Consider the following 973,063-nt stretch of genomic DNA (forward strand, 5'->3'; position numbering starts at 1 on the left):
GGCTTCGTTGCAGCATCTGTCCTGGAAGGCGGCGTTCCTCGTGGCCATTACATCGGACCGCAGGGTGAGTGAAATTCAGGCGGAAAGGTCTTTACATTCCCTGGATGTCAAAAGGGTGTTGAAATTCTATCTGGGTAAAACCAAAGATATTCGTAGGTCAGACCAATTGTTTATCAATTATGGATCAGTTAGGACGGGTCTTGCGACCTCTAAGCAGTCCATCTCTAGGTGGATTGTGTCCTGCATACAGTTGTGTTACCAAAAAGCTAATAAGACCTTAGGGGGTAAACCTAAGGCTCATTCCAACAGGGGCAAAGCTGCCACGACAGCCTTGCTCCGTAATGTTCCGATTGCAGAAATCTGCAAGGCGGCCACTTGGAAGTCGGTTCATACCTTTGCTAAGCATTACTGCCTGGACACTGATGCCAGGGCAGACGCTCAGGTTGGGCAGGCTTCGCTGCAAAATCTGTTCGCACAATAAGTGGTTATTTCTCTTTTCTCCACCGCCGCTTTGGTGTGGGGATGGGCTTGCCATTCTATTCACTAGATTATGACTATACACAGAGATCCCCTACTACAGAAGGAGTAGTTTCTGTCCTGTAACTCCAGTTCTGTAGTAGGGGTATCTCTGTTATAGTCATAAGCGCCCGCCCTCCACCCCGGTGGAGAGATATTCATGTAAGGAATGCTACAGGTCTGGCGTGTACGCCTTCAAAAAGAACTGAAAGTAAGTGGGACCTGCTGTGCATTCTGGGATACTGGGAGAAGTTCTGGAAAGTTCTCTTAAAGGCACAGTATCCTATTTAAGCCACATAATGGCAGCCTATGGGGCTTGTCTGTCCCTGCCTTCCTCTCTGTCATTCAGGAGGCTTTTACTGGTAGAGGCAAGTTTCTCTATGGAAGAAACTGGGCAGGCTGTGCTGTTGTGTGTGTTCTTGGTGGAATTTCTAGTTGAAGTACTGGACAGTGTAGCCTGTGGATATAGGCTGCATTATTTGTCTTTAAATTATCTCTCAAGTGTCTTTGCAGTTCTGCAATTTTTTGACAGCTTAAGCGATTATTTTTTATTGCCGGGGTCCACGCACATGAGCGGACTATTCACTAGATTATGACTATAACAGAGATACCCCTACTACAGAACTAGAGTTACAGGACAGAAACCACTCCTTTCTGTTGCAGTAATGCCCCTCCCACCCCCCCCCCCAACCTTTTTGCCAGACTACTGATGCACTTTGACTGGATGTGCCCTGGGTCCCGGCCAGTCAGGTTCCCAATGCCTGTGTTCTTTCTCAAAACTGTACCCACAATTAGCACCTCTCTGGCTATAGGAATCTTGCTCTATATATACCACACCAAAATGAGGTATAGTGTGTATAGAGTCCAGGTGACAACAGAGGTAGGCAGAGGTTAAAGTTAGATAGAACCTTACTCTCTATTTGTGGTAGAGTGGTCGAGCAGTAAGGCAGTATCAGAGGACAGTGTTAAGCATTCGATGTAACACTCAGTCAGCAAATGAATTCACACACTCAAGAACTGAACTCTAGGCCAATTGTATTTGTATAAACAAAATATACTGTTGTTTTATTTTAGAACCAAGCAAGCCTGACACAGGTAAGCATTAAATACTTTACAGTAATAAGTTGCTGAATGTATAACAGTTTGAAAATGCAATAGGAATTGTACTTTGTTGGATTTACAGGGGAATCCGTAGGTTGCAATACTTAGCAAATACAGTACATTTTTTCAGTAAATTACAGGTAAGTTACTTTTCACGTTACTTTTCTAACTCAGTGCTTGATACCTAGATTCAGCACTGAGACATTTCCTGCAAACAGGTAAGTAAATGCGTTTTGGTTATTCGTGCGATTTTTAAAGAATATTTCTAGATTTCAAAACTCCACACATAGAAACTTTTTGGGAGAAAATTGTCAATGTTATCCTATGGAGGAAAAACAGGTTTTCGGTTCAAAGGTAAGTTATCGACTGTGGGAGTTAAGGTTCTGGGGTTAGACTCAGGGGTCCCCCAGGGTCAGTGATGCACTCTTGTTACACCCTCAGCGGCACTGAGGCGGCCGGGTGCAGAGTGCTGTTTCGAGGTAGGACGCCCTGAGGTTTCAAATGGAGAACCTCCGGTTTGCAAAAGCGCTGCAGGCAGGGAGACAAAGGACTTCTGGGTGCGACCACCACTTGGAGAGGTAAGTTGGGAAGTTAGGGGTTGGCTAGGTACCTTTGGTTTGGGCACACAAGGCTGTGGGGCGTCGGGTGCAGGGGTGCCTTTTGGGGTCAGATCTTCTCACCAGCCCTTTGTCCCGATTAGGAGGTCTTATGGATTTAGACTGCATGGGTCGCTGGATCTCGATTCAGGATAGCTGGGGGGACATCCTCGTGGTGTTTTTCCACTCGAGCTCGGGACGGGTTCGGCCGGTGCAGAGTGGGCTGGATTTGTGGTTTCCGGCTGCTGTCAGAGGTTGCAATTAAACAAATCCGGTGTTCACGGGAGAAGCAGCCTTTGGAAGTGAAGGCAGGCAGGTCCCCCGGGGTTTTTGGAGTTACTGGCTGCAGGACACACCGGGGATTTGCAGGAGCAGGTTCGAGGGGAGACAGGCTTGTAGGGCTGGGGCCAAGTCAATGGGCGTCATCATCTTGTTAGCTCTGCACTGCTGCTCGGTCCTTCTTTTCTTCTTGTTTCTGGATATGAGGAAGCAAGGTTCAGGGTGCCCTCTAAATACGACTTTTAGGGGCGTTACAGGTAGCTATACGGCAGGGACCAATGGGTCCCTTCTCTGGGGTGGGTACACCCCCTATTGTGCCACCCTCCAGTGGGAGGGGGCAGGAGCCTGTCCCTGGTTGGTTGGGTCGCCCATCTTCAAGATGGCGGGGTCCCAGAGTTGTGCTTCACCTCGCCTCCCCCACCTGAGGGGTGGAGTTGGCAGAGGTGGGCACACCTCTCTTCCTCACTTCTTGTTCCTGCCAGTTCTCCTGCCCAAAGTGGGGGGGGTAGAACCAGTGGGGACCAGTTGCTGAAAGCGGTCTGGGGAAGCTCACAAAGGCGGCATGCCTTTGAAGCTTCCCCTTCGTGAACCCTGCTCGTCCTTGGTGAGGAGACTTTGCACCTCGTCCCAGGATGTGCATTGTTTCAGGCCCCGAGAGCAGCAGGCTCTCGACCCAGGGGCCCAGAAACATGTCTGTTGATGGCAGCCTAAGCAGCCACTCAGTCGGGACACTAGTGGTGGGCTCGTTTTCAGGGGGCATCTCTGAGATGCCCTCTGTGTGCATTTTTCATTAAATCCCACACTGGCATCAGTGTGGGTTTAATGTGCTAAGTTTGATACCAAACTTCTCAGTTTTCAGTGTAGCCATTCTGGTGCTGTGGAGTTCGTAATGACAAACTCCCAGCACCATATACTCTTAATGGCAGCACTGCACTTACAATGTCTAAGAATGGACTTAGACACTGTAAGAGTACAGGGCTCAGGCACCTGTGCCCACACCACTCCCGTTAGTGTATAAACCGAATAAGAATTTATTTTGTGCAAAAAATAAACAACTAGACGCGCTTCAGCCGTAGCTTTCGTCAGTGTACGTCTCAGAAGCAGAAGTTAATATTTACAAAGTGCATCAAAAATAAATGAAGGACTATACATGAAAGTTCATCAGCGTCATATTGGAATGTGCAAATCAACGTAAATGCAATTCATTTAATTCATTTGTTTTAAATCGATATATACAGTTCATTACTGTACCATTTCATGATTTAAATACTCGATATGTAAATTAAATAATTTGACTTATTAGAAGGAGACTGTTCTTAAGCTCTACCTCTCGTAATTATATAGAAAATTTACATTGTTCAACATTGGGTATTGTCAATTATAACTCATGAGTTATAAAGCCCTGGATGGGCAGGCACATATACATACATAGCCTCTAAGGGTGGCACAATAAGTGCTGCAGCCCTTAGAGGACTTCTCTGGTCACAGTGCCCTTGGTACCTGTGGTACCATTTTCCAGGGGCTGACCTGTGGCCAGAGATGCCAATTGGGTTTAGTTTTGGGGACAAAGACCATCTCTTGGTCGAAACGTTTGGTGGTGATAATTATGCTTCATTAAAAGCTTTTTCAAATCGACGACTTCTGGTGTGCAGTGGAATAATTGATGGAAGAGTATTGCGAGGTATGGTCTGACCTCAACACGGGCACCAGCAGAGAAGAGCATGCACTTTCTGTAGTCGGGGATCTCTGTGTACAGTCATAATCTTCTGAATAGTCCCGCCCAAGTGCGTGGACCCCGGAGCAATCGAAATAGTTTCTTAAGTTGTCTTCTTCTGCAGTCCTGCATAGATACTTAAGAGAAAATCAAAGACAAATAATGCAGCCTAAAACTACAAGGCTACATTGGCCAGCACTTCATCTTGAAGTGAAAAGGATAGCCAAATATTAAAATGTACACACAAGTTTCACACAGAGAAACTCCCCTTCACAAAAATCCTTGTCATGATAGAGAGGAGGGGTTGGACAGCCAAGCCCCCATAGGCTGTTATTATATGTCTGGAAAAGGGATACTGTGCCTTTAGGGAACTCTCCAGAGACCCTCGGTATCCAAGGATGCACAGCCAGAGGCCATTTACTTTCAGTTCTTTTTTCCGGCTCCTGCTAGCACGACCCTGGAGCATTGAGCTCTACCTTTTTGGGTATATCTTCATTTTTTGGAGATTTGCCAGTGATTTTAGAGTTTCACTCGACGTCTGGGGTCTTCCTCTTCCAGTTGCTGTCCTTTTTGCCCAGTTTTGCCACCTCTATATTGTCGAAATGCCAGTTTTATTCGACAAGTGCCCCGAGTGTGGTAGGAAGAAGGCTAAGTCTGACCCCCACAGAGTGTGCATACTCTGTCTCCCTTCTACCCATGTCCCTGACTCCTGTGAGATTTGCCACTCTTTCTCCAGGAGGACCCTGTGTGACAGGGAGAAGATTCGTCTCCAAGGCCTGGAGCAGAGGAGACATCAAGAACAAGGTGGGACTTCTGGGCATGGAGGGACTCTTTCATCATCCTCTGCCCGTGCATCGGCCTCTGGGGGGCTTCCTAGTCAAGAACAGGCTCAGAAAAGGCACCGGTCCCGGTCGACGTCGGCATCGAGAGGTATGACTACCATATGTTCCCCGTCGACCCAGGGCTCTGGGTCATAGTGACGTCGGCGTCGAGGGGCAGGACGTCGAGACCTTAGACAAGGTCAACGTCGAGGACTTCACCGGCGTCGACACACCATCGACGTCGTGCTGAGTCCCAAAGAGGCAGGCGCTCGCCATCTAGGCCACACCGCCGTGCACCATCAACGTCGACACGAAGGTCGACGTCGAGGAGGGAAAGATTGACATCACGGGGGGGGCATCGCTCTCGCAGTGAGCGTAGATCTTCAACCAGATCACGTCATCGTCGTAGGAGGGAAAGATCACGTCCAGGCATACCAGATACACGGACTCTTCCAGTGACAGGAGGTATTCTCCTACTTTTTCAGGCTCTCCTCCTATGAGAGTGTCGCCAGTGGATGACATTGTGACGTTTCAGGATGTACTACTCAGAGGTACGGCGAAGTTGGGGATCACACTGACGGTGCCCACCCCTTCAACCTCTGTCATATTTGAAACGTTGCAGCGTAAGCACCTCTCTCGCCCTTTGCTGCCTTTGGTGCCTGGGCTGGAGGAACCGGCCATGGAGCTGTTTCTGACGCCGGCCGCGGTGAAGTCTGCTCCATCCCGACTTCAGATGAAGTACAGGCCCCCGGATTCGGATCCAGCATTTTTAAGATCAGATCCCGTCCCGAATTTTGTCATTGTGACAGCGGCCAAGAAGCAGCATTCTACTGCTCCTTCGTCTACGGTCCCTCCAGACAAGGAGAGCCGTCAAATGGATTCGGCAGGATGAAAGGTCTGCAGTACAGCTGCCACCTCTATGAAAGCTGCAAGCTCAACAGCGCTTTTGGGTCGGTATAACCGTTCCTTGTGGGAGTCCCTGCAGCAATTCATTGAGCTCCTCCCCAGGGACAGGAGGAAAGATTTTCAGGAGATATTGAATGAAGGCATGATGGTTTCCAACCAAGTCATCAGCTCGGCGGCGGACGCCTCTCTCCTGGCAGCTCATGAGTACTGCCATGGCATAAACTTGAGACGCCACTCCTGGTTGCGCCTTACCTCTCTTAAGCCGGAGGCGCAGCAGCGCATTGCCAAATTGCCCTTTTCGAGCTCTACCCTCTTCGGGACGCATGCGGACGAGGAGATGCCCCGCATGAAGGCAGAAATGGAAACTATGAAAGCTGTAGGTTTGGAGAAACCGAAGGACCAGCGGAAGTCGTTCGGCCCCTTTCAGAGGCGTTACTCCTCCCAGAGGTAACAGCGAGGGCAAGGTTGCCAAGCTGGCCAGCAACAGCAATATCAGAGGCAGCCCTTCCAGAAGCGTCAGAGGGGCAGAGGCGGCCAGCAGGTCTCCTTGGGGAGTAAGGGCCCGGCCGGGTCTAAGCCCTGAGGGATTACTTTCCCCTCGTCCGTTACTCGCTCTGGTGGGGGGGAAGCATACAGAATTACTTGGCAGAGTGGAGAAAAATTACTTAGGACAAGTGGGTGCTGAATATTGTTTGCAATGGATACAGTCTTCGTTTTGTCAGCCCTCCTCCAACGATTCCACCGGTTTGTTCGCTATACCAGCTGCGCAAACTTCAAGCGGAGGCCGATACCCTGTTAAGAAAAAGGGCGATAGAAGACGTCCCTCTGTCTCAAAGGAGAAAGGCTCTATACTAAAGGTTCTTTCTGGTACACAAAAAGGACAAAAACTAGTTCAGGACCATTCTGGATTTGCAACAAGCAAAGCAATGGATCCGCAGGGAGAAATTTTGCATGCTGTCATTGCACCAGATCTATCCTCAGTTGCATCGAGGAGACTGGCTTTGCGCGATAGATCTGTAGGATGCGTACTTCCATGTGCCCATTGCACAGAAACATCGGAAGTTCTTGCGCTCCCTAGTAGGCACCAACCACTATCAGCACACCGTACTCCCGTTTGGTCAGAAGTCTGCTCCCAGGACTTTCTCAAAATGCATGGCAGTGGTGGCAGCGCACCTGAGAAAGAACAAGGTGTTTGTCTACCCGTACCTGGACGACTGGTTGATCAAAGCCTCCCCCTTCCAGGAAGCACAATTGCATTTCAACAGGGCAGCCGTTCTGTTGAACTAGCTGGGTTTGCACATCAACATGTCCAAGTCAGTTCCGACTCCTGTTCAGTGTCTGCAGTACTTGGAAACCTCCATCAATACTCTCAGAGCAAGCCTGTGTACTTCAAAGGAGCGATGCTTATCAATCCTTCGGAAGGCTCAGGCTCTCATGTCCGTTCCATCAACAACAGTGAGGACGGTGTCTGGGGTCAATGGCCTCTTGCATCTTCCTCACACCACATGCATGAGACCACTGCAGGAATGTCTGGAGGACCAATGGGACCAGAGGACAGAGGAGCTGGGAGGACATGATCCGACTGTTTCTACACGCTCAGCAGTCCCTGAAATGGTGGTGTTCAGCAGAGAATCCCCTTTAAGGGAGTCCCGTTCCACAAGGACATTCCTCTACAGACCATTGTGACGGATGCTTCTCTCCAGGGCTGGGGAGCGCATTCGGACCATCTACAGATTCAAGGAACGTGGTCCCTGGCGGAATCCACGTATTGCATCAATTTTCTGGAACTTGGAGCTGTTCATTTGGCGCTGAAAGCCTTTCATCCGTCCTTCCGGACCGACTCCCTGCTTGTACAGATGGACAATACGACTACAATGTATTACCTCAACAAGCAGGGGGGCTCGAGATCGCGCACACTGTCTCAGGAAGCGCAAGCGATCTGGCACTGGCTGCTAGTCAGAGGACTGACAATAACGGCTACCCATCTACCAGGTGTGCAGAATGCTCAAGCGGACGCTCTCAGCAGGCTCGTCCAGGAAAACCACGAGTGGGTTCTAAACAACGAGGTACTAGGAAACATCTTCGAAAGATGGGGCACTCCAGAAATAGATCTGTTCGCCACTGCCGAAAACAGAAAATGACGAGACTTTGCCTCCAGGTTTTACCAACCAGGGACTCTGGGGAATGCGCTATGGATCAGCTGGTCGAACAGCTTTCTGTATGCTTTTCCGCCCATTCCCCTGATTCCGACAGTGCTCATCAAGATGTCTCAATCCAGAGCGCGAATGATCCTCATTGCTCCAGAGTGGCCTCGACAGTGGTGGTTCACAGACCTGCTCCACCGGTCTCTCCAACCCCACCTGCGGCTTCCATGTCGGCCGGACCTTCTAACGAAGTTCGGGGCCAGATGGTGCACCCCAACCTCTCATCGTTGAGTTTGGTGGCATGGCTCCTGAGATAGTACAATATGGACACTTGAACTTACCTGACAACTGCATGGAAATACTTAAGGAGGCTAAAAGGCCATCCACCAGGACTTCCTATGCCTAAAAGTGGAAAAGGTTCTGCATCTGGTGCGCATCCAAGAACGCTGATCCTACCTCCTGCAAGGAAGATGTCATCCTTCCATACCTCTTGCATTTGTAATGTAATGTAACCAGATGTATAAAGCGCATGGTTACCCGGAGGCATCCCAGCGCTGCACTAGAATCAGGCTCAAGAAGGAAAATGGAAGACAGAAGGTCACTTGGGAAAAGAAAGGTTTTCAAAAGCTTCCGGAAACGCAAATGGCAGGGTTCCATGCGCAGTTTGGAAGGAAGGGAGTTCCACAGTGAGGCCGCATTAATGGAGAAGCGGCGGCCTCCTGTGCGTGCCTTCTTGAATCTTGGCACTCTCGCCAGGCACTCATTATCAGAGCACAGGGGCCTACTAGCCTTGTAGGGCATGACTAGACTCTTCATGATAGAGGGTCCCTTACCTTGAAGAAGTTTATGAGCGATGCATAGAGATTTAAATTTAATCCTTTCACGGATGGGGAGCCAATGGATCGATTTGAGTGCTGGTTTTGCCGACGTCCTAGCTGAGGTACCCTTTAATAGCCTAGCTGCGGCATTTTGAGTCTGTTGGAGTTTGTTGATGGTTGCTTCAGGGGCCCCCAAAAAGATAGCATTACTATAATTCAGTCTGGACAAAACTAGTCCTTGTACTAGCAGCTTCCTAGAAGACTGCGGAAGGAGAGGAAGAACTTTCCGAGCAGACCGTAAAAGGCCAAAGCAGATTCCTGCTGTTTTTATTGCTTGTGTTTTAAACGAGAGGTCCTGTTCCAACCAGACCCCTAAGCTTTTCATTTCTTTTTTTGGGCTGGGAAGATCCCCCAGACAGGCAGGCCAGATGGTAGTAGGTATAGAGAAGCCCTTATGACCTAGTAACATGATTTCGGTTTTTGACCCGTTCAATTTGAGAGAAGAGTCACACATCCAGGCATGTATTTTCATCAAACAAGAATGAAAACTATCCGGGCATTGATCAAGTTGGGAGAGTGAGACGACCAGTTGGGTGTCGTCTGCGTAACTTACAATTTTAATCCCAAACGGGACGACCACATCCTCCAGGGGGGCCATGTACACATTAAACAATGTGGGGGCTTAAAGATGAGCCCTGCGGCACACCACACTGGAGGGGGATTGAGGCAGATCGTGAGTTGCCTTCCCAGACTTGAAAGGTGCGATTGTTCAGATAAGATGTTAGCCAAGCCATAGCGGACCCCCTTACTCCCACCTCAGCCAGGCGCTGGATAAGGACACGGTGATTAACCGTGTCAAAGGCTGCACTCAGATCTAGGAGGATCACTGCCACTGATCCTCCCGAATCCAAGATGCACCTTGCCTCCTCGATGATAGAGAGGAGGGCCGTATCCGTGCCCTGGCCTGGGCGGAATCCGGTTTGAGAGCTCCGCAGAAGTTCGTTTGACTCCAGAAAGTGGGAAAGTTGGAAATTCACCAATCTTTCTGTGATCTTACTGATTCCTGGGAGTAGTGAGATTGGTCTAAAATTTGCCATCTCCAATGGGTCAAGATGTGGTTTCTTTAAAAGGGCCTTTACAATTGCCCCTTTCCAACTGGGCGGAACAATGCCCTGGGAAAGTGAGGTGTTAATAAGCTCAGTTGCCGGTGTAGCAATGGTAGTGGCAATCTGTTTAAGAAGCCGCATAGGGACCGGGTCACTAGGGGAGCTGCTTTTCATAGTTGCTAGGACTTTAGGGAATTCCTCACCTGAGACTGGTTTGAAAGCATTAAGCTGAGGGCCCACGGCAGGGAGCAGGCTGTCAGCGTTAGCATGGCTGACCGATTGAGGCAGGGTAGTTCAGATGTTTTTGATTTTTGAGTCAAAATAGTTGGCAAGTTCATTGCATTTGGATCCTGACGTATCTTGAGACAATGGGGGGTCAGGGACCTTCAGTAGTTCTTTGACAATCTGATAGGATTCTCTGGTGGAGTTAGAAGAGCTTTTAATTCTTTCGTCAAAGAATATTGTCTTGGCGTTTCTAAGGGCGATTTTATATGCTCTAATAGCAGCACGATATACATCTTTATTTGCATTGCTCAAGTCTTACCTCCAGGTGCGCTCGAGCTTCTTAGTCTTTTCTTAGGGTTCTAAGCTCGGGTGTATACCAGGGGGCAGACCCTACTCTCCCTGTCTTTTTCCCCAGTCTTTTTTTTTATAGGTAAGACTAGGTCTAAAGAGTTCGTGAGCCAATTTTTAAGGTTAATATCAGCAACCACGGGTCTGGATCATGGGGAGGGATGGAGTGATCAAGTGTGCGAGTCCAATTCTCGACAGAGAGCTTAGACCAAGCCCTCTCAAAAGTACAGATACTAGGGGTTTGTGGTATTTGGAACTCACCCTGCCAGGAGAAAGGGACCAAGAAATGGTCTGACCAGGGGAGGGGAAGGGGGGGCTAGCCTGAAATGACCGAATATTGGTGAAAACCGGGTCAAGAAGGTAGCCTTTGTTATGTGTGGCACCCATATTAACTAGTCGCAGCTCGTATGACCTAAAATCGAGTTGGAGGTCCTCCGCCACTGCGTCTAGGGGGTCGTTAAAGTGGCGGTTAGGATCCCCTAAGATGGTAAAATTGGGGTAGGAGGACGCCAGGACGGTGACTGTTTCTAGAAGGGAGTTAACAAAGTGGCTAGAATTCCCAGGGGGGCGATATACTAAAAGGCCTGTGAAAGAGATGGTAGAGGATAATTGAAAGGAGAAATGGCAGCTTTCAGACTCTGCAATGCCGCCATCCTTCACTCTACAGACGAAGTAATCTCTGTACAGTATGGCCAGACCGCCCCCTCTACCAGAGAGCCTAGCCTGAGAGTGAATTAAAAACCCCGGGGGAAGAGCCCGGACAATGTCAGCCTCTGAATTAGAGGTTAACCAAGTTTCCGTAAGGAACAAGATGTCTAAGTCGTGGTCCTGTAGCATAAAATTAATCTCCAGGGAGTGCTTGGGGAGGGACCTACAGTTCAATAGGGCCATGCGCAAATAAGTGGGGGCTAGAGAGTCACGATTTAAACCCCGAGAATAAGAGCTACAGAGACCACAGTGAGTATAGGTGTCTTCCTGTTTATGCACATAATGGCAGAGTGTATTCTTGGGGGGTCTCAATAGGAGAAGGTCCTTCCGTGAGTAACAAATATAGCCATCAGCAGATACGGGCATAGGTTCTGGCCCGAGGCCCGGCTGGGCACGGACGGGCACAGACGGGCTTGCCTCTGGCGCGCCCGCTGCGCAGACGGGAAGTGCCGTTCATTTTATAGTGCGAGGGTCCCAAATCGGCCGTGGCACTAGAACGCTGTCCTGCTCCTCACCCAAGATGGCGCCCGATGTCTGCGCCTGGGGGTGAGCGGACCGTTCGCCTAACGAGCCCTAAATCGGCTCAGAAAGATAACAGAGGTCCCACAAGGGGAGAGCAAGCAAAAAGGGTGTGAATGCGGCAGGTAAGAGTGTCGCAGTAGTGCTAAGAGAGACAGTCACAAGAGTTTAAAAAGCGGCGATTTTAAAACCGGGTAAAGTAACAAATCCAATATAAGTGCCCTAGCTCCCGGCTTCCGCCTCAGGGGTGTTATTCTAGCAGGTTACCTGTCTGCTCCAAGCGTCCAATTTATAGTGCGAGGGCCCCAAATCGGCTGTGGCACTAGAACGCTGTCCTGCTCCTCACCCAAGATGGCGCCCGATGTCTGCGCCTGGGGGTGAGAGGACCGTCCGCCTAACACGCCCTAAATCGGCTCAGAAAGATAACAGAGGTCCCACAAGGGGAGAGCAAGCAAAAAGGGTGTGAATGCGGCAGGTAAGAGTGTCGCAGTAGTGCTAAGAGAGACAGTCACGAGAGTTTAAAAAGCGGCGATTTTAAAACAGGGTAAAGTGACAAATCCAATATAAGTGCCCTAGTTCCCGGCTTCTGCCTCAGGAGCGTTATTCTAGCTCAATCTGGCCTTAATTTCCATTCGATTAAGGTTTACCTCGCAGCATTAACTGCCTATAGGAAATGCCCTTCACAAACATCCTTTTTCCAGATTCCTGTAATTAAAGATTTTTTGGAGGGATTGAAGAAGGTATTTCCCCCTGTTAGGCGTCCTTCGCCTTCATGGGAGCTGAATGTGGTGCTGTCAAGGTTGATGAAGGAGCCTTTTGAGCCTATTCATAAGGCTTCTCTACAGCATTTATCTTGGAAGGCGGCCTTCCTTGTGGCTATAACATCAGCCCGCAGGGTGAGTGAGATCCAGGCTTTGTGTTGCCAAGAGCCGTATACTGTATTTCATGCATCTAAGGTTGTCATGAGGACTCGTCCTAAGTTACTTCTGAAAGTAATTTCTGATTTCCATGTTAATCAGACGATACCGTTACCTACGTTTTTCCAACATCCTTCCTCTCCGGCGGAGAGGTCTCTTCATTCCCTAGATGTAAGAAGGGTGTTGGAATTCTACTTGGATAAGACCAAGGGCATTCGTAGGTCAGACCAATTGTTTGTCAATTACGGTTCGGTCTGGACTGGTCTTGCCACCTCTAAACAGTCACTCTCTAGGTGGATTGTGTCCTGTATCCAGCTATGTTACCAAAAGGCTAACAAGACCATAGGGGGTAAGCCTAAGGCTCATTCCACCAGGGGCAAAGCGGCTACAACAGCTTTGCTACGTAATGTTCCCATTGCAGATATCTGTAGGGCTGCCACAAGGAAGTTGGTCCATACCTTTGCCAAACACTACTGCTTGGAATCTGATGCCAGGGCAGACGCTCAGGTTGGGCAGGCTTCATTGAGAAATCTGTTTGCACAGTAGTGGATTTGTCCGTTTCCTCCACCGCTGGTTGGTTTGTTGGGATGGGCTTGCCATTCTATTCACAAGATTATGACTATACACAGAGATCCCCTATTACAGAAGGAGTAGTTTCTTACCTGTAACTCCAGTACTGTAGTAGGGGTATCTCTGTGATCGTCATAAGCGACCCGCCCTCCTCCCCGGTGGACGAAACGATAATATACTGAATGCTACAGGCCTGGCTTTATACACCTTCAAAAAGAACTGAAAGTAAATGGCCTTTGGCTGTGCATCCTGGGATATTGAGGGTCTCTGGAGAGTTCCTTAAAGGCCCTGTATCCCTTTTCCAGACACATAATGGCAGCCTATGGGGGCTTGTCTGTCCAACCCTTCCTCTCTATCATGACAAAGGATTTTTGTGAAGGGGAGTTTCTCTATGTGTGAAACTTAGCAAAATGTGTAAATTTTAATATTATTTGGCTATCCTTTTCACTTCATGAAGTGCTGGCCAATTTAGCCTTGTAGTTTTAGGCTGCATTATTTGTCATTGATTTTCTCTTAAGTGTCTATGCAGGACTGCAGAAGAAGACAACTTAAGAGACTATTTTGATTGCTCTGGGGTCCACACACATGGGCGGGACTAGTCACAAGATTATGACTATCACAGAGATACCCCTACTACAGAACTGGAGTTACAGGTAAGAAACTACTCCTTCCTTAGGTTCTTTTTCTGCTGATCACAAGAGGTCAAGTGACAGCTGCACTATCAAGGCAGGCTTAAAGGCAGCACTAGAAGAAGTGGCACACCGAGGACGTTCCTCATCCCGGAAACAGGCAAAACATTAATCTGTATTCTGCAATCAACATTCAGGACAGCAACACAAGATGATATTCCAGTGCTGCAAGAATTCGATCATATAATCTTAAAGGATGCTTATTTCCTTTCAGTGGGTTCAATGCACAGACAATAACTCCGGTTTGTGTTGAGCGGCAAACATTATCAATTCAGGGTATAAAAATTTGCAGGATTTGGAAACACGTTACCACACACATTAAGCAGACAAACATGGTGCTCACAGAAACAAGCAATGCATCAGCCATAGACCCAGTGGTTCTGAGAATCCTAGATTTATCCCAAAGGTGCCACTGTCTTTTGATCCAAATTGCCAGGCAAAGTACCTAATCAACTTTTTTTTTTTTTTTTTTTACTGAAACTTGCAGTAGAGAGGCCATTCCAGTCTCTAGAGGTTAAGATTTGCCTGAAATCTTCTTTCAGCATAGTGGGGGTTCACCAAATGACTTGCAGTAGTAGCAACGCATATGAGGAGACAGACTACGAGTACCCTCATTACCTGTTCGCATAAACAGCAACGATGTGGTTATTCATGTGCTATACCAGTTGGAATTTAAAGTAAGTAGAAAAAAATCATCAGTGCCCACCCAAATGAAGTCTTTCCTGGCACTGGGAATCGATAAGCTGACAGTTTTAGCAATATCAACAACTACGCAAGTACTGGTGTTCCAGGTGAATAATCTCCTTTACCAGGTGTATCCATTACCCTCCGTGTGGACGACACCTGTGAGACCGCTTGGTATGGTGGCTGTATGCACTCAGGTGGTTTCGTTTCTTGCCTCCACAATAGACTAATTCAGTAGTAGCACAACAGTCTGGGCATAAGCCGATGTGCTTCTCACTGCGTTGGGGTCAGTAAAACCAGGAGGCACCGCAAGGCTTAAGTGTGGTACAATTAAAGAGCACCCTCTTGCCAAGGAAATCTTTTCACAGTCATCTATCTGGGTTGGTAGTGCAACTGTGAATGGACTATACCACTGGAGTGTTTTACCTGAACAAATACTAAGGGGGGGGGGGGGGGGGGGGGGGGGGAAAGGAAAATAAGAGTGCTTTCCACTCCTAAAATTATCAAAGATTAGAGTATAACCATTACATGGCAGTATACAAAGTCGCAGGATTGACAAACATTCTCCTACACGTATTAAGCAGACAAACATGGTTCTCGCGCAAACAAGAAATGCATCAGCCATTGATTTTGGAAATTTTTATAATTCAGATTTCCACACCCAGTCATGGGGAAATGAACTGTCAGTGGCTTGCTCTGGATCTTAGCTCTCATTTTTCAACCAATCCTATTCATCCTGCAGATAATCAACAAATTATTGTGCTTTGTCATGACATTCATTGCAACGTAGGTTTTGCAACATCAAAATTTCCTGAGTTCACATGCAGTGCATTATTCCTCCATCCAGTGGTTCAGTTTAGAATTGTTAATCTTTATCTTTTCTCTGTTTTTGTGTACGTTCATTGGCATTGTCGAGTCGTCTACCATTTGTTCTATTTTTCCCCCCGTGGGGTTAAGAAGCACAGTCAGGGGCTATGGCGCCAGAGAGGAAAACACATTCACTGAAAATGGTCAAAGACGTTGAAGACCCAGATGAATTACCGGCTGACGTCAATGGAACACTAAACACTGGAAAAGACCAACAAACACAGGTTTTTTGGGGGACAAACAAGCTCCAGATCAATAACGTGGGTTGGACAATGACCAAGGGGCATGTAGCATACCGCTCTTAGATTTTGCTCCGACTGCCACCACAGGTATGCACAAAAGGGCAGCCAGGGCATCTCAAAGGTGCCTTTTCGAAGAATCACAGGTCAAAGAGGTTGGCTGCATATTAGGAGTCCAGCACAAGACCCTCAGGACAAGGATAAAGCAAAGGTGGACACACTAATTCATAGTTTTGTCCATGCACCAGCAGCAGTTACAATTACAATTAACAATTAAAGACACTAAGGTGGCCTGGGGGGGGACGTCTTGGCATCGAAGAGTTTGTCTAGGCATAGAGAGGGCGAGAGAGAGAGAGAACAGCCAAGATGTCAAAAGATGGTAAAACAAATAAATACCAGGGAATTCACTAAGGGTGCACAGCAAACAAGAGGAAAACCTCAGACTCGAAGCACGCCAAGACAGATCCAACACCCAAAGGGCGCATAGTTTGAGAAAGCCTAAAGGGTTCACTCAAGAGATTACCTCCTGGAAGCGGACACTCAGAACCAGCTTTGACACTGAAAGACGATTGAGAGTGTGGGAGGATGTCTTTAAGGACCAAGTGGTTCTGAGAATCCTAGATTTATCCAAAAGGTGCCACTGTCTTTTGATCCAAATCACCAGGCAACGTTCCTAATCGTCTCTTTTTTCCTGAACCTTACAGCGACAGCAGAGAGGTTATTCCAGTCTCTAGAGGTCAAGAGATGCCTGGAATGTTACTGTCCGCAAATAGAGAGCTTTTGTAGATGGAAAAGTGCTTTAGTGACTGTAGTATATGTTACTATGGGAAAACATGTGTCTAAACAAGGATTTTCCAAATGGTTTGTATCCTATATTGTTTTGGCTCATAAGACCCTAGACAATTTTATCAGTGAAAGAGTTTGAGCTTTTTCTCCAAGAGGAATGACAGACACAGTAGCTCTGTTTGCTGGGATTGTACTGCAAGATATATGTAATGCTGTAACATGGAAGTCTACATGTGTGTTTGCCAGACATTACTGCATTAATATAAAGTCTAGATCTGCGATGGAAGTGGGACGGGTGCTATTACGGAGTGTGTTCGCATAATGTTTGCCTCATTCTTGCCTTCGGATATTTATTTATGATTAATTTCACGGCTTTTAAAATCTATATTCAAGTTTGTTAATCGACAAAAGTGTTGAATGACAAAGGGTACCTACATCTAACTACTGATCTTCTGCATTGCTATCTTTCATAGATTCACATGAGATCCTTCATTCTTATAATGAAACTCATGCATGCAAAATCTGATGAGCTACAAACAAATCTGTAGTTGGAAAGTATGAGGGAAGTAGGGATGGGTGCATTTCCCTCTGAATGGCCAAAGTGAGGACCTTAAAATCAGGTGGATAAGTTGTGTGTTATGGCTGAAGGCCTTAAACAAATCAATACTGATGTTAACATAACCTGGGGGAGTATGATTCTGCTTTGTAGGAACAGAATAACTTCCACTACCACAGTTAGGGTGTGTTGAGACTAAAGTCTTTCGCAGGACACTTAAAAGGTGTGTGGTTCTGCTCAGCCATTTTTTCGAATGATTCACTGTCTGAGACAATAGACCATCTCGGTTTACGTACAGAATTTGGTACAACATCCCTGTATCCATCAGGAGCGCCCCAACCCCGTTCATATTTAGGAAAGCGCGGCGGACATACTACAGACGCAGCGCACCTCCCCTCTTAGAACCCTGCAACCATTTCAATCACGTGTCAGTAGTATCTTCGCCCTTTTACAGTACTTTGCTGCCCTTTGGTTAGGGTCACACTGCTACAAATACTGCATGCATCTTGTGAACTTAGGACTCACCCATGTCTTTTTGCACTGGGCCTCACCACAGCTGTGCTCTGGCAACTGTGCACCCTTAAAGAGTACCCTATTCTGAGAATTGGTGGCCTTCTCAATCGGATGTCCGAATAATGCAAGGCATGTGGATAGTAATGAATATCAAGATGGTAAACTTACAGGCAACTACCCAATATATGCTTCTCTAGGGCAGAACTGTACATTTATTAGCTCCATGTCATCATTTTGTCTGATCTTCCTGGGTTGGCCTTTTTCAGCCCAACAAATAAAAGTGTGTTGAAAAAACACTCGATGCACAGATCTGATAATTAACGACACTGAAATCTGGGATGGTGGCCCCAATTTTCAAGGACGGTTTGGTATCGGGCTGTTGTACGTAATAACACGTATATGCTACATTTGTCCACCACTACTCCCTTGTTTGCCACCACTATTGTGAAACTGATGTAGATGAAAAAAGGCTGTCTGCCAAAAATATTCATTTTATTAAAAACATGTACATTAAAGAATACAGCATTGGCAATTCTGTAGTAAGTCTGAAGGAGGGGAGTTTGACTTTTTATAGCAATGAATCAAGTTGGGCAGAAACAATGTGGGCAGCCCAACATGGTAATAAATAAAGAGGAAACGCATGCTCCTTGGAGTAGTTACCCAGTCACTGATTCTGAACGGATTCCTTTTTTAAGTACCTTTCATATGTCCGGACCAGCCTATTGAAAGATGCTTGTCCAATGAGCATCAATCGCTATCCTCCGCCGAATCGGTCAGGCCTAGGTTGTCCTTGTAACATTGCGCCAGAGTCCTCAGTTCCTGCAGAGCTTCAAGACAGTCCTCTTGCTCAAGTCCTCCAGTGAAGTAGCTGGCCCAGCGCCTCACATCCAGTTTACTGACCTCATCATGGAGGGCCTGCAGAGTGCCTTGTAGCACAGAGGAGGACTGCAGGGATGTCAAGACCGGGATGCTCGCCACTGCTGAAAGAAGAACATACAGGCCAATTACCCTCACTTTAATTAAAGAGAAGCTTTTGAGATGGAGAAACAATGTGCCTTTATCCAACCAAAGGCCACAAATTATTTGCTCCTTCACAATAAGTGTGTCTGAGGTTACAACGTTTTTCTCTCGAGAACCTCCCACAATTCTCACAGATACTAAACTTACTCTATAGTAATTTGCAAACATTTTTGTATGTGATTTTTTTTAACTAAAAATGTCTTTCACTACCCTCAAATTTTTAAGTTGATGCAAGTACGGGGTTACCAACATCCAGTTTTAACGTTACAAGCAGAATGGTTTTGTGGTCACGAAAAAATTACGTATCCGTAATCGAACCAAGCTGGCTTTCACAAGGAAATATTACCAGGTAGTATGGAAAAACTATGGCGTGTCTAGATGCAAAAGCAAAAAACGTTGCCAACTGTTAGAAGGCCAATAATCAGGATCTATGCAATACTTCAACCTGGCCACATAAGCTTCACATTCCCATATTCAGCAGTTAATGCAGAAGCAATCCCCAAAGAAACAACGGCTCTCTGGTGCATGAATGAGTTGAAAACCTAAGGGAAGACTTACTTGCTGGTGGGTTGAGAGCGTGTTCGATGATGAAGCCATTCTGATTTATATCTGGTGAGAAGAACTGCGGGAAGGGTGGTCGCACCCGGACAGGACTCTGGACGACATGTGAGGCACTGCCAGAAGACAAAATACTGTCACTTATGGCTGCCAGAAAGATCAAAATAGCCATCTTAAGTAGTCATAGAAGAGTTGTCTTCCAGGAATACAGTAAGACCAAGAAAGAGAAACACATTGTTTCCCTACACAAGAGATACACTGCAGTCAGGAAATATTCAACAACAGATCAGTACTAACCTCAATGTTTGTGGGTACAGAGACTGCAAAAACTCTTCCAGGAGCTCCTCTTGTGTTTGGTACATGCTTGATGGATAAGTCCCTCGATGGTGAAAACTACACAAAGCGAGAACGAAAAAAGAAGCTCAAAAGGTAAAACATTTCTGGCATCACATTAAATACAAAGCATAGCAATACAGGGCAGGGCCTTGCAGGGTCCAAACATCAAGAAGCAAAAAACCCAACCCAGGGTCTGAAACTGGCACAGAAGATGCACTTGGGAGGCTGCTACCAGCATCAATCCATCTGGGGCAAAACTTTCCTTCTTTGGGCCAACACCCTAAGGAGAAGATTTTTTACTTTAAAGCTACACCTCACTTCAAGGATTTCAAAGCTCTTTGCTTCCAGATGCCGTGGCCTTCCAGACGCCTGTATACTAGTGGGTCTCACTGCTCCATGCCAAGGAAAGTGATCCCGGGCCAATTTAGAGTGTAAGATCATATCAGCCTCTGTACACAAAAGAAATGTCATGATACTAAGAATTAGACGATTCTCCAGTTCCTAACATTCTTGTACTGAAATATGCAACCAGGTAGAGTACAAACTATGTGACTGAGAGATCCCAAATAGTTAGATATTTGACATTTTTGTCAATCGGATGAAATCTGTTCCATGTTCGGGTTAATTGGTGGCATGAAAAAATAGACGTTACCTTGTGGCCAGCTCACCGGCAACTACAAGAAACAGGTGGAGGCCTAGCTATCCAGATCTCGCACAAAATGGCCATACCATTAAGTTGAAAGATGCGTATGTAATCTAATGTACACATTTATTGTGGAATGCAATCTTTATGAAAAGTCAACCCTTAAAGTTGAGGTGGGGAAAGGAGAAAGAAAGATACAACTTTGCCACTGCTTACCTGCTCCGACTCTCTCTTCTGATCCCCCTCAGCACCACCGACTGAGCAAAACACTGGCTCTCGGTCTGCTGCACGCAGGATAATGGCTGCCATGGAGCTTTTTCCTGGATGCTGCTCAGCGCTTCTGCAAGGGAGCCAGACTGCTGGATGGGGAACGGCATAGAGCCCCAAGCAGTCACCACCTACGATAATACGAACAAGTGAGACAAAAACACTAGGGTTCACACTCACCCTTCCTAGGTCAATGAGACATTGCCATGCTGACCCCCGCCACCGCAAAAGAAGCGATTGTAGTTAATATGTAATCTTTCTAATAGCGCTAGCTTGCCTGGGTCTGAAATTCTGACTCAGGGGGTGCTTGTTGCAATGACTGTCAATGATCAAATGCTGCTTCTGACCTTGGCTCAAAGCTGTGTCTCACAGGTATAGTGGTGTTGTTAACCCAATAAGTAAATCTTGATTGAACCAGAGTCACCAGGAGCACCCACCTAATTTTCAAAGCATACTGGAGTTCTCTGTAGCTGAATCTATCAGATAATATCCTCCAGCTGCCTCTTCTCTTCCTTCCCATAATTATGCACACTTATATTTTGTCCATCCCTGCCAACCCATTTTGCTTTGTGTTCAGTCTTTTTCTTCCTGGGTCTCTCTCCAGGCTGCATCCCATCCTTTTGATATATACCACCCGTGTTCCTGTTTGGACATCTATACCGGTGACCATCCTCAAGACGCTCCATAAACTCAGTCTTCACGAGTGGCTTTTACTTTTTTACCCAACTCCACTTCCACAATTGTGTGCTTTGTCTTCAACTTCTTCTACACATCCCTCTTCTTCTACACATCCCTCTTCTTCTACACATCCCTCTTCTTCTACACACCCCTCTTCTTCTACACATCCCTCTTCTTCACAGGTCTGGCCCACTTCCTCACATGCTGCTCAGTTACCTGTTCTGAATAGATCTGTTTGCACAGCTCCACAGTCTGGAATATCGCATCATTAAATAATAATCTGAATATAATATTGTGGGACTTCATATTCGCTTCCGACATTTCTCCAAGTGAGTTGGAGTGGAAGAAACCTCATTCCTATGCAAGGGCATCATCCTAGCCTAGTGCTCTGTGCAGCTGTAGGACACTATTGAGTATCACTTACCAGTCCATTATCAAAGTAAGTGCATATTTACTATTCCTAACTCCACATCTACATTCTTAGACTTACCTTGGGATGTGGTTAGGTGGTTGCAATGGATATGAGATTTTGTCGGGGGAAAGTATGTAATATAATGGGATATATACATATATACACCTCTTATCCCAGAAATGGCACAACAGCTTGTTTTAGTAGCCCTTGTTAACGAAGTTTCCATACCCGTAACTGTAATTTTGGACATTTCATCAAATCGGTTAATTTGGACAACATTGTATGATAAGGAGGACCTAAAATCACTGGAAACCAGGCATGCCTATCAACTGCTACAAATCAAAATTATCATGGGACACTATCAATTACTCATCGACTAAATACCAGCTTCATTCTTAACGGTAAATAATAATTGTTATATCGGTATAAATACCACAACATCTTAATATTTGTCATTATTACATGAATCCTCAAATTAGGAGACAAAATTCACGCTAACTCTATCATAAAGTTGATATTTTCAAAGAAATAATATAAATCAGACATAATTTACATAATTTAAAGAATAACTGTACAGCTATACATATGTGTCTATCTATAAGCAAGAGTGTGAACAACATACTAGTAGACTGTAAACAGTGTAGAATCTTCTCTTCTGATGTAAGAAAGAAACTGTTATTGAATATTTCATCTTATCTGTTGAAAGTTATTATATTGGGGGGATTATGTTCATTTTAGTTTGGCTGGGTTCAGTAAGTTATCTATAGGTGGAAAAACTAACAGGACTGTGGCACATCCACAAATTAACTTCCTGCTAAACCTGAAGGAGGGAGGGCAAGAACAAGGAGCACCAGACACACCATGGAAGTAATTTATGATTACTATCTACTCCTCCTTCCTAACCGGTGGGTGGGATTGGGAACCTGATCCCGCAACCCCAAAAATATCACGAGTGATAGGCCAGACCAACTGCAAGCAAACAGACCTGACATAGTAGAGCTGAAGGGAGTGAATCCAGAGTCATCTTTAGACCTAAACCTCCACACCCCACCCATGGGTGAATCCCACTGGCAGAATCCTCTGCATCGACTTCACTACATTGACAATGGCACTGACGTGTTATGTTTAAGGGTTGAGTAGTAGTTCGGTTTAGAGTTAGGCTAAAATGTGGTATTTGGATTAAGGTTTATTCGGGGTAGATTTAAAAGTAGCGTACGGGTCAGCCAGAAGCAAAATAAAAATGCGGAGTGTGGTTTGGCTTAGGTTCAGGGTTCGAATTCGGCAGGCAATAGGCTAAGAGGTGGATTTCGATTTAGGTGAAGGTTAGTGGTAAGTGTTAGTCTAAATGCTAAAGTTACGCTTAGGATAATGGGTAGGTTTAATGCATATTTACAGATCATGTTTTGGTACTGACAGTTGTTTACTACATTATTTGGCTTAACTACATGAAGTGGCTTCTATGTAGTGGCATCTGATGCAGCAATGTGAAGCCCACACACATTGTGTTGTGAAGGGAAATACACTCACCTTCCTTCCGGAGAAGTTTAGTCCATCGGCCAGCTGTCCCATGGTCAACAGCGACTGGTGTAGTCGGTATGGTATACTGAGGTTCTCCAGGGCAGTGGCCAGCACTGCGCTGCTGTGGTAGTTTAGTGATGCCTGCAGGAAATAAGCGCCTTGTTATGAGAGGGCAATCTGCAGTGCAGGAAATTAGGTCATTTGCTGGTGTCTGACTCTGGGAAGGAAAATAATTCCTCACTGGGTTTATTTATGCAGCCCTAGGGGTTCGAGCCCGAATGAAGGCAAAATAATTTGGGCTTAAAGAAAAAGGCTATGCAGAAGATATGTCTTGCCTTTATACTGTTATTTAAATTATTGGCCAATGACTCCACCCAGTACCAGATTCTGAAGGCAGGTGGAAAGAGTAATTGAAGATGGCGGGTGACTCTTTCCTGCCTCTTGTGCACCAAATCCTAAGAGGGAAAGCCTGGCGGTCTTTGGCCGACCAATGTTACGGGAAAGATCTGTATCTGAAAAATGTACTCAGAGTAGCAGCACAAGGAACCTTTATCTTTTTAATAGATTGTAGACCTGTCAAATACAGACCGGAGCTAAAACCTTAAAATAAACAAATGATGTGTTTGTACTACACTCAAATGTGGGTTGCTTTCTATTACGCCACACAGAGGGTAGGCTTGCGTAGATTCCACAGCATTAAGCTACTCGAGATCTCTGCGGGTGAACGGCACCATCTATAGTGCACATTAAGCACCCCAGTGTCCTGCACGTTGGATGTAGGTGTTCATTAGAGAAACCGAGTCCACTGATATCAGAAGAAGTGACCTCAAGCCATGCCTTCAGACGGACAGAGAAGTGTAGTTGCGACATGACTGCCAGATGGCTGATATCATGGGATGCGAGATATGATTAAAAGGCGATGTGACAGGAAAAAAGAAAATGGTTGCACAGTGTAGGACCCAGAGGATGATCCCATAAAATAGAAATGTATTTTCAGTCCCACAGGATAATGAAAGTTGGGTTTGGTGTAAGTATTTAAGCCAATCAGAACAAGTTATATTTGTGGGTTATTTCCAGAGTAACAGGAGCTGGTGCACTTATCTATCCAAGTGAACATATTTTTCCTCCATCTGTTTTAAGTATTAACTATGCAGTCAGTAACTGGCTCAGGGGAGTGCACTGCCTGCTATAGGGGTCAGCAGTGGTACATCTATTGCTGGACTGCATTCATTCCAAACTTCCTACTTACATCATACAGCAGGTGTGGGAAGTGAGGCGATGGCCCCGGCCTCCGTCCAAGGCCTCCTGCCAGCGACAAAGGGCAGAAGAGAGAGCTGTGGTTGGATAGTGCGACAGTGGCCAACACTCTGTTAAGCAACCGGTACACCTCCTTCACTGGACTCTGGAGTGAGAAGAAAAACAAAAAACACAAGTCGAATTGTACAAAAATAAATTGTCCGGTTGAGTAGGCCCTTTTACAATCCTCAGCACTCTGATCGAAAGTGGGACACTAGTTCAAAACTTGCTAATCACTCAAAGACCTGAAAGACCTAGGCGCGAATGGAGTTCGAAATATGTCAGACTAGGATTGATAGCTGTCCGACTCCGTCTCATCCTTCTCAAATTCATAATGGCATGTGCTTGATCACACACCAGAACAAGCTTATATTCCTCCATACCGGTCCATTTCTAAACATTTAACATTGTCTATGGTGTGTTCCTGCTTTTAGCTAGAATTGGCCAAACCTCACCAGTAACAGACCACAGGCTTCATCATTCTCTTTCCTGTATGTACATCACATTTACCTTTTCTGCATGTACCACTGGGCTCGTTCCGAAGGTCAATATCCCTTTCCCTGGATACTCGTCGTGAAGGATTTCTGCCACTTTGGCTCCTACTCCAGAGAAGCCATTGTGAAAGTCACACAGAACCTGGAACCCCTGGTGAAAATTGAGAGAGGAACAATGTGTAACACCTGAAGAGTGCACCGCAGTCACGTGGACGCTGACACACTGCCCTCACCTGCAAGTTGTCACACTCTTCCACAAAGAAATGGAGTCGGTCTTCCAGCTCCTCCAGGTATGTTGGGTCATCCAGAAGGCTCGTACCCTGAGAGAAGGCTTCCAGGCGATCAGTACTCCTAAAAAGAGACCTCTGGATAAAATGCTGTAGGATTTTCTTTATCCTTTGCCAGTTCTTTGCGGTAACTTCTCATTGGCAGCAGAGGGACGTTAAAACTATTATGCTTTGTTAAATGTTCTAGGTTTCGGCACCGATTCTTCCAGACACCTGATGGCGCACATGCCAGTATGGGGTACAGTGCTTTTACACAGCGCTACATTTTTAAATAAATGATTTATTACATAAATCACATTAACGAAGACTCCTACAAAGGAATCGGCTTAGGTCCCCAGAACATAGTTCTTTTTCTCCTCTGAAAATTCATCTTCTAAGGCTTATCTTGTTAATAGGAAGTGATGCAAGCATTAACCATGGTCCTGTCGCCTGTGTCACACTATGGTAAAACAGCAGTTGTTGCATGCCTATCTCATCCTACCAGTCCCTTAATAAGTGTGCATGGAAAAAGACATGGGCATAAATAAAGACTTGTGTATGTGCCATACTTTCTGGCAAGAGTGCTCCAGATAATCCCTACTGCCATCCTAAATAGCTTTCTGATTTCAGTCCAGCTGGAGAAAAAATGTAACAGAGTTTGGAAACTTTGGGGTGTGTATCTTGCGGCAAAGTGTGAACTTCACTCCGATTCAGTAAATGGCGTGCGCAAGTCATACACTCCTACGCCTGGGGTTTTGAGTCTATGTGCCATATTCCAAGGATCCTGGAAATCCTAATTTTGGGGGCAAATTGGAGTATGGCAGCCCAAATTTAGAGTTGAGTTTAGATAGCATACCTGTGCAATTTGTCTTTGAAGCATTTCCCTATGAAACTGCAAGTTATATGTGTCTGAATCGAGGATGCAGAAAATTACGGATCTGCCTCACTCTGACCTCATTATCTTCTGTGAATGATGCACACTTGGTAAAAACTAAACCCTGTGGTTATCCGCACACAAAATAACATGCATCTCATAATGAAGACCTCGGCATGAGGATGAACAAAGGTTTGTCAGGTGCAAGAGACACCAAGATAAGTTACTGGCACCATGCCCATTTCCCAGTTTCTGCAGCTAGGTCTACTCAGGCAAAGGCAGAAGTGACTTGCCCAGGGTCACACCATGTGATTTACAGAAGATGAGAACCAGGCCCCTAATTCAATGGTCAACATTTTAACCAGAGACCACAATCTCTGCAAAGATCCACAAGGTCCGTGGAATGATTGCATCCTGGTGCTATTTACTGGCCAAAAGCCCACATGATCGGGGTTTCAGCTACTTGACCTGGGGTAAGCACGCCACTGCCCCGAAGCCAGCTTCACAAGTGTGTCTCCTTCACAACTCACCCTTCATGCTGGTACTGGTGCACGGTGAGGACCGTCTTTGGGTGCAGATGGAGGCGGAGGTAGTCAGACCAGACGCGCACGTGGCCCTCCAGGTGGTATGCCTTCCCAGAAGTGCTTGAAGCCTCACCTTGAGGGTGGCTGTGTGAAAGTGCTGGAAATAGAGAAACATGCACGGTAGGGATATCAGTGAATTATTAGACTGCACAAGCATCTCTGAACACTGGTGTGGGAGATACCAAGCACTGTGGTGAGGCAACACGGAGGCAAACAAAAGTAATCATTCAAGCGCACATATTGCATACGTGTTGTACACGTACAGAAAAAAACAACTAAAAACCAGCCTCTTCCAACTGGCCTTCAGCTTTACCTAAACCCTCTCCAGCACAAGAAGTCCTGCTCACTGGCTCCACCCACCACCAAATCCAAATACCAAAGTATGTTCTGCCCCTTCCCCACAAACCCCTGCGAGGGATTGTATAGGGTGAATCTGCGCTGAGTATACCACAGGTTTGACTTTCATTATAGATACCACATATGCATTACAAGGTTGTTTATAAAACAGGAGGCTAGAAAAAGATGCCATAGACACACACAGAATGTTTCTAAAAAAAAACTCGGAAATAGAAAGTTGGCCTACACAACTCCTGAGCATGTTCCTGGATTTGTTCTTTTTAAACCCTCACAAGTTTTTTTAGGTCTCGCTGAGTCAGCGCATGCGCAACTCTGCGAGACATTTAGTCAGTGGCTTTTGGAAATGCTTCCAAAGGCTGCTGGCCACCGGCGTGCAGTTACGCGCAATCGCGCGTAGAGCCGCCATCTGCCTTTGCTTTGTTGTCATGGGTAATTAAGCACTGCGCGCGAGCACCACTCTGCTTCTGACGCGCGTCTTCTTTTATTTCCTTTTCTATCTGTACTCCTGTGACCAGTCTATTTGCTGTGCGCTCTGCTTCTCCCCTGCTCCGAGTACAGACACGGCATAGCCCCAGATTCCCCATCGCCATGACATCACCAGTCACCTCTCGCAATGTGAGCAGTAGTCATGCCTGCAGCGTCTGCAAGCAGTGTTGACTCGGGGTGTAGCCCGCCCCTTCCTGTCTACATGTTCTGCGCTGTAGAGCGGAGGCACTCCGATTTTTGACAGCCTCTCCCCGAGAGCAGAGAGCGGGTCCTGTGCCTGGGGCTCCCAGAGACCTGCAGCCACCTCGAAGGAACCCCTTCACATAAACAGCGCATGCATTAACCAGCGGCGATTTTCATGGTTTTTAGGTCTCGGGCCTAGCGTACACTGCGCAAGCAGTGTCGTGCAGCCAGAGTCCTTTTCTCGGCGTTTTGAAAATGGACCTAGAAATTCCACGCAGCTTGTGTGTGTTATTTCCTAGGTTCATTTTCATTGGCCTTTACGTGCGTGTACTTTTAAAACAGAACACGCAATAGGCCATGGGCAGTGGTGTAGCTCCACCCATGGCCTATTGGTGTCTGTTACGCGCACCAAAGGCCATATGTCTTCAATTATCGTGGCCGTCATGGCGGCGATAATTGAAGACATATGCTCGCAGTGGCACGCACACCACTCGCTGGATTTTTTTTTTTAACTATCACGAGGCCTTGCGTCTGCCCTTGAGTATCATCTCTCGCAGGCACTCTGGGGCAGCCCTCAAGCAGAGCGGCGTGCGGTTCTGTAGTAGGGGATCTCTGTGTATAGTCATAATCTAGTGAATAGTCCCGCCCATGTGCGTGGACCCCGGAGCAATCAAAAATAATCTCTTAAGATGTCTTCATTGCAGTCCTGCATAGACACTTAAGAGAAAATTAAAGACAATAATGCAGCCTGTAGCTACAAGGCTACACTGTCCAGTACTTCAACAAGAAATGCCAAGGATATAACACCAATAACACATTTAACACAATCTGTCAAGTTTCACCCATAGAGAAACGTTCCTCCCCTCACCAGATCCTTGGAATGATAGAGAGGAAGGTAGGGACAGACAAGCCCCCATAGGCTGCAATTATGTGTCTGGAAAAGGGATACCGTGCCTTTAAGGAACTCTCTGGAGACCCTCGGTATCCCAGCATGCTCAGCCCCTTCCTTTTACTTTCAGTTCTTTTTTCCGGCTCCTGCTAGCAGGACCCTGGAGCACTGAGCTCTCCCTTTTTGGGTGTTTTGTTAACTTTTTGGCACTTTTAAAGTGTTAGAGTGTGTTCACTCTACGTATTTTTGCCTCTTCTTCACTTTTCTGGTGATTTTGGCCACTCTTTTATCAAATATGCCTGCCTTATTTGAGAAATGTCCAGAGTGTGCCAGGAAGAAGGAAAGATCTGATCCATACAGGGTCTGTATCCTGTGTCTCCCTTCTTCTCATGTTCCTGGGACTTGTGAGATCTGCCTGCAGTTTTCCAGCAGGACCCTGAAGGACAGAGAGAAGATCAGGCTCCAAGGACTAGAGCAAAGAAGACCGCAAGGTCAAGGTGGGTCTGGGCAGGAAGGGGCTTCTTCCTCTGCCCGTGCTGAGGCCTCTGGGGGGCTCCCCAGTAAGAAGGCGGCCAGGAAACGCCACCGGTCTCCGTCGGCGTCGATAGCCTCGACGTCGGCGTCGAGAGGAATAACCACGGACTGCTCCCCGTCTCCCCAGGGCTCTGGGTCGAAGCGACGTCGAGGGGACTGACGTCGAGACCTCCGACAAGGTCGACTTCGAGAACTGCTTCGTCGTCGAGTCATCATCGACGTCTAGAGGGTTCGAGAAGGCGCAGGCGGTCAACGTCGAGGCGTCACCGTCGTTCACCCTCGACGTCGACTCGACTTCGAGAAGGAGATCATCGACGTCGAGACGGCGTTCATCGACGTCGAGACGGTGTTCATCAACGTCAAGACGGCGTTCATCGACGTCGAAGAGGCGCTCAGCGTCAAGGAGGAGAGCATCACCCTCCAGGAGGCGTTCCAAAGCCAGGACTGTGTCTTCCGTCACCACAAGTCCACGGTCGCGGCGGCGCCGGCACTCGGCTGCCAGGGGTTCGGCCTATAGGGCCCTCCCTTCAGGTCCGGCGAAGAAGAGTAAGAGAGGGGAAGAGGCTCTGGGCTCGGAGCACTCACAAGTTCATTCCCCCGCCAAGCCGAGGTCACCTACACCTCCTCCGTTACCTAAGGACCCTCCTCTACGTAACCCGACTCCGCCTCCGCCACCTGTTCCTCCTCATCGTCCTCCACCTCCTACACCACCCCCTCCGCCGAGGTCTGCCTCATTACCACATCTCCCGACGCCGCCTACGGGGCCACCGCAACCTAGGCTCCCGTTTAGGCCTCCACAACGCCCTCCACTGCGGCCCGTGGAACGTCGGAGGCCGCGGAGGTCGAGATCTCGCTCCAGACGGAGGGATAGTTCTAGGAGTCGCCGTCGCTCTCCTACAAAATCCAGACGGCGCCACAGGAGGGACCGGTTGAGGTCCCGCTACACGGATTCCTCTAGTGCCAGGGACTATTCACCTTCCCTGACGGATTCTCCTCGGACGAGGGTGTCTCCAGTAGACGACATAGTGTCCTTCTAGGACGTGTTGCTACGAGGGGCGGCTAAGCTGTGCATCACGCTCACCGTGCCCGCGCCACTGACGTCCGTCATCTTCAAAAAGCTGCACAATAAGCAGTTGTCTCGCCCTTTGCTGCCCTTGGTGCCTGGGCTGGTAGAACCGGCCATGGAACTGTTCCTCACACCTGCGTCTACGAGATCGGCACCATCAAGGCTGCAGAAGAAATATAAGGCTCCTGACTCGGACCCAGCATTTCTTCGGGTGGATCCCACGCCTGACTCGGTGATTGTGACGGCAGCAAGAAAACAGCACGCCACCACCCCATCATCAACAGCTCCTCCTGACAAGGAGAGCCCCATGATGGATTCGGCAGGCAGGAAGGTTTGCGGGACGGCCTCCACATCGATGAAGGCCGCGAGTGCCTCAGCCCGGTTGGGACGTTACGATCGGGATCTGTGGGAGTCCCTCCAACAGTTTGAAGAACACCTTCCCCGGGAGAAGAGGAATGATTTCCAAGGGATCCTCGCTGAAGGTCTGCTGGTTTCCAACCAGGTGATAAGTTCAGCTGCGGATTCTTCCCTTTTGGCAGCCCACGGGTACTGCCATGGGGTCAACCTGAGGCGCTGCGTCTTACATCCTTGAAGCCCGAGGGGCAGCAGAGAGTTGCTAACCTACCCTTTTCGGGCGAGACCCTCTTCGGGAAACATGCGGACGACGAGATGGCCCGCATGAAGGCGGAGGCAGAAACCCTGACGGCTGTCGGGTTGGAAAAGCCTAAGGAACAGAAAAAGACCTTCCGCCCGTTCCAGAGGCGGTACGGGGCGCAAGGCAGAGGGCAAGGTCGGCAGGCTGGACAGCAACAACAACAGCAGCAGTTCCAGCGGAAACCGTTCCAAAAGCGCCAGAGTGGCCGAGGGGGTCAACAGTCTTCCTCCGCGACCAAAGGCCCGGCTGGGTCTAGGCCCTGAGGTGCTTCTTCCCCCTCATCCGTTACCCGCTACGGTGGGGGGAAGCATTCAACATTACCTGGCAGAGTGGAGAAACATTACTCAGGACAAGTGGGTGCTGAATATTGTTTGCAATGGATACAGTCTTCGGTTCACCAGCCCGCCTCCAGCAATTCCACCGGTCGGCTCGCAATTCCAACTACGCGATCTCCAGGTCGAAGCATACCCTGTTAAGAAAAAGGGCGATAGAAGACGTCCCTCTGTCTCAAAGGGGAAAGGGTCTTTACTCACGCTTCTTCCTAGTACAGAAGAAGGACAAGAACGAGTTCAGACCCATTCTGGATTTGCGACAAGCAAACAAGTGGATTCGCAGGGAAAAGTTTTGCATGCTGTCTTTGCACCAGATTTATCCTCAGCTGCAGAGAGGAGACTGGGTGTGCGCGATAGATCTGCAAGATGCGTACTTCCATGTGCCCATTGCACGGAAACATCGTAAGTTCCTGCGCTTCCTCGTCGGCGCCAATCACTATCAGTACACCGGACTACCGTTTGGACTGAAGTCTGCACCCAGGACTTTTTCAAAATGCATGGCTGTGGTAGCAGCGCACCTGAGAAAGAACAAGGTGTTTGTCTACCCATACCTGGACGATTGGTTGATCAAAGCCTCCACCTTCCAGGAAGCGCAATTGCACTTCAACAGGACGGCCGTCCTGCTGAACCGTCTGGGGTTGCACATAAATCTGTCCAAGTCTGTCCCGATTCCTGTACAGTGCCTGCAGTACTTGGGAGCCTCCATCAATACGCTGTCGGCAAGTGTGTCTCCTTCGGAGTAGAGACGCTTATCCATCCTTCTGAAGGCTCAGGCTCTCATAGCTGCTCCATCTACAACAGTGAGGACGGTGTCTTCTCTACTGGGATCAATGGCCTCTTGTATCTTCCTCACTCCGCACGCGCGCCTACACATGAGGCACCTACAGGAATGTTTGGAGGACCAGTGGGACCAGAGGAAAGGGTGTTGGGACGATCGGATTCAGTGGTCTATTCATGCCCAACAATTCCCGAGATGGTGGTGCTCAGCAGAGAATCTTCTCAGAGGGGTTCCTTTCCACAAGGACATCCCAACTCAGACTATCATGACGAATGCATCTCTCCTGGGCTGGGGAGCGCATTCAGACCATCTACAGATCCAGGGAACGTGGTCTCCGACAGAGTCCACGTATCACATCAATTTCCTGGAACTCAGAGCTGTTCACTTGACATTGAAGGCCTTTCATCCCTCCTTCCAGACCAACTCCTTGCTTGTGCAGACGGAAAATACGACCACGATGTATTACCTCAACAAGCAGGGGGGCTTGAGATCGCGCACACTGTCACAGGAAGCGCAGGCGATATGGCAGTGGCTGCTATGGCAGTGGCTGCTAGGCAGAGGACTGACGATAACGGCAACTCATCTGCCAGGAGTGCAGAATGTTCAGGCGGACGCCCTCAGCAGGTTGCTTCACGAAAACCATGAGTGGGTCATAAACGACGAGGTGCTCGACGACATCTTCGCCATGTGGGGCACTCCAGAAGTGGATCTATTCGCCACCGCAGAAAACAGCAAATGCTGTGACTTCGCCTCGAGGTATTTTCCAGCCGGGGACTCTGGGAAACGCGTTATGGGTCAGCTGGTCAAACAGCTGTACGCTTTTCCACCCATTCCCCTGATTCCAGCGGTGCTCATCAAGCTGGCCCGGTCTCGGGCGCGGATGATCCTCATTGCGCCGGAATGGCCCAGACAGTGGTGGTTCACGGACCTGCTTCACCGGTCCATCCTACCTCATCGGCGGCTGCCGTGTCAGCCGGACCTTCTCATAAAGTTCAGGGGGCAGATGGTGCACCCCAACCTCTCATCGTTGAGTTTGGCGGCATGGCTCCTGAGATAGTGCAATATGGCCACTTGAATCTTCCTGAGGATTGCATGGGCATATTGAAGGAGGCTAAGAGGCCTTCTACTAGGACCTCTTATGCTTACAAATGGAAGAGATTCTGCATCTGGTGCATGTCTAAGAACTATGATCCGACAACCTGCAAGGAGGATGTTATCCTTCCATACCTTCTGCATCTAGCTCAGTCTGGCCTTAATTTTCATTCCATTAAGATTCATCTTGCTGCATTGACTGCTTACAGAAAATGCTCTTCACAGACATCCTTCTTCCAGATTCCTGTGATTAAGGATTTTTTGGAAGGGTTGAAGAAGGTGTTCCCTCCTGTTCGGCTTCCTTCGCCTTCATGGGAACTGAATGTGGTGCTGTCCAGGCTGATGAAGGAACCCTTCGAGCCTATTCATAAGGCTTCACTGCAGCACCTGTCTTGGAAGGCGGCGTTCCTTGTGGCCATTACATCGGCCCACAGGGTGAGTGAAATTCAGGCATTGTGTTGCCAGGAACCTTATACTTATTTCATGCTGCTAAGGTTGTTATGCGTACTCACCCTAAGTTCCTTCCCAAGGTGATTTCTGATTTTCATGTTAATCAGACTATAACTTTACCAACATTTTTCCAGAATCCTTCCACTCCAGCGGAACGGTCTCTTCATTCCCTGGATGTCAGCAGGGTGTTGAAATTCTATCTGGATAAGACCAAGGATATTCGTAGATCCAACCAGCTGTTTGTCAACTATGGGTCGGTTAGGACTGGTCTGGCTACTTCGAAACAGTCCATCTCTAGGTGGATTGTGTCATGTATCCAGCTCTGTTATCAGAAAGCAAATAAGACCTTAGGGGGTAAGCCTAAGGCTCATTCTACCAGGGGCAAAGCAGCTACAACAGCTTTGCTTCGAAATGTTCCCATTGCAGAGATCTGCAGGGTGGCCACTTGGAAGTCGGTCCACACCTTTGCTAAGCACTACTGTCTGGACTCGGATGCCAGAGCAGATGCTCAGGTTGGACATGCTTTGCTGCGGAATTTGTTCGCACAATAGTGGTGTTGTCTATATTTCTCCACCGCCGGGTTGTTTTTGGATGGGCTTGCCATTCTATTCACTAGATTATGACTATACACAGAGATCCCCTACTACAGAAGGAGTAGTTTCTGTCCTGTAACTCCAGTTCTGTAGTAGGGGTATCTCTGTTATAGTCATAAGCGCCCGCCCTCCTCCCCCGGTGGAGAAAATGGTGCTGTGATCTATGCTTCAGGCCTTGCTTTATGCACCTTCAAAAAGAACTGAAAGTAGAAGGAAGGGGCTGAGCATGCTCGGATACCGAGGGTCTCAAGAGAGTTCCTTAAAGGCACGGTATCCCTTTTCAAGACACATAATGGCAGCCTATGGAGGCTTGTCTGTCCCTACCTTCCTCTCGATCATTCCAAGGATCTGGTGAGGGGAGGAAAGTTTCTCTATGGGTGAAACTTGACAGATTGTGTTAAATGTGTTACTGGTGTTATATCCTTGGCATTTCTAGTTGAAGTACTGGACAGTGTAGCCTTGTAGGTACAAGCTGCATTATTGTCATTCATTTTCTCTTAAGTGTCTATGCAGGACTGCAATGAAGACAGCTTAAGAGATTATGTTAGAATTGGGGGTCTCTGGTTGGCGCAGTGCAGCACTGGCGACGAGCAGGGACCCTCTCCTCTAGGTCAGGGCAAAGGATAACTCCCAGAAATAACCCCTGCTTACCCTCTAGGTAGTGTGGCGCAAGCAGTCAAGGCTAATCTCTAGAGCACATATGGTTAAACAATTGCAGTATCACACTCCACTACCAACCCACCACACAATGACACTAGACTGTAGGTTGTGTAAAAAATATTTCTCCTTTATGTATATTTCAAGCAGGCTTATAAATACAGGCTTATGAGTTTGCAATCAGGGTTCCAGTTACTTGTTTAAATGTCCCAATACTTTCACCAGGGGTGCCACAGTTCTTTATAGCGATTGTTGGGGCCTTCTGCCCACTTCCTTGAAGGTTTGGTGCTCCTTAGTCCCTCTATGCGCTTCGTAGCGCTCTAGTATGCTTTGTGCTGCTTCGCGGTAGGTGCCCTGCGAAACCTCACGCTTCTCGCGTGAGCGGGCGTACGGTGCGGTTGCTGGGAATGGCTGGTACGAGGCGTACAAGCAATCACACTGCTAGCGCACTGCTCTCAGCGCGCTCTATGCCTCTGGTGCGCCCAGCCTCAATGCTCACACAAAGGGGGCAGAGGCAGGAGGGGTGTATGCTGCACCCAAGGCGCTCGGGGGCCAATCACTAAGATAGAGGTTTAGAGCTGGCAGTGCGAGGCGTACGGATTTCAAAGCGCACACTGCAGGCTCCGTTCAAGGAAATATTACGTGTGCACACCTCAGGCTAGTTCAAGTACATATTATGATGCCCACACTTCAGTTACTTTAGGTATTTCGATGCGCACACTTCTTTGGTGAACCTTAAAAGCTGACAGTCAGAAAGGCGAGTTTAAAGCGCCCAGTTCTTTTTAGAATGCAGCCGTACGCTGCGTGTGAGCCACAGTACCTTGACTTTCCTTGGCGGGGGTCAGTTCTCCTCACGTCGCGATGCTTCTTGGGGGCAATGCGAGCTACGGCTCGGCAAGCGTAGGCGCAGAGCTCTTCAAGGACGGTGCTTTGTGGGGCAATCAGACATACCCGCAGCGTACGCTTCGACCCTGGAGGGGGAGCAACTGCAGGCGGGGCTGGTGGCGTTACGATTCACAGAACAAGACGTACCAGCCAGGCTACGCCCCGCAGCAATTCACTTCACAGCTGCGGGGAGCGGGCCTCAGCGCACGGGTCACGGAGGGCACAATTCCAGGCAGAATCCGCGTCTTTGCTGGGCAGCCTGCGATGCAGAAATCAGTAGGCGGCGATGCTCGGACCGGACTGGTCCTCCTTCACGATGTGAGCTACGGCTCAGAACGGGGGCAGTCACGGTGCTCGTACCAGCGAGGGGCTGGTCTTCACTTTGCAGCTGGCGCACGATCAGGCCACAGTCACGGTGCTCAGGGGACACAGATGCACAAATTGGTAGAGAGCGCGGCGTAGAAGCACGACGCTCTCAGCTCTCCTTCACTCGGCGCTGCAGGAACAAACAGCAGCAGCTTCCTTCAAGGGGGGGGGGGGGTAGCGCCCACTGTTCCTGGGGCGCAGTTCAGGGGGCAAGTTCCACAGCAAGCCCTTGGAGATCTTTGTAGAAGTTTGGCACAAGTTGAAAATAAAGTAAAGTCTCTTTAGTCTTTATCCTCCTCTTCTTCTGCAGCAAGGCACCCACCACAGGCCAGTCTCTCAGGATTAGAGACAGGAGTCCTCCTTGTAGTTTTCCCAAGTCCTTCTCTTCGGGCAGAGTTTCTTCTTTAGCGCAAACAGGATCTGATTTACAAGGAGCAGGGCTCCTACTTTTATACAGCATTTTCTTTGTTCTTGCAGGCCAGGGGGGGGCCTCTTCATAACTTCTTCAAGTCTCTGAGCACTTCGTTGGGTGTACTCTGGTCTCTTCTTTCAGTGTGAGGGGCAGGCAAAAAGCCATTTTGGCTTGTAAATCAGGTGCCCCCACGGACTCTTGCCCCCCAGTCATCCTTCACCACCTCATCGAGGCTGTTAATCCTCTAATTAATGCCATTGTGAATCAATCTCTCCACTCCGGTGTTGTTCCCTCTGACTGGAAGAAGGCCATAGTCAAGCCCCTTATGAAAAAGCAAAATAAACCCCCCACCGATCTGACTAATATGCGCCCAATTTCCCTTCTCCCAGTACTAGGCAAAATTACCGAGCAATTAGTCCATGAGGAACTAAAACACTTTGTGGAAAATTTACATATCTTGCACCCACAGCAATCCGGCTTCCGCCCCGGCCATTCCACAGAAACCGCTCTGATTGAGTTGTCTGACACCATCAAGTTCCTGCAAGATGAGGGCAGGCAGGCTGTCCTCATCTTGCTCGACCTAACCGCGGCCTTCAACACCATCTCTCATGCTATTCTTATCAATAGGATGCGTGAGATTGGTGTCTCGGGCTCCGCGCTTGCTTGGATAATTTCATTTCTGTCCAACCGCTCTCAAACGGTTTCCTTAGGCCCTTATCTTTCCGGCGAACGCCCTATTACCTCAGGTGTGCCTCAGGGTTCCGTCTTGAGCCCTCTCTTTTTTAATGTATACATGGCCCCCCTCCTTACGTTGATTGAGTCACATGGGATTCTAGTGACATCCTATGCTGACGACACTCAACTCGTCGTCACTATTGACAAAAGAATCCCTGACGCTGCCATCAGATTCCAAAACTGCCTGTCAGAAGTCTTCTCCTGGCTCAACCTGAATCATCTGAAATGTAACAGCGCCAAAACCGAAATAATACCCCTCGGTAAAGGTACACTCTTTTCCCCTAAAGAGTGGTGGCCTCATAACTCCGAAGCACCACCTAGCGCGGTTGTGTCAGCCCGCAATCTGGGAGTTCAATTCGATGCTTCCCTCAGCTTCGATGAACATGTGCGTATCACCGCAGGGCGCTGCTTCAGCTTAATCAGGCAACTAAAGAAATTCTTTAATTTTTTGCCCATTTCAGCCAGGAAATCAGTCGCGGTTGCGCTCATCCTTTCCCGGCTGGATTATTGTAATGGCCTCCTAGCAGGCATTAAGAAGTCCTCACTAAAAAAATTACAAACTGTTCAACACGCAGCGGCCAGGCTCGTCCTGAAACTCCCCCGTAGGTCTTCGGCCACTGCAGCCCTTAACGCACTCCATTGGCTGCCCCTCCACAAGAGAATCTTGTTTAAGCTTTTAGTCACCGTCTTCAAAGCTAACAAGTGTACGGGTCCAGCTTACCTAATCAAGCGCTTTCAGCGTTATACTCCAACTCGCTGCTTGAGGTCATCAGGCGCTAATTTCATCTCTGAACCCCGAATCAAATTAAAAACAAAGGGTGGAAAGACCTTTTCATTCCTTGCTGTTAGGGCATGGAATCGCCTCCCCCCTAATCTTAGGCATACCCCCTCAGAAAGCCTTTTCAGGAAATACCTGAAGACATGGATTTACTCTCAATCTGACTCCTCAGTTCTCGCAGCTATCTGATCCATGCTATCCAAGTAGATCTGCTGTGGGCCTAGCGCCAAGATGCTCCCTCCGGAGCGAAAGAAGCGCTTTACAAGAAACCAATAAATATCAAAAAAATATCAAATAACATCAGACGCTCCACAGGAGGTGGAGCCAGCATTGTGTGGACAGGGGCAGCCAGGAGTACCTTGTTGACAGTGCTTCTCCTTTCCTGGGCCAGGTGTCGGGCTGAGTCATCAGTCGCTCCCCAGGGGGCGGAGCCAGCATTGTGGTGGCAGAGCACAGCCCTATTCAGAGTCCAGGGGCACTCCCACCAAGGTGTAATCCTGGCATTCACCACCTGTCATCCCCCAGCCCTGTCACTCACATATCCCAGACAGTCAGATACATATCCTAGCAGAGGCGGGCTGAAATGGTTAGGCAAGCAAATGCTAGCTTTCTAAAAGTAACATTTGCAAACCCAGGATATTAAAATAAACTTTACTAAAAGAAGTATTTTATTATTCCGAGTTCAGGCATGTTAAACTTTACTTTCTACCATGTTCCCTGAGCTTGCTGGGATTATAGAGTGTAATAGTTCCAGCAGCCCATCTTGGCCTAAGAGAACAGGTAGCCTTACAATAGTGAAAAACGAATTTGGCTGTAATTCACTATTAGGACATGCCACACACATCAGAGCATGTCCTACCTTACACTTACAATGCACCCTGACGTTGGGCCTACCATAGGGGTGACTAATATGAAGTTAAGGGAAGTTTAAGGGGCTGGCAAGTGTGTGCACTTGCCCAGCCAGCATGACAGTACCAGACTGCACGCAGGTTCTGCAATGGCAGACCCTAGACATATTTTAAAAGGCTGCTTTTGTGGGTGGCGCAACCAGCGCTGCAGGCCCACTAGCAGTACTGGCATTTACAAGCCCTGGCACTTCTGGTGCACTTTACTGGGGACTGACAGTAAATCCACTGAACCAATCATGGACATCAATCACATTTACACTTTACATTGGGAGCACTTGCACTGCGGCACGGATTGGCCGTGGCGCAGTGCCCTGAGCAGCGGACACCAGCAAAAACATCTGAGGCACATCAGCAAAAAGTGGAAGGGAAACTCACGCCAAGGTGCCAGGTCTAACAGATTATTTTTGATTGCTCCAGGGTCCACACACATGGGCGGGACTATTCACTAGATTATGAATATAACAGAGATACCCCTACTACAGAACTGGAGTTACAGGTAAGAAACTACTCCTTCTTTCTACATGTTACTTACTTCAGATAATTAGTGGTTTTGCAGTCATGTACTCAGGCTGCTTAGATTCCGGCTATGCTCTTTATAGTTCCACATACGCTACAAAATAAAGTATCTTTTTAGGAAGATCTGCTCCTCGTGGCTGACACCAAGAGCTCCTCTTATCTAGAAATTCCAGTCTTGAAAGGGCTACTTAGTAAGCGCAGCTCGCGGGAGGTTGCATGTGGTGGTGGGGGTGGGCGGTGTGTGTAAAAAAGCTTCATTTAAACCTGGAGAAAACACAAACTCGTTTTGTTTTTAGAGAAGTTGTGTTTGTCTCTGTTTAAGGATGTTTCGACTGTGTTCCCTGAAATCACTCTGTTAGCTCTACGAACTCCGGCGTGCTGTGTCTGTGCCAAAGGCTGTAAATAACTTAGAGGGGGCTGAAGGCAAGGTGTCTCTGATTATGTGGTGCGTGGCATCATTTTTGAGAAGTCTGCGTTCATCCCACGTGGCGTGCTGCATGGTGGTAAGGATAGGACCGACTCTGGGCCTAAAAGGTTAGATCGTATAATCAATGTAAAACATAAAATAGGACTTGCGTTGTGAATATGCCTGTTTGCTGTGACTGTGCGCCCTGATGTCAGTGTGGTGTTGAAGTGTGTGCCCATTGAGGTGGGGGCCCGGGGGACGGGACTGGTATTTCCGCTTGGATTAATGAGTGAGTAACGCAGTTACCGCAGATCTGTTCTCTTTCAAGGCAGTGCCCTGTGTGTGGATGAGAGCAAAGGCTGACCTGGGAGTCAGGATGTCTGTGTGAGGAGTGTGTCTAATGGACACTGCCATGGAGATAGATGCTTTGGAGACAGGCCGTATCGGAATAGCTGCCATTCCAGGCATTTCTCATCTCTTGTTTCCAAGGATGAAGGGGACCAACTTACTCCTCGTGCAGCCCTCTCAGTTTAGTACCTTCCCATCCACGCAGGAAGAGGATGGAAAAGTTGATGCATAGAAGCATCAACTTGAATTCATCCGCATGTAAATGGTGTGAACTCTTTATCTGTCATTCCCACATGTTTTACTTTTTACTGTCCCGCTATATTTTTCAGTGGTTTTACAGTAAAAGGATGAGCTGTGTGTGGGTATGCAGGGTGAGCAGTGTGTGAGTGTACAGGGTGAGCAGTGTGAACGTGTGTAGGGTGAGCAGTGTGTGAGTGTGCAGGGTGAGCAGTGTGAGAGTGTGTAGGGTGAGCAGTGTGAGAGTGTGTAGGGTGAGCAGTGTGTGAGTGTGCAGGGTGAGCAGTGTGAGAGTGTGTAGGGTGAGCAGTGTGAGAGTGTGTAGGGTGAGCAGTGTGTGAGTGTGTAGGGTGAGCAGTGTGAGAGTGTGTAGGGTGAGCAGTGTGAGAGTGTGTAGGGTGAGCAGTGTGTGAGTGTGCAGGGTGAGCAGTGTGAGAGTGTGTAGGGTGAGCAGTGTGAGAGTGTGTAGGGTGAGCAGTGTGTGAGTGTGTAGGGTGAGCAGTGTGTGAGTGTGCAGGGTGAGCAGTGTGAGAGTGTGTAGGGTGAGCAGTGTGTGAGTGTGCAGGGTGAGCAGTGTGAGTGTGTAGGGTGAGCAGTGTGAGTGTGCAGGGTGAGCAGTGTGTGAGTGTGTAGGGTGAGCAGTGTGAGAGTGTGTAGGGTGAGCAGTGTGAGAGTGTGTAGGGTGAGCAGTGTGTGAGTGTGCAGGGTGAGCAGTGTGAGAGTGTGTAGGGTGAGCAGTGTGAGAGTGTGTAGGGTGAGCAGTGTGTGAGTGTGTAGGGTGAGCAGTGTGTGAGTGTGCAGGGTGAGCAGTGTGAGAGTGTGTAGGGTGAGCAGTGTGAGAGTGTGCAGGGCGAGCAGTGTGTGGGTGTGTAGGGTGAGCAGTGTGAGAGTGTGTAGGGTGAGCAGTGTGTGAGTGTGTAGGGTGAGCAGTGTGTGAGTGTGCAGGGTGAGCAGTGTGAGAGTGTGTAGGGTGAGCAGTGTGTGAGTGTGCAGGGTGAGCAGTGTGAGAGTGTGCAGGGTGAGCAGTGTGAGAGTGTGTAGGGTGAGCAGTGTGAGAGTGTGTAGGGTGAGCAGTGTGTGAGTGTGCAGGGTGAGCAGTGTGAGAGTGTGTAGGGTGAGCAGTGTGAGAGTGTGTAGGGTGAGCAGTGTGAGAGTGTGTAGGGTGAGCAGTGTGAGAGTGTGTAGGGTGAGCAGTGTGTGAGTGTGCAGGGTGAGCAGTGTGAGAGTGTGTAGGGTGAGCAGTGTGAGTGTGTAGGGTGAGCAGTGTGTGAGTGTGTAGGGTGAGCAGTGTGAGAGTGTGTAGGGTGAGCAGTGTGAGAGTGTGTAGGGTGAGCAGTGTGAGAGTGTGTAGGGTGAGCAGTGTGTGAGTGTGCAGGGTGAGCAGTGTGAGAGTGTGTAGGGTGAGCAGTGTGTGAGCGTGCAGGGTGAGCAGTATGTGAGTGTGCAGGGCGAGCAGTGTGTGGGTGTGTAGGGTGAGCAGTGTGAGAGTGTGTAGGGTGAGCAGTGTGAGAGTGTGTAGGGTGAGCAGTGTGTGAGCAGGCAGGATGAGCAGTGTGTCAGTATGCAGGGTTGACAGTGTGTGGGCGTGCAGGGTGAGCAGTGTGTGAGCGTGCAGGGTGAGCAGTGTGTTAGTGTGCTGGGTGAGCAGTGTGTTAGTGTGCTGGGTGAGCAGTGTGTTAGTGTGCTGGGTGAGCAGTGTGTTAGTGTGCTGGGTGAGCAGTGTGAGAGTGTGTAGGGTGAGCAGTGTGAGAGTGTGTAGGGTGAGCAGTGTGAGAGTGTGTAGGGTGAGCAGTGTGTGAGTGTGTAGGGTGAGCAGTGTGTGAGTGTGCAGGGTGAGCAGTGTGAGAGTGTGTAGGGCGAGCAGTGTGAGAGTGTGTAGGGCGAGCAGTGTGTGAGTGTGCAGGGTGAGCAGTGTGAGAGTGTGTAGGGTGAGCAGTGTGAGAGTGTGTAGGGTGAGCAGTGTGTGAGTGTGTAGGGTGAGCAGTGTGAGAGTGTGTAGGGTGAGCAGTGTGAGAGTGTGTAGGGTGAGCAGTGTGTGAGTGTGCAGGGTGAGCAGTGTGAGAGTGTGTAGGGTGAGCAGTGTGAGTGTGTAGGGTGAGCAGTGTGTGAGTGTGTAGGGTGAGCAGTGTGAGAGTGTGTAGGGTGAGCAGTGTGAGAGTGTGTAGGGTGAGCAGTGTGAGAGTGTGTAGGGTGAGCAGTGTGTGAGTGTGCAGGGTGAGCAGTGTGAGAGTGTGTAGGGTGAGCAGTGTGAGAGTGTGTAGGGTGAGCAGTGTGTGAGCGTGCAGGGTGAGCAGTATGTGAGTGTGCAGGGCGAGCAGTGTGTGGGTGTGTAGGGTGAGCAGTGTGAGAGTGTGTAGGGTGAGCAGTGTGAGAGTGTGTAGGGTGAGCAGTGTGTGAGCAGGCAGGATGAGCAGTGTGTCAGTGTGCAGGGTTGACAGTGTGTGGGCGTGCAGGGTGAGCAGTGTGTGAGCGTGCAGGGTGAGCAGTGTGTTAGTGTGCTGGGTGAGCAGTGTGTTAGTGTGCTGGGTGAGCAGTGTGTTAGTGTGCTGGGTGAGCAGTGTGTTAGTGTGCTGGGTGAGCAGTGTGTTAGTGTGCTGGGTGAGCAGTGTGTTAGTGTGCTGGGTGAGCAGTGTGTTAGTGTGCTGGGTGAGCAGTGTGTTAGTGTGCTGGGTGAGCAGTGTGTTAGTGTGCTGGGTGAGCAGTGTGTGAGCGTGCAGGGTGAGCAGTGTGTGAGCGTGCAGGGTGAGCAGTATGTTAGTGTGTGAGCAGGCAGGATGAGCAGTGTGTCAGTATGCAGGGTTAACAGTGTGTGAGCATGCAGGGTGAGCAGTGTGTGAGCATGCAGGGTGAGCAGTGTGTGCGTGTGCAGGGTGAGCAGTGTGTGAGCGTGCAGGGTGAGCAGTGTGTGAGCGTGCAGGGTGAGCAGTGTGTGAGCGTGCAGGGTGAGCAGTATGTTAGTGTGCTGGGTGAGCAGTATGTTAGTGTGCTGGGTGAGCAGTGTGTGAGTATGCAGGGTGAGCAGTGTGTGAGCATGCAGGGTGAGCAGTGTGTGAGTGTGCAGGGTGAACATTGTGTGAGTGTGCAGGGTGAACATTGTGTATGTGTGCAGGGTGAACAGTGTGTGAGTGTGCAGGGTGAACATTGTGTGAGTGTGCAGGGTGAGCAGTGTGTGAGCGTGCAGGGTGAGCAGTATGTTAGTGTGCTGGGTGAGCAGTATGTTAGTGTGCTGGGTGAGCAGTGTGTGAGTATGCAGGGTGAGCAGTGTGTGAGTATGCAGGGTGAGCAGTGTGTGAGTATGCAGGGTGAGCAGTGTGTGAGTGTGCAGGGTGAGTAGTGTGTGAGTGTGCAGGGTGAACATTGTGTGAGTGTGCAGGGTGAACATTGTGTATGTGTGCAGGGTGAACAGTGTGTGAGTGTGCAGGGTGAACATTGTGTGAGTGTGCAGGGTGAGCAGTGTGTGAGCGTGCAGGGTGAGCAGTATGTTAGTGTGCTGGGTGAGCAGTGTGTGAGTATGCAGGGTGAGCAGTGTGTGAGTATGTAGGGTGAGCAGTGTGTGAGTATGCAGGGTGAGCAGTGTGTGAGTATGCAGGGTGAGCAGTGTGTGAGTATGCAGGGTGAGCAGTGTGTTGGTGTCCAGGGCCAGCAGTGTGTGTATGTGTGTGCAGGGTGAGCAGTGTGTATGTGTGCAGGGTGAACAGTGTGTGAGTGTGCAGGGTGAACATTGTGTGAGTGTGCAGGGTGAGCAGTGTGTGAGCGTGCAGGGTGAGCAGTGTGTGAGTATGCAGGGTGAGCAGTGTGTGAGTATGCAGGGTGAGCAGTGTGTGAGTATGCAGGGTGAGCAGTGTGTTGGTGTCCAGGGCCAGCAGTGTGTGTATGTGTGTGCAGGGTGAGCAGTGTGTATGTGTGCAGGGTGAACAGTGTGTGAGTGTGCAGGGTGAACATTGTGTGAGTGTGCAGGGTGAGCAGTGTGTGAGCGTGCAGGGTGAGCAGTGTGTGAGTATGCAGGGTGAGCAGTGTGTGAGTATGCAGGGTGAACATTGTGTGCAGGGTGAACATTGTGTGAGTGTGCAGGGTGAACATTGTGTATGTGTGCAGGGTGAACAGTGTGTGAGTGTGCAGGGTGAACATTGTGTGAGTGTGCAGGGTGAGCAGTGTGTGAGCGTGCAGGGTGAGCAGTATGTTAGTGTGCTGGGTGAGCAGTGTGTGAGTATGCAGGGTGAGCAGTGTGTGAGTATGCAGGGTGAGCAGTGTGTGAGTATGCAGGGTGAGCAGTGTGTGAGTATGCAGGGTGAGCAGTGTGTGAGTATGCAGGGTGAGCAGTGTGTTGGTGTCCAGGGCCAGCAGTGTGTGTATGTGTGTGCAGGGTGAGCAGTGTGTGAGTGTGCAGGGTGAACATTGTGTGAGTGTGCAGGGTGAGCAGTGTGTGAGTATGCGGGGTGAGCAGTGTGTGAGCATGCGGGGTGAGCAGTGTGTGAGCATGCAGGGTGAGCAGTGTGTGAGCATGCAGGGTGAGCAGTGTGTGAGCATGCAGGGTGAGCATGCAGGGTGAGCGGTGTGTGAGTATGCAGGGTGAGCAGTGTGTGAGTATGCAGGGTGAGCAGTGTGTGAGTATGCAGGGTGAACATTGTGTGCAGGGTGAACATTGTGTGAGTGTGCAGGGTGAGCAGTGTGTGAGTGTGCAGGGTGAGCAGTGTGTGAGTGTGCAGGGTGAGCAGTGTGTGAGTGTGCAGGGTGAGCAGTGTGTGACTGTGCAGGGTGAGCAGTGTGTGACTGTGCAGGGTGAGCAGTGTGTGAGCGTGCATGGTGAACATTGTGTGAGTGTGCAGGGTGAGCAGTGTGTGACTATGCAGGGTGAGCAGTGTGTGAGTGTGCAGGGTGAGCAGTGTGTGAGTGTGCAGGGTGAGCAGTGTTTGTGTGTGCAGGGTGAACATTGTGTAAGTGTGCAGGATGAGCAGTGTGTGAGCGTGCAGGGTGAGCAGTGTGTGAGCATGCAGGGTGAGCAGTGTGTGAGCCTGCAGGGTGAGCAGTGTGTGAGCCTGCAGGGTGAGCAGTGTGTGAGCGTGCAGGGTGAGCAGTGTGTAGGTGTACAGGGCTAGCAGTGTGTAAGTGTGCAGGGCGAGCAGTGTGTGAGTGTGCAGGGTGAGCAGTGTGTGAGCATGCAGGGTGAGCAGTGTGTGAGTATGCAGGGTGAGCAGTGTGTGAGTATGCAGGGTGAGCAGTGTGTGAGTGTGCGTGTGCAGGGTGAGTAGTGTGTGAGTGTGCAGGGTGAACATTGTGTGAGTGTGCAGGGTGAACATTGTGTATGTGTGCAGGGTGAGCAGTGTGTGAGTGTGCAGGGTGAGCAGTGTGTGAGTGTGCAGGGTGAGCAGTGTGTGAGTGTGCAGGGTGAGCAGTGTGTGAGTGTGCAGGGTGAGCAGTGTGTGAGTATGCAGGGTGAGCAGTGTGTTGGTGTCCAGGGCCAGCAGTGTGTGTGTGTGCGTGCAGGGTGAGCAGTGTGTGAGTGTGCAGGGTGAACATTTTGTGGGTGTTCAGGGCCAGCAGTGTGTGAGTGTGCATAACAAAACACAACAAAGCTTAGCATATCATAACAAAACATAGCATAGCATACCATAGCATAGCATAACAAAACACAACGAAACATAGCAAAACATAGCAAAACAAAACATAGCATAGCATAACAAAACAAAACAAAACATAGCATAACAAAATATAGCATAGCAAAACACAACAAAACATAGCATAACAAAACACAACAAAACAGAACAGCATGACAAAGCATAGCACAGCATAACAAAACATAGCATAGCATAACAAAACATAGCATAGCATAACCAAACACAACAAAACATAGCATAACAAAACAAAACATAGCATAGAATAACAAAGTACAGCATAACAAGACATAGCACAACATAATACATAGCATAGCATAAAACAAAACATAGCATAGCAAAACAAAACATAGCATAGCATAACACAACACAACAAAGCTTAGCATAGCATAGCAAAACATAGCATAGCATAACAAAACATAGCATACACACGCAACCACACACAAACACAACCACACACACAGCGACACGCACAACCACACGCACAACCACCAGCACACACACCAGCACACCCACCCACAAACACACAACCACATAACCACACACACTACCACACACAATCACACACACAAACAATTCCAATCCAACCCACATAATTCCACTACACACCACAAGCATACACTCCATAACACATGGCCAAAAGAAATTGCCATTTACAATGCCATTAGCTCTAACTCAAATAAATGCGAGACCTATTGCATTTCCAATGCTTGTTTTTCATGGGGAAGGACTTGAGTTTTCCATGCCTCTGGTACACTTTAGCACTTCCCTGGGGTAGACCACCCCCCCCCCCCCCACACACAGCAGGGAACTCTCGAGGCACAGCCAACTGAAACTTTTCAAGATGGCTGGCAAAAAAATGTCAGAGCCGTTATCCATAATAACTTTTTTTTTTAAAAGTATAATTTTAATTAATAGGAATTGCCAGACTTGCATTAAAACGACAGAGCTATACAAAAGTGCTAATCCTTTGTAGCCTACTCTGCAACTTTTTAAAAAACACTAATATTGCAGAAAGCACTGAGCAGATTTGCAGCAAACGACCAAAAGCATGCTTTTTCAGTAAAGGTCTACTTTCACTCAAGGTTTAGTGTAAATAAGTTTCATAGTTCCGGCTGTAAGCAGTTTTGTGTGTGAAGATCGCTTACAGGCATGCGTGCTCATCAGCTCCCACTCCGGCCAGTCCCTTCTCTTCCCCCTGATGCACAGATTCTGGATACCGTTCTTAAAAGCACATGGGCAGCAACACTAAATCGCATCAGGCTTGAATTGCACACGTGAGTGAAGTAAATAGGGGCTAGATGTAGGTAATTGTAAATTACCGATTCGAAAATACCGGTTTTTACCGATTCGGTATTTTCGAATCGGTAATTGCTATGTATATAAAAAAGCGGTGAAAATTACAGAATCGTTAATATTCGGTAATTACCAAATTGGTATTTACCGATTCGGTAATATCCATTCATTCCTATGGGCCTGGAGGCCCATAGGAATGAATGTCAATTACCGAATCGGTAAATACCGATTCGGTAAAATAGGGAAAGAGTTAAGGGTGGCAGGGTGTCACTTTGACACCCTGTTGCACCCCTGAATAGTGCTTGTGTGCACATGTGACACACATACATGCCCTAAGGGCATGTATGTCTGCCACATGGCACAGGTGTAAATGCACAGATTTGCATTTACAGAGGTATTCGTTATTTACCACCAACTAATAGTTGGTGGTAAATAACGAATCCTGTAAGCACAGAAGCACTCTTCAAAGTGCTTCCTACATTTCATTTACTGATTCGTTACCGAATCGGTAAATGATGATTCGGTAAATACCGATTCGGTAAATTTGCCACCTACATAGGAAAAGCCTATTACCGGTCGGTAACGGCCGATTTCGGCCGTTACCGACCGGTAATGGCCTTTCTACATCTGGCCCTAGATTCCTTATCTGAAAGGCTCGCAGTGATATACTATGGCTAACAATGAACTCTTTTGAGGACGATCAACACCTCTTCTGGAATTTAACAACACTTTCCACATCGTTTACATCAACAAATCAACATCCTCCCAACCTATAAATCCCTCTCCCCCACCGGTCCCGGACTGTTCCGTAATACCTGCCCGATAATGTGCTTCGACGTACACAGTAGGCTATCAGGCGCTATATACAAGTAGCATAACACAATAAACTGCAGACAGAGGAAGGCGGGCTGTAAACATATCAGCAACGGTTCTTCACGGGTTAGCCGAAACTTTCACAGCATACGAGCTTAATTCTTGTATCCTAGAAGGTATGTCTATTTTTTCCTCATTTATATTTTAGTCACAGCCAGTCTCAAACCTCTGTTCGATCGCTGCATATATGACTGCTCATCTCGTGCTGTAAGAAGTCATACAAATATGAGAATGCATCTATCTCTAAAGGAACAAGCATTGGCATAGCTAATAGGTTACGCCTTTGGGACATTATAAGTGTTTAGCCATGTAACGCGCAGCACAATAGCCTTGGTGCAACAATATCAACTGTTGCTTGGTGAAACACTTATAAGGTCCCAAAGGCGAGACCTATTGGATATGCCAATGCTGGTTTACTCTAGATGTTGAATACCGACCCCTCGCATACATTGTGTTCCGACTATAACACTGCTATAGTGCTTGGGAGCCCAATGGTGAACTTTATGACACTAACCCGGGAGTGGATTGCGAACCCCTCGGAGTGGCATAGCTAATCCCGCAGACTAGCTCCTAGAATTCTATAATAATGCTAACTGGTTTTTGTATAGCGCTTCATAGTACACTTCTGTCCGTTCAGTCCTCTGTAAATACGCTGTCGCCAGTAACCGATTTATCTGTACTCTAGATATCAACCTACTGATCCCGATGGGGCGGCGGTCGGAATAGCAATCCCTAATGATGGTGGTGCCGACGTAGGCCCCGCCGTTAGGTTTACGATGTACCTTTCCAACAGCCTTTTCGTGGCGGTCGGACTGCCATAAAAAGGGTGTCGGAAACTGACTTTGGGGGCCCCAAACAGGGCCCCGTCCCTCGCGGTCCACTGTTAAGTGGCCTTGGTGGCACACGTGATGCCTCCATGAACATGGCGCATGGATGTGCACAAAGTGCTCTTTTACACTGCGGCTTGTGCTGCGGCCCTGAGTTCTACCCTCGAGTTCAATTTTCAAACAAGATGCCTTTAAATATATTTTACAGATGTTACGCGTAATTTTCTGGAATTTTCTTTCTGGGGTTTTGCTTTTCCACAAATCCAGTGACCACCTTGTCTAGGAGGGTTTCGCTCGGTCTGTTCTGCCCTGATCTGGGCCAGAAATAAACGCGTTTCTGAGCACAGGGCAGGGAGTTCATCTCTACGTAACTAGGCAGCTGCCAGGAAACCGACGAGCACGTCCAGGCCCAGGCCTTGGCTTCCTGCCCTACAGGTACCTTGTTTACTCGGTCCACATGAAGAGGTTTTAATGGGGCAGCTTTGACCGCTTTCGCCTGGGAGAGCATGCACATATAATCAGGGCTCGCTCGGAGTGCAAACAAGGGTGACATTTTATGGTTAGTGCTTCGAGAACTGGAGGCAAGGGGCGCCACTGCCACCTGCTGGTCTGATGAGGCAGTGCAGCTCAGACGATAATGCACGTTCTTAAAAAAAAATGTGTCCAACTTGAGTCCAGGGGTTCGAATCCTATCAAGACCTTCATCCTTTGGAGGTCGATAAAATAAGATGTAAGGCTGGAGACGGGTCAGTCACGTCAGGCTTGCATGCCGACGGAAAGGAAAGTCTGGGGCAAAGTCCGACACACACCAACATGAGTCACGAGGCTGACCCATTATTTATTAATTAATTCATAATTTAATTATGCATGGTCTCTTAAAGGTTGGCAGGAGCGGAGCAGGGTCAGTCACGTGACTCGTAGGTTGGTGCAGTTGGGAACAAGTGAGCCACATTTAAACTCAATCAACACAAAGGAAATAGTTTGCTTAATTTGGGACAAGGGCATCAACCGGTAGTGGCGCGTGGCACCTGTGCACACCAAGAGGGCTTATTTAGGGGATCCTGGGATTGGCCAGGATTAAGAAAGGGGCAGTTTAGACAATTGCATGGTTAATTCTGGCCAGAGTAAAACATCAGATGGAAAAACAGAACTCTGAACAGAGGTAGGTTTATTCATTTGAAGGTAAGCTGTCCTGACCCCAAGGAAGTGTGAAGTGATAATTTAGTGTACTGTGGGCACAGGATGTGAAAGCACAGTTTTTACTTGAAAAACACAAACAAAAATACAAAACCAACATGGGTTGTATGACGCTATAATAAGGCAGAAAATATCAACCAGCGAAAACCTCACAATCACTACACGGTCACGGTAGGTATAGATGTACTCTCAACTGTGCATCTATTTCATTTGATGAAGAACTAGCCGTCCATGTATTTGGATGCAATAATTTTGTCACGCGGTACAGTGACCGTCCCACCCGACACATGCCTCTGCATTTAAACTGAATGATTCATAAAGCAATTTATATTTTGTTACCAGAATTTGCCTAGCGCATTTCCACCATTTGTATGGCCTCACAGCACTTTTGGACAGCTAGGGGTGTCTTCTTGAATGGCTGTAGGTCTTCCCACTGACATAAGCCACTTTATTCGGGTATCTTTTTATCAGGTATGCTCAACAATGGGTCCGTTTGTTGTAGTGCTTTGTGGCTGTATTATATACGGTGGTTGTGGGGTTCCTACGGTCTCCGAGCCCTCGCAGGGAGCGAGTGTCGTGCGAGAGGTGTCACTAAAGGACTTCATTCACTGCTTCGCTCATTCCCTGATAGTTGTTGCTGCCTGGGGGGTTTTGTCGTTGACGGTAAATTGTTGCCAACTATATGGCTGCTGTGAGCTCGAGGGCCGGTGGACTGCCCCAAAGTTTTCTGTTGCTGCCTTGATTTTCATGTGATTTAAGCGATTTCCTGTACAAAAGTATTCCATGGAACAAAAAATTATGAGGAAGGCACGGTGTCTTAAGGATTTTTGGGGACTCTAGCAAGGCATATTTTGGGGGGCCCATGTTCGGAACAACTTTGAATTGTATTACCAATTTTCTGCTAATTCAAGGCCCCACGATGCCGAACAAACTTTCAGAAACTGGGGTCAATCACAAACAGTTGAAACATGTCGTTGCCAGGAGCACAAATAATCTCTTAGATGGCTCCGGGCACAGCAGGACAGAGGTAGAGGTGGGCAGAAAGGGCAAGGTTGGCATTCAGAAATAGACAGAGCTGAGAGAAAGTTCACTTCCCCAGCAGGCCCTTTGGAAGATGGGGACACTGGCAATTGCCCCCTTTACCCATGCCTTAAAAAGTCTCTGGGAAGAGAAAGAGAGAGATAAAGGTGTGGATCAGTGATGCTGAAGGTAGGCCGGCAGATACAAAGGTAATGGAAGCGATGAATATTTTTTTACATTTTACACCAGGGTCTTTGGGGAGGCAAAGGGGGCTTCTGTTGACACACTTTTGTTAAAAGGCGTGGGAGGAAAGGCGGACCTGATGACCTTGGAAGCTGCAGAAAGGACAGATGATGGACGGGATTAATCTAACATTCACTCCCAGTCATAGATCTGGGTTAAATCCATCCGTTTTTTGCACGCCACACCATTCCAGTTCAGACCCAGTCATATGCAAATCAGCCTTGACCCTGGTCCCCAGGGGAACAAGCCAGCCCCAACTGCCAGGCCAGGTCCTCCCGGACCTGAAACAAGCATTCTGGGACCAGTTTCGGGGCAACACCCCTCATCAGCCATGCTTGCTTGAATCTGGCGGAGTAGCAAGCGCGGGACCCACGTCTGGGCATACTCTTCCCACTTACGTCAACAAATACACAAAGAACAGATGATGGACGGAATGCTAAATTAATCTAATATTACTTGGAAGCTGGGGCAACTTCTTGTCCAAGGGCAATGGCAAAGCTGCGATCATCAGCACTAGTAGTAGGCAGGGCAGAGAGTTGCCATTTTCAGTCCTTCTCCATTCTCATGAGTATGGTACATAGTGCAGGACTATGTAAATTCCAGAATAAAACACCTTCACGGATAATGCTCCGTACAAAACAAAGAGTTTTACCTCTTCAGAGATCAAAAGACCGACAATAATCCAAGTAGCTCTGGGTTTCTAAGCAAAAAATGTCTATAAAAGGAATTTATATTCTGCCCGTAAAACAAAATATTCCACTAGCCGAAAGGTCCACTGGATGCTACCCCTGCAGAGCGAGGGCAGGCTCCAGGGTGATCGAGATACACAAATGATTTACACTGGCTACACACAAGCGGAAACTTACCTTGCTCTTTGTTTATCGAGGAAGGCTCCCAAGAAAGGCTGCAAGCTATAGAGCGACGACAGAACATATTTAGGTAACCTGGTCTCGGATTTGCCTACTGCATATACATATACCCTGGACCACTGAAATTATGCGATTGTGTGACCATGGCGATTTTCGTACAATTATAAATTTGCCGCATTTGCCACGTAACCCATCCTCTGCTGCATAATCCAAAGATTTTAACAAGAAAAATAGTTTCTAGCCCAAACGGTTCAAAAGTTACTAAAAATGCAACAGAACACGTTGAACTGCAGTGGAAGGCCCTTCGCAAAGGGCTACTGGTCACCTTTCTGTTGCTTATTGCTCTATTTGGGTGTTAAACTGGTACTACTGAGGTGCAACCAATGCCGAGAGAGTGTTACCAAATTTACAAAATGCAGAAAAAATGAATTAATACGATTACAAAGTGTGCGCATTATGCCACACAATTTGTGTTTTCTTGCCACATAATTTAGTAAACCCTGCTGCATAATTTGGCCCTCTCCTGCCACATAATACCAGTGGCCCTGCATATACCCAGGCTTTTTTTCATAACCTATGCATGCTCCGCTCTCCCAACAGCTATCTGTCCTAGCCAGGCCTGGTTCCCTTCTCTTTGCTGAATTCCCATGTGCAATGCTGATTATTATTGGCAGCAGCTGCCTGGTTTCGCTGCATTGATAACAATGCATGAGCCTCGCCGCAATCACCGGAGCCCTGCAGTCAAGCGTGAACCCTATAAGAATTTCCATGTCTCCAGGACCTGTCTGCAGCACTTAGAAGAATCTGTTGAGTCCATGACAGTAAATTCTATGGAAGCGGGTAAATGGGCATGGAAGAGAGAAGGGGGCAAGCAATCTATCATGTTGAGAGTTAACAGAGGCTGAGAGTGGGGCAGACCTGCGGTTGCACTCAGAGTGTGAGGAGTGATAAAGTCAATCCTGATGAAGGAGGTGGGAAACAGCAGGATTACAGGCCGACACGTTGTGGAATGAAGTAGGGTCAGGTGGATCCAAGATGGCGTCGTGTATGGGAGAGTGAATAGTAACTCAGAAGGGAGCAATAAGGTCTATGATGGTGAAGGGACTAGGAGGCGGCATGGGTACACTCCTGGCTTGCATAACTGGAACCAACAAATAATTTGCACAAAATTGACTTTTTGCCTGGCACTTTAGAATCATGAAGTCAACACGCCTATCCATTTTTCTATTATGGACCAATTTCTTCAAAATATCCGCCAGCGGGGGTGTGTGGCGAGAGTGGACTAACCAACTGAGAATCTCATTGCCATCACCTTCTAAACTGACTCCTTTTCCTGTCCTTTTAATTTACAATGAGGTGATGTAGATCTTTGATCCCTCTAAATTGGCAATGTCATCACCTTTCTCTCTCGCCTTTGAAAAGGTATTTTCCTCTTCATTTTTATCCTGTTAGAAGATGCTAGAGTCCTTCTCACAGTTCTTCGACTCTTAATTCAGCCAACTCAAATGTTATTCACCAGAACATTTCATATTTTATATTGAAACGTCTTAACATTTGTTTCCCCCAAAATCTTTTCTCCTTTTCATATCTCATTACAACACCTCTTTTTATTTAAATACTTTTTGTCTCCCTACTTACTCCTTGTAGCTTTTGTTTGCGACAGAAAGAGAAAACGGACTTACACAACCTAAGTATAATTTTAAATTCTTTTGTAACAAAATGTGATCGTTTTAAAAAACATTTTTTTTATAGTTGGTACTTTTCAAGTTAATTGTCAATAACTTGGCTTTGTGACTCCCATTCAGATTCCCACTACAATTGATTCTGTTATAAAAGGCATCAAGGTTTTCTTCAACTTGACTTTTTTTCAAAGACTGAATGACATTAGGTTATTTTGTTCATTTAGTATTCACAATTTTTTTCGGGATGCAGCAAACATAATCCCATTTAATGATCACAAACACAGAGCGCCTGGGCCCTCGGCTTTCGATAATTTAACATATAGCGATTGTACTGTGTATTGTATTGTTTGTTTATACAGCGCTTTCTATATCCCTTGCAGGACCTAAAGTGCTTTTCAGTTTGTTGAATAAGTATTTACGCCATATTCATCAGTTATATAACACTACACAGCCTAAGAATATTACTGTAGCACTCATTTGCTCAATTCCAAGGTACCCCAAGTATACCCTTACTACGTTCACCCCTTCGGCATGTCACCCCTTTTAGGCGGTGGTACGGTGGAAAACTTGAACAACTCACAGTTGCCTTCGGCAGATGACCTCGTTGTCGGGGCTGTGTTGTTCAATCTGCCACCCTGCTAAAACAAACACAATAGTCATGGTTAGCTTAGTTACTTCCCATTTTAGGATGGGATACAAAGGTCAAGAGATAAGGCGTAAAGCGGAGAGTCTGGTACGAAGCCGGGAAAGAGAGAGCAAACAACAGATGTGATGATATAACCACTATATCTAAATAACTATCTATCTATATCTATATATCATCTATTACTGTAGGGCAGACATTTGGTGGTAATGGCAAAGGGACACCCATTAAAGCATGCCCATAAAGTAAATTTGTTGTTCTATTCTATTGTTTAGCATCCATTTTAATCTAAACTAGGTATGCATTTCCAAGCTCCGACTTATTTTATGTTTTGATACCTGCATCTTGATTTCATTAAAACATTTCACACCCTAAATCAATACACCAGACCACACAGGGTTTCTACAGCAACATCCTTCCTTCATTGAGTCCTGGTACATTTTCAGGTCAACCTTGACGTAGCGTTCCCTTCTCCACACTGGATTTTAAAGCTGCCCTTCAGTTTCACCTTATAAAGATTAGTAGTGTATCAACTTTAGTAACAAACATCCTTTCACCTGAAAGGATGTTGGTTACTAAAGATGGCCCCACTCCTAAGAAACAGGCTTTCAAGACTCAAGACCTGGCTCTTCATCTGACCCGCAGCCCCCCTCCCCCCATAGTGCCTTGAGACCCTAACAGGTGAGCAGTCGCGCTTTACAAGAAACCGGATTGATTAAAGACTCCAGCTGCTTCTTGCGTGGTCTCTTTCATGATACTCGTTTGCTGGTTTCCTTCTTCCAGGGGGAAGCCTCTGCCTGTTGCCTTTTGCCTGTTGCCGGTTGCCTTTCGCCTCTACTCATCCCCAGATCTCATCCATCAGACAGCCAAGCGAACAATGCCACATTGCAGTACGGACTGACAGCTCCTACTAGAGCATGTCCAAGGCTGATTGGCATTTGCTGGTCTCTATCTAGACTGGTGCAGTGGGCAAAAAGTAATGTACAGGAATGTGGTCTGGGCAATTTACCATTGGCTAAGATTAATTCAAGCATTCCACGCATCACCCTTTTGTTTTCCTTAGGGCAGGGCCCCCTGAGTGCAGCGAGTGTGCTCAGCCATGGGTTCTGTGCTCACTGTGCACCAGCAATCAAGTTGCATCTCAGAGATGAGGCCTAAATCGACCACATCCAGTCTGGGCTTGTTTGTGTAGATATCTGGGTGGGACCTGGCTTCGCTGTTCGTGCAAGAGTTCTGCTTTGTAAATGGCTGGTCTCTCTCTAAAGTGACATGGAGGGCAAAAATGATGGACTGGAATGAAACCAGGGTAATTATCATAGACTAACGGCCTGATTATGACCCTAGTGGTCTGGAAACCGCCGTCGCTTTTTTGCGGTTCAACCGCCCGCCTATCCGGCAGTCCGACCAGTGGATTACGAAGCAGGCAGGAAGACTTCCTCCAACGACAATATCTGGGCTCCTGCTGCAGCGGCTGGGAAGGCAGAGGCGGTCAGTGGAGGCGGTGCCGACATTGGCACCACTGTGCGCATTATGACCCGACTTTTCGAATAACTTTTCCTGGCGGGTCGACCGCCATGCGAGGGTCAGCACAAAGGCTTGTTTTGGGGTGCAAAACTGTCTCCAGGGCTAGTGAGCCCTTGAGATATGCTACTGGTGTCATCTGAGTTTGCCCCATGCCACTGGGTCGGTTGCGTGTACCGTTTCTCTTGCACAACGTGCTGCAGCGAAACAGTGCACCCGTCTGGCTGGAGGCAGTGCAGTATGGCAGGCAATGGCCTCAGGCTCTGAAGCAGAGTTGAAGAGTACCGCCTCCATTTCCCTGCCAGACACACAACGCCAGCCCCACCGTGAACTCCTGATGCGGAGGGTGAGATGCTGCCGGCTCAGCGTTTAAACAAAATAACTTGATTGGCAAGACTCTAGGTTTTAATGATACTGCCTTTCGAGTTTGCAAACTGTTGTTTTTCTATTTTACATACGCCTGGAGAAGTGGGGTGGGACGCACCAGTTCTTATGAAAATGATTCCAGTCTTTGTGGTCTATTGGGCTCTTCAACCTCCAAATGTCTCTGCCACCATTACTGTCCTTGCATGTTCCCTAAGGTACGGGGGGAGCAAATGGGCTTAGGGATCCCACCCTGGGGTATGCATGAGCTGGGCTCCCACAAGTTTAGCTCTTTCTGTGCATGCAATGCTGCCTGTCGAAGCCTGAGTTGGGAACATCCCAGGAGTCTAGAGTAAAAGTGAGGGTAGATTTTGGGGGCCCAGAGTATGGATTAATAGTGGAAGGGTCACTAGACCGGGCAACTTGTGCTATTTCTTAGGTCTCTGTTTAGAGGAATTAATAGCTATATTTTATTTTCTTCTTCAATATTTTGAGTTTTAAATTTAAAGGCACTGAAATTCCACCTCTCATTGTAACAACTATTAATGTTCTTCAACGCCTCGGCAGACATATTCGGCAAACCCAATTCACCACAGACATAGGGTTGTCCAAAACCTTTAACATGACTTACTGGTTCTGCTTTGACAATCAACCTAAATGTGGATTCTGGACTTGGTTTACTGAACATTAAATTATTTCTACGTTTGATGTCCACATATGTGTAATATTCCATTTTCTTTTAATTTTTTGACCAGCTGTTTTATGAACCATTTTCTTAGAACTCCTTTACTAATTCTACCCCAATACCCTTTTTGGCTAACCTTCTCCTGATATCCCCATGTGCTCACAGAACTGCTAATGAGGGCATCCTTCATAACCTGCCCTTTGTCAGACCCTCTCCTGATGCACCCTTCTTCCAAACACCCTACGCCCCCTCATCCCCAGATCCAATCTCCAAATAATATCAACGTTTCCTGTTCTTCTCGGAAGGCCTACTTGCTCATTCAGGACTTCTCCTAATATCCCTTCCTCTCTTAAGCCCACTTATGATGCTTTTGCAAATTGAGTAATTCCTGGAGCCCACTTCCTCTTCCAGACATTTGCCTGATGCCCATTTCTGCTCGCACACCCTCTTCGGAGGCCTTTTTCTCCCCCAGGCCTTCACCTTATGCCTCCTTTTTTGATGCATTCTTAGTCTGCACTCTTTATGGTGTGTCTTCATAGGCGCTCTATACTTGCTTCCTATCCATTTCCTCTTCTGGTGTCCTCATATTCAGTTAGGATAAATACCATCTGCTTCTTGTACAACCTCTTCAGGCCCCATTAATAAATAAATCCTTAACAGATTTTCAGGATAACTGCTGTTTAGGTAAAAGATCCATTTTCATTTACTGTAGGAAGGTGCCCTTTTTGTATGGTCATTCCCTAACGTTTCCCAATGCTGATGGTTATGACTCTGAAACTGCACTGGAGCCCGCTGCCCAAGCCCCAGTGCTCTCTCTCTCTTCCTAAAACTGATGTGTGAATTGGTAACCCCAATTGTCAAATAATTTTAACCCCCTTATAAATCCACAGTATATGGTACCATTGGTACGCAGGGCATGGGTGTTAAAGGGGTCACCAGGGCCCGAAGCACTGTTTGTGCCTCCCTGAGTGACCCAAGTAAACTACTGACAGCAGGCCCGCCATTGCAGACTGCAGGAGCAGTGCAAACTGCTTGAACTCAACTTTACACTCACCATGTGTGGCAAAGGCAATGCACAATTTTTAATATATGGCAATCACCCATAAGGAAGGCCTCCTAAGCCAAGGAGGCAGGGTGAATTATATTAAAGGTGTGGACATGTAAGTGCAAGCTTACATGTCTCTATAATGGCCTTTGCCATTTAAGGTCCCTATAAGTGATAGACAGTCCTTAGGATAACATGGGCTGGCATCTGGGCAAACCCAAGGTTGCAAACTCCATTATGGTACTGCCTACATAGGTCATGTTTGGTAGCAAACAGTGTGCCTCATCACCCCTGACACGAATCTTGTTTAGCGCACGATGTGGCATGCACCTAGGTGACCACTTAAGAGGTTGCAGTTATTCTTGCCTGTGCTCTGGCTGCCAGCCTGCGCTTGCTGCCGCAAGACAGGAATATGACCACCTGCCAGAAGGTGTGAACTCTCCCAGGAGTCAGAAACAATGGTCTGGACGGGAAGGAGGTCACATCTCCCTCCCTGACAGGATGGGTAGTGAAGTGGCACAACAAGATGGTGAGCTTCAAATGCAGCACCACATGAGAAATGCAACCAGGCTGCCTCCTAAAGGGGGGAAAACAGCCCTCCCCTTGTCCCCAGGCACATGTTCACTCGGGCAGGAGGGAAAATTAGGCATTCAGGAGGTGTACACCCCCAGAAGGCCAGCTACACCTCTAGGGTGAGCTAACTGGTCAGTACAGTTAAAGAAGACTTCTGCCATTTTTAAAAGTGGTAGAAAAGTGGGTGGTAGAATAGTGGGTTCTAGGTAGAAAAGTGACCTACACCCTGGGTTGTGGTCACCTCAAGGGCGGATTAGCCGCTGGGGCTAGTAGCTCATTGGCCACTTGCACCCACACCCCTAACACTCCTAAATCTAAGATGTAAAGGCTACCCCCAACACCAGAACCTCAGTTCTGACTTACAACAAGGACAAAAGAAGAGACCTGTATCTGCGACAAAAGGAGCTGCACAAACCAAAGGTGTGATACCCTGCACCTGTGGCAACCTTCCTGGAACTGTACAACTGCGACTCGTCCTGGACTAAAGTTTGGTTTCCCCAGACAGAGGGACCCCTTTGAGAGCCAAAGGCACCACCACACTCTCCTGGACTAGTGGCATTAGTCCCCTACCACCGTAGGTAAAACGATGTACCGGAACCAATTGTAGTCCTGTCCTCCAAAAAGTTTCAGGCGGCTTCAGTGAATCCCAAGACCTCTAAATAACTTTCTGCAGTGCTTACCACTGCCAAGGCTTGTTGGTCGCCAGTCTGGCAACCACCCCCTTTACTCGGCGCTGCCCCTTGAGGGAACTACGCCAGACCTTAATCAGCCCTGGCTTTGTTATAGACTATTTCCTCCATGTTCCCCACTAGCACTGTGTCTGCCGTGATACCAGCTCCCACTTCAGCACCAAGGACAGCCAGGACAACGCTGCACCCGGGCTTCTTCAGCTATTTAAAACACTAACTGACTGTCGTGGTTTGGTCCTTGGACATGTATCACCATTATCCTCCTTGGGCTCCACGCAACTCAACCTGCGAGTGACGAGTGCCACTAGTGCTTTTTCCAATTGACGGCAATGATAAAGTTATGCACTACTGTTTTGAACTTATTTTAATATTGCTTCTAAAATCCATAACTCTGGTTATACTTATACGATTCACTTCATTTTAGTGTCTAAAATTAAATAAAAATCTGCTTTATTTTTATAAATTGGTGTCGGATTTCTTTTGCGTCGTGTCAATTACTTATCTTCCATGTTGGTACTCTGAAATGCTTAACTTTTTCTTCTAGTAAAGCCTGACTGCTCTTAGCCACTCTACCAGGACTGAGCTATGAATTTATTATTGTGAATCAAAGGGCCATCTTAGGGGTATTGTGAGAGTATTGCATAGTGAAGCCTAACCAGCATCACCACATAATACTCCACTTTCCTACATTTATCATAAGCTAATTTGTCCATCGGAATATCCCGAAACTGTCCTGACTATAGAGATTAAGGTCCAGCATTAGATACCCACTACGTGATGCCCTCCTCATACCGCCTCTTGCCTCTATTTGTGCCCTGTGACTTTGGCCAACCTCCAGGTATCAGAACAGATTATGGAGTCTTACCTTGAGCTTGTTAAGGTCTTGCAGGAATGGGTTGGTCTCATAAGGCTCTTCTTTGTGAGTCGTCACGATGCCCTTCCTGAAACAGACACAGACTTGTCAGAACACTTGCTCAGCCTTCCGGAGACTCTGTTGTCAATTAAAGAGGACTATATCATCACCTTGAAACTCACAGTCCTTCAAAGGCGCATGCAGCCTCTGGGAGACCCGTAAAATAACTGGATTGACCACACACATTAATAGCTAGCACATCTGCCTGGAGACACAAAAGTGTCAAACTCTGAGTCTCTTAGATTCTCCATTGTGGGTTCACAACCCAGAGCCTACCCATTTAGCCCTTTATGTGGCTGTCTCTGCATCACTGATACCCGTCTGAGCTGAAGACAAAAGACCTTGGACACTTAGGATAGGTTCTCTAGGAGTGTATATTGGCTCACAGCACACCTCACCTGGAAATCAATACTCACAGGTTGCCTCCATCTGCAGAATGGAACCACAGTCCTTTTACACCCTCCCTATAGTGCTTTCCTAACTCAACAGCTAACAGGGGAGACACACCTGCTCCAGAAACATACACAGCCACTGGAAACTCACACCGCCTTCTGGTGACTTGGTCATCCATCAGATATGCTCTCCCTCCAGCTCCATCAATGCCAACAGGCTACACCCAGCAACACTCACGCTTGCCAGCACTAGGTTTGTGAACATTTGTCCTAGCTTGCACCCACCCTAAGCAACATCCAAAATATTAATAATCGTGAAGTTAAAATATAGATATTCCAGGTCGTAATAATATTCAAAAATGAGGTATACCTGTGAAAGTTAGATAAGGGGACAAGTTAGGATATCAATGATTAATATGTACTTTGTATGACTAGCTTAAGATGGCGTCGATAACTTATTGGATTAGGTACAAAGGACAGCCCAAGATGGCGCCCATTGTGGTAATATATAAATAGCCATTCTAAGATGGCGCCCGTGTAGAACGCCGGTACCAGTAGCGTGACATCGCTATGGATTTATGGTGAGTGGCTTCAAACCAGGGGGTTAATGGGTACAATGTCTCTTCAGATAGAAGTTAACACATCTTACCTGATTGTTTTTAGATCACGTACTCGTGACAATACTGTGTGTGCTGGCTGATACGAACTACGAGTGGGATTATTAAGTAGCTGACGCGTTTTTTTGAGGTGAGTTGGATACGGAGACTAGTAGGACATGTTGACTGCAATGTTTGATCTATGATAATTACAGCGCTATACTATTTTGGTGATTTTTAGGTGACGGTTTTTCATCATTGGATACGGATTAAGTGAACATTACATATTGTACATACAGATAGAGGTGAGCATAATATTAATTATGTGATTACTATGAAGTTAGTGCATGTCATGCTCCCCAACTATAGGCTGTATGGGTGGCGGAAGTTTAACTAAGGCTAGAGGAGATAGTGACTTTGGACGTTTATTATAGTATGTGTCTTCACGATGACTGATGGATTCCATTATAGAGCGTAGAATAACGAAGAGCAAGTGATTGTTATTGGACGTCAGTTTTTATATAAACTTTCAGATACTTTTTGTTTGATGTGAGGGACCTTGTCACCACGTGGATTTGGAGTTGTTTATCGATGTGAGGTAACATCATAATATTCTAATGTACAAGGTCAGTAGAGGCCTCCAGCTAATGAGAGAATAACTTTACAACAATTCTATCTTTATACACATAAATTGGTGATATCATGTTGGGAAGCTTGGCTCTATCCCCCCTTTTTTCCTATATAAGTGGTTGGGGATTGGGTGTATGTTTACGCTCATACTCCTGGTATATTACTTATGATACTATTTGTATTGAGTTGGTTGTGTCATATTGTTTATACATTATCATTTGGGTTGCAGCCCTGAAGAAGTCAATTGCTGATTAGTAGCAAGACGAAACACGTGTTGGCTGTGTTTTATTTCTTTGGATACTGGAACTATTTTCTTTGGATTTGGGAACTTTGGAATTAATAAATCTATCCGGCAATACGAAGAGCAGACACGTTAAGTTCTTACCTCAGGAATTCGAGTGCTGATTGGACCCAAGACTGGATGATAGACTGATTACACTGATATATTGGATCTGGAGTGCTCGGAAGAATCTCTTGTGCATCATTTGTGTCACAACCTTTGTTGTGACTTTTCTGGGGTTGTGGTAACCAACTCCATATCTTCTTGGAAGCACCACTGTTATAATATTATTGCTTATTATGTTTTCTTTCCCCTACTTAGCTGTCCGCCTATAACAATCTACTGGTTACCGTATTTTTGTTATTTTAACATCCAAAATATGACGCAAAAGTAAATTTCGAGTGGATAGGTATCAGATTTACTCCTGCACAATGACTTGCATAAACTCAACTTCACTAATGACCCATATTTTTATATACTTGACATGCTCATACATATACATACACACACACATATATATATATAGCACACGATATTTCACGCTTACTTCTAGCGCAGAAATCAAGCCCACCAGTCGGACATCAAAGGAACAGCTTTTATTTCATCAGGAAAAGCATTACCGGTTTCGACCTCTGCAGGTCTTAATCATATGCGTCCTCGGAGAGCAGGTGAGCAAGGCTTAAGTGCATTTCCGTTTGACAAAGAGCAAAGAAGGACTTGCAATTGGGTTTCAAGGCAGAATGTTCGAATAATTTTCATTTTCCCACATTGCAAATGTCACAAACCTCCGGATATTATATGACCTTGCTTAACCATTTTCAAGCAACAGTGCAGATATTTCACTCGTACTCGAATGTCATTCCTTTGGTTTAGTTGAGAGCATTTCCGGACTACAATGTCCATCATTCACTGCAAAGGTTCATAAAATGCCCCAACAAGTCACTTCTTTCAAGTTCTTACGTTGGTTTTCTAAATTTCACTTTTAATTAACTTTGCGCGCACTGCTCTTCCCAGTACCCACTGTTCCAATAAACAGTGTGGCGTCCTGATGATTTATTGGTTCCTTGGGTCCGACTGTGTGAGAGTACAGTTCCCCACAAACCTTGGCTGCACGCAGGAATCTTGAGATATCCCGGGCCCGCAGACCTCCCAAGGATCAGTGGCAGCGCCTCCTGCATACCCCGGTGTTGCTCACTCGGCACAAACCATCCTTACAATTCCGTGTGCAGCCGGCGGGTCACCCTGAAGAATGTGTCCATAACCAATAGCAAATTTTGACGAAGGAAAACCCAGCCTGCCAGGTCGGGGCTAGTTGGCGCCGTCCCCGCCTGTCTATAGCACACGATATTTCACGCTTACTTCTAGCGCAGAAATCAAGCCCACCAGTCGGACATCAAAGGAACAGCTTTTATTTCATCAGGAAAAGCATTACCGGTTTCGACCTCTGCAGGTCTTAATCATATGCGTCCTCGGAGAGCAGGTGAGCAAGGCTTAAGTGCATTTCCGTTTGACAAAGAGCAAAGAAGGACTTGCAATTGGGTTTCAAGGCAGAATGTTCGAATAATTTTCATTTTCCCACATTGCAAATGTCATATATATATATATATATATATATATATATATATATATATATATATATATATATATATATATATATATATATATATATTCTAAAATTACAGTTTAAAATGTGTTCCAATATGGTTGGTGGTATGAGTTCAAGGTCTGAACACCCTTGCAGCTGTGAGTGAAACTCACCCTGCTTAAAGAAGACTGGGCGTCTCCGACACCCATTCCCTTTGTCATGGAATGCGCAGCAATTGCCCTTACTGAATTTTTTTTCGAATACGAGACACAGATCTACCATCAGATACAGGGCACATCGATGGGCAGGGGCGATCCAGAGGAGGGGCTAGCGGTGTGCGCTCCATTGCGGTGGTTTCTATTAATTGGCTCCCTTGAGCTTTGAGCCGACGAGCTCCTGGATGCTGCCCTACGTGCCGGTTCGGGCATCGAGGCCATTGACGGTTGTTTGGCGGCCTTCTCTTCCACCCCTAACCATTTTCTCTACTGATGAGGGAAGTTATCCCGAAACCCGAGCCATGTCTCGGGCGATACCCAAAAACCCGGGACATGTATCGGGTCTAGAGATTCATCAGTCCAACAAGTAACGACTTGCACCCACCTGGGTGATCCACTATTGAACTACAAGTACCAGAGTCCCGAGGGGCGATCCGGAGGAGGGGCTAGCGGTGTGCGCTCCATTGCGGTGGTTTCTATTAATTGGCTCCCTTGAGCTTTGAGCCGACGGGCTCCTGGATGCTGCCCTGCGTGCCGGTTCGGGCATCGAGGCCATTGACGGTTGTTTGGCGGCCTTCTCTTCCACCCCTAACCATTTTCTCTACTGATGAGGGAAGTTATCCCGAAACCCGAGCCATGTCTCGGGCGATACCCAAAAACCCGGGACATGTATCGGGTCTAGAGATTCATCAGTCCAACAAGTAACGACTTGCACCCACCTGGGTGATCCACTATTGAACTACAAGTACCAGAGTCCCGAGGGGCGATCCGGAGGAGGGGCTAGCGGTGTGCGCTCCATTGCGGTGGTTTCTATTAATTGGCTCCCTTGAGCTTTGAGCCGACGGGCTCCTGGATGCTGCCCTGCGTGCCGGTTCGGGCATCGAGGCCATTGACGGTTGTTTGGCGGCCTTCTCTTCCACCCCTAACCATTTTCTCTACTGATGAGGGAAGTTATCCCGAAACCCGAGCCATGTCTCGGGCGATACCCAAAAACCCGGGACATGTATCGGGTCTAGAGATTCATCAGTCCAACAAGTAACGACTTGCACCCACCTGGGTGATCCACTATTGAACTACAAGTACCAGAGTCCCGAGGGGCGATCCGGAGGAGGGGCTAGCGGTGTGCGCTCCATTGCGGTGGTTTCTACATCGATGGGCAGTACTTTTGCTCCAAGCCTAGCCTGCATCTACATGGCCAATTTCGAGGAAACCATCATTCAGAGTGTGCATAATCCCTACAGGGCCAATCTCTCACTTTGGTGCAGGTATATTGATGATATCCTGATACTGTGGAAAGGGGATCTGGATACCTGCCACACTTTCTGTCAGTGGATCAATACACAGAACCCTTTCCTGAGGTTTACAAGCACCATCTCAGACACTAACATTCAATTTATAGATCTCAAAATCTGTCTCTCAGAGAGTGGGTTGAGCACTAACCTACATAGAAAAGAGACAGACAGGAACAGTCTTCTCCTCTATAACAGTCATCATCCCAAATCCCTTAGGGACAATTTACCATTTGGACAATTCCTCAGAATCCGGAGGAACTGTTCCACTATGGTTGACTATAGAAGGGAAGCTAAACAACTCGAACACAAACTCCAAGACAGGGGTTATACGCAGAGAAAAATCCGTGACTCCTACAAAAGGGATATGAATAATCCCCGGGAAACACTCCTGGAGACTAAAACTAAAGACCAATCTGAAATCATTACCTTTGTGACGTCCTTTACCAAACACTCTGCACACATAAAAAAGACTATAAACAAACACTGGGGCATTGTCAACTCGGGCAAACCGTCGCTTGCCCGCCCAAACGCACTGCTAACCTTAAGGACCAGTTAATTCACACAGACCCAAGGCTAGGGAAGTGATCACACAGAGAACCCTCTGGGACCTTCCACCTGTCATGGGTCATTTCCCTTGTGGTGGTTGCTCAGTGTGTAACCAAACTAATCCGAGCAAAGAGCTTATCCTCTCTGATACCTTCAGGTGGCACCAAAAACGACACACCAATTGTAATACCCCCAGATGTGTCTATCTCCTTACTTGCCCATGCGGAAAGAGATATGTGGGTATGACCATGAAACAAGTGAAGCTACGTATCACAGAACATAGGAGTAATATAAGATGCCAAAAACACACACTAAACTTTACTCCCATTGTAAGGAAATGAATCACACAGCAGAAAGCATACAATTGACGGTACTTGAAGCACACCAACAGATTACCCACAAGGCACAGTTTAGAAAAGAGCAGAGATGGGTGTATCGTCTATCAACAGACTGCTCTGGCCTTAATGACTCCATTCCCTGGAGCAGTTTGACTGGGACCTGAATTGACTGGTGTAAAGGCAGCTATTTCCTTAAATCCCTTGTAGCACGGTTGTACTTTGGCCACCGTTAATGCAGTTTTTTAGCCCCCTGTCATTTCCCCTTCCCCCCACCCCCTCCTCCTCAGCCCGGCAAGTTGATGCGGTGGTATGCCCATGACGATTGGGACCACTTCTGTGGTGGGCCTTGGGGACATAGGATTTCCAACTCGGGGTTTCTATGACACTTACACCTTTACCCTCCTAGGGTCTGCCCTGCTTTTTCTCAGGTCGTATCATAGACTCTTACTGGATCGGTGATATTGCAATCTTGGTTAGTCCTGGCAATACTCATACACTTTCCAAGATGACCGCCACCTTTTACCTAGGCACACATTCGTGGCTCTGTGCTTCCTCGCATTACCAGCCACGCCTACGAGTCCGCGCGGCATTCACGTACTCCCTGCCGGCGTCGCTAGGGCTGATGGGAGTTTGAGCGCGTTGAGTTAAAAGCTTCGGAACGCGAACTCCCAACCGCCCCGGCTTCTTCCTGACCCTGACGTGCGGGTAGGTCTAAGGTGTGATCCGATCAACGGACAGGTAAGTGAACGCCCGTAGTGTTTGGGCCTCAGTGCCTTGTGACGTGTGACCTGTGCCATGTTGCATACTGAACATTACCTCGCCATTAAGGTGACGTCCGAGGTTCCTTATGGACGCAGCTAGCCATCCAACCATGGTTTCTGTAGATTTGTCAGTAATGTCCCCGGATGGCATGGGGTGGGAGCGATAGCATTATTATCACAATCACGCAGCTCTCCACCCCATCTTACGATCCCACATGCTCGACCAGGATCGTTGGGGGTGGCGTTTGTGTTGTGTTCTCATGCTCTTCGTGTCTGCCACTAGCAGAAGGGCGATGGGTTGCGTGAATCTCTCAAACCTACGATAACGCTGTTGGAGGGATCTCTAGCCTCCGGAGGTAACAATGGTCTTCCCTACTGGTTTGGTATGTGTTTGGACTAGATGAATCACATTCTTTTACCATTATGCACTTACCTTCCCTCCCCCTTTAGGTACCAACCTTCTTGGTGCCAGCACACCTAAGAAGACCGGTGAAGCCCACCTGGGTCTTAGTAGGGTGAGATATGTTTAACTACTACCCTGTAACCCCTACTAGTGTTGCTATGTACATTTTAACTCACAGTCAGTCGTATCTACTGCCTCTTTTAATTTTAATCTTACTTATTGCTTCTACTATTGTATTGATTTGAGCGGGTAGTTCCCAGCCCCCGGCTCACTGCACATGATACTGTAACCAAGCGGTTGTGACCACCTGTTTACTTGAGAGCACCTGGAAAGTTAATCCTTCACTATTCATGTCGCCCTCTCTTAGGTCCCACCCAGATTGAGCAGGACCCCTAGGCCTGTATCCCTACTTCTAGTAGAAGGTAGTATTTGCCCCTTCGTCTCTGTGTAGCACTTATCCACTGTTGGTCCTGATGTATTGCTTCTATAGCATGAAACATGTTGACCTTTAGGTTGATCTAACACTGCTGGATCATTGCACCAGTGTGTTTCTTCGCCTCACTGTTTTTAGCAAGGTGGTGAACCACACCAATAAAATGTGTTGTGGATTTACCAACCTTTTTTAACTCACCACATCTTTGCACACACGTCTACACATCCCCTGAAGCCCTCATACCCACATGAACCAACTGGCAGGAACAGAAGATCTCCGAGAAAGAGCCCCTTTATGAGTGCCCGTTAGACATTGCAGCGCCAGTCTAACGAGGAGCAAAAACCCATATGATGAAGCATGACTCCTAGCTTGCTGGGTGTGTGAGGGTTTTCAGTTCCGAAAGGGGATTCCCCCTTTTCCTTTAAACGCTGCTCCCCCTTGCTTGGTTACTTAGTTTTATTATCTCTTTTTGTTTGGGGAACAGTGTATTTCTTCTTTTTGATACTGAACAGCTTTATGCCATGGCTTCAGAAAATGTTGTTAATTACGATTCGTTCCATCCCAAACCCCTCCACTTAGCGGTTTAATGACTGTACAACTCCTCCATTAATATGCGGCCTCCTATTTTAGCATTTTACAGTCGTGTTACACCTGCAGGCCATAGATTACTTTTGGAGCTCGGTGAGTAACGACTGTGGTGCATCTAGGACATGGTGCTGTGAGGTTCCTAAGGGTGAAAATGGATGCTGAGTTCCACGATGCAGCCGAATATAAGACATGCCCTTAGCACACTCACAACATCACTTTTATTGTATCATGGGGCATTGCACCATCAAAGATAAGTAAGAATAAATTAGGTATGGGTGAGGGTTATTTAATTATAAATTGGGCTTGGATAGCAATTAAATATATATATTTTTTCAAGTGGGGTTTAGACCAAGATGATATAGCGCCTCACTAGGCCATGGAGGCGATGCAGTGGTCATGTGAGTTAGTGGAATAGAATGGCCCAAATCACTCCTCAAAGACAAGCTATTCGTTGACCTAAGACACACACACTAAGAGATCAATGCCAAGCTTGCACTACTACAGAGCCATGCATTGTTGACGGGGGCACTACAGCATTCCATACATATTGTTTGCTATGTATCTTTATTTACTCCACATGTAATTCGTGCAACTGCTGCTGTGCTAACTATGTAAATCGCAACATATATAAACATATTCTACTGTCTTTCGAACACTTTGTTTACATACTGTCACTATGTATCTATATATACCCCTAGGCAACTCACGTAATTACAGCTATGCTAACTCTGTGAAGCGCTCTGATACACTCGGGTCTAGTTCGTGGTATACAAAACTCGATAAATAAATAAACGTATAAGTGGAGTTCCTGCCTGCTGTAAAGAACTCTGTGCAACCTGCTTTTTACAGTCAGTGTCTGGGCAAGACTGCCAAACTTTTAGGGGCTGATAAAAAGCATAAAACTAAATTGGAGAATCCTAGAATTTATTATTTAGGCGCCTAGAGACAACTCAGTCTATGGTGTGTGCTGCATGAATGATTGATTTAATAACATAGAACGCAGTGCTATCTCACCATGTATCCACCTGGCTGGCCTTCTTATCTGCACAAGGAGAGACGCTTCCTTCTTGACTCAGGGAGTTGAAGCTTCCTGCAGAAGAGAACAAAGGGTTGGTCAGAGGGCGAGAGAGGAGCTCACCAACTGCGCAGACCAATGACGCGTTGGCTTACTCAATATGGCATACCTAGGGCTACTGGAATTATGAGGCAGAGGAGGACCAATTTATGCAGCAAGAAAAGATAAATTATGCAGCTTAATTTAGCACTATTTGTGATAGCATTACTTCATTATTTTTACACATGTTGTAACACTGTCTGGGCAAAGATTTAATCTCATTAATACCAGTTTAATAGACATATATAATAATAATAATGAATTTTATAAAGCGCATGGTTACGCCATCTCGGCGTATCCCCGCGCTGTAGTGAGAAAGGAGGGAGCAGCCCAGCCTGCGTTACACGGCGGCTGCGGGATTAACAAGCGAATAAATGGGTTTTAAGCCCCTTTCTGAACTTATCTTCAGAAGTCTCCATCCGGAGTTTTAGCGGGAGTTTGTTCCAGTTCTGAGCTGCCAGGACCCGGAAGGATCTGCCCCCCGTTCTGACTTTCTTTATCCTCGGTACGGTTAACAGACCGGTCCCACTTGATCTCAAGGACCTCCCTGGTACATAGCTAGTAACAAGATCCCTCAGGTAGGCGGGACCAGATCCCTTGGTAATGCGATGGCAAGTGCAAAGTACTTTAAACATTACTCTTTTTCTTACTGGGAGCCAGTGCAGGGTGTCAAGGGCTCTTTTAGAGGCAGCCCTCCTTGGCTGCATGAGAACAAGTCGTGCAGCAGCATTCTGCATAACCTGCAGTCTACTAAAACATTTAGAAGTGGCACCCAGATAGAGTATGTTGCCATAGTCCATACGAGATGTTCTAAGGGCATGTACCAGTGTCTTTCGTGCCTCTATCGGCAGGAGATCCATTGTTTTGCGTAGGCTTTTTAGGACTCCAAAACATTTCCCTACTACGCCCCTGGTGTGCACTTCATAGGAAAGAGTGGGGTCGAGCCATACCCCCAGGTTTTTGCCTGGGTACATGGTATAGGTGTCGGGCCTAGACTACAAGACCACCACGCCGACGTCCAACCCGCCGGATCACCCCCTACCACAAGCACCTCAGTCTTTTTGCCATTTAGTTTCAGGCAGTTCTTAGCCCTCCAGGAGGCAAGCTCCTGCATGCATGCCCTGAAATTAGAGGCTGCTACGTCAGGTGCCCGAGACAGGGAGATCACCAGCTGGGTGTCGTCAGCGTAAGAGACTACCTCCACACCAAAACCCTGCGCTATTTCCGCCAGCGGTGTTACATACCGGTTGAACAGGGTAGGGCTCAGTGCTGAGCCCTGAGGCACACCCTTCTCAAGTTTAAAATCCTTGGAGTAGTGTGCTCCCTGTCTAACCTGAAAGCTGCGTTCAGTCAGGAAGGACTTCAGCCATTTCAAGGCCAGGCCCGAGACACCGCCCTTGTTCAGGCACTGTAGCAAGGTCTAATGGGCTACAGTGGCGAAGGCGGCACTCAGATCTAGCATAATCAGGGCCATAGTATGTCCTGCATCGGCCCCCTTCCTGATGGACTCCGTGGCAAGCAGAAGTGCGGTCTCCGTGGAGTAACCAGCGCAAAAGCCTGATTGAGACGGATGTAGGAGACTAGAGTCTTCAATATAAGTCATGAGCTGTTGGTTTACCACCTTCTCAGCTACCTTAGCTAGGTATGGCAAAAGCGAGATAGGCCTGAGATTCTCCAGTATGTCCTGTCTGATGTTAGGCTTTTTCTGGAGTGGTAAAACAACAGCTCTTTTCCAGCTCGCTGGCACCGTACGTGATGTAAGCGAGACTTCCAGAGCATGCCTAATGAAAGGTTCAAGTATCTCCATACTCTCGCCCAACAATTTAGGTGAGGCGGGATCTCTCGAAGAGCCAGACTTAATGCTGAGACATATTTTACTGAGCATCTCCGAAGGAGGGATGGTAAAATTGCTCAGTGTCTGACCCGTCACAGCTTCATCCGCTATCTCCTCGAATTCGAAACCCCTACTTACGGTCCCAGAAAAGGATGAGTAGATTTTCTCCACTTTTCTCGAGAAATAGCTCGCAACCCGGTTACTAGACTCCACCGAGCCTTCTGTTGGGGTGGCCCTGGTTGAAATGGAGGAAATCACCTTATAGACTTGAAAGAGATCTTTAGTCGAGTTCTCTGCTGTCCCAATTCTTGCCTGGTAATAAGTGGCTTTAGCCCGTCTAATAAGACCATAGTATTTTTTCTGTGCCACCTTATACTTTGATCTATCTTGACATAGGAGTTCCTTTCTCCACTGCCTTTCCAAGCGCTTGCATGTAATGTAATGTAATGTAAGTGGGTTTTTATAGAGCGCAACTATCACTCCAAGGAGCATCTTGGCGCTAACGACCAGTAGCGGATGTAAAGGCCGGTCGGCCTGCTATTCATTCATAAGGCCAGAACACTCATATTAAAGCTTTACAGCAGGTGTCCGGGAGGCTGTAGATCCAAGTCTTCAGTGACTTCCTGAACACGGTTTCAGATCCAATAAGACGAAGATGAGGGGGAAGTTTGTTCCAAGCTTTAGATCTTAATACAGACAAGGATTTCCCACCCTTTGAGATAAGTCTAAAAGTGGGTATGGCCAGCAAATTTTCATTTGAAGATCTAAGGTTACGTGATGGGCAGTACCGCCTGAAACACTTTTGAAGATACTTTGGTCCACGTAAGTGAAAGGCCCTAAAGGTGATGACTAGGACTTTAAACAACACCAGCTTGTGAATTGGTAGCCAATGAAGGGAATCCAATGCCGCTGAGGCCGAGGATTTCCGTTTGTCACTTCAGCACGAGCCTAGCCGCTGCATGTTGGACCATCTACAACTTCTGTATGACTACTTTGTTTGTTCCCGCATACAGGCTGTTGCAGTAGTCCAACCTCGATGTTATAAGAGCGACTGTTACCATTTTTCGGGCGGACAGTGGAAGTAGATCAAAGAATTTCCTCAAGCTCTTTATAATGTTAAAACAGGTACCTGCTACAGCCAGGGCCTGTTGTTTAAAAGACAGGGCGGTGTCGAACTTAATGCCTAGATTTCGGGCTGCATTCATTGTATTTGGAGGCACCTCTGCGTCTTCAGGCCACCATTGTTTAGGGACAAAATGATTTTGTAGGCCAAACAGCAAGGTTTCAGTTTTCCACGAGTTGCATCTCAGGTGGTTCTTACTCATCCACTCAAAGGTGGCTGAGCGGCAGTTCTTAAGATTTTCTTCCGCGTCCATCATATCTTTATCTATAACTAGAATAAGCTGCGTATCGTCCGCATAAGCGATGGTACTAATCTTGAAGGCCGATATCAGCTTAATCAAGGGGGCAATATAGACATTGAAAAGTGTTGGGCTCAGGCTGGACCCTTGGGTAACTCCTGACGTAAGAGCTTTTTCATCCGAGCAGAACTCACCTAGAGTAACCACTTGGCGCCTGTCAATCAGGAAATTTATAATCCACTCCAATACGCCTCCTGCTATGCCAGATGTTACTAAGCGGTCTATAAGGATGGAATGTGAGACCGTATCGAAGGCTGCAGACAGGTCTAATAATATCAAAACAGCCTTCTTTCCCTGATCCATAGCAGCGCGTATGGTATCCGTAGTGAACAGGAGGGCCGACTCCGTAGAGTGCTGAGCTCTAAAACCCGATTGATTGGGATGCCAAACATTATTGTCCTCCAGGAAATTTGTGAGTTGTCTGTTCACAAATATTTCTGTTAGTTTGCATAACACAGGAAGAAGCGAAATAGGTCGAAGATTTGACAAGATTGTAGAATCTGCCAGCTGCTTCTTCTGTAAAGGCTTAACCGCTGCCAGTTTCCACTCCGTTGGAATAATTGCTGTACCCAGTGAGGAGTTTATAATTTTGTTGATAATAGGGTTAACTGTGTCGATCAGCGCCTGTAAGACAGTGGGGGAACAAGGGTCAAAAGGAGATCCCGACTTGACCGCTAGTATGGCATGGCGGGTTTCATCCAGACTAATGGGCCGGAAGGACTTCATACATGCCGCATCAGTGACTGTCAGATCCCTTCCATCTGGAGCTGGTAGGTCTGGCGGGGAAAATTCTTTAATAAGGACCTGTACTTTTTGTTCGAAAAAAATCGGCTATGGTGTTAGAGCTTTTGAGAAGTGGGGATTTGCTGCAACAGTATTTTTGGGTTGTTAAAACACATTTACGATCTTAAAAATCGCTTTCTGCTTGTTGCTAGTAGCTTCTATGGCTGCCGTATAAAAATGTATTTTGGCAGCCTTAATCAAAGTGTGATAGTGTCTTCGTGATGATTTATAGACACTAAGATCCCCGCTTTCATAATTTTGGCACCATTTTCGTTCAAGGGCCCGCACTTCACCTTGTTTTACTTTTAGTTGTTGTGTAAACCAAGGGGCAGATGCTCTCTTATGATGTTGCCTATTTCTAGTACTAGTGGGGCCCGATTGCTCACTTAATTTAAGCATCCAGTCTCCAAAGCGTTTGTTATCCGTTACCGGGTTTCCCGTCATCGTAGGTCTACATTCCGTGGCTTTTGCGGCAAGATCAGGACACCCTATAATGGTTTTCCAATTCGGTTTGCCCAGTTGGGAGGTTTTCCCTAATCCTTTGCCTATGGAGCTCCCCTCTGTAGAGAAATTAAAAGGAATAAATGAATGATCCGACCAAGATTGTATTAGAGGGGGCTTTACATTGAGTGTGTCTAGATTTGAACAGATACAGTCCAAGATATGGCCTGCCCTGTGTGTCGTGTTCAGGGTGAGTAAAGAAAGACCAAGAACATCCATTGTATCTTTGAAAGAGATAGCATCCGGGTCAGTAGGGGAGTCCAGGTGAATATTTATATCACCTAATAATGTAAAATTAGAGAACCTGACAGCCAAGTTACTAAGTGCTTCCCCGATGGTCTCCAGGAACTACCTAGGCTGACCTGGCGGACGATAGACTAATGCTCCAGCGAAGGTAAAGGAATCATATACCTGAATACGGAACCCAACACTTTCTGCTCCTTTAAGGTCAGGGAGATCGTTTATGGTACATTTCCAGGTATCTCGGTAGATAATTGCAAGACCACTACCCCGTTGCTCCAGTCCATCTGCCCTTTGGATACGATAGCCGGGGGGGGGGGGGGGGGGGGGGGGGTTGGGACGGCATGCACGATATCTGGGTTACTCCAGGTTTTCAACCAGGTTTCGGTTATGAAAAGACAGTCTAGTTCACTCTCAGTTATTAAATCGTAGACATGTGCAACACATGTTTACACATTGACCTCGCATTTATAAGCCCCCCGCGTAGTCCTTTGTGAGGACCTTTTTCGGTGATACATGGGCATACGCGAAAGATCTTTTACAACGAGGGCAACTAACTGGCCCCTCCCAGATGGACACATCCAGGGTCTGATGGAATATTTCAATTTTTATTTAGTGATAGTATGAAGTCCCTGGTATACAGTTGGTTTGCCCCTTATTGGGCAGAGTCTCTGGCCCTAGGCCCGGCTTCGGAGCGCCATTGGCGCGCCCGCTGCACGTCGGCGCCGTTAGAGCTTTAAATAGGATATTCAGCTCGGTCCTAGTACAAAGACTAGACCGTCAACCTTATCCAAGATGGCCTCCTCTATTGTGCCCCCGGAAGTGAGTAAGATCACCCCCGTGTGCCGCGCTATCTGCCTCCCTCCACACAAACAGCACAAGTTGCGGTGGACCGGGGAGAGAAGCGGCGCCTAACTGGTAGGTATCACAAAAAATTAAATAGTATTGTGCACATTTAAAATAAACAAGTGAAGATTTTTTAAAAAGAGTGCTGCACTGAACCGTAATTCATTCAGGCAGCGCGATTTATGAGGGGTAGTCTAAAATAGATTTCAGATGCGTGCAAAGCTAAGTAGAGTGCCCGGATACTTCAGATAGCAGGTAATACTCTTGCACCATGTAGAGCGGAGGTAAACCAGGGTGCAGATTTATGAGCCCTACCCGTCGATTTACTAGGGAGTAGCGGGGCCACCTTATTAAGAGCATTAGCTATCCGCCTTTCTAAATTAAGGCAGGCGGTTTCGCTATCTGAGCCCCCTGGAGGCCCTCCCAGAGTCAATGCCTTGTTAAAGTCCTCTCGCACAAACTGTTTCCATTTCCTGCGTTGTTTGCAGGTAGCTTTTTCCTGCATTCCCATCTCTGGTACTCTCACTACAAAAGGGACCAGAAAGTGATCAGACCAAGGGATAGGGATGGGAGTGGTTACTTCTATATTCTCCCAGCTGGCAAACACAGGATGGAGTAAGTGCCCAAGCTGGTGAGTAGGGGCATTTGATTTAATGCTCAATTGAAACGCCCTAAGATCCTGGCATAGCTCCGAGGCCTTTATTTCCATGGGATCCTCCAAATGAAGATTAAGGTCACCCAATACTAATAGCTTGTCATGTCTTAAAGCTAGAGGGATAATAATGGTAGGGCAGATGCACAGCTAATTTAACAGTGTTCTTCAAGTTTGTAGGTGCTACACAAGTGACGTCGAGCGTCCCACGCCGTCTATTGTACAGTAACTCTATTGTGAAACCAGTGATCCACTGGTTCCATCCTTATGTGCACACAATCTTTCCTCTTCTTAAAAAGAGGATCCAATTAACATTTTTTTTCGTTTCAGTATTTATTCTTTTTATTTTTGAGTTGATTTTCAAAGGTATTCCATGTTTGACATTTTTTGGTCTTTCATAAATTTCAACATGTGACAAAGTCCATTAAACAAATCCAATGCATTTCGGGCCATTAATTGTGCCCTTCATCAGGGAAAGACGCTATGAAAATAAAACATAAATAAACTTGCTGTCAGTGAATCTCTATATAGTACGGAAGACAATTGCATATGTAGTGCTCTTTGGGGATGTGGGTTCGTGTGGGCAAGTGAAGATTTTATGGTGTCACCTTAAAAAAAAGCCAAAAAAATATAGAGTCATTGCTTCAATATGACTTTACCCCAGGCCCATCCATTTCCTTGTAACTAAGAACTGCCAGTACCAGCAGAAGACCCAAGCTAATCCAGTGTATCATTTATTCCTAACCAAGACCACAAGTTCATAAAGCGCCTAGTAACCCACTCCCCCGAGGTTACAACCAAAGCAATTCTCTATTTCTGTAGTAGGAGATCTCTGTGTATAGTCATAATCTAGTGAATAGTCCCGCTCATGTGCGGGGACCCCGGAGCAATCAAAAATAATCTCTTAAGCTGTCTTCTTTGCAGTAGTGCATAGACACTTAAGAGAAAATTAAAGACAGATAATGCATCCAATACATGCAAGGCTACACTGTCCAGTACTTCAACTAGAAATGCAAAGGATATTCCACCAATATCACATTTAAACCTGTCTGCCAGGTTTCACCATGGAAAACACCCCCCCCCCCTTCACCAAATCCTTGGAACGATAGAGAGGAAGGACAGGACAGACAAGCCCCCATAGGTTGCCATTATGTGGCTTAAAAAGGGATACTGTGCCTTTAAGGAAACTTTCCAGAACTCTCCTGGTATCACAGAATGCACAGCAACTCCCTCCACTTTCAGTTCTTTTTTCCGGCTCCTGCTAGCAGGACCCTGGAGCATTGGGCTCTCCCTTTTTTGGGAATTTTTCTACTAATTGTGCCCTTTTAAAGTGTGTGAGTGTGTTCACTCGACATGTTTGGCCTCTTCTCATCTTTGTTGGAGTTCTCTGGTGTTTTGGACTGATCTTTTATCAAATATGCCTGCCTTATTTGATAAATGTCCCGAGTGCTCCAGGAAAAAGGCAAAATCGGATCCTCACAGGGTTTGCATCCTGTGCCTGCCTGCTTCTCATGTTCTTGAGGAGTGTGATATCTGTCTGCAAATCCCTAAAAGGACCCTGAAGGACAGGGAGAAGACCAGGCTCCAAGGTTTGGAACAGAGAAGGCAGCAAGGACAAGGTGGGTCTGGGCATGAAGGGGCTCCTTCCTCTGCCCGTGCGCCGGCCTCTGGGGGACTCCCCAGTAAAGAACAGGCCAGAAACCGCCACCGGTCTCCGTCGATAGCCTTGACGTCGGCGACGAAAGGAATGACCACAGTCTGTTCCCCGTCTCCCCAGGGCTATCGGTCGAAGCGCCTTCGACGTTCGACGTCGAGGGGACTGACGTCGAGACCTCCGACGAGGTCGACGTCGAGGACTGATTAGTCGTCGAGCCATCATCGATGTCGAGAGAGGTCAAGACGCCGGCGCTCGCCATCGAGGCGACACTGCCGGTCACCGTCGACACGTAAGTCAGCGACATCGAGATGAAGATCAGCGTCGAGACGGAGGTCGTCGACGCTGAGAAGATCGCCGTCGTCGAGGAGACGTTCGACGTCGAGGCGACGACCATCGACGCCGAGCAGACGCTCGTCGACGTCGAGACGACGTTCGTCAACGTCAAGGAGACGCTCGTCGACATCGAGGGAACGCTCAGCGTCGAGGAGGAAGCCTAGACGTTCTAGGACCAGGACGGAGTCCTTGGCGTCGGCGAGTACACGTTCAGGACGGCACCGTCGCTCTTCTTTCAAGATCGCCCCCCTCTGGTCAGAAGAAGGAGAGTGGGACAGTCTTCGGGCTCGGAGTACTCTCAGGTTTACTCACCCGCTAAACCAAGGTCTCCTACACCTCCTCCTTTGCCGGTGGGTCCTTCTCCGCGGAACCCGACTCCTCCACTACCTCAACCTCCTACTCCACCACCTCCGGTTCCTCCTCACCGTCCTCTTCCACCGGCCCCGCCAAGGTCGGCCTCGTTGCCTCATTTGCCGCCGCCGCCTACGGGGCCCCCACAACCTAGGCTCCCAGTTCGGCCTCCACAGCGCCCTCCTTTCCGGCCCACGGAACGCCCGAGGCCGAGGAGGTCAAGGTCTCGCTCAAGACGGAGAGATAGGTCGAGGAGTCGCCGTCGCTCGTACACGAGGTCCAGACGGCGCCGTAGGAGGGACAGGTCTAGATCCGGCCACACGGATTCGTCCAGTGCCAGGGACTACTCGCCGACCCTGACGGACTCCCCTCGGACGAGGGTGTCCCCGATTGATGACATTGTCTCCTTCCAGGAGGTTTTACTGCGAGAAGCGGCCAAGCTGGGCATCACACTCACGGTGCCCGCGCCCCTGACGTCCGTCATCTTCAAAACACTGCACAAGAAGCAGTTGTCTCGCCCATTGTTGCCGTTGGTGCCAGGGTTGGTGGAACCCACCATGGAGCTCATTCTCACCCCTGCGGTTACGAAGTCAGCGCCCTCAAGGCTACAAAAGAAGTATCGGGCCCCCGACTCGGACCCAGCGTCTCTGCGCTTGGACCCTGCGCCGGACTCAGTGATTGTGACGGCGGCGAGGAAACAACACGCCACCACCCCGTCATCGACAGTGCCTCATGACAAGGAGAGCCGCTGGATGGATTCGGCGGGCAGGAAGGTCTGCGGGACGGCCGCCACGTCTACGAAGGCCGCTAGTGCCTCAGCCTTGTTGGGACCTTATGATCGGTCCCTATGGGAGTCCCTCACACGGTTCGTGGAACTCCTTCCCCGGGAGAACAGGGAGCATTTCCAAGAGATCATGAATGAAGGACTCATGGTTTCCAACCAAGTGATCGGCGCTGCTGCAGATTCCTCCCTCCTGGCAGCCCACGGGTACTGTCATGGGGTCAACCTGAGGTGCCACGCCTGGCTGCGTCTGACGTCCTTGAAGCCCGAGGTGCAGCAGAGGGTTGCCAATCTACCCTTCTCTGGTGAGACCCTTTTTGGGAAACATGCGGACGAGGAGATGGCCCGCATGAAGGCGGAGGCGGAGACCTTGACGGCTGTCGGGTTGGAAAAGCCGAAGGAACAGAAGAAGACCTTCCACTCGTTCCAGAGAAGGTACGGGGCGCAAGGTAGAGGGCAAGGTCGACAAGCTGGGCTGCAACAACAGCCGCAGCAGCAACAGTTCCAACGACGACCGTTCCAAAAGCGCCAGAGGGCCGTGGTGGTCAGCAGGCTTCATCCGCGACCAAAGGCTGGGTCTAGGCCCTGAGGTGCTTCTTCCCCCTCATCCATTACCCGCTCCGGTGGGGGGGGAAGCATCCAACATTACCTGGCAGAGTGGAGAAACATTACTCAAGACAAGTGGGTGCTGAATATTGTTTGCAATGGATACAGTCTTCGGTTCACCAGTCCGCCTCCAGCAATTCCACCGGTTGCCTCGCTGTTCCAGCTACGCGAGCTCCAGGCGGAGGCCGACACCCTGTTAAGAAAAAGGGCGATAGAAGACGTCCCTCTGTCTCAAAGGGGAAAGGGCCTTTACTCTCGCTTCTTCCTGGTGAGGAAGAAAGACAAGAACGAGTTCAGGCCCATTCTGGATTTGCGACAAGCAAACAAGTGGATTCGCAGGAAAAAGTTTTGCATGCTGTCTTTGCACCAGATTTACCCTCAGATGCAAAGGGGAGACTGGCTTTGCGCGATAGATCTGCAAGATGCGTTCTTCCATGTGCCCATTGCACGGAAACACCAGAAGTTCCTGCGGTTCTTCGTCTGCACCAATCACTATCAGTACATCATAGTACCGTTTGGACTGAAGTCTGCAATAGCAGGAGCAGCGGCGTTCCGGTCCTGGTTTTGCGTGTGACCTGCGCCGAGCAGTGAGAGCAGGAAGCGGAGAGCAGCGGTGGCGTCGGACCCGAGAACCCGAGAACTGTGGGGTTCAAGAAAACTGCTAAACTGCACAACTGCACATATCAAGAAGCCGCGTTGGTGCCACGTTAGTGCTGCGTTGGTGCTGCGTTGTTGCCGCAGGAGAGCCGCGGGAGAGCCCCGGAGGTCCCGGGTGTCCCGTTGGCTCAGGGAGACTTCTGGCGCTCTGGCGCTCTGGTGCAGTGCAGAGTGGAGGAACAAAGGAAAGACGGCGTGGAAAAATACGGTGAGCTGCCCCAGCTACTGTGGCCAGCTGGCACCCTTGCCGTTTTGCACTGCTGCCCGCCCGCAGAGAGGGATAGCGAGGACGCGAGCAGTGAGGAGGGCGGTTTAAAGCACAGCATAGCCGTCGCAGCTCTGCCTCAACAGCCTACTTCATAGTTCCCTCTGCTCCCTAGAACATTCTTCCAACTAGGGGGCAATTACGATGCTAATTAGCGTTTTGAGTACCTAGTTTTGAGTAAACTGTTACCACTGAGTACGTGCTCCAACCAAACTGATCGCAGTTCCGGTTCAGAGCTCAGAGTTCAGAGTCCGTGACCACGCCCACGACTGCGACTGCTGCGCAGAGCACAGGGCTCGTGTGCTTTGTGCCTGCCCTTAGCCAAGCCGAGCTGAGCCGACGGTGCACACCGAGCGGAGATCACCCACCGCCCACTGTGCAGTATCCGGAGTACCTTGAGTACCGGGGGCGACCGGAGTATCAAGCGTGGCAAGAGCAGCTGGTTTCGGAGGAAAGAGATAAGAGGTGGTGGTGAGCGCGGCAGCCGTTAGTGGCCGCCGCGAAGTAAGAGCCCAGGGGTGTGGTCTGAGGGGCTGCTAGACTAGGTCTTCCAGCTTGCGGGCCCCCCGTGCGCTCCGCTTGCCCGCCCCTCCCCCCTCTCCCCCTCTTTCTTAGGAAAATACGTCTCAATACAGGGGTCACACAAGTACCCCCTCCCCCAGCACGAACTGGCACGAACTTGCCCTGGGACAGAGAGCCACATAGACGCAGCTACCTAGCTTTGTAACATTGCAGCTTCATAGTTCATGAGCAGGCGGTGTCAAAAGCCTCAACACTGCTCCAGCACCCACACCTATCTGGCTTATCTCGCTGGGCTGGGCAAGGCCTTCCGTGGCCACTAACTTTGGAATCCTTTTGGCCAAGCAGCCAACAATATCTGCAGGGGGAACGAGTATCCCTCCCTTGCTTCCTGTCAGAGAGTTCCAGGCACGGCGGCTTACAAGCAACGAATCTCTTCGCTCACTTGGGCCTTAACCTTAGCCCCAGCCAACGGCGTATAAAAGATGACGCTGAGGAAGAACAAATCCTGCACGGAGGATGAGGCAGAAGTGCACCCTGAGAGTTTAGCACAAAGAAGGGTAACCAGAAGTACAAGTACTCAAAAACCCCAGGACACAGTCACTGGCACTGGCGCTGGCACTTGCAATTCCCTCCCTCAAGGCCTCATTACCCAATTCTTTCAGGCCTCAATCTGCCCATCACCCTTGGAAGAATCATTACAAGGTCCTGAGAGCAGTGCCACACTGGGGCCCCCAAAGATCCACCAGGCTCAAAGGGACTCTCATGCCTGCGAGTTTGTTAACTTCGAGACAACTGGGAGCCCTGAAGCACGCTTTCAGTCCGACGTCAGGGTGAAGAGCCCGATTAGGGTCACAGCCGAAATTCACGACAGGCCCATATTGGGGGCGAATGCGTCCACAGACACTGAGAGGCCAAACGAGGCAGTTGCACCCTGCTCTCCAAAGAGCATTGGAAATGGACTGAATGCAACTGTGTCCTCTCGGAAAACACAGAGACCAAATTCCCAGGGAACGGAGGTACCAACAATTTCGTTTCTATTAAAATTGGAACAGTCAATCGAACGTACACTTGAAACGACACCTATAAATCCAGGAAGGGCTAATGTCCCGCAAATCACACAAATGGAGGGATGGAGCCCGTCGGGCCTAACCCACCACCAAGACCTAACTGACCCAATTGAAGAAGCCACTTTTAAAGATTTTAATTTGTCCGTAATAAGAGAAGTTCAGGACACAATGGCTAAGGCACTGTTCTGGCAGTCTACAAAGATGGAAGTCCAAATAGATCTCTTGCAGTCGATAGCCCAGCACCTGGCGCGTCAAGACGATAAGCTGGCAAAGCTTGAAGCCCTATTTGACGCTCATTACGCTCATGCTGCCAGTATTAATTCCTGTGCCGCCATAATCGATAAATAGGCAGGTCTACCAGAAGTTCTAAAAGAGATGCTTGTACTAGCCAAGGGTCTGGGCGAGACGTCCACGCATGAACAAGCCGCACAAAAGCTACTAGTAATGACGACAGAGCATGCTGAAATGCCAACCGATAGCACGGTGGCCAACAGCGCCCCAAAGGAACTTTTAGTAGGGTCCTGTAATAATTTCACTCTCGCTGAACAAGGGAATGGTGACCCCGAGGCCTCGGATCTTGATAACGCAAGTGACGACCTGTCTGTCATTACTCTTCTGGCGGAGAAGGCCGAAGGAGCATCGGGAAGCGCTAAAGTAAGCGCTAAAGCCCCGTTGTCAAGGAGGGCTAAAAAAAGACTTAAAAAACAACTAAAGAAATCCAAAGCCAGAAGTAGAAACATATCACCGGCGTCATTAACCTTGGGTGCTACTGAAACCAAAAGCACCCTTAAACCACTCTTTCCCATTTTTATACCCAAACAGGCATCTAAGATCGTTTTTCGCAAGGCTAAAAGTCAACAAATCCCTTTTACGGAGGGTCAAATCAACGAGGATTCTCAACAAAGGCCTTTACATGGGCCAGCAGCCGTACCATCAAGTGCCCCCAGCCCTTTTGGTTGGGTTCCTCAACAGAAGACTGAAACAAATCCTAAACTTAACCAGGGCGCCCAGCCAGAACTGCCAAGTGTGGTAGGACTATCGATCGAGGGGCCAGGAAATCAGCAGCTAGGTGACACAATCAAAAATCACCCAAATTTGACATCAGACCAGGGGGAGTGGCAAGGATTGCCGCGTGCGGACGGCCTACTTAGCAAGGAGCCAAACGGGCAGCAGCCAGAAATGACTCATAAAAACCTTCCAAATTTAAGTAACCAGAGGCCAAAGCTCCCGGGAGAAAGGGCGAGCTGGTGCGCCATCGCACATAACAATAAATCAGTCACCCACGAGCTGCTGCTAACCCCAAGGTACACAGCTAAAGGCTCATTTGACATCCTGAACAGGTCCAACATTGTCCGCCTCTCTGGCCACATTGATTCGCTGGCACAAATCTCCTCAGAGATGATTGAATGGGTGCAATTAAAGAGACAGAAGACAGACACCCATGACGACTCTACCATAGTCGGATTTGTGACCCAGCATGCTCAACAGGGCGTCCTTAAGGAAGCAACACTATTCGCTGAACGGGGTATCGAAGTCGCCGCCCCAAGGACACTGAAATACCCACACGTACTGATGCCTCCCCATGAAATACATGAACCTGATGGAGCGAGATAGAAAACAGAAATCTGTTTAAACTCGTGAAGTCACATTTCCATAACATAAATAATAAAATTAATGATTTGTGATATGTTTTGCTAATACAACCTAGATTAAACTCATTACACGGGGACGGTAACATGTGTGCTCATAAATGTGCATAAGTGTTGCATCTTTTGTTCGTGCAAAATAATAAATTAATTTGTCGTTTTCGTTATTACTAACTGCAGCAAACCTAAAAGAGGCATGTGCTTATTTTGCTTTTCCTGTCTATGTGGTGTCATTTCTACTATTCTAGGTGCACATAAGGTTTAATGGATTCATGAAGACTGGTAGATATAAAATGCTGCTTTATTTGTTTGCATTTGCTAGGTAACATTAGACTAATTGGGAGGGTCAAACAATTAGTAAATGAAGGGTGGATACAGAATCAATAATATTTCTTACATTAATACTTTTCTTGTGTTTGTTTTATACTAGAGAACATAAGTTGCCTGCTTTTGGGCCTAGTTTGCTCGAGTTTGCTAAAAGATGAATTTTACTTCTGCAAGGAGCACGAGATGTCCATTTTGAAAAAGTGTTCGTCAAAGTCGCATTCACTGAACAAAGCTGATGTGTTGTCATCATTCTGTCGGACGTGGCCAAGGTCAGACACCGGTAGAAAAGAACCATTTTTGTTAACTTGGCATCCGCGGAAGTGGAATGGAGTCAGTGAGAACTTTGCTAAAATTGTTGCAAATCAAGGAAGCTTTGGAACACGTACAAGAAAGACAATGGTCCTAAAGAATATGACCTAATGGAAGTTTTGAAATGTGGGTGACATGTCACTTGTCACTCTCTGGCCAATAGGACATCGAGTTTTGCAGAAAATTTTCCTTTACTTAGATTAGTTAGCATAGAAAGGTATAAAAAGTCCATGCCCTAGGGATGGGCTGGCTGCTGCTTTCTGACTTTCGGATGAGGGTGTCATGCTGCTGGACTTTGCGTGGAGCACGTAAGAATCCTCAAAGAACTTTACTTTATTTCCCATCTATTTAGCTTAGCTAGGGACTTAGGATTTTAGAAATGCTAAACTTATAATTCTTGCTTAAACTGTATTTTCTCATGATACTTTTCAAACATGCTTGCTTTAATTCTAATAAATTTACATTTATAAAACTACATTTTGAAATAACTACAATTAGTTAATAAAATCTTACTTTTGAAAACAAGCTGGTCTTGGTTATTCAGAAGCGCAGGTTACTATTAGCTAGATGTCATCGCCAACGGTGGTCATTTAAATAGTTAGGATTTGTTCAAATGTTGTCATCATTTACCGCGGATGTATATAGATGTATATAATTTGTAAATAAGGTGTATATAGGTTTAATTTGACCACCTGATTCAGTAGGTCAAAATATGTCATTATTGGTTAATGGGTCCATGAGTTAGAGTAATATTTTATGAAGTAGGATATAGAGTTAGGTAGCGTTGCTTATGGCATATTTCCTGTAGGCCGCTGGATCAATTCTTCTGGTAGCAGAGGATGGTTGCTAAGGGTAACCAAGGTATTATGGTGGTTGCTAAGGGTTACTAGGGTGTTATGGTATAGAAATAGGATCGATGTTTAAAACATGTTGAGTTCGTTTTTCGTGCTATTTGTGAGTTGTACCGGTACAGATTGTGTGATGAGAAGGTAGTCACGCAAGACATCTGATCTGTTTGTGATATCGTCGTGTATCACAAGTGATATCGCCGTGTATCACGTGTTGTGGTCGTGCAACACAGTGTTGTGGTCGTGCAACACAGTTTTAGGGTTAGGTGTGAATCTTGTATAGTGAGGATTATCTAAGAAATTTGAGCAGCATGAGAATAGGGACAAAGCGCCTGTTGTAAAACTCACTGTGAAGAGAGTATTAGGTATATTCGAGCTTGAGTGAAGGGTAGGGTAACGTCGGTACATGAATATCTATAAACAGGTGAGAGTCCTGTAAGGGTACATGTTTTATATCTATAAACAGGTGAGAGTCCTGTACGGATAACGTCATTATTTTGCTAACGGTGCATGATTTCTATAAACAGGTGAGAGTCCTGTACGGATTTCATGTGTGTTTGAATTTAGGGATTTTTCCGTGTGAAAGTGTGTGATTGTTTCGTAAGGTATGTTCAAGTGGAACTTTCGAACAGTCACTTAGTTGTGCGTTCAGAGGGAAATGAGTTCATATTTTATGTGTTAGAAGGGTAGAGTAAGAGTTGCTCTACTGGCGAGTGGAAATTATTCTTAATGAGAATAGCGTCGACTATTCCGAAGCGTGAATACTTGAATGTATGAAAACGATCCTATTTAGTGAAACAGACAGATGAGTCCTTATTGTCATTGTTAAAAATTAAATTACACTGAAAAGTGTTCTCAAAATGGCGCTGTGAAAAGATTTTGTGAAGGAGGGGTAAGCGCGAAGAGTGAGAAGTGAGAAACCGCAGCTGCTGTGTACGTCACAGAGCCGCGCTGGGATTGGATGACATACGTCACAAACTGTGCTCGGATTGGTTCTTGAGCCTCTGACGAACTGTAAGCGGATTGGTTCTTCAGAAAATCTTCATTTTTATTGGTCGAGCAAAAAAGTGACGTAGCTCGACTCTTATTGGCTTGTTGGTGTGTTTCGCGCACGGATTGGTTGTTTTTGCGGAACATCCCGGAAATATTTTACGAACGAATTTGTAAATTGAATTCAACTCATAAAGATGAGTTATCATTTTAAACACGTTGAGAAAAAGCCAACGTTGTTTCAGAAACTAAAAAATATTATTTCGCCTGACAAGAAAATTGAAACGCGAGGTGGTAAATTACTTCATAAGTACAAAACACCTGCAGCGTATATGGAAGGTGAATATGGTTACCATACTGTTTTATGGTTTGATAGCTGGAAACACTATACAAAGGATGATGGTGTTTTGTCTTGGCCTGATGATGGTTCATTTAACGTAAAGGTTTTGAGAAATTTGCGAGAGAAAATAAATGCTCTTAGCCCAAAGCCGAGACCAACTCAATTTGAAGCTTTAGTTGAATGGGAGGATGAGATGTACCAATTACAAAGAGAAGCAAGTGGAATTAAAAGATCTTCTAAACCTCCAAGTTGGAAGAGAGAGACGCACGAAGACAGGATGCGAATGTGGAGGCAGGGAAACATGAGTGAGGGACTTTATTTAATTAGGGAAATGGTTTAAGGTACCCCTGGTGGGAAAGTTACTGAAAAGAGAAATAGTGCCCCTATAGAAAGTGAATCTGAAGATGCAGTTTTAGAAGAAATTTTCATGTCAGATAAAAGGAATCAGCCTTTGAGACCTCCTAGGTCATGGTCTACTCCGGTGGTTTCTACAGAAACTTCACCAAGTGCACCTCCAATTAATGAAACTCCTAAACTTTATCCAAATAATTGTGAAATTGTTGAAACTCCAAGAAGACCAGAATTTGAGAATGTCCGTAATGAGGGTAGACATTTTTCAGTGACTCCAAGAGCAAGGGAAGCTCCAAAAAATTATGTGAGAGAAACCAGAAATGTTGAGTCTGGTGATTCTTAAGAATATTACAGAGATGCATTCAGAGATAATTCCATTAGAAGAAGAAGATTTTACAGAGAAACTTTCAAAAAGATTCCAATCGATTAAAAACTGGTTTCATGACATTGGGAGTTCAGTTCTTGGCAAGATTTTGGCACCTTTGATCGTGATAATTTTCATTTTTATTTTGACAAAAATCGGTTGTTTGTTGCATAAGAGAAAGAAACAAATGAAAGAGAAGAGAAGGATTTTTAAACTCAAAAGGGAAGAGGAGAGGGAGATTGAGTTACAAGAATTACACAGAGAACGATATAATCAGTGCAAGGATTTTGCAGACACAAGTTTATAGAAAAACTGACACAAATGAATTTGAATCAATTTCCAGAAGTCTAAAATTCCAAATTTTGGGTGGTGGTGTGGTGATTTGTTAATCACCAGATGAGGGCGTTGATGGAGCGAGATAGAAAACAGAAATCTGTTTAAACTCGTGAAGTCACATTTCCATAACATAAATAATAAAATTAATGATTTGTAATATGTTTTGCTAATACAACCTAGATTAAACTCATTACACGGGGACGGTAACATGTGTGCTCATAAATGTGCATAAGTGTTGCATCTTTTGTTCGTGCAAAATAATAAATTAAATTAATTTGTCGTTTTCGTTTTTGTCATTACTAACTGCAGCAAACCTAAAAGAGGCATGTGCTTATTTTGCTTTTCCTGTCTATGTGGTGTCATTTCTACTATTCTAGGTGCACATAAGGTTTAATGGATTCATGAAGACTGGTAGATATAAAATGCTGCTTTATTTGTTTGCATTTGCTAGGTAACATTAGACTAATTGGGAGGGTCAAACAATTAGTAAATGAAGGGTGGATACAGAATCAATAATATTTCTTACATTAATACTTTTCTTGTGTTTGTTTTATACTAGAAAACATAAGTTGCCTGCTTTTGGGCCTAGTTTGCTCGAGTTTGCTAAAAGATGAATTTTACTTCTGCAAGGAGCACGAGATGTCCTTTTTGAAAAAGTGTTCGTCAAAGTCGCATTCACTGAACAAAGCTGATGTGTTGTCATCATTCTGTCGGACGTGGCCAAGGTCAGACACCGGTAGAAAAGAACCATTTTTGTTAATTTGGCTTCCGCGGAAGTGGAATGGAGTCAGTGAGAACTTTGCTAAAATTGTTGCAAATCAAGGAAGCTTTGGAACACGTACAAGAAAGACAATGGTCCTAAAGAATATGACCTAATGGAGGTTTTGAAATGTGGGTGACATGTCACTTGTCACTCTCTGGCCAATAGGACATCGAGTTTTGCAGAAAATTTTCCTTTACTTAGATTAGTTAGCATAGAAAGGTATAAAAAGTCCATGCCCTAGGGATGGGCTGGCTGCTGCTTTCTGACTTTCGGATGAGGGTGTCGTGCTGCTGGACTTTGCGTGGAGCACGTAAGAATCCTCAAAGAACTTTACTTTATTTCCCATCTATTTAGCTTAGCTAGGGACTTAGGATTTTAGAAATGCTAAACTTATAATTCTTGCTTAAACTGTATTTTCTCATGATACTTTTCAAACATGCTTGCTTTAATTCTAATAAATTTACATTTATAAAACTACATTTTGAAATAACTACAATTAGTTAATAAAATCTTACTTTTGAAAACAAGCTGGTCTTGGTTATTCAGAAGCGCAGGTTACTATTAGCTAGATGTCATCGCCAACGGTGGTCATTTAAATAGTTAGGATTTGTTCAAATGTTGTCATCATTTACCGCGGATGTATATAGATGTATATAATTTGTAAATAAGGTGTATATAGGTTTAATTTGACCACCTGATTCAGTAGGTCAAAATATGTCATTATTGGTTAATGGGTCCATGAGTTAGAGTAATATTTTATGAAGTAGGTTATAGAGTTAGGTAGCGTTGCTTATGGCATATTTCCTGTAGGCCGCTGGATCAATTCTACATCTGTTCTCAAAGGTACAGGGTTCGCTCGCCCAGTTGGGGGGACTAAATCAGGGCGGGTAAGAACCCCGCTAAAAGTCAAAATTCAGCAAAATGACTGGCAACGGAGAGTGCAGCGACCTCAGCAGGTATTAGATCATCCAGAGATCACATGGAGACAGGGTCCCTAACCTAACTAACAGCAACGTAAACAATTCACGTGCGAATCCACTCAGGGGACTAGTTCCCAAGTTAACTATTATTTCATGGAATATCACTGGGCTGAGCAATATTTTTAGGGACACTATCACTCTTGATTACCTTGCACAGGGGGACATATTGTGCATTCAGGAATCCTGGGCAAGGGCAACGACTGCCATTGGTGGCTTCTACGAACATTTTAAACCAGCGACTAAAAGGACAATCTTTGGTCGCCCGTCAGGGGGCCTTTCCATCTATGTAAGTCATGCGTGTAAAATTCACACAACTGAACTATAACTGGGGTCTCCTGACCTTCAAGCGATCACAATAGAGGGGTTGTTATCGGGTCAAAAATCCCGTCCCCTTCTATTAATCAATTGTTATCTCAACCCAACCAAATATCAAACATCCCAGGCCATGGATTCACTTATCTTAATTATGGAAGACCTTTTAATAAACCGGGAGGACCATGATGTAATAATCGCGGGCGACTTCAATCTCAGAGGCCTGGGCTTAATCCCAGAGACACCACCAAGCAAGAAGTCAGTCCCATTGATTGAATTTCTCGCAAATTTTAATCTGCACTCCACCCACAGAACACAAAATAAGAGCCATCCTGAATGGACTGCCAATCCAACTTTTAGAAATGTCTCCACCATAGACTATATTTTCACCAACAAAGGGCTGGCCCACAAACTTTGCAACTTCATAGGGGACAACAGAGACAAAAGTGACCATAGGCCTCTCCGCGCCACATTCAATCTGGCGCGGGAACAAGCGGAATCTCAAGAAGTCATTGGAACCACCACGGGCGAAGAACATCATAAAGTTCTTAAAAGAATAAAATGGTCAACCAATCTCAGCCATAGATTTTCAGGTTATGTAGCCAGAAGGGAGGAAGAACCAAACCCAGTCCACACTGAGAACCTCACACAACAATGGGAAATACTGACCTCCGATATATTGAAATGTCTGGGCAATAATGATCATCTGAGAAGCTGCCAATCCCATACTGGGTCTCGCCGTTCAAAATCGTGGAGCTTGATACAGAGTAAGTGTGCTCTTAACAAGGCAATTAGGGCACAAAAGAAAGGCACTCATTTGCCAGGGAGGCACTCCATTGCCGCCTTGCGAACTGACTACAAAAAGTAAGTCTGGGAGCACATAAGATTGCAGACTTAACAGAATTGGTTGACCGCGTTTTCCTTAATTAAAGGAAATGACAACAGCAAGCTTTGGCGCTTCATTAATAGTCTGACCCCCAGAGGCGTGCACAAGGAAAACAGCGTTGCAGGGAAAGTGTGGGAACAGTACACCAAGGGGCTGTACACCTGTGAGCCAAACCGGCCAACCCCCGGAAGCCTCGCGTGGTCCAAGAGGGCGACTGCAACTATTAAATCCGAAAGCTCCCCGACAAAAGGCCCAAGTCCGAACCGGCAGGGAAAGTTCACAGAGGCGGAGGTGCTAAAGCGCATTAAGGCCACTAGAACCGATGGCGCTCCAGGCCCAAATGGGATTCCGGCTCAGGTCCTCAAAACTGCCTCAGCCTTTTTTACATCCAGACTTACCCCTTTATTTAACTACTCTTTTGCCACCGCAATTCTGCCAACTTCCTGGAAAGGTTCAATCCTATTCCCTATTCATAAAAAGGGGGATCATACGAACCCGGCCAATTATAGGCTTATAGCCCTCCTCGACATAGAAGCAAAGATATATGCCCGCCTTCTTCTAAGGGATCTGGAGGAGTGGGTGGACAAGAACGGCATTCTCCCGCCCACACAGACCGGCTTCAGGGCTAATAGCTCCACCCTCGATAACATCATAGCCCTTTCCTACCTTGCGAAGAAGGCCAATACGAGGAATAAGCCCCCCCTGTTTTGCGGTTTCATAGACTACTCTACAGCCTTTGATCGAGTGAACAGAGGTCGGCTTTGGGCAAAACTTGATTCTTGGGGGCTACCCCAAGTCCTGCTAAAAGCCATAAAAGCGCTTTATGAGGGGACCTGGGTCAAGGTGAAGCTAAGTCCCACAATAACAACTGCAAGAATCGATACCAATTCTGGCCTTAAGCAGGGGTGCGTTTTGGCCCCCATGCTTTTTAACTTGTACACTGCGGACATGGGGACAGCCCTGAAAGATGCCAACTTAGCACCCCCAAGATTGGGGAAGCTTGTCTTGGGAACGCTCCAGTACGCAGACAACACGGTGGTCATGGATCACACCAGGGTGGGGTTCCAAAGAGCCTTAAGCAGTCTTGCCACTTACAATAAAGCAAATGACCTACGGATCAACGTTACCAAGACAAAGATCGTCATCTTTGGCAAATACCCCAACAAAAAAGAAGCAACATGGTCCCTGGGGGAGCATCGTATCGTTACTGCCTCATCCTACAACTATCTGGGCACCTGGGTTTCCGACAGTGCCAATGCAGTCAAACACCTGAAGGAGCTTAAACCAAAAACTGATAAAACCATACAAGTCATTAAGACGCTTAAGTCATCGCTTGGCCAGCCCCTCAGTCGAACCAATGCTGACAGTGCTCAGGGCAAAACTGATCCCCGCCATCTCGTATGGGCATATAGCCTACCCAGGAGCATTTGACAAAGTGGTCAATGCGGCCCAGGCAAAAGCCTACAAGATGGTGCTACAGGTCCCCAGATATGCAAGAAACAATAGGCTAAGGCTAGAAATAGGCCTTAAGCGACCAGAGCTGGCACTACTGGGGGACCTGTTAAAATTCTATATTAGAGTATTGAAAGCGCCAGAACACACCCTAAAGCACTGCCATCGACGTACTGAAAATCGAGAGAAGGAGCCTGCCCCTGCATGAAATTCCATTTTCAGCTTGGGCCCAAGCCGTTAAGCGCCAAGTTCAGACCATCTCTTTCGGGCTTGACCTTGCATCCCTTCGGCAAAACCCACTAACTCAGGCCCTGGACAAATCATATATTTCTGGTAAACCTCAAACATACCTGCAAGACCCAGTATCCACCCACGTGAGAAACCAAATTCTGTACCTTCGCCTCTTGGCCCTAAGGATCGTGGACTTTAACCCTAAATGGGCACGAACGGATGGCGCACAGCCTGTCGTCTATGCAACTATCGCAGAGAATCCTGGCTACACTTGCTGTGTTGCTGCACAAAGGTGGCTAATGACCGTCATCGTTTGCTGCGTCCGACCTTAAGGAACTTAGGCTACAGAACTTGCAGAGAGGCCTCGGACTGGTGCCTCTCTGTCCCCACGACCTGTCTGTTAGCCAGAGTAGGGAAATTCATACATCAGGTAAAAATGGCACTGGACTCCCACGCAACGGCCACTAATCCCAAGGGTTCCGACAATGGGGTCGGCGCCCTACCAGCGGTCCCAATGATTTTAGCTCACAGTTAATTTAGGATGTGCCTGTAAAGCAACAGGAATTCATCGGCCGCAATCACTTAATCTGGGCAGGTTTAAGGGCCCAACGATGAATCCATCTATCATCCACTGGCTTTAGTGTATGAATTGAGTCTTCCAAACTTTTATGTGCCTCTTTTCACCTGTAGTGGAACAATGGAGTAACCATTATTTCTCCCCCTTTTTAAATGAACTGTTATGGACAACAAAGCAGTATTAACTGTCAGTATTTTAATTTAAAGTGGTATTTACTTCTCATGTGTTGTTGGGGCACGCCGGGGGGGGGGGGGGGCGGGGATGTTCATCAAGTTTTTATACTGTAAAGATTTTAAGTAATCGTGCAGTTCATCAATAAATTGTCGAATTGTAAATTGTAAATTGACTGAAGTCTGCACCCAGGACGTTTTCGAAGTGCATGGCCTGTGGTGGCAGCGCACCTGCGAAAGAACAAGGTGTTTGTCTACCCGTACCTGGACGACTGGTTGATCAAGGCCTCCACCTTCCAGGAAGCACAACTGCACTTCAACAGGACGGCTGTCCTGCTGAACCAACTGGGGTTGCACATAAATATGTCCAATTCTGTTCCGACCCCGGTCAGTGCCTGCAGTACTTGGGAGCCTCCATCAATACGCTGTCAGCAAGCTTGTCTCCTTCGGAGGAGAGACGCTTATCACTCCTTCGGAAGGCTCAGGCTCTCATAGCTGCTCCATCTACAACAGCGAGGACGGTGTCTTCTCTACTGGGGTCGATGGCCTCTTGTATCTACCTCACCCCACATGCGCGCCTGCACATGAGGCCGTTGCAGGAATGCTTGGAGGATCAATGGGACCAGAGGAAAGGGTGCTGGGACGACAGGATCCAGTTGTCTCGTCATGCCCAACAGTCCCTGAGATGGTGGTGCTCGGCAGAGAATCTACTCAGGGGGGGTTCCTTTCCACAAGGATATCCCGACTCAGACTATCGTGACGGATGCGTCTCTCCAGGGCTGGGGAGCGCATTCAGACCATCTACAAATCCAGGGAACGTGGTCTCCAGCAGAGTCCACGTATCACATCAATTTCCTGGAACTCAGAGCGGTTCACTTGGAATTGAAGGCCTTTCATCCGTCCTTCCAGACCAACTCCTTGCTTGTACAGACGGACAATACGACCACGATGTATTACCTCAACAAGCAGGGGGGCTCAAGATCGCGCACACTGTCACAGGAAGCGCAGGCGATCTGGCACTGGCTGCTAGCCAGAGGACTGACGATAACGGCGACTCATCTGCCAGGGGTGCAGAATGTTCCAGGGGACGCCCTCAGCAGAAAACTTCAGGAAAACCACGAGTGGGTCATAAACGACGATGTGCTCGGCGACATCTTCGCCATGTGGGGCACTCCAGACGTGGATCTGTTTGCCACAGTCGAAAACAGCAAATGCCGCGACTTCGCCTCGAGGTATTATCAGCCGGGGACTCTAGGGAACGCGTTATGGATCAGCTGGTCGAACAGCTTTCTGTACGCTTTTCCACCCATTCCCCTGATTCCGGGGGTGCTCATCAAGCTGGCCCAATCCCGGGCGCGGATGATCCTCATTGCTCCGGAATGGCCCAGGCAGTGGTGGTTCACGGACCTGCTACATAGAATTTGGGACCCCCTCTATGGTTACTTTAATGACCAGGGAAAAGAGAGGACAACAATTTACACAAATATATATATTGATATTCCCCCGTGGTCAATTCATAATTTCATAAACGGCAAAAGCTCACAAATTAGGTCAAATGACCCTCAATTTAGACATAGGCACAACAATATTAGTTCTCTTATTTTTACATATTTTATTTCTTTTTTCTTTTGTAGTATATCAAAAATATTTTAAAATGCTTTTTTTCTTTTTTCTTCCTTATGTGTACATCAATTCATGGACATGAGTCATAATCCAAACATTATTAATAGTTCAGTGAACAATACCATAAGTTTTGCAATGTATTAAAAAAAAACAATTAATTTATAATGAAAAAGTTGGCACCCTGTCTTCCACACACCAACTAACATACACACTTACTCATTCATACAACTCTACACTCTACCGAATTCTAAACAATTTCTAAGGTTGGAGGTAACACAGATATTATTTGTGTAACGCCAGGTCTACGCGCGTTTCGGTGGGTTCAGACCACCTTCCTCAGGACCAGATCAGAAAGAGTTTTGCTCTCCTCTCTCGATGTGTGTGTTCAGGGTACCTGAAAGTACAAACACAGGATAATGTACCCATAACTAAACCTTAATGGAAGGACATTTGATTAAATCTATACTATTTCATCTCTTAGTTTCTTAGTACATTAGCTATGAGGCATCATGTTACACCCTATGGTAGGTAACACCATCAATTAAAAAACAGATTTCTTGGGGGAAGTGAGCACTGGGTTATTACATTTGAAAACAAAAATACATTATGTCCTAAACATCATCTTCTTTTTAAAAAGACTAAAGGTCAATCCACTTATAACCCATCATGCCTGACACAGTAATTTATCTCAATCTGGTCTAACCTTGAGCATGACGATGCAATCATGTGTCCAAGATCTGTTACGTGCAGGTTTTCACTTTTCCTTAGACACAGAACAGCAATGCCTAAAGGACAGACATATTTCAGAGACCTATTTTCAGGGTCTTTAGAAAGTTAGGTACCACCATAATAGTGAAAAGAAGGGATGCTTACCCCAGATTTATTGTGAATATGTCGTTTTTGGGGACTTATCTTTATCTTAGTTTATACGGCCGAACAGGATGATTATATGGATGAGGCTTTCATTTTTCGTTGCTATAAATAAGATGAAATGAGCTCAGGTTGTATCACTGTTTCTACATGTTGTTCTATTATTTCTAACACCTAAAATATGTTCTTACCTCAGATTTATCACAGATGGGTCGATTAGGGGATGGTTCTTTTATCTTAGTACGTAGGTGCAGGGCTAGATGGTTATTGCTCCATGGCTCTCATTTTTGTTCACCTTAAACACAATAGGCTAAGTTTGTAACATTTGTTCTACATAATTCTGGATTGGTTGCATCAATTAAAGGTATATATTTAACTAACCTTCATTAGTTTCAAAACGAGTGTGATCTTAGGTCTTCATATTTTTCATACGTGATTCATGATGGATTGCTTCCAATTCTTCGTTCTCAGGGTTGGCAAAATCTATGATTCAAAAGTTGCCTTTATATAATAGCCAATGGTGTATTTATCTGATTTTTACTCATGAGTATTCACTAATCTAGGTAGTTGCCCACACGCCCACCATTTGTTTATTTTAAATTTCTAAATGTAAGTTATTACCCACATGAATTTTCGATATTGAAGGTAAGTTAAGGGTTACCTAACACGTTATTAGTTGTTATGCATGAGTTCGATAGTAATCAATTGGAGCATACTACTCGCTATACGTGGCGGGGAGATAGCTAGTCTCGTAATATTCACATGGCACAGCGCTCGTACCTGATTATGTTAGTATTACCGCAGTATACGGCCGTCCTGCCCCGTCTCTCCTATTCGCCCGACGTGACTATGGTCAGTTGGATCCAGAGCCTTAAGTAGGTTCTAGGAATTCACGGGTTTTACTTTTTTTCGGCATTCAAAGACCCGGAAGTAGTTAGTACTCGCTCTGTCACGCTCCCATGCAGAGCTACATTTCCTGTTTGTGGATACGGTCGCCATCTTGGAGCAGGGTAGTGTTACTGATATTCACTAACACTGATACAATGTTTTACACATAATATTACACAGTATTACAAGTCTTAGCCAACACTGTTACAATGTTGTCCACATAATACTTTATTCTTTTGAAAGGATGGCTTGATGTTTCAATAATCTTTATTGTTAGAAGAGCCGTCGTGTTTTGAAGTTTTTAGTAGAAAGAGGAGATAATCCAATATTTCCAGCTACGTCTTATCTACCAGGATTGTAAATTCACTTAAATTAATGAATAGTCTCTCCCACGTATAATGATTGTTATCTCATCCATTGGCCAGTATATCATAGACTCTCGCCTCTTTTCAGGTTTTGAATCCCATGCTCAGAGGTATTTACATTAAATCACTTCTTTTTAATGTATATAGCTTGCTTTTGCACATTTATGTATTTTTTGTAATGAACCAAGCTATATTTTCATTTAGTCCCCTACGTACACTATCAAATTGGAAAATCCAGAAGCTCTCACGTTTTCTCCGAGTTTGTTCCATTAACTGGCCTGTTTTGTGTTGCACTTTTTCTAAGATACACCACCGTAACTCGGCTTCATTGTGGTTCAGGTCTATACAGTGTTGCACCATGGGTGCTGATGTTTTCCTCATTCTCACTGCTGATTTATGTTCGCTGAATCTAATACGAAATTCCCTACCAGTTTCACCAATGTAGGCGAGACCACATGGACATAGTATTGTATAAACAATATTACTACTCCTGCAGTTTGTCAGTGTTCTCAGTGTCCCGTTGGCGTTGTTATAGTTCAGTGACTCAGTTACGATTGCGGCATCACAGGCATGACAGGATCCACATTTGTGGTTCCCCAGTACCGGATTCTGTCCTGTTACGGAGGTTTGAAAACTTCCTATCTTTGTTTATTCCTAGTGTGAACTAAGCGATCTTTTAGATTTTTGTTCCTTCTATATGCCACCAGGGGTTTGCATGCAAAAGTCTCACTCTCCTCTGTTTCTAGTATGCTCCAGTTTTTGTTGATTATGTTCTTAATTTTATAGTTCAGTGATGAGTGATTAATGACACAGGTGATTTTCTCTGAGTGTTTCCTTTTGGTACCACTCACGAAAATTCATGTGGGTAATAACTTACATTTAGAAATTTAAAATAAACAAATGGTGGGCGTGTGGGCAACTACCTAGATTAGTGAATACTCATGAGTAAAAATCAGATAAATACACCATTGGCTATTATATAAAGGCAACTTTTGAATCATAGATTTTGCCAACCCTGAGAACGAAGAATTGGAAGCAATCCATCATGAATCACGTATGAAAAATATGAAGACCTAAGATCACACTCATTTTGAAACTAATGAAGGTTAGTTAAATATATACCTTTAATTAATGCAACCAATCCAGAATTATGTAGAACAAATGTTACAAACTTAGCCTATTGTGTTTAAGGTGAACAAAAATGAGAGCCATGGAGCAATAACCATCTAGCCCTGCACCTACGTACTAAGATAAAAGAACCATCCCCTAATCGACCCATCTGTGATAAATCTGAGGTAAGAACATATTTTAGGTGTTAGAAATAATAGAACAACATGTAGAAACAGTGATACAACCTGAGCTCATTTCATCTCATTTATAGCAACGAAAAATGAAAGCCTCATCCATATAATCATCCTGTTCGGCCGTATAAACTAAGATAAAGATTAGTCCCCAAAAACGACATATTCACAATAAATCTGGGGTAAGCGTCCCTTCTTTTCACTATTATGGTGGTACCTAACTTGCTAAAGACCCTGAAAATAGGTCTCTGAAATATGTCTGTCCTTTAGGCATTGCTGTTCTGTGTCTAAGGAAAAGTGAAAACCTGCACGTAACAGATCTTGGACACATGATTGCATCGTCATGCTCAAGGTTAGACCAGATTGAGATAAATTACTGTGTCAGGCATGATGGGTTATAAGTGGATTGACCTTTAGTCTTTTTAAAAAGAAGATGATGTTTAGGACATAATGTATTTTTGTTTTCAAATGTAATAACCCAGTGCTCACTTCCCCCAAGAAATCTGTTTTTTAATTGATGGTGTTACCTACCATAGGGTGTAACATGATGCCTCATAGCTAATGTACTAAGAAACTAAGAGATGAAATAGTATAGATTTAATCAAATGTCCTTCGATTAAGGTTTAGTTATGGGAACATTATACTGTGTTTGTACTTTCAGGTACCCTGAACACACACATCGAGAGAGGAGAGCAAAACTCTTTCTGATCTGGTCCTGAGGAAGGTGGTCTGAACCCACCGAAACGCGCGTAGACCTGGCGTTAGACAAATAATATCTGTGTTACCTCCAACCTTAGAAATTGTTTAGAATTCGGTAGAGTGTAGAGTTGTATGAATGAGTAAGTGTGTATGTTAGTTGGTGTGTGGAAGACAGGGTGCCAACTTTTTCATTATAAATTAATTGTTTTTTTTTAATACATTGCAAAACTTAAGGTATTGTTCACTGAACTATTAATAATGTTTGGATTATGACTCATGTCCATGAATTGATGTACACATAAGGAAGAAAAAAGAAAAAAAGCATTTTAAAATATTTTTGATATACTACAAAAGAAAAAAGAAATAAAATATGTAAAAATAAGAGAACAAATATTGTTGTGCCTATGTCTAAATTGAGGGTCATTTGACCTAATTTGTGAGCTTTTGCCGTTTATGAAATTATGAATTGACCACGGGGGAATATCAATATATATATATTTAGGTTCACGGACCTGCTTCATCGGTCGATCCTGCCTCATCGGCGGTTGCCGTGTCAGCCGGACCTGCTCACGAAGTTCGGGGGGGCAGATGGTGCACCCCAACCTCTCGTCGTTGAGTTTGGCGGCATGGCTCCTGAGATAGTGCAATATGGCCACTTGAATCTTCCTGAGGATTGCATGGACATATTGAAGGAGGCTAAGAGGCCATCTACTAGGACCTCTTATGCTTACAAATGGAAGAGATTCTGCATCTGGTGCACGTCTAAGAACTATGATCCGACTACCTGCAAGGAAGATGTCATCCTTCCATACCTTCTGCATTTAGCTCAGTCTGGACTTAATTTCCATTCCATTGAGGTTCATCTGGCTGCGTTGACTGAGTACAGGAAATGCCCTTCGCAGACATCCTTCTTCCAGATTCCTGTGATTAAGGATTTTTTGGAAGGGTTGAAGAAGGTGTTCCCTCCTGTTCGGCTTCCTTCGCCTGCATGGGAACTGAATGGGGTGCTGTCCAGGCTGATGAAGGAACCTTTCGAGCCTATTCACAAGGCTTCACTGCAGCACCTGTCTTGGAAGGCGGCGTTCCTCGTGGCCATTACATCGGCCCGTAGGGTGAGTGAGATTCAGGCATTAAGTTGCCAGGAACCTTATACTGTATTTCATGCTGCTAAGGTTGTTATGCGTACTCACCCTAAGTTCCTTCCCAAGGTGATTTCTGATTTTCATGTTAATCAGGCTATAACTTTACCAACTTTTTTCCAGAATCCTTCCACTCCAGCGGAAAGGTCTCTTCATTCCCTGGATGTCAGAAGGGTGTTAAAATTCTATCTGGATAAAACCAAAGACATTCGCAGGTCCGACCAATTGTTTGTCAACTATGGGTCGGTTAAGACTGGTCTGGCTACTTCGAAACAGTCCATCTCTAGGTGGATTGTGTCTTTTATCCAGCTCTGTTATCGGAAAGCGAATAAGACCTTAGGGGGTAAGCCTAAGTCTCATTCCACCAGGGGCAAAGCGGCTACAACAGCTTTGCTTCGTAATGTTCCCATTGCAGAGATCTGCAAAGCTGCCACTTGGAAGTCGGTCCATACATTTGCTAAGCATTACTGTCTGGACTCTGATGCCAGAGCAGATGCTCAGGTTGGGCAGGCTTCATTGAGAAATCTGTTTGCACAGTAGCGGTGTTGCCTTATTTTTCTCCACCGCCAGGTTATTTTTGGATGGGCTTGCCATTCTATTCACTAGATTATGACTATACACAGAGATCCCCTACTACAGAAGGAGTAGTTTCTTACCTGTAACTCCAGTTCTGTAGTAGGGGTATCTCTGTTATAGTCATAAGCGCCCGCCCTCCTCCCCGGTGGAGAAAAGGATAAAATGATGAATGCTATAGGTCTAGCTGTATACACCACCAAAAAGAACTGAAAGTGGAGGGAGTTGCTGTGCATTCTGGGATACCAGGAGAGTTCTGGAAAGTTTCCTTAAAGGCACGGTATCCCTTTTTAAGCCACATAATGGCAGCCAATGGGAGCTTGTCTGTCCTGTCCTTCTTCTCTATCATTCCAAGGATTTGGTGAAGGGGGGGAAGTGTTTTCCATGGTGAAACCTGGCAGACCAGTTTAAATGTGATATTGGTGGAATATCCTTTGCATTTCTAGTTGAAGTACTGGACAGTGTAGCCTTGCATGTATAGGCTGCATTATCTGTCTTTAATTTTCTCTTAAGTGTCTATGCAGGACTGCACAGAAGACAGCTTAATAGATTATTTTTGATTGCTCCGGGGTCCCCGCACATGAGCTAGATTCACTAGATTATGACTATAACAGAGATACCCCTACTACAGAACTAGAGTTACAGGTAAGAAACTACTCCTTTTCTCTCCTCATAGGTTTCAGGACCACTGCACTTTTTCAGACCACAAAGACACACACACTGTGCGAAGCAAGCTCTTGATTTCTCAAACTAAACTGATCCCTAGTAAGAAAAGCTGGACATAACATTAAAAACATACCATATCTAATAATCCTAAATATAGCAGTTTTATTTTATAGCTCTTTAATACATAAACATTGGCCAGGCATTAATTTGGAACTGTGAATATATATTTAATGAAGTCAACAGTAGAAGTGTGTGAACTGATTCGGGTAAATACAACCACAGACGAATGAGAAGGTACAACCAGAGTCTTGTGACGGAGAACATTTGGGGGTGACCCCAATACGTGTATTTTGAAGCAGAAGGTCACAAAACAATTGGAAAAATCCAGGAGGTAGTTTCAAGTAGCACTCAGGGAATGCTCAACTAATTATCGTGATGAGTCGTGAAGAAAATACTGCCAGATACTAACAGATTTTCATATATAAGGACATTTATAAGCTAAGAGGTTTAATAAGACTTGGAGATACTTTATCTAATTTAGCAATATAACCAGTTGATTTGTTTATATAAGAATCCACAGTATAAACTGAATGAATTTTGAAATTTTGATTTGTGTACATTTTGTAACGCGATACGATTTTAACTGGAATGTGGAACATAACGTTCAGCAAACCATATCAATAAAAAGTCTTGGGCATCAACCAAGAGCATGTGAATGACGTGGCTTTCTAGTAGTGGGTGTATGATTGATGTGGGTCTCACCAGAGGTTCTACGCAAGTAGGACCCTGGATTAGCAGATGAGCAACATGGAGTTCTGCAGTTGTGTGAGAGTAGGAGGTAGTGATCCAAATCATGCTTTAAAGCAGGAATTTTGTCTGCATTTCTGTATAAATAATAATAATAATTTTTACCTAGTAAGAATTTAAGTCTCATTCTTTTGTTTTTAATATTAATCCACGGGAAATGCCTTTTTGCATCTGGAAATCCACAAAAATGTAAATATGTAATTTCACCTTAGTGGCCTCTAGACTTCAATTGTGGTGTTCCTTTTTGGGGATAGCTTATGTAGGTAATTTACTGGAGAACCGTGGATAAAAGCGTGGACAGCATCCTCTGTATCAGCCTCTCCCCTTTTTAGGTTGAGCATTCAAGACCTCTTGTATATACTTTAGTATATACTTATGTACTTTAGTATATACTTATGTACTTTAGTATATACTTATATGTGTATGTACTTTGACATGTCTGTTTCCGCTTAGGGACTTTTTTTCTGTTCAACTGTGTCTAATTAACTGTCTTGATAGAAAACGACCAGCAGAGGTCAGTAAAATACCAGAATTGCTTGCTGCTGAGGGACTTTCTTTTTCCTATTTTTCTGGCCACTGCCTCTATTTAACTTGCTTGATAGAAAACGACCAGCAGACGTCAGTAAAATACCAGAATCGATTTAGCATTCTCTAGATTCCAGTCGAAAGAAAGTGTCTTCCCCGAGCACCGGTGGACAATAATATATTTTTTAAATCTTGTATTTTCAGTGATATGCCCACCGAAGGCCCTGATTTTATATTAAAACTATACAATTTCCCGCTGAAAGGCAATATTTCTCTCAATGTATTCCCATACCTGGCGTGTCACACAGTTTGGTGCTTACTTTCCCTCCATGTTAAAGAACAGTAGAGGTTTCATCACCCAGACTAATGTGCTGCATAGCTAAATATATATAACGTCCCACAGGCAAGACCGATTGAAGTTACCAACAGTGTGCAAATGACGGGGTTCCTTCAGTCTAGTTTGTGTGACGAGCGCTTCATCAGTGGTGCATGTGAGACGCAGTCCTTTGGGTTGCTTTGTGAATGACAGGAGCCAATGAGAAGGCATGTGTGTGAAAAAGTAATGCCAAGGCATGTTTATGATAATGATGCTTCCAGCCTTGCATGCGTGTTGGGCCACAGATACCTTTCAGGTCCATGAGTATCAGGCGGGGGATGTAGGCCTCCTGTCCGCTGGCTGTCACTCCAACACGGAACATGACATCGTGGCAGATCTCCGGGTCTGGATGCTTGGCCTGAGACTCGTAACAGAGGGCAGCATCCTGTAGAGAAGACACATGCATCAACAACTGCTTCATGACGAGTGCATCATCCTCACCAGACACAGAGCTCCTGCTACTACAGGGACATAAGCTTTTTCTTTGAAGGCCAAACACCAGTGGCTAGCCCCTACCTAACAGAGACAAAACCAGTCTCTAGGCTGTACCATGTTACAACCTCTGCTCAACAATACGGAATTGGCTTCGGAAAATTACCCAGCGAACTAAATACATATCTGCTATGCTCCTATGAGCCCCGGCTTCACAGGATATACATCAGCTATCCACACTCCCGCCCCAAGGAACAAGTGCTGCCAATGTCCTGCAACAAGGATTTCTCAAAGACCCTCAGTACCTTTCCTTGTTGCCATCTCACATCAATGTGCTTCCACGTTGCGCACTCTCATGACCATCTTTGTTGTTGGCTCCCATCAGAGCACCAATACAAGCCACAGTTCCTTCAATGTATGGATGCAGGAAATGTCCTATTATTCATACTCCCCAAAATTGCAGTAGGTTTTCTCGGGGTCACAAGCTAGCCCACACCATTTCTCATGAAAGCTACAACGAATGCCGTACACATTACCCATATTCTGAGACACCTTCTGGCTTTCCCATGGCGCTACAATAAATGTCAAAATGTCTTACCCTTCATCATTGCTTATCCTACACTGACAGCAAAGCATTGTTATTAGCTGGTTTAAACCAACTGGTGTGAAGGAAAAAGACAACTCACAGAATGCACAGCCATCATTCTCAGTCATCGGGTGAGACTCAACATTAGGAGTCAGGTTATGGTCAGCCTAAACGTCACACCTGGCGGCAAGGGCTAGACCCTGAACTCAAAATGCACCTCTGTTGAGAGCTCTCCATGGTAGTAAGTGGTTCCTGTGAGCTGCCAAAGCTTCAGGAAGCAACACCTCTGTGGGAGCCCTCCTACAGACTCTTTCATTTGAAGGGAGTAGACTTTTCAGTCACACTGACGTGCTACTTAGTAAAATGTTGTCAGTCGTTTGTCTACCTTAGTGAGTGTAGGAAGCTGGCTCTTTATACTGTGGACCAAAACGAGGTGCACTTTGTAAAGAGTCCAGGCAAACCCCAAAGGAATTACAGAGGCACAAATGACTCCCCAAGTGCTCTCTTTTGTGGTAGTATGGCCAAACAGTTCGGCTAATCAGAGGGTAGTGCTAAGCATTTATTAGACACACAAAGGCAGTATGTGAGACCACACTCAATACAGAAATCTGACACCGATTTATTAAAAAATACATACTTATATATCAATTTAGATACAAAGATCATCGAAATCGGGGAAGTACTTTTTGAGGTATGATTTTTTACAGTTTTCAGAAATGAACACTTGGTGCATTTTCTGGATCAGTAATGTTATCCGAAGGAGGAAAAACATGTATTGCATTCGGGGACTTGTCAGGAACTTACGGGACTATTTTCTGAACTGAAGGCGAGTATGGGGAAAGGTTGAAGGCCACACCAACTGGTCACATTGGAAGGCTCTGGGGTGCCCGGGTGCAGAGATGTGTCACGGCGTCCGGTGTCTTCACTTCAGTGGGAGAACAGTCCGGGTACATAGAGGCTGCAAGCAGGGACTGGGGACCAGTCCCGGGCAACCCACAAGGGAGCTCGACCCTTGAGATCCTTGGGCAGATAGGGACACACACCCTTGCTCCACTTATCCTCTGGCTGTGGGGCTCAGGTACATTGATGTCTTCTGGAGTCAGAATCCGGTGTAGGAGTCTCCCGTGGTTGGAGGGGGCTTGCAGAAAGAGACTGCAGGCAGTGACTGGAAGTCCAGTCTGGGCAAACCCAAGCGTGGGCTTGGCTCTTGTGAGTCTGGGGACACCGTTAGCACTGTCACCTCCCTTGGACTCAGGAGTACAGTGAATAGGTGCTTTGAGGCGTCGGTCACAGACACACTTCTTTGTTTTTGTTTTCTACATGAGGGGCAAAAAGGACAGCTTAGCCACGCTCTATGTGGTACTCACTGTCCCTTAAGTCCCTCAACGTGCAGGCCAGTTTTCCTCTGTGTTGATGTCTGGACTGGACACAATGAGACTTGGCTGCTGCAAGGGGTCTGGTACCCAGGTATTGGTCCTATGCGGCTCCAGTTGGTCCTATTGCCCTCTCACTCGGTGGGGAGACAGAAATGACCTTCAGGAGCATAGGTTCCTCTTCCTGGGGAGCTGCTGCGTCAGGCTGGGCGGGGAGCGGCAACTCGAGGGACTGCACCTTGTATCTTTGGTGACTGCGGCTACAGGGGAATACCTCCTCTACTCCAAGGGAGTTTCTTCAGGCAATTAGTGAAGCACTGGCAGCCCTTCGGGTCTCTTGGAGACTGCACAGCGGCAGGACGAGTCTGCATTGTTCTGCGATTATTGGGGGCAGCAGTCAGGCTGGCAGGGTTGGCGCCAAGTCAGGCTGGCAGGGTTTGCGTCAAGTCAGTCATTGCTCCTCAGTTCTTGTGACAGAACTCTTCCTTGTCCACTCCTTCTGTTGATCCGTCAAATTTGAAGTCTTGGTATCAGGGGGTCCCCTCTATCATTGCTTTCTCTCCTGTTGCTTTTCCACCGCACGTTGCCCTCTTGCCCCCCAACACCTGACCTCTCATGTTGCTTCCCCCCCACCGGCACCCTCCTTTTGTGACTGCTGTGGATGGAATAAGAAACAAGAGACCCGGAATTATACCCATTGCTTTTTTTCCGCAACCCCGAGTTGCTTGTTGCTCCCCCACCGTGTTGCTTCTCCCAACCCATCTCTCCCTCTATGACTGATGCCCGTTGCTTTCAGCACCCGTGTGAGTCCCACCTATACCCTGCATATAGCTCAGCCACCCTACACTCTCTATTATGCTCCCCCAACCTGCACTTAAAAAAAAGACACTTTTGCACATTTTTTTCTTTTAATTTACCACCAGTCCAACTCAGACTGTCATAGGCTTTTTATCCCCCTTAATTAGGCCTGCTGCACAGCATGGGTAAAAAAAAACACTGACAAGTCAGTAGGTGTCAAAGGAAAGACCTATTGGTCTTCAGAATGTTTGTTTAGGACCTGCTTTAGACTCGACCTTTTGATTCTCTAAAATGATATGCTTATGCCTGTTTATTGGGGCTTTCTGCCATCTCAAACTAGTTGTCTATTGCGGCCTATTATTTTTTTATACCACCCACAAAAGCATGCAGCATGGGACAGTGGCTCATCCCACTTGACTCACTGATTAACTTTACTGTGAGTGACCGCATTCAGTCATTTCACAAGGGGCACATCCACAGCCAAAGAGAATATTTTACGTGTCACAGACACATGACAAAACAAACATTGACAACAGACCTATTACTTTGCCAATGCTTGTTTCCTATTTGCCAGTCCCCGCCTCTTTTCAGAGTCTCTTCCTGAAAGATCTCTTATCCTATTGGCTACTTCGTTACCTCTGTCTTCTATTGGCTGAAGAACACATTGTCCGGATGTACCCCCTCCTCCCACGAACCTCCTCACCTGCACATTCCACCAGTGAGTCCCCACGCAGTTGGCGTAGTGTCCGAGCTGAAGGGTGAGCACCTCCCTGTGCGCGCGGGCCATTGCGGCGTCCGCGTCCCGACTCTCACCGCAGGACGCAGCGGCTGCGGCAGCAGAACTAGGCCGTAGCGGGGAACGGGCTGATCGAACGTCTGATTCGCCCACCAATCTGTCACTGTTTCCATTCAAACCAATTATAGCCACGAAGTGTCTCATTTCTGCTGCTATTGGCTGTCGTTGCGGAGGAGAGGCGTTTCCTCCGCCTCTGAGCCCCTGGAGGCGGGATGTAGAGGAGGCGGGGTCTGGGAGGCCAGAACTTGCATGATGATGCAGGAAAAGAAAAGCGTGCTTAATCTGGGAATGGGTATTTATGATGGAGGTTTAGGTTATGAATTGGCGGGTTATGAGTCTCTATTAAGGACATTAAGTCCTGGATTATATGTTAAATAAATATATGGTCATTGAATGGAATTGTTTCCTTCGACCTGGATATATGATTACATTGTTAGCTTTTAGGTCTCGCCTGGGCGTGGCAGGGCAGAGCCCTACTCCGCCTCTGCGAGAGATCTTGTAAATACAAGATTTGTAAAAGGGACTCAAACCCCGCCCATCTTTTCCATTGGGTAGCGTCAGCGTTTATGGTAAACTCTGGCTTCTCATTGGAAAAGAGGGTTTTTGGTTGACACCCTGTCCGCTTCTCCGACTGCCCCTCCGGACACGATAACCTGCTTTGCGGATGTCGTGACCAACTTTGTTATCAGTGGAGGCGTGTAAAGGTGTGTAGTCAGGGGTTATGTTGAATTTTTATTGCTTTGTTTACTCCGGGGAAGCAGGCAGGGAGCTGAGAGGCAAAGAAAAACCAAAGGTGGTGATGGACGGAGCGTTGACAATACAAACACTCCCCCCCAGTCAACTGATCTGGGTTTAATCCATCACCGTTCTTTAGCTCACTCCGCCACCCCAGTTCAGACATGGCCATATGAAAATCAGTCTGACCCTGTGCCTCATGGGAACAGTCCAGCCCGAACTGCCAAGCCATGTCTTCCCTGGACCGGAATCAAGTTTCCCAGGACCGGTTTCTGGCATTACAGCCATCTTCAGCCGGGCTTGCTTGACTCCAGTGGCAAAGTGAGCAAGGGACTCACATCTGAGCATACCCTGCCAACTTAGGGCGAACAAAGAAAAACCAAAGGTGGTGATGGACGGAGTGTTGACAATACAAACACTCACCCCCAGTCAACTGATCTGGGTTTAATCCATCACCGTTCTTTAGCTCACTCCGCCACCCCAGTTCAGACATGGCCATATGCAAATCAGTCTGACCCTGTGCCTCATAGGAACAGTCCAGCCCGAACTGCCAAGCCATGTCTTCCCTGGACCGACAGGGGGATTCCGGCAGAGGCAGCAGCGTGTTCATTTTTTTTTTTTGCATCGCGCTTTCACTTTAATGCGCAATCCAAAAATAAAGACGCTACTGTTTTCGTAATGGTAAAACTCTATTCTAGTCATTGTTCGGAGGAGTTTTGGCATCGCGTCTGTGGAGCATTTCTTTCTCTCTTGGCAGACCACACTGTGCACTCCACAGTAACGAGACACTTAAGAATCGAACCCAGTGCTCTGTGAGTGGCGCAGCCCCTTCCAGTGAATCCACGGGCCAGACTGAAACCGAAAGCATCCGACAAACATGCTGTAGCCAGCCCCGCTTTCTTGCCTCTCCATCCATCATTCTCTCTCTCCTACACACCTCGCTCCTCCCTTTCTGATCTCAAACTCTCTCCCCATTCCCTCTCTGTTTCTTGAAGCTCCTTGTGCCTGCTGCTACTAATCTCGGTGAGGTGCGGAAAGAGCTGCTAGAGGTACCAGCAGCAGCCCCGGGCTTTCAAACTTGGCCTTAGGCCTCCAGAGCTCCAGTCCACCTCGCAGGATAAAAGGCCAGGCCGGGTGCAGGGACGCATTTCAAAACTGGACCTACGGAGGTTTTCCGACAGGGCAGTGGGACTGGGAGAGAGTCAGCCTTATATGTCATGTTAATATATCCCGTTAGGTCGGTGCCTCAGAATCCTGGTGCGGATGGGTGAGCACCATGTCAGGCTGAGGCAGGATCTTTACTAGCCCCTGAAGAACCAAAGGCTCTTGAGAAATGGTCACGTTTTTGACAGTACACAGGTCGGTGGTTTTTAAATGCCAGTGGGCTGGGTCTGTGTCAGACGCACGTCAGAATGAAGAGGTATGCGAATAGACTGATACCTCTGAACGACAAGTAGGCCTGCCACTGTGTCGCTCGCCTGCTCAGCTTTCTTAAAAGACCTCTGCCGAGGGTAGGCACTTACAGGGTTCACACACCACAGCTCATATGAAATTGTGCACTGATGCAATGAAAGAGCGACTCTATGTTCAACATTTTTGATGCTTATGTAAAACGAAATAGGTAAACAATCTTTGCACCATGGCGAAACACAGAACAATAGCTTTTTCACTATTTTTGTTAGCATGTGTACAAAAACAACTAGGGAAAATAAACGTGATTCGTTTTCAGTATGGACATGACTAGGCTCGAAAAAGAAACTATTTATCTGCCACCTGGTGGGACCTTGAGTGGTATAACATGTGACCTTATTCACTTTGTGAGTGGGTGAGGTTTCTTGTAGGGGGTAACAGTAGAGTCGGTTTATGTAAATACCATGTGTGTGAAGTGCTTGTTTATTTTCACTATGGGAAGACTCTCCTAACACGAGACAGCACAATCCGGGCCTCCTCCTATGGTGCTTTAATTAAACAGCATATATTTTTTTGTTGCATACATCAAAGCAGCATCCGTTTACATCTTAGAATTAGAACAAAGGAAGCCCTGCTGCAAAGAAATAGGCGACAAGTCTGGTAACATCTCTGTGTACGGCGATAGGAGTGACAGGGTGTTTCTATTTAACATCGTAAACTCTGCTACTACGTATAGCACAATTTCAACCTGCTCCCACCCTGCTTTAATTAAACAGCATATATTTTGGTGTGTATTATGCACGTAAAATTTTTTGGGGGGTGAAAACATTATGTTGTATTAAGTTACAAAATATATAAAATTATTAAAGCAGCTAACAAATACACTGCCCTTTAAAAACCAGAGCAGTCCGCAAGAGGAGCTCCTTTAGCAGCGTTTTGCGTTCACCTTTCACCTACTGACATTGTAAATAACAAACCTTTTATTTATTTGTTGGTTTAAAAAACAAATACATAAAAGACAGTGCCATTTACAATACCAATAACTTTAAACTGCAAATGCGAGACTTATTGCATTGCAAATGCTTGTTTAACTATACCAATAATAAATGGATTTCAGACGGACTAGATCCTAGATTTAGGAGTTTTGGGGTTCACATTTAATAGTAACAAAAATCTGAATTCTTGAGTCATTAAGTTTATATAAATAGTATTATCTAATGAGGGACCTATCGTTTAGAGGGACCTATCGTTTAGAGGGACATTTGGGTTTCATCATTGTAATGAGCAGTGAATTAGTGACGCAGTGTAGGAAGCTGGCTCTTAATATTATATATCACAATGAGATCTATTATGTTAAGAGTCCAGGGGTTCCCTTATGTGTGGACACAGAGGGGGCTTGCAGGGCAGGACTGGGATCACAAACCAGCCCTGGGAATTATGTCTAACCTGCCCGGAGGGGAGAGGGGGGGCCTTATGGCAACATTGCTCCTGCGCTTTTGTTACGCGGGGCCGATTTTGCAGCACTTCTGCAAAACCGGCCCCAGTAACAAAATCGGTCCAAAACCATCCCTCACCCCTCTGGTCCACCAGGGAAGTGTCCGCTACGGCCAGTCCAGCCCTGGGGGCTTGCTATGGCAATCCCAAGGTGCTCTGTTAGGGGGTAGTGTGGTCGAGCAGCCTTAGGCTTAACACAGAGGAGTGCAAGACATATGAAAATACACACAATGGTCAATAAATAAGACTCAGAAAGGAGATCCACACTAATTTATAAAACTACCTAGTATATTTATATATGTTTAGGCATCAGAAGAAAATCGTTCAGGTAAGTAGGTTTTTAAATAGGAATATTTTTCTGTTAAAAAAGTCGACTGCAATTTCCGAGTTATTCAATGTTAACCTATGGGAGGAAAATCATACCCGGTTTATCAGTTCTTGTCAGCAACTTACAGGACCCTTCTTCAGGAGTTAAGGTGAGTGGTGGGCTAGGTTCAAGGCAGCACTAGCAGAACACCACCAGCGGCACGAAGGCAGCCGGGTGCAGAGGTGCCAAACAGCGTTGGGTGCCCAACGTTATCCACTGGAGAACGTTTGTGGTGGAAGGAGACTGTAGGAGGGGACTGTGTGACCAGTCCAGTGAACCAGAGTGGCTTCGGTTCTTGGAATGTTAAGGGACGTGAGGACACCTTTGGTCCTCTTCTCCTCAGGATAGGGCATCTAGGTGCAGCGGGTCTCTCTGAGGTGTCAACTTTCTCCATCCAGCAACACTCGCAGTTGAGGGGGCCGTCCAACAGAGGCTGCATGTGACGTGGGGAGGCCATGAGGAGTCAATACACAGTGGACTCAGTACCTAGAGATCATGCTGACACTGTTGGCCCACTTTGAAAATGGGCAGGGGGGCTCGTGTGCAGTGGTGTTTGGCTGCGTTGGGTTTTGGTGTGGCCGGATACCTCTTAGTCTTTCTTTTGCTGTGTGCAGGGGACAGTTCCGCTGTTCCACTGGAGCTCTTGGTTCCTGGGCGAAGGCTGACAGTTCTCCTGGGCCTTAGGGACTAAGCAGTGGCATGACAAGTCGACGTCTTTTGCAATAGGCGAAGTCAGCAGGCAGACGGCAGGGTTGGCGCCACGTCAGTTGCTGGGTCTTATGTTCTTGCCGTGTGACTCTTCTCGTCCATCTTCTTTCTTTAAGTCGGCAGGATCTGCTCTTCTGATACCAGGGTCTCCCCTAAGAATTGAATTTAGGGTAGTGTAGGGAAGTAGCCAGTGTGCTATTACCCGTTGGGTCAGTAGAGCCCCTATATGACAATGTCCTGTGGGAAGTTGGCATAACCCTGTCCCAGAATTCCTAAGCATGCAATCACAAAGATTGCTACTTCTGAAAAATCAAGTCCACCTCAGTTTAGCCCACCTTAGGGATGGTACTAGCCTGGGGTGGCACATCTACCTGGCTAGATAATTTTCCCATCTGTCCAGGTGCCAAAGGGGCTCTGGACAAGGGGTCAGCTTCCTCTCCTGTGAAGGGGAGCCATATTTGCATTTCAAAGGTGGCAGCTCTTTGAAGCTTGCTGGCCTATGAACTCTAACCAGCAAGTCATCCTGTGGGAGGAGGTGTTATACCCTCTTCCCTGGCAGGCTTTTGTTCTGGCCCTCCTGAGAGCAGAGCCTCACACCCTAGGGGGTCAGAACAGTGTCTCAGGTGGGCGGCTGGCAGAAACCAGTCGGGGAGCACACCAGAGGCTGCTAGGTTTTCAGGGGGCACCTCCAAGGTGCCCTCTGGGTGCATGTATTGGTAGATCCATCATTGGAATCAGTGTGGGTTCACCAATACGAGATTTTGATACCAAACATCCCTATCTTCAGTGAAGCCATCATGCAGTTGGGGAACTCGTTTTCATCAGTGTCCAGCACATATTTTGAAATTGCTTCCCTGGTCACTTGTACTGGCAGTAACAGGGCTGACCAGCACAGGGGCATATCTGCTCATGGAGGTATGCCCTCACCTGTAATATTCAGCACTCTGGCTTATGGCTGTCAGTCATGCTGTAGGGGTGACTTACAAATATTACATGCAGCGTTAGGGGACATGGCACACAGGGATGTGTGACATGTCGTGTTTTCACTTTTGTTTACACCAAGACATGCAACTTGGTGAGGGGTCTGTTAGGGTTGCACAATTCGGTCTGCTGCCCTCAGGAACACTCTTTAGTCCATCAGGCCCTACGTACCAGGGGAACTATTTACTAGGGACTTACAGAGGGTGCTAAAGGTGTTGCCAATCGTGGAAACAATTCTACAGTTTTGGGAAACAGCACTGGCACTGGGGACCTGGTTAGCAGGAACCCAGTGCACTTCCAGTTGAAATCACGTTACCAGGCAAAAAGTGGGGGTGACCATGTAAAACAAGCATTTGCAATGCAATAGGTCTCGGGTTAATTACGTTTGAGCTATTGGCATTGCTAAATATTGCAACACCAACTGCAACAAAAACTATTGGTGTTGCATTATTTAGCAATGCCAATACCTCAAACTTTAATAATGCGACACATATTGCATTGCAAATGCTTGTTTTCCTGGTTGTTGGTACCTGTGGTGGGGCCTTGGTTACCTTAACTGCCTAAATATGGGAGCATGTAGAAAAAGAGCCATCCTTTGTATTAAATATTGTAACTATATTTATTAAAAGTATGCTTTAGTGCGCTCAAGTTGAGGCATTTTTTGAGGTGAGACGAAAAGCTTGGCTGTCACAATGTGCCACAAAACACACAATAGTGCCCTTTTGAGGGAACACCACGTCCATCAACTGTGACAGTCGTAAATCTAAACAAAAGCTATCTCAGAAGGGGACCGACTCACCTTTCGTCGCTCTGGGTGCCACAAGGGTGTCAGCTCATAATATTAGATATTAGGTAAGCACTTTAGGCCACAAAGGGTATCAGAACCGCAGTAACTCACACAAAGAAACACACCAAGAGACAAATCTGGCAGAGACGTGCACGAAGAACTAATCTACGAGCAAATTACAAAAGCAATGCTGTTGAATATGCACTCACAGACAACGCAGCACGCAGTTGTGAATTAGTCAAACAAGTAAAATAAAACACGCCTGGCCTAACATTTGCTGCTCTTTGTAATCAAACGTAAATACTGTACAGGGCATTACGTATATAGGCGACAGCCATTTGCATAGTGATGCCTAAATACTGTAGAGGGCACTGAGTACATAGGGGACAGTCCTATGCATTAGTGATGCTTAAACATCACACCAGAATGAACACGATTCAATATACAGTGATGCAAAAAGTGATGCTGTCTGGACATTGCGTCATCAGCTCTAAAAGTGCACATTCCGATGGTGGCATGAAGGTCTGTGTGCACGAGCACAAGTCACAGTGCCAGTGTATAAAGGGGTAGTGCACAATCAGCTTTGGTTGTCCCTGTACCGGGTAGTACTTGCCTATAATCAGTGGCCAATCCACTGGCATCCGTGCACGCACACTTAACTCCCAGTGTCAGTGCATAATTAAAGACCGCGTGCAGTTACGGTGCTTGCACACTCAGCCTCCCCCTCTGTGCAAATGCTGGACTTGCCAGTAGTAAATGAAATGGGGTGGGCCATTTTCAGCAATTAGCGCTCCGAAGTACAATGGGCGCCCGCTGAGCCTTACAAAACTCTTCACAAATAAATACAGTGTCAGAGCAGAAATTCATCCATGTGATCACGTCCATTCAGCGGCCCGTAGGCCCATACATGTGTCTGTGCATAAGTGCAACTGTACATTCTGCCTGTGCACGATCGTTCCGCTCCAAGAACACAACCACACAAGAAACCACTACTTTTCCCTCGTGCACTGAGCTGTCCTTTCACCAGGAAGTGTCAGCGCACAATTAGATGTCCTGTGGCATCATTCACGTGTAAGTGAAAAAGTGCAGGCACGCTAGTGGTAGAGCACTATGTACTAGCACAGGCTGAGTTCACAATCCATACTACGAGTAAGTGTCAGTGTTTCCCCAGTAACCACGTACCATGATATTGTACGAGGATCAGTACACAATCAGACGTCGAGTCACAAGTCGGTGTCAGTGCACAATTAAATGCTGTCAAGTCATAAAGTGTCAGTGTACGATAATAAGCCCTTGTGTCACCCACACATTGTTCAGTGAACAATCAAATGTTCGAGTCATTATGTTAGTGCAACCGCACAATCAGATACTTGTGTTACAAGAAATCAGTGTCAGAGCACACTTCACTGAAATCTGTGTCAGAGCACACTTCACCGAAATCAGTGTCAGTTCACAAACTCGTGCCAGTACACAATTAAATATCATTTGGCAACAAGTCAGCGTCAGGGCAACAATGTATTATGTCCCACACCACCATCTCACATACCATGTTGACTTCCCCTAGCTACCAAGTGGCTCACAACTTTTTTGGTCGCCTGCGAGGTGCATTAAGAGACTTGCAATAACGCTTAACACAATAACGCTTAGAACATTCTACGTTTACTCGCACACGACAGCATGCAAAGCAGCGGTAACTAAAGTTTACAGGCATGACGCTGGTGCCACTTGACAACCTTACTGTCGATCCCTACTTACTCTTTACCTCCGACTCCTTCGTCACTACCTAGGATGCTTTTTACTGCCCCACTGCACGTGCCTAGCTTCTTCTCGTTGCACGCGCTTTGCAGACTCAGCCCGCCAAGCCTCCTGAGGACGCACATGGACAACTGCATGGCTCTTCAGTGTACGGTCAAGCCTGTGTACACACACTACTGTACTGCCAACATGAACCTTTCATAACCTGCCAGTGTAGCAAAAGGCTCTGCGCACACGCGTTGTGTCCTGCCAAGCTGCCGTCTGAAGCCAGTATATGTGCGCCTGCGAGCTGAAGTACGGCACGCCGGGAGATGTCGTTTTTCGAGCGAATTGCAACATTCTATTAGTACTTTTGTTTAGAGAGTCAGCTAGTTTCATAGATATATGCTCCCTAAACTCTGTTAGGCCTCTCGCAACTCACAATTCACATGTAGGTTGGACAACCATCCTGCATTTCAAGCGGCTGGGAACTACAATAAAAATAAAAAAATGCCTTAACACGTCTCTGTACACGGGAGAAGAGCCTCTAATGCACACGTGCGCAGCAGATGCCCACCAAAGAAGCGAAGCTTTTATCAGCGCCGCACGCCTCTCTGCAGATTCCCCCTGCATTCCAGAGAGGCGCGCGACGCGATCCGGACTGCCATGCAATGCTGTGGAGACAAGACCTGGCCGCGCGCACAACGTTATCCTATGGAAAAACGCTGCGCGCAGCCAGGTCTTGTCTCACTTCATCGTCTTCAAACTGCTGGGACGCCGACTATAGTTCTCTGGCGAGAACGCGCTTTCAGCGCGTTTCTAGCCGAGACCTAAAAAGGGCTTCTTTCCTAAACACAGTTCGGTAACAATGCACATTAGTGAGCAAACAGCTATACCATAATAAATACACAGTACTGTGCAATCATGGCAACGTTTGGGAGGATAAAAGACATTTCAAAATAAAATCGTGAAAGTGGAATCCCAACAATAAGTTGCACAAAAATTTTCTACGTTTTAAGTGGGAGAAAAAAAACAGCTTTGGCTTAAAAATGAAAGAAAATCTCACCTACAATTGGTGTGTAGGTAAATTACACAAAAGGCAAATCCATAATTAAGCAATATAATTTAGCGTAGATGGGTCCTTGTTATTTTTGGATGCATGATGCATTTTGCGGTAAATTAAACAACACCCATTCACATTCTATTGTTCCAGAACAATTTAGATACATTTTTCATGAATGCTGCGTTTGTAGTAATTTTACTGCAAATGGTGCGTAATTACACAACATGGCGCAATTTGGGTAATTTCCCATACCAAGCATAGCTCAAATACCCTGATATTACAATAGGATAATGTCAATTTTGTGTAGGCCTAGTTTACATATAAGAGATAAACATGCTTAGAGGATTCTGACAGCTGCCTAAATGAAAATATATTTTATTTTCCTTTAGCAGTGTAATAACTCTCTCCAGCTCCTTGATTCTGTGCATATTTTCTGACAAACACCACCAGAAGGGGCGTGCTACAACAGGTATGATGGCGTGGCATCTCCTCCACCCACCAAACTATATCTAATCTTACAGTGATTAGTCCATTACTGCAATAAACCTTTATGAGTTTTTTGGCTCATAGACAGGGGTTCAGAATTGAGTGGATGAGGAAAGTGACCTTGGAAAAGAAGGCATAAAGTCATCAAGCGAGGAGTTTTGCCAGAAAGTTAATCATTATTAATGTCCTTTCATCCAATGAGAGCTGATGTGCAATGCAAATTTCTCTTCTGCATGTCCATCTCTCCCCACCATGAAGAGGTACCGCTGGTTTGCCTTGCAGGTGCTTTTTTAAAGAATTACATCTCATTGACACAGTCTGTTTTGATAATAATATCCTACATGGTTTATCCCCATCCTTCTGGGAGTCTTACAGTCTCACCTTCTGTGGACTGCCAGCGTTGGAGGTGGAGCCCGTGGACACCTTAGCTTCCTGCCAAAGAGCTGCAAAGATGATTCTGGGAAGGCCACTTTCCCAGTGTCACGGTTGTCCCTCAAAACTTGCATAGTACACCAAAGATGTTGTTGAGCTCTGAAGGAGCGGACATACATCAATAATTATAGTTCTAGTTGGGGATCAAACAGCCGGTGCTTTGGGTTTCCCAAACCATTATACAATTATAAAAGGCACATTATACAAGGGCACAACCATCTTCTACAACAAATCCCCAGAGTTGTTCTCACTTGTTTGAGTATAGATCACAAAATGGAAAGGCAATGCAGGATCAGGTAAAGTGGTGCAAGGTCTTACACTCCTATGTCCCATGTATTTCCACTGATTGAATGGAGGTATTTCTGGCTTGGAGCAAGGCTGCGTACTTGGTCTGTAGCACGGCCGTCCTGACCTGGTCAGAAACGGTCGCTCCACCCGCTCCTGGCCGCCCTTGTACCGCATCAACACTCTGTGCCAGACTGTGCCCCTGATCTCGCCTGCATCCTGGGATATATCGTATCTGTGCCCCCGATCTCGCCCTGCTTGGTGTGGTATCGTATTTGCTGCTGTAATTAGTTTCTGTGCCAGACTGTGCTTCGCGTGTTATCGTATTTGCTGCCTTCATTAGTATCTGTGCCAGACTGTGCCCCGATCTCGCCCTGCATTGCCTGGTTGTTGTTTGGTGCCATTTTGTTGTCCCAGCCCGTCTCTCCTCCCCGCTCTCTGCCGCTGCTCCCCCGCGGCCCCACCCCCGCTCCCTACAGCATCTACAATCGATCCCCTCCCCACTCGCCACCCCGCCTCCCAGGTGCTCCCCCCTCGCTCCGCCCCCCTCTACTCTCCACTTATGACAGATACACTTACGCGCAGCGGACGCGCCCTAGGTAAGCCCGTCTACGCCCATCCGCGCCTGGACCACGCCCAGCGCCAGAACCCCTGGACCCCGCAAAGGCCACCCCTCACGCCGAACGTACGACGCCGACACCCTCACTGCACTAAACATTGGCCGACTCCCCAACTGCCACCAAGCCGCCCCAGGACGCACCCACGGTCCCTTCATCTGCCAATCATGCAAGTTCTGCTGCATCAGGACCCACACTACATCCACAAACGCCAAACAGAGCTCCGACAACAACCACCTGAAGTGCATCCTGCTTAACACCCTCTCCGTCCACAGACACGCCGTAGAACTATGGGACCTACTCGACACCACATCGCCGGACGTCGCCTTTATCACGGAAACCTGGATGAACGCCTCATCAGCACCCGACATCGCCATAGCCATCCCGGACGGTTACAAGATTATCCGAAAGGACCGCATCAACCAAACAGGAGGAGGCATCGCCATCATCCACAGGAACACCATTCGCATCTCGACCAGCTCTGAAGACACCCTCATAGCCACCGAACACCTCCACTTCCAGATACACACCGATCCCAAGACCACAGTCAGAGGCACCCTCATCTACAGACCTCCAGGACCCCGCACACAATTCAGCGAAGACATCGCTGAATTTGTCAGCCCACACGCCCTCCCCTCCAAGGACTACATTCTCCTAGGGGACCTCAACTTCCATCTCGAGAATAACGACAACAACACCACCACCACCCTGCTGGACAACCTCGCCAATCTCGGACTCAAACAACTGGTGAATACCCCCACCCACTACGCAGGACACATGCTCGACCCAATCTTCTCCTCCAGCAACCACATCTCATTCAATCACGCCACGGGACTCCACTGGACAGACCACAGCTGCGTCCACTTCAGCTTCAGAAAGACCACGACCCACCACCACCTGCAACAAGCTCCCTGAGAAACTGGAACAAAATTACCACTGACCAGCTCACCACATCACTGAACCAAAACCCTCCCGCCAGATCAACGGACCAAAATCAAGCAGCCATCAATCTTGCACAGTGGATCACCCACTGCGCTGACGAATTAGCACCCATGAAAAACCATCCCAACAAGCCCAGAAGCAAAAAAGCCTCCTGGTTCACTGACGACCTCAAGAACTCCAAAAAGAACTGCCGCACCCTCGAGAAAACCTGGCGAAGAAACCCAACCACAGACAACATGACCGCCCTCAAGAACGCCACCCGCAAACACCACCAGCTGATCCGCACCACCAAGAAATCAGCATTCAAGGATCGACTAGACAACAACGCCCACAACAGCAAGGAACTCTTCAGCATTGTCAAAAAACTCACCAATCCCAGCGCCGGCAACAACGACATCACTCCCTCTCAAGACCTCTGCGACTCTCTAGCCTCATTCTTCCACAGCAAGATCGCTGACATACATAACAGCTTCGGCGACCAGTCCACTCCCCTCACCACTGAATTGAAGCCCCCCACCACCACCCTTCGCACCTGGACCCCAATCAGCACCAAAGACACCATCCGCTTGATGAACTCCATCCACTCCGGGTCTCCAACCGACCCATGCCCCCATCACATCTTCAACAAGGCCGACTCCGTCATCGCACCCCAACTCCGGAACATCATCAACTGCTCCCTCAACACCGCTACCTTCCCAGAAAGCTGGAAACATGCCGAACTCCGTGCCCTCCTGAAAAAACCTACAGCTAACCCCACCGAACTTAAGAACTACCGCTCCATCTCGCTCCTCCCATTCCCCGCCAAAGTCATAGAAAAGACCGTCAACAGTCAGCTCGCCGCCTTTCTTGAGTCTAACGGCTCCCTCGACCCCTCACAGTCCGGCTTCCGAGCCAATCACAGCACCGAGACCGCCCTCATCGTAGCCACAGACGACATCCGGACTCTGCACGCCAACAGGGAAACAGTGGCCCTCATCCTCCTGGACCTCTCCGCAGCGTTCGACACGGTCTGCCACCGTACCCTTGTACAACGCCTCAGCAACATTGGAATACAAGATAAAGCATTGGATTGGATCATCTCGTTCCTCGCTGGAAGAACCCAGAGAGTTCGCCTCCCCCCTTTCACATCAAAGGCCACCGAAGTCATCTGCGGCGTACCACAAGGATCCTCGCTCAGCCCCACCCTCTTCAACGTCTACATGAATCCCCTCGCATCCATCGCACGCCAGCACAACCTCAACATCATCTCCTATGCAGACGACACACAGCTGATCCTCTCCCTCACCAAAGACCCAAACACCGCCAAAACCAACCTACACGAAGGGATGAAAGACGTAGCCGAGTGGATGAAGAACAGCCGCCTAAAACTGAATTCAGACAAGTCCTCATCCTAGGGTCATCCCCCTCTGCCTGGGACGACTCATGGTGGCCCCCGGCCCTAGGCAGCACACCCAAACCAACGAACCATGCTCGCAACTTGGGATTCATCCTAGACTCCTCCCTCTCGATGACCAGACAAGTCAACGCCGTCTCATCATCATGTTTTAACATCCTACGCATGCTCCGAAAAATCTTCCGATGGATCCCCACCGAAACAAGGAAGACGGTCACCCAAGCACTTGTCACAAGCCGACTGGACTACGGAAACACCCTCTACGCCGGAACCACTGCCAAACTGCAGAAAAGACTTCAACGCATTCAGAACGCCTCCGCTCGACTCATCCTAGACGTACCCCGCCACAACCACATATCCGGCCACCTGAGAGACCTACACTGGCTCCCCGTCAATAAGAGAATCACGTTCCGTCTCCTCACCCACGCACACAAGACCCTCCACGACCTAGGACCAAGTTACCTCAACACCCGCCTGACCTTTTACACCCCTACCCGTCAACTACGATTGTCCAACCAAGCCCTTGCCGCGATTCCACGCATCCGGAGAGCCACCATGGGAGGAATATCCTTCTCCTACTTAGCGGCCAAAACCTGGACTCCCTCCCCACCCACCTCCACCTTACACAGAACCACCTCTCCTTCAGAAAGCAACTCAAGACTTGGTTGTTTGATCAGTAATGAACCCCTCTCCCTCAAGCGCCTTGAGACCCTCTGAGTGAGTAGTGCGCTATACAAATTCTTGACTTGACTTGGCCTACTTCTAGCAAATGAAGATAGATCCCTTCTCGGTGGTACTACTAACTGTAGTAACTTGCCATGCATCACATACAGAAATACTGCGTACCCAGGTTGCCAAGAGCTCACTTTCATCTCAAGTGTTTTTCTTATCCTGCAGAGATAGCATGCCAACCAGGGGTTCCTGAAAAAGCTACCATTAGGTAGCTCAAATCTGCCCTCGTAACCAGGCCAACCAAGATTCCTCAAGGAGTTTCCCATTCACCCGATTCACCCCTCTGAAGGCTGTGGCGCTTGAGACTTCATTCTCTTTCACACCCTCTTTTGTGAATGTTGGAGTAAAACTAAGAGTTATCTGACTGACAGAATTGATTTAATTCCAAAAACAGTCTCTCAGCACCGGTTATACATAACCACTACTCTGTGATGCTCCATCAATAGACACCCACAATCGCCATCCTTCACACCCCATGCATAGCTTGTGCAGCATTCAATTGCTTAGTAAGTAATTTGTGCAATGATAAAAGACGTAAACCAATGCCTGGTCATGGGGGTGGGCATCTGCTCTATCTGGATAGGCCCTGGTTAGCATATCAAAGGGCAGGAAGCCTTTGAGGCTCACCGCCCTGAATGCTGTTCCTGCTTGGGAGTAGGCGTGAAGCACCTCCACCCCAAGCATCCTTTATGCCTGGCCCACGAGAGCACAAGGGCTCCCACTTCAGGGGGTCAGAAACGTGTGTGTGCGTGGCAGGCTTGTGCAGACCAGTCAGCTGGACATGAGTGAGTTGGTTGTTTTTTAGAGGGCATCTCTAAGATTCCCTCTTAGTGCATTTTGTAATAAATTCAACACTGGCATCAGTGTGGGTTTATTCTGCTGAGGAGTTTGATGCCAAACTCCCTAGCACTCATTAAAGTCATCATGGAGCTGTGGAGGTCGTAATGGTATCTGTGTCCCTCACCTCTGGTATAGTGCACCCTGCCTTAGGGCTGCGAGGCTTGCTAGAGGGACGACTTACCTGTGCCACAGGCAGTGGTTGGTGGCCATGGCACCCATGGATGTGTGCCATGTCGACAGTGAAGTTTTGTCTGCACCAAAACACAGTCTGCAATGGCAGATTGTATGTGTTTGGTGAGGGTCTCTAAGGGTGACACAATACATGCTGCAGCCCTTAGAGATCCTCTCTGGTCACATGGCCCTTGGTAACTTGTTACAAGGGACTTACATGTGAGCCAGAGGCGTGCCAATTGTAAAAACAGATGTACAGTTTTGAGACAGAACACAGGTACTGGGAACCTGATTGGCAGGGACCCAGTGCACACTCAGTCAAAGTGCATCAGATATCAGGCAAAAAGTGGGGGGTAACCATGCAAAAAGGGCCATTTTCCTACTGCACTCCTAAATTCCCTGGGGTTAGAAAATATCACCTGGCTTGTTCACATCAAGTCCTTGCTTCATGCACTTGGTATGTCCTCTCTTTGGGACTCACCTGGTACGGCTAAGTTCATCCATCGCACAGTGATTAATATCACCTAAAGGAGCACTTGTGGCTGAAGGAACTGAAAAGTGTCAATGCAGGGAGCATGACTGATTAATTTTTGGACATTAAGATTAAACCTGCTTATCAACTGTTTCTCGACACTCTCCCCAGCACTACCCCAGAACAACTCTTCCTAAAATGGAGGTATGGGATCCTCCCGGTAACTAGTTTCTGCGTGAAGTCGGGCGCAATGTATTGTAGCTTGAGCATGTGCCCCTCCTCTAACCAGATGGAAGAAACCCTCCATCACTTTTCTTTCTTTTGTCTCATTTATGCCAAACCCCGTAAGCAATGGGCTTCCGGCAATATGCGCCTGCACTTTGCATTCTGCATTTCGATGCTACCGAGATGATTGTGATTGCGATGACCACATTTCTTCATGCTGCCTGGCTTTCCCACATCCGTAGAGTCCAACAATGAAGTATTAATTTTTGTGCGTCACCGATTGGAGCATTTTTTATCTGTACTCTAGATCAAAAGTTTTATCGTTATTCACCTTTATCACATCAGAACTTTGCTGCTCTGTATTTTACTCGTGTGCTAATGAAGTAATCTGCTATTGACTTTTTGTGTATGCATCAGCTGCTAACTACAATTTTGAAGTCTATAAATGTTTTTATTCCGCTCCTATGAATTGTATTTTAGATGTATGTGTTTTATGGATTTTTATATCCGAAATAAACATTTCATGATGATGAAAAAACAAAATAGCTGGTGGCTGTGTGGCAAAGCAAGAAAGGCTCCATGACAGAGCCTATTCATAGGTGTGCTTATGTGTGATGACATGCCCACACATATGTAACTAAGAATGTGCGCAACTACAGAATGAGCAAGCGCCATTTTGTTTTCTTATTTACCAATTTAAGAAGGACCCCTTCAAAATGTTTGAAAGGTCCACAAGGTCGGTGGAGCAACAGATGAGAAGGCTCGGGAAAGGGATGGGGAAGCAACAGGGAATAGATGGGGAACAAAGAAGATGCTTGAGTCCGAGGGAGAAGAAAAAAAGCCAGGAGGGGTGTGAGCAAAGCAATGGACAAGCTTGTGGTTGGGTTAGCGAGCAATAGAGGATGTAGTCGTACGGTTAGAGCGGTCGACCTCGAAGCTGGGGAACCGGGTTAGAGTCACAGCAACGACGCTCAACATCCTGTGGTTCTGAGCAAATCACTTAATCTTCCCGTGCCTAACAAAAATGAATGTGTCCGTCTGTAACGAAACTGGTGCTCATGTAAAGCGCTCTGATACCCGATGTCTCGGGTCTAGTTCGCGCTATATAAAACTGTTAGAAGGGCCGATCTCCGGGGGCCCGGTTATGCTCACCCGGGTACCCCAAGATCCACCTCTCCCACAGAACTTGCCGAGTCTTATAGTGAGGTCCTCACCGGGGAGGACTCCGGGTCTAGGATCGTACCCACTGAGCTCACACCACACTACGAACAGACACCACACCGTTGGGTTGAAGTAACAAGATCTTTATAGAAACAAATAACGAAGGAAGCACTCTTATATACACAGTGGTCAAGGGACCACAAAATCGTAGAGGATGCGGAAAGGGGGAAGCGGGACAGTCTTTTAGTCTCTGGGACAGTACGAGGCGGACCCTACGCACAGCTCTCAATCCTCGAGCCGGGGGGTACGGGATGATGGTCGCACTGGCTGCTTCGCCCACGTCGAGTCGGCTCGGTCGTGATGGTGCTCTCGATGGTCCAGCCGGACCAGAGTACTCCTCGAGCCGCAACGAGGTCAGCAGGGCTCGATCGGGAGAAGGTCGTGAGGAGCCGCGACAGCGTCAGCAGGGCTCGGATGGTCTTAAAGGTCGAGCCGCGACAACGTCAGCAGGGCTCCTAGGGTTACAGTTCAGCTCGAGCCGCGACAGCGTCAGCAGGGCTCCGATGGTCAAAGTTCAGCTTGAGCCGCGACAGCGTCAGCAGGGCTCAGATGGTTCAGGATGAGTCTTCTTAGGGTCAGCCGCGATCAGATCAGCAGGGCTTCAGGTCCAAGATACAACTGCCCGCCAGATGTCGGCGGGCCCAGTTATAGTCCTTCGGCTCTTTGATCTCCGGACACTCGCAGGCGGAGGTCTCAAGCCCTGGGGGCTGGTCGTTGGCGAGGTCCGGCGGTTGGCTCTTTGATCCTTAGAAAGATGGGTCCAGGAATTCCCAGACGCCCAGCAGGTCTGGAGCCCGCCCTCGGGGAGGCCAGAGGTGCGATCGAAACGGGGCCCCAGGGGAGGCCCGAAGGTGTGACGGAAACCAGTCTCTCAGGGGAGGCCGGCGGGGCCATCGAAACTCTCTGGCTTATCTCACTCGGGGAGTGCTTTACCCCCCAGCCAGGACTGGCGCGCCTTTGGAGTCTGGGTTTCGCTGGGGCCGGGGTCACGCTAGGCCCAGGGAGACAGGGATGTCAGGAAGGGAAGACGGCGTCCGGGCCTTGTGGGGCAGGCCAGGTCTAGGCGCTCGGAGTCGGTAGCGGGACGGGGACATGCGGCCTGGTCGTGGATTTACGGGGGTTCGGGCTCATCGGGGGTGAGACGACCAGGCTGTGGGGTGTAGGCTATTCTTACGGGGACGCTGCGCAGGGGCTCAGGGTGCAGTCCTACGCTCACAGGGTGTGGAGGGACAGAGGCGAACCACACCACGAGGCCGGGTCCAACACGCGTCCCCCCCAGCTGAAGGCGGGGAGAACTACCCATCCTCTTGGGGGTTCTCTTCGCTGAGGCGGAAGAACCTGGACAGGCCGTCTGCGTTGGCGTGGTCAGAGCCAGGCCGGTGCTCTACAGTGAAGTCCATCCCCTGGAGTGAGATGGACCAGCGCAGCAATTTGGGATTCTCCCCTCTCATCTGCATCAGCCACCGGAGGGGTTGGTGGTCGGTCTGGACCCGGAAGTGAGTACCGAACAGGTAGGGTCTCAGCTTCTTCAGGGCCCAAACCACCGCGAAGGCCTCCCGCTCGATGGTGCTCCACCTTTGCTCTCGAGGGAGTAGCCTCCGGCTAATGAATGCCACTGGTTGGTCCAGGCCGTTCTCGCTCACCTGGGACAGGACGGCTCCGATGCCATGCTCGGACGCGTCCGTCTGGACTACAAACTCTCGTGAGTAGTCGGGGGCTTGTAGGATGGGGGCAGTGTACATGGCGTCTTTCAAGGTTTCGAACGCCTCTTGGCAGGGGGGAGTCCAGCTGACTTTCTTCGGCTGGTTTTTGGAGGTTAACTCCGTGAGGGGGGCCACGATGCTGCCGTAATTCTTAATGAACCGGTGGTAGTACCCCGTGAGCCCTAGGAACGCCCGCACTTCCGTCTGGGTTGTGGGGGCCTCCCAGGCCACGATGGCATCGATCTTGGGCTGGAGGGGGGCTACGAGGCCGCTTCCGACCTGGTGCCCGAGGTAGATCACGGACCCTTGTCCGATCTGGCATTTGCTGGCCTTAATGGTGAGACCAGCCTGCCTCAGGGCAGTCAGCACCGCCCAGAGGTGCTGGAGGTGCTCGGGCCAGTGGGAACTGTAGACGGCGATATCGTCCAGATACGCCGCGCTGAACTCTTCCAACCCCGCCAGTACCTGGTTAACCAGCCTCTGGAAGGTGGCGGGGGCGTTCTTCATCCCGAAGGGCATCACCCGGAAATGGTAGTGACCATCCGGGGTGGAAAAAGCGGATCTTTCCTTGGCTCCCTCGGTGAGGGCGATCTGCCAGTATCCACTGGTCAGGTCGAACGTGCTAAGGAAGCGAGCCGCGCCGAGGCGATCGATCAGCTCGTCGGCTCGGGAGATGGGGTGAGCATCGGTTCTGGTGACTGCGTTGAGCCCTCGGTAGTCAACGCAGAACCTCAGCTCGGGAGCGGCACCGGGGGCGGCTGCCTTCGGAACCAGGACCACGGGGCTAGCCCATGGGCTGTCCGAGGCTTCGACCACCCCGAGGGCTAACATCTTCGATACCTCGGCCTTGATGCAGGCCCGGACTCGGTCAGGGACGCGGTAGGCTCTGTGCCGTACCGGAGGGCTGTCCCCGGTGTCCACGTCGTGGACGCACCAGCTGGTGACGCCGGGGGTGAGGGAGAAGAGGACCGAGAACTGTCCCAACAGCTGGCGACAGTCCTCGCGCTGCTCGGGGGAGAGGGATGAGGAGAGACGCACTCCCTCTACGGAGCCATCTTTCTCTTTCCCAGACAGGAGATCGGGGAGAGGCTCCGTTTCTTCTTCCTCCCCATCGTCCGTGGCGAGGAGCAAGCTCAACTCGGACCGGGCGAAGTGGGGCTTGAGGCGGTTCACGTGAAGGACCCGCAAGGGGTTCCTGGGGGACTCTACGTCGATGAGGTAGGTCACCGGACTTTTGCGTTCTACCACCTTGAAGGGCCCTGTCCACTTGTCTTGCAGGGCACAGGGCTCTACGGGGGCCATCACCCAGACCCGCTGTCCGGGCTGAAACTCGACCAGAGTGGCATTCTGGTCGTACCACCGTTTCATCTCTTCTTGACTGGCCTCGAGGTTGGCCTCGGCCAGTTCTCGGAACTTCCTCGTCTGGTTCCGGAGGGCTAGGATGTATCGAAACACATCGGTAGGGGGCTCTGGGGCTGCCGTCTCCCACCCTTCCTTGACCAGGGTGAGGGGCCCCCGGACGGGGTGCCCATAGAGCAGCTCGAAGGGGCTGAACCCCAGTGACTTCTGGGGGACTTCACGGTACGCAAAGAGGAGACAGGGGAGGAGGAGGTCCCACTTACGCCTCAGGGGCTCTTCGAGACCCATGATCATCCCTTTGAGGGTCCGGTTGAAGCGTTCCACCAGACCGTTCCCCTGGGGGTGATAGGGGGTGGTGAACTTGTAGGTCACCCCACATTGCTGCCAGAGGGACTTCATGTATTTTGAGATGAAGTTCGTCCCTCGGTCGCTGACGACCTCTCGGGGGAATCCTACCCTAGAGAAGATCCCCATGAGGGCCCGCCCCACCACGGGGGCGGTCACCGTTCGGAGGGGAATGGCTTCGGGGTAGCGGGTGGCATGGTCCACCAAGACAAGGATAAAACGATGTCCCAGGGAGGTCCGGGGGTCAAGGGGACCCACAATGTCGATTCCCACCCTCTCAAAGGGGGTACTGACCACGGGGAAGGGTTGGAGGGGAGCCTTGCGCCTCCCGCCGCTCTTTCCGCTGGACTGACACGTGGGGCAGGACTTACAGTGGGCCTCCACATCGGAGCGCATGCCCGGCCAGTAGAAGTGAGTGACCAGGCGATGGTACATTTTGTCCTGTCCCAAGTGTCCTGCCAGGGGTACGTCATGGGCCAGGTTGAGGAGAAAACTGCGGAAGCGTAGGGGTACCACCAGCACCCGGCCCGACCCTAGCTCGGCGGACTTTTGCTCGCTATATAAGAGGCCGTTTTCCCAATATACCAAGTGGGAGCCGGACTGGTCACCGGCGGCCTGGGCGGCGGCCTGCTGCCGCGGCCCGACCAAGGACGGACAGGAGGTCTGCTCTAGGCAGAATTCTTCCCGGGACGGTCCTCCTTCCTGGCGCCACTGGGCCAGCTCGGGCAGGTCGTCCGGGCACGGGGTCGGTTCGGCGCCAGGGCCGAGGGGACCTGCTTCGGGGGGGAAGCTCTCTTCGGGGAACAGCTCAGGGGTCTCCGACGGTTCAAGGACCTCGGGGGCCGCTGGTGCCGCCTCTACGGTCGCCCCTTCGGGGGTGGCTCTCTGGGCGGTCATCGACCGGGTGCTCACACAGGCCCACTCGGGCAGGCCCACCATCTCCAGGTGGGTCCTTTTCTCAACCCGCTGCCAGGGGGAGCTCTCCAGATCGTTGCCGAGCAGGCAGTCCACAGGCATGTCGGAGCGGACCGCCACTCGTAACTCTCCAGAGACGCCTCCCCATTCGAACGGGACTTGCGCTATCCGGCAGGTGCGGACGGAGTTATCAGCTGCGATCACCCTGCAGGAGATGTGGGGAACGATCTGGGCTTCGGTGACTAGGTGCCGTTTGACGGCGGTTATACTGGCCCCAGTGTCTCGGAGCGCCCCTATGTGATGGCCATTGACAGTCACCTGCTGTCGGTACTTCTCGGTATTGTCGGGTAGGGGGGCTCCTGGGACCATCTCCCTATTCCCCAGGGAGACTAACATCATCGCTGCGGGGTCAGTTCCCTCGAACTCCTCTACTCCCTCCTCTTCTTCTAAGGCTACTGAGGTGATGTGGCGCGCTGGGGGCCCTGCAGCGGCAGGCTTCTTGAACAACGGGCATCGGGGGTCATTGGCATAATGCCCTGGCTGCTGACAATGGAAGCAGGCTTGGCTGACTCGGGGCCCTGGTTTGGCCGGGGGAAACCCTGCGCGCGCTGCGGGAGGCGAGGAGTGGGGCTGGATTCTAGGGGGACTGCGCGGGGCTCCTCCCTGGGACCCCCTCGGTCTATTCTGGTTCCCCCCTCCCCTCTGGCGGGAAGATCCCTGTTCATTTCGGCCAGAGTCTCCCCCGGGCCCCCGGGGGACTCTGGTGCTCACCCAGTGATCGGCTTCGACAGCCAGCTTCCGGGGGTCAGCCAGCTTGCTGTCCAGGAGGTGCTGTCGGAGCTCCACAAAGCAGTTCAGAGACAAATGTTCGTAAGCAATGAGGTCAATGAGTCCCTCGAAAGTGGATACCTTGCTGCCCCTGATCCACCCTTCTAGGGCTCGAGTGTAGAAGTTGACGTATTCCACCCATGTGGTGTCGGGGATCTTCTTGCAATCTCTAAAGCGTTGACGGTACATTTCTGGGGTAAGCCCGTACCGGGTGAGGAGGGCGTCCTTCATATGGCTGTAGGAGGTCTGTTCGGCAGACGGTAGGTCGAGTAGGGTGTCTCTCCCCTCGCTCAGGAATCGCCCCCACAGCCCGGCTCCCCAATCTTTCTGCGGAACTCGGTGCGAGGTCATGGCGACCTCGTAGGCCTTGAACCATTGCTGGATGTCATCGTTTTTATAATATTCTTTGACCACATCCTTGGGGATGTGGACCTTTGGTTCCACCGGGGGGACGGCCTCTCGGGTCGCTGCTGTTTTGTTGTTTTCGTTCCGGGCCTTTAGTTCTATTTCCAGCACACTGCGCTCGTGCTCCAGCTGGAGCTTCTTTCCGTCATGTTCTCGCTGGAGCTTCTTCTCCTCTAGTTCTCCTTGCAGCCGCAGCTGCTCGATGGCTAGCTTCTTTTCGGCCAGCTTGAGTTCTCCTTCCATCTTCAGACGGGCTAGTTCTAGCTCGTGGCTCCGGTCGCGTTCTCGGTCGGTCATCTCTTCGAGAGACAGACCTCTCTCCGTGCTGCGAGTCCGCGTCGGGGACTCGGTTCTTTCTCGCTCTGGGGCGTCGGTTGCGATCAGGGGTGCTCCCCCTCCCTCGGCTTCTGTCGGTGCTGGAGGTTGGGCTCCGGACTCTACCCAGGCGGTTAGTGCTTGTTGAAAGTCCTCTTTGGTGTTTAATCCCGTTGACGGGATATGGAGATCCTTGCAGAATTGCTTGAGCTCACGGTGCGAATAGTCCTTCAGACGCTCCATCTGGAAGGGGGTCTCGTCGTTTGTGAGGCTCATGGTTGTTCTTCGTTCGGGTAGTGTGTCAGTGCTGTACGATCCCTAGACGTGGGTTCTTATCGCGACGCTGCCACCAATGTTAGAAGGGCCGATCTCCGGGGGCCCGGTTATGCTCACCCGGGTACCCCAAGATCCACCTCTCCCACAGAACTTGCCGAGTCTTATAGTGAGGTCCTCACCGGGGAGGACTCCGGGTCTAGGATCGTACCCACTGAGCTCACACCACACTACGAACAGACACCACACCGTTGGGTTGAAGTAACAAGATCTTTATAGAAACAAATAACGAAGGAAGCACTCTTATATACACAGTGGTCAAGGGACCACAAAATCGTAGAGGATGCGGAAAGGGGGAAGCGGGACAGTCTTTTAGTCTCTGGGACAGTACGAGGCGGACCCTACGCACAGCTCTCAATCCTCGAGCCGGGGGGTACGGGATGATGGTCGCACTGGCTGCTTCGCCCACGTCGAGTCGGCTCGGTCGTGATGGTGCTCTCGATGGTCCAGCCGGACCAGAGTACTCCTCGAGCCGCGACGAGGTCAGCAGGGCTCGATCGGGAGAAGGTCGTGAGGAGCCGCGACAGCGTCAGCAGGGCTCGGATGGTCTTAAAGGTCGAGCCGCGACAACGTCAGCAGGGCCCCTAGGGTTACAGTTCAGCTCGAGCCGCGACAGCGTCAGCAGGGCTCCCATGGTCAAAGTTCAGCTTGAGCCGCGACAGCGTCAGCAGGGCTCGGATGGTTCAGGATGAGTCTTCTTAGGGTCAGCCGCGATCAGATCAGCAGGGCTTCAGGTCCAAGATACAACTGCCCGCCAGATGTCGGGCGGGCCCAGTTATAGTCCTTCGGCTCTTTGATCTCCGGACACTCGCAGGCGGAGGTCTCAAGCCCTGGGGGCTGGTCGTTGGCGAGGTCCGGCGGTTGGCTCTTTGATCCTTAGAAAGATGGGTCCAGGTATTCCCAGACGCCCAGCAGGTCTGGAGCCCGCCCTCGGGGAGGCCAGAGGTGCGATCGAAACGGGGCCCCAGGGGAGGCCCGAAGGTGTGACGGAAACCAGTCTCTCAGGGGAGGCCGGAGGGGCCATCGAAACTCTCTGGCTTATCTCACTCGGGGAGTGCTTTACCCCCCAGCCAGGACTGGCGCGCCTTTGGAGTCTGGGTTTCGCTGGGGCCGGGGTCACACTAGGCCCAGGGAGACAGGGATGTCGGGAAGGGAAGATGGCGTCCGGGCCTTGTGGGGCAGGCCAGGTCTAGGCGCTCGGAGTCGGGAGCGGGACGGGGACATGCGGCCTGGTCGTGGATTTACGGGGGTTCGGGCTCATCGGGGGTGAGACGACCAGGCTGTGGGGTGTAGGCTATTCTTACGGGGACGCTGCGCAGGGGCTCAGGGTGCAGTCCTACGCTCACAGGGTGTGGAGGGACAGAGGCGAACCACGCCACGAGGCCGGGTCCAACAAAAACTCTTAAAAAAAATAAAAAATACGGAGTGCACTCAGGAGTGGGTGTTGCCAATGGGGAAGCAGCACACGAGAGAGATAGAAAACCGCTGCATTCTCATGGAGTACTGAAGAAGAAAAAAAAAGGTAGCACTATAAATGTGGACAGTGGAAGGATAAAAGAAAGCCAATGCAAAAAATAGTAGAGAGGCTGGGCTCCTGGAAGGGGACACGCATAAGAAGAGGAAGGCTAGCCATTGCATAAGAAGCAAGCAAATGAGAGTGCCGATCAAGCTTATCAGTGGTAAGGGATGGACAAGCATTAGCCAAATGTACGTTTTTGGTATTGTCCGCAACATGTCTTTTGCAACCCGATAGCTAAAAGCTGTCCAGTAGATGAGACCCAAAAACTGAAAAACATGTTTCTCCCCGAAATATAATATTTTCTTACCCGTGGCAATGAGAGACGGGCAATTTGGTCTCTAATTCTTTTTTGTAATATGTCAAAATATTACTCCATGACCTATCCATATTCAGCTATTCCTGAATTATATATATATTTGTTGTGTTGATTTGGTTACAAAACAGATGTCAGTTCATTTCCAGATCTAATTTATTTTTGAGATTCCTTAGCATGAAATTTTTGCCTTAGAGAAATGCAGCAAACTTACTGAATTTTAACCTTTTCCATGCTAATGACAAGGTGAACTCGTCATGAGGCACACTGGAGCTGTGCTCATGACAAGGTCAACTCGTCATGTATAATGGCAAAAACAAATTTCCAGCACCGGAGGGGAAAAGCCTTAGCAGCCAAGGTGTTAATCCCAAAACCTCATGTCTGTGCTGGCAAGAGTGTGAGTGTATGCCAGTCACCGACATCTGCAGTGATCTGAAGGTCATCATTTTGAACTCCGTGAAGGCAGTCTCAACCTTCCAAGGTCAGTAAATTAACTAGCATTTATTTGGGAAATAGTAGCATCTGTTATTTATAGACAGTAGAAATGGCAGAATTATGAATTCTATTAAAATACTGTTCCATTGTAATTCAAGAAAGTCATCCTCAAAGAGCATGGCCATAAATAGCTGCCGATTAGATTTCCCTTTTCCCTTGGAACGCCAAACCACATAATATTGGCACTTCAGTTCAGCTCTGCGAAGTCATGTGGCCTCTATTTAGGTCGAGCATAGAGCCAGCGTGCATGCGCTGCTCTGCAAGACTTGTAGTGGAGTAGCGAATGGAAGCCCCGCCCACTCGCCGCCCATATTTGCTATTGGCTTGTGTCATTGTCTGTCCTAAATACTGGCTTCTGATTTGTAAATAGGCTTGTTAGTCCCTCCTTAGTACCGCCTCCTCTTCATTTGTCACCTCTCATGGCGACTGGCCCCTTTTCTCCAGTTGTTACACGGTACGTTTTATTTAGACTTTGAGCACTATTTTCTTTAATGAGGTTCTACTACTGCATGTAAACACACCCCTTTATGTGTTTACATGTGATATTAGGGGGTTTGGGGTGGTAGAGTTTTTTCGACCCCATCCCCTTTTCTGTGAATGATGAGTTCTACTACAGAAGGCACAACATACTTTGGTGCCTTCCTTACCCCCCCTCGCCCTCCCTCCTGTTGTCCATGCCTTCTTCTACCCCGCCCGACCTCCCTCCCGTTGTCTGTGCCTTCTCCCCTCACCCGTTGTCCGTGCCTTCTCCCCACCCTCCCACCAGTTGTCCGTCTCTTCTTCCCCCCGCCGGCCCTCCCTCCTGTGGTCCATGATGCCAACCATTTGCAATGCAATAGTCCTCGTGTAAATGCAAGACCAATTGCATTGCAAATGATTGTTAAGAAAGGCAATAGAGTCAGTTTGTTGACGGATAGCAGAGCTAATTTTTATTCACACTTTCCTCATGTTACCATTGGTCTTTTTTTGTTTTTGAGTTTTATAGCACAAACTCGACCCATGCTTTACATGAGCACCAGTTGGGTTACAGACGGACACATTCATTTTTTTAGGCACCGGGAGATTACGTGATTTGCCCAGAATCACAGGATGTTGAGCATCCCTGCCGAGACTCGTACCCGGTTCCCCAGCTTCGAGGTTGGCCGCTCTAGCCATTAGGCCACACCCTCTCCCCTTCAAATGCATCATTCCATTGGTTAAGTAAGAAATCTTTTCTCTAAGATGCGTAATTCACTGGTCCTGCTGCCAATTTTCTCTCAAATAGCCATGTGCCAAGTGGTAATGATCTGAACAGACAATCTGAAGAAAATATTAGCAATGTCATCCTTATCCTGATCTTTCTCAAGTACTCTATATGTACAGTATTGTGATCACACTTGTCTTAAGTCTTGTTAAGAGACCATTGCTTGTCTTGTTTGCCCTGATGGATAGTTTGTTTAGAAATATGGGCTGCGATCAGGCACTGTGCTCAGCATTCCGGCCCTCAGTACTCTCGCTGGACATACAACATGGCCGCTTGCTGCGCCAAGTATGCATTATACAGCGAGGTAGTAGAAAATACAATAAAATCATGCCTAGGTAAGGCTCAATTAGTCATATTTAGAGCAACAAGAGGGAGACTATTCTGAGAACTGTCTGCATGTCAGTCCAGCCTTTACAGTTATTGATTAAAGTTGATCAAAATCCTTCTCTTTAAACAGGAGGATGCATTCACCTGATCAAAGAAGCTCATTTTAAATTGCACATTGACTGAAACCACAGTGACCTTACTGTTGCATTAACGCTGAAGACATTTGGATTCCCCCACATTGATTCAATCTGCTTCCACAACATAGAAGCAGCAGTACTTAACCATGTACATGACACATGACACCCTGTCCTTCAAGAATGAAGGAAGCCTTTGTACAGACATCCTCAACAGATTGACTAAGCTGCTTAACATTTTTTCACCTACATTTTTGGGATATGTCTGTGGAGCAGCTTGTTATTACACTGAAGAGAAGAAAAAGATCTAAGAGAAAAAACAGCAAAGGTCCAAAGTATACTGCAATTATGTTCTATAAAGCCGTGTGGGAAAATATAGAAGTTACATCACTGAATTCCATGGTAACAACTGAAGCCCATACGTTGTGTATCAGTCTCGTGTATTTAGTTCATGTTTTTTAATGGGGCGGACACGACAACTGGAGACCATTTAACGAAACGCTTGACAGCATGAATGTATAAAACAGCACGTAATTTAATAGCAAAGAGAGCACCAGGGTAGTGCACTTTTGGGTATCCAGTTCAGCGCGGCTGTGTTCAAGAATGATCTCCTCCAGACTTTGGTGACGAGTGGTCTCAAACCTATGGCAAGTCGGATGAAATACGTACATTCTCTCCAGTGCTTGGAGCTAGAGAGCACATCTAGCCAGCTCATGTGACTTACTGGAATTCTCTCAGTGGTGTGTTATGAAGACTAACTTAGCACCAGAAGCTGGTGATAAACATCTCAGAACAATGAAAGACAAGATACTCAAGTTCAAATTAGTTTCCCCCTAACAGACTCTGATGAAACGAGGAAGACAGTGCAGCTTCCACTACGAATGTAATATCCCTTTGCAATGGAAACGTGCCTTCACTGCAGACAAGCTGCTCACAAATTGTACTGTAGCAGGCAAAGGGTTCCTTCGTGTCCAATTGTAAATCGTGGACTGCTGAGTTCCGATAGAATGCTTCTGCGAGTACCAGTAGGCTGCCTCTTCCTTGGTCATGGCCTCCTCTCGGCCATGACTGTACCGGAGAGAGTAAGGTGGTCCATCTTCACCATGGAGCTCAACCAGAAAACTTACACTGTCCTGCATGTGTCAATCTTAGCCTTTCAGGTGCTTGCACATCATAGAAAGGCACAGATCTTCTCCAGCTCCCGGGGGTTCCAGTTGCTGAGGAACTGCAACTCCTTCTTCCCCTCTTCTGTACGAGCTGAAACACAGAATGGTTACAAAACAATAAGATGGGACTGTCACCGGTGTGTCTCTACTACATCTAATCAAATGGCACATGGCCGATCAGGCATTAGCTTAATGCTCTGTTGAAATGGCACAGTAGGGTCATTCATTGGGGAGCTTATGAAGCCAAAGTGACCCACTATTCCTACTACTTGTACGACAACTATGACTGCTACCACAATGACAAATACTACTATTTAAATGGGCTGTTGCATCTTCTAAAACAGCTGTGTGCTGCCTAGACCCAATATGCTGAGGCAAAGTTGAGGGGATTTACATCACTTACCTTTTTCGTGCTGAAGCCAGTTGCGCTCAATATAGTACTGATAACAACTTTCAAACTCCAGCTCGTCGTAGTTTGGAACCTGGATAGGGATGAAGGGGTCCAGGGTCTCAAACCCTGCCTGTCGGGAGACAAAATGAAGACACTTCAGTAAGTGTATGGTCAACAATGTCAGGAGGCTGTCTTAAGGGCAAGAAGCGTTATAGTTGTGTGCGGTCTATCTGACCAACCACTACCAGCATCTGGAAACAAGTGGCACTTTCGGTCATAACAGAAAGTATGGGCCTCACCAGACATGATCAAGTCAGGGAAAAAAGGATAAAGTATTTTGTGTGGTTCTACCAGTAAGCACTTGCAGACTGCCCTTTCTGTAAGCTGGAATGTAGTGAGAGACAATCAAAAACTCTTCTGTGGCAAAAAAATACAGATGGTCAGCCCAAACATCTTGTGAACGCGTCCTATTGATCAAGCGAAACTTTTCAGCCTGCTGCTAACACATCATCAGCAAAAACAAACAACAGAAAATGCCTTATGTGCATATGTCCCAGTCCCAAAAAGGAGAACGTTTATAACAAATTTATCGATCTGGGACTTGTTTTGGCCAAGAGGGGTATCGCTTAAGCAAGTCTGCAAGAGCCTATTATGTGAAGAAATGGAAAAGGGAATTGGTACATTAGGAGGAGGAAAAAAGCATGAACTTACAGATGGAATGCAGGAGGGATAGCACGTGGAGGTACACACCCACAAATAATGGCCACAATAACATGCCCCAGCAGCAAAGCGAGAAATATGACAGACTTGCGAAGGTTGGAAGATTGATAGTATGAACTTAAATATACAGAAGACATTATTTAAGTGAGTGCAGTGTACCTACATGGGCACTAAGCTCATGACAAGATGTGATGAGATGAAAGCAACATTCTACAGTTACAAGACTTCTTGGTCTAATGTTAGATGCAGCAAATAACCATAGCGAGTACTGACCTGACTGACTACCAGCCCAACATTGAACATGGTAGAAGAGAAAGATAAGTTGGATAAGTATATCCACTCTCTGGCCCGCCACCGCAAGAACGTCCCCATTTAATACTAGCCAGATATGCTGTAACCCCTCCGATGTTGCCGGGACTCCGACCTTTTCGTCCTATTGTGGTTGGTATTTCTCTACTATTCTGTATCACTTTCTTTAATTTTAGATAGGAGTTGTTCTACACCGGTAGATTGTTCTGAATTATTTGTGTCAACCCTGCAGGCAGCTTTTAGCGGTCTGTTGTTGAATACCTATTGTATTTAAAATCAACACTTACAGTAGCCTATGAGCCATCCCACTTTTTACCATTGGATTTCCTTCTTGTTTATATCATTTGCTTGGTTCCTATTTGATGCCTTTCTTTCCTCTTCCTGTGTTTGTTGATCCTTTGGAGCATAACCTAATTACCCTTCTTTTGATCAGATGACTTGGAACTCATTTTTTCTTTTGGCACTCATGGGAGTGTGGTTGACCTATTGCTCTCTCTCCAATCATATCCCTCCCTCCTCTGCTGTCCAAGTTGCTCTCACTCCTCCAGATCTATTGCTTCCACACCCCTTTCCCCATTTGGCCTGCTTTCTACCTCCACTTCTGGTCCACACCCTGCCATTCCCATCCACAAGTTTGGAACCTCCCTGTAGGTCCTCCACGTCCATGTGTTCCCTTTGCTACTCTCTCTCTCTCTCTGCCCTGCATCTGTTTCTCTATCTTGCATCTTCCTCTCTAAGCAAAGGGAGCAGCTGGAGTGATCTCCACTTGTGAGGGTGACAGTGCTTGTCGGCGGGCGCGGCACTGCCTCAAAGAAGTACCATTGCTTGCAATGCAGCTGCTGTCAACTCCAGTGGTGGCTGCTAACGAATGGGAAGGGGGGGGTTGGGGGGGGGGGGGGGAGTAGAATGAAGAAAAAAAAAAAACATATTTGAGTTCTGCCACCGTCCCTCCTCTTTCGGCTGTCCTCTTCTGTCCACAAAGCAGTAAGCACCCAAGCTCCTCTAGTCAATCACGACGCTGCTGTATACCCCAGACCAATCGGAGTTATATCACAATACCATAATTAATGTCCATGAACCCTCACGACATACCATCTCACAGCATTGTTTAAACTTGCCCTGCGTAGACCGGGCTGGACTGTTCCCATGAGGCACAGGGTCAGACTGATTTGCATATGGCCATGTCTGAACTGGGGTGGTGGAGTGAGCTAAAGAATGATTTTGGATTAAACCCAGATCAGTTGACTGGGGTGAGTGTTTGATTTGCTGAAACGCTCCGTCCATCATCCCCTTTGGTACTGCGTAGCAATTCTGCATAAAGAATGGGAGCATGAACCACACACAAAGGCGTTTGTGATAGTCGCAATGTAAATAAATGTATAAATGTACATTGATATGAGGATAATATGCCATAATTTGTAAAATGTCGATATCTCGATATGTTACTACCACAGTGCCACATGTATATGTATGCGCAATTGAATTGGAATGAATGAACAATCAACGCCTTAATAGCATTACTCATCCTGCTTCAAATCGACAGGATGCACAACACAGTACTTCTCACTAAGACAGGGCAGCTGCTATTTAGCACTCTGTTACAATTCAGACCGCCGCCGTCACGCCGGCTGGTCTGTTTTCAGTTTCAATGGCAACCGGTTACCGATCGACAGATCGAACCAGGAAACTGTGCTCCTCCCGATTCCCTGCCGCTCGACAGCGAGGGAAGGCGGGAATCCAGGTACATAACTCAGTTCCGTTCCAGCTCTCGGTGTCATCACACCAAGAGCTATACTGCAAGGCCGGGTTGCAGCGGACTGAGGCGCCTACAACGCCACACGCGCCTACAACGCCACACGCGGAGATCGTTCCGCTTTGCATCATTCATGTAAGTAACATCGTGCACTCGACGTCAGTGCCGAAAATCCCCCCCCACACCCCCCCACCTTCCTCCTTTCCACTGCTCGTTTTTAAACTATACTCATTCCTCCTGCAGTATTCAGAGTGGTCTATTAAACACACAGAATTTTACGGTGCCATTTGCTGTTTACCAAATACTTGGTTCCTATTTGAGAAGTAAAGTACTACGGCTGTAGCAGGGCATCGGAAGAGTCCCTTGACCTCCATCCTTAAGAGCCAGCCTTCCTCATCGTGAGGTAAAGTCAATCTATCACCATGACAGTATCTGTACATAATAAATCATCAATTTACCTATGCCAAACCATGTGTAACCTTTGCTTTTCCTCCCCTTCTGACCTCACCACTGAAGAACCCGTCTGGGTCCTCACGTGAGCCCCTTTCCTTTCACTTTCCACGGGGCACAGCACGATCACACAGGCTGCGCTCTTTTTAAAATCCAGGTAACCACCTTCAATCTTAGTCCTTCATTATGGTTTCTCGCATATGTGCCAGTACATGGGTCTTATGCTTTCCCCATCTAATTAATTTATTAGATGTCCCTACATCGTTAGTCCTGAGGTGACCCCACATTTATAGGAGGGTCGAAACGTAGCCGACAAGTTCACAGAACGGACCATCACACAGCTAGTGTCACTGTGTATCTAGGCTGTTGACAATTTATATTTGAATGGTCGCTTCTTACAATTTATGGAAACCCTTTGTAAATTGTTCACTGTGTACAGTCACTTTTTGGTTCCATTTTTCCCTTGGGGACACGATGCACAAAGTGTTACGCTTTTTGAATTTAAGAAAGTGTTTATACTATTCACGGTTTTCATAAAAACTTTATAGAGCAAACTGTGTAGAAAGTTAATTTTGCCTTCTGACATTACTAGGTCCTTTATAGGTTTACTGCGATTGTCCGTACTTATTGCCTAAATTATTTTCTTCCAGTGGATAATAGCAGGTGGAGAACATGCTAAGTGCGCATGACTGTTTGGCCGGCAAGTGACTGTTTGGCCAAACCGACATGCACACTTAAAGAGTGCCCACCTCTCGTCCCCTTGCTCTGGCCAGCCCTGCACCGCAATGCACCTATCTCAGTACGGAACACTAAACTGATAACATTGCGTTATTATCATTTTAATGTTTGTTTTTTAACTGCTCAGAGAGCAGTGGGGTGACACTTAGCAGAGGAGACGCTGCTGGTCAGCTCTACCATCAGCTCCTCCACAAGCCGTCCCCTTGTGGTCAGGAGGCACCTCCTGGCCAGCAGATTATTCAAGACACATAGCCGTTCTTTTAGGTAGCCCCATTGAAAGTCCTCCTTTTTTGACCTGATCATAGGAATCCATAGTGCCTGCTTATACTCTTCCAACATGTGAAATGATGGCAGTGTGTCAGAACGTTTTTAAAATAAGTCTGTTGTTTGTTTCTCCACAAAAGAATATGTAGTTAGATAGTTATATGGTCTGGGGTTGGCAGAATGTTTCTGGGTCCAACTCATAACGTTACTAATTTTCAGATCTTGCTTTTACATTTTTAATAAGTCGACTTTCAGGATCATAATTGGAAGAAACGAATGTGTAAACTCCACCAGTTTATGGACAAGGGCAGGAAAGGGGGCATCCATCAGTACTTACAGGGCCAGTCTCAACCTGGAAACACTTGCAAAGATACTTACAAAGAAAATGTGGTGGTAACTAAGTTGCAAGGGTGGGAACTGCATAGCCCCAAATTTCATTAAATGTAGCAGGTGGGATTTCTCCATGGGGACTAATATTAGGGCAGAGGAGAAAAATAAGATAAAAGTGCAAATACACATTTTTGCTAAACTTATGGATTATCCACCTGGTTGACAATCCGTGTGTCTAAGTGGAAAGGAGCTTTTTCGGTAATATTTATAACTTGTAGCTATATGGTTTATTTGATTAAATGTTCATCATAATATGTTTTGACTGTTATTACATAATACAATAGCAAGATTTCCCCTGATGAGGGACCACTGTATGGGCTGAAATGCTTTGGGGCCACTAACAAAGGCATGCATGAAAATTATTTGTAGTTTGGAATCAAGATTTATTAGATATATTTTGATTAAGGTTAACAAACTGAGAGATCATTCAGCAATACCACTGATAAAACATACAAATAATAATGAGCTGTGAAGCATGGATTAATATATCGAGACATTAAGCATATACTGTGCGGAACTCAAGGAAACAGTGGTGAGAGTGGGACACATACACCGGTTGTAGATTTCTAAAAGTATGTCTTGTTTTTTGGGGAATTACTGTAAAAGCTCTAAATCTACTACATGAAGAAGTCATCCCCTCCTCCTCATTTTTCATCTCAATTTCGAATTTTTCTGCAGCCATTTGAATGATGGCCTGAAGTTAAGTGTTGAAACAGACTTGCTGTACATTTTATTCTCATGTTGAGATTCTATTTGCTGACTCAATTCCCATTATTGAAGTGTGTCTCCTCTTCGGAAAGATCATCTTCTTGATCCTCATTTGGAATGTGTCACATTCGTACATCATATTTCTTGTTTCGAATGGATAGGTTAGTGACTTCCCAATGGAGGAAGAATGCCTACCAAACTCAGCTGTTGTTGCAATGTATGTTCTTTGAATGGCACCCCCTTGGAGTCTACCTGGACTAAAGATGGCGATCATAGCCATGACGCCTATTTAATGGACTTTTTTTCCCCCTGAGTTTTATATAGCGCAAACTTGATCCAAGGTATCAGCTATCAGCGTGCTTTACATGAGCCCCAGTTGCGTTACATAAGGACACATTGATTTTTGTTAGGCACGGAGAGATTAAGTGACTTTGATGTTGCCTGTATCAAATAGCCCTTGCCAGATCCTGGAGGCAAATATGAATTGGGTTATTGGAGAGTCTCTTCAACAAAAATACTTTAACAAAACTGCACGTTTCCTCTACACCCTGCTCAGAGTGAGAGTTATGCTAGAAAATAACTATAAGGATTGGACAGGTGGCAAGGTCAGTTGTGCAGCATTGGTGGCGTTCTTAAGGCTCTCAGCGCTGCTTTGCCACTATTGGCACACTGTGTGGTATGAAAGCGCCAAGAATAACAATTACTGACAATTCCATGGTAAACAGCAAGAGTGAAAACTTTAAAAAGAAAAAGTTAAAGTTTTCCAACTTAACTACTGAAAATTCTCAGATTCTTGTAAGAAAAACACTAATAAGCAATACAGATGTTGCCATAGGCATTCCATTACCACTTTACAATTAATATCTTAAGTACAAGCTGGTAAAATATTATATCATACTCTATTCATACATACCAAATATATGTTTTATTATAATTCAGGACAAAGTGAGATGCCTTTCACACATAGTTTGAATGAGTTAAATATGTCAATTATTGTTGGATCTGTTGGTTTCAGGCATCTTTACTAGTGCTTACATGTCAGTTTTCATTGCTCACCTTTCCCAGTAACTCATGAGGGAGATATGCAGACATGGGCATGAAAAGGGATCCGGTCTGGGCCACAGTCATCACAATGGCCCCTCCATTCTGAAAAACAACAGTGAAGCCACTTAATACATTATTCAGCCAGTGGCCAAAACGGCCTACGAATCAGTTGTAATACTGCTTTCCTTCTCCGCCCTTCTCCTAAGGGAATACTATAATTTATTTTCTTCTAATTGATGGTATCCTGAATCCTTTATTTTTAATTGAAAGACAAGAGTTGGCAGCCATTGGGTAGATATAACATTTGTATGCCACGTATACACAAATTTCTCCATGGCGTAGAATAAAGCACCCAGGACTGGAGAAGGGTCCACACATCTCAGATGCTTCCAGTAGGAGTTCCTACTGCAAAGGACAAGCCTTAAAAAAATTATATAGCAGATCACGCTGACCTCGTCACCCGTCACGTAGGTACCTGCAGTCATCCATTGGTTCGGCAACCATTGCAGAAGAACATACATTCATTCATTCACTCCTCTCACATCAGTCATTTATTCAATCGCAGGTGTAAACACATAGATGTCAGACTCACCCAGTCATTGTGAACCATCTTCCTCAGGTTATGGACCAGCGTCAGCTCTTCCGGCTCAACCTAAGGGCAGAGGAGCAAGTCATATGCTCTGTGAAGAAATGCCTTAAATGCCCAGTGTACATTTCATGAGGAGTTTCTTGTTCTAGGTTCGAATATAGAATACTAGATCATCTTAAAAAAGGCCCAGAGGTTTGGAGTGTCAGTTCCACCGAAAGGGATCTGGTTGACCAGACAGTTAACATAAAACATTATACTTACAATCTTATGCCGATACAATAACAGTTTGCATTGTGGACAGTAAACATAACCCTTTCAGACACCAATATGGCTAATTGTTTGTTTTAATACACGCAACCAGTAAAAGAAGATATCAGAATTGCAAACGTAGGACGTAAACATGAATTATCATTTATTAAACACTTGCTTCATATCGAAACCATGAAGAAGGCGATTGGCATGTATGTACTAACTCAGTTTATTTCTCAACCATTCGTTGTTCTGAGATAGTTGAACTTAGTACTTGGCTAATTACAATTATAAAGCATCAAGAAACCATTTAGTTTAATGATTATTCTGATTAATACTGTCAGGCAGAGTATTACGTTTGAAGCCATGTAAGCTTTCAGAACATCACACGGGAAGCTGTTCCCTAAATAAATCGAACAGGACTTGCAGAAATGTTGAACATTTCTATTCTTTGATATGCTTTTTCTACATCCTGCTGTCCTCTAATATCCAGTATGTCACATGGAACAGTACCTCCACCTGATCCCCAAATGTGTACCCAAGCACCGAGACCTAGCATGAGTTCCTATATTTAATGGTACTCTTCCCAAAAACAACAAATTGCAGCAGTAGAGTTATATGTTACCAGTCAGTATAAGAATCTCTTATAACTGTGAATTTAGCAGTTGGATAAGAAAGGAGCGTTATTAAGTATGTTCCTTTAAAGTCTGGTTTGGTTAAACCAGTACCTGATTTAATCGCCTAATGATTAAGTTGTTTGAGTGTCGCACTATCACTACTGTGGTGTAAAGCCGAGTAGCATCAGTGCAGGAGCTGCAGTATAGACTATTAGTGGAGATTAAGTTAGAAGGGGACCATGTAAGGTTAAAATTGAGGAGGACGACAAAAAAAAAAAAAGAGTTAATAATAGCATGTTTGGTGAAATTTCTGTCGCAGCCAGACAACGCCTTAACTCAACAGAAACAAATTTTGTGAGGTAACCAGCTAATGTTCTAATGTAGGTACATCGGAGGGTCAAACACCAAAGAGCCAAAGTAGGAAGGAGTGGAGAGAACATACAATAGGGTACACACGTGACAGGGAGCGGCTAAGGGGGATCTGCATGGCATCATATGAACAGAGATCACATTACATCTCATCTTTCCTCGTTGGGGAAACTGTGGAATTTTAACACTAGTAACAAGATCACAAGGCTGGATCAACAGCCAAAGCACCATAACACCCGTAAGGTTCCCCATGCACGCCCGGCTTCTTCATAACTCTTCCCAGGATGTGCACAGTAATAGAGAGTTTACAAAACAAGTAGTTTACGAAGGCACCATTGGTGAGTCAACCTGTGCAGTGAGCCGGCGCCTTAACGTAACAGATCCAAACTCAAAAGGTAACCAGAAAATGTTCAAAGGTTGGGATATCAAAGAGGCAAAAAGGGGAGGTAGAGGAAGGAACACACTAAGGGTATAAAGGTGATAGAGAAGGGATATAGAAGAGCATAGCATCGTAAGACCTCGTATTAACAGAGAACATATTATAACACAAAATACTCAACAGTGTGGGACTGGGTGAAACCACAAGTACTCTCTCGAAGTTTCTGCTTAAAACCCGGCAGGACAGCTTGTTGAGAATGGTCTGTTAGAGGTTACCCGGTACCTGAGCACTGAGTTTACGGGACACCCGTTGCAAACCGAGTATTGTAACAAGGCTCTATAGTGCCATGAACCACACAGAGGGCCTGCAGGACCAATAAGTAAACACACATTATATCATGATTTTGTCAAATGTGTATTTTCTCCAAAATCCTGTCCACATCTACGGAACTGTCCTGTCCTCTCCTCTCATCCAGAGCTGCTGCCAAAATTTCACATCACACTTTAGCCTTCAGTACTAAAGTACTACTTATACTTCATTTACCAGCCTGCCCTATGCTTCTCCCAACTGGTCTCGGTGTCCCACTGCAACCCTAGCCTACGATCTGCGTTCTCTTCCCCAATGGAAACTCCAATAGGATAATCTTTCTCCCGGACTCACTCACCCTTCCGCTTGCCCTGATCTACTGTCCAAGTATTCCCTTTTCAAAGTAATGCCTTGCCACTTCACTATCCCATGTAGCACATGCCTTCCAGACCCACACTTTGCCATTTGCTGTTGTTTGACCCCAAATGCTTCTACCCCACTCATCCTCACATTCAGTTCCATTGCCCTTTCGGCCTTCTGCCTGTCCGCTGACTTCTCAACTCTCACGCATGTTCGCATTCTAGTATGCTAGCCTCTGTCTGCCACAGCAATTTATTGCCCCAGCGTTTCTTGCCCCACACCAGTGTTTTGCTGCAACTACTCCACACCTGTAGGTTGTGGTTCTGCAAGTCATGCAGGACATGTTTATGAACTGCCAAGTTTTTTCTACCATGCCATAGCATGGACATTAGGTGAACCACTGTCTACACATCAAAACTGATGTATAATATTAGTGTAATTTTGCAACAGACTTCTTTATTCAAGCATACTATGATTAATTCTCTTTCAGATATTCAGCATGTCAGAGACTGTTCCACAAGCTCCAAAGATGTTTTTCTCCGTAGAAAATGAAGCAACAACAAAAAAAAACAAGTACATTTGAGTGTTCAGTTAGTTTAAGTTGATCGACATACCGGACTTTTGTCCTGTTTTTTCAGGGATGTCTTTCCCCAGAGAGCGTTCACACCATCTATGGCCACAAGCATCCTGAAGGAGCCGAGGGGAACTTGTCTCTTCAGTTCCTTTAACACTACTCCGATGACATCAGAAGCACTTTTCACTCTTGTCAAACCCTTTACGTGCAAAAGGAGATGGGAAAGAAAAAGCGCAGTTACTTCTAAAACAATGTTTTCTTATTTTTCATGGCTAGCAACAGTGACGGAAGAGAGCAACATAGGATAAGAAAGAGGCGACTTCATTTTACATTGAGCCACCTGGCTTCCTGACAGGACTACCAAAACACAGAATATGGCGAGTGACACAAGAAATAACAATCATTCTGATTCTGTACTGACTTATGAATCACACACTGTTTTGATGAGTGAACAAAGGCTGACCTTGACTTTGCTTCATTCAACACTAGGCCAGGGCGGTGAACTTCACTCCGCTCGCTGAGAATTCTGTACTCTGTGCAGCTCACAAAGTGCAAAAAACTCAGCTGTGCTATTTTCCCCCACTCGCACTCGCCAACGGTAAGCTGGCGAGTGCGAGCTGCCACTTGGGTAGAATTTCTACTCAAGCAGCAGGAAGATCAGTATGAACTGCAGTTCGCACCACACTCCTCTGCTTGCGGAACGCCGCAGAGTTTTTTGTCACTTGCAACTCCGCCCAGGCCTAATTCAACACCAGGTTCATAGACTAGGGGCAGCTTAAGAAATGCACACTGCATGTCTTAGCTGCTATTTAATACACTTGTACCACCAGGGAGTTTTTTTAGGCGCCCCTTTTTGGGTAATGTCAGACTCCTCGCTAGATATCAGATAGAGTAATGGTTCAATATACTGAATTATCACTCAACTTTTTTTTTCACATTCCTTCCCACTACACTGACACCTCAAACTCTAGCTAGTCACCGGTTAGTATAATAAGAGGTATCCTGGTCCTGACGAAAGCCCTAGATTGCTAAGCAAATGTGGCTGAAACATGTTAACCTAAACCACTTGAGGGGAATTTTTTTACACTACAAACTGTTTTTAGCCTTAGTAGCAGGAGGACTCATATATAATTAGTTCATCCAAACATTAAGTAATTTTAACTGTGATAATGATCCCTTCACTGCCTCATATCTACAGATAGCTTAGGACAGGAAAAAGACATGGAAAATACCATGCTTAACATTATCAGACATCTTCTAAACCTTCCTGAACTTCTATCTAAAAGCTACCATTTGTAGACCCAGCTTTCCAACCATGTTGAGGAGCTGTCCTGGTGAAGAATTATGCCATGTAGCTAGGTGGGTGAGGGTTGCCATAGCCAAGGAAATTCTTTGTAGAGCCCTTTAAATAGTATAATTACATATCTCCGTGCAGGGTCTTGATCATCGCTATTTTTCAATCGCATATCCTTTGTGTTTCACTACCACAAGGATGTACATATTAGTGAGCTTCAGCAGGAAGCAGACAGATCAGTAGATGCTCACCATCCTACCTGAATATTTGCACAACCGCAAACTTTGGATGTTTGTAAACTCTTGTCAAAAGAAGCAGACCTTAATGAACTTGCTGTCCCTCACCTGATCTACAACTTCACCTAGTGGTCTGCCTTCCTCAGTCGACTCCCGTTTGCTCCATGTATACTTCTGCTGTGTTAAGATCTGAAACAGACACAGGAGAAAGAAAGAACTATTTCAGGTAAATTGCCCACGCTTGGTAGTAGACCGAAGATAGAGGCAACTTCTGTCATCTCCCTAACACCAGTAAAGTAAAAAATATATATACTGTTTAAAATTTGTGATACCACTTAAATAGTCAATGAAAACCACACTTGATAATCTGAAAGTAAATTACCACACACAGACAAACAAGCATGCCTCAACCCCTCCTTGCAATAGCTACTTCTAGTGTATGTAAACTCTGAAGGCCTAACCAAGCCATTGATAGTGGATGTTACATGTCTGATATACAAGCACCTGGAGGGATTTCCAATATTGTGATTGTTAAAAACTTTTTATGTTACAGTCCTGACTAACTTATACGCTCCTACAGAAAGGCAAAAAGTGAAACAGGGACAACCTGCTCTTAAACTGTGGATCCATAAAGAGGTTTAAAGTTAGATGTTAAATAAGCCACGGAATAAAGGGTGGTAAAAATGATTGTGCAAGTATTACATTGATTTTTCATCCACTGCCCACCTCCAGATCAATGGCTCCTGATAATGACAAGCGCTTGTGTCTCGACTGATCAACAAAAACCCCAAAAGGCTTCTGCTTACCCGGTTCAAAAAGCGCTCGTTAGTGATCTTGAAATTCTTCAGCCAGTTGGAGGCTTCCATGGGCTGATCAAAGCGGTCCTTGTGATAGGACGATGGCATGAGCTCTTTGCAATTCTTCACCAGAATATGACCTGCAATAATAGAACATACTCAATAAAACACCCCCATGCATGTATCTTCATTCTTCTGTGCATCATCATCCATGCCACAGGTCTTGAGAATTAAATCCAGGAGCCACACACATGCTAGATGCTTTCTGTGACCATGACTGCAACTGGGCCATAGATTTGATACGTCACTATGGGCAGCCAGGTACGTTTTTATGCTATATTCTATTTTAACAACTGGTATGAATTTTTGGAAATACACATCTATTTTTTAGTATGGAAAAAGCAAGGAGGCCTGTTTATAAATTGACAGGCCTCGTAGGAAGCGGGCTCTTCATAGGATATATCAAAATGGGATATATCGTACAAAGAGTCCAGGGGTTCACTTATGAGTGGACAGGGGCTTGCTCTAGAAATCCCAAGGTGCTCTTCTAGGGGGTAGTTTGGTCAATCGCCTTAGGATTATCAGAGGGGAGTGTATGTTATCTGCAAATACACACAATAGACAATAAATGATGCACACGACTCAAATAGGAGATCCACACCAATTCATAAAAAAATAACATGTATTGTTATATATGTTTAGACACCAGAACTAGTTGGATCAGGTAAGTACGTTTTTCAATAGAAATAATTTTGCATTCATTAAAAAAAAAAAAGAAATCGACAATTTGTACAATTTTCAGAAGCTGCAATGTTATCTTATGGGAGGAAGAACAAGTTGCTTTCAGATACAGTACAGTGACATATGGGACCAATCTCCAGGAGCAAAGGCGAGTGGTGGGCAAGGTCCAAGGCAGCACCAGCAAAACACCACCAGCGGCGCTACCGCGGCCGGGTGCAGGGGTACCAATGTTAATCGATGGGGATTGGTCTTCGCGTAAAGAAGCTGCAGGTTTTGACTGGGTGGCCAGTCGGGCTGAACCAAGAGGGTGGCTAAGGCCTCACGATGCTCATGGACGTAGGGACATCTTTGGTCCTCTCCTCTATGGCCCAGGAGCGACAGGTGCAGAAGTGTCTTTAGGCCCCAGGTTTGTCTTACCTGGAGCAGTCGCAGTAGAGGGGGCCTCCGTACAGAGGCTGCATGCGACGTTGGTGAGTCCACAAGAGGTGAAACCACAGCGGACACAGTCTCTGGAAGTCTGGGGGACCATGCTGGCACCGTTGACCCACTTCAACTCGAGTTTGGAGCGACAGGTGCAGTAGTGTCCTTAGGTGGTGGGTTTTCACAGTCTTGGAAGTCCTCTAATGTCTCTTTGGGAGCCTGCAGGGAAAAAGGTCAGCTGCTTCATGGGAGTTCTTGGTTCCTGGGTGAAGTGCTGGCAGGTCTCCAGGGCTTTGGTGACACAGCTGCTGCAGGACAAGTTGCCTTTTGGTGCAACTGTCAAAGTCAGCAGGCAGGCCGGCCGGCCGGCCGGCCGGCAGGGTTGGCACCAAGTCAAATGATGGGTCTTCATTTCTTGCTCTTTGTGACTCTTCATGTCCGTCTACTTCTTCTTTCGGGTGGGCAGGGTCTGAATTTCTGATGCCAGGGCTTCCCCTAAATACTACATTTAGGGGTGTTAGGTGAGTGTGGAGTAGTGGCCAATGGGCCACCTACCCCTGCGGTCACTATGCCCCCTATATGACCACTTTCTGTGGGAAATGGGCATGACCCTGTCCCAGAGTTCCTATACGTTTGCTATCTCAATGATGGCTAACTCTGAAAGTCATGTCCACTTCAGATTAGGCTACCTTAGGGGTGGTACTAGCCTGGGCATGCCTACCTGACTAGCTAATGTTTCCACCTGTCTAGGTGACAAAGGGTTCTGGACAAAGGGGGTTGGATTCCTCTCCTATGAGGGGAGCCAGATTCACATTTATTTATTTATTTATTTGGGCATTTGTTAAGCGCCTGGTTACGCCACTGGCGTGTCCCCGCGCTGTGATAAGCGAAGTAGCTGTCCCCCCTCCTCCCGCAAAAGGCTATCTGCTAAAAAGATGCGTCTTCAGTTTTTTTCTGAATAGGACTTCAGAAGGTTCAAGTCGCAGTTCCAGCGGGAGAGCATTCCAACGTTTGGGAGCAAGATATCTAAAAGACCTGCCCCCCATGCGTGCTCTTAATACTCTGGGGACTTTTAACAGCCCAGTCTGAGAAGACCGTAAACTGCGAGTGGGCTCGTAGTGGGTTATTAGGCTCTGGAGCGGTCTGGGCGCTTTGCCGCTCAAGATGCGATGACAGGTGGCTAGGGCCTTAAACTCCACTCTCCTCTCAATTGGAAGCCAATGGAGGGCCCGCAGAGCTGGTTTAGCGGAAGACCTCCTAGGGAGCCTAAGTACCAGTCACGCTGCCGCATTTTGAAGGACCTGTAAACGGCCCATGACCTTACCTGTGGCCCCTAGAAAAAGCAGGTTCCCGTAATCAAGTCGGGAGGTGACGAGGGCATGCACCAGCGTCTTTCGAGCAGGGATGGGAAGCAGATCTAGCACTTTCCTAAGGGCTCTCAGAACACTGAAGCATACCCCCGCCACCCGACCGACCTGTGGGCCGAAGGTAAGGTCCCTGTCTAGCCACACCCCAAGGTTCCTGGCTTCACGGCAGGGAACTGGGACTTCACCCAGGCAGGGCGGCCACCACGCCGATGACCAAGCAGACGGCCCACTCCCCACCACGAGCACCTCAGTCTTGCTGCCGTTCAGTTTTAAGCAGTTTGCGGACATCCAGGCCGCAAGATCTTGCATGCAGTTCCTGAAGATGTCCGCCGCAAGATCGGGCGCGCGCGATAGGGAGATGACCAGCTGCGTGTCATCGGCGTATGACACCAGACGGAGACCATATCCTTCCACGATGGCCGCCATGGGGGAGACGTAGAAATTAAATAGGGTTGGGCTCAGTGACGAGCCCTGAGGCACGCCCTGGCCCAACTCAATCTCCCTGGAGTAGCATTCCCCTAGCCTGACTTGAAAACGCCTGTCAGACAGGAAGGACGTGATCCAGCCAAGCGCAGCTCCTGTCACCCCTCCTCCGATCAGACACTGTAGCAGGATGGAATGAGCTACAGTGTCGAATGCTGCGCTTAGGTCTAAAAGGATCAATGCCATAGTTTGGCCCTCGTCCACACCCTGTCTTAGTGCTTCCACCGCCACGAGAAGAGCAGACTCCGTCGAATGACGGGGGCGGAAGCCAAATTGCGAGTCGTGGAGTAGCGAAGCCGTCTCCACGTGCTGCATAAGCTGGATATTGGCAATTTTTTCCGCCACCTTAGCCATATAGGGCTGGAGGGAGATGGGACGGAGGTTGTCTAGTTTTTCGAAACTGACGTTGGTCTTCTTCTGCAGAGGAAGTACCACTGCCTGCTTCCAGGCGTTCGGGACCACCTGGGACTCAAAGGAGGTGTCCAGTAGATGACGCACATAAGGCTCAAGTACTGGCAGGCTACCCTTTAACCGACTAGGAGTGGTCGGGTCTCTAGGGGAACCGGATTTTATTGATCCACAAACACGGAGGAGTTCCGCGGTGGGGGGGGGGGGGGGGGGGATGGGTAACAAACGTGGATAACCGTTGTTCTCCATTTGTTCTAGTGGGTTCCGAGTAAGTAGGGCCACTATCTGTCCTCTGGGGGAAGGAGTTATAGATATTGGTAACCTTAGTTGCAAAGGACTCAGCAATCCGGTTACAGCCCTCCGTAGTGCATAATTTCTTAGGCACCACGGCTGGTTTCCCTATTGCAATAGACTTATAAATAGAGAAAAGCTCCTTGGTGGACTGCTCTGCTTCCTCTATCTTATTGCAATAGTACAGTGATTTGGCCTTCCTGATCAAAGTGTGGTAAACGCGCCTGCAGTCAATGTATTCTGTTTTGGCCCGAGTTGAATAGGCAATCCTCCATTGCCTTTCCGCACGTTTACATGCTGCTTTAGCCGTACGCAGGTCTGCGTTATACCAAGGTGCCGATCTTTGCACTCGGCCCCCCAATTTCGCCATGCCCAATGGTGCCACTGAATTCAGGGCTTCCAGTATGCGTTGGTCAAAGTTAGCATTAATTTCCTCTACCCCATCGCCCCCAGGAGGGCCCTTCTCAAAGGCGGTGGCTTCTTTGAAGCTTCTCTGCAGTGGAATGCCAATCACCAGGTCATCCTGTGGGAAGGGGTGTGAACACCCTCTTCCTGAGCATGCTTTATTTCTGACCTCCCGAGAGCAAAGGCCCTCACCCCTGGGGGTGGGGGGGGGGTCAGAAACTTGTTTCGGACGGCAAGCTGGCAAGAACTAGTCAGTCACTATGTGGAAGGTCCAGACATCCCATATTGGCTCAGAGGGCTTAAATTAGTAATCCCAAATGCTCTCTTTTGTAGTAGTAGTGAAGGCGAGTAGTTTAGGCTTATCAGAGGGTGGTGTTAAGCATTTGTTGTACACAAAGTCAATAAATGAGACACCCCCTCAAGAAGAAACTCAAGACTAATTTAGAAAAATAACATGGATTTTTCTATTATTTTAGACACCAAGATCTCAACAATTAGGTATTTTTCGAATTATGAATTTTTACAGTCAAGCAAAAATGTCACACATGCACTTTTATGCGGTAATGCTTTCCTATGGAGAAAGAAAACATATACTGCATATAAGTATTTGCAATTGCATTTCCGGGGTCCTCTTTAGGACTCATGGTGCTGGGGGGGGGGGGGGCGGGGAGAGGAGGTCAAAAGATCCACCAGCAGTTCATGTTTACCTGCCCTGGAGTGTTCAGGTGCAGAGGTGCTGGACGGATTGGTAGCCTTGTTCGCTACACTATTAACAAAGTGGGCAGGGGGCACCTAGAAACCGGCTGCAGAGGGGGACTGGGGACAAGTCTGGGAGCTCCCAACGGGGCACTTAGTTTGTGAGGGTCTTGGGAGCAGGGGGGCACAATCGGTGATCTTGGACCCGGGCCGGGGAGCTTTGGTGCAGAGGGTTTTGGTCAGCTGTTCCTGCACAAAGGCACTCACAGCTCATGGTCAGACCTGCAGAGGGGGTCAAAACAGGACAGCAAGGCCAGTGTCAGTGATGGCCTTTCTGGTGCGCAAGTCTCACGTCGGTAGGTCGGTCTTGGCGGTGTTGGTGTCCGGCCTGAACACTAAATAAGCCTTGGTTGCTGCAAGGGGTACAGTACCCCAAGTATTGGTGCAGGGCATGTCCTGGGGTCTTCAAATGTGGTGAGGAGATGATCTGTCACTCTGGAGCATGGCGAATTCTTCCTGGATGGCTGCTGAGTCAGTGGACCCGGTGGTCAGCAGAACAGTGAACCAGATGTTGCGGTCGGTGCCTGCAGGTTGCAGGGAAGTGGCTCCTCCACTTCAAGGGAGATGCTGGCTGGTTGGCGAAGTGCTGGCAGCCCTCCGAGGCTTTTGGAGGAAGTACAGCTGCAGGATGAGTCTGGTTGTCGCAATTGTCGGAACAGGAGCAAGCAGGGTTTGGCGCCAAAGTCCACAGGCAGTCCAAAGTTCTCGCTTCTTCAGCTCTTCTTTGTCCTCCTTCTTTAGTCAGGTGAATCGGAGTTCCTCCTGTCAGGGGGCCACCTAAATACAAAATGGAAGGGCGTTAAGGGGAGTAAAGGGTTGTAGCTAATGGGCTACTTACCCTTGGGATCACTACACCCCCTATATGACCACCTCCTGTGGGGAGTGGGCATAACCCTGTCCCAGAGTTCCAAATTCCTCCAAAATCAAAATGGCGGAATCCTTCTTTCGTGAAGCAGATCAGACAGCCCACCTTAGGAGTGTAACTAGCGTAGTGGTGCAAAAACGCCTACTGCATAGGTAATTTCCCACCTGTCCTGGGGCCAAATGGGCCTTGGGGTCGAATATAAAGGGCGGCAGGGGCTTTGAAGTCCTAGGGTTGATATGCTAAATCATTAGCCATTCTGCTGGAGGAGGTGCGAAAACCTTCCTCCAGAGCGGGCATAGTTTCTGGCCTCAGAGAGCGTGGGCTCTCATCTGCAGGGGGTCAGAAACTAGTCTGGGGTGGCTGGATGGACAATACCAGTCGGCCACCACACTAAGAGGCTGGTAGGTTTTCAGAGGGTACTTCTAGATTCCCTCTGGGTGCATACCTTAATATATCCACTACCGGCATCAGTTTCGATTTATTAAGTCAGGGAGTTTGATGCCAAACACCATAGGTTTCAGTGAAGCCATCATGTAGATAGGGAACTCGTAATGACCAGTGCCCAATACATATACTTAAGATGGCTTACCCATTCACTTGTACTATCTAGCAGTTGAACTAGACAGCACAGGGGCATAGCTTCTCATGCAGATGTGTCCTTCACATGTAATATAATTAGGGTTCCCGGTTTTATGGTATTTATTTTATTGCTATTTTCGTCTGTATTTATCCATATTTATTTTTTGATAATTTTATCTGTATTTATCCATATTTATTTGGGAATTTGTGGAAACATTAAGCTGAAATTAGTATATTTCCACATTTATTTAACTGATAAGTATGCACTCTTGCTTGAATGTCTGCCAGGTTTCAGTGCTGTGAACACCCACAGAAGATAAATTAATGCACTTATATGAAAATATACAAGTTTCAGTATCAACCTTGTGCATATCTACTGCTGTTAAAGCCTCTACTAAAAGTCCTTTCTCTTTTAACCCCCTTATCTATTAATCCACACATCTATTGGTCTGGGAGCAATAGCAGACAGTATTTAGAATTACACAAAAAGCAACCCAATTTCCGTTTTTATCCACATTTAAAAATAAATACAGACAAGAAAATGAATGTTTTCTGTCTGTATTTATCTGTAAAAATCAGTAAAAACGGAAAACAGGGAGCCTTAAATATAACACACCCTGCCTTAGGGCTATAAGGCTTTCTGTAGGGGTGACTTACATATCTTGCATGCAGTGTCTGTAAACATGGCACCCAAGGTGTGTGCCATGTTGTATTTTCACATTTGTCTGCACCATTTCACGCAGCCTGCCAAGGCAGTTGACATGAGTTTGGTGGTGGGTCCCTTAGGGTGGCACAATACAAGTGGCAGTCATAAGGGATCCTCTTTAGTACCCGTGCCCTAAGTACCAGGGGTACTATTTACTATAGGGTGAGCAGGCGTCCCGTATTTGCCAGGACGGTCCCCGTTTTTCCACCAGCTGTCCTGGCGGGTTTCAGGAAATTTACCTCATGTCCCGGTTTTTAAAGAGGATTGACGGAAAAACTTCAGTGGGTGCTTTTTCATGTTTTATAAAGCAGGGATAGTTAGCAGTTGTTTCAAGAAAGCATTTAATTACCAAGCAAGTTACTAGGTTTAAAAATTGTATTACATGTATGTTCGCAGAGCCTGTTTTGTAATTATTTGCTGAGGAGCGCTGTCATTCTATGCGCTCGCTTGAAGTAAAATTGTTGTCCTTCTTCTATTTTTGTGAAATGTCTCAGTTTTGGGCTTTAAAATTCTGGTCACCCTAATTTACTTGGGACTTACAGAGGGGTTAAAGGTCTTGCCAACTGGGGAACAATTGCACAGTTACTTATTTTAAGGTAAAGAGCACTGGCACTGGGGATGTAGTTAGCAGGAACCCAGTGCACTTCAGTCAAAATTGCATCAAATACCAGGCAAAAATTGTGGGTGACCATGTCAAAAAGGGGCCCTTTCCTGCAGACAGGCAGGGAGAGAGGCTTTAATAGGCTACAATAATGAGGCAGTATTGTCTCCTGTCACCTACCATTTGATATAATGTGCTCTGTCTTTTCAATTCAACTGTCCGAAAACTGCTTACTTTTGTCAACTGTATATGCCTAAAGTGCATCAGAGTGCTCTGAAGAAGGCATTAGCAATAGATAAAATACCAATACAAATCAATCAATACAATGTGAAGGCATGAGACTTTAACATGAAATTCCTAATGAAAATAAAGCGCATATTTTCTCAAACTGCATGTTTATTCCTTTTTTATGTTAGTTTCTTGTTTTTTTTTAACTAAATGCCTACATTGTTGGAACTAAAAGCATTCCCTCTTTAAAGGTACCTTGCACCTGGCTCTTTTTATACTGAAAGTATAGGGATTGAAGATTCTTGTACCTTTATACAGCTACATACCAAAGAGAATATGCGGGCATCTCAGTGCTATTGCTGAAGTTTTCAGGTCTGTGTTCCAAGGCGCTAGAGTCCAGCTCTGAAGCTTGTTGAATGATTTCTGGCTGTTAGAGAATACTCAAAAGCCCAATTCTAAAGATACTGGCAAAGAAGTTATCTACAAACAGGGCTATGAGTATGTTATAAGTTTCACATTAAATGCTCAGTCAGGAAATAGTCCAATACATATGTGAAACTGGGAGCCGAGAAAGGAGCGGTGGTGATCACAGGTTCAGTTTCTGCTGGACAAAAAATAACAGATAAACTCTTACCGTCGGGAACTTGCAATAGCAGCCAGTCTTGCTGCCCACAATAATGAATCGTGTGGCACAAAGTGAGGGATTTCCCAGTGCCCCTCTGCCCATCTCGAAGCAAATGGTCAAGGAAATGCTTGTCACAGTGTAGAAATGCACAGCAAAGGAGAAACAATTGTACCCACTCTTCCTATATTCTAATGGATGGTTGTAAATGTGTGGCGCTGAACTTACGGGGGTCACATCCTTCCATTTTGATGATACTGAATTATATCCAATCAACACTGTCTTTTGCACTGCGACAACACACACAATTAACACCGTATCAGTCCTAACTTAGAGGGCAGAAGTTCAATGGGAATTGACACCAAACTGCACTTTCACTCTTTACGTTCTCCCCGGCGATCAGTGTTTGCATTAAGGAAGCTTGCACTTCTGAAGAAACAGAAGCTTTTGCTGCTGGATGAATGAAATGAAATAAAAATGTATAATAAAAAGCACTACTACCCTAAGGTATCTAGGCATGCAAGCTGGGCAGTACCAGGTTAAGTGCTGCTGAATGTGCTGCCTTGTCCTGCTAATGAAGGTCACAGGGCAGGGTTGCCCTCTTTATGCCAGGGTGGAGGAGACTTATAGTGCTGCTGCCCGTGCCAGTTTATTTTATTTTAAAGTTTTATAGCGCGCGAACCAGACCCGTGAGGGTATCAGAGTGCTTTACAGGTTTATGGGTGGTATACAAAGCGTTTGGAAGGGAGGGAACAATTGCTGCTGCTTGTGCCTATGTAGTGGAAGACTGCACTATTCCTGCCTGCGGTGTTGCAGCGGCATAGATATCAATGCTGCCACAGGCGTGGCGCCCTGGGGCCAATGAAAAGAAGTCCACTGTGTGAGAAAGTGCCATCTTTCTTGCATTGGTATTCCCCCACTTTTTTCTGACTATTGATGTGCTTTGACTGAGTGTGCCCTGGGCTCCTGCCAACCAGGTACCCAGGGCCTGTGTTCCTTCCCTAAACAAAACCCAATTTGCATCTCTGGCCACCTATCAGCCCCTAGTAAACGGTACCCTAGGTACCCAGGGCATGGTGACCAGAGAAGACCCCTAAGGGCTGCAGCACTTGTTGTGCCACCCTTAGGGGCCCTGTACCTGGGTACCCACACACTGCCTTTGGCAGGGTGAGTGCCTAGGTACAGAACTAAACAAAGAGTCGACATGGCACACATCCTGTATGCCATGCCCACAAACCCACTGCCCTAGCATACATCAGTCACCCCTCTAGCTGGGTGCCCTATGCCAGTGGTGTGGGCCCAGGTGCATGAGCCCTGTGCCCCTACAGTACCCAGGGCACTGTAAGTGCAGTGATGTCATTAAGAGTATATGGTGCTAGGAGGTTGTCATTACGAACTCCACAGTACCATAATGGCTTCACTGAAGACTGACAAGTTTGGTACCAAACTTCTCAGCACATTAAACCCGCACTGATGCCAGTGTGAGATTTAATGTAAAATGCACCAGAGGGGATCCCAACAACACGGGAAACAAAAACTGGAATGATAATAATCCTACATAAGTATGTTGTAAAAGGGTGTGTGCCCAATATTATTCAGCCACCCCATTGATTTTGACAAAAGAAATCCTAGAATTGGTCCGTTTCATGTAGCTTAAGGGGATAATGTATTCATCACGCATCAATTTGAATCAAACAACTATTACGTGCAATGCTATAAACATATAGAAATCTACATATCTTCATAAGTCCGGAACGTATATCCGGTACAGGATATATAACCCACATGCAACATCACTGAGAGATGTATAATGTGACTCCCGTTCATGTACTCACCGAGTTTATTATGGATGTAAACTTGACATGGCGTCCTAGGATTTCTCTTGTGTTGGCGTGTTTCCCGTGTTGTTGGGATCCCCTCCACACATGTTGATTCAATTGGAATTCCATGTGATCAGTTATTTGGTACTTTGACCGAACTACGGTTTGACCAATAGCAGGACTGGTAGCAACATATGTCCTGAAGAAGACCGGGGTGACCTTCTTGGCGTAGTAAGTCGGTCGAAACATGTTGACACTAGCGGTATTAGGAGGGTTGTTTTGAGAACTTTATTTTCTCTTGGAAACACTACCCATCCTTTTTTCTCCTTTTAATCCTGGTTGTGGAACCTATTAGGAATATGCTACTTACCAGTATGCATCTGTTCTTGGCATGTAGGGCTGCTGACATTTATATCTATGCATAGATCGCCGCCTAGTGTTGGGTCCGGATGATTGCACATTGTTGTCCTGGAAGAGTCTTCGAAGTATCACGAGATAGGTGGCTCCTCCCCTGGACTACAGTGCGCATGGGCATCCCCTCCATGCTCAGATTGTTTTTCGCCATTGTGGCAGAGATGGAGTGTGATAAAGTAAGTGATGACCATGCATGAGAATAAGTGAATAAATTCTGAGTGCTACAGCAGCGACAGGCACCGGGGAGGAGGGCGGGCGATATAAATGTCAGCAGCCCTACATGCCAAGAACAGATGCATACTGGTAAGTAGCATATTCCGTTCGAGGCATGTGGGCTGCTGAATTTATATCTATGCATAGAATAAATAGTAGTACCCTCCTTAGCGGCGGTTGCCCGTGCCAGCTGCAGCAGTCTGAAAGAGAGTTTTGAGAACAGCCTGACCTACAGCAGCTTGCTGTTTTGAGTGCACATCCACGCAGTAGTGTTTGGTGAATGTGTGTATGGTGGTCCATGTGGCTGCTCTACATATGTCCTCTAGAGGAATGTTTCCTAGGAAAGCCATGGATGCCCCCAACTTGCGCGTGGAATGCGCTCTTGGGGGAATTGTTAATGTGCGTTTAGCCTTTAGATAACAGATTTGGATGCACTTAACAATCCATCTGGCTATACCTGATTTAGAGATTGGGTTGCCCTTGTGTTGTGGAGAGAAGGCAACGAACAGTTGTTTAGTTTTCCTGAAATCTTTAGTCCTGTCGATGTAATACAGCAGAGCTCGTTTAACATCTAGTGTGTGTAGTGCTCTGTCAGCTACTGAATCAGGATTTGGGAAGAATACAGGTAGTTCAATAGTCTGGTTAATGTGGAACTGTGACACTACCTTGGGCATAAATTTCGGGTTGGTGCGCAGCACAACCCTATTAGCATGAATTTGGATGAAAGGTTCCTGAATAGTAAGGGCTTGCAGCTCGCTAACGCGGCGCAGCGACGTAATTGCCACCAGAAAAGCCACCTTCCACGTGAGAAATTGAATCTCACAAGAGTGAAGAGGTTCAAATGGTGGGCCCATGAGCCTGGTGAGGACTATGTTGAGGTTCCAGACAGGCGAAGGCGGGTGTCTTGGAGGAATGACCCTTTTCAGTCCCTCCATGAAAGCTTTAATGGCTGGCACTCTGAAAAGGGACAGATGCTGTCTATTTTGAAGATAAGCCGCCATTGCAGCTAAATGTATCCTGATGGAACTATACGCTAGATTACACTTGTATAGGTGCAGCAAGTAACTTATGATGTTCTGTGTGGAAGCATCAAGTGGATTTATGTTATGATTGGAGCAATAGATAACAAAACGCTTCCATTTTGCCGCGTAGCAGGCCCTGGTGGTAGGTCGTCTAGCCTCCTTTATGATGTCCATGCAGTCAGGAGGCAGGTTCAGGTAGCCAAACTCTATGACCTCAGGAGCCATATTTCAAGGCTCAACTGCTGCGGATCTGGGTGCTGAATGTCGCCATGGCTTTGCGTGAGGAGACTGGGAGTGAGACGAAGGCGTTGGTGTGGAACCACGGAAAGTTCTAAGAATGTGGTGTACCGCGCCTGCCTTGCCCACGTTGGAGCAACCAGGATGAGCGTCATGGAGTGTTGTCTCAGTTTGCGTGCCACCGCGGTATCAGTGGTGCTGGAGGAAAGGCGTACGCAAATCTGTTCGACCAGTTCATCCATATCGCATTGCCCTGAGACTGCGGGTGTGGGAACCTGGCGGCGAAGGTGCGACATTTTGCGTTTTCGTGAGTGGCGAATAGGTCGATCTCTGGATGACCCCACTGCTGGAAATATGGTTGGAGCACTGAGGGATGTGTCTCCCACTCGTGCATCTGATGGCTGTGTCTGCTGAGCAGGTCCGCTATCTGGTTGTCCCTGCCTGGGAGGTGTTCAGCCATGAGAAACATGTTCCTCTGAATGGCCCACTTCCACATGCACTGTGCTAGGTGTGACAATTGTGGAGAGTGTCCCCCCCCCTGTTTCTGGATGTAATACATCGCAGTCATGTTGTCCGTCCGGATCAGCACGACTTTGTTGCAGAGATGCAACTTGAACGCCTTCATTGCCATGAAGATTGCCATCAGTTCCAGTAGGTTGATGTGCATCTTCTGCTGTTGCGATGACCATAGTCCCTGCACTGTATAATGGAGGACATGCGCTCCCCAGCCCTGGAGAGATGCGTCCGTTGTCAGCACTATCTGTGGTACAGGCTCTTGGAACGGTCGGCCCCTGCAAAGGTTTTGTGTGTTCCACCAATGCAGAGAGTTGTATGCACGACCGGTAACCAACACTAGGTCTTTCAGTTGCCCTTGAGCCTGGTTCCACTGGCGTGCCAAGCATTCCTGAAGCGGACGCATGTGTAGCCTCGCGTGCGGGACTACAAAGATGCAGGAGGCCATCATGCCTATCAGTTGCATGAACACCTGCGCTGGGAGTGAGTGTTGTGGCTTGAATTTTTGAATCAGCACGTGCATGCTGTTGACCCTCGCTGAGTTTGGCTGCGCCGTGGCAGCGAGCGTGTTTATTTCCGCGCCTAGGTACTGTTGTACTTGTGCGGGCTAAAGGTGGGACTTTTGGTAATTGAGCGAAAAACCTAGACTGTGCAGGAGGTGGATTGTGCGTGACATGTGGTTGGCACACTGTTGGGCCGACTTTGCTTGCACCAGCCAGTCGTCTAGACATGGATGTGTTGTCTCCGAAGATGCGCGGCCACAGTCGCCAAGCACTTTGTGAACACCCTGGGGGCTGTAGTGACCCCGAAAGGCAAGACCTTGAACTGGTAATGCTGGTTGTTGATGGTGAACCTGAGGTATTTCCTGTGACTGGGGTGAATGGGAATGTGGAAGTATGCATCCTTCAGATCTAGGGTTGCTAGGAAATCTCCTTGACTGAGCAACGGGAGAACCTGCTGTAATGTTAGCATGTGAAAGTGTTCTGATAGGATGTATATGTTTAGAGGCCTCAGGTCGAGAATGGGCTTGAGAGACCCGTCCTTTTTGGGGACTAAGAAGTACAGTGAATACACCCCTTGTCCATGTTGTTCCAAAGGCACGAGTTCTATGGCCCCTTTTTGCAGCATGGACAAGACTTCCTGCTGCAATAAGAGCATGTGCTCGGCGGACATAGGACGGTGCCTTGGAGAAATGTTGGGTGGAGCGGAGGTTAGTTCTAGACAGTAACCGTGTTGTATAAGTTGTCTCACCCACCTGTCCGTGGTAATGGTTTCCCAGACTGGCAGGAACTGTTGGAGTCTCCCCCCGACGGGTGTTACATGGTCGGGGGGCAGTGACGAGGCGTCACTGCTTGTTAGCGGCAGAGGATCTGGCATTATTATTTCCACGTCCTCTGCCCTTGGTGCTGTTTCCACGATATCCACCCCTATTGTTCTTGTTATAGGTGGTTTGGGTGCCACTTTTGGTGTACTGTGCTTGTTGTGACGCTTGTCCTCTAGAAGCTCCCCTGTTACCAGAGCGACGAAAAGAACCGCCCCTGAACTGCTGAGACTGCAGAGCTACCATGGATTTCGCAGTTTCAGTGTCCTTCTTAATCTTCTCAAGAGTGGTGTCTACCTCTGGACCGAACAGGAAGTCAGGGTTTACCGGCTGATTGAGTAGGGTAGTCTGAATTTCAGCCTTAAAGCCAGAGATACGGAGCATAACGCTCGTGTTTATGGCTCTTGCTGCCGTGTCGGCTCCATCTAACGCGCACTTAATGGACGCGTTGGAGATCAACTTCCCCTCCTGTATAAGCATTTCTGCCCCTTCCTTATAAGTATCAGGCAGGTGTTGCATGAGCTGCTCTAAAGTGTCATAGTGTGCCCTGTCATATCTTGCTAACAGGGCTTGGGTATTGGAGATCCTCCAAATATTAGCAGCTTGAGCTGCCACACGTTTCCCAGAGGCTTCTAAGATCTTTGATTCTTTGTCCGGAGGAGGAGCATCACCAGTTGTCTGAGAGCTTGCTTTTTTGCGAGCATTAGCCACCACTAAGGAGTCCAGCGGGAGTTGGCCCTTGATGTAGGTAGGGTCCACGGGCGCAGGCCGGTACTTTTTTCCAATTCTGGGGTTCACCACCCTTGCTTTAGTGGGCTCTTTAAAAATGTCACAGGCATGTTTGAGCACACCTTTGAGCATAGGCAGAGTTTTCATAGACCTCTCTGATGTGGAGAATGTATCAAAAAGAAAGTCCTCCTCCACGGGGTCAGCGTGCATATCCACGTCATGGTTAAGTGCCGCCCTCTCAAGTAGTGCGCTGAAAGCAGCAGTATCTTCAGTAGGCGAAGTCTTTACAGCAAATGAAAGAGTATCAGGAGTGGCATGAGGGTCAGGGTCCACAGAATCAGCCCAGGGCTGGGACTCATCTGGATCAGCATCCATGGTATAATTGAACTGGTCCTCATTGTCTCCCCCCTCCATATCCTCAGTGGCATATGTGGGAGAGTAGGTATAGCCCTGATCATATGATGGTGTGGGCTCAAAAAGAACAGGGGAGGTAGAAGAGTCCCTCTTTTTCTTCAGAGGTATTCTATAATGTTCCATAGGCGCTTCAGGCCTGACTTTACGCTGGTAAACAGTGAGTCGACCTGATTCGGAGTAGATGTAGAGTTTTGATTGGTTGTCGTGGGACGGTGGCTGGAATACAACGTCTTCCGACCGAGGCTGAGTGGCTGCGGCACCCGACGTCGACTTGGCAGAGTCGGTAGTCAGAGTATGTTGAACAGTTTTAGGCCGCGCCGTCGGGCGTAGTACGAACTTTATCGGCGCCGTGAGCATCGGCGACGGACTGACGGTTTTCGACGGAGGCGGTTTCTTCGACTCGACTGACTTCGACGGTTCAGCGCGTTTGAGGCCTTGCATCGATTTGAGCCGTTGTTGCTTTGCAGGAACGCCTTCGTGCTGCGACGCGGCAGGGTGTTTCGATCCGACTTTAGGCTTCGGGTCGAAGGCCTTGACCAACATCGGCTCCTTCAACTTTGGATCGATGGACCGCTGGGCCTCGAGTCCCTTGGAAGACCCGCCATCTTTGGAGCCGGAAGTCGACGTCGACGGGAGCGTGACGCGCTTCACAGCAGACACAGGCGTAGTCGATCGATCTTCGGCTCAACGCCCCCTTTCGACCCCGAGGGGTCGAGCGCATGCTTTGACTTGGAAGGTTCCGAAGTCTTCGAGCCGATGGTTGTTTTAACCAGTTTCAGGTTTCGGTTTGGCTTCCTTTTGTTTCACTTTCGATATCTCCACCGAGTGGGGCCTATCGACCGATGGCTCTTTGGAAATGTTCTTAGTCGGGCCCGGAAGCGGGACTAGAGAACGGTGTTGAAGATCTTGGCTAAGGCCTTCCGGCGATGCCTCGACCTGAGCCGTGGAAGAGTCTTTATGGGCCCCCGCAACTGCGGTTGGGCTTAGCTCTTCACCTGAGTCGTCGTCGTCGACGGCTCCGGTAGGTTGTACGTCGTCCCCTACCTCGACGATGTCTTCATCATGGACGTAGAGTTCTTCCTCGTCCTCGTTGTTGGTGGTCGGGCTCCGAAGCGGGATCAGAGTGCTCCGGATCCTCTGCATGAACAGTGTCTTCGTCGTCGCCACCAAAGATGTTTTCTGGGTCCGCGGCCGATTCCCGCGCCGACTGTCGTGCAGCGCGCCGAAGACGGAGAGTTTTCTTGGATCTGAATTTCGAACAGGCCATGCAGCTGGCCTCGTCGTGGTCCGGTGAGAGACATTTGTTGCACACCGGGTGTACGTCGATGTGGGGATATTTCGAGTTGCAGACGGGGCAGCGCTTGAACGGGCTCCGTTCCATCGTCCATGGGCCTGTGGCGCCGAGAGTCAAAAGTCTTCCGACGTCGAGTTCAAAGAACTGGAAGGTAAAAGGAACCGAACGAAAGACAATACCGACGCCCCTAAGGTCTTTTGGCCTCGAAAAAAGCAACTATTACAAGTTCCGAACGTGAGTCAAGAAGTACATCCGAACCCAATGGCGGAAAAAACAATCTGAGCATGGAGGGGATGCCCATGCGCACTGTTGTCCAGGGGAGGAGCCACCTATCTTGTGATACTTCGAAGACTCTTCCAGGACAACAATGTGCAATCATCCGGACCCAACACTAGGCGGCGATCTATGCATAGATATAAATTCAGCAGCCCACATGCCTCGAACAAAGTTTTGTTTGGTATCCCCAAACCAGTTTTAAACACTTCCCTATTAACTGCACGTGTTGTACACCAGTTCTAGTCACAGAGTGACATTCACTGATCACTTTTTGTTGAGTATATATGTTGTTTGGTTTTGTATTGTGTCCTTTGGTCTTTTATGTTTAACCCCTCCCTTATGCTCCGTCCAGAGTGTGGCTACACCTGGGCGTATTGTAAGCAGACCCAATGATGAAGCATGTCACACACTTCGGTGTGTGAGTGAGGGCAGTATTTTCAAAACAGTTACATTTGTTCTGTTTTGTTGCGTATTATGTGGTTCCTTTGAGTCTCTCCACCCCTTTATGTGTGTATGGTTCTAAAAATAAAACACCTATTTCTGTGGATATAAAAACATTTGGCCTGGAGTTCAGTCTCTGAGTGTGTGAAACCTTTTGCTGACTGAGTGTGTACAACAAATGCTTTACCCTGTCCTCTGGTACTGCCTTACTGCTCGACCAAGCTACCACTTTGGAGAGTAAGGTCAGTTCTGACTTTAACCTCCGTTATACCTCTGGGGTTGGTGGACTCTATACACACACTGTACTTCATTCTAGTCCAGTATATATAGAGCCACTTTCTCACACACTGCACCAAAATTGTGCCTATCTTTTACTACCCAACTAAGGGCCATTTTCCTTGCTTACAACAAGGACCATTTCACCCTTGCTATGTCACTATACTGTAGCGCCCCTTGTTTGAGGGAAGGTCAACCTGATGCATCCGATAGACCAGTTCAATGTATCTGAGTGAATTTCTCTTAAATTGTGCTCAATATTCTAAATAGATACTATTTGAATGGCAGACATATCTACTGCACAACATTCATATGACTAAGAAGAAAATTGATGTCCAAATGTTACCTACAGCAGAGAGAAGGGGTTGAGGTGGCCAATGAAGGTGTATGGTGGCTGTGTGTATGCATGTGGTTTCCATAATGCGTGGCAGGGAGTCCCTTCCGCTTGGTGCTATGTATACTGGATGCTAGACGTCCCATTGGTCCAACACCCACTGCAGTAATGAATGGTCTTTGATTATATCTTGTTCTTAAAAATGTTAAATTACTGGCACACGCCTACACAAGATCCTGGCCACTCAAAGGGCTACCAGCTATCTCAATGATCCACCAGCTTGCAGAAAATACTAACAAACATACTTAGAGTTTCAAAGGTTCCTTCCATTCACCTGGGCAAGTGCCTGGCAGATCCTGGAAAAGGTAGAATTGCGTGAAGGATACAAATAACGTAGCGGACAGCTGGGTGGGAGAAATCTGTGTTTTTGATGCAGCTGATGATTTCAAGAGCGGGTCTCCGCACCATAAGGCATGCTTCGCTGAAGGTTTTTGCCTGGAGAAATACAGAAGGGGATAGTAAAATATTGGGTCTGGGCTTCACTAATGGCTTTTAGCAATCCATACAGATCCAATGACTCTCTATGTAAACTCTTGACTGCGAAAGGTCCTTCAGTAGAAAGACTCCAAAGCACGGACACTAAACAACTACTGGTTCTGCAGAGTGGGCCTGGCTCATACTACTACCCATCCCATAAAGGACCTGCCAGCTGATTTTTTACACCGCAACCCATCCACTATTGGCACAGTGATTTGATTATTTTTTTTTGTCATAGTTGTTTTTTCTAATACTTAAGAAATTTCTAAGCTGACTAATCTAAAACATGCATGTTTTGATTACACTCTGTCTACTTGCATACAAAATGTGCGTACTCAGATCTTATCAGATAAACCTTTGGACAGTTTGTTGCAGCTATTGATGAATAATCTATTTAGAGTTCCAGGCTTAATTGATCAAGGATTGGTTCTCGTTAGTAATGTCTTGCCAATCACAGGATACTCTATTTTGTTATTGCGAAAGACCTAAATAGCGTCCCTGCCCTTTGAAAGTGCTAAGGCTTGTCAGGGTACCACGGAGGCTAAGCCCTTCCAAAGCTGTGCAACAGGTTGAGACCTGCAATATAGGAGCTGCGCCATGGGATTTCAAACTGTGTAAAAACAGAAGTTCCTTTTTGCACAATGGACTAACCCAATGTACTCCTCATGATTTCACCTAAGTCTGTTTGCAGACTTTTACATTGAGCCTAAACTCACCAAAATATCACAAGACCGAAAGATCTTCACAGGAAAAACCCTGTAGGCCGCCACTAGCAGCCTCCCTTCGACCAACCCCTTTTCCGCCAGTGGAGAAAAACCAAAAGCACCACCCATCTCACATGACACTAAGCACCTGCTTCTGGAAGCGTCTTGGAAGTCCATTGGGAAACAGTCTTTTTATGTCCTCGGCTGGGATGCTGTAGTGCTGTCCTCTGTGCTCCTCTCCATGCTGAGCCTGCGGTTAAAAATAAAACACTCAAAAGTGATTTAAGACCCTGAAACTAAAAAAGTGGATTTGAGAAGGGGCTTGTCATCGCGAACAAATGTGATACACGCTATTGCAGTCCCTCATCCTAGAAACATTTTCAGGGTGCTTAATACAATGGGTAAAGTCATAGTAATGCAAGCCGCAAGCCCTCCAGTGCATACAAAGAAGATTAGGACCTAAGGATTTTTGTGAACTCATGTTGTATTTTCCAAAAAGATGAAACGGTTTAGAGGAAAAATGTTGTATTGCTTCCACAATCCAATTGTGTATTCACATTTGTGAGTATTCGTAATGTGAGTACTTCTAAAGCAAGTACATTTCAAGCTTACACTGTATGAGGTTTCGCAGTTCAATCTTAACTTGCGAGATCTGGTTTCTGGTAGCCTATGCAAATCTAACACAATGACACCTGTAAGCACAGATACTAAACATCACCTTTCTTTACTTAACCCACTGGTGCCCACATTTTCTTCCACATTCACCAGATTTTGTGGCTCCTATCCATTCTCTGTTTCCCTTCTTCTACATCCAAAGTGTCAGCTTAATGATTTCTTTTGTGTTTACAAGCATTTATCACACCTAGACCAATTAACCCTGCATCTGACCTCTATGCTTACCCCTCCATTTTCACTTCTTTATGATCTGCTGCTACTGTTATTGCTCGCTGTAATATTATGTTAATATATATATATATATATATAATATATAAAACTACTTATACGTTTACATTACAAGGATATACTTTATAAAATAAACTATTTGCAGGAAACACAACTGGCTATTCCTATTGCATTAAAAGTTCTCACATTGTGATTTTCTAAGACCCAGAGGGAATCTAGCCTTGGGTTTTCTGAATTCAACCATCTACTAACATGGCTGCATTCACAGATGCCTACATTTCCCTAACTGCATTATTGTACGCCAGGTAGCTCATTCTTGGCCTCCAGGTTTTTGTGTCTATTGAAATTCCTGCCATTGAGGTTTTTTTGTCATTTAAATTTGCTTAATTTGCAGAGGGACAAGCACACAGACAGAGTGTGTTAAAATCTTCATTCCAGAACATGCCATCTTTTAATGATCAATGAAGCTGTTCATCCTTTCAACATCACCGCTACCTTCCAGATGAAGACAGACTCACGTGCTTAATCCACGAAGGAGTAGATCAGCTCAGGAAGAGTTGTGGAAATCCTGTAGCCTGACCCCCAGAACTTTAGTGTTTGGGTCCTGGAACAGCAAGCCATCACATGTATTTGTTCAAATGGAAAACTAAGCCAGACCAAACTTCCTTCAGCACAAACACTTTGGCTGATAGTCTACACTCCCACAGTATGGTTGCTGGAAACAGGACGTTCTGTCACTAAGAAAATATTTGTATCTGTGTGTATAAGTTGTGCAAAATTGTGTACACAATTCATTAATTCTCATCTTTGGTATAAGGGGAGAGCTCAAAGAAATGCAGTAAGCTGTATGCTCAGTTTGCAGTTGTGCAAGTCATTCCATTGTTAAAATATGTAAAGGTTTACAAAAGGAGTGCTCCTTGATTATACTTGGCAAAATTGTTTTGGTAAACTCTTGTGCAACTTTATATTCAAGTTTCCTGATACACCATTTAAGAAAATATATTTAATAAAAACACGAATAGATTTCGAGAATCAGTATAAAACCACTGTGGGCAACATTAAAATAAATTAGGAACCTCATTCTTAAAGAAAGTCACAAACATGGACCTGCAGCATGCCTTCGACCTGCATCGGTGCAGATTTACTACTTTCAGGAACTCACAAGAGTTAGCAGATTATACCTGGAAACTGTACTCCTAGCAAACATTTGTGAATTCCATTTTCGTATGAGCAAATCTACATGCATAAATCTGTTCCTGTGAAAATCCAATGGGTGACTACAAATTCACTTGTTAATTCTCTAGGGAAAAAAACATGTTCACTCACTGAGAAACACGTTTTGCCTACACCCTCACCTTTTTAGGTCGCGGACTCCGTCGCACTGCGAAAGCAGTGGGGGCGGAGCTCCAAAGATTTAATGTTTTTTAATAAGGGGCTTGAACCCGCCCCTCTTCTCCATTGGCTGGCTTCCTAAACAGAGGCCAGCTATTGGAGGAGAGGGGCTTCACTCGGTTCAAGCCCCGTCTTTTTCGGATTCGGGGGCGTTTTTTTAAGCTTCTTTCTATTTACTTTCTCTCCTCTTTCGATTGGCTGGAATTTTACCTTCTAGCCAATGGGAAGAGGAGAGAAAGTAAACCACGCCCCCGAATCTGAAAAAGACTATGCTTTCTCCGAGGCATTTCGGCCTCGCCTCGGAGAAACTTGGTCGTGTGTCTTCTGGCTCTGCAGGCGATTTGTTATTGCTATGCTCTGGCTTTATTTTGAAGCGCTCTGATGCCTCTGGGTCATGTCCGTGCTATATAAAACTTAACAGCACAAAAATAAAATTAATAAAAACGCCTCTTTACCCTTCTACCACACACAGGAAAACGCTGATGCAGAATTCCCTGCAACGCACGCACCTACCTCATACTCCAGCCTTAAGCGTCGGTGTTATAGGAACTGGTCACTATCATTTGCGGGGCGCTAGGGGCTGTCTCTTCTGGGAGGCTTGAGTTGAACAATTCCGGCGTGACTGAGGCGGCTGTTCTCGAGGCCGTCCTTTCTCTAACCAAGCACCATAAAGTACGCCCTTTTCTTTATTACTCTAACGTTTGTGTGGCCGTTGTATAAAATGAAGTTATCTATTTATTCCGTATCGATTCATGAATACGCGTGTACATAATGTCCGCGTCCCCCAAATTCCGTAGGCCAGCACTGCACCTCGATAGCAGTCAGTTCTGAATATTTGTATGGGTGCCGCCGCCATTAGTTTCATCATCTGCGTTTCTCAAGCTGTTATAATCAGCTGCTTCTGACCCGGAGAGGTTTTAATGGAGATGTCCCTTAGCAACACAGCAGACTTATCAGTGTCTCCTGGCAGCAGCCACTAGAAGCATTTCAGTGCGCCTAATGGCTCTCGCGTTGTTTGTTTGACCTTTAGTTAGATATACGGGGCATCTGCATCGCCGTATAAGTGAGCGCAGGGGGGGGGGGTCAGTCTGGGGTTCTTGGCCGGCCACTTCAGGCGAAGCAGCCACTCGGAGGCGTACAGAAGCAGTCAGTGTTCGAGTCCGCCTCTGACCCCAGCCGGACATCGCACTGACTATTAACAGGGAGGCCACTCTGAGTCGCTTGTTTTCTCAATCCCCGCCTCAGTGCATCACTCGTAGTGCGAACCATGACAGGCTTAGAAGGCTTATGGCTGGAACGGCGCGCTAACACCACACGACAAGAGATTGGCATAGGTGCCAAGGACAAGGGTGCCCAGGGCTCTGATGCGCGCCCCCGATCGGCTAGTAAAAAAGTAGGTGTAAGGAGGTTCAGTAGACCCCTCACCTGCTGCACCAATGATGGCTAAGCTCGAGTCAAAACGAAAGCTATGCCGCAGCTGGCTATAATCGGGAAACACTGCTCAGCAGCAGTTCTCAGTTTTATTTAAATCGTCTCTCACGGTGGAAAAGGACGCATTTAGTTGAGAAATAGTAACACTATTTCCTTCCCATCCCAATACAGCAACAATTGACACAGGGATCGGTGTTTCAAGTAGTTAAATTATTATTTTCGTCTGAAAGGTTCCGGCAGGTCAAAGCTACCAACGTTTGAAGGGGTGCGAGCGGGAGAGGCCCGGAAAACGGGGCAAATCATATAAGATCTGGCGCAACACATACCATTTCTACATGTTATCCCTACTTTCATGTTCACATGCAGATGGTTTGAAAAAGGAATACTGGTTCTGGTGATTATTTGGTTAAAAAGTATTCTGTGAGAATTGAGGGCATTCCTCTTTCCACTCATACAATCAATTCACATCCTTCTGGTATGCTTCCTGTCCTCTTTTTACCCGCTTTCCGTACCCTCGTCCCTCATCCTTTCCTCCTCTCTCTTGTAACAGGGATCACCCCGACCAGTGCTTAATCTGTATAAGAGTAAGTGCTGCGGCCCAAAGATTTCCTCAGAAGCCGACTGCCATCCCACTGAATGTCGGGGTGCCACATATAAAAACTGTGTTGCATTGATTCCACCCCCTGTCTCTTTAATTTGCCACCAGACACTTCTTGCCCCTTTTATCTCACTCATGCTTTCTTACTCTTACACTGGTTTTCCTTCTTTTTCTTCCTCCTCTTTTCCACTTCTGCGTTTTTTGCTCTCTTGCTCTGGGTCAAAGTCTGATGTGGAAAATAAGTGCCAGTCACCTTAAGTGTGTGCCGGTGGACCCCACGTACAACCACAGGGTCAAATTAAGTACTGACCTCTACCATCTTCTGCCACCCTACATACCTCTTCTTTTGCCCCATCCGTTTATGTCCTCTACTTTTATGTCATGTCATCCCTTCTTATATTTTTTAGGCCAAGCCTAACGGACTTGTGAAAGCTTACGGGGGTTTACCAAGAATTTACAGGGGCTCACAGACTGACCTTGCTTGCTATTGGTTGGCTTTATTGTCACTCTCATTTACTCACTTCTTCCATAGCTTTCCTTGTCCCAGCTTGTCCATCTTATTTTTGTCCCTCCTCTGAAATATAGCCTCTTTACCTTCTCTATGACGGGCTGGCTTCTGCCCTTCCTCTGCTCACTACTAGGGACCTTTTGTTTTCTTTGTGTTTTAGCACTCCATGGTAGTGCATATATTTTCCAGCTGTTTCTCTCGCGTGCTTCTCTTCCCCTCAGTACCCATTCATTGCTCCCACTCCGTGCCCCCTCTGTAGTCCATGTTGCACGCTCTTGCTTCCTGCTTGCTCTGTGTTGTTCTCTCCCTTGTGTGCTTCTTTTTCCCCCTCTCCCCCCGCCGGCTTTTAGTTTTAATACATTTCCCACCTCCCACTCTTCGCCGCCCCCCCTAAAACTTTTTCCATTATTTATTTATTTTCGGTAGAGTGATCACACTTTGTAACTGAACCACGTCTCCAAAGACCGAAATCTACGAAATGGCAAACTGCTGTAGCTTCTAAGAGGCATACATAGAACAGGCACAATGGACAGACAAAAAGGATTCCTGTTTTTTTAGTCAATGGCAACCCACAGCTACAAATCTCATACTCTCTCTAGAAAAGCAACCCTTGCACTCACTACTCTGAAGAGACTCAAACATCTTACATCGTAGACCCATCCACAGTCTTCGATACATTACTGCTTAGTCAGTTGATGCTGATCTGGGCTCACGTTGCCCAAAAAGACCCACACTGACTCGACATATAAGAACGCAGTTTAACAGGAAAGACTGTGGAGACGATAAGCCCCTTTGTCACCAACTGTTGCTTGACACACAGGAGGTCTGTTTGCCTGGACAATGTAGCAGGATGCAGGTCATGGAAAAACAGCAGCTGATTTTCCCCTTCGACACCTTCTAGTGGATGGCCTGAAAAATGTGCTTCTTCCACTCCTCTGAGAGAGAGAGAGAGAGAGATTACCAGCCCCTTATCTACCTACCCTTCGTCCCATAGTCTTCTTCCTGGTAGACTGTCTATAGGATTTCGTCACCATTATGTCCTTCTCTGTAACTTGTATGGTCAAGAAGTCAGTCAAAACCATCAGTTTACACCTTCGGACCCCGAGCACACAGAGCTGAGATCCATTCTGCAAAGTGTCAAGCATTTCTGTTTTTCCTAGCTCTCAATGTAGATTCTTTTTAAGGTTACACATCCTGCATTTTACAGACCTGTGACTTTCCCCTCCAGTGCACCCACTGCAGCCTCAGTTGAACTCAACATGTCCTTCAGCCTATTGTACTTTAATGATAGTATGCTCCAATTGTTCCCCCACAAGTTTTACAGCTGAAAACACCGCAGTGAATTTTCCACCAAATTCTGTGTGAAAAGTGGTTAAGGATTACAAGGAAGTCAGCTCTCCCCCGGTCAGTGCCGTTGCCATTGGTTCTTCCTGCCACCTCTTTGGTCCGGGTCCTCATGGTAGAAAAAAAATCTTATTTTCCATTTTCCCACCGTGCCATGTTGAAATGCAGCCTGGTATATGCAGGTCTTAAATTATCCTTTCATTGGTCGAGTACGTTCGCCGACGGTCCCTCTTTGCCGATGCAGCGAAGGGTACCAAAAGTGACATCACACATCCTTGACCTTAAAGACATCACAGGACAGGACTTCATGACCTTTAACCCTCAATCTTCCTAGGACAGTGTTTCCCACACTGTGGGTCCTAAGCCGATTTTTGGTAGCTCACGAAAGTCCACGCAATAAAGAAAGTGCCTTTAAATTCTATATTTATCACTGCACGTGCTGCACTTTAAAGACAGTGGTCAGATGGCAAGCCTCTCACTTTGCAGTCAGAGAAAAAATAGTTCAGTGAATTTGTGACAATCTTTCTGAGTACAGGGAGTATTAAAAGGAAAGGCTGCAGGATGTCATTTTTTAATCCACATCAAAATGTAAATAGGTCTAAATTAACTATACACGTTCAGCAGTAGGAAAAGCAAAAAAAAAGCACTTTTTTGGTAAGTCTGTAATGCGATGGAAACAAAGATGTGTGTGTGTGGCTCGCTGTGTGTGTTTGGGGCTCGCTGTGTGTGTGGGGCTCGCTGTGTGTGTGGGGCTCGCTGTGTGTGTGGGGCTCGCTGTGTGTGGGGGGCTCGCTGTGTGTGGGGGGCTCTGTGTGTGTGGGGGGCTCTGTGTGTGTGGGGCTCTGTGTGTGTGGGGCTCTGTGTGTGGGGGGCTCTGTGTGTGGGGGGCTCTGTGTGTGGGGGGCTCTGTGTGTGGGGGGCTCTGTGTGTGGGGGGCTCTGTGTGTGGGGGGGGCTCTGTGTGTGGGGGGGGCTCTGTGTGTGGGGGGGGGCTCTGTGTGGGGCTCTGTGTGTGTGTGTGGGGGGAGGGCTCTGTGTGTGTGTGCGTGGGGGGCCCTGTGTGTGTGTGTGGGGGGCCCTGTGTGTGTGTGTGGGGGGCCCTGTGTGTGTGGGGGGGGGGGCTCTCTGTGTGTGGGGGGGGGCTCTCTGTGTGTGGGGGGGCTCTCTGTGTGTGGGGGGGCTCTCTGTGTGGGGGGGGGCTCTGTGTGTGTGTGTGGGGCTGTGTGTGTGTGGGGCTGTGTGGGGCTTTGTGTGTGTGGCTTTGTGTGTGTGGCTCTGTGTGTGTGGCTCTGTGTGTGTGGCTCTGTGTGTGTGTGTGGGTGTGTGTGTGTGGGGGGGGGCTCTGTGTGTGTGTGTGGCTCTGTGTGTGTGTGTGTGGCTCTGTGTGTGTGTGTGTGGCTCTGTGTGTGTGGCTCTGTGTGTGTGGCTTTCTGTGTGTGTGGCTCTGTGTCCGCGAATACTCTCTACTACTCTCTAATGCTCACCTGTTGCCGTTGTAAATGACAATACAATTTATTTATGTTTTTTAAAAAACAAATGAAAAGAAATGTCATGGGCAATGCCAATAGCTCTACCTTTAATAATGCCGAGACCATTGCATTGTAAATGCTTGTTTTTAAATACACCGAAGAGAGATTTACTCATGTCCTGTTAGAAGTACATTCTGACCTTCTCTAGTATGGGAATGGACATGAAATTGAGGTCTTACAAGTGGTTCTTGGGGAGAAACAGGGAAACTGCTGTTTCCCAGGAAGAGTTCAATATTCAAGAGTCAGCAGTGGATACCAGGGAAGGCTTAGAATAGGACAAAGACGGTAATGCAACACTGTAGGCTGGTAGAGCGATGGGGTTGCTCTTAGGCATCTGACCACACTACAGCATTTTGGAGCTCCCATCACTGTTCTGGCTCAAAGGTGAAGTACTCCGATAGGTATCGGAGAGTCTTTTTGAGGTTACAGTCGCTAAGTTGAGTTTGGTTTTGCAGGAGTGTGATAACAAGAGTGAACCACATTCTCCAGCCTCAAAGCGTACCAGGATAATGTTCTGTACTGCAACTGTGTGTTTCCCCTTCCTATAGCCAGTTCACTGGTTACAGCCCTTTATTATTGTCACTTTGTTTCTGGGGCTGTCTTTGTTCAACCATCACAAGAATTATATAATTCATTTTTGAAGGGTCCATACTGTTCCAGCCATCTTGCTAATGGCTGCACATCTTTACAGTGTACGTTAATTTTGTGCGGGAAATATTAGGACAGCTTGTCCTGCGGAAAGGTTAATGTTGGCTAACATTTAACTCTGAACAAACAAAATACCTCAGTTGAATGCAAATGCACGTCACAGCCTGCGCAACATTTGAGTGCCTAAGGGTGTTATTTTGCCCTCTGTAGGCTTAGCTGCTTGTAATGAAGATTGTTTTCACCATCAGCTACACAAAGGCATTTTTTTTAGTTAATAGACTTCTGTTCTGCCCCCAAAAAAGTGTATTCCAAGTTTAAATTTGAGCTGTGTTTGCTCATAATCACTTAACTACCCACAAACTAAATATACTTCATATATCATCCACCCAGCTGACCCATTACATACCAGACCCCAGTTTTCACATTCCATTAAGATACTCAAACCTTACAGAATGAAAGTAAATGTGTTTTGTCCTGGAAGATTGCTACCGGTCCTACACTTAACTGGGTTGATGGAAGTAAATTTTTTTAAAGAGTTGAAGTGCAGTTAGAACACACGTAGCACAATAGAAATTAAGTACTAAAATTAAGAACCAAGGGTTTTACTATTGGAATTATATGAACAGTACCTGGGTAGTCTTACGATAAGGGCTCCTAGTTGGGTCAAAATGTTTGTTTCTTCACATTTCAATCTGTATTTATTCATATTCCTTTTTTGATTCTCTACTCTGTTGTTATTCCGATTTAATGTTTTAACTATGTGAAAATAGTGGAATTGCAACAAGGTTATTTTCACATTAGTTTGATTTATTATTTATAGTTTTATTTATGAATTACATTTATTTGTGAAACATTCACTCACCCGTAAATGTCAGTAGAGTTTAAATGCTTGTCACATAACAAGGAAAGGCAGGCCCCCCCAAGGTGCGCATTTCCAAATTATATTTATTTAAAAGAAATCCATGATAGCCCAAATCAACATGTTGAGGCATTCTTACCCTTTAATCACAAAGGGTTTCAAAGCTATATAAAATCTACTTAAATAACTCAGATTAGAAAACAATGTAGTCCAAATATGCATATCACCTATATAAGCTCCATAAAGAAATGATCTGTCTTTTTAACAACAAAAAACAAAAAAACATACAGTAATTTTTTTTTTAAACCCCATGCTGTCTACCTGCATCTGCAAATCATGATTCAAAAACTCCAGAGTCCAGAAGGAAGATGTACTTTCTACTGCTTGCGTTTTTAAAAATAAATACAAATAGAGTGTTTTCCGTCTGTTTTTCAGTGTAAAAACAGAGAACACTGAAAACCCAAAGCCTTAGTCATGAACTACCATCAGTTTAAAATAAAATCCTTAACATACATTTTTCATTGTTGATTTCAAGTTGTAAGATTGCAGACACAATTAGTGTGAATAAAATAAATAGATTTTTAGAGTATGGTTACTTACATTTAAATAAAGTTTTCCAAAAGCCAGCAAACCGTTTGAGAAAGTGCCACGGATAACCCTGCTGCACACAAGGCTGACACAGCAGAGCAAGTGCTGCTTGGGTTCAATATGTTAGTGCACTGGCCAGTTTGATTTCATGACTATTGAAAATACTTTACCAACTTGTCAAGGAGACCCACCAGAGTAGCCAAATAATTAGCCGGTCTCCTATAATCATCTATTATGGTCAGATTTATTTCATGGTCCACTTATTTTGGAGAGCCGATAGCCAATAGTAAAGGGACTGAATTGAAGCACGGTTATCTTACCACAAGTGAACTGCCTTCCAAAAACATTACAAGCTGATTCTACCTCCTATTGGACAGTCTATAGGAGTCTGATGTCGCATTACAACCAAGATATAGTGGAAACTCACCGGGTCACCCTCATTGGTTCTGAAGATGGCTCGCGGCATCTCAGCGGAGGCTTCGGTTCGGAGCGAGGCTGCGGCATTGGTAATCCATGCCCTGGCAATACCTGGCAATGTGGGTCTTGACTCGTGCTGCAAAGGAGAAGAAAATGCGAAACCTATGAAAACGCTGCTAGTTATTTTATTTTCCAATTTATCTAGTGCCAGTTAGTAGGCTCTCAGGTGCTCTAGCTTGCTTTGAATCTATATAAACCTAAACAGATAGAAGACAAACACTAAATGACTTCATGTAATAGGCAATCATGGGGAGCAAAGGGTTTGTTTGGTGAGTCCTAGAATACGACTTGTTTCTTTGCTGTGCAACATTTTTAAATAGACCAATTTTTACACATCGCCTCGATTAATTCATTAAATAATCCAACAGACCTGGCCAAAAGGCAAAGTACTGTACATTTCCAGTAACAGAGGGGCATCATGTGTGCAGTAAACATTTAACATAAAGGCAACATTATCACAGGATGCCTTTCCTTCTTTGCCAATGAGAATTCAGTAATTCCAACACTCAATTTGACCGTACCAGCAGAACGTGAGAGTCCACGCCCCTCTATGACAATTTCTACATTACATGTCTCCATTAGGCTCCAGACAGTTATTTTCATAGTACTCAATCCTTGTAACCCTTCTTGTCGGTGTCGCTTCTTTTATTTCCAAGTAAGCAATTCCTCTAGTGCTCTCCAACAGTGTTGTTCCTGCATCGCTCTTGCAGGGGTTTGAGTAGTGCTTCATGTCTTTGTCGCTTGATACGTCTGCCTGGAAAGACACCTCTAGCAGACTTTGGCAGAGTTGCTGCTGCTTGTAGATCCAGAATATGAGGTGATTTGAGTACTTCCAGAGCACAGGATTCCCCTAACAATCTCAACAGTGTTGCATATTGTATCTTTACAGAGTTGCATCCCCCAATATCCTATCTGTGTTGTTTGCTGCTCCTCTACTGTACCATCAGCACTGCTTGTTGTATCTGTATTTTAGGAGACTACTCGCTTGAGCTGCCAGTATTGTTTGTTGCATCTGCAAGATTGCGGAATTCCCTTAATGGTTTCTGCCACTATTACTTGTGTTTCCGTACTATTGCGCCCAAGAATTGTGATTTATAGAATTACCATATTATAGACCCACTCCCCCAAATCAGCCTATTTTGTAGTTGCATCTCTACAGTATGTTTCTTTCTGCGACAGTTGTGAGTTGATTGTTATATCTCTATCGTGCTGGTTTCTCTACCACCCCATCGGTGCTCCTGTGTGCGCACACTGAATAGAAACTCCTTCAAAGTTCTGTTCGTGCTTCGTGCTGCATCTACTTGGAAAGCGTGTCGTCCAACACTTGCTGCCAGAATTGCTTGTTGTGCCTCTCTATAGCTTTATTGTCCGCTGACGGTCCCTATCAATGTTGTTCAATGTACATCCATAGTGTGGGATTCTCCTTGCGCGTACAAGCCTCCTATGTTGTGAGATCAGCTCTGCCTCGAGTCCCTCAAACACCTTTTCCTACAGTGATAAATGGCTCTCACCTCCTCCACCTCTGCGCTCCATAAATCGCTTCAATTACCGCGGGATTAGCGCAGAGCTCCCCGCCACTTGATATCTATAATTAAACTGCACTGTAATGATTTTCTTGCTCCGTAGGATCTGGAGCACAGCAGCTTCCATTAGCGAGCCACATGAATGAAGTCTTAAGATACTCCGGTAATGCACTTGGCGAAAAAGGCTTTGGATGCTTCTTGAGAAATGGGTGGTGGTAGGAGCTGGCGTGGAGATGTTTGAACATGAGCAAGAAGTAAAATAACTGGGTTTAGAAACCTATGCTATGGCCAGTGTCAATGGTCCCTGTCCTAAAGGGGTCAACTTAGCCATTGATTGTGCACAGGAAGCTACAACAAAGAACAGATATAATTTAATATTATTGTCAGTGAAACTTCTCTAATAAATGTATGACCGAAAAAATCAATCAACAGAGTAAAACACAGACAGTAAAACAGACCACTCTGATTGCCTCTCCTTTGGTGATGTTCTCCTGTCCATATAAACCTGTTTTACTATGTTGCAAAAAAGGCAATTGACCCTTGAAATCCTGTTGTGCTGTTGATTGTTAGCTCAAACACCTCTTTGTGGTTTCCTAAAACATTGTTTTGCAAAATCTTCATGGGAATTGTGCAAAGGTAACAAAAAAGAAATAGCATTTAAATGGTTGCCATATAAGGCCCACTCTGCTGATGAAGTTGGCATAAATGTGTGGTGCCAGCTGGCATGGAAACAATGAACTTTATGTGACAATGGAGAAATTCGGAAACAAAATGTAAATTGGGCGTAGGACTCAGCAAAGCAGGAAGACACTATAATGTTAGAGTAACTGCTGCAGAGATCAGAGGGTCATCTGTTTGTAAGATTTGAACCTCAGCAAAGCTAACTCATTACTTCAAAGCGGTACAAAAGGGGGTGGTGATGGACGGAGCATCTGAACCAATCAAACACTCACACCCAGTCAATAGATCTGGGTTGAATCCTTCACTGTTCTTTAGCCCACTCTGCCACCCCAGTTCAGACATGGCCATATGCAAATCAGTCTGACCCTGTGCCTCATGGGAACAGTCCAGCCCGAACTGCCAAGCCATGCCTTCCCTGGACCGGAATCAAGCTTCCTAGGACCGGTTTCTGGCATTCCAGCCGTCTTCAGCCAGGCTTGCTTGAATCCAGTGGCAAAGTGAGCAAGGGACTCAACGTCTGAGCATACCCTGCCAACTTATGGCGACAAAGTGGTACAAAAGGGGGTGGTGATGGACGGAGCATCTGAACCAATCAAACACTCACACCCAGTCAACAGATCTGGGTTGAATCCATCACCGTTCTTTAGCCAAATCTGCCACCCCAGTTCAGACATGGCCATATGCAAATCAGTCTGACCCTGTGCCTCATGGGAACAGTCCAGCCCGAACTGCCAAGCCATGCCTTCCCTGGACCGGAATCAAGCTTCGCAGGACCGGTTTCTGGCATTCCAGCCATCTCCAGCCAGGCTTGCTTGAATCCAGTGGCAAAGTGAGCAAGGGGCTCAACGTCTGAGCATACCCTGCCAACTTATGGCGACAAAGCGGTACAAAAGGGGGGGCTAAAAATGCCAGAAACCGGTCCTCTGAAGCTTGTTTCCGGTCCAGGGAAGGCATGGTTGACAGGTTCTTGGCAAGATCCTTGTGGTGTCTCCAGGAGGCTAGCTGACTCCCAACTTTCTCGAGAAGCACACATATAGCATTATGAAGCTTGGGCATTCCATGCTCCGGCTTAAAAAGACAACGTTTTTCTTTTCGGAAACATCATCTACAGTTCCAACTCCAGGTTGGCTAAGTCTATGGACATTGGTTGCTTGCTGGAAACATGACCTCATAATGCCTTTTTCTCCCCATGCGTTCTATGCTGCACTTTCTTGTGTGACCAAAGCCTCCTCAATTTGTACAAATGTATTGGTGCCGCCGTATCTAATAAATATCTGTACTCCCCATGTTGGCAGTGTTTTCAAGTCAATCTTTGGTACTTAAATACTTGCTCGTGGGTATTTGCATTGTATAAGCAGGACACACTAGCTACGAGATTTACATCAGCTGACGGTGCGTGTATAAATATTTGTTCCTGCAATATGGAGTGGTTCAAGAAGATCCATTGTATCGACTTCGCTTACTCTTTATGGGCTGTAGAAACCTGCATTTGAAGTTAAATTTGGGGATGTTTGCCAGTCCTTACAGGAGAGGAATCTATGAAAAACAGTCTGCGGCAGGACAAAATATCTTGTTTATGTAATAACAGTTATGGGGACATATAACATTTTACTGCTTTTTGATTGAGGACATAAGTAAGAAATATTTGTATATGGTAACTTGCTAAAGAATGAATGACCTTGATAAACTTTCCTTCTTTACTGTCTGGTGCTTCTTCCAAAATGGAGTTTAATAGGGTACTTTTTAGGTCTGATGATTTATTTCCTAATTAGATGTACTATGAATACGATGCCAAATAACTGTTGTAATCTTTCTACAGGAAAGCTACACAAGCTAAATATAAATTGGTGAAATGTGGTAGTATTAAACAGGGAAATTATTTTAGTGTGTGCAGGATAAGCGGTCACCAATCTGGGCAGAAGCGAGTAGACTCATAAGCAAGCATTGGCATAGGCAATAGGTCTCGCCTTTGGGATCTTATAAGTGTTTAGCCATGCAGCACATTATCCAGTTAATAATCCGGCCGCACAATTTTACACCCTAGTAGTTTTTAAGCTTGGGATGCTGTCATTTGCATTTTTTTTTAAATAGCAAATAACGGGATGCTTTAACATTGCGTTGAAAACTATGGCGCAAAGTAAAAATTAAAGTTTGAGCTGCCAGATAGCCACAATTTTAAATAGCCCTTAAAAATATGCCACAGATATTTATTTTACACTCTGTTGTAGAACAGCCTATGGCTGGTGGTAGAATGTTACCACAGAATTCGTTCTGTAGCCTCTTGCCTCCGTACCAGTAGAAGTACTACATTACTGTCAGTACTCAGAAGCCCTGAAAACAAGCACTTCTCCAATCTCCAGACGTCCCAAACAAGATATAATGCCATTGTCTGGGAGTTTATCGACATTTGTGGTTTGAAACCTCTTAAGTTATAAAAACGCAAAAGCAACTCATCACATCCAATTTGAAACACTTGCACCATTGTTTCTGGCGTATATCTACTTAGAAGAGATTGGGAATATTGCCTTGCATGTATAGCCATGAGAAAAAAGTATAGTACAGAGACTGCTGCTTTTAGAGCGCCTGTTAGTGCCTAGTTGATGAATGAGATTAACATTGTAATTTTCACATATAATTAAAAAATACACAATATCCAGTAGTAATACAGCCAACATTCCACCAGGTTAGGCAACTACAAAGAGATAAGGTAAAGGGCTGAACACATCCCAAAAATATTTTGCATGTGATGTGCAGAGATAAATAAAAATACACGATGTCCGGGAGTTTGACGGGATGTATGCAGGAGTAAGACACCAACATTCCATCAAGTTAGACATTGATGGGGAGATTAGACAAAGGGCTGAAGACATCCCAAAAACACTTTGTAGGTGCTGTGCAGATATAAATAAAAATGCATGATGTCCAGGAGTTGGATGGCGGGGGAAAGGTTGTATGCAGCAGTAAGACATTCCACCAAGTTATACAGCTGCTGGGAGAATAGATAAAGGTCTGAAGATATTCCAAAAACACTTGCAGGTATGAATACAAATGCACGATGTCCGGTAGTTCAATGGTGGGGGGCGGAGGGATGTATACAGGAGTAAAACGCTAGCATTCCACCGAATTCGACAGCTGCGGGCAGATAAGAGAAACTGCTGAAGACATGGCCAACACATTTTGTTGCTGTTGTGCTGGTCAGATAAGCGAGGGTGGTTTTGCACCATACAGAGACAGCTGGCGTAAGAGTGCCTCGCTGATGAATGTCCTGGTTACAACGAACAGACAGAGACTGCTCCTTTAAGAGCGCCTGTTAGTGCCTCATTAATGAATGAGATGAGATGAGCACCTTATGGGTGCTGGGCAGATATAAATACAAGCATTTACAATGCAATAGGTCTCCCATTTGCGAGACGTAAAGCTCCTTTGAACATAAACGTGGGCACCGTGGTTAAAAAAAAGCGTGGTGCCCGCAATAAATCACAAAAGGGGGAAATATTTAAAAAAAACACCACAAAGGGAACCTGAAAGTAGAAACCCGAGGAGGAGGCAAGGCTTCCCTTAAAAAAACATACATTATGAACTGGAAGCGCTAAAACTGAATAGTTAAGTCTCTGTGTAAGCTGAAAGGTCTCTGCCAGAAGATGGTGCGTTATTTGAAAATCACCGACATTCCAAAGGGGAAACGTTAAAAATGTGTTTGCTTTGTTTTTGCTTTTCTTAAAATAAGGCGAGTACGGAAACAGCAATTGGCTCTCTGAGATCATGCAAAGGGTAATAATCACGGGGTGGCGGGCACAGATCTGCCGGTAGAGGAAGCAAGAAAAAACAAATGTAAAACAAAAGTAAAAATCGCACTGTAGTTGCGATCGGGTTGATTGTTTGCAGATGCACATCCCCATAAAGGAAAATGGAAGATGGAAGACGATGGGCCATCACACGCTAGACAGGGTGATGGCCAAATTGGTCACTGGGATGATTGCTACCAGATGCACGTCCCTGTCAAAGAAAATAAAAACAAGTGAGGCCGCGAAAAAACAAATGGGAGGCATCAAAGCAAGCGTGAAAAGAGGCACGAGATGGAGCAGTTACATGCAAGAGAGAAGGAGAAGAAGGAACAAGCGCGCACAGCAACGCTAATTGCAAACACATGGACCCTGCACGCCGCTGCTCGCTCCCGCAAGGTGGATGCCTATTCAAGCACGAGTGCTTGAAAAGAGCTGACCGATTACTAAAGGTCATCTCCTAGAGCAGCGCATGCGCTGCTCCAGGCTCGACCTAAAAATGAATGGATGCAGAGTGGGAGGGCAAATAGGAGTAAAGGCCTTCCCCGTGAGAAGGTGAGGCTAGTACTATACCTGGGTTTATGGTCTGGAATAGGAACAGCGGATGGGAGAATTAGCGGGGAGCAGGTTGGAAAGGGAAGGCACCATGTAAAATGTAAAACCCCAGTTGGATTTTGCCCAGTGCTTTAAGTGAGATGAAAAAGATGGGGTCTCTGAAAGAGGTATTGCCAAAAGGCATAACTATGCAGGTTTTGCAAGAGGCATGGCCTATGTAATTATGGGCATGGCCTAAAACACGTGAACTAACATCTGATGCTTCACACCGTGTGCCACCTGGTCAGCGTTCGAGTGCCTGTCTGTGAATTTTCTGTTTTTACACCCAGACAAGCACATAACAATGAACATACGCCTAAAACAAGCTACGCCTGGTGGCCTTGCCAATGCTGGTTAGCTGTAGTTGATAAATAAGTAACAATGATTTTATTGTGACTAACTAGAATTTAAAAATCTCAAATCTGAAAATAAGAGACTGTAAATTAAAGGTCTGTGGACTGGGTTGTAATATTCTTAATGTCTGTCACTTCAGTTCTCCCCTGAACCCCGCTTTCCTCTGCAGTCTCTTGCTGTTAGACACCTGCACCCTTTTACTCCCCACTACATCATTCTGAAATACTCCATCTTTATACCGCACCCTTTTCTTAAGACGACTTTCTAAAACCCTCCATCTGTAAGTCTCACAGGCCACCACCTTCCTCTTCATCCCAATTATTTTACTCTGTCCTTTTGCATGTACTTCCTTGCGTCACCTCACCTTTGCCAAACCCTTTAAACAAGTGTGTACACTTCCTAAGAGCACATTCCCATAAAATTGTATTTACAGTTGACACATATGACTCTTGCTCTGTGTACTATGCAGAGAAGCCAAACACATTTCTGACTTACTTACAGACACTGAGAAAAGCACACTGCCTCCAGCTTCATCGCAAGAGCTCACAATTGTCCCATTATGAACACTCACCCACAGCCTGAAATAACCCACACACCTAGAGGTGTTCTCGGTATGTACTATACAAGACTCCAGTTTTGCATCAAACAGCTACAGAAATACATCAGGAAAAAGCAAATACTTTTAGGAAGCAGAAGATGCAAAATAGGTGAAATGTAAACAGTAATGGCCTTATTAACGTGAATTATCCAAGGGTTTTTCAATGTCTTTGTAGAGAAACTGATCTTTGTTTTTGCCAGTAAAGTTACAAGCATGAATATAGGGCCTGGAAGGGACCCGTTTCACTTAAAGCACTGGTTTTACCTATAGCTGGTTTTCAATTCTCTGTTCTTATTGTCTTCCTTAGAGATAATGAGAAGACGGGCAGGAGGTTTGGGGATTTTCACATCCTCAACTCTCCTACTTTCGCCATCCATTCTCAATGCTCCTTTCTTCCGCAGTCCTAGATAGCGCTCTCGCCCCACCTTAAGCTTTCCTGACCCCACACCAAAACATATGACTCCCTTACTTAACTGAGCCCATTACTAAACACTCCTTCAACAGCAAATATTCCTAGATCCTACTGACATCCAAACTGACTCCATTTAAACAATCTCGCCCACCCACCTGTGACCTACATACACACACCTACCTTCACTATCTCCACAAAACAGCACCAAACACGCTGTTGTCACAAAAATATACAGATCCTACACCCAAACATTACATTTTATAAACTAGAATCACTCCAACACCACAACTCACATTCAAAACATCTGAACTCAGCAGGATACATAACACAGCATCCCACTAAACCAACCATGCAATCAGCAAGCACAAATACACTCTGGGTCTAAAACCAACCTTCCCAGTTGAACACATCACCTTCAGCAACCAGAATCACTTTTGCAGCACATCAAAAGCCAATTTGCACAGAAGCCCATAACAACATAAAACATAATAACTTCATAACAGTCTAACTTTATAACCTAGATCAGAGAAGTGCTATGCTTTTTAAAAAAAGGTTGTGGTGCTGGCAGTGTGACTGAGGATTGGTGGAGGAGAAACAATGTGAAACTCACCTGTGGGCACAGAGGTAACCATGTCCTCAGTGTTCTGAACATCACTTCTGCAAAAGACAAAAGACTGAAAGTAAGCGGTGTGAATAACAACAGCCTAGGAATTTGAAGAATAAACAGTGGCTTGACGCAAATAGACTTTACGACCATCCTAGACAGAATGTCTAACTCCACAGATTGAATGCATTGCTCGCCTACTTGCTATATTTACCACCTTAATACAGAATAAAGGATGTCTTTGATGGGCAGGGCCGTACTCTTCAAGATGATGACCCTCCCCTGCATGCTACACGTCCTCCAGAATACCCCTTTACAGGGTGCCGCAGCATTTTTTCACCAAAGTAAACAGCTAGTTACGCACTCTCCTCTGGGATGGAGGTAACGCGCAAATCCCTTGGGAAGTTACAACAGGGAGTGTTCGAGGGAGGATTGGCAGTACCTGATCTTTGTGTCTACTATTGGGTCGCCCAACTGATAGTTATAAATGAATGGGTGTTTGGGGACAGGGAGGAACCAGCCTACAGGGTAGATCGTGAGGCTATGAGCGACCGGGGATATCCTTCCATTCTGTACGACAGGAAGAGGGTGGGCATGCTACAGAGTTACACCCAGGCAGTAGTGATGGCATGACATGAAGCTAACATGCCCCTGGAGTGGGAAGGCAAATTGACATAGAAATAGAGGGGCCACATTTGCTGGAGTGTGATAGAGATAGACAGGCTGATGGACGTTTGGGGGGGGGGGGGGTACTTCTGTCCTTTGAGGAGCTACAGGCAGAATATGATATGGAACATGGGGAGAAATTCAAATACTTACAATTGAGGCATGCATTGAGGTGCCATCTGCCCGAAGGGGATCAGCTAATGGAATACTCTCCCATTGAGGATCCAACTGCTATTAGACCCAATACAGACTAAAGCAGTTTCCCTTGTATACCAGAAAATAATGAATAGTTCACTGGATCTCCTTCACTTGCTGTGGGAGGCCTGGGAGGGTAACATAGGGCTCATAGAGGACGATAACTGGGCAGAGGCCATCCAAAGCCTCAGGGAAATACCCATAAGGGTCCGTTTTCGCCTTATACAACTGTGCATGGGACATAGATCCTACTATTCTTGATCCAGGTTGCACAACATTGGCCGGTGTGACTCTGCCCTCTGTGCTAGAGAATGTGGCGGGGTTGGTATCTTTTTCTACACACTTTAGGACTGCCCTGCGATCCAACAATACTGGAGGGAGGTTCCAGCTGTCATGGCCGGGTCTGGAGGTTTCATTGGAGGCTAAATGGCTCATACCGGGCATCTCTGGGGAGAAGTGGTCCAGGTGTCATAAACTGTGGCTGACACTAGCAGCAGGGGTGGCTAAACGGAACATCTCTAAAGCATGCGGGGCAAATAGACCTCCGAATATCCAGGTCTGGAAGACTAACTTAGACTGGTGCCAATTGGCAGAACCTGAGGTGTACCAGAGCCAGGACTGCCCTGTGAATACGAGAAAGTAAGGGGCAACTGGGTCCATTACATGGAGACCTGAGGAGGGGTAGGGATACAGCGAGGATTAGGGGATACGTTTCGTTGGCCGTGCTCCTGGTAGACTAATGTGCCTGAGGCAATGTGTGTGCAATATATTTGATAATGCAAGGACTGTTGAAAAAGGATGTGGTCTGTATTTCCTACATTTGACCTGCTATACTTATCTTTCATTCTATATGCACTGTTGTATACTCAACAACTGTTCAATAAAAAGATTAACAAAAAAATATAGGATACAGGAAAGACTTTTTTTTACACATAAGGGACCCTATGAAGATGAACAACTGATCCCTGCTACAAACCAGCATATGGCAAATCCTGGGTGTTTGGACAGCATTCCTAGAACGTTCCTAAATTTACCACAGTAAATGGAAGGTACAGAGTTCAATGGTGATGAGATATTAATCAGAAAAATGGAACCCCAAAAATCTGTTCTCAAATACTCAGGCAGTCACCTTGGGTTTGTGAGCAGACCCAAGAGACAACCAGCCAAATCATGCACTATGAATGCCGTGTACCTTCTTAAAGCACTTGCCTGCACCCCAATTCCTCCAGCGGATCCCCTGCCCTTGAAATGGGCTCTCCTCAAGAACTAACAAAAACCAGCCCTGGTACACATTGAGAGACAGGGCCTACATTTACAGAGAAACCCCTTCTGTAGCATACCAAAGAACACTCGTTTAAGAAAATGGATTTGCCAGAAAAAGTATATTCCCAAATAAAAGAACGCCCTGGGAGAGTAGGATTGAAGGCCAAATGAATAGAGAAAAGGCTGGTTTAGCAAGAAGAGTCATAAAAGGGGAAAAGTTTGCCACCCATCACCCTTCTCTGTTGTTCTCTACCTTGATAGGAGTTAGAAATTGATGACTCACCAAGGTTACCATAGCAACGCCGAAAACATCTCCAGCTTTGGGACTGGCCTAATACTGGAACTACTGAAACAAGTAAACAGACGGCACACCAGCTAGGATGTTCAGCATTTACCGTTGCAAATGAAGGAGTAATGACTCACAGGTTGGTGGTGGTAGTGGAATTGCACCCAGGCACTGCCCAGTGGAAATGTCTGCCCTCCACCACAAAGGCTCTTATAGTGAAGAATTATCTCAAAGGAAATATGTTCAAGTGTGCCGAGAACCCCTGACTGAGCACCATCACCTTCAACACTTCAAAATGAACACTTCTAAAGATATAATGCAAATAAATTATCCCTTACGAAGAGAACAACTTCAGAAAATGCATCTCAATGTGTTACTAAACCGAGGTCAATAAAACCCATGTGCATTCAATTAGGTGACAACTTATTAAATATAAAGGTAATATATGGTTGTGTAAAACGAATTTGAAAAAGATGGGGTATGTTATATTGTTTAAATTGCCTGTGCTGAAACCAACAGCAGTATTCTTACTTTGGAAGCATTTTCTCAAGTTAGTGTTTGGTCAACACCACCTTAGACCCAACAATGTATCTCCCCGGGGGGGGCATGTCCCTGTTCAGCACTCTTAATATCGAGACAAGTTCACGCTCTACTACTACCAGCACATAAATGTAAATGTATGTGTCTTGTAAAGTGCCCTGCTGCCCTGAGGCGTCATGGCGCTGTAGACCGCTGGGGAACCCGTCCTGGCTGTCCCTGTGAGATGGTCCCTACTGGGTATCTCCAAGGTGAAACCAGGCATCCCCGGCGAATGTGGGGGGCCGTTGTAGAGATGAGGCAAGCTAATGCCCAGAGTTGCCGAGTGTGATCCCTGGTTAGAGTAGGCACTGAGGCGAGAATTATCGAGTCCGTTGACTCTGGTCCACGACGCGGGAATTGAACCCTGGTCCCGGGCCGTTCTCTGCTTCCGGGTCTGCCGCCTCTAACCAGTGAGCCACACCACGCCACCATCTGTTTGATTTGCTGTTTATTTGACAGTTTGTCAGGGCTGTGTGCTAGTTCCTTTTAGTATTTGAAAACTGACATGATTTCATGGATACTTATATATTTGTGTATTGTAGGAGGCAGAAACTTACACTGAGTGTTAAGGGAGATATTAAATAAATACATGCAAGTGTCACTTGCAGGGGTACCATCAGTACTAATTTTAGCAAAGATGTAACAATGTCCTGTTCAATGCTATTTATATTATGTTTTTCTTTTTTTATTCATAGAAGGTAACATATTTGTTTTATTTTATGGCGATATGCTCCACAGTTGGCTTTAAGCCTTATTTCTTTTAACTAAAGAAATTCTCTGCAAAGCTACATTTATAGCATTTCAAAAATCGACAGTGTTGGTAAAAGCTGTAAATTATGTAGAGGAAATGGCTGCCTCGAAAATGTCTGTATTGTGCTTTGACTCGGTTACATCAGGGCCTGAAGGGTTTATTACTTGAGGCCAAATTACACTGGTAAGACATCAGAACTCTAAATCGGTGTATTGAGCCCAAACAAAGGCAGTCAGAGTGTTCTGTCCAAAGAAGCAACAACATATTATCCTGTTTGGGATGTCTGAAAAGAAGGTAAGGATCGGTCTAGTGGTTCAGTTAAGCTACAAGGTGTTGCGCCTTCCCCAGCCTGGATACCCACCAATGACTACGCCACGCACAGACCTTAGTATTACACGTCTTTATTCTTCTGCGTGTAACTGCGAAACCAACATTCTAAATCAGCCTTCATTGCATTCTGCCCTAACACCTATGTCACAGCTCTATGGAGTCCATCAGGAGCCAAAAGGATTCCGTCATTGCTAAATCGCAAGACACTACATCTACCCCTCTATTAAATGAAAAGTTACATTATATATATATATTCTCCGACATCCTCCACTAAGTAGAGCGGGCACTCACAGGGTAAAAATACTGGTGTTTATTGATCCAAGAGCAAACATGTTTCGGCAAATTGCCTTCATGAATGCTCATTCGGGCAAAACACTTCCCATAACAGTTTCATTTAAATTCATTCAACGGTACTCCCATTGGATAGAGCGGCATCGGCACTGAGAAGGGACTAGCCATCAGAGTTCAATTCAACAATCTCCGGCCATCATATTTGCGTATTTAATACTCCATTAATACCAGATGGCAGCTACTCAGTTCCATAGATGAAATAAATCGGGATGCCTTTTATTATTGTAGATTTTGCCTTCAATAGGCATTAACCATAGAACTTAGTGCTGGTTTGTATGTCCCATACACACAAAACAAGAGGTTGCAATTAGTCCTCAAAATGGAAGTCCTGTATGGGCTGCCACTCACTCAACCAGGGGCAGGTCTTCACTGTATTCCGGGCGTGACTCACAAGCCTGCACGTCCGTGACAGTCTCATGTCTCCTCACATTGGTATGATTAAGAATCCTCAGTCACCCCTCGCTTGCCGCAGATGTACAGCGATCCTCCAGCATGCAGTCACAGGACACTAGCCTGATGGCCATATCTCCGCAGATTCAATAATCTCTGACCTATAAAAATCTGACTGCGACGGTTCTGGATGCAAAATAAATTCATAAACTCGTTTCCACCAGTGCTGCCGAACACCTTGAAAGTGGGTGCTTCGTATGTGATGGTGGGCTCATGAAATATTCACTGACATCCTCCACAAAGTAGAGCGGGATCTCACGGGGTAAAATTACTGGTATTTATTAATCCAAGAGAAAACACGTTTCTGCAACTTGCCTTTATCAATGCTCGTTCAGATAAAACACTTCCCATAACAATTTCATTTAAATTAATTAAACTGTGCTCCCATTGGATAGTGGGGTAGATTACTACAAATAAAATTAGTAATCATGACGATGAACAGTCATGTGATCATTTTACAATAGTTTGAAAATAATTTGTAGAATTGTGTTCTCTTAGTTTGGGAATTGATTAACCCCGACTTATATAGGATTTTGGTATTGATCCCTCCTGACCATTTCTGCTCCTTTGAAGCACTGAGAAGGGACTAGCCATCAGAGTTCAATGCAACAATCTCCGGCCACCATATTTGCATGTTTAATACTCCATTAATATCAGATGGCAGCTACTCAGTTCCATAGATGAAATAAATCGGGATGCCTTTTATTATTGTAGAATTTGCCTTAAATAGGCATTAACCATAGAACATAGTGCTGGTTTATATGTCCCATTCACACAAAACAAGAGTTCGTAATTAGTCCTTCTCATAATTGAAGCCCTCTATGGGCTGCCACTGCCTCAACAAAGGGCAGATCTTCACTGTATTTTGGATGTGACTAGCAATCCTGTACATCCTTGACAGCCTCTGTGTCTCGTCACATTGATATGATTAAGAATCCTCAGATATATATATATATATATATATATATATATATATATATATATATATATATATAGTGGCAAACTGGTGTTTGGGTTCACAATAAATATTTAAACACCAAGAATTGGGTCTCGCATCATCCTTTGGCAGCACATGCTGAGCTGAGTCAAGCTGAGGACGACATACACCATATATATATATATATATATTCACTGAAAAAACCATAGGTTATAGACCATATATAGTTAGGAATTAGCATTTACAAAACCTTGAAAATTCACTGAAAAAACCATAGGTTATACACCATATATAGTTAGGAATTAGCATTTAAAAAACCTTATTTTACTCACACAAAACCAATGAAATTCCATAAATAGTTAGTTGTACTAACTATATATCGCGCACCCGCAATCCACTGCTGATCATGTCACATATTACATCATTCATGACATGGTCAGTGACATCACTGATGACATCACTGATGACATCTCAAATGACATCACTGATGACATCACTGATGACAACATCCAGTGACTGTATTTTTCTGTAAAGTTAAAATATGTCTTACATATTTAAGAATGAGTGGATGTATAAGTGTCTGGATGAAGGATTTAGTAGGTGCATGACTGACTGTATGAGTGAGTGGTTAAATGTGTCTCACTGAGTGCATGGTTTAGTGACTAAACTGTCTTAATTTGTGCATCATTATGTCTGTTGTTCTGTAAACTGCTGCATGTGTTGATCAGTAGCTATATGAGTAACTATATGGGTTATTGATTGGTTGCCCAAGCATTTGTATGGGAGACTGAGTGTGTGTGTGGGTGGCTGGGAGGTGTATGACTCTGTGCATAGATGTATGGGTTCAAAAGTGCATGTGGAAACAGCTGTATGGGCGGTTGACTGTGTGCATGACTGTATTGGTGAGTGAATAGATATCTCAGTGCTACATGTCAAAGTAAGTACATATGTAAAATACAGTACATGTGAGAGTTGACATATATAAATAACTGTGCATAAGAGCCAGTGAATGTGTGAGTGGCTGTATGGATCATTGTGCACTTGTATCCAGGATTGTATAAGTGAGTAAATATGTTTTAGTATATGTTTGAATAAGTAAGGTGTGTATAACTGTATAGTTGTGAAAATGGAGGTGTGATTGATTCTTTGCATGACTGACTAGGTGTGTAAGTAACTCCATGGATGAGTGACAGTCTGTGAGTGTCTGTTTACACTGAGTGTATCTAAGGTTATATTAGAGTCTGAAGAGGTTCATCGTATTATCACATGAATGATGTCATCAGTGATGTGATCAGTAATGTCAAATGAGATGTCATCAGTGATGTCATCAGTGATGTCATTTGAGATGTCATCAGTGATGTCATCAGTGATGTCATTTGAGATGTCATCAGTGATGTCATCAGTGATGTCACTGACCATGTCATGAATGATGTAATATGTGACATGATCAGCAGTGGATTGCGGGTGCGCGATATATAGTTAGTACAACTAACTATATATGGAATTTCATTGGTTTTGTGTGAGTAAAATAAGGTTTTTTAAATGCTAATTCCTAACTATATATGGTGTATAACCTATGGTTTTTTCAGTGAATTTTCAAGGTTTTGTAAATGCTAATTCCTAACTATATATGGTCTATAACCTATGGTTTTTTCAGTGAATTTCATTGGTTTTTTAAAAGCAAATATCTATAGCTGTAAAATGTATTCTTCTTTAAATCCAAAAATATATTTTATATGTTTATTAATAATTTCTTTTAAATATTTTTTTTGTTTCGCTCCCGGTCCGCGAACCGGAAAGCTTTCCGTTAGCTCAAATTGATGCCACGACCCGGTCCGCGAACCGGTAAGAAATCAACATAGTGACGGTATCGCGTTGCCGCGTAATGCGTCTTATGACGTACTGCGTTAGCGCACCCGGAAGTGCCCCGGGGCGCGGACCGAGGCGCGAAACGCAGCTCCCCGAAAGCGATCCGCGGCGCGTCGCGAATGCGCGACGTATCGCGTTGCCGCGTAATGCGTCTTGTGACGTACCGCGTTAGCGCACCCGGAAGTGCCCCGGGAGGCGGACCGAGGCGCGAAGCGCAGCGACCCGGAAGCTAACCGGGGCGCGGACCGGAGCGCGTAACATAAGCATAACAGGTCATGTGACTTGTTAATAACACTTTTCATTGGTTCATTTCACTTTTGGTTTCATAATCATGTAAGGCTAGGTCAGGTGACCTAAAAATAACACTTTTCATTGGTTGAGAAGTATTGTTTTTCCCAAATGATGAAAACCCCTCCTTCTTTCCTCACTCTGACTTTCATCATTGTGAGAGGAAGACCTTTATTACTATATCAGAAATGGCTTCAGTAGTTGCTTCAGCTGGTGCACCACCACCAACACCTCCACCTCCTCATGGGAAGAGAGGACCACCTCCCCAGGTCATGACCAACACTGAGGAGGAAGAGGAAGAAATGGAGGAAGAGGAGGGAGAAGAACCACAGTTCTTAGAAGAGGTGCCCCGGGTTTCCCATAAGAAAGCCAGTTTCATCTGGCAGTTTTATTCGATCCCTCCTGGCCAAAAAAAAGTGAATGCGAGGTATGTCACCTGCCTCATCTGCAAAGAACAATTATCCAGAGGGACGGATAAGAAATATAGTTATGGGAACCATACTATGCACAGGCACATGACCAGGAAGCATCCACTCAATTATAGCCGGGCAGAAATACGGGATTTGCAGGAAAATCCAAGATCAACTCCTGTGGCCAGATCAAGAATATCAATTTCATTGACACCAGCAGAGGCACGGGAAACTGTGCCAAACATACAAGAAAATTTTGGCCACATGATACACACTTGTATGGACTGTCGTGCGTTGTTAGCATGTGGCAATATGAGCATAAATGCTATCAACCTGGCTTATGAACATCATAATTGCCCTAACCGCCCCCAGTAATTTTTTTTTTGCTCCTGTTGAGCCCTTTTCAATGCCTGTTTTTTGTTGTTTCCCCCCCCAAAAAAAACCAAAAAAAATATAAAATCGTTCAAAAAATACAAAAAAAACAAAAAATGTTCAAAAAAAAAAAAATATATAAAACAACAAAAATATTTAAAAAAAAGTTATTTTCAGAACTACCTTCCCTTTCAAAAAAAATTGCTAGAATGTTTAGCACTCTGGCAAGCTCTATTTCTTTTGGTTCGCTTCCCGGTTAGCTTCCCGGTACGCGGACCGGGAGCTAACCAAAAAAAATGTTTACAAAAAAAAAGATTAAGTATAAGGAAAGTAAACAGAGAGTGATGTTAAAAGAAAGACAGCTATAGGGAGTAAAGAAGAGATACTGTTTAATAGATCTATTTACCGAAGAAAAGACGGAAGAGGGTATAATTGTGAAAAACAAAATAGATAACGAAGTGAAAGAAAAAAAAAGAGAGTATAACATTAACAAAGAAGAGTTTCTTGGAGAATGTGAGTGAATGTTCAAAATAAGATTAAAACATGAGGAATAACAGAGAGAAAAAATAGAAAACAGAAAACAAAAAATAACAGAAAAAGATTAATTGAAACAGCAAAGAAATGTAAGTAACATAGAGCCATATCATCAACATAGGCAATAAAAGTTTTGCAGCTTTTATTGGCAGAAATGTGTCGCTAAAGCTGCTTTTGCGGCAGAAAACTGCCGCTAAAACCACTTTTGCACCAGTTTTCTGCCAATAAAAAGAGCAATAATTTTATTGGCTGTGTTCATAATATGCCCCTTAGTGTGCTTCAACTACACAGAGAAAGGATTATGAACAAATAGTGATACAGGGATCAGTTAAAGACACTAAGAGTAATAGAGACGGAGTGAGTGAACAAGAGTGAGGAACTATGAGAAGAGAGGGACTGACAAAAAGAGTGGAAGGAGTTGAGTAAGTAGGTAATAGAGAAAGGAATGAGGGAAGTAGCAAAGGCAGGAAACTGAGGGTTAAAGAAATGAAGCTGTGGAACTAATAGTAGGTGAATGTGATAGAAATGTAACGAAAAGAGTACAAAACATTTACCTTATAATTGTCGTTAAATTACTCACTTTTTGTTTTTATACTTTCAATCAGTGAAAGAGAGAACAAACATTTGAAACATATTAAAACATGTATTTAAAAATTACAAAAGACAAGGGAAAAGATTGAAGGACAAACAGTTTTTCAACAACTTTGACACTTACAGAAGCTTCTGCTTCTCCAGGCCCCCTACACAGTCCTAAAGATATACATTTTAAACTAACAGTATCTTGATGCAGATGAAGTGAGGCCTATCTTAAAACATGGTGCATCTTTTGCATTGCTGTTGTCTCAGAAAAGTGTCGCAAGACACTAAAATTTTAAATAATTGCTTCAGGATGCCAATAAGATGTCTCCTATCCAGAGGTTTGTTTGAGGTGAGGCCTACTCAGGGTTGCAGATGAAATTTCGAGTTGTTGAAGAGAATAGAGGACATAATATATGTGAAGGTCTACCAATGAAGTGAGTCATGTCCACTGCACTCTTGAACAAAGTCCAAACCTCCTATGTTTCCCTGGACAGACCTAAACTTGATCTGCACAATGTGATTCGTAATGATAGGAAACACAGGTGATGTAAATGAAATACGTGCAATTTATTTTGCTCATTTCACAATCACATCACTTGTGTTTCCTTTGCTTAGGTATCTCATTGTGCAGATGTAGTCTAGCATATGAAAGAATACGCAGAAGCGCAGCACTGCATGCAACAACTTTGACACTTACAGAAGCCTCACCTTCTCCATGCCTCCTACACAGTTCTACATATACATCATAAATGCAAACAGTACAGAATTAATTATACATGTTAAATGGTTTATTTTTGCTGTTCTCAGAATGTATCAAAATTCACTAAAAACAGTGACTTGAAGGTATTCATCATATAACAGCGGGGAAAAAAAAAACACAATCAAAATGATTGTGTTTAAAAAACCCATACAACATAACAAATCAGAATTCAGAACTCCTTAAAGTTAACTTACTTTCCATGACGTCAAAGGATGTCCTATGAACAGCTTACACTCTGTTGTGCTGTTATTACTTTCAGCCCGCCACTTTCTGAAAGAAAATCTCCATCGTTTTTAAAAACATGTTACATGCAATAAATGACTTCTTGCTCTCTACCACAAGTTTCCACAAGGCCAAATCTTGTCAGAGCCATTTATAACTCTTGGATTTCTTGTAACCCAATCCCGTCATTTGGCATTTCTGCAACTTTCAGAATTAAAATGTTGAAGATCATTTTCACAATCCAGGAATAGTAATATCTTCCCCTTCTTGCTCAGTCATGTTCTACATTTCCTATGACACTGATACTGCTTACTATGAAGCAGACTTACACTAACTCTATGACTACTACAATTATTTAATTCTCTACATCACTTTCAATCACAAAGCAATGTAAAACAGTAGACAGCATTGCAGACTTACATTCCCTCTACTCCATGTTTTGATTGGCTGCTTCAATTAGCTTATAAAAAGAAATAGTTTTTCTGAACTCATTCAAAGTGCACTTATTTCTCCATGACGTCCAGTCTTATGGTTAGAAGTTATGTCTCTGAACTACACTTATCCTCAAGGCCAAATTGTGTAGGAGCCATTAGAACTTCTTGAAATTCCACAGAGCACATCCCGAGATTATTTCCCTAAAATTTTGGTTTTAAAAACACCAGGTAAGAGTTTTTAAGGTCATACGGCAATTTTTTTTTGAAAATTAAAACAGAATCGTTGCAGAATGACCAGCCATTTCTAGACTTTAAATAAGCTGTGTAATGTCCTGATGTTATTGAAGGGCCGTCATGATATATAATTGCTGCAGTTACAAAAGTCCTTCCTGATATTGACAACTGCGAAGCTACAATTTTTTTTATTAAAGTTGTCAATTTTGTTCCATCAGGCCTACATCGTTGGAACATTAAAATGACATACTGGCCATATGTTCGTATAAATAATGTGGACATCATTTCAGATTTACATTGGCTACACTCCATGTTGTGATCAGCTGCTTTTACTAGCTTATTAAAGGAGACTGATTTACTGTCTGGCAAAGTTAAATATATAAATCTTTCTGAGTCTACACTAGTAGTACTTGATACCATACAGTTCTCGCAGTCATGCTGCCATTGATAAGAAAGCCCAAACAGCTGATCTACATCTACACCTTCAGCATGCAATACATCAAGCATATACATTAAAAACTCCTGACAATCTTGCTGAATATTTTGAGAGAATTGTGTTTGGCCTGAACATCTGTCTAACAGATTTCGAATTTCAGACACACTTTCTATGTTTGTTCTATCAGTGCTACATTTCTCTAACACAGAATTTAACAAACTGCAAAATCTTTGATCAGAATTGACCACAATCTCTTCTTTTACATTTTCTAGAGAAAACAAAACATTAACCACTACATTAGCATAGCAGTTGACACCAGAACTGTTTTCAAATTGAAAACCAACAACATCTTCAACAGAATCCTTTTTGTTTCTGCTTGTAATTTTAGGTTCATCGACTTTTCGTCTTTTTGCTACAACCTCCCCAGTATTGGTCACATTTCTTCGTTTCCGGCCTACCACACATTTCTCAAACAAAGGATACTGAGGCAAATGTGGCGCATACTCTCTTCTTAACCTATTGTATTCCTTAACACAATCTAGATCCGCACAAATGTTTGTGACATCACACTCAATCAAGTACAATCCCGATAAAGTTCTAACTCGTGACAATGCCACATATGCCATACCCTCCTTGAACACAGAACTGCCAATATTCACCAATGCACAGTCTACACTTAAACCTTGCGATTTATGGATTGTCACCGCATATGCCAAGCAAACAGGAAACTGCTTACGGCGAACATATAAGTCTTTTACAAGCAAAAATCTAGCAGAGCAACGACCAATTAGCTGTACTTCCTCAATGCCATCAAATTTAATTTTTAAAAATTCAATTCCATCTCTATTTCTGTATTTTACAAAATCAACAACATTACCCATTGATCCATTTACCAGACCTCTTTCAACATGTAAATTCCTTCTTAAAATTATACGGCAGTTCAAGCACACATTCAGAGTCTTTTCAAAACCTGCAGTTTTAGATATACTCTTCTCTAATGAATCCAATTTTGTTTTCAGATTCTCAGACAAAATAATTGTTGATCCCATATGCTCTACTCTGTCAATAGCTTCCAGTTTTACAATCTCTTGCTTTTCTAAATGCAACATTTTGTTGTTGAATTTGGCACATTCTGCAAGAGTTGGCATCAAACATATTCCAGATTTCTTATCAGTAATTTTCTGAAAAATATTCTCAGGCACAACATCTTGTTCTGGATATAAATTTGACAGTAATCGTGCATGTAAAGCTTCTTTCCCATGCTCGGTCACTTTTCCAATTCTAACATCTTGTAGAATAGTCTTGTAAACTTCATCCTTCGCCTGACGCATAATTTTCATGCAGTTCAGCATAATTGAAGTTTAACCATATATTGACGTTGCCAATGCTGCCTAGGCACTTCCTGGTATCTTCATGCGTGAGCATTTTGAACACAGGTTGCCCTTTCACTGGTGTCAGCTGCAAAAGATCTCCGAAAACAATGATGTGTTTGCCACCAAATAACACATCATACTCTGTTTTGAGAACTTCTTGCATTCTCAAATGCACAAAGGCAAGCATGACATTGGAAACCATGCTTACTTCGTCAATGATAAGAAGTTTCATTTTCCTCAAGATTCTTGAAACTTCAAAACAAGCATCTCCAGATAGCTTGTGATATTATAATTTGTTGTCATGCTCCACTGGCAGCATCAGTAAACGATGTAAAGTAATCCCTTTAATGTTATGTGCTGCCAGTCCAGTTGGAGCGGTGACAACACAAGACAGCGATGACTCTGTCCTTTCCTGCAAATAGCATGAAATTGCTTTAATGAGGAAACTTTTTCCAGTTCCCGCTTCTCCACTCACGTACAGTCGGACAGGCTTCAACGACGTACATGAGCACTCTTTCTTGTCATGACTTAATCCATGATCAATTTGCATGGTAACTTCGTCATATATTTTCCTCTGCTCAACGTTGAGTTGTCTTTCCAACTCTTCTAAGTTAACCGCATCCTCCTGAGCATGTGCCATGGCTCTTTCCACTTCATTCATGGCAGTGGCAGCTTCATTTTCGATAACAGGTCCTCCTAGTGGATCCTGACTCAATGAAGCAGAACTCTGACTGTCCTGAGAACTGTCTCTGGCAATCTCGGCTGCAATCGTTGCTTCCTGCTCAATTTCCGCATTCAACATTTCTACATATTTGGGAAAAGCAGGACATTCTATGGTCTCCTTGGTGGCATTGAAAGAGTCTTCGTAACAGAGGAAATCTCCAAGCAGTTCCTCTTCTGCACGCCAAGGCTTGAAAAGTTGCAAAAGTGCTAAATAGAAAAACTCCTTTTTTTCAGGAGATTCGCCTCTCAATTTTCGATGGTTTACCAAGTGGCATTTTCTTTGCTTGACCAGACATCCCTCACTTCCTATTACAGCATACACTCCTTTCTCAGTATCTTCTTTGATGTTCCTCTTGAATATGTAATTTTGAAGAACCTCATACAGACAAACATTGTCGAGGTGACTGCTTCTATTTGGATAATATGTATCCAACATGTTGGTCTTCAAAATGTCGGTACTGTTTGGCTCCTTTTCCGCCAAATACTCAATTTCCCGCACAGGTTTCAGAACTCGATTACGCGTTGCAGCAAGACCAAGACTCGCCCAAACGATACTCCTGGACTTGGCATAGAGACTTGCTGAAGACAACCGGTCAGAGCATTCGTAAGCTCCAATTTCTCGATGCGACAACATCTTCAGACTGAAACTGTACAACTTCTTGCTGAGGCTCTTTTCATGGGAAATGTCCTCCCACATATCCTTCAATTCTGTCTTCTCTTTTTTGGTGATGTAAGACGTCACATACCGAGCCACAGCCATACAGTTATCAGCCACAAACTGTATATCCATGTTAGCATTCCACATGGACAAAATCACCGGGTTGTAGTCGTTGATGTACTTGGACTCTTCGTTCCTCTTCAAATTGTATGTGTTTTTAGGTGATTTCTTCATGACATTATGTCGCAGCGAAGACATCAAACTGTTTACTCTTCCTTTAGAAATCACCGGTCGTGGAAAGCCGAAACGACATTTGGTGTAGAACTTGTCCTTGTTTCGGAATTTACGACGGCAGTACTTTCCACATCGATGGCTTTGGAAACGCAGAACTTTTTCTCTTAGGCTTTTCTTCTCCTTTGCGTTTGGAACAGCACACGTAGAATACTGTTGGATGAAACTCATCACTGAGTCTTCTGGATCCGTTCCAAATTTAGGTGCATCCTTGATCCACAGCAACATATGTATATGAGGAGCACCTCTTGCTTGGTACTCCTTTCTCCAGAAGAAATCCAACACCTCTCCAAGAGGTGGATTCTTCTTATTCATGATGAAAGACATCATAGCTTCAAATCTATGATTGAAGTACCTACATACATTGACTGGATCCAAAGAGCACAGTTCTCCGGGTGTCTTGAATTCGATGTTATCTACGTTAGCATTTGCTTCTCGTAGAAATTCAAGTAAGTCTTCCCAGCCATACTCGGCACAGCTCAGAGTGAGGAACCATGTGGGAGTACCTAAGTTCCTCAGCATACATTTTAAATCACCATGACGACGGTACCAGTACTCATTAGTACCACGCTGACACGCCATGAGATTAATCAGGTGAGAATCCAAAATACTGTCTTGGACATTGACTTTATCCATAAAGTCACTTGCCGAGATGTTTTGCATGTGTATACCACTTTTCAAGATGTGGTTCACTGCATATGACAGTCCAGACAGATCGCTTTCAAACAGGAGATGAAACAAATAAGGAATGCATTGTCGAAACCTAGCATCTCCTGCATACAATCGCAAAGTCCGGTATTCAGAAGCAGGAATTTGATGAGGTCGCTCATCATATCTTCCTCCCTGACCTGTTGGAAAAAGCTGTGGGAAACACCGAGCTTCCAAACTTTCCTCCCAAACACTAATGGGACTCCCTTTGGCTTGTTTCATTTGAAACAACTCAATAGCATTCCCCATGACTTCCTTGGAATGCAAAGGATGAACACTATAATGTTCATATATTTCTTCACTAGTAGAGGGTTCTACTTTCTCAATTTGACCAGCACACAAATCGCTATCCTCTTCCTCACTTACTTCCTCTTCTGCAACATATACATTCTTATAGTATTTATTATTTTTTTTCAAATACAATGTTGCCTTTTTAACTTTCCTAACATCTACTAAATCTTGCCATATTTTCTTATTCTTTGTCGGAACCCCATTAACTAAGATAACCAGAGGTTCCTCTTCCACTTTTTCTACTCCAATTGTGTTAATGTTTTTCTTCAAATCTAGAGGCAAATAAACAACTCTTCCCTTTAATCCTCTCTGTAAATCTGATGGAGGCAATTTCCCTGTCTTTGGCTCCATTCTTACAATAGCCTGAAAGGGATGGATACTTTGAATCAAAATAGATTCATAAGTATTTAAATCCTTCAATTCAGAAGGAATCTCAACCAATTCCAGATTATTATGAACTGCTCTAGCAGGCATCTGGTTTTGATTTAATTTGCAACAACAATAAGTACACACACGTTGATCCAATCCCAAATCAAAACAATTTTCTACCATCAAGTATGTTGCAAAATCCTTCCATTCACTATTATTTTCCCTTTCACTTTTTGCATATAAATCCACTAACTTAGTCTGATTCTTATAATAAGTGCGTCGACAACACACACAAGTGAAATTTGGCCTCTCACTTGATTTGACCTGAAATGTGACAATTTCCCTCTGGAAATTATCTGTACTGGAAACCTGTACACTATCTTCCACATTACCCGCTTCTTCTTGGTCAATTTCAACATTCTCCTCTTTACTTCCAAAGTAACAAAACTCAATTTCTTCACATATATTCTTCACATCTATTTCAGAACCATGCAAAAGAGCAGCGCATAATTGTTTAAGCATAATTGCTGGACTCTTAGCATAATACAACATTCTAACTAATTTCCTCACTTTATTATGATGCACTGCTAGCATCCTGAAATGATGAAAAACACTCTGGCATACTCTCCTGGAAAGACAAGCCAGTGAATGACCATGCAAACCTGTCACTTCTCTCACTCTGCAAGGATCTAATTCTTGCAACAACCTTATTTTCTGCTTCAAACTTTTCTTATTAAATGACCGTACAAAATCACAAAGCAAATTGATGGAATCCTGTCGCACACTACAAATACTACTACACTTCCAGGTGTACACAGGACCCTTAGCACGTCTTCCTAAAACCTCATTACCTAACACCTCTTCTGCCTCTGTTGTCACAAGTTTTTCTTTTTCAACTGGACAACCATCTTTCACTTCATAAGCACGACCACTGGTGTCAAATGCATGCACCAAATCATTATCCTGGAAATAACTCTCCTCATTAAAAAATGCCTCACAGCTTGAACTATGAATCCATTCTCCAGAAACAACTTCACAAAAATTACTACGATTAACTATTCTCTTCCATCTACTATTTCTTTTGAAATCATAAATTGCCTTGTTTAGCTTCCTAATTCTATTGATTATCAAAATAAATAACTTACGTTTAATTTCAAATGCCTGATCAATAACTTTCTCAACTTTTTTTTTTCTCTTATAAAAAACCACTTTCTGTTGACCTTTCTTAATATTTTTTAACAAATTGCCAATTATCCTGTTGCGGAACATTCGTTTACGAATGTCCCTAAACTGTTGTTTCCTTCTACTATCATTATCTCTTGCTCTAGCAGTAACATTTTTGATTGGCCTTTCCTTTCCATTTGAATTGCTTCTCTTTTTATGGACTGAAACATTTTCTGTAGTAATATTTTTTTTACTACACATATTTCTTATGAATGTTTTTGTACTCTTACCCGGTGCTTTCTTCGTGACTTGACAAATCTTTTTGTTAGAGGACTGCTGCTTCTTTTGATTCACCTGCTGTCTTTGACGTTTTGCAGCCTTTCTCTCTCTTTCTTTCGTTGGCATGGTGAAATGTTGAAATGATCTGCAGTTGAATCTGTGGTAAAATATATTAAAAAATTTTATTAACCACTATTACCAAACAGTAAATCAATAACAGTGATCAAAAACTTAACACACTACTTGACATTTTAAATAGAAGATTTTTTAGTCCTTGGCAAATTTACAATACAGAAATAGCAGAAAAGAAATGGAATTTATATTCATGTTACCTGTGCTATTTTATATGTGAATCTGATCTAATTTTATGAGCATATTTTAATATTTTATTGAAGACACTACACATAACCTGTTTTTGAAGGTGTCTTTATTTTTAAATTAAACGGTTTACACTTTTACTTTTTATTTATTATAAATTTTCAAAATAAATGTTTATAGTTCCATAGGCTCAAGCAGGTCAGCTTCCCACCCTATGTCATATAATTCGGACAAATCTGCATCCTCATCACGCTCTTCTTCATCCTCAGGATTTAAATCATCCAAGGGATCAACATCCACTGATGTTTCAATTACAAGTTCAATGATGAGGTCAAAATCAACTGATTGCAGATTGTCGCTCATGTTGATGTTGTCTTTATCTTTAAAGAAAGATAACAACAATGAGATGTTGCAGAGTAAGAGACAAATCTCAGAGATTATAATAGTAAAATTGTTTAACAAGAGTAACATTTTGCAGCTATTATTTAGCCATGTCCAGCGATGCTGAGCAGGTGAAGCCTATGTCTAATTTTTCAGTGAACAGGACTCATCTCTTCTTAACCTTGGATAAGCCTCACCAACTCTGTGTCCCCTGCACATACTTAAATGTAAAGGGGCAGATTTATGTTAAATGGCACATCCCCAGGCATGCACCAGTTAACGTGCACCGCTGCTCTGCCACCCATGGTGTGCCGTATTTACAATCAGATAGGAGAAAGCTGCGTCAAAACCCTGCGCCTGCTTTAAGCAGGCATAGGTCTTGACGCAACATTGTGGAGATGGGGCACCCCTGAGCCTTGCTTGAGCTGCATCGCACTTGCGATACAACTCCAGCAATCACTACCTTTACAGCACAGATACGTCACGCATCTGTGCCATTTTTGCCCCATGATGCCCCGCATTGTAAATGCAGCACACCATGGGTGGCGGAACAGCGGCGCAGGATGACTGGCACATCCCTGGTGATGCGCCAGTCATCATAAATCTATCCCTAAGCTTCTTATCTTGTTACAGATGAACCGCCATATGTACCATCAAACTATTTTGCATTTCCTAAATAGCGAATTTTAAGGAATAAATAGCAATTCTTTACCAATCCTAATTTGCAATGAGCAAATTGCTAATTGCAAATTACCCATTCATTTCCATGGGCTAGGAGGCTCATAGGAATGAAGGTACAATTTGCGATTAGCAATTAGCTCATCGCAAATTAGGAATTTTTCCAAGGGTGCAGGGGTGTCTCAAGAACACCCTGCTGCACCCCTGAAAAAGAAATTTGGGGGCATATGGCGCACATACATGCCCTAAGGGCATGTATTGGCGTCATATGGCACCTTTTGTTTTTTTTAAAAAAATGCTTTTTGAAAAGAATTCGCAAATTACCACCAACTAGAAGTTGGTGGTAGTTTCCAAATCCTTAATGTCATTTTTTACATATTTTTAGTTTGATACATTGCATTTAAGGAATCGCAAAATTTGCAAATCCTTCAGTGCAATCGCAAAATAAGGAATAGCAAATTTTGCTATTCCTTATTTTGCATCAAACTTGTTTGATACATACCATTTGTCTAATTAGCATTCGCAAAGGCTGAAATGTGCAGAATTTTGATCTTTGCGAATGGTAATTAGCTTGATACATATGACCCCAAGTTGGCCTGTCTTGCAACATGGTGCATCTTTTGCATCACTGCTGCATCGGTTTCATGTGGCACGTTTTTTTTACAACATGACACATCTGCCTAAATGCATCAATTTGTAATTTTCTCGCCTCATAGCAAATCTTTTGCACTGCCACTGCATCATAAAAGTGACGCACAGTGGCGCAAAAGAGACATACACCTATCATAAATCTGTCTCTACCATTTTAAATGATTAATCCAGGATGACGATAAGGTGTGGCCTATCCAGAGGTTTGTTTATGGTGAGGCCTACTCACGATTGCAGATTAAAGTTACGCTTGATAAAGAATACAGAGGAGATAATACATGTAAAGGCCTACCAATGAAGTAAGTAATGTCCACTTTATTGCGCCAGTCATCATAAATGTATCCCTAAGCTTCTTATCTTGTTACAGATGAACCGCCATATGTACCATCAAACTATTTTACATTTCCTAAATAGCGAATTTTAAGGAATAAATAGCAATTCTTTACCATTCCTAATTTGCAATGAGCAAATTGCTAATTGCAAATTACCCATTCATTTCCATGGGCTAGGAGGCTCATAGGAATGAAGGTTTAATTTGCGATTAGCAATTAGCTCATCACAAATTAGGAATTTTTCCAAGGGTGCAGGGGTGTCTCAAGAACACCCTGCTGCACCCCTGAAAAAGAAATTTGGGGGCATATGGCACACATACATGCCCTAAGGGCATGTATTGGCGTCATATGGCACCTTTTGTTTTTTGGAAAAAAAGCTTTTTGAAAAGAATTCACAAATTACCACCAACTAGAAGTTGGTGGTAGTTTCCAAATCCTTAATGTCATTTTTTACATATTTTTTGTTTGATACATTGCATTTAAGTAATCGCAAAATTTGCAAATCCTTCAGTGCAATCGCAAAATAAGGAATAGCAAATTTTGCTATTCCTTATTTTGCATCAAACTTGTTTGATACATACCATTTGTCTAATTAGCATTTGCAAAGGCCGAAATTCGCAGAATTTTGATCTTTGCGAATGCTAATTAGCTTGATACATATGGCCCCAAGTGAGGCCTGTCTTGCAACATGGTGCATCTTTTGCATCACTGCTGCATCGGTTTCATGTGGTACGTTTTTTTTACACCATGACATATCTGCCTAAGTGCATCAATTTGTAATTTTGTCGCCTCATAGCAAATCTTTTGCACCGCCGCTGCATCATAAAAGTGACGCACAGTGGCGCAAAAGAGGCATACACCTATCATAAATCTGTCCCTAGCATTTTAAATGATTAATCCAGGATGACGATAAGGTGTGGCCTATCCAGAGGTTTGTTTAAGGTGAGGCCTACTCAGGATTGCAGATTAAAGTTACGCTTGATGAAGAATACAGAGGAGATAATACATGTAAAGGCCTACCAATGAAGTAAGTTATGTCCACTTTATTTCGCCAGTCATCATAAATGTATCCCTAAGCTTCTTATCTTGTTACAGATGAACCACCATATGTACCATCAAACTATTTTGCATTTCCTAAATAGCAAATTTTAAGGAATAAATAGCAATTCTTTACCATTCCTAATTTGCAATGAGCAAATTGCTAATTGCAAATTACCCATTCATTTCCATGGGCTAGGAGGCTCATAGGAATGAAGGTGCGATTAGCAATTAGCTCATCGCAAATTAGGAATTTTTTCAAGGGTGCAGGGGTATCTCAAGAACACCCTGCTGCACCCCTGAAAAAGAAATTTGGGGGCATATGGCGCACATACATGCCCTAAGGACATGTATTGGCGTCATATGGCACCTTTTGTTTTTTGGAAAAAAATGCTTTTTGAAAAGAATTCGGAAATTACCACAAACTAGAAGTTGGTGGTAGTTTCCAAATCCTTAATGTTATTTTTTACATATTTTTTGTTTGATACATTGCATTTAAGGAATCGCAAAATTTGCAAATCCCTCAGTGCAATCGCAAAATAAAGAATAGCAAATTTTGAATTAAGGACATTTTAAGTCATTTCCACATGTGCAGTGTTTTCAAATTATGATTTGAAAATCGTTTTTGGGGAAAAGGAATGGTTTGCAAAATTATGACAAGGACATAATGGTGTATGCTTCTCTATAAGGCATTTCACTGTCTCTGATGTCATTTTTCCCATATTACATTATAAGACCTTTCCCCATGGAGCACATTCCTTGTAAATATGCTCCCACCTGTGCATGGTGAATTTAGATTTTGACTGTTTGAGTCACATAGCCATGTTAAAAGTGACCCAAAAAAATTGCAAACGCTTTAAAAAAACACATTCATGTGTCTTAAGGACATTTTAAGTCATTTCCCCGTGGACAGTGTTTTGTAAGTGGCGCAAAAGAGGCATACACCTATCATAAATCTGTCCCTAGCATTTTAACCGCATGCGTGCGGGCGGAATTCCGCTCGCACGCTGAGATTTTTAAAAACGCACTTTACATGACGAGCTGGGCTCGTCATGAGCGTGCGAGGAGGCTACCACCTGACGAGCCCAGCTCGTCATGAGCGTCGAAGGGGTTAAATGATTAATTCATGATGACGATAAGGTGTGGCCTATCCAGAGGTTTGTTTAAGGTGAGGCCTACTCAGGATTGCAGATTAAAGCTACGCTTGATGAAGAATACAGAGGAGATAATACATGTAAAGGCCTACCAATGAAGTAAGTGATGTGCACTTTATTTCGCCAGTCATCATAAATGTATCCCTAAGCTTCTTATCTTGTTACAGATGAACCACCATATGTACCATCAAACTATTTTACATTTCCTAAATAGCGAATTTTAAGGAATAAATAGCAATTCTTTACCATTCCTAATTTGCAATGAGCAAATTGCTAATTGCAAATTACCCATTCATTTCCATGGGCTAGGAGGCTCATAGGAATGAAGGTGCAATTTGCGATTAGCAATTAGCTCATCGCAAATTAGGAATTTTTTCAAGGGTGCAGGGGTATCTCAAGAACACCCTGCTGCACCCCTGAAAAAGAAATTTGGGGGCATATGGCGCACATACATGCCCTAAGGACATGTATTGGCGTCATATGGCACCTTTTGTTTTTTGGAAAAAAATGCTTTTTGAAAAGAATTCGGAAATTACCACAAACTAGAAGTTGGTGGTAGTTTCCAAATCCTTAATGTTATTTTTTACATATTTTTTGTTTGATACATTGCATTTAAGGAATCGCAAAATTTGCAAATCCTTCAGTGCAATCGCAAAATAAAGAATAGCAAATTTTGAATTAAGGACATTTTAAGTCATTTCCACATGTGCAGTGTTTTCAAATTATGATTTGAAAATCGTTTTTGGGGAAAAGGAATGGTTTGCAAAATTATGACAAGGACATAATGATGTATGCTTCTCTATAAGGCATTTCACTGTCTCTGATGTCATTTTTCCCATATTACATTATAAGACCTTTCCCCATGGAGCACATTCCTTGTAAATATGCTCCCACCTGTGCATGGTGAATTTAGATTTTGACTGTTTGAGTCACATAGCCATGTTAAAAGTGACCCAAAAAAATTGCAAACGCTTTAAAAAAACACATTCATGTGTCTTAAGGACATTTTAAGTCATTTCCCCGTGGACAGTGTTTTGTAAGTGGCGCAAAAGAGGCATACACCTATCATAAATCTGTCCCTAGCATTTTAAATGATTAATTCATGATGACGATAAGGTGTGGCCTATCCAGAGGTTTGTTTAAGGTGAGGCCTACTCAGGATTGCAGATTAAAGTTACGCTTGATGAAGAATATAGAGGACATAATACATGTAAAGCTCTACCAATGAAGTAAGTAATGTCCACTTCATTGCGCCAGTCATCATAAATGTATCCCTAAGCTTCTTATCTTGTTAGACATCAACCGCCATATGTACCATCAAACTATTTTGCATTTCCTAAATAGCGAATTTTAAGGAATAAATAGCGATTCTTTACCATTCCAAATTTGCGATGAGCAAATTGCTAATTGCAAATTACCCATTCATTTCCATGGGCCAGGATACCCATATGAATGAAGGTGCAATTTGCGATTAGCAATTAGCTCATCGCAAATTAGGAATTTTTCCAAAGGTGCAGGGGTGTCTCAAGAACACCCTGCTGCACCCCTGAAAAAGAAATTTGGGGGCATATGGCGCACATAAATTTTAACAACATTCCTTTACCTCAAAAACGATTTTCAATTCATAATTTGAAAACACTGCCCACAGGGAAATTACTTAAAATGTCCTTAAGACTCATGAAAGTGTTTTTTGATTGCCTTTCCAGCATGGTTGGGTCACTTTTAACATGGCTATGTAACACAAACATTTAAAATCTAAATTTGCCATGCACAGGTGGGAGCATATTTACAAGCAATTTGCGCCACAGAGAAAGGTCTTACATTAAAATGGGAAAAATAACATCAGGGACAATCAATTGCCTTATAAAGAAGCATACACCATTATGTCCTTGTCATAAATTTAAAAACAATTCCTTTTCCCCAAAAACGATTTTCAAATCATAATTTCAAAACACTGCACATGGGAAAATTACTTAAAATGTCCTTAAGACACATAAAAGCGTTTTTTGATTGCCTTTGCAGCATGTTTGTATCACTTTTAACATGGCTATGTAACACAAACATTCAAAATCTAAATTTTCCATGCACAGGTGGGAGCATATTTACAAGCAATTTGCGCCACATAATTCATAATTTTCTCCTTAAAGCACACTATTCTCTATCTAAATTAAAGAAATATTTTCTCACCTTAGCAAATACTTTGAGTTTGAAAACAGTCTCAGAAACACACCAATTTGTCTTCAGCAGAGCAAAAGGTATGCACTCCAGAGTCTGCAGCTATCAAAAGCACAGAAATGCTGAAATTCTTCACACATATCTCTCATGTCACCCAATCAAAACTCTTCCCTCACTTTTTTTCAAATGAAAACCCTTCCCCCCTCTGCCATTTCATGCCTTTTCTGCATGGCAACCACCTCTTGGAAGACGTCTGGTGTTTGCAAGTTCACACAACAATGTTGCAATTGAACTCTGAACTCTCAGTGCACCTGCATATCCAGTGCATTCTTTCATTTAATGATTTTTTATTGACCATTCAAAATACATCTTTCAAATAACTCATCCATGCACCCTAACTTTGTTTTCAGCAATCAAAATCCACCAATCACTGTTACTGCTTCATGAACACAGAAACTCCACAGTTTTTTTCATTTTAAACTCTCATTTTTTCAACTGCCATTTCATTGCCACACTTCATCTGACTGCAGGAGAACCTTCTCTCACCATGTTTTCTGTCTGGATTGTTGGACATAGTTATATCCACTGGGCTCACAGGTATGCTGAGAACAGAAAATTACCTAACCTCAATTTACAAGATGTGGAAATTAAGTGGTTTGGCCACAGAGGATTAAAATGTCACCAATTGATACCATTGGTGAAAACCTTTATGCATTTGCCCAAACCTGACCTGTTAATTGTGCACTGTGGAGGTAATGATTTGGGCACTTTGACTGGGGTAGGTCTGGAAATGCTTTTAAAGGACACCTTTGAGCAATTAATGGCACTTTTTCCTCAGACTGCCTTGGTATATTCAAATATATGCCAAAGACAGAAATGGAGGTGGTCAAACCAATTTTGTCCACAAATTGAGAAGTCGAGGAAGCATGTAAACAAATCTGTTTCAGCTTACATGAGAGACCATGGAATGGGCTCCATGTACAACAATAACTTGCGTTACTACATGCAAGATATCTACAGAGGAGATGGAGTTCACTTCTCAGATGAGGGCAACAGAATTTTCACTCTGAATTTAAGACTGTGCATTGGTACCTACTTATAAGTACCTAAATGTACCATAAACCCAAAAGCTCTTCTCAGAGCTACCCTACATCTGATCACTCACAATTATTATTTTACTCTAACTTTTTTCACTAATTTTCAACAAAGTACGCTCCCCGGGGCGCTACCCGGTACGCGAACCGGGAGCTAACCTCGCGAAATTTTTTTAAAAAATGTTTTTTTTTTCGCACATATAAGCCTCCTCAGCCACCCTCACAAAACCTAGGGGGTCAAGATAAGTCTACCGTGCCCCCTTCTACCCATTCTGAACATTATTTGCCCTCCATTTTGTATCTTAATTCGACCGAAACACAAAATGGTGGACTCCCGTAACGCTTAAGGTTCGCGAACCGGGGCGCTCAACGGTTCGCGTACCGGGTCGCTCCCTGGGAAGCGCACCATCAAAAAAGGTGGGAAAGTAGTTTACAGAAAAGCCACTGGAGACAATTTCACCAAATATAGATTAGCTCATACTACATACCAATCCCTACCATTTTCACAAATTTGATTGGAATTCCATTTAGCCATTTAGCCTGTAGACCTCTCTAAATACCCTGAGGTAAATTACTTCTCAAAACACATCTGAAGTGTTGGAATTGACAACCAATTAAAATGTTACTTTCATTTTCTACTTTTTTTACCTGACATTTGATTGGTTATGTGCCTGAATATATATAAAAGAAGAGAATGAAACACAGCCATTTTGACTACTACTTCCTGGTGTACATTTCAATTGGATTTTCACTAATCACTTCAACTTCTTTCTAAAGGTAAGTTGTTATTTTAAAAACTGAACTATATTGTGCACTATCAGTTAATATGGTAAACTTTTTCTGATAGTTATATACTATCCCTCTGTAGTAGTTATAGATTTAGATAGACTTCTCTGTTATAGTTATGGATGGAGTTAGGCTTCTCTTTTATAATTATGAATTTACTTACGTTAAATCACATACACTTTTTTATATTCCTACTTCCACTCTGATACTATACACTGCCCAAAGATAAATTCTCTGTTAAAAAATGCCTATCTAAAATTAATCCCAACAGTGCCCTATCTCTACTAATATATATTTTTTTTATCCAAATTTCAGGCAACATGGAAGGCGAACAGAAAGTTTCATTTCAAATTGTCCTGCAACAGAGCAGCCAAGAATTAATTGATCCAAATTATATAGAATTTATGGATGAAACTTGGGACCAAGAACTACTGCAATGTGTGCAAGCAGTGGATGACCTCCTTCAAAATGAGGACATTTTACACCCTCATAGATTACAAGCTATGTTCAATGAAAATGACGACATTTCAGACAGTGAAATGTTAGAAATGTTATTAAATTTTGAAACACAATCACAATAATAAATAATTGCTTGAAAAATAAAAAATAATCAACAAAACCAACAATCAATTAACATACAGTATTTGAAAAGTCTATCATTCATTTTTCATTGCAGTACGCTGCCCAGAACGCTTCCCGGTTCGCGGACCGGGCGCTACCCACGCAAAAAAACAAAAAAAAAATTTATTTTTTTTTGCCCCGCGGGGCCCTTTTAAAACCTCCACATTAAACCTAGGGGGTCAGGGAGGATCTAGTATGTCCCCTTATGGTTATTTCCCCCTTTGTTTTGGCCTCCTCTTGTCTCTCAATCCTACCGAGAGACAAGATGGCGGCCGCTCCGGACTGTTTAGAATGTTGACAGACACCGGAGAACCAATCAGCTTCGCTACGCGAAGTTCCGGTACGCGTAAGGTCCGCAAACCGGGGCGCTGCCCGGTCCGCTGTTACAGATATATATCTTTTTTTAAACGTTAATTTCTCAAAATCCACTGGAGCACATATATTGAGACCTACAAAAGGCACATCGGGCTACCAGTCCCTACAATTTTGCCAAGTTTCGTGCAAATCCATTCAGCCGTTCAGGCTAAAAGTGAGGCCAACCGCCCTATGGAAAACTCAATGTTAAAAACACGTTTTGGGACCCCCCTTTTTTCTCGACCCCCCCTGGACGAACCCCCCCCAAATTTCCAGGGGCTGCTCAGAAACAAAATGTTCCATTTTCCAGAAAATTTCAGCCAATTCCGTCCACAAACGCCAAAGTTATTAGACATAGGATTTTTTCCCTATGGGATTTTTGAAAATTCTAACTATATATACCTACTGGCGACCGCCAGTAGGTAATATATATATATATATATATCCAAAGGAAATCCTCAAACCTCCACACCGCACGGCGTGGCGAAAGAAGGAGACAGACCCCACGGCTTCAGGCAAGATGTTGTTGTTTATTGATAACCTTTCTGGCGACGCGTTGCGAGTAACGTGTACTCTTGATCACACACCAATTAATCAGTCAGCCTGTTATTTTTTTTTTTGTAAAATTTTTATTTTATTTTGAGGTACATAAGAAAATAAACAAAGGGCTGCGGGAGAACCGCACAGTACCCAAAAGCAAGGTAAAAGCCTTGTACGCACATCAGCAATGACCCAAGCATATTAACCGCATATCCAGTCCAGGCTCAGGGCAACATAACATTGAGGATCACTGAACATAATGTGCTATCAGCTCATCAGTAGGCCGGGTCAACTAAGACGACCAGTGCCGCAATGTGCCGGACCCCAGACCTCCAGGTTCCATACAGGCGGTGCAGATAGTCAATTTGTGGATCCTCCACAGCCCAAAAACCCCAAACAACCAACAATCCCCTCCCACCCCCTCCCTCCCCCCCGGTGGTGACGCCATTCACTCAACACTCATACAGATCCACTTCACACTTGAAAGAGGTGCATCGATCTCACAGAGGCCGGACATACGGCCGAGGGCAATCCCTTAGAGAGAAACGTAACCAGAGGTCCCCACTGATATCGGAAATTCTTATACTGGCCCAAGAAGATGTCCGCCACTCTCTCCAGACTGAGCAACCTCCACAGCCGCGCATGCCACAACGAGATCGCCGGAGCCTCCCTCTTCTTCCAGGCCGCAGCCAGTGTAAGCTTCGCTGCGCCGAGGCACAGCCACAAAATCTTTTTATCTGCCCTGGTCTGATAGACGAGGCCAGGATCACGCAGCCCTAGCAGGACACAAGCCATAGAGTCATCAATGGGATAAGTCAATATGTCCTTCATATGGGAAAGGATTTCCTCCCAATACGGACGGATCACCGGGCAGTCCCACCAGATATGGCGGAAATCCCCCAGAAGTCCGCAACCCCTCCAGCACTTGTCCGAGGTCCCCGGGAAAATGCGGTGAAGCCTAGTCGGGCACATATACCATTGCATGACCGTTTTGAGGTGGGCTTCTCTCAAGTGCAAGGAATGGTTAAAGGACGTCAAGTCGCGCCACAGCGCCGACCATTCCGCGTCCGAGACATCTCGCCCCAACATTTCCTCCCATTGCCCCATGTAGCGAGGTCGAGGAGTTATCGTCGATTGAAGTAACAGCCGGTAAATGAAGGAGATGGCCCCTTTCATGGCAGACGTCCGCAAAATAAAGGCTTCAAACGGCGTCGGCGGTCTCGTAGCCGCCTCCATCACTCCAGGTGACGTAGCCCAGTGTAGCAGCTGAACATGCCGGAATCGCTCAGTCTGGGGGACCCCATAATCTCTCATACAATTAGCGAAAGTGAGGGTGTCCCGGCCGTGGAACAAATGGGTCAACGCCCGACACCCCCCCTCCCTCCACACCGCAAACGGTCCCTCGTGTAGCGCCGGCGGGAAAGCTGGGTTGTAATGCAAGGGCGTAAACGGCGAAGGGAATGTGGTCCAACGGTCATCTCCCGCCAGTGAGTCCCACACCTTCAATACCGTGCTGGTGGGGGTGCTGATATATGCATTGAGGGGGCGGTCCTTCTTTGGTTTCCAGGCCAGGTCCCAAATTGACCTACCGGCAACGCATCGGTCCATATGGAGCCAGTGTTTCTCGGAGGTCTGTTGCGACCACTCTACCAAAACTCTCAATTGCGCCGCTTTGTAATATAACTGCAGGTCTGGGAGCCCAACCCCACCCTCTGATCTCGGTCGACGGAGAACTGCATATGACACCCGTGCCTGACCCCCCTGCCACACGAAACGCAGTAAGGAAGTCTTGAGGAGCCGAAAGAAATCGCTGCCCATGGGGATAGGCAAGGCTTGGAACAAATATAAGAATTTAGGGAGGAGGACCATCTTCACGGCATGGATTCTGCCCAGCCACGACAGAAACTTCGGCTTCCACCTGTCCAATTCGGCCCGAGATTTCGCCAGCAAGGATGGGAAATTGGCCTGGAACAGCCCGCCCACCGTCGGAGTCAGATGGACCCCCAGGTAGATAATCGAACCCGCGGCCCAGGCCAACGGTGTCAGCGGCCGCACCCGGTCCATCTCAGCCTGCGACAGGGTAAGATTCAGGATGTGCGACTTGCTATAGTTGACCTTAAAGCCCGCCACTCCCTCAAATTCCAGCAAGGCCTCCCTAACGCAAGGAAGCGAGCTCTCCGGATCAGCAATAGAGAGCAAGACATCGTCCGCGAAGAGCGAAATCTTATGCTGCTCCCCCGCAAATGGTAAACCTCGGATCCCCTCATGCTCCCGCACCGCCACCGCCAGCGGCTCGATGCTCAGCGCGAATAGCAGGGGGGACAGAGGGCAGCCCTGTCTAGTGCCGCGAGTGTGAGCAAAGAATGCTGACAAATGACCATTCACCGCAACCCGGGACCGGGGGCAGCAGTAATTAGCCCTTACCATAGTGATGAAGGTCTCTGAAAAACCAAAGGCAGTCATGGTATTGAATAGGAACCCCCAATCCACCCTATCGAAGGCCTTCTCGGCGTCCAGGCCCACTAGGACCGCCGGTATACGGAATCGTTCCGCTTTTTCTATCAGATGCACCACCCGCCGTGTGTTATCATGCGTCTGGCGCCCCTTGATAAAGCCAGACTGGTCCGGGTGGATCAGTGCCGGCATAAGGTCTTGTAGCCGACATGCCAAGATCGCCGAATACAGTTTAGCGTCCAAATTAAGAAGCGCAATCGGGCGAAATGAGGCGCAGTGTGCCGGATCCTTCCCCGGCTTCGGCAAGACCGTAATCATCGCCTCCGCCAAGGAGCCAGTGGAAGAACCAGAGGCGGCCATGTCATTAAAAAGGGTGACCAAGAAGTCACAGAGCTCGGAGGCGTAAGATTTATAAAACACAGCAGTGTACCCGTCCGGTCCAGGCGCCTTGTGAAGCTTCAAGTTCTTAATAGCCGCTAGCACCTCCTCCCTGGTAATCGGCGCCCCTAAGAGCTCATTCCATTCCTTAGACACCTGCGGAAGGGGTAGACGCCCCAAGTAATCTTCCTGAGCGGCCGTTCCTAATCGGTCCCCCTTGTATAGGTCCGAGTAAAAGCGACCAAAGATGGCCGCCTTCGTCTCGTCCCGATGCTGCAATTGTCCAGCAGAGTCACGGATCCCTCCAATGTACTCCCGCTCCCGCCTGTCACGAAGCTGTCGAGCCAAGTGCCTCCCCACCTTGTTACCACAAGAGTAGGACTGACGGCCCAGCCTCAGTAGGGTGAACTCCGCCCTGTTACTGTAGTGGGCCCTCAGTTTCCCCCGTACCGCCGTGAGGGGCCGGAGGGTCACCCTCGAGGGGTTGAGTTTATGCGCTTGCTCGAGAGCAGCCAGTTCAGCCTCCAGGGCCTCCCTCTCCTCGCGTCGCATCCTATTGAGTTGTGCGTTAAGGCCCAAGCAAGTGCCCCTGATGGACGCCTTAAAGGCATCCCACGTGTTGGCCACCGAGGTATCAGACGGTGGGTTGAGGGCAAAGAACTCCCTAATGGCCACCCGCAGCGCCTTGTTAGAAGTCTCGTCCCGAAGCACCGAGGCCGGGAAATACCACTTCCGTTGCCCGGAGCCTGTCGACGACCAGCGCAGTGTAAGCACCAGCATGCTGTGATCCGAGACCGAGAGGGGCAGTATGGTGGAGTCAAGGACATCTCCTCGAAGAGCCTGGCCTAGGAATATATGGTCCAGTCGGGAATACGAGCGGTGCACATGAGAAAAAAACGTATAATCCCTGGACGTTGGATGTAGAAACCGCCACCCATCAACCAACCCCATGTCCTCAACTTTTCGCCGTGACACCTCTGAGAACACACCAGTATCCGCCCTGCGAGAGCCAGAACAGTCCAGCGCTCCGTCCCACACCAAATTACAGTCCCCCATGATAAACAACTGCCCTTCAACAAAATCACCCACTTTACGCAATAAGCCCTGCAGAAACTTATTCTGGCCAGTATTAGGAGCATACAACACAACAAAGGTACAGAGCCGCCCCTGAACCAGCCCCCTCACCATCAACCAGCGGCCCTCCCTGTCCGTGCGGATCGCCTCAGGTTGGAAACGCAGCGAAGCATGGAAGAGGAGGGCCACCCCCTTGTGCTTTGTGGACGCAGAGGACCTGTATATCAGAGGATAAGCCTTATGCTTGAGACGCAGTTCATCTGCGCGTGTAAGGTGAGTTTCCTGCAGACCCACTATATCTAAATGGTGATCCGTTATATATTTCCACACCCTTTGCCGTTTCTGCGGCGAGTTCAGTCCCTTGACATTCCAGGTTCCTATGCTAACAGGCATCGGGAGACAAAAACCAGAATCTTGCATAACTCGGGGGCAAGCCCACCACCCCCTGCCATAAGAAACCATGGTTACAGCCCACGTGAAGAACAGTGTCCCGCCAGCCCTCCTCCCCACTGTCCCAACCTCGAGTCCAAGGCCCACCCGCCTCGCCTTCCCCATACCAACAACACCACACATACTCCCTCTCAACACTACACAACACTATCCACAGCACGACCGCGTCACCACCATCCCCCCCCCCCCCAACCCCAACACCCCAAACAGCCCCCCCAAGACCCTCCCCCCCCCGAAAACCCCCTCACAAACCATCAGAAGTCCAAAAGAGTCCTCCTTGGTAGGGGCTAGGAGACATCGGCCGATGTCCCCCTCGAATCTCGTACCTGGGCGTCTTCTCACAAAGTACATATGAACCCACGGTACCTGCAGGGGTGCGCCCCTCCGGCGCCTGCCAGATCTCTCTTCAGAAATCACGCCGCCCCGGAACCAAGCTGAGAGGCTGACAGCGTGACAGTGGCAACCGAGGCCACCGCGTCGACCCGTTCTTGCATGCTGGTGGGCCTATCAGGCACCCTCCTCCCCCCCTTCCCGCCCACCCTGTGCCAGGAGGGGGACCTCCGCCGGCCCCGTGCAGAGGGACTCCCATCGCCAGGTGAAGCATCCGGTCCGTCGATCCCCAGTAGATCCATGGCCACTTGAAGGGACCTGATCTGTTCAAGCCTGTTGTTCCAACGAAATATGATGCGGAACGGGTGGCCCCAGGAGTAAGCAATGTTGCGGTCCCGCAGGAAGGCAGTCACTGGTCTAAACTCACGCCGTTTCTGCAGAGTAGAAGCCGCCAGATCCTGGTACAACTGCGGATGGTGCCCACGAAACTGGATAGATGTAGCCTCCCGGGCCTTCTTCAGAATGCGCCGCTCTTTCAACTGAAAATCGTGGACGCAAACGAGGATGTCAGGCGGAGGGCCCCCTCCTCGCCTAGGAAGACCAACCCTATGGGCCCTGTCCATCTTAACATCCGTTAGCTCTTCGTCACCCAGGATCTGCCGGAACAGCTCCAGGACATAGCCTCTCAGATCTCCGGACTCCCCGTCCCACGGCACCGACTTAATACGGATGTTGTTCCGTCTGGAGCGGTTCTCCAGGTCCTCCGCGTGGGACTGCAGATCCAGATTCTGTTCCCTAAGACGCAGCACATCCTGTTGCAGCTGATGGACATCATTAGCCAGGGTAAGATCATGGTCCTCCAGGGTGGCTACCCTCTCGCCAACTCCATCCAGGTCTCTCCTCACCTCTCTAAGGTCCGACGCGAGCTGGGACCGCAGCTCTGAGATGTCATCCTTAATGGAAGCAAACAGCTCAGTCATGAACGCTTTCGTGACCGGCGCCTCTCCGTCCCCTGACGCGGAAGAGGAGCTCCCCCCAGGCGATGGCGGAAGATGGGAGCCCCTGGACAGGCCATCCTTGTTAGTCTTCCCCCTCCTCTGGTTGTTCGCCATCTCAAGACCGGTCGTGTGCGTTTCCCCAGGCCGACCACAAATCGCCGGCGACCACAACCCACGGCGTCAATTGCCGGCCACGCGGTGGGGCGACCGAGGCGGGCCTCCCTGGAACCTTCTTCGAAGTGTTAGGGCCGCTAAAGCAGGTCCGCTCCTCTGCACTGCCAGCCCTTCGGATCTTGGAGTCCCCACCAGGTCACAGGTCAATGGTGCGCGTGCCCCCAAAGACCAGAGAGCGTCTCACACGCCCGGGTCACTGCTCCGTGGGAAAATGTCGCCCGGGGTCGCTGCACGACCAGGCCCTCCAATTCTAGCGTCACTCAGGGTGTAGGCCGCAGCTGAGGCTCCAGGCGTCTCGCCCCCCCCTCCATTAGAGGCCGCCGCCGATCACGGAGCCTTGTAAGCGTAGGCTACTCGTGGCCGCAATCTGCAATCGACCCACTCAGGCGGCCGCCTAGCCCGCACTAGGCCGTCTTCGCTTCCGGCCAGAGCCTAATGTCGTCTCCTCGCAAGGCCAGCCCAGCAGTCCGGCTCAGCCGGTGCCCTTCACGAGCCAGATCGCAGCCCCGGCCGCCTCCAGGCGCTCACCTCCCTCCGGTCTGCAGGGACTCTGCTCCGCCGGACCGCACTCAGCCTCCGGCTCCGCCACCGCACACACAGCTCTACACACGGGCGGGGGGGCAGGGGGGCAGACGCCGACCTCCGGGAATCCCGCCGGTCGCTGAATCTATCGAGGCGCCGCTCCAGACACCGGGCCGACCTTCAGTTCAGCACGGCGACCGCTCTGCCTGCACTTCCTGTCGGCCTCCTTTCTACTCCAGTCCGGCGTCGGAGAGGCCCTCCGCCGCCTCAGCTCCAGAAGCGCGCTTCTCCTCGTGGGACGCCCCGAGGGACCAGCGCCGCCACCAGCACTCAGCCACTATGCTCCGGTGCCCCTTGACAGCAGAACCACCGGTCAAAGCACGGTTCCGGGGGTGCTATTCGGTGCTTTGTGAAATTCGGCGCCGGAGGGGACGCAGAGAACGTCTCACTCCGTCGCCATCTTGGCCACGCCCCAGAGTAGCCTGTTATTTTTAAATGCTTAGATTCCCTGACTCCTCCTATGGGCCACACCTCCTAAAGTGCATCACATGACCGATGACCATGGGCATAGAAAGGGTGCAAATTGCAAAATGGAATACAAAAACAGACGACATTTCACATTTCAGTTTAAAAAATGATTTTTGCCTGAAAACAATGCATGTTATGAAACAAGTCAATCTTGTTGTCAAAATTGCAATCCGTTTTGTAAATTTATGATGAATAGAATATTACATCAACAAATCATTCCTATTTAAAAGTATTGCACACATCTCATTGATATCCTCAACAAATATCATAACTGCATGAATGCAGGTGCCCTGGGGCTAATAAAGTGACTAGTGCTTCATCTTTGCTGCATGAATGCATGTACCTTTCGGTATGTAAAGTGACTAGTACTAGTTGATATAGAATAACAATCAGATTTAAAAACAATTATTTATCTGCCTAGAGCCAATGAAATCATGTGACATTTAATATGAATGTGGTGGCGTGCCACCTAATTACCCACCAGCTCATGTCCTAAATATTTATTAAAAATTAAAAATTCTAGAATTATATATGTCATAAATATTAAGACCTATTTACAATTTATATACTTGAAAATCAAGGTATATGTGCTATTCTGTACATGTGCATACTAATGAGTGAGAAAACAAATAATAGGGAAAAAGCCTGCTGTGAAAAAATATAAAAAAACTAATACAAAATATATGTTATACGATCTATGTACAAATTTTACATACTTGGTTCTACTTATTAAGATGTGACAACGCACCCACTAGGGCTTTGAACTAAGCACTACACCTCCCATAAGGCCATAGTGATGGCCACCGCCCACCAGGGCAGGTGATCGGTTTCAAAGTAGTGTGGATGAACAATACGCCGCAGATGAAGGGATTTGGTTTACCCGAAACGCGCCTGGCGTTTCATTTTGGATGTGTTTCCTGGGCAGGGAGTCTGCCAGCAAGCTGTCGTGAATAAAGAATGAGATGATTCAACTTGCCGTGGCCCTTGTCGAATTTGGATTCCTGTTTGGTTTGAGATATATATATATATATATATATATATATATATTTTTATATTCTCTTCACTCAGTCTTTTTGGCACTTTAATTGTTCGACCTGATCTGGTAATTGGAAACTGGAAACCCTCACCATCAATTCCCAGGGAACAGCAGTCACTGGTGCGGCAGAGCCAGTCTCTCCTTCAACATGTAGATCAGATGAAAAAGGAGTTAAACGCTGAAAGTGAGAAGAGTCTCTGGTAATAGACTTCCCAGGATGCTGGCCAGTCACCATGTGTCCTTTAGTAGACACCATTCAAAAAGGTTCTGCATCAAATGGAGCACCAGATTTCCTGGTGTGCGATCACTCGATCTCCTCTTCTAAAGAATGTTTTTTGCATGCTGTCTTTTGTCAACATTACGCTTTCATCCTTTGTTTCTGAACCAAGTCCTTCTCATGAGTTGCGTTCTTGGTTTTCTCTCTCCCTGACTGGACCAGTGGGGTATCTTGGTTGTTATTGCTCTCCCGAACATCAATGTTGCAGGACTTTCACCTGTGGTCGAGTGAGGTGCTGAACGATAAGGTCTAATGGTACCATTTAAACAGTTTTAAATTGAGCTTTTCAAGAGTACGGCACGCCACTCCTTTCTTTAGCATACTCAAAGCACTTAACAAGTCTGTTGGCCTGTGGCCACATAAGGTGTGTACCTCTGATACTTTATATTCAGATGCTCTCAGAATTTTTTTTAACTCAAGACTGTTAAATGGTGGGCCACTGTCAGGCTTCAACACGGCTGAGTCACCCCATGTCGCAAAGATGCTATCTAGTCTATCAATGACTCGTTTTTAAGTGGTAGATGAGAGATCGCAATTAAGAGAAATTGGGAGTATTTGTTCACAATCATCATCAGGGGATGTATACATTGTTAAGTGGACCGAAAATGCTAATGGCTACTTTTTCCCTGGCATGCTTTGAGAGTTCGGACATGTTTATGATGTGTTGAGTAACTTTAGTAGAAAGGCAGTTGCACAGATGTCAGGCCTTAATTCCTTCTCCACCCGCTCATAGAGATACGGAAACCAGACTCGGTCTCTGAGAGCTTGTTTTGTGACAACAATTCCATGATGTCCTTCATGTGCCACTTCAATCATCTTCTGCCTCAGACTCTCCAGAATCAGAATTCTTGACCTTTGCAATATAGCGCTTTTGTGTGTTATGGACAGTTCGTCTTTGACATTTTTGTATTTTTTATAGTCACTATCACTGGTGAGAGATCGATGGTGTTGGTATCATGACTGATGTGTCATGATATCTTTCAGCTTTAGCATGTCACTGCCATGGCACGTGGCAGTGATAATCTGGGCTAACGAAATAGCAGCAGGTGTCTTTGATTTTACAACGATATTGAGATAAGCTTCAGCCGTCTTGGATGGAGTACCACGATCTTCTTTAAACACTCTTGAAAAGTAGTCAGCAGAGTTCTGATACTTCCTTGGATGATGCACAATGTTACAATTGTACTCTTGTAGCCACCATAGTTCAATGTGATGAGGCATCTTGTCCTTTGAATTGCCAAATATGGTTATTAAAGCTGGATGATCAGTCACCAGCGTTAAAGGCTTTCTGTAAAGGCTTTCTCCCCTCTGCAGACATGCCCGCGTCCAACAATGCCATTCAATTGCTGACCATGTCCACATCCAAATATGCCATACAATTGTTGACCTCCACCCCCCCCGCTCAGCCCTCTGGCCCTTCCTACTCCCACGGTCCCTCCTCTTCCTCAGGACCTACCTACTCCCCGCAGCTCCAACTCCCCCGCACACGCGACCTGCCCTCCCTCACACCTCACTCCCCACGCCATGTGTGCTAACCCCCACCCCCTTACGGACTCTCCGTGCCCTTCCCCTCCTCCTCTGAACCCACCCTTTTCCTCCTCTTCTAAACCTATCCTCTCCCCCCCCGAAACTCATTGCACCCACCACCCCGAACCGTCTCGCACTCTATTCCAGAATAGCCCCTACACCTCCTCCCCTAGACCCATCCTCTCTCCCTTTGAAACTCATGACTCCCATCATCCCGACCCGCCCTTCACCCTACTTCCAAACAATCCTGCCCCTCCTTCTTCACCTCCTTCACCCTTTATGGCCATATACCCACCTTCCCCCTCCATGCCTATCCTCTTGCCCTACTATGAACACCCCGTGCCGCTCCCTCTACCTTCTCCAATTTCCCACCTTAGTCTTATATCTAACTCTCTTGGCAACATTGAAAGCATTCTCGCCACTCTCAGTAGAGATCTCGCTCATCTTAGATCGGATTTCCATTCCCGCAAAAATGGAGCCCTCCCACTCCAGATAAACTCCACTCACACCAGACATATTAATCCCACTACCCCCAAACCATTTTGCACAACTCCTCTACACTGCCGCGCGCACAGACCGCGCACAGACCGCCTGCCCCCTCTCACCTATGGAGATCCTAGACCTCTGCACATCCTACCCTCCCTGCTCACCCACTAATATCCAGCCTCCCCCTGTCTCCAGCATCCCTGTCATATTGGGGACTAGCCGAACTCCCCGCTCACCTAGGCCACTCCCCAACTCACCTCCATCCACTCCCTTCCACCCCCCAAAACTCCCCCTACACCGCTTTCCTGCATGCTTGTCAATTGTCGGTCCGCTGTTCGACGTGCCATTGAAATCTCTGAATCTATTCTTAGTGAATCCATCGACATCGCGTCCCTAACGGAAACCTGGCTCAATGACCACTCAACAAGCATCCTTGACCTCCTCGCCCCTACGGGCTACTCTATTCTCAGAAAAGACCGGCCCATCCGGAAAGGCGGTGGTGTTGCCATCATCTTCAAAGAAGAATTACAACTTTCCCTGGTCAATAACACTCATTACTCTGCCCTTGAATACCTCGAAGCTGAACTCAAAATTCACGGCTCCCAACCCATTCGCCTTCACAACATATATAACCCTCCCGGCAATACACATCCCTTCGTTGATGAGCTATCCGACCTTCTTACACAATTGTCACTTTCCAACTCCCAAAACATTTTCCTGGGAGACCTCAACCTCCATTGGAATGAGACCAATAACCTCTCTATCACCCTCCTATCCAACCTTCTCGAGATCAATAACCTCGAGCAACCTTGTAAATCTTCGACCCATTCCAAAGGAGCAATCCTAGATGCCATCATTACAAGCAAAGATCTAGCCCTCCTATCCAACATCGTTCCCATCGACTGGTCCGACCATCATCTCATTCTGTTCTCTATTGCGGTCTCTGCCATCCCCCCTCCCACGAAAATCATTAAACCCATGAAACTGTCCAGAAATCTTAATATCCCCCCTGATTTACTGGAATCCAAACTCCATGCCCAACTTCTCGCCATCCCTCTCTCACTGAACGCAAATCAGCTTACAGAACACTACAACAAAGCAGTCGTGGATACCCTGGACCTCCTGGCCTCGCCGAAGCTTAAAAACCAAAGAAGCATTCCTTCCAAATCATGGTTTAATTCTGAGCTTAATAATGAAAGACGCTCACTTAGACGGATGGAAAGAACGTGGCGAGAACACCCTACCCCTTTGCACCTAGCTCGCCTCAGACTTGCCAGATCATCTTACAAAAAACACATCTTTAAACAAAAAGCACCCTTTTTCCGAGCACAACTGGGCCGAGCAAAAAATAGACCCAGAGAACTGTTTAACATTGTTCGCAATCAAACCTCATCCACTCCTCCTATACTTCTGGCCTCGACCACAAGATGCGAAGAAATAGCCTTCTTTTTCTCTGAAAAAATTGCTAGAATAGAAAAATCCTTCCTCCAGGCTCCGACCCCTACCTCCATTTTGGACACCTCCCGTAACTCACCTGCATCCCTCCCACCCCCCCCTGCTCCCTCCATGATCCTACATAACATTGATCTCCCGTTCCCCTCCATTCCTTCCACCCTCCACGATTCCAATCCCCCTAACACTCTCCTTAAAGATAACGCCGCCTGGCATAATTTCCAGCCAGTTACTGAAAGAGATGTCTTTGACATCATTGCGAAACTTAAACCCTCCTCCCACACCAAAGACCCCCTCCCCTCTAAACTTGTCCAAAATCTCAAACACATCATTACCCCTTCCTGGACCTCGATCATTAACACTTCCCTAGCCACCGGCTGTGTCCCTACCTCCCTACAACTGGGCCACATCACCCCCATTCTCAAAAACCCTACTGCCGACCCGAATGACCTCAACAACCTCCGTCCTATTTCCAATCTGCCCCTACTCTCAAAAGCCCTGGAAAAATATGTGTCCTTCTTCCGCTTGACAGACACATTGAACTTTTTAACTTACTTGACCCCCTCCAATCAGGCTTCAGGAAAGGTTGCAGCACTGAAACCGCCATGCTTAACATTGTAGATGACATTCACCACTCCCCCGACATTGGCGAATCTAGCCTATTGATCCTCCTCGATCTCTCCGCAGCGTTCAATACCGTTAACCATTCTGTTCTACTCAAAGTCCTTAGAGAACGATTCAGCCTTAATGGTATGACTCATAATTGGTTTGTCTCATACCTGCAACACCGTGCTCAACAAATTAAAGTCCAAAACTGCTTATCGAACCCCTCCCCTATTTCTCTAGGAGTTCCGCAAGGATCCATACTCTCTCCCTCTCTCTTTAACCTCTTCATGGAACCCCTCACCCTCATTCTCAAACAAGCCAGGATCAACTACCATCTTTACGCTGACGATACACAACTCTAGCATAAGATAAAAACCCACGCTGACATCCTACATCTCAACAACACCCTCATCAAAATTCAAGCCTGGTTCCACTCGAACCACCTCAAACTTAACCCTAAAAAAACTGAAATTATCCTTTTCTCCCCAAATAACAGCCAACTCCCCATTCAAAATTGGATCACTGACCTTAATGCCCTCAACTGCCCCTTGTCCCTAGCCACCCCAGTCAAATCTTTGGGCATCTCCCTTGACAACCGCCTATCTCTCAACGTACACATCAAAAACTCTGCCAAAGGAGCCCTCTTTACCCTGCGTAACCTTAAGAGAATTAAGCCCTTCATCCCAATTGATGATTTTAAACTAACAGTTCAACCTCTTGTTCTATAGCGCATTGATTACGGCAATGCCATCCTCACCAGAATTCCCAAAACACACCTGGCACCTCTAAAATCAGTGCTCAACCTCGCGGCCAGGCTTATCACAGACTGCAAATGATTTGACCACATCTTTCCCGCCCTCAAAATCCTCAAATGGCTCCCCATTGAAGGCAGATCCACTTATAAAACCGCCTGCATTACGCACAAAATCCTCCACCAAAACACTCCGACATACCTTGCTATCAAATTGACCAAAGCAGGCTGCACGCGATCCCTGAGAAGCTCTAACACCCTCCTACTTATCCCCCCCTTCAGAAAAAGAATTCCACTCAGCCACGCTCCTTTTCAGACAATGCCCCTCTTATTTGGAATGCCCTCCCACCAGACCTCCGTTGTAACCCGTCCTACCCCAGCTTCAAAAAAGAACTCAAACTTCTTCTCCTTAATAAATACGGGGGCTTCTAATTACCTCACGAGTGGCCTCGCCTTCTTCAGCATCCCCCCACCCAGCTGCTCCGCCTACGGCTAGTGAACCCCCTCCTGCCCCCCTCTCCTTCACTTCCCCTTCAATCTTATCACCTTCCCTCCTCTCCATGCCTCTCCTTTACCTCCCGTTTCTTACTACACTTTATGACCTCCAGTTTATCTTTCACATTTTTGTCCTTCCTGCTCCTAGGTATATTTTATCGAACCTTCTCACCAAACTGCGACCTCTATATTGTATATCTTATTGTGTTTAGCAATTGTTTTTTACTTTATTATCTAGTTTAACCTTTATCCTATGTGGACTGCTTATTTTTTAATCAACTTTCTGTACTTATACACACTGTACCTGTATTTAAACACCTTTCTGTTACAATTGTAAAGCGCTCTGATACCTCTGGGTCCAGCCAGCGCTATATAAAACCTCTAAAATAAATAAAATAAAATAAATAAAAACATGGAAATGTTCACGAGCCCATATCACTAGTAAACTTTCTTTTTCAGGCTGTGAATAAGTTTGTTCTGTTTTGAACAAACTCCTACTTGCATATGCCACAATATGCCTTTAAGTATTCGGGTGTCCTCTATGCTGTGCAAGGACAGCACCTAACCCCACTGGGCTGGCGTCAACAACAACTTCTGCATGAAGCTTCAGATTGAAATATGCCATGTGTTCTCAATGGCTTGTTTGATTTTCTTAAAACTTATCTCACATTTGTGTGACCAATTAAATAAAACATTATTTTTCATCAACTCTCTCAATGGGGCACTTACAAAGGCAAAGCCTTGTATATATCTGGAACAGTAGCTGGCCGTGCCAACAAATGAACGTACCATAGAAACATCTTGTGTGTGTGGGGTGGGGGTGCATTTGGCCGCGTTTGTACTTAATTAAGCAGGATCGGATGTCATACCCCTGTCTGAAAAGATATGTCCAAAGAATTTTAACTTTGTCTTGTGAAACTCACATTTATCTGCATTTAAAGTCAAACCTGCATCCGCAAGTAAACAACATACTTGTGGGAGAGCTTTATCGTGCTCTTTTGTGTAACTCTGAAAACTAATATGTCAACGCTATAATTGAATGCATTTAGGACAGGTTGTATAATATGTCGAATTACGTCTTGAAAAAGTTCTGCATCCAATGACACACCAACACATAGTCTTTTATATCGAAACAGACCAATATGTGTAGAAAAGGATGTATGAGCCTGCAATTTTCTTCAAGTTCCAACTGATGATAGCCTTTATTCAAATCAAGAACAGAGAAGACTTTTGCACCATTTAATTGCGTTATCTTGTCAGCAATGTTCAGGCCTGGATATTCTCGTTCAATTGCCTTGTTTGGCTGGCGAATGTCAATGCATATGCGTACAGTTCCTTCACGGTCCTTTTTGGGCACTACCACTATGGGAGAAACCCATGGTGTGGGACCAGTAGATCACTCAATGATATCATGCTTAAGTAATGATTCAAGTTCTTTTTCAACAGTGTCTTGTAAGTGGAAAGCAATTTGTCTATGTCTTTGAGCAACAGGACGGATGTCCTCATTAATATGCCGCTTTACTTTCATAGTCTAAAGCTTTTGAAACCATGAAATAATAAAGGGAATTGACATACTATTTTGTGGTGAGTATTCATGCTACAGTTTACGGAAATCAGTACCATATCAGCAGCTGTGCTGAACTGGAGTACATAGGCACTCGATGTTGTACCTTGAAGCATATAGATAGGTGCTTGCACTTTCATTTTCTTGTGTTTTCTTCTCGCTACAAATGAACCTTGACTTTTTAAGGGTGTTGATGCAGCCCATGTATACACTTTGGTTTTCGATGGCGTCAGTCACGGTAATGGAGACAATTCATTATATTTCTCCTCAGGCAGAATGTCTACTGAAACACCACCATCGATAATGAAAGGTATTGAACAATCATTTATTTTCAGTGTAATCTTTGGCCAACGTTTGAATGACTTTGGTGCTTCAGCATGTCGACTTTTCCTTGACTGACATTTTTCTTTACAAGTGGCCAGTCCAACATGCGCACGCTTTTCTGAAGTAAACATCGACATGGCACAACCATCTTTTTGACTTTCACTTGCTACTGATCTAGAAGAACCGATTGACGATGATTTAGAGGACAATCTACTTCGTTCAGTGTCGATTTTTCTTAACTGATGTCGTCGCTTGGCCTAGTGGGTGAGCAACAAATCTGGCCAACGGCTGTACATTAACACTCGCTCCAACTAAGAGTTTTTCTCGGCATTCGTCGTCAGAATTAATCTGACAAGCATCCATCAAGAACTCTAACACGTATGGCTTCTTCGTCATTAAATTCATTGAACTACAGTGTTTGATGAGTGTGTAAGTCTCTTCCCAATTTCATCAATGGTTTCACTAACTTTCTGCCGTTCTTGATTGAAAATGTATATTTTATAATCTACATTTGGCAGTGTTAAACTTGAGATTCAAAGTTTCTTTAATCTGACAACATGTGATTTTTTCGTCAGTTTGAGGCATCCTCCTTATGACTTGTTTTACACCAGCCAGACTTTGAGGAATTTGATCATCTTTTTGTTATCAGTCTCTTCAAGTGCAGCAATGAAATCATCAAATGTCTCTCTCCACGTAATCCATCTATCGCCAATATTTTGCTTTTTGGAGGTATCAAAAGGTGGTGGAGGTTTCAGGAACGCAAAAGCGTTGTAGACCAGTGTAGAACTTAATGACAACCGCTAGTGGATCACTGGGACTTGGTTTAGGTGACTATTCTGTGAGACCTTGCAACGTACCGGCATATGAATAATCTTTAGTGATAGCTGGAAACGTGACTTTCTTTTCCTGCCATCTGAAAAATTTCACTATTCTGATAGTCATTCTCTGAAGATCTGTGAAGTTTTTCTGAGCCCCACGCATCAGTTTTGTTAGCTGGCCATTTCGAATATAGATGGCTCGATAAGCATAACCGTGGGCATGTCTCCTTGAGCCACTTCACAGCAGTCCAATGACTCTTGTTAATGGTTTTGATAAGTTAATTAGTGAATGTTTTCTAAATGTCAAGTTGTACTTTCTGACACCCGGTTTATATTCCGCTGGCAGCGCTTCTGCTTGCAGCGTTATTTTGTTAATATAATTATCAATGATTGCTCTTTGAAAACCAGGTTTCATTTGCCTTCAGCATTAACACTCTGTATAACATATACCTTTATTTGGCATGGCAGCGGTGTATCTTTATGTATGGCCTGACCAGAAGGTTCTCGGACATTGATGTGTTGATTCTGCAATGCTTTTGTTGTCAACTGCTTCACAGCGGCTGAAGCTGCACTTTGACTCCATATGCATTAAGCGTTCATTATGCAGTTCGACGACGGCACACACAAGCAAAATCTCTGGGACGGCACTGTTGATCTTTGGGATACTTATCCCCCATCTTGATGCCATTCGTTGCATCTTACCCAACCTGGGTACCTCCCAATGACTACGCCATACATGGAGCTTATTATTAAACATCTCCGTAACTGTGAAACCAACATTCTAAATAAGCCTTCATTGCATACCGCTCTTACACCTACGTCACAGCTCTACAGAGTCCTTCAGGAGCCAAAAGGGTTCAGTCATGCTAACTCGCAAGACACTACACATGGCAAGCAGTTACTCTCATAAATAATCCAGACACTGCCTTACTCTTTCCTTCAAACCTACGTCAGATGTGCTTCAAAATTATCTGTGTCAATGAGGACTAAAAAATGTACAACGAGAGTTGGTGGTCTTAACAGTAATCTATGCCAAGACTCGGCAATAAGTGCATTTTGCAAACCTTAGTCATACATGAATCAAGGATTATCGATTCCTTGAGTGTAAGGAGCTGAGAATGAAAAAAAAAGACTGCTGGGGAGAAACTTGTTTTCTCCCAGCTCAATCCCGCTCACCACAAACTCAAAAGAAAAGAAACTTCAAGTGAGTGCTTGCTGAAGAAATGTTCAAAAACAAAACAATTATTAAATACTTCATCTGGGAATATACTCCACAGGGAATCCATCAAATAAAGAGCAAGAGAGAACCTACACTCTGTGGCAGGCTTCTTTAAATGATTTTATTTTATTTATTTATTTTATTTTATAGGTTTTATATAGCGCTGGCTGGACCCGGGGGCATCAGAGCGCTTTACATATTGTGAGCCAGAAGGTAAAAACACCGGGACCCAAAAACATAACAGTATTATATATACACAACATATACGTCAACATATGGGGGACTTCAGGAGGATAAATATGGGAAGACAAAAAACATCATACTGTGGAGTAAGTGGTAATAATAATTACATAGGCACAAAAAATTAAGAAGAGCGCTGGGAAGATAGGGGAGTAAGGAAAGGGAGGATAGTGGTCAGTTAGGTTGATAAGGAAAGGGAGGGTAGGTCAATAAATTGGATGGGGTTGGAGAGGGTTGATGAGGGCTGAGGGTTGACGACAGAAGGGGGGTGTGAGGGAATGCGAGGGTGGTAGACAGGGAGGGGGGAGGTGATGAGAGGAAGGGCGGGTAAGGCAGGTCGCAGGGGGGCGGACGCATCTATGGTCGGACAGAGGTGGCCAGTACAAGGGAGCAGATAGGGATTAGGGTCCCCAGTATTTATTGAGAAGATGTAGTTTGAATTCTTTTTTGAAGATAAAATAGGAAGGATTGCATCGAAGTTAGTAGGCAGGGCATTCCAAATGCAGGGAGCATTGCCGGAAAAGGATCGAGACTGAGTGGATTTCTTTTTCATAAGGGGGGGGGGATAAGAAGGAAGGAGTTGGTGCTTCTCAAGGATCGGGAGCAGCCGGCTTTACTAAGTTTGTTAGTGAGGTAGGATGGTGTGTTCTGATGGAGAGTTTTGTGTGTAATTAATGCAGGCCATTTTGTAAGTGGACCTACCTTCAATGGGGAGCCATTTATGGGTGTGGAGGGCAGATTAGTAGTTTGTGAGTTACTGGTAGTGCTCCAGCTTCCTGCAAGTAGCTTTCCTGTTTGCAGCCTAGTGATCTAAATTAGAAGCTTGTGCTTTATTAAAATAATATTGGTGTACCGAAACTGAAAAGCACGTGTCTAGGTTTCATAAGCTGAGGTGTGGAGAAAAAGTGCTTACATTTTCAAAATTGACTTACAGCTGATATCTGAGCGAAAAAATTAAATGATGTTGGAGAGGTTTATTACTAATATTTCTATGGGGCAGAGCTATGGGGGCATAAACCTGATAAAAGACATTGAGCTGATTGAGAACACTTTCATCAGGCAGTGAGCCTTCCCCAGTGCTCCATTAGTCCTGCTTTGCCAAGATGTAGAAGTCAGCCTATCTCCGAGGGAATTGGTCATAGATCCCTCCTCTTCTGGAAAAGAATCAGGGCTACTCCAGAGTTGACATTTTATAGACTTGCATAGGAGGAGATACTAGGGCTACCTGGGGCAAAAGGCTATCATGGTTCTCTTACATTAGGGATACCCTAACTAGCACTGGCAAAATGGGTCTATGGCGTGATCCGGCAGTAGCCTGTCCTTTAACGTCGTGGTAGGACCTTGTGAAGTACTTTAATGGCCACAAGCTTTCTTCATTGTGGAGGAGTGCACCCCTGGGTACTTTGACAGATAGATTAATTGGGATCAAAGATACCTATAGTCCAGAAGGGGTTTTAGATGAAATATAGCCAGCTATAGCCAGAAAATTATATATTCAATGTAGGAATGGATCGCTTCCACTGTGTTCTTTTACTAAAAATTGGAGAGCGGGACATGAATAAGAAGCGTCCATCCTGTGGTGCAGTAGAGGAAACTGAAGCCCATGTTCCTTTTATCTGTCCAGCTTGTCAAAAACACAGGTCTAAATAGCTGGTTCAGATATGCAGGAACTAGCAACCTTGTGTTGCCAAACGACTCTCAGAATTTTGAAATAGAACACACATCAACCTATTGCCTGTGCTGTTTCTAGGTATCGCTTTCCTGTTTGATGTGTATGAAAAAGGTTTTATGATTACATTTATATGACCCAGTGAGGGACTCTATATTTATTTTTGCTCCCCAGATAATATGTGGCAATAAGGGACATATTTGCCCATGAAGATTCCTGAGAGTTCCTCTATGGATTTTTTGTGATTTGAAAATAACATGTTGTTATTTGTACGCAGTAAAAGCCTAATTTCTATTTAAACTAGATGTCAAGGTATCAGACTTTCGGTTTTTACTCCAAACACAGCCAGCGCATTTTAGTAACACCCACTCTAGGCTAGCAGGTCTAGCAAGACAAGCGCTGTAGAGTAGGATTCTAGGCTTTCGTATATTGATGATTTGTATTATCAACATATTTTATACCATGCTGACCTGTTTTAGTAGTCATTTTTAATGAACATTTTAATTATGTATTTGTGTTGGTTGTATTTATGTACTTTTATGTTTTTGTAACCGAAATATTATTAACTTGGTGCCAAAGGCTTGCACCCATGGCGGTTATATATTACCCACGTAGAGGCATTCCACATTGAGGAACCATGTTTACAATACTACTAGCAACCTTGATTGATACACTCCAGTGATCACTGCAGGCAATCTTTGCATATGGTGGCAACTAATGGAATCTAATATTTCCATTGTGGAAACTGCTACATCTCAAATAACAGGTGTAACTCAGTAGGATCTTCATTGAACATAAGTAGCTCTTACTACAGAAAAGGTTGGAGACCCCTGCCTACAGCGACGGGTGCAAATAGGCACACAAGCGTGTATCTATTGTACATCCAGTGCCAAGGAATGGAAGGCATAGACAGGCAATTGCACTGGCTGTGACCATTAAATCTATACTTCAAAGAAACTGGCCCATTAACGCACGCTTAACATGTACACCCCCTTGGGCTCTAGACTGTCAGAAAGGTCGCACGTCATGTTAACGAGCTCAGATAGGGAGAGGGCTGTCATCGTTGATGGAGAAGCATGCAGATGTGAACCTGTGGCTGTTAAAACAATGTTCAGGGGAGCCGAGTCAAACACTTGTAGGTGTTGGGTTACCAAATATATAGTTTAAACCCATAAATGATGACATTATTCACACACACGTGGGTGGATCTATGCTACGAAATAACACACGGATGATGCACAAAGTGCCCGGGGGAGGAAGATTGTATACGGACATACGGTGCAGGAAGTTACATGTCCACCTTCCCATTCTGTCATTCCTGACCCACAGGAGTATGCACCCCCGAGCATCACTCACCACTCTTGACAGCAGCCGGTCAGCTCAACGACCATCCGAACTCTGAGAATCACTGACCCGGAAGTGGAAGTACACTCTACATGGGCGCCGCCATCTTACTGCAGCACAAGTGAGGTCATCTCAACCCGCGCTGGTAAACTCATAAACATCACCGCCTTTCTGGCATAAATACATGTCTCTACAACTATTTTGGTCCAGGTTAAGTGGGCAGATAAAACAAAATACGGTTCCTGTCATTCGATGGCTCTCGACACTACCGCTCGCTCAGGTTCACGTAATCAAACCTGGCCGTTTTCGAATGAAATTATTTCCTGCTCGTTACAAGGGCTTGAACTAGACTACATTGAAATGTGAAGTTATGGAAGTTGTATTCAAATGAATGCGGGCGTAGTGTTTCCCCTAATGAGCCTGCGAGTGAAAATGTACATGCTTTATATATCTTGAAAATAATGCCTTTCAATTTTCTGGCAGGCCTAAATATCTTTATGTCTGTCTTTAATGACAACATCGTAAACATTTAGGTATAAGGAGAAGCTTGGGTTAATTTGGAGCTACAGCTTCCCATGTCTCACTGGACGCCAAATAGCATAACACAGAGCGAAGGCAAATTTCATTGGAGTGTAGCCGAGTTTCAAGAACAGAATAAGTTCTGCAAAATGGCCTCCTATGGTGACTTACGAAGGGATATCAATATAGAGTACAAAAAGAGGCAGTGTCCCAACTGAGTATGTGTAAAATGTCTTGTTTAAAATCAACGGCTACTCCTAGGCTTGCATGCTAAGCATGAGCAAGTGACAGCGTCCCTCTGCCTGACCATAATATGACCGCCAATTAGGACGCTCGACTTTTTGCGCCTGCGCTAGCTGCGCCTTTAAATTTAGAAGTTTACAGCCTGATGTACCAGGCACAGAGGAAGGACTAAGCTCGCCTTAGTGCTTTCGCCTACGTCCTTGTTTTGCCAGCTCTTGAGTCCGCACGGTGGCGCTGCGGAGTGAAGCTGCTGGGGCCGCGGGGTATTGTGGGCTCCGCTTGCGCTGCTCAGGCTCGCGCTGGCTGAAGGATGGGGGCGCGAGGGCAGCAGCTGGGTTCGGGCTCGCGCGCCACCGCTTCGCTGCCTCTGTGACGTGTGCGGAGCGTGTCGTGCAACGAAGCTTTGCGGGCCTGGCGCCTGTCGGACTTCCCGGTGGCGCGCGGGACTGGGAGCGTGAACGGCAACAAGACACCCGCCGCGGGCGGGGGGGCGGAGGAGGGGCCGCGGGGCCGCCTGGCCGGGCTCCCGGGACTCCCGAGGGCCGGGACCCCTCGCCGCCATCTTGTGATATTATTATCAGAGTCGAGAGGAGGGGCTGGGCCTGGAGCAGCAGAGCACGGTGAGCTGGGGAGAGGTCGAAGGGGAGGGGTGCGTGTTATTCGGAGTTCTCCCACCATGCCCTTCCCTGCAGTCCAGCAGACAGCCTGAAAGCCCAAATGTCACCTGACAGCCACCCTGTTACTCGACAGCACCTTGTGATACACCTGCCACCTTTCTGTGTGCGTCATCTGACTACCACCCTGCTACTGGGTCGGCTGGTCCATTGGCAGCTCATGTTTTCCCTTTTCTTACTTCACGGCCGTCTAGTATACGACCTCATACTGGTGTCACTATGCATGTGGGCCACCTGCTCCCTCGCCTCCCTGCATGACAAGCTCCCTGTGCTTGGTGCACCACCCTTAAACGCCAGTGTCGCTCTGCTTTTGACCTGCAAGCTAGCTTCATCATAACAACCCCCTGCCAACCACATGCCTCTTGAAAGCTCTCTGTGCCTATGTTTATTTGGGCTGCCGTTTCTACTTTAATTATGATAAACTCGTATCTGTCAACAACAGTGCCACCTGTCACCATTGCGGTAATCAAAATATGACGTACCACCCTATCACACATCTATCTACCAGTTCCCCTAGTGCTTGAACTTGGAAAATAGAAGTGCAGATAACCAATGCCAGGGTACCAGCTGTCTTGCGAGATGCGGCGGTACTCGCCACTTAAAAGTTGCACCACTGCTTAGAAGTGCCGGTACTCTCCCTCTCAAAATGAAGTGCAGTTCCTCTGTACCTGAGGAAAAATACCTCCTTTTTAAAGCCCTGCCCTTTGAACTACGTCTCGCACGCTGCCCTTGCAAATCCACTTGAACAACTATGAGTAAGCTAACGGTCCAATATCACTTGCTTGGATTCATAAAGAATCTAACATGCCCTTCCCTCGTGGAACGACCTCCATCACTAGCAGTCATCAGCTACCCCTTCCCAATAGCACCTACTGCTTGTGTGTTTCTAAGCACTTTTGGCTCCCTGTCTCTGTTCCTCATGCGCCCCCGCCCCCTTTATGTTGTCACCACGTGTACCGGACACTCCCCCTTCCACCTCTTCCTTTACCGTAAGCTCTCCTGCCCATCCTTTTCCTGCGTGTCGACCCCTGTCCCCGAAGTGTACCGCCGGTTGCTCATCTGCCCCCTGACCTCCACCCATAACTACAAATGTGCTAAGGGCACGCCGCTTCAATTTCTTCCTCTGGATGACCTTTGTCCCTTAACGCAGTTTGATCACCACTGTGTCTTGGTGACCCATTATTTACATTTCGGCCTCCAAACATCCCTTTACGGTGTTTCGATTGTTTATCCACAGTTCTTATTTTCTTAGTAGACGTAGCCCCGCACCTTGTAGTAGCCCCCCCCCCCCGCCATCGCCACACTTGCCTCCTGCTAAGCAGTCAGCACCTCTAACTTGTCGGCAGGGTTGTCTCTGGAGCGGGGGCACCACGATGTGCCACAGGGTCGTGATGCTGTTTACGATGATGCTCTCCCACCCATTTACGCTCTTCACTCTACTCTCCCCCCTTTACTCTGGTGATCCGTGCGAAGCCTTATATTGTGGAGTTCTGGAACTGTATTCCTATATGCATGGGGGTGTTTTTACTTCGTTACGGCTAGAAATTAACGTTTTTGAGTTTAGTGCGACACGGTGGGCCTCTACAAGCACTTGTTCGAATTGTCACCCCTGGGTGCATGCTACTTATCCGGTCCATATCCGGCATTCTGCCGAAAAGCCACGACGGTCACCTGTCCCTCTATGATTTCAAGCCCGTGTGCCTGTCAGCTCGCGGTCTCTGGGGGCTGCCAGAGGTTGGTGCTGACTCCGAGTCGTGTCTTCACCAGGCTCCGATGCTCTGGATTGGGCCTCGGTCCCGCCCCTTGGCAGTGTCAACACTGCACAGATACCGAGCCGAGTCTCCAGGGGGAGGAGGGGAAACGGAGAAGGTAAACAAGCGCTCCAGCTGCCCTCGTCCCCTCCCTCACAGTCAGGCGCTATCCTCTAAGCGTCGTGTAAATACACCGATGGCCTTCTGTCCGACCCCCGAGGGTCAGTTTTCGACGTCCCAAGGCTCATTCCGCCGTTTGGTGCTTGTTGTCGCCGAAGCAAGCACATCTCATCCATTGGGGCTGCCGCCTCTGTATCCTCAGCGCGGGCTGCGCTTGTTTTGATTGGTGCTCACACCCCTTCTACTTGTAGTGAATGCAGGGCATTACGTAGTGCCAGCCTTCAGTGGCAGTACCCGTGAGTTCTGTGCGCTCGCAGCCCTTTAAACCGGTGGCTGAGGTCTAAACGCTGGAATCTAGTTTGTCACCAGCCTCACCGCCTGTGTTCTTTACCGTTCACCCCCAGTGAACGGGACTCTGCTCTCAACCGAGCCCATTTTTTTAGTGCAGTAACTTCTTTGCCTCCTGCAAATAATTTGCCAGCCTATTCCATATTCTTGAGCCTTGCTTTACACATCAGTCAGTCCTTTATTCTACTCGACACACAGTTCTATCAGTCCATGTCCTTAGAAACTCGTGTCAAGAGCCTCTCAGCTCCTCCACACATAACCTGTCTACTCGTTGTTACAGCTGATTGTTGAACACTACTCTCGCTTATGCTGTAAGTCTCGAACATTAAAGGGGCAGTGGTGCAAAGTTCATTATTTTGAAAAATGTATTCTTAAAATACCAGCATTGGCAAACAAAACTTTCAATCTTGTGAACAGCATCAAACCATATTTTTTGCATGTTTAAATATCTCCCGTAGGTCTTCATAACAGGGCGTGGGTTCTTACTTTAAGGCTTGCTCGTATGTCCAGATAGTTATTCACATTACATATTTATTCTGCTCCAAAATGCCTTGGGAATTGATGCCTTTGCTTTTGAATATCAAGTTGGTGGAAGGCATTTGCACGACTGTGTAATAGTTTTGTATATCATAAATAAAATATTTCACTTTTTGTGTACATTTGTATCTAATAAATAAAATATTTCACTATTTGTCTGCATATTACTTTCAGGTAGGCTCTGAATTGCCATTTGTCCGTAAAGTAATATGTTTAATCTTCATTATTTTAAATGTAAATACAGAAGGGCTGGTACTCACTGTTCAAAGTACCTATACACTCCTGAGAAGTGCAGTTCCTTTAACGAAATGTTCTGCAGCAGTGCTGGGACTCAGTACCTGCCCATTTAAAGCACTGCTTCACCTTATAACTGGCAGATAGCCAGTCTGTCATTTGCTTGTGGTGGGACGCTGGTTGTTGGTATGGCAGATGATGCAGAGTTAATTGGCTGCAAAGTTAAACTATGCTGCCACAGGGCAGGTGTACTCTGAGACCCACATTGAGGCTGTTACAGTAGTCATGAGCATGCTGGATTATTGTATTGTGCAGAGTGCAGTAAATTGCCATGGTTTGTACAGCCTTAAAGTGCGTACGGAATCCAAGCCTACTATACAGTTGTAGGGTATTAGCAGAGCAGAATGACCGCAATCTCTTAATATTCTATGTGGTTTGGATTCACATTGGTTAGGTTTAAGTCATGTTGGAATGTGGACGATAAGGTAGTAGATTATACTAATTTAAATGATGGATTGTATAAAAAATTTGCTTAACAATTTAATGGGCAGCAAATATCAGGAGTTCTGCAGATGGCAGCAAGCAGAATTCTTGATAGTTTGTTTGGAGCATTGTGGGCACTTGGCCAAGCAGGTTTCTTGTGGCATATGATGCTGCCAATTGTTGTATAGTAGGTGTTCTGACAACTAAGAGCTTGTGAGTAAAGAGTTGCCCTTTGATAGTGAGGCATAAGCAGAGTTATTGTAAAGTGTACAGTCACAGATCTCACAGGAAGTCATTTGGTTATGCTCCAGAAATTGATGCAAGTTGTTTTGTGTTAAATTGGCTGCTCTCCTTGTGGTGCTGGTACTTCAAGGGAAAGGAAACACAGAAGGCCGGATCAACCTGGAGGAGTGACATGTCTTTCATGGTGTTCTGTCATAATGGAAGTGCGGTTGCTCTGTAGCTCAACTCTATATGGGGTGTGCCTTTGTTGGAAACAATGTCTGTATTGAGAATAGAAGGGCATATAACAAGGAACAGTGGTTCCTGTGGACTATGTAATACAATATCTGGTAATGAGTAGGTCAATATCTCTGGAAGAGGAGATGTCGAACAGACTAGAACCATATACAACTGGATATTTGTCAATATTTGCATTTTATAGACAAATAGGTAATCAATTCAATCAACAGGAGTGCAGGGAGTACCAAGTGAACATAGAACCTAAAACTTAAGTTTGTGACACATAAGTAGGTTTAAAAAAATACAGCAAGCATTTGCAATGTAATAGGTCTCGCATTTGCTATTTATTTATGCGTTTGACAATCTGCAAGCTGTCAGGGACTGTCCGGGACTATGTGGGGAACATAGTCAGGGACTTGGACAAGGACTTGGAACTGGGTAGAAGACGTACACAGAAAGGAGGAGTACAGTGCTGCCCAGGATCATACAGGGAGTCAGAGGAGAAAAAGGGATCCAATGGGGAAGCCTGTACAAGTGAACAAGAGGGGTAAGACTCAGAAAGGAAGGGCACTCACAAGGCAATTTAGCATTCAGACTAACTACACCCAGGACGGACGTACAAGACATATATATATATATAATACAACATTAACAATAAAGGGGGGTGTGGGGTAAAGCACTCAGGAGCTCCACATGGTAAGACTGAAGCTCAGTAAGTTTCTTACCCGCAATTGCTGTTACAGATACTGACTGCAAATACCCACATGTAGGATATGCATGCAAAGGCAGGGTCTGTGGAGCTTATACCTATTGTGATGTTATAAATGTAACTCAAAGACAAAACTTACAGTGAACAAGAAACACCACCTAGGTAGTCAGCTGAGCCCATGGATCATGGCGATCAAACAGGAACGCGCAAGGCAGTAACAGCAAAGGGGTAGAACTAAACACAAGCACAATAGACAAGGAGCTAGCAAGGAGGAGTGCTTAACAGGAAAGGAAGGAAATGACAGGGCACACTTGGCAGAAAGCAGGTAACAAACATACAAGGTAACAGAAGTGAGACAGCAGAATAGAAAGGCAGCAAACTAGAACTGGAACCAAGGAAATGGGAAGCAAGGCAGGGACTGGAAACGGATACACAGAAGGGGAGGCTACAAGGGTATACTAGAATAGTGCAGGTTAAGGAATCAAGAAAACAAAGTAGCATAGAAGGCAGTGCTGGGGCAGGAACAATAAGTGAGCTAAGGCTCAGGAGTCAAGGCAGCACTGCAGGCAATACTAGTTCAGGAACAGGGAAATTACTAGAGCTTAGGAGTCAAGGTAGCGCTGCAGGCAATACTAGTTCAGGAACAGGGAAAATACTAGAGCTTAGGAGTCAAGGTAGCACTGCAGGCAATACTGGTTCAAGGAAACAGGACATAGCTACAGCTCAGGAAAGAAGGAGTCAAGAGAGCACTGCAAGCAGTGCAAATCAGGAACAAGAAATAGCTAAGCCCAGGAACAAAGAATAACTATAGCTCAGGAACTCAGAAAACAAGGTAGCACTGCAGGCAGTGCTAATTCAGGTACAGGGAATAGCTATAGCTCAGGAACTCAGGAAACAAGGTAGCACTGCAAGCAGTGCTAATTCAGGAGAAGTGAAACTGCTGCAGTACAGGAACAAGGAATAATAAGGCTATGGGGTCAGGGTAGCACTGCAGGCAGTGCTAATTCAGGAACAGGGAAAACAGCAGCAGGTCAGGAACAAGGCATAATGAAAGCTCAGGAAACAAGAATAGCAAAAGCTCAGGGAACTCGGGAGCCAAGGATTGGTCTCACCGGTAAACAGCTACAATGACCAACCTTTGCCTGAATGGAGCTGGGGCTTAAAAGAGCTCACAGTAATCACATGCAGCTGGTGTGAGCAGGCTAGAAGCAGCCAGCCACAGGTGAGCTGAATTCCTCCACCCATCCGTGGCCTGCAGGGGTGGAGACAAAGCAGTGAGCAGGGAATTCTGGGTAATGGAGTTTCACGCATGAGTAGGCTGGCTTTAAGTCTAAGCAGGCTGGCTTTCACAAAACCCGACATGGATTGAGAATGGATGTCAATTCCCAAATAGTGTCCAAATGGCTGGAAGTCAAGATATGCATCCAAGGGAGTGTCAGGAAGCATATTAGAACACTGGAGCGCCCCACAATTCGGCCCCCTGGTGGTGGGCACGAGGGCACAGAGAGCGAATCGTGATACAAGCTGTGCGTAAACAAGCACTTTGTACTTATAATCCTTGCTTATGAGAAGCAAGGCTGGCAGTCTCTTTTACTGCCAGCCTTGCTTCTTGTACGCAAGGATTATACGTACAAAGTGCGTGTTTATGCACCGCTTGCAGGTTTTTTAAACAAATGAATAAAAGGCATTGTCATTTACAATGCCAATAGCCCAAACTGTAATGCAAGACCTATTGCATTGCAAATGCTTGTTTTATGTGCTTTATTCTTAGTGATCTGCCCCAATTATAAGTGCACTTGTTCTTGGGGACTAGTACCTATTTTTTTCAACATCAGGTATTGACCTACAGCACGAGAGATAGAACGTTTGTAAAAGGAGTGAAGGAGAGTCTGAAACACAGAGGCACGAAGAGAAAACAGATAAAATCTAATTTTGATGAATGAGTAAAAGATTCAGCAGGTTGGAATAAAGACTAGGCAGCATTGAAACCAATCTTGTGGATGTCCGGAGTTAAATGTGAAGTCCACCCCAGTTTGCACTACTGAGTGAATGGTATGGAAGAACCATGCATAAACATTTCTGTGCGGTAATACCAAAGGCAACAGCCATTACATGTATAAAGACCCAACTTCTTCATGTCACGGGTGACTGATATACAAAATGCATCTACCTAAGACATGCGACAAGACGCAGCACCGTGTCATCTCAACCGGACACTTGTACAAACAGAAATACTGTAAATAGATAAACGGAGAATAAATGTCCATAAAGACTAACCAGAGTCTAAAGAAATCACCAAAAGTGTTAGAAAAATAGAAATGTGTCTCACCGACGCAAGTCGTGTTTATGAGCACCAAATCACAACAAGACAAACTTTATTCAAACTAAGTAAACCGAGCACACCCCGAGGCCAACCCGTGTAGTCGGGCAGTGTCCTGTCAGGATCAACAACACAATAAAGGAACAGTGCGGAGAAGTAGTGAATAAAATACGATGAGCGCTAAGGCGACAAGCCTTACTTACCTAAAGTTCGAGAGGAACGGTGAAATATGTGAATTCAACAACTAGTGTAAACACGAAGTTCAAGCGGCCGTTCCAAAAGTGGCAACGATGTAACCGAGGTTTGCGTACACGCGCATGCCTATTAACACAGAATAAATGCCGGTGTGCAGTCTCAAGTTCCCAATTAAAGGAACCATGTATGACCTGTACTATTAAAAAAGACTGAAGTGCTGATACACCCGTAGTACTACATAAAGTGATAAAGATGGTAGAAATGTGGAAGATGATAATGGAGATCGTGATGAACAAATGCGGCCCAGATATCAAGTGAGTAAGCAAACAAAGATTAGTGAAAAGACGCAAGTAGAGAAGGAGAATGAAAGATGAAAACAGAAGGAAACTGACAGAACAAATTAACAAGATCAGGAATACCCTCGGAAACAAGCTGTCTCTGTGGGAGTTGGTGACCCACTGAGAAGGAGCGAGAGAGCCACATGCGTGCGTTGTGCCTCACACACTGATACAATGCCTGAAACGCCAAGAGCAAAAGAGACTGTACACATCTCCTGTCTGGGCAGGCACGGCAAACAGGAGACAGGAAGGGAACAAACATGCCTCCCTTGCAATCAAAAGTGAGCATTTTTGACGCGCGTCAATGAAAAGCATGGGTGAAGCTTCTACCCCGCTTCCGAAGCAAAACCGACAACAATAGATCTCGCAAGCGGGCAGCTCATGCGCTGCGTCGCTAAGCGAGACCTAAAAACGACCACATTTTTTCTTTGATAAAGCACCATTCAGAACAATGGTAGGGGCTGAGAAATGGATCGTTTTGGGGTTGTCTATAGCGTTTCTACCCCACTTTCAGTAGTGGGTGTCTTCAGGACCTAGTATACGAGGACACCTAAAAGGATGATAATAAAGGGGTCAACTGTAAGTATGTCAAGGAAGGGAATTGACGAGAAAGCTATAAATGATAAAAAAATCTATAGTATTCTCGTCAATTTCCCCCCCTTGATTATCATGCTTTAGGTGTCCTCTTATACTAGGTCCTGAAAAGACCCCCCTACTGAAGGTGGGGTCGAAACGCTGTCGACACAACCCCCAAATGAACCATTTCTCAGCCCCTACCATTGTTCTAGATGGCTGTGCTTTATCAATGAAAAAATGTGGTTGGTTGTTTTTTTTTAAACCTACTTATTTGTCGCAGACTGTCCCAAATTTAAGGTTTAGGTTCTATTTTCACTTGGGAAACCCTGCACTCCTGTTGATTACCTATTTGTCTATAACATGCAAATATTGACAAATGTCTAGTTGTATATTGTTCTTGTCTGTTCGACATTTCCTCTTCCAGAAATATTGCCATTGAGCTAATCATTACCTGATATCGCCAATTTAGATGGTGGCATATTGGCTCAAATTGCAGCGCTGAAAGGTTTCATGCCCATTGGGACTCCATGTGAGGAATTCTTACCAGAGGTAGTGATATTTGGCATAAACATCTAAAAGACTAGTTCATCCTCATTCAACCAGAGTTGGTATTGTCAGCATGAAAAAACAAGGAGTGCAGTGGAGGTAAGCATAGAAAAGGAGGAAAGTAAAGAGGAGTAGCTGAGCTGGGAGAAGTATGAAAGAAACACGATTGATATGACAGTAGTGGAGGTGGACAAAGGATGGAGCGGGAGATTTTGGACAGAGGACGGTAGGCAAGATAATGAGTGGAGGGGGAAGGAGAGAATGGGGGAAGGCGAGAGAGAATTCAAGATAACAACAGAACGAGATATGTTTGATAGAGTATGGATGAGAGACTATATAGGTCTTGCCAACTGAGCTGCAGAACTGCTGCTAGCTGAGAATGGTGTGTTCATAAAAGGAACAAGAGCGTCCTTTAGCCTAGCAGTAATGTCAGGGTTGAGTCACTGCGGGAGAAAGGAGATAGTGGTAGTCCTGCCCACCCCACATAATGTGCTCTTGTAGCAGATGGAAGAGAAAGAAATAGATGGAGTGGTTGAAGGGGCGTTACTTGGAGAACCACATTAGAGAGGGTGAGAATTAAGCACATAAGGATGGGAGCGAGCGCAGACGCATATTCATTCTTACACCTTTCCATGTTAATGTGGATTGTTTACATGGTACTCATACAACAAGGGTAGGCTATGGTGTATTTAAACAGGATCTCCACACCTCAAGTTGGTTGACTGCTGAATTTATTGTTCTGTGTTTAAAGGTCCGACTGGGATTGTGGGAGGAGAGTCTAATAGGACAAGTACTTTGTCAGGCACACAACTTGTGTGATTAAAAAACTAATTGAGTCATGTCAATGGACTCTGTCCATACAACATGTAGCTTTGGTTTCCTCTACTCTGTGTAGTCTTCCCTAATCTGCTCCTAAGCAAACCATAGCATACAGATCTGGTCTCCCTGAACTTCTAAGCAGCAAATAACATATAGCCATTAGGAAGAAGCTGGTGTGTCCATTATCTCAAGGGTGTCGCTTGGCTTCAGCACCCAAAAAGCCCATTGAGTCAGATTTGCCTAACCTGTTCCCAAATGTAGTCCTTCCTCCCACCTAAACCGTGAGAGAACCATAGCAGTAACATCCATCACTGTCTCCCTAGTGCCTCCTCTATCAAAACTTTGCTTACACCTCAGGCTCTATGTTCTCAGAACAGCCTCCCTGATGTAGCCTTTAACCAACATGATTGACATGACTTCACAGGGATGACAGATCAGGGCTGCTGTTCTCACGTCAGGCAACCTCGTTTTAATGAGCCATATAGCCAGTAATTGAGATACGTACAATCAGACGAATTTCCGGAAATTTGACTCTCTATACCCCTATTACTGCTCCTTTACAGGGTAATACATAACATGAATTGGACAATGGTTACTCACTAACGAACATTATCTCTGTGCACTTATGCATATTTAGATATTCAGTAGTAGGGGGGCTGAAGAGTGAAAGCAAAGACACAAAATTGATGGACGGAATGCAGAACAAATGAAAACATTCACCCCCAGTCAAGAGATCTGGGTTAAATCCATCATTCTTTTGCTCACCATGCCACCCCAGTTTAGTCCTGGCCATATGCAAATCAGTCTTGACTCTGTGCCTCATGGCAACAGTCCAGCCCGAACTGCCAAGCCAGGTCCTCCCTGGACCGGAAACAAGCATCCTAGGACCGGTTTCAGGGTTTCACCCCTCATCAGCCAGGATAGCTTGATTCTAGTGGCTCTATGTTCTCTGAACACCCTCCCTGATGTAGCCTTTAAACAACATAATTGACATGACTTCCATGGGGTGACAGATCAGGGCTGCTGTTCTCACGTCAGGCAACCTCATTTTAATGAGCCATATGACCCGTAATTGAGATACGTACAATCAGACTAATTTCCTGAAATTTGACTCTGTATACCCCTATTACTGCTCCTATAGAGGGTAATACATAACATGAATTCGACAATGGTTATTCACTAACTAACATTATCTCTCTGCACTAATGCTCATGTAGATATTCAGTAGTAGGGGGGTTGAAGAGTGATATGAGGCATAGATCACAATGAAATCTGGGAGAAACATTTCCAGGTCACTTGGAGACATAAGTGACTCCGCAGCATAGATTGGGAGGTAAAGGCTAATATTTTTAATATTGAACTGTGAGAATCGGACTGTAGTGGTTCTAGAGGAGATACTTGATTCTCCACACCATCTCAAACTGACTGCATTCTGAGGCAAATAATTATGGGGATATAGAGGTAAACACATTTGCCAGGGAACAAATTAGGTTTGAACAACTTTGTAAAGTAGAAGGATTTAGTTTAGAACCATAAGCTTATGTACTAATATCCAGTGGTGCAGGGCCAACAGGCAGATGATGATTTGAGTGTGGAAATGAGACTGATGGAAACTTGAAGAAAATGCGTATCTAACAAAGATGATCAAGAGAAGCTGAATGAGGCAATGCTTATTGAAAAGTGTTCTAGAGGTAGAAAGGTAGATTGTGTAAAACCAGATGTAGGGTAATGTCCACAAGAAGAGGGAGGGTCAAGATTAAATTTGGCATAAGGAAAGTGAGGAGAGGTTTGAGGGAAACCAATTGAGAACTAAGCAGATAATGCAAGACCATTACTTTGGGTTGAATTGTTTAGTGTACCGAATATGGCAGAAAGGGTAATGGAGGAGAATAATAAACTAATAATGACAGTGTTGTCATACGAGACTTGAGATAACTCTGTAGAGTGCATGGAAGCAGGATTAGATATGGTGAATACACTTTTCAAGGAGAGATATTGAGTAATCCTAAGACCAACCTTTCTGCTGGAAGGACATTTGAGAGTATGGGGAATAAATGGCAAGACTGATCTTCTCATTTGGTTTGTTATTTTATCACACTAGTTTGTATATTTGTCAAGTCTAACACAAATCGTGCCATATTCTTACTAAGGTGCCGAATTCAAACCGAATTTTACCAAAATATTACAACTCAGTATACCAACTTAAATGGAAGTAAAAATTCACTGGAACCATGCCCACTAAGCGCATTAAAATTATTGTATGTCACTGCTTGTGCTCTTGTTCTGGTTAAATCCCTTTTGTTTTCAACTTGTACACATGAAAATAAATAGCATATAACCAGATATACGGTTCAGACTAGAGAAGTGAGCTTTTTTTTTCCTCGCCTTTGAGCGACGGGTTAGACTTCTTGACACTTACTGAGTCATGGCCACTCCTCACCGTCCCATCAGTATATGTAGTGAAGTGGTAATAATACAGTAGCAAGAACTACAGTGGATTTACAGTAGTGGGAATGGAGAGATAAAACAATTTAGATAGACAGTGAGGACACTGGAAAAGAGACAAAGATTTATCTCTTCATGGATTGAAGAATTTTGCTGTTTTAGTTTTACGTATCTTAATTAGAAGATTTGTAAACTTATGTAATCTGTATCAACATGGTTTATCAAACTTGCTTCTTGTCCGTTGACCTGTGTTAATTTGTATTTTTAGGTTTTGCCTAGCAAAATGCGTACGAAGTACGCATACGCTAGCAAAATCTTATGTCTTACAGTGGGGAACAGGGACTCGCCCCCTGCTCCCATTGACTAGCTCCATAAATGGAGGCTAGCCATTGGGAGAAGGCTCTGTCCGTCAATCTCGGACCAGATTCGGGGGCGTTCCCGAGAATTTTTCCCTTTTGGCTACGTCACGCTACGTCAGCCGAAAGCCGATTCTCGGGAACGCCCCCGAATCTGGTCCGGCATTGACGGCACCCAGAAGACGTCCATTGCTTTTCGTGACAAGACAAGCACTGCAGCGCTTCTGTTTGGCAAGTCCCGGCAGGAAAGAGCAAGATGCATGAACGTATGAGGCTGTCATGTTAAATGTGAGACCTAGGCTGGAAACATGCTTTCTTCCGAACATGATGTCGAGCCCAGCTAGATCGGTTCTCTGTAATGCAACATGTGACAAGCTGCTTCATGGCGCTTTTGTGTGCTCGTCGGAGTTATGTATCGTGTATTATCAGCATGTTTATAGCACTTTCTGCCACTTGTATGACTGCATAGTGCTTACTCCATGTGCCTCTTTGCAGACAGCCTCAATGTGCTTTTCTCTGGTAGAGGAGTTGTTTGGTGTACCTTACGCTCCCGGAAGGCAGCTGCTTCAAGGCGCTTGCCACTTGTGTTGGACTGGTGCTGAGTGCCATATATGTGAGAATGGCTGAGTGAACATAGCAGGGAAAGATGCAGCAGAAGAGGGTTGGGGCAGCAGGGTGAAAGGTACAGGATGGGGCGGGGGGACGCACAGGATAGCGCGGAGAGGAGTTACAGGCAGCGCGAGGAAAGCTGCGTGATGTGAGAAAGGGAGAAGGCGTGCGTTTTCAGAAATGGATGGGGCTGCTGTTGAGTCCTGAACATTTCTCGATCGTTTCCCCCTCCACTGTTCCTCTTTTGAAAACCTATCGAAGATCTCTTGTACAGCACCTAGAAGCCACGGGCGTTGCTATGCTTCTAAGAAGTGGTACCCCTGGGCGCTATAAATACCACGAGCAAAACGAATAGAAATAAAGTGCTGCGAGGCGGTCGTGAGGTGAGGCGCCGCGCTGTGCAAGAAGCAGTGACTAAATGAATGCTGGCCAGCCTGGGTGGTATGGGGTGAACTGGGGTTAACACTGCCCCTCTCATGCCAGGGCAGTCACTCCTCGCCTTCAGTCATTACTGTGACTTCCCCTATCCCCTTCTCTTAGCTCCGTCATTCCCCCCAACGGCTAATAACTATCTCTCTTCGTGCTTCCTTCCACTGCAGCACCTCTCACCTCTCCTCCCTCCCGTCTCTTCTTCCTCTGCCCAGCCGTCTGCACCCCACCCCCCTTTCTGCTGCCCCCCCCCCCTCGATCCAATCACCCTTTTTTTAATGCTTTCTTCTAAACCCCCCCCCCCACGTGGTTGATGGCTCGGCGAAGTCATGCGTGTACCGACTGCGGGGATCTGTGTTAGACCCCATGGCCACAGGCTGAAATCCGTGCGGGGCAGCTCGGCTCATCAGCCGCCCAATGTCGATACATCCTCTATAATTCATCAGACACTGCACCGCCCTCACTGCTCAACACACACATCACTGAACTCAAATCCCGTGTGTTCGTATAAGACCATGTATTGGAAACGTGCTTTCAATGTCTTAAGTCAACTCATGGTCGACTTGCACCTGGTGTTTTTTTCATACCTGCCTATATAAAGTGCTTCGAATCCCCGCAGTGATGTCAGTGGTATACTAAATACAAATACATTCTTACAATGAGCGCCGTTGAGTGGGATTAGAATAAGCATCTGTTAGGCAGCGCCAAGATACCCAGGGGTGAACATGTGCTTTACAAATGTTACCTTTACTCCTCCCTGCCCCTACAATATTACTCACACTCACCCCTTTGATACGCTTCTTTTCTATCCCCAGCATTCAATCAGTCAACTTATGAAGCACACTTTACACCCACCTCTTACACCCTCATTGTGGTTATATCTTCTGTACTCTCCTAACCCAATGTCTGACCTCGACCCATCCCCTCCAAGCTCACACCCCTTTACCCCTCCTTGAACCGTCTCCTCTGACTCGTTCCTTTACTCTGTCTGCTAGATCCACTCCTTCTTTTTATTTTCCCTTACTACCCCCTCTGCTCCTATGTCTTCTGCTTTTAGTTCCTCCCGACGCTCCTTAGCCCCCCCCCTTTCTGCGTTCTCATTCTTTCGCCTTTCTTTCCATAATTCCTAAATTGTTTTCTTAATCCTTCCTTACCCCGGCCAGCCCCCCTTCACCACCTGCTTCCGCCTTCTTTACCCACTGTAGTAATTTTCTCTTCACCATGTTTTCTTTACTTTTTTGAGTCCCTGCTCCCCCCCCCTTCTTTACACACACCTCCCCTTGCCCCTCCTTCTGTGCCCTCCCGCTCCACGCGGTGCACTCTACCTGCCCGCCCCTGCCTCCTCGGCAGGGGTGCCCTCGGAGGAGGGGTCCCTGCCAGGCTGTGGTGATCCCGGGGGTGCCCAGTCCCGCCGGTGATGCTTCATTGAGCTGTAATGAACGTGGCACTGCGCCCCACCCGGGCCTGCACGCACCAGGGCACCAGGGTGGGCGTGGCCTCACTTCCCAGGTGTATTGTTGTGGTGACAATGTACGGAAGTGGCTCCTGCGGGAGTGGAGAATGGTAAACTGTGCGTGTAGGGATGGGGGCGTAGTGATCAGCCCCCTGTGATCACCCAGACATCCCGGGCATGTGTGGTGTAAACTTGGCGGGGGGGGGGGGCTTGGGAGATGTAGAGGTACCTCCCCGCCCCCTCTGATAACCCAGGCAGCCTGTCATGTTTTTTTTTTTCAAACTGGGGTTGGGTGGGGAGGGGGTTGATGTAGTGACCCCTCCCCGCCCTCTGATAGCTCTGCAGGTCTGGCCTGGTGTTTGTTTGCCTGCCAGGTGTGTGGCTCACATTACAGCCGCAGTGACTTGTCTCCCGCGGGCAGGCTGGGAGCCTGTCTCACACCCAAGGCCTATTCTGGGGGGAGGGGTGGGGTGGACGCTAATACTGACTGCCACAGGTCCCTACCTATGCAGCACCAAGCCACCCCCATTCCGTCCCGGCTGCCGCCACTCCCAGTCCTACTGCACCACCCCCACTACCTTGTTTCCCCTGTCCCAATCTTATCTTACTGCCCACCCCCAGTCCTTCCCCCTTACTGCCCTGTCCTCTCCCAGCCTGCCCTCTCCCAGCCTGCCCTCTCGCAGCCTGTCCTCTCGCATCATGTCCTCTCCTACCCTGCCCACTCCTTGTGCCTCCGTTTTCGTGCCCCTGTCGCCTGCTTGTGCCTCAGTTTTCGTGCCCCTGTCGCCTGCTTGTGCCTCCGTGTGCCCCTGTCGCCTGCTTGTGCCTCCGTGTGCCCCTGTCGCCTGCTTGTGCCTCCGTGTGCCCCTGTTGCCTGCTTGTGCCTCCGTGTGCCCCTGTTGCCTGCTTGTGCCTCCGTTTTCGTGCCCCTGTTGCCTGCTTGTGCCTCCGTGTGCCCCTGTTGCCTGCTTGTGCCTCCGTGTGCCCCTGTTGCCTGCTTGTGCCTCCGTGTGCCCCTGTTGCCTGCTTGTGCCTCTGTGTGCCCCTGTTGCCTGCTTTTGCTGTGTGGGTGTGTGTGGAGGCTCTGTGTGGGTGTGTGGAGGGCTCTGTGTGGCTGTGTGTGTGGGGAGCTTTGTGTGGCTGTGTGTGTGGGGGGCTCTGTGTGGCTGTGTGTGTGGGGGGCTCTGTGTGGCTGTGTGTGTGGGGGGCTCTGTGTGGGGGGGCTCTGTGTGTGTTTGTGTGTGTCATTTGCGAGAGATAAAGGTAGTGGCATTGTAAATGACAATGCCATTTATTTATGTTAAAAAAAAACATAAATAAAAATAATGTCAAGAGCAATGCCAATAGCTCTAACTTTAACAAAGGCAAAACCATTGCATTGTAAATGCTTGTTCTTCTTTTGGTCCCTCTGTTAGAGTTTATCCTCTTTTCCATCCCTTTGATTTGATTGGCTGACTTATACTCTTCAAATGCTCAATTTTAGGGAATTACAGTTTTCTTTCTTTCTTCTTTTTGGTTAAAAACTCCATAAGTGTTCATGGGTTTACCAGTTCTTTCCCCCTGGGGCTTCCCTTCACACGCTCCGTGTTGCTGTGTCCCTCGTGCTGCTTGCACTCTTCTCCCCGTAAACCTTCGTTACCCCCACTCTCTGTTGCTCTGATTTGTGTGCTTCTCCCCTCATACCCATTTTGCTCTCTTCCTTCTGTGCTGCTTTTCCTGCCTCCCCACAACTGACCTTTTTCATTTTATTCTAGCCCCATTGCCCTAAAATTACGCCTTCACGAGACTCCAATCTCATTTTTTAAATGTACTTCTCCATCTTGCATTGGTAAAAAGAAAAAGAAGACATTTAGTGTTTATTTTAAAAAAAAATGTTTTTAGGTGTGCGCACCTGGGTGACACATGCATCTATCTGTATGTGTGATGAGGCAAGTGTGCGCCCAGTGGCAGTCATGTCATTGCACCCTTTTTTTTGTGGTTTTTTTTGGCCTATGCTGTACAATATCACCAAAAGACTTTTGTAAAACCAGTACATATCAAAGGTGAGACCTATAGGCTTTGTCAGGATTAGGTGAGCCTAAGACTCTTGTGCCTGCCCAGCTTTTTATAGCCACCACATCTTTTTTGGTTAGTTTCTTTTGACCCACCAAAACTTGGTATACTGTCTTTATTTTCATTACTGATGTGCTTAAATTAAACGCTCTTGTCTGATATGTAACTTTTTGTTGATATATGCCAGATGTTGCATTACTTTGGCTCTAGGACATCGCTGGTTGCAATCCAAAGCAAGTTGGCTGTGGTGAGAAGCCTTCTCATATTGGCATTTGTCCTGTAGTGTGTGTAAAATCACTCCCGTTTGTTCTCAGAGGCCATGCAGCGCCGGCTTGCTCATTAAATCGCTACTTCTATTTAGGTCTGTCTATAGTTAACTTGCTATGTTTTGCCAGTATTCACGCCATACTAAAACTGTAGAGAGTTTCCTTGATGCTGCCCATTTTTAGGTCTCGCCTAGCGTTGCAGTGTGCATGCGCTGCTCTCTCTGCGAGAGATATTGTACATGAGGAGTTTTCAGAAGGGGACTTGAAGCTTTAACCCTCATTTTTAGGTCTCGCCTGTCGATGCGCATGCGCATCGAGCTTGCGAGACTATGGGGGCTTATCCACTCTTTATCCAACTTGCAAGGAATCGTGGCGATTCCTTGCAGTGCCCGTGACTTTTAAGCTCAATGCGCATGTGCATTGAGCTTAAAAGCGCGTGCACAGCCGCCCGCATTCCTCCGACACCTTTGAAGTGAAGCTTAGCTTCACTTCAAAGGCCCGGCTTCTTCACACCCACATGCCGCTCTGCCCCGCTCCGCCCCCTCCCCTGAGTCATCCTGCCTGCCCAGACTTCTCCTCCCCCCTACTTACATCCCGCTTTCACTTGTTAACTTTACCGCTGTCCGGGTGGTTCCATGTTATTTCTTTAACTACCTGCTCGTGACTGCCCGTCCTCGTGCTGGCACTGTGCTTTCCTCTGTGAACTTTAGGACTTCTCCATATAACTGTGGCATTCCAGAAATTCGTCATTGGAACGCAACGTGCAACACATTGACCCGACGTTGCTCTTTGATTGCGCACCTAGAAACCTTGACGCGCAAACCAGCTTCATTCTCCTTGGCTGACACACCCAGCAGCCTTTACAGACGGACAACAGCGTGTACAACAGCTTTGTGCCAATACTAACGTGCACACCAGCTTTGTGTCCATTTTATGTACACAGCAGCTCCATGCTCTATCGCTCACGCGCACAGCGACGCTGTGTGCACTTTAATGCTCATTCGCTGGCACGCACAGCACATTTGTGCAAGTATTTGCATGTCTACCCTGCAATCCTTTCGCTGATACGCACAGCTTGATTTTAAAATTGTGTGTATAAGTTACAGTTCACTCGCTGATGCACACAGCAACTCCGCGGCGCTGACGCGCACAGTTGGATTTTAAATTGCGTGCCTACTTTACAGTTTACTCACTGATGCGCACAGCAGCTCCATGCTTTCTTGCAGACTCGCACAGCAGTGCCCAGTGCAGACTTTTACGTTCTTTCGCTGACACGCAGAGCACTTTTGTACAAGTATTTGGTCGTCTACCCTGCAATCTTTTCGCTGATACGCACATCTTGATTTTAAAACTGCGTGTCTAGTTTACAGTTCACTCGCTGATGCGCACAGCAACTCTGCTGACGCGTTTAGCTGGATTTTAAATTGCGTGCCTACAGTACAATTGCACAACACTTTAGTACAAGTATTGCGTGTCTACTCTGCAATCTTTTCGCTGATGCGCACAGCAACTCTGAGTGCAGTCTCTTTCAATCGCTGACACACACAGCACGTTCCCATCTAATTGTGTGTATACAGTACAACATATTATATCCTATGTCTTCATTAACAATATAGTGTATCTGTACTGAATATATATCCAGCATTTCAGACTGCATTTCAGAGCTTTTAGAAATGTTTATGGCTTTTTTTTTTTTTAATTCTTTAGCATTGGCTACAGGAAACAAAAATGCTAAAGATTTACAAAAAAAACCCATAAACAATTCTAAAAGCACTAACTCTAATGCTGCGAGACCTATTGCATTTCCAATGCTTGTTATTGGCTGGCGTCATGGTTTATGTAAAACGGTGGGCTCCGATTGGAACTGAGGCTTTTGGGTTGCCGCCCATTCTCCTTTCGTCCGGCCGATCGGACTGGATAGTCAGCTTTTCGGCTGTCTTGAAGAACTTTCTTATCTGTAGGAGGTGTGTAATTGTGACGTCACTAGTCTTTGTTAAAGGTATGCAGCGTGTTTATTCGGCTCCGCTCACGTTAGTTTCGTTATGAAAACGGGAATTTCCCTGGTTAGCAGGGTCTATAAGGGGAGCTGAGCAGTGGGAGTGCAGTCGACGCTTGCGCTCCGGAGGTGATCAGGTGGAATGAGTCAGTCCACCGCCGCCGTGGAGTCCGAGGCGTCGCACCGGAAGGAAGGGAACCGGCAGGTAAGCAGCGGCTGAGCCCAACTCAGACAGGGCTATGGGCTGGAGTACGCAGCTTACCTTGTTGCAAGGAGCGCAGCTTTTAATTCCCTTCGCCAGCAATACCACTCACTGACAGGGCAGCATGTTGCCCTCCCTGGCATGGCAAATTCTGCAGCTGAGAAGCCAAAGTGGTTAGCTCTGCCCCCTGGATTTCCTTGCGGCTCTACATATCCTTAACTTCCGTTCTCACGTGCTGCTATTCAAGTGTTTGTACGCGTCAACCCTTGCTCTACCCTGCCACATCTGTGCCCCTACGCTTGTGCTCTACACAGCAGCCTCAACACCCCAACCACCCCATACCCTCCTCACTGCCCGTGCTCATCTGCTCCCACTTGCCTCTAGCCCCTGGCGCCTCCCCTGTGCCCCCTCCTCACCAGCTGTTCCCTTCACTCTGAACTGTGTGACAGCGCCAATCAGGTGCCTCCGCACCACCGACCCTAACACTCTTCCGTCGTTCGCTTGTAATACAGGAATGAGTGTCTGCCAAAGCAAACGTCAGTCACGCCAGCCTCTGCCGCCGTGCATTGTGGCGCAGGTCCCGGTGCCAGGCACCACGTTTGTTTAACCCTTGTGTGTTCTCCACAAATAGGGGTTACAGGTGGCTTACCATTTAACATTGTCTGAACAAGGATGAAGTGACCCACGAGATTCCGTTCATGGTGGAAGTCGGCACCAGCACATCGCCTGCTCCACGGACAGCTTGATTTTTGAGGGAAGGCAGGGTGTGGCGGGGGCGCTTGGGCTGCAGTGTGAGTGACACACCTTGTGCCTGGAGACTTTTTGTAGCAGCTCGGAGTAACATACTCTGCAAGACACACTTGGTCTGGCGGGGCTTTGTCCTTTTTTTCCACGTGAACTTCCGTCTGGCTGTAGAAAATACTTTCGGTTTCACAGTATCCACTGACAATGCGAATGTAAAGGATGTCTTTTGATCCCAGATTACTTTTCCGAATGGCGTTGGGGGAGGTCCCCCTTTAACCCTTAGAAGAGAAGCCTGCAACTCTGTGTACGTCAGTTCCAAAGTTTTCAGGTGCAAAGTGTCGTGCTCTTTTGTAGAACACTATTAACCCTCAAGCAAGTAGGACGATGCGCCCACTGGTTCTGCAGCAAACGACCACCTCAATTGGGGTGCCCCTCCTACACCTAGGAACTGGTGCCCAGGGCCGGCTTTAGAGCTGGTGGCGCCCAGTGCAACAATGTTTGTAGGTGCCCCCTAATGGCCATCTCCGCCACAGATTCCTTCACCACCACCCTTTAACAGGGCCCAAGTCTCCATAACCTCTCTTGTTCAGATGCATATATAGCACTCTCTCTCAGATGCATATATAGCACCACTCATTCCAGTGTAGGGTCATCACACACACATTACACTTAGACAATCAATCATACGTGTATAACTCAGCATATTGGAAATGTTACATAAGACAGAGTACTACTTTTTTTTTTGAAATTGCCATATAAAATTACAATGCAGTTTATGTATGTTTTACAAAAGAAAAACAAAACAAAAAAACAATGCCATTTACAATGTCAATAGCTCAAAATAATGTCAGTGCGAGACCTATTGCATTGTAAATGCTTGTTTAATTAGCCTTTCGTTATTGGTTGTAGTGAATAGTGCTTCCATTGCAATTGCTGCTGGAGCACAACCCAGACTGCTGCTGGATCCCAGCACTGACTGCTGTAGTTTTTCAGTCTACAGCGGCATGACAAGGTTAAAAACCACCGCAAGGACTGCAGCAGCACAGCAGGGAAAGCTTTGGCATGGCAGGGACTGTAGGAGTATTGTATCCGCACAGTGGATCTAGCTGGAAGGGCTCTATCAATAATGCACTAATCCCTTTCGATTATGAAACTCACAAAACATACAGACGCTTCGTGGGGAACTTTGGACAGCCCTGGGGATACCTGCAGTGGGAGCAGGCACCAGGAGGCTCTGGGGATACCTGCAGTGGGAGCAGGCATCGGGACTCGGTGTCCCAGCAGCGAACGGAGCCGCGAGCAGGAGCGGCAGCCCCTCCCCACCGGGACTTCAATTGCATCTCGCGCCTCCCGCTTCGCGGGAGACGCTTCGTGGGGAACTTTGGACAGCCCTGGGGATACCTGCAGTGGGAGCAGGCACCAGGAGGCTCTGGGGATACCTGCAGTGGGAGCAGGCATCGGGACTCGGTGTCCCAGCAGCGAACGGAGCCGCGAGCAGGAGCGGCAGCCCCTCCCCACCGGGACTTCAATTGCATCTCGCGCCTCCCGCTTCGCGGGAGACGCTTCATGGCAAACTTTGGACAGCCCTGGGGATACCTGCAGTGGGAGCAGGCACCAGGAGGCTCTGGGGATACCTGCAGTGGGAGCAGGCATCGGGACTCGGTGTCCCAGCAGCGAACGGAGCCGCGAGCAGGAGCGGCAGCCCCTCCCCCCTCCCCACCGGGTCTATTTAGCCACATCAGGTGTCCCGCAAAGCGGGTCAGAGCCGGGCTAAGCCCGGGCAAAGGGCGGGCCCTCTACGGCCCTCGGAGGACGGGACGGGCCACCCCACTTGATTCTTTCCAAGGAGGAGGTATAGAGTCGTTTTAATTTCTTATCTGTCTTGCACTGTACTGCCTATTGTCGCTTTTGGAATTTTTGAGTTTTTTATTTCTATTAACCATGTCCATCTAGGAGGAGCTGAATGCCCTGTGTGGCACCAAGTATGTCCCGGACGTATTAACACCCCCTATTATGGGTAGAGACGCTGACTATCTAAACGGCACTCCTCGGGATGTACCTCTACCTTTTAATAAAGACCAATCTCAAGTCAATACACCGCCCCGGGGTCCAAATTGTAAAAGGAAGCATGATGAGGAAAAAGACAATGAGAACCAATCTAACGTTCAAAAATCGTGCACCAGCTCTACACCATCCCCCTCTAACCCAATTACATCAATGGTGGATAAGGCTGTGTATAGAACAGATGATCCTTTATCGCCCCTCCAATTGTCCTTACTGGCTCAGTTTGAGCAATTGTTAATATCAGCCATATCACCCCTGGTTACAAAAATTAACGATCTAGGGGACAGGCTGACCAGTATTGAAAAAACACTTAAAAGGAACTCTCTACCAATCAACAAATCAGTTATACCTATTTGCCCTAATCCTCCCATCAACCACGAAAAGTCTAAGTCCACTGTATGTAGGAACGTCCAAACTCTAGAACTGCCTCTTACTACACCTATCCCAACTGGCCCTAAACTAACATTATATTCTGCATTAATACCTCATATACCGGCCAGGACCACTTTAGAAAGAAGGGATCGCATCAATTTACCTCCCGAAGCCGCCCCATACGTGACTGTCCTCTCTGGGGTCCCTGCACTTAGCCAGGGCAAACTCGAAACACACCAGGACCTGCTAAATAAGGTCATTTTCTGGCTAAAGCACAACAGACCCCTGCCACCTGACCTAGATGGTGGAACCCTGAGCGTCAGGAGGGTGGGGTGGCTAGGTACGTTGCCCAAAGACATCTCGGGGGACTTGGTGTTAATCAAATTTAAGAATAGGAACACTGTCCCCTACCTACGATTTTGCAAGCCAAAAGAAGGAGATGGCCCCATTTGCATTCGGGACTTGTTTGATTTCTATCCGAGCTTCCATTACCAAGACCAATGACAATGAACTATAATTCCTGGAGAAGGGGATTTTGTGTACTCTGAACATTGATTAGTTGATTCGTCACACTGATTTAATCCTGTTTTAATAGTCGATATTAACCTCGTAATGAAATGTTGAGATATTTATTTATGTATTGTTGTTGCTTTTATGGTTTTTTAAACTAAAATCGAATAAAGCTAATCTGATCTGATCACAAAACATACGCATGGTCCCAAAACAAAAAAACACGGGCCAGGATGGCGATGGTCTCTGTATATTCTGGGTCCACCATCTTTCTAATTAGGAGGGGAAAATGTCCACTCTCAAACCACTGGATATGTCTTTACTGCCAAACTCCTTTGTCAGTGCAGCTCCAAAGGGACGTCTGGGATTGGATAGTTTTATTACCTTCCTAATTAGAAAGACGGTGGATCCAGAAAATACACGGACCATCGCCATCCTGGCCGTTGTGATACTTTGGCGGCTACTATACCTTTGTTTATTATCACAACTTTGAGCAGAGTGACTCAATTTCCAGGTCCTGGTGAATGCCCCTGAAGCCCGCTGTGGTCAATCATGAGCAGAAACATGTTGACCAGCAATAGGACTATATTTGACTAAAACCTGGAGTCATCACTTTCTGACCCTATTCCAGAGGAACATTGAATAAAATTGATTTGGTCTTCTGGAGATAGTTTCATCTACCACTTCTTTTGCACTCTGCCCCTCGTTGACCCTATAGCATTGCTCATCCTCAAAGCACCTAAGCTCCTCCCCGCAGGGGAGTTGTAGCCTACACCACGGACCTTGCAGTCCAGGTGTGAGGAGGGAACCCAATGATGATGCTTGTCCCCTTCGGGTGAGTAAGGGTTCTTGTCCTGAACGGAGTTCACCCCTGACAGCTCATACACGCACATGCGCTCGTATATAGGACACTATATGGGTGTATTGTGGCTTTTTTGTTTTGTGACCATGCATACGTTTTGTGAGTTTCAGGGACTTTAGGAGCTCAGTATAGGTTGTCATAATTTAGCATAGACTGCTGGTGCATGTACATATTGACAAGCACAAACAGAAGCACTGTACAGACTGCTGGAGCATGGCAGAGACTTCTGTGGCACATCCCACACATTTGGAGCACCATGATAACTACTAGAGCTCTGTAGAGATCAGGAGCAAATAGAATATTGCAGAAGCAGAGTAGAGACTCCAGGAGTACGGCAAAGGCAAAGAGCATAGGAGACGTGGCAATACTGCAGCACAGACTGTAGGAACAGAGATTCTAGGCAGGATCGCACTGTTTTGGAGTAAAGACTTCATGACCGTGTGCTTTAGGAGCACCAATTAAACGTGCTTTCTAGAGGGCTATGGAGCAGACAACAAGAGCATAGATGACAGGAGCACAGTAGCAATGAAATAGACTGCGGGCTGAGCTGAACATGGAATGCTTCAGGAGCCAGAAACAGTGGAAGATATGACAGAAGACCACAGAGAGTCAGCAACATTTCTGAACTTTGCAACAGTATATTCCATTATTCCCTCCTAAACCTTTCCTGACGTGCTCCTTTTAACCTCATCCACTGTTTTTTAGGGCTCGCCCCTTTTCTATTTCGCAGAAATAGAAAACAGGGGTGAGTCCTTATGTCGCTGATCCAGTTCTTTCCCCAAAGGCTCTCTTCAGGCAGCTGATTGGCTCTCAAGGAGGATTTCCAACAGTTCATGTGAATCCCAATCATGTGACTTGCTCTCATGCACGAGCCTTCAAAGCCTCAGCCATTTGCTTCCCAACCAGCGCTGCAGGCCGTGACTCGCATCAAAGGCAGCCCAGCCCAGCTTCTCCCAGCAGGCAGCCCACCCCCTCCCTCTCTTGACTTTCAGTGACTTCACACTTCGTGCCCCTGTCCCTTCAAGCAGCCCCTCCCTCTCTCCACCTTCTCTGCTTCGTCCTGTATTTCTTCTCTCTACCGCCCTCTCTTCCCATCTTCCTTCACTTTCCTGCTGCCTGCCCAGCCTCTTCCCCCACCATAACCTCCCAGGCGCACACCACTGCTCGCAAACCACTCCATTTCACAAAGCCTCAGCCTCCCTCCCTTGCCATTTGCTTCCTAACCAGCCTGCCTCGCATAATTGCATCAGACCCGACACTTCAAAGGAATGCGCCCCGAGAGCCACTTTCACGGCCGTGCATTTCTCTTCCCCCCCTTCCCACAGCAATGCCAGGAGCTTGTTTGTGGCTTGTTCTACCACTCACTAACTAAGCCTCGAGCGAAGCGGTTGGAATTTTAATTCATCAACAGGGCTTCAAATTCCAGGGCAGGTCTACTTCTATTTTGTTCTTTTACGGCGCTTACTTCGATAATGTTTTTTTTGACTTGTTGGTAGAGTCATTTAGTAATTTGTAGAGCGAGGAGATGAGCTGCTTCCTGAATGTCTGCCTTTCAATTGAAATGACGTTAGCCCGAGTTAAAATGCAGCCTGGCACTTCGAAATGCCCACAGTGAAACCTGGAGTCTGCTGAGGCTGTTCCTCTGAACCTGTAACAACAAGTTGGCCCAGCAGCCCACATGGGTGTCCGTCTTACCAGACACCAGCTCAGTTTTCAATCACTCAGCACATACTAGCTACCACACCAATGTCTTTCTTCCTTCCTTCCTTTTTTTCTTCCTTCCTCTCTTTCTCTTTCTTTCTCTCTTTCTCTTTCTTTCTCTCTTTCTCTTTGTTTCTTTCTCTCTTTTTTCGTTCTCTCTCTTGCTTTCTCTTTCTTTCTTTCTCTCTTTCTCTTTCGTTTTCTCTTTCTTTCTTTTTCTTTCTCTCTCTCTCTTTCTCTTTCTTTCTTTCACTTTCTTTCTGTCTCTCGCTTTCCCCTGCGTTCTCTTGCTTTCTCTTTCTTTCTTTCCCTTTCTCTCTTTCTTTCTTTCACTTTCTTTCTCTTTCAACACCACAGACCAGGCTCGAGTAGTGCCACATACACATGTGATGTGGTTTTAGGAGTACTTCAAAGCAAGTTTGCTCAACCTTTAAAAGAAAATATTTTTAGTACAATATGCCCAATCTACGTTTAATGGGACATTACCAGCACTTCTCAGCGTGCCTGCTGAATGTTCATCCACAAAATACCAACACTTTGCGCTAGACTGCCTTACTTTAGTGGAGAGTACTTTTACCTCTCAGTAGAGCTCTTACACTTTTGATGGCTGAGTAGCATAGCACTACCATTGCTCATGGGCTTTGCAGAGAAGCTTTGTGTGTGTGTCTGGGGGTGAGTTGACTAACCTTGTGCCAGATTTGATGGGCAGTTGTGCCTTATACGTGCCTTATCTGTGAATTAAACTTGAAGTTCTGGGCATAATTTGGGGCACATCACGGGCACATCGCACACCATTTGCCACACTTTTGCGGCTCCTTTGATGTTCTCAGTGAGCCGTGCGGCCACTGACAACATCAAAGGAGCCGCGAGCTGGCATCTGGCTTTTTTGCTTCAGCTCCTCTCCGTCCACTTCATTTAATAGCCCTCCCCAGCGCACGCGCGTCTCTGACAGCAATGCCGAGAGCTTGTTGGTGATAGCTAACGGGGGTCACCTACAAATGTTGTCGGTTTTAACTAAGCCTCGAGCGAAGCGGTTGGAATTTTAATTCATCAACAGGGCTTCAAATTCCAGGGCAGGTCTACTTCTATTTTGTTCTTTTACGGCGCTTACTTCGATAATGTTTTTTTGACTTGTTGGTAGAGTCATTTAGTAATTTGTAGAGTGAGGAGATGAGCTGCTTCCTGAATGTCTGCCTTTCAATTGAAATGACGTTAGCCCGAGTTAAAATGCAGCCTGGCACTTCGAAATGCCTACAGTGAAACCTGGAGTCTGCTGATGCTGTCCCTCTGAGCCTGTAACAACAAGTTGGCCCAGCAGCCCACGTGGGTGTCCGTCTTACCAGACACCAGCTAAGTTCTCAATCACTCAGAACATACTAGCTACCACACCAATGTCTTTCTTTCTTCCTTCCTTCCTTTTTTCTTCCTTCCTCTCTTTCTCTTTTTCTCTGTTTCTTTCTCTCTTTTTTCGTTCTCTCTCTTGCTTTCTCTTTCTTTCTTTCTCTCTTTCTTTCTCTTTCCTTCTCCTTTCTTTCTTTTTCTTTCTCTCTCTTTCTCTCTCTTTCTCTCTCTTTCTTTCACTTTCTTTCTTTCTCTCGCTTTCCCCTGCGTTCTCTTGCTTTCTCTTTCTTTCTTTCCCTTTCTCTCTTTCTTTCTTTCACTTTCTTTCTCTCTTTCAACACCACAGACCAGGCTCGAGTAGTGCCACATACACATGTGATGTGGTTTTAGGAGTACTTCAAAGCAAGTTTGCTCAACCTTTAAAAGAAAATTATTTTTAGTACAATATGCCCAATCTACCTTAAATGGGACATTACCAGCACTTCTCAGCGTGCCTGCTGAATGTTCATCCACAAAATACCAACACTTGGCGCTAGACTGCCTTACTTTAGTGGAGAGTACTTGTAATATTAATACATCTAAGTCATGTAAATACAACACATATTGCATTACAAATGCTATAGGTGTCACGTTTGCAAAAGTTAACAATATTGGCATTGTAAATGACAAAGTTATTAATTTCGCTATTTTCAAAACAAAAACATAAATAAAAAATGTGTTATTTACAATACTAATACCTCTAACTTTACTAATGCGAGCCCTATTGCATTGCAAATGCTTGTCTTTTTCTGGTCTGGATAGAAACCTTATTAACTGCTTGACAGAGCTCGTGTTGTACCAGAGAAAACAAAAGGAGTCTCTTTACAACAACTCAGGCAGGAGTTAAGGCCGTCTGCCTAAGGACTGCTTTCATTGTAGTGCATGGAGGGAGGTGCCCATGTACTCCAGTGGAAGCATACTTTTGTCATATACGTTTCTTCTCTACTGCCCCATAATAAAAAGCCACTTCTGATGCTATAGACATAGTCTGCACCCCTGCGACCTGCCTTCAGAGTGAATAATGTTTAATAGTCAAGCAGCTACTCACTGGTGGCGTAGGATGGCTCCAGGGCACTTGCCCCCACCAAGTTCTATCACATCGACTTTAGGATGCCTCTAATCCGTGCCCAAAGTGCGGCGGTACGGAGCAGGCGCTTGGGGCTACAGCAGTCATTCATGACATGTATGTTTTGCACATAGATATGGGCTTTCTTCTCAAAGGATGGCTGGCCAGTCAACCTTTTAAAGATGATGTCTTTAAACGTAAGAAACATAAATCATCTAGTTAACTAAGCCACTAATAGCATTTCCGTGTGGTGTGTGCTCCTGAAAGTCCAAGCTCTGGAGCTGGATAAATCAAACAAGCACAGCTGTGTGGAGGGAAAGCAATTGCTGTGAAAGCACACACTTTCTGACCAATATAAACGGGTACTCCTGCCTCACAAAAAGTGGGTGGAGCTAAAGAACCTCTCCTGGTGATTCTCTTTTTTTAGGCCTCTCACTGGCGATGCAGCGCGAAGCGCTGTCGCCTGAGAGACTTATTGTCAGCGACTTGTTCTTTTATTTTTCTTTATTTTTTTATTCATTTTTAACAATTGACAAGTGGTCATGGCATTTGAAAGTACAAAATAAACAACAGCAAAACCGACAACGGAATTCCCTCGATACACCTCTACCTAGAGGAGAGGAAAGAAGAGAGACAAAGACACAGAAAAAGAAGAAAAAACAAAGAAGGGGAAAGGAGAAGGAAACGGAAATCCTGCAAAGGCAAAGAAAGTGCAAACTTTAAATGAAGGGAATCTAGAAAGTTATAAAGATGTAAAAGAAGCCAAGGACAGGCATGTTTACCCTATCCAACTAGTAATTGACAACCAGATTTTCCTCCCCATTTCCCTTCTCCTACGTCCTTTCAATCTGTATACAGCTGATTCCATATTGTAAATGACTAACAGCTTAGCCCGCCACATGATGAATGTAGGTGGATCAGGGCTGATCCATTGGGCAGTGATGCATGTTGTAGCAATAGCCAGTGCAATAAATACAAAATCGCTTTCGAATCTGGGCCGGGACCTACTACCCTGGCTTCCTTCTACCCCCAAAATAATCAAATCGGATGTTATAAAAACTGGCATGTCGAGTATCTGGTTAAAAAAACATTCGATGTCTTGAATTTTTTTTTCAAGTTTGGGGCAGGAAAAAAACATGTGAATCATATCGGCAGCCCGCACCTGCTGCAGGAATTGCCCGTGGTCCGGCCCATTTAGAAACCTTCCCAGGAGTATAGTATAAGTTGAAACCGACATAAAATGTTTGTGCTCAGGCTGCCAGTAATTGAAATCTGGTTGGCAAGTTCCAGAGACAACTCTAGGTCAATGCCTTCTTTACCGAACTTCCTTCCCCATCTATCAGTCTGGGTAGACCGGTCATCTGGAAGCCCGGCCAACAACATTTGATATATTGTCCCAATATGAGATCTATTCCCTATTCTGTCAACCAGGGGGTATTTTTCCCATATTTGTATCTGATTATGCCATGGTTTTACCCAGAAATCTTCTGATCTGTAAGAATTTAAAAAAGTGTTTCCTATAAAGGCCAAACTTTTCTTGTAAATTGGAGAAGGAAGCAATTTGTCCCTCACAGCAGACATCACCCAAGACTTGAATCCCTAAGTTTTCTCAACAAACACCCTTCGTGAGTGAGTGAGAGCAGCAGAGAGCTAGTGGAGTGCAGAGCAGTCAAAGCAGCAAACGAGCAGGACGCCGACGACACCGCCATCAAGCAGCGTAGTACCGAGGTCCGAGCGCTGAGGTCCTCCAAGCCCCCAAGCCCTATGCGACCGCCGATCAACCTGACTGCCGACTACCCTGTTTTCCGGCAGAGCGGCCCCCTTACGTTAAGCCGGGACATCACGGACAACAGCGGTACAACAGCGGGGCTACGGTGGTGAGGCGAGGCACATTGCACCAGTACATCAGGACGCTCTTCCCCTTGCCTCCAGTCAGCCCCTCCCGGTACACGGGACATAATTCCCCGCCCGCGAGTGAATGCGGGTGGTTGAGAGAGCATCTTGGTGGTTTGGCCTAGAACTCGTATTTGACCATCGACGACCATTTGCGGCGGTGAGTGGGAGTACGAGACAACTTTCACCTATACTTTCACCCATACTCACCCCACATTGCTTGAATTAATTCATTAACTAATTCCAACTGGTGCTTTGACGGCTGACGGCCGAACCATTGAAGAGATAATTGTTCCTAGCCCCGCACCGATATCCAGTCAGCCAGCGAGAGAATTGTGGTGTGTGGAGTGAGGATACGGCAGGTAGGAGGCTGAGGCTCCCGGCAGTAGCCCCCCCCCCCTCCCTGAGTAAACGCAGCAGCGCGGCGGCCGTAGGAGAGTGAGACAGTCTACAGCCTACTGCTCACAGCCCGCTTGCAGTACGCGAGTTACTGCCGCGAGCGGGTCACCGTGAGCAGCTGCGGAGCGGCAAGCAGGGAGAACTCGAACCGCTGCAAACCACCGCAGCGCAAATGAGCACCTAAACAGCGGTCCACAGCAGTGAGCAGCATAGTCACGGTGAGAGACACAGACACGGAGGCACTGAGAGACATTAAGAGATACTGAAAGGGATCCAGTGGATCACCATGAGATCGGGAAGAGAAAGAAGACTTCCAACAAAGCAACCAGCTAAACGAAAAAGAAAAAACACAACCACGAGCTCGGCGTCACCAGAAAAAAATAAGCGAACACCAAACAACACCAAAGAAAAAGATAAAACAATTAGCAACACCACCTTGCCGGAAAGTAGCCCCAATGAAATCAATATCAGCACAACCGACGGTCTGCCACCCGATAAAGATATTGATCACAGCCCAACCCTACTTCCAGAAAAACCCAGAAGTAGCAAAAGGAAAAACACCCACCAACTAATTAATTTAGCGGGACAGCAAACGAAAACGAAATACAACTTCCAGCCGAAAATGTACACAAAATTTACCTTTTTAAAAACCCCAGGAAATGCCATCTACTCTTCAAACGACTCCATCACAGGCCTCCAATCTCCACTACAACCTGCTAGCATAAACAATGCTTTGCCCCAAATCAAAAGCTACACAGCTGCAGAAATACACAAGGCACCGACGCCAAGGGAGAGAACGGACTAGACCGGAGGCGAAGCAGGCGCAGGGGACCACCGGGCACAAGAAACTAGAAGGCAAAAGCCACCAGAAGGCGCCATCAGCCAAGCCTCTTTAATAGAGGGACTCATCGAGGGAAGCATGGAGGGACGCATCGAGGAAATAAACCAAACAAGTCCTTCACCAAAGGGGGACACATTAAGTAAACACGCCCTAGAGCTGGAAGGGTCCCTGGGGCTCCACAGTATCAAAAAACATTGCCATCTATCTCCAACCAATCCCTCCTTACACACTCAGCAGGCGGTGACAGAAGCAACAACAAATCAAGATATAGTATTCTTTCAAGCACTCAACACCCATTCAAACTTAGAACAAAAAACTCAAGGCCACACTGAGGCTCTTGACACACCGGGATCAAAACCCGACCCCGCAAACTCCTCACCAATCATTGCAAGAGGGGACCAAAGTTCCCCAGACAGGGACATGACCTTACTGGTATCCCAAGAATGGAGCGAACTACTGGCAGCATACAACGTTATGGAACCCACCAACAGCAACAGCGAAGAAAGCTCCCACTTGCCCACAGAGGGGACCAGAGACCCCATCAGCTCCTTTTGGGTAAACCTACTTAACACAACACAGCTATCAGCAACGGCACTTCAGTATCAATCAGACAAGCTTGACCTACAAGTGACAGTCCTACAAAGGCTAGCAGAGGCCACTATGGGGATTGACAGAAAACTTGCTGACCTTAACGGCCTCATAAAAAGAGGACAAGAGTCAGTTAAACTAACCCAAATTGAAAGAACTAACTGCATCTGCTCGCCAATCATCGAAAAACTATCATCTCTACCCACGATGCTGGGCAACCTCTTGGAGGACATAAAAACAAACATCACAAAGCCTCCCCCAGCAAACGACAGGCTTGACAAGACTGACACAGAATCAATTACAATAAAACTCCCATTAACAGAGGCCAGGACCGATAACTATGCCAACAAAAGGGCATCAGGAAACAGCAAAGACCCACAAAAAACAATCATGCAGTGGTGCCAGCCTTCAATCACCACAACCTTACCTGAAGAATCTCCCCAGAACATCCTCATAAGAGGACGAATCGAGCCACTGGAGAGCCTACCTAATGCCCGGGCCCGACGAAAGCAAAAAAGAAAGGGCCGGAAGAAGAAAACAGCAGAAGCGGACAACATGGAAGAAAACAGCCATCTTATCACACCGAGGGACAAGGAGCTGCCAGGCGACCGTATGCATCAAAGGGAACTCACAAATCTCTCACCACCACCTACAAATTCAACGCATACAAAGATGCTAACAGCAGTAGGAACAGGAACCCTTATACTCTCAAAAGGGGCCCCTAGCCTCTACTTAGAGCAGAATCCCGCCGGTCAAATATACAATCCAGTAACCAGAAATCCACCAGAACTGGAACAAAAAGGGCAACGGGTCTGCCAAGCAGCAACAACGCAACCAATCCCGGAAGCCAGTAAGCAGGCCCGAGAGGAGCCCAAATCAATCCGAACAGAAGTCACATAAAAATCTCTCAAAAAAATGCACCTGTGACAAAACTGAGACCACTATTAGCGAAACAACAAAGAATCCCCGAACAACAAGTGTCGTTAACACAGAAAGCAGCCAGAAGAAGGAGAAATCGGAGGGGGTGATTTCCAATTGCGGAACAACAACTTCGCATATCCACCAGCCACACGGGAATACCCACACCGAGCAACAAACGCACCAGCAAACACCACCCCTCGGGGAAAAGGACTCGGATACAATCTTATTCATTCCCGAATTTATATCCAGAGGAAGAGTGGACACTTTAAACAGGGGCAACATTTTAAAGTTAATCAATTCAATAGACAAATTAAAAAACATAAAAACTTCGATCTGCTAACACTTGAATTCCAACCAGCCCCCCACCCACTAGGAAACGAAACAACAAAGACTACATGGACAACAAGGGAGGTAGCAAACTTAATCATGAACGAATCTCCTAGATTCTCACAGTGGGGAATCAAGCTTGAAGTAGGAAAAAGGCCAGCTTATCCTACTCTGCTCCTTGAAGAAAGGAAACAAGAACACCCTCAACTGACTAAATCAATACTGAAAGGAGCACTTGGCTACTCTCCAGGATTGGAAAAATACTCACCGTTTTCTCATAACTCCATCTCTCAGCAATTACCATCACGCAGTTTAACAATAACACACACCATACCTGGAGGTGATACCAACTGACAAAAAGCGCCAGTCTTAATTCCCGACTTTGCGGCCCCCCTCACTAAAATCAAAATATGCAACTGGAATATCAACGGCCTTTCAGACAAACTGGAGGACCCTGACGCATTAAACTACTTAAAATGTTTTGACCTGATCCTCCTCCAGGAAACTTGGGAATCAAACGATATTCCTTTACAAGGCTACACAACTTTGACTCATCCGGCAACCAGAGGCTCTCAATATGGCCGAAGCTCAGGCGGACTGGCAATACTTACCTCAATATCAACCATTGGCAGAACGGAAGTAAAAAGAGTAAACATTACCCCACCAAACGAAATACAGTCAATATCATTTACAGTCAAAAACAATCTGGTCATTCAACAGCTACATGTCATAAACATATACATACATCCGAAGCACAAGAAATCTGGGTCAAGGGAACTTGTCAAAGAATTGACAAGGCTCATGGTCGATGGGAATATGGAGAACATACTTGTGGCAGGAGACTTCAATCTCAACCTGTTTGGAGATAAAAGTATGGATGAAATGACAAAGGAAATGGACACCATCTGGAAAATCCCAAGCCAATCCATCCCCTCCCGAAACAAACACACTAAAATCTCAACCTAGCTAGTAAAAGAACTTGAGCAACTAAACCTAAGAGTGCTCAACGGATGACTCAAAGAGGACATCCCTCCAGCACCAACATACTTCTCATCAAGCACTTCTTCACACCTGACTACATGCTTGTGTCACTTCCACTGTACGAGAAAATTAACTCGTTCAAGATAGGAGAAAGTGCCCAAAGCGATCACTTACCGCTAGAAGCCAATCTTGGACTGACCTGTGTGAACGAAGCAGTTGAAAGAAGATACATTGCCGGTGGAGGGGGGCGGAGTCCAAGATGGCGGAGTAGGGACTCAGCTTCGCGGCAGCAGACCGAGGGCTCCCATCTCGGAAAAACTGGAGGCAGCGAGCTTACGGTGTACTGGCGGGGAGGGAGCTAACCGAAAAGCTTTTCGGGTCTCACCGCCCGCAACACCACGAAGATACAGCCGAGCTGAGCTGAGCTGAGACGCCGAGGCACAGCGGCTACAGAGGCGCGGCGGAGCAGAGACCCAGCATCGCGGCAGACGGATGCGAAGCACGGCAGTGTAAGGTCCCGGCTCCGTGGCAGCAGACGGAGGCAGCACGCTAAAGCCACCGCTGAAAAGGAGACATCAAAAAACCGTCTAATGCACAGTCGAGTAGGGACTTAGCTTCATAGCAGCGGAGCTAATGCAGTAAAGGAGAAGCTGAAACGCTAAAGCTCAGCGGGCGTTGGAGCAAGTTGAGACCGTAGTGGAGCAGAGACCCAGCAGACGGAGCGAACTGGAAGCTGCACTGGTGGCAAAGGGGGTAAATAGAGCCAAATAGACTTTTTGTTATCTGACCTGATCGGAGGAATTGCTTTCGCGGGGTTTCTTGGCTCTCAGTGTTAATTTCGATAAGAAAAAACTTTTCATTTTTCACCACCCTCCACGCCACGCCACGCCAAGTGCTGTTGAAACACTGCGATACAGCGAATGCTGTGGCTCTCGGGGCTCTCGCTGGTGCTTCGGCGAGCTCTCGGAAACTGGGTCGTTAGATCCAGGCTTGATTGGTTTGGGCTATCAGCCGTAACAGGGGCAAGAGAAGTAGCGATTAATCTACAAAGGGTTATGTCGCCTAAAATTCCGCCGCGCTCTACGCGCAACACTAAAAACTCTGCCAATGCAGCTGCAACCGCTACCCCTGCTACGTCTGTAGCCGCAAAAACCTCGGGGGTGCCCGGAGTACCAGCTATCTCTGCATATCCGGCTGGCCCGGCTGCGCTAATGCTCAATACCCTAAATGCAACTGCAGTCACAGTTACAACTATAGCAGACGCGACGATAGCTACAACTACAGTCACGGTGACCACGGCGACTACGGAGACAGCGGCAGCGACGATGGCGGTGAAAGTGCCACAAGGAAACAAAGAGGCCGCCCCCGCTCCTCCCACTTTGGCTGTCATACAGTGCCCTGCTGGAGATTCAACTGGAACATCTTCTGCTACCATCGCTGCTCTGAGGGGGAGCGATAGGAAGGTGGCAGGTAAGCCAATTCTACGCCCTCCTGTGCTGTCTAATTGTGGGACTATACCAAAAACTTTTGCCCAGAAAAATGTAACTGCTGGTTCTAAACCCGGGGTAGCAAGTGGGAACACACTAGACGCAATACAAGATGCCCAGTCTGAGCTAAGGGCAGAACCAGAAATACAGGCTGAGCTGCAGTCACCAGGAGTGTTAAAAAAAGTTGTGGCTATTACTCCAGCAGCAGCTTTAACAAGGCCAGTGATGGGAGATCTTTCGAACGTACCTGCTAACTGTGACATTATACCGTCTGAGGGCAGTGTGATCCAAGAAGGTCTTGAAGTGCTAAACGGGAATAGTGGAGATAACATAGCAGAAATAATAGAAGTGGAACCACATCTAATCACAAATATAATCGCAAACACAAGCACGACACTAGTAACCTTGACTGACGTAAACACCAAGCAAGATAGGCTTCCCACGGATGACTCTTCTCTGGAGCTGGGGGAAGAACAATCCTCCTTTGTGGATTATGACACTGAGGTAGATGAAGAGCCGGACAAGACAATAGACAATTCTACAATAAGACTGTCCGCACGGAGGCGGAGAGGCAAAGCCACGTCCTGCTATAAAAGAGGGGGGAAACTATCATCTAACCAGACGTGGCTTATTAATCTGGCATCTCTGACGAATAAAAAATTGACCATTGACAAAAGCCCCCTAAGGAAATGGATTGAAGCCAAGGGGCTGGTTAAGAATCTCACATTAAGGCTTTCTGGAGGTAGCCCTATAGATAATGAGACAATACAGGATTCAACAGCTGAGCTATCTAACCCACCTAATTCACCTACCCCTAGGAGTACCTCCTTGGAACAATCTGAAAGGGAAAATAACCATCAGGGATTGGCAGCTGCCCCTAACCCGCTGATTCATACAAAAATAAATAGAATAACCAAAGAGACACAGAATTTAACAGAGGGGAGCGGGAATACTGATCGCTCTCAACTGGACGTGATACTAAACCTTCTGATCAGCCAGCGGGGAGAGGCACTTGAGCATTACCAGCAACTGAAAAACGATAATGTGAGACTGCAAACATCCATTTCAGATCTCACGTCCAATATCAAGGGGGTCACACAAGATATAGCAGAACTTCAAGAACGCACAGTGGCTATGGAGGAGGAAGCCACAAAGACCGGTTCCAAGGTGGAGCAACATGATTCCCAACTAGCCCTACTACAGGGAAAAGTTGAAGATTTGGAAAATCGGCAAAGGAGATCTAACCTTAAGCTATTTGGTATTCCGGAGGGGTCAGAGGGGGGTGACCCAAGGGCATTTTTGGTGAAACTGTTACCCCAAGCCTTTCCAGAACTCTCTGACTGGGATTGGGATTGCCAAATTCAAAGGGCACACCGACTACCATTAGGGTTAAAAAGGCAAGATAGCAGGTTCCCGCGCCCGTTCCTAATATACTTCGGCAATTACTTGCTTCGTCAAGCCGTATGGCAAAAGGCGAGACCGAATACTCCAGTCACCATTGGCAATATCTCCCTCTTTACCCGTTCTGACCTCAGCAAACTGACGATGGACAAAAGATGGGAGCTAAGAAAATTGATCGATCCAATTAACAAACTGGGGGGCCAAGCCTATCTGCAAGAACCAGCGAAACTTTAAGTTGTGAAAAACGGGCATACATATCTCTTTGGTGATGTTCAAGAAGCACAGGCATTTCTATCTAGCATCGCCAAGAATAAGGATGGTGACTGAGATTGAAGCTAGAACTAAGACTAAGACTGAAACTACTTAATCTTTCTAAAAAATACGAGTGATGGAGACTTAATGGTATCTTACTAATATGTCAGGTAGACAGAAATTGGACTCGGACTTTGATTTGGCTTACTAGATTGTCACTGGTTTCTTGAGGTCTGAGGTGGTTTGGAGACTTATTATTGATTATTTTTCGTTAGCTTTTTCAGCAAGGGCTGCTATTTTGGGGTCGGGGACGGGAATTGAAGAGGGGGGAAAGGAAAAAAAAAAGGAAAAAAACGGGGGAAAATGAGGAAAATTTCAGTGTGTGCTCTTTTCCCTCGTCTCTTCCTTTTCTTTTCTTTGTATAAATAAGTAAACAGCTGCTACGTCAGATACTGTTGTGGGGATGGGCAGGCCCTCTTCGGTTTCTCTGCCGCCAGAGCTGCCATTCCAACGGCAGCAGTTGGTGAAGGGGGGGTGGAGGGGTGGCCCTCCGCAGTGGGGGGAGGGAGTGGGGAGGGGGTAAAAGTTAAAAAAAATTCCTGTTTGGTAGAAAGACATATTTTGAAATTTGTTTTTGGAGGGGAAACATTGGTTTTTGAAGAACTTTGGAAGAAACGATACAGAAGATTAGACAGACATGCTGAGAACAATACTGACTACGGCCGCTATGTTTTTATTTGGAATGCATAATATTAAATGTCTGGCATGGAACGTCTCAGGCTTGAACAACAAACGTAAAAGACGCCTAGTCGCAGAGGAGCTACAACTTTATAACCCTCATCTAGTTTTTCTGTCAGAAACTCACATCGTAAACAAAGACAAAAAACTGCTGAACTGACTGGGTATGGAGATCATAGTTAGCTCAGCCGTAGACTCACCAATAAGGGGGGTGGCAATTTTAAAGGATAAGAGATTCAAAACGGAAACAATTAAAACAATACACGATAAAAGCGGCAGGTGGGCAATTGCTCAACTTATCATTGATAATAAGAAATTCGTGGTATGTGTGATATGCGGTCCTAACAAGGATGAACCTAAGGTATATGATCAGCTAAATATAGCCCTGCTAGATTGGGAAGGGGAATTAATCATTATGGGAGATTTTAACTGCATTATGAACTGTCAAAGAGATACTACCCGACCATGCAATAACAAACGTATGTCTAGAACCAGAGCTTCAATTCAAGACCTATGTAAGATGCACGGTCTTAAAGATGTGTGGAGGTGCTTATATCCTGACGCTCCTGGCTACACATACTACTCAGCGCCACACAAGATATGTACTCGCTTAGATATGGCTCTTGTATCAGACCTTTTGCTGAGCTCTGCATCAATAGTAATCTTTCCTCGTATTACATCTGATCATAATCCCATCATGGCAGATATCACTATCACTTTGGCTCTAAAACCCCATAGACCTTTCACGTTTCCCAGGAAATTAATATCTGATCTACATTTCGCAGTTAAAACATCATATAACTGAATTTACAGATCTTAACAGAAATACAGCACCTTGTCTAATAGTGTGGGATACTTGTAAAGCAAGCATCCGGGGGTTCACGCAATCTTATGTCTTGAAACAAAATTCTGAAAGACGTAAGAACGATGAGGCCCTGATGACTGATATCGCAGGTGAAGAGATGCGATTGGCTCTGCGAGATCACTTACCCACGCTGGAGATCTGTGCACAGCTTAGTCAATTAAAATGTAAGACTAAAGAGAAACTACTTTAAAAAAATAGTGCCCAGATACATAAATATAAATTCATCAACTACGAGGGTGGAGATAAAATAGGCAACATTTTAGCATTTAAGGTTGCAGAAGATAGAGCAGACTCCACGATTACTCAAATAACAGGTCTTGATAACAAGAAATACACTCAACCAATTCATATAGTCCAACAATTTGCCAAATACTACGAATCTCGTTATACTCCTGAATATATGCCGAATAGTCTTGTAATCGATGAATATCTAAGGGAGTACCATACTAACCAGCTAATGTCGGCAGAAATCGATTCTCTTGCAACTGGGATAACTAAAAATGAACTTAAGCTAGCTATATCATCACTGCCCTCAGGAAAAGCCACAGGGGGAGATACTATTCCACTAGAAATTTATAAATTATGCTCAGACGAACTAACACCTCTTCTTTTAGAAATCATATCACACATTGGTATAACAGGATCGGCCCCTAACTCATGGAACAAAGCTAAAATAATATTTTTTCACAAAAAGGGAAAACCCAAGGAAGAGATGGGGTCATACAGACCCATATCTTTGATCAACACAGACGCTAAAATTTATGCAAAATGTTTGGCCAATAGACTTGCTCCATTAATGCAGAGAATTATAAATAAACAACAACATGGGTTTATAACAGGGAGGGAGGGACACGTTGGCACATGTCAACACTGCAATTACAGCATTTGACATTGCAGAGGTAGAAAATACCCACTGGCTATGATTATGCTCGACGCCGAAAAGGCATTTGATCGGGTGGGGTGGGGCTATCTCTGGCGGACACTGGGATCTATGGGTTTTGAAGGGCAATTTCTAAATGGAGTTCAGGCGCTCTACGACAAACCAACAGCACATATTAGCTATGGAGGGCTTATCTCGCCAAGCTTCCCAATTCTGAGAGACACCCGTCAAGGGTGTCCTTTGTCACCATTATTATTTGCTCTATCACTTGAACCTTTTCTAAATGCTTTGGATGCCCAACCTAAAATAACTCCATTTTTGACCGGACCGCATACTCTAAAAATTACTGCATACGCAGATGACATTGCCATTTACTCCTCTGAAATAGCCGAGACTTTAAAAGCCATCAATCTCGAAGCACTCAACTTCGGCAAAGTATCAGGATACAAACTAAATACACATAAAACTCAAATAATAACTAATTATAAACCCCCGACACCAGTTCCTGAAATCTGCAAGGTTGCAACCTACCTTGGAGTCAAAATCATATCAAATATCAAAGAACTCAACAACATCAACTATAACGAGCTGATTAAAACAACCACTGCGACACTAAAAAAATGGCATCGACTCCCATTAAACTTAATAGGCAGAATATACCCAAATACTTATATTTGTTTAGGTCAATTCCCTTGGCACTGAATAGACTTTTTTTTAAGCAACTAGATAGTATCTTTGGAAACTTTATATGGGGATACAAGAAAGCTAGGAGGTCATTAAAACTACTGAAAAATCAGACTGACCTAGGCGGCCTCAATGTCCCAGACTTAAAATTATATTTTTGGGCTTCATTTGTTAGACGGCTACGCTCATTATTAAATAATGACGACACACTCTATTACCATCATTTATTGTTAAAGAATGATTCGAACCAATTCCTATATCGCATAACCGACCCAAATTACTACAAACGAGTTAAATTTAAGACGGCGCGAGACATAATTAGACTCTGGAAAGACATTCTCGCTTATTGTAAAACCACCATCTACCATTCCCAGCTTAAAATATGGGATAACCCAGGGCTGCCGGACATATTCAGGGATGGTTTAACACGTGGATGGCAATTGAAAGGCATAACCTGTCTTGGTGATCTGTATAACTCTTTAGGTATGCTAGACTTCTCCACCCTTAAGTGTTTATATGGTTTGTCGGAAACACATAGATTTAAATACTTACAAATACACGACTTCTTGGTTCGTAAAAACAAAATCAATAGTTTATCTAGCGGGGGAATATGGGATTGCGTAAATTCTAGGAATGAGAAGGCAATTATTAGTTTGGCTTACAAATGTTTTATAAGCTTTAGCTCTGACGAGAGAGAATCAATTGCCAATAAATGGAACCTGAAACTTGGAACAAGTATTACAGGGAAACAAATAGTCGAATCTTACACTAATATACACAATTCTGTTCGATCGTCCAGTCTCAGACTTCAACAATACAGAACTACCTATCTACTCTATTATACGCCAGAAAAGATCTCGAAATGGTCCAGCAGCAACATCCAAGGTGATAAGACCAAGTGCCCGAAATGTGCGGCCTACGCGGCGGATCTAGCGCATATGCTGTTCTCATGTTCAATGCTCGGGAAATATTGGGAGGAGGTGGGAAAAATACTAAACACAAAAAATATCCTAAACTCCTCTAAAACGGCACCTATGGTGCTACTTGGTATACATATAATAAGACCACCACGTCCACTCTTGGCAGCGATATTAATCGCATGTGCTAGATTAATCCTGGCAAGGGCCTGGATTAACAACAACGCACCAAATGCTATAGAATGGTGGTATTTAGTTACAGAAATTAAAACAATGGAGAAGACTCTAGCTGAATTAAGAGGTATACGCTCATTAAAGAAATTTGAGAAAATTTGGGGGGATCTGGAATGAATGCAATCAAAGGAATTATCAGGCTTCGAGAAAGGGAAAATTACTGCTAGAATAGAATTTATTTCTCACGGTACACTCTGTCGGCTTATACTAATCTTTCTGTCCGTCTACTAACATCTGGATCATATTGGATCTAGGCGGTAAAATATTTTTGGGCAATGGTTTTTATACTTTGTTCTTATGTAAAAACAAACTCTAACTTTAATGTAATGTAAGATGTATGCTAAACCAAGTTTACCAATTACAATTTGTAATATTTGCTTTTCTCCGCTTAGCATGTACTATTGTTTTATACCAACTGGAAATAAAAAAAAAAAAAAAAAAAAAAAAAAGATAGATTAAGATGAAGAAAAAAAAAAAAAAGAAAGATGATACATCGCCACAGAACATACTATCAACTACAGAAGAAGAAGATGCAAGCCCACTGAGCCTGAGAAACTATCAACCAGCGCAAAAATAATTATACACCAGACATCCAGCTTAAACAATAACTCACTTGACGCCTGGGTAGACTTTGTAACGGAATTAGGAGCCAAACACGCTACAGAGATAAAAATTCAAAAAGGCAACATCACCACCAGGTTTACACACGGCAAATTAACAACTGCAGAGACAAAAAATATAAAGCGAGAAATATAAAAGATTCTCAAACAACTCCGAAAATACCCTAACATCGAGGACACCCAAAAAAAACTCCGCATGCTAAAAGCACTGCTAAAAAAGAAGACCTGGGAAAGGAAAAGGCAACTGAATGAGGATCTCTGGATAAAAATCCTTCACAACTCCAAACAGAAAAACAGCTCCGGCTTTTGGAAGATCATTCACAACCTCCAACAGCCAGGTCACAAAGGTATCAACTCCAACATATCCGAATCCGACCTGGCTACCTATTTATCAGTTCACTTCAACACAGCCGACCCAGCAACAGTCGAGTCAACAGGGGGAGACAGGTCAGATGGAGCGCGCCAGAGCTCTGACAATTTCGGCACACTCAACCACAAAGAGAACCAAGCCCGCAGGTGGAAACCAACCCAGGACCAAAGCTCAATTGAGGATAAAGGTCTACTACCAACAATCGACCCACACGTAATTGGAGAAGAAAATCCATCCCTGGATACAGCAGACAGGTTAAAAAAACTAATCTTAAAGTGCAAACTTGTGGGGGGCCCCCGGTCCCAACGGGATCTTGCCGATACTATATAAGCAAGACCCTGCCTTCTGGAGCAACATCCTGACACCAGTATTCCACGCAATAAGGGAAACAGCAAAAACACCAACATCCTGGAGTGGCTCGATAATAAGCCCGATCTACAAAAAGGGTGCCAGGAACGACCCTAGCAGCTACCGTCTTATAGCCTTAATTGATACAGAGGCAAAATATTACGCGGGCCTCATCTTGGAGGATTTAACATCTTGGGCAACAGCAAATAACATCATCCCAGCAACCCAAACCGGATTCCGCAGCGGTTGGGGCACCTTGACAAACATCATGGCGCTAACCCTTTTGTCCGACGCAGCAAAAGCCTCCAAGAGCTCCCTCTTTATGTGCTTCATTGACTACAGCGCCGCGTTCGATCATGTAGTTCGGCACAAACTCTGGCGGAAGTTGGACAGATGGGGAATTCCAGGCCCACTCCTACAGCAGCTGGTAATGCTACACACCGACACTTGGGTCAGGATTAAACTGGGACCCGGCATGCACCTCTCGAGACAAATCAAGACCAGCAAAGGTCTGAAACAGGGCTGCGTCCTAGCCCCCATGTTGTTCAATCTCTTTCTTGCAGACCTTCCTGGCGAACTGGAGACAGTAAAATCCCACGCTCCTAGACTAGGCAACATCACGCTCTCAAACCTCCTCTACGCAGACGACCTAGTCCTCATCAGCCGGTCCCCCGTCGGACTCCAACACCTCCTTGACAAAACCAATGCATTCTCAAAAACCAACTCATTAACTATTAACTTAAATAAAACAAAAGTTATGACAACGAACTACCATAAAAAACGGAAACCCGCATGGTTCCTGGATGGACAGATGCTAGACCAGGTAGCCTCTTACAAATATCTAGGCGTCACAATAGACGGCAATGGCTCCTTCAAACATCAACTAGAAGCCATACGTCGAAAGGGCACGACATTCCACCTATCGATAAAGCCCTTGCAGAAAGCACTCCCCGACCGGTCATTGGGCCCTCTCCTACAGGTACTAAGAGCTCGCTTACAGCCCATGCTCACCTACGGCAGCGAGTCCATGCGAGGCAAAGACGCAATAACATTAGACAAAACCATCAGCCGAGCATACAGGGCAATATTTCATCTTCCAACCAACTCATCCCCCGCACAAATCCGCTTTGAATTCGGCCTGCAGAAACAAGCGGTGGAGAGAAGAGGCGCATATGTAAAAAGCTGGCGCAAAATTAGAGATGCCGAACACGGATCCCTAAACGCCCACCTCTGGACCGAACTGACCGTCAGAGATAACTCACCTGCAAGGACCTACTTAATGGAATCACTGAAGATCTTAGGATTAACAGACCTATGGGAGTCGGCAACTGACCCTGGCACCTTCAAAAAAGTGGTGTCGAAAGTCACCAAGATGGTCTCATCAACTGAGGATAAACCTACCCTAGCCAAGAGAGCGCACGGATGGGTCGTGCTGAAAGGTTACAGCGCTCTAAAACCACAAGAGTACTTAACAACGGGCCTCACACAGAAGACAAAAAACAAGTTCCTTAACATGCGCCTGGGCAAAATTCCTATAGCTCCGCACCTTGCACCATGGACAAGGGAAAACCCTGCAAATCAATGCCGCCTCTGTCTTTCTGGGAAAGAGGACCTCATACACATTATCTGCATCTGCACAAATCTCCGGGACATAAGGTGCTCTCTGCTTCGGGCCCTATGGAACCAGAAGGGCATAACGAGCTGCAGGCAGGCCGTGATGCTTTGTTTTAATCCCGAAGAAACTCTGCTAAATTGCAGAACAACAAAATACTATAGTGGCCGCAAGACTAAATGAAAAATCCAGAGGGCTTACTCAAAGCATTACCCAAACAATAACAAAGTAGACATCTTTGGCTATCTTGGTTTTCGAAATCTGGAAGCATCATGGCCACGTAAACCCCATTGGTTCTTATGCAACCCAAGCTAAGACTTTTATGCTCTTAAATACTTGAGCCACAGCTCCTTTTTGTTTTAAAAGAAGTTATTGACTTTTAATATTTGTATGTTTTAAAATTGTGAGTTTTTATTAACTGTACAATAAACAAACCTAAACCTAAGTTTTCTCAACTGGACATGGTTAAATCATGAAAAATTGAGGGTAAAAGACATATGACGAGAACGGGGTGTAAGCGTTAATATTCGAGATACCAAACTTCCGGAGTATCTTTTTCCAGATAGAATAGGCTGATTGAATGGTTTTAAATTTAGTTTTCTTATAATAACTCTGTTCTAAAATGTTTACTAGACATTGACCAGCCACCTGATAGTAGGTCTAATAGCATCAGGAACTATTGCATTATCCCCAACCAACAATAGGCCCATATGTTGTAACAGTGCAGCCCAATGATAAAGGAGAAGGCTGAGGAGCCCCCATCCTCCCCGGAGTCTGGACAAGATCATCCATTTGACTGCTCTTCTGGCTCTGCAATACCCCCATAGAAATGTAGCACATACCATTTCGGCCTTAGAGATACTAGAAGCCGGAAATTCTAGCGGTATGGTCCGAAATAAGTATAGGAATTTAGGCAAGACCAACATTTTGATGACATTGCATCGACTGTGCATTGATAAAAGTAGATGGTCTAGTCTCTCAAGTGTCTTATTGATATTCCTTGTTATCTGGCCGATGTTTAGCTCAGGTATATGCTCTACTGATGCCATGATCTTGACTCCTAGATATGTTGCTATAGCTACAGTTGGAATGTCTTCCGGGAGTGCAGTAGCGGAATGTAAAGTCTGGGTTTTATCGATGTTTAGTTTGTATGCCGGAAGAGCAGATCTTATATTGGAGGTGAAAACAGCAATGTCATCAGCATATGCTAATATTTTATAAGCAATATCATTGGCCATAATTGCTTCAATCGATGTATTTGCCTCAAGTGTATTAAAAAAAGGATCTATATAAAATGCAAATAATAATGGTGAGCAAAGGCAACCCTTCTGGTGATTTTCACATAATTGCCTTGTGGTCTCTGCACTATCAAGCCAAACCATATAAATGGCCTCTCCAGCGAGAGTAGCCTTTTGCTGTAAGAATAAGGGTATTCACCACCCACTGAAGTAGTATGTAGGCATTCATTGGAGATGCTTGTGGAGATTGCACCTCTTTGACTATGGGCGAACCATGCTGATCATACCTGCCCACTATGGCTACACTTTTTATTTTAGAACACCTCTCTGCACATTGAACTGGAGTAGCACTGCCAACAAATGTCTGCTACCCTTATACAGGACAGATACCAGTAGTTCAAACTTTTACCTCACAGAAACAGTTGGTACTATTATTGTGATTAGGTAAAAATATGCAGGCTTCTCTGACCCATAGATAAAAACTCGCACAACAACAGCAAAGGCAACTTCAGTAAGTTTCACACATTCTGAACAAGTAAACTTTGCAGTAGCGGTGCAGTCTTCTCACACTGCGTGGAAACTGTGGACAGCAGGATTCCACCTACCTCTCAGACACACACCAGACATAGGATGGTCTGCAGCGGTGTAAGGCATGCATGCACTTTCACTCTTGGGACGTAACACAATCATCAGTGCTGCGAACTTTGCTCTGTCAGTAACCGACTGCCCCATGATTGGAGATGACAAGTTAAGCACTCAAGGTGTCCTAGGTCAAGATTGCAATAATCCACCATGTTTGCCTTGTATCACCTGCAGCTCTGGATGGGTAAAACATAAAGCAAATATACAGATCCCAGAGTGCAGTTTAAGTAAGTAAGGGCAGTTGGCATGGATTATATATCCAAAGTACTTCTTCAATAATTTAACTTGTGTGGTTATGGTTGGTAAATGGATTAATACAATAACGAGTCAATGGATCATTGAACAAGTGGGCAAGAGTGACAGAATGCATGTATATTGAGTGCATTGACGAAGGAGTGAATGCATTGATGGAAGTGTACAAGAAATTTCATTCATAAATTGGGGCTGTTTGCTTTGCCATTGCTTGTTTTTTTAAGGCTTAAGCAAAGATATATGAATTTCAGGTATGTGACCCATCAGAGTGGGTCCCTCATAGATTATTCTCGTGCTGCTCTTGCTTTCCCGCTTTTGCTGGTATTCCCATTACTCTTCTCCTTCCATCCAGTGATGCTCATGAAGGCTTGATTCTCTCCTGGTTTATAATATATGCATTGCTTTTAAAATCTCTCCCGCTAGTACTACTTGCCTTTTGTCAAAATAGATTATTCACGTGACCCATGCGCCTGAATGACTGATGTAATTTGGTGTTGTTGCCAACATGGCACTCCTGGGCCGAAAGCCTTTGTAAGAGAGCCACATTGTGTAAACGTGTCTGGCAGTGAGTCGACTGACTGTATTCGGAGTTAAGCACATCGCATCACAAGTGGACTATGAACAGTTTAGTCATTTTGTGACAGAGCGCTAGAGGATAAAAATCTGTTTCAAATTAAGCCTCCAAATTTAGAACATAATTTCTGCAACGAATTGCTAAACAAGAATGTGTACAAGATTCAGTGGAAGCTTTTGATGCATTGCCAGATACATGAGATGTTGAGTGTTCTTACCGTACTTATTGCCCTTCAAGAGTTAATGGGTTCCATGAAGTGAAGGGGCTTATTTTTGATCTCAAACGTGTTGATGCATCAGCTTGTAAGCATACTTTGCCAGTATTAGTAAACAAAATATGGCAGAGACCTCCACATCATACCTGCTATTAAGAAGTATACGTGAGGGAGCATTCATTTTTTTTTAAATTTTATTTTGAAAGTTTTATAGAGCGCGAACAAGACCCTTGCAGATATCAGAGCGCTTTACAAACATTGAGGTTACTTATACAACAAAGAGGATACTTATTTAACAAATAAAGCAGATAGATCAGGTATACATAACATCTTGTGCAACGAAAGCAAAGAAGGTGCCATAGCACAAAGTCCTGTTGAGTCAATGCAATGGCAACTATAATGTCTAGGTTGTCAAGTGGACCCTTGTCATAGAGGGAGTACTGGTGAGGGTACGAATGATCTTCCGAGTTTCCTTAGTCTATGTTCATGTGAATTTTGCCATGAGGATCGATTTTACTTCTTTTCTAGGTTTCGCCTCGCCGAAAGCTGTGCAGCAGACTTTCGCGCAAGGCGAAAACTTTTGTTTACTAGTATGGACAAAAGTCCCGCCTCTCTGTTCCATTGGCTAGCTCCATAAATGGAGGCTAGCCATTGGAAGAGAGAGGCGTCCGTCATTCTGCGAGGCGACTCGTGGGCGTTCCTGAGATTTTTTCTCATCCAGCCCCTTTTAGGACGTCAGTGCGGCGGTGGGCGGGGTTTATTTTTTTGGTCGTCCATGTTTCTTTTGGTCATTCCGCGGCCGACCGCCGCCGGAGGAAGTCCAGGTGAGCAGCCCCCTCCCGCTGTCCGTGCCTTTCCCGCCCCCCCCTCCCGCTGTCCGTGCCTTTCCCGCCCCATCTCCCGCTGTCCGTGCCTTTCCCGCCCCCCTCCCGCTGTCCGTGCCTTTCCTGCCCTCCCTCCCGCTGTCCGTGCCTTTCCTTTTTTTTTTTTTTCAAGAATGGCAAATGGGCTTGGTGAGAAAGTGATTTTGGGATAAGTATTGAAATCAAGTTGGGAGCCACCTGCACCGCAGACACGGGGGGTAGTCAATGCACATTCCGAATCGCTCTGGGCAAGTGTGGTCACGCACTAATGACAGGCCAAGAGGCGTCATTACTGACTCCAGCAGCAGCAACGAAAACATGCACACTGTATTGATTCCTGCAACATATTAAATGTATTTCTCCACTTCTGAAGTTCAGGGTGCGATAATACCCCCTTTGGAGGTCAGCAGAAAACTGTGGTAGGGTCTTCTCGTGGAGTGAAATCAATCCATTTTGAGTCCTAACCAAATTATGCCTCAATGTAGCACACCGCGTGAAATTTTGGAAGAAAGACTTTTTCACTTTTAACATTGCCACCTGCCCATCCATTTCACATTTGAGATTTTGGGGAATAGCCAGCTCGGGCATTGTTTCAGGCCGTCACTTCCTTGTGTCTACTCATTTAGGAAAACGTCTGCTCAAGACACCAGAGACCTTTCTGGAAGTTAGTTTGAGCCCTGCAGTATTAGCATAAACAATCTGGTAGTATGTGGGTTGCTTCCCTACGCTAAAGCGTGGCAAAAATGGTGATAACCCGATTAAAATACGTTTTCCTCCGTTGGAAGCTTTCTGGAGAAGTTCTGAGCTGTCCTCCCAGCCGCGCCAAAAAAGGAGGCATCGCGGTTACACTATTATCAGTAACAGAAACTGTGAAGCCAACCTATGTTTCTGTAACTCAATAAACCCTTGCCGAAAGGTGCAGCATTTTAACTCGTATGTAGCAGAATGACAACGCCTACAGAAGTAAATTAACCAGATAGGGGCCTTTGTTTACTTATTCCAATTAAAAATAATATCCCGGACAATAAAAGATATGTGTCTGTACACACGGATAGGAACCCGGTTGCACCACGGATCGTCACGCTGGGTAGAGAGATCCTCTTAAATTTTGGCAGCAGCGTGATGTCGTTGGATTCTGGGAAGGCCAGGATGCTCTTCCTGGGAGGCGGGGCGAGTGCTGAAATGGGGGAGGGGTGAGGGGGCTTGACTGTTGATTTGCAGCTGGAAGAGGCTGCCCTGCTTCTGGAGAGAGTCCAGGCAGCAGGGCAGCGTGCTTTCCGCAAAGCCCGGAGATGGCGCCGGCAGAGCTAATTCTGTTCAGGGCCAAAGATGTGACTGCCTGCCAGTTGAATCTGCAGTGTCCAGACAGCCGCCTGTGGAGGCAAGACACCGGAGCTCTAATCCCAGTTGACGACTTTGGGTGATGTTGTACCACACCACAGAATGTCTACATTTCACAACACTGTGAGCCTTTAGAAATCCTCTGAACACCAGCGTTTTGCGCTATTTTATAATACACTAGGCTGGTGTGCCTGATTGGATCTGAACCCTTGCAAATGTCGCTAATATAATAACATATACACTTATGTTGCTTGGATTTTCTCATGTTGTTGACCCAGCTCAATGATACTTGTTTTAACGACATCATAGAGATGAACCAGTGAGTAAATAGATCTACCAGTAATTTACCCCTGTCGCTCTGGTTACACATGGATTTCCACAGTGAACGTTTTCTTCCCATGGAATATCTGACCGTACTGTATACGCCTTGTTCTTGTTGTGGTGTTTTACGAAGCGTGCTTCTGAAAGACATCTGTGTGTGGCAGTTCCACAGAGAGAAACAAGGTAAAGCTTTGTAAGAGGGCTTTTGCATGTGCTGGCGCCCGGGCTCCTTCCTGGTGGAAATGTTTTCACAAGAGGCTGGCACGCACTGACGCCCTGTGGGTGACATCTTTGGACAGCCCCCATGGCTGCCGGGTAATCCCACGCTTACGGAGGCCCAAACAGGGTCGAATGTGCCTCCTGGGAGAGGTGGTCTTGTGGTTTCATGACCACCCTCTGAACCAGGAGACATAAATTGTAATCCCAGCCTCCCCTTTGGAACGTCCGTGTGATCTTCTGTACAAATCATCTAATTTTGAACTGCTACTTTCTGCCTCAACGCTCCAACCTGAGAATTCTTCGCTGCAGGCCAACACACTGCGAGGCCTTATATTCCAGGGGTTGTGTTTGGCCAGCGAAGCTATCCCATAGTCTGTAAATGTTTTATAGGTTGAGCCGGGACCGCAGAACTCCGGCAGCCGTCAGTGATTGGATATACCTTGTCCCCAGACAGCTGGTCTATCTCGCAAGTAGCCCTAAGAACACGGACTTTGACCGGTATCCCCAGATGCATGGTTGGCACTTCTTTAGAAAACATAAGTTACCTTGAGGAGTGTAGGTCAGAGACAGAGTTTTCATTTTAGAGAAAGTTTAAGAAGTCATTCGGCATTGACAGGTCGCCCCCTTTTGGGGGTGGGGAGGGGTAGGGGGAGAGGGTCTCCCTCCCTTGTGTTTGTCTCTTTGTTCATTGCTTTGGTTATCTACAGCACAAACCTAGCCCAATATATAGTATGCCTACTGCTTCCAGGCGGTCTAGGGTTCAACTGTACAGGTGGACTGTGAATGCTTTGGGTATGTAAAGACATACCATGAGACCTGATCGAATACCTGCTGCAGGCAGTCCCAGAGGTTTCTGTTGCTTGTGCTTGCTCCCCTGACCCCCCTTGCTGTCCTCCCCCCTCGTTGCTTGTGCTTGCTCCCCTGACCCCCGTTGCTTGTGCTCGCTGTCCTGCCCCCTTGCTGTCCTGCTGTTGCTTGTGCTTGCTCCCCTGCGCCCCGTTGCTCGTGCTTGCTGTCCTCCCCCCTCAGTGCTTGTTCCCCTGTCCCCCCGTTGCTTGTGTTCGCTGTCCTGCCCCCCTTGCTGTTCTGCCGTTGCTTGTGCTTGCTCCCCTGCCCCGACGTTGTTCGTGCTTGCTGTCGTTCCCCCCCCTCCTCATTGCTTGTGCTTGCTGTCCTGCCCCCTCGTTGCTTGTGCTTGCTCTCCTGCCCTGCTATTGGCATTGTAAATGACAATGCCATTTATTTATGTTTTTTAAAAAAACATAAATAAAAATAATGTCATGAGCAATGCCAATAGCTCTAACTTTTGCAAAGGCGAAACCGTTGCATTGTAAATGCTTGTTGAAAGATGCAGTGGAGGATTTAAGTCTGGTTTCTGGAGGTAGTGCATTCCAAATCCTAGGCGCCATCCCTGAGAAGGATAGTTTATATTTTTTTCTTGTTGAATATTTGTGGCTTCAGTAGTATGTTTTCTGCACTTCTAGTGGATCTTATACCACCAGAGATTGTCAGTTTCTGTGTGAGATATCTGGGTGCATTGTGATGTATGGCCTTATGCGTCATGCACGCAATTTTCAGGTGAATACTGGCTTCAAATTGTAGCCAGTTAAAGGATTTTGAATCTGGGGAGATGTGGGACCTTCTTTCCGAGCCCGTGATGAGTCTCGCTGCAGCATTAATGGAGGCTCTTGGGGGTGCTGTTGTTGCTTTAGGAAGGCCACAGAGAGAGAATGAAATGAGGTAGCAAGACCTATAGAAGTTTACTAAAGTCTAAGCCGAGTAGTATGAATGCTAGTAGGAGGACTGATGGACACTACCAGAGATAGGGTGAGATTTTACACAGATTGGAAGTTCTCTGAGAGCAAGAGTGAAAAAAGAATGTTAAGTGGTTCCCTTCATCTTTACCCTGCTTTTCAGATTGCAGACCTTCAAATCATCCTGAACAATGTCAAATGCCATTGTTAAATCCACTAGGATAAGAAGTCAAGTCAAGTCAAGTCAAATAATTTATATAGCGCACTACATACCCAGAGGGTCTCAAGGCGCTTGAGGAAGGGTGGAGAATTATTTGTCGAAAATCCAGGTTTTAAGCTGCTTTCTGAAGGCTGGGTGGTTTTGAGTGAGGCGGAGGTGAATGGGAAGGGAGTTCCAAGTTTTAGCCGCTAGGTAGGATAAGGATCTTCCCCCCATGGTGGATTTGTTGATGCGTGGAACCGCAGCGAGGGCTTGGTTGGAGGAACGTAGTTGGCGGGAGGGGGAGTAGAAGGATAATCGCGTGTTGAGGCATTCTGGTCCAAGTTCGTAGAGTGCTTTGTGTGCATGAGTTAGGAGGCGGAACGTTATCCTCTTATTGACAGGGAGCCAGTGGAGGTCTTTTAGGTGACCGGAAATGTGTTCTTTACGCGGGATGTCTAGTATGAGTCTGGCTGATGCGTTTTGGATGCGTTGGAGTTTTCTCTGAAGTTTAGCGGTGGTACCGGCTTATAGGGTGTTTCCGTAGTCCAGGCGGCTTGTAACTAGTGCGTGGGTGACCGTTTTTCTAGTTTCGGTGGGGATCCAGCTAAATGTTTTTTGAGCATGCGGAGGATGTTGAAGCAAGATGATGAGACTGCGTTGACTTGTCTGGTCATCGAGAGAGAGGAGTCCAGGATGACGCCCAGGTTCCGTGCATGGTCCGTTGGGATGGGTGCTTTTCCTAGGGCAGCTGGCCACCAAGAATCGTCCCAGGCGGAAGCGGAAGTACCTAAGATGAGGACTTCTGTTTTGTCCGAGTTCAGTTTAAGACGGCTGTGCTTCATCCACTCGGCTACTTCTTTCATTCCTTCGTGTAGGTTGGTTTTAGCGGTGTTTGGGTTTTTGGTGAGGGAGAGGATCAGCTGAGTGTCATCAGCGTAGGAGATGATGTCGAGGTTGTGTTGGCGTGCGATGGCCGCGAGGGGGCTCATGTATACGTTGAAGAGGGTGGGGCTGAGTGAAGAGCCTTGTGGCACGCCACAGATGACTTCGGTGGCCTCCGATTTGAACGGTGGTAAGCGGACTCTCTGAGTTCTTCCGGCGAGGAACGAGGTGATCCAGTCCAGTGCTTTTCCTTGGATTACGATGTTGTTGAGGCGTTGTAAAAGGGTGCTGTGGCAGACTGTGTCGAAGCTGCTGAGAGGTCAAGGAGGATGAGGGCGACTGTGTCTCCATTGTCCAGTAGTGTTCGAATGTCATCTGTTGCTGCGATGAGGGCGGTCTCAGTGCTGTGTTTGGCTCGGAAGCCGGACTGTGATGAGTCGAGGTATTTGTTGGCTTCGAGGAAGGCGGCGAGCTGGTTGTTGACTGCTTTCTCGATGACTTTGGCCGGGAATGGTAGGAGCGAAATGGGGCGGTAGTTTTTGAGTTCGGTGGGATCAGCTGTGGGTTTTTTCAGGAGGGCGCTGAGTTCGGCGTGTTTCCAGCTTTCCGGGAAGGTGGCGGATTTGAAGGAGCAATTGATGACGTCTTGGAGATAGGGTGCTATGATGGAGTCTGCTTTGTTGAAGATGTGGTGAGGACATGGGTCTGTGGGGGATCCTGAGTGGATGGAGTTCATCAGGCGGATGGTGTCCTCAGTGGAGATTGGGTTCCAGTCATTAAGGATGTTCAAGGGGGGTGAAGGGACGGTAGAAGGTTGGGTGGGTTGGTTGCCGAAGCTGTTGTGGATGTCTGCGATTTTGTCGTGGAAGAACGAAGCTAGGGAGTCGCAAAGGGTTTGAGAGGGAGTGATGTCGTTGGAGTTGGCAGAGGGGTTGGTAAACTCTTTGACGATGTTGAATAGTTCCTTGCTGTTGTGGGCGTTGTTGTCTAGTCGGTCTTTGAATGCTGCTTTCTTGGCAGTTCGGATCAGTTGGTGGTGTATGCGGGTGGCGTTTTTGAAGGCGTCTCTGGTGCTGGTGTTTGAGTCTTTTTTCCAAGCTTTCTCGAGGGAGCGACAGAGTTTCTTGGATTTCTTAAGATCATCGTTGAACCAGGGGGCGTTTTTGCTGCCTAGTTTGATTTGACGTTTTTTCAAAGGTGCTAGCTTGTCGGCGCTGTTGGTTAGCCATTGAGTGAGGTTAATGGCTGCTTGGTTGGCGTTTGATGAGTGGGCAGGGGGGTTTTGAAGAAGCGATGAGGAGATCTGGTCGATAGTGATTTTGTTCCAGTTTCTTTGCAGAGTAGGTTGAGGATGGTTGTGGGTTGTGGTCTTTTTGTAGACAAAGTGAACGCAGCTGTGGTCCGTCCAGTGGAGAACAGAAGTGTGACTGAAGGAGATGTGTTTGCTGGAGGTGAAGATCGGGTCGAGTGTGTGTCCTGCGTTGTGGGTGGGGGTGTTAACTAGTTGTTTGAGTCCAACGTTGGCGAGGTTGTCCAGAAGGGTGATGGTGTTGCTGTCGTTGTTCTTTTCCAGGTGAAAATTGAGGTCTCCCAGTATAATGTAGTCCTCGGAGGGGAGGGCGTGTGGGGTGATGAAGTCAGTGATGTCTTCACTGAATTGTGCACGGGGTCCTGGTGGCCTGTAGAGGAGTGTGCCTCTGAGTGTGGTCTTGGGGTCGGTGTGGATTTGGAAGTGAAGGTGTTCGGCGCAAGAGAGATTGTCGTCAGAGCTGGTTGAGATGCGGATGGAGTTCCTATGGACGATGGCGATGCCTCCTCCAGTTTGGTTAGTGCGGTCCTTTCGGATGATCTTGTAGCCTTCCGGGATGGCTATGGTGATGTCCGGAGCTGAAGAGGCGTTCATCCAGGTTTCTGTTAGGAAGGCGACGTCCGGAGAAATGGTGTCTAGTAGATTCCATAGGTCGATGGCGTGTCTGTGAACCGAGCGTGTGTTGAGCAGGATGCATTTTAGGTGGTTTGTGTCGGATCTCTGTTTGGTGTTTGTGGATGAGGAGTTGGTCTTGGTGCCGTCGAACTTGCAGGAGTTGCATGTGAAGGGTTCATGAGTGTGTCCAGGAGCGGCTTGGGCGCAGTTGGGGAGTCGACCGGGGTTTAGGGCTATGAGGGTGGAGGCGTTGTATGTAATGCGGGGGGGGTGGGTGGTACGGGGGCCAGGGGGTCTGGCGCTGGGCGCGGTCCAGGCGCGGACGGGCGTAGACGGGCTTACCTTTGGCGCACCTTCGGCGCAACTGGGGCGCGACCGCTGCGCGTGGACGCTGCGCGTAAAAGCCTCTGTCATATGTGGATACTGAGGGGGGAGGGGCGAGGTAGGGTCAGCTGGGAGGCGGGGCGGAGGTCAGGGCAGGGAGGGACAGCAACAAAGCACAAAATGGCAGCAGGACAGTAAACGAACCTGAAATGGAGGTACAGGCAGAACGCGACGCTATGCACAAAATAAACAGATGTGGCCAAGCACAAGACACTCCTCCTGGCTGCGCGTTTTCAAACAGTGGCACGACGCTAATTATTTACTGTGCAGTAATTGGTTCCAAAGCGTCTAAACAAACTCAGGCGCTACAAGTAGTGATTAATGCAGACGAGCGGCTGAATTGTATTAATGCTCGTGGGCGCTGCGGGGTCAATTCGGTAATGGCGCGCTACGTTAACACAGCTGGTTGAAATGCGATATGCTCGTGGGCGCTGCGAGGTCAATACGGTAATGGCGCGCTACGTTAACACAGCTGATTGAAATGCGATATGTAACAAATGGCAGACAGTCAGTACAGTGCAGAGTAAAGAGGGGCGATGCGGGTGAGCGTAAGCAGAAAGGCAATTTAAAAGCAGCTAGAAATGCAGGTGAGCGCTACGATACCGCAGTGTTCGGTCCTGGGAGCTGCGAGGGGAGCGACCGTAGCTGAGGGTATCAGGGTGGAGAAGGAGATGTGCGTAGGATGTAGCCATGCACCAATAATGTCTTGGATTCAGAACATATTAAAAATGGAATTCAGGAACTCTATTTCCAGCCACAATAATTGACCATTTAAGCTGCAGAGGCAAATAACCTACATCTTTAACGGTACCTTTAGCCATGCCAAAACAAGCACCTGCAATGCAATAGGTCTTGCATTTACGCGAGTTTGAGTTATTAACATTGTAAATTACAATGCCTTTTATTTTTTTGGGTGTTTAAAACATAAATAAAAGGCATTGTCATTTACAACGCCAATAGCTTCAACTCTCGCGAATGCGAGACCTATTGCATTCCAAATGTTTGAAGGCATCGCTGAGTTACCCCATTCTGTCTCCCATGGCCCCTGAAGCGCTCCCCATTTGCTACGAGTTAAATGTACAAGCCGGTGGTCACAACTGCACACGAAGGACCAGCCTGCAGTAAGAGAAACTCATTAAAGAAAATAACACTTACGGACTAAAGAAAACTTACAGTGTAACCAAAGTAAAAGGGCCAGTCCTCATGGGAGGTTACAAATGAAAACGAGGCGGTACTAAGGAGGGACTAACAAGCCTAATAACAAATCGGAAGCCAGCATTTAAGAAGGACAATGACACAAGCCAATGCTAAATATGGGCGGAGAGTGAGCAGGGCTTCAACTACATACTCCAATACAGCATGGCTCGCTGACCAGCACATGCACTGCCCAGGCTCGACCTAAACAAGAATTATTTTGTGTTTGCATGTGTAATGGGATGCTGTTCAACCAAGTGATGGGCCCTGTAAAGAAAGAAGCGACTGCCTTTTAAAAGAGCAACTTTTATCCTCCAGAACAAAACTATCATTACAGGGGTGGTGAAAGACTTATCCTTCAACTGCAAGGTCTGAGACCCATAGGGTGTGCTTTGGGCCTTGCAGGTACATAGGCCTTTTGCTTTAAAGAGACCCAGCAATCTGTATGTACTAAAACATGCTTTCAGGTGCTGCTACTCTAGCTTCTGTATGCACTCTAAAGGATTGGAATGGAAGAAAAGACCTATCAAAACGTCTACTCTTGACCTTTCCTCTACGTGGATGCATAGTATTGAGACTGGGGACTGGGTCCATATTTTTGGTGTATTAAGACAGTAACTGTATTTTAGGTATGGATAACACATTAAAATTGTGTAAGCACCAACGTATCCAATGATCAGGTTTATGCTGAGTGACACAACTTTCTCCACTTTGCAATTCATGACATGAAATACAAATATTTCAACAAAATCATAATGTGGTCCTCAGAAAATGTGGTCAACGAGGTGTCCCTCTTTAATTTATTTAAGATTTATGTATATTGCTCAATACAAGGTAACGCTTGACAGTATGTGAATAAATGTGCAGTGTATATTAACTTGTAAATATTCTGTAACATTATATACACACATAGAAGAAGGAAAGCAGACCTGACATCCATATTGTTAGGCTCAGCTGTTGTCCGACATAGCAGAGCACTGTTTGAACCTGATAGAGAAATGAGGAGAACAGTACTTCAATGCTGGTTAAGTAATGCAGCAGTGTCAGTTTATTGGCTCTCTTTGAGTACCCTAGTAAGTACATGTTCTTTGTATGCCGTAGAAGGATTGTGCTATAATCAGCACAATGGTGTTGGTGAATCATAATGGTCTTCAAAGGGTTGATGAGTCCTTCCTAGGAAGGAGAGCTAGAAGTGTTTAGCAAAGACTGAAGGCCAAAGTCAATCTATGATGGTGCTTTTGTCTTTGGATATGTCTAACGGTGATACTAGAGACTGCTCCTAACAAGGATTAGAGATTTAAAGTCACATGTACTTAGGGATGTTGCATTTGCAAGCCCTGCAATCATCAAAATCAGTGTTTGCCACCTTAAAATCCCCTTTTGTATTTAGTGTACCCATTTCCAAGTCAGTAACGTTTTACTGACTTGAAATATGGGTTTAAAATGGGGACTGATTCCCAATTTTGGAAGCTGTTTGTTTGTGTGGTCCATCCTAGTTGTGAATCCATACTATAATGTATCAGTGGTATGCAGCTGTAATTCTGGTCGCCTACAATTGAACAGTTGTGGACTCACAGGTTGGGGTGAATTGCAAATGGAATGAGAGTGACAGCTTCACGAGGTGGTTGGCAGTGGCCTGTTTTGTTTAGTTTTAAAGCAGACAAATGTATTTTATACATGTGATTGTTGCTAATTATAGGTGGACGCAAATTACGACCTGCCTAGTTTTATTTTATTAGGCAGGTCTCTGTACAACTCCCTAGGATTCCTTATTTTGCGACCTGACGTATTAGTACTTAGGTCGGCTCACAAAATTAGATACTGGTCGCAAAAAATCTGCGGCCACATTTTTGCAACCAGTTACAGTACATCTGCCCCCAGATTGTCTTCTTGATAAGGCAGTTATTTTTTGGAGAGAGTTATGTGAGTGTCTTATAGATACTGAATCCTGATGTGCCTCTATCGCAGCCTTTAGCTAAAATAGTGAAACCCAAAAGGAATTACCTGCGTGTTCCCTAGGATGACGCAGAGTTCCACTAATTTTCATAATTAATTGACCAATTAATTTTTCATACAAGTTGACGTCAGGCCAGGGGATTGCTTTAATTTAAAAAGGCAACAAATTTCATTTGTTTGTGTTGCACACAAATTTACCAGCACTTTGCACTTATCCTTGTTGAAATGTAATATTTATAATCTTCAAGCAGAGTGCTTCTGAGCACAACAGTCAGTGGATTTACTTAACTCTTCTTTTATTGCTTAACCAAAAGCAATTTATTTGGGAATTCGTGGTTGTAGTCCTGCCTGCTGCTCGTTATCTTGGTCTGGCCTGATAGTAAGCTGTGTAAATAGCTATAAACATCTGTGGTCTTAACTACCACCAATTTCCTTCAGTTATGAGCAAAGCAGCCCTGGCATCCTTAAGCAGACTTCCGTGAAAAATGTGTGTAAAACAGTTTTGTGATCTTAGCACAACATTAATTGTAAGAGAGGACTTACCAGTTTCCATCTTCGCATCAGTGGTTAATGTCAAAGATAGAGTTTGCAGCCTGTTTTCTGTTGGGATATCCGTGATGGTTTAACTATTCGAGAGCTTCTGTTTCTAAATGGTATATCTCAAGTGGTTTCTGTCTGAAGAATGCTTTAGTTAAACCATTGTTTGGGTATTTCGTACTTTAGAGTCGAAGTATTTAGAACTCTTTGGGTCTCATTACAAGTCTAGGTGTTATTTATCGCATATGATAAATAGCATTACCACGGGAGCACGTTATTAATCTGGTGCAATAAATAACACCTATTACGAGTCTGTGGGTAATAACATGCAGATGTTAATGCTTAATGCACCAAGATCCACATGACATAGTAAATACTGTACAATTTCCCCTATTACATTCCTGCAGGGTTGACCTGCCAACATTTATGGAACATATCTTTTTATTCGGTTTAGAAGGCACACCAATGAGTATACACAGCCATTCGCCTACAACCACAGGGGCCCTCAGCCAGGAAAGGATGCATAGGCTTGAACGTCAGTGGGGACCCGAGGAAGTCTGTGGACAGCATTCCAAAACAGGGCCATCCATCCTAACAGTACTCACCTTTCCCTGAGGATTTGGACATTCAATTTGTCTCCCCCACGCACTGCCTATTTCATTATGATGAACTGTGGGAAATGTAGGCAAGATCCTAAAACTGCAGTAGGCATGCACACTAACGATTGTGGGGCGGAGCGCTCCAACCAATGGGAGAGCGGCAGGAGATTCAAAGGTGGGTATGGAGCTGTGCTATGTTCACAAAGGCATCTGAGGAAGGCGAATGGTCGCCGAAATGCATTATGCCCAGTGTCCCAATTAAAGGCTTCTGAAAGGATTCCACTGTGTGGCCTCTAGCTTCTCTGTACTGGAGGGGTTTGTTGTTGGATATATATATATGTACACAGCTTCATAGGCTACATCCTGGAGGCTGGCAGCGCTGACAAACATGCCTGGCAAGTAAAAAACCAACATAAATCATCAGAAGGACAGTGCAGGTCTACAGAACCGGAACCCAAACAAGGACATAACCCCCCTCCCTCTTAAGAAAAATAAAGAGAGAGGCGCCCGTACCATGATCCTCAGATGCCAGAAAGTGACCTAACCCCACCCGCCAGGCTCGTTCTAAAGCCCCCGTTAACCCAGCTTGGGAACACCCTATTCTTGCACTTGAGGGATCAGCTGGAGAATTTGCAGGATTTTGGGGCAAGTGACTTCTCGGAAATTTTTCGATAGTACTGCAATTAAAGAAGCCCATAGTTCTGCGTATTTTTTGGCCTTTATGGTCTTTTACTAAAGAAAGGCGTTCCATAGCTAGAGTCATCCAAAGTCTATGGAGCCATGGCGAGTGGTCCGGGACCGTAGCAGTGCCTCAGTGTATCCGAATCGCTTGACGCGCTGCGAGCAGCGCTAATGCCATCTGCCTGCCTCGCATCTACCGCAATGGAAATGTTATTGGGTTCAAAAGTTCTAGGAGAGTGTAACTCGGGAAGCGAGATATCTCAGTCTTGAATGCGGTGTCGATGTCGTTGAGCACCTGCTCGCAGAATCGCTCCAGTCTCGGACAATGCCAAAGAAGATGTACTAGGGACCCTGTCAGGCCGCAGCCCCGCCAGCATTTCTCAGTATGGTTCTTGTCCCATTGGTGGATACGAGCGGGCGTTAGGTACCAGTAAAATGCTACCTTAAACGCAGACTCTGCTCCAGCGGCATTGTGGGCAGTGTGATGGGCCCCATAATGGATATTGTCCCACTCCTTGTCCGTAAGGTCCTGCCCCAGTTCTGCCTCCCAGCGAAGTTGGCCTCTCGAGCGATTTCCTTTCTGGCCTGGAGCAAGAAGAACATAGAGTTTCGCTATAAGATGTTTGTCATCTTTCCGAGAGACATGCGATAAGTGCGTCCCGAGGTAGCTCAGTGCCGTAGTTGTAGGTAATAGTACCGTTACATGTCTGTCCGGAGAAGGTTGAGGTCCTGTCGCATCCGAGAGAAGGGAATGATGCCATCCGGGTCAAATAGGTGACCAAAGCGCTTGCAACCCGCCTCCCTCAAACGCTGGGCAACCTCAGACTTACCTCCCAGGGGAAATCGGGGTTATCCACCATCGGTGTCATCGGGGAGGAGAAGGTTGTGTGGCCTCTTGTGAGAGCCACCGCATCCCATACCTTCATTGTCGCTGCAGTGACTGGGGAGGAGTAGAGACCCCATGATCGCGAGCAGCGCCTAAGCCAGATCTCTCTCCAGACATTCGCTCCAGCTACCGCCTGATCCATGAAGGTCCAGTGCTTTTCTGAGAGGGGGCGATTCCATTCTAGGACATACCTTAGGTGAGCGGCCTGGAGGTATCTATGGACCAACAGCAAGTTCACCTCGCCTTCGATTTTGGGGCGCACCAGTTGTACAACAGAGAGGCGTGCTTTCCTATTGCCCCATATACATTTATTTATGGCCAGCTGTAGTGCCCGCATGGCTTTGGGTGGAGGAACCAAAGGCAGAGTTTGGAACAGGTACAGAATCCTCGCAAAATCGTCATCCTCACCGCGGCGATGCGCCCGAACCAGGAAAATGTACTTTTAGTTCAATCATCCAGTGCCTTCCTAGTCTGGTCTACCAGCGACTAATAGTTCAGTTCCAGAGTGCGTGGGAGCGATGAGAATGCCCATATTTGGCATGGGGTCGCTAGACCAGTGCAGGGGAGATCCTGCTGGAGGGAGTCTACATGTGTCTGGGGCAAGGACAAGTTGAGCACTTGAGATTTGTTAAGATTGACCTTGTAGCCGGAGACTTGTCCGAAGGACTCCAATTCTTCGCCAGCTCAGGTAAGGAAGTGAGAAGCTACGCTAGGGAGAGGATAACATCATCCGTGTAGAAGCTCACTTTGTGGGTATCTCCCCCGAACCGAAGACCTTGGATGCCCGGATGATCTTAGATTCTCTGAGCGAGGGGCTCCATGTACAGGGCAAATAGGAGGGCCGAGAGTGGACACCCCTGCCTCGTGTCCTAGGCGATCTTAAAGGGGGTCGAGGACACTCCATTTACTCTGAAAAACGCTAGGGGGCATGGTAAATGCACTGCACCCATTGGATGAAGTGGGGTCCAAAACCGAATCCCCATAGGGTATCAAATAAATATTTCCAGCACACCATGTCGAACGCTTTCCCCGCGGACAGGAGCACAGCCTCCTTACGGGAGCTATGGACACTGTCCATGAGATGAAGAAGACGTTTTCAATTGCCGCCGCCCTGACGAGTCGGGATGAACCCCGCCTGGTTCAAATTGATTAGGCCCGCCATTAGAGGATTCAGCCGAGCTTCCAGTATGCCGGTGAAGAGCTTTGCATCGATATTAAGCATCGAAATCAGGCGGTAAGAGCTGCAAAGCCCTGGGTCTTTGTTGTGCTTAAGGATTACTGAGATCACGGCTTCGGACATAGAATCCGTGACCGCCCCCTTGTTAAGGAAAGAGTTGAAAAGCTGAGTCAGAAGGTGCCAGTTCCTTACAGAATGTTTTGTAGAACAGGGCAGGGTAGCCATCGGGTCCCGGGGATTTATCTAGCTTTAGCCTTGAGTTAGCTGAAATGACCTCATCCAACCGTATGGCATCCTCCAGCAGCTCCGTCTGCACTTTAGCGAGGAGGGTGAACTTGTTTGACTTCAGGTATGAGCCTGCGTCGGTGACCTACAGTCTCCTCACTATACAGAGATTGATAAAATTGCTGAAACTCCTCCACGATTTGAAAGTCCAAGTGTACCTCCTCGCCTGTGGGCCGCTTCAAGGAGGAGATGGTCGCAGCTATGGCATTGGCACGTAGCCTCTGCGCCAGCAGCCTCCCACACCTTTCGCTACTCAGATGGAACTTGTGGCGGAGTCGAAGTAGAGCGTATTCCGCCCTATCAAGGTCCATGCACTTAAGAAGCATTCACCTGCCCTCCAAAGTTCTCCAGACCCTCGGGCCCCATGCGTTTTTGTATTACCTCTAGCTCCCCCACTTCTTGTTCTAAGCTCTGACGGGCTTTTTATTGTCACCGGAGATCGCCATGAGTTCCTCGCGAATAACCAGCTTAAGTCTTTCCCAAATGTTCGCTAAGGAAGTGATCCCAGTATCGTTGTGTTGGAGGTATTCCGTTATCCTTGAGCATGTGCTCTGTATGTTACTAGGCAAGTGTAAGAGTCCCAACCCCAGCCGCCATCTAGGAGGAGTGAATATGATCCCCCTCCGATTGTATGGCAATGGAGATAGGTGCGTGGTCAGAGAGAGAGCGCATGGCTATAGAGGCTTTATTAATCCTAGGTAGGAGCACGTTGGAGACGAGGAACATGCCAGACGCGCATAGGATTTGTGAGCTGCCGAATAGTGGGTGAAATCCTGCGTGGTCGGGTGCCTGAGTCACCAAACATCGTGAAGGCCGTTGTTGGCCAGCCATTGTTTACTTTCTGAGTAAAGGGCACCCACTTGCATGTCCCGCTGGCCAGACCGATCATTATCATTGTCCATGACAAGGTTCAAGTCACCACCCACCACTACAGCAGAGTCAGGGGAGGCCAGGCCAGGCCTTCTGTAACATGCCTAAGTAAAATGGCTCTTGGTGTGTGTTGGGTGCGGAAATATTAATCAAGGTGAGGAGAGTGGTCCTCCATTGTACCGGGAGTGCTAGAACCCTGCCATTGGACTCGTAAAAAGTAGAGAGTACTTTGCCCTCAAATTTTGCCCCCAGGAGAATGGCCACCCCATTCTTTTTCACTGTGCTTAAGGACCAGTAATGATGAGGAAATCGTTGTGTACGCATGCGGATACTGTTCTTGGCTAACAGGTGGGTCTCTTGCAGCATCCAGATATCCCCTTCAGAGTGTTCTAATAAAGAAAGGATCGCAGTGCGTTTTACAGGGTGATTCAGGCTCCGAACTTTAAGACTTGAAATTTTCAGGTCTCTAACCATTCAGTGCGGGGGTTAGTATGCAATGCGCAGCCGTGACAACCAAAGAAAAACGCTGGTGGTAAGCTTGAGCGATCAATGGCCAGGGAGGATGAGATATAGGTGCATGATGTGGTACGAACACCCAACAAAAAAGAACAACAACATTCTGAAATAACGAAAATCCCTCTGCAAATCAACCCCAAACGGTAACCGTGGACACCAGATCGTCGAAGAGAAACCCAAGGGGGTCATGACATTGGCAGCAAGTCGCGAGACAGAGCACCTGATAGTCCAAGGGCTGCAGTGGATCATTCCGTTAGCCGGGGAGAAGGAGCAGACACACGTGTCCCTCAGACTACACTCCAGGATCCCCATCCCCGACAGTCCGCATGATAAACTCAAGGTGAGATCGGACGTTCCTGAGGCTGAGAGAGAGAGGAAAGGACGGTCTCACGTTCCTTGGCCATTGCTTCGATTCAGGTTTGAAGTTGGGTGATGATTTGCCAATTGTTTGCCAGCGTGAGGATTGCCGGGCGGTGGTCTCTCTGAGGCCCTCTTTCTGCTCCGTGGTCGTAGCGCTCTCCAATCCCAGCAAGTCGAGAGCCTCTATGAAAGAGCAGATCTGTCGCAGTTAGCCCTGATGCTTAAAGATAATGCGGAAGGGGTGGCCCCAGGAGTATGGGATTCCTTTGTTGTGGAGATGGGAGGTAACCACTTTAAATTCCCACCTTTTGGTCAGCGTGGAAGCTGCAAGATCTTGGAAAAGTGCTGGAGTGTGGCCCTGGAACTGGATAAGGTGAGCTGCCCGGGCTTTGCGTTGAATTTGCAACTTGAGCTGAAAATCATGTACGGAGACGAGGGCCTTGTCCCCACTGGGCAGGACCACACAATGGACCCGGTCCATCTGAACGTCACGAGCGCCATCGTCCCCCAAAACTTGCTGGAAGAGGGCCAAGACATAGGATCAAAGGTCCTCTCCCTCAGCCCGCCAGGGCACCGCTCGAATCTGTATGTTATTTCTCCAGGAGCGATTCTCAAGGTCTTCTGCGTGGGCCTGTAAGTCCAGGTTTTGGTCCCGTATACTGATCACCACCTGCTGCAGCTGGTGAAGGTCTTCCTCTCGGCTCAGGTCATGCTCTTCATGGGTGGCCACCCGGTCACCCACCTCATCTAAGTCGCGCCGGACTTCCCAAAGATCATCGGAAAGCTGGCCCTTCAGATCTAGGATGTCCTCCTTAATAGCAGAAAACAGCTTTGTAGCCGGGCCGCACCCTCCCTCTATCATCTCTGACAGACCCCGGACCCCAGACCCGGCGCCTGCTGCATCATGGCCGCCCGACTGCTTGAGGAGCATGTCTTTGAGGGACTTCCCTTTCCTCGTCCGGGCCGAGGACATAGTGCTGTGCTACTTCCGAGGGTCACCCCATGTGAGGTCTGATGCGATAGTCTGATGGCACTCGCGTGGAATAGGAGTTGGTGGCCTCACTAGGCTGTCCAGGGGCCTTGAACTCTTGCACCGGGGCAGATTCCTAGCAAGGCCTTATCTAGTCCCCTGGGGGAGCCCTATGTTCTCCGGGGCGCTTTCCACCCCTTAAGGTTTGCAGTACCCAGCCGGTAGGCCGATACCGGGAAAGTCCCAAATCAGTTTGTTTCAATAGCAAAGTGTGGGGCCCATCCGAGGCGTAGGTCAACGAGCTCCTGCGCCTGGGCAGGTACACAGTGTGGCTTTGCTCAGTCCTCCGAGGGGATCCTGTGTGCTCCGGGACGGTCTCTTATCCTTCGAGGCGCTCGCGCTGCATGCTGCCAGCCGGAGAGGCCCAGTTCAGCTCACCTGAAGTGCAGGGTGTGAGGTCCGTCCAAAGCCCAGGCAATCGCGCTTCCTGTGCTGCACACTGTCCCAGAAGTGCCAGCAGCCCCCACAAGGGGTGCAGATCAGGAAGTCCAAGGCTGTGTACTGCGCCACCACCCTCCATTAGCGCCGGGTCGTCTCAACTGCCACAACAGTACGAAACCTCCGCCACCCACCGGTGCCCAGGCGGATGCCGCAGCACACCTGAGGCCCGTCTCCGGGCGTAGATTGTTGTGGCTCCTTTGGGTAGCGAGTCGCAGCACCTGAAGAGCTAGGCCGCAGGCTCTGGCGCCCCCAGCGGCCCAGCCACATTTCCGCTGCGTGGATCAAGAGGTCCGCAGGCCACGGGTGGATCAATGGAGGCGCTGCGCTCTTTCTGCCAAGCGCCTTCTCTCAGGGCCCCATCGGGAGGAGGGTGAGTGCAGGCGGAGGATGTATGCTTGACTGGGAGGCTCTGTCTCTGTACCCGCCGATGTCCTCCTGTTGCCGCGGCGTCGCGCCTCACGCTCTAGGCCCTGGCCCAACTCCCATCGAGTCGCAAACAGGTCCAACAAGGGCGCCGGAAGCGGCAAAAGGATTCCGCCCTGGCACCGCAGCAGTCCCTCTCAGATTCCGGTCCCGGATTGTGTGTCGGGACCGGGGATGGGGCTTAATGTGATGCATTTGAAAGGCGAAGCCGGAGGGACGAAATCCTAGGTCCTACCGTACCGCCATCTTGGCCACACCCCTGACCTGCCAAAATTTAACAAAGGTTGAGGTATCTAATGCATTCGATAGTTATCAAATGCATTAAATAACACTACTCTTAATTCCGTCCCCTGCGCAAACAGGGTGCAGAAGTCAGTAATTAACGACCCACTCGTAATCAGGTCCTGTATCTCTTTAAAATAATTTTATTTAACTCTGTAAATGATTTGTATGAAAACCACTATGTGCTTAGCACTCCATTGAATGAAAAGTTCACGAGGAAATGGAAACACTTATAGTGGCGCAAATTTAACATCTGTGTATTGCGCTGAATTGCAACGCTAAACCCAGTTTTACTGTACTAAAAGATTTTTTTTCTCTTTAATATGAATATTTTACCATGAATTCGAAGTCATTTTGTCAAGATAACAAACAATTAAAAGTAGTTGTGACACAGCCTACAGTATACATTACACATTCCAAATCCGTTTGAATTAAGTGTGTGAATAAACGGGTCACAATATTATATTTTCTTTCTCTATTTCAATATCCTTTTGGACTGAACCTCCTTTAGTTAAAGTCACGTGGTCAAAGGATAGGATCTGTTATTGCAGTTTTCTTCTGTAACCAATATGTTTCTTTTTACAGTGCTCTTTTTTTGGGAGGGGCACATTTTATTGGTTTTAGTGCTATTAAAGTAACAATACAGCACAATAACATTTCAACATGGGCGCTGTATTTCCCCCCCCCCCACATACACCCTTATACTCCATCCTCACTCAGTACTTGTAGGGCATTTCGCCCATCCTACATCGGTGCCTCTGACCCAATAGATATGGATATCTGTCTTTTTTTATTTGATTTTTTTTACTTAGAATCTGTTTATTGAATTTTGCACATGACAAAACCGAACATAACAATGGTATGGGAAGGCATAAAGCGAGTCAGCACCTCGGACTTGGAACCCGAGCCAGGTAGATGCTTAGGCAATGATACAAGGGGTATATCAGATTAAACAACAGCAGAGTAAAATTGACATATCACACTGAGCAATTCAAAGAAACATTGCTCGCTGGTAGTGTGGCATTGAGATCATGGTGGAGGACGGTCGGTTGGTGCAAGTTTAACCCCAAAAAAGTGGATGAGGAATATCAGCAGTGAAGCATAAATGAGGCACGAGTGATAGCAAAAGGGTATGCCATGGAAAAGTGAAGGGGTAGAACTCCGTGTAAATGAGCCCTGGAAAGCAAAGGGTGTGGGAAAAGGGGAGGGACGGGGGAACGGTGGGTTGCCCAGTGCTTGAATGGTTAACTGAAACGGGGGTGGGGGGATTGGAAGGAGAACTAAGGGAGCAAGTCCTAGCGAATCCCTTAGAAGCAATTATGTTAAGGGAAGGAGGAAAATAACTGAAGATAGGGAAATTCACCCTGTCGGTGTGGGTTAATCTCATTGTAGATGTCCATGAGCGGTCAGCCAATTAATCGAACAAGTGAAGTGCACTGAGTCTGGGCGGATGGAAGTATAAGTGTTCCAGCCTGGACATGTAGTTGATAAGAGGTTGCCAATGGAGCGTAAAGGTTTTGTCCAAGGCTGACAATTTATGGGTCTAATCCTCATGTACCAGGAGGCTAAGGGCGAAGTATTGGGGGACTTGCAAGTTAGGGCGATAAGTTGCTTTGCTGCTCCAGTCATATGTTGTCAGGTACCATTCTGCACGTGTCATCACTTTAAGCACAGGAGGACAGATTCTCAAGATATTGCAGTAGTCTGGAATCGGGTAGCCCAGGTGGTTCTTTAGCTGTACAAAATTGCTCATCAATTCGAGACTTTAGACTACTTAGGCTTCTTGGCTAAGTCATGGCATTACATTTTGGTTCATTTTTAAAATCGTGTTTTTTTAGAAGCTGGATAGAGCAATATGAATATGCATTATTGAGCCAAATAGTTCAGTTGATAGTTTATTGAGATCCTACTCCGTGAACCACAGCACCTTTAAGAAAGACTAACCCATTGGTAGGGTGGTTTTGATAAGCAAGATATTTTTCTGAGCAACGGCGGCTTAGGTTCTTTTTTCATTACCTGACAGGAAATGTTTTCTTATGGTGCAGTGGTCAAACAGGAAATTCAGTGCCGCAGGATGGGCACAGCTCAGGGAAAGGTGGTTAGCTGGCAAGTGGCTCCTACAAGTAATGTGAATGGGTTCCCGCTACCCCACCTTTGTGTTTTTTTAACTTCAGTAGCTTTATGCTTTGCAAAGTTCACCAGTTTTTTTTAATGCAGTTGCCAATCCATTGACTTTGCAGCTTTCCACACCACTCGTCAGTTCTGACCCGTAGAGTAGAGCGCACACTCCCAATACTCCTAGATGATCAGCTCCCCATTCCAACAAAAGCTACCTAAGGTGTGAGGTTATGTATAGTGTTCACCTGCCCCCAAATGACTAAATGCAGATGCCAGTTTGGAATAGATTGAAGGAAAAGCCAAACAATGGAAACCCAATAGTGCATAGTCAATGCTCTCCCTGAAAAGCACTGTTCGCTTGCAGAGATGGGGGATTCAAAACGCTGACAGTGAACGTTACTTTCAAGTACAGATTAAAAAAACAGTAATAGCAATAAAACCTACACATTTAATACTGTTGTGTCTTGCAGCCAAATAGTTCTCTGCTGCAAACGTGCTGGATTGACTGTAACTCAAATCTTCAGTAATTTAGCCATGAACTTGTTCAGGTCCGAAGCTGTTGCATTTCTCACATCTCTGTCTTCTTAAACACTTTCTTTATAAAGGGATTCAAGAAGCTGTAATCTTAAGCTTGTTTCTTTGTATACTATGTGTTTCTCTGTTAAGGCATGTATCTCTCAACAGTATAAAATAGGCGTTCTATACGTGTGAATTTTGCTACCTCCAGTTATGTGGAAGTATTAAAAATATATTTGTATTAGTTTTATTTCCATAACTGTACAGTAACAGTGTAACAGTTAACCTTGCATGCGCTTTTGGCACTCGACCCCTCATTTCTTAACAACCCCCCCCTCACCACCAATCTAAGTCCTCCCTTCTCCTCATGGAGTCAATCCACAGAGTAGCCCACCCCGCCTCTCCCTCGACTTACATTTTTTTGTATTATGGAAAATGTGGAATAGTTGTGCCTAGTTTGTTCAAATCCCTCATTTGGCTATCCCAAAATGTCCAATAGTGTGATTTTGTTTTGTCTCTTTTATTTCATTATGCAGTGACCCTGATGCGGAGTCTTTGTGTTGGGCAGCAGCTTCCTAATCCCCCATCCCCTGGCGGTAGATGGCACAATAAATCACCCAAGGCATTTCTTGTGTTGATGTTAACAAGCCCTTGTGATGGACCCTAGAAATACTGCTATGTTAGGATTGGGTTCCGATTCGGATGGGTTTTCTGGGAAGAGCCCCTCTGTGGTCAGCACTGGTACAGCGGTAAGCACCTGGCACGCAGAGCCAGGGAGTGGAACCAAAGAGCAAGGCACCGACGGCAACAACTGCAACCCAGACCTTAAGGGAGCCGATGCAGCTAAGGAGACTGATGACCAGCACCAGTTTTCAGTCAAAGAATCCAACTTTTCTGAGGGAAACCTGAAATTGAAGATTGGAGTTCAGGCTAAAAGAACTAAGAAACCTCCAAAGAACTTGGAGAATTATGTTTGTCGCCCTGCTATAAAAACAAGCACCAGACACTCGCGGAAGGTGTCAAAGAGCGGGAAAATGACAGAGGATAAAAATGAGCTTTCTTCGAATCGGGTAAGTGTCTAGTAATACAGTTACTTTTAGACAGGCATGCGTCTACAATTCCAAGCTGTGTTCATTTCTGTAAAGATTATAAAAGGGATCAGTAGTGAAAAGCTATTTTTGTTCTGTCACTTGACTGATGCAATTCTGTCTTTTTGATTGGGAAGCCGTTGTAATTCACTGTAAACCAATATTGCTCCCTGAAATGTATTTATTTAGTTTTATTTTAACTTGTTATGTGAAGGAGTATAAAAGTATGTGTTAGGTTGCAGATTTGGAGGAGGGGTGCTGAAGATGCTTTATTACGAGTGCATGAGTTAAGAGTACAAGAGGCAAAGTTGAAGGTGGTGGCCGGGTGTGATTGCATGCTTTTTAAGCTCATTCAGTCAATAGAGTGAGCCTAAAGTGCATAATAAAAATTGTAAAATGCTACCTAGGGATTCCATGTAGCTGAGGCATGTACTTCGTAACAAAGAGCCAGTAGCAAAAGCTGAGGACTCGGTTGGCTTTTCGTGCAGGACTGACAATAGAATAGTAGGTTCTGCTACTCCTATGATCCCCGTACACACAGAGAGAGCCTGGGAGAAGGCCATCACACACGTAGGCTGGTTAACTCAACCAAATTAATTCCCCCGTATGTTATTAAAATATATATTTTAATGCTATTTTAAAGCACTTGCTCATTCAAAAGAAGTAATCTCCAGACATTGAAACTTTTGTGGTAATATCTGTAGCAGTACAGCATAGACAGTGATTTGGGTACTGATTCCTAGTAGTGACTTTCTTAGTTAAAAAATTGCGATAATGTAACGTAATAGGTTTTATATTGTATAGAAAACTGTCTATGCTCATAGTAGAGCGTACCAACCTGCTTTGTGTTTTTGTTTTCACCGTACACATATATAGCAGTCTCTCATACGTGGCTGCCTTCTTTGTTCGGAATATGATCATGGTATGTGATCAAAATCATGTTTGTTGGATTTACATTGCATTCGTGCAAGCCTTATGTTGAACTAATAAAATATATATATATATATACACACAAACATATACATCTACCTTTCAGTTACCCCTCTTCATTCATTAGTATGTCCCGCACTGGTAGGCCACTTTATGCTTTCATTTCATATTTTTCTTTTTTTTCTTTCTTACGATCCACTTTTTACTTGTTTTTTTTCACTATACCAGCCTTTTAGATGGCAGTGTTTTTTTAACCTTTTTTCCCTTAATTTTTAAAGCCTTTAGCATATGTTTACGTTTCAGTGTTTACAAGACCAGACTGACTGGCTATGCCAACTCTTGTGTTGTATTACCAACAGCCTTTCTGCAGTTTAGAAACGTATCCACTATATATAACGTTGTGATAAGATTGACTACAGGGTGAAAAAATGCAGACAATGTAGTTGTGACTAACCTGAAATACACCAAATTACACGTGCTTACAGAGGACATTCCTTCCATATACCTGTCCTTATTTGGTGATATTATGTTCAATAGTTAGCTGAGTTATATAGTTAACTGCTTTAATTAGGTGGGCAGGACCGCGTTGGCCAACGGACGTGCGCAGCACTACGTAGGTAGTGCTCGGGATGGCCGTTGGCCGACCGAAGCAGCGAAGGGGTTATCATTACATATAGGGAGAAACACAAAACATTTTTTGAATGTTCATTGAATTTACAATGTAGTGAATGGAATAAATGTCCTGCTCTGACAAGCGAATTAGATTCCAGATTAGATCATAAAATTGTGATAATGTATGATGCTGAAAGGTTTCTGGGTGGGCACATCCTATCCCAAATAAGGTTTGAGGGATCGTCACAAGGGTAAACAATACTCCTTAGTCCTAACTGAGAGTATCTTTTTTTTTTTTGCAAAAAAATATTGGAATCAGTTTAATGCAAGTACGATTAAAAAAATGATGGGGATCACATGTGTAGATGAATACAGAGGTATTCTGTTTTTCCTGTATTGACTTTCATTATGCAAAAACTAAACATGTTCCCATAAATATCTCCTTCCTGTTCATCACTGTTCCTTTAAGAAAAAATATCGGAAGAATGAAAAGTCACTTTTCGTTTTCGCTGTTTTGTTTAAACTGCAGCTGTAATGATGGTCTATCACCTGTCTTTCATTTTGGCTGGTGGCTCTGGCAGCAGGCATTAAGTCCTCACACTCTAACGTAATACCTTATTATATTTGAGCAGCTACGTTTATTTGATTACGATTAATAATCGCATTATTACGATTGACTAGAGACGTCATGATTCTCCTGTAATTAAGAAATTAGGAAGAGACATTGACACAGTGATGGGGAACTCTACTGTATTATACCAACTATAATAATGTGCTGTTACGTCTGGCCTAGAGACAGCATTTTCTGTCTAAGCAGCCGCATGTAAAACATTAAAAATAAACAACATATACACCCATAAAGGGGATTAGGTTAACTACCTTCATTCATTCACCTGTTCACATATCCTTCACATTTTATTTCTAAACCTCATAGTATACATCATGTTTCTCTTGGAGCATAAAAGAGGACAACCTTTTTTTACTTTCACTGCATCACAATGCAATTAGAGGTCTTTTCAGCAGTTCTACACTTCTAGAAATATTAGTTATTACTTCCTGTTGTTCTGTTCCCTTAGTTTGTGGTTCTCCCCATGGTGTTTTCTTTGGTTCCAGCTCCAGCTGATGGTTCTTCATATTTCCTTCTTCTTGGAGGTTTTTTATGCCATCAGGCTTTTTCCTCAAACTATATTGATTTTTTCTAGCAGACACTTACTTCTCACATCATCCTTTCATAAGGGGGTACAATGGCTATTAGAAGGAGTCTCCCATTCTTCTGGTTAGCCAGAGACAAGTCCCAGAAGAACTTTTCATGTCCATCCCTGACAGGCTCATGTTCATTTGAGATTTTTGATGCAGTTGTTTCTCAGTCTCCAGGATCCATAATAGTAATGCACCCAATTCTTCAGCGTCAGTCTTTGAGTGGCCCGTAGTGCAAATGAGAGAGTATCTTTTAACAAAATGATTTACATTCAATCCATTGAAAATAGGCACACTTGTCTTTACAAGGAAAGTTTGAGTGACCACTTTGCCTTCCGGTTTGATCTGTAAAGAAAATATGTATTGATTTGTGAATCCTTGTGTTAGGTGTGGTGACATAACTGTTTATATTTCAAGACTTTATTCATTCAAAGTAACCACACCAGTCTATAATGTATGTTTTGTTAGTAATCTATATATCTTACTGCGGTGGTTGCCAACAGGGTCATGTTTCTCTCTTATTACAACTGTGCAGTCCTCAATGAGTTGTGAAGGCTACATTTGTGTAAGGACGGATAATGTGCTAATCTGATGTGATTGTGGTTAAGATGGCCCTCCCTAATTAGCACACCCTCTCACATAGCATTTAATGTGATGCGAAATGTCGCTGAATGACATGGCGAAGGCTTTCTAAATATGTATTGTGAATATTTTGAGACTTAAACTGCTAAACCTGATTGTTTTCTGTATTGGTGGAGTTTTCTTTCAACATTTATGTCACTCCATTCAGCCATATTTCTCCCAAGAAATTGGAAATCTGTTGGTCTAACATGCAATCTGCTTTGTATTTAACTTTGTTTAATGCAGTTAATAATCATTACAAGTAGGGTGCAGTAACACATTCACTCCCCAAATAATGTAGCATAATACATCATAGAAGGACCTTTTTGCCTATTGAATGACAGACACAAACATTTCAAATTTGAGTCAAATCTGCTTACCACATTATTTTCCAATAATATTGTATTGTAATTGCATTTATATAGCGCTTACTACCCCCGACGAGGCGTCGAAGCGCTTTTTCGGAGTGTAGTATGCTACTCCGGGACCCATAGAGGATTAGTGTTGAATTAGTATAGTGAAACATGCAAGTAAATTTTAAGTGGTGGATAGGTTAGTCAGTTATTTGGAAGGATAGCAGAAGGGTAGAAGAGGGGAAAAAAGTTTGTATTTATATAGGGCTTGTTACCCTTGATGGGGTGTTGAAGCACACTACTCTGGAAACCCGTAAAGGATTAGTGCTGAATTAGTATGGTGCAATATGATAGGTGGATATTAATCAGTTATTTGGAGTGAAAAGGGTAGTGGAGGGATAAAAGGGAAGAAAGGTTTGCATTCATGTAGCACCTGTTAACCCTGATGGTTGTTGAAGCGCTTTTCAGGCGAGTAGGACGCTACTCCGGAACCCATAAAGGATTAGTGTTGAAAATTAGTATAGTGAAGTATGAAGTAATTTGGGTGGTGGATATGTTGTTCAGTTATTTGGATAGAGAAGGGTAGGTTGCAGGATAGAAGAGGGAAAGAGGTTTGTATTTATATAGCCCTTGCTACCCGTTGATGAGGTTTCAAAGCGCTTTATTGGTGAGTAGCACGCTACTCTGGAACCCCTAAAGGATTAGTGGTGAATTAGTATAGCGGAATATGGAAATTGAGAAGTGAACATGTTAGTCTGTTATTTTAATTGAAAAGGATAGTGGAGGGACAGAAGAGTGAATTTTTTTTTTTTTAGGTCATAGCAGTAGGAGGAGGCTTTTGGATGAGTAAAAGGGGTTTTTGAAGGGAAGAGTCAGAGGGGAGAGTGTATAAAGGTTTGTTTTGGGGGATCGGTATTGTAAAAAGAGGTAGTGCATTGGGAAGAGTAGTAGAAAGAAGTTTGAGATGAGTCGGAAGCTTGGGCCAGAGGATATATTGAGAGAAGTGTAGACTTGGAAATAGGGTAGTGCTTTTGAAATACTAAATTAGAAGAAAGTGATACATTTATAGACCCATAAGTCCATTGAAAGTATTTAGATGCATAAAGGAGGTTAGTATATACAGATTAAAATCTATTGATAGAGGTACAGGTTGAGAAATAGGGTTGTGCATTGTATATGCTTTTTCAGGAGAAAGGTAACAGACACTCAGCTCCAAGTACATGGAAAGTACACAGATGCACAATGGAAGTAAGTACATGTAGACCAAAGATGATTTTTATTTACTTATTTAGAACAACGAAATTATTCTACATGTTTATACAAAGCAATACACAAAGATAGGTACATATCTATAGTGAAAAAAAATGCTTATATACAGAGGAATATGCTGCAAATTTCTGTTTCCGTATGGTGCTTATGTGGGGAAGAGCCAACTCTTGAGTAGTTTTCTGAAGATAAGGTGGTTGTCGGTGGATCTTATGTTGGGGGTAAAGAGTTCCATAGTTTGGCTGCTTGAACAGAGAAGGATGTGCCACCCATGTTTTTAGGGATCGCGCCCTGCGTTGCACTGCGCAGCAGTGCTCACAGCGCGAGCCCTTTAGTAGGTGAAAATACAGGGTTTGTAAGCTGCCCTAGGAATGGCACACGCTCGTGCGTGTGCTTTTCCTTTTGTGGGCAGCTATTTGCCTTTGCGTGCGTCTTTTAATGAAAGACTGCACTCAATAGGCCACAGGCGGCGCATTGCTCCGCCCATGACCTATTGGTGTCTATTACGTGCTTGGTGCGCGTAATAGACACCAATAGGCCATGTGTCACGTGTGTCGCAGTGGCGCGCGCACCATTCGCGGGTTTCTTTGTTTTTGAAGCGATCGCGAAAGTGAAAGCGATCGCTTCCTCTGCCGTTTGGTTCTTCCTTCTCGTTAAACAGGCAGGCAGGGAGATTCTCCTCCGACACGATCAAATAACTATGTGACACTCCTCGATAGGTCGGGTGAAAGCGGCCACGTTGTTGGAAATTCTTAAGGTTCGGCACCACAGGAAAGAATTCCTCGCTCAGTTTCTCTTTGTCTCCATAGAAGGGGATTTCTTGTTTTTTTTGTAACAGTCTTAAGAATCTGCCATATTGCATTCACTGTGACAGGCTTTTACTTTAAAAAAAATGTCACTACGCTCGCCCTATTTTACTCACATTGACAAGCGTTTTGTAAAATACTTTTTTCAGCCCATCATTGCCGTTTGGGTTAACTGAAGCCGATTATTTAATGGCTTTCGGTTTTTAGCGATTCCTTCTACTAACATTTACGCTCTAGGCTATTCTACACCAGACTAGAATTCCAGACATAGCCCAGTCCACTTCCTGTTTGCGGCCGTTTATTCATAACATATCTAACAAGTTGCCAGTAATTGTTCCGCATCACGCTGGTTTTGAGGATCGTTTTGCGACCCAAACCATTGCTCATACAATATCTTCTTTCCCAGCTGATCAGTAAGTTCGAGCAGTAATTTGATGATTTGCAGTTTTGGTCTGCCTTATGGTTGCTGTGATACTGTTATGGTTTCTTTACCCCCAGGCTGCCACATTCAGGTCTCTTTATACTGTCTGTCTGCCACCCGGTCACATTTGCTGTTTTTCTGCGGGGCCAACACCAAACCAGGGATGACTTAACCTCCCTGCAGCATATACGTAAGCTTCTGTTTTGCCATTGTTACGCACTTGGGCTTCTGCTAATTTGTACACCAGATCTAAACAGCTTTTCCATCTTTTGTATAGGGCGCATTCTTTATTTAGTATTCCCCATAGAGATTTGCCAATTGTTGCATCTTCACTAGCACCGGTAAGTGACAGAATAAGTTCCCTTCCTGTGTTATGTCTGAGACTAATTCCCCTTTAACATATTTAGCCGCACTCTGTCATTTGGCTTTTGTAAGCACAGGGGTTCCACCCTGTCTTCATTTGACACTAGCTTGAAAGAACACTCTCTATTTTTAGGTCTCGCCTGTCAATGCGCATGCGCATTGAGCAGAGCGAGACTATAGGGCTTTAAACAAAGTTTACCTAACTGCGGCGATTTGGTGCTGTGCCTGTGGCTTTTAGGTCAATGCGCTTGCGCATTGACCTAAAATGCGCGTGCACATCACCAAATCGCCGTCTGTTCCCTCAGCCGCATTCCTCCCACACCTTTTGAAGTGAAGCTTAGCTTCACTTCAAAGGCCCCGGCTGCTTCACACCCACATGCCGCTCTACCCGCTCCGCCCCCTCCCCTGCCCGCCGTGTCGCATTTCTCCTCCCCCCTCCCCTTCTCTGCCTTCTCTCCGTCTTGTTTTTTTTTTTACCCGCTCCGCCCCCTCCCCTGCCCGCCGTGTCGCATTTCTCCTCCCCCTCCCCACAGCAATGCCCTCCGCCGTCTCTCGTGTTTCTTTTGACTCGTTTTCGTTAGGGTTGGTGCTGTCTTTTCCTGCTGCTTCACACCACCTTTTGCAACAATACTTGTGTCTTGATTTGGGATTTTATCTTTTTACACCGAGTTGCAATAGGTTCGTGGTGAATTCACATGTTATATTGTTCAGCAAAGTGGATTATTATTATTCCAATCTGTAAAGTTGCAAAACAACCCCCAGTAAGAAACGTGAAACTGTAACTCGGGTCAAGAACTGCATCTCCGTCATTACCGCATGCGTTCATGCTTCACCGTGTCACTGATTAAGGTAAATCAGCAGTTAGCTGTATCTTTGAATTTGGAGCAAAATGTCATTGGCAAACCTCTATTTTTTTTATTAGACTGCATCATCTAAAGAGCTCCTATGCAGAGCGAATAATCATGTTATGCCGCCTCTCCCGATACTAATTTACTGGAAGTTTCTACTAGACAGCTTTGACTATCTATCCCAGCTGATACAATGTCAATCAGAAAACTGAGCGAGTCACGGATTTTAATCATAACTATTTTTATAACCCTTTTAACAAGACACGGTTTTATGGGCAACTCAACATTTCATATAAAAAAATAGGAGATTAAATTCCTGCTGCTTCACACCCTCATCGTCTACACACACACCTACAAGCATTCCTCCAAGTTGTCTCTCTCTTCAATCATGTGTGTTGTATCCTGCACGAGCGCCGCGTCAGCTGTGACCCCGCTCTGTGCATGTGGACGCTGTGAATGTCCCTGCGTGTGCGCTCCACTCGTGTCTTTCTATGCAGGCTGCCTTCTGCTGTGTGCATGCGTCTGCTGTACTCGCAGACTGTATGGGTGCCTATTTGTGACTATGCCCGCAGGCGTGCGCCATGTTTTGTATACTCTAAGTGTGTGTTCTCTAAAGGAATGCATTTACTGTTGTAGGCACAGTTTGTGTGTACATTCACTTCGTCATCTGCTATGTAGGTATACCTTATGCACGCTGTGTGCGTGAGCCTTCTGCGATTGCCGTACGTGCAGCCTCCTGTGTGTGTTTGCGCCGTCTGCTCTGTCTGTCTCACCCTCAACCCCTCACCCTCACTCACCCTCAACCCCTCACCCTCACCCTCACTCACCCTCAACCCCTCACCCTCACTCACCCTCAACCCCTCACCCTCACTCACCCTCACCCTCACCCTCCCTCAACCCCTCACCCTCACTCACCCTCACCCTCAACCCCTCACCCTCACTCACCCTCACCCTCAACCCCTCACACAAAGTGGGGTTCTTATATTACAAAAAGGGATTTTGTGGTTGCAAATGCAATGATATTGGGAATAGGAGGGTTTGCAAATTCTTTTGGCCATCTGGCCCTAGGTAAGTTAGGCAGCAGTATATATGTGTGGCGTGGGGAGGAGAAGTGGAGGCCCCTTTTAAGGCGCTGGAAAATTTTCAGGGCCTGGCCACCAAGGAGTGGTTGATTATATGAAGGAGTCGATGACCATGCATACCAATTGGTTTGGCAAATGTGAGTTGAGCGGCAAGTGTGATATTACATTGCTTCATTTGCCTAATATTCTATTTTCATGATGAACGATCTGCATGTCATGGAAGTAAATGTTACATTTAGCTTTATCACACTTTTTTGTACGTTCTACATGGGATAAAAGTGCAAAGACAGACCAGTCTATGAAAATGCTGTTTATTAATACTTCCCAAGGGTAATAATCCTCGGTCAGCAACAATAGGCGCTTGTCCTATTCCTCAGCAGCAGCTGCTCACAGCTTTGAATGCTGTGTCTTGTCACATACAATCAGTGAGCTGCTAATGAAACCTCCATGCAGACATTGGTTTTATACAAATGGTTTATGAGCTTAACCCAAGAGAATACTTCACCTTTAACTGGAGGTTCTTGGGGTTTGTCCGGGTGTGTTTTTTCATCTCAAAATGCTGATGAAATCATATCATCCTTTCTGGTCTGTAGGGCCGTACTACGGTACTACTGAACAGTCGGTCTGTTTCCTGCCTGAAGTGCTTCAGGTTATAAGAGCCAGGCTCTAAGCATCATTTCAACGTATTTATTTGTAATATTTGTAGTGTGGTGTATTGGAACCCGGATGGCTGTTGACACCAATTTAATTGAAAATTCATATTGTAGAGCTTTGGTTTTTAACCTCTGGTCTGAGAACGCCTGGGGGTCCGAGAGGCTTCTCAACGGGTCCACAACTGTTTCACAAAATGAATATTACAAAAATCTTAAATTAATAAAGTATATGCAAGTAGGGAAGCAAACATTAAAATTAGATTTTTTGTTCTATATTTGATGGTGAATTCCACAAAATATTTCAATATTTGAGCACTTGTTTGGTGTATACACGTTTTTTTTACGTTTGTGTATTGTTTTGAGGTTCAAATCATAGCCCTTGCTTATGCCTGGGGTCCCCGGTTTACATAATGATTTTGTTGTAGTCCGCAGAAATCAGAAAGGTTAAGAACCACTGTTCTAGAGGATGCAAGCTTGTTGGAAATGCCTGTTATTTTTTCAACCAATTACATTTGTTTCACTCAAGTCGAGAAAGAGATGAAAGGGTCTTAGTCAAAGTGTGCTATAGGGATCCTAGCTATTTGATTATTGCTTCCACTATGTCTGTGTCCTTGGCACAGCATCTTCAACAAGCATTTGCAATGCAATAGGTCTCGCATTTACGCAAGTTTGAGCTATTAACATTGAAAATAGCAATGCCTTTTATTTTTTTTCCGTTTTTCCAATTTAAATAAAAGGCATTGTCATTTACAATGCCAATAGCTTAAACTTGTGTAAATGTGAGACCTATTGCATTGCAAATGCTTTTTTGCAGTTTACATAGCGCATACTAGGCTCAAGGGCACTAACACGCTTTACATGACTATCTTACGTTTTTACATGAGAACTGTTCTGCAGGAAGAAATGCTTCGAGCGTGTAATCGAAGCATTAAAACATATATTTTTTTAAACACCAATGTTGTTACAAAGAAGTTGTGTGGTGGGTGGCCAAGCTCAGTGAGCTGCGTCTCCTTTATACTCCATTGACGTAGTGCAGAGACGGGCTGATCTCTGAGGAACTATGACCTTCACTCAGAAGTATATGGATGCATGGCTTTGTAAGAAAATTTTATCAGGGGGCGAAGATCTTTGCTTTTACTGCCTTGCAGTTGGTTAACCCCTTCGCCGCTGGGGTAATTCCCCCACGGTGTGGGGGGCGAGCACGGCGCCGCAGTGCTCGTGACGAGCCCAGCTTGTCTTGAGGCATAGTGGAGCTGTGATAATTATTTCAACAAAAGAGAGCCTACTATTGTGAATTTCTAAAAGACAAAATTGCCTAGGTGAGCGAACACACACAGTGACTGGACTATACCTGTGGTCAAAAAAACAAAACGGAAATGATAGTGGAGCTGTGCTCATGACGAGCTCGGCTCGTCACGACTCCGCCCACTGATTGATTCTCCTGCACAGGCGGGGAATCAATCGCACGTGCGCGGGCCGCGGCCGTTATGCATGAGCACAGCTCCACTGTGCCTCATGACGAGCTGGGCTCGTCATAAGCTTGTAAGGAGTTAACGGTGATATTTGGGTTTCACAGGTGCCTGTCAACTTACCAGCACGGCCTTTGACATTGTGTCTAAGTTCACATAGTGTGATCGCACAAGGAAGACCATTTTTCTGGCTAACGAACAGGCAGCCTCCCTTCCCACATAGTAAAATAAAATATGAAGAGGCTCTCGTTGTCAGAACTTACTTGCTCAACACGGCTTCCAATATCTTGCACGGGAACAGAGATGCTAAACTCCCAAATCCCATACGGCAATGCCAGCAGGTCTTGTTCAGAACCTTCTGATCATTACCTTAAGGGAAGGGGGAAATTGGATAAAATAACAAACAAGAAGAGACTGGTCCGTATAGTTCCTTCAGTCAGCCTTCCGCAGACCTCGTCTTAACCTTTAGTGGAACCTGAAAATTAACATAACATTACTTCAAGGCTATCTATGCTTCCACTTCCTCAGTAAATTCTCCACAGAATATCTCACCCACCCTATGTCTCCTGGACCTCGCTTCTCTTCTGATAATAATGAAATGGAATTCGGTCTCCCTCAACAGTAGTTGTCACTAAAGAAAGGAACAAACATTAGTTTCATCTGCCTATTTATCCTAGTGGCTCTTATTAGATAAAAGTAAGTGCACTTACTTCACTATCTGAAGGGTAACCTTTTAGAATGGGTTCTGTGTTTCTCTCAGTCTTTATACTCTGTTGAATTTCTTCTTATATGCTACCTCAAGGTACAACGATTTATTTTCTCTCACAGGTTTCCTGAATATGTGGTTCTATCAGGTAACTATTCTCCTTACATTCAGGTAGTAAGCACCCAAGTCTCTCAAGAAATAACTAATACTTTTCTTCTTTTCTGGTTTACCATTCTTGGCTCGACTTCTCTCTTGTCAAGTATATACAATATTTACATGTAACTAGTCATTAGTTCATTCAGTCTTTCATGTAATTTCATTGAACAAATATTCTGGCTTGTCTTTTCTGAATTTACAACTCGAGTTACACTGGTAAGTATTCTCCTCAAATCCTTCGATAATATTCTTTCTTATTTTTACTTAGCTCTGCTGCCACTTCTATATCTGGTATCGGAACTCTGTAGCCGTTGGTCTTCTCACTCGAACTACGGTGACTCGCAGACGCTATTTCCTCAGCTTCCTCTAAAATTCAATGCCACTCGAACTGAAGATTGAAACTGCCAGGACGGAGGAAATATTATATTAAACTCTCCGGACTTCGTGTCTCGGGAAATAAGCACTTTGACTGGGAAATAGGGAACTCTGGGGAACGCTCTACAACTACGACTTGACTGTGTATGAAACTCGGTGAAGTGTGTCGTTGAAAATCCGCTCGCGCCGCTCACCTACTCCACTGCTGCTGCGGTCTTGCAGACTAGACCGCTAACCTCTGGTTCTCTCTGGGCGGCCATTTCGGGTGCCATTTGATGTCGCCTAGAGCGAACCAGTTCTGCCCATGTAGCCTTGTTCGAGAGCTCCTGTTCTCTTTTTGAAAAGTACAGTCCACAAATACGAGCACCAGATTTAGCGGTTCTGACAGTACCCCCCAACAAGGTAGTTCCTTTCCTTCTTAGCTTGGTGGGGAATCGTTGATGGAAAGATTTAATTAACCTAGGAGCATGAACATTCTTTTCTAGCTCCCAAGACCGCTCCTCTGGACCATAACCCTTCCAATCTATCAAATAATACAATTCCCCTTTGGATCTCCTGGAGTCTAAGATTTCTTTTACCTCAAACTCAACTCCTGTCTCTAACTGAATTGGTTTCGGAGGGGTCTGAACTCTAAGATCTTTGGAAGCTTTCTTCAGTAGAGAAATGTGAAAGACTGGATGAATCTTTAGCTTAGGTGGCAATTTTATTTGGTAAGAGACCTGGTTAATCTTTTCTTCCACCATATACGGACCAATAAATCTAGGCTGGAACTTCCGATTACCCTTGAGTCTCAAGTTTTTGGTACTTAACCAAACTGAATCTCCAATATTCAGAATTGGCCCTTCTCTCCTCCTTCTATCCGCATAGCCCTTATACTTCTCTTTGGCTCTTGTAAGATTGTCAACTGCCCTTAACTGTGTTTGGTGCAAGTGTGCTACAACTTCCTTAACGGCTGGCACTGAGATATCGGTTTGCCGAATGGTTGCGTGTGGATGTCTGCCATAATTTAGAAAGAAGGGTGAATAACCTGTCGAGCAGTTCTTTGCATTATTGTGTGCAAATTCTGCCGTCCACAAATAATCCGACCAGTCTCCCTCCTCTTTTAAAAGATATAGTCGCAGATACTGTTCTAATTTCTGGTTAACCCTTTCCGTCTGCCCATCAGTCTCTGGGTGGTAACTAGTGGAGAATCTAACCTCAGTTCCTAACCCCTCCATAAAGGCTCGCCAGAAGTGAGATACAAACTGAGAACCCCGATCCGAGTTCACTACCTTCCATATTCCATGCATCTTCACTATCTGCGAGCTAAAAGGGCGGCTAACTGTTTGGCAGAAGGTAAACCTCTCAGGGCAGTGAAATGGGCCTTTTTAGAAAAAGAATCTACCACCACTAAGATTGTGTCAAACCCTTGACTCTTTGGTAAGTCAGTAATTAGATCTAACGTGACTGTGTGCCATGGGTACGGAGGAGTGGGCAAGGGCTGTAAAAGGCCCTTTGGGGCCTGCCGTTCAGACTTTCCCTGAGCGCAGCTCTCACAGGACTTGACATACTGCTCAATATCTGAGGCCATTCTTGACCACCAATAGTGTCTCTTTATCAACTCCTCTGTTTTAGCTTCTCCTTTATGACCAGCTAACTTGCCATCGTGGCATTCTCGCATAACTTGTTGTTGCAACTCGGCTGTGGGAATGTACAGGGCCTTTCGATGGTAGGGTAGTTGCCGGATAATCTCTCTATCTGGATCTTCTTTTGCCCAGTCCAGCATAGCCTCAGGACTCATAACCTTCGCGACATCTTCTTCTAGACTGATAGAGGAGGTCGCTCCAAGGATCTTTGCACTCGGTATAGTTGGCTGATTCTCTGTAAGGGTTCTCTGTGTCTCCGTACCGATTCTGGACAGGGCATCTGCCTTTCCATTCTGGGCTCCAGGACGATATGTGATCACGAAATCGTAGTCAGCAAAGTACAACGACCACCTCAATTGTCTTGGGGTAAGGGTTCTGGCAGACTTTAAGAATTTTAGATTACGATGGTCTGTGAACACCGTTACCTGGTGCTGAGCTCCCATCAAGTAATGCCGCCACTCTTTAAAGGCATCCTTAATGGCCAGTAACTCCTTCTCCGTGATGGTGTAGTTGATTTCAGCTGAAGTTAATTTTCTAGAGCGGTAAGCAACTGGGTGTAACTGCCCTGTGGTTTTGTGCCGTTGAGACAATACTCCACCCACTGCTTGATCCGACGCATCTGTCTCCACGTAGAAAGGTTCAGCTGGATCAGCATGCAACAGGACTGGAGCTGTGGTGAAATCCGTCTTTAGCAATTGAAAAGCTTCTTCAGCCTCTTGAGTCCATTCGAACTTGATTCCCTTTTTCAGTAATTGGGTAAGTGGAAGAATTTTCCTGGAGAATTCCCCAATAAATCTTCGATAGAAATTAGCAAATCCAATAAAACTTTGGACTTCCTTGACACTTGCAGGAGACTCCCAGTTTATCACAGCTTCCACCTTCTTCTGGTCCATCAATATTCCCGAAGGCGAAAGGACAAAACCTAAGAACTCAACTTGTGCCACATCAAAGGCGCATTTTTCCAATTTCACGAATAACTTATGCTCTTGTAGTTTCCTCAGGACCCCTTTCACCTGCTCATGATGACTTGACACATCAGACGAATAAATCAGGATGTCATCTATGTACACAATCGCACACTGGTCTATAAATTCCTTTAGTATGTCATTGATGAAGTGCTGGAAAGCAGCCGGGGCGTTGCACAATCCATAGGGCATCACTTGGTATTCAAAAAGCCCAAATCTTGTCCTGAAAGCCGTCTTCCACTCATCACCTTCGCGCATTCGGACTAAATGATAAGCGCCTCTCAGGTCTAATTTAGTGTAAATTCGGGCTCCTTTCACTTGATCTAATAGTACGGAGATCAATGGCAAGGGATATCGATTTATTTTTGTAATTTTATTGATGGCTCTATAATCGATACACGTCCTTAATTCTCCCTCCTTCTTCAGAACGAAAAATAATGGAGATGAGACTGGAGACTGGGAGGGTCAGATAAACCCATTTGCTAACTGCTTATCCAAGTATTCCTTTAAATGATGGCTTTCCTTTTCCGTCAACGCGTAGACACGACTGCATGGTAAGTTTGAACCTGGTTCCAAGTCTATCTTGCAGTCATAGACTCGATGTGGTGGTAACTGCTCTGCCTCCACTCCACTAAACACCTCTTGGAACTCTCTATATTCTTCTGGAATGTCAGTAGTATTTATTACGCACATGGAATGTCCAATGGAACATAGTGATAGGGCCGGATTGCCTTCAAAAGGTTCTTCCTCTGCACCAAAACAATTTCCTTGGCAATACTTCGAGTTCATCACTATAGTCCTTGAACTCCAGTCGATTGTTGGGTTGTGTTCAGTAAGCCACGGAAGACCAAGAATCAATTGAAATTGTGGCGCATCTATTAAATTAAACTGAATTCTCTCCCGATGTCCATCACTCGAAATCAACTGAATTACCTCTGTGTGGCTCACAATTGGTCCTGATGAAATATTGGTTCCGTCCACCGCCCGAACGGGCTCACTTCGATTTTTCTTAATCGCTTGAATGCCCACCTTAGCTGCAAATCTCAGGTCGCAAAAGTTTTCTGTGGCTCCGGAATCGATCATCACTGACACTCCTGTCAACTTGGTTTCTTGAAATCTTACTTCCATGGACTGATTCAAATGCGGGGCCGCTGATTGTAATGTATTTGCCACCCGATGTTCTTTTGGAGTTTTCTCTTGATTAGCATCCACCTGTTCAACTCCTCCCACAGGTGGTGCCGCTAGTTTTCCTTCGGCTTGTAGAAGCTTTTTGGCTTTTTTGGGCAATTTCTAACGAAATGTCCCCCGGATCCACAATACATACACAAATTTCCAACTCTTCTCTTGTCCTTCTCTTCCTTAGTTAGGGGGCCTCTGATTGTCCCAATCTGCATTGGCTCGGCTCCTTGTTGATTCTCGGTACTATCTGATCGAGCTCTGTCAAATCTTGGGGTAATTGTTCTAAAATCTTTCCTCTTTTCTCCTCTCCTTTCTCCTTGAGGAAAATCAATTTCCAAGAATAGATCTATTAATGCCGAAATCTCGGTGGGGCGGTTGGGTATCTGTGCTAGCATATCTTTTAATTCATCTTTTAATCCACGATAAAACACCGCGGCCCTCTTGCTCTCAGGCCAATCAGTCTCGACCACCAGCTTGTTGAATTGAGCCAGGTAGGCTATCAGGTCTCGATTCCCTTGTCGTAAGTCGAGTAGCTCGTTATCCACCACCTGGGATATCCGTCGTCTGTCAAATATCCGAAGGAATTCCCTCTTGAATTCTTCAAAGTTTCTAAGTAGCGGGTCCTCCCGGGTAACCAGAGGCATTGACCACGAAGCGGCGTCTCCACTTAGATATGAGAGTATGAAAGCTACCTTGGACTGCGCATCAGGGAAAATCAAAGGGCAGCACATAAAATGCAAGGAGCACTGTGACAGAAATATTTGTGCCTTCTGAGGGTCTCCATTAAATCTTTCGGGAGCCGCCAATGGAATGACTGGGGATAGAGAATGAATTACTTGGGTGGTGGATCTGTTAGTGGCTTCCAGTACAGGATTCATAGCTTCTCTCTCTAAACTACTGGGTGATCTAAGCCTTTGTGCTAATTCTGCAGTTTCTCTCCTGGCACTGACTACTTCTTGCCTAAGATTCCGATTTTCCTCCCTCACTGCCCCTAACTCTTTCTGTATCGCATCTAGAATTGTACCAAGGGACTGTACATCTATTCCCTCCGCCATCTCTGTTCAGGTGCGAAGGCAACGTGGGCACTTCACTCTGTCAGAACTTACTTGCTCAACACGGCTTCCAATATCTTGCACGGGAACAGAGATGCTAAACTCCCAAATCCCATACGGCAATGCCAGCAGGTCTTGTTCAGAACCTTCTGATCATTACCTTAAGGGAAGGGGGAAATTGGATAAAATAACAAACAAGAAGAGACTGGTCCGGAATGGTTCCTTCAGTCAGCCTTCCGCAGACCTCGTCTTAACCTTTAGTGGAACCTGAAAATTAACATAACATTACTTCAAGGTTATCTATGCTTCCACTTCCTCAGTAAATTCTCCACAGAATATCTCACCCACCCTATGTCTCCTGGACCTCGCTTCTCTTCTGATAATAATGAAATGGAATTCGGTCTCCCTCAACAGTAGTTGTCACTAAAGAAAGGAACAAACATTAGTTTCATCTGCCTATTTATCCTAGTGGCTCTTATTAGATAATAGTAAGTGCACTTACTTCACTATCTGAAGGGTAACCTTTTAGAATGGTTTTTGTGTTTTCTCTCAGTCTTTATACTCTGTTGAATTTCTTCTTATATGCTACCTCAAGGTACAACGATTTCTTTTCTCTCACAGGTTTCCTGAATATGTGGTTCTATCAGGTAACTATTCTCCTTAAATTCAGGTAGTAAGCACCCAAGTCTCTCAAGAAATAACTAATACTTTTCTGGTTTACCATTCTTGGCTCGACTTCTCTCTTGTCAAGTATATACAATATTTACATGTAACTAGTCATTAGTTTATTCAGTCTTTCATGTAATTTCATTGAACAAATATTCTGGCTTGTCTTTTCTGAATTTACAACTCGAGTTACACTGGTAAGTATTCTCCTCAAATCCTTTGATAATATTTTTTCTTATTTTTACTTAGCTCTGCTGTCGCTTCTATCTCTGGTATCGGAACTCTGTAGCCGTTGGTCTTCTCACTCGAACTACGGTGACTCACAGACGCTATTTCCACAGCTTCCTCTAAAATTCAACGCCACTCGAACTGAAGATTGAAACTGCCAGGACGGAGGAAATATTACATTAAACTCTCCGGACTTCGTGTCTCGGGAAATAAGCACTTTGACTGGGAAATAGGGAACTCTGGGGAACGCTCTACAACTACGACTTGACTGTGTATGAAACTCGGTGAAGTGCGTCGTTGAAAAGCCGCTCGCGCCGCTCACCTACTCCACTGCTGCTGCGGTCTTGCAGACTAGACCGCTAACCTCTGGTTCTCTCTGGGCGGCCATTTCGGGTGCCATTTGATGTCGCCTAGAGCGAACCAGTTCTGCCCATGTAGCCTTGTTCGAGAGCTCCTGTTCTCTTTTTGAAAAGTACAGTCCACAAATACGAGCACCAGATTTAGCGGTTCTGACACTCGTCGTAGTAGGCACCTGGCATCGCTGCTTCCTCTGCAGGCTTCGGTGCCGGTCAGGGAGCCAGATGCAGCCCGGACAGATGCTCGCTGGTGCCTCCTTCCGCAGCCCTTCCCTCCCGGTACTATAAAATATTCAGCCCACTGAACCGTCACGAGTGCAGTGGGGACATTGGTTTAGTGAGCGTAAGTGGAAGCGCGCGAGATGCCATGTGCGTGCAGATTTTGCAGTTAACATAGCGCAGACTTGGCTCACGGGCATTAATGCGCTTTACATGAATATCTTACGTTTTTACCTGAGAACTGTTCTGCAGGAAGAAATGCTTCAGGTGTGTAATCTAAGCATTAGAACATATATTTTTTTGACCACCAACGTTGTTACAAAGAAGTTGTGTGGTGCGTGGCCAAGCGCGCGGCTAAGAAGGCTGCTTTTACTTTACCTCCGCAACCTCGTCAGTACAGGGTTCTGCTAGGAGCACCCGAATTGCGGAGTTAACCACACCTACAGACGGCTGAACACTGCGGGTCTTCGGAGGTCTTTGTACCTGCAAACCTTCGGGTGACGTTTGCTGCACTTCGCTCTCAGTTTTCAGGCTTTGGCCAGTGCACGTCTTGAGATGGCAAGTGGGCACAAAACACTGGCTCAGGGAGCTGCGTCTCCTTTATACTTTGTTGACGTGGGGCTGAGACGGGCTGATCTCTGAGGAACTATGACCTTCACTCAGAAGTATATGGACGCATGGCTCTGTAAGTACATTTTATCAGGGGGCGAAGATCTTTGCTTTCTCTGCCCTGCAGTTGGTTAAAGGTGATCTTTGGGTTTCACAGGTGCCTGTCAATTTACCGGCACGGCCTTTGACGTTGTGTCTAAGTTCACATAGTGGGATCGCACAAGGAAGGCCATTTCCTCTTGGTACTATAAAATATTCAGCCCACTGAGCCGTCACGAGTGCAGCCGGGGCATTGTTTCAGCACGCGAAAGTGAAAGCTCGCGACATGCCGTGAGCGTGCAAATCGGCTGCCCAGGCTCAAGCTGACATCGCCAGAGAAGACACAGCGTGAGCGTGCACATCGGCTGTCTGGGTAAGTGCACATCTCCTGTCCCCCTTTGGCAACCAAGTCGACGACAATAGATCTCGCCATGGTGAGCAGCACATGCGCTGCGTCGCTAGGCGAGACCGAAAAACGAGTAGAGAACAGCCATCCTACTGATCATGTAGGTCCAACCACTATTTAGTAAGACTTTTTGCCAGTAAGTCTACATGTGTGCATTGGCAAATTGTTCCTGAGGAACTTGCAAGCAAATAATGTTGTGTACCAGCCAGGCCATGCAAAATCTGCATAAGACTACAATTACTTTTTCACTTAAATCAATTTTACAGTAAAAAGATAGTTTTGTCTGGTCTGCTCTTGCTTTGGACATTTTGACCAAATTGTATCAACTCTTTTATTTAAGTATTACCTTTTGCTAAAAAATACAAGTTGTGAAGAAACTTGTTCTGGCTGTATATGAAGTAAGGGGGACATAACCTGGGGGGGAAAACAACTGCGTTTTCATGACTGCCCTCTATGGCCTGTTGTGTTTCCTACCAATGAAATGCTGTCAGGGCTGTACTTGAAACTGGTAGTCGGCCACGCCTTTCTCTGAAAGACTGGGAGGACATTTTTCTTTCCTTGAAAGTCAGTGTAGGTGTCTGAGGGGTGAGTTACTTGCCTGGTAGTAGCCAGGTCATACAGGTGAGATGCAGCTCAAAACCCTGCTTATAGCCTCTCAAGGAACTTGTGTCTTTTCTCGACCTCTCAGAGTCACAGGAAACACAGTGTGGTAAAAATAGGTCTTGGGGTCTCGTATTTTTCCTAAATAATTTGCAATGGTTTCACAGCAGGATTAGTTATGGCGGCTCCAGTTCATCATTTTTTATAGTACTACTAGCTTACCCGTCGCGCGTTGCTGCGATCTCAGAAGAAAGGAATGTTGCTGCTGCTCAGAAAGGTAAGTTTCTCTCCGACATCCTTGTTATTGATGGACTCTGCTTTGCTTATCTGATACTTGTATGTATGTAAATAGGATGTTATTTAGTATTAACAGTTTCTATATATGTAAATAGGATGTTATTTAGTATTAAGAGTTTCCTATGTTTTCTGGGATTGGCCTATATCTTCTGAATACCTCAGAATGGCCTTTTAAGGTGAAATTTCAACTTTTTTCTCTGGTTTGTGTATGCTTTCTAATGATACTTGTGTCTCGCACTCGATATTGGCCCCTGTGTCTTTCACCCTAGACTACTTCCCCTCCGGTTCTATTTGGAACCGGATTAGGCCTCATCGCATTTGGTATACTTTTGAACGCGAACGCCAGAGCACAGTGCTTACGCGCTCATACCTTGCGCCCCCATCACGACTCGGGTTCATTCCTGATCCCGCACCGTCTCGCCAACACTCCGTCTCGGCACAACGAAGACTGATTCAACATGTATGGGCAGGTTCTCCGGCCCCCTCAACGTTCGTAGCTGCGCTCGAGGAGGGCCAGGTTACATTAGAGGAATTCACCTTCGGTGTGATTCAAGATGGGCGTTCGTTTGAGAAGAACAACGAGCTTGATCAGTTTGTATTCGAACAGCTTCTAATCTTGCTTTATTTAAAAAAAAGTTATGCCAGAAACCTTCGCGGGAGTGTACTCAACAACTTGCCAAAGTTTCATGGCGATCGGATGAATGGTGTAGTAATGCATAATGACAAACAGACAGGCAGACAGACATACATTTGTTTTTATATATATAAATTGCCGTGCTAAGGTCGCTTCAAAGTGCTGGTGGGATTGAGGGGGCATGAGAGAAGGAAAGGGCGAACAATGCATGTCCTCAAGGACAGACCTTGCAATTGCATTGATTTCTACTGAATACAAGTGTCCCATAGGACAGTGCAATGGTTCCTTGAGGGTAACCTGTTATAAGCATTTGGCTAGTAGGTATTTATTTTATTTATTAATTTAGTAGTGCCCGGGGGAGGTAATAGAGAGCAGGAGAGGTGAGCACGTATATTTCAGGGGTATAGATGATTGAAAATGATTGTGGTAAATCGTGTGAGAGATACTAGGAGGGGCCCTAGAGAGCTCAGTGGCAGGAGATTCCCCCTTACACCTTCTCCACCTTGTCTCAAGTCCCACTCCTTATAAATCCTCTCCCAAATAAATATATTTTCCTGGGGGTCTACTGTTGAAGAATAAACTGAAGAAAGGAGATTTTGGGATCTATAGTTTCTATACTCTCTAGATGACAGACTCGTTCAGATTAAGAGGAAAAGCCACCACTCTACTTAAAGTTTAGGCATTAGTACTCCCCTTGTGGGGGTGGCTTCCACTACTTAAATTGTGCTGAACAAACGTCAAACTGGTCTGCCAAAAGCTCGCCCATTAGGGCGATGCCCCAGTCCCCTTACTTCTCAGTGGTTCTGAGGTTCAAATAGCGCAGGGCACAGCGACATCTTATCTTAAATTATTATAGTATCGTTGGTGGTGCATATATGGCGGTTTAGTGCGTTTTTAATGCAGGCATTTTCCCGTGAAAGTTGCTTTTTCTATGTGGCCTCTCTCTTCAAGTGACGCACATCAATAAAGGAGACTTGTGTGTACCACGACAGCATACCCGCTCTCTGGTTCCAGTTGAGAATGTTAGCCGTTTCTGCCCCTAGTTAGCTGCTGGTATTTTCGGACGATTTGTCGCACGTGTGCCTTAATAAACCGTGAAATTATTCTGATACCCTCACAGTCCATGTGCATTTCGTTACTGAAATCCTGCTTAGTTCTTGCAATAATGTTCGGGTGGGAAGAATTGCGCTCTCCCTTTTAAGTCATTATTACTTTAGGGGATATCTGTGGAGCTGTAATGAAGATTTGTTTTACAGTAAAATGTATACGTATGCAACTTTTCCCGGTTGCTATGGTTACTGTTGACCTAATTCAGATGAATTGATAGGAGTGGTTACTTGCAGGCCTGCTTGGCAAGTACAGCGTTTGGTTTTATATTTCAAGGTGAAAATGTCCCTGCGTGCATGCTATACTGAATAAACACTAACGGCGTTCGCTGCATACTAATGGGCTTCTGACTCATTTCATGCGTGCATTTTCAAGGGAAGGATACTTTGGGAAACCGACTGCAAGATTGTTAATCGGAATTCTTGAAGCAAAACGGACATGTCCCTTTATGAAGGCATTAGAAATGGATCCGCGTCCAAGTAGCATTCAAACTTGTTTTGTTCCTATATACGGGTATGTCTTGTACGATGATAAACTTGAGTATTCGGCATTTTCACAACAGAAAGGCACTCTGAACGGCCAGCTTGGAACCTGCTTTACGTATTTGTGTAGTAGTGTTTGGAAGTGGTGTTGTGAGTATTGTTACCAGTCTCAAGGCTTTGGTTGGTTTGCCAAAACGATGGAAACGTTATTCTGCTACTAAATTAAATCAAATAAATGAATAAATACCAATTTGTTATGTCATAACAGGTCCAGCAAGGTAAGATTTTTGCATGGAATTAGAGGGAAATGTGTAAACGGGTCATGCCAAGTCATGCAAAAAGGACCACATTCAGAAAGGATCACCAAACACCGGTGAGGCGTGGGAAAAATACTTGACTGCTGAAACACGAGCTCTTAGTGACAAGATGATATCTATACCACTTTTCACTTGTTTAGCAGATGTCCATTTCTGAAGGCCTTATCAGGACACCTACATTGAGTTTTGGATACTGTACCAAGAGCGCATGTGACTGTGATGTGAATCTGGATGAAGGGCCACATTCTTGGAACTGCACATACTAATTGGTTTGATTAGTAGCACTTTTATATTTGCAGCTGCTGAAACCAGACTGTATAATGTTTATTGTAGGTTACCTGAAATCGCTGGTGAGAACCAGGGCCTGCTTGGAATATTAGTTATTCTAGGGGAAGGAGGTACTCATAGTTTTTAGGTATCTTCTTAGTGTGTTTTCCTTTTGATGTATTGAAACTTCTTTACTTCACTTGCCATATTTTACCCGTGATTCTTCTTGTATCAAGGTTGGGAATTCAAATGTTTTAATGTATATTTTTATGGGATGTGTATATTTATTGTGACTTTTATGGATTTCGCATTGTAAAACCTAATAAAGTTTTATGAAATGAAATGAAATTGGTTTGCTTAGTAGCAGCAGCCGTCGATCAGAGTCTGCATCGTGGAAACAGGCATGAACCCTTGACTTTCATTAACTCCTTGGCCGCGGCGCAAATTCTGCAGCGGTGCTGGGGGGGGGGGGGGGGGGGGGGGGGACCCCGCCCGCTCACTAATTGCACAGGCGGGGAATCAGTGCTGCGTGGGCAGAGCGGCCAGGTCATGACGGAACCACGCCATAATGAGCACACGGCGCCTGTGGCTCATGACGGCTTGGTTCCGTCATGAGTAGGCAAGGGGTTAATGCATTCTTTCCTTTTACAAAATTAGAGATTTTCATGACTATAAGGCACTTTTAGTCCCTCTCTACACCAGTTTGAAAGCATATCATCTCCTTTCTTATGCTGTGGGTAATAGATTGACAATTTAAGTGTATAGGGCAGCAAGAGCTCCACAGAGTTGATGAATAGAAAGAAAGGCGTGTGGCAGGAGGAGTTGCTCTAAATGACGCTTACTAACAAATAATAAGAACAATAACATTGTATTTGTTTTCTTTATTGGTTTTTATGTTTGGCAGATATAGGAAATTATCCACATTCTCAAATATGCATTCACCAAAACCTTCTGGAACAAATAACCGATGCAAACATCAATGAACCTCCACAGATGAATTGACAATCTTTGCAAAGAACCCAGAGTCTTGGTTCTGTTCCAAATGCTTGGTGGACAAACGTGTGAATGAAGTCTATAGTGGCATTACAAATGTTAGTTAGTGGGCGGCGTGGCCAGGCTGAGCGCCAAGATGGCTGCTCGACTGTGCAGCTGCGGAGCTGCCGCTTAGCAATCGCAGCAATGCTCCGCTTCATCGGTGTCCATGCGGCAGCTGAACAGACCCGCTGATGCCCACTAATCGGTGGAGCTACCTGGGCCGCTCGGTAGTGAAATTTACTGGCCTTTGGAGGCGCGCTAGCCTTTGCCACCTGGGCCTGATGCGGTCCTCCAAGGCCTCTCTACAACGGGGTTCGCGGGCAAGCCCGAGGGTAGAGCCGCGTCGAGCTGAGTGACCGTGTAAAAATCAAGGCCTGGACGGAGGGGACATACCGGTGCGTGGTGGGGCGAGAAGCACTGTGTTGCCACGTGCTGCCACCTTCGCCTTTTTTTGTGCTCTTGTGGCATCTCCCGGGCTCTGGCTAACTCTGCGGTCCTCGGCCTGCACCCAACATGCAGACTGGGGTTGCTGCTGGGCCCACGGACCGATTGGCTGCGAGAGGCACTGTATGAGACGCAGGCCTCTCCCAGACTCATCAGAGGTTACATCTAGAGACTATTGCAGTTTTACACAAAATGCTGGCTATGTAGGAACGGCTATGGCAAGCCCTGCCTAACTTCATTTACACTGTAAGCAGGCTTGACTAACTGGATAGAAATCATCACCTAGGACTGAAATCAGAAATCCGCACCCTCATCACTGCTGCCCCAGTGAGTGCAGCATGGTGCCACATTATTAGTATATTTCGAGACTGCAGGGCTGACCCTCATCTGTGGCCCTCTGTCATGATACATGCCCAGGAAGCTGCCTTCACGCTTCAGTGGTAATACTTGCACACTGTTCTGAACCTGCACTATGGGGTGTGGCGACCCTAAACTACAGCAGCTTATCTTTGACACATCTAAGACCCCCAGGCGCAAGGAAAATGAGGGCCCCACACACAGTGGGCCTCTGGGTTCTTCGCCCCCCCCCCCCCGAGTTGGATCTCCCTACCACGGATGGCACAGCGGCTATTATGTCAGAACTGTGGGCCGGCTTCAAAGCCATCGATGCACGGTTTGATGCGCTGGTGGCCCGCCTGGATGATATGCACGGGCGCATCGAAGAACAATAAGCCCTCATTGAAACAGATGAGCAGCACATTTCTGATATAGCGGATACACAATCGACTCTAATAAGCGACTGGAATGCACAAACGGCTTCTTAAGACGACGGCGGCCAACGTAGGAGATTTGGAAGCCAAATCAAGCCAAAAGAATGTTTGTATAGCTGGGGTGGCTGAATCCTCCAACACTGACCCCATGGAAGCATATTTGGAGCGGCTCTTGTTGAAGTTGTTTGGTAGAGAGACCTTTTCAACAATATTTGCAATTGAGCGGGCCCACAGATCACTCGCCCCCAGGTCGTCTCCTGGCGCTCTGCCTTGACTGATCATAGCCTGACTCTTGAACTACCATGACCAAAATGCTGCTCTTCGCATGGCCCGTGATAAAGGAGAAATCCGTATCAGGGTATGTTGCGCTCTTTTTCCGATTTCACACCGCTTGTTCAGGAAGCCCATCACAAATTTCAAGATATGAAACGGACCCTGCGAGGAGCAAATATCTGATACTCCATGCTGTATCCAGCACGCCTGCGCCTACAACTCAACGGAAAGACTCATATTTTTAACACACTCATCGAGTCTGCAGATTTTTAGAAGCATCAGAAACCGAACTCTAATTGCCCTGCTGGGAAGTAACCCCAATGCCTCCTTGCTTTCACCCCAAGCAGCCTTATGAAACCGGATGTTCTACTGACTGCTACTCTGGGTTCAGCTTCTCTACTAACTGCTAGATACGCCGATATATCCTTTTATTACAAACCTCTATTATTGGCTGTACATGTTCTCTGCAATAACTAATAATGCTTCTATGGCGGCCTCCTTTTTGGGGCGTTGCCTCCCCTGTAGGAGTTCTCCTGCTGTTTGAATGGGATGCACCGGATATTGGATGTGTTTCTATCCGATGTGTCAGGTTATAGGTTGTTCCATGTTCTGAAAAACATGTTTGTTATATGCAGGGTGTTGAATATATTAGTGATCTGCCTTACACATATTCGTACAATGATGCCTCTCCACACCTCCATGCATGGCTGCAATGACACAGTTAGAAATCCTGAGGCGCTGGAATTGAAGTGTATGTCCTGGAACGTTAGGGGCCTCTCTAACCCCCGTAAAGTTAGGCAGGTCTTATCTTACCTCTCCCGACATGCTGTGCAAGTAGCTTTTTTACAGGAGACCCACTATGCTCCTGCCTCAGACAATCGCTTTGCCTCTAACTGGGGTATTAATCACTTTTTTGCTAACTATAGTACCTACTCGTGAGGGGTATGTATTTTGATCCATAAGGCAGTTCCATTTCAGGCACACAAAGTGATAAAGGACCCTCAGGGTCGATATCTATTGGTAGTTGGGCTTCTTGGTGCAAAGCAAGTACTTCTGATTAATGTATATGCCCCTAACATAGATGCGCCTGATTTCTTCCCTAACATCTCCACACATTTCTAGTTTTTCAATCGACTCTTTTGTGCTGAGGGGCGATTTCAACCTTGTGCTATAACCCACCCTTGACACTACAGGTCTAAAGATCACCAAACCACATTTCACTAAAGCACTCCTAGCCCTGTTACAGTCTTGTCCGCTGACAGACATTTGGCGTCACCAACACTCAACGGATAGACTTTTCTTTCTACTCAGCGCCTCTTGGTACAAGGTCCCGTTCAGACCATTGGTATTTATTCCCTGACCTTCTGATCCACACACTTTGTGAAGACTATGTGGCCCATACCCTATCTGCTCATTCGCCAGTGCTACTGACTCACTGTGCCCAGCATTGCACAACCATACATGCCCTGGCGATTCCAGTCGGAAGCCCTACTCGACAATGTTTGCAGGAGCAAAGTTAAAGAGGCCATAATTGAATTTTTCCAGAGAAAGTCCGGTTCGGTACCTCATTACGCCATTCTGTGGGAGGCCTTTAAAGTCTATATACGTGGCATATGTATCACCAGACAGGCTGGAGTGCTACGCTTCATCTGTCGCAAGCTTGATGCGACGAAAGGCACTGAGGGAACTTGATGCACTCGTTTTGGCTGGAGACTCTTCCTCCTCTCTGCATCTGAGGGCAAAACTCCTTACGGAATTCCAAGAGCTTGCTGCTTGTGAAGCCAATTACCTAGGCAACTATGCGTGCACAAGGATATACGAAAAAAGGGCAAGACCGTGTCGAACATTAACCGGGCTACATTGCCCCAACATCACTCCTCCTTTGTAACGCAATTGCAACTGGACAATTGAACATCTATCACCCAGAGCTCTGATATCTCTTCTGCTTTTCCATCTTACTATTCTTGCTTATACACCTCTTGTTCCTCTCCAGCTGATACCGACTTTCTGGCTGAAGTGGCAATGGTCTGGATGTAGGAGGGTCAGCGTCAATTCCTGGCCTCACCGATCACTGCAGATGAGGTCTCACAAGTCATAGACGACCTCAGTGGATTTGCGTGTTCCCAGTTTGGATGGCATCACTGGTATATTTTACAAAACAAAGTTTCTCATCTTCTTGAAGTCTATGCGGAGGCACTTGAGTCTGGGTTGTTGCCCCCCACGATGCGTGAGGCCATTATTTCCTTATTCCTTAAACTGGGTAAGCAACCCTCTCGATGCTCCTCTTACAGGCCCCTATCTTTGTTGAATCAGGGTTATAAAATCTTGGACAAAGTTCTCTCGACACGCAATTCACTCCTAGTAGATCAAATTATATCTCCATTCTAAAGTGGGTTTGTCCCAAACCATTCTATGTTGGTCCATCTTCGTATGGTGTTTGCAATACTCAACCAAATAGAATCAGACCTCCCTGCTGCTGCAATACTAATACCGAAAAGGCGTTTGACTCACTAGAGTGGCCTTTCTACATTCAACACTATGTAAATTGGGCTTTCCTCGTGGTTTCTGTGATCTCGTTCGTCTCTTATGTACAAACCCAGTGGCCTGGTTACGAGTGAACGGTGAACTCTCGGAGCAATTAACTTTATTGAGGGGGACCAGACAGGGGTGCCCCCTTTCACCCTTAATATTCATTATTGCCATGGACCCCCCTGTGCACCATCTCCAAGAACACCATATGTAGCTGGGCTTAGATTTCTCTGCGGCCCACTATTGGCCTCGCTTTATGCAGATGATGATGTATTTGTTCGTGAGCCCGACACAAATCTCCCTCCACTCCTTCGGGAGGTTGTGCGGTTTGGAGTCTTTTCCGGACTGGTTATAAATTGCTCCGAATCCAAGATATTCCCATTGGCCGATGCCACAACCCCCCTTTACGCTGGACTTTCCCCAAAGCTGGTGTGATGACCTGCAACCCCCCCTTTCTGTTATCATTTTACATCATACTGCATCGGGGTCATCCGACTAAATTATGGTCCCGCTATTGATCGATTATCATCCCAAATAGACCGATGGATAAAGCTCCTGCTTTCGATTGTCATTATGTAATGGTCGTATTGCCCCACTTGCTGCATCTTTTCCTTAATTTTCCCATTCTGCTCACGTCTAAATTCTTTGACACACTGAGGAGCATGCTTACGAGATTGATCTGGGCCGGCGGGCAGGCACAAATTAGTTGGCAGACATGGACAATGCCCTTACGGTATGGAGGATTCAGTGTCCCAGACTTTTTTACTTGTATTATTTAGGCACACAGATACAGTATGCACACTTTTAGTATCATCCAGACGCGAGGTTACCATAATCTTAAACCTGAGTGGTCACAGGTGCTCCCCTGTTCCCTCTCAACTATCATCCTTCACAGACTTACGAGATCACCCACAGAGAAACAGATACTGCATACCAAATACTGGGCCTTGGAGAAACTATGCTGCGCGCCTTTACTCCCCACAGTTGCTGTTATTACATAATGCATGGCTATCCTCAACCATCGAAACATTGAATAGACAAACCTTGTCCTGTTGTGGGCTGCGCACTGTGGGGGACCTGTTCCGTGGTACCCAACTGCGATCCATGTCGGACCTCGCTGAAGGGCACAGTGTGTCCTTGATCTACAGATTTCTTCTACATAGAACATGAGTTTCCGCATATGCTGCTCTGCGTTCCTCGAATGCAGAGCTGAAGGAATTCTCCCCCGCTCTCTCTTTTCATCACATCAGCTAGCAGTATGGTTTCTCTACTATATCATTCAGCTCAGACACTTCGACCGCCAGTCGGGGGAAAAGCACTTGCAGCATGGGAGAGAGATCCGGGTAATCTCGGACACGATATGGTCATATTGTTGTGAGCAGGCCAGCTTCATATCTAATAATTATAGGCACAGACTCCCCCCATTTCAAATATTTGCACAGAGCCTACATCACGCCTAACATGCTTGCCAAGATGGACCCCTCCAAGACTTCATACACTTAGCATAAAACTGCCCACCGAGCTTGACATACTGGGAGACAATCTTTCGATTACTCACATTAATGATTGAATTTGAGCTAACCACCTCCCACTGATGGCACTGTTGGGATACGTCAAAACATTGGGCGCTGGTGTTCGGTGTTTCTCTGCTATTGTTCTACTCCTTGTAAACAGGCAAATCTACCAACATTAGGGTAGCCCTGCTGTTCCATCAGTTAAGGCCTGGATGAGGGATTTAATGTATTACGATACTAGCAGTGATATATATGCAACACTACTGCCTCCCTCCTCTAGGCCCAAAAATATTTGGCAACCCCTCCGTTCCTACCTGTTGCTTCACCCCGAAGAGACTGACTGAAATTGGTTACTCCCGACTCGTACAGTGATGTTATAGTCTGTGTTGAACCACCATTATGAGAATTGTCACCGCAGAGGGCTTCAACAATTTTCTTTCATGATGTGATTTTGTCACGTCGCTTTCAAATTGCCTGGCTCTTTCCCTTTCTTATTGGGTTGTTTTTAGTCGTGTCACCTCACTGTTTGAAATGTCACCATGTGTATGTGCTCTTGTACGCTCATTAAGATACTATATCCAATACTGTATTATGATCTTTGTTCTTATTGTGCACCCCTGCATTGTTGATTTAGTTTTTGTGTTTGTTCTTTTTTACTTCTGCCGGAAGCTGTTTGAATAAATATTATCTGCTATTGTTCTTATGATTCTGTATTTGTGTCAGCTGTAGTTATTTGTTGAAAGAAATGCAATAAAAACAAATGTAACAAATGTTAGTTGGTGAGAACCCCATGCAGCTGAACTCTTCCTCTGCGGTTCTCCGCGGAGCTTGTACTTCTTCACCCGCATAGTAATCCCCTGAAGAAGGGCGTGGCCCGAAATGCATCGGGATGTGTGATCATCGCTAAATACTTTTTTCAATGATGGAGACACGTTATTGAATATTTTCTTTCTCTGAACGATGATTTAACACCTTTAAACCTACGATTGAATAAAAATCTGAACTTTGGATGAACTATTTGGTATTTCCTACATTGTGATCTACACTTCGGTATGATGGAATAAGACCATTTGGTCCTCTACGTTGTGCTCAGAGGAGCTTTCTCCTTGTTGAGAAAGCAAAGCATTAGTCCTATCCATGAAGTTGCCATTCATCTAGTTCTGGCCTAGGTTTATCACCATTGCCTCTTCGTAACCCTATAATGACTAGGCAAGAAAAGCAGAAAAAGGTTTTTAGCTCTTACTTTCAGGCCATAAATAGTTATTTGGATCCTCATCAAAATCGTACTATGGCCATGTATTTCCAAACTATTTAGAAGCAAAAGCTTGGCATTTGGGACAATAAGGGTATCATAATGTCTTGTTCTTAGTAGAACAACTAAACTACCTTAGTTTAGAATATTGAGTTATTCGTTACACTGCCATTAATGAAAGATTTTTATATAAGGATTTTTGGGAAAGCACCACAGTTTCCTAATCCACAGGTTGAGTTACTAGCTGTCAGAATAGACAAATTGGGAAAGGGAAAACCCATAGACACTTCTTGCCCTGGTTCAAAGAATGACCCAACCACCACCCATTCTTCCTTTCAGGGGGATGCAGAGAGTCTTTTCACAAACTTGTCTTTCACAATTTCCAAATAGAGAACAGATTAGAACAAGTTGAATGAAGGCCATTCCCTGTCCATTCCTATACCATCTCATCAAAGTGACAGTGGTGCAGAGCTACAAAAGAGAGGGTATAGTAGAATAAAGGAGAAATGACCAAGGAGGGGTAATAGTAAGCCACTGGGCAAGTGTCGCTAGGCACTACAATGGAGACTTGAGGACCAACTGTACCTTTCATCCTTGAACTTTAGCTGATCTTCAAGGCAGTGCCTCGTCCCTGGTAGATAAAATACCTTTTAGACAGGAGATGATATTCTGTCAAACCACAAAGGGACTGGACACACTTACCCCAGACAGCTTGCTACCCCCTTCAACCACAACCCTGTGCGACTCAAGTAACTCTTGGCCATCCAATTACTGCTTGCTATTAAATGAGTGTTGCATGATTGTGTGTGGTATTTAATAAGATTGAGAAGTCTTCATCAGAAATGACTCTTCTTGAACAAACACACCAGGGTACCCCATGTTTCTCAGTAAACCAGCAGAACTGTCATCACTTCTTACAACATCTGAAAGGATAGGAATAACAAAGGTCCCAATCTGAAAATGTGTACTTCTTCCAGCAGTTAAGGCACTTGCAACTTTGTTGGGTTACTAAAACTGTAGCCTCATAATCCTGAGAAAGCCAGTGGCTGCTAACCAGGCAAATCCATAATGCCTAGGAGATGTGAGTATTCATTATTTGGAACGAAATTCAAACTGCAGATGAAGTCTCTGAGCAGGATTTAAACAATGTAAGATGTGTATGCACCTTCCCGGTTCAATACTTTCATAGCGGCATTTCACCTTTTAATAGCCACTTCCAGTCTGCTCGGTCTGTGGCAAGAGCTTACCTCAAATCTGTAGAAGACATACCAGCTATTGAAGCCAGTACAAAGTTTGCCTTAATTTAATGGGGAGATTCAAAACAAAATGAAGATGTAGCGTTTAGCTAACCAAGCCAAATACTGACCTGTATGCTCGTGCTCTTCATACCTTTTTTGCATTATTGTATTATGGCTTAATATCTCCCTGGAGACAAGATATTCCTGAAGATTGTGTTTGGCTTGAGCCATCACATGGTTCGATTTCCTTGTTGAGAGAGCAACATGAGTCCCGGTTGCCTGACTTAGAGCAGATTGAAGTGACTGGACCATATTTTTCTCCCTTTTCCTTAGCTCTGCCTGGAAAGCTATTACTTATGGTCTAAAAAAAAAATGCCTTTGATACACTCAAAATTGCAAAATCTGATGCAGTATCCATATTACGATCTAGAAAGGCCTCCAGAGACTGACTCATTTGAATAACCCACTGCCCGTTCACCAACAGTGATTTATCGACCACCCATCTGGGGGTCTCATTAAGACAGCCTATTATGGGAAGATTGAAAATCCTCACTGAATGATCCGAAAAGTAGGTAAAAATGATTTCTGATAGATACATCTGCCGTGTGGATTCCTCACCTTGTGAATATCCCCCTTGCGCCAGCAACGTTCGGAAATTTTCTTCGTAGTACGCCGACGTGGGCGACGTCACAGGAGCACGGCATCGCGCGCGACTCCGTCTGACGTCACCGACCCCATATCAGGCCCACGCCGGCGTGATGACGTCAGTTCCCTTTTTTCCGCGTCTTCGACGCTAACGGTTTTCGGGATCTTCTGCGATACTTAGTATCTTTCTATTAATTAATTGCCACTGTTTCTCTCTTACGACTTGATTCTTCTCCGAAGATGTCGTCGAGGAAAACAGGCTTTAAACCATGTAGGTCTTGTGCCCGCACGATGTCCATCACTGACCCACATAAGGATTGTTTGTGGTGTCTTGGTTCGAGTCACGACGTCAAGAACTGCAATTCCTGTTTTAAGATGAATCCAAAGGCGCTTCGAGAGCGTGAAGCTAAATTACTTTTGGCAAAAGTAAAACAGGATTCTGGTCGTTATTCGAGATCGACGTCACGAAGATCGAAGTCGAAGCAAAGGTCTCGATCGAAGTCGGGATTGGCGTCGAGGTCCAGAGCGGGTTCGAGATCTGGAGAGGAGTCGAGATCTAAAGCGAAGTCAAAATCCAGAGAAAGATCTAGATCTAAATCGGCTTCAGGTCACGCTTCGAGCTCCTCGAGGAGAAAGCATAAGAGGAGGAAGCACAGTTCGAAACATCATTCGGAGAAGGAATCCTCTGATTCGAAGAGAAGGTCTCACAAACATCGTAAAGACTTTGTCTCTCCTTCGCCTGCTTTATCAAAAGAAGGTTCTCCAGCACCGGAGCCGGAACCGGAGCCGGATCCGAATCCGATATCCTCGGAGCATGAAGAAGAAGAGGTGATTCCTCTGGAACCGGCTCCAGCGGAGTCTCCTGTGGACCCGGAAGGTCAGAGTGAGAATGTGTCGGGACGGCCTCCATTGGAGCATCCGGTAGGTCCGTACCCTCCCTTTCCTGGTCCTGGACAGGATCCCTCGCATTTTCTAAATGCGATGTTTGGAGTGTATTCTAGGGCAATGTACCCCACTGGAGCGCCTGTTGGTCCCATGGGTCCATTGTCGTACAATCTGGGTATTCCTCAGTCGTACGCCCCGGCTCCATTTATGCCTTTCATGCCGGCGCCTCTTCCACCATGGCTCGGTACGGCTCCACCGAGGTCTTCCACTCCGCATGCGGCTTCGCCGACTCCGGATCGACCTCGCAGTCGAGATCGAGGTACCACACCTGTTCATGACTCTCGTCCTGCTGCTCCGGCTCCTCGATCGACGTCGGAACCGGCTCCGTTGGAGTCGTTACCGGATCCGTCGACTTCGATTCGATTGGAGTGGTCGAGGCGAAGAGCTCAGCGTCTTCTCGAGCAAAAGGATGATGAAAGTTCTGATGTGGAAGAGGGCGAGCTTCCTGATCATGATGATGATTTCGATGAGCTTCGGGATGCTAGTGGTCTGGAACTCTCTCCCGAGTGGGGTCTACCTTCGACTTCTGATACTCCGTCTAGGGACGTGGCTCCCTATCACGTGGTTATTAGGAAGGCTGCTGACCTTCTTAATTTAAAGTTGCCCACAGTGGAGTACAAGCCCAACATCCTCACTGAAGTCTTGCATTCTCCTTCTTCAATTGTTGAGCCTACACTACCATTTACTGATGCCTTGACGGATCCAATAAAGGAGATTTGGAAGAGGCCATTATCTGCTCCTGCAGTTTCAAGAGTTATTGCAAGGCGCTATAGAGTGGCTCCTGATGACCCAGCATTTCTTTCTACGCATCCATCTCCGGAAAGTCTTGTGATTCAGGCGGCTTGCTCTAATAGGGCTGCAGGCTCTTTCCCTCAGGTGCCAGCTGACAAAGAGTCTAAGAAATTAGATCAGTCTGCGAAGAAGACTTTCTCTTCTGGGAGCATGGCTCTTAAGTCATCAAATGCTACTTGCCTTTTAGGTAGATATGTGCATGCTCTAATGGACTCAGTGAAGCAATTGTCATCAAAACTTCCTGAGGAGGATAAAAAGAACTTTAATGAAGTGGTCTCTGACACTCAGGCTGCTGCCCGCATGGTCATTCAGAGCGGCATGGACACTGTGGATTCTGATGCTAGAATTATGGGTTCATCCATTGCGACCAGGAGAGCCGCATGGTTAAAGTCTTCAGATTTCTCTGCGGATGTGCAGTCTACATTGCTGGACTTACCCTTTGAAGGAACTGGCCTTTTTGGTAAGAAGGCTGATGTAGCCTTGGAAAGGTTTAAGGACAGCCGTGCCACCGCAAGATCTTTGGGTCTGCAGATGAGAGGGTCGACGACTAGAAAATTCAAAGGATTTGGAAAATCTTCTTTTCGTCCCTTCAAGCAGGGTCAACAACAACAGCAGCAGCAGCAGCAGAACCCTCTATATAGATCCTATAGAGGTAGACAGAGGGGTCGTGGACGTGGACGTGAAGTCTCCTCTTCCTCCACTTCCTCCAATAATACCCAACCCCCACCCGCATCAGCAAAGCAGCCCTAGATCCACCATTCTGGATCATGTAGGGCCAGTAGGGGGTCGGCTTACTCATTTTCTACGAGATTGGGAATCGGTTACATCAGATCTTTGGGTTCTCAATCTCGTAGAGAATGGGTATGCACTTCCTTTTCAGGAGTTCCCTCCCAATTACCCTCCTTGCCAAGGTTATTGTTCGGAGGAACACCTGCTTCTCCTGCAGGAGGAAGTCCTGGCACTGTTTCGAAAGGGTGCAATAGAGGTGGTTCCAGAGCAGGAGAGGGGTCAAGGATGCTACTCCCGGTATTTCTTGATTCCCAAGAAGGATGGCAGGCTTCGGCCGATCCTGGATCTCAGGATTTTGAACCTCTATCTCAAACAGGAGAAGTTCAAAATGCTCACCCTTGCTCAGGTTCTTCTGGCGCTGATGGAAGAAGACTGGATGGTGTCGATCGACTTGCAGGATGCGTATTTTCACATCCCAATCCTGAAGTCGCACAGGAAGTATCTCCGTTTTACGGTGGGATCGCAGCACTACCAGTTTGCGGTTCTTCCCTTTGGACTTACTACTGCGCCTCGAGTTTTCACCAAGGTGATGGCAGTGGTGGCTGCGCATCTCAGAAGGTCAGGGATTCCTGTATTCCCTTATCTAGACGACTGGCTGATCAAAGCAGAGTCGCCGGAGATGGTGCTCCATCATCTGCAAGAGACAACTCAGTTGTTACACAGGTTGGGTTTTTCGATAAACGTACCCAAGTCTCACCTGGTGCCCTCCCAGCGCAACCTGTTCATAGGTGCGGTACTGGACACTTCTGTATGTCGTGCATTCCCTCCACCTCAAAGGATTCACGACATTCAGGAGATGATTCCTTTATTCTACAACGGAGCGGTTGTTCCGGTCCTGAAGGTCCTTCGTCTGCTCGGTCTGATGGCTTCTTGCATTCTGTTGGTCAGTCATGCACGCTGGCACATGAGGGCACTCCAGTGGTGCCTCCGCAGGCAGTGGTATCAGCACAACGGAGATCTCAGGGAGTCAGTGAAGATCTCCAGAGAAGCTGCAGCGGATCTGTCTTGGTGGGGCGTGGAAGGCAATCTGTCGCAAGGAAAGCCTTTTCAACTGCCTCCATCAGTGGCCACAGTGATAACGGATGCGTCCACTCTCGGGTGGGGTGCTCATCTGGGAGACCTGGAGGTCAAAGGTCTTTGGTCTCCGGAAGAAAGGTTGTTTCACATCAACCTTCTGGAATTGAGGGCGATACGTTTGGCGCTCAAGGCCTTCCTCCCTTCCCTTCGCGGTCGTTCTGTTCAAGTCCTAACGGACAACACGACTGCGATGTGGTACATCAACAAGCAGGGAGGAGTAGGGTCACAGTGTCTCTGCAGAGAGGCTCTGCGTCTCTGGTCCTGGGTTCAGGACCATCAGATTTGTCTGGTGGCAAATCATCTGGCCGGAGTTCTGAACGTTCGTGCAGACAGTCTCAGTCGGCAGTTCTCTGCCGACCACGAGTGGAGGCTTCACCCGGAGGTTGTTCACGACATCTTTCGGATGTGGGGGAATCCTCGGGTGGATCTATTTGCCACTCGCGAGAATGCTCACTGCCTTTCATTCTGCAGTCTCCAGTATCCGATGCAAGGAGCATTGGGGGACGCGTTTCAGTTGAGTTGGGGAGATCAACTCCTTTACACGTTTCCTCCCATACCTTTGATTCCTCGGGTTCTGAGGAAGATTCGTCAAGACCGGGCCCAGGTCATATTGGTCGCCCCGGATTGGCCAAGAAGGGTGTGGTACTCAGACCTTCTCCACCTCTCCTCTCACCCGCCGCTCCGTCTCCCTCACAGGGCAGACCTCCTCTCTCAAATGGGGGGGCAGGTTCTACACCCCCACCTCCAGACATTACACCTTCATGCCTGGAGATTGAACGGGGTAACTTGAGTTCTTTTTCTCTCCCTCACGAGGTGGTGGATGTCATTCTCTCTGCCAGGCGTGACACCACTAAGTCCATTTACTCCTATAGGTGGTCAAAGTTTGTTTCTTGGTGCAGGGAGAGAGATGTTGACCCTTTGAAGGCTCATTTATCTAATATTTTACAGTTTGCCCTTTCTCTGGCGCAGCAAGGTTTTGCTGTGGCCACGGTCAAGGGGTATCTTTCAGCCTTATCGGCGTTTCTATGTTTGCCGGATCAGCCATCTCTCTTTAAATCTCCGGTGGTTTTGAGATTCTTGAGGGGTCTAACGAATATGTTCCCTCCTACTCCTTTTGTTGTTCCTCATTGGGATTTGAATCTTGTGCTGACCTTTTTAATGGGTTCTCCCTTCGAACCCTTGCACAAGTGTCCATTGAGGCTTCTCTCTTTTAAAACTATCTTCCTCGTTGCAATCACCTCGGCAAGGAGGGTAAGTGAGCTTCAAGCTCTAAGTTCCAAACCCCCATTCCTGACCATTCATGCTGAAAGGATGGTTCTCAGGACCAGGGCTGCTTTTCTGCCTAAGGTGGTGACTCCTTTCCATCTTGGGCAGTCCATTACCCTTCCTACCTTCTATCCTCCCCCTCACCCGTCTAAGGAGGAAGAGAGACTGCACCGCCTGGACCCTAAGAGTGCGGTGTCGTTCTATCTGGACAGGACTAAAGACTTCCGGATGGACGACCAGCTGTTTGTTGGTTTTGCTGGCTGCAAGAAGGGCAGAGCGGTGCACAAGCGCACACTTTCCAGGTGGATAATCCTGTGCATCAAGATCTGCTACTCCCTTGCTGGTAAGGACCCTCCTGAGGGTATTAGAGCACATTCTACTAGAGCAAAGTCTGCAACATCTGCTTTGTCTAGAGGTGTACCTGTTGAGGATATTTGCAAGGCCGCGACTTGGGCCTCCCTCCACACTTTCGCAAAGCATTACTGCTTGGATGCCGAGGTGAGGAGGGATGGCCACTTCGCGCGCTCTGTCCTCCAAGACTTCCTGGTGTAGCAGAGTGGGCACCCTCCTCCGGGAGTGGGGACTGCTGTGGGAATCTATTCACAAGGTGAGGAATCCACACGGCAGATGTATCTATCAGAAGAACAAGTTACTTACCTTCGGTAACGCTTTTTCTGGTAGATACTATATCTGCCTGTGGATTCCTCACTGACCCACCCGCCTCCCCGTTGTCCACTCTGCTATACCTGGTCTTGCTGTATATATGGTTAGGTCTCGCCTGTCGATGCGCATGCGCATCGAGCAAGGCGAGAGTATTGCGAGTTATCCACTCTTTATCCACACTGCAAGGAATCGTGGCGATTCCTTGCAGTGCCCGTGACTTTTAAGGTCAATGCGCATGCGCATTAAGCTTATGCGCATGCGCATTGACCTTAAAAGTCACGGGCGCGTGCATGTCCGTCTTTGTTTACCCGCTCCGCCCCCTCCCGCCGTGTCGCCTTGCCTACTCTCTTCCACAGCCTCCCCCAGCTCCGCCCCCTCACTACTTGATTGCACGGCCGCTAGGCCGTGCCTCCCCTACTCTCCTCCCCCCTCCTCCCCTGCCTGCCTGCCGCTAGCTGAGTCCACTTATCCCAGTGTAGATGCAGGAGTACTTTACATCAAACACAGAGGCACAATAAAAACATAAGGATTTAGGATTACATGCGTTACATAAACGGGTCACCCTAATTAAAATTCAATGAAGTGAGCTCTTCGACTAGGTTAAAGTCGCGCCTAACAAAGCAGCAGACTCCAAGCACGGTCCCCTTCCCAAGGTACTCCCCCACCCACGTTAAACTCGTCGCATTGTGGGAGGGCGGACCTGTTCTCAGTGTGCTCTGTTTCCACACGAAGAATAACAAGCCCACTCCCTAACACCGAACAACCCCTGCTACGGAGTCTGCTTGCTCTCATCGTCCTCGAGCTCAGCTTTCGCTGTAGCAACAATCCACTCGCGCGCCCCTCCTTCACAACCGGCTGCGTGGACTGCTCACGTGTGGGTTATTCCTTATCTTCCAGAGCAGCAAAGAGGTTACTTCCGGTGCGCTGTCAGGAGCAGCATCTTCCGGTGCAGCAGACTTTTTAGTGGATGGATGGGCGGTCTATTTCGAGGCGGGCCAATGTTGCTGACCAATCACAGGACTCTCTGTGAAGTACAGCCTCAAATGCCCGTATGGTTTTATTTCTCTTTTGCTTGTCAAAACAATTTTAAACCTTTACTTCGGTTTCACGTATTAACTATAGATGATAGCGGCAAAAGGATGTTTGAAATCTTCTGTCGGGAACGGCAGGTAAGGAAGGCCCTTATCGGGAGCCATGCCGGCTGATTCGAGGGGTTTGTCATGTGGATAGGGATATAAGTGTGCACGAAGAACCAGCCCTCAGCCTTAACTCTGCTTTGGTGCTCATACAGAAACGTATTTGTAATCTGAATATGAAGCTGTGTTGTCTATGAAGAATGTACCTGCTCTTGCTGTCGGTGTCAGCTGGGAGAGTCTCTCCTGGGATTGAATGGCCGTGTGGTTATTTATCATCCTTATCTTATATATGTCATTCACTATGGTGGAAGTGAAAGCCACTCTCGTGTTATCGTGATTGTTTGCTTTGAATACGATTGTGCTTAGTACTTCTCAGCAGGACTGCTTGCTATCTTTTTAAATGGGCCATTGGCAACCGTAGCTGTTATATTCTTTAGTGCGATGGCACCAGCGATGCTCGGGTGCAAGAACGAGAGAGACAGAGTAGAATTAAAGTTATTTTCCAACAGAGATGAACATTTTAAAGCACAGTAAGTCAGGGATACGGCAACAACTAGATCCCATTTTGAGTGAACCTAGGTGGGTTGTTAGTAAGTATATATTTATTGCCCAAATATTTTTTAAATCATTTCAATATAAAACGAGTAATATCATTAGGCAATGTGAATAACTCAATAAAAAAAACATAATTGGTACTACGAACCCTCATTATTCGTTTTTAGACAATTAATTATCTTTCATCTTTAAACGTTTTCAAAGGGTTAAAAAAAAGACCAGCCATGTGAGGATCTACACCACTCAACAAGGCTTTCATTGACTCCTTAAAGTTCCTGAGTTTAACCTTAAAAAAGAGTGCCACAGAAATTTCCCTCTCGGAGCCAAACGCCACCCTCACACAGTGCAATAGGTCTCGGAGCATTTGAGTTAGAGCTTTTAGAAATGTTTATGGCTTTTTTTTTTTTAATTCTTTAGCATTGGCTACAGGAAACAAAAATGCTAAAGATTTACACAAAAACCCATAAACAATTCTAAAAGCACTAACTCTAATGCTGCGAGACCTATTGCATTTCCAATGCTTGTTTATACTATTGATTTTGTTCTATATGTACTGTGTACATTGTATATTTGCATATTTGCTATCGTTGGTCCGTCCGTGTGCCTCGAAGGCACGGAAAAAAGGGCGGAACTGACGTCATCACGTCGGCGTGGGCCTGATATGGGGTCGGTGACGTCAGACGGAGTCGCGCGCGATGCCGTGCTCCTGTGACGTCGCCCACGTCGGCGTACTACGAAGAAAATTTCCGAACGTTGCTGGGGCAAGGGGGATATTCACAAGGTGAGGAATCCACAGGCAGTTATAGTATCTACCAGAAAAAGCGTTACCGAAGGTAAGTAACTTGTTCTTCTGACTGTGCCCTTTGAAGAAGGAATAAGATAAAAAAAAGAAATCGATACGTGCAAAGGAATTACATCTTTTTGAATGGCAAGTATAAGGTTTCTCCGCAGGGTGGTCGCTCTGCCAGGGTTCTACTTGGGTGTGGTTGTTAACTAGAGTACGGAGATACTTGATCAATTTAGGCTTGCTCCGTGGCTTATTAAATTTAGAGGAGTCTAGGGCTGTGTTCATGAGAGTGTAAAATGTCCCCCAATTACCAACTTCCGCCGCGAGATTCAGGGATGGACTGGCTGCCGTCGCCCATTGGTTGACGGGTAACTGCTTACAATTGAACGCAGGGAAAACAGAGGTGCTGATCCTGGGTAAAAACCCCAGGTGTTGGAGCGACCATTGGTGGCCCCCCTTGCTGGGCCCCACCCCACCCTCTAAAGCTCTGGTAAAGAACCTGGGAGTTTGGTTGGACTCCTCTCTGAGCTACCAAACCCACACCAAAAAGATAGCAGCTACGTGTGTCGGACTATTGAGAAACCTTAATCCCATACTAGGGTTCTTCGACCACAAAACACGTCAGCTCATAGTCCAATCCATCATCCTGTCCGGGTTAGACTATGCTAGCGTCCTACTGTTAGGCGCTAACAAAGCTGAGATAACCATGCTTCAACCAATTCAGAATTCTGCGGCAAGGGCGATAGTTGGCCTTCCCAGAAGATGCTGTGTTAGAGCCACCATACAAAGACTCCACTGGCTCCCAGTGGAAGCCCGAATTCAATTCAAGGCTCTCACCACTGCCTTTAAAATCCTCAAAACCGATGGCCCTGAACTCCTCCGTCCGCTTCTAACACCCTACATTCCCCAGCGCAATCTCCGCTCCCTAGGCCAACATCTGGTAGTGGTCCCCCGCACGAAACTCTGCCGTGTCGGGGGCCGCTCTTTCAGGCTTCTGGGAGCAAAACTCTGGAATTCTCTTCCCTTGAACATTCGCCGCCTTGACAATCTGTCTGCTTTTCGTAAGGCAATAAAAACCCACCTATTTCCCATTGCCCTAAGCCTATGGCCTCCCAACTCCCTCTCAGCAGGTTATGCTATGATTTCTCAGCGCCGGGACGCCTCGTTGCTGGGGCAGCTGTCGCGCTTCAACAAAATCGTAACATAACATAACATCTGAATCCTCTTTTGCATAATTATACAAAGATTCCAAGGACTGGGGTGAATCTTTAGTTGGACCATAGAAGCTATAAAATTATAAAGCAAGTTTAATTTCTTCATTCACACCCAACTCCATCTTGCACTCTAATCTTAGTGCACCTTGAGGACTTCGCATTGCACTACGTTACCCACCATTATTACCACCTTACGAACTGCTGCATTAGAACATGTACAGAAAGCTTAATGCATGAAACCGTGGACTTTTAAAGGGGGGGGGCATGCTTTAAGTGTGTCTCCTAGAGAAGAATTATGTTAGCCGGAAGAGATTTAAACCATGCAAACATTACCCAAGATTTCACCCTATTATAAAAACCATTCACATTGCATGAGGTAACTCTTAGCTGCCTAAGAAACATTATATGTGCATTCCACCATACTTGAAACTCCATCTCCTGTTGCTGTCCGATGGCCTAAGTAGCCATCGAGAGGGTACCAACATCAGATGTAGGTTGTGGTTGTTATACCACTCCTCTCTGGTGCCATCCTTTACTATATCTATACCCTCTCAACTACTTCCTGAACAAGGAGAAATTCAAAACGCTCATGTTGGCTCAGGTCCTGTGTGACCTGGATTCTTTAGACCAGAGTTGAGCTCTGGACTTGTGTGGTACATATTTCCATATACCCGTCCTGTCAGCCCACAGACATTACCTGCGGTCACTGTAGACCACAAACACTTTCAGTTGTTATAATCCCCATTAGCAGTACCAGGACCCCTTGGGTGTTCACGAAAGTAATGGTGGTGGTTGCAGCCCCTCTGTGAAGGTTGGGGTTTCCAGTCTTCCCCTACCTCGACTACTGGCTGATGAAGGCGGGCTCGCCTCAGACAGTCGCCCACCTCCAGACTACAGTGAATCATCTTCATTGGCTGGGTTCACTATAAATGTGCCAAAGTTATGCGTGACTTCCCCTCTGATGCCCCCTTTCATTGGACCCTTTCTGGACACAGTCCAATTCTACGTCTATCCTCTGGAGTAGCGAGTCCAGGATGTTCATGCTATGATTCTGATGTTTCAGTCTCTATCCTGGATTTTGGTGAGAAGGACTCTGAGGCACCTCTGTCTTCTAGGTTCATGCATCTTGCTGATGAATGCAACATTCCCGCTGGCATATACGGGACCTGACGTCTCAGTGGGCAGAACATCAGGGGAATTTCACTGACCTGGTCCAATTATCAGAGGGTACTGCAAAAGATCTGCAGTGATGGCTGATGGACTGCAATTGGGTCAGCGGCAGACCCCTCTCCCATCCCCAGCTAGATCTCACTATGGTGACCGATGAGTCACTCCTGGTCTGGGGTGTCCATTTGGTAGAGGCGGCAGGCCTTGAGAAATCTACTCTCCCACTCGCTATGGTGAGTCAGATTTCATCAGTTATTTTTAGGGCATACTTGCATGATCAGTAAGATGACATTAAATCTTGTTTTTATCTTGTCACATTTGCTCTGCATTCAGAGACAGAGGTCAAAAGTCAGTTTGTCTTGCTACATGTGCTTTCCTTTCTCGGACTGTGAAGTTAGAGGATAGAGGAGTTTGTAAAGCGAACTGTGTGACAATCGTGCAGAGAGAATGTGAAATGAAAGGCTGTAAGATGTCAGGCTCTTTTTCCAACACATTTAAATGGTTAATAAGTGAACTGTACAAACATTTAAAAATATATTTTAGTATTTATGAAGGCACATTTTTGTATTTCTATGTGGTGAAAAAATATATTTATACGATGAAGACAAATCAGAACACTTTACTTGGTGATGTGCAAATGATAAATATTTTTGCTGGAATCCAATCTCCAAACATTGTTTGTATGCTGTAAAACTGCATGTTGGGAATGTTTGTGGCCATTTCAATGGAAAATGTGCTGTCTTTCAATGTTTTTCAATCTTTTTGGCAGTTCGGGCTGGACTGTTCCCATGAGGCACAGGGTCAGACTGATTTGCATATAGCCATGTCTGAACTGGGGTGGCAGAGTGGGCTAAAGAACGGTGATGGATTAAACCCAGATCTTTTGACTGGGTGTGAGTGTTTGATTGATTCAGATGCTCCGTCCATCACCACCCCCTTTTGTAACGTCTTTCAATGACTCAGCACTACAACATCATGCTTTAGTAGTATTAAAATTGAGTTTTTAAACTTGAACTGAAAAACATACCTGCCCCAGCCACGTCAGGGGTCGTGTATCCTATATGTGAACTTGATTCTTATTATACATGGAGCAAACTTTTAGTCTATTAAATCAGAAAAGGGTGTCTTTTTGTACAGCAGAAATGCTGAACTCTCATATTTGATGGTGCTCCTATATTTGATCATGAAGAAATGGGCGATTCAATAAAATATTTGCATAGAATGACACAATTTGAGACCAGTCTACAGGTCAAGCGCTTTACAATTAGGTTGAGTAGATTATTTGTGTTTCTAGACCTGTAGTTCTAATAGTTCTTAAAGTTTTCCTTCATTTCCTTTTAATTCCCCATCTGTCCAACATGGGTATCTTAATATACTTTAATCATCGCCATCTATTATTCCTTGTGGTTATCTTGATTCATTTTGGAAAATAATGTCTCATATCTTCTTTTTAAGAGGCTACAAAATCATTAGGTTTCAAGTTATTTATTCATTGAGATTTCATTATTTTTGGGTTCTCTCATTCATAAACCTTTCCGTTGTGCAGCTTCATAGATGAGCTGACATGAAACAGTAACATTTTTTATCATCACATTTACCTGGAGGATCACGGAGCTTCTAGCTCTTTCATCTGAAGATCAACACTTAATAGTTAGACGTTACCTTACTTTAGTGCAAAGGTTTCAATAGAGGTTGACCTTGTTCTGAAATAAATTCTTCCTAAATTTTATCCGAGACCTACTGTTCATCGGCTGAGGAAACCTAAAATAATATTGATATTTCTACAGCTTTGTAGCTCGATCTGTAAAATGCAAACCACTTCAGAATTCCTGACTACTGGTAACTTATCTTTTGCCTGCCCCAAGCCGTAAATCATATATGTCCACTATTTCGAGCCAGATAGCCTCCTGCTTTTGGAAATCAAGTAAATTGATTAATGCCTGCCTCTTAAACTTCACGCGTATTCCCTCAAAGCAAAGAGTATTTCAGTTTTTATAACTCAGTAACGTGGCTGCTTTCCAAGTATTAAATAAGGGAAATATCATACCTATGTATCTCGGTCATCACTTGGAATGGATCCGCTACTTGCGGTTAAAAAACCCTAGTACAAGAATACTTAATAGTGAAAGAGTTAAAGACAGTGTTTAAACTTTGATAAAACTCTGAATTAGGAAGGAAGCTCACCTCATGTGAAAAACATAGTTGTGTCTTATCAATGTTTAGCATATGGTGTTTAGGTGCAGAAACTGGGTGACTCAAATCCACCCTCATTGCAGAGACTGCCTGGCAGCAATTTAGATGTATTCACCCTAGTGTTATATGGGTGACTTGTCACTTTGTTGTATGTTGCAAGCTTGATTTGCGGTTTGCATATCCTGTTGATAGGAAGTGGTTTCCCACTCTCCCTTATTGCTTGATAATTTGCAGTGCTAGTCACCATCAAGAGGGAGAAAGTGACAGAAGGGGAAGGGAAGCATTTTTTCACAGTGATTGTGGTTTCCGTTAACATGAAGTGGTTTTCATGAGAAAGCTCTGGGTGTAGAACCTAAAAGGAAACCCAAAACAGGTTTGTGTCAATAAAACAGCTATTGTCTTTCCACAATAAAACCATTCACTCTGTGTCTACAAAATGTGACTGCATGTGCCCTTTAGATTGCTAATCCATGTGTACTCAAATCACTGATTTATATTAATGACCAATAACCTAAACTTGGGTAGTGCTGAACATGTTCCTCTCTTCAATGCTGTCATATTCCCTGTTAGGCCAACGTGATGGTCAAAATTGAAGTTAAAAAATGAGTGGTCTTTACAACTGTTTAGCTTTGATGTGATACATTTGGTTTAATTTGCACTTTAATTAGATTTCTTAAAATACAAGCCTCCTAAAACCACATACAACCCAATTAAAATATGAGACAGTCTAATAAAATGTACAGGTTTGTAAACCTCACTATCTTTGTACAAAAATAAAAACCTTTTTGATTGCTCACATCAAACCGTTTACTGTCCATCCTGGATTTATTCCTATTCTCCATCTGAATAATTCATGTCAAAGTTTGTTTTTCAGAAATTGCTGCAAATATTTTTTGCACCCCTCTTTGCCTCAACACTTCTGTCAATGAACAGGATGTTTATTCCTCTCAGATAACTAAAATCCTGAAATAGGGTTAAACCTTTTAAATTCTGCATTCTTTTCAGGGAAGACTGTCACAAACTCTGCCCAGTGAGAGTGATCGAAGGGAAAATTCTTGCTTCCTTGGACTCTGAATGAATTGAACCAGCCGATGTGACGGAAACCTGAAGCTACTAGTCAGACTTTGCAATAAATCAGTAGTTCTCCGTTAGATTAAATCTAATGGCAGGAAGCATTGCTTACTTTGGTAGGCCTAATGCATCGTTTTAAATGTTATCTTCTATAGAACAAATATGTATTGGTCCTACCAACACCAGCAAAGGGCCTTCATATAACCTATAGGTTCAAATTTGGAGGCCCCCTTTGTAACCTACTCTCAGGCGGACACAACATAGAGGCATGCTGGTTCATTCCTGTTGTGGAGGAAAATCAGTTGGTGGATCCTTCTCCATGATTGGAATCCTCCAGACTTTTTTATTGCTTCCAAACTCTAAATGAGGCCATCTGTTCTTTTCTGTCCTTGCCACATGGTGGTTTTGAGATTTCTAACCTTAAAAATGACCACTCTGCCTTTTTCTCGTAAAGCTTCCAATTTTCGACATATTGCCAGGGAAGAAAACGGTCAGTGTTGAGTTGTGCTAGAGATCTTCAGACTTTTTTGTGCTAGGGCCCGGCAAACAAAACATTTTGAAGCTGGGCACCCCTTCAAAAATGTATGGCAAGGATTGGGGAAGCAGCAGGGTATTTTCTTGTCATTTAAGGGGCACTTTTCCTGTAGGTCATAATCCACACTAAATATGAGACTTGGAAAAAGAACATATGCAACAAACAAAAGCATAATTGACCCAACAAAATTCCTGCTTTCTGTAATTGGGGTGTTGAGTCCCTGATACTCCTAGGCTCCAGTGCAACTGAGAATGATCACAGTGGCCCTGAATATCGGGCTGTCTCCTCTGCCTCATCTGTTGCCCACAATGCCTGGCCATCACTCCAGCCTTGAAACAGGATCCCTGTCACTTTCAGAAAAATATTAGCTCTGACATGTTGCTCCCCTCCTGGCAGTGAGGGTGCCCTCTGCCCTAATGCTAGCAAGTAAAATGAGCCAATTCCCTTTTTATGTCTTCTAGTATGGAGCTTAAACAAGCCACCTCTTCTCCATTGGCTGGCTTCCTAAACGGCGGCCAGCCATTGGAGAAGAGCTTTGTCTGTCACTTTAAGCCCCGTCCGTCTCGGATTGGGGGATGTGTTTTTTCGGTCCTTTCTCTCCAGTCCAAAACACGCCCCCCATCACGCTGCCTGCACGCCCAAGTCGGCTCTCTGATTTGTTGACAACTACCAAATAAACATTACCATTGGTGTTCCTTATTAACCAATCAGAGGGCCGACTGACACGTGCAGGCAGCGTGAGCAGACACACTGTAGACTCTCTGTGTAGACTCTCTATTAGGGGGCAGGTCTCGAGGCTCCTTTAGCCCCCACTGTAATGTTCATATGGGGATTGCGGTTTAACAGAAGCTGCGTCATATTTAAAAGTAGAACATGAATTCAATATAAATTTGAGCAATATTATGAATATCTGGAGGGAAAAAAGCATGAGTAATCAACCTAGTTTTTTACAGTAAGCTTTTTTTCTTCATCGGTTATGCATTCATAATTTAAAATATAAGATACAGATATCACGATTTTAAATTCTTTTTAGTATTTATGCTGCTGTTCTGATATTTCCCTCCAGCGCTTGCGGGACTCCCACCTATCGAAGATGGTGCCGGAGTTCGCTTCCGCGCGGCCCTCCCGTGACGACAGCGGCGCCATGGGACACGGAGGACGCCGCAGTTCGCCTTGTCACTGCCACTTCCTGCGCGGGCCACACTCTGCCGTCAGCGCTACCTGAGCCCTCCTCCCGTCTCTGCCTCCGCCGTCTCTGCCAATTGGCCGCTCGCGCCGCTTCCTTTCAACAGTGCCGGGAGGTTCGGTGCCGTTTGTTGCCCTTCGCCCTCACGAGCCTACTCGCCCTCCCCTCCGGGCTGCCGCGCTGGGCCGGTTCCAGCAGGCCTTTTAAAGAGGCTCCGATCCCCGCAGGCAGCAGGCCGGGCGCACTCGCCACCCTCCTTCCGCAAGCCCGAGGACAGGCCCCATCCAGCCGCAAGCATGAGCGTCGAGGCTTACGGACCCAGCTCTCAGACCCTCACCTTCCTGGATGTCCGAGCTGCTGGGCGCCGACACCCAGGGCTCCGAGTTCGAGTTCACCGACTTCACCCTGCCCAGCCAGACGCAGACTCCGGGGCAGAGCCAGAACCAGCTGGACGGACAGGTTTGTGTGTCCCACCTGTCATCTGAGTGCCCTCTCGCACTCCTCTTCCACATTGCCCTGCTGCCTGCTTTTAGAGTCTTCTCTTTAATATTTCATCAGTTTTCTTCATGGATATTTGGAGTTTTGAGGTCATTTGTCTTTTTAGAGAATCACACAATATGAACCAGATTAATAATTTAATTTATATAGGTATTTAAATATTATTTACATTTGCTTTGGTATAGCAGCATAGAACTTTTCTTGGCTGATTTTTTTTAGAGTGAGTTGAATGTGTATCAGTAACTACCTGCCAGCTTGTTTTATTTATCTCTCACTTCTACTCTTTTATGTGTTTTAAATAACACATTCAATTACCCAAAGCATGGTATTTAGTTAACGACCTCAAGCGGATGGAAACCTGATTATGCATTGCCATGATTGGATTTAAAGACTTTCAGAACACCATTTATTTTCTTAGTGGTGGATGTAAACCTCACCTAACCATCCTTTTTTGGGTAATTCCCATCTATCTATTTCGGGGATTATGTGAACTGTTAGAACAAAGTCTTCTATGTTATGTGAATTTGTAATGATACTGAACTGTAATGATATCCAGGCGCTGAGTAGAGTTAGGCCTGAGTGTGGAGGAGATCATGCCTGTTTCGTCTGCAAGAGCCTTGTCTTCAGATTGCTTCAGAAGTTCATGAGGAAGGGGGGTTTCGAGGTGTTTTGGGAGGTCGTTTCAGGTTTTGTTTGCGAAGTACGAGAAGGCACATCCTTCCCTTCTACTCTTCTTGATGCAAGTGAGGTGTGTTCTTGCCTGGAACGCAGATCAAAGGTGTCAGGTGAGTTGTTAGTTGAGGCAAGCTGGACCAGTTTTGTGGACACCTTTGTAGGTGAGTAGCTTGAACTTACATCTTTCCTGGACTGGGACTAGTGGAGATTGTTGAGGTGTTGTTTTTTTGTGGGATGTTCATGGTGAGCCTGACCCGGGTGCTCAGGTGGTTTGGAGGTGGCGTAGGACATAATGTGGGATTCCGATGTAGAGGGCATTTCCGTAATCCAGTCTACTTGTGATAAGAGCGTGGGTGACCGTTCCTCTAGCGTTGAGTTGGATCCACTAGAAAACCTGTGTTTGTAAATGAGTGCGCAAGCAGTTCAGTCAGGCCCTTAAGATAAAGGAAATTGGTTCCGGAATGGTCACTAAACAAGAGAGAATGTGTTAAGTTGACATCAGCAGAAGCAGTTTTGTTAACATCCTTTTTTGACAGGGTTTCTGCAGGATCTGCTCATCTTAGAAGTAGTTTGTTCAAGGTAAGGAAAAGATAGGCTGGTCCGGAGAAAAGCAGAGTTATTTCACTGGTCGATTGCTGCTGTTTGTTTGTGTGTGTGTGTGTGTGTGTGTGTGTGGCTCTGTGTGTGTGTGTGTGTGTGTGTGTGTGTGGGTGCAAATGCACTAGGTCTCGCATTTGCGAGAGATTAAGCTATTGCCATTGTAAATGACAATACCATATATTTATTGGTTTAAAAAAAAAATGAAAACAATAACATTTGCAATGCCAATAGCTCTAACTTTAACAAAGACGAGACCATTGCATTGTAAATGCTTGTTGTAAATTAGGATAGGTATACTTGTGATGCTGTAGGCCTGTCACAATTCTGGGCCCCAGTGCCAGTAACCTGCATTATTAATGATGGCTATCACTTAAGAAGAGGACTGTTTCATCTGCCTTTTGTTAAAAAGGTGTGCCCACATCTTGACCTAAATCTCTCCCCAGCCATCTCTCAGAGGTGTTTCCTCTGCATGAATTTTCCCTTTCTTTTAGCCCCAGATCCGTGGCCCAAAGCTACCCTGGTGCAGCAAGTGTGCACTGGGCCTCAAAGCAAGCAAGGAAGGATAGTAAAACAGTCGTAATTGTTATGTAGTTGTTCTCTCACACTCCAGGGCCCCAGTGTTACTGCATCTGCAGCCTCTGTGACAGCTGCAAAGTGGGCTGTCTGCGCCTCTGGGCCGTCACTCCTCAAACGCACCTGCCTGCCCCTTTGAATGAACAAAAGCTGCACATCTTGCCTCCCTGTTGCTTGGGCACTGTTCCTTGCACTGCACAGCAAGGGTGACCTGAAGTCTAATTCTAATCATGAAGCTGGGTTTCCACTCCCCGTTTTGGCAGCCATCTTTAGGGTGCAGTACCCTCTCATACCAGTGGCTCAGTGCTATTACACCTGCTGCCTTAAAGTTAGCGATGGCCCCTTTTTTTACAAAAAAGAAAACAATGAGCCTCCCATATTTCGCCCCCTTCCATGGGTCATCGATCTGAGCAGGCTCTGTTTTTTTTTTTTAAAGACTTTATTCAGCACCAAAATAGAATGCACAGCAAGTTACAACAAACCAGAACAATATATGTGAACCAGTGGATGACATCAGACTTATCAATGGTGAAAAAGCAAGGTAGGAGCGGGAAAGTTCTGGCCGGTTCGATCAGCAATACAAAGTGCCGTTTTCCAATATAGGCGAATCATAAAGACATAAAATGAACAAAATGCAATAAGAACAAAAAATACACAATATAGCAAAGGAAATGAAAGCAATAAGCTAGCGAGAATCAAGAAGGCAAGCCGGGCAGCACATTTACAGGTAAATATGTAGAACGTCGTGGTGGTCCGGGACGCAGCCCACACATCTAGGTACAGGTCCACTAGCACAGATCTCTTCCTCATTAAGGAGCGAAACTCCACATGCGACAAGCATAACGATTTGGAACACACCAGCTCTCATGCCCACACCCCGCCCCCCCGTCAAAGGTAGAATGCAGTGTAGAGTCCAAATTGGTGAGTGCGACGTCTGATGGCGCCTGGCGCGCAGAGGGGCCACCTACAGCCTAACCCACCCCCTCCGGGACAATGGAATGAAGGGACTGGGATTGCGCCTTTTGGGTCAATTTTTCGACATAGCTTCGATATGGCCCCCATATGTCCGTCGGACGGGAAGCTGAGGGGAGCAAGGCAGAAAATTCCACGCTGTTAGTATTGCAGTGGGCCACACTTCTTAGCCATGCGGCTACCGTCGGAGCGCGACGTGCGCCCCAGAGCAGCTCAACCTCCCTCTTGGCCAGGAGGAAGCACAGGGATGCCAGTCTGCGGAGAGGTTGTGGGAAGTTGGCAACATAGCCCAACAATGCAATTTCGGGGGTGGGATGAAGTGTCATACCCAGTATGTCGCCCAAGACCCGGTGGACTTCTAGCCAATAGGTGTGTATCTTCGGGCATGTCCATGACAAGTGGGAGAAGTCAGCATGAGGAGAGGCGCACCTGGGACAACTGTGTGGTCTGTTAGCGTCTATTTTATGGGCAAGCGCGGGGGTGTGATACATCCTCCGTAGAAACTTGAAATGGAGAAGTTTGTGTCTACTGTTCATGGACACCGTTTTGGTGACAGCGCAGCATGCCTCCCACTGATCATCAGTAATCTGGGTGCCCAAGTCCCTCTCCCACGCAGCGCGCACCGCGGTGTCAAAGGAGGGAAGAGATGTCATGCATAACTTGTATAATCGCGACACTACGTGAGCGCTTGTTTGCGTCTGTATGATAAACGTGAGTGCCTGGTCCGCGGGCGGTGACAATGGAAACGTAGGGAATTCAGCGCGCAGCATGGATCGGAGCCTGGACAGGGTGAACGCATCCATAAATGAGCGGTCTTCGAAGCGGGGGTCCTCTGTCAACGAAAAAACATGTCCCTCAGGGAACAGGTCGCCGACAGTATGTAGTTGAAACTTGGACAGCGTGCGGCCAACTATCGCCTCTCCAGTGATGGGGAGCCAGTGAGGGTTGGGGAGGGGGAGCGAAGGAGAGTACAGCTTGTCCATGCGGAGCAGTCTCCGCAGCTTATCCCAGGCCCAGCTCGTTGTGGAGACCGGCTGTATGTCTTGCGGATCACGAGGTATTCCCTTGGGAAGTATGGAGCAAAGCGGCACCGGAAGAGCCGTATCGGCCTCAGGTAGCAAGAATGGAATCCTGGCATCCGGGTGGAACCAGGTGTGTGCGTACGAGCATTGCGCCACCAGGTAGTAGAGGTGAAAATCCGGCACCCCGAACCCCCCTCGCTCATAAGGTAAAGTCAACGTGCGCCAAGCCACCCGAGGGTTCTTGCCGCCCCATATCAGGCGCAGTAGGGCAGAGCGTATTTGCGTGAAGAAAATCTTAGTCAGAGGGATCGGAATATTGTTGAACAAGTATAAAAAACGAGGGAGGACAACCATTTTGACAATGGCAATCCTGCCAGCCATGGACAGAGGAAGACGGAGCCAACGCTCCGTGTTGTCCTCCAAAAAATCCAGGGCGCGCCCATAATTTAATCTCACAATGGACACCGCATCCAGGTGGATGTGTATCCCAAGGTATTTGACGAAATCGGTGCACCATTCCAATGGGAAGGGACTATCCCATTGCGCCGTGGAGGGGGTCAAGGGAAAAATGAGCGACTTATGCCAATTAATCTGCAGGCCAGAGTAGGAGCCAAATCGTTCGATCTCGCGGATCAAGGGCTCCAAATTTGTATCAGGGGTGCAGACATATAGGACAGTGTCGTCCGCATATAAAGAGACAAGTAATGGACCCGTGCGGAATTGTAGACCTCTGTGCAGATGTTTCTCCTGAAAATGACGGACTAAAGGGTCCATCGCCAGAATATATAGAAGCGGGGACAGTGGACAGCCCTGCCTGGTCCCTCGGGAAAGCGCAAAGTTTTTAGTTATGGTGCCGTTCAAACGTATACGGGCCGTAGGCGCAGTGTATAGCAATTCCACCGTGGCCACAAACAGCGCAGGCATTCCCATTCGGCGCATGACGGATAAAAAAAAGGGCCATTCCAGGGTGTCGAACGCTTTCTCAGCGTCTAGGAAGACCGCAGCCGCGGGGACGGAGGGGTCAACTTTGTGTAGAACCGAGAACAGGGTACGGAGGTTGAGGGAGGTGGACCTGTGCGGGACAAAGCCGGATTGGGCCGGCGCGACCAAGGAGTCTACAAGAAGCGCCAAGCGAATAGCCAGGACCTTCGGTAGGATTTTATAGTCAAGGTTAAGGAGTGACAGAGGGCGGTAAGAGTTACAGAGGGAGGGATCACGGCCCGACTTGGGAAGCAGAACTATGACTGCCTCCCGGAGGGTGGGGGGGAGGACGCCCGTCTCCAATGCCTCCGCATAGACCTCCATCAGGCGTGGTACCAGTTCTTCTTTGTACTCTTTATAAAAATCGGCAGTAAACCCATCCAGGCCCGGCGCAGAGGAGCTCTTCATCGAATCTATAGCTTCAATAATGTAGTCTGGGGTGATAGGATCCGCCAGAATATCTTGCATATGCTTTTCGAGGTAGACCATGGCAATTTCGTTAAGATAGGGCCCTGGGTCGCAGTTGGCACCAGTAAGTGTCGAAGTGTAAAGACGGGTGTAGTAGGACAGAAAGGCATCGCAAATGTCGGGAGTGGAGTAGTGTCGCGCACCCTGAGCGTCGTGGATATCAGTTATGTATGCCGAATGGTGTGGCGGGCGGAGTAACTGCGCTAACAACTTGCCCGGCCTTTCCCCCTCCCCGTACTGTCGCGCTGTATAGTGCTTACCTAGAAATCGGAGCTCCCTATCCGCAGCATCCCTAAATTCCAGCAGGAGTTCTAAACGCCTAGCCTCCCGGTCTGGGGAGGGATCCCCAAGTATCTCCCTATCCAGTGCAGAGAGGTCAGCTTCTATGCGGGTTAGAGTGGCGCGAGTGTCACGAAGGGCCCCACGTGTTTGGCGATGCAGACCCCCCGAATGGTAGCCTTAAAACCCTCCCACAGTGTGGCCCAGGAGGCCACCGAGCCCGTGTTAGTGTCAAAATAGTCATCAATGGCTGTGCGGACCTCTTCCGTAAAAGTCGGGTCAAGCAAGGCCTTGCAAGGGAAACGCCACTGCTTCTCATACCCGCCCAATCTCGGGACCGCCAGCGTCAGCAACACCAGGGAATGATCGGACAGAGTGCGCGGGGGCGTGGAAAGAGCGTGCATCTACCCAGCCACCCCCGGAGAGAGCAGCCAGTAGTCTATTCTGGAGCTGGTGTTATGGTAGCCCGAGTGGTGTGTGTAAGCAGGGGAGTGCGGGTGCGCCCTGGCCTCAACATCTATGAGGGAAAAGTGGGAGCAGACGTCCGCCATCACTGAGCGGGAAAGCGGTTTGCAATCCGGGGAGAGGGAGGTGCTGTCCCTGCCAGGGGTCATCAACAGGTTGAAGTCACCCCCCATCGCCAGTAAGTCAATGTCAGATCTAAGCAGCAGGAGCTGCAGGTGTTGAAAAAAAGCAGGGGAGTCAACATTAGGGCCGTAGACCCATACCATGGCAATTTTGTACCCATACAGCATTCCAGAGATAAGCACATACCTGCCCTCATCGTCAGTCTTGCTATCGAGCAACACAAAGGGAACACGTTTATGTACTAGAATCGCCACCCCCCTTGCGTATCTACTGTAACATGAGAACACTCTGTGTGCACCCCATCCCCTAGCTAGAGAGTGAGTATCCGATGGCATCAGATGGGTTTCCTGTAGGAACAGCACATCCACCTTGTGGCGCATAGCATAGTTCATAACCTGTCTGCGTTTCCGCGTGGTATTCAGACCACGAACATTCCAAGTCATCATCGTTAGTACGGAGGGGCCAGCCCGAAGTCCTATCCCGGCCATGGCAGTATTACATGCACAATCAGAGAAAGCTGTGTATCCGGCAAGCCCGGCCAATGACTCTCGCAATAAGATGCAACCAAAAAAACCCACAAAAACAGCACACAACCCATCCCCCGCCCGCCACCCAGCCTCCCGACATCCCCAGAGAGGCAGTCCCCAATCAAAAGGAAAAACATAGCAAAAGGTGACATGTACGAAAACCACAATAGTAGCAAGTATATAGGTGGAGAAAAAAACATCAAACCCTTAAAGAAGGTGAACAAACAGGCGTACACCATGGGGGGTAGCAACGCCTCGCCACGCGGGCTGTCCGGCAAAGCGAACACTATGGCAATAGTCGTGCAACAAACCTGAAAGAAAGAACCATTCATTCCATATCAGATAACATACAAAAAGGAGAAGAGTCTGGCGAGTCAGCCCTTGCCTGCATCGGCAAAAAGGTCGGCGCTGGACTGCGTATCAGTGCGTGGCGGAGAATGCCCGCCAGAGGGGGACGAGGACCTTTGTTTCTTGTAGCCGGCACAAAAGTCCTGCGCCTCAGCCGGGGAGTCAAAAATACGGAATCTGCCGTCTGCCTCCACCTTCAATCTCGCCGGATAGAGCATGGCGTATTTTAAACCAAGGTTACGGAGAGCGGACTTGACGCTAGTGTACTTGCGACGTGCCTCCTGCACCATGAGCGTGTGGTCTGGGAAAAAAGACAACTTGCTGCCCTGCCACTGCACGTCCCCCGCTTCGCGTGCAGCGCGGAGTGCGGCATCGCGGTCGCGAAAGTTCATGATGCGAGCTATTATGGGCCTGGGTGGAAGACCTGTGCGGGGCCTGGGCCCCAGGGATCTGTGGGCCCGCTCAACGACAAAGCCAGCAGTGAAAGTGTCCTTACCAAATAACTCTATGAGTAGGTGTTCCACAAAAGTGTCAAACCGGCCAGTAGCAGTCGTCTCCGCAACGCCCAAGATGCGAATGTTATTGCGCCGGCTACGCGCTTCTAAGTCCTCATTCTTGATGGCCACGTTTTTTAGGATGGTTTCGACCCTCTCCAGCCGTTTCAGGGATTTCGCGGCCCCATCCTCAATGTCCGATATTCTGGACTCCGCTAAATCCAGCCGACGGTCATGGGCCTGTACCGCAGTGTTCATGTCTGAAAGTCGCTGGTCCAGTGCGTCAAAGCGAGTGTCCAGTGCCTTGAAGCCAGCGCGCATCTCCCCCATCATGGCGGCCATCATCGCTGTCGCGTCCTCCGCCGCGCCAGCGGCTCCAGAGGCCGGTCCGGGCGGGGGGTCTGTGGGGAGAAGAGGGGTCTTTTCAAAAGGGAGCTTCCGTTGGTTCAAGTCCTTCTTCACCATCATCAAGCTTGCAAGGGGGGTGCGGTGTCAGCAGTAACCAGCTTCAGCGCCAACACACAGGGCAAGCGGTGACAAGAGGGCGGCAGGTACGAGTCTCGGTGAGCCCCGGGGGAGAGCGCAGTGGAATAGAGCGGCAAGCGAGGGTTACAGAGGCACTGTCCTCAGTGATGGCGCCGCGAAGCTCGGCAGCCACGTGCAGTGGGCAGGAGGATATCAGCGAAGGCCAGGAAGCAGCAGCGTTTTGTGTCTATCTCAGCGGCCTGCAGGGCAGGGAGCGACCCTCTCCTGAAGGGAGGTCAGGAGGAAGGGGGGGAACAGCCGTTCCGCCAGGCGCGAGTGGGGCAGGAACGCCGGTAGCCACCGGCGGGCGCCGCCGGTAATCACGGCCGCCCTGAGCCCCGGGTCCCACCGCCCCCCGCCAAGCACTCCCGCCGGCCACCCAAAGAATTTCCGCGCCAGACCGCCAATCGAGGTCCCGGTCTCAGCGCGCTCACAGGCCGAAGGCTCCGGAGCGCGACAGGAAGCGGGCGCCCCAACCGGGGAGTGGGCTCGGATGCAGGGAAGCTCGGCAGCAGGCCCCGCAGATGCAGCAGTGAACAAGAGGCCCGGCGGGCGAGACCCCAGCCGCGCCCTCCCAGAGCACCGGCCCCAAGGGGAAGATGGCGCCGAGGTCCGGAGGCCTCGTATCCCCTTCGCCCCACTCACCGCCAAGGTCGCTCCCGACGGCGTTCAAAGGCTCCAAAGACACCAGGCATCATCAGGAGGCTCCGCAGGTAAGTTGCCACAGGATAGGCGGGCAAATCATGCCGTGTTCTACTCCGCCGGGAGCCCGCCTGGAGGAGCTTCACCAAAGAGCGGCCATTCCGCTCTCCGCCGTGGCCACGCCCCCCCTGAGCAGGCTCTGTTAATTTGTGAACCAAAAAAAATGAACCCCCACATCCCCCCCCTCTGTGCCATCTCTTTGATACGATCCAAGATTCTCACTCCTTTTCTCTTTCTCCTGGGCCATTACTCTCTACCACCCAGGGTCTGTAAAATCGGGGCTGTGAATGTGAACCTACTAGCGTCCTCCCTGCAACCCGCTCTATGCACCTGAAAGGAGTGAAGTTGAAGTCGGCGAGGTGTGGGGGGAACAGAATTTCCATGCTTTTTTTTAATTTTACAGCAACAGTTGCCTTACTTTTGTTAAAAATCCAACTAGGCCGGAACGGTTAATGCTTACCTTGAAGTGCCTCTAACAAAAGGGGAGGATGGACTCCTGGCTGTAAAGTGGAGGAACAGAAAACTAAAGCAGAGTCGGGCCTTCTCACCAGGGTGCCTGCTACCTGAAAGAAGTATAAATGTGTGCAATTGGGTAATCAGTAAATGTAGAGGCTGCTTCGGAGCCAGTGTGGGCTCTAATGATGGAGGTACTTGAATCTTCATGGAGACAAAGTTTTCTTCTTGAGCGGTAATGCAAGTGTGCTGCCAGCTGAGTTCTGGAGTGCATGCATTTTAGTGGAGTCTCACAGAAAGCATTTACACGAGGTACAGCCTGATTGCGCTTTACTAAATTGTTTATTTTGAAAGCACTTGTTTAAGATAATCTACGAAATCATTTGCAACAGCCTTTCTTATACTGTGTGTATCGCAGTGTTTGAGGCATGTGAGCTGTAGATCACATGCTGTGCATAGCCCGCCATCTAGTGTTGGGTCCGGATGTATGCACTTTGTTTTTGTTCTAAGAAGTCTTTCCCAGTCACGGGGTAGGTGACTCCTCCTTTCGGTGATAGTGCACGTGGGCATCAGCTCCATTGTTAGATTGTTTTTTTCCACCATCGGGATCGGATGTGAATTGCTGCCCTCCGGTTTGGCATAGTTTCTCGGGTTCCCTTCGACACGCAATCCACTACCCTCGACCATATTGTTTCTTGATCGGGTTTCCCATTCTCCGCGTATTGTTTTGACTTAAAGCTCTTCGATTGGAAAACTCGTGGCGGGCCCTTGGGCCTACCTGCGCCGGGCTCGCTAGCAGTTGATGGAACGGATTCCATTCAAGCTCTGTCCCGGGTGTCGCACCAAATTTCCATGCACCGACCGGAACAAAGTGTGCAACCTCTGTTTATCCCCGGAACACGACGAGAAAGACTGTGACGCATGCCTGTCGTTTCGATCAAAGAAGACGCTCCGTGACCGTCGGGCTCAATGTCACGAGATGCCACAACAGGGTGGTTCCTTACGGGACATCTTCAACGAAGATTCTGACTGAGAAGAAACACAAGCTTAAGGACCGAGGATGAACACATCTGTGTCCGAGGCCGACTCCGACATGGAAGAAGAGGAACAAGTTACACCAGTTCAGCGTACCGAGAGTACAGAAGCCCCCTTGCCCCAACAACACAAGACCAAAAAATCTCCGGTCCTTCCTCTGCCTGCAGGCCAAGGTCGGCTCCATGAAAAAGATTTGAGCGCCCCGGGCCCGGTGCCGAAACACAAAGAGACGCCTTCCGGCTCGGGCTCAAGTCGGCCCCATGCCGGCTCCGAAACAAAAATCCTCGGCCCCGAAATCCAAGCATGTCATGGTCCATGTTCCATCTTTGTCAAAGACTAAATCTTGGTACTGAAGAGTTCGGAGCCGAAGCTTTCGACACCGAAAACAACAAATAAAGATAAAAAAAGGCTCAAAAAGAGCCTCGGTTCGATGTTCCACCTTCGGATCTGAAACAGAAAGAACTGGTTATTAACCCAGATACTGGGCATATTCATGCCAAACTGCCTGAAAAAAAGGAAACTTGGACAACAGGATGAGCACCACATACCCCAGAAGTAAAGAAATGTGGGTACTACCCCTTCACCACCTTGTTTCACCTCTTTCGCCTACTAATCCTCAATTATTTATCACACTCACTAATTCACCACCACCACTATCTCCTGACCCACAGGATGAAGGGGGTGGATGTAGGGATGAGGATAGGTCACAAGATATTCACCCATGGGATGATTAGGGCACTGACCCACACATGGATACTGACCCTGACTTGTACCTGTTCAGGCCATCACCGCCTGACGACAATATAGGCTTCATTGAGCTTCTTAACAGGGCTGTTTATTACCACGGTGTGCAACTACATAAGGAGGCTTTAGAGGAGGACATCTGGTTTGAGAACTTAAATTTCTCTCAAAAAACAACACATACACTGCCAATGCTTAAGGGAATGCTTAAATATGCAGATGAGGTTTTCAAAGATCCTGTGAGGGCAAGAATCATCACTCCCTGGGTGGAAAAGAAATATAAACTAGCATCTACTGACCTGGCCTACAGCAAGGGTCAGCTGCCCTTAGACTCTCTTGTGGTTTCTAATGCTCGCAAGAGAGCTAACTCACAGACCACAGGTGAGGCCCCTCCTTCTGATAAGGAGTCCAAGTCAATTGATGCCTCTGGCAAACGGGTTGCCTCACAAGCAGCTAATCACTGGTGCATCGCCAATGCTCAGGCTTTATTAGCCAGATATGATAGGGCTCATTACCATGCGTTAGAAAAACGTATTCAATTTCTGCCTGATGAGCATAAATCTAAAGCAAATGATCTTATCCAGGAGGGCAAACTTATTACCAATTCCTCTATCAAGTGTGCCCTAGACGCAGCAGACACAGCAGCGCACGCAGTAAACACCAGCGTACTGCTACGCAGACATGCTTGGTTGAGAATCTCAGGGTTCAAACTTTAGGTACCGGCTTCCATTCTCAACCAGCCATTTGACAAGGAACACCTATTTGGTCCAGCAGTTGACACCTCGCTGGAAAAAAAACCAAGAAAGACACTGAGGTCGCAAAGTCAATGTGGGGTTTGTAGTTACCTGCGAATAGGGGTCCTTTCGGCGCTCCTTTTACAGGGGTGGCTCTGAAAATATTTACACAGAAAATCCCTCCTCCTCTTACAAGGGCACTAACCAATCACCCTCATCAAGAGGCTATTCCAGAGGAGGTTTTAGAGGAAACAATGGTAAGAGAAGAGGCAGAGGCAACTCCATATGCACTTCCCCCGCAAACAACACGCAGTGACTTCCTTCCGCTACCCCCTGATCATTCCACTTCTGTCGGGGGATGTCGCTCCTAATTTCTCCTTGTCTGGAACACAGTCACCTCAGACAAATGTGTTTTACAAATTATCTAATATGGTTACTGCCTGGATCTTACAGACACTCCCCCATACATTCCTCCAAGATCACGCGCAATGTCACAGGCACATCTTACACGAGAAGTTCTCTCTCTGTTCGAGAAAGCAGCTATAGAACCAGTCCCCTTAAAATATCAAGGGGCCGGGGTATACTCCCTGTACTTATTGATTCCCAAGAAGGACGTCTCTCTCAAGCCTATACTCGACCTCAGAGAACTAAATCTATTCATTCAGTCTGACCACTTTCACATGGTCACACTACAGCAAGTGCTACCGCTCTTTCAACAAGATGACTTTCTGTCCACTCTGGATTTAAAGGACGCCTATTTCCATATCCCAATACACCCGGTTCACTGCAAATACCTCAGGTTCGTAGTAGCAAGCCAGCACTATCAGTTCAAGGTGCTCCCATTCGGAGTAACTACCGCACCCAGGTTTTTGACTAAGTGCCTGGCAGTAGTCGCAGCTCATCTACGAAGACAACACATTCACGACTTCCCATATTTAGACGACTGGCTCATAAAAGCCAGCTCGCAGAAAAGCTGTCTACGTCACACTCACAAAACAGTGCAATTGCTCCACGATCTTGGCTTCACAGTAAATCTGTCCAAATCCCATCTACATTCATCCAACACACAGGCATATCGGGGAGCCACAATAGATACATAAAAGGCTTTGGCCTACACCAATCCGACCAGAATCGGCAACATACAAACTTTACTCTGTCAGTTTCAGCCTCAACACTCCTTGCCAGCTCGAGTGTTCATGCAGTTACTAGGGATGATGGCATCTTACATTTTAATAGTCCCTTACGCTATACTCCGGATGCGTCCCCTTCAGGAGTGCATAGCACGTCAGTGGAACCAGGCTTAGGGTCTCATATCAGATCTAGTGTTGGTGGACGGCCACACACATCGCTCTCTGCAGTGGTGGAATACACAAAACCTTTCAAAAGGGCGGCCCTTCATAGAGCCGGTTCCATAGATAGTGCTAACAGCAGACGCATCGTTCACTGATTGGGTAGCTCATCTCTACACGCATGCAATTCAGGGCATGTGGAGCCTGTAGCAAAAGCAGCTTCACATAAATCCTCTAGAGCTGCTAGCGATTTTTCTAGCGCTCTAAAGTGTTTCAAGTACATCTAGTAGGCAAAGCTGTACTGATCCGTACAGACAACATGACCGCAATGTACCACATACAAAAATGGGAGGGGGGGGACAACACTCTCCAGCTGTCACAACTAGCACAGACCATCTGGAGATGGGCTATACTTCACAAACTGTATCTCCTTGCAAAACACCTTCCAGGGGTAAACAATCAGATTGCAGATCTGCTCAGTCGTCAAAGACAACAGATCCAAGAATGGGAACTCCACCCCCAAGTTCTCCTCTGATTCTTCCAAATGTGGGGCTTTCCGGACATAGATCTGTTTGTCACAAACCTAAATCGTTCGCTCGTTCTTTGGCTTTATTCGATTTTGGTTTAAAATCATAAAAGCGTACAATTAAAAACAATCATAATAAAAGTTACATACAAAAACACAAAATGGCAAGAAGATAAGACAATTGTCCAAGCTGCAGGAGTAAGTTCCTTGGTTTCATAGGAGAATTCATAGTTATCCATACCTATGGCCAATGTGCGTTGTTACTGGGTGATTGAAGGCAGGCAAACCGCGGCCACACAGTACACAGATGTTTCTACCCCTCGAGTAAGTTGTCTCTGCCTTTGGCTTCAGTCTAGATGTGTATGCCTTGCTTGGATAAAAATCATGTAGATCCCAGATGGATATAGGGCCATCACCTTCACGAGGGTCCAAATTTTGCAGGTAGGGAACGATTAGACTACTTCTAAATTTTATTAGAACTAGGTCGCCGGCAATATCCTTTTGTAGGGGGCCTAGCCAGCCCACCCTTCTAACGGACATGATTGTGCCGTCAAGATCTAGGGGCAAGGGCCTATTTCTAGTTAGCCAGTACGTGACTTTATTTAGTAGGTCTTGTTCCCACTCTGTTTTTCCAGGTTTAAGTGCTAGGACTCCCGCAAGAACACACACGAAGGGTGCTGCCTCTGGAGGTAGCTGTATGGGAGTGGTATTATAAGGCTCTACTCTTGTGGCAGTGTATTGTAAAGGACCAGGTTTGGAGTGGACTTTAGGGGCGATAAGGGGTGGTAAGGTAGAGACTAGAGGATGAGTTTGATTATTACTAATTGTACCAGGTGGGTTGGAACAAATTGGTGTTACAGATTTTTCAATGGGAGTTAGGTTGGCCTTAATACTTTTCTCTATTCCCAACAGCCTATCCTCTAGGGTGGTGATTTTGTCAATCAGTGGAGAAATGAGTGATCTAACCAATTGTTCGATCTGGGACAAAAAATTCTAATTGAAAGAGGTTGCCAGTTGGTCTATTTTTCCTAATGGCAACTCTTTGTTTGACATATTACGGCCAGCCAGGGTCGTGGGGAGCGAACTGCCGTGAAATTAAATATACGGACTGCAGTGGGACACGAGAGCCCCACAAAGCGGAAAAACCAAGCAATCTTCAAACACAGAAACTGGCCCTCCTTTCAACACCCACTGGAGGGTAAAAGCAGTGAAAAGAACAGGATTATTGACGGACACCTCGGGAAAGGGGAACGAACTTTGAACCACAAGTCCCAGCATACCTGCAGGCTGTACATCAAAGTGAGTCCACCTGGGGGCAGGTACTGCAGATTTAAATGAGGAACTTGTTACGAGGCAGCTGTCATAATCAGTTTGGGTCCGTGATCGAGAGGCAGGAGCCTCGAAACGCGTAGGACCATGCAGAAATAATATTGAAGGGAATGCCGGTTTCCAATGAATAAACGGACCTCTTAGCAAAAAAAGAAGTGAGTCCTACTTGTGTTTTTGTGAGCGCCTCCAAAGCTAATGGCAACTCTTTGTTTGACATATTACGGCCAGCCAGGGTCGTGGGGAGCGAACTGCCATGAAATTAAATATACGGACTGCAGTGGGACACGAGAGCCCCACAAAGCGGAAAAAACAAGCAATCTTCAAACGCAGAAACTGGCCCTCCTTTCAACACCCACTGGAGGGTAAAAGCAGTGAAAAGAACAGGATTATTGACGGACACCTCGGGAAAGGGGAACGAACTTTGAACCACAAGTCCCAGCATACCTGCAGGCTGTACATCAAAGTCAGTCCACCTGGGGGCAGGTACTGCGGATTTAAATGAGGAACTTGTTACGAGGCAGCTGTCATAATCAGTTTGGGTCGTGATCAAGAGGCAGGAGCCTCGAAACGCTTAGGACCATGCAGAAATAATATTGAAGGGAATGCCGGTTTCCAATGAATAAACAGACCTCTTAGCAAAAAAAGAAGTGAGTCCTACTTGTGTTTTTGTGAGCGCCTCCAAAGCTAATGGCAACTCTTTGTTTGATATATGTATGTATATATACCTAAAATCCTCTCTCAGTTGAAAAAGGGGGAAGGGACACAGCGGGGTTCATTCAGGACATTTATTTAAAGCAAAAAGTCAGCATGACCGGTTTCGGAGTCAAGCCTCTTCAGATGCCGCAGTTCGTGTGAGGTATTTTCCATCAAGTTGATATCGAGCTCCTCCCATTGAGTAATGAGAGGCCCAGCTGCAGCACATACTTTTGTTGACGTCACAGTAGTCTCTGCCACGGACTACTGATCCCGTTGTGCATCTTGTTGGTATCAGATGTGCCGCAGGGAAAAGAATAACCCCCGAAAGTGCTGCAAACAGATGTCCTTGGGTCCCCTACTTCCAAGCCCTCATAGCCAAATGTCATCGAGGCTGGAGACGAAAGACAGTGCGGACGCCTCTCACCCGGGAAGTCCCAGACCGCCATATAACAGCAGCTCCTCGATATCGCCGGTGTGAGGGCGGGCCCGTGATATTCCGATACCTCGGATACTTGAAGTTAGTTGCCCAACGTCCTGTAGGTATCACGGCCCAGATAGGAAGGGTCCCTTCAAAAAGTGCCACAGGAATGCACTTATTAAATGCCGAAAATCCTCTCTCAGTTGAAAAAGAGGAAGGGACACAGCGGGGTTCATTCAGGACATTTATTTAAATCAAAAAGTCAGCATGACCGGTTTCGGCGTCAAGCCTCTTCAGATGCCGCAGTTCGTGTGAGGTATTTTCCATCAAGTTAATATCGAGCTCCTCCCATTGAGTAATGAGAGGCCCAGCTGCAGCACATACTTTCGCTGACGTCACAGTAGTCTCTGCCACGGACTACTGATCCCGTCGTGCATCTTGTTGGTATCAGATGTGCAGCAGGGAAAAGAATAACCCCCAAAAGTGCTGCAAACAGATGTCCTTGGGTCCCCTATATTCTCTCCCTCTCTCTCCCTCCCCCCCTCCCCCTCTCTCTCTCCCCCCACCCCGCCAATGAGATGTACATTGTTGGCATTAGGCGCCCCCCCCCCCTCCCCCCAGTGTTCCAAATGAAATTGTGTTACATTACGCGGCATTACATTACCTGCTAATTAGGAATTGGGCAGAACATGAGGTCTGGAGGGAAAATACACAGCAATGGTTGATCAAGGAGCCCGTTGAAGCAAGCAGGTACTGTGATAATGACACACTATTAAATTAAAATAAAGGAGGGGTGTTTGGCACATCCAGGTGTGGAGAGCATGCTGACAATGAGAACAGTAAAAGGCAAGGGGGAATACATACTGTGGGGCAACTTAAATGTTGCAGGGGCATGAAGGCGGTGAACGGAGCTCTCCACAGGGAAGACAAACAACAGAGAAAGTAAGAATACACACTTTCTCTAACAAAGTGGTAAAAGAACAGCAGGATGTCGTGGTGAAAGAGGATGTCACGTCACAATCCCAGAGCGCTGAAGTCAGGATTTAAAGGCACAGGTACCGGTCATTTGGAGAAGCGGGCCAGGAGGACATCATGCAAGATAAAGGGACAGTGAGCTGCTGACCATCGGAAAGCCATATAGAATGTTTTGAAAGTTAAGTTGGGTGAGCCGCGAAGAACAAAAGAAAGGTGTGCAGCCGCCATTATAAAAGTTAAAGCGTGGCATGGTACGCTGCAAAAAAATATATAATGTTTTAAAAGTTGGGTTGGGCGAGCTACAGAGAACAAAAGAAAGGCGGGCAGCTTCCATGTTAAAGATAAAGCACGGTGTGGTGCATTAAAAAAAAAATAATAATTAAAAAATATATATATATATAATGTTTTAATGCAGGCACTCTTACTGAGCAGTGCATGCTAAGCAACTAAAATAAAATAAAAAAACAACTTTAACAACGGGAACAGCGTGTTGGGTAAATGCGGTTGGGGAAGTGCATAGCTGTAGTGCCTACAACTCCAGTTACGAAGAAGTCGTCATTAAGAATTGAGTGCTCAGAAACTGAATAAAAAAGATACAGAGTAAAGACACATGTAACAGGGGCAGTCCTTGTGGGAGGTTACAACAGTAGAAAAGGAGGGACTACTGAACAAACTAACCAAAGAAATAAGTCATTTACAAAAGACAGTTAAAGAGCCAAATGAAAACATGGGCGGAGCTTAAAGCCCATATACTGAACACAGTATGTCTCAAAGAGACAGACAGCGTAAGCACTGCTTAGCCAAGACCTAAAAAACCCCAAAAAAACAGTTCATGTACGATTGAGTTGATGGTAATATTTTCAGTGTTGTTCAAATTCTTCTTCTGTTTAGACATCTTTTTTTTATTGAAGCTCACTCTTCATGGAAATGCACATTGCAGCCGAATACAGGATGTCATAAAAGTAAGGAATAGTTGGTAAAATAAAAGATAGACATTTAGTCAGTCAGTTCATCATTCATTTTATTCAAACATTAAATATGATCATAAAAACAAATACATAATTTAAAAAGTTTAAAACCATAAAAGTATTAACATTAAATTCCCGGTTTACACCTTTGATTCGAAAGACCATACGACTCCTAACACGAAGAGCACTTTTAAGAAATGTGCTAACACTAAAACAAATTACTAGTGAGCTCTGTCTCTGTAAGTACAACAGGGCAGGCCTACATTTAGTTAGACTTGAACCCCTCAATACTGGGATTAAGAGGCTTGAAAACAAGAATAAAATCCACAAAAAACACTAAATGCAACAGATTCTGTGGAGAACTTTCATTGCAGGATGGAAGAGAATTTATATTGCCCAAGGAGAAAACATAGCTGTAATCTAATATACCCAAACCTGAATCTAGTTAGAGAGCCCTGTCCCTGTAGTCACAGCCTCCAGAAATGGCTCGAGCCCTAGGGTGGTTTGTATTAAAATGTATTCCTTATTCTGGGTCTTAGTTATTTTTACCACTTCCCTTTTTCGCTCTCAACAAATTGTTCCAACTAAGGTCTGTTGTCCTTGAGCAGCCCTTTGAGTCTAAGGAAGCAATTTGTCCTACCCAAAAAAACTCACATCTGCTTGACGTAAGCCAGCCACATAATTTGGAGACCCATACTGCAAGATAAACCGTCTTTAATAATATCCTGATTAAGCAGAGCTTGAGGATTGCTCCATACATAGCACTACAGTAGCAATGGGGCCAAATTAATGTGATTCTCAACATACTCTAAGCCAAGCTCATGCACTATAAAACTTGGGCTACTTCGCGGGAGGCCTGCATACTTTGCTTTTCTCCGCTTGGAGGCTAGGCTCTTTTTTGTAGTCCCCATATGCTCGAACCATAAGTTAAAAGTGTGAGATATTTCTTCCTATGAACTTATTTAAATGAAGGGTCAGTGGGTTTCTTACCAATAAAAAAATCCAGGTTAGACATAAATCCAATACAATTAAGAAATTGGATTCTTGCCCTGGATACACATGCCAACTAGGAACCCTGTGTAACAAAAGTGATTCCAAGAAATGACAATTGATTAACTCTTCATATTTGTTTGCCTTCTATGGTCAAAGTCAGTATTTTAACATTCCATGGGCCACAGGCCATTACAAAGGTCTTTAGGTTTCACTACCAACTTCAAAGAGGCCTTAGAAGCAATGTAGCCTTCTATTAACAATGTTAAGGTCTTCGGACTTCTGGAATTGGCACGGCATCATCCGCATAAGTTAAAGCAGGGATAGTGGTAGTCTTGATCATTGGATTGCCTACTCTTGGCCACCCGTGCCTCTTTTAAGCCGCTAACATACAAAAGGAAAAGTATCGGGGCAAGGACGTACCCGTCCATAAAGATCTATGCATTCCCCACCAGGTCCATACCTGATGGTAGGTGATAGATCGTAACATAGTGACTCAAGAACTTTACGAGGCACTTATCAATCCCTATCCATAATTTGGACCTCACTGCGCTATCAAAGGTGCAAGTGAGGTCCATGAAGGCTAGAAAGATAGACCCTTGTTTCGTCACAGTGAATTTGATAATTATAAGATACAAATTGAGGCATTGTTCCATTGTCTCCAGCCTGGCTCCAAACCCATAATGGAGTCTGGAAAGAATGCAATTTTCTTCTATTCAAGCTAGTATTCTTTGCAAAATTATCCTTCCAACTATCTTAACCCCGGAGTCTATAAGAGATATTTTCTGATAATAGTTAGTGTTACTTTGAGACCCCTTTTTAAATAGTGGGACAATTATGGCCATTCTCCACAGCAGTTTTCCATGCCAAATTATAAAAATTCGTAATAAGATGTGCCCATAATTCCACATTTAACTTGTATAACTCCATCGGGACTCCATCAGGTCCAGGAGCTTTATTTGCGGGGTTGGCGTTGATTGCCTCAATAACGTCTTCTAAGGAGAACTCGTTTGACATTTGGCTGATATTGATTCGTACCCTCTTCCTCTTCATCATCCTGGCGATACACATGGGGAAAATGACCTACCCAGTTATCGGGGCTTATGCCTTTGTCCAGAGTTGATTTAGTACCATTGGAAATTTATTTACCATATACCACAAAAAACTGGCAATTAAAAAAAAAATGTAAACCTTTATTTTCAGATTTTTGCATAATAAAGGAATTGGTATTACAGTGGTAATTGCAGCAATAAGAGCAACTGGTGTCCTACAAATAGGACCATTGCATATAATTGACAAGCATAAATCAATAAATTTAAAAAAAGAGGGAGGTACATTATGACAGTCAATCAGAGACACACATACTGTGCATGGGCAACAACCTCAGCAGCGATCATGAGCTCTCGTACAGGGTAATCCATTCTTGCATCGCAGGCAGCGGGGGCGAGCGGGGGGCCATTACCCATTCAGGGGTTTGTGACTAACCAATGCCCTCAGGTGTGATGCCGCTAGAAGCTGCCTAGTCCGGTTCGGCTCTCTTTCTGTCAACATAGTCCCGATATGGTCCCCAAATATCTACAGGGCGGGAGGCGCTGGGCATCAAGGGGGAGAATTCTTCACAATTAACATTACAGTAAGCTAGGCTGCGGAGCCAAGCCTGCAAAGTGAGCACACTGGACTTTGCCTGGCTTGGGAGACACTTGCCTTTTGGAATCGGGATTCCAGCGAAAGCCATGTCTACAACTCTGAAATAACCAGATATAGATCTACACTTAATAAGGAAGCCAAGGATACAGACGCCTCCCATTGAACCCCTATGCGGGTTGGAAGTATCACCGCATATAATAAATTTGAATATAATTGAAAATAGCCTTGAGAAAGTCGTGGGATGAATTCCCATTACGACGAAACACGTGTCGGCTGTGTAACTATTCCTGAACAAAACCACACAAGAATAAAATTGGACAAGAAATAAGAAAATAATTTTCTCTTGCAATTATTTTTATGAAACGTGTGGAAACACTTACTCACTTGAGTTTCAACATATGTATAACGTGTGCTAGGGAGTATTTTGTTTCTAGAAGGCAGTAGCTAGGTTTAAAGAAGATTAGTGGTTCTCTTTACCTTATGGCACCGTTACAATTTTAGCATTTGATACAATATTGTGTGATAGTTCTAAGTGGCGCCGAAATACCTATACCTTAAACCACTAACAAGCTGTGTTACAAACTTGAATTAAGTCAAATAGCCTGAAACAGTGTGTCATCGTAAGCTAGGTAAATGTGCAGTGCTTCAGCAGATTTTTCAATAGAGAAATTATTGTATTGCGTACACATGGGGAAAAGCACTATTTGTTATGTACATTACTATTCAAAAGTCCAATAAAAAATGCAAAAAAACAATATAGACAAAGTTAGCCACATATAATATGAACTCAGTGTGCATAGCGGGTACAGTAAACAGAATGCAACTAAACCGCAGTGTAAGCAACTCTGTAGCCTAACTAACTCGAAACTGGGGAAAAACCATTTATGCCAAACCAGATCCAGGGAAACCAGTGGACATATTTGGAAAGGTTTAAAATCATTCAGGGTGACAATTGTCACTCTGTCAGAGCAGTGCTCAGAAGAATGGTCCCCATGTCAGTATGGATTCAAAGTTACTCCTTAAGGTGGATAGAAATCGTCAGATCCAGGTTATTATAGGTTATTTGACCATCTATGGTCAGTGAAGTCACGTTTAGGCTGCCCCAGACAGGCACTACTGCAACAGGAAACAGTGGCGGTCCAAAGAGCAGTAACATGACTGTCCTAGCTGCTGCAGCTTCATAAAGCTTGAGACTTGGAATAGTCCCTTGACACAAGTCCAAAGTCCCAGATTAATTCCTCCATTGCAACGTCCTCCACGTCTATTATATTCTTGGTTCTGCACCCCAGGGCCTATGCCAGTTCTTTAGCAACGTCAGTTACGCCACATACTGCACTGGCTGTCCTAACATTCATGCACTCCTGTGGTTCCTAGTCTGCTCTGCTGTAGGCTCTCAGCTTTCTGGTCGGTGCTTACCCAGTGAGCACTGTCTTTTTAGGCCCTATGGATGCCTAAGGTAATAATGGACGAGGTTGAGACGTGGCTCAGCATTACAGCATCCAGCCAGGCACTGTTTGATACCCGCAAGGCTGACTCTACCACCGCTTTAAGGTCCAGGGCCATCATGATAACGGAGATGTAGAGTGGAGCTCCAAGGAAGGCATAGGAAAGGTACTTGTTTCAATTCTCAGGAACTTGATGAAACCTATCGTGGTATGAACTCAGAACAGAACTATCATTTGATAATTGAAAATGTTCTATTCAGATCCAGGATTCATGAGCCTAAGACATATCAATGAATCTCAGAGGGCTATGTGGTAGACTAGTAACTCTGGAGGCGGCGGCATGCACTTTGACTCCGCCATCTTTGTGACTTTGCTGGTGTCCTTTGGCCGTTCGCCATCCCCCGATGCCATACCATACTCCTATCCTTTCTCCAGAATGTGGGACTCCTGCTTTCCTTTAGTCTCACAGTAAGCTCAGTGCATACTGGACCAGGCAGTCACTCCTCCATCCACAGTGGATCCTTGCCACCCATAGCGCTTGGCTTCACAGCATATCATGCACATTTATTGCCACATGGAAATGGTTTTATTGCATCATTATTACGTTAAATGTAAACCGGAGGCAAAAAAAAGCAAATAAGCCCGAGGTCCTCCTAAAGAATTGTCAGTTATATAGAAAAACATTCGGTCTTTGTAGGAATCCGCCGAGTTCTCCATGTTTTCCATGCATCACGGTGTTGTGCAAAGTAATTGGCGCAGGTAAGTATGCAAAGATGATAACGTAAAGAATATTTGATTACACTATATTTGAACGTTGGCTCAGTAGATTGCATTTTGCTCGGACTGATTAATAGTCACACGTCGTTCAGCCGGATTTTACGATGAACTGTTTCTTGTGTGAGGTGGACTTTCAAGTATTCCAAGCTGTCTGTTAAGGATGCTTTGTAGACCGTATCAGTCTGTCCTCTTCCTCAACACGCAAGGCTGACGACGCCAGAAAGGCTGGAATGAAACCGCCTCTTGCACTGCCCACTTGATATGTAGCTCCAACGAGAAGCGCTACGAAATGCAATTTTGATGAGTTGCTTTGGCAAAATAAAGATATTCCCCCATCAGAGCTGAACTGGACGATGAAGATCTCGATGACAACACAAGATGGAAACCCTTCACGGTGGATGGAGTGTGAAGTGACTGAAGCTTTGGTTTGCGCTGTGCACAGCTGCGGCCAGTTGTTGGTATTAATGACTGACGTTATAGCGGGGTCAGTGACTGCCGCGGGTGCTGAAAGGCATTCAAGTGCTCTTGTCGGGAGGCAGTGACAGCCTTCGACACTCCCTCTACTCGGGGAAAGCTAACGTCTAGAGTGCCAGTGTGTGTGTGTTCAGGAAGCTTGTTTGGCTGGAGGTGTTTTGTAGTAAGGCAGAAGTTGGCAGGCAGCCTAGTTTTTCCCTGGCAGCACTGCCATTATGCAGATTTTCCTTTGAGCTTCGCATTCCACTGAAGCTGTTTTTTCTGGTTTCACAAAGCAGACCTCTGAAAAAGGCAGCCATGATCCGCCCTACAGCATCCAAGACAAAACAAGCCGCTGCCCCGCTTTCTCTGACTAGCCAACACGTGTAATGGGTGGGATTCCTTACACCACATCCTATTCTCTCTCACACACAGACACCCCCCAAAGCAAGTTGTCTAGCTGTGTATCCACACACTCCTCTCTCTACACCAACACACGAGTGTGTTTGTGTGTATATATGTGTGTGTGCATGTATATATATTATCACCCAGTGGCAGTTGTCACTGCGTAGGTATGGTTAAAATTGTGTTTCCATAAAAAATGATTTTTTTGTGTGTTGCTAATAACTTTGGTACAGTTGGACTAATCTCCACAAAACTTTCCAAAACCTGCTCTTTTTAACCTAGTTTGCGCATGGAAAGTTTTGGGGTGATCTGTCAAGTGGGTGTCGAGAAAAAAAGGCGGGGTCCGAAAAGCATTTTTCACCTTCATTTTCCCATAGGAACTTCCGACACAGCTCCAGCCTAACCACTGAACGGATTTACACCAACTCTGTCAGAAAGCTAGATCAAGGTCCAGAAAAAGTGCTTTTTTGTATTTTGGTGTAAATCATAGTCCTAGACCTATTCTTTATTTCGGTTCAAAATAAAACCATAAAAGATGCATCATAAGTATACACATACAATTGTAAAATTCAAGTGGGACAATTTCCTATATGGGTAGTATCACCTCAACTTAGTAGGGGCTAAAAGTCTGAATCAATAATACATTTTCCATACCCAAAAAAAATGCTGTTAACATATTTAAATACATTAAAACCTAGCCATAAAGTTTTAAGAATATATGAGCTGTGCACGCAAGTCATTTTTTTTTATTGTTCTAGTCTGAACATGTGCACTGGTATTTAAAATGTCAGTATTATTTCCACATGGTCATACCAGCTTAAATACTTTTCTATGCAAAAGTAAGTTCATAGTTTATTTTTAGCGCGAAGACCATTAAGTGCATGTGCGTAATTACAGTCTTAATCCAACTTTAGCTCTTATAAGACTCACATTAAATAAAAACCTACTGACAAAAAACAATTTTTTGGGATGACTGTTTTTAATATTCTTCCTGCCTCTAGGCAAACTCTAATGTTCATATTACGGCAGGTGGGTTTAATCTATTTATTCCTTGGTTTGCCGTATGCTGGGCAGAAGAATAATATATGTAAAAAATTCTCCTTTGATGCATTTTGACATAGTTCACAAAATTCATTACTATTTCTATCACAGTTTACTGCCCATTTTGATGGGTTCACATTAATGTATAATACACCATACCTGGACTTCATGTACAAGGCTTTAGCTAGTGGTGGACGTATCTCATCCAGAAAGGATTCAAAACTCGCTACCTCCTTGAAAAGAAGAAACTCTGTGGTTAGTGTACCATTGTCTGTACTATGTAACACATTATTTTGAATATGGGTCCAGTAAATGGATTTTAACAATTTTTTACTAAACATTGTCAGCTGTGTTGGATCTTCCCAAAAATGACTCAGTCCCAGTTTCTCAAACCAAGAAAAAACATGTTTGAGCCACGGGGTACCATAAAAAATGCTTTTTGTGTGTGTTGCTAATAACTTTGGTACCCTTGGACTAATCTCCTCGAAACTTTCCAAAAACCTTCTCTTTTTTGCCTAGTTTGCGCATGGAAAGTTTCGGGGTGATCTGTCAAGTGGGTGTAGAGAAAAAAGGGGGGGTCCCAAAAGCATTATTCACATTCATTTTCCCATAGGAACTTTAGACACAGCTCCAGCCTAAACCACTGAACGGATTTACACCAAATCTGTCAGAAAGCTAGATCAAGGTCCAGAAAAATAGTGTTTTTGTATTTTGGTGTAAATCGGTTTAGTAGCTTTTTAGTAATTGGTGAACAAAGAACTTTGTTTATATAGGGATGTGGAGGCTCCGTGGATCCCGCAGATCTCAAAGTGAGAGCATGCATAGGGGAGGGGGCCCCTAGAGACCCTATCCTCCAGGGCCAGTTCATAGGTTATGTCCCGGTGAGCCGACCCCCGGGGCATAGCAGTTTCCCTGCCCATATTTGCCTCCAAGCAAGAGCAAACACAAAGTCCACTCGAAGCAGTCAGGAGCTTGAAAAATGCTCCTGCCCGCTGGGAGTAGACTTTTCATCTGTTTCCTTGCCCACAGTGAAGCAAGCAGGGAAACAGATGAAAAGATTGCTCCTGCCCACAGGAAGCTGCCTTTTTAGGTGCTCCCTGCGGACAATGTCTGCTCATGCTGTTTGCGGATGGGCCTTGGAGCTCTCCCCGCACCTTCCAATGAAAGTGTGGTGGGTGCCCTAGGTGGGCACCAGGGCACCCACCCTTTGGCCATGCAGAAATCAGCCTTAGGTGGCATGTGCCCCCATAAATATAGTGCCGGGGGATGATAACCCCTGTGGCAAAATAAACATGGGTAGGGAGGCCAATCCTCTGCTATGCACCACTAAACGTCCTGTGGAGACTGGGGTTGCTGCAAGCGGGGAGTTGGCCCCATCCCACAGCCAACCCCCTCCTGCGCATGGCCCAAGGCCGTTCGCGGCAGGGAAGTTGAATGAACATATGGTAATTAAATATTACTTTAGGTTAAAAAAAAACTAGTAATCCACGGGAAAAAAACAAGACAAGGGTTAAAGTAACATTATGGTTAGGTTAAATGTCCGGTTTTAAACTCTGGAAACCACTCAAATTCACCTGTTATAGTTAGTCATTTCAAGTAACTATAACGTGTCCTAAGGTAACAATAACTTACGCCTTCGCCATGTACTGCTAATTACCCTACACATTACATCTCCCTTGATATCATTGATAATATCACTGAGCATGGCTGGGCTGCGAGTTATAGTTACTTGAGATAACTTTAATTATAACTTGTGAAGTTCCGTGGTTTTTAGAGTTTAAAACCAAACATCCTATTGAACTATAACAATACTTTAACCTTTGTTTTTTTTTCAGTTAATATAAATATATGTAAATGTGCACATGTTTATATTTAGATTGTGTTTTTAGTTTATTAGGTCTCGCCTACCTATCTGGTTAGATAAAATACCTATTCTCAGCTTACAGGGGGCTTAGAACCTGCACATTGTCTCCCATTAGATAACTTTATTGTCCTTCTCATCTGCTTAGTTTTCATTTGTGTGGGATTTCTTTCCTCTTCTTGTGTTCGTCCCTCCCCTAGGACATAGGCTCATTACTTGTGTCCTAACACTGCATAGTTTTCAGGCCTCTACTCTTTTACAATGTATTTTGGTTAAGTATTCCACAAGAAGGCATATGTTTTCTAGCTGTCTCCATTGTTTGCTTCTCTCCTCTCCATAATTCAGTGTTGCTCTCTCTCATCAATGTGCTTCTTCCTGGCCCCTTTGTGTTGCGCTGGCAATGATATGCTTATCCACCTCATTTGTATCCTGCTTGTTTGCTTCTCCTTCAAGGATGGCACTCACCCCTTCCCTTTGCTGCACCATCCCATCACATGCATTCTTTTTGAATATATTTATATTTTAATAGGGAGGATCAGACATCAAACTACTGCCAGCCCATCTGCCTAAGTTATGCTTTTGCGCTACTTCTATTTCTTTTTTAGGTCGAGGATCGAAAGGCTGCGCTTGCGCAGTCTCCGGGAGGAGATTTAATGATTTGGCGTATGGGGGCTTGAACCCGCCTCTCTCCTCCTCTCTCCTCCATTGGCTGGCTTCCTAAACGGAGGCCAGCCATTGGAGGAGACAGGCGTCACTCCAATAAAGCCCCGTCTCTTTCGGATTCGGGGGCGTGTTTTTTTGCGTTCTTTCGACTGTGACGTCACCCGTCACTCAGAAAGCCAAAACACGCCCCCGAATCCGAAATTTTCGGATGTTTGCGGCCGCCATTGTTGCCCGGCTGCCGCCGAGTCTTCCAGTGAGTGCTTGTGTTGGCAACAAACTATTGTACTGGGACACAATTTTGCTGAACCCCTGAAATGGCTTCCTCGCTTCTGACAATCTGGATTGCAAGGGGGCTGATATGAAGACGATGCCAGTGTGAACACAAAGTAGCTGTTCTGAAATCCCAACTCGAGTTCCAGTTTCGGGGTTTTCCATCAACTGCACCGATCACTACATCACACTCTACTAAATAACTACACCCGCCGCCGAATCCCATGATTTCCTATTTTACAGCGCTACGTGAATAAAGCACTTTTATAGCAGGCCTCTTAAACCGAGATCCCATCTACATAAAAGCACCGCTGCTTTCTGCCGAGGACAGCCATGTTTGACGGCCGCACTTCTGCTGCTCCCTGCAAGGGACTCCCGGGAGCCAGGCAGCTATTCGGCTGGGATGTGTGCGGAGGACCCGGCTATTCACACGGACATTAATTAGTAACAAACAGAGGGAAACAAAGAGCCACAGTGCAGCCAAGGCATGTAAATACATGTTTAAGGTAAGTGTCATGCCGCGCCGCGTCCCACGTGTCTCCAGAGGGGACTTGGAGTGGCTGCGGGGCGGAGCAGTCTAATAAAGACGGCTAAACTGGGTGAAGACCTGGCCTTAAACCCCACCGGGAGCCAATGTTTTCCTGCATGTTCCTCAGTGCAGCAACCTCTGCTATCCCTCATACACCCGTAAACCCCTGGCCCAGTTCATGTACACGGGGCCCTACAAACCACCTGCTGTGAAACCTACCTTGCGGCGTGCCAGGAGTACTGTCTAAAGTCCGCTTCCGGGGTACACGGCGTGCGTGGTGCCCTCTGATCCTTTGTGTTTGTAGAACAGAACTCGTGCCCCTGGCCTAAGGCCCGGTGCATACCAACTGTCTTATTGCCCTCAAATCCTGTGGGCTCGTTCTATAATAACTCGATGTAATCTTACATCAGCCCTCGAGGCCCGCAGTGTAAGCTCAGCACCTGGAGCCTACGCTGCCCAAACCCTGCAGAGAACGAGATCTGCACCTGGCTCTGTGTCACACGCCCGCGCAGTGAGGGAGCACAGCCCCAATGAGCCTGGTGGATCTGGGCGTTTTCTTTGGTGCCCACGCTCATTGACCCATTTCAGCCACTGTGCCGTATTTCTGGTAACTTTAATGCACGCAGAGCAGCCACTGATGTGTGAACCTGGTGGAATTCCAGATATTCTCCTTGAACATATGCCTGTGCAAGCAGTTAGTCAGGCGATCTCATTATTTCGCCTGAGGCTTTCTTCAGCACACCATGGCGAAGAAATCCTTAAGGAGGGTTTCTGTGAGAAAATGTCATCCTTCGCACACAGCCCCACCCCCATTAGAAAGTAACATCTTAAATTGCTCAAATTTGAGGGGAAGAACAGTACGGCAAAATGGGCCCCCTCAAAATCAAATGCCCCATAGAACTATCAACAGTGACTGCCTTTTCTCTCTATTGCTTCTTTCTTTCTTTCTTTCTTTCTTTCTTTCTTTCTTTCTTTCTTTCTTTCTTTCTTTCTTGCCTTCGTTCTTTCTTTCCTCTTCACCCCTCCTACCCTTTGCGCGCATTGTTACGCCACCCCGCTCTCCAATCTGTCTTTCTTATTCTCTCTCTCACCTCTGTATGTCTCCGTTTTTCGCACTCAGTTCCCTCTGGCTCTCTCACATCCTCTCTCTCACTCACTCTCTTTTCTCTCGCTGTCGATTCCCTTGTCACCTCTATCTATCGGTGCCTGCACCCATTCTCTGTCTAGTGCTCTCTCTTGCACACACTTGCAGACTCCGTGCCTTTCCAGGTATGAACAGATTTCTGTTTCTAAATGCCTCTCCCACTTTGACTTTGTCGAAATTCCACTGTCTCTGCAATTCGGTAGCCCCCTCAAGAATCCCGGGGCTGATCCCATCTCTCAGCACAGCAAGAAAACGCCACCTCTTTCCCCACTCTGAACCCTCTGTGTGTGTGGGGGGGGCTCTGTGTGTGTGTGGGGGGGGGCTCTGTGTGTGTGTGTGGGGGGCTCTGTGTGTGTGTGGGGGGCTCTGTGTGTGTGGATGTGTGGCTCTGTGGATAGCTTTTTTTGTAGGTGGCTCTATGTGTGGGTGGCACTGTCTTTGTGAGGGTGGCTCTATGTGAATGACTCTGTGTGCGTGGCTCTGTATGTGTGTGTGGGTGGCTTTGTGTGTGTGGCTCTGTGTGGGTGTAAATACAATAGGTCATGCATTTGCGAGCGATTAAGCTATTGGCATTGTAAATGACAATGCCATTTATTTAACGATTAAGCTATTGGCATTGTAAATGACAATGCCATTTATTTATGATTAAAAAAAAAAAAGTCATGAGCAATGCCAATAGCTCTACCTTTAATAATGCCGAGACCATTGCATTGTAAATGCTTGTTTAATTTAGTGAACCATCTTGGATCGATTAGTGAAGAAAAAGGGGCTATAGAACATGAGCACGCCTACAAAGTGATGCAGACTCACCATGGTGCCTTTTTTTTATATATGTATATTTCTCTCTCTATAGCAACTTGTCAATGCTGTACTGCCTGGCTAAAAAGTATTGGCAAAGCCAATATGTCTAAAGGCGAGACCTATTTGATTTGCACATTTGTATTTTATTTGTTTGGAGATTAGCCTCATCAACCCCCCTAAAAGCAGAGACAAAGAAAGAAGCTTTCTAGAAACCCTACCTCTAACTGATTTATTCTCTCTCTCTCTCTCTCTCTCTCTCTCTCTCTCTCTCTCTCTCTCTCTCTCTCTCTCTCTCTCCCTCCTCTCTCCTCTCTCCTCCCCCTCCCTCCCTCCCTCCTTATGATGCTGTAAAAAGTCCAGCAGATCTGTCCTCTCATGGCCTCGCTAGAGCAAATGTACACTACATTGCATTCACAGTAATTCTAGGAATATTGTGAGCGCATCCTACTAAGCTGTTAACATTTGAGTACTGAAACCACTTGAAGTCACAAAAGGAAAGAAAAATTTCACCTCACCTAACTCTGGGCCTTGATTGCTTCTAGTCATTGAACTACTTTCTTGACATTAAATAGTTTATTGGCTAGGAAAACGTTTTTTATTTGTAACAGTGAGCTGGCTATTGTGCAGCCGGTGTCCACAATTGTGTTCTCCATACTGCAGAAAGTGGTGGCTTGGTTATCAGTGGGTCTAATGCTTTCTTAACTTTTCACCAGCATTGTCTACATTTCTAAACTGAGTACTCAATGTCACACATGAAGCATGAATTCTAGAGAACCTTGTTACTGATCCCGGACCCCTGATATACGTCCACAAAAATATTGTTGTCCAGAGATTTTCATTTTTTATTTGTGTTTTTGTATCATTAGAGGACTAATTTAGCTTGAGAAGACGTTGCTAATGAAGCTCGAATTTTTCTGGGCAACATTTTTTAAAATGTCGGATGTTTTGCAGTGATGATGTAATATATTTTATGAACCATGTGACCTATATTCTTCATTTTGGTGTCAAAACGGGTTTTGGGGGGTCAAGTAGTCTTATAGAGACAAAAAATAACTCCTCAGACCAATCGATAAGTTTTTTTCTAAAATGGTGGCTATAATAGAGGAAGAAGAGACATATATAGAAATTGAACAAATAATAATGATTTTTAATCCGAATGGGGGTTGGGAGCACACTGCCTCACATTCCCAGCACAGTTCGCCCCTTTGCATCCTGGTAAATGCAGTACACAGTTTAAACTTACTTCAAAGTTAGCTGGAGTTTCTCACCAAAGTGGGTGCAGACATTGCTGTATATCTCTAGACACGTGTTTCTGGGTTGAGCCCTTCATCAGAGAGCAGCAGTTTTAGAGAGCAAAGAAAAATCATCTGGGGTTGCTGGAAATGCTGCCAAGTTCCTCTCAGGTCACATTACCACTCACAGGCACACAGGTGCATCTCCAAAGCTTGTCAGCTTGCTTGCTCAAGGGAGCCTTTTAAAGAGAATGGGGGTTGGGAGCACACTGCCTCACAGTCCCAGCACAGTTCGCTCCTTTGCATCCTGGTAAATGCAGTACACAGTTCAAACTTACTTCAAAATTAGCTGGAGTTCTTCACCAAAGTTGGTGCAGACATTGCTGTATTTCTCTAGACACGTGTTTCTGGGTTGAGCCCTTCATCAGTAGAGAGCAGCAGTTTTCGAGAGCAAAGAAAAATCCTCTGGGGTTGCTGGAAATGCTGCCAAGTTCCTCTCAGGTCACAGTACCACTCACAGGCACACAGGTGCCTCTCCAAAGGTTGTCTGCTTTCTGGCTCAAGGGAACCTTTTAAACAGAGGGGTTGGGAGCAATTTCAGCAACCCCAGATTATTTTGAATGAACTTGAAGTGGATAATACGTAGGTTACAATTGGATGTGAGTAGTGCAGTTTGTGCGCAGCTGTACTTCCATTCTTCTTCCGATATAGATGTGCCTGTTTGTTCTACCCACCATTCTAGGGATTTGTTGGCTTCCCCTCTCTGTTCGTGTTGAGATGCTGTATATAGCTTGGTGACCAGGTTCGCCCTCGATGACGCTGTTAATAAAACTTGTAAAGCCTGCAAGGTCGGTGGTTCCTCCGGAAACGTGTCATAGAGGTCTTTAATTGCGGCCCTAAGTCTATGATAAGCAAATATTTTTAATGGTGTTTGATGGGCACAGAGCTCCGGGCTGTGCAGAGTTATGTACTTGTTCTGAGGGAACACCGAGCCCATTGTCCTGAGGCCCATGTCCTCAAGTTCCCTGTACATCTTCTGCTCGCAGGTGACCGATAGTTTGGGGTGGTTCGCTAGTGGGAGGGCCGGTGCGTACACTGGGATTTTTTGTGCCCGAGTTGCTAGTGTATGCCATGCTTTAGACGTGCATTTGACTGGCTGTATCGTATCGTTGGGGTAATGGCTCACCGTCTCTGCCATGTATTGCGACAGTTTTTTAGGAAGTACACTGTCTGCTTCCACCGCTATGTGTGGTATATATGCATGTGGCTGTACCCAATAGTGTGCGTGTTGCGCCTGCGCGCAGTAGTAATAGAGCTGGAAATCGGGTGCCGCAAAACCTCCCAAGTGGTACGGCTGTGTAAGTGTCTTCCACCCCACCCGCGGGTGCTTCCCTGCCCACGTGAGTCGCTGTAGCGTCGAGCGTAGTTTATCGAAAAACGCATTTGTGAGCCACACAGGGAGGTTCCAGAATAGGTACAGAAACCTAGGCAAAACCACCATTTTCTGCAACGCAATCCTGGCAGCTAATGACAATGGGAGTTTAATCCACTTTTCAATCGTGTCCTCCAGTTTATTCATGGCCACCCCGTAATTTTCTTTTAGCACCACTTCTGGGTCACGGTGCACCCATACTCCCAGATATTTCACCGGGCCTGTTTCCCATTTCAATGGGTAATCTAGTGAGGGTTGTGGAGTCGCCATTGTCAACTGTACGAGAACCGACTTGTCCCAATTTATACTGAGGCCTGCATGTTGTTCATATTTAACATATTCCCTGATCAACGGATTCAGGTTCCTATCCGGGTATCTAGTGTAGAGCACCATGTCATCCGCATACAGCGAAATCCCAATAGGTCGTAGGGAGAACTGCAGCGCCGACTCTGAGTGTTTTTGTCTGATTTTACACGCCAGTGGTTCCACAATTAGCGTGAACAGTATCGGGGATAATGGACAGCCCTGCCTGGTCCCACGACTAATACTCAAGCTGTCTGAGGTGGAGCCATTGATGCGCACTCTCTCCCTGGGGCTTTTATATAGTAATTCTATCCATTTAAGGAACGGGGGGGGAATCCCATCCTTGTCATGACAGTAAACATGAACTCCCACTCCACTGAGTCAAACGCTTTAGCGCCGTCAAGAAGTGTTGCTGCCGCTGGCAGCTCTGGATTCAAGCACTGGTACATTGTAAATATCGTTCGTATGTTTTGTGTTGTTGATCTAGTGGGTATGAAACCCACCTGATCCGGCAGTACTAGGAACCCCTGTAGCAGTTGTATCCTTGTAGATTTTTGCTAGGATTTTAACATCTATATTTATAAGGGAAAGGGGTCTGTAGGATTTGCATTTAGTGAGGTCTTTTCCCGGTTTAGGGAGAGCAATCAGCAATGCCTCCCGCAGAGTCTTCGGCAGGAGCCCCATCTCGTATGATTCTTCGAACATTTGGGCTAGGTATGGTAACAGTAGGTCCTTGTATTCTTTGTAAAATTCGCCTGGCAGGCCATCCAGACCCGGAGCCTTGTTATTTGGGAGCGAGTTAATGGCGTCTGTAAATTCGTCTTTCGTCAGGTGGTGTCCCAAAAACACTCTATGCGTATCTGATAGCCAGGCTAATTCTATATCATTTAAGTACTCATGTATTTCCTGTCTGGATTTGGCGACCTGCGAGGAGTATAGTTTGGAGTAGAACTTCTGGAAACTGTCAAGTATAGTTGGTGTGTAATAAACCACTTCTCCCTGGCCACTGTCTATTTGTGTTATTTGGGTGGTGTTCTGTGCGGCTTTATTTTTATGGGATAGTACTCTACCGGGTCTACCCCCTCGACATACGCTCTGGCTTTGTAATGTTTCGCTAGGTATTTAATTTCCGTGTCAGCGTATTCATGGTATTCATCAACTTTGCGCCTAATGTCAGCCTGAATTGTTTCTAATTGCGTATGCGCATATTCTTCTTCTAACTTTCGAATGTCCGTTTCCGCTTTGGCTAGTTGTTGTCTTATGTCTTTAAGTATCCCTGCGTGTTTCCCGATGCAGTGTCCTCTTATGGTGACCTTAAAGGCCTCCCATAACGTCCGCGTACTGTCCACTGATCCCTCATTCGTTTGGAAGAATTGTTCTATAGCCTGTCTTAATTCAGTTCTGTATACCTGATCTTTCAGTGCCGACTGCCGGAGACGCCATGTGAATTCTCTTGGTGTATGTGTGGGTATCTCCAATACCAAATGTACCGGGGAGTGGTCTGATAACGTTTTAGGTAGATGGTCAACTTTCGTTATCCATGTGCTGACCTCTCGTGTAGTGAGCCAATAATCAAGCTTCGACCAAGAGTTGTGTGTCAGTGAAGTGCATGTGCCCTCTCTTCTATCTGGATGCCTCATTCGCCACACATCTACCAGTCCCCATTCATCCATATCGTCTAGTAATGCTCTGGCTGCTCTCCGCCCCTGTCTATCGGTGCCAGCTGATATGTCCAGCTTGGGATCTAAACATGTGTTAAAGTCACCTCCCCAAAGTATATTCGTTGGTTGTATGCTTCTTAACGTGGAACCTACTTTTTCATAGAATAATGGGTCATCCATGTTTGGACCATACACATTGACCACCGTGACATCTATGCCGCCGAAATTCCCACGCAAGATAGCGAACCTGCCCTGGGCATCCACTGCTGTTTCTATTATAGTGTAAGGGAGATTACGTCTAACCATTATCAACACCCCTCTAGCGTAGTTCGGATATGATGACATTACCCGTGTCCGTGCCCATCTATACCCAACCCTGTTTTCTCTTGTAGGGGATATATGTGTCTCCTGTATGCAGGCCACGTCTATTTTGTGTCTGTCTAAATATGCCATCCCTTTTCTGATCTTGCGCGGATCCTGCAGCCCCCTCACATTCCACGTAAGGAAGGATAGTGTCCTAGTCTGACTCAAAGTGCTTGCCATATGATCGTGTAAAACACACTTGCTTTATCTGTGAATTTTGCAGGCTGAGGTGTGACCTGTGGTAGGAGTCTGAGTCTGTGGACCTCTCGAGCCGACCGGTGCATTTTACGTATACCCCCTCACCCCTCCCCACTCCCACTCCGTCGTTTACCTTGCAACGAAGACATGTACCCTCCCCTTTCCATACGTTTACCCCGTCCCAAAAACAAGTACAGTTGTGTTATTCACTGGGGGGCGAAAGCTGCCTCGACATACTCCCTGTTATAAAACACAGGGTGGGGCATATTTAAGCTTAGACAAGCACTATATGAGTGCACCTCAACCTAAGATGAGTAATTAAGACATTAACAAAGCAGTTCACAACTTAAGCAATCGGAAACCTTTTGAGAACTGAGATATCGACATAGTGACATGAACGAGTCAAAGAAATTCAATGTCTCGTCGGGCACTTATCTGGGGTGCTGGTCGTAGTTGCTTCGCCCAGTGCTGTAATCTGGCCTCTGCTCCACTGAATATCCTGTTAGTCGCCAGCAGGCCCGTTTTTTTTAATCCGTTCCTTTAAATGTAGTATTTCCCACCAGGACTCTTGGCCTAGAATGTCACCTTATAGTTCCCATCTCGTACTTTATGTAGCAACATGTGCGTAGTTCGGGCCTGCCTTTTACTCCACGTCCGACATGTCATCTCTGTCTTGTGGTGTGTCCCGCGGTGATATTCTGCGCTCGCCTTTCGGTTTTTTCAGCTGTATGTATTTCAATACATCCTTGGGCTCATTAAAGATTTTCGTTGCTCCTTCATCTGTAACCTTTAGTCGCGCAGGGTACAGCATAGCGTATGGGATTTGCAACTCACGTAATTTTTGTTTTGCTGTCCCGTACTTCTTTCTCGCTTCCTGCACTGCTTGAGTGAAATCTGAATATAGGGCAATGTCCATGCCTTCATGGCGGAGCGTCCCTAGCTCTCTCGCCTTCCTCAGTGCCGCATCCCTGTCTCTATAATTTAAAAATCTTCGCTATTATAGGCCTGGGTCTGCTGCCTACTGGAGGTTTAGGAGCAAGGATCTATGCGCCCTCTCTATAATAAAGACCTCTGAGAAAGTCTCTCTCCCCAATAGTGTTGTCAGTAGTTGTTCAACATATTTTTCCATGGGGCCGGTGTTGGTGGTTTCCGCCACTCCCATCACTCATATATTAGATCTTCGAGACCTGGCTTCTAAATCTTCTGCCTTCGCCGCCATCGCCTCCAGTCGTTTGTCTATACCCGCCTGCTTGGTCGTTAGTTGGTTATTCGTGTCCTCCACATCTGATATCCTTCTTTCCGCCATGTCAATCCGCTCTGTGTGTCTGTCCAGTCTCTCGGACATGCGGTCCACTCTGTGCGTCAGCGTGTCGATCTTACCATCGATGTTGGACAGTGCCTTTTGTATTGATTGAAACATCGATTGGACATTGTCTGCCGGGATTCCTCCCGATTGTGACCCTGACGCCGAGGGTGCCTGCTGCTCCGTCTCTGGCTGGTCTGGAGCCTTCTTAGTTGCTTCAAAGTTTATCTTTGGCTGATTCCTATCCGATTTTCCCATTGTTGCTGCGTCGAGATGGGCCCAACTCCCAAGTCCGGCCCAGCAGCTGTGTGCAGTCCACCTACTCAATTCAGCTAGGCCTGGTCGTTATTGTGGTGGTTGCGCCCTTTTTTCCGGGGCAGCCGCGCTTATGCTGCTCCAGAGTGTGTTAGTCCTCTTGTCGCTCTGCAGTGATCAGCTACCTCTCTCCGTCTGCCCAGGTGTTCCGCCTTATTTGTTTGAGTCTCTGGTCGCAAAGTATGGCTCTGTACACTGCACTTGCCAGTGGCTGCCTATCCTGCGGCCCTTTCACTTGTTACATCCCCATGGGCGCCATATTGTCCAATAATAATATTAAGCACTTGTGTGCTAATACGTTGATCGTTGTGGCCGGCTGTCTGCCCTTGTGTGGACTGCAACCAGCTTCTTCTGGTGTTAGTTTTTGTTTGTTACCTCCTTGGGTTCCTTTGCAGCCTTTCCGTGTGTAATGTATTCTCCTCAACTCTGTACTGGCCTCTCAGTAGTCTTGTAGCTCCCCGTGGTTTAATTGCAGCAGTGTGCCGTCGTGGCCCCCGCCTCTGCGCGCCCGAGCAGTGTCCTACAGCCTCCTGTACTGGCCTCTCAGTAGTCTTGTAGCTCCCCATGGTTTAATTGCAGCAGTGTGCCGTCGTGGCCCCCGCCTCTGCGCGCCCGAGCAGTGTCCTGCAGCCTCCTGTACTGGCCTCTCAGTAGTCTTGTAGCTCCCCGTGTTTTAATTGCAGCAGTGTGCCGTCATGGCCCCCGCCTCTGCGCGCCCGAGCAGTGTCCTACAGCCTCCTGTGCACACCGGCCGCACCCCGTCGGCGCAACCGCCGCCAATCTCACCAGTTGAGAACTTTCCTCGTGTTCGTGCCCCGCGGCGCCAGACAGGACCCCCAATGCCCTGCGCCGACGTTTCAGGCCGCGTCGCGGTCTCCGCTGGGGGCGAGGGGTGCTCGGGTGACTCTCGCCCTTCAGCGCGCTTATAGGGAAGAAGAGGCGGGGCCCCGCAGGACTCGCGGCCGATCGGTACCTTTTTGTTGGCGCTGCGGCACTGTTGATTTCCAACGCCTGTCTTTCCTGGAGTCCCGGCCGGCGCGCGTGCTGTACGTCTCGGCCTGTCCCGCTACCACAGGCCGCGGCTTGGGCTAGGAAAGTCGTCGGTAGGCCTCTCCGATCTTCAGGCGTGTATCTCCGCCCCGGTGCATCGCAAGGGTCCCGCTTCACCACGGACACCCTCGCAGGTGAGGGCAGACCAGCGATTGTCGGTATAGGCTGTGCCCCGTTTCATGCAGGATTTGTCTGAAAGATTGTGTGCCCCTCGAGGAGCTCGCTCAAAGCGCGGCCATCTCTTGCCTCCGCTAGCTCCGCCCCCCAATCCTTTCAGAAACTTAACAGGTTCAGCAGTTAAAGCTCCAAGCTTTGTTCCAATTTCGCTCAGAGTGTCATCACCTGATAGTATATGTGCCTTGATAGTAACACTGTGCATCTCTGGGTCACGTTTTTTGTACAGAAAATGAAGTGGGATTAAGTGTCTTTTCTCGCCTGTTCCAGAACGTGTCCATAACTCTGACAATCCTCGATTTATGAACATTGCAACTAATCTAAGTAGCACAATAATATCTGTGTAATTTGATAGTACAATGCCTCGATTAGAACCATTTCGAACAGCCCACTCAACATGTTGCACAACACGAAGATCAGCTTCCTCCAATTTGCTGTTAAGGTCTTGAGCAATATGGCCAGTACCTTTTCAATATGTCTCTACAGGCACAATCTTCTCATTGACAATCATTCCACTTGCAATCATTGGAAATTCAGGGTTCACTGAAGCATCAGCAGTGTTTTGGCGAGTTAACTTCTCCAGGTTCATAATGTTGAATGTTGAAGACCAAAAGCTATCAAGTTGCCCATGTATAGGTGTCAAATGTTGGATGCAAGCAAGGTCAATTGTTCCACTTGTAGACATTCGTCTGATTCTTTCACATTCTTTGACAGATAGTTCAAGATAACTGTCAAAGGCAATGTGCAGTTCTTGCAAGGTGCACATTGACTTTGATAGCTGTAGAGCAGCCTGAACGACCTCTCAGAAGTTTTCGTTGGATGAAATCTTGACCATTCGCAATTGTGACAAAGTCCACAACAGCAGCAGTTTTCAATTTGTACACCTTATCGATTTAAAATTCTTCAGCTGAAAGTTTTTTTCGATCTCTTGTACGAGTTTTGTGCTTCACTGGTTTGGATGCAGCATTTCCATCAAATAATGTGTTTGTAGGAAGAAGATTATGCCACGATGTCCTTGATAAATTCATGTCTCTTTGTTGCTACATCCATTTCCCTATGTGCATGCGAAAGTTGTTTTTTGGTAACCTGTTTTGGTTTTACTGGTTGGATGAAACTCTTACTATGGCAATTAAAGCGTGGCAGTTTAGCTTTAGGGATTATGTCAAACCGCTTTTTCTCTTTCAATAAACAGTTCTCCTGCTTCAGTTTTGCGTATAGTTTCAATCCATGTTCCAGGACATCTATTAGACATGTCTTTATATCGTTATCCATATATTGTTTGGTCACAAAGTTGTGTAGTTGCACAGGCTCTGTCGTTTCTAAGGGGTTTCCTTGGTGCTACATGAAAAGAAGCCTAGCAACATGTTTATTAAAAGGTTCCCCTCTCTTTCCCACAAGTTTGTGGTGAGAAAATGTGTCACGATGGTTCATTAATTTGAATTTGTCATCTCTCTGAAAACATTGCAAATAGAAAGGACTTCATAGTAAACTAGCTGCCATTGAGCAACATATTCACTTTTACGTGTCTTACCAACAATTCCCTCTGAGCTTTTCTGTAATCTTTGGATTTTCTGTTCCAGTTTCGTATCTGGAGCCACAGCATTGAAACTTCCCTCTCTGCCTTTCACCACAAAATGTCTTTGGATGAGTTTTCTGTAGAGGTATGGTGTTTCCACCTCTAGCTTCTTCACGCTTTCCAAATAACAGTGTCCATATCTCAGGTAGTTTATGCAATCAAATTTGCAAAACACAGTAACCAGTGACTCCACAGACTAAACGTGCAGCTCCTAATCAGCTTCCCGATCAACATGTACCAAGTTTTTCACTAGAGCTATCATGTGTAAACCATTTCCCGAGTACTTGCAAAGTTCTTCTGATTTTTCTTCACTTTCTATGATAAACTCTATGAACATGGTCTTCAGGTTTTCTGATTTGGAACTGAGTGTATTGAACATTGCCCGGCTTTGCATTATGGGCCAGATGTAGGTAATCCAGATTTACCGATTCTAAAATAGAATCGGTAAATGGGATGTAGGTATTAATTCGGTAAGTATTACCAAATTGGTAAGATTCGGTAAATACCGAATCGGTATTTAGCGATTCGGTAATTCCCACTCATTCCTATCGGCCTGGAGGCCCATAGGAATGAATGTGAATTACCGAATCTGTAAATACAGATTCAGTAAAAGGGGGAACACATTGAAGGGTGGCAGGGTGTCACTTTGACACCCTGTTGCACCCCTGAATAGTGTATGGGTGCACATGTGGCACACATACATGCCCTAAGGGCATGTATGTCTGCCACATGTCACTGTAATAATTTGCCAAAAATTGCTTCTTTTGGGGTTTTCGATATTTACCACCAACTTGTAGTTGGTGGTAAATAACAAATCCTAAAATGGGAAAAGCACTCATTTGAGTGCTCCCTACATTAAGGATTCTGTAATTTACCGAATCTGTATTGAAGAATTCGGTAATTTACCGACTCCTTAAATTACTGATTCGGTAAATTACTGAATCCTATCATTAGGCCCCTACATCTGAAAAGCCTAATACCGGTTGATAACGGCCGAAATTCGGTAATTTCGTCTGTTACCGACCTGTATAGGGCGACTTACATCTGGCTCCAAGTCTTTTGAATGAAGTACGCCCTGTGCCTTGGTCACTCCTGAGATAAGATCGGCAAAACCTAATTGGTCATTCTTGTTCCAGAAAGCATTCCAACGCAATGTTTCTATTGCCTCAGATATGATGAGCATACCTTGTAACTAATGAACATAATGAGTTTCGTTCAATACTGACTGGACAGTTTTGTTTCCAAAGATTTCAGCCTCAATAATTGCATCGTCTATGCCACATCCACTGAGATAACAACCTATACACCGCAACTCAACTTTTGTCTTGTGGAAAACGGCTATCATTGAATAAAGAGCATCAAATTCTACTGGATTGCTCATAACAATGTAAACCACAATACAGAAAACACCTTCATTGCAGAAAATTGGCAAGATAGGCTGGTTTTCAAGCTGAGCATGCACATTTTGGACGTTTTTAGAGCTGTGTAAACTGTTGCGTAGTTTGTGATTGGAGGTGGTATTATGGGTATAAACCAAACCTTGTTCAGTGATGCAGTATTCTGGGAGATTAGAGCATGAATACCAGCCCACGAAGGAACTGACTCATCTTCATCCTTCAGTCCACACCGAATAGCAATATGATCAATTCAGTTAAATCAGCTTTGCAGACTGCAGCATCAGGTAGAAGAAAATCCATGTTCTCAGCCACTTTGAATCTTGTTGATGAACTGGGACTTGTTGATGCCGTGTAGTCATTTTGCACATGTTGTCAAGGAAGTTGGGTTACAAGTTTACAACTTTGATTGGTTATGATTACAGTTGACACAGCTTGTTTTCCAGCAGCTACTTCATTGGTACAGTCTTGAAAAAGCACCATGGCAGTATCATGTGTGCTGAATGTTCCAGACAAAGAAGAGCTGTCTTCAAAATTCGAATTATCAAGAGCAGCAATTGTAAATCCTTTCCTGGTAAAGTGACTTGGAAGTGGTGTGCTGTCGGCTTCACAAAATTTTACAGGATGAGCTGGTAACAAGTTCCTACTCCGTACTATGTCATTATAAATGGTTGATACACCAATCCTATTAATCGAATTGATTAGCTCTCTACATTTGCACTTGTCATAGATTGCGTGGGAAGTCATCATGTGTAGGAGAGTTTTCTTTGTGTCGTGATGTAATTTATAAAACATGATTTGGAAAAGCAGTACATTTGCACAGCATAAGCCTGTCAGTTCATGGGATTGTCTTTCACTTCTTCGTTTATATCTTCAAAGCCATCATCAAAGTTGTGTGGTTCAGTTCCAAACTCGAAAACTCTAGTTTGTAACAGTTTTGCTTTGCTAATATTATACATGATGTAAAAAATGTTAAGACAACATCAGGCATTGTTGTTGACTCCCATAATTTGCGTAGGTCTGGAGCATCACAAAATTTGTAATTAAAACCAAAATCTAAATCTTTCAGGACATTTCTTAAAATGGTTGCTGCAGAGTTTACTGCATCCTGTGATCTTATTTTGGCAGTAAGAAATTCAGGTGTCACATCCACTGAGAACACCATTAGTGGCTCTTTCCTTTTGTTAGACTGACAAAAAAGAATTCTATCATTGTACTTTCTCACCAGAAAAATCTATATTTCATTATTATGGATCAATACAATTTCATCAATGTTGACCATTATTTCTCTGATCTCACTGAGTGTGAACCCATAGCCAGCATTCAAGAGTGTCTTTAAAGCTTCATTTGTTTTTTCAAAGAGTGCAAACTTAACTGAAGCCTGACGGTTACGTTACTGCTAGGAGGTCATTTTACATTCATATTTTCTAATGTATGCACGCATGCAGTTCGGGTAGGCATTCAGATCTGCTGCAAATACATTCACCTTGCTGTTTACATCAGCTACTCGCTTGAAAACGTCATCTTGAAAGAAACTAGCTGCAGATAAAAACATTTTTGCCCTTTGAGACTCACATACTATTGTATTGTATTGTATTGTATTTGTATTTGTACAGCGCGAATTGCTGCCCTGAGGCGTCCAAGCGCTAATGATAACCAGAACCATCCGCAGAGCACAGGAGGGGGACGGGATTAAATGGGTGAGTTAAAAAGAAAGGTTTTAAGCTGTTTGCGGAATGAGGTGAGGTTGGAGTTGGCTCTTAGGTGAAGTGTAAGAGCATTCCACGTCCTAGCAGCATTGTGGGCGAAGGTCCTCCCGCCACACCTAGATCTTTTTATTCTAGGGGTCACGGCTAGAAAGGTCTGGCTGGAACGGAGACTTCTGCTGGGCATGTAGTGAGTGACTAGGTTGCGAGTGATAATTGGACCAGTGTCCCAGAAAGCTTGATGGGCAATGCACATTGCCTTAAAGAGAATTCTTTGGCGAACTGGTAGCCAATGAAGGCTGGCCAGTCCGGCCCTTGCTGGGTGTCTACGAGGAATCTCCAGCAGTAGGCGGGCTGCGCAGTTCTGTACTATCTGCAGCCTGCGCAGAGTGTAGTGTGGGGCGCCGAGATAAAGGGCATTATTAAAATCAAGTCGGGTTTGAATAAGCCCTTGTATAGCCACCTGTTTTGCTTCCATGGAGAGAAGGGGAAAGATTTTCTTTAACATCCTCATGATGCCAAAGCAGGTGGCTGACAGTTTCGTGGCCTGTGTGTTGAATGAAAGGGATCTGTCCAACCAAACTCCGAGGCTCTTAATGTTGTCTTTGGGAGATGGTGGAGGGCCCAGACACGGGGGCCATAGGGCATCGGGAAGGCGAAGATCCGGGGGGGCCTAGGAGCATCAGCTCCAGCTTGTCCCGTTTAACTTGAGGGATGAAGAGGACATCCACGTCTTCACCTCTTCAAGGCACTCTCTGAGCCCGCCTGACGCAGGAAGGTTATCATCCTGCATCAGTGAGACCACCAACTGCGTGTCGTCCGCATACGAGATTATCTTAATCCCGAACGGGCGGACGACCTCAGCCAGCGGCCTCATATATAGATTGAAAAGCGCCGGGCTCAGCGACGAACCCTGGGGGACTCCACACTTCAGAGATCTACTAGAAGAGATGGACTCACCCTTGAAGACTCTAAAGGATCTGTCCTCTAGAAAGGACTTGAACCATAACCAGGCTTTGTCCTTAATCCCAGCACATGACATACGGTGCAGCAGAGTGTCATGGCTGACCGTATCGAACGCTGCGCTTAGGTCAAGGAGGATCACTGCCACTGATCCTCCTTGATCCAGGATTGTTCTCGCTTCCTCGGTGACCATGAGGAGAGCGGTCTCGGTCCCATGTTTCGGTCTAAAGCCCGTCTGTGTGGGGTCTAGCAAGTGAAAACTCTCCAAGAAGTTTACTAGGTGATGGTTTACGTGTTTCTCTAAGATTTTGCTCACCCAGGGTAGCAGGGAGATGGGTCGATAATTGGCCAGGTCAGTTGGGTCTAGAGTAGATTTTTTTAGTAGAGCTCTGACCTTGGCCTGCTTGCAGACGGCCTGGACCATGCCAGAGGTGATTGATGCATTTAGTAACTCTCTAATTATAGGTAAGGTGACCTGGGAGGCGGCCAATATTATATCTGGCGGGGCTGGGTCGTCAGGAGACCCAGATTTGACTCTCCTTGCTAGGGATTCAAGAGTTGTAAGATCCAGTAAGGGAAAGTGAGTCAAAGTGGATTGTGGAAGTGAAGGGGGGTGAAGTGCTGAGGAATTATCAGGAAGTACAGGGGGGTACTGTTTTTGATAAAGGGGGGAAAAGCTGAGTAGATGGTATTTACTTTTTGATAAAAGAACTCAGCAACGTTATTGCAGTGGGTGATGGACTTTTCAACCTGCACGGCAGGGGGGGGCTTCGTTAACTGTTTTATGATGTGAAAAATCTCCTTTGGTTTCGATTTGGCCAACACTATTCTATTGGAGAAGTATGTTGCCTGGGCTGTTTTCACTTGCATTTTGTATTCGCTGAGGGATTCGCGGTAGTGAGTTTTTTTGTCCGCCGCATAATCCAAGCGCCAACGTCTTTCTAGTCTTCTACATAGACGTTTCTTGTCCCTAAGAGAGTCCGTGTACCAGGGGGCCGTTTTATGGGACCGTTTCAGTGTGGTTTTCTTTATAGGGAGTATGGTGTCTAGAGTATGCGTGATCCAGTTGGCATAGGCCTGGTTGGCTAGGCCAGGGTCCTCGTGGTCACGGGGTAGGGTGCTAGCAAGTTTAGTGGCCCAGTTATCCACTGCGAGGCGAGACCAAGCTCGCATGACCTTGATAGTGGGTACCGTCAATGGAGGTTTGAACGTGATCCAGCTAAATGGAACCAAGAAGTGGTCCGTCCATGGCAAAGGAATAGATGGGCCGACTTGGAGATAAGGGCAGTTGCTGAAAACAGGGTCCAGCAGGTGGCCCTTTACGTGAGTGGGGGTGGTGACATGCTGGTTAAGTTGCAGGGCTGCTAGATCCTCTGTTAAGGTAGCGGCTATATGGTCCAATGGAGAGTCAAAATGTAAGTTGAGATCTCCAAGCAGAGTGAGGTTGGATGAAGTACTGATTCGTTCGGCCATATTTAATGGTAAGTTACCGTGGAACTGCTTTAAGGGGCCGGGGGGGCGGTAGACAAGAGTACCTGAAAAACAACTGTTGGATGAGAGTTCGATATTAAAAGCGAGACTCTCACAGTCCGGGATGTTTTCCGGAAAAACTCTACAGTGATAGTGTTCTTTGTAAATAATTGCCAGACCTCCTCCTCTCCCTTTGGGTCGATCTAGCCGGCTGATTTGGAAACCTGACGGGAGAGCGTCTACAACCGCATGGTCGGACTCAGATGTCAGCCATGTTTCTGTCAGAAACAGAATATCTGGATTGTGTTCCTCTATTAACAGTGCCATTTCGGCGCAGTGTTTAGGCAGGGAGCGGCAGTTCAATAGGAACATGCGGTAATCGTGAATTGGTTCCCGACTAGGTTTGTTGTTAAGGGGGATACGGCATGTAGGGCAGACAAGTGGCAGGGCGTCAGCGTGATAAGAATGCCGCGCACAGATGTTGGCAGCGGGCCTCAGGCTGTGGAGAAAATCGGCGCTATAGTATGTGTGCTCTGGAACTTGCAATATAGGGGGGATAGCCCTAGGCCCGGACTCGGCGTGGACGAGCGCAGACGAGCTTGCCTTATGCGCGCCTTTGGCGCGCATTCGTCTCGCCCGCTGCGCTCGTCCGCTGCGCTTCCTGAACATGCACATCTTTATAGGTACGGAATGCAGGGGGGGTGTGGCCTCGTAGTGGGCGTGTCCTACTCCGTGTAAGGAGAATGGCGTGATCAAAAGCGGCGATTTCGCCCTTCCCCAACGCTCGTTTCAGCGTGGGAAACAGATGCCTGCACACAGCAATCGTGTGACAGGTAGGGGGTGAGTGAATATTTAAAAGCAATTTTTAAGTTTTAAAAACAAGTCATCAATACACAAACAAACACTCCCGGCTGTGCCTCAGGAGGAAATAACGTCATCAGCGCCCTCGCGAATCAGCGCGCTTTAAATGATGTTTGCAGAGGGGGGGGGCGTGGCCTCGTAGTGGGCGTGTCCTACTCCGTGTAAGGAGAATGGCGTGATCAAAAGCGGCGATTTCGCCCTTCCCCAACGCTCGTTTCAGCGTGGGAAACAGATGCCTGCACACAGCAATCGTGTGACAGGTAGGGGGTATATTCTTTGTTCTTTTATCAATCCCTTTGCCTCTTGTTGTGGCTAAACCACAGATAACCCATTGAAGATCCTTTGCTTTCTGATCAGTTGTTGGAGGTAGATGAGGGGTAGTCGTCGTTGCTTTCTCAGAAGACTCGGATTCGTGTTGTGATTCACTGGTTTCTGCTGTTTTTCGACACATTATTTCAAGGCTTTTATGCATTGTATACGACTTGTAGCAGTTGCTGTTAGAATGATAAAATATTTGATCCTCTTCTCCCATTAGTTTCAATCTTTTGTGAACTTTGTCTTGCCATATTTCTGCCGCATCTCAAACTCTCTTTTGTCCAGTCACAGTTGATGTTAGCTTTTCTTTCAGATTAGCTTGGCATATGACACAGTTCTCTTTGTTGAAGGAGTCCTCATATTTTGTAGTTAGCAACACTCTGCCAATAGCTAAGTAAAGATCCTCTGCTACCACCTGCTTTGCTCATGGTTACGATTTTGAATCAACTGAAAATCTGAATCAAAAACAATATTAAAATAAATGACCAATATGATGGTTAAAACACCATCACAGAGCCACCTTTTTGGGAAATGGCGAAAGGGTTGCTCTGAGGAGTTGTTTTCTGTCTGTATAAGACTACTTGGCCCCCAAAACCTATGTTTTAACACCAAAATGAAGTATATTGGTCTCGTGGTTCCTGAAATATTACATTATCACTGCAACACATCCACCATTTTTAAAAATGTTGTCCGGAACAACTTGGCCCAGATTAGCAATATCTACCCAAGCTAAACTACTTCTCTAATGATTCAAAAACACCAATCAATAATGAAAATCTCTGGACAACATTTTTCTAGAGGTATATAAATGGGCCAAAACTAAACGAGGTAGTCTATGGTGTGCCACTCTGTAAAGGTCGTCCAACCAGAAATACCACATTCCTGATATTGACTATCCTCAGTATCCCCAATAACAAACAAATCAGTTCTGGTGGATGATTCTTCAGAGTAGGCGCTCTACACATTTTGAGCAACTTGCGACAACTGATCTTTTGGCATCCAGAATATTACTTGAGGGATGTCTGTTTAATACATCTTTTTTCTTTCTTTTTTTATGGACATAAATTATGTGGGATGGCTAGAAAAAAGGGAAGGACCAGCCAGACCTATCTTGATGACGGTGAATGTTCACAGAGATATTCACGGGAAACCATTACCCTCACACTGTGGAAGTGGCTCCAAGACATGTGATATTGATTAGTGGAAGCATTGTATCCACTGGTTTCCCGGAATTTTCTCATGCTGATATCTGTGGACTACCCTCTTCATGGTTTCTGCAGCTGCCATAGCCTATGGGATCTACAACCAATCTAAAGGAGTTACCTACCTGTATGAGACAATTCAAAAATGCCCTACAGGAAGGGTCCCAAACATAGCATGCCAACACCGGCACTGGCAATAGCAACGATTCAGCAAACAATTCTTTTATCAACATTATTTTTCATTGTACTTTTATGATATCAATACCAACATATCAGACTTTTTTTAAGATAAATACATACAAAATATAGTCGTAGACAATAAGTCTACATTGATTCAAAGTCCCACAGACTTCAACCACATTTAACAGCCATACTACCATACATTCAAAGTCGCACATACGTTCATACTTCATTAACAACCGTATCATAACATAACAAGTACATCAAGATGTTCAAACTGCCACATGATGATCAGATGACAAGTTCTCATGAATCATCCTGGTGGTAGGGGTAGTTACAGTCCAACTACGCAAGATCAATTAAATGCCATGGGATCACCAAGTAGCTAAGAGCAATTATAACTGTGCTGTGGAGAGGCTTTTCAGGCCCATATGTTTTGTCGAGGGTTTAACCCCTTTAATCTTTTCTCCAAGAGAGGTAGGATGCATTTGGCGCAACTCTTAAGTCCCAGCGTTGGCCATTTTGGTTCTCACCAAGTCAAACTCTGAGATGGGATAGTGCTTACCCTTCACAGAAAAAGTAGACAACAGCCATAATGTCCATTCCACAAACTGAATTGGTGGCCTTGGTGATGACCACTTACTGTTCTCCATCCGTGTCTCAGCACTGTCCTCTCCCATGTCTGGTCCATTTAGTCTTTTGAAATAGTTTGGAAGTGCACCATGACGGGCTTATTCGCCGCCTTTGTCTTTCTTTGCCAGTGTGCACCCTACATGTTTCTGTGTACCTGCTTCACTACAGGGGACTGCTCCTTCCAACACACTAAATTCCAATGAACTCATTCATACAATGATATTCTAGCTCATGCAGGTTTTTGAAGCTGTGTTTTGACAGTCCAGCTTTTCCCGAATGGAGCATTTAGACAATCTTCACATTGCTAGGAGATACCTATGAATAAGCTCTTCCACTTTAGACCATGTAAAGCAGTGCAACCCATGGGGTCACTGAGTATGCAACTAGTTCACATTTGTAAAACCAACTCTCAGATTGTTGACCTATTCACTACAGCCACTTGGGTCAAACAGACTCCTACATTACAAACGCTTCAGACTTTGAATGTGGTGTGACTCAGGTTTCATTAAAATTCATACCTTCTAGTTGAAAATAGAAATGGTCCATACAGTGTCATATTGTGCATGCATGAAGGCTACCATTGAAAATGTATGTTATGATTACCAGGGAAGATAGTATTGATTTACACTGTTAACATAGTTGCATTGTTCTAGTTGAACAGATGTGTGGTGGGTTATTGGAGAAGGGTTATATCTTACAAACATGGAATTTTTGGAAAACATTTTAAAGTCTAAGATTAGTGAGATTTTGAGAGAATTCTTAAACGTGACTTCTAGATCTCATTGTTTCCTTCCGATGCGGGTCCTGCGTATAATACCATATTCTGGAGCATTTGAAAGCTGGTGGACCAAAGATACATTTCACTGAAATGAGTAACTTAGAACACAATGTGCAGCATTTGTGTCAGATAACAGACAGTACAAAAAGTGCCTGAAAGTGGTCTTGGTACCTGAAGCCCCTTTGGAGGGCTATTGGCTATTGTAGAGAAGATTTATTTAGTATTTGCTCACCTCTTCAGTTCTCACTACATTGTGGCGGCCTTCTCCTGGAGGATACACAGAGATCTGTGAGCCTTCCTGGATTGTGGTGACTGCTAATGTAGGTGTGGATTGTAGAGGGGAGTAGGTATTTTGAGGGGCAGGGGTGGTTGGCATAACGATGTGGAACAACCCATTGCCAGAGGTGGGGTAATCTTATGACCTAGACAGCAGAACTCCGGCAGTCTTTACTGTATTCATTCTAGCTCATAGTGTCCTTTCTGAAGGAAGGTGTAGGGGGCCAAACGTGTGAATTGCCAACAGAATACTGCCAGAGGAGCATTTTAGATTTTGCTGGCTGGGAATAGAGAAATTCAGACATTTTGAGATTGATAGCCCTTTCTCCACTGGGTGTTGCTTTTGGTGGGCATTTTGAATTCTGGCTGAGTTGTAAAAATTACAATTGTTGACAGAATAAGGCAGAAGCAGCATTTGGGAGACTGCTTATCCTTGGAAGGAAGATGCCATTTATCCACACACCCCATCCTCCCCCAGATATTTGGAATATGTGGTATAATCTGGTATATTGGTGACGGTTAACTTATCTGTTATCTTCCAAATAATTATAACCCTTGCGTCTATGACTTTGAATGTAGGGGTGACACGAGTCCGGGCCCTCTTATTAAATAACTGATGACAAAACCTTCCGGACAGTATCCACTCGTTGTTAAAATACGTCACGTGGGTCCCTTTGGTTAGGTGTTGGCCTCTTATTTTTTTCTCTCTCTTACATTCTAATGGCCAGTAAAGGTACACAAAAAAAATACTTGCAATGAGAACTCCCATGATAAGAGACCTCATTTTCATGGAGCATTTTTGAGTTGCCATAATTGCTGGAAAATGTTTTTGGGATTTCTCACCAAACATCAGTTTCAAGAGATTCTGTTCTCCCTTCGCCACATGTCCTATTCTTTAGCATGCTGGAGCTGAGACTCTCTTGTCATTACTGGAGAAAGCACGCCGTCCTAAGCAAAGGCTTCACAGGGATTGTTGGTATTGGCTGGTTGTGCGGGAACCGCCTGCATCTTCAGCAAAACATTGGAAGGCAGTTCTTACGAAGCCAAGATGGTGACAATCTGCCGAAATTCGCTGCATATTTAAGTGCATCTTCCTTGTCAAATACTGTTATTCAGAAACACTCATCTATAGCATAGTTTTTTGTCTAGCCATATTGGTTGAATTGTCTTTTGACATTTATGCTTCTTTCTTTAGCTAAGTGTTAATTTTAAATCAAATGATTTATTTTAGGTGCCCAGTCCCTTTTGTACGTTTAGAGTTGCAAACAGTAATTATATGGGGTTTAACAAGTATTGTATGCTCAGTATGTTTTATGACACCCAAGGCAGTTACTTCCCATAGTGGATAAAGGAGTTTCTTTTTTAGTGGGAAATATGACTACAAAATGTTTGTGCTGTTTTTAACATTCTAGTACCTTATGTGCTGTGAAACTCCAAAAATAGTCTCTATTTTGCATTTGAGAAATTTATGTTGGCTTATATCTATATTCTTGTAGTTCAGAATTATTCACATTTTGATGGCAGGAATGGAATCCTACACTAGTAGAAACTGTTTAGCTGCATCAAAACACCAATTGAGGTACTGTTTTCAAATTCTATTGAAAGTGGATAAAGCCAATCTAGCAGGCTGATGAAGCAGTCACTATAAGTGCTTTTTTAGTTTGAGCCTGCGAAGCATGCTGTATTGAGGTAGGGACGTGAAGCTTTGCCCACTCTCGGCCCACATTTTTCATTGGCTTGTGTCATTGGCCACTGTAAACTGGTCAAAAGACTTAGTAGTCCCTCCTTAGTACTGCCTTGTCTCATTTTGTAACCTGCCCTGACAACGCCCCCTGTTACTTGTGTTGTTTCTCGTAGGTTTTAATTACAGCTTCCGTGCACTATTTGATTTGTCCTGCCTGCTATTGCAGGCAGGAAACACGCTCTCCTATTTCTTATGAAATGTTTTATAACACGCATTTGCAATGCAATAGGTCTAGCATTTGCGAGAGTTTAAGCTATTGGCTCTGTAAATGACAATGCCTTTTATTTATCTGTTTTAACAATAACATAACTAAAAGGCATTGTCATTTACAATGCCAATAGCTCAAACTCGCATTAATGCACAACCTATTGCAAATGCTTGTTGCTGAATGGATGCGAGAATATCTTGATAAATCACTTGAGATTTTAGCTGTTGGAAAGTAAAAAGTAACACATCTATTTAGTAGCATCCAGGCCTGCGAGCAAAAGTGAAAAGAAAAAGAGCCCAACAGATGTATATAAAAAACATTGTTATTCTTTGTAGGCAATAAATAGTCTTTGTCATTCCTGAAGCATGCCAGCATCTTGTTGGCATTCGGTTTCTGGTTAAGACAAGTGATGACTCCTTATTTGTGGATTTGGATCTTTAGAGCATTGAAGATCTTTCAGTAGAGCTGTGCAACAGTTCCTGCTCCAAGACTCTCTTTTGGTATACCCAACATCAACTATTATCCCGTTTAGTTTATTTCCCAGGTTAGCAGCTAAAGATGATGGCTCCATATCCTCTTTGAGATTGAATATTTAACTTCTGTTTGTATAGAATTTGTTGTATGTCGTTTATGTCCCTTTTCTTAGTATCACGCTTTTACTTGTGGATATTGAAAATCCATTTTTTATTGATTTGGATATTGCATATGTGACATTCCTAAATCCAGTTCTTGTTCTACCAAATCTTATGAAAGTAAAGTTTGAATGAGTTCATAAGCAGATGTTTAAGTAACTGAAATGATTTGTCATCGAAAAAGGCCAATTTTTTCTATTTCTGTAGTAAAAATAATGTACATTTTTGAATGTTTTTTAAAGCCTTTCTTGTTTTGTATAAAATATATGTACTGCATGGTCCCCAGAGCCCTTAAGCTACTTTTGCTAAGAATGAAGGATGTTTCCTTGGATAAACTTAAGAAGCTCCTTTTAATACCATTTCTTTTTCTAAGGCGATTGCCATGTTGGGTATATTTAGCAATGTTAGACTAAAGGGAAATCACCAACAACTGCCTTGTGAGAATAGATTGTAATATGTCAAGTTAAGCATTTCTAAATCATTCTTTTTTGTTTGTTGTAGGATCCATCAAAGCTACACAAGAAATCTGGTGATCAGCATGATGAGTCTCAAAACAAAGGAGGATCACCACCTCGTTCAGCTGAAGCAATTGTTCCAGCGCTCAAAAAAAATTCCTCTGCTCATTCTGAATTAAAAGAGAACTCAAAATCTTCTCCATCAGTTGTCCGAGATTATCCTGAACATGATCCGAAGGACAAAATAACAACCAATGCAGCTCCCAGCGTGACTGAAAAACTGGCTCAACTGATCGCTATCTGTCCTCCTTCAAAGTCTTCCAAAAATAAAACTAAAAAACAGACAAGCATGACTGCAGGGTGTGGTGGTACAAAGGATTTGGGTAGCCAAAGGAATAGCTCAATAAGTACTGCTGCTGACCTAGTTAAATCTCCTTCCAGTAAAGTGATCAGCAGCTGTATCGCGGAAAACCAGGAGGGTGCAGAAATGTTGCAAGCCAACCTGAGCAATATTAAAGCATGCGAAAAGAGCACTTTGCAGTCGGCTAAAGGTAGCGTCCCGGATACCTTTCCTGCTATTAAGGAAGCTAGCATTCAACAAACTGATATGCATGCTCAATGTATGTCTAAGCACCAGGATGCTTTGCTGTCAAAAGAGAAAGGCACTTCAGAAATGTCTAAGCAAGAGAAATCAGCAGTTTATTGCACTTCAGTAGAATTCAGAACAGGAGGTGCTTCAGATGCCTCTTCCACACAGTCTCCCTCCAGTGCTGTGGGTGAGGGGAACCTTCCATCTCCCTCACCTGCTGCATCTGCAGTAACCTTAAACAGAAGTAGTCCCACTTCGAAACAACTACCGTTGACTTCAAACTCGACATATTTAAGTAGTGCTGTACGAGAAGTCGTAGACAATACTGCTGTGAAAACCAGCAAGAGCCAGTTTTTTTCAGACACTTCCCTTCTTAACCCAGAGTGCACATCTGTAAATAACACTTTAAAGAAGGACACCATGGGAGATAGCAAAAGTTCTAAAGATTTTAAAGAGACTCGTTTGGCTCCGACCAGAACGTACTCCTCAGCGAAGTCACATTCTGCAAGTAAACAACCAAGTCTAATAACTAACCTGGTCAGCCGCACTACATCGGACCATTCTATTGTCAGCTTTGCAAGTTTACTTCGTAGTAAACAGTTGTTTAAGGTAGGTACAGTGACTGCGGCAAAGAAACAATTTCATGTGCCTGACAGTCTAAACACAAGTCAACAGTCAAAGCTGTTAAAGAAGAAAAAAGGAAGGAAGTCAAGATGGACTAAAATGATTGCCAAATGCACTGATAGCTCATCAAAGGGAATAGATTCCGAAAGATCAGAAAACTTTCAAATAAGTAAAAGCAGTTCATTATCCAGGAGTGAATCGGAACCATCCAAGCTAGGAAACAACAGTGGTCGATCTTCCCTAACGGAATGTGGAATTGTAACTCCTGTATTGCCAAAGTTAAGCAAAACTACTTCGAGCCAGGCACCAGCTGATCATAAATCGGATAAACAAACATACAAGAACTGTGGTACTCAGAAAGTTGTTTCTCGATTGTGTAATTCAAACACAAGGTTTTCAACCCACAAACCTAAAAGAGGGAGGCCGAGAGGCAAAGAAATGCCGCATTTGGAAGGTCCTCCAAAGGGCACTCCAAAACTCTGTTCTTCCAAAGTATCGTCAATGCAGTCAAAAGAAGAACAAGAGCCCCCTGTCCTTCAGCCTGAAATCGAAATTCCCTTTCTCAAGAGAACTGCAACAGTGCAAGCATTTCCTAAGAAGAGGGGAAGGCCTAGGAGGGAAATCTTGTCGCCTGTGAAAATGCAACCTCCTGTTTTGTCAGTAGCCCCATTTGTCTCTACAGACCAGTTAAACAAAGTTGAACCTGAACGTGAAAGGTACCGAAAGGAGGATTTCTCTGATGCAGGGGATTTCTCCAGAGATGACACACATAAGTCTAGTGTGTGTGGCATGACAGATCAATGCTCAGAACCAGAGCGAAAACCTGTGAAAAGAAGCAGTGGGCAATTCATGAAAAACATCATCCGTAAAATCAACAAAATGAAAACTTTAAAGCGAAAGAAACTCTTAAGTCAAATCCTCTGTCCACCTGTGGAACACAACAAAGGGAAAGTGCTCAGGAAACTGCAAAGCCCAGAGTCCTCTCTTGCTGCTACGTTTGGGTCAAAGTTAGGACAACAGATAAACGTAAGCAAGAAAGGAACTATTTACATAGGAAAAAGAAGAGGAAGAAAACCAAAGGCAGTTATAGATTGTATTTTAGGAGGCAATTCTGCCAACTTAACCTTAGAAAAGCCTCCTCAGCCTACACCCCCTCTACTGTCCTCGACTGTAAATGAGGTTCTGCCTTCTCCAATCTGCTCCCAGTCATCAGTTGCAAGTGGAGGTCAGAGCCCAGTTAGTAGTGATGCAGGATTTGTGGAGCCTAGTTCAGTACCATATTTCCACACGCACTCCAGGCAGGGAAATGTATTTCAGACACTTGCCATGAGAAAGGCATCAAAGGGGAGAAGAAGATTATCTCCGCCCACCCTCTCGCCCTCTCATCTAAGTGAACTCACATCCTTGAAGGAGGCTACTCCTTCTCCTATCAGTGAGTCTCACAGTGATGAGACTATTCCTAGTGACAGTGGAATAGGAACAGACAACAATAGCACTTCCGACCGGGCAGAGAAATTCTGTGGACAGAAGAAGCGAAGACATTCTTTTGAGCATGTTTCTCTTCTGCCTCCGGAATCTTCAACGATCCTTAATAGTCTTAAGGAGAAATACAAACACAAATGTAAGCGCAGGACTCATGATTACCTGAGCTATGACAAAATGAAGAGACAGAAGCGAAAACGGAAAAAGAAGTATCCACAACTCCGAATTAGGCAAGACCCAGATTTCCTTGCTGAGTTAGAGGAACTTATAAGCCGCCTGAGTGAATTTCGTATAACCCACAGAAGTCACCATTACATCCCACGAGATCTTTTGCCGACTATTTTCAGAATAAACTTTAATAGTTTCTACCCCCATCCCACCTTCCCATTAGATCCTTTGCACTACATTCGAAAGCCTGACTTAAAGAAGAAGCGAGGAAGGCCTCCTAAAATGAGGGAAACAATGGCAGAAATGCCATTTATGCATAGCCTTAGCTTTCCTCTGTCCAGTACTGGTTTCTATCCATCCTACGGCATGCCTTATTCTCCCTCTCCCCTTGCAGCAGGTCCCATGGGATTAGGTTATTATGGAAGGTACCCCCCTTCTTTATATCCTCCACCTCCATCTGCATCATTTACTACACCACTGCCTCCTCCTTCTTACATGCACACTGGACATTTGCTTCTGAACCCTGCCAAATACCATAAGAAGAAGCATAAATTGCTCCGCCAGGAGGCTTTCCTCACAAGTAGTAGGACTCCACTTCTTTCTATGAGCACTTACCCCAGTGTTCCGCCTGAAATGGCCTATGGCTGGATGGTGGAGCACAAACACCGCCATCGCCACAAACACAGAGAGCACCGGTCTTCCGAGCAGTCTCAAGTTTCCATGGACACGTTAACATCCAACAGCTCTTCAAGGACAGTTTTGGAGTCTCTAAAGCGTTACAGGTTTGGGAAAGAGATTGCTGGTGACAGGTATAAACATAAAGAGAAGCACAGATGTCACATGTCCTGTCCTCACCTTTCGCCTACAAAAGGCTTGCTGACGAGACATGAGCAGTGGGTCAGGAGAGAACCCTCAGAGTCCAGCTCAGTGGCTTTGGGATTGCAGACACCGTTACAGATTGATTGCTCAGACTCTTCTCCTGGCTTGTCCTTGGGGGGATTTACCCCCAGTTCTGAACCTACCAGCAGTGATGAACACACAAATCTTTTTACAAGTGCAATAGGCAGCTGCAGGGTCAGCAACTCTTCGAACAGTAGCAGCCGTAGAAAACTAAGTGATAGTCCTGGACTCTTCACAGCGCAGGACAGTTCAGTCAGCCGATCGCTGAGAAAGGAGCCTGTACCTTCCAGTGAGAGGGTTCCACAGGCCCTGTCAGGTAGGAAAGTTACTTAAACCATTCTTTCATATCTGAGTTTGTATTAGTAAATATATACATGTGCCATAGTTTTGAATGTATTTAAGAATAATTTATTAATGCTTTCTGGACATGTAGTTTTGTACTGAAAGTTTGTATTATTTTTTTGAAGGCCATAACAATGTCAAGTGTTCACAATAATGACTTGAAATTGTACTTCAGTATTCCATTTGTAACTAAATTGTCAGCTTTCACAGATCCCAAACCACTACCAAACTCCTTCATTGAAATGAACCCTTCCTTTCTTGATGCACGAATCCACCTTCCTCCTATGCATTGATATATGTTATAGACTTGACAAAGGATTCAAGACAAGCCTGACTTCTCAGCCTGTTCCTAGTCAATGGTCTAAGTTAAAACGAGGTTTACTATAGAATTGTTTCTTTTTGCTAATTACTTCGTAAGTCTTTTTATTTCAAGTCTGTCATGGTACTGCCAGCATCTTTTCCCACTGCTACAGGGAGCCTTCTTACTGTTTGTCAATTCTATCTCTTCTATATTAGTAGGACCACCGGAGAGATGGGTGTCTTCATGTGCTACAATAGATACAATTGCAGAGAGCATCTTAGTGGACTCTCATCGAACCTCTGGACTGAAAGTCCAACATATTTAATTTAAGACCATTCTCTCAGAAGGACTGACAGTGATAAAAAATTCCATCTCACTCCCACATCCCAACGTAATTGAGCTTTCAGGTGTTCTGTTCGGTTTAAAGGTACTTAGATCAAGGACATTTTAAGATGAGCATCCCTTTGCTACATAGTTGTCTTAAAAATATTATATCTTTAGAGTTGAATATTTCAACCAACCGTATGCACATTGATCATGATGAAAGTTTGCGGTTTGCAGACCAGGTTTGGAGGCTCGAGCTATAGGTTGTGTTGTTTTTCTATTGGGGTTTGCTTGCTTAAAAGCTCAAAATATTTGAGCTTACACCCATAAGTTTTCTAGAAATTAAAACTTGCTAACTGTGAATGGTGTAGTTGGATATTTTATCTTCATGGATGGTAATTTGACCCTCAGTAATGTTGATCTATACAAATGTTTAGTTTTTAAGAGTTAATTTGTCATGTTTAACACCTCAGTAACAATGCTTATCAGTGTTTGTTGCTGTGTCGAAGCTGGGGTACTGTTTACATTATGAGAGTTTGTAGTTCGAACATTCCTGACTATTCGTGTTTTAAATCGTTCTTGGCATGCGTATTATTATACATTTTCTCAGTACAAGAACTTTGTGTTTCTGATCGCAACTCTTTATCCTCCTTGCTTTGTTTGCATGTGGACTCCTCCTCCTGAGTTCCTGTCTGTAACCATTATGGGACATAGACTCCCTTACTTAACATGCTCAGCAAAATGTACTGATTCTATTTCTCATTATTCAGTTCAGTCTCTGTTTTGTTTCCACAGATTAACAAACTTTTATATCACAGCCATTATTTTGTAATAGAACAAATGCTTTCTCAAATTCTTGTCAATCTATCTTCAATTCTTAGTTGTAGATCATAATTTAATCCCCATGTTCAGGTCTCATGAGCCTCTATATGCAATGTCTGTATTAAAGTTTTAGCGCCTTACAGTTTTCCAGTTCTCTATAAAGCGGTACCTCACTTCATTTCTACTCATTCAGTGACTTGTAGCACTTGTTTTCTATACCATTACCTTTTCAGTCCAAGTAGTACACTAAGTTCATCAATAATTTAGGCCTTTTTGGGCGCCTATCTGTAATTGTGAGTCTACCATGCCTCTCCTACTGTAAATGTTTCTCCTTATTCCCCCTTGATATCCGTTTGGACGATTGCTCTATTATTTGAAACTTAAGTTATATAAAACTACATGATTATATTATCCAAAATATTTCACCAATGGTAATAATATATTATTCTCCATTATACCTTTCTACTATCCAATTTGTATGTTTACTGGTTTAGTTTAATCTACCTGGGCATTTGATACAGAATATGCAGAATTATGATGTATATGTAGCAGAGACCTTTAATTGAACACATTCCCCATTGTATTGGTGTTTTATTGTGCTTGCTATACTGACAATGAACAATTTTGATCTAAATATACCTATGAAAATGTATGTGAACGGACCAAGATGGATATATTGTTTCCAACTAAGAATAGAAGATAAACATAATGTGATATCAAATGGATTGCTAAATAAAATGTATTTGTTTGATTGCAGAAAAATTAATGCATTCCTAAAGATGAGGACATGAGCTCCAAAAGGCATTTGGGCACAAAAGCTATTGAGCTTTTGCTGCAGTATATAAGACCTTTTCATCTGTGATACTCAAAATACAGATTACAATAAATGATAACTAAAATCACCAAACAAAGCTGAGCGTGCTTGGCAACACTGTAGCCAGAAAATTTATTTTCAAGCCACAATTCATGTTAAGACAATCAAAGATCTGGGTTTTCATATCTCCTCCCGTTCCTTCCCTATAAGTCAAGTCATCCGGGAACAACTGAATTGGCTGCCCATTCCTGCGAGGATCCAGTTAAAATCTATGTGTATCGTACACAAGACCCTGCATGGGGCGGGACCCGCCCAGATCAGCCAACACATTAAGCGCTATACCCACAGAGAAGCCTCCGCTCGGCATCTGCGTCTCTGCTCGTCGTACCTAGGGTAAAGACGTTGAAGTGGGGCGGTAGAAGTTTTCGACATCTAGCCCCCAGGCTATGGAATTCCCTGTCCCTTAGAAATCAAAACAATCTACTACAGTTCATTAAATAACTCAAAACCTGGTTATTCACTCGTACTTAACTGGCTGGTTGAATTCCCGGTTGCCCTCCATGGTAGCAAGCGCTAAGATGTTACAGCATGCATGCGCTCTTCAAAAACCTACATTTCATTTCATTGAATATTTCAAAACCTTAAATGTATTTTAAGGGAATGTAAAATTTCCTAGCTAACGTAAGGGAAAGTTGCAAATCTATTAAGGGTGAGGAGGCAAGATTACGCTGTTCTTTCTGCACTTTTATTACAGCAGCCATTATAAAAATCATTACAACAGACTTCATTTCCCACAACCTTTGGGGTTAAAGTCATAGTTCAATCTTTTACAATGTCCAATCATTTGGCCCTCCACTGTCTCCATAGACCTTTATCACGATCTCCTCCTCCTCTTTCTTTCTGCGACTGCAGATGGGTAGTGACCTTTTCAAGCCTGTTCCAACCCATCAGATCCTAGGGGAAATAATGGAGATGTATGAATCATATATAGAATATGGTAATAGTCCAGTATAAAGCCAACCATATAAGGTAACAATTCGGATTGTAATCTGTCAGAAAATACATTATGCCCACAAGAAAAAACGTATACAGAACCAGTTCAGAGAATAAAGCATACTTACTGTTACCTGGTCCTCCCGTACCGGATGTGAGTAAATTAACCAGGTATGTTAATCCTTGTCTCCATGTCCTTAATAGAATTTAAACTTTCTGTTACGGACAGCTAGGAAATTTCACATTCTATGTCTGGACCGGTGGCGAGGATTACACTGGTTTATAGCTTCTCCACAACCAGTGAACCCAGACACTGAACTGGTTTGATATAGAATCTCTTAAAGGTAGAGTCTGAAGACCAGTCCGCTGCGTTAAGGATATCCTCTAAACGGGCTCCGAGGGAGAAAGCCTGTGAAGCCTTAGCCCTCCTGGCAGAGGGAGCCCCAGACAATTTTATATCCATGCCAATCTCTTGCATGACTCATCAAACCCAGCTGGCAATAGTGGGTGAAGAGACCGCTCTGAATGACTTCCTGAGGGCTATCAGGAGCTGTTTCTCTCCGTGTGGACGGACATCTGCCGTTATTGACTCAGAGCGCTTTATACACCATACTACATATAGCTTTGGGGAATCTGGAAAGGAACGATAAGTACCCATGTGAGAATTACACTTTGTACGCCTTGAGATATGGAAAGTAACCCCACCTGGGGTAAAAACTCTACCTGTCAAGTCCAGAGCCCTTATGTCTGAGACTCGCCTGCAAGAAACCAAGAAGAGAAGGTGGCTAGTTTAGCTGAGAGTTCCTTCCTCTGGAGATATTTGTTGGATTTCCAGCTTCAGAGAAAGGGACAGGCTTATGTCAGTTAACAGTTTACACACGAGGGGATGCTCCCCAACTGGAAGCTTACCGACTAGTGAATGGCCTGCCGAAATTGCCGACCTATAGGTATTAATGGATCTATAGGCTAGGCCGTCTGATGCCAGAGATGCAAGGAAATTCAGAATATGGATAATGTCTGCTCCCACAGTATCCAGATGTCTCTGATGACCCCAGTCCAACCATCTAGACCACGCCAATCTATAGTGTTTCAATGGTACTTTCAGCCCATGCTCTCGAGAAGAGAGATGCAGCCTGTCGCAAAAGGCCTGGGACTTGCCAATGTTCCCTGTAATCCTCCAGGCCATAAGCAACAAAGGTCATTGAATGATTAGATAATGGGGATTCCCCTCTGGGTCCTGTAGGAGAAACCCGGAAACAGAGGTATAGGAATTGGGAAATCCCAAGAAAGTTCCAGTAGAACTGGATATCATGCTTGTGATTTCCAAGTCGGAGTCACTAGGACTACTTCCGCCTTCTGTTTCCTGGCTTGCTCCGAAAGGCACATGATCATCGCAAAGGGGGAAAAGGCATAACTTTGTTTGAGTTGCCAGTTTTGCAGGAAGATACCAGTGGCCGCTGCCTCCGTGTCCGGCCTCCAACTGAAGTAGAGTTGGTGATCCAGTTGGGAGGCGTAGAGGTCCACCATAACTGACCCATCTATCGTGATGGGCCTGAAACACTAGATGATACAGACGCCAAAGGCATGTCTTGAAGGTAGCCGGAGTGCCAATCCGCTACTTGATTGGCCACACCTGGGAAATGTTCCACCGTCACAGAGACCTGACTCTCCAAGCAATAGTCACAGAAACTGCGAACGAGATTCTTAGAACTGGTTCCTGCATGATGATTTATGTACCGCACCGCTGCCACATTGTCCATCTTGAGGAGGACACAGCACTGCCCTCAGTCTTTGGTCCAGTATCTGACCGTAAACGACCCCGCTAGGATTTCGAGACAGTTGATGTGCATGGATCTTTTTCATGAGGACCATTTCCCACCTATGGAGAACTCCCCACATCTTTCACCCCAGCCTGAGCTGCTTGCATCGGACACTTATCACTAGGTCAGGCATTGAAGCGAAGATCGATCAGCTGTTCCATGCCTCCATATGGGCCAGCCACAAATGTATCTCTACCCGAGCCTCCTCTGATTGGGGAACCACCTGGAAGTAAGTCACATTACCTGAGGTGTAAGACCTTCAGGTGCTGAAGGGCCCGATACTGAAGCAGGCCTGGAAAAATGGCCTGTATGGACATGAGTCCCACTGCTCAAGCGATCTGACTCAGAGAGGTGGATGGCAGAGGTGTTGCAGTTCTTTTTTTTATCTTGGCCAGAATCTGTGAAGGGAGGCTAAGGGTGGCTCAGACCGAGTCCACCACAAAACCTAGAAACATCAGGGATTGCAAGGATAGCAGGGTCGACTTGTCTTGGTTGATAATGAACCCTAATGACTCCAGAAGCGAGACTGCTGTATGAAGATGTAGAGACAGACCGATGGCATTGGTCCATAAAGATGATGTTGTTGAGGTAGATTAACAGACGTATGCCCGGGGCTCTCGGGAATTCCACGATCTGGCACATCTCCTTGGTGAAGCATCACGGGGCGGAAGACAATCCAAATGGGAGCGTGGTGAATTCAGACGTGTCCCTGCACCACTGAAACTGGAGAAAGTGACGATGAGGCGGCAAAACCGGGACGGTCAGATAGGATGCTTCAGATTTGAGACACACCATCAAGTCGGGCTGAAAGAGGTCTCTGAGGTGGATACCTTCCATTTTGAAATGGTGGTAGACCAACCACTTGTTGAACTCTATGAGATTGATAACGGACCATTGGCCCCATCCCGTTTGTCCACCACAAAGAGATTGTTTAAAAAAAACTTGGATGCTGAGTTGTGCGAACTAACGGCCCCTTGTGCAGTGCAGAAGCTCTGCTGCTTATATATCTACTAGCTTGGCATGTGCGGGTGAAAAGATCAAGGGTATAGAAGGACTTTCCTGGACGGGGCAACTGTACAACTCTGTGGAACCCCCATACTGTCTGGAGGACCCAAGCATCGGAGGTAAGGGACTCCCAATTACTGATGAATCCTTGAAGCCTGCCCCCCCGCCCCCCCCAAAAAAAGAATTGGAGTCGCATGAACTCTCACGGTGATTTGAACTTTGGTGGTTACCGCTGCAGTGTCCTCTCGCACCCCGGTGTAGATGGTGACCCTTGGAGGGATAGAGGTTCCCAAATCTGGAGAAGTCCTGGTGCTGACCTTTTCTTTTGGGATATCCTCTGCTGGAAGATGCGTGTGCCTGAATGAGCGCCCCCTACCTCTGCCAGCCCAAGAGAAAACCCAGGGTGTAAAAATGTGTTTAATAGATGCCTGGGCTTTGTCTACTGAGTTAAATGTCAGTACGAATTTGCCCAGTTCCCGGATGAATGGGTCTCCGAAGAGCCCTCCTTGGGCCATGTGGCCTGCTTCAGAAGTGGCCAGTTCCCTAGCTTGGGGTCAATCTTAATAAGGAGCGACCTATGCCTCACCTGGGAGAGAGCACAGTTTGCCTTCTCTAGAAAGACGATAACCCATTGGGCCCTTCTTGAAAGGACCTTGGGCAAGGTCATTGACCCAGATGCTTTGGCAGCCTCAGCCGTATTGAAGATGCGGTTCCAGGGGCCTACGATATCCAAGAGCTTGTCTTGGCAAGCTCGCCAGGAACCATCTATCCCCTTCTTGGGATCCTGTACCTACTTCCCAAGAAAGGTGTCCATGCACTCATCTGATTCAGGATTAAGGGCTACCTTGTGCTCTAGGGAGGGGAGGGACGAAGGCATTCCGCTCTCATGCGTTTGTGGCCTTCCTTATCCAGGGTCTTGCGAAGCTTCCTTGTGACGTAAGACGCCACCTTCTCTGCGGGTGTCCATTCCGAGGAGCTGGTTTACCAGGGTGTCTGAGTCTAACATGTCAGAGAGGGCTGGGTCTTCCAAGGAAGTGCCTGACTGTGTGTCCTGTAAATAACGCCATGAGCGAGAACCTGATTCTGGTTCCGCTTCGGAACCTGAAGGAGAATCCAAATCCTGGGGGAGACTGGGCGTCGGTAAAGGTGACCGTGGTAGAATACCAGAGGGGCCCAGGGGTTGGAGCCCTGAAGTGCCAGGTTCAAGGGGCAGTGAGGTGGCCTACAAATATTTAAGGAAGACACGCTTCAGTTTCTCAAAAGCGCTCAGGTCTACGCCTGAATCGGTGTCTCTTTTGCGCTTAGGGGACGGCGCAGATGGTGCCAACCTACCTGGAGGTGCAAGGGGTCCAATCCCCAAAGGGTCTTCCCTCGAAGGGAAGGGTCTGAGGCAACGTACTGCAGTAAGGTCCTCCTGTGGGATACCACCTGCAAAACTGCCTTAGATATCGAGGCATCCATAACTTCGCAGAAGTGGTCATCTATGGGAAGGTAGGTAATACTATCTTCCTCAACATTTGACTTTTCTACGTCACTCATTTCACTCAGGGACTGAAGCAATCCCCGGTGAGAGCATTCACCAATGCTGGAGGGTTGCAGCAGTTATCAGAGGGGTATGTAATGATGGAGGTCTCCAAGTCCTAAATATCAGCCTAGAATAGGAAATGTAGGGTGCCAGGAGCTGCTGACACCAACGCCCCTTGCGCTATGGGGTCAAAAGAAACTTTCCTGGATTGGTGTCGTTTATGATAATTAGCCACGTTCAGCGCTTGTGGTGTACAGACCCAAACTGGTGTCTTCCTCCAGGCAAATGTGGCAGAACCAACTCTTTCAGCCAAGTAACCGGCCGCACTGCTTGACTCTCCGTGAATCTGACAGCGCGAGCCGGCGCGGGCACTGAGATGCGTTGAGCCCTTCTAATGCGCCTCCCTCTAGTGGTCGGAGGACCACGCCGCACATGCCCCAGGTTCAGTAAACTCTCAAAGCGGTCACGGAGGAACGAATAGCATTCCTTCGGCCACACAACTTAAATGGCAATATTAGGCACTAAATCCGGTTACAAAACACTACAAATGTCAAATAACACAATTTCAGGCACTAGAAACCTGTTAATTACAACTGAAAACGAAGAAAGAAACAGGCCAAAGGCCAGGGCACTTAACTCGGCTGCTGGAGCAGCAAAGAAAGAGAAGGAGGAGATAGTGTCAAAGGACTATGGAAACTGTGCAGAGCCAAATGATTAAACATTGTTAAAGTTCGAACTATTACTTTTTCCCCAAGAGTTGTGGGAAATTAAGTCTTTTGTAATGTTTTTATAATGGCTGCTGTAATGAAAATGAGGCAAAAACAACGTAATCGTCGCCTACATAGAATTTCTTTTTGGCTCCATATTCCAACATGGCAGTATTTGTTGCTGGTAACTATGTGTTGTGTGATCCTGTGTGTACCTCTGCAACTTATCCTCCTTTCACATTCATTTTTCTCTCTAATACCTGAGGAAGGATGCAATAGTTTCTTATTTAATGAAAGCTAAACAGACCATGTAAGTGCTGATGTCATGGAATGTAGTCTGAACAACTTGTTTCACCAATCATTTGAATAAGGCCGAAATGCTTGTTTCAGATACTTCACATTAAGTTCTGTAATGCTTTCATTTGCCTTGATTAGTTTTTAACCCGTTCCGTGCTCGCGGCGGCCTTTGGCCGACGTGAGCACTACCTCCCTGGTGCTGCGCACGACCGTTGGCCGACGCAGCCCCGCCCACCCTTTAGAACTCCTAAACAGCGCTGGAATGTTCGCTGCGGTAAACGGGTTAAAGTACATTGCTATTAGTGAATGGATTGTGACATTGACATTCTCAGTTTCTTAAGAAAGCCTCTTTTTAATGGTCTACCCTCTGTACTGTTAACCCCTATTGAAGATTGTTGATCATGAAATTACACGCAAGCTACAGCAGGTAGCAAGTTCAGTAACATGTACTGTCCAATTAGACAAAACCTTTTGAAAATGAAATGTATTGCTTGAGGAATAAGGTGTAGCTTTGTCCATGGGTTTTCTTTCATTCTCGATGAATGTTGTATCATATTCACTCGCTTCTATTAAAAAAAAATTCTGATGGATATGCTATCACACAGAACTGGCTTCACAGGCTCCCTCACTTTGTCAGGTCCGTTCTGTAACGCAAGTAAATGTGCATTAATCTTCACGAGTGTCATAATCTTGCGCACCCTATCTTCCTTCTCCTGTTTGAATTCTGCCGCCATTCTCATTTTTTTGTAGTTAGCAAGTTAGGAAGATGTGTCCATTCAACCTGGAATTTCAGGCAAGAGTTAACATGAAAGTGATTGTCGTCCGACGGAGCCACTTAATTGATCAATGACCTTTGCCGATCTACTAACTCTTAACTCCTTGCATGCTGATGACGAGCTCAGCTCGTCATGCAGCACGGTGGCCGTGTGCTGGTGACGAGCTGAGCTCGTCATGGCCTCCGCAGAACGCCCATGCGGGGATAATTACCCCGCTGTGCTGGGCGTTCCATTGAGCGGGCGTGGCCATGACGGAGAATTAGCCCCGCGGTGATGGGGCTAAAACAATCTGAGAGTGAACCCAGGCTTATTTATTTATTTTATTTATTTATAAAATTTATAGAGCGCGAACAATGGCCCTTAGGCGTCTCGGCGCTAACTTGTCTGCTGCATTTAACCAATGAGGGGAGTAGTGGGTCTACTGATTCAAAAGCCAGGTCTTGAGTTGTTTGCGAAAAGACCAGAGTGAGTGGCTTAGTTTGATCGAGGGAGGTAGTGTATTCCAAAGCTTAGGGGCTGAGACAAAAAATCTTCTGTCTCCCCATGAGACGGATTTGCTGCGTGGAACCACGAGATCATTTGAGCTGGAGGAACGTAGGGCTCTGGGGGGACAATAAGGAGTCAGATTTTGGGTAAAGAAAGCAGGTCCCATGTTATGCATGGCCTTGAACACGATGCAGAGAGCTTTGAATTTTATCCTGTTCCTTATCAATAGCCAGTGTAATTCTCTGATGGTTGCGGAAGCAGAACAGTATTTGGGGATTCTGCCCAGGAGCCTTGCTGCAGAATTTTGGATTATTTGCATTTTATTCAAAACTCTTTCTTGTGCATTCAAGAACAGAGCATTGCAGTAATCCAAGGTTGACAGCACCAGGGAGGTGACCAATGTTTTGCCAGCTGAGTCGGGAAGGAAAGGGAGGATTTTTTTGATTAATTTCAATTTATGAAAAGCGGCAGAGGTGATCTGGTTAGCATGAGGGAGAAAAGTAAGACGGTCGTCAAAGATGACTCCGAGATTCCTCACCTTGCTAACAGGGACAGGGGGAGGGCCTAGTGATGCGGGCCACCAGCAAGAAGACCATTCCGGGGTCAGATGACCAAAGATGACTACTTCCGTCTTGTCGAAATTTAATTTTAGGCAATTGGAAGCCATCCAGCTCCCAATTGCCAGCGTGCCCTGATTGAGATCATCGGCTTTTTTGTAGCCATCCTTCTTAATGGCAAGGACCAACTGAGTGTCGTCCGCACAGGAGGTAAGGCTCATCCCGTGTGCACGAATGGTATTGGCAAGGTCCGACACATAGATATTAAAAAGTGTCGGACTGAGGGATGAGCCTTGAGGGACTCCACATGGCAGAGACAGAGTGGAAGAATGGAAAGAACCCATTGTAACCACCTGAGTCCTATTGGCCAAAAAGGAAGCCAGCAGTTTCCTGGCATTGTGTTGGACACCAATGTTTTCGACACGGTCGATCAGGGTAACATGATCGACCGTGTCGAACGCTGCCGACAGATCAAGCAGTATTAAAACTGCAGTCCCCCCAGCATCCCGGATGGATCTAATGTCATCCGCGGCTTTAATCAGAGCCGTCTCTGTCCCATGATATTGGCGAAAACCAAACTGGGAGTCATCGAGGAGATGATGTTCCTCTATAAAGGCCGAAAGTTGTAAATTCAGAGCCTTTTCGGCTATTTTTGCCAAAATTGGAAGGTTGGCAATCGGACGATAACTCTTTAGTTCTTCCATGTCAAGTTGAGGTTTCTTTAGCAGAGGTTTGATTAGGGTCTGTTTTAGAATGGCTGGGTAGATACCTGAGGTGAACATAGAGTTGCAGATAGACGTGATGACAGGGAGCACCACTTCAATAACAGGAAGTAATACTTTGAGAGGACATGGATCAAGAGCAGAGCCCGATTTTATGGTGGAAATAATGTCCGCGACCTGAGAACTGGAGATATCTTTGAACTGAGAAAGGGTGGGTCCAGTCCAAAAGATTGTCGGCGACTTAGAGGGGGGGTTGGTGTTGTTTGCAAAAGCGGAGTAGATGTCATTAACCTTGCCATGAAAGAAATTGGCCAAGGCGTCGCATAGCGACTGGGAAGGTGAGGGGGTAATGTTGGAAGATTGACCGGCTAACTGCTTAGTTGTTTCGTACAATGCCTTATTGGAATTTTTGGCTGACTCGATTCTATCACTAAAGAACTTTTTCTTGGCCTCGCGGATTATAAATTTATATATGACCAGCGTTTCTTTGTACTTAACTTTAGCCTCAGCAGAGTAGTCTTTCCGCCAGTGCCACTCTTTGATCCTGCACTGTTGTTTCTGATTTCTTAGGGTCTCTGAATACCAGGGGGCCGACGGAGCAGATCTATTACGAGATCGTTGTTTAAGAGGGGCCAGATGGGTAGCTGCAGAGCCTACCCACTCATTAAATTGTGTGATGGCGATATTGGGATCAGCTGATAGGGAGGGGGTAGAGTTGGTCAGAAGAGTTTTCAGGCTAACAGCGTCAATATCGTTCCATGCCGGAAAAGGCTGACGTGAGATGGAATGTTGTTTAGGAGAACCGGAATCATGAGTCGTCAATGATGCCAAAATGACGTGATGGTCTGACCAAGTAAGGGGAAGGATTCGGGAAACCTGTAGCTCCGCTAGATTAGAGAAGATGCCGTCTAGAATATGGCCCCCATCATGTGTGGGGGATTTAACCAACAGTGGGAGACCAAAGATAGTCATATCATCTAGAAGGGTGGCTGTGTCCTTGTCCTCGATTTTGTCAAAATGAAAGTTAAAATCGCCGAGGATAGTTAGAGAGCTGTCCAAGGCTAAAGATTCCAGTATGGCCCTGAGATCCGAAATAAATCCAGTCCTTGACCCCGGGGGTCTGTATAATAGGATCCCTTTAAAATTATAGGATGGGGTTAATTTGATGGAAAATTGCAAAGCCTCACAAGAAGGTAGGGAGATTGGATTGATTCTGACAGTGAATGCATCACGTAAGATGATGGCAATTCCACCACCTTTTTTGCGCTGTCTATCCAATCTGTGGATAGAAAAGCCTTTAGGAACTGCGATCACAAGATCTGGATCGGATGAGCTGTCCATCCAGGTTTCAGTCAGGAAAAGCATGTCAAGTTTTTTATCCTCAATCAGATCAGCTATTTCCTGTCGGTGTTTACCGAGTGACCGGACATTGATAAGGGCCATCGGGTGCGATTTGTGGGATTTATGGTTTGTGGTGAGGGAGGGTTTAAACAAGAAGGGAATAGAGGATCCGCAACAGGGACAAATGTGATCGAAATCTCGAGTGAGGAGCAGAGGATCAAGTACTAAGCATGACTGATGTTGAGAGGGACGCAACTGTCGGAGCATGCTCGAAGTGTATGATCCTCGCGCGATCTTAGGAGCAGAGCCAGGTGGGGTGGCCCTGGGCCGGGTCCAGGCGCGGACGGGCGCAGACGGGCTTGCCTTTGGCGCGCCACCGGCGCGCCCGCTGCGCCCACGGGCGGGTCTGTTGTTTTTATCCATGACTAGGGGAAGCGGAAGGAGGGTGGGAGGAGCGATCACCTAGACCGGCAACCCTCCCCTGCCCAAGATGGCGGCTAAAGTGGCTGGACTAGGTTGTCAGCGCCTAATAACGGCGGCGCTGAGTCAGGCAGGTCTGGGAAAGCCTTGGGCGATGCAGATCTCACACCAAGGAGGGGACCAATGAATTTAAGAACTGCAAGTTAAAATATTTACAGGGTTTAAAAAACGGGTTATTCGTAGTCAATAACTCGCGCTATACCAAAGAACACAAGAGAGTGCTGAGATCCCCCGGCTTCCGCCTCAGGGGTAGAATGAGCAGAATCCACGGGGGAAGTTGGAAACGCCCTTAAATATCCTGGGAGGGCGGGAGGAGCGATCACCTAGACCGGCAACCCTCCCCTGCCCAAGATGGCGGCTAAAGTGGCTGGACTAGGTTGTCAGCGCCTAATAACAGCGGCGCTGAGTCAGGCAGGTCTGGGAAAGCCTTGGGCGATGCAGATCTCACACCAAGGAGGGGACCAATGAATTTAAGAACTGCAAGTTAAAATATTTACAGGGTTTAAAAAACGGGTTATTCGTAGTCAATAACTCGCGCTATACCAAAGAACACAAGAGAGTGCTCAGATCCCCCGGCTTCCGCCTCAGGGGTAGAATGAGCAGAATCCACGGGGGAAGTTGGAAACGCCCTTAAATATCCTGGGAGGGCGGGAGGAGCGATCACCTAGACCGGCAACCCTCCCCTGCCCAAGATGGCGGCTAAAGTGGCTGGACTAGGTTGTCAGCGCCTAATAACGGCGGCGCTGAGTCAGGCAGGTCTGGGAAAGCCTTGGGCGATGCAGATCTCACACCAAGGAGGGGACCAATGAATTTAAGAACTGCAAGTTAAAATATTTACAGGGTTTAAAAAACGGGTTATTCGTAGTCAATAACTCGCGCTATACCAAAGAACACAAGAGAGTGCTGAGATCCCCCGGCTTCCGCCTCAGGGGTAGAATGAGCAGAAGCTTACTTTCATTACCAGGGTTGCTCTTTCCCATCTATACCTAGTATGTGGGTGCAGTAGAGTTTATATGCAGAACAGTGTTCTGGAGATGAGCATTCCTTCGTTATATTCGGAATAACAGTATGTGTTGTGAACTTTTGAGTCGGATGTAAACAATGTTTTCATTCAGCTCCTCACCTCTTATCACAATATGCTATTTTATCTTGGACATTCCTGTCACATTTGCGCAACACAAAATTATGAAATATGGAGCGCATCTTATTTTCGACATTTTAAAAATGACAAAAATATATACCCTTCATAGGGCTATTTATTTGTTAGCGGTAGATTAACAACATGCATTGAACTACAGCCTCCTCTCAAACACCATTGATCGATATGTTTGGAGATTCAGAAGTGTTTTCCTGGCCATTAACCATAATGAACACAGATGTGAAATATGCATATGTAAACGTTCAAAAATGTTCATCCGATATTAAGTAATCCGTCCTTAATATTGTTTATTCTTTGTATCAAATGTAGTTGGGTAGTTTTCAAAATTCTAGCAAAGGACAAGGAAGTTAAGCTCTTCCAACGTCCAGCAAATTTGAAGACTTATTGGTGAATTGTCATTATTTTTTAATGATGATACTTTTTAATGTAATAAAACAAATTGTGATGAAGAAATGTTTCTAATTGATGTTTTCATTTTGTTATATGCCTATCTAGTCCATATTAGATCTGATGTATGCTGCTATGTAGAAATTATTGTAGTGGCATTACAGGAGTTAGCACCTAGCTGAAAGCTGTAGTACACTTCATATTTTCTCCCACTTCAAAAAAGTGCACCGATTGTTGTGAGTTAAGTTGTAATTTACACTGGTGTAAACATTCCGCATTTACCCTTGTTTAGGAACAAGCAAGTTTTCCTCGTGGTTTGCTGGATAGAACTTAGGATGAGGTTTTAGTATACCACAACCCACCTCCTTAGACCTAAATTACCATCTAACCTTGTTGTTCCTTAATTCACCCACATCATGACCCAACACCTTACACATACACATCACGTTTCTAACAATAGCAGCACCTCACTACCTACACCACCAAAACATTGCATTTACTCCACCTGTATCAAACACCGCAAAAAATCCCCACCTGGTTTCAACCTAAATACTTAGCTTGCTACACACAACCACCTAAACTCTACTTGCTGCACCACCCCACTCTACATTAATCCCAGCCTTCTGTACCACCACCTACCCTACTACCTAAATTACTTAGCATAAGTTGTTTCTTTCCAGTGCTGACCATTGCTCCCTCTGTGTCAACCCTAGTTCCTCTCTCAGTGGCTGTTGTTTTTTTTTACTTCTTTACACTGGCCATTTGTATCTCAGATGCAGCCTTGTCACTGCAACTGCCGTCATCTTTCTGTTAACATGTTGCTCCCTTCTCTTCACTCACCAAGCCACCCCGTTAGCTCAGTCATTAGCCACATGTTACCTGCTGCTTTCTCACCATCACTCTTGTTACCTACACCACCACAATGTTCAACAGATACCACCGCAGGCGTATCTTCTTTTAAAACGTGTATTGGAATTTGAGTTTCATAAAACAGCACTGTATTAATTTAATAAAGATTTCAAAATGGTGACAAGCCTAGTGTCACCAAAACAATTGTCAAGAAATTCCACCTCCCACTTATTTATTTGCCAGGTTTATCTTTTCTGCATTTCAGATAGAGAATTGAATGCCTACTGCAGTGTGTCTGGTGCAGTATAGCTGACTTTGCAGTGCCTACAGATATGGATAGGTACCTAGGGATGTGTTTCATAAACCTGCTGTTAATGGTCAATATGTTTCTGAATATCATTCAAACGTAGGTGTGGCTTGATGGGTAACAACCTAGAGTGAAAGGGCTTTTTATCAGTGGCTTCTGCCACAAGCCATGGATTCCATAGAGTGAAGCAACAAAAGCTCTTCTGCAACACTGGTAGAATTGAACACAACCACCAGCAACACTGTTGAATGCATTTAGTCCTTTTTAGGTCTCGCGACCTGTCGATGCGCGCAAGCGCATCGAGCGGAGCGAGAAGTCAAGTAGGCAAACTGCTTGTGAAACCACCAGCTTTTTGCCTGGCGTTTTCACGAAGTTCACGTGAACCACGTGATCAACATGAACGCGCATCAGCCTCCCTCCCTCCTAATTGCATCTTGCCGCAGAGCACATCAAAGGGCTTCGCCCAGCGTGCGCTCTGCGGCTTCTCGGCTTCTCCTCCCCTAATTACTCATTTTCGGCGCCAGCTCCTGTCGCTTCCTCCCCCCACCTCTCCCTCGAGCACGTTTTCAGCTCCTGTCGCTTCCTCCCCCACCTCTCCCTCGAGCACGTTTTCGACACATCTTTGTCTTTTTAAACATTAAATAATGGCGGCCACGCATCTTGTTTACCCTTCCTTCTCCTAGATACCTCCAATACGCCTTCTCAGGTAATTACCTTGGCTCCTTTTCATTAGTTCACGTTGCTATTCCCGGCTCACCACCACGGTATTTTTTCCGGCATTCCATGACCTTCACCCTTAATAACCCGCCATAGTTTTTCCGCACTTTCACTTGACGGCAGCTTCTCCACCCCGGGATTAGGGGACTCATGCCCGCGATTCAAGGCGCTTTACCTGGGAGTTGGTTTACTGCGCTGTAACTTGCTCGTGATTTTTAATCAGTAAGAAATGATTACGGAAAACGCGCTTTGTTTATTTATATCGGAGCACAGCATTACAAACCAGCACCAACGCGGCCTGAAACCAACTGCTGCAACAGGGCTGGCTTTTACATTTTCAACGCGGTGCTCAGCAAAGCTGTTAAAGGACTCCAGTCGATGTACTTTATCGCATTAACGTGTTTGTGTAACACACTGCATTACCAAATCGTATACCGCATAACCATGTTTCTTAGGAGTTACCGAGATGGGAACACATATGCGTGCTTTCTTCAGAGCCCGGAGTTTTCGCTGAGAACGGCTCCCGCTGACGCTGTTCCATTTCAGCAGTAAACCCCCGCCGCCGCCACCCACTCGCACACTATTTGAAGCAGGGACCGCATCACAAAATCAATTTTCCCCCGAGCAGGCTTGAACCCTTTGCTACAGAACCAGCAGATACCCCAAATCCCTCCAAACTCAGCCCAATTAATTATGTTTGAAATACAATGTTGACTACCTACAGAATATCAGCACGTATACGTATTGCTTTTTAGCCAGTCACATCTCCCTCACACGACCGAACCAAAGTCCACGAATGTGCTACTGGGGACACATGAAGAGACCACAAAATATAAACAGAATCTTACATGCTCAGACACCTGCAACGAACAGATAGTCGACAACCCGTAGCTCACATGTCCTACTTCAACACATAGACACTTGTCAACAGTGAGCTGCATAGTGGAGAATGAATTAGTATTTAGATACATTTTCAAACAGTTGGGGTTAACAAACATAACAGAAATGGGTAATAGCTTCCCGTTCTGAGCCAAAGTCTGCCGATGTAGGCCAAAATAACCTGGTCTCTCTGAAGGAAGATTCGGAAATGCCAGAGCCTTGGGGGAGGGGCAACTGACCGAGCGCCTTTGACCCTAAGAGGTCGAAAACCGGGAATGGGATTTCACACGGCAGAAACAGATGAATGCAAAAAAAACAAGCATTGGCATAGCCAATAGGTCTCGCTTGTGGGACCTTATAAGTATTTAGTTACAAGGATATTGTGCTGCAAAACAAAATACTTATAAGGTCCCACAAGCGAGACCTATTGGCTATGCCAATGCTTGTTTCCTTACTGATTCATTAGACCACTTTTAGTTGCTTTCTTTCCCCATGTAAGCTGGGAAGCAATTAGCCTTGTTATTTTTGACACATCCACTCTCTGTGCTTTCTACCCAACATGTTGCAGAAATCCTTAACTACTGTTGTATGTGTTGCAACATTGTGTAAGACAGCTTGTAAGATTGGCATGTTGTAGACGCCTATTTTTCTGCCTGGTATAACAGGAATAATTTTGCACCTCAATCTATATTGTACATATGTATTAGAGAGCAATGTTTGTATTGCTGATATCTGAAAGAGACAATTAGTTATAGATTCCATACCTTAGAATTACCCCCAGGCGTCAGACTGGATCTGGAGAATTTTTCTGTAGCAGTACCCCTGCGTGTCGGTAGGTGGCGTCGGTCGACTTTGTGTCCGTCGTTGTCGCTGGGATGACGTCACAGTGTCTACTTAGACGCCGCGGTGCACGCTGACGTCAGTTCTTTCTTTTTCCGCACCAGCCAGCACAGATCCAGAGAGGAGCTTGTCCTTTAGTTATTTGTTGACTAACCTTTTTTCGACTTTTGTCTACGTCTTTTTTGAGTCATTCGACTCCTGGTAGCAAGAGGGATGTCCAATCGTCTGACTAGCTTAAAGCCTTGTGACTCCTGTCGCAAATTGATGTCCGTCACGGATCCGCACCTGGTGTGCCTCTGGTGCCTGGAGCACGACCACGACCCCGACCCGAAGTCATGCTTCGACTGCCGGGCCATGAATCCGTAGTCTTTGCGGGACCGGTCCCGAAAGCTTTTGGAGGGTCGACAGTCCGCTCCGCGTCGTTCAAGGTCCCAGTCGAGAGGAAAGTCTAGGACCTGTCGGGGAGCCACCACCACTCGTCATCGTGGTCTTCACACTCCTCAGGTAAGTCAAAGCACAAGAAGAAGGCGAAAAAGCAACATCGCTCTTCGCCTTCTTGTTGTCGCTCTCCGGCTCCGTCTTCGGAGCCCGTTTCTGTGACAGCTCTGCACTTCCCTCCCTTTCCCGGAGCTGGAGCGTCCCTTGCCCAGCTTTGAGCTTTTTACGAAGCGCTCCATAGCATTTCTTGGCAGCCCAACTCTGCCGGCGCGCCTTTGGGCCCTGCTGGAGGCCTTGTGCTTCGACCTCACAGTGCCTTGCCCGGCACTAATTCCAGTGAAGACGCCCCCGACGTCGGTTGTGCCCCTAACCCGCGTTGACCCCAGCCTCACCCCTGACTTGGACAAGATACCAGACCTGCGTCGCTCGACACCGGTGTCAGAGGGTACTTTTGTACCTCTGTTCATTCCTGGCGCTCCCTATCGCCCTCAGTGGCAGCCAGAGGAGGATGAGGAGGACTGGGAGGGGTATGCGGACCCTTTAGCCGACCAGCTTGACGAGCCAGACTGGTGAAAGGAACTAGGTGAAGCTAGTGTTTTGGATTCCTCCCCAAACCATGGCATGCTCCCCCCTTTACCGTGGCTAAAGAAGAGGGAGCTTCGTACACAGTGGTGTTGCGTAGGGGGGCTGCGGCCTTGGGCCTGGAGGTTCCTACGGTGGCAGTCGGGACAAACCTCCTGACAGATTTCCTTCAACCGGCAGCGGCCTCTCCGGACCCCTGCTGCCTCTTATTGAGGCCCTCAACGACGTCCTTCTGGGCACTTGGTCCAAGCCCAGCACAGGGGCACCTGTGGAAAGGATGATTGCCAGATGCCACTGCCCTGCCCCGGGCGACCCAATTTTCCTCTACCAACACCCTACCACCGAGAGCTTGGTGGTCCAAGCCTCGTCTTCTAAGGGTGCATTCCCTACTGGTCCCCCAGATAGGGAATCCAAGAAGCTGGACCACCTGGGGAAGACTATGTTTTTTTTCGGCCAGCTTAGCGATGCGGTCGGACAACACTGAATGCTTCTTGGGCCGTTATACTCATATGGTGTGGGATACGGTTGCGCAAGTGCTGCCACTGTATCTGGAGGAGGCCCGGGAAATTCTCACCCACGCAGTGGCAGAGGGTCAAGACACAGCTAAGTTCACCATTTGGTGTGGGCTGGATATCGCCGACTCTCTGGGTAGATCGGTTTGCATGCTAGTAGCCTTGAGGCGCTACGCCTGGTTGAGGACACCTGGTTTCTCTGGGGATGTCCAATCCACCCTTCTGGACATGCCCTTTGGTAGCTGTCGCCTGTTCGGTGACAAGGCAGACTCGGCGCTCAAGCGCTTCAAGGATTATAGGGCCAGAGCCAGATCCTTGGGCCTCGCTGCCACCTTTCACCCCCCGCAGTCCGTCTTTCGCCCCTTTCATAGCTACGGAAGGGGTGCCCCACCACATTTCACCCAATCTGCCCACAAGGCTGCGAAAGCTACCCAGCCTCTGCGTGCCCGTAGACGTGGGACACGGAGACGTGAGTGGGGGACAGTCCACAGATGCCCCCCTGCAGTTGCTTCCAACCCCTTTTAGTCCTACTTTTGTGGTCCACCAGAGGCCAGTGGGCTGCAGGATTCACCATCACCTCCCCCACTGGCAAAACATCACGTCAGACAGGTGGGTTTTGCAGATAGTCCAAAGGGGCTACTCCCTCCCCTTCGAGACTACCCCTCCCTCCATGCCACCAGCGCTTCATTGCATGTCGGAGGATCACTTGGCCCTTCTCCACCAGGAAGTTGTAGCTCTCTTGGCCAAGGGAGCTATCGAAAGGGTGCCTGTGCCAGAAGAAGGTCATAGTTGTTACTCCCACTACTTTCTGGTACCCAAGATGGACAAAGGCCTGCGTCCTCTCTTAGACCTCGGGGCCCTCAACCGTTTCCTCAGGAAGGAGAAGTTCAAAATGCTCACGTTGGCTCAGATCCTGTCTGCCCTCGATTCCGGAGACTAGATGGTAGCGTTGGACTTTCAGGACGCCTACTTCCGCATCCCCGCTCTGCCAGCCCACAAGTGTTAACTACGGTTCATCGTAGGCCACGAGAATTTTGAGTTAAGCGTGCTCCCTTTTAGCCTTACCAGTGTCCCTTGGGTGTTCATGAAAGTGATTTCGGTGGTCGCAGCTCGTCTGCGCAGATCAGGGGTTCCAGTCTTCCCCAAGCTCGCCCCAGGATGTTGTCTCCCACCTCCAGACTACGGCGGACCTCCTGCACTCGCTCTGGTTCACTGTCATCGTTCGGAAGTCACACCTGATTCTCTCTCAGAAGCTCCTTTTCATCGGAGCAGTTCTGGATACAGCGCAGTTTCGGGCTTATCCTCCCGTGCAGCGAGTCCGGGATATAAGAGTACTGCAGGTGTTCACAGACAACACCACCGCCATATGCTACTGCAACAAACTGGGCGGGGTGGGGTTGTGGACCCTATGTCAAGAGGCTCTTCACCTTTGGACATGGCTGGAACAGCCGGGCATATCCCTGGTGGTTCAACTCCTGGCAGGTTATCTGAACGCCAGGGCGGACGAACTTAGCCGCCGGTGCATGATGGAACATGACTGGCGGCTTCACTCGGAGGTGGTGAGAGGAGACAGGAGAGGAGTTGGCCTAACGGCTAGGGCGCTCGACCTCGGACTTGGGGATCTGGGTTCGAGTCTCCGTACCGACGCCAAAACCTCCTGTGATTCTGGGCAAATCACTTAATCTCCCTGTGCCTAAAAATGAATGTGTGTCCGTCCTCATGTAACGTAACTGGTGCTATGTAAAGCGCTCTGATACCTGATTCGGTTCGGGTCTAGTTCGCGCTTATAAAACTCTGCAAAATAAAAAAAAATAAAAAAAGGTGGTGCAAGGTCTCTTACGACACTGGGTATAATCTTGGCCACTAAAGAGACAACGCAATGTCAGCAGTTCTGTGCGTTGGGGTTTGCAAGGCGGCACTCGCTCGGCAACACTTTTGACGCAAGTGGAATTGCGACCTCATATACCCCTTTCCACCTGTACCACTTCTGCTCAGAGTGCTGAAGACAATCAAGCACAACTGGCTCCAAGTCATTCTTGTGGCTCCGGACTGGGCACGAAGAGTCTGGTATCCCGAGTTCTTGAGCATGGCCCTAGATCCTCTGATCAGACTGCCTCTTTGGGATGATCTCCTGTTGCAGCAGTAGGGGTCGGTCCTCCACCCGAACCTGGCCAGCCTCAACCTCCTTGCGTGGAGATTGACGAGCGACAGTTCTCAGCTTTCAACCTTCCTCCCGAAGCCTGTAATGTCATCTTGGCAGCCAGGCTTCCCTCCACTAAAAAAAGGTGTACGTGTCGAGATCGAAAAAATTTGTGGAATGGTGCACAGCAAAGTCTGTGGATCCCCTTTCAGAGGTTCTCCTGTTCATTCTATCGTTGGCCCAGCAGGGCCCTACTCTGGACACTTAAAAGCTAACTTTCGGCCATCTCTGCCTCTCTGCGCCTTCCTTATCAGCGTTCTCTTTTCAAGTCTCCGATTGTAAATCGATTTCTAAAGGGCATTACTCATCTCTTTCCTCCCTCTCCTTTTGTAATGCCCCAGTGGGACTTGACTCTTGTTCTTACTTTCCTTATGTGTGTTGACTTCGAGCTATTACATAATTGTCCTCTTTGTCTTCTTACCTTGAAGACCGATTTCCTGCTTGCCATCACATCTGCTCACAGGGTGAGTGAGTTTCAGGCTCTTTCCTCTAAGCCTAATTTTCTTGCAATACATCCAGACAAAGTGGTCCTTCACATTAGGCTCTCTTTTCTGCCCAAAGTGGTTACCTCTTTTCACATAGGTCAGAACATCCATCACATTGTCCACCTTCTTCCAGCCTCCGCATCCTTCCAAAGAGGAGGAGAGATTCCCCTGTCTGGACCCAAGACGTGCGCTGTCCTTCTACCTTGACTGCACTAAAGATTTTCCGGGTGGATGATCAACTCTTCGAGGGTGCTAAGAAAGGTCGGGCCGTGCACAAACGTATCATCTCTCAATGGGTTGTCCAGTGCATCAAACTCTGCAATTCTTTGGCGAAAAAGGAACCTCCAGTAGGATTGCGCGCCCATTCTACCAGGCCGACGGCAGCCACTACTGCTTTGGAACGTGGAGACCCGCTCATTGACATCTGCCAGGCATACACGTGGGCATCTTTGCACACGTTCACCAAACATAATTGCCTGGATAGTCAAGTCCGGAGAGACGGCTTTTTTGGCCGTTCTGTTCTCCTGGACTTTCTTGTGTGAATTTGGTTCGCAGATCCACCTCTGGGATTGGCATTGCTGGGGTAACTATTCTAAGGAATCCATAACTAATTGTCTCTTTCAGATGAACAAATTACTTACTCTCGGTGACAATATATCTAAAAGTACATATATTAGTTATATATTCATTACCGCCCCACCCATCCTCCCCGTTCTGCGAACTGACTTCTAGTGTAAGGGGCTCCTTTTCAGGGCCCTAGTTTTGTGCACCAAGTGTCAGTGTCTTGCATGGCTCTGCGCTTCTGATGTGGAAAGTTTTGTCAGAACTGATGTCTGCGTGCAGGGGGAGAATCTAAGTAAACACTGCAACGTCATCCCGGCGACCACGATGCTGGCAACGGACGCGGAGTCTACTGACAATTTCTAAGAACAGTGACCCTTGATAGAGGTTTAAATATAAACAATAAATATAGACTGGAATCAATACTATATTGCTGCGGTCCAGCCAGACAGTAAGATTTCATTAATTAATTTACAGATCAAGAGAGACAAAATAAAGTGGGACACAGTCCTGCATCCTACACATTAAAGTATACAAAAAGAACAAACCTTTAGGCAGGGCACAAGGCTTGTTTGAATTGTGAAGGATTAAACAAGCAATAGGAAAGCACAACCGTTACACATGTGAATTGAGTTAAATTGTGTACAAGTTGTCTAGCAAGTTGACGACGCTTCGATCCCTTTTTAGGGAATTGGGATCATCATCAGGACAATATTAATGCATGCCTGAAGAACATACGGCCTGTAGGACAATAAATGGAAATAGGGAAAAAAATGGGGGGGAAAGACAGGACAGAATTGAGAATAGAATATTAAAAAGGAAACAACCCTTATTTGCAAAGTGCATTTGGAGAAGTGAAAGTCACTCAGTAATTGTAGTGTGGTGGTTTAAAACTGTAAGGTGAGGAGCGCAAATTGCGTGTATCGCGGTAGGAGGTGCTTACGCCATAATTTAGAGCAAGCGGACTTAGCGCAGTGACTAGTGGCAGGGGAGATTTCTGGCCTGAATTAACTAGACTGTGGTGCAGGATAACTAAGTAAATTGACTATGCGCAAGAATAAAAAGCAACTTCAAGGCCTAAATAGACTTACCACCGGATTGGTGGCGAGGAGGGCTGACCATTGCTGTGTCTGGTGGAGGAATGAGCGGAGCACGATGGCCTAGGAGAAAGGGAAGGAGTGAGCTGCTAGTGGGGCAAGGAATGACGGAAGAGTGGTGGGGGATAAGGGTGGAAAACAAGTTACCTCCGGCCACTTTGGGATGGATGAAGGCAGCAATTTATTAGTATGGAAGCCGATGAAGTGCGGACATGTCAATGACCAATTTGCGAGGCGTGCTGTTCTGGGAAGTTAAACATTAGATACACCTGTTGGGAAAATATTACTAATCAATGGAAAAAGGTCTAGGTCAGACGGGGACAAGCGCGGAGAATAGTCTGTGCGCTTACCTGTAGTAGGGAGAGGTAGGGAAGCTGGAGTCAGCGTGGCCGGCGCCAGGCTCAGTGACCTACGGGAAGTAAAGTGGGGGGGGGGTTAACTCAACGATGGAGGGACGGCTGAGGCACTCTCAGCGCAGGTGGTTGGGAGGCTTACTGAAGAACCGGGTTTTCTTAGAACCCAGCGGCGCCAGGGACACGCCCAAAGTCTTCGGGTTCACCTGTCTTGGCAAACAGAGACACGGAATACTTCTAGGTGGCGTCAGAGATCAAATTTATTAGCTGCAGCTAGTAACAGTAATCTCAGCAATACAACACGGTGTACAACTCAAGAAACTGTTCAATTTTCATAGAGCAAGACATCACTATTTATACACAATATTCTCATTATAAATGTACACCCACTGCGCAAAATTCTGACCAATAGGACACATTTTCTAACTGAGTATCACATTAACAAAAACCCAATTTACAGTAACTCAACCCAAAAGTTAATTATTAGGAATGTCCCAAATTCAATGTCCACAAGCTGGACAAACCCATAATTGAAAGCACTACCCATGTAATGAAAAGTCGTAAGGAAAGAAACAATTCAGATGCTGATTAAGATAAAATATGTGCAAGGAAACTAAAAGTTAACGAGGTCCTGAACATTGATTGGTAATTACAGACAAGAATCAAACCAAGGGAAATTGGCCTCGTGAAGGGTCAGTTTCAGGTGAAGAGGTCAGCGTTCTGCAGTTTACTCAAGTCAGAAAGGGCAAGTTAATATGTACATGGACAACGAAGCCCATGCAACTTTGTTCGTTCGTTTACTTCCAAGGCCTACGTGAGGGCAACACAAAATGGCGTTATGAACAACACAAACAAAATGGAGTCCGGTCCCGATAACCACGGAACCTCATTACCTGTGAAATGCGGATGCGGAGCAGTGCTATGAGGCAGGGGGTTTGAATGCTGTGTGCGGTCTGCACGGTGCCCAATGGCAGGAAATTCAAACTGGGAGGAAGCAGAACCGCCAGTTTAAATACCAAGTGGAGTGTAACGTGACAGGCGGACGATGAAGGGCACGGTGAGGGCAAGTGCGCCCATGAGTAGGAGGGACGGACCTGTGGCAGAGGTTGGGAACTAGTAATGCATACAAAAGGTTGGCCACGTATTGATTAGTGGAAATTGCTGGCATGGTGTGCATGCACTGGGGTTAAGGGGGAACATGCACTAGGATTAATTGTGAACCCTAAAAGCGAATTATGCCATGGGGAATTAACAACAGGGTAGGTAAAGCATTACATGGAAATACATTTGGAAACCATAATAAGTGTATTACTCAGACCCGACAGAAGGGTCTGCATTCATTTAGATGTCAAACAAGAGAGCGGTTAGTGAATAATCAGAATAGAAATGGTACATAGAATTAATAAAGTAATCTTCGCTCCTATTTAGTCTGTTTTTTATGCTGCCGGTACGCAAAATCCATTTAAGTTCTCCCTTATTTAAAAGCTGCCCAATGTCCGCACCTCTTGGAGGAGGTTTCACCACACTGATAATTGTCCATTTGATATCATCTTCGCTGTGACCAGCAATGGAAAAGTGTTCGATGAGAGGGGCGTTAGGAGTCTTACAACGGATGTGACTGCGGTGTTGGCAGATCCGGATTCTTGCTTTTTGGGTGGTTTGTCCGATGTAGATATTGGAGCAAGGGCATTGAATCACATAAATAACATTGCATGTATTACAGTTGGAGAAAAATGTAGATCTTACTTTAACATCGTTAAAAGTGAATTCTTTACCTTAAATAGTAAAATCACACACACTACAATTACCGCATTTTGCATGCCCTGTGAGGGGGTCAAGACCCCAAATTGATTAATTAAATCTTACTGTCCGGCTGGACAGCAGCTATATAGTATTGATTCCAGTCTATATTTGTTTATATTTAAACCTCTATCAAGGGCCACTGTTCTAAGAAATTATCGATACCCAAGGTCCTTGTACACCACATTGGGTCCCCTTGTCTTTTTTAAATATGCGGAGTCTACCGACACACAGGGGTACTGCTACAGAAAAATTCTCCCGATCCAGTGACTCCTGGGTGTAATTCTAATGTAAGGAATCTATAACTAATATATGTCTCTTACAGATATATCGTTACGGAAGGTAAGTAACTTGTTGGTCCGGCTGTACCTGCTCAGTTAGGACTAGTTAAACTTGAGAAATCATCATGAGAAAGCATTTTCAATATGGTGAGACTATTGCCTTTGCCAAACTGCCTAGTCTAGCTGACTGAAGAAACAAGCATTGGCAATGCCAATAGGTTTATCCTATGCGAGACCCATTGGCGTTGTCCATGTATTTTTAAAGCTGTTGCTCAGCAGCTCGAGCTGTACTTCAACATGGCTTAAAGTAAATAAAAACAAAGCGCTATGGCATTATCAGCACTTTGTTTTTAATTACGATAAGGCATGTTGCACAGCAGCCTGTGCAAAATTCCTGAAATCAAGGTGGGGCTGGGTTAGGGGGTGCTCATGCAAAGTGCTCTTTTGGGTCGAGTTAGGACTATATAAACCTGTATTAAAAAAAAGGCAAACTTTTTAAAGCAACCCGAGGGAGGAGGGTGGGAAATAAAGGTGAGGTGAATGGGTTAACGAGAGTGATGTCTGGAGCGGGGGTGCTAAAAACTAAAAAAAAAAAACACAAAAAAAAATTAAAGAGCCTGCAGCCAGTGGAAGGGCACTGTTTACAGGAAGCAACACTTGCTCAATGACATGGACAAGAAGATTAAAGCCAAGGAGGAAGCCGAGGCACCAATCGCTAGGTAGCGAGGAAACGAGAGTGACATGGGGAAACAACCACTGGTAAGTAAAGTTGAGTAATAAGCAGGCTTTAAGGCCCTTTTAAGGTTCTTTTTTTTCACAAGAGATTTCACAAACACAGCGCAAGTGAAACCTAAAAATAAACTCCTTCATTCTTAAAGATTCTGACTGGTTCTGATTGTTTGGTGTGCTCCACCATCAACTGTCAATTTCCTTTGGTTACTTTTTTGTTGTACAGATGACAGAAACATTCTCCAGATTCGGTAAGATTTAAGGACCACTTTACTAAAAGCTATTGATATTTTCCAGAAAAATGTGTGAACTTTATTGGCAAGTAGTCCTTTTATAGTTTAATTGGTTAGTAACTTTGTTCTGAATATTCTGAAAATATTACTATTCGTCCCAAGGAATATTTAGGACGTTTAGAGGCAAACAAAGTTAACAATTCTATACAGGTTCTATTAGGAGTTAAAACTTCATTGCCATTTCCCGTTAAGCTTAAAATGTTTCACAGCCAGGAACTTCTCACTTACCTAATTGAATAAAAAACCTGTTGCCATTCGATTCCATTAGAGAATGATAAACCGATTCCGTGTTGTAAAGTTAGCACAACACTGCTGTTCTTCTTCGAGCTGATCTATCTTGGTTGCTTTCTGCAACATGCATGGTTATGCATTGTTGCAAGATTGTGTCTCCACACATCCTGTTCATCCTGCCTTTATGCCTCAAGCACTGCACCCAACTTTTATGGGTAAGTCTACAAGACACTTCCAATCATGCACTCTAAGGTGTTCTATGGAGCAGATGACAAATCGAAGAGCTTCTGTAATGTGGTAGAGCCATGAAGCACTATATCAATTATGCAACTAGATTAGCTCCTTAACAATTGAGAAAGTGTTTTAGTCATCACAAGGTGTATGTAATTGAATGCAATGGCTAATTTCCTCTATGCTTTTAGATCACATTATGACCAGTTGCCATTATGTCAGGTTAGCACACTATGACAATTTTCTAGCACATCAGTTCATATTTCTACTAGCACATTGCATCTATTTTATATTGTACCTGCTTAGCACATCATGGCCAAGTTCTATTATGCTAAATTGTCATTGCCACTTTCCACTTTTAGCACATAACGGCAATCATCATTATCCCTAATTATGATCCACTGCCGGGTTTTGCACTAAAGAGTATTTTAACTTAAGAGTTCCTCGTAGAATCCCACTTGTCTACCCATCTGAATTGTAATAATAAATAAAATGATCTCAGGAGCCAAGGGAAAAATGGGGTAAGGGAGAGATACTTGATAAGGACAAGCACTGGATATCGGCTCAGAGCCTTCGCAGAACCATTGCTTGGTACTCTATGAAAATAAGACATTTGAAATAATCAGTAGACTCCTACCACAAATTGCCAATGTGTGTTATCTTATGTTCCTTTATAAACATACCCTGTACTTAGTGTGAAGAAACATCAATAAACTCTGTGTCCAGCTTGGAACCAGCACCTTAGCCCCTGGATTCTGAGAGATTGTAGCCATGCTAAAATGTAACCCAGTAAGCAAGTGAAGATGAATGGAAAGTCAAGGTAGGTTCCGAAAGGAAAATGAGAGGAACCAAAAATAAAAAAAACACAGCAAAAGGGCAGCGATAAAGTCAGTGATGATCTAAGCAGTAGCGAGGTACGAAAAACAATGAGGAGTTTTGTAGACACTGAGCTAGAGCAAGAGGAGGTTTTATAAAACATTTTTTACTGATGCTACTTCTCTTGACCTGGAAGTCTCTTCTTAGAACCCTGATGTGTGTCCCACTAAGTCTTACTCTGCTAATGTACTAACCACCCCACCTAATGAACCAACCACCAGTCCCTGTTTTGCATTCTCTCTAATCTGATGGAGGCTTCTAGCCTTAGATTCCTTATCTTAGAACAGTCCCTCCAGGCATCTGAATAGTTCCGGAATTGTTTTCGCAATCCCCCCGGGCACAAGCAGGTGACGTCTTCCGGCTCTGGGTGGCACCAGCGGTGTTGTCCGCACCGAAAATGACATACAAGGTGCCTATTAAGGCGCCACCCATGCGCACTGACCTCAGTTTTTCCTTTCCGAGCAATCGGCGTGGATTCGAACAAGCTCCTTACTGTCTTTTTTTTTACTGGGTTTTTTCGATGTTTTGTCAAAGTTGAAAGTGTGCCCCTTTTTTCCATCATTAGGTCTCGCCTGTCAATGCGCATGCGCATTGAGCTTGCGAGACTATGGGGGCTTAAACAGACTTTAACCAACTTGCGCGATTTCATGGCGATTCCTTTCAGTGCCCGTGAAATTTAACCTCAATGCGCAAGCGCATTGACATTAAAAGCGCGTGCACATGAAAGCGTCAACCATTAAGAAAAATGGGGTAACCCTAAGGCATGGACCTGGGTGTACAATGTTATCAAAAAACAATGGTCCTAAACCTATAAATTATAAACCTTATCTATTTCAATAACTTTGCTCATTTACTTCTTAGGAGCACCTACAAGCAGTATGCTCTGATTGTACTGAAAACTTAGTACCACAAGATTAACATAAAACCACGGTTAGGAGAAAACATATTTAATTTTGTTTTCCATTTTCTACAGAAAGCATTTTTATATACAACATCATTATTGAGTCAATAAAAACAAGGTGGTCGCCCAAACAAAGAAGAAAGGGTGCAAGAGGAACCGTGCTCAAGAGTGTAAAGTGAATAATCCGAAATGCGAAATCATAGAGGTGCTCAAAAAATATAATAATATTCAACAAAACAATATCCAGCATATATATTGTAATATTAGAAACCTGGCCAAAGAATAAGATCAAAAAACAATGTTATTGCATCTAGGCATATCAGTCCTAGGATTATTTAGCACTATATACAATGTCAATTGGTCCAAGGTTAAATACAAATGGCGTCGACGTTTCGACTCGTCTTATGCCCATACGGAGATTTGAACCTGGGGAATGCGAGTCTTCATCAGGACGAAGAGATACAAGGGCAACCAAGGGATAATGATAACCCTAAAGAAATTTAATAAAGAAAGTTACTAACCGTGGTCCTAAGAATTAAAATTAAACCTATCTAGCTCCACATAGCGGTAAAGTCATAACTCTTACCCTACTGGTTGGGAGGTACGGATAGGTGCTGGTGTCAATTCCAAATGTATGGCTAATACAATCCTCACTGGTGATTGATAGCGAAATATCATATAGATGATACCTATGGTTAAGAAATAACAACAGAGTCTCCTTCAGACTAAAGTTGAATTAATTCTATCCTCAAATGAGAAATAAAGTCAAGTTTCTTACCCTACTGATTGAGTAATGTCAATTGCCAGCTGATATAATTCTCACTGGTGATTGATATCCGAAGTAATACATAGATGGTACCTATAATTAAATGATAATGTATACTTCAGACTCCATGCAGTATCGGTTTCAGGGCAAAAATGAATTCTATTAATCAAAAACTTTTTTTACCTGGTCGAAAAAGGGGGTTATCGTGTTAGTGGGGAGGCTCACATCGTTCGCTCCACTTCACTTGTACAAATACACTCCCACGTTGTTGTGGAAACCTAGTTGATAGCGCCAGGCACTAACAACTCTCAAAAACGGTAGGTAAGGCTCCTCAATATTGAAACCCGGTAGCTGTGGGGGAAGACAATAAATAAATCCCTCTAAGTAGCCGATCATCACTACAGTCGATAGTTGTAAAGCGAAAAAGAGACCGGCGTGTCAGCTTACCCCTACACGACTTATTAGCTCATCCAACCGCAACCTGATTCCGCAGTCAAAACAGTGGCAATGGCACTGCGCTTCCGCATTCACGTATATACCCATGAATCTCTCTGTTTGGTAAACATAGAGAGAGGGCTTGTCTACCGGTGCGTAGTACAAGCCGTTTTTCATGTCCCGGAGAGTTTCTATATTAACGTGCAAGCCAAATCGATTAGAAATGGACTAAAATAGCGCATGTATCCTGCCTCCAAAGTAATTAGGAGCCTTTCTAGCGCAGTAAATTTAATCGCAAAATTGAATAATATTGAAAAATATAGCCCAACAATGTTATTGGTAATTCTTAAATTCGCTAATCATATAATATAACCGGATTGTAATCCGTAAAAATACGAGGAAACAGCAGTGTAGAACCAATCCACCAATAATTCATACTGCATGGTAAACATCAAAAAGGGACTAATGCATGAACATTTCAAAAAATCATTGAAGATGTAAAAACAACACATTCTGGACTTCATAAACACATTGCGGTGAACCCATACCACACTTTCATCATAATATGATACATCAAAAACAGATGAAACATTTATAACAGAGTCCTAGGCAATTGAAAAGGAATTAAATTCAATGGAAACAATATCTAGGACAGCTCAACCATACTGCTGAGTATAGACAGGGTGGTATACATATAAACATTATCATATGATTAATCCTAATCATATACAGTTTTTACAACCATCTATTCAATAAAGTTTCCAGAGACAATCCAGCTTGCTACCGACCAATTTCCCTCTTGGACTCGCTGGGCAAGGTCGCTGGGAGACTTCTCCTGGAACGTCTCCAGGACTGGGCGAAGGAGAACAAGATCATCACAGACCTCCAGTTTGGGTTCCAAGAGGGATTAGGTACAGTGGAACAGGCTCTTAATCTTACCTTACTTATGGGGAAATATGCTTGGGCTAAAGGTGGCAATCTTTATTTGGTCTATGTGGATCTAAGTTCCGCATTCGACTGCGTGATTCATTCCAAGCTATGGGAGATCCTAATCAAACTGGGAGTAGACCCTCCAATCCTGAAGTTCCTCCGAGAGCTTTATTCGGATGCCAAAGCCTGTGTGAGGTTTGGTATTAACGGAGAACTAACGGATTCTTTTGGAATCACAAAAGGAGTTAGACAAGGGTGTGTCCTTGCCCCATTCCTATTCAACATCTATACTAATGGCTTGGAACAAGCAATGCTGATAGGGAACAAGGACCTCCCCTGTATAAAGGCTCGCCCGATTCCAGCACTTCTTTATGCCGATGATTCGGTAATTTTAGCAAGGACGCCCAACCAGCTCCAGCTACAACTCAACAAGTATTGCCAATATATGCTTTCCCTTGGTCTTAAAGTCAACAAATCTAAGACCTTTGTAATGCATATTGGTAAGAAAGCCCAGAAATGTAAGTCCATCTATATTGAGAACACTAGGTTAGATAGTGCTAGGTACTATCCGTACTTAGGAATTCTCATTGACCATCAAATGACGTGGAAACCTGCCATATCTAGTAGAAAACTGCAGCTCCAGCGCACAACATCAGCACTAACCTCATTCTCAAGGAAACTGGGCAAGCCGGCTCCTGCAGCATTATTGCAAATCTATCAAGCTAAATGCATAAGCGTGGCTACCTATGGAGCGGGTGTATGGGGCTATGCCCCTGTCCAAGAACTCCAGGTAGTCGAAAATGACTTCCTGAAGTACATGTTAGCCCTACCCAGAAGTGCCTCCAATTACGGTAGCCATATGGAACTCGGTTGGGAGTACCTATCTGACACCATAAGGTACCAACCGATTCTCCTGTGGCATCGTATATGGACCAAGGAACAATGTCTTCTAACTCGGTCACTAATAACGGATTGCCTCACCTTGACCCATTGGAAAAAGATTCCTTGGCTGGTGTATGTATATAATTTTCTGAATGATTTGAACTGTCTAGAGTTTTTTATAAATCCCACTTCACTTTCGACCATATCTAGAAAGTCTTTAAAGAAGCTATGTGTCTCGCATTTGAGCGATTTACGCTTGTGCTCCGAAATCAGCAAGCAGTCGACTATTCATCTAATGTCGATTCAATCTTCATATGGTCTGCAACCCTACCTGTCTTTTTATTTGTCTAACCATGACAGATATGTTTTAACCCGTTTTAGATTTAACTCTTTCTACCGCCTTGTCTCATTCCCTACACCCTCAGATTGGTCACGCGAATTGGCCAAATGTCCCTGTGATGACTGTACCCCTCAGTCTATGTTACATATAATTTTATTTTGTACTTTTTATGAAATCCCACGCAAACGTTGGTTGGTCCCTTTGCTTAGATCACTAGGACTGAGAAGATGCAGACCTGCCCTTTTGGCACTACAATGCTTAGATTCTCCTTACGTTGCAAAAACAGTAGCTTATTATTTAAAAGCTTGTATCAAAATTCGGTCTAATCTTGCGGCGTTTGCACAGTAAATATTATTTTTTTATACTGTTGTTATTTTTTATATTAATACAGAGAAAACTGATTTCATGCCAAAACGGACATATTACTGTACATAGCTGTCAAATATTATATGAAGAACAAAATGCTGTAAATAACTGTATATGAATTGTACGATTTACTTTTATGATTGTAAATTCAATCGAATAAAGTTACTTTTTGACTTTGATACATCAAAAACAGATGAAACATTTATAACAGAGTCCTAGGCAATTGAAAAGGAATTAAATTCAATGGAAACAATATCTAGGACAGCTCAACCATACTGCTGAGTATAGACAGGGTGGTATACATATAAACATTATCATATGATTAATCCTAATCATATACAGTTTTTACAACCATCTATTCAATAAAGTTTCCAGTTTTTTCAACATTAAATAATGTCCAAGCACATTCATATACCCAATAGGGCGACTTGTTTATTCATCTCCTCAAGTTCATTGAGTCCTGAGTTCACAGTGTTAAGAGTATATATCCATTTACACTCCCTTCTGTTGAGGATGTTATGCAAATCGCCACCTCGTTGGTTCTCTGTAATTTTCTCTATGACCCACCATCTCAGGCTGTGTTCTGGATGTTCAAATCTACTGAAATGGTCCACCAATGGGGCCCCCTGAACTTTACAGCGAACCCGGCTCATGTGTTGTAAAATTCGACATTTTATTTTCTGCGTGGTTTGTCCCACATACAGAAAGCCACAAGGGCATCTAATTGCATAGATTACCCATGAGGTGTTGCAATTGGTATGTATTTTTAGTTTGTATGTCTGGTCATTGTGACTAAACTCATTTCCTTCTATTGTGAGTGCACAAGCTTTACAAGATCCACACTTCCTGTGTCCAATAATTGTGGGTGCACCCCAAAGTGTAGGCTGACTCAAACATTGTTTTTTAGGTAACAAGGATTTCACCAGGTGATCACGTATATTCATCCCTTTACGGAATGCATGCAATGGAGGTGGTATCCCTCCAATTTCACCACTAATTAAATGCCAGTGTCGATTCACACACTTTTTAATCGCATTACTTTTAGTGTTAAAGGTCGTCACACAGACCAACCTTTCTTCTTTTTGTTTTTGATTAGTACAGAGAAGAAAGGTTGGGATGAATATACGTGATCACCTGGTGAAATCCTTGTTACCTAAAAAACAATGTTTGAGTCAGCCTACACTTTGGGGTGCACCCACAATTATTGGACACAGGAAGTGTGGATCTTGTAAAGCTTGTGCACTCACAATAGAAGGAAATGAGTTTAGTCACAATGACCAGACATACAAACTAAAAATACATACCAATTGCAACACCTCATGGGTAATCTATGCAATTAGATGCCCTTGTGGCTTTCTGTATGTGGGACAAACCACGCAGAAAATAAAATGTCGAATTTTACAACACATGAGCCGGGTTCGCTGTAAAGTTCAGGGGGCCCCATTGGTGGACCATTTCAGTAGATTTGAACATCCAGAACACAGCCTGAGATGGTGGGTCATAGAGAAAATTACAGAGAACCAACGAGGTGGCGATTTGCATAACATCCTCAACAGAAGGGAGTGTAAATGGATATATCCTCTTAACACTGTGAACTCGGGACTCAATGAACTTGAGGAGATGAATAAACAAGTCGCCCTATTGGGTATATGAATGTGCTTGGACATTATTTAATGTTGAAAAAACTGGAAACTTTATTGAATAGATGGTTGTAAAAACTGTATATGATTAGGATTAATCATATGATAATGTTTATATGTATACCACCCTGTCTATACTCAGCAGTATGGTTGAGCTGTCCTAGATATTGTTTCCATTGAATTTAATTCCTTTTCAATTGCCTAGGACTCTGTTATAAATGTTTCATCTGTTTTTGATGTATCATATTATGATGAAAGTGTGGTATGGGTTCACCGCAATGTGTTTATGAAGTCCAGAATGTGTTGTTTTTACATCTTCAATGATTTTTTGAAATGTTCATGCATTAGTCCCTTTTTGATGTTTACCATGCAGTTTGAATTATTGGTGGATTGGTTCTACACTGCTGTTTCCTCGTATTTTTACGGATTACAATCCGGTTATATTATATGATTAGCGAATTTAAGAATTACCAATAACATTTTTGGGCTATATTTTTCAATATTATTCAATTTTGCGATTAAATTTACTGCGCTAGAAAGGCTCCTAATTACTTTGGAGGCAGGATACATGCGCTATTTTAGTCCATTTCTAATCGATTTGGCTTGCACGTTAATATAGAAACTCTCCGGGACATGAAAAACGGCTTGTACTACGCACCGGTAGACAAGCCCTCTCTCTATGTTTACCAAACAGAGAGATTCATGGGTATATACGTGAATGCGGAAGCGCAGTGCCATTGCCACTGTTTTGACTGCGGAATCAGGTTGCGGTTGGATGAGCTAATAAGTCGTGTAGGGGTAAGCTGACACGCCGGTCTCTTTTTCGCTTTACAACTATCGACTGTAGTGATGATCGGCTACTTAGAGGGATTTATTTATTGTCTTCCCCCACAGCTACCGGGTTTCAATATTGAGGAGCCTTACCTACCGTTTTTGAGAGTTGTTAGTGCCTGGCGCTATCAACTAGGTTTCCACAACAACGTGGGAGTGTATTTGTACAAGTGAAGTGGAGCGAACGATGTGAGCCTCCCCACTAACAAGATAACCCCCTTTTTCGACCAGGTAAAAAAAGTTTTTGATTAATAGAATTCATTTTTGCCCTGAAACCGATACTGCATGGAGTCTGAAGTATACATTATCATTTAATTATAGGTACCATCTATGTATTACTTCGGATATCAATCACCAGTGAGAATTATATCAGCTGGCAATTGACATTACTCAATCAGTAGGGTAAGAAACTTGACTTTATTTCTCATTTGAGGATAGAATTAATTCAACTTTAGTCTGAAGGAGACTCTGTTGTTATTTCTTAACCATAGGTATCATCTATATGATATTTGGCTATCAATCACCAGTGAGGATTGTATTAGCCATACATTTGGAATTGACACCAGCACCTATCCGTACCTCCCAACCAGTAGGGTAAGAGTTATGACTTTACCGCTATGTGGAGCTAGATAGGTTTTAATTTTAATTCTTAGGACCACGGTTAGTAACTTTCTTTATTAAATTTCTTTAGGGTTATCATTATCCCTTGGTTGCCCTTGTATCTCTTCGTCCTGATGAAGACTCGCATTCCCCAGGTTCAAATCTCCGTATGGGCATAAGACGAGTCGAAACGTCGACGCCATTTGTATTTAACCTTGGACCAATTGACATTGTATATAGTGCTAAATAATCCTAGGACTGATATGCCTAGATGCAATAACATTGTTTTTTGATCTTATTCTTTGGCCAGGTTTCTAATATTACAATATATATGCTGGATATTGTTTTGTTGAATATTATTATTTTTTGAGCACCTCTATGATTTCGCATTTCGGATTATTCACTTTACACTCTTGAGCACGGTTCCTCTTGCACCCTTTCTTCTTTGTTTGGGCGACCACCTTGTTTTTATTGACTCAATAATGATGTTGTATATAAAAATGCTTTCTGTAGAAAATGGAAAACGAAATTAAATATGTTTTCTCCTAACCGTGGTTTTATGTTAATCTTGTGGTACTAAGTTTTCAGTACAATCAGAGCATACTGCTTGTAGGTGCTCCTAAGAAGTAAATGAGCAAATTTATTGAAATAGATAAGGTTTATAATTCATGAAAGCGTCAAGGCTCCCTCCCACGGCTATCCCCAGCATGCGCTGTGCCTCAGGCATTTCTCCTCCCCTAATTTATTCACTGCCACGGCTTTCGCTTTGACGGGCGCCGGTCCGTCTCTCCCCTCCTGGCCCCCTCTCCCCTTTCTCTAGCACGCTCATACAGTCCACAATAAACAAACGACTTGAAACTGAAATCGCCGCCGGTCCTTCTCTCCCCTCCTGGCCCCCTCTCCCCTTTCTTTCTAGCACGCTCATACAGTCCACAAAAATCGCAGCCTAAAGAATTAAAAGAAGACGTGCAAACTCCTTTCTGAAATCGCCGCCGGTCCGTCTCTCCCCTCCTGGCCCCCTCTCCCTTTTCTTTCTAGCATGCTCATACAGTCCACAAAAACAAACGAGTTCAAACTGAAATCCCCGCCGGGCCGTCTCTCCCCTCCTGGCCACCTCTCAGCATACATTGTATACATTCATACTCTAGGCTCGCATCACAACTTCGAGTCACTGTAGGGGTGTATAACTTTCAGTACAAAATACTTGGGCACAAACAGGCACTGCAATACAGCCGTGCTCACATTCAAGAATTAAAAGAAGACGTGCAAACTCCTTTCGGAAATCGCCGCAGGTCCGTCTCTCCCCTCCTGGCCCCCTCTCCCCTTTCTTTCTACACTCAAATATACAGACCAAAGAAATGAAAGCGCAAACTCCTTTAATTCCTCTTCAGCCAGCCTCTCTCCCATTGAGCAGCATACATCAGCTCATACCATTTCGCAACACCTTTGTATAAATTTCCCTATTCACACACAAATCAACCAGCATCTCTCTCATTCAACATCATATATTCGATACATTCACATACATCGGCTCAAAACAAAGAAAAAAAACGTGCACATTATTTTAAATCGGAAGCATCCACCCTCTGTCCCATTCAGCAGCATACATCAGCTCATACCACTTCGCCACACCACAAACACAAAACTGAGAGCAACTTCGAGGCACAGGAGGGATGGCTAGCTTTACTTTAAACATACTTGTGTACAAACTTAATAAAAGACACAGACTCACCACCATTCAGCAGGCCTACTAACATCTATACAATAGATAATTCGTTCACATATTTATGTATTGAGTATTAAAGAATAAACTTACCAGTCAAACTACGCTGGAACAAGACAAGTGCGCATTACAAGGTAGGATTGTCACAAACACATGCTGTAAGTCACGCTCAATCGCTCTAACACATCATCACACACCCTCAAACTCCAAAACACTCACATGCACTCACCCTCACACTCACACCGTCAAAGTCCACCCTCCAACTACACCCTATAACTACAATACCACCCTACAACTCTACCCTCCAAATACAACTCCACCCTCCAACTCCACACATAAATACGTAAAAAGCGGATTACACACTTGCAGCTATTCCAAAATGCAAACTTAAAGCAACGCAAGGAGAGTGCAGCAATTAATACACAAATATGCAAACAGGGATTGGAAAATAAAACATTTCTTTAACAAAACGCATAAAATACAGACATTACATCAATGTGCATCCTCTTAATACATTGAAATGGAAAATAAATTCAGCACATACAAAAAGTTTCCTTTAATACACCGATTAACTCAATAACATATAATCAGGCAACTTCAGCATCACAGGAAAAAAACAATGCAAACACAACATACATAAATATACTCGAAACAAAAAAGACCTTCAAAGTTCAAAAAACAGTTCATGTACGTCAAATAACAAACACCAGCTAATAAAACATTACATTACAGTTTTCGAAAACATATAAAATCTTACCTGTCAAACGACGCAGCAACAGCACACGAACAAGAACACGCCTTCTGCGCACCAACATTCTCGATCTTCTGGGGAATTCCACCGTTGACATAAGCAAATCGGAACTCCACGTCAAAAACGTCGCGCTCCGATTGGCTACAAATAAACGTCAATAAAACGTAAACAGTGACAACACAAAAAAAACTAGAACGCTGACCTAGGTAGCGTCAAGGTGACGCATTGCGTCGGCCATTTTAAAATTAATACAATTAATACGGGAGTCCACAGACACAAAAACACACATAACACTACACATATTAATATAAACACACACACAGTTTAATTACATAAAATGATACACATAAGCCAGGACAATTACAAAGGGAAGCTCTATCACATTTTTATTAATACTACACATATTAAAAAGAAAAAAAAAACTTATAAACATACACACCCTCATAGCATCACCCTCACACCCCAAAACTCTCACACACCTTCACACACCCGCAATCACCCTCACACAACATCACCCTCACACACCGTCACACACCTTCAGCCTCACACCCCCTCACTCACCCTCACCCTGACACACTCACACTCACACCCCCTCACCCTCACACCCCCTCACACACCCTCACTCCCCTCAAAGCCTCACACCCCTCACAACACTCTCACACTCACTACACCGGACAGCCTCACCCTCACACACTCACCCCCCTCACCCTCTCTCACCATCAACACCCCTCTGCCTCACACACTCTTACCCTCATCCCCTCACCCTCACACACCCTCAATCACCATCACACCATCACCCTCACACACGCTAACTCTCACCCTCAACCACTCACACACCCTCACACTCCCTCGCTCACCCTCACACACCCTCACCCTCACACACCGTCACACACCCTCTGCCTAACAACCCCTCTCTCACCCTCACTCACCCTCACACACCCTCACACACCCTAAGCCTCACACCCCCTCACTCACCCTCACTCTCACACACACACACCCTCACCCTCACACCCCCTCACACTCACACACCCTCGCTCCCCTCACACACCTCACAACACTCTCACCCTCAATACACCTCACACACTCTCAGCCTCACACCCACTCACTCACCCTCACCCTCACACACCCTCGCTCCCCTCACACACCTCACAACACTCTCACCCTCACTACACCTCACACACTCTCAGCCTCACACCCACTCACTCACCCTCACCCTCACACACACTCACACCCCCTCACCCTCACACCCCCTCACCCTCACACACCCTCACTCCCCTCACACCCTCACACCCCTCACACCCTCACACCCCTCACAACACTCACACTCACTACACCTCACACCCTCACCCTCAAACACCCTCACACACACTCACCCACCCTCAGCCTCGCAAAATTTCACCATCAACACCCCTCACCCACACACACCCTTACCCTCATCCCCTCACCCTCATTCACCCTCAGTCACCCTCACACCCCCTAACTCTCAAACTCACCCACTCACACACCCTCACACTCCGTAACTCATCCTCACACACCCTCACCCTCACACCGTCACACACCCACACACTCCCTCACTCACCATCAAACACCCTCACTCGCCCTCACACACCCTCAAACACCGTCACACACCCTCAGCCTCACACCACCTCACTCACCCTCACCCTCACACACGCTCACACCCCTTCACCCTCACACCCCCTCACACACCCTCGCTCCACTCACAATCTCACACCCCTCACAACACTCGCACACTCACTACACCGCACACCCTCACCCTCACACACTCACCCCCCTCACCCTCTCTCACCATCAACACCCCTCAGACTCACACACCCTTACCCTCATCCCCTCACTCTCACACACCCTCAGTCACCCTCACACCCTCAACATCACACACCCTAACTCACACCCTCACCCACTCACACACCCTCACACTCCCTCACTCACCCTCAGACACCCCTCACACACCCTCACACCCCCTCACTTACCCTCCCTCACACTCCCTCACACTCACTCACACTCAATCACACTCACCCTCACACACCCTCACCCTCACACACCGTCACACACCCTCTGCCTAACAACCCCTCTCTCACCCTCACTCACCCTCACACACCCTCACCCTCACACACCGTCACACACCCTAAGCCTCACACACACTCGCTCACCCTCACACTCACACACACACACACCCTCACCCTCACACCCCCTCACACTCACACACCCTCGCTCCCCTCACACCCCTCACAACACTCTCACCATCACTACACCTCACACACTCTCAGCCTCACACCCCCTCACTCACCCTCACCCTCACACACTCACACCCCCTCACCCTCACACCCCCTCACCCTCACACACCCTCACTCCCCTCACACCCCTCTCACCCTCACTACACCTCACACCCTCAAACACCCTCACACACACTCACCCACCCTCAGCCTCGCAAGCTCTCACCAACAACACCCCTCACACTCACACACCCTTACCCTCATCCCCTCACCCTCATTCACCCTCACACCCCCTAACTCTCAGACTCACCCACTCACACACCCTCACACTCCCTAACTCACCCTCACACACCCTCACCCTCACACCGTCACACACCCACACACTCACACTCCCTCACTCAACATCAAACACCCTCACTCACCCTCACACACCCTCACCAACACACACCGTCACACACACTCAGCCTCACAACCCCTCACTCAACCTCACCATCACACACACTCACACCCCCTCACACCCCTCACACCACTCACCCTCACATCCCTCACCCACACACCCCTCACCCTCACACCACTCAAGCCACAGATGGGTGTGCGATGGGAGGACGCTCAGCTTGCAGGGCTGTGCTTCTATCCCCTGCTGCACTCTCCTGCTCTCTAGAAATGTGGCATAACAACAAGAGCTGCCATCAAAGTCACGTAAATACAAATCATGTTGCATTCCAAATGCTATAGGTGTCACATTCACAAAAGTTAAAACTATTGGCATTGTAAATGACAAAGCTATCAATTTAGCTATTTCAAAAAACTACACAAAAAAAAACATCATTTACAAGACCAATAGCTCCTACTTTTCTAATGCGAGACCTATTGCATTTCCAATGCTTGTTTTTATGGAGATGTCCCTGAAGAAACGTACAAGGTTCACTTATTGTGGTCCCTGTCACAGGTAAATGTCAGTGACATACTCCCTCTTGGTGTGTCTGTGGTGACTGGAGTGGGACCACAACTCCATTTCCTGAATGAAATGCAAGACCATGAACCCCAAGGCCATTTGCGAGTGGGTTGTTAAACTCTTGGCCTTTCGTCATGTGATTCCACGCAACTCCAGGTCTCACTCACGAGGTAGATCTCAGGACTGCTCCTTAAAGTCACTGGTGTCAGTCTTCCTCACGCTCTAGGACTTCTTTCGATAAGTCCCTCAAGATGACGTCCCAGAAGTCGAAAGGCTCTTCGACCACAACACTCCCATTTTTTGGACGACGCAAGAGAACGACTGCACAAATCTAGGCCTGTTTCCAAGGTGTTCCTGTGGAGCCGGCGTCTGACATGGTGCCGGCTCCATGCTTTCCTGCATTTCCTGGAGCCGGAAAGACCCTTGCCCAACTGAAAGAATTTTATGAGGCCATGAACCTCATTTTTAGATGGTCGAACCCCTCTGGTGTGCCTTCGGGCCCCATGTGTTTTGAAGAGTCTCAGATTGGGACTTAACTGGTGGGTCCATCCTTGGTGCCAGTGGGCCCCTCAGGATCCGTTGGTGGATTCAGATCGCCCCCTCCCCACCGTGACTTTGCAACCACTTTCAGACACTATTCCAGTGCTGGCACCGATCCCATTATGATTCCTGACTCCGATACAGAGCCGGACATGTGTTGGATAGGGTTACGTGGTCTGATTTGGATATGGAGCCCTAATTACTCGATAGGCCCTTTCAGGAACACAAATGGAGGGGATCTGAGAATCCCTGTGACTGTTCAAACCCCCTTGCAGAGTCCATGGCCAATGATACCTGGTACGAGGACCTGGCTGATGTCAGTGGTCTGTATACCTCGACAGACAGTGGCTTCCTCTCTCCTGCCACAGTGGCTATGCAGGAAGGGGATTATTTAGCGATAGTGGTCTGGAAGGTGGCTGAGGTTCTGGACCCACAACTGCCCACGGTCGAGATCAAGGCCAATATCTTAACAGAGGTGCTTCAGCCCGGGGTAGCTTCATCGAGAATCATTGAAGCTCTCAGGACCTTGGCCAAACCCTGCACAGGCACCGCACCATCTCCTGCCGTCATCGCTCTGCTCCTAGGGACCCTGCACCCCACCTTCGAGTGCCTGGTGATCCAAGACTCAGTGCTTTCTCTACCACACCACTGCTTATGGACTCCCAAGAGGCTGGATACCTTCTGCAAGAGACTCCTCCCCCTCAGCCTGACCCTGTGGCCTTTGAACCCTGCATGCTTATTGGCCTGTTATTCCCATAGTGTGTGATACAGTCGTGCAAGTGCTGTTCATGGTCCTGGAGGAGGCTTAGGCCATACTCTCCCAAGCTGTTGCTGAGGGGAGAGATGCGGCAAAGTTCACAATAAAATGCAGATTGGATACGACCGAATCACTGGGCAGAACTATTGCTTCCACTGTTGCTCTTCGACGCCATGCCTGGCTGGTGGATGATTGGCTTTCCGGGGGATGTATAGGCATCCCTTAAAGAACATGACCTTCAGTGGGACTCACCTTTTCAACAAGGCGTAATTGGCTCTCAAATGATTCAAGGGCAGTAGGACCACTTCCATGTCATTGGGGCTTACCATGGCCTCGCAACAGCGGCTATGCACCTTCCACCCTTTCTGTGGTAACGATAAGAGCTGTCAGCAGAGTAATTTACCCCAAAGCTACTATGGTCAGCAGGCATCACAGTCCTGGCATGGGCGAGGATCCCACTAGCCACATGGGAACCAGAGCCAGAGGTCAACCTAAACTATCCCGCCCCCACCAACCCCTCTTCTCTGCCCCTCCCCACCCAGGAACTGTCACTTCAAAACCTCTTTCATTTGCCCTTCTTCCACCATGGGCAGTTAGTTGTTTGCAAGATTAGGCAACACCTTCCCCAATGGCGGGAAATCACCTCTTAGACCATCGAACGAGGCTATGCCCTGCCACCGTCGACCGATAGGCTGACAGAGGACCACCTCTCCTTCTTTAGACAAGAAGTTCTGGCTCTTCTGGCCAAGAGAGCATCTAGAGGGTGCTGCCATCAGAAGTAGGTCGTGCATAGCTATTCTCGCTACTTTTTGGTGCCAAACAAGAATGGAGGCCTTCTTCCTGTCCTAGACCTTCATCCTCTCAATTACTTACTGAAAAAGGAAAAATTAAAGATGCTCACTTTGACTCAGGTGCTGTCTTCTCTCTATCTTTGAGACTGGATGGTAATGCTGGAGTTGCAGGGCACCTACTTCCACACCCCCGTACCGCCTGACCTCAGGCCGTACCTGCGGATCACGGAAGGCTAAGAGCATTATCAGTTCTTAGTGCTGCCCTTACCAGCGTCCCACGGGTGTTCACCAAGGTGATGGTAGTTGTAGCACATCTGCTGAGGTTGGGGGTTCCTATCTTCCTCTACCTCTACAATTGGCTGTTGAAGGCGGCCTCACCCCAGGCAGTCGTCTCTTACCTCCGGACTACGACAGACCTGCTGCACTCACTGTGGTTCATGTTCCATGTGCCGAAGTCACACCTGACACCCTCTGCAAAGAACAGCGAGTCCAGGATATTAGGACTATGATTTCAAAGTTTTTGCCTCTAACCTGGATTGTGAGAAAGTACTGATTGTATGTTCAGAAAATATTTCTTATATATTTAGAAATGCACAGTGTTCATTTACATCAAACTTTCATTAATTCTTTTTAAACACATTTTCATGTTTCCATCTTACAGAAAAAGTAATAATTAACATCTTGCAAGATCAGAGCTTGGTATGTTTTTTCCTTTCTTTCGGATAAACTCCAATATCGAGTCTTCCAAAAGTTACGCAATTCAAGACCCAGCCTCCATGTACAGTATGTTAATTGGTCATTCTTTTACAAGGGATTTTTACTACAGTCTCTTTTAATTGAATACCAAAGTAATCCAATGATTGATTAGGATCGGAAATTATCTCATTAGCTGATTCACAACTTCTCCTATTTTGAAAATCAGCCAACACGTGCTCCTTTAATGACTAGCTCTCCTAAGGCTTTTTGAAGGCTATTTCATACAAAAATTGGTTGAATAACGGTTCAATTTCACATAATATCTTAATGTGAGATGCCCTCATTGTGAACCAAAAAAGATCCAAAGTGCTTTTCACCATGTGTTTCCCTTTAACCTGGTGTGTTTTAAGGTCAGAAAACGTGATTGTGAGGACCAATATTGCTCATACTATTATGTTAAAGAGGACAAAGATGTTTATTTTGCATGCTATTAATTTAAGGTCATTACCATTGGTGCACTGGCATGCTCATAATAGTTTTTATGATAGTATCGTTATGGAAATACTATTTGTCATACATTAGTGTGCATGTTTTATATAAGAGAAAGATTAGACAGATGTAATCGTTTTTATTGTATAATCAGTTACCGTTGTTGATTATTGGAGGCTAAATACTCTCCTGTTCATAAGGCACGACCTATAGTTAAAGCAGTACATTGTCCAGTAATATTTAATCCTATCTTTATTATTACCCAGAGATTATTTATTGTGTTCATAACAAGCGTGGGTCCGCAATAATGCTCCACAGAATGTGAACTATAGATTACTTACAAGTGGACCCGATCGACCTCCCAGTTACCAACGATGCTAGAATATCCAAAAAGTAATTTGTTAAAGAAGCCAGAGTATTCATAGGATCTTTTACCTGACTTTTCATGGGTTCAATCCTAATCTCGGTCACTGCGGACCGATTGATTGACACGAGTCCCGTTCACTATTGGCTCAATGACGTTTCGGGCCGTTGCCAGTTTAAGTTCTCAAAATGACAGAGGTTGTTATCGTTTAAATGGCGGCCGCCATATTTTCATGGTGAATTTAACATCGTTTAATTAAAATTCAGTCAAAAATATTTTGTTTAGTGGATTATTGAGATACGAGGTCAAGCCACCTTTTGAGCATTCCTTTTATTACATTGATCATTTTACATAATTGTTTTCTATTTCGTTTTTGTTTAGTTGTTACCCCAATTGCACATCAGGGAAGAGTCTTTCTTATGTGTGTATCGTTGGGTATTTTTTCCCTTTATTTATATTATTTGATTCATGGTTTTATTACCTACGACTCATCCCACAGTAATGATCTTCTCCTACAATCTATTCCAAATAACTTGGTTATGTGATACATCCTCCCTAGATTATTCATAGATTCATACTATTGGTGTGTTAAGGAGAAATTATTCCTTTTAATAATTGAGTTATGTTCAATATCGTTATCATTCATCAGGGAATAGTTTTATACTTATACCCCTATTAAAGATTGTTTTTTAAATATGCCCAGTTTACAGTTGTTTTAACTAACATGATAGTATCCGATCCATTCAGACTATGTTTCACATATATAAAGTAGCGTACACATCGAACACAACCGTTGAATATTGCAGTAGGTTAAACAAATATTAAAACATATATATGACATATTACTTTGTTCCGGGTCTTGGAAAATAGAGATTTCTTTTAAATAGAATTGCCGGGACCCTAGGTGATGGTCAGACAGTTGCTTCCAATCAGTCATTGCATTGCCTTCAAGAGAGCCAGTAATGGAGCTCTGCATCTTTATTTATTCCTTGATTGACAGTATTGAATTTTAGAATAAGTTTGCTTTCACGTTTCTGAATGTTCAGTTCTGACTACCCCCTTTTTGGTGTTATTTCAGTTTCTGAAATCCACAAAAGCGATTTTGCGTTGATGAGGGTGATTTACTTCATAATGCTTAACCAGTGGTAATTTCTTGTCAGACTTATGAATATTTCGACAATGTTTCTGTATCCTTTGTTTAACCCCTTCGGCGCTGCTCGCACGCTGATGACGAGCTGAGCTCGTCATCCAACGCGGCTTTTTGAAAAACGCTGCGTAGCGCGAAAATCGCCGCAGCGCGCATGCGGTTAAGCCGTCTGATGGTTCTCCCATTGCAGTCCATGTTGCATGGACAAGTGGTATTTTATATAACGTAAGTACTATCACAGTTGATCCACTGATACATTTTGTGTTGTTGATCATTTATTTGAACTTATGTTTTCCTAATTTGCAAATAGAACAATTTCTGCAGGTAAAGAACCCCATTGGTTTGTCTAAAAAGGAGCTTTTGTTATTCTTCTGGTCTTGGAAAAAAAAAGATGGATAAAAATGTTATTTAAGATTTGGGGCTCTCTTAAAGCTAAATTGAGAAAAAGTTTGTACAAAGTTTGTTGCGCTCCTTCACAAACACATAATCTCTAAGGGTTACATGAAAAAAGCATACATTTGTAGAGTGTCCTGCAAAATTCTTCTAGGCACGCTGGAGATAGTGCTCATGGAGTAACTTCGAAAAGGTGTGAAATCTTTTGCAGCCACTTAAGGTGCTCTTGTATATTTAGAGATCTATGCTGACTGTCATTCCAGAATAAATCTTTGGTGAATACAGCCCAGATTTTCCAAAAGTGTTCCTTCCAACTGTCCCTTTGAATTTGGATTTCTTCCTTTTAAGTAGTTGTCCTCCATGTCATTTTGACGATTTGTGAAAGGGGTTTAACTAATAGACAACGTTCTGCGGGTATGCAGATCCATAGCACAGTATTCTGTATACATAAAACTCCTCTTCTTCCTTTCATGTTGAAACCCATTTGATATCTTAGCTGGATGATCAACTTACGTTCCACAAACCAACCTTTGAGGGATGTTGCAGAGGATGTATATGTTTACTTTTTTGTTTGATTTATGTGAAACCATGGAGGGAAGGATGTTTTCTGGAGGAGAAGGCTCATAAAATCTTGAAGGCACTAATTCGTGATTCGGGTTTCGAAGTTGTCTGATCTGCCCTAATGATCATTTATCAGCATCTCAAAATCGAAATCGGACAATTCCTTTGGAAACGAAAGATTTAGGTTCCAGGAATAAACCTGCCCTTGAAGTCAAAACACTTAAGAGTCTCAAAGAGTACAGAACAGCACTTTTCAGGTAAAAAAATAAAGGCACTTATATGGGTAAATTTAAATTGATTGCCTCCACTGCGATTCATCTTGAAAGATTGACTAAAGAGGAGAAAGCAAAAGGCCTCCTTTCCCCTTACCACCCAGATTGGGTTTCGACTTTACAGCATGTATTTCAAATTATTGCCTCGTTTTGAAGCTTTGATGGAAAATGATGAAACATGTTAACTTAATACACCTACAAGGGAATTTATGTTGGCTGCATACTCATGAGGAAGTTGCCACTTCACATCTCAGCTGTGGTGGCTCTCTAAGCTTCCCTACATCATTTTAAAAAGTGAGGTTATTAAAATATGGAAACATTTACCTCTGCAGTTTAGAAATTCTTCATCAACTGCCAACATACCAAATGCGTGCCAGCTCATAATATGTTTTCCTTCTGCCTTTAAAAATTTGAAAATTACATGCAGCTGATTGTACGGCTCTAGCAGAAGAATGAACTCATTTACAGCGTTTTGTGTTTCACTATAAAAAGTTCGAATAACCAATGTCCTTCAAATCTGGGTTAAACCTACCTGTATCAGTATCAGGCCGCCCATTACGTTCCAGTTTTTTCTTACAGCAGTTGTTACTTTCTGGCTTAGGCAGTTAGTGTTAGTGCTTCGGTGTCTCAAGCTCCACTATTAGGAAACGTATGTTTGAAGATCACTCCCACTTGATCTAACATGATACACTGCCAACGAGGGCTGGCTATGTTGACTTTTAAATGCCTGTTCCACGTGTGACAGATAGCCCAACCTGCAGGCAGGAGGCTGTAAGGGGAAGAAGGTGGGTTGCCATTCTACCCATTGAAGATAAAGTTCTCGATCAAGCACAGAGAAACAGAAAGTTAAACATTGAAATAATTGTGCAGAAGACCTTTGCCGACCATTATACAATACCAAACTATTTCTGAATCTGCCAATATGCTATTGCGTGTGTGGCGTCAGCACAATTTAAAGTAGTACTGAAAATCATAGTTGGTAATATCACTAAACATGTTTTACCTATTTATAGAGGCAGGTCATCTTCCCCGGGGAGGGGGCGATTACAAATGGATACTGGGAGGTGAAAGGCTTAGAGCACCGCTCTAGGGGACGTTCAGCCACTTTGGTTTAGAGCCTTTGGTATTACAATGCATGCAACTGCCCAGTGTTTGGAATGAAGAAGCCCCCATGTCATATTTCTTTGACCCATTATATTGCACTTTCGCTTTTTCTAAATGCCCAATTCAGTGGGGTCGTTCTACGTGTCTGGTAAAGCCCTTCAACACCCCTTCAGGTTTACTAAGTGCTAAATAAATGCCACTCCAGTAGAGTGCAACTGCGTGTACTGGCCGTGAAAGAATGGAATACTGATTTTGCCTTGCTGGAATTGGGCCAGGTTACAAGCATTTAAACCATGTGTCATCATGGCAGTGTAGACTTCTTCAGCAGACCGCATTTTGCGAAGGATACTCTATGGCACTTTTTCCAGCTGACTGTCTCTAGAAGAGGACAACAATCTAGAACTAAAGGCATCATCAGCTTTTAACCTCTATTCAATTATTTGGTTCCTGAAAAGTAAATGTTTTCTGAACTGGCTTCATTCTAATGTGCTCTGTAAACGTTCTAAACATTTAGAAAATATACTGTAATAGGAGCACAATTTCATGGCCCTGTTGCAATGTGCAACCACCTTAGATTTCACGAAAATGTTCTGAATTGGAGTTGTTGCCTCTTGTGTTCACAATCCCTATTTTCCATCGCACCTGACTGCTGCAGTCCTCCAACAGATAGTAACTTGGAGTACTTCAGCAGCACTGTGCTTTAAAGCTGTTAACCACTACCTTAGCCTGCATGAAATGCCAAAGATTGGATTTCTGAAGCTGGAGACCGGGAGATGTACTAACTTATTATCGGGTCCAGGATATCTACTTAGAGATTTCTATTAACACCTCCCATGCTCATGACGAGCTCAGCTCGTCATGAGCCACGGTGGCCGTGTGCTCATAACGAGCTGAGCTCGTCATGACCGTTGCGCCGCGCCCACACGGGGATAATTCCCCTGCTGTGCTGGGCGTTCCATTGGAGCGGGCATGGTCATGACGAGCTCAGCTCATCATGAGCACACGGCAACCGTGGCTCATGGCGAGCTCAGCTCGTCACGAGCACCGGGGCGCTGTGCGCCCCCGCCCCTCCCCCCAGCACAGCGGGGGGAATTACCCCTGCTGGGAAGGGGTTAAAAACGAAATCTCTGTGTTCTGTTGCCATTGTTCAGGTGGGACTTTGCAGCGTCCTGTATTGCCATCACTGCAGAGAAGTACGAGCACAACCGTGATGCACTTTGAGGCTGCTGTGTAGGTTCTCTACTGGAAAATGGCCTGGAGTGCAGTGTTGCAAATGTACTATACTGCAGACCCTCTTCAGGTCTAGCCAAATGCTACATACCCCGCGTATATACTGCAGTGAAGTGTGGAGTCCAGGCACAACTATGAGATCCTGTTACACGGTGTAGTGCTCTGATATTGATTATCTGCAAAGATGTAATATCCCACAGAACATATGCCGTGGATTGTGCACTTGTGCATGTTTTTGATGTGCCAAAATTGTATGCTGAGCAAGCAAGCCACAGCGTCATGTGGATTCTTTGCACTGCTGACATACTCTCTTGGATCTAGGATAATATGCACGATAATCCAAACCCTCTCCGGTAGATGACCTATCAGTGCAATAATATTTTGTAAAATGAGCAACTGAAACTAGTGGAATGCAGTTGGAAGAAAAGGAGAGTCATGCTTCCTGTTAGAGAGTTTTCAGTGACTCATTTATATTCTTCCTATGTTAACAGCTGTGATGCAACAAGGGAAAAGTGTTTGAAACTTGTGCAGCTACTAAGTCTGTGATGACTGTAATAGGGGGAAAACACAGGTCTTTACCGTAAGACCCCATGTATACTAAGAATGTCTTATTGAAGCTTCGGCGTGTAAAAGATCAAACAATGTAGCCTCTACTGGGCCATCACAAGTTAAAGGTAGCAAAAGAGTAGGTGCAGTGGGTGAAAGTTGATTGCTATTGAAAGGCACATTACATAGTTAGCCTCATTTTTAGGTCTCGCCTAGGCAGCGCATGCGCAGTCTCCCGAGACAAGCTGTACCTACTGTATGGGCTTTCAGCTCGTCCATCCGTTTTGATTTGTACCTTCATGCGCCTTTCGATATTCCCATGTTTTTGTTGAATCGTTTACATTTGTCTCTCCTTTTGCTGTTTTGGTCACACCTTGGAGATTGGCCCTGTTACATGAATCACTTCACTATCGGCCATGTAAGTTAGTTTCAGTGCACTACTTTTTCTTTTGCCTGGGCTTGTTTGGCTTTCCGAACGCGCTCAGCTGCAAATGATGTCCTTATCTTGTTTTCCACTGTCTTTAGTTTCATGAGCATGCAGAAGCTATGTTGTTTTTCATCCTATAACATTTATTTGGGCTCATTAGATCAGATGTCCAAACCTTAAATAATATACTTACTTAACAGAAGTGTAGTTTTAAGAAGATGACCGACAGTAGGATCAACCTATTTGCATTGTGCTTTTGACAGCGTGATTATTTGGATACGATTAAAGAGGTAAACCTGCTGTTATTTCTCAGTTTTCATGAAAATGGAAGCCGCTTTCAGTTGCACGCTTTCAACTTTAATGCTTTTTTTTTAGATTTCAATCATTGGTGAAATAAAACCAATATCAAGGGATGCCTCCTCGTGCTCTCCATAGCAGGCATGTAATTTGAGGTTACTTAACAATATATCCTACAAGTAGACAGTGCAAAACCACCTCAGCACCAGCGCAGCACCATTTCAGCACTGATCCGCGTCATTCAGCGCCACTTCAGCATTACCACCTGAGTAGCACTCAGAAGCACCTGAGCATCAATAGCACTGCACCACCTCGGCATCACTCAACCCCAGCACAGCTCCAGCGCACCTCCTCAGCACCAGCACACCACCTCAGCACCAGCACAGCATCACCTCTGCATCAGTGCAGCACCACCTTACTACTAGCACCACTTCCCCAGCATCAGTGCAGCGTCACAACCCCAGCATCAGTGCAACACCACCACTCAGTGCCAGCGAATCTCCTCAGCATCACTCTGCACCACCGCAGTACCACCTCCATATCAGTTCACCACCAGCGTCGCACCAACTCCGCACCAGCGCAGCCCCACCAAAGCAGCAGCTCAGCCCCACCCCAGCGCAGCAAGAACTCAGCACCACTTCTGCATTAGCTCAGCACCAGTGTAGCATCACCTCAGTACCGGCACAGCACCAACTGAGCATCAATTAGCACTGCCTCAGCAATACAAAAGCTAACTCAGCTCCACCACAGTATCACACAGCACCAGCTCAGAAACACCTCCTCATCAGTGCACCACCACCACTGCAACACCGTCTCAGAACCTGCGCCGCACCGTCCCAGCACCAGCACAGCACCATCTCAGCACAGCACCATCTCCGCATCAGTGCACCAACGCAGCCCCACCTCATCAGCAACTCAGCACAAACGTATCACCGCTTGAGCATCAGCACACCACCATCTCCGCATCAGCGCAGCATCACCTCAGCACCAACTCAGCATCACTCAGAACCACCTGCGCACCAGCGCAGCGCACGACTTCAGCATCACACCAACACCATAGCACCGTCAGCATAGCATCACCTCCGCCTCAGTGCACCTCCACCAGCGAAGCCCCACCTCAGCACCAGCGCAGCCCCACTTCAGCACCACCTCAGCATCTGCGTAACCCCGCATCCGCGCATCACCTCATCATCGCTCTGCACCACCTGAGCACCAGCACTGCAACACCACTTCAGCATCACTCAGCATCACCTCAGTATCACGCAGCATCACCTGAACACCACCACAGCACCATCTAAACATCAGCACAGCACCACCTCCTCATCAGTGAAACCACCACCAGCGCAGCACCATCTAAACATCAGCACAGGACCACCTCCACATCAGTGCACTATCACCAGTGCAGCCCCACCTCATCACCAGTGCAGCCCCACCTCAGATGCAAGTCTGCACAAATGCAGGACCACTTCAGCATCAGTGCAGGATCACCTCACCTCAGCACAACACCAACTCAGCATCACTCAGCACCCCCTGAGCACCAGCATAGCACCACCTAAGCATCACTCAGCACCACTTCAGCACCACCTCGGTACCAACGCAGCATCAGCACAGCACCGCCTCTGCATCAGTGCACCACCACCAGTGCAGCCCCACCTCCGCACCAGCGCAGCCCCATCTCAGTAGCAACTCTGCACCAATGCAGAACCACTTCAGCATCAGTACAGCACCACCTCAGTGCAGCGTCAACTCATCACAGCACCACCTCAGCATCAATCAGCGACACCTGAGCATCAGTGCAGCTCCACCATCACATCAGCGAACCACCACCAGTGCAGCACCATCTGAACATCAGCACAGGACCACCTCCATATCAGTGCACTATCACCAGTGCAGCCCCACCTCAGCACCAGTGCAGCCCCACCTCAGCTGCAACTCTGCACCAATGCAGGACCACTTCAGCATCAGTGCAGGATCACCTCACCTCAGCACAACACCAACTCAGCATCACTCGGCACCCCCTGAGCACCAGCATAGCACCACCTAAGCATCACTCAGCACCACCTCAGCATCAGCTCAGCACCATCTCGGTACCAATGCATCATCAGCACAGCACCACCCCTCATCAGTGCCCCACCAGCAGTGCAGCCCCACCTCCGCACCAGCGCAGCCCCATCTCAGTAGCAACTCCGCACCAACGCAGAATCACTTCAGCATCAGTGCAGCACCACCTCATCACAGCACCACCTCAGCATCAATCAGCGCCACCTGAGCATCAGTGCAGCACCACCACTACAGCATCACTCATCGCCAGCACAGCATCACTCATCACAACCACAGCATCACTCATCACAACCACAGCATCACTCATTGCAACCACAGCTTCACTCATTGCAACCACAGCTTCACACAGCACAGCTTCTTCTCAGCATCAGCACAGTGCCACCTCCGCATCAGTACACCACCACCAGCTCATCACCAACTCTGCACCAGCGCTGCCCACCACAGCATCAGCCCAGCATCCCCTCAGCACCACCGCAACAGCAACTCCACACCAACACAGCACAATTTCAGCATTAGAGCAGCACCAGCATAGCACTACCTGAGAACAAGATCAGGACTAATTCAGCATCACTCAGCACCACTTCAGCATCACTCAGCACCACCGCAGTATCACTCAGCAGCACCTGAGCACCACTTCCGCAGAAGCACACCACCACCTTAGTATCACTCAGCACCAGTGCAGTACCACCTCCGCATCAGCCCCTCATCATCGGCACATACCCTTAGCATTGACAGAGCACCATCTCAGCATCCGCACAGCACCACCTCCTCAACAGTGTACCACCACCCGCGCAGTGCCACCTCAGCACCGCGCAGCACTACTTCAGCACCAGCGCAGCACCACCTCAGCATCAGCACAGCACCACCTCCGAGTCAGCACAGCACCATCTCCGAGTCAGCACTGCACTATCTCAGCATCAGCACAGCACCACCTCCACATCACTGCACCACCGGCACAGCCCCACCTCAGCACCAGCGCAACCCCACCTCAGCAGCAATTCAGCACCAACGAGCACTTTTTCAGCATCAGCGGAGCACCAACTCAGCATTAGCGCATCACGTCAGCGCAGCACCAGCTGAGCACCAGCGCAGCACCACAAGTGCAGCTCCAACTCATATCCGAACCGCATCAGTGCAGCACCACCTCAGCATCAGCACAGCACTACCTCTGCAACAGTGCACCACCACCAGTGCAGCAACCCCTTGGCACAAGCGCAGACCCACCTCAGTAGCAATTCAGCACCACTTCAGCATCATGTCAGCACAGCTCCAACTTAGCATCACTCAACACCCGCTGAGCACCAGTGCAGCACCACCACCTCAGCCTCTCTCCGCACCACCTCTGTATACTCAACATCACCTGAGCACCAGCACACCACCACCTCAGTCTGCCCTAAGAATACGGCATCTGTTGATTCTCACCTAGTGTCCGTCCGCTGCTCTTGTTGCAATTCAGGTTTTATTTCCCAACCTCCACCCTCCAGTTGTTCATGTCCCCCAACCCCCCTTATAAAAAAAAGTTATAACAAACAAGTGTTAGAAAAGGCAGGAAGAAATTGCCTGCATTGCAAAGACAAAAACTTAGAAGACATTTTTATGTTAATTATTTTTATAATAGGGTCGTTCAGTTATACATAATGTCTTCTTGGTTATATATAAGTTAACAAAAGATGCTTATAACACTTATTTATTATAACTTTTCAACATGGTGCACAGCAGCCACAATGCTCCACAATATAGCTTAAAGACATTAGTAAAGCCAATAGCTCTGACTAAACTCCTAAAGGTCCCAAAGGCGAGACCTGATAGCTATGCCAATTCTTGTTGAGTAGATGTGTTTACCAACTAATGCTACTCCAATTTAGGAACAAGTTGCAGACTCTTTTTACTACATTACATTAACCATCCACGACCCAATTTCCTCTCACTCACTGAATTTATGACTGTCTTTGACCATGTACAATGCTCTGCTGCTTTTTGGCTAGGTTTGCACTATAGAAATACCATATACATGTATTCGCCCATCAAGCCAGTGTGGCCTTTTCAGGAGCATGTTTGCCTTTATAAGACATCACAGTCTGTGAAAATGAGAATGCTGCGAATGGTGGCATCATGCATTCATTTGTTAACTCGTGCATGACTACATGTACGACCTGAAGAAGAGTGACTGTTGGGACTAGTGGCCTCCGACATGATGGGAGTAAGAAGACCTTGTGGGTAGCATAGGTGCAGCACAAAAATCACAAATTGATGGACATGCAACAACACGGCAAAGAGGCATATTCTAAGCAACCAGGCCCCATAGTATATTCAAAGCCTCATCAGGTGGTGTGAGTGCTTTATAAATGCAATTTACAATTAGTCAGTCAAACAATCTTTATTTCGATTAATTAAAATCATAAAAAGAAAAAACATTACATACATCCATGATTAAAAATTGTTAACATTCATCGTTCGGATAAAAACATATAAAAACAAGCATATAAATATTTTAAATTGATTTCATTTCATAAATATATACACACAGAGGTTTAGGACCCTAAAATTGTCTTAATCCAAGTTCACACTAGCTGCTTTAGGGTTGCCACGCCAGGAATCATTGTTTAACGTAGCACATTAAGTTCATATATACAATATAAATGAATAAATCCTCCTATGTAGTTACTAACAAAGTTGGTCTAATCTTATTAGTCCTAGCCGCAGCCACCAAAAAGTTGGCTACGCTAAAAACAATACGTACGGAACCCAACATTTGCAAGTACATGAGAGCTGGCCTCACTTGAACGAAGCCAGCTTCCCGAAGAATTGGTAGTAAGAATTTTTTCCGTGCTTCCGCAAACTTCTCGCAAAACATTACAAAATGGAGAGTGTCCTGTGTCGAAAACCTATCACATGAACACGGGGCACTTTCTTCCAGTTTCCCCCACTGCGGAAAATCACCCAAAGTAAAATGAATTAGATTGAATCTAAATCTAACCAGCAAGAAACTGTGAAACTGGTTGGTGACTAACTTCAGGTAAGGTTCAATAAGTAAGGAAGTCTGCAAGATATACATTCTTCTTACTCCTGGTTTTCTAATCTCCTGTTCCTCCCTGTTTTGCTGCGCCAGGTTCATAAAACTTTTTTTGACCCATACCAAATCCTCTTTTCCTAGCTTATCTGGGCAAGTAAACAGGTCTGGACGACCCAGTCTGACACACGCCGCTCTAACGTAAGCCAGCCAGGGTATCCTATCTGCCTTATCCAGTGCTAAGCAATCTTTCAGGATTAAATGATTAAGGGTGATCTCCTCATTTATCCATGTCTTCACCCAACATGTCACCGGGGCCATGTTTAAATTATCTGCAATATATCCAATACCTAGTTCAGCATGCACGGAAAGTGTGGGAGATGAGTGAGGGACCGCCAGCAGGGACCTGAGGAACTTGTTTTCTACCACTTGTATTGTATTCATAGGGACATATCCCCAGACATCGGCCCCATATGAGGCAATCACTAGGCACTTGGATTTATATATTTTAAGCATGGCCTCCATGGGCCTCGCACCCAACCTCTTCGAGAAACTAAGCAATGTTGATGTAGATCTTATAACAGCATTGCACTTCTGTTTCGGTTGCGGGCCTCAGTTACCTTTCTCATCAAAAAGTACCCCCAAATAGGTGAATACTGGTACCCTTGTGATCTCTGCACCCATACATGTAAAACTTCTCACCTTTAACTTCTTCCTTGTAACACCCGCTACCATCACGTGCGATTTTTTTGCTGTTAACTTTTAAGTCAAGGGACTGCATGAAGCTGCCAAAATGATCTAGCAGCCTCTGTAGGCCCATGCCTGTTCGTGCGAGTAAAACAGCGTTGTCCGCGTACAGGAGGGCCGGGACTCCCGCTCCTCCTATACGTGGGACGTCCACTGTAGCCTTAACTAAGGAATCTTCTAGGGTATTGATATACAAGGTAAAGAGGAGAGGGGCCAAGATACAACCTTGTCTGACCCCTCTCCTCGAGCTAAAGTGTCTAGTGCAGCGGCCGTGTGACGTGGTCCTCACTTTAGCAGAAAGGTCCTGATGAAGGTCACTGAGGAAATTAATCAGAGGTGCTTCCATCCCCATTTTACGCAGGCTAGACCATAATTTCGACCGATTTACCAGGTCGAACGCCGATGACAAATCCATAAAACCTAGATTTAAGTGGCCAGATTAGTCATAACAACATATACCCAGTGGCGGCCCATCCATTAGCCTTTTTGCCGCGGCGGACATTCCGCCGGGGTGCGGCCGAATGCAACCTGTACGGAGTTCGGACGGCCCCCGGCCGTCCGACGCACACACCCACTGTGTCGTCAGACAGCCGGGAGCCATCCGACACATCGAAAAGGATAAGGCAAAGGAGCTCCTCCTCCACCCCCCCTGCCCCATCCTACTAATAAAATGGGTTTTAAACCTGTTTTATTTTCCTCTCCCTGGACCCACCCCCAGTATGTGACGTGTCTTGGGGGCGAGTCCAGGGGGGATGACTGTGTGGTGGGGAAGTGGTAGTTCACTCCCTTCTTTACGCATGATGGTTTGGCCGGCTGGCTGGCTAAACCCTCATGCGCAGTGAAGCCTTCACCCAGCCCCAGCTGAGTTGCTGGGGCTAGAGAGAGCAAGCACATGCTCCCAATCTGCCTGGGAGTGCAAAGCCCCAGCGATCAGGCTGAAAGCAGCGTCAGGATTGGTCACAGTGCATTCTGGGAGCCTGTGCGCAGAAGACGGAAGAGTGAGATGCAGCGGACAGCGGCGGCAATCAGGTAAGTAATTTTTTTTAAATTGTTTTATCCCCGCCCCAACTCCCTTCTCCGGCCCACCACACCACTTTACCAGGGGACAGGCCACTACTGCCTGCAAAACAGACTGTTCTGGTCATGGTGCACTGCAAGTTGCAGCACAGCAAGTGAGTAGGCCAAGAAGCACATTTATTATTTCATTTTGAAAGTTTTATAGAGTGCAAACAAGACCCAAAGGGGTATCAGAGCGCTGTACAGCGTTGTCGTCAGCAATTATACAGAACATAAAGAAGGTAAGACCTTCACGAAGAGTAGGGTGTATCAGTGTGCCATAGAATGCTCCGAGTAAAACATCATACAAATAGAAAGAACCAAGATGTGCGATGTGCATCAAGGAATATTTTTTTTTATAAGGGAGCGAGCAAAAATCAACAGTTGATGCAGTTAAAGGACCTATCGATAGGCCTAGAACAAAAAGAAGGTAAAAACATATCATAGAAAATCAGTGAAAATATTTCAAGATTTTGGTTATTAACAAAACACAAGAGCATGATCAGTGCGTTCACGTTCGTTCATTAGTAGTCTTTTGACCCATTTTTTAAAGGAAGTAGTGGAAGGATTTGATCTGATCTCTGATGGCAAAGAGTTCCAGATTCTTGGTGCAAGACCGGAGAACACACGGTTGTACGATCGTTTCTTTTTGAATCTTGGAGGTTTCAAAAGACGGGTGGATGTATTTCAGAGGTTCTGGCTGGAGCCCGATAGTTCAAGTTTATTTGCTAGATAGTATGGGGCATTGTGGTGTATGGCTTTATGAGTCAGAAAAGCTATCTTAAGTTGGATTCTAGCTTCAATAGATAACCAGTTTAGCTGCAAAAGGTTGGGTGAAATGTGATCAAATTTCCTAGAACCCGTTAAAAACCTGGCAGATGCATTCAAGGTAGCTCTGAGTGGGGCCAGTCTAGCTTTGGGAAGTCCTGCGAGGGTCACCAGTCACCAGCCCATATTCCAATCTAGGGATAATCAGGATTTGAACCTCTGGCCTGAGATCTTCAGGGTTTCGGGGGGGGGGGTGCAGGGGGGGGGTTGATTTTCTTCAGTGTGTTGAGTTGGAAATTGGCTTCCCTAGTAGTAGCACTGATGTGTGCTTGCATTTTAAAGTGATTATCCAAGGTGCTACCTAAAGATTTGGCAGAGTCTACAACGTGAGGAGTGCAGTTCAGAGCAGTTAGGTGTTTAATTCGGTCAAGGTTAGGTGCTGAATGATTAGGTGGGGTGATCAAAAGAAATTCTGTTTTGAGAATATTTAGTAGGAGTTGGTTCTAAGCTAGCACTATGTTGGAAGCTGCCAGGCAATCAAAATAAAGACAAAGACAAAAAACAAAGCACTAAATAGTTCAAGTAAAAAGCAACAAAAATAAAGCATTCATCCACCAACCCAAGTACCCAAGCTGCTGCACTGTATTGCATTTGGGGCCAGATGTAGGAGCCTAAATACCGGTCGGTAACGGCCGATTTCGGCCGTTACCGACCGGTATTTAAGAATTGGCATGTAGGTGCATTTATTTTACAGAATCTGTAAATTTACCGAATCGGTAAATTTACCGATTCTGTAAAATACCGAATCGGTAATTATACCGATTCGGTAAATCCAAATGTAGGTGGGACTCTTCTGAGTCCCAAAAGCCTTACCGATTCGGTATTTTACCACCCAATTCAATTGGGTGGTAAAATACCGAATCCAGGTGTGCATGCACATGTGTGCATGCACACCTATGCCATGTGACAGACAGACATGCCCTTAGGGCATGTCTGTGTGCCACATGGCACACATGCCTGTATTCGGGGTGCTAGAGGGTGTCTAAAGTGACACCCCTTGCACCCTTGCAAAAATCGGTATTTACCGAATCGGTAAATACCGATTCGGTAATGCCCATTTATTCCTATGGGCCAAGCCCATAGGAATCAATGGGCATTACCGAATCGGTATTTACCGATTCGGTAAATACCGATTTTTACAGATTCGGTAATTCAATTACCGAATTTACCTAAATCTCCCCCCTTCTATTTTACCGATTCATAAATACCGAATCGGTAAAATTCGGTATTTATGAATCGTTAAAATAGAATTACCTACATCTGGCCCTTGATTTCTTATTGTGAGCATGCGAGAAGGTAAATTGCCATCACTCATAGTGCAAAACAGCCAATGGCTAAGGTGGGGTGAGGATCTATTGCTTCATGCTGTAAGCTAAGGACGCCAAAATCAAAATGTGAAACTTACTTTAACAGACCACTGGATGTGGTGGGCTAGCAGAAAGTATTTATGTGTATATGTATATACATATATATATATATATATATATATATATATATATATATATATATACAAACACACACACATTTATTTATTTTCTTCATCATTACATGAAGCTCCCCAGCTAAAATGGTCTATGTGCCAGACCTAAAACGTAGAACCATATAGTGTCTATAATTTAGCCAGCGCCGTTACCTGATTTCTGCGACTACAGAGAGGAGATACTGCTCTTGAGAAAATTCTGTTTCTCTTCGTGGGAGCTGAAAGATTTTAAGGCTGAACCGTCGACTGTCTAAAGGCCAAGCAGTGACAAGAAAATCGGTCTAGTGCCTCATTAGATTAGACATTACCTTAATCAGGGCGGTTACAGGGAGGGGTACTGTAGGGCATTCAGTTTAGCCAACAGTTGCTAGCACACATTTGAATGCTGGTCTCCACGAAAGAGCTGGGGAGCAACATAATGAATTGCACATGAAGAAATAGAGGTGTGATATTTTCCATTTAACACAAATTAAATAGGGTATACACCTTGCTGAAACTGAAGTAACATTGGGCCAGATGTACAACCCTAAATTGCATGCGCAAACGGGTTAGCGACCCGTTTGCGCATGCAAAAACGAATAGGGCCATGTACAATTTCTATTTAGCGAGTCGGAATTCATTTTCGACTCGCTAAATTAGAATTGCCACTCGCTATTAGGAAAGTGTGTTTCAAGGGCGCGTCCCTTCCTAATAGCGACTCTCTACCCCATGTATGACTGATTTGCGACCGCAATTGCGGTCACAATACACTTTCAATTTACTGCCCTCTTCAAGAGGGTGGTAATGCACTTGCAAATGGGAAGCAGTCCCCAGGGGACTCCTTCCCCTTTTCAAATGCAGGGGATAATATTTTTTAGGGGCAGGCAGGCAGTGGTCCCAGGGACCATTACCTGCCCCTAAAAAATTAAAGGAAAAGTTTCATTTTCTTTTTTTAAATGCATCCCGTTTTCCTTTAAGGAAAACGGTCTGCATTTAAGAAGAAAAAAACCTGCTTTATTTAAAAGCAGTCCCAGACATGGAGGTCTGCTGAGCCCAGCAGGCCACCATCCCTGGGAGGACGAGCCATTTCCCAATGGGGTCCCAAATTGCGAGTGCCTCATGAATATTCATGAGGCATGCAATGTGCAACCCCATTGGGAATCACAAACAGTATCTCAGACACTGTTGTACATGACATTTTGCAACTCACAAATTGCGACTCACAACAGCGCAATTTGCAAGTCGCAAATTGTAATGGTCGTACATCTGGCCCATACTGTATACGGCCTCGACTTGGAGCATCTGCTGTTAGTACAGCTCTTTACTGCTCAAATCAAAATCTTAGCTGGTACAGACTCTATTTACAACCGGAGTTCAACACGGATTATAAAATTATACTAAAATGTAATCTTTCTTTTTGAAAGTGTCATTTTACTTCATCCGTGATTAATAGCCGCAGTTTAGGTAGCAGAGTTTAGCAGCCGTTTGACCTTCATTAAAGAAAGACGCGCTCTGTTCAGAAGGGCCCGCTTAATCCTTCATGCCTGAGATCACAAAAGGCTAGTTCAAACGAGGAGGGAGGGAATTCTTGCACTAGGCCGGCTATTCTAGCGCGACCAGCAGCAAATTTAAGGGTTAAGTGTGAATATGAGTTGCGGAAAATTGATTGCGGTGGTTAGTAGAGTGCTGGGAATTTCCTGAGGAATTCCATTACAGGGAAAGATATGACTTGAGCTTTATGAGAAACAGGCTAATTAGAAGAAAAGCAGAGACGTTACGGGACGCGGTGCGGGCTCTGAGTCACTCTCGCTTTCGTTGCGCCATTACTGGGTGAGTCACGGGAAAGGATGCTTGGGCGAAAGTGCATTTACCTCAATTGGAAACAGCTGCCCCAGCGTGGGCCCAGCTCCTTCTCTCCTGCGACTCATTCACAGTATCCAGCTCCGGGCGGGACCACTGGGGCTCCCCGTACACGCCAACAAGAATTAAGAGTCATTTTCGCGGTTTTATTTTACAACATGCATGCGAGTTAAATTCTCAATGCTTTCCAAAACTGTGCGAAAAGAATACCTCCAATGCGCATGCTTTTATGGGAGTTTAAAGTCCTCTTCTGCAATGAAATATGTTTTTCGGAAGGAAAGGTTTAGGACAGTGACCAGGCTGATGAAGGCACGTCTGATGGCCCACACGTGCCACCCATTACTGTCGCACAGAGGAGTAGGTAAAACATTCAGAGCCGGCCCTTGCTAAGATGGCGCCCTGTTGATGCTAATGAATTGAGTGAGGCAACAGGGCTCCTGTCGTGGTCAGTCCCTGGCTGAACCGTAAATGGTTCCTAAACACAACCCTCTCCGGACCTACCCCAGCTCACCTAAATCAGCCCTAGCCTAGCTGACACACGCTAAGGGTGTTTGTGTGTGTCAGAGTGAGGTGAGAAGGTGAAGGGAGGGCAACGAAGGGGGCTAATAGGGTGTCACAAATGGCATGATCATGAAAGACCACTTTAAACTAGCAAATCTGACAGAGAAACGAGCACCTAGAGACAGGGACAAGGCTGGATGGAGCAAGCTGAGGGGGCACTGCTCTTTGCATAACCTTAATGCACTCGGCTCCAGGCGCCTCCCAGAAGAGTGGCACCCTAGGCCTGCGCCCAGCTTGCCCATACCAAAAGCAGCCAGCCCTGTATGCAGTTGTGCAGGGCTGATTACTGATGGGGTCAATAAAAATGAACAACAATGACGGACCAGCATGTAGGAGAATACCCCCCAAACCGGAAGTGAAGTCACAGGATTAAAGAAATCCCAGAAAGGTCGCTGCATGCGAGAACATGTTCAAGAGCTCTCAGTCCAGTCTTTTCTGCAGCTCCACTCAGTAATTAATTTTGTATGACGGTAACATAGTTTGATATTTTGTCGAGATCGTTTTCAAAGTGCTAGTTCTAGGAAACCAAAGTAAATGTTGGTGACAGCTAGCGGACCAACACCAGCAGCCCATCAAGTGCCAAGATAAAGAGTGGCAGCTTATGGATGCTGAATGTTTAGGCCTGGAAATGGCCGACGGCCAGCAACTATGACCAGCATCCACTTACATCAGGTGGGGGAACATATACTCTAGGGGTAAAAACCACCCTCTTTTCCCACCATATATCCACTAAACATCCTCATCAACGAAGTATAACATATCACTACATTTTCCTTCGACCCAATTTGAAATAAAGATGTAATCATACTCCGCATCCTACTTCTCTCTCCCAATAGTTTTCCCTATGCTTGCATCCTCCACCACACACCCATCTCACGCTTATCACCCTTGTTTGCCAACCAACTAATCTAATCTTGTGGACCACCCCACTAATTTCTCCACACTTACAACTCAATACTACCATTCTTGCAACACTACCACATACCCCTCCTTATTCTACCCTACCCCCACCACCAGCCATCCTTCACCACGCTCACCTTTCATCATTTTTTCTCACACCTAAGATGCTAAACCCATCTGTAAAATATCAACATCCTGCCAATAACCTTCTTATCTACTCTTACCCACCACAACACACACAACTCTTCCAATTTATCCCCACACTTGCCATGCACATCCCCACAACATATTCGAACTCCAATACTATCTCACCTCTTCATGAGCTCTTTCTTTCCAATATACTCTACACGTATTAGCATTCACTCACAATCTTCTTCCTCAACTGACACCTTAATCAATCATAACGCCACTGCAGCTCACAAATCCACCACCCACGCCTCTCAGTCTCTTTACTCATCTGACACCTTAGCCACCCAGAATACCTCTCAAAACCCCACCCATCCATACTTCTCATCAACAGCTGAATTTAGGGGTCTAAAACTAGACACTTGCCCAATTCCACCACTCCCCATCCATTTAAAAAAGCGCAAAACAAACATAGGCACAACCACTCTCATCATATCTAGTCCTACAACACTATAGCTTTCAACTCAATTTTATTACAACACCAAATCAATCTTACACCAACAAAAATTTCACAAACACACTATCACAAACTGCATCCCCCGTGCTACAACATGACCGCTTTCAACTCAATTTCAACACAATACCAAAACATAATCCTACATCAAAGCTAATTTCACAAAGAGTCGGACTCACCCTCCCACAAAAACTCACCTATCAAATCTCTAATAGGCTTATTTGAGTAGGGCAGGGATCACAAGATAATCCACAATGCTAACACCATTTTTTTCATTGGCTCTACCTACTTCCTTACCTTCTCATACAGGAGGATGGAATCTCGCCAAACAATTGTGACACATCACAAAGGTTTATTGGATGACATCAACGGCAACTAGGATACACAACCATCCTTCCACAAAGGAAATCAATTCTACCTACATTTTTCTGCTTATGAACGCCTCTTAAATGAGCAAAAGTGGATACATCATTTTTAATCTAGTTATGGATGGAACCAGACAAACTTCTTCACAGGAACTTGGTTGTGGAAAAATACTGCTCCAATATTTCAGGGAACTATTGCTCCTGGATATCGAGCCATTACACAGAACAGAGATAAGAAAGGAGGCGGTTTGTCTGATATCTTTAAGGACCGACACCAAGATGGAAGAGGTGACAAAACGATGTTGTGAAGCACTTCTTACTAGATGCAAAACTAGTATTGTTTTTAACTGCAATTTAATCTTGCTCTACAGTCCCCCACATAACAACGCAGCCTTTACAGATGCTTTCTTGGACACAATATCAGGTCTGTCAACCAAACTCTCCAATATATGTATACTTGCTGACTTAAACATTTGCTATGATAAATCAAATTTGTCTAACATCAGAACCAGTGTATCAGGCAGAAACAACAAAATGTACAAAAGATCGTCTCTGGAGCCACCCTCATAGCAGGTCATACATTCAATGCCTTCTTATTCCACACAAAGCTAGTTAGTATTCAAGGAATGGATCAGTCACATAGACTGACCATCACATCGCCACTTTAATTTCAAAATCCCAAATACAATATCAACTGAATCCTGCAATACCAAGGCAACTTACAAATAACGGAACAAATAAAATATGCATGAGTTGGAATCTCAGATAACCACAAACTCACAATTGGAGGCAATAAACTAAGTGGGGAATCTTTGAATGGATGCCAGCAAACTTTGATATTTTAATCCCTAAAATGCACCTCTCAAGCAGCCTTGACAATGCCAAATGCACAGCCGAGGAGAGCCACAAAATCAGAATTTAAGAATCCTGGACGCAGTGTCTACTCTCCACCCTAACTTAATAGCACTTTTGCTATAAGCTGGCCACACATTATGTAACTAATGCAGAGACATTGGATTATATCTAGCTATCAAGAAAAGCGATTGCACCCAAAGCGTACAACCAAAAACCATTGAAGCAGAAGAAACTATCTCCATGTATATATCACTGTTTCAATAAATTACAGCCTCTCAATTTGAGGACTTGGTAAAAGCCAGCATCCCAGTTGGCAACCCATTAGACTCCCGTACATCATTATTTTTCAAAGACATTCTTCTATCAACTTCTAAAGGTATGCCAGTCAGAAATATTATCAATAATTCCTTAAACACAGGACTTTCCCCAAAGGAAGTGAAGAAAGTTTGTGAATGCCAATTAGATAAGAACACACTTGGACACTCCACAAGACCCTAACAACCACTATAGACCAATCTCCAATGGGACCTCTGCTATGGAAAGAGCAGCATTTTTCCAGAATTCATAGAAGAAAACAATCTACTTTGAACCTGGCAAACATGATTCTACTCAGGAAGAGTGGAAGAGTGACCAAATCAGCCCTAATCACAATCTGGAATGGCCTAAAAACACTGCTGGCAAAAATACGGTAGCTGCCTTACTAATCGACCTTCCTGTAGGTTTTGATAAAGTACACCACTTCACCTTAAGTCCAATACGCAAAGAAGTTGGTATAGAATACATCATTCTTACTCGGATGTCTTATTACCTAAACAAAAGGTCCAACCTGATTTATATATCCCCTTTTTTATTAAATCATTGCAATGTAAGAAAAGTAGTTCTGTCATCTTACCTTTACTTATCAACTTCCACATGAAATCACTTCCACAACAGTTTTAACTCACTGGCTACAATGTTGAACAAAACATATAATTCTCCAAATTAAAAATCAGGAGGACAAAGGAAAATCATAAATCATCAGCTGCCTAACAGCCACAAATCAATGGGTGGCAAGAAAGAGTCTCAATTTAAATGTTTGACAAAACAAAATACTGACCTGTGATGAATCAAAAGGTTATTATTGTCTATCTTTCTGAGCAAATAAAATGGGCCAACCAACAAAATTAGGCAAATAAGTACTACATCTTGGAATTGTCTTCAACTCCGCACTTTCCACAAAAGCTCAAGTGGTAAAATTGCCTTAATCAACTTTTTGCCCGATGGAAACTCTTTAATGTATTTTTTCACATCCTAAATCTCCTCCAAAAGTACTAGCAACAATGTCATTCACCCTCTCTAAACCAGATTACTCTAATGCACTTTACTACAGCAACCTACTGTCATTCACGAGAAGGCAGCAGAGAATTCAGAATGAGTAACAAGACTCTTCTAAATTAAAACAAACAAACTTGCTTCACTCTTGTCCTGAAGGCTCTCCACTAGCTCCCAGTCACAAAAATATCGTATTTCAAGCTATTATGTTTCACTTACAGAGCAGTAAATGGCAAAGGACCAGCATTTCTTCAACCAAAAAGTGCCACTTCCCTCCAGTCTCGGAACTTGCGCTCCGAACTGGATTTGAGTTTCATAAATCTAGTTTACAGGAAGAACCCTCTAGATGTGTTTACCTTCTCTGTTGAAGATGCCAATGGAATTCCCTACCTGCAAAACCTAAAGCAACTGAGCATTCTTTAGAAATCAGAAGAATTGCTATTCCCAAAAGTACACAGCAGATAATCTGTATGATCTTATTCACAGAGATGCAGGCCAACATAAATTCCGTCTACAAACTGATGCCCCCCACTCACTTCTAATGTTCAAGGGAGAACCAGATCAGCCCAAGCCTCTTACAAACATCCCATTATGATGCTCCAGGGAGAAAGATAAGCAAGTGCTCTCCGTAAGCTTCCATTGAAGGTTTTGTTGCATGGTATACGTTCGTCTAAGTAATGTTTGTATATTTTGGTGTAGCATGCTATTTGTGTGAATAGGCACCTGGACATGCCACATGTGGGTAGTAAGTTCCATACAAATGCTACAGGCAAGATGGCATCCTTTATACAAACAAAGTTTTCCGATTCTATATCCTCAGATTGCTTGCTATCTCAGAACCCTCCTCCACCCTCCAAATATCATGAATACGACTCTGACGCTGACTTTAAACTAGCGACTGCACACTCTCCTTCCTTTCTATCAAATGACATGGTCCTTACCCTCCATCCTCTGCATGCCTTACATTCTCTCAGTGTAACTTAGTCTAAGCTGTATGCCTGTCTGAATACTCTCTATTAGTGTATTTTTCAAATAATACACACCTGACCTCAGATCACAATCTCCTTCTCTGAAACCATATCCCTATAACCTAACAATACATAATCTTCTCGCGCCTACCCATTCACCCCACCAACCATTTACATGAAATCCCTTACCCCCCCCAGCCAATGATCACTTCGAAAACCTATTAATTTAATCTACTACAAAAACTTTAGTAAATGTATAGAAAGGTGACTTTGAGAGGACAAGACTAATACCAATCACAATAAATAACCAAAAGCCAACAATACCTGCAGAATTAACCACAAACACTGGGCTCTGGTGTGGCTTGCTACTCACCGAAACTGCTTCAACCCTGTCATCATGGATAAGGAGTTTTGACTTTGTCATGTCAGCCAATCTCCAAACTCTATCCATTTGTCAGAGCTGCTCACATCTGATCGATACAAGATACTAACATTGTCCGTCCGGTGTCTGCCCTAGGCTACATCACACTGTTTGTTCACATGCACTAAGCTCACCTTAGGTCTTCCATGAGTGACAAACCTATTCTTGGTCTTTCTATTCACCCTAGGACACCAATATTGTCTGCTTATATGCACTAAAGTCCTTACACAACTTCTCATGCTCCACGCTTCTGCTATTAATTCTTTTTGTGCCCAAGGTCCTCCCAGTCATCCTCAATGTTATTCCCTATCCATCCTTGAAAACTATTTTCTGCAGTAAGATAAGGAGCGAACCACAAAGCTAGATGTCTAGCGCATCGAACAATGAGCAAGGGTAATAATAGAGGAGTAGCTCTCATGCCTACACCATCAAATACATAAAGAGATCACTGGGTAGAAGGGGGTGCACCAGGAACACATTTCCCACCTCGGACAGCCCAAGATAATGATTCTCTAAGCCGTTAATTAGTCTGTAACACTAGTGTCTAACCATGGGGTGTGACAAAAGAAGAGGCTGACTGCTGCAACAAATTAATACAAATTAGAACATAAAGTGCTGCATTTATATTGCTGGAGCATGCACTGGTTGATGCCTTGCCAAGGGAAGGAGTAGGGGGTTCCAGAAGCAACGGATTCTGTCTCGCTGGAACTCTGGCGGTGTCCGGGCAAAGAGCCAATGGCACTGAAGTGCTCCAAGCACGGGGGAAGGGCTCAACACAGACTCGTGAGTTAACCTCAAGTGCTTTGTATTTTCCTCCTACTCAGAAACAAAGCAATGCCAAAACTTATGTGGCAAAGAAGGCCAAACAGAAGTGCTTAGATCAACTACTACTTACTCCCACAGATTCACGGCTTCAAGAGTAGAATGGTGTGCCAGGGAGCCAAGCTGCTACACTCTGTTCAACCTATCAAGCATTTCTTTGAAAACATTCTGTCAGTTTACAATAAGGACTAGCAGTAAAGGGTACTTTCCAAAGGAACATAAAAAATCAATTTCGCACAGTGCTTGGAAGTTACCTAATTATGATTCAAGGTGCTTGCCCAGAAACGTGCGCTTTTCGATCTTAGCATGTTTAGACACGCCATGTCCTGTCAATGTCACCACAATACCAGGCAGCTGATTTTATTATATTTCATGTAAAGCAGGAGTAAGAAAATCTGTCCCTCCTATTTTGGGTTCCAGTGCAGAAGGAACCCATGCATGGTCTTAATGTTGCAAGCAGAAACTGTTGAGATTTAAACCTTCCATAATCAATGTCTATATTTGCGCCACACAAAACACTGTGCTAGAAACTTAGTTGCCCTTAGACCTAGTCTCAACTTCACCCTTGTTAAAACAAACTTATGGGTGGGGCAAGGATGGCATTGGGTTAAGAAAACTGATGTGTCTTTCACATGTTTTAGTCCAACCCATGTTGGAAGCCATCCAAGCCCGGCATTATGTGAGAGCTATTGGTAGGAAATATTTGTTAGTAGATTTGTGATGGTTTCCGGGTGGGTATCATTCGCTTCAGTTAAAAGCGATTTAAATGATGGCCTCATGTGAGTGAAGGACAGATCACAATGACTGACTGGGCACAGGGCTCGAATTACCTACAGAGGTTAATGTAAAAAATCAACAAACCCCAAATTCCAAAAATATGTTTTTTCAGGTTACTCAACACTAGCAGCTAAGAAGCATCCATGCATATGACAAAGCTGCCAAACCGCCTACACCATTAGTTAGGCCAATCGCAAACTAGTTCCTGTTCCAGTTTCACAGTTCATTTGCTCCTCCCATGAACCTCATACTCCTTCATCAGGCAACATGAAAGCACTTGATTTGCTTGTCATGAAAAATGTGATTTGTGATAGCCTGAGCCATTTCAAGCACACAGAAATGGAAAAAAATAGTAGTGGACATCCAGGTACCTCTACTAGGTCTAAGAAATCCCAAAAATCTGGCAACTGTCAAATGATAACAGAAGACATGCCTCTTCAAAAGAGGCTTTCTGTACCCACTCGAAAACTACTGAAGCACCACTCTAGAACCTTTCATAAAGCAACAGAGCTCCTTCTCAATGACACTCAGACACCCTCATAAAAAGTGTGGACCATCTACATATTGGAAGTGGCCTATGATGATTAATCTTTATTCAATTATACACCTATAATAATAAAAGAACAAATATGCATATAATAAATATAAAAACATATAATCCATATAAAAAACTCAACTGACAAAAAATCTTTATGACAAACATCAAAGTTGCTATACATATCGATACGTGAAATAAGATAAAAAGGCATATAACAAACAGAGGTGCAAGATAAAAGGATAGGTATATGACTAAGTGAGAAGCCCGCCCCATAATGTCTCCTTTCTACGGTTGCTTCAGCCACCCTACATGGAAGTAAATGTTCAAGGCATGTGAGCTGTAGATCACATGCTTTGCATACTCCTGCCATCTAGTGTTGGGTCCGGATGTTTGCAAGTTGTTTTTCTTTGAAGAAGTCTTTCCAGTCACAAGGTAGATGACTCCTCCTTTCGGTGATAGTGTGCATGGGCAGCGACTCCATTTTTAGATAGTTTTTTTCCACCATCAGGTTCAGATGGAATTGCTGCGCTCCAGTTTGACACTGTTTCTCGGGTTCCCCTCGGTGCACAATCCACTTACCCTCGACGGTATTGTTTTCGATCACGTATTCCCTTTCTCCTCGTATCATATTTAATACAAACAACTCTTTTTGATCGGGAAACTCATTGAAGGCCGTTGGGCCGCCTTGCAGTCAATGGAATGGATTCCATTCAAATTCTGCCTTCTGTGCCACGCAAATTTCCCGCGCACCGACTCGAAGTGTGCAGCCTGTGCTTATCTCCGGAGCACACCGAACAAGACTGTGACGTGTGTAAATCTTTCCGCTCCAACAAAACGCTCTGCGACCATCGGGCTCAACGTCACGACATGCAGAGACAGAACACCAGCTCCATTCTGGACCTCTTCGGAGAAGATTCTGAACAAGAAACCGGCTATGCCATAGGGGCCGAGGAAGAACAAGCGGACCCTGTCTCCGTCTCCATGTCCGGCTCCGATGTGGACGAAGATATTCCGCAAGGTCAGCGTATCATGAGTACCGATCCTCTCTGGCCCCAAAGTCCAACTCAGCCGAAGAAAAAGGCTCCAATTCCACCTCTGCCTTTGGGCCATGGTCGGCACGAGAACATGTTTCCAACGCTCCGCCTTCAGGCTCGGCACCGAAACATACGTCAAAGCCTCCCGGCTCGGTTTCTAGTTGTCCACACTCCGGCACCAAGCCGAAACCTTCGGGGTCGAAGCCAAAACCCATCTCGGGCCAACCTCCTTTGACGACGAAATCGTCTTCGGAACCGAAATCCTCAGCCCCCAAGACACCGGCACCGAAACATAAAGATGCTCCGATACCATCGAAGGAGCCCTGTTTCGATGTCCCTCCTCTAAAACCGGACCTGAAACAAAAGGAACTGTACATCAATCTAAAAATTGGACATATTGCGACCAAATTGCCACTCAAACGCAAATCTGACTCAGAGGAAGCCTATCACATTCCTTTAAAGAAGACACGTGTCTACTAACCCTACTCCTCCTCCTCCTCCTTCACCTACTTCCCCAGAAACACAACACTTGTTAATTACCCCTACTAATTCACAACCACCATACACACCTGATGATCAGGATGAAAGGAATGGGGACAATGGTCCTGCACCTGCAGATCCCTGGAAAGATTTCAACACAGATTCTCCCACAGGTAACAATCCTGATCTTTACTAACCCTGGGCGCAGTGCTTCGCTCCATCCACGGAGTGTACGTAGTGTTGCCTACTTCGCGATTCTCAAAGTAGGAGTAGTAGGCAACACTACGCACACTCCATGGCGGAGCAAAGTTGCCCGCCACCCTCCCCCCTCTTCTACATTCCCATTTTTAATATTACATACAGTAAAATGAATGAAAAAGAACTTACCTTGCATGCGGCGTTCCGGGGCTCCCTCTTCCTGTTGACGTGCCGACTTCTTCAGACGAATGCGCATGCGTGGGCGCCCGCGCATGCACACTTCTCGCAAGAAATCCGCATGCGCGGGCGCACGCACATTCGTCTGAAGAAGTCGGCGCATCAACAGGAAGAGGGAGCCCCGGGACGCCGCATCCAAGGTAAGTTCTTTTTCATTCATTTTACTGTATATAATATTAAAAATAGGGTTGTAGAAGAGGGCTGGAGGGAGGCGGGTGGCGCGTAGTGGGGATACGCGAAGTGTGTGGGTGGGTGTAGCACCCACCCCACTTCTCGGAGCTTTGCTGAGCCCCTCTACGCGCACTACGCCCACCCCTAATCTTTACCCTACTAAACCTTCTCCACCAGATGACAAAGTAGGCTATATAGAACTATTAAGCAGAGCTGATGATTATCACAGGGTTCAATTACACAAAGAATCTCTAACGAGGAGGACTTCTGAAGAACCGAGTTTTCTTAGAACCCAGCGGTGCCAGGGACACACCCGAAGTCTTCGAGTTCTCCTGTCTTGGAATACAGAGACACGGAATGCTTCTAGGTGGCGTCAGAGATCAAATTTATTAGCTGCAGCTAGTAACAGTAAACCAAGCAATACAACACGGTGTACAACTCAGGAGACTGCTCAATTTTCGTAGAGCAAGACATCTCTTTTTATACACAATATTCTCATTACAAATGTACACCCACTGCGCAAAATTCTGACCAATAGGACACATTTTCTAACTGAGTATCACATTAACAAAAACCCAATTTACAGTAACCCAACCCAAAAGTTAATTATTAGGACTGTCCCAAATTCAATTTCCACAAGCCGGACAAACCCATAATTGAAAGCACTACCCATGTAATGAAAAGTCGTAAGGAAAGAAACAATTCAGATGTTGAGTAGGATAAGATATGTGCAAGAAACTAAAAGTTAACGATATCCTGAACATTGATTGGTAATATTAGACAAGAATCAAACCAAGGGAAATTGGCCTCGCGAAGGGTCAGTTTCAGGTGAAGAGGTCAGCGTCCTGCAGTTCACTCACAAGTCAGAAAAGGGCCTGTTAATGCATACATGAACAATGAGGCCCATGCAACTTTGTTCGTTCGGTTACCTCCACGGCCTACGTGAGGGCAACACAAAAATGGTGTCACGAACAACTCAAACAAAATGGAGTCTGGTTGGAAATCACGGAACCTCAGACCCTCCTTTTGCCATTACGTAGGTAATGACCTAAACTCACGTCAATCTGAATCTAGATCTATATCTATTCTCATCAGGTCATCAAGGTGTTGCTGTAACATCGTCTTATTATCCTTCGCTTCTCTCGGGACTGGTCTTCTCACACAGATCGTAGCACAAAGACTACAAATGGCGGGACCACACTGGATACATAAGCAACACGAGAAAAGGATTGCTAAAGCCATACCAAGAAACATCAGAATCTTCCATCCCCATTTGGACAGCAGTTCCCAAAACCATTCTATCAATGACCAGTTCCCTTCGTCTACATGTATAGACTCAGCGGACTTATGTAACCTCAAGATGGCTTGGTACACTGTTGGGGCGTTATCTGGTATGAAAACACAGCAACTAGACCCGATCAATTTACATACCCCACCTCTATCTGTAAGTATAATATGTAAAACAAAGCGGTTCTGTAATGTCATAAGGCGATCCGCTTGAAGCTCAGCTGTAATATTGCTAAGGGCACCTGCAGTCTCATTTATAGTGGCCTCGACCACTCTCGTAAGCTGACGAATATTTCTACTACTAGCCATAGTACCCCAAAAGGGCAGAAAACCCTTAAAGAAGTCTCCAACTTCTTGTGCGACAGTATCTTTCGCATCGATAACACCTCTACCATATCTTGTCTTATGGTAATTGAAAGCAGCTGTATCCGTAGGGGGAAGCAAAATGGCCACATAACATGTGCCTGAAAAGTCAGAAGGCAACCATGTATATGCTCTGTCGTAACAAACAAAATATGTGCCTTTAGCTGGCACGAACGGTGGAGATTTCTGGGATGCATAGACATAGGTGTGCACACACACACTCTTACCAAGCTACGCTCTCGGATTCTGACCATTACCTTGCAGACAAAAATGACCTCGGTGGGGTACAATCCAAATAGGAGGAGACCTTTTTCGTCTCTCCTTCTCTGTCAGACTAATACTATATCCAGTCTTGTTCCAACCAACATATGCTCGTACCTCATCTTTAGGGATAGCATTATACGCATCAATATCTCTGATCATATCTACTATTCCCTGTATCAAAGCATTATTACTCGCATTATCTTTGACGGAACGTACAGGAGATGCTTCATTCGCATAGATAAACATTGCTTGGAGTGCCCACACTGACCCATTAGGCGAAAAAGGCAAAACCAAATATGGCATTCCCTTATCTGTAGTATGTGGTATAAGACCACACACCCAACAATTCGTGGTATTTACAACTAGCTGATGCTGATGCAACATCTGTCTAAACGAATTGTTTACAAATTCTGATCTTCGTGTCTGTTCATGTTCAGGCAACGTATGAAACTCATGTGGGGAAACAGTAGAAAAAGAAAGAGTAGGTTGGGATGTAGATGCAAGCGTCTGTTGTATAACATAGACAATCCAACCCACACATCCCAATATAATATTCAAAAGCATGAGAAAACACAGTATTAAAAAACATTTGCTACGGACCAATGTACACATTTTCACTTTTGAATCCACACTTTTAATACCCTTATCAGACTCAAAAGACTCCATCCTCTAACGTGCTGCTCATGGCTATAACGTGTGGCGCCGCGGCCAGGGCGACTGACGCTGGAATCTGGGGACCACGGTTCGATCCCCGGCTCCGGCGGCAGGTTAGCCCAGCACCATGTGACTCTGGGCAATAGCTTGCTTAATCTTCCCGACGGCCCCCAGCGCCTAGAGACCCTTACGGGTGATTGTGCGCTTTACAAATGTGGACTTTACTTTACTTTACTTTTCTTCACTTAAGTGTGCGTCAAGATCGTATTAACGACCATGAACCACAGACCTTTCGTCAATTCGCGGCTCACCCCTTAAGGCTGTACCACGACCCTGCAGCTGAGGCCGGATGGTGATTCGAAAAAGAAAAAAAGTTAAAAAAAAGTCTCTTGATCTGACAAGGTGTAATTCACTACATGAAAAAATGCAATTTTTATTTGTCCATAGGTTCAGTCTTTCTCAGTCTTAAATTGTAGCGCTCTTTACCAGGCACAGTTTGATCTTCAAAAAGGACTTCCGGATTCGTTGTGTCGAGTCTCAAATGGCAAGGCACAGCAGCTTGCAGAATGTCGTCATCCTCGTGTTCTGACTGAGTCCATGTCAAATGTGCATCACTAAAAGGTACAAATCTAGGAATTCTTTCACATTCAGAGTCGGCTATACCATCCCTCACCCACTTATCATACGGTAGGGGTAAAGGAACTCTTTTACAATGGGTGGCATGCACCCAGTTTTTTTTACCAGCTACCCTAACAGCAGTTCTAGTGGCCAAAAGGACCAAATGTGGTCCAGTCCATCTTGGTTCCAAATTCTTGGTCCGTGAAAATTCTTCGTCAAGACAAAATCACCAGGGTGAATCGTATGGCCTGGATCTGCAGTAGCTGTCGGCAAACTGTCATAGACCTGTTGGTGGAGAACACGTAATTTAGCAGTCAAGTCATGTAAGTAATCCACCAACATAGGGTACTCTGTGACTATACTTCTTAGGCCTTGGCACACCCCAATCATTGGCCGGACGACCAAAGACGATTTCGTATGGGCTAAGTCCCACACGAGAATGCACTGTCGTCCTTGTTGACAAAAGAGCCAACTGCAAGGCATCTGGCCATGTAAGACCAGTGCTCGCTTGTATCTTAGCTAGCTTCAGCTTCAAGGTGCCATTATAGCACTCGACAAGTCCAGCAGACTGGGGGTGATTCGCAGCATGGAATTTCTGATTAATACCCAAACCCGCACACACTTTCTTCATGATTTGACCCACAAATTCACTCCCATTGTCGCTCCATACAATTCTCGGCAAACCATACCTAGTGAAATACTCTTTGAGAAAAACCTTGGCTGTAGACAAGGCAGTATTATCCTTTAGGGGGTAGGCCTCTAACCATCTGGAAAAGGCTCAAACAACCACAAGGACATACTTCAAGTTATTGCATCTCTCCATGTGAATGTAATTTAGCTGTATTACTTCAAACGGATAAGTTGGAGGAGCAAAATGACCAGCTGGAGTTGGAGTTCCCTTTCCAGGATTGTACTTCAAACACATCATACAATGTTTCACCACATTTTCAGCACATTTCGGAATTCCAGCATTCTGCCATACTGGAGCCAACAACTTGCATATCCCTTTCGAGCTAATGTGAGCCATTCCATGAGCCATTATGACCACTGGGAGCACATACGCGTCAGGCAACAACCATCGCTGGTGTTCTGACAACTCAACCCAACAACCTGTCGAATCCAACATACCCGTACTTTCTCTCCATGTACTCACTTCTTTTTCCGTAGCCTGAATTGACTTCACACTTTCTATTGTGTCTTCACACATTTCACCAGCCATAACCCAATTAGCAGGGCCTGCAACATACATACGGCTCATCATGTCTTTCGCCGTTTCCTTCGCAACTTCATCCGCAAACGCATTTCCTCGACCTACATCATCCACAACTTTCTTATGCGCACTACACTTCACAATTGCAATCTGCTTTGGGAGAGTAAGTGATTCCAAAAGTTCATTCACTAACAGCCCATGCTGAATTTTCGTGCCATGGGAAGTAAGAAATCATCTTTCTCTCCACAAACGCCCAAAACTGTGGGCAACACCAAACGTATACTGGCTATCAGTATAAGCATTCACTCGCTTTCCCTCTGACAACACACACGCTCTAGTCAATGCAATCAACTCTGCTGCTTGTGCTGAATTCTGTGCTATAAGTGCTGTTTCAACAACTGTATGTAAAGTTGTGACAGCATATGCCGCAGTCGTTTCACCATTCGGAAGCTTGAAACACGAACCATCTACCCATAGGGTACCATCAACATTCGTAAGAGGAGTATCTTTCAAATCAACTCTAGCCTTCGTTTCTTCCTCTGTTCGAAGACAGCAATCATGCTGTTCTTGATCATCTGTCTCTACAGAAATCGGCAACAACGTAGCTGGATTCAACACATTACATCTCTTAATGTGAACATGGCTAGCCAAAAGAGTCAGCTCATAACCTGACAGACGTGCCCTAGTAAGGTGCTGAGTCTTTGTCCTATTCAACAAGGTATCCACTGCATGTGGGACCATCACAATCAACGTATTATCCAATACCAAACCAGCAGACTGTCGGATGGAAACAGCCGCTGCCGCTGTAGCTCTCAAACAACTCGGCAATGCTTTAGCTACTGGATCTAATGTTGCTGAAAAATACGCACATGGGCGTTGCTTGTCTCCAAATTGTTGAGTCAATACTGACAATGCACAACCTTCTCTCTTGTGAACATACAACGTGAAAGGTTTACTGTAGTCCGGAGTACCCAATACCGGAGCCGAACACAATGCATCACGTAATTCAGAAAAACTTTTCTGACAATCATCAGACCAAGGGAGAGGGTACGGAGTATCTTTACGAGTCCGCGCCAACAGAGGTTTCGCTAGCAAGGAAAAGTTGGGGATCCACTGCCTACAATTCGAGGTGATACCTAAGAAGGCACACACTTCTCTCTGTGTGGATGGCACACTCATTTGCGCAATCGCTTGAATTCGTTCTGGGGTCAACCTTCTTCCCTCCTTTGACAAGAGATGACCTAAGTAGGTTACTTCTTGTCGACAATACTGTAACTTTGAAGGTGACACTTTATGATGAAGATCAGACAAATATCGTAAAAAAGAAAGAGTAGCCTTTTTATAAATCTCTTCATCATCAGCAGTAACCAGCAAATCATCAACATACTGGATAAGAGTAGCACCAGTAGGCAACACAAAATCATCAAGCTGAGTTTTCAACGCCTGACTATAGATGGAGGGACTTTCACAATAATCTTAAACCGGAAGCTTCGGCCTCCTAAAGAGAAGCCGAAAATATCTCTACTTTCCTCGGCAATTGGAATACTGAAGAAAGCATTCTTCAGGTCGATAACTGAAAACCAGGCTGCTGAAGCAGGACTCAGAGTCAACAAAGCAGTGATATCAGGGACAACAGGAAACTGTGGCACCACAATCTTATTCACTTCTCGAAGATCGATCACAAACCGGTACACAGGTGGCTGAGAAGCATCAGTATGCTTAAGGACAGGCAGAACAGGACTGTTACACACGTTACCTCTCGTTTCTTCAATTACACCCTTCTCAACCAAATCATAAATAATTGCTAGAAGAGCTCTCTCGCCATTGCTCAATATGTTATATTGGGGAATACGAGGTAGCCTAGCATTCGACTTAAGGGTAACAACATAAGGTGGAATCTGCAAGACACCAACATCATTGGGACCTGTAGCCCAAAGTGTATCAGGAAGAGAACGCAATTCCAGTGGAAGACAATCTTTAGACAAATACATCGGAGAAATCACTTTCTTACCCAAGGTAAGATGTACTCCCGCAGGAGAGCAATGTAATGTCGCATGCAGTCTTTTCAGCAAGTCCAAACCCAACAGATTCTCACCACAACCAGTCGTTAAAATAAGGGGAGCTTCCAAGTCACAAGGACCAATAGAAAGGGACAAAGGACTAGAAACCGGATTATGAACTGGGGCGCCTGAAAATCCTACTGAAACATTGGTCAAGCCAGACAAAAGTGCGCCAGGAAGTTTAGAGTGCATAATAGAACTCTTCGTCGCACCAGTATCCAAAAGAAAAGGTTCTGCCACACCTGATGTAATCACTTCAACATAAGGTCCACTCTGGTCTACTGGAACTGACACTACTCCCTCTCTTTGCCCATGGCTGTCCTAACTATGATTATAACCAGCACTCTCACTCTCGACATAATAATCATCAACATAGTACTGTGCAGACTGACCACTCGGAACATTCTGTCTGTCAAAATAATTCGCAGAATTCTGAAGGGAAGAGGAACGCTCATTCTGGGGTAACACTCCACGTCCCCTACCCCTAGAAGCTTGCTGGAAACCACCACGACCTCTCTGACCAGATACGCCATTCGCACGCTGTAACAAAGCCGCGCAACTATTCTTGAAATGACCTTCCTCTCTGCAATAAGCACACTGATTAGGACCAGGAAAGAATCGCGGAGCATAAGGCTCAGGCTTCTGTAATAATCTCTGAAACTGTGGAGGTTGCTGAAACTGAGGTTGATTCTGACGAGGCGGATAAGCTTGCTGCAAAAGAACCTTCGTCTTTAGGTCTTTAGTTTTCTTCTCTGCTTTATCCTTCTCATCTTTATCCCTATTCTCGTAATATTATGCAGTAGCCAATATCTGGGCCGACGAAGAAACAGCCCATGAACTCTCAGAGTCCTTTAACTTATTAGAAAGTTCGGGAAGCAAATTAAAGACAAATTTGTCCACGAACAACCTTTGACCACCTTCAGTGCTCATATCCTGACCACTATGATCAATAAACGTTTCTTCAAACCTCGTGAAGAAATCAGACACACTCTCGTCTTTCTTTTGTTTGCATGTTGCTAACTTATCCCAATTCACTCGTAAAGGAGGCATCATAGTTTTCATTAAATTAATAATCCTACCAGGTAATTCTGCAACTAAGGGCTCAGGTTTGGCACCTCCTACTTGCCGACCATCTGCAGCAACAATATTAGCCCACGTATCTCCTAATTCTTGCGCATGATTCTCATGAGGAATCTTCGCCCACAAAGGTTGAGGAACTACATTACCCATTAACATATCTATGTCAGCTAAATTCATAATACACGCTTCAACTGTCTGAGACAACTCCTTATAATAACCGGCAGGATTCTTACTGGGGGTCAGGTAAAGTCTGCTCTTTTCCAAGGGACATGTACCCACACTCGCTGAAAATGTGCCGGTACACCCTGAATACCCTGATTAACATTAGCAACAACTTCCTCTCTCCATACAGGGGGAACCTCTCTCATGGGATTCTGCTTCACTTTCCTCCTAACAGAGGAATCAGGTTCGTACAATGTCTGAGGCGGTAATCTAGACCTAAAAACAAGTATCGTCTCCACGGCGTCTGTATCATCAGATTCCACTATCGTCCCTTTAGCAAATTCTGACTGAACATCAAGCACTTCCTGCTGAATCGGACCCAACTCATTATCTTCCCATTCCTGACGAAGAAAAGTACACATTACATCAAAAACATACCTTTGCTCCCATTGAAAGAAAACATCCATAACCGCTGGCAAATTATACCTGGAAGCATTTAAAATCCATCTACGAGCCAACAAATCCAACACTGTCCGTTCCTCGGAACTAGGAAGCTGACTACCACTCTGCTTTCGTTCCGAAACAGGGGTCATATTTAGTGACCCAAACAGTGGAGACAAAAGATTAGCAACAGTCTCGGTCATTCGTTTTCGAGCAGAAGGAGAAGAAACAGACATAAGAACAGGAGAATAAGTATTTTGAGGCAAAAGAGGTGTAGGGACAAGAGCAGTAGGAGTCGAAGATACAGAAGTAGAAGGCAAAGGAGTTTGAGGCAAAGCTGGTAGCAAAGCTGGCGACCCTAGAGTGGGTTGCGCAGTAGGAGGCAAAACCATCTGTGGAGCACCGGGTGGCTGAACAACAGCAGGAGGTTGAACAACAAAGGGTGGAACAACCGGGGGTAATGGAGGCGCAGTAGCACCCTGCACATAAGGGGGTGGCAATCTCAGTAGATGAGACATCAAAGGATCTTTTTCAGGATCTTCAATCACTTTTGGAGGAGAAGGTGGCAAGGCCGGATAACATTTATAGATGGCCATGCAACGTTGTCTATCTGAGACTTTACTCGCACGATCTTCTCCCTCTTCCCTAAACTGCCTAGCAGCTTTTAGTACTGACATATTCTTATCTTTCCTATCTCTTTTTGCTTGCTTAATTTCTCGCTGTTTGGCTTCCTTACGCCAGAGGCGGAAAGAGTCAAACATCGCCGGCCGGGCTTTCTTCTTAAATAGCTCAACTTCCAGATTATCTAAAATATTTAATTCAAAACTACCATGTTGGGGCCATCGTAAAACACCATCTTTCTTTGTATAGCGGACCCATACTTCATTATAAGTGATAGGACCCACTCCGTGTTTTGAATAGAGCTCATAAGTCGGAGTTCCAACTGGAGGTATCGGACACGAATCCTCCAATCGGGAATCCCTGTTGCAACCACAACTAAACCATTTCCTAATTTTGCTAAGACCAGGCATCTTATAGCTCACTAATCTAGCTTCAAACTTCAAGGGGTTATCAACTATCGATACACTTGTAAATATACGAGCCCCTCGGCTTCGGCTATTGCAATATCCGAATCAAAACCAAGAACCAAAACAAAGTCGTGGGAGCGACCCACTTATACTTAACCAAAATATCTGTCAAGCCACCAGAAGACCGTCTATCGTCTCGCTTTACAAAGGATCAATCAAGGGTCCAAGACAGGGTGACAGTCAGGGCAGCAGTCCTTCGTAGCCGTCGGAAAGCAGGAAGCCTCGCAGAAAAGACCTTCGGTCCACGTCGACATGCAGGGGTCAATGAAGTGGCGGCCTTCCTCCAGAATTTCCTCACGTGGCTCCTCACGATCCTCAGGCTTGGACCGGTACCGCTGAAGTCGCCCCACGCTGGGCGCTAACTGAATAACCGTGTTTTCTTAGAACCCAGCGGTGCCAGGGACACACCCGAAGTCTTCGAGTTCTCCTGTCTTGGAATACAGAGACACGGAATACTTCTAGGTGGCGTCAGAGATCAAATGTATTAGCTGCAGCTAGTAACAGTAAACCAAGCAATACAACATGGTGTACAACTCAGGAGACTGCTCAATTTTCGTAGAGCAAGACATCTCTTTTTATACACAATATTTTCATTACAAATGTACAACCACTGCGCAAAATTCTGACCAATAGGACACATTTTCTAACTGAGTATCACATTAACAAAAACCCAATTTACAGTAACCCAACCCAAAAGTTAATTATTAGGACTGTCCCAAATTCAATTTCCACAAGCCGGACAAACCCATAATTGAAAGCACTACCCATGTAATGAAAAGTCGTAAGAAAAGAAACAATTCAGATGTTGAGTAGGATAAGATATGTGCAAGAAACTAAAAGTTAACAATATCCTGAACATTGATTGGTAATTTTAGACGAGAATCAAACCAAAGGAAATTGGCCTTGCGAAGGGTCAGTTTCAGGTGAAGAGGTCAGCGTCCTGCAGTTCACTCACAAGTCAGAAAAGGGCCTGTTAATGCATGCATGAACAATGAGGCCCATGCAACTTTGTTTGTTCGGTTACCTCCACGGCCTACGTGAGGGCAACACAAAAATGGCGTCACGAACAACTCAAACAAAATGGAGTCTGGTTCGAAATCACGGAACCTCACTTCCTTTTTGAAACACTTAGCATTTCCCAGAGATACACTTACACACTCCCCATGCTCAAAGGTATGCTAAGACGTGGATGACCTATTTAAGGATCCTGTGCGGGTACGTATTCTTACCCCCAAGATAGACAAAACGTATAAATCTGCACCATCAATCCCAATTTACATCAAGGGCCAGTTACCCTTAGATTCGTTAGTAGTTTCTAATCCCCATAAACAGGCCAATTCTCAAATGTTAGGAGATGCTACACCTCCGGACAAAGAGTCTAAGTTGATAGACGACTCTGGGAAAAGAGTAGCCTCCCAAGCTGCAAATTTCTGGCGCATTTGTAACACCCAAGCCCTTTTAGCCAGGTACGATGGGGCGCACTGGGACGAAATGGAACAGTTGCTCCCTTTCCTGCCTGATGAGCACATGTCCAAGCTCAAGACCTAGTGCAAGAGGGAAAGCTTATCTCTAACAATTCCATTAGGTGCACGTTAGATGGGGCTGACACTGCGGCTAGAGCTGTCAACACCAGCGTGCTACTAAGAAGGCATGCAGGTTTAAGAATTCCAGGCCTTAAACCAGAACTTCAAGCTTCTATTCTTAATATGCCATTGGACAAATAACACCTCTTTGGTCCTGTTGTAGACAAGTCCTTAGAAAAGATGAAAAAGGACACAGACGTGGCAAAATATATGAGAGCTCTGCAGTCCCCTTCTGGCCACGGTTCCTTTCAGCGCTCCTTCTGTCGTGGGGGGGGGAGGTCAGGAATAGCTCCTCAGACTTTGCCTCTACACCGTACAAGGGCAGCAATCAGCCCTCTGCTTCCAAGGGTTTCTTCAGAGGGAGTTACAGAGGCAACAATGGCAAAGGTACAGGTTCCAACACACGCACCTCTCCCTCCAACTCCCTCCAGTGACTTGCCTACACTCCACCCCAATCATTTAACATCTGCCGGGGGGCGTCTTTCACAATTCCTGCTTGTCTGGCAATCAATAACTACAGACAAATGGGTGTTAGGAATTATCTGTTCTGGTTATTGCCTGGAGCTTACCAACAATCCTCCAAACTTTCCTCCACGTTCACACAAAATGTCACCAGACCATTTACAGCTCTTCAAACAAGAGGCTCAACCACTCCTTTTGATGGGAGCAATAGAGCCCGTACCACTATAATATCAGGGGTCAGGCATATACTCCCTCTACTTTCTCATACCCAAAAACGACGGTTCTCTCAGATCTATTTTAGACCTCAGAAAATGTAACCTTTACATACAATCAGATCACTTTCACATGGTGACACTTCAACAAGTGCTCCCACTGTTACAACAGGGCAACTTTATGTCTACTCTAGACTTAAAGGACCCGTATTTCCACATTACAATACATCCCGCTCATCGCACATTTCTCAGATTTGTGATAGCGGGGCAGCATTACCAGTTCAAGGTACTCCCATTCGGAGTCACCACTGCTCCCAGAGTCTTTACAAAATGTTTGGCAGTAGTCGCTGCTCACCTACGAAGACAACACATTCAATTCTTCCCATACTTGGACGACTCGGCTCATCAGCCTCCAGCATCTTGGAATCGAAACAGCCCTCAGCTCCGAGGACTGAAAAACAGCATGGGCATTCTTCTGGCCAGAAGAAAAGTTAGACATCTGGGGTACCAAAGCCTTGCAAAGTTTCTAAGGACATGCCACCAGTTCCAAAGAAACAAAAGACTGAATCACAAAAGCCAAGTGCGGAACAAGGCATTGTCCTTGAGGTACTGCAACAATTTATCCAGGAAAAATACAAATAGGTTGCCGAGAGACAGATACAGTAGCAAACATTGCCACTGCTTCTACTAAAAAGGGGGGCACAAGAGCACAGGGCCACAAGCCCAATGACTTCCAGCCCCCCAGAGTCACAACAAACATATTTGCCCTCTCCACAAGAAAATTACGAGGGGGAGATGCAGGACACTGATTCGCAGGGAACACAGGATACCCGCCATACCCCGGACCCATGGGATGACTATGATGTGGTCCTGCTGGCCCCAGACATGGCGCTGCAAGTTCAAACAAAAGCGTCTCCACCAGATGACACAACCTCATACCATAGTGTCATACAAATTGCGGCAGAGTACCACATGCTCCCAGTGCACACCACTGAGGAGCAAACAGTCATCCTGGTAGAAACAGTATAGCGCACAGAATGCACTGTTCAATATCTGCCATTGATAGGATCCTTACTCGGCATATCCTAGGAGATCTTTAAGGACTTCGTCAAATCTAGGGTCCTGACACCTCATATAGAATACGAATACAGGCCATTGCCAATTGACCCAATTTACATGCGTGGGCACGTCCCAGCAGACTCCCTCGTTGTCACCCCTGAATGGAAAAGAGCTACAGTACAGGGCACTGGAGAAGTGCCTCCTTCAGATAAAGAAAGCAAAAGTATTGGTGCTGCAAGCAAACAGGTGGCAGCAGGCCATTTCTGTCACTGGAGCCTTGCCAATTCAGTTGGGCTACTCTCCAGATATAACAGGGCTACCTGGTACGAAATGCAAGAACTCATGCAACATCTCCCAGGTGAATATAAGAAGTGAGGGGGAAGACCTGGTAAGCGAGGGCAGCCAAATTTCCAATACAACAATCAAGTGTGAATTAGACGGAGCAGACACTGCTGCGAGGGGTATCAACACATTCATCATGCTCCTCAGACATGCGTGGCAGCACATATCAGGGTTCAAACCTGAGGGGCAGCATTTGGGGTAACAACTGCCCCAAGGGTGTTCACAAAATGCTTAGCGGTAGTAGCTGCAAAATTGCAAAGAGAAAACATACATGTCTTTCTCTATCTAGATGATTAACTGATCAAGAGTTCAACCAAAGCAAAATTTCTAACAGACACACAAAGCATAACCGACCTACTACACCATTTGGGATTCACAATAAATGCGACAAAGTCCCTTCTCCAACCTCTCCAGGTTAAACCATACCTGGGAGCAATACTCGATTCGGTCTTGGATACAGCTTGCCACAATGCACAAAGTGTTCTCAATCTCCAGAACCAACTGGATCTTTTTGTGCCTCATCGTCACCTACCAGTCAAAAGTCTGATGTGCCTTCTAGGAATGATGGCATACTGCATAGCAATAGTGCCACATGCAAGACTAAACATGAGACCTCTCCAAGAGTGCTTAGCATTGCAATGGTCACATTGCTCTAGTGTTGATATCACCCAAGGTCCATCAGACACTACAGTAGTGAAACACCTCAGACATACTGAAGGGACTCAATCCCGCAAATAACAATTTCAACCGATGCATCCTCATGGAGCGTGGTGCTAATTTCTGAAGGATAATGTGGTTCAGGGACACTGGACCACACAACAACAGAAATTGCACATCAACACATTAGAACTCTTTGCCATCTATGTGCTCTCAAAGTTTGCCTGCCAAACATAACAGGGACAAATGGGCCGCGTTTCATAATTTCTAGGCTGCATCCTGGCATTCAAAGAAAAATGTAATTTATTTTGAAAAAGCATCAGGGGATGCGCTCTTCCAGGACACAGCCATGGTCCTGCACAGCACGATCTGCGACTTAGTAAAGTTATTTCACACATTCCTCTTCCTCAGGCTATGAGACATTTTTTATCCATTATGAGTGAGAATTTTCATCTGAAAGAAACACGTAGTGATAGATTCCTTACCTTAGAATTACCCCAGACTGGATTTGGAAAGTTTTCCTCAGCAGTACCCCTGCGCGTCGGAAGGTGACGTTGTGCTGCTTCGCGTCCGTCATTGGCGTTGTGGTCGGAGAGATGACGTTGCGGCAGCTACTTAGAGGCCGCCCTTGCGCGCCCACATCAGTTCTTTCTTTTTCCCCGCCAACAAGCGCAGATCCGGAGAGAGTGGTACCCCCGGTCACTTTTTGTCAGAGTTTTTCTAGGCCTTTTTGTCTCTATTTTTTGAGTCGATGGACTCCTGGTGCCGTAGGGATGCCCGGCTTCAAGTTTTGCGGGGACTGTCATCGTATGATGTCGGTGACGGACCCGCACCGCGTGTGTCTGGAGCGCGACCACAACCCCAAGTCGTGCCCCAACTGCCGGGCCATGGCGCCGAATACTTTGCGGGAGCAGTCCCGAAAGTTGCTTGAAGTCCCGCAGCTGGTCGCGGAGCCATCACCATCGTTCGTCGGGATCAAAGTCTTCGCACTCGGGGTCAGGTTAGACGAAACATCACAAGAAGTCGAAGAAGCATCATCGCTCACCGACTTCCCGTCGCGGCTGAGAGTGCGGGCGGTGACTACGGTGTCGCCCTCAGCTTACCAGCCCTTCCCGGGTCCGTCAGCGACTCCGGCCCAGCTGCAGGAAAATCTGTCAGCCATGGAACGCCTCGCCTCTTTGGGCCGTCTGGCCCTCGGGCCCGACTGGGGATCTTCACCCTTCACTCCGGCATCGTTGTCAGCTCTGGCGCCATAGGGCCCCCAAGGATCCAGGCCTGAATCCTGGTCGACGCCGGTTGACCTTGTGACACCTCCACCGATGTCGAAACCAGCAGCACCACCACCAACGTCGCTCGTGGCACCGGACGACGTCGCCCCGGTCTCAGTCCCGATGTGGACACGGAGCAGGAACGGCGTTGCTTGATGCCGATTCTGACGCCGATGGGACCTTTCTTTCCCTATGTCCAGCCTCCTTATTTTAGGCCTGTTCATCAGCCTTCGGCGGAAGGGGAGGACTGGGATGGGTCTGAGGACCCTCTCACAGCTCAGTGTGAGTATGACCCGGGCGGGCAGAGGAACTGGGGGATGACATTGGTCTGGACACCTCTCCTGACCTTGGCATGCTCACTCCTCCTACCGTGGATACGGAGGAGGGGGCAAGTTACGCTGTGGTGTTGCGTAGGGCGGCAGAGGCTCTCCAACTGCCCATCAGGACTAACCTCCTGACAGAAGTGCTTCAGCCAGCGGCTACCTATGCAGAGCCACTGCTGCCTTTTAATGAGGCACTTTCTGACGTTCTTTTGGGCACCTGGTCTAGGCCAAACACAGGGGCTCTTGTGGATAGGAACGTGGCCCGACGCCATCGCCCGGCCCAGGGCGACCCCCTTTTCCTCTCCCAACACCCCTACCGCACCCCCGGACAGGGAATCCTAGAGACTGGAACAGTTTGGGAAGAAGATTTTTTCTTCAGCCAGTTCAGGGCTGCCGTCTGTGAACACTGCATGCCTCTTGGGCCGTTAATCCCATTCTGTGTGGGATACGGAGACGCAAGTGCTAGCTCAGTGTCCGTAGGAGGCTCAGACAGTGCTCTCTCACACTATTGCTGAGCGGAGAGATGCAACGAAGTTCACAATTCGATGTGGCTTGACACCGCCGACTCGCTGGTCAGAGCCATTTCCATGACAGTGGCACTCCCCTGCCATGCCTGGCTGAGGACTACTGGCTTCTCGGGGATGTCCAGAAGACCCTGATGGCCATGCCCTTTGATGGCATTCGCCTTTTTATAAACAAGGCAGATAGTGCGTTAGAGTGTTTTAAGGACTCGTGGGCTACGGCCAAGTCCTTGGGCCTTTCCGCCACGCGCCCTCCTCCGCCTTCTGCTTTTCGCTCCTTTCGTGGCCACAGAAGGGACGCCCCACCACGTTTACTTCAGAGCCACAGGCCGCAGCAGTCTCAGCGTAGACGTGGGACCCACAGAGGCGGGTCAGGGGCCAGCGGGCCGGTCAGTCCACTTCCACCCCGGACACCACTGCCCCAAAACCTTCCTAGTCCGGTCTTTCAGGCCCTTCAAAGGCCAGTGGGCGGCAGGCTTCGCCATCACCTCCCCCACTGGCGCACCATCACTTCGGACAGGTGGGTTTTACAAATAGTCCGAAGGGGCTACTCCCTCCCCTTCGAGACTATCCTTCCAGCAATGCAAGCCATGCCACCACAGTACCACCGCATGTCGGGGGATCATTTGGCCTGCCCCAGACGGTCATTTCCCACCTCCTGACTACAGCCTACTTCCAGCAGTTGCTGGGGTTCTCCATCAATGTGACAAAGTCGCACCTGATTCCCTCTCAGAAGCTCCTCTTCATCAGAGTGGATACAACGCTGTTTCGGGCCTATCCTCCCGAACGGTGAGTCCAGGATATTCGGCTATGATTCCGATCTTTCAGCCTCTATCTTGGGTTCGGTTCGGATGACTCTGAGGCTGCGGGGCCTCATGGCCTCCTGCATCCTGCTGGTCACTCATGCCAAATGGCATATGCGGGCCCTGCAGTGGGACCTGAAGTTCCAGTGGGCGCAGCATCAGGGGAACCTGTCAGATTACATCCAGATCTCGGAGGGCACTGTACTGCAGCTGCAGTGGTGGCTCACGAACCGGCATTGAGTCCAAGGCAGATCCCTCTCCCTTCCCCAACCGGAGCACACAGTAGTGATGCCCGCATCCCTCCTGGGATGGGAGGCCACTTGGGAGAGGCGGAGATCAGAGGCCTCTGGTCTCCGGCGGAGTCCAGGCTCCATATCAACCTTCTGGAGCATTGGGCGATCCGACTTGCACTGAAGCATTCCTTCCCTCTGTCAAGGGGAACGTAGTGCAGGTGTTCACAGACAACACCACCCCCATGTGGTACTACAACAAACAGGGCAGGTGGGGTCGTGGACCCTATGTCAGGAGGCTGCGTCTCAGGACATGGCTGGAACAGCAGGGCATTTCCCTGATGGTTCAACACCTGGAAGGTCACTGAACGCCAGGACGGACGAGCTCAACCACAGGTGCATGATGGATCACGAATGGCGTCTTGACTCTCACGTGGCGCACGGCCTCTTTCGACAGTGGAGAGAGCCTTGATTAGATCTATTAGCCACCGAAGAGAACGCGCTATGTCAGCAATTTTGCGTGTAGTAATTTCCAAGGCGGCACTTGCTAGGCGACGCTTTTCGTCGCAAGAGGAGTTGCAGTCTGTTGTACGCCTTTCCGCCTATACCACTTTTGCCCAGAGTGCTGAAGAAGATCAGGTGCGACCGGGCACAAATCATTCTTGAGGCTCCGGACTGGGCTCGAGGAGTTTGGTATCCCGAGCTACTCAGTTTGACGATCGATGCCCCAATCCGACTTCCTCTTCGGGAGGATCTTCTGTCACAGCAGCAGGGGACGGTCCTCCACCCAAACCTGTCTAGTCTCCACCTCTTTGCGTGGAGATTGAGCGGCGGCAGTTGATTCCTTTCGACTTGCCTCCTGAAGTATGTTATGTCATTCTGGCAGCCAGCCGTCCCTCCACTAAGTTGGTATACGCCTGCAGGTGGAACAAATTTGTGGCATGGTGCACAGCAAAGGCTGTGGATCCCCTTTCTGCCCCTCTTTCAGAAGTTCTTTCTTTCTGTTGTCCTGCAGGGCTCTGCTTTGGGCACTATCAAGGGCTGAAACACAACAAACAGAGGAAAGAGGGTCATAGGGAAACAGAGTTAAAAGACCTGCTACTGATTCACTTCCCCAGCTACACAATCTGAACAACAAAAAGAACCTAGGAGGTCTATAGGCCAAATCTATTGGCCCGACTGACTTATGATTGCACTTATGTCAGTGGGTGCTCCAGTCACCATGGGCTATATTCTAAGGAACAAGAATCAAGGAGCAAAAGTGCAGTGAACTAAGAACACAATAAGGGGCTAATTAAAAAACTGGTCAACATGATCCAGATCATCTCATTATAGATTACCATCAAACAGACCAGGTGATCAGTCATATCATTTGGCAGTCCAAACTGTGACCTGGCAAGTCCCTTGATCATCGAGACCTTCTGCCACACAGTAGGTTGTTGATACTGGATCAGGTCCACAGTAGGCTATGAGCCACCAATTATTAATCAGTTAATGATGGGTAGACATAGATAGTGAAAACACAGTGCAACTAACCAAAAGTGGTGAAGTAAAATAGGGTGATATGTCTTAACAAATAACTTTAATGAAAAACAAGGCACATCCCCTAATTAAAAAATCGAGAACAGCACAAAAGACAGTGTCAAACAAATAACTGTCGCATTATGGGCCAACATGTTTCTGCCTATCGGGCAAGACGTCCCTTGGCTTTCATCAGGGCCACTGCTCTTAAATTGTTGCTACCTTTGGTAATGGGGTGAACTAAATGATACACCAAACAGCTCAGTGAAAAAATAAATATAACTGTTTAGAACGATACAACCTGTACCTATATATATGTACTCTTCCTCCTTGTCAGTGGATCTCAAAAGTAATCTAGGAAGTCAGTCGGGCCAATAGATTTGGCCTATAGACCTCCTAGGTTCTTTTTGTTGTTCACTATCAAGGGCTACCTTTCTGCCTTTCTCAGGCTTCCTGATCAGCTCTCTCTTTTCAAGTCCCCTGTTGTAAATAGATTCCTCAAAGGCATTACTCATCTTTTTCTTCCTATTCTTTCCGTAATGCCGCAATGGGACTTGAACCTGGTTCTTACATATTTAATGTGCGCTCCCTTTGAGCCTCTTCACAACTGTCCTCTTCGTCTGCTGACTTTGAAGACTGCTTTCCTGGCCCTCCTCTGCCAGGAGAGTGAGTGAGCTCCAGGCTCTTTCTTGTAAACCTCCTTTTCTATCTGTCCATCCGGACAAGGATGTGCTCAGAACACGTCCATCCTTTCTACCAAAGGTTGTCACTGCCTTTCACATCGGGCAGACCATCTCTTTGCCCACCTTCTTTCCGCTTCCCAATCCTTTCGGAGAGGAAGAGAGGTTCCACCGTCTGGACCCAAAACGTGCGCTCTCATTTTACCTGTATCGCGCACAACAGTTCCGGGTGGATGACCAGCTCTTTGTTGGTTACGTTGTCACCAAAAAAGGTCGGGCCATACACAAGCGGACTATCTCATGATGAGTTGTCTTGTGTATAAAAACCTGTTAATCTCTGGCTAAAAAGGAGCCCCCAGTGGGGCTGCGTAAAATTCTACCAGGGCGACGGCTGCCACTACGGCATTGGGATGTGGTGCCCCCTTACAAGACATCTGTCAGGCAGCTACGTGGGCCTTTACTAAGCACTATTGCCTGGACAGCCAAGACGGCTTCTTTGGCCATTCTGTTCTCCGGGACTTTCTGGTGTGATCTTGGTTCGCAGACCCACCACCGGGGTTGGTATTGCTGGGGTATCTATTCTAAGGTAAGGAATTTTATCACAACGTGTTTATTTCAGATGAACAAGTTACTTACCTTTGGTAACGATATATCTGTAAGAAACATTAGTTGTGATAGATTCCTTACCGCCCCACCCATCCTCCCCAATGGGTGGGCTCGCCCTAGTTTGCAGGCACCCGTGGTTAGTATCTTGCATGGCTCTGTGTTCCTGGTGCGGAAAGTCGTGTACAGAAGTAGCTGCCGTGACATCATCTCGGCAACCACTACACCAACGACAGACGCGGAACCGCACAACACCACCTTCTGAAGCGCAGGGGTACTGCTGCCGAAAACTTTCCGGATCCAGTCTGACGCCTGGGGGTAATTTTAAGGTAAGGAATCTTTCACTGCTAATGTTTCTTACAGATATATTGTTACCGAAGGTAAGTAACTTGTTCTTAAGGCGACAGACTGGATGAAAAGAAGCGGTACACAGATCTTAATCTCAATCGTTAGACAGCGGATATATCCTACAAGTTATGCAGATCTCACGGGGTGTGAGACTAGAGGTACTGCTCAGGTTACAGATACATTTAGACAAATACTGTACCCCTGTAGTTACACGAATCTTGTAGGATGAAGCATTTGACACCAGTATCAATTAAGATGAGAAAATCTGTATCAATGTAGATAACAAAATACTTCCACAGGATTCAAGAGTTAATGGACATAGCAATAAGTGCCATCTGACACCAAGAAAAAACCATCTGCGATAGCTGTCCCCCACATCATTATGAACTAGCAATCAATCAGCATTACATATAATTATTATATTATGTAATTATTTGAAAGCTGTATTTTTTGGTTGTTGCAGTTTTATATAGTGCAAACTCAACCCAAAGGTATTTAACGTGAGCACCAATTACATAACACAAGGACACATTGATTTTTTGTCGGCATGGGGAGATTCAGTGATTTACCTGGAATCACAGGATGTTGAGCCAACGCTGAGACTCGAACCTGGTTCCCCAGCTCCAAAGTCAGCAGCTTTGGCCATTACACCACATCCTCTCCCTTGTTTACCAGCACATCAGCTTTACATGTTCTGAAAACGGTCAGACTTTCCCAAACACAGCCTTACATTTTTTACTAAAAACATTCAGTACGAGAATCCCCCAAAGAAAATGTAGAATAAGGTCTAGAAACTATCCCCCTTCTCTCAAATGTCAGCTTTCCAGTCACTAAAACCCATGCTTAGAGGCTTTAAAACAGAATGTCAGTGTCATAAAGTACTCACATGTACTACTGCCCCAGATGGACAGAACGTGACTCTCCTAACCATGTTTCCTAATCATGGTATAGATATTCACCATAGTCGCCATGTGCAGGTGGTACCTACCAAATCCCCATATAGCCACAAAGCAACATGCCCACGAGAAGGTGTGTGACCATCATATGCCATTGTCACATTTACTCTGTTGTTTCTTGTTCACTCGACCAATCCTATCCTGCAAAAGAATGTATGCACCCGGTCATCGCATCAAATCCAATCGCTGCAGCTAATCTTCCTTTTATCCCTTGCCAAAATCCTGTACGGGCCTCTGGTCTAGAAACACACATCTTCCTTCTCATGACCACACAGGTGAGTAGGACGGGTTTTGATTCCAGTTATAGTGAGTGGGATGAGGAGATGCCTGAAGACGCCCACCTTGTGCTTCCTTTATTTATTTTTTCCGAAAAATATTTTCCTGATTCTAGTGGAGCAGAAAAGGTGTTCAAGCCATGAGAAATTAGTGTGGCCTGATGCCACAGGGCTGGCACACCTTTATAAATTGACCCCAAAAAAGACTCCCTGAAGTGTGTTGGTCACTTACTCCTCCGTAGGGGTGGACGCAGTTTGGGGTAAAAACCCTCATTTTACCCTCGAACCTCTTTCTGCTCAAAGGAGATGTGGGTATGGCTCATATTAATCATGCCTTGAAAATCTCCCTGTTGTCTTTTCGGCTTCTTGCTTTCTGGGAAAGGCAGATTGGGGTCTGAAAAGATGGTATTACCTGAACCGTCAAGGGGAATCGCGCCCTTTGGGTGGACTGCTACTAAAATAAATGCAATACCTGATGATCAGCTGAGTTATTCCTGTTCTCGGATAGACTGTGTGTTCAAGCCTAAACCAGGAATCAAGTCCCGTCCATGAAAAACATCTTACAAAGTCTGCCAAAGCCAATGTCATCTCAAAGTATGCCATTCAGAAGAGTATGTCTGAAGGAAAGGTTTGCAGTACAGACAAGACAAGCTAGCAGTTTCAATTAAAGCACTTCCTCTAGTACCCCTGCCCCTTTTACACGTTTTGCCGTCTGAGATTACCATAAGTAATTACTGTAGCCAATAATTCGGTGTAAGATCCAAAAGTCAGATTCTAAAGTGAATGAGAGAGATGGTATGAGTACATTTTTTGTGGCACAGCTTCATAAGATGCCACTTCCTGTGATATTATTAATCCGTTTGCTGCTTCAAACTTTCCGCGACGATGTGGAGCGTTCTATTAAGCGGGCGGGGCCGCGTCGGCCAACGGAAGTGCAGAGCACTACGGAGGTTGTGCTCGCGACGGCCGTTAGCCGACACCCGCAGCGAACAGGTTAAGGTCAAAGAGTGTACGAGGCCACTTATGCTACCCCTGGCATTTTGGCGAATCAACCTCCATGCACTAATTGGTCTATGCCTGGGAGCTGTATTGCACACAGTTGTTTAATTTTAGAATAATAAAATGGATTCCTTTTGAGAAATAGTGGTAGTTCGATTCCTACTATGGGTGAATATGCGATTCCTATGGTCATGTGTTTCACTAGTTCTTTAGTGGTCACTGTAAAACTGTAGCTAGTTACTCTAGGACCATGCAAAAAATGTTTGAGTTTTAAACATAAAATAAAGGTTTGACGAAACGTATTAACCGAAAATTTGGTTTTATGGTTGAGAGACACTATAATGAGAAGCTAACTTGCAAAGATGAAGTCTTTATCTATTTTACATGGATTTTTGTAGAGTATTGGCCACACTTGAAGTGCAGGGATTGGGGCATATACAACAAAATAAGTTTGTAATTTACGAATCCGTATTGAAATACTCTATTCATTGTGATACCACAAGGACGGATAATTAAATAGAATTTCAGGGTTTATAGTAGAAGGGGAATTTACACCACTGTGGTCGAGAAGAAGACTTCTGTAGTAGGGGATCTCTGTGTATAGTCATAATCTAGTGAATAGTCCCGCCCATGTGCGTGGACCCCGGCAATCAAAAATAATCTCTTAAGTTGTCAGAAAATTGCAGAACTGCAAAGACACTTAAGAGAAAATTTGAAGACAAATAATGCAGCCTATATTCACAGGCTACACTGTCCAGTACTTCAACTAGAAAATTCCACCAAAAATCCACAAACAGCAAAGCCTGTCCAGATTTCCCTTGCTTTAACAGCAAACACCCTCAGAAATGATAGAGAGGAAGGCATGGACAGACAAGCCCCATAGGCTGCCATTATGTGGCTTAAATAGGATACTGTGCCTTTAAGAGAACTTTCCAGAACTTCTCCCAGTATCCCAGAATGCATAGCAGGTCCCTCTCACTTTCAGTTCTTTTTTCCGGCTCCTGCTTACAGGACCCTGTGCATTGAGCTCTCCCTTTTTCAAGGGTTTATTGGATATTTTTTGCACTTTTTGGATTGAAAAGTGTTCTCATTTGATTCTTGGTGTTTCCTTTTCACTTCTGTGTGTTTGTTCAGGCTTTTAGGGATCTAAAATGCCTGCTTTATTCGACAAGTGCCCAGTATGTGGAAGGAAGAAGGCCAAGACTGATCCACACGACGTCTGCATTCTTTGCCTTCCTGATGAACATGTCCCAGAAGATTGTGACATCTGCCAGGCCTTTTCTACAAGGACCCTGAGGGAAAGGCAGAAGATTAGGCTCCAAGGCCTGGAAGAGAGACGACTGCAGGCTGCAGGTGGGTCTGGGCAGGCTGGGAAGGCTCCTTCTGCCCCTGCTGAGGCCTCTGGGGGGCTCCCCAGAGGCAGGAAGACCAGCAAAAGGTCCCGGTCTCCGTCAACGTCGATAGCATCGACGACGACGTCGAGAGGGATGACGACGGTGTGTTCCCCTTCTCCCCGGGGCTCCGGGTCGAGACAGCGTGGGAGATCGAAGTCGAGAGGCCTGGCTAGGCCGCCGTCGAAGTCACCGCCGACGGCGTCGTCGTCGAAGTCGAGGCATCGCCGTCGACGGAGACACGGGCGCTCGCCGTCGAAGCGACACCGCCGGTCGCCGTCGACCAGTTCGACGTCGAGGGGATCCTCGGCGTCGAGGACCGCGAGGAAGCGGTCATCGAGGAGAAAGAGTCGACGCTCGCCGTCGAGGTCTGACCGCTCGTCGTCGAGGGGGCGACGATCGTCGTCGAGGAAGAAACACTCGACGTCGAGGAGACGGCGTTCGACGCCAGAGTCGAGGGATCGCCGCTCCACGCCTGAAAAACGACGCTCGACGTCGAGCAGGAAGAGATCAGCGTCACCAAGGATCTCAACCTCCTCTAAGAGGCGCAGGAGGGATTCTGGCGCCAAAAGTCACGCTGGATCTGGCGAAGGACGTCGGAGGCGTCGCTCACGCTCTGGAGGATCTGGTTCACAGGCCCCTCCCTCGAAGAAGTCATCGGGCACGGTGTACTCGGTGGTATATACACCGCCAAGGCCTATGGCCCTTCCTCCTCTACCGAAGGAGGCTCCTCCGGCTAAGCCGCCGCTCCCCTCCCTGCCTCCGCCGTCTCCTGCGGGGCAGCCTCCGCCGCCGTTCCCTCCTCATAGACCGCCGAGGTCGGTGTCGCTGCCTCTGCTTCCGACACCTCCTAAGGGTACGCCTACCCCGAAGCCCCAGGATAGGCCACTGAAGACGCCTCCACGGAAACCGGTGGAGCGCCCACGTGCTGGGAGGTCGCGCTCCCGCTCTAGGAGAAGGGAACGTTCGCGTCACAGGTCTTCCACGCGATCTAGACGGTGCCACAGGAGACACAGGTCTCGTTCACGGACCCGGACGTCTGGGACCAGGGACTACTCCCCGACCTTGTCAGATTCGCCGGACACGAGGGTTTCACCGGTCGACGATCTGGTGTCCTTCCAGGACGTGCTGTTACGGGGTGTGGCGAAATTGGGCATTACTTTGACGGTGCCCACCCCGAAGACTTCAGTCATCTTCGAGACGCTCCATCAGAAGCATCTGTCTCAGCCGTTACTGCCACTGGTGCCGGGCCTGGAAGAACCGGCCCTGGATCTTTTCCTCACTCCAGCGGTGACGAAGGCGGCCCCTTCCAGACTGCAGAAGAAGTTCCGGGCTCCGGACTCGGACCCGGCCTTTCTAAGGCTGGAGCCCCCTCCAGACTCGGTGATTGTGACGGCGGCGCGCAAACAGCATGCCACCACGCCTTCCTCCACAGTTCCGCCAGATAAGGAATCTAGGTGGCTGGATTCATCTGGGAGGAGAGTTTGTGGGACCTCCGCGACCTCAATGAAGGCAGCTAGTGCCACTGCCTTGTTGGGTCGGTATGACAGGGCCCTCTGGGAATCCCTTCAACAATTCGTGGAGCTCCTTCCGCGGGACAAGCGGGAAGACTTCCAGGAGGTGCTTAACGAAGGAATGTTGGTGGCGAATCAAGTCATCAGCGCTGCAGCCGACTCTTCTCTTCTGGCGGCGCATGGTTTCTGCCACGGAATAAACCAGCGACGGCATGCATGGCTCCGCCTTACGTCTCTGAAACCGGACGCTCAGCAGAGGGTTGCCAATCTGCCATTCCCTGGCGAAACCCTGTTCGGGAAGCACGCTGATGATGAAATGGCCCGCATGAAGGCGGAGGCTGAAACGCTCACAGCGGTGGGTTTGGAGAAACCCAAGGAGACCAAGAAGACGTACCGTCCGTTCCAACGCCGGTTCGGTGGTCAAGGCAGAGGGCGTGGCCAGTCTTCTGGACAACAGCAGCAACAACAACAGCAGCAGTTCAGAAGACCTTTCCAGAAACGCCAGAGGGGCAGAGGTGGCCATCAGTCGGCACCAGCGACTAAGGGCCAGGCCGGGTCTAGGCCCTGAGCACTTACTTCCCCGACAACTGTTACCCGCTCCGGTGGGGGGAAGCATTCAATCTTTTCTGGCAGAGTGGAGAAAAATTACTCAGGACAAGTGGGTGCTGAATATTGTTTGCAATGGATACAGTCTTCGGTTCATCAGCCCTCCCCCATCGATTCCTCCGGTCGGCTCGCAGTATTAGCTGCGCGAGTTCCAGGCGGAGGCCGATATCCTGTTAAGGAAAAGGGCGATCGAAGTCGTACCTCTGTCTCAAAGAGGAAGAGGTCTGTCCTCCCGGTCCTTTCTGGTTCGAAAAAAGGACAAGAACGAGTTCAGGCCCATTCTGGATTTGCGACAAGCAAACAAGTGGATTCGCAGAGAAAAGTTTCGCATGCTGTCGTTGCATCAGATTTATCCTCAGCTGCAACGGGGAGACTGGCTGTGTGCCATCGACCTCCAGGATGCTTACTTCCATGTGCCCATTGCACACAAACACAGGAAGTTCCTGCGGTTCCAAGTCGGCGCCAATCACTATCAATACACAGTACTGCCATTCGGACTGAAGTCTGCGCCGAGAACATTCTCAAAGTGCATGGCGGTAGTGGCAGCACACCTAAGGAAGAACAAGGTGTTTGTCTACCCGTACCTGGACGACTGGTTGATCAAGGCATCCTCCTTCACGGAAGCGCAAGCACACTTCCAGAAGACGTGCGTTCTCTTGAACAAGCTGGGGTTGCACATCAACATGTCCAAGTCGGTTCCGACTCCAGTCCAGTGCATTCAGTACTTGGGAGCCTCCATCGATACGCTGTCAGCAAGCGTGTCTCCTTCGGAGGAGCGACGATTATCACTGCTTCGGAAGGCTCGGGCTCTCATGACCGCTCCATCCACGACAGTGAGGACGGTGTCTTCTCTACTGGGATCGATGGCCTCCTGTATCTTCCTGACGCCACATGCACGGCTGCACATGAGACCGTTGCAAGAGTGCTTGGAGGATCAGTGGGATCAGAGGAGAGGATCTTGGGACGACAAGATACGTCTATCTCTGCATGCTCTTCAGTCTCTGAAGTGGTGGTGTTCAGCGGAGAATCTCCTCAAGGGGGTTCCCTTCCACAAGGATATTCCCACTCAGGTTATCGTGACGGATGCTTCTCTCCAGGGCTGGGGAGCGCATTCCGGAGACCTACAGATTCAAGGGACGTGGTCCCCGACGGAGTCCACGTACCACATCAATTTCCTGGAACTCAGAGCTGTTCACTTGGCGCTGAAGGCCTTTCACCCGTCCTTCCAGACCGACTCTCTACTTGTGCAAACGGACAATACGACCACGATGTATTACCTCAACAAGCAGGGATGATCGAGGTCACGCACCCTGTCGCAGGAGGCGCAGGCGATCTGGCGTTGGCTTCTGGCTCGAGGACTGACGATAACGGCTACCCATCTGCCAGGTGTGCAGAATGTTCAGGCAGACGCACTGAGCAGACTGATTCAGGAAAACCACGAATGGGTCATAAACGACGAAGTACTAGGAGAAGTCTTCGCAAGGTGGGGGACTCCAGACGTAGATCTGTTCGCCACCGCCGAAAACAGCAAATGCCGAGGCTTCGCCTCCAGGTACTACCAGCCGGGGACGCTGGGGAACGTGTTATGGATCGACTGGTCGAACAGCTTTCTGTACGCTTTTCCACCCATTCCCCTGATTCCGGCGGTTCTCATCAAGCTGTCCCAGTCCAGGGCGCGGATGATACTGTTTGCCCCGGAATGGCCCAGACAGTGGTGGTTCACGGACCTGCTTCACCGGTCTCTCCTTCCTCACATTCGGCTGCCGTGCAGGCCGGACCTTCTCACGAAGTTCGGGGGGCTGATGTTGCACCCCAACCTCTCGTCTTTGAGTTTGGCAGCATGGCTCCTGAATTAGTGCAATATGGTCATCTGAATCTCCCTGCAGATTGTATGGACATACTGAAGGAGTCTAAGAGACCTTCCACTAGGACTTCCTATGCTTATAAGTGGAAGAGATTTTGTATCTGGTGCAGGTCTAAGAACTATGATCCGACGACTTGTAAGGAAGATGTCATCCTTCCTTATCTTCTACAGTTGGCGCAGTCTGGCCTTAATGTCCATTCTATTAAGGTTCATCTTGCGGCTTTGACTGCCTACAGGAAATGCCCTTCGCAGACTTCCTTTTTCCAGATCCCTGTGATCAAAGATTTCTTGGAAGGCTTGAGGAAAGGGTTCCCTCCTGTCAGGCTTCCTTCGCCTTCATGGGAATTGAATGTGGTGCTGTCCAGGTTGATGAAGGAGCCTTTTGAACCTATTCATAAGGCTTCGTTGCAGCACCTGTCCTGGAAGGCGGCGTTCCTCGTGGCCATTACATCGGCCCGCAGGGTGAGTGAAATTCAGGCGTTGTGTTGCCAAGAACCTTATACTGTCTTTCATGCTGCTAAGGTTGTTATGCGTACTCACCCTAAATTTCTTCCCAAGGTTATTTCTGATTTTCATGTCAACCAGACCATAACTTTGCCTACGTTTTTTCAGAATCCTTCATCTCCAGCGGAAAGGTCGTTACATTCCCTGGATGTTAGGAGGGTCTTGAAATTTTATCTGGATAAGACCAAAGATATTCGTAGGTCTGACCAATTGTTTATCAATTATGGATCTGTCAGGACGGGTCTGGCGACCTCTAAGCAGTCTATCTCTAGGTGGATTGTGTCCTGCATACAGTTATGTTACCAAAAAGCTAATAAGACCTTAGGAGGTAAGCCTAAGGCTCATTCCACCAGGGGCAAAGCTGCCACGACAGCTTTGCTCCGTAATGTTCCGATTGCAGAAATCTGCAAGGCGGCCACTTGGAAGTCGGTTCATACCTTTGCTAAGCATTACTGCCTGGACACTGATGCCAGGGCAGACGCTCAGGTTGGGCAGGCTTCGCTGCGAAATCTGTTCGCACAATAGTGGCGTTAACTCTCTTTTCTCCACCGTCGCTTTGGTGTGGGGATGGGCTTGCCATTCTATTCACTAGATTATGACTATACACAGAGATCCCCTACTACAGAAGGAGTAGTTTCTGTCCTGTAACTCCAGTTCTGTAGTAGGGGTATCTCTGTTATAGTCATAAGCGCCCTCCCGCCTCCCCGGTGGAGAGAGTTGTTCAGTTGAGGAATGCGACAGGTCTGGCGTGTTACGCCTTCAAAAAGAACTGAAAGTGAGAGGGACCTGCTATGCATTCTGGGATACTGGGAGAAGTTCTGGAAAGTTCTCTTAAAGGCACAGTATCCTATTTAAGCCACATAATGGCAGCCTATGGGGCTTGTCTGTCCATGCCTTCCTCTCTATCATTTCTGAGGGTGTTTGCTGTTAAAGCAAGGGAAATCTGGACAGGCTTTGCTGTTTGTGGATTTTTGGTGGAATTTTCTAGTTGAAGTACTGGACAGTGTAGCCTGTGAATATAGGCTGCATTATTTGTCTTTACATTTTCTCTTAAGTGTCTTTGCAGTTCTGCAATTTTCTGACAATTTAAGAGATTATTTTTGATTGCCGGGGTCCACGCACATGGGCGGGACTATTCACTAGATTATGACTATAACAGAGATACCCCTACTACAGAACTGGAGTTACAGGACAGAAACTACTCCATCCTCTGCCTCAATGTGAACCACTTCTGCCAAGTCTTTTACAGAACTGATTGTATCACTTTCCGCAGCAAACGCAACATAACGTTCGAGGTCTATAATTCTGAGGACAGCTGTTGTATGCTGATCTACAACTCGATGGAGAAGCTGGATGGGCTGAGAAGGTCTGAGAGTGTCTTCCACCCCGCAGACGTGATAGCCCATGGATAGATTCACAGCTGTGCCACTGAGATGCTGTCTTGGCAACCAGTTCTAGAGGAAATACACTACAAGACTACAATGTGAAAATAACATTCCGCACCCATGTGTATTGAAAGACATCATGGAAATTCGGAGGACTGACTTCCAAGCACTGCCGGCCTGTGTGACAACTAGGCATGTTGTTAGTTCCTGATGATCATCCTTGCTATCCTGATGACATCTGGCTGATTTTATCAACATACTTATTTTGTTACTGTCCTGCTCTACACAAAATTATATTTTAGCACCCCATTATATGGTTTTGGACAACAGTAGACCTCTAATTTACATTTGCATGCTTAACTTAATCCAGATTTCCTAATTTTCGGTCATTTTCTCACATTATACATTTGCTTTCTTCTCGACGCCGTATAGACAGTGTACATTTGGTGAGACTGGTTGTCAAATCAAATATATGGTGGTTTGTTCTGCACACATCACATGAATTTTCTTTAGGGATACCCCTGACTGACGCTGGCTTTTTACAAAATGTGAGCAAATGGGCCTTAGTGCAGCCTGTTTAACTGTGAGCATTCCCATAATTGGATGTTAGGGAGATCAATCAGAGCTCATATCAAGAACGTGCGGAGCTACAACACCAAAATGGGTCAGTTTTCATTGTGAAAATGTGATATGTCCACATCGCATCTTGGGAACTATCATTTTGTGGACAATAGGCAAGCCACATGGGTGGGGGAATACAGTTTTAATGAGGAGAAGGGTGGGAATGCTGGGTGACAGGAATTTTATAGTTCCTCCCTAGATTTTAGAACCTTCCCTCATAGAAATAATTTTAGTCAAAGTTTGAGATTTCCAGAGCACTCTGTGTATGAAACCATAGTGGGATCAATGCAAGTCACACCGCCCTGGCCTATCCTTGATGTCTAGTTTTCAAAAATGCCTTTGATTGGTTTCCCTGTGTAGTGGCCAGGCCCAGTCCTAGGCCTGGATCCCACTGCTGCAGCTACCCACATCACCAAAACAGATCAATTTACAAGGCAAATATTTTGTTATCTCTATGTTGCCTTTTAAGGCCTTTCCTTTTGCAGGGGTTAGGCCTATCCACACAAGCGAGGTACCGTTTTTATTGGGATATTTGGGGGAATACAGAATAGCAGACCCTTTGTCATTCTCAATTGTATTTCTTTCAATTTTTGGCCTTTAAATATAAGCCATTGTGCAAGTAATAGCACATTTTGCGAAATGCTATCTGGACCATAAGACAGTATGGGAATCCCAAATTCTGAGTTGTAGAAATAACTACTATTCCTGAACTCAGTGTCGTGGACACATTTAAAAAATGCATACGTTTCCTTAATATACATTTTTCATTCATCATCTTGTGCCATATCATTTGCCGCATGTTTGTTGCACAATGAAATAGTATTAACATGCAACTCAGTTGTTAGTTCTAGTTATCAGATGTTTTTGGGTAAACAGCAAATACTTTATATCCCTGTGACCAGACGAGTTTGATGGATGTAACAGTATATCACTTATGTTAATTGCCATTGGGGAAAATAATTACAGGTGAAAACATTATCTCCTATGTCTATTTTATCCTGCTTATTTCCATCATTTTTTCTTTATTTAATTATTCATAGATTGGTATATTTAAGAAAACCATGAGCGATCTACACAAGTGACCCCTTACTGAATTCAGAATGTTGCCTTGTATAGCTTTCCCCACTCACCTGTGCTTTTTATACATTTCCTTCACAAGCTGCACATAAACAAAAACAACAAACAATTGGAAAAAGTAAACTGCAACTTAGAAAAATGCAAACACTGTGGCAAAAAACTGTTTTGTTACACTGTGCATGTTCCTGAAAGTTGGGAAGATGGTAATCTCATCATAGCACACCTTTGTTGATTCTATTTTTAGAAAAAACAAAACATATGCTTCCTTGCACACTACTTTGTTCCATTTTTAAAAACAAAATGCAGAATGTTGGCTATAATCCTGGGCCCCCTCAGCTGAATACACTAACCCTGGGTACTTTTTACAATCTTCAACATGGGAAAAACCTCAGCAGTTATGGGGATAAAAGTTGCTGAAATGTGAACACCTTTAATTTAAGTAAGATATATTATTTGCAGGTGGTTTTCACCTGTCCTTTTTTAAATAACCAGATGGATATCCCAGCCCTCTGCTCTGTCCATATGGTATGATTTCTTTTGCTGTTGTGTTATGTACCTCTGCAAAAAGAACAATTGATGGACGGAATGTAGAACAATGTCAGACATTCACCCCAGTACAGAGATCTGGGCCTAAATCCATCGTTTTTTGGCTCACCATGGCTCACCATGCCATTCCAGTTATGTACCTCTACAGACTTTCTAAAAGATGGCTACATTTGTTATTCACAGATCTCAATGAACTGTTTGTTCCTCCCCTTTATGCCCACTGCAGGCACCCAACCAGTGCATGATCGGCCTCCTTCACAGAGACAGTCTGAGAGCACAAACTGTAGCCCTGCCAGGAGGAGGACTGCGTCAGATAACATTTTATCTACAGGTGAGTCAGGATTTCATCCCATTTTTCATTTAGGCATAAACATTACTAAAGTGACCTTGGCATTCCTGAGGTATTATTAGTATGGGGTATGTATTTTCTTTCAAGTTCGAAGATAATATGTGACATTCCAAAAGTAACTGACCTTGCTCATATTGTTAAATCTGTTTGCAAAAGTCACTTGTGGCCTTAATTAGTCTTTAGAAACTGAATGATTTGCATGTACTTGTACTTAGTTCTATGGCAAAATCTATCATTTGACTTTTTTGGGGCAATATTCCTGACTTTCTTACCTTTGTTCTATTTAATACCTTTAGGCTAACAGTGGAAATAGGTACCAACCAACGCTTGTTTATGGAGGTACACTGCTTGAATTTGCTGCCTGCATTCTAGACTGTGTTTTTTATTACTTTTTAATGATTATGAATCACATTGGGTACCTAGCCTAAACCAGTGCCACATACATCCTGGTCCCAAGCAGTGCCTTGGTTGTCCACAGGCGCCCTTTTTCTGTAGTTCGTTTGAGAAATGCATCAGACCATGACCACTAGAAAAGTAATCGCAGCCATGCTCTAGATTCTTTGAATTAGGATCTCATAGTTCATGTGTAAAAGTGCTTTATACAGGATAGTTAAAGTCCTTTGTCTTCTATTTGTGTGTTGGCTGTTTGCTGAGGTTGAAGTCTACTATTTGTGTGTTGGCTGTTCGCAGAGATTGAATGTCCAACCTAAAGGAAGGTTCAATATTGGCTTGAAAATTGGGTGATTGTAATGTCTCGGCATGTGTGAAGCTGTAACAGTAGCTCGTTTAGAGTATTGGGTGCATGTGGCCCTCTATAGGCCTTTCATTTGTTAGACACATAGTAGACATTGATTTGGGCTCATTGTGAACTCCTTTTAGGGACCAGTCAGGATATTGGCCTAGGGTACCGGTCCTGATTCTCTTAGTTTAGAGGGTAAGTGTCATTTCATGATATGTGATGTATTGACTGTAGTGTTGGGCAGAGATTGGAGATGGGTATGTTGTCTGCAGGATGGATGGTATCTGGTCATGTCAGTTGAGATATATAAGAACTAATGCAATTGTGTTGGTGTTGATGTGGGATGTCTCCGGTTTGTAAGATCTGGTGTTTTTGCTGCATTGTCTCAGTTTTGAAAGTACCCCCTCCTCCCCCCAAGACAGACATATTGTGTCTAGGATCTGCCTTTTATAACCACGAAAACTAGAATATTGTTAAAATAATTTGCCACCAGAAGCAGCAGAAAAACCTATTGTGTCAGCTTCTGAGTCCAGTGGAAACTTCCCTTAAGTGACTGCAAGTCAATAAACATCATGGGGACCCTACAGCTAAAGCCATGAACAGTGTATGCACAGGGATGCATGGCCGAGGGTTATATTTCTTCATCTTCATACATTCAGGACAAAGCTGTGAGTATGCCCAATAACAGTAAAATTATATTTGTCCCTAGATCTTCAGAAATTGAAGACAAGAATAATGATAGATAGGTACCTAAATGTGATTACTACAACGCAAGAAGAGGGCATTTATTAACCTTTAAATTGTTTAAAGGTTTTTAAGAACAGACAAACTTCCAAAGGGAAGCAGTCATCTACCCATAATACATCTTGCAGAATATGCAGATATCATTCCAAGCGCAACCTGCTGCTCAGTCTGCCTGTTTTACTTACTCAGCCAACAAATGTGCATGTATCCCTTTTGAACAGCATAGCTCATTTTATCACGAATGATCAAGGAACACCCATTCCCTGTAGAAGGTAGTTGTCACCTTACAAGAATATTGATCCTCCATCACCTAGTATTAATGAGTCCTAAAGATTATGCCATCCATTAACATTTTCCCAGCATCCTTCTGTTCTCCAGAATACGGGAAATCTCCAGAGTTTCTACTTGGGTTTCAGATAATGTAGTCTCTTAAAAGCTATTGAAATGGTTGCAGATCAGAAGAGCCCAGGGTTTTATTGTTTTCTGCCAGTACTTCATTGCCCCCAAAATATGTCTGTACAGTTTGAACTAATGTTTTCCTTTTAGCATGTGGTATTTGGTAACTCTTGGAACAATTCTTGGAAGTGGCTTGCATCTATAAACCTCCAGGAACTTACTTTCATATTCTATTTGACAAGAGTATCAACATTTGCTCTGACTTGCCAATATGGTCACTTTTATGAATAAATGCACCTGAACTTAGTGCCAACATTGTTTACATAAGTATTGTCTCTCTCCTCCGCCTTTCGCCATCCGGGGTTTCAAATGTACCTTAAAGGCTGGCTGAAAAGGGCATAGTCTTGGGAGGAAGCACAGGAAAACGTACAGGTGGTGTGCAAAAAGGTGTCTCTTCTCCTTCGCAAAGAACTTCAGTTTATACAGCCTACTTTTTTATACTTCTTTGGGAATGCCCACCCGTCCACCAGGGAGTCTAGAAGCTCTGAAACAAACCATTGCAAACTGCATGCCAGCTTCTCCGGCACCTCAACTATCCATTTGATTCCTTTTACCCAATGTTTAAAATAAGTTGTGCAGCTCTCATCCTATCACTGGGAGCAGACAACACGGCTTGCAGTTCAAGAAATTCTCTCATAGTGGTGTCACAAGCCAAAGCTTTGAAAAGGTCAGCCCTTTCAGCAAAACGAAAATACCAGCCTACCCATGTCAGCATGAATGGGGATGTGAAAATGCATAGCATAAGGTCAGCCGTTAAAATGAAACGGCAGTAAGCACATAGTTTCAGAAGTTGGTAACCTTCCCAGGATACAGTGCACGGTCAGTGAGACAGTCATTTTTTCCAGTTCACTGAGAAAGATCACAATACACCATTGCCTTTCTTTAACCTAATATCTACTGACAACTCTGATTTCTGCAGTGGTTTTATCTCCACTTGACATCTTTCAGTGTTTTCTATACTTTGTTTCTCTTTCGTTGTAATGTTACTCTCCTCGTCTTTTCTGAGTCACTGTGCCAGCTGTCTTTGACAGGTGTACTTCTTGAATAAGAAAGAGGGGCGATTGTCATTTAGGAGACTCTTGGATAGGGAGGGATGGCTCAGCAAGGTGAACCTGATCGCTCATGTTCACAGACCACCAGCTCCAAGAGGCTAAAGGATCAGTCACCATAGGTTTGACAACCCATACCCAGCCATATCATTCCTTTCTTCACTGGCTTACTTTCTCTCATTCGATGTCCTCACTTTCTGGATTTTAACTTCAAGCCACTCAACTTTGAGTATTGTGGGAGCCACTCACTTGATGTTGAGCTTCTCTTCACTGTTAAGGGCCCCAGTTGTGAAGAGACGCTCCCTTGATATTGAGTAGATGGGATGAAGGCACCCCTGAACCGTTCAGATTTAAAAAAAGAAACGCATGGCATGGAAGTTTAACTTTAGTAATTTGCATCCAGTGTCTGTTCAAAATATGTGTAAGCAACCAACAGGAACCGTTAAATAATCTCCCTGATGATCTTCAGTATGATTTTAGAGCAGTCAACCAACTGCACACGGCATCCAGCAGATTCTGGATGATGCCCGGTATGTTTGGTACAAGGATGACACTAGCTTGTTGATAGTATTAGATATTTTGGCCGTTTTTTACACAGTTGATCATAGTCATCTTATTTAAACTCTAAATTAATGTATGGTAAGGCGTCCCTGAGGGGTTAGTGGTAGTACCTTTGTTCTTTAACCTGTATCATGAGCCATGGGTGACGTTATGAGAGAATAGGGCACTTCATGACATCAGTATCCTGATGACTTGCAGCTCTACCTGAAGGTCCTCTCCTCTGAAGACATTACAGTGATTGCTTAGACTATTGATAACATATAAACCTAGAAGACTGTGCATCATTCAGTGCTAATAAATAGAACTCCTTACATAGCCTCTGGTTGGAAATAAACTGTTTTATTAGCCCAGTCATCCAGATTTGTATATTATCAAGAGTGCAATTCTGCTGTTTTCTAATCCAGGCATAGCTGGATTGAATCAACGTCGTAGGCTGCACTCTTTTCATCATTGATCATGTGAAATCACTGGGGTTTCCTCTTTACTCTCGACTCAGCCTCCATAAACATATTAATACTATTTCTGGTAGTGCCTGTCATCAGCTTCAACTTATTGGTAGAACCAAATCTCTCCTCCGAGAACAAAACTTAACTCTGGCATGCTTCACAAGTTTGATCACTGGGAGTGGCCAATCTGATCATATCAACCTTGACCTGCGCACATGATCCTGGCTCCTGTTGATTGCAGACCAATTTGCAAACTTGTATGCCTGGGGCACAAGCTTATAAACTTTGCTCACCCTCACTGTTCGACAAGTTGAGTATGTTGGGTTCGACTGTGAGTCTCCTACTCAAAACACAATTATTCGATTAAAAAACATCCTTGAACCAATATTTTTCTGGATGTGCTCCCAGAGTCTAGAATTCTGTTCTGCCTTCAAGTCTTACTATCACCTCTCTATTCAACTTCAAGCGAGAATCAAACCGGTTTCTTTTTGATCCGCTTTTAGCTATATCCAGTAACTAATTACTGAGCTCTGCCTCTTTTATATTTATTTTATTCCCCAGAGCTCATGTTGATCTACGGCGATATACTGAACTGAGTTAGATTATTGTCAGTCACATGATATTACTTCCTCTGATAGTCTGACTGCACTTCTCTTGTAGATTCTTGACACTGCTCTGTTTGTGATTCTGATTTATAGTCACCTCTGGGCAAATGTGTTAATTTTTGTATGGAGTTCTAAATGTATGTTGTACCTCATGTTGTATTTTGATTTTCTATTGAATATATTAACATATTGCCTTTGTACATATGTATTAACACAGTCATGTACAATAGTTTCCCTTTGAAGGGCGCCCTGATGCGTTCAGATCTCATACAAGCTGTATAAAGATGTCCAATAAATAACTTTTATCAACATGTTGAAATATATTTGAACACTTCCACAATGCCCTAGAGTTTAAAAGCCCTTATGGCACTATTAAGACAATGTCATTCATATTGGGTATTATTATTTGTTTTTGTTCGATTTATTTTGTATGTGTCACTTGTCAAAAATTGTCACTGTTATCTTGGGGGGGGGGGGGGGGGCTGATTTATTGACCCTGCATTGCACGATAGGAAGAATAGCTGCTCCTGGAATTCTTAAAGGTGCAATTTCAGACTTACATTGGTTCGTTAAGGCTTTTAGATCTATTTTTGCCTTTAGGTTTTTTGCTTGCATGAAGAGGGAGCGCATTAAATAGGAAAAAAAACAGATGTTGTTATATTGCTAATAGTGCAATAGAGGATCATGGCCGGCCTTGTTTTCCTGTTCAGAATGATTTGGTGTGGTTTCATGAATGCATGATTACTAAAGAAAATAGAGGTAAGAGCTTAACTTTCAGTCTTGGCTTTAATATGCAAGGTCAAGATGGCTGTTTCCCCGTGGTTGAAGAAAGAGAGATCCTCAAGAGTGCTGACATCATAGGCTTCTTTTGGGAGAATGGACACAAAAGATGCGTGCCTTTTACTGTAAATCTGCACTGACAGATAATGTTTACTTTTATATTTGCAGCCAGATTGGTTGGAATCTGGAGCATTAATTCCCAGGAAACCAAAGATTTACAGAATCCCATCAGGCTGCTTGCAAAGATGAAGACTGCAGCATGCACAATTTTGCTATGAATAGAAATGAAGCTCTCTGTTGGCCCATGTGAGCTTCCATCCCGGGAGGGTTAACAAATGAAAAACAATTAGGAGCCAGGGCATTTCTGCGCTTTTAAAGTCTTGTTTTTTAAATAGCTGACCATATTTAAATTGGACTATTTAAATTTAATTTGTATTATGCAATTGAAGTCCAAAAACTGACCTACCAGCAGCCAAGCCATTCAAACTCAGTTATTCCTTGAAGGTGATAGAAATACGATGTACCTTATATAGTAGTAGCTTTCTATGTTGCCATTTTGCATTACAGTGCCCCTTTACCAGTGATTTCATATTTCATTTCCAGTTTCTCCAAAATGATTTTTTTTATGACTCCAAACATGATCTGTGGATGAGTTATGTGTATCTTGGTGTGAATTGATCGCCTACTAGTGAGTGTCCTGAATCAGAGAAATTGCTAAATAGTAGTTGTTTCCTAATTGCTCTAGCAACTGTCCTTATACAACATAAAATATTAAATAGATTTCAGATTGGAGTAATTCAATTTGCTATTAAAGCTACTTTCCTTCTTATGTTATAAAGGGAGTTGTACCGGTGATGCAGCTCAATTGGTGAAGCACCTTCTTCTGAGATCTTATGTTATGTTATGTTATGTTCTGTTATAGGGGGTGCTTCTATAGCGCACGGCTACTCCGAGGAGTGTCCCGGTGCTGTCGGAGCCTCACAGGTCCAGAGTGGAGAAAGACGGGACGAATGAAGGGGGCATAGCTCAGCAGGGCGGTGTTATTGCAGGAAAAGCAAGGTCTTCAGGTCTTTCCTGAAAGCCAACAGATTAGGGTTGGATCTGAGAGAGAGTGGAAGATCATTCCACAGCTGAGGGGCGAGATGTTTGAAAGAGCGCCCCCCACAGCGGGCGCGACGGATCATGGGAGTGACTGCCTTGGCCTGGGTTGAAGAGCGCAAGGATCTGGATGGTGAGTAAAAACTGATCCATTTCTGAAGATAACGGGCGCCTGTGCCATGCAGAGCTTTAAACGCAATGGTCAGGGCCTTGAAATTGATCCGCTTCTTCATGGGTAGCCAGTGAAGAGTTCTAAGAAGCTCACTGGCCCTTGCTCTCCGGGAGAGGCCGAAGATGGCGCGGGCCGCCGAGTTCTGCACCACCTGAAGACGTGATAGGAGATAGTCTGGCAGTCCAAGGTAAAGGACGTTGGAGTAGTCCAGCCTTGATCCAATCAAGGCCTGGACAGTGGTCTTTCTGTATTCCAAGGATAGAAGCGGCAGGAACTTTCTCAGCATCTTCAGGATGGCGAAACATTTGCCGGCTAGGCCCGACACCTGAGCCCTAAAGGAGAGACAGTTATCAACCTGAATGCCCAGGTTTTTTGCAGCCCCAGAGTCACCAGTGGGAGGGAACATGGCAGCCGGCCACCACTCCTTCCATTTGGGGTCAGTGGGGCAACCGAAGAAAAGCACCTCGGATTTGTCGGAGTTACACTTGAGGCTGTGCTGACTAAACCAGTCGAACACAGCCCCAAGGCAGACCCGAATGGATGCCCCGTCGAAATCATGACCCCTGTCACAAGTAAACAGGAGTTGAGTGTCATCAGCGTATGACACGATCTGGGCCCCAAAGTCCTCCGCAAGTGCCGCCAGAGGGGTCATATAAATGTTGAAGAGTGTGGGGCTCAAAATTGAGCCCTGCGGCACTCCGACCTCCAGAGGCGGCATTGCGGCAGAAAAAGGTGGGGCCCAGATCCTTTGCTGGCGGTCGGTGAGGAAAGACCTGAACCATCTAAACACCGTCCCCCTTAGACCTACCTCCCAGAGTCTAGATAGGAGGTGATCGTGGGGGACGGTATCGAAGGCTGCGGAGAGGTCAGACATGAGTCCCTTGCTCACTGCTCCATCAGGATTCAAGCAAGCCGGGCCGACGAGGCTCAAATGCCAGAAACCGGTCCCCGGTAGCTTGTCTCCTTTCTGGTGAAGAATTGGCTTGGTAGTTTGGTCTGCCCTGTTCCCATGATGCACTGGGCCAGGGACAGACTTATTTGCATATAGCCAGGTTCTGAGCTGGGATGGGGCAGTGAGCTAAATAACGGTGATGGATCAAGCCCTGATCTTTGGACTGGGTAAGAGTGGTCTGCTTAATTCAGACACTCTGTTCATCACCACCCCCTTTTCTGAATCGTTTTTGGCCACTATAGGTGTGGCAGGGTATACTCAGACATGAGTCCCTTGCTCACTGCTCCATCAGGATTCAAGCAAGCCGGGCCGACGAGGCTGAAATGCCAGAAACCAGTCCCCGGTAGCTTGTCTCCTTTCTGGTGAAGAATTGGCTTGGTAGTTTGGTCTGCCCTGTTCCCATGATGCACTGGGCCAGGGACAGACTAATTTGCATATAGCCAGGTTCTGAGCTGGGATGGGGCAGTGAGCTAAATAACGGTGATGGATCAAGCCCTGATCTTTGGACTGGGTAAGAGTGGTCTGCTTAATTCAGACACTCTGTTCATCACCACCCCCTTTTCTGAATCGTTTTTGGCCACTATAGGTGTGGCAGGGTATACTCAGACATGAGTCCCTTGCTCACTGCTCCATCAGGATTCAAGCAAGCCGGGCCGACGAGGCTGAAATGCCAGAAACCGGTCCCCGGTAGCTTGTCTCCTTTCTGGTGAAGAATTGGCTTGGTAGTTTGGTCTGCCCTGTTCCCATGATGCACTGGGCCAGGGACAGACTAATTTGCATATAGCCAGGTTCTGAGCTGGGATGGGGCAGTGAGCTAAATAACGGTGATGGATCAAGCCCTGATCTTTGGACTGGGTAAGAGTGGTCTGCTTAATTCAGACACTCTGTTCATCACCACCCCCTTTTCTGAATGCGGAGAGGTCAAGCATCACCAGCATAGCTTTTCCTCCCCTGTCCAGGGTTTCTTTAATCACTTCTGTGACCTCAAGCAAAGCTGTTTCGGTGCTCAGATTAGAGCGGAAGCCAGATTGGGATTTGTGTAAAATGTCATTAGATTCTAGAAAGTGGGACAGAGTGGTGTGGGCATGTTTTTCAACCACTTTCCCCAGCGCTGGCAGAAGGGAAATGGGTCTGTAATTGACATGTGATTCAGGGTTCAGGTTGCTTTTCTTCAGAAGAGGCAAAATGAAGGCCTGCTTCCAAGATTGTGGTACTTCACCTGTGTTGAGCGAAAGATTGAGTATGGGATTAATGTGATGATTAAGGGTAGGGGCCATTTGTGCAAGAAATTTAGCAGGGCAAGGGTCAAGAGGAGAGCCTGATTTTAATTTAGAGAGGAGGTCTAGGGAGGACTGGAGAGACAATAGAGGAAAGTACCAGAGGGAAGGAGTGGTCATGGTCTGGGGGGGATCGAGGGGTCCTGAGGAGAGAGGGGGCTCAACTTGGCGGACCCGAAAGAGGTCTGGATAGTCTTAATTTTATTGGTGAAGAAGTCTGCCAGTTCAGAGATCCAGGACTCTGAATGCATCAGTTTGGGGGTGGTCCAGGAGGGGGAGATGAAATCTTTGACTATCCTGAAGATTTCTTTGCAGGAGTTAGAGGCGCCATCAATTCTACTGGCCAGATAAGATTTTTTGCTCGCCGCGATGATAGTCTCTGGTCATTGCCCTGTAGGTTTCGTACTGGCATCATAGGATTTGCGCCAAGTCCGTTCGGCTTGTTTGCATTGCCGTCGTTTGGCGGCAAAAGCCGGGGAAAACCAAGGGGCAGAGGACCTGACCGAACGCGTCTTCGGCGGAATGGGGGGGGGGGCAAGGACGGCAAGTTGTTGCGTCAGCCATTCCTGAAACAGATCAAGGTCCGTTGCGAGCGAGCCTGTGAGCAGGCAAGTGTGGGTCTCTAAGGCCTTGGAGAGCATGGTTGGAGAGACATGCTGGAACGCTCTGGAGAGAAGCGCCTCGCGCCACTGTCCATTAGCTACTTTCTTTATAGTGAGAGGGATCTCAAAATCCGCTAAAAAGTGGTCTGACCATAAAACAGGGGCAAGGGAGGTCAGGACCACCGGAACAGTAGAGAAAATTTGGTCTAGTGTATGTCCTTTATAGTGTGTAGGAGAACGAAGATACGGCAGAAACTGTAAGGAGGAAGTGATGTCCTTGAGCTTGATACTGTTCGGGTCGTCCTCCTTATCCATGTGGATGTTGAAATCGCCCAGTAAGAGGCAGTGGTCAGACCTTATTGTTATCAGTTTAAATCCTAGCAGGTGCACTCAGACTTTCAACTTTTGATGGCTTATAAAGTTTTCATTTGGGAGTTGTGATAATACCATCATTCTATGTACTAGTCGAAAACTGCAAACTCTTGTCTGTACGTTCAGTGTCAGTGATACATTATTATTTAATCTGTTGCTGTATTCATTATTTGCTTTACCCTTCCTATGTGACGTGTTCAGGCACAAAAAAGATCCAATTAAGCCCTATTTGCAACCTTGCATGTCCTGTTGAGTCAATAATTAATCCTCTGCACTTGCTGGACATTACTTTAAGGGTGTTGCTGCTATAGTTTTTACTTTTTTCAGTCTTCATCTTGGTTTGTTGACCTTATGAAAGCTAACCTGTCAGCAGTTTAATCTGTCAAGTTTGAGCACAGATTCAATAGCAGATGCATTTATCCTACACAATTTACAGGATACAAATCACTGGTAGAACGGAGTGAAAGCCACTTACTCCTCTTTCCACATGTCTTGCTTACTCCCAAACTCTGAATATTGTTTAAATTCTGTGGTTCACACCCTCATGTGTGGAAATACTCCCTAGTGCCACACTGCTTTCTCTCGGTTGCTTTGTAACCTCAACAGTTTTTCTAGCGAATGCCCTAGAAAGAGAAGGATGACACAAGAATCGAAGGGTAAAGGGAAAAGGGTGAAGACAACTGAGTAAGAAGGGAAAACTAAACAAGCATTGGCATAGCCATTAGGTTTCGTCTTTGGGACCTTATAAGTGTTTAGTTATCCAGCACAATATCCTTGGTGCAACAACATCAACTGTTGCATGGCTAAACACTTGTAAGGTCCCAAAGGCGAGACCTATTGGCTATGCCAATGCTTGTTTTCTCCTGCTGTTGACTTCATGTCCCTTACAAAGGAAAGGCAAGGACACCATCTACTTTCCTTGGTTTTACACAACTTTGTGCGGGGTGTGCTGAATAGCCAATTTCACATCAAGGCCCAAGAGTGTGACCAGTATAGGTCGTTGGCTCTGGGTAGTTTTGTTAGGTCTCCGAGAGGAGTAGCAGAAGGGGTATATGTTAGTACACAGGTTTAGGCTCAGTAGACCAATGTGTATTGGTGACTGTTAAGGGTGAAGGACTGTTTTGGAGTACGTGCTATATTTATTGTGCATGTTATTCTAGGTGGTGAATAAAGCACGCGATGCTAGGTTTACCAATTCATTCATGCATGTACATAAACGTGGTTTCTTTTCAACAAAAGATTGGTCCATTTCACTGCCATCCACCAGACTCCTCGGCTCTTGCCATACAGTGATCTATGGCAATTTGAAAATTAATATGGACCCTAAGATTACACCCTATTTGCAAATACCAACAAAAATGTTGGTGAAGAGTGGGTACAGTTTCACTGTATGGGCCATTAGTACATCACACAGTGGTGAAACCAGGAGATCACTGGCACTTCTGATGCGGAAGTACGCGTGACAGATTATGGGCACCTCCTGCACTGCATCGTCAGCTGTGCGTGAGAAAGAACTCTGGATCAGAAAACATCTAGCTGAAAACAGTTTCCGTCTAGACGGGGCATCCCGGCAATATTGGCCAAAAGGAGTAAGACTAATTTGTTGTGAATGGCACCTGGCAGGTTTGACTCTAGTGATCTGTGGGCGGGGATGAAAATGCTCCATCCGTTTTTTATGTATCGCTGAACATTTGGTAAAGTTAACTAGACGCCGACGAGTAACCTTGATAGCAGATGCCACGGAGAGAGATAACTCACCAAATTTAAATAAAGTAGCATATTTCAACGGAACATAGGGCCAGGGCCCCGAAACGGGTAATTATGTTTTTATAACCGGGCTGCGGGATTTGAAAAGACAAATTACTATTGCTGCAGTGCATGCTTGTTCTCTGCCTGTGGAAGGCTATCCTGAGAACTCATCGTTGAAAATACGTCGTTGCTATAGCTAGCTGTTGCCACAACAGTTGTGCCCTTGGAAACCTACATGTACCTCCTGGTTTCTGAGAACACCCTGCGGACCTGAGTTAATTCATCTTGCTGCATTCCTGCCCACTAGATCAGCATGAGGGCGAATGTATAAATCAGGGTAATGGAAAGACCCAGGTTCGAGACTTGAGAACGGCAACCTACAAGGTAGCACCTCCTCAACCGACACCTTTCTCTCTCCTCAGTGTAACGTGCCAGTGTAAAATAGAGAAAGCAAATTAATGTCATATTTCCGAAAACTGATTCCCAGTTGACATGATCAACATTCAAGAAACATAATACAAATTGTGTTCATGTGCTATTTTTCAAAAGAAAAGTCCTGCGTGGGCTGCTTGAATCCAAACTGACATATGAAAAACTGACATGCGGGTGCACGGACCTCTGCAGAAAGCAGAAAAGCAATATACACACAGTACGTGACCTCGCGGCACTGAGGCAGGCTGTATTAACTGAGGTCTCTTCTAGGCGTATGCGGGGCTGTTGGGTGCTAGGAAGCCCCAAAAGACTGGGCCTGAGACAGTCACTTAGGATGGCAACTTCCGATGTTTTCAGTGCATCTCAGGCATTGCAGGATTATTGCCTCATTCTGAGTGAAAATGTTGATCTGATATCGAGAGCAATCAGCATTTGCAGTAAAATTCAGAGTCCGAGAAGTGTGCAAACGGTGCTGCTTCGCTGGATTTTGCTAGAACAAATTCCTCAGTGTATTAACTGGAGAAATGTGTTCCTCTAAAACTCAGTGGGTCTGATTACACCTGGCCAGATTTGGATCCAGCATCAGATAAAAACAAGCCCGCGAGTGGTGCGCGCGCGCGCGCCACAGCAAGTCATCTGTTTTGCATTATTGCGCACGCGTCTGTGCACGATAATGGAAAACAGAAGTGGCCCATGCGGGTAATCGCAAGCAATAGGCCGTGGGCGTAGCAAAGGCGGGACATGCAGCTGCCTTTGCCCAATTGCGTGCTATCTTTCTTAGAAAGACGCATGCAAAGCCCAAAAGCCTGTGAAAAACAAAAACACACGCACAAGCGTGTGGTGAGCTTTCTGAAGCCCCTTAAAAGAAGTCTTGCCAGAGCAGGCTCGACCTAAAAAGGGCTTGTTCTGGCAGGAAGGGGAAGGAGGAGACAGAAGTAAAAGCAGAAGCTTAGGAGAGAGCGGCGAACAGAGAGAGAAAGGATAAGGGAAGTCAGAGAAGCTCAAGGAAGGTTGAGAGGTGAGGAGCAGTGAGGAACACGGAGACCAGAACACAGAAGATGCAGAGTAGGACGAGGAGGCTTGGATTGAGGATTGGTCAATGCCGCTGTTAGACGCCTTGCATCCCACCACAGCCCAGGAGAATTGTGGCCACCAGGGGGAGAGTTAATGAGACTGTAAAGTCTGTTTCACACTTCCATTTTTTTACACGTTTTACATTGTCCCTTACCTGAAGGAAGCTTGGGACATTGGGAATATTCAAGTTCTCAGACCAGGTAAAACAGCCTTCAGGGAGTTATAAAGAGAGAGTGGGTTTACTGGAATCCACAACTATGTGTTCCTGGTGAGCCAGTCAAAAAGCAACACTAACTATAACTTGCACAGCTTTTGCCTTCTAGTCCCTCTGTCGATGTTGGGGTTCTTTATGGGATTCCTGTTGAAACTGCAAAATCATTTTGATTTAGGGCCCACTATATATCACTTGGCGTAAGCCTTGGTACTACCCATATAAACGTAGAGGAAAGAGACAAAAGGAAAACCAGCAATAGGGAGAGAGAGGAGAATAGAAAGTGAATGCTATAAATTAAACAACTGTGTATACTTACCTGGGTGAATCTTCTTTTTTCCGAGGAATGTCGGTGGGTCCACACGAAGCCCTAGAGAAGAGAAACAGAACGGAGAAAGGTCACCAGAATAGATGTATTTGAACTTCAAGGGAATATCGAAGACCATCATTATATTATTCTCTTGGTTTTTTGTGAATAATAAAACATAATTTGGAGTAACACAGGTAGAACGTCTCCAAAGCATTCCTTCTGCCTATCCCTCCACAAACCACTAGTTGTTCTGGACTGGATTGAGCTTCTCCCATCCTTGGCAGGTCCAAACTTTGATATCCATAAGCCACGTTTCATTGGTCTTCTTACTTTTCTATATATTTATTGTTAACTTTTTTTTTATTCTACTTATGTCATCAGGCAACTTAGTGCTCAGACCCTGGGAATTCAACCCACAAACACAATTGCAACAGCAGCTGCTCTGCTGCAAACTAGATCAAAGTTGACCTTATACAACAAGACCATTAAAAAGGCTGCCGAGATCTTAGTTTACCTCACTTTTTGTAGAGATTAATTCAAATTTAGTGGAGGAAATCCGGTAGTTTAGTAGGTGGCTGCTGCTAAACCACTGCTCCTTTTTATATCAATTCTAGACAGCGCTTGCTCTGTCTGGAAGATCTGTTGTATGTACTTTGTGGGATCTGGAGATTAGCCCTAGGACTTGTCTGCTTCCGCCTTTGCTTAGAGACTTTTTTTCTGTTCAACTGCCTCTATTTAACTGTCTTGATAGAAAAAAAAACAGAAGAGGTCAGTAAAAATCCAAGATTTGCTTTCTACTCAGGGACTTTCGTTTTTTGTTTTCTGGCAACTGCCTCTATTTAACTTTCTTGATAGAAAACAACCAGCAGAGGTCAGTAAAATACCAGCATCACTTTGGTATTCCCTAGATTCAAGGCCATAGAAACTTATATTCAAAAAGCACCTGTAGACAATAATATTGATTTCACATCTTGTATTTTCAGTGATATGCCAACCGAAAGTGCTGATTTTATATTAAAAACAGAGCTTTGGACAATACAATTTCCTGCTGATAGGCAGTATTTCTTGCCGTGTGTTCCCATACCTGGTGTGTTCCGCAGTTTGGTGCTTACTTTCCCTTCATCTTAAAGAACAGTAGATGTTTCAGCACCCAGACTAATGTGCTGCATTGCTAAATGCATAAAAAGGTCCCAAAGGCGAGTCTGATTACATTGCAAAGGCTTGTTTAACAAAGCCTTGTTGGATCCTGTCATGGCAGCTTGTGAGAAACACATTTTGGTGATTTCATAGACCAGAAGATAGTGTAGAAGACATGATAGGCTGGTAGAATGCCTCATTTGCTAAACTTAAGGTCAGTGCTTTTCTAACTTCACTTCCTGACAGGAAATCGGAAAATGCCTGGCATTACAGTCCACAAAGCGTTTGCACTAGCATCTCATTGAAGCATTCACAAAATGCTGCATGCTTACTAACAACTTACACTCCTGCCATGTGGAAAATGGTAGATCTTATTTTTGCAACTGCTAACTTGCAAGACCATATAACTGGCTGTCCGCATAGTTGGCTACGGAGGTACAGGATGCTTGGAAACAAATATTCAACACTGCTCTTGATCTTGTTGAATTGGACTGTTTCAATGTAACTGGGCCTGTTCTGTGACAGCACACATTGGTGTGCTGTAAGAAGGCTCGTCAATGTTTCAAGCAAAGTAGAGCCACTGCAAGAGTTTGAAATCTCCGGTCTATCAATTTCACCAATAGTATCACAAGCTTTGCAGCTACTCCAGGAGCCAAATATTAGTTTGCAAGTACTTCGCCCGGCCTGGTACACAGGAAAGAAAGTGCAATCCTCCTCTAGCTCGGTTTACACCACTACTATAAAACAGCTTCAATTTGTTTTCCAAGGAGAAGATTGCACAATAGGTGGACGAGTGTTCCTGCATCACTGGAGGGATATTATTACCTTCGGCTAATGGCTCTTGCCAGATCATGATTTTTTGTTTTTTTTCTGCCTCTGTTTTCCCCCAATTCATTCAAGTTTCTGCTCTTAGTTTAGGTCCTTTTGTCCTTAGGTGAAGAAGATTAAGTATTTTCCTTGTATCTTTCCAATACCTTTTTCCATGTTCCACTATTTTGACCTCAAAGGCACTACCTTTGGTTTGTAATGGGAACACGAAACCTCCAGTTTACAGTCCTTTCTTTCGCTTGACATTGACCCACCGATCTTCACAAAGGTCCTGCCCATGGCTATTGCGCTTCTGCAGAGAAGGGTGCTCTCCTTTCCTTAAAAAGACAACTGGTTGATAAAGACATGTTTGCCTTAGCTGCTCTAGCCCTACATCTTTTTGCATCCACTGAGTTTGTCTTTCTACATTTCAAAGTCCCATTTGACCCCCCCCCCCCCTTAAAGCACTTTTTCTTTATCACTGAGGGAAAAACATGCTCATTCTTGCACAGCACATATTCCCCATATTTCCTCTCCCCAAAAATTGCTATATTTTGGCTATTTTCTCGGTTCTCTTGTGGGGAATCTACTAACTCTGGGTACCTTTAGAATCCCCAGGATGATGGTAAAAAAGGACACATATTTGACATGGAAACTTTATTTGGGAAAAGTTATAAAGGTGTAAGCGTGAAATGCCCCAAATCCATTTGATTTTTTTTTTTAAGGCTCAGCACTACTGTAGAAAACCCTCAGCACCTAAGGGATTTAAGGGGAAGGCAGTTCAAGTACTTACAGCCAATATAACTACAGTTTACTGTGTAAACGAACTGAGTGGAATGAAGTCCTGTGTTTTTTTGTTTGGAAGCTCCTAGCCTTTCACATTGATCCCTTTGGAATCATCTTTCCTTGGTAGTCAATCACTTGGCAGAATCTCTCAATATGTTAGAAGGTCATGAATGGCGGATCACCTCCACTTTCAGTTCCCCAGATTCCATTGATTTCCCCGTTTCTCAAAAAAATGAAGCAGGATTAAGCAAAAGGGATCCTCCTTGAACGAAATTGGACAAAGTGGGTATGCTATTTTTTTTTTTTTTTATAGCGCACAATCACCCGTTAGGGGTCTCTAGGCGCTGGGGGCCGTCGGGAAGATTAAGCAAGCTATTGCCCAGAGTCGCATGGTGCTGGGTTAACCTGCCGCCGGCACCGAGGATCGAACCGTGATCCCCAGATTCCAGCGGCAGTCACCCTGGTCGCGCGCCACACCTCTCCCGCCTTGAGAGCTGTTAGCAAACAGAGTGCTCCCTGTTGCTTTCTTCTCTTGCAGCGTATGGGCCAGGTACAGCACTCAGATTCAGGGGTCTCAATTTATGTGCTGCAAAGGAACTGAGTGGGGGGATTACATTTTTTTTTTAAAAGACAAAAATGATTGGCGGGATCTGGAGTGGGAGGGGAAACAGCATATGAGTTTAGTGGGGTCTCGCATGCAGAGTGTGGGGACAGCAGGGATATTCCAGGAAATAGGACTTAGGATAGCAAAGCATAAAAACACATGCACTCCCGTGGAGTGCTAAAAAGAAAAAGAAAGTGGTTGCCTGAGTGTTAGTGGAATGAAACAAATGATGGTGACTAAGCTCTGCTTCATAGAGGGACAAACACGAGAAGGAAAACCACTGAATAAGAAGCAAGAAAATGGGTTTGAGAAGAAGAATTCAACGATGAGCAGTAGACTGATCCAAAGCTCATTTTTTGGTCGAGCTTCGTAGGCTGCACATGGGCAGTCTCGCTGGCGAGATTTAATGAGATTGAGGAGCTTTCACTAGCGAGCTATAAGCCCCGCCCCTCATTCCCATTGGCCAGCATCACCGTTTATGCTAAACGGTGGCCAGCCATTAGGAAAGAGGTGTTCATGACGTACACTTTTGTCTTTTTCTGCTGTCCCACTTGGACGGACTGCCCTGACTTGCTTTTGCCGTAAAAGGTTTGTTATCTTTATGGGGCTAAACACATGGCCCCATAAAGATAACAAACCTGGCCAGGCCGTCCAAGTGGGACAGCAGAAAAAGAGAAAACTCTGTGTCAAGGCAAGTGCTTGTTTAACATAGTTCTTTTAAGTTCCCCCGGTACAAGCCTACATAGCTCATACAGTCCTAAACCTGTAAAGCAATCTGGAATATGTGTGGACATGATGTTCATTACCAAGACAATAAATGACTGGGAATCTTAATGTATTACTAGGGTCTTACAGACAGGGGAGAACTAGAATGCGAAATATGATGAAGTATTGCTAGTACAGGGACCCGAACCGCTACTCACCAAACGTGTGCCAGCTCGGGTAGGCGGTGAAAGCAGCTGAGCAAGGAGAGCAGAATGACCAGAGCTAATGGAGAAAGCCCGGCAGGGCGCGGCTCCTCCTCTAGCCCCGGGGGCCCTGACTTGCAACCTTTCCGATGGGCTCCCACTAAGGACTCCCATCCGTGGCGCACACCTTGCTGTCTCTATGGCGACCGAGCCATACGTAACAAAGTTCCACGGACGGAGTGGTGAACTTCAAACACCTACTTTCCTGTGACACTAAATCCCTGACACTGTTCCAAGATGTCTGACAAGGGTTCTGTTCTGATAACTAGATCGCTCTTTTGCCGTCCTGTGAATAGAAAAAAACAGAAAGAGCCATGGATGTCCATGTCCAGGATAAAAACCGCCAAATTCACATTTCCCATGAACGTTTTGTATGAAATTTCTAAAAGTGTATGTTTTTGTGTCGAACTGCTTTTTTTAAGGCATATTTAAAACCGGATGTTTTGAAATTAAGAGTTGTTGTTTCTATTGATTCAGGGCATCATTAAGTGTCAAAAGAATATAATGATTTCCGAAAGATTCTCTGTGTGTATCAGAATGCGAATGTAGTATGTTGCGTAGACTCTTTGGTTATATTGCTTCTTGTTCAATGTAAGCAAAGTCTGCTACGGTAGTAATCAAATGTGTCCTTTGGCCCATCTTTTATTTCCATTGCGCTGCCGTCGTTGTCTTTCTTTAATTTCTTCAGCAATTTTGATTCTATTTACAGTGTTATACTTTTCTGCAGACTGTGTTCTGTTATATACGCTGGGATGTTTGTGCTGCTGAAGGAATAGAGAGAAGCCGGATGTGAGTTTTTTTGCTCAGGGTTGTTCTTTCCCCCACTTATTTTTACATAGTCTACGTTTTCAGTTTTAAGAAGAGTGAAGTTTATTTTTTTACCGTCCTTTTCTTTTATGAGCTTTACCCGTTAAGTGTAATGACACCAAATGTTGTTAGCTGATAATCCAAACATGAGCGTATTACTCAGGGTCAGTTGACAACTGTTTACTACAGTTGCTGTGTAACAGTGTTTCCTGGTATACTGTGCTGCGACCCGACGGCCATGCCAGAGAAAAGTAGCTATCTGCATACTGTCAAATACTGCTTCATACATGCCAAAGTTCACAATATAGGCTGTAGATTCCCAAGTTATCAAGTCAAAAAGAATTTTATTTTAGCTTGCTCCTGCTTGAAATCTATCATCCATTCGTATTCAATTTAATTGGCAAATTCTCTGTTTTGTTTCTCCATCTTAGGTGTTCCCAAACATCATGTGATATGTGCCCGTGAATGTGGCATGACCTGTCTAGAATTGGCTTGGGATTAAAAATACAAGCATTGGCATAGCCAATAGGTCTCGCATTTGGGACCTTATAAGTGTTGCACCAAAGATATTCTGCTGCATAACTAAATACTTTTAGGGTCCAAAAAGCGAGACCTATTGGCTATGCCAATGCTTGTTATTGATATTGTCCCGAACAGTTAATTCGACGACTGATTGGTGTAGGTGAGACCTAGTGAAGTATGTAAAGTAGATCTGAGCAATTCTGAATTTCAAGAACAGTCAAGTGTTGCTGTCTCTTGACTAACAAATGACTTTCACAAAATCGTTTTTAAATGTAATTTATTTTACTGTAGTTTGATTGATTAGTTGTTGAGTATTGACAACTGAATGGTGCCTTCATTCACCAATCAGCTTTTAAAAAGGTTGGTTTAATCCACATTTGTTTTCCTTTGCCTGCACGGATCCTATGTTTTCATATCTTGGCCTCTGGGAGCTGGGGTCCTTACTTGTAAGAGGTCACCTTAAAAGAACTCATTCCAGTATGCATGTAGGGATTCTTCTGTTCTTGTTATAACTCTTCAAATGTTTGGAGAATGTAACAACGCGTAAGCCTTGTCTGCACACTGTACAATCTTACTAAAGTCAGACTTTAATAGAGACGTTAAATATTTCGTTACCCTTTCCACATGGTTAACAATGCAGCAGTTATACTGAAAATGACTTTTCCATATATAGAGGAGCTGTCGCTGTGCGAGGGTATCCATGTTTGCGTCAGTCGGTTTCAGTAGGGCTGAAGTCCAGCGGTAGTACACACTGTCTCGGATTTCCAAGAGACACTTCATTATTATTTTCCACAGGAAAAATCTAATTTTACAACTCTACCGGGTCAAGGAAATTGAAATTTAATCTGAGGGAAAGCACCAGCCATCTAATTTAAAACCACTACGCACAAAAGTGCTCCACATTTCGGGTATTTTTCCGTAAGAGAAAAACAGCAACACATTGGAGAAAATTATAGAGTGTCGGTTTCAAGGCAGGCCGCATACAGACAGCAAAGTACCCTTCTGAATGTGTTCTTTACAGCACAGAACTAATATTTACACAAACCACATGGGCGTAACTGCCACCAGCCAAAGTGTTTCAGAACTAGAGGAATTACAGAAATCCGTTTATAGGGTGTCCCATTGACTTCCAACCAAGTCCAGTAGTTACAGATATTCTGCTGGAGTCAACGAGCCTGTTGAAGGGCGGCTAAACTGCCCCTAATCCGGATGTGTTTCTAGGCCCTGACCTTTGACAGACAGCGGAAAGCACAATGCCTTAAGGCTGAGTTTTTAAAGTAATACCATCTGTTTAGTAACTCGAGAAGTTAACAGCTGCAGCGAAACGGCTGATAATCACTCTGTCCAACACGGCTTTGGACACGATGTCAGATGGCCTGCCCTTGAACTGCCGAAAGCGAGCAATTGGGATCAGACAGGCAGCGGACATGATCCCAGTGACAGCTGCAGCACTGCTCACGCATGCCTGGAGCGCTGTGTAACTCCCCCGGGCTGCCAAACCCCGAAGCACTTAATGTAATGGGCAGAAGAATCTACAGACAAGGAGGGGACGGTGGCCCTTGGCCAGCGCCAGGGTAAGCGTGCCCTTCACTTTTGTACCTGCACTCTCTCGTAAGGGGATACGGCGAGGCACTGCGGCCTCTTGTATCTACCAGGCCCCAGGCCGTGAGCAGGTACACCAAATCCTCAGGTTTCACCTGCCTCGTCTTCATCCAGCAGGGCAGAGAGGTAACGAGTCTCCGGCCTTCCACCCCACAGGACTAGCATTACTCACACTGTGTTTCTCGGTGCGAGCCTTTCCTGCAGCAACGTTTAAATGACAGTTTCCGTTCAGAAAGCTAGCTTAACGCAAAGCCAGACATCCAGCATGTAGTGCCATCAATTTGTAAACAGTATTGCAAGAACACTTCATGTAACTGCTTATAAAGTGCATCCTACTAGAATTGTGCGTAAGCTGTACTAACAGATTTCCAATCCTGTCACTTCCATGATAGAAGTGTAAGCACCTCAAACTATATAATAGGACGTGTTTAAGGTCGCCCTTCTTGAGTTGCTGATGTTTAGATGTAGTGTAGTCAGCAATACAACCTAGGAGCTGAGAGCTCTGCACTTGTCTCATACCCCAGCCTTCTTGTTAGTAACGGTAGTGCGGGAGAAATCATGATGGTGGCAAACATTTGACTCCAGAGGCTTGAGAGTTATCACTATAGTTCTGCGGATACTTCTGCTTGCAGTTTCCTCACCTCTTGAATATCTCAGGCTCCAGACAAACTTCTGGCATAGCCGTCCGCCCTGGTAGGAGGCGCTGACTCTTATCTTGACGCTGAATGTGGAGTTGTGGTGACATCACCGGAGCCAAGTTCCCTCTACCTTGGCGCCTTGAAATCAGTTAACTTTTTTCCCCATATATTTTGATGAAGGTCCAGAGCTTATCTCCTTCAGGTTTAAAGCTATTGCTCTCCAAATCATCTATCTCTTCATTACTGCAGTGCAGTCCAGAGTTTAAACCCAGTCACAAGTGCAACGGCCAGATGTTGATCACAGACCCCCTTAAATATGTATTATGGTGCCTAGATCCAAGACATAATTCCAATGTTTTTGTCTGATGCCCAAGAAGATCGTCAGGGTCTGCTTAAGTTGAGATCTGACTTCAAATCTAAGTCTGCCTCCCACCCCTATCCATCATCAAAGTCCTCGAGACAGAAGGGAAAGAACTCTAAGAGTTGATCAAGGTTGAAGGGTAAGTCGCCACCACTCTTTTCTCCTCTGGCCCGGTTCCACTAATGCCACACAACCACGGCCGGTGTCTTTGACAACATCAACACTGGGCTATCCAGAGTTCCCAGCATTGGGAGCTGCCCCATACATCTTCTTCCATGTGACCAACTTTGGTCACAACTGTGGTCTGTACTTAAGTTCGTCAGCGGGTCCTGCCTCTGTGCCCAATGTCTCCCGATGCCATATACTGCCTTTTGGATGCAGAACCTTAACCAGTTCTTCTGGAACTGATATCGACGCTCACTTCCTTCGCACACCAACTCCCTCCTCCTCCTCTAAAAAATCAGCTGGCCCCAGGCAGGACGGAGTCTCAGCACAGTAAAAGCTGCAGGAACTTCACACACACACAACCCTCAGAGTCTACACCTTCATGTCTGGAGATTGAAAGGGATACATAGTTGATCTATGCATTTCCGTCCTGTCTTTTTGTGCTAAACTAGTCACCTCAGATGGTGTTTGTATACCCAGAGGTGGCTCCCAAGCTCACTGTGCCTGAGGTACTCTATCTCCACCTCATTAACGAGGCCGGGCAAGGCCAAAACTCTTCTGAGGTGGCTTTTGTTAACATTCATGGGCAATGTGGTTCACCAGTTTCGGACGGAATGACCATTTTTTGTGCGGGGCCACGATTGAGTTTTAAATTATTAGCTCTAGTTAGCAAAGATGAATGGAATGTTGATAGGGTAATTAATAGCTCAGATTAATTCATTTATTTTCATCTCTCAATCTGATTTTATTTGTGTTTTTTGCGTGACTGGGTAGACTTTGTGGGCCGTATGAAAAACATTGCCACTTTTTGGATTATGGTCTACAAGTGTGCTAATTAAAAGAATGCATTATATATATGGTGATTTTAAAAGAGTCGAACATGTATTTTAAAGCCCCAGAAAGAAACTTATCAGGGACAAAATGAAGGTGTCCGCCTACTCGCTGAGATGAAGACCTGTATCCATACTTGCTTGGTCTTGCCCTCTGCTGGGGATTTACACTCCTAGATTAAGGAATTAAAGTTTTTAATGTCTTTCATTTTAAAAAGTACCACATAACAGTAATTTTTCAAATACCACAAATTAGCAATTTTAAAACGTCAAACAAAAACATCCTGTCCAAACTATGAAGATAATTACAAAGGCAGTTCCTAAAAATGAGAGACACGTTTTACTATACCCCTTGAGGTTTATGACGACAAGTTAACTTTGATAGACTCCGCTTGTGGACTTGTGTCCATGATGCAGTGGCACACAATGTAAAATGCCTGTCCCAGGCAAGGGCGTTTGTATAGCCTTGAATGGATATTACACCGCATGCTGTTTGACTTCCGGCCGTAGCTTCAGATCATATGAATGACTCGTCACTTTGTATAAGAGTATGAATTACATTTTTCAGATTTCCCTATCATCTTTCTGCGTAGACTAATGTTTGTTTTAAACAAGAGATTTGTTTTACCCCATTCCAGAAAGGGAGCACGTTTCTCACTTGCTTCTATGTTGTTTGTTGATGCAGCCTCTTTAGAGCCCTCACACAAACCATATTGATCATATTTGGCTTAAATTGTGAGTTTGTACTGTTGCCCTGGTTGAGACTTTCCCCAATGTATGCGTCCATTCCTATGACCAAGGTGATAATTCTCCATTATGGGAGCAACAGATGCCCACCTGCTATTCCTGGTCTACAGTTTAGAAGACCTGGCATGGCTTGGGGTTTGGAATCCAAAGGACACTCCTAAAGAAAGATGTCTTCTCGTTATTAGCTGTGTAGGGAAATGTTGCAAGAGAAGCTTGCTGTTACCTGATCCATGTCGTCCACGCGTCAGTGCACGCAAGGAATGCCGTTGGAAGTTGTTAATTCTCTTTTGTATGAAACCATGTAGAGAATTATAGGTGAATAAGGGGGATGTTTTCGTTGAGGGGTACATAATGACAGCTGGATAACAAGAGTGAAGCTTATGTCACTCAGAACACTGAGGTAAAAAACATTCCTCTTATTCACTGTTTAGACATCTATAATGTTGCTTTGTGTGGCTTCCAAGTCATCTCCCAATGCTTCCAGGACATATGTAGGACCAGAGGAGTCATGGGGGAATCATACATAGCATGGCTGCCCTCCAAACGATCTCAGGCACAGTATTACCCTCATTCCCCAGCCTCTCTCTAGTTTTAGAGGACCCGTGAGGAGTAAGGTGGGTGGGCTGGTCCTCTAGCTGCCTTTCTGTTGCCACAGTCTGGTCTTTTGTGACCTGCTAAAGGCAGCAGAACGAGGGGGAAATAGAGCACTTCCCATGGTCATGTCACATCAGTGGGTAACCGGTTTGGTTAGCCACTGTTGCAGCACAGAAGTGAATAACTAGAATTCAATGTGGTTGTTCATGTTAGAGGCTTCCAGTGGAAGCATTATATAATAATGTTTTAAAAATATTTTTTCCTTGCAGGTGGTTATCCATGTGCTTGAGGACACCATTGAAACGAGTCACCTTTCTTCAATGGTTGTCTTCTAATTTCTGGAGTTAATGTGAGGAAAGAAATACCCTAGATTTGGGTTAGAAGTCTAGCTTGGTTAAGGAAGAGATGAAAAGAGAAGGAGATATGGCTGACAGGTGTAGGGGAGTGGGCTGTCTGCACATGGGACCCCCACACCAGGCTGAGGGGGCAGGGTATCTCACCCTGCCACCCTATATATTTTTTGTAAATTGATTTGCAGGACAGGATACTCAGTCCTTGACCTCACTGTCATCTTAAAAATGTGCCGATATCTATGAGAAGTATACTATTTGCATACAAAAGTAAAAGCATATGATGCACACCAAATGACGTGTATGCAAATAAAAGATCATTATACTGTGGTATAGAGAGAGATATAATTTAGTTCCGTTAAAGATTTCAATGATCTTAAAGAACCGAGAGGTATCCATAACAAATGATGGATGTTCCTGGGGAAGATGTTTCATGGGGGCCAGAGGAACTTTCAAGGATGACTTTTGAAATCATTGCATCCTGACAGAATATAAGTGACCGTGCCACCCAGTTAATACATATCTAAACAGTTGCAGGTCTGTATTGATTCTACATTCCAATTGAAATCTTCACTGATGATGCTGTATGAAAATCTAGCTATATCAGAAAGCAGTCTTGTTCAGCGTGAGCAGAATTGAAGCTGCAACGTTGTAAATAAAATATATTTTAACTCTTCAAGCTCATCTGAGTTTTTTTAAATTATATTTCATTTCTTTTTTTAAACTAATCGTGTCCTTTTGAATCCAGAATTTTGCTCTACCTTTGTTATTTTTCTTGTATCCATTGCATGGTATACTACATTTGCTGTATGAATTGAGTAACATGACATAATTCAAATTCAGTCACCTCAAAGTGCTACTTTTCGACTATGGGTACAGGTAATGATAAATTTGAAAGAAAGTTTTGTTTGATTCTAGAGGTGAAATTTATATTGTTTTCTAAATCAAAAGTTTTGCTGCGTTTCTGGAGTGGAGAACGTTAGAACATTAGTGGTGGGAAGTAAAACAGTACTGAGTACTAGAACTTAGTGGCTGGGAAAAGCACCTGTCCTTTACGAATCAATGTGCTGCAAGACCATACGAATGAAATAGGAATATCAAGTGTAAAATGTGGGTTGTGGTGCTACTGTGTAATTCTGTTTAACAGATGGTTTGAATTTTTGTACAGGCATTGTTAAGAGAACATTGACTATTGTATTTGATTTTGTCTTCGTTTGGCAGAAATGATGTGTTAAAAATAGTTTTTCTGAATCTGTTATTAGTGGGGCATATGAAAACCCAGCTCAGCACTCTTTTCTGGGATTTTATAGTCTTGAGAAGAAGTAGCCACCATATAAAAAATAGTTACCCTTCACTTTAGTACCTTTTGTTCTAGCAGAATTGTTACTCAAGGCTCTTTAAAACAAGCACTGGCATAGCCAATAGGTCTCGCCTTTGGAACCGTATAAGTGCTTAGTCATGCTGCACATTATCCTGGGTGCTCTGCCGCTGTGCAGAAATAGCGATCAGAGTCACGATGTGGGACGGCTGATAAAGCAAAGGAAATGCAGACAACGGGAGGGGGGCGGGAGCATGGTGAACACGGCGGCAAAGGGGGCGGGAGCATAGTGAATACAAGTATAAAGAATTCAAACCGTAGTCTACTTGAAGCAAACCGCGTGCAACCAAGTAGTACTGAATATTGTTGTAAATCTTTCAATCCATGCAGACCGGTAGCAATTTGAGGCCCAGTTCAGGGTACGGGAGCGGACTGAACCAAAATATCACGTTGTCGGTGCGATTTTACCAATAAACAAATGCATGCCTTTGGTGCAAGGTAATCTGGCATCAGGTCGATGGTAAAATGGTAAAGTTCCGCAGCATTTGGTTTGTTCCACTGCAAACAATTATATTTTGGTTGCTGAGACATGCAGACTGTTTACTTCTTTCTTCGGGGTGGGTGGCTCCGAGGGGAAGTGGTACAACGGATTCTGCTGGGTGAGGTGACCTCAGCTGTGGTATTTCCCAGAGCTTCCCGTGATTGCGATCTCTCCCTGCTCGAGAGGAGAGCCCTGTAGTGAGGTCTCGAGCGGCATTCGCGAAGAGATGAGATTGTTTGGGCCGCGTGCGTGATCTGGGAAAGAGGGTAACAGGAGCTTGTGAATTAGAACATTGCAGTTTATCTGTGGTATTTTGATGTCCAAAGATACAGCTATGATAGACACGTTCCAATGTATTGTACATCTGTCAGGTAGCTGTAAATATTTCTGCGGGTGGCAACGAAAAAAAACAAGCCAGCGAGACGTTGTCGTTTCTAGAAACCGAGCTTGTGTTTGGACTGTAAAGATCACACCATGGAGAGTGGGCAGGGCTTGTGGTGGGGTGCGGTGCAAAATATGGAGTCGGGTATTGGAGGGGGCACTAGTAAGACTTGTTAGGAATAGTTTTAGAGAGAGCTGTGATGCATACGTCGGGCATATGAAACGTAGCAGACACGATTAATTTAGCAGAATGGAAACGACGAGAGAGAGGCGGTAAAAGAGAGACGCGACAAGGCGCAAATGACAGATCTTTAAAATAACGCACCAGAGGTAGGTTCGAGCCCGCGTACTGGGCAGAGTCCCGTGAATGGTGAGGGCCAGCCCGACCGCCATCTGTTTACAATTAACGAGACGCAGGCACGATCATTGGAAAACGATGGCTCTGCTGCTCCCTCTCGCAAGCCGTAAGCAGTGGGCGGATACAAAGGTGGGACATGCACCCGCCTTTGTCCAATTACGTGCTGTCTTTTTATAAAGACGCATGCAAAGCCCAATAGCGTGTGAACACCACACACACAAGCTTCAAGAAAAGCTGTATCAATGCCAATAAATAGGCGCTCTCCATTAGTGCAGCGCATGCGCACTACGCTCTAGGCGAGACCTAAAAAATACCATAAGTAAAGTTCCAATTTCCGTGCCAGAAACATCTTAGCAAATCTAGTCATTCATATACTTTAGTGTTCTAAGAAGGAAAGTATGAACCTTTTTATTTACAAAATATTTATGAGGTAAATGTTGATTCTAAAAGAACACTTTTGAATTCAGCAGTGTGGGATTTAAGACCTAGTAAATGGGTGAATGATGCTGTTAAGTAAGCTTCAGAGTACAGCTGCTTTAGAGATGTCTTGGACCTTAAGAGTGAGGCGTTTATTTATTGATTTCATGTGTAAAATGGAACTCAATTAAAACACTCAGAGACATTTAACTGCAGTTTCTTTTTTTTAGTGTCTGGAATATACACCCGAAGTACAAGACATGTGGTTTCAGGTGAAGAAGCAATGGACAACCTACTGCAGCGAATGGACCCAAGTGAGAACCAGTCCCCCATTGAGAGGTCAGGAGATTCTGCTCATGTCTCCGCTGCAGCCAGCCCAAGCAGAATCCACAACAGGGAGAGGTCTCAAGGAAAACAGGACAGTCCTTTAGCACCCTCATCCACCAGTGACCTGCCTAATGATGGCATGAATGTACTTAGAGGCCATTTGCCCAGAAGTAGCTCTCCCCATCATCTCAAGAGAAGTGTAGTGGAAGCTATGCAGCGGCAAGCTAGGAAAATGTACAGTTATGACAAACTATTGGCCACAAAGAAGAACCTTGACCATGTTAATAAAATTTTGAAAGCTAAAAAGCTGCAACGGCAGTCACGGACTGGAAACAACTTTATAAAGCGAAGGCCAGGTCGGCCGCGGAAGGAGGACCTGGAATCCTTCCTCTCCATGGACAACTTGCAGGCTGCGCAGTTTGTTACTTGCAAGCTCCGTAGCGGAGATGAGCAATGTTCCCCAGGGGACACAGTCACTGATGTCATTGAAGCAGTTGTTCAGGGTGTTAACCAAAATATGGAACATGGCGAGGGGTGGAAGCGCAAGCGGCAGCCGGTGGAGGAGCATTCAAACAAAAGGCAGAAGTGTCCGCAAGAGGAGGAGCAGGAAAATATGGCAAGGTAACTTTTGAAAATTTACTGTGCGCAATCTTTAAATGAGAATTGTTTAGACAACCAACTCAGGGAGACTGCTCCCACTAATGACATTCATAAATCAATTTCACTCAGTGTTTTGGTATATTTGCTCCCAATGTCCTTAAAGGGGAGTGAGTCCATCTGAAGTTTAACAGAAGGCTGAAGATCTAACTTTTTCCTAGATTTACCTGATGAGATTACGACTAGAGGCTGCAGTTTTGTTTATGACCTCACCTGTTTTTAGCACCATATTAACCCAGTGGGGGTGATGGATATGCTTTAGAAAACAAATAAAAATAAACATATCTAATCATCATTTGTGCAGCAACTCCCTTACCATTTACAAAAACATGGTATAAACAGTGTGTATAAACAGATCATAGATCGCATTGGATTACGGAGAGACGTTTGGGTTGAAATACTATGAAACTTGCCAGATTACAAATGCATCATTCACCATTGTAATTGTTAAAATGTTGTGGTGGTAGTGGTGTGCATTACAAAAGGAGATGTAATTTAAATATCTGTCTAATTGTGTTCCTTACACTGGTTTTAATTGTAAAACGTGTTGTTGAAGGTATACCTTGCCAGGCTATTGGGTGTGATTTGTGATGTTTTCTTGGCGGACAGAAGAAATTAATTACATAGTTGCCTGAAAAATTATTTGAGTGCTGAAACCAGTTTAGGTCATTAGAAGAACTATCTTTCACCAGCAGCATGGTTACATTTGGAATAATAACAAATCTGCTCGTTCGTATCCCAAATGTTAAACATAAGAGAGCCAAATATGTTGCGCCTGCTCCCACTGATTCACCAGCACACCAGCTTTATATAGATGATGACAATCATAGAGGCGAGGATCGGCACTGGGATCTTAAAAGCAAGATGACGTGTGGCACTAGGCACTAGAACCATAACCAATTAAAGCGTATGATTCTTTCTATTCATTACTCATCCTGAGGACTGCCTTAAACATAGAGTAGCAAAGTCATTCGAAGAGATCATGGTTTCCTTGTAGGAACTTTTTTAGCGGGTGGAAAAGCCAAATCAATATTACACAGGCTAAAACAGTATTATAAACTACCAGTAGCTGTCACACCCAGAGAAAAAAAAACAAGAGCCTACTTACATTACAGGACATTTTGTGCCAGACTCAATACCCGTTTATATAGCCAGGAATGGAGTTTACTTGAGGGCTTACTGGAAGAAGTTACTGGAGGTTGTCCGACACCCTGGTAAAGACAGTAACTTTATACCTATCTATAAAGAGGTTAGTTATGGGAGCTGCTGTGGGTTGTCTTATTGCCAATTATTGTCAGTTATGGACAGCATCAACTGTATGAAACAGGAGAACTCTTGTAGTACTTTCCTGAAAGCAATATGAAAAGGGCTCGAGAAATTGTAGTAGAAGCGAATGTTATTATTTCTAACACTAGTATTAAGTGCATGTAGGATACCTCGCATACTGCCCATTCGCAGCTCAAAACTAGCATCCAGCAAAGGAGAGATGCTGGAGTACAAGGGTTTAGATTAAACTCAAGAGTTCAGCAACATTTGTTGTATGTAGAATTTGATCGAAGTATGTCTTTGGCCAGCCTATAGATGAGATGCCTAGACAAAAACTAAGAAGAAAATAGAAGCTGCTATGTCTGTCGTGCTGTTACAACAGCTTAAGCCTTAATACAAAATATGGCCGGCGTCCTCCTTGGTGCACAAAATCAACTTGGCCAATCTCATTAGGGATTCCAGCCTAAAACACACAAAACAACATTTTCTCCTGAGTCAACATTACACACAAAATGATTTTTGGAGCTCCTCAAGGACCAGTGCACAACGATTTAATTAATGCAAAGACTTGTATGTCATTTTTCTAATATAACTAATTATGCAATCTAATTCTCTCCTTAAAATTGCATGGCATTGCCTTCATTGGTTATTAAAGCAGTCCTTGATTGGATATTGAATTGGTTTGAAAGAGTGACTCCTAGATATATGTATTTGAAATGTTCTCTGTTTCGTCACACACATTGTATTTTGCAAGTAGTGGATTTCCAGGAATTTTAAGGAGAATTGCTTTTTCATTTTACGTTGTATTTTAACTTTCTTCTAGTTTTTCTGAGATGGTAGAGGAGGCACCCAGTCTAGACAAGGCCAGACAGAATCTTCAGCCATCAGAGAGCACTTTTCAGCTTTTACCTGCACGTACCCAGAGAGAGAAAAAACCTCCACGACCTCCGAAAAAGAAATACCAGAAAGCAGGACTCTACTCTGATGTGTACAAAACAACAGAGTAAGTATAATTGGTGAAGATTTGCTGTAGTTAAGTAGATATTGGCAATTTGGAACTGAACAATGTAGGGAGCTGTACTGATGAATTGTTTTAAAAAACAGTTAACGTAATTCAAAACTGAAAGTGCAGAGCAATATAAGCAGGGCCACTGGGATGATTTGGGATTCAGCTTCGGCTTTTTCCTGTGTAAATTTGTCTTTGCCTTATAATCCATCATCTACTGCATCTGTTATAAGTTTTACTAAACAAAATGTTCTAGTTACACTAGGTCAACATTTAGTAAACCTGCTGCACAATGGGTGCAAAAACAGCTTTCTGCTGTTAAGTTCTATATTCAGGCTTTAAAACTTTAAAACAGTGGCTGTGTTACACATGTGGTGTTAACATTCCAAAATGATCAGTTTGGGGGAGGGTAGCAAAGAAGAACCTTACATACTTACTTAAATCTAGTTCCAGCATGGTGGAAAGTATACTTCTTTCTTTGTTGTTAACATTTTACTATTATTCGTCAAGTTCATGTTTAAAGTACATACTTTGTTCTCAATGCTAGTTATTTTAGGTCGTATGCAGCGTTTAACCCCTTCGACGCTCATGACGAGCTGGGCTCGTCATGAGGTAGCCTCCTCGCACGCTCATGACGAGCCCAGCTCGTCATGAAACATGGGAATGAGTAAATCCCAGCGTACGGGCGGAATTCCGCCCGCACGCATGCGGTTAAAAGATTCTCAAACATTTTGCATCATGTTTTAAGGTCTTGAATCCTAAATTGCTTTCAGGGTCCCAATAGCGTGAACCTACAGTAAAATCTATGCTAAGATTCCCTATTATCGGAATGTACGGTAAACCAGAACCTGAAGACAACTTTGAAAAAAGTAGCTGTGATGCTCAAAATAGGAGGCACACATTTTATTACAAAGAGTGCCTTCATTTAGCCTTGATTTATGCTGATTGCAACAATTCACGTTTTACAGTAAAAATTGTAGTTTAGAGGGTAGAAAGGACAGTGTTTTTTTTTATTCTAATCAAGACAGATGTATTCTTTGTTGATTAACATTTGAAGAGGATCTGTATGCGTTTATTTTGTAATTTTATGGAGAATTAGGATCCTTTTGACATCACCTCATAATAGCTGGATAATGGCACAAAAAGTGCCTCATAAGTTAACCTCAGACGTATAATATGTCACTTAATTTGCCCTTTCTTATGCCATATTTTACCTTTGCTTTGCAGATAATTTAGCCAATCCTGTGGCTACATTTGAACTCCCCTGGCAGTGTTTATATTTAAAGCAAGCAGTCACTCTCCTTCTATGTGGGAGGACTACAGAGTGGATGCCTTGAGTGAGGTGACAGCCTTACCTGCCTTCACAAGTGACAGGATACAATACATAAATACCTGGTGTAAGCACAATTCATTCGAATTGAATGAGCTTATGCTTTTTAAAATATTATAGGATCTCTCCGGAGATATGTTCCTACTGCCTCCCTGTTACTTCCATTAGTTAGCCTGACTTCCTCTCTGTGTTGCTGAACTCACAGCCACTATCCTTTTCATAGCTGATTATACTGAGAAGTAAAGTTTAGGAGATTCCCAGTTAGGCTGCATTGAAACAGAATAATTGGGCAACACATGCTTTTATATCTATCTATACACCCACCCGTGTGTGTGTGTGCGCGCACGCACACACACACACACACACACACACACACACACACACTTTCCTAATCAAACAATACAGTAGCAGACACCTATTTAAACTGTTTAGATCATGTTCTTTGAAAAAAATACTTATTAAGTTAATTCTGAATCGAAGGTTGAGAAAGCTGCCATCACATGGCACAGTCCTCATTATATTTTATCCACTTTTACATGTGTAGACAATGGTATGATGAACATGTCTACTTGCAGGTTCCTCACTTCTTTAATATCCCAGGTACCAGACTGGATCCGGAAACCTTCAGTAGCGCTTCCATTTAGGTAGGAGGTTCTGGCTGTATGTCAGCACCTGTTGCGATGTCACGGTGACATAGCTGGAGCCATAAATCAGTCACTGAGGTGCATCGTCAGTTCCCTTTAGCTCTAGAAAGTTCTCTCCTTAAACGTTTTTGTGACAGTTGGTGCACTGCTAGAGATATCTAGCCCCCAAATGCTCCGAGCTCAATCCCAGTAAGGATTATGAGGGTCAGATGACATTTGTTTGTTTCGCTTGAGGTTGCAACATGACATGAGGTTGAGTGACTCTTGCCTCAGTATACATATGAAGGCTATTAAAGAAAGTAAGGCTAAAACGTTAGGGCCCATGACGTTGAACTTGACTTCGATCACGGACAAGATATCGCACCCCTCTCTCCCCTTCATCCTAATCCTCGAGGGAGAAATGCAACAAAAATAATATAAAGAAGCAACATTGTTCTCCCTCAGAGCTAAGTGCCAGTGCGATCCCTGCCTCCTTCAGAGTCTGTGTCCAAACCCACCTTGGTTCCATTCTCATAGGACATTATGCCGGCGGCACTACTGGCCCAAGTGACTACTCCAAGAACCTGTCCAACTACCAGCCGTCAGAGGCCTTTCTGCCACAGCAGCATCCCATGTCATCTCAAGATTACCCTGATTTTTTGTTTGTCTTTTATTAGTCTCCAATGGGGAGTATGGTTAGCCCTTTGTTGCTCGACTTTTCTTTTGTTGTTGTTGTTAAAATAGATGTTTTCTTTAGGTTCCTAGGATATTAAAACATATTTCGAAGTATCTTCGAATGTGCCCTGTTCTAGTTTCCTTTTCGAACATAATGGTACAATCTCTGGATGCTTGACTGTTCTTCAGACGGGTAAAACGATTTTTACGTTGTTTTTCTCACAGTTTACTGAGATTTTTATACAACTCTACATGTTTTGATTCATTTGCTGCCATGTAGTCTTTGATTCATATAGTAACATTTTTTCTCCAGTATTAGGGGTGTCTTTCATAGATTCACATGCTTGAATATTCCCCGTCGTCGAAGTGGGAGTCCCACGGTATATAAAAATAGCAATAATGCTAATATAACATAAATGATAATATCATATAATAATAAAATAGAGATAATACACTGTAAAAACCTCTACAATGGTAACTTCCATAGGAAGACAGTATAAGAGAAAAAACTCATTTGTAACATATCAGTGTCATTATGTTGGTCCAAACTGCAGCCAATCAGGCTCACGCACCCTCTAGAACCTTCTCCTCAGAAGCTCAAGCCCTCAGATTTTCTACCGCACGTCGTGTGAAGGGAGTCTCCCTGAGCTCTGCTCAGTTTTCTTCAAAGTTTGTCTCTTCAAATTATTTTTCCAAGAATGTCAAGTAAGAAGTCCTTGTTTAGAGCTTGCTCTTCATGTGGGAAACTACGTTTGTTTGAGAAGGACCCCCACCAAAAGTGTATTTACTGCCTGTACCCTGACCACAAGGTGGATGAATGTAAAATCTGTAGAGCTCTTCCTTCTAAGACTCTCAGAGACAGGGAAGGTCGCCTTCTTATATGGTTGAAGCGCCTCCAAGATAAAGAAGATGTTCTGTCAGACGCAGTAAGTCTTCAGTCAGGCTGTTCCACTGTTCCTTCCAAGCGTGGGAGTGTTCAAGACTTGCCTTCGCCTTTTCTTCAGAAAAAGAAAAAGCTGGCTTTGCCTGTGGCACAATCTTCACATTCTATGCCTTCTGTGTCAACGCCCACGAGACCTGGCTCTCAGGCGTCTTGCCCAGGCTCTATCAGTATTCTGACAGTCCTGACTCCCAGGTCGTCGACGGGCTCGTCGACGACCGTTCCGTCCACAAAATTGGCTTTGCTGTCTTCGTCGACGACCTCTGTGACGACGACGTCTGCTTCCTCGTCGTCGACGACGGTGATGTCGACATCCTCGACGTCGACGAGAACTCCTACGATCCCGTCGACGATCCCTATTGTCTCGTCGGCGACGAAGTTGCCGTCGACGAAGAAAACCTCTTCGACGTCGAAGAATTCCTCGTCGACGAAGGTCCCGTCGACGTCAGCCTCTCCGTCGACCACCTCGTCGACGTCGGCATCGTCGACGAAGAAGGCAACGATGGTTCCGACGACGAGAGCCCCGTCGACGTCGAGTGCTCCGTCGACCAGCTCCATGACGACGGCGTCGTCGTCGAAGAAGGCGACGCCGGTTCCGTCGACGAAGGTACCGTCGACGAAGGTACCGTCGACGACGATACCGTCGACGAAAGTATCGTCGACGAAGATACCGTCGACGAAGGCACCGTCGACGAGAATTCCGTCTCCTCAGATTCCAGCAAAGACGGCTCCGTCGACGCACGTTCCGTCGACGACGATACCGTCGACGACGAATCCCTCAGTGGGCCCTACCTCGTCGACGATGGCGATTTCTTCAGCGGCATGTTCAGGATCCTCTTCAGGATCGGGTTCTTTTGCCACCATGCCTCTGGTACCACTGCCTTCCTTGACCTCTGCCAGGGATTCTTCTATGCAGCTGCCGCCTCCTGATCTCCAATTACCCTCGCCTTTGATGGCAACTGATCACGAGACTGGATCTATGGGGGAAGATGAAGACGATGAAGCTCACAGTCCATCAGAATTGATTATAAAATGTCAAGACTCCAGTTCTGACCAGGAGGACGTGGAGGAAGTGGTCCAACCGGATGACCAATTTGTCCAGTTGCCTATGGCATCTTTTCCAGTTTCTTTGTTTTCAAACCTCCAGCATATGCTGGATGACTACAACAGAAGGTTTCCGCCTACCCCTCAGGGTACTCCAAGCCACGCTCCTGCGGAGGACTCCGGCCCTGCCACCCATCCACAGTCTTTGGAGCAGCCTGTTTTGACAGAGCTTCCCCGCCCTCACCCCCCTCTTCTTCCGCAACCTGGTGCGCACGGGGTGGATGAGTCGGACAGTGAAGAAGGGGAATTACACCAGGATACTGACGATGATCAGGATCCAGATATGGCGGATTACGACGACTATCGGATACAGACACCTTCTCCGCAACAGCCAGAGGCGGGTGATGCGCCTACCATTGATACAGCAAGCTTCCATGTGCTGATGAATAAAGCGGCGGACCGCTTTAAATTGCCGAGAGAACAACGGCAAGAAGATTGCTTTCTCTACGATTTCAAAAACAAACCATACAAACAAATTCACACCATACCAATCATAGAATTTGTATGGAAAGAAGGGATAAGAATTATGCATTCTCCTAACTCCTTGCCGGCACAAGTCCCTCGCCTGGAAAAGAAGTACAAGGCTCCTGCGGGTTCACCTGCTTGTCTGCTGTCGCATCCCAAACCGGACTCGGTTGTCACACAGGCGGCACAGCGACGATCCCGTAATCCGGCGACTCCTCTCACTACTCCACCTGATAGAGAGGGTCGACGTTTGGACGCCATTGGGAAGAAATTTTCCACCATGTCTTCTACGTCGGTACGCGCTGCAAATGCGTTGGCCATTCTAGGTCGCTTCGACAGGCAAATGTGGTCGGACATTTCCGCATTCGTTTCTCTAATTCCAGAAGCGTCCAGATCAGAAGCCCAGCAAGTTCTCCAGGATGGCATGAGGGCGTCAGAGGAAATGATTGACTGCGCGATTGATGTGGCGAGTACGGGATTTCGCATCCTCGCCAGTGCTGCGGCTCTCCGCCGCCAGGGCTGGCTTAAATCCACTTCTTTCCGGCAAGAAGTCCAGTCGAAGATACTCGACATGCCCTATGACGGTGAATCTCTTTTTGGCGCTCACATTGACGAGGCGCTTGAGTGAATTAAAAAGGACACCGATACAGCAAAATCGCTAGTCTCCTTACAATTTAAGAAGCAGCCCTTTCGTGGCGCCCGTGGAAGAGGTTCGTCTTCCACGAATTTTCGAGGAGGACACACTCAGTACCGCCAATTCAACCAAGGCAATCAACGTTACTCCTCTCAGCAGTCTACTCGCCAAAATCAGTCACGACCCTATAAAGGAAAACCTACTTATAGGGGTGCCAACAACAAACGCCAGTGACTCTCATGTCACACAAGGAGTTGGAGGGAGAATCTCGCAGTTTTATTCCCAATGGTCTCTGATAACATCGGACCAATGGGTATTGGACATTGTTCGCAAGGGTCATGCCTTGGAGTTCACAGAGATTCCTCCTCAATCTCCGCCATCAGGCCCGCCACCTCCCCATTTTCTAGAATTGCAACATCAAGTTCGTCTTCTCATACTAAAAGGTGCAGTCGAAGTGGTTCCTATATCACAACAAGGGACAGGTTTCTACTCACGTTTTTTCCTCATTGCCAAGAAGACGGGAGAGTGGCGGCCTATACTGGATTTGAGGGCGCTCAATTTCTTTCTAAAACAGCAGTCTTTCCGCATGCTCACATTGTCAGAAGTCTTGCGGCTTCTCTGCAGCGGAGATTTTCTGTCCACGATAGATCTGCAAGACGCCTATTTTCATGTGCCGATTCTGCAACAACATCGCCAATTTCTGAGGTTCAAGGTGGGCACTATCCATTACCAATTCAAGGTGCTGCCTTCGGCCTGCGTTCGGCACCTCGTGTTTTCACGAAGGTCCTGGCCCCAGTCATGGCTTATCTACGTCTTCAAGGAGTGCAGATTTTTCCTTATCTGGACGATTGCCTTCTGAAATCTCCGTCTCCTCTTCAGCTGGCTCACGACACAAGTCTCTGCCTGCGGACTTTCAAGTCACTGGGGTTGACCATCAACGTGGACAAGTCACACTTAACACCATCACAAAGAAGGAACTTCCTGGGTGCCATTCTCGACACGGAATTATCAAAAGCCTTCGTTTCCCAAGAACGACAGGTGAAAATAGTACGTCTAGTCACCCTCATCCGTTCAAAACAGTCAGTTTCTGTGCGCATGTTGAAGTCCTTTCTGGGGATGGCGTCGTCCTGCATCGCTCTGCTTCCGAACTGCAGGCTCCGCACTCGCCCTATTCAGGAGGAACTAGACCTGCAATGGCGCCAAGTGTCAGGATCCTTCAACGATCTAGTGAGAGTCTCGTCTCGCATGAAAGACAGTCTCCTTTGGTGGAGAGAACCATCCAACCTAAACGAAGGAGTTTCCTTTCTGGCCCTTCCTCCGGATCTAACGCTGACCACAGATGCATCCATGGAGGGTTGGGGAGCTCATCTCCTAGACCTTTCAATCAAAGGGAAGTGGACACCGTCACAACGAACATGGCATATCAACAGATTGGAGCTGCTGGCGATCTTCCTTGCTCTCAGATCTTTTCTGCCAGTAGTGCAAGGAGAGTCCGTGCTGGTTCAAACGGACAACACAACCAGCATGCACTACATGAACAAACAGGGCGGCACAAGATCTCAGCCCTTGTCTCGGCTAGCTCAGAAGATCTGGAACTGGGCTCTTCATCATCGAATCTCCCTGACGGCGGTCCATCTGCCGGGGGTTTCAAACATCCTAGCGGATTCGTTGAGCAGGTCCACATCGTCTACCCACGAGTGGGAGCTTCATCAACAAACTCTGGACATGGTGTTCCGCCGTTGGGGTCGTCCCCTGATGGACCTTTTTGCCACTCCACTGAATCGGAAGTGCCCCGCCTTTGCGAGCTGGCATCCTCATCCGGGGTCCAGCGGCAACGCCCTTCTCATGGACTGGAGCGGCCTGTTCGCCTATGCGTTTCCTCCCATACCATTGGTGCCGAGGACGTTGTGGAAGATGCGCAGGCAACCCTGCCACTTGATACTGATTGCACCTCGTTGGCCCAGACAGGCTTGGTTCTCGGAACTTCTTCTGTTGTCCCAATGCACGCCCATTCGTCTGCATCCACGTCCAGATCTTCTGTCCATGGACGAGGGCCAAGTCTGCCATCCAGACCCGACCACTCTTCAGTTATGGGCATGGAACCTGAATTCCTCGAATTCGCGAATTTAGAGATGCCCCAGGAATGCAGAGAGATTCTGGCTTCTGCTAGAGCTTCCTCAACTGTTCAAACGTACAAACTAAAGTGGAAACGGTTTTGCCATTGGTGCGCAGAAGCAAATGTCCACCCACTCACTTCTGCCCCAGAACAGCTGTTGCCCTTCTTTCTAAGCCTTGCTCAGTCTGGCCTCTCTCATGCCACCTTGAGGGTCTTTCTGGCAGCTATTTCACGTTTCAGGCATGATGGCTCAACCTCTCTCTGCTCATCCAGAATTATCAGACAATTCTTTAAAGGTCTCTTCAGGAAGTTTCCTCCTATCAGACGCCCGCCTCCGGCATGGCAGCTCAACGTGGTATTGTCACAGCTCATGAAGCCTCCTTTTGAGCCAATCCACAGAGCAGACAACAAGTTTCTTACCTGGAAGGTCGTTTTGCTTTTGGCCCTAACGTCTTCTCGCCGTGTCAGCGATCTTCATGCTTTCACAATCAAGCCTCCTTATTTGCAATTCAAACCAGATGGGGTGTCTCTTCGGACCAATCCCTCTTTTTTGCCAAAAGTGCCTACAGATTTCCATCTGAACGAACCTGTCTTCTTGAAGACTTTCTTTCCGAATCCACAGTCTCCGGCAGAACAACGCCTTCATTCCTTAGACATCAGCCGTTGTCTAAAGTTTTACATTTCAAGAACTGCCCCCTTCCGCAAATCAGATCAGCTTTTTATAGCATATGGAAGAATGCGAAGGGGACATTCAGTGACAAAACAGACACTTGCAAGATGGCTCTCAGCAGCCATATCCTACTGTCACCAACAAGCTGGCAAGCCTTTACAGGGTCCTGTGAAGGCACATTCGACGAGAGCGATGGCGTCCTCCACCGCCTTGTTTGCCGGAGTGCCTCTACACCAGATTTGCCGGGCGGCAACGTGGTCGAATAGGCACACCTTTACCAGACATTACTGTTTGGATTCCATCAACGAGGCGGATACCGCAGTGGGGCAAGCAGTGCTTCGCCATCTCTTTAAATAAGGTGAGCCTCTGTTCCCTCCTCCTTTCTCTTCTGTGATTGCTATATGCTTTTAAGCTATGTGTTTACTTCTTGTGAAGATGCTTGCAATCCCAGTGCTAAGGAGTTACTGCTATCTATTCTATTCAAGCATGTGAATCTATGAAAGACACCCCTAATACTGGAGAAGAACTATTGTTACTTACCTGTAAACAGGTGGTTCTCCAGTATTGGTGTCTTTCATAGATTCACATGCGACCCACCCTTCCTCCCCTCAGAGGCTCTCTTCTCCTCATACGCTATTGTTACTAGTGCTACGAAAATCTGAGGGCTTGAGCTTCTGAGGAGAAGGTTCTAGAGGGTGCGTGAGCCTGATTGGCTGCAGGTTGGACCAACATAATGACACTGATATGTTACAAATGAGTTTTTTCTCTTATACTGTCTTCCTATGGAAGTTACCATTGTAGAGGTTTTTACAGTGTATTATCTCTATTTTATTATTATATGATATTATCATTTATGTTATATTAGCATTATTGCTATTTTTATATACCGTGGGACTCCCACTTCGACGACGGGGAATATTCAAGCATGTGAATCTATGAAAGACACCAATACTGGAGAACCACCTGTTTACAGGTAAGTAACAATAGTTCATTTTTCACGAAAACAAAATTTCTAAAATCTAATTAATCTCTTGTCCCGCACCCTATCCATCTCAATTGGTTTAGAATTTTCTACACATGCAAGACAAAAAAAAATCTGAAAAAAATAAGACCACATCTGTGTGTCACAAGCTGCTACATCCATTTCCGAGCCTATATGGAGAATGCTGTCGTAGGTTTCTTTGATACATTTCTGTTTTGGGGGGTATTCTTCCACTTCCATGGTCTCCATTCCAGGAATGGGTGTGTCTTCATTGTGTGCCTGATTGGATTTGATGAACTTGCTTCTCTTACTGAAATGCATGCCTTATACCACATTTGGTTATCTTTACATAGTACAGAACTTAGTGATTGAGAAGAAAAGCTACTGTGACTGACATGGCGAAGTGGACAAAAAGAGGGGAGTACAACACGGCCAAAACAAAAACCACTTACATTTTGTTAGGGGGAGTGGTTGGTAATGGCGGGCCGACCTTTTGTGTGTTGTCCCCAGCTGCTCTAAATAAAAAATTGCATAATGAAGCCACGCCTTTTGCCACAGAAATATGAAAGCTAGGAGAAAGGACCATTTGCTGAAAATACTATATAGACATAGTTAAAACATACCCTCTAGAAGAAGTGTTCTGAAAAGACATCAGAAGATTAAATTTATATTGTATGTGATGAAGGTAAAAGGCATGCACAGTGAAATATTGAACACATAAATAAAAGGCATTGTCATTTACAAAGCCAATAGCTCAAAATCTCGCAAATGCGAGACCTATTGCAATGCAAATGCTTGTTTAATTTAGCTGTCCATTTTAGCCATTTTAAACCAAGGAAGAACTCCAAACATGGAACAGGTCAGTCCCTGGTAACATGCACACACACATTACCCTACCCGCACACAATGGTTGCTACCTCCACGACGGGCCATGCATTGTTGTAAATTATTTTGGTTCAAGCTGTGTTCTGATTGGCCGGCCAGTCTCTTTCGAGTCACTACTACATCAGAGAAAACACAAGGGGAACCACAGGTTTTATAACAATATAGGCCACAAACACAGGCGCCCACAAATAGAAATCATGGGTGTTACAGACAGTTGGACAACTTGGAGGGGCTTATTTAGAGCGAATGAAGGCCGACATTGTCGGAAATCCGCAGGTAACGCACAAATTCCGACTTCAATACACTGAGTTGTCTTACTGTTGTAAAATAAAAATGGGATGCGTCTTAAAGTATGTTTATGTCTGTAATAAGATGACAGTTATCCATTATTAGGGTTGTCTTTCATAGATTCACATGCCTGAATCATTCCCCGTCGTCGGAATGGGAGTCCCCGGTATATAAATAAAGTAATGTCCCATAGACATATAGATAAATAGGCCTAAATGCCTCACATTAGTAACCTATCCCTGTCCTTTTGTAAAAAGGACCAAACTCTAGAAAAGAGCTAATCAGCTGTCACCTCCCTCTAGAACCCTCCTGAAAGGAGCCTCAGTCCCTCAGATTTTCTACCGCACGTTGTGCTAAGGGAGTCTCCTCTGAGCTCTGCTCAGATTTTTCTTCACAACTGGTTTCCAGTGTTCTTGGATATCTTATCCTGTTTCTTCTGTGACTGCTGATACCATCATGGCTGACACACCAAAAAAGGGTCTTTTTAGATCCTGTGGTTCATGTGGAAAGAAAAGGCTACATGTTGATGACCTGCATAAAGACTGCCTATATTGCCTGTATCCGGGCCATTCTTCTAAAGACTGCAAGGTATGTCGTACCTTTTCCACTAAAACCCTCAAAGACCGTGAAGGACACCTTTTAATCTGGCTCCAAAGGCTGAAAGACAGGAACCACCTTGAATCTTCTGAGGAAAGTGAAGGTTCTTCAGTCTCCTCAAGATCTTCTCTAAAGAGACCAAGGGTGGCTTCTCCTAGCCCTACGGCTCCTCCTCAAAAGAAGACATCAAAGAAGTCTTCAGAGGTTCTATCCAAGGCAACTTCTGTGAAGGTTTCCTCTCAGGAAGTTCACACCTTCAAAAAGCCTGCTTTGACACCGTTGACTACGGCATCGTCGACGACATCTTCATCGTCGAGAAAAGCTGTGTCTACTGCTTCACATGTATCTACGTCGACGACGACTGTTTCTACGTCAACGGCATCGTCGTCATTATCCTCGTCGACGACTTTGACCCCATCGTCGACGGCAGGTAAGACTTTGTCGTCGACGATAGCCATCAAGAAAACACAGTCGACGTCGAAGACACCGTCGACGCTGACCTCGCTGACGTTGGGATCGGCGACGACCTCGACGACGAAGCCAATACCGTCGACGTCGGCACCATCGACGAAAGCATCGTCAACGAAGGGCTCGTCGACGAAGGCACCGTCGACGAAGATACCGTCGACGAAGACATCGTCGACGACAGGGATGTCTCCACCGTCGACGGCGGCCCCGACGATGACTTTACCTTCTACGACACCCGTCGACGTTCCACCGTCGACGGCCTCGTCGACGATGATGGATTCTGGTCTCCAAACCACATGTGTACGCCTAAGAATCACAAAAAAGGCGCTCACACCGGCTTTAACATCGCCAAGCAGAGTTTAACCACTGCCTCCAGCATGTCTTCTTCAAGAGGAGGATTCAGATGAGGGGGACATGTTTCAGAAGGCAACAAGTCCTTCGGAACTTAATGTAAAATGCCAAAGTTTTGATGAAGATGAGGTTCAGGAGGAGGAATATCATCCGCCACCTCAACCTATGGTTTGCCTGCCAGCCTCTTTAGTTACTGACTTAAGATACCTTATTCAAGACTACAAGCAGAGGTTTCCAGAGTCACCTGCTCCACCGCCTACCACAGTATCTCCTTCACCAAGACCACGGCCTCCACCTTTAAATATTCAGCCTGAGCGGTTTGATCTGCCACATCCTCCGACCTCTGATGAGGAAGAGGAAGAACAGCAGGAAGAGGGAGAACTGCAAGATGCCCAATCTATGCATGATGACTGGGATGACTATGTCATTCCCTATCCCGCGTCTCCAGTGCCTGCGCCCGCAGATTCTCCACCAGGCAACATTGGAGGATTCCATAATGTAGTTGAGAGTGACGCTCAACGTTTTAAAATAGCAATGGTCTCTCAAGAACAAGACTGTTTCTTGTATGATTTTAAAGAACCTCTCAAAAAAGCAGTGAGATCAATACCCATTATTGATTATTTATGGATTCAGGGTGTTAAAGTCATGCAGAACCCTTCCTCCGTACCTCCGGTGGTACCTCGATTGGATAAAAAGTATAGAGCACCTGATACTGCACCGGCTTGTTTGATAGGACACCCCAAACCAGACTCAGTAGTGACGCAGGCAGCACAGAAGAATTCCAGAAATCCTTCTGCCCCATTATCGGCGCCTCCGGATAAGGAAGGCAGGAGGTTAGACAACATTGGGAAGCGGTTCTCCTCAATGTCTGCAATGACGTTGAAGGCAGCCAATGCCTTAGCGCTCCTGGGACGCTACAATAGACAATTATGGGCGGATATAGCCCCATATCTATCGGAATTACCAGATACATCCAAAGTGGAGGTAAAGACAATTTTACTAGAAGGTGCAACCTCGGCGTCAGAAATAATAGACTGCGCGATGGATATCACTACAACTGGTTTCCGACAGCTGGCTGGAGCAGCAGTCTTGCGACGGCAAGGGTGGCTAAGAGCAACTTCCTTTCGTCCCGAGGTGCAAACGAAAATATTGGATATGCCCTATGATGGCCAATTGCTTTTCGGCCCCAAAATTGATGAAGCGCTACAAAATATAAAGAAGGACACGGACACTGCTAGGGCTCTAGGTACTCTCCAGTACAAGAACCAGTCCTTTCGTGGGTCTAGAGGAAGAGGACAGTCCTCTTATAGAGGAAACTATCAATACAGGTCGTCATACTCTTCAGGCCAGAGTCGACCCCAATATCAGCAATGCCAGCAACATGGACTACAATCTTCTTATGGCAAGTCGTCCTTTCGTGGTAGAGGACAGCGGAAAAACAATGGGCGTAGACAATGACATGTCTCTTCAGCCAGTCCCGGATTCGTTTCCCTCATCAAAAATTGGAGGAAGGATTTCCCATTTCTTAACAAATTGGAGAAAGATTACCACGGACCGTTGGGTCCTTCAAAAGATTAAATTCGGCCATTCTCTGGAATTCACGCATATTCCACCCCAAACTCCTCCCTGCTCAATGAATCACAAAAATCTACGGCTGCTTCTCCGAGAAGTCTCTCTTATGCTCCAGAAAGGGGCAATAGAAAAGGTACCTCCGTCGCAACGAGGAAGGGGATTTTACTCTTGCTTCTTTCTAATTCGGAAAAAAGAGAAGAAGTGGAGACCAATTTTGGACCTCAGGGCCCTCAACAAATTCCTGAAGAAGCAGTCGTTTCGCATAGTGATGATCCAGGAGGTCTTACAACTGCTGGAAGAGGAAGATTTCATGACGTCCCTGGACCTTCAGGACGCTTACTTCCATATCCCGATTTACAGAAATCACAAAAAATATTTAAGGTTTGCAGTGGCAGGCAGACATTTTCAATTTTGCGTCCTGGCCTTCGGGCTCAAGTCTGCACCTCGCATCTTCACAAAAGGTCTTTCCCCAGTTGCTGCATATCTCAGGCAGCGCCATCATCAAGTCTTTCCGTATCTGGACGACTGGCTGATCAAGGCTCCATCTTTGGAAGGCGTGTCCAGGTCTTCCAACGCTTGTCTGTAACTTTTCAATCTTTTAGGACTCGCACTCAATCGGGAGAAATCAGTCCTTCTACCTTCTCAGCGCATTAATTTCCTCGGTGCAACTCTCGACACACGGCTAAAGAAAGCCTTCCCATCTCAAGAGAGAAAGAACAGGCTTTGGACACTGGCTATGCTTGTGACTTCAAAGAAGATCACAACGGTCAGACTTTTCAAATCCCTACTGGGAATGATGTCGTCATGTATTCTCTTGATACCTCACTGCAGGCTACACATGTGCTCCCTCCAGGAAGCAATCGCAAAACAATGGGTCCAATGCATAGGGTGTTTCGACGATCGCATAAAGGTCACTCCTCAAATGGTCGAGGCCCTTCAATGGTGGATATCGGTTCGAAACCTTTCTCAAGGCTTACCATTACTGGTTCCGGCTACACCACATGTCATCACGACAGACGCCTCCTTGGAAGGTTGGGGAGCTTTCCTCCAAGAGCTACAGATAAGCGGGAAGTGGTCCACCTCAGAAAAGAGGCTCCATATCAATCTACTGGAACTATAGGCAGTCTTCCTCGCCCTGCAAGCTTTCCTTCCAAGTATCAAAAATTCCCTAGTGCTCGTCCGTACAGACAACACTACGACGATGCACTACCTCAACAAACAAGGAGGGACTCGCTCAATGACACTTTCTCACGAGTCTCAGAAAATTTGGAACTGGGTAATCGGACACAATATATCTCTTCGGGCGGAGTATGTTCCAGGCATGGACAATATGCTTGCCGATTCACTGACAGAGAACAACGTCTCACGAGTGGGAACTGGATCAAGGAATCCTCAATCAAATTTTCTCGAGATGGGGTACTCCTCAGATCAACCTGTTCGCCACAAGGTCCAACACCAAATGCCCACACTTCGCAGGTTGGCATCCCCAGAAAGGGTCCCTATGGAATGCATTTCGATCGCATGGTGCAACGTCTTTGCGTACGCCTTTCCACCGTTTCCAATGATTCCCAGGGTCCTCAGAAAGCTGAAGGCGGAGCCTTGTACTCAGCCTGGTAGCCCCAACTTGGCCACGCCAACATCGGTTCACGGAACTCCTCCGTCTATCTCTGGAACCGCCGATGCGTTTGAAGAAGTTCCCATCTCTCCTCACTATGTGCAACCAGCAAGTCCAGCATCCGAATCTGGCCTCACTCAAATTAGCCGCTTGGCTCCTGAGTTCAGAGAATTTCAAAGCTTAACTATCCCGCCAGAATGTAGAGCAATCTTGGCTCGGGCTGATAGCACCAATAAAATATACACTTTGAAATGGAAGAGATTTTGCATCTGGTGTAGAGATCAAGGTATACATCCTTTCTCTTCCTCTCCGGAACAAATATTACCTTATCTTCTCCATCTGGCGAACTCAGGCCTGGCTCATGCGTCCATCAGGGTCCATTTGGCAGCGATATCCCGTTACAGAAGATCTGCTACTGGCCCTTCTCTGTGGTCCAACAGATTGGTCAAACAGTTTTTAAAAGGACTCTACAGGACCTTTCCCCCTGTGAGAATGTTGCCACCTACCTGGCACCTGAACACAGTCCTTAACCAGCTTATGAAGCATCCCTTTGAACCGGTACACAGGGCTGACCTGAAATACCTATCTTGGAAGACAGCCCTTCTACTTGCTCTCACCTCCGCAAGACGGGTGAGTGAGCTTCAAGCTTTATCAATACAAGAGCCTTTCCTGCAATTCAAGCAGGATAGAGTAATCTTGCGGACAAACCCAAAATTTATTCCAAAGGTCCCGCCGGACTTCCATCTCAACGAGCCGGTGGTCTTACGCTCTTTCTTCTCGAATCCCACGACGGCAGCGGAAAGGTCGCTGTACTCTCTAGATCTTAAACGCTGCCTTAAATTCTATATTGAAAAGACAAAAACCTTCAGGAAGTCTCATCAGCTATTTGTATCTTACAGTAGGCCCAGGAAGGGCCTTCCACTCACCAAACAAAGTATTTCCCGCTGGATTTGCTGATCCCCCTGTTGACGAAACACGTGTCGGCTGGCGTTGTATGTTCTGAAGAAAAAAGCTACATAAACAACGTGTTTGTTATACTACCGGTGTCAACTTTATTTTGCAAATCTCTCAGTACCAATACTGTTTATTCCTACACGTGTGCCCAGTACCTGCTATATATATGGATGCAATGACGGCAGCAGCAAAATACCAGTGGGCTGTACACTACGCTAAGCACAGATTTTTAACTTATGTGTTTTAAGCCACGCTCTTAATTACAGAGGCCGCGCCCCTATGAGAGATCCCCCCCCAGTTTTTTCATCCCACTTAAAGCTCTGGTTGGTGCTATATAAATACTACAATTGTGGTCCAGCACCAGCTCTCTGCTCTGCCTGCCGCAGTGGTGCAGAGACCAATCACTGTGCTGGTTCAGTGATCCAGCAGGCTGATTAGTCACCATGCCTACCTAAGTGGTGCACGGTCCATTCTCGTAGCCTGCCCGAGTGTGGGTGTTTCAATAGCAGAGTTGCAGTGCCTGCTTAAGAGGCCCAACACCTAATCACCGTGCATACACCAGTGCAGAGTGCCAAGTTAAGTGACGTCATAGTCCTCGCGTCATCAGCAGATAGAAGGCCCCCTCTCGCCTCTCACTCATATGTTCTCGATGCCTCCCGTGACCCAGGGCCTCTTAGAAGACCGGGCCCTGCCCACACCTGCTCTGGCTGTGTTGGTTTGTTGACATGACAATCGAGGCGGAGAAAGGCCAGGGCGTCCAGATGTGCTTTACCGGCATGTTTGGGCCTGATTCTATGAAGGTCTGTAGGTCCACTACTGGTGCCCCCTCCCTCCAGTTCCAGGGCACCGCCGGGACGCAGTCAAGATGTTGGCATGTTCTTCTAGGATGGCACTCAGTGGCATCGGTGTCTTGAACGTGGCACAGGGCGCTTCTTACCCGTTTCCCTCTCCTCCGAGGTGCAGTGACCCCTGCTGGACACCCAGTGCTGAGCGCTCCAACTACCGGTCTACGACGAGTCCCGTCCGTCAATGACCCGAGGCGTCAGCACCTTCTCAGCATTGTATTTGTCAAGATCAGTGCTTGATGTGCGCTTCCAGGCGCTTGGTGGCCGATGAGTCCGTGTTCCTGCCCGCGAGGCACTGATGACTGCATTGCATGATAAAACACTCACGGTCCACATATTTTGGGGGTGTTTGATACGTCCTGAGGCATTTCTTTAAACCAGCACCGGCCCCAGTAGCCCTGGTCTGCAATCTTCGGAGTAATGTCCCTGGTGCCAGGCGCTGCCCGTGTCATTAATAAGGCCTCTAAGCGCTGAACGTTCTCCATACCGAGAGCGTCCAAGAGCATGTTGTAAAGTGTTTTATCCAGCGACATCACCGCAGGCCCAGATTAACGCATTCATCCAGATGGAAGGACCCCCCTTCCCGGGGACGGGGGGTCCAGGAGCCACGGGTGCGGCACCAAAAATGCCGAGAGAGGTGCAACTCAGGGCTTTAAGTGGGATCAAAAAGCGGGGAGTCTTTAATGGGGCGTGGACACAGGCATATCGAAAAATGCTGTTTAAGGGGTGAGTGCTATAAAACTAATGCCGTGGCCTAAATCAAGTGAGGTAGGATCCTCGTCCTCACAAATTCATCATCTGACTCAGCATTTTTAACTGAAATCAGCAGCAGCACAATGACTACTATAAGCAGTAACACACTTTACAGCTGCATGTTTATTTCTGTGAGGTAATAAGTGCTATATAAATGGCACTTTCGGAGCTACAGTGGGAATAAAGTACTAAAGAATTTCATCAGAGCGGAAACACTACCCAAAAAGCAAGTCTAAGGCTAAAATGACACAGGGCCTGGGACTGGAGGAGAAAAGCGGCCTTTCTTCTTTCGATGAGAAAGGCACATTCACTTGTGCTGTCTCCACTCCACACCGGGCCTGCAGCAAAGCATGACAAAAACAAGCATTGATCTCTTGTCTTTATGGGGCCATGTGTTTCTAATTAGAAACACATGGCCCCATGAAGATAAGAAAGTGCTTTGTGACAGCAGCAAAGCAGGCGACCCAGTCTGCATCGGAAGCGAAAGGGCGTCATCAAAAAACCCTCATTTCTAATGGCAGGATACCCTTTAGCATAAACGGTGACGCAAGCCAATGGAAATGAGGGGTGGGGCTTCAAGCCCTCGTCTCAAAGTCGTCGCTAACAATAAATTACGCCGAGGGAGCAGCGCATGCGCTGCAACGCCAAGCGAGACCTAACAAATGCACATTCATTAATTAATAACACTTTCTTTATGACAGGCCAAGGTATTCCGACCGTAAGCACTCTCGAACTAAAAACAAGCCAAGGTATCCAAACAGTAAGCACTCTTAAATTAAAATGTAATTAATTAAAATTGCCTCAGTAAAGAAAATACATTACATCAAAGAAGACAAACTTAATGATAAAAGAAGTGGGACAATAGACACATTCTCAAAATGCTATGGCCATGATAGAGAGCCCATCCAAGCTATGTCAAGCCACAGAACACTTAAAAGACAATAACTGAAGGGAACTGACCCAAAGCTTTTCACTCTGTTTCCCTTCTTGCTGTACTTTTTTGAAGAATCAATGAAGTGATGTCTTCCAAAAAGTTAAAGGTGCCAGTAGCCAGACCAACAGAAAGTAAACAATAAGGGAGGAATGTGAAAGTGATTTATTATTCACAATTCAGCAACTATAATCGATAAAATAATCTAAATGAATAGTAGACACAGTCTGAGATTATTAATATATCAGGAACATATTAAAAAGAATGCCCAGCCTTCATCATTATTTATTAAACTGTACTACATTCAAAAAAGCTAAAATATCTTAAGTACATATTTGCAGACATCAGTTGTAACGTATGACATATGGCCAACACGTATGTTGGCCTCCATACAGAACTGAATGGCCTTGATCAAAACTACTAATTATTAAATACGTTTGAGGTATACCTGTGAATGTATAAAAATGAAAGAAGAAATACAACCAAACGTATATTGGTCACTGGCTACAATGCATCTGAAGAATGAACTTATGGTGGTTGTTGTTACCTTTCTGTGTTTTCTTGTGAATTACACTGTAAGTATTTCTTTGAGGATTATAGAACACTTCTTGCTATGTTGCAGAAAGAAATCTAAGTTTAGTGTTGACAATCTGATTTTTTCATAGTTTTTTAGGTCACAGATTGGCCTGTGTTCATTTTCAGGCCATTCTTGTGGACTAATAAGTTTTGCCTGTAAATCTACTCTTAGCAAGTGTACTTAGGCACCCCCTTGATTATGCTTCTTTTGTAAAGTGGAACATTACAAAAGAGCTTGTCGTAGTATTATTTGGCCCTTCCATGTATTGTATTTGACATTAGCTAAGTACTGAAGTTGCAGTCACTATTTGTCACACCAATCAGTACTGGAGTAGAATATAGTACATCCCTTCTTTCCAAAGCCTGTTTCCTGAAATAGCCACTTTTGTCTTCATGTGATGCATCTTTTTATCTACATGACCTTCACAATTGTGTTGAATGTAAGTGGAAGGTTTACCACCTGCTGTGCAGTAGGCTATAGGCCAATTCGTTTTAGATTTGCAAAGTGTCACACGACAGTATCTGTAAGCTAATAAGAAATGAAAGAAAAGGTATAAATAAACTGGAGTTCCAACACGGACAGCAATACAAGCCTGAGACTGCTCATTGTAGTGTTTCATCACTGCAGTGAACAGACTGCTTTTGACCTATTCGAGAAGTAAGACGTGGATATTTTTAGTTTAAAGTGAGAGGATTGATTGTTCCAGTGTTTAGTACAAAGTTTGGAGGCAGCATGGCCACTCAGATGCATTTTATCATTTTTTGTCAAACTGAACAGGCCAGCTGGATAAAATATTGAACACACATTTGCGAAAGGACAGTCTGGGCACCAAAGACAGAGCAAAGACAGATGAAGAGGGATTTGATAATGTCCCCTTTAGCAACAGGAAAACAATGCTTCTCCAACATTGGATCTTTTATATATTCACATGCTTGAATCATTTCCCGTCATCAAGCTGGGAATCCCTAGCACATTAAAATAGCAGTATGCAGTATAAAATATGCAGCATACAGTATACAACATAAAATGGCAATAAGCCTGAAACAACATAGTATGTTTAGTAACGCATCTACCTCATTTGAAAAAACCCAAACTTCAGCCAGTAAGCTGGAAGCTTAAGCTTTCCTACGCTCCCTAGAAGCCACCGTAGCTCAAATTTCTACAGCATGTGGTGTGTGAAGGAATCCCCTGTCAGAGCTGTGCTCTAACCGTTCAGTGAACCTCAAATTGTATCTATTTTAGTCTGCCCTGAATTTGAACCAGCCCTGTCTTCAGCACTACTGTACTGCGAGTTGTTTTTAGGGGGGATTGTTAGAATCTTTGGGCGAGGGGGATCATTTGATCCTACAGTTAACTGTCACAAACTGTCGCCATCGCTCACAAAGAGAAGACATCTCTATTTAAGCCTTGTTCATCTTGTGACAACAACAAAAATTACACTGATGGCCCATACTCTGTGTATTTTGTGACTTTATCGTAAACAGTAGTCTGCAGATTGCAAGATTTGTTTGTCCTTAAGACTCTTAGTTGAGAAAGACAGAGAAAGGAGAGTAGCATTATTTCTTATTTATTTTCCTCCTTCTTAAAGATTTGCCCCCTCTTCAGGGGAAGATTCTGTGAGATGTGTCCCTCCAAGCACTTCTATGAACGCAGTGCACAAGAGGTGACTTCTACAGTTTCCTGAGCATAATTTAGTTGGTACAGTTCTTGCAGTCACCTCCTTTTGTGACAAACCAGATAAGTATGCGTCTAGGTGCTACAGAGATTCACCTGTTTTAAATAAGTTTTCAACGCACTCATCAAGGATGAGGATGTTGATGACTTTTACTCTGTCGTCGACAGCGTAGATACCGTCGATGGCGAGCATTTTGTCGACAGCGACACTGACAATGATGAAGAAACCAATCAACAATAACCATATTGTCGACGACGATGACCATACAGTAGACAATTAAATTGCTGTTGACAGCATCACCGATGGCATCCACGCAGTCAATGTAAAACATGGGAAGACGTGTGTTCACTGACAAGGGTGATCGATTTACCTCCAGTTTGATTATTGCAGTGAGTTCAAGAAGTGGCTATTGATTATGCCTTACTGTTAGATTATATAGCCCATCACAATCAGATGTGAGATATGTTCCAGATTTTGGAGAGAAGGCAATGGACGACGAGGAGTCATGCAGAGAAAATGTTTACTAGCAGTACATGCCTGAGAGTACTCAAATTGATAAGAGGCAGAAACCACTTAAATATAGAGAACCAGATGTGGTCCAAGTGCAAAAGGCCTCCTTTTCAACGTTGCAACATATGATAGATACTTTCAATACGTTTTTAATTGCAATAACTATCTAAACCATTCATCGAGGACCATGACCTCAAAACGGCAATGCAGGCCTTAGTCATCTCGAGGTTGGAGTACGGATGTACTACCCTTTTGGGGCTTCGCAAAATCTCAACAGCCCATTTAAAAGCCTGTCCCAATGCAGCAGCAAGACTCCTAACAGGATCTAAAAAATTCGATCACATATTGCCCCTCCTGAAGGCGCTCAACTGGCTACACTATGAAGCCAGAATCCACCTAAAGATGGCTTGCATCACTCTTAAAGCCCTACACCACAATACCCCACAGTACCAATCCCAAAAACTTACTTTTTCTGGAGGAAACAGACTCTCTAGGAGCTCCGACAATCTACTCCTGAAACCCTCTTGTTTCAGCCAGAAAAAAACGTCTGACAGAGCATTCTCTGGAGCGGCATCAAGAATACTTCCACACCAGCTCTCACTGGCTTGCAAGGAACTGAACCAATCTTCGACTCCAAATTTGTCTCTTTACTCCTCTTAATGACACCGTCGCCCCTATGACTTTCGCATACTCAAACTTGTCCATACTGCTCCGAACAAATCGTCTCCCTTTTCACTTCTGCTACCTGCCGAACCTTGTTAAAAATATTTTGATACTTTGTCTGCTCTGTTTGTGCAAAATGTTCCTACAATTACCCTGCTTCTTTATAAAGCGCTCTGATAACCTATCCTGGGTTTTGTTTGCGCTATAGAAAACTCTAAAAATAAAATAATCGTATCATGAGGTTGCCTGCTACACCCAACTTCCCACCTACTCAACCTGCTCCTTTACCAGTTTCACCTCCTTTGCAGCAATCGCTGCTACTTCCAACCCCAAGGAGATCAGTCAATAGATAAAATATGAATGATGCTTATTCTAATGTTTCTACATATTCAGATATGGAAGGAGAGATGCCACAAGACAGTGATGGGGGAGGTGATAATGGTGAGAATGTATTGTTTCAAGTGGGAATGATGGGCCAGTTCCACAGGATTGTCCAGATGATCTCTCTAAATTGTATTCATTGATTGAAAGAGCTGCCAAGAAATTCAATTTAACAATGACGTCTGTAGCCTAACTGTGCTTTCTTTGTGATTTCAAAGAGCAACCTCAGAAATATGTTAGGTCTATACCCATTCTTTATTATGTCTGGTCAGAAGCTTTAAAATTAATGAAGACACCTTCTACTGTTCCAGCAGTGATACCTCGTCCACTGGGCCTTCTATACCAGATTGAGTAATTGCTTCAGCAGCTCAAATAACAACCAAGACCCCAATGAAGCCATCTAGTCTGCGGACAAGTATAGCAAATACATTGACAATAATGGTCGAAGAATTTGGCAGCAACCTCAATTAAGCCAGCCAATGCCATGGCGATTCTAGTTTAAGATCGCCAGATGTGGCATTGCATTGCTCCATGACTGGAACTTATTCCTGAGGAAAAGAGGGAAATGGTGACCGCTATCTTAGGAAGGCAACCTAACTTTTTCTCTATTGGCGCAGCAATGGATGCCTTGAATATATATTTTTGCCAGTTGGCTGGAGTTCCTATACTAAGGAGACAAGGCTGGTTAAAATGTACAGCCTTCTGTACTGACATCCAGTCTAAAATCCTAGATATGCCTTTTCATTGGCTAACTCTTTTTAGGAAACGTGTTGGTGAAGCTTTGCAAGGTCTTAAAACCGACATTGACACAGCAAAGGCGTTCGGGCTTTTAGAGTATCGCAGATTTGTGACGTCTACTTTTTGTGACTTATGAAGATCACACAATTTCAGAGCAGGATTCAGTCAGCGTGCAGGTCATGGACTTTCATATTATCCTCAAAGACAGTCTGGATACGGTTAAGGATACTACTTCAATCAAAACCAAACGGGAGGTCTTCAGGAAGGAAGAAAGGTTCTTAACAAGCAAGAACCAACGACAATCAGAAATGAGCTGGACTCCCAGCTCGTACCCCCTGCTACGTCTGGTCCTCAGAAGTTGGGAGGGGATTGGGGGGGGGGGCAGAATTTCGCTTTTTGCTCCTGCATTGAAAAACATAAAGTCAGATTAATGGGTGATACAAATTCCCCAATCAGGTCTTAAGTTGGAGTTCATCCACAGACCCCCAGTTTGTCCACCAAGAAAGGAGCATCCTCTTCATTTGAAGGAAATGCAAATGGAAATTCTCATGCTTCTCTTTAAAGGAGCCATAGAAATTGCCCCAAAAATCGCAAATGGACCATTTATTCAATATTTTTCCTAATGATTAGTTTGCAAGAAGTCCTCCTCATGATGCAGGAAGTGGATCTTTCTTACCTCCCTGGACCACCGGGATGCAAAAATCCACATACTTAGTCATCAAAAAAACAGAAAGTACCTTTGAATTTCTGTAGCAGGTCAGCACTACCAGTTCAAGGCGCTCCCTTTCAGTCTCAAATCAGCGCCGCGAATATTTAACAAATGTCTCCCCCGGTTGCCACTTTTCTCAGGCAGGAACGAATGGTTAGTCAAAGCGCCATCCAGGGAAAGAGCAAAAGGTTCCACGAATACTTGCATCAATCTCTTCTGAAGGTTAGGTCTCACTTTGAACAGGGAAAAATCATTGTTGGAACCCCATACAAAGATCCAATTTCTGGGAGGAGTACTCAACACTCCGTTGCGAAAAGTGTTTCCATCGGCAAAAAGAGTGAGTAAGTTACAGACAATGGCAAAGACTATTGCTGAAAAACAATCGACCACAGAGAGGCAATACAAGTCCCTGTTAGGACCGATGGCATCATGTATATACCTCATTCCGTTTTGCAGGCCACGTATGAGACGTGTTCAGCAAGAGCTGGATTTGCAGTGGAAGCAGATAGAAGGCTCATAGGAAGATATGGCCCATATTTCAAAGTGTTAAAAGCAAGCGCTAAGGTGGTGGAAGATTCCAGCCAACCTAAACGAAGATCTTTCTTTTCTGCCAATAACAGAAATGTTAATACTCACCATTGATGTTATGTTATGTTAATTGTTTTATTAAGCGCGTCTGTTACCCTTGGGTGTCCTGGCGCTATCTGCTATCCTAAGAAGGGGAGAGATTAAGAATGAGACTAGAACAACCAATTGTTGAGCTGATGAGCGTAGGGGCCTAGCTGGTTGATACCATTGTAGTTGATCCTGTAAATAGCGTGGTCCTGATTCTGGAGTGACTTAAAAACGAGACACAAGGATTTAAAATATACTCGCTACCTCACTGGCAGCGAATGAAGTCTGCGGATTTCACTAGAGATCGGAGAGAATTTTGGTATGCCAGATATCAGTCTAGCAGCAGTGTTCTGCAGCATCTGGAGTCTATGCAACAGCCTCTCTTGAAGGTTTAAATAGAGGCTGTTGCAATAGTCCAGTCGTGACATGATCAATGCCGTAACCACCGTCTGCTGACTCTCCTTGGGCAGAGGGAAGAATGTTCTTAGTGGTCCTAAGGGTGAACATATTCTATGACACAATGGCATTGACCTGCCTTTTTATATCCAATCTATCATCCAAGTACACTCCCAGATTTTTCACTTGTGTAGAGGGTGAAGGCAGGGGTCCCAGGGAGTCAGGCCAACATTCAGGGGTCCACAGGTTAACATCATTCCTAAATAAAATGACCTCAGTCTTGCCTGAGTTCAATTTAAGGCAATTACTGGACATCCAGGATCCAACCGCTTCCATACAATCATGTAGCTTGTGGCTTACAGTCCCTTCAGATCCTGGAAGAAGTGATACCACTATCTGCATATTGTCCGCATAAGAAGTAAGATGGAAACCAAAAGATCTAATCAATGGAGCCAAAGACGATACGTAGACATTAAATAGAGTGGGACTTAAAGATGATCCCTGTGGAACCCCACAAGGAAGTTGGAAGGGGGCAGAGCAGAGCCCACCTACAAAAGCTTTCAACCAGAGGCCTCTAGTCAGAGGTAGAGAACAGGTTCCTCATCAATGTGCTGGAACTTTGTGCCATACAAATAGGTTTACACGCTTTTTGCTCCAGATTGGCAGGTCAACCAGTCCTAGTCAGAACAGACAACACAGCATCCATGTTCTACATAGCTAAGGAAGGAGGAACATGATTCAAGATCCTTTCAGAACTCAACTACTGTGGAACTGAGCCATTTCTCACAGGATAGACATTGCTTTGGAACATTTGCCAGGCTGCCAGAATGATCAGGTGGTAAATGTCGGATAATTATGAGTGGGAAGTAGAACAGAATCAGGTGGATGACATTTTTAATCAGTGGGGTCACCCCCAATCCACCTGTTGGCTACTCCGAGCGACAGGAAATGCCTGTGCTTCACAAGCAGGTTTTGACACCCAGGGACGATGGGCAATGCTCTTTCCATCAGTTGGTCCAAGTCATTGGTATAATTTATATATTCAAATGTGACCCAAACTCCTCCCCTGTTATAGGCTTGTCATATTTATGCTTACACTTATGCTCTGAAATCTGAGCTATGGTTGACTTTAGGGGGAGTAGTAGACCTTAAGCTTCCTCCGGCTTTTTAAAAATCATAAAAATGTTACTAGATCTTCAGGTCTAGTGACTTAGATAATCTACTCAACCTAATTGTAATGTTCTTGACCCATTAACTGGTTTCAAATTATGTGATCCTGGGCAAATATTTTCATTCACTGAGCCACCATTTTCTTCATTATGAGAGCACCTTTAAATATGCATGTCCAGCATGTTTGCAGTACAAAAAAACTTTTGCTTGATTTAATAGACTAAACTTTTGCTTCATTAGCCACATATAATGATACACATGACCCAGTAGCTCCAGCTATCGGACAGGGGTAGTGGGGAGAATAAAAAGTACTTACCTTAAACAGACGAACAGCTGCCTCTCCTCCATCCTCTTCATCTTCCAGTGCCAGTCCTGGCTGGCAGCAGGAAGCACTCGGGCAGCAGGCTCTCCTGAGCCCATCACAACACTGCAATGCAACATTATGATTGGTCTGAGCACCGTGGTTCAGTACTCAAACGGGGACAGGCAGTCTTTGTATGTTCCTCACCAGGCTGTGTTATGCACCCTAGTGGGGAACATGCAAAGTGTGCATGAACTATTTAGTCGTCCCCAGAGGTCGGCCTACAGTTCATATGCACTTTGGGAGGGCAAACCACTCCTCCCCTGCTCTGGCCAGCCCCTCTCCACACTGCACACAGGCCACTGTTTGCATGAAATAGGAAAAATAAAATGAGAATAATGTAGTAGTAGTAGTATAAGCTTTATTCGAGAAACTTCTCATAAAAGCACAACATATAATCAAATACAATACGAATAAAACAGCTAATTCATTCATCAATGTGCATATACATATTATAAAAACAGTTGTGCAAGCTAATACAATACTAGATAATAAAAATTACACACAGATATAAAACCTAATTACAATAAAATCACATTAATAAACCCTGCCTATCGACCTCCGCCTGATTGACCAAGCCCACCCCAAATATTTAGCCACTCCAAGGACAATCGGCCCGTCAGTGGATGTACATAGGATCTCATAGCCACTACGCTGCGTCGTGTCCCAAGATTTTTGCAAACTAGGGTTAGCCAGACCCTCCTTGGTAACGAATAAGCATCACAAACAAATAAAAAATGGCCTAGACTTTCAGTAGCAACTTTACACACTGGGCAACACATAGAGGTCGGACTCTGCCATCCTGCAGTTAATATTTTTATAGGAAGGGATCCAGACCTTAATTGGAAGAATAACTTCCTGTCCATTGGGGCAGTGATACTGTCCCAATAGTTTTCCAGGGTAGGACAGATTTTAACTTCCAGAAAGCGGCCAGCCATAGAATCAGATCTCGTGCACCGCAGAAGGCTTCTATCTACCCAATCCCAATATTGAGACTTGAGGGTTTCTTTGCTTGGGAAGACTTCCCCCTGGGGATTAGTCCAAAGATTAAAAAGGCCCAGTTTGATTAACATGGCCCTTAGATTTTTTAGCCAGTTGATCTTATGAAAATTGTCTTCCTTGATTATTGCCAGGAATCCATCTGCGTAATGCTTAATCTCTGGAGTTGTCCAAAGACGTCTCCAGTAAAGAATGGGGCGCAATCGCGCTCTATCACTGATTGATCGTCTGCCTAGGTCAAGAAGCAGTGGATTAAGGGGGGTGCTCTGGGGAACACCCGTAATTCCTCTAAGAAACCTGTTCTCTGATGTCTGTAAGGTAGATAACTTTTCCCAGGCCCACAACTCTGCCCCATATAGGGCCGCACCTAGAGCCTTTGCATCATACACTATAAGGACAGGCTTAATAGGTTTGGTTTTAGATTTTCTATGTTCCCCCCGCAGTGCCCCTGAGATTTGCTGATGTTTTAGTGCCGTTTTTTCCAGATGATGTGACCAGCCCAAGCCATCTGCTATTTGGACCCCTAGATATGTGAATTCCCTAACCGCCTCTAGCTTAATATTATTCAGAAATACCCTAGGGTGGGCTTTATGGCGCGGGGAAAAGGCCATTAACTTCGTCTTGCCCACATTTACTTCAAGGCCGTGCTCTTTACAAAAATCTTCAAATATATTTAAGGCACGCTGTAAACCTGCAGGAGTCTTTGACATAATTAGTGTATCGTCAGCGAACATCAGGATCGGGACCCTGACGCCCGCTAACGAAGGTGCATCTACACTAACATCTAACATCCTCCCCACAATCCCATTAATAAATAGTGAGAAGAGTAGGGGTGCCATTGCACAACCTTGGCGGACCCCCCTTTCTACCGGGAAGTCCGATGATGACTCGCCATTCCCACCCCACTGGACCCTGGCAAAATTACATTCATGCAATCGCATGATAAGGGTAAGGAGTTCAGCTGGTATGGCTAATTTATGTAATACCATCCATAGCTTATACCTTGGGACCAAATCAAAGGCTGCCCGCAAGTCGACAAATGCAACATACAGGCAGCCTTTGCCAAGCAATACCGTCCTCCACCGCAAGATGGTAAATCGAAAAACTTGGTCGATTGTGCTGGTGGCCCGCCTGAATCCTGCTTGGTAGGGGGAAAGGGCATTATTATCGTCCACCCAGTCCATAAGCTGATTTACAACCATTTTCCCCATAACTTTTTGTATGGTTGCAATCAAGCTTATTGGCCTGTAATTAGCTGGGAGAGATCGATCTCCTTTTTTGTAGATGGGTATGATAATGGCACCTTGCCACAGCTCAGGGACCACCCCTCCCTTGGCAATTGCGTTACCCAATAGTAAGACATACCTCGCCCACCTTTTCATGTCATGTTTAAAGACATCCGAGGGTATCCCGTCTAACCCTGGTGCCCTCCCCCCTTGAACAGAGCAAATAGCTAATTTGACTTCCTTGAGGGAAAACAGGTTATCAATAGCAAAAACTGGCGATAACACCTCCCCTATCCCGTCCTTCTTTACTTCTGCATATTGTGGTCTAAAATACTCGACCCAGGCTTCTTCAGCTACATTATTATCTGGTCTATCAGGGGTACCGCCTCTACCCCACTTTATAATCTTCCAAAAAAGCCTGGAGTCCTTGCTACTGGAAGCCTCCTTTAACTCTGCCCAGTGCTCTTCATCCCATTGTCTCTTTGCCTGGAGTATACTTATGTTATAGGATTTTCTGGCTGCACTAATCGCAGCCCTGTCTCTTTCTCTAATAGCATGGCCCAGTGCCAATCGAGCTGACCTACACTGTCGATTAAACCACCTGGCCGCTTTAGGAGGTTTTTTACCTTTAATACTTTGTGGTTGCATAAAGTGTGGTCTTAGGAGGCAGAAAAACTTATTGTGAATATCTGTAATTTCCCTAGAACCAGGGATTATAGGTTTTGCCGCTTCCATAGAAATAAGAACCTTATCAACCTCAGCATTAATAGTAATCATGGATTCTTCATTAGCTAATACACTTGGCCATTTCAACCTTCGCATGTCGTTGGCCATTACTGGAAGTTGATCGTTTCTTATGTGCATGTTTTGGGACCCAACACTCCACCATTTATGGGTCACACAAAGGGGATTTTGATCACTTTCCAATCTACCCTTAATGACCATATCAGAAACCCCCTGCCAGAGTGAAAGACTACATATACGTAGTCTATTCTGCTCCTGCTATGACCATTGCCAAAAGTACAAGCACCCTCTTTGTCCCCTGGTGTCCTCCCGTTTAGGGCTCTTAGCCCGTGCTCCAAACACATGGCATTTAGTAGCAGTATGTCCTTCGTCCACCGCTTGATAGGATCTATACTCAAATAAGGTATTCCCCAAAGCGTATCCTCATCCTGACCTAGGGGATCATTTGTACTATCAAGTGGTTCGAAGGTTCTGTTTAAGTCCCCAGCTACTACTATTCTATTACCTAGGGACTTAGTTTCCAAGAAGGCGAAGAAGGCCTCTAGAGTGGGAGAACTCCCCGAGTTGGTTCCTCTTGCATAGATGTTATACAGATCAATCACATCTCACTTTTCTGAGGAGAGTCTTAACATTTGAATGTCACTATGGCCCAAATCCAACACTTTAATACAAATGTCCAAGTCCTGCTTTATCCATACTGTAAGCCCTCCCATTGGCCGACCCCTAGCCCCTCTGGAGGCTGGGATTGAAAAGTTTAAATACCCACAGAGGAAAAAAGGGTCACAGGCCCATGTTTCTTAAAAGCAACACACATCGAACCCATTAATAAAGTCTAACCAGGTTTGTGATTCAGACTTGCTACCCAGCCCAGCAATATTCCAAGATAGGAACTTCCCAGGACTAAACCCATCCTCACATACTGCATTTCTTATAGAACATGGTTGAGGATTCATTGAGCTTTCATCATTCCCGACAAGTCTCACGCTATTCCTCGTGCTGCCCCCATCCATATCGTTAACAACATATGCGGTTGATGTGGGTAACTCCCCCTTTCCATCGTTAACACTTACTTCCCCACATCCTTCCTCCACATTCACGATATCATCGCCAATGTTCATGTCATCTAACGTCGCTCCAGCATTTGGATCAGGTTCATTACAATCCCCATGTCAATTCATGCTATTTCCTCCCCCACCAGTATTCGTATGATCAAGGGTTTGTCAACAACCCCAACCTAGATCTTGCCATCCAACCGAAAGATTATAGTTCGGGCCAATACGATGGTTTTGGCTCTGTAACAGTGGAACAGGTGGGGAAATCCTTGGCCATGGGGGGTTAGAAGGACAATTTTGCTCATTAAGCAGACTAGTCAAAACACTAATAGGACGTGGGTAAAAGAAAGTAAGATCAACAATGCTGATTCCTCCATTGTTTGTGCCCCATCCCAATCTTGTTATCCATCCTGCCACCCTTGAATCTTGAAAGTTAACCACAATGCAGCCCCCCCCCAAACTTTTGGGAGTACAGCCTATCCATTTTATTCTCCTCACCCCCAATATTAATCCATCAACTTCCCCTGGTAGAGGCCGGTTCACCCTTAACCAGTGCATAACCTTATTTTTGAGCATCTGGAAGGTTTCTCTCTGTCCCATTAAGAGTGGTGGGAACATTTGTAAGGACAACTACATAGGGAAAGGAATCAGGGGTAAGGTTCATTGGGGGTTTCTTTTGAGGTGGCTTTGTCAAGGGTGGTAAGGACGGTTTGAAAGCTATAGGAGCAGGGCGAGGTGCAGGTTTACTTACTAGGGGCTGGTTACTAGTTGATGGGACGGTTGGTGGAACAGTACCTGTACCAGAACACGCATTACCCCCTGCTCCCTCAGTGGGCAAGGGATTTAAACTAGGCGGCATTGATTGCGCCGCAATCTGGGATGTAGTTACAATATTAGGACAATTGTTGGCAGAGCCCGGTGGAACTAAGTCAAGAGGCTTGGGTGGTCTCTTCCCAACCGCACTGCCCGACTTAGGTAACACTGGGGAATTAATTTGTGACCTTCGTCCCTTATCCTGCGGTATACATTGGGTGTTGCTCTGGGGCTTACTACTTTCAACTAGCCTTGCTTGAGTTTTTATGAGAGCCTTTGTAGAAAAAAAGTTATCTAGTGTTACCTGCTCAAAGTGGTCTAGCCGATCGGATAGCTTACTAATTCGTTCCTCTATTGGGAGCAAAATTGACCGTAGCAGCCTTTCTAGGTCAGGAAACAGGTTGCAAGGAAGTGGCGGTGTGCCGGCCATTGCCAAGCCAGTGTCAGAAGAATTAATAATACTAGAATCTAAACTATCTAGTAAAACAACATCTCCCTCTTGTGTACTTTCCCTACTACGGCTTACTTCGGTAACAGCCTTACTGGGGAACGTATTTCTGCTTACTTTCCTAAGTTTGTGTGGGGGTTTAGCTAGATAGCATTTTCTAGGTGCAGTACTCCTTTTTCTTTTTGGACCTGATTTGGGTTGGGGCAGAGAAACCGGGGCACATATTTCTGATGTACATATTATAGGGTCAATAGGACTCACACAAGAAGATGTTAATTCTGCTACAATACCCTGGTTCTCCTCGATAGTGATAACATCATGACATATTTCGGCTACAACAGGCAAATTTAAAGATGATAAAGGCGTTACCAATGCAGGGTAGATTTGTACTGAGCGCTTGTCTAGAGGATTTTTGAGAAGTTCAATAGATAATCTACGCTCAGCACGCCTCTCTGCAAGCGTTCTCTTTGTCGATGTCCTGGGTGGGCCGGTTAAAGTATTTATCTAGAGGTCCAATAACTGCAGACCCGGGCTCGACCGGTTGGGTCATCGGAATAGTACTACTTGTAGATACAGACATACTTTGTGGACACCAACCCTTGTACAAAACTTATAGTTGGCATTTAACTGACACAACCCTTTTCTTAATACAGTATAATCCGTTAGGGTCAGTGTCAGAGGGCTGGCCCAGCCCGGCCTCCCTCGGTCCCGGACGGCCACAGACGGTCCCGCCCTTGTCCCGGGCTTCTCCCGGTCGCTCCCGCGCAGCGAGTATGCAGAGGTCTTTAAATAACAATTGGCGTTATGGGCGGTGGGCGTGGCCGGCAGGGAGAGCAGCCCAGCTGGTGTCGATGGAGCTCGCAGGGACTCCTGGTCCACGGAGTCCCTGCTTCCTGCTCGCAGCCCTGCCGGTCAGTTGAGAAGTGCCCGTCCAGAGTCAGCAGCCCCTGTGCAGACGCCGCGCTGCGGGACCCTCGAAGCGGGTCTGGCGAGGTTCGTTGATTGGCCCCTGTGGCAGGAGGGCTTGAAACGGTGGCAGCGGCAGTCAGGTACGTTAGGCAGCAGCGTGGAAAGCAAAAAGGTCCCACTTGCAGGTAGAAAGTTCCGCCTATTAAGCTCCGTGGGCGGTGGGCGTGGCCGGCAGGGAGAGCAGCCCAGCTGGTGTCGATGGGGCTCGCAGGGACTCCTGGTCCACGGAGTCCCTGCTTCCTGCTCGCAGCCCTGCCGGTCAGTTGAGAAGTGCCCGTCCAGAGTCAGCAGCCCCTGTGCAGACGCCGCGCTGCGGGACCCGCGAAGCGGGTCCGGCGAGGTTCGTTGATTGGCCCCTGTGGCAGGAGGGCTTGAAACGGTGGCAGCGGCAGTCAGGTACGTTAGGCAGCAGCGTGGAAAGATACATTGTCATTTTATTTTTCGTTTTTGTGCAGTGAGGCAACGCTCCTCCGCCTTAGCGGAGAAGCCGCCACTGACATAACCCTGGCTGCCTTAGTTCATTAACAGCATTTTCATCAGAGCGGGGCAAGAATGTTTCTGAAATCATGTTTAAAAACTATCCCTTTTAATAAATAACTTAACTAAAGCATGAAGTAGCAGCACACGGACGTTTGCAATCAACTGATTTTTCATTGAAATGGACACGAAAATTCCCACTTGCATGCAGTTTTGCAGATAAAACTTAATGATGTACAAACAATGTTTGGAAATTGAGTTTCTGCAAATATTTGTCATTTGCAAATCACAAAGTACATTTTTCTGATTTGGTTTGCCCCTATTTAAATCTTTGCATCACACTACTTAATTGCAAAAAGTGTGCTTCAATACGTGATATAGCTTGAAATATTTTTACCATTCATTTACAAGCTATATAAATGTTGTTAGAAAAAAAACTGACATTTTGTAGCCTTTTGTTTAAGAATAATTGTCAAGACAGCTCACTTGACAAAAACCTCTAAATAGTAAGAGAAAGAAAAATAGTCTATTCTCCAATCAGCAATTAGCAAAGAGACAAGGGGCGTGAATATGATGGGGAAGCAGTACACAGTGTAGAGAACTAGAAAACGTATGCACTACAATACGGTACTGGAAGCAGCGGAAAAAGTAGTCCCTGGTGTGCAGCTGTGGATGGATACAAGTCATCTATTCAAAAAGATAGTAAAGATCATGATGATGTGACTGAGAAACACTAAAGAAGTGTGAACTGGATGCCAGAGTTGCTCTGTAGGAATTCACATTCATACTTTAATTAGATGTCCTTTCGTACAGTTTGGAGTTTCTGTGAAGCGTTGTCTTGTTTGCAAGGAGGCTTTTTTTTACAAGTTTTTGTTTAACTTTGTCAACAAATATAGCATGTGTCTTGTGCACATCGTGTTAATTTCATCAAATGTTTACATTATATGTCAATTAAACTGTTACATCAGGCCCCCCAAGAATAATCCACACACATCTCAGTATTGAGATTAATGTGCTGACGTTAGTAGTAAGTGCCCTTGCGATGCCCCCGTAGTCCACCCAAACCTGCCACTCCCCAATTCGTGTTATGCTTTTGTGGGCAGTCATGTGAGTGACAGATTGGAATCCCAAGTGCCATTCTGTGATTTATTGGTCACACCCGTCGAACTAGGATAGTGGAGTTTTTTTTCCGCCACTTTTGTGCAATGTTAATTTTTGAGATTACCAAATCAAGATGTATCAATCCTAATTTGAAGCATTTTGTGTCGAGGTCTAGTGGTATATGAAGGAGCAACAGGTTTTGCTACTTCACCATTTGCCAGCTGGTTCTTTCCGTTTCTGTGCCCTATACCCTGTCTTAGAATGGCCATACCTTCAGGCCTCTCAATGTGGTATGCACCTTCCTCCAACTGTGTTGTGGCATCTGACTGCCACATTTTTTGACAAATAGCAGTACTATGCAAGAACTTCAAGTCAATCCTTAGGTACTGGGTTACCTCGCATGGTGCCATCCTGACCGTCTGCCATTCCTCGTCTGAGAGTGCACCAACATCTTTTTCTCTTTCCAACCTAAGGGTGTCAAAGATGTCTAGTGTGGATCATCAACAAGCAGTACAGCTGTGATATTTTATGCATTCTCATGTCTCACAACAAGAGTTTGGGTTAGAGTCAGGGAGGTCATTTATTTATGTCTTTAATATGTGGAAACAGGGCATGTGTTAAATGCAGGTATTTGTAAAATTGATATTTGTGCAGGTCTATTGTGGATTAAAGGTGCATGAGTAAGCATATGGCGTTGCTGGTCATGACTTCCCGCAACTTGGAAATGTCAGTACCTGCCATCCATCAAACCCATCAAAGCCTCTGATATCTCTGTGAGCAGTTCCCACCAAAAGCAGCGTCTCTTTTGCGAGTTGGTGAGTTGGTTGTGCCACCTTATATCCCTCAGCATCCACCCTCATACGCTGATAACAATGGTTGGGGTAAGCAGTAAGTATGGTCTACCCCCTGCTTTATAGGAAATATAAGGGGTGAGTAGCTCCTATCCCTATTTTTACGATGTAAAAGGTGTGGTCTTTCTGAAGATCAACCAGCCCATCAAGTGTGCCGCACAAGAGTATGTCATGACATCTGCCCCACTGATTTTTCCGTGATACGGGGACTTGCAGCTTTTGGACTGGGCAGTGAATAGAGACCTACCTGTCAACAAGAAGGATTGTACTTTTGCCCTGATGTGGTTAAAGAATTGACACTGTATGCCATATGAGTAGTTCTGCAGCTGATGGATCAGCCTTGGTAACAACACCATTTTTAAAAATGGCATCACGTCCCATCAATGATAGTAGAAGAGGGGACCAAAATGTGAGGCCACTCTGTATTCTCACAATCAGGGTAGCTAGATTACCCTCATAGACGCCCAGATATTGGAACCCATAGAAGCAATTTTTTTTAAAAAGCCGCCCTCTGGAGGTATGGCGCCTCTGATCTCACTGGCTATATTACTGGTTTTATCAAGTTTGGGCACTGACCCTGATGTTTCCTGAATATTTGGTGTACCTGTCAGGCTCTTCCGGCCTCTAAAGGAACAACAGCAAGTCATCTGCATACAAAGAGATCCTGTCTGCCACCCTGGGTGCCAATCCAAGTCCTTTGGACCCTTCTATCAAAGGTTCAGTTGCGAACAGCAGCAGAGACAGTGGGCCCACCACCTAGTTCCCTTCTCATCTGAGAAGTCACATCGCACGACCTATACGGACCATTGCCACTAAATCTCTTACTAAGAGACAAACATAGAAATGTTGGCCCAAAGTTGCGCTTCCCTGAAGCTCAAAGAGGTAGTCTCACTCTGGTGAATCAAAAACCTTCTTGATATTAGCCAGCAGCAAAGCCAGAGGGCCCTCTAGTTGGTTCACTAAGACCATGCGTGTTGTGCAGCACCGGATATTGTGATTTGTGGAGCAGTTGGGCATAAAGCTGCATTGGTCTGGGTGCACCAGTGAGCAAATCACTCCAAGGAAACGAGTGGTCAACACCTTGCAGTAATTTTAGCCTCGATATTGATCAGGGAAAATTGGCAATTTGAGAAGTACCACATCTGTGGATTGCTTGATTTATATATAACTTCTATAACTGCGATTCATAAGTCAGGGGGGGAGTGCTCCGACACCCACATCCTCTCCCTGTGTCACTGCATTGAATGGTGTAGTGACTGAGGTGAGATGTTTGCAAAGACAGTTGCGGTCCAGGTGTTTTACCACTCTGACTGTCTTTCATTGCCGGCGATTCGTCTATCTCCTCTTCCCTGATGTCCTTTTCAAATGATGATAGCTGTCTTTTTGGTAGTTCTCACAGGAACTGCTGCAGTTAATGTGTCTCGGAGTTAGCACTTTTGGAGTATACCTGCTGGTAGTATTCCTCAAGGCCTGTACAACCCTGCGGCGTTCAGTTAACACGTAGCCACAAGGGTGCTGGATTTGGCAGTTCTTGGTAGGGGTATCCATCCTCTAGCATAGTTAATGCTGGGGCTTACCCACTTTATTGCTCTGCTTATACACATAGCTTTGAGCTGCGACCCAGGAGGCCTTCACATCCTTTTATAGAATTCATGTCAATCTTGTTTTGTGATGCTCGCTATTTGAAAGTTCCAAAACTGCCACCTCCTCTCTTTGCTGGTGGTGTAAACTAGTAATGTGATTTATAATCTTACCCTATGATCAAATATTTTAATGTTTCCCAGAACTTAATCTGGGAAACAACTGAATACAATCCCGTCCCCACCCCAGCTTCCACCACCCAGTAACTATTGCATTGATTGCTCATACAAATTCCATAGGTACGTTGTCAGAGAGGCCATGTGCGAGAATGTGTGCCCGTTCATTTAAGTCTACATCAGGCATAAGGAATTTATCCAGCCTCGAAAATGTATTGTGGACTCCAGGAAAACAGGTATTTTCCCACCAGGTCTGGTACTGGTCACGCCTCACATCAGTCAATGCCATGGGTGTTCGGAATTTAGCTAATACCTTGTACCCACAGGGGTATGTGTGTTTGTCTAGTCTTGTCAATGTTTGGATCAAGTAGTCGCATTAACTGAGTTTCCTGCAGCTGTTGAAGGTCAGGTAGAATTTGCCAAACCCTTCTTGAGTAGGGCAACCTTTTTAATTGTAGCAAGTAGACCGTTTACTTTCAACAACACTATACATACAGGTTCTAGTTTGGCTCTCCCTATGTTGGTGAAGGCTCATCAGAGCAGTGGAAATCATGCATTTATGTGACTTAGCAATGCGTTGGAAATCAGGCAAAGTTGTGTGGCTCATCAGAGCAGTGGAAATCATGCAAAGTTATGTGAATTGTCAAAGCAGGGAAAATCATGGGAACGTATGTGGCTTTTCAAATCAGTGGAAGATATGCAAAGTTTAGGTGACTTATCAAATCACCCAAATTGCACAGTCTGATATTGAAATGATTTTGTACAGCCATTGTGCTGCACTGATTTGTTTGGTCTCTCATTGGACCACAAGAGACCTGTGGAGCACAGTTTTCGCCTCTGTGCCCTGGACTGCTCCATTTTCTAGCATACCAATGTAATTGACTGTGTCGACGTGCTGTGTACACACTGAAACAATTGATTCGCTGGATTTTCTCTCCAAATCGAGACCTGTTTAACGCGGAAAGGCAAGGAGAGATGATTTGCTTCAAGTTCACCCTACAGAAATGCTGCTGTAGGAGCTGTAAGCCTGCCTTGTTTTCGCTTTGTCGTGGCTTGTATACAGCTTCCTTTGCCTGACAATGCTCCGAATCCCTTCGTGGGAGTGCTGTTATGAACACGTGTGAGCTGTGTGTCCTGTGCGGGTAGTGTAGGTGTGTGTGAGGACGGGAGTTCTGCTCTTAACAAGCTGTGGTTACTGGGCCCACGCATGAGATTGAAAGTGAAGGCGTGAAGGGTGGACCGCTTAAGAGTCACTGTGGTGCCAGATGGCCCCGCAGTCTGTCGTGCAGTCAGGCAGGTGGTCGCGCATGCTTCGAGCTTCAGGATGACAGAGTCATTTTAAGAGAATTGACACAGCTCTTGGCATGCATCCCTCGCTCAAAACCTCAATTCTCGTGTACAATGTCTAGTTTTCTCCCAAACAAGTTTGAATTCTATCACTATTTGGCTCAAGGCTGCTTTTTAACAAATGTTTCTGCTGCCTCCACTCCTCAGTGACCCACCTTGTACCTGAATGCACTATCACTCCTAAAGCGACTGCAGAATCGCACATCATTCGCCAGTCGCTGTTCACTGAGAGAAAAAGAACCTACTGCTGTCACTAGACCCCGCTTATCACCTAAATAAATAGTTTCACTGTCCTGGTCTAATTTCGACCAGTGTATTCTGCGTTTGCCGACGAGTTTTTTACTCTGCGTGGATGTCAGAAAGGAAAGCCCCGAGGTCCCTCCGCGCGCCGACTGCACGGTCTCTCGGCGCGGAGGAGGCCAGTCTCAAGCATCCTTGACACGGAGCCCTGCCCTCCTCCCTCGTCCGCGTCCTCCCTGTGTGTGGGCACGCCGCCGCTGACACGGCCGCACGCTTTGATGATGTATAGCGCCATTCCGGCTGCCCTTTGAACTGGCTCCCTTCTGTTGATGCACTGGAACATGAGCTCCCGGCAGCCGCGGCTTCCCCTCGCTGCCTTCATTCACGCCCTGGCCTTTCATTAGCGGGGCTTAGCCTCTCCATTAAACACGGCTCAGAGTCAGCCCTCCTGCGCCGCGCGGGAGCTAGTGTCAGAACAGACTTCCGGCGGAAGTCCCCCTGCACTCGAAATACCTGCTCCAGCTGCCCCTCGTGCATGAACCTCAATCTGCGCTGCTCTCAGTTATTTTTATTTAACAGCCTGTCTTCGGGAGTTTGCCTCATACCTCATTGACCCACCACATTGTAAATGTGAATATTTAGATTCGTCTCAGTTTGAGAGTGGCTGATAAACACTTCCCAGGACGAGGGGGCGTGCAGCTGAATCTAGTTTCATGAACCCGGTGCATTCTTTCTCAAGGCAGCCATGAAGCTGTGCGTGTTTTGTTGCAGACCTGACCCTGTGCTGTTCAGTTGCCTGGATCTTCTTCACAACAGAGACTTTTCGTGAAAGCAATTACTTTGTCTTAAAGAATATAAAAGCCACAACAAAAGGTCATATGTAGTTAGAAATTGTTTATCTTATACAGTGAAAGGACTTTCACTGGTCTTTACAATGGAGTCTACATACCGATGTTGTATGTTCACCTGGCTTTAAACGGGACATAAAAGCCACCAGACGGAATGGCTTTGCTTGCTTTCTTAATAAATGACTAATTCCAATTATGTGTGTGAAGATCATCAGTACTTCTGATGGATGTACACTGCTGTGAGTATACCAACTGCCACACTGGTTTGCCCCTAACAACAATAGTCAGACATTGGTATCCTCAGCTAAGTGATTGATTAGCACCCAACACCAAACCAGACCTACTCTATGGCCATTTGGTATTTAATATGTTTTTCAAGCAGGTGCGGCTCCTTATCAGGGGCTCCAGAGCACCGTCTCCTGTGAGCCCCCATGTTCTGCACCTTGCCTCTGCGAGTCCTGACACTGTGCATCATTTAATTCAATAGTGTTTATGAAAAAAACAAGACCTTCGTGTTTTCATGAACACTGACAGTGCACAGGTCAGCCCGGTATCCAGACTACTGATGACAGGAGGAGGAGGTTAGTTTAGAGGGCTCACATAAGATCCAGTAATGCTGTTAAAATACACCACTGTAGGTGCATGTCTAGTTTGCACATGTTTAAGGGGGGTAGTTTAACTACGGTCCCCTCAAACGCACAATCCCATTTTATTTAGCAGACATACTGCACTTGCCTCAGGCAGTACAGTATATCTGCTCAAATATGTCTGTCCAGCTTCACGTCGGTGCATCCTTGACGCCACTGAGAAGCCACACAGTGCAGCAGGGGCAGTGTTCTAAGCACTTTCCAAGCTTCTTAGAGTGCTCGGCTTCCAGCCCTTTCAAGAAACTCGAAGAGGAATCTGAGTTTGAGTATGTATGATGAAGTGTGAGTATGAAGGACTGTCACTGCGTTAGAAGGAGTGAGTGATTGGAGTTCTTGGGAGGGCACGGAAGTGAGTCGGGTGTGGCTATCAGTGGTGTAGCGGGTGCAAACGCACCAGGTCCCAGAATCAGTGAGTGTGAAAGGGTGAGTGTGTTTGTGAGTGAGAACCATGGATTATGAGTATGTTTGTGTGTGAGTAACAGTGAGTGAGGTCGAGTGAGAGAATGGGAGTTCGAAGGAGTGAGGGGGAAGAGAGTAAATGTGAGATCGAGTGAGTAAGGCACATTATGAAAAGAATGGGGGTGAACTTCTGGCAGCTATTACCCACTCCAACTTTCAAAAGTCACTCGCCACCATTTAAAGCTTTGATTTGTTAATCAACCAGATGGTATTAAGTTAACTTTGATACCAACTCAGATGAGTGAAGCCCTGTGTACCTGCAGTTGTGGTGGTACACTGTACACAATTTAGAGGTCGAGCCAGTCAAAAGTTCGACCCAAATGCCTCCTATGGCTAAGCTCGAGGTTCTCAAGAATTATCGAACCGAAAATGATCCAAGCTTTCAAGTGTAGGTGATGTGGCTACTGCTGCCAACCAGGCACCACGAGGAACACAATTTGAATCCAGGCCGTCACACCTCCCTCTGCCACAAAAAACGCCTCAATAGTGTGTCTCTGTTGGCAAGTGCTCTTATGCCATTGGGCAAGGTTCGCACTATGCAAAGCTGACAAAATTTGTGGAATCTGTTTGTCACTCATGTGCTAATCTTGGACGCCAACAATTAAACACTTTGATGTGAAAAGCAGAGACCCATCTAGTGGCTAAATTGCACACTTTGAAACTGAAAAATCTGGAATCAGTCCTGGCTTCCCTACTTGACCAAATTATGTGATCTTGTGCTAATACTTTTTTCGCCATGCTTCCTTTTTGTTCGTAATCACATATAAGAGTACCTTCAAATGCATGAGTTCATGATGTGCAATGTACAAAAAGCCTCTCTTTTGATTTAATAGCCTAAAATGCTTCTTAATCTATAATTTGAATTTATACTACATAAAGGGTGCACCACAACTAATTTGCTCTTATTTAGCTAAGAGCATTATCGTGGAGTTTTGGGAGGGAGCAGGGAAGTTGCTCAGTTTATGCTTAAAAACTCTATTTTAATAAATACTTCTCAATGCAAAGATGCAATTTGATGTATTAAGGTGAAACGCCTCTGCTTGTTATTGTTTAAGAGACGCATGTTTCTTGAGTTTTGAAGACACGTTATCATGTTTGCTCATCTCTGCTCTCCCTGCTAATTTGTTGGCATGCCCACCTCTAACATAGTTCAAGTGGATAGCTATACAGGAGCACGTTCTTGACTCTTTAGCAAGTCAGACCTCGGTGGCTTGGCAGCTGTTGAATAATTGGGACGGATTACCTTGAGGGTGTTCAGTCCTACACCCCTGAAGACAGGCATTGACACTGACAGTAAATTTATCTCTGATGTAACACTTAAACACAGACGCACAACACGTTAACAAAAATAAAACGTACATACACAGACAGCACCACACTTGCACAAGTCTATGCATACATTGACCAATGTATTTCCAGTCTCTCCTTATTCATGCAGATAACTTAACAGGCATGCAGATCACCGGACATGAAGTCACTTATGCACACAGAATTACAGATATACGGGTACCCATATTAATAGACGTACAACGAGCACTTAAAAACACACCACCACACTTGCATACATACAAGCCACCAGAAGTTCATCCATTCATGCACACAGACCAATAGCTCTATAGTTACTTGTGTATTCAAAGTAGCACATAGGCATCATGTGCACACGTACAAATGATACAGACGTGCATAGAGTTTACAAAACACACATAAAGTTAGACACACAAGGACTTGTTTAAGAGGGTAAGGAAGTGGGCTGGAAAGACAGAACAAAGGGACAGGTGCATTTATGCTGCTGTGGTGCTGGGTATTCAGCCCCTGTGCAGAGAAATCATACTGAGGGTGGAGAAAGCAGTAGAGTGTTTACACCCACTAAATGCATGATATTTTCTTGGGCAAATACCCGTAGTGGTTGATGGAAGACTTCAGCTGAGCCTCCTTCCCTTCCACTCGTTGCCCTCTTTGCGAAGAAGAGCTGTGTGTAACAATAGAGTGCAATCGGCATGCCCATTCCATTCTTGGCGTGTTATGACAATACATATGTGACTTCGGTGTTCATTACCTGCATCTTTCTACCAGCGACAAATGCTATATTTATGACTGCCAGATCACCCTATGTAAAACAAACGCCATCCATCCAGTCCTTTACTTTCTTTTTCCCAGGTGATTTTCTTTAGGCTTAGTAGAGCTCATTGGTTCAAATGAAGCCAACAAAGCAACTAGCAGAATGCATTGATTTGTTAAATAAAACACTGGACCAGAAACATGGTCCTTAATGTCAATTGAAAAATTTGAGAATCCTAGGTTCACTCTAGTTTGTGTGCATTAACTGGACCAAGTTCATTATACTTTTGCCATTAGCGTCATTGGCAGCAGTCTAAATTAATGTTTTTCTTGTTTCTCAGGACTTACAATGTCGTAGCAAAATCTATATACAATTTATTTTTTATTTTATTTTATTTTAGTCGTCTTGCATTTTAAACGCTATTGCTGTGTGTACACCTGTGGCTTGAAGATGCCCCATGTAATAATTGATTCTAGTGGGGTGTTAAGAGGGTGTTGAAAGAAATGGCTGGCCAAGGCAATCAACATCTTAATGCTGAAAGTGGTCTGCACACCTGCTATGTTACAGCTTCTACTATGCATTGTTATCACTGTTGTCCTTCTTTCTAAAAACAGCCCCAATGACAACTGCACATGCCATAGGAAGAAGATGGTGTAGAAGTCAAACTTTGTTTTTGAATCGTGACATTTGCATACCTTTCTCTTCTTAAATAAATCTCAAAGCAGGCAATTTCACAAACCAAATCCTGAGTCCTTATATCCTCTGTGGAAGTAATTTGCATATGAATATGTCAAGTGGATTTCATTGAGCCAAATCCCCAAAGGCTCGAGTGTTTTGTCAAAAGGCGGTCTAAGGATAAACCTTTCTAAATAGGATGTTTTTCAAACAGTCGTGAATGTGTGCCTGCTGAGTGGGGCAACTATTATTGGGTGAAAATTGTACCAGAGTGTTGGCCCCTCACTGCGATTCTTCATTTTGTACATCTTTGGGCAGATCATGTTCTCTCAGCTGGATCTGAGGTTTATGGTGGGTATATATTGTCGGTCTAGCGAATGTAGGTATTCTGAGACTCTCATCTGCCTTGCTTTATACGTTGTCGAAAGCCCCTTTAAATTCATTGTTTATACCACCGGGTGCAAAGGGTGATGGTATCTTGCTTTTTCTGATGGATACTTCATTCTGCAGATTCCTCACTTTTTGAATCTCCAGGCACTAGACTGGATCTGGAATTTTTTCACAGCAGTTGATCTTGCATTTCAGTGTTTAGTGCAATTGGAGTCTGAGGCGAACTTGCTTTTCATTAGGATGTGATGGCTCAAACCTACACATGGGCCCTGCCACTGCGTGATGGCATCAGTTCTTCTTTTCCACCACTTTTTGAAGAGAATCTGGAGCTGCGCTCCCAACTTTGTCTGGTTTCACTGACGCCAACATGCTGTTTTTTTTGTAGAAAAAAGATAGTGTGCTAGGGAAGCGTTCACCACAAAAACCCCACTCTTTAATCCCTAAAGCAGATGAAAATCTCAGATCCACACAGCGTCTGTCTGCAGTGTCTATGCTCTGGGCATCACACACTCATGTAACAACTGCTCCTTGATGCACCCAAATGCAGTTGGGGAGTGGAAGTCGAAGTAGATGTCACTGACCACAAAAATGGGGTCAGATCGCACTCAAAATAGTGCGGCCTCTGTTGCAGGGGTCTGTCCTGCTACGGGTCTGCATTGACTTACCAGAAGTTGAGGGGTAAGTTCCCCCGTCTTGTCTTAATGAGCGTTTTTTTCTTACGCCAGTACACGACCATTAGAAGTAGTGATAGTGAGGCCTATAATTTAGAGGTCCCCTAGAGGGGAGCGTTTCAATGTTTGCTCCCACACCGTCTTTCTTCTAGTGTCCTCTTCTCAGTGACACTTGCTCTCCAGTCCTCCTGACAGGCACTTGCATGCCTACATGCCAAGCACTATTTGAATTGTGTAAATGTTGATTTGTTTATGCTGCAGGCAGCGTGCATTAATCCTGTTCTCACCGGGACTTTCTTTTTCCCTCAGCCCAAAGAGCCGCCTGATGCAGTTAAAAAAGGAGAAACTGGAGTACACCCCCGGAGAGCACGAGTATGGCTTGTTTCCTGCCCCTATTCATGTTGGTGAGTATGAGTGCATCGGTCTTCTGTCTCAAACATCTTTGGGTACAATTTATGGAGCGCCTGTTTTATTTCATTTTTTGCCATTATATTTTGGAACTGGTTTCAAATGCTTCACAGCGCCAGAAAATCTTGCGAGAAGCAACATTCACACCCACTCAACATGCACCATCTGCTGTGTGCGCCAATATTGCCACTTAGCATATTTTACCTCTTAATTATCATTTTTTTAAGTTATGATTCCAAACATGAGTCTTCAAGTACTTCTCACTAACCAGAACAGTCGTAGCATGAGAGACACTGCAGTCTACGGTGGTGAGCAGAATTCACCTTTTGGCTTCTAGCAGAGATTCGCAAGATGATCGCTTATTTCATCCAGCTAAGACAAAGGACAAAACAAAATGTAGCTCGTTGTTCAGTGAAGTGAGACAAAATGGAAAAAGATAATACTTTTAATAGGAAGAGACAATGTTGAAGTAAATTACCCCTACCACAAGTTGCTTGAGTTTATGTTGGGACTTTTTTTGTTTATTGATGCAGTACACGTGGCCAAGAAGTTAAGTGGTCAGATGCATAATTGAGCGACATGAGCTATAAGCCCAGTTCCACATGAGTCTACATTGGTAGATTTTGTTCAAATCGTTTTATCTTTCTGTAACTCGGACTGCTTATCTGCCGAAACTGGGCTAAATGCGAAAGTCCTTGGGACCATTTTTGATTTGTTCTGCTCAAAAATAGTGACCTAAAAATGTCTACTCAGATTGTTGAAATAATATCAAACCCGTAGTATTGAAACTAAAACGTTTTCATTATATTTTCCCCAAATTATGTAAGTGTAAGGAACTTCTTCTGACATCTTTACTCAGCCTCTATGTTTGCCCTATTTCTCTTTGATTTGATAAATTCATTGAAGCGAGGTGAGCATGTTCTTTCCTTCTCAAATTTAACTTATGGGTTATTCCCTTTAAAGATAGTTTCAAATAGGCTATTTTGACATCTACCTCATGATTTACTATAGTATTGGTGGATATGACCCCAGTTTCTTTAGACACTGCCATTTTTATTTGAAGCTATGGACTTTTATCTCCTGCTTGTATAGAGTAGGTATGATATTAGGTAAGAAGTGTTTGAAGGCAGCAGACATACAGTGGGACCAGGCCTGCCGGAGGAAGTGTGACACTCCATACACACCGTGTGTACTCTTCAATATATTTTTTAAATAACTCGCTGTTAAATAAAGACATTTTGACTTGCTAAATTGTATTCTATAAGATGCTCATCCTCTTTGTCATATTTAATACAAGGGAGATTTTCTTGTGAAATACTTCTTTTTTTCCAAACTCTAAGTGTATTTCAACATCTAGCTGATGGACTAAAGAGCAATAGGCTCTTTGCCAGGTCCAGTTGAGTTTTATCCCTTCCAAGATCTTTGATACCTTGACTGGGCGGGTGCCACTGCGCTGCTTGGCCAAAGAAAAATATCTAAACCTATCTTTGGTACACATTACTGACCTCCATACAGTAAGCAAGAATGAAGTTTTAAATTCTCTGGTGGGAATTTTTGCAGCACAAAACCATTCTAGATTCCTACGTTGTATACAATTCTGACTTCTAGAAGTAGGACTCGGAACACACATCTTATTACAAATAGATTTTTTAGGTGTTGTCTTAGAGTGACTCAAATTGGGTGGGGGACATACCTGAGCTCCAGTACCTGAATCCAGCCGTGAGGGCAACGGCTTTTGCGGACAGTACTCTCTCCTTGCTGCTGTGGGACGGGTGCGTCCAGCGGCTCCATTTTCGCGCCGTGAGGGAAACGGCCACGTGAACTACAACCCCCAGGTGCCCCGGGACCCGCGTCGCACTTCCGACGCCACCACCTGCGACCGGAGGCGCTACAAAGCGCCGGAGCGGCAGGAGCTCCGTGTGGGGGACATACCTGAGCTCCAGTACCTGAATCCAGCCGTGAGGGCAACGGCTTTTGCGGACAGTACTCTCTCCTTGCTGCTGTGGGACGGGTGCGTCCAGCGGCTCCATTTTCGCGCCGTGAGGGAAACGGCCACGTGAACTACAACCCCCAGGTGCCCCGGGACCCGCGTCGCACTTCCGACGCCACCACCTGCGACCGGAGGCGCTACAAAGCGCCGGAGCGGCAGGAGCTCCGTGTGGGGGACATACCTGAGCTCCAGTACCTGAATCCAGCCGTGAGGGCAACGGCTTTTGCGGACAGTACTCTCTCCTTGCTGCTGTGGGACGGGTGCGTCCAGCGGCTCCATTTTCGCGCCGTGAGGGAAACGGCCACGTGAACTACAACCCCCAGGTGCCCCGGGACCCGCGTCGCACTTCCGACGCCACCACCTGCGACCGGAGGCGCTACAAAGCGCCGGAGCGGCAGGAGCTCCGTGTGGGGGACATACCTGAGCTCCAGTACCTGAATCCAGCCGTGAGGGCAACGGCTTTTGCGGACAGTACTCTCTCCTTGCTGCTGTGGGACGGGTGCGTCCAGCGGCTCCATTTTCGCGCCGTGAGGGAAACGGCCACGTGAACTACAACCCCCAGGTGCCCCGGGACCCGCGTCGCACTTCCGACGCCACCACCTGCGACCGGAGGCGCTACAAAGCGCCGGAGCGGCAGGAGCTCCGTGTGGGGGACATACCTGAGCTCCAGTACCTGAATCCAGCCGTGAGGGCAACGGCTTTTGCGGACAGTACTCTCTCCTTGCTGCTGTGGGACGGGTGCGTCCAGCGGCTCCATTTTCGCGCCGTGAGGGAAACGGCCACGTGAACTACAACCCCCAGGTGCCCCGGGACCCGCGTCGCACTTCCGACGCCACCACCTGCGACCGGAGGCGCTACAAAGCGCCGGAGCGGCAGGAGCTCCGTGTGGGGGACATACCTGAGCTCCAGTACCTGAATCCAGCCGTGAGGGCAACGGCTTTTGCGGACAGTACTCTCTCCTTGCTGCTGTGGGACGGGTGCGTCCAGCGGCTCCATTTTCGCGCCGTGAGGGAAACGGCCACGTGAACTACAACCCCCAGGTGCCCCGGGACCCGCGTCGCACTTCCGACGCCACCACCTGCGACCGGAGGCGCTACAAAGCGCCGGAGCGGCAGGAGCTCCGTGTGGGGGACATACCTGAGCTCCAGTACCTGAATCCAGCCGTGAGGGCAACGGCTTTTGCGGACAGTACTCTCTCCTTGCTGCTGTGGGACGGGTGCGTCCAGCGGCTCCATTTTCGCGCCGTGAGGGAAACGGCCACGTGAACTACAACCCCCAGGTGCCCCGGGACCCGCGTCGCACTTCCGACGCCACCACCTGCGACCGGAGGCGCTACAAAGCGCCGGAGCGGCAGGAGCTCCGTGTGGGGGACATACCTGAGCTCCAGTACCTGAATCCAGCCGTGAGGGCAACGGCTTTTGCGGACAGTACTCTCTCCTTGCTGCTGTGGGACGGGTGCGTCCAGCGGCTCCATTTTCGCGCCGTGAGGGAAACGGCCACGTGAACTACAACCCCCAGGTGCCCCGGGACCCGCGTCGCACTTCCGACGCCACCACCTGCGACCGGAGGCGCTACAAAGCGCCGGAGCGGCAGGAGCTCCGTGTGGGGGACATACCTGAGCTCCAGTACCTGAATCCAGCCGTGAGGGCAACGGCTTTTGCGGACAGTACTCTCTCCTTGCTGCTGTGGGACGGGTGCGTCCAGCGGCTCCATTTTCGCGCCGTGAGGGAAACGGCCACGTGAACTACAACCCCCAGGTGCCCCGGGACCCGCGTCGCACTTCCGACGCCACCACCTGCGACCGGAGGCGCTACAAAGCGCCGGAGCGGCAGGAGCTCCGTGTGGGGGACATACCTGAGCTCCAGTACCTGAATCCAGCCGTGAGGGCAACGGCTTTTGCGGACAGTACTCTCTCCTTGCTGCTGTGGGACGGGTGCGTCCAGCGGCTCCATTTTCGCGCCGTGAGGGAAACGGCCACGTGAACTACAACCCCCAGGTGCCCCGGGACCCGCGTCGCACTTCCGACGCCACCACCTGCGACCGGAGGCGCTACAAAGCGCCGGAGCGGCAGGAGCTCCGTGTGGGGGACATACCTGAGCTCCAGTACCTGAATCCAGCCGTGAGGGCAACGGCTTTTGCGGACAGTACTCTCTCCTTGCTGCTGTGGGACGGGTGCGTCCAGCGGCTCCATTTTCGCGCCGTGAGGGAAACGGCCACGTGAACTACAACCCCCAGGTGCCCCGGGACCCGCGTCGCACTTCCGACGCCACCACCTGCGACCGGAGGCGCTACAAAGCGCCGGAGCGGCAGGAGCTCCGTGTGGGGGACATACCTGAGCTCCAGTACCTGAATCCAGCCGTGAGGGCAACGGCTTTTGCGGACAGTACTCTCTCCTTGCTGCTGTGGGACGGGTGCGTCCAGCGGCTCCATTTTCGCGCCGTGAGGGAAACGGCCACGTGAACTACAACCCCCAGGTGCCCCGGGACCCGCGTCGCACTTCCGACGCCACCACCTGCGACCGGAGGCGCTACAAAGCGCCGGAGCGGCAGGAGCTCCGTGTGGGGGACATACCTGAGCTCCAGTACCTGAATCCAGCCGTGAGGGCAACGGCTTTTGCGGACAGTACTCTCTCCTTGCTGCTGTGGGACGGGTGCGTCCAGCGGCTCCATTTTCGCGCCGTGAGGGAAACGGCCACGTGAACTACAACCCCCAGGTGCCCCGGGACCCGCGTCGCACTTCCGACGCCACCACCTGCGACCGGAGGCGCTACAAAGCGCCGGAGCGGCAGGAGCTCCGTGTGGGGGACATACCTGAGCTCCAGTACCTGAATCCAGCCGTGAGGGCAACGGCTTTTGCGGACAGTACTCTCTCCTTGCTGCTGTGGGACGGGTGCGTCCAGCGGCTCCATTTTCGCGCCGTGAGGGAAACGGCCACGTGAACTACAACCCCCAGGTGCCCCGGGACCCGCGTCGCACTTCCGACGCCACCACCTGCGACCGGAGGCGCTACAAAGCGCCGGAGCGGCAGGAGCTCCGTGTGGGGGACATACCTGAGCTCCAGTACCTGAATCCAGCCGTGAGGGCAACGGCTTTTGCGGACAGTACTCTCTCCTTGCTGCTGTGGGACGGGTGCGTCCAGCGGCTCCATTTTCGCGCCGTGAGGGAAACGGCCACGTGAACTACAACCCCCAGGTGCCCCGGGACCCGCGTCGCACTTCCGACGCCACCACCTGCGACCGGAGGCGCTACAAAGCACCAGAGCGCCTCCCGCCCCGCGGGACGCGCGCGGGCAGCGCCGGGAGAAGCCCGGGACAAGGGCGGGGCCGTCTGCGGCCGTCCGAGGCCGGAGGAGGCCGGGCTGGGCCCGAAAATTTGGCCTATTTGCTGCCCCCCATGTGGATTTACAGATTGGTAGGCACCTTGACTTTCAGTACTAATTTATTTTGACGGTTAAGTAAGTGCCTGATTATTGTTTCTGGTCTGTTACAATCATGCCTAGTGAAACTAGAAGTAAGGCAGCGGCGGGCGGGGCCAAGTTGATTGGCACACTTGACGATTTTATTGTCCGTACAAATACGCTGATAGATCAGGGAATAGTCCTAATGGAGAGGAGGGTGTCCCAGGATCTGGCGTTTGCAAAGAGGTCCTCTATGGGCCACATTGCGCAGGCTCGTACTCCAGGACGTGCCGCGGCCCAGACTACTTCTGAGCTGATTCATGTTGAGGTCCATAATAATATGATTACTCAACCCGAGCTTGGGGACTCTGTTCAAATTGATTCTCAGAATTTGCCACCTTCTGGTAATATTTTGATTTCCCCACAAATAGATACCCAGGCAGAAAAGACGATTGTTGATTTACAAGGGGCAAGGGAGGGAGCCATCCAAAAAAAAAGGCATATTCAACAAATTCCTAATCAAAATAAGACAACTGTGCCATCTGTACATAGAACAGGACCGGTACAAAGTACAGAACGATTAAGTGGAATTTCTGGAGAGGCCTCTGGGGAAGGAGTAGTCGGTCCACTAATAATGCCTATGACCATCATGGACTCTACCCTAGATGACACATTGGCGGATATATTTAATAACAGTTCGTCTTCAAATGGCACTGTTGCTAATTTAGACAGGGAAGATCTTAATAAAGAAAGGGAAGATCCCTTTATAATAACATTAAAAAACTTAATTAAAGCCCTGTTGTGCCCTTTGGAAATTAAGCTCCAGGCCATGGAATTACAATTAAAAGCAATGCACATGGATATAACAGCCATGTGCGCGACTATAACTAAAAATCCCATACAGCCAACCCTTCCTCAAACTAATTTACCAATAACTACAATAACTATAGCAGAAGCAACTAATCCTACTTTAAAAGCACCTGCACTAAAACCGTGTATTCCAATGATTAGTAAAAACTCTATTAAACCTACTCCAGCTGTAGAGGTAAATAAAAGTAAACCAGCTATTCCAACTAGTTCAGTCGAAAAACCCATCCAAGACAGACAGGAGAAACGTAGAGTGATTGATTTACCACCAGATGCCTGCCCATATGTAGTCATTTTAACGGGTGTCCCTGAACTAGCAACCCAAATGAAAGAATCATTCTGGGCACTTAAAAATAAAGTGTTTCACTGGTTGAATTCAAACCACCCCCTCCCACCTAACTTGCATAGTAACTTAAAGATGGTGGAGCGTGCTCCTTGGGTGGGGAAAAGTACAAAAAGACTACAAGGGGACTGTGTGGTGATAACCTTTGACAACCCGAGATCAGTGGAATATATTTGTGAAAGGTCTAAGGGTCAAAATGGGGCAAAAATTGTGGCAAGGCCGCTCTCTTTCTTTTACATGCCTGTGCAGCATATGGATAATAGATGGAGCTGGATGAGGGGCTCTAACTCTGCACAGGGAGGATGGGGAAACAAAACACGGAATGACTCAGTTCACAATGCTTGGGGGGAAGAGGTAAATGATGGTTGGTCCATAGTTAAACGAAGGAGAGGGGGAATAAACTATTCAGACCAATACCGACATAATGAATGGAGGGACTTCCAACAAGCTCCGTTCCCTATTCCTTGTTTCAATCGATTCAGCAACTTGGAGGCTGTAGATTGACAGTCAGATATTCAGGTAGTAAAATCCCCTGTGTTTTTACCCACCCAAAGTAACCCATTGGATAGCCCCGGGCTGACTCTTCCACTTACTGTGACCCCAAGGCAGGAATCTGGAAAGAACTCAATACCTGCAAATGATGTATTAAATGTGGCCAATATCTTGGTAAATGAGGTCGAAAATTCCAAAGAAATGGATACCAGAAGTGTTGAAAGTACGCACCGGAAAAAAGATACATGTTCCTTAATGTTCTGGAATGTGGCAGGACTTAAAACAAAAATCACCAATCCGGACTGGGAGGGCGTGATAAAAGATATAGACATTATGGCCCTCCAGGAAACATGGGCCACTGACCAGATACATTTGAATGGTTATAGAACGTTTTGTACACCAGCGATTGGGGCTAGACATGGGAGACCAAAGGGTGGCCTGATAACGTACCTGTCGAATAGCTTAGTATATGAGAGGGTACGCTTTTATTGTAAGTGTGAGTTTTACCATAAATTAGCAATAGACACTAAAACTGGATTGCGTTTTGTAATTATAAACTTTTATAATAATATTCCAGTTAATATTTCACGTGACATTTTGAAAATGTTAGCGATTGACCTACAGTGTGAGTCTGACAGCAATGGAAAGGAGGTAATAATGTTGTGGGGGGGTGATTTTAACTGTCCATTATGTACAAAAGGTTCTAAAGGAATTTGTGGTATAATGTTGGAGCAGGATGTCAATTTACCACATTTTAAACACACAGAGACCGGGGATCTGTTGAACGAATTATTATTTGATCATGATCTGGGATTTGTTAATGAATTAACTGAGCAGTCAATACCCTTTCAACCAACTTTTATTGGGAGGGGAGCATCCACTACGATAGACTTTAGCCTCTGGTCTAATGGCTATGGTCGTAAACTGGTTAGTTATAAAATAATGGATGCACCACTCAGTGACCACCTACCGCAAAAAATTGAGATTGAGAACCTTTTCTTGGCCTCCTATAATGAGCAAATACAGGTTGTCCCAGACATTATATTAGGTAGACAGAATGGGTACACCCTCAAGTGGAGTAAGGTGGTACCTGAAGACTTTCTTAAAAAATTGTTAATTAGCTGCCCCGAAAATTTTGAGATCTGTCTAGATGAGGAGTCCGATAGTGAAAGTATATTAGTTAATTTTAATATTATTGCTTCCACTATCAAAGAGAACCTACTTTTAGTATCAAAAAATGGTTTAACGAAGGGTACAAGATGGTTTGATAGAACCTGTACTAAGGCTCTAACAGATCTTAAACATGCATTACATAAGGATCCGCGTGATGCTGTAGAGATAAGAACCCTAAGGAAGGATTATAATATGGCCCTAAAAAACAGAAGAGATGCAATTAAAAAAGGTGTATGGGAAGAACTTTGCACAGCCTCACAAACAAGGGATGCATCCGCCTTCTGGAGGGTGGTAAACGCCCCCCTACCATATGAAAATACCAAAGCACGGTTGGAAATTGCGATCAATGAGGATAGCTGGGTCACGCATTTTTCCACCTTGTATACGTCACTAGATGAGTTAGGAAATACTGGGGTAAACATAGAAGGCGAATCAGTTGAGGAGGAAAGTGAACTCAAAGTTACACTACCAGAGATTGTTGAAAGCCTGGGAGCGACCAAGGGCGGAAAAGCGGCGGGCCCAGATGGAATCCCGGCTGATTTGTACAAGTCAAATATCGAACTATGGGGCCCGATACTTGTACAACTTTTTAATGCAGCTCTCGTAAGGGGATTGAACCCTTCCTGGTTCACTTCAATAATTGTACCCATTTACAAGAAGGGAAACAGACAAGATTGTGCCTGCTATAGGCCAATTTCCCTTCTGGATTCGTCAATAAAGATCCTCGGCAGAGTGATTTTAGTTAAACTGCAAAACTGGGCGGAGGAGGCGGGGGTAATTAGTGATTTACAATTTGGATTTCAAAAAGGCATAGGAACAATAGAGCAGGGATTAAATTTGTTCCTGATTCAGCAGAAACATACTGTGATAAAAAGGGAGCGCCTATATTGTGCATTTGTTGATCTTACATCAGCTTTCGATTGTGTGTCCCATAGTAAATTATGGGACGTGATGTCACAATTGGGCGTGGAAAAGCCGATAATCCAATTCTTAAGGGACCTATATGCAGGAGCATCAGCTGTTGTACGTTTTGGCAATAAGGGGGAATGTACCAGATCTTTCGGAATAGGTCGTGGAGTGCGCCAGGGGTGCGTACTGGCGCCCTTCCTATTTCTTATCTATATAAATGGTCTGGAAAAGTGCCTGCTGCAAGAGTGTGTGGACATGCCTAAGATCGGAAAGAGATTTATTCCTACACTCTTGTACGCAGATGATGCTGTTTTGATGGCACGCACCCCCATTGCCTTACAAAAAATGTTAACATCCTTTAACCAGTTTATGCTTGATCTTAATTTAAAAATAAACTGTAGTAAGACTTTTTCAATGAACTGTGGCATGCGCACCAAAAAACAAATGAAAACAATGTACATAAATAATGCCCCCTTAGAAAGAACATCTACCTTCCCATATCTTGGAATTTTGTTTCACGAAACTGGTACATGGTCAAGTGCGGTGAAGGTACGAACGCTCTTGTTCTCTAAAACAATCATGGCATTAAAAAGTTTTACACGTAAATTGGGAATGAAACCAATCAGGGAAATTTTAACTGTGTACAATGCGACGTGTGTATCTGTGGCACTGTATGGATCTGGCCTCTGGGGTTATACCAATATAAAGTCACTTCAGATAGCCGAAAATAAATTTTTAAAGAACATCCTATCACTTCCAGAGAGTACAGCGAACTCTATATGCCACGATGAGTTGGGGATGCCCTATATTACGGACACAATTAGAGTACAACCCGTCTTACTATGGCATAGAGTATGGACAGTGAACGAATGTGTATTAAATCGAGCTATAATACAGGATGTCTTAAAATTGGGGAGAGCAAATGTTGTTGAATGGCTAAATTACATCAAAACGTTTCTTAATGAAATAGACCGTTCACTTTATTACAATGATCCGCCTTCCATGGTAAATATTTCTAGAAAAGATCTGAAGATACTATGTATGGAATTCCTCAGAAATAGAAGACAGCTTGATGAATCGAATAAAAATACTGTCACTTCTCATCAATTAATTTTAATAAGTGACAAATTACAGCCATATTTAAGTTTATATATGCGCAATTTTGAGAGATTACTTTTGACACGTTTTAGAGCTAACATTGTTTTTAGATTATTTACCTTCCCTGTAATGAATTCATGGTCCAAAGAACTCCCTTTATGTCCCTGTGATGAAATATCTATGCAATCAAATATACATGTTCTATTTTTTTGTAAATTCTATACGCTGCCTCGTAGAAAATTGATCGTCCCCATTTTAAAGGAAATGAATGTGAACAGATGTCGCCTAGCATATCTAGAACTGCAAAAAATGGACAATGTTTTTACTGTGGCTTCATTAATTGAGTATTTTAAACTGGTTTTTAAATTTAGGAAGTCGCTTCGCTTGAACGAACTGTAACAGTGTAAATACTATGTATTGTTTTAATATCCTCCTACATTGATGTAAATACTGTGAACTGTAAATGAAATATGACTGCTGTTGCTTTTATGGTTATACTTTTTAGCCGAATAAAGTACTTTTTGACTTTGACTTTGACTCAAATTGTCCCACAAATTTTCTCCATCAGAGTTGAAAACAAACACACACTTGTGCTTTAAAATGTGTTTAGGAATTCCAAAATACTCAGATTTTCCGCATTTTTAATATCGATAAACGTATTGCCATCGAGGGAGCATTCGAGATGCAGATATTCACATCAGGTTGTAAGATTCTTCTGGTAAAAGCCGAGGTTTCCGTTTCCTAGAGGGCTGCATAGGCACTCATTTCGTTTATGAGTTTGGGGGGGGGGGGGGTTCTGGGGTTTCGCAGAAAAAGACGCTATAGGCCGTGTTTTCTAGGAGATTGAAAAATGTTTACACTTAATACCTGACTGGGCTCCTGTGCTGTGAATTCTGTGTTTCCTTCGCCTCCTCCCCTGGCAGCGACCTCTGGCAGATTTCAGATACACTCTTACTTCCACACCAACAAATATGGTAGACCGCTTTAATTACTCTCCGTGGGCTTCATAGGCCGCGGTTTATCTACACAGAGAGCAGCGTTCCGCGTTTGATTCTGCTCTACACCCTGTAGATGACTTTAGCAGGATCCGCCTAATGAGGATAGAAAAAGTTCCACACTCCCCAGGCAGGCTGCCAGGGCACTTGAATCAGCCTTTTGTTTTAGCCGGTGAGGTCATTGAAGTGAAAGTAAATTCCCAGCAGATTTAGCTCTTTCCTGGAACCTGCTAGGGATAAATACGCTTTTCAAAATAAGCACAAATTAGGAGTAGTTGTAAAGAAAACATTGCATTTCGGGTTTTCAACTGGCGTTGTTGAGAGGAGAGTCTCTCTCTCTCCCCGCCCACCCCCTTCCCCGGGACTCGCAAACTACTAGTGTGTGGACTCTGATGCCCCTTCTTTCACAGTTGTACAGACGCCAAGGCATGCGTGGGTGAGGCCAGCCCTCGTGCTTGCAGCAGAGGGCCCCATGAGCAGCGTGTGCACAGCCACTAAGCAGGGGCCTAGCTTCGGGGAGGAAGGGGGGGGAGGGGGGGGGGGGGGGGTTTGGGATGTCACACCTCCTAAGAAATGCATTTTCCGGTAAATAGTTGGGTACTGGTGCTTTCAGTCGGGTATGATGAGGTGTTTGTCGGATTTCACTAGGAATATTTACATACACACAGGCAAAAACGCACCCAATCTCTCTCGCTCTCTCTTTTGAAAGTTTTCGAAAGTGTTTATTTTAGTAAACATTGTAGTTCCTCTCACTAAAGACCCATAGGCATCCGCATTCCTCTCCCTTTCCACTGCCCCTTAAGCCCCCCTCCTGCTTGTCGTAAAACTTGTTATGACAATATATGATTGTTGGGAAATCTGAAGCCCCCCATTTTACTGACCAAGCTACGCCCCTGCCAGTAAGTTTGACGTCAAATAGAGGATGTGAAGACGCTGTGTTTTCGAACTCTTAACTTGGGGACTTGACATCTTCGTGTTAGACACCCAGTCTGTTCTAGTGAACCGGAGCAGCTGAAATAAATTCCTACAGCTAAAGAAAGAATAATCTGTTAACCAGGAAGCACTTTACCTCGTTAAAGAAATCCAAAGCTCTCAATTGTATCGCCTTTTCTTCCTTTCACCTGCATTGGTGGCTGAGCCTGCCGTGATATTACCAACCAGTAAGGGTCAAATGCTCCTACTTGATCTTTTACCACAGCAGGTGTATGTATATGAGAGACAGCCTTGTAAGAGAGTCACTACTGACTAAACCTTGCCCAGGCTTTGGTTGAAATTCTGAAAGATCTTGCAGCATCTTTTCTATCTCACAAACCAGCAATTCAGCAGTAACCTGTCAGCGACCAGCATTTGTAGAGGCGCCTATGACCCCCCTTACATTGACCAGGAACTTTTTCTACAATGTCACAGACCTTTTCACAGCTTTTGCTTTGAAGGCCGATGGACTGTCCAGCTGTATTAGGAAATTAGACATGTACATTTCCAAAGCATTTCATTTATGCACCATTTTCCAGACCTTGCTGCACAGTCTCCACCCCGTCAGCAATCAACCAGATTCTGAAGCACCACCTCCCCTGCTGCTTCAGTTTTTGTGCTTCTTTCGGGTAAGGCTTCGTGCATCCGACTGATAAACTGCAGCCTAGCCTGATAAACAGGCATGCACTCACCTTCTTCAGGCAATTCCACCACCATTCTTCTCTGATTCATACTGGTGCTGCAATGTGAAGCAGAAAAAGTCCTCCTACTTCTACGGATCCGCAAAAGTTGCAATCTCTTTGAGTAGGTCACAGCCTTCATCTGCTCAGGTGGCATAACATACTGGGCACAGCAATGTGTAATAAAAATGTGGTTGTAATTTCTGGATGAATGCCAGTGTCAGCGCCAAGCCCCAATTCAGCCAGCTAGAACTGCACCTGATAATGTGGGGCTACAGCGGGACTCATCCACCCTTCATTGATCATGACTGGAGCTCTGCCGGCTACTTCAGCTTCCCACTCATTCCTTTAGAAACCAAAATGGAATGGTCCTGAACTCGGAGATCTGTTCTCACCTTCCCCTACCTTCTTGGCATCTCCACAGGAACCAGTGCTTCCATACACATTCAACTCCAAAGTCAAGAGCAACAGCATGGCCAGAGCCGGTGTACAAATGTACTCACAGCAGGTCGCCACCAATCAATGCCAGAAGGGAGAGCACATCAGGCGGCTAGGCTTAAACAGTGACCCAATGAGAGGATCTGAATGTCACTGCAGTCTCTCACCACTTCCCCCGGTTGTGAAGCCATTCCAGCGGGCATGGTGGCCACCCCATAGGACAATAGAAAGTAAGTAGGTCTGGCCAGGAGCATGGACTTCTTGAGCTCTGCTTAGCTATGCACACCAGATCATCCAATTTAAAAACTATATGTTAGTAGTGTTTAAGCACTACAAATAAACTCCCTAAAGTTGCCGGCAAGTAGACCTAGTTCCAGAGGGTAATGGAGGGCTGACATACACACATATGTTCGTGGCATGTGTAGCTATAGACATACATGCTGGGCATACTTCTGCCATCTAGTGTTGGGCTCATATGTGTGCAACTAGTTTTTCTTCGAAGAAGTCTTCAAGTCACTGTGTATAGTGACTCGACTATACCCACCGCTATACCCCACGGGTGATAAGCGCTATACAAATCCACATAACCTATTAGTGATAATGCGCATGGGCATCGACTCCATTGTTAGATTGTTTTTTCTGTGGTTGAGGTAGGACATGTTTGTTCTAGCTCCAGGTTGATCCCTCGGGTGTGATCTCCCGGCCCGTTCATGTCCTTTACCCCGTCCGTATTGTGCAAATGTTGCATTCTCCTTCTCGTTTTGGTTTGTTGCGCTCCTCTCCGGTTTAACGCATGAGAATGCCCTATGTGTAATGGTAAGACCTCCATTCGTAAACTGCCCAGAGTGTTGTGCTAAGTACCCTTGGACAGACCAAGACAAGGTATGTAACCTTTGCCTATACCTGCAGCTCAAAGAGTCCTCCTGTGAGGCTTGCCTCACTTTTCGCAGCAAAAAGACTCTGTTACCATCAAGACTGGTGACTGGCATCTGTCTCCCTAGTGAAACAAAACGGCAATGGCACCCCAGCTCTGTTCAGTGGAGAGGACATCGAAGTCGATTCCAAGCATGGGACATCTGCCACAAAGGCACAGGTTTTCTCACCTGAGGCTTGCTCTAACGCAGAAGTCGATGAACCGCCACCTGCCATAGTCACCAATGGAAGACGACTGGCATGAGTACAACCTCCCTCCTTCTCTCTAAAACCTGGCACCAAACCAAGGACGAGCACTGCCCTGAAGAAGGTTAAGCATTGAGTCCCCAAAGCCTGACACTGGGCTTTCGGTCTACCATTGCCTCGAGGCCTTGGTCGACACTGACTCCATGCTTCAGACCTGGCACCAAGCCAGCTCCCAGCCCTGAAGCAAATCCTGAAGCAAATCCTGAAGCCCTGCTCCTGGCGCTGACAGCACCCTCGGCGCTGCCATCCAATAGTCCTTCCAATCCCTCTTCTGATATATGAAGACTTCTGTGCCAGCAGCACCCAGAAACACTTCGGTACTGGAAAATTCAGCAACCAGGGCATCATCTTCCGTCTGCTCTGAGGAGCAGGAACAGCCCGTTTTTGAGTGGCTGCAGGAGAAACTTGATGCCTGACTATAGCAGATCCATATGCACCCTGAAACTGATTGGATCTTTGCTCATTGGCCGCCTATGGTTCAGTTCCTCTAAAGCGGAAACTCACCTTCGAGAAAGCCCTTGACCTTCAAACAGAGCTGGTGACTATGATGAAGAGGAAACATGACAAGCCTTCAAGCCCCCCACCTTTGCCTCATCCTTTCCCTCCACTGCCTCCTTCTGTGCCTAAAATCAAAGGAGCCACATCAGCCAAGCAATGACTTGCTGGCCCTTCCCCCTGACCACATCACACCAGTCAGTTGATAACCCCAAGGTTTCTTTCCCACGGTGGGTGGGAATCACCTCAGACCAGTGCGGCCTCTATATTATTCACAAGGGTTATTGTTTGGAGCTTACTGCCACTCCCCCAAACATCCTACCCCACAAGCACATCCTCTCCCCTTAACACCAATTCCTCTTTCAAGATAGTGTAGACGCTCTCCTTTTAACGGTAGCTGTACTGTTACACCGGCAAGGAGGTATACTCCCACTACTTCCTCATTCCCAAGAAGGATGGGTCCTTCAGACCTGTACTTGACCTGAGGTCCCTCATCAAGTACTTCCTGATAGAACTCTTTCACATAGTCACACACCAGGATGTCATCCCACTGCTGCAGCAGTTTGGTTTCAGGGCCACCCTAGACCCGAGGACACCTACATTTACATCCTTATTTAACCCACTCACCGCCAGTTCTACTGGTTCATGGGAAGTTGTCAGAATTATCAGTTCAGAGTCCTGCATTTTGGGGGTTCACCATTGCCCCCAGAGTATTCACCAAATGTCTTTCAGTCATGTCCACGCACCGGCGTCCACAACTTTCTTTACTGCAACAACTGGTTGATCAAGAGTACAACCCAGCCACATTGCTTAAACCACACCCAGGTCACCATAGACCTAACTCACGGTCTAGAGTTCACCATCAATGTTACAAAATCCCTTCTCCAGCCCCTACAGATCCAACCCTTCTTAGATGTGTTCCTCAACCCTGTAGTACAGCAAGTCTTCTCCAGACCAGCAAGAGTTCAGGCCTTCCAGGAGTTGCTCCCACTCTTTCATCCGGATCGTCGGGTAACCGTCGGAACAGGCATGTGCCTCCTCTGTATAATGGCTTTTTGCTTTGTCATAGTCCCTCATGCCATGTTACCTATGCGCCCTTTGCAGGAGTGCCTTGCAGCACAGTGGTCACTAGCAGCGGGTCACTTTGAGGATCTAGTGTTGTTCTCAGACCGCATTCATCGCTTTTTGCAGTGGTGGAACATCAGCAGCCTGTTGCAAGGACAGCCCTTTATCTATTCAGTTCCACAGGTTACCATCACAACGGAGGGGTTCCTCTCCAGGTGGGAGGCGCCTTTGTATGAGTTCACTGGCCAGGGTCTGTGGGCACACCCCACAAACAGGATCTCCACATAAACTAGCTCAAGCTCATTGCCATCTAGCTAGCTCTGAAGACCTTCCTCTGTCAGATTCACTACAAGGTAATTCGCACCAAAAACATGACCACCATGTACTATCTCCAGAAAGCAGACCGGATTCCTCTCACCAAAGTTGTCAGTGCTGGCGCAGCACATTTGACAGTGGGCACTCAATCACAAAGTCCATTTAATAGCAGAGCACCTTCTGGGAGTGGACAACGACTTTGCAGACCTGCTTAGCATGATGCAGCATCAAGTCATCAAGTGGGAACTTCTGCTCACGTACGTCCGCATTTGGGAGTTTCCCTGATGTAGATCTCTTATTCTGATGGATACATCTGCCAGTGGATTCCTCACCTTGTGAATATCCCCCTGCGCTAGCAGCATTCGGAAACTTTTGTAGCTCTCCACGCTGACGAGGATGAGGACGACGTCACAGAGGCACGGCTTTGCTCGCGACCTCGCTGACGTCACCGGAGCCATAAGAGAGCCTCGTTGGCGTGATAATGTCAGTTCCCTTTTTTCCGCGCCGTCGACTCTAACGGTTTTTTGGGATGCTCCGTGGTTGCATTGCTACTTTGTGTTTTCTAGCTTGTATCCTGTTCTCTTTTGTTTCACATTTTGGAAGATGTCGTAGAGAAAGTCATGATTCAAGCCATGCAGGGAGTGCGGTGGACACATGTCCATAACAGATCCTCACAACGATTGCGTATGGTGTTTGTCATCGGACCATGACGTTGAGGACTGCGCTTCCTGCAGGAAAATGGACCTGAAGGCTCACAAAGAAAGGGAAGCCAAGCTGTTCATGGCAAAGATGCGTAAAGAAGGGAGGGGCCGGAGGAGATCAAGGTCGAGATCCAGGTCGAGGTCGGGCTCGAAATCGACGTCGGGCCATGCTTCAAAACCCAAGAAGCATAAGAAGAAGAAGAGGCACGGCTCTCGACGCCATTCGGATAAGGAAGAGGCTCAGACGTTGACCTCGAAAGTCCATCGACATCGTGAGGACTATGTATCTCCTTCTCCTTCTCCAGAGAGTCCGACTTCTCCTATGGCTTCACCGGCGCAGTCGCCGGCGCCGATTCCTTCTCCATCTCTGGAACATTCTCCGGTAGAAGAGGTTCCAGTACCTGAAGGGCCGTTGACTCCAATGGATCCACCGTCAGCGCCGGCATGCCCAAGTCCGGTGATGCCTATGCCTGAGCGTATTCCAGGGGAGTACCCTCCCTTTCCTGGTCCAGGGCAAGACCCATTGCATTTTCTTAATGCTATGTATGGTGTCTTTGCGAGGGCAATGTACCCCTCTGGTGCATCTCCGGGTCCCATGGGTCCTATGGCGTTCAATTTGGGGGTTCCTCAAGCCTATGCTCAGGCTCCCTTTATGCCTTTTCTTCTTGCGGCTCCGTCCTGGCATTTCCCGGCGCCGAGGATGCCGACGCCGATACCTCCATCTCTGGCGCCGTCAGCTCGACCTCGTTCGACTTTGATTGTGCTCCTGGATCCGGGTTGGACGCCGGTTTCGAATCCATCGGAGCCGTGTACGACTCCGTCAGCACCGGCCCCGAGGATAAGGTCCAGACGGGAGGCACAAAGATTGTTGGAGGAACAGCAATATAGGGAGGATGAGATAGAGGAAGGTGAGCTTTAGGAGTGAGGGGACATTTTTGAAGACTTAAGAGTGGCAAGTGGTCTGGATATATCACCAGAATGGCAACTCTCTCCTCCTTTGGAGGTTCCCTCTAAGGATGTGGCTCCCTACCAGACTGTGATATGTAAGGTTGCTGATCTTTTACGTCTATAACTCCCGACAGCGGAATTTAAATCCAACATTCTGACAGAGGTACTCCATTCTTCTTCTGCAGTAATAGAACCTTTGCTACCATTCAATGACGCCATCACTGAACTGGTTATGGAGGTTTGGCAAAAGCCCTTTTCGGCTCCGGCAGTCTCGAGATCTGTTGCCAGCAGATACAGGGTGGCTCTAGGAGATCCGGAGTTACAAACTTCACTTTCTTCACCTGAGAGCCTAGTTATCCAAGCTGCCTGTTCAAAGAAATCGGCTGGTGCTTTTCCACAGAATCCGGGTGACAGAGAGTCAAAGAGACTGGATCAGGCTGCTAAAAAGGTGTTTTCTTCAGTGTCTATGGTACTTAAATCCACTAATGCTACTTGCCTTTTGGGCAGGTACATTAATGCCTTAATGGATTCTGCTAAACTGCTAGCCCCAAAGTTATCAGAGGAGGACAGAAAGAATTTTGATGAGGTCTTGTCTGACACGCAGGCTGCTGCACGACAGGTGATCCAGAGTGGTCTTGATACTGCAGACTCTGTAGCCAGGATAATGGGGTCTTCAGTTGCATCTAGAAGGAGTGCCTGGCTTAAGTCTTCGGAGTTCTCTCAGGATGTCCAGGTGACTCTTTTGGACCTCCCGTTTGATGGCTCTGGACTTTTTGGAAAGAAGGCGGATGCAGCTTTAGAAAGATTTAAGGATAGCAAGACTATAGCCAAGTCCCTGGGTCTGCAGGCACAGTCTAGGGGTTCCTCTTAAAGAAAGTACAGAGGCTTTGGGAGGTCGTCCTTTCTGACCTACAAACTGCCTCAGCAGCAGAACGCCCTATATAAGTCATATAGGAGCAGAAACAGAGGTCGTCCACGAGGTCGTCAGCCCTCCTCCTCCTCCTCTACCTCTCCCCCTCTTACCACAGCAAAGCAGCCCTACATCAACCATTCTGGATCATGTTGGTCCTGTGGTGCGGTCGGCTTACTCAATTTTTACAAGTTTGGGAATTGGTCACTACAGACCTTTGGGTTCTCAATCTTGTGGAGAATGGGTATGCTCTTCCCTTTCGGGAATTCCCTCCAAATTACCCTCCTTGTCAAGGGGTTTCCTCGGAGGACCACCTTCTTCTCCTAAAGGAGGAAGTTGTAGCTTTATTTAAAAAAAAGGTGCGATAGAGGTGGTGCCAGAGCAGGAAAGGGGTCAGGGATGCTACTCCTGGTATTTCCTGATACCCAAGAAGGATGGCAGGTTACATCCATTCCTGGATCTCAGGATCTTTTTCTGAAGCAAGAAAAGTTCAAGATGCTCACCCTAGCGCAGGTTCTTCAAGCGCTGCAGCAAGAGGACTGGATGGTGTCGATCGACTTGCAGGACGAGTATTTTCATATCCCGATCCTGAAGTCGCACAGGAAGTATCTTCGTTTTACGGTGGGGTCGCAACATTATCAGTTTGCGGTCCTCCCGTTTGGACTTACTACTGCACCTCGAGTCTTCACCAAGGTGATGGCAGTGGTGGCAGCCCATCTCAGAAGATCGGGGATTCAAGTTTTCCCCTATCTGGACGACTGGCTAATCAAAGCGGAGTCACCAGTGAAGGTGCTTCATCATCTGCAGGTGACAACTTGGCTGTTGTACAAGTTGGGTTTTTCGATAAAAGTGCCCAAGTCTCTCCTGGTGCCCTCTCAGCGCAACCTGTTCATAGGGGCGGTACTGGACACTACTGTGTGTCGAGCATTCCCTCCTCCTCAAAGGATTCTCGACATTCAGGAAATGATTCCCTTGCTTTACAATGGAGCATCGTTCCAGTCCCGAAGGTCCTTCGCCTGCTCGGTCTGTTTACTTCCTGCATTCTGTTGGTCAACCATGCACGCTGACACATGGGGGCGCTCCAGTGGTGCCTCTGCAGACAGTGGTATCAGCACAATGGAGATCTCAGGGAGTCTGTGAGGATCTCCGGAGAAGCTGCAGCGGATCTATCTTGGTGGAGCGTGGAAGGCAATCTGTCTCAGGGAAACCCCTTCCACCTACCTCCATCGGTGGCCATGGTGATAACGGATGCATCCACTCTAGGGTGGGGTGCTCATCTGGGGGACCTGGAGATCAAGGGTCTTTGGTCTCCAGATGAAAGGTTGTTTCGCATAAACCTACTGGAGTTACGGGCGATACCTTTGGCGCGCAAGGCCTTCCTCCCTTCCCTTCACGGTCAGACGGTTCAAGTCCTAACGGACAACACTACCGCGATGTGGTATGTCAACAAACAGGGAGGAGTAGGGTCGCATTGTCTCTTCAGAGAGGCTCTGCGTCTCTGGTCCTGAATCAGATTTGTCTGATGGCAAATCATCTGGCCGGAGTTCTGAACATACGTGCGGACAGTCTCAGTCGGCAGTTCTCAGCCGATCACGAGTGGAGGCTTCATCCGGAGGTGTTTCATCATGTCTTTCGGGCGTGGGGAACTCCTCGGGTGGACCTGTTTGCCACTCACGAGAATGCTCACTGCCCGTCATTCTGCAGTCTCCAGTATCCGATGCAGGGAGCTTTGGGGGACTCGTTTCAGTTGAGTTGGGACTCACAACTCCTTTACGCGTTTCCTCCCAAACCCTTGATTCCTCGGGTTCTGAGGAAGATTCGCCAAGACTGGGCACAAGTCGTATTGATCGCCCCGGATTGGCCAAGAAGGGTGTGGTATACAGATCTTCGATTTTGGAAAAAAGGGGTGGTGATGGACAGAGTTTCTGAATGATGCAGAATACTCTTACCAAGTCAAGAGATCATGGTTTTAATCCATCACCTGTTTTTTAGCTCATTGCACCATCCCAGCTCAGAACCTGGCTATATGCAAATTAGTCTGTTCCTGTCCCAGTGCATGATGGGAACAGGGCAAACCAAACTACCAAGCCAATTCTTATACTGGGAAGGAAACAAGCTCCCGGGGACCGGTTTCTGGCATCACAGCCTTCGTCGGCCCGGTTTGCTTGAATCCTGATGGTGCAATGAGCAAGGGACTCACGTCTGAGTATACCCTCCCACACATAGTGTGGATAAAATCGATTTTGGAAAAAAGGGGGTGGTGATGGACAGAGTTTCTGAATGATGCAGAATACTCTTACCAAGTCAAGAGATCATGGTTTTAATCCATCACCTGTTTTTTTAGCTCATTGCTCCATCCCAGCTCAGAACCTGGCTATATGAAAATTAGTATACAGATCTTCTCCACCTCTCCTCGTGCACTCCGCTCCGTCTCCCTCTCAGGGCAGACCTCCTCTCGCAGTCGCTGGGGCCGGTTCTACACCCCCACCTCCAGAGCTTACACCTTCATGCCTGGAGATTGAGCGGTGCAATCTGAATTCTTTTTCTCTCCCGCCTGACGTGGTGGATGTGATTCTTTCGGCCAGGCGACACTCCAAGACTATTTATTCCTATAGGTGGTCCAAATTTGTCTCATGGTGTGGAGAGAAGTCTATTGACCCCTTAAGGGCTCGTTTATCCAACATCCTTCAGTTTGCTCTTTCTTTAGCTCAGCAGGGTTTTGCTGTGGCTACTGTGAAAGGCTATTTATCGGCTTTGTCGGCATTCCTTTGCTTGCCGGATCAGCCATCTTCGTTTAAGTCACCTATTGTTTTGCGTTTTATTAAGGGCCTTACCAACAAATATCCGCCTACTTCTTTTTTTGTGCCTCAATGGGACTTAAATCTTGTCTTAACCTATTTGATGGGTTCTCCCTTCGAGCCCTTGCATAAGTGTCCCTTGAGACTGTTGTCTTTTAAGACAGTATTTTTAGTTGCTATTACCTCGGCAAGGAGGGTAAGTGAGCTTCAAGCTCTGAGTTCGAAACCCCCATTCTTGACCATTCATGCTGAAAGAATGGTACTCAGGACCAGGGCTGCTTTTCTGCCTAAGTTGGTAACTCCCTTCCATCTGGGGCAGTCCATTACCCTTCCTTCCTTTTATCCTCCCCCTCACCGTTCCAAGGAGAAGGAGCAGCTTCACCGCTTGGACCCAAAGTGGGCGGTGAGCTTCTACCTTGATAGAACTAGAGGCTATTGTGTGGATGACCAGCTCTTCATGGTTTGCTGGCTTCAGAAAAGGCAGAGCGGTGCACAAGCACACACTTTCCAGATGGATTGTCTTGTGCATCAAGATTTGTTATTCTTTGGCGGGTAAGGAACCTCCAGAGGTTTTAAGAGCTCATTCTACCAGGGCAAAGTCTTCTACTTCTGCCTTATCTAGAGGTGTTCCTGTTGAGGACATTTGTAGAGCGGCAACTTGGGCCTCCCTCCACACTTTCGCGAAGCATTACTGCTTAGATTCCGAAGTGAGGAAGGATGGCCACTTTGCGCGCTCTGTCCTACAGGATTTCTTGGTAAAGAAGAGTGGACACCCTCCTCCGAGAGTGGAGACTGCTGTGGGATTCTATTCACAAGGTGAGGAATCCACTGGCAGATGTATCCATCAGAAGAACAAGTTACTTACCTTCGGTAACGCTTTTTCTGGTGGATACAGTATCTGCCTGTGGATTCCTCACTGACCCACCTGCCTCTCCGTTGTCCACTCTTCTATACCTGCAAAGTGTTTATTTTATGATTGTATCTTTCAATGGAAATGTTTAATTGTTCTTGCTTTTTGCATTGATTTCACACTATGTGTGTTGGTTTGAATACTGTGTATACTGTACCTATTTATGTCGGTCCGTCCGTGTGCCTCGGGGGCACGGAGAAAAGGGTGGAACGGACGTCATCACGCCGACGAGGCTCTCTTATGGCTCCGGTGACGTCAGCGAGGTCGCGAGCGAAGCCGTGCCTCTGTGACGTCGTCCTCATCCTCGTCGGCGTGGAGAGCTACAAAAGTTTCTGAATGCTGCTGGCGCTGGGTGATATTCACAAGGTGAGGAATCCACAGGCAGATACTGTATCCTCCAGAAAAAGTGTTACCGAAGGTAAGTAACTTGTTCGTCACTCCTGAAAATGCTAAATGCCCAAGCTTCGTCTCCAGGTACCCACACCCGAAGTGCCTGGGCCATACACTATAGATGAACGGGTAAGATATATTGCCTAAACTCTTCCTCCTCTCCCACTGGCAGATGTCCCTGACCCTCATCCTAGTGGCTCCCAAATGGGGCGGGCAGCCCTGGTTTACCACCCTCCTCGACCTCTCTGGTCCCACACGAGAGGCTGCCCAACCGACTGAACCTCCTCACCCAGAACTACAGAACAGTCAGGCACACAAACCCAGGTAGCTCAATCTTGCAATTTGGCTCCTGAGGTCTTAGTGTTGGTTACCTTAACCTTCCTCCGGAGTGCATTGTCATCCTGAGGGAAGCACACAGACCCATTACCCACGCTGGCTATGTCGGAAAATAGAAAAGGTTTGTCCACTACTGTCTCCACAGGCGCATTGTCCCTCTACATACAGACGTTCGGGACATTGTCTGCTTTACCTGCAGTACTCAGGCCTCACCTACACTTCTGTCAGGCTCCACCTGACAGTGGTTGCCTATCCTTCAGAACAGGGAACACACCTCACTGTTCAGGGTCTCCATCATCAAGGCCTTTATGGAGGAACTCAAGCAGGTTATCTAACCTAGGGTGCCCCCACTCCCGGTGTGGAACCCAAATATTGACTGTACAAGACCCATGGGCCCTCCATTCGAGCCACTACACTCTTGTCCCTGTAAATATGTTTCCTAGAAGGCAGCCTTCCTTGTGGCCATCACTTCCCTCAGACGTGTTAGTGAGCTTTAGGCTTTAACTCTTGAAGAGCCTTTTTCCCAAGTCCACAGGGATAGAGTGGTCCTCTTAACTAACCCTAGATCTCTCCCTAAGGTGGTCTTCTTTTTCCACCTTAACCAGACTATAGAACTTCCAGTGTTCTTTCTTGCTCCAGATTCAGTATCCAGAAGTGCTCTTCATATACTCCCTACTATTTAGACAAGACAAAACCCTTCCGTAAGTCACAGCAGCTTTTTGTCTTTTTTTAAGCCACACAAAGGCCGTGCTCTTTCCAAAGATGGTATAGCACATTGGTTAGTCAACTGTTTTCAAACAAGATACCCCAAAACCAAACAACGTTTTGTCTATCCCTCAGAGACCCCACTCCTCTATGACTCTTTTTTGGGTAAGGTTCCTGTAGCTGACATCTGCAAAGAAGCTACGTGGTCTACTCCAGGAACTGATGTCATTTTGTGGGAATGGCCCTTATATAGGCTCCACACGTAATTTCCATAGTGGAACGGCGTCAGTGTGGAGCTGCATTGTGCCACCTATTGGCGCGCAGAGGTACTGCTGAAAAAAGTTTCCAGACCCAGTCTCATGCCTGGGGAGTATTCAAAAGGTGTGAGATCTGCTGTTAGAAGTCTCTTATCACCAAGGGCATTACCAAAGGTAAGTAACTTGTTATTTTGTGCAGAAATTGTGTACTTCCCCTAAAAAGACTGCTTGCATTGCACTTTTTACCAATGGTCATTACTGTAGGCCTGATTTTTTTTTAATGAAATGTTCATTGTGAAATGCATATGTTAAAATCACTAGGCATTTAAGTGCGGAGTGTTGTTACTCTGTATTAAAGCCTACAGAGACATATTTTGTTGCATGGAAGCTCACAGGTTTCCATAGAAGATATGGTTTTGCTGTTGGTTACCTTGTGTGACAAACCGTGGATATAGGCGGTTTGCTCTGTGAGAATCCTTGTTAGGGCCTATTAGGAGAGATATTATTTTGCTTGGCGAACTGCATATATTTCTAATTTTATGATCTGATGGTGCCTTCTGGAAAAACTTGTGCTAAAAAGGATAGGCCATATTTGGTTTAGTGACATGCTATAGACGTGATTGTTGCACTGGGAAACATTATGTCAGTAGTCCTATATCTGGTAAACTTATTATGACCGTTATGATGAAGGTAGTTGAACTACGTTATTAATTGTGAAAAGCATTTGTTAAAGCCAGTAATAGGTGGTTGTTATCACATTGTGTTACAGACTGAAGACAGTTTGTTACATGTAATTTCACAGATTACCGTAGTAGGCAAGGGTTGTGGTGGTGGCTTCCCACTCTTCGGACAAAGCCTGAGGGTTTTCACAGTGATTATTCTTGTTAGGCTCTGTTGAGAGCAGTTGTATATTGTTTTCAAGGCTGTATTTGTCTACATATTTATAATTCTATAACTATGCTGGATGGTTGCAAGTTAATAAGCACTTTAAAAGACCAGTGTTGGCTAAGGTGTAGAGCAAATGGTAAAGGCTTTACCAATTTTTTTGGAAAAGTCATGGCAGATTTCATAGGCTGGATCTGTTTATTAGAAATAATATGACCAGGCCAGTAGACCTGGCCTACTTATTGTGAAAAGCTTGTGTTAAAGGTATCTTTTAAAGTTGTATTGTTATTAAGCTGTGCTAAGCGTGTATGCGAGTTATTTTGTTAGAGAAAATATCACAGATTGCCGTAGTAAGTAAGGGGTTTGGTGCTGGAGATCCACCAGAATAACATATGGCAATAAAAGGTATGCACCACAATAATCCTTGTTAGTGTTTGCCTTGCCAACTGTGATTTTGTATATGTTTGTACTTTTATAACTGTATGCCGGAGTGTTGCTGCGTGGAAAGCTGTAATGTTCAGTACAGTGGGCTTGAGTTGGTTATAGTGACAAACTGATAATAAAGGCTACATGTCTGATTATTTTTATGAAAAGTTACAAAAAAGGCAGTAGGCTTGACCTATTGATTGTGAAATTGGGGAGGAAAGGGCCGTCCATCAGGGGGCCTCCTGATTTGGGTCGCCTCCCATCTGGGCTGCAGGGCCACGTACCTGGAAACCAACTCACTGGATTTCCAGTGCCTATCTCTGGAATGGCCAGGCGGTGGAAAAGTAACATTGATTAATATATATTCAAGTCAATAGGTCTTTATTTCGAATGATAAAAATTCATAAAAGACAATATACAATCATGTACGATATAAAATGCACTAGGAATCCCTAGGGCTAAAAAAACACAATATACAACAGTATGCATAAAATACATCTAGGTGGGACGATCAGTGCAAAGGTGCATTCAGTTTCTTAATTCGGATCAGCCAAGACCATCCAAGAAATCTAGCAACACAAACCACCACAATTTCCGATCTTATTACTTGCAATTTCCTGAGTGCATCACGATAACCACTACAATTCAAGGAAGCACATATGGGTTTTAGCCACTTATTTCTAGGATCACAATAAACAGGGCAACCAAAAAAAAGATGACCAATGCTTTCTTCCTGGTCAAGACACCAAGGGCATTTACTTCCTGTCTTCGAATCCCATTTAGCAGTAAAGGAATTGACTGGCAAGGTGCCAGTGCGAAACTGATGATAGAGCTTACGATCTAACACCTTGGGTATCAAATCCCAGTACTGCTCTAATACGGGAGTGACCTTGTGCAATAAGAATATTCCTGTTAGATTAGTGTCCTGGGATTGGGTTACCAAGATAGATTTTTTCCATGCCCAGAAGAGCGCTTTGAACTCGGATTTGGATGGAAAGGTAGACCCCCCTGGATTTGACCAAAGCTCAGGAAGGCCCATCATATGTAGGGTGTTTCTAACTTCCCTAAACCAGTGTAATTTTTGTGCACCCCATAATGATTTTACCTCGTCTAATTCTTGAGCAAAATGGCTAAGCTCGGGGGTGGACCAAAGGCGACGCCAGAGTGACACTATGCGATACTGGGCCAGATCATTAATTGGTCTACAACCTAGGTCAAGTAGCAAAGGTTTTATAGGTGCAGACTGCGGGAGACCTACCAGGTTCCGTAGGAACCTATTTTGTGCCACAGCCAAGCATGATAGATCTTTATGACCCCAGACTTCGGCTCCATATAGGGTTGAAGAAAGGACTTTGGCCTCATAGATCTTAAGGGCGGGGGTAATACGTTTTGTGAAAGAGTTCTTTTGCTCAAGAACCAAACAACCGGCCAGCCTATTAAATTTCAGTTTGGACGTCTCCAATTGGGAGTTCCAATCGAGATGATGATCAAGAGTCACACCAAGATATGTCATGACCTTGACCTGCTCAAGTTGGACCCCGTTTAGAGACACCGAACAAATCGGGGGGGTTTTCTTACAAAAAACCATAAATTTGGTCTTTTCAACGTTTATTTGTAAGTCGTTTGCATTACAAAACTCCGAAAATCTATTCAGAGCAACCTGGAGCCCTCCTCTTGTTTTCGAAAGGAGGAGGGTATCGTCTGCAAAAATAAGCATAGGATATTTGCGACCACCCAACATTGGTGCATCGGTCTGAGTATTGTTAAAATATTGGACCACCTGATTGATAAACAAGAGGAACAGGGTGGGTGCCAGGACACAACCCTGTCGTACCCCACGTTGTACAGGGAAGCATTCTGTCACCTGGCCCTGGCTACCCCATCTTACCTGAGCGAAATTGTCCTCGTGTAAACGCTGGACAAGGCTCAGAAGCTCTAAGGGAAGACCCATTAATCTAAGAGCTTCCCATAGCTTCTTCCTTGGGACTAAGTCAAAAGCCGACTTAAGGTCGACAAACGCGGCGTATATTACGCCGCCACCCAACAGAACCACTTTCCAAAAAAGAAGTGAAAACCGGAGAACCTGGTCAATAGTACTGATGCCAAACCTAAACCCTGCCTGCATAGGAGAAAGTATGTGATTGGTGTCGATCCATTCCTGGATTCTTACTAAAATCATCCTAGACACAATCTTCTGAATCGCATCGATCAGACTAATTGGCCGATAGTTATTTGGGACGGAGTGATCACCCTTCTTATATACTGGCAGGATTTCCGCACCTTTCCAGGATTTTGGAATCACTGCGCCTGCGGCTATATTGTTGGCCAGTAGTGTAATATAAGGAACCCATAAGTCCGGGTTGAGCTTAAAAAGATCAGCGGGGATAACATCTAGGCCGGGGGCTTTTCCCGACTGGACTGACTCAAGAGCTTGTAAGGCATCAGTTTCCAGAAAGGTAAGTCTGTCTCCTGTTGGTTGTAGAGGACTTTGTGGAAGGGTTACTATTGTGTGATCCAGAGCTATATTTGGGTCATTGAATTGTGCCGAAAAAAATTCAACCCAAGATTGCGCTGACACGTGATTATCAGGTGTTTGGGCAACTGCAGCCCTTCCCCTCCTCACGATCAGCCAGAATTCGGCTGGATTGGAAGACTCACAGGCTCTAAGAAGGGCGAGCCAGTAAGAGTCATCCCAATCCCGCTTGGCCGCCCAAAGAGTTTGTTTATAACGCTGCCTAGCAACCCTAATATCTGTGGTATTCCTAGCCTTAACAGCGTCTATTAAGCTACTATGAGCTGCTCTGCAGCTCTTGTCATACCATTTTTTGTGCGCCTTAGTGGGGGCAGCTTTAGAGGGCTTAGTGAGGAGGTTTTTGAGACTCATAAAACACTCCTCATGGAGATTAATGAAAGTTGGATCAACAACACCAGAGGGGGATAATGGTGGCATCCTGCTCCTCGTGCTCCTGACCTTCTCCTCTATCTTGGCGATAAGCGCTAAATCATCTAACACTCTAGTCCACTTTACGCGACGTCTGTTGTCACACAAGACTACGTCTGACGTCAGGCAATTGGTTCCACAGGCTTGCGCACCCAAGCCGAAGACCAAAATCTCGAGTGAAAGAGGATTATGATCGCTCTCTGGACGGGGCTCTACCACCATATCTCGCACAATCGACCAATGTTCAATATTGATCAATATGTAGTCGATACGGCTAGAGCTTGAACCATTATCAAAGGTATTTGTCCCTAATCTATCTGAGCGAGTACGCCCATTAAGGCCCCGTTCCAAACAGAAACCCAGCCAATGAAGTGCTGCCTCAGTACCTCTAACTCCCCTAGAAATAGTTAACGGGGGAATGTTCCAGACTGTGTCCTCCTCTGCACCCACGTCTTCTGCCAGGGTAAGTATGGGCTCAAAAGAGGAATTAAAATCGCCCGCAACCATAATAATCTGATCGGCTGTGAGGTTCTTCAGTACCCGGTCAAGGTCGTTCAACACGGTTTGTTTCCTCCCACCCTGGCAACCACGGGCATAGACATTAACCAGAAAAAAGTCAATAGCATTGGCTTTACTCAAAGTAATGCACAAAAGATCTAGGCTCTCTGCCAAAGTTTCCTTGCCATGAAAGCCCAGATTGTTTTTGATCCAGATGGTTAAGCCACCTGAAGCCCTACCCTTAGTGCTCGGGGTGGCGGGTTTCGAGAAATTGAGATAACCCACCCTATATAAGGGGACTGTTGACCAAGTTTCCTGGAAAATAATGATATCATATAGGTCGATAAAGTTGGTCCAATCGACGTTATCCAGGCGTCCCCTTAGCCCTGCGATGTTCCAGGATACCACTCTCAATGGGTTATCCGTGCCATTTACTTGATAGGTGGAAACCAGACCCTGCGCATCAAACCCAGACATGGCCAGAACAACGCTAGGGTCTGGAGATGGACATAAATTTCCAGACATAGTGGGGCCAGTACTTAACGAAGTTAAGGTAGAAGGTTGGGCTGCCTCCCTAAAATAGGGAGGGTTCGTCAGATTTCTAGGAGGAGTTAAGTTGACACTAGGTTTTATAGGGGTGGTAAATGGGCCTACCTCCCCAGTGTAAGGGAGGTTCCTTAATGACGGTTTGTCAACAGACCCCCCATGTCAATCAACATCCTCCAGACAACCAAACATATTTGATGTCGGTGCCCCCTGCCACCAATTGTGCTGGGTGCACCCATCAGCCATATATGTTGGCCGTCTGGAGTACGGGACATTTGACCATGAGCCCTCCTTCATAGGTTGATGTCTAGGAGGGTAAAAGAAAGTAAGTGGCCTCACAACGATAGTGGAGTTAGCTCCATAGGTTGGCCATGCGCAAAGATGCTGGGCTGTGTGGGGGTCGGCAAAGGATACCACAACACAGTCACCTGCTATAGACTTATGCGTAGGGCCTATCCAAGGCACTCTCCGTACCATTAGGACGCTACTTCTATACTGACCAGGGAGCTGTTTATTAGTATTAAGCCAATGAATTACCTTGTTTTTTAGGGAAAGATCATTCTCCTGAGAATGAGGGTCCAATTCAGGAACACCAGCCAATATAATAACATAGGACCCAGCTTCAGGGGGTAAATCAATAAACCCTCCACGAAAGTTGGAGCGGGTAGCCTGTCGTGGTAGGTATTTCGTGCGTTCAGGCCTTGAATATTGTTGGACTGCTACTCTTGGGACAGGGTTCTGTCTATTGGCAGGTTTTTGCAAGGGAAGAGATAATGGGCCATCCAAACTAGGGGTGGGTACTACAGGATTGGCAATGATAGTGCGGGGCTTAGGTGTTGGTTTTAATACTGACAAGGTCACAGGATTGCTTACAGATACAAGCGGAGAAGATGGTGTAGGGGCAGGAACCTTGGGTTGGGGAATAGAGTCGATTACACATGGGAGCTTAGCTTCCATGTTTTTTAGACTCAGGCTAGCCAGTGTGACTATGGTCCTGTCCATTTCCAGCAGGTTGTTCTCTATGCGGGAAAGTCTTAATTCCAAAGGGGATAGTAATTGCTTAAGCGTGCCCCAAACTGTCTTAAGGAATTCTTCATCCCCCTCCCTTCCATTCACAGGACAGCTCACACGGCTCTCCAGGTTAACCACACTATTCTTCTCTGGGGGGGTGATAAGGATAGTATCTTCCACCGAGCTGGATGAACTGGGGACATATTCCCCCCCCATACCACTTGGAGTCATTTTGTGACCATCACCTTTCGCCCCAAGAGAGCCCATGATACGTCTGCGATTAAAAAACTGTGATCGTGCAATTTTGGCTTTTTTCCGTGCATAAATGGACCTCGCTAGACATTTCTTTTTAAAGGTAGCTGCTTTCTTAGCACTACACGATCTGGTGATTGGGTTAGTTTTAGAAAAAGAAATGGAGCCTGTGCCGTTAGTTAGTGGGACAAGGGCTTTGCTTTGCTGCACCAGGGGTGGGATAGGGATAGGGGGGGAATTTATAAGGGTTGATGACGGTGCGGGATGAATAGCTGCCGTTGTAATTAAGGGCGGGGGGGCTATGGTACGTTCAGGAGTACGGGCAGATGCAATATTCCCCAAGGATGATTTTTTTGTGCTGGCTATATGTTCTGACAGCCTTCTTGCAGCATCAAGTTCTAAGGAAACCCTGTGCTGCATTTTACTAATTTCTTGGTCAATAGCCAAATTGGTTTTGACCAAGAAATCATCCAGGGTTCCAGTACGATTGCTAGCAGCCATAAGGGTTTTGCTCCGACTACCCCGTGAGCACATTTTGCAGAATACAAGTGAATAAATAACAATACAAACAACAATAAAACTGTATAATGTACCAACAAGGGGGGGTGGCCCAGCCCAGCCCTCTTAGTCCTCGAACGGCCTCAAACGGCCCGCTCTTTGCCCGGTCTTCGCCCCGGGCTGCGTCCCGCGCTGCGGGAGTGTTGGGACAATAAATAAGTGGCCGAGTAATTCAAGGGGGCGTGGCAGCAGGGAGAGCGGACCGGATGTTAGTCAATGGTCTAGCAGGGACTCCTGGGCAATGGAGTCCCCTGCACGCTCGCAGCCCCGCTGACCGCACTCACCCGGTAGCCTGTCTTTAGTCCCGCACCAAGTGTCCTGGTTACCAAACCGGCGAAGCGGCACCCGCGGAGCGGGTGCGGCGAGTCGTCCTTCAAGGTCCTGGAGGGTTCAGAGAATACCGCTGGGGTTGCAGGATTCAGCGACCATAAAGTGCCTCAGTGCTCAAAGATGCAGATGCGTCCCGCAGGTGAAGGCAGGGAAAGGGTTTTTATGACGGAAGAAGGCGGGGGGCGGCAGCAGGGAGAGCGGACCGGATGTTAGTCAATGGTCTAGCAGGGACTCCTGGGCAATGGAGTCCCCTGCACGCTCGCAGCCCCGCTGACCGCACTCACCCGGTAGCCTGTCTTTAGTCCCGCACCAAGTGTCCTGGTTACCAAACCGGCGAAGCGGCACCCGCGGAGCGGGTGCGGCGAGTCGTCCTTCAAGGTCCTGGAGGGTTCAGAGAATACCGCTGGGGTTGCAGGATTCAGCGACCATAAAGTGCCTCAGTGCTCACAGATGCAGATGCGTCCCGCAGGTGAAGGCAGGGAAAGGGTTTTTATGACAGAAGAAGGCGGGGGGCGGCAGCAGGGAGAGCGGACCGGATGTTAGTCAATGGTCTAGCAGGGACTCCTGGGCAATGGAGTCCCCTGCACGCTCGCAGCCCCGCTGACCGCACTCACCCGGTAGCCTGTCTTTAGTCCCGCACCAAGTGTCCTGGTTACCAAACCGGCGAAGCGGCACCCGCGGAGCGGGTGCGGCGAGTCGTCCTTCAAGGTCCTGGAGGGTTCAGAGAATACCGCTGGGGTTGCAGGATTCAGCGACCATAAAGTGCCTCAGTGCTCACAGATGCAGATGCGTCCCGCAGGTGAAGGCAGGGAAAGGGTTTTTATGACGGAAGAAGGCGGGGGGTGGCAGCAGGGAGAGCGGACCGGATGTTAGTCAATGGTCTAGCAGGGACTCCTGGGCAATGGAGTCCCCTGCACGCTCGCAGCCCCGCTGACCGCACTCACCCGGTAGCCTGTCTTTAGTCCCGCACCAAGTGTCCTGGTTACCAAACCGGCGAAGCGGCACCCGCGGAGCGGGTGCGGCGAGTCGTCCTTCAAGGTCCTGGAGGGTTCAGAGAATACCGCTGGGGTTGCAGGATTCAGCGACCATAAAGTGCCTCAGTGCTCACAGATGCAGATGCGTCAAGACCGGTGGGGGTAGCTGCCACCTCGGGAACAGTTGAGGATCTAGCCCTATTCCTTGACTCGCTTACCCTCTGTTCCCCGTTAATTGTAGGTGGCGATTTTAATCATCAGTATGAACCTCTTCCCGACCATTTGGCGGGTATATTAAGTGAAGAGGATGAACTATGGAACATCCCCACTTTGACCGACACACCGGTCAAGGCCTGGACTCCACTTGCAACCCAAATAACATCTTTTACGCTTAGTCATTCGTTGAGGGCTTGCAATGGCCGAACAAAAGGGGACATCCCGCCAAAACATACCTTTAACAGATTCGGTCACGAGTCACGTATTGATTACATCTTGGTCTCGGTCGGGGATTGGGAGAAAGTGAAAGATTTTGGAGTAACTCCCAGATCTGATAGTGACCACAATCCCCTTTCACTAAGATTCGAGGTACAGGGGCCACATACAATTAAGGTAGATGAAAATCCCGCACACTTGCCGGACCTTGAACTAGCCGGCAATAGGCGTAGAATTAAATGGGCTAAATTGCTGGAAAATCCGACCAACATTGGTAGACTGTATGCGCACGTTGTCCCCGCCCTAGAAAAGGTTGAGTGCTATATGCACCCACTAGTTAACGATCCTGAAACCCCTTCCACAGGTAACTTTGAGGTAACTAGCCTCTCTCCTTGTAAGTTTGCACGTCAGAGTGAGCTCGGGACCATCCACTCCGAGCTATGCACCAATCTGGCAGAGGTGCTGAACCCGGTGGCGAGACCTAAGAAGCCCAAACAGAAAAGAGTCACATGGTTCAGCGCCCCCTGCAGGTTAGCAAAAGCCGCACTTTTGGAATCACTCAAAGCGCGACACACCCCAAGCGAAATCCGGGAGAAACGACTAGCTTACAAATCAGCCCTTCGTGCAGCCAAAGTGGACTGGGATGAGGGAAACTGGACTAAAATGACAGCTGCCCTTGCATCACGAGATGCCCGGACCTTCTGGCAAATCGTTAAGCACGGCTCAGCTGAACCACTCGCAGCAGTAGAGGCTAACATAGCACCCTTCGTCCGGGAGGAACACTTTAAAAATCTTTATAAAACACACAGCAGTGACCCCCAGATTATCTCCCCCGAAGATGCACTCCACTTATCCACTGAAAGTGTATCCAGTATGGAGGTTTTCAGTGTGGAGGAGGTCGCCACGGCAATCACGGCCTTGGCTGCTGGGAAGGCGCCGGGCCTCGACAGGTTGCCAGGCGACCTCTACAAACACGAACCCAAGATCTGGGCTCCTTATCTTAGGGTGTTATTCAATTCGATTTTGAATGGCATGCCAATCCCTTCGACATGGCCGGGGGCAGAGATAGTCCCTATCTTTAAGAAGGGGTCGCCTCTGCTACCGGCCAACTACAGGCCAATAAGCCTGATTGACGTGTCACAAAAACTCTTCGCCAAACTGCTGCTAAACCGCTTGCATGAGTGGATTAGAGATTGTAATATCTTGAGTCCCTTCCAAGCAGGATTTAGGGAGAAGGTCTCAACCATAGACCAGGTCTTTCGGCTTGTCCTCATTTACTGGAAAACGGTGCAGATAGAGGGTGGCAGCCTCTATACTGTATTCGTGGACCTGAGGGCGGCGTTTGACCTGGTCCCCCGGTCCAAGCTGTGGGAGGTCCTGGCTAATCTGGGGGTTCCTGAGGGATTGTTGAAAATGATAGTCCGCCTCCACAGCGCCAACTTCGCACAGGTGAGATGTGGTAGGATGGGTGTATTGTCCAAGAGGTTCCCCGTTGGCAGGGGGGTAAGACAGGGCTGCGTGCTCGCACCGACCCTGTTTTGCCTCTATGTCAACGAGGTTATTTCCCATCTGGAGGGGATTTCCAACTCTGACGCTCCTAAGTTGGCAGCTGTGAAGGTGCCGGCAATTATGTTTGCCGACGACACCCTGCTGCTATCAAAGTCTGCAATGGGTATCCAGCGCATCCTGGACGGCTTTGCGGACTTTTGTGAGGGCCATGGTTTAGAAATTAACACTCTTAAAACTAAATTCATGGTCCTGAATCCCCCATCGAAATTCCATTCCAGCCCCAGAATCGCACAGAGCAGGCTTGAGAGGGTGAAAACCTTTGAATACTTGGGCATTGTGCTAAATGATAAATTTTCCTGGAACACGCACCTCGAGAAAGCCCATCTTAAACTGACCCAACACTCGGGGGGCATAATGAGCCTCTTGGCGAATAATAAATCTTCAATTAGGCCTCTTGGTCCCCCAGTGCAGATCTACAAAACACAGGCTAAGGGGGCTGCTATGTACGGGTCCGAATTATGGGGGCACGTAGGAACATCAGACCTCTTGAAGGTGGAGAACAAATTCATCCGCAGACTTGTAGGACTCCCTTCTAGCACGCCCCTAGTCCCTCTTAGGTTGGATCTGGGTCTGCGCCCGTTAGATGATGAACTGGCCTTTCGCCCGCTGGCCTATTGGCGCAGACTGTGGGCAACCCCAGAATTGACCAGCTACAGACAGGGTCTACAGGAGGTGCTTGCTATGCCGAATGCGGGAAGAATCCATTGGCTCAAATTTATCAAACTCGAATTGGAGGGTCTGGGATTTCCCAAAATGTGGTCTGACCCCCTGGCAAAGTGTCAACTTATTTCCAAAAAGGCATTAGCCCAGGCATATCATGACAGCAAAACATTGTCGCTTTTTAACGAATCAAAACCTGGGTCACTGACAGATTCCTTTATGTCTTTTAAGGCCACCTATAACTTTGAACTAACTTTAGATAAAGTCCACCCTCCTTTGCTCAGGAAATTATATTTGCAGTGGAGACATGGGTCCCTCCCAATCCGATCACTTACAAGCAAATGGAGCAAGGATGCAACTAGTATTTGCCCAGCATGCAGATCCTCTGTTGAATCTGAACTCCACATTCTCTTCTTTTGTCCTGCTTATCGAGAGACCCGTAAACAATGGATAGCCCCACTATGCAGAAACCTGGGATTCGTAAAATGTTTGGCTGCTTTCAGAGTCTTGAAAACCAATCTGACTGACTATATTGTGTTTGCGGTGGCCAAATACCTGGGTGCTATCTGGAGTATCAGGAGGAAATGACTTAGGGATGGCAATTGATTTTTATGTTTTTTAGTAACCGCAGTGTAACTTGTGATCGTGTCAGTGTCCGACTCTCATATTTATACTGTGTAAACTTTTACAAAACCATAGTTTTAAAATGTATGTTTTATATGTCTTTTATGGTAAATGTTTACCGAAATAAAGATCTTTTGAAATTTGAATTTGAAATTTGATTGTGAAAAACATATTAAAGTAAATAGGCATTTAAGGGTGGGTGGTTATTACTCTCAGTTAAAGCCTTCAGATAGTTTTTTTGTTACATGGGACCTCACAGATTATCTTAGTTGGCAATGGTTTTGTTGACAGTTACCCCTTCTGACAAACCATGGATATAGATAATTTTCACTGTGAGAAACCTTGTTACGTCCTGTTAGGCAAGATAGTGTATTGCTTTGCCAACTATACTTGTGTACGTACTTGCATTGTAATTTTATGACTGTATGCTGATGGTTGCTCTGTGGGAAAGTTCACTCTCAATACAGAAGGCCTGAATTAGTTATGATGACAAACCAATGATAATAGCTATAGGCTTTATTGGTGTGCAGGGAAATGTTATGACAGATTACTGTAGTAGTCAAGGGTTTTGGTGCTGGATGTACCCTCTGGCAAACCGTGGGTATAGGAGATTTGAATTGTCAGAATCCTTGTTAGACCCTCTGAGGGGAGATATTTTGCTTTGCCAAATGTAATTTTTGTATGTTATGTGATTTTATGACTATGCCTGGTGGTTGCCTTGTGGGAAGACTTACGCTCAGAATAGGAGGCCCGAGCTTTAATTTTCTCTACAACCACCACTATTTCAATACTCCTGGTGTGATCTTTGTGTGGTAATAATAGTCAGAGAAGGGACCTCTATGCTCTTCATATGTCTGCCTTCTGGATGTTCTGAAAGCGCAGAATGCTACACCAGAAATTGGCTACAATGACATTAAAGGACCCAGAAAGATTTTGCCTCATTGGCAGGTAACATTTTATAACCTTAGTAGAGTCTGCTCTAGGCGGGTCTATTAATACAGGAACGGCTTAGGGAAGCTACTGCCTTCACCATAGCAATGGAGAAACAATTTTGAGGTACCTGGCACTCCCAGCAGCAATCCCCATCATTGGCGTTGGAAAGATGAGGATGTCCGCATCGACGTTAAGGTATTCTGCATCAATATGCATGGCCTTAACAAAGGAGAAGAGAGTGGATGTTATGAAACTGTTAGACCTCTGAATAAGTACAAAAACATAGAGCTGGGTTTTACATTCTCGAAAGGAGATCTTCCTCTAGTTTCAGTAAGAGTGTTTGCAGTCAGTAACAAACCTGTGTCACGTCTGCCACTTTCCTGTAAACGGTGAACCCAACAGAACATCTGGCTCAGTGTGGGAAACTGCAAGAAGATTTGCAATCTCTAAAAGGAAAACACGATTTTTCTTAATGCATGGTGCTGACAATCTCAGTTTATCGTCTAACGATATTTCCACCAAAAATTAATGTGGTGGTCATTGTGGTGGTGCTTTAAAGAGCTGTAGAAAAACAGAAAATCTGAAATCAACCTGTATTTAAACAAATATATATACATTATTTTCTATTTTGTCAACCGTACCGAACAAAGAAATGCATAGAAGTAAAGATAGGGTCGTAATGCACAATGCTATAGGATTATAACAAACAAAACGAATATTTGAAAAAGTATATATAGACTGAACAATGCTACCACCATCAACGGGTTTATCACTGTTACTGGAATGAGTCAGCTCAATAGTAGCAGCAACAGAGATCTCGATTGCATTACCAGAAGTCTTCAAGGGGAAGAGGCAGACAGATGCCTGAGACCTCTTAAGAGAAACACAGCAGCAGGACCTTAATAATGATTCCCAGACTCCACCTTCAGTCTTACCCGCTGTGAAAGAGAGAAGTGGCTGTTAGTTATGTTTTGTCAAGAGTGGATATATTTGAGGCTTGTGACACTGCCTCTTGCAAGCTGTTTAGTAATGTTCAAGGAGTATCACATTGAACACCTGCTACGGAGAGTTCACTTTTTACTAAACAAACAGGTAATAGAATGTTTTCACAGGTCACCCAAAAATAGAGGCACTTGATGGTTAGAAAAAAGCTAGAAAAAAATACTTCAGGACTATATTGGACCTACAAGCAATGAGCAAGTGCTTGAATGAAGTAAAATTCAAAATGTTGGCTCTGTTTTAGATTTCTTTAAAACAATCATATTTACTGTGCGGCCTAGATCTGCAAAAGGCCTATTTTCACAATCTGATAAGGACTTCTAGCCACAGATTCCTTACCCTAGAATTATTTCCCTGCATCAGACTGGATCGGGAAATTTTTCGTGAGCAGTAACCTTGTGTGTCGGTAGGTTGGAGTCGTCCGCGCCAGAAGTGACGTGCGTTTTGCCACCCTAGCTCGTTGATGTCAGTTCATTTCCCTCTGCGCCAGAGCCTATCGGAGAAAGCTAACCCCAGTCACTTTTTGACTGACCATTTGGGACTTTTGTCTAAGTTTTATTTTTGCACTTATCTCCTGGTGTGGCAGGGATGTCCACGAAGAAGGCTGGATTCAAGCCCTGCGGCGCCTGTCACAGGTAAATGTAAGTGACAGACCTGCACCTAGTCTGTCTCTGGTGCTTTGAGAGCGACCACAACGCCAAGACCTGCACCATGCACCACAAGGCATTGAAGAAGCGATCACTCAAGCTCCTTGCTGCTCGACGTGGGATGGTATTGATCTCCGTCAAGAGAAAGGTCCCAGGATCAGGAACAGAGCCACAGATCTTCGTCACAATCAAATCGTCCCACAAAAGGAAAAAGAGCAAGAAATCGAGAGGTCTTCGACATCGCCCTGTCCATCGGAGTCATCCGACTGGACGGAAGAGCGTTGTCACTCGAGGCCTGGCTCCAGAGTTGAGCCTGTGCATGAGCCGTCTCCGTGCCAGAGTCAAAGCGACCCCCGCCTGACTCTGCGAATTCTATAGGGCCATGCACCTCACATTTGGGAGGGCTGTCCCCACTGGAGTGCATTCAGTTCCGTGGGTTTGGGAGGAGGCCCTACAGGTTCACTGCCGGCTGGTCTGCCTCCAGTTGGGCCTCTTGGATCTACAGATGGATCCAGACTGGACCGGTCGTCACGCCTCGATCTCCCCCGACCCCGGTCCCACTGTCGATGCTTCCAACTCCTCCCTCCCGTGGCGACGTCCCAATTTTTATCCCAGACTCAAACAAGGTGCCAGGGCGGTGTTGTCAGACAAAGACTCCAGCGCCGACTGGAGCCATTCCCTCCAGGCAAGGCCTGAGACCTATTCTTATGGGCTGGGACTTGGGGAGGAGTGGGAGTGGACACTGTACCCCGAAGAATACTAGCCCATAAACATGAATATGCACTGGTTTGAAGAATTGGTGGAGGCCAGTGGTGGTAAGGTGAGGGCTACGGTCCTCGACCTTCAGTTGCCCTCCGTGTCTGTCATCAAGACTAACGTCTTGACAGAGGTGCTTTAACCTGTAGTCACCCTTCACAACCGCTCCTTCCATTTAATGAAGCCCAAGCCTCTTTAGTTTGCTCTCAGACCGTTATGGGTAGCCAGTGGGCAGCAGGACATACCTTCACCTGCACAACTGGGGGGTCAATAACATCAGACTGCTGGGTTCTCCAGATTGTCCCAAGGGGCTACTCCCTCAACTTCAAGACTACCCTTCTACCCATGCCAACCACTTAAGACAGGCTGACGAAGGACCATCTATCTTTGCTCCACCAGGAAGTAGTGGTTCTCTTTGCCAAGGGAGCCATAGCGAGGGAGTCAGCATCAAAAGTAGGTTGTGGTTGCTATTCATGCTCCTTTCTGGTACCTAAGAAGGACAGAGACGTTCGTCCTATCCTAGACTTGAGCCCTCTCAGTTTGTTCCCGAAAGAGGGGAAATTCAAAATGCTCGCACAAGTCAGGTCTGACCTGGACCCAGGAGACTGGATAGTAGCCTGGACTTGCAGGATGCTTATTTCCACATCCAGCGTCCTGCCTGCACACAGACATCACCTGCTCTTCACGGTTGGCCGCATGTACTTTCTGTTTGCAGTGCTACCCTTTGGCCTTACCAGAGCCTCTAGGGTGTTCAGCAAGGTGATGGCGGTAGTTGCAGCTCATCAACGGAGATCAGGGGTCCCAGTCTTCGCCTATCTTGATGACAGGCTGTTGAAGGCAGGGTCATCCCTGGCAGTCATCTCCCATCTCTAGACATCAGTGGGCCTCCTGCCCCCATTGGTGTTCACTTTCAACATGCCCAAATCACACCTGGCCCCATCTCAAATGCTCCCTTTCATCAGAGCTGTTCATGCCCGAAGAGTCAGTGAACTACAGGTACTGTCCTCTCAGCCTCTGTACATCTCCTTTCTCCCGGACAAACTAGTCCTTCCTACTCGAGCATCATTCTTGCAGAAGGTAGTTACCCCGTTCCACGTTGCCAGACCATCACTTTGCCTACCTTTTATACTCTGCCTCATCCCACTAAGGAGGGGAGAGACTCCACCGGCTGGACCCAAAAAAGAGCATTATCGCTCTACCTTGACCGCACAAAACTGTTCCGGATGGACGATCATCTCTTCTTGGGATATGTCGGGGCAAGGAAGGGAAGGCCGTGGAGAAATGGACCATCTCCTGATGGATCATGCTCTGCTAAATCTGTTCTGCATTGGTCTAGTAGCAACCCCCAGAAGGTTTGCATGCTCATTCTATCAGAGCAAAGGCTGCAACCACTGCATTAGCACACCGAGCTCCGCTCCTGGGCATCTGCCTGTCAACAACATGGGCCTCGCTGCACACGTTCATCAAACACTACTGTCTGGACAGTCAGGTCCGTCGGGATGGGGACTTTGCCTGTTCAGCCCTGCAGGGCTTTCTGATTTAAATCATGTTCGCATACCTTACCTCCAGGAAGGTATTGATTGGGCATCTATTCTAAGGTATGAAATCTGCAGTTAGAAGTCTCTATCAGATGAACAAGTTACTTATCTTCGGTAACGCCTTGTCTGATAGAGCATCTTTCTAGCTGCAGATTCCTTATCAACCCAACCATCCTCCCCGCTCTGCAAACAGATTTCTATGGTCAAAGCTGTTCCCTTTTCAGGGCCCTAGTTTCCCACAGCAGCGGTTAGGGTTCTTCATGGCTCCGCACTTCAGCGGTGTAAAGTTGCAATACAAAGCTGATGTCAGCGTGCTGGGGTAGCAGCTATATAGGCACCACGCAGGACCGAAGTACGCCACCCACCAGTATGCAGGGGAGCTGCTCACAAAAAGTTTTCAGATCCACTGTGACGCTTGGGGATAATTCTAACATAAGGAATCTGCAGCTAGAGAGTCTCTACCAGATAAGGCATTACCTAAGGTAAGTAACTTGTTCATCCAGTCCCGCTGGAGCTCAGAATGCTTTCAAGATTGAGCGACTGTGTGAAAAGAGTACTTCCATCTCAAAACTACTAAAATTTGTCCAGTGACTCATAGTCTTAAGTGCATCTCAGCAGAAGAAAGGGATTCACTTCTCTTCATATCAAAACGACTAGCAAATCAGTAGTGATTGCTAAGAAGCCCTAAAATATATTAGCAGAATTATCACAGATCATATACTCGATAAAATTTTCCTCTACTAGTAAAAGACTGCAAAAAGATCTTTGGCCATATCACAAAGTACTAATTTACAAGACTATCTGTCCGGATACTATGAACGCAGACCGAATGGATATGCTATCTTGATTGGAATCTGTTCAAAATGTATACAAATTTGGTCATGGAAATGGAAGTTTTGCAGTGTGAACCTGTTTAAGATTCACATGCTGTGCCTTATTCTTCCATATACTGGTTGGGCCAGGAACAGGCCAGGAAACTTTCTCTAAATATAACAATCTTTTCTTAGGACCTTGATACTATGTATGCAATCACTATGACTTGGAGGGTAAGCTTACAATGTCTCAGTACTTTGGAGTCAATAACCCACCATTGGATTCAGAAGTAAAAATGTGTTCTCTTCACCTGTGATTAAAATGAAAGAAAACTCGTAATCAACATTTAAGTTGGTTACTGGAGGGAAACATCAGCGGTCGACACCCAAGAAAAGCCACAAAACTGGAAAACAGATTTTTTCTAGTTTTTAAACAAAAGGGGAATTGGACATTGCATGCTTTGTGCTTTTTCACCAATCTTTGGATCTCTTAAGTACATAAAAGTTTACTAAAAGTATGTAAAATACCCTCTTTAAATTCTGCGTTGTCATCGGAAATGGCCAATAAATATGAATACAGAGTATCTAACCTTTGTTTCACTAAAGACCATAGATGCCAAGGATGTGATTCTTGATCAAGTTAAATCAAAAACCTTAAATATCAAACAACATTGAGCATATTGCTCTATGTCGCAAGTTAAACAGCACAGTGTGGCATAATTGGATTTCTCATATGAAGATGGGTTTGGCTGGACTCAAGCGTTCAGTAGAGGCTGAGAAAGAATGGATCCGCAAGTTGGATGCCAAACACACAACTCAGTTATATTGAAACCTACAAAAGGACAAGCCAGAGTAATCTTTTTGATTAAAAAAAAGCTTAGGTTAAATATGACTCAGGAGCATAATTCTTCAGAGTGAGGGTTTCAAACTCCAGGTCTAAAACTACACCCATCAAACCAACATCTTCTTAGTCAAAGTCAGCAACATCAAAAAAGTACCACGTAGATCAAAACTTAAAGGTACCAGTGTGGCAAAGTCTGAGACATCTAGTTTGCCTTCAAAAGAGGATTGGGACGAAAGAAAGCCTCAGGAGAAAAGGCCTCACGCTACAAAGAAATGCAGCTCATTATTGGCTGATGTAAAACGCATGAGGTCTTTTGCTAGAGACATTACACCAATTATGAAGAAGGAATTAGTTCCTACTCATGCAATTTGAAATTTTACAACAAGGCAAAGGCGTCTTTAAAGACTCAGCATTATGTAAAGCGCCCCCACACACATAGTTGAAAACAGATATAGCTCTTCTCCTAAGATCCAGTTTATTTACGGAACAATGTCTAACCAAGTTCTATGATAGTGTGGCTTATAACCCAGCAACCTTGTGATCATCTCATGATCAAAATTGTAAAAGATGCTGATGGGGAAAAGATGATGAAAGCAGCCGCTACACAATTGAGAATTGCAAACTCAAACGCATCACTCAATAAATGTAGACATCAACAGTGGCTTGCTGTGGAGTAGATTCTATAGCACCTACCTGATACAGAGCCACAAAACATGATTCAAGATGGAAAGACTAGTGCTCGATTCAGTGGTTTCCGTTAGCAGATAGCTGGGCATTCAGCACACTTGCATGCTTGTGAATTTTGGGTTTTAAACTTGGCTTCCAATCAAATCTTGCCAATGCTGTATTACTGGAGAGAATCATTTTGGCAGCGGAAGAGGGGGTCACTGGAAAAGAAGAATTAAGCTGCAAAGGCAGTAGGTAGGAGCTTTGCAAGTTAGAGGTGCCTTCTGAAAAGGTCATCAAGCTTAACCTCATCGCTGCGGCGCGAATTCCGCCGCAGTGCTGAACATTCCGATCGCGGGCGTGGTCACTGCGGCTCCCGGCCGTCATCAGCACACGCCCACCGTGACTCATGACGGCCGGGGGCCGTCATTAGCATGGAAGAGGTTAAGATGCTCATTCTCAATCTTTCTCTTCTCCAGATGCCAATAGGGTGGCCGAGGTACTATCAAATAGCAGACACTGCAACACTGCTCCGCGCTCCAACGTGCCTTTGGTACCACAGGGAGAGGGAAAGATATTCAACTACAGAAAGAGTGCAAGCTAAAAAAATCACTGCATCATGCAACACCCACAAGAGGAGACGTTAGTTAGAGGGCAGCATTAAAGTCTTCTTGCAAAGGTGGCAAAAAGCACCACAGACAAGAGGGTAGCAAATGAAACCGGGCCCTTTCATCTTCATATAGTGTGAACAAGGGCCAGAAGGGCTTTCTGAGCCCTTCACTCAAGAAAACATTAAAGTGGTTTTGCACCTAAATAGGATTTGAGCTTTTAAAAGTATTTCCACACTCTGATGTTGTCCCAGTGGGTTATTGTGTACCCAATTGTCCTTTTGGACTTCAGTGTGGTCTTCTCCTACCACAGAGTTGTTTTCTATGTACCAAAGAGGTTTTTGGCCTCACTATGAAATTGCTCTTAATGGTGACTTTTTTTGTCCTAAAAATGCATCCACGCCATTGCTGATATTGTTCTAGTGGTGTTTTTCACCTTAATTTTACTGACCTTGCTGGTATTTTTTGTATAAGAAGGCTAGTAAAAAAAATTTAAAAACGAAAATCGATGAAATTCTGTATTTTTCCTTTTGAAACATCCACTCGGAACAGCCAAGTCACTTAAACATATTCAAGACGGGTATCAATTATTTCTCAGTGGTTAATATAGTAAACATAGGGGTTATTTGCCATGTTAAAAAATGTTATTGAAGATTTAAAACAAATGATGTTTCACTTATCAGCTGTTTGACCATTATAGTGTATCAAAACAAGCTCACATGCTATGTACTGAGCAGGTTGTGGGGTCCCGCTGGGACGGGGTAGCAAGAATCGGCCCCTCCCGGGGATTGGTCGCCCTCTGTCTCGTGCACACAGGCGTGACCTCGTTATATGCTATTTGTGTCTGTTGCTGGTGTTTGTTTGACTTGCGGTGTGTCGGGAATGTTCTCGCCACCTGTCCCCAGTCGCGCATTCCTGTCTTTCTCCTGAGCATGTGTTGACTTCTGGACGTTTTGTTCTATTTCAGGCAAGTACCTCCGGCAGAAGCGGATCGACTTCCAGCTGCCTTACGACATCCTCTGGCAATGGAAACACAATCAGGTACGCAAGCCGCCGCCGCTCGCCACGTCCGCCAGGGGGCGACCACCTTCCTTTGCATGCGCTGCCAGCATTAAAGGCCGCCGTTACCCCGCGCCTGCAGCGGGCCCCCGCCTCCCTCCGCATCGGACTCTTATTTTGGAGGCGCGCCGCCGCGGAGCAGAGATCCTCTTTTAGATGGGCCTCCCGAGAATTCGTTTGTACTGCCAACTGCACGGAGAGATTTCAGGCCTTATTTTCCTTGGATCCCTCCCAGCAGAGTGGAATTTACTTTCCACTTGCTCCATGAAAATTTCATACTAGAAAACGTATTTTTCTTTTCACAGTCACGTTCATTTCTTAAATCGTTTCTTACTACGTTGGAAAGAAAACAACAATGAAGGTGGGGTTTTGAATTGTAAAAGCCCTGTTATGCCTGATGAGAGCTGCTATATAAGTCTACCAGTGGTCGAAGTGGGGAAAAAAAAGTAGGGGAACTGTGGGTGGAGAATCAGGGGGCGGGAATAACCGAAGATTGAATCAGTGGGCGGAGTCAGGGGCGTGGCTAGCAAATAGCAAAACATACCAATTTTTAGTACGTTTAGCATTTCACTGACCAGTTACAGCTTATAACGTTGTTTAATTAAAACAATGGATAAACATGTTTGAGGTTAAATTCAGGAAAAAGCAAACACTAACCAGGAACAACATGTTACCTTAATGCTTTTACTCAATGTTCAGAAATCCATGATTATTTTTTGTCTCAAACATTGAGGTCATGAATACAGGGCTCCTCCTGTACACGTGTTATGCAGGGCTCAGAAGAGAAAGGAACTCTTCAGGAGAATCTAGACTCACGGAAACCCACAAAGGCTCCTTCATATTCATGTCACCAGCCAGCTGCTCAATCATAATATAGCAAAAAGAACAACTGAATCCAGAACAATATCATACATTCTCCCCAGTACAGACATCGGAGCCTAAATCCATTGTTTCTTTGCTCACCATGCCATTCCAGTTTGGACCCAGCCATATGCAAATCAGTGTAGATTCTGCACCCAATAGGAACAGTCCAGCCCCCTCCCTTCTCCTGCCCCCGTCACCGCTCCTGCCCCCGTCACCGCTCCTGCCCCTGTCACCGCTCCTCCCCCCGTCACTTCTCCTGCCCCCGTCACTTCTCCTGCCCCCGTCACTTCTCCTGCCCCCGTCACTTCTCCTGCCCCCGTCACTTCTCCTGCCCCCGTCACTTCTCCTGTCCCTTCACTTCTCCTGTCCAGGGCCGGACTGGCTACCGGGCAGTTAGGAATGCTGCCGAGCTGCTGCCAGATTTTACTGCAGTGGAGGCGGATTTCGTCCATGGAGACCTGCGTGTGCTGCGAAATCCTGAAAGCAAAACAAATTTAGTTTAGCTCGCGCAGGTCCCCATTATCGAAATCACCCCCCAGCTCAGCAGCATTCCTAACTGCCCAGTAGCCAGTCCGGCCCTGCTTCTGTCCCGTCACTTCTCCTGTCCCTGTCACTTCTCCTGTCCCCTTCACTTCTCCTTCTTCTGTCCCTTCACTTCTCCTGTCCCTTCACTTCTCCTGTCCCGTCACTTCTCCTGCCCCGTCACTTCTCCTGCCCCGTCACTTGTCCTGCCCCGTCACTTCTCCTGCCCCGTCACTTCTCCTGCCCCGTCACTTCTCCTTCTCCTGTCCCGTCACTTCTCCTGTCCCGTCACTTCTCCTGTCCCGTCACTTCTCCTTCTCCTGTCCCGTCACTTCTCCTGTCCCATCACTTCTCCTTCTACTGTCCCGTCACTTCTCCTTCTACTGTCCCGTCACTTCTCCTTCTCCTGGTCCCTTCATTTCTCCTTCTCCTGGTCCCTTCACTTCTCCTTCTCCTGTCCCTTCACTTCTCCTGTCCCTTCACTTCTCCTGTCCCTTCACTTCTCCTGCCCCGTCACTTCTCCTTCTCCTGTCACTTCTCCTGTCCCGTCACTTCTCCTGTCCCATCACTTCTCCTTCTCCTGTCCTGTCATTTCTCCTTCTCCTGTCCCGTCACTTCTCCTTCTCCTGTCCCGTCACTTCTCCTGTCCCGTCACTTCTCCTGTCCCATCACTTCTCCTTCTCCTGTCCTGTCATTTCTCCTTCTCCTGCCCCGTCACCTCCCCTGCCCCGTCACCTCCCCTGCACCGTCACCTCCCCTGCCCCGTCACCTCCCCTGCCCCGTCACCTCCCCTGCCCCGTCACCTCCCCTGCCCCGTCACCTGCCCCGTCACCTCCCCTGCCCCGTCACCTCCCCTGCCCCGTCACCTCTCCTGCCCCATCACCTCTCCTGCCGCATCACCTCTCCTGCCCCATCACCTCTCCTGCCTCGTCACCTCCCCTCCCCTGCCCCGTCACCTCCCCTGCCCCGTCAATTCTCCTGCCCCGACACCTCTCCTTTCCTGTCGCCTCTTCTGTCCTGTCACTGTGGTCACTGCTTCTGTCCAGTTCACTTCACTCCCTGTAAAACATTGACAAAGGTGTCAAGTTCCCCACAGTACTCTGCTTAGGGAAAGCTCCTCTCTAATCACCAACTCCGATCTCAGGGGCCCTTGATATGTTAAAGGCAGAGGGCGGCGCATTGTCATTCTAAAGGGGCTAATCTGCCTCAATCGGAATGACAATGGCCTGCCCTCGGTCTGTGCGAGCTCAGGGGGGGCGGGGGCTGCTGCAGCCTCTGGAGTACAACAGAGAAGTGCGAGCAGCCCCTGGAAGCGGAAAGAAAAAAGTTATTTTAAAGTTGGACTATTCTTGCCGTCTCGGGACGCTTTTTTGAAAGCAAGAAGTAGGGGAACGGACTGAACAATTTTTTAGAAGTAGGGGCACGCCGTGCCCTTCCGTCCCCGCCCACTTCTATCACTGAAGTCTACGCACATGTACACCCAACCTCGTTACATTTGCACGTACTCACTGACGCACTGTGTTCACATTCTGCACAGAAAATACATAAGCCTGTACATTAGGCGCAATCATTGCACGTGTACACATAGAACAAATTGTTGTAACATTTATATAGCGCTTGCTACTCCCTGTGTGGGGTGCTTGAGCTCTTTCCTACATGGGTAGCACACTACACTGTGGAGGATATGTGGTCGGAAGGATGTGGTCTTTGGTTTGACCCAGTGTGGGGAGTGGTTCCATGTTGGGTGTGCTGGTTACCGAGGCGCGAGGATCATGTTATCGGAAGCAGTGCCGTGGCTGGAGGGATGTGAGAGAGCCAGTTTATGGTTTGCTGTAAGCCTGCAGCTTTGAACAGCTCTGCAGGTCCCTCTGTGGTTTTTATTATAATCCTACTGCACTTCGCTGGTTACTGCACTGGGATGTCCATTCTGAGATACTTTGTTTAAAGTGTGTGGTCCTGAGCCAGCAGGGGTTGGAGGAAGACATGCTGTAGAGATCTTCTGGGATGGGCTTTGGTACCATCATCCGCGTCTCATTATCATTGTGAGTGGTGGACTCATTTAAAGAGCTGTCTGGGGTTGGCCAGCTGCATGTGGCAGACCTCAGCAGTTATTCCGTGCCTGCCCAGTCCATTCTCCCCAACTCGCAGTAGAGTTGTCTTGATAGTCTCCCAGTTTTTAACTTTCCTCCAGGTGAAGGCTTTTAGTATTAGTGGCATGGACGACTAGTCACCAAATGCCATGCGTAGAGCAAGTAACCCCTCAGATCACTTTCACCTCGTAACACAAGAAGTGACCTCACATAACCTGTAACCCTTATGATATTTTAGGACGTGACATTGTGATCACCCTACTCGCTTCTTTCAGTTCACATACAAACATACAGACCCACATAATGTGTGTTTAGATATAAGTACAAGCACTGTGCATACATGCACTGCTGTTTGGAATATGGAGACCATCAGCTCAACTCTAATACAAGAAAACAATAAAATCATGGTTGCGCCCCTTGCTGGCTAGATTTCACCTTAAGACCCTCCACTGTATACAAAGGCAGACTACCTGAAACAGAGAGAAAATAGCTAAGACCTGGCTATGCTCTACTATATTAAGAGGAAATGTGCAGTGTAGCAATTTCTAGGCCCTACAACTATCCAGAGGAGGTTGAAGCGCAAGCCAATCACTCTGGCGCTTGTGTATGGCACCGATATGCTTAACCACAGACCCAAACCTGCCGCATCAACACTGGACTTCCATTCCGATCCTCGGGTACAACAACCAATACTTCCATTATAAGCTATACTGTACCAACCACACATTCAAGCCTGGCCTGCAACAACATGGACAAGGTCTCTACAACGGTCGTGGCCACACTAGAGGTATAAAATCACTTTTAAATGTTCAGTACATAATGCTATAATGTGAACATTCATATCTTCAAAGCTTATCAATTATGACTATACAAATAGTTGAATTCCCATAAGAATGAAGGGGTATATTGTTGAGACACAACTTGTTTATGAAATCACTTGCAATAATGTTACTTCATGTTCTGTGACTGCACGTTGCCAATACTTTACTGCTCTCTTTTTGAAGCGTGCCCTGAGTAACGGGCCCCAAGGGCAAGGCCAAGAATACCCTGCTCCCTGGACTGCCTCTCTACGCGAGAGACGTATCTCCTAGAAGTCGTTGCCAGGGCTATGGCGTAGTGTCTCCACTGTAAACCTGTTCTTTACTAGTTAATTATATTGCTTAATTTTCCTTTATGGTCTCAAACATTCCAGCTCTCTGGGTTCAGATGTGAGGACAGTCGCAAGTTGTCAATCACATGAGAGGGATGTTGACAACCATGGGCACACTGTGCAGTGCCTTGTTAGGACATTAAATTGCCTCACTATTCTGGGTATCGAAATACAACTTGTAGGGGTAAATGACAGAGAGAGGAAGAGAGGTTCTCCAGCTTGCCACCACTGCCTCTACACCAGACCCGCGGTAGGTGTGATCACTGGAATGGGATAATAAGATGTGGCCTATTTACCTCTGCATTGCTCAGAGGGCTTTTAAAGTTTGTGATATTTCAGCATCATCAGGTCTTGGATGTTAAAAATGTTAAGACCATTTCAGGGTTTGATTTCGGTTTCGTTGACCTCATTTCCTGTTCTGTTTTTTTTTTTTTGAATGCTTAGATTAGTTTAGTTTATTTAACTTGCGGACCAGAAACCATGCAAAAACAAAGCAGCTTCAAGGCACTTGAAAAATAAAAAAACCTCTAAAACAATAACATGTGACCAGAGTGACATCAAAATATAATATATTAAAATATTATACATTTCAATAAAAGGTGTAACTACAACAACAAAGTCCACAATAAATAACTATCTAAAGCACCTGATGCACATATCTAGGAACGCGAGTTAAAGAAAAGACGTTCAGTTTACGTTCAAAACATTGAAAAGTCAGATGGCTAAATGTATATTGGTACCTGATTCCAAAACATGTGCCAGCCATTCCAAGTTTCCTACAGCCCAGGTACGTGTGCACCACTTAGGGACAATAATATGGGCATTTAGGTATTCTTATTTCATAATTCGAAATTGCTGTACAACATACCTGGGAGAATTTTCATGAATACATTTCCAAACCATGCAAGGCACAGTCATATCGACTTAGTGTATTAGATTGTGGCCTGCCAAGTTAAAATATTTTTAGAATGATCGATCTTCCCAATTAACTAAAATCCGTTTATCGAAGAGAATGTCTTCCACCAACCATGTGATATCAACTTTATTGAGAGAATCCTCAAAAACATCAAATAAAGATCCTTAATGACACATATTAGAATTTATGGCACTTACATTCAAAGAACCCAATTGTAATTGGGGAAATTCTTTCACAAGTTTGATCACTGAACTACATCATAGGACACTACTATAGACAGAAGGATCACTTTACACTGTAGCTCAAGGGGCTGTGATATATATTTTTCTATTTTTTTTAAACAAAAAACTTCCCTAGTATTATGTACTTGTAATATCTGTCATTTAAAAAAAAACTTCTAGGTGGACTTACATGCTACATTTCTGTGTGCTGGGAAGCAATTGCTCTGGTCAGATTGCTATTTTTGAAAGAGGCAATAGTGCGCTTTACAGACCTATTTGTCAGATTTTGGATTTCTCCATCCTCGCTGTAATTCATCATGCATTAAAAGTACACTTGGAAAACAGCAGTGGGTTTGTTTCCTGTGATAGGATTTTGTTGGTGTTCAGTCAAGCCACCACATCCAATATTATCTGACATTTACTTTGGCACTATCCAAAAATATCAACAGAACTTTTGCCTAAATACAAGGATCTAGATGTTGGGAAATAAAAGTCTGATAAATGGTCTCCAAAGGGCATGACCATGGGTTATGCACAGTCTACAATCAATAACAGCACGACTTTTACGTTTCTAAGATAGTTGCTCCTACAAGTCACATAACAGTGCACCAGCCTGGGGTTCTGCTCTTGGTTTCTCAAAGCACGACTGGACCTATTTGAAATCAAAAGCAGATACACTGTTGGGCAAGTAGTGTGTCTAACATCACATTTAGGCATCTCCATGTTCAGAACTACATCCAGATGTGAGCAAAGATACTATATTATAATCTAGAAACAGTATATTATTAGCAGTTTCACACTGCAGTAGCTCTGTATCTTTGTCAGTTGCAGATTCATTCCGACCCCCTACCTCCTCCAGCTGTGGTTGTTTATGTCATAAACTGACAAAAAAAAAAACTTCAACACTGGAGTTTGTGCAATCTGACATGACATGTTCTGTCCATGGTCGATAACCACAATTGTAAGACTTTTGAGAATAGTAAGAATTTACTGTTTCAACCACTAGATCGCAGTATTAAGCACAACACAATGTATACTAATCAGCCAACAAAATGAAGGGATGCCGTTATCAAAAACACCAGCCTTGAAACTTGGTTGTTCAGTGTTCTGTCGAGACAACATTTTTGTTTTTCACTGTTTTCCCATTTCAGCTGTGAAAAAAACCCACGTTGTGAAGCAGTGAACGGGTGGACGTTGACCGGCTTCCTTCCTCAGGTCTCCTAAGGCCTGAAGCAGGCAGTGGGATGTTGTAATGGGCTACCATATCTCCTATCTTCCCTCGCCTCACTTGTGAGTCTTGTGTACGAATATAGATGGGGGACTAGGTAGTACTCCGACTCCAGCTGGCTCTGTTACCTTATCTAGGTCAGTAATGATCTGCAACAGATTTCTGTCTGTCTTGGCAGTGGCTCTGACCATGCAGATGCATGCAAGGCTCCTCCTGACAGAGAACGTAGCCCATAGCTCTCTCGGTGGGATTGAAAGCCCAGCGGGAGGGTGGTCAAATACCAGGTATTCGCTTATGTGATGTTTTAAATATTTTTTATAATTGTTTTGTAATGACTAAAGGAGGAGAGGTAGGTCAAAGAGAAGTGTGTGTGTGTGTGTATGTATATATATATATATATATATATCAATAATAATAATAATCCACATTTGTATAGCGCACAATCACCCGTTAGGGTCTCTAGGCGCTGGGGGGCCGTCGGGAAGATTAAGCAAGCTATTGCCCAGAGTCGCATGGTGCTGGGCTGACCTGCCGCCGGAGCCGGGGATCGAACCCTGATCCCCAGATTCCAGCGTCAGTCGCCCTGGCCGCGGCGCCACACCTCTCCCACATCAAGAGTTGCTGAAGAGCGTCAGGTGGGAGGGCTTCATTTATTTGGGGGCATAGACAACCTAAGATTTAGGTGGGTTATCTCAGTAATAGTGATATTTTCTCATCATTGGTCAAAGTCTCAGCATAGACTGCTTTGCTTTCATTGTGCATGAAGTCACTTTGTCCCACCTGGTGGAAAACAACCACTACTCATCGATAATGCTATATGTTAATGAAAAGTGAATTAATTCTGGTCCTCTCATGGGAAGTCACTGCTGCACTGGATTAACGTTTATAACAGCTATGGGGTTTATATTTGGCTTTTAACTGCTGACAACACAGCTTGGTAGCCGTGTGAACAATAGGTGTTATTTTTACCCAACTAGATGGGACTTCCTTTCGTGACATCATAGGGATGAATGGCTGAGTGGGCATCACTAGGACTCCTGCTTATGCCTCCAGGGCTGGCAAGCAGGCACACACACACACACATACACAACAACCTGCCCCTTTCCCAGAAATCATTTAATACCAATGTATACGATTATTCGGAAAAATTTATACGATTATTCGAAAAAAGGGAAAAATAAAAAAGTGTTTAAAAGACTGCTCTCCTTTTTCCATTTTGCTCGTTTTAAAAGAGGCAAACATGAAAATGCATTGCTGAACAGCTGTTTTTTAGTAACAAGTTAACTTGGACTACTGGGCCTCAACCGTGGTGGTCGAGGTAGTTTGCTAAAGGTGTCCTGGGTGAGTCCTGCTATGGCTGTGCAAGGTGGGCCAAGTACAGCCCTTTTTGCACTTACCTCTGAGGGTAGCAAGGGTGAGCAGTCTCACCGGCTTGTCAGAGAGCTGCTGGGGGCAAGAGCACAGAACTCCACAGTCAACCAACCGAGAGAATAGGGACATTTTTGAGCCCTGTGGTTATCTTTTACAAAAACAAGAGAGTATTCTAATCACACAACAGAACTAAAAGACTACTCAATGAAAGAGACGCACATAGTTGGAAACTACTTTGTGATAACGATATGCTACACCCCTACTTCCTTGTGTCTTTCAAATGTCCCCCTTTCATCATGCTGTGGTTGAGACCCTGCATCCAAAGTCACCAACACACAGAGTTTAAGGCAAGAATTAGGCACAGTTGCAGGTAGCTTAGTTTCAGCTCAACGTCAGTGTCTCTGTACCTCTTCTTAACAACAATTCTCAGCAAGCACAGTAGACCTCGGGTGGCTTCTGTAGCAGTTCCGGCAGTGTGGCAGGAGCAGACCGGCTCGCTACCTCAAGGCATCTGCTGTTTTCAGGTTTGGGCATCGCTGGTAACCTCGCTCAGGACAATAGTCTCAGAGGTAATCGATATAGTAGGCTGTGCAGCAACGTCTGTTTTGAGCAGTAGCAGTCCTTTTAACTGGCTACTGCAATGGCATGGTATGGCTGTTTCAGCTGTCATGACGATCGCGATGGTGTCCTCCAGCAATTGCTCTCTCTTGGCTGATTAAGGCTTCTCACTTGACAGTGAGTCGTCCCTACCTCGCAGTGGCAGGATCACCTCAATCTTCTAGGTGATGCAGGTAGTTGTTGAGGTACAGCCTTAAATGCGGCTTATACAGAAACTAAGCAGGGCAATTGGGAGGGGGCGTGGCGTGGAGGCTTCACGACACACAGGTCACTCCTTGATTTGTGCTGTTGAAAGTCAGCTTTCTTTGGGTGTGCCAAATGCTAAAATTCTCCCCCTGGCCAGGCTGTCCTTCAGCAGAGCCAGGCAGGATTCTAGGCACTTGAGACCGACCCTCAGCTCCTGCAGCAGAAGGTGTAGACTTGAGGTGATGTCCCCATATCTATGAAAGTCTGACTCTCAGGGAAACGCCAGCCATGATTGAACAGCAGCTCTTTAAGTACTCGTTGGAGCACTCCTTTTTTTGGCCAAGAAGAACTCAAAACTGGAATGAAGTTGAGTGGTTCGGTTCCCACTTTTAGACAGATGTCCTAGATAAAGGATGTGGATCCACTGCCCAGTTCTTCGGAGCTTGTTTGGGTTGGTTCTCTTTCAAATGCCATTTCCAGGTTGCACTCCATACCCAGCCTATGCGCAAAGCGGTTCTCACAGCGTTTAGCAATGGTGCTGGCCCCAAGGAGAAGCATCCAAAACAGGGGCACAGTGACAGGCGTGCACTGGGCATCCCAGGCACTGGGAGTTTCCCCTGGGAGGCTGGAAAGGTGGGGGCCGGTTTTATTGCGGGGCTGCCTTGTTGATGCTGGCTCCCAGCATGCACGTGCTATCTTTCTATTCTGGGTAGGTTCTCTCACTGCTAGCAAAGTCATAACAAGCATTTACAATGCAACGGTCTCGCCTTTGCAAAAGTTAGAGTTATTGGCATTGTAAATGACAACATTTTTTATTTATGTGTTGGTTTTGAAAACAGATAAATAAATGGCATTGTCATGTACAATGCCAATAGCTTAATCTCTCACAAATGCGAGACCTATTGCATTTGCACCCCCACACACACACACACACACACACACACACCCACACAGAGCCACACACACACAGAGCCACACATGCCGGAAGTTGCACAGCTGGGGCCTGCCAAAGAGACACACAGAGAGGAAGTCCCCTCGATAACTTTGAAACACAAATAAACGTGCAGTCAAAACACTCTATGCTCAAAAGCAATTCAAACGTCGCACAATCTACAGCCACATTGCTGGGGAAGTTATGTGAAAGAGTAAATTATCCACACCAATAAACGTCTCCAAGGCCTCCAAGCAAGGGATGTGAAGCTCCATCCCGGATGCACCCAGTGCACACAACCCCACACTCCGAATACACACAACCCCACACCCCGCATACTCACAGTGCACTGATCCCCACAACCCGCATACACACTGTGCACACAACCTCACACTCTGCATACACAGTGCACAGAACCCTACATACTCACAGTGCACTGAAGCCCCCACCGTGCTTACACACTGCACAGAACCACACACCCCGCATACTCTCAGTGCACTGAACCCCACACCCTGCATACACACTGTGCACAGAACCACATACCCTGCATACTCACAGTGCACTGAAGTCCACGCCTAGGAATGGGACATGCCCCCACGGAGCCACACGAGGACTCTGAAGCTTTTTTTGGGCACCGTTGGGGCGGCCCGCTGCCATCCGGGGCCGCCCTACACTGAAAAGAGCCCTGCCCCAGCCCTAACTCACCGGGCTGCTCCATGCGCTGGGCGGGGGAAGATCTGTGGCCTACGCGGCGGGGCAGGCACCGGCAATGTGCCTCGGGCCCCTCCGCGTCTCTGCAACTCTTGGTGGCGCCTGCGGGGCTCTCACTCCTCAGGAGAGCCCCGCCTTCGTAGCGCCAGACCTCATGATGCGCCGGCCTTTACCCGGTCCCCCATCTCGGGACCGGGACTTTGAAAATGCAGCCCGCAAGGCTCCGGGCGCATTCTTCCTCCGGGGCTCCCCCATCATCATGGGAGCCCCGCAACTCCTTTGCTGCTTCCGGCGGAGGTGAAGAATCTCCGGTCTCCCTCCATCCCTCCGGGGCTCGCCCATCATCATGGGAGCCTCGCAACTCCAGTGCTGCTTCCGGCGGCGGGGGGGAATCTCCGGTCTCCCTTCATCGCATGGGAGACCGGCAACGTCTCAATGGCTTCCCCCAAGCAGGGGGAAGCGGAAGTTGCCTCCTTCAAGCCCCGCCTCAGCGAGTTGGTCCCAATCCTGGGCACGGGGTAGGCACAATACATGTTGCTGCCGGAAAGGGTGCCGTGGGCTGGTAAACTGCACCGCCTCTCACCAAGGCACACATCCACCCGCCGGACCGCAATCATCCCACCCGCCCCAGCTCCATGGAAAAAAAAATGGCGGCCGCAAACATCCGGAAAAAAAAAAAAAGTAAACACCCACATGTTCATGACGGCAAAAAAAGGGGCGGAGCGTGAAAAAATCACCGGATCGCCCACGAATCTGCTCCGACAATTATTGACACATCTCTCTTCCAATGGCTAGCCTCCATTTATGGAGCTAGCCAATGGAAGAGAGAGGCGGGTGAAAGCCTCACGGATCACGGATTGTTTTGTCCGTAGGTAACTCAGTAGGTTACGGCTTCTGTTGCAGAAATCCTGGTGTGACCTGGTGTCACATGTTACAGTCCTTGGTCTGGCATCAAGGAGCTGCAAGCAAGCCGCAAAGCATAGGTCTAGCACTGTACTGTTTTTCCTCATTCTTTTGTTATTCTTTGTTTGCTAAAAGGGTTCCTTTTGGAAGCAGTAAAGGTTTATTTTATTAGTAAGTGCTACATGAATGGTTTTAGTGTTATAACTCATATATGCAGATGCAGCTGATATTTCTACTGCATGTGCATATCTCTTGGATTCAAAGCTTAAAACCGCAAACAAAACTGCACTCAAATTATAGTTTATCTATTTATCACTCTGAGTGGTAAGCTAATTATGTTTGTTTCCTGGCATAACGGTGTTAGGCTTCAACTAACTCTCAGCCATAAAGAGACTCAAAGAAAATTAGTTAATATTTGTATTAGGCCTAAGTGGAACTGCTGTTAAGAAGCCTCCCTTACCCACTGCAGGTTGATGCGCTGTGTTGTAAAATGCGTAATTGTGCCATGGTTTCCCCAAATTCTTGGGGAGAGCGCCCCCCACACCCGCTTGCACAGGTCAGACATGTTCGCTGCACTCCCTCGATACATGCATTACGGGTGCTGGTCTGATAAAATCTGCCAGGGCTGCTTTTGGGTTCCTGTCCAGCCATGCACTGTGAAGTGTGAGATGCAGTAATCTGAGACGGACAAAAGGTGAGGCTTTGCCTAAAAACCTCCTCACCTTGCACAATAGAAACTGCAGTTCCACCCCGAACTCCTACTATGCACCAAACATAGTGCTCCGGAAGTACTAATCAGCAGCTTTTTGCTAGCAAGGTCCTCATTGAATTCCTAAAGAAAGTCCATCCTCCTCACTTGGTGCTCCTTCCTCGCGGCCCAGGAATGTAGACTTTGACTTTCTGGGGAAGATAATCTCATCCTCTGTCATATGCCATGCCAATCCAGGGGCATCTAGAGTGGATACCACTGGCCCCAGCTCTCACAGTCTCTCTCACACCCCCCGAGACACACACATGCTACACAAGCATGCACTGTACCCACATACACTTGACATGCACACAGGATTCAGCGCAAGGTTCTGGCTTTCACTTTACAAAGGAAAGGCTAAGCAAACTGGCCACTTCCTGAAACAGAGCAAAGGGTCTGGCTACATGTTGGATTTTCAAAAAACGGTATACTGCCACCACTGGTTTAGGTGATTTACCAGGGGAATGGTGCGCATGTGCAGGCCACAGGACAGTTCCTGGACCTTGCTTTAACAGGAACATGCCAAGTCCTCTGTTAACACACTAGGCAAGTGTGATGCCAGGGCCTAAATAAAAGCCAGGATACCAGTTTCACACACAGTTGAGCAATTAGGACAACCTTTTACCATGCAGGGGACATTCTCGTCCCAACGCTCACACTGTTTGAAAACTCTAGCCAACATCATCTAACGATGCAAGATTATATAATACATATTGTTGGTGATGTAGGACTGGGTAAAAAACCATGTTGTTTTTTTCTTTACTAGATGGCCCCCATAACCATACTAATAGTTCAGTGTTTCAGTTTACAAGCTGAACAAAACTCAAAAGTTGTTTTATATGGAACGTTTACTCAATGTAGAAACATGTTATCACAACTCTAGTGTGGCAGTCTATCAGGTTGACTTTTATTGTGTCAGGTAGAAAGTAGTCATTTTTTTTATTTTATTCTCTTCAGTTGTATAAAAAGCCAGATGTACCGCTCTACAAGAAAATCCGTTCCAGTAAGTATTACTGACAATTGTATTTTCCATAGGATATCTTTTTAAATGTTCATGTGCATTTCACCTCCCAGTTCTCATCTTCTGTATTCTTTTAATGTCTCACCCCTCACTCGCTTAGATCCTTTTACTATTTCTTTGCACCTTCCCTGCATCACAGTGAACACTTTACCTACACTACAAAGTATGCAATGTCTTGCCTTATTTTTTTCATTGTTCTCCCACCATTGCTGTTTTTCTCCCTATGTCCGCTGCTTCCCTCATCTTTTTTTTTTAACCTTTTTCTTGTCACATTCTAAACATCTTATTGATCTTTCTCCTCGTAGTCCTCAAATGATTTCAGTCGTTCGTTATTTTTACTCTGTACATTTGATCGTTCTTCCTGCATTCCTGAATTCCTACATGCTTTTGATCTTTTTTTGTGTTCCCTGAACACTTTTGGTATATTGGTACAGCTGGCTGGTATGGTTTATTTTCTCCGTCTTTTATAGATGTTTTGCCACCTATCCAGCATACTTTGTCATTCCACGTGTTTAAAGCATGCTTGGCGTCTTACACACTGTTGTGTCTGTGCCACCTTCCCAGCCTTTTCTGTACCATCTCAGCATGCTTTGGTTCTGGCTTCTGCTCTTCTGTGGATTTTTTTGTCCCAAACCCTTCTTCTCAAAATGCTTTATTTTTATCTACTTTGTTCACCCGCAGGCTGTCATTATCTCTATACTCCCTATATGTTTCATGTTTTGCCCAACTTCTTTCATGCTTTAAACCTTTCCTTTATTCTTCATGCATGCTTTTCTTGCACTCTGCAGTCACTGTTGCATTAAAAGGCCTATTAGTGTAATAGATCACACCCTTTCAAGTGTGTTCTTAGGCGTTGACTGCTATTTCCATTTTGTCTCTAAGATGTCTATGTGGATGTGAAGCCTTTGTCAGGGTATGAGGCCACCACATGTAACTGCAAGAGACCAGAACATGACAAAGAAAAGGGTTGCGTGGATGATTGCCTGAACCGGTGAGGGCACCAACAAGCATTGTGATAATGTGACTTTACTTCCTACTCACTGTTGCTCTTGTACATCTACAGTGAATCAGTTTTTTCTCTTTGTCTGGCTGTAAAGTGCACATTTACCCTTGTGGTTAAGCAACCTCTTGGAATATCATAAATAAATTGAATTATTTGCAAGGCGTGATAATAAATTGTCCAATTACATTACATGCTTACTTCATGCATTTAATACTCTATAATACTGGAAAAAGAGCTAGAAATGGCTAACAGATGCATATTGGGCAACAACAATATTGGCCAGACGGAGTCCTGCTCTAGCCATGGTTTTGCAGCGTGAATCTTTCTGGATTCACTATGCTGTGCATTATTCCGCGGTCTTGTGGTTGGGTCCGGATTCGTAGTCTTTTCTTTGTTTATTTTTTGTTTTTTTGTAGCCCAGGTGGGTGTCGGCGTCTCACCTCTTGGTGTATTTCCGGTGACGTCGGCATGCTTCCTGCGGAAGCTCCCACTCTTGGGCGCCATCTTCAGATTATTTTTTCCGCGGTTGGGTCTGGATCGTTCCCGAAAGGGCTCCAGACATTTTTGGAGAAAGAAGAAGAAAATATCACAACTTGGACGAAAATTACAGAAAAGACTACAGGAGACTTCATCATCGAAGAAGAAGAGGAAGAATTTCAAGAAATTCGACGTCCATTGGAGGATGCAGGTTCAGGGGGCCCCCTGAAAGCACGAGATGGACAACACTCCGTTCAAATTCTGCCGTAACTGCCACCACAAGTACGCGCAGAAGGACCAGCACCCGGTTTGCAACCTTTGCCTACCGGTCGACCACGAGAGCAAGGACTGCAACGCCTGCTCCGCCTTCACGCCGAAGACTCTTCGAGTTAGAGCGAGACAGAGGGTAGCCAACGCCAACATGCAGGGTAGGGGCCCACCGCCGTCCCTTCGAGACCTGGGCCTATCTTCGGACGAAGAAGACAACGCCGCTGCCGAAGACGACGGCTACACGGTCGTAGAGACCGATAATACCAAGACTCCGTACAAGGTAGGAGACTCTTCGTCCCCAAAAGACTCAAGAGACCACGAGTCTCGAAAAAACGAGGGCAAAACCTCGAAAGCGCCGGCGCCGAAAACTTCGGCGCCCGCGACTACACACAGGGCCAGCGGATCCTCTGAGAAGGAGTCCCCGGCACCGAGAGCTGGAGAACAGCAAATGACGTCGAAAAACGTCCCCGAAAAGGAGCGTTCGACGCCGAGGGAAAAGGACCCGAAGGTCACTTCAGCCCCGACAAAGGACCCGAAAGCAAGCTCGGCACCGAAGCCTTCGGCGCCGAGGATCGGCACGGCGCCTACCGGTCCGCCGAAAAGACGGGCAGAGCCACTCGACACAGAACAGGCTGCCGAGATGGAGAAAAAGAAGAGGTTTATAGAAGGGGGGTTTACCCAAATATAGTCACTGGGACCTGGGTTCAATAAGTACTAAGAGGAAGGGATCCCAGTGTATACAGGGAGCAGTTAAATACAATTCAAATCAGTTAATCAAAAACAATTATTTTGATCCGCAAAGTTTTTATTCACAGTGGGATCCAGTGTATTGAATATACGTAGCATAACAAACAATCAACTGTATTGAAGGTCATACAGTGCCCCAGGAAGGGAAAAGGGGAAGTGATAGTGAGTAGGTAAGGGAAGTGATGGGATTACGTGACAGTAAAATCAATCCTTCAAAGACCTATTCATGCTATATGTGTATAGCAACAGCTGCCATAAAACATGGCGACATTATTTGAAAAGAGGCATACAACACAAGGTACAGTGTATATACAAAATATTGGCGTGAGGTTGCCGCAATTGAAAAAAACAGTCCGACCCTCTGAAGTTGCAGGACAGTTTAACCTTGCTGTGGGGTCTTCATCAGGACGAGGGGGAGGGGCAGGGGACCACAGGGTCAAAAGTCCGCCGTGTGGTCTTAATTAGGAAATTGAAGACAATGGAGCTGCATCGATGGTAGCGTCCTGCATAGTATCAGGATTCGGTAATTTCAGGCATCGTGGGGAATGGATCCGTAGTTTGTTCGGTAGGAATAAATCTGGGAGCTCCGTACGAGGGCAGCCGATCAATACACTGTACCTTGTGTTGTATGCCTCTTTTCAAATAATGTCGCCATGTTTTATGGCAGCTGTTGCTATACTAATTATAGCATGAATAGGTCTTTGAAGGATTGATTTTACTGTCACGTAATCCCATCACTTCCCTTACCTACTCACTATCCCTTCCCCTTTTCCCTTCCTGGGGCACTGTATGACCTTCAATACAGTTGATTGTTTGTTATGCTACGTATATTCAATACACTGGATCCCACTGTGAATAAAAACTTTGCGGATCAAAATAATTGTTTTTGATTAACTCATTTGAATTGTATTTAACTGCTCCCTGTATACACTGGGATCCCTTCCTCTTAGTACGGAGAAAAAGAAGAGGCGGCTCGAGGCCGAAATGGAGAGCATCCTGCAGCGGAAGAAGGAATTCGACGCCAGGATGAAGGACTTCATGATCCTGACAAAACCTAGGCCACAGGTAGTCGAGATAACGGAGGAGGAGGACTACGATGTCGAGGGACAGTCGTTAAACATCGAGGCTTTCGACGAACCAGAAGAGGAGGAGCCCTCCTACTAGGATTACGAAGGAGACGACGACCGCAGAATGCTCCTAGGGTCTGCATCCTCAGAGACTCAGGAGATAGACTGGCAGGACGTAGACACCGAGAGCCCAGAGGAGTGCGTAGACACATATCCCTCGAGGCCCTCGCCGCCGGATGACATTGGGGTCTCCAACACAGTCATCAGGAACGCCGCAACAGCCTTCAAGCTGAAACTCGACGAAGAGAAGCAAAAGGCAGACTTCCTTCTAGAGACACTGCTCCCCACTCAGACAAGGAGCCAGTACCTTCCCATGCTCGAAAGCGTCATGGCACAGGGGAAAGAAGCTTTCAGGGAGCCCGCAACCTGCAAAGCAGTCACTCCCAGGACGGAGAAAAAGTACAAACATTCCTCCAAAGACCCACCCTACATTCAGGGCACGGTCTCGGCAGACTCCATCATCGCAGCCACGGCAAGGAAGAGGGCCAATGTGCCTACTACTTCTGGCCCACCCCCAGACAAAGAAAGCAAAAGGATGGACCTCGTGGGGAGGAGGATAGAAAGGAATGCCGCAATGCACTGGCGCATGGCAAATTCCAACGCACTGCTCAACAGACACATGTACCAGGTCATTGAGGAGCTTGGCCAGCTAATAAAGAACATGCCCCAGGAATTCAAGCAAAGAGCTGAAACCCTGGTCGAAGAAGGGAAGAATGTGGCAAATTCCTGCCTCAAGACGGCCCTGGACGGAGCGGACACCTCCAGCAGGCTCATGATGATGGGCATGACGGAAAGAAGGCATGCCTGGCTCAGGATTTCAGGTTTCAAGCCGGAGGTGCAACACAGCATCCTCAATACCCCGTTCAACGTCGAGACGCTCCTCGGGGCACCGGTTGATGAGAAGCTCAGTCAGCTGAATAAAGACAATGAGACTGCAAGATCCATGGGGGCATTGTAGTTCAGAGGTACTAAGCGAGGCACCCCGTCACGTAAACCGCACGGGAGGGGAGGGAACCAGCCAGGAACATCTCACCAGGCGTTCTAACAAACACACCAGACAGACACCCAGACACCGCAGGGTCAACAAAAACAGTCCTGGCAGTACCAACCAAGAGGCCAGTCCTTTCGCGGGAGAGGAAATGGACGTGGGCAGAACAAGAGAGGGGGTCAGCAACCCGCCTCCAAGTGACTTCCGCAAGCCCCTTGTGCCCACCAGAGCAAAAACTCCGAGGGTGGAGCACGCACAAAACGAACAGGAGTTACGCGAACTAAACACCTACGAGCACGTCAGACCAGTGGGAGGAAGACTGACACATTCCTTCCAGATATGGAAGAGAATAACCTCGGACAAATGGGTGCTCAACATCATACAGTTCGGATACTGTTTAGAGTTGGAAGGGAAACCAACAAACAGAAAACCCAAAAGAAGGCCACTCGCAAAGAAAGAGCTGGGGCTCCTTCAGGAAGAAGCAAAGGAGCTCCTGCGGAAGCGGGCCATAGAACCAGTACCTTACAGAGAAAGGAACAGTGGCGTGTACTCAACGTACTTCTTGGTACTAAAAGTAGACGAGACAATGAGACCCATCCTGGACCTAAGGTTCTTGAACAAATTCATAAAGACGCAAAATTTCAAAATGACCTCCCTGCAAGAGGTATTGCCTCAATTGCAAGGCGGGGACTTCATGGTCACCATAGACCTCAAGGACGCCTACCTGCACATCCCACTGAACAGAGGGCACAAGCATCTGCTCAGGTTCACCATAGGAGAAAACCACTACCAATTCATAACCCTGGCGTTCGGACTCAAATCGGCACCAAGGGTCTTCACAAAGTGCCTTGCGACAGTCGCAGCACATCTACGAAGAGAAGGGTTACATGTATACCCTTACCTGGACAACTGGCTCATAAAAGCAAGCTCATACAAAACATGCAAGCAGCACGCGCAGAGAGTGACGAGCACGCTGATGAACCTGGGTCTCTCCATCCACTGGAGGAAGTCGTCACTGGAGTCGTAACAAGTAAAAATCTTCCTGGGAGCACAGATCGACACCTTACAGAGCAAGGTGATCCCCAGCGAGAAGAGATCGAGAGCGCTGGTGTGGGAGACACGGCTCTACCGGAAGGGGCAAGCTCGGACAGTGAGAACAGCGAGCAAAATCATGGGCATGATGGCATCATGCATACACCTAGTGTCAAATGTACAGCTGCACATGAGGCCCTTACAGGAATGGCTACAGGAGCAATGGTCACAAGATACAGGTCGTTGGGAGGATCTAGTGGTTGTAACGCACGCAGTGCAGAAAGAAGTGGCATGGTGGAACATGGGGAACATGTCAAAAGGAAGGCCTCTGGCGCCACCAACGCCGACTGTGACCATAACCACGGACGCATTACAGAAAGGATGGGACGCCCACATGGAGAGACTACGAGTGCGAGGGCTGTGGTCCCCCGCAGATGCGATCAGGCACATCAATTACCTGGAGTTGAAGACAGTTTTCCTCGCTTTGAAAGCCTTTCCAACGAAACTGTACAACCAGAGAGTGTTAATCCAGACGGACAACACAACAGCGATGTTTTACATCAACAAGCAGGGCGGGACGCAATCAGCCCCGCTTTCAAGGTTAGCGCAGGAGATATGGAGGTGGGCCGTCCCACTCAACATAGACCTGTTGGCCATACATCTACCGGGGAAGGACAACGTAGAGGCAGATTGGCTCAGCAGACAAACATCGGCATCCCACGAGTGGCAGCTCAATGCACAGGAAATGAGGAGGCTGTTCGACAGGTGGGGGACACCGTCGGTGGACCTGTTTGCAACACGCCAGAATGCAAAATGCCGAAACTTCGCGTCCAGGCAGCCCGTGGAGCGGTCCCTGGGGAATGCCCTATGGATAGATTGGTCCAGGACATTTGCTTACGCTTTTCCCCCGATAACGCTGATGCACAAGGTGCTCAGCAAATGCAGAACGAGCAACATGAACATGATCCTGGTCGCTCCGCAGTGGGCCAGGCAGACATGGTATTCACAGATCATGGAGATGACACAGTGTGCACCCCACAGATTCGGGAGAAGAAAAGACCTACTCTCCATGCAAAACGGAGAGGTGCTGCACCCAGAGCCAGAGAGCCTGAGCCTGGTAGCGTGGCTCCTGAAGACCTAGAGTTTGAACATTTGAGACTGCCGGAAAGCACCCTAAGGGTACTTCGGAGGCACGGGGGCCCAGCACACGGAAAAATGGAAGAGATTTACACTGTGGTGCAGGAAAGAAAATCTACACAATAAGATGAAGAGGGACTCAACGGTGCTGAAGTACCTCACGCACCTGCTAGACAAGAACCTAAGCTCATCCTCGTTAAGAATCCACTTGGCAGCGATAGTCGCTTACACAAGGGGGGAGACGTGCAAAAGTTTCTTCACATCCCAGGTGGTTAAGAGATTCATGGAAGGGGCAAAGAGGATCGCACCACCAAAGAGGGTGCCGCCACCTGCATGGAACCTTAACCTAGTCCTTACGGAACTCATGAAAGAACCCTTCGAGCCACTGCACAAGGCCTCACTGGAAACGCTGACCATGAAAACAGCATTCCTGGTAGCAATCACATCACTACGCAGAGTGAGTGAGCTCCAAGCACTACCGCTGCAGGAACCCTACATCCAAATACACAACGACAGGGTTGTGATGAGAACGGACCCACACTTCATGCCAAAGGTGGTGTCGAGGTTCCACATGAACCAGACTATACAAATACCAAGTTTCTTCCAGAAACCAGCCACTAGCGCTGAACGGGCTCTGCACACCCTAGACGCCAGAAGGGCAGTCATGCACTACATCGAAAGAACGAAGGAACACAGGAAGACAAAACAGTTCTTTATGTCCTTCGCTAACAGTTTCATGGGAAAACCGGTAACTAAAGGAACAATTGCGCGATGGATCGCTCAAACAATACAGTCTGCCACAAGCGAGCAGGACAGGAACTAGCAGAGGGGACACGGGCCCACTCTACCTGGAAGAAGGGAGCTACAATAGCCTTCCTGGCTAACACTCCCATTCAGGACATATGCCTGGCGGCAACATGGGCTTCAGTGCACACGTTCACGAAGCACTACTGCGTGGATATACAGATGAACAAGGAAGCACAAGTCGGACAAAAGGTGCTTCAACACATATTCAATAACCAACGCTCCTCTTCCACCCAGCCGCCACAACCATAGGAAACCGCTACAAAGTCTATGCACAGCATAGTGAATCCAGAAAGATTCACGCTGCAAAACGAATAGTTTCTTACCTGTCGGTGTAGTTTTGCAGCTTGAAGATCTTTCTGGATTCACTAGCGAACCCACCCACCTACCTCCGCCAGAAAGATGAGGCTGGAGAGATAAGAGGTGGTTAAAACAGAGACAATACTTATACAAGACATCTTAGAGGTTAAAGCGGTGAATAACTCAATGGAACATTGCCATAACTTCGGTAACAGAACAAACACGAAAAAAAGAATCCGAAGATGGCGCCCAAGAGTGAGAGCTTCCGCAGGAAGCATGCCGACGTCACCGGAAATACACCAAGAGGTGAGACGCCGACGCCCACCTGGGCTACAAAATAAAACAAAGAAAAAACTACGAATCTGGACCCAACCACAAGACCGCGGAATAATGCATAGCATAGTGAATCCAGAAAGATCTTCAAGCTGCAAAACTACACCGACAGGTAAGAAACTATTCGATATGTTTATTTATAACCAGCATAATGGTAATTTGGAGCCATCGTAAATACTCTAAAATGGGAACTTATTACAGATGAGAAACTGATCAGTAGGGTTGTGAAATGACCTCCCTAATAGTGTAGGGTGTCATTGGAATGCCAGAAATGACATGCACGCTCACAACCTTAAATTCAGATTTGTCAGATCCTGTACTGATTTTATTTTTCGATAAAAACTGTTTGCTCTTTACTTTTGAATTACTTTGTTATCTGAAAATTTTGTCACACAATGTTTCAAAAGCCTGATTTTTAGAAGAAGGCTGTGACTTGGTAAAATTGCAAAAGGAGAGTTTTGGAATTAAATAACAGCAGACGAACTAGAGAGCACACCAAAGAAACTTGGCAAGCCAAACCAAACACATTCCTGCCAGTACAGGTGAAATACTGCTTTATTGTTTGCAAGGCTGCTGGCCAGCCACCAATATTTTCTGTTCAACCCCAGACGTGTAATTTTATTGTAAGAACAATATTGCCTTGGCTGTCACTTATCTTTAGCACTAGAAGTGATTCCTGCGTAGACAAGGGGCTATGCAGTAATAAGAATTAAGGGTTGTGGTGTGAAAGACCTTGCCAAAAATCTTGACGTGCTTCAATGGAATTTAGCATAAGCGGGAATGGAGAAATAGGCTTTACAGTAAAAAGAAGAGTATTATTTGCGAACTAGGTTGTGGGACGGAAGCTGTTATGAAGGCATCAGTGTTCAGGAAACCCTCAATAATTATTACTTTTCAACAACTAGTCAATTTATTGGAGAACTTAATTTTACTGTCTACCTCACTGTTCTCTGTACAGAAGACTTCGATTTGGAATTAACTTTTAGCCGTGTATTTTGTGAAGAGACTGTGAAAGACACACGTCAACTGAGTGTTAAGTTTTTGTAATGATTTTCTGTGTGAATTCTAATTTTGCATTCGTTAGTGTGAGGCTCATTTCAAAGCTTAAGTGCAACTCCTTGTTCTCTTTTGAAGGATGATCTTTGCTGAATGTTCCCCGAATACCTGCCCCTGTGGAGACCAGTGCCGTAACCAGAGGATTCAGAGGCATGAGTGGGTGCAGTGCCTAGAACGTTTCCGAGCCGAGGGCAAGGGATGGGGCATTCGTACCAAGGAACCCTTAAAGTCTGGTCAATTCATCATCGAGTATCTGGGAGAAGTAGTCAGCGAGCAGGAGTTCAGGTATTACATTGCTCTGTTGTTGAGTTTGAATGCAGAGTATGGGGTCCTAAATGTTAAGGTGGGCAGTGGCTGCATTAGAGTACAGACAGAGCTTCCAAGTGACCAGAACACCTCCACATTGGGCACAGTGGCAGAAAGGATTGGTTCTCATAGTGTGATGTGGGCCTGACTTTGCCCTCAAAGACTGGTTGCTGGAGACGTGTAATCTGTTATGACTGTTAATCTATATAATGGGGATCCTCAGGCTTACAACATGCTTTTTCATTTATTCTTCGTTGACGATGTGGGAAGCTCTCAAAGCTATGGAGAACTTCACGACGCACTAACTCACTCATTCGCTCACTCTCTCACTTCATGTTCTCCAACATTGGATCTTTTATATATTTACATGCTTAAATCATTCCACCACCATGACGATGGGGAACGATTCAATCATGTGACTATATAAAGATAACAATGTTGGAGAACTGGAGTTACAGGCAAGTAACTAATTTCTTTGTCTTCAGGACTGGTCTTGCCCGCAACCTGTCCCTTGAATTGTGTGAAATAGTGTCTATGGTCGTGCTCACTAGAGTGTATGTTCATGGCATTTTGTTTTTGTGTAGCATGTTGCACTGAAAAATGCAGAAGTGACCTTTCAGGTCTCTTGCATAGAGGTTACATACGGTTGCTGAACTGTGATAAGGAAGAATTCGGTCTGAATCTAATGGAGTGCCTTCAAAAAATGAATTTTTCCCCCCAGCTGCTAATTTGCGTTACAGTGCAATCATCCCTGGAAGGGGAGATTGTGTTGATAAATAGCAACATTGATTGATGATGGCACTCTTTATGTTGTACTGACACCTTGCTTCATATGAAGAATATATCAATGTCGTGAAGCTCCTAATTCGACATATTTCTATTGGGAACTGACTCATTAAGCTCCTAGATGTGAAAGCTGACATATGATGAAATTAGTTATCCCAATAACACTAGAGCCTGGTTTAATAAAAGCCCATTATCTTTTATTAATGTATTAAATTATAATAAAAAAATACTTCATTAGAAATCTTTCAACTTGAGTTTCCCACTCATGGTAAATATAAACCTCTTAGATCCAATACTTCAAATCCATCCCAGCAGACTGTGTTTCAGATTAAACCACTTGTATCAATATGTATGTATTTGAGTTGCATATCTGTGACCTTGTATGCATTGGAGCATAGATTTGTTTGTCCATGAAGTGAGGGAGGGATATATGTTCGATCTAACTGCAGTAGGACCGTATTTCAGAAAGCTATTTGAATCATGTACCTCTTCAGACTAGAAATAATTCTGTCTATGGTTGCGACTTGAAATGCGGAGTATTGATAACCTTGTGACGTTGTAAGAGCCTCTTGTGGTTACCTGCTGTCAGTTCAGCTTATTAGTAGGTTCATGTGTTGATGTAGTAACCCAGCCAGAAGCTCTGTGCAGTTCTGCTTCTGATGCTGCTTCTTAGTGTCTCCTGTCAGCCTGGTCTTCGCTGTGAAGCAGGAGGCATGTGACAGTCAATCAGAGACAGATGGTGCTTAAAATAGCTCAGATGTGGAGTGAAAAAGTAAAATTCTCCAGCATAGGATGCTTCTAAATTCATATTAAGAGATGGTGAATTTAGAATATAGCCCATTCTGGAATTAACAGTGACGTAATAAAGTAACATACCCTTCTTGAGAGACTCGTTCACTCAAACTGTGCTCTTTGGAAACACCTGATTCAAAGAATGCCACACAGTAGGCCAATGCCAGGCTTGATGTAACCCTAAATGCAATATTGTATTAGACTTCTGATCCTGGGGATATTTGTAGAGCTGTATCAGCAAATATTGCCACTGTTATAAGTCATTCATCCTAAGTCATAGTAGTTTGAATCACCACCCAGCTAAGTTGTGGTGCTCGGTGAAATGAGTGTAGTGGTATCACATTAGTTCTGAACAAGTTTGGTATGTCTTATTCTGCATTAGTATGATCTTTGTAGACTAAAAGGATAATCATCTGTTTGATTCCGAAAGTGGATTTAGTTATACACAGTGGAGAGACCAAAAGTATGCTAGTTGTTGATCAGCAGTCCTTTCTTTCCTTTCACTAAGACTCTTTACATTGCACCATCTCCAATCAGCAACGTTCTAGACACATAGGGCAGGCAACTTTTAACTGATCCCAAAATGTGAAGTACATTATCCAGGAACCATCTGAGAGTTGCATGGTGTGGCAGTTCTCTTTATTTACCTGTGTTTATGTCCACGGAACATTAAATTAAATAGCTGAAGTAGTTCAGGAGATAGTTAAAAACTTGTTAAAAACTTGCTTATTCAGTCACTCTGACACAAGCATTTTTCACCTGTTTCTCGGCTTTTGTAGTGGTCATAAATATTATAATAACTTTGCCTGCATACACGATCACAGTCTTTCTAATACAATCTTCATTATCAAAATGGTTTCATAAAAAAGCCTACTGTGAATAATAGTGAACATTGTTTTTCTTTTTTATCAGAGCCATTTGCATTTATACATTTGGCACTCTATATAATACCCTTGACCGAGGCACTCAAAGAGCAGCAGGAATCTGGTGTAGGCCCCATAATTCACAGCAGTGGCAGTGCAACACTTAATTTTGGCTCTGTGTGACCCTTGACCACCACTCTGCCTATGTAACTTGAAATACAATTTTTGATTCACCACCATCCTGGGGCATCAGTTATGTGGTTCACCATTTTTGTCATGCCTGAGGAATGTCGTCTGGGTTCAAAAACATCTATGGGCCTGTATCTTGAGGGAACACCCCAGGCAGAAGGGCCAGCAGAGGTGGCAGAACTTTCCCAAGCCCACTCTGGCTCACCAAGTTGTTGCTAAGAGAAATTGACCCACCACAGACGTTTCTTTTCATATTTGACATCAAGACATAAGATGTCGTGACTCACAGGGTGGAAGGCATCACTGGCATCCAGATTAACATAAAGGCACCTTTTGCAATGGAAATAGGGTTTGCTATTGAAAGCTTCAGTGATGAGGAAGATTTTTCAGGCTAGCCAAAGCTCAGCATCTCAGTCATCTTCAGCATCAAGACCACCACTTTTGCGAAGCACAGAATTGTAGGAAAAGAAAAGGCATTGATATGTTTGTTTTGCAGCGTGAATCTTTCTGGATTCACTATGCTGTGCATTATTCCGCGGTCTTGTGGTTGGGTCCGGATTCGTAGTCTTTTCTTTGTGTTTTTTTTTTTTTTTTTCTTTGCCCAGGTGGGCGTCGGCGTCACACCCCCTTTGGGTGTATTTCCGGTGACGTCGGCATGCTTCCTGCGGAAGCTCCCACTCTTGGGCGCCATCTTCAGATTCTTTTTTTCCGCGGTCGGGTCTGGATCGTTCCCGTTTGGGCTCCAGACATTTTTGGAGAAAGAAGAAAGAAAATACAGAAAAGACGAGGAGAAGTCATCTGAAGACTCCAGGGGACTTCACCGACGAAAGACAAGCAAAGATAAGGCGTTTTCCATCCAGATCTTCGACGTCCGTCGACGAACACGCGACCAGAGAGGCCCTGGACGCTCGAGGATGGACAACACGCCGTTCAAGTTCTGCCGTAACTGCCACCACAAGTACGCGCAGAAGGACCAGCACCCGGTATGCAACCTTTGCCTACCGGTGGACCACGAAAGCGGAGACTGCAACGCCTGTTCCGCCTTCACCCCGAAGACCCTTCGTGTGAGAGAGAGGCAGAGGGTAGCACACGCCGCCCTGCAGGGGAAGGCCCCGACCCCGTCGCTCTACGAGCTGGGGATGTCCTCCGAGGAAGAAGACAACGCTGCCGCCGAAGACGACAGCTACACGGTCGTAGAGACCGATTACACGAAGACTTCTGACAAGGTAGGAGACTCTTCGGCCCCCAAGAACCCGAGAGACTCTGAGTCTCGAAAAATCGAGGGCAAGACCCCGAAAGCGCCGACGCCAAAAAAGGCGGCGTCCGCGACTACTCCCCGGCCCAGCGGATCCTCAGAGAAGGAGTCCCCGGCGCCGAGAGCTGCTGATCAGCAGAAGACGTCGAAAATCGTCCCCGAAAAGGATCGATCGACGAGGGAGAAAGACCCGAAACTGTCGACGACGACCAGAGACCCGATATCCGGTTCGACGTCGAAAACTTCGACTCCGAGAGGCACGGCGACGAGCCATCCGTCGAAGAGAGCGGCGGAACCATCCGACGCGGAACACGCGGCCGAGATGGAAAAGAAAAGAAGGCGCCTCGAGGCAGAAATGGAGAACTTCATGCAGCGGAAAAAAGATTTCGACGCAAGGATGAAGGCCTTCACGATCCCTCACAAGACCAAGCCACCAGTGCTGGAGGCGGTCGAGGAGGAAGAAGAAGAGGTCGCCGAAGTCACCGAGCAAGACCAGGACGTCGAGGTGTTCGACGACCAGGAGGAGTACGAGAATCCCCACGAGAGCTACAGCTATGGGGAGGAAGATGAGGGCAGGACAGACACAGAGTCGGCGCCCTATGACCTTCAGGAGGTAGATTACATCGATGTCGACACCGACAGCCCGGAGGAGGTGGTCGACACCTACCCCTCGAGGCCCTCGCCGCCGGACGACATCGGGGCCTACAACGCGGTGATACAATCTGCCGCAGCAGCTTTCAAGCTCAAGCTCGACGAAGAGAAGCAGAAAGCAGACTTCCTTCTGGAAACATTGCTCCCAACACAAACGAGGAGCCAGTTCCTCCCGATGCTCGAGAGCGTCTTGGCTCAGGGGAAGGAAGCTTTCAGGGAGCCCGCAACATGCAAGGCAGTAACTCCCAGAACTGAGAAGAAGTACAAGCATGCCGCAAAGGACCCGGCCTACATTCAGGGCACGGTCTCCGCAGACTCCATTATCACGGCCACAGCAAGGAGGAGGGCTAACGTACCCACTACCTCGGGCCCGCCACCGGATAAAGAGAGCAAAAGGATGGATCTGGTGGGCTGAAGGATCGAACGGAATGCCGCGACCCACTGGCGCATGGCTAATTCCAACGCCCTGGTAAACAGACACATGTACCAAATCATGGAGGGACTGGGGCAGTTGGTGAAGGACTTGCCCCAGGATGCCAAGCAGAAAGCCGAAAAGCTAATTGAAGAGGGGAAGAATGCTGCAAATTCTTGCCTTAAGACGGCCCTGGATGGGGCAGACACCGCCAGCAGGCTCATGATGATGGGCGTCACGGAAAGGAGACACGCCTGGCTCAGGATATCCGGTTTCAAACCGGAGGTGCAACACAGCATCCTGAACACACCGTTCAACGGCAGTACGCTTTTCGGACAAACAGTTGATGAGCAACTCAGCCAACTTAAGAAGGATAACGAAACAGCAAGATCCATGGGAGCATTGCAGTTCAGAGGGAACAAGAGGGGCACCCCGTCACGGAGGCCCGGCGGAAGAGGCGGAAACCAGCCAGGTACATCACACCAGGCTTTCCAGCAAACGCACCAGGCAGACTCGCAGGGTCAGCAGGGCCATCAGAAACAGCCCTGGCAGTACCAACAAAGAGGCCAGTCCTTTCGAGGGAGAAATGGACGGGGACAAAATAGAAGAGGGGGCCAGCAGCCCACCTCCAAGTGACTTCAAAAAAATCCGTGTGCCCACCCACAAAAAAGATCCCAGGGGGCAGCACGTACAGATGGGTCAAGACAAACTAGACACCTACGACCACAGGACACCAGTGGGAGGAAGATTAAGATTCCACCTCCAGGAGTGGAGAGGAATCACATCAGACAAATGGATCCTCAACATTATCCAATTCGGATACTGCATAGAGTTGGAGGCGAGGCCAACAAGCAGAAAACCAAGAAGAAAGCCGCTAGCAAGCAAGCAGCTGCAGTGCCTTCAGGAAGAAGCAAAAGAACTCCTGCGGAAGCAGGCCATAGAAAGGGTACCCTTCAAGGAAAGAAACACAGGAGTATACTCAACATACTTCCTGGTACCAAAAGTAGACGAGACAATGAGGCCCATTCTCGATTTACGGTTCGTGAACAAATTCATAAGAACGCAAAAATTCAAAATGACCTCCCTGCAAGAGGTGCTCCCACAGTTGCAGACCGGGGACTTCATGGTCACTATAGACCTCAAAGACGCATACCTGCACATCCCAATGAACAGGAAGCACAAGCACATGCTCAGGTTCACCGTCGGAGAAAGCCACTACCAGTTCACGACACTGGCCTTCGGTCTAAAATCGGCACCAAGAGTTTTCACAAAGTGCCTCGCAGCAGTCGCAGCGCACCTAAGAAGGCAGGGAATACATGTATACCCTTACCTGGACGACTGGCTGGTGAAAGCAAACTCATACCAGAAATGCAAGCTGCACGCACATACAGTGACCAGCACGCTCATAAACCTGGGGTTCTCCATCCATTGGAAGAAATCATCAATGGAGCCGGAACAAGTGAAGATCTTCCTGGGAGCACAGATCAACACCTTACAGGGCAAGGTGTTCCCCAGCGAGAAGAGGGCGAGGGCGCTGGTGAAGGAAACTCGCCTCTACCGGAAGGGACAAGCTCGGACAGTGAGGACGGCGAGCAAGATCATGGGGATGATGGCATCATGCATCCACCTGGTACCGAATGTACGACTCCACATGAGACCCATTCAAGAATGGCTACAGGAGCAATGGTCACAAGCTACAGGCAGTTGGGAGGATCTAGTGGTTGTAACGCACGCAGTGCAGAAGGAGATGACATGGTGGACCATGGAGAACATAGCAAGGGGAAAGCCTCTAACGCCCCCAACGCCAACAGTGACCATCACCACAGACGCATCCCTGAAGGGATGGGGCGCTCACATGGAGGAGCTCAAGGTGAGGGGACTGTGGACACCGACGGATGCCACAAAGCACATCAATTACTTAGAATTGAAGACAATCTTCCTTGCACTGAAGGCCTTTCAAACAAGACTGTACAAGCACAAGGTATTGATACAAACAGACAACACCACTGCGATGTTCTACATCAACAAGCAGGGGGGCACACAGTCCGCACCGCTTTCAACGCTGGCGCAGGAGATATGGAGATGGGCCATCCCTCTCAAGATAGACCTGCTAGCCATACACCTACCAGGGAAGGACAACATACAAGCCGATTGGCTCAGCAGGCAGACATCGGCATCCCACGAGTGGGAGCTCAATGCTCAGGAGACAAGATACCTGTTCGACAGGTGGGGGACACCATCGGTGGACCTGTTTGCCACACGCCAGAATGCAAAATGCCAAAACTTCGCATCCAGGCAGCCCGAGGAGGGGACACTGGGGAATGCCCTATGGATAGATTGGTCAAGGACATTTGCCTACGCCTTTCCCCCGATACCACTGATGCACAGAGTACTGAGCAAGTGCAGGGCGAGCAACATGACACTGATACTGGTCGCACCGCAGTGGGCGAGGCAGACCTGGTACTCGCAGATCATGGAGATGACACAGTGTGCACCCCACAGATTCAGCAGGAGGAAAGATCTACTGTCCATGCAGAACGGAGAGGTACTGCATCCAGAGCCAGAGAGCATGAGCCTAGTAGCGTGGCTCCTGAGGACATAGAGTTCGCACATTTGAGACTACCAGAAAGCACCCTGAGGGTACTTCGGGAGGCACGAAGGCCCAGCACTCGAAAGTGCTACGTTGCGAAATGGAAAAGATTCACAATATGGTGCAGACAGGAAAGACTCCACAATAAGATGAAGAGGGACTCCACAGTGCTAAGGTACCTGACGCACTTACTGGAGAAGAACCTTAGCTCATCCTCGTTAAGAGTTCACTTGGCAGCGATAGTAGCCTACACAAGGGGAGAAACGTGCAGGAGCTTCTTCACATCACAGGTGGTGAAGAGATTCCTAGAAGGAGCGAAAAGGATCGCACCACCCAAGCGGGTGCCGCCACCTGCATGGAACTTGAACACAGTCCTAACGGAACTCATGAAAGAGCCCTTTGAACCACTTCACAAGGCCTCCCTAAAGATGCTAACTATGAAAACAGCCTTCCTGGTTGCGATAACGTCCTTACGCAGAGTAAGCGAGCTTCAAGCGCTGACGCTACAAGAACCATACATACAAATACACAACGATAGAGTTGTGATGAGGACTGACCCACACTTCATGCCGAAGGTGGTATCCAATTTTCACATGAACCAGTCTATACAGATACCGAGTTTTTTCCAAAAACCCACAACCAGCGCAGAGAGAGCTCTGCACACCCTGGACGCCAGAAGGGCAGTCATGCACTACATTGAAAGGACAAAGGGGCACAGGAAAACGAAGCAGTTTTTTGTGTCCTTCGCAAACAGCTTCATGGGCAAAGCAGTAACCAAAAGGACCATTGCACGATGGATCGCACAAACAATCCAACTCTGCCACAAACGGGCAGGACAGGAACTGGCTGAGGGGACACGTGCCCACTCCACCAGGAAGAAGGGCGCTACAATAGCCTTCCTGGCTAACACACCCATAGAGGACATATGCCTGGCGGCAACATGGGCTTCGGTGCACACGTTCACGAAGCACTACTGTGTGGACATACAAATGAACAAGGAAGCTCAAGTGGGACAGAAGGTGCTACAGCACATATTCAACACCCAACGCTCATCTTCCACCCAGCCGCCACAGAGATGAGAAACCGCTACAAAATCTATGCACAGCATAGTGAATCCAGAAAGATTCACGCTGCAAAACGAATAGTTTTCTTACCTGTCGGTGTAGTTTTGCAGCTTGAAGATCTTTCTGGATTCACTAGCGAACCCACCCACCTCCGCCAGAAAGATGAGGCTGGAGAGAGAAGAGGTGGTTAACTAAAGAATAGACTTTGAAAGTACAAAGCGGTAAATACAAACTAAGAAGAACATTGCCATTACTTCGGAAACGAAAGAAACACGGAAAAAAAGAACCCGAAGATGGCGCCCAAGAGTGGGAGCTTCCGCAGGAAGCATGCCGACGTCACCGGAAATACACCCAAAGGGGGTGTGACGCCGACGCCCACCTGGACAAAGAAAAAAAAAAAAAAAACACAAAGAAAAGACTACGAATCCGGACGCAACCACAAGACCGCGGAATAATGCACAGCATAGTGAATCCAGAAAGATCTTCAAGCTGCAAAACTACACCGACAGGTAAGAAAACTATTCGTTACAGCGTAGATAGTATCTTGCAAAGACATAAACATTCAACGTTTGCCATCTTATTGGGGAGGAGCAATTCCAGCATTGATGTTGTAGACTCCATAACCTATGGTCGGTAAAGAAGGATTCCCTAGGCACCGTAACCCCAGATAAGTCAGCATCACAGAGTCAGGTCTGACAGCCGAGAAATTACTCCTCACCTCTATAAAAGTTTTGCAGGGTTCCAGCACAGGAGGCACCAGAGGCGTATCACGCTGGAGAAAGAAATAATCCCAACAATTTTTTCCAGACTGAGGAGTGTGTCCCTCAGTCACCATACAACTGAGAATTTCTGTGGTAGACCACATAATCACACTTAATCTACTAATAAGCAATGAAGAAACGTATTATTCACATTTCTGGCGTGTATGCTCAATACTTAAGTGTTTTCTGAAAAATATAGTTAAAACTCCCAAGCTAAACTACTGTGACCTGGCTTCTGAATGTCACAGGTAGGAGGCAAGAGAAGAAATCTCTTCTTTTTCAGAGGAAAATCAAACTGTAGATACATTGGTCGTTCTCTGTTTGCAGGAGATTCTATCCCTTTCCATCATCTTCACTAGGTTTAGAAAATAAGAGGAGATAGATGAATTCTCTCCGATGAACGCTTTCCAGACAGCAGTCACACTTTCTGAAAATTCTTAAAAAGGCGATGGTCATCTCAGGCCGTATGACCAGTTCTGCTCTTGGTTCACAGATAATGCCACAGCGCATCTTTGATGCACTCTTTATGGTTGTGAACTCCCTTAACTGAGCCCAGAGACTTAGCATGATGTCCAGGACTTTTTTTACGTGTCTTTTGCTCTTAAGCTAACGAGGATATTGAAAATATGAAAATGTAAGTCGAAACACTGGTATCAGTTGGCTTACTGAAGGAAAAGTATTTTATTACGGTTAATTTAGTCCAATGGGTAGACTTCTCCCTTCAGCTGTGTTTTACAAACAAGGGTACCAGTAACAGCAAGGACATCAACTCTTGAGGCGTGTGTACTACCAATAAGTAAAGACAAACATCTTAGGGGTAGAGGAGACGGGAGAATAGCTAAAACAATATGTTTGAGGCATGTGAGCTGTAGATCACATGCTTTGCGTAAGTCTGCCATTTAGTATTGGGTCCGGATGTTTTCACTTTGTTTTTCTTCGAAGAAGTCTTTTCCAGTTACGAGGTAGGTGGCTCCTCCTTTCGGTGATAGTGCGCATGGGCATCAACTCCATTGTTAGATGTTTTTTGTCCGCCATCGGGTTTGGACATGAATTGCTGCGCTCCAGTTCAACACTGTTCTCGGGTTCCCCTCGGTGCGCAATCAACGGTTTTGTTTCTCGATTGCGTAATTCTTCCTTCGCATATCGTAACCATTTCTAAAACTTCAATCAGAAAGACTGTGCAAGGCCTTTGGTCCTAGCGACGTCTACTGAGTTTGCAGTAAATGGAACGGACTCCATACCAATTCTGCCCCGGGTGCCACTCTAAGTACCCCGCACCGATCTACACGACGTGTGCAATTTGTGTTTATCACCCGAACACAACGAAGACAACTGTGAAGCCTACTGATCGTTCCAATCGAAAAAGATGCTCCGTGACCATCGGGCTTAACGTCACAAAATGTATCAGACACACAGAGACTCCTATCCAGATCTTTTAGGAGAAAATGTTGACCAGGAGATCTTCTAAGCACTTCGAGCCGAGGCTGAGGAGGAGAAACACATCTACGTGTCTGAGGAAGACTCCGACATCGAGGAAGACATCACACCCGGTCAGCGTACCGTGAGTAAAGATACTCCTCTGCCCTAAAAGGTACATTCTAAGAAGGCTCCGGTCCCTCCTCTGCCTTCGGGTCAAGGTCGGAACCGAGATAATGTTTCTACCGCTTCGCCTTTGGGCTTGGCACCGAAACACGTATGAAAGCCTTCCGGTTCGGGACCGAGTCGCCCTCCTTCGGGGAGCAAACCCAAAACTTCGGCACCGAAAACCAAATCCACTGATCCCTGAAACACTTCGGCACCGAAACAGACCTCGGATACAAAATCCTCAGCGCCGAAATCATTTGCACCTAAATCTTCCACACCGAAAATTCTGGCCCCAAGAGAAAAAGAGGCTCCTCCACCATCTAAGGAGACTTGTTTGGATGTTTTGCTTGCTAACACGGACCCCAAACAAAAATAACTTGTTATGAACCCTAAAACTGGACATCTTTATGCAAAGTTGCCAGCAAAAAGAAAGCCATAATTTGAGGAATCTTATCATATCCGTCTAAAGAGATAGAGTATAGCTACTAACACTTCTCCACCACCTCTTTCACCTTCTTCACATTCTTCACCTATTGATCCTAATTTGCTAATAACACCCACAAATTCCTCTCAGGCACAATCTCCAGATTATCAAGATGATGGGGATGGAGATCAAGATGGGGACACACATGGGGATGTGAGACAAGACAATGCTCCAGACCCATGGGCAGACTGTAACACTGATCCCAATAATGATACCAACCCAGACCTATACCCATCTAAGCCTACCCCTCCAGATGACCATGTGGGTTCATTTAACTGCTTAAAAGAGCCACACAGTACCAAGGGGTACAGCTCCATAAGGAGCCTCTTGAGGAAGATTGTTTATTTGAGTGAGACACTAAGTGCATCGCAAAAGACTATGTGTGAGAAAGTGGCTCTATATATACTGGACCAGAATGAGGTACAGTGTGTATAGAGTCCACAAACCCCAGAGGTATAACAGAGGTTAAAGCCAGGTGTGACCTTACTCTCTAAAGTGGTAGCTTGGTCGAGCTGTAAGGCAGTACCAGAGGACAGTGTAAAGCATTTGTGGTACACACTCAGTCAGCAAAAGGTTTCACACACTCAAAGACTGAACTCCAGGCCAATAGTTTTTATATCAAAAGATATAGTTGTTTTATTTCTAGAACCAACAGGTATCAAAATATACTGTTCTCAATATGAGAGGTCTCAGATGAGTACTTTGCAGAAAGGCAATAAACTTTGTAAATACAAGAGGTACAGGGGTTGCAGAGGGCAACACAATTCTACACACAATTTAGCATTGAGCTCAATGGATTTCCTTATATAAACACAGTTGATTACTTTGTAGATTACTTTGATAATTCCAGGACTGGCTCCTAGGTTCAGTCCTGGGGTCTAAGCTGAAAACAGTTTAGCAAAAACGTTTTAGGTATTGTAGTGATTTTTCAGGGATAAAAGCTATTTTAAAAGTTCACACTTAGAAACTTTTCAACAGAAATCTGGCAATTTTATCCAATGGGAGAAAATTCAGGTTGCTGGTAAAGTACGATCTCGTTACTTTTGTAATCCAGTACTGGGCTCCAGGGGCCAGCACTGGGATCTCAACTTAAAACAGGTAAGTAATTACGTTTCAGTATTTTGTATGATTTTTAAAGAATATTTCTAGTTTTCAAAAGAAGACACTTGAAAGAAATTTCATAGAAAAGCAGACAATTTATTCCTATGGAGAAAATACAAGTTGCTAGTAAACCCGCTAGGGATTACTTTTGTGGTTCAGTACTGGGCTACAGGATACAGTACTGGCTCCTCTCCTGATCACACGTGAGTATTTCGGAATTCGGATGATTTTATATGAATATTTTAGGTTTTCAAAAGTAGACACTTGGAAGATTTTCCGAGTCAATCCAGTCAATGGTATTCAATGGCAGGTAAGTGAGTTACCGGTTTCCTGGTGAGTACTCGACTGGTGAAGTTGTGGTTCTGGGCATAGACCCAGGGTTCTCCAGTGTCAGGTAAGTACAGTTGGTTCACCCTCAGCGGCGCAGGGGCGGCCGGGTGCAGAGGATAGTTAGGCCCAATGTTATCCAATTCAGGACAGGTGGCCACCGGTTGGCGGCTGCTGGCTAGCAGGCTACGCGGCTGTGCGGCTGTTGGAGCTGGGCTCCTGGTCACTTGCTTAGGACAAAGGGGGAAGCAGGATAGGACAAAGGTGGCACAGCCAGCGGCACTGGGGCGGCTGGGTGTAGGGTGCTTTTGAGCCGTCGGGCGCTCAATGTTATCCAATGGAAAAGGTCAAAAGGGAACAAAGGCTGCAGGCTTGGGGGCGGAGACTCTCCTGGGGTGACCAGCACGTCGAGAGGTAAGTTGGGATCTTGGAGCACAGATAGGTACCCCGAAGGGAGGCACAGGGGGCTGTAGGGCGTTGGGTACAGGGGTGTCTTTGGGTGTCGGAAAAGCTTACCCTCAGCTGGTCGCGGTTGGGGGGGGCAGGTTCTGAGTCTCCAGACGTCGTCTGGTTCGTCGAGGAGGGCACTGGACTTCGGGTCCCAGTCGCCGGGGGGACGTCCTCGTGGTCTTGGATCACTCGGGTATGGGCCGGGCTCGGCGGGTGCAGAGTAGGCTGGTCCGGAGCTTCCTGGCTGGCACCAGGGGGGGTTGTTGCAGCAGAGCCTCTGCTGATGGGAGTCCCAGTCTTTAAGAGGGTCAAGGCAGTCATGTCCTCTGGGTGTCCCAAGGTTGCTGTCTGCAGGAGACGCCGGTATTTAGGCAGGAGCAGGTTCCAGGATCGAGAGGTCGGTAGGGCTGGGGCCAAGTCAGTTGTTGTCGTCCTGTTGTTAGCAGCTGCTCGGCGGGTCTTCTTCTTGAACTTCTTTCTTCTTTTGGTATCGGGATCTGATGAAGAAAGGTTCAGGGAGCCCCTAAATACTGAATTTAGGGGCGTTACAGGTAGGGCAAGGGCAGGGACCAATAGGTCCCTGTCCTGGGGTGGGTGCACCCCCTAGCCTGCTCCTCTCCTGTGGGAGGGGGGCAGGAGCCTAGCTGTGATTGGGCAGGGCTCCCCATCTTCAAGATGGCCGGAGCCCGGGTTCGTGCTTCACCTCGTTTCCCCCACCCGAGGGGTGGGGTTGGCATAGGCTGGCACACCACCCTTCCTGATGTAGTTTTTCCCGCCAGTCTTCGTGCCAGAGTGGGGGTCAGAACTGGTGGGGGCCAGTTGCTGGGTGCAGCAAATGGTCTGGAAAGCTCACAGAGGTGGCATGCCTTTGAAGCTTCCCCCTGCCCATCATGGGGGAGGAGACCTAGCACCTCGCCCAGGATGTGCATTGTTGCAGGCCCAGGAGAGCGGGGGCTCTCCACCCAGGGGTCCAGCAACATGTCTGCTGTGTGGCAGCCTCTGCAGCCACTTAGCCCAGACGTGGATTGTAGGTTAGGTTTTCAGGGGGCATCTCTAAGATGCCCTCTGGTGCATTTTACATTAAATCCCACACTGGCATCAGTGTGGGTTTAATGTGCTGAGAAGTTTGGTACCAAACTTGTCAATCTTCAGTGTAGCCATTATGGTGCTGTGGAGTTCTTAATGACAACCTCCAAGCACCATATACTCTTAATGACATCACTGCACTTACAGTGCCCAGGAATGGCCCTGGGTACTGTAGGGGCACAGGGCTCATGCACCTGTGCCCACACCTCTGGCATAGGGCACCCAGCTAGAGGGGTGACCGGAGTATGCCAGGGCAGTGGGTTCTGTGGGCATGGCACACAGGGATGTGTGCCATGTCGACTCTTTGTTTTATTCTGTACTTGCAAAGGCAGTGTGTGGGTGCTAGGGTACAGGGCCCCTGAGGGTGGCACAATAAGTGGTGCAGTCCTCAGGGGTCTTCTCTGGTCACCATGCCCTGGGTACCTAGGGTACCATTTACTAGGGGCTGATAGGTGGCCACAGATACCAATTGGGTTTTAGTTTCAACACAGTTTTAGGGAAGGAACACAGGCCCTGGGTACCTGGTTGGCAGGAACCCAGGGCACACTTAGTCAAAGCACATCGGCAGTTTAGAAAAAAGTGGGGGCATACCAAGGCAAGAAAGCTGGCACTTTCTCATACTATGCATACACTAACTATGCTCAAAGGTATGTTCAAACATGTAGATGAGGTATTCAAAGATCCAGTGCGAGCTAGGGTCCTCACACCTAGAGTTGATAAAAAATATAAAGCTGCACCTACAGACTCCATTTGCGTCAGGGGTCAGGTTCCATTTGATTCTTTAGTGGTATCAAATGCTCGTAAACAAGCTAATTCTCAAACAACAGGAGATGCCCCGCCTCCTGATAAAGAATCTAAATTAATAGATGCCTCACGCAAAAGAGTAGCAGCGCAAGCAGCCAATTATTGGTGCATAGCTATTATCCAGTATTAGGGGTGTCTTTCATAGATTCACATGCCTGAATCATTCCCCGTCGTCGAGACGGGAGCCTCCGGTATATAGAAAAGTAATGTCCTATAGACATACATAAAGAAGAATAGGCCTAAGGGCCTCACCTTAGTAGCCTATCCTTGTCCTTATGCAAAAAGGACCAACTCTTAGAGCCAGCCAATCAGCTATCACCTCCCTCTAGAACCTTCCTGGCAGGAGCCTCAGTCTCTCAGATTTTCTACCGCACGTTGTGCTAGGGAGTCTCCAGCCTGAGTTCTCCTCAGGATCTCTTCAAAACCTACTTATTCACTTGTTTAAGTGAATTCTTTCTCAATATAGTGAACAGGGATACTTCAGACTCTTCTCCTTGCAGTAAGTGATTTCTTTCTTCAACATTCTAAAGAAATGTCGGAATCCCAGAAGAAAGCCCTTTTCAGGGCCTGCTCTTCATGTGGGAAGAAAAGGCTACACGTGGAGGACAAGCATGACCTGTGCTTATACTGCCTTTATCCTGACCACGTCCCTAAAGACTGTAAAATATGTCGGTCTTTCCCTAACAAGACCTTGAGGGATAGAGAAGGTCGTCTACTAATTTGGTTGGACAGGCTTAAACAAAAGGACAATGTGAAGTCATCAGAGGGAAGCTTTTCTATGACCTCAGAAGTCTCCCACAAGAGGCCAAGGGGGGAGTCCCCTGGCCCCTCGGACACTCCTCCTATGAAGATAAAAAAGAAATCTTCAGAGGCAAGATCGACGACATCTTCAGTGTCTGACAAGGGCTCTCAGGCCTTTAAGAAGCCTGCGCAATCTGCTACTAAACTTGCGACCTCTTCAACACAAAAAAGGGTCGTGACACCTCTTGCCGTCTCCACAACGACGACGACGGTGTCGACGACGACGGCGTCGTCCGTTTTCACCTCGACGACGACCACTCCATCATCGTCGTCAGCTGGTAGGCCAATTCCATCTATACTACTGCTGAAGCCGTCGTCGACGAAGGCCTCTTCGACGACAAAATCGGGCCCGTCGACGACGACACCGTCGACGAAGAACCCGTCGACGATGAAGATAGGCCCGTCGACGACGACGGCGTCGACGAGGAGTCCGCCGTCGACGGGAGAATCGACGTCGAGGACGTCGACGAGGAAGACGTCGACGAGGAATGAAACGTCGACGAGCGCGTCGTCGACGAGCACGTCGTCGACGAAGACTTCGTCGACGAAGAAAGTCTCGTCTACAGAAATACCGACGCCGCCGATCATGTCGTCGACGACGGTACCGTCGACGGGAGGGTCGTCGACGGAATTAGACATTCCTGAACCGTGGAAGAAGTCCAAACTGATAGAGACGTCGTCTTGGACCCTACCACCGCCGACAACGCCAGGGAAGACAGCAGGGGCTCCTGCCAAGGGTCCTGTGTCCGGCAAAGTGGCTAAAAAGCAAATAACACCTGAAACAACGTCACCAAGCAAAGTGCAAAGCCATTTGCCCACAGAGATTCTCCAGAGTGAAGAATCTGAAGAGGCGCTGGCAAATCAGGCTAAATCAATCTCAGACCTTCATGTAAAATGCCAAAGCACAGACGAAGAACAAGAGGAAGTGATCTACGAGTCACACTCCTACCAAGCTCATGTTCGTACCGAGGTTACCCCAATGGTGTGCCTGCCGGTTTCCATTGTGGATGACCTTAAACACCTTATCCGGGACTACAAACAGCGTTTCCCGGAAGCACAGTCAACTGAGCCAGGGGGTCTGACGCCCGCTACAGATACACCAGCGGCAGCCCCAAGACAGACACGTCAACCTTCCCAGACCTACCATGAGACAGTTACACCTCAGGTGGTAGATTCATCAGATGATGAGGCGGAGGAAATGGAAGAAGGTGAGGTCCAAGAGGACCGGACGGATCAGGACGATGATGAGGAGTATGTGGCGCCTTCCCCAGCCTCACCCCAACCACGCCAGTCAGATTCACCGCCAGTGGACATTGGCGGTTTCCATAAAATAATGGAACGAGCAGCAAAGCGCTTCCATATGGAGATGGAATCGACTGAAACCGAATGCTTCTTATATGATTTTAAAGAGCAAACAAAGAAAATCACCAAATCGATCCCAATCATAGATTTTCTCTGGGAACAGGGAAAGAAACTGATGATGACGCCGGCCTCTATTCCTGCGGTGGTCCCACGCCTCGATAAAAAATACAAAGCTCCCACCAAGGCGGCAGCTTGCTTTAATGGTCACCCAAAGCCTGATTCAGTTGTAACCCAGGCAGCCCAGAAGAATTCTCGCAACCCTTCCTCTCCCTTGTCGGCCCCACCGGACAAGGAAGGAAGGAAGTTGGACACCATCGGGAAAAGGTTTACAACGACGTCGGCCATGACAATCAAGGTGGCAAACTCCATAGCCCTGTTAGTACGTTATAATCGCCAGCTTTGGGAGGATATAGTCCCATATATAGTGGAACTCCCAGATACAATGCAGGAGGAAGTCAAGGCACTGCTCTCGGAGGTTCAAACCTCGGCAGCTGAAATCATTGATTGCGCCATAGATGGAGCCATGACGGGCTTTCGTCAATTGGCTGGGGCAGCAGTCCTGCGCCGTCAGGGCTGGCTTAAGGCCACATCGTTCAGACAAGAAGTACAGCTAAAGGTGCTGGACATGCCCTTCGACGGGCAACATCTTTTCGGAGCCAAGATTGATGAAGCGCTCCAGACAATCAAAAAAGACACTGATACGGCTAGGGCGCTGGGTACTCTGCAAGCAAGAAACCAGTCCTTTCGAGGTAACAGATCCAGGGGCCAGTCCTCCTACAGGGGGTCCTTTCAGAATAGATCCTCATATTCCTATCAGAATAAATCTCAATATCAACAGAAACAGCAACAAGGTCGTCAAACTTCGTACTGAAGATCAAATTTCCGTGGCAAGAACCAGAGGAGGGGCACTGGCGGACGCCAGTGACCAATTACTCCAGCCAGTCCAGCAACAATATCCCTCATTACAAATTGGAGGAAAATTGACCCATTTCCTACACAATTGGCATCTCCTCACCACAGATCGTTGGGTACTCCAACTAATAAGATTCGGCCATTCCCTGGAATTCATCACCATCCCACCTGCAACTCCTCCCCGCAAACTTCCGCACAAACATCTTCGACTACTGCTCAAAGAAATATCTGCGATGTTGAAGAAGGGAGCGATCGAGACAGTTCCATCGTCTCAAAGAGGGGCGGGATTCTATTCCCGCTTCTTTCTTATCCGCAAGAAGCAGAAAAAGTGGAGGCCCATATTAGACCTCAGAGCCCTCAACTCTTTCCTAAAGAGTCAGTCGTTCAGGATGGTGACAATCCAAGAAATATTGGGCATGCTAGAAAAAGGAGATTTTATGACATCCTTAGATCTCCAGGATGCCTACTATCACATCCCGATTCTCAAGGGGCACAGAAAATTCTTAAGGTTCGAAGTGGCAGGACACCACTACCAGTTCCGAGTCCTACCGTTCGGCCTCAAATCCGCACCGCGGATTTTCACAAAGTGCCTTTCCCCTGTGGCAGCCTTTCTACGTCAAATGGGTCACCAGGTCTTCCCCTACCTAGACGACTGGCTGGTAAAAGCACCCTCGGCGGCAGGCGCGACCGAATCCTCCAACGCCTGCTCCAATCTCTTTCTGCAACTAGGATTGACTCTCAATCTCGAGAAATCCTGCATGACCCCAACCAGAAGCATCTCCTTCCTTGGGGCAACCTTGAACACAGAATGCGCAAAAGCATTTCCTTCCAAGGAACGGAAACAGAAGATCATATCGCTGGCCACGGCAGTGGCATCAAAAAAGTCCATAAGAGTTCGAACTTACAAATCACTCCTAGGCATGATGTCGTCTTGTATACTCCTCATCCCGCACTGCAGACTCAGGATGCGCCCATTGCAAGAAGCCCTCACTTGCCAATGGACTCAGAGCACAGGTTCTTTCGAAGACATTGTGAGAATAACACCAGGAATGTCCGAGAACCTCGTCAGAACGGACAACACCACGACGATGCACTATTTGAACAAGCAGGGAGGCACGCGTTCGCTCACTCTCTCACGCGAATCGCAGAAGATCTGGAACTGGCTTGAACTCCAAGGCATCTCGCTCAACTATGTCCCGGGCAGGAACAATACCATAGCGGACGCCCTCAGCAGACAGACGTCCCTCTCTCACGAATGGGAACTCGACCAGGGTACGTTGGATCAAGTATTCTTGGAATGGGGAGTCCCAAGAATCGACCTGTTTGCCACCAGGGAGAACGCCAAATGCCCAAACTATGCAAGCTGGCGTCCCCAACCAAGGTCACTCGGAAATGCCCTTTCCATCGGTTGGTTCAGCGTATTTGCGTACGCTTCTCCACCATTCCCGATGATTCCCAGGGTCCTCAGGAAGATGAAGGCAGAGCCTTGTACCCTGATCCTAATTGCCCCGTTCTGGCCGAGGCAGCACTGGTTCTCGGATCTTCATCGCCTCTCCATCAGAACGCCAATTCGTCTGAAGCAACACCCTAACCTTCTGACGATGTCCAACGGACAGGTCCAACACCCGAACCTCCAATCGCTCAGATTATCAGCCTGGCTCCTGAGCACAGAGAATTCTGTCATCTAGACATCCCGCAGGACTGCAGGGAAGTACTGGCAAAAGCAAGAGCGGACAGTACCAACAGAACGTATTCGCTAAAGTGGAAACGGTTCTGCATATGGTGTGTTCAGAACGGACTGTCCCCTCTCCATGTTACGCCTGCACAGTTATTGCCATATCTGCTGCACTTGGCACAGTCAGGATTAGCGCATGCATCTATAAAGGTACATTTGGCATCAATTTCCTGATTCACCAGATCTGACAAGGCTCCGTCACTTTGGTCCAGTAGGCTTATCAAACAGTTCTTAAAAGGACTATATAGATCCTTTCCAAGACCTAGAAGGGTCCCACCTACATGGCACCTCAATTTGGTCCTCACCCAACTCATGAAGCATCCTTTTGAGCCCATTCATCGAGCGCCCCTCAAATACATCTCATGGAAGGTAGCGCTGCTACTCGCGCTAACATCTGCCAGGAGAGTCAGCGAGTTACAGGCTCTATCCATTCAGGAACCATTCATGCAGTTTAAACAAGACAGAGTGGTGCTGAGGACAAATCCCAAGTTCATACCGAAAGTGCCTTCAGACTTTCAACCTTAATGAACCGGTGGTTCTACGTTCCTTCTTTGCGAACCCTACCACTGCAGCAGAAAGAACGCTACACTCCTTGGACCTCGAAAGGTGTATAAAGTTTTACCTAGACAGGACGAAGGGCGTCAGAAAATCGTCACAACTATTTGTGGCCTACAGTCGACCAAGGATGGGTCTGCCTCTAACGAAACAGAGCATCTCCAGGTGGATCTCTTCAGCTATAGCATTCTGCCATGAGAAGGCCGGACGGCCGTTGAATGCTTCTTTTCAAGCGCATTCCACCAGAGCAATGTCCACATCCGCAGCGCTGTCCGCCGGAGTGCCGATCCTGGACATATGCAGAGCAGCGACATGGAAGTCACCGCACACATTCTCCAGACACTACTGCCTGGATGCTGAGCTTATGCAGGATGCTGCAGTGGGCCAGGCGGTGCTTCGACATCTATTCCAGTGAGGTGAGCCTTCCGACATCCTGGTATGCACATCTCTTTCTATTAGGTTATGTTGATGTATACTAACGTTCACAGTCGCATGATAATGGTTGTATTCTCTAACTGATTATAGAGCATGATTACATCAGCTATGTGCATAATATATTGCTGACTACTCTGATTCAGGCATGTGAATCTATGAAAGACACCCCTAATACTGGATAAGAAACGTGTTACTTACCTGTAACAGCAGTTATCCAGTATTGGTGTCTTTCATAGATTCACATGCAACCCTCCCGCCTCCCCTGGAAGGACTCACGTGCTCTCTAACTATATTACGCCTACCTAGCTTGGTGCGTACGAAAATCTGAGAGACTGAGGCTCCTGCCAGGAAGGTTTTAGAGGGAGGTGATCGCTGATTGGCTGGCTCTAATAGTTTGGTCCTTTTTGCATAAGGACAAGGATAGGCTACTAAGGTGAGGCCCTTAGGCCTATTCTTCTTTATGTATGTCTATAGGACATTACTTTTCTATATACCGGAGGCTCCCGTCTCGACGACGGGGAATGATTCAGGCATGTGAATCTATGAAAGACACCAATACTGGATAACTGCTGTTACAGGTAAGTAACGCGTTTCATACACAAGCACTCTTAGCAATGTATAACAGAGCTCATTATGATGAGATAGAGCAACTAATCCAACATCTGCCTGATGAGCATAAAGCTAAAGCTCATGACCTCATCCAGGAAGGGCAGCTTATTTCCAACACTTCAATCAGGTGTGCTCTAGACGCAGCAGCCACTGCTTCACGTGCTATTAACACCAGCGTCCTACTTAGATATCACGCATGGCTAAGGGTATCAGGATTTCAACCGGAGGTTCAGGCTTCCATTTTAAAATTCCCATTAAACAAGGAACATTTATTTGGCCCTACAGTTGACACTTCATTAGAAAAAAATGAAAAAAAACACTGAGGTAGCCAAATCAACGGGAGCACTGCAGACATCATCAAACCGTGGTTCCTTTTGCTGGTCATTTTACAGGAGACGCTCAAAGACCATGCCTACTAACAGGTCCTCTACCTCATATAGAGGCAATAGTCAATCTCCCTCTACCAGAGGTTATTTTCGAGGTGTATTTTGGGGAAACAATGGTAAAGGAAGAGGAGAGGTAATACACCCCGTACTTCCCCAGCCACAAATAAACAGCGACTTTCCTCCCCTTCCTCCACAATCATTCAACACTTGTCGGGGGACGTCTCACTCAATTTCTCCCAGTCTGGAATACCATCACATCAGACAACTGGGTTTTACGAATTATCCAATCTGGTTATTGCCCGGAGCTTACCAACAGCCCTCCAAACATTCTACCACGAAAACACAAACTATGTCCAGAACACATACACCTACTCACACAAGAGGTCCAATCTGTTCTGGAAAAAGGAGCTACAGAACCCATCCCATTACAATATCAAGGTACTAGTGTATACTCCCTGTACTTTCTTATTCCAAAAAAGGATGGTTCTCTCAGATCTAAATTAGACCTCAGAGAATTCAAACTATACATTCATTCAGATCACTTCCATATGGTCACTCTTCAACAGGTGCTTCCTCCGTTACAACAAGGCGACTTTATGTCCGCTCTGGACTTAAATGATGCGTACTTCCATATTCCAATACATCCAGCTCATCACAAATACCTCAGGTTCATGGTAGCGGGACAACATTACCAATTCAAAGTGCTCCCATTCGTAGTCACCACTGCATTTACCAAATGCCTGGCAGTAGTCCCTGCACATCTGCGAAGACAACATGTTCACTTTTTTCGATATCTAGACGACTGGCTCATCAAAGCTAGCACTCCCACAAAATGCCTATAATACACCCAAAGAACACTACATTCACTGCACGACCTTAGGTTCGCAGTAAATCTGTTGAAGTCTCATCTTCAACCTTCCAAAACGCAAATGTACTTGGGGGGCCACTATAGATACACAAAAAGCTCTAGCTTGTCCCAATCCATCCAGAATCCACAAAATTAAGGTTCTCATTTCCAAATTTCAACCCAACCACTCATTACCAGCTCGGGTATTTATGCAGCTACTAGGAATGATGGCATCTGGCATCATGATAGTTCTGTATGGAAGACTTCAAATGCGCCCCGTTCAGGAATGTTTAGCACGTCAGTGGAATTAGTCTCAGGGTCGATTGACAGATCTAGTGTTGGTGGACGGCCACACTCATCGCTCCCTGCAGTAGTGGAATCCACAGAACCCTTCCTTTAGGGGGGCCTTTCATCGACCCAGTTCCACAAACAGTGCTGACAACAGACGCATCACTCAGTGGTTGGGGAGCTCATCTCCAAACTCACACAATTCAAGGATTGTGGAGTCAAAAGGTAAAACAACTCCACTTAAATCATCCAGAGCTGCTAGCAGACTTTCTAGCGCTCAAAGCCTTCCAAAATCACCTTGTAGGCAAAGTTGTCCTAATACGCACAGACAACATGACAGCCATGTATTACATACAAAAATGGGGGGACACGCTCTCTCCAACTGTCACACCCTGCACAAGCCATTTGAAGATGGGCCACTCATCAAAACATGTATCTCCTAGCGGAACACCTCCTAGGAGTAAACAATCATATTGCAGATCTGCTCAGCGGACAGAGACAACAAATTCAAGAGTGGGAACTTGACCCTCAAGTTCTCCTCCCGTTTTTTCAGATGTGGGGCTTCCCAGACATAGATCTGTTCGCCACACACCAGAATGCAAAATGTCCAAACGTCGCCTCCAGGTATAGACACCTGTTATCTAAAGGCAATGCTCTATGGATGAATTGCTCAGGGATATTAGCCTATACTTTTCTGCCTCTCCCACTCATTCCACTAGTGGTTCGGAAGCTCAGTCAAACATACCTCACACTAATCCTGGATGCTCCTACGTGGGCCCGTCAGCCTGGTTCACTACCCTGTTGGAACTCTCAGTAGTTCCTCATAAAAAATTACATCTCACATCCAGTCTCCTCGCGCAGAGCCATGGAGAGATAAGACATCCAGATCCTAAACCTCTCAACCTTGCGACCTGGCACCTGAAGTCACAGTTTGGTTATCTGAATCTTCCACCAGACTGTATGAATATCATTAAAGAGGCCAGAAGACCTACTGCAAGAGCTTGCTATGCAGCAAAATGGTAGCGGTTTGTTATTTATTGTGATAACAACCATATCAACCCGCTTGATGCTTCAGTTAAAAATATTATTTGATATTTTACTACATTTACAATGCTCAAATTTAGCACACATCTATATGCTAACATCTCGCCGCAGTAGCCACATACCTTCAGAATAGACAACATATTTCTCTTTTCAGGGTGTTGGTTATTAAGGCCTTCATGGAAGGACTCAAAAGAGTTATTCCACTAAGACTTCCACCTGCGCCACTGTGGAATCTTAATATTGTTCTCACCTGACTAATGGGTCCACCCTTTGAGCCATTGCATAAATGTGAACTGCAATTTCTTATTTTGAAAGTTGCTTTCCTCATTGCTATCACATCACTGAGGAGAGTGGGTGAGCTTCAGGCATTAACCATAGAAGAACCATTTTTACAAATACACCAAAACAAAGTGGTTCTTCGCACTAAACCTAAATGTTCGAGGCATGTGGGCTGCTGAATTCATATCTTTGCATAGATCGCCGCCTAGTGTTGGGTCCGGATGATTGCACTTTGTTGTCTTGGAAGAGTCTTCGAAGTATCACGAGATAGGTGACTCCTCCCTTGGACTACTGTGCGCATGGGAATCCACTCCATCCTTAGATTGTTTTTTTCCGCTATTGGGTTCGGATGTTATTTTCCTACACTCCAGCTCGGAATCGAAACAAACTACTTTCTAAGGCCAAACGGCCTTCGAACTCGACGGTATTGTTTTCGCTCGGTACCCCTCGACTCCATCCAGCTTTTCATCTTGTTCCGGTCGCCGATGCGGGCCGTTGGGCCTTATCGACGCCACGTGCGACTTCCGTCGATGGAAAGAAGTCAATTTAAAAGGTGCCCACAATGCCAGACTGACAAACACACAGTGTGCAACAAGTCTTTGTCACCTGAACACAAAGAAGAGGATTGCCTGGCGTGTGCCCAATTTCGATCCAAGAAAACTATCCGGAATAGACGGGCTGCCAGGCGAGAGATGCAGAAGTCGGCACCGGAACCGGAGAATATCTTCGAGGACGACCAAGAGCTTCCCAAAGCCCCGACTCCGATCTCGAGATCGTCACCGTTGAGGACCAATCGGACTCCGATGACCAGATCACACCGGGGCAAAAAACTGTGAGTACCCAGCCCCCTACTCCACTCAGCCCAAAGAAGGCTCCGGTCGAAGCATCGCCGAAAGGCCTTAGCCAAGATCGAGACATTCCTTCGGAGACCCCACCTCTCAGCTCGGCTCCAAAGCACAAACAAACGCCTTCAGGTAGCCCAGGCCCGAAGAGAGCCAGCGAGCCAAAAAGAGTTCTCCAGCCAAAGGTCATCGAACCAAAAAAACTGGTAGACCCGAAGGGCGCACAACCAAAAGAGGTGGTCCGACTGAAGATCATCGACCCAAAAAGTAAGGTCGTCGATCCTAAAGGTGTACAGCCTAAGAAAGCTGTCGACGCCGAAAAAACATCGGCATCGAAACCCTCGACACCGAAGAGCGTCACGCCGCAAAAACACTCGGCACCAAAAGGCTTGGCACCAAATACAATCGTCGAGCCCAAAAAGCCATCGGAACCGAAGACATCGGAACTGAAGAAAATTGTCCAACCGAAAAAGGTCGTCGATCCAACTGATACAGACGAACCACAAAAGGCTGCCGAACACACGAAAAAGACAATCGACCCAAAAAAACACCAGACTTTGGACAAAAAACGTACCGAACCAAAAGCCCCGGTCGATCCAAAACCAGTCGCCGAGCCTAAAAAGGCCGCCGAACCAAAGATAGACTCTAGAGCCAAAGAACGCGTCGAACCAAGAAAAGTTATCGAACCTAAAACAGCTGTCGAGCCCAAAGCAGCTCCGACACCAAAAAGCACCAAGCCACAGACTCCAAAAAAGGTTCATAAACCTAAACCCTCGACGCCAAAGCCACGGACTGTTGAGGAAGAACTATTCCACCCAGATCCACTGACTGAGGAGCAAGCTAAATTATATATCGATCCAGATACAGGACACGTGATAGTTTACCACCGAAAGAAGAGGCCTTTACCACAAGACACTCCTTCTCCAGTTCCTCCAAAGAAAAAAGTCTTAGGCACATCTCCCTCAAGGCCTCTCACTCCACCTCCTTTTCTGACTGATATGCCTTTCGTTCCTTACTCTTCCACACACTCTGATTATAATGAGGGAGAGGACATGGGGGAAGATCCTCAATACAATTATGATGACACTTGGGATCCTGATCCACAATATAACACATGGGATGACCAAAATGATCCTGACGAGCAACAGCCCATCCCAGATACTTCCCCATACCCAAAAAAACCGTCTCCTATAGACAACACAATCATGTTTAATCAGCTTATAGATAGGGCAGCTAAATATCACAAGGTAGATATGCACACTGACTCTATAGAGGAAGATTTTGTGTTCGACACCCTCTCCACTTCTTAGAAAAATGTCAGAACTCTTCCAATGCTTAAAGGGGTCCTCAAGCACGCGCCAGATATCTTAAAAGATCCTGCTAGGGCACGAGTGCTCAATCCAAGAATAGATAAAAATATAAGGCAGCACCAGCAGACCATACTTATATAAAACAACAATTGCCTTTAGATTCTTTAGTCGTCGCAAATGCTCGTAAACGAGCCAATTTACAGACAACAGATGCTCCCCCTCCTGATAAAGAATCAAACATTTTAGAAGCATCAGGGAAAAGGGTAGCTTCACAAGCTGCTAATTCTTGGAGAATCCCTAATACACCAGCTCTATTAGCGAGATATGATAGAGCACACTACGACCAGTTCGAGACTCTAATGCAACACCTACCAGAACCCTTTAAGGCGCAGGCCAACGACCTCATTCAGGAAGGCAAATTCATAACAAACGCCTCCATCAAATGCGCGCTAGACGCAGCCGATACTTCGGCCAGGTCTATCAACACCAGCGTTCTACTGCGCAGACACGCATGGTTACGCATATCTGGATTTAAGAACGAGGTGCAATCCACCATCCTCAATCAGCCAGTAAACTAAGACTTTCTGTTTGGCCCTGCAGTTGACACCATCTTAGATAAAATGAAAAAGGACACTGAAACTGCCAAGTCAATGGGGGCGCTTCAGTTCCAACAACACCGGGGTTCCTTTCGTCTCTCCTCATATAGAGGTGCAGGAAGGGGCAGCACATCGCAAAGCTCCTCCACCTTCAAGTCAAATACCCAGAGCACTTTTAACAGAGGCTCCAATAGAGGAGGTTACAGAGGAAACAATAATAAGGGCAGAGGCCGTGGAGGCAATAACACCAGAGCCTCCACTGCCACCAAACAGTGACTTCACCACACTCCCTCCAGAACACACAACACCTGTCGGAGGCAGAATCAATCAGTTCCTACCTGTCTGGAACGCAATTACCAGTGAGACAAATTATCCAGTATAGTTCTGTAGTAGGGGATCTCTGTGTATAGTCATAATCTAGTGAATAGTCCCGCCCATGTGCGTGGACCCCGGAGCAATCAAAAATAATCTCTTAAGGTGTCGAAAAATGCAGAACTGCACAGACACTTAAGAGAGAATTTAAAGACAGATAATGCAGCCTATATCCACAGGCTACACTGTCCAGTACTTCAACTAGAAATTCCACCAAAAATCCACAAACAGCATAGCCTGTCCAGATTTCCCTTGCTTTAACAGCAAAAACCCTCTGGAATGATAGAGAGAAAGACCTGGACAGACAAGCCCCATAGGCTGCCAATATGTGGCTCAAAACAGGATACTGCGCCTTTAAGAGAACCTTCCAGAACTTCACAGTATCCCAGAATACACTGCAGGTCCCTTTTACTTTCAGTGCTTTTTTCCGGCTCCTGCTAGCAGGACCCTGGAGCATTGAGCTCTCCCTTTTGGGATTTGTTTTGTGATTTTTCCACTGTTTCAAGTGTTTTTTGGTGCTTTTGTCAAAGTACCTTGGTTATTTCTTCTTTGGTGAGCTTTTGGGGCAGTCTTTTTGTCAAATATGCCAGCCTTATTTGACAAATGCCCGGAGTGTGCCAGGAAGAAGGCCAAGACTGACCCACACGACGTGTGTATCCTCTGCCTTCCCTCCTCTCATACCCCAGAGGAGTGTGAAATTTGCCAGTGATTTACCACCAGGACCCTGAGGGACAGAAAGAAGATCAGGCTCCAAGGCATGGAGGATAGAAGACTGCAAGCACGAGGTGGGTCTGGGCAGGATCTGCCAGTGCTGAGGCCTCTGGGGGGCTCCCCAGAGGCAGGAAGTCCAGCAAGCGTCCCCATTCTTCGTCGGCGTCGTTTGCACCGACGACGGCGTCGAGAGGAATGACTGCAGTCTGTTCCCCGTCTCCCCAGGGCTCTGGGTCGAAGCGGCGTCGACGTTTGACGTCGAGGGAACTGAACAGACTGCCGTCGAGATCACCGGTGACGATTTCGTCGTCGTCGAGGACTCGGCGTCAAGAGGTGGCCCGGCGTCGGCGCTCGCCGTCGAGGCGATAACGTCGTTCGCCGTCGGCGAAGAGGAGAAGGTCGTCGTCGAGGGGATCCCCGGCGTCGAGGGGGCGATCGCCGTCGAGACACAAGAGATCGCCGTCGAGGCACAGGAAGCCGTCGAGGCGACGGAGATCGACGTCGAGGCGATGGAGGTCGCCGTCGAGACGTAAGCGTTTGCCGTCGAGGAACAGGCGTTCGCCGCCAAGGAAACGCAGCTCGACGTCGAGGGGCTGACGCTCGCCGTCGGGTCGCCGTTCTTCGACGCAGGAACGGCGCAGAAGAAGTTTGGGCGCCAGGAGTCAGTCTGGCAGGCGTCAAGTGCCTAGGAGAGACTCTCCCACATCCCAGCCTGATAAGGAGGGCGGGTCACCGGGCTCGGTGTACTCCGTTGCGTATACCCCTCCGAGACGGAGGACAGTAACGCCTCCTCCTCCTTTACCGAGAGGTCTTCCTCCGCGGGTCCCTACCCCGCCTCCTCTCCCACCTCTGCCATCTCGGCCTCAGCCTCAACCTCAGCCTCAGCCTCAACCTCAGCTGCCGGTTGACAAGCCTCCCCCGCTTCCTCCGAGGTCAGTGTCCCTGCCCAGGTATCCGACTCCTCTGAAGGGGACCCCTCGGCCGAGGGCTCCATCCAAGCCAAATTCTCCCGTCCAGGTGGAACCGGCAGGGCGACCGAAGCCAAGAAAGTTGCGATCCCGCTCCGGACGGAGAGGGAGGTCGCGCAGTCGTCACAGATCCTCTACGAGGTCAAGATGGCGCCATAGGAGGCGCGGATCACGGTCCCGCACGGACTCTTCCAGAACCAGGTAGTACTCCCCGACCTTGTCAGACTCCCCGGGTGTCTCCCGTGGATGACATCAGCACGTTCCAGGATGTTCTCCTGAGGGGTGCAGCGAAATTAGGAATCACGGTGACGGCTCCAACACCTACGACGTCCGTGATTTTTGAGACACTTCACAAGAAGCATTTGTCTCGCCCTCTACTACCGCTCGTGCCAGGCTTGGTAGAGCCAGCAGAGGAGCTGTTCCTCACGCCTGCAGTGACGAAAGCCGCTCCATCCCGTCTGCTTAAGAAGTACAGGGCTCCGGATTCCGACCCGGCTTTTCTGAGAATTGACCCTGCTCCGGACTCCGTTATAGTGATGGCAGCCAGAAAACAACACTCTACCTCTCCGTCTTCTACCGTGCCTCCGGATAAGGAGAGCCGATGGATCAACCCCAATGGCAGGAAGGCCTGTGGGACGGCGGCTACGGCCATGAAGACCGCTAGCGATACGGCTTTGCTGGGGCGGTATGATCGTTCCCTGTGGGAATCCCTCCAGCAGTTCACGGAACTCCTGCCACAAGATAAGAGGGAGGATTTCCTCGAAATCCAGAAGGAAGGGATGCTGGTTTCGAACCAGGTCATCAGCGCGACTGCTGATGGTTCTCTGTTGGCGGCCCATGGTTACTGTCATGGGATCAACCAGCGACGCCATGCTTGGCTCAGGCTCACATCACTCAAGCCGGAGGCCCAGCGAGTGGCTAATCTGCCCTTCTCGGGGGAGACCCTGTTCGGAAAACATGCGGATGATGAGATTGCCCGCATGAAGGCGGAGGCCGAGACTCTGACGGGTGTGGGCTTGGAGAAGCCCAAAGAAAAGAAAGCCTACCGCCCGTTCCAGAGATGGTTTAGGGCGCAGGGCCGAGGGCGAGGACAGGCTCCGGGACAGCAGCAGCAACAACAGCAGCAGTTCTGGAGGCCCTTCCAGAAGCGCCAGAAGGGTAGAGGAGGTCAGCAGTCCTCTACAGCGAACAAGGGCGCGGCCAGGTCTCGACCCTGAACCGTTACTTCCCCTTCATCCGTTACCCGCTCCGGTGGGGGGAAGCGTTCAATTTCTTCTGGCAGAGTGGAGAAAAATTACTCAGGACAAGTGGGTGCTGAATATTGTTTGCAATGGATACAGTCTTCGGTTCACCAGCCCGCCTCCATCAATTCCTCCGGTCAGCTCGCAGTTTCAGCTGCGCGAGCTCCAGGCGGAGGCCGATATCCTGTTAAGGAAAAGGGCGATGTAGGAGAGTAGGGTCTGCAATCCTATGATCACCCAGATTTTTGCTTTTTGCTTCACTGGTTTACGACTTTCCCTGGCTGTGGGCCTGCTAATCAGACCCACAGCCTAGCTGTTCTCTCTAATCCAAATTGTACCCAGGTACTGAATTGGCACTGGGCCCTCTCAAGTCCCTGTACCCAGGGCTGAGGTGCACCCAGAAGTCTCCCAGGGGCTGCAGCATGTATTATGCCACCCCTGGGCTGACTAACTAAATCAGACACAACTGGCTGCTTGACAGCTGGGGCAGAGTGGTGTACTCACCCTCTGCTGTAGATATAGTATTCCTATATCTAAACCTATATGGACACACAGATCTCCTATCAGTCACTCCTATGGCAGGCCTTAACAATCCTGAAGGCAGAGTGCTTGGAATCGTGTGAGATGGTGCTCTGGCATGAGCTGAGCCTGTCTGCGGCTTTCGGGATCCATCCCTTAGCCGTTTCCATGATATCGCATACCATATACTCTTAAGTGCATTATAATCCTCGCGGTTATGTGCCAACTCTAGTATCGCTTTATCAAAACATGTCGAGTAAGGTGTCATACGAATTGGAATACTAACCCCTCGCCAATTCTGGCGACGGGGTTAGCATTCCACCCTTCTAGAGGGACACGACATGTATGTAACCTGTAACCCCGGTTAAAAGTCAGACAGAGCCTTAGCTCCACAAAATGGATGCTGCCACCGAGACACAAGTCTGCCCTCCTGCTGCTGGGAGTCCTCCCAGCCCAGGAGGCAAGGACAAAGGGTTTCCTGCCAGGGGCGGTGCCAGCACCGTCCCAGACAGGATTTTGTGTATCCTAGGTAGGCAGGGCTTTAGAGGAAGGTGACTGCAAGTGGCACCCCGGTGCTCACTGTGCATAGGCCGGCTGAAACCAGTTCCAGGGGCACTCCAGCCCCTGGCCTGGGGAAAGCCCGCCAAAGGAGAGGGGTGTAACCACCCCCCTCCTGGTCCCACCCATAGGGCAGGACTTAGTCGCGTGCCAGCCCCTTTTTGCAGGATAAATGTAGGACCTGGCCCCCTTCCAGATCAGATCATCTTTGAATCCTGAAACTACTTTCTACGAAAGGAACTCAAGACTCTTCCCAAGATTCTCCCTTGTGACTAAGGAGTAGTCACCCTGCAGCAGCAGGCACCAACCAAGCATCGCGGTTTGTTGCCAGTCTCTCCTTCGGATCAAGACTGCTCCAGCACGACGAGAACCGGCTTCCCTGGCACCTCTGACCTCAACCTACATCATCAGCCCAGCTGTGATCCGTGGGTGTGACGAGACCTCGAGGGACCGGCCATCTTCAGAACTGCACGACGCTTGTCCAGCACCACTCCCGAGTGACCCTCGACTGAGTGCTTTGGGGTAAGAGAAGCCCCGACCCTGAGCAGCTCCAGCACCGAAGTTCAGCCCCCCTGCATCCACGAGATCTGCGTGGGGCCCTTCTGCTTTTTGCTGCTCACCGCGTTGTCCAGGTCACTTGCCCGTTGGCTAGTGACCCTCTGACGACGAACTCTAACGACAAACACCGCTGGTCTGGTTGCTCCAGACTGGCCCTTGCTTCCCTTCTTCAGAGAAGCACCCTGGACCCTCCTGGTCCACTCAAGACGCCATTTTAGGTCCACCGCGTGGGCCTTGCATTTGCCAAGACTTGTTGCCCCAATCCTGGGTCCATCGACGTCGACAGCAAGTACCTTCGTGGGACAGCTCGCACCTCCATCCTGGTCGCCGACAACGCCTCCTGGTCCGAGAGACTGCAGAGCCCAGCAGCGCCCACTCACCTGGCTGAGGTGACTTCGTCCGGTGCCATCCTGGTGCCCACTCAAATCACTGGCTAGTGATTCAGAACTTGGTCCCCTCTGCTTACAGGTTTCTTCCTCCTTGATCCAGGCTTGGATCACTCCGAACTTTCTTCACTGGCCGCCTGCCAGCAACTTCTTTCTTCAGGCTCCTGGTTCTTCAACGAGGGTTTCCGACGCAACTTCAACCCTATGCAGCCGCAGCCCCTGGGCTAGGTAAACTGAGTACTCCGGTGCTCCAGCATAGTCCAACACCCTAAGTGTTCGGATCCACCCCCGTTTTCGACCCACCTAGTCGGGTTCGCCCGAGAACAGTAACTTTGCAATTGCTAGCATCCATAGACTTTTTCCCGCCTTACGCGTGAGAGTTCCCACTCTGCACACGACGTCCACAGGCCTCCTGCTCCTAACCTAAGTGTTTAGTATTGTAGGCCTAGCGATTCTAAAGTCTAGAAAAGTATTACTTACCTGCTAGTAATTTCGCATTCCATTTTCATAGTATATGGTTTTTCGTGCCCCTCGGGCATCTGTGTAAATTGTGCGACTTTCAGTGTTTCTTTAAGAGTTTTGTTGTGTGCTTAGCTCCCTGTCTCATAAAGAGCCAGGGTAGTCCTGTTATAAATAAATATACTTTATTTTTGATAACAACTTGTGTGATGTCCTTTCACTTGGTGTTCAAGGGGTAATGTGATGGTAAAACAGCTGGCTTAACACGCCCTCTAGAGTCTTAGCCTTAGACTGCTCGTATCCATGCTACTAGGATAGCTGGTCTATAAGGTTGACTTACAACCAATCATCAATAAGGGTTGGATGGACTGATACATAGTGATCACTAGAATAGTGAGCACTGCATGTCAGGCCAACTTCTCACATTGGTGAGCAGCGGTTGGGATTTGAGCTTGCTGTTTGTTTTACCACACATATCCTAAGAATATCTTGTGAAAGATCACATAAGTACTAAGGTACATATAACTTAGCTTAGAATACTCTGAGTTCTACTGAACCAGCTGTTGTAGCTCCTAGGGCCTAGCACACCCTAAACTACAACTCTAGCAAGGGATCAGTAGGCAAACATATAGTGTAGGTAAGTGCACCACTTACACCTCACTAGAAAAGCATGTCTACCCAAGGAGAATCTACTGAGACTCCCCTTGTGGATCTTGACCCTCCACAGGTCAAATCAAGATATGCAGCTCTCAGTTTCCAGGAGATGAGACAAGTGTGTACCTCCAGGCAATTGAAACAGGGGTCTAACCCCACCATTCCCTTTCTGATAGGTCTCTTAGAGACATATGATGCGAGAAAGATTTCTCAGCTAGATGGGAATATGCCAGCCTTAGAGGGTACCACTGGGGATCCAGACCTCCACAACACTGTAAATGCAGTTGAGGAGGAGGAGCCTGAGGAACTCTCTGGGGATGAGGTAGACAAAGGTCTTGAGGTAGTCAGAAGGCTAACTAGGGCCAACATAGACTTGCTTGGGCTAGGATCTGGGGGACCCCCAGTACTGACCCTGAGTAGGCCTAACCCTGGAGTTAGGAGAGATAGATCTCTTTCTAGGGACTCCAATAGATCTCTGCACTCTAATGCCTCTTCCCAGAGGAGAAGGAACTCTCACAGAGGAGATTGACTTCCCCTCAGAGAATAGAGCATGAAGCTAGAATGAGACAGGCTGCTCTGAGGATTGAATGATGTAGGTCTTATCATGCGCATACTTAGCCCAATGGGCGTCAAGGCGCCTAAAACAAATGACACAGCTAGCAGATCAACCCAACAGTCCATCACTGATAAGCTTTGATAAAGTACCAGGTCTTCAGGGCTTTTTTAAAGAGATCAATTGAGGGAAGTACTTTAACCTCAGTTGGAAGAGAGTTCCAAAGCTTAGGGGCCACTACAGAAAAGGCTCTTGCTCCCCATGTGGCTAGCCGTATACGCGGCACTACCAATTGGGACAGACCAGCAGATCGTAAGGATCTAGTTGGGGTATAATGTGAAAGCAGAGACCCAAGAGAATCATCCGGACCTGCCCTGAGCGCTCTGTATGTGAGACATAAAATCTTAAAGAAGACTCTATACTGAACAGGGAGCCAGTGAAGGTCTCTCCTGGCAGTCGTAGCAGAGGATGCTAAGGGAAGGGCCAACACAAAACGTGCTGCCGCATTCTGCACTATTTGCAGTTGATGAATAAGACCCTTTGTGGACTCCGCATACAAAGAGTTGCAGTAATCAAGCCTTGAGCCTACAAGAGCGACTGCAATCTGCTTGCGGGCCTGGAGAGAGAGATAGTGACGGATCCTATTCAGGATCCTGATCACACCCCAACATGTGGCCACCGTCCTATTTACTTGGAGCTTCATGGAGAGTGAGGTGTCAAAAACCACACCGAGATTTCTGGCTGATTGGGAGGGGGTGGGGCAGATACCAAGAGACAGAGGCCACCACTCATTCGACCAAGCATCTTGGTCCTTCCCAAAAACCAAGACCTCTGTCTTATCGCCATTTAGCTTTAGGGAGTTGATGATCATCCAATCCCCTACATGCTGCATGCATGATCTAAAGCTAATGGCAGACAAACGATCAGAGGAATGGGCCAGAGACACCATGATCTGGGTGTCATCGGCGTAGGATACCACCTCCATCCCCTGCGATCTTACTAGTCTAGCAAGGGGGGCCACATAGATGTTAAACAGGGTCGGACTAAGGGCCGACCCCTGTGGCACCCCACATTGCAACGACTTAGCAGGGGAAAGAAAGTCTCCAAGCTTTACTCTCTGTTCTCTACCCGTGAGAAAGGAGTTAAGAAGATTCAGAGCCGGCCCAGAGACCCCTGCCTCCCTAAGCCGAGATGTTAAAATGGCGGGAGACAGGGTGTCAAATGCGGCTGTGAGATCTATCTGAAAGAAACAGGTTAGTATTAGATTCCTTACCTTAGAATATCCCCAGGCGTCAGTCTGGATCCGGAAACTTTTGCGTAGCAGTACCCCTGCGCGTCGGTAGGCGTCGTCTGCAGGCGTCCCCTGCGGCTCCGCGTCGTCGGCGTCGTGCGCCGTGATGACGTCGCTGGAGTATATAGACGCCGCCTCCGCGCGCTGACGTCAGTTCTTCTTTTTTCCGCGCCAGTTAGCGCAGATCCGAAGAGCAGTACTCCGGTCTTTTGACCAAGTTGATTGTTAACTACTTATTCTTCTACGGTGCCGGTAGGATGCCCGGTTTCAAGGGTTGCGACGAGTGCGACCGCCTGATGTCGGTCACCGACCACCATCGACTCTGCCTCCGGTGTCTGGGCGCGGACCACGACGTGGAGTCCTGCGTCGACTGTCGGGCCTTGACTGGTAAAGCTAGGCGGGAGCGGTCCCGCAAGCTTCTCGAGCTCCGTGTGTCGGCCCCGCGTCGAGAGCGGTCCCGGTCCGGTCGGAGGTCGAGGGAGCGGTCGAAGGAACGATCGCGGAGCCGCCATGAGCGCTCCGGGAGTCGCCACCATTCCTCCGGTTCGTCAGGTAAGCGTAAGAAGTCGGGGCGTCGTCATCGTACCCCCGACTCCCCCCGACGCCCGCGTGATGCGGCCGGGGGCTCGGGTGGCCCCACCCCCGCGGCCCCGCGTGGGTTGCCGACGCCGTCTGCCCCATACCCGTCGGTCCCTGGGGAAGGCGCGTCGCGTGAGGAGATCGAGGCCTTCCTCATCGCTATGAGGGCGAGGTCTCCTCCGGCGGGGCCTACGGCGCCTGCGGGCCCGTCGGTCCCGTCTGGGGGCCCGAGCGGTTCGGGTGCTCCTGCCTCGACGCCGCCGGTGGCTCCGGCCTCGGCGCCGCTGGGCCCCTCAGGTTCGTCGCCGGCTGGTCTACCGGCCTCTCCGGCATCGGTTCCTTTGGGCCAACCCGTGGTACCGCCTCCGCGCGGTGCAGCGACTCCGCCGTCGGTTCCGGCCGGCGTCGGGTCCCCGGCGCCGACGCCACGCGGCGCCACCCCCATTCCCCCTCTGACTCCTGACGCGGAGTCGGACCGGCGTCGTCCGACGCCGGATCCGGCGCCGATGGGGCCCATTGACCCCGAGGTCTATATCGTCGATCCAGAATACGGCGATGAGGACGAGTATGGAGAGGGTTGGGAGGGGTCTGAGGACCCTTTATCCCGTGCCTGCCAGTATGATGTGGACTGGGTAGGTGATCTGGGTGATGCCAGTGGTCTGGACGAGTCGCCCAACCCTGGGTTTGTCTCCCCGACCCCTGTGGCGTCTGAGGCAGGTGCTGCCTATTCGGTGGTCCTGATGAGGGCTGCCAAGGCCTTGAGCCTTGAGCTCCCCGTCGCGAAGGTCAAGCCGAACATTCTGACCGAAGTGTTTAAACCGCAGTCATGCCCCCAGGAGCCTCTGCTGCCGTTTAATGAGGCCCTGACGGATGTCCTTTTGGGCACCTGGTCCAGGCCCGCTTCCGGTGCACCGGTTGACCGGAACGTTGCCAGGCGTCACCGTCCGTGCTCGGACGACCCTGCCTTCCTATCCACCCATCCCTCCCCGGAGAGTCTGGTGATCCAGGCCTCCACTTCACAGTCCGCGTTCCCGTCGGCTCCGCCCGATCGGGAATCAAAGCGGTATGACCAATTTGGTAAAAAGGTCTTTTCCTCTTTGAGCGCTGGACTGCGGTCTTGTAATACCGCGTGCCTCTTGGGCCGCTACACCCACTCCCTGTGGGATACGGTCGAGGAGTGTTTGCCGCAATGCCCCCAGGAAGTGCGGGACAAGCTCACCCGGGCCTTGGTTGAAGGCCGGGATGCGGCGCGGTACTCGATCCGTTGTGGTCTGGACACGACCGACTCGCTGGGACGGGCTATGTCCACGACGGTGGCGATTCGTCGCCATGCTTGGCTGAGATCTGCCAACTTCTCGCCAGACGTCCAAAATACACTCATGGACATGCCATTTGATGGCAGTCGCCTGTTTGGTGACAAAGCGGACCACGCGCTGGAGCGCTTCAAGGACTCCAGGGTCACGGCCAAGTCCTTGGGTCTTTCGACCCAGCGCCAGCAGACGGGTTCGTTTCGCCCCTTTCGTGGCCAAGGGAGGGGCGGTCCCACGCGTGCTGCCAGCCACGCGCCGCAGAACGCTCCCCAGCGCGGTGGCGGCCGTGGTTTCCGCCGTGGTGGCGGTAGAGGCCAGCGGCGAGGTCAGTCCACGCCTCCCCCCGCTGCTGCATCCAAGCCTTCCTAGTCCGAGCTTTCGGGCTCACGTGACGCCAGTGGGTGGCAGGGTTCGCCATCACCACTCCCGCTGGCGCGCGATAACATCGGACAGGTGGGTGCTGCAGCTCGTTCGAAGGGGCTACGCCCTCCCCTTCGAGTCCACTCCTCCAGCCATGCCACCGCAGAACCACCGTGTGTCGGGGGACCACTTGACACTTCTGCAGGAGGAAGTTACGGCCCTCTTGGCCAAGGGGGCCATCGAGCGCGTTCCTGGGCCAGAAGTAGGGTGTGGTTGCTACTCCCACTACTTTCTGGTGCCCAAGAAGGACAAAGGAGGCCTGCGTCCTATCTTGGACCTACGGAACGTCAACGGCTTCCTCCGGAAGGAGAAGTTCAAGATGTTGACTTTGGCTCAGGTCTTGGCTGCTCTAGACCCACAAGACTGGATGGTAGCGTTGGACTTGCAGGATGCGTATTTTCACATCCCCGTCCTGCCGGCCCACCGGCGTTACCTGCGGTTCACGGTAGGCCACGAGCACTTTCAGTTTATCGTGCTCCCTTTCGGCCTTACCAGCGCCCCACGGGTGTTCACGAAAGTGATGGCGGTGGTCGCAGCTCATCTGCGCCGGTTAGGGGTTTCAGTCTTCCCCTACCTCGACGACTGGTTGTTGAAGGCGGGCTCGCCCCAGACAGTCGTCCACCACCTTCAGATGACGGCAGACCTCCTGCACGAGCTGGGGTTTTCCATCAATGTGCCGAAATCACACCTGTGTCCCTCTCAAAAGCTCCTTTTCATCGGAGCGGTTCTCGACTCGGCGCAGTTTCGGGTTTATCCCCCGGAACGGCGGGTCCGGGATATTCAGGCTCTGATTCCGATCTTTCAGCCGTTATCCCGGGTTTCGGTCAGGTTGACGCTGCGGCTTCTGGGGCTGATGGCCTCCTGCATCCTACTGGTGCATCACGCCAGGTGGCGGATGCGGGCTCTGCAGTGGGACCTGAAGTTTCAGTGGGCCCAGCATCAGGGCAACCTATCCGACCATGTCCTGATCTCGGAGGGCACTGCGAGACAGTTGCAGTGGTGGCTTACGGACCGCGATTGGGTCAGAGGCAGATCCCTCTCCCTTCCCCAACCGGAGCACGTGGTTGTGACGGACGCGTCCCTCCAGGGCTGGGGTGGCCACTTGGGAGAGGCGGAGATCAGAGGCATCTGGTCTCCGGCGGAGTCCCGGCTCCATATCAACATGTTGGAGCTGCGGGCGATTCGCCTAGCACTGAAGGCATTCCTCCCCTTTGTCAACGGGAGTGTAGTGCAGGTGTTCACCGCCATGTGGTACTGCAACAAACAGGGCGGTGTGGGGTCGTGGACCCTTTGCCAGGAGGCTCTGCGTCTCTGGCAATGGCTGGAACGTCAGGGCGTGACTCTGACGGTTCAACACCTGGCAGGTTCTCTGAACGCCAGGGCGGACGAACTCAGCCGTCGGTGCTCGGTGGATCACGAATGGCGTCTGAACTCGGACGTGGCGAGCGGCCTCTTTCAGCAATGGGGAGAGCCTTGGTTAGATCTATTCGCCACAGAAGAGAACGCGCAATGTCATCAGTTCTGCGCGTTGGAGTTTCCAAGACGGCACTCGCTCGGCGACGCCTTTCGGCGCGAGTGGAGTTGCGGTCTGTTGTACGCCTTTCCGCCTATACCACTTCTGCCCAGAGTGCTGAAGAAGATCAGGCGCGACCGGGCCCAAGTTATCCTTGTGGCTCCGGACTGGGCTCGAAGATACTGGTATCCCGAGCTACTCAGCATGACAGTCGGTCCCTCGATCCGCCTGCCCCTTCAGGAGGACCTTCTGTCGCAGCAGCAGGGGACGGTCCTCCACCCGAACCTGTCCAGTCTCCACCTCCATGCTTGGAGATTGAGCGGCGGCAGTTGAGGCCATTTGACTTGCCTCCTGAAGTCTGTGATGTAATTCTGGCAGCCAGGCGTCCCTCCACAAAGTCGGTATACGCCTGCCGGTGGAACAGATTTGTGGCATGGTGCACAGCAAAGGCTGTGGATCCCCTTTCTGCCCCTCTGTCTGAGGTTCTCCTCTTCCTCCTTTCCCTTGCCCAGCAGGGCTCTGCTCTGGGCACTATCAAGGGCTATCTTTCTGCCCTTTCCGCCTTCTTGAGGCTACCTGATCAGCCATCTTTATTCAAGTCCCCTATTGTGTTACGATTCTTGAAGGGCATCACGCACATGTATCCCCCAACTCCGTTCGTGATGCCTCAGTGGGACTTGAACCTGGTTCTGACTTTCCTGATGTGCGCTCCCTTTGAGCCTCTTCATTCCTGTCCTCTCCGTCTTCTCACTTTAAAGACGGCCTTCCTGGTGGCTATCACCTCTGCCAGGAGAGTGAGTGAGCTCCAGGCTCTTTCTGTTAAACCTCCTTTCTTGTCTGTTCATCCTGATAAGGTGGTTCTTCGGACTAGACCTTCTTTCCTGCCCAAGGTAGTCTCTGCTTTTCACATTGGGCAGTCCATCACCTTGCCCTCCTTCTTCCCGCCTCCGCATCCTTCGAAGGATGAAGAGCGGCTCCATCGTCTGGACCCAAAACGTGCGCTTTCATTTTATATGGATCGCACACGCCAGTTCCGGGTGGATGACCAACTGTTTGTTGGCTACGTGGGTGAGAAGAAGGGAAGGGCGGTACAGAAGCGGACCATCTCTCGGTGGGTCGTTCTGTGCATCAAAGCATGCTACTCTTTGGCTCGGAAGGAGCCTCCTGTTGGGCTGCGGGCCCATTCCACTCGGGCCACGGCGGCTACTACTGCCCTGGGCCGGGGAGTCCCTTTGCAGGACATTTGCCAGGCGGCCACGTGGGCCTCGCTGCACACCTTTGCGAGGCACTACTGCCTGGACAGTCAAGTCCGGAGGGATGGCTTCTTTGGTCGTTCGGTCCTCCAGGACTTTCTGGTGTAGGTTGTATTGGTTCGCAGACCCACCACCGGGGTTGGTATTGCTGGGGTATCTATTCTAAGGTAAGGAATCTAATACTAACCTGTTTCTTTCAGATGAACAAGTTACTTACCTTCGGTAACGATATATCTGTAAGAAACAGTAGTTAGTATTTGTAGGAAGGTAGAACCCTGACTATGGTTGCCCCCAACTTTTTGCCTGGTGTTTTGCTGGTTTTCTGACTTAGTTGACCTGGGACCCTGCTATTCAGGGCCCCAGGCCTACTGCTCTCTCTGTAAAATGGATTCCATGTACCTTAGGTACATATCTAAATTGGATACTGAGTCACCCTATCAGTCCCTGTACAGTGTACCTTAGGTACCCAGGGCATAGGTGTACCCAGGGCCTACCAGGGGCTGCAGCATGTATTATGCCACCCCTGGCTGGCCATCCAAATCTGACACAACTGGCTGCTTGACAGCTGGGGCAAGGTGGTGTAATCACCCTTTGCTTTAGATATAGTATACCTATATCTAACCCTAAAAATGGACACACAGATCTCCTATCAGTCACTCCTATGGCAGGCCTTAACAATCCTGAAGGCAGAGTGCTTGGAATCGTGTGAGATGGTGCTCTGGCATGAGCTGAGCCTGTCTGCGGCTTTCGGGATCCATCCCTTAGCCGTTTCCATGATATCGCATACCATATACTCTTAAGTGCATTATAATCCTCGCGGTTATGTGCCAACTCTGGTATCGCTTTATCAAAACATGTCGAGTAAGGTGTCATACGAATTGGAATACTAACCCCTCGCCAATTCTGGCGACGGGGTTAGCATTCCACCCTTCTAGAGGGACACGACATGTATGTAACCCCTAACCCCGGTTAAAGTCAGACAGAGCCTTAGCATCCACAAAATGGATGCTGCCACCGAGACACAAGTCTGCCCTCCTGCTGCTGGGAGTCCTCCCAGAGCAGGAGATAAGGACAAAGGGTTTCCTGCCAGGGGCGGTGCCAGCACCGTCCCAGACAGGGTTTTGTGTATTGTAGGTAGGCAGGGCTTTAGAGGAAGGTGACTGCACGTGGCACCCCGGTGCTCACTGTGCATAGGCTGGCTGGAACCAGTTCCAGGGTCACTCCAGACCCTGTGCTGGGGAAAAGCCCGCCAAGGAAGTGGGTGTAACCACCCCCCTCCTAGTCCCACCCATAGGGCAGGACTTAGTCGCGTGCCAGCCCCTTTTTACAGGATAAAGGTAGAGACTGGCCCCCTTCCAAATCAGATCATCTTTGAATCCTGAAACTACTTTCTGCGAAAGGAACTCAAGACTTCTTCCTAAGATTTCTCCCTTGTGACTAAGGAGTAGTCACCCTGCATCCGCAGGCACCATCTAAGAACACTGCGGTCTGCTGTAAGTCCTTCCTCCGGAATCCGACTGCCCAGCTCGACGAGAACCGGCTTCCCTGGCACCTCTGACCTCTACCCACCTCTACAGCCCAGCTGAGAACCGTGGGTGCGACGAGACCTCAAGGGACCGGCCATCTGCAAGACTGCACGACTTCTTTCCAGCAAGCCCGCCGAGTAATCTACTGGTGAGTGCTTTGGGGTCCGAGAAGCCCCGACTCTGAGCAGCTCCAGCTCCGAAGTGCAGCCCCCCAGCATCTCCACGATCTGCGTGGGGCCCTTCTGCTTTCCGCTGCTCACCGCGTTGTTTGGCTACTAGCCCGTTGGCTTGTGGCCTTCCTGACAACGCCCGACGACATTTCTGCTGCTGGTCTGGTTGCTCCAGACTGGCCCTTGCTCCCTTCCAGAAGAGGAGCACCCCGGACCCTCCTGGTCCACTCAAGACGCCATTTTGAGTCCACCGCGTGGGCTTGAATTAGCCAAGGCTTGTTGCCCAATCCTGGGTAACTTCGACGCCAACGACTTCATCCTTCGTGGGACAGCTCGTACCTCCATCCTGGTCGCCGACAACGCCTCCTGGTCCGAGAGACTGCAGAGCCCAGCAGCGCCCACTCACCTGACTGCGGTGACTTCGCCCGGTGCCATCCTGGTGCCCACTTAATCACTGGCTAGTGATTCAAGAACTTGGTCCCCTCTGCTTTCAGGTTTTCTTCTTCCTTGATCCAGGCTTGGATCCATCGAACTTTCCTTCACTGGTCGCCTGCCAGCAACTTCTTCCTTCCAGGCTCCTGGTCCGGCAACGAGATCCCCGACGTCTTTTCAGACCTATGCAGCTGCAGCCCCTGGGCTAGGTAACTTCGGCACTCCGGTGTCCCAGCATAGCCTCACTATCCAAGGGTCAGGATCCACTGTCATTTTCTCCCTACCAGGTCGGGTTCGCCCGTGAACACTAACTTTGTGAATTCTAGCTTCCATAGACTTTGTCCCGCATCCCGCGTGAGAGTGCACACTCTGCACCCGAGTCCCCTGGGCCTCCTAGTAGTAATCTAACGATTCCCTAGTCCAGTCCTAGCGATTCCAAAGCCTATTAGAACTGTTACTTACCTGCTAGTAATTCGCATTCCACTTTTAAAGTATATGGTTTTTCGTGCCCCTCGGGCATTTGTGTATAACGTGCTAACTTAAAGTATTTTCGTAAGAGTTTTGTTGTGTGCTTAGCTCCCTGTCTCATAAAGAGCCAGGGTAGTCTTGTTATAAATAAATACACTGTTTATTTTCATAACAACTTGTGTGGTGTCCTTTCACTGGGTGTTCAAGGGGTAATGTGATGGTAAAACAGCTGGCTTAACACGCCCTCTAGAGTCTTAGCCTTAGACTGCTCGTATCCATGCTACTAGGATAGCTGGTCTATAAGGTTGACTTACAACCAATCATCAATAAGGGTTGTTTGGACTGATATATAGTGATCACTAGAATAGTGAGCACTGCACATCAGGCCAACTTCTCACATTGGTGAGCAGCGGTTGGGATTTGAGCTTGCTGTTGTTTTACCACACATATCCTAAGAATATCTTGTGAAAGATCACATAAGTACTAAAGGTACATATAACTTAGCTTAGAATACTCTGAGTTCTACTGAACCAGCTGTTGTAGCTCCTAGGGCCTAGCACACCCTAAACTACAACTCTAGCAAGGGATCAGTAGGCAAACATATAGTGTAGGTAAGTGCACCACTTACACTTCACTAGAAAAGCATGTCGACTCAGGGGGACTCTACTGAGACTCCCCTGGTCAGTGTTGACCCTCCACAGGTCACTTCAAGATATGCAGCTCTCAGTTTCCAGGAGATGAGACAAATCTGTGTCTCCAGGAAACTGAAGCAGGGGTCTAACCCCACCACTCCCTTTCTGATAGGTCTCTTAGAGACATATGATGCCAGAAAGCTTTCTCAGTTACATGAGAACATGCCAGCCTTAGAGGGAACCTCTGGGGATCCAGATCTCCCCAACACTGATTCAGCAGTTGAGGAGGAGGATCAGGAGGTACTCTCTGGGGATGAGGTAGACAAGGGTCTTGAGGTAGTCAGAAGGCTAACTAGGACCAACTTAGACTTACTTGGGCTAGGATCTGGGGGCCCCCCAGTACTGACCCGAAGTGGGCCTAACCTTGGAGTTAGGAGAGATAGATCTCTTTCTAGGGACTCCAATAGATCTCTGCACTCTAATGCCTCTTCTCAGGGGAGAAGGAATCCTCCACAGAGGAGATTTACTTCCCCTCAGAGAAGAGAGCATGAAGCTAGGATGAGACAAGCTGAACTGAGGATTGAAAGGGAAGAAATTGCCCTGGCCAAAGAGAAGCTTGCCCTGGCAAGAGAGCAGCAGATGAGTGGGCTAGCTCCCACTGGTGGCAGCAATCTCCCAAGAGATAGAGAGAAGGGTTTAGATACTAAACACCTGACTAAAATAGTGCCCCCCTTTAAACAAGGGGATGACATCCAGAAATGGATGGCTGCTCTGGAGAGGGCCTGCACTGTGCAGGGCATTCCCCAGAGTCAGTGGGCAGCTATACTGTGGCTCTCCTTTGATGGCAAAGGTAGAGATAAGCTCCTCACTACTAGAGTTGAGGATGCTAACAATTACCAGGTCCTGAAAAATGCACTGGTTGATGGGTTTGGTTTAACCACTGAGCAGTACAGGTTGCTGTTCAGAGACACCCAGAAAACTCAGTCTCAGGACTGGTCTGACTTTGTTGATTGTGCCACTAAGGCTTTGGAAGGCTGGCTACTGGGTAGTAAGGTTACTGATTTCAAGGGATTGTATAATCTAATTATGAGAGAGCAAGTCTTAAATAATTGTCAGAACCAGTTATTACACCAGCACCTGGTAGACTCTGATCTGACCTCTCCACAAGAATTGGGTAAGAGGGCAGACAAATGGGTCAGAACCAGGATTAGGCCCAAGAACCAAGGTGGTGACCAGAAAAAGGAATCAACCAAGCCTCAAGAGAAGGGTGGGAATAAATCTACAGATCAAACCACATCAGGGCCCCAAAAATCCTCTGAGGGGGGTGGGTCCCAAAATCCTTCCAACAACCAGAAGAAACCTTATTGTTATCCCTGTAAACAGGTGGGTCATTTAAAAACTGACAGCAGTTGCCCAAAGAATAACAATAAGGAAAACATACCCCCAAGTAACATTCCCAACCCTCCTGTTACTACTAGTAGTAATCCCCCAGGTGGTGGGAGTGCCCCCAAGAATTTGGGTGCATTTACTTTGGGAGTTCCTGGGGACTCTGGCCTAACCAGGTCCCCTGACTTAGATACTCTTGTCTGTGAGACTGGCATGGGGTTTGCCAACTTCACAACTTGTCCCAACACTTTGGGCAAGTACAGACAGGAGCCCCTCATCAATGGTATAAAAGTTGAGGCCTATAGAGATACAGGGGCTAGCATCACTATGGTGACTGAGAGTCTAGTCCCCTCAAGGCAACTTTTACCTGGTGCCACATACCAGGTGACCAATATTGATGGAGTACAGAGAGATCATCCCATGGCAGTGGTCAATCTCAGCTGGGGAGGTGTCACTGGCCACAAGAGAGTGGCAGTGTCACCAAACTTGCCTGTAGATTGCCTACTGGGGAATGATTTAGAGCTCTCAGCCTGGGCTGAAGTAGAGCAAGAAACCCATTCTAGAATGGTGAACATCCATGGTAAGGGTAGTGGGGCAGTGGTAGCCACAGCTCCAGTCCAAGATATCCTCCCTGAACAGGTCAGGAGGGTTGTGCCAGTCACAACCCAATCTCAGACAACTTCCTTCCCAGAACAGGTTGTCAAGGCTGTCATGGTAACAGCCCACACCCAAACTGAGCCCCCTCCTGAAAAGGTTGGGAGAGTTGTGATGGCCACAGCTCAAACTCAGACAGATAATAGTGTTGTGAAGCCTGAAACTATGGATCACTCCACTCAGACAGAGAGTATTGAGGAGGAAGAGAAATCTCCCTCCCACCAGACTTTAGGCAAGGATCAGCCTCCTCAGGGAACTGATCTGACCCCTTGTGAAGAAACTGCCACAGAGGTAGTCAGGCCTAGCCTGGCAGAACCCCTGATGTCAGTGGACCCTTCCAAGGTGGGACCCAGTCTGGAGCAGGTAACCTGCCCCTCTCTACCCTGCCTCAGTCAGCCCAGGGCTGTAGAGGTCAGGGAGGCCAGTGGTGGACCCCAAAGGGCCCCCTGTCCAAAAGAATTCCCCAATCAGCAGATTAAGGGCACTGAAGCTAGTAGTCCTAGCCAAGTGAAAATAAAACCAACTCCTGAGGGATCCCCCTTAAATTTAGTTAGGGACCTCCCACAGATGGACACTGTTGGGCACAGCCAAACCTGGGACCTGAGGGCCCCAAACCTGACCTGTCCCTCCAGTAAGCCAAACAGAGGGACCCAACCTCCAGCTGTAGGTAGCCAGAGGTTGACCCTGAGAGCCCAAAACAACTCAGTCTTGGAAAGAAAGGCCTCTATGGTGGAAAATGATTGGAGGAAGCTGAGCCCAAAATTAGTGGAGCCTCACTTCAGTACTCCATTTCAGCACCAGCCTTTTACTTTGCCAAAACACACCACCGGTAGAGATTCCCTATGGTGGAGACCCTCAGACACCCTTGGGGTGAGGGATTGCTTAGTGGACCATGAGATAGGGGGTAACCATGCCAGTGCTGGTACTTCCTTATATGGCCACTCAGGCAATATAGGCTTACCTGGCAAGGCTAGCCTTATCTCCTTTCGTTTGGGGGGGGGTTATGTAGGAAGGTAGAACCCTGACTATGGTTGCCCCCAACTTTTTGCCTGGTGTTTTGCTGGTTTTCTGACTTAGTTGACCTGGGACCCTGCTATTCAGGGCCCCAGGCCTACTGCTCTCTCTGTAAAATGGATTCCATGTACCTTAGGTACATATCTAAATTGGATACTGAGTCACCCTATCAGTCCCTGTACAGTGTACCTTAGGTACCCAGGGCATAGGTGTACCCAGGGCCTACCAGGGGCTGCAGCATGTATTATGCCACCCCTGGCTGGCCATCCAAATCTGACACAACTGGCTGCTTGACAGCTGGGGCAAGGTGGTGTAATCACCCTTTGCTTTAGATATAGTATACCTATATCTAACCCTAAAAATGGACACACAGATCTCCTATCAGTCACTCCTATGGCAGGCCTTAACAATCCTGAAGGCAGAGTGCTTGGAATCGTGTGAGATGGTGCTCTGGCATGAGCTGAGCCTGTCTGCGGCTTTCGGGATCCATCCCTTAGCCGTTTCCATGATATCGCATACCATATACTCTTAAGTGCATTATAATCCTCGCGGTTATGTGCCAACTCTGGTATCGCTTTATCAAAACATGTCGAGTAAGGTGTCATACGAATTGGAATACTAACCCCTCGCCAATTCTGGCGACGGGGTTAGCATTCCACCCTTCTAGAGGGACACGACATGTATGTAACCCCTAACCCCGGTTAAAGTCAGACAGAGCCTTAGCATCCACAAAATGGATGCTGCCACCGAGACACAAGTCTGCCCTCCTGCTGCTGGGAGTCCTCCCAGAGCAGGAGATAAGGACAAAGGGTTTCCTGCCAGGGGCGGTGCCAGCACCGTCCCAGACAGGGTTTTGTGTATTGTAGGTAGGCAGGGCTTTAGAGGAAGGTGACTGCACGTGGCACCCCGGTGCTCACTGTGCATAGGCTGGCTGGAACCAGTTCCAGGGTCACTCCAGACCCTGTGCTGGGGAAAAGCCCGCCAAGGAAGTGGGTGTAACCACCCCCCTCCTAGTCCCACCCATAGGGCAGGACTTAGTCGCGTGCCAGCCCCTTTTTACAGGATAAAGGTAGAGACTGGCCCCCTTCCAAATCAGATCATCTTTGAATCCTGAAACTACTTTCTGCGAAAGGAACTCAAGACTTCTTCCTAAGATTTCTCCCTTGTGACTAAGGAGTAGTCACCCTGCATCCGCAGGCACCATCTAAGAACACTGCGGTCTGCTGTAAGTCCTTCCTCCGGAATCCGACTGCCCAGCTCGACGAGAACCGGCTTCCCTGGCACCTCTGACCTCTACCCACCTCTACAGCCCAGCTGAGAACCGTGGGTGCGACGAGACCTCAAGGGACCGGCCATCTGCAAGACTGCACGACTTCTTTCCAGCAAGCCCGCCGAGTAATCTACTGGTGAGTGCTTTGGGGTCCGAGAAGCCCCGACTCTGAGCAGCTCCAGCTCCGAAGTGCAGCCCCCCAGCATCTCCACGATCTGCGTGGGGCCCTTCTGCTTTCCGCTGCTCACCGCGTTGTTTGGCTACTAGCCCGTTGGCTTGTGGCCTTCCTGACAACGCCCGACGACATTTCTGCTGCTGGTCTGGTTGCTCCAGACTGGCCCTTGCTCCCTTCCAGAAGAGGAGCACCCCGGACCCTCCTGGTCCACTCAAGACGCCATTTTGAGTCCACCGCGTGGGCTTGAATTAGCCAAGGCTTGTTGCCCAATCCTGGGTAACTTCGACGCCAACGACTTCATCCTTCGTGGGACAGCTCGCACCTCCATCCTGGTCGCCGACAACGCCTCCTGGTCCGAGAGACTGCAGAGCCCAGCAGCGCCCACTCACCTGACTGCGGTGACTTCGCCCGGTGCCATCCTGGTGCCCACTTAATCACTGGCTAGTGATTCAAGAACTTGGTCCCCTCTGCTTTCAGGTTTTCTTCTTCCTTGATCCAGGCTTGGATCCATCGAACTTTCCTTCACTGGTCGCCTGCCAGCAACTTCTTCCTTCCAGGCTCCTGGTCCGGCAACGAGATCCCCGACGTCTTTTCAGACCTATGCAGCTGCAGCCCCTGGGCTAGGTAACTTCGGCACTCCGGTGTCCCAGCATAGCCTCACTATCCAAGGGTCAGGATCCACTGTCATTTTCTCCCTACCAGGTCGGGTTCGCCCGTGAACACTAACTTTGTGAATTCTAGCTTCCATAGACTTTGTCCCGCATCCCGCGTGAGAGTGCACACTCTGCACCCGAGTCCCCTGGGCCTCCTAGTAGTAATCTAACGATTCCCTAGTCCAGTCCTAGCGATTCCAAAGCCTATTAGAACTGTTACTTACCTGCTAGTAATTCGCATTCCACTTTTAAAGTATATGGTTTTTCGTGCCCCTCGGGCATTTGTGTATAACGTGCTAACTTAAAGTATTTTCGTAAGAGTTTTGTTGTGTGCTTAGCTCCCTGTCTCATAAAGAGCCAGGGTAGTCTTGTTATAAATAAATACACTGTTTATTTTCATAACAACTTGTGTGGTGTCCTTTCACTGGGTGTTCAAGGGGTAATGTGATGGTAAAACAGCTGGCTTAACACGCCCTCTAGAGTCTTAGCCTTAGACTGCTCGTATCCATGCTACTAGGATAGCTGGTCTATAAGGTTGACTTACAACCAATCATCAATAAGGGTTGTTTGGACTGATATATAGTGATCACTAGAATAGTGAGCACTGCACATCAGGCCAACTTCTCACAGTATTAGATTCCTTACCGCCCCACCCATCCTCCCCGTTCTGCGAACTGATACCTAGGGTTAAGGACATCCCTTTCAGGGCCCTAGTTTCAAATGGCACCAGTGTTAGTTCTCACATGGCTCTGCGTGTTCTGGCGCGGAAAAGCTGTGTGCAAAGAACTGACGTCAGCGCGCGGAGGCGGCGTCTATATACTCCAGCGACGTCATCACGGCGCACGACGCCGACGACGCGGAGCCGCAGGGGACGCCTGCAGACGACGCCTACCGACGCGCAGGGGTACTGCTACGCAAAAGTTTCCGGATCCAGACTGACGCCTGGGGATATTCTAAGGTAAGGAATCTAATACTAACTACTGTTTCTTACAGATATATCGTTACCGAAGGTAAGTAACTTGTTCAATAGGACCAGTATGGTAGTTTGGCCTCTGTCCACTTTTCGACGGATGTTATCTGCAACCACAGTGAGTTCGGATTCAGTGCTGTGACATTTTCTGAATCCGTGCTGGGTGCAGTCCAAGTACTCATTGGTTTCTAGAAAAGTGGAGAGATGTAGGTTAAGGTGTGACTCCAGTATTTTCGCAGGCGCCGGAAGCAGAGAGATGGGCCTAAAGTTTTTAAGAATGCCAGGGTTCAGAGAGGGTTTCTTTAAAAGGGGCCTCACAGTCGCCTTCTTCCAAACAGAAGGAAAGGAACCCTGAGTGATGGCACTATTCATAACCTCCAGCAAAGGTGGAAGAATACTGTTCCTGCACTCCTTCAAAGTTTTTAGCGGCAGGGGGTCCATGGGGGAGGAGGATTTAGTCCTATCAAGTAGGAGATTCAGTCCTTCCAAAGACAGTAAAGGGAATTGTTCAAATTGTTTGGAAGGGCCTTCGCCCATGGAATCTAGGTTAGAAATGGCAGAAGGAATATCCCTGTCCAGGGAACGCCTTTGTACCTCCAAGGCAGTATGGATATCAAGAATTTTGTTGTGAAAGAAGTCGGAGATGTTATTACAGAGGTCCTGAGAGCTGACCACAGGGTCAGGAAGTTGAAGAGAGCATAGTGAGTCAGCAATTTTGAAAAGTTCCCTTGATGAAGTTAGGGAACCTGTGAGGTTGGTAAAGTACTCTTGCTTCTCCAATATAACTCTTCGTTTATAGTCTCGTAAATCAGACTTAAGGGACTCTCGGTCTTTCGGATCCCAGGACTTCCTCCATCTTCTCTCACTACTCCTGCAACCCTGCCTTAAAAGTCTCAGACGCTCCGAGAACCAGGGTGCGGTAGGTTTCTGCCGAGCTACATATCGAAGGGAGGCAGGGGCAAGCTTTTCTACAGCACTGGTGATGGAATCAGTGAGTTTTTGAGCTGCCTCATCCACTCCCTTCAGGGAGATGAATTCTAGTGTCCGAATTTGGGGAAGAATAGTGTCGTCAGTAATATTTTTAAAATTTCTCCTGAGAATAAAAGAGGAGACAGCCAAATTGGCTGGGAGGGGGGCAGAGGAGACAAAATCGAATGGCACGGCGGAGTGGTCTGTCCAGACTAAAGGCAGGGGCAATCCAGAGGTTATCCTAGAATCACTCGAAAATATTCCATCAAGAATATGGCCAGCCTTGTGAGTTGAACTACTCACTAGCTGAACAAGATCAAAAGCTCTGAGTGAGTCAGTTAATGTCATGGTATCCTTAGAGCTGATGTCATCCAAATGAAAATTAAAATCACCCAAAATAGAAAACTGGGATTTTCCATAATAGGGTTCTAGAATTTCCAATAACTGTAAAGAGAAATTCGCCCTTGGGCCCGGCGGTCTATAGATCAATATTCCAGTAAAAGAAATGGATAGGGCGCACAATATACTAAAATAGAGTGCCTCAAAGCAGTCTCCAGGCCTGGACAGCGGTTTGATGGTACAAAAAAGCGATGACTTACAGAGGACAGCAATTCCTCCTCCTCTTCGAAGAGGTCTGTCCTGTCTATAAAACGAATAGCCATCAGGAATGGCCAGGAGTAGTTCATGTCCAGAGGACTCCAAGGCCCACGTCTCAGTGATAAAGACCCAGTCCGGCTGTCTTTCTTCCACAAACTCGTGGAAGACGACATTATGTTTGATTAGCGATCGTTCATTGATTAGGAACCCAGTTTTAGAAATCGGGATAGGGCGACGCAATGAACGAGACTGTGATCTAGTAGAGCGTGAGTTAGAACAGCAAAAGGGAGTCCTACATGTAAAACATTGCTGAGAGTGTAGGATTCCTTCAGGGGAAAAACGGTGAAAACACCGTTGCGATAATGGCCTAAGTGCCCTGAGTTCCAGCACGGAGTATTGTCTAGGTACCTTGTAGGATGAATGGAAGGTAACAGCCGAGTCCAACCCGCCCTGCAGCACGTCCTCAGCGCGGACGGGCGCAGACGGGCTGAACTCAGGCGTAACTCCGGCGGAAATCCGGCGATCCCGCTGCGCGATGACGCTGCGCGTAGGCATGGCTGCAATTTATGTTGGTCCAGCCTCCTAAACGAGGACTAGACCGCGCGATGACTCAACCCTCAACCAATATGGCCCCCAATCGAGACTCTGGCGAGGGACCCGCAAAATGCGGTGTTTGAACAAATTACGGTGCGAGTAGAGGTGGCAGCGTGCAGGTGAGCGTGGCCAACAATATTAAAAGCGAGGGAAAATGCTCCAAAATATAAATCCTAACAAAGATACAAAAACGGGATATATTAAAATTACGAAGCTGCACAATGTTAGAGCGCTGCAGAAGAAATGCGCTGAGCTGTAAGGGCACTCGCCTGATTTTGCCTGCAATTTATGCTGGTCCAGCCTCCTAAACGAGGACTAGACCGCGCGATGACTCAACCCTCAACCAATATGGCCCCCAATCGAGACTCTGGCGAGGGACCCGCAAAATGCGGTGTTTGAACAAATTACGGTGCGAGTAGAGGTGGCAGCGTGCAGGTGAGCGTGGCCAACAATATTAAAAGCGAGGGAAAATGCTCCAAGATATAAATCCTAACAAAGATACAAAAACGGGATATATTAAAATTACGAAGCTGCACAATGTTAGAGCGCTGCAGAAGAAATGCGCTGGGCTGTAAGGGCACTCGCCTGATTTTGCCTGCAATTTATGCTGGTCCAGCCTCCTAAACGAGGACTAGACCGCGCGATGACTCAACCCTCAACCAATATGGCCCCCAATCGAGACTCTGGCGAGGGACCCGCAAAATGCGGTGTTTGAACAAATTACGGTGCGAGTAGAGGTGGCAGCGTGCAGGTGAGCGTGGCCAACAATATTAAAAGCGAGGGAAAATGCTCCAAAATATAAATCCTAACAAAGATACAAAAACGGGATATATTAAAATTACGAAGCTGCACAATGTTAGAGCGCTGCAGAAGAAATGCGCTGGGCTGTAAGGGAATTGAAAGGGAAGAACTTGCCCTGGCCAAAGAAAAGCTTGCATTTGCTAGAGAGCAGCAGATGAGTGGGTTAGCTCCCACTGGTGGCAGCAATCTCCCAAGAGATAGAGAGAAGGGTTTAGATACTAAACACCTGACAAAAATAGTGCCCCCTTTAAACAAGGGGATGACATCCAGAAATGGATGGCTGCTTTGGAGAGGGCCTGCACTGTGCAGGGCATTCCCCAAAGTCAGTGGGCAGCTATACTGTGGCTCTCCTTTGATGGCAAAGGTAGAGATAAGCTCCTCACTACAAGAGTGGAGGATGCTAACAATTACCAGGTCCTGAAGAATACACTGGTTGATGGGTTTGGTTTAACCACTGAGCAGTACAGGTTGCTGTTCAGAGACACCCAGAAAACTCAGTCTCAGGACTGGTCTGACTTTGTGGATAGTGCCACTAAGGCTTTGGAGGGCTGGTTGCTGGGTAGCAAGGTTACTGATTACACAGGATTGTATAATCTGATGATGAGAGAACACATTTTAAATAATTGTCAGAACCAGTTGTTGCACCAGCACCTTGTTGATTCAGATCTGACCTCTCCCCAAGAATTAGGAAAGAAGGCAGACAAATGGGTCAGAACAAGGATCAAGCAGAACCAGAACCAGAACCAGGGTGGTCAGAAGAAAGCAGACCAGAGGGATAATACTAAGAGTGAACAAAATGACCAGAAGTCTTCAACAGGTCCCCAACAAACCAAAGAGGGTGGGGGTCAGGCTTCACAGCAGAAAAAGAAGACTCAAGAAGGCCAGTCAAAAAGGTGGTGCCAGTACTGTAAAAGTAAGTCTCACTGGTTTAGTGAGTGCACCAAGAGAGGAGGGCAAACCTCTACCACTACAGCCCCTAAGGCAACTGCACCCCCTAGTACAGTCAGTAGTGGTAGTGCACCTCCCAAGGGATTAGTTGGGTTAACCTTGGGAACTGAGGAGTCTGACAACTTATTTGGCACACTCACTCAGGCTGTCCTTGTCTGTGCAGGGGATATGGATATGTCCCCTGATGTAAGTCCCAATACCTTGGGCAAATACAGACAGACACCTTTAATAAATGGCAAAATGGCTCAGGCCTATAGGGACACTTGTGCCAGTGTCACCATGGTGACACCTAACTTTGTGGACCCTGGACAGATCATGCCAGGTACAGATTTCCTGGTGACCAATGCCAGCAACGTCACTACCAGTCATAGTATGGCGATTGTTGCTTTCTCCTGGGGAGGGGTAAGTGGCCAAAAGAAAGTTGTGGTTAGTTCAGACCTCCCAGTGGATTGTTTGTTGGGCAATGATTTGGAGTCATCCCTATGGTCAGAAGTGGAGCAGAGGACTCACATGGAAATGTTAGGCTTGCCAGCACATGTGCTTGCTGTGACTAGGTCATAGGCCAGAAGATGCCCCACTGAACAGGTTCTGGATCCTGGAAGATCACTACCTGTGGTGGGGGTTCCCTTTGAAAGAGTGGGGATTGACATTGTTGGTCCAATGGAACCCCAGACAGCATCAGGGCACAAGTTTATACTGGTGGTGGTGGACCATGCCACCAGGTATCCTGAAGCTATTCCACTTAGGACCACTACAGCACCTGTAGTGGCAAGGGCCCTAGTTGGAGTGTTCTCCAGAGTGGGCTTCCCTAAGGAGGTTGTTTCTGACCGAGGTGCAAACTTCATGTCAGGATATCTGACTGCAATGTGGAAGGAATGTGGTGTTAACTACAAGTTAACCACACCCTATCATCCACAGTGCAATGGGCTTGTTGAGAGATTCAACAGGACCCTCAAAGGGATGATTCATGGACTACCTGAAAAGCTCAGGCGTAGATGGGATGTCCTGATACCCTGCCTCCTGTTTGCTTACAGAGAGGTCCCACAGAAGGGGGTTGGCTACAGCCCTTTTGAACTTCTGTATGGGCATCCTGTAAGAGGACCCCTGTGTTTGGTGAAGGAAGGATGGGAGAGACCTCTCAAAAAGCCTGCAACCAACATAGTGGACTATGTACTTGGTCTCCGCTCCAGGATGGCTGAATACATGGAGAAGGCATCCAAAAACCTAGAGGCCAGCCAAGAACTCCAAAAAGCTTGGCATGACCAAAAGGCTGTCCTGACTGTATACCAGCCTGGACAGAAGGTGTGGGTACTGGAGCCAGTGGCCCCAGCAGCCCTCAAAGACAAATGGTCTGGGCCCCACACCATCATTGAGCAAAAGGGAGAGGTCACCTACCTGGTGGACCTTGGAACCCCCAGGAGCCCCCTCAGGGTGCTCCATGTGAACAGGCTCAAGGCATTTGTCGACAGGAAGGACATGAGCTTGATCATGGCCACAGATGAGGGACAGGAGGAAGAGAGTGACCCTCTCCCAGACCTGCTCACTCAGAATCCTGATGATGGATCAGTAGATGGTGTTGTCTTTTGTGGCAGCCTCTCTGAACATCAGCAACAGGATTGCAGGCAAGTTCTGCAATCCTTCAGACATATGTTCTCTCTGACACCCAGTCAAACTGATTGGTGCACCCATGAAGTGGACACTGGGGACAGTCTGCCTGTTAAGAGTAAAATCTACAGACAGCCTGATCATGTCAGAGACTGCATCAAAACAGAAGTGCAGAAAATGTTGGAGTTGGGAGTCATTGAGCCCTCAGATAGCCCTTGGGCTAGCCCAGTAGTTCTAGTGCCAAAGCCTCACACCCAGGGTGGTAAGAGAGAGATGAGGTTTTGCGTAGACTACAGAGGCCTCGATGCAGTCACTAAGACTGATGCCCACCCAATACCAAGGGCAGATGAACTTATAGATAGATTGGCTTCTGCCAACTACTTAAGCACATTTGACCTGACAGCTGGGTATTGGCAAATCAGGTTAGCTGAGGAAGCCAGGCCCAAGACAGCATTTTCTACCCCTGGTGGTCATTATCAGTTTGTGGTAATGCCCTTTGGGTTGAAAAATGCACCTGCCACCTTCCAAAGGCTGGTGAATCAAGTTCTCACTGGGATGGATGACTTCTGTGCAGCATATCTGGACGATATTGCTGTCTTTAGCTCCACCTGGGAGGATCACCTGGTCCACCTGAGGAAAGTGTTAGAGGCCCTGCAAAAGGCAGGCCTCACTATCAAGGCCACTAAATGCCAGATAGGGCAGACACAGGTTGTATACCTGGGCCACCTTGTAGGTGGAGGCCAGGTTCAGCCCTTGGAGAGTAAGATACAGGCCATCAAGGACTGGGCTCCTCCAATCACCCAGACTCAGGTTCGAGCTTTCTTGGGCCTGACTGGGTACTATAGGAAATTTGTCAGAAATTATGGGTCCATAGTGACCCCCCTTAATGACCTGACAAGTAAGAAGATGCCAAAGAAAGTTCAGTGGACAGAAAGCTGTCAGAAAGCATTCGATGACCTAAAGCAGGCCATGTGCACAGCACCTATCCTAAAGAGTCCAGACTTCTCCAAACCATTCATTGTCCAAACAGATGCTTCTGAGTTGGGTGTGGGAGCTGTTCTATCTCAGCTGAATTTTGATGGCAACGACCAGCCAATTGCTTTCATTAGCAGAAGGCTGACCCCCAGAGAGAAAAATTGGTCAGCTATTGAGAGGGAGGCCTTTGCTGTGGTATTGGCCCTGAAGAAGTTGAGGTCCTACTTGTTTGGAACTCACTTCACAGTTCAGACCGACCATAAGCCCCTCTTATGGCTAAGTCAGATGAAGGGTGAAAACCCCAAACTACTTAGGTGGTCCATTTCCCTACAGGGGATGGATTTTACAGTGGAGCACAGACCTGGTACTGATCATGGCAATGCTGATGGGCTCTCCAGGTATTTCCACTTAGAGCAAGAAGACTCACCTGGTCAAGGTTAGTTTATTGTCCCAAAGTTTGGGGGGGGTCATGTAGGAGAGTAGGGTCTGCAATCCTATGATCACCCAGATTTTTGCTTTTTGCTTCACTGGTTTACGACTTTCCCTGGCTGTGGGCCTGATAATCAGACCCACAGCCTAGCTGTTCTCTCTAATCCAAATTGTACCCAGGTACTGAATTGGCACTGGGCCCTCTCAAGTCCCTGTACCCAGGGCTGAGGTGCACCCAGAAGTCTCCCAGGGGCTGCAGCATGTATTATGCCACCCCTGGGCTGACTAACTAAATCAGACACAACTGGCTGCTTGACAGCTGGGGCAGAGTGGTGTACTCACCCTCTGCTGTAGATATAGTATTCCTATATCTAAACCTATATGGACACACAGATCTCCTATCAGTCACTCCTATGGCAGGCCTTAACAATCCTGAAGGCAGAGTGCTTGGAATCGTGTGAGATGGTGCTCTGGCATGAGCTGAGCCTGTCTGCGGCTTTCAGGATCCATCCCTTAGCCGTTTCCATGATATCGCATACCATATACTCTTAAGTGCATTATAATCCTCGCGGTTATGTGCCAACTCTGGTATCGCTTTATCAAAACATGTCGAGTAAGGTGTCATACGAATTGGAATACTAACCCCGCGCCAATTCTGGCGACGGGGTTAGCATTCCACCCTTCTAGAGGGACACGACATGTATGTAACCTGTAACCCCGGTTAAAATTCAGACAGAGCCTTAGCTCCACAAAATGGATGCTGCCACCGAGACACAAGTCTGCCCTCCTGCTGCTGGGAGTCCTCCCAGCCCAGGAGGCAAGGACAAAGGGTTTCCTGCCAGGGGCGGTGCCAGCACCGTCCCAGACAGGATTTTGTGTATCCTAGGTAGGCAGGGCTTTAGAGGAAGGTGACTGCAAGTGGCACCCCGGTGCTCACTGTGCATAGGCCGGCTGAAACCAGTTCCAGGGGCACTCCAGCCCCTGGCCTGGGGAAAGCCCGCCAAAGGAGAGGGGTGTAACCACCCCCCTCCTGGTCCCACCCATAGGGCAGGACTTAGTCGCGTGCCAGCCCCTTTTTGCAGGATAAAGGTAGGACCTGGCCCCCTTCCAGATCAGATCATCTTTGAATCCTGAAACTACTTTCTACGAAAGGAACTCAAGACTCTTCCCAAGATTCTCCCTTGTGACTAAGGAGTAGTCACCCTGCAGCAGCAGGCACCAACCAAGCATCGCGGTTTGTTGCCAGTCTCTCCTTCGGATCAAGACTGCTCCAGCACGACGAGAACCGGCTTCCCTGGCACCTCTGACCTCAACCTACATCATCAGCCCAGCTGTGATCCGTGGGTGTGACGAGACCTCGAGGGACCGGCCATCTTCAGAACTGCACGACGCTTGTCCAGCACGACTCCCGAGTGACCCTCGACTGAGTGCTTTGGGGTAAGAGAAGCCCCGATCCTGAGCAGCTCCAGCACCGAAGTTCAGCCCCCCTGCATCCACGAGATCTGCGTGGGGCCATTCTGCTTTTTGCTGCTCACCGCGTTGTCCAGGTCACTTGCCCGTTGGCTAGTGACCCTCTGACGACGAACTCTAACGACAAACACCGCTGGTCTGGTTGCTCCAGACTGGCCCTTGCTTCCCTTCTTCAGAGAAGCACCCTGGACCCTCCTGGTCCACTCAAGACGCCATTTTAGGTCCACTGCGTGGGCCTTGCATTTGCCAAGACTTGTTGCCCCAATCCTGGGTCCATCGACGTCGACAGCAAGTACCTTCGTGGGACAGCTCGCACCTCCATCCTGGTCGCCGACAACGCCTCCTGGTCCGAGAGACTGCAGAGCCCAGCAGCGCCCACTCACCTGGCTGAGGTGACTTCGTCCGGTGCCATCCTGGTGCCCACTCAAATCACTGGCTAGTGATTCAGAACTTGGTCCCCTCTGCTTACAGGTTTCTTCCTCCTTGATCCAGGCTTGGATCACTCCGAACTTTCTTCACTGGCCGCCTGCCAGCAACTTCTTTCTTCAGGCTCCTGGTTCTTCAACGAGGGTTTCCGACGCAACTTCAACCCTATGCAGCCGCAGCCCCTGGGCTAGGTAAACTGAGTACTCCGGTGCTCCAGCATAGTCCAACACCCTAAGTGTTCGGATCCACCCCCGTTTTCGACCCACCTAGTCGGGTTCGCCCGAGAACAGTAACTTTGCAATTGCTAGCATCCATAGACTTTTTCCCGCCTTACGCGTGAGAGTTCCCACTCTGCACACGACGTCCACAGGCCTCCTGCTCCTAACCTAAGTGTTTAGTATTGTAGGCCTAGCGATTCTAAAGTCTAGAAAAGTATTACTTACCTGCTAGTAATTTCGCATTCCATTTTCATAGTATATGGTTTTTCGTGCCCCTCGGGCATCTGTGTAAATTGTGCGACTTTCAGTGTTTCTTTAAGAGTTTTGTTGTGTGCTTAGCTCCCTGTCTCATAAAGAGCCAGGGTAGTCCTGTTATAAATAAATATACTTTATTTTTGATAACAACTTGTGTGGTGTCCTTTCACTTGGTGTTCAAGGGGTAATGTGATGGTAAAACAGCTGGCTTAACACGCCCTCTAGAGTCTTAGCCTTAGACTGCTCGTATCCATGCTACTAGGATAGCTGGTCTATAAGGTTGACTTACAACCAATCATCAATAAGGGTTGTTTGGACTGATACATAGTGATCACTAGAATAGTGAGCACTGCATGTCAGGCCAACTTCTCACAGGCGATAGAAGACGTACCTCTGTCTCAAAGAGGAAAAGGTCTGTACTCCCGGTTCTTCCTGGTCCGCAAAAAGGACAAGAACGAGTTCAGGCCCATTCTGGATTTGCGACAAGCAAACAAGTGGATTCGCAGAGAGAAGTTTCGTATGCTGTCGTTGCATCAGATTTATCCTCAGCTGCAACAGGGAGACTGGCTGTGTGCCATAGACCTACAGGATGCATACTTCCATGTGCCCATTGCACACAAGCACAGGAAGTTCCTGCGATTCCAAGTCGGCGCCAATCATTATCAGTACACAGTACTGCCATTCGGACTGAAGTCTGCGCCCAGGACATTCTCGAAGTGCATGGCAGTGGTAGCCGCACACCTAAGGAAGAACAAGGTGTTTGTCTACCCTTACCTGGACGATTGGTTGATCAAGGCCTCCTCCTTCTCGGAAGCTCAAGCGCATTTCCGGAAGACGTGCGTTCTCTTGAACAAGCTGGGGTTGCACATCAACATGTCCAAGTCTGTCCCGACTCCGGTCCAGTACATACAGTACTTGGGAGCCTCTATCAATATGCTGTCAGCAAGCGTGTCTCATTCGGAGGAGAGACGATTATCACTCCTTCGGAAGGCGCAGGCTCTTATGACCACTCCATCTACAACAGTGAGGACGGTGTCTTCTCTACTGGGGTCAATGGCCTCTTGTATCTTCCTCACGCCAAATGCACGGCTGCACATGAGACCATTGCAGGAGTGCTTGGAGGATCAGTGGGATCAGAGGAAAGGATCTTGGGACGACAAGATACGACTGTCTCTGCATGCTCTTCAGTCTCTGAAGTGGTGGTGTACAGCAGAGAATCTCCTGAGAGGGGTTCCCTTCCACAAGGACATTCCCACGCAGACTATTGTGACGGATGCGTCTCTCCACGGCTGGGGGGCGCACTCCGGAGACTTACAGATTCAAGGGACGTGGTCCTAGGTGGAGTCCACATACCACATCAATTTCCTGGAACTCAGAGCTGTTCACTTGGCGCTGAAGGCCTTTCTTCCGTCCTTCCGGACCAACTCTTTGCTTGTTCAGACGGACAATACGACCACGATGTATTACCTCAACAAGCAGGGGGGGTCGAGATCGCGCACTCTGTCGCAGGAGGTGCAGGTGATCTGGCACTGGCTTCTGGCTAGAGGACTGACGATAACGGCCACCCATCTACTAGGTGTGCAGAATGTTCAGGCAGACGCACTGAGCAGACTGATTCAGGAAAACCACGAATGGGTCATAAACGACGAAGTGCTAGGAGAAGTCTTCGCACGGTGGGGGACTCCAGACATAGACCTGTTCGCCACCGCCGAAAACAGCAAATGCTGAGACTTCGCCTCCAGGTACTACCAGCCAGGGACGTTGGGGAATGCGCTATGGATCAGCTGGTCGAACAGCTTTCTGTACGCTTTTCCACCCATTCCCCTGATTCCGGCGGTGCTCATCAAGCTGTCCCAGTCCAGGGCGCGGATGATCCTGATTGCCCCGGAATGGCCCAGACAGTGGTGGTTCACGGACCTGCTTCACCGGTCTCTCCTTCCTCACATACAGTTGCCGTGCAGGCCGGACCTTCTCACGAAGTTCGGGGGGCAGATGTTACACCCCAACCTCTCGTCTTTGAGTTTGGCGGCATGGCTCCTGAGATAGTGCAATATGGCCATCTGAATCTACCTGAAGATTGCATGGACATACTGAAGGAGGCTAAGCGACCTTTCACTAGGACTTCTTATGCTTACAAGTGGAAGAGGTTTTGCATCTGGTGCAAGTCCAAGAACTATGACCCGATGACATGTAAGGAAGATGTCATCCTTCCATATCTTCTCCATCTAGCGCAGTCTGGCCTTAATGTCCATTCCATTAAGGTGCATCTGGCTGCATTGACTGCCTACAGGAAATGCCCTTCACAGACTTCCTTCTTCCAGATCCCTGTGATCAAAGATTTTTTGGAAGGCTTGTAGAAAGTGTTCCCTCCTGTCCGGCTTCCTTCGCCTTCATGGGAATTGAATGTGGTGCTGTCCAGATTGATGGAGCCTTTTGAACCTATTCATAAGGCTTCGTTGCAGCACCTGTCCTGGAAGGCGGCGTTCCTCGTGGCCATTACATCGGCCCGCAGGGTGAGTGAAATTCAGGCGTTGTGTTGCCAAGAACCTTATACTGTATTTCATGCTGCTAAGGTTGTTATGCGTACTCACCCTAAGTTTCTTCCTAAAGTTATATCTGACTTTCATGTTAACCAGACCATAACTTTGCCTACGTTTGTTTCAGAATCCTTCCTCTCCAGCGGAAAGGTCCCTGCGTTCCCTGGATGTTAGGAGGGTGTTGAAATTTTATCTGGATAAGACCAAGGATATTCGTAGGTCTGACCAATTGTTTATCAATTATGGATCAGTCAGGACGGGTCTTGCTACCTCTAAACAGTCCATCTCTAGGTGGATTGTGTCCTGTATACAATTGTGTTACCAAAAAACTAATAAGACCTTAGGGGGTAAGCCTAAGGCTCATTCCACCAGAGGCAAAGCTGCCACGACTGCTTTGCTCCGTAATGTTCCAATTGCAGAAATCTGCAAGGCGGCCACTTGGAAGTCGGTCCATACCTTTGCTAGGCATTACTGCCTGGACACTGATGCCAGGGCAGACGCTCAGGTTGGGCAGGCTTCGCTGCGAAATCTGTTCGCTTAATAGTGGTATTATTTCTCTGTTCTCCACCGCCGCTTTGGTGTGGGGATGGGCTTGCCATTCTATTCACTAGATTATGACTATACACAGAGATCCCCTACTACAGAAGGAGTAGTTTCTGTCCTGTAACTCCAGTTCTGTAGTAGGGGTATCTCTGTTATAGTCATAAGCACCCGCCCTCCTCCCCGGTGGAGAGAGATATTCATGTAAAGAATGCTACAGGTCTGGCGTGTTACGCCTTCAAAAAGAACTGAAAGTAAAAGGGACCTGCAGTGCATTCTGGGATACTGTGAAGTTCTGGAAGGTTCTCTTAAAGGCACAGTATCCTGTTTTGAGCCATATAATGGCAGCCTATGGGGCTTGTCTGTCCAGGTCTTTCTCTCTATCATTCCAGATGGTTTTTGCTGTTAAAGCAAGGGAAATCTGGACAGGCTTGGCTGTTTGTGGATTTTTGGTGGAATTTCTAGTTGAAGTACTGGACAGTGTAGCCTGTGGATATAGGCTGCATTATCTGTCTATAAATTCTCTCTTAAGTGTCTGTGCAGTTCTGCATTTTTCGACACCTTAAGAGATTATTTTTGATTGCTCCGGGGTCCACGCACATGGGCGGGACTATTCACTAGATTATGACTATAACAGAGATACCCCTACTACAGAACTGGAGTTACAGGACAGAAACAACTCCTTATTGCCTGGAACTCACTTCTACACCACCCAAACACCGTCCTATGTTCAAAGAACACATAACACTGTTACAGCAAGAGGTCCAATCCATGCTACAAAAGGGCGCCATAGAGCCAGTCCCTTTTCAACACCAAGGAACAGGAGTATATTCTCTATACTTCCTAATTCCCAACAAGCATTTGCAATGCAATAGGTCTCGCATTATTTAAGTTTGAGCTATTATTATTGTAAATGGCAATGTTTTTTGCTTTATGCTATAGTTTTCTTATGTACATAAAAAGCTACATATAAAGTATTTGTTGTTAAAATTATTTATGCAGTATTTAAATTTGTTTGCATAAAAGAATTTTTTTTTGCAGTAGTTATGTTTTGTTTTTATAAAAAGGGACATATAAAATATGTTGCATATTGACATATAATGATGCAGCCCACCTATGACTTATGCAGCAGCAAAATGGCGTCTTCTGCATGATTATAGCCCCTCCCCTCCACATAATTCATCACTTGCCAAATAATGTATCACTTGCCACATAATTCATCGCTTGCCACATAATTTATCACTTGCCACATAATTCATGACACATAATTTATCACTTGCCACATAATGTATCACTTGCCACATAATTCATCGCTTGCCACATAATGTATCACTTGCCACATAATTCATCGCTTGCCACATAATGTATCACTTGCCACATAATTCATGACACATAATTTATCACTTGCCACATAATTTATCACTAGCAAAATAATTTATCACTTGCCACATAATTCATCGCTTGCCACATAATGTATCACTTGCCACATAATTCATCGCTTGCCACATAATGTATCACTTGCCACATAATTCATGACACATAACCAGAAAATGCATAGAGAAAGATTGCTCGTTTAAAAAATACCATAGGCATGCCACGTCTCCATAACCTAATTATGTATCTACCACCTTTTGAGCTGTGTGCCAAGTTCAGCAATTGCACTTCACACTGCTACGTGATAAAGGACCAGTGCACTTTTACACTTCAGTTATCAGTAATCATAGTGCACGGAGTATGCGTTATGCCTCAATGTTCCAACAGCTGCAGAACCTACATAGCACTGACTACTTGATTATATATATATATATATATATATATAATATATATTTGTATTTATTTAGTTTTCTCTCTTTCGAGGACACTGCATGGCACACTGAGCAAGTGCTACAGTGGATATTCTGCACTGCACTCGTCTCTTTAATGCATTACAAAGCATTCTCCTATGCAGCCCGTTCCCACATGCTTCTGTCTCAGACCATTCTTAGGCAAAGCACCGCACCCCTAAGCTTTTGCGTATCCTAAGTGTGTGTAAATTGGGGGTCCTTTGAGGGGGAGCCTATTGAACTCAATTGAAGCATTTTTGGAAGGCGAGGAGGTTCCTCTGTGACCCTGTTGAAGTCCAAGGAAGACATTGCTCGTTTGGAAGGTGAAGATGAGTCTAAGGTGTGTGGGACACCCCCCAAAATGAGGGTGAGTTGAAATGTATCACAGACAGAGTTCTTGAGTTCCCCATGGTCGTGAGTAAGTCATCAATTCAAGGATTTCCTTTGCATGCTGGGACTTGCAGTCCGGTTTACCCCTCCATAAAAAGAACTATTTTAAGTCCCAAAAAGCAAAGGAAAAACTTGGGCCGGGTGACCCACTACTTGCAGTCCGGTTTACCCCTCCATAAAAAGAACTATTCTAAGTCCCAAAAAGCAAAGGAAAAACTTGGGCCGGGTGACCCACTGAAGCATAGACTTAGGAAACTTGACAGCTCTGCATAACCTCCGCTCTTGCATTCCCTTCTCTGCCTCTTCTTGCAAGCCTGCATTGTCCCACTGTCTGTTTATTACAGCCCGGGTCTTTTCATGCACTCCCAGCCGACACACCCCTCCTTCTCTCCCACAACCCCCTTTCTTTCCCCACAGTCACCTTCTTGCTGCCGGCTCCCCTGACCGCCGCCGCCTTGTCGTAGACGTGACATTTGAGGACGGTGCTGCCCACGTCCACTGCCAGCACGTACCGGCCGTGCCCCTGGTAGCCATTCCTCTGCAGCGGCTCCATCCTCTCCCTGAGGTGGCCGGCCCCGGAGTCCACCCCAATCTGCCTTCCGGTTCCCAAGCCTTAAGCATACACTTATGATGCTACGGGTACTAGGTTTCAGTCTGCATCCACGTGACACCGGTTGTGGCCGGAGGAAAAGGGAGGCAGAATAAGAGAAGGAGATTTCCTCACGATCATCTAGTGGCAAACAAATAAGATTTGGATATCACACCACCGCTTACATGTCTAACCGCGGCGCTGCGAGGTGTTTTACTGCAGTTTCTTTTACTTAGCGCCACACCAGCCAGTAGTAGCGCTCTGCAGAAGGAAGGGCTGTATGAGCTTTAAGTCTAACTTCCAAAACATCAGCTGAACCATAGTAACCAATCGCCTTGCGTTTTACAGTTTTCTTCAGCCAATGGCGGTTACGCTGTCTCATCCAGCTGGGTGGCGACCTATGAGTGGGCATCGCATCATGGCATAAACAAGTCAAGACCGTTTATACATTAGAAGCCTATATATGTGACTACTTAGCTTTGTGGACTTATTTATCATTTTAATTGACTATATAGACATACAATTTAAAGTTGTAGAACATGCAAAAACTCACCGCCGCAGCCCGGCTCGAACAGGAAGCCAGGCAACCTGTGTTGGGACGGGGGCGGGGCCGCAAAAAGACAGGAAGCAGACGGGAGCCTACCCCGCGCTCCTGTGCCCGTGAGCCGGAAGATTGCCGGAAGATTTGCGTGTCAGCTAGCGGGGCTCCTGTGCTCGTGGAGAGCCCCGCCTGCTACTAGGATGACCCGCTGCCTGCCGAAGGAGAGAGGGAAGGAGAGAGGGACACACTAAAAGAACTCGGTGAGTGGGGTGTGAGGGGGGGGAGGGGACATGTGCGCGCGCGCGCGTGTGTGTCTGTCTGTGTGCCTGTGTGTGCCTGTGCGTGCGCGTGTGTCTGTGTGTGTGTATGTATGCATGCATGCGTGCATGTGTAAAAAAATCCGATGACTGGTGGGGGGGGTTGCAAAGTGAAAGTAAGCAGCGCGTGTGTATGTGCGCATGCGTGAGTGCTGTGTATGCGTGTGCCTGTGATGTGCGCATGCGTGAATGTTGGTGCGCGTGCAAGCAGCTGAATCCAGCCGGGGAGAAGCGCGTGACAGATTTTTGTCCGTCATTCCCCCGTGTCAGCTCGCTATAAGTCTCCGACCCTGGACGCATCCTTTGGATGCGAATTCCAGGGCGAGACCTAAAAAGGACGGGTCGCTCAGACCCATTTTGGACCTCAGACCTCTGAACCAATACATACTATCAGAGCACTTCCATAAGATAACCTTACAAGCAAGTTCTCCCACTGCTTCAGCAGGGCTACTTCCTTGCCACATTAGACCTCAAAGACGCATACTTCCACATTCCTATATACCCAGCTCACAGGAAATATCTCCAGTTCACAATACAAGGGCAACACTTTCAATTCAAAGTTCTCTCCTTTGGAGTAACTACAGCTCCAAGGGTGTTCACCAAGTGCCTAGCTGTAGTGGCAGCACACCTCAGGCGGCAACACATCCACGTGTTTCCCTATCTCGACGATTGGCTCATAAAAACCAAGTCACACACCCAATGTGCAAATCATACGTCTCAAACCCTCCAGCTGCTGCACAGTCTGGGTTTCTCAATAAATTACCCAAAATCTCATCTGCAACCCTCCCACATACAACAATATCTGGGAGCTACAATACATACATCAGTAGCAAAGGCATATCCCAATCCAGTCAGGATAGCCAACATGTAGACACTAATCCAAAGGTTTCAGCCAAAACACTCCCTACCAGCTCGAGTGTTCATGCAACTCATAGGCATGATGGCCTCCTGCATATTCATTGTCCCCCATGCCAGACTTCAAATGCGTACAAGAATGCCTAGCAAGGCAGTGGAACCAGGCTCAAGGACAACTAAAAGACCTAGTGTTGGTAGACAGTCGCGCATACAACTCTGCAGTGGTGGAATCCACAAAACCTTTTCAAGGGGCGACTGTTCCAAGAGCCAGTTTGTGGTATTTTAGATCCAGACACACACATGAAGATGTAGCCGAGGCAGATGAAGTAGAGTTATGAAGTAGGTTTATTCAGCCATTAGCAGGATAGCAAGAAGTATAAATGTGAAACTAGTAGCCCCACCAGGAGCAGCCTCCTAGCTACTCAGCCCATTCTCAACTGCCAACTCTCAAACCAAGCACCCAAGCATTCCATACATGTCAATCACACCAACATTCTTACCTGGAACACTCACACTGGCTGAGCAGCTAGATGCAGAGAAATGCAAGAACATAAATATATAACTCAGAATACTACATTATCCTCTTCCTCACGAAAAGAAAAGAAAGAAGAAACAATCAGCGAAGAGAAAAACAATATACAATGAAATTACAAATGATAATAATATTAAAAGTCCGTAAACCCAGGGATGAGGAGGAAACCCACACCACGAGAGGGAAAACAGACAAACAAGGTAAAGAAGGAAGAAAGAGACAGTAAACACAAGCACTGACACTATCCTCCTTCTTTAATATTGAAAAAGATAAAAATTTACTCACACAGCAAGTGAGTAAGACCTAGAATGAAGGAAAGACCTCCATAAAGGTAGACTGTGGCAGACAAAAGCCACTCCTCAAATGAGGAACTGAGAAAACAAGGGCTAAACCCAGAACGAAGGTGTACAAAGGACAAGCCTAAGAACACACGCAGCACTGGAAGGTGCAGCACAATGTGGCAAAATTCCACTCCTCATGTGAGGAACAATGAAAATATGGGGCTACCCATAAACGAATGTGTTACAAAGGGTAGAGCTGAGAACACTCGCGGCACAAGATAGTGCAGCACATTGTGGCAAAATTCCACTCCTCATGTGAGGAACCATGAAAGTATGGGCTTACCCATACACGAATGTTTTATAGGGACATACCCAAAAATACAAACGGTACGAACAGGTGCAGCACAATGTGTCAAACCAACACATAGAACAAGTGAAGCACAATCAGCTTACACACAAGACATAGTGAGTCAAATAATGACTAAACGTAAATGAAATGTGATGCACAGGGCGTCTTACACACTGGACACGAGACATTGCACAAAAGAAAATTATGTACAACAAGGTGTCCAACATAGGCAGAGAGGGTTTAAAGTCCTAAGAAGAAACTTAGACCCTATAACCCAGACAAGAGGGTTAACAAATAATAAAAGGACTATGAGGGAAAATGGGACTGCAACCCAAACCCATCCCAAAACAGGGATACAATGATGCACAAAAGAGGGTGAGAGAACCCTAATTAAAACTCTTGCGCAGACATGAGTAAGAGAACTCATGTACCAAATTTAACCACGGAGATGAGGGTGAGAGAACCCTAAATGACGAGGGTGAGAGAACCCTTAATCAAAACTGTTGCGTAGATATGAGTAAGAGGACACATTCCAAACTTAAATACAGACTTAAGGGTTTTAGAACCCTAAACCAAAGTAGAGCTAACAAAAGTACTATAACTGTAATAGTGAGGGAACCCAAAACCATGTAGAACAAATAAAAGAGGGGAACCCATATTTCAAAAACACAGTTATGCAAACATGAGGGTGAGAGAACCCAACCTACGTAATGTGTCACTATCGTTAAAATTTTGACAAGTCAGATCAAGAACACACACATTTTTAAATAAACAACCTGTAAAATAAAAACATGCTTGATGAATAACCATAGTCATAGGTGTGCCTGTCACCGATATGGAAAGATAGGCGCTTGAAAATGTTTCGGTGACAATCCTGAAGAGAAAACTTCGCAAAGGTACATTCCCAAGTACTATGCAGCAAGTCAGAGTGCTGGGCAGCAAACATCATGCCAACCGAATTTGAGAACGTGTTGGAGCAATTAAACAACATAAGTAACTCACCACGAAGATTTTCGGCATTGTTCAATAACCGTGAAATAAAAGGCATAATACCAGACGTTGAAGTTGAAGGAAGTCTGGTGTCCCTTTTCCAAATAAAATTACTTTGCTCGAAGGATGTGCCCAAACGATGTGCCAAGCGAAGCGGAGAGGTTCCGATACTGGAGAGAAAACTTTATTGATTGGACAGTGACTGGCAGAGCACCACGGAGCATATGAGTCACACAAAATGCCTGATTATGTAAATCCTAAAATGACGGCATGCTCAGGAGACGTCTGCAGAATGGTTCACGGCACGCTCCTGCTGCCAGACGTACAATTGCAGTCACGCCAGCCTTGAAGAAAGAAGACGTCACAGAAGATTGATGCGAGGCTCCGCGCGGCAATGTGCTCAAGGTAAGTTGCATGAGCCATTTAAAATTTTTAAAACAAAACCAAACTGTCATATTGTGAAGCCTTGCAAAAATACACTAAAACGTCTTTTTTTTATATATATTTTTTTTACGAAGAACTTCACTCACTGTGTCGACTTCCTCCCACTCACTGTGTCGGTCTCCTCCCAGTTAGGCAAGGACGATTCTGGTTGAGAATAAAGTACAACCGTGATACTGTCACAGAGGTCGTTGACAAATTAAGCAGGCAGTCATAATGATATCTCATCCATGTACAGTATTAGTACGGATGAATACACGTACAAGAAGATGGTTACGCACATGAAGATGGTTACACATCCAACATCGAGTAAAAGAGAGTCATGTACCACGCACTTGTCCCAACACGGAGAGAGACACCAAATACCTCACTTTCACAGACAGGTTCCGTGCTGGCACAGCTTGTTTACAAAGGCATTAGAAGAGATGTTGTTTCCTCTGCGTCATATAGGGAGCTTCATAGATGATTTTCGACGCAGAGACTTTGTTTTATGATGACTTGACAGTACGACTGGACTAGGCTGTCGGGTGTAGTTGACACTGGTGGGGCTTCTTTTTGCGTTTGTATAGGTTTCTTCTTCTTGAGATGCTAGTTTCTTGTTCCATAAACGTTACTGGATAGTTCTAATTCCTGTTAGATGGCATGTTATGCGCAGGAAAGTCTCCGGATTGTCGCCATAAAATATGTGGTATTTTAGATCCATACACACACATGAAGATGTAGCCGAGGCAGATGAAGTAGAGTTATGAAGTAGGTTTATTCAGCCATTAGCAGGATAGCAAGAAGTATAACTGTGAAACTAGTAGCCCCACCAGGAGAAGCCTCCTAGCTACTCAGCCCATTCTCAACTGCCAACTCTCAAACCAAGCACCCAAGCATTCCATACATGTCAATCACACCAACATTCTTACCTGGAACACTCACACTGGCTGAGCAGCTAGATACAGAGAAATGCAAGAACATAAATATATAACTCCGAATACTACACAGTTCCACAAGTAGTATTGACAGCGGACGCATCACTGACAGGATGGGGAGCCCACCTACATCAATACACAGTCCAGGGACTCTGGACAGCCAAGCAAAAGACACTGCATATCAACCACTTAGAGTTGCTAGCAGATTTTCTGGCACTGAAAGCGTTCCAAAACCACATATACAACAAGGCGGTGTTGATCCGGACGGACAACATGACAGCCATGTATTACATCCAAAAACAGGGAGGGACTCACTCTCTACAGCTTTCTCACTTAGCGCAGAGTATATGGAAGTGGGCAATTCCAAAGAACATCTTTCTCCTAGCACAACACCTGCCAGGGAAAGACAATCAAATAGCGGATCTGTTAAGCAGACACAGCCAACAGATACACGAATGGGAGATTCATCCTCAAGCTCTCCAACCATTCTTCCAAGAATGGGGCATCCAGAAATAGATCTGTTTGCCACAAACGAAAACTCCAAATGCCAGTACTTTGCCGCCAGGTTCCCACATCCGTTGTCACAGGGCAATGCGATATGGATGGACTGGTCAGGCAGATTTGCGTACGCTTTTCCACCAGCCCCACTGATTCCGCTAGTGGCATGCAAACTACGTCTGCAGTCTCTGACACTGATCCTGGTTGCTCCAACATGGGCCAGACAACCATGGTACACAACATTCCTAGAACTCTCCGTGGTTCCACACCAAAGACTGCGTCTATCGCCACATCTCCTAACTCAGAACCATGGAGAAATCAGGCACCCAGATCCCAATCAACTGAACCTAGCGATCTGGCTCCTGAAGTCTTAGAATTTGGATATCTCAATTTGCCTCCTGATTGTATGAACATTATTAAAGAGGCCAGACGCCCAACCACTAGAGCATGCTATGCAGCCAAATGGAAAAGATTTGTAATTTATTGCAACAATAACCAAATCAATCCATTAGACGCTTCAATACAAAACATTATCTGTTACCTTTTGCATCTTCAAAGATGCAATCTAGCATACTCTTCAATAAGACTTCATCTTACAGCTATAGCAGCTTACCTCCAAAACAGACAACACCTGTCTCTGTTCAGAGTTCCAACAATCAAGGCTTTCATGGAAGGGCTTAAAAGGATAATCCCTCCCAAACATCCACCTTTACCGGTCTGGAACTTAAATATAGTACTTACCAGACTTATAGGACCTCCTTTTGAACCACTCCACTCATGTGAACTGCAATTTCTGACATGGAAGGTGGCTTTTTTAATTGCAATCTCTTCACTCAGACGAGTAAGTGAGTTACAGGCTTTAACTATTCAGGAACCTTACATGCAAATACATGCAAATAAGGTGGTACTACGTACTAACCCACAATTCATGCCAAAGGTCATTTCCACTTTCCATTTCAATCAGTCCATTGAACTTCCAGTTTTCTTCCAAAACCCGCAGTCACTAGATAAAAGAGCCTTACATACACTAGATGTAAGAAGAGCTCTGTTATATTATATTGACAGAACTAAACCATTCAGAAAGACAAAGCAACTGTTTGTTGCTTTCTCACCACAACATAAAGGTAACCCCATCTCTAAATCAGGAATAGCTAGATGGATAGTTAAATGCATCCAAATATGCTACCACAAAGCTAAACGCACTCTAACAGTACCCCCAAGAGCACACTCCACGCGCAAAATGGGGGCATCCATGGCTTTCCTAGGAAACATTCCACTAGAAGACATCTGTAAGGCAGCCACATGGTCTACCATACACACTTTCACTAAACACTATTGTGTAGCTGTGCAATCAAAGCAGCAAGCTGCTGTAGGCCAAGCTGTCCTCAAAACTCTTTTTCAGACTGCTGCAGCTGGGGCAGGCGTCCACCGCTAGAGGAGGTACTGCTATACAGTCTATGCAAAGATATGAATTCAGCAGCCCACATGCCTCGAACGGAAAATGCTACTTACCAGTATGCATCTGTTCTTGGCATGTAGGGCTGCTGACATTCATATCGCCCACCCTCCTCCCCAGGGCCTGTCGCAACTGCAGGGTTTTCTTTACATGGCCATCTTTACTCTACTATACTCCATCTTTGCCACAATGGCGAAAAACAATCTAAGGATGGAGTGGATGCCCATGCGCACTGTAGTCCAAGGGAGGAGCCACCTATCTCGTGATACTTCGAAGACTCTTCCAAGACAACAAAGTGCAATCATCCGGACCCAACACTAGGCGGCGATCTATGCAAAGATATGAATGTCAGCAGCCCTACATGCCAAGAACAGATGCATACTGGTAAGTAGCATTTTCCTTCTACCTAAAGTGGTTTCTGTCTTCCACATCAACCAATCTGATGAGTTGCCTGTGTTTTTTCCTCGGCCAGATTTGGTGGCAGAACGTGCTCTACATACCTTGGATGTTAAAAGAGCATTACTATATTGCATAGAGGGCAAAACCTTTTTGTAAAACTAACCAGCTCTTTGTCGCTTTTGCTCCACCACACAAAGGCAATCCCATTTCTAAGTCAGGTATTGCACTATAGATAGTTAAATGCATTCAAACTTGCAATGCAAAAGTAAAGAGAATTTTACCAATTCCCCCTAGGGCACATTCCACCCACAAACTAGGGGCTTCTAAGGCTTTCTTAGGAAACACTCCCATAGCTGACATCTGTAAAGCTGCAATATGGTCTACACCACACACATTTACAAAACACTACTGTGTAGATGTATTACCTAGACAACGAGCTAATGTAGGCCAGGCAGTTCTACGTACACTATTTCAAACCACTGCAACAGAGACAGGTTAGCCACCGCATTGGGAAATTACTGCTGTATAGTCTACGCAAAGCATGTGATCTACAGCTTACATGTCTCGAACCGAAAATGCTACTTACCCAGTATGCATCGGTTCTTGTCATGTAGAGCCATAGATTCACATGGTCACCTTCCCGGGTATCTGTACCTGTTCTAGTAATATCTTACTTCGATACATACACATGGACATCTCTATTCTACTCTTACTAACTCCATTCTCACCCTCTGCGGGAAAACAATCTAACAATGGAGTCTATACCCATGCTCACTATCACCGAAAGGAGGAGTCACCTACCTCGTGCCTGGAAAAGACTTCTTCGAACAAAAACAAAGTGCAAAGATCCGGACCCAACACTAGATGGCAAACTTATGCAAAGCATGTGAATCTACATCTCTACATGCCCAGAACAGATGCATACAGGGTAAGTAGCATTTTCCTTTCTTTTCTTCTGATCTTACAGCCAGATTCATGAAAGAAAATCCGGCTCGCAAAGGGCCAGATTCTGAGAATCTCGCCCTTTGCGAGCGCAATTTTTGCATTTGGGATTCATCATCCCAAATGCAAAAATCGCAAAATGCGAAATCGCTATATTGCGAGGAATTGCATTTAAGGAATCTCTATTTGAGATTCCTTAAATGCAATTCATGAACCTTTTCAGATTTGCGAATTCGCAATTTTTGGCCGCTATTTACCGCGAAGTCTGACTTCGTGGTAAATAGCGAAAACTTAGAAAAATGCACTATAGTGCATTTTTCTAAGTTGTATGTTACACACACACATGTCCTTTGGACATGTGTGTGCGCAACATCAGTCTACATTTTCATTTCAGGGGTGCTACAGGGTGCCCATGGCACCCTTGAAATCGCATCCTTATTTGCGATTAGCAAATTGCTAATCGCAAATAAGGAATGACTCCCCATTCATTCCTATGGGCCTGTAGGCCCATAGGAATGAATGGGGAGTTATTCCTTATTTGCGATTAGCAATTTGCTAATCGCAAATAAGGAAGCTGTAGGAATCGCTATTTTTTTTGCGATTTCTACATGAATCCCGTTTTGCGAGTCTTTAATAGCGATTCCTTAATAATCGCTATTAAGGACTCGCAAAACGGGACATTGATGAATCTGGCCGTTAGACCTTAATACCAGAACGGGAAAGGTCAAAAGGGAACATTTAGAATGCTTTTGCTCCACAAAAGTAGCTCACACCTGCACAGAAGGTATACTTTTTTATTAGTAGATTGATTTTATATATACACCTGTACATACTAAATATCAGAAAACACAGGACGTTTCTGTTCAACCAGCATTATCAGTTTGGGCTCTTCCTTTTGGTTTAAAGTGTGTCCCCTCCACCTTCTGCAGTTGTGTGGCAGCTGTGTCGGATTTATCAAGGCTCTAGCGAATCTTCATATTCCAGCCATCGACAACTTTTGTTGGTCAAGGCACCCTTGTGTCTGAAAACACTGCAAGACTTATAGACAGTAGCACCTTCTATACAGACTGGTGCCATAGATGAACCTCAAAACGTAATACACAGTTGTTATCACTGCGGTCTCTCAGTTTGCATGACAGTCAAACATGACAAATGTGCACTTTTGTCATTATATGTTTACAAAGTACCTTAGATGAAAAGCTCTTTACGATCTATCTGACAGCATGCGGGATGGGAGATTTTTGTAAAGTTTGGCCAGTCTAACCATCAGCAGATACCCCGATGCTTCAGGTTGTGCCAAGGTGCCTGGGCAGCACTATGCACCAGGCAATCCACACATATGAATTATCCAACCACTCTGCTATACTCCCACTGTTGGGTCTGGCAATAGGAATGCAACTGATTAGTACAACATTAGTCCATGTTAAGTGCTTCCTGCATACACTCCCGGGTGTGCCTATTTATGAAACAGAGCCAAGATCAGACAATCATCATTCAGGACTTTGGCTGTGAGAAGCAGTCTCTAGTCATAAAACTAGGTTGAGTGTGACCACCAGGTTCGGAGGAGGTCAGCTAGAATATAGGGTGTGTTCTTTCCTTCTGGCTGTTACTGTGACAGTAAGCAGCTCTTGTATAGTACCAAGGCAAGTCTTACATAAATATTACAAATGTAACTGCACTTTGAAGACCACTGAGGAATCTACTTGGTTTGTGTGATCCAACAACAGGTGCCTTCACCTTACCCTATTGAGATAAAGAATCTCATTATCTTTTTTTGTGTTTTTGAATGCAAATTAAATAGGGTGACACCTCCTATTTAAAGCAACACAATGATATGAAGTGCTACGTTACAATATAAGCTATACAATCATTATCCTTACCCTTTCTTACAAATATTAATTCCTCCCCTCGTTGTATTTGCACTTTTCCTTTATCTTCCTGCCATCATCTTAATTATATGCTTCTGATATTTTTACAAATACATTGAAGTTCGGCTGGATATCCCAGCCATACACCTTTTGTTGACTTTTAACTGTATTATGAGGCTTTGCTAATGTTGTCCCTATATATTATATATATCTGTTTTAATGAGTGGCATGACTGCATCCTAATAAGTCAAAGTGGCATTTGTCACATTAGGAACAAGGGACATATTTGCAGAAAAGCTTTGTGATTAACAGGTTTGTTCAGGATAGTTTTTTCACTGATGAACGTCAGTAACATTTATCGTTCCTTGTCTCTACAGGAACAGAATGATTGAGCAATACCACAATCACAGTGACCACTACTGCTTGAACCTGGACAGTGGCATGGTGATCGACAGCTACCGCATGGGCAATGAGGCACGCTTCATAAACCACAGCTGTAATCCCAACTGCGAGATGCAGAAATGGTGAGAAACGACGAGACTCAGATGCACCTTTCCATCCCAGGAGCTCTCTGTTTGGGCCAGACCGTTGTAGCTCTGTCGTCTTCACTGGAGAAGGAGACAGGCTCTTTATAGTGTTGAGCTCATCTAGCTAATTCTTCTCTTTAAAGAAAGGTTTATTTAGTTGCAAGTAAGATCAGACAGTCATTCTGGGAAATCCATAGACCTGCTTTTGTTTTTCTTGAATTCTCTCAAATTTGCTGCTCTCCCAGTAACTTCAGCACACATTCCACTCAGTCGCTGCTGCTTCTCAGTTATGCTGCAAGAATTCTGTTGAGCTTTTTATGTCCTGTCTGGAGCTCATTAGAAACCGGAGAAATCATATCCATATCACTGTTTAAGTCTGGGTTAGATATTGACTCTGCATTTGAAGAAATTAACTCAGATGGAACTGCCCTTTTCCCCTTGTAGGAATCTTCATCAAAACTTTAAACATTTGAATATCCCTTCCCACCCACAGGATCCTGGACCACCTTATTCAATATAGGCAAATGAAACAATTATTTGTTAACTATGAGTTTGTTTGTTTGAGTATGGCACTTACAAAAATCTATAGCTAAGTAGATAGTTTTGTGTATTCTCATATGTTAAGAAATGCAAAGAACCCACTATTAAGTAATCATAAATTATATATTCCACTAGAGGAAATGTACCCATCCAAAATAATGTGTGAGTCTGCTACCTGGGGCTCAGTTCATACTTTTGCTAAGCACTTTATATTGATTCTGATTCACAAGCTTTTGACATAATTGGTTAGGACTCTATCTGGAATGTATTTGCCTTATATAGTAATCACTTCTTCCTTCCATGCTTTTGGATCCATCCTCTTGAGCATTGCATTTATTTAGCTTACAACTCTTTTTATGGATATCAGAGTTGTGCATCACCCAATGTGAAATATTTTGTGCTAACCTTGACAGTTGTGGAGAAGGCGTACCACCTTCTTTCTATAAGTAGCACATAAGAGTTATGTTGTCTGTTCGAGTATGTACCAGTTTATTTGGCAGAAGAATATGAGAGAGCACACCACACTTGAAGGAGCCCCACTGGATCCCCATTGGCAAACAAGGCACAATTCAAACCTCTCACCTACACTTTCAAGCCACTATATAACACTGGCCCAGCATACCTCAACAATCACATGTGCTTTCACAAACCTTACAGACACCTCCGCTTGTCCGGGCTCCTACTTGCACAAATTCCACACATACAGAAAACCAGATCTGGTGATTCCGCGTTCTCCTCCATTGCTCTTAAAGCATGGAACGACCTGCCACTGCACATACGAGCCTCCTCCTCATTTATTGAATTGCGCAAGAAGCTGAAGACCTTGCTTTTTGAGTAGTCTCACTAGGCCTTAGGTGTGCCTAGACTAACACCTGCTCAGCTGCAGGATGCCTTCCTAGGTAATAAAGCTATTGAGGGTGGGAGGGAGAGTTTGAGGAAGAGTGGGTCGGATGGGCTGTGGCAGCAAGCTGACAATGGAGTGTTGGAAGGGGGAGCTATGGCGCACAAGGACAACAGAGGGCGGGATGGAGGAGCTGGGACAGCAAACTAACCACAAAGGGTGAATGTAAGGCTATGGGGAGCACACTGACAAAGGAGGATAGGTGACCAGTCGATCACTTGAGTGTTCTTTTTTTTTTTTTTTTTTTTTGCCTCGCCGCATCCTTAAAGTGAAACAGGGGCTCAATCGTCTTCTCCTACATGGGGTGCTGAGTTTTTACATTGATTAAACAAAGGTTCATCCTGTAGCTAAGCAGCTCTTGGTGGGATTTTCTGAGGCAAAGAATGTCAAGGTGGTGTAGAAGTGGCCCCTTTCAAGGTAGATAGTCATCTGCTCCAAAATTTGCTACACGTTGGCTGAGGAGCAGCTGTCTGAAGGCATGTGGGCTCATTGCGCCAAGGCGCTACAACGGCTTTGGCAATACAGGGCCTGTTCTAATGATTTGCTACATTACCACATGACCATCGGTGAACATGTTCATAAAACACTCCCGCCTTGCTTGATAGTCAGAACTGGTGGGAAGGTGAGTTCCACTGCTTTGTTCAGCAGGACACTGTGGTCTGAGTACTATTGGTGCAACTAAAACAAGAGTAATAACTGAAAGTACCCACAGAGAGTAATACCTAGAAACCACGGACTGGCTCAGGACCATAGGGGATTACTTCAGAGCACCTCTTGGTGAGATGTCTGCTTTGCGCAGGTGAAGACATGTTTAAAGTGGCACTGCATTTAGATTTTGCATAATTCTAAATTACAGAGGCTAAGGATCAGGAATTTCTCATTACAACTGTGCATGCCTACATGTTCTGCCATTATTCTTCTGTTATATGCATTTCTTAGTGCTGCTAAGAGACTGTTTGTCTTTTATATTACCGTGGCTAATGCTGATTCTCCAGCATTGGATCGTTCATAGATTCACATGCTTGAATCACACCCTGTTGACAAACTGGTAACGATTGGTTGGAATGTTAAGATAGCTGTGTTTCCGTACACTGAATGACATTGACATTTCTCCTAGACTTCAGTAATCTATTTACCTCGTTATTTATTAAAGAAATTGCAGCCAGTCACAGGACAGAACCCTCACCGGGCTCCTCTGCCCTGTCACATCCAACTGCCAGATTTTTCACCACACATCACAGTGGGGAACCCTCAGGAGACGCTATTAGAAAAAATTTCTTCAATCTTTTCCTTGTTAAAAGCAGACTTAGAACAACATGATGCCACATCTCAAGTGTCTTAACTACCTACTTCCCAGCCACAAACCAAAAAAATGTGAGATATGTTTCACTTTCTCTTCAGACTCTAAAGGAACCTGAAAGAAAATTGGCTGTAGGCATTCTTAAGAATAAAGGTAAAAAAGCCACTCCTGGTGAAGGTAAGGACTGGCTCATAAAGAGAAGTCTGTCAGCAAGGCTTCCAGGCTGGCTCCAAGACCCTCTGATGCTGCTTCTTAGGGTCAAACATAATCTCTGCTGCTATCCAATACCTCTTCTAAAGATTTGGAAGCACCAAAAAAACACACAGAAAAGTCAAAGAGGAAAGCGGAATCAGGTAAGGACAATTACATTAAAAAAATTCAAAGTGGCCCTTCAAGAAACGGCACCCAGTAAGACATCCCTGGCGAAACAATAAAGAAACTTCAGGCAAGTTGCCTGGTAAGAATTTAGCCTCGTTGCTGACACCAGTTCTTAAAGTGTTGACTAAAGAGATGTTGACGAAAACATTGTAGGTGATGGTGCAGGAATCCTCCAAGACACATTTGTTGACAAGGCCATCAACAGTATCACCGACCAGCGTGATGGCGCAAACATCGTTGACAACGACTTCAGCGTCAACATTGACATACTTAATCATTGACTGTCTATGATGCTGAAAAATATGTCGTCAACAATAGTAAATATAACGCAGTAAAAGACACAATTTACATAGCCATTACCATCACATGCTTTTATGTCTTCAGGGCGTCTCGTCTATAACCATCCAGGAAGTATCTACAAGATGCTTCCTTAGGCCCGGAGGTTGATGGTGATGACAATAATAAGGAAGAAATTGAGGAAAGTGACCATAGTAATGATTAAGAGACTAACAGACCATCTGACCTTAAAATTGGATATGTAAACTCAGACAGCGATCAAGAACCCTGAACACTGCATCGCAAGATACTTGAAATATGTTCGCCCAGTTTGCTGGGTTTTGGTCAGTGCACCAGTAGCTGGCAACCTCAACCTCAGGTGGTACACATTCCATTATCTATGCTTAATGAGTTACAAGAGGAGATTGAAGACATCTATCACAGGCACCCAACACCATCAAGTCCAGGATCTGAACAGTAGTCCACTCCACAACTACTAGCCTTACTTTCAGTACTTTCCAATCCAATGGAATCGAGACAATAACCCATTCCGAAACCTAAGACACCAGAAAAGAGTATACCAGCAGAAGATTTACATTTGCTGGTAAGAATATTGAAGCTGATCTATCAACATCAGATCAGGAATGCCCAGGATCATCGAGTGTCTTTCATGCCTCACAGGATACGTACAACACAGCTTTGCAACATTTTCATCCGAGGAATGATGATGACAATGATGGATCTCATCAAGAGAATCCAACATCTTTGATATTCCCAGACTGGAATGATTTTGAAATTCCAGAGGATGCAAGTCTTGATCTAAAACCTAGAGACTTCCCACCCAATGATATTGGGTTATTTCATACTTTTATTGAAAAGACGTCCCAACGCTTTACCATACCAATTTTGCTGGTTGAAAAATCATGTTTCTCATTCGACTTTAAAGAAAAGGCACAGAAAAGATTCAGAACAACATCAATACCTATAGTAGACCATTTACGGGAAGAAGGTCTAGTAATAACGCCAAATCCAGGGACGGCTACTGTTATTCCATCAGGGATAGAGGAAAAATACAAAGCTACCAATACAACTTCACCTTGTATACGTATTCAGGTTAATTCAAATTCACTACTCTCTGTGGCAGTCCAACGAAGGTCATGGCATCCTTCCACTTCTTGCTTTGCACCCACTAACAAGGAAGGATGTAAATGGAACTCTGTGGGTAAAAGATTAAACATACTAACTGCTGAAACAGTTAACATTTCTAATGCCACTGCGGCTCATTTCGATCAACTATGGAGTGATATCTCTATTAATATACAAGCTGCCGGAAGAAGCCAAAGCAGTAACTAAAGAGGGGGAACAAGCTTCGGTCTCTCTAATTGACACAGATATGGATGTATCCACATGTGCTCTTTTTTAAATAAGCAATGTTACCATTATGTGACTATGGTTGGTTGAAGAGTAAGTCCTTTCAGCCTGAAGTACAGTGGACATTCCTTTTTGCAGTGCCAACGTCTTTGGGTAAAAAAATGGATGAAACTCTTCAATCAATAAAGACTGATACCAAAACTGGTAGGTCTTTGGGTGTCTTGCAAATCATACAAACCAAAGAATCATAGGAGACAAAGAAGCAGATCCTATAGTCAAGGATCTTTTTTCACTCATATAGACAATATGGATCAGATTGGCAGCAACAAAAACAGCAAAACAGTGTTGCAAATAGCAGAGGACAAAGAAGAAGTCCCCTAAATAGGTCTCTTAAGGCACAAAAGCATGACATCTTAGTGGAAGTACGCTGACTGACTGACTGAAGGTATTTATAAAGCACTCTTATGCCTAGGCGTCTTGGCGCTGGGTGTAAATGATCGGGATGTCTGCACTAACATTAACCTTATAGGAAAAGGCAGTTGCCAGAGGAGGGCAGTATAACACTATTCAAGTAAAACTGACAGCATATAACATCAGTCAGATTGATTCTAGACATGGTTCATCATGGTCCTACCGTGTAGTTTGTAGAGAAGCTACAAGTTATTCCATTTCAGAAACACCCCACAAAATCCTCCCTCAGTTACTGGTGGAGATTGAGAAATGCTTAGAAAAGGAGGCAATAGAAGAGGTGCTACCTGGAGAAAGATCTCTGGGATTTTACTCAAGTTTTTTCTCATCTTGAAAAGATCAGGAGATTGGTGACCCAATACTGGATTAATGATGGAATCCCAACAAATACATAAAATCGCAACGTTTTCGCATGGCCACCCTGCAAGAGCTTTTGCCTTTCTTAAAGAAAGGGGACTCCCTAGGATCGATAGATCTGGAAGATACTTATTTCAACCTATTTATACATGTTAAACACAGGAGATTTCTTTTCTTTATGAAGCATGTCGCCATTTTCTGTTCAAAGCTTTGCCTTTTGGTCTGAAATTGGCACCCAGAGTGTTTACGAAAAGCATAGCTCCAGTCATAGCCTTCATAAGAGAAAGCAGGGGTGAGGGTATACTTGTACCTAGTCAAGGGGCTCATATGGGCAAATACTTTTTCTCAGGCGATGGAGGCTGTCAATCTCAAGGGATTAACTCTTTCCAGTTTGGGTCTAGCTACCAACCATAAAAAGTCTCCGTTTACACCAAGCAGGAATATAATTTTTCTTGGAGCAAAGAATTCCACCCATCTGGGTATGGCGTATCCCTCTCAGGAAAGAGGCGAACAGTTGATATGACAATCTATCTATCTCTTGGCAAACAAGGAGCCTCACAACAGTGAGGACACTTAAAGCTATTTTTGGAACTATGTCTTCCTGCATTCTTCTAATCCCTTATTGTCATTTGCAGATGATGATTATTAAAAAACAATTGAACTCTCAGTGGCAACAAATACTAGGAGATTGGAACGATGTTCTCCGGGATGACTTCCCTGATAAAAACGTCACTTATATGGTGGTTGATAATCATCAACATTTTCAAGGGCAAACCATTAAATCCAACTAAGCCACATTTATTCTTGACAACAGACACATTTCTCACGACAAGGGGCGTGCATCTCCAGGACATTGAAATAAATTATGTATAGACAAAAGAGTGAATTCTGCACATGAACGTCCTGCAACCAAGAGCAGTACGATTAGCCTTGACAGCCTTGCTATTACTGGTCCAGAATGCTCATGTCAGGGTTCAGACAGACCGGTCTACAACAATGTTTTCTATCTTGAAGCAGGGAGGAACCACATCCCTCAAACTGTCCAAAGAAGCTCAGAACCTTTGGAAATGGGCCATTCATTACAATATAGACATGTCAGCAGAGCATGTCCCGGGAGTGCACAACATTGTTGCAGATCACTTGAGGAGGCACTTCTTGGATGTACAAAAGTGGCAGTTAGATGACAGCCAACTTATAATTCTGTGATAGGGTTTTCCACCTTGCGACATGTTTGCCTCAGAGAAGTGTGTCAGGAGTATAATGCTATAGAATTGTGAAGCACTCTGATACCCAATGGGATCATGTGCGTGCTATATAAAACACTGAATGAATCAATAAATAAATAAATAACAGTAAGTGTGCCAACTTTGTCAGCAGGTTGCAATGCCCGGGATCCAGCGGAAATGCCTTTTGAATGGATTGGACGGGAAAGTTCATCTATGCCTTCCATCCAATACCGCTCACACGAGAGTTATTTGCAAGTTGCAAATGAAACAGTGCAAGACCATTTTGATAGCCCCAACCTAGCTTCAGCAACATTGGTTCCGAAAATTGTGGAACATGTTGGTACATACAACGACCCAGTTCAAATCGGACCCACACCTGGTATCAAGACAAGATGGAAAAAGCCTACATCAAAATCCAAGTTCCCTCAAATTGACAACATGGCTCATCAGAGCTTAGAATTGTGTCACTTGCCTGTCCCAAAGAGTTGCAAAGAAGTCTTGAAAGCAGCAAGACCACCTTCTACAGTCAAAGCTTATAACGCCAAGTGGAACGTTTTTTTTATGTGGGCTATGAAACAAAAGGTAGACCCACTTCGAATGTTACCTTACAAATGTTTGCCATGTCTATTAAGTCTAGCAAGCAAGGTTTTTAGATTGTCTTTAACAAAGAACATCTAGTTGCAATTTCTAAAATTTTGAGGAAATCTAATCAATCATCTTTATTCTCACTACGTATTGCTAAGTAGTTTATGAAAGGATTCTTTAGTCTCTATGCCCCATCTCCAAGATTGCCTGCAGAATGGCAGTTGAATACAGTTTTGACAGCTTTGCTAAAGCTACTGTCTGTACCAAGCCACAAAGCAAGTATCCGCCATATAGCTTGAACGTTAGGTTTCCTGCTAGCTATCTGTGCTTTAGGAAAGTGAGCTAAAAGCTCAAGCTTGTAAACAACCATGTTTACATTTTGCAAACCAAAAGTTGATATTAATAACCAGTCCGAAGTTCATCCTGAAGGTACCATCAACTTTTCATTTGACACAACAAATAGTGCTTCCTACCTTCTTTCTGGAGAAAAAGACTAAAGTGGAAAGATCATCACTCTCCTTGGATATCATAAGATGTTAAATGTTATATTTATATGCCATAAAGCTGTTTAAAAAACTGAACAGCTATTTGTAGCCTTCGAAACAATAAATAAAGGTGGTCCAGTTACAAAACAGACTCTTACAAGATGGATAGTTGCATGCATCTTGCAATCCTGTGAGCTCATGAATAAGTCTATGGCAAGATCAGTAAGAGCTCATTCTGCAAGAGCAATGGCAGTCACTACAGTTCTTTTTTCAGGACTTTGGCTGAAAGACATTTGCCAGCCCATCACTTGGAGAACTACACATGCTTTCGCCAAGCATTACTAAATAGACGTGAATGTTAACAAGGATACAACAGTTGGTAGGGCTGTGCTCAAGAACCTTTTTAAAGAAAGTAAGTATCATGCCCACCATCCACTGATTTCACATTGTGTACTGCTATGATATTTTCATCTTAATTCAAGCATATGAATCTATGAAATCCTAGGCTGGAAAAGGAAAAAAGTTAGTTAACCTGTAACTCTTGTTCTCCAGCATTGGCATCTTTCATTGATTCACATGCAACACACCTTACTACCCTTGTCATGAGGCTTCCATTTATCCTAATTTTATGTTCTTGTACCAGCTAGAAGCATTTGGTAGTTGAAAGAATCTGGCAATGGAGCAGCTGAGTATGCTGGCATCTGTTTGGCTTGTATGTACAACAGGAGCATGTACCCGTCAACCTTGTTGGGATTGGGGTAGATAATATGGTATAGACAATGCTATCCCAACTGGTGTTATTCAAAGACAATTAGAGATGATATGTTTACAACATTATCAGAAGGAAACGAGGAGACTCTTTCTGTGGTTCTTACATGTGCTCAAGGCATCATTTTATAGGAATATACTGAAAGGGGAAGAAAACAAAGTAATTGGCAGTCGTGTCAGCACTGCACTTTAAGCAATTAAAACAATGGATGACAACTCAAATTGTACTTGGTGCTAGGTGTACGTGAGTGAGAAATACAGTAGCGGCGCAAGTGACAATGTGAACAGCGAGGACGGCGCAAGGTGACTGGTGTAGAAATATATACAGTGATTAAACAACAAAGAATGATTCCAGGTGACTTGGCGAGTACATTTCTATTTGAATGTTCGTGAATCACTCGTAATGAAGCACCTATGATCGCGCTGAACGGTCGACGGCGTTTCGATCCACTTGAATCGGGATCTTCTTCAGGACTGGGTTGGATGGCAGTGCGAAGGGTGCCCCTAGAGTGGCGAAGTCCAGGATGGCTATGCCAGGCGAGTAGGTGTTGGCTCCACTGAACCAGAGTGTAAGGAGTAATAGGGGCTGAACCGGCAAAAGTCCGAGAGAACGAATGAATCAGCTGCTAGGTCTGTTGTGTCGATCCGGGCATGATCGGACAGAAGGAATGAATCTCAATGAAGACGAGCAGCGCGGCGATCAGATCGTTGTGGAGTTGCCCGTTTGGCTGCAGCTTGTTAAATACAGAAAGAGGTAAATAGGTTAGTACAGTCTATGAGAAATTTCACTGTTTTTGAGTGTAGGGCCTAGACTGCTATATTAACATTCTAAGGGAGGGTTACCAGTCTGGTGACAGGGAATGATTCAACCATGTAAATCTATGAACGATGCTAATGCTGGAGAACCAAAGTTACAGGTAAGTAACTATTTGCTTACCCTGCAAAAAACATAGTTAATTTTTGTAGTAGGGACCTGTTGGGCACTGCTGGTAGTGTCTTTATATCCCAGTAACGTCCAGCCTTCGATCCTTCGAGTATTGGTTAGTACATTGGGCAATAGAACCATCTGTTATTTACAGCACTAAGAAATGGCAGAAGTTTGATATGAAGGTAGTACTATTATTATAAACCGTTGTATAAAAAGTTATAATGTTTCTGTTTTCTTCCGAGGTCTGTGAATGGTGTGTATCGAATTGGTCTCTATGCATTGAAGGACATGCCTGCAGGCACTGAGCTAACGTACGACTACAACTTCCACTCTTTCAATCTGGAACAACAGGTAACTGGGACAAAGTTGGGTTCCATTCAGAAATCGACTCTTGACATGACCTTCAGTTCATTTTATTGAGGAGAGTCTCATCCTACACTGGCCGCTAATCTTAATGTCCCCCCAGTGAAGCACATTGAGGGCAGCTTCCTCCCCAGCAGGACTCGGCAAGCACTCGTTGATACTGGAAGTCTCATGGTCAAACCACATAGAGTTCTTCATTGTTGTGCATGTGTGAGATAAAGATTGCAACTATTTTTATTGCATTTTCCAAATCAAAATAGTTTGTGTACTTTGAAAAACACTTTCCATAACCCAAAATAAGGAGTATTACTATAGCCTATAGCCCGCCGTAGCGGGCTATACCGGCTATTAAAGGCCCGCTCCAGTGTTAAAGGCCCGAGCCGAAGGCGAGGGACTTTAACAAGGGAGCGGGACTTTAATAGCCGGTATAGCCCAGCTACGAAGGGCTATAAGGCTATTAGAACATTCTGCCACTAGAGGGCAGAATGTTCCAACAAATAAAACTAAGGCCTCTCGGAGTTCGAGGGGTTTAAATTCCTTCTGACTCCGAGAGGCCTTTGAAAACAACATTGGAATGTTGCTTTGCAGGCCTTTACCGGCCTGTAAAAGCATGGAGCACTTCATTGTCTTCAATGGAGCTCCCAACATTCCAATGTTCTAATAAGCATTATTTGTCTAAAGAAGCCCTGCCTAACAGTCTGAGCAGCCACTTTGTTTTTACTGATTTGTAGGGTACTCCCTTCGACTGCCAGTTTGCTACAGAATTCATCATGTCTGTTCCATTTGTTAGAAAATAAAACTAATGTACCAAAAAACTAAAGTAAATTTAGACCCCCATTAGCCGATAAGACTTAAATGGGAAGTTTCTAATATGTTTGCGGGGGCACTTGATGACATGCCATTAGAAGATTGGTTCTCCAACATTAGATCTTTTATATATTCACATGCTTGGATCATTCTCCATCGTCATGCTGGGAATTCCTGGTATACTAAAATACCAGTATATAGCGTAAAATATATAATGTAAAAGGGCCATAGGCATGAAACAATATGTTTAGGAGCACTTCCACCTCATTTGAAAGTACTTCAGCCTTGTGAGTTGGAAGCTTAAGCGCTCCTACTCCCCCTAGAGGCCACCATAGCTCAGATTTCTACCGCATGTTGTGTGTAAAGGAGTCGGTGCTCTAATCTTTCAGTTCAGTGAACCTTCAATTGTTAACATTTTGGTCTACCTTGGAATTGAACCAACCGGAGGTTGGAGCTTCCCTGGCACCGCCATGTGGGTTGCTGAGCGATCTCTGCCTCATTCTGGGCCGCGGCTGCCGGACGGCTTCGTGTCACTCCCCAGGCCCGCCTCGTTACCTCACGCAGGTGGCTACCTCGGTGGGGGTCGGGTTGGCGCCAATCCGGCGCCGCCCGGGCCCGTTTCGACTCCAGTTCCTCTTTGGTGCGGGGTGACTTAGAGGAACCGTGTCCGGCGACGCCGGATGGTGCCGACGCCTAGCCTCAGGCAGCGGACTCTATGGCTCCGCACAGGGGTCGTACTGCGGATTCGTCTTCGGCCGCTCCTTCTCCTGAGGCAGGCTGTATATTGGTGTCATCCTCCCCGGAGACTGATCGCTGTGTGGTGTCCTTTTCCCCGGCGTCGAAGAGCGGCTCCCCTCCCTTCCTGCGGCAGAGTTGCTCGTCTGAAGAGCGACAGGTCCCTCATTCTTCGGCTCCTTCTGACTTCCACGTCTGGCCCTTGCCCGTCCCGCTTTGCCTCGGCGATAGCCACCATAGTCTGCAGCCGTCGCCCACGGAAGAGCTGCTTTCTCCGTCGCAGGGCCCTACAGAGGCGGGTGCGGCCTTCGCTCACGCGGTGTCCACAGCTGTGGGCATCCTGCGTATGGGTGACCCTGTGGCTCACTTTCTGGTGGAGGGCAATCTTACTTCCCTTTGAAGGTTCCCTCCTTTCTCCCTTGATGGTAGCTTGGAGGCAGCCTGCCTCAGGGGACCCGGTGCCTCAACATCTTCTGCATCGGCACCTCCCGGCGCCGCGTGACCCGGCATGCCTTTCCCTCCACTCCTCTGCCTCCAGTCCTCTTTTGCGGACTGCTTTTCCCTCCCTGCCGCCGCTGTTGACTCCGCCATCCCAAGAGGCCCGCTGGCTGGACTCTTGGCGGCGCAACATGTTTGCCTCGACCAACGCTGCCCTGCAGGCCCTGAACACCTTGTGTGTGCTGGCTCGGGCCTCCTTCTGTTTGTGGGACTCGGCTGAGTCTCTGGGATCCGCAGCGTCCCAGGAGGGTGGTCAGGTGGACTTAAGGCATCATGCGTTGGATGGCCGGGAGCTTGCAGCGTTTATTCTCTGCTCCGCTCTGGACATCTCAAAGGTGCTGGGCCGGGCATGACTTCCTCGGTCGCTCTCTGTCGCCATGCTTGGCTTCTGGATGAGGTATTCCCTGAGAATTTCCAGGAGCGACTCATTGACCTTCCATTTGATGACAGCCTGTTGTTCCATGCCCCGGCCGACTTCGCCATCTAGAGGCTCTTGGCAGGGCTCCGTCCTCCTCCTCCGCCTTATCATCCTCCTCCTCCGTCCCCTCCTCAGTGACTCCTGAGTCGGGTTGATTATGGGCCTTCTTAGGCCGGTTCTTGCTGTGGAGTGTGTTTTCTAGCCATTTGCATCCTTCCTTGGGACTTTGGCATTGTTGGCTGCTGGACGGCCCTTTTGTTAATTATGTGTGAGTGCCCTTACCCCACTTTTCTTTGATCTAGGCCTAAAAAGAATTGACGATCTGGCTCTACTTAAGCCCCTAGTGTACTGGGTCCACTTTTGGTCTACACTCTTACCACTAATGCAATGTGTGGTCCCTCCTAAAATTATGTCCATGAATGGTTTCATAAGCTGGCCTTGTTTAAGACTGTGGTATGAACCGAACTCCATATGCAAATCTGAGCTTGAGGGCTTAAAGTCTCACTTTTGGGCACATATTTATGAGCATTATGTAGGCACTGTGGACAGGAGTCACCTGACAAACAAATATTTAGAATTTAAGATTACCCCTTGCTTTTGGCCATTTTTGGATGCAATCTCTCCACCTTTAGCTAAGAGCTTGTACATGCCCTTCCCTCTGGGCATTCTCCCGCTCAGATCTTTTACAAGCAAATGGAAAAATAAACTGGTGTCGCGCCTGTGCCCAGCCTGCGGTTTGGATCTAGAAACTGAGGTGCATGACCTGTTTTTCTGCCCGGTGTACTTGGGCTCTTGTCGAAAGTGGATACAACCAATGTATCTGAATCTGGAGGTAACTATATACTTAGTAGCCCAGAGAATCCTGAAAAGTGATACTTCTCCTTTGATTGTATTTGCAGTCAGTCACTTTCTAGCAAACGTTTGGTACAAGCTCAGTCAGATTGTGCAGTGAACTACCTCATGAATATTAATATGCTCTAACATTACCCTGGTTTGTGTGTAACGTTTTCCACTTGCATAGAACTCTTTAGAGCTTAGAATGGGATTAGCACTTAGCACCCTTTTTTATACAATGCATGCAGTAATGTAATTTTTTTATTTGGAGTATTTCCTATATTCTATTTTAAATAAATTTTATTACGACAATGTTATTAAATTAGGAGAGGTAGTTGCACCTATTATGAGTATTACGACTGCAAAACTACCCCCAAAAGTATACCTTTTATGAATTGCAATTGTTTTGCTTATATTTTATGTGTATTTTATGTTTTTAAAAAAAACTTTTTATTGTATTCAAGAAAAAAGGGCATTTCAAGATTACATAGGCACCGCATTCTATAATATAAAGTGAAACAAGCATTGACAACAGTATGCACATTTCCAATATACGTTGCGTTACATTCATCATTGGTGGCATATTATTATTGTCATAGTGCCTCCCCCCCACCCTCTCCACCCCTTCACTCGGACATGTCTTCCGTTTCCTGCATAGGTGGGTCAGTGCATCTTCGGATCCCCATTTTTTAGCCGTATTACGTTTGGCAAACATCATCCCCAACATCACCCAATCCTGAGCTGTGTGTGAGAGATCATTTGGCTCCCACATGTTTAGGAGACAGCGCCTCGGTTCCGGCACCAGGGACACCCCCGTAACCTGTGATAGTGTACGCATCACTTGGGTCCAATAAGCTGCAATATGTGTGCACTGCCAAATGGTGTGGTAAACTTTCCCTTCCTCTCCGCATTTGCGTAGGCAAAACCGATGTGTAGCCCTTCCTATTGTATAAAGGAGTACTCTGGTGTAGTATGTGCGGTGTAGTATTTTTAACTGCACTAGGCGTAGTCTGGATGGTATGTCCACCTCCCGGGGAGACGAAAGTGCCGTCTGCCAGTCTGCGTCTTCAATATCTTCCAGATCAGTGGACCATTTATGTTTAAGTGCCAGCATCGGGTCCGGTATGTTGTTAATTAGTTTGCGATAAGTGAAGAAGGTAGCCCGTTTGAACATGTGTTCAGTCAGTAGCCTGTCCTCTAAGGGGGTGGTTTCTGGAATGTCAGTGCCAGGCAGAAAAACCGTGTGCAGTGCATGTCTAATTTGAATGTACCGGAAATGCTCCGTGGGCGCTAACTCATAACGGATCCTGAGTTGTTCGAACTGAATCATTGCTCCCTTCTTCCACAAGTCTCCCACTGTGGAAATACCTATGTGATCCCAAGCCTGGAGCCCCTTACTGTTTTGAAGCCATCCAAGCTGCCGCGCAGACCACAGTGGTGTCATCTGTGTGATAACACCCTTGCATTTTAGTCGCACTTGCGCTGCGTACCATATGCGGACCGTGTGTGCGGTCGGCCCTATAAGAGAGGCCGATCTACCTTTGTCGTAAAGTACTGGCATGACTCCTGGTTCGCCCAGTCCCTGTCTGTCTGCCAGGAACGCTGGTTCCGTCTGAGGTCCGTGAATCCACTGATTAATTATTTGTAACCAGTAGTATAATTGTATATCAGGGAGGGCTATCCCATCATACCAGCTCCTCACCAGCTTCCCTTGAGCTATGTGTGCTGGTTTATGTCCCCAAAGCAGATTAGAGATAGTTGCTGCTATCTTTTAAAAATATGTTGGTGACACATCAAATGGGGTGTTTTCCAGAACATATAAAAAACGGGGGAGAGCCATCATTTTAAAAAGGGCTGCCTTACCCAGCAAGGTCAGCGGCAGACCGTGCCAATGTGCCACGTCTCGCTTGAGCGGTTGCAGGGGGGGCCACAAATTTCTCTGAAAAAATTCTTCTAGTTGAGGTGTGACATTGATGCCCAGATATTTAAAGCTAGTGTCCACAATTGTAAGTGGACAGTCCACTGGAAGCAGTGGGGGCGGGCCTCGCAGGACAAATAGGGTTGACTTCGACCAGTTGATGGTGTGGCCAGACACCCGACCAAACATCTTGCAGATGTCTAAAAGTACCAGAATTGAGCGCCTGGGGGAAGTTAGGTACAGCAGCACATCCTCAGCGTAAAGGGAAAAGCAGTCGTCCCAGGTCATAGTCCATTTAAGTCCCCGAATCATTGAGTCCCATCGGATCCAGGCCGCCAAAGGCTTCAGCACTAAGGCAAACAACAACGGAGACAATGGACAGCCTTGGCGCATGCCGCGGAAAATCCCGCGAGATATGCCCATTGACCGCCACGTGCGCCAGGGGACTGGAGTATAGTAACTGTACCCACGCGCAGAATTTGGGGCCAAAGCCCAAATGTCTAAGTACAGCAAATAAATAGGGCCATTCAACCATGTCGGATGCCATGCGTGCATCGAGGGATAGAATAACCGCTGGTTCCTGGATGTATGGTATGCGCGCCTGTACTGCGTGAAGTCTTCTGAGGTTCAGGGCCGTATTTCTGTTAGGCATAAACCCGGATTGATCCGGGTGAATTAAAGTGGAAAGGTGTGGGGTTAGGCGCGTCGCGAGGAGCTTGGCGAGGACCTTAGCCTCTGCATTGAGCAAGGATATGGGCCGATACGACGAGCATTCGTCGGGGGGTTTACCAGGCTTTAGGATTGTTACTATGGTGGCCATTCGTTGATCTCGAGGCAGCTCCCCTATCCCCAAAATTTCAAGAAACATTTTTAAAAGATGCGGAGCAGTTACATCCGATGTTCTCTTATAAAGCTCGATGGGTAATCTGTTGGGCCCCACCGCCTTGCCGGATTGTAGGGAGTTGATAGCCGCCTGCAGCTCATCAACCGTGAGATCGGCCTCCGGTAGGAGGGCCGCCTCATCCGACAGTGTTGGCATTTTTACATCCTTAATGTAGGTCTGAGCCTCTTCTATTGTCATGTGGGAGTCCGAGGCATATACTTGCTCAAAGTGCTCAGCCAGTGTATTTACTATGTCTTGCGGAGTAGTTACCACCAAACCCAACGGGGTACGCAGCTGCGCTATTGTCCTCTGTGCTCTCTCCTTCCTGTCTAACCATGCTAAGAGTTTACCCGCCTTATCTCCCACTTCGTATATCTTATAATGGGTAGCCTGTAACCTTGCTTTAACCGCTTCACGCTGATGCTCCCGAAGTTCGCACTGTTTAGTGCGTAAGGCCTGCAAAGTCGCCGGCGAAGGATTGTCAGCATGCTGAGCCGTGCCCTCGACAAGGTCAGATTCCATGGTATCCAACTCTTCTAGAGCCGCTCTTTTATGACCTGATATGGATGCAATAGCCTGTCCCCTCACCACTGCCTTGTATGCCTCCCATAATGTAGTAGAGGACTGCACCGATGCCATGTTCTCTTGGAAGTAGTGCCGTGTGGTTGCCTTAATATCTTTCCTTATCTTGGGGACATGTAAGTATCCGGGGTAAATGGGGTAAATGCGCAGTCGTGCCATAGCATGTGTTGTGTAAGTCATGACGATAGGCGAATGGTCCGAAATGCCTCTGGGTCTAATCTCTATGTCTGTCAGGTTGGAAAGGCTGCCTGCAGATATCAAGAAATAATCTATGCGGGAGAGGCTGTGATGTACCCCCGACAGGAAAGTGTAGCATCGTGAGGTGGGGTGTCTGTATCTCCATGCGTCAGTGAGACCCAGGGCGTCCATGACTCCCCCCCATGCGAGAGCTACCCGGTGTATCTCTTCTAGGAGGATATCGGTCAAGGGTTTCATCAACCACTGAATTGAAATCGTCCCCCAATGATCAGTTCTCCCTCGGGAAGACTCAGTATAAAGGCACTAAGCGCCTGTAGGGCCGTGGCCTGAAGGGCCGGGGGAATGTATACTGAGATTACATTGAAACGCTTTCCCTCCCACTGACACATCAAGGCAGCAAACCGACCCTGACCATCCGTCCGAGTCTGGTGTACAATTAACGGAAAGTGTTTACGCACCAGGATGCCCACGCCTCTCGAACCTGAGGAGAACTCAGAGTGCACGACCAGTTTGTACCCAAAACGATCCATGGCCTTACACGCTGAGCCCACTAAATGCATCTCCTGTATCAGGGCCACTGCCGGTGCAGCTCGTCTTAAATATTGCAGCACCAGACCCCTTTTAATCTTATCCTCCAACCCATGTACATTCGATGTGACCAATGAGAAGGGAGCTATCGGGGACCTCAGGGGGTCAAGCGAATCATCCTCCGAGTGTGACGTCCTTATGCCTTATGCCATAAGTATTGCAGTACACCGTGCCCCCTTCAATGCAGTGCTTCAAAAAGATTATATCAGATATACATCTTGTTATTTTCGCCCTAGTAAAAAAACCATAGAACAATTGATAACAATCCCCTTCTCCCTCCCTCCCACTTCCCTGCCTCCCTGCTCGACGGACTCAAAACTACCCGCCACCCCAACAAAGCAGAGTGCTTGGTATCCCTTCCCAGTACAAGAACGACGGGGGTAAGAAAGAACTTCCTCTGCACCTCGGAGCCCCCTCCCCAAACAACCATATAGGTCCTTTGCCCCTTTGTTGTGTATTGTCTGACGAGCCGGGAAAAATCAGCAGCGTCGAGGGTATAGCTATAGCTTCACAAAAGGCCTCATCTCTCATACACAACAGAAAGTACCTTTTCAGTAGGTGAGTAAAACATAAATACAATTGTTGACACTACCAGTGAACTCGTAAGGGCGCTCTGGGTGCAGGTGTCCGTTGGTAAGCAATGCAGCAGTTACATTGCGGCATTACAGCTCCGCTCATCACTGGGCGGTTCACGATACATCAACGCCCTGCATTCAGTCGTGCTCCCTATCGGACTGGCGATCGCCGCGCCTCGCCTCACGCTCCCCAGTGCGCCCTCTCCCGGGGACCCTGCGCCAGCCATCCAGCCAGTCCTGCACCTCTTTAGGTGTCGAGAAAAACCACGTCTTACCATCGGATTCAACTAGTAGTTTGGCGGGGAACAGCATTGAGTACTTGATTTCCTGCTCACGGAGGGCTTTCTTGAAGTCGAGAAATCCTCTGCGTTGTCTTGTGACTGCCGCGGTGTAGTCCGGAAAAATCGTGATATTAGCATTGTCAATGCGGATCGGAGGAGCTTTACGTGCGGCCTAGAGGATCGCATCTCTGAAATTAAAAATACGGGCTAGTATAGGCCGTGGTGGGGCCCCCGGCTTCGGTCTTCCTCCCGGGACCTGATGCGCCCTTTCAACTGAGAAAAAATATGAAAGACCCTTCGGCTGAAGATGAGTTGTAACCAAATCCTCTACAAAGAGATCGAGGGCCGGGCCACCTGCGCTCTCCGGCACACCTATGAGGCGGATGTTGTTCCGCCTCGACCGCCCCTCCAGCTTCGCTGCCATAAGTTTGTTGTCCGTCACCAGCTGTTTCACCTGCTTTTTTAGAGTGGCTGTGTCGGTAGATAGGACCTTCGTCGTGGTTTCAACCTCTGACACCTTAGTGGACATCTTGTTGAAGTCAGCACGAATCTGGGTTAGAAACCTATGGCAAGGGTCTCAATGCGCGAGTCCACATTGTTCAGCGTGGTCATGATGTCCAGTAGAGTCACCTCCGGGGTTGCGCCTGTATTGGCACCATTGGAAGATGGTGCCTCCTTGTCCTGCACGTCCGCCTGCGTCTTAGTGATTCAAACTTGTTAAGCTTGGACTGGTTTGGACCCCTCGCATTTCTGTTACTCATGGTTGCAGGGTGTGCATTCGTATCGTGCGGGCCCAAATCGTCAATCACCGCCGCCTGCCGAAGGGCACTGAAGGCCCACGTGGCCTGTTGGGTTTCATGACACCACTGCCCCTCAGTACTCACCGTCGTTGTACGGAACAGATCTGCCGCCCAGGGGCGTCGCGTTAATATCCGACAAAGTGGTGCCCTCACCAGCCACTTAGCTTCAAAGGAGACTCCTCACTGCTCCGTAGTCTGTAATGTTCATATGCCCGCAATACGTGCGGCAAATGGAGAGAGCCGCCAGCTATAACACCTCCTAGCCCCTCGCCGCCTCCACAGGGTGGGTCTCGTCAAGGCGGCTCTGAAATCCATGTGGAGGCTGACCGTTCAGCCGAGGAGTTAATCCGCAGCAGCAGCCTTCAAGAATAGCGCAGTCCGTAGTTATCAGTGCCAGATCTCGGCCTCCTCAAATACCCCGGGCAGTTGTGCCGCCAACACGTGTAGTCATATAAGATGGCGGCCGTGGTCACATACACTCCGCTGCTCAGAGCACATGCAGCACCCAGAGCTCAGTTCCTGGGGGGGGGGGGCTCTGTACTCAGCCCCCAGCTCAAGGGTGTGAGAAGTTGGCCTGGTATATGATGTTGACTATTCTAGTGATCACCTTGCACCAGTCCAAACAACCCTTATGGTGGTGGTTGTAAGTCAACCTTATAGACCAGCTATCCTAGTGGTAGCGTGGACAGAACAGTCTTAGGCTAAAAGTCTCTTGAAGGCGTGTAAAGCCAGCTGTTTTACCATGTGTAACCCCTTGAATACCAAATGAAAGGACAACACACAGGATATATATAAAATATATATGTATTTATTTACTAACACACTCCTCTGAACTCTTTATGAGATCAGAGGCCAAAGCACATAACAAGTTACTTAGTCAGAATACTTTAAGTCGCACAATTTACGGTTAGGCCTTAGGGGCGAAGCAAACCATATATTAAGAAAGTGGTATAAGTACCACGTCACGAGAAAAGGAAAGGCCTAGGGAATCGCTGGGGCTACACTCTCTAAACCTTAGTTTAGAAGTAGGAGGCCCACAGGCGGCGCGTGCAGTGTCTTTACACACACGCGAGAGTCAATGTAAAGTCAATGGGAACTTAGAAGTTAGATAAAGAAGGATTTAGGACACTTCCAGTTTAGCTAGGAGGAAACAACTAAAAACCTAGACACTTGGATAGTCAATACCCTTGGGAGCATCGAAGTACTCGCGTTACCTCACCCACGGACGGCGGGTGCATAGGTGTGAAGATGTGTCGGGTTTCGCCGTTGAAGTCTATGGAGCCTGTGAAGAAAGATGCTGCAGGCGACCAGGCGGAAGAGGTCCGGGTGGATCCAAGGGTGGAACGAGGATGAAGAGGACCTGAAAGCAGAGGGGACAGAGTCTGGGTCACTAGCCAGTGACCGGGTGGAACCAGGAAGGAACCAGACGACATCGAGGAGCAATCAGATGCTGTCTTGAAGCTTGTCTTTGCAGCCACGCGGACCAGGAGGCGTCGAGGACGACCAGGTGCTGGAGCGGAGCTGTCACATGAAGGTTCTCGCAGATCGAGGGGTCGACTGTCGGATTGGAGTCAACGGGCCTTGGCAAAGGCAACCCACACAGGATACAACAAAGGCTTCTGGTGCAGACCAGCAAGGTCTGGGGTGCTTCTCCTTTGCAGGGAAGCAAGGGCCAGTCTGGAGCAACCAGACTAGCGAGTTGGTTCAAAAGGATTGTCATCACAGAGGCTACTAGCCAACGGGCCAGCAACCGGACAATGCGTCGAGCAGAACACAAGCAGAAGGGCCCCACGCAAAACTCGTGGAGTGTGGAGGGCTGATCTTCGGTGCAGGTGGAGCTCGGATTCGGGGTTTCTCAGTCCCCAGTGCACAGCTTTGAGGATGCCTCAGGAGCTGCACAGTTTAGCAAGTTGCAGGCTTTTCAAGATGTCCGGTCCCACATGTCTCGTCGCCTCCACGGATCTCAGCTATGCTGCAGATGTGAAGAGAGGGTCAGAGAGGTCTGGAAGTCTGGGTCTTGTCAGGCTCTGTGCTCGGCTCCCGGCGGGAGCGTCGACAAAGCAAGCCGTTGATTTGCTGGATGGTGCCTGGTTGCCCAGGGTGGTCACTCCTTGGCCACAAGGGAGATTCTTCAGTCTTCAGCTTCAGCAGAACGTCGAAGGTCCAGAGTTTCGTGTCAAGTTTCGATTCAGGATTAATCTAAAGTCTCACGACTCAGCTCCTACCTTTATACAACTAACAGGTGCTGGATTACTTTCTAGGTCCCTCCTATGGGTGGGACCAGGAAGGGGGGTGGTTACACCCCCTTTCCTTTGTCCAGTTTCGCGCCAGAACTGGGGCTGGAGTGCCCCAGCAACCGGTTTGAACTGGGGTATGCATGGAGCACCTAGTGTGCCCCAGGCAGTGTCTCATTCTATTCAGCCCTCCCTGTCCCAATACACAAAGTCCTGTCTGGGGTGGTGCTCGCACCTCTCCAGGCAGGAAACCTATTGTCCAAACCTCCGTGACTGGAAGGACTCCCAGCAGCAGGAGGTCAGACTTGTGTCTGTGGCAGCAGCGTCCATTTTGTGACGCTGGGGCTCTGGTTAACTTTAACCGGGATAGTCGGCACTAACATGTCTTCTCCCTCTATAAGGGTGGAATGCTACCCCCGTCGCCAGAATTGGCGAGGGGGTAGTATTCCAAAGCGTATGACACCTTACACGACATGTTTTGATAAAGCCAAACCAGAGTTAGCATTTAACCGCGAGGTTCATAATGCACTTAAGAGTATATGGTATGGCAATATCATAGAACAGCTATATGGACATGGTTCTGAAAGCTGCAGACAGGCTCAGCCCATGCCAGAGCACCATCTCACACATAACCAAGCACTCTGCCTCCAGGATTGTTAAGGCCTGCCATAGGAGTGACTTATAGGTTATTATGTGTCTATATATAGGTAGGTATAGGAATACTATACCTAAGCAATGGGGTGATTACACGACCTTGCCCCAGCTGAGTGATCAGCCAGTTGTGTCTATTTGTGTGGCCAGCCAGGGGTGGCATAATACATGCTGCAGCCCCTGGTAGGCCTTGGTTACACCTATGCCCTGAGTACCTAGGGTACACTTCTACAGGGGCTGACAAGGTGGACCAATTCCCAAGTGTGGATGTACCTAGAGTACATGGTGTGAATTTAGAGAGAGTGCATCTGGGCTGTGGGTCTGATTAGCAGGCCCACAGCCACATCTAAGTCGAAAACCAGTAAAGCAAAAGCAAAAAGTGGGGGTGACCATAGGAAGCAGACCCTACTCTCCTACACAAAGCAGCTCAGGCAGCCGATTCGTCGCGATCCCGGGGGGGGGGGGGTGACCTCCGTCACTCGCTTCTGGCGCACCCCACCGACCCGGGCCCCAGTGCACCGATACCGGGCAGCCGCAAAAATCGAGGTCCCGGCTTCCGTTTTTGGGACAGGCCGCAGAATGTCCGACGCCGCTGCTAGAAGACACGCACCGCGGCCAGAACACCACCGCTAGGCACCCGACACCCTCCTGTTCGTTCTCCTTCGTTCGGGGCCAAAAGGAGTTACGGATAATTATGCAGATCGGCTGGGCTCTGCAAGGGGGTTACGGTGCCTCTCTACAATGCGGCCATGTTGCTCAGGCGCTAGCCACGCCCCCCGTATTTTATGGTTTTTATGTATACTTTGATGGTTTTTGTACAAATGAATGAAGTATTTTTACTATTATAAATTAATGTATTTACATAATAAGGTAAATCAAAACAGATATGAATTATCTTTCTCTGGAATGTCATTGTTCCAGTTTCTTAACATTACATTTTCTTTTTAAGCAACTCTGCATGTGTGGGTTTGAAAAGTGCAGAGGTATCATCGGTGGGAAGAGCCAGCGAATGAATGGCCTTCAGAGCAAATCCAACCCTCTTCTGTCCTCTCACAGACGAACCGGCCGCTCCAAAGAAAAGAGGAAATCCAAACACAGGCTGAAAAAAAGGGTAAGTGTTGCTGATTGTCCAAGAAATGCTAAGAAGCAATGTGCTAGGTATTTTTATATCTGATTAAATTATCAAAATCATCTGTGAACATTTCACTGAATTGATGATTATAGATGATTTTAGCATGTTAGCATAAGTCAGCACTCCAAACAACTGCCTGCTTCTCACTGTATTTAGTTTTTTCGCTTGAACCTATTAGTTATCAACCTTTCTCATAAGACAAGTCACACACTGTATCCTACCTTTAGTGACCACAATAGGATTGATTGCATTTGTTGCTATATCCTTACTTGGGTTGATCATAAAATAACAGAGTTTCATGAATATACTAAACAGAGTATTTCTCTTTCTGGGTCCATGAAAAGATCCATTTCATGAAAACAAATTTCAGACCCAAGTTCGTTATTTGATTGAGAAAGGAAAAAGACCGTTCATGGATAACATAAGCTGATTGGGGAAAAAATGGAATCTCAATAAAAATATTTATTTAAAACAATGTAGGAGATTTAATCACAAACAAAAGGTGAGAACAACCTCTGAAGTACCTTGTATTGGATCATTCATAGATTCACATGCTTGAATCATTCCCCATGGTCGAAGTGGGAGTCACACGGTACCATAATAAAGCAGTATACAACATTATGATAGGCTATAATGGCTATGAACAGTCCCTTTAATATCCTATAAACATTGTTTTAAAAAATGAACCAAACTCCCGCCAATCGGGTGACAGCACCTTCTAGAACACCCCCAACAGAGGCTGAGTACTTCAGATTTTGTACCGCACGTCATGTGAAGTGAGTCTCCCTGAGCTCTGCTAGGTTTTTCTTCAAACCAGTTTCGGGAAACTTCTCTACTGCTACTACCATGTGTAAGTCAGCTAAGAAATGGCTTTTCAGCCCGTACTACTTGTGGGAAGAAAAGACTTCATGCTGAAGACCCCCATAAGCAGTGGCGGTCCATGCAGGTAAGCATGGTGAGGCAGAGCAGGGGTGGGGTGAAAATGACATAAGACGGGATAAGGAACATTAAATAAATAAAAAAGTAAAACCACTTACCTTGCGCTCGCCACATCACCGACTCAGCGATGCAGCGAGTTCAAGGTAAGTGATTTTATTTATTTATTTATTTTATATTCCTAATCCTGTCGTATGTCACTTTCACTGACTCACCACGTTTACCTGCACGCACCGCCCCTGTCCACAAGGACTGTATTTACTGCCTGTACCCTCAAGCATAAGGTAAAAACTGTAAAATACATCACACCTTTTCAGCTAAAAGTTTGGAAGAAAAGTAGGGGCATCTTCTTCTGTAGCTGCAAAAGGATAAATCTAAAAGATCTCCGAGTTGTGAGTAAGACAGTGACACCTCTTCAGTCTCTCAGAGAAGGCCACATAAGAGGGAAAGGTCACATGATAACGGGTCTAAAGAGGAGTCCAGGAAGGCCATGAAGCAGACTCACCATGAGTCTGTCAGGGACCTTTCCAAAAAAAAGAACATCTCGTCAGAAACTGCCAGGTCTCAGCACTCCACATCATCTGTGAAGTTTGGAGTTCATTCTCCAAAATCCTCCTCAGAACCGTCGACGACAAAGCCTAAGACTGCTTTAAAAATCTCGACAACCACCGTCTCACTGTCGAGAACACCATCTTCGATGACGGTTACCACAGTGACCTCGATGACTGCGTCGACGACACCAACATCAGCGGCTTCCATCTCATCAGTGTCGATCCTGTTAATGAAGATAGTAAGGTCGGCAAAGGCTCTGTCTAGTACACAATTGCAACCGTTGATGATGGCCCCGTTGACGAGGATAACATTGTTAGTGCTGAAAGTTACAAAACAAACCCAACAGTTGGAAACTGCAATTACGGGCTCGCACAGTGACGTCATTGTCTCTGAAAACAAATAAAAATTCCTCTTACCCGATCACACCTCTTCAAACAAGGTGTATTCTCTCCCCTCAAGTCATATTCCAAACATAGAGAAGTCGGATGATGACAGCCCATTCAGGACAGTCCGTCTGAGCTCCAGTTAAGTATTGTGAAGAGGAGGATGAGGTAGAGTACTATTATAAGGAGTACTACAACCCATAACAGACACAATATGTGGAAAGAACCAGGCATTTTGGGGAACATTTCCAGCAATATGTCCATTCGCCTTCACATCAGGGTATGGTGCAAGTACCTGTGTCTCTCTTCCTAGGCTTACAAGGGATGTTGAAAGACTCCTATAAAAGGTTTCTGGAGCCCACAAAGTCACCAGCACAGCCTATTGCCTCGCATCAGTCTCCCAAAACACCAAGGCCTATCCCTTCACCTTTGACACCCAGGATGACTCCTGCATCAAACATCGCAGCACCTCCTAGGGATGATCCCTTGTCATCGGAAGATGACAAAGAAGACGTCGACTTTCCAGGCTATGAATCCGCCCATGATGAATGGGACAATTATTTGATTACCACTCAATCTCCTGCACCACAGCCTGTAGATTCACCTCCAGATTACATAGGTGTTATCACAAGCTGATGGAAAGAGCGGCAAAGAGATTTCAACTATCAATATCAGTTAAACAACTCTGACTGCTTTATGATTTTAAGGAGCCTGCAAAAAAAACGGTATGATCCATTCCCTGTTGTAAATTACATACGGGAAGAAGCCACAAAGTTTATGCTGAACCTTGCGACAGTCGCAGCCGTCTTGGCACGCATAGATAAAAAATACAAGGCACCAGAAGACTCACCTGCCTGCTTAGTCGGACATCCAGAGCTGGACTCCGTCATCCTCAAGCGTCTCAGCGCAATTCCAAAAACCCCTCCACGCCTGTCTCTGCTCCACCAGATGAAGAGGGCAGGCGCCTAGACAATATAGACAAAAAAAATTTGACTATGTCCCCCATCACAGTTCATGCGGCTAATTCACTAGCCCATATTGGGTCTATAGGACAGGCAGATGTGCTCGGATATTGGTACCCTCACAGACCTGGTGCCAGAGGACAAAAGATCGAAGGCAAAGATAATCCTGCAAGAAGGGGAAAGGGGATCTTCTGAGATAATTGATTGCGATATGGACATAGCCTCAACTGGATTTCGGCAGCTGGCAGGTGCTGCGGTTTTAAGGCGTCATGGTTGGCTGAAAGCAACATCTTTCCAGCCTGAGGTACAGTAAAACAATTCTTGACATGTTCTATGAGAGAGAAGCCCTCTTCGGTAACACATGGACGAGGCCTTACAGGCCATCAAGCTTGACACCGACCCTGCAAATTCATTGGGCACACTGAAGTTTCGCAACGTGTCCTTTCGGGCAACACGTGGAAGAGGTTTTGCTTCATGTCGAGGATTACCCCCAATACTTCACAAGCTCTGGGTGCACAGATTTCCAACTTCTCCCACCAATGTAGCAGCTGATATCAAACAGATGGATATTGTACCATATCACCTACGGTCATACCCTGAAATTTATCAAGAGGCTGCCAATCACTCCACCTAGGGGAGTGCAACCACCATGTCTTCACTTATCTGGAAGGAAGACCTCACCATGTCAGCCAAAGGAGCAATAGAAAAAGTTCCCCATCATTAAAAGGGAGTTTGTTTGTACTCCCGATTCTCCTCATAAAAAAGAAAACAGGGGACTTGGGGCCCATTGTGGATCTCCAAAAATTAAACAAGTATCTACGAAAGCAATCCTTTTGCATGGTAACCTTTCCAGGCAGATTTCATCTTCTCAAACATGGAGACTACATAACAACCCTGGATCTGCAGGAGGCTTACTTTCACATCCCCATACACCCTAAACCTTGCAAATTTCTATGTTTCACTGTAGCCAGCACCCGGTACAAGTTCAAGGTTCTCCCATTCACCATCAAATCAGTTTTCCCATATTTTTACAAAATGCTGGCTCCTGTGGCAGCATCTCTGAGGAAGGACGGGTATCATGTATTCCCTTACCTAGACAACAACATTGTTCCACAGATCCGGCCTCAGAGCCAACCACCAAAAATCATCAAGTCTTCCTTCCAAGAGAATAATATTCCTGGGAGCGGCTTTCAGTACCATCCAAGACAAAGCCTTTCTATCCCAGGACAGACAATGAAGACTCAAGGAATTAGCTCTCAAGCTATAGAGAAAAAAGTATGTTTAAGTACGTCTGTTCAAATCGCTCCTAGGTACGATGCCCTCGGCAATCAATCTAGTCCCTTTTGCACTTCTGAAAACAAGACTGCTACAGGATGAGCTAGACAAACAATGGCTTCAGACAGAAGGGTCTTTCGATGATCAGGTGAAGATCACACCAGTTATGACGGCATCACTAAACTGCTGGTTACAAACCAGCAATCTCTCAGAGCATCTCCTGTTCCTACCCCAAATACCCGATTTCGTAATAACCAGGGAGTCCGCCTTAGAGGGCTGGTGTGGTCATTTGCAAGACCTACGAATCCGAGTAAAGTGGTCATGCACGCCAGTCGCGTGGAGCTCAAAGCCATCTAAGTCTCCAAGCGTTCCTGCCAAGGATAGCCGTGTGATTATTATCTGATAGAGACTACTAGCCTCAGATTCCTTAACGTAGAATTATCCCCAGGCTTGAGACTGGATCCGGAATTGTTTTTGCCACAGCATCCCTGCGCGCCGGGGGGACGGCATCACACGACTCCGCCCAGGCGTTATCCGCGTACGTGACGTCAGCGAGGTCACATAAGCCTCACCCCGGCGCGCCTACGTGACTTTTTTCCTTTTCCGCGTGCAACGGGCCCGTTTAGGCCTTTCCCTTCGCTATTGCTAGTGTTTGTGGGAACAGTGTGCGGATGCCTTCCGACTTTAAGACGTGCTCGTCTTGTGGACGCCTTATGTCGGCGACAGACCCTCACCTCATTTGCATGTGATGCTTGGGGGAAGATCACAGCTCCACTGATTGCGAGGCGGGCCAACAGTTGAAGCCGAAGACCCAGCGGGTACGCCGGATGAAACTTCTCTGGGCTTGCCTGTCCACATCGGCTTCGTCTGCTGAGTGTGAATGGGCTACTACTTCTTTTATTTTTCCCGCATTCCCCTTGCGGTCGGTGGTCTTCCCCTTGCCTGGGGGGACAGAGCTCCTCGCACTGTCCGTTGGACTCGTCCTCTTTAGGACCCACTGTTGTGTCTAGGCTGTGGGGTCCTCTCGCAGACCCTCCTTCCCCGTGGGTATGGTTAGGGTATCTATTCTACGTTAAGGAATCTGCGGCTAGTAGTCTCTATCAGATGTACAAGTTACTTACCTTCGGTAACGATGTATCTGGTAGAGACGATTCTAGCCGCAGATTCCTTCACAGCCCGTCCTTCCTCCCCGTTCTGCGAGGACCCTTGGTTTGGTCTTCTACACTCGCTTCCTGGTGTGAGTGCTTTCTTCGCCCTTTTTAACAGGATGATTCGTCCTGTTTCTTTGTTCCTTTTCTCCTCTTTTGGCACTTTGGAGGATGGGTTTATAGGTAATTCTGTGCCCTTCTGCTCTGGTTGCTCCAAGCTGGAACCTACCTTTCTCTCGCCCCTCCCCTTTATTACTAAGGGTTTTGGTCCCTCTGATATCCTTAGGTTGGGGTCTTTTCACTGTGCCTCTGCCCTTTGTTCCTTAGGGGGGTCGTCACAACCTGTGGTGGGGCTATCTTGGTGGTTTGTCGTTCCTTGTTTTTCTTTCCCCTTCATTGTTATTGATTGGGGATGTAGTCCTGCTACATGTTGTCATAACATTTTTACATATGTCCCTTGTCTCCAAGGGGGCTATCTCTGAACTGGCAGGGTTGCTGTTCAGGGCTGCGCTCTGTTCTTTCTTCTATTTATGATGTGTAGACACTATATTTGTGCCTGTTTGAATGAATCAATGAAACACATGTAGAGAATACTGTCATCCAAAGTTCTTGTGTCGCTAGAACTAGAAATGAACCGAAGAGATGTACAGCAACATAAATACTAAGGTTATGAACAAAAAGCAACAGGCCACACTGTTTAACCTAGAAAGAGAGGTAACTGGTTTTATAATTGTGGTGGTCGCAACAAAAAGGTCTCTTCTTGCAATGCGTCACATCTATACCTATACGTAATTAGCTCTAGTGTATCATTATAATAGCAGCTCCGATCCGCGTATACTACTATGAATGATCCTGGCATCTTTGGACCATTCACTACAGTGCTTGCTCCTGACTTACTTTGAATGTTGTAAATTCTGTATTAATTCTTAACTGGCTAAGTGCTGTCCAACTCACCTTTGGCCTTCGCTTCCACTATGCCAGCTTCTTGGTCTTAGTAAGTGGTGTGCTCCAGAAGGCGGGTCGGAGTCCCTCCAAAGCTTGCTCTGCTAGCTGTGGAGCATCACACGAATATCTGCACTGACTAGCTGTCTCTCCTGCTACATTGCAAGGTTCTTTGTAAGGGATTTCTAGGGAAGATGGTTGGATTACAGAGTTACCCATGGCCTTTCTTTTTCAACTAAATGTGAAAGAGATCAGCAAACAAACGTGATTTTGATCTACCCCTGGCACTATATAAGGAAAATGTTTGAGGACCTGAAATCGGCGGTACCACACAGTGAGTGTGTTTCTATGACTTCACTGTCTATCCTTAAGCGTTCATGAACTTTTCATACCTTGTATTAATGGGCATTTCAAGTCTAAAAACTATATAAAGGCAGTCTAATAACTTTATTAAGTCTACATCTGTTTAATCTCACATATAATTATCTGTTTTACAGAGGGGGCACTTGCCAGAAGAGCCCAGTGAAAGTTCTAGCACCCCAACCCGGCTGAGCCCACAGTTGCAGATAAAGCCGATGTCCAACAGGGAAAGGTAAAGGAGGCATGATGTTGTAGTTGCTCAATATATTTGAATGCCTTTTCCTTTTCTTGGCATTGTGCACTTGGACATTTAGAGAGAGTTCCAGTGTTCTTTGCAGTTTATTGGTTTCCCATCAGCAGGACTTTCATGTATACTTCTTTCACATGCATTACAAAACCTCCTGTTCTTTTATTGGGTTTAGAAATTTTGTTCTGAAACATCATGTTTTTCTGGTGAGAAATTGGGAGAAGATCCGACAAAAACAAGAAGAAGTGAAGCATGTAGAAGACAACATTCACTCCGTGACGTTATATAGCCGCTGGAATGGGATGTGTCGCGATGATGGCAATATTAAATCTGGTAATTCTAGATGATGCATTCATTATTCCATGCACTGATAATTCTCGTATCACGTTCTGTATCATTGCTGTTGGATTGGATTTATTTTGATGATTGTTGATCAGAAGTTTTGCAGCATGTGACATCACTTCTCATTCCATAAATCATTAATTATGTAAGTTTGCGGAAACTATTTATGCTTGCTTACAGTGCTCTTTTTACTGCCCGATGTGATTGCTGGTACTTTGCCGTGCTTAAAAAGTATTCATTTGTCAAGTTCTGACCTAAACATACCCTAGACCCCTGCTTTGTCTGCTCGTACATTTACCACTTAAGTCTCTTTTCTCCTTTTAAAAGAAGTTGGACTCTTATTGCCTAGCTGAAGAATCCCTATGCTCATCAAACTTTCAGACAGTTGTATACCTTTACAATGTCCATCATAGGAATATCAGATTTACAATCACCTTTTCTCCTTTACTGAAACACACAGATTACACTTGGATTCATTCAAACCTCAGTAGCCCATGGCGTGATGTTCATGTGATTCTCTCTCTCTGTATGAGTTCTCAAAAATTATTTGCTTTGGTGGTGGTGTCTTCAGTTTGTATGCCATGACCATTTAAGGACTTTTCGAGAGGGTGCAGCATATGGAAAAGTAGTGTTAATCTCTTTTTGCAGCACCTTTTTTTCTTTCGAAAATGTCTGGCTGGTTTAGGATCATTGTATGATTCACCTTTGCCACCTGTGAAAGTCCGTTACCTAAAGGGACTCTTGGCTTTCCAATTTAGAGTATCATGTATCATCAGTGGTAAATTACAGTTCTCTTAAAGATAATGCACAGTGAAAGTCTGACTTCCCCTAGGGCACCAAAGTACACTGGACTAATGTTTACTCCAGGAAATGACGGAATCGAAGCTCTGATTCAGTTTCTCAGAGTACATAAAATTAAAAAATATTGATGTTGAGTAAGGAATGCATTTAGAAAAAGGATAGTACTTGTATTCCTAGTTCTATAGTATTTGATCCTTTATAGATTCTCATGCTTAAATAAGTCCCGTCATCAAGCTGTAAGTCCTACAGTAATATAAAAAGAACATCTGAATGTTAAATATTGCCCAAGAGGCTGTAAATGGAGGCCCCTGCCCTTCATCAAAAACATTGAAGGAGGTGCTTTTTAAGTACACGGCTAAAGACACTATCTCTTTAGGTGAGGACTCATCTTTATAAGTGCATAAACCAGTCTAAATAAGGGAACATTTTGAGCACATATTCATCTCTGTGTTTCACATAAGGAAAAGCCCTCAACATTTACAGAACCACCACAAACATTTTCCAGAAAATTGAGAAGAAAACAGTAAAACCCAGTCCATCACCTTGGGTAATTTATGTGGGAAAAAAGGTGAACACGCGGTCACCTAATTTTATGTATAAGACGTCCATACCAGATTACCTGCTAGAATCTCCACAGTCTGAAAAGCATCATTTGACTGTCTCACCATCTTCACACTTGTCACCATTAATAAAAGTCCCACTGGCAATGAATGGTCCGGTGATGGACACCACAAGTGGCAATATCGGTAATGCAGAACACTGTTGACTGTCAGCAAGGACATCATTGAAGACCATTATGACACCGTTTAACACCACCGAAAAAATACTGTTTATGACAATCCCAAGACATCCTAAGTAAAAAAAATTACAATGTTTGAGGTGGCCGGCTCTTATTATCAATTCACAGTTCTTTTGGTAGTTTTTCGCAGAAGACTTGGTCACCAAGTGCTCCCCTATTTAAACGACTGATAAAATGAGTCATATAATTTTGATATAGCATCCACAGAGGTTTCCCTAAGGCTGTTGACAAGCAGGGATTTTCTCTCACCAATGAAAAATCATCTTTGCATCTCTTTGCTCCTTACATATGGATACCGTGCATAGGAAGAGTGAGAGCCTCAAGAGGGAAAGTGTTTCCCTCAGATGTCCACATTCATTGGTCTGAATCTAATCAAACAACTACAGAGAAAACATGATTTCATAGTTTCTTTTCAACTATTCATTAGGTCTGATAACATCTTCAATTTTTCAGAAGTCATGTTGCCACCTGCTTAAGAGACCATAGCTGGAAGAATGTGACTTTCAACATCTACAGTGAGAGTCAGTGAAATTTGAGCTTTAACAATAAAAAAAAACCTTTTGCTAATTTTGCAAACATAAATACTTTGGGAGCACTTCCTAAGTGACAACTGATTTTGACCTCATGGGACCTGTGATATGAAAAACATTTTCCAAGACCTACCCAATGTCTTTGAGAAAAGGCTGCACATTTTATATGTAAGAAGGTGGTTAAAATTCTATATAGAACAAAGACTTCTGTAAGTCTATTTAGTTGTTGGTAGCTTTTGATAATCCTCAGAAACGACAATCCACATAAAAGCAATGCATAGCCCTCTGGTTGCCAGCGGCTGTAACATTCTGACATTCCAAGGCAGGCCAACTTCTCCAAGGTCCCTTTGTGGTGCACTCAGCAAGACGTGTTTCTACATCTCCACATCAACAGCTCTCGAAGTGACAGTACAAAAAGACACTGCAGTGAAATTCCGTCATCTTTTTTCAGTAAGACAAGTCTAATCTTGTCTACCCATCATATACTGTTATGCTTGTGTGTAGGAAGCTGGCTCTGTATACACTATACCAAAGTGAGTCCAGTGGAACCCCAAAAGTAGTCAAAGGTAAAATTAGATACAACCTTACTCTCCATTTGTGGTAGTGTGGTCAAGCAGTAAGGCAGTATCAGAGGACAGTGTTAAGCATTTGATGTACACACTCAGTCAGCAAATGAATTCACACACTCAAGAACTGAACTCTAGGCCAATTGTTTTTATATAAAAAATATACTGTTGTTTTGTTTTAGAACCAAGCAAGCCTGACACAGGTGCATTAAATACTTTATAGTAATAAGTTGCTGAATGTAGAACAGTTTGAAAATGCAATAAGAATTGAACTTTGTTTGATTTACAGGGGATGCAGTAGGTTGCAAAAACTTAGCAAATAAAGTACATTGAAATGAATAGGTTTTTTCAGTAAATTACAGGTAGGTTACTTTTTAAGTTACTTTTCAAACTCAGTGCTGGATACCCAGATTGAGTACTGAGACATTTCTTGCAAACAGGTAAGTGTGGAGTTTCAAAACTCCTCACTTAAAAACTTTTTGGGAGAAAATTGTCAATGTTATCCTATGGAGGAAAAACAGGTTATCGGTTCAAAGGTAAGTTGTCGACTGTGGCAGTTAAGGTTCTGTGGTTAGACTCAGGGGTCCCCCAGCGTCAGTGATGCACTCTCGTTACACCCTCAGCGGCACTAGGGCAGACAGGTGCAGAGTGTTGAGGCCCAATGTTATCCTACGGAGGATAGGGGGCCTAGCACCATATACTCTTAATGACAGCACTGCACTTACAATGCCTCAGAATGGACTTAGGCACTGTAGAGGTACAGGACTCATGCACCTGTACCCTCACCACTGGCATAGTGCACCCAGCTGGAGAGGTGGCTGATGTAGGCCAGGGCAGTGGGTTGTAGGCATGGCACACAGGAATGTGTGCCATGTCGACTCTTCACTTTGCTCTGCCCCATGCCACGCAGCCTGCAAAGGCAGTGTGTGAGTGAAAAGGTGCAGGGCCTCTAAGGGTGTCACAATAAGTACTGCAGCCCTTGGGGGCCTTCTCTGGTCACAGTGCCCTGAGCACCTGTGGCACCATTTACCTAGGGCCTACCTGTGGCCAGGGATGCCAATTGGGTTTAGGCTTCAATGCAATTTTAAGGAAGGAACATAGGCCCCTGGGTACCTGGGTAGCTGAAGCCCAGGACACACACAGTCAAAGAACATCAGCAATTCACCAAAAAGTGGGGGCATACCATGCAGAAAGAGGGCACTTTCTCACATTATGTAAGACTGCATAATGCAGCTTGGTATTCAGATTCATTTACATGAATGTATGAAAGATGCATCACTGAAGAAGATAAGCATTTCTGGCCTGTAAAGATAGTTTTAAAGCATTGGTATCTTTCATAGATTAATATGTGGCTCACCCTTCTTCCCACATAAGTTCCATTTTGAATCAGTTACACTCCTGCTGCAAAATCTGATGATTGTAGGACCAAAAGGTAATAGTTTTCATTGTGCTCTTGCCTCATTGGATACCAGTTGAGGTCAAGATTTTCCAGTGACTGTGTACTTACAGGAACTAGTGGTGCACCTATATCAGACAAGGATGTCAACAGAGTACACAGGACAGTTCTGGGATAATATTAAGTGCAGGTCAAATGATGAGATCTCTGAAACTAGAAGGGCTAGAAATATGATTCAAATGGTTCCGAAATTTGGATGACATCCCCCCAGCCAGCGAATGCAGAAGCCATACCCGAATGTGTAGACTAGACTAGCTGTATCCTTTTCTCTCCGGGGCTGAAGCAGGGGATAGACGGAGCAGACAGACAAGCATTGGATGTGTTGGGACAATATGTGCCCACCCTTTTCGATCAGCTAGTTCCACAATGCAGAAATCCTTCTTGATTCTCTCCTGCACATCTGGTCTGGGGTGGGTTCCATGTGGTTCCTAGCCAGCCTCAGTTATACAACCATTCTCATGCAGAGCCTTGCATACAGCAGTATCTGTGAGCAAATTTTCTGGTTTCAGCAAGGCGTGCTTCTCTCCTCCAAAGTCACCTAAGCAATTCTCTCTCTTCCTAGGTCACAGGAGCAAGGCGACTCTGCAGGTCATAACTAGATTGTCCAATTGGGCTGTAACACCATTGTGACCATGGTACATTACTGTTATACAACTATACCCACACAGAATACTGGGTAGTAACCACTCACTGCCTTAGAATATCTGGGAAAGGTGTTTGAGATTGGAATAAAAGTGTGTTCTTGACAACTTTCATTTATGTGACTGTAGTGACACATGTTTATTCTAATTTCAAATGCAGATGATACACCTTGGTGATAGGTACTTTGCATCTGTTTTCTAGTAGCCTTTTCTGTTTCAGTATGTATTGAGACACATAAGGAAACAAGCATTTGCAATGCAATAGGTCTCGCATTAGGAAAGTTTGAGCTATTGGTATTGTAAATGGCAAAGTTTTTATTTATGTTTTTTTTTTAAATAGCTAAATTAATAGCTTTGTCATTTACAATGCCAATAGTTATAACTTTCGCAAATATGATACCTATAGCATTTGTAAAGCAATATGTTTTGTATTTACATGGTCGCTGGAGATACGAAACACCAAGCCCTCAGAATTCATGCAAACGGAAAAGCTCCTTAACTGCATTTGATATGTTATCGCCATTCATAAATTGAGGGCGAGCATATGGCAGGGGGGGAAGGCGCTTTGAAATGACTGCTTTAAGTAACAGCTTTAACTGGGTCTCTGCTGTACCAAATGAGCTCGTCGGCTTAAATCGCTGATTGATGATTTCAGTAAGAGTATTTGCCAGACGCTCGAATGCGTTCATTAGATGTGCGCGTGGTGAGCACATTTTACCCGGAATGAGGAAATGCGGCCATTAGTGAGGGGGTTATACGCTTCCGTTCTGACTGGTGGATTTGACGAAGGCTCGAGACTCACGCGCTGAACCAGAGTAGTCATGTGGTGCTGGGGCATAGAAAGGGCCGATTGTGCTTGGACTCCTACTTCAGCAGATGGGCATCAGGCGTGCAAGGTGGACAAAGTGCTTATGAAAACCGGTGCACTTCAATCGAATCGCTATTCCCCGTCCTCTGCTTGCGAATCTGTGGGTTCACAAAATGTTACGGAGCGGAGGTCCCTGAGCTAATTAGCAGAGACAACATTGAATGAATAATTAATGCCAAACTTCATAATGGGTGAAAATGAATGCCAAACTTCGTGAAGGACGAACACTTAGTTGGATCAACTTCTTCCTTGAAGCTAATTCTCATTACTCTAAAAGGCCACAATTCTTTTCCTAAACTCTCTTCAATGACTGCTGAGAATTCGCAAGCCTCCTGAAACGTCTCACCATAATAGTCTTTTTTTATATCTTAATTTCGAAAAAAGGTTCCAACACTGCACAGTAAAATCAAAATCAAAATAAACACCATAAGCCTACTGAAGAAATGACCAAACAGGAAAAGCGCGCTTGGCATTGGCACGTAACTCATGATTTTCTGAAACCTGTAAGCAGAAGCAATGGCAACTGAAACACACAAGGATACACATGTTAGAGCCCCCGATTTAAACAAGTTAAGCATTCGTTGCAGTATTCTCTTACCTTACAACAACTGCGAGGGCAGGGAAATCTTCGCGTGCTGCAGTCCGTCCAGAGCTCGCGCCGCCGGCCTGCGACCAGGAAGTCAGGCAGGCCGGGCGGGACAACCGGAAACAGGAAGTAGGAGGGCGGGAGCCTACCCCGCCTCCCACGGAAGAGCCGCGATTGTTTGGAGCACCGGAGCAGGCAGGAGCCTACTCTGCGCCCCGGTGCCGAAGAAGGGAGGAAGAGTCCTGCTGCCGGTGAGAGCCGCTGCACCAAGGAAGCCGGTGAGTGGGGCTTCGCTTTGTTGCTGGCCTGCGAGGGCGGGGGGGGCATGTGTGTGCGCGCGCGGCGGCGGGCTGTGTATGCGTGCGTGCGTGTGATTGGAGTCTGTGTGTATGCGTGTGTGACTGTGGGGGAGGAGGAGGGGGTTGCCTGTCTGGGTGCCTGTCTGGGTGCCTGCGTGTCTGTGTAAGTCCGTGTGCGCGCGTGTGTGTGTCTGTGTGCATGCATGCGCGTTAGGCTGGCTTGCTGGGAGTATGGGAGGGAAGTGCACGGCGCGGCGCAGGACGGAACGTGCGCGTTCGCGCACACAAATCCAGGAAAAAAGCGCAGACCACTTTCTTGTCCCTGCTTACCCCCAGACTGATAACTATACGTCTCCAGCTGGACACATGCATCCTTTGGATGCATTACCAGCGAGACCCAGCCAGCTGGACACATGCATCCTTTGGATGCATTACCAGCGAGACCCAACAAGTAGGAACTGATGAATCACTTCCTAATAAAATGTCTCCACAGTCAAAGAAACGTTTAGAAAGTTCCACCCTCGGCCAGTAAAGACTAAAGCGAAGTGTTATTCTATACATTCCTGGGACTTTTTTTCAGTGAGCGGCACTCCGATTGACAGCACAGCATGCGTTATAATATACACAGTAAGAGGACTAGGATGACACATGTATATTAACATTTGGCGGACATCTTTCCAATGAAATGTAACTGTTATAGGAAACAGAGCACAAGTGTGCCTATACAAAATAGCAAATCCTTTTACCAAAGTATTATTTTTATGTTTTCTTGTTTTTGAAGGGAAATATTAAATGTGCTTGTACTGGAAAATAAATGATTTATTTTATAACAGTGGCACAAGATTTCTGCACTTCATTTTTGTATATCAAAGTATATCATTATTGAATCAGTTTACCAAATTCAGCTGTGGACTTTAATATCACAATATAGGACTTCTGTAGCTTCGGACCCTGTACATTCACCCTCTGAAATGGCCTACAGGTAGACCCACACTGAAGCTGCAGCGGGATGATGACTGTAGTTTCAATCGTTGCTCTGTGAAGAGCCTCCAGGCAAAGCATGGCAGCTCCACCCACAGTGCCCTCCTGATTGGCTTTTTCAAACTGCGCTGAAGTGTGGAGCAAATGAGTGGATCCTGGGGATGAGCAGCTGGGCATTCGAAGAGTAGCTTAGGACAATCAAACAGCTGATCAGAGCCCGCATAGCAACAGGAACGAGGAGAGGCGATGGGTTCGTGAGCACAATGTGTAAAAAATATAAAAGCGGGCGCTGTGCTAATACAAAGCACGGCGCCTGTGCAGTAATTTAAAAATAATGCTGAAAGCGGACGCTGTGCTAAAATAAAAAGTACGGCACCCGTGTATATAATTTAACATGTGAATGGCGGCACAAAGGCACGTTTCCGAGGAGAGAATTTTTTTTTATAAAAGCAGGCGCAGTGCTAATACAAAGCACGGCGCCCCTGCAGTAATTTAAAAATAATGATGAAAGTGTGCGCCGTCACCCTCCAAACCATCCTAGATCGGTCCTTGTGACCTAACCAACGCACCGGGCCGGTATCCGCACCAGAACAGGAGGCGAAGCAATGGATTCGCCAGCACAAAGTGAAACCAGCTGAAGTAGCCCATGTCGTGCCTGCAGCGAGAGAAACTCATTAAACAAACAAGTCCCGCGGCGACCCGGAAGCTCTTGGCCGGCCGGCCAATCCGGTTGCGGCCGACCGGAAGTCCCGCCTCCCGTCGTCCGCGAGCTGCCGGCGCATGGAGCGCCCTGCCTGTCCGAATCAGCCCGGGTCCCCAGGAGGGGGCCGGGGAGAAGGAGGAGTGTGGCGTCTGTTGTGGGGCTCCTCGGACCTGAGGGAGCCCCGATTGTGAAGAGGAGACGAGACGCGCCGTGAGGCGCGGAGCGCGAGAGGAGCCCGCCGGAAGAGCGCAGTCGGTGAGTGGGGCCCAGGGCTGAAGTGAAGTGCGTGCGTGCGTGCCTGTGTGTATGCCTGGGAGTGGTGGGGGAGGGGGAGTGTGTGCGCGCGTGTGTGCGTGTGGGAATGTGTGTGCGCATGCGTGACTGTGTGATTGAGAGAGAATGCGAGGTAGGGGATAGTGTGCCTGTATGTGTGCCTGTATGTGTGTCGTATGCCTGCGTGTGCATGCGCGCGCCTGTGTGTGTGCGTGCATGCAGAGGGGTGGGGGCTGCCTGTGTGTGTGTGAGCAAGGGATTTGATTCGCGCATGCGCAGCTACCAGACGCTCGCTCCCGAGGTGAAATCTGACCTCGTCAAAGCGCGCGTCTGGTAGCTGTCCACTCTCCTGAATACGGGCCACATTAGGTCTGTAGCAGACTCTCAATGCTCACGCATTGAGAGTAGTCTGCTCGACCTAAAAAGGCACATTCTGCAAAGCAAACCTTAGTCACATTTAGTACAAGATCACTAGAGATCACAAAGAGGGCTGGTTTATTTTGTAAGCAAATCACACAATTTCTGGGTTAAATATTGGTTTCTACTATATAAACAAATCAAAGAGTTCCATAGTAGCCATAGGGCCAACTGGAGAAAGAGACGGGGCAGCTGAGAGACAAATGATCCACAGAAAAGATACTCTCAAACAGTAACTACTCAAAAGACCACCTCCCCCTCTCCTGCAGAGGGCAGTCCCCAAAACGAATTTGTCTTCAGACATTAGCTCGACCTGCAGGAGGGACTGCATTCCACATTCAGTTCTCGCCTTCTCCCAAACTCACAAAGAATAAACATGTCTTGTCTCTCCCATGTGAGTAAATATATGTTCGACACTTAAGAGTAATTTAAAACTACTCCAGTATTGGAACTTTCATAGATTCCCATAGCTTGTATCATTCCCCGTCGTCGGAATGGGAGCCCCCAGTTAATAAAAAATTGCAAATCAATAGGTACAAAAAAAGAAAAAGACCTAGGCCTCATCTCATTGTGTAGCATATCCATCTCTTTTTGTAAAAGAGACCAAAAACAATGAACAGCCAATCAGAACAGCCTCACCCCATAGAACCTTCCTGAGAGAGCCTCAGATTGTCTACCGCACGCTTTGCAAGGGAGTCTCCACTGAGCTCTGCTCAGTTACTCCAGTATTTGAACTTTCATAGATTCCCATAGCTTGTATCATTTCCTGTCGTCAGAATGGGAGTCCCCGGTAAATAAAAAATATCATAGCAATAGGTACAAAAAAAGAAAAAGGCCTAGGCCTCCTCTAATTTTTTAGCATATCCACCTCTTTTTCTAAAAGAGACCAAAAACAATGAACAGCCAATCAGAACAGCCTCACCCCATAGAACCTTCCTGAGAGAGCCTCAGAGCCATATAGTTTCTACCGCACGTTGTGCAAGGGAGTCTCCACTGAGCACTGCTCAGTTTTTCTTCATCTTCAACTACTTTGTTCATCTCAACTCTTCATTATGTCTGGTAAGGAAAAGAAGGCTTTGTTCAAGGCGTGTGCCACCCACTCCAAAAAGAGACTTTATGTGGAGGACAAACTTAAAGACTGTATTTATTGTTTGTATCCGGACCATAAAAGCTACTGACTGCAAGATTTGTAGGTCTTTCTCAACTAAGACCTTGCGGGACCGTGAGGGATGTCTGCTTACTTGGTTGCAGAAATTAAAGTCACAAAAAGATCCTGTTGTAAGTGACAGTGATGATGCCTCCTCTGTTACTTCTTTGAAGAGATCACAAAAAAGGGGTAGGTCTTCACCTTCTACTTCTTCAGACCCCCCTGCCAAAGCCTTACAAAAGACCTCTGATAGGTCTGACAGGCGTAGTCCCATCAAATCTCCTCACTGAGGTGTAAAGGAGAGGGAAGGACTGGTTGTTGATGTGGCATCTGTAAGGAAGACAAGACATGGGTCTTCTGCTTCTTCTCCACCTTCTGAGAAGCTTTCAAGAAACCAGCTTCTGTCCCACCTGAGGGGAAAGCTGATAGAAAAGCTTGTACGTCGACGACATCAATACCGTCGACGACGGCTTTGAAAATTCAACCGGCATAGACTTCAGCTCCGTCGACGAGAGTTTTCTCATCTCCATTGGCTTCGTCGACGATGACTTCATCTGAAAGAAACAGGTTAGTATTAGATTCCTTACCTTAGAATACCCCCAGGCGTCAGACTGGATACGGAAACTTTTGCGTAGCAGTACCCTTGCGCGTTGGTAGGCGTCGTCTGCGGCTCCGCGCCCGTCGTTGGCGTCGGGATGACGTCGCCAGAGTACTTAGACGCCGCCCTCGCGCGCTGACGGCAGTTCCTATTTTTTCCGCGCCAGCAAGCGCCGAGCCGGGAACAGTGGTACCCTTTAGTCATTTATTGACTAAACTTTTTGGTCATATTTTTCGAAGTCGAACGACTCCGACGGTGCCGGTAGGGATGCCTGGGTTTAAACCCTGCATCGACTGCAACCGACTGATGTCGGTTACCGACCCCCATCGCCGGTGTCTTCATTGCCTGGGGCCCGACCACGATGACTGCCGGGCCTAGACGTCGAAGGCTAGGCGGGAGCGGTCCCGCAAGCGCCTCGAGCTCCGGCAGTCGGCCCCGTGCCGTTCGAGGTCCCGGTCCGGAAGGAGGTCGAGGGACCGGTCGCGGGGCCAGAGTCATCACGGCTCGGAGGATCGACACCACTCCTCGAGCTCAAGTCCTCAGGTAAGAGGCGACGCGGCCAGGGTTTCGGGTGACACCGCCCACACAGCTCCGTCGGAGCCGCAGGCGTCGCGGCCTGCTCCATACCCGCCGGTCCCTGGGCAGAACGCGACGCCGGAGGAGATTGACGCCTTCCTCTCGGCCATGAGGTCGCTCACTCTTCCGTCGGGTTCCGCTGCGCCTTCGGGCCGCGCAGCCCCGACTGGGAGCCCAAACGGCCCGGGTGCTCCGGCGCCGTCGAGTGCTTCAGCCCCGGCGACTTCGGTCCCGACGCCGCAGGACTCCGCCGGATCCGGGTCGTCGCCGGTCGACCTTACGACCGTCCCCAGTCCCCCCTCGGTGCGGTTCCGACGTTGGAACAGCGTCGCTCGACGCCGATGGGAGATTTATACTTCTATGATCTGGCCCCGTCTTTTGACCCTGAGTACCAGGAGATGGGTGGCGAAGCGGATTGGGAGGGGTCGGAGGACCACCTGGCACGTGAGTGCCAACCTTATCAGGACTGGACAGGTGAGCTAGGGGACGCCAGTGGTCTGGACACCTCGCCAGACACTGGTTTTGCCTCCCCTCCTACCGTGGCTACGGAGGAGGGGGCAGCCTATAGTGTGGTGTTGACGCGGGCGGCCAAGGCCCTATCCCTTGAGCTCCCCGTCACGGCAGTGAGGACTAACCTCCTCACTGAGGTCCTTAAACCGCAAGCAAGCTCTTCGGAGCCTCTGTTGCCGTTTAATGAGGCCTTGTCTGACGTTCTTTTGGGCACCTGGTCCAGGCCCGCTACAGGTCCTCCTGTAGATAGGAACGTGGCCAGACGCCACCGCCCGGCTCCGGGCGACCCTTGCTTCCTGTCCACCCACCCCACCCCCGAGAGCCTGGTCATAAAGGCCTCTAACTCCCAGACTGCATTCCCGACGGCTCCCCCGATCGGGAATCCAAGAGGTACGAACAATATGGCAAAAAGATGTTCTCCTCCCTGAGTTTGGGGTTGCGGTCAGTTAACACCGCGTGCCTCTTGGGCCGTTATACCCACTCTCTGTGGGACACGGTCGCGGACGTGCTGCCACAACGTCCGGAGGAGGCCCGAACTAAACTCGCCCAAGCCCTTGCGGAGGGTCGAGATGCGGCACGGTACTCCATCAGATGTGGACTGGATACCACGGACTCACTAGGTAGAGCGATGGCAACGACGGTGGCGATTCGTCGCCACGCCTGGCTGAGGTCCGCCAACTTTTCGGCTGTTGTCCAAAACACCCTTGTGGACATGCCGTTTGATGTCCGTCGCCTCTTTGGCGACAAGGCAGACAATGCGCTTGAGCGCTTTAGGGACTCCAGGGCTACAGCCAAGTCCTTGGGCCTGTCGGCCCGCGCCAGCAATCTGCTGCCTTTTGCCCCTTTTGTGGCCAAGGAAGGGGCGCCTCCACACATCCTGCCAGCCACGGGCCGCAGACTAACATCCAGTGCGGTGGCGGACGTGGTAACCACCGTGACGGTGCCCGGGGACAATGGCGCGGCCAGTCCACATCCACCCCTGCAGCATCCGCCTCAAAGCCCTCCTAGTCCGAGCTTTCAGGCCCACAAGACGCCAGTGGGGGGCAGGGTTCGCCATCACCTCCTCCACTGGCGCGACATCACATCGGACAGTTGGGTGCTGCAAATCGTCTGAAGGGGCTACACCCTCCCCTTCGAGGCGACCCCTCCAGCCCTGCCACTGCAGTACCACCGCAGGTCGGGGGATCACTTGAATCTTCTGCGAGAGGAAGTTGCGGCCCTCTTGGCCAAGGGGGCCATCGAGCGCATTCCTGGGCCAGAAGTAGGGTGTGGTTGTTACTCACACTACTTTCTGGTTCCCAAGAAGGGCAAAGACCTGCGGAACGTCAACGGCTTCCTCCGGAAGGAGAGGTTCAAGATGCTGCCACTGGCTCAGGTCTTAGCTGCCCTGGACCCGGGAGACTGGATGGTAGCGTTGGACTTGCAGGACGCTTATTTCCACATCCCCGTCCTGCCGGCCCACCGGCGCTACCTGCGGTTCACGGTAGGCCACGAGCACTTTCAGTTTACCGCACTCCCCTTCGGCCTTACCAGCGCCCCACGGGTGTTCACGAAAGTGATGGCGGTGGTCGCAGCTCATCTGCGCAGGTTAGGGGTTTCGGTCTTCCCCTACCTAGGCGGAAAGGCGTACAATAGACCGCAACTCCACTCGCGACGAAAAGCGTCTCCGAGCGAGTACCGCCTTGGAAATTCCAACGCGACTGTCTGGGGCGAGCCCTCCTTCAACAACCAGTCGTCAGCCACCTCCAGACTAAGGCCGACCTCCTGCACCTGCTGGGGTTCTCCATCAATGTGCCGAAGTCGCACCTGTGTCCCTCTCAGAAGCTCCTCTTCATCAGAGCGGTTCTAGACTCGGCGCAGTTTTGGGTTTATCCTCCCGAGCAGCGGGTTCGGGATATTCAGGCTCTGATTCCGATCTTTCAGCCTTTATCCCGAGTCTCGGTCAGGTTGACACTGCGGCTTCTGGGGCTGATGGCCTCCTGCATCCTTCTGGTGCATCACACCAGGTGGCGGATGCGGGCTCTGCAGTGGGACCTGAAGTTTCAGTGGGCCCAGCATCAGGGCAACTTGTCCGACCATTCTTGATCTCGGAGGGCACTGCAAGACAGTTGCAGTGGTGGCTCACGGACTGCGATTGGATCAGCGGCAGATCCCTCTCCCTACCCCAACCGAAGCACGTAGTTGTGACGGACGCGTCCCTCCAGGGCTGGAGAGGCCACATGGGAGAGGCGGAGATCAGAGGCCTCTGGTGTCTGGCGGAGTCCCAGCTCCATATCAACCTTCTGGCGCTGCGGGCGATCCAACTTGCACTGAAGGCATTCCTCCCCTCTGTCCGGGGGGAGTGTGGGGCAGGTGTTCACGGACAACACCACCGCCATGTGGTACTGCAACAAACAGGGCGGGGTGGGGTCGTGGACCCTATGCCAGGAGGCTCTGCGCCTCTGGCAGTGGCTGGAACATCAGGGCGTGACCCTGGTGGTTCAACACCTGGCAGGTTCCCTGAACGCCAGGCCGGCGAACTCAGCCATCGGTGCATAATGGATCGCGAATGCCGTCTGAACTCGGACGTGGCGCAAGGCCTCTTTCAGCAGTGGGGAGAGCCTTGGTTAGATCTATTCGCCACAGAAGAGAACGCGCAATGTCATCAGTTCTGCGCGTTGGAATTTCTAAGGCGGTACTCGCTCGGAGACGCTTTTCGTCGCGAGTGGATTTGCGGTCTATTGTACGCCTTTCCGCCTATACCACTTCTGCCCAGAGTGCTGAAGAAGATCAGGCGTGACCGTGCCCAAGTCATCCTTGTGGCTCCGGACTGGGCACGGAGGTTCTGGTATCCCGAGCTACTCAGCCTGTCTGTCGATCCCCCGATTCGTCTGCCTCTTCAGGAGGACCTTCTGTCGCAGCAGCAGGGGACGGTTCTCCACCTGAACCTGTCCAGTCTTTACTCGCATGCGTGGAGATTGAGCAGCGGCAGTTGAGGCCATTTGACTTGCCTTTTGAAGTCTGTAATGTCATTCTGGCAGCCAGGCGTCCCTCCACAAAATCGGTATACGCTTGCAGGTGGAACAAGTTTCGTGGCATGGTGCACAGCAAAGGCTGTGGATCCACTCTCTGCCCCGCTTTCTGAGGTTCTCCTCTTTCTTTTTTCTCTTGCCCAGCAGGGCTCTGCTCTGGACACTATCAAGGGCTACCTCTCTGCCATTTCTGCCTTCTTAAGGCTACCTGATCAGCCCTCTTTGTTCAATTCCCCGGTTGTAAATAGGTTTTTGAAGGGCATCACTCATATGTTTCCTCCAGTTCCTTTCGTGATGCCATCCGGACAAAGTTGTGTTGCGGACGTGACCCTCTTTCCTGCCCAAGGTAGTCACAGCCTTCCACATCGGTCAGTCCATCACTTTGCCCACCTTCTTTCCGCCCCCGCATCCCTCGAAAGAGGAAGAGAGGCTCCACCGTCTGGACCCAAAACGTGCGCTCTCATTCTATCTAGATCGCACACGCCAGTTCCGGGTGGATGACCAACTCTTTGTTGGTTACGTGGGCACTAAGAAGGGGCGGGCGGTGCACAAACGAACCATTTCTCGATGGGTCGTCTTGTGCATCAAGGCTTGTTACTCTTTGGCTCAAAAAGAGCCTCCTGTGGGGCTTTGTGCCCATTCCTCTCGGACCACGGCGGCTACTACTGCCCTGGGCCGGGGAGTCCCCTTGTAGGACATCTGTCAGGCAGCTACGTGGGCCTCGCTGCACACGTTTGCTAGACACTACTGCCTGGACAGCCAAGTCCGGAGAGATGGCATTTTCGGCCATTTCGTTCTCCAGGACTTTCTGGTGTGATCATTGGTTCGCAGACCCACCACCGGGGTTGGTATTGCTGGGGTATCTATTCTAAGGTAAGGAATCTAATACTAACCTGTTTCTTTCAGATGCACAAGTTACTTACCTTCGGTAACGATATATCTGTAAGAAACAGTAGTTCGTATTAGATTCCTTGCCGCTCCACCCATCCTCCCCGTCCTGCGAACCGATATCTAGGGTTAAGGTCATCCCCTTTCAGGGCCCTAGTTTTTATGGCACCAGTGTTGGTTTTTATCATGGCTCTGCATTTTCTGGCGCAGAAAAGCTGTGTATAAGAACTGACGTCAGCGCGCGAGGGCGGCGTCCAAGTACTCCAGCGACGTCATACGGACGCGGAGCCGCAGACGACGCCTACTGGCGCGCAAGGGTACTGCTATGCTAAAGTTTCCGGATCCAGTCTGACGCTTGGGGGTATTCTAAGGTAAGGAATCTAATACTAACTACTATTTCTTACAGATATATTTTTACCGAAGGTAAGTAACTTGTGCGACGGTCCCACAGACTGAGGCTCCTTTTATTCTGTTGTCGACGTCTACTGTGACGACTTTCACATCGACAAGGATGTCTACGGCAATTGTGTCGATGACAACCACGTCAACGACGACTACCACTTCGACAGCTTCCAGCCTGATAGTGACAACGGTCTCGACGACGGCCCTTTCCTCGTCAACGGTTCAATCTTCATCGCCGGCGGCGACCTCATCGATGATACAGAATGTGGCAATTTCTATAAGGAGACATCACACTACCCCGGAAATTACTTCTTCAAGGAAGGTAACACCCCTGCCTCTTCCTCTCCTTTTGGAAGTGGAGTTTTCAGAAGATGATGACGGCCCTTATGGTGATGCAGATAGCCCATCTCAACTGCATGTTAAGTATCAGGACTCGGATTCTGAGGAGTATTACATGGAGCAGCAACAATATGTGCCGCAATACAGGTCTCAGGATCAATATCAGCAGGACATGGTCTGCATGCCATCTTTCCTCATTACAGACCTCCAATTCATGCTGTTGGACTACAGGAGGAGATTTCCAACTCAGTCCTCCGGCCAAGAGACAAGGCAAGTACCTCCAACTCAGCTTGCTTCTCCGGTTGCACTGCAGCCTCCTCAAACTCCAGTACCGGAGTTACTGGAGCCGCAGCAGAATGTGTTCACAGTCCAGGATGACACATCTGATGATGACCAAGGCACTATAACAAACCCGGACAGAGAATGGATGATTACATTATTCCGAATCCCGCCTCTCCCGCTCCTGATCCGGCAGATTCTCCTCCAGCTGATATCGGCGGTTTTCACAATTTAATACAGAGAGCTTCTAAGTGTTTCAATCTGCCCATTCCATCAGTGCAATCGGAATGTTTTTTGTATGACTTCAAAGAACTTTACAGGAAGTCTGCTTGTTCTATTCTGATCGTGGGCTCGTTTGGGATGAGGGGAGAAAGGTCATGAGGTCACCGGCCACTGTCATGCCCGTGCTTCCTCATCTGGAAAAGAAGTACATAGCCCCGCTTGTCTAGTCAGCCAGCCGAAACCGGATTCTGTAATTTTACAAGTAGCCCAGAGAAAATCAAAAAATCTGGCTGCACCTCTTACCACGTCACCTGATAAAGAGGGAAGACGGTTAGATAATGCTGGAAAGAAGTTCTCATCCATGTCCAGCCTCCTGGTCAGAGCGACTAATGCCTTGGCTATTCTGGGACGGTATGATCGCCAGATGTGGTGCGATCTATCTCCGTATCTGGACCAGCTGCCCGAGGAAGCTAAGGCCGAAGCCAGGAAGTTCTTGCAGGAGGGGGAACGTTCCTCCTCCGAAAAAATTGACTGTGCAACGGACATTGCTACTATGGCTTTCCGCTCTCTCGCAGGGGCAGCTGTCCTTCGACGAAAAGGCTGGCTTCGTGCTACTTGGTTCCGTCCAGAATAAGATCCTGGATCTTCCTTTCGACGGTGAAATGCTTTTTGGGAAGCACATTGACGATGCGCTGCAAGATATAAAGAAGGACACGGAAACTGCAAAGTCCCTTGGGACTCTGCAATACCGCAAGGTCCCTTTCTGTGGAGCGAAAGGTAGAGGTTTTTCATCATAAAGCGGCTGATACCAGCAACATCGCTATTCCTCTTACTTGCAGCCTTCTCAGTCTTACAGGCCACAATATTCACGACGACAAGGCCAGTCTTCTTTCTTTCGATCATCATCTAGAGGACGGCAAGGGCGCCAAGGGAGAGATACCTCTAAGCGCCAGTAGCGGCTTCCCGGCTCTTTCTTCTGTTCCTTTGTCCCCTGTAACACCAGTTGGGGGGCAGGATATCCCAATACTTCGACAACTGGCCACTTATAACATCAGATTGGTGGGTTCTCAATATTGTCTTGTCAGGCCATACACTGGAGTTTCAACATCAACCACCATCCAAAGCCCCTCACGCCACCGAATCCAAACATCTACGCCTAGAAGCCCACAAACTACTTCTCAAGGGGGCAACAGAACTGGTTCCCCTTTCCCAGCGGGGCAAAGGATTCTATTCCCGGTTCCTTCTCGTTCAAAAGACTGTAGAAAAATGGCGCCCATTTTTAGATCTGAGGGAGCTAAACACCTATCTCATAAAGCTCTCTTTTCCGATGGCATCCTTATAGGACATTTTACGTCTCCTCAATCCAGGAGATTACATGGCCCCCCTGGATTTCGAGGAAGCATACTTCCATGTTCCCATCCACCCAGCCCACAGGACGTTTTTACGCTTTACAGTAGCCAAGAGCCACTTTCAAATTAAGGTTCTGCCTTTCGGACTCAGATCTGCACCATGGATATTCACAAAGGTCTTAGCCCTGGTCGCAACGTTTCTCAGAAAACAGACTCTCCAGGTCTTTCCTTACCTGGACGACTGGCTAATAAACGCTCCATCTTATCACGCAGCAGCAAAGGCAGTCGAAGCATGCACTCAGCTCTTCCGTCACCTGGGTCTTCAGCTCAACAAGGAAAAGTCAGTCCTGTGCCCATCCAGGTCAGCCAAGTTCCTGGGAGCTATTCTGGACACAACTTGTTGCAATGCATTCCCATCAAAAGAAAAGGCAGACAAAACTGATGGCCTCTGCCCGTCGGTTGCAAAAAAGAGGGTCACTTTCAGTTCGCCTCTACAAGTCCCTTCTAGGATCGATCTCGTCTTGCATTCCCTTAGTTCCACATTGCAGACTGCGAATGCGCCCCCTCAAAGAGCAACTGGATTTGCAGTGGCGCCAGGCAGAAGGCTCTTTCGACGACAAGATCACAATAACTCAGCCTATGAAAGAAGCAGCCAGCTGGTGGACGGTCAGAGACAATATCTCTCAGGGTCTCACCTTCACGGTTTCCTAGCTCCTCTAATAATTACAACGGATGCCTCTATAGAAGGCTGGGGAGCAGTATTACAGGACCTTCAGGTGAGTGGCCTCTGGCTGCCCCAGCACCACCTCCTCCACATCAATCTGTAAGAACTCAGAGCGATTCGTCTGGCCTTTCAGGCTTTCCTTCCGCGAATCTGACGATCACCTGTCCTGGTCCGTCCGGACAACACGACGGCCATGCATTATGTAAACAAGCAGTGAGGAACAAGGTCTCGTCTGCTATCCAAGGAAGCTCAGGAGCTTTGGGAATGGGCTATCCATTATCAGATATCTCTTTCAGCGGAGCATCTTCCAGGTGCTCTCAACAAGACGGCTGATACACTAAGTCGCCTCAAGTCGGTGAGCCACCAGTGGGAATTAGACCAGCACACTCTGGAAAGGATCTTCAATCTCTGGGGCACTCCGCCCATAGATCTCTTTACCACTCCACAGAACAAAAAATGCTGACTCTACGCAAGCAGGGAGCACCATCAGGGATCATTGGGGAATGCGCTTTCGATGGCCTGGTCAGGAACCTTTGTTTACGCTTTTCCTCCGATTCCACTAATTCCAAGGCTTCTCAAGAAGCTCAAGGCGGAACCCTGCAGGATGATTCTGTTGGCCACGGCGTGGCCCCGCCAGTTTTAGTTTATGGAGCTTCTCCTACTCCTAAGATCACCCAATTCATCTGGGCCCAATTCCTTCTCTGTTGGCGTTGTCCCAGCCAAGTGGTACACCCGGATCCGAGCTCGCTTCAGTTAGCAGCGTGGCTCCTGAGCACAGAGAATTTCAGAATCTAAATATCTCGCAAGAATGTAGAGAGGTGTTAGCTCAGGCCCGTGCACTAAGTACAAACAAAACCTATCGCTGGAAATGGAAGCGTTTCTGCCTGTGGTGCCGGCAAGAGAATATTCATCCTTACTCTTCTGCTCCTCATCAAATTTTGCCATACATTTTGACTTTGGCGAAGTCAGGTCTCGCTCATTCCTCTATAAAGGTGCTCCTGGCAGCCATTTCTAGATTCAGATGAACTTCTTCTGGACCTTCCCTCTGGTCGGCAAAGAGCGTGAAACAATTTGTGAAAGGTCTTTTTAGAGTTTTCCCACCAGTTAGACCTCTTCCACCTCTGTGGCAGCTCAACTTAGTCCTTACTCAGCTGATGAGGCCGCCTTTTGAACCTATTCATAGGGCGGACCTTAAATTCCTCTCATGGAAAGTGGCCCCCCTCCTCGCTTTAACATCAGCCAGGAGGGTAGGTGAACTGCACGCTCTCACAATCAAGGATTAGTTCTTACAGTTACCTGTAACTTTGGTTCTCCAGTATTGGCAACTTTCATAGATTCCTATGCGCCCACCCTCCTCCCCTGGGAAAGCTCAGCCTCTAGCATCTTCTCTTATACTGTTAAACAACGGCTACAAACATCTGAGGCTCTGAGGCTCTCTCAGAAAGGTTCTATGGGGGGAGGCTGTTCTGATTGGCTGTTCATTGTTTTTGGTCTCTTTTACAAAAAGAGATGGATATGCTACACAATGAGATGAGGCCTAGGCCTTTTTCTTTTTTTGTACCTATTGCTATTGTATTTTTTATTTACCGAGGACTCCCATTCCGACGACAGGGAATGATACAAGCTATGGGAGTCTGGTCTCGGTCCTGTGGTACCGACATCTAGTAGGGACCACAGGATGCATTAATGCCTAAACAACTATCCCACCTTCAACAGTCCCTTCATGGCGGGTCAGAGATAGTTCCTCTCGACCACCGCATGTATGAAGGACTGAACCCGCCATAAAGAGACCGTTGAAAGTGAATAAAGATAGCTCTCCTGCGCTGCGCTCAGGGCTGCCCAAAGAGGTTCTTGAAAAAATGGGTTTGGGGCGCCCACCATGGGCCAAAGACAAAGAAACCATCTTGGACTGCTGGCTCTCGCTTTTATCCTTTAATGTTCCTTGTGATTTTCTTTAGGAAGGTATTTATGGTATAGACATATGGCATATCCAAACAGAAGCAAGGTTTTCTTTCCCATTCTTGATGTGGCAGCTGTTGCCTAAATGGAAATGCCCTTTACAGCAATATCTTCATATTTATTATGTAATGTAATGTATTGCGACTTATATAGCGCACGTATCACCCGAAGGTATCAAGGCGCTTGCTTAGGGAACCCGTCCTGGTATTCCCCTGTGAGATACCCCAGCAGGGTATCCACAAGGTGAAAGCCAGGCATCCCGCCGCGAGGGGCCGTAGTGGAGATTAAGCAAGCTATTGCCCAGAGTCGCAGAGTGTGACCCCGTGAGTCGAGTAGGCACCGGAGCGAGAATTGTTGAGTCCGTGGAATTTTTTAGCCCGAGACCCGCCGAGGTGGGGAATCGAACCCTGGTCCACGACCGATCTCAGCTTCCGGGTCTGCCGCCTCTAACCACTGAGCCACGCTTCTCCACATTATGTTTCTTTAACTTGCATGATATGACTTGTGACAGAATTAGTTGAATATTCTGTTCCTGATGATAGCACATGTTAAGGATTCCAAATTTTGAAAATTCCAGATTTAGATAGCTCACTCTTAAACTTAATAGAAAATCAAAGGAGAATCATACCAGTTTTGCATAGAAATAGTCCTGATAATGACATTCAGTGTTCTGTTGTTTATTTCAGATGTCTTCATGACCCAGTTCTCAGCACTGCAGACATCAAGGTCGGTACGCACTAGGCGGTTAGCAGCTGCTGAGGAGAACATTGAGGTGGCCCGAGCTGCACGCCTGGCACAGATCTTCAAAGACATCTGTGACAGTATCATCTGCTATAAAGGTGAGTGACCCCCTTATCCTAGCCTTTCTTTATCGTCTTCAAGCGCCTCTCTGTCTGCCAGGTAGTCAATTATCAGTGGTGTGAATTACACACCAGGGTTTCCGATATAGCATTATCCTATAGCCTCTTGCCATACAAGAACAACAATCTGCTTTCCCTTTATTGTTCCCCAGACTTTAGCCTACTATTACGTGTTCAAGCCTTGCTAGTTATGTCTCGCATATAAACTACGTCCTTCACCCAGCATTTCCACACACAGCCTGATACTCTTTGTTGTCATCAGTGAGCTTTCCTTTTCCCAGTCTCATTTCCATGCATTACCGGACCTTTTGCTCCCCAAGGTCTATATTTTTAGACACTCCCAACAGCCACTCCTTTCCTGCCCATAACTTTTAGAATATGAATGCCACCTCTTTTTCTAGTTAGCCTTTATATGCTACCTCATTCCCCAGTTACTATTCAGCACAGATTTCCACTTCTCCTGTCTAACTCTTTTTCAGTCTGACACATACCCTAAAATAGCTTCACATGTTAGACTTGCTTTCCATGCTTAGTATTCAAGTGTGAGCAATCAGGTAAGAAGTTTGTTTGAATCACCCCAAACCCTACCACACAGTGGGTCAATAAATCTGTTCAACTTCAGTCAAGCAATTGTGATCAGTCAAATGAGTGATACATACAATTATTAAGCATTTGTTTTGTGAGTGCCTAAAAAATAAACTATGGATATTCCAGTGCACTCTCTGAAACTTTTAATGTATATCTCCAAATACATAGTTTATTATTGAGCGAATTAACTCCTTTGCCCAGAAACTTCTTGTAGCTCTGATCTTCTTTTTTAGATTCCTCAGACCAGATTCTTGCTGCGCCTTTGTTGAACCTTCCACCCAGAAAAAAGTAAGTTGCTCTTTTCCTCTGGTGATGTTTGGTGAGTTTTAGTTTGATTTTTTTTAAGCAGTTTGACCAAATATTAATACTTCTTTTTTTTCTGCTTGTTTTAAGAAATGCAGAATATTACGAAAAGGTCTCAGACCCACTTGATCTCATTACCATCGAGAAGCAGATCCTGACAGGCTACTATAAATCCGTGGAAGCCTTTGACACAGATATGCTGAAGGTTTTCCGTAATGCTGAGGTAAATGTGTGGTAATTTGTGATTCTGGGGACTTGATGCTGGGTTGGATTGGTGAGGTGGGTGTAAGAAAGTGGCTCTATATATACTGGACCAAAGTAAGGTACAGTGTGTATAGAGTCCCCAATCCCTAGAGGTCAAAGTCAGACATGACCTTACTCTCTAAAGTGGTAGCTTGGTCGAGCAGTAAGGCAGTATCAGAGGACAGTGTAAAGCATGTGTTGTACACAGTCAGCAAAAGGTTTCACACACTCAAGAACTGAACTCTAGGCCAATTGTTTTTATATCAAAAGATATAGTGGTTTTATTTTAGAACCAACAGGTATCAAAATATACTTTTCTCAATATGAGTGACTTTAGGTAATTACTTTGCAGAAAGGCAATAGACTTGGTAAGTACAATAGCTACTGGGGTTTCAATAGGATTTCTAAACACAATTTAACATTGAGCTCAATGGGTTTTTCTACATAAATGCAATTGGTTACTTTAAGGATTACTTTTCTAACCACAGGACTGGATCCTGGATTCAGTCCTGGGACCTAAACTGTAAACAGTTAAGTAAAAGCGTTTTGGTTACAGTTGTAATTTTCAAAGAATATAAATGTATTTTCAAAGTTGACACTTAAAAACTTTTCAGTGAAAAACTAGCAATGTTATCCTGTGGAAGGAAATTCAAGTCACAGGTAAAGTAGGTTCTTGTTACTTTTGTAATCCAGTACTGGACTCCTAGGTTCAGCACTGGGACCTCTACCCAAGACAGGTAAGTATTTACGTTTCAGTATTTGGTGCGATTTTTAAAGAATATTTGTAGTTTGCAAAAATCGACACTTAGAAAAATTTCACAAGAAAAAACAGTCAATGGTTTTCTATGGAAGAAAATGCAGGTAACTGGTAAGTACAGTTAAGATTACTTTTGCGGTTCAGTACTGGGCTAAAAGGTACAGTACTTGCTTCTCTCCTGATCACAGGTGAGTATTTCAGAATTCGTTATTCGGCTGATTTTAGATGAATATTTTAAAGTTTCAAAACTCCAAGTAATTTCAGTGAAAACCAGTCAATGTTAGCCTATGGAAGGAAAGTGAGTTATCGGATTTTAGGTAAGTACTCGACTGGTGGAGTTAAGGTTCTGGGCATAGACTCAGGGGTCTTCCAGGGTCGGGAAGGTACAGTAGTTACACCCTCAGCTGCACAGGGGCAGCCGGGTGCAGAGAGAGTAGGCCCAATGCAATCCAATGGAGGGTAGGGGGCCTTTGGTTGGTGGCTGCAAGCAAGCAGGCCACGCGGCTGTGGGATCTGAGCTCCTGGTCACTTACTCAGGGCAAGTGGGGAAGTAGAGTAGGATAGTTGTTGCACTTCCAGTGGCACTCGGGCGGCTGGGTGCAGGGTGCTTTTGAGCCGTCGGGCGCTCAATGTTATCTGAGAAGTTTGGTATCAAACTTCTCAGCACATTAAACTCACACTGTTGCCAGTGTGGGATTTAATGAAAAATGTACACAAAGGGCATCTTAGAGATGCCCTCTGAAAAACGACCAGCCTCTGGTGGGTTCCCTGACTGGTACACACCAGCCTGCCACCCCAAGACATGTTTCTGGACCCCTAGGGTGGGAGCCTTCGCTCCCTGAGCCCAGAAACAAAGCCTTTCCTGGGCAGAAGGCTTCACACCTCCCCCAAGCCAGGAAGAGCCATTTGTGGTAGGGGAGCTTCAAAGGCCTGGCAGCCTGTCTCCCCTCCGTTTCGGTGGGAAGACAGGCATGAAAAACTAGCCAGGTCTGAAGGTGTGCCCATCTCTACCAACTCCACCCCTCAGGTGGGGAGGCAAGGTGAAGCCCACTCTTCAGTGCCCGCTATCTTGCAGATGGCAAGCACTTCCCAATCAGGATTAGGGATTGTGCACACTCCCCCACTTGGGGTGAGCACACCAAGGGTGTAGTCACCTTAAGGTCAGTAGCCCTTTGGCTACTGACCTCGAAACCCCTAAAATGCCCCCTAAATGCAGTATTTCGGGGGCAGCACTGAACCAAGAAAGCAGATTCCCGCAACCTAAGAAGAAGCAGGACAAAAGAAGACGCCCAGCAGAGGAGACTGCAGAGAACAACTGACTTTGCCCCAGCCCTACTGGCCCGTCTGCAGGTTCCAGAAATCCTGCACCACAAATCATCTTGTCCTGCGGCCAGCGATCTCCAGAACCCCTGAGAGGGTTGACTGCCTTCAACAAAGACCGGATCTCCTGTCAACAGCAGATCTCTTCAGAAGAAACAACAAAGAAAGACTCGGAGCCTGCTGAGGAAAAAGCAACCCGACGCCTGGAACCACCTCTGCACCCGTCTCCTACGACCAGAGTTCGAGTGGCCTGTCGGTCCCAGCGAGGTCCCCCAGCGCTCCAGAGTCTGAGTCCACCATGGGTTCACCCATTCAGGACTCCCTGACGTCGCCTGCAGCCTGTGCACGGAGACTGCTCCTACCGCGAGTGGCCTGGTAAGGTGAAATCCGACCTCAAAAGACACCCTGCATCCAGTCGCCCTGCTCCCTGGAGAAAAGAACCCGTGGTGCACCTACGTCCCGAGCCCTTCAACTTACCTGCACAGCTGTTGGTTCCTCCCGAAAGTCTTCCTGGACCGAGCCTGCAGCTGAAAACCAAAACCAAAAATCCCCATTGAAAACAACAGGGCACCCAGCGCAAAACAGCACCCTGAACTCAGCCGCTGTTGCAGGTGCACTTTGTGTGCTAAACCGGATCCCCCTTTGCCCTGAGCCTAACACAGGAGCTTTACTCCCATAACCTTGTGGCGTGCTTGCCAGCAGCCACCAAACGGAGGCCCCCTAATTCCCCATTGGATAACATTGGGCCTCAGCACTCTGCACCCAGCCACTCTAGTGCCGCTGAGGGTGTAACAAGAGTCCATCCTTGACCCTGGGAACCCCTGAGTCTAACCTCACAACACCAACTCCCACAACCAAGTACTTACCTTAAAACCGATAACACTATTTTCCTCTGTAGGATATCATAGACTATTTCCATGTGAAAGTGTGGAGTTGGAAAACTTCAAGAAATTCTTTAAAATTGTACTATTTAACAAAAACGATTTCACTTACCCATTTACAGGAAATGCCCCAGAGTAGTAGCCAGGTATACTACTCAGTGTAAGAAAAGTAATCTCACAAGTAACGTACCTGTAACTTTACTGGCAAGCCCATTGAAGTCTATGTACTGTATTTACAAAGTATTGCATTCCTCTGAAACCATACTGTAAGTCAAAACAAAGTGCATATAAAATTACAATTCAAACTGTTTACAAACTGCATTACTAAACTGCATTACTACTGTAAAGCCTGTGTCAGGCTTGCTTGGTTTTAGAAAATAAAATACCTAAAAGAATATTGTTTATACAAAAACAATTGGTCTGAATTTCAGTCTTTGAGTGTGTGAATTCATTTGCTGACTGAGTGTGTGCGACAAATGCTTAACACTGTCCTCTGATACTGCCTTACTTCTCGACCAATCTACCACAAATAGAGAGTGAAGTGCTATCTAACTTAACCTCTGCCTACCTTTGGGGTTTCACTGGACTCTGTGCACACTATACCTCACTTTGGTAGGGTATATATAGAGCCTGCTTCCTACACGAGGCCATCACTTATCTTTAGAGAACATGCGCATATTACACAATTGTTTTCATTCTGTCTATAGGAGTTTTATTATAAACTCAATATAGTCATTGTATGATTTGTGTTTTATACCTGTTGAGGCTTTTTGACTAATAACAATAGTGAAATAGAAAGGCCATGCCTCCTCAGAATTTGTCAGTGCCCAGAAGTGTAAGCCACCTGACCCATAGCTGTTTCAGGAATGAGCTTCTTCCAAATATCAATGCCCCTTAAATATTCTGGTATCACTGCTTCCTTTATTGAAGTTCATCAATGTAGCTTGATACTTGTCCTTATTTCCCTGTTTTCTTTTTACCCAGAGGTTTTATGGCAGAAAGTCCCAAGTCGGACGTGGCGTTTGTCGGTTGAGAAAGGCCTATTACAGTGCCCGGCACGAGGCCTCCGCACAGATTGATGAGATTGTGGGGGAGACATCCAGCGAGGCTGACAGCAGTGAGATATCCCTCTGCGATAAGGACAATGGACATGAGAAAGATGACGATGTGATCCGCTGCATCTGCGGCCTCTTCAAAGATGAAGGACTAATGATACAGTGTGAGAAATGCATGGTGAGGACCAAGTCACTCATGTTACAAATTAAGTCTCTGCTTTCTGGTAAAAAATGTTGTACCACTTGCACATAAGACACTTAAAAATGATTTTTGGTCAACTTGAGCTTGACACCCTCAGAGCCTGGCTTTAGGTACCTAGGTGGCAGAGGCCAACATGGACATTTTTTAAAACCATAATTGATGTAAGGCTACAGGTAGGAGTGGAAAAAGAAAAGGAGTCATCTTATGTGCCATAGGAATCTGCAGTGACTGATCAATAGCGATTGAAGCATGCGTGCATTTTCTACTTCCTTCTTAACTAAATGCTGTTTCATCAACACCACTAGGAGCTTTGGCAGCTTGAGAATTTAGGATATGCAAATACCCGTATGTTACAATATGATTACAAAATTTAAAATACTTTTGCATTTCATTACAGGTCTGGCAACACTGTGATTGTATAGGCGTGCACTCTGAAGTTGGCCACTACATGTGTGAAGAATGTGACCCGCGGCCAGTGGATAGGGTGAGTCTTCATTGTTGTGGATTTCAAATAGTATGGTTCTCCTCAATTGAGAAATCTGGGCGGTGGAGCTGCTGACCATTCTTTACTTTGCAACATCGCTTTAGTTTAGGGGTTATATTATGTGTTTCTCAGCATATCTGATACTTTTTGTGACATAAAGGAGAGTACTTTTTTCAGCGTAATTAAAAATGAAGATTCTCTAACATTAGAACTTTAATATATTCACATGCTTGAATCATTCCTAGTTGCCGGGCTGGGAATCCCCAGTACATTAAAATAGCAGTATACAGTATAAAATGTCCATAGGCCTAAACCAACATTGTACATTTAGTAACACTTCCACCTCGTTTAAAAGTATCCAAATGTCAGCCAATGAGAATAAGCTCTTCTATTATCCCTAGAGGCCACCATAGCTCAGATTACTACTGCACGTCATGCGTGAGGGAGTCATTTGACAGTGCTCTGCTCTCACTTTTCAGTAAATCTAAAATCTGTTTGTTTTTTGTTCTGCCCTGGATTTGAACCACGCCCTGACTTCAGTTCTGAAATACTGTGAGTTGTTTTTAGGGAATATTCTATTAATTGTTGGACCAGGGAGAGGTTTATATCTGACAGTCAGTTGTCACTAACTGTCACCATGAATGACGGAGAGAAGGAATCTCCTATCAAACTCTGTTCATCTTGTGGGCACATGAGATTTATACTGAACACCCGCATTTTCATTGCATTTGTCTTTATCTGAACCATAAGGCATCAAGATGTGATATATGGAAGTCTTTTTCCACTATCACTCTTGAAGACAGTCAAAGGAGGTTGGCGTTTTTTCTTACGGATGAACAGAATGTTCGAGGCATATGAGCTGTAGATCGCATACTTTTGCATAGATCGCCATCTGGTATTGGGCTCGAATGTTTACACTTTGTTATTGTGGAAGTCTTTGTAGTCACAAGATAGGTGACTCCTCTTTTGGTTAGTAGTGCGCATGGACATCGACTCCATCTCCAGATTGTTCTTTCCGCCATCAGGTTTGGATGTGATTTGCTGCGCTCCGGGACGGTGTAGTTTTGATTCCCCTTCGACGCGCAAAGCTCTCACCATTCAACGGTATTGTTTTGATCGCGATCTCTCGACGCGTGTCCAGTTCCAAAGAGAATTTCGAGTCCGGTCGCCGACGTGGGCCGTTAGGCCGATCGGCACCATCAACCAGCATATATAAAGGACTCCATTAAATAAATGCAAGTGTGGGGCTAAATTCCCACACACAGATCTCCACGAGGTCTGCAACGTTTGTCGGTCTCCAGAACATGAGTCAACATTGCCAGGCCTGTGATTCTTTCAGGTCCAAGAAGACTATATGTGATCGCCGGGCTCGACGTCACGAAATGTCTAGATCAACCGTCTCGGTGCTAGACAATATCTTCAAGGCAGGGCCCGACGATCCGGAACCGGAGACAGGAGATGAACAGGCCAGCGTCTTCGAAGCAGACGAATCGGACTCAGAAGACCAGTTGTTTACTCCAGGTCAACAGAGTGTGAGTACTGACGTCGACGCCCCTGCCCCGAAAAAACAAAAGACTCTGATAACACCTTCACCTTCGGGTCTGGGTCGACACCGTGACAATACTTCAGAAGCCCCGCCTCTGGCTCCAAAGCCGACAAAGCCTTCAGGCAGCTCGGGATCGAGCCAGCCACATCACGGTGCCGAAAAAACGTCTTTGACACTGAAGCATAAGCCCAAGGTACCGCCGACACCAGACTCTTCGGCACCAAAACCAAAACCCAAGGTACCAGAATCTTCGGCACCGAAGCAAATTCAATCCAAGACTTCGGATCCGAAAAAACAGCCTAACTCTTTGTAGTCGAAAACCCCACCTAAGCAGAAGGACACAAAATCCCCTCCTAAAGCTAAGGAAGAGAGGCCAAAACACCACTAGGAGCCCAAGTCCTCGGCGCCGAAAAAAGACAATGGATCCAAGGAACTTATCCATCCAGATCCACCGGATCCTATACAAAAGACACTCCATATTGACCCCATTACCGGACAAATCACCTCTATACCACCTAAAAAGAGGAAATTGGACTCCTGAGATACCCTCAAGGAAAAAAGACTCAGCCACCTCACCTATGAGGCCTTTTTCTCCACCTCCACAGCTTCCATCCATTATACTTTCTCCAGCACACTCTCCAGTACCTCCTCTATCACCTGCACCACAAGATGATGAGGAGGATTTAGGGGTTGGGGATGAAGACATACACCCACCACATCATGATACAGATTCTGATGATGACACCCACAGTATCCCACCTCATGACTCTTGGGAAAATTATAATGTCCCAGATGTACCTGAGCCAAATTTATACCCCTCCAGACGACAACGTAGGGTTTGCGCAACTAATAAATAGAGCCGCACAATACCATGGGTTTCAACTCCATTCAGACCCACTGGAAGAGGACTTTTTACTAGAGGCATTCTTGCAGCCTCAAAAAACAACAAACACCCTCCCTATGCTCAAAGGGATGATTAAACATGCCCCTGAGGATTTTAAAAGACCCTGTCAGAGCTACAGTGCTCAATCCTAGAATTGAGAAAAAATACAAACCAGCTCCAAGCGATCCAGCTTACATTAAAAGTCAACTTCCTCCAGACTCATTAGTAATGGCAAATACCCACCAGACAAAGAGTCTAAACTACTGGACGCATCAGGTAAAAGAGTTGGGTCCCAGGCCGCAAACTTCTGATGTATCGCCAACTCACAAGACTTACTAGCGAGGTATGACAGGGCTCACTACGATGAGCTTGAAAATCTCATGCAGCTTCTTCCAGACCAATATAAGACCAAGGCAAACAATCTTATACAAGAGGGAAAGTTAATTACAAATACCATTATTAAATGTGCCCTGGATGCAGCAGTTAAAGCATCTCGCACAATTAATACAAGTGTGTTACTACGCAGACATGCGTGATTATGCATATCTGGTTTTAAGCAAGAGATACAGTCTACCATCCTCAATCAACCCTAGGATCAGGAACACTTGTTTGGGCCTACTGTGGACACATCTTTAGAAAAGATGAAAAAGGACACAAACAGCCAAATCTATGGGGCTCTACAAGCAACAACTAGTAGAGGTTCCTTTCGCCGCTCCTCTTATAGGGGCGCCTCCAAAACAACTGGCACAGAAAACAACTCTTCCACGTACAAAAGCCCCACTCAAACATCCCCTAGCAGAGGATATTTTAGAGGGACTTACAGGGGCAATAACAACAGAGGGAAAGGACGTGGTTCTAACACCTGCAACTCCCCCACCACAAAACAGTGACTTCCCTCCACTCCGGTCGGGGGAAGACTATCACAGTTCCAACCTGTCTGGAATTCCATCACCACAGACAGGTGGGTAAGACAAATTATCCAGTATGCTTACTTCCTGGAACCTACTTCTAACCTCCCCCCCCCGCACCACACACACACACACACTTATACCTCCCAGACAACATCCAATGTCCACAGAACATCTAATGCTTCTCAACAGGAGGTTCTCTCTCTCTTGCAATAGCATGCAATAGAACCGGTTCCCGTACACCAACAAGGTATAGGGGTTTACTCCCTTTATTTCCTCATTCCCAAAAAGGACGGCACTCTCAGGCCAATATTAGACCTCAGACTGTTAAACCTGTACATACAATCCCACCACTTCCACATGATCACGTTACAACAGGTCCTCCCGCTGCTCCAACAAGGCAGCTTCCTTGCCACTCTAGATCTCCAGAACGCCTACTTCCACATTCCTATTCACCCTGCTCAGAGGAAATACCTACGGTTCGTAGTGGACAGGCAACATTACTAGTTCAAAGACCTTCCATTCGGTGTCACAACAGCACCTAGAGTCTTTACAAAATGACTCACGGTGGTAGCAGCCCACTTAAGAAGGAATCCTGTGTTTCCTTACCTAGACGACTGGTTCATAAAAACCAAGTCGTGCACCGATTGTGTGCAAATGACATACAACACAATCCAGCTGCTACACAGCTTACGATTCACAGTAAACCGCGCCAAGTCAAATCTCCAGCCGTCCTACACCCAACAGTATCTAGGTGCAACAATAGATGCTTCCAAAGCTCTTGCATACCCCAACCCAATCAGGATAGCCAGTATGCAAGCCCTCATAACAAAATTTCAATCGCAACACTCACTACCAGCTCGGGTGTTCATGCAGCTAATCAGTGGCGTCACTAGGGTTGGTGTCACCCGGTGCGGGTAACTCATGGTGTCACCCCCTCACGACTTACCGTATGGACCTCCTCCGCTCCGAGTCCGCCAGTGGACAGAGATGGCAAATATATATATGTTCATACAGTTTCTCTTTACTGCGGCATGTGATGAAATCACAGAACCATATTTTCATCTCATGATTGACTGTCTCTTTCACTTTAAAATCTGGTTCCTTTCTTCTCTTTGTGAGCACTTAAAAGGTGCAGCATGAATGCTCTATTTTCTAACTGGTAACCCCATAACGCCGATTTTACCTCCAACAGACCAGAAACCCAAAAGAGAAATGGCACAGCCAGTGTACCCAGAGAAGCAGGGCCCCAACCGAGGGAATGACCAAAATAACAAATCACAAGTCAGCAGAAACACAAATCCACAGCCAAAAGCACAGGGACATAAAAGCTGCCACTGCCAGGATGGACAATAAGGCAGCAGGATGAAGACCGGCCAGCAAAGAGGACATATTTAAGCCGAAGCAGTTCACTTCATAGTATACGTATGAAGTGAACTAACTGTGAAGTGAATCACCTGCAAGTGAAGTGACGAGTTCAAGGAAAGGCCTGGCCTGCTCCCTGCCTTGAGCAATGAATCATGCAGCCGGCCGTGTGCAACTGCAAGCACAATGCACCGCCCGAGTCAGGACTAGCCTAGGAGGCTGGAAGTGCGGGGCCGGACACAGTCTTCTATTTATTTATGCGTTTTTATATAGCGCAGACTTTACCCAAAGGCGTCAGAGCGCTTCACAATAAGAACAGTAATGAAACATGAGGAGAAAATTACAAGTGAACAAATTTCAAAAGCAAACGTTAAGTTACAAGAGGCAAAAGTGACGATTGTGAGCAAACAAAATACATGAGGTTGCAAACGGTGCATTACAGGAGGAAAAAGTGACATGTGTGCAGGTTACAAGTGCTTAAAAGATAAACTATGACTGAAGGCAGGTTTTGAATTTTCCAATCCCTGAATGTAAGAGCTTCACATCCACTGTCTTAATGCCAGATGCCTTATCTACACGAGTAATTAAACTAATAAAAGTGTATAAAAGCAATTACTAATGCGTCTTAATTACTAAAGGAACACTTTTGTGAAAAATGTACTTATACCTTGCAGTTAGCATGCAATTCCTTAAAGATGGTTCATAATTCATTAAGCAGGTATATTACAAGGATGGTAACCTGAGACCTATCTCACTCAAGAATGTCTGCAATGAAAGCAGTAACTCGCTGAGCTTCCTACGTAAAATATAAATCTGTGACCTGCATGGTGCATGCTTCACTTTGCAGCTGGGACATCACATTATCTCTTTATACTTTGTATGAGTCAGGCCGGCCTGTAACTAGACTGCATACAGATGTCGCCAGCAAGTGTATTCATCACCAAAGTTATCTTACAGCTAAAAATATGCTTTGGAATTTGTTGGGTAAACAAAGATCTCTGCACGAGGTGTCTACAGTAGTCTAATCCCAATAAACTATTTTAAAGTGAACTTAAGTCTGCTCGAGAGAAAACAAAGTAGGTATAATACTGCAATATATGGTAGACAGTGACACTCAAGCACAACAAACGTTACATAGGCAATGGTGGCACACTTGTGCAAGTATCTAAAGCAAACAAAATGTAGGAGGTAGCAAACAGTGTGTTACAACAAGAGAAAAGTGACGTGTGCATCATCATGTTACAAAGGAGTACCAAACGCAGGTAAAAGGATAATACTGCAATGGCAGACACTCAAACACAAGAACAAACGTTACGTTCGTAGGCAATACTGGCACTTGTGCAATGAGATGTGCAAGTATCAAAGCAAACAAATCGTGACTGCCCAAGCCTAGGAAGGAAGAGAAAGCTTAGCCTGGTGCACCCGCCCGAAGAGGGCCGTGTTTTCATTTGTGGCAGGAAAAAATGTAGTGAATCTGAGTTCATTTGTGTGCCACTGCACTGCCACACAAACTTACTTAGTTCATAAGTATTCTATTATAAATAAAATATGTAAATGATATTATTTCTCAGTCTCACCGTCCCAAATTTGAGGAGAGAGACCACCGACCACGACGGCGCTCCGCTCAGCTCGCGAATCGCGATATCAGACAGATGGTGGTGACATCGCAGATGATGTCGTCTTTTAATTAACCACCGCGCCCACACTCTCCCTCGTCTCTCCGACCTCCAGGGCGGGCGCGTGACCGCGCCGTGACGCGTCAGCAGGTCAGTGCGCACAGCGCGCGGGGGCTGTTCCAGGGCCGTCATTGGTAGAGCTAAGATTGACGGCCCTGGGACCAAAGTGCTGGCCTGGGTAGTGGTACGCCGCGCGCATCCGCATCGCACCACCAGTGACGAACATCCCTGGTGCGGTGCGTGCGTGGCGCGGTGGGGTGTGCGCTTGCACTAACAGTGTCAGTCAGTGCACTACTACACTGTGCGCTTGCACTAACAGTGTCAGTCAGTGCACTACTAAACTACACTAGTGACCAGGCACTCAAAGCGCTAACTAACTAGATTGGTGTCACCCCAGATGGGGTGACACCCGGTGCGGTCCGCACCCCCCGCACCCCCCTAGTGACGCCGCTGCAGCTAATAGGAATGATGGCCTCTTGCATCTTAATCGTCCCTTACGTATGACTCCAAATGTGTCCACTACAGGAATGTCTAGCACTACAGTGGAACCAAGCTCAGGGTCAACTTATAGATCTGATGTTTGTAGACAGCCGCACATATCACTCTCTGCAATGGTGGAGCACAAAAAATCTTTCCAGTGCTAACAGCGGATGCATCGCTCACCGGCTGGGGAGCTCATCTCTTAAATCACAACATTCAAGGTATATTGACCCCTCAACAGAAACTCTTTCATATCAATCACCCGGAGTTACTGGCCATATTTCTCGCCCTAAAATCATTTCAGAAGCATCTCCTAGGCAAAACTGTCCTAGTCCGAAGGACAACATGACAGCAATGTACTGTATACAAAAACAGGGGGGGGGGCACACACTCTCTGCAGCTTTCACGCCTAGCACAAAGCATTTGGAGATGGGCCATTCCTCAAAAGATATACCTCTTTGCAGAGCACCTCCCTGGGATACACAATCAAATTGCGGATCTGCTCAGTCGTCAACAACAGCAGTTTCACGAATGGGAACTTCACCCGCAAGTTCTTCATCAGTTTTTTCAAATGTGGGGCCACCCAGACATAGATCTGTTTGCCACTCATTTAAACACAAAATGCCCAAGATTCGCCTCCAGATATCCACACCCACTGTCCAAAGGCAATGCGATCTGGATGAACTGGTCAGGCAGATTTGCGTACGCTTTTCCGCCTCTCCCGCTCATTCCATTACTGGTGCGCAAGCTCAAACAACAGTCTTTCACAATGATCCTCATTGCGCCAACATGGGCCCGACAACCATGGTTCAAGAAACTGCTGGAACTCATGGAAAAGATTTGTTGTTTATTGAAATAACAACACCATCAATCCACTAGATGCTTCAACTTAAAACATTATTTGTTATCTCCTGCATTTACAAATATGTAATCTGGCATATACATCCATACGATTACATCTTGCTGCTATCGCAACTTACTTACAAAACAGACAACACTTGTCATTGTTTAAGGTGCCTCCCATCAAAGCTTTCATGGAAGGCCTTAAAAGGATAATTCCTCCCACAGTTCCACCCTCTCCAGTATGGAATCTAAACATTGTCCTAACAAGGCTCATGGGTCCCCCATTTGAACTTTTACATAAATGTGAGTTACAGTTCCTCACATGGAAGGTAGCTTTCCTTGTGGCCATCACATCTCACAGAATAGTGAGTGAACTTCAGGCATTAACCATACAGGAACGATTTTAGCAAATCCATCACAACAAAGTGGTTCTTAGGACAAACCCTAAATTCTTACCTAAAGTAATTCCCACCTTTCACCTTAACCAGCCTGTTGAGCTCCCCTTATTTTTTCCTCAACCAGACTCAGTAGCTGAACGGGCTCTTCATACGCTTGACGTCAAAAGAGCTATTCTTTACTACATTGAAAGGATAAAAACTTTCAGGAAAACGAAACAACTTTTCGTAGCTTTCTCACCACCACATAAGGGCAATCCTATATCAAAAGCTGGAATTGCCAGGTGGATCATTAAATGCATTCAAATATGCTACCAAAAAGCAAAGCGAACATTATCCATGCCCCCTAGAGCGCATTCCACAAGCAAGCTATGGGCATCCATGGCATTCTTAGGAAACATCCCCATGGATGACATTTGCAAAGCTGCAATATGGTCTACACCGCATACTTTCACAAAACTCTATTGTGTAGATGTGCAGACAAAACAATAAGCTTGTGTGGGCCAGGCTGTACTAAGAACACCTTTTCAAACTACTGCAACACATACAGGTAGCCACTGCTAATGGGATAACTGCTATATAGTCTATGCAAAAGTATGTGATCTACAGCTCATATGCCTCGAATGGAAAATGCTACTTACCAGTATGTATCTGTTCTTGGCATGTAGAGCTGTAGATCCGCCTACGCCCACCCGCCTCCCTGGACACCTATATATGTTGCAGTACTATCTTACTTAGATATATTACACATGGACATCTTTTCTATTTCTAACTAACTCCATCATCGCCCTTTATGGCAAAAACAATCTGGAGATGGAGTCAATGTCCACGTGCACTACTAACCAAAGGAGGAGTCACCTATCTTGTGACTAGAAGGACTTCCACAATAACAAAGTGCAAATGTCCGAGCCCAAGAACATATGCATACTGGTAAGTAGCATTTTCCTTTCCCCTTCCATTGGATACTCCCTTCAGGGAAGGAGTCTGTGAAAAGTGCCACTCCAAGCACTTCCACGTAGGCAGTACAAAAAAACTGTGTTTTTTTGTGATTTTTTTTTTTTTACAGTTCCCTGAACTCGATTTGTTTGGTGCAGTGCTTGCAGCCACCTCATCAAGTACTGGAAAGAGAGTGTTTAAGCATTATAAGGATCAACCCGTTTTTAAAAAGAATACATTATATAAAGCCTTAACTTTAAAGGTATCGTCATCAGCAGTGACACTGTCTACGGTGACACCATTGATGTTGACTTCTCTGCCATCACCCATAACCCTGACATCGAACCTACAGTCGGCGTGGGGTTTCAGGTCAAAGAGCCCAGGCAGGATTCAGCAGCACTGCCTGCCATGGACCACTATCTGTCTTAGGACCCTGGGTGAATCTTCTTTAATATAAAGGCCTGGCAGGCCACAGGCCATCCATAACTGGTTGGTAGAGATGGGCATAATGATCAATTTTTTGCCCCCTAAAAGCCCCTTACATGCCTAAATACACCAATCCCTAAACCCTTAACACCAATCATCACCTTACATTCCACCCATTGCAAACCCTAAAAAACTTCCTGCCCTTAAATTCATCCCATCCCCAATGCCTAAAATGCCTCACTACGCTTAAACTCTACCCATATCTGAACCCTAAAACATAAACTGTATCCACCATGGGACCTTAAAAACCCCTCACCAACACTAAACTCTTCCCCTCTGTGAACCCTAAAAACCCTCAACACCCCTAAATTCCACCCATTCCTGATGTCTAAAAAAACAAAACTCACCACCACTCAACTTCACCGAGCCCTGAATCATCTCACCCCTACACCCCCTCATCACCCATACGAGAACACAACAACCCTTCCCTACCCCTAAATCCAAATTTGGATTTTTCCTTAAAACTGTGTTACCTTAAAATTGGTTTCCATGATTTGGTTTCCTCCAGTTTGGTTTCTCAGTTTCCGTTTTCCATTAGTTCACACACACACACACAGCAACATTTTGCAGTGCTTAATTTGAGCACATGGTTGCAAGTGGGGCCCACCAACACTCATTTTTGGGGACAGGCCCTTATTTTTCCTCAACAGACTTTAATGCAAACTTCTGCTTACTTCCTATCCCATTTCTTGTTTGATTGCACCAATAGCATCGCACCTCCACTGACCTCTCCTCTTTTGATTTGTGTTGGCTTGACTTTTGTTGTATTTACCTGGCACTAGAAAACTTCATTACCACTTTTCATCTTTTTTGCTGTGGATTACAAGTGGGCTCACACTTGCTTTTTGTATCGATTACACCATCACTGATTGTTACACTCACACAGCTTACTTTGGTCTGCCTGATGTAAATGTGTAAATATTTACCTATGTCAGTTTCCAGCCTTAAAAAGGCAACACACCTACACCTAATTGCATTTCTAAAGTTTCTCTACAAAATCTCTAGCATCTTGGCTTCTTTGTAGACCATTATGGCTGTACTTGCAACAATCTGTACTTCTGGATACACCATCAGCTGCCTGTTTTTTTTACTGTTATTGGTGCATTTTTACTGTTGCCACATCTGTACTTAAAGACATTTCTCCGCTATACAGATAAAGAAGGTATTGCAGGAGGCTGGGTGTTTCCTGTCCCGGTATTGTCAGCCACTTGCATGGCCCATTTATAGCATGGACAAGTAGGTTATGATCATGTATCACATTGTTTTGGTGCCAAGTATAGGCCTTTCAGTGTCTATTTTAAAGCCTGCATTGCCTCTGTCATCCACTAGAGAGCATTGTAATGCAAGCTATAAAGGATTTGGATCCCTGTTGAGGGGCCTGCTAGTGCGTTGGAGACTTACATACAACGCCGTAGAGGCAAAAGCCAGGAATCTAATTCAGTACATAAAGACATTTTGCCGGAAGCAGGTTTTTTTAGGTATTCAAAAAAATAAATAGGAGCAAGGCTCATAAAACAAAATACATCTAAGAAGTCAGTAGGATTTTCTCTCTTCTGACTGAATCCGACTACCCAAATATATTCCATTTTACTAAGGTCTACGGAATGTGGATTAATTTGAATACAGTAAAAAATTCAGATTATTTGTTTGGAAAAGCAAAACTATTGTGGGTCACAGATGGCCGTTCCTCTAAAGCATTTATAGAATATAGGTAGACAAGTCCTTTGGACCTCTTGGCTGCTCCTTTAGAGCTCTTGGCTGCTTCTGGGCCATTTTATACCCTGCTCATACTTACTCACTGTAAAAAAGTGACTCTTTTGCATGGCTAGCCCCCGCTTTTTGCCTGGTTTTGATGTGGTTTCAAATGTTGTGCTCAGGGTCCCTGCCAACCAGGTCCCCAGTGCCAGTGCTCCTTACCGAAAACAAACCCCCAATTGGTACTTCTGCCTCCTGTAAGTACCTAGTAAATGTTACCCTGGGTACCTGGGGCCTGGAAGCTGAAGAGGGTCTCTAGGGGACCCCCTCACTGGGACCATGGCACTTCCCTTCCAGCCTTCATGCCCCTGTGAGGGAGAAAACAACAAAGTTGACATGGCGCCCTGCCTGGGTGTCATGCCAGCTAGCACTGGCTGGCAGTATAGGTAAGTCACCCCTCTGGCAGGCCTCACAGCCCTAACGCAGGGTGCACTATACTCCAGGTGAGGGCACAGCTGCATGAACAGATGTACCCCTACAATATTGGGCACCAATCTCCCAATTTTTTAAGTGCAAGTGAAGCAATAAAGAGGACATGGGCTGGAAACTCGATAACTAGAGCTCCATAGCACCATGATGGCTGTTCTGAATATAGGAGTGTTTGGTACCAAACTACTCCTTTCAATAAATCTACACTGATGCCAGTGTGGGATTTATTGTACCATGTACCCAGAGGGCACCTCAGACGTCCCACCCAGAATCCCTACCAACCCTGGTGGGGTCTCTAACTGGCTGTAGGCAGCCAGCCACCACCAGACATGTTTCTGGACCTCTGGGTAGAGAGCCACTGATCTCTGGGACCAGAAAAAATACACATCCTGGGCAGAGGTGCCATGCCTCCTCTCACAGGATGGGCCACTGCTTGAAGAGGGAAAGCTTCAAAGGCCTGCTGCCTTTGTAATGTGACCCCTAAAGCGGTGGCTAACCTGTAGTTGTTGCATTTATCTGAAAAAGTGTTCTAAGTACTGTCTGACCTACATTAGCTTGTTGTCTCTCTAACACATCTACACAATAGTGCTGGTGAATGTGTGCGGTGTAGACCAAGTTGCAGCTTTACAAATATCAGCTATGGGGATTTTTCCTAAGAAAGCCAAGCACGCCTCAATCCGCATCGGATTGAAAGGACCCCAATGATGAAGCATGTCACCAGGGGGAAACTCTGGTGAGTGAGGGGACTCAAAGACATTTTTCTTTCTTGTCTGAACAAGACTGTTAACTCAACTTGAGTTGGGGTCTCACGTCACCCTAGCTAGGTTCCTAGTCCGGTATTTTGGTTTTCTGTGTCCCCTCCATTATTTAGTCTTTGTCTCTTTGAATACTTCATGTTGTTTGCAAATGTTTTTCTAATATATTTTCTTTCTTTTGTCAGGAGGTTCCCATGATTCCTCGACCCCACTACGCCCAGCCTGGTTGTGTTTACTTCATCTGTCTGCTGCGGGATGACTTGCTGCTACGTCAAGGTGTGTGTGTGCATGTATACATATTTTTCTGTGAATTTAATTTTCTTTATGATGTATTACTTTTTCAACCCCCTTATGCTCCGCACAACAGGGTTTAAGCGAAGGGTCTGGCCTGATCCAAATAGCTTTGGAACGGTTAGATCATCCTGATGAAACTTTGCAAAAAAAGTACATCCTTGCTTAGTTCTTCGTGCCGCTCAAGTTATGACCTAAAAATAAAGGTGTCCTACCCGTGCCATTCCCCATTTTAACTCCAATAGGTTCCTTTGTTACTCAATAAAGATGTGACTCATCTGAAATAACCCTAACTTGTATGCAAATGGCACTTTACTCAAGGAAGTGCTTTTACTTGGTTTGGTGTAAATCTGTTGTAATTTCCAAAGAAATTAGCATTTAAAAAGTGTTCCAGTCTGCGCATCAAGAGGGTAAATTTTGAAGGTTTCGGGACCATTAATTCACCAATCTTTTGTTTAAAACAAAAGGCATACCAATCGACTTGGGAGACTTTTCCTCCAGTTGTCCAGAGCAGATTTCCATATCCTACAGCTAATTAGCAGGTTTCCCTTGCTCGGATTGTCAGACAATCACAGAAATATTTCTGTTGCCAGCGCCATTACCAGTCTTTGTGCATAGGCCACTTTGTTGTGAAAAAGAAAAAAGAAAAGGTGTAAAGGGCCAGGTGAACGTACCCTAACTTCAAGGCCCATAACGGGGAGTGCGTCTATGTGATCTTACCAGCAATAAAATCAATATAAAAAATATATATATTCTTATCACTGTACTCACAGAATGTATCACAGTAAGCAACAACACTTAATGCACAGCATAATTAAATAGCAACGCATACTCAAACCAATAATGTCTCTTTCGTAGTGTTATGGGTAAAATGATATTTAATCCCATATATTAGATTTTATATATAACATTAGTAATTGCTTCTCTTCCAAGGGATACTCATCAAGAGTCATAAGCACTGAATAATCCCTGCCCACGTGCGGGATCCTGGAGCATATATACAAATACACACATATGTGTATGTTTAGTCAAACAAGTACAGAATACTTCCAAAATATACATGTATACATCCATAAATATGCAGCCTAATGTACTTCAAATAGGCTAATATGCCAACATTACATGTTTATTTTTAGAAAGAGAAGATCATCCCTAATATAAACACTGCAACAGAGAACATACACTGTAATAGTGTTCCAACACAGCCCTTTATTTTCAGAAAAAAGGCAAGTAATAGCAGTCAATTAGCTCACAGGCTGCAAATGTCACAGTATCAAAAAAAAAATGCCACCCTGCCTTTAAGGATTCCAAGAACCTGGACACCATGCCTTTAAGACCTCCAGGAGTCCCTGCGCCCACCATGCACCACAGGTGACAGGTCAGTTCTTTTTTTCAGCTCCTTCTGTGAGGATCCTGGAGCTTGAGCTTGTAATTCTTTTGCTTTATCTAGTCAGAAAGAGGTTTTTTTCTCCCTAAATTCAACATTTTTGACTGCTGAAAGCTGTACTCAGTGATTTTCTGACTAACTAACAACTTTTTTTCTGTCAGAAATCCCAGCTTTAGTCGATAAATGTCCTTCCTGTGGAAACAAGCAAAACCGGACCCACACTCTGTGTGCATAGTCTGTTTACCAGTTTCTCACAGTCCTGAGAAATGCTATTACTGCCAGCATTTCTCCAAGAGAACTCTCAGTGACAAAGAAAAGATAAAACTTCATGCTTTGCTGGAGAGAGGAAAGGGTAATTCCAAAAGTGGCCTTGGGAGTACTCCTGCTCTCAAAGAGCCCCCTCTCAAGAAGAATGCAGAAAACGGCATTGATCTAAATCTCCAGCGTCAAAAAAGAAGCCGATCCCTGAATGTTCAATGTCGAGAAAGCAGGCAAGGCACTCGTCACCGTCGAGGGACAGATCGCCGTCGAGACGACAAGAGCCTCCGTCGCCGAGAAGTAAGTCGACGTCGAGGCGTGCTACTTCGGGATCGAAGTATGCTGGCCATGAGAGACCAGGACTCCGTCGATGGCGAAGCACCCGTCGCCGTCGAGGCACCTGTCGTAGTCTAGATCCTCGCCTCCTTCTCAAAGGTCGGCATCGAGCGGTTTTACAGCTAAGACTCTGCCGTGAGCTTAAGACTGACAGCGTCAAAATCTCCATCGCAGTCGAGGCGTTCGCCGTCGAAGAAGTCGGCGTCGAAGAAAGACCATAGACAGTCGACGTCGAAGACACACTCCCGGTCCAGAGGACAGTCTACATTGAAGGGACCGACGTCAAGGACATCTTCGCGGAGGCGAGGGTCCTCAAACATCTCGCCGCAGGTCGACATCGAAGGCAGCACAATCAGTGTCGTCGGCAAGACATCGCCTGAAGTTGATAGACAAAGGACCTGCGGTAGCTTCTGAAGAAGTGCCAGAAAGACCCAGATCGACGTCAAGGACGCATTCTACATTGAGGGAAGCCTCTCCGTCCCCTGGCATTAATATCATCCAGGTTACACCCGAGGGATCTCCGGTTCAGGGTGAAAAGACTCCTCCTGTCAATCTTTCTCCAAGATGGCTTGAAAGCATGCGACACTGGAAGGTTCCCGGTGCTGCAACCGGTCGTTGAAGTCCGGGCTAGGATTTTTCCAGAACATATTCTCCCTCCAGAGTCTCTGGTGGACCTCCTCCTACTGCATCCACGAGAAGTAGGACCCAGAGAAGGGCTAGGTCACCATCAGTTTGATGCTCACGAGCTCGGGAGCGTTCACAATCTCGTCATTCTCCTACCCCGAAAAGAAAGAGACGAAGGTCACCTTCTTGGTCCACTTCCACAAGGTCTTCTATAAGAGACTATTCTCCGACTCTGTTTGCATCGCCACCATCCAGTCTCCCCAATTGACGACATAGGAACTTTTAATGAGGTCCTATGCAGAGGTGCCACCAAGCTAAACATTGGTATGTCCGCTCCGACAGTCTCTACATCTGTCATTTTTGAAACATTGCCTCATAGATCCTCAGCGAGACCTTTGTTACCCTTATTCCCAGGTCTTTTGCAACCAGCAATACAGCCTTTTCTTCACTTCTGCAACAGTGGGGTCAGTACCCTCCCTTATTTCCAAGAAATACAAAGCACCAGATCAGGATCCGCTTTTCCTACAAATGGACCCTCCCCCGGACTCTGTCATTGTGGCACCTGCCAGGAAGGCACATTCTGCTACGACCTCTTCAATACCCCAGAGAAGGACTCTTAAGAACATGGATTCTCTGGGCAAGAAAATGTGCAACACTTCTGCTGCAGTGATAAAGGTGGTCAGAGCGTCCGCTCTCTTAAGGCAGGAGATGCGGAACGTCGCAGTTTTTAGCCATGCTTGCTTGAAGAAGACGTCCTGGGGGCTCCATGGCCACCCACCTGCTGTCTTGTCTTTCTCCAACATGGCATGAAGTCTGATACGTTCTCTGTCACAAAGGGTCCGCCTAGAGAACTTCAGACAGTGGTGGCACTGGTCAGGGTTGTGTGATGGAAGGCACACAATGCACACTGAGTGTGGGTCAGCCAGTGCTATCATCTTGTCACAAAAAGGACACTTCCGGAATAAAGCAGGCATTCTTACAGAAACTTTTAGTGGAATACCACAAACAAAACAAAGTAGAAGCCTTAATAAACCAGAAGATGTCGAATTTTCTGAAAAAATTCACTCAAATTAACAATTTCAGTCAAAAACTGAAGAGCTCAAGCTCCAGGATCCTTACAGAAGGAGCCGGAAAAAAGAACTGACCCAACTGCCACCTGTGGTGCATCATGGGAGCAGGAGGTGGCCTTCAGGTCTTAAAGGCACGGTACCCCTACTCTAATGCCTTAAAAGCAAGGTGTCAGTCTTTCTTTGTTTCTTTATACTCTACTGCAGCCTACTGGCAAATGCCTGCAAATATAGGTTTTCCTATGGCAATAAAGCATTGTTGTATGCAAATGTTTACTGCTCTCTTTCTTCCTTAGGCGTTGGGAGAGTGCTACTGTGTGTATGCTAATTCATGTAATTTTGCTGCAGATTTGCCAGTTGGGGAATGTTTTAGGCTGCAAATATATGTTTCACATATGTATACATATATATTTATATGCATTTTCTATATGCTCCGGGATCCCGCACATAGGCGGGGATTATTCATAGCTTATGACTTTGATGAGTATACCCCTGGATGAGAACTAGGATTACAGGTAAATAACTAATCCATACTTGATTTGAGGCTATTGAAAAAATTAATCTGCAAAGAGATATTTCGTATGTTAGCTCTGCAGCAAATCTTCTCTCATCTACATCAAGGGGACTGGATGTGTGCAATAGACCTGCAGGACGCCTACTTCCATGTTCCTGTGTCCAAGAAACATATAAAGTTTCTGCAATTTCAAATGGCTCACTAGCATTTCCAATTCAGGGTTCTCCCATTTGGGCTCAAATCAGCCCCCGGACTTTTTCGAAATGCATGGCAGTGGTGGAAGTTTTTCTTCGCAAATAAAGGATTTTCATTTACCCTTATCTGAACGACTGGCTCCTGAAGAGTTCTACACCCTCTGTGCTTCAGAGTCATCTCTCATACTGTCTCCAACTACTGGGCAAATTGGGCCTACAGATCAACTTCAAAAAGTCGATCTTCAATACGACCCAGGTGATCCTCTACCTGGGTGCTTCATTGGACACCATAAAAGCAAGTGTGTCCCCTTCGGAGGAGAGGTTATCCTCAATCCAAGAGAAATGTCGCAATCTTCTCATCTCTCAACATCCCACAGCCACACAGATTTAATTGCTTCTGGGTTCAATGGCGTTGTGCATCTTCATCGTACCGAACGACAGATTGAACATGCGTCCTCTGCCGCAATCTCTGGAGGACCAGTGGATGCAGACATCGGGTCTTTGGGAAGACCGTATTTTTCTCCCCCATTCGGCCAAGGATTCCATCAGATGGTGGATAAAGCGTGCCCACCTCATGAAAGGAGTTCCACTTCACCAGGACCCTCCTGCTCAGACACTCGTCACTGATGCTTCCCTTCAGGGCTGGGGGGCTCATATGGGCACTCTCCAAATGCAAGGCCTTTGGACAGAGGCAGAGCGAGGATATCACATCAACCTGTTGGAGCTGAGAGCTGTGCAACACACTCTCTAGTCCAGCTCCCTGTTGGTTCAAACAGACAACACCACAACAATGTATTATTTGAACAAATAGGGGGCACCAGTTTGAGACTTCTCTCTCTGGAAGTGCAGACCATTTGGAAATGGCTCTCGCAAGAAATCTAAGCATAATTAGTGGCCATTCACCTTCCAGGAACTCTAAACATCCAAGCGGATGCCCTAAGCCGGGACTTTGTCGAAGTTCACGATTGGGTGCTCAACAACGAGGTCACGCAGGACATCTTCCAGCAATGGGGAGTGCCAGACATTGATCTGTTTGCAGACGCAGCAACGCCAAATGCCCCGTCTTCGCATCCAGGTTCCACCAACCAGGTTCACGGGGCAATGCCCTTTTGATAAAATGGTCTTAGACATTGCTATACGCCTTTCCATCAATTCCGTTGATTCCTACAATGATCAACAAATTCTTCAAGACCAGCACCAGAATGATCCTGATAGCTCCGGAGTGGCCTCGTCAGTGGTGGTACCTGGACCTTCTTCAGTTTTCAGAGGTTCCACACAGGAGATTACCATGCCGCCCAGGCTTGTTGACCAAGAACGAGGGGAAGGTGTTTCATTCCAATCTGTCATCCCTGAGATTGGCGGCATGGCTCCTGAAGTCTTTCAGCATGAACATTTAGACTTGCCTTCGGAATGTATGAACTTTCTCAAGGAAGCCAAGAGACCGTCCAACAGGATATTGTTCGCTTTCAAGTGGAAGCGATTTTACTTATGGTGCATAAGCAATGGTCATGATCTGGTTCGGGGGCAAGAGAAGGTGATCTTGCCGTATTTGCTACATTTGGCCAAATCTGGTTTGCAGTTTTCCTCCATAAAAGTTCATTTCGCAGCTATCACTGCTTACAGAAAGTCTCCTACACTGGTTTCCTTTTTCCAAATCCCTGTAGTTAAATATTTTCTTGAGGGGATAACAAAGTTTTACCCACCAATTAAGGTCTCCATCTCCACCTTGGGAGCTTAACATAGTTCTGGCTAAATTGATGGGTGCTCCTTTTGAGCCTATTCACAAGGCTTCTCTACAGCACTTGTCATGGAAAGCTGCATTCCTGGTTGCCATCACCTCTGCATGCAGGGTTAGCGAGAACCAAGCTTTGTGTTGTAAAGAACCTTGCACTGTTTTTCATGCAAACAGAGTGGTGTTAAGAGCCCATCCGAGTTTTCTGCCTAAGGTGGTTTCGGATTTCCTTATCAATCAGGTCATCACTCTACCCACGTTTTTTTCCCAATCCATCAACTCCTCCTGAGAGGTCCCTTTATTCTCTAGACCTTAAGAGGGTTCTGAAGTTCTACCTCGACAAAACAAAGGGCTTGAGAAAATCAGACCGACTGTTTATAAACTATGGTTCCATAAATACTGGTTCTGCTGCTTCCAAAAGATCTATCTGCAGGTGGATTGTGTCTGGCATATCTTTCTGTTACCAACTGGCCAACAAAGCCCTCCCGGGCAAACCTAAGGCCATTCTACCAGAGGAAAAGCCTCTACCACGGCTCTACTCATGACTGTTACAGGAATTTGTAAAGCAGCCACGTGGCGATCAGTACACAGTTTCACTCGCCACTACTGTTTAGACTCTGGCACACAGGCGGATGATCCGTTTGGGCAAGCCGCTTTAAGAAGCCCGAGACAAGGGCGGGACCGTCTGTGGCCGTCCGGGGCCGACCTAGGCCGGGCTGGGCCACATCCCTAACAACTTTCTATCCAGATTATAACCGCCATCAATACTGTAAGTGGAACTTTGCGGGGTCTGGCTGTTATACTAGCGAAAGTTACTTATAGGCTACATGGGGAAACGTAAAGCAATGGAGGGGGGGAATGGATCTGGTAATCCCTCGAAGCTCCGTAAGGGGAAGAAATCATCCAAAAAGACTAATCAATCAGCCGGAAATAATGTAATGGACCGTATTGATGCTCTTGTGGACGAGTGCAGGGATATTCTTGTGACTGATCAAGGAGGTACTAGTGAGATTGCCTCAAGCCCAAAGGGACGGATCCCCACAAAGCAAGTTTATGATCCCGCTGCACTCCCAACAACAATCCCAGACATGTTCAAGGCCAAAAGAAAACTTAAGGATAGCTTGATTAACCTAACTGGGGATTGTCTAATTCCATCTGCTGAGACTCGTAATAATGATGATCTGTCTATCCACCATGACCTTGACCGCGAGAACACAAACCAGCCTCCGCCACCTGTTTCGCAAGTACTTCTTGGCAACAGGTTTGCGGTTCTGGCCGAAATCCACAATGAGCCCCCGGTCCCCTTAATCATTGATAATAACAGGGATAGGGCACCACCCGTGGAAGTTGGTGCTCTGACTAACCTTGTTATACTTTTACGGGATGAAATAGAGTCCCTGAGGGCTTTGGTAATTAGTTTAACTTCTATTGTCAATGACAAATGCGAGGGGGTAACTAGATTAACATCTAAGGCTATACCTGCTGCACGAAGTTTTTTCCCCACAAAGCCCCACGAAGTAATTAAAGCACCTCTAGCTAAAAGCTTGAATAAGCGCAGTGAACAGAACTCGGGGAAGGCCGCTGGTCTGAGTACTGGCCCGCCACCCCCGAAAGATAGGAAGGAAGGGTCTTCAACCCAAGCCCGGGGAGGAGAGGGCAGTAGACAAGAGGCAAGGGAAAAAACGCTTGATTTAGCTGGCTTACAAGCAAAACCTTCAGGGGTGGTTGTGGGCCCGACAAATGTCGAGGACAATTACCCCCGGAACAGGGGGAACTCGTTCTTTCATAAAGCTCACTATAAAAGGAACACAATATATATGACCAATGTTCCCAAATTAAGGCCTTCGAAGTCAGGTAATAGCGAGCAACCAGACTCCCTAACTAACAAGGCTATCCACTGGCTACGCCATGTTAGAGGATGCCGTTCGGTAATCAGGGAGGACATCTTAGAGGCAAAAAGGCTAAGTTCCCCGAGTTTCTCATGTGACTCTATAGAGTTAACTTTAAAATCTGCATTCCTTGCTGATAACCTCTTTACATTGGAGTTTAGATCCAGTGCTCCATCTCAATCACAGATTCAATTAAGGAAAACTTGTCCCCATATTCTGCCCCCAATTCCAAACACCGTAGGAAAAGCAAATGTTGGGAATTGTTCTGGGTTAGACAACAATGATTGACAAACAGCGGTACTACTGATGTCAGTTAGCGGAAATCAGGTGGTACCGAAGGGTGGGGAATGGATGGAGGTTCCAGTAATTACAGAGGCAGCAGGGCTTGCATTTCTGGATGTTGCCCCACCACTGAGTTTTACTCCAGAGACTGATTCCACGAGTACGACTGGTTTCAAAACCAATTTACTGTTAGAGATGCCAAGTGTATCCGATCAAGGCCAGTCCACCCTTTCCCCTGTAGCTATCACATCTACATCGTCTGGTGGTAATAAGGAGGGTCTGGGGAGGTTGGTCTCATGGAACATTGCGGGGTTGCGTTCCAAACAAGACTCTCAGGTTTGGGTAAGCTTTGTGAATAGTTTTGATATGTGCATGTTCCAGGAGACTTGGCTATGTGAACCATCTTTTGCCCAGGGATACCTAAATTATTCTGTGCCTGCATCCAAGGGTGCAAAGGGGAGACCTATGGGTGGTTTAACCATCTGGGTCCGCCAGAGCTTACTGTTAACTGTCAAGGTCATAGATACCAGAAACAGAGATATTCAACTCATTAGAGTAGCCTCAGGTATTTTGGGTCATCTTGATATCTACAATGTTTATGTTAGGGGTAGCAAGGGTGGGAGGTCAGAGGTTTTAGCGGCCTTGGGTTCCCTCCTTGACACCCATTCCCAAGATAAAAATATTGTGATTGCTGGTGACCTAAACAGAACCTTTGAACCCTCGTCAATCGACGATGACTTCCTTGGTGATGAAGAGGATAGGCAATGGGGAGTCCCTAAATTAGAGCTAAAGCCAGTTTCCCGGGGGGACTCATCATTGGGACTCACTTTTTGCCACTGACCTGACCGGACCTGGGGAGGTCACCACCTGGGCCCTGGGACCGCCGCAGCACGAGCGCTGCTCCTGCCGCCACCGGACTCTCTGCCTCCCTTCTGCCTGCCGCTTCTCGACCATCGCGGCGAGGCAGGAGATCAGGAACTACAGTTCCCAGCACCACTTGCGCCTAGGAAGGCGTGCATCCTGTCCCGCCCCCGGAGGTGCGCTTAAGGCCAGCGCGAGCCCCCTCGTCGCGGGATCGCGCGCGGGTCGGCGCCCGGGGCGAAGCCCGGGCAAAGGGCGGGCCCTCTACGGCCCTCAGCGGAACGAGAGGGACGGGCCAGACCCCTTGGTATTTCTCTTAAAGAAGGTACTGTGCCCTTTTCACTTTTGTGCAAGATTTATGGGCATCTTGTTTCCACATTACATAAAGTATGTCTTCTAAGGGGGCCTATCCAATCTTCTTTCAAAAAAGTCGCCCGGGCCAGGAATTGGACACGTCCATTAAGAGTCACCTGACCCGCATCACTATTAGTGATACAGATTTCGATGACTGTTGTCAACTCCTAGATCCAGTTCAAACTCTCCCACAATCCTCTGTCAGGACAGAAAAAGTGTCTTACTGGGAGGAATTAAATACTTTGTGCGGGACAAATTTTATTCCAGTTATAGCCCCTTCCCCCGTAAAAGGCTCTACTACCGACCCTCGCGCAGATAATCATTGTGAGTCACCCCAATCACCCGAGGAGGATAGCAGCCAAATTATTGGACTTACACAGGGCCATCGTGCAAAAAGGAAGCACGACGAAACAGACTGTACTGAATCCTCATCGCTCGCCATTAATTCTACTCCATCTAAGGCGCACACCGGAACGTTGGAGGACGAAGTAGCATCCTCACACCTACAACTATTGCCCCACCTTGAATCAATGCTAAGATCTGTGCTATCACCCCTGCTTGATCAAATCAACACCTTAGGGGATAGGTTGACAAGCCTAGAGGCTAATATTAAAGCCAACTCTTTTCCACCTGCTATATCTAACTGCTCCATTTCACCTACTGTCCCCAAAGTGCCTCTTATTACAACCACTGTCCCAACCGTAAGTCAACCTACCATTATTAAAACCGTCCATACATCCGTACGACCTCTTAAGAGAAAATCGCCAATTGCCACCACAATTCCTCGTAAATCAGTGTTACCTGCTACTAGAACGGATTTTAACAGAGCAGCTTGTATAAATTTGCCCCCAGAAGCAGCACCCTTTGTGCTTGTTCTTGCAGGAGTACCTCCACTTACCCATGGGAAACCTGAAAGCCATCAGGACCTTTTTCACAAAGTCCGGTTTTGGCTATCAAAAAATAGACCCCTCCCACCCAATAAAAACGGTGGCATCCTGAGCGTCAGAAGGGTGGGTTGGCTGGGGTCATCAGTAAAAGAAATTCCCGGGGACCTAATTTTAGTTAAATTTAGGGACAGGCACACAGTCCCCTATTTACGATCTTTCAAGCCCCATGAAAGAGATGGCTCCATTTCTGTTTGGGATCTCTATGATTTTTACCCCAGTACTCCACCCATTCCCTCACCAAGATATCCGTTAAGAAGGGATTCTAGCAATTATCAACTCTCCTATCCCTATTAGATTAGCTTTACCTTTGAGAAACTAGCACCAAATGTTTATTGAAATCAGTATTATGTAAAATATGTACCGTGGTTTTTATTGTAGCTTGTATTTTCTTTTATATTTATGCATACTTTTATGATTTCTTTTTGGAATCGAATAAAGTTATATTTGATGATGATGATGACTTCCTTGGTGATGAAGAGGATAGGCAATGGGGAGTCCCTAAATTAGAGCTAAAGCCAGTTTCCCGTTGGTCCGAGGATGTCATCTGTCTGAATGCCATTTGCTATGAAAAGGGACTGCGAGCATTCAATGGGAGGACTCTGAGTGATAAGGTTGGGTCCTGTACATTTGACAATGGTCGGCACAGAAGCAGAATTGACTATGTTTTATGCAGCCTAAAGATATGGTCCCTGGTTAGTGACATGGAGGTTAAATGGCGGATTGAGAGCGACCACAACCCGCTGTGTGTAGAGCACAAATGGTGGTTTTCTACCACTATGGTCTCTAACACCGAGGGCGCTCTTCCGTCTTCGATTGTCCCTTCAAATGACATGCCCAGGTTAAGATGGGCACATGTAGCGACCAACCAACAGGCTATTGCTAGCATCAACACTGAAGCTGATAAAGCAATATTGGCCATAGAACAAATTAACTTGTCCTACCCAGGCTCTAGTAGTGTAGCTGCAATTCATGATACTCTCTTTTGTGCCATTAAGAACCATTTTGTAAAACCTGTGAGAAGTAAGGGAGAAGGACCTCGTAAATGGTACAACATCCAATGCAGGAAAGCCCGCTTGGCTCTAGGAACCGCTATCAAAGGGAGGCAACCTACGGCTATCCGATCTGCTAGAAAGGATTACAAGGATAGTATAATAAAGGCAAAGAAAGCATGGGACGAGCTCCACTGGTTAGAACTAAAGGCAGCAAGCGATAAGAAAGATTCCAGGTATTTTTGGAATATTGTAAAATGGGGCAGAGAGGGACTACCTGATCCTCCCAATAATAATGTGCCAGAAGAGGAGTGGGTTAAATATTTCAAGCCCCAATATGCTGAGATTCAACATGCCACTGTGGCGGCTGACTTAAGTCCCGTTTATTATAAAGATGATTCTTTTAGTATTAAAGAAATAATGATGGCCCTTAACACAGTGTCCAGTGGCAGAGCCCCAGGACTAGACGGTGTGCCAGCTGACATCTTTATCAATGATAAAGAGCGATGGTGTAAGTATATTCACCTTCTCACCAACGCAATCGCTCGAGGCACAACCGTTCCAAAATCCTGGCAGGGTGCAGTAATTGTACCTGTGTTCAAAAAAGGTGATCGATCCCAGCCAGGTAATTACAGGCCCATAAGCCTTATAAACACCATTCAAAAGGTAGTTGGTCGTCTAGTAGCAAACAGGCTCCTTGACTGGGCCGAAGAGAACAACGCCCTGTCCCAATTCCAAGCGGGATTTCGAAGGTCTACTAGCACGGTTGACCAGGTGTTCCGATTCACCTTGCTCCAGTGGAGGACTGTGTTGCTGGGAGGGGGCAGCCTGTATGCGGTGTTTGTCGATTTGCGGGCTGCCTTCGACCTAGTACCTAGGTCCAAGCTGTGGCTGGTGCTGAGCAATCAGGGTGTACCAGAAGAGCTGCTGACCATGATAATGAGGCTCCACGAAGCCAACTTTGCTAAGATCCAGTGGGGGGGCCAGGGAATGGTGACTGCAGATTTCCCAGTTGAGCGTGGCGTCCGTCAAGGGTGCTCGATGGCGCCCACACTGTTTACACTATATATCAACGGGGTTGTTGCTCGTATGTTGTCTGCGAATGTGGATGCTCCCTCATTAGCTGGCACTAAAATTCCAATGTTAATGTTTGCTGACGACACGTTGATTTTATCTAAGACGCCAAGCGGTTTACAGCGTGCTCTGTCTATTTTCGACCAATTTTGTGGGAAGCATGGTCTAGAAGTCAACGTGACCAAAACAAAACTTATGGTTTTTAACCCCCACCGTAGCTTTAAATCTAAGTTAATTATGAATGGTCGCCCTTTAGAGGTAGTGGAAGCCTTTACATATCTGGGAATCCGTGTTTCTAACGATCTCAGATGGTCCCAGCATATAGACTTTGCTTCACTAAGGCATAGGCAATTGGTTGGTGCTCTTGGTCTAGAACATAGAAAATCTTTGACTAGACCAATAAAGCCATCATTGCAGGTATATGCAGCTAAGGCTCTCGGCTCCACACTATACGGTGCTGAGCTGTGGGGATTTGAGACGGTAGTAGCACTCCAAACTCGGAAAACAAGTTTTTCCGGGCCATCACTGGTGTCCCCAAGAGTACCCCACTGGTGCCTCTCAGGTACGACCTGGGTAGAAAAGCGATTGGAGACTTGATTAGACTTCGTCCGATCTTGTATTGGCGAAGGCTCTGGACTACGCCTGAGCTTTCACATTATGCCGTGGGCTTCCTAGATATCATCAAAAGGGACGAGTTCCACAAAATCGGATGGCTTAAAACTCTTTGTCAACTCTGAGCGAACTTGGTCTTCAGGCACTGTGGGAAAATCCAGCGGGTACCCCCTTCCCAACAAAAATAACCATAAAAGAAATCTACTGGGAGAAGGTTGCTGTTCGGACCTGGAGTAGCTCTAATGCAGTGTCCATGGCTGGAGGATTTTTAGAAGCCAAGTTATATCCTTGCCTTGAATCGTACTGGGACATTATAACAAGGCCAGGATACAGAAAGCTCCTTTTCCAGCTAAGAGCAGGAGCGCTCCCACTTAGATCTTTGACGGGAAGGTGGGGTGGTGGACTACATGATAGCTGCCCTGCCTGTGGTGCTACTAAAGAATCAGTCGGGCATTTTTTATTTTCTTGTACGGCGTACTCTGACCCAAGACGCATTTGGTTAGCACCAACATGCAAAAATCTGGGTACCACCAGTAGTACCGTTGCCTTACGAATCATTCGCACAAGCACTTTATTGCCTCTAGTGATAGCTGTAGCTAAGTACCTTGGATGGGCGTGGTCTATCAGACAGAGACTGATAGCCACTTGATTGTGTTTTTTCGAATTAGTCTGTCTGCATTTTATATTGTGATTTTTAGCTAAACTTTTTATTCTTATAAACTTTTTTACCTGTACCTTTTAAATAGTTTTTATGCATAGAATGTTACATTGTAAATGCATCTAAATTGTACTTTACTATCAAGTCTTACATTTTAAAGAAAGTTTCATTTTTAACTGTAACGACTGTAATTGATTGTTAATTCTTGTTTTGTGTACTTGCTTTAATGAGTGTTTCTCGAATAAAGCATTAATTGACTTGACTTGAAATCTGTTTGGGTAGTTTCAGTCTTAAAATGTTATATCGGATGTACTTATACTGCTACTCGTCCGCGGGGTAGTGGGTATGGGCTTGCTATTCTATTCAGTGCATATGACTATTGATGAGTATCCCCTGGAAGAGAAGGATAAGTTACTTCCTGTAATCCTAGTCTCTTTCAGGGGTAAACTCATCAAAGTCATAAGCAACCCTCCCTTCTCCCCGGACGAGTATTGACAGTATAGTATTTGTTCTGTTTTTTCTGCCATGATTCCTTTGTTTGTACACGTTAAAAAAGAACTGACCTAACTGTCACCTGTGGTGCATGATGGGAGCCGCGGGCTCCTGGAGGTCTTCAAGGCACGGTGTCCAGGTTCTTGGAATCCTTAAAGGCAGGGTGCCAGTTTTTTTGATACCTGCACTTTACAGTTTGTTTTGTAAGTGAACATATATATATTGTGATCTTGAACATTTGCACTAGTTAAATACATCATATGATTACCCACATACAGATAATGGAGCACATCTAGGCACCTGAATGAAAGAACAACTACACTTAAGGATGGTTGACTTTGATTTCGTAATTTTTTTATTTTTATTTATATTGTTTAGCATCTTCATTAAAATAAATAAATGTTGGCATATATCTGTGCATGTGCAAGATCCCAGCTGACTTAAGCAAAGTTCTGTAATCTTAAAGAAATTCAATGTAAGGTAGCAATTTTCTCTTTTCAGATTTTTCAATAAAGGGAAAAATACAATAGAGGTGCACTAGACTCAGTAGAAGCCTTTGACATTGAATGGTTTCTCCAAGTCTAGATGGCGCTTGCCATTAAGAGGGTCCTCCTTGTCTTAAAAGCCTTGATGCTATAAAGGGTGTAATGTCATGCAGCCCTTGTCTGTATAAAGGCCTTAAGTCAAATGGGTATTAATGCAAGGCAGTGTACCTTGAAGGCTACTAGAGATTGAGTTATCATTCTATAATGGCTACAGATATGTCTTACACCATTGAGGCCAGGTGATTGCAGCCCATTAGACCATACCAAGAAACACAGGTGCTGAACACAGATATGTACCCGAAGAGCCAGTACCACAAAGAACTGATGGCCACAGGGATAATGATGCAAAAGTTGATATCAACACTTAGCTGTGGCACTTTAAGAATGCAGTTCTGAAAGCTACTCCGTTCATGTGGGGCATTTGCTTCATTTGTAAACAGCACATTGAAAGGCTAACCCTAAAAGCAAAACTCCCTTAGGCAGGTGGAAGGCCTCAGACGACTACTTTCTAAGCAGATCCGATTCACAGGAGCACTCCTTCCAGGTGACCATTTTGCCAGCGGGCTGCACCGTGAAAGCGCCACACATCTAGTCTAGGAAGTTAGTTGATCACAATCCTTAAAAAAAACTTTATGCAGTCTTAGAAAATACCCCTAGTCCAAGGGCTTCCATTGGTACTTGAAATAATAATAACCTTGTCAAAAGCCATTGATTAGGGGATTCATTAGGACTTGTACCACAATGTGGACACATGCATTTAAATCTTAACTTCAGGAAGGGTCATAGTAGAATGCTGAGCCACGTCACCAAAAATCCTTGTAATAACTAAGCCATGTCAAAGGTTAACAAGACAGAAACATACATCCTCAATATTAATGGTATCAAGAAAGCGAAGATTGCAACAGGAACCCAGCCCATCATAAGAGCTAGAAAATGTTCTCTTTGGAATGAGTTTCCCTACAAAAGAGCTTGTCAGTTTCAAGAATGTATTGGAGCCAAAAGCACTTTTCTACTCCTAGCCTGCATGTAGGCACTAGAATCCTGACTCAATCATTTGCCTTCTTCCTTTGCCACACATTTTGGGAAAAGTCCACAGATGTTAGCCCAGTGATGGCTCAGTGTATCTACTTCATGGACTAATCATCCTTTTATCTTCTTGAGGTTGATAAAGTGAGGACCGTTGACTTGGGTGGCAATCTGCATTCTTAAATCAGCGTCAAGATAACCATGGAGGTACATGCATATAGAAAAGGGGCATTGCCAAGCCACCATCTAAGATGGCTGCCTACCTCGGACCTCGATCCCTACATTCCTTAGTTTGTGAGATATCAAAACCAGCGTACATCACAACTTCAAACTATCTCCTGTAACAATCTGCGCACTTCCCTTGAGGTTCAGGGTGCGGTCACCTGAAAACTGCTGAGAATTTGCCGTCTTTGTATCCTGGCAGGCCTGTGGCCTGCCAGGCCTTTATATTAAAGAAGATTCACCCAGGGTCCTAAGACAGATAGTGGTCCATTGCAGGCAGTGCTGCTGAATCCTGCCTGGGCTCTTTCACCTGAAACCGCACGCCGACAGTCTTGTGGGACTGTAACACCACACCTCAGACCCGCCTTCAAGAGCATCCCAGATCCCTGCTGCTGGGATCACCAGATAAATGAGGGGACCGGCATGTGGACTGCAGGACGGCCAATGGGGTCAAAAAAGCAGAGTTGCCTTGTTATCTATTGACCAATGTCCTGACCACCATGCTCCAAAACAACAATCACCGGCCCTTAACCCCTTGGGCGCAGGCGCGATTCTGCACCTGTGCGGCTGTTTCAAAGAGTGGGCGGGTTCATGATGGCCCCCAGCCGTCATCAGCACACGAGCACTGTGATGCATGACGGATGGGGGCCGTCGTCAGCACTGTGGTAAATAATATATTACCCTGGCAGAATTTCTAGGCATTAACAAAGTATCATGCATCAAATGAGAGACAGGATCCGTGGTGTCCAAGTTAAAATGGGCTTTATTCCAATAACTCGAGTCAAAGGGAGAACATGTTCCATCACCACTGAGGTTCAGGAAGAGTAATCTAACATTTAATAACAATGAACAGAATATATACATTTTACTCCTTGTACATAGGGAGGAGCGCTCCAGGCAGAGCATGTGGGCGTGTATGAGGGTGCATGAGGGTGTACACTTGATGAGTCATAGGTAGGTGATAGGTAGGTGTCATAGGTGGGTGGGTACTTAGAGGAGGAGTTTGCATGACCAGCTGGAACTCTGCCCTAATTGTGCAACTTGAGCATGGCGTGCAATTGACGTGTAACTGGGAGGAGAGCTGACTTCCAGCCTAGCAGAGAAATCTCTTGTGTCAGGGCGAAAAGCACATCTTGTACAATCTGATATGATAGGGGATGTATTGTCTGAAGCAAAAGGTTGTTCACCACTAAGAATCAGAAAAAGCATATATTTCTCCGTTCATTGCATGGGGGCTGAGACAGAGGGCTAGGCCTTATCTGTCGCGGACGGGTTCTGTTTGCTTTTCCTCACCGGGCAGGGATGCCACTCTGTACTGAAAACAGATAACTGTTATTCATAACACTGTCTTGGCAGGCTTCTTGCTGACGTGACTGCAGTTTTCAGTGTGCCAGAAGTCATGAAAACAATATTTCAGAAAGTGGTTTCAGGCTCAACCATAAAATAAAAGGTTCAGTACGATATTTATTTTAAAAGTGCAAAATGCAAAAACATGGGCCTTCATGTTAGCTTAATGTTTGGGAGACTTGATGACTTGATGACTTGCAGGACATGTTTGCAGAGGCCTAGTGATTCAGGCCACTACGAGAAATATGCATGGGTGACATGCACATGTATGTAACATAGGGTGTATGTAGTGGACATTTTTGGTCAGGCAAAATATCATTTTCCTCATTCCCTCCTTGTCTCCTACATAACCCTTTAGGATACATCTATATTCATGAGACCGTATAGCTGATCATACAGAATCATTTCTGCACCTTTTCCCCTTTTCACATGTGGATGGGGAACACAGGCAGTGGCACAAAGGCCGCAAATCGCCAGGCCACACTGCAGACAGAGATAGTATCATGGCAAACTGCTCCTGGATCAAATCGCCAGGGCAGATGCAGTCACATTCACTACTGCTTCAAGGGTTCTTGTTAACTTGCGTATTAGTTTACTATTTTGGACGGGGCCAACAAAGAAAAAGAAACCTTTGTTGAAATCTGTATATTGCTCCCACGCTGTTTCTGTCTGCTATATAACAAGTCCCACCCCAGTCTAAGGGCAGATGTACATAGGCTGTCTGACCGCAAATGAAATAGGTATGGCGTGATGTTTTGAAAGAAGAAAGTCCGTCTGAGAGTGACGTTCCTTGTAAATAGCTCCTTGTAAATACGGTTTATGAAGAGCATGTCATTATTATAACTTGTTGAGTTTCTTGTAAATATGGCTTGTGAATAGCGCCATGTGGATATGGTTTGTGCAGAGTATGTTGACATTACGTTAGGCAGGAGAGAGCTGGATCTCTTTCAAGTGTTTGGAGAAAACGTTTTGAAGATGTGCGTACGTGTTATGTGATAACGTGGAGAGATGAGTTCATGACTTTCCCATGTACTGCAGTCATTGGGGAAAGATTGTGCTTCAGCTGCCAAAGAGTTGATATCTTGTATTGAGAAGGCAGTATTTGTTTTAACATGCTGTTTAACAAGGTGTTGAGGGATTTTGGCGTTGTTTGGTGTTTGCGGGGGGGGCGTGTTTTTGAGCGGAAATTCGTACCCGTTCCAGTGGAGGGATTTGGTTGCTTTTTGGTGAGGATGTAGGGCATCGCTTGGATTACTGTGATGCCAAATTTGAAAAGGATCTGAGCTGTGGAAGTGGTGGAAAAAAGCATGTTTTGAGCGGAGGGTGCGATTTGCCATGTTATCCAATGGGCGTTTTTTTTTCCTGAAAATTCGAGAAATTATTTCGGCAGAACTCCCTTTGTTTTCTGATAAGGGGGTAGTTGGCCACATACCCAGCAATCAGTTGCATTGCTGGTCTGGTGAGAATGGTGTAACATTTGAATAAAAGTATCGTTACGCAAGGCAAGTCGATATGACAATTCATGAGGTGGCAATACACTAAATGTATGCTTTATGGATGAATGTATATGTGAGGAAATGGGAAAGAAAACATGTAGCAATAAACTAACACCAATTATAACAATGCACAGAGTAAATAGAATGATCAAGGTAACAATACATCTACTGCGTAATATTTTGCAGAATTTTCCCTCTTCTTGCTATTCTCATATGTGATCTTATACATGTCAGAAACTAGTCTAACCGATTCACCACCGGGTGGGCTTAAACAATTAAACTACGTCTGACTTACTGGATCTTAATTTGGACCTATACTCTTGCTGAGGGGTCTTTTCAAGCAAAGGCGGCACAAAGTCTGTATTGTCATTAAAGTCAATGTTCTTTGCAAATGTTCCACATTGTCCGAAATACCGCTTAACGTGATGGGCATGGATCCAGCCCTTGCGTCCCTCCACTTTCAGCGCGGTCCTCGTGGTAAGAAGCACCAATTTCGGGGTCTTCCAGCGCGGCTCGAGGGGGCTGGAACGATCAAAATTCCGGATGCACACAAAGTCCCCTGGGACTATGGCGTGTTCCTTGACCTGTGTGTTGTCAGGGAAGGCGGCAGCAACCTGTGAACGACAAGAGAGTAGTGCAGACATCAAGGAAGCCAGGTAATCTGTCAACATGTTACTGTCAACATCAGTTATCTTTCTGGGCATAGGCGTACCCCACATATTTGGCGGTCTACCGAAAACCACTTCATACGGAGATAGGCCTGTTCTGGAATGTGCTACCATACGCATGTAAAAGAGGGCAACCGGCAAGGCTACCATCCAATCCACGCCTTTTTCTGCACAGACCTTTGCTAATTTTGTCTTGAGGGTCTGATTATGTCTTTCTACAAGGCCTGCTGCTTCTGGGTGTCTGACACAATGGAACTTCCATGTATAACCTAACAGAAGGGACACTTGTTTCATTAATTCAGAGGAGAATGGCTGGCCGTTATCTGAATAGATCACCCGAGGTAATCCATACCTGGGGAAGTACTCGCGCACTAATTGTCTGGCTGTTGTCACAGCAGTATAATCTGGAACTGGATATGCTTCTGTCCATCTAGACAGTGCACATACAACTACCAAGACGTACTTGTAACCTCTACATCTGTCCATTTGGATATAATCCATCTGGAGAACCTCAAAAGGGTGGTCAGGAGGATGAAATCCGCCTTGTTCCACCGGGATGCCTTTACCTGGATTGAACTGACAACAGATCATACATGTTCGTACTTTCTGCTTCGCTGCTGCACGCATGTGCTTGTTAAACCAGATGTTCTGTAAGCTGTCTAACATTGCTTTTTCTCCTAAGTGTGCTGGACTATGGGCTGTATTTATGATTACTTGTACCATAGAATCTGGGAGAAACCATGTGCTTTTCCCCCTAGTCATCCAGCCTTGGTCAGTCTGGACCCCTCCTTGTTCAGTCCATTTCTTTATCTCATCTGTGGTGGCATGTGTCTGTATGTCAAGTACATCTTGTGTGGGATCCCTGACTGTCATACTTGTTGTCAGTAATGGTACCTCTGTCCTTGTCGTGTCTGTTGGTGTCTGGGCTGTATGTTTAGCTGTCCGGTCTGCCAGGTCATTACCCTGGGAAATGGTGTCTGTAACTTTGGTGTGAGCTTTGCACTTCAGGATAGAAATGGCTGTAGGCAAATGTATGGCTTCTAACAGGGCCTGAATAAGCTGGCCGTGCTGGATCTTGGTCCCATAGGAGGTCAGGAAACCTCTCTCCCTCCATAGTACCCCGAAATCATGAACAACGCCAAAGGCATATTGTGAATCAGTATAAATGTTTACTTTCAAGTGCTTAGCTCTTATGCAGGCTTGTGTCAGAGCGATGAGCTCTGCTGCTTGTGCTGACAATGTGTCTATTTTCTGTGTCTCTATGACTTCTGTAGCAGTGGTCACAGCATAGGCTGCTACTAACTCTCCTGCACTCGTTCTCATGCATGATCCATCTACATAGAGCGTTAAGTCTGGTTCTGAAAGTGCAATATCTGTCAGGTCTTGTCTTGGTTTCGTCACTATATTCATTAGTTCCACACAGTCATGTGGTGCATTTACTGTACTTGAGGGCAAAAGTGTTGCAGGATTCAGAATGTTACAACGTCTGATCTCTATGTGTGGCTTGAATAATGTCAGTTCATATCCTGTCAGTCTTGCTACAGTCAAGTGTTGTGTATGAGTCCTGTTTAAGAGAACCTCCACTGCATGTGGAACCTGTACTGTCAGAGGGTGGCCCAATACTATTGAATCACTTTGTCTTATGGCTAGGGCTGTTGCTGCAACTGATTTCAGGCATGTTGGCAGAGCCTGGGCCACAGGATCTAGTGTACTGGAAAAATAAGCGCAAGGCTTGTGTTTTCCTGCTTGATCTTGTGTGAGAACAGATAACGCTGTTCCTTCTCTTTCAGTTACAAAAAGCATAAAAGGTTTGCTGTAACATGGAGTCGCTAAGACTGGCGCTTGACATAAAGCTCTTTTTAATTCCTCAAATGCCAAGGTGTGTTCTTGTGTCCAAGGGAGGACAGTCCCCCCTGCCTCCTGTGTAGTTAACTGTATGAGTGGTTTGGCTAGAAAGGCATACTGGGGAATCCATTGCCTACAGTATGAAGTGAGGCCAATAAAGGCACGTACTTCCTTTTGTGTCTTGGGCTGTGAAAGGTTAGCAATGAGCTGTATACGTGCTTGTGTTAGCTATCTACCCTCATTGGAAAGTAAGTGTCCAAGGTACACCACTTGCTTTTCACAGAATTGCAGCTTGGAAGGGGACACCTTGTGCCCCTTGTCAGCCAGAAAATGTAAGACTGTCAGTGATGCATTTCCACATTCTTTTTCTGAACGTGCTGTAATTAGGATGTCATCTACGTACTGTAGTAGGGCAGTGTTGGGAGGCATGTGAACACTGTCTAGCTGTCTTTTCAATGCCTGACTGTAAATACTAGGGCTTTCTGTAAAACCTTGAGGAGCTCTTGTAAAGACAAAGCTACGACCTTTTAATGAAAATCCGAACAGGTACTGGCTGTCTGGGTGAATGGGAACACTAAAGAAAGCGTTCTTCAAGTCGATAACAGTAAAGTAAGTAGCCTCTGAATCAATAGCAGTCAACAATGAAGAAATGTCTGGCACCACTGGATATTGTGGTACTACACATTTGTTCAATTCTCGCAGGTCAATAGTCAATCGGTACACTGGCAGTACACTAGGATCAGATCTTTTAAGGATAGGAATGACAGGCGAGTTACATACATTTGAGACTGTCTCTACCACTACTCCTCGTGCAATAAGTTCGTCAACTAATTTCAATAAGGCTGTTTCGGCGTCAGGTGGTAACTTGTATTGTCTAATACGTGGAAGTACCACTCCTGCTTTGAGTGTGACATGGTGCGGCGTTATGTCCATGTAACCTACGTCAGTCGGTCCTTGTGCCCATAGTGTCTGTGGCACATTCTTGAGTCTGTGGTCAAAATCAGTCAGTACATAATGTCCCTTAAAATCACGTAAGAACAGGCGTACTCCTTCTGGAGAACAGCAGATAACTGCTCCTAGATCTTTTAATGTCTTCATACCAAGTAAGTTTTCTGGACACGACTTAGTAAGTAACAGGTCAGTGGTACGTGACAGTGGACCAACCCCTAGGGAAACTGGTTTTGATACTTCATTAACAATAGGCTTTCCTGAAAATCCCAGGGAAACATTCTGTGAGCCTGAGAGAGGTGCCCCTGGAACCTCGTCATGACTGATGGTAGTTCTGCTCGCCCCTGTGTCAATCAGAAACTTTCGATCCTGACCTAGAACACGACTATGTACATATGGACCCTCTTGATCTACAGGAACCTCAATAAGGGGCAAGCCTACTTCCCTCTCGAGGCTGTTTCATGAGAGCTGTTGATATTCTGGATAGTCAGACTGTGTGTACTGATACATTTGTGGTGTGGCATTAACAGGCGGTGGTGGAGGATAATTAGCTACCGTCTGTTGCGTGTTATTCTGTCTAGGAGTGTACTGTCGCTCTTTTGTCTTGCCTGTAGCAATGTTGTGTTTCAGAACAGTGCAGTCTTTTACAAAGTGACCTGGTTGTTTGCAATAATTACAGTTCCCTTTGACAGGTGTCGTGTTATGTTTGTTTGAAGTCGCCGGTACCGTCTGGGCAACCAGCACCTTCATTTTGGTCTCTTTCATGCGTCTCTTTTCATGATCCTGCTCTTCCCTAATTCTGTTCTGATGATACTGTAGCATCTGTAACATTTGTGAAGGGCTGTTTGCTTGCCAAGTACTCTCAACCTTCAGTACTCTATTCTTGATCTGGGGTAAGGAATTCTCTACTAATTTGCTCACAAAAAGATGTGGAAATGACTCGCTACCAGGCTTAAGGCCACTATTAATAGTAAAACATTTCTCAAATCTAGAATAGAAATCACTTGTGTCCTTGTCTTGTTTTTGTTTACATGCTGAAATAGCATCCCAATCTTCCTTTTTAGTAATCATTAATCTTGGTAAAACTTGTATCAGGAATTCAGGTAGTTCTCTAGCTCTATCTCCAAGACCAACTCCTGGGAGCCTGCCCTTCTCTTCTGTTTCCAATGCATCCCAACTTAACTTTTTCTCACCCACTTCCCAGTCTTTTTCCTTAAGCTTTTCATAAATCCCTGCAGGTAACAGTACTTTTAATAGCTTCAGAATGTCAGCGTATGTATAATCTCCTATGCGGAGGATGTCTTTTAATTCACGGTGAAATCCCCCTGGGTCTTTATCATGACAAGGCAACATCTTTTTCATTTCAAGAATCTCTAATTTTGTTAAGGGGGTGTAAACATACACCCGTTGTAACTCATTGGCCGCATTCTTGACGGGATGAACCTCTCGTAGGGGGTTCTGTCTGTCTATGTGTACGTTATGTCTGTCATGGTGTAAGACTGGAGGCGTGCATGTGGTCAGAGAATCTATGTACTTATGTTGTTGATCCAGGATTACATTAACTAATTCAGTACCTAAACCTGTCCATCTATCTAGTAACATGTCGTCTAGTAATTTATGCAAGTGACCAGGATCAGAATGCTGACTTTCATACAACGTTATCAAGTGTTGGACCATGTAAATACCAGCCAAACGCTGTTCGTTCGGTGGAAGGCTTAAGAAGGTCTGAGCCACTATATCACTGCTATATATATTGGCATTGGACACCCACTGGGTGGCTGACCGGGCCAACTCTATTTCGTGTTGTGTGGGAGGTCTCTCACTCCCTATCCATTGTTTCAGTGCTTTTTCCGTAGCCTGGAATAGAGCTTCAAGGGAATATCTTTCTTTTATAGCTGGCCCTTGTTTACAGCAATCAAGGCACTTGGGTCTGTCAAACTGTCGCGCTTTTCCTACATAATTCATTTTGTCTTTTGGTTCATCTACTTCTTCTGTTGATAACTCACCATTCTCCTCAGACTCTTTTCTGTGCCTTTCTATTATTTCCTTTCGTATTTTCTTGTACATGGCATCTATCTGTCCCTGTTTCTCATGTCTACCGGCATCTATGTGATCACTCCATTCTATCAAACCTGGCTTTACATCTCCGTCTCCTTCGTCTTGTTCCCTGATCAGGCAGTTAATAATAAAACGTAAGATATGATTCTTAACCCCTACCTTTCTTTGTGCCATGGCTTGTGCTATACTATCTGGTCCCTCCCCCGTTCTAATAAAACGATACATGCTATCTAGGTGATCTTTCATGTCTGGTAATGTCTCTAGATATGCAACAGCTTGTCTTAGTCTACGTGAAATCACGACCATTGAACCCTTTCCTGGTTCTGGATCATATACACAAAACGGAATGGCTGCATCTACAGTAGGCGCCCCTCCCACTGCCCCGGGACCTACGTCATCTTTTACTAGCTGCTGCTGAAGTTGCTGGAGCTGATCTGCTGGTGGGGGTGGAGGAAAACCTGCATTAACGTAGTCTGGAAGGGACTCGTCTAGATACGAGGAAATGAACGCATCTGATGCTGTCGGCTTTATTCTATGTACTCTATATGGTACAGGTGGTGGCGTTCGTGGCCTACTGGATCTTTCTGAGGTGGTCACTTTAGCTAGTTCTTCTGACAGAATGGGATAAATACCATTAACAACGGCGTTTCTTTCCCTATCAGTCTGTTCTGTTTTGACACGTTCCCCCTCCTCCCGCAGTTCCTTTTCTCTGGCTTTTTCCCCAGCTTGTCTAGTTCTATCTGCTTTATTCAATTCTTTCTCTGTTCTCCTATGTGACTCTTTGCGCCACAATTCGATGGCATCTTTCTGAGAGGGTCTTGACTTCTTTTTCCATAGCGCTTCCTCCACCCTCATAATACATTCAGGATCCCATGTTCCCGAGATTGGCCATCTATACTTTTCCTCCAGGTCCTTTGTATAGTTTACCCATAAATCTAAAAACAAAATGGCGTCTAATCCATGCCTATTATACATATAATGACCAGGTGTGTCTCTAGGCGGGATGTTAACTGATTCTTCTAGTATACCTTTTCTGGTCCCTATCTGACGTAACTTTGAAAACAGTGGCATGTTTGAAACCAATATTCACAAAAATAGACTGAAACAATCAACAATCATTCACACACAAACAAATATTAAACACTAAAACAGTTACAACCTAAACTGATACAGAGAGCTAAACATGTACTTGAAAAACTTTATGCACTGAAATACAGTACAACCATACCGGTCTAAAAAAGGAGACACGTCTTTACCGTTCCCACGTTTACCATGGGCCCGTCTTGAAACTTGATGCATTCCCCATAGTGGTACTCACCGGGAAGCAGAATCTTGAAACTTGAAGGCCTCGGACTTCTACGCATGCGCCTTGGAACAGGTGGACCTCTGGAGACCTCGGACCTTGCTCTCTCACGGGCTGGGCTCTGGTTTGAGACGATCCGCGTTCCTCACCGCCTCACATGGATGCCTGGTCGCAGTCCGTCCTCCTCCTGGGCCTGAGGGTGTAGCGGGAAATCCCAATGGCGTGTACACTTTAAAGTCCGTCACGCCTGTGGAAGGGGGCAAAGACTAGACCAACAACTCCGGCGAGTGGGGAAAGGGACATGTCCCTGTTCAAGGGCGCCAATTAATGTGGTAAATAATATATTACCCTGGCAGAATTTCTAGGCATTAACAAAGTATCATGCATCAAATGAGAGACAGGATCCGTGGTGTCCAAGTTAAAATGGGCTTTATTCCAATAACTCGAGTCAAAGGGAGAACATGTTCCATCACCACTGAGGTTCAGGAAGAGTAATCTAACATTTAATAACAATGAACAGAATATATACATTTTACTCCTTGTACATAGGGAGGAGCGCTCCAGGCAGATCATGTGGGCGTGTATGAGGGTGCATGAGGGTGTACATTTGATGAGTCATAGGTAAGTGATAGGTAGGTGTCATAGGTGGGTGGGTACTTAGAGGAGGAGTTTGCATGACCAGCTGGAACTCTGCCCTAATTGTGCAACTTGAGCATGGCGTGCAATTGACGTGTAACTGGGAGGAGAGCTGACTTCCAGCCTAGCAGAGAAATCTCTTGTGTCAGGGCGAAAAGCACATCTTGTACAATCTGATATGATAGGGGATGTATTGTCTGAAGCAAAAGGTTGTTCACCACTAAGAATCAGAAAAAGCATATATTTCTCCGTTCATTGCATGGGGGCTGAGACAGAGGGCTAGGCCTTATCTGTCGCGGACGGGTTCTGTTTGCTTTTCCTCACCGGGCAGGGATGCCACTCTGTACTGAAAACAGATAACTGTTATTCATAACACTGTCTTGGCAGGCTTCTTGCTGACGTGACTGCAGTTTTCAGTGTGCCAGAAGTCATGAAAACAATATTTCAGAAAGTGGTTTCAGGCTCAACCATAAAATAAAAGGTTCAGTACGATATTTATTTTAAAAGTGCACAATGCAAAATGCAAAAACATGGGCCTTCATGTTAGCTTAATGTTTGGGAGACTTGATGACTTGATGACTTGCAGGACATGTTTGCAGAGGCCTAGTGATTCAGGCCACTACGAGAAATATGCATGGGTGACATGCACATGTATGTAACATAGGGTGTATGTAGTGGACATTTTTGGTCAGGCAAAATATCATTTTCCTCAGCACGCAAGGGGTTAATCCTGAGTAAAACGGATTTAAATATCTGGCCATCTACAAGGACAACAGAGGAGCATAGGCACATATCATACTGCCACTAAATCTCATACAGAAAATGTAGGACCCACCCTCATCGCCTATTTATATGTACCTATACTAGAATCACTTGCCACAACTTCCTCGTCCACGAATGGTCACCTGGCTTTGGCGGTTGCATCCTCAGTTTTGCTTGTACTTGTACACTGACATCCAAGGTGGCATCAGATCAACACTTTTTGAAATACACAACAGTCTACAGGCAATTAACTCTATAATAGACACCTTAACAATGCAGCTAGATCACATGAAAAATGCATTACAAACACGGTAGCAGATTTGACACTGCTGAGCAGATAATTTCAGTCCTCATAGACCGTATTAATGAATCTAAAAATGGCTGTGACAGAATGGACAAAACCATGTTGGAAATCAAAGTAAAAAATGAAATCCTTTGAGCACAATCTTAATTATATAATCTCTACATAATTTGGCTAGCTGAATTCTCATCAATTAGTAGAGTTGAGACAACGTCGAACACGCTCAAAGATCACTGATCCCGAGTCCACCACTAGGTACCACTCCACAATCTATCAGACAAGATCATTAAATTAAATTTATAGGGACAACTCAATTTGCCTAGTAAGGGGTAAATAACGGCAACCTTCCAAGGCAATACATTGTCTATATTCCGAGATACTTCAACATAGATGCAAGAAGTGTGCAGGCCTACTACACCGGGCAGAAAAACCTCATAGCTGCAGAAATTAACTATGCTATGCTGCACCCTACCTACCTCGAGGTGGAGTACGGTGACAAAACAGATTTCTTCTTGAATCCATTGGATGCAACAATCTTCATCAAATAGCATATTCGTCCCTTGGGCTGTGCTCAGAATCTCAAAAGGCAGGTTGATTGAGGAGTAAATTTAGCTGTCACTATGTACAATCTGCAGCACAGTAGACACAGCATTTGGAATAATGACAAACCCTCTCAAAGGTTCAAAGTATCCAGATCAGGTTTTATGGGAGCATCATTGCAGTATAGCAAGCTTTAAAGCTCTTTCCGTCTATTTACAAATAGCAGCTTTCTATGCATGTAAAAGACTAAGCGATGTAGGTAAATCTTTTTTACCACTTCTTAAATACCGATTCATACCGAATCGGTATTTAAGAAGTGGTAAAAAAGAGGAGGGCAGATGTAGGTAATTTTATTTTCATAATTACCGAATCGGAAGGAATCGGTATTTACGGTATTTACCGATTCGGTAAATACCGACTCGGTAATGCCCATTGATTCCTATGGGCATTGAAGCCCATAGGAATCAATGGGCATTACCGAATCGGTATTTACCAAATCGGTAAATACCGAATTTTGCAAGGGTGCAGGGGGTGTCACTTTGACACCCTCTGGCACCCCAACTACAGGCATATGTGCCATGTGGCACAGATACATGCCCTAAGGGCATGTCTGTGTGTCACATCAATCAATCAATCAATCAAATCATTTGTATAGCGCACTACTCACCCGGGGGGTCTCAAGGCGCTGGGGGGGGGGGGGTCCGCTACTGCTCGAACAGCCAGGTCTTGAGCTGCTTCCTGAAGGCCAGGTGGTCTTGGGTCAGGCGGAGGTGGGTCGGAAGGGAGTTCCAAGTCTTGGCGGCCAGGTAGGAGAAGGACCTTCCTCCCGTGGTGGCTCTTCGGATGCGGGGGACGGCGGCGAGGGCGTGGCTGGTCGATCGAAGCTGGCGTTTGGGAGCGTAGAAGTTGAGGCGACTGTTGAGGTATCCTGGGCCTTGGTTGTGTAGGGCTTTGTGTGCGTGGGTGAGGAGCCGGAAGGTGATTCTCTTGTTGACCGGGAGCCAGTGCAGGTCTCTCAGGTGTCCGGAGATGTGGCTGCGGCGGGGGATGTCCAGGATGAGTCGTGCTGAGGTGTTCTGGATCCGCTGGAGTCTCTTCTGGAGTTTGGCGGTGGTTCCGGCGTAGAGGGAGTTGCCGTAGTCCAGACGGCTGGTGACGAGGGCTTGGGTGACCGTCTTCCTGGTCTCGGTGGGGATCCATCGGAAGATCTTACGTAGCATGCGAAGGATGTTGACGCACGACGAGGAGACGGCGTTGACTTGTCTGGTCATGGAGAGGGAGGAGTCCAGGATGAAGCCCAGGTTGCGTGCGTGGTCTGTGGGTATGGGTGCGCTGCCCAGGGCGGGGGGCCACCAGGAGTCGTCCCAGGCGGAGGGTGATGATCCCAGGATGAGGACTTCCGTCTTGTCCGAGTTCAGTTTCAGGCGGCTGCTCGACATCCATTTGGCTACGTCTGTCATCCCTTCGTGCAGGTTGGCTCTGGCGGTGGCGGGGTCGTTGGTGAGGGAGAGGATCAGCTGGGTGTCGTCGGCGTAGGAGATGATGTTGAGGTTGTGCTGGCGTGCGATGGCTGCGAGGGGGCTCATGTAGACGTTGAAGAGGGTTGGGCTGAGCGAGGAGCCTTGAGGAACGCCGCAGATGACTTCGGTGGCCTCCGAGCTGAACGGGGGGAGGCGGACTCTCTGTGTCCTTCCGGCGAGGAAGGAGATGATCCACTCCAGAGCCTTCTCCTGGATTCCGACGTTGCTGAGGCGCTGTACTAGGGTACGGTGGCAGACAGTGTCGAAGGCCGCGGAGAGGTCCAGGAGGATGAGGGCCGCTGTTTCTCCGTTGTCGAGCAGGGCTCGGATGTCATCGGTAGCTGCGATCAGGGCGGTCTCGGTGCTGGGGTTGGCCCGGAAGCCAGACTGCGAGATGTCGAGGGAGCCGTTCGTCTCGAGGAAGGTGGCCAGTTGCTTGTTGACGGTCTTCTCGATGACTTTTGCCGGAAACCGGAGCAGCGAGATGGGGCGGTAGTTCTTGAGGTCGGTGGGGTCGGCTGATGGTTTCTTAAGTAGAGCGCTGAGTTCGGCGTGCTTCCAGCTCTCCGGGAAAGTGGCGGTGTCGAAGGAGGTGTTGATGATGTCCCGCAGGTGGGGTGCGATGACAGCGTCGGCCTTGTTGAAGACGTGGTGAGGGCAGGGGTCGGTCGGAGATCCGGAGTGGATGGAGTTCATCGTGCGGATGGTGTCTTCGGTGCTGATCTGGGTCCAGGCGCGGAGGGTGGTGGTGGGGGGTGCTGGTTCGGTCGTGGCGTGCGTCGGTTGGGTGCTGAAGCTGTTGTGTATGTCCGCGATCTTGTTGTGGAAGTAGGAGGCGAGGGAGTTGCAGAGGTCTTGCGAGGGGGTGATGTCGTTGTTTCCGGCGTTGGGGTTGGAGAGCTCTTTCACGATGTTGAGGAGTTCCTTGCTGTTGTGTGCGTTGTTGTCCAGTCTTTCCTTGAATGCTGTTTTCTTGGTGGCGCGAATCAGTTGGTGGTGTTTTCGGGTGGCGAGCTTGAGGGCAGTCATGTTGTCCGGTGTTGGGTCTCTGCGCCAGGTTTTCTCGAGTGCTCTGCAGTTCTTCTTGGAGCTCTTGAGTTCGTCGTTAAACCATGGGGCTTTCTTGCTGCCGGGTCTGCTCGGCGGGGTCTTCAGAGGGGCGTGGTCGTCTGCGCAGACGCTGATCCATTTCGTGAGGTTGGTGGCTGCTTGGCTGGGGTTCGTTGTGCTGGTGGGAGGGTTCTTGATCAGGGAAGCAGCGAGCTGGTCTGCAGTGATCTTGTAAAAAACACAGTTGATGGACAGAATGTAGAACAATGTCATACATTCACCCCAGTACAAGGATCTGGGCCTAAATCCATCGTTTTTTTGCACTCCACACCACCCTGGGTTAGACACTGGCTATATGCAAATCAGCTCTGACCCTGTGCCTCATGGGAACTGTCCAGTCCGAACTACCAAGCCATGTCTTTCCCAGACCGGAATCAAGCATCCAAGGACCGGTTTCTGGCTATCAGCCTTCATTCAGCCTGGATAGCTTGACTCCAGTGGTGTGGAGAGCCTGGGACTCACGTCTGAGCATACCCAGCCCACTCGGGGTGAAAATTGCAAAAAACACAGTTGATGGACAGAATGTATAACAATGTCATACATTCACCCCAGTACAAGGATCTGGGCCTAAATCCATCGTTTTTTTGCACTCCACACCACCCTGGGTTAGACACTGGCTATATGCAAATCAGCTCTGACCCTGTGCCTCATGGTAACAGTCCAGTCCGAACTACCAAGCCATGTCTTTCCCAGACCGGAATCAAGCATCCAAGGACCGGTTTCTGGCTATCAGCCTTCATTCAGCCTGGATAGCTTGACTCCAGTGGTGTGGAGAGCCTGGGACTCACGTCTGAGCATACCCAGCCACTCGGGGTGAAAATTGCAAAAAACACAGTTGATGGACAGAATGTAGAACAATGTCATACATTCACCCCAGTACAAGGATCTGGGCCTAAATCCATCGTTTTTTTGCACTCCACACCACCCTGGGTTAGACACTGGCTATATGCAAATCAGCTCTGACCCTGTGCCTCATGGGAACAGTAAAGCCATGTCTGAAATGGGGTGGCTGAGTGGGCTAAAGAATGGTGATGGATTAAACCCAGATCAGTTGACTGGGGGTGAGTGTTTGATTTGTCCAAACGCTCCGTCCATCATCCCCTTTTGTATCGCTTTGTTCGCCCTAAGTGTGGCAGGGTATGCTCAGACGTGAGTCCCTTGCTCACTTGGCCACTGGATTCAAGATAGCCTAGCTGATGAGGATTATGAATCCGAAACTGGTCCCAGGATGCTTGTTTCCGGTCCATGGAAGACATGGCTTGGCAGTTCGGGCTGGACTGTTCCCATGAGGCACAGGGTCAGACTGATTTGCATATAGCCATGTCTGAAATGGGGTGGCTGAGTGGGCTAAAGAATGGTGATGGATTAAACCCAGATCAGTTGACTGGGGGTGAGTGTTTGATTTGCTCAAACGCTCCGTCCATCATCCCCTTTTGTATCGCTTTGTTCGCCCTAAGTGTGGCAGGGTATGCCCAGACGTGAGTCCCTTGCTCACTTGGCCACTGGATTCAAGATAGCCTGGCTGATGAGGATTATGTATCCGAAACCGGTCCCAGGATGCTTGTTTCCGGTCCATGGAAGACATGGCTTGGCAGTTCGGGCTGGACTGTTCCCATGAGGCACAGGGTCAGACTGATTTGCATATAGCCATGTCTGAAATGGGGTGGCTGAGTGGGCTAAAGAATGGTGATGGATTAAACCCAGATCAGTTGACTGGGGGTGAGTGTTTGATTTGCTCAAACGCTCCGTCCATCATCCCCTTTTGTATCGCTTTGTTCGCCCTAAGTGTGGCAGGGTATGCTCAGACGTGAGTCCCTTGCTCACTTGGCCACTGGATTCAAGATAGCCTGGCTGATGAGGATTATGAATCCGAAACCGGTCCCAGGATGCTTGTTTCCGGTCCACGGAAGACATGGCTTGGCAGTTCGGGCTGGACTGTTCCCATGAGGCACAGGGTCAGACTGATTTGCATATAGCCATGTCTGAAATGGGGTGGCTGAGTGGGCTAAAGAATGGTGATGGATTAAACCCAGATCAGTTGACTGGGGGTGAGTGTTTGATTTGCTCAAACGCTCCGTCCATCATCCCCTTCTGTATCGCTTTGTTCGCCCTAAGTGTGGCAGGGTATGCTCAGACGTGAGTCCCTTGCTCACTTGGCCACTGGATTCAAGATAGCCTGGCTGATGAGGATTATGAATCCGAAACCGGTCCCAGGATGCTTGTTTCCGGTCCATGGAAGACATGGCTTGGCAGTTCGGGCTGGACTGTTCCCATGAGGCACAGGGTCAGACTGATTTGCATATAGCCATGTCTGAAATGGGGTGGCTGAGTGGGCTAAAGAATGGTGATGGATTAAACCCAGATCAGTTGACTGGGGGTGAGTGTTTGATTTGCTCAAACGCTCCGTCCATCATCCCCTTTTGTATCGCTTTGTTCGCCCTAAGTGTGGCAGGGTATGCTCAGACGTGAGTCCCTTGCTCACTTGGCCACTGGATTCAAGATAGCCTAGCTGATGAGGATTATGAATCCGAAACCGGTCCCAGGATGCTTGTTTCCGGTCCATGGAAGACATGGCTTGGCAGTTCGGGCTGGACTGTTCCCATGAGGCACAGGGTCAGACTGATTTGCATATAGCCATGTCTGAAATGGGGTGGCTGAGTGGGCTAAAGAATGGTGATGGATTAAACCCAGATCAGTTGACTGGGGGTGAGTGTTTGATTTGCTCAAACGCTCCGTCCATCATCCCCTTTTGTACTGCAGTGATCTTGTTCCAGCTTCTGCGGGGAACCTGTTGCTGGTGATGGTGGAGCGTGGTCCTTCTGAAGCTGAAGTGGACGCAGCTGTGGTCCGTCCAGTGGAGTCCGGTGGCGTGGCTGAAGGCGATGTCCTTGCTGGAAGAGAAGACCGGGTCGAGTGTGTGTCCGGCGTAGTGGGTGGGGGTGGTCACCAGTTGCTTGAGTCCGAGGTTGGAGAGGTTGTCCAGCAGGGTGGTGGTGTTGCGGTCGTTGTTGTTCTCCAGGTGGAAGTTGAGGATGTAGTCGGCGGAGGGGAGGGCGTGTGGGCTGATAAAGTCGGCGATGTCTTCGCTGAATTGTGTGCGTGGTCCCGGGGGTCTGTAGATGAGGGTGCCTCTGAGGGTGGTCTTGGGGTTGTCGTGGATCTGGAAGTGCAGGTGTTCGGCGGGTGCGAGGGTATCGTCGGTGTCGGTCGTGATGCGGATGGTGTTCCTGTGGATGATGGCGATGCCTCCTCCTGTCTGGTTGATGCGGTCCCTCCAGATGATCTTGTAGCCGTCCGGGATGGCGATGGCGATGTCGGGCGCTGAGGAGGCGTTCATCCAGGTTTCCGTGAGGAAGGTGACGTCTGGGGCTGTGGTGTCGAGCAAGTTCCAGAGCTCGACGGCGTGTCTGTGAACGGAGCGGGTGTTGAGCAGGATGCACTTCAGGTGGGTGCTGCTGGAGTTCGGCTTGGTGGGTGCTGGTGTGGCGTGGGTCCGGTTGCAGGTGAACTTGCAGGAGTGGCAGCTGAAGGGTCCGTGGGTGCGTCTCGGTGTGGCTCGGTAGCAGCCCGGGGTTCGGCCGGTGTTGAGTGCGTTGAGTTCGGCGGCGTCGTAGGTCCGTCGGGTCGGCTTCCGTCGGTGGGGGCCAGGGGTCCTGGCTCTGGGCGCGGTCCAGGCGCGGACGGGCGCAGACGGGCTTACCTTTGGTGCGCCTTCGGCGCACATCCGGCGCGCCCGCTGCGCGTCAACGCTGCGCGTTCGCACGGTCGCCATATATGGCGAAGTGCGAGGGAGGGCGGAGCAGCTGGGAGGAGGAGCGGGGAGGGCACAGAAAGAAAGGGGGCGTGGTTTACAACGGAGGCGGGGAGCGGGGCGGGAGTAAGCCGGGGGAGCGAGAACAGGGGGACAGGCGGTAAAAAATACAACAAAACAAAAGACAATCTCAGAACAGCACGGGGCACACAGCAAGGAAAACGGGGCACAGGAGACTACAATAACAGCGAACACAGCACTAGACCGCAGGAGACCACGCCGCTCGGTGGCAGGGGGCGTGGTCAGACGGCAGCGGCAGGGTCAGCGAGGCAGGCGGGTGGCGGGAGGCACACGCAGCAGCTAGTGGCCGTGCGGCGCGGGGGTGTCCTAAGCTAGGTCACACTCACCTGCGTCGCACGGTCGCCATATATGGCCAAGTGCGAGGGAGGGCGGAGCAGCTAGGAGGCGGGAGCGGGGAGGGCACAGGAAGAATGGGGGCGTGGTTTACAACGGAGGCGGGAAGCGGGGAGCGGGGCGGGAGTAAGCCGGGGGAGCGAGAACAGGGGGACAGGCGGTAAAAAATACAACAAAACAAAAGACAATCTCAGAACAGCAAGGGGCACACAGCAAGGAAAACGGGGCACAGGAGACTACAATTACAGCGAACACAGCACTAGACCGCAGGAGACCACGCCGCTCGGTGGCAGGGGGCGTGGTCAGACGGCGGCGGCAGGGTCAGCGAGGCAGGCGGGTGGCGGGAGGCACACGCAGCAGCTGGTGGCCGTGCGGCGCGGGGGTGTCCTAAGCTAGGTCACACTCACCTGCGTCGCACGGTCGCCATATATGGCCAAGTGCGAGGGAGGGCGGAGCAGCTGGGAGGCGGGAGCGGGGAGGGCACAGAAAGAAAGGGGGCGTGGTTTACAACGGAAGCGGGGAGCGGGGCGGGAGTAAGCCGGGGGAGCGAGAACAGGGGGACAGGCGGTAAAAAATACAACAAAACAAAAGACAATCTCAGAACAGCAAGGGGCACACAGCAAGGAAAACGGGGCACAGGAGACTACAATAACAGCGAACACAGCACTAGACCGCAGGAGACCACGCCGCTCGGTGGCAGGGGGCGTGGTCAGACGGCGGCGGCAGGGTCAGCGAGGCAGGCGGGTGGCGGGAGGCACACGCAGCAGCTGGTGGCCGTGCGGCGCGGGGGTGTCCCATGGCACAGGTGTGCATGCACAGATGTGCATGCACACCTGGATTCGGTATTTCACCACCCAATCAGATTGGGTGGTAAAATACCGACTCCTAAAGGCCTGTGGCACTGTTTGCAGTGCCACCTACATGTGAGATTTACCGAATCGGTAAAATTACCGATTCGGTATTTTACAGAATCTGTAAATTTACCGATTCGGTAAATTTACCAATTCTGTAAAAATGGTCCCCTACATCTCAATGACCCGATGTAGGTGGCCATTACCGGTCGGTAACGGAATTCGGCCGTTACCGACCGGTAATGGCCACCTACATCGGGCCCTAACTCACCAAACTCCTTATTCATTTGTCTCTATTTCCTGGTTATGTAGAGCAGAAACTGAAACTATTAGGTAAAACATCAAATTAGCAAAAGTTGCTAGAGTTTATTTAAAGAGTCCTTTAATTGTCTCTGTTCTATCCTTCCGTGTCTGAGAGATGTTGTCCATTTTGCCAGGATTCTTCAAGCCGACTTGTATGTTAGTGTCAGTTATATTGCTTTAGTTTGAGAAGGGTGAATGAATTTCTAAACTGTCTAGGTTTGATCAGACTCCGCTGACAGTTGTCCTGGTGACCATTAAAATATCTGGAAAACAAAGATTGTTTATTGAGCTGCTTCTCAGGCAGCTATACATCGTGTTTAGGTGCTGTTACAGCGGTTGACACTGAGAATAGACATACTAACTACATTAACACCTTGCCTGCGTCGAACGTTAGCTCCAGTGCTGAACGTTCGAAAAACGGGTGGGGCACCGTCGGCTAACGGACATTCGCAGCACTACCAAGGTAGTGCACCTGACGACCATTGGCCGACGGCAGCAGCCAAGGAGTTAAAAATAGAAAATGATAAACATTTAAGGAGGGTAACAGCTTGCTTGCTTTGTTGGGCACATTCACGTATTACTTTTACACATGCTGGAGTCAATTTTCTAATTCTGTCCACAGATACTGCCAACAACTCATCCACATACAAGACTACTGGTGATGTTGAGCCGCCTAATTGTACACCAAACATGAATGAACTTAGTGAGAGATAAGATCATAACCAAACTGTAGTTCCTGCAACTACAACCACTTAGCTGTATCTTGTTCAAGGATCATAAGATGGACACTATTATTGCTGCTTTCCAGGAGTAGTTTTTGGTATATAGAGACATGTAGCCGCAGGTTTCTTACCTTTGATTTTAACAGGCGTCAGACTGGATCCTGAAAGGTTTTCTTCGTGCAATACCCCTCTGCGCCGGTAGGTGCCGTCAGTCGGCTCCACGTGATGTTGTGTAATACATTGTGACATCTACGCCACCTATATAGGTACCACCTGTAAGAAAGTGCCCTCTTTTTGCATGGTTGTCCCCGCTTTTTGCCAAACTGCTGATGTACTTTGCCTGTGCCTATGTTCTTTCCCTAAACTGCATTGAAAACAAAAACCAGTTGGCACTCTTTGGCCACAGGTAGGTCTCTTGTAAATGGTACCACAGGTACCAAGGGCACTGTGGCCAGGGAAGACCCGTAAGGGCTGCACCACTTATTGTGCCACCCTTAAAGGCCCTGTACCTTTACACACACACACACTACCATTGCAGGATGTGTCTTTTGGTGCAGAACAAAGTTAATAGTCGACATGGCACACATCCCTGTGCCATACCTACAACCCACTGCCCTGGCATAGGTCAGCCACCCCTCTAGCTGGGTGCATACCAGTGGTGAGGGTACAGGAGCATGAGTCCTGTACCCCTACGGTGTCTAAGCCAATTTTTAGACATTGTAAGTGCAGTAATGTTATTAAGCGTATATGGTGCTGGGAGTTTGTCATTATGAACTCCACAGCATCATAATGGCTTTACAGAAAACTGGGAAGCTTGGTATCAAGCTTCTCAGCACATTAATCCCACACTGATGCCAGTGTGGGATTTAATGAAAAATGACAGAGGGCATCTTAGATATGCCCCCTGAAAAACGACCTAACACTAGTGTTGAGGCTGAGGGGAAACGGCTTTTACAACGAAGCCGTTTCCACGAAATCTTTAACCACGCATGCAGTACAACGCATGCGTGGTTACAACTAATGCCTTTACCACGCATGCCTTTACTACGATGTTTGTAGTAAAGGCATATGTGGTAAAAGCAAAAAAAAAAAGGGGGGGCTTGGGGGGGTCTCCCCCCCAAATAAAACAACTCACCATAAGTCACGTCGGCATCAGAGTCGATTAAGAGAAATCGGTAAAAATATGCCGTTTTCTCTTCACGACGTATGACGTCACCACGCAAATAGTCGGTGAAAGGTTTATGCGTGCTAAACGAATTCCGTTGTAACGCATGCGTGGTAAAGGCATGCGTTGCAACGGAATTCGTTGTATCATCATATATTCGAGGCTGAGTGGCTGCTTGCCAGCTGCCACTACCAGACATGTTTCTGGACCCCTGGGTCGAGAGCCTGCTACTCTCGGGGGTCTGAATTAATGCACATCCTGGGCCGAGGTGCCAAGCCTCCTCCCCCAGGATGGTCAGGGTCCACTAAAGGGATGCTTCAAAGGCTTGCTGCCTTTGCGAGCTTCCCTAGGCCTCTGCTGCTTCCAGCAACTGGCCCCCACTGGTTCTGACCCCCACTTTGGGTGGGAGAATCGGCAGGTAAATCAAGTGAGGATAGGAGGTCTGCCCACCTTTGCCAACCCGACACCTCAGTTAGGGGAGCCGAGGTGAAGCACAACTCTCAGTCCCTGCCATCTTGCAAATGGGAGACCCAGCCAACCAGAGCGAGGCATATGCCCCCCTCCCACTGGAGGGTGGCATAATAGTGGGTGTACCCACCCCAGGGAAGGGACCCATTGGTCCCAACCTTTACTTACCTGTAACACCCCTAAATTTAGTATTTAGGGGCAACCCTGAACCTTGCCTCCTCAGACAAGAACTGACCAAGAAGAGAAGAAGTAGAGAAGAGCCGTGCTGAAACTAAGAAGTGGAGGACGGCCACTGACTTGGCCCCAGCCCTACCGGCCTGTCCTCACCTCAAACCCGCTTCAGCGAAATCCCGGTGTGTCCTGCAGCCAGCAGCCTCAAGAACCCGAAGGACCTACCCTGCCTTACGCAAGAAAGACTGTCTCTCGTGAACACCGGGTTTGTTCACCCACATACTCTGGCTCCGGCCAACTCCGCGAGTCTGCACCCGAGTTCGAGTGCCCCAACACCACGAGGAAGTCTCCCTGGCGATCCTGACCTGAGATCTGATGATATCTGACCTGCCTCAAATCTCCAAGCGAAGCCTGCAGCCTCTTTCTGGAGGATCCCCCCGACCGCAACCGGAGCTGGTAAGACAACCTGATGCCTAAAGACACCCCTGCACCCCACATCCCACTGCCTTGGGTGGCCCAACCGATGGTGTCCAATGTCCTAGCATCCCCAGGCATCCCAACTTACCTCTCCAACCAGTGGTCACCTCCAGAAGATCTTCGTCCCGAGCCAGCAGTCTTTGTTGCAGCCAGAGAATCCCCATTGAAAGCAACAGGGCAGCCGATGCCAGAACAGCACCCTGCATCCAGCTGCCGCTGCGGGTCTACTTTGGGTGCTAACTCAGATCCCCCTTTGCCCTGAGCTCATGAGCAACCACCAATCGGAGGTCCCCTATCCACCATTGGATAACATTGCTGGTGGAACGAAGGACTTTCGCACCTACTTACCTTAAGTCCAGATGGACTACCTTGTAACTTGATAGCAAGTACCTCTATGCAGTGTATGTTTCACCCATAGAATAACATTAATGTATTCATACCTCATGCCTCAAATCTGGCAGCTGTATTTTCTATGTGTCTGAAAATCGCTTACTCGAAAAGTACTTAACTAATCTCATAGATCTTAGTGTCTCAATAATTATAAAAATCTATGATATTTATAAATTGGTTTCTGATTTCCTTACTGAATGTGCGTGTCATTTATTGACTCTGTCTGGTAAACCTAAGGCTGCTATACCAACCCACTGCAAACAGAGCACCTTGGGATTATTGAAGCAAGCCCTTGTACATTAGTAAGGGCTACCTGAACTCTCTGCACAGTGCACCTCATTTTGGTTCAATCTATAGAGAGAACCAGCTTCCTACAGATGTTGGCAAGCGTTGTCATGTGTATGTTGAAAAGGGTGGGTCTGAGGCATGATCCCTGTGGTACTTCGCATATGAAGTTTTTGATGGCAGTCTGACCCTTTGGGTCCTTCCTGTGAGGAAGGAACAGATCCATTTGAGAGTGGATTCTTGTGTGCCAATCTCTGGAGTTTTGTGAGGAGGGTGTAATGGGTGCCCGTGTTGAGGCCGTAGAGAGGTCAAGCAGGAGGAAGGCCGCTGTTTCTCCTCGGTTAACAATGACCACCTCCAGCAGGATGGGTAGTGATTTAGCATAACAAGGTCTTGGGCTTCAAAGCCCCGGCTGCCTTTGGTATGCGACTCTGGCTTCCCCCAGACCTGGGAATGCCATCTCCCTGAGGCCCATCTGGCACCAGGACAGGCAAGAAATTGGCTAGGCATGTTGCAGCACCAGGCTAGTTTCACACCTAAGGGAGGGACGCAGGGGCGTAACAAATGCCCCCGCAGCCCCCGCGGTGCAGGTGGGGGGCCACTCTCTTCAGTAAATGAAGGGGGCCCGGGGCCCCTCAGCTCTTCGGAGAGCTGTGAGAGAAGCTTGCGTTAAAGCAAGCTTCTCTCCCTCCAAAGCAGGTGCATGCTGTCTGCAGCCTTCTCTGAGCCCCTCCCGCTGACTGAAGAGAAACAATGTAACAACTTACATTGTTTCTCTTCAGTCAGAGCAAGCGAGGTCCGGAAAGAGGATGGGGTGGGGGCCCCAGAGAGCAGGATGCAGCACAGAGCACTGCTCAGGACCCTGACAAGGGTGGGAGTGGGGGCCCCCAGAGACCGCATTCTCCAGGGCAAAGCTCATATATGAGAAGGGAAGAGGCAGCAAAATGGTGTCCTCAGGTAAGCACTCTTGTTAGAACCAACATGTGGGCGTCCGCGGGGGGGGGCGAGAAGGGTGCTAGGCAGAGGGGAGAAGGGTGCAAGGTAGAGAGGAGAAGGGTGCAAGGCGGAGGGGAGAAGGGTGCAAGGCGGAGGGGAGAATGGTGCAAGGGGGAGGGGAGAAGGGTCCAAGGGGGAGGGGAGAAGGGTGCAAGGCGGAGGGGAGAATGGTGCAAGGCGGAAGGGAGAAGGGTGCAAGGCAGAGGGGAGAAGGCTGCAAGGCGGAGGGGAGAAGGCTGCAAGGCGGAGAGGAGAAGGGTGCAAGGCGGAGGGGAGATGGGTGCAAGGCGGAGGGGAGGAGGGTGCAAGGCGGAGGGGCGAAGGGTGCAGGGGGAGGGGAGAAGGGTGCAAGGCAGTGGGGAGAAGGCTGCAAGGTAGAGAGGAGAAGGGTGCAAGGTAGAGAGGAGAAGGGTGCAAGGTGGAGAGGAGATGGGTGCAAGGCAGAGAGGAGATGCGTGCAAGGCAGAGGGGAGAATGGTGCAAGGTAGAAAAGGGTGCAAGGCGGAGGGGGAGAAGGGTGCAAGGGGAAGGGCGAGAAGGGTGCAAGGCAGAGGGGAGAAGGGTGCAAGGGGGATGGTGATGAAGTTTAAAATGTGCCCCCCCTGGAAACATTTCTGCGGACGCCCATGACAATGCACACTAATTTGTGAGAGAGAGTGGGAGAGAGTGGAGAAGGAGTGGAGTGATAGAGTGGGGAGATAGAGAATGGAGAGAGAGAGTGGAGTTCGAGGCATGTGGGCTGCTAAATTCATATCTTAGCATTAGATCGCCGCCTAGTGTTGGGTCCGGATGATCGCACATTGTTGTCCTGGAAGAGTCTTCGAAGTATCCTGAGATAGGTGGCTCCTCCCCTGGACTACAGTGCGCATGGGCATCGGCTCGAGCAGTGGATGCACTTTTGTCAAAACTGAACGATGAGTGGGCCCGATGTTGTATATCATGACAGGAGTCTGCATCAGGAAACCAACCTAAAATTGGGTAAACTTCCCCGGCCTACTGATGGCAGGGACCCTGTAATGAATGAACCACCACCTATGATAGCCTGCGGGAAGACTAAGCCCAACCTTTGACTCCACCATCCAGTGTTACTTATAACGGCTATATTGGTGACAGTGGCGTAAGAATAGCCCCGTATCCCCTGCAGTATGGCGGGTTGCTGGCCTGAGAGCTCTAGACTGGCACGGAGGATGGGAGGGGGGACCCCTCCATGTAGTTTGCAGGGGCGCCCCCCTCAAGTTTCGTTACGCCAGTGGAGGGGCGGGGGCTGCCTAATGTGCTCCACGAAAGAAGGATTCGGCAATATTTATTTTGTTGCCATTAGGAACTCAGGGACGCTCTGACTTCCTGTCTGTCAAACTGTACATCTAGTGTCCAGTCCTGAAAAGCAGAGATGATGTCTAGGTAATCTGATGGTCATCAGCCCAGAGGTAAACTTTATGTTTCACAGCAGCTTACTGGTTGCCTGTCAATGCTGCTGAAGATGTTAGGTGAGGCAAGAGTGAATGTTAAATACGGTAGCATTTAGGGGCAGGTCCTGGGAGAGATCGTAGGGGTTCACAATGGTACAAAATGAGAACTGGATGGCAACGTAGTGTCTGGTTGTCAATTTTACCAGGGAGGGGGGTTGGTGAGGGCACATATATACTCACACACCCATGCATTCACACACACACCAATTCACAAAACTCAATCACAAATACACTTAAGTTCATGCGTACATGCATGAATGAAACATAACAAAAACATAAAACTTACCTTCACTGCAGCTCTCCGAGAGGGAAGCCTCGGAGGTCCCAAGGGGATGGGAATGCAGCCTTCCCTAATTGGCTGACCCCAAGGCAGCCAGTGAGGGAAGGCTGCAGTCCCTTACTTGTGACAGAGTGGAATGGGTGTGAGTGAGACTGCTGACACCACCCCACTCGATGACAAGGTGTCACTGATTGACACTCTTCCATGGGCATTTCAGGGCTTAAAACCAAATCATACAGGTTTGAGCAACCAATGACGCTCCCTCTCATCACAAGGAGGAGGGCCTCGAGGCACTTTTGCCACCAGACTGAGGAGGTCACGCCCACAATGCTGTGAAATCCTCCGTCTGGCAAAGTTCAGCTCTGGCTGCCTGACATGAGCAAGAAGAGTGTCTGTCTGACCTTTGTTCGGCTAGACATTGCCAGGAAAAAGGTGGGGGGCATAGCCCCACAGCCCATACAGATGGGCCGCGTCTGTCTCAACAACAAACGACTGGCCTGTTATAGAAGAAACGCTGCTTCAGGTTGGTCAGCACTACTGGTGCCTGGAGTTCTTCATGTTTTCGTAATGATCAACCACACGAATTGCAGTGGCTTAATAGTTGCCAAGCAATGTGGGTGATGGCCGAGGGAGCTGGAAGAGCAAGGTGTGTAAAATTCAAAGACAGATTGTAGTTGGTTTACAGCAGTGAACCTCAAGTAAGAATAGATAAAATGACTGGTAAATGATGTTTGTGTTGGCACAACCCTCTTCACAGATGTTCCAACATCCTGGTTAAATTGTAAGCATGAGGAGTAATTCTGAGAACTTTTGGCCATACATTTGTGCTTGATATTAATCTGCTAAATACCCTGAGAAAAGGCAATGCTGCTTACCAGTGCCTTAGATCTGTCCTGGTTCATATTGCTTATTTCTCTGGCAAGTTTCCTTATAGTCCATATGCCCCATTTTTCTGCCTAGCAACTGCAGATAAAGCAGACCTGTTGGTCATTCTTTTACATCATGTTCTACTTACAGAAACATGTAAGCTCGGTGTCACATGAATGTAAGATTATCTGGCTCTCTCCAAAATGGGGTTACCTCTCCTCTGGAATAAAACAGGACTTGTAAACTTGGATCACTCAGATCCAAGATAAAAGAAGTAATATTTAGGAAAAAGTTGGTGGGATTTTTTTAAAGGAAATTAGAGAGTTTTTTCCTATCTACACGAGAAAGTGTTTTTGTCAGGATTCTGTATAAAGGAAGAAATATTCGCTCTTTATGAATGCAGTGAGCGCACTCATAATGTAGAAATGCTGTTCCAGGTTAGGATCTTTTCTTTGGATGCCTTTCCTTACACTAAGAACATCTGCCTTTGTTTTGGACAGTGCTCAGAAAATATAGTCTGGCACATCTTGTAAATGGAGTATTCGCTCACACAAGCCTGTAGTATTTTGTGGGGGTGAGTTCACTGAGCACAGGAATGACACCTCAAGAAAAAGGTCTCAGCAGCCCTTCATCTAGCTCCCTACAACACCTTAAAGGTTTAGCAATTTTCTCCTCCCAGGAAGCCCTTCCAGTTTTGCACCACTTCATCGACATCTGGAAATAAAATAACTTTAAATTCTAATTTCATCAGATTACAGTTACTCTGTTTCTAAAAAGCAAGTCCTTGTAACACTCTGTATTTGATGCTTGCCCAGGATTACAGTGATTTTATGCTGAAATCTCTGAGCTTAACATGACTTAGTAATAATGAACAGTCTTGTGCTTCTGTATATTGAGTCCTAATGCATAGTTTTGGGCCAATATATACTAATTTGAACCTAATGCACATTTCAGACTCACGCCACATTACCTTAAATTTAGTGGCCCGTGCCTTCAGATGGGTTGCTACTTGTAAGACAGACGTTTAAGCTCCTCCTTGACATGATAATCACTAAACTATGTTGCAGTTGGAAGCAAATGCAGAGAATATTTTTCCACAAGTTCAACTGAAGGTGATTGACCGTGCTGTGTGTTTTTTGCTTTGTGGTAGGTGAATCTGTGTATCTGATGAGGGACAGCCGACGAACACCTGATGGCCATCCAGTAAGACAGTCCTACCGACTGCTGTCTCACATCAACAGGGACAAACTGGACATCTTCCGCATAGAGAAACTTTGGAAAAATGAGAAGTATGTGTTGTTTTCACTCCTGTTTAGCTGATCTCTTCAGAGACAGCAGCAGCAACCACGTTTGCGAACATAAAGAAAATTGAATGCAGCAGTGTAAGAATTGGCTTTTGTAGTCTGGTCTGCCCTGTTCCCATGATGCACTGGGCCAGGGACAGACTAATTTGCATACAGCCGGGTTCTGAAACTGGGATGGTGCAATGAGCTAAAAAACGGTGTTGGATTTAGCCCTGATCTCTTGACTGGGTGAGAGTACTCTGCTTAATTCAGAGACTCTGTCCATCACCACCCCTTGTTGTAAATGATCATATATGTTTGGCAGGGACCAGAGAACCCCATTTCTGCTTATTTCATTGTATTTGTTCTTTTGGTAACTGGACGATGACTCCATCTTGCACTATTAAATAGCAATGGCATCTCATAAAAAAAAAAGTATATTACTGTTTTATTTTCTGTCACTATATCACTGCCACATCAAACTACTATGTGTTCTCATTGGGGTGGGCCTTAGTGTTTAAATCTCTAAACTATGAGGGTCTACGCATGACACACCCTTTATGCCATAAACCTCTCCCACATATCCATAACTCCTTAAAACACATTGCAAAACCTGTTTTTAATTTGTTTACAGCCAGAAATAAACTCTTTCTGTGTGCACCCAAAGCATGGGGAAAATTCCTTTTCACGTGGCATTTTTTGATCAAGCCTTTTGCACGCAGGTAATTATTACCTGCTGCTTTTGGTTCCCACATTCCTAGTAGAATTTTGAAAGCATACTTTTGGCAACTCCTTTTGATACCCAATTTCCTAGCATAAGCTTTTCAAATTCTACAGGGAATTCAATACTTGAAACAGAGAGACATCTTTATCCAGTGACACCAGAAGAGTGGGTGGGTAACGTCTATCTTTCCCATTATAAGGTATATAGTGAAGACTCCGTATAATAATGATTTTATGATTATTGTATTAGAGGATGTCTTTTAATCTTGTATGTACTCTTAACTCTGCAGAAAATGTTTATATGTAGAACATGGTGCTATTATGTTTAACTTCGTAATCATATGACCCTTACATAGTTTCATAATTATTTTTTTTTAAGTGGTCAGATTGTGGGCTTGACCAGACGATGGCATCTGATTGAAAAGAGTAACCTGCTCAGTATTGGGTAGATTTTTTTTCACATGTGTAAACTTGGGGTTATTTGATCTTTTACATTACAATAAGGGCATTGATATCCTTTGTAATTAGTGTGAAGATATATATATATATATATATATATATATATATATATATATATATATATATATATAATTGTAAACCTTATTCTGTTGTAGGCAGGATTAAGAAAAATGTGATAGTTGTGATTTTTGCATTGACTTAGATGGTGCATAAAACTAGTTGAAGTTTGCTGTTATGCTGCTAAAAAATATTCGCTTGTATTTTGTATTACAGAGGTGAAAGGTTTGCGTTTGGTCATCATTATTTCCGTCCACATGAAACACATCATTCCCCATCCCGAAAGTTCTATCACAATGAGCTTTTCCGCGTTCCATTGTATGAAATTATTCCATTAGAGGCAGTGGTTGGAACTTGTTGCGTGCTGGACCTCTATACTTATTGTAAAGGTAAATTGGCTCTGTTATCTTTACTCATCTTCAGGGCTTGCTTATTTCAAGGGAAAGAGAATTATTTTATGCAAGCAAGAAATTTGCCTTCTACAAGCATGTTTTTGCTTATTGTTTTGTATAACAGGAAGGCCAAAAGGAGTAAAAGAACAGGATGTGTATATCTGCGACTACCGACTTGATAAATCAGCACACCTTTTCTACAAAATTCACCGGAACCGGCATCCTGTCTGCACTAAATCATATGCCTTTGATCACTTTCCCAAGAAACTTACACCCAAGAGGGATTTTTCGGTAAGACAAATACTGTAGAATTATGTGCTGCGCAGTTTGTGTAAGTTGTATTTGACTTTACTAATAGTATCAATATCACTCTGATATGTGAATATATACAACACCCTTGCGAGATTATTACAAAATTCCGAATTTGTTTTACCAAATTGCGGGTGATCCACCGTATTTCCTTTGTTGTTTTTTAATCTTCTGCATGTAATGTTCATGTTCAAATGTGCGGCCTTATTCTTATATTTATCAGTGGTGTCATTTGAAATAATAATTACAACTCCCTTTTTTAGGTCTCGCCTGTCAATGCACATGCGCATTGAGCGGAGCGAGACTATAGGGGCTTAAACAGAGTTTACCTAGACTGGCGATTTGATGTAGTGCATGTGCGCTTTTAGCTCAATGCGCAAGCGCAATGAGTTAAAATGCGCGTGCACAGCATCAAATCGTCAGCTTGGTGCCGCCAGCAGCTCTTCCCGCTCCGCCCCCTGCTGTATCAAAGGCTTTGCGCTCTGCCTCAGCCCAGCCATTCTCCTCCCCTAATTGCCCCCTGCTGCATCAAAGGCTTTTTCATGGCCAGCCGTGCCCCCATCCTCACTCATCCCTCGCACCCCCTCCTCGCTCATCAGGTCTGCAAATCTGCTTGCCTTCTGTCCCTTAATCTCCCCGTGACTCCCCCCTCACCCACTCCACTGCTTCAGGCCCCCACCATTTGCTCAGGACATTGCTTGTTTTAACTTGATTCACGGCTTCCAGCACGTTTCTTTTGCTCTTCTCTTCTGTTTCAGTGCCTGCCTCTCTCTCTCTCTCCCTCTCTCACTCCACTCCCTCTCCTCTCCCTCCTTCCCTCTCCTCCTCCCTCTCTCTCCCTCCAGGCCGTGTCTCCTTTTTTTTTTTTTTTTTACAAATTGAGCACCGTCTGTATTTTATTCTCATTCAATCTCCCATCATTGTATCTCTCTCCCTGCTTCCCTCACTGTCTGCCTTCTTCCGTCTTCCCTCTCCTCTCGTTTCCTTCACTTTCTCCCCTCTCTGTTTCTATCGTCCGTCTCTCTAGCTTGCCGTCACTCTTCCTTTTCTGTCACTCTTGCATGTTGCATTACAAATGCTATATAGGTGTCACATTTGCAAAAGTTATAACTATTGGCATTGTAAATGACAAAGGTATTAATTTAAAAAACAACACATAAATAAAATAAATGTCATTTATAAGACCAATAGTTCAAACTTTCCTAATGCGAGACCTATTGCATTTCCAATGCTTGTTTAACTTTATAGTGAAACACAAAAAATGCACCTAGATACTTTGAGCCTTATTTAGAGTTTGACGGATCGACATCTGCCACTTTTTGGTGGTCCCACATCCACCCAACTGTAAGGGCCTGGCCTCAATGAGTCATGTAGAGTCCACAAAGGTCGATGCAGAAAGTAAAAGTTTTGTACATAAATAGTTATGGACTGAACTATTAGATGGCAGAATAACGCAGAGCATGTGAATCTAGTAGAGTTTAAAGCTACAAAAGTATTCTTACAGTTAAGTAACCTTTTCTATTGTATGGTATTTTATTGTAATTGCATTTATATAATGCAATACAACAGACAAGATACTTAAGCCCTTTAGTTGATGCATACTGCACTATGCTGTTGGGAAGTATTTGATTGAAAGACTGTTAAATTGCAGTATGGCCTTTGTGGAAAGCTTTTTATTTTCAGGTGTGTAATGTCAAGATAGGTGCTCTTACCTTGCTTTAGGTTGCAGCGCCTGTGCTTGTAACAGTGAGAAGAGATGTGAGAGACAGAATGGAAGCACTTTGCATTATTTTGACTGTTGTACATGATTGAGCATGTCTCTGTTGAATGCAGCAAGAAACATTATGTCCCAACCAGATAGAAGCAGCAGCACTTACTATTATCACATGTATCTCTAAACCTTTGAATTATGCATGCACTACCCCCTAACAAATACACACACTCTTTTAACCTGTGGCTCCAGTTGGCTATAACAAAGGGAATAATAAACACATTAATTCCTTACTGATGCCTCTTTAGCCACAATTCCATAGAAACTTCGCAGAGATTGAAATGCGCCTTTCTTTCCGTTCCTTGTAAAGTTTAGAGGACATCCAGTGAATATTACAATAGGTGGTAAAACCCTAGCAGTAATTATCAAACACAGCAGCTTTTCGATTTTTGCTGTTGGGCAATGTTTAAGATGCGTTGCTGGATAAAGAAAATTGCTTTATATTCGTAGCATGTGTTGGCCGTAGATACATATGCTTAGAATACTTCTGCCATCTCGTGTTGGGCTCGGACGTTGCAAGTTGTTTTTGTTCGAAAAGTATTTTGAGTCACGAGGTATAGGGACTCATCCTTTATTCTGTATTGTGCATGGTTATCGGCACCTTTATTTGATTGTTTTTTTTTTTTCGGCCATCGGGTTCAGATGTCTACTTCAGAACTCCGGGATCGAAGCTTTGACACACTTTATCGACTTTTCTGTGACTGATATACATCACCCAACGAATGAGACGCGTAAGAAAACTGACAGATTACTGATTTCTTCGACTTTCCGCCCACCTGGCCTCGGACCTACTCGACTTCAACAATTCAACCAGAAGAACGTGACACTCACGAAGAAGCAGAGGCCCAAGGAACTCCAATGGACATCCCCATTTTTAGGGCTCGTGGCGTTAACCGCGCGAAAGCGCGGTCTCGCCAGAGACCCTTTTGTTAGCGAGGCAGCTTTCCAGGAGACAGCACCTGGCCGCGCGCATTTCCTCTGCCAGAAGGCGATTTGAGCAGGCCACGAGAACGTGCTCGCTGTGGCCAGCTCCTGTCTCCTGGAAAGCTGCCCAAACACACAGGCATGCGCTAACTTGGGACCACGGGCACACACATCACACTTGGGACCCCCCTCCTGGTGCTCGCACTCACCGGGACTCCTGTTGCGGGTGGAGGCCGTCACCTGGCTTCTTGCACCGGCGAGACTCTCTCTTCCAGGCGGGAGCCTCGCTCCCTTCAGCACTCCTCCGGTAGCTGCTCTGGTGCCGCGGGCGGGGCTCCTCTCCTCCGGAGGAAGTTCGGTGAGTTCCTGTTGTCCCTCGGTCCCGCCCCCGGCCTGCCTGACTTCCTACTGCGGGCCGGGCGGCGGCGGGGACAATCTTTTATTTTTGTAACCAAACTCACTTCGTCTCAAGTAAAGCAAAGGGCATACATTTTTAGTATGCACAATTTGTCAATAATATTACAATATTTTAGTCTATTAAGCTGCACACAACGTATGTTTCATTTGTTTTGGGCTCACTCTGAATTGTATCGCTTCTACATGCGTGCAGATTTTGCAGTTACGGAAAGCGAAATACAGTGGGCTAAATCCGTTTTCTCCTGATCACAGTCTGGGTGACTAGTTAACTAACATGCCGCTTTGAGCCCAGGTATCATGATCAGAGTTTCCAGTTCAGCCACAGTGATTATCTCTAGAGTTGTACAGGAACAGCAAATTGTTAGTGCATAGTTATCTTTCAAACACAACATTACTACACACTGATCAATGACTTTGACTTTCGAAGTATGATTATGTGGTGCATCTACCAAGCACTTGGTGAGAAGTCTTTCTGGAACTATGAGCGCTAAATCGAAGGCAATTCCTTCAAAAACGGGCAGAAGAATACAAAATGAAACGTAGAGCGTCATAGTTCGCTCAAAAGAAATGCAACACATACCATGTATTAGAAATCAAACATTTACAATGCAATAGGTCTCGTAGTGACATTGTTTAAAGCTATTAGCATTGTAAATGATATTGTTTTTTTATATTTTTTTGGGTAAAAAGTATACAGTATCTATTATCAATTATGCACCATTAGACTGGAGATTAAGAGTAGTGAGTGCAGAGTAGTGTGTGCAGAGTGAGTGAGTAGTGAGTGCAGAGTAGTGAGTAGTGAGTGCAGAGTAGTGAGTAGTGAGTGCAGAGTAATGAGTGCAGAGTAGTGAGTAGTGAGCGCAGAGTTGTGAGTGCAGAGTAGTAAGTAGTGAGTGCAGAGTAGTGAGTGCAGAGTAGTGAGTAGTGAGTGCAGAGTAGTGAGTGCAGAGTAGTGAGAAGTGAGTGCAGAGTAGTGAGTGCAGAGCAGTGAGTGCAGAGCAGTGAGTGCAGAGCAGTTAGTGCAGAGCAGTGAGTGCAGAGTAGTGAGTGCAAAATAGTGAGTAGTGAGTGCAGTGAGTGCAGAGTAGTGAGTGCAGAGTAGTGAGTGCAGAGTAGTGAGTGCAGAGTAGTGAGTAGTGAGTGCAGAGTAGTGAGTAGTGAGTGCAGAGTAGTGAGTGCAAAGTAGTGAGTAGTGAGTGCAGAGTAGTGAGTAGTGAGTGCAGAGTAGTGAGTAGTGAGTGCAGAGTAGTGAGTGCAGAGTAGTGAGTGCAGAGTAGTGAGTAGTGAGTGCAGAGTAGTGAGTGCAGAGTAGTGAGTGCAGTGTAGTGAGTAGTGAGTGCAGAGTAGTGAGTGCAGAGTAGTGAGTAGTGAGTGCAGAGTAGTGAGTAGTGAGTGCAGAGTAGTGAGTAGTGAGTGCAGAGTAGTGAGTGCAGAGTAGTGAGTAGTGAGTGCAGAGTAGTGAGTAGTGAGTGCAGAGTAGTGTGTAGTGAGTGCAGAGTAGTGCGTGCAGAGTAGTGAGTAGTGAGTGCAGAGTAGTGAGTAGTGAGTGCAGAGTAGTGAGTAGTGAGTGCAGAGTAGTGAGTGCAGAGTAGTGAGTAGTGAGTGCAGAGTAGTGAGTAGTGAGTGCAGAGTAGTGAGTGCAGAGTAGTGAGTAGTGAGTGCAGAGTAGTGAGTAGTGAGTGCAGAGTAGTGAGTAGTGAGTGCAGAGTAGTGAGTGCAGAGTAGTGAGTGCAGAGTAGTGAGTGCAGAGTAGTGAGTGCAGAGTAGTGAGTGCAGAGTAGTGAGTGCAGAGTAGTGAGCGCAGAGTAGTGAGTGCAGAGTAGTGAGTAGTGAGTAGTGAGCTCAGAGTAGTGAGTGCAGAGTAGTGAGTAGTGAGTGCAGACTAGTGAGTGCAGACTAGTAAGTCCAGAGTAGTGAGTGCAAAGTAGTGAGTGCAGAGTAGTGAGTGCAGAGTAGTGAGTGCAGAGTAGTGAGTAGTGAGTGCAGAGTAGTGAGTAGTGAGTGCAGAGTAGTGAGTGCAGAGTAGTGAGTGCAGAGTAGTGAATGCAGAGTAGTGAGTGCAGAGTAGTGAGTGCAGAGTAGTGAGTGCACATCATCAGAGCTGTGTGAATAATAACTGTATCAGCCCCGTGCGTGAGGTGCATCATCCACATTGCTCAGGTCACCCAAATTCCTGCACTCTACCACACTGCTTTCAAGAACAGCATACTCTTGCACACACTCTCACTGCTCACCAATTCAAAGTTTTCTAAACATTTTATGCAACGCATTGTCATACACAATGCCAATAACTCAAACTTTAATGCTGCGAGCCCTATTGCATTGTAAATGCTTGTTCTTGCCAGCAGCAGTGAAGGATCGAACTCCGACCAGGACATTAAAGAGGCCAACACATCACTTCAACAGGGCACGTGAGTACTGTTGCAAAAGCCTTGCAACCACAAAACAAAAGTGCAACCACAGGCTCACAGAACCCCACAGCCCTCAGGCCATGGAAGTTTCTTTGTTCGCCCTAAGTTGGCAGGGTATGCTCAGACGTGAGTCCCTTGCTCACTTTGCCACTGGAGTCAAGCAAGCCCGGCTGAAGACGGCTGTATTGCCAGAAACCGGTCCTGGGAAGCTTGATTCCGGTCCAGGGAAGACATGGCTTGGCAGTTCAGGCTGGACTGTTCCCATGAGGCACAGGGTCAGACTGATTTGCATATGGCCATGTCTGAACTGGGGTGGCGGATTGAGCTAAAGAACAGTGATGGATTAAACCCAGATCAGTTGACTGGGGGTGAGTGTTTGTATTGTCAACGCTCCGTCCATCACCACTTTTGGTTTTTCTTTGTTCGCCCTAAGTTGGCAGGGTATGCTCAGACGTGAGTCCCTTGCTCACTTTGCCACTGGAGTCAAGCAAGCACGGCTGAAGACGGCTGTATTGCCAGAAACCGGTCCTGGGAAGCTTGATTCCGGTCCAGGGAAGATATGGCTTGGCAGTTCGGGCTGGACTGTTCCCATGAGGCACAGGGTCAGACTGATTTGCATATGGCCATGTCTGAACTGGGGTGGCGGAATGAGCTAAAGAACGGTGATGGATTAAACCCAGATCAGTTGACTGGGGGTGAGTGTTTGTATTGTCAACGCTCCGTCCATCACCACCTTTGGTTTTTCTTTGTTCGCCCTAAGTTGGCAGGGTATGCTCAGACGTGAGTCCCTTGCTCACTTTACCACTGGAGTCAAGCAAGCCCGGCTGAAGACGGCTGTAATGCCATAAACCGGTCCTGGGAAGCTTGATTCCGATCCAGGGAAGACATGGCTTGGCAGTTCGGGCCGGACTGTTCCCATGAGGCACAGGGTCAGACTGATTTGCATATGGCCATGTCTGAACTGGGGTGGCGGAGTGAGCTAAAGAACGGTGATTGATTAAACCCAGAGCAGTTGACTGGGGGTGAGTGTTTGTATTGTCAACGCTCCGTCCATCACCACCTTTGGTTTTTCCATGGAAGTGTCCAGCACAAAGGAAAGGAGTAGACAGTCGTCCTTTCTGCCCAAACAAGCCTTGAATGCAGTCGGAAAGACTAAGGCACAGACTCCTTCCAAGTCAAAGCCAGTCTCGAAGCCTGCATCGAAAAAAACATACATCAACGTGTGAAGAAGCCTTCGGAGCTGAACATTGGGCCAGACAAACCCGGAGCATCTTCCAACTTGAGGACACTGCCAGGGCTGAAAAAATACCCTTAACTTCGAAAACCCCATCAGACACCAGGTCACTATCAGCGCCGAAAGACCCGTCTGCATCAAAAAAGTCTTTGGCATCTAAGACTTTGTCCAAGCCCAAGATGATGATCTCAACAGCGAAAACACCTCAAGCCCACACAGGCCTCAAGAAGCGGCCTATTTAGCCTATTTTGTCCAAGCTACAAGAACCGCTTGATCCCAGGCAAAGATTCTGGCCATAAAACTCAGATATAAGCAAGGTGGTAACCATACCATCTCGGGATACATTACCAAAATACAAGAAAACTTTTGAGGAGGAGATTTTGCGACCTCAACCACAGCAGTCCCCATGTAAAAAAAATTAGAGATAGGGGTACCAGTCCCATGCATTTCCCATCTGAACCTCCTCTACCACCTACTCCTCCAATTCTACCTGCACCTCCATTTCCACCTAGTCTTCCGGCAAAGCCATCCACACCTCCACCTTTACCAACCTCACCACAACGCTCCCCTCTTGTTCATCTTCTGGGGTCACCCACTACCTCTTCACTTGTGGAACGCAGTATTGGGGGAAACATAGACACTCGTCTACAATCCATATTTACCAGACCCAAGCGTTGATAATGATCAACTTCATGAACCCTGGGATGACGATAATGTCAACCTACTAGGGTATACAGATCCCGATCTATACTCCTCCACTCCTTCACCACTTGAAGACACCACCACAAATTCTGAGGTACTACGCAGGGCTGCAGAATATCCTAAAGTTGATATGCACACAGTGGAGGATGAAGACGATTTCATTGTAGAGAAACTATCGAAGACACAACAAAACATCCCAATTCTTACCCATGCGAGAAAACATCCTCAAACCCACAGTGGAGATATTTAAGAAACCCATCAAATCAAGGGTTCTAACGCTTAGGGTTGATGTAAAAAATATAAACCCTCACCAACTGAACCAACATATGTGAAGGGACTTTTCCCTCCTGATTCTCTTGTCGAACCCAAGGCGAGAAAATGAGCCTCCTCTCAAGGGACAGGTGAAGCTCTCCTGCAGACAAAATGAGCAAGAAATTTGATGGTGCAGGTAAACAAGTTGCAGTGCAGGCAGCAAACCATTTCAGAATCGCCAACTCAGCAGGCCTTCTCTCAAGGTACAATAGAGCACAGTGGGATGAAATGCAGGAATTATTTCAACAGCTTCCTGCACAATATAAACAAAGAAGAACAAAACTGGGAGAAGAGAAAAAAATCATTTATATCTCAACAATCCAGTGTGCTCTAGACACGGATGACGCTTGGCTAGGGAAGTTGGCACTAACATGATAATCAGACACCACGCTTGGCTTTGGGTGCCTGGGTTTAAAACTGATGACCAGCAATATCTCCTTAATTTACCTTTTGACACAGAACATGTCTTTGGGACACAAGTGGAAGAAATGCTAGAAAAGATCAAAAAGGACACTGAACTGGCTAAACCATTGGTGCCCTACAATCATAACACAGTTGGACCTTTCGGAGGGGTCAGAACAATGGGGCATCCAAGGCAACCACCTCTACAGAGACAGATGCCTTTCAAAAGCAGCAAAGCAGCAATCCCAGTTTACGAGAGGGTCATACCACAGAGCACACTAAGGAGGCTATGGATTGAGTTTGTGGATCCACTAACAAGGAATCCACTTCCACTAAGCTGTGTCTCTGTCTGCCCCCCTCTCAAGCTTAACACCATTGGGAATGGCTACAGGACTACACACAGATAGGGAGCAAATAACCTTAAATCGGTGGGTCCTGTCTATAATAAAAGACTGATATTTTCTAGAAATTACGTCATCTCCGCCCAAGATCCCACCTCAGTCACAAACAATGTCAAGAGAACACTTAACACTCCTGCAAGAGGAAGTTCAAACTCTGCTTCAAAAGAGAGCCATAGAGCAGGTCACAAAGCAATACTAGGGACATGGGGTAAACTCACTGTGTTTCCTCATTTCAAAGAAAGACAGCGCATTAAGGCCCATATTTGACCTCAGGCCAATCAACAAGCACATCTTGTCGGAGTACTCCCAGAATGTTACACTTTAAGAAGTCATGCCACTGCAGCTGCAAGGAGACTTCATGACAGCCATAGACCTCAAAGACCTCTATTTTCACATACAAATACACCCAGCCCATCGGCGCTACCTCCATTTTCAAGTAAGTGCCCAACATTATCAGTTCAAAGTGTTGCCCTTCGAAGTAACTACTGCACCAAGAGTATTCACAAATTTCTCACAGTAGCAGCTGCTCATCTCAGAAGGAGGGGCACACATATTCCCATATCTAGACGATTGGCTGATCAAGAATGCAAGCCAACAACAATGTCTGCAGGACACTCAGAAGGTAATGAACCTGCACCACCTGGACTTCAAGCTCAATGTTACAAAATCTCACCTGCAACCCTTACAGATGCACCCGTTCCTCAGCGCAATCCTAAACTCCATCTCAGTAAAGGCTTATCCCAGTTCTGAAAGAGTACAAAAGATCCAACTTGCATTGCCTCTTTTTCAACCACGTCGCCACATCACAGTCAAAACAGTGATGAGCCTTATAGGTAAGATGGCCTCATGTATCTCCATAGTACTACAATAGACGCATTCTTGGCTGGGGCGCACATGCAACATCTCACAGTGCGAGGGTAGTGGTCCCAAATACAAAAGTACCTACAAATCAGTCACCTAAAGCTTCTTGTGATCCAAAAAACTTTGAAGACTTTTCAACATCTTCCCCACAGAGTGGTTCTAGTCCGCACCGACAACATAACTTCCATGTGTTACAAAAGCAAGGTGGCATACACTCCATACAGCTGTCTCGTATAGCCCAGGGCATATGGCATTAGGCCATACATCTCAACATTCACCTCCAAGCAGAATGCCTCCAGGGGTGGGCATGACTTTCCAGATATGCTCAGCAGATTGCAACAACAGGCATATTAGTAAGAAATCAATACAACACTACTCCACTCATACTTCAAACGGTGAGGGACCCAGGAAATAGATTTCTTTGGTACCCGACAAAATGCCAGAGATTCGCCTCCAGGTTTCCCCACAATCAGTCCAAGTGCAATGCCCTCTGGATCAACTGGTCAGGGATATATGCTTACGTTTTTCCTCCACTCCTGCTCATTCCTTTACTGGTTCGGAAGCTCAAACAAACATCCCTCACACTAAATCTGATAGCTACAAATGGGCTCAACAAGCATGGTTCACAACTCCACTACAGCTATCAGTTGTGCCACACGAGAAATTGCCAATCTGGCCCACTGACCACACCTTCTAACTCAGGATCAGACACACCAACCCCAAACAACTCAATCTGGCGATATGGCTCCTGAAGTCTTAGAATTTAGATACCTAAATCTTCCACAAAAATGTATGACCATTCTAAAACAAGCCCGTAAGCCTACCGCATGGCATGCTATGCAGAAAAATGGAAAAGATTCTTACACTATTGTTTAACGAACCATATCCAACTGCTCTCCCACACAGTACAGGACCCTATTTACTACCTACTCCATTTACAACAACCAGGTATCCCATACACCTCCATTTGGTTAAACTTAGCAGCACTTGCTACATTTATGTAAAACAGATAACACGTTTCATAGTTTAAATTTCCAGGCATCAAAGCTTTTATGGAGGCGTAAAAAGAGTTATTCCACCCTCTATTCCACCATTCCCCGTCTTGAATAGCAATATAGTTCTCACCAGACTTTTGGGTCCACCCTTCGAACCACTACATTTATGTGATCTACAGTCCTTCGCGTGGAAGGTAGCCTTCTTGGTAGCTATAACATCCCTTAGACGGATCAGGGAACTTCAACCCTCACATTGGAAGATTACTATTTCCAAGTCTGTCCTGATGAATTTATGCTAAGAACAAATTTCTCCCTAAAGTGGTTTCTTCTTTTCATGTAAATCAGACCATTGAGCTCCCAGTTTTGTTTCCAAAAACCAACTCTGTAGTGTAAAGAGCTCTACACACGCTCGATGTTAAAAGAACTTTAATGTGTTACATCGACAGGACCAAGCCATTTTGTAAAACTCAGCAGCTTTTCATGGCCTTCTCAAATCCTCACAGAGGCTCCCTAATCTCAAAAGCAGATATTGTAAGGTGGATAGTAACTTGCATAAAACCTTGCTACTACAAGGCCAAACGAGTGCTAACTGCAACTCCAAGACCTCATTCCAAATATAAGACGAGAGCCTCTATGGCTTTCCTAGACAACATTTCACTAGTGACTACCAAAGTCTTTCAATGGTTGGAGTTGCATCATTTGAGATGTAACCCGGATAAAACACAGATTGTGACCTTTGGAGCTGCCCTCAAAACTTTGTGGAAGACTGCTGGCCTAGTAATCTGCCACATCCGGGCCCCTCGCAAAACTGTGTCAAGAATCTCGGAATCAAAATTGACAGCTTACTCTCCTTCCTCCCGCAGTTCCAAGCCTTGACGGGGTTCTGCTTCAGCGTGCTCCACATGCTGAAAATATTTCTACCGCTCCTATCTGAGGCGGCAGGTAGAAAGGTGGTGTAGGCCATGATCACATCTAGACTGGACTTTGGGAATGCACTGTCTACCTCCTCAATAGACTTCAAGTGGTGCAGAATGCTGCAGCAAGGCTGCTGCTCAGACTCCCTCCTAGATCCTAGATGATTCCCCACCTAAGGGCCCTCCATTGGCTCCTGATGAAACAAAGGGTGACGTTTAAAGTCATGGTCCTCATGCACAAGTCCTGAACGGGACAGGCCCATCATATCTCAAAGAGAGAATTTGTTAATATATCCCCATCCCCTACCCTCCGCTCTTCCTCAGCTCACATGGCAAGGGTACCTCGAATTAATCGTCTCAGAATGGGGGGGAGATCATTTTCCTATCTTGGACCCCTCTCTTGAGCCTCTGATAGCCTCGAACTGTTCAAGAAGAAGCTCAAAACCCACTCTTTAACAACTAGTAACATGCAACTCTTTCCCTCCACTGCCAGCGCCGGGACACTTCTCGGAGTAGCCGCGCACTTTAGAAATGTCTATAACATAACATAGTGGATATCTGTAATGCAGCCTCAAGGAATAACCCACATACATTCACCAAGCATTATTATGTTGATATCTTAGCTAACCAACAAGCTAGAGTGGGTCAAGCTGTATTACGAACACTTTTTCAAGCGTCTGCATCAGCCATTAGCTAGCCAGCTAATTTGTACAGCACTGCTTTGTATTCGATACTAAGTGGCGTCTATAATGGTGCGACGGATGTCCCTTTTGGCGTGGATGGCGCTGTACTCCTGATGAAAAATCGTCCGGATCCAGTCTTGACGCCTAAGAAATTCAAAGGTAAGGAATCTTTGCTAGACATAGTCTCTACCAGACAAGGTGTTACCGACTTGATCATCTACAGCCAACACATGCTACTAATGGAATATATTACTTACCCTGTAAGCATTCATTCGTAGCGTGTAGTGCCGTAGATTCATATGCACCTACCCTTCTCCCTGGAAGCTAATGACTGACGAACACACTATTGTGTGGGGAGAGGAGTTGGCCTAACGGCTAGGGCGCTCGACCTCGGACCTGGGGATCTGAGTTCCAGTCTCGGTAACGACGCCAAAACCTCCTGTGATTCTGGGCAAATCACTTAATCTCCCCGTGCCTAAAATGAAAGTGTGTCCTCATGTAACGTAACTGGAAAATATGTGAAGCGCTCTGATACCTGGTTCGGTTCGGGTCTAGTTCGCGCTATATAAAACTCTGCAAAAAAAAAAAAAATTGTACACAACATTTACATTTCTCAACTATAACTTGCAAATTCATCTTTACCAGTAAATTTCCTGCTTCAATCCTAACCTCACCCGATGGGCCAATAACAATCTAACTAAGGAGCCTATGACAATGCAGATTATAGGAGGCGTCACTAAACCCTGTGACTTGAAAGACTTTTTGAACAAAAACAACTTGCAACATCCGAGCTCAACTCTAGATGGCAGGAGTATTCTAAGCATATGAGTTTACGCCACTACACTCTACGAATCGATACTTACAGGGTAAGGAACATATTCCTTTCCCAACAGTGGATTGCCATGTTGGAGAGGGTGTCCTTTTTGAGGGGGAGAGGGGCTGTAGCAGGAGCAGGAAGGTGTTGTGCTTACATGTAGCAAAGAGAGGAATTGGAATTCTTTATGAACGTCTCACTAGAGCATCCCCATTCATATTTCTCTGCCACCCCTTCTTAAACTAGAAGTGTTCTGTTTTGGTTATGAGTGCATCATCCATTCCTGGTTTATACTTTAATTTATGTACTTGTAGTTTTGTTTTTCAAGCTATAAGTACCAAAAACCACAAAGATATGAAGCATGGATGATTTGCTAATACCAGATAAGGGGCATTCTTTATTGTGGCATGAGAAGAGATAATGCTGTGCTAGGGAGCCTATGTGGTGAGGTAGCTGTGAGATTACAGACACATAGAAGATGCTCGCATTTGAGCTCATGGTCTGAGGAAGAAAAACTACAAGAAAATATGAAACTGGTCCTTTTACACATGAACACCGATAGAAAATGGAATTGTGTTTGTTACCCAATTTCTTAGTTCCACCCTTCAACAGCCATTGCTGCTAATTAACCCCCAAGCCCTGTCCCTTAATTATGCCTACCTTTTTGGTGACTACATGCGCTTCGTTTTCTTGATTAATATGAACAGTAAACCTAGCGACATTTTTCTTGTCTGCCATTAAAAGGGCTAGGCACGCCATTTTCTGCCAGGCACCCATAAAGGGTCTTCTCTGGAAGCAGAAATAGTGGAAACCTGCCTAGATCATTTACTGTGGTGCCTGGGTACTTCTTGGGTTCTACTTCCATCAAGCTTGAATGAATATATTTGACCCACATGCAAAGTTGCAAGTTCACCTCAATTGGAGCATACCTCCTGGCCTCCTGCACAACACCAAAATTCCTCCTCATAGACATTAAAAAACACACTAACAATCATGCACTCAAAACAGGTTCCTCACTTTCTCAACATAAGAGCTCTTTAGGAATAAGCTATGCAAATGCCAATACAATACAGCATACTACAGACTAATTTGCCAATCTGCATAAGACAAAAGACCCATTACCTTCAACTGGCACATTTGTGATAGTTGTCCAAGACTCCTCTCCTCGTCCAGTTACTTATATAACACTTTTAACAAGCAAATAGACCAACTCTCCTAATATGGGCAAATATGGGAAATGAAGCTCAGAGAGATTTTTGAAGTGGTTAATTTTTAAGTTAACTACTCAAACCAGCTATCACAAATTTCTTCTACACTGGACCCACTGCACCTATTAGCCATTATCTGCTTTATTCAATTATCTATTGGCACCTAAATCACATCAGTACACAGAATCCCGCGTGTCCGTCATGTACACTGAACCATAGATAACAGTTACTGCGTCACTCTTGTCTGTATGGTCTCCCCTGTATTGTTCCGGCTCTGCTGTCGAGAGAAAAAGGGAAGAATTGATTTTGCATTTCTACTTGCAGACACAAACATAAAGGCAGCATATTTCCACTTATTGGAATGTGATTTCCAGGATAAGAAAAGTACGTAAAATCTGTGTTGGGACAACAGTTCTTTGTGTACCTAGTGAAGGTGGGCCACACTGACCAGCTGTATCACTGGACAGGCCTGTTTGTTTTTCCCCACTGAGCTCAATAATCATGCAAGCCCACTCAAGTTACTCCCCTTTGTTACAATTTTGGGCACCCAAATTACAACATATTTGAGAAAGACTGCCTACTACCCTCTGCACCATTTCTAGGTGAAAATTGAGAGCGGCGGCAGCATGATTATAATTGAGGACAAAAGGGTTTTTGTGCCGCACCCCTGTGGATAGACTTTCTGCCATCAGCCCCTCTAAAAGATATCTGTTCAGGCCCCATAACTGGTATCCTTATGCTTCATCATGTCTGTGAAACTTATGTAATGATGTCTGGCGTTTGTGTAGCAAATGGACTGGTGAGTGCTGAGATTCCCACTCCCCTCCTTGCCCCCCCTCCCCCCATGTCTGTGACTGTACAAGACGCTGGCTACCTTTGTGCTAGGCTGCATGTTCACACGTTTGTCTTCCTCACCAAAAATGGTGTATCTGGAAAGTGAAGAGGTAGTCAGTCCATTCAGTTTGTTTGAGCGGTCTTCTACCTGATTCTAACCCACCTTCCCCCATTTTCTGTGTTGTGTTCTCGGTGTAGACACTAAGTAGGTGAAAATCAGGCAAGCAACAATACACTCCTACAGGATAAAACCCACCTTCTTATAGGTTCTGGCAAGCCACCATTATCACCAGAAGGGTTGTATGTGTTGTATCCCTCAACCAGTCTGTGTTTCATGTTTGCCAACTGGACCACTAGGTGGTTTAGACATGTTTGTAAGGGAGAAAGTGAAGGAATCAGCAATGGGATTTCTGCTGGAATCATATTCTCCGCCAGACTGGACCTAAATCTGAGAAAGCCTGTGTAGTTACCATCCCGTGTGGATGTAGTGTAAGTTTTGGCTGCTTGAAACATACCTCTCCCCAGGAATGTAGGCCATCTCCCCTGACAGACTCTAGATACAGGCCAATCCATTTTACACCAAATAGGTAAAACTTACATGCATGCTGGTACGAGCAGCAAGACCATGTTTCCCAAGAGAAGTGATTGATTCTAAGACAATAATAGGCTCAATGACTATGATGACCTACTTGAAAACCGATCGGCGAACAGGATCAGCTCAGCAGTCACGAGGTGTCCCTAGCCCAGGTGCTCCAAAGAAACAAAGAGGGCATCCAGGTTGAGGAGCTACTCCATCGCCTTCAGGAACCGTGATGGTGTATCTGATTTGTCTTGGCCCAACCCATGCCTGTTAGGTACCTATATCTGCTCAATTCATAAAGCCTGAGGCAAGCACAGTTACTCTTCACCCCTTGACATGGGGTTTGGTCCATTAGCTAAATAGGTTATTGAAGATCTTCATTAAATAAAGATACAGATCTGAGATACAGGTTCATTTTTAGGTCTCGCCTGGCGTTGCAGTGAAAAGCGTTGCTCGCTGGGCGAGAGAAATTGTGAGAGAGCAGATTTTAGGAGGGGACATGAAGCCCCGCCCATCATTTTCATTTGGTCGCGTAAGAGTTTATGCTAAACGCTGGCTTCCCATTGAAAATGATGCTTTTTGGCCACTGCCCTTTCTCCCTTTCGTCCGGCCCATCCGGACTGGCTCGTCTGGTTCACGGCTGTCGTGAAGCACTTTCTTATCTTTAGGGGGCCAATCTGTTTCTAATTAGCATGGCCTTAACGGGGTCATGCTAATTAGAAACAGATGCCCCACCCCCTAAAGATAAGAAAGTCTGCAGGCACTACCCTGCACACTGAGGTCTCCTCGCTTTAGCCCCCACCCGCCCCCTTGCCTCGGAGCACACGTAACTTGTTTTATTCTGAGGCTGACGGCTGAATTACTTCACATGCTACATTAGTTCTGTGGGTCCAAATAGAGGTGCCGCACTTTGGTAAAACAAAAAAAAATGCCTTCCCTGTCACAATATTTATTTATTTATTTATTTATTCAAAGTTTTATATAGCGCGAACAAGATCTTTGCAGATATCAGAGCGCTTCACAGAGACAGGGGGTAGTGGCAACAGGAGGGTGACTAAACAGACTATTGGGTACAATATAATAGTCAGTAGCATAATAGGATAGCAGTCATGTACAGATAAAATACCAATAAACAATCAGGTAACCAGTAATATAAGACGGCGCAAAGTCTTTGAGGCGTTGTGTGGGCACAAGGCTGCCTTTCCACCCCACCATGCTCTCCGCGCCTCTAATTGGCGGGCATAGCTCAGTCTGTGCGATACAATGATTAGTCGCCACAATGTGTCGCGTGAGAGGCTCCCGTCCAAGTCCACTGTGCGCCATGCCGTTCACATCTGCACGCCATGAAGCAGCAGCGAAGCAGCTCCCGAAGGCATGGGGATATTGCCCCCGTCACCGTGAAATCCAGGGGGTGGTGAGGGGAGCCATTCGCCTTGTCTCGTTAATGCCTGAAGTCAAACAGCGGTGGGGATTTATGCTGGCTGTGGAGGTGTGGTGAGAGCTCTAACCGCCCCGGAAAAGGCCCCGGAGACCAGGCGAGAATAATATGTATGGGTGTGTCTAGATATACTATTCAAAGAAGCACGCGGTAAAACGTCAACTCGTGTAATGTGCTCTAGACATTTTTTCGATTTTTTTATTTATAGATGAGCCGCCGGTTTCATTCACATTTTGCAGAATTGAGATCGTAGTGCTGTGTCCTTGCACGCTTCCACAACTGCTGCCTTTGGTGCACGGTTTGCATGCATGCGCGCGCTGTAGTTTTGCGGATGAGGGGGCCTGTTATCAATAGTGTATATGTTCTGTTGATATGAGGAATGGTGGTTCAACGTGCCTGGGGTAAGCTTGTGTTCCTCGTGCGTTGTGTGGCTCTGAGAGGGCGTGTGGTGCTGCTGCGGCCGCTGTACCTGTTCAGGGCGCAGGGAGCTCTGCACTGCTGCTGCCGGGGCTGCTGATAGGTACTAGGGCTCATCACAAGGGGGGCCTGGTTAATATCCACATTTCTAACCATCCTCTACGGGGAACATCTTCCTCCCAGGTAAAATTTACTTCCATTGAGAATGCGAAAAACACATTTTTAAAACGGTCCGTTTCGGCCATTTGCTTTGGTTCTCCCTAAAGTGCGGTCTAGTGTGAATGCCGCAGATTGAAGTGCCCAGTTTGTGGGCAGTTTGTGTGCTTCTTCTTTAACACCTTTTTGCTGTGGAGAACACACACTGCACTTTTTGCTGCCTCAATAAAGCCAGTAACTGTAGGGTTTGCTAATACTTGTTTTTAAAACATTGCTTTATATATATATATATATATATATATATATATATATATATATATATATATATATATATATATATATATATATATATATATATATATATATATATATATATATATATATATATATATATATATATATTGGAGGAAAAGCAAGCACATTGTTTTAGGTATCTCAAAACTGTCCATAGAATTCAATATTTTGGGGGTGATCCAACATGTGATTCAGACCAATGGATGAAATTCCTGAGCCAGTTATAAGAATAGCGGAACCGAAGTCCATCAGAGTATTGTATTGTCACTTACAAGGTGCCCTCTGATGAGGTGATGAAGCACTTTGCACATGGGTAGCATGTTACTCCGTGGGATTCATAGAACATTGAAGACATGTTTAAAGGGGAAACGGCCACTACAAACGCGGCCGTTTCCAAGCAAACCTTAACCACGCATGCATTACAACGCATGCGAGGTTACCACGAATACCTTTACTACGAGATACGTAGTAAAGGCATGTGTGTTAAAGGCTGCAATTAGAAAAAGGGGGCTTGGGGGGTCTCCCCCCAAAAATAAATACAATGTGTGTGAAAAAAGGGGGTTTGGGGGGTTCACCCCCCCCCCCCCCCCCAAAAAAACTGCACCTGTTGTAAGGTCCCGAAGTGGAGGCAATCGGCGTTGTTTTAGAGGGATTGGGGGCTGGGGGGGTCACGTAAGGGTACAGGAGAGGGGTATACCCTTTACCAAGAGTATGCCCTTACCATGCATGAATTTACAACGAAAATCGTTGTAAAGGTATGCGTGGTAAAGGAATATTCGTTGGTAATGGTTATGCGTGGAAATAGCATTCCTTTGTAACACATGCGTGGTAAAGGCATGCGTTGCAACAGAATGTGTTGTAACGTCATACAGCCGTTTCAAGCATATCGAGTTAGTGTGTCTTGCTGTTTGTCACGCAATTTGTTGCACAGTCTGCCCTTCCGATAGACATGTTTTGTCATTTTCACATCCAGAGTTCATTTCCACATATGTTAAAAAGGGGAAGTGATTCGCGGTTCTATGCTGCGCCTACACTAGACGGTAATTAATGCTTCAAAAATGGGGGAATGACATTTACAATGCCAATAACTCAAAATCATGTCATTGCGAGACCTATTGCATTGTAAATGCTTGTGTTCGAAGGCATGTGGGCTGCTGAATTCATATCTTGTGCATAGATCGCCGCCTAGTGTTGGGTCCGGATGATTGCACATTGTTGTCCTGGAAGAGTCTTCGAAGTATCACGAGATAGGTGGCTCCTCCCCTGGGCTACAGTGCGCATGGGCATCAACTCCATCCTCAGATTGTTTTTTTCCGCCATTGGGTACGGATGCATATTTGTTAACTCAAGTTCGGAATCGATCAAAACTTTCTTTTTGGCCAAAAGGCCTTTAGTTCTCGTCTGTATTGTCTCGGTCTGTGCCCAGTTCTTGTTTCCAGCTCGGTTCGAGCTGAACCTCCAGTCAGCCGCGTGGCTTTCGGCACTGAAGGCCTGAACGACGCCAGAGGCCTTATCGACAGCCCATCATGGAACGGAGCCCGTTCAAAAGATGTCCCGTCTGCAACTCGAAATATCCTCATATCGACGTCCACCCGGTGTGCAACAAGTGTCTGTCTCCGGATCACGATGAAGCCAACTGTATGGCTTGTTCTCGTTTCCGCTCCAAGAAGACAATTCGACTTCGACGCGCAGCGCGCAAGAAGGCCCAGGAGATGGCACGTGACCCGGTGAACATTTTCGATACCGAGGACGATGAGGGAGTCGAGCAGGAATTTCAAGTATCTGATCCTGCGTCGAAGGTAGACTCCGACTACGATGCAGATGTAGAACTGCTCGACGCTGAAGAAGTCGTCGACGAGGTAGGAGACGACGACGTGGTCTTTGGGGCCGAAGGAGATAGCTCAAGTGAAGAGCAAGACCCGACCGTTGATACGGGGGTCGGGGCCAAGACAATCAATAAGGCTCAGGTCGAGGGATCGCCACATGGCCTTACCCGAGATCGTATCATAAGTTCTACAGCCTTGCCTCAGGGCCCGGCTACGGACATTTCTAGCGAGCCGATGGTTGACCGGTCGAAACCGAAAGAGAAAGCATCGGTGTCTACACAACCGAAAGCACTGGAGGCGAAATAGAAACCGAAAGTGCGTATTGCTTTGGTCGGCTTGAAGTCCTCCAAACTATCGGCGCCGACGAAACAGAAGAGTGTTATCGACCCAGTGGGGTCGCTAAAGGGTGTTGAACCGAAGACTGCGACGTCTAAAAAAACTGGTCAAGCACGTCGAACCGAAAAAGTCGGCGCCGAAGGCCGTCGACACAGGAAAAGGGCTCGGAGCTCAGAAGGTTCTCGATGCTACCAGTCGCCCACACAAGGCTAAAAGCGGTGCGAACCTCGAGTCCACACAGCCGTCCGCCTCCTTTTCAAAGCAGGTGTCGGACTCGCTAAAACGCATTCAGGAGAAAGCTTCAACTGTCGGACCGAAGAATACTCCACCAGCGAAACCTGCCAGTATACCTCCAAAATCGTCGGCGCCCATCCAGTTCACGCTGCCGCCGAAAGTGGTAACAAAGGCCTTCGCCCCTAAGACGGCCGTCGAAGCGCCCAAAAAGGTGTCCACGGTGCCGAAGCCCACAACTGCAGAGGTGGTCACAAAGCATCGTCAGCCTTCGCTTGCAGAGCAGTCGAAACAATTCATCGACGCAGACACCGGTAGACTTTCAATTTACAAACGAAAGATCACCCAGAACAACCTATGGAGTCTTATAAAATTCCTTTAAAAAAGAAGAAGGATTCCACTACGTCACCCCTTCTTGTTGAACCTATTTCGCCACATGGCCAGGACACTGCTCCTATCTCGCCCACTTACTCAGATGTGGAGGCAGGGGAAGGTGACAATGAGGAGTATAATTATCCTATGGACACTGATCCCGAGGATCATAATGAACCCTGGCCGGACACTGCTGACCCAGGAGATCCACACTCTGCCCAAGACAGTCAGGTGTATACTGTAAAGACCTCGCCTACTGAAGACTCAGCGGCGTTTAATGCGCTTATTGAAAAGGCAGCCAAGAATCATGATGTCCAGCTCCATGCTGACCCTGTTGAAGTGGATTTTTTGTTTGACACCTTCTCCACCTCGGAGAGAACTGTCAAGACTCTGCCAATGCTGAAGGGTGTCTTGAAACATGCTGGAGACATTTTTAAGGAAAACACGAGAGCAAGGGTGATAAACCCCAGGATTGAAAAAAAAAAGTACAAGCCAGCTCCTGGGGACCCTACCTATATCAGGGGACAGTTGCCCTTGGACTCTCTGGTTGTTTCAAATGCCCGGAAGAGGGCAAACTCACAGACAACGGGTGATGCTCCTCCCCCTGACAAAGAATCTAAAGTGCTCGAATCATCAGGGAAGAGGGTGGCAGCTCAAGAGGCCAATATCTGGCGCATGTTCAACACTCAGGCACTCTTAGCCAGATATGACAGGGCCCATTACGATACACTTGAGACCCTTTTACAACACTTGCCAGATGAATATAAGGAGGCAGCAGAGATGCTCATACAGGAAGGGAAGCTTATATCAAATGCATCTATCAAGTGTGCACTGGACGCAGCTGACACCGCGGCCAGGGCCATTAACACAAGTGTAATGTTACGGCGACATGCCTGGCTAAGAATCTCCGGTTTCAAGCCATAAATACAAACCACCATACTAAATCAGCCTGTAAATCCAGATCACTTGTTTGGACCGGAGGTGGACACCACCTTGGAAAAGATCAAAAAGGACACTGAGACTGCCAAGTCGATGGGGGCTCTACAGTCGCAGCAGGTGTTCAGGTGTGGTTCTTTTCGTCGCTCAAACAATAGGGGAGTTTCCAGAGGCCAGCTGTCCCAACAAACACAGTACAGTAAAGGAGGCGCCCAATCCACTTACACCAAACAAAGTAGAGGTGGCTATCGTGGGAACAGCGCCAAGGGCCGAGGTCGTGGAAACAACAGCTCCCGATCCTCCGCCACTAACAAACAGTGACGCCTTGTCACTGCCCCCCGACCATACCACGCCGGTCGGGGGGAGACTACAACAGTTTCTGCCGGTCTGGAAATCCATCACTACAGACAGGTGGGTGACAAAGCTTATCCAGTACGGTTATTGTCTGGAGTTAACATCCACTCCACCCAACATATCCCCAAGACACCGTCCTATGTCCACAGAGCATTTGCACTTATTGCAGAAGGAGGTAGTCGTCATGCTGCAGAAAGGAGCAATAGAGCTCGTGTCTGTGGAAGAAAGAGGTACAGGAGTGTACTCACTGTACTTCTTGATCCCAAAGAAGGACGGGTCCCTCAGACCCATACTGGACCTCAGACCCCTAAACCAGTACATTCTATCAGAACACTTTCACATGCTGACTTTGCAGCAAATTCTACCGTTACTCAGTCAGGGAGATTTCCTCGCAACATTAGATCTGAAGGATGCATATTTCCATATTCCGCCACACCCGTCACACAGAAAATACCTCAGGTTCACCATTCACAATCAGCATTATCAATTCTAGGTCCTCCCTTTCGGAGTGACAACGGCGCCCAGGGTCTGTACAAAGTGCCTGGCGACAGTAGCTGCGCTCCTACGGAGACAGAACGTTCACGCCTACCCTTATCTGGACGACTGGCTTGTCCAAGCAAAGTCGTCCAAGCAGTGTGCCGCCCACATGTCCCACACCATTCACCTTCTTCACGGTCTGGGATTCTCACTCAATTATCCAAAGTCCCACCTTCAGCCCGCCCACGTGCGGCAGTATCTGGGCGCGACAATAAATACGCTGGCAGCCAAAGCACAGCCAAATTCAGTGAGGATCAACAGCATTCAATTGCTGATACAAAAATTCAGACCGCAACACTCGCTTCCGGCACGAGTGTTCATGCAGTTGATAGGCATGATGACCTCCTGCATTTTCATAGTCCCGCACGCCAGACTACATATGCGTCCGCTTCAGGAGTGCTTAGCACGTCAGTGGACTCAGACTCACGGACAGTTAAAAGACCTAGTGTTGGTGACCGGTCGGGCATACAACTCTCTGCATTGGTGGAATCCACAAAACCTTTGCAAGGGCCGACCGTTCCAGGAGCCTGTGCCACAGATTGTTCTGACGACGGACGCGTCTCTCCAAGGATGGGGGCTCATGTACTCCATTACACAGTGCAGGGACTATGGACAACGCAGCAGAGGAAGATGCACCACAACCTTCTAGAACTGATGGCTATCTTCATGGCAATGAAAGCATTCAAGGTACATCTGTGCAACAAGGTCGTGTTGATCCGGACGGATAACATGACGGCCATGTACTACATTCAGAAGCAGGGAGGCACACACTCTCCACAGTTGTCTCATCTGGCACAGAGCATGTGGAAGTGGGCCATTCAGAGGAACATCTTCCTCATGGCAGAACACCTCCCAGGCAAAGACAATCAGATGGCGGACCTGCTCAGCAGGTACAGCCACCAAATGCACGAGTGGGAGATACATCCATCAGTGCTCCACCCGTACTTCCAGCAGTGGGGTCATCCAACGATAGACCTATTCGCCACAAAGGAAAACGCCAAATGCCAAAGCTTTGCCGCCAGGTTTCCACACCCACAGTCGCAGGGCAATGCGATATGGATGAACTGGTCAGGCATATTTGCATACGCTTTTCCCCCAGCGCCTCTAATACCGCTGGTGGCACGCAAGCTGAAGCAACACTCAATGACACTCATCCTAGTTGCTCCAACGTGGGCACGCCAACCATGGTACACCACGTTTCTAGAACTATCCGTGGTGCCGCATCAAAGGCTACACCTCACACCCAGCCTTTTGACGCAGAGCCATGGCGACATTCAGCATCCAGATCCGCAACAGCTCAACCTGGCGATCTGGCTCCTGAGGTCTTAGAATTTGGCTACCTCAACTTGCCTCCCGACTGTATGGATATCATAAGAGAGGCAAGAAAGCCCACCACCAGAGCTTGTTATGCGGCAAAATGGAAGCGGTTTGTCATTTATTGTGCAGACCACGACATCAATCCGCTAGACGCATCTACTCACAACATCATTTGTTATCTGCTACACCTATACAAATGCAATCTAGCCTATGCTTCCATTCGTATACATTTGTCCGCAATTGCAGCTTATCTACAAAACAGGCAGCATCTCTCGCTCTTCAGAGTGCCCGCCATTAAAGCTTTTCTGGAGGGACTCAAACAAGTTATTCCTCCCCGGACCCCACCAGCTCCTGAATGGAACTTAAATGTGGTCCTCACCAGGCTCATGGGTCCACCTTTTGAGCCTCTACATTCATGCGAGATTCAGTTCTTAACGTGGAAAGTGGCTTTCCTAATAGCAATCACATCGCTGCGACGCGTTAGTGAACTCCAGGCACTAACTATCCAAGAGCCATTCATACAGATTCACTCCAACAGGGTGGTACTTCGCACTAACCCTAACTTTCTTCCTAAAGTGGTTTCACAGTTCCATATCAATCAGACTATTGAACTGCCTGTGTTCTTCCAAAATCCTGAGTCTGTGGCGGAAAGAATGCTCCACACACTAGACGTCAAAAGAGCTTTAATGTACTACATTGATAGGACCAAAGATTTTCGGAAAACAAAACAACTGTTTGTTGCCTTTTCGCCACAACACAAAGGCAACCCCATTTCCAAAGCAGGTATAGCCAGGTGGATCGTTAAGTGCATTCAAATTTGCTATCACAAAGCCAAGCGTACGTTAACGGTTCCCCCACGGGCCCACTCCACGCGAAAGTTGGGGGCCTCCATGGCTTTCCTTGGAAATATTCCTTTAGAAGACATATGTAGAGCAGCCACATGGTCTACCACACACACATTTACAAAACACTACTGTGTAGATGTGCACTCCAAACAGCAGGCAGCTGTAGGACCGGCTGTTCTCAAAACACTTTTTCAGACTGCTGCAGCTGGCACAGGCGGCCGCCGCTAATGGAGGGACTGCTATGTATTCTATGCACAAGATATGAATTCAGCAGCCCACATGCCTCGAACCGAATATGCTACTTACCAGTATGCATCTGTTCTTGGCATGTAGGGCTGCTGACATTCATATCGCCCACCCTCCTCCCCGGCGCCTGTAGCAGCTGCAGCACTTATAATTACTCTTAGCATGGTCATCACTCACGGTGTTACACTCCATCTTTGCCACAATGGCTAAAAACAATCTGAGGATGGAGTCGATGCCCATGTGCACTGTAGTCCAGGGGAGGAGCCACCTATCTCGTGATACTTCGAAGACTCTTCCAGGACAACAATGTACAATCATCCGGACCCAACACTAGGCGGCGATCTATGCACAAGATATGAATGTCAGCATATAACAGATTGTAGAAGAGAATTATTATTTATTATTATTAGTGAGTTTTGTATCGCGCCTGGTTACCCTTGGGCATCCCCGCGCTCATCCAGAGAAAGACACCATAGCAAGAGACACAAGCATTAGGCAGGGAACAAATGAGTCTTTAAGAGTCTGCGAAAACGTAAGGTGCTCGTCTCGGAGCGCAGGTACAGCGGAAGCGAATTCCACAATGTTGCCACATTTATGGAAAATCTTCTGCCGCCAGTCCTGGCTTTCCTTACTCTCGCAACTTGCAGCAGATGTTGGTGATCTGAACGAAGGGAACGGGGGGCCTTATAGGATTGAACTATATCCCGTAGGATAGGTGGTCCTTTCCCCTGCAAGATTTTGTGGGCCATACAAAGTGCTTTGAATGTCACCCTCTCTCTAACAGGGAGCCAGTGCAGCGCCTTCAGCGCAGGGCGGGCTGATTGACGCCTGGGAAGGTCCATCAGAAGCCTGGCAGCAGCATTTTGTACTCGCTGCAGTTTGTTAAGAGTTGATTCTGGAGCCCCCAGAAACAACGCATTGCTGAAGTCCAGTCGTGAAATGATAAGCCCCTGGATTAGTAACCTCCTGGAGGCTGTTGGGAGGAGAGGTGAGATCTTCCGGGCTGACCGGAGCAGACCGAAACACACGCCTGCGGTCTTTTTAGCGTGTGTCTTGAAGGAAAGGTCCTGCTCCAGCCACACCCCCAAGCTCTTAATCTCTTATTTGGGGGAGGGAGCCGCTCCCAAACAGCTAGGCCAGCTACTAGGGGACAGAGAGGGAGGGGAGTTCCCCAGCATCATCAGTTCAGTTTTTGAACCGTTAAGTTTAAGTGCTGAGCTGCACATCCAAGAAAAGATCTTAGCTAAACATGTGTGCAGCCGGTCGGGTTGGTTTGCCGACTGGGGGAGCCCTACCACCAACTGGGTATCGTCAGCGTAGCTGATGATCTTGATACCCAGTGGCAGCACCACACTCTCCAGTGGGGCCATATAGATGTTGAACAATGTGGGGCTCAACGATGAGCCCTGTGGCACACCACTCTGGAGAGGGACCGATGTTGACTTCTCGTGGCCTTCCCAAACCTCAAACGTCCGGCCTTCCAGAAAGGACACAAACCATTTCAGGGCCATCCCAGAGACCCCCACCCCTGACAGCCGTTGGAGTAACACCTGATGGTCTACGGTGTCAAATGCCGCGCTGAGGTCCAGGAGGATCACTGCCACCGATCCCCCTGAATCTAAAATGCTCCTGGCATTCTCCACGACTCCCAGCAGGGCTGTGTCCGTCCCCTGGCCGGGGCGAAATCCCGTTTGGGAATCACCCAGGAGGGAGTTGGATTCCAGGAAATCCGATAGGCGACTATTCACAAGCTTCTCCGCCACCTTGCTAAGGCCGGGGAGCAAGGAAATAGGCCTAAAGTTAGCAAGGTCGACGGGGTCCAGGCCGGGCTTCTTCAGGAGGGCCTTAACGACCGCTCCCTTCCAACTGGGGGGCACCACTCCTTGGGTGAAAGATAGATTTATAAGGTCCGTCACTGGGCCGCCGATGGTGGGGGCTACCTGCTTCAGATATTTCATCGGTACAGGGTCTTTAGGGGACCCACTCTTCACGGTCGCCAGGACCCCAAGAACTTCTTCCACAGTGACTGGACCGAAGGAGTCCAACTCCACTGACCGCACCCTGGGCTGAGACCCTGGGTAGAAGAACCCTGGGTAGAAGAACCTTAAACAGTGTTCCACTGCACCAGCGCTAAACATGAAGGCGCTCTTATACCGAATCTGCAGTTGTCTTCACCATCATTCTAGCCCTCACAGTCCAGAGATCTTGCTGGTTAACATCACTGCCACTCATTCCCTGATTGTGTCACTTGGTCACTGGTTCCACAGGGACTTTTTTGGGTGACCCAACTGCCAGCATAAAAACAGTAATGCTACCATTATATTTCTATTTATATGCTTCTGCACCAGAAACCCATCTATGCAACATGGTGGAGACTGACCACTATTTTGTAAACAATCTTAATCAGAAAGATAGGGCCTAGTTGGGCCACAGCTGTACTCTGAACTCCAGTGGGCATTACTGTATCCTCTAACTGGCCTTTGGGTCACCCAGAACATGGCCTGGAGGACCACTTGAAACATTTCTTACTGGTTACAGTTGTTTTCTTGGGGTGGTGGATGTTTGCCTTTTTTGGTGTCCCTCGTTTTATTAAAAAAAGTCAAATTAAATTTTAAAAAAGCGCTATGATGCGGTCAGCATCGACTGTGTCAAAGGGCTCTTTTATCCCTTTTTTTTCTTTTTTTTTTTTTAACAGTTTAAGCCATGATGCACTGAAGCTCAACAGCTGTGCAACGTGTAAAAAAACATTGGCAAAGTCAATGCATTTTGCATAGGTGAAACCTATCAGCTTTTCCGGTGCTCTATACACAATATTTCTTACATCATGTTCCTGATTACGTGGATGTGAGGCAGAGTACTGACAGATGGCCTAGAGAAGTTGTATCATTATCCAGTATTGGGGTATCTTTCATAGATTCACATGCCTGAATCATTCCCCGTCGCCGAGGCGGGAGTCCCACGGTATATAAAAAAGAAACAGTTCTGGTCTGCCTTACATTTTTAGCCAGTGAAATAGAGGATATGTAGGCCCACTGCAGGTACGCCACATTTGACCGACGTTCAACAAGAGCTTACATTCGGCTTACATGGCGCAGACCTAAAGTATACATATTAATGGGGTTGAGATTTTTTAGGATATGGCACGAAGCACAAAGAGAAAATGTTGCTCCAGGTACATCACCAAGTGAACAGTGAGTCAAATGCACACAGCCTAAATTCCTCACAGTAGTGCAAATCCCGCTCATTGGCAAGAGTCTAAGACCTTGAAGCCTAGTCTGAATCACCTCACAGCCCATAAAATTCAATGAGAGTCTAGATCTATGCGCAGAGGCTTATTTGAAATGCCTCACATGTGGAGCACCAGTTCAGGCACTGTGTGTAAGCCTCATATCTTCAACAACAGCCTTACTCTTTAAGTGTAATGCTCATATTGGAACTTTATTACCTGCATAAAGAGAAGCTGTGAGGGAAGTGTAGTGTGCTGCTCGTGACTGCTGTTGTGTGAATGGTATGTAAATAAATGCGTGAATGAGGCTCTTTGGGAAATCACTGAAGGAACCACTTCAAAACTTTTTTATTATAAACATTAAGCAAATTTATTTTATTTTACCAATGCCTAAGTCAGTCGGCATGATTTCCCTTAAAAGGATACATTTTCTTAAACTCTGGTAACAGCTATATAAATACAATTTAAACTTTCAGCTTGACGTGTTTTCTCATCCCTGTGTTGTGTGCTTAGACATCACGGTGAGCTGGCATTGCACAAACACACTTGGCCCCAAGGCTCCAGCCCTTCCCCTGCACATAACCCCAGCAATTAATGTTGCTTCAGAGTTAGAAATTATTTAAAGCACACCATAAACACAGCCAGGCAAAAATAGAACGGTGTAACCGCATAATCAGCAATCTGAAAATGGCAGCAAGGCAAGGAGGTCTTGGGGGGTGGGCGGGGCAAGAAATGAGGCGAGAGAGGATGCAATAGCGAGTGGGGAGAGGGTGCCAAGAACAGTGTGAGAATCAGCAATCTGAAAACGGCAGCAAGGCAGGAGAGGTTGGGGGACAGGCAAGCAATGAGGATCGAGTCGGGGTACCAGGAACGATTTGAGAAGAGCACCAGGGAGGAGAGGAGAGGACCTGCAGATGCACATGTATGAAGTGCTAAACAGTAGATTAAAAAAATTACCTTTCAAGTGCGAAGCCAGTGGAAGGGCACTGGCCAGTGATCGGAAACTGTACTTGGGCATTGCTCCTCGACATGGACAGGCAACGCAGGAAGACGTGCAAAGTGAAAGCAGACGACATACTGACCAGTCAAAAGCATTTTAATTAGAGCAACGTTGGAATCAACGAATGGTAAGTATTAGGCGAGTTCTAAGCCCCTTTTAAAAGATTTTGCAAGCACAGCGCAAAAAAAACCTACAAAGGAAACTCAACACATGGCCCATCTGAGCCACCTTGGTTGGCAGCCTGAATCCATCTACCTTTGGGTGCCATCAGGCTCAAGTATGCAGCAGTGCATGTGATTCCTCAACCAGAAGGGTGTTTAGTTTCAGGTTAATTTCATTCAGCAGACCGGATTAAAAGCATGCCTTTTTAATGCAAATTATCTATTTTTTCTCTTTTGGGAGCAAAGCTCCTAGTGTTAGGCTCAGGGCAAAGGGGGATCCGAGTATAGCACCCAAAATACACCCGCAGGGGCGACTGGGTGCAGGATGCTGTTTTGGCGTCAGGTGCCCTGTTTTCAATGGGGATTCTCCGGTTGCAATAAAGACTGCAGGCTCGGGGATGAAGATCTTCTGAAGGCGACCACCGGTTGGAGAGGTAAGTGGGGATGCTAGGACACCGTCGGTTGTGCCACCCAAGGCCGTGGAAGGCCGGGTGCAGGGGTGTCTTTAGGCTTCAGTTTTTCTTACCAGCTCCAGTCGTGGGGGTCCTCCAGAAAGAGACTGCATGCGTCGTTTGGAGAGTCGAGGCAGGTCAGAGATCACTAGAGCTCAGGTGAGGATCACCGGGAGACCTCCTGGTGGTGATGAGCCACTCGAACTCTGCCATGGGCATCGGGTGCAGACTCAGATTTTTGGCTGGGGCCAGTCTGTTCATGAGCAAATCCAGTGCTCACGGGGGACAAAGTCTTGAGTCTGGAAGACAGGGCAGGTCCTTCCGGTTCTTGACGCTGCTGGCTGCAGGACACACCAGGATTTCGCTAAAGCAGGTTCGAGGTGGGGACAGGCCGAGTGGGCTGGGGCCAAGTCAGTGGGCATCCTCCTCCTCTTAGTTGCTTCACAGCTTCTTTGGTCCTTCTTCTTTACTTCTTGGTTGGTTCTTGTCTGTGGAGGCAAGGTTCTTGATTGCCCCTAAATAGTAGATTTAGGGGCATTACAGTTAAGTAAAGGTTGGGACCAATGGGTCCTTTCCTTGGGGTGGGTACACCCCTTATTGTACCACCCTCCAGTGGGAGGGGGCATATGCCTCACTCTGGTTGGCTGGGTCCCCCCATCTGCAAGATGGCGGGGCTGAGAGTTGTGATTCACCTCGCCTCCCCCACCTGAGGGGTGGGGTTGGCAAAGTGGGCACACCTCCCTACCTCACTTGGTTTTCCTGCATATTCTCCCACCCCAAGTGGGGGTCAGAAACAGTGGGGGCTAGTTGCTGGAAGCAGCAAATGGCTGGGGTAGCTCACAAAGGCAGCAAGCCTTTTAAGCTTCCCCTTCATGGACCCTGCCCATCCTGGGGGAGGAGACTTGGCACCTCGTCCCAGGATGTGCATTGTTCCAGACTCCAGAGAGCAGCAGGCTCTCTGCTCAGGTGTCCAGAAACGTGTCTGGTGGTGGGAGCTGGCAAGCAGCCACTCAGCCAGCACACTAGTGTTAGGTTGTTTTTCAGGGGGTATCTCTAAGATGCCCTCTGTAGGAGAGTGGGGTCTGCAATCCCATGGCCAACCCAGATTTTTGCTTTTTGCTTCACTGATTTACGACTTTCCCTGGCTGTGGGCCTGCTAATCAGACCCACATCCTAGCTGTTCTCTCTCTAAATTGCAACCATGTACCTTAGATGCATCTTACCAATTGGTACTGGGCCACCTTATCAGTCCCTGTACAGCATACCTTAGGTATCCAGGGCATAGGTGTACCCAGGGCCTACCAGGGGCTGAAGCATGTATTATGCCACCCCTGGCTGGCCACCCAAACAGACACAACTGGCTGCACGACAGCTGGGGCAAGGTGGTGTAAATACCCTTTGCTTTAGATATAGTATTCCTATATCTAACCCTAAAATGGACACATATATTCCTATCAGTCACTCCTACGGCAGGCCTTATCAATCCTGAAGGCAGAGTGCTTGGAATTATGTGACATGGTGCTCTGGCATGAGCTGAGCCCGTTTGCAGCTTGCGGAACCAAGTCCAAATAGCTGTTCCATGATAACGCTATACCATATACTCTTAAGTGCATTATAATCCTCGCGGTTAAATGCTAACTTTGGTATAGCATTATCAAAACATGTCGAGTAAGGTGTCATACAAATTGGAATACTAACCCCTCGCCAATTCTGGCGACGGGGTTAGCATTCCACCCTTCTAGAGGGACACGACATGTATGTAACTGTGAACCCCGGTTAATGTCAGACATAGCCTCAGCTCCACAAAATGGATGCTGCCACCGAGACACAAGTCTGCCCTCCTGCTGCTGGGAGTCCTTCCAGCAACGGAGGCCTGGACAAAGGGTTTCCTGTCAGGGGCGGTGCTAGCACCATCCCAGACAGGATTTTGTGTATCCCAGGTAGGCAGGGCTGAAAGGAAGGTGACTGCAAGTGGCACCCCAGTGCTCACTGTCCATATGCCGGCTCAAACCAGTTCCTGGGGCACACCAGCCCCTGAGCTGGGGAGAGACCGGACAAAGGAGAGGGGTGTAACCACCCCCCTCCTGGTCCCACTCCTAGGGCAGGACCTAGTCGCGTGCCAGCCCCTTTTCTTAGGATAAAGGTAGGAGCAGGCCCCCTTCCCAAATTAGATCATTCTGAATCTTGAAACTACTTTCCACGAAAGGAACTCTTGACTCTTATGAAGACTCTCCCTTGTGGCTAAGGAGTAGCCAACCTGCACCAGCAGGCACCATCGAAGCTCTTGCGGTTTGCTGTAAGTCCATCCTCCGGATCAAGACTGCCCAGCCTGACGAGACCCGGATTCCCTGCCATCTCTGACCTCTACCTACATCATCCAGCACAGCTGAGATTCGTGGGTGCGACGAGACCCGTGGGACCGGCCATCTTCAAGACCTGCACGACGCTTCTCCAGCACGACCCCCGAGAGACCCTCGAGTGAGTGCACTGGGGTTTGAGAAGCCCTAAACCTAAGCAGCTCCAGCACCGAAGTCCAGCCTCCCAGCATCCACGAGATCTGCGTGGGGCCCTTCTGCTTCTTTGCTGCTTGCCACGTTGTCTGGTCACTTGCCCGTTGGCTAGTGACCCTCTTGACGACGTACCACGACGTTTTCACCGCTGGTCTAGGTCCCCTAGACTGGCCCTTGCTTCCTGTCCAACAAGAAGTACCCTGGACCCTCCTGGTCCACTCTAGACGCCATCTTGACTCCACCGCGTGGGCTTGCCTTTGCCAAGGTTTGTTGCTCAAAACCTGAGTCCAGCATCGCCGACAGCCTCGTGGGACAGCTCGCACCTCCAGCCTGGACGCCGACAACGCCTCCTAGCCCGTGTGACTGCAGAGTCCAGCGTCGCCCACTCACCTGGTCGAGGTGACTTCATCCGGTGCCATCCTGGTGCCCACATAATCACTGGCTAGTGATTAATAACGAAGTCCCCTCTGCTTTCAGGTCGTCTCCTTCACTGATCCAGCCTTGGATCACACCGAACATCTTCACTGGTCGCCTGCCAGCAACTTCTTATTTCACGCTCCATAGACTTCAACGAGGATTCCCGACGTCTTTTGAACCCTATGCAGCCGCGGCCCCTGGGCTAGGTAACTTGAGTATTTCGGTACTCCAGCACAGGTTCACTATCCAAGTGTCCAGATCCTTTGTCGTTTTTAGTCTACCTAGTCGGATTAGTCCGGAAACAGTAACTTTAGAAACGCTAGCATCCATAGACTTCTTCCCGCATCCCGCGTGAGAGTGCACACTCTGCACACGATCTCCCTAGACCTCCTGCTCGTAATCTTAAGGTTCAGTAGTGTTGTCCTAGCGATCCTAAAGCCTCTGGATCTTGTTACTTACCTGCTAGCATTTCGCATTCCACTTTTTGTGTATATGGTTTTTCGTGCCCCTCGGGCATTTGTGTAAATTGTGCAACTTAAAGTATTTTCGTAAGAGTTTTGTATTGTGCTTAGCTCCCTGACTCATAAAGAGTTCAGGGTAGTCTTGTTATAAATAAATATCCTTTATTTCATAACAACTTGTGTGGTGTCCTTTCACTTGGTGTTCAAGGGGTATATGTGATGGTAAAACAGCTGGCTTAACACGCCCTCTAGAGTTTAGCCTAAAGACTGCTCGTGTCCATGCTACTAGGATAGCTGGTCTGAAAGGTTGACTTACAACCAATCATCAATAAGGGTTGTTTGGTAAGATACACAGTGATCACTAGAATAGTGAGCACTATATATCAGGCCAACTTCTCACATTGGTGTGCAGCGGTTGGGATTTGAGCTTGCTGTTGTTTTACCTCGCACGTATCCTAAGAATATCAATTGAAAGATCACATAAGTACCCAGGTACATATAACTTAACTTAGAATACTCTGAGTTCTACTGAACCAGCTGTTGTAGTGTAACAGGGCTTAGCACACCCTGACTACAACTCTTAGCAAGGGATCAGTAGGTAAACCCACAGTGTAGGTAGGTGCATCACTTACACCACACTAGAAGCATGTCTACCCATGGAGAGTCTTCAGAGACTCCCCTTGTGGCTGTTGACCCTCCACAGGTCACTTCCAGATATGCAGGCCTTAGCTTCCAGGAGATGAGACAATTGTGTACCTCCAGGAAACTAAAACAGGGTTCTAACCCTACCACTCCTTTTCTGTTAGGTCTCTTAGAGACTTATGATGCTAGAAAAGCTACTCATACAGATGGGAGCATGCCCCCCTTAGAAGGTACCCCTGGAGATCCTGACCTCACTGAAACTGAGGAAGTAGAGGAGGAGGAGGATGAAGAGGTTATTTCTGGGGATGAGGCAGACAATGGTCCTGAGCTAGTCAGGCTTACTAGGGCCAACTTAGACCTACATAGGGAAGGATCTGGGGGAGCCCCAGTACTGACCCTAAGCAGGCCTAACTTTGGAGTTAGAAGAGATAGGTCTCATTCTAGGGACTCCAATAGATCTGTGCACTCTCATGCCTCTGCTCAGAGGAGAATGATCTCTCCCCAGAGGAGACTGACTTCCCCTCAGAGAAGAGAACATGAAGCAAGGATGAAACAGGCTAATCTGAGGATTCAGAGGGAAGAACTTGCCCTTGCCAAGGAGAAGCTTGCCTTTGCTAGAGAGCAACAGTTAAGTGGGGTAGTCCCCACTGGTGGCAGCAATATCCCTAAGGATAAAGACAGGAGTTTTGATACTAGACACCTGAGTAAAATAGTGCCCCCCTTTAAACAAGGGGATGACATCCACAAATGGATGACTGCTTTGGAGAGGGCCTGCACTGTCCAGTGCATCCCCCAGAGTCAGTGGGCAGCTATTCTGTGGCTCTCCTTTGAAGGTAAAGGTAGAGATAAGCTCCTCACTACTAGAGCTGAGGATGCTAACAATTACCAAGTCTTGAAAAATACACTGATTGATGGGTTTGGCTTAACCACTGAACAGTACAGGTTGCTGTTCAGAGACACCCAGAAAACTCAGTCTCAAGATTGGGCTGACTTTGTAGATTGTGCCACTAAGGCTTTTGAAGGCTGGTTACTGGGAAGTAAAGTTACTGATTACACATGATTGTATAATCTAATTATGAGAGAACAAATCTTAAGTAATTGTCAGAATCAGTTGTTGCATCAGCACCTTATTGACTCAGATCTGACCTCTCCCCAAGAATTGTGAAAGAAGGCAGACAGATGGGTCAGGACAAGGGTCAAGCAGCAGAACCAGAACCAGGGTGGTGGCCAGAAGAAAGCAGATCCCAAGGGTAATGAGAACAAACAAAATGACCAGAAGTCTTCAACAGGGCCCCAACAATCCAAAGAGGGTGGGTCCCAGAAGTCCCAGAATTCCCAAAAGAAGAAAAATGGTCAGAAGAAACCATGGTGCCAGTACTGCAAAAGTAATACTCACTGGTTTAGTGAGTGCACCAAGAAAGGCCCAACTCCTACCACTACTGCCCCTAAGGCACCTGCACCCCCTAGTACAGTTAGTTGTGGTAGTAATCCTCCTAAGGCTATAGTGGGGTTAACCCTGGGAACTGAGGCGGGCTCTGACTTAGTCAGAACACCTACTCAGGCTGTTCTTGTTTGTACTGGGGACATGAATATGACCCCTACAATAAGTCCCAGTACTCTGGGCAAGTACAGGCAGACGCCTTTGATTAATGGAAAAATGGCTCGGGCCTACAGGGACACTTGTGCCAGTGTCACCATGGTGACACCTAACTTTGTGGACCCTGACCAGGTAATACTGGGAGCAGACTACCTGGTCACCAATGCTAGCAATGCCACTACCTCCCATAGTATGGCACTTGTTAACTTCTCCTGGGGAGGGGTAAATGGCCTCAAAAGGGTTGTTGTTAGTTCAGACCTCCCTGTGGACTGTCTTTTGGGCAATGATTTGGAATCCTCCTTATGGTCAGATGTGGAGTATAGGACTCATTTGGAAATGTTAGGTTTGTCAGCACATGTCCTTGCTGTGACTAGGTCACAGGCCAAGAAATGCCCAGCGGAACTAGTGCTGGATCCTGGAACAATGGACCAGACACTAACCAAGAGAAAGAGCAGTAGGGGTAAGGTTGACCCTTCCCCCCTGCCTCAGGAACAGGATCAGCTCTCTCAGGAGACTGACCCCAAGACCCCAGAAGGAACTGTCCTAGAAGAGCTTGAGCCTGAACAGGTTGAGTTTCTTGGGACAGGGGGCCCTTCCAGGGCAGACTTGAGGCAGGCACAGTTAGACTGTTCCTCTCTTGAACCCCTCAGACAGCAGGCTGCTGCTGAGGCTGCAGGGAATGCCACAGGTGCCCATAAAGTGTACTGGGACGATGGACTCCTTTACTCTGAGGCAAGAGACCCCAAGCCTGGTGCTACCAGGAGGCTGGTCATCCCCTTGTCTCTGAGAGGTTTCCTTCTCACCTTGGCCCATGAAATTCCCCTTGCAGGTCACTTAGGCCAGAATAAGACTTGGGACAGGCTTGCCCCACACTTTCACTGGCCCCATATGTCTGAGGACACTAAGAACTTTTGTCGTTTTATGTGTCACCTGCCAAGCCAGTGGCAAATCAGGTGGCACCACAAAGGCCCCCCTTATACCACTACCTGTGGTGGGGGTTCCCTTTGAAAGAGTGGGGATTGACATTGTTGGACCAATGGACCCCCCAACAGCATCTGGGCACAGATTTATACTGGTGGTAGTGGATCATGCCACCAGGTACCCAGAAGCTATTCCCCTTAGAACCACTACAGCTCCTGTTGTGGCAAGGGCCCTGGTTGGAGTTTTCTCCAGAGTGGGGTTCCCTAAGGAGGTGATCTCTGACAGAGGTGCAAACTTTATGTCAGGATACTTGACTGCTATGTGGAAGGAATGTGGTGTCAATTACAAATTCACCGCACCCTATCCCCCACAATGCAATGGGCTTGTTGAAAGATTCAACAAGACCCTCAAAGGGATGATAAAAGGGTTACCAGAAAAGCTTAGGCGAAGATGGGACATCCTTTTACCCTGCCTTCTGTTTGCTTACAGAGAGGTCCCACAGAAGGGGGTTGGTTACAGCCCTTTTGAGCTTTTGTTTGGACATCCTGTAAGAGGACCCCTATGTCTTGTGAAGGAAGGATGGGAGTTACCTCTCAAAAAGCCTAAACTTGACATAGTGGACTATGTACTTGGTCTCCGCTCCAGGATGGCAGAGTACATGGAGAAGGCATCTAAAAACCTTGAGGCCAGCCAGGAACTTCAAAAAGCTTGGCATGACCAAAAGGCTGTCCTAACTGTTTACCATGCAGGACAGAAGGTGTGGGTGTTGGAGCCAGTGGCCCCAGCAGCTCTCCAAGACAAATGGTCTGGACCCCACATCATCATTGAGCAAAAGGGAGAAGTCACCTATTTGGTGGACATGGGAACTCCCAGGAGCCCTCACAGAGTACTTCATGTGAATAGGCTCAAAGCATTTGTTGACAGGGAGGACATGGGCTTGCTCATGGCCACAGATGAGGGACAGGAGGAAGAGAGTGACCCTCTCCCAGACCTGCTCACTCAGAAGCCTGATGATGGGTCAGTGGATGGTGTAGTCTTTTCTGACAGCCTCTCTGAGCATCAGCAACAGGATTGTAGGCAAGTCCTTCAATCCTTCAGACAAATGTTTTCTCTGACCCCCAGTCAGACAAACTGGTGCACACATGAGGTGGACACTGGAGATAGTCTGCCTATAAAGAGTAAAATCTACAGGCAACCTGACCACGTCAGGGACTGCATAAAAACTGAAGTACAAAAGATGTTGGAATTGGGAGTCATTGAACCCTCAGAGAGCCCTTGGGCTAGTCCTGTAGTTCTAGTGCCTAAACCTCACACCCAGGATGGCAAGAGAGAGATGAGGTTTTGCGTAGACTACAGGGGTCTCAATGCTGTCACTAAGGCAGATGCCCATCCAATACCCAGGGCAGATGAACTGATAGATAAGTTGGCTTCTGCAACTTTCTTAAGTACATTTGACCTAACAGCTGGTTATTGGCAAATCCGGGTAGCTGAGGATGCCAAGGCCAAGACAGCATTTTCTACCCCAGGAGGTCATTACCAATTTGTGGTGATGCCCTTTGGTTTGAAAAATGCCCCTGCCACTTTTCAAAGGTTGGTGAACCAAGTTCTCACTGGGTTGGATGACTTTTGTGCAGCATATCTAGATGATATTGCTGTCTTTAGCTCCACCTGGGAGGATCACCTGATCCACCTGAGGAAAGTTTTAGAGGCCCTGCAAACGGCAGGCCTCACTATCAAGGCTACTAAGTGCCAGATAGGGCAGAGCCAAGTTGTATACTTGGGCCACCTTGTAGGTGGAGGCCAAGTTCAACCTCTGGAGAGCAAGATACAGGCCATAAAGGACTGGGCTCCTCCAACCACCCAGACACAGGTCAGAGCTTTCTTGGGCCTGTCTGGTTATTACAGGAAATTTGTCAGAAATTATGGAACCATTGTGACTCCACTTAATGACCTGACAAGTAAGAAAATGCCAAAGAAAGTTCAGTGGACAGTCAGCTGTCAGAAGGCATTCGATGATCTAAAGCAGGCCATGTGCACTGCACCTATTCTCAAGAGTCCAGACTACTCCAAGCCATTCATTGTCCAAACAGATGCTTCTGAGTTGGGTGTGGGAGCTGTTCTATCTCAGCTGAATATTGATGGTCATGACCAGCCCATTGCTTTTATAAGCAGAAGGCTTACCCCTAGAGAGAAACGTTGGTCAGCTATTGAGAGGGAGGCCTTTGCTGTGGTTTGGGCCCTGAAGAAGTTGAGGCCATACTTGTTTGGTACTCACTTCAAAGTTCAGACCGACCATAAGCCCCTCTTATGGCTAAATCAAATGAAGGGTGAAAACCCCAAACTTCTTAGGTGGTCCATTTCCCTACAGGGGATGGACTTTACAGTGGAGCACCGCCCAGGAACTGACCATGGTAATGCAGATGGTCTCTCCAGGTACTTCCACTTAGAGCAAGAAGACTCACCTGGTCAAGGTTAGTTTAATGTCCCTAAGTTGGGGGGGGGTTATGTAGGAGAGTGGGGTCTGCAATCCCATGGCCACCCCAGATTTTTGCTTTTTGCTTCACTGATTTACGACTTTCCCTGGCTGTGGGCCTGCTAATCAGACCCACAGCCTAGCTGTTCTCTCTCTAAATTGCAACCATGTACCTTAGGTGCATCTTACCAATTGGTACTGGGCCACCTTATCAGTCCCTGTACAGCATACCTTAGGTATCCAGGGCATAGGTGTACCCAGGGCCTACCAGGGGCTGAAGCATGTATTATGCCACCCCTGGCTGGCCACCCAAACAGACACAACTGGCTGCACGACAGCTGGGCCAAGGTGGTGTAAACACCCTTTGCTTTAGATATAGTATTCCTATATCTAACCCTAAAATGGACACATATATTCCTATCAGTCACTCCTATGGCAGGCCTTATCAATCCTGAAGGCAGAGTGCTTGGAATTATGTGAGATGGTGCTCTGGCATGAGCTGAGCCCGTTTGCAGCTTGCGGAACCAAGTCCAAATAGCTGTTCCATGATAACGCTATACCATATACTCTTAAGTGCATTATAATCCTCGCGGTTAAATGCTAACTTTGGCATAGCATTATCAAAACATGTCGAGTAAGGTGTCATACGAATTGGAATACTAACCCCTCGCCAATTCTGGCGACGGGGTTAGCATTCCACCCTTCTAGAGGGACACGACATGTATGTAACTGTGAACCCCGGTTAAAGTCAGACATAGCCTCAGCTCCACAAAATGGATGCTGCCACAGAGACACAAGTCTGCCCTCCTTCTGCTGGGAGTCCTTCCAGCAACGGACGCCTGGACAAAGGGTTTCCTGTCAGGGGCGGTGCTAGCACAATCCCAGACAGGATTTTGTGTATCCCAGGTAGGCAGGGCTGAAAGGAAGGTGACTGCAAGTGGCACCCCGGTGCTCACTGTGCATATGCCGGCTCAAACCAGTTCCTGGGGCACACCAGCCCCTGAGCTGGGGAGAGACCGGACAAAGGAGAGGGGTGTAACCACCCCCCTCCTGGTCCCACCCCTAGGGCAGGACCTAGTCGCGTGCCAGCCCCTTTTCTTAGGATAAAGGTAGGAGCAGGCCCCCTTCCCAAATTAGATTGTTCTGAATCTTGAAACTACTTTCCACAAAAGGAACTCTTGACTCTTCTGAAGACTCTCCCTTGTGGCTAACGAGTAGCCACCCTGCACCAGCAGGCACCATCGAAGCTCTTGCGGTTTGCTGTAAGTCCATCCTCCGGATCAAGACTGCCCAGCTCGACGAGACCCGGATTCCCTGCCATCTCTGACCTCTACCTACATCATCCAGCACAGCTGAGATTCGTGGGTGCGACGAGACCCGTGGGACCGGCCATCTTCAAGACCTGCACGACGCTTCTCCAGCACGACCCCCGAGAGACCCTCGAGTGAGTGCACTTGGGTTTGAGAAGCCCTAAACCTAAGCAGCTCCAGCACCGAAGTCCAGCCTCCCAGCATCCACGAGATCTGCGTGGGGCCCTTCTGCTTCTTTGCTGCTTGCCACGATGTCCGGTCACTTGCCCGTTGGCTAGTGACCCTCTTGACGACGTACCACGACGTTTTCACCGCTGGTCTAGGTCCCCTAGACTGGCCCTTGCTTCCTGTCCAACAAGAAGTACCCTGGACCCTCCTGGTCCACTCTAGACGCCATCTTGACTCCACCGCGTGGGCTTGCCTTTGCCAAGGTTTGTTGCTCAAAACCTGAGTCCAGCATCGCCGACAGCCTCGTGGGACAGCTCGCACCTCCAGCCTGGACGCCGACAACGCCTCCTAGCCCGTGTGACTGCAGAGTCCAGCGTCGCCCACTCACCTGGTCGAGGTGACTTCATCCGGTGCCATCCTGGTGCCCACATAATCACTGGCTAGTGATTAAGAACTAAGTCCCCTCTGCTTTCAGGTCGTCTCCTTCACTGATCCAGCCTTGGATCACACCGAACATCTTCACTGGTCGCCTGCCAGCAACTTCTTCTTTCAGGCTCCATAGACTTCAACGAGGATTCCCGACGTCTTTTGAACCCTATGCAGCAGCGGCCCCTGGGCTAGGTAACTTGAGTATTTCGGTACTCCAGCACAGGTTCACTATCCAAGTGTCCAGATCCTTTGTCGTTTTTAGTCTACCTAGTCGGATTCGTCCGGAAACAGTAACTTTAGAAACGCTAGCATCCATAGACTTCTTCCCGCATCCCGCGTGAGAGTGCACACTCTGCACACGATCTCCCTAGACCTCCTGCTCGTAATCTTAAGGTTCATTAGTGTAGTCCTAGCGATCCTGAAGCCTCTGGATCTTGTTACTTACCTGCTAGCATTTCGCATTCCACTGTTTGTGTTTATGGTTTTTCGTGCCCCTCGGGCATTTGTGTAAATTGTGCAACTTAAAGTATTTTCGTAAGAGTTTTGTATTGTGCTTAGCTCCCTGACTCATATAGAGTTCAGGGTAGTCTTGTTATAAATAAATATCCTTTATTTTCATAACAACTTGTGTGGTGTCCTTTCACTTGGTGTTCAAGGGGTATATGTGATGGTAAAACAGCTGGCTTAACACGCCCTCTAGAGTTTAGCCTAAAGACTGCTCGTGTCCATGCTACTAGGATAGCTGGTCTGAAAGGTTGACTTACAACCAATCATCAAAAAGGGTTGTTTGGTATGATACACAGTGATCACTAGAATAGTGAGCACTATATATCAGGCCAACTTCTCACACCCTCTATGTGCATTTTTCATTAAATCCCACACTGGCATCAGTATGGGTTAAATGTGCTGAGAAGTTCGATACCAAACTTCCCAGTTTTCAGTAAAGCCATTATGGTGCTGTGGAGTTCGCCATGACAAACTCCCTGTACCATATACTCTTGATGGCATTACTGCACTTACAGTGTCTAAGTATCGGCTTAGACCAGTTAGGGGTACAAGGCTCATGCACCTGTACCCTCACCACTGGTATAGTGCAACCAGCTAGAGGGGTTCACTTTGTTCTGCACCAAAACATGCAGCCTGCAATGGCAGAGTGTGTGTGTGTGTGTGTGTCTGTCTGTCTGTCTGTCCTCTAAGGGTGGCACATTAAGTACTGCAGCCCTTAGGGGCCTTCCCTGGCCACAGTCCCCTTCATACCTATCGTACCATTTACAAGGGACTGACCTGTGGCCAAAGAGTGCCAATTGGGTTTTAGGGAAAGAACATTGGCCCTGGGTGCCTAATTGGCTGGATCCCAGGGCACACTCAAAGTACATCAACAGTTTGGCAAAAAGTGGGGGTGACCTGCAAAAAAAGGGCACTTTCTCAGTCTGATACTAAGAGCAAGCTCAAAGGATTGGCATTGGAAGCATTTTTGTTTTCCTCCATGAGCTCTCCCTCCTCAGTGTTTTTATTTCTGTCTGTGGTTGCTAGCTATGAATAAAGCTATGGTACATTTTCCTTTTGCTGGTTTCATTGTGTCAAAATTCTGACCTAATTGTTATTTGCAGAGTCACGACCTCTTAAACAATATGCTACCAAGCATGTTGCATGTTATGTAATTGATCAACTAGTCCTTTGAGTCTCCAAAGGAGATGTTAAAGACACCAAACAAGTTGTATTGGAAGGAACAAAAAGATTCTATACTAATATTTGCTTGTTGAAAAACAGTTTACATTGTTGAAGTGCCATGTTTAACTCTGGTACACATATGAATTAAGTATTTTTTAAAACTGTCCCTCATCTTTACCTTTGATTTTGAATTGCATCTTCATTTATTTCTAGCCTCATTATGTTCCGGACAACTACAAACGTAATGGTGGAAGGTGAGTTGCGTTAAGGGGTTTAGTTAATGCCACTATATTCCTTATCCGACAGAAAAAATAATAGCATGTAAATGAAATTTACATTCCATATTCTCCAAATGTTTCAAAAGATGTAACCTCCTCACTTTCTCTTGCAATAATGTACAGAGTTGACCTTTGATATATATTACGTGACAAATCACCACAATTCTATTGTGACAACATATGCATAGTTTTGTTTTCAATGCCATTGATCTGGAAATATAGTTTGGCAGCATAAAGAAGATATTTCTAGTTCATTTCTAAACCATCATACACCCAATTAGAACATTTCAACACTATACAAATAACTGAAGTTCAGAGAATTACGACAAAGGCTGCTAGAACAGGACGATAGTCACATTTCCTGAAAGAAAATATCCAGACTTTAAAACGGTACCGCACTAGCCTTAAAATAATATGTTTCAGTCTGCTTCCATTTTCACTTCAGGTCATGCCACACAGTGTTTACTTCATCTGCCTAACCTTCTATCCCTCTGTGCAACCATTCAGTAATCTGGAGTAGGCTAAACTGCATAATTTGGTGTCTTTAGTTCAAGGCTGTCAAACATTAATGCAGGATTGTCAGAATACCTTTAAATGTACATGTTATTCCAAATTAGATTTGTTTACATATTCAGTGGCTATAGTGTTTTGAATGATGTTGGCCCTTGTTGGCCAGAATAAGACACCACTGCTTGAACTCATCTTTCGGAGGGAGACAGAGGTTAGTGAAGACCCGCATAGTGTGACTGTGGATCAGATTCTGGATTGAGTGTCGGTAGAGTATCTGCCAGCAAAAAAGATTGGGTACTGGAGGATGCCCCTGAAAGAAGATCTTAAGCCAAATGCCTTTGGCAAAAATAAAGAAAATGTTAGCTATGTTCACAGTGAGGTCAGCAAATTATTTGGACTTTATTTTCATAAATAATATGAAGTGATGTGGTGAGGTCTTTGGTTGGTAGCGTATTCCATCATGTGCAGCAGACCTGTGGAACTCTGCTCCAAGTCATGAATAATGTAGTTAGCTGAAGGTTTGATGCTGATTGTGGGAGAGGATCCAACAGTTCTGCTGTGCCTGGGACAACGTTTAGAAAGCCCTTCGCCCATAAAAGATCTACCACCTTTTTGGAAACTATATGTTCGTAGCCTGTGTTGCTATAGATACACATGCTCTGCTTGCTCCTGTCGTCTTGTGTTTGGCTTGGACCTTTTTTCTTCAAAGAAATTGTTGAGTCAAAAGACATACAGTGACGCCTCCCAAAGATGGCATAATGCATGGGCAGTGACTTTGTTAGATTGTTTTTTTTTCCGCCATCAGGTTTGAATGTGTACGGACAGGGCTCTGTGTTGGGTGACGTCTGACGCTTTCCTACAAGCCCACCCGACCATTTAGACTCAGGCATCAATAGAAACTTGACCAAGAAGATAATCTTTGGCTTTGCTTCATTCTCAAGAAGCTGCTCCACAGATCCCGGGCCTCTCTTCACTGCCTAACCGCCAGGGCCTCAGGCCCTTCCCAGAGTACTGTGCCCTTCGCCTCAAGGACTTTGTTGTGGAGAATGCACTCAGAGTAATACAAAGGACCTCTTTCCGGTACTGACCCCAGTGCCACTTGAAATTCCTCTTGACTGACCACTACTGTGCAATCCCTGCCTCTCCCCTTTCCGAAGCCTGCCTCACCTTCCTGTTAAAGAAGACTCTTCGCTACTGATGTGAATGAAGGAGTGCACATCAGCGAATGCAAAGCCTGGAGTTCTTCAGCACCCAGCATCTTTGGAGAATGTGACATTGAAGAGGATGGTGAAAAGCCAGTTCTTCTGGTGTTCTGCCTCTCAAGTCATTGCCAAGCCTAGATGCAGTCTTCTCCGCCAACTCCGAATCTCAGGAGGAAGAACATAAGGCTCTCAGCACCTCCTACTCACTGAGGTCCTGGACGAAGACTTCGACCAGGACTATGGGTGGCACAAAGACCTCTATCAGGGCTCCAAAACTGCCTTGACTTGAGCCAAAGCACCCCTCCCCTCCAGGGGGTCGGGTGTCAAGTCCTTCCCACAAGACTCAGTTCTCTGGACTACCACCACCTTGGGGCACTGGAGGGTACTGACTAAAAGCTTCGAAGCTCCCAAAGCTCCTGCAAGTGGACACTGACCCTTCTCGGCCGTACAGCCAAAGATATTGCACAAGCCTTGGCCCCCTCGAAGCCAAGAACTCCTACTGTGCCAGCACTGAAGCCAACAGCAGCACTGTGGTCTGTGTCAGCTCTGAAGCCCATTTCAACATCGAAGATTCCATTGAGTTGGATGTCAGAGAAAAGCATCCATCAGTTCTTCTGCAGACAGGCGAAATCTCAATACAGCTGCCTTCTACACCAGCACAGACATTGCTTCAAAAGTGGAATTTTACTTTTGAAGAAGAACTCGTCATGGAGTCTCCTACAGTCCCAAGCACAAGAGATATAAGAAGAGGGGCACCAGTCCCTTCCCAGCTGCACACCATCCTATTCCTCCTCCACCACCTTCTCCTCTTCCTGCACCACCACCACAATCATACAGGTCACTTCTTCCATATTCGCCAGAGGGTTCCACCAAACTTCTCTTACGAAGAAAGCAGCCTAATGCATCCAACCAATTACACACCGTCTGACCCGGTGCCCACCGAAGAAATGTGGGATGACTACAATAGCGATCCCTCAGGGGATCCTGACCAATTCCTCTACCTGGTTAGGGCATCACCCACAGACACTACCATAGCACATCATGAGATCATACTGAGGGTGGCCACTTTTCACAAGGTAGACATACATGTCCTACACGAGGATGATGACTTCCTCATGGAGACGGTGTCCAAGACATAGAGCACTCACTGTACAGTTCCTCCCCATGTTGAAGGGGATGTTAAAATCCACCTCAGACACCTTCAAGGAATCTGTAAAACTGAGGGAGTTAACAGCTCGGGTGGGCAAAAAATGTAAAGCATCCCGCAAAGGCCTGCCTTATGTAATGGCTCATGTCCACCCCCTCTTCGTAGGCCATACTGTGCGTAAGCGTGCAAACACCCAGGCCACTGGCAGTGCTCTTCCGACTGACAAGGAGAGCAAGAAATTGACGATCCGGGGCAAAGGATAGCAGTGCAAGCATTCACCCGCTTGGGAATCACATACTTGGTTGGCCTGTTGTCCTGATACAAAAGGGCACATTGGGATGAAATGCAGGAGCTCCCCAAGCACCTTCCAGGTGAGCACCGATAAAGAAGGGAGCAGTTGGTGAGGAGTGTAAGAGCATCCACAATGCCACCGTTCCCTGTTCCCGGGATGCGGCGGACAACACTGCCCTAGGAGTCAAGACCAGTATCCTGGTGAGACGCCACGCCTGGCAGCTTGTCAATGTTTAGATCTGAAGTACTGTAGCATCTGTTCAACCTGCCCTTCTATGGCGAACACCTTTTCTGTTGACCAGATTCACGAAAAGATCAAAAAGGACAAAGACACCGCTAAATAAATGGGTGCCCTTCAAACATCTACACCTATGGGCACCCAGAGCCCAAACGACTCAATCTACCAATTTGGCAGCTGAGGTCATGCCTAGACTACATCACAATACGGCTACATCTAGTAGCCTTAATAACCTACATGCAAAATAGGGAACACTCCTCCCTCTTCCGCATACCCATGGTGAAAGTCTTTATAGAAGATCTTACGCGGGTCATTCCTCCTAGGGTTTCACCAGCACCACTCACCAGACTCATTAGTCCCCCCTTTAAGTCCTTACACTTCTGTTCTCACCATTATCTCTTATGGAAGTTGACCTTTTTAGTTGCAATAACTTACGCATGATGCATTCATGAGCTGCAAGCCCTCACACTGCAGGAGCCCTTTATTCAGGTTCACAAGGACAGAGTACTACATGGGACTAATCCTACGTTCCTCCCTAAGGTGGTTTCTCCTGTCCACCTTAACCAGAGCATAGAGCTCCCGGTCCTTTTCACCTCAACCAGACCCAGTAGCAGAGAGCTGGCAGAACCAAGCGTTTTCCTGCGAGAAAACATTTGTTTGTTGCCTTTGCAAAACCCACAAGGGACAGTATATATCCATCATATATATCCAGACTTGCTATCTTAAAGCCACAAGGTCCTTCCCTGTCGCACAGAGGGTGCACTCTACCGGAAAAGGACTACAGTTCTTGCCTTGCTAGGAAATATCCCTTTAGCCAACATATGTAAGGCTTCTCTATCGTCAACCGCGCTCACATTTGCTGAATACTCTTGTGTGGATGTCCAAGCCAGGCAAAAGACTATGGGTGGCCATACTGTCTTAAGGATCTTCATAATTGTTAGACACCCTAAAAGCAGGCCTGACAGCCCTAAGGCAGGGTACTTAGTGTTACGTGCGAATGCAGCGCAGCTGCTTCACTAGCGAGCTCTATTGCTGCCGCTTTGGTGCGCGAAGGGTGACAGGAGGTGGCACGCGCGGACAAGCGATGTGCACGCGTACGGAGTGCACATCTCCTGTCCGCGCGTGCCACCTCCTCCCTTCTCGCACCAAAGCCACAGCACATCTCCTGTCAGCGCGCATTCACTTTCCCTCCCCCGCTCCCCCCACCCCTGCCCGTCTGTTCCAGTTCATCTCTCAAATACCTCCCCCCTCCCAGAGGAGCAAAGGCACAAGGGAAGTGAAAGTCACAAAATGCGTTCAGTAACATGGATTTCCCATCTGAATTCCTTTTTTTAATTTTTAAAAATAAATGGTGTTGGCGACCTCAGTGAATGAAGCCTTGAAGATTCTCAAACATCCCATCTCTGATCAGGATGATAAGGATTTGCCAGATGACTTGAGTGACTCACGACTCTATCTGTCTGTGATTAGCACGCACAGAGAAAGCGCGTCAGGAAAAACACAACTCATGTGCAGAGGAGGTGGAAGAAACTGAAGCTGGCTGAAAATTCCCAGATAATTACATGCATACTTTGTGATATATCACACAGATTGTAAATTAGTTTGGATATCATCTAGCCATAGAGGCGCTCTTACTATTAGAAGAGACTCAAGCTTTTGTTGAAGTATTTATTTCTGAGCTGTCTGCCTACTTGCGACTGCGCGATAAAGTACTATTTTCAATGTTGCAGTGAGGAACGGTATGGGAGGGAGGGGTATTGCTGAGCTCTCACTGGGTAAGGGAAGCTACGATTGCTAAGGGAGAAGAATTGGGTACCGGGGTTTACTTGGGAAAAGGTGCGTGGTGGTCTGGTGTCTTTGCCGTTATAAAATGCTGGCTTCTAATTCGTTAATAGGCTTGTTTGATAGCAGTTTTCATCAATTGGCTTGTTCAAGTGTCAGTCAACATGAGGCAGTTGTTCAGCCCAAATCAGCTATTACCTCTCTTCACTCTAAATATCTGCATTTCCCTTGAATCCACCTAAAAAGTAATCGACTTGCTCGAATGCCCTGGTTGGTGGAAATCTCTGCTTTTATTACTCGTGTGTGTTAAAGGGGTCACCGGGCACACGGCCCCTCTGTGTGAGCTTTTCACACGTTCGTCTCCATTGGTGGGCATATGCATTTGTTTTTACGGGTGGAGGACGCTTTACTACCTTCTAGTCTAGGGTCAAACAGTTGTGGTATTTAAGCTGAATCCGAGTGCTCCCCCCCCCCCTTCCCCCACTTAAGAGACCCCATGTTCCTGCTCTCGGGCCCCTATGCCTGGACGTGCATCCCCTTCGACCCCGCACTTTAAATGAGCCGGCCCCCGAAGGTTCGGACCGGGATGAGCGGAAATACTGGCTCCCTGTGTCCAGGCTCGGGCAGATGTAGGGGCCCTGAGGTGCCGGGGGACCCAGTCCTTCAGAAGGCCTCACACTCAGCTTACAATTTATAGACTTTTTTTGCAATTGGTGTTGCTATAGTTAGCAATGCCAATAGCTCAAACTTAATTAATGCGAGACCTATTGCATTGCAAGTGCTTGTTTAACATGTGCTGGACATGGGCAAAACCGAGTTCCCCAGCTGCATGATGGCTTCACAGAAAATAGGGATATCTGATAGAGACATCTAGCTGAAGATTCCTTACTTTAGAATACTCCCCCAGGCGCAAGACTGGATCCGGAAACTTTTTCCCACAGCATTTCCACGCATCGGAAAAGGACGCCATGCGACTCCATATAGACGTCATCTCGCGATGTGATGTCGACTGAGTCCATATAACCCCCTCGCCGATGCACTGACATCAGTTCCTTTTCCGCACTTGCAACATGGATCCGGAGCGGTTAGAGGGCTGTTTTTCGGCCCATCTCTACATTTTGTGAGAGAAACAGTGTGCCTTTTGCGATGCCTACAGGGTTAAACCCTGTGGATCTTGTGACCTGCAAATGTCGATCACAAATCCTCATACCATCTGTTTGTGGTGCCTGGGAGACGACCATGACTCAAAGGAATGTGTGTCCTTCAGGCGTCTTCGGCCGAAGGCTTTGAGAGAACATCAGATGAAACTTCAGGCGGTTAGACTTTCTGAGGCACCGTGGGGTTGTCCGTCCTCGTCAAAGTCCAGAAACCAATCGAGGAGGTGTTCGAGTGAGGGTCCGTCTCCGTCAACATCAAGGGAGACTCCGAAGCCAAACTGTCAAAACATACGTTTGTTTCGGACACTGCCTCCCAACCTTCGGTTGTGGAGCATTCTCAGAAGTCCAGCCCGCGCCTCCCTACACATCCTGGAGCCAGGGCGACTCTAGCCCAAATGCAGGAATATTATATTTTTTTTCATAAAGTCTTTGGGCCTTATTTCCCGTCTGGCGGGCTTTCTAGCCGCAAGAAGATCAGAAGTGCCCCGACTGGATTCTCGCCGGCGGGTTAGCCTTTTGTGCCTGTCGGTCACTCTGCATCTGTTATCGGATTCAAGACGGCGCCGGTGCACAGCCCTTCGGGGTCTTCACCTTGTAGTTGGGTCAACCAATGACGTTGGTGACGCCAATCAATACCTACAACTTAATTTTCCCAACGTCAACACATTGCCGGATGGAGTCTGATGCAGCGCAGATGGAGCCGTCCGCTTTTGCAAATTCTTCATCTGCCCCTATACAGACTGTTATTACAACTTGGCAGGCAAAGGAGTGAATATAGGGTGTTTAAACCCTTTGGGCAATTTTGTCCAGCTTCCCATCGAGAAAAATTGGCTGACTGATCTGGGTGAGGCTAGTGGACTTCAGTCCTCCCCAGTTTCAGATTTACTTTCTTCACCTGTTATGGCAACAAAGGTGAGTTCCTCTTATGCTGTGTCATTAAGAAGGGCAGCTGTTTCTTAGATTGCCAGCTTCCCTCAGTGGAATTATCCAGAGACCCTTTGGTGGATGTTCTTCACCAGGGTAAAACATGTGTGGAGCCCTAACTTCCTGATATTGAGTCTCTACACAACATATTGTTAGGGGCTTGGGCAAGACCAGTAATGGGAATGCCTTTATCCCATAGGCATTGCCTGTCCCTGGGGATCCTGATAGTCTTTTAAAACATCCCTCCACAAAAGGTCTGGTTGGGCAAGTAGTTACCGTCTCTGCAGACTCAAATGTCCTCCCCTCCCCCTGGAGTCCAGATGGCTTGAAAGTTGTGGAAAGAAATGTTTTCTCTTCCGTTAGTGCAGCATTACAGTCTTTGAAGACTACCTATATTCTCGGCACGTTTTCCATGCGTTATGGGACTCAGTGGAGAGTTTGCTGCCATCTCTTTTTGAGGAAGCCAAAAGTGAACTGCTACAGTTGGTGCAGGGTGGCCGAGAGCCTGCGAAATTCACCATAAAAAGGGGTATGGATCAGCCAATTGCATTGTCCAGAAATCCATGGGTGTGTCACTGGGTTTTCATAGCCTGTACAGAATAGCCTGAAAGTTATGCCATTTGATGGTGTATATTTATTTAGTGTACATGCTGATTCGGCCTTACAGCGATTTCAAGCTGCACAGTGTGATAGACACCTAGACATGTCTTCGAAGGATCTGCTTGCATTCTTCTTTCTGACTTGTGTGAACAGAATTGTTTATAAATGACTGAGTTGCAATATGTATTAATCTAGTTGCACCTGGTGTGGTGTTGCGGCTTACTACAGAAGTTTAAGGTTGTTTAACTAACCTTGCGATTCTTTACACGTTTTACCTGACCCTTACTTCCGGTCGGTTACTGATAGTGCATTTATTCTACCCAAAAAAAAATGTCAGTACAATTTTATTTTCAGTATATTCCACGATATGTGGCTTTCTGGATTACTATTTACTACTTGGTGCAGAAGTTGTGCCTTTCTCCTTTAGCTCCGTCGTTATTTCGGTTTGGTTGGTGATTGATACCTCACATACAGGTCTTGCAGTGTGCTTTACTCAGCAGTAGAGATCAAGAGTTGATGCCTTCATGGTACGTTCCGTACTCTATGTGGAGCATCTTTGTATGCTATGTGAGTATGAGTATATATATATATATATATATATATATATTGCACCCTCTGTGCCTGGCTATTTCTCTAATGTACAATATCACACATTTGAGAAGTTTTGGCACCGATTGTTAGGTTCATTTCATATTCGTACCTTCATGGGAGTCTCACTTTACATGATCATTGTTGGGCACAAGATTATCATCTTGAGCGCTTTAGAACACATTGTGTTTTTCTCTTCAGGTTCTGTCTTATAGCCATTGCTATTTGAGTGGCTCTTCCACCCCTTCCTGTAGATATGGCTGGTTTGTACATGTCCCTTGGTCATGATTGTTTATTTTCCTGGGATTATGTCATTCTTTTATTGGTCTCCAGGGAGACGTGTCTCTCCATTGATTCTATCCCTTCTATTATGAAGGATATTTAACATTCTTGCTCTTTTGGGGCTGTTATAACACTTAGCGATATTTCTAGAGTTCTTTTTAGGTCTCGTGACCTATCAATGCGCATGCGCATTGAGAGAAGCGAGACTATAGGGCTTTAAACAAAGTTTAACTAACTGTGGCGATTTGGTGCTGAAGGTCGTCATTCCCTTCTAATGATGTTCCTTTTCCTCTGAAGGTATTCCTATACGTGGCATGGGGTGACTAGGCGTTTGCCTCATAGCTTCTACTTTATGTAGTTGGCTTTGTAGGGCGGGCCTGAGTCAGCGTGCATGCACTGCTCTGCAAGACTTGTAATGTATTGGAAGAGAAGCCCACTCTCTGCTCCTATTTTTCGTTGGCTTGTGTCATTGTCCTTCGTAAAGGCTGGCTTGCCAGTCATTAATAGGTTGGTTAGTCCCTCCTTGGTACCTCCTTGTCTGCAGTTGTGACCTCCCCTGGCGACTGGCCCTTTTACTTCGGATGCGACACTGCGTGGCATATTTAGTCTGTAAGCACTCTTTCCTTTAATGTTTTTTTTCCTACTGCGGGGTTGACGTGCTTTCCTCGCCATGCCCGCTTTCACTTTCAATCAGACCCAGACAACGGTGGGCGCTGCTTTGAAGTGAAATAGGGTTCGCATTTACAAGAGTTTAAGCTATTGGCATTGTAAATGACAATATCTTCAACTCTCGTAAATGCGATATCTATTTGATTGCAAATGCTTGTCTTTGTTCTGCTAACTTTGAAGTGGTATGCTTCCATCTATATCCTTATGGTTTGATTGCTTACCTCCCCTTTGTCCTGTAGCTGGCTAGCCCTTCAAGTCCAGGAAATAACTGAAGTGGTATCCAAAACGGGAAACGGCCTCTACAACGAAGCCGTTTCCACGAAATCATTTACCACGCATGCACTACAACGCATGCGTGGTTCCAACTAAAGGCTTTACCACGCATACCTTTACTACGAAATACGTAGTAAAGGCATGTGTGGTAAATAAAAAGAAAAACGAAGGGGGGTTTGGGGGGTCTCCCCCATAAAAAAAAAATAAAGCGATGGGATAAAAAGGGGGGCTGGGGGGGTCTCCCCCCCAAAAAACAAAACTAACCTGAGGAGCCGAAGCTAAAGCCGAAGCTGAAGCAATCAACGTCGTTAGGGAGGAAACGGAAATTAACTTCCGCTTCCTCTTAACGACGTACGACCGACGTAACCAGAGAAGATGGAGGGAAGGCGAGTTAAAAGGTAAGGGGTATTTTAGTAAAATACATATATATATATATATTAAGGGTTAAGGGTAAATATAAGGAATGAGGCTGGGGGAATGTAAGGGGAGAGTTTTAATCTTTATCAAGAGTATGCCCTCACCATGCATACATTTACAACAAAAAATGGTGTAAATGTATGCGTGGTAAAGGAATATTCGAGGTAAAGGTTAAGCGTGGAAAACGAATTCCGTTGTAACGCATGCGTGGTAAAGGCATGCGTTGCAACGGAATTCGTTGTAACGTCATACATTCATCCAAAACGTGTCCTGCTCTGTGGGAACTTCTGTGGTGCTTTATTTAGTTCTAATAGGGCACAAGGAGGACGGGCAGAGTAGGAGCCCCGAAACCGCAAGGCCAGTACCGCAATCACCACAGCCGCTGGAGCCCAAGAGCTTGAGAGTCTGGGGGCAGGACCAATCGGCAACCTCCAAGATCCCCACCCGCTTTGCAGCTGGCTCTTTGAAGGCCGTGTGCACAGCTACGTGATCAACTGGTGCGCCTGGACTTCCTCAGATTTGGACTGGCAATGGGGCAGGTGAGGCGTTGCAGCACTGAAGCTACAAGCCCTGGCCAGGCCCGCTGTGTAGACATGACACTCCTCTGCGACCCGGCCCGGCATGGATTGTGAGAGAGAGCAGTTGAGCGCCAGGTGGCTGGCAGGGGCAAGTGGCTAGACCTAAGGGCTTTCACCTAATCTATACCAAGGATGGGGCGCTGTCAAACTGTCTGTTCCCCGGCGCCCAAACATCGTGTTATCTTCATCCTTCGGCACCCTCTTGTGCAGGCTCATGTGCATTTGAGCGCAATGCTCTTGCCCTTCACCTTTCCCTCCCGACCAGTTGTGCTACATCATGGGGGATGAAGCTGTGCTGGGAGAGGGAATTAAGACATTCGTCCTCTATGGCAACGGCCTATCTTATCTCACCTCATTAGACAGCAGATACCTCCCTCCAGCCTTAGGACTTCACTACGTGTACCAGACTAACTAGATTGATTAAACAACTATGCGCTCTGGGAAAACTCGGGGGCAGGTCACCCAACCGTCAATAACAGAGGGTAGACAGAAAAAAGCAACTAAAGAGTCAGCGAAGAGCGATATGTTCACCTCCACCAAGGGCCTGGTAGGCGATATCACCATATTACCAGTACAATCACCATCTAGTTCTCATTCACATTCTCCACCATTTCCCATATGTACATAGTTTTGCCCTCCCCTTTTAAGGTCTACAAAGATGTTGTGAGGCTCCAGGGTTGCTGGTGTTGAGTCAGTTGCACACCAGATCAGCCTACTATCTCTGGAGAAGCTGAACATATCTCTCTTGGCTGACTTTTTGGCAGCTTGTTCCAAGGGACACACTTGAGTCTGCCTCGTGGATGTAAGTAACTGCGAGGAGGGAAACAGTGTTTACAGTGTATGCGCTGCAACACATGCGATTACAATGGGGTTGTTACAACGACCGCGTTGTTACAACGCAAGCCATTACATCTCAAGTCGTTTTTACGACTTGCTGTAGGGCGGTGTGCTAAACTAAGGCATAGTATAATTTACTATTACAACACCTTCCCTACTGTTGCACACACTGGAGTTGGAATAGTAAATGATACTATTCCTAAGTCCAGCGCGCCCTCTACAGCAAGTCGTAGAAACTACTTACGATGTAATGGTTTGCGTTGTAACAACGCAGTCGTTGTAACGGCTGCTTTGGAATCACATGCGTTGTAGCGCATGTGATGTAACATTGCATATTCCTGCAAGGGATACAGCCCCTGCGCCCCCTGGTAAAGTGGCAGTGTTATGCTGTGGTCATTTGTATAGTGCTTACTATCATTACCGCAACACAGAGCGCTTTCCTAATCTGGGCACTCATTTGTACGGGGCCAGGGGTACCATTACTCGAATGTCTGTGGTTTGTTAGGTGCACCAGTAAATGCTGCCATCTGTGAGTAGGGTATGCAGGAAGATTTTAATGTATGTAATCTTTCATGCTTGAGGCCACAGTGGAGTGCTGCGATGCCTCATCCATTGTATCTGAAGGGTGTACAGAAGTGAAGGACACTTTTTGCACATCCTTTCTCTTGGACCCTTGGAGAAGCTACCATCCTGGTGTCCTTTTTGCCAGCTGATAGATGATTCTTGAAAATTCTAAAGTAGTCTTTTCCCTGTTGTCTTCCTTATTCACAGCTTGATTAAAGCATGTTTGTTGAAAAAAATAAACATTTTTTGATGTTGCAGCCACAAGAGACACCAATGCTTTGAATTAAAGCAAAATTTCTTTGCCGGGTGTAGAGAAGCAGAAGCGGATATTGCCAACCTTTCAGTGCTGGACACTTCCTGTGAAATCTCAATACTTTCTCTTCTTAGCAGATCTCCCAACTGAGAGGTGAAACCAAGCATTTGCAATGCAAAAGATCTCGCAATTACGAGAGTTTGAGCTATTGGCATTGTAAATGGCAATGCCTTTTATATATATGTGTTGTTTTTAAAACAGATAAATAAAAGGCATTGCCATTTACAATGCCAATAGCTTAAACTCTTTCAAATGCGAGACCTATTGCATTGCAGATGCTTATTTTCTTTTCTTACTGGATCGTTGCTCTTCTAGGGGACGACTCTTTTAATCATTTACCTAACTCTAGTTGTTTGTAGTTAGGTTTGCACTTTGCGAAGTGTGGTCTCTAGATGTCATGTACATAGTGACGTTAATTTTATTGATCGCTCAGATTCTTTTCTTATGGAATACTTTAAAATTCTCTAGTTTCAGTATGAGGGATTTTTCTACATCTTCTGTAGATAGGTCTCTATTCATGTTGTAAGATCATACACTAACGTTGGGTTTCGCTAGCTTCAAGATTTCTATTTCATACTTTATATCTTATTCAACTTTATATTGCCCCAGTATTGGAACTTTCATAGATTCCCATGCTTTGTATCATTCCCCGTCGTCGGAATGGGAGCCTCAGTAGTATCACAACCATAGAAACAAAAGAGAAAAATAGGCCTAGGCCTCATCTCATTTTGTATCCTATCACCCTCTTTGTGTAAAAGAGACCAAACTTTTGTCAGGACCAATCAGAGCAGCCTCACCCCATAGAACCTTCTTGAGAGAGCTCAAAGCCTCAGATTTTTCTACCGCACGTTGTGCTAGGGAGTCTCCACTGAGCTCTGCTCAGTTTTCTCATTCTTACTAGTTATTACTTCAACTTTTCTACTACAAACAAGACATGTCTGACAAGGAGAAGAAGGCCTTATTCAGGTCCTGTGCGTCTTGTGGAAAAAAGCGACTTTTTGTAGAAGATAAGCATGAAAGCTGTATCTATTGCTTATACCCGGACCACAAGGCCACTGACTGCAAGATTTGTAGAACCTTCTCTACAAAAACACTTCGCGACAGAGAGAGCCAGCTTTTGACCTGGCTTCAGAAAATGAAGACTCGGAAGGAGTTGCTCTCATCAGATGAAGAGGATTCAACATCTCTGGCTTCCTCCCACAGATCCAAGAAGGTAGGTCTCCTCCTTGTTCTTCTTCAGCCGAGCCCCCTATCAAGGCCCCTCATAAGATCTCTGACAGGTCTGAGAGGGCTAGTCCCCTTAAATCTCCTCACGGAAGTGAAAAGGAGAGGCAGGGTCAGGCTGCTGGATTGGTTACAGCCACTAAGGACAAAAAGGAGGTTTCTATCACTTCTCCTCCGTCCAAAAAGGAAAAGACTGGTGAAAAATACTCTACAGTCAATCCAGGGACCGTGCCTGAGAAAAAACAGCATCCGTCGACGACGATTGCTTCTATGAAAATTCCCGCTGTTTCCTTGGCTCGGTCGACGGGATCGTCGTCGGTAGCGGTTTCGACGTCGACGACTTCGTCGTCGTTCAAGGTACCCGGTTCGTCGACGATAACTGCTTCCTCGTCGACGATGATGGACTCCGGAAAGGTGCTGTCGACGGCCTCGTCGACGACGAGGACTACGTCGACGACGACAACGACTTAGACGACGACACTGAGGGTGATGACTACGAGTTCGTCTACGAAACCGTCGACGATCATTCCGTCGACGACGACCAAGGCTCCGTCAACGAGGTCCTCTGTGCCGTCGACGATACCGTCGACGACTGCCGCACCGTCGACGACGGCTCCGTCGACGAGGTCGTCGACGGGTCAAAAAATGCAATTTCCTCTGCAGAAGATGAAAATTACACCTGAAATGACGTCTCCGAGACGGGTTTCGTCGCATCCACCGACAATGCTTCTGGATGACGAGTCGGATGAGGAGGAGGAAGACGGAGGCCATTATGGGGATGCCTACAGTCCCTCAGACTTAAATGGGAATTTGCAAGAGACTGACACGGAGGAATATTATGAGCATACATATGACCAACAGGTGCATCACTATGTTCCTCAGGAGCAACGTCCACCAGGTTTAGGGCAGGACATGGTGGCCATGCCCGCCTCTCTAATCTCTGATCTACAGCTGATGCTTCAGGACTATAGAACCAGGTTTCCTTCGGAACCTTCAATGCAGTCTGCGCAACCTCCACCTCCGGTGTTGCCTCAAGCGCAACCAGTTGTCGTACTGCCTCCTTCGCAAGTGGTGCCTCTCACACCACCAGCGGTCATACCTACCTTCCTTTCTCGGACATCGGATCCCGAGCCCGCCAGTGGGCTACAAGATCCAGACGCCACTGGTCGAGATACTTCTATTTCCCCTCCAGTTGATATAGGGGGGTTCCATAACCTCATGGAGAGAGCGTCAAAGAGGTTTGGACTACCAATTATGAGGGAACAGTCTGAATGTTTCCTGTATGACTTTAAAGAACAATACAGAAAATCAGTCAAATCCATTCCCATAATTGAGCATGTGTGGGAGGAGGGTATAAAAATCATGCAAAATCCAGCCACTGTTATTACGGTTCTTCCCAGGCTGGAAAAGAAATATAAGGCTCCGGAGGGCAATCCAGCTTGTCTTCTTGGGCAGCCGAAGTCTGATTCGGTGATCTCACAGGCCGCTCAAAGCAAATCCAAAACCCCATCAACACCTTTGACTACGCCTCCGGACAAGGACGGTAGGCGCCTGGATAACGTGGGCAAGAGGTTTTCTTCCATGGCCAGCTTGCTTGTTCGAGCAGCAAATGCTCTCGCCATTCTAGGCAGATACGATCGCCAGATGTGGTGTGACATGGAGCATTTGTGGAACAACTGCCAGACTCAGCGAGGGAAGAGGCCAGGAGAGTCCTGATGGAAGGAGAAAAATCATCCTCCGACGTAATCGACTGTGCTATGGATATAGCTTCCACGGCTTTTCGTGCCTTAGCAGGGTCAGCAGTGCTACGCCGTCAGGGCTGGTTGAGAGCCACCTGGTTTCGTCAGGGGGTCCAAAATAAAATCCTGGACCTCCCATTTGATGGGGAGATGCTTTTTGGTAAGCATGTTGATGATGCCCTGCAAAGTATAAAGAAGGATACGGACACTGCGAAGTCTTTGGGATCACTGAACTACCGTAAGGTCCCATTTAGAGGTGCTCGTGGCAGAGGTTTCTCTTCTTATAGAGGCAACACCCAGCAGAGATATTCCTCGCAGTCTTCGCAGTCTTATAAGACTCAATATCCGAATCAACGGCAGGGACAATCAGCGTCTTTCTCTCGCCAACCTCCGCGAGGGCGTCATAACAGTCAGAGACGCGACAATGCCAAGAGGCAATAGCGGCCTCCTGGCTCTACCTACTGTTCCTCCCCTCCCAGTCACATCAGTGGGGGGCAGGATATCCTTTTGTCTGAACAGCTGGAAGTGTATAACATCGGACCAGTGGGTCCTGAATATTGTTCAGAGTGGCCATACGTTGGAATTCCAAGATCTTCCTCCAACAAGAGCTCCGGGCGCCAACCGCACAAAACATCTGGGACTGCTCCACCTCGAAGCCCACAAATTGTTCATCAAGGGGGCAATAGAACCAGTACCTCTCTCTCAGAGGGGCAGAGGTTTTTATTCCAGGTTCTTCCTGGTTTGGAAGACGGCAGAGACTTGGCGCCCCATACTAGACCTACGAGAGCTCAACACTTATCTCATCAAGCTCTCTTTCAGGATGGTCACTCTCCAAGAAATTCTTCCTCTTTTGAACCCAGGCGACTATTTGGCGTCTCTGGATTTAGAAGATGCGTATTTCCACATACCGATACACCCAGCTCACAGACAATATCTGCGCTTCACAGTGGGCAAGAGCCATTTCCAATTCAAGGTGCTTCCGTTTGGCCTTCGGTCTGCACCACGAGTATTCACCAAAGTGTTGGCACCAGTAGCAGCTTTTCTACGAAAACAATCCCTGGAGGTTTTCCCTTACTTGGACGACTGGCTCGTCAAGGCTCCATCTTTCAAGGAAACTTCTCAAGCCGTTTCGACTTGCATATAGTTGTTCAGTCACCTGGGCCTTCAGCTAAACAAACACAAGTCAGTTCTACAGCCCTCCAGATCCACAAGGTTCCTTGGGGCCATTTTGGACACGACGCAATGCACAGCTCGTCCTTCGGAGGAACGTCAACAAAAGTGGATCGTCTCAGCTCGCCAGGTGTTCCACAAGAAATGCCTTTCCGTCCGACAATACAAGTTCCTGCTCGGGTCGATGTCATCCTGCATACCATTAATACCGCATTGCAGGCTGCGGATGCGTCCTCTGCAGGAAGAGCTAGACAAACAATGGTGCCAAGCAGAGGGATCATTCAACGACAAAGTGTTGGTGACATCAGAAATGAGAAAGGCATGCGAATGGTGGCTAGTAAAGGACAATATCGCACAAGGTCTGACATTCAGAATTTCACCATCCCCCCTGATCATGACCACTGATGCCTCTTTGGAAGGCTGGGGAGCAGTGCTCCGAGAGCTTCAAGTCAGCGGGCACTGGAGTCCAGAGCAGCGCCAGTGCCAGATCAATTTTTTGGAGCTAACGGCCATTCGGTTGGCTTTGCAGGCTTTCCTTCCCAGAGTTCAAAATCATACAGTGCTGGTCCGGACGGACAATACGACAGCCATGCACTACATCAACAAGCAAGGAGGAACGAGGTCGCAGACTCTGTCCAAGGAAGCTCAGAAGATCTGGGATTACGCGATTCTTCATAGCATCAGTTTGCAGGCCGAACACCTGGCAGGTTCTCTCAATGTCACGGCGGATGCCCTGAGTCGCCAGGCAGAGGTGAATCACGAATGGGAATTTAATCAGTCCATTCTGGAGAGTGTGTTCTCGGTCTGGGGGACACCAAACATCGACCTCTTTGCCTCTCCGGTGAACGCCAAATGCCGGTTTTACGCAAGCAAAGTTCACCATCAGGGATCTCTGGGGAACGCCCTTTCGATTGCCTGGTACGGCGCATTCTTTTACGCTTTTCCGCCAATTCCCCTCATTCCTCGAGTACTCAGGAAAATGAAGGCGGAACCATGCACGATGATTCTCATTGCACCGGCGTGGCCCCGGCAATTCTGGTACACAGAACTCCTTCTGCTCTCCCAGGATCATCCAATTCGCTTGCGACCAATTCCGTCCCTATTGTCGAGGAATCAGGGACAGGTGTTCCATCCGGACCCGAAATCGCTGCACTTGACAGCATGGCTCCTGAACACAGAGAGTTCCGTCATCTGAATCTCTCCAAGGAATGTGGAAAAGTTTTGTCCCAGGCTCGAGCACCGAGCACTAATAAAACTTACAAGGCAAAATGGACGAGGTGCTGCCTGTGGTGTCAAAGACAAAGTCTCCATCCTTACAAATCTCTGCCTCATCAACTATTGCCATATATACTATCATTGGCTAAGTCTGGCTTGGCGCATTCGTCTGTGAAGGTACATCTTGCAGCCATATCGAGGTTTAGGTGTAGTTCTTCAGGCCCTTCCTTATGGTCCTCCAGGATTGTTAAACAATTCTTGAAAGGCTTGTTTCAGATGTATCCTCCAGTTCGTCCCCCTTCGCCAGTTTGGCAGCTCAATCTTGTCCTGGCTCAACTCATGAAACCTCCGTTTGAGCCGGTGCACAAGGCGGACTTGAAATTCCTGTCTTGGAAACTTGCCCTCCTCTTGGCTCTAACATCAGCGAGAAGAGTTAGTGAGCTTCAAGCCCTCTCCATAGTGCATCCATTCCTTCAATTCAAACAGGATGTGCTTATTCTTCGCACCAATCCGAAATTTATTCCAAAGGTGCCGTCTGCGTTCCACTTGAATGAACCTTTGATTTTAAAGTCTTTCTTTCCGCGCCCTTCTACGCCTGCGGAACGCACATTACATTCTTTGGACGTTCAAAGATGCTTGAAATTCTACTTAGAACGCACACGACCCTTTCGGAAACCATTCCAATTGTCTGTGTCCTACAGCGCACCACGGAAGGGGTTTCCTTTGGCAAAGAGTGGCATTTCCCGCTGGATCTCCAGTGCTATTCAATTCTGCCATCAGGAGGCGGGCAAGCCACTGGACAGGAAAGTCCTTGCACATTCCACAAGGTCTGTGGCATCGTCTGTGGCTCTTTTCTCTGGAGTCGCCATTAAGATCATTTGCAGGGCAGCAACGTGAGCAGTACTCATACCTTCACGAAACACTACTGCCTGGAGTCTGCAGGACGAGACGACGCGGCTGTTGGTCAAACAGTTCTGCGGAATCTTTTTCATTGAGAGGTGAGCTTTCCCTCCAATCCCTCCATCCTGGTGAGCACATTTTGTTTCTTGTTTGGGTATGCTATAAGTATTGCTATATGGTTATGTGATGCCTTGTATCTACAAAATGTGTCTTGGTAATTTACTGCTAGCTACTCTGATACAAAGCATGGGAATCTATGAAAGTTCCAATACTGGGGCAAGAAAACAAGTTACTTACCTGTAACCTTTCTTTCCCAGTATTGGTAACTTTCATAGATTCCCATGCGCCCACCCTCCTCCCCTGGGAAAGCTCAGTCTTTTGAAAGAGATAGTGGCGGTTTGCACAACGGCTACGAAAATCTGAGGCTCTGAGCTCTCTCAGGAAGGTTCTATGGGGTGAGGCTGCTCTGATTGGTTCTGACAAAAGTTTGGTCTCCTTTACACAAAGAGGGTGATAGGATACAAAATGAGATGAGGCCGAGGCCTATTTTTCTCTTTTGTTTCTATGGTTGTGATACTACCGAGGCTCCCATTCCGACGACGGGGAATGATACAAAGCATGGGAATCTATGAAAGTTAGCAATACTGGGGAACCAAAGTTACAGGTAAGTAACTTGTTTTCTTCTATTGCTTGCTGATGCTGTCTCAGGCAAATTGCATTACGTTGATAGCCTTTTTTTCCTATGTGGCCTTTTGGCCTCAATGGTTTCCATACTATTGTGTCAGATTGTCTGACTGATTATTCAGCTTTACTTTTGTTCTATTGGTTATATTTGTCTTTTGTTTATACATAGATGGTTATTTATTATTTTTGTATGGTCTTTTATTTCTTGGAGATATCCTAGCGGTCTTCGTATTATCTCTCTAGGGATATGAATGCTTCTATACCACTAGTTTCTATTGTTGGCTCTGACGGCTTATTGGACTATGCCTCCCATGTAGGGGCCTGTGTTTAACCTTATGGTCACAGGTTCATATCTACACTGCTCAGCCTTCATCATTCTGAGGTCATTAACATGAGTACCATTGAGTAGGGTATCAGTAAACATCTGTTATTCAATGCCAAGATACCCTTGTGGTGAGCGCGCCCTTTACGAATACATGTTATGTATGTTGTCTTCATCTATTTTTAGGTCTCGGCCTGGCGAAAAGCAGCGCATGCACTGCTCTTGTCAGAGAGGACCTTTTGGAATCGATACGATTCCAGCATGCACGCGGGGAGACATAAGAGACAAAAGATGTCCACGCGGGTATTGGCCCCTTTACTGGTGGCGTGATATTCTGTGGACTTTTTTTTCGCCGCCAGTAAAGGCAGCCCCTGCGGGCACCTCTTCTGTCCCTCCCCTTGTTTTTATGAGGCAACCTTCGACTCGCGCAAGTGTGTCATGGAATGCGCGCGCATGCGTTCACCCCTTAGTTACCGGCTGACCCGTTTGGAAACTACTCTTTCATCTGTGTGGCAATACTTGCGGCACGTTTTTATTATACATTGTAAGAAATGCAGACCTACTTGTTCTTTATCTCTTTGCCCTCTCCTGCTCTCTCACAGCTGTTCTTTACTCCCTCTCCCCGCCCTGTAGCCCGGCCCCAACCGCCCCGCACGCAGCGTTTTTAGTCCTTTCCTTTCACTTTCCGACTTGGCTGTTCTTCTTTCCCTCCCATCCCCACTCTCAGCCTTGCACCCCTCTCCCTCCCTCGCAATCCGTCGGCACCGAGGCCCTTTCCCCTCGTGCTCCTCCTTCCTGTTTCTCCCTGCTGCTCTCCTTTGGCTCGCGCCCCTGCCTTATTTATCAGCCTTCCACTCTTCCTCTGCCACACTTCCCTTCTCTTCTGTGCTTCTAGGTCATTGTTTGACCTGTTACTAAGCATCTTCCTAGTATAGACAAAGTCCTCCTTCTGATTGTGTTGCATGCTGTAGCTGTGTAACAGTTTAGTGCCTCTTTGGAAACGTCATCACTCTTCTCTTGTGACGTTAAACTTCAAATGCACTTCTTTCACCGTCTGAACGGTCTTGGCAGTCTGAGTCAACACACCGGATCCAAGTGCAAATAGTAGGATCATGGATAGGAACGTTTCGACTTCTTATCGAAACTAAGATAGCTGCAGGTGGTACTTGGTGTAAAGGGGGAGGGAAAGGGGGGTGCCAGTCTTGCTCAAAAAGGACAGTTTGCATGGATAAGTTCTAGCTCGTGCTTTCTTTAGCTTTTTCACACTTTGGTGACCGGGGCGCATCTTTTTCATATTCCCCAAATGGCTACGGGAACTGGGAATGTATGCACTTTTATAAACCAAGGTAGGTGTAATTCGTGGATCGGTTATTTGTTAGGGCCACCGCTGGTTTAGTCGGAGATGTCTTGTGCGAGGCTGCACGCGGGCCAAACCTTGAAGATAGCACTTTGGCCTTACCACAGAAACCAGCAGTGCCCTCAAGACCCACCAGCAGATGTCATGCCTATTCTATTTTATAAGTAGCATAATCTCGACCTGTGATTTGTACCACATAAAAAAAAACACCGATCTAGCTCAAGGGCTTTGCCTAAGAAGCTCTGCTATTCCCTGACTGAGTGGTACTCCTTTCATCAGCTGCATGATGATAAAAGCATGTCTAGGGCATGGATTTCTATCTGTGATCTTGGGGCTCTGTGCAGACCTTTGCAGCTCCGTTCTTTAGCCGGTGACCCGCCTTAATGACTGGTGGTGGTGGGTGGATCCTGGAGACGTCAGGCTTGGCCTGCTCTCCATCAGAAGATTGTTAGGATTAACCCACTCTGCCCTGCCCCGCCCGAGTTAGGAGCCTCAGCTGGAATGGCCCCCTCTAAATCCCGCGCCTCTGCTCTTAGTCCACATTTCATTTTCCCTCCGCGGATTCTGCCCTTGTTTGGAGAGAGAGAGAGAGGGAACAGGAGGCTCCCTGTCTCCTCGCCTGATGTAAATGCTGTTTACTCATTTCACAGGCAGAGCTTGCAGTCTGGAAATAATATTTCTGTTGGCTGCCTCTCGGCAGTTCTGCCCACTCTGCTCCACTTGCACTTATTCTCAGCCACTTAGGCACAATGCCTTCTAGGAGAACCGGGTCCCAGTCAAGAGCATTTGGGCTAAAATACAGGCTAGGAAAATACCTTCCCATCCCATCAACTTTTTCCCATCATCAGCAGCAAGTTAATCAAAAGGAAGTGTTTTCTACTTTATTCAGCTATATGGTTGTGCTGATATTGCTGAGCATAGAGCGCGATTCGTGCGTTGTCCTTCAAAAAAAGTTTATTTTATCTAGAACGGCTTTGTCGTGGGTCTGCATTTTGGGAAAATCAACCTTTTGATACATCCTGGTATTCTTTCCTGCCTAAAACCGGCTGATTGCCTTTTTGTTCAAGAGACAACAAAACTAAACTTCTGTGTTTGTCAGCTGTGTCTCTTCTTCTTTCTATCATTCTTTTCAGTCAATTTGCCATTTCAGGGAAAGCGACTGGCTAGAGCCCTGAAAACAGGAATATTTGTATCTCACTAATTATCAAGTCATAAAGAATTTAGCCTGTTGCCACCTTTAGGGTATTTGGGGACGGCTGGGGTGAGAGGAGAGACAAACAGCTGCTCTGTTTCTTTCTCATTTTCTGATACCATACCCCCCCTGTCCGCCCACCCCCCACTCCCTCCACCGCCTGTTGGTTGGCCAGTGTAGAATGAAAGCATTGGCTTGGAATTTTCTTTTAACACTTATTTGTATTATATTTCAGGGTTTTATTACCAGAGTGTTCAAAACAGTGCCGTTATTCATAAGTATATTAATACTTTATTTTAAACAAGCATTGAAAATGCAATAGGTCTCGCCTTTTATTAAGTAAAGCCATTTGCTTTGCTATACAATACCATTAGCAAAGCAAATGGCTTTAACTTAATCAAAGGCGAGACCTATTGCATTTACAATGCTTGTTTATAGAGCTTTTGTTATCTTTTCCCACAGGTGATGGACCTCCCTCACTGTCACAGTGCAGGTCTGGCTCTGGGAGATCTCTGTATGGCACAAAGGTTTTTCCTCTGTGTCATCCCCTGCTGTCCGTGTCTCACAAGTATCCAACACACTGCTCATGTCTGGATATCTGCGACAATAGCTTTGTATTATAGAGTTATTTGACAAATTGTCCTACTATCATGGGTAACCTTCTTCCAATGCCTTTTAGGTCTTTATGACCTTTCTTACTGCAGTTCCTTCTGCAGTGCTTATGCGGTTGAGCATGCATAGGTTCGGATCCCCTGAGGGTGCAAGTGGTTTTCTATTCATTCTGTTGGTTGACTTCTACCACAGTTGTCATGCTAACATTGAAAAGTGTATTCCCATGCTTTTTCACTATCTTGTGACTTTACCTATCTGTGGTTCTTCCACATGTTTTTTAAATTAGAATGCATGTTATTGCTTACCTACATTGTTATGAAGGTCTAGTCTTATTCTTTGGTTCTAAACCGGGTTTGGTCCAATTAGACGCTTTTAGTGGTCTTAGTTTGCAGTCCCTTCTCCGGGGCTGGTATGCTTTAATATTTGATTCTAAGGTCAGGAATCTGTGCCTAGATGTCTCGATCAGATGAATAATTTACTTACCTTCAGTAATGCTTTATCTGGTCGGATCTAACCGCGGATTCCTCACAGCCACTCCCATCCTCCTCTTTGAACTCTTTAATTTAGTTATGAGACTTCACATACTGAACTACGAACTCAGTGTTTATTTGATACAGAGTCCTCTTTCTTATCAATGTTTTAGGTATAACAGCCGCATACTGAATTATAATTCCGTGTTTTTTTGACCCAAAGGTGTCTTTGATTTTAGCACACTGTTTCAATGGGTAGTTTCTGTATGTGACTCCACGTTTTGAGCATGGAAAATAGTCACTAAAGAAGCTGACGTCGGCGAGGGGGTTATATGGTCTCCATCAACGTCACATCACATGATAGACTTGTTCGGCACCCTCTTCCAACGCACGGTCGTGCTTTGGGCAAAAGTTTCCGGATCCAGTCTCGTGTCTGGGAAAGGATTCTAAAGTAAAGAATCTGCAGCTAGATCCTGTTTCTACCAGATAATGCATTACCAAAGGTAAGTACCTTGTTCATTTGGTATCAAACATCTCATATTGGCAAACCCACACTGATGCCAGTGTCTGATTTACCAATTTGTGCACACAGAGGGCACCTTATATAAAGATACTTGCTATTTTTTATAAATTGGTGTGCATCTCCTTCTTGAGTCGTGAAGTAATTTATCAATCCTTGTGTGTATTTTGCAAGTGTCTCTGTGTTAAGCCTAAGGCTGCTCGACTAGCACCCTCTGTAAGTCCCTAGTAAATGGTACCCTGGTACCTAAGACCTGGGGTACTGTAGATTTAATATGATTTAATTTCTTATAAAGCGCAAACAAATGCCCTGAGTCCTCTTGGCGCTGAGGCATAAGGTAGGTAGGTGGGAAGTCCATCGCCATTAGTTCTTAAAGAGCCAAGACTGTAAGGACTTACAAACTTTAAAAGAGTGAGAGCATTTTTTATATAAAGAGGTAGCAGGTTCCAGTTCCATGTAGTGCAGATCACAAAGCTCCTGCCTCCCCACGAGGAGAATTTGAAAGATGGTACCACAAGATTGCTAGCTGAACTGGAACCGAAGTGTCCTCTGTGGGACAAACCTTCTGAGTTGATTTGAACCCTGCACCTGGCCGCCCTAGTGCCACTGGTGAAGTACTGCTAGTGCTGCCTTGGACCTTGTCCACCACTCACATTATCTCAGGGAGAGTGGTCCTGTAAGTCGATGTACTTACTTTTCCTGTTTGCAGAACTTGTTCTTCCTTCCGTAGGATAACATTGCAGAACTCGAAAATTGCACTAAGGGTTCACTTTTTAAAGTGAAAAGAATTTATCTTCGAAAACGCACATACCTGAACGATTTCTCTGATGCCTAAACATATATAAAGATAGTTGCTAGTTTTATAAATTGGTGTGGATCTCTTTGAGTCATGAAGTCATTTATTAATCCTTGTGTGTATTTTGCAAATGTCTTGCTCTCCTCTGTGTTAAACCTAAGGCTGCTCGACCACGCTACCCCCTAATAGACCACTTTGGGATTGCATAGCAAGCCCATGGCCACTCAAAAGGGAATCCCTGGCCTCTTTACACAATATATTCGATTCTTGATATATCACATAAAGAGCCAGCTTCCTATAGAAGGGACCTGTTTTACAGTTTATGCAGAGCATGTGTATCTACAGCAGCACAAGGTACCAATCGAAAATGTTACTTACACTGTAAGCATCTGTTAGCGTGCAGTGCTATAAATTCACACGCGCCCACCCTTCTGCTCAGACATTGTGGTTCTGATCTCACATCTGTTCTTGCTCTTAATTACATTATTTTTTTCAGCAACACACTTGTGCATCATATTGTGTTCACTCACCACTCCATATTTCCTTTGCCCACTGTGTGAAAAACAACGACCATGGAGTCGTCGTTTCTGCGCATTACTAACTAAGGAAGGAGTCAATGTATACTTTGTGAATGAAAAGACTTCTTTTAAGAAAACCAGCCAGCAAACGTCCTGGTCGAACACTGCAGGAGTATGTAGATCATCTGACTCTACAGCACTACACGCTACGAACAGATGTGTACAGTGCAAGTAACATTTTCTTTGTCATTGTTGAGAATAAGGTGAAATTTGCTTGTGAATAGCAAGAAAAAAAGAAAAAAGCAGAATAAAGACACTAGTGACAATGTGAACCTTTTGATGTAGGTGGATGAAGGAAATTTTGAAAACTTAACTGTAAAGTCCTTCTGGGTGGATATCCCTCAATGTTCAATTTCATACCTTACAGGGAAAGAATACATTTGGAAGTTGTTCGGATTTAAGAATGCAGTATTAAAACAAGGGTGTTTGCAGGTTGTTTGATTACTTTTTTGGACATGAAGATGAAGCATATGCCATTCAGAGGTCTGAAAACTTAGTGTAAAGAAAATGTCACATTTTCTAAAGGAGGCATTCGAGACAGCGTTAAAGCCTAAAAGTTGGTAGATTCTATCATTTAAGGACGGGCCCCAATGGTGAGGATAAAGTTAAATCACTCCGCAGAGGTGAGGACTGCAGAGCATTGTTCAAAGTTCGTTGAAGATTAAAACAGGTGTCTTAAAGAGTTTGGTGTTGTAGGTGTTTCTTGGACCTTTTTAGTCTTTGTTTTTTTGGGATAGTGAACTTCAGGATTTCCTTGGAAGTCGCCGCCTCAGAAGTTTGCTTTCTCTTTTGTGCTGGGTTCCAAAGAAAGTAGAGCCTGTCCTGAGATTTTGCCACAATGTGGGCCACATCTAGGTAGATGTGTGTCCTGTGATTCTTGTGCTTGCACACAGAAAACTTTGTTTTCATAGGTGAAGACCCCCTTGGGATTGAAATTGATTGGCATTATTGCCCTGACAAGATTGTGCAGTGCAATATTGAATATTTCCTTTACTGTGTAGCATGCTCTTTGTCCAAGGTCGAGCTCTTCAGTGCCACATCGGGCAGTCCTCTTTTGTAGTCTGTTGTTTATCATAACTGTAGGAAAGTGCCTCTTTTTGACATGGTGAACCCCACTTTTTGCCTGGTATGTAATGTAGGTTTGACAGAAGTGCACTAGGTTCCTTCAATCCAGGTCCCCATTGCCAGATATCTTTCCCTAAAACTGTACAATTGTTACCCCAATTGTCAATAGCTTTAGCACCCCTCTGTAGGTCCCTACCCCCCAGGGCCAGTGCTTCTCAATGGCATGGTACTGTTCGAGCGGAATTGCCAGGGCTGGTTTCGTTGCTCAGTCTGGCTGTGCCTGGTACCTAGGGTAGGAAGGCTAAAGAGGATCCCTGAGGGCTGCATTTTGCCACCCTAAGGGACCCCTCAGCACACTCATAAATCGGCCATTGCAGGCTGTGTGACATGGTGCAGAAAAAAGTAAAGACACGACATGGCACACCTACAAACACTGCATGTAATATAAGTAAGTAACGCCTACAGCAGGCCTTACAGCGCCCTAAGGCAGGGTTCATTATATTTATTTATAAAGTTTTATATACCGCGAACATGATCCTGAAGGATATCAGAGCGCTTTACAATTTGAAAGAGAGGAAGGTAAAAGTTACAGTACAATCATGAAAGGGATAACAACCCAAACCTATCAAATATGCACATCAAACAAGGAAGTTACAATCGAAGGGACAACAAGGGTAAGATAATGATTGGAACAAAGAGAACTGTGAGGGGAGCAAGTGAATAGTAGAGCAGAATATTATCAGACGCAGGCCTTAGGGTGAAGGTCCAAAGCATTAGAGCAGACGATCTAAAAACTTTTAAGGTAGGAACTTGTTCATGAGGAATCTTTTTGCTTCCAATTTGAAGGTAGTTTTGGAGGAGATTCTACATATTTCCGGTGGGAGAGAGTTCCAGATCTTCGGCGCTGAGCCGGAGAAGGCTCGGTGACACGTTCTCTTTTTTGCAAAAGATCTGTGGTTTTAGGATTAGAGTTTGTACTCTGTGAAGGTCTACCCCCTCCGGATAATTCCAGCTTTTGCGCTAGATAACTGGGGGTTTTGAAATGGAGGGCTTTGTGAGACAGACAGGCAATCTTTAGCTGAATTCTTGCTTCATAGGGCAGCCAAATTAGGGATTTTAAGCCTGGGGAGATGTGCTCTTTTCTTTTTGTACCTGTAACCAATCTAGCCGCCGCATTCAGTGAGGCCCTTAGTGGGGGCAAGGTATATTTTGGGGACGCCACAGAGCGTAGCACTGCCATAGTCTAGCCTCGGTAGAACAAGCGCTTGGACCACTTGCTTGAAGTCAGCTTGTGAGAGAAAAGGTTTGAGATTCCGAAGTATCCTCATTTCGTGATTAGCTCCCTTGCACACATTGCAACAAGGGGGGAGCAGTTGAAGGCAGTGAGGTGGTTCATCCAAAGGTCAAACTTGGGGATGTGATTTGGGGGAGAAAAGAGCAGAAATTCTGTTTTGGAGGTGTTGAGCAGGAGGTGGTTCTCAGTTCACCAGTTTTGCCTAATTATTAGGGTAGAGTTGAGTGAAATGAGGTTATTCGGAGAGGAGATTTTCAGATAGAGTTGTGTATCATCTGCATACATATGAAAGAGAATATCAGCGGAATTTAGTCCATTAGCTAAAGATTCCAAGAACAGATTGAAGAGTATGAGGGATAGCGCCGGACCCTTGGGGGACCCCCATGGATACTGGTGAAGGTTGGGAGAAAGAGTAGTTCGCCTTAACTCTTTACATGTGAGGACGTATCTGCATGAACAGATATGCCCCTGTGATGTCCATGTCGATTTTTGGACATTGTCCGTGAACAAAGAAGCCATCTTGAGTATCTGTTCTGGACACTGGTAATTACGAGTTCCTAAGCTACAGGATGGCTACACTGAAACTAAAGGTTTGAGGCATGTGGGTTTGGTATCAAACATTTTGTATTATTAAGCCCACACTGATTCCAGTGATGAATTTATTAATACATGCACCCAAAGGACACCTTAAGATGCCCCTTGAACACCTGCCGATCTCTAGTATACTGGCTGACTGGTGTAGACCAGCCTTGCACCACAGACAGGTTTCTGACCCCAGCCGCGGCCCGTGGAAGGCGGGGAGGGGGAGGGGCAGGGTGGAGGGAGCTTAAAACTGGCATATGGATAATTGCAGGTAAGTACACAATTTAATTAATAAAACGAATTTCGTAGCGCGCACTGCATCGCAAAATGCGATGCTGTGCGCGCTACGAATTTCGTTTTATTAATTAAAGTGTGTACTTACCTGCAATTATCCATATGCCAGTTTTTAGCTCCCTCCACCCTGCCACTCCCCCTCCCCGCCTCCCTGCCCCACCGTAACTCCCTCCACGGGCCGCGGCTGTCTGACCCCCCTGCAGGGGAGAGCTCATGCTCTCTGAGGGCAGAAACAATGCTTGCTCCGACTGGAGGTGTTGTCACCTCCTCCAATCAAGATGGCTTAGTATTCAGATTATCATGGAAGGAGGCGTTGAAGGCCTCTACCGCCTTTGCTATGCAACCCAAACTTCTCTCAGACAGGGAAATGTCACCCCCTGCCAGGGGCCTATTTGGCACTAGGATAGGCGGAAAGAAGAGCTAGTCTGGATGCTTGTTCCCCATCAGGCTAGTACCACCCCTAAGGTGCGCTGCCTGAAGTGCACACGACTAGGAAAATACCACTATCTTGATTTTTGGTGGAATTAGGCTCACTGGGTCAGGGTTATGCCCTCTTCCCACAGGAAGTGGTCATATAGGGGTGGGTGTAGTCGCCCGAAAGGTGAGTAGCCCATTGGCTTCTACCTATCACTTTCCTTAACACTCCTAAATTGAGTATGTTGGAGGCACCCCTGATGCCAGGAACTTAGATTTGACTGATCCAGAAGAAGAGGACAAAGAAGAGCCTTGAGAAAACGAGAACTGAAGACTTGCTGTTGACTTTAGACAGCCTTCCAGCACCAGTCTCAACAGTCGTCACCAAGTGACTCGTCCTGCGGCTGAGCAACTGCCGGTAGACTGCCAGCTCTTCACAAATTGCCAGCAATCTCCCTTGGAATAGAGGAGCTACTCCCCTGCTGTCCGCAGGCACCAACGACTCAGAGTGTGGTTCACTGTGTTGCAGCTCCTATTGCCAGCTTGACGCCCCAGGAAAAGGTATACATGCTCCCGAAGGTCAGATCTGTCCCCAACCGATTGAGAGGATACCAGGACCGACTGGAGCCTCACAGAGCCAATACCTGGGCTACCGGACACCTTGCAGCAACTACTTCCCTTTGAGGTACTGTCATGTGACTTGATACAAATTTTTGCAACATTCTTATGGTGTTTTTGTGTGTTTCCTAGTATCCCTGGCCCTGTAAATCTATCTCCTCCTATTACTTCTGTTCTTCAGTATGGTTCCACCTCTTTAACACTGCGCTGGCAAATCGGTCCAAACCCAAATGTTTGAATAAAATAATCTAAGATGAAGTCTTTGTGCATTGTGGGGTTCAGGAGTCAAAATGGGTACTTTGTGATTTGCATAAAATTGAAACTAGACTTTGAAGAAAAACAATTTGTTATATTGCAAGTTCAACTTTACGTGACAGGAGAGAGCACGTCACTCAACAGCTTTATAATTTGTAAACCCGGTGGTACAGATAAGTAATGTTTTTCATATGGAAATATAGAGTCAGTGATGAGGCAGATGAAGAACCATGTGTATTTGAATTTGCAGTTCCATTTTTGCAGACTCCTGCTCGGGCACCTTCACACATTTTCATCTTCAACTGTATCTTTCCTCTGATTGGTGGCTTTGTTGTGTAGTTCCCTCAGTACCAAATGGGTCTCCAATACCAATGAATGAAAGGGGTTTTCTCTTCAGTTGATACACACAGACTTCCTGAAGCACTTGGATACTTAACATTCCACTATTGCACCATTTGTGATTTCCTTTCAGTGGCAGTGCTCAAACACTGACTTAATTGGATGGGAAGATATCTTCTACTTTTGTGCCCTTTTTGGGGTTTAGAACTTTGATGGAAAGAGGCAAAGTAAAACCAATGTATGAAACTAATTATTTTCACAGCCTTTTACTCTAGGGATGTTGCTGTTTCTAGATAAACTATCCCAGAGTAATGGCTCCTGTTGTACTGATTAGCCACTTGTTTCCACCCCACTGAACACAGAGTCTGTACCCCAGGCTTGCGCTGTAGTGCATGTTCGTCCTAACACGGAGCACATCTGTGGTGCCCATGCACTCTTGACCATACAATATCTCAGTGTTTCTGAAACCCAACACCAAGTTGCTTCATGACATGATCTTTGAACCTTATGCAAACTCCTGCCTCAGTACTGATTGTCAGTAACACAAATAAAAGTAGTTGCTTGACAGTTTTACAACATAGCAGTCGCTGTATTAGCAGGGACCGATTTGAGACAACAAGCTTATAGCTTCAAGACAGTCTCTCTTGAGATTACAGATTTTAATTTCCTTCAAAATGCTTAAATCGCTATAGGTTCTTAATAGAACAGCCTAATTTCCATCTGCCTTGATGAGGTCCTTAAATATGAGACACTCCTATGACACTGTATCCTCCCTCAAGGTCCTCAGCAGGTTCTATTTCAACTACTTGGTTCCATGCATCCAAGATGCTTTTTCCTCCAGTCAAGTCTATTTTTAAGCTGTATTGAACAGAGCGAGGCTTTTCGACCTCCTTTTGGTAACCTTCTCTTTGTTGTTCAGTTATCTAGTTATCCAATTCTTATTTGAGCCTTTTCATGGATCAAGGTTTCTAACACCAAAGTAGAGCTGCAGCTTTAAGCACTGCTCAGTGAGGCTAACCATGTGAATACTTTGCACAGCTTCTTGAAGCCTGATGCAATGAAGGTTTATTTTAGAGATTTAATGACTAGAGTTCATGTTCAACCTATGACAATGCCTCCACTGTGACTTCATAAAACGATACCATTGTTTACCTGAATCAGGCTCATGTTAACCCTGCTACATGCAGTAAGTTGTATGAGTGGAGGCTTGAAAAGAAAAGACGTTCCACTCATTCTGTATGATCTAATGTTGGGAAAACCTGTACCTCAGTTTAAAAAGGGGTCTTATTTCTGTTAATCAGAGAGGCAATAGGTCAGCATAGCTTCCAATGCCAGAAGAGATCCTTAAGAAGTCTTTGTAAATATTTGCACTGCACACCAGCCATGAATAAAGGTATTCTTTAAAATGGCAGTGGCTTTCTTAAACCCGGTTTCAGTTTTGTATGATGTGAGCAGACTTCCATAGAAGTGAAAGCTATGCTGCCCTTATGTCATGTCTTCTGTAGGCAGCAGTCAGTTTCCAAAATACACATCCCAACCGGTTCTGTTGAAATGCTTCCTTGCATCTTTGTTGGGTAATCGTGACTGACACATTGTAACCTGTGCATGTTGAACAAATGTATGAATATGCAATCTAAGCACCAAGAATAAAAAAATGTATGAAGTAACTTAGTCTGTTTGACACCAGCCATGTTTGTTTCTCTTTATGCGGTGTTCTGTCGCAACCAATGTCGACATAGCCGTTAAATGCGTGCCACCACAAGGATTCGTCTGTTGGTCACTTATTCTACGTCTCTCACTGACACTGGAGAAAGTGCTTGACCTTCACTTAGGAGGTATCCTGCCGGGACACCTCTACCGAGGTAGCTGTGTGCTTTACAAATGCCAGGAATTTAATTTAATGGAAAGGAAGATTTGGACTACTGACTTGATACGCCTGCTTATTGTAAGGTTAACTCTGTGCCATCAAGATCACAGTAAGTTACTTTAAGGCTCAATAAATAAATTCTAGATTCACTACAGTGCATGGTTTCAGGTACTATCAAGGGTTTTGGAGCTTCTCTACCTAGGAAACTGGACAGGATATATCCCCCATGAGGTCAGTAACTCAGACAGATGTGAGCTACAAAGAGATTGTTTGCCTTGGCTTGAAGAGCCAATATTGACTCACCAGTTTCACAGATCATCTCTCTCCTCTAGGCAGGGCAGTCTGCTTGCTCCCCTCTTTAAGACGGGTTACAAAGGTTCTTTTGAGTAAGACATGAGTACTGACTCCCTCCTCTGTATCTTCACCCCTCCCAGCTTCTTGTCAAATGTTCATCTGGTGCCCCTGGACACTCTGGCATAGATCTAGGAATTTCTAGAGTTTGTGACAATTGAACTAAACATTCACTGGCATAAATCAATCATTGGTTTTACTTTAGCTTTTTGTTCACAGGCAGGAGAGCAGCATATGTTTTTATGGGATGAACTCTACCAATATTAATAGTTCACTCCATTTGTGATGGAAAGCGTTATCAATGTGTCTCCCTTTCATGGCAACAGTATATTTTTCTAGCCATGCAATGCACATATACACCTGTTTGAATGACTTGCTGGCTGCAATATCTCCTAACAGTGCAGGATTCTCTTCCTACCTTGTGAACACGCTGTGTGATCGAACCCAGAATTTCCTTTACACCATTTTCATCAGTGCCTTGCTGGATTTGTAGGAAAAGGTAAACACATTTGCGATCTCACTAGTGTCAAAGTATGGTAGTTCATAGAGTGTTGCAGCTTGTCTTCAGTTAATTTCTCATGATCAGCTCAGAATGCTCTGTTCGTAACTTTATCACTGAAATCTGATATACATTTTCATGGAATTGAAGAGAAAATTGGAATAGTGGACCCTGTATAAGCAGACTGTTGTGCTCACCTTCTGCCTATCTTGAACAGGACATCTCTGAGCCACTCATTTGGTTTCAGTCCAGCTGTTAATTTTACAGGTTCAGCCAGGTAAAATACGCCTATCCTGTAGAAGCGCTGTGGCCTCTTGGTATGAGCAAAGCCAGATGAAGTCTTGTGCATTGATATTTATAATTATTTTTGTTACACTGAAATACACTTTGATTATGATCGATACTTCGAACGACAGATTCCTCACCTTTATATTATTCCCAGGTGCTAGACTGGATCCGGAAATTTAAACAGATTTGCCCCCAAGCACCGGTAGCCACATGTAAGTGCCACCCCTGCACATTTACATTTAGATCTGGACATGACCTACTGTTTTGACAGAGTAGATGGCACCAGCATGTTGCTTGCATGAGGTCCACAGACTTGGTGACATGTAGGCCTCTTTGATGTATGTGCAATTCGAAGGATCTTGTCCTTTTGGGAAGAAGGCCAGTCCATTGTTGGAACTCCTCAAGGAAAGGTGAGCCACAGTGCGTTTCTTAAGCCTTCTGACACCTGCAAGACCACATTGTCAGCAATTTCACCCCCTTCAAGTCTGCAGCAGAGGACTGGCATACTGGCAACGCCGAGGTTCACCGCCCGCTCATCAACCACCACAGTCCTTTCAGGGTCCGGAATCGAGCAGTCAGTGGCCAGGCTACCACAAGCTGCATCCTTGCCAGTCCCCAGCCCCTCCAGCATTTGCCTCCAGGTTACTTTATTATGCCCTTACTGGCACATAATCAACCCAGGGGGGGGCTGGATCAGATATTTCCTTCAATCGTGGCAAACTATAAAATCCAGTAGATGTGTCCTTCAGATCATCCAATCAAGATATGCCCTGCCTCCCTTTTCGACCTGCTGCATTTTGCTCCCCCATCAGAACACCGTTTAGAGGGGTACCTGTCCATCTTGCTCAAAGAAGTGCAGGCTCTTTTGGTCAAAGGAGCCAGAGAGAGGGCTGCAAAACCAGAAAAAGAGACTGTCCTTTACTCCCACTATTTCCTCATGCTTAAGGATGGAAGCCTTCGTCCTATTTTAGATCTCCATCCTCTGAACTCCTTCTTTGCGGAAGGAAAAATTCAAAATGTTCAAGCTGCAGTGGGAGCCCTCGATGAAGGGTATTCGGTGGTCCTCTGAGTTTGAAGATCGCATCTCGCTTTATGCAAGTGATATCTTACTGTATTTGACTTCGCCACGGAAGTCATTGATAATATTGTGTGATGTCTTGAACTCATTTGATAGGAACTCAGGCCTCATCATTAACTGGACAAAATCCTATTTATACGTGCTTTCAGATGACGTCCCTCTTCTTCCAAAGAACTGTCCCATCCAGATTGCACAAACGGGGTTTAAATACCTCGGTATCTATATTTCATTATACCCCGCAATTCGGTATGAACAGAATCTCCTCCCACCCTTGTCCAGATTGAAGCAAGATGTCGCGGGTTGGCGTAAGCTTCCGCTTTCGCCGCTTGGTCGTGCAGCCCTCTTTAAAATGATGTCGCTACCTCGTTTTCTCTATGCTCTCCAAAACACTCTTGATTTAGTTCAAGCTAGCTATTTTCGTGCAGTTGAGGGTCTTCAAAGGAAATTGATATGGGACTGTAGACCTCGTATTGCGCTCGCTAAACTGACGTTCCCGTGGTACGACGGGGGTATCGCTCTCCCTGATATTAAACGTTACTATTGGGCGTCTCAATTGGGAGCCATTAATCATGGTATGTATGGTCCCGAATTGAACCCCGCCTTCTTCATGGATAGATGGTTATTACCTGGGGGCAACTACTATAGGGCACTGTACTCTAAATCGGTGGTCAAGGCTTTGTCGGGACCCACCAAGACGGCAGTACGTCTGTGGCAGGACGCAACTAGTTCGATGGGATGGAAAGACCGCTTGACTCGAGCGACCCCGCTTTTTGGTTCTGATAAACTTGGCAAACTGTGGAAGACCAAGGGGTTCGATAAATGGGACCTCATTTGTATTAGTAAGGTGGGAGACCTCTGGGTCAAGGGTCAGGTAAAATCGTTTGAGTTGTTACAGAAGGAGTTTGAATTAGGTGATTCAGAGTACTTCCGATATGTCCAGGTTCGCCATGCTTTGAGGTCGGTTTTCCCAGTGGGGGAGGTAATTCCGGAGTCGTCCCCGCTCGAGGATAGATTGTTGGATGGCTATGTGCCTGATAGTACTATCTCCCTAGTCTACAAAAAATTAATAAATGATAGGTCAGACCTCCTATTGCATCTCCGTGACTTGTGGACCCGTGACGGCCTTGAGCTGGATGACGAGGACTGGCAATCTGCGATGATCTCTCCCAAGGAGGTCGCGATCCCAGCTCGACTCCGGCTGGTTCAACTTAAGATTCTTCATAGGATATACGTCACGGGCCCCCGTTTGGTTCGCATGGGATTTTCTGAGGCGGGTCTGTGTAAACGAGGATGTGGGCAGATAGGGACATTTCTCCATACTATTTGGGAATGTCGTGAGGTTGCTGCCTTCTGGAGCGGGGTGCATGATGTAATGAAGGAAGTGACGGGGGTTGCCCTCTTGCCGGAAGCTAGACGATGTTTGCTGAATGTTTGGGAACCTACGGATTATAATGCAGCTCAGACACAGTGGGCGACCCTAGGGGCCATGATTGCCAAGCGAGACATTGCTCAATTGTGGGGATCCCAAAGGCCACCTACAGTTGAAGTATGGAAGGAAAACATGGACTGGTGCATGTTCAGGGGAAAAACAGTGTACTTGGCCCGGGGCCGACCCCGGAAGTGGTGTAGAGTGTGGGGACCTTGGAATGGCTACCGTGGAGATATATGTACACCACCTATAGTAGATAACACGGATGTCCCACTTTCCCCCTGACCCCGCATTCTGACGATTTTGTTGTATGTGCATTGATTTTGCCCCTGTCCTCCCCCTCCCCCACATTGACTGCTGATTTTGTTGTATTGTCTTTTCCTCCCCCGTTTGGACTTGGTACTGTATGTAACATATCTTTTTGCCTTGCGGTTTATATATTTTTCAATAAAAAGAAATATTTAAAAAAAAAATGTTCAAGCTGGCACAAGAACTGTCTGTCCAGGATCCAGGCGACTGGATGGTCGATTAGTACCTGCAGCATTCCTATTTTCATGTACTACTACCTCAATGACTGGTTGTTGGAGAGCTTGCTACAGTCAGTCATAGACCACCTCCAGACCACAAACCTCCTGATATCTTTGGGGCTGACTGTTAACATGCCGAGCACACATCTGACTCCTTCACAGAGGCTCCCTTTCATTTGAGCCAACTTGGATACAGTGTCGTTTCTGGCCTTCCCACCAGCACAAAAGTCTAGGACATTCAGGCTATGACTCCAAAGTTTTAGCCTCAGTCCTGGGTCTCAGAGTGGGTATTAGAATTCTGGGCTTCTTGCCATCCTGGGAAGCGTCGCTCATTGACAATTGCCATGTGGAATATAAAAGCTCTGCAGTTTAATATAAAGTCTAGCTAGCCCAGTCCCAGGGGAATCTGTTGGATTCCATCCTGGTTTTGGACAAGATTGTAAAAAACCTGCTGTGGTGACTCAACCACAGTCAGACCGGAGGCAGGCCCCTCTCCCTGTTTCACCTAGAACTGACCGTGGTGATGGAGGTATTACTGCTGGGATGAGGAGAAGGGGTATTCTGGGCAACGCGGAGATCAGTGACCTCTGGTGTTAGGCGAAGACCTGTCTCCAAATCAACCTTTTGGAATTGCAGGCTACTCACCTGGCGCTAAAAATCTTTCCTACCACCCATCAATAGTGTCCGGTTAGGTTTTGGTCCACAGCACCGCAATGTGGCACTGCAACAGGAGTAGGAACCTGGCACTTTATGTGATCTATCAAGAATCTGATCTACCGTGTAGAGACCAGGGGTTCCCTCATGAGTGGACAGGGGATTGCAACGCAAACCCAAAGTGCTCAATTAGGAGGTAGTGTGGACGAGGAGCCTTTGGCTTAATTCAGAGGGGTGCAAGACATTTGCAAATACACACAGTGATCAATAAATGACGCACACGACTCAAGAAGGAGATTCACACCAATTTATGAAAATAGAAAGTATCTTTATATATGTTTAGGCACTCGAGAAAAATCGTTCAGGTAAGTACATTTTTAAATATACATTTTTCTTACTTTCAAAAGTGGACACAGTGCAATTTCTGAGTTCTGCAATGTTATCGGATAGGAGGAAGAACACATTTTGCAAATAGGTATAGTACAGCAACTTAAAAGACCAATCTCCAGGAGTTAAGGTGAGTGGTTGGCAAGGTCCAAGGCAGCACCAACAGAACACTACCATCGGTACAAGGGCAGCCGGATACAGCGTCTGGAGCCCAATCGGTTTCTATAGAGATCGGTTGAGTGGGGCCTGCGTGCAGAGGCTGCAGGGGACATTGGGTAGTCCACAAGGGGTAAAACCACAAATGACTCAGGCTCTGGAGGATCTTGTTGACACTGGTGGCTCACTTCAACTTGGGCAAGAGGCAACGGGTGCAATGGTTGGCACGGAGGCGACCGGTGCAGTGGTGGCATCAGGTGTTGGGTTTTGGCGGTTCCAGAAGCTTAAGATTCTCTTCTTTTGGAGTTCCTACAGGCTGCGCGGACCAGTGCCGCTGTTCTTTGGGAGGTCTTGGTCTTTATAAAATGCAGGCAGTCTCCCCAGGTTTTGGAGGCACACAGCTGCAGGACAAGTTGGCTTTGGCACAGGTCCGACAGAGAACAACAGACAGGGTGACACTCTTCAGTCTTCTGCTGTTGCAGCTCTTCGTGTCCTTCTTCTTCATAGGTCATCAGGATCGGACTCTCTGGTGCCAGAGACTCCCCTAAATACTAAATTTAGGGCAGTTAGGGAAGTGTAGTAGCCAATGGGCTACTGACCCTTGGGGTCACTACCCCTCCTATATGACCACTTCATGTGTAAAGCGGGCATAACCCTGTCCCACAATTACTAAGTATGCCATCGCAAAGATGGCTACTTCTGAAAAATTGTGTCCACCTAAGTATAGCCCACCTTGAGATGGTACTAGCATGGAGGTGACATGCCTACCTGACTAGCTAATTTTCCCACCTGTCCAGTTGGCAAGAGTGTCCGGGCAAAGGGGTGCTTATTCCTCTCCTTTGAGGGGAGCCAGATTCGCATTACAAAGGTGACAGCTCCTTCACAGCGTGCCGGCCCTAGGAGGCTAATCAGTAGGTCATCCAGTGGGAGGGGGTCATCTTCCCGGGCAGGCTTTTGTCCTGGGTTTCCTGTGAGCAAAAGGCTCTCACCCTAGGTCAGAACAGTATCTCGGGTGGCAGGCTGCCAGAAACCAGTGCACAAGAACAACAGAGGTTGTTAGGTTTTTAGGAGCACCTTTAAGGTGCCCTCTGGGTGCATTTATTGGTAAATCCATCACTGGAATCAGTGTGGAATTATCAAAACGAGATGTTTGATACCATACATCCCTATCTTCAGTGAAGCCATCATGTAAACTGCGGAACTCATTTTCACCAGTGTCCAGCACATGTTTTAAAATAGCTTCCCTGGTCACCTGTACTGGCAGTAATAGGACTGACCAGTAAAGGGGCATATCTGCTCATGCAGGTATGCCCTCACCTGTAATATTCGGCTCCCTGCCTTTGGACTGTCAGGCCTGCTATAAGGGTGACTTACAAATATTACATGCAGCGTTAGGGAACATGGCACACAGGGATGAGTAACATGTCGTGTTTTCACTTTTGTCTGCACCAAGACACGCTGCCTGCAACGGCAGCCTGGCATGTGCTTGGTGAGGGGTCCCTTAGGGTGGCACATTTCGTGCTGCTGCCCTTAGGGACCTTCTTTAGTACCTTAGGCCCCAGGTACCTTTTACTACAAACTTACAGAGGGTGCTAAAGATTTTGCCAATTAGGGAAACAATTGAAAATTGTTAGGGAAAGAACACTGGTACTGTGACCTGGTTAGTAGGAACCCAGTACACTTCAGTCAAAGTTGCATCAAATACCAGGCAAAAAATGTGTGGGGGGCTGCAACACAAACCAGGTTCCTACACCGGGTTTATAGGGTCCTGGGTTCTGTGCCAAGAGGCACTTCATCTCTGAATCTGGCTGGAGCGGCAGGGCATTTCCTTGGATGTAAACCACCTGGGGGATCTCTAAGCGCCAGAGGGGTCTACCCCAGCAACGCACCTGTCAGAACACGAATGGTGGTATAACCAAGGAATCTTCCAGCAATGAGGAGAACCCTGAATAGATCTTTTTACCACACCTGAGAATGCTCTATGTTAAAACTTTTAGATGCTAGAGTTCCCAAGAAGGCACTCAGAGATGCATTATGGATAGGGTGGAGCCCTTGTGCATCTGGTGCCTCAAGTTCTGAAGATCAGGAATGACCGGTCCAAGTCATCCTAGTGGATCCTTGGAAAAGGAGAATGTGTTATCTCCAACTTCTGGGCATGAGTGGAGGTTGAGCGGCTGCTGCTGACAGTGTTTGAACTTCCTGCTAAAGTCGTGTATGTCATTCTTGCCATGAGGCATCCCTCCTCAAAGTCAGTTTATGCCGAGTGCTGAAACAAGTGTGTAGCCTATTGTGACACAATCTTTCTGATGCGTTATTGTTTATATTATCTCTGGCCCAGGAAGGACTTGCAGTGTGCACCGTGAATGGTTATTTGTCTGCCTGTTCTACGTTTACTGGGCCAGCGGCTTTTGTTAAAATCATATGTTGTGATGAGGTTTCTAAAAAGTTGGACTCGTATGTTTGCTCCCAAACCCTTTGTGACGTCATATTGGGACCTCAGTTTGGTCCTCACCTTCCTCATGTGTCTTCCCTTCGAACCGATGCACAAGTGTCCACTACAACCCCTGACTCTGAAGACTTAGTTCTGGGTCACGGCAACTTTGACTTGTTGCGTCAGTGAACCCTAAGCTGTCTTGGTGGAGCCGCCTTACACCACCTTTTTCCTAGATAAGGTGGTGTTGAGCACAAAGGCGACCTTTTTGCTAAAAGTCATGTCTGCATTCTACGTTGGGGATCCATCACTCTCCCAAACGTTGTTCTCTCCACCTCACTCTACAAAGGAGGGGAGACTCCCATCATCAGAACCCCAAAAGAGCTTTGAGCTTTTACATTGAATGCATTAAAGACCATTGGTTAGATGATCATTTCTTTAGAGGGTTCACTGAGGCAAAGCAAGGCAAGAAAATTACTCTTTCATGGTGGATAGCCCTATGCATTAAGAAAAGCATTGGCCAAAAAGCTGCCTCCAGAAGGACAGAGAGCCAAGTCCGCCAAGGCTGCTGCCTCTGCGCTGGCATGCAGCGTGCCTGCCTTGACATTTGTCAGGCATTGACATGGGCATCAGGGCACAGGTTCAGAAAAGCACTCCTGACTTGAGAGCTGGGTCAGACGGGAAGGGCATTTTGTCCTGTCGGTCCTGCAGGACGTTATTGGTCTTTGCCATTCCACAGACTCACCACCGTAGAAGATACTGCTTTGGTATCTATTCAATAGGTGAGGAGTATGCGATTAGAAGTATCCATAAGATAAATAAGTTACTTAACCTTCCATAACTCTCTTTCTGGTGGCTACTGTATCTAAGCGCAATCTACTCAATGCCCATCCGTCTCCCCGTTCTGTGGAATGGTCTCTTTTTCCATGTAAGAGGTTTCAAAGCAGACACCTGCATGCTGGTACTTATGATTATTGTTGGGCTTTGTCTCCGAGGGCGCGGATAGAGTCAAGAAAGAAAATTAAGATGTGCATGGTTGGTACTTGCGGAGCTCCATTATCACTTCTGTGGTGGAACAAAGTCAGTGCAGAGCCGCATGGCGCCACCTACCAATGTGGGGGGCAATACTGATTCAGTCTGTCACCTGAGGATATTCTAAAGGTGAGTAATCTGCAATTCGAGTATCCACCAGAAAGAGTGTTATCAGAGGTAAATAACTTCTTATTTGGCTTTCTCAAATTTGAAAATCAGACAAGACCAGAGAGTGGGAAACTAAGCTGAAAGAGTGCAAGAGTGACTAAGGCAAGAAACGTACATTCCTATTTTTAGCTACATCTTCTTTCCCAGGCCATGAGATGGTTTTGTTGGCCTTAATGTAAAAAATGTTTGTATTCTAGATGAAAAAACAAAACAATGCTTTTTTGGTGAACCTTAAAAGGCAAAAGCTGACAAATTATCTTACACAGCAACATCAACAGGACAGCCCTAGTTACAACTTTGTCTGGTTTGGAGCCTGTCTATTGAGTTATCCAGAGAGCCATACAATTTTTATGGGAATATGGCAGAGATATATTGATGGCTCTGCCTGGGCTCTCCTTTTACCGTGCTTTTTGTGAACCTTTGTCCTTACAAACCTTTGTTCACAACATGGTATTATTACATTGTTCATCCTCCTGGGAGCCCCAGAGGGGCAACGTGTGTTAGCAGTAGTTGTGTTCAATTGACTTTCAACAGCTTTTAATGTTATATAACGCCAGTATTATGTTCTTCTTGATTAGTGCCATTACCAAAGTGGTTTTGAGGTTACATTGCACGCACAATGGATCTTAGTGTTTGGATACTCTTTTTTAAAGAAAAGGTGGAAGGTTAATAAAGGGACGAGTTGGTGTTTTTTTTAAAAAAAATTGGGTCTTTCACAAATTAACATATTGTAATTGCTGATCTCTGGCTTCAACCTTTGGCCCTCATCTGGCAGTGAGGAATAACTCATAACAACATGTGAATGTATGGATGACACCAACACTTGAGTTACAGTGGTTACAGGTCAGTAACTATTTCTTAATCTTATTGTTACTTTGGTGAGAGACTGTAGAAAACCTTTCATCTAAAAGGTCCTGAGCCTAAAACTTGTCATTTTGTTCAAGGCACACTGACCATTATACCCCCGTTTTACCCTTGTTAGGTCATCTTGGAAATCAGAACGTACAAAACCACCAAGCAAAGAGATCAGCCAGGATGAAGACCACCTGCCTCTCATGGAGGAGGTGTTGGAAAGTCAGGAACCTGCACCGAGTGAAATGCCTGTCCTAGATGAGTCTGAGCGAGACGTGAGCTCCCTGGAGATCTGTCACGCTGAAAAAAAAGTGGAGGAGACCAGCCTTATTGCAAGACGATTGTGCACTCCAGAGGAGAGAAGGCAGATTCAACGGGAAAAACTGAACCAAATCCTACTGAATCTCCTAGAAAAAATCCCAGGGAAAAACGGTGAGATCACAGTTTTCTCCCTATGAGGTCTGGGTGGGGAATCTCCTCTGAGGGACGTCGTTGACACCTCCTATAAGTACCGGACAGAGAATCAACTCTGTGTGGCTAGAGCACGAGATACCACCTTAGGGGAACCAGACATCAGCATGAAGGTTTTACGTGGTCTTCATCTAGTCATTAAAATCACCATTAAATTGCATTTATCTTCCCATCAACCCTTCCACGTAGATTGTACAGAGCAGCAGTGTAAGGACTACACTTTTTACCTCAGTGTCACAAAAGATTCTACTGTTCATTGTACACATTTTTTGTTTTGGAACTCATTAGCAATAGAATTTATCTTAATGAATTCTTCCCTTGAGCCTTAGTGGAACCTCAACAGAGGGTGTTTTAAAGTATTTAATTTCATCATAGCTCATTATACAGTTGTGCGTGCCTTTCGAAATGGCCTTGATATTAAAATATCCTTAGCCCTTGCAACAAGTCCTCTTCTATTAGATAGTCTCCATCGCATATATACTGCACTGCAGCAGATAGTTCTGAGACATATTTGTATTGCATATATATTTTTGGCTGTTTGCATTATCTTTCAATTGCACAGCCTGTGGATAATTGTCTCTCTCCCCCAACATTTTTGTTTTACAGTTGTTCTTCTTGTTGGATTGTCTGCTGCACATATTTGCCAATAGATAGAGGAGTGTGTTTATAGTAGGTAGGTGCAGCACGTATTGTCAGAAATAGGTCAGGTGAGCAGTATTCTAGGCATGCATTCAGAAGTCTGAGCTGTAAAACAGTAGAACAGTTTTATTATCTCAAGCTATTGCTAACACCACCAGCGAGGAATTTACACTCTTAGTAACGGGCCACTCCTTACAGCAAAACAGTGATTGGATACAATTTTAAAACCGAAATCTAAAAAAGTGAGAATATTTTAGATACAAAAGTAATCTCTAGACCTAGCTAAGATCAGGTCATTTCGGGTGATCTTGGCAAGGTCGCAAAATGATAGAAAAGCTTGTGCCAAGCTCTCTCTATTGGTGCTGTCATTTTAATGCCCTGTTGCAGCATTCATTAATTTAATTTGCTAGTCCATATTATTTTAGATGGGAACCAACCTAGTGAGTACCAGAACAAACCTGTACCAAAAGAGTCCGACCAAACTGATTGGTTACATGCCTTTTGCTTTGAAGAAGAAGCAACAGCAGAAATGTATTTGCCATATTGGATTTTGCTCGAAGAGAGATGTAGCTTGAATCACGGCACAATGCAAGCAAGAAATCTATCTTTGCATATATCTCCTTCTTCTTAGAACAATTCAACCGAAGTCAGTAATACCTGAAAGTGCTTGAACATGAGTCTTAACTACTCATAATGATGTCGTCCTCAGAGCAGTATTCCATTGCTATTTAGCTCGACTTTCTCGAGCGTTACCACTGATCTGCCAATGGCCTTTATCAATAATGAACGTTCTGCCTTCCCCAAAGCTAGGTATCACTGGTATCAACAACAATTCACCACTCAGTCCAACAGTATTATTCTTGCAACATTCCCTTAAAATGGTTGGTGTCTATACTTTGATTCTACATTTGCCGATACCAGAATGTTCCAATGTCTTCGATATTATATCAAATTAAATGTAACAGATCATTGTAAAACATTCAGTAACAGGACTGTTCTTTCTCCTCAGATAGGAAAAAAACGATTTGCAGATACCTACATTAATATAAATAGGTACTTCCTGGGCACCTTGCGACCCAGCCAATGCTCCAACAATATTGAGTACAGTGATGGAGTAGGATACAAAAAGGGTGACCCTCACTGAAGCAAAAAACTGAACTATTCAGTTAATAGTAAAGAACGGTAATGTGGCTCCCTTTCTGAGATGTGTTTGATGAGAAGAAACTTTACAGTCCCATATCAACCCTGGTGTTGACCCATTAGGTTTCTGGTTTAGTGCGATATGTTTTGGCATAGGTTTCATAAAAAAATTGTTGTATTACTGATATAGCTGCCATAATGATGGTGCCCCTTTCTGTGCTTGTTCAGTAAGAGTAAGTGAACATGCTATTCCGGCCCTTAAAACCCTTGCAGGGGCGACTAGAAGCACAAAGAAAGAAACCCCGAGGCTAGTTCACCATTTACAGAGGAGAAACTGCAGTGAACCAATCAATGTTTGATAAGAAGTAATAGAAACCTACACCACCACCCTGCAAAAACCATTGTTAGTTAGCTTGTTCACAGCTTTCCTAGTCATTGTCAGTCCTCAGATCACATCTCCTAAGACATTTTAGTTTAAAGGAAAACGAGGAATAAAATAAATAATTCCTTGCTTCCTTAAATTTGAAAATGCCTCAAATTGATTTGATTATACATGTGGTATTCTCATCTTGCTGTAAGGGGGCGGGAAAGTTGCTATGACAGCTAGAAATCAAATCCATGTCATGCTTCATTGTGATCCAGAGTAACATTTAAGACTGATATCCAAATGAAACCTCAGTCGGATCAGTTATTGTACAGATTCCAACTGGTACGCCAGTATTGAGCCGAGCTCTTCTCACAAGGCTTTCCTTGCTTTGTAGAGCACAGGATTGCCCCATTTTATATCTCAGTAACATGGACCTCCTGGAAATAACCCTCAGTTTTAGGTATATGGTGCATCATACACTATGCCTAATGATGCTTTTTTTTAACAATGATTGGCTACATTTGCAACAAAACTGAAAACAAACAAAAATAAAAATGGACTTAATTGAAGTTTGCAGAATAAGCAGTAGAACTTTGCAGATGAAACTTTGGTTCTTGATTTTTTAGATTTCAAAAGTAACAAGGCTAGCTAGTGATTGCCATTTCCAAACATCTTGGTCAATCTAGGGGTATGAACATTTCATTGTCAAATATTACTCACCTATAACTAGCATTCAAGCACTCTAGTAACTGCTCAAATATTTTGAGCGGGAACAATGATAGTTGAAATGTACTTAAAAAAAAAAATCCCAACACTTTTCACATAATCATAAAAGGTAAGGGGTTCAGCTTCTGGTCTTAGGCTCTCCAATGTAGACTAGACCGATCCAGGTCTCATATGTCAGTTCCAAAACAGACGTACTTCTCATAAGATACAGATCCGAGGGTAGTGGTGCCTGTTAATATCTGCTTGAAGGGTGAGTGAAGTTGATGCGTTTTTAGTGGACAGAACTCTATAATGTATGGAATATAACCCCAAAGGGACTCTAAACAAATCTGTGTTGTACTTTAAGAACCTAATAACCTGTTCAAAGAATGGTGAAGGTACAAGACAGCAACAGTGTTTACGGATGAAACAGTCCAGTAATACTTGCATAAGCCTTTAATTCATCACTGAGCAAATTTTGAAAGGAAGATTTAAAGACAGACTGCCTGAGTCGAGGATAGCTGAAGGAGATACTGGAAAACAAGGTGCAGCTAGTGGAGATACACGGATTGCCTCAGTGAAGATACACGTGCCTAGTGGTTTTAATTTGAAGTACAAGAATGGCCTACAACGCAAATGTATTTGATCATTCGGACGAATTCCATTTCAGAACATATGCTGTAAAAGCAACAAACTTCATTCTTAAGTCTGTGTGCAAAGATAGTATCTTCGATTTTGCTGTTCTCTCAGCTGCTCCGTTTCTACGTAGAATGCACATGGTTTTAAAAGAGGCAGCTCTTACCTTTTTGGATACCTGGTTATTGCTGATGGTCATAGTGTCTTCTTTTGAGACTCTGCAACTTAAGTGCGCTGGAGACTTCTTTTGTTGAGCTATTTTTAGTTTCTTACAAGGATTGCCAGATTTTTTTTAGATATATTCAACTTCTCTAATTTTTTTCTCAGTGTGCCTTTAACCAAATAGTTGTCTTCCCAGTGTATTTCTCAGGCCCTCTTATCATGACTGACTGAGTAGTATGTAAGTTGGAGGCCATAACTGCTCTTTGCTTCTACAGAGTTCTGCTAAGCTTAAATGGCCAGTTGTTAATTTGACACCCTCTGCAGTGGTAAGGGAAGTTATGTTTCACAACCAGTGATCTCAAGAGTTTGTCTTCTGCATCTCTTACTTGCCGGTTTAACTGACATTAATGTCTTTAGTCTTAGTAGACGATCAAATCAGCCTCAGTTTCCTTATCTGACAGCTCGTCTCAGAGTTGTAAACTGGTGTTCCTATGTCACTTTAGAAAAACATTGTTGCCTGCATTTTAGTGTCTATGCTATGCTAATTATTTTTTATCTAAATAGTGTCCTTCTACCTTTCCCAATGTCTACAGTATGAATACTTTAATTAGATAGCTGCTATGCAGAATAAGTTACTTTCAGAGTTATAGTCCTTCAACGATAGATCCTCAGTTTATAATGGAATATTACTTTTCCTACATAACATATCTCAGTTAAAGTTTACTGATGCTGACCAGCAATGAGAATATTTATTCCTTGCGAAGGAACCAGGGACATACATTTATTAATAAGTCTTCTGATGCTGAAGCAAAACACAGATCACACTACTATAACTGAGGGGAATCTTTAAAAAAAAATTCAAACATCTAAACTTCCCTCATTTTCTTATTTTCTTTGGCTCAGTGGAAGAGTGTGTGAACTGTCATTATATTGTTAATGCAGAATTGAAGACTGTGTGTCTGTTCTTAGGTTAATAATGAGCAATTGAAATGATGTAGGCTTCCTTTTGTACTATGGTGAATTTATTTAGGGCATCTCATGATCTTAAGGTCTGTCTCCATTTATTTAACCTTGAACTTCTTAACTCCAATCATTATTGTACTCCATATATATATTGACATGTTTTACATCATGAAAACAGATGTGTAAGTTACATGTCTGAATACTCAGGGATAAAGTTTACTACTCTTTCATATTAAAACGAGTGTATTGTGACAGCTAGAAGTACTTAAATATAGTGCTTGCCACTTTTATTGGAAAGAAAGCAAAATAAAACCCAATTTACATCATATCAATATGAAAACCCCAGCCTGAGCTGTATGCCAGTGTCAGTTATTCCGTCTCCCGAGATTGATTTATTAGTTATGCCCTTCAATGAGAAAAAAGCCAGTTCAATTGATTGTACCCCCTGAAGATGAGATAAGGGAGGTCCACAATTATAAGTGTTGGCCAGAGGTGTGCCTTGATAAGTTACTGTAAATGGTAGCCATGAGGCGACTGATGAGTTTAGTTAGCCCATCTGTTTATTAAACCACTTTATTCTCTTTCAGCGATCGATGTCACGTACCTGCTCGAGGAAGGATCAGGCAGAAAACTGCGAAGGCGCACGCTGACAATCCTAGAAAGCAGCTTCAGGAAGTGACATTGCAGAAAGTGTCATAACTGGGAAATTATCCGCCAGATCTGATGGTGACTGAGCAGTAGGCGGCTACAACCCTGTCCGTGTTTCTGTACATAAATCAGGACAAAGAGGACAGAAAAAACTGACAAAAAGATCGAGAAGTAGTTATTGCTTATGTGCGGAGGAAGAGGACTGAGCAACCTACTCCGATCTACAGTGCACTTATGGTTTGCGTGTTGTTGGGTGTGCCTTGTATTAATGTTAGGTACTGAGGAAAAACAAGTTATTAAATGTCCAAGTTAAATTATTTATTTTGCTCCCTCTCCTTGCTGCTCAGTGAGGAGGGGTGAGAAAGCAATATAGGGAATGAAAGCATGGCTTGGAATAAGCTAAGAATGTGTTAAAATTGAACTAAACTTACCGATGCAATTGTAAGCATGAATTGTTGGCATTTCCATTGACCTAGCAAACGTCTTTAGTTTAGGAACTCCTGAAGGCATATCGCTAGGGTCTGCTTTCCCTTGTCAGGGACAGCCCGCAGTTTGCACAAGCCCAGAGAAGCTGAGGAAATGAGGCGAAACAAGGCAGACTTGGAACAGACTGCCAATAGCCTAATGTACAACAGTTTATTCCTGGATGTAGCCTTGTTCCATACGACAAAGACAAAACCTTCCCAGAAGAAACAATAACTGATTGTATGAAGCACTTGTACAGCATCCTGAAAACATTCAAAGTGGGTGTTTACACTTTTTTCCGCAGATTTTTTTAAGAAGATATATCTGACATGAAGACATTGCTGATGTTTTCTTCCTGTTTTTAATATTATAAACTGTGTGTTTTTGTGTGTCCAGTGCTGTGAGAATGAAATACTTAAAAAAAAAAAGAAAAGTAAACAGAAAAACTCTTCACTACATGAAAACATCAAGCAGTGTTCAGATCTATAGAGTATTTGTTGTGAATTGTAGAATATAAGAACTGATTTTAAGAAAACACTATTCTCGTGTTCTAACTGTACAGCTAAAATGTCCGTCTCTCAAAGAGATGCCGTATTTTACCCTCCCATTTTGTCACAAACATTGCCCCATTACCCCAGAAAAGTGTTATTCGCAGAAGCTTCAGCAGAGTCATTAACTACAGAACGCATGGATTTTGTGATTGCAATAGTTTTTTTACTAGTGTTGTATTGGAATTTAATACTTTACAACATGTATCGTTAGATATCAGACGCTGTGAAGCTGCCCTCCTTGCCAAGTGTACCACAAACATTATCCAAGGTTAGTCTGGCTCACTAGTATGGCAAAGGGGAGGGGGGAGGAAGATGTGTATAACCTGCCCTATTTAAGAAGACGCTTTGCAGTTTTCTTTTGTTAGGTTTTTCAAAAACATACATATGCATATACAGTACTGTCTTGTTTTAGATGTTCCTATAAATTGAGGGGGGGAAACATTTTTTAATAATGTGCCAAGTTGTATATATCTGCTGTGTGGATGTAAAGCAATACGATCGTTACAAGCTCCTTTATAAATGGACCAAGTTTGTCCTAATGTACATTACTGTTATCATGTTATGGTATTAATTTCAAGTGGAACATGTCTCATTCCATTATTCTTTGTCTTGATTTAAAAAAAACAAGGAAGGAAAAACATTTGAGAAATATTTTATTAAAAAGCAAATAAGAAAATTGTTTGGAATATTTTCTTACTCTAGAGACCCCTGTACAGTTCACAAAATCCTGAGTATCAGATACTCCCATGCTTTGTTGTACTCCTGTCTAAAATATTCGTTTGTTTAATTTGGGTTATATTAAATGCAAGTCCTTGTGGGGTGGGAGGGGTTCCAATGGTGTTAAACACTAAAAAGTTTTTAAAATAAAGAAAATATAGAAGAGAGACACTTTCTCTGTCATTTTATCTTTCTTTTGTTGAAAGGCAAAACACAATTGTTTTAGACAATCAACTGTGTAGGTAGATGCAAGAAATCAGTTTGAAACTAGTGTAGAAAGTAATAACTTTTTTATTTTTGGCCTTTTTAAAATAATTAAAAAATGAGTGTGTCACCAGAAAGGAAGAGTGAGTATCAAAAGACAAGGAAGCACTACATTATGGCAACTAGATATGATCTATTAGTCTGCATGGGTGTAGGCTGCACAATTGTTGCAAAGTAAATGCTGCTAATATATTTCCTTTTTACAAAAATATATCTAAATAGACCTTTGTTTTGATGTTAATCTCTGTAAATTATGTATCACCATTTTTACCATTGGATGTAATTGCATAAAAAGCTTGCACCTCAATTTTTGAGAAAGTCTAGTATTAAATGAAAAAAACGTTTTCCTATTTATGAGTTGTGTTTGTTTCTATTTTTATTTCCTTGGTTTTCATTGGTTTCCCCATCATTTTATTTTTTGTTAGCATGGCCCTTACCATTTTTTATTATAAAACACCTTCCTATACATTCACCTAGATTCCATCACCCGTCTCTTTTGCTTTTATATTTGAGATAGTATGTGTGGAACAAACACACCCTTTTTCACAATACATGATACATCATAGTATTGTTTCCCCAAAGACACAACGTTGTGCTTCTTTTAACAGAGTTCTTTTTCATTTATGACAATTTTAACACAATCTGAGATGCCCTTGACACCCATCAATGAATGTGTTCCATGCCATCGAGGTTAGCAAATAAGTATTTCATGGTTTATAAATTGTAATAGGTTGTGTGAGATGGCCTGCTTCGCAGACTAATGTAGATTTCCTCAAGGGTCCTGATATACGTCCTCTTTCCAGCTAATTAAAAATTGCTTGCAGCATCAGGCTCAGAAAATATTTGAAAAGAAGGTAATTGCATTAAAAAAAAATCTGAAGTCCACCCTCACCAAACCCAGTGCCCTACCTTATCAGTGCATTGCCAACAGTCTGACCAGTTGACTGCATTTGTCACTTATTTGACAGGATGCAGAGATGTGGATCTCCATCATTTCTTTTAATGGGCAGTCTGTTAATTATTTTATGCTCTCCATCTTGAAGGAGGTAGTTTTTCCTTTTTTTTTTTAAGGGAGCTTATATAATAATGAGTCAACCAACTCAAGCCCTGCTTTTCGTGATTAGCAAACTATCACCTTGATGATTCCACTTTGGAAATTATCTGAGGTCTCTGAAATATATTGTTGTCTCCAAGTCAAAGACGGTACTGCTGAAAAATGAGACTGAACTTAGTAGCAATACAGAAATTGTTACATTTGTATACGAGTGATACTGTACCAGGTATAAGAAGAGGGTTTGCAGTGCCCGCCGGTATAGGTCAGTGGATCACCTCTTTCATACCTGGTACATTGGTTTTCTTATCTATGATACTTAATTATCTGTTTGGTAATCCTGTCACAGTGATAGAGTCCGCAGACCTTTAACTTTCACTGAATGTCTTGCACCCGTCTCCTCCAGTGACTCAAAATGTTCATTTTTCCGAACACTTGTCCTTCTACGCCAAAGATTGGTGACAGCCCTCCAGATTGCCTAACAAACGTGCCATGACCTGTGGGTTTTACCATGTGTCATAACATAACAACTGTTACATTCGTACCAGGATCTGTGCACAGGACAGTACCAATAGCTCCAGGGACTGCCTGGGTTGGGAAGTAGAAGAATCATTTCAGCCTTGCTCCTTCAGAGTATTACTAGACACTTGCTTAGAATACTGGTGAGGCCTTTCCCACCTGTGTTGTCAGAAGAACTTCTTGTGGGTATTTCTGTAAGCTTTATGAAACATAAACGGCGGAAGCAGGATATCGGTATTCTCTTTGGTACGCAGAATGTCAACGCTGCGGTTCGTCTTCATAGTCTAACAAATTACATGAAGAAGAAAGGGGTGAAAACAGGCATCATAAATAACCTTTAGGTGGTCTATCTGTTGCTGGATGTACAGATTTTCCATTTCAAGATGTAGAATCTTTTCCCATATATAAAGGAGACTTTTGGGAGGAAGATGCATTGCAGCGCATTTCACTGCCCGATTTCTTTATTCAATCTTAGCCCTTACTACTATTTTATCCCTGATATTTGTTTCCAGCAGCTTGGATCCCTTCCCTACTGGTTCATCTCTTGGTATAGTCTGGCTGCTTGATCCTTTCTTATGTCAGGAGCATTTTGGTGCCTTGAAAATTTGTCCAGTGTGATCTTAATCCCTAGTCAAGAATTACAAGATTGCCAAATGTGGCATTTTCCACTTTATTAATATTTCCTCCAAACTGTGATCCTCTTAAGTAGACATTTGTGATCTTTTACATATATTATTGCTGTACGATGTTGCACTCTGGCTACTGGGAGGAGTAACCCCTTCAGGCAATTTAGAAGGTTAATCTAATTACCTCAGAATCCATTGTTTGACAGATTGCGATGCAACCTAACTTACAACAGATGTGCCTTGAGTATTCTCTCAACCTTGGTGTCATGGTCTACAGATATCTGAATAGTTCCTTCAAGTGCCCCACATTTGTCCTTGGGATGCAGGCAAATTACAAGTTTGTTTAGATGGTTTCTCTTGTGGTTCATTTAGCTTTTTACCTTGCACAGTTTTTATCAAGATCAATCCAAGGTGTGTTATTTGATTAGTTGCTTTATTGCATCAGCATAGAGTTGGTCAGCTTTATTAGTAAACAACCCAATTGCCTGTTTATGTCTTAGGATGTCTTCCTATCAGCTGTAAGAAGATGTTTGAATTCTCTCATGTGGAGTCCTCAACTGAAGATGCCCGGGGTGACATTCATTGAAAAAGAAAGGATATATTGGCATACGTGTTTTTTTTTTATTTTTATCAATTAGCAGTTGAAACTACCCGAGTTAAAATAACTTATATGATATTGTTTTGGCATAGTTTGAAAGATAAAATTAATGAGGAATCCATTTCATTACAGTATCCTAAGATAAAATTAATGAGGAATCCATTTCATTACAGTATCCTACTTCTGTTCATGAATTTATTGATATAGAACTTTTTATTGCATACAGATAATGAGAGATGAAACAAAGGAATTATTTTCTTAGGACGTCATACTAATTTCCCTAGAGTTCCTTCATCTGGTCAGTCAAAGAATTCTATGTGCATTGAGGAGTCCTTTAAGAGTGTGAATGCACCAGCGTAAGGTAGGCTTAAGACTATATTGTGGTGATGGTGGACATATGATTCAGACTTTCCATAAACAGCATAAAATTGGGAGTTTTCTGTCCACTCCTGAGAAAAAGACAGTAGTGCATTGGCTTCCCTGTGTTGGATAGTCTATGAATAATGCTGATAATCATTTGTTTCTCCAATTGTAATGGTAATAGAAAAAGGGAAGGTTGTTTATACCTCTGCTTTATTGTATTAGTTATAGAGGCAAAATCCATATGCGGCTGGTCCCTCTTGGTCATCACAGTTTTGTAATGATTATTGCTGTGATTCTGGACTTTATTGCTTACCGACTGATGAGATTAAAGATACCACATCCAATTTATTGGTAGTTAACTTTACTACTGTGTCATTGTAGTGCTGTGTCTTTTCTCCAGTTTGTCTCAGCGTTAAGTCTGTTTACTTCCTCTTCATGGGGAATTTGATTACACGATACCATCCGAGCCAGATGCCAATGTTCTATTTGGACATATTTATTCCACAGGAAAGCAAAGGAGATTATGAAGGCTTTTTGCAGATGTATTTAGAAAAAAAAGATTTTTTTTGTGCCATTTGATCGTCGGCTGGGGCCCCTTTGTTTATTGTGTCCATGGAAGACCCAGATGTTTGACTATTTATTGATTGTAGAGGCTTAAATAAGTCACAATCAGAATATTCTTTGCCTCTTTTAAAGGACATCTTGGAGTCAGTCCATGAAGTAGGAGTTTTTACTGTTAATACTTGACTAACACGTGGCTTATCTGCTCTCTCCATGAGTGGAAGAATCATTTTTGTACCACTTTTATGCATTTTTACTGTAGTGTGATGCCATTTGGGTTGTGTAGTGCTTCACTTCATTGTTTCAATATTCTCTAATGTCCTGATGTTTAACTTGATCTATTTGGATGATATTTTAGTGTTTTAAAACACTTTGTCAGTTAAGGGGTATATTTCGGCCATATCAACGTTCCCTTTCAATTCACCTGTTCTGACACATTTCCTAAATGGTCTTCAACACATGTCCCTCCAAAGCCTTTTGTTATGCCCCAATGATACTTTTATTTGGCATTGACCGACTTGATGTGGTCCCCTTTCAAACCTATGCATAGTTGTCCTCTCCGATTCCTGACACTCGACTGTTTTTGGTGGCCATCATATCAGCCAGGAGGGTCAGAGAGTTACAGCCTTTGTGCGTCTCTATGTACCCGCTTCTTCCCAGATAAACTGGTTCTTCCCACCCTTGCCTCCTCCTTACCGAAGATAGTGATGCCTTTCCATGTCAGCCAAAGTATAAAACTGCCAACCTTCTGTGCTCGACCATACTCCTCCAAGGAGGAAAAAGACTCCACCACCTGGACCAGAAAAGAGCATTGTCTTTCTATTTTGTTCATACCAAAGAATACCAAATAACATCGGGTAGGTGATCAGCTGTTTGTGTGCTTCATCACATGAAGAAAAGGAAACCAGTGCAGAAGCGGACCATCGCCAGATGCATTGTACTCCGCTTTAAGATCTGCTATGCACTGGCTAAGAAACAACCTCCTGAGTGCTTGCATGCTCATTCTTCCAGAGCCAAAGCTGGGACCATAGCTTGCAGAGTGCCTGGACATCTGTCAGGTTGCTACATGGGCATGCTTTCATACGTTTACCAAACACTTCTACCTTAACAGTCAGGTAAATTTTGATGGGCACTTTGCACATTCGGTCCTCAAAGACTTTTTGGTATGATCCAGTTTGCAGGTCCACCTCATTTCAGGTATTGCTTTGGTATCTATTCTAAGATAAGGAATGTGTGGCTAAGATGTCTCTATCTGATGAACTAGTCACTTTACTCCGGTAAAGTCTTATCTGATAGATACTCTATGTAGCTGCAGATTCCTTTCTGAACTTCTCAACTTCCCCTTCACTCCTGTTCTGCTAAACAGTTCCTTTACTTAAAAGGTCCTTCTAGGCCCTCTAGTATCTGCACACTAGTCAGCCTTCTGACGTGTCTCCTTGCTTCTGAAGCAGAAATAGTCACGTAAAGAAACAGAGGTCAGCGCGCTGGGGAGGTACCTATATAGGTACCACTCTCCTCACTTCTGGCATGGCCAACAAAGGCCGATCGGCACCACCTTCCGGCACATAGAGGTACTGCTCAAGATTTTACAGATCCAGTCTGATGCCTGGGGAATATTCTAAGGTAAGGAATCTGCACATAGATAGTCTCTACCAGAAAAGGCATTACCAAAGGTAAATAACTTGGTTCTTAATAGTGCTTGAAAAAGAGCTTTTAGTAATGAAGATGTCCTGCAGTGAACTGAGACATTTTTTGATGGGCTTTTCGTCCCATTGTTATCTAGAGTAACAGCCTGTAATTCCTCTTCTACATGTTGATAAATAGTTCAACGTTTCTGCATCGGGTCTAGATGACACAAGTACTGATAAACCTAAAGGAGTTTAGAGCTCCATCTAAAGACTCCTTTATTTTTACTAAAATAACTGTATTTCAGTCAGCAAGCTTTACCTTCTACGTAGCATTCCCAGTCTAACTTAATCAAAATCTTAAGCAATATGTTCGAGGCATATGGGCTGCAGATGGTACATTTATGAATAGATCGCCATCTGGTGTTGGGCTCGGATGATTGCACTTTGTTTTTCTTCTGGAGAAGTCTTTTTCGTCATAGATGACTCCTCCTCTCGGTGTTAGTGCGCATGGGCATCGGCTCCATCCTTAGATTGTTTTTTTCCGCCATCGGGTTCGGATGAGGATCGAAGCGCTCCGGACCGACTTCAACAAAGAAGGTTATAACCGGCGCGTATTCCTTTCCAAATCGACGGTATTGTTATCGAACGCGACTTCCCTCCATACCGACGCGTTTCGAAGGACGACGACTACGAGAAACTCGACGTAGTCCAGCCCGGGGTCCATGGAAAGGACTCCATTCAAAAAATGTCCAACGTGTGGTGCTAAGTTCCCACACAAGGACCTACACGAGGTGTGCAACCTCTGCTTGTCCCCTGAACACGAATCCAGGGACTGTGAGGCCTGTGCAGCGTTCTCTTCAAAATCGACGATTAGAAACCGTCGAGCCCGAAGACACGAGGTATCGAGAATGCAGTCACAAGCAATCCCGGAGCTGTTTGAGGACCAGCACCCAGAAGAGGAGGAAGAAGAGGCCGACGAGGCGGGGTCTGAAGCGGACGAGTCTGACGTCGAGGAAATCGACGTCCAACAAACCGTGAGTGACGACGTCCCTTTACCAAAAAACAGACCCCACACGGTATCGACCCCGCCTTCGAGCCCGGTCAGACAACCGAGGAAAGTTTCCAACGCCCCGCCTTCGAGCCCGGCAACGAAACAGAAACCGAAACACTCGGTCTCCCATCATAGTGGTTCCGGTTCCGATAAACGGACCACATCGACACCGAAGCTCCAAGTCAAGGAAAGCTCGAAGTCGAAGCAGTCCATGTCGACACCGAAGCACGTTTCGGCGTCAAAAACACCCTCGACACCGGGGACATCTTCGATACCGAAGAAATCGGATCCGAATAAAATCTCGGTACCGAAAATACAAATGGACATTCAAAAGAAAAAACACCTTTCGGACCCGAAAACTGCGGTACCGACACAGGAACACGGGACTGATCCTAAACAAAAGACTCTGTTTATTGACCCAAAGACTGGCAAGGTAGTCACATAACTACCTAAAAAGAGGAAGAATGAACATTCGGACGACAAGACTCATCCGAAGAAGAGAACAATGGGGACGAATACAACTCCTCCCTCTTCTCCCAAACCTAGACACACACCATCTTCTCCTCTTCCTCACAATAGGCCAAATATTCCTCCCACACGACCATCTACACCTACAACAGATGTAGAGAGCGACACAGGGGAGGGGGAACACCCTGGGGATGATGAAGACACAATCCCAGAGGAGGCAGACCCATGGGAAGAGTATAATGTAGGGTCAGTTAATGATAACGACCCTGAATTGTATCCCTCAAAACCTTCACCTCCTGATGACAATACTGGTTTTGCACAACTCATTAATAGAGCAGCAACATATCATAAGGTAGAACTACATGCAGAACCTCAAATAGAGGACTTATTAGAAACACTACCTACTGCACAAAGAACATCAGGAACACTACCAATGCTTAAGGGCCTTCTCAGTCATACATCAGAGATATTCAAAGACCCAGTGAGGGCTAGGGTATTGAACCCAAGAATCGATAAAAAGTATAGGGCAGCTCCAAAAGACCCAATATACATTAAAGGGCAAATTCCTCTAGACTCACTAGTAAACGCTCGTAAGAGAGCAAACTCTTTATCTACAGGAGAAGCTCCACCTCCTGACAAAGAGTCTAAACTAATAGATGCCTCTGGCAAGAGAGTGGCATCTCAGGCGGCAAACAGCTGGCGCATAGCTAATACACAAGCACTACTTGCAAGGTATGACAGAGCGCATTATGATGAGTTAGAAAAACTCATCACACATCTCCCTAAAGAACATCAAAAGAGGGCAGATCAACTCATACAAGAAGGGAAGTTAATTACTATCACTTCAATAAAGTGCGCCCTAGACGCGGCAGACACTGCAGCAAGGTCTACAAACACAAGCATCATGTTAAGGAGACATGCATGGCTCAGAGTATCAGGGTTCAAACAAGAAGTACAAACATCGTTACTGAACCAACCTTTTGATGGGAAAACACTTTTCGGCACAGGGACAGATGAGGCCCTAGAAAAGATGAAGAAGGATACCGAAACGGCTAAATCAATGGGAGCATTGCAACAGCCGACACAAAGAGGTTCCTTTCGTAGATCCACCTATAGAGGAGGATCCAAAAATACAGGTACAAGCCAGCAGCAAACCTCTTTTACACCTACATCACCCAGAGGTAATTCTAGAGGTGGCTACAGGGGTAACAACAACAAGGGTAGAGGTCGCGGAAACAACAACAACCGCAACTCTCCAACCCCAAAACAGTGACTTCATACAGCTCCCCACAGACCATATAACACGCTCCAACAAGTACTGCCTTTACTGAAGAAAGGGGACTTTCTTTCTACACTGGATCTAAAAGATGCTTACTTTCATATCCCGATTCACAAAGCCCACAGGAAATACCTCAGGTTTGTGGTAGAAGGACAACATTATCAGTTCAAAGTCCTTCCGTTTGGTGTCACAACGGCACCAAGGGTGTTCACAAAATGCCTGGCAGTGGTGGCAGCTCACCTAAGAAGACAACAAATTCATGTCTTCCCATACTTGGACGACTGGCTAATAAAGGCCAGGTCACAAGAGGAATGTCTTCAAAACACACAAAAGACAATTCAGCTACTACACCAGCTAGGGTTCACGGTGAACTATACAAAGTCACACCTACAACCAAACAAGGTTCAACAATATCTGGGGGCTACTATAGACACAGAAAAAGCCAAAGTGTACCCCAACCCAGTCAGGATCCAAACAATGCTTACAGTCATTCAAAGATTTCAGCCACAACACTCACTACCAGCAAAAGTGTTCATGCAGCTATTAGGGATGATGTCATCCTGCATACTGCTAATACCATATGCCAAACTACAAATGCGTCCGCTACAAGAATGCTTAGCGACACAGTGGAATCAGGCTCAAGGGCAGATTACAGATCTGGTGTTGGTAAACGACCGCACACACCGCTCTCTGAAGTGGTGGAACATAACAAACATTGCCAAGGGGCGGTCGTTCCTAGAACCAATTCCACAGGTGACAATAACAGCGGACGCATCGCTCACCGGATGGGGAGCACATATGGACAAATACACAGTACAAGGAAGGTGGAGTGTGCAGGAAAGAAGACTGCACATCAATCATCTAGAACTACTAGCAGTGTTTCTAGCATTGAAAGCCTTCCAAATACATGTTACCAACAAAGCAGTCCTGATCAGAACAGACAACATGACAGCAATGTATTATATTCAAAAACAGGGGGGGACGCACTCTCTCCAACTATCCAGACTAGCACAGGAAATTTGGAGATGGGCCATTCCTCAAAACATCTATCTGTTAGCCGAACACCTACCAGGAGTCCAAAACCAGATAGCAGACATCTTAAGCAGACAGTCGGAACAAATACACGAATGGGAACTGCACCACCAAATACTGCAGCCATTCTTCCAAAGATGGGGACAACCAGAGATAGACCTCTTTGCCACTCATCAGAACGCAAAATGCCAAAGCTTCGCGTCCAGGTATCCACATCACCTGTCGCAGGGCAATGCGTTATGGATAAATTGGTCCAACAAATTTGCATACGCTTTTCCCCCTCTCCCACTAATCCCGTTAGTGGTCAGGAAGCTGCAACAACATTCAATGACCATGATACTAGTAGCACCCACGTGGGCAAGACAGCCGTGGTTCACCACGCTCCTGCAACTCTCACAAGTGCCACATCAAAAGCTACGAATTCTACCCATGCACCTTACACAGAACCATGGAGAAATAATGCACCCAGACCCAACTCAATTGAACTTAGCGATCTGGCTCCTGAAATCCTAGAATTTGGGTACTTAGATCTACCCCCAAATTGCATGGAGATAATTAAACAAGCGAGACGTCCAACCACCAGAGCATGCTATGCAGCTAAGTGGAAGAGGTTTGCTATACACTGTACTAATAACAATATCAACCCTCTGGACGTATCAACAAAAGAGATTATTTGCTACTTATTACACTTACAGCAATGTAATCTAGCGTATACATCTATCAGAGTACATCTAGCAGCTATAGCAGCGTACCTACAAAACAGGCAACACATATCACTGTTCAGAGTACCAGCGATAAAAGCATTCATGGAAGGCCTCAAAAGAGTCATTCCACCAAGATTACCACCTTCCCCAGTCTGGAACCTCAACGTAGTACTCACCAGACTAATGGGGCCACCCTTCGAACCTATGCATAGGTGCGAAATACAATTCCTTACATGGAAGGTGGCTTTCCTTATAGCCATTACCTCACTCAGGAGAGTAAGTGAATTACAGGCATTGACAATACAAGAACCATTCCTACAGTTACACCAGAATAAAGTGGTTCTTAGAACAAACCCAAAGTTTTTGCCTAAAGTAATCTCAGCATTCCACATCAATCAGCCAGTGGAATTACCAGTCTTCTTTCCAAAGCCACAGACGGTGGCAGAAAGGGCTCTACATACACTAGATGTCAAAAGAGCCATTTTGTACTACATAGAAAGAACACAAAACTTCAGGAAAACTAAACAACTATTTGTAGCATTTTCCCCAACACATAAGGGCAATCCTATCTCTAAAGCAGGCATCGCTAGATGGATTGTAAGATGTATACAAATATGTTACATTAAAGCAAAGAGAACATTAACTGTTCCTCCTAGAGCTCATTCTACACGAAAACTAGGAGCATCTATGGCATTCTTAGGGAACATTCCCCTAGATGACATATGTAGAGCAGCAACTTGGTCTACACCACATACATTCACAAAGCACTACTGTGTTGATGTACAGGCTGCACAACAAGCCAGAGTGGGCCAAGCTGTATTAAAAACTCTATTTCAAACAGTTGCGACAGACACTGGTGACCACCGCTAGGGAGGTAACTGCTTTACAATCTATTCATAAATGTACCATCTGCAGCCCATATGCCTCGAACGGAATATGCTACTTACCAGTATGCATCTGTTCTTGGCATAGAGGGCTGCAGAGTGGTACATGCCCTCCCTGCCTCCCCGGAAACCTGTGTCTGTCCCAACATTATCTTATTTAGATACACTTACATGGGCATATCTTTATGTACTATACTACACTACTCCATCTAACCCTACTATGGCAAAACAATCTAAGGATGGAGCCGGTGCCCATGCGCACTAACACCGAGAGGAGGAGTCATCTATGACGAAAAAGACTTCTCCAGAAGAAAAACAAAGTGCAATCATCCGAGCCCAACACCAGATGGCGATCTATTCATAAATGTACCACTCTGCAGCCCTCTATGCCAAGAACAGATGCATACTGGTAAGTAGCATATTCCTTACAATGCTTTTCAAGACAATTACCATTTGCGGATTTATTATTTCTTTTACGATAAAGGTACTAGTAGTACCTACAGAAAATCGCCCTTCTTTTTTATGCAAGCTTTTCCTGCAAAAGTTGTTCCTTCCTTCTCCCCACATTGACCCTTTGATTCCTATAGTTACTGGCTACTCATTCTGTTTTCCTATCATATCTATCCTTATGTTCCTGATCTTTCTCATCGTCCTTCCATCAGAACCTCCACCAGCTCTGGAACAAGGACAGCCTAAATTTGAGGTCCAAGGATTACGATTCCTGAAAATTTCGATGTCACCATTCACTTACAATCAATTGACAGTATGATCTTACCTAGTGACTGCTTCCTCAGTTTATGCCTTTTAACAGTTGAGCATTTCTTTCAGTCTCATCATGATAAACCTAGGGCTTGAGGATGATGGCATACTGTTGCTTAGTGGGAGCTATACAGAGGACAGTACTGAGAGCTTACCAGAGACTGCCTGGATTAAGAAAGAAAGAAGCATTTTATGTGCTCTGCATCAGCAAATTATCAGACAGCATACTCGGACAGCTGACAAACGTCTTCGCCACCTCTGTGGCTCAGTTGCTTCTGTGCTCACAATGGCCCAGAAGGGCATAAAGGGCAGCTTTGGGACATCAGAATTCTATGCATCATACAGGATCTCAAACTGGGATTTCTTCACCATGGGGTCCTAATTATTACTCCTAAACACTGAATTGTCCTGCCTACATACAAGGTCTCAAGGCACTTTTTACAAAATATATACAATATATTTGTTTTTTAATAAACAATAGTTTTTACAGTCTAGGAATTGTAATGGATAGTTTTCATCTATTCCATCTATTTTATTTTAAAAAAGCAATTAAAATCATGTGAAACAGTCACTGTATTCAGGTTAGTGACAAAGAAACTCTTTCAAAAACCTATTTTTAAGGAAGGATGAGAGAAAATAGAAACAATATAGCCTAAAAGACTAAAGCCTGAAACGCTTGCTTAAAGTAATAGGAAAAGCTATTCTGTTATGACCGTTGAGTCAGTTTCTACTGGCGACACGAACATAGAGCAGTGAGTTTGACAGAGTCGTAAACAATCACTGCCTGAAAGATATGAAGAAGCTGGAGAAGATGCTCCCTCTACCACTGATTCTGCCACCATTTCCAGGAATCCACTGAGAGGGAAATCTAAGGAAAGGTCTGAGTGGTAAAAACACAGATGCTTGCTTTTGATGTCAGGATCTATAATGTCAAAGGTAGGATCAGTGACAACATGCTCGCTGATGAGGTTCGACATTGAAAAGAACAGACGTGTTGAAGTTGGGAAGACAAGTTGACTCTCAGGCTGCAATCAACATTTCTTCATCGGTGATGTCAATCGACCAATAACCTAAAGAGTGTTCCATTACATTCGGATAAGCCTTCCAAAAACCTTGAGATGGATGCTTCTCTTTTAGGTTGTTGAGCTCACATGGATAGGCATGAAGTTAAGGGAAGGCGCAACAAAAGCAGCAACATCTGAATTACTACCAGGCTTGTAAGTATGTAAAAGGAGAGGTGGCCATCAAACTTCAGCTGCCAGAGGAAAGCCCTCTGAAGCTTTGACTCTCCACTTCTCCCTCTTTCGTTAGATACTCCGGTGGGGTGAAGCATCAGCAATCACCTGGAAGAAACTGACAAATATTGCTCAGGAAGGCCATTTTCTAAAGTTTTGTTCATCTCCTCTATCCATTCCTCCAAAGAAAACATCTCAATAGCAAAGATACTCCGACTAGAGATCAAAACTGTTTGATCAAAAAGGCAGTGGGACTGATCTCTCTTTCCTTAAAAGGAAAAGGGAGTTTACTTCAGTAAATTTCTGGTTCGAAAGAAGGGACAGAGTAAGAAGATAGTACCATTCTTGACCTGAGATTAGCAAACAAATATATAGAGAAAAAGGAGTTTTGCACGTTATTGATCCCCCAACTCTATTAAGGGGATTGGATGTGTGCAATCGATTTTCAAGCTGCCGACTTTGACATCCACATTTACCAGATGTGCTTGGTGAATTTTTTAAGTGGTGGAGCATAAATATGCATCATGAATCGCACTGAATGAAGAAGCAACATGAGCCATCTGATAAAGTCTTCTAGCCGCAGATTCCTTACCTTAGAATTATCTCCAGTTGTCAGACTGGATCTGGAAATCATTCGTGAGCAGTACCCCTGCATGCTGGTAGGTGGCATAGTTCAGCTATGTGTGGTGTCAACCGTGCCAGAAATGACATTCACAGTTCCTAAGTAGGCGCTACCCAGGCTCGCTGACGTTAGTTCTTTCCTTTCCGTGCCAGTCAGCACAGATCCGTGAAGAGCCACCCGTCACTTTTTAGCTAAGCTTTTTTTGAAGTTTTATCAGTCTTTTTTTCAAATAAGATTGGCTGCAAGCCCTGCGGTGCCATTGACCTGCACATTGTTTGCCTATGGTGTCTCGAATGAGAGAATGAATTGAAGGTCTGTCCCCACTGCTGCACCATGCATCCAAAGGCCTTGAGGGAGGAATCCCGCAAGCTCTTGGCAGTTCGATGCACCGGTCGTGGAATCTAGAGTTCGTCCTATTCCAAGTCGTCGAGCCGTTCAGGTAAGTCTTGGTCCAACAAAACGAAGAAATTCAAAGCATTTTTCGACTTCACCTCGTCTGTCGGCCTACAAGATGAGGGAGCATCCATCGAGGCCTGACTCTGCGGTTGAGCCAGGACCTGGGCCAGCTCCGCACCTCCCGCATTTCCGGAAGCCAGCGCATACCCTGCTAAAAATCAGGAGTTTTATGAGGCCATGCGTGAGCGGGCCATTCCCTCTAGTGCACATTCAGTTCTTGCTTTTTGGGAGGGGCACCTACTAGATCCACGCCAGCTACTCTGGTGACAGTCGGGCCCCAAGGATCCACAGATGTATCCTGACTCAGCGCCGTTCGTGCCATGTCGATCTTATCTGGCGCTGAGGCTGATGCTCCCGGCAGCGCCATCCCCAACTCCGACACAGAGGGGTTGTCTGATGCCGGCCCGGACTAGAGCCATACCTTCCAGGCCAGAGCCCTTTTCCTATCAGCTAGGGCTCAGGCAAAAATGGGAGGGGCCGCTTGAACCTTAAAAATACGAGCCTTATGGCTCCTTAGACTGGTCTGAGGATCTGGGTGAGGCCACTGGACTGGACACTTCACAAGCATGCTGTCTCTCCCTACCATGGCTACAGAAGGGGGAGCTTAATTCGCTATGGTGGTATGGAGGACAGCTGAGGACCTGGACCTTAGTCTGCCCTCGGTGGCAGTCAAGACTGATGTCCTGCTTGAGAACTGCCTACCGCCTCCACTCCAAGGGACCCTAAATTCTTCATGGAACACCCAAGCCTCCACTTCTCATGTAAATCCTGGCATATTGCCAAGCGTACCCCTGAATCAGGAATCCAAGATGCTAGACAGTTTAGGTAAGAATATGTTTTCTTCCACCAGCCTGGCATTGCGGTTGGTGAACATGCATGCCTTTTGGGCCGCTACTCCCATACCCTGTGGAATACAGTTGCGCAGGTGCTGCCAACGGTCCTGGAAGAGGCGCAGATTTGCTCTCCCAGGCTCTTGCCGACGGGAGGGATGCAGCTAAGTTCGCCATTAGATGTGCTATAAGGGGGGTTGCACAGTGGCTCTAACTAGCAGACACAACCCGACCCAAAACAAGCTGTGCACTAATGCAGCAGCTGAAAAACCTGAGCAGACCAGACTGTCTGCAGTGCACACAGTTCTAGTCATTAGAAGGGCAGGCTGCTGTATTAGACCATGCATGCCGCAAATTTTATTTATTATAGCAGCCATTAGCAGCTACTATTATGCCGGACTCAGACACACTTACTTCATTTGAGTAGCAGCGCGTATGGTACATTATTATATAGCAGCGCTCTGGTTTGACAGCTGAGGCACTGAAATGCTGTAATCTAATGCCTGCATAGTGATACTTGGCAGGGCTGAGCGTTGACTTGGGCATTAGCTCTGCAAGAAAACAGTCAGTTTAACCCGTTCCATGCGTCGGACGGCCCCCGGCAGTCCGACCTCACAGTGGGTGTGTGCGGAAGACGGCCAGGGGCTGTCCGAACCCCGCCCAATTCCGCCCCGGTCAACGGGTTAAGTCACTAAGCAAGCAATGTGTCTTCAAATAATTGAAGATGGGCTAATACAAACAAGGAGCTTTAACAAGGACAGAAGTGGTTGACGACATCACGTAGGACTTCAATATCCAGCGCCCTCTGAGACGCAATTGCCGCAGCACCAGTCTTCACTCTGCTTCAATCCTTCTGCTATGCTAATTTAGGGCTGTGAAAAGGTAAACCCTGACGTGCAGTGTTGCCTATTAGATCCTCGCTTACATTAGTCATACACAGAACAGTCAAGTTGCCAGGAAGTGTTTTCAGCACCTCTAGGACCAACACAATACATTTTACATTTATGCAAATCGGAGGGCGGGGCCCTAAAGCAGAATCCGCTGTTAACATCTACAGAAACATAGTTGATATCTGGTGGGCAATGAGCACTATCAAGTATGTTTTCTTTCGGTCTTCAGTAACTATCAAGAAGCGTTTCAAAGTGCAAGGCAGTAGTCGCTGGACACCTCAGGAAGATGAATATTTTTCTGTATCCCTACTTAGACGAGTGACTTATAATAGCATCAACATCTCAGAAAGTCCAGCGGCACTTAAACATACGTCTCTGTCTTTCAGCCTCTGGGTCTCAGAGTAAATCATTCTAAGTGTATGGTTTTCACAGTTCAGTCCATCCATAACCTTAGAGTGGTCCTACAAACACAAATGGCAGGAGTGTATCCTTCGGAGGAGAAACTATGTTCTATACTTCTGAAGGGGTCAGAAGCCTCCAGAAATAAGACATCTTCTTCCCCTTTCTTCTACCCTTCAAGAAGCGGAGGGCTGGCAGCGAACTCCCCTACCTAGAGACTATACACAACACACACTCCTGAATTAAACTGAATGGAATTCCTTGTAACTTTGCTACAATGTTGCTTTTCTGTATTGTTTTTGTTGAAAAACTTAATAAACAAACACAAAAAAAGAAATGAGACATATATCATGGTCGACCAAATCGTATCACTTCTGGGCTCAATTGCATCCTTAATCCTAGTACTGAACGCCCGCGTATAATGAGATAGATGAAACAGTGTCTGGAAGACCAGTGGTGCCAGCTCTCAGGGAGTTGGGAAGGCAAGTTGACTCTCAGGCTGCAATTAACTCTCTTCATTGATATTGTCAATCATGTAAAGAGTGTTCTGTTTCATTAGGACAAGCCATCCAAAAGCATTGTGATGGATGCTTCCATTTTAAGTTGCTGAGCCCACATGGATAGGCCTCAAATTCAGGGAATGTGACCAGAAGATTTAGTATAACAATCTGCTAGACTTGAGGGCAGTCCATCTGTCCCTCAAGTCTTCATTACTGCGCTTCAAAACAGCCTTCCTGCTTGCATCAACAAGCAGGTAGGCACAAGATCCAGGTATGCGAATCTGGAAGAAACAATTTGGAAATAATTGTAAGGAACCTGTGCATCACAGCAGCAGATTCGCTCAGCAGAGCAGTTCAAGAGAATCACAAATGCGTATTAAAGAACACAGTGCTGCACAACATTTTCTACGAATGGGAATTTCCACAAATAGATTTATTCACAAACGCATTTAAATACGAAATGCTCATGTTATGCTTTAAGATATTACCATCCAAAAACGCTCTTTTGATTAGTTGGTATAATAAGTTTGTGTATGCATCTCCTCCGACCCTGCTGATTCCATCATAAAGTATCAAAGTAGTGAGAGACATCATTCCAGAGCAGCCACAGTGGTTGTGGTAGACAAATGTATTACATATGTTGGAATAACCACAAAGGAGTCCGGCATGCAGACCAAACTTGGCAGCCTAGCTCCTGAACTCTTGCAATATAGGCATTCTGATCTTCTGCAAGATTGCTGGAACATTTTAAAAGAACCAAGATCTGCATCCAAGAACACCCTACTCTTTCAAATCGAGGAGGTTTTGCATCTGGTCTGTCCAGAAAAACTTGGTTCCGACCCGATGTCAGAAGGCAGTAGTACTACCATATCTTCTTGTTTTGGCTAATGCTGGGTTGCTGTTTTCTACGATAAAATGACAACTAGCAGCCATTTATGCTTATCTAAAAAGTCTTGAACACACCTCTTTCTTTTAAAATTCCAAGTGTAAAAGACTTCTTAGAAGAAATTAAGACAGTTAGGAGACCGTCTCCTCTGGTAGCTCAAGGCGGCACCTTCAAAATGATTGTGTCCACCATTTGTAGCCTATTCACAGAGCTACTTTCCAACATCTCTTTGAATACAGCTTTTCTAGAGGCCATAACCTCCACCTCTAGGGTTATTGAAATGCAGGCCCTATGCAGCAAAGAGCTTTACACTGTCTACCACAAAGATAAGGTTGTGGTAAGTACCAATCCTAGTTTCCTCCCTGACATTATTTAAGATTCTCATGTCCACTGGATTATTTCCCTCCCAACCTTTTTCCAGATTCCTTCTTCAGCAGAAAGGGCTTTATATTCGCTGGACATTAAGAGAGTTCTAAAATTGTATCTTGATAAAACCAAAGACATTAGGCAGACTGCCTGCTTGTTTGTAAGCCATGGTCTACCATCGAGTGGAATGGCCAACTCAACCTCTCCATTTCGTGGTAGACTGTTTCCTATATTCTTCTCTTAAACAGCAATACCTACAAAACTTTGTCTGGTAAACAGGAGTCAATCCAACAAGAGGCAGGCCCACTAATAGAGCAATAGTATTGCCTTTTCTCTGTATCAACTGTGTTTTCATCACATCTGTTATGAATAGGATTGCTATTCTATTCAGTGCTTATGGCCATTTATGAAGATCCCCTGAAGGAGAAGGAATAGTTACTTAGCTGCAAACCTAGTTCTCCTCCGGTGAAATCTTCATTACAGTCATATGCAACTGTCCCTCCTCCACAAGGAAACTCACTTACGCCATGATTCTGAATCCCAATAAAAAGAGCACTCACCCTGCACTGACTGGAGATGATAGGTGGTGTGCTGTTCCTTAAAGGAGCACTTTCAGTTTTTCCAACCATTCAGGCTTCGGCCTACTAGGTTATATTGTTTCTGTTTTCTCTTATTCTTCCTTTGGAAAAGACTTGTTAAACAGTTATCCTTGTCACTATATTAAATATAGGGATTTCTTTTGTGTTGTTTAATTCATTTATTTTTCAAAAGAAAATTGGTGAAAAACATGTTGCTGCACTCGACAGGACTGACACTCAACAGTAGCCTTCAGCTGTGAGATTCAAGTGAAACTAGACTTAGTAACCCTCCTGGTCAGTGTGGTCCAACTTTTGCAAGATGGCAGTTTTTTCAATGGAGTAAATCATGATAAATTTTAATTTCTTTCAAAGAGATAATTTTTTTTAGCCCCAGACACAATTATTACGCTTTCCATGAGCTCTGTGTTGGAGCACCGCAAGCACTGAGCACCAAATTTGTTTGCATCGTAACATTCTAAGACCGGTGTCTTCTTGACTGTCTAAGAAACAGCATGTTACTACTGAAAGGGTCATCCCCTCTGGTAGAAGCTATTAGCACCAGGAAATATTTTATATAAACCTGACTCCGAAGCCTAGTGAGTCTGGATTCAGCCAACTGATGGCTATTGGTGTCAGAGTGCAATCTCATTTACGTTCATGATATGTGTATATGTGTTATACATATATATTATATCAAAAAGGGGTTTGATGGGACTCCCAAAACAAATATATAAAAAATACCAGTATTTGTAAAGCACAAACAATTACCCGAGGGTGTCAAGGCACTGGGGGCCGTAGGGAAGATTAAGCAAGCTATAGCCCAGATATATGTATATATCCCCCAAACCCACTTTTTATAAAATAAAAAATATATAGTCCGAATGCTTTCATTAGAAAATCCTTACTGAGGAAGCATGCGTTTCTTATTTTTGAAATATTTTATAATTGTTAAACTTTCTTTCCTAAACTGGGATTTGATATGGGATACACTGCAGTTTGATTTTTAACGCACACTCAGTTTCAGATTTACTGTTCTTTTTCATTTCTAAGTATAATAAAATAATATTGTTTCGTTTTTCCTGGTTTTTGTTTTTTTAATTTCATGTAGGAAACAGCATTTAGGTACTGATATTATCAGTAGACTTTAACGTCGGGCCTATCTTTAGAAACACCAAGCCTTAAAGTCCACAGAGGACAAAACATATGTGGCTTCTGGTATTGCTGCAATTATATGTTCAAGGCATATGAGCTGCAGATTGTACACTTAGCATTAGATCGCAACCTGGTGTTGGGCTCGGATGATTGCATATTGTTGTCGTCTTGGAAGAAGTCTTTCTAGTCATGAGATAGGTGACTCCTCCTTTGGACGACAGTGCGCATGGGCATCGGCTCCATCCTTAGATTGTTTTTTTCCGCCACTGGGTTGCATGCAACTTTTCCGCTCCGGTTCGAAAAATCTACTTTTCAAGGACTCCGACGTGCAAAAGTTTCCAAAAACAACCTTTAACTTCAATATACATAGACTCGACCTCATAGCTTCAATTCCAGTCGGCAACGCGGGCCGTCGGGCCTACCCATGCAGTGAGGCTTACATGCCCCAAGTGTGGAGCACAATTTCCACACAGCGACGATCACGAGGTGTGTAACCTGTGTTTTTCACCGGAACATTGCGAGTCGAGCTGCACAGCTTGTGCGTCCTTTCGATCCAAGAAGACCATTCGAGATCGGAGGGCCCGTCGACGCGACATGGAGAGATCAGCTCCGGAACCGGTGGATATCTTCGGAGAAGGTCCATATGTCACCGAGGAAGATTCCGATGATCTCCAAATCGTATCTGAGGCAGACCATACCATCAGGTCAACGCGTGAGCACGGCTGCCCCTACCCGAGCCCCAACACCTAAACCAAAGGCTAAGGTCAAAACTCCGCCTTTGGGGCCCAGTCGAGACCGAGACATTGCTTCGAAAGCCCCGCCATCAAGCTCGGCTCTGAAGAAAATATTAAAGCCTTCCGGTAGCTCCGTACCGAGCAAACCGTACGTGCCGATACGGCTAGCTCCTTCGGCACCGAAACCGAAAGAAGTCCCGGTTCGGAAAAAGACCCAGACACCGTCGACTTCTAAAGACAAAATGGCACCGAAACCAATGAAGCCTGTTTCCAACGCTTCCAAGCCGACCAAAACAGCTTCCAGTCCAAAATCTTCAGTGCCAAAACCTACAAAGCCTATTACCGATGCCTCCAAGCCCTCGAACCAGGCCTTGACGCCGAAAACGAGACCTTCGGTGCCGAAAACTACGCCAAAGGACTATACAACAACTCCTAAGGCTAAAGAAAAGCAGAAATCAGGCCCGGAGCCGAAGAGAATCGGCGCCAAAGGCAATTTCTGAAGAAGAGGGCTTTTTACACCTGATCCTTTGCAAAAGAAGATATACATAGACCCAGAAACAGGACATGTTTCCACTACACCACACAGGAAGAGGAAGTCTGATACAGCACCTACACCTCCAGTGCCTGTCAAGAAGGACTCTGCCACATCTCCTATGCATCTTCTTCTCCTGTATCTCCCTCTCCTGCTGTCCCTTTAAACATTTCACCTCAAAATTCTCCTCGTCATTCTCCACAACATACACCTCCTCAGGATGCTGATGATGATTAGTAAAGCATGGGGGGGGGAAAGACCCAGATGACCCCTTTCCCTACCCAACAGGTTCACCAGACTGGGAGTATCCAAACCCACAGGATATACCAGATATTCCTGACCCACATATATGTCAATCTAAACCTTCTCCTCCAGATGATAATATTGGGTTTGGACACTTGATTAACCCCCTGCACGCTCATGACGAGCTCAGATGAGCCACGGTGCTCGTGTGCTCATGACGAGCTGAGCTCGTCATGACCGTTGGAACGCTCGCACGCTGGGCTAATTCCCCTGCTGTGCGAACGTTCTACACAAACGTGCTCGTCATGAGCACGGGGGCACTGTGCGCGCCCCCCTCCCCCCAGCACAGTGGGGGAATGAGCCCCGCATGCAAGGGGTTAATAGGGCAGCCATCTATCCCAATGTCACCATGCATTCAGATGAGGCAGAAGAGTACTTTTTACTAGACACTTTTGAACATTCCCAAAAATCTGTACAAATACTGCCAATGATTAAAGTTCTTAAACATGCCCCAAAAGTGTTTAAAGATCCTGTGCGGGCTAGAATCATAAACCCAAGGATAGAAAAAAAGTACAAAGCAGCTCCTGGGGATCCTGCTTACATTAAGGGACAGCTACCCTTAGACTCCCTAGTAGTTTCAAACGCTAGGAAAAGAGCAAACTCACAAACAACAGGAATAGCTGCCCAAGCTAGTAATGCATGGCGCATTGCTAATACACAGGCCCTCCTCGCAAGATATGATAGGGCTCACTATGAACAGCTAGAGAAACTACTTCAACATCTACCTGATCAATATAAGGCACAAGCAGATGACCTCATACAAGAGGGTAAGCTTATATCTAACGCCTCCATTAAATGCGCACTAGATGTAGCAGACACTGCATCCAGGGCACTAAACACCAGTGTCCTTCTTAGACGTCAGGCGTGGCTATGCATTTCAGGATTTAAGCAAGAGGTACAGACTACTATGTTAAATAAATCAACCATTCAACCAACACCAATTGTTTGGTCTAGAAGTAGACACAGCTCTGGAAAAATGAAAAAAGACACTGATACAGCCAAGTCTATGGGAGCTTTGCAGTCCACCCAAGCAAGAGGCTCCTATCGTTGCTCCGTTTACAGAGGAGGCTTCAAACAAGCTGGAGCAGACAATTCACCTTCCTTTAAAAATAATACACAAGCATCCTCTAATAAAGGATACTTTAGAGGAGGCTACAGAGGTAATAACAAGAAGGTAAGAGGTCGAGGTATCAACAACAATCGATCCTCTTCCACCACCAAACAGTGACTTCCTTCAGCTCCCTCAACAGCATACCACTCCTGTAGGGGGGAGATTAACAAAGTTCCTACCTGTCTGGAACTCCATCACAACAGACAAGTGGGTACGACAGATTATCCAGTATGGTTACTGCCTAGAGCTTACAGCTACCCCTCCAAATATACCAACCAGACAGTGTCCAATGTCCACAGAACATCTAACGCTGCTCCAACAAGAGGTTCTGTCATTGCTACAAAAAGATGCAATAGAGCTAGTTCCATTCCAACATCAAGGAACAGGGGTCTACTCACCCTACTTCCTAATACCCAAAAAGTATGGAACACTAAGACCAAATCTAGATTTGAGGCGCCTTAATCTGTACAAACACTCAGATCATTTTCACATGATCACTTTACAACAAGTGCTCCCATTATTGCAACAAGGCGATTTCCTCACTACACTAGACCTCAAAGACGCCCACTTTCACATTCCCATACATCTTTCTCACAGGAAGTATCTCAGGTGGTGCTAGAAGGACAACACTATCAATTCAAAGTCCTTCCATTCGGGGTAACAACAGCACCAAGAGTGTTCACAAAGAGCTTAGCAGTAGTAGCGGCACATCTCAGAAGACGACATATCCATGTCTTTCCGTACTTAGACGATAGGCTCATAAAGGCCAAGTCATTCAACCAATGTGTTCAACACACATCCCACACAATTCAGACATTGCACAACTTGGGGTTCACAATAAACCACAACAAGTCACATCTACAGCCCTCTCATGTACAGCAATACCTAGGAGCTACAATAAACACCAATACAGCTCTAGCTTATCCCAGTCCAGCCAGGATACAGAGCATTCAAGCCTCAGTCACAAGGTTTCAAAACCAACACTCTCTCCCAGCCAGAGTGTTCATGCAACTAATAGGCATGATGGCATCTTGCATTTTTATTGTACCATATGCAAGACTGCAAATGCGTCCTTTGCAGGACTGTCTAGCACATCGGTGGAATCAGGCACAAGGACAACTGACGGACCTGGTGTTGGTAGACAGCCGCACACTTCGCTCTCTGCAGTGGTGGAACACCAAAAACTTGTCCAGAGGGCGGCTGTTCCTCGAGCCTGTTCTACAAATAGTACTGACAACAGACGCATCCCTGGCAGGATGGGGAGCACATCTGCTCCACCACACAATTCAGGGAAGATGGACTGCTCAACAAAAGGTGCTTCACATCCATCACCTAGAGTTGCTAGCGATTTTCATGGCACTAAAGTCCTTCCAAGTACACATACAGAACAAGGCTGTCTTAATCCGGACGGACAACATGACAGCCATGTACTACGTACAGAAACAAGGAGGCACACATTCCCTGCAACTGTCCCAACTCGCCCAAAACATTTGGAGATGGGCCATTCCACAAAAAATATATCTGTTGGCAGAACACCTTCCAGGAGTTCACAATCAGATAGCCGATCTGTTAAGTCGACAGACACAACAGATTCACGAATGGGAACTACATCTGCAAGTTCTTCAACCATTCTTTCACAAGTGGGGTCTTCCAGACATAGACCTGTTTGCCACACACGAAAACGCTAAATGCCCAACCTTCGCCGCCAGGTTTCCACACCCGTTGTCCAAGGGCAATGTGATATGGATGAACTGGTCAGGTAGATTTGCATACGCTTTTCCGCCAACCCCACTAATACCACTAGTGGTACGCAAGCTCAGACAACAGTCTCTCAAACTGATTCTGGTAGCTCCCACATGGGCACGCCAACCGTGGTTCACAACACTGCTAGATCTCTCTCTAGGTTCCACACCAAAAACTGTCTCTCACACCATCGATGTTAATGCAGAACCATGGAAACATCAGGCATCCAGATCCAAATCAACTGAATCTGGCGATCTGGCTCCTGAAGTCTTTGAGTTTGGTTACCTTAACCTGCCACCAGACTGTATGAATATCATTAAAGAAGCCAGAGACCTACTACTAGAGCTTGCTATGCTGCTAAATGGAAAATATTTGCCATTTACTGCAATAATAATCAAATTGATCCCTTAGATGTTTCCATCCAAAATATTATCTGTTACCTTCTACATTTACAAAGATGTAATCTAGCTTATTCATCTATACGTTTACATCTTGCAGCCATTGCTGCGTATCTGCAAAACAGACAACATATGTCGTTTTTTAGAGTACCAGCAATAAAAGCCTTTATGGAAGGATTAAAAAGAATTATTCCTCCTATGTTACCACCCTCTCCAGTCTGGAACCTAAACATTGTCCTTACAAGGCTCATGGGACCCCCTTTTGAACCTTTACACAAATGTGAACTACAATTTCTCATATGGAAAACCACTTTCCTTGTTGCCATTACCTCTCGTAGAAGAGTTAGTGAAATTCAAGCTTTCACTATACAAGAACCTTTCTTACAATTACACAGTTACAAAGTGGTTCTAAGAACTAATCCTAAGTTCCTTCCTAAAGTAATTACTCCTTTTCATCTAAACCAATCAAGTACTAGCCAAACCAAAACAACTGCATGTACCTAGTCCCCCCTAACCCTATTGGACTGCATTAATCCAAATTGTGACTTTTAAAATCTTAATTACGTGAACCTACCCGCTTCTTTTAAGCTTTACCTCTTGCTATTGATTCTCTTTTATATAATTGTACGTTTTAAAATTGTGAGTTTTTATTAACTGTACAATAAACAAATCTAAATCCATCTAAACCAATCAGTTGTTACCAGCGTTTTTCAAAACCCAGACTCAGTAGCAGAAAGAGCTCAACACACACTAGATGTCAAAAGAGCTCTTCTCTATTACATAGATAGGACCAAATCCTTTCGTAAAACAAAGCAACTATTTGTAGCTTTTTCTCCACCACATAAAGGCAATCCCATTTCAAAATCAGGCATTGCAAGGTGGATTGTTAAATGTATACAAATATGCTATCGCAAAGCAGAACGCACATTAACAGTTCCCCCTAGAGCGCACTCCACACGCAAACTAGGAGCCTCTATGGCTTTCTTATGAAACATTCCTCTAGAAGACATATGCAAGGCAGCAACATGGTCTACAACACACACCTTCACTAAACACTATTGTGTTGACGTGCAAGCTGCAGTAGGCCAAGCTGTTCTTAAAACTCTCTTTCAAACTACTGCAACAGACACAGGTGACCAAGGCTAGGGGAGACACAATCGATGCTAAGTGTACAATCTGCAGCTCATGTGCCTTGATCGGAAAATGCTATTTACCAGTATGCATCTGTTCTTGGCATGAAGAGCTGCAGAGTTGTACACGCCCTCCCGCCTCCCCGGGACCTGTGTCTGTTCCAGTTTCATCTTAATTAGATATACATGCATGGACATATTTTCTCTTTCTACTAACTCCATCATTTCCCATCATGGCGAAAAACAATCTAAGGATGGAGCCGATGCCCATGCGCACTGTTGTCCAAAGGAGGAGTCACCTATCTCGTGACTACAAAGACTTCTTCCAAGACGACAACAATATGCAATCATCCGAGCCCAACACCAGGTGGCGATCTAATGCTAAGTGTACAACTCTGCAGCTCTACATGCCAAGAACAGATGCATACTGGTAAGTAGCATTTTCCTTCCAGGAAAGGAAAAATAACAAAAAAAGCGAGGTTGCATAAAAAGACTGACTCCATGTCAAATGTAGATAGAACCTACTAAGCAACTTTGTTAAATCATCTCATGGTATATACATGACAATCTATAAAGGATTGTAGATACCGCTCTGCACAGACTGGAAGCAGGTTATGTTAGGTTTCCATCCACAATTGATCTCATTAGGAAGGTAGACACATATGGACCTTATGCAGGACATAGGGGCGGATCATATAATGTCTACTTATTTAGTTTATGTAGCGCTGGCATGTGATAAGAAGACACTTTGTAGTGCTGGGCCTTCCGAAAGTCTCGCTTTTACATTTTCAGCACTTCCACCGCCTACAGTCCCTCAGGTTTGGGCACTGTGTGATGGTATGTAGGCACTTCTCTGTAGGGTGGACATGGGGGGTTCCTCATCTGGACAGAGTAGATGGCCCTAAACATCCTTATCTGTAAGAAATAGGAAGTAGGTTATGAGAGGAAAAGGCAACGTGGACTGGAAGGATTGCCTTGTCATAAAATGCATAACTTAGCTCCAAACAATTGGGTAGAACCAATTTGGCTGGGTAAACCCTAAAAAGTAAACAAGCGTTGGCAAAACCAACAGGTTTCACCTCTGAGATCTATTGGCTCTGCCAATGCCTTTTGTTCTTGCTGTATAACATTGGCAAAACAAAAGGGAAAAAAGCCACAAAGATGCGCGTCATTTTGTAGGCACGTGTGCGTGACTTTGTAGGCATGTGGATGCGTCATGATGAATGTGTGACGTGCCCCATTTGTTTTTTTTTATTTACCGATCTGAGCAGTATGGGTAAATAAAAAACAAACTATGAAAATGACATAGCGCGAAAGCGCTTTTATTAATAATATAGGGGTAACTGGTGGTGAGAGGAAGGGAAAAGAAGCACAGAAGGGATGGAGCAACAAAGAGACTGGCAGGAGATATACATGAGGGGTAGGCAACATGGAGTGTGGGGAGAGAATCACACAGCTGTAAGCAACACTGAGCACAGAGGTGTAGAAAATCACTCAAGGGAGACAGCTGGAAAACACATGCACTTTCAAAGAGTGCTTAAGAAAAAAGAGGGTCCTTAAAACTAAGCAGTGGAAGGAGAAGGACATAAGTATAGAGGACATGCTGCAGGCAGGGGACAAACACAGGATGGACAAAGTAAGCCATCAAATTAGAAGCAAGCAAATAAACAATAAAGCCAACCAATGGTTTGCATTGGGGTGGAAGGCTTTAAGCTTCATGTTAAGCTGACAAAAGCACTCTTGCAACCAGACAGCGTGCACTGACTGGTAGGCTCGACCCAAAAAGTAAAACACCTCTTTTGTCCCTCAGTTACTGCATATAAACAAAGTGGCTCATAGCAGTTGCTGTATTATCCAAGCCTCTACTTGGCCCCATAAAATACACCACTATGACCCTCTTAGCTCCTTCACGTGACATCATTACTACAAAGTTGTGTTTTTTCATCTTTTTATTCCATCAGATTTGTAATCTGTGCTCGTGCTGCATTTAACAATACAATCATCCGACATTCATTGATAAATATGTATTAATTACAGTATTTCTGAAGTGCCTGTAAACAAAGACCTCTGACAAGCAAATATATGGCCCTTACACCTGGGCTCCATATACTGAATATTATATACAATAAACTGCATTGTGCATAAGAGATTACAGTCCAGAAGGAGCTCCTCAAAGATGTGATCCCGGAGACAAAATCTTACCCATCGACTGTGAGACAGTGTGCTATCCTGTATTGCCCACTGGTCCATATAATGTCCAGGCCAGACTTCCTCCAAACATGTCTCCATGTGTGAAAATAGAGCAGGACTTGGTTTAGATGAAGCACAAAGCACATGCTGTGAGGGACTAAATCAAGAAAGAAGCAGTGAAAACGAAAAAGCCCTAAAACGTCTTAAAACGGATTAGCAGTAGGCCGCTGCGATTCAAAGCTGTCGAGTGAAAAGCGATGTATTGGGGCACAGAAACAAAGCAAACTCCAAGGTTGGCATGAATGGAGAGGCGCTAATGACATACAGCAAGGTCTAGTGGATATACTATCCATTAACCACAACTCTAACCACAAAGAAGATATCCTTACGTGCAAGTAGCTGACCAAACTGCTTTTTACTGATTCTAAGCTGTCCAGGCATTACTCGCTCATATAGTCCTGTTTTTTTCACAGGGCGCTCCTCATAACATTTGGAAGTAGCTAATCCTTATGTCTGTTGTTAGCCAAGACCTTCTGATATTTCTAAATTATATGTATAATATACTTGTAGATTTCAGCCAGCCCCCTTCATACATTGGTGTTACTGTGTTGTTCACATTTTTCTTCCGCCCACTACAGCATACATTCAGTGGAATTTGGTGAGCCCTCTTCAGCCATTGGCTACATTCAGTAAGTGACAGCAATCTTCCATTTCACACAGAGCACATCCACACTCAAAGAAGTTCCCTTAAATGCCCGGGTCTACTATGGCAATGTGTGCTTTTTGAGACTAAAAACAATTTTTTCTTTAAGCTATTTTTTTAAAAGATTGATGAGGGCCCGGCAGCTTCCTCCAAAAAACGGTTTTGTAAAAACTATTACAAGACAAAGGAAGCATTAATAAAGCCAAATGGCTAGCGGCCAACACCAGACCTACTGGCTTTGATAGTGTTTGCATTTCTAGCACTCATGTGGAATGCCAATTGTGAGTAGTTGATCCAGTCCTTTATTTCTATCTCCCAGGCTGCACTTACCAAGAGCGTGCTCCCCTAGTCCTCATATCTTGTATATCGCAATATCTACTAATATATGTAGCTGTTGCTTGCTTCCACCATGCTGGTGCTCTTTCAGGCTGCCTAGCAGCATGCCATTCTTTGCCACATAGCACAAAGATGTGTTTGATGTCTAGCATAGGTTTTTTCTGGACCCTTTGAGAGTATTCAAAAAAACATATTTTTAAGAACAGGCAGTGGTCCCACAGACCACTGCTCATTCTTGAAAAAATGAAATTTCAAAGATTCATTTTTTTCTTTTTAAACGCATCCTGTGGGCTACATTTTTTATAAAGAAAAAAAAAG

At 46.3% G+C, this 973,063-nt stretch overlaps 3 protein-coding genes across 6 annotated transcripts; 1 reads left to right on the top strand and 2 right to left on the bottom strand.

Annotated features, from left to right (window-relative positions):
* Positions 1-18,078: 18,078 nt before the first annotated feature.
* Positions 18,079-106,804, bottom strand: MSTO1 (misato mitochondrial distribution and morphology regulator 1). Of its 2 annotated transcripts, none has more exons than XM_078668556.1 (14): positions 106,578-106,804; positions 102,935-103,070; positions 69,356-69,431; positions 60,235-60,310; positions 54,431-54,485; positions 26,515-26,665; positions 25,078-25,195; positions 24,861-24,995; positions 24,304-24,456; positions 23,064-23,195; positions 20,396-20,577; positions 19,498-19,593; positions 19,201-19,316; positions 18,079-18,602 (listed from the first exon to the last, which is right to left on the bottom strand). In XM_078668556.1, exons 1-14 carry the CDS (start codon positions 106,659-106,661, stop codon positions 18,370-18,372), a joined length of 1,743 nt encoding a protein of 580 aa, XP_078524682.1. In that variant the 5' UTR covers positions 106,662-106,804; the 3' UTR covers positions 18,079-18,369. The 2 variants fall into 2 exon arrangements, with proteins under 2 accessions (XP_078524682.1, XP_078524681.1); XM_078668555.1 differs by having other exon boundaries at positions 54,431-54,488; positions 106,578-106,759.
* A 26,393-nt stretch (positions 106,805-133,197) lies between these two features.
* On the bottom strand, positions 133,198-237,306 carry DAP3 (death associated protein 3). 2 transcript variants are annotated; one of them, XM_078670711.1, is made up of 13 exons: positions 237,288-237,306; positions 185,550-185,596; positions 176,946-177,071; positions 166,868-166,969; positions 165,865-165,973; positions 156,187-156,279; positions 147,712-147,842; positions 147,014-147,094; positions 145,416-145,574; positions 142,525-142,584; positions 141,945-142,034; positions 135,569-135,686; positions 133,198-135,256 (listed from the first exon to the last, which is right to left on the bottom strand). In XM_078670711.1, exons 2-13 carry the CDS (start codon positions 185,589-185,591, stop codon positions 135,171-135,173), a joined length of 1,197 nt encoding a protein of 398 aa, XP_078526837.1. In that variant the 5' UTR covers positions 185,592-185,596; positions 237,288-237,306; the 3' UTR covers positions 133,198-135,170. The 2 variants fall into 2 exon arrangements, with proteins under 2 accessions (XP_078526837.1, XP_078526836.1); XM_078670710.1 differs by lacking the exon at positions 237,288-237,306 and adding an exon at positions 234,193-234,886.
* On the top strand, positions 235,427-944,482 carry ASH1L (ASH1 like histone lysine methyltransferase). 2 transcript variants are annotated; one of them, XM_078670708.1, is made up of 28 exons: positions 235,427-235,562; positions 305,137-305,670; positions 406,583-410,615; positions 515,486-515,590; positions 543,401-544,118; positions 546,244-546,423; positions 591,102-591,196; positions 636,039-636,112; positions 649,547-649,592; positions 650,493-650,601; positions 658,963-659,169; positions 735,015-735,161; positions 744,990-745,098; positions 758,062-758,223; positions 764,940-765,034; positions 765,225-765,382; positions 787,002-787,154; positions 787,997-788,051; positions 788,157-788,289; positions 792,252-792,500; positions 792,922-793,008; positions 805,651-805,741; positions 850,113-850,251; positions 851,701-851,873; positions 852,001-852,167; positions 894,605-894,645; positions 936,531-936,832; positions 942,071-944,482. In XM_078670708.1, the coding sequence occupies exons 2-28, from the start codon at positions 305,257-305,259 to the stop codon at positions 942,160-942,162; spliced, it is 8,334 nt and encodes a 2,777-aa protein (XP_078526834.1). In that variant the 5' UTR covers positions 235,427-235,562; positions 305,137-305,256; the 3' UTR covers positions 942,163-944,482. The 2 variants fall into 2 exon arrangements, with proteins under 2 accessions (XP_078526834.1, XP_078526835.1); XM_078670709.1 differs by lacking the exon at positions 936,531-936,832.
* The last annotated feature ends 28,581 nt before the right edge of the window (positions 944,483-973,063 follow it).

The sequence above is a fragment of the Lissotriton helveticus genome, chromosome 12 (assembly GCF_964261635.1).
Source record: "Lissotriton helveticus chromosome 12, aLisHel1.1, whole genome shotgun sequence".
Classification (NCBI taxonomy): domain Eukaryota; kingdom Metazoa; phylum Chordata; class Amphibia; order Caudata; family Salamandridae; genus Lissotriton; species Lissotriton helveticus.

What these genes read in the sequence shown, in the direction of transcription:
- MSTO1 (XM_078668555.1), bottom strand. Translation starts at nt 106,661, where the DNA reads ATGGCCCGCGCGCACAGGGAGGTGCTCACCCTTCAGCTCGGACACTAC. An exon ending in CAGTGGTACATGCAGAAAAG is followed by an intron (nt 24,457 to 24,860) that starts GTAAATGTGATG and finishes TTCTCACTCCAG; the next exon opens with AGTCCAGTGAAGGAGGTGTA. An exon ending in TCCCACACCTGCTGTATGAT is followed by an intron (nt 23,196 to 24,303) that starts GTAAGTAGGAAG and finishes TATTTCCTGCAG; the next exon opens with GCATCACTAAACTACCACAG.
- DAP3 (XM_078670711.1), bottom strand. Translation starts at nt 185,591, where the DNA reads ATGTTCAGAACACTGAGGACATGGTTACCTCTGTGCCCACAG. An exon ending in GCTATTGCAAGTTCCCGACG is followed by an intron (nt 147,843 to 156,186) that starts GTAAGAGTTTAT and finishes CTATTATTGCAG; the next exon opens with GTCATATTCTGGTGAAGAAT. An exon ending in ACGAGCGCTTTTTGAACCGG is followed by an intron (nt 147,095 to 147,711) that starts GTAAGCAGAAGC and finishes TGTCTGTTTCAG; the next exon opens with ATCTTAACACAGCAGAAGTA.
- ASH1L (XM_078670708.1), top strand. Translation starts at nt 305,257, where the DNA reads ATGGACCCTAGAAATACTGCTATGTTAGGATTGGGTTCCGATTCGGAT. An exon ending in GGCAATGGAAACACAATCAG is followed by an intron (nt 636,113 to 649,546) that starts GTACGCAAGCCG and finishes TATTCTCTTCAG; the next exon opens with TTGTATAAAAAGCCAGATGT. An exon ending in CACCCAAGAGGGATTTTTCG is followed by an intron (nt 852,168 to 894,604) that starts GTAAGACAAATA and finishes ATTTATTTCTAG; the next exon opens with CCTCATTATGTTCCGGACAA.